The following is a 1,153,433-nucleotide window of genomic DNA, read 5'->3' on the forward strand; positions in this document are numbered from 1 at the left end:
AAACAAAACCCAGTGACTTTTAAGGTGCTAAACTGTAAAGTTAATTAAGGTCACATAAGCAATATGCTCAAACTAAAACATTTTTTTTTATTTACAAACAATAAAAATCAATAATATTATCAACATAATAAATACAGTTCATAATTTCACTAGAATGGTGAAACAATAAAACAACTGATCATTCCATAATATACCACTCCACATGTTTCGCTTGTTCAGCTTCTTCAGGAGTATTTACGGTATATGAATGAACTAGAAAATACATAAAACATTTATAATCAATAAATATGATTACATTCATGTATACAAAGACATATGGACAGTCAAGTACATAAATTCAATTATTAACACATAGAAAAATGATTACATCAACCACAAACAACACTACATAGAGAAATCTTTTTTGATATATTCATTAACAATTACTGTATAAACCCCACAAAATATGGGTCAAGAGAAGACTACATATGTAGTAAATTTGCAAGGAATCTTACCAAAAATTGCCGCTGTAGCGGCCATAACCCTTTGCAGGACGGCCTTAACTTTTTGGGCTTACTGGTTACCTCCGCTTGGCTTGTTCTTCCACGTCTAGGGGTTCCCAGGGTTGATACCCAACAACTTTGGACGCTGACACCAATAAAGTCCTTTTGAAAGATTTTATTTTGCAGGGGTAACATCTAACAACACAGTCTCGTATGGGAACAGAGGGCAAGGGAGAAGAACTCAGGCACCTTGAACTGCAGACATAACAAAGTCTCTAGTACCACCCAGAGAGTAGCCACTCGTAGCTGGACACTTCAAGGCTGAACAGATTTCTAGCCAGAGATTATGGCAGTCAGCACTTTGATTTAGAACTTGTAAAATCTCTGACCTTGAACAAGTTGTAACTGAAAGTGAACAGGGACCTTTTTCCTCAGTACCTGTAACATTTTCTCTCTCCTTGAGAGTACTGGAAAAACGTGGATTCCTCAATGTCCTTCTCAACTCAGTAACCAGGCACTTCTCAGGATGCCAGCTTGTTGGCCCTCCTCCGAAGAGTCCTCCCCCAGTCACTTTCATGAGCTGCGGTGCCCCTCCTAGTCGAGAGCACACCCAGACGCCTTGAATCCTCCCTCAGTTACTAAGCCTCGGACCAGCTGGTTCCGAGACTCGGGAACAGATGGATCCTCACCCCAGACCAGGCGGGTCTATTGGGGATAACCAACAGAAGCATGTTGCGGAGCGTTGAACGCTCCGTGACCAGGACCCCTCGCGGGGCTACCCCGGCCCAGGAAACAGGAACAGACCGTTAGGGCCTCACGAACGAACTCCCCGTAACACGTGACCTCAACATCTTAAGTACCCCTCCCCAGACTCCTCAGCAGGGCCTGGCACACCCACTGATTGGTTCAGAGGAAGCTGATACCCAAAACTTCCAACCAGGCCTAGTTCTGGCCTGTCACGTGCACCTCACCGTACACATGACCAGGCAGAACTCTAACACAGCCCAGCCAAACTGATGTCAAAGTTAACCTACATAATTAACCTTTAGAGCCCCTTTACCGTTCTGAGGCAAAAAACTAAATTTACACATGAATGACACTTTGTCCAAAATGTCATCCGCTACATTAACAAAAGCAAACACTTGACTTTACAATTACTTTAACACTGGTGGTATGATTTAGTAACTTAGACCCCTTGCACACAGGGATATCCAGCTACAGTCTCCAGGCATTTCGGTGCACCCGGAGGGACAGATGCCCCGCTGCAAGCAGCCTGTCAAAGCATATGGCAGGCTGTGGCAGGACAGAGATGAACACTGCTGTACCAGAGATTAGAGCCGCCTGGGCATTCAGGGGTGAAGGTCTAGAATGCAGGCCCATAAAACCCAGAGTCAAGGGGCCTTGGAGCTATTCAGCAGTCATTTTAGATTTTATACATAACCCCCGGTACAGGTTAACTGTCATTAGTCTGATGGCTACTGCATGTTGTTAGTTTTCTATCTGAGTATGAGAAAAAAAGGCTGTTTGTGTGAATTGACCAAATAAATAATCATTAAAATACGTAGCACAGCATTTCTCTTGAGAGTAAGAACCATTCTGCAAGGATGTTACATCTTTGTCAGCATGTAATCTGTCAGCACACTCCTCTAACAATGTGCCAGCAAAACAGCAATATAGCTAATGTAACTAGACACTTGGGAGGGTTCATTTACATTGTAGATGAGTACAAAAGTTGAGACATTTAAAGGTATACTCCAAAGTGCAAAAGGAAGCCTTGGGATGCATATAGGAAACACAGAATATCTTCTGGACTCTTCAGTTTTATTATCCAGACGCTGTAGTGCACAAGCTCACCCACCCTCTTTTGTCTGTATTATGCTAATCTCCATGTTTCTGATGCTGGAAAACCACTGCAGGCGCCTTACTGTTTCTACCATACAATAAAAAAGGGTTCGTTAATTTAAGCGCACACAAAATTTTAGCACCCATTAATGCACCTTAAGACGTGTTAATAGTGCGTTTTTGATGTGTTTACATCGCATTAAAGGTCACTTGCCATTCGTCCCCTCTTTCTATGGAACAGCCAAGGTGACACATTTGCTAAAGCACAATTAACAAAGCAGAGTCAGCTTTAAATATTTCGTAGTAAGTATTTGCAATTTATCCTTGTCCTTATGTAAGTAGATGCACAAATACTATAACAATAAATATGTGGGCTGCCCTATGGAATGCTCGCTTATCTCTTACATGGTTACTGTGCATGGCAGAGCAGGAGTGCAAACAGTGAACCCCTTCTGATGTACTCTGGAGACCCCGAAGTGCCATTGAACAACCTGTTGCTGTGATATCCTATATGGTTGTTGATAGAGGATTACTGGTAAGGGCTTTCACACTTGGAGCGGTGTGCTGGCAGGACGGTAAAAAAAGTCCTGCAAGCTGCATCTTTGGAGTGCTGTAGGAGCGGTGTATACACCGCTCCTAAACCTTCCCTGCCCATTGAAAACAATGGGGCAGCGCAGCCAAACCGCCACTGGAGCGGCGCTTTGCAGGGCGGTTTTAACCCTTTTTCGGCCACTAGCGGAGGTTAAAACTGCCCCCTACTAGCAGCCAAAAAGCGCCGCTATAACGGCGGTAAAGCGGCACAAAAAAATCGGCGCTTTACCGCCAATGCCCACCTGCCCCAGTGTGAAAATAGTCTAAAGCCTCGTACACATGAACGGATTTTCGGCAGGGAATTGTGTGTTTGCCTAAAATACAACCGTCAGTACGCTTCTTCAGACAATTGTTGTCCAACATTCCGCCAACAAATGTTGGATGGCAGGCAAGTAAATTTTCAGCTGACAACGGTCTGTTGTCAGATTTTCATAACGTGTGTACACAAGTCTGTCACACAAAAGTCCAAAGTACAGACACGCATGTTAAGAATCAATGCTCACCAAACACGACATTAGCAGAAGATGCCCGAAGAAGAAGCAGGTTATTGTCATGCGTCCAGCAACAGCCTTGCATCTTTTTGCACAATTCTTGGTCCTAATATGATATGTACAATTATAATGCTGAATATGCAATCATTGCATATTCAGGGTTATTTTATGTGCCGGTCCAATGATGCCAACCAACGTATCATGCAAATAATTATAAACTTTTGTTATGATGTGTTGCTGCGGAATGCCAAGATTTAATTACGGATCACAAGTCAGATTCTGGCTTTGTTCTTTATAAATATCACAGTCACTCTGTCTATTTGTCTGTCTATATATCCACCCACCTATCTGTTTAAAAGGTCCTCATCGTCAATTTAAAAATTGCAGATAAAAGCACAGAAAAATCAAGTATTTTAAATGCTGTCTGGCAGTGTTTCTTTCCATAATAATTTTTAATTCACTTGCACTGTACTTTTGAACTTGCTAGAAAGTTTAAAGCTGAGCTCTTAGCATAAAACATTGCATTTAAAATAGATTCCTTAATAGTCATAAAGGATAAAAATCCACTTTGGGTGCACCAGATGCTTTTACAAACCCAGATATTACTTTGTTAACCACTTTAGAAGGATTTACCCCCTTCCTGACCAAGCCCTTTTTTGCAATTCAGCACTGCGTCGCTTTAACTGAAAATTACACGGTCGTGCAACATTATACCCAAACTAAATTGACATCCTTTTTTTTCCCCACAAATAGAGCTTTCTTTTGGTGGTATTTGATCACCTCTGCGGTTTTTCTTTTTTGCGCGATAAACAAAAAAGGAGTGACCATTTAAAAAAAAAACAACAATATTTTTAACTTTTTGCTATAATAAATACCCCCCAAAAAATACATAAAAAAAATTCTTCCTCAGATAAAACCAATATGTATTATTCTACATATTTTTGGTTAAAAAAAAATTGCAACTAGAAAATGCATTTCCTGGAGAAAATGCGTGGGAATGCTGAATAGCATCAAAACTGCCCATCATATTCCTCTATTATAAATCAGTACATGGTGTGTCTGCTCTCCCCCACTGCCCATCACTGTGTATAAGACGCTTTGGTAACCATGGAAACAAAACAGACAACAAAAGCCTGGCTGCTTTTTCACAAAAACTGTAAAAGATATCAAACTGAAAAGACACAGCCAGATATCTGAATATTTTGTGAACATTTTAAAGTTTGTTTGGCGTCTGTAGGTGAAAGTATGAGGAGCTGAAACTTTTGGCAGCGGAAGAAGATTTTACGGATTTTAACCATGCTCTCTTTGACTTCAATGTTAAAAAAAAGTGTTAAAAAGCTTAATATTTTAAAAAGTATAAATAGTAGAAAAAAAGTTGAAGGAGAGCACACATCAGCTGAAAGAGCTGAACATTTTAAAAGTTGAATGGCTTTAATAGCTAAAAGTATGCAGAGGTTACGCAGTGCCAAAAAACGTACGGAATAATACAATAAAAAAAATGATGATGATGATTAATAAATAAAAAAACTAATAACAATAGTGGGACTGCTGAATAACTAATAAGCGTATATTGATAGGTTTGTGCAAAAGTTATCGCGTCTACAAAATAGGGGCTAGATTTATGGCATTTTTTTGTTAGTAATGGCGGCGATCTGCGATTTTTATCATGACTGCGACATTGCGGCGGACAGATCGGACACTTTTGACACAATTTTGAGACCATTGGCATTTACACAGCGATCAGTGCTATAAAAATGCACTGATTACTGTTTAAATGTCACTGGCAGGGAAGAGGTCAAACACTAGGGGGTGATCAAGGGGTTAAGTGTGTTCCCTCAGTGTGTTCTAACTGTAGGGGGGATGGGCTAGATTATGACAGAGATCACTGCTCCCGATTACTGGGAGCAGTAGATCCCTGTCATGTTGCTAGGCAGAAAAGGGAAATGCCTTGTCTACACAGGCATCTCCCCGTTCTGCCTTTCCGTGCCACGATCGCATGCGCGCGTCTGCTAGCTGCCAATGACGGAGTGACGCACGGGTATGTAGTTTTTCGCACCCGTGCTACTTTGCTGACATATATCGGCGTGAGCCGGTCGGCAAGTGGTTAAAGTAGAAGCAATGTCATTACTGTGTTGTGCATAGCCTGCACAGAGACCAGAGCTATAGGAGGGACCCAGCAGGCCACAGCCAGTACAGGCTGCCTGTACAAAAACTACAGGAGGGGGAGGAGACAAGACCAGTCACCCTGCACAAGGATGAAAGAGAAGCAGTGATTGGTTTTCATTATGGGAAGCTCCTGCATAGAGGTAAAGTTTTATCCTGGATTACTGCACTGATCTGGAAGAAATACACAAATCACACTAATGTAGCGACCATAATCCATTGCAGGGCGGCCTTGACTGAATGGGCTTACCGGTTACCTTCTCCTGGCCTACTCTTCCGCGTCTAGGGGTTCCCAGGGTTGATACCCAACGAATTGTACACCGACACAGATAAAGTCCTTTCAAAAGGTTTTATTTTGCAGTAGAACTTTCACAAAACACAGTCTCTTAGGGAACAGAGGGCAAGGGTGAAGAACTCAGGAACTGCAGGTTTAACAAAGTCTCTATTTCCACCCAGAGAGTAGCCACTCGCAGCTGGGTACTGAAGGCTGAACAGATCTCTAGACAGAGGTCATGGCAGTCAGCACGTTGACTCAAACTTGAACAATCAACCGAAGATAAACAGGAACCTTTTTCCGACTCTACCTGGAACATTTCCCGCTTCCTTTGAGGTATTGGAAAAGTGTGGACTCGTCAATGTCCTTCCCAACTCAGTAACCAGGCACTTCTCAGGATGCCACTACGGCCCTCCTCCGAAGAGTCCTCCCCCGGTCACTTACACGAGCTGTGGTAACCCTCCAAGCTAAGAGCATACCCGGACACTCTGAATCCTCCCTCAGTTACAGCGCCTCGGACCAGCAGGTTCCGAGACTCGGGAACAGACGGATCCCTACCCCAGACCAGTCGGGTCTAACATGGGCCACTGAGAGGAACATGTTGCGGGATGTTGAACACCCCGTGACAGGGACCCCTCACGGGGCTACCCCAGTCCTGGAACCAGAACAGACCACACGGGTCTCTCGAACAACTCCGGAACCCCGAGCACGTGACCCACACCTGCTTAAGTACCCCCTCCCAAACTCCTCAGCGGGTCCGGCACTCTCGCTGTTTGGCTCAGAGAGGGCCATACCAAAACATCCAACCAAGCCTGGTTCTCATCTGTCATGTGCACCTCACGGTTCACATGACCAGGCAAAACATCAATTATGGCCTGGCCAGACTGGTGTTAAGTCTTACCTACACAATTAACCCTCAGCACTGTAAGGTCCCGAGGCAAAAACTCAATTTACAAAGCGTGTGACATTTGGTCCCAAATGTCATCCGCTACACAAATATTAAAGTAAGGACACACTTGGCTTTTGTGTGGGTTGTCAAAAAAAAATTATTATACTTCGTCAATGCAGCATTGATCCACTGCATCTGTCCCCCACCACCTCTTCTCTGGGAACTGAATCAAAGACCACTGATCACTCTGTTCTCCTCTCCACTCTGAGCAGAGAACAGTGACTGTCAGACACTGCCTCTCTGCTCTGCTCCTCCAATGCTCATTGGAGTACTGGGCTGTGAAGGGGGCTGGAGAGGCTTGCTCAGTCTTCCAGTCGCTCGCTGAGAGACTGAGGGCGCTGCCGGTCCAGGCATCTGGGTGGAACTGTAAAGTCGGGATCCATCCAGTGCCTGGACCGACCAAGTGACATCAGCGACAATGGGCTTTAACCTGCTGTCCCCTCAAAACGGGTCACAGGAGTGCAGAATGAACTGCATTCCTGTGATCCATAAGAGAATTATAGCCAACATAGTTTGGGCTATACTTCTCCTTTAACTAGTAATCTTCTTTAACTAGTCAACCCCTTCCTTCTTGCACATGTAGCGGCACTCCCGTAGGCCCCCGTAGGCCCACCTGTCACCCTGCCTGGGACGGTATTCACATCCCAGACACTCCAAGACAATAAACAGTCCGCTGGATTTGTTTTTGTTGTTTTATTGAGGGAATTTAACTTGGATGGGGTGTGGGAAATATTGGATGCTTAGTGAAGTAATAGCAAAATTGCTAGGGACAACTATGTATACTCTCTGTACACTTCTCCAGACTCCTCCAGCACAACTCTAAACTTCCTAATTAGTGGTTTGCTCCATTCCTCTTGAATGTTGCTTCCTATTTAATGGTTCCAGGAACAGCTAGCACATGGTGGTTAGGCCTGACACTGGCAGAGCTAGGTCTCAGCAATAGCCTTTTGCAGGCAGGGACCACAGGCCCCTATAGTGCAGCAGAAAATATGTAAAGTTTTGTTAGTGGCAGCTGTCCTTCTGGTGGACTACTGCTCCCAGTCAGTCCTCTTCAGGCCCTGCCAGCCCTCCTGGTTGCAGCTGCCCGACTTCACTGGCTATGACATTACAATTCTCTCTACTGGCTCCACACCCAGCTCTGACTATTTCTTCTCAGTCCTCTCTGGCATGCCTCTCCAGTCTTCCTGACTGCACATGTAACTCACCAGCCCTCCTGGCTGCAACCAGTGGTTCCCTCCTTATGACTTCCCCATCAGTACTAGCTCCTGCTGCCCTCTCTGACTCCTCCTGTGCCTCCTGTTCAGATCATTCATGCTTTCTTGAAGGGCTCCACCGTGCACCTGAGTCCCAGGACCAAGGTCACCCCCCCTCGACTGGGAAGCTCCCTCAAAAGGCCCAGACAGCCTATAACTCCATCCTCAGTTCTTCCACCCGACAACTCCTTCCCAGCTGGGCTGACACTAGGTATTTCAAGGAGGCCTGTCTCTGGCCAATCCTAGTTGGGGAGTGGTCAGGGCTCCCTGAGACACCCCAGACAGCTCCACCTCTCTCCCCCTCCTCTTCTTCTAGAATCCTTTAGAAGAAAGAGGGAGGTAACAGTGAGGTAATGCTATCTGTGAGTAAATTCTGCTACTCAGAGCCACTCCCACCCCACAGCAACCAAACAAACAGGTCTAGCTTCCAGCCAGGGCTGCTGAAATGTACCTACAATTACCAAAAAAATTACCAAAAAAAACGACTCTAGCACCTACCTAGGTAGATGGTGCTACACACATCATAGCCCTCTCTTCTTCTGGGAGTGTTTAACACCGCACTGCATTGTGGTGTAAATGGGCGGCCAAGGCAGAGATGTACAGTGCCTTGAAAAAATATTCATACCCCTTGAAACTTTCCACATTTTGTCATGTTACAACCAAAAATTTAAATGTATTTTACTGGGATTTTATGTGATAGATCAACACAAAGTGGCACATAATTGTGAAGTGGAAGGAAAATGATAAATGGTTCTCAAATTATTTTACAAATAAATATCTGAAAAGTGTGGTGTGCATTTGTATTCCACCCCCTTTACTCTGATACCCCTAACTAAAATCTAGTGGATCCAATTGCCTTCAGAAGTCATCTAAATAGTAAATAGAGTTGAGCTGTGTTTAATGTAATCTCAGTGTAAATACAGCTGTTCTGTGAAGCCTTCGAGCTCGCCTTGCAGGGGCGAGTCCATGAGACTTACTGTAGCCATTTTTTTGGCTATAGTGCGGGCAGCAAGAGGTTAACAGGCCGATGCCACCCAATATTCGGCCCATGTGTACTAGGCTTAACTGTGCCAGAACCTCATCTTTACAAATACCTGGGCACTGCCCCCACCTATAACTGGCCTTTGCAGCAAGGAGCACATAGAAGGGTGACGCGTGTCAAACAAAACCAAAGAAAATTCCCAGCTCAACTCACCAGCCAGCCTGCAACCAACCAAATTTTCCTGTCTAAATGCGTAAGCTGCAGTCCTAACTTTGTAAATTTATAAGAGCCTCCATAGTAGAAGCACATGAATTCTAATGGATAGATAGAGGGCAGGTATGCCTGGAGCGAGCCCACCCCACTGGACAGACAGCACATAGCACAATGGCAGCAAAAGTGTCCAGTGCGTCCCCTTACCAATATTACATCAGTACAAACAACTGCCCACTGCCCCCACCTATAAATGCCCTTCATAGCAAGGTGCATCTTTGACACTAAAGATCTCTAGATTGTGGGCACAAGAAAAAGTATGAAGCACATCATTGCAGTTGCCATGTTCTCAAGATCTTGAGTTTCCTGTATTCCCTATGGATATTAGAATTCACCCGGCATTTCTATAACCTACATGCATGCACTTTACCTTCAGCCTTTACATTTAAATGGTCACAGAAGTCCTCGGGGAACCTGGCAATCCTTGTAATTTACAAAAAATATTAGAATAGCCTGGCAGCCATTGTTTTTATAATGGGAGGTTGGCAATGGTAGCCTACCTTCATTACTGGTTTCCTTCGAACATTTTGAGTATTTAAAACAGAGAGAGAACTGGCATTTTTTCATAGCCTGACATTTTATAAAGGACCTTGTTTCAAATAGCAGGAAAAAAACAAGGCAAAGTTGTTCTATTGTATTCAAGTTATAGCGTTGGTCAATTTGAAATGCTATATGATTACTTTTCATTATTGAATTAGGTATATGTATACCTAGCACAGACAGCCATCATCTGAGCTTGCAATATCTTTACCTCAGTTTGTATTGTCTGCGGAACTGATATTGGACATATTTGTGTATTACATTTATTCTTTGCATAAATCAAAATGACATCTGGCATTTCACTAAAGAATACAATTACTTATTTATTCCTTTCTCTTATACCTTGCAGCACTGAAGATTAAAAATAAGACTCTCAGCTCCAGTCTAGCCTCATTTGCTTGCAGCTTCTTTGCTATTACTCTAACTTTAGTCTTTTTTAATCGGTATCCCACACAGTCTGCATCCCAGGCTACAAAGGCAGTTTTTGGGATGTGTTAATGAGCTGGGGGAGAAGGGAGAGATATCTGTTATCATGCAAGAAGGCATACTAGAGACGCCCCGAAAACACACGTATACTGTATTAATGCATTTTTCATGCAATTCCATTGAGGTCTATGGAGCCTGAAACGCATCATGCTCCATGTAAGGAAGTCCCTGACCCTCTCCTAAAGAAGCACCAGTTTATAATGTACAGATATGGGCGTGACCCATGGGAGGTTATGTTAAAGTGTTTGTAAACCTCAGGCAAGAAATGCGAACAAAGCATATCCCTCAATAGTGTGTACTTTTTTCAATCCAGAGCATCAAATGTAATTTCTGTCTGCTGCTTCATTCCTCTGCATGAGTCACTGACAAGTTTTCCTGACACCAAGAGAAAAATGGTGATGGGAGGGCACAGCCTGTGAGTGACAGCCTCAGCTTTGTTTCTGTGTGCTGTGTGTAAGGGGTGTGTCTCTTCCCTCCAATCAGCTCTCGATGCTCTCCTTACTAATGTAACATCAGCTCCCGCCCCCTGCTTTTCAGAGCAGAGAGATCCTGTGTAAATTCTGCACTTTGAATGGATGTGGTGGGGGGGGGGGGGGGGAGATGTCTGCGGATAAACAAGTACAACTTATGTAGGAGTGTTTGTTTCACCTCTGTGTATCAACTGAGGCCAGTCACTTCACTGGGTATATGTGAGGGTTTACAACAACTTAAAATGGACTGTAGTGCGTTTCTGCTAATCTGTAAGTGGGCTGCAAAACATACATAGATATAATCTTATTGTTTTTAAATAATTATGTGGCTACTGATTTTATTGTGTGTTGAAGTGAAGTTCCAGTCATTTGTTTGTTTATTAAAAGTCAACAGTTACAAAAACTGTAGCTGCTGACTTTTAATAAACACACACTCACCTGTCCCATGGTCCAGCGGTGCTCTCACCGCAGCTGAAAAGCAACTATCCTACTCAAGCTGCTGAGGAGAACACTATGGACTGGCTGGTTGATATCCTTACACATGGAAAAAATTATACCGCGCTAGGAAAAAACGTGAAAACAAATAAACTATATGTGAAACAGGCAGCAGCAATAGATGTGATATAACACCCAACAGATATACAGAAATAGAGAACTGCGCCAACCCTATACTGAAATAAATAACAAAAAATATTTTTTGATATCCTTACACACTTCTAATAATCTGACTTTTGTCTCTTATGCCATGTACACACAATAGGATTTTACGACAACAACATAGGCACACTCCTAAACCTTGTGGACAGTAGTGATGGCCGAACGGTTCGCCCGGCGGTCGTTTCGCGGCGAATTTCCGACTTTCGCCGTCCGCGGGTTCGAACGCCTTTTTCCGTCGTTCGCCCCGGCGGACTTACGTGTTTAATGTATACAAGAACTTTAACCTTTCGTGACACGTTTATCATGTGTTACAGGACAACCAATTGAGACATGACAGCTCATGGACACTTGGACATTCCCCCTAACCTATAAATACACCCGATCCGGTGGCCATTTTACATTCTTTCTTCTGTCACTGTAGGGAAAGGATCCTGTGTGGAGTAGGGACAGAGAAAACGCTAGCTATTTGGTACACAAAAGTTCTTTTCAGGACTGGTATAGGTGTTAGGTCAGCAGCCTGAGTTTCTTTTGTCAGTTTAGATAAAGGGACAGAGCGCTGTATGCTGCTATTTTAGGGACAGCTCAGCCAGATTAGTCTTTCTTCATCATCATCATCATCATCATCATTAGCTGTTACTATCAGGTCCACAAAAGAGCTGTTCCAGCTAATCGTTCCAGCCTACTCTTTTTTGCCAATTTGTATAGGGACAGGCAGGAAGCAGTGTGTCAGGCAGTGAGGATAATTTTAAAGACTTGCTGTTACTATTAGTTCCACAAAGGTTCTTTTCAGGACTGGTATCAGTGGTACGGTAATAGGCTTGTACACGTATAATATTCTTTCTTCCAAATATAGAAAGAATATTATACTTGACTGCTGCCCTTCTGCTGCAGTCTGCTAATCATTCACAACTCACTTGTTCCACAAAAGTTCTTATAAGGACTGGTAACTTGGTCTGTCTAGGGTGCTACGGTACATAGGCTTGGGTGCGGTACAGTCTGCTGTTCTGTAAGGACCGCTATCGGTCCACAATAGATAGGGTTGCCGTGCACTACTGCTGACCGCTGCCCTATACTGCAGCAGTCCTTCAGCGGTATAGGGACTGACGCACAGTCTGCTAAACACTAATACACAACCTGCTTGGTCCACAAAAGTTCTTATAAGGACTGGTAACTTGGTATAGGGTGCTACGGTACATAGGCCTGAGTGCGTTACAGTCTGCTGTTCTGTAAGGACCGCTATCGGTCCACAATACATAGGGTTGACGTGCACTACTGCTGACCGCTGCCCTATACTGCAGCAGTCCTTCAGCGGTATAGGGACTGACGCACAGTCTGCTAAACACTAACACACAACCTGCTTGGTCCACAAAAGTTCTTATAAGGACTGGTAACTTGGTATAGGGTGCTACGGTACATAGGCCTGAGTGCAGTACAGTCTGCTGTTCTGTAAGGACTGCTATCGGTCCACAATACATAGGGTTGCCGTGCACTACTGCTGACCGCTGCCCTATACTGCAGCAGTCCTTCAGCGGTATAGGGACTGACGCATTGTCTGCTAAACACTAATACACAACCTGCTTGGTCCACAAAAGTTCTTATAAGGACTGGTAACTTGGTATAGGGTGCTACGGTACATAGGCCTGAGTGCGTTACAGTCTGCTGTTCTGTAAGGACCGCTATCGGTCCACAATACATAGGGTTGACGTGCACTACTGCTGACCGCTGCCCTATACTGCAGCAGTCCTTCAGCGGTATAGGGACTGACGCACAGTCTGCTAAACACTAACACACAACCTGCTTGGTCCACAAAAGTTCTTATAAGGACTGGTAACTTGGTATAGGGTGCTACGGTACATAGGCCTGAGTGCAGTACAGTCTGCTGTTCTGTAAGGACTGCTATCGGTCCACAATACATAGGGTTGCCGTGCACTACTGCTGACCGCTGCCCTATACTGCAGCAGTCCTTCAGCGGTATAGGGACTGACGCATTGTCTGCTAAACACTAATACACAACCTGCTTGGTCCACAAAAGTTCTTATAAGGACTGGTAACTTGGTATAGGGTGCTACGGTACATAGGCCTGAGTGCGTTACAGTCTGCTGTTCTGTAAGGACCGCTATCGGTCCACAATACATAGGGTTGCCGTGCACTACTGCTGACCGCTGCCCTATACTGCAGCAGTCCTTCATTGGTATAGGGACTGACGTACAGTCTGCTAATCACTAACACACAACCTGCTTGGTCCACAAAAGTTCTTATAAGGACTGGTAACTTGGTATAGGGTGCTACGGTACATAGGCCTGAGTGCGTTACAGTCTGCTGTTCTGTAAGGACCGCTATCGGTCCACAATACATAGGGTTGCCGTGCACTACTGCTGACCGCTGCCCTATACTGCAGCAGTCCTTCATTGGTATAGGGACTGACGTACAGTCTGCTAATCACTAACACACAACCTGCTTGGTCCACAAAAGTTCTTATAAGGACTGGTAACTTGGTATAGGGTGCTACGGTACATAGGCCTGAGTGCGTTACAGTCTGCTGTTCTGTAAGGACCGCTATCGGTCCACAATACATAGGGTTGCCGTGCACTACTGCTGACCGCTGCCCTATACTGCAGCAGTCCTTCATTGGTATAGGGACTGACGTACAGTCTGCTAATCACTAACACACAACCTGCTTGGTCCACAAAAGTTCTTATAAGGACTGGTAACTTGGTATAGGGTGCTACGGTACATAGGCCTGAGTGCAGTACAGTCTGCTGTTCTGTAAGGACCGCTATCGGTCCACAATACATAGGGTTGCCGTGCACTACTGCTGACCGCTGCCCTATACTGCAGCAGTCCTTCATTGGTATAGGGACTGACGTACAGTCTGCTAATCACTAACACACAACCTGCTTGGTCCACAAAAGTTCTTATAAGGACTGGTAACTTGGTATAGGGTGCTACGGTACATAGGCCTGAGTGCGTTACAGTCTGCTGTTCTGTAAGGACCGCTATCGGTCCACAATACATAGGGTTGCCGTGCACTACTGCTGACCGCTGCCCTATACTGCAGCAGTCCTTCATTGGTATAGGGACTGACGTACAGTCTGCTAATCACTAACACACAACCTGCTTGGTCCACAAAAGTTTTTATAAGGACTGGTAACTTGGTATAGGGTGCTACGGTACATAGGCCTGAGTGCAGTACAGTCTGCTGTTCTGTAAGGACCGCTATCGGTCCACAATACATAGGGTTGACGTGCACTACTGCTGACCGCTGCCCTATACTGCAGCAGTCCTTCAGCGGTATAGGGACTGACGCACAGTCTGCTAAACACTAACACACAACCTGCTTGGTCCACAAAAGTTCTTATAAGGACTGGTAACTTGGTATAGGGTGCTACGGTACATAGGCCTGAGTGCAGTACAGTCTGCTGTTCTGTAAGGACTGCTATCGGTCCACAATACATAGGGTTGCCGTGCACTACTGCTGACCGCTGCCCTATACTGCAGCAGTCCTTCAGCGGTATAGGGACTGACGCATTGTCTGCTAAACACTAATACACAACCTGCTTGGTCCACAAAAGTTCTTATAAGGACTGGTAACTTGGTATAGGGTGCTACGGTACATAGGCCTGAGTGCGTTACAGTCTGCTGTTCTGTAAGGACCGCTATCGGTCCACAATACATAGGGTTGCCGTGCACTACTGCTGACCGCTGCCCTATACTGCAGCAGTCCTTCATTGGTATAGGGACTGACGTACAGTCTGCTAATCACTAACACACAACCTGCTTGGTCCACAAAAGTTCTTATAAGGACTGGTAACTTGGTATAGGGTGCTACGGTACATAGGCCTGAGTGCAGTACAGTCTGCTGTTCTGTAAGGACCGCTATCGGTCCACAATACATAGGGTTGCCGTGCACTACTGCTGACCGCTGCCCTATACTGCAGCAGTCCTTCATTGGTATAGGGACTGACGTACAGTCTGCTAATCACTAACACACAACCTGCTTGGTCCACAAAAGTTCTTATAAGGACTGGTAACTTGGTATAGGGTGCTACGGTACATAGGCCTGAGTGCGTTACAGTCTGCTGTTCTGTAAGGACCGCTATCGGTCCACAATACATAGGGTTGCCGTGCACTACTGCTGACCGCTGCCCTATACTGCAGCAGTCCTTCATTGGTATAGGGACTGACGTACAGTCTGCTAATCACTAACACACAACCTGCTTGGTCCACAAAAGTTCTTATAAGGACTGGTAACTTGGTATAGGGTGCTACGGTACATAGGCCTGAGTGCGTTACAGTCTGCTGTTCTGTAAGGACCGCTATCGGTCCACAATACATAGGGTTGCCGTGCACTACTGCTGACCGCTGCCCTATACTGCAGCAGTCCTTCATTGGTATAGGGACTGACGTACAGTCTGCTAATCACTAACACACAACCTGCTTGGTCCACAAAAGTTTTTATAAGGACTGGTAACTTGGTATAGGGTGCTACGGTACATAGGCCTGAGTGCAGTACAGTCTGCTGTTCTGTAAGGACCGCTATCGGTCCACAATACATAGGGTTGCCGTGCACTACTGCTGACCGCTGCCCTATACTGCAGCAGTCCTTCATTGGTATAGGGACTGACGTACAGTCTGCTAATCACTAACACACAACCTGCTTGGTCCACAAAAGTTCTTATAAGGACTGGTAACTTGGTATAGGGTGCTACGGTACATAGGCCTGAGTGCGTTACAGTCTGCTGTTCTGTAAGGACCGCTATCGGTCCACAATACATAGGGTTGCCGTGCACTACTGCTGACCGCTGCCCTATACTGCAGCAGTCCTTCATTGGTATAGGGACTGACGTACAGTCTGCTAATCACTAACACACAACCTGCTTGGTCCACAAAAGTTTTTATAAGGACTGGTAACTTGGTATAGGGTGCTACGGTACATAGGCCTGAGTGCAGTACAGTCTGCTGTTCTGTAAGGACCGCTATCGGTCCACAATACATAGGGTTGACGTGCACTACTGCTGACCGCTGCCCTATACTGCAGCAGTCCTTCAGCGGTATAGGGACTGACGCACAGTCTGCTAAACACTAACACACAACCTGCTTGGTCCACAAAAGTTCTTATAAGGACTGGTAACTTGGTATAGGGTGCTACGGTACATAGGCCTGAGTGCAGTACAGTCTGCTGTTCTGTAAGGACTGCTATCGGTCCACAATACATAGGGTTGCCGTGCACTACTGCTGACCGCTGCCCTATACTGCAGCAGTCCTTCAGCGGTATAGGGACTGACGCATTGTCTGCTAAACACTAATACACAACCTGCTTGGTCCACAAAAGTTCTTATAAGGACTGGTAACTTGGTATAGGGTGCTACGGTACATAGGCCTGAGTGCGTTACAGTCTGCTGTTCTGTAAGGACCGCTATCGGTCCACAATACATAGGGTTGCCGTGCACTACTGCTGACCGCTGCCCTATACTGCAGCAGTCCTTCATTGGTATAGGGACTGACGTACAGTCTGCTAATCACTAACACACAACCTGCTTGGTCCACAAAAGTTCTTATAAGGACTGGTAACTTGGTATAGGGTGCTACGGTACATAGGCCTGAGTGCAGTACAGTCTGCTGTTCTGTAAGGACCGCTATCGGTCCACAATACATAGGGTTGCCGTGCACTACTGCTGACCGCTGCCCTATACTGCAGCAGTCCTTCATTGGTATAGGGACTGACGTACAGTCTGCTAATCACTAACACACAACCTGCTTGGTCCACAAAAGTTCTTATAAGGACTGGTAACTTGGTATAGGGTGCTACGGTACATAGGCCTGAGTGCGTTACAGTCTGCTGTTCTGTAAGGACCGCTATCGGTCCACAATACATAGGGTTGCCGTGCACTACTGCTGACCGCTGCCCTATACTGCAGCAGTCCTTCATTGGTATAGGGACTGACGTACAGTCTGCTAATCACTAACACACAACCTGCTTGGTCCACAAAAGTTCTTATAAGGACTGGTAACTTGGTATAGGGTGCTACGGTACATAGGCCTGAGTGCGTTACAGTCTGCTGTTCTGTAAGGACCGCTATCGGTCCACAATACATAGGGTTGCCGTGCACTACTGCTGACCGCTGCCCTATACTGCAGCAGTCCTTCATTGGTATAGGGACTGACGTACAGTCTGCTAATCACTAACACACAACCTGCTTGGTCCACAAAAGTTTTTATAAGGACTGGTAACTTGGTATAGGGTGCTACGGTACATAGGCCTGAGTGCAGTACAGTCTGCTGTTCTGTAAGGACCGCTATCGGTCCACAATACATAGGGTTGACGTGCACTACTGCTGACCGCTGCCCTATACTGCAGCAGTCCTTCATTGGTATAGGGACTGACGTACAGTCTGCTAATCACTAACACACAACCTGCTTGGTCCACAAAAGTTCTTATAAGGACTGGTAACTTGGTATAGGGTGCTACGGTACATAGGCCTGAGTGCAGTACAGTCTGCTGTTCTGTAAGGACCGCTATCGGTCCACAATACATAGGGTTGACGTGCACTACTGCTGACCGCTGCCCTATACTGCAGCAGTCCTTCAGCGGTATAGGGACTAAGAGTTTTGTCACAGGGTGATTTAAAAAATGACAGGCAGAGGAAGAGGCAGGCCCTTCCGCAGGGGTGGTAGGGGTAGGGCAGGAGCAACAGCCTTGAGCCAAAGTGGGAAGTTGCAGAAGGTGCGTTCAATTACTTTAAAGGACGCACCAGACTTGGTTGAGTGGCTCACTCAGCCTTATTCTTCTGCACCCTCCTCATCCTCTCGATCTGCACCCTCTTCTTCACTCTCTGCTATGTGCACCCCCAAAGACACTACCACCAACAACACCACCACCACCACATACCTTCCGCTTGAGTGCAAATGGGGGCCTTCATGCTCCAGTGTTTTAATAGGGACCCCCGTATAAAAAGCATGAGGGTCAAGGACCAGTACTGGGTGGCAACGTACTTAGATCCCCGGTACAAACACAAAATGGCGGAAATGTTACCGCCGTCGCAGAGGGCTGTCAGAATGCAGCACTTCCAGGCCTTGCTTCGAGAAATGCTGCATTCTGCTTTTGCGTGCGCTGGCAGAGGAGCAATTCCCACTCCCAGAGAAGGATTTGCGGGTACCAATCCAACAGCGCCTGCAAGAAGAGGCCGGTTTGAAGATGTGTTGGTGACTTCGGATATGAGGTCATTCTTTCAGCCGACCCATCGACAGGTGTCATCCGGATCCAGCATCAGGGAACGCCTAGACCGTCAGGTGTCCGACTACATTGGGTTAACGGCCGATGTGGACGCTCTGAGGAGTGATGAACCCCTAGACTACTGGGTGGGCAGGCTTGACCTCTGGCCAGAGCTTGCCCAATTTGCAATCGAACTGTTGGCTTGCCCCTCATCCAGTGTCCTGTCCGAAAGGACGTTCAGCGCAGCAGGGGGGATTGTGACCGATAAGCGTACTCGCCTAGCTCACGACAGTGTTAACTACCTCACATTTCTAAAAATGAATGAGGCATGGATCTCGGAGGAATTCAACACATGTGATCAGTAGACCATGTATATGTCTATAAACAATTTTTGGAATCAAGCACACAGACCTTCTTAATTCATTTGGCTCACTTCCCTGACCCAAAAAAGCACACCGTACTATATGCCCCTACCCTCCTCTTTGAAGAGGTTGAGCGGTGTCATATTTCTACTGGGGCTGCTTATTATGAGGGGTTCCCACCATCCCTGTGCTGTGCTGACTTCCTCCTGGGTGTTCTTATTATGAGGGGCTCCCACCATCCCTGTGCTGTGCTGACTTCCTCCTGGGGGTTCTTATTATGAGGGGCTCCCACCATCCCTGTGCTGTGCTGACTTCCTCCTGGGGGTTCTTATTATGAGGGGATCACACCATCCCTGTGCTGTGCTGACTTCCTCCTGGGGCTGCTTACGGTGCTGCTGTCAGCGCTGTATGTCACGGAGCTGCTGTCAGCGCTGTATGTCACGGAGCTGCTGTCAGCGCTGTATGTCACGGAGCTGCTGTCAGCGCTGTATGTCACGGAGCTGCTGTCAGCGCTGTATGTCACGGAGCTGCTGTCAGCGCTGTATGTCACGGAGCTGCTGTCAGCGCTGTATGTCACGGAGCTGCTGTCAGCGCTGTATGTCACGGAGCTGCTGTCAGCGCTGTATGTCACGGTGCTGCTGTCAGCGCTGTATGTCACGGAGCTGCTGTCAGCGCTGTATGTCACGGAGCTGCTGTCAGTGCTGTATGTCACGGAGCTGCTGTCAGCGCTGTATGTCACGGAGCTGCTGTCAGCGCTGTATGTCACGGAGCTGCTGTCAGCGCTGTATGTCACGGTGCTGCTGTCAGCGCTGTATGTCACGGAGCTGCTGTCAGCGCTGTATGTCACGGAGCTGCTGTCAGTGCTGTATGTCACGGAGCTGCTGTCAGCGCTGTATGTCACGGAGCTGCTGTCAGCGCTGTATGTCACGGAGCTGCTGTCAGCGCTGTATGTCACGGTGCTGCTGTCAGCGCTGTATGTCACGGAGCTGCTGTCAGCGCTGTATGTCACGGAGCTGCTGTCAGTGCTGTATGTCACGGAGCTGCTGTCAGCGCTGTATGTCACGGAGCTGCTGTCAGCGCTGTATGTCACGGAGCTGCTGTCAGCGCTGTATGTCACGGTGCTGCTGTCAGCGCTGTATGTCACGGAGCTGCTGTCAGCGCTGTATGTCACGGAGCTGCTGTCAGCGCTGTATGTCACGGAGCTGCTGTCAGCGCTGTATGTCACGGAGCTGCTGTCAGCGCTGTATGTCACGGAGCTGCTGTCAGCGCTGTATGTCACGGTGCTGATGTCAGTGCTCTGTATTACGGTGCTGCTGTCAGTGCTCTGTATCTCCTGCACCCTCTTGTTTGCCTACCCTGGTCCCTGACCTTCCCTCTCCTCCATTGCCTTCATTAGCTCCATAGTCCTGAATTGTCAGAACAATTTCCCAAATAAAAAAAAAATGCTTGTAGTTATCGATCCCAAATTCACCTCATACATGTATTATGCTATTGTCCAGGTGGTGGGACTACGTGCTACCCCCTAATAATTACCCCGTGGCCGCAAATTCGACCTAAAGGTTTGCGAAATTCGCCTCCCATTGAAGTCAATGGAGCCCGCGGCGAACGGTCGTTTTCGCGAACGTTTGTGCCCGTTCGCGTTTCGCGTTCGCGAAACGTCCCGTCGGAAGTTCGTCCATCACTAGTGGACAGCCTTCAAAGAAGAGTTGAAGCTGTTATAGCTGCAAAGGTGGGCCAACGCAACATTGATTAAGACTGGGATGTCAAATTCATGTGCGTGTAAAGGCAGGTGTCCCAATACTTTTGGTAATATAGAGTGGATGTGTGTGTGTATATGTGTATATGTATATATAGTATATATATACACACATACATATACACACACTCACCAGCCACTTTATTAGGTACACCTGTTCAATTTCCTGGTAACACAAATCTCACTGGGGAAGAAAGGGGATTTAAGTGACTTTGAACGTGGCATTGTTGTTGGTGCCAGATGGACTGGTCTGAGTATTTCAAAAACTGCTGATCTACTGGGATTTTCACTTACAACAATCTCTAGGGTTTACAGAGAACAGCTTGAAAAAGCGAAAATATCCAGTGAGCGTCAGTTATGTGGCAAAAATGCCTTGTTGATGTCAGAGGAGAATGGGCAGACTGGTTCAAGATGATAGAAAGACAACAGTAACACAAATAAACACTTTTTACAACCTAGGTATGCAGAACACCATCTCTGAATGCACAACACACTGAACCTTGAAGAGGATGGGCTACAACAGCAGAAGACCACGCTGGGTGTGACTCCTGTTAAGAACAGGAAACTCGCACAGGCTCACCAAAATTGGACAATAGAAGATTGGAAAAACGTTGCCTGGTTGAGTCTCGATTTCAGCTGTGAATTTGGCGTAAACAACTTGAAAGCATGGATCCATCCTGCTTTGTATCAATGAATCAGGCTGGTGGTCACACAATATATGCTAAAATATAAAAGTATATAACATAAATAAAAGTAAAGGAATAAATACTTGGCCGACCCCTGGGTGAGCAGCAATAATCAACGAGGTGGGAATGGTCGTTCTCTACTGTCAGTCACAGCAAACATGGCGCTGAAGTAAATAGATGATGTGGTTCAAGTCTCGTTCTAGACAAATGATGCTTACTTCCAGGTGCCAACGAAAAGGCGTGTATACCAGAAGTTCTAATTGTAAACAGCCTCCATGCCATAACATAGGAATGTATAAACAGCCGGGATCAAGCCGAATTTAGTAAAGCCAGAAAATTTTAATCAGCACCAAACAAAAAACTGGGAAAAGGAAATATTACAACATGTTGTGAAGTGTACATAGCAGGTCACAACTAGAAAAACTTTATTTGTATAGACAAATATAATTTGTCTATTGCATCGCAAATGACAGGGAGCTGGCCACAGGGAATTCTCGATAATCAATAGTAAAACAATCATGTACATTTATTATTAAACATACATGTCATATCAGAATACATAATAGCTATGTTGACTGTATGTACAATGAATTGTTGATAAAAAATAAAAGATAAGAATTGGAAATGACAATATTAAGAATGAAATATCAAATATCTATAAATATCAAAATCGAGATATCACCACCATGGTATTTGTCAAAATGCCCAGAACTACAATAAGTTCAATAGTGTATTATTCATGTATAGTGAAACTATGCTTTATTAAGAAATTAATTGATGTCCCATTCTACATTAATCCCACACGGGTAATAGGATTGTAACTCGTAGATCCAATACGTTTCAAGTCGTGAAACGCCTCTTGTCATTGCACCGCCCCTCCACAGAGTAATATAACTGGTGATCACCAAAAAGCTTGTACCTTTGAAAGAAGAGTACAAGACAATTCTTTCAAGTGGTCAATCTTAACCTCCCATTCAGTACAACATAAGGACATCAAAACTATACTGAATAAACATTGGGATGTTCTTAAAACAGACAAAGTTTTGGGCCCTCTACTACCTGAACAAGCCAAGGTTACATTCAGGGGAGTGCCTTCAATACAAAGCAAAATCGTCCCAAATATTATTAATCCACCCACTCGCCCTTCTTTCTTTCACAACTTAAAGGGTTACTATCCTTGTAAAAAATGTGTTGTGTGTTTACACAACACATGTGGAATGTCCAAAACTTCGGTGTTCATGTCCACTGTCACCAATCGCGTATATCCAGTCAAGGGATTTCACACATGTGCCACTAGATACTTTGTCTATATGATAATGTGCCCATGTGGCAAGCAAAATATAGGACGCACCATCAATACTTTTTCAATTAGAGTAGGAGAACATATCGCCAAAATAAAGAACGGTGACACCAAACATACGGTACCAAGACATTACAGAGAACATCACATCTATGACCCTAAAGGCACAAGGTTTTTGGTGATCGACAGTTATATCCCTCCGTGGAGGGGTGGTGCAATGACAAGAGGTGTTTTACTATGGTGATCCAATGTCACAAAGCTCAAATCATCTCACCACTGGTTTCCTGAACATGACAATGAGGTCACTGTACTCCAATGGTCTCCCCACTCACCAGATCTCAATCCAATAGAGCATCTTTAGGATGTGGTGGAATGGGAGATTATCATCATGGATGTGCAGCCAACAAATATGTAACTGTGTGATGCTATTATGTCAATATGGACCACAATCTCTGAGGAAGTGTATATATATATATATATATATATATATATATATATATATATACTGTTCAGTGTTTTCCTTTTTAAGTATAGTTCAAAGTATTAGTTAAGACACAGGCAGACCCTTATCCACAGACCTGTCAACTTTATTAATGTACATAGTTTTTCCATGTTATACACTATTCATGTCAGGTAAACAGCACCAGGTTCTATTTAAAGCCAGCAGCTACACATACAGTGATGTCAGCACAGCAGCTGATGTTTCCCTCAGCTGCCGGGTGCTGCCGCCGCCATTGTGGGTAAGGGAAACCGGCAGTGTAGCCTTACTGCTCCACGCCAGGAACCCTGCTGCGCATGCGCAAGGCTCCGCACCTCTCTCCTACTGGCTCGGCTACAGGGGGAGGAGGAGGGAGCCGAGCGGTGATGTCAACAGCCACGACCAGGGCAGGACTTAGGGTGGTGGGGGCCCCTGGGCTTGAGTCACTTTCGGGCCCTACCTTCTATACATTACCGTATTTATCGGCGTATAAAACACGCCGGCGTATAACACACACCCCAAACTTACATTTAAACGCCCATCAATGCAGCCTTATCAGTGTCCATCTGCAGCCTTGTCCATCATCTGCAGCCTTGTCAGTGTAGTCTTGTCATTTGCAGTCTTAAAGTTTAAAAATGGCGCCGCCAAGATACAGCGTCCTGTGTATCTCGGTGGCTCTCAGGTCCTCTTGGCGGCTCTTGGTCTTCTCGCAGTCCCGAGCGGAGCCGAGAGTAGCCGAGTGTACTCGGCTCGGCTCACAGTCACGCCCAGTCCCTGTGTTATGTCCATCATAGGGCAGGACTGGGCGTGACTGTGAGCGGAGCCGAGTACATGGGCCATGTATCTCGGCGGGGCCCATGGGCTTGAGCTCAGTCAAGCCCAATGGTAAGTCCTGCCCTGGCCACGACCGTGGCTCCCGGAAGTGCAATAGATGCTAAATGTGGCACCGGAGGGGGGGAGAAGACAAATGAGCGTAAGTTCCACTATTGCGTGGAACTCCGCTTTAATTTCTGTGCAATTTTGTTTTTCTTGGTAGTGGCCAAGAGTTCAACTTTAAATATTGATTTTCTATATCGTAAAATAGCAAAGTATACATTTCTAGAGACTAATAGCTATTGCATAATATTGAATTAATAATAACAATACAACTACTACAATAATAATACTACTACGAATAATAATATGCATATATATACATACACACACTGGGGGTTATTTCCGAAAGGCAAATCCACTTTGCACTACAAGAGCGCTGAAAGTGCACTTGGAAGTGCAGTCACTGTAAATCTAATGGGTAGATCTGAAATGAGTGGAAGCTCTGCTGATTTTATCATCCAATCATGTGCAAGCTAAAATGCTGTTTTTTCTTTTCCTTGCATGTCCCCCTCGGATCTACAGCGACTTCACTTCCTAGTGCACTTGCAGTGCAAAGTGGATTTGCCTTTTGTAAATAACCTCCACTGTGATTATATATATATATATATATATATATATATATATATTGAACATATTGTGATGAAAGATGTAGCCAATTTATTTAATAAGAATTACACTTACATTTAAAAAAACATTAAAACGCCATAAAGATGTGTAAAATGCACTAGTACAGTACTGGACTTCCTTCTGAGTCACTTCCAGTCTGTGCTGATACAGCTTAGACCCTATGTGTTACGTTACAGTCACGTCACATGTGCACTTTACACAGGTTTATTGATTATCATTTTGGCAGCACTACACCGCATATGATTTATGGAAAGAATCCATTATGTGCTATTTCATAGCAAAGGGGGCCTCTAAAATGTATGAAAACCACTAGCTGGCAGTCATATCACAAATCATTTATTAATTTTGTAGCAATTTTGTGTGAAAACAATTAGTGCCGGTTCACACAGGGGCGACATGACTTGCAGCGCGACTCACAGACGCAACCTGCACTCGACTTCAGCAGCGACTTGAAAAACGACTTCTGTATAGAAGTCAATGCAAGTCGCCTGAAGTCGCCCCAAAAAATAGTACAGGAACCCTTTTCTAAGTCGGAGCAACTTGAGACGCTCCTATTAGAACGGTTCCATAGCACAGAATGGAGCGCGTCTTGTCAGGCGGCTAAGTCCCCTGACAAGTCGCTCCTGTGTGAACTGGCACTTAGTGTATTAGCAGCAGCTGGTTTAAACATTTCACAGGAGTAGTAGGTGCTCTAGGCATTTCATTTTATTTCATTTTGTTTGTCCACAATTATTTACAGATATACAGGTTTATTTTCTGCAGCCTGTATTATTTGGTGGGTGGGAGCACCATATTATATTTCCATCCTATAGTTAGTGCAGGAAGCACAAGTTCCCATTTATTTTGTCTAATACCTCATTCCTCTCATATGCTTCTCCTTCTATCATACGTGCCAACAGTCCCAATTTTCCCGGGACAATCCCGATTTTGGGACCCTTGTCCCAATCAGAGCTCGCCCCGATTCATTTCACCTTTGTCCCAGGAAAATCGGGAATGTTTTAGGAAAAAACGGCCGGTGGGCTACGAAAATATGGCCGCCGCTGCTGTCACAAGGATTGTTTACCCTTGTGTTCAGTGGAGAGGGGGGGGGGGCAGCCAATCGGCTTCTCCCCTCTCCACTGAACACACACACAAGCCGGAAACTGTAGCTGCCGTGCTGCTGGGGGACACAGATCACTCTGTAAGGAGGGCTCTGTTGCTGCCAGCTGCTGGGAACACTGAAGTAAGGAGGGCTCTGTTACTGGTGCACACAGATCGCTCTGTAAGGAGGGCTCTGCTGCTGCTGCCAGGGACACTGAAGTAAGGAGGGCTCTGTTGCTTGGTGACACAGATCACTCTGTAACGAGGGCTCCGCTGCTGCCAGCTGCAGGGGACACTGAAGTAAGGAGGGCTCTGTTGCTGGGGGACACAGATCTGTAAGGAGTGCTTCGTTGCTGGGGGACACCAAATCTAAAGGAAGGCTCCGCTGCCAGGGACAGCAGATGTAAAGGAGTGCTCCGCTGCCGGGGACACCAGATGTAAAGGAGTGCTCCGCTGCTGGGGACACCAGATGTAAAGGAGGGCTCTGCTGCCAGGGACACCAGATGTAAAGGAGTGCTCCACTGCTAGGGACACCAAATTTAAAGTATGATTCTGCTGCCGGGGACACCAGATGTAAAGAAGGGCTCTGATGGGGGGATACCAGATGTAAGGAGGGGCTCGTCTGCCAGGGACACAGATCTGTAAGGAGGACCTCTGCTTCTGGGGGCACCTGATGTAAGGACGGACTCTTTTGGGCGAACCTAATGCAAGGACAGACTCTGCTGGGGTCACCTGATATAAGGACGGACACTGCTGGGGGCACCCGCTGCAAGGACGGACTCTGCTGGGGGCACCTGATGGCATCTGGTGGCAAGCGACGTGGCAGGTGACATGCTCAGGGGTCCCACTGATTCTGGATTATGGTGAGTTGAATGATTTCATTCTATATTACAATGTAATAATAGTAATAATGCACTTAAGCGCTAACACCGGGTGTTTGGAGTATCTTTATCTGCTGATTTGTTAAACTCTGGAATACACATTTCTATTATGGTGTAGGATCTGGGCCTTCTGTTCCTCCATCCCCTTTTCTTTCCTTCTCTCTCCTTCCCTCCCCCTTTCTCCCTTTCTTTCTCCATCTTTCACCCAGCTCAGACTCTAACCACACCCTATTTGAACCACGCCCATACAAGTCACGCCCACTTATTCACATAAACCATGCCCATTTTTCAGCGCTGCGCACATTTTTCTCTTTTCCTATGTCACGCCTACAAGTGCATGCCCCACCCCTTTGGCCTACAGCCAAAAAAGTGTCTCTATAAATTTTTTTACGATGTTGGAAACTATGCTTCTGCGCAAGCTGTTCTTGCAGCCTCCTATCTAGGGCGTTCCAGGTCTAACAGTCCCAGACTAAAGCCTAGTACACACGGCCCAAATGTTGGACGACATTGGCTGATTCAATAGAAACCGGCCCATAGTCACTCCCTGTGTTTGGCAGCTGGTCAGACAGAAGCTTTCGAAGGGGCATGACCAAAAAAAGGGCTGCCGATCAGCTCCCAATCAGCACTGCCAATGGCTGAGAGCACTGACTGAAGTGTTCTGGCGGGGGGGGGGGTCTGTTCTCCTGTCAGAACACAATAGCACAGCAGGGGAGATTGATGTACTAACATTGGATTGTTGGTACAGCAGCTCCAACCTGAGCTGTCAGTTGTTCTTTTTTCGTTCAACCTACTGGCTTGAATGAAAAAAAAAATGAGTAGTGTGCGCGAGGCTTAATAGCTTGAAGTGCCAGAGACTGGTGGAGTGAGGATTAAGATAAGTACTACAGCCTCTTCCTCTATTCCTTGGAGTTAGTGAGAATGTAAGGCTTGCATTGTGGAGGAGGATCCCCTGAAAGGGTATTTTTTTCCAGCCTGGATTTGGGCTTCAGTGTTGTTTAAAGTAGATTGAAAGCCCTAGAAATGCATGCTGGCAAGTAGACTAAGTATGTCAAAGCTGTCTTCAAAATCTCTCTATACAGTATATACAATGCCTTAAAAAAGTATTCATATCCCTTGACATTTTCTACATTTTGTCATGTTACAACAAAAAATGTAAATGTATTTTATTGGGATTCTATGGGATAGACCAACACAAAGTGGCACATAGTTGTGAAGTGGAAGGAAATGATAAATGGTTTTCAATTTTTTTTTTTACAAATACATATCTGAAACGTGTGGCGTGCAGATACCCCAAACTAAAATCTAGTGGAACCAATTGCCTTCAGAAGTCACCTAATTAGTGAATAGAGTCCACCTGTGTGTAATTTAATCTCAGTATAAATACAGATGTTCTGTGAAGCCCTCACAGGTTTATTAGTGAACCCTAGTGAACAAATAGCATCATGAAGGCCAAGAAACACACCAGACAGGTCAGAGATAAAGTTGTGGAAAAGCTTAAAGTAGTGTTAGGTTATAAAAAAAAATCCCAAGCTTTGAGCATCTCATGGAGCACTGTTCCATCCATCTTCCGAAAATGGAAAGAGTATGGCATGACTGCAAACCTACCAAGACATGGCCATCCACCTAAACTGACAGGCCGGGCAAAGCGAGCATTAATCAGAGAAGCAGCCAAATGGCCCATGGTAATTACCGAGATCCACAGCACAGGTGGGAGAATCTGTCTACAGGACAACTATTAGTCATGCACTCCACAAATCTGGCCTTTATGGAAGAGTGGCAAGAAGAAAGCCATTGTTGAAAGTAAGCCATAAAACTTCCCGTTTGCAGTTTGCGGGAAGCCATGTGGGGGACACAGCAAACATGTGAAAGAAGGTGCTCTGGTCAGATAAACATGCTATGTTTTGCGGAAAACTAACATTGCACATCTCCCTGAGCACACCATCCCCACCGAGAAACATGGTGGTGACAGCATCATGTTTTGGGGATGTTTTCTTCAGCAGGGACAGGGAAGCTGGTCAGAGTTGATGGGAAGATAGATGGAGAAAACCTGTTAGCGTCAGCAAAAGACTTGAGACTGGGGCAGAGGTTCAACTTCCAGTAGGACAAAGATCCTAAACATACAGACAGAGCTACAATGGAATGGTTTACATCAAAGCATATTCATGTGTTAGAATGGCCCAGTCGTGGGGGGCCTGAACATCCGAGTGATCTTGTTGTGGCGCAATCTCCCAGAAGTGGGGACAGGTACCTGTCAAAAACAGATAAGTGGAGCTTCACTTTTGGGTGGAACTTCTTTTTAAAGCGGAGGTCCACCCTAAAGTGGACCTTCCACTCATTGGAACCCTCCCCCCCTCCGGCGCAACAATTGTCACCTTTCAGGGGGGAGGGGGGTGCAGGTACCTGTACAGTACAGGTATTTTCACCCACTTCCGGCGTAGATTCTGCAGAAGCTACGCCCCTTTCCACAGAATCTACGCCCCTTTCTGAAGGTCCCCCACTGCCTGCTGGGAAACACATGGATCCCAGAGACAGCGAGGACCATCCTTATTGCGCAGCGCGACTCGCGCATGCGCAGTAGGGAACCGGGAAATGAAGCCGAAAGGCTCCACTTCCTGATTCCCATACCCAAGATGGCGGTGGCAGCACCCGAGAGACGATCGAGAGATCGGCTTCGGGTGCCGACATCGTGGGTGCGCTGGGCGGGTAAGTGTCATTATTTTAAAAGTCAGCAGCTGCAGTATTTGTAGCTGCTGGCTTTAAAAAAAAAAAAAAACGGCGGACTCCCGCTTTAAGCACAGAGTAGGTAGGCTGAGTTCCAGTGCCACAGTTCCAATGTTACACCACTGTTTCTGGTGGTGTGAAGCTGCATTCTAGGCTGTTTGAACAACAGTAGAAGGATCTCCCCATGACCACAGATCTGTTCTTCAGGTCTCTGACACAAAGACAGATGCATCATCCTCAGGGGCCCCTGTAACTGGAGTTTGCTGAACCATTCATCTGAAGGTATATCTATTAATAACAATAAATACCAAGGTATTTGTGCACAATTCCACCAGGACTTCTACTGGGCCCTTATTTAACAATACCTGGCTGTTTGTACATTAGATGTATATACAAATATTATTCTCTTCTTATATAAAGCTTGTATTATTTATTTATATACTGGTATGAATCTATGCAGTTATGGTTAATGTTATATGCTGCTTGCAGTCGGTATTCTGCTTCCAGTTACTTTGTTTGGATCAGTGGTCACCAACCTTTCAGACCTCATGGACCACTAAACTCACAATTTTGAATCCTGTGGACCACTAACATTAATTTTACATGCCTTATACACACAATGCTCTGGCTTTCTGCCCCCTTCCCCTGAATTACACTGCTGCCATATACACACAATGCTCCGGCTCTCTGCCCCCCTCTGAGCCCCCTGCACTCTGTATTACACTGCTGCCTTATACAAACTTCCTATTGCTCCCCATTGGATCTCACATCCTTATCCAGCCATTTACTTGAGCTCCCTTCTTCCTTCCACAGTCTGTGATCCCTACTGCCATTGGAAGTCCCCTCCTTCTTCACCTTCCACTTTCTGCACTACTCCCGGAGCCTCTCACTGAGTTTACAGGAGCTGGAACTACAGAGGAGGCATCAGGTATCAATGTGTGCTGACGATATTGACTGTTAGTACTGTATGTATTCAGAACAATACTGGAAACAACATTGGGCAGCTTGCAACCGCCACAATGTTGATTTGCGGCAGAACCCCTGGAGACCACCAAAATTTGCTTGTGGACTATCAGAGGTCCATATATTATGTTGGCTACTAAAAGCCAACTTGTCCCCAGCCTGAAATGGCTATGAATATAAACAAACTTTGCTTTGCTACACATCAATTGCTAATGAAGATTCCACTGCTTTTGGAGCATAAAAATAATTCCAAGAATTTTAGAATGTTTTAATAGCTTCTTAATGTGAAGCAATTTAAATTTTAGCTTTAATGGCCTTCTAATCAGTTTGTTGCAATATCAGAATTTCATGGTCACATAGGGCACATAACACAAACGTACTGGAGCATTGTTTAAAAAACATTTTTTATGTTGGCTTCACCCCATGAATTCTATAAAAACATTTTTCAGATATTGCTCAGTCTGTTTAGTCAGCAGACACCACAGAGAGCCACAAACATGCTAAAAAAGATTTACTCTGTTGTTACAGAATGTCAGCACAAATTTTGCCTACAATCTCATGAATGTTTTATTATGCTCTATCTAGGTCAATAGCTAATATGTCCTGGGGGTAATACAACCTGTTAATGCTTATAAAGCGGATATATTGTTTTGCAGCTTTGAGCAATGTACAATTCACTTAGTTTTACCTGTTTGGTCATGTTTCATTAAATCATTTAAAAAACACCTGTCGCAAATTCTTAGGGAAGATATTACAGCACAAAAAGTTTTAATTTTAAGAAGACCTTTACTGTGGAAGCCATGCCAAAAACAAATCAGCTGAGGCCTTAAAAAACTAGTCACCGGTATTGCCTGAAGGCTCCACACAGTTAATCCTTTCCCTTTATAATTTACTTACCATGCCTCATTGCCATGCCTAATGCCGTGTACACACGGTCGGACTTTCCGGCAGAAAAAGTAAGACGGAATCATTTCATCGGATATTCCGATCATGTGGGCTTCACCTGACTTTTTTTTTCAAAAATTCTGAAGGACCTAGAATTAGAACATGTTTTAAATCTTTCCGAGGGAATCAATTCCTATCGGGAAAACCATTTTTATGTATGCTGGTCCGACGGACCAAAAACTACGCAAGTGCAGCTATTGGCTACTGGCTATTGAACTTCCTTTTTCTAGTCCCGTCATACGTCATTGCGTTCTAAACGAATGGACTTTGGTGGGATCGTGTGTAGGCAAGTCTGTTTCAGCGGAACTCTGTCGGAAAGACCGTCAGAGTTTATTCTGATGGAAAAAACAGTCGTGTGTATGCGGCATTAGTCTTTCTCAAACCTTTGAAATAAATTTCAGGTCTCAACTAACTCCTGATCATAATCACCAATGTTATACCATAGTAAATTAGAGTGAAGAATACATTGTGATATAAAAATAAAAGAATAGGGAATGTGGTATAATTTCCTTTTTTGGCACCCTGGGTTGTTTTCTACAATGCAATCAATTTAAATCATATGACGCAAAAAATAAAATGGTAAGAAAAAACCCCACAGGAAATATTGTAGTGTTATATCATATTGGTAGTTACGGGAGAAAGACCTCCTTACACTGGTGCTCAGTGCAGTGCCCCCTTATATTAATGGTAATTATAGTGCTTCCTTGCATTAGTAGTCAGCATAGTGCCCTCACATTGGCAGTCAGTGGAGAAGGACACCCTTACACTGGTGATCAGTAAAAAACTCCCTTATAGTGGTGCCCCATTACATTTCTGGTCAATAAAGTTCCCTTTTACATTGGTGGGGAATGGAGAAGGGCCCCCTTACACTAATGATTAATAAAATGTCCCCTTACACTGGTGGTCAGTGTAGTTCCTCCTTTCATTACCGGTCAGTGTAGTGCCCTCTTACATTATTGATCAGTGGGGGAAGAACCCTCTTAACTGTGTATTGGTGGTCACTGGTAAAAAGTCTTCTTTGCACTTGTGGTCAGGGCAAGAAGGGGTCTATTACTCTTTAGGTCAATGGAAAGAATGCATTTTAAATTGGTGATCAATGGAAGAAAGCGTTTTACTTTGGTGCTTAGGGGGACAAATGGCTTCCATTACACAAAAAGATCATTAGCGTCAGAGGTTGCTTATTCAAGAGCAATTCCACGATAAAACTTAGATTTCCACAGAACCCTGTTTGAGAAAGGCTGCCTCATTCTATGCCACATCTCTGTGTTAAGCGAGCCATCTTAGTAGAGGAGCAGGGCTTTTTCATGTCAGACATGTCCCTCCTGATAACTGGTGATTTCATGACTGGTGAGATAATGAATGATGAAGAGAGGTGGATAAAGCACAGGTCCACTGAATGAAAGAAGTAGGGGGCAGTGGAAATGCTGCTCTACAGGGTCTTAAGAGTCAGCTTCCTCTCCAGCAAGGAAAACAGAAAACCTTCAGCTATCATAAAAAATGATATCAATCAGTGGCAGGAATGTGTGAGATTTGCCTAAATGTATCCCATTCTGCAGACCTGCAGATATTAGGCTACAGGCATATATTAATGAAGTTCACTACCACTACTCTGTAGGAATTTTAAGAAAAAGTAATATTTATTCAACGCCACAATTAAAATTAACAGATATTCTGTATAATATTGGACAGCATGGTAGCTAAGTGGTTATCACTTCTGCTTTGCAGCAATAGGGTCAACAGTTTGAATCCCAATTATGACACTATCTACACAATGGTATAGTTGGGCATGATTGTGCTTGTGTGGGTTTCATCTAGGTACCCTAGTTTTCTCCCACACCACAAAGACATGCTGGCAGGTTACGTCTCTCTTCCCTAAATTGCTCCTAATATGTGTATGTATTTTGTCTGGGGTCCCTAATGAAGCATAAGTGTCTCATTCGGGTATTCATTGGGGGAAGGGGGGCTCATGCCATTGCCATTGTACCTAGTATCTACCTGGTTACTCATTTACAAATTGAAAAAAAAGCATCAACATCGTAATAAAGACCTTTATTAATAAAAAAAAAAATAAAAAAAAAAATTGTATAGGTCATTTAGTTAGCCCACTCTGTAAATGAGAGCAAAAATTCAAAGAAAACCATATGTTGCTGCTAACATTACTCTCTCTCTCTCCTAGGATGAAGTATATAAAATGCATTTTATGCATGCAAATATTAATCATTTAATTAATAAATATTATAATAATGTTTAAATCAGGCAAAAACCCTTTTATTTTGGATTTGTAGTCATACTGTGAATATCTAATTTTAGTTTTACAGAACTAAAGGCATTTCATACTTCTTTAGTGGAGTGGAGCTTGGTTCTTTTTGGCCCACTTTGTCATAACTTTAGTGGTTAAACTTACTAACACTACAAAAAAATTACAACTTTTTTGTACTTATAAATAAAAGAACCTGCAGTTAGACAATACAACCATCTTACCTATATACACACTCGCGTCTCATAATGACTTGTTACAAGATCATCACAGTATTAACATTAATTTGTTTTCAATAGTGTTGTCTTTGTCTTAAAGTTACGACAACACATCTCAAATGTCATTGAAATAAAGAAGATGCATTCACTTAACAAAAGTATCATTTGCACTCTAGTCACGACCTCAATGGTCAATTAAAATTAAAGTAGTAAGGATCATTTAAACATTTTCTGACATACTTTATTTCATTGGAAGTGTAGATAATCCTGTGAAATCTCACATTGAAGGGCAATATTTTTGAAGCTTTGAATTTTTTTTCCAACTTTCAATTTATTACAACTTTTGAAAATTTTTAGTTTGAGTTTCTGTTATCTAAACTGGTATTTAGAGGCTTACATTTTCTGCTCATTGGTGGCTTTATTTGATGGTTATTGCAAATGATTTTCAGCCTCATCGCCATCAAAATAGTTGTTTGGTATGGTTACTTAGTAACATTTACAGTCAGATTTTAGAGAGTTTTATATTGAATTATGTAGAAAAAGTCTGCCAAGGTAGCAAACGTTGGCATATTTGGGCAATTATGATGACAAGAAAAATAAAAATTTGCATGGTGTTATATAAGTATAAGAATAAGAATAAGTATCTGAAATAAATAAAATAAATAAACAATAACCCAGAGTTTAATGCTGCTGTTAGATTTTTCTATCCAAAAACAACTAAATGAATCAAGGCAACCTATAATCATTCATTTTATTTTAAAAAATAAACAAGGTTGCCACAAGCTTTTTGGTTGTTTGGTTCAAATCAAAATCTGGTTGAAAGTGATTAAAGCTTTAAGCGGTGGTAAACCGCAGAAAAAAAAAGAAATTTTGCTCAAAGTTTTGCCTTGCCCACAGAGTAATGCCATAATGTGCTAGTATGCATACTAGCACATTATGACAGAATTACTGGTAAAATAAATCCCTGAAAAATAATATATCTTCACCTGGTCGTCTTTCAGACTCCGGCTACTTGAAAGTTTGAGCAGTGATGATACCACTTATGGCCATGGCACAGTTCTCTCTCGGCATGGCATCCATTGAGAAACACATGTCACCGGCCGTTTAACATGTAAATATTTTTTAAATGGTGCACCTTTAGGAGATATTTACTGTACCTACAGGTAATCTTCATTATAGGCTTGCGTGTAGGTACAAATCAACAAAGGGAGTTTACTCCCACTTTAAGTTTAGCTATTTTTTAAACCAGCACCAAGGACAGCACTTACAGAAAAAAGGAAAAGTGTCCCTTGTGCTGGTGGCTGCTGTGTTAGATGAAATCTTCATTCATCTGAACCCCTTCCCCCATACATGTACAGAGGTGATCTTTTTTTTTTTTTTTTTTGCGGTGGAGGTTAGTACGAGCCCCTGGACCTGTCAAAGTCACTTGTCAAGAGTAACCACTATGCCCGCCCTTTCTACCGCCCTGCTCCATCCAAAGCTGTACTGTCACTTCCCAAAATAGAAGGAGGACAGGCAGAAGAATGAAATGTTCACCTTCTACGTTCATAGGTAATGTTTACACTTGTGGTTAAACTGCAATAGGGTTAGTCACATGTCACAGCAACAATTATTCCCCCTTTACTTTTGTCAGGCAGTGCTGCCCGCTGAACATACCCCATTCAACTGAAATATGCCATACCACAACCACCCTGGGACCACATGCAATGCATGTATTTGTGCTGCGTTGGTACAGTATGTAAACAAGCAGATTGTAGGAAGAGATAGTACAGCTTCTATGAATGGAGCAGGAATGCTCAAAGGACAGGCATAATGGGCACTTTTGACAAGAGTGGTGCACAACACCCCACAACACCGTAAGATCACAGTTGTGGGCATATTCGGTGGGAGTTTAGCAGAGGAATGAACATTTTAAGAGACCAACAAACTGGGCACTTTTCATTCAATGTACATACTGTCCCTTGTGCTGATTTAAAAAAATTCACACTAACAAAACTTAAAGTGAAACATCATTCTGCTTAGGGGTGTCTCCACCCCCTCCAGGTTTCCACCATTATGGTGCATGTGCAGATATGCCCACAGGCTCTCCCAGCCTTCAGGTCCTGGCAGAACTTGTCAGAACATCTGTGTACATGATTTAGCCTTGCTCACAGACAGGCAAGGTTTTGGACTTCCCTGGTAACAATCTTAGCATATATGTGGGAAACCCCCGCACGTGTGCAGATGGCCAGGGAAGCCAGCTCATGTGCAGGAGTGCCAGAGGGCACTCTCAGGAACCAATCCCTGTGACACATCTGTGTATACGCAGGTGGCGGGGAGACATTTTCATGTAGGTGAGGATTGACTAAGTGCTGCTTTATAGCACAACTAAAGCACTTTTAAAAAATTCACTTTGTATGAGAGGGAGTGGGAGGAGGCAGGGAAGGGCAGCGCAATGTGCCCTTTAGGGTGAAGGTCTCCTTTAAACTTCAGGATGGCCTTGTATGGCCAGCATACCAGTTTGCTACAGTCATCATTTTGCAAAGTGAAATTTTGCAAGGTGAAAATATGACTCTCTCTTATGAAATCAACACCACTGTAACTGTTTTGTTACAATGTAATAGGTTTCAGCTGTTACATGTAGTCAAAAGGCTTTTTCTGTGATCTGTTCTATAACCTTAGCAGCTGCAAACATGCAAAGTTAAAGGATCTATTTTTTTTTTTAATACGCAAACTTTTTTTTTATATATCCATGATTAAATCCCATGATTAACTCTTAAGTTACATTATTATACTCATAATGTCCTATTGATATTATACTATTCATATGGAAATGTTTTATTTGCTCTATTTCATAGTGTTAGCATTGGAAAAAAATATACACAATTTGTAAACACATTCATTTGATATAGTTATGTGACACTGTGGTTACATGAGTCCCACAAACTGTACACACAAATGTACATTACGATAGTCATATTTCAATCCTGCATTTCTGAGGTAGAAGGCACCATGGCTTTCAATGCCCAAACCCTGGCTGATCTCCAACACAAGGTCAAAATCCTTATGGCCCTCTCACAGGACGCGGAAAACTGCCTCTGCCATAATAATGTCCAGGTGGTAGAGCCTCCTGGAGGGGGCTGAAGGGTCTAAATTAGTGGCATTCATGGAGACCTTTTTTAAACAACTGCTGAGCCTGCAGCATGTGTCTCCGGTGTATGTGGTCTAACGGGCTCACAGAGTCCTTACTGGATCCAGGCATGTTGGTTCTGCACCAAGATCTTTCCTCCTTGTCTGTTTAACTTTTCAGATTGAGATGTGATTCTTTCTGAGATTTGCAAGCACCAGGGGCTTATATGAGATATGAGAATGCTGTTGTTTTCTCCTGAACTACAGAAAAAGAGGCACTCTTTCACGGATGTGCACAGAAGACTCCAGGATAAAGACCTCACATTTTTTCCCCTTTTATTGGTTGAACTAGATGGACTTGTGTCTTTTTTCAACCAGACTAAAGCCTAGTACACACTTTTTTTTTCTTTTTCGTTCAACCCAGCAGGGCTGAACAAAAAAACCTGACAGCTCTGGAGGAGCCGCTGTACTAACCATGCAATGTTAGTACAACTGCCTCCCCTGTTTTGCTGTTGTGTTCTGACGGGGGGACAACCCCTTTGTCAGGACACTTCGGTCAGCTCTCTCAGCCGTTGGCTGACAGCACTGATTGGGAGCCGATCGGCAGACCTTTTTCTGTCATGCCCCATTGACAGAAGCTGGCCAAATAGCTGCAGTACACATGGGCTGAGTGTCGACCGGTTTCTACTGAAATGGCCGATGCCATCTGACATTCGGCCCGTGTGTACTAGGTTTAAGTATATAACACAAACATTATGCTTTACCCCAGTTGCCTCAGGGTTCAGAATAATAGATCTGAAAAAGTGTTTTGAATCTCCTACTGAGGCAGCTGACTCATTGGATTCCATTGCCTGAGCTGTGGATGGGCTGTCTGGCTTGCATGGATCCCACTCTTGGCCAAGAGCGCATTACCCTGCCCTGCTGCTGAAAAATTAGCTAAGATTGGCTATGGCTAAGAAGCTTGTTTGAGACTCTTCCCTGTTGAGTGTCCAAGACCGTTAGCCTTCCTCTATGCGGGTAGCTGAGATGTACGATACAGTGTCAACATAGTTTGGATATGCCTTAACTGTTTCAGGAGCAGGTGAACCACCAAAACATTCTGCTACTGTTTTTTCTAGATTTGAATCTGAAGTTTCTCTGGCGGTTTTTAATTTTTTCGGACTGTTTAGCCAGAGTAATCAGGGAACTTGGTTTATTTTTTATCTTTATTTTTTTTCCTTTTTCTCTCTTGTGTTTTACAGTCGCATTTGGGTGTTGTTTTTAGACCACACTATTTTTAGGATATTGTATGCCTCGCATTGTATACCTTAATATTTTACATGTGACTGATGATGTGTTGTAGTGTGTATCCATTTTGGTGCCCCCTTCTTTCTCTGGAAAATGTTGTTGATTCATAACAAGGTGATGGGGGGAGGGTCCAGAGATAGAGATAGTCAGCATGGAACATATTCCAGAGGGTAGTATTGGGGGCATTAGTGGTAGGTTGACCAAAGCACATAAACCCAAGGTAAGTATAGTAGCAAGTCCTAGTTGCAATATCAAAACACCCAATAAAAGAATAATATGCGACCGGTCTAAACTACGTGGCAAGTTCACCAATGCCAGGAGCCTGGTGGACAAGATGGGTGAACTAGAGATACTATTGTACAAGGAGGATTTGGATTTTGTGGGAATTTCAGAGACCTGGTTCAACAGCTCTCATGATTGGCTGGCAAACTTTCAAGGGTATACACTTTATCCCAAGGATAGAGAGGGTAAAAAAGGGGGAGGGGTATGCCAATATATCAAGAATAATGTACAAGTGAATGTGAGAGAAGACATCACTAAGGGAGCTAGGGAGGAGGTGGAATCCTTATGGGTAGAGCTCCAAAGGGATGAAGCTAAGGGGAAAATAATACTGGGAGTATGCTATAGACCCCCTAACCTGAGGGAGGAAGGGGAGACAGATCTCCTATCACAATTTGGATTAGCAGTAAGGATGGGAAGTGTTATTATAATGGGGAATTTTTAATTATCCAGGCATAGACTGGGCGGAAGGAACCGCACATTCATCTAAGGCTCGCCAGTTCCTAAATGTCTTGCAGGACAATTTTATGGATCAGATGGTAGACGCACCAACTAGAAATAAAGCGTTACTAGATCTACTGATTACCAATAATACAGACCGGATAACAGATGTGGAAATACGGGGCAATTTAGGGAACAGTGATTACAGGTCAATTGGCTTCCCTATAAATCACACAAATAGGAAACATAAAGGGAATACAAAGACACTGAATTTCAAAAGAGCCACCTTCCCTAAACTACGATCCTTACTAGAAGGCATAAATTGGGATAAAATCTTAGGAACAAAGAATGCGGAAAAGAGATGGGTTTGCTTTAAGAGCATATTAAATAAGCCAATGCATCCCATTGGGTAATACATTTAAAAGAGCGAACAAAAGTCGTGGATGGCTTAACTCCAATGTAAAAATGCATATAAAAGCAAAGGAGAAGGCCTTCAAAAAATACAAGGTTGAGGGATCACCATCAGCATTCATACTTTATAAAGAATGCAACAAGAAATGTAAGGGTGCAATAAGGACAGCTAAGATAGAACATGAAAGACACAGAGTGGAGGAGAGCAAAAAAAATCCTAAGAAATTCTTTAAGTATATAAACAGTAAAAAAGAGAGGACAGACCATATTGGCCCCATAAAAAATGAGGAAGGACACCTGGTTACAAAGGATGGGGAGATGGCGAAGGTATTGAATTTATTCTTCTCCTCAGTCTTCACAAGGGAATCAGGGGGCTTCAGTAACTACAACTGCAGGGTTTATCCTCATGACACATTACAGGAAGCACCTCCATGGTTAACAGAGGACAGAATTAAAATTAGACTTGGGAAACTTAACACTAATACCCAAGGGTACTTAGGGAACTTGGTCAAGTAATTGCCAGACCATTGTTCCTAATTTTTACTGACAGTCTACTGACTGGAATGGTACCAGTTGATTGGAGAAAAGCCAATGTAGCACCAATATTTAAAAAGGGCCCAAAATACATCCCTGGGAATTACATACCAGTCAGCCTAACAACAATAGTATTTAAACTCTTGGAGGGGATGATAAGGGACTTTGTACAAGATTTTAATAATGAGAACGGTATCATTAGCAGTAATCAGCATGGATTCATGAAAAATCGTTCTTGCCAAACCAATCTACTAACCTTCTATGAGGAGGTGAGTTGCCAGCTAGATAAAGGAAGGCCCATAAATGTGGTGTATCTGGATTTTGCAAAAGCATTTGACACAGTTCCCCATAAACTATTACTGTACAAAATAAGGTCCATTGGCATGGACCATAGGGTGAGTACATGGATTGAAAACTGGTTACAAGGGTGAGTTCAGAGGGTGGTGATAAATGGGGAGTACTCGGAATGGTCAGGGGTGGGTAGTGGGGTCCCCCAGGGTTCTGTGCTGGGACCAATCCTATTTAATTTGTTCATAAACGACCTGGAGAATGGGGTAAACAGTTCAATCTCTGTATTTGCAGACAATACTAAGCTAAGCAGGGCAATAACTTCTCCGTAGGATGCGGAAACCTTGCAAAAAGATCTGGACAAATTAATGGGGTGGGCAACTACATGGCAAATGAGGTTCAATGTAGAAAAATTTAAAATAATGCATTTGGGTGGCAAAAATATGAATGCATTCTATACACTGGGGGGAGAAGCTCTGGGGGAATCTAGGATGGAAAAGGACCTTGGGGTCCTAGTAGATGATAGGCTCAGTAATGGCATGCAATGCCAAGCTGCTGCTAACAAAGCAAACAGAATATTGGCATGCATTAAAAAGGGGATCAACTCCAGAGATAAAACGATAATTCTCCTGCTCTACAAGACTGTGGTCCAGCCGCAGCTGGCGTATGCTGTCCTCAGGAAGGATGTACTTATGGTGTACTGGAAATGGAGCGAGTACAAAGAAGGGCAACAAGAGAGAGGGGATATGATTTCAATAGAAAAATACCATACTGGTGACCCCACAATAGGGATAAAACTTTTTCGCAAATGGGAGTTTATCAAGACTCGTGTCCACTCATTAAAATTAGAATAAAAGAGTTTTAACCCTAAACTACGTGGAAGGTTCTTTACTGTAAGAGCGAAAAGGATGTAGAATTCCCTTCCACAGGCGGTGGTCTCAGCGAGGGGCATTGATAGTTTCAAGAAATTATTAGATAACCACCTGAACGACCGCAACATACAGGGATATAAAATGCAATACTGACATATAATCACACACATATGTTGTACTTGATGGATTTGTGTCTTTTTTCAATCTCATCTACTATGTAACTATGTAACTATGTAATAAGTAACATAAAGCCCCATACACACTATCAGATTGTCTGCTGAGTTTTTCCTTCAGATTTACCAAAACCATATAATATGAGGTCAAACCTTAGGAGTTTCAATGTGTATGCAATCAGGCAGGCCCTTCTACTACATGGTTTTGGTAAATCTGAAGGAAAAACTCAGCAGACAATCTGATAGTGTGTACGGGGCTTTAAAGAGATCCCCTGGAATGTCAGGGGTCTGAATTCAAAGTTTAAACAATCCCTGGTCTTACAATACCTGAGAACCCAACATCCCCACATAGTTCTCATTCAGCAGACATACATGGTTGGTAATAAAATTCTTTCCCTTAATAGAACCTTGATTTAGAGAACTGTGCACTCTTCCTATTCCTCGTATGCCAGAGGAGTGACTATTTTATAGCACAAGAAGTTAGTTTGTAACATTAAACATGTGGGGTGGTATGTGGTTGTCATTCTGGAAATTATAACAAAATTTTTGGCAAAATATATGTTCTGTTGTCAGGAGCGTGTGCACTCCTGCTCCATCGTAACTGCTGGCTCCAGAATCCTAGTATTGGTTGTGGCATTATCCTTGTTTGTCTGGCCACCTGCAAGGTGTAGTCAGTCTCTGAGTGGAGACCAAACCTGATTTAAGCCAGCCACGTCTGCAGTCTCATGCTTGTGAAAGCATGTGTAATACATGCAAGCTCCCTGTCTATCTGACCTGCTATGCTGTTTAGATTCCTCTGTTTATGACCCCAGATCAGATATCGACTATTCTCTAAACACTGCCTGCCGTTGGACTACAAATTCACCCTGACTATTCTGAATCTTGTCTGCCTTGTAGCTGGACTGTCATTGAACCACTCTGCCTGTCTGCAAATCACAAGTACCCGTTTGCTTTGCCTAGTTTGGGCCTGCCCCAGCTTGGTGGCCAAGCACTATAGAATTCTGTATAAGACCTGGGGGCTACCAAGTACTGGTAGTTCTGTTTTCTTTATGGGAAAGGGGGCTGCTACAGGTGAAGAACACAGAATTTAGATATAGTGTCAGACGGCCTACTTTAGGGCTAAGCGTGACACCTGTATACAATTTTGGAGAAATTAGCTCCCTTTATGCCATTAAAAATATGCCTGGCTATTAAGGATGTGGAATTAATGGAGAAGATGACGGCCAGAGTGAGGGACAGGCTGGAGGAATTTGACCGAGTATGGGAGAGATGGCGGCTGCGGGAAGACTAGGGGCGAAATGATTAAGGTATGACGACCTGGATCTCTGGCACTTTCTTCTCTTTCTTTTCTTTCTCCTTTCTCTGTTTTTCTTTCTCACCTCTCCTGTTTTTATAGCGGTTCTCATCTGCTATGCACTTTATGTCTGGTATGGGCCACAAGGCAGCTCGCACTGGGTCGTGGGGGTTATGGGGTGGACGACTGACTTTTGGCGTCCTCCGCCCCCTGACACTCTGTCGCCCGAACTACTGGATTCTATTGCACATGCATGTGCTCTGTTGCTGCCTGTCACATATCTATATTTACTCTTGCATAGCCCTATAAATGTTTGCCTTTCATTGCACTTCTGTACTGTTTATATACCTATGTTACCACTGATAGTGAATAAAACGTTATTTGATAAAAAAAAAAATATGCCTGGCTGGAGACTTTAATAATATATTAGACTATTGGGGTTATTTACTAAAGGGAAATCCACTTTGCACTGCAAGGGCACTTTCAAGTGCCCCTGTGTAGTGCACTTGGAAGTAAAGTCGCTGTAGATCCGTGGGGGACATGCAAGGAAAATAAAAAACAGCATTTTAGCTTGCACATGATTAGATGATAAAATCAGCAGAGCTTCTCCTCATTTCAGATCTACCCTTTAGACTTAGAGCGACTGCACTTCCAAATGCACTTTCATTGCACTGTCAAGTGCACTTACAGTGCAAAGTGTATTTGCCTTTCGTAAATAATCCCCTATGACTCAGACACCTCTAATCCTTCTAGGGCCCAGAATTTAGACCTTAAACACTGGGCAGAGTCTGCTAAAATATGACACTGACTAAAATATGGCACTGCGAGAACTCTGCTGTGCGGAGGTACTCCTATGTTTCTCATGTGTCTGCTTCCTTCTCTCACAATAATATGGCCTTTAATACGGCCTTTGGCAACTCGATAATAACAATAATATGGCCTTTGGCAACTCGACTGCTATTGATTACTGACACAACATATCTGGCTGGTGAAATCTCAACCTGCACCTGGGTGGGTGACAGAGCCCTTGGTGGAGTCCTCAGTTTCTTCTCACATACCAGAGTTTGGGAGCTTAATGAGGGTTCTGCTGCCCCACCAGTGTTGTGGAACACCTTCAAGGCAACTCTCAGGGGGGCCTATATTTCAGCCATTAAGGCCCCTAGGGTTGAACATAACCAAGCCATTAAAGATTTGCAGGATAGGGATAAAAGTTGTACCCACCTTCATGCTGAGCTACCCTCTCCAACCTCTCTAGTTGAGCTCCAAATGGCTAGATGGGCACTCCTAGTGTATTATCAGGAACTTACTCACTGTGTCTTTCAGAAAAGGGCAGAGGATCTGTATGAAAAGGGGAAAAAAATGGAAAACTACTAGTCCTACTTACCGCAGAAAGTATGCCTAATACAGTAATTCCCTTTATCTATTCCCCGTAAGTCATTCTGTTGAGGGATAGGGAGGAAATTATGCAAGCATTTGTGCCCTATTACTGCTTTCTTTACTCCCCTATTCCACCCTATGCTGAAAGTACTCTTATTGACCTATTGGCTTCACTCCAGATCCTTGTGTTACCCGCTTCAGTCAGCACGCAGACGGATGCTCCGTTTACAGTGGAAGAACTGGCAGCCGCTAATGGCTCTTTCCCAAATGGCAAGTCACTGGGTCCCAATGGGATCCCGGCTGAATGGTAAAAGCATTACTTGGAGCTTCTTACACCTTGATTGCTGCTGTTGCTATACAGTGAGTGCTTGGAGGCTGGGATCTTACCACCGTCCTTCTAAGAGGTGCATTTCATTCTATTGTCCAAGCTAGATAAGGATCCCCTGTATTGCTCTTCGTGGCTGGGCAATAATGTTTGCACATCAGTTGTTATCTTACCCCCCTGATGACGTAGTGTCCCTAAAAACAACCTGCTTGGGATCCTATGAGGCCTTAAATCATCTACTATATAGGGTTACAAAGTCCCCTTATAGCCTCACCTGTTTTATACATTCTGTCCTAAAAGCATGGAGTGTGGTTCATGGGCATATGCCTGTGGTTTCTTCCCATATATCGTCGTGGCCCCCCCATGTTCTGGTAAATCTGAAGACAAAAATCAGCACAAAATCTGATCGTGTGTATGGGGCTTAACACTCACCTATTTACATATCTTCAACTACAATACGCTTTCCAGTCCCAATTTGGCACTGGTCATATTACCCTTGAATCTGGTGATATGGAAATACTGACAAGGGATTAGTCGCTGACTAAACCACTGTCCACCATTTATAAAGATCTTTTCCCAAAACTGTTAAATTGATGTGGCCTTGTAAGGAGACCCGGGAATCTGTGGCTTCTAAATTAAATCAACGTGGTTTATTTTACACCAGCCAGACTAGCTAAGATATTCACATCCATCCTCCCTTTGCTGGTGCCATTACCAGTTAAAACAATTTAAAAAAATGTAAGTCAATAAATCTATCCCATAGTGTGTAGATGCTATAACTTTTGCGTAAACCAATCAATATGCGCGTATTGGATTTTTTTTTGCCAAAAATATGTAGTAGAATACATATTGGCCTAAATTGATAAGGGAATTAGTTTTTTTAAATTTTTTGGGGGATATGTATTAGAGCAGAAAGTGAAAAATATCGTTTTTTTTTTTCAAAATTGTCCTTCTTTTTTTGTGTCTAGTGCAAAAAATAAAAAACGCAGAGGTGATCAAATACCACCAAAAGATAGTTCTATTTGTAGGGCAAAAAGGACATAAATTTTGTTTAAGTACAGCATCGCACGACCACCCAATTGTCAGTTAAATGTATGCAGTGATGAATTGCAAATAATGGCCTGGTCATTAAGGGGGTAAATCGTTCTGGGGCTGAAGTGGTTAATCACCTCAATCTCAAACCTTGTACTACAAGGGGACAGCATCTCATTGGTCATGGATCTCTTGCCTATGGTAGGTGGGACCCGTAAATTTGTATATGCATGTTAAGGCTATTTTCTTTTGTAATTTTTTCATTAGGTTTAATTTACTGTTGCACTACAGTCATTTTATACTGCTGTTTTGTAATTGTTAAATCATCAATAAAAATCATTTTATAAAAAAATAAATAAAAAAATGGTCACATTTACATCTATAAAAAATACTATCAATTCCCAAACAAGGGGAAATGGAAAGGCAAGCAGAGGGCAAGTGATAATAAAATGACCCTGCGCCTAGGGGAATAGAACATAGAAACACTGTTTACACTTCTATAAAGTGATATAGTGGATGCTGCAGTTTTTCTAAAGTTCTGTATCAAAACATTGTGTACAAATAATAAAACATTATGCATAAACTGCACTGCTGCTAGTTATTCCACTAAACAAACCTTAACAAACAATACAACGAACCATCATGTTCAATATAAATCAACCCAAAAAACCCCCCAGATAAATCAGTCCATATGTGCAAATAAAAGGCCTGCATCAGATATACACTATATTGTCAAAAGTATTGGGACACCTGCCTTTACACGCACATGAACTTTAATGGAATCCCAGTCTTAATCTGTAGGGTTAAATATTGAGTTGGCCTACCCTTTGCATAACAGCTTTAAAGTGATTGTAAAGGCTTGTTTAAAAACAAAAAACAAAAAAAAAACAAGTTATACTTACCTCCTTTGTACAGTTGGATTTGCACAGAGCAGCCTGGATCCTCCTCTTCTCGGGTCCCTCATTGCTGCTGCTGGCCCCTCCCTCCTGACAAGTGCCCCCATAGCCCAGCAGATTACTATGGGGGCACCCGAGACAAGCTGCAGCTCCGTGTGTCCATTCAGACATGCAGCTGCCGTTTGGCCCTGCCCCCTCTCTCCCCTGTGTGGGCTAACTGACTCAGGAGGAGAGTCTTGGATGGCTGAGGGAATCATGGACATCGCTGGAGAGAGATGGGGCTCAGGCAGGGCTGGACTGGGACAGAAATTTGGCCCTGGACTTCATCCAGACTGGCCCCCTTACATCAGAGTGTCCCATCAGCAGCCCCCTTACATCAGAGTGTCCCATCAGCAGCCCCCTTACATCAGAGTGTCCCATCAGCAGCCCCCTTACATCAGAGTGTCCCACCACCAGCCCCCTTACATCAGAATCCCATCAGCAGCCTCCTTACATCAGAGTGTCCCATCAGCAGCCCCCTTACATCAGATTCCCATCAGCAGCCCCCTTACATCAGAGTCCCATCAGCAGCCTCCTTACATCAGAGTGTCCCATCAGCAGCCTCCTTACCTCAGAGTCCCATCAGCAGCTCCCTTACATCAGAGTGTCCTCCCCCCACGTGTACTCACAGTTCTGAAGGCAGCTTCTATTCTTCCTCTCTCCAGTCATGTGATAACAAGTGATAGGGGAGAGAGGAAGGAAAGTCGGCCGGCTGTCTATATCCCCCTGCAAGCCGGAGGGAACATAATGCCTAATGCTCTCTCCAGCATACGACGGAAGCTTCTCCTCCTAACAGGAGTGAAATTGCGATCACGCACTGTCAGAGAGGAACGGCTCCACCTGACTGGCCCACTGAGCCATCGGCCCATCGGGAATCTCCCGTTAGTCCCGATGGCCAGTACATGCCTGGGCTCAGGTAAGTATTAGGGGGGTGCTGGGGAGGCTGCTGTACACAGAAGGTTTGTTATCTTAATGCATACCAAGCCCGACCCCTGAAAAACAACCCCACACCATAATCCCCCCTCTACCAAATGATTAGGACCAGTGCACAAAGCAAGGTCCATAAAGACATGGATGAGTGAATTTGGGGTGGAGAAATGTGACTGGCCTGCACAAAGTCCTGACCTCAACCCGAGAGAACAACTTTGGCATGAATTAGAGCGGAGACTGCGAGCCTGGCCTTCTTGTCCAACATCTGTGCCTGACCTCACAAATGCGCTTTTGGAAGAATGGTCAAACAGTCCCATAGACACAAGAATAAACCTTGTGGACAGCCTTTCCAGAAGAGTTGAAGCTGTTATAGCTGCAAAGGGTGAGCCAACTCAATATTGAACCCTATGGACTAAGACTGGGATTAAAGTTCATGTGCGTGTAAAGGCAATACTTTTGACAATATAGTGTATATAACTGAAATTGCTCCTGCAGTAAGGACAAAACAGGTGCTTAATTTCCATTTGCTTCACATTCATTTGCTTCCAGTGTCCCTACATAGACATACGCTCACCATAAAGTATTGACTCTCTATTGCTAGACAGGTCAATAGGGCTTGTATTTGGGGATGTTCCCCCTGTGCTCTCAGATCTCCAGTGAATTGCATCTGTGGTTCTTTTCATTGTGATGGGCGGCCATGCATCCAATAACATGCCAGGGAGAGGTATCATAGCATAAAACCATCTTTTTTTATTAAAACATTCAGATATTTATTTTAAAAAAACTCACATTAACAGGTGCCTACTTAACCTGGCACTGGATGTATTTGTTTTGTATGGGAAAGGAAAATAGCTGCCACTTCTTCAATGCTGGAAGCCGTGTGCGTTCTGCAATGTAGCCAACTTTTAATGGGAAGCTGGATGACAGCAGCTAAAATGAACAAAAAAAGGAATTTGGATATTCAGAGAAGGCTGAGAGCAATAGAAGGAACTTTTCTGCATTAAGAATACATACTTAACTAGATTATTTTTTTTAAACCAGAGCTTAGCGTTACTTAAAGCTGAACACCAATTGGTAAAAATTATCACGTGTGACTTGCTTACTGACATTTATTACTTACGTATACATTTATCACGTATCCTTAAAAATGATTATTGTATTTAGCAGGAGTTTACATTATCTCTCATTATTATTATTATCATTATTACACAGGATTTATAGAGCGCCAACAGTTTACGCAGCGCTTTACAATATAAAAGGAGACAATACAATTATAATGAAATAAAATACAAGAGGGTTAAAGGGGCCCTGCTCAGAAGAGCTTACAATCTAATAGGGTGGTACAAAAGGTTGTAACTGTGGGGAATGAGTTGATGGAAGTGACAGAAGATTAGTTGGAGACATGATAGGCTTTGCCTCAAGGTAGCAAGAGTAGGGGATAGCCGGACCGGTGGAGGTAGCGAGTTCCAGAGGATAGGAGAGGCTCTGGAGAAATCGCGGAGATGAGCATGGGATGAGAGAGCTTGAGAGTAAGAGGTCTTGAGGAGAGTGGAGAGGATGATTTGGGTGATATTTGGAGACAAGATTGGTGATGTTGCTCGGGGCAGAGTTGTGAATGGCTTTGTATGTTGTGGTTAGTAGACATGTGCGCCGTCAATAAATTTATTCCGTTCCTTTTCGTATTAGCCGTTTTATTTTTTTATTTCGTAATTTGTGTTCGAAATTAAATTTGGTACAGTAGGGCTCTGCTCGTAGAGCTTACATTCTAAAAGGAGAGGATAGTGGTACAAACGGTAATAGCTGCAGAGAATGATTTGATGGGGGTGGCTTGGGGACAGTAGTTGTTAAGTGGGTGTGGGATAGGCTTCCCTGAATAAATGAGTTTTCAGGGATCTCCTAAACCCACCATCCCTGTGCTGTGCTCATTATGAGGGGCTCCCACCATCCCTGTGCTGTGCTCATTATGAGGGGCTCCCACCATCCCTGTGCTGTGCTCATTATGAGGGGCTCCCACCATCCCTGTGCTGTGCTCATTATGAGGGGCTCCCACCATCCCTGTGCTGTGCTCATTATGAGGGGCTCCCACCATCCCTGTGCTATGCTCATTATGAGGGGCTCCCACCATCCCTGTGCTGTGCTCATTATGAGGGGCTCCCACCATCCCTGTGCTGTGCTGACTTCCTGGATTTTTAACTTCATCATAATGAATAATCGTAATTAATTCGATTCTGAATCTCCCATCGACTACCAGTACCAGTCTCCCACTCCCATATTAAAAAAGGTAATTTTCCCAACCCTCACTCAGCAGCAGAAGAAAACCTCTGATTGGTCAACAAAACACCAGTCACGTTTCCGCTGTAACGGAATTTAGATCCGAAATTCATAAACAAAATTTAGTATTTTGTACAAATTTCGGAAGCATAGCAACTCTCCCGAATGTATGGATTTACAGAAATTCTTAAGAATTTTAATTTCGTACAAAACTAATCCCACATGTCTAGTGGTTAGTATTTTTATTCAATTCACTGGGCGATCGGGAGCCAGTGTAGGGATTGATGGAGAGGGTTGGCAGACACTGAGCTGTTGGTAAGGTGGATAAGATGGACTGAAGAGGGGATAGCCTATGGAGATGCAGGCCAATGAGAACGGAGATGCAATAGTCAAGGCGAGAGATAACAACGAGGTGAATGAGGATCTTGGTGGTTTCATTTGTTATGAATACTCTCATCTTTATTGAGCCCCCTCTTTTCCTTTGTGTTCCTATACCAGTGAGATGAGAGGCTTGAGTCCACAGAAACCTAAAAGAGAAAACATAAAGCAGCAAGTTATTTGTCTGTAACTGCTCACACACCAGTAATTAATTCATGCTAACGATTTTTATGGCTTTAGGATATCTGTTTCAGCCAAAAAGATGTGCTGTGAAGCAAATACTGTATTCATGTACAAGAAAGTAGACCCAAAGATCCCAAAGCGAGAGCAATGAAGCAACGGAACCCCAGCCTTGTATTTTAAATTATAGCATCATTTAGTACATAACACATACAGTATGTAGCGATATATAAATGTTCTGGGACTGTTCTTTTCAGTGTTCACGTTCTATCATTCTTTAGAAGTAACATGGTATGGAATGATATTCCCCTTTAAATCCAAGCTGATGTTTCAGCATTCGATGGATTGGATATTAGTGTATCGTAGTACAAGAAACCTGCATCTGCAGCAGAAACATCTCCCTATGCTACTGTAGCTTGCTCAGCTTCTTGGCGAAAAAAATAGGCTCCTGATTTCTCTATTTATTTCTGTCTGCCTGACCTGACTTGGACTCTTTAAAGAGCACCTGCAGTGCTGCAGAAAATATGCTGCAAAAGGAAATGAGAAGGAAGTTGTAAAATCGCTTTATTTGAAAAGATGACATATTGGGGGGCATATTGGTTGCATTCTTCTACTACGAGCTAAGTGCCAGCACTTAAACTCTGGGGAAAGTAAAAATCCTGCCTTGCAATAGGGCTGCCCTGCACTGCAAGGGTTAATTGTTCACTCGAGTCTAAGGGACTAGGTTAATGAGTTTTACTTTCCTGATCCTTCCCTCCCACAGGATCCTCTGTGCTGCAAGACCAATCCTTGCAGCCTCTTTTTTCCCTATGATTAGGTCAGTGGTTCTCAACTCCTGTCCTCAGGACCCACTAACAGTCCAGGTTTGCAAGATAACTGAAATACATCACAGGTGATATCATTTGCTGCTCAGCGATTGCAGTATTCTGGTCTGTATCCCCCCCAAGGCAATACTTAAATTCTGGCCTGTTAGTGGGTCCCGAGGACCGGAGTTGAGAACCACTAGTCTAGGTGGTTGGAGGCCCCTGATGTCATCAAGACTAACACAAAGTCCATAGCCTTGGAATGAATGTGAGCAGTGGCGGAACTACCAGGGTCGCAGCAGTCGCACTTGCGACTGGGCCCTGGAGTTCCGTCGCTGTGGGGAGCCCACCGGCCCGCCCGCACATTCTCCACTGTCAGGGGCCTGCCCACACGTTCTCCACTGTCCAGGGCCCACCCGCATGTTCTCCGCTATCTGGGGCCCGCCCACACATTCTCTGCTGTCCGGGGGTCTGCCTGCACGTTCTCCACTGTCAGGGGCCCGTCTGCACGTTCTCCACTGTAAGGGTTGCCTGCCAGCCCGCTCTTTCTCCACTGTCGGGGGCTGTCCCTTTGCTCTGCAGTGGGGGGGGGGGGGGGTTTGTTTTCCCGCTGGTCACTGAGGAAAGACTGCTATCTCTGGAAAGGGAAGCCATGTAAGGAGGCAGACGCTGGAAGGGGAAGTTAGCTGACCAGCTAACACCAATGCAGTGAAGGGGGAGGAGGTCTCCCCTCTGCAGGAGATCCCATGACACAGGAGTAGGGATGGGCTAGGTGCAGAGCCCGCCAGGAAGTCGGCACTGCGCTGTGCTAGTCACATGCAGTGAGACATGCAGTGAGACATTTCCCGATCTCTGCAGCTGTGCATCGGGACAATGTCTCACTGCCTGTGATCAGTGCAGTGCTAACTTCCTGGCGGGCTCTACATGTGGGCTGTGCAAACACGCCGGAGCCCATCCCTACACAGGAGCATCCCTGGAGACACGGGAGTAATGATGAAGGGGATAGACATGTGCGATTAGGTTAGTACAAAACTAAAATTCGTCCGAATTTACGGAAATTCGTACATTCATACGAATCCAAAATACGAATTTTTATGCATACGAATTCCGTACGAAATATGAAATTTCATTTACGAATTTCGGAGCCAAATTCATAACGAAAATTCGTAATTAACGAAAAGTTAACGAACCTAAAAGTTGAAACCCAGGAAGTCAGCTCAGGGATGGTGAGAACCCTATGGGGAATTTCTATGCTTACGAATTTCATACGAAATACGAAATTTCATTAACGAATTTCGGATCCAAATTAACAGAAACATGACTGGTGTTTTGGTCACCAGTCAGAGGAAGTCAGCAGAGCACAGGGATGATGGGAACCCCTCATAATGATAAATTCATCATAACAAACTTTCGGTATCCTTACGAAAAGTTAACAAAACTAAAGGTTAAAAACCCAGGAAGTCAGCACAGCACAGGGATGGTGGGAGCCCCTCATAATGATAAATTCATCATAACAAACTTTCGTTATTTTAACGAAAAGTTTACGAATCTAACGAAAATTAAAAAAAAAAAAATTCTGTACGGAACGAAACAAATGTTTTGACGGCACCCATGTCTAGAAGGGGAAGGAATCGACTGACAAAGTAAATGACAAAATAGTCAGTGCAACTTATCCCAACCTCTGCCTCTTACTGACCCCCCCCTCCCCACCACAGATCTTATCCCTTCCCCCCCATGGGATAGGGATGAGATCTGTTGTGGTGGTGGGGGGATGGAATCAGTAAGAGGCAGAGGTGGTGGTGGGGGGGGGAATGGCACTGCCAATGCTCCCACCCCCCTCACCACCACCACTGCTACCACCCCCCCTCACCACCATCTCCGCCACCGCCACTAATCCCACCAACCCCTGCCACTGATCCCACCCCCCTTCACCACCACTGCCGCCGCCACTGATCCCACCCCCACCACCATTGATCCCACCAACCCCACCACTGATCACATCCCCCACACCACCACTGATCTTACCCCCCTCACCGTAACAACTGCCAGTTGTCTAACCCTCCTCACAGCCACCATTGATCCTCTCCCACCCCCACTGCTGCCACTCATCCCATCTCCTCCAACCCACCACCACTGCCGCTACTGATCCCATCCCATTCCCCCATCACTGCCACCATGGCTCGCTGCCACTAATCCCAGCCCCATGCTTCAGGGGGCCCATGTCTCACCCCTGTGCACCTAGATAGGAGGGGCAGTGGACAGCATATAGAGGAACTAATGCCCTCCATTTCCCTCCTGAAGTCATGGCTGCAGGAAGAAAATGAAGGGGATCAAGTCCTCTATATGCCGCTCCCACCGCTCTTCCTATACAGGTGTACAGGGATGACACATGGGCCCCCTGAAGCATGAGGCTGGGTCGCCCCAGGGGTCAGGGGGGCCCTTCATGGTTTCTTGCATCGAGGCCCTGAAGGTTCTAGTTACGCCTCAGGATGTGAGGATGCCAAGGGGAAAGTCCACTGCTGGTGCATAGGAATCGTCTATTGGGGGAGCAGAGTATCAGATAAGTAAAACAAGCATTTAACCTTTACAGTGATGGGGTAGCCTACCGCAAGGCAGGATTTTCACCTATCCTGGAGTTGGACCTGCCATTTTACAACTGGCTCCTGTAAAGAGATTAGGATGTAGAAGAGATTGGTGTCAATGATGTTAGTGCCCAGAGATGCTATACGTGACCGCCATACTTATTCACTTTCACTTTTTTTTTAACCTTGTTTTACTGCCATGGTAACAGGCGGTACACTGGGTTTGCAAGGTGTTCCTTGCAAAATTCACCAAAACCTTTGGTATTGGAAAAACAAGGAACATACCCTAACATCCTCCTTCACAGAATTTGATTATTACTACATCTATCTCCCGTAAGGAATAACAGCTCCAGGAGAGAGCCCACTAGGGCACATCACATGTCTTCTCCATAACTGGTGCCAGATCCAAATGTTGGGGAATTGATAGTCTCCAGCTCTAGATGGGAGTCCCAGCTGTGACAGGAAAGCAGGGCACTACTAGACCCTGGCACCCAGGACACATGCCCTAGGTATTCTACTGAGTGCCCCATGTCTTTTTTGTACCAAGTGATGCCATTAGCCAAAGCATTCCTTTTTAGAATTTTTTTGAAAAAATAAAGAAAGACCTGAGAATGACTAGATACCTGTCGCCATGTACACAAATCGCATGGTGACTCCAGCAGATGACACGCTGGAGATGCCAGCCTCTTGTATTCCCTGCTCGATCAGCGTCTAACGTCACCGATCAAGCAGGGACGAAAAATCATCATTACGCGTGCGCCAGTGACACGAACCCCAGCCAGCCTACAGGACCCAGAATAGCGGGGAAAGGAGAGGGGAGGTGCCTGACATTGTAAGTATTCACTCCATAAAACGCGCCAGTGTTTCCCCTCCTTTATGGGGGAAAAAGTGCATCTTATGGACCAAAAATTACGGTAGGTGGTTGAAATTTCACTTGTTTGTAGAGCAACTATTCCTCTATAGTACCTTCTGTTCTTCTTTTCCATTGTAAATAATAATGGATTCCAAGCAGAAGCAATGTGTGATCATTGAGTTCTTGACGAAGGAGGGGTGCAGGCTGCCCAACATCCACTGAAGGCTACAGAGTGTTTACAGAGATGACACAATTGACAAGAGTCGCCAATGACAAAACTTTGCTCTTGTCAATGGTCTCATCTCTGTAAACATTCTGTAGCCTGCATGTTAGATGTGCATCAGGGATGAATGCTGATACAGTGGGTTTTCATGTAACGACGCGTTTCACTGTTTGCTTCATCAGGGTTCATGAAAACCATACAACACTCATCTAAGAAAAAAACAATAACATTTACATATTGTGCCTAAGTTTACATCTTATCCATAATGGTAGTGTTATAACAGGGAGTGTTATAACAGGTTTATATCAGGGTTTTTTTTGCCATTGGTGAAGAGAAATCTCCCCAATGGGATAACACAGATGGCAAAATACTGACTGGTTCCTATTGGAAGGTTCCTCTCTATTCCTCTTCTCATGATAACCCATAATTTGGGATTCTCTTTCACTATTGGTGATAATGTTAAACCCCGGCTCACATTGACTTTGGCTTTGAAATCAGAAATCATATGAATTCAAAGCCGCATGTCAGTGCGACTTCGGGTGCGACTTGAAAAACATCTGTGTGGCTTCATGCACAAATGTCTATTCAAGTCGCACCCGAAATTGCCAAAAGTAGTGCAGGAACTACTTTTTCTAATCGAAAAGTGGGCGTTGCATCAATTTAAACATGCCCATTCCCAGCAATGCGACTTGTCATGCGATTTGACCCATCAAATTGTATGACAAATTGCTCCAGTGTGAACGGGGGCTAAAATAGAAGTCTGGGCTAATCTTAAAACTGCCCCTCCCTCCCCCCTCCTAACAACTATACTAACTAGCCTGTGTAAGAAAGATGCATATATTTACCTATTTTCATGTGATTGGCTTTCCTGTATCAGCCAGTGCCGGCTACATGAAAGAGGAGGGAGTGCTGACAACACAAGGACTATAGTAAGCCTATGGGTGACATCACTGCCCGGGCATTACCAGCCACTCTTGTGAGATCTCTCTATGCAGGCACCAGGAGTGGGCTGAAGATCAGTAAGTATATGCATCTTTCTTCCACAGGTTAGTTAGTATAAGTGTTAGGAGGAAGAAGAGGATTGTTTTAAGATTAGTTAAAGCAGTATTAAACTTAAAAGCAAACATTTATTATATTGCAGCCTACTAATGCTTAGATGTGATGGCTGCATTAGTTTTCACCTGGTGATCCAACCAGTAAGTCTGTTATTTTTTTTAACAGAACAAGTTGTCCTGCAGATGAAGCAGTTATGTGGTTGAGACAAAACCATTTACCACTGACAAGGGTGCTTACAAAGATCAGTTTTTAATTATTTATGTAAAAAAAAAAATTATTTATTACAAAATATATATATTTTTTTGCTGTAACTGATTAAAAAGTGTAAGCTGGAATTTGGCTTCAATGCTGAGCTTTTTTTCTGCCTCTAAATGCCCCTCCATGTTAACCTACACTATATTGTCAATATAGAATTGTGACACCTGCCTTTACGTGAACTTTAATAGCATCCCATTCTCAGTCTGTAGGGTTTATTATTGAATTGGCCCACCCTTTGCAGCTATAACAGCTTCAACTCTTCTGAGAAGGCTGTCCACAAGGTTTAGGAGTGTGTCAAACATTCCCATAGACACACTCCTAAACCTTGTGGACAGCCTTCCCAGAAGAGTTGAATCTGTTATAGCTGCAAAGGGTGGGCCAACTCAATATTGAACTCTACGGAGAAAAGCCTTGTACACACGGTATGGTTGTTAGCCAACCAAGTGTCTGATTTTTGTCAAAAGAATGTGTGCCAGGATCTTGTCTTGCATACTAACAGTACACAATTGTCGTGCAACAAACGAACGTAGTGACGTACTACGAGGAATTTCAGCTCTTGAGCGCCACCCTTTGAACATTCTGCCAATTTTGTGTTTGGTGAGCATTAATTCCGACCATGCGTGATTGTACTTTCCATTTTTGTGTGACGTATTTGTGTACTGACCATACGAAAATCAAATCGTTGTCCGCCGAAAATTTACTAGCCTGTCATCCAACATTTGTTGGCCGAAAGTTGGACAATTGTCAAAAGGAGTGTACTAACAGTAAGATTTTAGGACGACAGTCTGTCAACAGACAATCCCCTGCCAAAAATCGTACCGCGTGTACAAGGCTTTAGACTGGGATCCATTAAAGGTCATGTGTGTGTAAATGCAGGCGTCCCAATACATTTGGTGATATAGTGTATGTGTCGGTGCACACATAGGAGTTTAGAGACAGAAGAAAAAAACCCATCAACTGTGCATTCAGGAGGGGAGCTTGTGAGCAAGAAAAATAAAACACTGGAAAGTGTCTAAACACATATAAATGCGCATTAATGAGAGGCGTGTTCCTGCATTAATGCATTTTATTGGCAAGAATTCTGGCGGATAGAATGTATTAATGTCAGATGCGGGAACACGCAAAGAGACCCAAAGGCCTGGTTCACACCTCGGCATTTTTTTGTGTTTTTTCAGTATTGCAGAAATACACTACAGTCCATTTAGCATGGTTTCCTATGGATGTCATTTTTCCTGTGGATGTCGTTTTTCCCATGGATGTCGTTTTTCCTATGGATTTAGCATTTTATGGAAAGAGCCAGAGACTTTTTTCTGGTTTTTGGTTCCATAGACTTCAATGGGTTAAAAAATGTGTATTGAAAATGCATCTGCAATATACAAACTGCAACCTGCATCGGTGTGAATCAGGTCTAAATGCGCATGCAAACACGTGGCTTTTTACTGCATTTTTGCTGCTACTAAACTCCTATAGATATAGAATAGGGACCGCCGAAAAAAAAGACAGAGTAGTCCATCGAGTCTGTCCTTTTGTTTTTTTGGTTATCTGTTTTGTCTGGGTATAGATCTATGTTTGTCCCAAGCATGTTTAAAGCCATTTACTGTTGACTGTCTCACTACCTCAGCTGGAAGTTTATTCCAAGCATCAACTACCCTTTCAGTAAGAGCCCTTTCACACTGAGCCCCGGGCTGCATTAGCAGTAAAGTTTTAGTGACACTTTACCGTAGTTTTATTTGCACTATTCAGCCGCTAGCGGGGCGCTTTTAATCCCCGCTAGCAGCCGAAGAAAGCATTAATCGTGCCCTAAAAGCATGGCTGACGAATCGCTTTTCAGGCGATTCGGCAGTGGTGCCCATTAATTTCAATGGGCAGGCGCGGTTTAGGAGCACTCTATACAACACTTTTCCACCTCTCCAAAGATGTTGCTTACAGGACTTTTTTAGACCCCTTTCACACTGGGGGCGTTTTTCAGATGCTTGAACGCTAAGAATAGCGCCAGTAAAAAGCCTTATCTGCAATCCCAGTGCAAAAGCCCGAGTGATTTCACACTGGGGCGCTCCACTGGCAGGATGTCAAAAAAAAGTCCTGCAAGCAGCTTCTTTGCAGCGCTTTAGGAGCCATGAATACACCACTCCTAAAGGGCTCCTGCTCACTGAAAACAATGGGCAGCGCCGGCAAAGCGGGAGGTTTTAACACTTTTTTGGCTGCTAACAGGGGTTAAAAGCACCCCGCTAGTGGCCGAAAAGCGCTGCAAAATCTACGGTAAACCACCGTTAAAAATACCACCAACGCCCGGGTGCTGCCAGTGTGAAAGCGCCCTAAGGCTACTTTTACATTGAGATGCTTTACAGGCGCTACAGCGCTAAAAATAGCGCCTGTAAAGCGCCTTCTCCCGTGTCTCCAGTGTGAAAGCCCAAGTACTTTCACACTGGAGCGGAGCGCTTGCAGGACGGTACAAAAAGTCCTGCAAGCCGCATCTTTGGAGCGCTGTAGGAGTGGTGTATACACCACATCTAAAGTGCCCCTTCCCATTGAAAACAATGGGGCAGCGCCGCTAAACCGCCGGCGGTTTTAACCCTTTTTTGGCTGCTAGTTGTGGGTTAAAACTACCCTGTTAGTGGCTGAATAGCGCCGCTAAAATGACGGTAAAGCGGTGCTAAATATAGATGCCCACAATGCCCCAATCTGAACGTAGCCTTCATGTCCTGCCAGCGCAGCACCCACAGTGTGAAAACTCTCGGGCAGGGGAGGCATATTTCAGGGGCTATTTTTAACCCTTTATTGCCTTAAAAAAGCCTCCAGTGTGAAAGTAAATAATATCTGGAGGTGCAGACAACAATACAAACCTGACAGGGGTTCTAATGATCTAATCCTTGTTCAGTTTATTCAAAACGAAAAAAAAAAAAGTTTTAGTTCTACTTTAACCCTTGCAATGCAGAATTGATGGCACTGTACGGGTTTGTCTTGTTCTAGGACACAGTGGGGCTGGAGGTTTCCTGTGGATGCAGTGAAGGTTGTGTGATTCCCATATAGTAATGGATGATGACGTCTCTGGTCCCTGTATATGGGGAGTGATGCGGAGTGTAGTAGAGCAGGCCCCGCCCCCAGGCTGCAGAGCGGTGTGTCTCTCTCGCTCTCCGGTGATATTAGTACATAGAGCGCTCCCCGGACAGCCGCTCCTCCGATCATCCCCGGCCGGGAAGCCCCGATCTGCAGATCGCTGTGTGCGGACATCGCTATGAGTACCTGTAGGAAGAGATGTAAGAGGGAGATCCTGAAGTTTGTGCAGTATCTGGTCCGGCTGGCCACAGGAACCCTACATGCAGGTAAACTTCAATAGGGGGGACAGCCAATCAGCACCCAGCTGTCAAGATCTGTCACCTCTATAATGATGGGGGTCACCTACCTGGCAAGGTGCACATTGCACACAAGCTGTGCATGATATGACATTTACATCACACATTTACTAAGGCTGAAGCAGCTGTATGCTGTAACCAATCAGCTTCTAGCTTTCATCTGCCAGGCTTAATTGAACACGTTGAGCTAGAAGCTGATTGGTTACAGCATACAGCTGTGTTTTGTTTTGTGAAATCAAAGATCACGTCTTTCCAAGGTTGCCAACTGTCAGTAAATTTACAGTTTGTAAAAACTGTCATTTTTGCATGTTAGTAATGGACATTCATGGATGGAGGCAAAAATGATAAATTTTACAAACTGTCATTTACTGACAGGTGGCATCCCTGGCTCTGCCCATGTGATGGCATTGTTGGTGGTGTTCTGATTAATTGGGGTTTTGTTTGAAATGGTATTTTTTATTTTTCCATAATTTTCATTGTTTTCTGGATTATTTGTACAAACAAAAAGTTATCATACAGAATGTGTCAAACATATATATTGGAAGAATGGTAAATACAGTGTGTGCGGCTCGTAATAATAATTAGTAATATTTTGTACTCTTTGGCTATTTTCACGCTGGGGGCGCGACAGCTGTAAAGCGTCGCTCGTTTAGTGGCGCTTTACTGTCGTTTTAGTGGCGCTTTACCATCGTTTTAGCGGCTCTTTACTGTCGTTTTAGTGGCGCTTTACCGTTGTTTTAACGGTGCTTTACCTTTGTTTTAGCAGCACTTTACCATAGTTTTAGTGATGCTTTATTGTCATTTTAGCGGTGCTTTACCGTCTTTTTAACCACGCTTTACAATCGTTTTAGCGGCGCTTTACAGCCACTAGCAGGGCACTTTTAACCCCTACTAGCGGCCTAAAGGGTTAATAGTGCCGGCGTAGTGGCGCTTCTGAATCACTTTTCAGGCACTTCAGAAGCACTGCCCATGCATTCCAATGGGCAGGGGCGCTTTAGGAGCGTTACTTCATGTAACGTCCCGCAAGCGCACCACCCCAGTAAGAAAGCACTTGGGCTCTCACATTGGGGTGGCGTGGAAGGCAGTTTTCAGGCGCTTTACAGGCGCTATTGTTGTGCTAAAACACCTGAAAAACGCCTTCAATGTGAAAGTAGCCTTAAAATAATAGTTATTGTGAAGCATGGATGAAGAGTCGGACCATTTTACAGTTGCACGTTTTAACAATTATAGATTCCTTGTCAAATACCCATTCTAACTGAGTCAGTATAATAAAATAAGATGAAAATAACAATAACATATAAAAATAAAGAATAAAAACAAAAAAATCTAAAAATACAGGCATATCCCACTTTTAAGTACACAATGGGGTTTATTTACTAAAGTTGGAAAGTGCAAAATTAGGCTCACTTCTGCATAGAAACCAATGAGCTTCTAACCCCAGCTTGTTCCGTTAAGCTTTGGTAATAAAACCTGGAAGCTCATTGATTTCTATGCAGAAGGGAGTCTGATTTTTCACTTTCCAGCTTTAGTAAATAAACCCCATTGTGTACTTAAAAGTGGGGTAAAGAGGGAAGGAAAAGCAATGACTGAAAATGTTGTACATGTTAACCCCAAAAGCAAGCATTTATTATATTGCAGCTTACTGATTTATAGATGTGATGTCTGCATTAGTTTTCTTTTTTTAGGCTTTCTTTCTTTTATTGTCACCTGGTGATCTGGCCAGTGAGTCTGTTGTTTTGCAACAAAACAAGCTGTCCTGCAGATGTAGCAGTTAAAGGGTTGATACAAGCCGTTTACCACTGACAGGTGCACCCAAGGGTCATCTTTTATTTATTAGTGTAAAACCTTCTTCCCAAAAGAAAATTTGCTATAACTATTTAAAGCTGTTGTAAACCGCTGCAGTAAAAAATAAAAAAATAAAACTTTCCCCTGTAAGACAATTGCATAATGTGCTAGTGTGCATCACATACTAGCACATTATGAAATACTTACCTTAGAACAAAGCCTTCAAGCGATGCGTTGTCACCGATGACCGGACTTCCATCTTTCCCTGGTCTTCCTTGCGGGTTCCTAGGCTCTGAGTGGAGTGGCCAGAGCTGCAATGACGTCACTCCTGCGCAGGCGGGAGCCCTCAGTTTCCGTCACGGTGCTCTAAGGCTGGATTCACACCTATGCAGTTTTATTATGTTATTATATTCGTTATATTTATGCATTTTGCAAATTTGCACTAAAGTCCATTTAGCATGGTTTCCTATGGAACACGTTCTGTAGTGCAAATCTGCAAATCTGCAAAATGCAAAAAGCACTAAAAATGCATAGGTGTGAATCCAGCCTAAAGGTCCGGCGTGGAATGCCCGACCTTCAGAGCGCGTTCGCCAGTGACGTCACTGGCTGCATCCGTGGTGAATATCTTAATAAGACTTATTATAGGCTGACCTATAGGTAAAAAGTGTGAGCTGGAGGGTGGCTTCAATTTGTTAGTGTATCTAAATCTGCTAGTATATCTAACAGTCCCCTCCCCTCCAGATTGACAATGCTGCAGTCTGCTGTGCCTCCGGTTCTCCTTCATCCAGAGTGGGGGGGGGGGTCCTCTAATACAGGAGGTGTGTTTACTGGCCAGATCTCCAGGTGAAAACCGAGGCGAAAAGCCTAAAAAAGAGTGATTGGTGAGCTGCAATATATTCCATTTTTGTGTTAGTTAGTGCTTTAGGCTTTTGTTTATTCTTGTAGCTGGGGGGACATTGAACTGCGTTTTTACCACCCCCACAATTGCTTCCACTAAAGGAAGGCCCTACACACTTTGAGTTTATTACCTGACCAATGTGCAGTTCGTTAAAAAGGATTGATTCAGAAAGCGATCAATAAGCCACCACTTTCTCTTCTAATCGACTTTGACTTGGTTTAGAGCAAATTCGATCAAAGTGAGTTGATCAGTCAGGGTGGAAATTTATTGATGGTTTTGCATGGATTGGTAGCGCTGACTTACGTTGTTCATGAATGGGGTTTAGTTGATCAGATGATGAAATTGCATGCTGGAAACTGAGATATATCAAAAAGTTTTGATTGTAAGTTCCGATTGTATCTTAACTATCGATCAAAATCCACTTCCCCATATGTGGCATATCAATCAAGTGGGTTGTTAATTAAAGATTATTACTATAGGGGGAAATTTATTGGAAAATAAATTGATCGTTTATCAAATCGCGTATGGGCACCATAAGCTGCAAAAGCAACCATACAGGGTTTGCATTGTCGCACGGCATGTCATGGTCGCCGAATAGGGCCATGCCACAATCACATGCAATTCATATTTGCAGTGTGGTGGTGCGGGCTATTGGGGGTTAAAACAGCCGGAAGGAGGTGTCATGCCTCCTCTCCCCCTATCAACATCCTCTGAAATGTAATCTACTGCTGATCACTTTTCAGAGGGCAAAGCATGTGTAAACAAGCCCTTAGAGCAATCTTTCGTAGCCATAGAGGAACCCCTGAAATAACTTTGCGGTTTCAGGGAACCCCTACTAATAATTGTTCTATCTGCAGCTCACTGCACATCGGTGTGATGATCACTGAGAAGAATACTCCTTACACTTGGGGTCACTGGGAAGAATTCCCCACACACATTACAATCTGATTGTACAATCACTGTTAGATCTATCAACAACCGGATAGTGCCAGAGTCTGAGTAATTGGATACGTATTAATTGATGGCTTATGAGGTTGAGAAAAGACACAGGTCTACCCAGCTCAACCTATATACAGTATGTATGTATGTATGTGTGTGATTTTTATTCTCAACAATTCCCATAATCATATACATTCTGCTTCCTGAGGAAGACATCTAAAAATTTTTTCCAAGTTGTGGTCACTATCAGTATCACTTTGTGGGGGAGGGGGTTCCACATTTTTACTGCTCCAACAGTAAAGAATCTTTTCCACAACTAAGGCTAGGTTTCCATTAGTGCGACTTTTCATGCGATTTGGGACTGAAAAGTCACATGACAAGTCGCTCTCCAATGATTTCCAATGAGTACCGTTCATAATTGTCTGACTTCGAGACGCAGCGACTTCAAAGTAGTCCCTGCACTACTTTGGTCCCACTTTGATGCATCTTGAGGCCCATAGATCTCAGGAATACACAGGCATTGCTTCAAGTCGCAGCAAAAAATTGCGGTAAAATCGTGGAAAAATCGCGTGACTTTGGGGACACAATAGTGGGAACATAGCCTTAAGGTTGAACCTCCTTTTTTCTAACCTCCAATCATGGCCGTTACAGGTACTGGGGTCCCTTTTGATGCATTTGTAATCATAGTATCTCCTCTAAGGCTAGATTCACAATTCTGCGTTGCAGGAATGTGTGCAAAATAGAGTGCTTTTCTGCAGCGCACAGAAATGCGCTGCCTATTTGGACACAGGTGTTGGTGCAATTGGTTCTTAATGGCACCCCATGCATGTTCAAACACAATGGTTTTGTGTACACCAAACTGGCTGCGCCACCATGCACTTTGGTGCGGTAAAAGGGAGAGTGCCATCTTTTGAGTGTTTCCTGCAGGGCAGCCCATTGAAATGGATGGGATTCTCTACAAGCTACGTGCCAAAACGCGTAGACATGCAGAGCCGCACGTGTGCGCCAACAGTGTGAACCAGCCTTGTGTGTCTTTTCTCAATCTATGTAATCAATCCCCACAGAGGAAGTCCTCCATCCCCGTTATTCATTTTGTTGCTCTTCACTGAACTCAAATTCATCAATGTCCTTCCTGAGGACTGGTGACGAAAACTAGTTTAAGTATATGCTTATACTGTATAGTTTTAGTAACTCTACAGTTGATTGTATGTCCAATTTGCAATAGGGCTCATTTACACTTGCTTCAACTTTATCATACATTAAAGCACTTACCACTTCAACATGCTTTTTTGATGCTTCTGTGATGCTTTTTGAAGCTTGGCAAATGCCCTGTGTGTGTGTGTGTTGATTTTTTTAATGGGGACTGGTAGAACCCCAGCTCAATGGCACCCCTGTTCAGCAGATCCCCAGCTCAATAGCACCCCTGTTCAGCAGATCCCCAGCTCAATAGCACCCCTATTCAGCAGACCCCAGCTTATTAGTACTCTTGTTCAGCACATCCCCTGCTCAGTAGTACCCCCAAGCTCTGCTGATCCTTTGGCTTGCTGATCCTCCTCTTTCTCTGATCCCTGCTCACCTACCGCTTTATTGCTCCAATGCTCCACGTGTGAAATTTGCTAGTTTCTCCAGTCCCTTAGCTCTGCTGATCCTGAGCTGCTGAGTCCTCTCTCTTTGGTCCCCGCTCACCTCCCACTATTGCTCACGCTCTGCTCACCACGTGTCACATCTCCTAGTTTCTCCTGCTCTGGTTCCTCAGCTCTGATGATTCTCCTCTTTCCCTGGTCCCCGCTCACCTCCCACTATATTGCTCCCACACTGCTCGCCACGTGTGACATCTAGTTTTTCCTGCTCTGGTACCTCAGCTCTGCTGATTGTCCTCTTTCTGCGGTCCCCGCTCACCTCCCACTATATTGCTTCCACGCTGCTCACGACATGCTAGTTTTTCTTGCTCTGGTCCCTCAGCTCTGCTGAGCCTCTGCCGCTCAGTCGTCTCTCTCTAGTCCCCACTCACCTTCCCATGTTGCCCACCATGTGTGCCATCTGCTACTAATTCCTTCGCTCCAGTTCGGACCCCGCTCACTATCTAGTTGCTCCACACTGCACACCAGATGTGAATATATACACACAAACTGGAAGTGACTGCTGATGACATCTTCCTGGTTCGCTTGTTGGTTTCCCAGTGCATCCTGGGATATCTCATACCTCTAATACCTCCAAAACAAAGTGAAGCTAACGCTGAATAAAAGCTTCTCAACGGCTTCCGGTGCCGTAGGTGAGCTTTGGCGTAGAATTCTGTGATGGCTTTGGAGACGCTTTGAAGCACCAAGAAATAGACATGGGCTATATATTGTGACAGATAAGTGAAGCAAAACAAACAGTGTTAACAGGACTGTATGGTAACCATTTTATTTAGAGACGGGGCTTTGATCAGCATTCAGAAAACTTTAAAAAATCATGTCCAATGCTACATTTTGAAGCAAGTGTAAAGGAGTCCTTACTGACATGTGGTTACCAGGCAGAGATTTCTCCACCAAACCCCAACAACCTCTGGAGGAACCCTGGTTGAGAAAGATTGTAGAACCTGTCTATGGAAATAGGAATGATGACTATAGAGTGTTGTGTTATAAAATATTTTGGTTGGCAGTGTTTGAAAGTTTTATTTTTATATTAGTGTTTTGCTTGATTGTGTTGCTTTTAAGGTTTTATATTTTGTAAAAAGTTTGAAGAATGTCTTGCAGCCTGCGGCTGGTCTCAGAATAATGCCGAATAAAGTAAGGTTGTAGGGACGCCTCTACTAGGTGTTCTATTTACATGAGGAGCGCACGTTACATCATGACTGGGGACTATACACGTGAAATATAAGAAGCTCAACATCTGTTCCCATAGTGAGAGATTCCTGTATTCTAAGCACACCTCACAGGGAACCTGTACCGAGGGAGACACAGGGGCTGACACTCACCTCCTTCTAAGAATACTAGCAGCCTGGCAGGTTCTGGTTTCAGCCTTTTCTAGGTCACTGACATGGCATTTACAGGAGTTTTACCACTTGACCTCAGGAAGATTTAAACCCCCCCCCCCCCCCGCCAAGCCATTTTTTGCGATACACTACGTTACTTTAACTGACAGTTGTGCGGTCATGCAACGCTGTATCCAAACATTTTTTGTGCTATTTTGAAAAAAACAAAACAATATTTTTTACTTTCTGCTTTAAAACCTTTTCAATAAAAAAATTGAAAAAATCCAAGTTCTTCAAAAACTGTAGGTCAATATGTCTACATATTTTTGGTAAAAAAAAAAAAAATCCCAATAAGCATATATTGATTGGTTTGCACAAAAGGTATAGTGTCTACAAATTCTGGCATATTTTTATTTATTTAAAATTTTTTTTTTTTTTACTAGTAATGGCGGCGAACAACGACTTATAGCCGACTGTGATATTGCGACAGACATTCTGACACTAATTGACACTTTTTGGGGACCAGTGACACAAATACAGAATATTCACTATACTGTACTAATGACACTGGCTGGGAAGGGGTTAACATCAGGGGTGTTTAAAGGCTTAACTGCGTGCCTAGCCAGTGTTTTAGAGTAGTGTGGGAGGTGCTTTTACTAGGGGAAGGCATGGATCCATGCCCCTGCTTTGCAGTAACACAGGATCCATGCTTCCCTACTGACACAATGGCAATCTGCCTTGTTTACATAGGCCGACCGCCGTTCTGCCTGTGTAGCGAATAAGCGGCGGGTGCTGACGGACATTGAGTCCGCAGTACTCACTGATAGGCATGCATGCCCCCTACACAGAAGAGCCGGGTCACATATTTATACATGATCCGGCGCACAGCTGCTGCCCTGTAGCAGTAAAGCTGCTATAGGCAGACAGCAAGTGTGTAAAGGCATAAAAAAAAACGCTGGCAGCACACCCAGGCGCAGCGTTGCTTTGGCAGAAAATACAATTGATATGTGTAAACGCATCTAAACACATGTTAATGCTAGGCGTGTTTAGTACTTGAACGTCAATTCATTTCAATGACCAGAATAAATTTATTTTGGTCAGTGATATGACTTAACACCCAAGCACAGGCTGTAATTACCGAAATCACGCGAGATGTCGGCTGTAGCACCCGAGATCTCGCGAGATGTCGGGTGCATTAGCCGCAATGTCTACTGGGATTACACGAACGAGATCCCAGGAGACAGTGCGGGCTTCAGCAGGAAATGACGCTGATCCCCGCAAGAGACCGCCCATCGCCGCAGGGGTTTAAAATAAACTACTAAAGATTACAAAAGGTAGGTGAATGCAAAAAAAAAAACAGGTGGCATTATGAAATATATTAACTAGAGGCAAGAGAATGGGCAAATGTTTTATTCTGAGTGCAGAACCCCTTTAATGCAACTAAATGCGTTACACATGTTTATAAGCACCAAGTACTTTGTTTTGCCAAAACTTCGCTGCCAGGAGGAAAGGCTTTGTAAACCCTCGTTTAAAAAAAAGTAAAAATAACAAAAACATCATACTTACCTCCACTGTGCAGTTCATTTTGCACAAAGTGTCCCTCGTCTTCTGGGGTCCCCCGGCGGCTCTCACGGCTCCTCCTTGCATCGGTTAACCCCCTAGGAGAATGGCTGTCCCTGGGCATTACCTTAGGGGCGTGCTCCCGAGTCCAGCATTTGCGTCCATAGACAAAGAATGCCACACTCAACCTCGCCCCCCTGGTGCCTGTGTCATTGGATTTGATTGACAGCAGTGGGAGCCAATGGCTGTGCTGCTATCAATCCTGAGAAACAATCTGATGATGCCTCTGGATGGTCACAGAGGCAATAAAACACTAGATCGTCTTTGATTGTCCTATGGCCTTGGTGGATTGGAGCAACGTCATGATGTTACTTTCGGTCCTAGGTGGAAGTAAACCATTTTTTTATTTTATTTTTAAATCAAAAGGTCAATTTTTTTTTTTTATCTTTGGTCTTTTTGACCCCAGATTGCTAGATAAAGAGGACCTGTCATCCTTATATCTATTACAGGGGATGTTTAAATTCCTCGTAATAGGAAAAAAAGTGATAAAAAACCTAAAATAAAAAATTCAAGGGACAATGTAAAAAAACAAAAAAATGTAAAGTGTTCACACGCAGAAGCAAACTCATATGTAAGTTATGAATTCAGATGTAAACAGTGTTCGCACCACACATATGAGGTATCGCCGTGCAAGTTTGAGTGAGAGCAATAATTCTAGCGCTAGACCTCCTCTGTAACTTTAAACAGGTAACCTGTAAAGGCGTTTAAAGCCTTTAGCGCTTATGGAGATTCTTTAGTGCCAAAGTTTGTTGCCACGTTGCGATTGTGTGCAATTTTAAAGCGTTACATGTTAGGTATCTTTTTTTTTTTTTAATCTTCTTTTATTGAGTAAAAGGAAAGCGAGGTTAGGTATCTTTTTTCTCAGCGTAACATCATCTTTTTTTTTTTTTATTAATTTTTTCCCCAAAAATGCGTATGAAAAACCGCTGCACAAATACAGTATGACATAAAAATGTGGGGTGGGTGCCCAGTCTAACCTCATAGCTAGCATTAGGGCGCACAGTACAGCATGCACTACAGTCAACAGAACAGTGAAAAAAATGTTATGCCCTGTACACACGGTCGGACATTCCACGACAAAATCGATCAGATTTTTTCTGACGGATTTTGGCCCAAACTTGTGTTGCATACACACGGTCGCACAAAGTTGTCGGAAAATCCGATCATTCCAAACGAGGTGATGTAAACCACGTACGTTAGGACTATAAAAAGGGCAGTAGCCAATAGCTTTCGTCTCGTAATTTATTCTGAGCATGCGTGGCACTTTGTCCGTCCGAATTGTCCACACGATCAAATTTTAAACAATTGGATTTTGTTGTCGGAAAATTTTAGATCCAGCTCTCAAATTTTGTGTGTTAGAAATTCCGGCAGAAAAAGTCCTATGCAGCCCGCACGTGATCGGATTTTCTGATAACACGATCCGGGAAAGTCTGACTGTGTGTACAGGGCATAATTCTTCTTTAAATGTACCCTTTATCCACTTGAGACCCGCGCTATAGCCGAAAGACGGCTACAGCGCGGACCTCCTTTGCCGGGACGACGTCTATTGACGTCGTCCCATGCACGAGCAGCCTGCGCGCCCCCTATCTATAAGACTCGCCTGATCACTGATCCGAGCAAGGGGTCGATCCCGACCCCTTATCACGTGATCAGCTGTCAGCCAATGACAGCTGATCATGTGATACAACGGAGCCGGTAATCGGCTATTATTCCTCCTCGCGCTGATAGCGCGAGGAGAAAAAAAAAGAGCCGATCACCGGCGGCCGTGATCAGGACATCAGTCCCGATCACGGCCAGCCCTGCTAGTACCCACCTGCCCCCTGCCAGTGCCCACCTGCCCCCTGCCAGTGCCAGCTCATTAAATAATAAGTGCCCCCCGTCAGTGCCACCCAGCAGTGCCCACAGTGCCACCCAGCAGTGCCACCCAACAGTGCCCACAGTGCCACCCAGCAGTGCCCACAATCTGCCTCAACAAAGGTGCTGCACCCCAGTGCCACATATCCGTGCCCATCAGTGTCATCTACCAGTGCCCATCAGTGCCCAGCAATGCCGCCCATCAGTTCCCAGCAGGGCCACCTATCAGAGCCACCTATCAGTGCCCATCAGTCCCATCTATCAGTGCCCCTTAGTGCCACCCATCCGTGCCACCCATCCGTGCCACCCATCCGTGCCACCTTATCTGTGCCCATCTTTGCCCATCAGTGCCGCCTTATCTGTGCCCATCAGTACTGCCTTATCTGTGCCTATCGGTGCCACCTTATCTGTGCCTATTAGTGCCGCCTTAACTATGCCTATCAGTGCCCACCAATGCAGCCTATCAGTGGCCACCAGTGCAGTCTATCAGTGCCGCCTCATCAGCGCACTTCAATGAAGGAGAAAAATGACCTGTTTGCAAAATTTTATAACAAACTATTAAACATGATTTTTTTTTTTTTTGCATCTTTTTTTGTTTGTTTAGCAAAAAATAAAACTCCCAGCTGTAATTAAATACCACCAAAAGAAAGCTCTATTTGTGGGAAAAAAATGATAAAAATTTCATTTGGGTACGGTGCTGTATGACCGCGCAATTGTCATTCAAAGTGCATCAGCGCTGAAAGCTGAAAATTGGTCTGGGCAGGAGGGGGGTTTAAGTGCCCAGTAAGCAAGTGGTTAAATACAAGCATTGTAAGTACCTGGATTTGACCTGCTATCAGTCTCTTGCAGTCCATGTACAGCAGAACTGGAGACTTAGAAGTAGCACAAAAAGCCAATCAGTTCATGTGCTGACAAGGAGCATTCTGATAGGAGGAGAAAGCAGAGTGGCAAAGAGATGAGATCATCACTGTGATGCTTCAACTTTCAAGCCCCATTCACACCCAGTGACACCAGAGCAATGCATTTTTTATGCATTTGTTTGTTTTGTTTTTTTGCTTATTTGCCATGTTTTTGAAACAACACCTTTCAATTGAATTGCCTTCTGCTCCAAAAATATAACAAAGTAGCTCGTGTACCCCTTTTTTGTGCTGACTTTGGCACATTTTTGGACAGCATGCCTTGGTGCCTTTCTCACGCTTTTTTTTTACATGACCAAATGTCCATTTTTTGCCACCTTTGGGGTACCATTAAGAAAGAATGTCACCTAAAGGCTCATCACACAGTTTACAGCATCTTTAGCATGATCCAGAATTACATGATTTTGCCCAGGATTCGGATATACAGGCACACCCCACTTTTAAGTACTCAATGGGGTTTATTTACTAAAGCAGAATAGTGCAAAATTTAGGCTCACTTCTGCATAGAAACCAATGAGCTTCCAGGTTTTATTACCAAAGCTTAATTGAACAAGCTTGGGTTAGAAGCTTATTGGTTTCAATGCAGAAGTGAGCCTGATTTTTCACTTTCCAGCTTTAGTAAATAAACCCCATTGTGTACTTAAAAGTGGGGTATGCCTGTATATGCTAAGGTGTGATCGGGACCTCACTGTCTCGGCTGGGATGGGTTCAAGACAACATGGGATCAGTGGAAGTGAATTGAATGATGCCGGATATCACACCACTGAGGACATCTTGTGGCAGAAATTAAGTACTGTTGGGGTGAGCTCCAGATTGAAAGTGAATAGTGCAACAGATTTTTGTTTTTATCTTGTTAGTTTTGGGCTTGAGTCAAAATGATGCCAGACACCTAATCCACATATTGGATTCTGATCATTTATATGTGATCGTTTATGTACTCATTCCAGGTCTATGTCATTGAAAGTATAAGCTTTTTGCTCACCATTTAAGCCAGGCAGCTGGCATTTTCAGTCACCGGTGGCAGCTTCTGTATTCTCTCAGTACTGATTTGAACTCAACATTGACTAAAACCCTTTTCACGGTGTTTTAATGCTGCATAATGTTTTTAATATTCTTAATTTTGAAATCTAATGTCATTACAAGAATTGAAAACGGAAATGCATGTCAGCATTCCATATCTATTATGTAATGTGTGATGTCATGTTACTCACTATAGAAGTGATCGATCGTCCTATTTGCTATGCATTATGATGATCTAAACATGTTTATAATTCTGAAATCTGTCAACTCTCTTACTCTGTGTATAATCTACTCATGTGCGGTTATAGAGCTATATATCTAATTTATAATTTAATGCAGCTTATTACTGTGTAAAACAATCAAATAATGTATTAATGTCATCTCATTAATATTCATGATACCACACTCTTTCAATGTACATAAAACTGCACCTAAAGAAGCTCACAGCCAGCTAAGTAGATATTTCTTTCCACTTCATAGGTAATGTGCCTACGCCGGCCAGGCTTGTGCTATGATAGATGGTGATGAGCGGGATCACAGCACCAAGGGAAAGTAATGTCATTGGAAACCTGCCATTGGAAAAACCGGGGGGGGGGGGGGGGCTGCCATTTCTGGCCTTCCCTAAAAATTAGACGCTTTCGTCCGAAAAATACATTTATTTCGTTACTCCCGAAATTTGTTTTTATTTTGTTTCGTTAAAAAATGCATTTGCCTGAAAATCCGAAATAATTAAGGTCAAATCTGTAATTGAAGGCTTATGGTGTCTGTCGAATGTTCTAAGAAGATTCGACGGAGCAGCAAAACTGTATAACGCCTCAATCGTACATTTCCATTCGAATGTTCCGCCTACAAGCTATAGTAAAATTCTAATGTTGTATGGCACTAGTAATAATTATATTTATTAATTATTATTAATAGTCAACTAACATTAGAATTCTTCTATAGCCTATGGGCGGAGCATTTGAACATTAATGTCCGCTCGCGGCGACTGCTTCCTCGAATCTTCATGTCAAATCTTTTCTCTCTATGTCGAATAATCTTGGACTAATAGAGTTAGGTTAGGCACAGTCAACCTTTTTTTGCTATTGTCTCTAATGTCGAATCTTTTCTCTCTATGTAGAATCTTTTCTCTCTACGTAGAATCTTCTCTCTATGTCGAATCTTTTCTCTCTACGTAGAATCTTTCCTCTCTACTAGGGATGAGCTTCGAGTTTGAGTCAAACTCATGTTCGACTCGGACATTGCCTGTTCGCCTGTTCAGCGAACAGTGAACAATTTGGGCTGTTCGCAGCAAATTCGAAAAGCCGGAACACCATGTACAAGTCTATGGGAGAAATCTAAAGTGCTAATTTTAAAGGCTAATATGCAAGTTACTGTCCTAAAAAGTGTTTGGGGACCTGGGTCCTGCCCCAGGGGCCATGGATCAATGCAAAAAAAAGTTTAAAAAACGGCAGTTTTTTCAGGAGTAGTTATTTTAATAATGATTAAAGTGAAACAATAAAAGTGTAGTATTCCTTTAAATTTCGTACCTGGGGGGTGTCTATAGTATGCCTGATAAGGGGCGCATGTTTCCCGTGCTTAGAACTGTCCCTGCACAAAGTGTCATTTCACAAGGAAAAAAGTCTTTTAAAATCACTTTGAATTGTCGGCTCCCGTAATACAGAGAACACTCAATGAGTGTTCTCTGTATTACGGAGCCGACAATTCATTCATTGATAAAAAAAAAAAAAAAAAAAGCGTGGGGTTCCCCTAAATTCAATTACCAGGCCCTTCAGGTCTGGTATGGATATTAAGGGGAACCCCTCGTCAAATTTTACATTTTTTTACGTGGGGGTCCCCCTAAAAATCCATACCAGACCCTTTATCTGAGCACGCAACCTGGCCGGCCGCAGGAAAAGAGGGGGGGACGAGAGAGCGCCCCCCCTCCTGAACCGTACCAGGCCACATGCCCTCAATATTGGGAGGATGCTTTGGGAGTCTGTGACCCCTCAAAGCACCATGTCCCCATGTTGATGGGGACACGGGCCTCATTCCCACAACCCTGGCCGGTGGTTGTGGGGGTCTGCGGGCGGGGGGCTTATCAGAATCTGGAAGCCCCCTTTAACAAGGGGACCCCCAGATCCCGCCCCCCCCTGTTTGAAATGGTAAGGGGGTACAAAAGTACCCCTACCATTTCACAAAGAAAGTGTAAAAAATGGTTAAATAAGACAAACACACTTTTGAAAAATTCCTTTATTAAAAATAAAAAAAAGATTCCAGCGGTGCTAATCCACTCTTGCTATTCAGCGATGGATGATCATCTCTCCGGGGTCCAGCGATGGCTGATCTGATCCAACGACGGGTGATTTTCAGTCCAGCGCTGTCCATACATGCATCCGTCTTCTGTCTCCACTGAGGAGACACTGCGGGGATCCCAGCGCTGACGTTTCTTATATTAGGAGGGCGGGGCCACCCGTCACCTGACCCCGCCCCCTCTGACGCTGGTGAGGGAAGCCAGGGGTTCCCCATGGTGTATGGGTGACCCCGCCCCCTTCTGATGTAACGGAAACCTGCGTTACATCAGAGGGGGGCGGGGTCACCCATACGTCATTGGGCCATCCTGATCATCCATCGCTGGATAGCAAGAGGGGATTACCACCGCTGGAATCTTTTTTTTATTTTTAAGTGTGTTTCTTATTTAACCATTTTTTACACTTTCTTTGTGAAATGGTAGGAAGTACCCCCTTACCATTTCAAACAGGGGGGCCAGGATCTGGGGGTCCCCTTGTTAAAGGGGGCTTCCAGATTCTGATAAGCCCCCCGCCCGCAGACCCCCACAACCACCGGCCAGGGTTGTGGGGATGAGGCCCTTGTCCCCATCAACATGGGGGCATGGTGCTTTGAGGGGTCACAGACCCCCAAAGCATCCTCCCAATGTTGAGGGCATGTGGCCTGGTACGGTTCAGGAGGGGGAGGGCACTCTCTCGTCCCCCCTATTTTCCTGCGGCCTGCCAGGTTGCGTGCTCAGATAAAGGGTCTGGTATGGATTTTTAGGGGGACCCCCAAATCAATTTTATTTAAATTTGACGCGGGGTTCCCCTTAATATCCATACCAGACCTGAAGGGCCTGGTAATTGAATTTAGGGGAACCCCACGCTTTTTTTTTTTTTTATCAATGAATGAATTGTCGGCTCCGTAATACAGAGTGTTCTCTGTATTACGGGAACTGACAATTCAAAGTGATTTTAAAAGCCTTTTTTTCCTTGCGAAATGACACTTTGTACAGGGACAGTTCTAAGCACGGGAAACATGCGCCCCTTCACAGGCATACTATAGACACCCCCCAGGTACGAAATTTAAAGGAATATTACACTTTTATTGTTTCACTTTAATCATTTAATCGCTGCTCCTGAAAAAAAACTGCAGTTTTTAAAACTTTTTTTTGCATTGATCCATGTCCCCTGGGGCAGGACCCAGGTCCCCAAACACTTTTTAGGACAGTAACTTGCATATTAGCCTTTAAAATTAGCACTTTAGATTTTGAACGTTCAAGTCCCATAGACTTTAATAGGGTTCTAAAGTTCACACGAAGTTTAGGTCTGTTCACAGGTTCTGGTGTGAACCGAACAGGGGGGTGTCCGGCTCACCCTTACTCTCTACGTAGAATCTTTTCTCTCTATGTCGAATCTTTCCTCTCTATGTAGAATCTTTTCTCTCTACGTAGAATCTTTTCTCTCTATGTCGAATCTTTTCTCTCTATGTAGAATAATCTTGGACAAATAGAGCTAAGGCTAGGCACATTCGACCACAGGTTCAAGGGACACAAATCACTATTGTCAGCGTCATGTCGAATCTCCTATCTATATCGAACTGTTGTTGCAACGAAAACGAAAATAAAGCATTTGTTTCCAGATTCTGCACGTTCGTTATCGTTTGTTAAAACGATAACGAAAATACCCAAAATTCGGACGAAAATGCATTCAGATAAAAACGAATGCACGTGTCTACTAAAAATACTAAATGTCTGGCTGTCATTGTGATCCTCTTGCTTCAGTGTTTTGGATCTGTAACCGAGAACAAGCATGGAGATCACAACTGCTGACTTTTCTCTGATTTCCTGATTTACTTACTTGTGTGATCAGTGACTCGGATGTTAGTAAACTGATTGTAAACCTCAGACATGAAATACGAACACAGCATATCCCTCTATAGCAAGGATATGCAATTAGCGGACCTCCAGCTGTTGTAGAACTACAACTCCCATGAGGCATAACAAGACTCTGACAGCAATAAGTATGACACCCAGAGGCAGAGGCATGATGGTAGTTTTGGCTGGAGGTCCGCTAATTGCATATCCCTGCTCTATAGTGTGTAGAGTATGTGTCTCAATTAAGAGCATTACATTTCAGTTTTGTCTGCTGCATCATTCCTCTCCTATCAGCATGATTCACTTCTGACAAGTTTTCTTGACACCAAGGTAAAAAGGCAACAGTAGAGGGAGCTATAGGCACACAGCCTGTGATTGACAGTTTCAGCTTTGTTCATGTATGCTATGTGGGGGGGGGGGGGGGGTGTCCTTCCCTACGATCAGAGTTCTTCACACTGAGCTCTACAGAGTTTAACCTATACCCCCCCGCCTCCCTCATTGCTAAAAGCTTAGACAAGCTTTATAAATTTTGCACTTTTAACAGATGTAGAGAAAAAGAGGTACAATTTATGTAGTAGGATTTGTTTAATCTGTGTATCACCTGAGGCCAGTCACTTCACCAGTATGTGAGGGTTTACAACCACTTTAAAGTCAGTGGGGTTAATTTACTAAAGGCAACATTGCAAGGGAACTTTCTCTTAGCTTAGTGAAACTGGTGAAAATTCCATATTCAAAGATTGCCCAATCATGTACAAGGAAACGAAAAAAATTTTTTTTTCGCCTTGACAGGTTTATTTTAGCAAAGAAATACAATTACTCAATCGGGTCTGACCCTTAGAGGTTCTAAACGTGCATTAATTTGTATGCATTTTTATGAGCTGAGACCCGGTGTTTCTTTTTAGAAATATTTATTTTACAAAGCTCAATTCCACTACGCAATGGGCAGAGTTCACTGTTGGGGTGCAATTATGATTCGATAGCTTGACACCTGCAATGCACACATACAGCACAGTGTAATAAAGCATGTGCCCTAATAGGGAGGTATAATATTTCTTCACTGGGGCAATGATACAAATGCGGATCAGTCTGAACTGACAAAACTCCTGTTTTTCTTGAACAGATGTGGCCATCCCTAGTAAAGACACAAGCTGTATGTGGCTGTACACAGTGTGATAGTGTGAGGGTTTCACTCAAGTGTGGTGCTTGTCATTAAATCCAGCCAGAAATACTTTTTTATGGCACTTGGCGCACTTTTACTTAAAAAGAAATAACCATTCAGTTCCAACACAAAAAAAAAAGGTCACCCTCGCTGGGGTGTTTAACAGCCCTCTTTCTGTGCTACATGACAGCACAAGTTCTTCAACCTTCTGGCTTTCTCTTAAAGCTCTGTTGTTCTGGTCCGTATCGGGCCCTTCAGCCCATCTCACAAAACTCAATGTCTGTGTCTCTCTCTCAGCTCTCTGCTGCATTGGCCCTCATCCTGACCTCTGGGCAGAAGACCTCCTGTCTCCCAGGTGGAGCCCTAAAGCACAGCCAGCCCCTCAGTGGCGGCCTGTCCATTAGGGGTGCAGGGGTGCCGCCCCCCTATCCATGCACCCAATCCCTAATCTCCATGCAGGGAGATGGACGCATGGATTTCAATGTTTTTTTTTTTTAACGCACGTGATTAGAGCCGGAGGCACTGAGCACTGCGCCCCGAGCCCCCACTCGCTTGTATGACATTAGCTAATAAATATTCTCTAATGTATTCCTGCTTCTCCTCCTGGCCAATCACGAAGCGGCTCCTGAGACCCGATTGTCCGGGCCTCTTAGGACGGTTCTCAGGATCCGCCTCCTGTTCAGCCAGGAGGAGAAGCAATGCCCCAGCAGCAGCAGTCTCTTCTTCCTACCCCAGATGCAGCAGAGCATCGCTACCTCGTCCTCCTCCCCGCACCTCTACCACAGTAAGGTATGACCATCAATTGCACGAGGTGGGGGGGTGGCGCTAGTGCGAGAGGATCGTGGCCAGGGAGGGGGGGGGGGGGCTTGGGTTTGTGGCAGTGCCAGTGGATCGCCACGTTTTTTCTCAATTGATCAGGAGCTGCGGGGGGGGGGGCAGGTTTGCTTGACACCCCCCCCACCAAAATTTTGACCACCATCTGCCACTGCCCTTGAAAAAATACTATGCAGACCTGCCCACTCAGGCTGCTGGTATACAGTAAGCTGTGGATACAGAATTAGAGGCCTTATCCGCCCTAAGACTCTTCAAAGTCTCCAGACTCCAGAACCCAACCTGGGAATTACTAATCCTGGAGAAAACTGTTTTCTGCACTCGGAGCAGAGAATCCTGGAGCCCCTCAACGGGCATCAATGAGAACTCTTCTAACACAGGGACAAGGCACAGCACTGTCACAGCAAGTATACGCAACTCTGACTGTAAACATGTATACACCTATGGACGGACACCCCGGGATGCAAACTGTTTGTGTCTGTTTTTGCTTGAGGCTACGTATAAGTGCGTAAGGTCTGTCCTGAAATTCATTTGTACAGGTAGCTGTATGCAAAACTCTTGGCTCCCCAGTGCAAAAATATGAGCACATTTTATGTTGTATGCTCCAATACACCTGTTGTCTTGAGCCCTGGCTCTTCACATTTGCAGCAGCCTAGGACAAACTCTGATAACTGAGTGCAGGGAATGCTGAGAAGAGTCACAAGACTCTTTATAGTTCTGGAAACCATCTTATGCTTCTCTGTATTTAGTGATATATATGTTTGAAAAGTAGCCCACTTAGAGTAGACCATCGCTGATTTTTGTTTTTAACCAAAATAAGTCATATAAAGTGTAATGCCTCAGATAATGTTAAAAATTAAGGTAGGGATTGGTATCATCATCCTGATTACGTTAATATAAAGGAGTGGGTTAACATGGGCTACTCTATATAGCAGTGATGGCGAACCTTGGCACCCCAGATGTTTTGGAACTACATTTCCCATGATGCTCATCTTCACTACAGAGTGCCGGAGCATCATGGGAAATGTAGTTCCAAAACATCTGGGGTGCCGAGGTTCACCATCACTGCTATATAGAATACCATGACACCTGTGGTGGTTATAGGACTATTTCAATATCCAGTAATTAGAAAAAGTATAATAAAAATACAATACATATTTTTTTTGGGGAAAATATTTTTATTGATTTTTAGACAGACAAACAGACATTCAACAGGTAACAGTGACATGCCACATTATTAGGGTTAGACCCACGCAGGGGCCAGCAAGTTGCTTCAACAGTATAAATCTACAGCTGTAGCACGTCCACAACCAAACAACTAACTTAGTGCTAGGTTGGCTCCCACTCTATGGAGATAACTAAGGACCAAGTTCTTCAGTCGGGCCGCAAGGGACAATAGAAGAAGTGAGCTAGACTCATATTAGTGGTTACACTATATAGTATTAAACAAAGAAGTAAAGCAATACTAGGCACCCACAACAACAAAACTCCCATCCACCCGTAGAATGGCAACATGGACATGTCAATCTGTGGTCGCTGTGGAGGCCTCAGCCAGCCACCTGGCCCACACTCTCGTGTATTTTTTGGGGCATCCCCTATTATGGTATGTTTCCTTATAATGTGGTAAGACTTTATTGACATGAGTTTTCCACAACAGCATTGAGGGCGGGGCCTGCTTTTTCCAGCATAAAGTGATCATTTTCCTGGCATAAAAAAGTAGGAGTCCTATCAGAGTTCTGTCCGCTATCCTGGGGGCCAACCCCTCCACCAATCCTAGAAAGCATATCCGCGGGGTTTGGGCTACATCTATTCCTACCACTTCTTGAATTATTGATAGCACCTGTGACCAGTAGCGTTTAATTGCCGGGCAGGACCAGAAGATGTGTATAAAGTCACCCGGATCCCCAGTACATCTCCAACATTCCGAGGACAGGGAGGTTCTCATTTTATGTAATCTATACGGGGTAATATATGCCCTGTGTAGTATTTTGTACTGTATGAGACGGTCTCGAAGGGAGACCAGGATTGTGAAGGGAAAGTCCCACATGTCCTCCCAGTCCTCGGAATCCAGATCCGGAATGTCTTGAGTCCATCTTTGACGGAGCTTTGACAGATCTGGAGAGGAGACCCTAAGGAGGTGCGCATAAAGGACCGAAGTCGGCTTCCTGGCGCATTCAGATCTTGTAACCTTTTCCAGGGCGGACTGCACAATTTGCGTGGTATTGGGTAACACTTGGGCTTTGAAAGCATGGGATAGCTGCATATATCGGAATACATGCGAGGGGGGTACATTATTGCGAGATACCAGGTGATTGAAGGGGTGTATAGTTGTGCCGGTTGTGAGGTCAGATATGAGTTTTATACCACATCTGGCCCAAATTTTGGGGTCTGGTAGTGAGTAGAGATGGGGTAAGGTAGGATTGTTCCATAGGGGGGCGTGTGGGGAGATCGCAGTCCGTGGAAACCCCTCCAGTCCCAGTCCCGCCCTCCAGGCCCTTAGAGTCCTGTGCATGGAGGGTGTCAGGTCGTAGGGGGCTTTGGGACTCCGCAGGGGTAAATGTGTTAGGGCCTCCACAGAGCGGACCACTGCAGCCTCCAGAACCGCCGCAGGGTTGGACGTGTCTGGTACCATCCACCAGACTACCGTGACTAACTGCGCTGCCAGAAAATATTTCTGGCAGTCAGGAAACGCCAACCCCCCCCGCAGCACCGGACACATCAGCGTGGATAGTTTAAACCTATGGGGGCCGGGGCCCCAGAGGAAGGAGGAGAACATACGGTTCAATTTTGTAAAAAATGAGGAAAGTATCCATTGTGGGGAGTTACGGAATAAGTAGGTAAATTTAGGGATTATCTTCATCTTAATTAGGTTAATGCGGCCTAATAGGGATAAAGGAAGGTTTTCCCAGGCTTTCAACCTGGCCTTGACTCCTTGGACCACCGGATCTAGGTTAAGGGGGATAAAGCTGGACGCAGCTCTCGAGACCCTCACCCCCAGGTACACCATGTCTTCTACCCATTGCAGTTGGAGATCTGGCGGGGCTAGTCGTTTTGCCTCAGGGTCAATAGCAAGTAACTGGGACTTCGTCCAGTTCACCCGCAGTCCTGTTATTCTGGAGAAGTCAGTCAGTACACGCAGCGCTCCTCTAAGAGAGGGGTCCGCGTCATTCAGAAAGAGTAGGAGGTCGTCAGCATACAGTGCTACCCTCTCCTCCAGCCACGCTATTTTTAGTCCTTTTATGTGGGGCGAGACCCGTAATGCCTCCGCCACCGGTTCCATAGCAATGGCGAATAGTGCTGGAGAGAGAGGGCAGCCCTGCCTGGTACCCCTGGACAACGGGAAGGGAGCAGAGACATCCCCCGCCAGCCTGATGGCCGCCCTCGGGGATTTGTATAGGGTCTGTTGCCACCCAATAAAAACCAACGGAAACCCCATCCTCCGCAGAATTTCCCAAAGGTAAGGCCACTCGATTGAATCGAATGCCTTTTCGATATCAAAGGAGGCAACCGTTCTAGTGCCCACATTATCATGTTTGGCATGCAGATTGGTGAAAAGTCTGCGGAGGTTGATATCCGTCGATTTCTGGGCCATGAACCCAGTCTGGTCAGGGTCTATAATGGAGGGTAGAAGGGGGTTAAGTCTAAGGCCGCGTACACACGAGAGGATTGTCCGTCCAACTTAGTCCGCTGAAACGTGTTTCAGCGGACAATCCGCTCGTGTGTGGGCTTCAGCTGACTTTTTCAGCGGACAGTCTGGCGGACTAAGTCTTTCGGAATTTCCGTAATTTTGTCCGTCCAAACTTGGTTTCAGCGGACAGTCCGCTCGTGTGTAGGCAAGTTGGACGGACTAAGTATGGCGCATGCTCAGAAAGGATTTACACGCCGAAGGTTGCATTGCAGTGTATTGGACGTCGTATTTCTAGTCCCGTCGTACGTGCTGTACACGTCATCACGCAAGCTTTCAGCGGACTGTCTGTTCATTGTGTGTGGTCATGATGAGACATCATTGCCAGTAGCCTACCATTTCTATCACCCTGCTCAAAAAACCTTTGTTTAGTGTGAAAAACCTCCAAACGTGTGACCTCAGAGAGGTGGAGGTGAAGATTCCTTTTGGTGGATTGTAGCCATTCAAAATTGGAAACCGAGGAGTCAGACCCATAGACAGCGGATGCCTCCTCGATCTCTCCCTCCAACCGGGTTTTAGTGGCCTGTTGATTTACCTTAACCGCCTTAATTTCTGACATATAGTGCCCTCTAGTGAATGCCTTGAAGGCATCCCAAACTGTGGGAGGAGAGGATGACCCCGCATTATGTTCCCAATATTCTCGCAGTATGTGTGGGATTCGCCCTGCTATCTCTTCATGGGAGATCCAGTGGACCCCGAGGCGCCACAGGGAACCGCTGCACCTCTCCGTCGTCCGCATAGTAATCTTGAGGGGGGAATGATCAGACAGCCCACTAGGCAGGTATGTCGCCTCTACTACATCCGATAACATAAGTTGATTTGCGAACGCATAATCAATTCTAGAGGAGGTTTTATAGGACGTAGAGAAGCATGAGTAAGCCTTAGTGTGTGGGTGCAGCCATCTCCACACCTCCGTCACTCCCGCCGCGTTTGTCCACCCCAGCAGGTCCCCCCTAGAGGATTGCGATGGAGTGGGCCTATCAAGATCAGGGGAGAGGGTGTTGTTAAAGTCCCCCAGGATTAGTAATTTAGCTGGACAGTACGGGGTAATCCTCTCCAAAATAGTATACAACACTTCCGGCTTAAAAGGTGGCGGGATATACACCCCTACCAAAATATACCGTTGTTGCCAGGCCGTGAATACCACAATTACAAATCTGCCATGGGGGTCCGTGTGAACAGCTTCAACCGTACACAGAAAGGATTTGTTTATCAGGATGGAGACCCCCCTGGCATATGAGGAATACGTGGCATGAAAAGTCTTCTGAACCCAATGCTTTTTCAAGGCCAACAACTTACTCCCCATCAGGTGGGTCTCCTGTAGGATCAATATGTGTGGGTTGTGCATCTTGATATACTGAAACATCAGTGCCCTTTTAAACTTGGAGTTGAGGCCTCTGACATTCCAGGATATCACCGACAAAGTTCCCTGATCACGTATTGCCATGATTCCAGGGGGGAGATTCTAACGTTCGGATGATTGAGTCCCACCTGAGACCCGCCCGATAAGCAGTGTTAGAGCAAGAGCCAACCGCACATAACATACACCAACCATAAAAAACTTTACAACTTCCCAAGCACTGGGTGCTTTTCCTACCGGTACCCGGTGTCCCCCAAAAACACTGGGGGTGGACCAGGAACCGGTCTATACCCAAAACTAACCGTAACATTGTGGAGTGATAACCCAAAAACTAGGCCACACTACAGTCCTCCGCAGAACCAGACTCAACCTTAGAGGTGTGTACTCGGTAACAGTTCACTGATGTGCACGTGAACCATGGAAGTTCTCTGAAGGGCCATAACAGCCCCCCTTGGTATACAGAGGACCCCTAAAGTGGGGTGGGGGGGGACTTGTATCCTCCCACAGCAAAAGGGTTCAGTGAGATTGCCTCCAAGTGGGTGGAGAGCAGTTGGTTCCCAACTTCTTGTAGATGAACCCAGTCGTGGGGGTTCAATGGGGGTCACCTGTCTAAGTACTTGTGAGGTGGCTCCGGTATTGAGAGGAGGTTTGTACCTATAAAACAAGGTCCGGGGGCAATCTGCGCATCAGAGACCTTCACGAGGATAGGCCATCAATGCAAGGTGGTCAGCCAGTCGTCCGCATCCGCTGGGTTGTCAAAGAACTGGATTGCTCCATCGTGTTGGACACGCAGGCGGCTAGGGTAAAGCATGCTATATTTTATGTTCTTGTCCCGGAGCCGTCTACGAACATCATTGAATGTTTTCCTCTTCCGCTGCAAGTCAGCCGAGAAGTCAGGGATAAGATGAATGGATGCGTTACCATAGTTGAGAGTAGGATGCTTGCGGGCTTCAGATAGAATTTTGTCTCTGTCTCGATTAGAGGTCGACCGATATGGGTTTTTCTCTGGCCGATGCCGATATTTAGAAATCATGGAGGCCGATAGCCGATATATGATGCCAATTTTTTTGGGCCGATATGTTAGGCCGATTTTATTTATTTATTTTTAATCCCCCTTGATCTAACACACCTTTCCCACTGGGGCGTTTTTCAGGCGCTTTTGGGCTAAAAATAGCGCCTGTAAAGTGCCTGCAAAATGGCTCCCCTGTAGTCTGTGTGAAAGACAGAGTGCTTTCACACTGAGGCAATGCGCTGGCAGGATCTTAAAAAAAAGTCCTGCAAGCAGCACGTTTGGAGTGGTGTATACCGCTCCTCCACCACTCCTGCCCATTGATATGAATGGGCACCACTGCCGAAGTGCAAGCAATGCGATTTGGCAGCAGTGCTTCATGGGCGCATTTAATCTCTTCCTTGGCCGCTAGCTGGTTTATATGTACCCCACTAGCAGCCAAATAGCACCGCTAAAATGATGGTAAAGAGCCGCTAAAACTTGCGTTTTACCATCAACGCCTGCCCGATCCAGTGTGAAAGCAGCCTTCATAAGTGATACAGAAAATTTCTTACATTTAAACATTTATTAAACAAAACAAACCTCCAATCAGTTTACTTGTATGTATGATTTAGATAAAAAAAAAAAAAAAAACCTATATATTAAATAAAAACAGGTAGTCAAAACTTTTGGACAAAAAAAAAAAAAAAAAATGGGTTAACTTTACTGTTTTTATTTTTATTTTTTAAATAGTGTATTTTTTTCCCAAGAAAATGCATTTGAAAGACCTCTGTGCAAATGCCGTGTGACATAAAATATTGCAACAACCGCTATTTTATTCCCTAGGATCTCTGCTAAAAAAATATATATAATTTTTGGGGGGTCTAAGTGATTTTCTGGCAGAAAATACAGGATTTTTACTTGTAAGCAACAAGTGTCAGAAAAGATTTAGTCTTTAAATGGTTAAACTGAGAACTTCTACACACAGAGATGACTTCATTCATTCAAGTGTAAACATTGTATCTTTCTGTTCTTTTCTTGGCAGACTGCCCAGAGAGGAGGAAAGTGTTTCTATGACGACTCAGGCAACTTACACTGACTTCTATACAGAAGTCATTTCAAAGTCCCGCTGTAGTTCTAAATCGGCTATTTATCAGCACAATCGGCCGATGCCGATTATTTAAAAAACGGCAAATATCGGCCGATATATCGGCCGGCCGATATATCGGTCGACCTCTAGTCTTGATAATTAAGGAAGCGGACCAAGAAAGGCCTGGGGTGGTTCCCGGTGATGGCATGTCCGGAGGGCACCCGATGGGCCCTTTCAACCACGTAGGTGGGAGGGACATCGGTGAGATCCAAAAGATTTTTAAAGAACTCTTCCGCAAAGACAGCCGGGTGGTCCCCTTCTTCTTTCTCAGGAAGCCCCAGGACTCTAACATTATTACGTCTGAGCCGGTTTTCGGCGTCATCTGACTTCGCGACAAGGGACTGTACTGTGCGCTGCAGCTCAGCGATGGAGGAGGTATGTGCAGCGGTAAGATCCTCTGTGGCGGAGACTCTGGTCTCAGTTTCAGTCATTCTCCCTCTGATTTTATCAAGGTCATTCCTGATAAAGTTGCACTCCTCTGCCAGGTGGTCAATACGCACAAGCAGTGATGTTCTACTCTGCTCAATCGCAGCGAGGATGGTGGCCATGCTATCCTGCGACAAGGGGGCCGGCCCTGCGGCCGCCGGAGCCTCCTCGGGGCCCATCTCCACCTCAGACAGCAAGGCCCGGAGTCTCCCCACAAGTATGTGGTCCGGCTGGCTGGGATCTGAAGAGAGCTGAGGCTGTCGGGGTGAGGAGTCAGTCTCAGCAGCCCTGGAGTGCTTCTTCCCCTTCCTGAAGGGGGGTGACATCTGACGGGACACAAAAAGGGGGGGACCCCTACGGAGGAGCAAGGGGGATCACTAAGCGCGGCCCAGGGGAGCACTAGGTACCCAGCCAGGGAGGGATGGCACAGTCCAGGCGGGCAGATAGCAGTCACTTGCAGCCCCCCCCACAGCAATCACCCAAGCAGAGGCAGATGTAGAAGGATGTACAGCTGGGAGAGTGACCAGGGAAGGCCGCAGGCAGGGGGGGGGTCAGAAAGGATGTTGGGGGGAGACACCAGGCCACTGTGCACCCGAATCAGCCCCCACAGCAGCCCCCGCCGCTCAGCACACTCAGTCACTACAGGAAGGCAGGGTGGATGATGAGGCAGGTACAGGCCGAAGGATCCCCGAGCTCAATTTAGGGCCTGGCCAGCCGCGATGCACTTCCGTGGGGCAGCCGCGCAGGAAACAGCGGTGTCCGGCAGGCTTCACTAGGCCGCAGTAGGCCGCGGCCGCCACGAGCGTTCCCAGCGGCCCAGGAGGTCCGCGATTTCGGCAGGCAGGCGGAGGGGCAGGCAGGAGGGAGAATGGGGCACTAGCAACTGGATGGATGGCAGTCTCTTACCCCAGGCCGGGAGCGATTCGTTGCAGGAGATCCGCAAGATGGCGGCGAATGCAGGCCCGAGCGGTGCGCGGCCCCCCACGGCCGAATTTCCGCACAATTTCACCCCAGGGCTCTGGATGGGACAGAGAGGAGCAGAATGCTGTCGGTGCGGTGGTTTTAGGCCAGTAGATGCCGAGATGGCAAAGGATGGAGTGCAGGATTCCCGGAGCTCCTCACAAACACGTCTGCTGCTGCTCACATCCGGACACGCCCCCCAAAAATACAATACATTTTATTAGACGAATATATATAAAAAAAAAATTTTCATTTACAACAAGCCGAAGATTGCCGTAACATGATTACATAATTAATTTAGGGTTATACAAGGGTCTACAACCCATTTTGTAGGAGTGAGGGAACTGATGCAGATGCAGACAATATCCTCTACTAGTTTTGCGACAAAGTCGCTTCTTCAGGAGGTGTCAAAAAGCATCTAGGAATAGATAAATACAGTCTCATAGTTACAAAAATAACAACAAATAACCTGTTTGCTGCAACATATTGACAATGCTGACAGAGAAAACTAAGTAAATGTATTGAAGGAGCCTACCAGAGGCAAGAATAAAGTAACCAGGGCCAGGAATAAAGTAACCAGAGCTAGGAATAAAGTAACCAGAACCAGGAATAAAGTAACCAGAACCAGGGATAAAGTAACCAGAGCTAGGAATAAAGTAACCAAGGCCAGGAATAAAGTAACCAGAGCCAAGAATACAGTAACCAGAGCCAGGAATAAAGTAACCAGAGCCAAGAATAAATTGACCAGAACCAGGAATAAAGTGACCAGAGCCAGGAATAAAGTAACCACGGCCAGGGACAAAGTAACCAGGGCCAGGAGTAAGGTAACCAGAGACAGGAATAATATAACTAGAGCCAGGAATAAAGTAACCAGAGCCAGGAATAAAGTAACCAGAGCCAATAATAAAGTAACCAGAGCTAGGAATAAAGTGACTAGAGCCAAGATTAAAGTAACCAAAGCCAGGAATAAAGTAACCAGAGCCAGGAATAAAGTGATCAGGGCCAGGAATAAAGTAACCGGAGCTAGGAATAAAGTAACCAAGGCCAAGAATAAAGTAACCAAGGCCAGGAATAAAGTAGCCAAGGCCAGGAATAAAGTAGCCAAGGCCAGGAATAAAGTAACCAGAGCCAGGAATAAAGTAACCAGAACCAGGAATAAAGTAACCATCACCAGGAATAAAGTAACCAGAGCTAGGAATAAAGTAGCCAAGGCCAGGAATAAAGTAACCAGAGCTAGGAATAAAGTAGCCAAGGCCAGGAATAAAGTAACCAGAACCAGGAATAAAGTAACCAGAGCCAGGAATAAAGTAGCCAAGGCCAGGAATAAAGTAACCAGAACCAGGAATAAAGTAACCAGAGCTAGGAATAAAGTAGCCAAGGCCAGGAATAAAGTAACCAGAGCCAGGAATAAAGTAACCAGAGCTAGGAATAAAGTAGCCAAGGCCAGGAATAAAGTAACCAGAACCAGGAATAAAGTAACCAGAGCTAGGAATAAAGTAGCCAAGGCCAGGAATAAAGTAACCAGAGCCAGGAATAAAGTAACCAGAGCCAAGAATAAATTGACCAGAGCCAGGAATAAAGTGACCAGGGCCAGGAATAAAGTGACCAGGGCCAGGAATAAAGTGACCAGGACCAGGAATAAAGTGACCAGGGCCAGGAATAAAGTAACCACAGCCAGGTATAAAGTAACTAGGGCCAGGAATAAAGTAACCAGAGCTAGGAACAAAGGAATCCCTGCAAAAAACAGGCATTTAACCCTTGCAATGGGTCCCACTGCAAGGGTACATTTTGTCTCAGTTCAGTTTCTTAAAAATGCTCCCTTGCAGTTGAGCTTCCCCTGCACTGTAAGGGTTAAATGCGCTTAAAGTCTATTGAGGCACAAAAAGCACTTTTGCTTATCCGATCCTGTGCTCCTGTGGCAGCCGGTCCTCTCCTTTTCTCCCCTATGCTGCGGACTGTTCCTCAGCATCCTCAGGAGGTATGCATTGTCCTTGATGATATCAGAGCACCTGTGACCGCTGGAGCATAGGAGAAAAGAGACTCGGGAGACCGGTCTTACAACCTGGAGGGTGCCATGCTTTTTTAGACGCCTTAGATCTAAATGAGAATTTAACCCTTGCATTTCGGGCCTTACCCACTGTAAAAGAAGGATTTTTCTTCTCCTTGGAATTCAGCTTTAAATATTGTAATGTTTGTACCATTAGCACTTAAAATAGATATACCAATCGCTTCAGTAAAAGGTTTTTGGTTCTTTTTTTTTTGTTGTCTCAGATTGTTCTGTTGATGTCCTATAACTGCTTTCTCCATATTTAAAGTTCTAAATAAATGTATGATGCTAGAAATGTATGTAGTTATTCTGCAGATATTGATCACCCAAGGATGGATCACTTATCAAAATTGTTTTTGTTTGTGGGAAGCGGACAGTGTGTGCGGGAATGATGGAGTGAGCGATGAGGGATGATGGAGATGAGTGCTCAGCCTTGTGTGATCTGGACTGTAGTAAATCAGGACCTGGCAGTGTGAGGCTCCAGGAAAGCTCTGCAGATCCGTCTGTATTACTGTGCTTAATGTTTTCCTTTTAGTCTAAATCTAAAAGAGCCGTTCTGCTTACTGTACTTGTAATTTGTCTACTAATTTACCAGAGCACTGCAGGCTAGAAAAGTCATGGTAGCTGGATAGGTTTCAGAAGCCAGTGATGCAGCCCCAAGCCCTCCTCCGAGGCAGTACATGATATTCTTTATGTTGTGTAAGGGAAAGTATTGGTGTTTCGACGTTATTATTAATTAAACTGCAGCTGGTTAAGAACCGCCCCTGATGTGCACTAAACTTAACAGAAACAATAGAGCCAACTGCATTGCAGAAATTCACTAGAACTAAGTGTATGCTGCACTACTTCACTGCACCATCTAAGTGTTCTACCTGCAATGCCCATTGAGATGTGCAGTGATACTACAGGTTCACTGTAGCCCAAAGTTGTCACCTTGTTAAAAAATGTTTGTTAACCACCTCAATACAGTGACCCCATTTTGGACAGCAAACACCCCAACGTATAATCTATGAGGCAGAATGAGTCTTTTGAACGGTTCATTTTTTTCCAGAAGTTTTTGGAAAACGTGGAAAAAAATGAAACCGCATTTTTTTACACAAAGTTGTCCATTTATAAGATATTTCTAACACATAGCATGTATATAGCAAAAATGACACCCCAAAACACATTCTGCTACTCTTCCCGAGTATGGCGATACCACATGTGTAAGACTTTTACACAGCCTGACCACATACAGAGGCCCAACATTGAAATAGTACCTTCAGGCATTCTAGGAGCATAAATTACACATCTCATTTCATTCCTACCTATCACACTTTTGAAGGTCCTGGAGCACCAGGACAGTGGAATTACCCACAAAATTACTCAATTTTGGAAAGCAAACACCCCAAGATATATTCCATGAGGCATGGGCTGCAGATAGGTACTCGGGTACTCCGAGGCCTGGCGACAGGTACTCTGATGGCCTGATGACTGGTATTCGGGTACTCTGATGGGCTGATGACAGGTACTCGGGTACTCTGATGGGCTGTGACAGGTACTTGGGTACTCAGATGGACTGTGACAGGTGCTCGGGTACTCTGATGGGCTGTGACAGGTACTCGGGTACTCTGATAGACTGGGACAGGTACTCGGGTACTCTGATGGGCTGTGACAGGTACTCGGGTACCCAGATGGACTGTGACAGGTACTTGGGTACTCTGATAGACTGTGACAGGTACTCGGGTACTCTGATGGGCTGACAGGTACTCTGATGGGCTGTGACAGGTACTCGGGTACTCTGATGGGCTGTGACAGGTACTCGGGTACACTGATGGTCTGTGACAGGTACTCTGATGGACTGTGATTGACAGGTACTATGAGGGTTGGTGACAGGTCCTCTTTACTGGGGGGGGGGGGGGCAATCAGTGTGCTTGATGTGTACTGTAGGCGGTAACGAGATGTTACAGCAATCTCCTCCTCACACACGATCGGTGTGTGAGGAGGAGAACCCGGTAACATCTCGTTACCGCGGTTTGTTTACATTTTAGTGATCGGCTGTGAAAGGATGACAGCCGATCACGTGGGTAAACAGCCAGGCAATGGCTGTTTACCAGCATCGGTGACGAGCAGTGTCCCCGGGGAACACGCCGCCACCGAAGTGCACGCGCAGCGCGCTCACGATCGCGCGCATGCGCCGTGCACAGTCGGGGTGTGACCATCTGTGATAGACCGTGACTTCATCACGGCTGATCACGTGGTAAACAGCCATAACCAATGGCTGTTCACCCCCTTCGGTGGCGAGCGGTGTCTCCATGACACGCCGCCACTGAAGAAACAGGGGTGCGCGCGCACGATCGTGCGCATTCCCTGTTTAAACAGGAGGCCGTCATATGACACGCCGCCACCGAAGAAACAGGGGTGCGCGCGCACGATCGTGCGCATTCCCTGTTTAAACAGGAGGCCGTCATATGACGGCCTCCCGCCACAATAGGTGCGCCGCCTGGCCGTCATTTGACGGCCGGCGGTCAGCAACTAGTTAAATAATTGTGGATTTGATTTTCTTATGGTGCAGGTTCCTTGCTGTCTCTCCCATATAGAAATCATGATAATAAGTGTCAATAAGACGTTTACAACAGTCACCAAACTGTCTTCCAGATTTAATATCCATGGAGATAAATAAGTAGACTAAGAGCTTATTTCATGATTCGGGAAAGCAGATTCCATGGACTATGTGTGGAGGTGTCTGGATTCTGGTTGTATTGGATTACAGAGAACAGGGCAAATGGAGTCAACTTTTTTAAATGTAAGCCTCGTACACACGATCGCATTTTCCGACTACAAAACCGTGGAATTTTGTTTGAAGGATGTTAGCTCCAACTTGTCTTGCATACACACGGTCACACAAATGTTGGCCAACAATTACAACGTGAGAACATAGTGACATACAAGATGTACCTGATATCTCCATTACGAGCGCTAGTTTTACAAGACCAAGCGCTTTCCAGCTCGTCCGTGAGTCCGAGCATGCGTGTTTGTACTCTGGACTTTTGTCCGACGGACTTGTGTACACACATTCTAAATTCCGACAACACACATTTGTTGTCCGAAAATTTGAGAGCATGCTAGCCAACATTTGTTGGCGGAAAGTTCGACAGCAAATGTTCGATGGAGCATACACACGGTCAAACTTACCGCCAACAACCTCCCATCCAACATTTCCCGTCGGCAAATCTGATTGTGTGTATGCGGCATAAGGAGCACCTGCTGTGAGTGCCAGATAGTATAGAAGTTTACTGACTGGTTCTACTTGTTGCCAGGAATCCTTAAACCCATGTGGTTACAATGAAATCTTTTAGAGCTAGAGTAGAAATAAGTCTTAAAGTGGTATAATCCAAAAACAAAAATGGAAGGATATCTGTCATACTTGCCTCCTCTGTGCAGTTGGTTTTGCACAGAGTGGCCCCAATCCTACTCTTCTGGGGCCCCTCAGTGGTGCTCCTGGCTCCTCTTCTTCTCGAGTGCCCAGTCGGAGAAGCTCTCTCTCTCTTGGGGCACATGTGTGGGCACGCACCCGTGTCCTGCTGCTGCCTCTATTGTCACAGACAGCAGGACTCAGCCCCGCCCCCTGGCTTCCGCATCATTGGATTTGATTAACAGCAGCTGGAGCCATTGGCTGCACTGCTGTTAATCTATCCAATCAGGACACGAGACACCGGCTGGAGCTGGTGTGCTCGTTCCTGGTGGGGTTCAGGATTCAGGTAGGTAAAACGGGGAGCATGGGGGGGGGGATGCTACACTAAAGGAGGGTTTTCACCTTAATGCATAGAATGCATTGAGGTGAAAAACCTTGAGGGTTTACAACCCCTTTAAATGTAGTGGCCGCTTTATTTTTTGGCTTTTTAAAATTTATTTTCATCTGGTGATCTGACCAGCAACACATTTCCTGTCTACTCTGGATGGAGGAGAAAAGGAGACACATTTTGACAGTAGCATTCTCAAACAGGAGAAGGGTAGTTTTAAGCCTCATACACACGATCAGACTTTGTACAAACTTTCCCGTGGACTTTTGTACAAAGGGCGTTGGCCAAGATTTTGTATTGCATACACACGATCTGACTTTTTAGGCAACAAACGCAAATGTAGTGACATTTCAATGTACCGACGCCACCCTTTGGTCAACTTCTGTATTGTTGTCTGATCTTTTGCATTGGTTCTGAGCATGCGTGTTTGTACTTTGTACAAAAGTCCAATGGTTTTGTGTACACACGATCGGACTTTGCTCCATCGAAAAGTTTGTCCATTCACACAGCCAACAAAAGTCAGATGAAAGCCGAAAAAGTTTGTCCAATGGAGCGTACAATGTTGCCTTAAAACAGCTAATTTGCCTGTTTGTTGTCAAAAAGTCTGATCGTGTGTACTGGCCTTTAGATACACTAGCTGATTTAGATAGACTTGACTAACAAATTAAATCCAAACTTTAGCTAAAAAATTTTAAACAGTTACAGCAATAGTTTTTTTTTTTTTTTCCTTTTGGGTAAAGGTTTCATATAAATGAATAGAAGCTGACCATTGTAAGCACCCCATCAGAGCTAAATGGTTTGTCTCAACCCTCTAAATTCTACATTGTCTAGACAGTTTTTTCTTTTACATTAAGTTGAAAAATTGGCTGGAATCACCAGGTTAAGATAAAGGAAAAAAGCCTAAGGGTCCTTTCACACGGGGCGGATCAGTTTGCTCAGCGGGGATCACTCCGCCGATCCCCGCTGAGCAGGGAGATGACAGGTCCGTCTCTGCATACTGCGCAGGGACGGACCTGTCACAGCGCCGCTCTCCCCTATGGGAGATCGGATGACGACGGACCGCAGTGCCCATCGTCACCCGATCCAATCTGCAGAGGGATGGAAAAATAGCTTTTTCCTCCGTTACACTTTTTCGGATCGGAGCGGGTCGGATGTCAGCGGACATGTCACCACTGACATCCGACGCTCCATAGAGCTCTATGGAGCACCCGTTCAGGTCCGCCTGAAAAATTGACAGGCGGGCCTGAACGGGACGTGTGAAAGGGGCCTAAAAAAGAAAACGAATGCAACCAAAACATAAAAGCATTGGTAAGCGACAATACAATAAATTTTTGTTTTGGGCTCTAAAATCTCAATTCTAACATTAAGACATTCCAGGAATACTTTACTTTTTTGCTGTTTTTGAGGGAAACAAAGGTTTGGCAAATCCTTTTGAAATTCGACAAACCTGAATCTAGCAGCAAATTCCATGTAAGTCAATAGGGGGCAAATCCTGTTTATTAAATTCTAGCTATTTTTAGGGATAATAGGCAGACTACTTTAAAAAAAGGCATGGGAAGCTGGGCACTGCCATACAGGGCATGTATCAATGCAAAAATGTTCAAGTTCCATGCATCTTAAAGGGCAACATTGAAAATACACAAATTCTTCAAATAACATGATTGGGGGATGCTTTAAAGCTGTGTGTGATATTTTGTAACTGTACTTTTTTACGGACAGTCTCAGCAGCAGTGTAAACTGGCAGCACATATTTGTCTGTGGAATTGATTTTTCTCTTTACAATTACTTGACTTGCATACACCAATATGATTCATTTCACTTTGAAAAAAATGCCTTTTTTTTTTATTTAGTTTTAGCAGCAACACATGCTTTTTCATCAAATGGTAATAGGACCTGTTTTACTGGCAGAAATTGTCCAGTAGTTTACTGAGGCTGTCACTATTCTCATGCTAAACTATCTAGCTGCTAGCCAATTTCTATCAAACTCTAAGAATTAAGAGGCTATAGACGGTACAGCATTGTAAAATGTTCATTTTTAACGAGAGAGAATAGGTCAAAATGAACTAGAGAAAAATAATACAGGCAGGTGTTTTCTTACAAGAAATAATATAAAAGAGGAGGGTTTGGGACTTTAAATTAGGCATATGGCAGTAATCAAGTAGAAAAGCTGTAATATGCTTTTATTTTGACTTATAAATACATGCAGAAAAATCATGAACTAGAAGTATAAGCAGTATCAAAGACATATTGTATGTCTGTGTATAGATTCCAACATGATAAATCCATACATGATATGTAAAAATAAGTAACTGAATACACCCCAGTTGACAGTAAAAATATGAAAGTAAATAATGATTCTAAAAATTCCAAGTGGATAAACTTGTTGTAGACGTAGATTGTCACATCATTAGAAGGCTCTATGCATTTCTTTGTGAACTTCCACTCGTCAGCAGCAAATACGAGTACATCTAGGTGTATCTGAAAAATTGTATTTCCAGTGTGATCTAATGCTCTGCAATGGATACAGGGGAGAAAGAAAAAAACAACACTCATTGCACCTTACAAAACACCCTAACCAATCCCATAGGTTAATGAGAGCCATGGGCATGGTGGAAATATCATTCCAGGAACTGAGACAGTAAGGTTCCGCAGCAAGCAGATCGGCATAAAAGACATATGTGAGAAGGTTATGTCCCAACTGGATTAACAGATGATGAAATGGTAATTCCAAGACCATTCTGTGAAAAATAATAAAATAAGTGTTAGATATGTGCATATTGGTATATGATGTGGAAGCTAGAACCTGCAATGGTAATACCAAGGATGGTGATCTGGGTGCAAAGTAAGAGTAGTGGCGTATACAAATGGTGACAAACAAGTGTTAATCACCATGAGAAATTAATAAATTGAAAAATATACTGAGCACTGAAAGACAGCCACCCATGAAAAAGACATAGAACCAAGTAGTACATTGATCCTCAAAGTATAATCCAAAGATGTGCTACACAAGAGTGCCATTTATGCCGAGGGGCAACCGCAGGGCTACTATAGGGATGGAAGCATGCGGCTCAACGCATTGTAGCCCCTTAGTTCGTACATAGGTGCTGTATGAACTGTATTTTACCCCTTTACACCTGTAGGGGGCACTACCATATTCCTTATGGGGAAAGTGATTAACATTCACCCATTAGTTTGGTGCTGCTGGTGTTTCCGTCACCTCTGGGAGCTGCGATGCACACTCAGGCCATCCCCTTGGGCCACCCATGCTTTGGCGCCACCCCTTTCTTCACACTTCACGTGACTTTGGGAGTAGCCCATCGGTTGCACCTCGACATAAATGACACACTTGTGTAGCACTTTTCACTCTGTCTTAGATCCATCTAGACGCACATGTACATCTTTGGATTATACTTTGAGGATCAAGGTACTACTCAGTTCTATGTCTTTTTCATGGGTGGTTGTCTTTTTCTGTGCTAAGTATATTTTTCTATTTACTAATTTCTCGTGGTGATTAACACTTGTTTGTCACCATTTGTATACACCACTACTCTTACTTCTCACCCAGCTCACCATCCTTGGTATTATCTTTGCGGGCTCTAGCTTTCACATCATATACCAATATGCACATATCTTACGCTTTTTTTTATCATTTTTAACAGAATGGTCTTGGAATTACCATTTCATCACCTGTTATCCAAGTTGGGACATGACCTTCTCACATGTGTCTTTTGTGCCGATCTGCTTGCTGTGGGACCTTACTGCCTCAGCTAACAGGACGATATTTGCACCTCTCATTACCCTATGGGATTGGTTAGGGTGTTTTGTAAGGTACAATTGGTTTTGTTTTTTCTTTCTCCCCTGTATACATGGCAGAACATTAGATCACACTGGTTATACAATTTTTCAGATATACCTAGATGTACTCGCATTTGCTCCTGACGAGTGGAAGTTGCCCACGAAATGCGTAGAGCCTTCTAATGATGCGACAATCTACGTCTACAACCAGTTTATCCACTTGGAGTTTTTAAAATCATTACCTTCATCTTTTTACTGTCCATGTTCAACTGGGGTGTATTCAGTTACTTATTTTTATATATCATGTATGGATTTATCATATTGAAACCTATGCACAGACATACATTATGTCTTTGATACTGATTATACTTGTAGTTCATGTTTATTCTGCATGTATTTATATGTCAAAGTAAAAACATATTCTACTTGATTACTTTTCTTCTTGATTACTATGCCTCACATGCCGTATGCCTCATTTAAAGCCCCAAACCCTCCTCTTTTATAAAATTGCCCAAGGGATGGAGGCCCATGATTTCACCAAATCATGGCCTCATTTAAAGTCCCACCTATTTTTTTCTCTCTTTATTACAAGAATTAAGAAACTGCAGATGACAGAGCAGCGTAAAATTGTCTAGCAGCGGGACAACTTGAAATAGAAAGGCAACGCCCACATTTACTAGAGACAAAGAGCACAGGCTGGGGCTTTACTACAAGAAAATAGACCTAACTAGTGTATGCCTAACTTTGAATTTTATCTTTGGGGATGGGGGAAGGGTGAATGTGAGTAATATAATAATTTGCTGGGACTACAAATCTTTAACCCAGAGGACTCAAAACTATAGTAGCGGAAAAAACGTAAACCTTTTGTTTGACAGGAAGATATGCCAATATCCAGGGTTGACAAATTGTGGTCACCAGGTCACTGTAGTTAAAACGGAACTTCAGTAATTTTTTTCATCTTTTCCTCTATTATATCTTCTGCCCTTGTTGTTTTAAATTTGGATAGTAAAACATATTTTTTTTCTGCCACTAAATACCTTATACAGCCCACTTCCTGTTTATTGTCTGGTCATTAGCCTAAGCTTATGACATCATGCACAACTCTCTCTCTCACTTTTGTGGGAGTTTGCCTGGAAGGGAGGGGGGATACGTCATAAGAGGGCCAATGAGAGCTGCAGGGCTGCAGAGCTGGAGGTGTGCCTCTGTGTGTCTGTGTAAATCCAGTAAGTGAACAGGCAGCAGCTTCAGCTGCCCACAGTTAAAATGGTTGCAGCCAGACTCAGTGGAGAGGAATTTCTGCAGCATATTTGGCACGTACAGAATCACAGAATTGTATATATAAAATAATATGCAAAGTGGTTGGAGAGAAGCTTCAGAATGGCAAAGATGTTTTTAATACAAATGATGTGAGCAGACTGCAGTTCCTCCTGTAAGAGTTTCTCTTCAGGCAGGTAGTTGAGAGTTTCTGGATTTTATGAAGATTTGTCAAGGCGTGCTAATAGCTATATTGCTGTCTCCAGATATTAAGTGCACTATTTTGGCAACTCTGCTGTTTAATTATGTAGACAAAATATTCTACTAAAAGCAAAATGACTTTAATTATACTTTTATAATTTCCAGCAATTTTCTCAGTGTGATACCTTGAAAGCTATTGTGAGAAGTAAACTTGTTCAAGCTAATAAATTAAAGCTGTGAGAAACAGTTGCAGTCAAACCATTTTTTTTTAGTTTTGGACTGATCAAGAGAGAGTTTGGAACCTCTGTCAGATTATTGTTGCTGTTTGTGCTCCCAATAGGGAGATTTCCGATTCCTTCCTATCCTACTGTCACTGTGACAAGGACTAAAGTGTCGTACACACGATCGTATTTTCAGCAGACAAAGCGTTAGACTTTTGTCCGAAGGGCGTGTGCCAGGAACTTGTCTTGTATGCAAACGGTACACAATCGTCGGCCAACAAACACGAACGTAGTGGCGTACTATGAGGAATTTCAGCTCTTGAGCGCCACCCTTTGGGCACCTTCTGCTAATCAGGGATCCCCTGATGAAGTCACGACCTGTGACGTAATGCATAGGGAAGTTACTGGATTAAGGAGAAACCAGAAGTGACGCATAGAGACGTTTGTAACAACGCACATTGTTTTATCTGCCTGCCATTTTCAGCATTGTTGTAAGTAGCCATTTTTTAAACATAAATAAACCTATTTGAGACATATTACACTATGGAATCTTCTTGCTTATTCCCCACTTTAATTTGCTGTGTATAAACGGGCGAACTAACCAACTGGGAGCCATTATTACAATACAGCACTCTCAAGGACATCATCCCTGGTTACCACACCTAGGAGGGTTCATCATTAGAAATATCTGAGTGGCATTTCTTACCCATTTAGAGGTAAGTGCATAGAGAGCACTGAGTGGAGCACACGAAGAGTACACAGTGGATGTCACCTGAAGAGTTTGCCTGTCACATTGCTGCACACCAGCAATTTTTGCACTAATTTGCACATTTACTGTTTATGGATGAACTTTTATGGGTATCACTACTCAATATAAATAGGACTGTATTGGTACACCTACATACTTAAAGGTGTACACAAAGGACCATTTGATATACGGCACTTTATGATAATCTTGCACCATTTTGCACTATTTAGTGTTCGTTCAAATATTACTTAACCCCCGGGGTATTCCCAAGTCTGACTCGGGGTGAAAATTCAGTACCATTAGCGGTAACCCGAAGCCAGACTCGGGATCACATCGCTGGATCCAGGATGAACTTACTTACCTTATCCCCTGGATCCAGCGATGTCCCCCCGCACTGCGAGCGGCTCGTCCTCCGCTCGATCTATCACATCGCCGGGCTCCGTTCCCTGCGAGCGTTGCGACGCACGAGGATGGAGAACGGCGCCAAATTAAAAAAGTAAAACACACACACATTACATACAGTATAATGTAATCTTACAGATAACATTGCTGTATGTAATTATTTCACATCCCCTTTGTCCCTAGTGGTCTGCCCAGTGCCCTGCATGCAGTTTTATAATATAAAAACTGTTCTTTCTGCCTGGAAACTGGAGATTGTCCATAGCAACAAAAACTGTCACTTTACATCAAAAGAGGTTTTAGACCAGCTATAAAACAGCGATAATAAATTAGAATCACTCGCAGAATTGAGTGATAGCGATTTGTGGGGAGATCCGTCATCAAATACTGAAAAGTAATGACAGTGATAATTCTGCAACTGAGCAAATTTCTGTGTTTTAGATTTGATTACATTATTGAATCATTTTTATTATTATTATATTATTATTTGGTATAATTATTTATAGTTATTTATTATATTATAAATTATGATTTAATTTTTCAAACTTTATCATACCCGGGATGTCTGCTAGACTCTGGTTTGGACAGATTTAAGTGAGTTATTCCTAAGAATTACAGGCCTACAATATAAAACGCCAAATTTTCATGCAAAATAATTGTACCGCTTTCATCACCTAAAATCTTAAATAATCATACCGCCAGGGAGGTTAATATTTAGCACCTGATGATGATTTTCACGATTTTGCACTATATTAATTGTTTGTTTTAATAATCTGCACATGCACAACACATGATAATGTGTTGCACATTTTTTGAAAATAATTTATTTGCGTACTTTGCACAGTAGCAGTTTACACAGCAGCTAAATAATTGCATGCACAGCAACAATTTGCACTAGGACTCACCATTAGTATTGGTATAATTATTGATTTATTGCACTTTATCTATGAGGTAGAATACATATCAAACAAGGATATTCTATCTTTGTAGTAATATATGGTATATAGTTTGCGCTGATCACCTTTTTTATTTATTTTTGTTCAAGTGCATGGTATACACTATAGGTCTAACAGCAATCTAACCGACATACCACATTCAGATATTTTTCACTTTGATAGTACGAGGGAACCCCATTTTTTTCTATGCCTTCTGCTAATGTCATGTTTGGTGAGCATTGATTCTGAGCATTTTAGGCATCATCCATTAGGATGTCATCATCCAATTCCCTGACGAAAATCTGATCGTGTGTACGAGGCTTAAAGAGGGGCACCACCTGAAAAAAATTATCAAAAGCCAGCAGCTACAAATACTGCAGCTGCTAACTTTTAATAAATGGACACTTACCTGTTCCAGGGTCCAGCGATGTCGGCAGCATATGACAAGCAAACGCTCGTCTCTCGGCTACCCCCCCCCCCCCGCCATCCTCTGTCAGGGAATCGGGAAGTGAAGCGGTACGGCTTCACATGCCCGGTTCCCTACTGCTCATGCATGAGCCGCGCTGCACGTCTCCACTGGTCCCCGCTGTGTCCTGGGAACTCTGTGTTTCCCAGAACACAAAGGGGGGGGGGATCCGCGGCTAGCTATTCCCGGAAGTGGGTGCAGATACCTGTATTATACAGGTATCTGCACCCCCCTCCCCCCTGAAAGGTGGCAATTGTGGCACCGGAGGGGGGGAGGGTTTCCGATGAGCGGAACTTCCACTTCAGGGTGGAACTCCACTTTAAGTCTCAAACTGCAATGTAAACATGTATTTTATTTTTATTTTTTTGATTCCAGGAACTCTGCTCATGAGACTCTTGAATGATTTTGGACATTTAGATATTTATATATAAGGACACCTCTACAGACTTCTTACAATTATTTATCATAAATCGCTACTTTGCTTTAAACCCAAGCAGATTTTGTGCGGATATGTTTTGTGTTTCAGTGTGCCGTGCTACCATTTCTTTTGAATGATGCCCCAACGCTGTAAGGCAATGCACCTGTGCTGCAGTGAGCTACTAAATACGCTCCGGAAAAAAGCTCAGGTGCGATTTTTGTTGTGCTGGGGAACTTAAAATGAATAGGCTGCCTTAATGCAAAGCTTGTTAACGTGCAAAGTAAGGTGTATTAACATGCATGGCTTGCTACTACCCAGCCGTTCTAATAAATAGAAAGTGTTTTGTTTCCTTCTACCAGAGTATGGGTGGAATGATGACAAACTTTTCACATCAGTCATTTTCACTATGAACTTTTAACATTTTTACAATAAAATGTAATTGATAGACCCAGATGTTTTTAATTAATTTTAATTAATCCTATAAAGTCAGTACAACACAAGTGTAAAACAACTGTCCAATTTTTCATAAATGTGCATACTCATTAGCCATGTATGCAGGATTTTAACTTGTGTTGAACTTTCAGTGCCAGCCTTATCTTGAGCGAACAGTGGTGGATAGTTAGAAAAATCATCCCAGAAACATTCTTCTTCTTCTAGGATTGTTGGGCAGCTGATGTCAGGACCCAAAGATCTAAATCTAAAATAGTAACTCCAGTCTCCAGTCTCCAAAATACTGCTGACTTTTATTATAAGCATACTTACCTGTCCAGGGATCCAGCAATGTTGGCACCTGAGTTGATTTCTCAATCTGCTTTGGGTGCAGACACTGGCATCTTCAGTAAGGGAAATTGCATGGGCAGTAGTTCCCTAATGCCCATGCGTGAGTCACGCTGCGTTCTCTAAATGGTCCCACCATCTTCTGGGCCCTATAGAAGGGAAAGAGAGCTGTGCTAACCTCAATGAATTATATTAATAAATGTGCATAAAATACATTGTATGTTAATAGTGTGTATAGATCATCAAATCCATCTACCAACATTATAGAGATAAGTGTCCCTTAAAATGTTTATCTTGACAATTAAGGCTTAATGTACACGGGACGTTTTAAAAACGCTTCTAAATGCAAAAGTGGCATGTAAACACGGCAAAACGGACGTTTTAAACGTGGGTTACTATCTGTCAATTTAAATCGTTCAGGAGAGTTTGTAAAAATGTCCCATGTACATTAAGCCTTACCAGATGGCAAGCGTAGAAAAGCTTGGGGCTAATGCCCAGCCAAAGCCTTTATCGTGAGGGGAAATCTGATGTCAGCTCATGGACATATCACACTCCGTACGGGATGAAGTCAAGCAGACGTCCTTAAACTCTCACAGGGACCAAAGAGTCAACTCCACAATCAATGGACAAATAGGCCAGGATACCCAAAAAGAAACAAGTCGCTATAGTGTAAAACCAACTACACCTTTAATAGTAAAAATGGTAATGCACTTACAGCAAATGGCAGAAATAAAAGCAAAGATAAAAAACCGGCTGGCTTGCATAGACTACCCGTCTTTCCAGGATCGTAGCAACGCAGTGATGTTCAGCAGATCCCTTCTGCTGACACGTTTCGTCACAAGATGATGTTGTCCTGGGGCACGAGCGGTTCTGACTCACCTCTTAAATAACAAACATATAATCAAACCTCAATCATATTGGAAATGGGAAACACATCCAGTTCACAGGGAAATGTATGGTACCTACTCATGTTTCAAACTAGAACCATATCTGGTACCCCATCCAAAACATAAAGGTAAAACACATGTATCCCATAACAAAGGGGGTAGCTATAACAGGCATAACAGGATCACTAATACCCCACAGTAACTAGAATGATCCGTAACCGCTCATTGTAGCCAAATCAACAAATGTTGAATATTTTGAAATTTTCACATTTTGAAAATTATAAAATAATTTGTATTAGCAGAGCCTGTCCTGACAAGTGTACATTCCCTGGCTTGTGTACCTTAGAAGTTAACACCCCCTCAAGGCTTGCAACGTCCTTTATCCTAAAGCTTTATTTGTTACACCTTCACCATGACTGCAGAATACTTTCTTGGTACAGGCTTGCCAGAACTGGGCACTACAGGAGAGTAAACCTAACAAGGAGCACTTGTCTTTCTAATACTGGGACCAAGAAAAAATGTTTACTGAACTATATGGGCATTTTTAATGTTGGTGTGAAAGGCATGTTTTGGTAAGAATTTTAGAATACTGGAACAGTATTGATATACTTAGGTGCTTTTGGTATTGAGTATTGATATACTTAGGTGAAACAGGAATTAGAAAGCAGCCGCATTTCAGTCTTCGCTTGGATATTCGCCCTCCTATCTGTGGTCCCCTGTAGTTGCATGCCTCTGCCCTGGTTCCAACAGTACTCTTCCAATTGGTCTTTCCTATTCTTGGAGCACCTACTGTACATGTTATACAGCTACTCTATTCTCAATGAACATGGAGCATTTACGAATACGTAGGCTTATTTTGGCATGGTCAACCTAAGGTGTGTTTTTCACATTTACAAAACGTTCTTGTGTATTGTAAAGAACATGCAAGGGTTGAAGGCTAATTCATTTCTGGGTTTCCTCATTTCTACCCACACAGTCATAGTTTTAGTGCCTTTGTCAGCATAGACTCAGCTGAAATGACGAAATCCTTTTTACTTTTTTAAATTCATGAATATTTTAATGAGTAATTAGCAGATAAAATCAGTAGTTTAAGTGCCTTCTATTCTATTCTCCAGATCTATAGCAGAACGCTGCATAGAGTTTGGACCTCATTGAACTCCTTTATGTCTGGACTCTGGAAAGAAAGGAATTTTTAAATTGATGCACAAAGAAGAAATTAAGTATTACATTGTAGAAAAAATTTGGACACTAACTTGGTGGTTAGTTGTTCTTTATATTATAAGTAAGCGGAATGCATTCAAGATCGCCCCTTCATCATTTTCTAAATGATATATTCCCTTTTGCATAGAAGTGACCAAAAAATGGGGTAGATTTACTAAAACTGGAGCGTGCAAAATCTGGTGCAGCTCTGCATGATAATCAGCTTCTAACATCAGCTTGTTATATTAATCGCTAGCCGACCAGCCACCGCAGTTTTACTGCGGCAGCATGGCTCAGCTGTGCAAATCGCCGTTATGCAACGTCGGTAGCATAAACGGGCACTAGGGGGGGGGGGGGGGCGCTTGCGCACTTCCGAAGCGAGCGCATGCGTCCCCCGCCTGCTCCCCGTCTCAATCACCGCCGGGCTCCCGCGTTCGCTCGGGGCACACAGAGAACCGGGAGCTGTGTGTGTAAGCTTAGCCCCTGTACACGCGGTCGGACATTCTGCCAACCAAATCCGTCGGATTTTCTCTGACGGATTTTGTCCATCGGATCTTGTCCGAAACTGTTGCATACACACGGTCGGACTAAGTTGTCGAAAAATCCGATCTTTCAGAACGTGATGACGTAATTTCGTTACGATGTGACTACATTCAGGCTAGTAGCCAATAGCTTTGATGTAGGAATTTGATCTGAGCATGCATGGCACTTGGTCCGATCAAAATTCTCTACACATGATCGGAGTATGTCCGATCGAACCAGTTGGTCGGGAAATATTTCCAACAAGTTGGAAATTTGGGTCCGACGGAGATTCCGACGGAATCAGTCCGATGCATACCACACACAGTCGGATTATCCAACAACACGGTCCGATAGGACACATTCCGACGGATTCTCCGATCGTGTGTACAAGGCTTTACAGTTTCCGGTTCTCTGGGCAGTGAACTGACAGATCGTCTGTTCATACAGAGTATGAACAGCGATTTGTTAGTTTACCTGCACAGTCCCATCCCCCCTTCAGTTAGTACACTCCCTATGATACATATTTACTCCTTGATCGCCCCCTACTGTTAACCCCTTCACTGCCAGTGACATTTTTACAGTAATCAATGCAATTTTAATTGCACTGATCGCTGTATTAATGACAATGGTCCCAAAAATGTGTTAAAATTGTCCAACGTGTCCACCATAATGTCACAGTCACGATAAAAATCGCTGATCGCCGACATTACTAGTAAAAAAAAAATTATTAATAAAAATGCCATAAAAATTTCCCCTATTTTGTATAACTTTTGTATAACTTTTGCGCAAACCAATCAATATATGCTTATTGCCATTTTTTAGACCAAAAATATGTAGAATAATACGTATCGGCCTAAACTGTAAACTGAGGAAAATATTTTTTTATATATTTTTGGGGGATATTTATTATAGCAAAAAGTTAAAAATAATGTGTTTTTTCAAAATTGTCACTCTGTTTATAGCGCAAAAAATAAAAACCACAGAGGTGAAGAAATACCACCAAAAGAAAGCTCTATTTGTCAGAAAAAAAGGGCGTCAATTTTGTTTGGGAGCAACGTCGCATGACCGCGCAATTGTCAGTTAAAGTGACGTAGTGCTGAATCGTGAAAAGTGGTCTGGTCTTTGTCCAGCCAAATCGTCCAGGGCTTAAGTGGTTAAGCTTTGACCTTTAAACCTGGAAGCTTGCATTGGCTGTCCAAGTGTCTTAAAAAATGTTGCAGGATTAAATTGGGCTCCGCATCAAATATATACTTTTGTTTTTAAGATGAACTCCACTTATTTTGACAAAATACTGTAGCTGCTGACTTTCAGTAAACCTGTATGTACAAGGCGAAGAAATGTAGTGCTATCTTCCTACAACCTGAAATCTTCACAGGTCCTTCAGATCCACCGCCGCCATCTTGGATTTGGTTGCTGACTGTGACTTCTCAATGGCTCACAGCCGGTTCTTCTACTGCAAATGGGCAAGGCACAGACAGCAGAAAGACTGGCCTAGGCGGGGGGGGGGGGGGGGGGGGGGGGGGCGGTGGAGCAAGCAGAGATCATCCACACCTATGTGAGGAATTTGGAAGTATTTGTTAGAAAAGGTAATCGCTAACCTAAAGAAGAAAAGAAAAAGCCACATTGGCAAGAGGGGGGAGATTTGATTCTCTGATGAGCAATATGTGACTGAAGGTACACTTTCAGTGAACCCCTGATAAGTATTGTTTAAAGTGTTGCTAAACCCAGGACCCGGCATTCACTATATCTGGTCTCACACAGAACATGGAAATGCAATAGTTTTAGTAAACATAAACTGCTAAATACCTTTTCTCATTAGCAGTATATAGTAATCTTGTTACTTCCTTCAGTGTCAGGTTAGGGCCGGTTCACACAGCAGGCGAGGCGAGGCGTCTCCGACTTGCCTCGCCGCGACCTGCGGCGACCTCAGCGGCGACTTGCAGATGACTTCTGTAAAGAAGTCAATGCAAGTCGCCCCGAGGTCGCCCAAAAGTAGTACAGGAACCTTTTTTCTGAGTCGGATTGACTCGAGTCGCTCCTCTCAGAACGGTTCCATTGTACAGAACGGGGGCGACTTGCGGGAGCGAGGCGAGGCGAGTCGTGTCGCCTCGCATCGCCCGCTGTGTGAACCGGCCCTTAAAGTTCGTGTCTGGACAGTGCTGATCACATGCACTCTCCCAAAAAATAAAATAAAATAAAAACTCCCTAGCAATAGACACCAAACTAAGCATGTGTAGCCTAATGCCGCGTACACACGACCGGACTTTCCGGCAGACTAGGTCCGAAGGGATTAGTGCGTCGGACAATCCGATCGTGTGTGGGCTAGTCCGATAGTTTTTGAAAAAAAAATCAGACGGACCTAGAAATATAACATGTTTCAAATCTATCCGACGGACTCAATTCCGACGGACTAAAATCTGGAAAACCGTTCAGCTGTGTGCTGGTCCAATGGACCAAATACAACCCAAGGGAAGCTATTGGCTACTGGCTATTGAACTTCCTTGTTTTGTCCCATTTACGTCATCACATTCAAAATGAATGGACTTCCGACCGGACCTAGTTCGTTTGTGTGTAGCCAAGTCCGTTCGTTTGGAAAGTCAGTCGGAACTCTGTCGAAAGTCCGTCGGACCTAGTCTGCTGGAAAGTCCGGTCGTGTCTACGCGACATTACTCCTAATGCTCTGTTCTTTCAAGAGATGGGTTGGAGTCAGTTAAAGAAGGGGAGGATCAGAGAAGACAGGATCACACAGTGCAGAGGATTAACCCCTTAGGTTCTACAGTGAGTATAACAAGCATGCTTTACTGCATATACAGGCTGATTTTACTGTTGTGGATTTAGTAACACTTTAAGTGTAAAGCCACATGCAGACTGGGCACCTAGCCTCTGTGCATCCAATCCTAGCGTTTTCTTGTGAATGGGAGGCCCATATGCCATGTATCCCTGCTGAACCGGACAAATTTTGATCATTGTAAGGTCAGCCTTATACATTTCTGTCACTGAGTTTGCCTGCAGCTGACCCGTCCTCCCTTTTCCACTGCCTGCATGTGCGCAGCAAAAATCCATAGATTACTACTGAACAAAAAGACTGAGCTGTCCCCTTTCTTCATAGAGGACTATGAAGTTCTATTGTACATACACAGGCAACAGGTCCTGGACCCAGCATTTATTGACATTACTGCTGATCTCTTTCAACCTTCAGCATTCTCTGCACATGACAGCATCCAGCTCCCATCACTATTAGCATATGTGTGGCTCTCTTCAGTATATCATGTGATTTGTAGGAGCCGCAAATGAATTATTAGTGATGTGAAACTTCCTGTTGTTGGGAGCTGATTGCTTTAAATAAGTGGAGATCAGCAGTGCTGTTACTAAATTCCGGGTTCACTCTTGGACTATAGTTGTTAGGATAAGTCAAAGTGGCGCCAATACCTAGGCTATGTATACTTAAAGTGGAAGTAAACACATGGATTTAAACAAAAAAAAAAGGCATGCTGGGAATGCTAACTGCACATTGGCTGTGATCTCAGCCAAACTATCAAGCCATTCAATGGCTGGTGTCATAACGATTCACATGTGCAGCACCATAGCAGTTGAAGATTAAACAGAGGCAAAGATGGCAGCTTCTGCCCACAGATGGTTCTGTACACCAGGCAGAACACCTCCAGGTAGCCATATTGCATTGCATTTTATAGAAAATGACAGAGCTGCAGATTGAAAAGGAAAGGCAATTTTTAATAACATTCAATTGCAATATGATTTCTCAATTGTATATAATATATATATATATATATATATATATATATATATATATATATATATATAATATTATTATTATTATTATTATTATACACAATTTTTATATAGCGCCAACAGTTTACGCAGCGCTTTACAATGTATAAGGGGGACAACACAATTACAGTACAATACAAAAGGTACAGGAGGTATATATAATATATATATATATATATATATATATATAAATTTTCACAAGTGGAGTTATCCTTTAACCACTTAAGGACCACTTTAAAACATTATTTTTTGCTATAAAATTAGTTAGAACCCCCAAACATTATATATTGTTTTTTTTCTAACACCATAGAGAATAAAATGGCGGTCATTGCAATACTTTTTTCACACCGTATTTGCACAGCAGTCTTACAAGCGCACTTTTTTGGAAAAAAATAAAAATTGGAATAAAAAAATAAAACAGTAAAATTAGCCCATTTTTTTTATATTGTGAAAGATAATGTTATACCAACTAAATTGATGCCCAACATGTCATGCTTCAAAATTGCACCCGCTTGTGGAATGGCATCAAACTTTTACCCTCAAAAATCTCTATAGGCGACATTTAAAAAATTCTACAGGTTGCATGTTTTGCGTTACAGAGGAGATCTAGGGGTAGAATCATTACTCTCGCTCTACTGATCGCGTTGATGCATCAAATGTGTGGTTTAATCACCATTTTCATATGCTGTCGCTACTCACGTATGCGCTTACTTCTGCGCGCGAGCTTGACCGGGCGTTTAAAAAAAAATTCTTATTTATTTTACCTGATTTTATTTATTTTTACACAGTTTTTTTTTTTTTAAATGGGTCACTTTTATTCCTATTACAAGGAATGTGAACATCCATTGTAATAGAAAAAAGCATGACAAGATCTCTTAAATATGAGATCTGGGGTCAAAAAGTCCTCAGATCTCACATTTGGACTATTTGGGCTTGTTACATTTTGTCATTTGAAAAAATGACATTGAAAAAAATGTGCCTTTAAGAGGTATGGGTGGAAGTGAGGTTCTGACGTCGCTTCTGCCCTGGTATGGTATGGAGACGGGTGGGGGCCCTCTTGCCCTCACTCGTATCCATACCAAGCAGGAGACAGGACCTGATCGCCTCCGCTGCTACCGACGGCTCCAGTAAGCGGCGGAGGGCGCAGGAGAGCGGCGGGAGGGGGGTGGCACCTGTCCCGCCGCCAATCTGAGTGATCTCGCTCTGAATCTGCTGCAGAGGCCACCATTATCGTAAACATGACCACCACCTGAAGAGATGGATGCCTCGGTTGTGGCAGCAGCGGCTGCCATTACCGAGCTATCCCTCTTCAAAAAAGGGACGTACATCATCGTGCGCTGGTCGTAAAGTGGTTTAAGTTTCAGCCCTCTTACCTTACTACTGTATTACATACATGCTTGTTTACTTCTTTCTGTGGCTTGCAATATTCTCAGGTTGAACTGTAAACCTCTGTTCACAACAATGGAATAGAATAGAATATTAATGACAGGATAGATCAATAATGGATTAAAGTCTGCTGATTCTAACATAAAGGTGCGGTCAGCCCATTGTTACATGAGCTGCTCGTGCATGGATCCCTGACTTTGCAAAACTTTCTAAAACAATTCTTTAACTCTGACATTGCATTTAGCTCAATTCACAATCATATATCTAAATTTCATACATGGAGCTACTTGGAGTAAAAATCATGATTTCATGTTTGGTTGACAGAATATTGATAACATCGTTACAGTAGTTCTGAGAAGGAAGTCCATGCACCGCCACATGTTTAGCTAAAAGAAGACTTCTGGAGGAATGGGAATGTTCCTGTCCTGTCTGGCTACAATTCACCACAATTGTTAACATTTCTTTTCTTTAAGGGCACTTTCACGCTGAAGCTCTTTACGGGCATTTTAGCTGTAAAAATAGCGCCGCAAAACGACGGTAGGGCGCCGCTAAAACTTGTGACGCTTTAACGTCGACGCTCTCACTGCCCCAGTATGAAAGTAGCCTAAATATTCTTAAGGGCACTTTCACACTGAGGCACTGGCCACAATAGCGGTAAAACACAGATAATTTTGGCGGCGCTTTACCTTTGTTTTAGCGACACTTTTCGGCCGTTAGCGGATCGCTTTTAACCCCCCCCCCCCGCTAGCAGCCTTAAAAAGGGTTAAAAGCACCCACAAAGCGCAGCTGCTGAAGCACCGTGCAGGTGGTTCGGCAGCACTGGCCATTAATTTCAATGGCAGGGGTGGTTTAGGACCCCTAAATACACCGCTCCAAAGTTGCGGCTTTGCGGCACTTTTTTACTTGTCCTGCAAGCACACTGCTCCAGTGTGAAAGCACTCGAGTTCTCACACTGGGGCTGCAGGAGAGCCAGTTTACAGGCGCTCCTCAGGTGCTATTTTAAGCACAAAAGCACCCGTAAGATGCCGTAGTGTGAACGTGACCTTAAGTGGACCGGTTGCAAACTTTGACAATTCAAATAGCACATGCAATAAAAGGAAATGCATAAGGGGAAGTTACAGTCTCTGAAAATCGCAAGGAAGGAAAGAAGATTCAGGCAGTGACACAGGAAGCTGAAATTGCATGCAAATATCAACTTTTCTTGCACAATTTGATAGTTCCCATGTCTCCTTCCACCTGCTCAGCCACCATGTTTGTCAATGAGGCTGTCTATAACATTAAAGGATCAATAGAGCGGCTTGGTTGGCAGGAATAAGTGGAGCTAATTTTGTTTTTTACAGGAATAGTCAAGGTTAGCATCTAATTCCAGCTGCCGATATCTTTGAAATATTTTGACTGACGGTGACCTTATGATTATTATCGTTATAAAGGATTCATATAGCGCCAACAGTTTACGCAGCACTTTACAATATAAAAGGGAGACAATACAGTTACAATACAATAAAATACAAGAGGATTAAGAGGGCCCTACTCAGAAGAGCTTACAATCTAATAGGGTGGGGCAGGTGGTACAAAAGATTGTAACTGTGAGGAATGAGCTTATGGAAAAGGTAAAAGATTAGTTGGAGGTGTGATAGGCTTCCCAGTAGAGATGAGTTTTCAGAGACTGCCTGAAGGCAGCTAGAGTAAGAGAAAGCAGAACAGGTTGAGATAGAGAGTTCCAGAGGATTGGAGAGTCTCTGAAGAAATCCTGAAGACATGCATGGGAGAAGGAGACAGGGAAGCTTGAGAGTAGTGGGTCTTGAGAGGAGTGGAGAGGACGGTTTGGGTGATATTTGGAGACAAGATTTGTGATGTAGCACGGGGCAGAGTTGTGAATGGCTTTGTATGTTGTGGTTAGTATTTTGAATTTAATTCGCTGGGCAATTGGGAGCCAGTGTAGGAATCGGAGGAGAGGGGTGGCAGACACTGAGTGGTTTGTAAGGTGGATAAGTCAGGCAGCAGCATTCATGATAGACTGAAGAGGGGATAACCTATGGAGAGGTGGGCCAATGAGAAGGGAGTAGCAATAGTCAAGACGAGAGATAACGAGGGAGTGAATGAGGAGCTTGATGATTTTATTTGTTAAAAAGGTGCAAATTTTAGAGAGGTTTCGGAGGTGACAACGATTGGATTTGTGGCTGAAAGGACAGGTCAGAGTCTAGGATAACACCTAGTACCCTGGCATGAGGGGAGGGATTGTGGTTATATTATTGATTTTGAAGGAAAAAACATGTATGGGGGCACTGGCAGGGGCAATATTACCAGCTCGGTTTTAGAGAGATTTCGTTTAAGATGCTATGTCCAGCTCTGCAACTTGGTCGTTCCCTGCTGAATCGGCCTCTAGTGTATTCATTTTGTTTTCATCCATTTGCTTAGTATGGATTCTTCAGTGTTGTGACTGAGTTTTACTTTAAAACAGAAAAAAACTCCAAAAAATACTAACTTTCAAACTCCCACCTTCTATCCACATGGCAGTTGCATTCCACACTGACTTCTGTCATTTTCTCCCTGGACTACTTCTGGGTGCAGGATTTTTTTCCTCTGGATTGGTCAATGGGGGATGCCATCCTGTACATGCATATGGGATTCAGTCATTCCAGCACAGCCGGAGTGTCCCAGCAATGCGCACTGAGCTGTGCATGTGCAACTCAATTTATGTTCAGTAGAAGATTGCGATTAGGCAGGTAAGTGTGCGCTATTGCAGATGCGTCATAGCATGTCTCTTCTGTAATAAAAAGCTGCATGCTCACAGTTGTTTACAAGTTAACGTTAGTTCTATTTTAAGATACCAGAGGCCTAAAGAGCATAAAAACAGGAAAAAATGATATGTGGAGGAAACAGAAATACTGCTTAATATTAAAATTGCCTTGCTGATCATCCTTTTAAAAAGGAAATCTATCTGTATGAAAACAACAGACTGTCCATCATGCAGGTAGTCAGAGATCATATGATCTTTGCCTAGGCATTAGGTAACAAAGAAAGAAGAGTTGTTTTCAAAGTGGACCTTAACTATTTATTGTACTTTCGGTTATTCCACCCTCTCTCCTCTTTGTTAATTGCTGAGAATCTTCATGTTTTGTGACTTATAAATAGTCTAATGTTCCCCTTCAACCTCCCACTTAAAGTGTTAATAAACCCAGGACCCTGCATTCACTATATATGGTCTCCTACAGTACACAGAACATAGAAATGCAATTATTTTAGGAAATATAAACTGTTAAATAAATACGTTTTTTTTCATCAACAGTATATTACAGTCTTGTGACGTCTATCGGTGTCTGGTAAAGCTTGTAGAAAGAGTTTTCTTTCTACTCTTACAGTCCAATTAGGCTGTAGGACCCCTGACCTTCTATCTGCACAGTGCTGATGGGCCTTGTGCTGATCACATGCAACCTACCAAGAAAGAAAAAAATCTCTAGCAATGCACACCAAACTGATCATGTGCAGAGTGACTCTAAAAGCTCTGCTTTATCAGGAGATAGATTGGGGACAGAGGAAGAAGGGGAAGATCCGAGAAGACAGGATCAAACAGCCTTTTTGCGCTATATGGAGTATTAACCCTTTAGGTTCCACAGTGATTATAACAAGCATGTTTTATATGCACACTGATTTTACTGTTGTGGGTACAGTAACACTTTAACTTTTGCCTAGTCTCCCCACAGTCTCCTTGTATATTATTATTGTACAACCCAGGAGGCTGCAAGTCATTAAAAGCCATTTCACATTGCGGCCGCGTTAGCAGTAAATCAATGCTAATTTTAGTAGAGATTTACCGTCATTTTAGCGGTGCTTTTTGGATGTAGCAGGCTCTTTTTAACCCCCACTAGCAGCCGAGGAAAGGGTTAATAGCGCTCATGTAGTGCTGCTGCGGAAGTGCATTGCAGGCGCTTCGGCAGCAGTGGCTATTCATTTCAATAGGTAGGAGCGGTGGAGGAGCGATGTATACACTGCTCCTCCACCACCCCAAAGATGCTGCTTGCAGGACTTTTTTTTAACATCCTGCCAGCGCAGCGCCCCAGTGGGAAAGCACTCAGGCTTTCACATTGGGGTGGCAGGGTTGGCGTTTTTCAGGCACTTTACAGGCGCTATTTTTAGCCCTTTAGCGCCTGAAAAACCCTCAGTGTGAAAGGGGTCTATATTCTGAAATAGTGTGAGATTTCACACCTGCATAGATGTCAGCTGTTCAGGTGCCAAATCTCATGATAATTCAGGAATTACTGACTTGCAGCATCCTGGGATGTGTGATGTGACTATCCCAGGAGGCTGTGGGTGGCTGAAAGTACATCACTAGGAGGAATGAGGACCAATATTAAAGCCCAACTCCAGACAGGAGTACCTTCACAGGTTTCAAGCAAGAACACCTCATTACTCTGGAGGACCTCACTGTCACGAAGCAACACTTTTATGTTCACATGATATCATTTAATTTATATGCAGGAGGATGTCCATTAGCCAATGTGCCTTCTTACTGCTTTGGCTGTAAGCACTGCAGGTCTCGTAGACCTCAGCACTATGGCTGCATCTGTACCTTCGTTTTGCAAATAGCCTGGAGGAGAGAGGGGGAGCAGAGATGTAACCGAAGCACTAAAAAAAAGCCTAGTTTAAAAGCCTTACTATTAGGCCATGAGGGGAATCATCAAGAACAACTTGCACTGCATATGCACAGGTTTGGAAGGTGGAAGCACATTCACTTCTTGGATGCTGGCAGTTAACTCCTTGGTTGGCGTGACCCACAACTCTGGCAATACAGGCTGATCACATCAGTGGGAATTTTTTCTGGCAGGCTTTGGTGATGTCCCTCATGTCGTAAAAGTAAGACTCGGTTCACATGGGGCAACTTGTCAGGCGACTTAGCCACCTGACAAGTCGCGCTCCATTCTGTACAATGGAACCATTCTAATAGGAGCGACTCAAGTCACTCTGACTTAGAAAAAGGTTCCTGTAATACTTGGGGGCGACTTCAGGGCTACTTGCATTGACTTCTCTACAGAAGTTGTTTTGCAAGCCGTGCTATAGTTGCGCTGTACAGGGCGCCTTCAAAGTCATCCCACTTTGAAGCCACCCCTGTGTGAACCGGCTCTAAGGCTTTTAAACTGAGGACATTGCAGTACTGCACAGAGTTTGGTAATGTATTGGGTCCATAGTCTATTTTCCTAAAATATTGAACTTAGCCCTTAAATGAAAAGTGATTCATCACATCAGCTATACAGAAAACATGTATCACTATCTAAAACGACTGTAGGAATATTTTGAAAATGAAGCTATTTTTGCACACCTTGCAGCAGTGCCTAAAACCACACTGTTCACTCTGGGGACAGTAAAATGAATTAGTTTGTGCTACTTCCTAGACATGAACATTTCATTAGCTGTCTGGACATGCTCACTACACTGGAACATAGACAGAGCTATAAAACCGCAAAGCAAATTAGTATATTTTGCACACATGAGTGCACAACTACACTTTACAGCATATTGGGGAAAAATTTAATTTTGTTCATGTCTGCCTAATGCTTAAGGAGCTTATTTAATTTTACGTTTATAAAACTGATAAGAATAATAATTATGCAGTTAAAGGAAAAGAAAAGGGTGACAACAAGTTAGTGGGGAAGTGCAACAATCAGCTCTTTAATTTAGTCAAGCTTCAATAATGTCAGCTGATTGTGCGCGACCGTCTGAAATTTTGACCCCACTCCCACTGCTACATGCATAGGGTCTATCACCTGCAAATGCTCGGACCCTGTACACCAGTGGTTTTCAAACTGCAGCCAGCATGCCGGATGTAGCCCTTTGCTTGCCTTTATCTGACCCTTGGGGCACATTCCATCTATCCACTGACACCAGTGATGGGGCACCATTACTCCCACTGACACCAATAATGGGGCACTTTTCCTCCCACTGACACCAATGATGGGGCACTTTTCCTCCCACTGACACCAATGATGGGGCACTTTTCCTCCCACTGACACCAATGATGGGGCACTTTTCCTCCCTTGAATACCGACAATGGGACATTATTCCTCCCAGTAGAACCAAGGATGGGGCATTGTTACAATCGTTGTCAATCATTGTTACAATCGTTGTCACAATGCCCACAGTTCACCCCCCTTAAAGCCTGAAGGACACTAAACTGGCCCTTTGCTTGGAAACTCTGCTGTACACGGTGCCCACAGCTCATTCAAATGCAAAATGCAGCAGTATTTGCATATGCATATACTGGTGTATGAATGTGCCAACAGTGGGATTTGCACTGGGTGGGATATGGACTTGGGAAGGAGGAGGAATTTATACCGGCAGGAGGGGCAATTTTTGGTTGTACTCTGTGCTCCGGACTGTGGGTTACCCACTTTGGACCCCTGCATGATAGACACTATGCAGTACATTTCATACTCCTGACCGCTGCACTCTGAACACTGGACTTTAGATTACATACTCCTGACCAGTGAACTTTAAGTACTTTATATGCTTCTGAAGTTCTTTTTTAAAGAGGAAGTAAACTTGCCTGGTTTGTTTGTACCTATAGGTAAGCCTTTAATAACATGCTCCTATTGTGACTCACCAGAATTTTCTTACCGGACTGGGGTATAAGGCATTCACAGTATTTGCCACTATGTAGCACCCTGAGAGCTGGCCAACCCGAGGTATTTTGGTAATGTCCCACTCATGTACCATGTAAAGGAGAGAAGGATCCCAATAGTGTAATACTATTAAACCTTTTATTTCAGTAAAAAGATGTAGACACATTAAGACACAAACAATAAAGCATGTATGCTGACACTATTGCTGATGACCGGAAGTGATGCAAGAACGTGTTGACTCCGCCCTACATGTTTCGTCACTCTGCCATCACCTGAATCGCTTATGATTGACATCAGAGTGACAAAACGTGTAGGGCGGAGTCAACACACATGACTCCACCCTCCTGATGTTGATCCGGTCTTCCAAGACCATAGAGCCAATCAAAGCCGATCTACTCTTTGATCGCCTTTGTGACCAGCCGGCAGCACCATCAGATCACTTCTTGGGTGAGCCGGCAGAAACGGTAAGCCTGAGAGACATCGATGAGTGTTGAGAGGGGGGATGTCCCCTCCAGCCGCTTACAGTGACTACTCTGGAGGCTTTCAAAGCTAGCCGCCGCCTAAAGCAATACGGTGCCAATACGGGGGGTTATGGCTGATATCTTCAACCATAATCCCAGTAAACCACTTGCAAACCACAACGTATATAAAAAATGATTAAAACTGAACTCTGGGCACAAAAACTTTAATTTCAATAAATTTTTCAATAGCCACAGATGTGGATATAAAATCCACATTGTGTGCATTGAATGCCATTTGAAAACCCAGAAATTACTTTTTAAAGCAGCAGTGATATCATCACTGTGCTATACATAGCCTGTACAGAGAGCAGAGTTATGGGAGGGACCCAACAGGTTCCACCCACTATAGTAGGTAACTTCAAGAGGGGACGGAGACGAGACCAGTCACCCTGTCACCCTGCACAAAGAGAGAGTTTTTATTATAGGAAGCTCCTGCACTGAATTACTACACAAAGCACAAGATTCAAGTAAGAATACACATGAATATTACACTTTTTTAATAAATGTATTGTAATGAATCTGCGCTGTGAAAACATGTATGACTGCTGGCAAAAATGTATATACCCCAGACCCAAAAACAATATTGTGAAATGGTGCAACGCCAGTGACTATAACAAAAACATACAGATAAGTAAACCGTGTTCAATGTGCCAAACGTGAAGTCCATATACCATGCTAAAAAAAAAAAATAAAAGATCACTTTTCAATCAGAGGATAGCATCAAGTCAATTAAACACCTGGGGTATTGATCTGGTCAGTTAAGTAGCAGAGGGGGTTGTTAATTAGTTTCAGCTGCTTTGATGTTAATGAAATTAACAATAGGTGCACTAGATGGGAAAAAATGAGACAAAAAACAAAACAGGAATAGTTTTGCAGATTACATTTTCTTTCCCTATTCGTCTTTTCTTCTGACTGTTCTTCACTAGTTTTGCATTTGGTTAGGGTCAATGTCACTACTGGTAACATTTGGCGATATCTGGACTCTATAGAGGTAGTCAAACTCCTCTAGGATGGCACATCAATAAGTGCCATTACCAGAAAGTTTGCTGTGTCTCCCAGTACAGTCTCAAAAGCATGGAGGAGATTCGGCGAGACAGGCAGTTACTCTAGGAGAGCTGGACAGGGCCGGAGATGGTCCCTAACCAATCTGCTTCTTTGTGCAAGGAGGAATAGGATGAGCACTGCCAGAACTTCCTACAAAAATTGCCTCCAGCAGATCACTGGTGGGAATGTCTCTGACCAAAGAAACAGAAGATTATTTTTATTTGAATATACAGTATCTCACAAAAGTGAGTACACCCCTCACATTTTTGTAAATATTTTATTGTATCTTTCATGTGACAAAACTGAAGAAATTACACTTTGCTACAATGAAAAAGTAGTGAGTGTACAGCTTGTATAATTTTCTGTCCCCTAAAAAAAAAAAAACTCAAAACACAGCCATTAATGTCTAAACCGCTAGCAACAAAAGTGAGTACACCCAGTGAAAATGTTCAAATTGGGCCTTAACCCTCTTGGGCATGGAGTTCACCAGAGCTTCACAGGTTGCCACTGGAGTCCTCTTCCACTCCTACATGACGACATCAGGAAGCTGGTGGATGTTAGAGACCTTGCCTTTCTCCACCTTCCATTTGAGGATGCCCCACAGATGCTCAATAGGGTTTAGGTCTGGAGACATGCCTGGCCAGCCCATCACCTTTGCCCTCAGCTTCTTTAGCAAGGCAGTGGTCGTCTTGGAGGTGTGTTTGGGGTCATTATCATGTTGGAATACTCTGCTTCAGTATGTCACAGTACATGTTGGCATTCATGGTTCCCTCAATGAACTGTAGCTCCCCAGTGCCGGCAGCACTTATGAAGCCCCAGACTATGACACTCCCACCACCATGCTTGACTGTAGGAAAGACACACTTGTCTTTGTACTCCTCACCTAGTTGCCGCCACACACGCTTGACACCATCTGAACCAAATAAGTTTATGTTGGTCTCATCAGACCACAGGACATGGTTCCAGTAATCAATGTCCTTAGACTGCTTGTCTTCAGCAAACTGTTTTCAGGCTTTCTTGTGTATCATCTTTAGAAGAGGCTTCCTCCTGGGACGACAGCCATGCAGACCAATTTGATGCAGTGTGCGGCGTATGGTCTGAGCACTGACAGGCTTACCCCCCACCCCTTCAACCTCTGCAGCAATGTTGGCAACACTCATACGTCCATTTCCCAAAGACAACCTCTGGATATGACGCTGAGCACGTGCACTCAACTTCTTTGGTTGACCATGGCAAAGCCTGTTCTTAATGGAACCTGTCCTGTTAAACCGCTGTATGATCTTGACCACCATGCTGCAGCTCAGTTTCAGGGTCTTGGCAATCTTCCTATAACCTGGGCCATCTTTATGTAGAGAAACAATTATTTTTTTCAGATCCTCAGAGAGTTCTTTGCCATAAGGTGCCATATTGACCTTTCAGTAACCAGTATGAAAGAGTGAGAGTGATAACACCAAATTTACCACACCTGCTCCTTATTCACACCTGAGACCTTGTAACGCTAATGAGTCACATGACATTGGAGAGGGAAAATGGCTAGATGGGCCCAATTTGGACATTTTCAGTTAGGGTTGTACTCACTTTTGTTGCCAGAGGTTTAGACATTAATGGCTGTGTGTTGGGTTATTTTGAGGGGACAGCAAATTTACACTGTTATACAAGCTGTACACTCACTACTTTACATTGTAGTAAAGTGTAATTTCTTCAGTGTTGTGACATAAAAAGATATAATAAAATATTTACAATAATGTGAGGGGTATACTCACTTTTATGAGATACGGTATATGGACTTTGATTTAAGAGATACTTCAAGTTTGGCATATTGAACATGGCTCTTGTTTTTATTCAATATTTGCTTATTCTGAAATTCAGCTTTAATGTACCAGGGCCTATTTACATAGGAACCCATTTTATAGCACTGGTCAGAAGAATGTCCTTTAAGTTATGTGAGCATCTGCTGGATAGTGGTCCCACTGGTCTTCATTAGGAGACAGAAGAAAGCATGGATGCCACAGTGCTATTACATCAGGGCTTTCCAATCAAACATCTCTGGCTCTGCTGATGTTCTTGGCAATAACGGGTAAATATCCAATCTCTCATAGCTGTTGATCAGAGAGATCTGCCCATCTATCAGCAGCCTAAAACAAACCACTGGCAATGAACTGAAAATAATGGAATGGATTATACAAGCACATTAAAAGGATCTTTTAAAGGGTTCATGGGGGGTCACTGAAATTCTAGCAATTAACTCTCTAATGGTCTTTTATTTTAGCTTTCCTCACAAGAAAATGTTCGCTTTGTTAATTTGCTATATATAAAAAAAAAAACAAGGCCTAGAACTATTTGCAGTATATAATTCTTAAAAAAAAAATGTAAAAGTAAATAAAAAAAGAACATCTCAGCAACAAAATAGCGTTATAACTTGGTCATGCTGCATTGTTTCACATGTAATGGACTTTGAAATGCATTGTCTTTTCGCAAAGCTGAATTCATTTTCTTTGCTTCCAGAATTTCTGCTGGAAACAATCAAGCTATTAGAAAGCTATTTTTATTTCAGGGCTGTCGTTCTATTTTTATTGCCTATTTGATTTTTCCCAGAAAATGCTAAATATAATGGACTTTATATATAAAAGCAGAGGCATGGAGAAGTGTCTGTGTTGTGCATTTGCAACCAATCAAATGTCATCCTTTTTTTTTTTTTTTTTTTTTTTTTTTTTTTTTTTTTTTTAGCAAAAGAGTACCAGATACCTTTTTGTAATACCTGATGAACAAACCATTATGTTAGAGTGTATTGTACCTACCTTAAAATATAACTAAAGGCAGGTTTTTTTTTTTTGTTTCAGATAAAATGGAGAGGGATTACAAAATCTGTCAAGTTTTTTTTTGCTGTCTGTGCTCCCGTTAAGAGGAATAATCCGCTCTATTTGTCCTATGTACCATTATCATCAAAAGAGAAAGAAAATCCTAAATTTTGAGTTGTCCCCCGAACAGAGAGAGTTGGGTGTATCTTCCAATGAAGACAGTAGTCAGGGATTCCTTCAGTTTGGAGGGATTCTCTCTCATGTCCTGTTTTAGTTATGAGACAGCAAGTGAAGGAAAATCTCCCTAATTGGACACAGATGGCAAAAAAAAATAAAAAAACTGACATTGGTCATAATCCTCCCTTGCTCTATCCAAAAAATAAAATAAAAAATTTGCCTATAGTTCTACTTTAATTGCAGTCACAACCTGTAATCAAATCATCGAATCATACTTTACAATAACTGTTCAAAGCATTATTCTGCCTCGTAGTCCAATATACAGTAGCAGTGGCGGCTGGTGCTCCATCAGTCCGGGGGGGAAGAACAGACCTGACCACAGACATCCCCCACGGGTGCTCCAGCCTACCACCCCAGACTACTCCCCCCCGTCGCTTAAGGCCACCACTGCACACCATACCCACACACCCCCCCCCTCTCCTGATCGCCGGCTCGCTCGTCCTCTGGCTTGCTAGGTCCCCCGTTAGCCCTTCACTTACCTCATGCAGTTCACGGCAATGGCGGCAGCTTCCTCCCTCCGTCTACTCCATGTCCCGGCCGTCACTTCTCCTCCCGGCCAATGGGGTCTCAGGACCCGCTTCCTGGTTGAGAGGAGAAATAGGAAGACATTAGCGAATATTAATTTGCTAATGTCACACAACAGTGTGGGCTCAGGGTGCTGTGCCCTGAGCCCTCCCCTTTTTGAAGCCAATTAGAGCCTCTGACTATAATCACGTGCTTCAAAAAAAAAAAACATTGGAAGCCATGCACCCTGCATGTAGATTAGGGGCCAGGTACATGGATTAGGGGGCTGCACTCCTAATGAGCGGCCGCTACTGTACAGCAGCCACACCTAGGTAGGGTTCTCTTCTTTTATTTTAAAAGGCACATTTTGAGAGGATGGAATGAAGAGAGGAGTAGATTTTGGCGCTATACCTAAATATCACATATAATTGTGGTGAAACATCAGAAATGTCCCAATAAAGGTGAATCCCTTTGCATATACAACCCTATGCGGAGGGGGTACCCTAAACATGATAGCGTTGAAATTGGTGTAATACATTTTGGAAGGATTATGTCATGAAAGGTTGCAGGTAGGACCACTCCCTCCACTCTCTGTTCTAGTTCAGAAAGAGAAAAGTGAGGAGGTCAGGGTCCTCATGGGCATGAAAGAGAAGGCCAGCTCAGGAAGGTGTCTGCAGAAATATAAAATAATGGAAATGCCTATAAAAGAGTAGTTGTATGATGCTAATTCTGTTTTAAAAGAAAACCTGGAATAAAGAAGGGCCATGGCTGATCATCAATTTTGATCAGTTTCGGCATAATTTTTATTTTGTTGAACATCAAACTTTACGGATCAGTCTGCCACAACGCAGTCTTTTCATTCCATAAACAGTGCATACTGTTTGACAAGATCAAATTCCATTTCAGTACCCCCTGATCCAACTGCAAGCCCAGGTCCAATTTACACCAGTGGCATGCATTATGCTCTGTATAGGACACACACTAGGGTGGTGCAATGCATTTCTACAATGAATCACACTGTTTATCTTTTATTCTTTTTAACTTTATTGAAATATCACAAAATGAAACTTTATTTTTATGCACAACTGCAATATGGAATAATGTTGCAACACCTGGCTCTGTATAAAAATCCTACTTTTATGAGCACATAGCAATGTAGTGTTTTTGTGGAAACTGAAACAATAGGACGTATGACAAATTGCCTTATCCGTGGGTTGAGTCTGAGTTGGATAATGCTGAGCGGCACAGCCCAACGCATATGGTGTCCATAGGTCCTCAGTGGGTTAACTCTCTTCTTCCTTGGAGTGATCTTGCCTTTGCAAGAAGGCCCACATATCTCTGGAACAGGTGTCATTTCTCCTGATGAACATACTTTCCATCTCTCATAGAATAAACTCTCTGTTGACTCCAATGAATGTAGGGTCAGGTCCCTTAAAGTTCCTGTTACACCTCATTAAATGACTTTATCTGAATCCTGGAGATCTTGTCATTACAGTGGTTGTAAAGATACAAAGGTTTTTTACCTTAATGCATTTGCTGCATTAAGGTAAAGAACCTTCCAATATTGGTGTCCCCAACACCACTCCCTAACACTTACCTGAGCCCTGTAGCTAGCTGCCATAACACCAGTATACTCTTCGGACGACGGTCCGGTTTCTGATAAGAGTGGTCTCTGCGACGGATTCACCACAAGAACACTTTTATCGGTGGTGGGACAGGGCCCCCCTCCAGTGCCCTCCGCCACTTACTGGAGTGGTGGAGGCGAGTGAGGGGAAGATGGCCCCCACCCATCTCCATAACAATGCAGGGTGTCACTTCCGCCCATAGCACTTAAAGGGACTTTTTTTTTTTTTTATGACAATTTTTTATTGAATTTAAGTGTAAATATGAGATCTGAGGTCTTATTGACCCCAGATCTCATATATTTAAGAGGTCCTGTCATGCTTTTTTTCTATTACAAGGGATGTTTACATTCCTTGTAAAGCACCATACACACTATCAGGTTTTCTGCTGATTTTTGTCTTCAGATTTACCAAAACCATGTAGTGCAAGGGCCTGCCTGACTGCATACCAATTGAAACTCCTAAGGTTTGACCTCATATTATATGGTTTTGGTAAATCTGAAGGAAAAAATCAGCAGAAAATCTGATAGTGTGTATGGGGCTTAATAGGAATAAAGGAGGAAAAAAGGAAAAAAACTGTGTAAAAATAAAAGGTAAAATAAATAAGAAAAAACAAAACAAAAATGTTTTACTCATGCCCCGTCCCGCCGAGCTCACGTGCAGAAGTGAACACATACATGACTAGCGCCCGCATATGAAAATGGTTTTCAAACCACACATGTGAGGTATCGCTGAGCTTTTTTAATTAAACAAAGTGTATTTTTTCCAAAAAAGTTGTGCTTGTAAGCCCTTGTACACACGGTCGGAGATTCCGTCGGAATGTTTCCTATCGGACCGTTTTGTCGGATATTCCGACTGTGTGTGGTCTGCATCGAACTGTTTCCGTTGAAATATCCGACGGACCAACTTTTCCAACTTGCCGGTAAAATTTTCCAACAAAATGCTCCGATCGGACATACTCCGATCATGTGTAGCCTACTCCAACGGACAAAGTGCCACGCATGCTCAGATCAAATTCCTAGACCAAAGCTATTGGCTACTAGCCTGAACGTAGTCCCGTCTTAACGAAATAACATCACCACGTTATGTACAATCGGATTTTCCGACAACTTAGTCCGACCTTGTGTATGCAACATCACTTCCGGACCTCTTCCGGAATTAATCCGTCGGAATTACTCAGATGGATTTGGTTGTCGGAATCTCCGACCGTGTGTACAAGGGCTAAGACCGTTGCGCAAATACGGTGTGACAGAAAGTATTACAACGACAACCATTTTATTCTCTAGGGTGTTAGAGGGTGTTAGAGGTAATTTTTCTAGCAAAAAAAACCTGTTTTTAACTTGTAAACAACACCTCTCAAAAAGAGGCTTGGTCCTTAAAGAGGAAGTAAACCCTGATGTGTTTACTTCCTCTTTCATTCCCTGCAAAGGCAAAGCATAATGGACTACTATGCATCGCATAGTAGCCCATTATGTGTCACTTACCTGACACAGGAGCCAGCGATGTCACCGCTGTCCCCTGTAGTCCGGCGCATCCATCTTTTCGGTGGGGTCTCGCAGCTCCGCCACTGTCATTCGGCGGAGCCGCGATGACGTCACTCCCGCGCATGCGCACGGGAGCCAACACACGCGGCAGCTCCGTCCTTGGAAATGCCGCGCTCAGTGCGCCTGCGCGCCGCTGTCTACGGCGCATGCGCCGTAGACAGCGGTGCCTGTCTTCGGGCAAATATCTCCTAAACCGTATAGGTTTAGGAGATATTTCTTGGACCTGCAGGTAAGCCTTAATCTAGGCTTACCTGTAGGTCAAAGTGGTTTGTAAGGGTTTACAACCACTTTAAATGGTCAATGACATGGGACTTTTAATGCACAATTATCTTTTTGTTTTTTTAATACATTTTGATGTTCCATTGTTTTTAGAAGTGTAAATATTTTCACATATTTGTGACCTTCCTCATGCATCGATTTCTCCATTATGACCCCTCTGGTCTGTTATACATTCCTATTTTTATTTCTTGTCAGCCTTTGATCTTCTGAATACAGCACAGATAGGATTTTCTCCACTGGTGAACCATGTAATCACACTTCTCTGACTTGTTTTCTCATCTCTAGCAAGTGAAGTTTTGTCTTGTAAGTTTTTAAAGCAATACATTGTTTTAAATTTGAACATATGTGAAAAGTTAGCTGAGATGATGGACTTGTGTCTTTTTTTGTACTTTTTAAAATTGTACCATTTACAAAAGGTTGAAGAAAATCTTTTCAAATGACCAGAGGCTGATTTTAGAACGTTTAGGACATTATTATAGGAGAAGTGGAGTTTATTTTAAAGTGGACCTTTCTTTAAAATACCTTGTATATTTAAAGCAAAAATAGTTTCTTCATTTTGGATAGAGTAGGAAAGTGTTAAAACTTGTGCCAGGTTTTATAATAAAGTAATGTTTACCTGGAGGTGGGATTTCAATATTGTGTAGGTATAGAGTATAGGTAAAAAGTTTGGGGTTGTTGGCAGGAGAAATATACTAAGCTCATGTACTTTACCCTATGAATGGCTCTTAATGGGCAAAGCAGAGGATAACTGGTACTGCAGCACTGGCATCGTGGGCTTGACTCCCGTAATGTAAATTGCATTTTTTTTTTGGTGTTTTTGGTGTTTTTTTATGTTTTCTGTGTAGGTGCATTCCCAAAACCCAGAAAAATATTCCGTATTTCTCATGCAATTCTACACCAATGAACTTCCAATTAGAACCTATTGTATGTGGATGTGTGCTTGTATACATGAGGTGGGGGTGATAGTTCTGTGTACTTTACTGTTCCGTTTAATTTAATGTTCCGTGTACTTTGATGTCCATTGTTTAATGTGAAGCACCATGTTAACATGGGTAATAAAATGTACCTGCTTTCCAAAACACTTTTTAATTATATTATTTTTGCTTGTAAGAACAACGTGAGTTTTATTACTAGTAATAATAATAACAATCAAGCTAAATAAACCAATTTAGTTAACCTCAGTCTACCTAACCAAAAAAGCAATTTTAAGATCTGTTATTTCTGATTGGATGATCTGCTTCATTGTTTCAAAACACAAAAACATTGGAGCAAACCAACAGATTTCACTGATAGGTGCCTTTTCTTCCATGAGGCTACATGTATTCCATCTTTCCATACCAACCATGATGGCGCAGACACCACAATGCATATACCTTTAATTCTCTTTACAGAGATCAGAGGTCAGGTATGTGTCAGACAAGAGGCTGAAACCTAATAGAATTAATTGCAGGCTTAGGAAATGTGATCTTCAGATTAAAACACCCATACACAATAGGGTGACATTGATCGATGGCTACACAGGAAAAGAAAATAAACCATTTTGTGGTCCATGGCCACTATAACATCTTTAACCACTTGCCAACCAGCTGCTGTCATTATACGGCAGCAGGTCGGCTCATTCCTGCAAATCGCCCACTAGTGTTAACCCTAACCCCTTCCCTGCCAGTGACATTGATACAGTAATCAGTGCATTTTTATAGCACTGATCGCTGTATAAATGTCAATGGTCCCAAAAAAGTGTCTAGTGTCCGATCTGTCTGCCACAATGTCGCAGTCCCTCGAAAAATCATCACAATTATTAGTAAAATAAAAAAGATAATAATAAAAATGCCATATATCCCCTATTACGTAGATGCTATAACTTTTGCACAAACCAATCAATAAAAAAAGAAGAATAGATATTGGTCTAAACTGATGAAGAATTTTTTTTTTTTTTTACATTTTTTTGGGGGATATTTATTATAGCAAAAAGTAAAAAATATACATTTTTTCTTCAAAATTGGTCGGTATTTTTTGTTTATAGCGCAAAAAAAAAAAATGCAGGAGGTGATCAAATACCACCAAAAGAAAGTCATACATGTGATACAGTCGGCAAGTTGATAATAATGACCATCAGCATCAGTCCCAGTTTCTGCAATTATATCACCCAGCATCGGTGCCAGTTTAGAAAATGACAACTCTCAGTATAAATGGCAATCTCCATAATAATAACGGTCAGCATCAGTGGCAATTTACAAAATAACAATCCACAGCATTGGTGTCAGCAGCAGCAATAATAACCGCCAGCATCAGTGCCAGTTTCTACAATTCGATCTCCAGCATTGGTGCCAGTTTTGGAATCAGCAGCCAATTTATGCAATAATAACCCACAGCATTTGTGTCAGTTTCTGCAACAATAATCCCCAGCAATAGTGCTATCTAATGTAATAACGCCCAGCATTGAGGGCAGTGTCTGTGATCACCATGTGAACTGGCTGGAGTGGTTAACTTTTTGGGGGGGTTGAATAACTACTTGACCTCTGGAAGATTTTACCCCCTTCATGACAAGTCGATTTTAGAACTACTCTACTTTAACTGGCAATTGCGCGGTCATGCAACGCTGTACACAAACTAAATTTATATTCTTTTTTTTTTTTTTTCACACAAATAAAGCTTTCTTTTATTGGTATTTTCACACCACTGAGTTTTTTATTTTTTATTAAATAAATTTAAAAAAACAAAACAATATTTTTTACTTTCTGCTATAAAACATATCTAATAATTTTAAAAAATAAAAATAACAATGTGTTCATAAATTTAGGCCAACATTTATTCTGCCTTATTTCTTATGTCTAAAAGAAATTATAAAAGAAATAAGTGTATATTAAATGGTTTGTGTGAAAGCTATCGCATCTACTAAACAATGGCATATATACTGGAATTTATTATTATATACTAGCAATGGGGCGATAAGTGACTTATAGTGGTACTGTGATAATGACACTAACTGACACTTTGTGGGAAATGACCAACTGCCACAAACATCACCAGTGACACTAATACAGTAATCACAGTGCTAATACTTTACGCTGACACTGTACTAATGACACTAGCTGGGAAGGGGTTAACATCCAGGGGCAATTAGAGGGGTTAATTGTGTGCCTAACATGTGCAATGTGCGTACAGTGTGCTGATTTTTAACACAAATAGATTTTTTTTATTTTCCCTGCTTTGTATGGAGAAGAAACAAAGCATTCATTCCTTCTGTACAGAACCCTCTCTGGGCTGTGATTGTACACAGCCTATCAGCAGGTCCTGGCTGTGACTCATAGGCTGGGATCTGCCGGCAGATTTTCGCTGTGTCAAATCACAAGGGAGTTGACGGGTGAAGGCATGTGCCACAAACAGGCAGTGATGTTTGTGGTCAATTACCAATGTTATTTGCAATATGCGGTATGAACGGGGTTAATGTACTGCCACTGGTCACTAATGCATTATTGACCAGTGTCAGTTGATTAACCCCTTTGTGCCGTATTAGTGGCAGTGGTGTCAGTGTTATGCTGCAGCATAAAGTGGTTAAAGAACTCTGATACTAATGCCACTAGTGCAGCACAAAGAGGTTAATTAACTGACACTGGTCACTAATGCATCAATGACCAGTGGCAGTAAATGAACCCTCTTCATGCTGCATATTACTAATACCATTGGTAATTATTAGTCTCTCCTATACCCCCCCCCCCCCCCCCCCACGTTTGCTGTAGATGTTCACGTGATTACTTTTTTATGCGCTGCCTGCTTGGTTCCTCCTCTCCCACTCACTGCTCTGTCCAACAGCTCTCTATGGTTTTCTCTCACCCAGCCTCTCAGTGGCATCATGCCTCGCTGGGACATAGAAGCACCTGTCAGGCAGAGATTACTCTGTGGCTCCGCCCAACAAGGAAGGGAAGACCGAGTCTTAGGCTTGTTCCGGGTGCAGGAGCGCACTCCGCAGATCATTGCAGGCAGCTATGCACTATTGTAGCGTGGCCAGCGGTAGTCACAGTATCCTTGTTTCCCAGAATGTTTTTAGCAGCACACTTCCAGCACTGTGCCTCCTTCCTACAGTAATACCGCCCAGGGCATCTGACACCCCCCCTCCCCCGTACCGGCCTGTTTCCCACCAGGAAAGAGGTAGATCTCTATCTCCCCAGCCCTTAAATAAACTCTCACAAGTTTTCCAGAAGATTCCCTGGCTTCCCCTTGGTCCGCTAACCTGGTCCTGAAAAAACCTTAAAGGGGACAGCACCCTAATCACCTGCTGGTCTGAATGCTGTAATTCCAAGATAAATATATGAAATAATGGGACGGGGTGAATACAATCTCAAGCAAGTGGGCCCATATTGTGCCCCCTTTATACATTCATACTTCACCAAACAAACTTTTGGAAAACTTTCACTCAATCGGCAGTTGAAGCCAATTGGAGAAGTCCCCGTTGGGAAGAGTATTTAAGAATACAATAGCACAGCTGGGAGGATTCTTACATCCAATTCGATTATGTTAATATTGGAATCAACCTTTGATTTGATTTGTTTTTTTCTCGATTAGCTCTCTGGCTGATCAAAAAAAAAGACAAATTGTCTGTTGCCAGCTTAAAGAGGAAGTAAACCCTGATGGATTTACTTCCTCTTTGATTCCCTGCAAAGGTAAAGCATAATGGACTACTATGCATCGCATAGTAGTCCATTATGTGTCACTTACCTGACACAGGAGCCAACGAAGTCACCTCTGTCCCCTTGTGTACAGAGCCTCCATGTTCTTGGTGGATCTCGCTGCTCCAGTGCTGTCATTCGACGGAGCCGCGATGACGTCACTCCCGCACATACGCACGGGAGCCGCCACTCGCGGCATATCGCCGTTGACAGTGGCGCGCTCAGTGCCGTAGACAGTGGTGCCTGTGTTTTGGCAAATATCTCCTAAACCGTGTAGGTTTAGGAGATATTTTGTGGACCTACAGGTAAGTCTTAATCTAGGCTTAACTGTAGGTCAAAGTGGTTTGTAAGGGTTTACAACCACTTTAAATCTGGCATATAAGCCGCCTCTGCGGTTCCAGACACAGAGTTAACATGTGGGGGGCATAAAGGAAATGTTTGCATAAAGGAAATGTTTGCATGGCTTTGACCTTTGTCCTTGTATGAAGAGTAAGGCCGCGTACACACGCGCGGACTGTTCGCCCAACTTTGTCCGCTGAACAGTGTTTGGGCGGACAGTCCGCTCGTGTGTGGGCTTTCAGCGGACAGTTTCAGCGGACAGTTTGACGAACAAGGTTTTACGGAATTTCCGAAAAACTGTCCGCTGAAACCTTGTTTCAGCGAACAGTCCGCTCGTGTGTAGGCTTGTTCGTCAAACTAAGTTCCGCGCATGCTCAGAAAGGATTTACACGCCGAAAGTTATAATGCAGTGTATAGGACGTCGTATTTTTCGTCCCGTCGTACGTGCCGTTCACGTCATCGCGCATGGTTTCAGCAAACTGTTCGTCCGTCGTGTGTGGCCATGTCCGTCCATGCTAATTTTGAGCGGACTGTTTGCCGAAACTGTTGGACGGACAAAGTTGGGCGTTGTTGTTTTTGGAAATTGGGAAGGTAGTAATAAAACATTCTCTTCTAAAATAAAATCACTGCTGGCCTTTAAAAGATTTTTTTTCTGGAGTTCCTGTTTTAGTATTATTGAAGAAATGTTGTAGTACTACAGGTGATTAATATTTAATGTGGAAAAGAAATGCAGTACGCTAAAATATGTAACATGAACAACTTTCAGTCTTGGTGAGATATATTTTCAAACAAAGCCTAGAAAGCAATATTATTCATGTATTGATTTCTATGTCCTTCCAAATATTGTTTTACTGGTACAGTACCTTTGTTTCCTTTCTGACGGCTGAGACTTCTATTCTCTGTATCCGGGAATGCTTTCTAGAAATATGGCATATTTGAATTCATGTTACAATGTAATGAGTCAGTTTATATTCCTCTCGGATACATGATATAGCAGGATCATTATGCTATCCATGACGGATAATTGTACAGAGGTTTTATTCCTAGAATACTGGTAGCAACTTGTATTATGCTGATCAGTGCCAGCCTCATCAGTGAAGGGAGCACATAGACCTTATCAGCCAACCTTTGTGAACATACCAACACTTTGCTAACCCCATGGGACCATTAAACCCAAAACCAAAAATGTAATATATTGCAGCTTACCATTTTCTGGTTGTGGTGGTTGATTTCTTTTTATCAGACCTACACTGAGGCTTTTTTCCCCTATACTTTCACTTGGTGATCTGGCCAGTAAACACATTTAGAATCGCCTCCTGAACACCTAGCCTTACATGTAGTAGATGTGTGACATACAATCTAATATGTAAATGGAACCTATAGAATAATGACACTCCGTAATCACTTTTAACATCCAGACCACTGGTGTAACAGAATGTCAGTAGCCTAATGTTAAAAGAATGGGTCAGGAATCTAAAAAAACAAACATACATACTCTCTTAGATGGCTGCAGCACCAACCATAGCTGCAGCTGTCCTCTGCTGCCTCTAGACCGGGAACTGAACGATCAAAGACTGCTGATTGCTCAGTTCTTGGTCTTCAGTTAGCAAAGAGCCGTTGACTGTCAGTCATTGACTCTCTGCTTCACTGAAGTGCTGGTCTGTGGAGGTAGTGGATGCGGCTGGCTTAGTCTCCCAACGGCTCTCTGAGAAGGGGAGCCAGCTGCCTGCCCAAGCATCTGGGTGGATCATGACATTAAAGTCGAGATCACCTTTACTGTTAAAAAAAAAAAGTTGAGATCAGTTGAGAGCCGGTACCAACTGATTGACGTCAGCCGACAGCTGACTCTCTGCTCTGCCCCTCCAGCGCTCACTGCAGTCCTGGGCTGTAGAGGGGGCAGGAGCAGCTGGCTCAGTCTCCCAACAGCTCTCTGAGAAACTGAGACAGATGCTGGTCCAGGCATCTGGGTGGATCCCGACATTAAAGTCAGCCGACAGCGGGCTTTAGCCCTCTGTCAGCTGAAAACAGTACAACGGGAGTGCAAGACTAAGTGCACTTATGTGAAACACAGGATAATAAGGGCCAAAAGAGCTTTGGCCCTACTTCTTTATTGGTTTTGTTATTTTCAGCTGCTATCCTTGTTTCTTTGCCCAATATTGCTATTAGTCCTGTCTAACTTCTCTATGCTAGAACAGAAAATGTACCTGGCCCAGCATCATGCCTCCATATCCCTCGACAGGTAATGTGCAGAAAAGATCAATAAGAGATTGAGTTGATGTGGTTTCATGGCTGGAGGGGGGCATGCCATTGTCAGAATGCAGACTGTCTGTTTTTCCCTTTTCATCCTGTATCTAATTTTCCTTGCATTAAACTAGATTTTATGTATTGCTTTATATAGTGGAAGATTAAACTGCAAAGCTGTTATCTATTTCACTCTAAGGCCTAGTAAAGTGGGATTACTTCTCCCAAACCCTCACAAATCTCTGCCACTAAAGACACACAGAGAGAACAATTCATAAAGCATAGCCACATTAGAAAATCCTGCTCCTAATTTATTAAAGCTTTGAAACAGTTCTGGTAACAGATCCGACACACGTGACAGATGCAGGCAGTTGTTAAATGTAGAACTTCCATAATTTGGCACAATGGCTGCAACAAATTCAAAAATAATTCCAAACAGTTGGGAGATAAGGCAGATTGGAGGTAATTAAAGGCAACTCTAAATTGGCGTACATAGACAAGCCTGTGCTTAGAGTGGAGTTTCTATGTAGCAAAGAGAAGGGCACCTGCCACTTGCCACTGATCGCTAAGACGCTTTCAACTACAATATTTATATACAAAATACAATACAAGCTCCTAGTGTCCTAGCAACCACATAAAACGTGAGCATTTACAGTGGCTGCAACTTAATGGAGAATAAATCTAGTGCTTCATCAGATCTGCCCCCATTTTGATTAACAGCAGACAGCAGTGGGCTGTCATATCTGCAAACTGCCAGTTGCTATAGAGGTGGACCTGATAGGGACCTAATCTATCAGCACTCACCATCAGGCTCTGTCCACTGTAGATCTAAGGGGGGTGGACCTGATGGGAACCAGAGTCTATTGGCATTCCCCATCAGGCTCTGTCCACTGCAGATCTAAGGGGAGGTGGACCTGATAGGGACCTAATCTATCAGCACTCACCATCAGGCTCTGCCCACTGTAGATCTAAGGGGAGGTGGACCTGATGGGGACCGAGTCTATTGGCATTCCCCATCAGGCTCTGTCCACTGTAGATCTAAGGGGAGGTGGACCTGATAGGGACCTAATCTATCAGCACTCACCATCAGGCTCTGCCCACTGTAGATCTAAGGGGAGGTGGACCTGATGGGGACCGAGTCTATTGGCATTCCCCATTAGGCTCTGTCCACTGTAGATCTAAGGGGAGGTGGACCTGATGGGGACCTAGTCTATCGGCATTCCCCATCAGGCTCTGTCCACTGTAGATCTAAGGGGAGGTGGACCTGATGGGGACCGAGTCTATTGGCATTCCCCATCAGGCTCTGTCCACTGTAGATCTAAGGGGAGGTGGACCTGATAGGGACCTAATCTATCAGCACTCACCATCAGGCTCTGCCCACTGTAGATCTAAGGGGAGGTGGACCTGATGGGGACCGAGTCTATTGGCATTCCCCATCAGGCTCTGTCCACTGTAGATCTAAGGGGAGGTGGACCTGATGGGGACCTAGTCTATCGGCATTCCCCATCAGGCTCTGTCCACTGTAGATCTAAGGGGAGGTGGACCTGATGGGGACCTAGTCTATCGGCATTCCCCATCAGGCTCTGTCCACTGTAGATCTAAGAGAAGGTGGACCTGATGGGAACCAGCCAAACTTCTCAGCGGCTGCACTTGTCTGTGTGATAGGCCCAGTGGACAGGCAGGAATCTAAGTAATGCTGAGGCAGTGATTTTATCAGGCTCAGTGTAGTAAGATATCCTGAGGTGGGACACCCCATCCTCAGTGCTGGCACCCATGCAAAAATTTACATAAGCTAAGGTAATTGTATTGTAACTGTGCTGTCTGCCTTCATTTTGTAAAGCGCTTCACAAACTGTATAATCCTGTATAATAATAATAAGAATAATAATAAGGTATATGAATCCGCTGCATGCACCAACATTACTCATGCAGAGGTATGACAATTTCAAAGAGTGTCTAAGGGTACTCCAAATGATTTCCAGGGACAGTTCTGCAGTAATTAGAGCATGATGTCCCCTTATGCTGTCGATCTAGGCCAGGGATATGCAATTAGCGGACCTCCAGCTGTTGCAGAACTACAAGTACATTGAGGCATAACAAGACTCTGACAACCACAAGCATGACACCGAGAGGCATGATGGAACTTGTAGTTTTGCAACAGCTGGAGGTCCGCTAATTGCATATGCCTGGTATAGGCATTAACATAGCATATTAAGACTATTAAAACAGATGAACATCAGGTGCACCATATACATTACTGCAGCAGGTGCTATACATCCAGGCCCCCAGGAACCAACGTTTGATGGCTGTGCACCTCCCTTACCTATTTCCAGCCGTTTCATGTTTTTGAAATGCCACTGTTAACACTGCAATACGCAGTCTTATTTTTATCCTTATTAGTGTCATATTTTCCCATGTTACAGTACTTCTTGCTCTTAAATATGTACATGGGCAAGATATTGTAGCTGTATCACTCCATGATAATTACAAGCCGTATTCAAGCTGGATTGGATTTCAGAACGGCAGCGTTAGCCTGCAAGCGCAGCTTCTTAACATAATAATAGTCAGGAATAATGTATTTCCTCTCTCAGAAAACATGCAGAATGAAAACACAGATAGCGTATACTTCTATGTAAACATTGCTGGCTGCAATCAGGAACTATATTAAAATTTCTAAGAAAAGTATGAAACCTTATAATGTATTTCCTTCTTTTCGCTTAGAGCACACAAGGATATCTAAATTGGATGACTCTGAAGACTGCTGAATAGATTAATGCCACGAAGCAATAGCTGATTTTATGCAAAATAACCACATGGATTTTAGCAAGTGTACTAGACCACATTTAAAGGGAAAGTCCACCCACAACGTGTCTTTGAGCTTTTTGGGTGGACACTTGTTTTTTTTATTTTTTTGGGGGCGGGGTATGACATGCAGTAAATACATTGTTTTTTCATTTTTTGTTTCCAGTGTTTCACGATTACCAGTCTATCCTTATCAGCTTTGCTAATATAAAAAAAAAAAAAAAAAGTGGTTGTTTAGAGAGCTTAACAGCTCAAGCTAAATGTGATAGATTGTGCAGAATTGCACACAAACCAGTAAAGCTTCTTGCATGTTTACCATCATCTAGATTTCCATTTAAAATATGTTTAAAGCGGAGTTCCGAGTAAAAAAAAAAAAAAAGAAAGTCAGCAGCTACAAATACTGCAGCTGCTGACTTTTAATAATCGGACACTCACCTGTTCCAGTAATGTGAGGGAATGAAGCCCCGCTCGTCTCCCCCTCCTCTCTGCGGCGCCGGCATTTTCACTGTGGGCGCACAGCTGTGGCTTCACAGCCGAGCACAAACTGTGCATGCGCGAGCCACAATGCTGTGTGCTGTGACTGGCCAATCGGGCAATCATCTGGGACCTGTGACCTGCCCCAGATGATTGCTGAGAGGGAGGGGGGAGAGGTGAACTTACGTCTGGTGCCCCAGGAGGAAGTGGGAGTTGGAACCCTCTAAAAAGAGGGTTTCCGCTCCCCCCCAAAAAATGACATGCCAAATGTGGAATGTCAGGGGGTCAGCTCCCTTAAAGCGGAAGTTTCATTTTTAGGTGGAACTCCGCTTTATAGAGGAACTGCAGTCTGCTCACATAATCTGTAATAAAAACATCTTTGCCATTCTGAAGCTTCCCTCCAACCACTTTGCATATTATTTTATACAGTACATACTGTTCTGTACTTGTCAAATATGCTGCATAAATCTCCCTCCACTAATTCTGGCTGCAGCCATTTTAACTGTGGGAAGCTAGAGGCTGCTCCATGTTCACTTTCTGGATTTACGCAGACACACAGAGGTACAGCAGCTTTCATTGGCCCTCTTATGACTCATCCTCCCTCCCTTCCTGGCAAATTGTCACGAGAGTGAGAGAGAGAGCTGTGCATGATGTCATAAGCCTAGGCTTTTTACCAAACAAGAAACAGAAAGTGGGCTGTATAAGGTATTTACTGGCAGAATTTTTTTTTTTTTTTTTTTTTTTTACTATATAACGTTAAAACAACAAGGGCAGATGGTTTAATAGATGGAAAGATGAAAAACATTACCGAAGTTCCGCTTTAAGTAAAAAATAACTAATTTTGTTAAGAAATCATTAGAGTCAATTTATGGTCAAAAATGTTATGCCCTCCTCCTTCCCCTAAAATATGATGTCCATTGCTTTATGACAGTGTCATAGGAAGTGCCATAGTCTTCACTATGCTGGAAGCCTGAAGCAAGATGGCATCCTGGGTGCCCCATTTGTATCGGTCCTGTGCTGATTGGCAGTGAGGATGAAGGTTATGAGCAGTGACAAGGCTGACAACCCTCCTTCTCAGTGTATGTAAGGATTCATAGGATGACTAAACAGCAGTAAATTCACATTGGTGGGTTCACCAGGTATTTATGTAATGAAAGTCGGAGCTTTCATGGTGGCACTTCCATTTGATATATATAAGTCTATGATGTGTTGAATGTTATCTATTGACTGTAATAATACTCAAGCAGGTACTGAACTCTTCCTTGTGTTCCAGGAAGAGAACAATCTAAATAGAAATGTATGCTGCCTTGATATCACCTTTACTAGCTCAGCAAAGAAAATGCACATAATGCAAAATTTCATAAATATATTATATACACCAACACATAAACAATTGATGAAGTCATTCTTACCTTTAAATAAAGCAGAGCCTACCTTGTCTCTCCATTTTACAACCCCATTGGGTAAACAGGAAAAAGAAAGCAATGTGTTTTTTGTGTTGATAGAAAGAATACATAAATTAAAGCCTAAGTTTACTTACTAAAAAGATACAAAATAAGCAGAAGGGGGCATTACTTACCTTCAGTGTGATGTTTCTCGTCTATTTGTGTTTTTTGGTTCAGTAGAAATCTTTCGTCCTCCTTTGCCACTCTATTGCCCCCCCCCCCCCCCCCCATTATGCATGATATATTAGACGCTACAGACATAGGGAAGCTGATGAACCATACTGGGACTAACAAATGCAACAAAAGCGGAAGAGGAACCAGAGGAGCATCGGACATTGTCAGAAAAAGTCTAGGTGCAGGATTTGTAACACCACCGATGCACAGTGGGAATTGTATTTGTTCAAAGACAGATGGAAGAGTAGGACATGTTGGGACTTAGGGCCTGTTCACGCCAATTGTGTTGGGATTACACTGGCAGTGCATCCCCAACGCATAGGCAAAAAAAAAATCCTTATTTCCTATGATGTCAGTTCACACCAAAGTGTTGCTGTGGTGTTTGCTGAAAAGAAGTGCCTCATGCAGTACTTTGTTCAAGTGCAGTGGGTTACAATGTGCACCACTGCATTGCAGCAATGTTGAAAAGACACTCATGTGGGGATGCTTTTCAGCAGTTGGGACTGGTCAGAGTTAAGGGAAATATGGATGGTGCTAAATACAGTGATATTCTTGAGCAAAACCTGTATCTCTCTGTGTGTGATTTGAGGCTAGGACAGGTTCACCCTCCGGCAGGACAATGACCCCAAACACGCTGCTAAAGCAACACTTGAGTGGTTTAAGGGTAAACATGTAAATGTGTTGGAATGGCCTAGTCAAAGCCCAGACCTCAATCCAATAGAAAATCCGTAGTCAGACTTAAAGATTGCTGTTCACAAGTGCAAACCATCCAACTTGAAGGAGCTGGAGCAGTTTTGCAAGGAGGAATGGGCAAAAATCCCAGTGGTAAGATGTGGTAAGCTCATAAAAACGTATCCAAAGTGACTTGGAGCTGTGATAGCCGCAAAAGGTGGCTCTACGAAGTATTGACTTAAGGGGGGTGAATAGTTATGCACATTGACTATTTCTGTTATTTTGTCCTATTTGTTGTTTGTTTCACAAAAAAAAAAAAATCTTCAAAGTTGTGGGCATGTTCTATAAATTTAATGATGCAAGTCAAACAATCCATGTTAATTCCAGGTTGTGAGACAACAAAACATGAAAAATGCCAAGGGGGGGTGAATACTTTTCCAAGGCACTGTAGGTTGGGAAAAGTGAGGTGTGACCAGCATTGATGATATATCTACATAAGGATAACTCTACTATTTACTAATTCACTTGTCTTTTAATGCTATAGTAGTAAGCAGGTCTTGTTCGTTTACATGTATATCAGTATCAATTATAAGCAGAAGTATGGTCTTCTGTGGTTCTCAAGGAGGTTGTGAGAGAAGTAAAAGCAGGGATGTGTCCTGTTACTGTGTATACTGTGTCTCTCCTGGACTTTGTAGGTGTCAGGCAAGAAACATGAGAAGGAGGGACTGTAGTTTTGGTACACACTTAATGGACAAATTTAGAGAAAATGTAATAATAGGGTTGGTGTGTAAGGGGATAAAAAAAGAGGGGGTGTAGGTATTTTGAAGCATCACGGAATGAAGGGGGGGGGGGAAGCGGAGGGGTTGCCATCTGCTGCTCACTTTAAGTGATTACTCTTGACCCCAGATTTTAGTAATGGGGGGGGGTCAGCCTATGTGGGGGGGGGGGACATAAATTGCGTGATTTTGGTTGGTTTTGATCCCCCGCATCGCTGGACAGGTAAGTGTCCGATTATTAAAAGTCAGTTTTTTTAAGCGGAACACCGCTTTAAATGGTTAAATAGGTTTCGTTCTTCTTTTACTTTCCGAAAACCTTTTGATATTTAGCTGTGCATTTTATGGAGACATCTTTTACAATCTTCAATTTTGTACATTATGTTGGCCCTTTACAATGTTCTGCTGTAAATGTGCATCTTTATTATGTACATTGGTATTGTTGGCCTTGATTTGATTTTAATGTTATAATTTTCCCTTCTCATTACATCTTTGCTCTAGTATAATTTAAAGGTGAAAGAAATGTACAAGAAAACTCTTTAAACAACCATCAATACAGTTCAGTATTGTCTCATGTAAGGCTGCAACTAATGATTATTTTCATAATCGATTAGTTAGCCGATTATTGCTTTGATTAATCTGATAACCTTAAAAAAAGTGCAGTGTATAATTTCATATGTAAAGTTAAAAAAAATGCAATTTATTCTTACAAATCTATATGCAGTGGCAAATATAAATAACCAACTATATGATTAGGGAGAAAAATCTCTAATCCACTATGAGAATAACAGACAGAAGACTATATATACTATTGGAGGATGAATCTGGTAAATATCATCAGACTCAGAGATCACATTTTTTATTTAGACCCCTTTCACACTGGGGCACATGTAATGTGCCCTGCCCCCTGTAATGTGCCCTGCTCCCGCGTAATGTGCCCTGCTCCCACGTAATGTGCCCTGCTCCTATGCAATGTGCCCTGCTTCAACATAATGTGCCCTGCCCTCATGTAATATGCCCCTTCCTCCTTGAAATGTGCCCTGCCCTCATGTAATATGCCCTGCCCTCATGTAATGTGCCCTGCTCCCACGTAATGTGCCCTGCTCCCACCCACGTAATGTGCCCTGCCCTCATGTAATGTGCCCTGCTCTCACGTAATGTGCCCTGCTCCCATGTAATGTTCCCTGCTCCCACGTAATGTGCCTGCTCCCACGTAATGTGCCCTGCTCCCACCCACGTAATGTGCCCTGCCCTCATGTAATGTGCCCTGCTCTCACGTAATGTGCCCTGCTCCCATGTAATGTTCCCTGCTCCCACGTAATGTGCCTGCTCCTACGTAATGTGTCCTGCCCTCATGTAATGTGCCCTGCTCCCATGTAATGTGGCTTGCCTACATGTAAAAGTTTACTTTAAATGTAACAGTAATGCCTTCTATTACCTCCAGTCTATCAGCCTCCACCTTCTCTGGGTTCAGATGCTGATCTTCCCTGCACAGTCTTTTTTTTTTAACAAGAAACATGTTATACTTACCTGCTCTGTGTAATGGTTTTGCACAGAGCAGCCCTGATTCTCCTCTTCTGGGGTCCCTCACCGATGCTTCTGGCTCCTCCTGCCTTCAGAGTGCTCCAATAGCAAGCCGCAAATTAAAGTATAGCATGCCCCTATAGCAAGGTAAAAAAAACTTCTGCATTTAGAACCACTAACTTCCTGCCAGGACTACATGTCCCATGAGGCATTGCTCCTCGCACATTCACAAGTTCTCAGGCACTTACTGACATCTGTGGGCAGTGTAATGAGTTGTATGTGTACTGCACTGTATTTCCTGATGTGTAAACAAATAATGCATTCTGTATGCAGGCCAACTAATCGGCTGGCCGATTAATCGATTATGCAAATAGTTGAGTAACTATTTTCATAATTTGATTAGTTGTCGATTAGTTGTTTCAGCCCTAGTCTCATGATAGCAAAATTCACAGCAGATTCCTTTCCTTAGTTTACAGAATGAACAATTGTACTGTGCGTGAACTGTGCTATGTTCTGTTTAATGATGGCTCTGTGTAATGGGATACCCTGTCAGGACATGTTGCCCTTCTACCTAATGGACTTGCGGTCATGTATAAATTGGTACTGCTGGCAATATGCACTTTTTAAAATGTAGTCAAAATAGAGATTTCTGTGCAAGGAATTTGGGCATTCTTAGACGAATAGCTTATTTCACTTTTTTTATTTGTTTTTTAAAATATTATCTTAGGCCCCATACACACTTACATGTTCTGCAGATTGTTGTCTTCAGATTTACCAAAACCATGTAGTGCAAGGGCCTGCCTGATTGCATACAAATTGGAATTCTTAAGGTTTGACCTCATATTATATGGTTTTGGTTAATCCGAAGATAAAAAAACTGCAGACAATCTAATAGTGTGTATGGGGTCTTAAGGCCCGTACACACAGTCAGAAAATCTCAAGATAAACTTCGTCCGATGAACGATCTGCTGATTTTCTTATCGTTAGTATGCTGCTTTTGACAGCCGATTACGAATTTTCGGCAGACAAAAACTGGATGTGCAGGTTTGTTTGACATTTTTTTCCTGATGTGACCACAACCTCCAATTTTCTTTTCATTAGTATGGTTTTCTGAAGAGCAAGACTAGGCGTGCTCAGAAATGAAAGAACACATGCAAAACAATTCAACACATTACGTCACTTCTGACGTTGAATTCTGTCGCCAGAAAAACTGACGAAAATTCGTCCATTTATCTGACTGTGTGTACAAGGCTTTAGACCCCATACACACTATTAGATTTTCTGAAGATTTTTGTCTTTAGATTTACCAAAACCATATAATATGAGGTCAAACCTTAAAGCCCCAAACACACTATCAGATTTTCTGCTGATTTTGTCCTTCAGATTCACCAAAACCATCTAATATGAGGTGAAACCTTAGGAGTTTCAATTTGTATGCAATCAGGCAGGCCCTTGCACTACATGGTTTTGGTAAATCTGAAGGCAAAAATCAGCAGAAAATGTATGGGGCCTAAGAGTAACTTGTACTGATTCTATAGTTATAGCTCTCAGCATAACAAAAAAATAAAATCCGGAAGCCTATTTTTACTGTTGATACAATTGATTCACGTGTCACAGTTCACAGTAAATATGACCCAAAACCAGGGTTCACAAAGAAGCAGCCATTCAAAGAGATCTGGCAGATGGAAGGCCTTCTATTCCTTGGGTGATCGCCTATCCTCTGGGTGATCTCCAGCCCCCTTAGTGATCTCCAGTCTCTTGACAAAATGTAATTTGGGATTGCCATTATAACACCACAAATAATTATTGTGTAAGAATTTTCACCTCCTGTTACCTGCATACACTTTATCAACCTCCCCACCTCCACTTCAATCTTCCAGATGTCCACTGAACCTCCCATCTTAAGAACTTGAGAAAAATGAAAAGTTCAGGAAGAGTAAGACTTGTACTCAAAACTGGGCATGGTTATTTTACACTGAATATTGGGCATGGCTCAATAGACTCTCAACCTGCTTGCATATACACCACACACAAAGTGGAGGGGTCATGAGTAAGTAATGAACAGAGTGCAGGGGTCAGGAGTAAGAAAAACAAAGATTGCATAAGTCAACAACAGTGCCACCAAAGAAAAAATGTAATAAAAGTGCATGCAGGCTCTGCACATTCTGTAGTGGGAGGTTACCGGGTGGCCCATGGTCCAAGGGCGACCGCAGGAAGGGACCCGCTGGCGCCACCCAGTGGCACTCTGGGTTCCCCAGGGTCAAAAAAATTGCGGAAGCATGCCCACAGTGACCATCTTTTTTGGGCCCAATGCCCAGGCCTATTGATGACCAGGCCGCACCGTGGGAGGTAAGCGGTGACCGATGCCTGGACAGGGTTAAAGCAGGTCTTGGACACTGCTCACCTACCACTGTGCGGCCATGCCTGTGTTTCCTCCAAAGTAGATGCCTGCAGGACTGAGCCATGTCTCTCTCACACACAGCTCAGCCTCAGAGCCGGTGCTGACACCTCCTCCTCTCTCTGCACGGACATGAAAGGAGAGATAGCTCATCTGCTCCTCTTCCTCCCACCCCTCTCCTTCTGGGTTTGCCCCGCCCACACTCCCGAGGATATCTGGGTGGGAAGTTTGAACCCAGAAAAGAAAATCTGCAGACAGCCTGTGCCTGAGCCTCCATCCTGGGGTGAGTAAGCTCACCCTCTTTCCTGCCTCCCACTGTATAAAACAAATTTAAGGGGTGCTCTGTGGACTGTCTAATGCAGGCATGTCCAAAGTCCGGCCCACGGGCCAATCGCGGCCCACGTTCCGATTTCGTATGGCGTGCCTGGTAATTTTGCCATCATATATATATATATATATATATATATATAGATAATCTTTTGTGGCCCCCAACGAATCCCTGAGTGACGGGGCCACAAAAGATAGATATGCTGGCTGCCTTGGAGGGGGTGGGACGAGTGCCGTGCATACAGGAGAGGAGTATTTCCTGTTTACACGGTGTCCTGTGTAAAAGGAAGTCACGTCTCCAGAGCTGCCATTGGACAACTGTTTTGTCCATCATAGGAGGTAGAAATTTCAATTAAAGAGGCCGCCGATAAAAACAGGAGTTTCTCCTGCATGTCTGTCTCGCCCCCTCCCTGTCTCCCCCAAGGCTGCAAATGGACATGAATCAGGCTGCACTGATGGCAATGGTGAGTCTGCATTCATGTCAATGTGGGTGCTGCATTAATGGCGATAGAGTGGGTGCTGCATCCATGGCAATATGGCGGGTGCTGCATTCATGGCAATACGGTGGGTGCTGCATTCATGGCAATACGGTGGGGGTGCTGCATTCATGGCAATGGAGTGGGTGCTGCATTCATGGCAATGGAGTGGGTGCTGCATTCATAGCAATGGAGTGGGTGCTGTATGTGTGGCAATGGAGTGGGTGCTGCATTCGTGGCAATGGAGTGGGTGCTGCATTTATGGCAATACGGTGGGTGCTGCATTAATGGCAATGGAATGGGTGCTGCATTCATGGCACTTGTGAGGCTGCAGATGGGCACTGATTAGGCTACATTGATGGGCACGGACCCTTATTTTTCTTCACAGTTCTTTATTTATAATGTAAGATTTTTTTCCTGAAACTTCCTTTTTAAAGTTAAGGTGCGTGTTATAAGCTGATAAATATGGTATATCCAAATAACACGCCCAAGCTCATCTATTCACCACACACAGCACAAAGGCAAGAGAATTCTTGTTGGGCAGTGTATTGGTGCTCGGACGAACACACTTAGACCAAATTTTAATGGTTTAATGAATGTCAGGCAAAATGGTCGGCCCTCAAGCATGTTCACTTCATCAAATCTGGCCCTCTTTGAAAAGAGTTTGGCTTGATATGCTTTTGATGCTTTTACTGCCTCTTTCACTCTATCCTTTAGGATTGTTGAAATGGTAGAATGTGCAAGTTCCAATTTGCTTGCTATTTTTTTAACTTCCAGCCTCATAGTCCTTAATGATCTTCATTTTCATATCAAGATCAATAACTTTATATATATATATATATATATATATATATATATATATATATATACACATATATATTATATATACAGTGTATATATATATATATATATATATATATATATATATATATATATATATATATATAGATAGATATACACTACCGTTCAAAAGTTTGGGGTCACATTGAAATGTCCTTATTTTTGAAGGAAAAGCACTGTACTTTTCAATGAAGCTAACTTTAAACTAGTCCTAACTTTAAAAAAATATACTCTATACATTGCTAATGTGGTAAATGACTATTCTAACTGCAAATGTCTAGTTTTTGGTGCAATATCTACATAGGTGTATAGAGGCCCATTTCCAGCAACTATCACTCCAGTGTTCTAATGGTACAATGTGTTTGCTCATTGGCTCAGAAGGCTAATTGATGATTAGCAAACCCTTGTGCAATCATGTTCACACATCTAAAAACAGTCTAGCTCCTTCCAGAAGCTACAAAACTGACCTTCCTGTGAGCAGATTGAGTTTCTGGAGCATCACATTTGTGGGGTCAATTAAACGCTCAAAATGGCCAGAAAAAGAGAACTTTCATCTGAAACTCGACAGTCTATTCTTGTTCTTAGAAATGAAGGCTATTCCATGCGAGAAATTGCAAAGAAATTGAAGATTTCCTACAACGGTGTGTACTACTCCCTTCAGAGGACAGCACAAACAGGCTCTAACCAGAGTAGAAAAAGAAGTGGGAGGCCGCGTTGCACAACTAAGCAAGAAGATAAGCACATTAGAGTCTCTAGTTTGAGAAACAGACGCCTCACAGGTCCCCAACTGGCATCTTTATTAAATAAATGAATAAGGAAGGCTATCACTCCATTTTGCAACGCCATGCCATACCCAGTGGACAGCGCTTGATTGGAGCCAATTTCATCCTACAACAGGACAATGACCCTAAACACACCTCCAAATTGTGCAAGAACTATTTACAGCAGAAGCAGGCAGCTGGTATTCTATCGGTAATGGAGTGGCCAGCACAGTCACCAGATCTGAACCACATTGAGCTGTTGTGGGAGCAGCTTGACCGTATGGTACGCCAGAAGTGCCCATCCAACCAATCCAACTTGTGGGAGCTGCTTCTAGAAGCGTGGGGTGCAATTTCTCCAGCTTACCTCAATAAATTAACAGCTAGAATGCCAAAGGTGTGCAATGCTGTAATTGCTGCAAAAGGAGGATTCTTTGACGAAAGCAAAGTTTGATGTAAAAACAATGTTATTTCAAATACAAATCATTATTTCTAACCTTGTCAATGTCTTGACTCTATTTTCTATTCATTTCACAACGTATGGTGGTGAATAAGTGTGACTTTTCATGGAAAACACAAAATTGTTTGGGTGACCCCAAACTTTTGAACGGTAGTGTATATATATATATATATATATATATATATATATATATATATATACGCAGCATTTTTTTTATAAATTAAGATTTCATTCTTTTTCTTCCACTATAAAGTATAACATTTGCAAATATGCAGTGTATGTTGTAAATCTGCTAATGTCAGTGCTATTTTGGAATGTCCTGTAGCTCTTTTATAGATTATTACATTCTAGATCTCAAGCAGATAGCTGAAGTTTCATATTTGTAGTCCATTGTGCAAATGAAGTCTGAACCAGGTCCAGCAGCTGATTCTGCAGTCATCTGAGATGATGTGACATCACTTCGCCCACTCCTGTGTACCATTCCATGAGTACAAAAGTTGCTACACTGTCTTTCTATTCTGTTAGTCGACCTCCTGGCACAGTGGCTTATAGTTGAGGCTTAAGGCCTCATGTATAATGAACGTTTTTACAGTTGCTGTTTTTGGCTCCAAGTGTTTTTTTCTGCAGCCAGTAAACTCCTCAGCATGTTATGCTATGTGTCCATGCACACATAGGCTGTGACTCGGATATTATATGTCAGTATTACATTGTATATCCCTGTATGTTGTGGTCGTTCAGCTGTTTATCTAATAGTTATGCTATAAAAATGCACTGATTACTGTGTAAATGTCACTGGCAGAGAAGGGGTTAAACACTACGGGAGATCAAGGGGTTAACTGTGTTCCCTCAGCATGTTCTAACTGTGGGGGAATAGGTTCTATGAACACTTTGGCGTGGCACGGGTGCGCAAAACAGCGTACATGTACGCCGCTGTGTCATCTGCGACTAGCGAGCGCGGGACGCGGGAGTGTGCCCGCGGGTCCCGCAGGCTCGAAGTCCGCCGGAGGCCAGCGATAGTGGCAAAGAGAGGTGAACAATGCATTTCCCTGTTCTGCCTAGCAACATGACAGGAATCTACTTCTCCCAGTGTTTGGGAGCAGTGATCTCTGTCATGTTCTAGTGAACCTATTCCTCGGAACATAGACACCATCATTCCCAAATGGAGCTGCTAGAACGGACTGCATGTGTTCAGTGATCTATGTTGCCGCACATGCTCAAGCATCTCCAGATGCGCCATTTTGGATTGACACTTTAGCAACACAATGAGAGTTGAAGCCATTGCACTGCAATGTTTATCCTGCACTGCCCAGGCCATGGGAAACAATGATGGGGATGACCAGGAGCCAGAAAGCAGATGCTGGACAGGAGATGGGGGGGACCCAGGCACAATCTATAAATTACTTGCTCCTGATTTAACCCTTGAACTCTGTGCATTACTGTCCACGCACACTGGGCTTAAAAATTGCTGCTTCTATAGGAGTTTTGTGTTTTGTCTGTAAAAACAGCTCAATGTTATCCTATGTGTCTATGCACATTAGGATGTTTAGAGGCGTTATTTTAACCACTTGAGGTCCGCTCTATAGCCAAATGATGGCCACAGCCTGGACCTGACATAGGACGTCCTCCTTTTCATTACTTTGCAATGTGATCACAGAGTCACCGAGACTTGGGTGATCATCGATCCGAGTAAGGGGCCATTCCCAGCCCCTTACCATGTGATCAGCTGACAGCTGATCACGTGTATAAACAAAAGCTTGGTAATCTGCATTTTTTTCTCCTCACACTGACAGCGTGAGGAGAAAAAAAAAGCCGACCACCAGCTTATGCTCAAGGGACATTGGTCCCGAAGAGGAAGGAGGCACATCTGCCTCCTCCTCTGTGCCTCCAAGTGCCGCCTGCCATTGCCCACAGTGCCCACCACTGCCACCTATTAATGCCCATGAGTGCCACCTATCAATGCCCACCAGTGGTGCCAATCAGTGCCTCATCAGTGCCAACTAGCAGTGCTGCCTTTCAGTTTAACCCATCAGTGCTCATCACTGCCACCTATCAGTGCATCCTATTAGTGTCACTTCTCAGTGCCCACCAATGCCACCTATCAATGCCCTTCAGTGCCACCCATCAGTGCAAACTCTCAGTACCACCTACCAGTGCCCACCAGTGCTGCCTATTAGTGCCCACCAGTGCCACCTATTAGTGCCCACCAGTGTTGCCCAATCGGTGCCCACAAGTGCAGCCCATTGGTGCCAATCAGTGCAGCCCATTGGTGCCCATCAGTGCAGCCCATCGATGCCCATCAGTGCAGCCTCATCAGCATACATCAATGAAGGAGAAAAATTACCTGTTTATAAAATTTTATAACAAAATATAAAAAAAATTTAATTTGGGTACAGTGTTACAAGACTGCGCAATTGTCATTCAAAGTGTGACAGAGCTGAAAGTTGAAAATTGGTCTGGACAGGAGGGGGGTTTAAGTGCCCAGTGAGCAAGTGGTTAAGCTCAGCACTTAGGCCCCATTCACACCTGAGCGTAGCGTTTTTTTTCTGCGTTTTGTCGTGCGTATTTGCGCGTTTTCCAGGGTTTTTGAGCTTTGACGTTTTTTTTTAAGCCAATAGAAAAAATCATTATCTTTCATCATTTGTTGCTATGTTTTTAGATTTAGTCATCTGCTTCCTGCTCCAAAAACACCCAAATCTGCCCGATTCGAGCGAAAAAAGGGTTCAGAACTTGTTTGAGCTCAGGCGTAGGGCTTCAGGCAACTTGGAGTGGAGATGTGAACCATCTCAACAGAGAATAATGGATTTTTTCCCCTCAAGCGTTTTGTAGCTTCAGGCTTCAAGCTACAAAACGCTCAGGTGGGAATGGGGCCTTAGAGGCAGAAAAAACTCCTTCCAGTTTAGGTTTTTGAGAGCTGATTTCTGGCAGAAAGAAAATGTCAAACACTTCTTAACACTTGTAAATGCTCCCAAATGCCTGTAAAAAAAAAACGATATACGAGTGTTTTTTTTCTACCAAAGAACTGTCATTTTTTAAGCCCGGTGTGCATAGACCCTACAGTTGAAGTCTAGTTGAAAAAACATATTTATGTACTGTATTTAGTTACATTACTTGTAATGAAGTATGCGCCAGGATGTGCAAACTGCTGAATTCTGTAGATATTTGCACTTCCGGGGTGCCCTGTCCACTTCCTGTTGCTGAACTTCCTGTGCTGTGGGGGTTACCAGCTTCAAGTCTCTGGGCTCAGCTGCACTACAAATGATCTGATGAGGACACACCCCTCCTATCCTCTCTTCCAATAAGAAAAGTTAGCTCACTGATTACACTGCTTATAACAAGATCTGTGAATAGGGAAGATTCTCTTTGATCACAGGTGGGCAGTGGCCGGGTTGCTGGCTCCTATAGGCAGGTTGCGGGCTACTATGGGCGGTGGGCAGTGACTCCTGTGTCCTCTCTTCATCATGGCGGCTCCCAATAGGATTGTCTGTCCCAGCCAATCAAGTGACTGGTGTCAAAACCTGCTTCCTGATTGGCTGGGAGGAGGATCAGTGTTACAACGGCGAATCAATATTCGCTGTTGTAACAAACCTGCGACCCAAGCTCACCTTATATTGAAGCAAATTAGAGCCTCTGGCTCCAATCAGTGCTTAAAAAAAACAACCTGTACACCCTTAATGGACAGTCCGCCCCTGGTGTTTACACATTCAGAACAAGCAGTAAAAGCAGAAACAAGCTCTCATTCACCTCTGTAGCTTTAAGGATCTTGGAGAAATTAATTCATATTCACCGAAATCTCTACTGTTTTACACGAGAGCAGAATTTTTAGAGCCTGCCAACCCTTCAATGTAAACATACAGTACAGAGGGTGTTTCGGAGTTTCTCTACCCCCTGAAAAAGCAGGAAGCCACCAATTTTTAAATATCGTTTTTTAATTAAAATTCAGCTCAGATGAGTATTGTCATTGAGGACAACCCAGCATGACCAGTAAGAGGGGATTAAAAAGAAAAATGTGCAGAGGGAGTCAAGTTTAACAATGCATGCAGCTTGAGAGGTCAGGGATAGCTAGGCATTATTGTGCATAGCCTAGGTATGCACCCCAAAGAAGAAATTAACCTCCTCGCGCCCGCCCTATAGCCGAATGACGGGCGTAGAGCAGGCGCGTTCGTCCGGGCGGTCGTCCCTGGACGGCCTGATGTTTACTTCCGCAATGCGCGCCGCCGCGGGCGCGCATCGCGGAAGTTCTGTGTTCGCCGTGTCCCCCGGGGACAGGCAAACAGATCGCTGTAAACGGCCAATCACAGCGGCCGTTTACAGCGTGATCGGCGTGTCCAATGGGAGATGATCTCATATGTAAACATATGAGATCATCTCGCAGCGCCACTCTCCTTCCTCGCACAGACAGTGCGAGAGGGGAGAGATGAACGGCTGCAGCGGCAGCCGTTCTGATTGTGGAAAAAAAATACATTAAAAAAATGAAATAAAAAGTGCCATCCGCCCCCAGCAGTGCCATCCGCCCCCAGCAGTGCCATCCGCCCCCAGCAGTGCCATCCGCCCCCAGCAGTGCCATCTGCCCCAGTGCCATCCACCCCAGTGCTACCTGCCCCCAGTGCCATCCACCCCAGTGCTACCTGCCCCCAGTGCCATCCACCCCAGTGCTACCTGCCCCTAGTGCCATCCACCCCAGTGCTACCTGCCCCTAGTGCCATCCACCCCAGTGCTACCTGCCCCCAGTGCCATCCACCCCAGTGCTACCTGCCCCCAGTGCCATCCACCCCAGTGCCACCTGCCCCCAGTGCCACCTGCCCCCAGTGCCACCTGCCGTCAGTGCCACGTGTCATCAGTGCCACATAGTGCCATCTGTCATCAGTGCCACGTATCAGTGCCATTTGTCATCAGTGCCACCTGTCAGTGTCACGTGCCATCTGTTGTCAGTGTCACGTGTCATCAATGCCACTTATCAGTGCCATCTGTCATCAGTGTCACGCGTCATCGGTGCCATGTATTAGTGCCATCTGTCATCGGTGGCACATATTAGTGCCACGTATTAGTGCCATCTGTCATCGGTGCCACGTTTCAGTGCCACGTGTCATCAGTGCCACGTATTAGTGCCACGTGTCATCAGTGCCACGTATAAGTGCCACGCGTCATCAGTGCCACATATTAGTGCCATCTGTCATCATTGCCACGTATCAGTGCCATCTGTCATCAGTGTCACGTGTCATTGTCCTGGTGCTTCAAAAGTGTAATAAATAGTCAACAAGTTAGATGTGTAACTTATGTTCCTAGAACACATGATGGCGCTACCTGCATGTTGGGCCTCTCTATGTGGCCAGGCTGTGAAAAAGTCCCACACATGTGGTATTGTAATACTCAGGAGGAGTAGCAGAATTTTTTGGGGGGTGTCATTTGTGGTATACACATGCCACGTGAGAGAAATAACCTATTACAATGACAATTTTGTGGAGAAAAAAAAAAAAATGAAAAATCTTAATTATGCAAAGAATTGTGGGAAAAAAATGACAACATCAAAAAGCTCACTATACCTCTTACTAAATACCTTGGAATGTCTACTTTCCAAAAAGGGGTCATTTGGGGGGTATTTGTACTTTCCTGGCTTGTTCGGGTCACAAGAAGCGAGATAGGCCACCAGTACATCAGATGTGATCAATTTTGTGCGATTCGCACCACAGCTTGTAGACTCTCTAACTTTCACAAAGACCAAATAATATCCACTAATTTGGGTTATTTTTACCAAAGACATGTAGCAGTATAAATTGTGACCAAAATTTATGAAGAAAAATTAATAATTTGCATAATTCTGTCACAGAAACAAAGAAATATGCGTTTTTTTTCAAAATTTTCGGTCTTTTTTCATTTATAGCGCAAAAAATAAAAACCCCAGAGGTGATCAAATACCACCAAAAGAAAGCTCTATTTGTGGGAAAAAAAGGACAAAAAATTCATTTGGGTACAGTGTTGCATGACTGAGTAATTGTCATTCAAATTGTGAGAGCACCGAAAGCTGAAAATTGGTCTGGGCAGGAAGGTGTTTAAGTGCCCTGTAAGCAAGTGGTTAATGTACAATATATGCATGATGTGAAAGACCTGCTGCTAAAATTTAATTTGTATGTACAGATTTCCAAATAAAAAAAAATCACATATTGCATATATATATATAGGTTTGCTCTGAAGACTTTTGCTCTCAGATCTAAACTGCTATTGTAGGTAATGACATGATAGTTAATAGTTTTGTTTCCTGGGGATTACTTGTCAGGGTAACAACTTTGCACTGGTGTTTATATTGACATTTCTCTCAGCTTTGCCTTTGTTTTACATAAATTAGGCTCAATTCACACAGGTAAAACACCAGTTACCTATGTTCAAATATGTGACAGATATTTTCAGCTGAGCCCAATGATAATGAAAGCCACGTGGCTGAAAATAAAGATACTTTTGTATGTGTTGAGCCTATTCTTTTTAAATAAACTTCCTAACATTTACTATTTTGGTGAACTGTGGTAAAATAAAATCAGTTTTTACATAAAGTGGCTTATGGAAACGATTTATTATTGGCTATAGTGCTTTCCACTTTTAGTATATTCTAAGTGTCAGTATGGTTGCTATTGGGAAAAGAGCCAAACAGTGTATATCTTGCAATTTGTCTTATTCAACTTTTCCTACCTCTACTGTGCTCAACACTCCCATACCTACATAGGGGAGATTTAAAAATGCAAAAATGATTTGTAAATCTGTCCAGCTACTCCTGACATTGACACAGCCAGGTTGGTGATCTGACATTTCTCTACTGCACCTAAGCAATATATCCTGGTGTTTTACTTTGTGTCTTAAGGTTACTTTGTGGTAAAAGCAAGGAAGCATAACAACCTATTTCGTTTACTGATATGTTTTTCTACACAAAATGCTGTACCTACAAATTATGTTAAATTTTAACAAAACAGAACACGAGATACAGAGAATCACAAAATGTACATACAATATACACATGCACAACCTATCTATCCTTCCTAGTAATGGGCATAGTCCCTGTATGTGATAGGTATACACTAAACAGTTACTTAAAGTGGATGTAAACCCACTCTCATCCCTTCTAAACTACTGCAATATTGGTTATCTAGAAGGATATACATGCCTCCTGCATGTATACTAATCTGTCAAATGTCGCCCCTCTGTCTGCTATGAGACCTTAAAAACTGCAGATTTTTTTGGTGGGTCTGGTTTCCAGGGCTCAGTGGGTGGAGTCATGATGTCAGTAGACTCCCCGCCCACCTCTACACTCACCTTGTCAATATGCATTTTCTCCTGTGTATTTCTTACACTGAACTTCTGCTATGATCACTAACATCCAGTCAAAAACCAGGAAAGCCCCCACATGACTTCAGCATGCCAAATCATGCTGAGGTGTAGAACAGCCAATCCTTGCAGAGCAGCAGAAGAAAGGAGTGGGAGAGAATTAAAAAATAATGCATGTCTCTTAGGTTAGTGCACGAGATATGTAAATCACCTGTCACTCACAGCAAGGGGGAGGATTTGACAAAGTTTTTCTCTCTTTGTCAAGATTTATCTCACTGAATAATAAAAGAGGATTGCTCAGAGCTGGATTAACTCTTTGTGGCAAGACTGGGCTCAAATGATAGGAAATCTTATACTCTACATTATGACATAAAAAAAAAAAAACAGGTTTACATCCACTTTAAAGTGGTTGTAAAGCTCTAAGCCCTTGTACACACGGTCGGAGAATCTGTCGGAATGAGTCTTATCGGACCGCGTCGTCAGATAATCCGACTGTGTGTGGTATGCATCGGACTGATTCCGTCCGAATCTCCGTCTGATCCAAATTTCCAACATGTTGGAAATATTTCCCGACCAACTGGGCCGGACGGACCTAATCCGATCATGTGTAGAGCATTTTCATCGGACCAAGTGCCACGCATGCTCAGATCAAATTCCTACATCAAAGCTATTGGCTACTAGCCTGAATGTAGTCCCATCGTAACAAAATTACGCCATCACGTTCTGAAAGATCGGATTTTTCGCCAACTTGGCCCGACCGTGTGTATGCAACAGTTTCGGACACAATCCGTCGGACTAAATCCGACGGGCAAAATCCGACGGATTTGGTTGGCAAAATCTCCGACCGTGTGTACGTGGGCTAAGGCTTTTTACCTCAATGCATTCTATGCATTAAGGTAAAAAAATCTTCTGTGCCTGGGACCTCCCCCAACCAAGGGATTGGGGCCGTCTATAGACACAAGCAGCGGGGCTTGGGAACGAGCCTGCACAAGTGCCCCTTTCTATAAGGCCACTGGATGAAGATGAGGAGCCAAGAGCACCAGCAGCGGACCCGGAAAGAGGTGGATCGGGGCTGCTCTTTGCAAAACTCTTGCACAGAGTATAAACCTGTTTGCTATTTTAGTACAAAAGCTTTACAAACACTTTAACTTGGTTCCTCCTGGTGATGTAGTCTTCTTCCTTTTATGTACAATCTATTCAGTCTGCTGCTAGCTTCTTGGAGTTCTGCAAAACTACTCCTTTTGTCCTCAGCACATGACTTTATTCAAATCCTTTGTTCCCTCCCCCAATTTCCTGCCAACATCACTTCATGTTTCATAAGCTCCATGAACCTGAACAGGTTAATTAACATAAATGGGGTAAGCTTCTAAAAACAATACACGATGTACTTTTCCATATATTTATGCTATAAAAATTGCTAAAATAGCCATAGAAGCACAACTGGTCTGCTATCTACCCCAAGCCTGTGATTGGGAAAAAGGAATCCCAATAATCGCAGAAAATATTGTTCTCAGTCACGACATCCCAAATAGATTGTACAGAAAGAAGAGAAAAACCCCCAATAAAATGGGACATTATAAGTGACTTTTGGGGGTTTTTCTCCTTCTTTCTGTACAAGCCTGGGATTGGGCAGTGAAGTAACAGCTGAATACTGATTGGTCATCGCTCTTTCATCATATCAGCCTATTCCTTGTCAGCATACATGCATTTAGCATACCTGATTGGCTTCTAGTGGTGCCCCTCTCTTTCTAAGCATTCATACTTTTGTAAATGAGATTACAAGATTTTAATATCAAAAGTCAGGCAATTGCATTAGCAGCATTTAAAATTAAATTTAAGGATGTTTTAACGAATGCATATAACTGAATTCTGTGGTGAATTTTTATGTCTGCCCGGGGTACACCTTTAAGCATGCAGCTAGTCCTATTCCCTTACTATTGATTAGCCTTTATTTTTAATTCTGTATTTTGTATTCTACATTTGAGTACTTTTGACACATAAATTGCTTTGGGCTTTTGGAAGCATCCGTTTGCCATGCTAGCAGGAATTATACCATTACTCATCCCCTCCCAAGGAATGTAATATGGGGAGATATATGGAGTAATGTTTCCATCCAGAAAATAACCGTAGTAAAATGGTATTTTTCTGTAAGCACATGAGTAACCAGATCCATTAATAGGTGCCATTGTTTAGAGTTTCTTATGTGTCTTTACATTATTTCAAGAATAAATTAGATTAAGCAGCCAATATCCTGTGTTCTGCTTAAAATCAACAGAGATTTCCAAGCCATGTGGATATTACACAGTGCTCTTAGTAGCTTCAAGTGGAATTTAAATGGGAACTCTGCAGGAAGTGAAACATATTATTTTATTCTACATTAAACATTTTGGACTAGGTGATGACTATATATTTTGGAGAATATGATGGCTTAACATACACAATACATATTTTAGCTTGGTATACTTAAGTAGATAGGTTAATGCACTGCTCACTTTAATTCCTGCTATAAATGACACAAAATAATCAAAATACGTATTATAATGGATGCTAGACATTTCTTAATACATTTCAAAGCCTCACTGAGCTGTTATTAAAATCAGCGCAATTAATTCCAGGCTCATCAAAACAAGTGTGTGAAGTCTTATGCCCCGTACACACAATTGGACTTTCCGACAACAAAACCGTGGATTTTTGTTCGAAGGACGTCGGCTCCAACTTGTCTTGCATACACACAGTCACACAAATGTTGGCCAACAATTACGAACGTAGTGACGTACAAGACGTAGGTGATATCTGCATTACAAACGCTAGTTTTACAAGACCGAGCGCCTCCGGCTCTTACTTGATTCCGAGCATGCATGGTCTTTTGTCCAATGGACTTGTGTACACATGATCAGAAAGTCCGACAACAAACATTTGTTGGCGGAAAATTTGAGAACCTGCTAGCCAACGTTTGTTGGAGGAAAGTCTGACAACAAATGTTCGATGGAGCATACACACGGTCAGACTTTCCGCTAACAAGCTCACATCCAACATTTATTGACGGAAAATCTGATTGTGTGTGCATTACAGTTTGACTGGAAAAGCCTGTCCTCTTCCAACATTTCACAGTAAAGGAGCATTGCTCTCTGCATGGAAGTTGTGGACTCTTTGCATAGGTACAACACACCCGCTGCTGAGTTGAGTGTAGAGATCTCTATTCACCAAAGCTCATGATTTGGTGAGTTCTAGCTCTGACTTAGAAAGGGGCATATTGGTCCTTTGCTGCGAGACCACTGCTTCCACCCAGAGAGCAAGAGTCCTGCTCTGCATAATGCTAGTAGAGAACAGGCTTTTCTATGGTCATGGCCTCTTTCACAGATGTTAAAGCGGGAGTCCGCCGGGACTCCGCGTTTTTTTTTTTTTAAAGCCAGCAGCTACAAATACTGCAGCTGCTGACTTTTAAAATAAGGACACTTACCTGCCCAGCGCGCCCGCGATGTCGGCACCCGAAGCCGATCTCTAGATCGTCTTGTCGGGTGCTGCCGCCGCCATCTTGGGTATGGGAATCAGGAAATGGAGCCTTTCGTCTTCATTTCCCGGTTCCCTACTGCGCATGCGCGAATCGCGCTGCGCAATAAGGATGGTCCCCGCTGCCTCGGGGATCTGTGTGTTTCCCAGCAGGCAGCGGGGCACTTGCGGAAAGGGGCGGGCACTTGCGGAAAGGGGCGTAATCTACGCCCCTTTCCGCAGAGAGCTATCCCGGAAGTGGGTGCAGAATACCTGTACTGTACAGGTATCTGCACCCCCCTCCCCCCTGAAAGGTGCCAATTGTGGTGCCGGAGGGGGGGAGGGTTCCGATGAGCGGAGGTCCACTTTAGGGTGGACCTCCGCTTTAATGCCCTCTGAAAAACAATCCATGGTGGATCTTTTTTATTTTTTGGATACTGCCTCCTTCTCTATGCCTGCTTTTCAATCCCCAGTGGCACTTTTTTTCTATCTCAATGGGATTTTACATTTAAGTACCATATCACACGCGCTGTAGCTACATTTGGCATGCAGCACAGCCTCATTGACTTCAGTGGGTGATTTTGACATGCAGAGCTGCCTCTGAAACGCCACATGCCGAGATAAAATTGCTGCACCAAAGTGCAAAGTATCACAACCAGGGCAGCATGAGCGCTCCCCTTTGGCCACCATGTGAATTTGGAGGTAAAAAGGCCGATCCAACGCCTATTTTTACAGAAGAGCATCACCCAAAAGGGGAAGTTGTGCTTTAAGGACTCGTCACCACTCCTCTTAAAGAATTGCCACTTTTGAGCACCGGGGAGGGGGGGTGACATTTTGACAGGTACCTGCTCCCACTTCTGTTCTCCAGCACCCCCCCCCCCCCCCCCCCCACAAACTTCTGGGATACTGACAGAGCCACAGATCCACCATTCACGATGCACATTGAGCACCCGACTGTGAAGCCAAAAAGCTGTAATGCCCGGTGCCCATAGTGAAAATGCTGGCGCTGAGGAACAAAGACAGTGAGTGAGACGGACTGGGGTGTGCACACCGCTGAATCGTGAAACAGGTTTGCGGCTGTTTATTTAAAAGTCAGAAGCTACAATTTTTGTAGCCGCTGACTTGTATTTTGTTCACAGGTGACTGGAACTCTGCTTTAAGGACCCTTCGCCACCAGTGGGAACCAAAACTTTCTGTTTTGATGCACCTGAAATCTATTTAGATGAATAAAACTGGAAGTACATTGGAATTTAAACTATCTTAAAGTGGAACTTTACCCACAACAACTTCATAAAAAGTAATGTGCTTTAGCAAGAAAGATACATACCACATTAAAAATTGTTACCAAAGTTAGAGTGTGCTGTAAATCACCTCCAGCATTTGCTCATGTTTCTTCTTGATGGAGGCTGCCATTTTGCTGAAGCCCAGAGCCCTTGAGCAGCAGTAAATTATAAAATTAAACGAAAATCATTGATTCAACAGTTTCAAAAAACAGTTATATTCATGGAATGCTGGGATTGCTAACTGTCACATTTGCTTGTGTCCTCAACCAAACTGTCAAACCATCAAAAGGCTGGTGTCATAACTGGTCACCTGTGCTGCACCGTGGCAGTTGCAGATCAAACAGAAGCAGCTTCTTTGGCTGTAAAGGATAGGAGGGTTTAATTCTGCTTCAAGGCTGTCAACAGATCGGCCTCTACAAATTCGACAGTGCCTAAAAATAAAGAGCAACTGAGCATGTGCAGAGCAGGGTGAGACAGTATTACTGGATTTTATTACTGGATTGTAAACAGTATAGACACTTATTTTTAATGTTTTGCGTATACTTGCAAAAGGGGCCAGCCTGAAGTCATCTAGCAGGACTTTTTTTTTTTACTAAATTTCCACTTCGTATGCCGTGTACACACGATCGGATTTTCTGACAACAAAACCGTGGATTTTTTTCTGAAGAATGTTGACTCAAACTTGTCTTGCGTACACACGGTCACACAAATGTTGGCCCAAAATTTTGAATGTGGGAACGCGGTGATATACAAGACATACGACGAGCCGAGAAAAAGGAAGTTTCAATAGCCAGTGCTGCTCCTTCTGCTTGATTCAGAGCCTGTGTGGACTTTTGTGTGACGGACTTGTGTACACACGATCGGACTTTCCGACAACAAGTTTTGCTCTCAAACATTTTTGTGTGCGGAAATTCCGACAACAAATGTTTGATGGAGCATACACACAGTTGGACTTTCTGACAACAAGCTCACATCGAACATTTCCTGTCAGAAAATCCAACCGTGTGTATGCGGCATTACAGTGTAACTGTGGATACATTTTTTTCTGGAGAGCATGGGGAAAGGTTAGATATTTTGTCTAGTTTTGATTGCTAATGTTGTTGGAGAGATTTTGTCTCACTTCCTGTCCCAGTGACAGTTTTGCCAATAGAACAGGAAGTAAGGCCGCGTACACACGCGGGGACTGTTCGCCCAACTTTGTCCGCTGAACAGTGTTTCGGCAAACAGTCTGCTCGTGTGTGGGCTTTCAGCGGACAGTTTCAGCGAACAGTCCGCTGAACAAGGTTTTTCGGAAATTCCGAAAAACTGTCCGCTGAAACCTTGTTTCAGCGAACAGTCCCCTCGTGTGTAGGCTTGTTCGTCAAACTAAGTTCCGCGCATGCTCAGAAAGGATTTACACGGCGAAAGTTATAATGCAGTGTATAGGACGTCGTATTTTTCGTCCCGTCGTACGTGCCGTTCACGTCATCACGCACGGTTTCAGCAAACTGTTCGTCCGTCGTGTGTGGCCATGTCCGTCCATGCTAATTTTGAGCGGACTGTTTGCCGAAACTGTTTGACGGACAAAGTTGGGCGAACAGTCCCCGCGTGTGTACGCGGCCTAAAAGGAAATCTCCAGCCACATAGTAGTAAAAAATGTGATGGAAGTTCTAGACCTCCTCTATCTATTAAAAATATTTCCCTCTGCATTGTCGCTGGGAAAAGTTGTGAAGGGAAATGAAGAGCAGATACCCAGACAGCAAAAAAATACCTGAAAAGGGTACTAATTCGTTTTGCATGGAGTGTAGGTTTAGGAAGGTTTTAGAACTTGTTTATCCTGGGGGCTCCACATAGGCAAATAGAGGATTCAATCCCTCAAAACATCTTCACCAAAAGCAAGGACTCAAACTATTTTCTGGGGTTCTCTCAAACCCAAGGCATAACATAAAAACTAGTTCCCATAGGAATTAACTTGTGTGTGTTAGTCTAGGGGAATTTTGTACAAAGCTTTAAGCAGATTCTTTTTGGATTTATTCAGGACATTAAACTCATGGGATAGATGGCTGTCCACAGAATTCCAAAGCCTTTGAAGCTTGTGATAATCGTGATAAAACTTCAGACTATGGGGCTCGTCTACCTCCTTCTCCTGGTGGGAAGATGAAGGGAGACAAGCCCATAAACTTATTTTGGTTTCTAATAGGCAGCCATGGACAAGGAGAGAGGAATTGAATGTCGCCATACAACAGGAGGCTGTATGCATCAGATCTTATTAAGTATGCAACTGTGGAGGGGGAGGTAGGGTGGAATCTATTATATGTCCAATCATAGTCTGGGGGCGGGCAGGAGACATAGCTGTGTTGCCTAAGTTCAGCAGAGAAAAGTCAGGTCACCAGGCTGACTGTGCTCTTTAAGGGCGTTTTGTAAATCTCAGAGATGGATTGACAGAAGTAGAATATTTAGCAGGTAAAATAGCTACCATATACTGTATGTATTAAAGTTGTGTAGTTAGCTTTTTGCTTGGGGTCATCTTTAACCATGTTTTAAAGCAGAGTTGCAGACAAAGGGTAGAGAGGAACCAAGGAAGGTTTTTTGGACTGTGACAGAACCCACTGTCACTGTGTGTTTTGGAGGGGGCTGTGGGCTCGCCTCCTACCCACAGACTATGGCCCAGCAGAGAACATGAGATATGGAGGGCTACTTGCCGTCTCCCACCACCTGGAGAAGATGCCACCACCAGACATTTGTGTCCAGAGTCACCAGTACATCGGAACCGGGTGAATGCGGTATCTGTGGCTGGGCTTGTGGAGTCGTTTCTGGCTATCTAAACCTATTGGCCCAGCTGGGCTAAATATATACTTTTATTCCACAAACAATGTACTTTTAGCTGATAAAGACATGTCTGAAGGATTTGTAGGAGGAGTTTGAGGGGTATATATCCCTCCTCCTTCCTACAGGTCCCTCGTCGGCTTGGCTCTGGTTCCCCACACCCCCCATTCCCCCTTTTTCCTTTGTCATTTCATTTCACGACACTTATCTTTTACCTTTATTTGGGGTATGCCCTCTTTTAGGCGTACCTTTCAGCGAGACCGAGGCACACCACAGGTCTTGGTAGTTAGGGTTACGGTCAGGGCCGTTTTTAGTATAGATTGGACCCTGGGCAAAAATTTTCTTGGGGCCCCCCCATGCAATATCCCTCTCCACCTACTCTGAGACATACAATAAATAGCAGCTAGACTTAAAATCAGTTTTCTGTATCAGATCAGGCAGCAATTGCGATTGGTTGCCAGCAGTTACAGCATATCATTATTGCTTACTGACTAGTTGCTAGAAGTTACAGCACAGATTACAGCTCACTGATTAGTTGCTAGAGGTTACAGCACATCACCTCCTCACAGCTGGGGGGCATGATATACATATGAATGCCGCCTTTATTTGCATACCAATGCTGCTGGCCGCAGCTATTTACTTAGTATTGTCGCCGCTATTTACATACGAATGCCGGTTATTTACATGTAAACATAGGATCTGCAGGTGAGTCATCTGCACACAATAGGGCAGAGCTGGGCAGCATTAGTACCAGCACTGCACACTGAGATATTGGGACACAGCACATGAATAAAACTTCAAGGGACAAGGGAATTTAAACCTGGATAGTTAGCAAGTATGAGGCAGCTGTTTTGGGCCCCACAACAATGACAGGGCCCAGGGCAGCTGCCCCTTTTGCCCTGCCTTAAAGACGGCCCTGGTTACGGTGTTAACACAACTGAAGACTCAGACTACAAATACAAGTTGACGGTATTCCCAAAGCATGGGGCTACAAGATTTGGTGACAAAGTAGCATTGAGATAATGTAATGTAATGCTACATCCCTCCCCCCCCCCCTCTTGTTGCTGTGTTTAATTGTGTTGGGTCATGGCATGTAGGCAAGAGGTCTGGACTGGAGACACATCCCAGCAGGGGATATGTAAGGAGGGGCTGCCTGCTTGTCATAATCCCTTCATGTGCTTCAACTGTAGTTGTTTGAATATACAAGTGTTGAGTTTGGCTCTTCCTTGTCCCCTACCCCCTCTATGACCAGGCTAAGGGGAGTGTCCCTAGCTATGTTAAAAGTGTATGTCTGGCACTTAATAAACAGTTTATGCTTTGGATGTTTAACCCTCAACACCTGTGTGGCTTGTCTCGTGATTGAAGGGTTAAGAGCTGGTTATGGTGAATCTGCAGGCTGCGGGTGCATTTGGAAGACAGGAGACACAGGTCTGGCGGAGATGCTCAGCAGGAGTATCCGAGCTCAGTCACATGGACAATCTCCTCAAAGTGATCATGCTAAAAACTAACAAAGAAATACTAATTAAGTTGTGCATTTGCTTAATGCCGTTACATAAAGTGTTTTTACTTACCTGTAGTCATGCTTACATTTTATTTTCTCTGCTTTGCCCTCACCAACTTTTCAAAGAGCAGATACGTTTGTACCCTGAGTATGGTCAGCGTCAGCCTGCCCCATTGAATGCCTGCCACTGAGGGCCATCACTTGACAAAAACATTCTTGGAGAAAAAGCTTGATTGCCTACTGAACTGAACTGTGTGACACAAATTACATGCATTGCTAAATCTACTAGCAACAAAGAAGCCCTAATAGAGACCAAATGGGAATTTGACAAGGAAACACTAGGACAGCAACCCACCAAATATTTGTAGGACTGAGACAGGCAGGATATAAAGTAATTTTTGTGACCTTGTGTAACTGGGCAGGTAGCAGCACATGCATGCATTTCACCAAATGTGAGCATGGAATTGTGTAATGACTATGCATGTCCCATCTCTGTGGGTCTATTTATAAATGTTTTCATGCAATCAATCTCCTCTCCCACATGGAACCAAGATACCTAAAAATACACCATCTGAATTGTGCCACTACCAGACTCACTCTCTTGTATTCTGGCACACTCATTCCAAACCTAATGAAAGGGAACCAACCAAAAAGCCCTTTGTTGCTGTAGGGCAGGGGTCTCAAACTGGCGGCCCTCCAGCTGTTGCGGAACTACAAGTCCCATCATGCCTCTGCCCATGGGAGTCCTGGTTGCAACTATCAGCCTTGCAATGCCTCATGGGAATTGTAGTTCTGCAACAGCTGGAGGGCCACCAGTTTGAGACCCCTGCTGTAGGGTGTCAGCAAATCTCTGTTTATAGGTGGAGGCGTGTCATTTTTCATTAAAGTATAACTAAATCCAAAAATAAAAAGTTATTATTTTGCAGCTTTCCAGTACTTAGATGTGGAACCTACACTATGCCATTCTGAGCAAGTACAGAGAAGAACTGGTAATCTTCCCAGAAACACAGTGTCCTTTTTACTTTCTATGATCTTAAAGCCAGCTCCAAGATATTATTAACCCCTCCTTCCCATTCTTCCTCCCACAGTCTCTAATTAACCGCTGGTATGGGAAAAAAATCTATCCAAATGCCCATTTTACTTACCTTAAGCCATGGTCACATGATGATCCTTTTATCTTCTTTTCATTTGTTGCTAGTGTCCTTCTTCGGGTGTCTACACCTCCTATTGGTAAAGGCGACATTTGTAGTGGCCGGTCCCCACCCATAAAGCTGGCCATAGGCGATTCGAATCTCGTCCGGTTCAGCAGGGACCGGTTGAGATTCAAACTATGTATGCGCAGGCTGATTGTACCCAAGTTGATCTATTGATAAATTTGGGGAAAACCAGCCTGTTGGAGTTTTCATGCAATTTTTGCCAGCAGCTATAGATGCTAGAAATAATCACTGTGTGTTCTTGCAGCCGGGATCGCTCCCTCCAGCCTTCTGCCCCGCTGGGAGAGTACAATGGCTTTACCGGAGTGTTGATGGGGGAATCAAGCGATTTTCTTTCTGCAGTAAAGAAAACCACACTCTCTTTGGTTTAAAGTGATTGTAAACGATCACCTTGTAAAACAACCCATTCATTTTAAAATAAAAATGAAAATAAAAATGAAAAGCAAAACATTTTGTATAGAAAAAACAAACATTATAATTACCTTTTTTCCCTTTTTTTTTATAAATGATCACATTCCCTCTGCTCTGTTGCATAAAAGCTGGGGGAGGAGGAACAGCAGCACACTGAGCTTGCCATTGAACGGCTGTGCAGCGCGGTCATGTCAGGACAAGTCTGATCATTGGAGGAGAGCACATAGCAGCTAGCGAACTGATCATGGTGTGTTCTCCTGCTTAGTGTTGTCAGTTTTTAATAGGAAAGCAAGAGGCCTAGCAAGAACACTAGGGATTTCACATAAAGCAAGCAATACATAGAGAACAGGATACTTTCTCATACAAGTACATAGTACAAAAGGCACATATCAGGAATATGAAGTGTTGGGGTAGCAAACGCTTTAAGCTCCAGAGGCATGAGAACTCAATGGAGCAATTTGGGGATCAGTGCCCTAGAACAGGGGTCTCCAAACTTTCCAAACAAAGGCCAGTTTACTGCGCTTTAGGCTTTAGGGAGGCTGGACTGTGGCCAGTGGGAGTAGAAAATTATATCAGTGAAATGAATAGTGTCCCATCAATTTTATCATTGAGAAGAAACATGTCCCATCTTTGGTGTCAGTGAGAGGGATAGTTCCTCAGCATTGGTGTCAGTGGAAGGAATAGAACCACATCTTGGGTGTCAGTTTGAAGGAATAGTGGTCAAGGGCCGGACAAAGGCAAACAAAGGGCTCGATCCGACCCGCAGGCTGCAGTTTGGAGACCACTGCCCTAGAAGATAATGAGCAGGGAAAAAGATTTGTTCCCAGGGCAGAAAATTAGCTATGCTTGTAAAGGAAACTGACTTTGATGCTTTATACTATGGGGTGGCTTAGTAAGAGGTGTTTGGAAGCTAGACAGGGGAGCAAGGTCATTGATGCGCAATGCACTACTATATTTTTTATAAGAACCTTATATTTCTTTTGTTAACTACGAATTCCATTATCCTTTATGCACTGGAGTTGAACAGAGGCAGACATGTTTATGTCCAACCTGGGTGACAACAATGACTCCTTCCATAGATGCAGTGGAACCACCCAGGGACAGAAAGGAAGACAGGAGTCATTTGCAGGATTGCAAGGCAAACATAAAGGAAAAATTGGAACTGGGCACACCATTCTTTTTTTTAGTTTTGATATAATTCTTATATTTTCCAGGAAAATTCTAAAATGTTATGCTGGCCATACATGATTCAGTTTTTGTTATTCAACCAGTACTAGCCAGCATTATTCAATATGTATTTGGGAATCCTCCCTGCTGTGTCATTGTATTCTGACAGCAGGACTCCTCCACCGTCAGAATACACTGATCAGCACAGCAGCCAATTGACTGATCGAGTGAAAACTTACCAGCGAAAAACTTGATTGGCAGGTCAACTTCTCATAGACGGCAATGGCACTACATGGATGGAAATTTGGCTGGCTCCTGCTAAATCAGCAGAATTTAGATTTATGTATGGCCAGCTTTAGAAACAAAGGGTGACATTTCCTTGAAATATAAAGATTACATCTTGTGTTATAAAGATGGTGGGAATTCACCTATGTCTCAAAGCAATGCCGGACAGTTCTAGTAGCTGTTCACATTAAGAAACTGTTGTATGTAATAAGCCATATCAGGCTAATGCCCTGTACACACTGTTGGAATTTCCGACGGAAAATGTGTGATTGGATCATGTTGTCGCAAAATCTGACCGTGTGTGGGCTCCATCTGACTTTTTCCATCGGAATTTCCGACGCACAAAGTTTGAGAGCTGGATCTCAAATTTTCCGACAACATGATCCGATCGCGTCAATTCCGATCGTGTGTAGTCTATTGTGACACACAAAGTGCCACGCATGCTCAGAATAAATTACGAGATGAAAGCTATTGGCTACTGCCCTCTTTATAGTCCCGTCGTACCTGCTGTACGTCACCACGTCCAGAAAGATCAGATTTTCCGACAAAGCTTGGACCAAAATCTGGCGGAAAAAATCTGACGGATTTTGTCGTCGGAAAGTCCGACGTGTGTACAGGGCATTAGAAGGAGCTGATTGCCATGTTTTACATCGGGAAAACATTTTCCACTAGAACTGCAGTATCGGTAAAATATCAGCTCTGATAAACTCATGAATCATTATATAATAAGAATCTATTATATTTAGGGTAAGTTGTGTTTTAGCTGTGCCTATCCTTTTCCCATTTCTCAGTGCAGAGAGCGATTTTCTATACAAATGGCAAACACTGTGCATTATAAAGTTATAGGAGTACTCTAATCCGCTTTCTTTTTTCATTTGGTGACAGCTATAAAATCTGTTCAGTGGCCTTCACACTATAAATACAGATTTTTCTGCCACTAAATTGCTTCCCATTTACTGAAGATCATTTGCAGTATTTGTGATTTGTGAACACGGAACAGCTGCCATAAGTGGGAAGGTTGATGCATTACATAGCATATAAATACGCAAAAACTAAAGCAAACAAATCCCAGTGAATCATAGCTAGTGTTTGCCCATAAATATTTATGTTGCTATTAATAATGTTGTAGAATATATTGCATACATTTTTTTTGCATAAACATTTTTATTCTTTTTCAAAAGTACAGCAAAGTTGCGCTATGGATACACATAGTCATACAAGATGTCTGATACACATAGAGTGCTGTGATGGATGCCGCAAAGGTGCCTGCATCTCCTCCAGGGGCCCCCAACATAGTAACACTCTGCTAAGGGTATATCTTGTCAATTAGGTCTCCATTCACACTTGTCATGCGACTTTGGGCACATAAAGTTGCATGACAAGTCGAAGCCCATTGTATTCAATGGTACCCATTCAGATCTGTGCGACTTAAGGTTGCAGCGGCTTTGAAAAGGTGCATGCACTACTTTTATGTGACTTTTGATGCAACTTGCCATAGTGTAAAGTCTAATCAAGGTTGCATCAAATTCATGCTCCAAAGTTGCATTGGAAATTGTGCAACTTTGGAGTTGCACAAGTGTGAATAGAGCCTAAAAGAACAGACCAAATAGTAGACAACAAAGCATAATAAGCAATTCTTCTCTTGTTCTGCCTTCCATCCCAACCAAGAGTGTGTAATAAATTGTACACTATGTACCCCAGCTACTTCCCTTACTTACGCAGCGTACACACGATCAGACTATCCGGCGGACAATCCGCCGGACTTTGCAGCGGAGGTCCGCCGGACTTTCCAAACGAGCGGATTTGCCCACACACAACTGGACTTTGCCGGCAGGCTAGGTCCTTTTGAAATTAATGGACTTGCCCACACACGGAGTAAAGTCCGTTCATTTTGAACGTGACTCCAGGTAGACGGAACTAGTGAAGGAAGTCAATGTCGCTGCCTCCATTGGCGAGATTGACATCTCGCGAGCCCCGTCGCCTGGCATGGATTTAAAGGGGAACCCGTAAGCCGAAAAAACGGCATGGGGATCCCTCCAAAGTCCATCCCAGACCCTTATCCGAGCATGCAGCCCGGCTGGTCAGGAAAGGGGGTGGGGACGAGTGAGTGCCCCCTCCTGAGCCATACCAGGACACGTGCCCTCAACATGGGGGGTGCTTTGGGGAACGAGGCCCTGGGGCGCCCCCACCCCAAAGCACCTTGTCCCCATGTTGATGAGATGAAGACAAGGGCCTCTTCCCGACAACCCTGGCCCTTGATTGTCGGGGTCTGTGGGCGGGGGGCTTATCAGAATCTGGAATCCCCCTTTAATGAGGGGGCCCCCAGATCCTGACCCCCCACCCTATGTGAATGAGTATGGGGTACGATGTACCCTTACCCATTCAGCTGAGGAAAAAAAGTGTTAATAAAAACAAACACAACACAGGTTTTTAAAGTAGTTTATTAGACAGCTCCGGGGGTCGTCTTCCGTCTTCGGGGGTCTTCTCGTCGGGCTCCTCCACTACCTGCGCAAATGCAGCCCAGGGTGCATATGTGTATGTAAACCGCTGTCACATCACACGTGACATATCGCTATGAACGTCAGAGTGAGAACAATAATTCTAGCACAGTAGCTCCTATTTAACTCTAAATTGATGAGCTGTAATGGCTTTTATAGCTTCAGCTATGGTGATTTTTGGGCACCATAGTTTTTGGCGATATCGCTGGCACACGCAATTTTAAAACATGGAATGTTTGGTATCTATTTACTCGATGCAACCTCATCTTTTATATTAAAAATGGGCATTATATGGTTTTGCACTAAAATTAATTTTTGTTGTATCTTTTCCAGAAAATTTACGTTTAATAAACAGTTGTTCAAATATCATGTGAAACAAAAATTTGCAACTATCACCTTTTATTTCTACAGGGCCCCTGCTTTCAGAAAATGTAGACTGTTCTGAGGGTTTATGTAATTTCATTGCCAACAATTTTGATTTTTAAATGTATGCGACAAAGAAAAAAAATTGCTCTGGAGCTGAACTGGATAAAGAGGACCTGTCATTGCCCATGCTGTCACAAGGGATGTTGTTCATCCCTTGTGAGAGCAATAAAGGTAATACAAAAAATAAATAAAGAGACGGTGTAAAAATTGTTTAAGATAAAGTAAGTAATAATAAAACATTTTTTTAAAGCGCCCCCATCCCTCCGTGCTTACGGGAAAATGCAAACGCATATGCAAGTCCCACATGTATACGTTAACGGTGATTGTACCAGACATGTGAGGTATCATTGTGAATGTAAGAGCATTAATTCTAGTGCCAGACCTCCTTTGTAACTCTAAATTGGTAACCTGTAAACATTTTTAAAGTACAGAGAATTTTAAGTACTGCAGCTTGCCGCCATTCCACGGGCATACGCAATTTTAAACGTGACATGTAGATATCTTTTTCCTAAAAATTTGCGCTTGAAAAAACGCTGTACCAATACCATTTATCATAAAAAATTGCAAAACCCATCCTTTTATTCTATAGGGCTTCTGCTAAAAAAATATTTGTAATGTTTGGGGGTTCTAAGTAATTTTCTAGAAAAAAAAAAAACTAGATTTTTTACATGTATGTGAAAAGTGGCACAATTGGCCTGGTAGGGAAGTGACTAGTTATCAAGCTTTAATAGCTTTGGCACAGCAGAAGTTCAAACAATGGTCTAACGTATGTCACTCTTGGTTTGGTAGGATTGTCAAGTTAAAAATGAATGTCCTTCTTCTTCAACATTACCCATTGCACTTCCAAATACTTTTTTCTCACCCTATGATCCCTCTTTATAAGGTACATATGGGTTGGCTTTCATGCATGTTTTTGATATGATGTCCTCACTAGGAGAAGACAGGATGGTGGATTAGGACTACCCAACCTAGCCTTTTGTTAATAGGCAGTCCTTCTAACTAGGCTTATAGATAGCGTATCATTTAGCTAATAAACAATGGATTTGGAGCGCTTTCTCATATCCCCAATTCTGTTTACATCCATACCGTGGATAACTCCTGTTAGTCCCCACATACCTCCTTACCTTTTCTTATGCGATTCTCTGATAAAAGAATTAACACTCTCCTCCTGTATAGGTCCAATGATGCCAATTATCGGTAATCCTGACTTCCCTCCGGGAACAAAATTTACTAGGTTGCAAGGTAGCCTTCTGTGTCCATTTCTCCATTAAGCTTTTACCTATATGGTATCAATACACAATTAGGTTGCATATGATCTTTCCTCAAATTTCTAATGCCAGTCAGAGATGCCAAATTCATCCAGGGTCCTAGCTTCACTTATGGTGGTCATGCCCAAGTACTATATCTTTTTAGTCAGCCATATTTGACTTACAGTATATGATATATAATAGATGTTCAGTCAATTTGCACCACTCAGATTGCATTATTATCAGTTTTTCTGAGCTTAATGACTGATGCGAAAAAAAGCTCTGTGCTTCTTTCTGATGGCTGCTGGGTCACTTGTACCTAGACATTGGAAATCACCTTCTTCCACACCTCTTCCAGAGTGGATGGATGAAATGCAAAACTTGCAAAGAAAATAAAAACGAACTGCCACCCTGTATGAAAATTACCCTAAATTTAGGGAAACCTGGTCTACATGGATTAATTTTTCCAGATTTAGAGAACTTCTAATGAATGGTGATGCTGGAGCATTGGATTTATAAGGTCACGGTATGGCATGGCGAGATGTACATATATCCCTTTTTCTTTTATTTGCTTTTCCTTTCTCTTTTTTTTTTTTTGTGCAGCTTCTCCCCTATATTCCAGCAGTTGCAGGTCCTCTAATGTCAACAATGACAGTAGTTCCAGGGGACAGTCCACTGCTGGAGGAGCGGACGGTCAGGTAAGTAAAACTACTTTTCCCCATTCTCTAGACCTAAACAAACATTTAACCCTTGTAGTCTGGGGAAATCCCCACTGCAATGGCACATTATTATTTTCCTTGAAGTTGGGCTTTAAGAGGCAGTAGCCACCAGGTCTGGCACCAACTATATTTTCAGGTTAAAGTAGCTTAGGTCATATAGCTTAGTTGAACCACAACTGAACCTACCGACCCTTTCTGCCCACTTTATATATTGAACTGTAACCACTAATTGCCTTTTTGCTTGATAGAGCTTGTATACCTAATAATGTGGCCTCTAAATGCATTTCCATTAACGCATTCATTGATAACTTTTAGTTAGTGGATTTATTACAGATGTTGGTAAAATTGTAGGTTTTGCTGCCATCTTGTGGTGTAAGAAGTGACTGCAACTAGAGTTCAGCTTTGGCACAGCTCACCAGTGTTATATCAACACTTCGAAAGGTAAAGAACCGAGACAATTCTATCAAACTAGCTTGATTTGATTGCTTATAAAAACATAATTTAATTTACTGAATGCTCTGTCTTCTTTAATAGTGTCATCTGGCTGTTTGGATGATTCTATAGTCTTTCAACCACAAATATGAATCTGTAAAGAGCAGAAATATATATACACTGATCAGCCATAACTTTATGACCACCCACCTAATATTGAGTAGAACTCCCTTTTGCCACAGAAACAGCCCTGACCTGTTTAGGTATGGACTCCACTAGACCGCTGAAGCATAGCTCCCAACTGTCCCTGATTTCGAGGGACTGTCCCTGATTTGGAACAAACAAAGTCCCTCTGTACCTATTTCCTCCTCATTTGTCCCTTATTTTGGTCTGATTTATATAGTTGTATATAAAATGTACTTTTTATCTTTCAAAATGTGTTTCCCAGTGCTAAACCTTTCATCCATATTCTAAATTGCTACATTTGTAAAATTCAATAGCCAATATAAAGGAATAGCAGTGGTAAAAAATATGTGGTTTTAACTAATAATGTTTTTGTATAATTCTCCTTTAAGGGGGTGTGGCAGGGGTGTCTCTTATGCCTAAATACTTTTTGCTAATGGGTGCTCCTCGTTTCCATCTTAAAAAGTTGGGAGGTATGCTGAAGGGGCCCTGCGGGGCTCCAAAACGTTGCACTTATCACTTTCTCAATAAAAGAAACCTTTGGACGGAAGTGTTGAGTATGCTGGCGAATATATACACTTGCTTGATGTTTCCAGGAACCAACTGGTAATCGCTACAGCACCCACCATTTTATGAGCCATACTTTTCAGGAATGGGTGCAATATGAATATTAACAATGCTGTTGTACCTGGCACCAATCTTTAGCAGATCTTTGAAGTCCTGTAAATTGTGAGGTGGGGCCTCTATGGATCAGATTTGTTTTTATTGCACATTCTACAGATACTCGCTTTAAGGTTGAACTCCAGTCAAACAGCTAAATACAATGCCTGACAAGTGAAATATATATATATATATATATATATATACACAGTATACGGGGAGCTGCTTTGCATTCAAAAGGATTTGTATTTCTGTCCGTCTGAGTCTGAGATTTGCAAAGCTCAGCCACCCGACACTGATTTTCTCTGATTTCACTTCCAAGTATCCTCTCCAGACCACCCTGTGACTGAAAAGAGAAGCAGAACATGAAGGAGGTCAGCTCTCTATCACTCTGCTCTCCCCTATGATCAGCATGCTCCTTGCACTGCAGGAGAACGTATTGAGTCCTTGTGTTGCTTCTCTATACCCTTTCTGCTGTACAGGAACTACTAGAGGCTGATACTAGGTTCAATTCTGGAACTTACATTTAAAAAATGCATGTAATTATATTTTAATGAATACAAAGCTGCATTATTTTGTCTTATATATCTGCCTGGAGTTTAGTTTAAAAGCCTTATGGCAGGTTGGACATGACCCTCTTTCTCAGCCCCCCCCCCCCCCCCCCCCCCCCCCCCCCCCCGGGGATGTGTCAATGACACCCTGGCATCACAGGAAGTGGGTTGCATATCATTCAACCCAGAAGTGAAGTAGCTGGAAGATGATGGAGCCAAGAATATGCAAAAGGCAGATATTACATAGCTCCCAACTGTCCCTGATTTCGAGGGACAGTCCCTGATTTGGAACAAAGTCACTCTGTTCCTCTTTCCCACTGATTTGTCCCTCATTTTGGTCTGGTCTATATAGTTGTAAATAAAAGGAACTACTTATCTATCAAAAAGCATTTCCCAGTGCTAAACCTTTCATTCAATGTCTAAATTGCTGCATCCGTAAACTCCAAAGACGGAAATAAAGAAATAGTAGTGGTAAAAAGCACTTGTAGGTTTAACCAATCTTTTTTTTGTACAGTTCTCCCTTAAAGGGGCGTGGCAGGGGTGTGTCTAATGCCTACATATTTTTGCTGATAGGTGTCCCTCATTCCCATCTCAGAAAGTTGGGAGGTATGGATATTGTGATCAAATCTGCATATTTTATTTTAAGATGTATTGGGTTACATACTGTAGCTCTTCATTCTCCCCATGATCGGATTTTTTGACAACGTAGTCCGACCGTGTGTATGCAACAGTTTTGGACAAGATCCGACGGGCAAAATCCGACAGACAAAATCCGACGGATTTGGTTGGCAGAATGTCCGACCGTGTGTACAGGGGCTTAGAGTTTGTCATTAAAGTAGAACTATAGGCAAAAATGTTTTATTTATTTTTTTGGGATAGTTCAAGGGAGGATTATAGCCCATGTCAGATTTTTCTTTTTTTGCCATCTGTGTCCATTTGCCTAGATTTCCCTTCACTTCAGGTCCCAAAGTCAAACAGTAATTGAGAGGAAATCACAGCAAATTAAGGGAATTCCATGGGGACCCCCAGACCATCAGAACTAGTTTTGGAGTCGAATGGCCATAGCAGCCCTTTATTTAACACATGAAACAAAATTGTTTACAAAATGTGAAAAAAAAACACATTAAATACAAAGCAACAAAATATCAATATGATTGAACCTTCCAGAGCTAAGGTCTTTGAAGGCATATATAAACACAATCCAGCTGTATCTTCCACCCAATGAAAAGACCCCCAGCCACTAATACACCGCCTCAGAGATAATTAACCATCAATTTTCCTCCTAGATACCACCTAATAACCACCCCAGTGTTACCAATGTAACCTAACACTCATAAATGAGATGGGCCCAACCCATAACTCTCCAAAAGTTTTAAACCAGCACCACCTTCAAAGACCCAGAGGCCTCTGCTATGACAAATAAATTGAATAACCGAATTGCCTAAATGATAGAATAAGCACATTAGGAAAACAAAGAAAACCTGTCATAGACCAGCCAAAGACTGAACTCTAAACTAGGAAATTAAAAAGGCATTAGAAGGTGTACAGGGGAGGAAGGGTAGCAAAAACTTGTCCAATGCTAGCAGTGCTCCAACTGATCCTCTAATGCGATCCTTCATCCTCTCTTCACACCAAGGACTACCCCTTCCAGTCAGGTAAGTACCCTTTACATATTCACAAATAACCAGTAAAACCATGTCCAAATTCACCTCTTTTGCATACCCACGTTGTATACATATATACTGTAGATACATGTGTGTATTTTTTTAACAAATAAATAATTTAATTATTTTTTCTGCCCATAGATTTTAAATGATTTTAAAATATGCTTAAAAGAGAAGTTTGGGATTTAAAACAAACATTATACTCACTTTGGTAGATGCAGCATCAATCCTACGCTGAATCTAAACCTCACTGCCTCTACACTGAGAACTGAGCGATCAGAGAATGGTGACTGTAAGTCACCGACTCTCTGCTTTGCCCCTCCAGTGCTAACTGGAGTGCTGGGCTGTGAAGGGTGCAGGAACCTGCTGGCTCATTCTCCCAGCAGCTCGCTGAGAGGCTGAGCCAGCTACTGGTCCAGGCATCTGGGTGTATTCTAACCAGTGGCAGTGCATCCATTAACCACTTGCTTACTGGGCACTTAAACCCCCCCTCCTGCTCAGACCAATTTTCAGCTTTCAATGACAATTGCGCGGTCATACAACACTGTACACAAATGACATTTTTATAATTTTTTTCCCACAAATAGAGCTTTCTTTTTGTGGTATTTAATCACAGCTGGGGTTTTTATTTTTTGCTAAACAAACGAAAAAAAAAATCATGTTTAATAGTTTGTTATAAAATTATGCAAACAGGTAATTTTTCTGCTTCATTGATTTGCGCTGATGAGGCGGCACTGGTGGGCACTGATGGGCGCTAATAGGCAAAGTTAAGGCGGCACTGATAGGCACAGATAAGGTGGCACTGATGGGGACAGATAAGTCGGGACTGATGGGCACACATAAGGCGGCACTGATGGCCACTGATAAGATGGCACTGATGGGCCCTCATGGGTAGCACGGATGGGTGGTACTGATGGCTGGCATGGAGGGTGGCACTGATGGGCACTGATAGGTACCACTAATAGATGGCACTGATGGGCACTGGTAGGTGACACTGATGGGCACTGATAGGTGGCACTGATGTGAAGCACTGTTCTTCAGGCACTGATTGTGGGCACTGACAGATGGCACTGTGAGCACCGACAGGTGGCACTGTGGGCACTGACAGGTGGCACTGGTAGGCGGCACTGTTGCCTACTGCTAGGTGGCACTTGTAGGGGGCACAGGTGGGCACTAAGGAGCTGGCGGCAGCTCACAGTGATCGGGACTGATGTCCCTCTCGCTGCTGTCAGCGATCAGCTTTTTTTTTTCTCCTCACGCTGCCGGCAAGGGTAGAGAAGCATGAAGGATGCTGGAGCCGACGCCTGACCCGCTGCATGTCCCACAGCTTGCTGCAGTAGCCCACTGCCTGACCCGCCACAAGGATGGTGTAAGTTCCGGTCTGACGGTGAGCACACAAACGCACGCGTGGGGGGGTCACAGAGGCTGCATATGATGGGCACAGAGGCTGCATATGATGGGCACAGTGGCTGCATATGATGTGCACAGTGGCTGCATTTGATGGGCACAGTGGCTGCATTTTATGGGTACAGTGGCTGCAATTGATGTTTGCTTACACCCTCCCCCCCCCCCCCAACAAAAATCTTTGAGTAGCAACCGCCACTGATTCCAACAATAAAGTAAAGAGTCTAGACTCGCTGAATAAGGTCAGCTGAATATGGGCCACAGTAGTGCAGAACGACATGCACTCCTGTGATACGAAGGAGATGTAGGACAAAAATAGCTTGGGCCCTACTTCTTTAATTATTTTTTAATCAGTAAATCATTGGACTAAGTGTTCTTTAGTTGTATCCCTAATTTCACTTTACCTTACTTCTACATTAAAGCGGAATTAATCCCACTGACATGTTTTTTTTTTCAGATCGGCAAAAGGCATAATGAGCTAGTATGCACCGCATACTAGCTCATTATGAAATACTTACTTTAGAACGAGGCCCCAACATCTCACCCGATACATGCTGACTGAGGGAGGTGACGTGTTCCCTTGGCGTGTCTTCCGGGTACCGCGGCTCCTGTGCTGTGAGTGGCCGGAGCAGCGATATCGTCACTCCTGCGCATGTGCGCGGGATATTCGTTTCTGGCAGGGTCCGGTGTCTGCCGGGCTTCCAGCCGAGAATCCCCAGGCGCATGCACCGCTGCAGTCAGCAGCTCATTGTGAGGGGAATATCTCCTTTTTTTTACCTACAGGTAAGCTTTATTATAAGCTTACCTGTAGGTAAAAGTAAAAAAAAAAACACTATACAACCTCTTTAATTGTCTATATTATTGTATACCTGGGATGGTAAAATATTATCTTATTACTGATGTTGCTTAGTACACCAAATAATCATGTGTGACCAGAGAAATTGTTAGGCAGGTTTGTGTGACATGTAGGCTGCACTGCTATATGAAGAAGGACTGGAGTCATGCTTGGAAAGGAGAGAATAGCATGGGGCATATTATATAAGGTTGCACTAGAGCTGCACGATTAACTGTTAAGAATGAAAAACGCGATCTTTTTCCCTTCCCGATCTTCAAAACAGCATGTCATGATCTTTCTAACAAGTGCAGAGAGTTCTCACAGCTGGAAAAATAACAAAACAGGCAGCCTTCCAAGTTTTATTACAACACTAAATAAGTAGAAACAAAGTATCTTTTCGTTCTTTTAGCAAAGGAAACAACTCCTGTGTGTAAATGAGGGGAGTTTAACCATTTAAAGACCAAACCTGTTGCTTAGAAGTAAAAAAATCATTATTTTCTGCTAGAAAATTACTTGGAGCACCCAAACATGATATTTTTTTTTTTTAGCAGAGACCCTAGAGAATAAAATGGTAGTTGCTGCAATATTTTATGTCACGCCGTATTTGCGCAGTGGTTTTTCAAACACAATAAAAAAAAAATACACTTTAATTAATAAAAAAATAAAAACAGTAAAGTTAGCCCAATTTATTTGTATAATGTGAAAGAAGATGTTACGCCGCGAGAATTTGTGAGAGCATCATGACGTTTATTCTAAGCAAAACAATTGTGATTCTCATTTTAGCCAGAATCATGCAGCTCTAGGATGCACGAAAACTGAGAATAGTTTTTTACTTTACAGTGAACCCTAGAGCACCCGAGGAAAAAGAAAAAGAAAAGAAAAGCTCAACAGGGAACCAAACATATGTATTCAAATCCTTATTTCAAAAGGTGCCGCCTAGGAAGAAAAAAACTATAGGGGAAAGGGGGTGCAGGGAAAGTTGAAATGTTTAGGAAACATGACAATACCTTTCCTTTATGTTTTTGCAAGATCATCAGAATAGTAAGAAAGTAGTCCTGCTTATAAAGCAGACAGTATGCTGCTGCCAATAGTACATTCAAGCAGTACTTTTTACTTAAAAAAATTAATAAACATTTGCATTGTAAAAATAAATGACCAATTATTTAAGGGTGTGCCATGTGTGGTTGCTGCTCTTGGCAAAACTCTTCAGGTCCTTTTTACACAGGCTTTTGTCTGTCTAGAAGGATCCGTGAACAGATCCCCCGTTAAATCGGAGCTGAACTGGACGAATGTGAGTTTTGTGACATCCATGGCCATTCAGTTCTGCATTTTGACAGCGGACTGTGGTGGACCAATGATGGCTTTATAACCACCTGGACCTACATTAGGCTGCCTCCAATTCATCACAGGTATGGGAAAAGCATGCAGTCCCGTTCTGTTTTTTTTTTTTTCTGAACCTGGGCAGCCTCAATTTTACACAGATGTAATCGACACAAGTCCATTTATGTCTTAATGCCATAGAGCTGCAGGGAGTGTCTTGCATTAGTGTCTTGTCAAAGCTTGTAGGATGGGTTTTCATTCTCCTCTGACTGTCCTATGAGGTTGCAGGATCCTTGACCCTCTGGACAGTGCTGATTGGTCCTGTGCCAATCACATGCCCCCTCCCAGGAAAAAAAAACTTTCTAGCAAGACACACCAAACTGAGCATGTGCAGCTTGCCCTCTAATGCTCTGTTCTATCAGGAGATGGATTAGGGACTGTGGAAGAAGGGTAGGATCAGAGAAAACAGGATCAAACAGCCTTTATACACAATGCAGAGGATTAAACCCTTATGTTCCACAGTGAGTATAACAAGCATGCTTTACTGCATATACAGACTAATTTTACTGTTGTGGGTTTAGTATCACTTTAAACTTCTAGCTGGATTGCACAAATCGTAGCTGGTGGCTTGCTTGGCACCTCCCCCATTCGGAAAGAATCTTGTATTCTTTTCACAGAACACAAGGTGCTCTGTGAATGGAGGTGTGATTAAATGTCACAATATCCCCTCCTTCAATCACAGAACACCTTGTATTAAAGGAAAACCCTGCAAGACTTTTCTGAATGGAGGAGGTGCAGAGAGAGTGACCCGCTATCTCTACAACCAGAAGTTTATATTTCAGCATTGGACTGTGTTTTAGGAGCTGAATGATTATAAGAGTTTTCCCAAACTCAGCAGTAGCCACATATGGGACACACTTTATTAACAGTACAGTACAGTAATACCTCGGATTGCGAGTAACGCAGTTAATGGGCGTTTTGCAATACGAGCCATTATTTAAAAAAAATCCTGACTCAGTTTGCGAGTGTTGTCTTGCAAAATGAGCAGGATAGAAGCCCCCGCGGTGTGCAGTGCCGCATTTGGCCACAGGTGTGGGGGCGCCGGTGACATTCAGAGCAGCTCAGATGCACTCACAAACACACTCTCCGAGTGTTTCCAAGTGCGTCCAAGTGGCCCTGAGCAGTTTCAGAGTGTCTCCGGTTCCCCCCCACCTCTGGCCAAATACGGTACTGCATACCATAAAAGTCACAGTGAAACAAATTATCTGCGTTTCCATTGACTTGTATGAGGAAACTCACTTTGATATACAAGTGCTTTGGATTACAAGCATTCTTCTGAAACGATCGTAATCCAAGGTTCCACTGTAATTTATTTTTACAGCGCAAATGTCAAGAAATTTGTTTTGACCAGAGGTCAGCTTAAACCCTATGACATAATACGGGTGGAGTTTGTACAAAAAAGGCATCATTATTCACAAGTGTCTGGGCAGCAAAAAAGTCTTGTTGACTGCAAAGTGCAAACATCTTCTGTGCCAGACTGAGCACATACTGAAGATAAAGCAATATATATAAATAAATTGTGTGTGTATATATATATATATATATATATATATATATATATATATATATATATATACAAATTTAATCATGTCCAAAAGAGCTTGCAATCTAAAAAAAAAAGAAGAGGAATGGATAGAAGTGAAGAAGATTTGTTAGTAGTGGTTGTGTTGTAGGAGTTATGAGAAATCTCAGGGAACTGTCAGACATACAGGCACATTATTGCAATGACTATTACTCTACCACTTTATTTCCATCAATTTAAATTCACACTTCAATAATTATAAATCATTTGTAGAATTTAAAAGTCACTGTGTTTGCAATAATTCCCACTAAGCTTTTAAGACAGATAATGGGCTGCCAGGATAGCAATCTGAAATATTGCCAGACATGAGTTTATTAGGTTCTGATAGGAAGCTCTCATTATAGTCTCTGATGGATTGAATCTACTTGTTCAGCTTAGCAGAGGACACGAGTGGCAATATGACTGCATCTGGCTGGGCCAGGGCAATTATAAATCCAATTAACCTACTTTACTTTAGACACGCACAGATCACTGTAAATAACATCATTTGTAACACATGTGATGAACTCTCCCAGATGTGCAGCCATTGTGATAAAGACCCAACAGGAGAGCCAGACGCAACCTCCTGCTTGTCTAGCTTTCTGGCAAGGACTGCCGGGACTTTTAGCCCACATTAATATTAGTGTATGGCTCCATTTGTATGCCTTCACAAAATGTGAGAAAACACGTCATGCATCTAGCAAGAAGTGTGTTTTTGTGTGCCGCGACAATTAAGGAAGAACATTGGGTTGAAAAATGTAGAAAGCTCAAAGCGCAAAAAGGTGCATTGGCTTCTTTGCCGCGTTTGTTGGGTGTAACAGAAATTAATGGGCTTCCCTTATGTGTGAAGTTCAACAAAGCGCCAAAAAATGTGCATATGTGCGACATCTGATGTCATGGATGGGTGGGCTTACACAGGTACACAGTGACATCAGCAATGGGTGGACATTTTGAGTGTATCTAGACCTAATCATAAATTGTAGGCTTGAGGCTCGGTTCACACTCCCGCAACGTGAAAGTCGCACAACTTTCCCAGGTGACCTTGGCATGACTTTGAAGCAACTTCAGGGAATGTCTATGTAATCTTCCTGTAATGTCAGACAGGAATCGGACCAAAGTAGCACAGGAACCTTTTCCAAAGTTGGACCAACACAAGTTGGAGCTGTTAAGACGGTTCTCATAGGGAAAAATTGCTCTCAAAGTCAGAGCACATATCGCCCCCGTGTGAACCAGGCCTGAACATGTTACTATAGTATCAAAAATCTTGAATTAAACCGTGCACTATACCATAGTTAGGTAAGGAAGGTACGCATTTATTAACCACTTAACCACATACATCCTTACTTTGAAGGAGGAAATCGTTGTTATGGCAGCAGCTAGCTGCCATAACTCCTGGTATCCTCTTGTTCGGCCGGTGGTCCGCTTCAAGATAAAAGTAGTCTCTGTGGCGGATTTGCCGCAAGATCACTTTTATCAGTGGCGATTGAGGGCCCCTCCCTCCAGTGCCCTACTTTGCTTACAGGAGCCGTCCGCAGTGGCGGAGATGATCGGATGCTGTGCCTTCCTTGGCATGGAGATGAGTGAGGGGAAGATGGTCTCCATGATATTGCAGGCAGAAGCATCGTCAAAACGTCACTTCCACCCATAGCTCTTAAAGGGCAATTTTTAAAAAAAATTTTTTTTAAATGACAAATTTATTTTATTTTTTATTGTATTTTAGTATAAATATGAGATCAGAGGTCTTTTTGACCCCAGATCTCATATTTAAGAGGTCCTGTCATGCTTTTTTTCTATTACAAGGGATGTTTACATTCCTTGTAATAGGAATAAAAGTGACACATTTTTTATTTATTTTTTTAAAAACAGTGTAAAAATAAAAGGTAAAATAAATAAGAAAAAAAAAAACATTTTTTTAAATGCATCCTGCCAAGCTCGTGAGGTATCGCCATGATCGGTAGAGCGAGAGCAATAATTCTAGACCTCCTCTGTAACAAAACATACAACCTGTAGAATTTTTTTAAACGTCGCCTATGGAGATTTTTTTTCTAACATATCAATTTACTCATCCTAACATTATCTTTCACAATATAAAAAAAAAAAAAAATGGGCTAACTTTACTGTTTTATTTTTTAATTGAAAAAACTGTATTTTTTCCCAAAAAAGTGCGCTTGTAAGACCGCTGCGCAAATACGGTGTGACAGAAAGTATTGCAACGACCGCCATTTTATTCTCTAGGGTGTTCGAATTTTTTTTTATAATGTTTGGGGGGTCTAAGCAATTTTCTAGCAAAAAAACAGTTTTTAACTTGTAAACAACAAATCTCAAAAAGAGGCGTGGTCCTTAAGTGGTGAAAGACTGGAAGGATGTACCCCCTTAATGACCAGGCCCTTTTTTGCGATACGGCATTGCATCACTTTAACTGACAATTGCGCGGTCATGCGATGTTCTACCCAAACAAAATGTATGTCCTTTTTTTTCCCACAAGTAGAGCTTTCTTTTGGTAGTATTTGATCACCTCTGCAGTTTTTATTTTTTGCACTATAAATAAAAAAAGAGAGACAGTTTTGAAAAAAGCAATATTTGTAACTCTTTGCTATAATAAATATCCTAAAAAAAAAAAAAAAAAACACATTTCTTCCTAAGTTTAGACCAATATGTGTTCTTCCACATATTTTTGGTTAAAAAAATTGCAATACGTGTATATTTAGATTAGGTTTGCGCAAAAGTTATAGCGTCTAAAAAATATAGGATAAATTTATCACATTTTTATTATTATATATATATATATTTTTTACTAGTAATGGTGGTGATCAGCGTTTTTTAGCGGGGTTGCGACATTGCAGTGGACAGATCAGACACTTGTGACACTTTTTTTGGGACCAGTGACATTTATACAGCGATCAGCACTGATTACTGTATAAATGACATTGGCAGGGAAGGGGTTAACATCAGGGGCGATCAAGGGGTTGAATGTGTTCCCTGCAGGTGTTTTTCTAAGTGTATGGGGGACTTTGTGACTGGAGAAATACACAGATCCGTCTTCATGCATAGCAGAAAGACAGGATCTGTGTGATCTCCCCTGTCAGAACGGAGATTTGCCTTGTTTAAACAGGCAGATCCCCATTCTGTCACTGCGGGGATCGATCGCGGCTGGCCAGCGGACATCGAGTCCGCCGGACCCGCTGATTGGCTCCTCTGCTGGTCAATGGGAGCATGCCCACAAAAGTGAGTTCCCAAGTTCGTTGCCACAGTATAACGACGACAGCTGGTCAGCAAGCGGTTAAGGAATGCGTGTATTCAAGTAAAACTAAAGACACAACTGTTATATTTTGGATAAAGTAAGGGAAGGTTATGACTCCTGTGGGTTTTTTGAAAAAAAAATGTTGCCATATGTGTCCTATTGGCGAGATTTACATTCACTTCCTGTCCCATAGCCAAAACAGGAAGTGAGGGAATCCTGGGATGTCACCAGAACTAGTGTCCTTATTGGAAGATTGCCCCTGTAGTGTCACATTTTGCTGCCTATCACAGGATGCTGCGGAAGTGGCGTTGCCGCCAGAAATTGCGTACTGCGCATGCGCGATACGTTCCAAACACTCGCGCCGTGTGTTCCAACATAGTTTCGGCAATACAGTTCAGTGAAACCATCACATAATGTTACGGAAGTGATGTTACACACAACACAAACACTGGGCCGTGCGTTACAACACTAATACTTCCCTTGTTACCTAGTAGGTTTTGCATTGCTGGGACTTGTAGTGCCTGTCCTGAGCTACATGCTTCAATGTTCAGTGTCCTCATCCCTATCCCCGAGCTTCAATGTTCAGTGTCCTCATCCCTATCCCTGAGCTTCAATGTTCAGTGTCCTCATCCCTATCCCCATGCTTCAATGTTCAGTGTCCTCATCCTTATCTCTGTGCTTCAATGTTCAGTGTCCTCATCCTTATCCCCCTGCTTCGATGAGGACACTGAACATTGAAGCATGGGGATAAGGATGAGGACACTGAACATTGAAGCATGGGAATAAGGATGAGGACACTGAACATTGAAGCTCGGGGATAGGGATGAGGACACTGAACATTGAAGTTTGGGGATAGGGATGAGGACACTGAACATTGAAGCTCAGGGATAGGGATGAGGACACTGAACATTGAAGCTCGGGGATAAGGATGAGGACACTGAACATTGAAGCATGGGGATAGGGATGAGGACACTGAATATTGAAGCATGGGGATAGGGATGAGGACACTGAACATTGAAGCAGGGGGATAGGGATGAGGACACTGAACATTGAAGCTCGGGATAAGGATGAGGACACTGAACATTGAAGCTCGGGGATAGGGATGAGGGCACTGAACATTGAAGCTCGGGGATAAGGATGAGGACACTGAACATTGAAGCATGGGGATAGGGATGAGGACACTGAACATTGAAGCAGGGGGATAGGGATGAGGACACTGAACATTGAAGCTCGGGATAAGGATGAGGACACTGAACATTGAAGCTCGGGGATAAGGATGAGGACACTGAACATTGAAGCTAGGGGATAAGGATGAGGACACTGAACATTGAAGCATGGGGATAGGGATGAGGACACTGAGCATTGAAGCTCGGGGATAAGGATGAGGACACTGAACATTGAAGCTCGGGGATAAGGATGAGGACACTGAACATTGAAGCTCGGGGATAGGGATGAGGACACTGAACATTGAAGCAGGGGGATAGGGATGAGGACACTGAACATTGAAGCTCGGGGATAGGGATGAGGACACTGAACATTGAAGCTCGCGGATAGGGATGAGGACACTGAACATTGAAGCTCGGGGATAAGGATGAGGACACTGAACATTGAAGCAGGGGGATAGGGATGAGGACACTGAACATTGAAGCTCGGGGATAAGGATGAGGACACTGAACATTGAAGCTCGGGGATAAGGATGAGGACACTGAACATTGAAGCTCGGGGATAAGGATGAGGACACTGAACATTGAAGCTCGGGGATAGGGATGAGGACACTGAACATTGAAGCACAGGGATAAGGATGAGGACACTGAACATTGAAGCACGGGGATAGGGATGAGGACACTGAACATTGAAGCATGGGGATAGGGATGAGGACACTGAACATTGAAGCTCGGGGATAGGGATGAGGACACTGAACATTGAAGCATGGGGATAGGGATGAGGACACTGAACATTGAAGCTCGGGGATAAGGATGAGGACACTGAACATTGAAGCACAGGGATAAGGATGAGGACACTGAACATTGAAGCAGGGGGATAGGGATGAGGACACTGAACATTGAAGCTCGCTGATAGGGATGAGGACACTGAACATTGAAGCAGGGGGATAGGGATGAGGACACTGAACATTGAAACTCGCGGATAGGGATGAGGACACTGAACATTGAAGCATGGGGATAGGGATGAGGGCACTGAACATTGAAGCTCGGGGATAGGGATGAGGACACTGAACATTGAAGCTCGGGGATAGGGATGAGGACACTGAACATTGAAGCAGGGGGATAGGGATGAGGACACTGAACATTGAAGCTCGGGGATAGGGATGAGGACACTGAACATTGAAGCTCGCGGATAGGGATGAGGACACTGAACATTGAAGCTCGGGGATAAGGATGAGGACACTGAACATTGAAGCAGGGGGATAGGGATGAGGACACTGAACATTGAAGCTCGGGGATAAGGATGAGGACACTGAACATTGAAGCTCGGGGATAAGGATGAGGACACTGAACATTGAAGCTCGGGGATAGGGATGAGGACACTGAACATTGAAGCACAGGGATAAGGATGAGGACACTGAACATTGAAGCACGGGGATAGGGATGAGGACACTGAACATTGAAGCTCGGGGATAGGGATGAGGACACTGAACATTGAAGCATGGGGATAGGGATGAGGACACTGAACATTGAAGCTCGGGGATAAGGATGAGGACACTGAACATTGAAGCACAGGGATAAGGATGAGGACACTGAACATTGAAGCAGGGGGATAGGGATGAGGACACTGAACATTGAAGCTCGCTGATAGGGATGAGGACACTGAACATTGAAGCAGGGGGATAGGGATGAGGACACTGAACATTGAAACTCGCGGATAGGGATGAGGACACTGAACATTGAAGCATGGGGATAGGGATGAGGGCACTGAACATTGAAGCTCGGGGATAGGGATGAGGACACTGAATATTGAAGCTCGGGGATAGGGATGAGGACACTGAACATTGAAGCATGTAGCTCAGGACAGGCACTACAAGTCCCAGCAATGCAAAACCTACTAGGTAACAAGGGAAGTATTAGTGTTGTAACGAACGGCCCAGTGTTTGTGTTGTGTGTAACATCACTTCCGTAACATTATGTGATGGTTTCGCTGAACTGTATTGCCGAAACTATGTTGGAACGCACAGCGCGAGTGTTTGGAACGCATTGCGCATGCGCAGTACGCAATTTCTGGCGGCAACGTCACTTCCGCAGCATCCTGTGATAGGCAGCAAAATGTGACACTACACCCCTCTATTACTATTCTGATATCAATCCAAAATTTGGGATTTTCTTCACTTTCAATAACAGTAAACAGGACAAAAAAACAGAGGGTGTATCTCCCTAATGGGGGCACAGACAGCAATAAAAACCTGACAGGTGTTCTAAACCCTCTACACTTTATCCAAAACTAAAAAAAAGTTTTGTCTTTAGTTATACTTTAAAGTGGTTGTTAAGCCACTACTATTAAAATCTCCTATCCCCTCTGTAACAACAATATGTGTCCCTGTGCCTGTGTTATATAAAAAATATGCAGATCTGTACCTTATATCAGAGCATCTCCCGGTGGTTGCGTGACTCCTCAGTCCTCTCCTCTGCCCGACTGACAGCTCCAGTGGGCAGGGGCGAGGACTCCTAATGACGTCAGCCAGGGAGGAGGAGAGGAGAGAGAGAGAGCCGAGAAAGCACGTGAGATCCAGGAGACACTTTCATATAGGTGCAGATTGGCATTTTTTTTATATAATACAGGCACAGGGACACATATCATTATGTTACAGAGGGGATGGGAGGATTTTATAGTAGTTATAAGAGCACGAGGAGGGGATGGGGCTGGCGCTGAAATGAACAGACAGGCGGTGGGGGGGGGGGGGGGGGGGGGAAGGAGGACAGCGAAGGAGAACTGCGGATGATGGAGGCACGTAAACTGACCATGGTGTCAGGGCTCAGCAGCCTTGATATACCGTGGTCAGTTTACAGGGAGGAGGGTATAGCCAGGAAGGATCAGCTAGGTTTTTTTTAGGTGATAGAAAGGGACAAATTACAAGCACTGTGCTTTATAACATGCTTTAAGGTAACATGATCCATTTTTTTTAGGGGTACAAACGCTTTAATTATATAATTTTTTTCCTTTAAATTGTTTATGAAACCCACTATTTGCTAATTTTTTGGGTAACGTATGGTAAGAAATAGAAGCTCTTGCAGGTTACTATTGCTGTCCCCAGGTGGTAGACATGATATCTGTGTGTCCTAATAACCATTGTCGTTGAGACTAAAGCTGGCCATACACTAGTAGATTTTCTTACAAATATTTACATCAATACATTCAATGGCATTATGAATGCTGTTTGAAAGTACTATTATTTTGGAGAAAACTGACTTTTCCTGAGGGAAAACCACATTCACTGTTAGAAATTTGTTCATTCAAGAAACATTTTCCATCCTGTTCCTTTAAATTTTCTCGTCAGTGCAGTGAAAAATTAGCACAGATTTTACCCCACTAATGATTAGAAAATCAAATGAACGTTCTTCAAAAGAAAAATTTTAACAAAATTCTACAAGTGTATGACCAGTTTAAAAGTAAGCTAAGATCCAAAATTGTCACTAGAACAGGAATAGAGAGAAAGCTAGAGGGAACACTTGTTCTAGTGACAGATGAGATTTCCCTTATTTTGCATCTATAGGACAGGAAGCATGGCTGTACCGAGCCCCATCAGTTCAAAAGAGGGGCCTAGGCACCTGCTGAGCAGGAGGGCCGGCTGTACAGCCTTATTGTTGAAACTTGTGACTCTTGTGGATCCCCCTGCAGCAGTACCAGCTTCTACTCCTCATTCTCCTATCAGCTGCTGTTGGGCCCCCCTGTGTGCCCCCCTCCCTCGAAGCCCTGATTGCTTCCATCCTCTCCTGCAGGAAGCTGCTGTGATCAAAGTGCTATTTTTCAGGAGGGAGATATTATATTATCCATATATATTATCCAGCCCCTTCCTTTCCTGAATGAACACAGTGAGCAATCAGCACCGATCATTCCTGTGTCCATTCATCACTGAAGCATAGTAAACTGTGTTTACTAGGATTCAGTTTGTGAATGAACAGGAAGCCTCTCAGCATCGAGTACTTCCTATTCATTCACTGTCCAGTGTAGCTGAGGCTGCAGAGAAAGGTCTAAAATGTGAGACATCAGGGATCTGTTTAAACCTCTGATATTTCACCAAAAGACAGTTAAAAAATGTAAATAAAAATAAAAATTAAAAAAAAAATAATAATAAGGGCTTGTTCAACTGTGCTTTGCTCTCAGAAGAGCAGCCAAGCATTTGGATTACTCTTCAGAGAGCATGGCTGTGAAGCATATTATATAAAATATATAATATAAATTATAATGTAATATTTTGGACGGCCCCTAACAGGTAGACTGTACATGGCCTCATGATTTATAACAGCATCCCTGACAGGAAGTGAAGATAATTCTTCCCGTGGAGACACATATGGCAAAGAACGGGTTTCAAACATTCCTTACTATATTCAAGACTGAAAAAGAGCAAAGTTTACCTTTTTTTATATTGTATGACATAATAAATGTCTCTAACCACTTGCCTACCACTGCACATTTTAAAACAATTATCTGGCGGTTGGTGTCCTCTGTTTTAAAACAGTGTTCTTCTTACTACTTGTGTGTGTGCCCGTTGCATGCACAATGCCTGTCAGCACAGATCACAGGCTAAATGCACAGAGCCAATGAGCGTGGCTCTGTGCCTTATGATGACCAATCACAGCAATCACAAATGTAAACACTGCTAGTGTTTACATTTGAGGGTCCTCCCTTTTTCTCACAACAGAGGAAGGATGATCTTATGAATAAAGGATTTACCAAATGAAGTGTAGGAAGCAGAAAATGTGATCATTTTAATTTGATTTAATGTGGGATCATTTATTAACCCTTTCACCATCCCATTCATCTTTTTTATAGTTCATGTATATTAATCCATTCACCTCTCTTATCCTGCACATTGACCCCATCTCCATCCCATCACCCATCACTGTATGTGTTCTACACATAAAATGTGTTGTAAACTTTGAAATGAAAAATTAATAAAGCATATCCCTCTATAAAGTGTATTAGCCTCAATCCAAAGCACCTAGTGTGGATCCTATTTGATCTATCTTCCCTCTGCCATTTGCATTACTCACTTGTGACAGGCTATGCAGACATCAGACAAGTCTGGGGGGACATCCCCACCCCCCTCAAACACAAAGCAGGTGATTGACAGCCTCGGCAGTGCATGCTTCCCTATGTGGGGGTGTCCATTCCCTCCACTCAGGTCTCAGATTACACTCAGCTTCTTGATTTATGCTGTGCAGTGCATGACACCAGATCCTTTGCCCTCTGTCTTCTGGAGCTCAGGAATACTATGTAAAATGTGTGCTGTAGGAGGCTGTAGAGGAGAAAGTAATATAGATAAACAGGTGCAACGTATGTAGGAGGATTTGTTTCATCTCCTTGTGTCACCTGAGACTAGTTGATCAGTGGGAATAGATAAGTGTTTACAACCACTTTAACCCTATCACCTCTTTCTCCCAGTGTGTATGATCTGTAGATTAAAGCTGAGGTTTAGGTAAAAGAAAAAAAAATCTTACAGCTTTAGTCACATCACTTATCTGTAATGAAATATTTCCCAGGTTGTGCAGGCAGCTGGATCCTGGGGAAATGGGGAAATCTTCTGTGAAGGAATGCCTGGTGCTCTTCCTGTCTCTAAATTGCAGATGGTACAATGATTAACAACGAGCCCTCAGGCAGAACAGACAGTACAGATGGACTAACAGGGACATGCTCCCTACTCTTTCATTAAGAACAGTTCTTTCATTCATTACACTGCTAGTACTATAGCTTCCATAAACAAAGAACAATCTATGAATGAAGGAGGAGGGGCCTTTTATTCATCCGCCCATACTTCATTCATAGAATTGTTTTCATTGATGGAAACTAATAGAGGAGGAGGATCAAAGGACAGCCATTGTTGCCACTCTTGACTCTTGCATATGAAAGGTCCTTTGGTTCATATTGACCCCCAAAAAAATGTAAGAATTTGGATGGCGTGGTAGTAGAAAATTATATAAATACACAGGATACTATATATATATATATACACAGTATCTCACAAAAGAAAGTACACCCCTCACATATTTGTAAATATTTTATCTTTTCAAGTGACAACACTGAAGAAATTACACTTTGCTACAATGTAAAGTAGTGAGTGTACAGCTTGTATAACAGTGTAAATTTGCTGTCCCCTCAAATTAACTCAACACATAGCCATTAATGTCTAAACCGCTAGCAACAAAAGTGAGTACACCGCTAAGTGAAAATGTCCAAATGGAGCCCAAAGTGTCAATATTTTGTGTGGCCACCATTATTTTGCAGCACTGCCTTAACCCTCTTGGGCATGGAGTTCACCAGAGCTTCACAGGTTGCCCCTGGGATCCTCTTCCACTCCTCCATGAGGACATCACGGAGCTGGTGGATGTTGGAGACCTTGCGCTCCTCAACCTTCCATTTGAGGATGCCCCACAGATGCTCAATAGGGTTTAGGTCTGGAGACATGCTTGGCCAGTCCATCACTTTTACCCTCAGCTTCTTTAGCGAGGCAGTGGTCATCTTGGAGGTGTGTTTGGGGTCGTAATTATGTTGGAATACTGCCCTGCGGCCCAGTCTCTGAAGGGAGGGGATCATGCTCTGCTTCAGTATGTCACAGTACATATTGGCATGCATGGTTCCCTCAATGAACTGTAGCTCCCCAGTTGCGGCAGCACTCATGCAGCCCCAGACCATGACACTCCCACTACCATGCTTGACTGTAGGCAAGACACACTTGTCTTTGTAATCCTCACCTGTTTGCCGCCACACACACTTGACACCATCAGAACCAAATACGTTTATCTTGGTCTCATCAGACCACAGGACATGGTTCCAGTAATCCATGTCCTTAGTCTGCTTGTCTTCTGCAAACTGTTTGTGGGCTTTCTTGTGCATCATCTTTAGAAAATGCTTCCTTCTGGGACGACAGCCATGCAGACCAATTTGATGCAGTATGCTGCGTATGGTCCAAGCACTGACAGGCTGACACCCCAGCCCTTCAACCTCTGCAGCAATGATGGAGCACTCATATGTCTATTTCCCAAAGACAACCTCTGGATATGATGCTGAGCACGGGCACTCAACTTCTTTGGTAAACCATAACGGGGCCTGTTCTGATTGGAACCTGTCCTGTTAAACCGCTGTATGGTCTAGGCCACCATGCTGCACCTCAGTTTCAGGGTCTTGGCAATCTTCTTATAGCTTAGGCCATCTCTATGTAGAGCAACAATCTTTTTTTCAGATCCTCAGAGAGTTCTTTGCCATGAAGTGCCATGTTGAACTTCCAGTGACCAGTATGAGAGAGTGAGAGTGATAATACCAATTTTAACACACCTGCTCCCCATTCACAACTGAGACCCTGTTACACTAACGAGTCAAATGACCACGGTCAAATGATCACTTTCGTTGCCAGTGGTTTAGACATTAATGGCTGTGTATTGAATTATTTTGAGGGGACAACAAATTTACACTGTTATACAAGCTATTCACTCACTACTTTACATTGTAGCAAAGTTTAATTTCTTCAGTGTTGTCACATGAAAGATATCATCATTTTAATAATATTTCCAAAAGTATTGGGACACAATCCTTTACATGCACATGAACTTTAATGGCATCCTAGTCTTAGTCCGTAGGGTTCAATATTGAGTTGGCCCACCTTTTGCAGCTATAACAGCTTCAACTCTTCTGGGAAGGCTGTCCACAAGGTTTAAGAGTGTGTCTATGGGAATGTTTGATCAGAAGTACATTTGTAAGGTCAAGCACTGATGTTAGATGAGAAGGCCTGGCTCACAATCCCAAAGGTGTTCTATTGGGTTGAGGACAGGACTCTGTGTAGGCCACTCAAGCTCCTCCACCCCAAACTCTCTCATCCATTTATTTATGGACCTTTATGGAGTGCTCCCATAAAGTTATTTTCATCCCAGCCTGTTTCTGAAGATATCCCCATAGCCCTCTCCAGGGCTGATATATAATTCTGCATGGGTGCAGAGCAAAGCATAGGAGGCAGAAGATCACTTTACATTCCTCTTGCTTTGATCTAAGGATGGAGAATTGCTAATTCATGTCCTCAGAAATCCATTACCAAACGTTGTATAATACATTAGATATATGAGCTCAGCAGATGGCAGTGTGGATTCAGTCTCTGCAGTGTTTTCAGTCCTATGTAGGGATGTGGCATTGCTTTATGTCCATTGCTAACGTCCTTCTTATTACTCTTTTTTAATGATAGTTGTGACTGTACTGATCATTTGTATCCCTGCAGATAGTAATTGAGTGGGCGAGTTACAACCAGTTCACAGCTTCAGGAATTCCAGCCTATTTACACCTTCTGACCGATTAAGAAGTCAAAACTGTAAACTGATACATACATTTTCTTAAGAGGCTTCATAAATTCATTCTTAACTTGTTGCAATATACAGAAATAGTATATTCATTCTAAAAAGCTGCATTTATCATAAAAAAATTAGTCCTTGAGTTTTAGTCAAATGAGCCTTGGCTGAGAGATGCATTCTGGGCGAATAATATTAGTCTGCCATAGACAGGAAGAAGCCTTTCTTCGCTCTCTTCTTCACACGACGGCCTGTGATTACATAGTCATAGGCAAGGGATTTAAAAAGATTACCAAATGAATTGAATTGCATCATACCACTGTAAGTAAAATCATACACAAGTGGTATAGATTTCAAACAACTGCTAATTTGTCTATGACTGGCCAGCAGTGGCAGCCGGTGCTTATTCTTGGGGGGGGGGAGCAAACAACCACCCCCCGAGCCGTATCCACCCCCCACGCTGTTTGCGGTCCAGCACCCCATTGTGGTGGGTGACAGGCAGCGCGATGCAATGGCTCAGCTCCAAGTGTCCTCTCCTCCATGGCGGCTTCCAGCTCCTCCCCTCCTCCTTCTAGGCTTCCAATAGGATTGCCTGTCCTTTCAGCCAGTCGGGTGTCAAACCCCGCTTCCTGATTGGCCAGGAGGAAGATCAGTGTTACAACAGAGAGTTTTGATTCGCTGTTGTAGCACACCCGGGTGGCCTCAGGACGCACTCTCTGCAACCTGAGCCCTTCCTATATTGAAGCCTATTAGAGCCTCTTTCTCCAATCGGTGCTTCAAAAAAACAGCCCCTCCGCATTGGAATCCATGGGCCAGTGTCCTGAAAGGAGCTGGACACATGGATAGGGAGGAGGCGATGGACAGGTGGGGAGGCACCCGTGTGTCCTTAATGGATGGGCTGCCCCTGGTGGCTAACCTTTATAATCATAAAGAGATTACACTAATTCAATCTGCATGACAGGTGTGCTATGAAAAATCCTTTCCATTCAAAAAAGGAACATTCGAGCCATTTTTGTTTTGAACATATAGGCAAAGACTGGGCCTCTTGTAACAAAATGGAGAAGACTGATCAGTCACAGTGTTGTCACAGTAAGGCTACATGTACACTAGTCTACCCTGACCGCAAGAAAATGCAAAGCGCAGCAAAAATGCAAACCATGTTTTTAAGCGCGTTTTTTCTGTGATCTGCCTTTTCCCACGGCTGGTGGTCAAAACGTTACTATCCTGAACACAGTTCTTCTGCGTTCAGGAGAGGGAGGTTTAACCTCACTTAAACTCTGCTAAAAGCCTATATGTCCATAGGCTTTTATGGAGTTGAGTTTAGGAGCTTTGGCAAAAAAAATACCAAATGCTCCTAACATGAAGCATAACTGTAGGCAAACTTTGCTGCAAACTGAAGACAGTGTTCAGGAAAAGAGCCTCATAACAACTGTGAAGCATAGCGATGGAGATTCGATTAGTTTGGGGTTACTTTGTAGATTCAGCACCTGAGCAGCTCAAAGTCATCAAATCAACTATACATTGATTTTTTTTAATATACATTTTTTATCTTAATGCATAGGGAGCCACCACTAACGGCATATCGCCTGTGACGGTATTTTAGTAAATATCTCCTAAACCGTGTAGGTTTAGGAGATATTTCTTGGACCTACAGGTAAGCCTTAATCTAGGCTTACCTGTAGGTCAAAGTGGTTTGTAAGGGTTTACAACCACTTTAACTTACTGTAAGTGTTTATGTTGTATTTTATAACTTATAATTACTTATGTATGAGAGGGGAAATCACCCCAATAGGAACATATAGAGTAATAAAAACCTGACAGAGTCACTAACCCTCCTCAACTCTATCAAAAACAAAAATAAAATAAAATTTTTAGCTTGAGATGATTTTTTATTTTTTTTTTGTCAAAAGAAAGCTTTATTAAGCAATGTCAAATTTACAGACATACAGGTTCCAAAAATATAGCATGGCAAAAATAGAAACTACAGTTTCAGTTTACAAAGATACAAATAGTACAATAAAACTATTCAGTTAGGTATCATCCCAAGCCTATGCTGGCTCACAAGGCCACAGAAGGTCCACCATCCAGCCGTTTTCTACTATCATATACATGTATGCATACAATTGGGCGGCACAGTGGTGTAGTGGGTAGTACTCTCTCCTAGCAGTAAAAAGGGTCAAATCTCAGCTACAACACTACCCGCCTGGAGTTTGCATGTTCTCCCTGTGCCTGCGTGGGTTTCCTCCGGGTACTCTGGTTTCCTCCCACACTCCAAAGACATGCTGGTAGGTTAATTGGCTTCTGTCTAAATTGGCCCTAGTATATGAATGTAAGTTAGGGACCTTAGATTGTAATCTCCTTGAGGGTAGGGACTGATGTGAATGTTCAATGTATATGTAAAGTGCTACATAAATTGACGGCGCTATATAAGTATCTTAAATAATTATACCATGCCCCCCCTCAGCAAAATCATACAGATAGTATACACCACTGTATAAGATAGAGTTTTTATAGTTTTGACTTGAGTTGGATGCAACCTAGGGTTGCCACCTTTTCACCAAGCCAAACTCGAACACTTTAGCGGCGCACAACAATTTTTTTTTTTGCACTATAGAGAATTGTAAAAGATCTGGGACACCTTTTGGTTACCCCAAGAAGAGTAGTAATATGGCGCCATGATGAACAGTGAGTGTGGCTGAAAGGTCAGTCTGTCACCAGTACAATCCCCCCAGGTTAGTCTGCCCCCCAGTTTAATTCCCCCAGGTCAGTTTGTCCCCCAGTACAATCTGTCAGGTCAGTCTGTCCCACAGTATAATCCCCCAGGTCAGTCTGTCCCCCTGTAAAATCCCCCCAGGTCAGTCTGTCCCCCAGTACAATCCCCGCAGGTCAGTCTGTCCCCAGTACAATCCCCTCAGTTCATTCTGTCCCCCAAGTTAGTCTGTCCCCCAGTACAATCCCCCCAGATCAGTCTGTCCCCCAGTATAATTCCCCCAGGTTAGTCTGTCCCCCAGTGTAATCCCCCCAGGTCAGCCGGCCCCGTACAATCCCCCCAGGTCAGTCTGTCCCTGGTACAATCCTCCCAGGTGAGTATGTCCCCCAGTACATTCCCGTAGGTCAGTCTGTTTCTCAGTATAATCCCCCAGGTCAATCTGTCCCTCAGTATAATCCCCAAAGGTCAGTCTGTCCCCCAGTACATCCCCCCAGGTCAGTCTGCCCCCCGTCCCTGTATAATCCATCCCAGGTCAATCTGTACTCCAGAACACCCTCCCAAGTCAGTCTGTCCTGCAGTATAATCCCCCCAGATCAGTCTGTAGCTCAGTGCATCCTCCACAGGTCAGTCTGTCACTCAGTATAATCCTTTCCCCCTCCCTCCCAGATCAATTTGTCCCCCAGTATAATCTCCCCTGTCAGTCTTGTTTAGACATAGAAAGTAACTGAAGACATATAGTCCTCATTCCCTTTCTCTGCAACCTTAGCTGCACTGCGTATGAATGAATAAAAGTCTCTGTAAAGAGACTTTCTATTCATTCACAAGCCAAAGCATTGTAAACTATGCTCAGCTCTCCATCTGAACACAGCACTGATCTCCCGCCCCAGCATCAGCTGCAGCCAGATGGAGGGGAAGCAGGCAAGCAGCTTTGTTTGGAGGAAGCACAAAGGATTGGGATAGGAGGAGCAGTACGGGGGGGGGGGGGTTAGAGCAATGGGGGGGATATACTTTTAGAAACAAATCTCACTGTGGCTCCCTTGCAGCCAGTGTTGGGACAAAGTCAGTCAGTGCCCAAGGAAATAGATGTCAAAATATGCCCCCCCCCCCAGGGGGAGTAATACGCAGGGCTAATAAGAGCGCATGCAGTGCCAAGCTGCAACATATGGGATGGTCATGGCATGCACACTTCCAGGAGACCCCTTAATAGGAGGAGTGCATGGGGGTGATTAGAAGGGACCCCCTTTCACCCATCCAGGAACACAGACAAATACAGGGAAATGCCCATCAAGGAATACAGGAACCCCCTTCCAGTTAAAGGAAACCCCTGACTAAGAGGACTGCAGGGTGGTGATGAGATGGGTTCCCTATCCAGAAATACAGGAACCTCCCTCCCTCCAGGTAAAGGAGACCCCTGGATAATGACTGCAGGGGGGATCCTCATCCAAGAACTTCCCTATAGTTAAAGAAGACCCCCAGCTAGGAGGATTGGGGGGTGATAAGAAGGCACCCCAATACAGGAAATCCCCTCTCTTCCCCCTCCAGTTATAGAAGATCCTTCAGCTAGGAGGATTGCAGGGGGGTGATAATTAGGCACCCCATCCAGGAAAATAGAGACTCCCCTCCTCCACCAGTTAAAAAAAGACCCCTATCTGGGAGGACTGCAGAGGGGTGATAGGGTCCCCCCTCTAGTAGAAAAATACCACTGACTAGGAAGATTGGAGACAGCTGCCCCCTCCTCCATCTGGAGAAGGTGAATGGTGTATGGTTACTAGTGAGTGAACAGATCCAGAGCCACACACACATAGCAGCCCCGGAGGGGCTGAGAAGGAGGAAGAAATTCCCTGTACAGCTCTGATGTCTGTGATGGAGCTCTGGGCAGGCTGTCACTGCTGCTTCTACTCCTTGCTCTGTCCTCCATTCTCCTGAAGCCACTCTATCTCCAATCACTGTACAAGCACAGCCAATCTGATCCCGGGCTTTGCACAGGGGGCAGGGTGGAGGATCCAGAGTGGAGGCGGGGAGAAGGGAGAGGAAGAGGATTGGTGCTGCCACTGATGTGTCCGGGTCTCAGGTGGACTGAAACTTGGGCACAGGATTCAAAACTCGTACAGCCCGCGTGAATCACAGACAGGTGACAACCCTAATGCAACCATACCTTTGGTAGCGTGCTCTGCACCTGGCTTGCAAGCAGCAAGGTACCATGGGATATGTAGTCCTTAGTAATTGAAAGGAAACAGCAGAAAAGAAGCTGCAACACATGCAGGGAATTTAGGAAGCTGTGGAAAGAGATGGCCAGCAGACAGACAAAATTCACAATATTAAAGGAGAATTTTCAAATAAGCCTTTCATGTGTAATACATTTTGGGTTGTGTGAAATGAATGAAGTGGAACTCCAATTAAAAAAACAGTCAATCTTATTTTGAGTAGCAAAAAAACCCAAAAACAAACAATTGCAGCAGTGCATATTGTATGTGTGTGTGTGTATATATATATATATATATATATATATATATATATATATATATATATATATATATATATATATATATATATATATATATATATAATGTGTTATCCAAAAACAGGGCAAAGTTTGTGCCTTTAAATGTGTTGAATATAAATGACTTAATTCCCTCTGCTGCTCTCTAGGCTGTTATCATAGTGAGTAAAATAATGACATGTCAGTCAGTTCTCACTCAGAGCACTCATCTCCACCACTGTGCACTGTGACATTATAAACATTTTCATAAAACTGTTGTCAACCAGATGAATCAGTGCAGGAAGAACCAGGAATGGGTAAAATATTCTGTATGTCAATCATTATCTATGTATTGTTTAGCACAGACTGTAATAAGATGGTCAGGAATTACACTTTATGCAACATGTGGCGAGTTTCTTAGACTTTAAAAAAATTGCTCATCTTTTCGAAAGAATGATAGACTGCAGAAATAAACTGCAACTTTTTCAAATTAAAATCATTTTTTAAATGCAGCTACAAAAAACAATTGAGCATTGAAAGTGGTACCTTTGCACTAACTTTAAAAGTTCCACTTTTAGTTCATTCTTCTTTTGTGTCAAAATGCTTGTTTAAATGCAGCAAAATAAAAGAACTGATTACACCGATTAAAATGATTCTGTTGGTGTGTAATTTTAACATAAAAATGTGATCATTTTCAACATATAAATAAATGTTAATGCATTTACTTTGATATTTTAAGTACCTTACTTAATTTTCATTAGCTCTTAAAACACACCTTTTACATTTACAAAAATAATGAATAATATTGAGTAATCTAGACGAAACTTTTAAGGTATGTGAATTTGCATATTCTAATTGAGTTACATTTACTTATCTCTTTTCATTTGACTGAAATTGCGGGACGCATATATTTGCCAAACATGCAACCGCACGAGTTTTGATGCTGTATATTTTAAAGAGTTTGAGGTCTTTTGGAACTTTGAAGGCCTGCACAAGGCAGTTCCCATATGTTTGAGGCTCATCATGACAAAAGAGCGTCACCAGTGACAAGATTTTTTCCAAGTCACTACAAAGCCATCCAATGCCATTGAAATGTAAAAATGAACATTGACCAAATTATCGTTCCCGTGCTTTAAATGTTGCTTAACATACCATCCAAAATGTTTATTTTATTTACTGATTAATATATTTATAATAAATGGACATATGTCTGTTGTATTCACCTATTGAGTCAACTCACGTTTGCTCAAGTTTGTGCTTACTGCATGCGGCAGAACACAAACAAGATGCAGGGCGAGGGACCACCAGCTGTTAAGCTTAAAAACTATTTTGTGACACAAAAATTGATGTTTCAGCCGGTTCCTTTTTTGAGATATTGGAATTCAAATTCAGATTATGTAACATCAAGTCCTGCCCACTTTACACCCAATGTTATTAAAATTGAAAAACAAAGATAGCTTCGTTCGCACTGCATCTGTGCCGATTTGTGCTGCAAAAAGGAACGTATGTTTGGGTTTGGTTTCAGAGATATTGTGCATTATAGTTGATGAAACCTCTCTCACTTTGCACCACGTGTTATTACAAAAATATACAATTTGTTTGTGCTGATTTGTACCACAAAAACTAACTTTCTGTTTGTTCAGCTTTTGAGATATTTGACATTTAATGTTATATTATGTAACCTAAAGCCCCTGCAAACTTTGCACATGTTATTACATTTCAAAAACAAATATACCGAATTTATGCTGCATTGGCAGGAAAAACAAGTGTATTGATATAGTGTATTTTTTCATAAAGCACTCTCATTTTGTATCAGAAAGAATGATTATGAGACTCAATTATGCTTTTAGCCTGAGCTACCCTGAAAACCTAAAATATACCTTTGAAGTTTTTCAGAAGATCTTTTTAGAGCTAGATGTGGGGAATCTATCTTCAAAAGTTTACACTTTAAAGTGCAAATTACTTTGCTAAAAGGTTTAAAAAAAAAAGTTAATACATTCTGTATTCTATGTTCTTTACAGATATACTGTATGTTACATGGGTGTGTTTCAGTTTTATTTGTTAGCTGAGAAAGAGGCTTTTTTATGATGCTGCTTTAATAATATTACATTTGTAACACTTTATAAATAATAAATGTTAATTTGTTTTGAAAGCCTGTTTCATGAGACTATTCCTTCTTTTAAAAAACATATTATTGTTGAACAGGATGCATACTAGCACATTATGGATCTTTAAGTTCACTGCTTTTAGGTTCAAGGGTTCTATTTTAGCTAATTTCTTCCAATTCCTATAACAACCATTCTGCTGATTTCTTGCCATGGTGTCACAGGAACAGGAAGCAAAGAAATAATTCCCCAATAGGGTCATGGGATGAAATAAAAGCCCATCTCTCCCACACTATATATAAAAAAATGACTGAGGTAAGGCTTTAAACAGGAGCTGAAGTCCACAATAGTTACATTTGTTCGGAGACCCCTTTGGCGTTGGCACCATCTTCTCTGCTTCTTTCTGGTACTGGGTCAATGACATCTAGATTGGCTGCCACGGGATGGCGTAACTCCCACGTATGTGCAGGAGTTCAGCCATCCCACCACACTGGCTCAGTGCTGGAACGGTGTCTCTTCTGTAATAAATAGCCTACCTACTGGCATTTTTTTCTCGTCAAATTTGTTTATTATTATTTAAACATAACAAATATTGACAAATTGCGTACTTACAAGGATGTTGGTACAATATTCAAATAGCAATAAAGCTAAACATATTGCTTTATGAACAGAATGAGTACATGAGAATGTAAAAATTTAATGAGTTGAGCAATATATAAACCAATAAAGTATTACATCAAAAGCATTCAAAAACTACACCAGAAGGAATAAGTAAGCTAATGACTATTGGTTCATTTTGCAAGAGCAGTAATAAGGAGATCAATCTAATAGGTATGTATTATAATTTATTTATTTTTCACTTTTTCTTTCTAAACAAGGAGGAAAACTTAAATGAACAATCTTTCCATTGCTTAACATTCCATTCCTATGTATATACAGCACAAAATAAATCAATACTTTGATTCCCTCTATATAACTAATCTTCCCTGGGATGATATCCAATGGGGCTAGAAAAAAAAACTACCAGGTAACAAGTAAAGATAAGAAACCAAGAGGGCGAGAACTAGGAGAAATTCCCCCTCTGAATTCCACCCCCCCCCCTTCTGTTGTTCTATGTCTGATCCTGCGGCGACGCTATCCCAAGGCCTGACCAAGATATCACTACTGCTACTACTGCCTTTACCTTCTAGTATTCCACCTACTGCTCCTATTTATAATCCATTTTCATTCCCCTCCTTGCTTCCCAAAAAAAACCCCCAAACAAACAAAAGAAATACCCAGGGGGTCCACCTCAAATTCCCATCCCCATCAGCCCCCCCCCATCCCCTCTCTAAATTGCATCAATTTGCTCCTTTCCTTCCTCTGAAGAAATATAGCAGTTCCATGGTGTCCAAATTTCTAAATAAATTCTTCTTTTTTTCCTGGCTGTCCATACTAGGTCTTCCATCCTGTTCACTTCCTCTACTTTCTTAAGCCACATACTCATAGTAGGCGGTTGTGTCTGTTTCCACTTAAGTGGTATGCATGCCTTAGCTGCATTCAGTAAGTGACACAGGATAGAGTTCCTATATGTTTTCCTCTGGATCTTTGACAGATGCAGAAGGAATAACGCTGGATCTGGAACTGATCTCTCGTACCTCCTTCCAATATTTCTCAACTCTCGGGCATGACCAAAATACATGTAAAAGGTTTCCCTGTTCCCTCTGGCATCTCCAACATTCACTTGATATATTTGGGAACCATTTTTGAAGTTTTTCTGGGGTTCTATACCATTGTGAGATAATCTTGTTATTCGTTTCCTGTAATTTTGTACGTGTCGCTGTTTTAAATATGGATTGTGAGTTTTGGTAAGCTAGTCATTTTAATTATATGACTTCTTCTAAACCAGGAATATATTCTCTTATGCCATCTCTCCAGTAATCCATGTATCTTACTTAATACTGGCAAAAAATTGAAATCATATATTTTATTGGAATCCACTGCAATACAGGTCCCTAGATACTTCAAGCACTGGTCCGCCCATTTAAATTTATAGTTTAATTTTATTGACTTTATCATTTCCTTCGGGGCTGCTACCATCAGAGCCTCTGACTTAGAAATGTTTATTTTAAAATAAGATAATGTGCTATACAGCTCAATTTCCTTAAAGAGATTTGGGAGTGAAATTACAGGATTGGTCACTGAAAAAAGCATGTCATCTGCGTATGCTGCTACTTTGTTTTGAGTTCCTCCTGTAACTATTCCCCAAATGTTCTTATTAAGCCATATTTTACACAAACAGGGTTCAAGGGTCAGTGCAAACAGTAAAGGGGACAACGGACACCCCTGTCTTGTCCCATTCACTATCGCAAAAGGTGGGGAAACGACTCTATTTACCTTCACTTGGGCTGTAGGTCCTTTATACATGCTTGCTATCCATCTGATCATTTTCCCTCTTAATTTTATATGTCGAAGGACCGCAAACATAAACCCCCACCTCACCCGATCGAATGCCTTCTCTGTGTCTATTCCAAGGAACATGCAGGGGGTCCCGGTTGAGTTGGCTATATGCATTAAATTCAAGGCTTTGATGATATTGTCTCTTGCTTCTCTTGTTGCCACAAATCCCACTTGATTGGTATCACCGATATCATAGCTTTCACTGTCTCTGCATGGAAAGAGGCTGTATCTCATAATTCATTAAACAACTTAACCATGTAAGGGCCCAATTCTGGCATGAGTGACTTAAAATTAATGGCCCGAGAGACCATCTGGTCCAGATGCCTTCCCAGTTTTTGTTAGTCTTATTGCCCTCTGTACCTCTTCCAATGTGATTGGCGATTCCAACTCCTCCGGCACAGTGGCCGTCAGACTCAGCATTCCACTTGATGTCAAATATTCCTCCATCTCTGTCTGATCTGGAACCTCCATGCTGAGATTGTAAAGTAAGGAGTAGAAATTGCCAAACGCCTCCAAAATCTGTCCAGGTAACTGCACTTCTTCTCCATTCTCTTTCCTAATTGAGGGTATAAATGTCCTTGAATGTAATTCACGTAGTGATCTCGCCAGTTTTTTTCCACATTTATTACTTGACTCATAACTGCACTTTCGTCCTATCTGTATTGCCATTTTTGCTCTATACTGTAATAGATCTGTCACTTGTCTGCATGTATTTAATAGTTCTCATTCTACTTCTATAGTCTGGGCGTGTTTATGTCGGGCCTCTAAATGTTAGATTTTTAATAGGAACTTTGTTAATTTAGCTTCCCTTGCCTTCTTGATCCTTGCTCCATGTTTAATCAATACTCCTCATATTAACACTTTATGCATTTGGCAAATTAATCCAGGGGGGCTTTCTGAAATTTTATTTGCCTGAAAAAAAACATTTTATCTCCTTCTGAACATCCTCCATCACTATAGGGTCCTGAAGGAGACTTTCATTAAGTTTCCACATCGTGGGGTCTCAATGTCTTCTATCTGCCAGATTATATTTTAAGAAAATTGGAGCATGGTCTGACCAAGTAATTAAGCCAATAGAGGTTTCTTTAACTGAAAGTAATTGTTTATGCGGAACAAAAAATACATCAATACGTGAATACACTCTGTGCGGATTGGAAAAGAAAGATTAGTCTCTTTCCTTAGGGTGCAGTAGTCGCCAAATGTCTACCAATATTGCTTCTGCTATTGCCTGAGATATCCCCTTCCTTATTTTAGGTGATATTGACAATATCACTGATGAAGTATCTTCACTGGGAATTAGAGGAGCATTATGATCTCCCCCCATGATCAGCTGTTGCTCTATGAACCCCATAAGTTTCCCTAGCGTATTCTTTACAAATAGATCTTGCTGTATATTGGGGGCATAATATGATGGTAATGTCACTCCAACCCCCCCCAATAGTTCCCTTAATAAACAAATACCTTCCCTTTACATCTCTCAGGGAATCTCTGAAATTCCACGCTACTTTATTCAATATAATAATAGTTACTCCCTTAGTTTCAGGATTAAATGCATGGTACACAGATGGATAGCTTCTATTTCTTAACAAAGGAAGGTTATTTTCTCTGAAATGTGTTTCTTGAATAAATGCAATATCTACCTGCAGTCTCCTTAGGTCCTGGAATAACATTTGTCTTTTTTTGGGGATATTTAGTCCCTTTGCATTAAGAGACATTATTGTTAAAGTTTCCATCTTCCTTTACTTCTCCTCCTTATCCGTAATATTTATACCTAGGTAGTGAGCTCCTCCCTCCCCTAGGTCAACACTTCTCCAGTTCCAGTGAAAGGTTGGGACCTTGTAACCAAAATATACGAGAGGAGATGGTTGAGGAGGGGAGAGAGGGAGGATGGGGGAGAGGAAGGGAGAGAAAAAAAAAAACCGTCCCGCCCCCACCCAATCTCCCCCCTATTGGTCCTTGGGTCGGTCGTAGTCTACGATCTCCCAAGGTTCCCTAAAGCAACTCTGCTTTAAACACTCAATTTCTAATCCCACTGTTCTTTGAGTGTTGGCCTATTGGCCTATTGGGGGTTTGTAGTTGAGCACAGCTGCTCCAGGCGGCCTCCTGAGCACATTCCGCCAGTATATTATAATAGCATATTTTATTTTACATAAATCACATATTGCTTCCAATAAGGCTCCCTAGAAAGAAAAAAGAAAAGAGAGGAACGCATTATTTCCCCTCCATCTATATTAATTATCCCGTCTAATTCACCCATTTTCCACAGCCACTCATTTCCCTCCTCCCCTTTCTATATCCCTCCCCTTACCGTATTCTCTTCTTTATTTCATGGGAGCCCCATTGTATATCCATATTTCTTTTACATTCATACAATCTTCACTTCATTTCCATGGTACATTATAACCCATACAATATGACACAGAGATAGTAATCTCATCCATCTTTTGGCTATGTGGGGGAGTTATAACTCTAGAACCCGCCCCCCCCCCACCCAATCTTTCACTGTATTTATGTGCTTTTTGTGTATTCTACTCATTGTGTGAAGAAAAAAAAAACAAGATGGGATAAAGTATTTCCAATTAAAGTATTATGTTTATCGTGTCTCACTTCCCTACCCTCTTTTCACCTCATGTTCCTCTCGTCCTTCCCTCCCTCCCCCTTCCTATATACCCTTACCTACTCTTGTGCTTCCTTACTCATTCCCCCTTACCCTCTTTATTAATTCTATTCCAAGTGTATATCAATACTAAAAAGAATAAAATAAAATACAACACAAAACATAACAAGAAAAAAAAATCTTCCAAGCCACCTCTTACAAATCCTAATATATTATATCCCCTTATGTGAAAACACTCCTAAGCCCCCCCCAAAAAATAAAAGTAATACCCTAAAACATATCCCCTCCCACCCCTGCACCCCTCCGCTATTTGTCCATGTTGATTATTCCATATCATCCTCTTCAGATAACATTTTTTATTTTTTTATTTTCTCCTTCTTACTTACTTCTTATGTCGCGTACACACGAGCGGATTGTATGGCGTACTTAGTCCGTCATACAATCCGACGGACAGTCCGTCGTACTTTCCACTGAACGGACTTGACCACACACGGATACCCAAACAGTCCGACGAAAGCTTGCGCGATGACGTACAGCACGTACGACGGGACTAGAAATAGGAAGTCCAAGACACAGCAAAGCCCTGTAAATCCTTTCTGGGCATGCGTCATTCTTAGTCCGTCCGACTAGCATACTGACGACCGTATTGTCCGCTCAAACCAAAGTACGACGGACAGAATTTCGGAAAAAACGAAATTCTTAGTGAAAAAGTCCGCTGAAGCCCACACACGAGCGGATTGTCCGCTGAAATGTGTTTCGACGGACTAAGTACGCCATACAATCCGCTCGTGTGTACGCGGCATTACTTTTCTCTCTTCCTTTCCAATTCTTTCACTCTTTCATTCCCTTTCATTCCTTCCATTCCTTCTTATCTATTCCATTCTCCCATCTTCTCCCTTCCTCTTCATTCCATTCCACTTCTACCATTCCATCCATTCATTTGCTCTCTTTCATCCCATTACTACCCCTGTTTCTTCATGCCTCATTCATTCCCCATTCATTATATTATATTCCATCTATCATTATTAATGTCGAGATTTTCTCCTATAACCTCTTGATTCCCCCCGTAAATAGTTAACTTTTTCCATCTTCTTTAGTCCACACTATTACTGCTAGATATTCCCAGTCAACGTCCATCTTCATCTCTTATTACCAATCACATCTCATCCAGCAGTACTTTTATTGAGTTTCTCTCTAATACGTTACACGTCTCTAATACATTATTAATATGTATTCCAATTAGTTAACTAATTCAGTCCACTTACACTATATATATATATATATATATATATATATATATATATATATATATATATATATATATATATATATATATATATATCCTCCCCCCCCACCCAATCAAGAAGGGCAGACCATAAAATGACAAGTATGTTCTCCCCTAATCTCAATTCCAGGGAGGATCAAGAAAAAAAAAACACCAGGGGAAGGAGGTGTGGAGTTTGGGTGCCACAAAAAAAAGGGGTAGTTTGTTCTTTCATTTCCTCCTGGGATTTCTATGCCTGTCCTTTTCCTTATAGTTACTGATATCAAATATCCTTTCACTTGGGATCTCCCATCGTGCTTCTCTGTGCAGTAAGACCTTCCTTATAATTTTGCAGCCAATTTTCCAATTTGCAGCCAAAGGACCAAGCCCATTTTTGCAATTCGGCACTGCGTCAGCACTGCGCCGGCGGCACGCTCCCGACCCACGGCTGGGCACATAAAAAGCAACGTACAGGTACGTGCTTGTGCCCAGCCGTGCCATTCTGCCTATGTACATCGGTGTGAGGCGGTCCTTAAGTGGTTAAGGAGTCTGAACGAAAAGAGTGTCCCCTCAATAAAGTTTTGAAGGCCTCAGTTAGAATAGGATATAATATATCAGAAAATTTCTTGTAGTAGGAAGCAGAAAATCCATCTGGGCTGGGACGTTTATTATGTTTTAAATCCTAAATAACTGCAATGACTTCTTTTGCAGAGCTGGGACACTTGAGTAGTTCATGATGGGTTTGTGAGAGTGTTGGAAGGGTAATTAGTGAAAAAAGGAAATTAGCAGCAGCATCGTCAAAATTATGATTGGGCGAATATAATTTAGCAAGATTTGAGCGGAATGTGTGTTAAATGTTAATAGGGTTACTTGTGTATGAATCACGGTTTAGTTTGAGACGCACAGATGTCATAGGTTTTTGCAGTGAGCTTAAGGTTCGCGCTAATAGGGTATCTGGTTTGTTTGCTTGAGGTAATAAAGGTAATGTGATTTATGTATTCATCCATCTGCAGAGTCAGTGAGAAACAGGTTGAATTCTAAGCGGGCTCTATCAAGCTTAACTTTAGTAGAAGGGGAGGGAGAATTTTGGAATGCATCGTGACACGGATGGAAGTAATTTTCAAATTTTTGGTGAAGAAGCTTACGCTTGTGTTTGAAATATGATGCCTGCCAGATAAGTGTACCTCAAATTACAGGTTTATGGGCTTCCCAAAGAGTGAGAAGGGAAATATCTGCAGAAGTGTTATCATTGAGAGCATGTTTAATATCTAGGCAATGGGACGGGTGAGCTAGAATGTAATCATTAATGCACCAAGATGAATCCTGGGATCTCGGGATGGGGAGGAGATGGTAATACAAACTGCACTATGATTGGCCCAAGTAAAGGGCATAACAATTGATGATAGGATTTCTGGGTTCATGCCAACACTTAGGAAGATATGGTCAATCCTAGAAAATGATTTGTGTGGATGGGAGTAATATATAAAGCGTTTACAGGCTGGATTGAGCTCACGCCAAGAGTCTAACATGTTATGCTTAGAGATAAGTTGCTGAAATGAAAGCTTAGGGGAACAGGAGGAGGGAGAAGGGGGAGATTTATCCAAGAACTTGGTTTGAGTCTTCACATAATATCACTGTACCTAACTTGTGTGGATCAATTACATGAATAATATGGGAAAGAAATGATAATGGATGTTTATTAGTAGCATACTATGATACAATGGTTACAGCAACAATGGTTACAGCAACAACAGAAATGTGCCCAATAAGAATGAGGTAGTGGCCTTCAGTATCTTTAATTTCAGATAAAAGTACAGAGGGTTGTATAGAGAATAGTTATAAGAACACCTCATAGTTTCGTTGCTGCCGAGGCTGTATATACCTTTGGATAAGAGGAGCTGAAAAACTTAGAAGTAGATCATTCAGTAAAATGGGTCTCCTGTAGGCAAAGAATGTGGATTTCAGGTACGGCAAATGAACGGAATGCTTTAGTTCTTTTTTGAGGTATATTAAGACCTTAGACAGCCAGGGTCAAAATGTTTAAGGGGGCCATATTGGTGATATAAGGAGTTGCATAATAAAATGTTAAGTTCTGTCAGAATCCATGAATCAGACTGAGACAGAAGTTCCGGTAAATTACACTTGTTTAATAATAATAAAAAAAGATAAACAGAGAAAACATAGCCAGAGTTCAGGAAATGGAACGGATAGTCAGACAAGCCAAAATGTTAAGGAGCCAGAAATGAGCATAGTGAAACAGCAAGCAGGATCTGGAGCCAGAAGAAATGTCAGCCAACCAAGTCTTTAACAGGAACACAGGAGAGTGTCTCTATAATGTGACTAAGGCGAAGGCAGAGATCATCTGGACTGGACGGCTTAAGTAGGCAGGACTGATGAGCAGGATATCATCAACAGGTAAGTCACTGTGGAGAGAAAGGAGCTGGCAATTAGCCGACAGCTTAGCGACCAGCTTTGGAAAGGAAGGGCGCTCAGCCCTGTCAAGCTCTCACAGTAGGATCACATACAATTCAGTATAGGGGGTAGGAAAAGGGAAAGGCTGGAAGAAAAAGAAAGATATTGGCTTTCGTTGAGCAGATATTACTAAGGTTTGTAAAATAATAAAGACAGCTAATAGCTCAACAGAACAATTGCTGGGGAAGGACAAGCGGTCTACCAGAAGCCGAAGAGCTACTGTCAGAAGCCTACATAAAAATGGGGATCGAGGGGTAGTAAACTGGAGGCGCAAAAACACCACCAAAGGGAATGCTGCCAACAATAAAAAGTAATACATAAATCGCTGCCAACAATAAAAAGTAATACATAAATAGAAATTATACCATTGTCCCAAAAAGTTCCATACTCATCAATTTGTCATGAGAAAGCACATGAAGAGGATGGAAGGGATGGGGTAAGGTCTACACAAGTAACCAAAAACATCACAGAAAACATTCAAACGAATAATAACTCAAGGCTATGTAAAGAAATATAGCGAACAACTCGGTGCTCTCAGTAAAAAAAAAAAAAAAATTAAATATATATAGACCAGCAGAAAAGTAAGGAGTTAAACAACAGAAAAAAATTTGCATCTAAACTGGTAAGACAAAAAAAAAAGTTTACCAAACATCCAGTTAGTTGTAAGTTAAAGATATAAGAATATCTAACATTGAGTCAAACAAAAAGAAAAAAGTCAGTCAGTCCATGGAGTCCTCAGGAGTTGGCATAGGAGAAGAAAAACAACCAAATTTTGATTGCCTCTGGCGACTTTTATTTCATTCTGCAACAGCTGATTTTTTGCAGGGAACTGGTAACCAGTCAACTTCGTGCGTTGCTTTAATTGAGGGTATTCTAGAAGCTGGATGTTTTGTAAAGGAAGATTGGAGTTCTTAAGCAAAATGGCAGCCATCTTTAGATCCATGGTAAGTGAAGTGAATTAAAAATGGAAAGCCCAATTGATAGGGGATTTGATGTCGCTGTAAAACTTAAAGAAGTGGCTTCAAAGCTTGACGCTTAGAGATGGTGAGCTGAGATCAGCAAAAAGTTGATAGGTATGTCCATAGAAAACCCATGAATCTTTTGCTCTAGCTGCAGCTAGAAGTTCTTCCTTGGTATGGAAATAGTGAAATTTGGCGATAATACTGCATGGTGGTCTATCAGCTTTGCGAGGTGTGAGGGCTTTATGAACCTCATCCATCTCCATTCATTCGACTGGTATGGAAGGCTGTAGTTCTTGAAATAAGGATAGCATAGTGGCTTGCAAATCAGTGACAGATTCAGGTATTCCACGTATATGGATATTGGAACGCCGGACCCTATTTTTGTAATCTTCTAAACGAGATTGAAGGACTAAGTTTTCCTCTTTGAGCATAAGCCTGGGTGTTATTTTCAAGTTCATTAGCCCACATTTCAAGATTTTCAGTGCGTTGGCCCAGTTCTCTGATTTCTCTAGCCAGACTGTCTGTAATATGATCTGAGGTCTGTCTAAGGGGTTTGTGAAGCATTTTTTCAAATTGCCTCAGAACAGAAGAATGACCAGGATCTGTTAAAAAAAATTAGTTTGTGAAGTTTGTATAGATGAATCTGAGTCGCATTCCCCCTGTGTTGCCATAGATACTTTAGAGCACTGAGAGGAGTTCACTGAGTGTGAGGTACCAGGGGGAGGGGATGCAGCTAGTGCCATTCGGACTGAAGCCTGAGGCAGCGCTTCTTTGTTGTATTTTGGCTTCATTTTCAGGTGAGAACTCCCAAGAACTATTACTGTATATTAAGTGGCGGGGATTATTAGCAGACCTACTAATACGGTATAATACGGCAGAAACATCCCTTCAGGAGTAGAGCTCTAAACTGGCATATCTGCTCAGTCAGTCTCCGCCCATGCACTCGCATACTGGCAATTTTTTATTTAGACTTTAGTTCCATAAACATTATTAAAGTGTATCTCTAAGCAAAATAATAATAATAAAAAAAAAATCGTATCCAGTGTATCTCTGTAATATATAAATTTCCCTATATTTTATCTCATAAAAAATGCGTGCGCCTCAAACTTCCTGTTAGAGCTGACAACACAGTGCTTCTGCGGCACTGAAATCTCAAGCACTTTTGTCAGCCATTCCCAGTTCTCTCCTGAACTATACCTATCCATCTCCTCAAATATAAAGCATAAGGAGAAGGTGTTCTCTAGTCCATCAGGGGAAAAACCTTGATCACACTGATTGGGTGTTTTGGGAAGCAGAGAAAACCGAGCTTTCAACGGGTGTGTTTCTGAACTTGCAGAGTTTTAAATGGATAAACCATGTACAAATATAAATGTATTGGGGAGATGTACTTAAAGTAGTATTGAACTTAAAAGGAAACATTTATTATATTGTAGCTTATCAATTCTTAGATGTGATGGCTGCATTAGTTTTCTTTTTTAACCACTTGACCTCTGGAAGATTTACCCCCTTTCCTGACCAGGCTATTTTGGCACTGCGTTAATTTAACTGACAAGTGCGCAAATGTGCAATGCTGTACCCAAATAAAATCAATGTCTTTTTTTCCCACAAATAGAGCTTTCTTTTGGTGGTATTTGATCACCTCTGCAGTTTTTATTTTTTGTGCTATAAACAAAAAAAGACAGACAATTATGAAAAAAACTACATTTTTTTTTACTTTCTGCTATAAAACATATTCAATAAATGAAAAAAAAAAAAAATGTTGTCATCAATTTAGGCCAATATGTATTCTGCTACACGTTTTTTGGTAAACAAAATCCCAATAAACGTATAATTTTAAATATGATTAATAAAGTGCTGATATGAATAAAACTAAACAAGAAAATTATAATATGGCTGATTATTTAAATGAAAAATAGCTGCAGCTTTTTAAAATGTGTTCTGGCACCACATATAAAAATAAATAAAAGCAAATAGTGTGCTAGATTCCAAATACAGGCATACCCCACTTTTAAGTACGCAATGTGGTTTATTTACTAAAGCTGGAAAGTGCAAATGCAGGTTCACTTCTGCACAGAAACCAATGAGCTTCTAACCCCAGTTTGTTCAATTAAGCTTTGGTAATAAAACCTGGAAGCTCATTGGTTTCTATGCAGAAGTGAGCCTGATTTTGCACTTTCCAGCTTTAGTAAATTAATCCCATTGTGTACTTAAAAGTGGGGTATGCCTGTATAAGTTTCATAATAGACATATGGACTGACAAAAAATGTGTTCATTTTCATTTTGGTTTTATAAATTTTTTTGCTTTTTTTGGAAATTCGAAAATTCTGAATTCGGAAATTTGCAAATCCAAAAATTTTGGATTTCTGAATTTTTTCATTTTTTCATTTTAAAATGTAAAATTTCTGAATTTTCGAGTTTCCGAATTTTCGAGTTTCCGAATTTTCGAGTTTCCGAATTTTCGAGTTTCCGAATTTTCAAATTTCCGAATTTTCAAATTTCCGAATTTTCAAATTTCCGAATTTTAAATTTCTGAATTTCAAATTTCCGAATTTCACATTTTTGAATTTCTGAATTTTCAAATTCCGAATTTCAGAGTTTTCAAATTCCTAATTTTTCGGAATTCGAAATTTCATAAGTTCATAAATTTGAAAATCTGAAAAAAAGAAAGAAAATCAGTAAATTATAATATAAACACTAACTAATAATAACTAACTATTGAATTATAGGTATTGGAACTTCCTTTCAAATTTGGTTGTTTGGTTGTTTGTGAACGTAACAAATACAAATTTATCCGAAGTTATGAATTATCGGAAATAACGAGTTCCGCATCTAAATAAATGGAATGGAACAAATTAATAATTAATAATAAATAAATGTTTTATTATCATTATTATTGTTCATTATTATTAGATCATTACATTCCATTCATTTAGATACTGCATTTGTTATTTCAGATAATTCGTAACTTCGGATAAATTCATAATTGTTATGTTCACAATTTCTGAAATTTAAAAATTTCCTAAATTTCACATTTCCAAAATTTTGAACTCCTTAATTTTGAATTTTCAAAATGTAGAATTTCCAAAATTTTGAATTTCCAAATTTAGAGTTTCCGTATTTCCAAAATGCAGAATTTTTGAAAATTAGAAAAATCTGAAATTTCAGAATAAAAAAATTGTCAAAATTTGTTAAAAAACGAATTTGGAACTAAGCAAATTGTACATGTCTACTGCATAATAAACTCCAGTGAATAAGTGACAAATAGTGATCTTAAAAGATATATACAAAGAAGCACAATATATAAATATATGAAACTCTAGAATCCTAAAGAAACGTGAATTAATCAATCCGTGCTCTATGACAGTCTCTGCAGGGAATATGTGCTGACAAATAATCACCACCAGTGTGCAATGCCAGATCACCTCAAATGAAGACCTCCATTGGGTCTATTGGCACTTTCAATATTAATCCACACAAGGATCAGCTCGATCATACAAGGGTTTCAGCTAATGGCCCCAAAATTACCAGGACTTCTCCACAAATAATTCATTTCTCCAGTTTCAACTTCTCAAAGCAAATAAAACATCATCGTCATGCAAGATTGGTTAAAACTACTTTCTTTTAATTAATAACATAATATACACTCACATTTGCGCAGTAATAAAATGTATTGAACGATCAGTTTAGCATCAGGACAGCTCTCCTCACTAGACATTCAGGATAACAACACACCGGAAGTGCCGTCACTGGCTCCTTCTGATGCGTTGCGCCACAGGCCACGCGACTTTCTCAAGGGAAATGAAGCCATGTGACGAACATCACGGTATAAAAAGCTACAATTTGTGTATAGTTTACCACAGTGACGTATAAGTCACTGGATCATCTTGCCGTCAATCACAACTACAATGATCTTCATTGTGTGGTATTTATACATAGTATTACATAATCCATATAAAGATAAATCACTTAAAAATTATATATGCATTTTAAAATATTATATTAAAACTATTATTACCCTTTTTGAAAATATTATGACCCCTTTTTTAAAATTAAAACCTCACTTGTATCTAAAAAATGTGGCTCCATCTAGTGGCATATATTGAAAACATCTGTTAAAAATCTGAAATAAAGCGATTCAGATCAAAATCAATGTTTAACCGAAGTGGCGAGAAAGTATTGAGCTCAAAAATCCATCTTGATTCGCTTTTGCTTAACTCTCTAACTTTATTACTTCCCCTCCAGTGGGGTTTGTATTTATCAATTTCCCCAAACTTGAGACCTGTAGGGTTTTTATTATGACACTGTGCAAAATGTCTGGAGACACTTTGTTTTGGAAAACCATTCTTAATATTTTGTATGTGTTCTTGTATTCTCTTCCACATTGGTCGTTAGTTCTTCCTACATAATGCAATGAACAGGGACATTGTAATATGTACACTACCCCTTCTGTTCTGCACAATATGAATTGTTTTAATTGGTAATCTTTATTTGTGGTACTAGAGATGAATTTATTACATTTTTTTACCATTTAAATTGGTGTTTCTAGAAGCATAACATCTTTTACAGGGAAAGAAACCTTTTCCCTGAAAGAACGTAAATTCATGTGATTTTATTGGTAGATCTGGAATTTTTTTTGCTATTTAATCTCTTAGTGTAGGTGCCCTCTACACAAATTTTGTTTTTTTTCCGGTAAAATAGTTCGTAACTGTCTATCTGCTCTGAGGAGTGACCAATATTTTTTTTTTTAATTTGTTCTATTTGTCTGTGTTGAATATTATAATTTGAAATCATAGGTAATTCTTGATCCTGTATCTCCTTTCTTTCTTTATCCTTAATTAAAGTGGTTGTAAACCCTTACAAACCACTTTGACATACAGGCAAGCGTAGATTAAGGCTTACCTGTAGGTCCAAAGAAATATCTCCTAAACCTACACGGTTTAGGAGATATTAGCCAAAAGACAGGCACCGCTGTCTACGGCGCATGCGCCGTAGACAGCGGCGCGCCGGCGCACTGAGCTTGCTGTTGTTAACGGCAATGTGCTGCGAGTGGCGGCTCCCGTGTGAATGCGTGGGAGTGACGTCATCGCGACTCCATCGAATGACAGCGCCAGATCAGCGAGACCCACCAAGAAGATGGAGGCTCCGTACACAAGGGGACAGCAGTGACTTTGCTGGCTCCTGTGTCAGGTAAGTGACGCATAATGACATTTTTTCAAAAAGAACCAAAAACACTGCGCTATTCAAATGTGTAGACGGTATACAAACAGCAGCTAACACAACATCTAGGTGTACAAATGTGGCATAATACATTTTGTGAAAAACAGTGTAGCGCTTATTTGTTTTTACCACATTACAATGTGACCAATGTAATAAGTGCATACATTAGACTGTGCAAACAAATAAATACATTTAAACACTCTTTGCTGTATATGATAATTAAAGCTAGAATGTTCAAACAAATATATGAAAAAATATATATCAAAAATAGGAAAACAACGTGAAAACAAGTGAAGAGTTCTCCAAATTTTCCAAATTTTCTGTGTATGATACGCTGAAGTGAAAACAGTCCTACACCTTCTCCAAGGAATGATCGCACAATCACCGCGTGAACCCTCCACCACATAAAATGGGGGCTTACCAGATTTAATGGATCCTACTCAAAATTATATTTGGAGGATCATATATGCTTGTAGATATACATAGGCTTTTTCGGTGTTGTCCTTTTCTGAAAGACTTTCAAGTGTGGCTATTTCCTCTACAGTATGTCTCCATCCACATAAATCATCATAGGTAATGGGATAGATATAAAAGAAGAAAGCAGGGACCACAATAGCGTAACTCCGTTTTTCGTTTCAAGTAATTTAATAAAAAATTATCAAACTCACGTGTACAAAGAACATAAGCGCTTTTTCAATAAAATCTCAGGCTGCAGTGAAGTCCCGACACGTTTTGTCTTAAGCAGACATCATCTGGGGATGTCTGCTTAAGACGAAATGCGTCGGGACTTCACTGCAGCCTGAGATTTTATTGAAAAAGCGCTTATGTTCTTTGTACACGTGAGTTTGATAATTTTTTATTAAATTACTTGAAACGAAAAACGGAGTTACACTATTGTGGTCCCTGCTTTCTTCTTTTATATCTATCCCATTACCTATGATGATTTATGTGGATGGAGACATACTGTAGAGGAAATAGCCACACTTGAAAGTCTTTCAGAAAAGGACAACACCGAAAAAGCCTATGTATATCTACAAGCATATATGATCCTCCAAATATAATTTTGAGTAGGATCCATTAAATCTGGTAAGCCCCCATTTTATGTGGTGGAGGGTTCACGCGGTGATTGTGCGATCATTCCTTGGAGAAGGTGTAGGACTGTTTTCACTTCAGCGTATCATACACAGAAAATTTGGAAAATTTGGAGAACTCTTCACTTGTTTTCAAGTGACACATAATGGACTACTATGTGATGCATAGTAGTCCATTATGCTTTACCTTTGCAGGGAATCAAAGAGGAAGTAAACACATCAGGGTTTATTTCCTCTTTAAAACATCCCTTGGGAATCTGCATACATCTTCAGTCTTTTCCTTTATGAATTCTTCATTTATAGTCTTTATGGATAAACTTCTTGCCTATCTTCTGTGCTTGTTCTAAAAAATCACTCGGACTACTACAATTTCTCCTTAAAGGTACGATTTATCCCTTGGGAATATTTATTAGCTACGGATCGTAGTAGCGACTGTCCACTGGTATGTAATTGTTTCTCTCTACTGGTTTAAAGAATGTTTTTGTGGTTATCGCATCTTCTTCTAATTGCATTTTCCGGTCCAAAAAATGTATGGTCTTCTCATATTATTTGTGCAGAACACAAGGCATAGTGTACATATTACAATGTCCCTGCTCATTGTAGGAAGAACTAAACGACCGATGTGGAAGAGAATACAAGAACACATACAGAATATTAGGAATGATTTTCCGAAACAAAGTGTCTCCAGACATTTTGCATGGTGTCATAATAAAAACCCTGCAGGTCTCAAGTTTTGGGCAATTGATAAATACAAACCCCACTGGAGGGGAAGTAATAAAGTTAGAGAGTTAAGCAAAAGCAAATCAAGATGGATTTTTGAGCTCAATACTTTCTCGCCTCTGGGGTTAAATATTGATTTTGATCTGAATCGCTTTATTTCCGATTTTTGATAGTTGTTTTCGATATATGCCACTAGATGGAGCCAAATAAGTCTTTTAGATACAAGTGAGTTTTCATTTTAAAAAAGGGGGTCATAATATTTTCAAAAAGGGTAATAATAGTTTTAATATAATATTTTAGAACGCATATATAATTTTTAAGTGATTTATCGTTATATGGATTATGTAATACTATGTATAAATTCCACACAATGAAGAGTATTATAGTTGTGATTGATGGCAAGCTGATCTAATGACTCATACGTCATAGCTCTTATACATAACGTTCGTCACATGGTTTCATTCCCTTGAGGAAGTCACGTGACCTGTGATGCAACGCGTCGGGAGGAGCCAGTGAAGACACTTCCGGCATCTCATTATCCTGGATGTGTAATAAGGAGGAGAGCTGTCCCAATGCTAAACTGATTGTTCAATACGTTTTATTGCTGCGCAATTGTGAGTGCATATTATGTTATTAATTGGAATAAAGTAATTTTAAGCAATCTTGCGTGACGATGATATTTTATTTGCTTTGAGAAATTGAACTTGGAGACATTAATTATTTGTGGAGAAGTCCTGGTAATCCTAGAGCCTGAAACCCTTGTATGATCGAGCTAATCCTTGTGTGGATTAATATTGAAAGTGCCAATAGACCCAATGGGGGTCTTCATTTGAGGTGAGCAGGCATTGCACAATGCTGGTGATTATTTGTCAGCACATATTCCCTGCAGAGACTGTCACGGAGCACGGGTTGATTGAATTCACATTTCTGCAGCATTCAAGAGTTTCATATATTAATATAATGTGCATTTGGGCTTTTTTGTATATATCTTTTAAGATCACTATTTGTCACTTATTCACTGGAGTTTATTATGAAGCTTATATTTGGAATCTAGCGCACTATTATTTGCTTTTATTTTTCCCAATAAACTTATATTGATTGGTTTGCGCAAAAGTTATAGCGTCTACAAACTATGGGATATTTTTATTTATTTATTTACTAGCAATGGCGGCGATCAGCAACTTATAGCAGGACTGCAATATTGCGGTGGACAGTTGGACACCAACTGAGACTTTTTTGGGGACCAGTGACACTAATACAGTAATCAGTACTTAAAATATGCACTGTCACTGTACTAATGACACTGGCTGAGAGGGGGTTAAACATCATGGGCGATCAAAGGGTTAACTGTGTGCCTAGCCAGTGCGTTAATGCACTGTGGGCGAGGTGCTTTTACTAGGGGGAGGCATAGATCCTTGTCCCTGCTTTGAAGGAGCACAGGATATATGCCTTCCCTCCTGACAGAATTGGCGATCTGCTTTGTTTACATACCCGCAGATCAGCTCCCGCTGTGTATAATCACAGCGGAAGCAGGTCACCAGCGGCGCACATACAAACTCCAGACTCTGTAATGTTGGATCATGTACTAGGTATGTGATCAGGTGCAACAGTGCCACCTTGCCAACATATAAGTAAGATATACTGGCGGCAAGTGATTACGTTTTCTTTCTTCTGTCTTCATCTGGTGTTCCAGCCAACAAGTTTGTTGTTTTTCACAGAACAAACTCTCCAGTAGAATGCATCAGTTTAAAGGGATGAGACAAACCACTTAACACTGGCAGAGGTGATTAAAATGATCAGCTTTTATTTATTGATGCAAAAACCCTTATCCCCAAAAAATGCTGTAACTGATTATAAAGTGTGAGCTGGAGTTTGGCTTTATTTTATTTGCGATTGTAAATCAAATACATTTAACACTCTCCTCCCCAAAGACTTTCAATGCTGCTGCCTGCTGTGCCTCCTGTGCTCATTCCTCCAGAATTTTATCTCATTAATGCAGGAGTGTTACTGGCAAGATCACCAGATGCAAACAGAGGGGAAACAGCCAAATAAAAGAAAACAAATGCATCCACCACATCTAATGATTGGTAAACTGCAATATATTAAATTTTTGATTTTGAGTTTCCTTTTCTTTTGTCCAGACATCAAGTACACTATAATATCTATTATATAATGCAGCTTGTAATCAATTCTACTTAGACTTTTAAGAGTGACCAGAGGACAATATTTTGTCTAGATGAGATGTTGTCATCACAAGTACTTTTTTTTACCACTACTATTCCTTTATACTGGCTTTTAAAATGTACAAATGCAGCAATTTAGAAATTGGATAAAAGGTTTAGCACTGGGAAAAAAAAATTGAAAAAAAAAGTGTATTTTATATACAACTACGGTATATAGATCAGACCAAAATGAGGAGGAAAGAGGGACAGAGGGACTTTGTTCCAAATCAGGGACAATCCCTCGGAATCAAGGACAGTTGGGAGCTATGCAAAGGTACATTAATATTGAAAAAAAAAAGACTTTTATTTTTGAATTTGCAGAGAAGAGAGAGAGTTTCTGGCTTATTGTGGACAGTTCATTGATCAGTTATACATGGAGACTAGCTTTGGTGACCAGTGCAGACTTTCCATTGGAGTTGCAGATAATAACGTGTCCTAAGAGGGTTCAGAGGAACTCTTCCTTTCCTGTGGGTGTCAGTGAAGCATTGAGAGGTTCAAGCAGGATGCTCGGTGAATTCATCTTCTCCAGCCTTATGCTGCGTACACACGATCAGAATTTCGGCCAGCAAAAGACCGATGACAGCTTTTCATCGGAAAATGCGACTGTGTGTATGCTCCATCAGAATTTAGCTGGCCAAATTCCAGCCAGCAAAAATTTGATAGCATGTTCTCAGTTTTCCTAATGGAAAAACTTTCTATCGGAAGTTCCTATCGTGTGTATGCAATACCGACACGCAAAAACTCACGCATGCACAGATTCAACTATGAGATGGAAGCTATTGGCTACTAGGTATCAAACTTCCTTTTTCTAGTGCCGTTGTATGTGTTGTACATCACTGCGTTCTTGGCAGTTGGAATGTAGTGTGACCATGTGTAGGCAAGACAGTTTGAGCGGAATTCCGTTGGAATTCCGACGGGAAAACCATCAGAGCTTGAGGAATGTCACTTGCTCAGGGCTAGTGTTTGTCCTGGATGCCCCCTCAAACACCGTTATGCTAGGTCATTGTTTCTGGAAATGAACATGACCAGGGCATGGTTCCTCTCAGGAGCCTGAGGGGGTATTGACATGATGAAAAAGCAAAATATTTGCTTGGGAGCCCCCTGGGTAACATGGGGGGTTTGGTCTCAATGCTGAATCCTGGATTAATCCTGGATTGGGGATATTGCAATCTGTGTTGTACTGATTTTGCTTATGGTATTACTTTTATATGCCTGCTTCAGGTTTATTATGTGCATGGTTTCTGAGGTACTTGACCTTCCAACCCAGCTGCAGCTAATAGAGTATATCTTAACTTTTACTATGGCCACCGGGGTGAGTATGTCACAGTGAGAAGAAGTAAGTCATGTTCGTGGTTTGTCATGACTTAGAGGGGATTGTAGTAATATGGCTGAACCAGAGTGATTCCATCTTTGTAAGTTCATATGGGATTGTGCTTAGATTCTGTATCTGCAGACTGTGGCAGTTTTTCTGTAAACATGCACATAAGGAAATATAGCTTGCATAGGCAGTCTCATTCTATGCTGTCTAAATAAAGAAATTGTGTCACAATATGTCTGGGCCACATATCCCATGACTGTGATTCAGAAGCAGATGACATGAGTAATGATATGTAATGATATGTAATGATATGTAATGATATGTAATGAACACCTCTGTATTAACCACACCCATGTTCTATGCAATGATTGGCTGATAAGGGTGCATATAACGTGCAGCCCCTCCCACAATAAATTAGACAACTGCTGAAACTGTAACATCGGCTGGGCTTTTTCCTCGTTGTCTCCTAATGCTGCAGCGTTAGTTAAAAGGGTTTCGTGAATATTGTAATTGCGTTAGTTACACCTAGCTGGTCTTTGTCAGGTATATAGATATACCATTTTAATCACAACAAAGGTTAGCTTTCTAAAGATTTAAATAAAACTATGCGGAAAGCAGCACCATTGGTTATTGCGGCAGTCAGAAATTGCCATGTCCAAAAGAGAAATGATATGCTGGTTAATAATTACCGGGAAACAATGAATATCCGATTGAATCAAGCTGAGAGGACATTCCCCTAGAGCCCAAAATCCATATGGTGTCCATTCTATGATTCTAATTGCAGTGCAAGTTTTTTAATGGAAAAATTGATGTTCCCAGACTGGCATGCTCTATGGTTTTCTTTCATTATACCTAAAAACAAGACTCGCCAGCAGCTCATCAAAAGATGTTCCTGTCATCAATGAAGTACTCTCTATCCTGTGGATACCAGTGTACTACAATTTAATTGATTCCTGAATTCCTGATAATGACATCTAACTACAATTTGTTAATTACAAAGCCATTATAAGGCCTCTTTTATATGGATGCCAGTTTCTACAGCCTTGTGAAAAGTAATCTGCGGTAGACTGCTTTTCAGAGGGTGACAGAGCAGTGGCTTCCAAGCGTTCAGGATGTGATTCTTCCATGACGTAGTCTTTTTTCCAGCTGAACAGGGATTTTGTATAGAAAGATCATGTTTGGCCCATGGTTACAGCATGGCCTTATTGACTTCAATGGACAAGTTGACAGCCAGTGCCACCTGTCAAACTCAGCATGCCAAGTTAAAGCGGAGTTCCACCCAAAACTGGAACTTCCGCTTTTTGGAATCTTCCCCACTTCCGGTGTCACATTTGGCGCCTTTCAAGGGGGAGGGGGGAGCAGTTACCTGTATAATCCAGGTATTTGCTCACACTTGCGGGCATAGACAGGCGCAGTATCTACGGATATCTATGCCATATCCAGTGCCTCCTCCACCCCTGCTGTCTTCTGGGAACACATACAGGTCCCAGAAGACAGCAGGGACCATTGGGATCGCTTTTTACAGACTGTTGTAAGAAGTTCTTCCTCTTGGTGCTAAGGGATCCAATGAGAGCATATCTGCTACATACCGACCAGACTGCTGAGAGGCCAGACTAGGAGAGACACCCAAGGCAGTGCAACACATAGGGTATAATATATTCCATATATACTATATATATATATATATATATATATATATATATATATACAGTATCTCACAAAAGTGAGTATACCCCTCACATTTTTGTAAATATTGTATTATATCTTTTCATGTGCCAATACTGAAGAAATTACACTTTGCTACATTGTAAAGTAGTGAGTGTACAGCTTGTATATCAGCGTAAATTTTCTGTCCCCTCAAAATAACTCAACACACAGCCATTAATGTCTAAACTGCTGGCAACAAAAGTGAGTACACCCCTAAGTGAAAATGTCCAAATTGAGCCCAAAGTGTCAATATTTTGTATGGCCACCATTATTTTCCAGCACTGCCTTAGCCCTCTTGGGCATGGAGTTCACCTTTACCCTCAGCTTCTTTAGCAAGGTAGTGGTCATCTTGGAGGTGTGTTTGGGGTCATTATCATGTTTGAATACTGCCCTGTGAACCAGTCTCCGAAGGGAGGGGATCATGCTTGGCTTCAGTATGTCACAGTACAGCATTCATGGTTCCCACAATGAATTGTAGCTCCCTAGTGCTGGCAGCACTCATGCAGCCCCAGACCATGACACTCCCACCACCATGCTTGACTATAGGCAAGACACACTTGTCTTTGTACTCCTCATCTGGCTGACACCACACGCTTGATACCATTTGAACCAAATACATTTTTCTTGGTCCCATCAGACCACAGGACATGGTTCCAGTAATTCATGTCCTTAGTCTGCTTGTCTTCAGCAAACTGTTTGAAGGCTTTCTTGTGCATCATCTTTAAAAGAGGCTTCATTCTGGGACAACAGCCATGCAGATCAATTTTATGCAGTGTGCTGCATATGGCACTGACAGGCTAACCCCCCCACCGCTTCAACCTTTGCAGCAATGCAGGCAGCACTCATATGTCTATTTCCCAAAGACAACCTCTGGATATGACGCTGAGCACATGCACTCAACTTCTTTGGTCGACCATGGCGAGGCCTGTTCTAAGTGGAACCTGTCCTGTTAAACCGCTGTATGGTCTTGGCCACCATGCTGCAGCTCTGTTTCAGGGTCCTGGCAATCTTCTTATAGCCTAGGCCAGTGGTCATCAACTCCTGTCCTCAGGGCCCACTAACAGGCCAGGTTCGAAAGATAACTGAAATACATCACAGGTGATATCATTTGCTGCTCGGTGATTGCAGTATTCTAGTCTGCATCTCCCCAAGGTAATACATAAAACCTGGCTTGTTAGCGGTCCCCGAGGACAGGGTTGATGAGCACTGGCCTAGACCATCTTTATGTAGAGCAACAATTCTTTTTTTCAGATTCTCAGAGAGTTCTTTGCCAAGTGGTGCCATGTTGAACTTCCAGTGACCAGTATGAGAGAGTGAGAGCGATAACACCAAATTTAACACACCTGCTCCCCTTTCACACCTGAGACTTTGTAAAACGAACGAGTCACATGACACGAGGGAGGGAAAATGGGCCCAATTTGGACATTTTCACTTAGGGGTATACTCCTTTTTGTTGCCAGCGGTTAAGACATTAATAGCGGTGTGTGTTGAGTTATTTTGAGAGGACAGCAAATTGACACTGTTATACAAGCTGTACACTCACTACTTTACATTGTAGCAAAATGTAATTTCTTCTGTTTTTTTGTATTTCTTCATTGTTGTCACATGAAAGGATATAATAAAATATTTACAAAAATGTGAGGGGTGTACTCACTTTTGTGAGATACTGTATATATATATATATATATATATATATATATATATATATATATATATATAAAATTACATTAATATGTTTATGTATGTGTTTGTAAAAAGTACCCATGTCTTTATTGAGTTTTAGAGTTAATTGACACATTTGACATTGTCTTTAAATATGCAAGGTTTGCTTGTTTCATCTTGCTTATTTCATAGCCTAAGAATAAAACATTAGAAGAAAGAAGTAATGGTTGTTCACCTTACAACCCAGCTTCCAGTGGGTTGGCTATTATCGACATGGGTGACAACACTGGGTCTACTCTGGGGATCCCGGGAAAGCTTTGAGATTCTCTGGTTCTTTTTTTCAGAATCAGGGGAGAAGGCCCAGTAACATTACCCTTTCCTACCAGAAGTGGTCAGAAGTTGAGGTGCAAGGTGTGTAGCTTTCACTGTTTTATATTTAACGGCTCTTTCACAAGGCAACTCTCTGTTCTGTTCATCAAGGGATACATGAGTGGATCCTCTGCTGTATCAGAGCTGAACAGGATGGATGTCAGTTTTTTTAAATCTGTGTCCGTTCAGATTGAGTTCACATTTTGACAGGGGCAGACCCGTGATGGCTGTAAGGGCGGCCAGATGGCAATGGACAGGTGTCCGTTTACATAAGTCTACTTTTGACTGTCATGCTTAGGTTCGAAAAAATAGAAAAGGATGCATTCTTTCTCTGTTTCTTTTCCAAACCTGGAGGTAGGCGGGTGTAAATGGGCACAAGTCCATTTATATCAATCTGGTCATTGAACCACATGGAGCTTCTGATCAGCTTTGCCTAAAAAGCAGGCAAACAAGCAGACCTGATTGGAATGTCTGTGTGAAATGGTCCTAACATATTGTTTCCTTTTCCTTTTTTTTTTGAGGGCATACAAAATAATCAGACCTTGCATTTTAATTTTACAGCTTCTAAAGACATTTGAGGGCTGCTCAAGCCAGACTGGTTGGGGGGGATCCATCATTTTGAGATTTTTTTCACTGCAAGTCACTCTTATGTGGACCCTACATTTGGAAATTTACTGACATATTTTTGGTACTGGGACAATCGCTCCATTTCCCCCTTCCAACATAGATAGAGGTATAGGTTTATGGGTGTCCATTGAAGATGGTGCCTGTGTTTTTGAACATTGAATACCCCACATGGAGGCTGTGGTTAGAAACATTTGATGTGTTGGGCAATGTATATCCTTGGCAGTGGATGTCATACCTCAATAATGGTCTTGAGGACTTTTTCTGCTATTTATGCAAAATGCATCTTGTAAACTTTATCCCTAAGGGAAACTGTCAAGTTGTTGTCAGAGATGTGTACTTGCTATTGAGGTATATAACCTGATGACATTTGGTAAACATAATGAGGGCACAGTGAATAATAACTTTCTTGCCCCTGTCAGAACTATTGGGGTTTAAAATAATGAATTCCTAAGGCCTCTGCATATCATATATTTTTGTATATATTTTTAATGGACAACTCAGAAGCCATTTTGTGCTGTTTCTTAGGAGGTTAAATTAAGTTCATTGTTGATGAATAGAATCCTTAAAAAAGACAGTTGTATCTAGCATGTTCCCAAGTCATAATTTCTGAATTCCTGTCAGCCAGATGAGATAAGAAACTGACCAGGAGACTAATGTTTACAGTGCCTTGCAAAAGTATTAACCCCTATTGCCATTTTTCATGTTTTGTTGCCTCACAACCTGGAATTAACATGTATTGTTTGAGGATTTGCATCATTTAATTTACAGAACATGCCCACAACTTTGAAGATTTTTTTTTTTATTGTCAAGCAAGCATCAAATAGATCAAAATAACAGAAAAAGTCCATGTGCATAATTATTCACAGTTTTTGTATTGGATTGAGGTCTGTGATTTGACTAGGCCATTCCAACACATTTACATGTTTCCCCTTAAACCACTCAAGTGTTGCTTTAACAGTGAGTTTGGGGTCATTGTCCTGCTGGAAGGTGAACCTCCGTCCTAGCCTCAAATCACACACAGAGTGGTACAGGTTTTCCTCAAGAATATCCCTGTATTTAGGATCAGCCATCTTTCCCTCAATTCTGACCAGTTTTCCAGTCACGACTGCTGAAAAATATCTCCACGACATGATGCTGCCACAACCATGTTTCACTGTGGGGATGGTGTTCTTTGGGTGATGTAATGTGTTGGGTTTGGGTCAGACATAGTGTTTTCTCTGATGGCCAAAAAGTTAAATTTTAGTCTCATCAGACCAGAGCGCCTTTCTTCATACATTTTGGGAGTCTCCCACATGCCTTTTCACAAACTCAAAACGCGCCATTATGTTTTTTGCTGAAAGTAATGGCTTTCTTCTGGCCTCTCTGCCATAAAGCCCAACTCTGTGGAGAGTATGGCTTATTGTTGTCCTATGTACAGATACTCCAGTCTCTGCTGTGGAACTCTGCAGCTCCTCCAGGGCTAGCTTAGGTCTCTGTGCTGCCTCTCTGATTAATGCCTTCCTTGCCTGGTCCATGAGTTTTGGTGTGCGGCCATCTCTTGGCAGGTTTGCAGGTGTGCTATGTTCTTTCCATTTGGTTATGATAGATTTGTTGGTGCTTCTAGGAATCATCAAAGATTTGGATATTTTTTTATAACCTAACCCTGACTTGTACTTCTCAACAAAATTGTCCCTTACTTGTTTGGAGAGTTCCTTGGTCTTCATGGGAGTGTTTGGTTAGTGGTGCCCGTTTCTTAGGTGTTGCAGAATCTGGGGCCTTTCAAAAAGGTGTGTATATGTAACGACAGATCATGTGACACTTAAATTGCACACAGGTGGACATAATTTCACTAATAATGTGACTTCTGAAGGTAATTGGTTGCCCCAGAGCTTTTTATGGGCTTCATAACAAAGGGGGTGAATACATACGCACATGACATTTATCAGTTTTTTATTTCTGAAAAATAGTTTTATGTATATATTTTCTAATTTTACATTACCAACTTAGACTATTGTGTTCTGATCTATCAAACATTGAACTAAAGGCTTTAATGTAACAAAATAGGTAAAATGCCAAGGGGGTGAATATTTTTGCAAGGCACTGTATGTTATAATGAGAAATGTCTCAATGTTTCAAATGAACAATGAACAAACGCGTATATATTTTTTTCCTGTTTCATGACTGAGAGAAGGAGCTTATTCTAAAGCCGTTTTTCTGAAGTGCTTAGTATTATTCATTGCAAATAATTATATTAGCAATAAGTTATATTGTATTGTTATTACATTATATTGGAGTGATTATATAGTCACTTAATTGAATAATTTTACATATATATTGTTTATATATTTTTACTAAATTCATACATATATTCAAGATAGAGTGGTTGATATTACTAAATGATACATATTAGTAAATATATTAGAAAAAATAGCATAATAGGTTTGAAACACTATGAATAAGAGTGAACTTGAATGTTAAATAATCTTTGTATTTTGAGTGCCATATTACCTAACTCAAGGTATGTCAGAGTGAAGTTAATTGTGTGGGTTAGACTCACTTAGAAACTATATATCTTAAAGAGAGACGGAAGTCTAGCGATCTGACATATACGTGGCATCTTATCATAGTTTATAATTGTTCCTTAAAACTTAAGTCAAAAGGTTATTTATAGGAATATTTTGACATTTCAAGAAAGATTCCAGCATCATTTTTAATCCTACACTGCCCCCCGTCGATCACTGTGCGTAAGGAAAATACTGCCCTCTGTCTGTAGTTATAGGGGAATTGACAAGTATTTGAAGTAATTCATTACATAATAGTGACATACACACCCACAATCGGGGGGGGGGGGGGGGGATAAAAGGTAGATGCACATAGCAGTTAGGGAGAACGGTAAGGGGACAAGAAGGTCTATGGAGGAAAAAGGTGTCCTGGGAATACACAGCTGATATCTTTCAAACAAAATAGTCTTATATTTCTGGTAAAGTATAATTTTCTTCTGCCTTTTGGTAATTGAATTATTTGAGCATGTACATCACTAAACTATTTAATATTTGTAGCATAATAATTGGAGTTGAAGAGATGCACTGCAATATGAGATATATTCTGTTCCAGTTATAGAGAAAAATACACATAGTTGTATATCTCAACAAAGTCAAGTTCAAAGTCTTACCAATGGTTTGGCTGTGATGTATGCTTTAATCATGTAATTCATCAGTGAATTATTTTTACCTTAAATATAAGTGTTGGTTAAATTGCCAAGTTGAGATACAGAATAAAATTCCGTCCGTGTGTTTTAAAGTTTAGCTTGCAAGATCTGTGGGTTTGAGAGAAATCACATGTCGATTTCAACACATGTTTGTTTTCTTAGTTTGCGGAGTCAATGAGTAAAAGTTAACCTTTTACAAAGCAGTTACTAAGTTTTAAGACATTAAAACTAGAGCTTGTGATTGTTGTTTCAGCATGTGTATTACCCATATTGTTGATATTTGAAATTATATTCTGTGTTTATCACCAGTTATATTTTGATATTATTTTACACTGATTTTTAGTAAATAAATATATATATTTTTGCACATCGTTGTATTCCTTCGTCTTCAAATTAACGCAGAAAAACACATTTACGTCATTGGGTTGATGTGTGGAAATACATGGAAAGCTCCTAAATTAAAGATTCTGGCTTATTTCCATAAATATATCACTGTTTAATATTTCAGTAAAATACCCTGACACCCCATTGAACATCTATGGCGTGCATACTCTCAGTGTGGGACTTGGTCTTGTAAAAGAAACCTTGGTGCTTTTTAGTATTGCACCTAATTACATATCTGTATGCTACCTCTGCAAACACAGCTGACACTTTGACAGTCATCCCTCTGATTGTTTGCCTTTGACATACCTGTTTGGAAATTGTTCCCATCTATTAGCGTGCATGAAGAGGTCCCATCCCCCAAAACACATTGGCTTGATGTACTTATTGCTATTCTCAATAAACATCTTCTAACATACCTTCCAACTTGCATCTTAATGGACAACGGAATTGCAATCTTAATGGAATTTCATCTTAATGGACAATGGGCACTCTTATCAACCTGGGACTCCAGATTTTCTAGGGGTTTGTATAGGCCATGGGGCCACAAGCAAGGATCTATTCTCTATTCTATACAGAAATAATATGTTTTGGCTAAAGATACACTTTAAGAAATGGTGTAGCTTTCCAGGTTTAAAGACACAGAGGTCTCTATATAAAAAAATCCTCTGTGTAATTATTATTATTATTATTCAGGTTTTATATAGCGCCAACAGTTTGCGCAGCGCTTTACAACATGAGTGCAGACATTACAGCTACATTACAATTTGGTACAAGAGGAATCAGAGCGCCCTGCTCGCTTACAATCTAAAAGTAATATCTCAGCATTCACAAAAATGTCACAAATAATCCCTGTATTTTTTGTAATATGTGTGAAATGTTATTTTTATGTATTTCCTATTGTCAGCTCCATCAAATGACCATAATATGGTATTTTCCTGAAACGCCCCAGACAAGAAGATATTGCATTATGGCCACTAGATGGCACAAATGAGCATAGAAAATACATAGAAAATAAAATTTCACGTATATTACAAACATAACAGGGATTATTTACAATGTTTATGTGAATGTTGGGACAGTGGCACATGTTTTATCAATAGACCCCTTGGTTTATATATTTGATGTCTATGACTGTAACAGTAGTCTTCTTAGATGAAATTTGATCTTGATGGATTTGTGCTTTCCCTATATCTAACTTATTGTACTATCTGACTGAATATGTATGTGACTTCAGTTCAAGTTTGTGAAAGCCTCTAAACGTCACACTTTTGAATAGCAGAAAGCAGGGATTAACTCTGGGGATGGTGCAGGTTAACCACTTGCTTACTGGGCACTTAAACCCCCCTCAGTCCCAGACCAATTTTCAGCTTTCAGCGCTGATGCACTTTGAATGACAATTGCGCGGTCATACAACACTGTACCCAAATGAAATTTTTATCATTTTTTTCCCACAAATAGAGCTTTCTTTTGGTGGTATTTAGTTACAGCTCGGAGTTTTATTTTTTGCTAAACAAACAAAAAAAGATGCAAAAAAAAAATCATGTTTTAATAGTTTGTTATAAAATTTTGCAAACGGGTCATTTTTCTCCTTCATTGAAGTGCGCTGATTAGGCGGCACTGATAGGCTGCATTGGTGGGCACTGATGGGCTGCATTGGTGGGCACTGATGGGCTGCATTGGTGGGCACTGATAGGCTGCACTGGTGGGCACTGATAGGCATAGTTAAGGCGGCACTAATAGGCACAGATAAGGCGGCACCGATGGGCACAGATAAGGCGGCACTGATGGGCAAAGATGGGCACAGATAAGATGGCACGGATGGGTGGCACGGATAAGTGGCACGGATGGGTGGCACGGATGGGCACTGATAGGTACCACAGATAGATGGGACTGATGGGCACTGATAGGTGGCACTGATAGGTGGCTCTGATAGGTGGCACTGATGGGCGGCACTGCTGGGCACTGATGGGCGGCACTGCTGGGCACTGATGGGCGGCACTGGGGTGCAGCACCTTTGAGGCAGATTTTGGGTGGCACTGTGGGTGGCACTGCTGGGTGGCACTGTGGGTGGCACTGTGGGCACTGCTGGGTGGCACTGTGGGCACTATGGGCACTGCTGGGTGGCACTGACAGGGGGGCACTTACTTTATTTCAGGATGGCACTGCGGGTGGCAGGTGGGCACTGGCAGGGGGCAGGTGTCCGCTTAAATTGCTGGCCGTGATCGGGACTGATGTCCCGAACACGGCCGCCGGCGATCTGCTTTTTTTTTTTCTCCTCGCGCTGTCAGCGCGAGGAGGAATACTAGCCGATTACCGGCTCCGTTTTATCACATGATCAGCTGTCATTGGCTGACAGCTGATCACGTGATAAGGGGTCGGGATCGACCCCTTACACGGATCGGTGATCAGGCGAGTCTCACGGACTCGCCGATCACAGAGCGCGCCGCGCGCGCCCCTCAGGGGGCGCGCAGGCCGCTCGTATCCGGGACGACGTCAATAGACGTAGTCCCGGAAATGTGGGTCCGCGCTGTTGCCGTCATTTTGCAATAGCGCGGTACCCAAGTGGTTAAATGGAAACCCAATCACTAAAATCCCATATAATGTAATTTGAACAACAATTGTTTAATATTTTAAAATTTGCGGCTTTCACTAAAATAATATCTGCTGATCCTGCCATGAGGGGCCTGTTTCTGGCACTTCCTATTATAGGATGACAGTGTCTCTGGCTCCTAGTTTTGCTTCTACTTTGTCACCGCTATCGTATGGGCTACTAATGAATACTTAAAGTGGCTTTTTGCACAGACATTAGGTGGGCATGATCCACTGTTGTCACCATCAGGAAACCCATCCTGAAAAATGCAATACTCTCAGGGAATGGCTGCAACATGGCTACAGAAGCTCACAGTACTTACTACAACAATGGGTATGTTAATAATAAAATAAATGGCAGTTGTCTATGATTCAATTTGTTTTGCAAACTAAACATCATTTGGTAGTTATTTGACTTTGATATGGGCACTGTGCCTCTGACGAATCCAAAATGAATTACAGGACTGATGCATATAATTATAGTCGCATCGAGGAGCATGACATTTGAAAGCATTTTAAGAAGCTGACAGGTTCACTTTAAGGTAGCATTGGATTTGTTTCTAGCAATAAGTGAAGTATGCAGGTAGTGTTAGCAATAGTCCCTAAAGATATGGCGTTATGAAGATCCCCTAAAATGTAGGTCTGTTACTAATTATTTTTAAAATTAGATGTTAATTAACCACAGGTGACATGAACATATAGAACACTGAGCGCCTCATTAAACCTGACATAAAATGAAATTAACCTTAACTTCCTCCAATATGAATAGTACTGATACTTCTGTATGATAAGCATCTTGTTCCTTTGTCTTAACGTCAAACTTTATGCAGACATGCAATGCTGAGGCCCCAAAGTCTAGCGACTTGCTTACGTTTTTTGTGATTTACCATTGCAGTCTGTGGCACTCACGTCGCACCTAAGTCACAGAAAAGTAGTGTAGGAACCTTTTTTTTGTCCCTGTCACATGAGTAGCATTGATTAAGGGCTCATGCACACAGGATGTTTTTACAGCTGCTGTTAGGGGCGTCTGACATTTTTTTTAACGGCCTCTAAATGACCCTCCATGCACACATAATCTGTCAGAGGTGTTTGGAGGCATAAGCGTTTAGGGGCAGAGGAAAAAAACGACAGCCTGTGCATCCAGGAGCAGAGGCTGTTGAGCTATAAAAAGAAAAAACGACCAACAAAGCCCCTAAATGCTGCTAAACACTGTAACAAGCTGTTAGGTGCGTTTAACTGTGTTTGACGTTTTTTAGGAGTTTTTACATTATAGGGAGTGTTGTTACTGAAAAAAAGCCAAAAAACGAAAACGACAAAAAATATGTCTAATGCACGCTTTTAACGGTGCTTTTTCCTGGCAGCACCGCTGCCATTTTTTAAACATCCTGTGTGCATGAGGCCTAAGCCCTTGTACACACGGTCGGAGAATCCGTCGGAATGTGTCCTATCGGACCGTGTTGTCGGATAATCCGACTGTGTGTGGTATACATCGGACTGATTCCGTCGGAAAAATCGTCAGACCCAATTTTACAACTTGTTGGAAATATTTTCCGACAAACTGGTCCGATCGGACATACTCCGATCATGTGTAAAGAATTCCGATCGGACAAAGTGCCACGCATGCTCAGATCAAATTCCTACACCAAAGCTATTGGCTACTAGCCTGAACGTAGTCCCGTCGTAACAAAATAACGTCATCATGTTCTGTATGATCAGATTTTCCGACAACTTGGTCCGACCGTGTGTATGCAACAGTTTCAGACACAATCCGTCGGACAAAATCCAACTGATTTGGTTCGCAGAATGTCCGACCGTGTGTACAGGGGCTTAGACTACACCCATGGAAATAAATGTGTTTTGACTTGTCATGTGACTTTCTGGGGCTGATTTACTGAGATTCCCGGAAAGTACTGGGCACTCTACGTGTAATTTCAGGAAATTAAGATTTCAACTAGGCGAACATGCAAATTAAAATTTGTGCTATTAGCAGCAAACATGCCTTAGTAGATTCGGAATTGGCACTAATCAGCGACTCTGCGGATCTGCAAGTGCCAATTGCTGTCAATTAATTATATAGCACTGCACTGAAACCGTGATCCATGTATGAAGAAAACGGAAAATTGTATACTTACCTTTCCATAATTTTCCTTTCCTGGTGCATCTATAAAGGATTTGTCAAAAACTGTCTCTTGTGGTTTGTATTTGTTTTTTTTGTTTTTTTGTGGTGAATGGGTAGGGGTACAATGTACCCAATACCCATTCACATGGGGGGGGGGCAGGATCTGGGGGAACCCTTGTTAAATTTAAGTGGTATTACTCTATATCCTGCCTTCTGTGGCTCTTTGTTGGGGAGCTATTTCACAGAGTTACTTGATGCAAGTGGACATATGCAGTGGAGAGATGTTATAAGGTAAAGACACCTACATTTGTATACCTAGAAAGTGGATTGGGATCCAGCTTCCTCCATATATGATTAGTTGATTGGAATGGGATGCATAAAAGAGCTACAGCATTGAATTAAGGAGTCCCTACCATTAGTCATGCTCTGAGGTGATTCTGTGGCCGAAGCGATCTGGTGAGCACATTTTGTTATGACTTTCGGTGAAGCACTTTAAGCAAGTTTACTGAAGCACGTGTGCACTCTATTTTTCATGGTGTTGGAGCATACTCAAGAAGATTTGTTCACATATGATTATTATGGACTTTTTTGATGGTTTATTTAAATTGTGCACTTTATTAATCAGATACACATTGTATATTTTATATTAGATTTTTGCCTTGTTATTCGTTTTTTCACTAATTTTAGGTGCAGCATTGGTATATAATCAACAAATAGTTTTTTGTATTGTGGCCCTGATACCCAACACTTTCCCCCTCACAATAAATTCCTTTTAGTGTAATTTTTCCTGAAAATATAGTTTTGATAAACAGTTGTGCAAGTATTGTGCAGGGCCACAGCTTTGAGAAAATATATTATTGTAGTACGTGATCTGACACTTCTGGATTTGGGGCGACCCACTTCCGCTGTGATTATACAAAGTGTAAGCTCAGCGATGGGTACTGCAGACTCAATGTCCACTGTTGATTACACAGGACACAGGCAGAACAGCGATCTGCCTATGCAAACAAGGCAGACCGCCATTCTTTCAGAGGGGAAGGTATTGATCCCGTGTTTCTGCAAATCTTTGCCTTTCCCCAGTCAAAGCACCTCCCCGACAGAGAGTAAGCACAACCTAGGCAAACATTTAATCCTTTGATCACCCCTGACATTAACCCCTTCTTTACCAGTGTCATTAGTACAGTGACAGTGCAAATTATTTAGCACCGATCACTGTATCAGTCTCACTGCTCCCCAAATAAATAAATAAAAATATACCATAGTTTTTAGACGCTATAACTTTTGTGCAAACCAATCAATATATGCTTATTGGGATTTATTTTTAAAATATGTAGTAGAATACATATTGGCATCAATTTATAAAGAAATTAGCTTTTTTAAATTTTTTATTGGGTATGTTTTATAGCATTGTTTTTCTTTTCAAAATTGTTTATAGTGCAAATAAAAACCACAAGAGGTGATCAATTACCACCAAAAGAAAGCTCTATTTGTGGGAAAAAAAGGGCATATATTTTATTTGGTTACAGAGTCGAACAACCGCGTGATTGTCAGTTAACATAACGTAATTCTGTATCGCAAAAAATGGTCTCGTCATGAAGGGGGTTAAATCTTTAGGAGTGGAAGTGGTTAAAAAGGCTCCGAACGCAATGTGATTAATAAAAACAGTTATCTTTTTTTTTATATCTTTTTCAAGGATTTTATTAGAATTTTTTCCAAAGAATACCAGTTTACAACAAACACTGCCAATGCACAGTTAGGAGAACAGAAAACTTCTGGCAAGTAATCAACAATATGAAGGTAGTTGAGTATTGTCATATCCAAAAATGAACAGGTGACAAACATATATAGACGTCATGTTACATCTATCTAAAGATATGACATAGAGTGTCTCCTTATGGGATGGGGAAGAAGGAGAGCAAGGGAGGGGGGGGGGGGGGGGTTGGTTGTGAAGCACATATGTGCTGGGTTTGCGAACAAAAAAAATCTAAAATAAAATAAATAAATAGGTACATTTTAAAAAAAAGAGAGAAAAAGAAAAACCACTGAAATGGGAGAGCCCAGGCCTATGAGTACTGGATATACAAATGATTATGTAAAAAACAGTTATTCTTTCTAAGTTGCATAGGGGTCCTCTTAAAAGTGCTTAAAGGACACTTGCAATTCTCATTCACATGGGCTGTTCAAGTGCCATGGGATTCAGGGATCCTAAAGTGCTGGATAAGATATGTGGACATGGCAGCTTAAGTTTCCGATATAGTTGTCCTGAAACCACTAAGCAGATTGGCTTTAAGCCTGAAATCCACTCCTGATTTAACCTCCAGGAAAAACTTTGCTCCAACTTTTTTTTTAATCCTAAAGTCACAAAAACAAACAAACAATTGAATTGACTTCAAATCCCAAAGCATAGGTCTTGTTTTTAGCAATGTTTGTTTGGCTACACTCTGTGTCTGACAAAACAAATAGGAGAGGAATAAAATAACATTGACCTTTATTGGATAACTCATCTCTAATGATCTCTATCCCTCAAGGTATGAGATACTAGGTGCATGTAGCTTTACAGTTATTAATTATGTACCATTGTCCACTAGCTAAAGCTGGTCAATACTGGCAGCTAAGACAATATCAGTATCCATACAATCCAAAGTTTAACATTGCCTCATTTGTTCATTCTTTTAGAACTAGGCTGACTGCTTGGACCCCAGGGGGCTAGAAATCTCAAAGCGCTGATGGATGGTATGTGGCTTCCTCGGTGCACAAGCACTGCATTTTATATGTGTTTCCTTCCAGTAGAGCCGCAGAACTGTTGGTGGTTTATTTAAAAATTCTACATTTAATCATTCATTCCAGTATGTTTTACCCTAATGTAAAGTTACATTAAGTTCAGGGCTAGATTTGCCCCCTAGGCTACTTTTATTGTTCTACCCCCTATGACCAAAGATCTTTGTGGCTGTGCAGTTTCTTACAACTCATATATAATATAAATCAATATGTTCTGCCTGCGATGAAATTTTAATTTTCTAATGTTTTTCTCCGAACAGTTACAGAAGAGGTATACAACATAAGATTGTACTGCCCTGGGCTATGGCTTCTGCGATTTTTCCATAAATTCAAGACTAAGTTTTACGGGCTAAGAAAAAAGTTGAAATTCTATTAGGAAGCTGTAGTTGCAGCTATGGGGGAACTTTAAAACACTTTAAAAAAAAAAGACCCTGTCAAACAATATCACTGTCAATGTTTGATTAAAGTGGTTCCTCTTGCTGACTTCCATATCACCACAGTAATACCATGGAGGTCAGCAGGAGGAACCAGTCAGAGTGGTGGGGGACCCAGGAGATCGATGCACCCAGAAGGGATGGTTTCCCTGCAGATTTTAGGAGACAATTTTTCCACAATAGAGCAGATGCGACAAGAGGTACAGGTATGTGCTTTACTCAGAAATCTTATATGATGCTGTCCCTGGAAAGGGTGACTCCACTCAAAAATAAATGCGTAACACTGTTTAATTTTTGTGTATTGATGTTGCTCATGTACTGTAGCAGAGAAGTTTCTCAATTTGTGATGATGTGTTCAGGGTCATGTGCAGTGTTAGTTTTCCACCACAAATTGCATTTTTCTTTTAGGCCAAGAAGTTAAATTTTGGTCTCATCCGAACAGTGCACCTTCTTCCACATGTTTTCTGTGTCCCCCACATGGCTTCTCGCAAAATGCAAATATGATTTCTTATGGCTTTCTTTCAACAAGTGCTTTCTTCTTGCCACTCTTCCACCAAGGCCAGATTTGTGGAGGGCACGACTAATAATTGTCCTGTGGACAGGTTCTCCCACCTGAGCTGTGGACCTCTGCAGCTCCTCCAGAGTTACCATGGGCCTCTTGGCTGCTTCTTTGATTAATGTTCTCCATGCCTGGCCTTTCAGTTTAGGTGGACGGCCATATCTTGGTAGGTTTGCAGTTGTGCCATACTTTTTCCATTTTCGGATTATGGATTGAACAGTGCTCCGTGAGATATTTGTTTAAAACCTAACCCTGCTTTAAACTTCTGCACAACTTTATCCCTGACCTGTCTGATGTGTTCCTTGGCCTTCATAATGCTGTTTGTTCACTAAGGTTCTCTAACAAACCTCCGAGGGCTTCATAGAACAGCTGTTTTTATACTAAGAATTAAATTACACACAGATAGACTCTATTTACTAATTAGGTGACTTATGAAGGCAATTGATTCCACTGGATTTGAGTTAGGGGTATCAGAGTAAATTCAAATCCATGCCACACTTTTCAAATGTTTAATTGCAAAAAATAATTAAAACCATTTATCATTTTACTTCCACTTCAAAATTATGTACCACTTTGTGTTGGTCTGTCACATAAAATCCCAATAAAATACATTTTCATTTTTGGTTGTAACATGACAAAATGTGGAAAATTTCAAGGGGTATGCATACTTTTTCAAGGCACTGTACATCTACAGTTGTGCTCATAAGTTGACCATGGTTTGGTTTCAACAGAACCCTTCATTTTCCACTTCTTGATTAGAGTTTTAAAACTGTTGATTGACATTCTCAATTCTTTGGATATCTTTTTATATCCCTTTACTGTTTTATACAGTTCAACTACCTTCTCCCTCAGATCCTTTGACAGTTCTTTTGCTTTCTCCATGACTCAGAATCCACAAACATCAGTGCAGCACTGGATGAAAGATGCATGGGTCTGTCGGGAGTCCATAAACTCATTTACCTTTTATACACACACACTAATTACAAGCAAACAGATCACAGGTGAGGATGATTACCTTTAATAGCCATTTAAACCCCTTTGTGTCAACTTGTGTGCATGTTATCAGGCCAAAATCACCAGGGTATGTAAACTTTTGATCAGGGTCATTTGGGTAGTTTCTGTTGTGATTATGATTTAAAAAGAGTAAACACAGTTGATTGATAATAAATGGCTTCAGCCAAACACTAACCATGAGTGAAAGAAAACTTTTTTGTGTTATCATTCATATTCTTTGAAAAATGGCAAGGAAATCATAAATTCTGCCAGGGTATGAAAACTTATGAGCATAACTGTATATACAGTTTTGCTGGTTTCAGCTGAATCACTCTTGTGATGATCTTATAGGCTTCCAGTCAGATTTAGCAATAGCCCATTACAGTCAGGAACTCGCAACCCCTGTAACTCAGATATAGTGAAACAGCATGTTACTTCTTGTCTGTGGCTACTATTCCCAGCACCGCCACTTCAGGCACTGCCAACCCACCTGGCTGCAGCTGCCCCTTTCACCGGCCCTCCTGACTGTCTCTATACACCAGCCCACCCGACTAACTCTTCACCAGCCCACCTGACTAACTCTCTGAAGATCTCTGAGGGGAAAGGCCTGAAGACTTAAGCATACTGCTTAAGGGAGATTGACTACATGTGGCAGTCTCTCTCCTTTGTTAATCCCCACAGTGTTACATTTCTCACTCTGTCCTCTCTTACTCTGGTGACCCAGGTAAGACTTCCTCCTGTGTGTTTTGGCAGGATCCTTCCAGCACTTGAGCCTCGGCCCAAGGCAGGACACCACCCCAGACAAGGGGGGTCCACTCAGGGCCACCGACAGCCTCCTCAACACTGCATCTCCATCTTTCAGCTGACTGCCCCTGCTGGCATGGCCAATGTCTATTTATGGAGTTAAAAAGAGAAAGCCTAGTGCATTTTGCACGGCAACACCCCTCAGGATTGTGAGGATAGACCAGACAGTATTTAAAAAGATATTTTTTTTAATTATATCAAAGAATAATTACATAGTAAAAAACAGTAAAAACAATAATGAATCAAAGCCACAAGTATAGCATAATACCCTCCAATATGTGATCAGTGGGCTAATACGTGCAGCTGATGAGAATGACGCCTGACATGTTTCAGACTAATTTGTCCTTTCTCAAAGACTTTATGTCATCCATAGCAAACATGTTCTATAATGTAAACATATTTAAGTAATGGTATAATAGTACAATCATATGTAGACATATTTATGAAATAATACAGTCAATCTAGTTCAACAAGGCGACTATGTGGTTATACAGAATGGACATGGCAAATTAGGGAAAGCATACTTACTTGCCTGCGCTGATCATTACCAAACAGAAGGGAAATAAAGCAGTGTGGATATAGCCTACACACAAGACTGCCGAGAGTTCCCACAAAGTATGTGGCTATGATGTGGAGCCTAACAAATAGCCTGGAGGACAGGGGCCGAGCGAACCAAATTTAAACTGCAAGGACTCCCATTGATTGGAGTACCACTCCCATCAAAGTATGGTCAGCCAGTCAGCCAGGAAAGTAAAACTGTAGCCTCCTGTCTGACAAAAGCAGAGAGGACATCGGTAAAAAAGGTATAATGTAGCATCAAAGCATTTAACATTGTCTGTTAGTATTAAATCATTGAGATTAAAACTCACATGAAAGGAGGTCTGAATAGGTGAACTATTCACAGCAGCAATGCTGCTGCTGACGCTGGTTTATAAATGGCATTGGCAAGTGGAGCCATTACAAACAGCTGAGTGTGGGCTGAACTCAGCCTAAACCTCAGCTGTGGCTGATGAGGCAGACCGTTGCGCTCATAGGCTGCGGCCTGCCTCCCTGTGCTCCGGGTGGAACGCAAACAGGAAGGAGAATGGTCGAAACGGCCGAACTCCTAAGGGCCAAGAGAGCCAGAAAAACCATTGAGCGGGGATCGGGCGTCTCCCACGCACTGGGCAGTAATACGGAACGAATGGACAGAGGCCCCCAGGCTAGAATAGAATAAAAAAAAATATATATATATTTGTAAAAATTGCAAATAGGGGCACTATAAGGCTTGAAAAGGAAAAAGAAAAGTGCACCACCTAGTAGTTGGAAGACAAAAAGTCCAGCTAAGAAAGTCATGGTGGTACATAAACACAAAATATAAATCAATGCTAAAACAATAAAAAAAACAAAAAACAGAACAATGATTGATGCATTACAATGATATATATAATATACAAAAATTATATATGAAAAAAATTATAATACATATAATGCAAAGTGATGCTGTGCAATTAATGTATAGAGGCAAGAATGAGGAAAACACATATGTATAAATATAGCCATGAAGGACCACAAGCAAAATGGAAATGGAATACAGGGATTAAAGAGAATAAAATGTGGAAGGGAAAATCCACCACAAATCAAGCGATTTTTTTAAAGCAAATGTTTAAAGGTCCAATTCGCAAACCCACCCTCCAAAAAATTCTTAAAATTAAAAGCCTCATTGAGGCCTGGAAAAACAGTGGTGTTGAGGTGGAAAATCCAATGCAACTTGCTCTGTAGCAATGCCTTGTTGGAGTCACCTTCACTAAGGTTTATGGAGTTATCTCAGCTCCCTGCCGGCCCACTGCTGGGGATTGGCCAAGGAGCAATCAATATTCAAGGCAGCTCCTCCTAACCCCCTACCCTCTAGTTCTAGAAGATTCTCCAACTTTCTAGACCAGGGGGAGGTACCAGAGAGCTGCCAGGATGAGTCATTCAGCCCTGAACTCTAATAAATCTTGACCCAATTAAGACTTGCCAGTTTAAATGTGAGTGAGAGTATGGTTTCTCTAAACTAACTTTGAGCACACACTAGAGGTTTCTACATAGCTACATATATAACAAAGAAAAGCCCAACCAACTCTCTTCCTCTGTTTTTTTTTTTTCAATTTTGGCTATACATTTTTTTTCTATTGGAGACGCCAGGTGCCTGGTAGCCATACTGATCTAAAGTCCTTAGTTCTTTCTGAGTCACAGATCTAGATCAATTTGCAGATCAGAAGTAGGGATGAGCTTCGTGTTCGAGTCGAACGTACGTTCGACTCGAACATTGGCTGTTCGTGCGTTCGCCGAATTCCGAACGTTTTGGCCGTTCGCGTCAAAATTCGAGTGACGCGCGCGCGGACCATAATGCACTGCGTTGGCGCAGTGCATTGCTGCCCGATGATTGGCCAAGCATGCACTGTGACCCCGCATGCTTGGCCAATCGCAGCGCCGGCAGCGAGGAGAGCCATGATTGGCCACAGGCATCCTGCCTGTGGCCAATCATAGCTCAGGCTGTGTAGTGCACGCCCCACACTATATAAGGCCGCCTTTGAGGCGGCCTCGTGTAGTGTGTTACTTAGCATCTGAAGCAGTGGGTGTTCTGTGTACCTTCAACACAGTACACACCAATCGTTTTTGGCTGATTTCCTATCTTGCTGCTGTGTAGTGGTTGTTGTCTGTGCCCTGACTGCAGTATACACCACTATATTCACCTCACCTATATAGCTAGTGATCTAGCTTTAACCACTTAACAACTGCCCATTGCCGATTAACGGCTTCAGGGGGGTTGTTTAACTCTGAGAGGCCGTTAATTAACGGCCTCCCAGAATTCTGCTCTCGCGTGCCCCGAGGTGTGCGCACTCGAGAGCATCCGTGACCGCCGGGTCGCATCACGGATCACGGTAAACGGCCGCTCATAGCGGCCGTTTACCACGTGATTGCTCCGTCAAATGACGGAGTGATCACTTGGAAACAAACCGGCGTCATGTTATGACGCCTGTTCCTCCCTCCCCTCTCTGTACCGATCGGTACAGCGGAGGGGAAAGAGATCGGTGTCAGCAGCGATGTGGGCTGCATCTGCAGTGCCCACATCGCTGCTCACCGAATTTAACCCCTCAATTCCCTGCCAATACTCTGCAATACCAGTGCATACTCTGCAGTACCCTGCCATTACTCTGCAGTACCCCCCATTACTCTGCAGTAACCCCCATTACTCTGCAGTACCCCCCAATACTCTGCAGTACCCGCCATTACTCTGCAGTACCCGCCATTACTCTGCAGTACCCCCAATACTCTGCAGTACCCCCAATACTCTGCAGTACCCTGCCATTACTCTGCAGTGCAGTACCCTGCCATTACTCTGCAGTACCCCCCATTACTCTGCAGTAACCCCCATTACTCTGCAGTACCCCCAATACTCTGCAGTACCCTGCCATTACTCTGTAGTACCCCCCAATACTCTGCAGTACCCTGCTATTACTCTGTAGTACCCCGCCAATACCCCGCCAATACTCTGTAATACCCTGCCATAAATTGCCATACCCAGCCATACTCAGAGATACCCAGCCATACTCGGTGATACCCTGAAATACCCAGCCATAGACGCCCCCCACCCCTCACCGCCCTCCGGTGCTTCTACCAACTCGCCAGTACGATCAAAGCCAGAATCTTTTTTTTATTTTTTATTTCAGGCTTCCCAGCCTAGAGGTGAGATGTGGGGTCATATTGACCCCCCAGATTTCACTGTAAAGAGGACCTGTCACCCCATATTCCTATTACAAGGGATGTTTACATTTCTTGTAATAGGAATAAAAGTGATCAAAAATATATTTTTGGGGGAAAAAATGTCAAACTAAAATAAATAAAGTAAAATGAACAATAAAAAAATAAAATAAAAATTAAAGCGCCCATGTCCCCATGTGCTCGCATGTGCCACACATGTGAGGTATCGCCGAGAATGTTAGAGCGAGAGCAATAATTCTAGTCCTAGACCTCCTCTGCAACTCAAAACATGTAACCAGTAAAAAAAAAATTAAAGCGTCGCCTATGGGGATTTTTTAAGTAGCGACGTTTGGCGCCATTCCACGGGCATGTGCAATTTTGAAGAGTGACATGTTTGATATCTATTTACTCAGCATAACTTCATCTTTCACTTTATGCAAACATTGGGCTAACAAGTGGTTAATGCAGTCAGTAGTGTTAGGAGATAGTGCGTGCTGTCTGCGTGCTCTGTACCCAGTACATACCGCTATAATATAGGGCAGGCCCCTACTTTCAAACATCCAACTTACAAACATCTCCTACTTGCAAACGCAAGGAGACAGCAGCAAGTGAGATGAAAAAAGATGGACGACAAAACAAATTATACAGGGGTGATAACCCTTCCCTATGTTTTCCAAAAAGCTTAAAGATAGTTTTTTTGACTGGAGCTACACTTTAAAAATGTACCGGTTGAAAATGACAAACAGATTCAACTTAACACAACAAACCTACACAGTCCCTGTCTTGTTTGCACCGCCTGTATACTGCTGTTCTGAGTATATAGGGCCTGGGGGCCACACGCATTTCCTTTTTTTAATATGGGTACGGGGTTCCCCTTAATATGCGTACAAGACCCAAATAGGCTGGTAATGGGCAGGGAGGGCTACCCATGCCATGTTTCTCAATGATTTTCAACCATATTGCAGGAACCAGATATAACATTAAAACCGCAAGCAGTTTTAAATGGTGTTTTTTTCCGTTTAATGTCATTTTGTGCAGGGACTGTTCTAAACACGGGAAACACGTGGCACTTCACAGGCATACTACAGACACCCCCCAGGCACCATATTTAAAGGAATATTTCACTTTTTTTTTTTCACTTTAATCGTCATTAAAATCAGTGCTCCCGCCAAAACGGCCGTTTTTAAAACTTTTTTTTGCAGTGACCCATGTCCCCTGAGGCAGGAGGCAGGTCCCCAAACCCTTTTTAGGACACTATCTTGCATATTAGCCGTTAAAATTAGCACTTTCCAATTCGAACGTTCGAGTCCCATAGACTTCAATGGGGTTCTAACGTTCGTACCGAACGCGGGGGTCGTTCGCAAGTTCTGGTGCAAACCCAACCGGGGGGTGTTCGGCTCATCCCTAATCAGAAGTTCTGACTTTGTTCTGACCTAACTTGCTGCTTGCTTTTTTACAGGTTAGAGGTTCAGGATTTTTCTTCTTCTTCTTCTTCTTCTTCTTCTTCTTATTATTATTATTATTATAATATCAGATTTATATAGAGCCAGAAGTTTGAGAAGTGCTTTACAATGCAAAGGGGGACAGCACAATTGCGACACAGTTCAATAGAGAAGGAATAGGAGGACCCTGCTCATGGAGCCTACAATCTAGAGGGAGGGGGAGGTGGTACAAAAGGTAATAGCTTTAGAGAATGATCTAATGGAGATTACTCAAGCTGTGGGGGCCACTCCATAAAGGTTGCGGGGGTAAAAGCAGGGCACCAAACGCATTGGATTCCAATGGGGGTGTTTAAGCATGTGATTAGAGACAGAGGTTCCAATAGGCTTCAAAAAAGGGTGGGCTTGGTGTGCAGAGCACTGCGCTCTGATCCCACCCAGTTGTGTGACAATAGCGAATAGGGATGAGCCGAACACCCCCCGGTTCGGTTCGCACCAGAACTTGCGAACTTGTGAACGGCCCCCGCGTTCGTTACGAACGTTAGAACCCCATTGAAGTCTATGGGACTCGAACGTTCGAAATGGAAAGTGCTAATTTTAACGGCTAATATGCAAGATACTGTCCTAAAAAGGGTTTGGGGACCTGACTCCTGCCTCAGGGGACATGGGTCAATGCAAAAAAAAGTTTTAAAAACGGCCGTTTTGGCGGGAGCACTGATTTTAACCACTTCCCGACCAGCGCACGACGATGTACGTCGACAGAATGGCACGGGCAGGCATATTGGCGTACATGTACGTCCAATATTCGTTGCCGCCGTGCTCCCGCGCTGGTCGGGACCCCCGTGAGTCCGGTCGCGGGACCCGCGGACTCGATCGCCGCGGGCATCCCCGCGATCGTCTCACGGAGCGGCCGAATGGAGGAAATGCTGTATAAACAACATTTTTCCATTCTGCCTAGCAACTAGTGACGCTGATCTCTGCTCCATGTGATTGGAGCAGAGATCAGTGTACACTAAATGAAAGCCCAACCCCCCCACAGTTAGTAACACACCCCTAGGAACACTTAACCCCTACACTGCCACCCACTGGTTAACCCTTTCACTGCCAGTGTCATTTACACAGGAATCACTGCATTTATATAGCAGTGATTACTGTATAAATGACAATGGTCCCAAAAATGTGTCAAAAATGTCCGATGGGTCCCCCACAATGTTGCAGCCACAATAAAAATCGCAGATCGCCGCCATTACTAGTAAAAAAAATAATAATAAAAAATTATTAATAAAAATGCTATAAAACTATCCCTATTTTGTAAACGCTATAACTTTTGCGCAAACCAATCAATAATCGCTTATTGCGATTTTTTTTACCAAAAATATGTAGAAGAATACGTATCGGCCTAAACTGAGGGAAAAAAATGTTTTTTTATATATTTTTGGGGGATATTTATTATTACAAAAAGTAAAAAATAATGCGTTTTTTTCAAAATTATCGCTCTATTTTTGTTTATAGCGCAAAAAATAAAAACCGCAGGGGTGATCAAATACCACCAAAAGAAAGCTCTATTTGTGGGAAAAAAAGGACGTTAATTTTGTTTGGGAGCCACGTCGCACGACCGCGCAATTGTCAGTTAAAACGACGCAGTGCCGAAACGCAAAAAGTGGTCTGGTCTTTGACCAGCAAATTGGTCCGGTCTGAAAGTGGTTAATGACGATTAAAGTGAAGAAAAAAAGTGAAATATTACTTTAAATATGGTGCCTGGGGGGTGTCTGTAGTATGCCTGTGAAATGCCACGTGTTTCCCGTGTTTAGAACAGTCCCTGCACAAAATGACATTTAACGGAAATAACACCATTTAAAACTGCTTGCGGTTTTAATGTTATATCTGGTTCCTGCAATATGGTTGAAAATCATTCAGAAAAATGGCATGGGTAGCCCTCCCTGCCCATTACCAGCCTATTTGGGTCTTGTACGCATATTAAGGGAAACCCTGTACCCATATTAAAAAAAAGGAAATGCGTGTGGCCCCCAGGCCCTATATACTCAGAACAGCAGTATACAGGCGGCGCAAACAAGACAGGGACTGTGTAGGTTTGTTGTGTTAAGTTGAATCTGTTTGTAATTTTCAACTGGTACATTTTTAAAGTGTAGCTCCAGTCAAAAAAACTATTTTTAAGCTTTTTGGAAAACATAGGGAAGGGTTATCACCCCTGTATAATTTGTTTTGCCATCCGTCTTTTTTCATCTCACTTGCTGCTATCTCCTAACACTACTAACACTACTACACTACTAACACTACTGACTGCAAGCTCTATTATTAACCACTTGACCACTGGGCACTTAAACACCCTTAATAACCAGACCAATTTTCAGCTTTTGGTGCTCTCACATTTTGAATGACAATTACTCAGTCATGCCACACTGGACCTATATGAAATGTTTGTCCTTTTTTTCACACAAATAGAGCTTTCTTTTGGTGGTATTTAATCACCTCTCAGTTTTTTTTATTTTTTGTGCTATAAAAGAAAAAAGACCGGAAATTCTGCGAAAAAATAAATTTTTCTTTGTTTCTGTTATAAAATTTTGCAGATTAGTAATTTTTTCTTCATACATTTTTTTTTACTGGTTACATGTTTTGAGTTGAAGAGGTCTAGGACTAGAATTATTGCTCTCGCTCTAACGTTCTCGGCAATACCTCACATGTGTGGTTTGAACACCGTTTTCATATGTGGGCGGGGCTTACGCATGCGTTCGCTTCTGCATGCGAGCACATGGGGACATGGGCGCTTTAATTTATTTTATTTTTTTTATTGTTCATTTTACTTTATTTATTTTAGTTTGACATTTTTTTCCCCAAAAATATATTTTTGATCACTTTTATTCCTATTACAAGGAATGTAAACATCCCTTGTAATAGGAATATGGGGTGACAGGTCCTCTTTACAGTGAAATCTGGGGGTCAATATGACCCCACATCTCACCTCTAGGCTGGGAAGCCTGAAATAAAAAATAAAAAAAAGATTCTGGCTTTGATCATACTGGCGAGTTGGTAGAAGCACCGGAGGGCGGTGAGGGGTGGGGGGCGTCTATGGCTGGGTATTTCAGGGTATCACCGAGTATGGCTGGGTATCTCCGAGTATGGCTGGGTATCTCCGAGTATGGCTGGGTATGGCAATTTATGGCAGGGTATTGCAGAGTATTGGCGGGGTATTGGCGGGGTACTACAGAGTAATAGCAGGGTACTGCAGAGTATTGGGGAGTACTACAGAGTAATGGCAGGGTACTGCAGAGTAAAGGCAGGGTACTGCAGAGTAATGGGGGGTACTGCAGAGTAATGGCAGGGTACTGCAGAGTATGCACTGGTATTGCAGAGTATTGGCGGGGTATTGGCGGGGTACTACAGAGTAATAGCAGGGTACTGCAGAGTATTGGGGAGTACTACAGAGTAATGGCAGGGTACTGCAGAGTAAAGGCAGGGTACTGCAGAGTAATGGCAGGGTACTGCACTGCAGAGTAATGGCGGGGTACTGCAGAGTAATGGCAGGGTACTGCAGAGTAATGGCAGGGTATTGCACTACAGAGTAATGGCGGGGTACTGCAGAGTAATGGCAGGGTACTGCAGAGTAATGGCAGGGTACTGCACTGCAGAGTAATGGCGGGGTACTGCAGTGTAATGGCAGGGTACTGCAGAGTAATGGGGGTTACTGCAGAGTAATGGGGGGTACTGCAGAGTAAAGGCAGGGTACTGCAGAGTAATGGGGGGTACTGCAGAGTAATGGCAGGGTACTGCAGAGTATGCACTGGTATTGCAGAGTATTGGCAGGGAATTGAGGGGTTAAATTCGGTAAGCAGCGATGTGGGCACTGCAGATGCAGCCCACATCGCTGCTGACACCGATCTCTTTCCCCTCCGCTGTACCGATCGGTACAGAGAGGGGAGGGAGGAACCGGCGTCATAACATGACGCCGGTTTGTTTACAAGTGATCACTCCGTCATTTGACGGAGCGATCACGTGGTAAATGGCTGCGACGAGCGGCCGTTTACCGTGATCCGTGCTGCGCCAGGTCCTGTGGACCCGGCGGTCACGGATGCTCTCGAGTGCGCGCCCCAGGGGGCGCGCGAGAGCAGAATTCTGGGAGGCCGTTAATTAACGGCCTCTCAGAGTTAAACAACCGCCCTGAAGCCGTTAATCGGCAATGGGCGGTTGTTAAGTGGTTAAAGATAGATCACTAGCTAGCTATATAGGTGAGGTGAATATAGTGTAGTGGTGTATACTGCGGTCAGGGCACAGACAATAACCACTACACAAGAGCAAGATAGGAAATCAGCCAAAAACGATTGGTGTGTAACTGTGTTGAAGGTACACAGAACACCCACTGCTTCAGATTCCAACACACTACACGAGGCCGCCTCAAAGGCAGCCTTATATAGTGTGGGGCGTGCACTACACAGCCTGAGCTATGATTGGCCACAGGCAGGATGCCTGTGGCCAATCATGGCTCTCCTCGCTGCTGGCGCTGCGATTGGCCAAGCATGCGGGGTCACAGTGCATGCTTGGCCAATCATGAGCCAGCAATGCACTGCGCCATCGCAGTGCATTGTGGTCCGCGCGCGCCATACGAATTTTGACGCAAACGGACCAAGAGTTCGGATTTCGCCGAACGCCCGAACGGGGTTGTGATCACCGTTGTCTGTGCCACCCATCTCCCTGGGGGGGTGTTGGTGTTAGTTTGTGCCGTCCCCCCAAAATAGTGAGCACCATTCGCCACTGGACTCAAGTAAAGTTTTTAAGTGGAGGTGGGGTAGGCTTCCCTGAATAAATGAGTTTTCAAGAATCGCCTAAAGGCGGACAGGGTAGGAGCTAACCGGAAATAAAGGGGCAGGGAGTTCCAGAGGATAAGAGAGGTTCTGAAAAAGCCCTGGAGGTAAGCATGGGAGGAGGTAACAAGGGAGCTAGAGAGCAAGGTGTCTCGGGAGGAGCAGATAGGACAATTTAGGCAATATCTGCAGATGAGGTTGGTGATGTAGCTGGGAACAGAGTTATGGATGGCTTTGTATTGTGGTTAGTATTTGAATTTTAAACAATGGGCTAGTCAAATTCAGTGAAGAGATTGGCAGAGAGGAGAGCAGTCACAGATCAGTTAGTAAAGTGTATAAGTCAGGCAGCAGCATTCATATTGGACTGAAAGGGGGGTAGCATGTGTAAAGAGAGTTGCAACAGTCAAGGCGGGATATAACCAGAGAGTGAATAAGTTGTTTTGTGGTGTCCTTCGTGAGGAAGGGGCAAATTATAGAAATGTTACAGAGGTTAAGGTGGCAAGATTTATCCAGTGATTGGATGTGGGGCCCTAAGAAGAGGTCAGAGTCTAGGATTATACCTAGCACCCTGGCATGTGCGGAGGGACCAATTGTTTTGCGGTTGATCCCAATGGTAAAGTCATGGGGGGGGGTCAAAAAGAAGAAAATATTACAAGCTCAGTTTTAGAAACATTGGATTTGAGGAAGTGGTGTAACATCCATACTATGTTGCTTAGTAAATTTGTGATAGGTGAAGAAATGGTGAGGTGAGCTGGAGAATAAAGACAATTATCTGGGTGATTGGCATAAAGGTGGTATTGGAAGCCATGGGAGGTTATCAAGTTACCAAAAGAGTAAGTGTTGGTAGAAAAGAGAAGCGGTCCAAAAACAGCACTTTGAGGGACCTCTACAGAGAGAGGAAGTATAAAGGAAGAGACACAGTTGTAAGTAACACTAAAGCAACAATGTGATAGATAGAAAGAGATCCAGGAAAGACCATAATTTTGGTGGCCAAGGGAGTGGGGTTTATTGAGAAGTACGTGGTCAATAGTATCAAAGGCCACACAAAGATCTAGTAGTAAAACTATGGAGTAGTGGCCGTTGATTTTAGTAGTTAGTAAATTGTTAGTGAGTTTTAGTACGGCAGTTTGCTGTGAGCGAAAGCCAGACTGTAAGGGGTCAAGAAGTTTTTTTCAGTGAGATAGATGTATGATTTAGGTGAGCCTTTATTCATTTATCTTCATCAGATAAGAAACTGTAATGGCTGTAGTGTTTTTTTTTCTTAATGAAATACAAAGTTGTATCTGCAGAACTAATAAAGAATATATATACAAACTGTAGTTAGACATCCGTATACAATGGAGCTGTGCCATAAAACAGCAGTTCATAAATAATAAACACATCTCACAAATTGCAATCATTCCAGGATTTGCAGATTTCGGCCCCGGGGTTTACAATAACCTGGCAGCAATACTTGGGAATAATAGGCATACAAAGTACTGTGTTTCCCTATTCATGTTCCATTATCCCTTGCTCGGTGTTTAATTTGTGAAAGTCATTAGCTGCAATCTCAACTGTGAAATTGCTGGCTAATATTTATTTCATTAATAGTACAGCCCATATTCCCTCTACCTGGCAATACAACATTAGCATTTTAATTAAAGCACTGAAATAGCCAGAACTGTGCCTTGGGTGGAACTGTCCTCTGTTGTAAATTCTAGGAACAAAATTCTGGACTACAAAAAAAAAGAAAAGCAAGAAAAATAAACTACTGGTTACAATAAATTATTAATTATGTGGTTTTCAGTTTGCTATATTTGTGTATACATTTTATGGTGCAAGTCCATTCAAAACTGATATTTTAGTTATAACCTAAGGGGTTAATCCTCTGCATTGTGTAAAAAGGCAACTTGATCCTGTATGCACAGATCCTCCTCTTCTTGCATTGTCTACAAAACCTCCAGATAAGAGAGTAATGGAGTTAGTGGAATCAGTCTACACATGCTCAGTTTGGTGTATACTGCTAGATAGGGATGAGCCAAACACTTCCCGGTTCGGGTCACACCGGGACATACGGAACAGGCAAAAAATTAGGCAGAACACACAAACACCATTAAAGTCTATAGGACACAAACATGAATAATCAAAAGTGCTAATTTTAAAGGCTTATATGTAAGTTATTTTCATAAAAAGTGTTTGGGGACCTGGGTCCTGTCCCAGGAGACATGTATCTATGCAACAATTTTTTTTAAAAAAACTGATGTTTTTCGGGAGCAGTGATTTTTTTAATGCTTAAAGTGAAACAATCAAAATTAAATATTCCTTTAAATATCGTGCCTGGGGGAGTCTATAGTGTGCCTGTAAAGTGGCACATTTTTGCCATGTTTAGAACAGTACCACAGCAAAATGACATTTCTAAAGGAAAAATTGCAGCTGTAATGAATTGTCGGGTCTTGGCAATATGGATAAAACTCACTGAAAAAAAGAGCATGGGCCCCCCCCCCCCAGTCCATTACCAGGCCCTTGGGGTCTGCTATGAATATTAAGGGGAACCCCAAATCAAAATAAAAAAAATGCGTGGGGGTCCCCCTAAAATCCATACCAGGCCCTTCAGGTCTGATATGGAAAGTAAGAGGAACCCTGCACCAAATGAAAAAAAAATGGCGTAGGGGTCCCCCCCATTCCATACCAGACTCTTCAGGTCTGGTATGGATTTTAAGGGGAACCCTGCTACCAAAATTAAAAAAGAAAAATGGCATAGGATTCCACACCAAAATCCATACCAGACCCTTATCCAAGCACGCAACCTGGCAGGCCACAGGAAAAGAGGGGGGACGAGAGCGCCCCCCCCCTCTTGAACCGTACCAGGCCACATGTCCTTAGCATGGGGAGGTTGCTTTGGGTTCTGACCCCAAAGCACCTTGTCCCCATGTTGATGGGAACAAGGGCCTTATCCCCACAACCCTTGCCTGGTGGTTGTGGGGGTATGCGGGCGGGGGGCTTATCGGAATCTGGAAGCCCCCTTTAACAAGGGGACACCCAGATCCTGCCTCCCCCCTACCTGAATTGGTAATGGGGTACATTGTACCTCTACCATTTCACAAAACAAGTGTCAAAAATGGTAAAAAAGACAAGAGGCAGCTTGGGACAAGTCCTTTATTAAAAATTAAAAAATAAAAATGTCCCGCAATATAAATTCACACCGCCTGATGGACTGAACAAAAAAAAAAAGGCTCAGCCATTACGCCTCCAAGGGAGGCTCCCGCCGACTGACATGTCTTCTCTGTGACAGTTCTTATATAGCTGAGGGTGGGAAGTAATGAAAGGTAGCAGAGCTCTTCCTCATTTACTAAGCTCTGGAGCAACTGCTCTTGTAGAGTGCAATTGCACTTTGCAAAGTGCACAGTCTATTTGCCTTTAGTAAATCAACCCCATAGATGACCCCACCCCCCTCTGACGCCACGTGGAAGCCACAGGAAAGCCCCCGTGGCATCAGAGGGGAGTGGGGTCACCTATGGTGTTGATTTACTAAAGACAAATAGAATGTGCACTCTGCAAGAGCAGTTGCTCCAGAGCTTAGTAAATGAGGAAGAGCTCTGCTAACTTCCACCATCCAAACATGTGCAAGCAAAAATGCTGTTTTTTTATTTTCCTTGCACATAATTGTGTATCCTTTACAAAGTAAAGCGTTATCTCATTTACTAAGCTCTGGAGCAACTGCTACTTGCCTTTACTAAATCAACCATTGGGGGTTATATACGAAGGGTAAATCAACTTTGCACTGCAAGTGCACTTTCAAGTGCAGTCGCTCTAACTCTAAGGGGTAGATCTGAAATGAGGGGAAGCTCTGCTGATTTTATCATCTAATCATGTGCAAGCTAAAATGCTGTTTTTTATTTTCCTTGCATGTCCCCCTCGGATCTACAATGACTTTACTTCCAAGTGCACTTGCAGTGCAAAGTGGATTTGCCTTTAGTAAATAACCCCCATTGTGTCTTCTGCATTAAAAAGCCTACCTGTTTGCAATTTTTTATCTTTTCTCTTATAATAGATAATAAGGGATCACTGCATTTTCAGTACAAAATAAAATGATTTGATTTTAATTACAAACAGCTTGAGGGAATGAATTTGTAGGGAGCATAACATTCACCATATTTTAAAGCTGAACTCCAGGCAGACATAAAAGACACAAATTAAAGGAGCTCTGTATTCATTATTAAATCATCATGTATCTTTTTTTTTTTTATGTAACTGATGTAAGTACCTGAATTTGACATGTGGCATCCTGGTAAAATCCCATTTACAGCATTGCTCTCAGACCGAGAGACTGAGGGGCAGGACTGGGAGCCAATCAGGTGTATTGCATGCAAAAATACTAACACAGAACATTCTGAGAGAAGGAAAGAGCAACCTGAGCAGAGAGATCACTTCATCAGTCTGTTGCTGCTCCTTCACTGCCCAGTCAGCAGGCTAGGAGAGGAGAGAGGACACCACTGTATTCTTTCTGCAGTCTATACTGTAAAAGAGAAAGCATTGCCATCCATCTATCTTTGCTGTGTCACAGAGCTTTGTGAATCTTATGAATGGACAAAAATCCAAATCCATCGACAGGTCAAACAATCCCAAATATCTGTTTAAGCTGTGTATTTAGCTGTTTGACTGGAGTTCAGGTTAAAACAACAGGGTGAATATTATAGCAAACATCTTCTATTGAAGAACAGATGCTGACAAATGTCAGGGGATGTAGTTCTTGCTAAGCAAATGCTGGGCAAATATCCACTAATCTTGCTATGTAAATAGGGTGAATGTTGACTGAAGAATTTTGAGTGATTTCCAGTTAAATTGCCCATTTAATCTTTTAATAAATATAATTCTAAAATACACTAAACGTCTCAAGACCATATTAATATTTTTTTTAAATGGTGTGCAATGAAAAACAGAACTGTGTGCTGTACTTTTTTTTTACATTGCAGCAGTGTGAGTCAATCCATTGTCTCACACTGTGTGGTGGCCAAGTGAACTTTATGAAATATCTGTGTAACGTTCCAATAAAGTTTGTTTAAAAAAGTGTACAATGTGGTGCGCCAGCTGGACAGCCCGGCACACCAAGCACTGCATTGTAATGCAGCTGCTGTGAATGTACCCTTATCCACTTCAGCCGGACCAATTGTCAGCCTTGTCTTTTTACAATTTCGCACTGCACTGCTTTAACTGGTAATTGCGCGGTCATGCAATGTTGTAGCCAAACGAAATTTCCGTCCTTTTCTTCCCATAAATAGAACTTTCTTTTGATGGTATTTGATTGCCTCTGCGATATTTATTTTTTACGATATAAAAGGAAAACGACTGAAAATTAAAAAAAAAAAGATATTTTCTACTTTTTGTTATAAGAAAAATCTAATGAACTAAATTTTAGTCATACATTAAGGCCAAAATGTATTCAGCCACATGTCTTTAGTAAAAAAAATGTCAATAAGCGTATATTTATTGGTTTGCGCAAAAGTTATAGCGTCTACAAACTAGAGTTTTCTGGAATTTACACAGCTTTTAATTTATGACTGCCTATCTCAGTTTTTGAGGTGTTAAAATGGCAGGGAAGTACAAACCCCCCCAAATGACCCCATTTTGGAAAGTAGACACCCCAAGGAAATTGCTGAGGGGCATGTTGAGCCCATTGAATATTTTTTTTTGTCCCAAGTGATTGAATAATGACACAAAAAAAAAGTTTACAAAAAGTTGTCACTAAATGATATATTGCTCACACATGCCATAGTTATATGTGGAATTGCACCCCAAAATATATTCTGCTGCTTCTCCTGAGTACGGGGATACCACATATGTGGGACTTTTTAGGAGTCTAGCCGCGTACGGCACCCCGAAAACCAATCACCGCCTTCAGGATTTCTAAGGGTGCACATTTTTGATTTCACTCCTCACTACCTATCACAGTTTTGAAGGCCATAAAATGCCAAAATAACACAAAACTCCCCCCCAAATGACCCAATTTTGGAAAGTAAACACCCCAAGGAAATTGCTGAGGGGCATGTTGAGCCTATTGAATATTTATTTATTTTTTTGTCCCAAGTGATTGAATAATGACACAAAAAAAAAGTTTACAAAAAGTTGTCACTAAATGATATATTGCTCACACATGCCATAGTTATATGTGGAATTGCACCCCAAAATATATTCTGCTGCTTCTCCTGAGTACAGGGATACCACATATGTGGGACTTTTTGGGAGTCTAGCCACGTACAGGACCCCGAAAACCAATCACTGCCTTCAGGATTTCTAAGGGTGCAAATTTTTGATTACACTCCTCACTACCTATCACAGTTTCGAAGGCCATAAAATGCCAAAATGGCACAACCCCCCCCCCCCAAATGACCCCATTTTGGAAAGTAGACACCCCAAGCTATTTACTGAGAGGCATGTTGAGTCCATGGAATATTTTATATTTTGCCACAAGTTGCAGGAATATTACAATTTTTTTTTTTTGCACAAAGTTGTCACTAAATGATATATTGCTCACACATGCTATGGGCATAAGTGAAATTACACCCCAAAATAAATTCTGCTGCTTCTCCCGAGTACAGGGATACCACATGTGGGGGACTTTTTGGGAGCCTAGCCATGTACAGGACCCCGAAAACCAAGCACTGCCTTCAGGATTTAAATATAAAACGCTACCAAAAAAACTGTTAGCGATCGCAGGGATCAGGCCTGACTCTGCGAACGCTGCAGTTATGTGTTTAGTGTTTTGACAGTGATCGATCAATACTGCACTTGGGTGGGCTGGGTGTAGGGGCAAAACGCAGGTGCTAGCAGGTATCTGGGCTGATCCCGCTAACAATGCGTTTTTTTGGAACCCTAAACTGCTGGGGACGCTAGTATAGATCTGATCAGATCAGATATTGATCTGTTCAGATTCTATACCACTATGGGAGGTTTAGTCTTTGCGCCTGGGTGTTAGCGTTAGCGGTACTGGCACTAACCTAGCGCTGCCTGGGGCGACGCAGACCCTGACCCTAAAACCTAATTGATATCACCCACAGGGTGATCAGGGGGTTAAACATTTATTGGGTAATAAATGGTGGGTGCCCTGATGCTATAAAAAGCAAACTAACTAACCAGAGTCACCCGTAACACTTATACGGTGATCACTGGTGAAAGGGTTAACTAGGGACAATCAGGGGGTTAAAATCTTTATTAGGTAGTATATGGGGGTCCCTGACGCTATATAAAAACCTGACGGGGAACCTAAATAACTAACTGGCTAACCAGCGTCACCAGTGGCACTTATATGGTGATCGCTGGTGAAAGGGTTAACTAGGGGCAATCAGGGGGTTAAAACCATTATTGGGTAGTATATGGGGGTACCTAGCGCTATAAAAACCTGGCCGTGAACCTAAAAAAATAACTAGCTACCTAGCGGCACCAGTGACACTAATGCAGCGATCAGAAAAACGATTGCTTAGTGACACTGGCAAAAGGGGGTGAAAGGGTTAACTAGGGGCAATCAGGGTGTTAAAACCGTTATTGCGTAGTATATGGGGGTACCTAGCACTATAAATACCTGGCAGTGAACCTAAAAAAATAACTAGCTACCTAGCTGCACCAGTGACACTAATGCAGCGATCAGAAAAACGATCGCTTAGTGACACTGGCAAAAGGGGGTGAAAGGGTTAACTAGGGGCAATCAGGGGGTTAAAACCATTATTGGGTAGTATATGGGGGTACCTAGCGCTATAAAAACCTGCCGGTGAACCTAAAAAAATAACTAGCTACCTAGCGGCACCAGTGACACTAATGCAGTGATCAGAAAAATGATTGCTTAATGATACTGGCAAAAGGGGGTGAAAGGGTTAACTAGGGGCAATCAGGGGGTTAAAACCGTTATTGGGTAATATATGGGGGTACCTAGCGCTATAAAAACCTGGCGGTGAATCTAAAAAAATAACTAGCTACCTAGCCGCACCAGTGACACTAATGCAGCGATCAGAAAAACGATCGCTTAGTGACACTGGCAAAAGGGGGTGAAAGGTTTAACTGGGGCAATCAGGGGGTTAAAACCATTATTGGGTAGTATATGGGGGTACCTAGCGCTATAAAAACCTGGCGGTGAACCTAAAAAAATAACTAGCTACCTAGCAGCACCAGTGACACTAATGCAGCGATCAGAAAAACGATTGCTTAGTGATACTGGCAAAAGGGGGTGAAAGGGTTAACTAGGGGCAATCAGGGGGTTAAAACCGTTATTGGGTAGTATATTTGGGTACCTAGCGCTATAAAAACCTGGCGGTGAACCTAAAAAAATAACTAGCTACCTAGCGGCACCAGTGACACTAATGCAGCGATCAGAAAAATGATCGCTTAGTGACACTGGCAAAAGGGGGTGAAAGGCTTAAGTAGGGGCAATCAGGGGGTTAAAACCATTATTGGGTAGTATATCGGGGTACCTAGCGCTATAAAAACCTGGCGGTGAACCTAAAAAAATAACTAGCTACCAGCGGCACTAGTGACACTAATGCAGCGATCAGAAAAACAATCGCTTAGTGACACTGGCAAAAGGGGGTGAAAGGGTTAACTCTAGGGGCAATCAGGGGGTTAAACCTTTATTGGGGGGGTAGGGGGCTACCCTGGACCTAACACTAACTGCCCTGACAGTTTTTACTGTCACAACTGACACTAAATGCAGTGATCAGTAAATAAATGATCACTGCAATCAGTGACACTGTGACTGGGAGGGGGGATCGGGGGTGATTGGGGGGGGGGGATTTGTGTGCCTATGTGTACCTACATGTCAGTGTAGTGTTTGGTGCACTTACTTTCTCTGTTCTCCTCGCAGAAAGACCGCCCCCGAGGAGAATGACATCACTTCCTCCCTGCCTGTGTTTACAATACACAGCGGGGGGGAAGCTTCTCATTTGCCAGGAGTGATCGAGAGGGGATGGCCAGAAACCAACGGCCATCCCCTCATCCCGGATCGCTCCTGAAGCAAAATGGACTGCTGCATCCAGCGGGAGGGGGTCCGATCGGACCCCCCAACCACTGGAAGGCAAGCACGTACATGTACGTGCTTGTGCCTGTCGGTGCCATTCTGCCGACGTACATTGCCATGAGGCGGTCCTTAAGTGGTTAAACATAGGGGAACATGACCCTGGAAATATAAAGTTAGTTTAAACTACCCAAATATTTTCTCCTGCATATAAATATGACGAACACAGCAAGGTAGAGTGAATGTAGCCCCCCAGAAAAAAAAAACCCACTGTATTTATAATCTTAATAAGCCCTACTGCATGTATTTTCTGTTTGCTTGTACGCTGCAGCTTTCGGGAGCTCAGGAAGGGCTGTTACATTTGAATGGATAAGTACCATATCTGCTTTCACCTCTAGCCTCAATCTGCTTTGGGTCTAGCCGCAGATATAAATTATGCTAAACCTTTCTTCTACTGACACTTGTAATATTTTGTAGCACCCTTTAATATATCACTGACAGCTCTGTAAATAATCCCCACTGAGTTTAAAGAGCTGTTTTATTTTTTCGCATTTCTTCAATTGCATTGTTGTATTTTCCCTTGTCATGTCAGCATTGAGTGCCCAGTATTAAAAGTCTCTGCAAAGATCCAACTGTTCTTTATAATATGGTTAGAGCGCATTGACACGTAAAAATCTTGCCTGCAAATTAGCTTGCTTCTCCCTGTCTCTCGGAAAGAAACCCCTTGAAGCTGAGGGAAAGAAACATCAATCAATGTGTCTTACGTTTACTGAAACACCTGGCTGGATTATGATAAAAATGTATGTGCTGCACAGAGCTATGTTATATTTTATCTAATGTTGTGCTATTCTTAGATACAGCAGAGTATAGAGTAGAATGGGCAAGGAAAGGCACCTGTTGCTAAATTATTTTACATGATTTAGAAGTTTTAGGATTTGGCTGGCTAAATTAAAGTGGTTCTAAAGGTACAAGGTTTTTTTTTTTCCTTAATGCATTCTATGCATTATGGCAGGGGTGTCAAACCTGCGGCCCAAGATGACTATGAACTTACTTAAAAATACGGCCATAGAAAAATTTGACAGTGTCTCTTTTACTGGACTTTTATAAGTGTTATCTTCCACCCCAAAAAATTAAGGCCAAAATTAGAACCCAAATATCTGCGAATACTTTGAGAATTCTTTGAGCATTGCTACAACACCCATCAAACCAGATTTTCATGCTGTCCTGATCAGGGGTCAAGCGCCAAGACCAGTTACTATAGCAGTTGTGGGACTACCAGAAACCAGCAGGATAGGTACACAGACAGTCACCCTGGCAGATGATGCAGGATCACCTGAGGTGCAGAGTCTAAGCCCACGTACACACGGTCTGAGATTTTGCCAACCAAATCCGTCGGATTTTGCCCGTCGGATTTAGTCCGACGGATTGTGTCCGAAACTGTTGCATACACACGGTCGGGCCAAGTTGGCGAAAAATCCGATCTTTCAGAACGTGATGACGTAATTTCGTTACGATGGGACTATATTCAGTCTAGTAGCCAATAGCTTTGATTTAGGAATTTGATCTGAGCATGCGTGGCACTTGGTCCGATTAAAATGCTCTACACATGATCGGATTAGGTCCGTCCAGCCCAGTTGGTCGGGAAATATTTCCAACATGTTGGAAAATTGGGTCGGACGGAGATTCGGACGGAATCAGTCCGATGCATATCACACACAGTCGGATTATCTGACGACACAGTCCGATAAGACTCATTCCGACAGATTCTCCGACCGTGTGTACAAGGGCTAAGTACTAACTGGTGTTCACCAGAGCTCCTGATGGTGGAGATGGATTTTGCTGCATGCTAGTACCAGGTTGTGTACCTCAGGATCATCCCACCAGGAAGTTAGCAAGCCGGCGTCCAGTAGTGGATAGGCAGGTAAGGATCAAACAAAGGCGTAGTCCGTAAACAAGCCAAAAGGTCAGTAACGAGTAGTTGCAGGTTGGGATCAGGCAGCATGTTTCACTTGTGAACACAAGCTTCTTCAGAACTCTGGGCATGGCGTCATTATCCCTGTGACATCCATTCCTAGACTAGACCCTGCAGACTCCCACACCCATGTTATCTACTTGTGGACCGACACTGCACATATGGAGCACCACAAACGAAAAGTGCTCTGGTGGACTACCTCCATGTGGATTCTGTCCATGAGGCATTAGAAGCCTTCAGCATGGTTGGGGAGTGGTGAGATCGCACTGATTTACTTTGTGTACACTGTCCATAGGACACTGACTCACCTACATATAGCCGGCCTCCTGCACGCACACTGCCCCTATCTGCACCCGTCCACCCTCTTACTGTCCAGCTTTACACAGCCATGTTATCTGTTTGGCTACCATTAAGCATATTGGTGCACAGACTCCATTCAACCTTTACTTGTACCTATGGCTGTACTATGCAAATGCACCACTGATTCACTCTGTTTCAGTGAACTCAGCTATCCATCCATCCATCCCTCATATACTCCACATCACATTTGACCCTGTACTACCGTTGAAGTCATAGACTGGTCAACTGTGGTTAAACCACATTATACTCTATCTGCAGTCGCTTGCACAAGTGTCTCTTTGATTCAACCATCGGATTGGATGTGTGTTGTGGATGTGTGATTTGTGTGGGTGTCTGCAGCTGCTTTCTTGTCTGGTTTTGACAACGTTGTCATTTTAACTTTTTGTTATGTCTGAGTTTTTTTTACATTTTTCATGTTCTATTTTTACTAAATATACATTTTTTGTTTACAAACATTTTATTGAAGTATAACAGGTAAATATATAAGTCATACAGGCACAGAGAGGTAATCATTACTACCAAGGAATAAGATAAAATGTTGCACAAATGTATCTCTCACATTGCCTATTAACAGATTAAGCCATGAACAGTGTAAAATAAAAAGAAATAAAGGACACAAAGGAAACCGGAAAAGAAAATGAATGTAAAAAGAAATGTAAGGGCAGTAATGCACGTTGAGCAGATTGTATCTACTAGGTGTGACAAGTAAATAGAAGCTGACTATGTATAATCCAAAAAGTTAACAAATAAAATCCTTATCAGTATTGGGTATGTTGACATGGGAGGCCTCACCCTATCTGGTCATTGGGATTAGGGACTAAGAGGTCTCCAAGCCTGGTACATATTTGGTAAGTTGACCAACTCCGCCATTTACGGTCGAAGATGTGCATAGTGTCTAGGAGAGTGTGATGCACTCTCTCCATCAATCTGATGGATTCCATACGTAGGAGCACCTGTGACTATGTTACAGAGGGGCATCTCCAGTTGAGGGCGATGGCCCATTGGATAGTGCTGAAGAGTGTATGCACTAGCTTCTGTTGAGTGGGGGTGACCCCTGGGAGCTCAGCAAAAAGAGTACACATCTGAAATGTCAAGGTCACAGGTACTCCAGTTAACTGTAGGATCAGTGAGGAGGTTTTTTGCCATATGTGTTTCATCACAGTGCAGCTCCAGAATATGTGCAGGAGAGTACCCCTCTCCTGACATCCTCTGAAGCATGTGTCAGGGAACCATTTGGATGAGGCGAGATGCCAGGAAGTATTTCCATAGATCCGGGCATCCCAAACCACCTCTAGATTGGGCTCTGTACATCAGTATACGGCTCATTCAAGGCTTTTTGTTTTGCCATATGAATTTAAGCAGCTCTGTCTAAATTGTCATTATCGTGGAGCAGGGTACATACAGAGGTAATGATCTAAAAAAGAATAGGAGTTTGGGGAGGATTGACATATTTATCAATTGGATTCGGCCTAAAAAGGAAATTTGGTAGGAGGACCATTGGTTGAGGAGGTGTTTAATATTGGAAATTGCTTGAGGGTAATTATAAGTGTACATCAGTTTAAGTGAGGGGGAAAGCTTGACCCCTAAATATTGTAGTGTAGCAGAGCTCCAAGAGAATTTAAATTTATCTTTGAGGATAGATAGTAAAGGGTGAGTGATGTTGATGGGTAGGGCTGTACATTTTGACGGGTTTACTCCTAGGCCGGTAAGGTGATAAAAGGAGTCTAGGGAAGTTAAAAGGTTGGGAAGAGAGATTAGGGGGTCAGATAAGACTAGGAGGACATCATCCGCATATAAGCTTTAAATTCTTGGTTGTTTTTAATATAACCTTTAATATTAGGGTCGGAGGAGATTGAGCGGGCTAGTGGTTCTATTGCCAGGGCAAACAAAAGGGGGGAAAGGGGGCACCCCTGTCTAGTTCCACGGCCTAACACAAAGTACTCAATGTAGCCCCCTGGAAGTTTAATGCGGGTATTACTAAATATACTTTAATAAAGCTGTTAATAATTGACCGATTGATCCTCTTTGAAGTTTTCTTTTTGGACATTTAGTCTTCCTTAAATATTTTGGAGGGGACTGCAGCCCTGGCATTTGAGGGGGCTCTATTCTTTGGGAGGTGTGTGCCTTGACTGCTCCAACCCCCTCCCAGACTCAGAATAGATGTTAATATAATCAGCTGAAAAGAACCTGATGCTGGGGTCTCCTGCTATAATCTGTTTACTAAAGTCTACGTGTTTATTTTTAAGTGTGTCTCTCCCATTGTGTGCCTCCTGTGCCTCCCCATTGTTATTTGATTCACCTATTGTTTCTGTCTGTTGGCTAATCCTCTTGGAGGTTCCTACATGATGGGATTAGTCTGGTGTTAACTTTACCTCATTATCTAACCATTATGTGATGTTTTGGGTAATATTTGGTTTTATTGGTCATGTGGTGACTTCCCTACATTTGAAGTGTATAAACACCTGTATTTCCGTTAAATAAATAATCATTCCTTTGGTTCTCATCCCAACATCTTGCCTGTGTGTGATGCTTTAGGTAACATGGCTGTTATTAGCTCTCTTGGTCTGCTGGAAGGGTTTGGAGAGCAGGAGGCACTGTATGGCGGAAGCACCCCAGCTGGGTACCAGGCATTCCGTCACAGTGCCTATCACCTTAACTGCTCAAATGTGGTTCAAAGAGACAAATATTTTTAAACCAAACTCAGAGAGTGCTGTGTTAAGGACCTGAAACCAATAGCAGTTGCTACACGTGTTTCTCCTGTTGCTACGCCACTTCTGTCCATCTCGCACTAAAACCAGTTTCAAATGCACTTATCTGTTAAGCTATAGGAAAAGAAGAATTTGTAAAACTTACAATTGTACTGAAAAAAATGCAACTATAAACTGGAACAGCAGCTACTGAAGGTGAACTATATAAAGTAGTTGTTGAAATTTATAGCTATAGGTCATTGTTCTAAGACTCAAGAGAATTAATTAGTTCCATTTTTTCCCAAATGTCATTTTATCAGAAGGGTACAACAGATAAGAGTTGCAGATAAAGCCAGTGCAAATAATAAAGTCCAGTCACATTCTATTTTCTTCCTTAAGTGTCTTTATTTCGACTTTTATAAATATTTAATGTAGCATTTTCAAATGTGGCCGAAGAGCTTTGTAACATTCCAATGTTTAATTAAACCATTCTTAAATGTTAAATAATGGATTTATTATGTAAAAGATTAATATACACAAAGTAATTGCAGCTTTATCTTTCTAAGTCATGCTGAGCTGAAATTTCAAATACCTGGGCTCGACCAGGGAGGTAATTTAGGAGCAATAAATCAGAGGCTGAAACCATGAGAGGAACCGATGGATAACATTTCTCTAATTCAATAAAAATGAGGAATATTAATGAACTACCACATATGGAATTGTGTGTTAAAAATACTACTATTGAACTAATTTTAAAGTTAACTTGACCTGACCTGAAACATACCAGTGGTGAAGCGCAGACACCTCCAGTTATCCACATCACTCCTAATCAGTGGCGGATGGTATTTTTATTTTGGGGGGCGGCAAAAAAAACACCCATCCACCGAGCAGCACCCACCCCAGCCCCCCTGCTGTTTGCCGGTGGATCCGGCACTTACCCCATCGTGGCGAGTGGCAGGAAGCGCGGTGCAGCGTCTCGGCTCCCAGTCCTCTCATCCATGGTAGCTTCTAGCTACTCCCCTCCTCCTCCTAGGCATCCAATAGGATCAGCCAATCGGTTTACCAGTGTCAAAACCCGCTTCCTGATTGGCCAGGAGGAGGAACAATGTTACAGTAGCGAATATTGATTCGCTGTTTTAACACACCTGATGGGCTTGGAGCGCACTCTCTGTGCTCCGAGCCCACCCTATATTGAAGCCTATTAGAGCCTCTGGCTCTAATCAGGGCTTAAAAAAAACAGCCCCTCCACATTGGAATCCATGTGCCAGTGTCCTGAAAGGGGCCAGGCGCATGGATAGGGGAGGTGGCTATAGACGGGGGGTGGCGCCCGTGCACCCTTAATTGACGAGCCGCCCCTGCTCCTGATATTGATCCCTGTGTCCATGTGGTGCCCCTTGAATAATAGGTTCAGCCTGTACACTTGACTTCCTCGGGATCTTGACCAAGCCCCACTGAGTCCCATTCTGTAAATTACACTAAACTCGTCCACATCCTAATCATTTTAAATTAGTCTTATGAAAAATAGAGTGCTTTAAGACATGAATGCTGGGCTTAGCAAGCACAGGTGTAGCTTGATACTGTTATCAGTATCGGGCAGAGCTTGACATTACCCTTGTGAAATGTTCTAAAAAAGAGAAAAAAGCCAATTTCTGCCTTTTCTACTTTGTAGCATATTGTTTCTTTGGCACTACAGGTGCTCTTTAAGCTGGATCTAAAATAGAAAAATAAAAATAGTTTTTGTTATGTTAGCGATATCTGACAAGCAGATATATATTATTGCTTGCACCAAAGACATGTCAACCAAAAAGAAAACTTTCCCAATACCTCCTGGCAACATTAAAAAGCCCTTGAAATCAGAGGCAGATACATAATTTATGATTGAAGATTCTTCAAAGATAAGCACGGCACTGCCTTACTGTGCAATCTCCTGGCACAGAAATACAACTTTTCATTAGTTCATCGTCTCTCATATTTAATCTTTTATTTTTGTTAAGTAGATGTGGCTGAAAGCGCAAACAGATAAATAACTCTTACAAAGAGCATAGTAAAAATGCAGAGCTGTGATTTTGCTAAATATGCAGTTTATCCTCATCCATCCGGCACCTGCGGCATAGGCCATGTTTTTACTGATAGTTGGTGGCTGTTGAACAGTTGCCCTGAAATTCACATGGTCATCTCCATTGGATAGATTTGACTGACAGCTTGTATTACATGGTTTGTTCTTTTTTATCAGCTTTTTCACATGCAAGACAGCACTTTTGCCTGAGTTTGCCCTTCAAGGAACAAAAAAGATTGACAGTAAGATCTACCTAATCGTGCTAACCATTGCTGTAGGTAACAGAGGAAGGAAACAGGTGGCCTGAACTTTAGGAGCACGAGATTGAACTAGTCAAGGGCCAAATGATCACTTTGCCAAGTCATTTTGTGACTGAAGAGGACACAAGTAGGTTCTAGCTGGACATGACTTATAAAAGTACACTATGACCTCTGTAAATAGTGCAGGCACAAAGAGGTCATGGCAGATCTCCATAGTCTGCTTAAAAGCATTCCAGGCCCACTGTAACTCAGGGCACTCTTAATATGCGAAATCCTGCTTATCTCAACCCCCTGCAGTCTCCTGTGTCTCCTGTTTGGGCCATCAATTTGATGGGAAGCCCCAATGACCGATCATAAAGAATGGAAGGCAGGAGTAATTGAGCTGTGTGCCAACTTCCAAGTGGAAGTCAATATCTGCATATTACAGCTTGATGTCACTGAAGAATTATGTTCATGTTCAGATCAGGATTTCAGTACAAAGTGACTTTAAAGCAATGCAAGATATATTTACAAGGAGGAAAGTAAGTACTTACCTTTTCAGCAGCTCATACTGCCAAACACTGCTCTAATAAATAGAAGTCGCTGCTCAAAGTCTCTTTAAAAACAATAGTTCTGGGGTTTTGACGGAGGAACCACTGTATGCAGTAGGGGACCAGAAATCAAACAGAAGTGTTGGCTTCTGCAGAGACTCAATTGATAATAGAGGAATGCAGGAAACAGGAGAGGTAAGCTTGTTGTTATTATAGACATTTATAAAAAGCAGACAATTTACGCAACACTTTCCATTGAAACCAATCCCGACCCTCAGTAAGCTTACACTCAAAAATCTATTATCTCACATGCATATATAAATGCACAAACTAGGGGCAGTTTGAACAAGAGCCACTTACTCTATTGGCATGTCTTCTTAGGGAGGGAACCAGAGTTCCCCAAAGAAACCCACACAAGCACAGGGAGAACATGAGCTCAGCTTTAATCCATTGGCTCTCCTGTAATAATGAGAAGGATTAAGAGAACAGAAAGGACAGCTATGTATCATGGTCTCTTATAGTGAATATTGTCCAAGCTGGTACAGACTATCCTCCTGCTGTACTGCTACTCTTTCTAAATATTCATGGTGTGTCATAGAGGCCAGGCAGCTGTGACAACATTTACTATTTCAGTGGTAGTTTATTATTTAGTATATATTTTAACATAAAGATTGGCAGTGTATTGGTTGCCTATTGCAGAAGTATGTTTGCACAATAAAATACAACAGTCCTTTAAAGAGAAACTCCAGGCAGCAGACAATCAGTTAACTGCTAAAGTTGTCAGGGACACTTGCTCAAGGACAGCTTAGTGTACATTCCCAACACTTATCAGTGCCAGAATGAATGACGGATAATGGGAATGATAGGAATGTTACATCATTACCCTGCTGGCCAATCAAAATGGCCAAAGATATGGCCAGAAGCAGGTAGAAGAAGCCGGGGTGAAGGTGTTGAGAACGGTGCAGCAAGGAGCTCACAGACATCACAACACACACACACACACACACACACACATATATATATATATATATATATATATATATATATATATATATATATATATATATATATATTATATATATATATGTTAAGTAAATGTATTAACTCAAAGCAGATTAACAAAACAAAACAAAACATATAACAATATATCCAATTCATAAATCCTCATAAAGCCTTTGATAACATCCTATTGAAAAAAATGTATCAGTGGAGGAGATCCTAGAGCAGACATCATGCCACTGTCCCAGGTTGGCAGCGGCTTTGTATGGTGGGACAGCAAAGTCAGGGATACTTGTCAGGAGGAGGTTGGCGTGCTGTGGTGGTTGTGGAAGTGATTCATGCCACCCAAATCACTTCAAGCCTTCAGTTGGCTTATCATAAGTACACACACCATCCCGGCCACTATAGCTGCTGGGAGAGCGTCTAAAAGCCCTTGATATTAGCGCTGTTTTTAAAGGGTACTGGGATTCAAGTTAAATTTTCCATTTACGTGAAAAACATCTGCACATGATGGGGTAAAATAACGTGTGCAGGAATTTGCTTTTCACATGATTGAATGACTGAAGTGAAAATTCACACAATTTTTTGCAGGAATTCTCAATATCCTTAGTAAATTAGCCTCTTTACGTTTTATTTATGGATTACAGGCTACAAAGGGATATTTTTAGAATACATCATATGACAGGCTCATTTCACATCTTACATTATATATGTACAGGGTGACATCACTACATTCAACGCACAAACGCAGGTGATGGCTTTTCTTCTCACTTATATCAATCCCCTTGGAGGCCATGAAGCATCTTTAGACCACCCATTCTTTGATCAGCATTGAAAAGGATTCTGTTAGAAAAGAAGCTGCCACATATGTATTGTTTATACTGGCATAGTCCCTTCCCATCATCATATGCCTGACGAAGGAGTCCTGCGTGGCTCCGAAACCTTGCACTATGTCTTCTGTGATATGATAATTTTTCAATAAAGTGCAGCGTCAATGTAATACGTGAAGTAAATATAGTGAAGTGATAATAATAAGTGAAGTAATAGAAGTCCATATATCAATATATGCAATAGCTCAATGAATGCAGGTGTATATCTTTGAAAAAATATCAAAAAATCAACTAAAGAAGTGCAAAAAAGTCCAAATGTACAAATAGGTGAATAAGAAGATCAGAGAGCCTTCCCACATGAAGAAACAATACTTATAGAAGAGTGTTCAGTGGTCAGCCATCACCTGCCCATCAGATCAACACTCACCAGATGCGATGGCTGCCCTTACAACAGCAAACACACGTGTCTTTAAGACAAAAATCCGCTCCATAAATCCTCGCAAAGACTTTGATAACATCCTATTGGACAAAACACGTCAGTGGAGGAGCTTCTAGTGCAGACGTCATGCTGATGACTGGTCCTGGGTCGGCAGCGGCTTTGTATGTAGACATTTACGTCTTTTTATATGCTCTTAATGATACTGGATTTGAATAATAGCTACTTTATCAAAACATTCTCTCTGGCTCCCGGTGAGCTTTTTTTTTTTTGTTATAACATTTTTATTGTGGAAATAAAAGTTCACAAACTACTAAAAGAATATGACAAAGGAGGGGAGCGAAGGAAGTATACATGAAAATGGGTGTAAAGTTACATCTTGATGGTTAAATTCATAGTCAAAAGTGTATGAGGGAGCATATAGGTGGTAAGCGAGGACACTTCTTCTCAGGGGGGAGGCAGTGCTCGGAATGGGGGGAGAAAAGAGGAAGGGCAGGAAGAGGAAAGTAGGGAAAGAAAGAGGATCCTTTTATTCACTCGCTTTATTCACTCCAGTTTACATCCACCGAGGAGGCTTTATGAAGTGTTTGCTGTGTCAGTCTGATGGGGAGGTGATGGCTGACCACTGAACACTCTTCTATAAGGATTGTTTCTTCAAGTGGGAAAGCTCTCCGATCTTCTTATTCACCTATTTGTAAATTTGGACTTTTTTGCACTGAATTCTTTTGTTGATTTTTTTATATTTATTTCTAAGATATACACCTCAATTCATTGAACTATTGCAAATATTGATATACAATACATTCTTAAAAGTTTGCTTCACTTATTACATTGGGGCTGCACATTGTTTATATATACAGTGTCTTGAAAAAGTATTGCCATGTTACAACCAAAAAACTTAAAGGAATTTTATTGGGACTTTATGTGATAGACCAACACAAAGTGGCACATAATTGTGAAGCAGAAGGAAAATTATAATGCTTTTTAAATATTTTACAAATAAATATCTGAAAAGTGTGGCATGTGTTTGTATTCAGCCCCCCGAGTCAATACTTAGAACAAAACAATACTGTAAAACCACCTATTGCTGCAATTACAGCCGCAAGTCTTTTGAGGTATATCTCTACCAGCTTTGCACACCTAGAGTGTGAAATGTTTCCCAATTTTTCTTTGAAAATAGCTCAAGCTCTGTCAAATTGGATGTGAGCAGCAATTTTCAAGTTTTGCCACAGATTCTCAATTGGATTTAGGTCTGGACTTTTACTGGGCCATTCTAACACATGAATAGTCATCGGTCTAAACCATTCCATTATAGCTCTGGCTGTAGGTTTAGGGTCATTGTCCTGCTGGAAGGTGAACCTCCCCCCAGTCTCAAGTCTTTTGCAGACTCTAACAGGTTTTCTTCTAAGATTGCCCTGTATTTGGCTTCATCCCTATTTCCATCAACTCTGACCTGCTTCCCTGTCCCTGCTAAACAAAAGCGTCCCAACGACATCATGCTGGCCCCACCATGTTTCACGGTGGGGATGGTGTGTTCAGGGTGATGTGCAGTGTTTTCCACCACACATAGCGTTTTTGCTTTTAGGCCATGATGTTCAATTTTGGTATTTTCTGACCAGAGCACCTTCTTCCACATGTTTGCTGTGTCCCCCACATGGCTTCTCGCAAACTGCAAATGGAACTTTCTTTTAACAATGGCTTTCTTCTTGCCACTCTTCCATAAAGGCCAGATTTGTGGAGTGCATGACTAATAGTTGTCCTGTGGACAGATTCTCCCACCTGAGCTGTAGACCTCTGCAGCTCCTCCAGAGTTATCATGGGCCTCTTGGCTGCTTCTCTGATTAATGCTCTCTGTGCCCGGCCAGTCAGTTTAGGTGGACGGCCATAGATTTTAGTTAGGAGTATCAGAGTAAAGGGGGCTGAATACAAATGCACACCACATTTTTCAGATATTCATTTGTTAAAAAAAATTGTGAAAACCATTTATCATTTTCCTTTCACTTCACAATTATGTGCCACTTTGTGTTGATCTATCACATAAAATCCCAATAAAATACATTTAAGTTTTTGGTTATAACATGACAAAATGTGGAAAATGTCAAGGGCTATGAATACTTTTTCAAGGCACTGTATATGTTGATTTAAGTTTTGGGTGCTTATATGTGAAAGCTGCCACTGAGATTATTTCACAACACAAAGTTATTTCTTTATATTCTTCAATAACGATTTTGACGTATTTGACAATCCGCGGTGTGCTGGCAAACACAGTGTCTTGAAAAAAGTATTCATACCCCTTGAAATTTTTCACATTTTGTCATGTTACAACTAAAAACATATGGTAGCGTACAGTAAATGTATTTTATTGAGATTTTATGTGATAGACCAACACAAAGTGGCACATAATTGGGAAGTGAAAGAAAAATTATATATGTTTTTTACATTTTTTTTACAAATAATTATCTGAAAAGTGTGGTGTGCATTTGTATTCAGCCCCTGAGTCAGTACTTTGTAGAACCACCTATTGCTGCAATTACAGTTGCAAGTCTTTTTGGATATATCTCTACCAGCTTTGCACATTTAGAGTGTGACATTTTCCCCATTCTTCTTTGTAAATAGCTCAAGCTCTGTCACATTGGATGTGAGCAGCAATTTTCAAGTCTTGCCACAGATTCTCAATTGGATTTAGGTCTGGACTTTTACTGGGCGATTCTAACACATGAATAGGCTTCGATCTATACCATTCCATTGTAGCTCTGGCTGTAGGTTTAGGGTCATTGTCCTGCTGGAAGGTGAACCTCCCCCCAGTCTCAAGTCTTTTGCAGACTCTAACAGGTTTTCTTCTAAGATTGCCCTGTATTTGGCTTCATCCATCTTCCCATTAACTCTGACCAACTTCCCTGTCCCTGCTAAAGAAAAGCATTCCAACTACATCATGCTGCCCCCACCATGTTTCACGGTGTGGATGGTGTGTTCAGGGTGATGTGCAGTGTTAGTTTTCCACCACACATAGCATTTTTGCTTTTAGGCCATAAAGTTCAATTTTGGTATTTTCTGACCAGAGCACCTTCTTCCACATGTTTGCTGTGTCCCCCACATAGCTTCTCGCAAACTGCAAATGGGACTTTATTTGAACAATAGCTTTCTTCTTGCCACTCTTCCATAAAGGCCAGATTTGTGGAGTGCACGACTAATAGTTGTCCTTTGGACAGATTCTCCCACCTGAGCTGTGGATCTCTGTAGCTCCTCCAGAGTTACCATGGGCCTCTTGGCTGCTTCTCTGATTAGCCCAGCCTGTCAGTTTAGGTGGATGGCCATGTCTTGGTAGGTTTGCAGTTGTGCCATGCTCTTTCCATTTTTAGATGATGGATTGATCAGTGCTCCGTGAGATGTTCAAAGCTTGGGATTTTTTTATAACCTAACCCTGCTTTAAAATTCTCCCCAACTTTATCCCTGACTTGTCTGGTATTTTCCTTGGCCTTCACGATGCTGTTTGTTTACTAAGGTTCTCTAAAAAACCTCTGAGGGCTTCACAGGACAACTGTATTTATACTGAGATTAGATTACACACACATGGACTCTATTTATTAATTAGGTGACTTCTGAAGGCAATTGATTCCGCTAGATTTTATTTAGATGAATCAGAATAAAGGGGGCTGAACACAAATGCACACCACACTTTTAAGATATTTATTTGTAAACATTTTGAAAACCATTTATCATTTTCCTTCCACTTCACATTTATGTGCCACCTTGTGTTGGTCTATCACATAAAATCCTAATAAAATACATTTATATTTTTGGTTGTAACATGAACACATGTGGAACATTTCAAGGGGTGTGAATACTTTTTCAAGGCACTGTATGTGCATTTGATCTGTGGTGTCTTCAGTCCCAGCTGGTTGTTGCTGCAGCACCCGTTACTCCTAAAGCTTTGTCCTGGAAAGTGTGCAATGGGAAAATCAATGTCCCATCCCATTAGACACCTACAAGCAGGTGCACAGCTTTGACCAGTTGCGCTGGTTTACAGCAGGAGCATGAAGGTTGTAGCTGGGCCCCTGGAGATCTACTGGCCCCTAGGCTTCTTGTGAAAGTTTTGGCTCTGGGTTATGTATGAAATGTACCTGAGGCCAGGTTCACATTGGTATGACACAACAGTTGTACCACTTTGGATCCGATGTTTCCCTGCCACTTGAAGTCCAACATGCGTCCAACTTCAATGAACAGGCATCCAACTTTGATCCCCGACAATACCAGGCACTGTGTCTGGTATGAATCCTTATGGGGAACTCCATGCACAATGTAAAAAAAAAAACGGCATGGGTTCCCCCTCCAAGACGATACCAGGCCCTTCGGTCTGGTATGGATTTTCGGGGGAACCCCCACGCCGAAAAAACGGCATTGAGGTCCCCTAAACATCCATACCAGACCCTTATCCGAGCACAGCCCAGCAGGTCAGAAAAGGGGGTGGGGACGAGTAAGCCCACCCTCCTGAACCATACCAGGCCGCATGCCCTCAAAATGGGGGGGTGGGTGCTTTGGTTCAGGGGGGCCCTGCACCCCCCAAACCAAAGACCCTTGTCCCCATGTTGATGAGGCCTCTTCCCGACAACTCTGGCCTTTGGTTTTCGGGGTCTGCGGGCGGGGGGGGGGGGGCTTATCGGAATCTGGAAGCCCCCTTTAACAAGGGGGTCCCCAGATCCCAGTCCCTCACCCTATGTGAATGACTATGGGGTACATTGTACCCCTACCCATTCACCCGTCAAAAATAAAACACATTACACATGTTTTTAAAGTAATTTATCAAAGTGTTTGTTAACCCAAAAAAAAAAAAATGCTGCTCGTGTCCCTTCAATGTGCATTTAGCAGCATGGTGCATTTTCTTTTTAAATGATCACTCTGTATCTCCTACAATAGCTGTTTGATAATGCCATATCCTGACTCCCCCCTTGAGTGATAACCAAGATTACCATGTCTGCTGAGCCAAGAGATGAAGAGGCCCTTGTCCTCATCAACATGGGGACAAGGTGCTTTGGGATTTTGGAGCCCCAATACCTGTTGAGGGCATGTGGCTTGGTACGGTTCAGGACGGGGTGGGGTGCTCACTCATCCCCACCCCCTTTCCTGACCTGCCAGGCTGTGTGCTCGGATAAGGGTCTGGTATGATTCTGGGGGGGCCTCCACACCATTTTTTTGGAATGGGGTTCCCCCTTAAAATCCACACCAGACCGAAGGGCCTGGTATGCTCTTGGAGGGGGAACCCATGCTGTTTTTTTTTAATTTGGCGTGGAGTTCCCCTTCAAGATCATCAGATCACAAGCCATAAGCCAATGTCGGATCAATCAAGACGGCGATACGACTTTGATCCAACTTCAGTGCTATTTAATGGTACTGAAGTAGGATCAAAGTCGGACCAAAGTAGTGCAGGGATCATTTTCAAAGTCGGACCAACTTGAGTCGGACCAGTTAAGAAGGCTCCCACAGGGAAACATTGATTTTCACACGTCATGCGACATGAGCTCCCAATGTCAGAGCGTTTATCGTACCAGTGTGAACCCGGCCTAAAGGTATTAATAAGAAAATAAATATATTCTATAAACAAATGCAATTTAGAATTTTTTTTTCTTGTAAATATGAGCAAAATGCTCTATTTTCATAAATGTCTCCCACTGCCACTACTTTGATGTCAAAATCCAGAGGAATATTGAATATGTTTAGGCATGCAGAAGTGAGATTGAGGGATCATGGTGCAGCCGTAATAGTTTCTTGACACACTGTGGAGAGTTAGCTGTGGACAGCTCGAATGCACTCTGTTTATATTCTATAAACACAGATGAAATCTTGGCATTGCCAGTGACAGCAAAATCTCTAATGAGCTCCTAGGCTGGGAACACGAACTTGTTAAAATGTTCAATTCATAGAAATATGTATATATGTATGCAGGCATAGATCTCTGCCCTATTGTTTCTATATACTTGTAAGTATCTTTGAATGTTATTAATTTTTACTCTAAATATGATTTTAAAGTTTTGTTGCTCCCCTGGAGAAGTTAATAAAAAGAAGGCAGGATTTTCTGACCGTGGACAGTTTACTGCGCAATGCCAAGTTTCTCATGCATGTGATCTGCTGCCGGGCAAAACCGCTCTGATCTATTGTGGTCACTGGTACAAATCGAATGGTAGGCTGGCTATTTAAGGGATTTTTTCTTTTTTATTGAGTGAATGAAGGTAAGCTCACATTTTGTGCACTCTTCTATAATCCTTCAAGTGAAACTAAACTCTGGTTTCAATAGAAAAAAAACTCCATCCAAGTATGTATTCTTAACCACTTGCCTACCAGACCCCCTTCCTGCCCAAGCCATTTTTCAGAGCTGTCGCACTTTGAATGACAATCATGCTACACTGAACCCAAACTCATTTTTTATCATTTTCTTCACACAAATAGAGCTTTCTTTTGGTGGTATTTAATCGCTGCTGGGTTTTTGAAAAAAAAAAAGTTCTTTACTTTTTTTCTGTCAGTAAATTTTGTAACTTTTCGCCTTCACTGATTCACTGATGTGCGCTGATGAGGCAGCACTAATGGGCACTGATAGGCTGAACTGGTGGGCATTGATGAGGTGGCCCTTATGGGCACTGGTGGGGCAGCACTTATTGGACCTGATGAGGTGGCACTGATGAGGAGGCACTAATATGCCACACTTATGGGCTATGATAGGTGGCACTGATTGGCACTGTTGGGTGGCAATGGTGGGCACTGATAGGCGGCAATGGTGGGCACTGATAGGCGGCATGGATAGGCGGTACAGATGGGCACTGATGGGCATTGATGGGTGAAACTGATGGGTGACACTGATGGACATTGATCGACAGCAGTGATGGGCATTGATGGGCAGCACTGATAAGCGGCACTGATTGCTAGCACTGACTGGCATTGCTAATGGGCACTGATTGGTGGCACTTGTGGGCAGTGCTGGGCACTGATTGCTGCCACTGGTGGGCACTATATGCTGGCACATTGGTGGGCACTGTTTGTAATACTGTATTTATTTATTGTAATCAGGGTACTGATGATCAGTGCCCTGATTACATCCCTACATGTCCCCCTGTGAGGAGATGCCGCTGATCGGCTCTCCTCTCTTCACACTCTCTCAGTGTGAGGCAAGGAGAGCCAATTACCGGCATCTCCTTGTTTACATGTGACCGGCTGTGATTGGACACAGCTGATCACATGGTTAAAGAGCCGCTGATGTGGCTCTTTACACAGATCGGGGGTCGTGCCGTGTCCTAGCAACACGGAGTGGCCACGATCGCTGCGCTGCGTGCCCCCACGGGCGCGCAAGAGCGGATGTTCTGGGACGCCGTCATATGACGGCGTCCCAGAACGAGAGCTGCACTGCCCCGCCATCATTTGACAGTGGGTGGGCAGCAAGCAGTTAAAGGATAACTCCACTTTCATTGAAAAAAATAAATGAAATAGCATATACAGTTGGGACACAAGTCATATTGTAATTGAATGTTATCAAAAATTACCTTTCTTTTTCCAATCTGCAACACTGTAATTTTCTTAAAATTCAATGCAATATGGCAGATGGTGTACAGAACGCTCCCCAGAAATGTAAATTCCTGCTTGTGTGATTAGCTTTTTGATGCTGCTTTTCTACAACCAGGAGGAAGGCATTTTGGAAGAGCTGGGCAGATGCCCAGTGTGCATGAAGCCCAAAAGTTTCCAAAATTATTATAATGATCCTGGTTCCTGGTTATCTTCACACTACTTTTATTTTCATAGGACAGAAATGTAGGCATTCGCCTATTATTCTACAATTCTGTCCTAGAGCAGGAAGCCCACGGGTGACATTTACATTACATAGGTACAATAGACAGTCCTTGGTCTGCTACAATGGCTTACTTGGTTATAATAGAAGGGATTGAAATAATCAGAATGTCCTCTAATTCTATTGATCACTACAGGAATGTGTTATATCAGAACAGTACCATTTACGTAAAAAAACAACAAAAAAAACAACTATAGTAATGCATATGCAATTATACAATGATGCAATTATTAAACCATTATAGAAAGTTAATGAGTCTAATATCCTAGTATAATATTAGGGCAAGCTTCTGTTTTATGCTAGTTTGTCTCAATGGATATTCATCATGTTATCAGATCAAGGGTGGGCAGAATACATGGTGGCAGTAAAGGACAATATTTGTCCGCTTGCTAAGTATGCTATGAAAGTGTGTGGCACTTCCGTGTACATACTTTGGGATGGTTGCTGATATCACCCCTTATACCCCTTTCCCATACTTTTACCTCTGCTCAGGTTTCATTATTCATTCTGTGTAAAGCTGACCATAGATGGATCAAAATTTGGCCTGTTCAGCAGGGACTGGCTGAATTTTGATCCATGTGTGCCCACTCATACTCAACAAAAGTTGATCTAACAATTGACTTTTATTGAACAGGCTTCTATCTCTATTCACCTTGATTGTGTGGATAGGGGAATCCAATTATTTAATTATTTTTTTTATGGCCAGCTTTAGTCATAATGTGTAGGATAGACCGACAAAAATAGTAGCATGTCTAATGGAGTAAGAAAAAGTAATTCTTTCCATACTCCTCTACACTATACTGTATACTGGGGAGAATTTGCCATGACTTGAGCAGACGGAATCTGCAGCAGCTGTGTATTGCAACCAATTAGGTTCTAGCTTTATTTTTTTAAAGCTGAAAGGGATTGTAAAGTCTAAGGTTTTTTTCTATAAAAATAACAAACGTGTTACACTTACCTGCTCTGTGAAGTGGTTTTGCACAGAGCAGCCTGGGTCCTCCTCTTCTAGGGTCCCTCTTCTGTGCTTCTGGCCCCTCCTTCCCGTTGAGTGCCCCCACAGCAAGCAGCTTGCTATGGGGACACCTGCGCCAAGCCACAGCTCCCTGTGTCCATTCAGACACGGGGCCGCAGCCCGACTCCACCCCTCTCTATCCTGATTGGCTAGCTGACTTTGATTGACAGAAGTGGGAGTAATGGCGCAGTTGCTGTGTCTCATCCAATCAGGAGGGAGGGTCTTGGATGGCCGAGACACTCATGAACATCGCTGGACAGAGATGGGGCTCAGGTAAGTATTAGGGGGGCTAAGGCTGGCTGCTGCACACAGAAGGCTTTTTATCTTAATGCATAGAACCTTCTGACTTTACAACCACTTTAAAGTGATACTAAACACACACACTGTTCAATTTGCATTGTCCATTCTATTTCTGCATATAGATGATGCCACTGTAATTACTTGATTAAAAAAAAAAATTAAATTTTCCTAATCATTATACAGCTGTCACATGACCCAGATCTTTCCCAGCCTTTCTGCGGGGAAACATAAGCAGGAGGAGCGTCTAGCTCTCTGTTGCTGGTCACATGTTCAAAATAAAACAAACACAGCCTTTGGGATACAGAATAAAAATAAGTAAATCATATTGATGAACTGTTTTAAATTAGCATACAAATATATATTTGGAATCAAATCTTTATTATTTTTGGCAATAACGTGATGTAGGTGGATTTCTGCCAGTCACAAGCTGTGTCACGCCCCTCCAGCCTGTGTCTTAGCATAGGAGGGAGGTGATTCCTCCATCAATCTACATGTAATATCCTTTCCCTATTTCTTTAGCTGGTTAGTGGGCATGATGGAGGAGGGAGGGAGTGGGCTGTATTTTACCACTGTGTATACGCCCACATGTGTGACTCTCTAGTAACATGAGCTACTCAGATGTGATAGGGAGGAAATGCTCTGCATAGAAACTGAATGTGCATGTGCAAAGGTGCCACCACAGCTGCAAAATCCCTGGCTGAATTGGGGACATGAACAGAAGATGGAGAAAGAGAGCAGCAGGATCAATCAGGTTTTTTGATGAATACAGAAAACTAATCCCATAGTGAGTATGAACAGCATGTAATACGCAATTTATTGAGAGTTTTTTTGATGTGGGTTTAGTGACACTTTAACCACTTTCAGACCGGACCATTTTGCTGGTAAATGACCAGAGGTCTTTTTACAATTTGGCACTGCGCTGCTTTAACTGGTAATTGCGCGGTCATGCAATGTTGTACCCAAACAAAATTTGCATCCTTTTCTTCCCACAAATAGAGCTTTCTTTTGATGGTATTTGATTGCCTCTGCGATTTTTATTTTTTGCGATATAAACGTAAAAAGACCGAAAATTTTGAAAAAAAATGATATTTTCTACTTTTTGTTATTAGAAAAATCCAATAAATTCAATTTTAGTCATACATTTAGGCCAAAATGTATTCAGCCACATGTCTTTGGTAAAAAAAAAAGTCAATAATTGTATATTTATTGGTTTGCGCAAAAGTTGTCACATCTACAAACTAAGGTACGTTTTCTGGAATTTACGCAGCTTTTAGTTTACGACTGCCTATCTCATTTCTTGAGGTGCTAAAATGGCAGGGCAGTACAAAACCCCCCCAAATGACCCCATTTTGGAAAGTAGACACCCTAAGGAAATTGATAAGTGGCATGTTGAGCCCATTGAATATTTTATTTTTTTGCCTCAAGCGATTGAATAATGACAAAAAAAAATATTTTTTTTTTTTTTACACAAAGTTGTCACTAAATGATATATTGCTCACACATGCTATGGGCATATGTGAAATGACACCCCAAAATAAATTCTGCTGCTTCTCCTGAGTACGGGATACCACATATGTGGGACTTTTTGGAAGCCTAGCCGCGTACGGGGCCCCGAAAACCAAGAACCGCCTTCAGGTTTTCTAAGGGCGTAAATATTTGACTTCACTCCTCACTACCTATTACAGTTTTGAAGGCCATAAAATGCCAAGATGGCACAAAACCCCCACAAATGACCCCATTTTAGAAAGTAGACACCCCAAGCTATTTGCTGAGAGGCATGTTGAGTCCATGGAATATTTAATATTTTGCCACAAGTTGCGGGAAAATTACAAACTTTTTTTTTTTTTTTTTTTCACAAAGTTGTCACTAAATGATATATTGCTCACGCATGCCATGGGCATATGTGAAATGACACCCCAAAATAAATTCTGCTGCTTCTTCTGAGTACGGGGATACCACATATGTGGGACTTTTTGGGAGCCTAGCCGCGTACGGGGCCCTGAAAACCAAGCACCGCCTTCAGGCTTTCTAAGGGCGTTACAGTTTTGAAGGCCATAAAATGCCAAGATGGCACAAACCCCCCCCAAATGACCCCATTTTGGAAAGTAGACACCCCTAAATTTAGGGGTACACTAGTGAGACTAGGTAATAAATGGCGGGTGCCCTGAAACTATAAAAAAATAACTAACCAACCAGCGTCACCTGTAACAGTTATATGGTGATCACTGGTGAAAGGGTTAACTAGGGGGCAATCAGGGGGCTTTATGCGGTAGTATATGGGGGTCCCTGGCGCTATAAAAAGCTGCGGCGAACCTAAATACCTACCTGCCTAACTAGCGTCACCTGTGACACTAATACAGCGATCAGAAAAACGATCGCTTATTAGGCTGGGTTCACACTGGAGCGATGCGGGAACGCCACGAATCCGCGGCGGGTTCCCGCATCACATGCCTCCCGGCGGCAGTTCACACTGCCCTATGCGAACTGCTGGGAGTGTCAGTGAAATGTTAATGACACCCCCAGATCAGTTCGCATATCGCAGTGCGATCTGCAAACTCGGATCGCATGGTGTGAACACCCATGCGATCCGATTCTGCTGCGGACCAAAAAAAGGGTCCCGTGCGAGTTTGCGGCGGGTGCGACACGAATTCAGCCATACTATCTGTATGGCTGAACTCGAATCGCACAGAGATCGGATGTGATTTGCACTGCAGTGCGGTGCGAATCACATCCGTTCTCATAAACCGCTGTAATGTGAACCCAGCCTTAGTGACACTGGCGACGGGGGGTGATCACGGGGTTAAACCTTTATTGGGGGGGTTAGGGGGGTACCTTAGAACTAAAGGGGGCTAGCCCTAACTGCCCTAACAGTTATTACAGTCACAAATGACACCCGCCGGGTGATCAGGGGGTTAAACCTTTATTAGGTAATAAATGGCGGGTGCCCTGAAACTATAAAAAAATAACTAACCAACCAGCGTCACCTGTAACAGTTATATGGTGATCACTGGTGAAAGGGTTAACTAGGGGGCAATCAGGGGGCTTTATGCGGTAGTATATGGGGGTCCCTGGCGCTATAAAAAGCTGCGGCGAACCTAAATACCTACCTGCCTAACTAGCGTCACCTGTGACACTAATACAGCGATCAGAAAAACGATCGCTTATTAGGCCGGGTTTACACTGGAGCGATGCGGGAACGCCACGAATCCGCGGCGGGTTCCCGCATCGCATGCCTCCCGGCGGCAGTTCACACTGCCCTATGCGAACTGCTGGGAGTGTCAGTGAAATGTTAATGACACCCCCAGATCAGTTCGCATATCGCAGTGCGATCTGCAAACTCGGATCGCATGGTGTGAACACCCATGCGATCCGATTCTGCTGCGGGCCAAAAAAAGGGTCCCGTGCGAATTTGCGGCGGGTGCGTTGCGAATTCAGCCATACTATCTGTATGGCTGAACTCGAATCGCACAGAGATCGGATGTGATTTGCACTGCAGTGCGGTGCGAATCACATTCGTTCTCATAAACCGCTGCAATGTGAACCCAGCCTTAGTGACACTGGCGACGGGGGGTGATCACGGGGTTAAACCTTTATTGGGGGGGTTAGGGGGGTACCTTAGAACTAAAGGGGGCTAACCCTAACTGCCCTAACAGTTATTACAGTCCCAAATGACACCCGCCGGGTGATCAGGGGGTTAAACCTTTATTAGGTAATAAATGGCGGGTGCCCTGAAACTATAAAAAAATAACTAACCAACCAGCGTCACCTGTAACAGTTATATGGTGATCACTGGTGAAAGGGTTAACTAGGGGGCAATCAGGGGGCTTTATGCGGTAGTATATGGGGGTCCCTGGCGCTATAAAAAGCTGCGGCGAACCTAAATACCTACCTGCCTAACTAGCGTCACCTGTGACACTAATACAGCGATCAGAAAAACGATCGCTTATTAGGCTCGGTTCACACTGGAGCGATGCGGGAACGCCACGAATCAATTTATTGGGGGGGTTAGGGGGGTACATTAGAACTAAAGGGGGCTAACCCTAACTGCCCTAACAGTTATTACAGTCACAAATGACACCAATGCAAAAAAAAAAAAAAAATGACATTGGTGTCACTGTGACTGGGGGGCAGGGGTAATTGGGGGGGTGATCGGGGGGGTGTGAGTGTGCCTGGCATGTTCTACTGTGTAGTGTCGTGTTGGTGCAACTCACCGATCCTCTCTCCTCGGTGTCGGAACGAAAAATACCGACACGGAGGAGAGATTACATCACTTCCTCTCCTGTGTTTACATTACAGGAGAGGAAGTGATGTCACGGAGCATTTTCATTCGTCGGGAGCGATCGCGAGGGGGTGGCCGTGAATGAATGGCCGTCCCCTCATCCGGGATCGCTCCCGAACGAATACCGACCGCCGCAGGCACCGGGCGGGGGCCCGATCAGGCCCCCGACCCGCGGGCAGGCAAGGACGTACATGTAAGCCCTTATGCCTGCCCGTGCCATTCTGTCGACGAACATCGTCGTGCGGCGGTCGGCAAGTGGTTAACTGAACAAGGTGAAGTTAGAAGCTGATTGGTCCCTATGCACAGCTTCCCACAGATTCTTTCGGCTCCAGTTTAAACCCCATACACACTATCAGATTTTCTGCTGATTTTTGTCTTCAGATTTACCAAAGGGTTTGACCTCATATTATATGGTTTTAGTAAATCTGAAGGAAAAAATCAGCAGAAAATCTGATAGTGTGTATGGGGCTTTAGTAGGTTCCCCTCTTTGTATCTTGTTGGCATCTGAAAGGATGAAGTCAATATTTGCTGATCAGCCAATCATATGGCAGCAACTCAATGCATTTAGGCATCTAGACGTGGTGGAGACAACATGCTGAAGTTCAAACTGAGCATCAGAATGGGGAAGAAAGGGAATTTAAGTGACTTTGCACGTGGCATGGTTGTTGGTGCCAGAAGGGCTGGTCTGAGTATTTCAAAAACTGCTGATCTACTGGGATTTTCACACACAACCAACTCTAGGGTTTACAGAGAACGGTACAAAAAAGAGAAAATATCCAGTGAGTGGTAGTTGTGTGGACAAAAATGCTTTGTTGATATCAGAGGTCAGAGGAGAATGGGCAGACTGGTTCGAGATGATAGAGAGTCAACAGTAACTCAAATTTTTAGTATAAAGAGAAAGTGCACCTAACAAATTACTTTGAGCCAGCTGCACACCCCGTATAGAGTTTTAGAAAAAACTTGAAGTGCATTCCCCATGGGGTTTTTAGCAGCAAAAAAGAGACCGTTAATATTTTTATTGATCCAAAAAAATACTGATCAAAAGCCATTATTGAAATGTGAAAACTGGCTTAAAATTCGAGCTCTGGTGTATATTGTGCAAACAAATAATTGGATGAAAAATACATGCATCACTCCATACAATAATTACCAGAAAAATGCTAAAACAGTATTCAAATAATATTCCAAGAAATTTTACACCATCTGATAAAAGGGACCCACTACCTCAATACATTTCGACCTTATTGGAGATTATGGTCTTCTTCAGGGGGGAAAAAAGCAAAAGGTGGGATGGCTTGATCACATTTCTGCGAAAGGCTTGAAGATTTTGTAATCATTTATTATTTTTACTTTACTCATGATGGGTGGTCCTGGACCCCACTGCCCCCTCCCTCTGTAATCTTTTTTTTTTTTTTCTTTATAGCTGCACACTCTGATAAGATCTCTGCAGCCCACCGGCATTCTGTGTCCAGTGACAGGTCACACATGGCTGGCTGTTAACCATTTCAGCTCAGCTATTTAGCCAGAGCTCTGTGTACTGCACAGTTTGATGTTTTTGTGAAGGATTTACTGCTGATTCAGGCTAGAAGTTTCACAGACCCATTAACTGTTTACTGTCCTCCACTAATCCTGACCAGATCACTGTTTGTAAGAAAAAATTTATTTTGGAAATTAAATGTCCTGCTGCCTTGTCACTTGGTTGCACTTTTTAAAGAAGGATTACTGACTAGATCTTGCAGAACCGGTTTAAATAGAGTTTCACAGCCCTGCAATACTATATACTTGTACACTGAGTTCAACCATAAACGTAGTATCTGATCATCTCTTGTACCGTGTCTGCAGTCTCTGACCATCCCTTGTACCGTGTCTGCAGACTCTGACTATCCCTTGTACCGTGTTTGCAGTCTCTGACTATCCCTTGTACCGTGTCTGCAGTCTCTGACCATCCCTTGTACCGTGTCTGCAGACTCTGACTATCCCTTGTACCGTGTCTGCAGTCTCTGACCATCCCTTGTACCTTGTCTGCAGACTCTGACTATCCCTTGTACCGTGTCTGCAGTCTCTGACCATCTCTTGTACCATGTCTGCAGTCTCTGACCATCCCTTGTACCGTGTCTGCAGTCTCTGACCATCCCTTGTACCGTGTCTGCAGTCTCTGACCATCCCTTGTACCGTGTCTGCAGTCTCTGACCATCCCATGTACCGTGTCTGCAGACTCTGACCATCCCTTGTACCGTGTCTGCAGTCTCTGACCATCCCTTGTACCATGCCTGCAGTCTCTGACCATCCCTTGTACCGTGTCTGCAGTCTCTGACCATCCCTTGTACCGTGTCTGCAGTCTCTGACCATCCCTTGTACCGTGTCTGCAGTCTCTGACCATCCCATGTACCGTGTCTGCAGACTCTGACCATCCCTTGTACCGTGTCTGCAGTCTCTGACCATCCCTTGTACCATGTCTGCAGTCTCTGACCATCCCTTGTACCGTGTCTGCAGTCTCTGACCATCCCTTGTACCATGTCTGCAGTCTCTGACCATCCCTTGAACCATGTCTGCAGTCTCTGACCATCCCTTGTACCGTGTCTGCAGTCTCTGACCATCCCTTGAACCATGTCTGCAGTCTCTGACCATCCCTTGTACCATGCCTGCAGTCTCTGACCATCCCTTGTACCGTGTCTACAGTCTCTGACTAACACTACAGGAGATAGTCTTTGTAGTCTCCTGTAGTGTGTCTTACACATATACAACTCACATCACTCACACACACACAGCCTACATAGGCTGTATGTGAGTGATATGAGGTGTATATGTGTGACATAGGCTGCATATGAGTGACATTATACACACATACACAGAAAATGTTCACACATATATTAATGTGTCATATGGGGGGGGGGGGGGGGTCTTGTTGCATCACCTCCCTGAAATTAGTTTTTGCAGGTTGGGATTAAGGATGGGCTCCGGTGTGTTCGTACACTCTATGTACAGAGCCCGCCAGGAAGTCAGCGCAGCGCACATCGGGGCAATGTCTCACTGCCTGTGATTAGCACAGCGCTGGGCTGACTTCCTGGCGGGCTCTGCACGTGGAGTGTGCAAACACGCCGGAGCGCATTCCTAGTTGGGATGTCTGTGACTGTGAGCCAAGCCGAGTACACTCAGCTACTCTCGGCTCCGCTCGGGACTGCGAAAGGACCCGAGAGCTGTCAAGATACACAGGACTCTGTATCTCTGCGGCGCCATTTTTAAACTTCAAGACTGCAATGACGACAAGGCTGCAAATGACACTGGGGTAAAGCTGCAAATGACAATGCTACACTGACAAGGCTGCAATGACACTGACAAGGCTGCAGATGGACACTGACAAGGCTGCAGATGGACACTGATAAGGCTGCATTGATAGGCATTTAAATGTACGTTTTTTTTCTTAAACTTCCCTCCTAAACTTTGGGTGCGTGTTATACCCCGGCACGTGTTATACGGTAATGTATAGAAGGTAGGGCCCGAAAGTGACTCAAGCCCAGGGGCCCTGACCACCCTGCCCTTGGCTGTAAGTGATATACTCAATACTTCTCCTACACTATAGCATATGCCAGCTTACCATTGTCTCTAGCCCCCCCCCCCCCCTCTATTCACACTTAATAGCACATTACATTAATTGCCACAAATGTTTTTGTACCCAGTTGGGCAGTTTTTTAGTCCTACCATCCAACAATGCAGGAGTTAATAGTATTTGCACAGAATGTACAGTACCAGTTGCATCGTATCGCGGAGGACTAAGCAGGTGCAGTCAATTAAATAACAGAGCGTGAAGCCGCTTTTCCAAAAAAGATACAATGTTAACAATTAGTTTAACACTGCTCTGTAGATAGAAGCAATGCCGCAGTAACAGAGAACAATTTTGCTGATCCAAAACTGGCAGCTATTATTAAAGTACAGAAGTTCATAAAAAAATAAAAAAATAAAAAATGAAATCTAAATCTCTACCAATTTCCAAAAGTAGCAAACAGTCCAATAGTATACAATCAAAAGGCTCTACTCAGTAGACATAACGAGCCCCCCTAGAATGGTGACAGCTTTTTCCTTCTTTTATAACATGCCGAGAGTGGATGGTCCAGTGTGGTAGACAAAGAGAGGGTTTATCTAGAAAATAGGTTCTTTTAGCTGCTTTACCTTTCATTCATTGTCTTCTGTGGTGTTCCTTCTGTTTTCACCTGGTGATCTGACACACCTCCTGAGAGTGCCCCCCACTCTGGAGGAAGGAGCACATGGGATACAGCAGATGGCAACACTGTCAGTCTGAGGTGGGGGGGGGGGAGGCAATACACTAACAAATTTCAGATAATACTTTATAAGCAGCTACAGCACACATTTTTTTTTTTCAAATAAACATTTTACGTCAATACATGAAAGCTAATCATTGTAAGCACCCCTGCGAGCATTACATGGTTTGTCTCATCCCCTTAACTGATACATCTGCAAGAGAGCTTGTTCTGCTCTTTTTTTTTTTTTCACAATATTTTTTATTGAAAAGATTTTCAGTTAACAGAGCAAGAGTAGTACATACATCAGAGAATGAAAAGGAAAATATACAGCATGTAGCATTCGATTGCGGTATTAGACAAGTAACTCAGCATCATTATTGTGAACAATAGTATTAAAGTAGAATAGAACATTATCTAATGTAGATAGATTACAACATTATATACTCAGGAGCGTAGAGATTCCAACATATGCAATGAGGGGAAAGAGGGAGGACAGAAAGAGGGGAAATAGAAGGAGGAGAAGAAGGGTAAGCAAAGGAGGATGGAGAAGATTGGTAGATAGTTGTTTGGGTAAGTATCGGGTAGGTATCGGAGGACCCATTTTCTAAATAGGCATGTCAGTAACATACATTGCATCAAAAGGGAAAATTATTAAATTATAATAATATAGTCTTCAAATTAGTTATGCATGGAGCTTCAGGTAGGAAACTGATCCAACCAAATTTTCCAAAGCCGTATGGCCTTTCCCCCCTATCCCCGCTTCCGGGCGAGGAGGATTTCATATGTGGAAGTAGTTTGGAGGACATGGTATAAATCGGATATATTTGGCGCTACAGCGCTTTTCCATTGTTTGGTTATAAGTGATTTAGCAGCCAAGAGTATATGGATAACCACGGTGCGGAGATCGGGAGGGAAAAGCTCTATACCCAAGTTTAGAAGAGCAAGACTCATATTAGGGGGGGTGAGAATCCCAGTGGTTGAGGAGATCAAACGAAACATTGAATTCCAATAGCTATTCAGATTTTTGCAAGACCATAGGATGTGCTTAAGGTTACCTATTTCGCCACAACCTCTCCAACAATGTTGTGAGTGATCGTGGGAAAACTTGCTCAAGCGATAAGGTGTCAGATACCATCTCAGGGCAATTTTCTGGTGGAGCTCCCAGTGAGTGATACATCTAGTAGCCTTATACAGGGTTCTAAATGCGAACTGCCACTGTTGATTGGTATAAGTAGTTGCCAGGTCTCTTTCCCATTTAATATGAGATGTGGTTTTAACAAATACTGTTTTTTGTTGAAAAAGCAAGTAAAATATAGATATTCCCTTCCTTTGAGTCTGTGTTGACGTAAGGTAATTCCACGCTGGTTCGTGGAGATATAATTTGTGGGATGGGAGTGACTTAAAAAAGTGGGAGACTTGACTATAAGGATAGTTGTCTTGGATTTGGAACTCATATTGTTGGACGAGATCATCGAAGGATTTTATAGAGTTAACATGGAATAAGTCTGCAATCGTCTCAATCCCCTTATCCCGCCATCTTTTAGTGGGTATGTTAGGAATAATGTCTGCCAGTATATCTATGGGGACGGGGATATTAATGAAGTTATCGCCAGATGACGGGGCCGCACAGAGAGCTCGCCAAGCCAGCAAAGAGGCCTGTATAGTCAGAGGGAGCTTCTTAAGTGGAAACGGTTTCCACATGTCTATTAAGAGCATGGCTGTCAGCGTACTAGTAGGGCTTGTCGCTTGTTCGATAGATCCCCATGGCGAGGACTTCGTATCCCGAAACCAGTGTCTAAGTTGGACAAGTAGTGAAGCCCTATAGTAATCTATGAGTATTGGATAACCTACCCCACCAGCATTTATATGTTTCAATAGGTAAGCTTTTGAGCATCTGGGTCTCTTGGATTGCCAGACATATTTGGTAATTATGGCGTCTAGTCTCTTTAAATGTGTAGGGGAGAGAGGTACAGGTAGTGTACGAAAAACATACAGGATCTGTGGTAGGAGGAGCATTTTGAGTGATGCCAGTCTCCCCGACCAGGAGAGTTCCACTTTGGATAATCGGGTAGTCTCTGTAAGCAAATGGTCAGAGAGCTGGCGGTAATTGATATCAGCTAACTCAGTTGGGTCAGCAACTATCCGGAGACCCAAGTAAGTTATGCCTACCTCACTCCAGGTGTAGGGAAACAAGGTTTGTAAGGTATCTCTGAGATTGGTAGGAACATTGGTAAAATTAAAGACTTGGAAAAATGTATTTTATAATATGAAATTTGGCTAAAATTTTGTAGAATAGAGTGAGCAGAGGGTAAGGATCTTGCGGGGGCATTTAAAAATAAGATGACATCATCTGCAAACAGGTTGATCTTATGGGAAGTGCTTTGAAAAGTGAAGCCAACTATGTCCGGGTGTGCTCTGATTTTTTCCGCGAGGGGTTCAATAAGTAAATTAAAGATGGAAGGAGAGAGGGGGCACCCCTGTCTCGTGCCATTCGTAATTTTAAAAATCTGGGACAATGTACTTGAAGTATATACCTGAGCAGATGGTGATGAGTAGAGAGCGAGAATAGCAGATAGTATGGGTCCAGTGAACCCAAATTTTTTAAGGACCTGAACCATATACCCCCAGTGTATCCTGTCGAACGCCTTCTCCGCATCCAAAGAGAGGAGCAGAGAAGGCGTCCGACAGGACTTCGCGTGTTGGAGTAGGTCGACAACCCTTCGGGTCGCATCCGAGGGCTGTCTACCAGTTGTGAATCCCGACTGGTCAGGGTTGATCAGGGAAGGCAGAGTGTCCAAAAGTCTTAAAGCTAGTATTTTTGCATACAGTTTGACATCAGTATTTAGGAGAGATATAGGGCGGAAATTTGAAGGGGCATCTGGAGTTTTACCAGGCTTGGGGATAGTAACTACATAAGCTCTAAGCATTTCTGGAGGGAAAGAGGCGTTCAAAATTGCTTTAGAAAAAACGTCTTGTAATGTCGGAGATAGCACTGTTTTAAATACTTTATAGTAGTCATTCGGGAGGCCGTCAGGGCCGGGTGACTTGCCTAGGGGTAATGTATGTATGGCTGTCTGTATTTCTTTCACAGATATAGGGGCGTTAAGGGATGTTAACTGTGAATGAGACAAGGTTGGGAGATTAAGGGTCTGCAAGAAAGCTTGGATATCATCTTCCAAGGGTTGAACTGTGTCAGGGTCTTTATCTATATTATAGAGAGAGGAGTAATACTCGGCAAAAGCGTCCGCTATACCTCTAGGGTCTGAGATTTTAGCACCGTCAGAAGCTCGCCTGATAAAGGGGATTCTGCTACGGGTTTTATGGTCTTTTAATTTGTTAGCGAGGAGTTTCCCAGCCCTATTACCGTGAGCATAGTGGTTGAGTTGCAGAGCCTTGATATATTTGTCATGAGAATTCAAAAGTAAACCCCTCAGTTCATAACGGAGGGCTGTCAACTTGTCCGCCAGGGGAGCCCCAGGAGTGACCTTATTTTGAGCCTCAATGGTTTTAATTTCTTGAAGCAGAGAATCTAATTTGCTCGATCTCTGTTTTTTAAGCTTGGAGCTGAGTTGTAACAAAATACCCCTCATGTACGCCTTGTGGGCGCACCATAGGGTCATAGGGTCGGAGACAGAGTTTTTGTTGATGTCAAAGAATTCCTGTAGTGTATTTGTTAGGGAGGTCACGTAACTGGGTATCCGAAGCAGACTCAAGTCAGCCCTCCATACAAAATCTCCCAAAGGGACATCCCTCTCCGCCACCACCACCGAGACCGGCGCATGGTCCGACCAAGTTATGTCATGGATAGCGGAGGAGGATGTTGCCCGTAATAAGCTTCTATCCCCAACAATCATATCTATACGGGAATAAGTATTATGCCTAGCTGAAGGAAATGAAAAATCTTTTTCACCAGGGTGCCGACACCTCCAGATGTCGTATAGTTCTTCGGAATGCAAAGTGGATTGGAGTGTGGGTAAAAGCCTTTTGGATTTAGATGTAGTGTCAATAGTGTAGTCCGTGGTGATGTTGAAATCGCCTCCAATAAGTAAAGTACCTTGTTTGACTTCATTAACTTTTTTCAATAGCCGTTTCAAAAATCTCAGCTGATGAGAGTTTGGAGCGTAGAGGCTGACTATTGTATAGAGTTTGTTATTGATGTCTCCAATGACAATGACATAGCGACCTCCCGGGTCAGTAATAAAGGATTTGAGAGTGAAGATTACAGAAGCACCGATGACAATAGCAACTCCTTTATGTTTATGTGACACCGAGGCTTGGAAAATATGGGGGAATCTTTTATGATTAAGTCTATGCTGGTCCTGTAGTGTGAGATGCGATTCTTGTATACACAGGACGTCGGCCTTCAGTTTACCGGCCTCCTTCCAGAGGGCAGCTCTTTTAGCCGGGTGGTTAAGCCCATGTGTATTAAAGGAAACTATTTTTACCATTGGCAACAATTATAGGGAAGAGAGTGTAGTAAGCATACCAAAGCGTTCCTGGGCAGACAGATGTCATCGAATGTCCTGTTGTGGAAGCAGTCTTCAGCAGTAAGACGGGGAATCCGAGAGGTAGAGCGAGTCCATCCTGTGAAGAATTGGGGGAGGGAGTAGAACAGAAACGAGAAAAAACAGCAAACAGGGGGAAACAAAACCAACATAGCTGCATGTGGAAAAAGAGAAAAAATAAAGGAAATGAACTCGGAGCTATATCATGCTCCGGAATAAGAAAAGGGCCCTTACCAGGAGCCCGTGGCAGAATTTCTGCACCAAACGTCATGGGGTGTAGAAACACTCAGTGGCATACGTGCTAGGGGAGCTGGGTATTCTCAGTTGGGTTGGTAGTATGTAACGGAGAGATCAAGTGTGTCTCCTAGAGGAGGCATTTTTGTGTTTCCTGGATACAACCTGCCAGGTGTCACCGACATCCATTGAAGCTGGTGGAGAAGGGTGAGGTTCTGATTGAGCTGGAAGGATGTCCCAGGCGCGGAGAAGCTTTAGTCCCTCTTCCAGCGAATTTACCACAGACACCTGCTCATCTTTAGTGATGTGTAATTTAGCCGGGTATCCCCAGCGGTACAGGATGGCGTGGTTACGCAGAGCTTTAGTAATGGATAACAGGGCTTTACGTTTCTGCATGGTGTACTGGGACAAATCCGCAAAAAGCTGGATATGTGCATAGCATTCAGGTGGTTGTTTATTTTTGCGGTGAGCAGACATTAAATTTTCCTTAATGTGGTAGAAATGTACCCGCATAAGAACATCCCTAGGAATGTTGTCTGGTAGATGGGACGGTTTGGGGATCCGATGGATCCTGTCAATCACTAAATCAGAGTCAGTAGCGTCCGGCAGGAAGGATCTCATCATAGCTTGAGCATATTGCAATAATTGGCCTGGGGTGATCACTTCGGGGACCCCCCTGATTTTGAGGTTGTTGCGGCGGGATCTGTCCTCATGGTCAGCGACCTTTGACCTAAGCCAGGACACCTCGTCAGCCTGCTCATTATGGGCATCAACCAGTGAGTTATACGAAGTAGCATAATCGCCCCTTTTTCTCCTCCACATGAGACACTCTGTCGCCTAGCTCCCCCATGTCTGCCTTAAAACTCCTCATGCAGTCCATTAGGTCCGCGTGGAGGGAGCTGCGAAGGGACACTAACATGTCTTTCAACGTGGTGTCAGACACCGGCTGGTTGGTGGTGGGAAAGGATTGGAGTGTTTCAGCCAGTTCCCTAGTGTCATCCAGGCCCTCGTGGTCCCCGCTCACCTTGTCGGCGGTCGTGTCCTCTGTCAGACGGGGTTTAGATTTCGCCGGGCCCCGGGACAGCGGAGAGGAGACATCCGGAGGGTCTCGGGATGCGTTTGCGCTGTGTCTCGGGCTCGGTGAGGATGTTGAAGACCCGCTAGAGGCAGGCGGCGAGGCGTCTCCGGTGCCATCTTGGATTAGGCCGCGGTCTTTTTGCGGGAAGAAGTGTTGAAGTTTATGGAGCTGTGAGACTCCTTTCCTCTTTTTGGCCATGTCGAGGGAGTGAGGGATAGTTCCCACGCAGGCAGTGTTCAGTTGGAGTTAAAATTCTCTCCGTAGAGCGTCGTTCCCCGGTCTCCAGCACGGAGCTAGCTGCTTACACGTCCATGCAGTAGCTCGGTAGCCACGCCCCCCTTGTTCTGCTCTTTTGATAGACAACAGACCACCAGATGAAGAAAGAAGAAAGAAAGCCTAAAAAAGAAAATAATGCAGCCACCACATCTAATAATTGGTAAGCTGCAATATAATAAATGTTGCTTTTGGGTTTCATACCTTTTTAATCTCTAACTAGCATTATGTTTGTTAAAAACTCTGTGTATCATAAACAAGTCTAATGTTTTACTCTTAATAAATTATTTGTTTTACATTAGTGATACTTTGTTACATCCTAGTTCTGCTGATCTCCTCCTGCCTCTTCCAGTCACTTCCTGTCTATTTTATATCCCTCTATCTCTGCATACCATTCTTCTGCACCAACTTTCTAATAGTGACCCATGCCTGCAGTCTCAGCTTGTAGCCTCAGCCAAGGGGTGCATGTGATGGAGGGCTAAGGCAAGGGCACATTTGGGGGACAAATATTTGTCAACCCATAATAGTTAGTGCCTAGACCTTCATGGCAGGATTGCTAGGTATTATTTTCATTGAAACTGAAAATTCCAAAATATTGAAAATAACTTTTGCAATGGCAGTAATTGTAGCCAGGTGCTTGACTAAGAATGGAGAGTGAGAGAAACACTGGCTGCAGCTGCTCTCTGTAGCTGCTGTCCTTGGTGATGAACCCTTTAACAGCTATATCATTAAAGCGGAGGTCCACCCTAAAGTGGACCTTCCGCTCATTGGAATCCTCCCCCCCTCCGGCGCCACAATTGGCACCTTTCAGGGGGGAGGGGGGTGCAGGTACCTGTACAGTACAGGTATCTGCACCCACTTCCGGCATAGCTATCTGCGGAAAGGGGCGTAGATCTACGCCCCTTTCCGAAAGTCCCCCGCTGCCTGCTGGGAAACACACAGATCCCAGAGGCAGCGGGACCATCCTTATTGCGCAGCGCGACTTGCGCATGCGCAGTAGGGAACCGGGAAATGAAGCCGAAAGGCTCCACTTCCTGATTCCCATACCCAAGATGGCGGCGGCAGCACCCAAGAGACGATCGAGAGATCGGCTTCGGGTGCCGACATCGCGGGCGCGCTGGGCGGGTAAGTGTCCTTATTTTAAAAGTCAGCAGCTTCAGTATTTGTAGCTGCTGGCTTTTAAAAAAAAAAAAACGGCGGAACTCCCGGCGGACTCCCGCTTTAAAAGGAGGGAGCACTGTATTGTGAGAATTGTAGTCCAGAAGAGAAGGTCTCTACTGTAATCAAGAGCTTTTTAACTTCATTTCGAAGAGAGAGGTTGTCAGGAGGAGGGGAAAGATCAGCGTTTTATCAAGTTGTACAAAACACAGCTTCCTCTTACCATGAGGTGGACCAGAGAGTGCACATCACTGTCAAGTGTACACCACCACTCTTGCATATTTTGGCAGCCTGAGCGAGATCCAGAGGGCTGTGTGCAGACAGGGTTACCTGGGTGCAGAGCAGAGAGTGGACTAATCACTGTGTGTGACTGGGTGGTGGGCTACAAAAAATCACTTGGATTGTTAAGCTGCTGCTGTAGGTATTTACTATCTGCTGCTAGAGAATGAGACAGAGCCCTTTAGGAACTAACCATATAGCCATCTAGTAGCCTTATTTGCTGCCTGGGACTGGGACTTTACGCGTGTGCACCAACAGTACAACATGGCTCCAACGCTAGCCGGCTGAAGAGTTAGGACTAAAGACTATCCATTTACAACTGCTACATAGTGATCTTTACCTATTGTTTATGCTAAGGGGTACCTCTCAGGGGACCATATCTTAGCCATTCATTTAAAATGCACTCCAGACTTGTTATAGTATTATTTTTTACATTGCTGTTAATGTGTATATGCACTGTTTATTGAGGACTTTGCTGGTTTATGTGTTAATTCCAGTCTAGTGGTATGGATTTATTCCAAGTTTCTTCGGCATAGTGATTACCTATGATTGGCCAGCTTTAGGGATTAAACAACTTTACAACATGAAAGGGGTCACTGCAGTAGATTTACTAAAGGAGTAGAGTCTGATTGCTTAGAAAGTGAGATGAAACTGTGAAATATAACCACGCAAGAAAAAATCTATTTTTTTTTTCATTTTCTTTCCCTTGCACCTGATTATTCAAAAGGAACATGACTTTACCTTATTTACTAAGCCAAGTGACATTCACTTGGCAAAGTGAACAGCTTTTAGTCCTTTAGTTAGTCAACCCTGCTGCCCAAAAAAACTTCTACATGTGTACAGGTGAGCAGTGGCTGTAGTAAGATAATATAATATTGTAATGTTTTTTTTTTTTTTGGCTGGGATGTCTGCTTAATTATTTGTCTGTTTGCCAGGCACAGCTTCAATACAATGTAACAATCCAAATTCTTGATTTTTGTAATGACTCATAGTAATTAGGCCTGGTACTCCACGACCTTATGCTTTAATTGTTAAACATCGTCCTTACAATACATTAATTAAAATGACAGCTGTGTGAAAGGCTAATTCCAGTTCTAGATAAAGCATTTCATCTCTTACATCAAAAACAAACGAATGGCACTTCGCTGAAAACCGTATTTGTAATTATAAAATATACAAAGCCAGCTACTGATAAATATCCTACAAAAATAAAATATGACACATTGCCTTTACCTGGACTATAATGTCTTTATGCAGTAAGGTGCCTAAGTGATCTCCATTCTAGGGCAGCACTTAATTGGAGCTCAAACATGGTACTAGTTTATGATGGGTTGTTGTTGTTTTTTTTTTATAGGCAACAAAGGCTGTTCACCTAGCCAAGTAAATGCTCTCTGTAGTAAATATTAGTAAATAAGGTAAAGGTTTACTTTAAATACCCAAACATGTTTTTATCATGTTTTTTTTCTAGCATATAATTGGGAATTCAAAGTGAACACAGCTTAACCAGTTAACTGCCCCCATGGGAACACCCATAAATTGGGCTTTGGGCAGGGGTGGAGCTAACAGCCAGCCCACAAAGACAAAAAGTACATTTATCATACAAATTTTGTTGTTTTGGCAATACTTCTTCAATAAAGAGACCCTCTTAGACCATTCATTTCAATAGTACGCTCCCATAAGTTTATATGTGCATTTGAAATGGTATTAAAGCCAAAAACAAACATTCATTATATTGATGCTTAGCCATTCCCTAAAGTGATTCTAAAGTTAGAAGGTTTTTCTTATCTTAATGCATTCTATGCATTAAGATTAAAAAAAAAAACTGCAGTCCCCCTCAACCCCCTCCCCCATACTTACCTAAGCCACATCTCGATCCAGTGATGTTGCATGAGAGACTCGGCTATCCTGGACTCTCCCTTCTTATTGGCTGGGGCAGCAGTAGGGTGCCATTGGCCCCCGCTGCTGTCAATCAAAGCAAAGCAAAGTGAGCCAATGAGGAGAAAGAGGGAGCTGGGCTAAGCCGTGGCTCCATGTCTGAAAGGACATACAGAGCAGTGGCTTGTCTCAGGTGCCCCCATAGCAAGTCGCTTGCTATGGGGGCACTTGGCAGGAGGGAAGAGCCAGGAGCGCCGGCGAGGGACCCAAGAAGAGGAGGATCTGGGCTGCTCTGTGCAAAACCACTACACAGAGCAGGTAAGTATAATATGTTTGTTATTTTTAAATGAGAAAAAAAAACAAGACTTTAGTATCACTTTAAATGTAGGGGCTGCATTTGTTTCCTTCTTTAGGGTTTTTATTTCTTGTATTTTCACCTGATTATTAGGCTAGTCAGTCTGTTACTTTTCAGCTAACTTTAACAGTACAATCTGTGCAGCAAAAGTAGAGGGTTAGAGGGTTAAGAAAATGGCCTTTGGCAGGGGTGCTTACAATAGTCAGCTTTATTCACTTACATAAAACCTTTATCCCAAAAGAAAAAAATAAAATGCTGTGACTGCTTAAAAATTATTAGATAGAGTTTGACTTTATTTTGTTGTCAAGTCTATCTAAAATCTGCACGTTAACACTACTCTCTCCTCAGATGGACAATGCTGCTATCCATAGATGTCTCCATTGCTTTCCCCTCCAGTGGTTTAATACTACAATAACTTTTTTATGGATGTCTTCTTGTCTAGACATCCAAAAGGCCTGAGACTGCTGCTGGGTTCCTGCTTGAATGCGATGTCAGGAGCCCCAGCTAGACATGACAATTTTTTATTTTTTTTTGCACTTTTTATTTTATTTAGCATTTTAGTGTAAATATGAGATCTGAGGTCTTTTTGACCCCAGATCTCATATTTAATAGGTCCTGTCATGCTTTCTTTCTATTACAAGGGATGTTTACATTCCTTGTAATAGGAACAAAAGTGACACTTTTTTTTTTTTAAAGTGTAAAAATAAAGGGTAAAATAAATAAGAATAATAAAAAAAAATGTTAAGCGTGCCCTGTCCCGCCGAGCTTGCATGCAGAAGCAAACACATACATGAGTAGTGCTCGCATATGAAAACGGTGTTCAAACCACACATGTGAGGTATCGCTGTGATTGGTAGAGCGAGAGCAATAATTCTAGTCCTAGATCTCCTCTGCAACTTAAAACATGCAACCTGTAGAATTTTTTAAATGTCGCCTATGGAGATTTTTAAGGGTAAAAGTTTGTCGACATTCCACGAGTAGGCGCAATTTTGAAGCGTGACATGTTGGGTATCAATTTATTCGGTGTAACATTATCTTTCAAAATATAAAACAAAATGGGCTAACTTTACTGTTGTCTTATTTTTTAATTAAAAAAGTGTATTTTTTCCAAAAAAGTGCTCTTGTAATACCGCTGCGCACATACGATGTGACAGAAAGTATTGCAATGACCGCCATTTTATTCTCTGGGGTGTTAGAAAAAAAAGTATAATGTTTGGGGGTTCTAAGTAATTTTCTAGCAAAAACAAACGTTGTTAACTTGTAAACAACAAATCTCAGAAAGAGGCTTGGTCCTTAAGTGGTTAAGAGGCTGACCGGGTGTAGATCCAGGCATATGGATGGGCCCTGACCATATGGTCATGATCTTGCCCCAGCTTGGATCAGTTCTGTGACATCAGCTGACAGTTGGATTCAACTGTCAGTTAAAAATGGGTCACAGGAGTGCAGAACAAAGTGCACTCCTGTGATTCATAGGAGAAGTACAGCCAAACAAGCTTAGGCTGTAGTTCTCCTTTAATGCAGAGAATGCATTAAAGTGGATGTAAACCCTCACATATACCCAGTGAAGTGACCAGCCTCAGATGATACACAGAGATGAAACAAATCTTCCTACATACGTTTTACATGTATATCTGCTGTCTTCGTCTTTATATACTGTTTAGAAAGTGCATACCCTGTTAGAATTCTCACTTCCTTATTCAGCAGTAGCAGTGCAGTGTTGGATTACACTGGGAGACAGCTGATTGGAGGAAAGGCACACACCCCCCTCCACATAGGCAGAGACTTTCAGAGCTGTCCTGTGAGTAGAGCAGCTTTCTGTTAAAGTGGTTGTTAACCCACTTCTACTAAACCTGTTATCTCCTTTGTACCATAATATGTGACCCTGTGTCATGTAAAAAATCAGCTGATCTGTAACAATATAAGTACGGCTCCTGACGACTCCTCTCTTCTCTCTCTGGCTAACAGCTGCAGTGGGCGGGGCCTATCCCTCCCACTGACGTCAGCTGGGGAGGAGGCAGAGAGAGGGAAGAGAGAGTGCCTACAATCAGCTGAGCGCCGGTAGCCTTGCTTATACATTTACAGATCAGCTGATTTGTTTACATTACACAGGCACAGAGGCACATGTTCTAATGGCACAGAGGGATAAGATGATTTACTAGCAGATATGAGAGCAGTAGGAGCGGGTGGGGCCTGGTACGAGCAGAGATTTTTTTTATGGGGTTAACAAACGCTTTAATCTATTTTTTAGCACCCACCCTGGCACAAAATTCAGTCTGGTTTTATTACATGTCGGAGAACTTGTCAGAAGTTATCATGCTGATAACAGAAGTACAGAGTAGGAGAATGCCACATGACTTAGTACTTTAAAGAGAGATAAGAAAACACTGCAGATATATGTGCCCAGCTCAAATTTCATGAATTGGGTTTACATCCACCATAAGATAAAAATCCTTTTGGCTTTAGAACCACTTTAATGAGACTGAGACTTCGGTAAAAGCGAAAAACATAAGACCTATGACATTTCTGCAAGCATTTTATAGATACACCTGAGCTGTCTAAACAATCTTTTATCCATAATAAGTTGTCAAATTCTTTTTCTGCCAGGACACAGTATCCAGATAAACCTACCGTATATACTCGAGTATAGGCCGACCCGAATATAAGCCGAGGCCCCCAATTTACCCCCAAAAAAACTGGCAAACTTATTGACTCGTGTATAAGCCGAGGGTGAGACATGCCTGTCCATCCCTGTGTGTGTGTCCGTCCATCCCTGTGTGTCCGTCCATCCCTGTGTGTCCGTCCATCCCTGTGTGTCCGTCCATCCCTGTGTGTCCGTCCATCCATCCCTGTGTGTGTGTGTGTCCATCCATCCATCCATCCCTGTGTGTGTGTGTCTCCATCCATCCATCCATCCATCCCTGTGTGTGTGTGTCTCCATCCATCCATCCATCCATCCATCCCTGTGTGTGTGTGTCTCCATCCATCCATCCATCCATCCCTGTGTGTGTCTCCATCCATGTGTGTGTGTGTGTGTGTGTGTGTGTGTGTGTGTGTGTGTGTGTGTGTGTGTGTGTGTGTGTCCAGCCTACCTTTGTCCCGAGCCTCCGTCCCGTGCCTTGCCTCCTTGCCTCCGTCCCGTGCCTTGCCTCCTTGCCTCCGTCCCGTGCCTTGCCTCCTTGCATCCGTCCCGTGTCGTGCCTTGCCTTGCCCCCGTCCCGTCCCGTGCCGTGCCGTCCCGTGCCCTCTTCGTCGGCGGCCATTGTAAAGTTCAAAAGCTGCGCCGCCGCCTTCGCCTGTGATAGGCGGAACACTGAATTTCCCAGCAGCCTGTGTTCCGCCTATCACAGACGTCGTATCATCCTCGTCCGTAGTACGAGGATGATACGACGTCCGTGATAGGCGGAACACAGGCTGCTGGGAAATTCAGTGTTCCGCCTATCACAGGCGAAGGCGGAGCCGGAGGCGCGGCTTTTGAATAGAATGGCCGCTGTCTGTCTGCTCGACACGCTGATCGAGCGGGCAGACAGCGATGACTCGAGTATAAGCCGAGGGGGGCACTTTCAGCCTCAAAAAAGAGGCTGAAAATCTCGGCTTATACTCGAGTATATACGGTATGTCCTTGTAGCTTTTCTCTTGACTACAGAGATTCAGAGTTTTTGATGAATATTTGGGACAGGAGCCAAATTCCGGGTATGCATATTTTTGGATAGTTGCATTAATTTGTCTTGGACCAATGCAAGCATGCATGTGTCATACCTGGAATATTCTGCTGGAAGCTGAAAATAACTTCAGCAGCCTAACTCTTGCTTTGCTATCACTTTAAAGGCTAAGTTCACCTTTAAAGAAATAATAATAAAGAAACATATTTTTGAAAAAAATGTGCATTGATTATTTTTGCTAGCAGCAGTGTGCAAAGTATTGTGCCTGCAATCAGTGGATCATGGGTGCAATGTCAGGCTCTTGCAGACACAGCCTCCAGCTTTCTGTCTGTGCCTCTGTATGGGCTTTCAGTTATAAAGCTGGATGAAGTGTCAAAGGACTAGTCTAACTAGAGCTACAAGTTGACCCAAACAAATGATATTCTTCACTAACAGATGCAGCACTGTATAAAATGTAAGTTGCATCAGTTACATAGAGTATACAATGCTGTTGGGGAGGTTTACTAAAACTGGAGCACTCAGGATTTGATGCAGCTGTGCATGGTAGCCAATCAGCTTCTAACTTCAGCTTGTTCAATTAAGCTTTGATAATAAAACCTGGAAGCTGATTGGTTTCTTTGCAGAGTTGCACCAGATTTTTAGTTTTAGTAAATTAATCCCTGTGTTCAGCCAGTGGTATGGGGACATTCTATCCCGTTCCTAGAAAAAAAATGAGTTGTGCTGAGTGTTGCTCAGCCATTTACAGCAAACTTTGTATTATGAATACATTTTTATTTTGGGAATGGAATTTGAAGCCCCCATACTGCTGCCCAAACAAGGTGCTAAAAACTGCATGTTCTTCTTCTTATTATTATTATACATGATTTATATTATTATTATTATTATTACGATTATTATTCACGATTTATATAGTGCCAACAATTTACGCAGAGCTTTATAATGTATACTACATGCTGATGCTACAAGGATTTTATACAGCACTGACAGCAGCTGCATTTCTTAGTGAAGGAAATAGTTTGTTTGGGCCAGCTTGTCCAAAAATAGGTATTTAAAGAGATAATAAAGCTGCAGCTAGGCTTTAATTTGTTAAAAAAAAAAAAAATAGTGCTGCTAAAACATATGTGCAGAAGGTTTATGTAGCTTAGATAAAACATATGTGCAGAAGGTTTATGTAGCTTAGATTATGGCCTAAATGTGTTTCATTATTATTTTAATACAGGTACCAGGTGACGCTATTTTTATCATCTCAGAAGATTTGAAAACTATTTTAAGCATAACGGCATAATTTGAGTAATTTTGTTAAAGAGAAGCTCATCTCTGCCCTATTTTCTAGCCGTACCTTCTATTTCTGGTCGTTGTGTATTCTGTTGTCCCTCGGATTGTGTTTAGAAGAACGGTGAATCTCCTCTGAAGTTATATGCTTCACTGCTGCTGTCCTTTTCTGAGATCTCAAGGTCATAGTACAACCACAGGGAATTAAGGAATAGCAGCATCCACAGGATATAACCTTTACAATAAAATCTGAGGTTCCTTCAGGTCTGAGGAGATTCTTACTAATTATGTCAGTATTTAATTAGGAGTTAATGCCCTGTGTTGGCATTGCCTTAAAAAAAAAAAATGATAAAATAAATATTCCCTGAATTTTCCTCTTCGTAGAGCAGACCTTGTATTAAAAATGACTTTGTAACAGTATGCCCTCCATTGCCCCTCAACTATAGCTGTTTACAGGATATAACCTTTAGAATAAAATGTATCATTCAGAGGCTCCATCTGGTCTGAATATATTCCCGGTGATGATGTCACAGTGTAATAAAGAGTCAATGTCTTATGTTTAGTTTGTTTTGACCTACCTGTTCTCATCTATTTACCCCAGAGGAACCCATTAAATCATTTTTTGATCTCTGAGATTCCCTGTTACAATCAATTAATTAGAGAATAGTGTGTATGCATTGGTGATTAGTAGGGATTCTGCCCCTTACATTGGCGATTAGTGGGAATTCTGCCCGTTACATTGGTGATAAGTGGGAGGGATCCCCCTTGCTTTGCTTAGAATGCCGGCCCTACAGCGGTGCTCACAATGCCACACTTGCTAACAGCTAAAAAGACCACTGATGCTCTTCTTGCTTTGCCAAGTGGCATTGATATGGAACTATCTTGGTACATCCGATGGAAGGCCAATCAGCCACAGGTCAAGGAATTCCTAACAGCCTCCGGAGGAACCTTAGGGTTCCATAGAACCCTGATTGAGAACAGCTGCTTTAACCCCTTTTGGTTGACCGTTATTAATCTTAAAGACAGATTTTTCCGCTGTTATAACACCATGTTTCTGGATTATGTAATCAATGTGATTGGCTCTCACAGTGATTACTTAAGTAGGAGCCCATCCTACCGGTTCCTACTCCTCACACAGCACTTGAAGTGTGCTATTGGGGGACTATGCTCCACCTCTGTGCTGTCACATACACTATATTACCAAACGTACTGGGATGCCTGCCTTTACACCCACATGAACTTTAACTTTAGCGCATTTGTGAGGTCAGACACTGATGTGGACAAGAAGGCCTGGCTTGCAGGCTCTGCTCAGATTCATCCCAAAGGTATTCTATCTGGTTCATTTTAGGACTCTATGCAGGCCAGTCAAGTTCTTTCACCCCAAAGTCGCTCATCCATGTCTTTGGACCTTGCTTTGTGCACTGGTCCCAATCATTTAGTGAAAGAGGGATTATGGTGTGGGGTTGTTTTTCAGAGGTTGGGCTTGGCCCTTTAGTTCCAGTGAGGGAAATTCTTTAGACATTTTGGACAATTTCATGCTCCCAACCTTGTATGAACAGTTTGGGGATTACCTCTTCTTATTCCAACATGACTGTGCACCAGTGCTCAAATGAGGTCTATAAAGACATGAAGGAGTGAGTTTGGGGTGGCGGAGCTTGACTGGCCTGACCTCAACCCGATAGAACACCCTTGGGAGGAATTAGAGCGGAGACTGCGAGCCAGGCGTTCTTGTGCACACTAGTGTCTGACCTCACAAATGCGCTTTTGGAAGAACGCTCAAATATTCCCATAGACACACTCCTAAATCTTGTGGACAGTCTTCCCAGAAGAGTTGAAGCTGTTATAGCTGCAAAGGGTGGGCCAACTCAATATTGAACCCTACGGACTAAGACCGGGATGCCATTAAAGTTCATGTGGGTGTAGGGCTGGGTTCACACCTATGCAAATTGAATGGGGCTTACACTGCATCCAATTTGCAGAACATTTTAAAATCTGTTCTATCTGGTTCACATATTTGCGTTGCATCCGCCCTCCGCATTGCTAAAAAAATATGTGTTTTCTAGGCATTGCGGTGCGAATTGCAGGCACATTATCTTCTATGGGAACACATCTGATTCGCAGATGCGTCTGTTCTGAACACAAATTCTCTCCCTGCTGACTACACCACCCCCCCCTCTCCCAGGTCAGCTGATCCACAGCTACAATGGAGAGGAACTGCTGAACAGCCGTTTTTTCTCTTTGCAGAGAAAACAGAGGTGGAATTCGCACCGCACATGTGTGAATCCAGCCTGAAGGCAGGTGTTCCAATACTTTTGACAGCATAGTGTATATGCTAGCAGAAAAAAGGTTACAAAATGTAATAAAATAGTTGAAAAAAGAGACATGCCCATCAAGTTCAACCAAGAGATGGGGACACTCCTGATTGGCTTTTGGCAGCAGCGGAAGCCATTGGCTCCTGCTGCTGTCAACCACAGCCAGTGAGCCAATCAGGAGAAGGCGGGGGCACACACAGAGCCATGGCTCGGGAGCGCACCTGCTTAGGTGCTCCCAGAGCAAGGTGCTTGCTGTGGGGGCACTCGGCAGGAGGGAGGAGCCAGGAGCGCCAGCGTGGGACCTGAGAAGATGAGGATATGGGCTGCTCTGTGCAAAACCACTGCACAGAGCGGGCAAGTAAAACCTTGCCTCCTCAGAACTCTAAACCTGCAGTTGATCCAGAGGAAGGCAAAAAGATTCTTTCCAGATGCGATCCAACCATGTTGCTTCTTATAAATATTAATAGCCAATTTTATTTTTTGCAATTAGAAATACATCCAGACCTTTTTTTCACAGGTCTTACTGTAAAGATGCGTTTTCATATGCAAAGGTTAAAAAGTATTACAGAACTTTCTTAAGCTTTTTTTCTCAGTATTTCATTGGGTGTCCCAACCAATAAGTCTGTTTTTTAACTTCCTTTACCAGACCAAGCTGCTCAGCAAAAGTAGCACTTAGAGGGTTTGGACAATCCCTTTCACACTGACAGGGGTGCTTACAATGGTTGAGTTTTATTCATTTATGTAAAATCTTTACCACAAAAGTATAAAACTCTTTGATGTAACTGATTAAAAAGTGTTAGCAGGAGTTCAGCTTCAGCTTGTTAGTCAAGTCCATCTAAATTTCCTAGTGTCTAACACCTCTAGTTTCCTAGTGCATCTACCTCTAGCATCTAACACTACCCTCTCTCTGGACTGACATCACTGCTGTCCAAAGGTAAAAAATGCAGCCACCACATTTAAGGATTAGTAATCTGCACAATAATATTTTTTTTGTTTGTTTGTTTGTTTAATACCACTTTAAGGCTTTGAGCTCCAGTGCATGGGACTCTGGAATTGAGCTGTGGGCAGAGGGCACATGTGCACCATCCACCCGACTGCAAAGAGCCTGTGAAACTCTATAAGAGGCTGACAGTTGCAGTGGCTGGAAGGGGCTGGGTGGTACACCTAGCAGTATGAACATTTAGAGCCATACGACAATGAATTCTGGGAAGTTACTGAAACAACAGTGTCCCACTAAATGAAGAAGGAGAAAAACAGTTCTTGTAAGTGTGGTGCCAACCCCACAGGGCCATTGAATTTAACGACTTCCTTCACAAATAGGGATGAGCTCGGTGTTCAACTGAAACGCATGTTCGACTCGAACATCGGCCATTCGTCTGTTCGGCAAATTCAGAACTTTGTGGACTGTTTGTACGAAATTTGTGTGGCACGAATGGCTCACAATGCACTACGCCATTGCAGTGCGTTGCCGGCTCATGATTGGCCAAGCATGCACTGTGACCACGCATGCTTGGCCAATCACAGCGAGGAGAGCCATAATTGGCCACAGGCAGGATGCCTATGGCAATTATAGCTCAGGGGGTTTAGTAAATGCCCCACACTATATAAGGCCGCCAGCACGGCGGCCTTGTGTAGTGTGTTCCGGCGTGCAGGGAAAGAGCTAGATAGGCAGGGACAGTGTGTTCTTTTCTCAGGCATCTGCAGGAGTTAGTGGGTGTTGTGTGCCTCCAGCACAGTATACACCTGTATCTACAATTTATTGCTGGTGTTCTCTAATACAGGCATCTGCAGGAGTTAAAGTGGGTGTTGTGTGCCTCCAGCACAGTATACACCTGAAGATACCCCTTATTGCTGGTGTTGCCTTTTGCATATCTTGCATATTAGCCTTTAAAATTAGCACTTTTGATTTCAAACGTTCTAGTCCCATAGACTTTAATAGGGTAGCAAAGTTTGTACAAATTTTTGGTCCATTTGAAGGTTCTGGTGCGAACCGAACCGGGGGGTGTTTGGCTCATCCCTATTCACAAACAGTGCCAAGGCTGCAAAGCAAAAGTCCACTCACTCTGGCACCAAATGAGCAGTCTAGGGGTTGTCTTATTGTATTTTATAGCTAGAAGAATTACAAACAGGAGGGGAATTGGGATATGGGATACTCTAAAATACTCAGCACATTAAGTGGAGGAAAAAGACACCCCCGCTGCTCCAGGTGAGACCAGGAAGCCTAATGATCCAGTAAGTGCTACCCTTGGCTCGCCTCCGCACACAATGAAATTAGAAGAAATGGCCGCACACCACTGTAGATCAAAATCCTTATTTGGACATCCCAAAAACTACAGGAATCAGAATGCTGGGTAGACGCGTGTCACACACTTCAGATTCGTTTAAAAGTCTCATAGCTGGGGTACAATGAGATAGCTTTAGGAACAGTCAAAAGCTTTACAGCTTGGATCCATGAGGCAAAACTCTCTGGCATCTGGTAGTAGCAAAGCATAGCTCCCAATTGTCCCTGAACAAAGTCCCTCCTTCCTCCTTATTTGTCCCTCATTTTTTGTCTGATCTATATAATTGTATATAAAATTAACTTTTTATCTTTGAAAAGTGTTTCCCAGTGCTAAACCTTTCATCCAATTTCTAAATTGCTGCATTTGTTACTATAAAGGAATAGTAGTGTTAAAAAAAGGGCAGGCCCTTGCATTATGTGGTTTTGGTAAATCTGAAGACAAAACTCAGCAGAAAATCTGATAGTGTGTATGGGGCTTAAGTCAGGATCTTTTACTCTCGAATCCCATAACTACTACATCCGCATACTCAATCTCCTGTTAGAAAAGTCCAGCACTCAGATTCAGGATAGTTTCAAGCCTCCAGCCCAGTACCAGCCAAGGCCCAGCAGAACAGCAACTCATTGAACTGTATTGTAATTGTGTTGCCCCCCTAAACATTGTAAAGTGCTGCATAAATTGTTGGCGCTATATAAATCGTGTATAATAATAATTTCAAAAGTGCCTCAAGCCAAGCAGGCCCCTGAAGCTCATGGAACCACCACTGATGGGGAAAGAACAGCCGTTTCTGGGTTTCAAGTTATTTACCACTTTCCTGACCACCTACTGGGCAAACCTCTCCAGGGTTTGGCCAGGGCATAGTAAATATTCAGGTTATTTGAATCTTCCTGCCCTAAGGTCTGGAAGCTTCCTTTGCAGACATGGGGTAATAATCAAATCCTCAGCCTGTGAAGCCTGAGTGAGCCAAAGCAACTGATCAGTGCTCCTCTGATTACACATCGGGACAAACTAAATTTACCTAGCATATACTAGGAGGGTGCTTTTTTTTTAAACTAATAAATGTAGGCAAAATTCATATCAGCATACAGATCAATGAGCTGGTGTCATTTTTGTGAAGAAGGGGGTGGGGAGGGGATGTTTTAACTGTAATCTAAAGGTGTGATCTGACAGTTTGACATCTGGATCCCACTGCGCATTTATGAATGAAAGCTACTGTTGCAGCCTTCATTCATAAATGGCTGTTCTATACAAAGAATAAAACAAGGCCCTGTCTATGTCGTAGCTCCTCATGTCAAACACTTGTTTCCTGGCAGTGTAAATATATAAAAAAATGTAACAAACACTGATACAATGTTCCTGATTTACTAAAGGATTTAACAATATTTACATGATAAAATGTGTATAAATTCACTTCTGTTACCAAATTATGAGCAGATGAGATAAATAAATGAAACATTTATTTTTACATGATTGGATAATTGAAGTGATCCTCAAACATTAGTAAAGCAGCCTCAATGTTTAAATTCTTTTAAGAGGATCTTCAGTCTGCTCAAAAAAATAAATAAATATGTAGCACTACCCCCGTAGGAGTCTCTAGTGTCCCGGGTCCCCACTGCTGCACATCCATTCACACAGCATTTCCTTCACAGACTCCACCGCAGAAATCAGTCTTTGGCTTGTTTTTAACCGCTAGCCGATGAAAGGATGCTGCAGGTTGTGGCACGGCTGTGCAAATCGCCATAGTCATACGTCACTCCTTTAAGACGATAAAGCAGGCTCGTGTGCACGCCCACCATGTGTCCCAGGAGCCGATGTGTTTGCCCGATGGGCGCCATGTCCGCCTGGGCACTCGCGATCGATCGTAACAGAGCAGGAACATGGATCTTTGTGTGTAAACACACAGATCCACATCCTTGTCAGGGGAGTAGGGACAGATTGTGTGTTCCTAGTATATAGGAACACCGATTGGTCACCTCCTCTAGTTAGTCCCATCCCCTCCACAGTTAGAACACACCTAGGGAACATATTTAACCCCTTGATTACACTCTAGTGTTAACTCCTTCCCTGCCAGTGACATGTATACAGTAATCAGTGGCTATATTTAGCTCTGATCGCTGTATAAATGTCAGTGGTCCCAAAAAAGTGTCAAAAGTGTCCGATCTGTCCGCCACAATGTCGCAATCCTGAATTTAAATTGCAGATCGCCACCCGTCATTACTAGTAATAAAAATAAAAATGGCATAAATCTACCCCCTACTTTGTAGACGCTATAATTTTTGTGCAAACCAATCAGTATACGCTTATTGCAATTTTTTTTTACCAAAAATATGTACAAGAATACATATCGGCCTAAACTGATGAATACATTTTTTTTTGGGGGGGGGGGGGGGGGGGGTTTGTTAAAGCAAAAAGTACAAAATATTATGTTTATTTTTATTTTATTATTTTTTGTTTATAGTGCAAAAACTAAAAACCACAGAGGTGAACAAATACCACCAAAAGAAAGCTCTATTTGAGGGCAAAAAAAGGACATACATTTTGTTTGGGTACAACATCACAAGATCATGCGATTTTAAGTTAAAGCGATACAGTGCCGTATCGCAAAAAATTGCCTTGTCCTTCTGGGGCTGAAGTGGTTAATGTTTTATTAGGGGTTGAAAATTGAATGGGGTAGGAAATTATAGGATGCTCAACTTGAAAAGTGTCCAGCACTATGAACAAAGGGACACTTCCTCCCTATTTACAAAAGTCCTCTTCCTCCTTCCTCCTGCACAAACTTGGTCTCATCCAGCCCTGGCCTCTATTAACCCTAACCTAATTCAGTGACTCACAATCGGATTTCCGATGGGAATTGTGTGATGACAGGCTGTTGGCGGAAAATCCAACCGTTTGTACGCTCCATCGAACAATTGTTGTCGGATTTTCCGCAGACAAATTTTGGATGGCAGGTTTTTAAATTTTTTTTTGGACAAATGTCAGATTTTCTATACACAAATCCGTCAGACAAAAGTCCAAAGTACAAAGTGCATGCTCGGAAGCAAGGACGAGACAGAATCAGTCAGTCTTGTAAACTAGCGTTAGTCATGGAGAATTAACATTCCTGACGTGGAAAATTCTGAAATCTTAAAATGCAGCGCACATTTTCTTCTTTTTTAATGGGATAATAATGAAGCTGCTTTGCTGGTGAAACTGATGGAGTTATTGCAAACTAATTTTCAAAGGCTTTTTTTTTTTTTTGTGTAAAGATACAACTATGTTGTTGTCCCTTGTCAATTTTACATTGTACATTTTTAACTATAACTGCCTAATCCCAAACTGTCATTTGAAGTAAAACACATATTCTACATATTTTTTTTATTATGCATTAAAAAAAGAAAATAAATAAAATTAGACATGCTATCTGCCAATAGAATTTAACCAAAAAGTGCACTCCAAAAATATAGAAACTATACCAAATGAAATCATTATTATTCAACCAAAAAATAAAATAAAGGCCTCGTGCATGTGTCCTGCTTCTTAAAATAAACAGAAATGCCTAGAGTTGGTGAAAGCAGGGGTCCATCATTCGGATAATTCCGAAAATCATCTGGATTATTCTCCTGGAGCTCCCGCAGCAAAGGCATATCACAATTGGTCACGATTAATAAAGCAACCAATTTTTGGTCCAAGAACTCCTCCTCCTCCTATTCCTGGACTTCGGTCAAAGCAATAACTCCAAGGCCAATAATAAATAACACGTTATCTCCTCTGATTCCGCACCATGTTTGGTTGACGAATGGCCATTCAGAAACAAACTGAAAAGCGCTTACTGATATGCGCAAAAGGAAAAGCCCGAAATGAAAAGTGCGAATCAACACTCACCACTACTAACACAAAATTAGCAGAAGGAGCCCAAAGGGTGGTGCAAAAGAGCTGAAAAACCACGTAGTACGTCAGTACGTTCGTGTTTGTTGGCCAACAATTCCTTGCTGTTTGTATACAAGAAAAAATTCAGGCACACACCTTCGGACAAATGTCTGAGGTTTTGTCTGCAGAAAATCTAATCGTGTGTACAATGCTTTACACTAGTAGGACACACTAGAGGGTGCTACACCCACCTCCCTCTAAAAAAGCAGCCGCGTCCCCATCGGCTGGGGAAAATAAAGCCAAGGAGCAAAAAGGGCATCCCATAAGAAAAAGGGGAAGGGGAAAAAGGGAACAAACTTGAAAAAAGGCTTTATACAAATAAATTAGCAGTATATACAAAATAGAGATACACACAATTTTTTTTCAACATGAATACATGGCATGTATATAGATATATACATCCTGACTACAGTGGCTAGCAAAGTAATTCAATTACAAACATATGTATATGTTTACCAGATCACCTCCTTCTAAACGGAAGCTCTTCCAGCATTGCTGTAAGAATAGTAGGAACATTCCCCAAAGTCTAGAACTAGGCAGGAGGACAGCCTTCCATGATGGTCCTGCAAGAAACAGAAGAAAACTACATCCTCACACTAAACTATCACTAAATTCTGCTAGCAGGGGGTTAAAATCCTGCAAGCAGAAAAAAAGAGAAAAGCTTTGTAGAGATAGTCTCTGAAGGAGGAGCCCCTCCATAGTAGCAATGCAACATGACACTTGGCCTTACCCAAATATCTTCTTCAGGAACACATCAGTGGATAAGGGAAGATTAGGGCAGATTAGGGAACTAGGCCGGCCTAGTCTGCAAGAAAGGAATCAAGGGGGTAGCAGACTCTTGGCTGCAGCACACTTGCTAGCCATTCCTACTACACCAGGCTGGAATGTTCACATCAGCACCTTCACAAATACAAATTTGGGTTTAGCAATCTGGTAATGCTGCCATTAGCTCCCCTGACAGCAGCCAAGCCACTCTTGGTTGGCTGGAAAAAAGAAAAAACTGCACTATCCTAGAAAAGAAAAACAAGCTGCAACTCCCAAATGTTATACAACATTAACAAGAAAAGACAAAAAAAGAGTGGGCTGTGCTAAAGATTGACCAATATACAATAGCTGAATATTAAAGTGACTATGCGTTTCGTCACTAACAGGACGTCGTCACGGTTAGTGACGAAATGCACAGGGAGGAGAAGCGATGCACTGATGTCACCTCGGCACGTCTAGTCCCGAAAGTATCAGATTTTTATCGAGACCGGCCGGCTCAATTGTTATATGCTATATGCACATCTTTTAAATGTAAGTGCGCAATTTGCTTTTATTCTTTACAATAAACGTTATGGTTTATTGTTTATATTTATGCTGACAGTGTGGGTACTCGCTGTATCTGGCCCGAATATCAGCGGTAATTGGGGGAGCCTGTCAACGCCAACACACTTTTCCAAGACCCTTGGCTGGGGTAACAAGCCATCTCCATATTGTGGTCCCCTATAATAAGGAACCACTACCATCTGGTAAGTGGCAGCATTTATTGTGGTGGAGGTGCTTTTTCCACATTTGGCACACGTCTTTGGATTTTTTATTTCACTTTTTTTCACCGTGGAAGAATACACTTCTCTTTGGGACTTTTCTATGAACTTTAAATATAATTATTATTATTTGTATTCAGTTATTTATTTATTTATTTCATTGTGGCTTGACATATTATTTTTAGTGTTTAACGAAACACATGTGGCTTTATGATTGTGCTATTGGCAAATATTAATCTTCACTATATTCACTGTATATTATTTTTAAGCCCTTGTGGCTAGATTTTGGTAAACCAATTTTTTGCATATGGTTTCAGTATCATTATATATATGAATTGTTTACTTTTTTGCACATAGTTTTCATTGATTATTTGAGAGTAACTAGTGCACTTTATTTATTTATGAGGAGTCATATACTGTCACTTTAATATTCAGTTATTGTATATTGGTCAGTCTTTAGCGCAGCCCACTCTTTATTTGTCTACTCTTGGTTGGCCACCTAACCTTGACAATCACCAGGTACAAACAAAGCCAAGGATAAATCCAAGGAAAAAAACAAGCTTGACTTACTGACCAGCCCGTAGACAACCAAATAACCCATTTAACTGTATGCGATAAAAGCAGGGGTTTAGTCTGCACACATTTGCAAATGCAGGCGTAAGCCACAGAACCTCGTCAAGGCACCCTGGTATCTGTGGTACCTAACACTAACTTATAAGTGTCCCCACAGTGGAGGCACATGCATTCTGGTGGATAGGTAAGAGCAGGTGGACCAAAGGGTAGCCACCCCTTCTTAAAGGTACAGGGGCACACTGAACACCCAGCATATAGCACAATGGCTGCAAAGGTGTCAGTGCGTTGCCTAACCAAAAAACACAACAGTGATACAAAAAAGACACCACTTGCTCCCATCTATAGCTGGCTATCACAGTAGGAAGAATTGGGAGGCTAACAACAGGTACAAACAAGGCCAAGGATATATCCAAGAAAAAAAACAAGCTTAACTTACCGACCATTAACACGGGGACAAGGTGTTTTGGGGGGACCCCAAAGCATCCTCCCCATGTTGAGGGCATGTGGCCTGGTACAGTTCTCCCCCCCTCTTCCTGTGGCCTGCCAGCTTGCGTGCTCGTATAAGGGTCTGGTATGGATTTTGGGGGGACCCCATGTCATTTTTTTTCAATTTTGACAGGGGGTTCCCGTTAAAATCCATACCAGATCTGAAGGGCCTGGTATGGAATTTGGAGGGACCCTACGCCATAAAAAAAAAAGGTGCAGGGTTCCTCTTAATATCCATACCAGTCCATGCAGTTTTTTTCAATGATTTTTATCTATATTGCCGGGATCCGACAATTCATTAGCAGTTTTAAATTACTTTTTTTTTCCTTTAGAAATTTCATTTTACTGTGGTTTTGTTCTAAACACGGGAAAAATGTGCTACTTTACAGGCATACTAAGGACACTCCCCAAACACGATATTTGAATGAATATTTCATTGTCAAAACCAGGTAAAAAAACAGATAAAAGATCCAATGTCTAGTTAAGATCGCTGCACAATGATCCCAGCAATCTATGCAATTTCCAGACCCTCCTCCTTCCCCCCACTGCCTTCTGGGAGACACAGAGGTCCCAGAAGACAGCGGGACCATTCAGAAAAGTGCAGTGCGACTCACGCATGCACAGTAGGAAACAGGCTGTGAAGCCGCAAGGCTTTACTTCCTGTTTCCCTTAGTGAAGACTGTGCCCACCCACAGTCGATGGAAGAATCGGCTAGGGATGCCGACATCGTGGGTTACCTGGACAGGTATGCGTCCTTATATTAAAAATCAGCAGCTACAGTATTTATAGCTGCCGATTTAATAATTTTTTTTGACAGGCTGGAACTCCCTTTTAAGTAGCCTGGTGCTTATTTCCTGATACGCTAATATAGTTGTGAGTAGGATACTAATTATTGAGCTTACATAGGAGTTTGCAGCATCCCATTATCTAACCAGGTGGGTTTTTCACAATGTTCTCTGCTCTCTCGTACCCCCCCCCCCTTTTCCTGTGGCCTACAAAGTTGCGTGCTCGGATTTTGGGCAGACCCCCACACGTTTTTTTGCCACGGGTTCCCCTTAATATCCATACCATGACGTTTATTTCAATGATTTTTATCTATATTGCTGGGACCCATGGCAAAGATGCGCTACTTTACAGGCAGACTAAGGAGATCCCCCAAGCACAATAGGAATATTTCATTTTTATTGTTTCACTTTAAGCATTATTAAAATCACTCCTGAAAAAATTTCAGTTTTTAAAACTTTTTTTTTGCATTGATACATGTCCCCTGGGGCAGGACATGGGTCCCCATACCCTTTTCTATGTCAATACCTTGTATTTGAGCCTTTAAAATTAGCACTTTAGATTTTTTCCTGTCCGTGTCCCATAGACTTTAACCGTTTCAGCCCCGGAAGATTTTACCCCCTTCCTGACCAGAGCACTTTTTGTGATTCGGCACTGCGTCGCTTTAACTGACAATTGCACTATCGTGCAACATGGCTCCCAAACAAAATTGACGTCCTATTTTTTGCGCTATAAACAAAAACAGAGCATCAATTTTGAAAAAAACGCAATATTTTTACATTTTGCTATAATAAATATCCCCCAAAAATATATAAATATTATATTATAAAAAATCACAATAAGCATTTATTGATTGGCTTATGCAAAAGTTATAGCGTTTACAAAATAAGGGATAGTTTTATGGCATTTTTATTAATATTTTTTTTTTACTAGTAATGGTGGTGATCAGTGATTTTTATCATGACTGCGACATTATGGCGGACACATCGGACATTTTTGACCCATTTTTGGGATCATTGTCATTTATACAGCAATCAGTGCTATACAAATGCACTGATTCCTGTGTAAATTACACTGGCAGTGAAGTTGTTAACCACTAGGGGGCAGTGTAGGGGTTAAAGGGGTTGTAAAGGTAATTTTTTTATTTTCTACATAGTTTCCTTTAAGCTAGTGCATTGTTGGTTCACTTACCTTTTCCTTCGATTTCCCTTCTAAATGTTTTTTTTCTTTGTCTGAATATCTCACTTCCTGTTTCTCCTCAGTAAACTTCTCACCATCATCCGAGCTGGTGGTTAGTCAGCCAGAACAGCTTACTGAACAGCTTACTGAGGGGGAACAGGAAGTGAGAAATTCAGACAAAGAAAACAAAGAAAAAAAAACATTTAGAAGGGAAATCGAAGGAAAAGATAAGTGAACCAACAATGCACTAGCTTAAAGGAATCTATGTAGAAAATAAAAAATTTACCTTTACAACCCCTTTAAGGGGGGAGTGTTTCTAACTGTAAGGGGCGTGGCTACGTGTGACACTGTCACTAGGCAGAACGGGGAGATGCCTGTTTACATTAGCATCTCCTTGTTCTTGCTCTCCGGGAGGCGATCACAGGTATTCCTGCGGCGATCGAGTCCGCGGGACCTGCCACCCGACTCACAGAGGTCCCGGCCAGCGCGCACTAAAGGCCCATTAGGGGCTAAAACAATTTTTTTTTAAACTAGTCTCTTACCCATCTTACTAGCCATTTCCCCCCTAACTCGTGAAGCCAAATATACTCACATAGGTTCCACCTTCAGGTCCCTGCCACCGCCATTTCCAGGTGCTGGGGTTGGAAATCCATCTTTGCAAAAGCAGACCAAGATTGACGGGCCCTACCTCCCCCTTGTGTTGATGTCATGATGGGTGAGCAAAGATAAAATGTGTCAGAGTGGTGGCTTATGATACATAGAGGAAAAATTGTTCACTTATGGCTTCCAAAAAAAACAGGTTCTGTTTTGTGTGGCACTTTAAAAAAAAAATTGCACTCAGAAAGACCTTTGCTGTACTCTTGTTTATAATGTGAAATATAACCTGACACTATTATTATTTACTGTGGAAGCCGAAACTTCATTTAAGTGCTGCAAGAAAACCAAAAATGTTTGCCACAAGCAATTTACTACAAGAATAATTATATCTGTAAACAAAGAGTAATTCCCATATTTCTAAAGCCTGAATTAATAGTAGAAATTGAATTCTAACCGTATTTAATCAGTGCAACCAATGTAAAAATATGCACTCCGATTTAGAAGAACCCTATTAATACACCAAGAAGTCTGTATGGAAGAGGAGTTATTTTAAAGTATAATTTTATATTTGAGTATGTTTTCAGGAATAAAGACAGCAGAGAGAAGCTGTATTATTCATTTGTATAAATGTCTATTATAACAGGATAGTTGGTGAATATTTTGTATTCGTTTTTTAGACATGCCAAAATGCAGTTTCTAAAACAAACTTTATTTTTTTAAAAGAGACATAATCTTGGCCTTCTACAAGACCTCATCTTGCATATGCAGCTCAGTTTTTTGGCAGCAGTTTATAAAAAATCTTGCAGAACTAGAGAAGATAGTTAAACTAATATACGGCATGGGGACTCAGCTATGTGGAAAGACTAAAGAATTCCAGGTATGGATATTTTATACATAGTTACATTGGACCAGTTTGAACCAATGTAACTATGTACAGTATATACCATACCTGACTGATGTCCCTGGAAGCTGGAAATCACTCAAGTAGGCACAGATTATCCAGTGGTATCCACTTCCAGGTCCAGCACTAAATGACTGCTCTGCTGTATTCTGAACACAGGGGCTAAGCTGCTCAGCATGAGTGCCATTCAGGGAATGCTTTGCATCATCTAAATAAATGCAAAGTGTTCTCTGATTGGAAGAAGTGGAGAGCATGATGTTATCTCTCCATCCCATCCAATCAGAGAATGCTTTGCATTCATTCATAAATTAGTGGCACCAGTACTGGGCGTCCAACCGGTGTTGAAAATGCAGCAGGGCAGGTTTATTTACTTTGCTAGGGCTTTTTTTTATTTCAAGGGTCCACAATGCACAAAGGCAAAGCTGCCTTTGTTTGCAGCTTGTAACTACATACTTATGTGGTAAAGTAGCTTGCACTAAACCACCACCTATTTATACCCACTATTGACAAAGCAGTCATTACATTTAGGCAATATCCTTTATTAAAAAGATCAGTTCTAAAGTAAGGGGCAGAGGTTCTGCATGAGGAGTGCCAGTGTATTTATACTGAAATATTAAAACAATGTTATATTTATGGAAATAAGTAGCTATCTAAAAATAAGGAGATTGCCGCATATTTCCACAAATTAACAAAACAACTCAAATTCTTTTATCTGTGCTTAATTGATGACAAAGGGGATATGAACAAATATTGTGCAAATGTATATATATTTATTTACTAAAAATCAGTGCAAAATAATATCAAAATATACTTGGTGATAACACAGGATATAAATCTACATGTCAATAATGTGAATAACACAGCAGGTGAAACTATAACCTCAAGCTTTAGTTTAAAATCTCAATGTAAAAATGAAATAACCATTCTATAGGCAATCAACAGCTTTTAAAGGCTAGCAAGATATAAAACAACCATGTGTGAATATTAACATCCAATACTTCTTCTCCAACAAACAGATCTGCATATTTAACTTCTTAAGAACACGGCCAAATAGTTGTCCTGTGTACAAAGCTTGGTAATTTGGCCAAGACTGTATTTGAAACAAAGATAGATCTTTAATGCATTTTCTGTTTAAACATATTTCATAATTGGGCCGTTCACTAAAACTAAAATTATTTTCGTTAGATTATATGTATTGATATATATATTTCTCTTTAATTAAATTAAGAAGGTTTCATACTGCAGGTAGAAGTCTTTCCAATCCAATCAATACTACAAAATTGAATGGCCTCATTTAAGACAAGTCTAAACCATATATGGCATACAGAAATTATGATCTATACTTTACCAAAACTTTTGAGCTCTTTTTGTTTGAGAAGATATCTGCTAGGTATCCCAAGGGAACTTTCTTTTTCTTGATATCCCTGAACTTCCAGCTCTCCAGCCCTGTTGGTAATCTCCTCTCCCCCACTGCCATGTGTATCCAATCTATATTCCCCCAGGAATGGGTGTGGAAACGCCTTTAATGTCATGAGAGACATCAAACACATGTAATTTCCTGCCCAACACCTATAGGGAAATTGTAGTGTCTTTATACATAGTATAAGTATAGGATAGGAGTATAGGATTAAAAATGATGTTGAAAGTTATTTTAACTTGTGAAAAATCTATCTCCATTTAACCTTTAACTTAGACTTAACAGAAAACGTGAACATATATAGAGCTGTCTCTTTTGTGTCAAACTTGGTAGACTTTGCGGCGGAAACTAAAATATATAGCTTCTACGTGAGTTTGGATAACATAATTAGTCTTCTTCTACATACCATGAGAGTCGAATAATGTTAACCAAATGCATAATGGCTTCTTCTTAAACATCCCCATTAATAGAACTTCTAGACTTCACATTCATATACAGTATTTTAACTATATACCCCTCATATGAATAATATGAAGACTAATATATATCAGTGAATACATCAAACAATATATATGTGTAATTAATATATTAAAAAATAAAAATAAACCTAAAATAAGTGACATTGTTCAATTAATTATGCCTATAACTACTCCAATACAATTTATTAATATATTTGGAATTATTGCTAATATGGCTATTTTCATTGAATCATTTTAAAACATATTTCAAAATATAGGTTGTAAATACTTCTTTCTTTATCCCTCAGTCAAGGAAAGAGAAAAATAAAATAGATGTTTCAACTCATGGTTCTCTTGAAATATGAGACATTGGTCTCCTACAATACACACCAGCCCTTGGACCTTATATTGTTTATTTGTCTATGTATCCAGCGCCTTAATTTATGATCTAGGATAATATGCAAGGAGCCTTAAAGTCTCTTACAAAAATCTCTGCCCACAAGCATGAACTTTAATTAACCTCCTAAAAAAAATATTTTGAACATGATGGCTCCTAAACTACTCATAAAGAAATACAAAAAAAATATATCATATGCATAGGCCTTAGGAATTTAATTATTTTTAACCCCAATAGTCCTGACAGGAGATAGCAGGGGCAAGGGGGTTAGGCAGCACAAAGTGGTGGTCAGGCTGAACCATCTAGAAGAACGGCATGTCTTTCTTTTTGGTCCCAGAATGACCATGCTATACAGCCTTAACCTTCCCTCATTTTCCTCTCAGGCTCAGAGTAACCAGTTGTCTAAGGCTCCCTCTTCTTTCTCCTCCCCCCCTTCTGCTAAACCTGCCATAGCCCCATAAAGTGGCAATGAGGAATTAGAAGAATTATTTGATCACACAATCACTGACTTGCTGGCAGATGATCTTAGTAATGTGTGAGCATTCCTCCTTTCAGATGATAAGGATGGAGAGCATAACACAATGTCCATAGAAGCAGGGAAGACGCTGCAGGAGGCAGTGATGTTTCAGCAGCTGAAGCTGTGTTGCAAAGTTGGCTCCAGTGGGTGCCACTGATTGGAGAGGAGGGCATGGACAACTTACAGAGGACTTGAGGGAGCACCTGTCCTTATCTATCTAGTGAACTTCTCCACAAGTACAGGCTACTGCTAACCCCAGGGTAGGTCCACAGAGCTCTCCGGTGTGTGGGTCTTTTTTAACATATCTGCAGCCAACAGCACTGTTGTAGTCTGCAGCCTCAGTTTTCAGCATATCAACTGTGGTAAAAGTACCAACTACTTGGGTACCACATGCAAGAGGAAACACATGACTCTGCACCACAGAGCTCAGTGGGAGCATCACCCCAGTAAAACAAGTAGGCAGCAAAAGGCCTGCATTTGTTCCTCACTTTCCACATCTCCCTTCCCTCCATAAAATTGTATTGATGCATCCTCTGCAACACCTAAGGCCTCTAGTACAAGGAGGAAGTTTTGCAAGATGTTTCAGAGGCTTAGGATATGCCACATCAAGTGGGGATGAGGGTCTTGTGCCCTGATGAAAATTTGCTACACTCACTTCACTGTCTCCTATAGCATCGTTCTCAAGGGAGGCACCTCTTCCACAAATGCTGAAACAGAAAAAATACCGTCCCAAATGACCTCAATGCCCAGTGTCTCAACACCAGCTTGGCAAAACTGCTGGCTTTGCAGCGGCTCCCATTCCAGCCTCCTTCTGAGAATTACTGGCCTATGCTAAACCACAGTGATAGGTACCAAGGCATGATTATTGTTTTCAGAAGGTCATTCCTTACCCTTCACCAACAAGTAGGATGTAATGCGTCTTTGTTGCTGGTCCACAGTGTCATTGAAAGGGTACACATGGCCATGGACACATGGTCCAGTAAATATGGGCAGGGACGCATGCATGCTAGGCACAGTCATTTTGCCCATTCAGGACACATTGAGAGGATCTGTGAAAACTCTTTTCACAGACTTCAGCATAATTGAGCATACGTTGCTTTTTTACAGTTTTGGGAGTTCCACTGCTTCATAAAAAGGCACAATTTAAATTTTAAAAATATTTATGAACTCAATAAGATAATACAGTTCAATGAAATCAACATAAAATACATTGCAGGTGGGAAAGAGCAATATACTGGCTCAGCTATCATTTTTGTCCTTTGCTTTCAAAAAATTTATGTTTTGAGGGGTCTATTACAAACACTGAAAAATAGAAAAAAAAATAGAAAAATTACAAAAATATTGTGGAAACACAATATGAAATAGGAAGGCATCAATAGGCAAGGTAAGTGTGCCACTGGCCCATCTTTATAAAGTTGAGGATTATAGCTTTATTTAAGTAAATTTTCCCATTACCTTTAGATCCATTGTGGCTGCTACTTCCAACAATCAATTCAGGACTATTACCGCTTGATAAAAAAAAATCAGTTGTTGCAGTCAACACAACCTAAAAAAAAAAAAAAACTTTTAAAAAAAATTGAAATGAATCAGATTGGGATGTTGTTGCTGTATTTAAGCCAAGCAAAAGCTAAACTTTAAAAAAAATATATTACACATACGAAATATGTGATGCGAGAAAATACAGTGCTGCTGATAATGTTCGGTAACACCACATTCAGTTTAAAGGCGTCTCTCAAGCATGTCATTTAAAGTACTGGTGTTTTTTCCATGTCACCCTTGAAGTTGCATTAAGAGGACCCTTTCCCCTCTGTACAGTACTTAAAAAAATTACTTTTTTGACAATAGTTTGTCTAGTGTTCCAAACTGGCCAGAATTTTGTATCAAGGTATTCCCCCGTAGATTTCAATGGCATTAGCTGTGAAGTTTGAGTTTTGCAGATTTCAAACAGGATCTGAAAAACCCAGCAGATCTGAGTGTATGAGAAGTGGCAAATATCTGGAGGAGCATAATATAAGAGATAGGAGTGTGCTGTAACATTGCAGTCTTTGACTATCTAAGATCTATCTATCTGTACAAATATATTCTTACACACATAGACATACACATTATTAGTAGTGGTATTCAATTCTCATTATTACTCTTTTGTAACTTTTATTTTAGGCTTAGTGGTATATGGTCAGACTTAATCTTTTTTCTGGTTTGCAATAATGTTAAGAACCTGGTACATAGAACTTATAATTCAGGCATGTCCTGTTTGAAACAAATCGTTTTCAAATCCAATTATCGAATTCTAGTCACTGGTTATAAATGCTGTAGTTGGAGAAAATTCACAACCAGCTGCATGAATTTAATTTTTCACTAAATAAATGGCTCTCAGGTGACATAGCATTAATGAAAGAAAACTATAACTGAAGTGGATTACAAATGACTGTAGATGAAAGTTAGTCTTTCATTTTATTTTCCATTCCTTCTTCCTGTCTTAGGCAAGTTAATACAAGTGAAGGAGAATGGAAGTTTTAGTTTAAAGGGAAACAATAATGGATTCTTTTTTTTTAAACTGTTTCATATGTGTATGACCTCTGTTATGCAAATAAATGTTTAATACATGACAAAGGATTACCAAAGCACCATGGTTAGCTAAAAAGATTGGACATGGGAAACAATAGTTTTGATGCTGGCTATGTCTGATTAAGCCATCTGATAAGCTCAGGCCCCAGTTCACACTGGTGTGACGATCACTCCAACTGAGAGCACAAAGTTGCATGACATGTAAAAATCGATGTTTCTCTATGAGAGCTATCTTAACTTGTCTGACTTGTGTCAGTGTGACGTTGGAAAAGGTTCCTGCACTACTTTGGTCAGACTTCTGTCCCATTTTAGCCCATAGACATGAATGGAAGTCCCATCCAAGTTGGATCAGACTTTCGGGATCTAACTTTTGACATGCGACTTGTGCTGAGAGGCAATGTAAAATGTATTGAAAAAAAAAAGGCTTGTGACCCCCCTCCCAAATCTATAACAGACCTAAAAGGGTCTGGTGTGGATTTTAAGGGGAAACTCATGCCGAAATTAAAGTGGAAGTAAACTTCCATGAATTGTTTGTACATATCTGTACACCTATAGTAAGGCTTATCTATAGGTACATAGGTACTGTAAATATCTCCTAAATGTGCACCGTTTAGTAGATATTTACTGCATATGCAGCCGATGACACCATCACACTTATGCTCTGATGGAACGGCCGCATGCATGCGGGAGTGACATCACGTAGCTCTGGCCAGTCACATAGCCAGAGTCCGCGGACACAGAAGGAAGACAAGTGAAGATGGATGCAGCCTCCAGCATTGACAAGAAGGGCTTCATTTGCAGGTAGGTTTCACATAATGTGCTAGTATGCTGATCGCCGCCATTACTAACAAAAGAAAAATTATTAATAATAATGCCATAAAACTTTCCCCTATTTTGTAACTGCTATAACTTTTGTGCAAACCAATCAATAAAAGCTTATTAAGAAATTAATTTTTCTATATTTTTGGGGATATTTATTATAGCAAAAAGTGAAAAAATAGTTTTTTTCAAAATGATCAAATTATCACTATTTTTTGTTTATAGTGCAAAAAATAAAAAACGCAAAGGTGATCAAATACCACCAAAAGAAAGCTCTATTTGTGGGAAAAAAAGGACGTCAATTTTGTTTGGGAGCCATGTCGCAGGACCTTGCAATTGTCAGTTAAAACAAGGCAGTGCCAAATCGCAAAAAGGGCTCTGGTCTTTGGTCAGCCAAATGGTCTGGGGCTTAAGTGGTTAAACTGTAAAATTATGATTAGAAAACAACTTAGTATGCTGTCTTCTGAAATGCTAGCTGCCTGGATGTAATGCAGATTCAGTAGCTCTACTTTATGATTCTCTGACCCAGCCAAGTATTCAGTAAGTGAAGTGAACTGTTCTAAATATCTTTCTAGTTCAGTGACATAGAAGGCATTGGAGTCTTTAAACACATAGTTCACCTTTACCAAATAACTGCCTATGCAAATAAGGGTCATCTGTGGATAAAAGCAAAAACTGTGTGGCATTGACCGCATTTGAATAATGCCCATTCTATAGGTTTAATTAGGCACCAAGCCAGCAGAAAAAAAACAATTGCTGCAGCCACCTTATGTGCCCAAACAGGATTCTTATGCTGGCTCCAGCATTGTTCAGCCTCTGCTAACCAGGGGAAGCAGGTGGGACTTGAGGACTGATCCAACTGCAATGGATCATGGGAGTTGTAGTTTGTGGGGAGCACTGTGCTGTGGAGGCAAATGAGCCTGCAAACAGCAATACACACAAAACCCATGTAAAGGAATGATGGAGGTTTCGTTTTCCCAGGCTCTTAAAAAGGAATGGTTCTCTTCTGCTGGGGACCAGAGCAGTGCACACCTCTGTGCCTGTACATGCATGTATTAGTGACAGCATGAGAACCAGAATGCTGGGGACCGAGTTACTGAGAACCAGAGTGCTGAGGACTGGATTTCTGAGGACAAAATTGCTGAGGACAGAGTCAGAAGGACTAGCGACAGAGGAGTGTCCAGGGCAAGGTTTGCTGGGTCACTAGGACTGGTAAGATGCTGCTGCTGTGTTAATTTTACTGCTGCTAAGCAGATCAGGAAGAGAGGAGATGGCCTATCTACCTAGTGATTTCAAAATCACTACATGCAGAATTTAAAGGAACAGTACGGATGTGCACCACCTTAAAACTGGGCCCCATCATTTAGGCAGCAGAAGGTTGCAGATCAGGAGTGAGATACTTACCAACTGCTTCCCAATGGTACATATATACATAGGGTGATATACACAGAGTGCACACGTAGACATCTATTGACCATTCATTGCAGAGGAGCTTCTAAGGGATTTTTTTCATTACTGTTGATCCTGTTAATTGTTTATACTGTTCATCATTTCTGTTGTTCATTACTTATGCTGTTGCTGCTGTTAATTTTGCTCTAGAAATACGATGATTCAGAATAAAATGCTATGCTCTAACCAAGTTGTTAGCTTACTACATGCAGACAGTTTCTTTACCTATTCATTAATATTTGTACATTGCCATTTGCATTTGCCTTGTGGCAATACACTTACTTTACTTTCAATTAAAGCAAAGCTCCACCCAAAAGGGGAAGCTCTGCTTGTTTGCTCCCCCCCCTCCACTGCCACATTTGGCACCTTTTGGGGGGAGCAGGGACCTGTCAAAACCAGGTTCCCACTACCACTTCTAGGTAAGATCGCCGCACAGTGATTGCAGCGATCTACGCAATTTCCGGCCCATCTTCCTTCCCCCTGCTGCCTTCTGGGAGACACAGAGGTCCCAGAAAACAACGGGACCATTCAGAAAAGTGCAGTGCAACTCGCACATGCGCAGTATGAAACAGACTGTGAAGCCACAAGCTGATGGAAGAATACACTAGGGATGCCGACATCGTGGGATACCTGAAAAGGTAAGTGTCCTTATATTAAAAGTAAGCAGTTACAGTATTTGTAGCTGCTGACTTTACATTTTTTTGACAGGCTGGAACTCCTCTTTAAGTAGCCTAGTGCTTATTTCCTGATACAATAACATAGTTGTGAGTAGGATACTAATAATTGAGCTCACATAGGATTTTGCAGAATCCCATTATCTAACCAGGTCATTTTAACAAGTTATATCCCACACACACATAGCATAAATAAAATGTACCCAAAAACACATTCTGCTATGCCTTTCGAGTATTGGGATGCCACATGTGTGAGACTTTGACAGACTAGGTACATAAAAGAGCTCAAAATCCAAGGATTACCTTTGGGCTTTCAAGGAGCATAAACACATCAAATTTCTTGACTGCCTTTTACATTTTTGGAGGCCCTGTAGTATCAGAAGAGTGGAAAGACCCACAAAATTACCCCATTTTGGAAAACAAACGCTCCAAGGTATTTTCTGAAAGACATAGTGGGTCTTATGAAAATGTCATTTTTTGCCACAAGTTTTTGGAAAATGCAGGAAAGAAAATAGAAATAACTAAACTCAAAAAGAACTAATGTCGGGAATACTCCCTAATTCCCAAAGGGTCCAATGCCTATGATGTACCTTCCAGTTGCTGATTTTGGCTGACTTTATCGGCTGGTGCAGGATGACGTTACTCCATGAACATTTTGCCGAAGACTGGCAGGTGAGTATATTTTATTTATCCTTTAGTTCCACTTTTAGTTAGTTATCATTTTCTTCCATTCTATAAGTTGTGCGCCAAGGGTCATTTTCCTTTAACCATGGGTACTTTCTAGCTAGGCTAATAAGCTTTTATAACTGTATCTGATATATATGACTATATATGATCTTAACATACTGTATAAGGGATGCTGTCATATAAGAATATCTGCTGAGTTGAGTGACATCATTTCACTCAGCGGCATTAACCAATTTGTGAAAAACCAGAGATGGTCATCTCTGCAGAGTTGGTCACACTCTTTAAGTTGTAATTAACAACTTCTAGGGCCCTGCTATGATAAGCTGCTACTGCTGGGAGCATCAGATGGGATTCTCTGTAGACAAGAAAATAAACATTTGGTGACCTATTTCTTGTTAGGGAATCATGTACTGTTTATAAAATAAAGAAGTATAATATATTTTACATTAGCCAAAATTGGCATATATTATTTGTGATCCTAATAGAAGGAAAAAGCTCCTATATTGTATTTCATAAGGACTGTGACTGTTTATTGCTGTGATTTACCAACCAAATTTAACAGCTACTAGAGGTTTTTTACTTTTTATTTTCATGGCAGGATCTTGCGCTTTTTGCTTGAAGGACAGTTTTCTTTCCCGCTCTGCTTTGTGTCACCCACGTATGCCATATGCCATTTTTAAACCCCATATGAAAATTCTGGTTAACTGGTTGTTTTGTGGACCCACTGGTATTGATAGGGTGGCTGCATTCATTTCTGATTTTAGACCTTTTCCCCTTCATCTTCATTGTGTGATCCAGGCAGTAAGTCTGTTTTTTTTTTTTTTTACATTTCTTTAGTTCACATCTGAGCGATCTGAATCGCATGCGGCATCGGCGCAATTTTGCCCGCAATTTGATATAGCGGGACACCCATGCAATCCCTGTCACTTCCAATGGCACCCTGATCATGGCTCGATTTTGCCGCAAATGTATCAGTTGTATCAATCCATGTACTGTTAGGCCCCGTTGACACTTTACATGACAAGTCGCACTCCATGTTTCCCAAGGAGTACCGTTCATATCTGTGCAATATAAAGTTGCAGTGGCTTTAAAGTAGTTCCTGCACTACTTGGGTCCGACTTTAATGTGACTTGAGGGCCATTGACTTCAATATAAACCCTCAAAAGTCGCATGATATACATTTGTGCAACTTGTGAAAAGCATGCCGACAATGAAAAATAAATAAAAAAAAAAGTCTGTGGGGTCCTCCCTATGCAAACATGGCCCTTCAGGTCTGATATAGATTTTAATAGGAACCCATGCCAAAATAAAAAAATGGCATGGGGTCTCCCCAAAACCCATACCAGACTCCTAATAGAGCCTCCCCCTGGCACCGTACCAGGCCACATGCCCTCAACAAGGGTTGTGGGGGTCTGTGGTCCAGATCTTATCGGAAACTGGAAGCCCCCTTTAACAAGGGGCCTGCAGATCCCTTCCCCCATGTGAATGAGTATGGAGTACATAGTTCCCCAAAAAAAAGTGTAATGTAAAAAGTTTTCCTTTAAAACGTTTTTGACAATTACTTTATTAAAAAAATAAAAATTAAACAAAAAGTCCCCCCGATGCATATCCATCTTCAATCATGATGCCTGCCGCTACTGCCAACCTTAAAAAAAAAAAAAACAACCTCCGGTCCCGACAAAGGCTCCATCCTGTCATCTGCTAGCTCTGCCGTCTGGCAGATCTTTTTTTTTTAAACAATAGATTTTTAATTTCACAATGTACACAACATAACAAGCAGAAATTACAGCACGGCGGTTGTACAAAGTGAGCAGTAATTGCAGATCTTACCACATTAACAATACTATAGGTGCTTGAGCTACAAACATATCTAAGTAGTCTGACCTCAGTAGGGAAGGGAGTATCACTGCTCCAGGAGGATCGTCTAATAACAAAGCTCTCCACCCAGCTAAAGAAGCCACAGGTGCCGACAATGCATTTAGCAATGAATGAAAAGTGGTTCTGGACAGCCGCACTCTGAAAAAAACCTTTTATTCAAAAAAACAAAAAAAAACCTCATGAGCTATGATTAAGCACTGTATGTAGTGCGAAACGCATCAGTTTCTTGTTCTGCTGTGACATGCAATTTTGGATTTCGTGTTTTTTTTTTTTTTTAATAAAAGGCTTTTTTTTCGGAGTGCGGGTTTCCAGAACCACTTTTCATTCATAGTCTGACCTCAGTGGAGGTATGGCCTGTCACCCCCTTGGGGTTACACTGTGAGCAGGCTTTCTGCTGTATCGTCAAAAAGTAGCTAACCCTGGACCTTAGTGAGGGTCACAGGAGGTATATTGCATAGTAAGTTCTATCAGAGCGTTTGTCATTGAAGAACAAAGAGGTAAATTCTTTATTAGTACAGAGTGTCTCCCACATACCAAGCATACCAATGTTGTGAACTCAGTCTGTTGTGAACTCAGTCTATTATATCAATTGCTTTGGGAATGATTACATCTATCTTTAGGCTATACCACCATTTGGCAATTCATCTGTCTAGAAATATCAATAAATGGCAGCCATGTTTCATAAATGTCTGGAGGTGTATTGAGAGGTTCTTCAAATCTCCCAGTGTTTATGGAAACTCTGGGTTCTTCTTTCTGTATAGGCGAGCAGTTTTTCCATTGTATATTGAGCATTTACTCTAGAGGTTACCTCTTTGATTTTGGAGGAGGATTGTGAGTGCCATTCTTTTGCTATTGATATACGTGCTGCGAATAGTATATGGATGACTACTTTCCTCATTAGTGGAGGGAAATTCTCTATCCCAAGGCTTAGTAACATGAATGCAGGGTGTAGAGCGTAATATATTTTTATAGTATTTAGAATAAGGGACTGCACCTGCGTCCAGAAGGACTGTATAACTTTACAGCTCCAGAATATATGGAGTAGACTTCCTGTAGATCGACAATCCCTCCAACATAGTGAGGAAGCGTTTGGGCTCATTTTGCTTAGGCATAAAGGCTTAAGGTACCATCTACGTAAGAGTTTTTGGGTGTTGTCCCAGTGATCTACACATGAGGAGGATTTGCTATTGTATTTTATAGCTACGTACCATTGATGTATAGGGTATTCTTTCCGTAATTCTTGTTCCCATTTCACCATGTTAGGTAGCCTAGATTGTATGTATAGGGGGTGGCAAATTCATAGAACAGGGAGATTCCTTTGTGTTTGTTTGCAAGGTAGTCCCATAAAATCTGTGGAATTTCTATTGAGTAGTGATTTATCTGGTACATTCTATATTTATCTACTGTACTCTGCTCATCCAAGTTGGTAGTGGAGAAGTTTGCACCTTTTTTTTCCATGCTTGGGCCAAAAAGTTGGGGATTAAGTATTTATATGTTGCTAGGGGGATATTCAGTTTGCGTGTTGGGATATCAGCAAAACAATATTTTACCAAAGAGGACCAAGCAGCAATGGTAGCTTGTATGGTAAGATAAGGTGGTGTCTTGGGTTTGTGGTGAATGCAAATTTATTTTTTTTAAAGTCCCTTTAAAAAAAATCTATAAAAAAATGTCCTTTAAGTGCAGTCTGTTTAGGCGCCGGACACAGTGCACTATGGGAGGCGCCACATCTATGCAATCACGAGATTGCAGATTAGACGCTTCATATGCAGGGTTTTGACCTGCCTTGTGGTGCAATCCATCGCGCCGGACAATTTCCGCCCGTAGTATCACAGCTTTCCTCTAGATTTGCACCGCCCTAGGACATGGGCGGTGCTTTCCCTCCAAGATATGACGCCACTTCTGGTTTCCCTGTGCCAGTGGTAAACCGTAAGTGACGTCAACAGCTCTGTGGAACGCATGGCCCGAGCTGACCTATTTTGGTAAGTAAGCAGCAATGTGTCTGCAGTGCACTCTGCACTGTCTGTTAAGGGTGTGATTCTGAGAAGGTTTACATGAATTATTCTCCTTTTCCTCTAGGCTTTATTGCTGATATGTATTTACTATTTATCTCAAAACTATGAAGAAGGTAGTTTTTCTGGGGGTAGTATAGGTATTTTTATTATAATGACAGCCTGCTGGTGACTGAGCACATCAAAAATAATGCAAATAGCATTAAAGTAGCATCTAGTGGAGATAAATTATTACAGATGCCAGCATTCACTGCAGAGAGTAATTTGCTCCGTGTTTGCATACCCTGTTCCCCTAAAATAAGACCTAGCGTGATTGTCGGTGTTGGCTGCAATATAAGCCCTACCCCCCAAATAAGCCCTACCCTATTTCCCTGAAAATAAGCCCTACCCCGAAAATAAGAACTACAAGGACTTTAACTAGGGCTTATTTGGGGGGTAGGGCTTATATTGCAGCCATCACCGCCAATTACGCTAGGTCTTATTTTAGGGGAAACAGGGTAGTATGCAAGCACTTGGATATAAGCACACTGAACAAGGGAAGGCTCAGTCATTTACCTTTATGGAGAGTGCTTGACGGCTAAATTTATAAGGAAAGAGAAGAGAACACAAATCACTGCAACATATCCAGGAAATGACAATGAGTTCTGCAGATAATGTGTAGGACGGAAGGAGAATGGATAAATAAGGCTACCTATAGATATTATAATGACAGCCTGCTGATCACTTAGTAGTGCTGTACTATGATTGTGTTCTTGGCTGGATTTACCATTAGGTACAGTAGGCTTGTGCCTGTGATTGGCACAGGGAAATCATTGACCAAACACTTTCCTGATCATCACTAGAACACTAGAAGAATAAACATGTCATAGCAGCTTTTTTACACATTGTCACAATATTCTAAGCCACGTTAGGACCAATAAATAAAAGATTGTGAACATCAATAAAGAGGGGGGGGGGGGGTGGTTCCATGGGAGAGGCTGCAATGATGGAGATGGAACCCTGATATTCATAACTAAGGCCTATTGCAGACTGCAAAAGAGATTCCTGGCTGAATTTCCTGAGGGGATATCTGGCAGGTTGGCTGGAGATTGTCTAGCCAATAACCAATTGTACTCCTTTAAGCCCAACTCTAAAAATACTAAAAGTCCTCCCTTACAGTGGGACTAAATCCACACTGCATGGGTTAACTGCTTGTTTAGTCAATGGGACAGTAACAACACTTTTACTTACTTGATCCGCCACTTCCCTGACAAACTGCACTCAGGTGGTCTGCCCCTAAGCATGCTCATCTCCAGAGCAAGGCTATGGTCCATGCATCAGTCTTGGTGACATCAAAGGACCTTAGACCAGCTTTCCCTAACTGGGGTATCACCAGAGTTTGCCAGGGGTGCTTTAGCATCCTGTTTGAGAGAGCCTGTGATTGAGCTCCTACTGCTCCACTCATCTGTACAAAGGCACAGCGGGAGCTTAATCAGAACAGTAAGTTCAGACCAGTGAAGGGAGAGATGTCTTCCTGAGTCCAGACCTGCTGCACCTCCCCTACAGTGCAGGACCCAGAAGTGCAGGTATGGGTACAGTACTGCAGTTTTTAAATAGGCTTTATGTATGTACTGTATGTGAGTGTGTATGTATAGATGTGTGTGCATGTATGTATATGTATGTATGTGAGTTTATATATGTGTGGGTATGTATGCATGTATGTATGTGTGAGTATGTATGTAAAAATGTGTATGTGAGCTTATGTGTATATGCGTGTGTATATGTATGTGTGTTTGTGTGTATGTAAATATGTGTGTGTATGTATGTGACCTTATATATGAATGTGAGTGTATAGTATATATCAGGGCTTGACAAATTTGCTTGGAATCTAGGAGCCAGCTAAAAAAGTTAGGAGCCAGGTCCGTAACGGGGATCCAGACCTGTCCCTGGCCTGACATGGAGACAAGTAAGGGGAAGATAGCCCCCCCCCCCATCTCCAAGTCATTGCCCATAGCTCTTAGCCCTTGTACACACGGTCAGACATTCCGACAACCAAATCCATCGGATTTTGTCTGACGGATTTTGTCCAAAACTCGTGTTGCATACACACGGTCGGACAAAGTTGTCGGAAAATCCGATCGTTCAAAACGTGATGGCGTTATTTCATTACGACGGGACTACGTTCAGGCTAGTAGCCAATAGCTTTGGTCTAGGAATTTGATCTGAGCATGCGTGGCACTTTGTCCAATCGGAATTCTCTACAAACGATCAGACAAAGTCCAATTGGATCATGTTGTCAGAAAATTTTATAGCCCGGCTCTAAAACTTTGTTAGTCGGATATTCCAACGGAAACAGTCCGATGGAGCCCACACACGGTCGGATTATCCGATAACACGGTCCGATTGGACATTTTCCGTGTGTACAGGGGCTAACAGGGACATTTTATTTATTTTTATTTATTTTTCAAATGACAATTTTTTTTTAAATTGCATTTTAGTGTAAATATGAGATCTGAGGTCTCTCTGACCCCAGATCTCATATTTAAGAGGACCTGTCATGCTTTTTTCTATTACAAGGGATTTTTACATTCCTTGTAATAGGAATAAAAGTGACACAATTTATTTTTATTTTTTTAAAGAACAGTGAAAAAATTCAAAATAAAAGTTAAAATAAGAAAAAATAATTTTTTAAACACGCCCTGTCCCGCCAAGCTTGCGTGCAGAAGTGAACGCATATGTGAGTAGTGCCCGCATATGACAGCAGTGTTCAAACCACACATGGGAGCTATTGCCGTGATCGGTAGAGTGAGAGCAATAATTCTAGCCCTAAACATCGCCATGGAGATTTTAAAGGGTAAAAGTTTGTCGCTATTCCATGAGCGGGCACAATTTTGAAGTGTGACATATTGGGTATCAATTTACTGAAATATTATTTTTCACAATATAAAAAACAATTGGGATAACTTTACTGTTGTCTTATTTTTTAATTAAATAAATAATTTTTCCCCAAAAAAGTGCGCTTGTAAGTCTGCTGCGCAAATACGGTGTGATAGACAGTATTGCAACGACCACCATTTTATTCTCTAGGGTGTTAGAATAAAAAAAAATATATATAATGTTTAGGGGTTCTAAGTAAAGGGAAGGAGATGGGCGGGCAGTGAAAACAGGCAGGGGAAGCTCCATTAGCATTGCTGGTTGTCATACCAACGGCCACCACTAGATGGCGCCAGATTCCAGAAGGAAGCATAGGACCGCAGAAGGCTTTGAGGCGGCGCGGCCCAACGCGATAACGCCGGGGGGGGGGGGTGCACAGAGACAGGATACCCCCAGCTGTTCTGCCCCAGGCGCCGGGTTGCTAATTCTAGTCGCAAATGCGACCTGGCACCCGTGGTTTGACGAGCCCTGGTATATACTGTATGTATGTGAGTCTGTGTGCGTATATGAAATTTTGTGAGTTCATGTATGTGCCTATGTATGTATGTATGTATGTAACTTTTAACTGATAGTGCCATTGAATGTGACAGGGTATTTTTCCGGCTGTGATTGAAGCATATGTATGACCTCAGCCGCTGCTTCTGCAGCTAAAGGCGGTGCAGCTGGGGGGGTGGTGAAAACATAGCTCAACCACGTGGTTTCCATGTCCCCATATAAGCTTTTAAAATTAGCACTTTTGATTTCTCCCATAGACTTTTAAAGGGTGTTCAGCGGCTTTCGAATTTTCCGCGAACACCCCAAATTGTTTGCTATTCGACGAACAGGCAAACACCAGATGTTCGAAATCGAACTTGCGTTCGACTCGAACATCGGGCTCATCCCTAGTCCTATGATGCTGAGCTAGATACTCTGTCCTGTGATGCTGCGCTGTATACTTCTGAAACTACGGGTGGAAGCAAGTGGAATACAGGGGATGGAATGGGTGGATTCTATAAGGGGTGGGGCTTATGAGAAGTGGGGGGTTAAAAAAGGAAGGGTGGGGTCTGGCGCCCCCCCATCCCAAAACTTCACCAGCCGCCACTGCCCTGAATCCTTACTAATTTTGTGAATAATAGGGAAATAAAAGAAAAAACAAACAAAAAGGAACAATTAGGTCAGGGTTCATTAAAACTCAGGGTGAACTTCTAAAAACATTTATCAGAACCTGAAACCCCAAGAATTTTGGGAAAACACACCATGCAGCAAATTCAAGTCTCATTCCTTGTTCAGACATCCCATGGTGCATGACTGGTGAATGTTGTATGTCAACTGTATATGTATAAGTTAAGGTGTATCCAACTTGTAGAGATGTTATGGGCCAGCCCTCTAGGCACCATGCCTTTCATTTTTATAGTTTTTTTCTGTAGAATTTTCTTAGCATTTTCCTGTGAGGTAGTTTTCCAAGTATTTTATCAACCCTACCCAATTGTTCAATTTTGGTACTGGCACGCAGAAAGTTATAATACATGTGTATAGCCAATTTATACACACATACTAGGGCCAATTTAGACAGAATCCAATAATGCTACCAGCAGGTGTTTGTACTGTGGGAGGAAACCAGAGTACCTAGAGGAAACCCATGCCAATTGAGCCAGTTTCCACATTCTGTACACAATTAGATCCTTACCTTGATCTAATACAATATATTACCAAAATTATTGGGACACCTGCCTTTACACGCACATGAACTTCAATGGCATTCCAGATCTAATCCGTAGGGTTCAATATTGAGCAAGCCCACCCTTTGCAGCTAGAACAGCTTCAACTCTTCTGGGAAGGCTGTCCACAAGGTTTAGTAGTGTGGTTATGGGAACATTTGACCTTTCTTTTAGAAGTGCATTTGTGAGGTCAGACACTGATGTGGACAAGAAGGCCTGGCTCGCAGTCTCCAATCTAATTCATGCCAAAGGTATTCTATCGAAATTAGGTCACTCATCCATGTCTTTATGGGCCTTGCTTTGTGTACTGGTTCAGATCATTTGGTGAAGGAGGGATTATGGTGTGGGGCGTTTTTCTGGGGTTGGGCTTGGCCCCTTAGTTCCAGAGAAGGGAATTCTTAAGTTGTTCCTAACTTTGTGGGAACAGTTTGTGCCAACATGACTGCACATTCCCATAGACATACTCTGAAACCTTGTGGAAAGACTTTGGCAGAAGAGTTGAAGCTGATATAGCTGCAAAGGGTGGGCCAACTCAATATTGAACCCTACGGACTAAGACTCGAATGCCATTAAAGTTCATGTTCATGTGCATGTAAAGCCAGGTGTCCCAATACTTTTGGTAATCTAGTGTATGTCCTAATTTGTACTACTGGATCTAATAGCAGTTGTGATATCAAGAGACCCTTGTTCAACTTTACCTTTCCAACAGCAGCATAAACCATTTGTCTTTCAGCACTTTACTCCTTATTTAATCATCTTTTCCGTGCAACTCATCAGCTGCCATACAGTGATGCCGCGTACACACGACCAGACTTTCCGGCAGAAAAGGTCCGACGGTCTACCCGACGGTCTTCCCGATGGAGTTCCGACAGAGTTCCGACCGAACAGACTTGCCCACACATGAACGGACCAAAGTCCGTTAGTTTTGAACGTGATGATGTACGATGGGACTAGAAAAGAAAGTTCAATAGCCAGTATCTAATAGCTGCCCTTGCGTCGTATTTTGTCCGTCGGACCAGCATACAGACGAACGGTTTTCCCGATAGAAATTGATTCCGTCGGACAGATTTGAAAAATTTTCTATTTCTAGGTCTGTCAGAATTTTTGAAGAAAAAAGTCAGATGAAGCCCACACACGATCGTAATATCCGAAGGAATGATTCTGTCTGACCTTTTCTGCCGGAAAGTCCGGTCGTGTGTATGCGGCATAAGAGTTTCCATCCATCTCTCTTTTGTCTTCAACTATACTTTTTTTTCATTTGGAAGCATTGAACTACCACCACCACCAGTGGCACTTTTACCTGTAACAGAAACCGATTCAGACTAGGGATTGACTGATATTGTTTTTTCGGTGCTATTGCGATACCGATATTTCAGCCACCTCTCAGGCCGATATTGTCTGCCGATATTCTGTACATTTAAAAAAATAAAAATTACACTTTTAAAAAAAATGTCATCAGTGTTATTGCTGTCACAAGTAATATATAAACATCCCTTGTGATAGTAATAGGCAGTGACTGGTACTCTTTATGGAGGGATCGGAGGTCTATAAGACCCCGAACCCCTCCACTGCACTTGAAAGTATTCAAAATGTCAAGATTGGTGCTTTTGAATACTTTATATATAAGATGCCAGTAATCCGGGAAGTGATGTCATGACATCGCTTGCGGGTTACTAGATCCGAGACCCGAACAAAGCATTTGCTTTGTTTGAATCTTCGGCCAGCCGGTGGACGTGCCGGCTGGTTGCTCGGGCCTCCCGGTGGGACAGAAGAACCTGGGCGAGCGGAGGATGGTGGCGGGGGGGTTTCCCCTCCCGCTGCTTGTAATAGCAGAGCGGCTGCTGAGCCACATTGGCTGTTATTACAATAAAGCCAACCGTCCACTCTAAAGAACGGTACTGGTGTGATGCATGCAGCAGCATGCATCACAACGGTAAAACCCCTTGAAGAAATATTGGTAATATTGGGTAAGTTTGTACCCAATACCTAAAAAAAAGTGAATATCGGCCGCCGATAATCGGCCTCACTGATAATCGGACGATCACTAATTCAAACTTTTGGAGACTAAAAAGAGAAGAAAGAATAGGTGACTCAGAGCCACAGTGTTGGATTTGTCATCCTGTTGCAACTATGAAGTGAAAAAAAGTTATACTTCAACAAGTTTGGGCATTGCAGAATTTTTTGCCACAGCTGCTGATGACACTTTCTGCTGATGTTAACTTCTCTAATGTCCCTGACATTTTTTGCTGGCTGCTCCTCAAACATTAGCGCAATACACACTGCTTTATTTTACTTGACAACATGCACAGGAAACCCAGTTTCAGCTTGTCACTTCGTATCTAAAAATACCAGGCCATTATTTTGTAACTTAGACCTGAAAGTCACATTATATGTTCATGTACAAAACAATGCTTTACTTCACTGTCAGAACTGTAAAAAAACATAGATGGTCCATGTATACCAACCAACAACAAGCATATGATTAAAAGTGGGTAAGTGTGGCTTTGGACTTGTGTTGTTGGCATCAGTTTGAGACACACTGATAATTCAAGCTGCATTTGACCTTCAATTTATATAATTCTGACCTGCATTTGACTTGCTTCAAACAGGTTTTGCATTCTCATAGACTTTTATTGGAATGCTCCTGTCTCAAATCACATGCTTACCCCCCCCCCAGTGGAATCCATGGTCCAGCATCCTGCATGTAGATCAGGGGGCCGGATGCATGGATAGGGGGGGCGGCATCCGTGCACCCCTAAAGGACGGGCCACCGCTGATCACTTGCTCTCAGGACAGTGATTTAACCAAGCAGTCAAAAGGTATAAACTTTCAGGAAGAGAAAGTATTCAAAGTGTTCTTATGAACCTGTATAAGCCCCTAGCTTAGCCATGGATTTGGCAGCTATCTTGCCCTTTATATCTGCCTGACACAAAAAATAAACTGCAAAATAGTAAAACTGCTAGCTTTCATACTGCCCCCACTGCTTTTTGGCTGCAGTGTGAGTGCAGAGCAGCATACCCGTGGTTTTTGTGCTGCACTTTCTCATATGTCGTGTACACATGACCAGACTTTTCGAGGGACTAGGTCAGACGGTCTTTCCGATGGACTTTCGGCGGAGTTCCGACTGACTTTCCATCTAGTCCGTCAAACTAGTCCATCAAACTAGCGTACACACGAATGGATTTCTCGGTCCGGCGGAGTTCCGGTGAAAAAATTTAAAACATGTTCTATTTCTAAAGTCCGTCGGATTTTTGGCAAGCAAAGGTCCGATGGAGCCCACACACGATCAAATTGTCGTTCCGTAGGACCTTTGCTGTCAAAAAGTCCGGTCGTGTGTACGCGGCATTAGACTTTCTATTATGTCCCATGGTTTATTAAACTCTATTAAATCCCGCATGCAAGATGAACCATCAGGGGTTACAAATGCACCATCAGGGTTTACAAAAGCATTCTTTACCTTAGTGCTTTCACTCAAGGGGATCTGCTAATACCTTTTTCTCAAGTCCAAAGTTTTCAGAGAATGGGCTTTCACCAGTCTGTCTATGAGTTTGTCTACCTGGGGCAGGGGTAGGTGAATTAAGTTTTCTAAAGTCTTTGTAGAACCTATCACAATGTAACTGGACCAGTCCCAGACCAGCATGATCTTCATCACAGATGCATTTCCTCTTCAACTGTGGCCACATAATTCTGAAAACGTGTCTCTGTTTTTTATCGGGATTTCTCTGGTTTCCTGTTTTTAGGAATTTTTGCTTTTTAAGTGTATCTGTGACTTTCACTTCAGGAAACTGAGGGGATTTCGTACTTACATGAAAGGCTACCAGGGTGAACTCTGCAGCTATTTGTTCAGGCTTTTTTCTTCATATAATGAACTTTGTTATTTACCGTACTTCTCCAAATCTTTCAAAAGGACCTTGCCAGTTAGCAAGAAACTTACTCTCAACAACTCAGGACTGATGAATTTCCCTGGTGTCAAATATTAGATATGGAAGTAAATAGTTCCAATTTTTCCCATCCTTATCTATATTTTCTTTCAACTTACTCTTACAACTTTTTAAAATCATTCCTCCAAGCCATTAGTTTGAGCGTGATACATGGTGGCTTCATCCTAAATTGTTTGCAAAACACTTTGGTTACTCGTGACCTAAATGGGGTGCCCCCGTCTGCAAGGGGCCAGCTGAACACATGGAGAAATTCCTCTGTGATGTTCTTGGCAGATCTACTGCTTCACAGAGTTGCCTCAGGGTAACATTTAGCATAATCAATAATCACTAGACTATGTTGATGGCCCCGGCAAACTTGGGCAGTGGACCCTTAAGATCCATACCAATTTTCTCTAAGGGAATCTGAAAGTGGGTCAGAGCTTCTGACGTCCGACAAACTGGACAGGGTTTACAATATTTATCAATTTATTTTCATACCCCAGGCTAAAAACAGTTGTAATTTATTTCAGTGTTTTACTCCAAACCCAAATGACCCTGTAACAAGTGCTCGTGGGTGAATTCCAGTACCAGTATTCTGTATGGCTTGAGGACTACCAACTACCAACTGCTCAACAATTTCATCAGTCTTTTTATATATTAAATACAACAAATCCTGCTTGCTAATGAAGTAAGATAAACAGCCTGAAAGGTTCTCCATTGTTCATTATGGTGCTCTCCGAGGTCCAGATAAGGCTAGAGTGTTTTTTCTGCTTGGTACCGGAGTTTTCTTTGAGTATTAGGATCAGCAAAGTCCAGTGTCATGAGAGGGCTGCCCACTCTCATTGGCTGTAGGGACCTCTACTTCTATCAAAATGGATAAAGAAATAAATGGACAAGTCAAGTCTGGGATTCTGACTCACCTTTTGACTATGATAATGTACTAACCCTGGACAGTCCCAGAGTTCCAAAAATTCAGGGAAGTCCCTCTACAAACACTGCAACAATTAGGGTGCAGTTCCAACCAAATTAGTTTAAGTTCCTAATGCTGTTCTAAACTTGTTGGCCATAATAGAATAGTATCCCCATGTACAAAGGCTACAGTAATGCCGCATACACACAACTGTACTTTCTGGCAGAAAAGGTCCGATAGTCTTCCCGACGGACTTACAAATGAACGGACTTGCCCACACACGAACAGACTAAGTCCGTTTGAAAGTCCGTTCATTTTGATTGTGATGACGTAAGACGGTACTAAAAAAGGAAGTTCAATAGCCAGTAGCCAATAGCTTCCCTTGTGTCGTATTTGGTCCGTCGGACCAGCATACAGATGAACGGTTTTCCCGATAGGAATTGAGTCCATCGGACAGACTTGAAACGTGTTCTATTTCTAGGTCCGTCTGATTTTTTTTTAATGAAAACGATCTGATTAGCCCACACACAATCAGAATTTTTCCGACGGACTGATTCCGTCTGACCTAGTCTGCCGTGTGTATGCTACATAACTCTTCTAGCCTGTGAAGTCCACAGGGGAAATCACTTTATCCTTAACCAGAGAGCACAAACTCCTGGAGTCAATGTAAGCAGTATACTTGTCACTCACAACCTTTGGAAGAGATGTCAATTCCTCAGCCATCCAGTATCTCTCAGTAATACTTAGCGCCAACTAATGGCAAATATGATACTTTCCATTTTTAAATCAATGAAAAACATTTGATCAGCATAGGAATCAGCCCAATAACATTTGTTTTTTTACACAGAACGACTATGCATACACTTTCCGGTGATTTGCTATGAAAATCTTTTATAAATACACTCCTATATATTTACTAATAGTTTCAGATCGCACGGGCAAGTGCTTTGCTCTCGTAGCCACGAGCCAAATGGCTTGGTCTTAATAGTAGTGGTTGGAGTTTCATGCATAGTTTAGCAGACAGGCTCAAGGTTGTAATGCAACAGGTTGGAGGCAAATAATCTAGAAGTTTTCAACAAGCCATGTGAACTATGGCAGTATTACAACACAAGAACTGTATATATAGCAACACATGTTGTAGCCTGGAACCTGGTTAGAAATAAAAACCATTGTCTGTGTTTAGATGCCATTTTATAAAGTAGAAGTGCAGGGTAGTTTTGAGTAGCTTTTACATTATGGAGGGTCTACTGTTTTAGGGTGGACATACAAATCCCAGTGTTTTGTGAACAAAAGGTTTAAGATGGCCCTGGTATTTGAAAATGGCATGTAGGATGGGGATGAGTTTGTAGCATATTGCCACATGCCCATCTTAGGTCAATGTCTTTACCCTAATGTGACCATATGGCCATATTAAAGGGATTGTAAAGTACATTTTTTTTTTTTAAATAACAAACATGTTATACTTACCTCCACTGTGCAGCTAGAGTGGCCCCGAACCTGCTCTTCTTGGGTCCCTCGGCGGCTGTCTCTGCTTCCTCCTGCAGGTGCTTCTCACGTTCATGCGAGCTCCCTCGCATGGTGAGAAGCATCTGCGGGCGCGCTCCCGTGATACAGCCGGTGGCTATAGCCGCTCGCTGTATCACACGGCCCCGCCCCCCGGCGCTCCGTGTCAGGGGATGTGATTGACAGCAGCGCAAGCCAATGGCTGCGCTGCTTTCCATCCATCCACTCCAGCCAATCAGCGGCCAGGCTGAGTGGTGAAGAGGAAGTCGAGGACGAGCGCGGGACTTTCGAGGGGTGAGTTAAGTAAAACGGGGGGGGGGGGGGGCTGGGGGCACTGTCAGTTGTCACTGTCAGTTGTTTTTTCACCTTAATGCATAGAATGCATTAAGGTGAAAAAACATTTACCTTTACAACCCCTTTAAGTCAATTACATCATGAGCATCCCTGCAATTCTGATGAGTTTTCCTGACAACAAGAGAAAAATAGTGACAGGGTAGGGCACCGTTTCTGCTTAACAGCCTCAGCTCTGTTCCTTTGTGCTGTATGAATGGGGACCTGTCCCTTCCCTCCAATCAGATCTCAGAGCTCTCCTCACTGACGTAACTTCAGCTCTCTGTCCCCTGCTTTTCAGAGCTGTGTAAAGCCTGCTCTTTGAATGGATGTAGGAGAAAGACAGCTGTAGATAAATAGGTACAACTTATGTAGGATGATTTGTTTCATCTGTGTGTATTACCTGAGGCTATGTCCCTTAACTGGGTATATGCAAGGGTATACAACCACTTTAAGTTATAGTTGACTTGTACAAAATAAGAGCTCATGTGTGGCCTCCCTAAAGCTGGGTAAACACTATAAGAAAATCAGAAAAACGTTTGTCCGGTTTTCCTCAATGTTTCACAACAAATCGAAACTGAAGATGGAAATAATATACCAAAATTCTCCTATGACAAAAGCTTTTTTTTCTTGTTTATTGCTTCTGATAAGGGATGAGCTTCGAGTTCGACTCAAACATTGCCTGTTCGCCTGTTCAGCGAACAGTGAACAATTTGGGCTGTTCGCAGCAAATTCGAAAAGCCGGAACACCCTATACAAGTCTATGGGAGAAATCTAAAGTGCTGATTTTAAAGGGTAATATGCAAGTTACTGTCCTAAAAAGTGTTCTGCCCCAGGGGACACGGATCAATGCAAAAAAAAGTTTTAAAAACTGCAGTTTTTTCAGGAGCAGTGATTTTAATAATGATTAAAGTGAAACAATAAAAGTGTAATATTCCTTTAAATTTCAGAGCTGGGGGGTATCTATAGTATGCCTGTGAAGGGGCGCATGTTTCTGGTGTTTAGAACTGTCCCTGCACAGAGTGTCATTTGTGCAGGAAAAAAAGTCTTTTAAAATCACTTGCGGCTAAATTGTCGGCTCCCCGTAATACAGAGAACACTCAATGAGTGTTCTCTGTATTAGCCGACAATTCATTCATTCATTGATTTAAAAAAAAAAAAAAAGGCGTGGGGGTTCCCCTAAATTCAATTACCAGGCCCTTCAGGTCTGACATGGATATTAAGGGGAACCCCGTGTCAAATAAAAAAAAAATTGACGTGGGGGTCCCCCTAAATATCCATACCAGACCCTTTATCCGAGCACGCAACCTGGCAGGCCGCAGGAAAAGAGGGGGGGATGAGAGAGCAGCCCCCCTCCCTCCTGAACCTTACAAGGCCACATACCCTCAACATTGGGAGGATGCTTTGGGGGTCTGTGACCCCTCAAAGCACCTTGTTCCCATGTTGATGAGGACAAGGGCCTCATCCTCACAACCCTGGCCGGTGGTTGTGAGGGTCTGCGGGAGGGGGGCTTATCAGAATCTGGAAGCCCCCTTTAACAAGGGGACCCCCAGATCCCGCCCCCCCTGTTTGAAATGGTAAGGGGGTACAAAAGTACCCCTACCATTTCACAAAGAAAGTGTAAAAATGGTTATATAAGACAAACACACTTTTGAAAAATTCCTTTATTAAAAAAAAATAAAATAAAAAAGATTCCAGCGGTGCTAATCCACTCTTGCTATCCAGCGACGAATCTCCGGGGTCCAGCGATGGATGATCATATCCAGCGAGGGGGGATCTCTCAGTCCAGCGCTGTCCATACATCCGTCTTCTGTCTCCAGTGCGGAGACACTGCGGAGATCCCAGCGCTGACGTTTCTTATATTAGGAGGGCGGGGCCATCCGTCACCTGACCCCGCTCCCTCTGATGCTGGTGAAGGGAGCCAGGGGTTCCCCAGTGACGTATGGGTGACCCCGCCCCCTCTGATGTAACGGAAACCTGCGTTACATCAGAGTGGGCGGGGTCACCCACACGTCACTGGGGAACCCCTGGCTTCCCTCTCCAGCGTCAGAGGGGCGGGGTCAGGTGAAGGGTGGCCCCGCCCTCCTAATATAAGAAACGTCAGCGCTGGGATCTCCACAGTGTCTCCGCACTGGAGACAGAAGACGGATGTATGGACAGCGCTGGACTGAGAGATCCCCCGTCGCTGGATATGATCATCCATCGCTGGACCCCGGAGATCCGTCGCTGGATAGCAAGAGTGGATTAGCACCGCTGGAATCTTTTTTTTATTTTTTTTATTTTTAATAAAGGAATTTTTCAAAAGTGTGTTTGTCTTATTTAACCATTTTTACACTTTCTTTGTGAAATGGTAGGGGTACTTTTGTACCCCCTTACCATTTCAAACAGGGGGGGGCCGGGATCTGGGGGTCCCCTTGTTAAAGGGGACTTCCAGATTCTGATAAGCCCCCTGCCCGCAGACCCTCACAACCACCGGCCAGGGTTGTGAGGATGAGGCCCTTGTCCTCATCAACATGGGGACAAGGTGCTTTGAGGGGTCACAGACACCCAAAGCATCCTCCCAATGTTGAGGGTATGTGGCCTGGTACGGTTCAGGAGAGAGGGGGGGGCGCTCTCTCGTCCCCCCTCTTTTCCTGAGGCCTGCCAGGTTGCGTGCTCGGATAAAGGGTATGGTATGGAATTTTAGGGGGACCCCCACGTCAATTTTTTTTTAAATTTGATGCGGGGTTTCCCTTAATATCCATATCAGACCTGAAGGGTCTGGTATGGATATTTAGGGGGACCCCCACGTCAATTTTTTTTTTAAATTTGACACGGGGTTCCCCTTAATATCCATGTCAGACCTGAAGGGCCTGGTAATTGAATTTAGGGGAACCCCCACGCTTTTTTTTTTTTTATCAATGAATGAATTGTCGGCTAATACAGAGAACACTCATTGAGTGTTCTCTGTATTACGGGGAGCCGACAATTTAGCCGCAAGTGATTTTAAAAGACTTTTTTTCCTGCACAAATGACACTTTGTGCAGGGACAGTTCTAAACACCAGAAACATGCGCCCCTTCACAGGCATACTATAGATACCCCCAGCTACGAAATTTAAAGGAATATTACACTTTTATTGTTTCACTTTAATCATTATTAAAATCACTGCTCCTGAAAAAACGGCCGTTTTTAAAACTTTTTTTTGCATTGATACAGTGGTGTGAAAAAGTGTTTGCCCCCTTCCTCATTTCCTGTTCCTTTGCATGTTTGTCACACTTAAGTGTTTCGGAACATCAAACCAATTTAAACAATAGTCAAGGACAACACAAGTAAACACAAAATGCAATTTGTAAATGAAGGTGTTGATTATTAAAGGTGCAAAAAAATCCAAACCATCATGGCCCTGTGTGAAAAAGTGATTGCCCCCTAAACCTAATAACTGGTTGGGCCACCCTTAGCAGCAACAACTGCAACCAAGCGTTTGCGATAACGTGCAATGAGGCTTTTACAGCGTCCTGGAGGAATTTTGGCCCACTCATTTTTGCAGAATTGTCCTAATTCAGTTACATTAGAGGGTTTTCGAGCATGAACGGCCTTTTTAAGGTCATACCACAACATCTCAATAGGATTCAGGTCAGGACTTTGGCTAGGCCACTCCAAAGTCTTCATTTTGTTTTTCTTCAGCCATTCGGTGGTGGACTTGCTGGTGTGTTTAGGATCATTGTCCTGCTGCAGAACCCAAGTTCGTTTCAGCTTGAGTCTCCGAACAGATGGTCGGACATTCTCCTTCAGGATCTCTTGGTAGACAGCAGAATTCATAATTCCTTTTATCACGGCAAGTCTTCCAGGTCCTGAAGCAGCAAAACAGCCCCAGACCATCACGCTACCACCACCATATTTTACTGTTGGTATAATGTTCTTTTCATGAAATGCAGTGTTCCTTCTACGCCAGATATACTTGGACACACACCTTACAAAGAGTTCCACTTTTGTCTCATCGGTCCACAGAATGTTGTCCCAAAAGTCTTGGGGATCATCAAGATGTGTTGTGGAGAAATTGAGACGAGCTTTGATGTTCTTTTTGCTCAGCAGTGGTTTTCTCCTTGGAACTCTGCCATGCAGGCCATTTTTGCCCAGTCTTTTCCTGATGGTGGAGGCATGAACGCTGACCTTAACTGAGGCAAGTGAGGCCTGCAGTTCCTTGGACGTTGTTGTGGGGTCTTTTGTGACCTCTTGGATGAGTCGTCGCTGCGCTCTTGGGGTAATTTTGGGCGGCCGGCCACTCCTGGGAAGGTTCACCACTGTTCCATGTCTTCGCCATTTGTGGATAATGGCTCTCACTGTGGTTCGCTGGATTCCCAAAGCTTTGGAAATGGCTTTATAACCCTTTCCAGACTGATAGATCTCAATTACTTTCTTTCTCAATTGTTCCTGAATTTCTTTGGGTCTCGGCATGATGTGTAGCTTTTAAGGATCTTCTGGTGGACCTTACTGTGTCAAGCAGCTCCTATTTAAGTGATGCCTTGATTGTGAACAGGTGTGGCAATAATCAGGCCTGGGTGTGGCTAGAGAAATTGAACTCAGGTGTGGACAACCACAGTTATAGTATGTTTTAACAAGGGGGGCAATCACTTTTTCACACAGGGCCATGATGGTTTGGATTTTTTTTCACCTTTAATAATAAACACCTTCATTTACAAATTGCATTTTGTGTTTACTTGTGTTGTCCTTGACTATTGTTTAAATTGGTTTGATGTTCCGAAACACTTAAGTGTGACAAACATGCAAAGGAACAGGAAATGAGGAAGGGGGCAAACACTTTTTCACACCACTGTACATGTCCCCTGGGGCAGGACCCAGGTCCCCAAACACTTTTTAGGACAGTAACTTGCATATTACCCTTTAAAATGAGCACTTTAGATTGTGAACGTTCGAGTCCCATAGACTTTAATAGGGTTCTAAAGTTCACACGAAGTTTAGTTCTGTTCGCAGATTCTGGTGCGAACCAAACAGGGGGGTGTTCGGCTCATCCCTACTTCTGATCATGCGTAGTCTTTTGTACCTGATTTTTCTCGTGTGAAAACTGTACAAAAAGAGTACACATTAAGCAAAAGTTTGTTCTGTTCTGTTCATTGCCCCTTCTGAACTTTTTGTTTGGAAAGTCTGAATTGGATGTTGAAAGTTGTGAACGATCGTGCCTCACACAGAATTTTTCTTCAGATTTTCTTATAGCTTAAGGCCCCTTTCACACGGGCGTTCCGTTTGTCTGTTTTTCATCCATCCTTTGACGGATGAAAAACAGACATCAATGCATCTCAATGGAAAAAATGGATGTAAGAGGATGATCATTTATTTAAATCCACTTCCATCATCATTCATTGTTTGGAACAGATCAAAGCCCTATTTTTCATCTGTTAAAAAAAATGGAACAGACGGAAAAGGATGTAAACGGACAAACGGTCCATTTGGATGTGTTTTTTGCACTGGTAGTAGATGTAAAAAAAAAACTGATGACAACCTGATGAGAAACTAATGAGAAACTGATAAGAAACTGATGTAAACTGAAAAAAACTTTGATAAAACGTGACTGATCTGATGGAACAAACAGAATGCTTGTGTGAAAGGACCTAAGGTGTTATTCCTGGAGCTTTTGGAACGTTTCATGTATTCCCTGAGTTCATTCATCTCAATTATTTTATTCAAACAAAGAGCTTCCTGGCCAATCAGCGGAGCAGTGTTGACTGGGCCACCACACCTGTACAAGGCTCAATTGAATGGTATACAAAGTGAGCAGTCCAAGGTCACCAAGATCTGACTTGGACGGGAGTTTTCAGAAAGTCCTTCAAAGTCTTTGTTAGTCATTGCATTTAACTATTGGACTCCATATTGAGTTTTACCCAAGTATCAAATATAGATTTGTCTTAGATGTTACATGTGGTTACCAAGGGAACTGCCAATCCACAAGGCTCCGTACCATAACACAGCTAAATGAAAAGGGGGGAAAAATTCCCAGGTGTGTTGCTGTCAGCCCGTACGCGTCACTTTTAGCGAGGACGTTTGCTGTTTGACCTCCTGGGTCCTTGGGTGATCGTCACTTTCTTTAATGCATGGCTGTCTTTCTGTGTAAGAGTGATAACGAGCATATGGGTAATCCTGACAGGCCCGAGTTTATCCGTCTGCCACTTCTGGCCTCTGCTAGCATAGACAGGAGGCACTGTATTCACACAGACACACACACTCCCTCTCTCCCTCTTTCTCTCTCTCTCTCTCTCTCTCTCTCCCTCGCTGCCTTCAGCTGACTGGCAGCAGCCTTCTTAATGTAGTTTAATGGCTTGACAAAGAAAGCCTGTGAGGAGATCACTGTAGTAGCTGGCTGTGGTCAGACCATGACCTAACTCGCCATGAACTTGGAAGGTCTTGAAATGATAGCCGTTCTGATCGTGATTGTTCTCTTTGTGAAATTATTGGAACAATTTGGGTTTATTGAAGCAGGTATTGAAGGTAAGGCAGCGATTCTTTTCTCGCAACTTCATAACTACGCATGGATCTTGTGTTGATGACTTAAAAAAAAAAAAAAAAAGTTTGCTTATTTTTTCTACCTTGTGGTGTATACGTGATTTGTAAACCTGAGGCTCATCCATCATTTATTTCTAGTCCTTCTTCATGTGCTGCACTAGTCTTGGCTTTTAAAGTATGTAAATACTTTGTGGTGAGGGAACGTCATACAGGTGGCACCCATTAACGCACTCGTAGAATGCTAATGTATAATGCATGTCAACTCGCAGCCATTAGCACAATGGTTGCTTTGTTCTCATTGTGTTTAATAAGAAAAGAGTGTAAGACGCAGCAGGGTTTATTTCATGAGATATGATTCACAACCGAGCTGCATTCAAACGACAGCAGCGCACGTACGTACGTAAAACGCGCGTTGCGCTTGTGGTGCCATGTTACGTAAGATGCATGCGAAAAAAAGGCTTCAAGTTGAAAAATGTGCATGACCTTCTTTGCTGTGTTTGTCCTGCATAGGGCAGGCCATTGACATGAGTAGGCTGCCCTAAGCGTGAAGCGTCCAAAAAAAAAAAGTGCACATGTGCAACGTCTGATGTCACATGACTTTGTTTGATTGGGAGTTAAGGGTCATCATATACCTTACCATCTGACTGTAGAATTTTTGTACAATCGACTTTAGATTTACCAAAACTATAGTACATAGTAGAAAGCTATAAAAAACGATTTTAAGTCAATCTGTATTTGATCAGGCAGGCCCTTGCACTATATAATTTGTCGGTAGATCCAAAGTGAATTGTACAATCCGATGGTAACATGTGTGGGCAGCTTCACCCATCCCAACCAATCAGATGCCACATTCAGAGACAAGTTTGGTATGGGATAGTCTTGTTATGTATTGTTCCTTTCTTTATTAAATAACATACATGTTTATTTGCAAATCCAGTTTTTTATGATGATTTGCAATGTGTGGTGACCTGTAGGAACTATCGGTAATTCATTATTTTTCATAATTCCTGAAGCTTTAATAGATGACTTAATAAACTTGCAATGGGATGCTTTATTTGGATTTTTCCACTGTGAAAAAAGCCCAGTAAAGAAACAGTTACAAAATTAATGTGCATCTTGTATTCATTTTCATCATAATATAGATCATTTTAGCTGATTATTTTGTACATGATATTTGGAAACGGGTTTACACACGCGATTATCAATCGCTTATCATACGCACAACTTGGTTTGAGAAGGGATCTGTAATTCTTTGATGTTACCCCAACAGACTGCAATCTGATTGACAGAAGTAAGGATGTTTCAATGCCCGGGGCATGATATGCAATCTTTGGATTCTTGAAGCTGTGCCTTCCACCACTTGCCAGTCAAAGTTCTGTGCCATGGCATGACATGTCACTCCTGCTGGATCATTAATAGGGGAGATTTACCATTACCTGTGGAAGTGTTTAATCGCAGGGAGAAATCTCAGGTCTTGTCCATAGGAAGCGATTGTGTTTTCACTGCTCAGATAATTGCTTTGGGAATATCCCACTTTGGATTTCACACTTCAAGTGTCAGACAACGGAGAGGTGCTTGGGTTTTATTTATCTTATATCGCATTGAATTCCTTCCTCACTTCACACATAACAATTGCTTTGGAGGTTTCAGATGCTGAAAAGCTACAAGCCTTTACCGGCTTTTAATTACAGGTTGGGATCATTTGGGAGGATTGGTCGGCAATTAGAGGGTTAAAGGCTCCGATGTTCAATCGTTTCTCTCAATGGCTGCATGGTATAAGGAGGATGAATGAGGTGTCACTTACCTTACAGCGATTACTACAGTCACCCAAATGTGAATCACCTGAACTTCACTTATTGTGTTTATATAATATATTTAGTGTGTGTGTATGTGTGTGTATGTGTGTGTATTTATACACACATATATATATATATATATATATATATATATATATATATATATATATATTACCAAAAGTATCGGGATGCCTGTCTTTACACACACATGAAATTTAATGGCATCCCAGTCCCTAGGGTTCAATATTGAGTTGGCCCAGCCTTTGCAGCTATAACAGATTCAACTCTTCTGGGAAGGCTGTCCACAAAGTTTAGGAGTGTGTCTATAGGAATGTTTGACCATTCTTCCAGAAGCGCATTTGTGAGGTCGGGCGCTGATGTGGACGAGAAGGCCTGGCTCGCAGTCTCCACTCTAATTCATTCTAGGTGTTCTGTCGGGTTGAGGTCAGGACTCTTTGCAGGCCAGTCAAGTTCCTCCACCCCAAACTCGCTCATCCAAGTGTATATGGACCTTGCTTTGTGCACTGGTGCACAGTCATGTTAGAACAGGAAAGGGTCATCTCAGAACTGTTCCCACAAAGTTGGGAGCCTGAAATTGTCCAAAATGTCTTGGTATGCTGATGCCTTAAGAGTTGCCCTCACTGGAACTAAGTAGCCAAGCCCAACCCCTGAAAAACAACCCCACACCATAATCTGCCCTCCACCAAATGATTTGGACCAGTGCACAAAGCAAGGTCCATAAAGACATGGATGAGCGAGATTAGGGTGCAGGAACTTGACTGACCTCAACCCGATAGAACACCTTTGGGATGAATACGAGCGGAGCCTGCGAGCCAGGCCTTCTTGTCCAACATCAGCGCCTGACCTTACAAATGTCCTTCTGGAAGAATGGTCAAACATTCCGATAGACACACTCCTAAACCTTGTGGACAGCCTTTCCAGAAGAGTTGAAGCTGTTATAGCTGCAAGGGGTAGGCCAACTCAATATTGAACCCTACGGACTAAGACTGGGACGCTATTAAAGTTTATGTGTGTGTAAAGGCAGGCGTCCCAGTACTTTATCAATATTGCCACAAAATATTGGGACACCTGCCTTTACACGCACATAAACTTTGGACTGTGACAGGCAATCTGACACTAACTAACACTGGGTGGAAACTGACTACTGACACTGACATTACCAGTGACACTAATACAGTGATCAGTGCTAATACTTTACATCATCACTGTACGAATGACCAGTGGCAGCTCATGCTAAACTTTTTTTGGGGGGGCGGCAAACAACCCCCTCCCCAGGTCTGCACTCAGCCCTCAGCAGTCCCCCCGCTCTTAAACCTCCACGGCCACCCCGCACTCAGCCCTCCACCGTTCCCCTGCACTCAGCCCTCCACAGTCCCCCCACACTCACCCCTCCTTGGCACCCCCCCCCCGCACTTAGCCTCTCTGCAGCTTCCTCGGCTTCTCCTCCCAGTGAACCCGATCCGCCTCCTGTCCTGATTAGCCAGAGAAGCTAGAAGACAATAGCAAATATTGATTCGCTAGTGTCACAACACAACAAGTGGATAGGTTCGGTGCTCTGCACCCCAAGCTCAACCTTTTTCAATTTCTCATAGAAATCTATGGGTCTGGCGCCCCACATGCATTCCTGCATGCAAACTAGAGGGGTGGCGCCCCAACGCCCTTTATGGACTGGCCACTCCTGTTATGATACTGGCTAGGTAGGGGTTAACATCTGGGGGTAATCAAGGTCTTAAGTGTGTGCTTAACAAGTGTTAATATGTGTAATTTGTGCTGCTTTTTGCAAAAAATCTGTTTGTTTCTACTCCCTGCTTTGCAGGGAAAAGAAACAAGGAGATTTTCCCTATGTACAGAGCCCTGTGTTGTTTGTCAACACAGGGCTCTGGGCTGAGATTGGAAACAGCCAAATCATTGGCTGGGACCTGCTGACAAAATCCCCATGTCAAATCACAATGGGAGTTGGCAGGGTGTGCCCTGAATCCGGAAACAGGCAGTGACATACAGATACGCCTCTGTGCCTATAGAAGCTGCACAGTACAATGTGAGCGGTCCTAAAGAGGTTAAAGGCCTCTTTCACACGGGACGGATCAGTAATGATCCGCCCCGTGATGATCCGCTCGCTCAGCGGGGATCGCTCCGTTGTCCCCGCTGAGCCAGCGGCGGACAGGGCGGTCTCCGCACACTGTGCAGGGACCGCCCTGTCAGCTCTCCGCTCTCCTCTATGGGGATCAGACGAGCACGGACCGTCTGTCCGTGTTCATCCGATCCGCTCTGCAGACGGACAGAAAAATAGGATTTTCCTCCGTCTGCAGAATCGGACAGTTGCGGAGGTGGACAATAGCGGGTGTCTGCGGATGCTCATCCGCAGACACCCGCTATCCCATAGGGATGAATGTATGCCCGTATTTCATCCGCAAACGGATGGAAATACGGACATACCATCCGCATGTGTGAAAGGGGCCTAAGTCAAAAAAATTTCCTAAATCAAACAAAAATAACATAACTCACACAGTTTTTTTCAACTAAAGTATGTCGGGTGGGAGGTGACCAACAGGACCAGGATGTAGTGAATCTCGTCCATCTCCTCAGAACCCAGCCAATTTTTGTATATTGTGTAACCAGCTTAAAGCTATTTTTGCCCTTTTTTAAACACAATTAAAAAGTCAGCAGCTACAAATACTGTAGCTGCAACTTGTGAATGGTCTTCTGGGACCTGCAACGTGTCTCAAAAGGTTTTCTCTTCCCTTGTTAGCTATGGCATTTTGAGAAGGAGGAGTGACCACACACAGAACCTTGGACTGAAATCTTTGCATGTGTGGATGGTTGTTAGAAGCATGGAGACACTATAAAGGAATATTTTAGGCTTGGTGCTTGAGAAAAATGCATTGAAGGCCCCCTGCACACTGGGTGTTTAACCCCTATGTGTGTAGCCCCAATATTTTAGTGTGCCTGTGAGGCAACCGTGCAGAGTACAGCCCCGCTGCCTGCAGTTTGTGAAAGTCTATGGCAGGCTGAAATACACTATGGTTGAACAGGGATGAACACCGTACTGAGCGTTTAGGGTTCTGTGCATTGGTGCCATGGTGTATGACCTTTGACATGAAACTGTCTTCCACAACCTCACCTTAGTAGCAGAGTCTGGCTGTTCCTCACCCAGTTTTAAGTCTCCTACACAGCTGTTTCTGTTTCAGTTAATGACGGTGTTTCAACATGCATATGAAATTTATGATCATTAGCATGGTATAATTGGTTAATCATACAACTGACTCTAATCCTACAAAATCCCTGACTTTGTGCAAGTGTACAAAGTGTTCACGTGTAAGAATTGATGATGGTTTGAAGCCAAAGGGTAGTTGCGCCAATTATTGATTTGATTTAGATTTTTTTTATGTTAGCTCACTTTGCATTTTGTAAATTGATTAAAAATGTAACAATTAAAACATATAATTTAGCATTCTTACTTTAAAGCATTTCTTTACACTTGCCTAAAACTTCTGCACAGTACTGTATATATATATATATATATATATATATATATATATATATATATATATATATATATATATATATATACATATATATATATATATATATATATATATATATATATACTGTATATATATATATATATATATATATATATATATATATAATTTTTATTTTTTCAATTAACATTTAATACATGAGGAAAAAGGGGGAGGAGATAGGGGCTGGAGGGTAACCAACCCCAGGGGCTTTAAACGGTACCAAATAGAATAAATTGAGGAATACCCATATGCAAATTATTATATTTATAAACAAAACAGTAAAATAAAGAAGCAAGGAATAAATATCAATAAAGATATTAATACATCAAGATTCGTACAGGATTGGCATGAATCATAAATACATAAAGTATTACCAGTCCTACAAATCTAATGCTGCTATTTTCTCTACATGTTTCGCTCCAACGAGCTTCCTCAGGAGATGGATGATGCAGCGTTATATTAAAAACTAAAAAATGCAAAATGAGAAAATGTATTTAATATACTATGTACATATGAGTATTCTACATCCAGAGAAATTATTATAAGTAATATAAGTAATATTTAGATATTACTTATCTGTTTAGCCTTTGCATTATGAATTTATAGATTCTTTAATGTCCATGTAATTCAATTTCTCTGGATGAAGAAGAATGGGATAAACTGCCCAAAAATAGGTGTGCCAAGCTTGTAGCATCATGCTCAAAAGACTTCAGGCTGTAAATTGTGCCAAAGTTACTTCAACAAAGTACTGTGCAAAGGCTGTGAATACTTATGTACATGGGATTTTTTCCATTTTTATTTTTAATAAATTTGCAAAGATTTCAAAAAACGTCTTTCACGTTGTCATTATGGGGTAATTTGAGGTAAATAATGAATTTAATCACTTTTGGAATATGGCTGTAACATAAAAAAATGTGGAAAAAGTGAAGCGCTGTGAATATTTTCCGGATGCACTGTATGTTTATGAGAATTAGTATACATATTAGACTGGCACTTGACACGTGAGAAGTAAAGCAAGGTTTATAAATATGTAAATGGGAAGGATCATGTAAACATAATATTGATGCAGATAACTTGTATAACATCTGAGCATCTCATTTCCCAGTCGGCTGCCATAAATCTTATGACACGGTATGGAATAATGTTGTACACTGGTACATACTAACAGGGAGCACTGCACTTATTTCACCGAATACATACTGCGCAATGACAACTTCTCCAGTCAAAAACTAAAAAGAAAAATATTTTAATGAGTTATCATGGCCTTTATTTTCTTCTTCTGTGCCCACAGTCCTTTTCCAGTATTGTATAAGTCTCTGTAGTTTACTTTACACTGATGTATGCAATTTTTCAAAGGTTACACTGATTTCTATAGTCTATCAGCTTCCTGAAAGTTGGCTGCCTGGTACCAGAGCTGTCTAAACTATTCCCCCATGCAATATCAAGGGGTCTATGTATAAAACATTTCCCGTACTAATATCTTAACCACTCACACAGCAGGATGGATACTCGCTGTAATATAATTATCTCTTGTAATCGACAACTCCATCTAGTGGCCATAATGCAGTTTTTTGTTTTTTCTTGGTATCTCAGGAAATACACTGCATTGTGGCCACTAGATGGAGCTGACACTCAAATGAGATAATTATTTTACTTACACTATAGCAATCATTCATGGCGCCCATGTGAATGGTTAAGACATCTGCACAGTGAAGGTTCTATACATACACCTACATGTGCATAAAGCATGACAGGCAGATATGATTTGTCACTCATTCCTATTCTGCTTCTTGCTTCTGGTTCATTTTTACCTTGATATTGGAGGTGCTTTTCGACAAAGATATAAAGAAGGATTGCATGTTATTACACTTCACCTGGCTCTCCAAAGCTACAAGTATTGTAGCGTTCCGAGACATGCGTGAGATCAGCAGCCTGCAGGGAGATTATTCTGAAGCCCCTTGGGAGGTGACGTGATTTCCCAAGGGGCTGGGGGTGTTGATCGCTACCTAATTCTTACCTAAGTGAGGAAAGATGAAGTGGAAGAGAGTACCATTAAATAAATAAATACAAGTATGGAACAGGGTAGGGAGAGGAAGAAAAAAAGGGCATTCATTCTTGATGTAAAGGTCCGCTTTAACATGGTTGTAAACCTCCAAAAATGGTATGATATATAGTGTGTACTTGCTCAGACGCTAGCACTTAGTGTAAATCCTGTCCACTTTCTCCTTCCTCTGCTATCCGCATGGGTCACTTCTGACAGTGTATCCAGACACCAGGCAAAACTGAGATGGCCCTGCCCTCCCTCCGTCTGACTGATAGCCTCTAATGTGCATGTCTCTCTTTGAGATTGTGTAGAAGTAGTGTGTCCTTTCCCTTCACTCGGGTCTCAAATTACACTCAGCTCTGTGCTGCACAGTGTGTGACATTAAACCCCTGCCCCTGTTTGTTGGAAGCTGAGAAATAGATGTGATCTCTGTACTTTGGAAGGCTGTAGAGGGAAGAATGCTGCAGATAAACAGGTACAGCTTATGTAGGAGGATTTAAATCATCTCTGTGTATCACCCAAGGCTAGTCATTTTATGGGATATACAGTGCTGTGAAAAAGTATTAATACACCTTGAACATTTCCACATTTTGTCATGTAACAACCAAAAACGTAAATGTATTTTATTAGGATTTTATGTGATAGACCAACACAAATTGGCACATTATTGTGAAGTGGAAGGAAAATGATAAATGGTTTTCAAAATGTGTTACAAATAAATAGGTGAAAAGCATGGCATGCATTTGTAGAACCACCTTTCGCCACAATTACAGCTGCAAGTCTTTTTGGGGATGTCTCTACAAGTTTTGCACATCTAGAGAGTGAAATGGATGGAGAGTGTCTGTGAATTTTTAAGTCTTGCCACAGATTCTCAATTGGAGTTAGGTCTGGACTTGACTGGGCCATTCTAACACATGATTATGCTTTGATCTAAACCATTCCATTGTAGCTCAGGCTGTATGTTTGGGTTGTTGTCCTGCTGGAAGGTGAACCTCTGCCCCAGACTTAAATCTTTTGCATACTCTTAACAAGTTTTCTTCTAAAATGTCCCTGTATTTGGCTCCATCCATCTTCCCATCAACTCTGACCAGCTTCCCTGTCCCTGCTGAAGAAAAGCATTCCCAGAACATACATGATGCCGTCACCATGTTTCACGGTGGGGATGGTGTGTTCAGGGTGATGTGCAGTGTTAGTTTTCCGACACATATAGCATTTTAGGCCAAAAAGTTACATTTTGGTTTCATCTGACCAGAGCATCTACTTCCACATGTTTGCTGTGTCCCCCACATGGCTTCTTGCAAACTACAAACGGGATGTCTTATGGCTTTCTTCTTGCCATTCTTCCATAAAGGCCAGATTTGTAGAGTGCATGAATAATAGTTGTCCTGTGCACAAATTCTCCCAATTGAGCTGTGGGTCTCTGCAGCTCCTCCAAAGTTACAATGAGCCTCTTGACTGCTTCTCTGATTAATGCTCTCCTTTCCTGGCCTGTCAGTTTAGGTGGACGGCCATATCTTATTAGGTTTGCAGTTGCATCATACTCTTTCCATTTTCAGATGATGGAAGGAACAATTCTCCGTGAGATGTTCAAAGCTTGGGATATTTTTTTATAACCTAACCCTGCTTTAAACGTCTCCACAACTTTATCCCTGACCTGTCTGGTTTGTTCCTTGGCCTTCAAGATGCTGTTTGTTCACTAAGGCTCTCTAACTAACCTCTGAGGGCTTCACAGAACAGCTGTATTTATACTGAAATCATATTACACACACAGGTGGATTTTAGTTAGGGGTATCAGAGTAAAGGGGACCGTATACAAATGCACGCCACGCTTTTCACACTTTTCAGATATTTATTTGTAAAAATAATTGAAAACCATTCATCATTTTCCTTCCACTTCCCAATTATGTGCTGCTTTTTGTTGGTCTATCACATAAAATCCCAATAAAATTTACATTTTTGGTTGTAACATGACAAAATGTGGAAATTTTCAGGGGGGTGTGAATACTTTTTCAAGTCACTGAATGTAAGGGTTTATTATTACTTCAAAGTTTACCATTGTTTCCATGTATTCACAAAGAGCTTATCTTGGACTGATTTAAGTATGTGTGCCCTGGTGTTCAGTACTGTAGAAGAAAACATTCCACTCCAGACCAGTTACAGAAGCAGGGGTATGACGCTTCTAGGAAATCTGTCTACATAAGCTATGATTCTATGGAAAGCATGAAAAGATTTACAAGACTGTATGAATAACACCATGACATAAAGATGTGTATTTTTATAATTAAAGCAGTCTTAAACCCAAAAGCAAACATTTATTATATTGCAGCTTACCAATTCTTAGATGTGATGGCTGCATTTGTTTTCTTTTTAAGCCCTTGTACACACGGTCGGAGATTCCGACGGAATGTGTCCTATCGGACCGTTTGGTCGGATATTCCGACTGTGTGTGGTCTGCATCGGACTGTTTCCATCGGAATATCCGACGGACCAAGTTTTCCAACTTGCCGGTAAAATTTTCAGACAAAATGCTCCTATCGGACATACTCCGATCGTGTGTAGCCTACTCCGACGGACAAAGTGCCATGCGTGATCAGATCAAATTCCTAGACCAAAGCTATTGGCTACTAGCCTGAACGTAGTCCCGTCTAACGAAATAACGTCATCACGTTATGTACAATCGGATTTTCCAACAACTTAGTCCGACCGTGTGTATGCAACATCACTTCCGGACCTCTTCCGGAATTAATCCGTCGGAATTACTCTAACGGATTTGGTAGTCGGAATCTCCGACCGTGTGTACAAGGGCTAAGACTTTTTTTCATCTATTTTCATCTGGTCTGTTTTTCAAAGCACAAACTTTCCAGCAGAATGCATCAATTTACATGTATGAGACAAACCACTTAACAAGGGCAGGGGTGATTAATATGATCAACTTTTATTTATTGAAGACAAACCTTTATCCCAAAAGGAAAAAAAGTTGTTTGCTGTAATTGTTTATAAAATATTAGCTGGAGTTTGACTTCAATTTGATAGTGTATCTAAGGCCGCGTACACACGGGCGGACTGTCCGCCCAACTAGGTTCGTCAAACAGTTTGACAAACAGTCCGTTCAAAATTAGCATGAACGGACTTGACCACACACGACGAACGAACAGTCCGCTGAAAACTTGTGCGATGACGTGAACGGCACGTACGACGGGACGAGAGATTCGAAGTCCAATACACTGCAATGCAACCTTCGCCGTGTAAATTCTTTCTGAGCATGCGCGAGACTTAGTTTATCGAACAAGCCTACACACGAGCGGACTGTCCGCTCAAACCAAGTTTCAGCGGACAGTCTTACGGAAATTCCGAAAAACTTTGTTCGTCAGACTGTCCGCTGAAACTGTCCGCTGAAGCCCACACACGAGCGGACTGTCCGCTGAAACACTGTTCAGCGGACAAAGTTGGGCGAACAGTCCGCTCGTGTGTACGCGGCCTAAGTCTGCTAATACATTTAACCCCCCCACCCAGACCGACAATGCTGCTGTCTGCTGTGCCTTCTGTGCTCATTCTTCCAGAGTGCAGTCTCACTAATACAGGAGGTATGTTACTGGACAGATTACCAGGTGAAAACAGAGATTCTGCATGTACTTCTATAAGAAAAATGCACTGAGCTACAAGCAACTGAGTAGAGCAGACATAATTATTAAAATCGTGCTGCACCAAAACACATGGTACTGTATTACCATGAGCTTTGGCGGCCGTTAACTCACCCACATTTGCTAGATTTGTTGGGGTACCATTAAGAATTAATGACACCCTCATTTATAACTAGGTATAACCGAGTAATCCTTGGCACCGCATCCCAAAAGCAAATGTAAACCAGACCAAATTAAAAGTGTATGAAATGTTGATGGTGCCTTTAAATCCAACCTCAGGAAGAAATTTGAATATCATCAAAAAGTTAATTTATTTCAGTAATTCAATTCAAAAAGTGAAACTCATATATTATATAGATTCATTACACACAGAGTGATATATTTCAAGCATTTCTTTCTTTCAATTTTGAAGATTATGGCTTACAGCTAGTGAAAACCCAAGATTCAATATCTCAGAAAACTAGAATATTACATACGACTAATAAAAAAAAGATTTCTAATACAGAAATGTTGTCTTACTGAAAATTATGTACAGTACGGTATGCACTCAATACTTGGTCTGGCTCCTTTTCCATGAATTACTGCATTAATGCGGCATGGCATGGAGGTGATCAGCTTGTGGCATTGCAGAGGTGTTATGGAAGCCCAGGCTGCTTTGTTAGCGGCCTTCAGCTCGTCTGCATTGTTGGGTCTGGTTTCTCTCATGTTCCTCTTGACATTACCCCACAGATTCTCTATGGGGTTTAGGTCAGGCGAGTTTGCTGGCCAATCAAGAATAGCGATACCATGATCATTCAACCAGGTATTGGCACTTTTGGCAGTGGGATTAGGTGTCGAGTCCTGCTGGAAAATTACATCAGAATCTCTGAAAAAGCTGGTCAGCAGAGGGAAGCATGAAGTGCGCTAGAATTTCCTGGTAGAGGGCTGCACTGACTTTGGACTTGATAAAACACAGTGGAACAACACTAGCAGATGACATGGCTCCCTGACTGTGGAAAATTCACACTGGACCTCATGCAACTTGGACTCTGTGCCCCTCCACTCTTTCTCCAGACTCTGGGACCTTGATTTTCAAATAAAATGCAAAATTTACTTTCATCCAAAAAATGGGGACTTTGGACCACTGAGCAACAGTCCAGTCCTTTTTCTCTCTTTCTTCTGACATTGTCTCTGGTTCAGGAGGGGCTTGATACAAGGAATGTGACAGTTGTAGCCCATGTCCTGGTTATGTCTATATATGGTGGCTCTTGAAGCATTGTCACTAGCTGTAGTCCACTCTTTGTAAATCTCCCCCACATTCTTGAATGACCTTTGCTTCACAATCAACTCAAGGGGTTATCCCTGTTGCTTGTACACCTTTTTCTACCACACTTTTTCCTTTCACTCAACTTTCCATTAATATGCTTGGATACAGCACTCTGTGAACAGCCAGCTTTTTTAGTAATGACCTTTTGTGACTTACCCTCCTTGTGGAGGGTGTCAATGACTGTCTGCTGGATAACTGTCAAGTCAGTAGTCTTCCTTATGAAAGAAATGCTTGAAATATATCACTCTGTGTGTAATGAATCTATATATGAGTTTCATTTTTTTAATTTAATTATTGAAATAAATTATTGAATTAAATGCACCTGTATAGGACCATATCTGTAGATACATGTGTGTAACAGAAAATTATGTAGGGTATTGTAAGCCAACACATTTCACAATCTAGACTTCCTCAGAGGATCTAAAGGTGCAGCTGACAAATAAGAAAATATTTATAGTGTCTTTTTTGTATTGCTCTGGCTTTTGTCCCTCAGGTGGGAATAGAAGCTTAGTCTGAATGGTACAATACATGAAAATGGAATCAATGGTTTGTTGCAGGCCTGGGAGATGTTCCAAAGTGAGAAACAGCAGCAGAGGACTGATCTGTGTGAGAGGATTCTTACACTGGCTGGCCATACATAGCTTGATTTTCAGCTGGTTCCTGTGAAAAAAAAATTATGTGTATGCTCAGCTTCAGTGTCAGGGGGCTGAGCTGTGTGGTTGTGGTAAATTCTCACACTGGCTGGTCACAGAGTGATGCTCAATGACAGGCCTCTAAGCTGTGTGAGTGCGGTAGATGCAAGGTCCATAAAGACATGCATGAGCAAGTTTGGAGTGCAGGAACCTGACTGGCCTGCAGAGAGTCCTGACCTCAACCCGATAGAACACCTTTGGGATGATTTAGAGCAGAGACTGCAAGCCAGGCCTTCTCATCTAACATCAGTGCCTGACCTCACAAATGCGCTTCTGGAAGAATGGACAAACATTCCCATAGACACACTCCTAAACCTTGCGGACAGCTTTCCCAGATGAGTTGAAGCTGTTATACAATGCCTTGCAAAAATATTCACCCCCTTGGTATTTTTCATGTTTTGCTGCCTCACAACCTGGAATTAACATGGTTTGTTTGAGGATTTGCATCATTTAATTTACAGAACATGTCAACAACTTTGAAGATTTTTTTTTATTGTGAAACAAACAAAAAATAGGACAAAATAACCCAAAAAGTCAACGTGCATAACTATTCGCCCTGCTAAAGTCAACACTTTGTAGAGCCCACTTTTGTGGCTATCACAGCTCCAAGTCGCTTTGGATAAGTCTCTATGAGCTTGCCACATCTTACCACTGGGATTTTTGCCCATTCCTCCTTGCAAAACTGCTCCAGCTCCTTCAAGCTTGTTTGCTTGTGAACATCAAACTTTAAGTCTGACCACAGATTTTCTATTGGATTGAGGTCTGGGCTTTGACTAGGCCATTCCAACACATTTACATGTTTCTCCTTAACCACTTGCCGACTGCCGTACACTGATGTACGTCCCTGCTTTGGGGATGGATATCGTTGTTATGGCAGCAGCTAGCTGCCATAATCCCAGTATTCCCGTGTTTGGCCGGCTACAAGATAAAAGTGGTCTCTGCATCGGATTCACAGCGGGATCACTTTTATCGGTGGCGGGAGAGGGGCCCCCCCGCTGCGATCCAGTGCCCTCTGCTGCTTACCGGAGCCATCGGCAGCGGCAGAGACGATCGCGTGTGTCTCCTTGCTAGATATGGACACGAGTGAGGGGAAGATGGCCCCCACCCGTCTCCATACCATAGCTGGGCAGAAGCGACGTCAAAATGTTACTTCCGCCCATACCTCTTAAAGGCACATTTTTTTTATGTCATTTTTTTCAAAATTACAAATTTCCTTGTAATAGGAATAAAAGTGACACCATTTTTTTTTAAAACAGTGTAAAAATAAAAAAATAAAAGGTAAAATAAATAAGAAAAAAACATTTTTTTAAACGCACCCCGTCCCGCCAAGCTCGCGTGCAGAAGTGAATGCATACGTGAGTAGCGCCCGCATATAAAAACGGTGTTCAAACCACACATGTGAGGTAAAGCTGCGATCAGTAGAGCGAGAGAAATACTTCTAGCCCTAGACCTCCTCTGTGATGCAAAAAACATGCAACCGGCATCATTTTTTTAATGTTGCCTATCGAGATTTTTAAGGATAAAAGTTTGCCATTCCACCAGTGGGCAAAATTTTGAAGCGTGACATGTTGGGTATCAATTTACTCGGCGTAACATTATCTTTCACAATATAAAAAAATTGGGCTAACTGTACTGTTGTCTTATTATTTAATTCAAAAAAGGGTATTTTTTCAAAAAAAGTGTGCTTGTAAGACCGCTGCGCAAATACGGTGTGACATAAAGTATTGCAACAACTGCCATTTTATTCTCTAGGGTGTTAGAAAAAAGTATATAATGTTTGGGGGTTCTAAGTAATTTGTAGCAAAAAAAACAACAGTTTTTAGCTTGTAAACACAGAGTCTGAAAAAGAGTCCCAGACATAGCATTATCTTTGATGGTCAAAAAGTAAAATTTTAGTCTCATCAGACTAGAGCACCTTCCTCCATATGGTCATCGAATAAAAGAAGCAGCCAGCAACTCCATCTTAACTCCATCAAGCTTATTTATTTTCAAACCTTCACAGTGAGTACAATCAGCAGCACTGTGAAGGCTTGAAAATAAATACACTTGATGTTATGGAGTTGCCGGCTGCTTCTTTTATTCGATGACTGTTTGTCTATTGATGTGTGGGAGGACACCTCAGCTTGGACACCCTGACTGCAAACTTCCAAAAAAGACATTGTTTCCCACTGCTCTGAGCCATACAATCTTTAATCAAACCTTCCTCCATATATTTTGGGAGTCTCCCATATGCCTTTTCACAAATGGGCCATTTTGTTTTTTTCTGAAAGTATTGTCTTTCTTCTGGCCACTCTGCCATAAAGCCCAACTCTATGGAGCGTACAGATTATTGTTGTCCTATGTACAGATACTCCAGTCTCTGCTGTGGAACTCTGCAGCTCCGCCAGGGTTACCTTAGGTCTCTATGCTGCCTCTCTGATTAATACCCTCTTTTCCGGTCCATGAGTTTTGGTGTGCGGCCCTCTCTTGGTAGGTTTACTGTTGTGCCATGTTATTTCCATTTGGTTATGATAGATTTTATAGTGCTCCTAGGGATCATCAAAGATTTGGGTATTTTTTTATAACCTAACTGTCAGGGAACTCACCGTACTTATGCCCGCTCCCGTATAGCAGTAGTTCCCGTTCGTTCCAGGCGCCATGCGAGGTGTCTCCGTCAGAGGCGTACGAATTCCAGGACGAACGGACGTATGCTAATCCGAACACGTGGCTGTACGCCAATCCGAACACGCGAAAACACCCGCGCAAACTGAACGGATGTACGTCTTCACGCACGGACGGCCACTTCCACCAATCCTGGCTCACTTCCCTCTATATAAACAGGGTCCTGGCCTGACACCAATGCTGGATCGTCTTCAGCTGTTCCTGTAAGACTTGATCATTGCTCCTGTGACCTTGTTCCTGAAACCTTGCTCCTGTGACCTTGCTCCTGTGATCCTTGCTCCTTTGACCCGTTCCTGATACCCACTCTTGGATTCCTGGACCACCTCTGACCTTGGCTTGGACTTTTGACTTCGGCTTGTCTCCCGATTCGGTACCTCGTTTTGCCTGCATGTTACCAGACCCCTTGCTTGTTCCTGATTTCGCACCTGTCTCCTGTCATTGTGCCGCATTGCCTGCCAGTTGCTGATCCTACCTGTTTCAGACACGTAGTGTTCCCTGCACACCTGCTGGTCTTCTGGTGCCTACCTACGTGACCAATCTACATCTCTTCTACCGTGAGGACCCAGCATCTTCAAGGCCTTCTACTTCCATCTGCAGGCACCTGCACCCTTTCGTGTCCTCACGTTCCCTGTTCCCATCTCCAGGGGCGTGGTGACCGGAACCGTGCGAGAGGCCACCCTCAGCAGTCTGACTCCGCTGTAAGGTACGCGACAGTACGATCCAGCCAGAAACATGGAGTCAGACAGGGGGGCCTCACCTCTGGACGCTTTGTGCCAACAGATCTCTGCCCTTACCCAAGCAGTTCAAGGCTTGCAAGATGGTTACCATCAACTCGAGCAGAGGGTGGAGTCATTATCTCCAAACACTACTGCCTCCCAAGGGGCTACAGCGTCTCGGTCCGCCAGTCCGGCAACTCCAGCATCCATGCCTGCAATAGTGGTGCCATCCCCGGAGCCTCGAGTTCCTATACCAGAGCGGTTTTCCGGAGATCGCAGCAAATTCCGTGCTTTTCGTAATGCATGCCAATTATACTTCCTGCTACAGCCTCGCACCTTCTCCTTGGAAAGCACAAAAGTTGGGTTCATCGTCTCCTTGCTTCTCGGGGAACCTCAGACCTGGGCCCATCGCCTCTTGGAACAGGCCAGCTCCCTGCTTGATACCACGGACTCTTTTCTGAATGAGATGGCTAAATTATACGATGATCCTCAGCGTGCCACCACTGCTGAGGCCAGTCTCCATGCTCTACGACAGGGTCGCAGACCTGTAGAGGATTACGTGACGGACTTTAGGCGGTGGAGTTCTGACACTCAATGGAACGACGCCGCCCTACGTTACCAATTCCGCATTGGACTGTCCGAACCATTAAAAGACGAATTAGCCCGCATCGAAGTTCCCAGTTCTTTGGAAGACCTCATACAGGTATCAATCCAAATTGACCGCCGTCTTAGGGAACGGAGAGCTGAAAGAGTTGGTCAGTTTCGCCCCACCTGGATGTTACCCAAGGTTCCTAATTATCCTCCTACCTCTACACCTGCTCCCATCTCCGAAGCTCCAGAACCAATGCAACTAGGATTACTTCGCTCACCATTGTCTTCAGAGGAGAAGCTACGCCGGCGTCAGAATAACCTTTGCCTCTACTGTGGGGAAACTGGTCACTATGCGAATGCATGTCCCAATAAAAATCGTAAGTTCAAAGACTCACCTCTTGTATCCAATGCATTACCTCTGACGAAATCAATTCATATAGCTGTTCCTTTTTCCTTACAGCTGCCAGGAGGAACACTACAGGTCCAAGCTATAATTGATTCGGGCGCCTGTAGTTGCTTCATTGACCATACTCTCGTTCTGCAACACAACATTCCATTGGCACTCAAGCAACGCCAACTTTCTATACGGTTAGCAGATGGATCCAACATCAGATCAGGTCCCATTACCCATGAGACTCAACCACTGCTCGCCAACATTCTATCCGGTCACCAAGAATTAATCTGCTTGGATGTCATTTCTTCACCACTCTTTCCAATCATCTTGGGAATGCCATGGTTACAAGCCCATAATCCCCAAATAAACTGGATAACCGGTGAGGTAGTGTTTCGGTCCACTTACTGCCTCCAAAATTGTGTCAGGACCTCAAACAACCTGGTTCCGGTCATTGCCTGTTCGGGTCCTACATCTGAGCTCCAGGGGTTGGTCCCAACCACATACCACAAATTCCTGGACGTGTTTGATAAAAGAAAGGCGGACACACTACCTCCTCACCGGGTCTACGATTGCCCAATCGAGTTATTGCCTGGAGCCGAAATTCCATTCGGGAGGATATTCCCTCTATCAGAACCCGAGCTCCTGGTCCTCAAAGAATACATTGATGAGAACCTCAAGAAAGGATTTATTCGACATTCATCTTCTCCAGCCGGTGCTGGAATATTTTTCGTTGAAAAAAAAGACCATTCGCTCCGCCCATGTGTGGATTATAGGGATTTAAATAAAGTAACGATTAAAAACCGCTACCCCCTTCCATTAATTCCAGAATTATTCCAGAGACTTCGATCAGCCAAAATATTCACAAAGCTGGATTTACGAGGGGCCTATAATCTAATCAGAATCCGTAAGGGGGACGAATGGAAAACGGCTTTTCGGACACGTTTTGGCCACTTTGAGTATCTGGTCATGCCATTTGGACTTTGCAACGCCCCAGCCACTTTTCAACATTTTGTTAATGACATTTTCAGGGACTTTTTGGATTTATTTGTAATTGTTTATTTGGATGATATTTTGGTATTTTCAGACTCTCTAGAAACCCATCGTGACCATGTGAAACAAGTTCTCCTGAGATTAAGGCAACATGGGCTTTACGCCAAGGCCGAGAAGTGCGAGTTCGAACGGCAGACCATTCACTTCCTGGGTCTGGTAATATCAACTGAGGGAATAGAGATGGATCCTCAAAAGGTTTCAGCCATTTTATCCTGGCCACCTCCAACTGATAAAAAAGGGGTACAACGCTTCATTGGATTCTCTAATTTTTACAGGAAGTTTATCAAAAACTTTTCCAGTGTTATTGCCCCCATCACGCAACTGACCAGCAAACAAAACCGTTTTCGATGGTCCATCGAGGCCCAAGCTGCGTTCAATAAACTAAAAGGATTATTCACATCAGCCCCAATACTCAAACACCCTGATCCTGCTCTACCTTACACTCTGGAAGTAGACGCTTCAGAAAACGCCGTAGGTGCCATTCTGTCTCAACGCCAAGGGCCTAAATCATTAATGCATCCTGTAGCGTTCTTTTCCAAAAAACTCAATACATCAGAAAGAAACTACGATGTGGGAGACCGAGAACTCCTAGCAATCAAACTGGCTTTGGAGGAATGGCGGTACCTTCTTGAGGGGGCAACACATCCAGTATTGATTTTTACAGATCATAAAAATTTGGAATATCTCAGAACAGCTAAGCGTCTCAGGCCCCGGCAGGCAAGATGGGCTCTTTTCTTTTCCCGTTTTAATTTTCACATAACCTACAGACCAGGATCCAAGAACAGTAAACCCGACGCATTGTCCCGCATGTTCTCTGAAACTGAAGCCTCATCCCCTCCAGACACTATTTTGCAAGCTGGAAACTTCCTATTAACACAAACCAGTTTTCTATCACAGGTTCGACAGTCATCCCGAGGTGCATCAATCCCTCCAGATATGAACCTTCAAGAAAAAGATGGTCTGTTTTGGCGAGGAAGCAAATTATTCATCCCTCAAAACCTTCGCGCCTCCATTTTACAGGTTTGTCATGACTATCCTCTGGCGGGTCACTTCGGGAGTCACAAAACAACAAATTTAGTTCAAAGGCATTTCTGGTGGCCAAACCTCGCGAAAGACTGCAGGAACTATGTTAGTTCTTGTTCAACCTGCCTCCGGAATAAAAACAGCAAAAATAAAGCCTGGGGATTATTGAGGCCATTACCTATCCCTGAAAGACCATGGGATAAGATCGCAATGGACTTTATTGTTGAGCTTCCCCCCTCTGAAGGATTTTCCTCTATCTTCGTGGTGGTGGATCGCTTTTCTAAAATGGCACACTTTATTCCCATGAAGGGAACCCCATCTGCAACCGAGACAGCCAGAATATTCATTAGAGAAATTGTCAGACTCCATGGAATTCCCGGTGATATTGTCTCTGATCGTGGAGTCCAATTCACGTCAAAATTCTGGAAATCATTGTGTGAAACTCTGGGTATCAAGTTAAATTTCTCTTCAGCTTACCATCCCCAAACAAACGGGCAGACCGAACGCACTAATCAAACCTTGGAACAATATTTACGTTGTTTCACTTCTTTTTCTCAGGAGGATTGGGCTTCGTTACTACCTTTAGCAGAATTCGCATTTAATAATTCTATTCATTCCGCTACTAACCAGTCACCATTTTATTCTAACTTTGGTTTTCATCCCTCTTTCCTACCAACATCCTTACCGGATTCTCCTGTACCAGCTGTCCAGGATAGGCTGAATTTCTTTGTTACCAACAATCAGGTACTTAAAGAAACCCTCTCTAAGGCTCAGGAGGACGATAAAAAATTTTTTGACAGGAAGAGAAGGGGAGAACTGGATTTAAAGATCGGTGATCGTGTATGGCTGTCAACCGCAAATCTGAAACTGGCGTGTCCCTCTAAAAAATTGGGACCCAGATATTTGGGGCCTTTTCCAATTAAGAAGAAAATTAATTCAGTAGCCTATGAACTTGAACTTCCCGGCTCATTTAAAATTCATCCTGTATTTCACACTTCTCTACTTAAGCCTGATGTACCCAATTCCTTTCCAGATCGGGAATTATGCTCTCCAGAAGCTATTTTGATAGATGGTGAGGAGGAGTTTGAGATCGAAGCCATTCTAGGTTACAGGAAGCGCCAAGGACAAAACCAATATTTGATTAAGTGGAAAGGCTTCGGCCCCGAAGAAAATTCCTGGGAACCCGAAGCGAATCTTCATGCCCAGAGGCTTATACGGGCTTTTCATCGCTCTCAAAGGTTGGTTCAAAGGGGCACCCGGAGGCTGCCCTTAAGGGGGGGGCACTGTCAGGGAACTCACCGTACTTATGCCCGCTCCCGTATAGCAGTAGTTCCCGTTCGTTCCAGGCGCCATGCGAGGTGTCTCCGTCAGAGGCGTACGAATTCCAGGACGAACGGACGTATGCTAATCCGAACACGTGGCTGTACGCCAATCCGAACACGCGAAAACACCCGCGCAAACTGAACGGATGTACGTCTTCACGCACGGACGGCCACTTCCACCAATCCTGGCTCACTTCCCTCTATATAAACAGGGTCCTGGCCTGACACCAATGCTGGATCGTCTTCAGCTGTTCCTGTAAGACTTGATCATTGCTCCTGTGACCTTGTTCCTGAAACCTTGCTCCTGTGACCTTGCTCCTGTGATCCTTGCTCCTTTGACCCGTTCCTGATACCCACTCTTGGATTCCTGGACCACCTCTGACCTTGGCTTGGACTTTTGACTTCGGCTTGTCTCCCGATTCGGTACCTCGTTTTGCCTGCATGTTACCAGACCCCTTGCTTGTTCCTGATTTCGCACCTGTCTCCTGTCATTGTGCCGCATTGCCTGCCAGTTGCTGATCCTACCTGTTTCAGACACGTAGTGTTCCCTGCACACCTGCTGGTCTTCTGGTGCCTACCTACGTGACCAATCTACATCTCTTCTACCGTGAGGACCCAGCATCTTCAAGGCCTTCTACTTCCATCTGCAGGCACCTGCACCCTTTCGTGTCCTCACGTTCCCTGTTCCCATCTCCAGGGGCGTGGTGACCGGAACCGTGCGAGAGGCCACCCTCAGCAGTCTGACTCCGCTGTAAGGTACGCGACACTAACCCTGACTTGTACTTCTCAACAACATTGTCCCTTACTTGTTTGGAGAGTTCTTTGGTCTTCATGGCAGTGTTTGGTTAGTGGTGCCTCCTGCTTAGGTGTTGCAGCCTCTGGGGCCTTTCAAAAAGATGTGTATATGTAATGACAGATCATGTGACACTTAGATTGCACACAGGTGGACATCATTTCACTAATTATGTGACTTCTGAAGGTAATTGGTTGCACCAGAGCTTTTTATGTACTATATAACAAAGGGGGTGGATACATACGCACATGCCAATTATCAGTTTTTAATTTCTGAAAAATAGTTTTATGTATGTATTTTTCAAATTTTACTTCACCGACTTAGACTATTGTGTTCTGATCCATCACATATAATTCAGATTAATAAAACATTTAATGAAAGGCTGTAATGTAACAAAATAGGTAAAAAGCCAGGGGGGGGGGGGTGAATACTTATGCAAGGCACTGTAGCTGCAAAGGGTGAGCCAACCTAATAGTGAACCCTATGGACTAAGACTGGGATGCCATTAAAGTTCATGTGCATGTAAAGGCAGGCATCACAATACTTTTGGCAATATAGTGTAAGTAGGGCACTGTGCCACGTGAGTGTGGTGAATCTTTACACTGGCTTATCAAAGAGTGAGAGGCATAGACTGAGCAGTGTGAATCATTTGTATACACGTTCAAGAACAGACTGTTGCACAGGCTTGGGTCTTACATTATTTTGTCTCTGGTATAAAATTTAGTTTGGGATGTAGATATGGAGCCAGCCTTCTGGGGAGAAAGGAAGATTAATGCAATGTCAGGAGGAGTACTGTGATCTCTTAGAGAGGCAATAAATACCCTACATGTTATTTGACATGTACGCACTTGACATGAAATAAAAAAACTGACAATAGATCTGCTTTAATAATATGAATTAATAGGAAAAATTGCATATATGAATGAAAGCTTCCCTCATTGAATGGCAAATTTTTATTGGTTGCATGGTTCGATCATTTAATGACATGGTAGTAATTGGACAGCAGTGCTTGTGAATATATACTGTATGCAGCCCTCCTCAGACAAGGCAGCAAACTCCCTGGTAGAACACTGAGGGAATAGTAAAGGGTTTTATTTATGAGGAACACAAATGCCAGCTGGCTGGAGTGGAGTGGAAGCAGCAGGGTACAGAAATACACAGAACTGATCAAAGACGACAGAAGTCATCATGACAAGTGGGCCAGGCAAAACCATCACTTCTTTACTCCGGCATTCGAATGACTGTACAAGCGAAACTGTAACACAAAAAAATAGAAATAAACATCAGGGTATTGCTGCATCCTTTTATTCAACTCTAGGGACCATTTATTGGTATTTGTGCAATTAGTAATTTCAGGACTGCTTTAAATGCACATTCCAAACACAAATGAAAGGCGCAAAGAAATGCTGTAAAGTAAAAATGCTTGCAAAAATATATATTTTAATTGTTTATTTTTATCATTTAACAAAATGCAACGTAATCGAACAGAAAAATCATGCCTGGGGTATTGCCCAAGTACTGGCTGTATGCCATATACCCAATACCACTTTATTTATTTAAATAAATCAGACCAGACCTACTTCTGGGTTTAAATGGCCATAGCAGCTATTTTATTACAGTCACCAACCAAGAAAATAACTTTATTACATAATATAACTGTTAATAAATGTAAAAAGCATATCCTATGTCTTAGGATTTTTAAAGGCACCCTTAACTGACCAACCAGCTGTACAATACAGCCAACTACCCCAACACGTATTACTTCTGCCCTTATCAGGGCAGGAACACCCATACCAGAGATGGGCCCAACCCATCGTTCACCAAAGAATGTAACCATCCCCACCTTCAAAAACCCTACGACCTCTGCCACAGATGCCCAGCGTGACACCTTATGCCAAATGGCATGCTGGATACCTTCCTTCAGATCCAAAAACCAAAGGTCAGTCCCCACCGCATTTAAATGAACTCAGTCCCCTCTCATGAACAGCCAATGGTCCTTTTCCAAGTCCCAATGGCGAATAGCCAAGCCACCATTACAGACAAAACAAAAAACGTTGCCACTTCTTTGTTAATTTTGATTCTAGCTTTGTTAACCCGCTCCACCGACAGCGCAAAATGCCAGGAAGTCCTGGCCACCATGTCGGACCACACAATAATAGTGTTAAGGAACAGGGACCGCAAGCGCAAAAAATCTAATTTGATATCCCTACACAATTCTCGTGAGGCACGAAGCCCCAGGTCATTGCCCCCCACATGCAACAGGAGCACATCTGGGGGCCTGTTAAGCTGAGAATAGTGATGAACCTCTGGTAAGACCCTGGACAATAACATCCCCGGGACCCCGATCCATCTGATCCTGACCTGTCCCCTGTGAAAACCTGTCAACCCTCAGGCCTAACTGTATCTCTTTTAGCCCCCCAAAAAACATAGGGATGGCCAAGGATCCACACCAAACATTCTGAACCTGAAAAACAAACATGAGAATAAAACCAACACGAATAATTTTTTAACACACACAGACAACATTGACCAACGCCACTGAAACTGACGGACTAGCATCACACACATAGGACACATCACACATAGACAGGAAAACACGTCAATCCTGCCCTGAGCCGTGCACAGCCCGACACCCCACCAAAGAAGGACCTGAACCATTACTGCAACAGATGGTGCCGCACATAAAGCTTGAAGCGCTGCGACTCTTAGCACCCAATCTTCCTAGGCAACCTGTCCTCCAAACCCCAGCGAGCCACCTCAGTGGCTGCTCTGACCCGAAACGAATGAGAGTCCTGATGAGGGAAACCTGTGGCCAGGAGACTCTTTTAAAAAAAAGACCCAAATTGCACAAAGCAGATATCCAGGTATTTAAGGAAAGGCACGTGGCCCGACCCTCTTAACGCTACCCACTCCCGTACAGCCCGTACCGGGCATGCCAGAGAGCCTTGAACTCCCCCCAAGTCCACCCATGTCCCTTTACCGCGCTGATCTGTTTTGGACCTGCTAATGAAAATTGAAACCCTGGCACCACGCTGCACGATGTCCAAACCCCCACTTCCCCATTTAGATCTGAAAACCAGCTCGCTAACCCTCAATGCTCCAAAAAAGGACAGGACAAATGATGTCTTAAAAAGTACAGCTTCGTAAGCTGAAGAGCAAACAACCCACAGACTTCCTAAAATGGCCACCAGCATCTCAAAGCAGACCAGGCGGCGAGCATCTGGCACGACCTTACCCCATCTGTAGCCCCACAAAACCCTCTTCTTCAACATATGCTTTGTCACATCCCCAACCCCGACAACTGAAACCAACATGCTAAGCTGGCCATTTTTTCACCCAACTTAGAAATAGAGATCCCGTCCTCCACTTTCCTGCCAATGAAATACAGTAACAAGCACAAACAATCAGCATTGCCACAACAACCACCTACCTCATTCACTAGGACCTGCCATTCCCACCAAACCTTTTTCGTAGGTGCTCCAGGTGGCCAGGCACACCGAATTCCAAAGTAGCCCAGCTACCTTCAAAGGCGATGTCCCACAAGTGGTTCGGGCAAGGCACCCCATGCTGCTTAGCTTCTGGTCCAACATACGGAATCTGTCCCATTGCAAGTGAGACAATGCATAAACCACATTTTTGTTTACACCCGGACATTGAAGCACCAGGTGTCTAAGGAAAACGCACCACAGATGGAGAAGAAGTGGAAAACTTTGTTAATGGCCTGCACCACCCCAAGTTGTCACAAAGAAAGCAAACCCACTTGTTCTTGAATTCCTGACGCCAAAACTTTACCGTCGGTACTATTGGAAGCAATTCTAATAGAACCAGGTTGCCCAGAAATCTGCCTCATGCGACGAAACCGGCCATCTGCCCCATAATCCCCGGAAACCATCGCCTCCATGCACAAGGACCGCCCATTGTGCTTCTCCAGGAACAGCTGCCACAACCGTAAATTGGCCTTGTGGGCTGCAGTCAACTGTACATAATGATGCAGGGACCTTATACCCGCCATAGCCGTAGCCAACCTCCTGCAAAAAATCCGCCCCATGGGCAATATTTCGACACGTAAAATTCAGCTTGCCCAGCAGCGATTGCAGGGAATGCAACTGAATGTTTTTGCCGCTGAGGGCAATGCACACAACCGACCGTAGGTCCTCCACTTTCTCAAGTATGATACACCCTGCTACCCAAAGGGCCGATCACCAAAAAGTCATCCAGGTAGTGGATTATTGACCGCAAGCCCGACACTTCCCTCACAACCCATTCAAAGAATGAGCTAAAAGCCTCGAACAAGGAACAGGAAACAGAACACCCCATAGGCAAGCAGAGATCCACAAAATATTGACCTTCCCAGACGCAGCCCAACAGGGGGAAACTATGAGGATGAACCGGAATAAGGCAAAAATCTGACTCAATGTCAGTCTTAGCCAACAGAGCCCCTTTTCCAAACTTCGGAACCCATGCAACCTCCTTGTCAAATGATGCATAAGAGACGGCACAAAATTCATGGTCAATGGCATCATTTACCGAATCGCCTTTAGGATGAGAAAGATGGTGTATCAGCCGAAAGGAATTGGGTTCCTTCTTAGGAACCACTCCCAGTGGAGAGACAACCAGATCATCCAGGGAAGGTGCAGTGAAAGCACCCACCATTCTCCCCAAAACCACCTCCTTAGACAGTTTTGCTGACACCATCAAAGGATGGAGCCTTGCAGATTGCAAGTTAGTGGGGACTGGAGGAATGCTGAACAATGAGCCAGGTATCAAGAAACCCTCAGAAAAACCCAAGAAAAGAAGACACACTGCCAACCGGACAGGAAACCTACTTAGGAAGGGAGCAAACTTTTCCACCTTCACAGGAGTCCTCCCTCTTGCCAGCCTCACCAGACATACAGTACCTTTTCCATGTTTGAAGCACGTGGATGGATGAGTGGATGGGAACCTCCGCAGCTGGAGCATTCATGATGAAAACGACAGAATCCCCCGAATCTGCAGGTCCCCCTCCTTGAATTGACAACAGAAACCTTTACGCTATCCAGCCAATGGTGACGAAACTGCTCAACCACTGAAGATAGTTCTTAATACAAGTGGCTGTATGTTTGAGGTTGTTGCAGGGCCAGTGCGTCTATTTTTGTCTACACAGGTGAAGAGGCATTTTGGGTGGGGGGGGGCAGTGTCACTCTAATCACACTCACTTTGGGAATGACCAATCCTCCCAGACCCCTCCAGTCCCGCAGCAGCTCCTCCAGATGGTGTCAGTGGTGAAGATCTGGTGCCAGGAGAGGTAGCTTTGTCCTGGGTCAGGTTGGCATGATAAGATCTCTACCAGGATCTCCAGCTGCAGCAAAGTACATGGGGAGGCTTCCTCCACCCTGGGCTCCTCTTCTTTTTCCTCCACCATTCTTGACCAGAGCCTGCCTGACAGCGACCCCTAACCTCTCCCTGCACACACCTGATCTGCCCACCACTCCATCTTCCTCTGCATCCTTGCAGGTCCTCTCTGATAGCTGGACATGCACAACGCCCGCCTGCCTACTGCACTCTCAGTGCTCTCTCTGACAGCAGCCTAGAAAACAGCAGGCAAACTAAAACTTCTATTCTGCGCCGTCTCTCATATAGGAAGCAGCATGGAAGTTTTAGTTTGCCTGCCAGGGGGAACAGAAGATAGGTATTACAAAAATCTGAATCCCCAACATGTGGCTGGGGATTCAGATTTTACCCCCTCCCCAGTCCGGTGCCTTAAGGTGGCTGCCTAAACTGCCTTATGCTGGCAGTGACCCTGGGTAGTTGTCCTGCTGCAGAATACATTTGGGGCCAATCACACCCCCCTTATGCACTACATTGAGAGGGGCACAGTCGCTCTCCGATCTTCTCCCTCTACTGCTCCCCCGACAACCGATCTTCTCCACATCACAAGTGGTAGAGCTGCAGCAAAGAATCATGTAGCTGCATAGTGCTTATGATGTGGAGGAGATCAGGTGTCAGAGGACATTGGCACCATGTCCTTCTCCTGCACAACCATTAGTCACGTGGCCAAAAAAGGTAGGAAGTTCATCTGATTACCTGAGTTCCTCTGTGACGTTTGTCAAAAGAAGTGTTTTGGTGGCATGAGGAGTATGGGAGCACCACATAGGAGGAGCACTAGAGAATGGGGGTGGGGCCCAAAATTAGAGAGGCCATGTTAGGTAAAGAAATCACAACCAACTAAGATGGAGTCATAGTTCCAGCAAGAGCACTGTTGCTGGAGGCTGAACCAAGAGAGGAGGCAGAGGATAAGAATAAGTGCCACACACCCAAATCTCACCATTTCTGTATCTTCTCACACTCATGTTTCAGTCCATTGTGTGTTCACCAACCTGCACTGGATGACTGCTCTACTGACACTGTTCACTGCCCTACTGACACTATCCACTGCTCTACTGACATCATCCACTGCCCTACTGACACTGGCCACTGCTCTACTGACATCATCCACTGCTGTATTGACACTGTTCACTGCTCTACTGACATCATCCACTGCTGTATTGACACTGTTCACTGCTCTACTGACTGACACTTTCCACTTTTAAAGTGGTTCTAAAGGCTGGAAGTTTTTATACCTTCATGCATTATAAGCATGAAGGTAAAAAAGCATCTCTGTGCAGTGTCCCTTCCATCCCCCTAATACTTGATCCAGCGATATGTATTGTGCCATCAGCTCCCACTGCTTTCACTGAGCCAGGAGCGCCGACTAAGGACCCGAGAAGAGGAGGATCTGTACAAAGCCACTACAAAGAGCAGGTAAGTATAATATGTTTTTGTAATTACAAAAATAGACTTTAATATCACTTTAACTTAGGCTAAGCTTACATTTTTACAGTGTCATTTATTTTATTAATCTAAGCATATTGTATGGATAAAGAAATCATTTGCTGTGCGCCGCTAAAGTGTTTTGTTTAAGGAAAAGGTGACAACTTTGAGGCAATTTCAAACCTCACTCCCATAGCAAATTAGGAGAGGACCACCAAGAAGTGGGCCTGCTTCTGTGTGCTCTTCTTCCTTTCCAGCGGCACCCCTCCTAATCTGCCATGGAGGTGAGGCTTGAGACCATCTTATAAAACAAAACTGCTTTCTTCTGGTGTGGCAGATAGGGTTGTCACTCTTCAAGCCAAACACTTTAGCGATGTGCAGCAATTTTTATTTTGTTTTGTTTTAAATCTCACCGTTTAAACCCCACCTATGCAGTGGTTGTGACCTTCATGCTACATGTGCAGTCACTATTAACCAAAACTTTGAGATTACCAATATGTATACAGTATCTCATATATATATATATATATATATATATATTGTAGACATGTCACTGGAGAAGTGATCGAGGGGGTGTACATCTCACCTAGGTTGCTACACAGTGTGAGATGGTAAATCCAGGATGGATCAGTTTCTCAGCAGCGATATGCTGCTGAGTTGTTATTTAATTTTGCCGGGCCTGGGTTTATATGGAATGGCAGGTAGGTTTGGTAGAGGGACCTGTCATTCCACATCCCCCGATCCAGTTCTGGGTTTGGGATCAGGTGAGCTTGGATCCTAATTAGCCTGGGAAGCTAAAGGCTCTGCAGGGTCTGCAGGTGATTGCTCTCAGCCAGGGAATGAACAATCTGTGTGTTGAAGGAAGCTGCAAGCACAGCCACTGCTGGAGCTAAAACTCACCCTGCGATATCCAGGCGAAAGACGCTGTGTTTGTAAGTGTCAGATAGGTGAGCAGAACCTGTTAGTAAGCGCCCAGCCGGGCTAGGACTTTTATTTTTGTTGTACTTAGAAAGCACGGTGTTGCTGTATATTTTGTTTGCTGGACTGTTTGTACCACGAATAAACGCCAAGATCTGCTTTATCAAATTCCAAGTCTGCTGTGAACTGTGTCCAAACACACCCTACCCCGGGAAGATCCCTTACAGTTGGTGGAGGTAGCGGGCAACGCGGTTGCTAGGGGCAACGGTGTGGACAGACTTGGCTACAGCTGCTGATGTCCTGGGTGAAAGCTGCAACTACACTCCAAAAACAGTCCAGCAACATGGAGGAGATGCTGAAGCAGTTTATGCAAGTGAGTTTGCAACAACAGCAGGCTCAGACAGAGGCCAATAGACGACATGAACAGTCCATGGCTGAACAACAGCAGATGATGGCTGCACAACAGCAGGCGCAGACAGAGGCCAATAGACGACATGAACAGTCCATGGCTGCACAACAGCAGATGATGGCTGCACAACAACAACTTATCGAGCACCTGATAGTAAATCGAGAGGCGCCTGTGGTTGCTAATCCACCCACAATGGAGGGAGCCGCTCCAGAGATTTTTTCTGGGAGAAGGACTGTGCAGAAAGCGCTGCAAAAGATGACTGCTGAGGACGATGTTGAGGCCTATCTAACAGTATTTGAGCGCGTGGCTGAGCGAGAGAAGTTACCAGCCGCTGAGTGGGCAGAGGTAATTGCGCCCTATTTAACAGGTGAACCTCAAAAGGCCTACTATGACCTCAGTGAGCAAGAGGTTAAGGACTATACTCGGCTAAAAGAGGAGATGCTTGCCCGACTAGGAGTTACTACTGCAGTCCGTGCCCGGAGGGTACGCAACTGGAGCTACAGTCTGGACAAATCAGCGAGGTCCCAGATGTATGACCTAATCCATTTGGCAAGAAAGTGGTTGGAGCCAGACACTTCTACTCCTGCACAAATCCTAGAGAAGGTCGTGATGGATCGCTACCTCCGAGCCCTTCCTACTGACTTGCAACGCTGGGTGGGACAAGGTGATCCTAAGAATGCAAACGAACTTGTCAACCTTGTGGAGAGGTTCCAGGCGACTGAGGACTACCTCCGTGATGTTCCTGCAGCATCTTCACCTCCCCGGAGCGCCAGATCTGTGCCGTCAGCTGGTAAGAGACTTCCATCTATTGGGGGAGTGTGGAGGGGTGCTGATGGGGGGAAAAGGGCTCAAGTGGTGTCTCAGGGACAAAAGACTGGTGATGGTCCCGGGTGGCTAAGGGGCTCTGAAAAGGACTCCTTGCCAAAGAGACCAGGCCCTATCCAGTGTTGGAGATGCCATGAGACGGGACACGTGTCGGCCCATTGCCCTCTTACCTCTGAACCCATGGAATGTGACGCTAGCAGGCGTCAGTCGCTATTTGCGGAACCATCTTGTGCTGCAGTTCCTGGACTAGAGACTGAACCGCAAATCTGCAACATCACAATCAATGACTTTCCTGTTAAAGCGTTAATGGACTCAGGAAGCCTTGTAACCTTGGTGCATGCTAGCCTGGTGACTGGGGACTTAGAGTCTAAAAAGCATATGAGTGTTGTGTGCATACATGGTGATACAAAAGTGTACCCTATAGTGCTGGCTAAAGTCGGGACTGAACAAGGCACCGTACAATATGAAGTGGGTGTGGTTAAAAACCTCATGCATAATGTAATATTGGGGCGCGATTTTCCATTATTCTGGGCTCTTTGGGAAAAAAGAAAAATCCCCAAAAGGAGTGAGGATACCTCTAAGGGGGTTGCCTTGTCCACTGTGAATGATAAAAATGTGCAGGATGAAAATGATTGTTTTCCTTTGCAGGTCCTGGCTGGGGAGGAGGAGGCTCCTCCCACTGAGCAAAATATACTAGACTTAGAGATGTCTAGCGATAATTTTGGGACTGCACAATTACAGGACCCCACTCTCAAAAATGCGAGAGAGCAGGTTGCTGTTATGAACGGGGTACCTCAGGAACCAGATGCTGAAAAAAGATTTCCACATTTTTCGGTGACTAATGATCTTTTCTATAGAGTCAATAAGGTTAAAGATGAGATTGTGGAACAGCTTCTGGTACCTAAGCCGTACCGGCGTCAGGTGCTTGACATGGCACATAACCATGTTCTTAGGGAATCCTTGGGGGCGACAAATACTGTTAATAATTTGTCACAACCAATCCCTCCAGTCAAGGTAGGTGATACTCTATCAGTGTCACAGAAACAGGAGGCTCAGGAATTTTTACAGAAAAACAAAAACAAGTTCTCTGACCTCCCAGGGCGTACACACCTCATCCATCATCACATTGAAACTGAGCCTAGAAGCAGAGTAAACCTTAAGCCCTATAGGATACCCGAGGCACGTAGGGAAGCCGTATCTGCCGAGGTAAAACGTATGCTTGCTCTGGGGGTAATTGAGGTGTCACAGAGTGAATGGTCCAGCCCAATTGTGCTAATCCCAAAGCCCAATGGAACTTGGAGGTTCTGTAACGATTTCAGAAAGTTGAATGAGATCTCCAAGTTCGATGCGTATCCTATGCCCAGGGTAGATGAGTTGATTGAGAAGTTGGGTAACGCCAGGTACATAACCACCCTCGATCTCACAAAGGGCTATTGGCAGATTCCACTTTCTGACGAGGCTAAAGAGAAAACTGCTTTCTCCACCCCTGATGGGCTATTCCAGTATGTAGTGATGCCGTTCGGGTTACATGGAGCGCCTGCAACTTTCCAGAGGTTGATGGACTTGATTCTGCGACCACATCGTGACTACTCAGCCGCCTACCTCGATGATGTGGTCATTTTTAGCCCTGATTGGGAAAGTCACCTCTGTAAGGTACAGGCCGTGTTGGATGCCATAAGTGATGCAGGGTTGACCATAAATGCCGAGAAGTGTGCTCTAGCCCTAGAAGAGGCCAAATATCTGGGCTACATTGTTGGAAGAGGATTGGTTAGGCCACAGCTAAATAAAATTGAGGCAATACAGAATTGGCCTAGACCCCTGACAAGGAAACAGGTTAGAGCTTTCCTGGGTATTACGGGTTATTACCGTAGATTTGTGCCGAACTTTGCCTCAGTTGCTGCTCCGCTAACTGACTTGACAAAGGGCGGAAAGACAGCAATGGTCACGTGGACCCCAGAGGCCGAGGAGGCTTTCCAAAGCCTTAAGTCTGCCTTGTGCCAACCACCTGTGTTAGTCACCCCCGATTTCAGGCGAGAATTTCTGGTCCAGACAGATGCCTCTAGCACAGGCTTAGGTGCAGTACTCTCACAAGTAGTGAATGGTGAGGAGCATCCGGTGACGTACTTGAGTAGAAAACTAACCCCGGCCGAGAAAAATTATGCCATTGTGGAGCGAGAATGTTTGGCAGTGAAGTGGGCCCTAGAATCTTTAAAGTATTACTTGCTAGGCAGGAAATTCAAGTTGGTGACAGACCATGCCCCCCTAACATGGATGAAGTTAAACAAGGAGAGAAATGCAAGAGTGACTAGATGGTTTCTCTCCCTACAAAACTTTAATTTCACTGTGGAACACAGGCCAGGGAAATTACAGGCAAATGCTGACGCATTGTCAAGGGTAAGTTGTCTGTGGGGACAAAAGGCTCAGCCCTCCGGTCTGAAAAAGAGGGGGGGGATATGTAGACATGTCACTGGAGAAGTGATCGAGGGGGTGTACATCTCACCTAGGTTGCTACACAGTGTGAGATGGTAAATCCAGGATGGATCAGTTTCTCAGCAGCGATATGCTGCTGAGTTGTTATTTAATTTTGCCGGGCCTGGGTTTATATGGAATGGCAGGTAGGTTTGGTAGAGGGACCTGTCATTCCACATCCCCCGATCCAGTTCTGGGTTTGGGATCAGGTGAGCTTGGATCCTAATTAGCCTGGGAAGCTAAAGGCTCTGTAGGGTCTGCAGGTGATTGCTTCTCAGCCAGGGAATGAACAATCTGTGTGTTGAAGGAAGCTGCAAGCACAGCCACTGCTGGAGCTAAAACTCACCCTGCGATATCCAGGCGAAAGACGCTGTGTTTGTAAGTGTCAGATAGGTGAGCAGAACCTGTTAGTAAGCGCCCAGCCGGGCTAGGACTTTTATTTTTGTTGTACTTAGAAAGCACGGTGTTGCTGTATATTTTGTTTGCTGGACTGTTTGTACCACGAATAAACGCCAAGATCTGCTTTATCAAATTCCAAGTCTGCTGTGAACTGTGTCCAAACACACCCTACCCCGGGAAGATCCCTTACAGTATATATATATATACACAGTATATCACAAAAGTGAGTACACCCCTCACATTTTTGTAAATATTTTTCTTTTCATGTGACAACACTGAAGAAATCGAACAAGAGATTACAGTGCACACATACAAAAATTACATTTAAATCCTGCAAGGCTATTTAACCACTTCAGCCCCAGAAGATTTGGCTGCTCAGTGACCAGGCCATTTTTTTCGATACGGCACTGCGTCATTTTAACTGACAATTACGCGGTCGTGTCACATTGTACCTAAACAAAATTGACATACTTTTTTCCTCACAAATCGAGCTTTCTTTTGGTAGTATTTGATCATCTTTGCGTTTTTTATTTTTAGCGCTGTAAACAAAAAAAGAGGGACAATTTTGAAAAAATGCAATATTTTGTCGTTTTTGCTATAATAAATATAAATATGGATGGGAGCAATTGAGCAGAGGTTCTCCTATTCCAGTCCTGGGCATAAAAGCCATGACATTCCCAGACAGTTTAATAAAAATCCTTCTCTCCCTCCTCCTAAATCCCTTTGTCTCCCGGGATCTGTTGTCTTTCCAGCCTTTCACACAGTGCAGTGGTCCCTGGTTAAATCTACATGTCCCGGTGTGCAGTGCTTTTGCTCCAGTGTCCTCCCCTGACCCAGACTGGTCTCAGCCGTGGCTGTAGAAGGGAGGGGGAAGTCAGGAGCTAGGATCTGGTTGGACATCCACATGCAAACCTGCTATCATAGCAGAGCTGCTCCAGTCCCTGTGTTAGCAGAGGGGGTGGGGGGGGGGGGGGGGGTTAAGGAGACAGCCCAGCCAACAGCACAACCACTTCTCCTCTAGGTTATTTATTTATTTTATTTTTTTTTGCTTTTTATGACCTCCTGTTCCTATCTTGCAATTTAAAAAAAAAAAGATTGGCCAATGTTCATCTACCTTCTCCTTGCTCCAGCACAGTTCCCAACCTTCTGTTTGGTCAGGTGCCGGAGGTCTTCTTTAGGGAAGAACAACACTTTGCCCATTCCTGTGAGTCAAGTGGTCATTTACAAGCCTCCTTGAAGGCTGCGCAGTGCCAAATTTATAAGAGGAAAAAGGGGAAATTGCCATGGGCTCCTTTGCAAAAGGGGCCCCAGACTTCCTTTATACAAAAATGTAATAATTATAAAATGTGTTTTAACAAAAATGAACAAAGTGTGTATGAGTGAAAAGAAGAAAAGCGGCAGTTAGAGATCCTTCCTTACTTATGTATCTTGCACATAGTGTAGTAATGAAGTGTCCCAAATCCTTCAACCAGGAGTGATTTTCCATTTCCCGAACCTTTCGGCAAGGTGCCCCTGAACTTGAAATACCCCAAGACCCCCACAAGATCTAAATTTAGCCCTGGGGATGCGTCATCACTTGGCTGGGTTCACAGTACTCCAGGAGTGAGTGGTGCTCATGTGTCAGTCCTGGAAGAAGCAGAGGACCCTATTTTTTAGCAAAAGCAGATGAGGCAAAGACAACACCTTTGTTTCTGTGCTCATCCCCAGTTTAAATTTGTCAGCCCTTATGTGTCCTTTTAGATGTAACAAAGAGTTGCTTGTGTTTTGTTCTCTCCTAAATTGTAGAAATAATCAAATGGTCTCTAAACATCATGAAGACTCTACGGTCCCTTTGACAATTTGGATGTTTCTTGTGTTTCTGATTGTCATTTTACAAGCAAATGCTTTTTCAGAGGAGTTTCTTTATGATACTACAGGCCATTTCATTGAAGCTTTTTTACTATAATCCATTAACAAATCAATTGTAACCGAATCGTGCAATAGAACAGCTTTGCAAATTGAACACTCTTCCCCACATTTAACCCAATTACACTCTGCCTATCACCTCGTGCAGCCTGCCGGTCTAGAACATAAGGAAAATGTATCAGCTCAACACCAGAGGGAAAAGTTACATCGCTATATCGCGTCCTTGGCAGAATTTTCATGAAGAGAAACCTTCACAGAAAACTAAACAAGATACTGATATCAAGAGGAATACAAATCTGGTACATGCTGTATATAAACCCGGTACATGATATTGCCATGTAGCTTTACAGGTCAGGTCATTGGGTCAATAATTAATAGGGATGCGCAGATACCGATACCAGTATCGGTATCAGCGCTGATACTAGCCATTTTCGTGAGTATCAGTACTCGCGAAAATACTCCGATACCGGAAACCGATACCAGAAGTGAGGTCGCTTGGGAGCGGACCTCCTCTTCCTCCTGTCCGGACAGTCCCTCCCCGCTTCCTCCTCCCCTCCGGACAGGATTTGAGACACCATCCTCCCCCCGTCATACTGGGATTTTCATACTATCTATCTAGAGCTGTGACAGCTCTCTCCATGGTCCATCTTGAAGCCGATTGGTTGATGTTAACCACTCATCTGGACTCAGCAGTGGTATCGTTCATTATTTAATACCAGTATCTTATTTAGCTATATGCTTTTATGACTGTTCTGCAACCATCTGCAAGTATTTATACTACTATTGACTGTTGCTGCAGCTTTTTATATTCGACTCTTGACTCTTCGACTCTGCAATAAATTCATTATGTTACTTATTTAAAGACTAATACGTTTTCATTTGATTTCCATCATGCGCTGCTTTTTGTTTTCTGTAGCGCTAGGTGCAGGCCTGCCCATCCTAACAGCCCACAGGCCTTGTTTCCTTTCTGCATGATGTCTCCAGTCTCTGGCTGTCTCCTATACCATGCCTGCAGTCTCCGACTGTCACCTGTACCATTCCTTTAGACCCTGACTGTCTCCTATACCATGCCTGCAGTCTCTGGCTGTTTCCTGTATCATGCCTTTAGTCCCTGACTGTCTCCTGTACCATGCCTGCAGTCTCTGACTGTCTCCTGCACCATGCCTTCAGTCTCTGTCTGTCTCCTGTACCATGCCTGCAGCCTTTGACTGTCTCCTGTACCATGCCTGCAGTCTCTGACTGTCTCCTGTGCCATAGTGATGGTTTCAGTTTTTTCTGTCACAAAATATGCACTCAAAATTTCAGTAAAAATTACACAAAAGTTTGTTTTAGGTCACACAGCCGCAATATATTACCCATTTTTGGTAAAATATACAGTATAAGATGAGGTTCTGACAAGTAAATAGATACTCAACATATCAAGCCTAAAATTTGTACCCTAGATTGTCCATAGGTAATGCTTTAAAAATCTACACAGGTCATCAGTTTAGAGTTAACCAGGAATATTAGCCTAGAATTATTTAACTCCAGCATGCACAGGGATATGTACCAAGTGTAGCACAATCAACATTTTCATACGTAGGGGCCCCCTATATGTGTGTTTATGTACGCATGTGCGTGTATGTTGAGGGGGGCTCAAACTTTTTTGGGGGGGGGGGATTTAAGTGCTTGGATGTAACTTTATTTTTTTGCACTAAACTAGAGCTGTGGTCATCAACCCTGTCCTCAGGGCCCACTAACAGGCCAGGTTTGCAAGATAGCAAATCCATCACAGGTGATATCATTTGCTGCTCAGTGATTGCAGTATTCTAGTCTGTTACCCAAGGTAATACATAAAACCAGGCCTGTTAGTGGGCCCTGAGGACAGGGTTGATCACCACTGCCCTAGAGGACCCAAAGTCCAATATGTGATATGATTCTTTGTGACAGCCTCTCTTTAATGAAACATCTGGGATCTTTTTTACCCCTGATATTTCACCTACCCATCAATGAAACACAGATCATGCTCTATTAGCTTCTTCCTTGGCTACAGCCAATCCCAATAATTACATATTACTAGGTAGGCGAGATCAGCAGGTGGACATTAGCTGGTCTTCTTCTACCTGTTGGCATGCACAGGTGGGACCAGGAAGCCCAGGAAGTTTGTTTAGAACCCCCCCCAAGGCAACATTTAATTTTGTAGAGAAACATGCCATGTGTTTTTTGCAGGAATACTGCTTCACCTTTTTTCACTCTTTGTTACGTCTAAGGTTATATTCACACGTAAAGGTTGGTTGCATTCTGTGCATTTTCTGAAGTGTTTCAGGCTTGAGCATTTTTGTTTTAGCCAATGTAAAGTTAGATATTAGGAGTAGGAGATGCTGTTACTGCAAAATCGCACGTTGCATGTTTTGTTTAAGGGCTTCCATTAGAGTCTTAAGAGGCCAAAAATCTGTGATCATGCCCCAAAGAAGCTCCTGTCCTTCTACTAAATGTTGAGTAACAGCAGTTCGCTCGGATGTGAACAGGCACATTAGAATAACACAGAAATGTGGGTGTTAAGTATAGAAGTGCTTCTGGAATGTGCCTCAAATCCCTCAGGTATGAATAGGGGTTTAGGGCTGCTGATTGCCTGAAGCCTCTTGGCAACCACTTCCTGTAATACCTGCACTCCTGGTATTGCTGTGTGGCATTTCTCAGGGTGGGTTTCCTAATGATGGCAAAGAGTGTTGGCAGGACTGCATTGTCACCCCATACAGTATGTTTCTGAACCTTGAGTAATGAGAAATGTGTACATATAAAAATCAATTAGCATGTTAGTGTAACTTAGCTTTAAACCGGAAACAAAGATCTGCCAGCTGGTATAGCTTTTTAGTAGAAGAACATAGCACAGTGGCTTAGTTGTTAGCACGTTTGCCTTGCAGCACAGGGGTCATTGGTTTGAATTTTAACCCAGCCACTACCTGCATGGAGTTTGCATGTTCCCTCTGTGCTTGTGTGGGTTTCCACCAAGAATTCTGGTTTCCTCCCACGCTCCAAAGACATGCTAGTAGGTTAATTGGCTCCTGTCTAAATTGATCAGTGCAAGTGTAGTAAGCTCCTTGAGGGCAGGGACTGATGAGAATGTACTATACTATATGCAATGTCCTGCATTATAAAAAATACCTGCAATAAATACATAGAGGAAACTATATAATTGTGGCCATACACTCTTTGATAAGTGATCTCTTCTGATGGGATCCATAGTCAACAACCCATTTGGTTGACATCCAACACACTGAGAAGTGGATTTAAATCGATAGTTAAACTAGAAACGTTAAGTTATTAAGCAGATCTCTGTTTCCACCATGTCATTTCATAATCTGATCAATTAAAATATGATCATAATGATGAACAAATTATCTCGGTGCCTGCCGATCGATGCAAAAGGATCAATACTTTTCCGGCCTGGCCGATTGACTCAGTTTGATAGAATCTGATCTACATGGTTTCTAAATCAATTGGCAAGGTAGTAATGGCTGTTCAATTGTTTGCCGATTTGATCATTTTGATCTAATCCTAAAAAGATTGGATAATAAAATCAAAGCGGTCATGGCCACCATAAGTCATATACATGTCTGGCAGCAAATTTTTGTTTTATGCATACTGACTGTACCACATATACGGTGCAATTTTTGTCCCCATCCATCACTTGGACCTGTGAGATGATGATAATTTAGCAGGGTTCTGAGATAATCATACCAGTTCTCATGTGCAATTGGCTACCAATTGCCAAACCAAGAACACCCCATTCCTGGAAGAAGATGGTGATGGTGACAGTTCAATCTGTATTTGCAGACGATACTAAGCTAAGCAGGGCAATAACTTCTCCGCAGGATGTGGAAACCTTACAAGACGATCTGAACAAATTAGTGGGGAGGGCAACTACATGGCAAATGAGGTTTAATGTAGAAAAATGTAAAATAATGCATTTGGATGGCAAAAATATGAATGCAATATATGCACTGGGGGGAGAACCTCTGGGGGAATCTAGGATGGAAAAGGACCTAGGGGTCCTAGTAGATGGCATGCAATTCCAAACTGCTGCTAACAAAGCAAACAGAATATTGGCAAGCATTAAAAAAGGTGTAACTCCAGGGATAAAGCGATAATTCTCCCGCTGTACAAGACTCTGGTCCGGCCACACCTGGAATATGCTGTCCAGTTCTGAGCACCAGTCCTCGGGAAGGATTTACTGGAAATGGAGCGAGTACAAAGAAGGACAACAAAGCTAATAAAGGGTCTGGAGGACATTAGTTATGAAGAAAGGTCGCAAGGACTGAACTTATTCTCTCTGGAGAAGAGACGCATGAGAGGGGATATGATTTAAATTTACAAATACCATACTGGTGACCCCACAATAGGGATAAAACATTTTTGCAGAAGGGAGTTTAACAAGACATGTGGCCACTCATTAAAATTAGAAGAAAAGAGGTTTAACCTTAAACTATTTAGAGGGTTCTTTACTGTAAGAGCGGCAAGGATGTGGAATTCCCTTCCACAGGCGGTGGTCTCAGCGGTTGGCATCGATAGTTTCAAAAAACTATTAGATAAGCACCTGAACGTCTGCAACATACAGGGATATACAATGTAATAGTGACATATAATCACACACATAGATTGGACTTGATGGATGTGTCTTTTGTCAACCTCACCTACTATGTAACTATGGTGGGAGCAGCAGCAGGGAGCCTTGTACAGCCCTAACCAAAAGTTTTGAGAATGAAACAAATATACATTTTCACAAAGTCTGCTGCCTCATTGTTCTTAGATCTATTTGTCAGATGTTACTATGGTATACTGAAGTATAAGTACAAGCATTTCATAAGCGTCAAACGCTTTTATTGACAATTACATTAAGTTTATGTAAAGTGTAAATTTTTGCAGCGTTAACCCTTCTTTTTTAAGACCTCTACAATTTGCTACGGCATGCTGTCAATCAACTTCTGGGTCACATCCTGACTGATGACAGCCAATTCTTGCAAAATAAATGCTTGGAGTTTGTCAAAATTTGTGTTTTATTTCCACCTGCCTCTTGAGGATTGACCACAATTTCTTAATGGGATAAAGGTCTGGGGAGTTTCCTGACCATGGACTCAAAATGTTGAAGTTTTGTTCCCTTGTTTGCCTTATGGCAAGGTGCTCCATCATATTGGAAAAGGCATTGTTCTTCACCAAACTTTTCTTGGGTGGTTGCTAGAAGTTGCTCTGGAAGGATGTTTTTGTATCATTCTTTATTCATGGCTGTGTTCTTAGGCAAAATTTTGAGTGAGCCCACTCCCGTAGCTGAGAAGCAACCCATCCCACACATGAATAGTCTCAGGATGATTTACTGTTGGCATGACACAGGACTGATGGTAATGCTCACCTTTTCTTCTCTGGAAACAAGGTTTTTTCTGGATGCCCCAAATAATTGGAAAGGGGATTCATCAGAGAAAATGGTTTTACCCCAGTCCTCAGCAGTCCAATCCCTGTACCTTTTGCAGATTATGAGTCTGTCACTGATGTCTTTTCTGGAGAGCAGTGGCTTCTTTCGGCATGTACTAACTATATTAAACAGTGACTATTTTTAGCAAATGTCAGAGATAAGATGAAATTAAAACCCGCCACCTTTGCTTGAAAGGAAATAAAAATGAGCTGACTTTTTCCAATAAACAAGTTGATTACAATGTAGATAAAGAAAGTTCTGGAATCAAGTTATCTAACTGCATGATCAGAACACCTACTCATATACAACCAAAATAAATGTAAACCCTAACTAATTGATATTTTGTTTGCTAAAGCACCACGTATCATAAACACCACATTTTTTAAAAATAAAATTCACACTCATAATTTTTTTATAATGCGTTTCATCTCAGTATGGCTGATATCCTGCAGCTTCTTTGCAGCCTCTTCCTGTCTACATGCAGCTTCTACCTTGAGAAAAAACACGGTTTCCTGATGGTGACAGCAATGGATCATACCTGCATATTATGTGCTGATATGGCCAACTTCTAATCTCCATTGGAAACCTGTGTGACAAGGCATGGATAAAACTTTGAGACCCTAGTGCCTTAACAAAGACCTTTATGACAGGATCAACAGATATTATTTCAATGAAAGCTGTCGAACGTAAGTTCGACTCGAATATCAGGTGTTCGCGGAACAGCGAACAATATGCGGTGTTCACGGCAAATTCGAAAGCTGCCGGAGCGCCGTTAAAGTCTATGGGACACTAACATGAAAAATCAAAAGTGCTAATTTTAAAGGCTTATATGCAAGTTATTGTCATAAAAGTGTTTTGGGGACATGTATCAATGCAAATATTTTTTTTTAAAAGGCCCGTTTTTTCGGGAGCAGTGAAACAATAACAATGAAATATTCCTTTAATTATTGTGCCTGAGGCTTGTCTATAGTATGCCTGTAAAGTGTCGCATTTTTCCCGTTTTTAGAACAGTACCACAGCAAAATTACATTTCTAAAGGAAAAATTGGAATTTAAAACTGATCGCGGCTGTAAAGAACACATATTGGCCTAAATTGAGGAAAAAAAAAATTTTGGGGATTTTTTGGGGGGATATTTATTATAGCAAAAAGTTAAAAATAATGTGTTTTTTTTTCAAATTGTCGCAGTTTTTTTGTTTATAGCGCAAAAAATAAAAGCTGCAGAGGTGATCAAATACCACCAAAAGAAAGCTCTATTTGTGGGAAAAAAGGACGTCAATTTTGTTTGGGAGCCACGTTGCACGACCGCACAATTGTCAGTTAAAGGGACGCAGTGCCGAATCACAAAAAGTGGTCTGGTCTTTGGCCAGCCAAATGGTCCGGGGCTTAAGTGGTTAAAGGAATATTGAATTTTTATTGTTTCACTTCAAGCATTAAAAAAAATCACTGCTCCGGAAAAAACTGAAATTTAAAAAAAAAAAAAATTGCATTAACCACTTTCAGACCGGACCAATTTGCTGGTCAAAGACCAGACCACTTTTTGCGATTCGGCACTGCGTCGCTTTAACTGACAATTGCGCGGTCGTGCGACGTGGCTCCCAAACAAAATTGACGTCCTTTTTTTCCCACAAATAGAGCTTTCTTTTGGTGGTATTTGATCACCCCTGCGGTTTTTATTTTTTGCGCTATAAACAAAAATAGAGCGACAATTTTTAAAAAAACGCATTATTTTTTACTTTTTGTTATAATAAATATCCCCCAAAAATATATAAAAAAAACATTTTTTTCCCTCAGTTTAGGCCGATACGTATTCTTCTACATATTTTTGGTAAAAAAAATTGCAATAAGCGATTATTGATTGGTTTGCGTAAAAGTTATAGCGTTTACAAAATAGGGATAGTTTTATAGCATTTTTATTAATAATTTTTTATTATTTTTTTTTTACTAGTTATGGCGACGATCAGCGATTTTTATTGTGACTGCGACATTGTGGGGGACCCATCGGACATTTTTGACACATTTTTGGGACCATTGTCATTTATACAGTAATCACTGCTATATAAATGCAGTGATTCCTGTGTAAATGACACTGGCAGTGAAGGGGTTAACCAGTGGGTGGCAGTGTAGGGGTTAAGTGTTCCTAGGGGCGTGTTACTAACTGTGGGGGGGTTGGGCTTTCATTTAGTGAACACTGATCTCTGCTCCAATCACATGGAGCAGAGATCAGCGTCACTAGTTGCTAGGCAGAATGGAGAAATGTTGTTTACAACGGCACTTCTCCATTCGGCCGCTCCGTGAGACGATCGCGGGGATGCCCGCGGCGATCGAGTCCGCGGGTCCTGCGACCGGACTCACGGGGTCCCGACCAGCACAGGAGCGCGCCGCCGGCGGCGCGCTCCTGATGGCAGGGCGGCAAATTTAAAGGGACGTACATGTACGCCCATTTGCCTGCCCGTGCCATTCTGTCGATGTACGTCGTCGTGCGCTGGTCGGCAAGTGGTTAATACATGTGCCCTGGGGCAGGACCCAGGTCCCCAAACACTTTTTATGTCAATAACTTGCATATAAGCCTTTAAAATTAGCTCTTTTGATTATTCATGTTCATGTCCCATAGACTTTAATGTTGTTCGTGTGTTCTGCCGACTCTTTTGCCTGTTCGCATGTTCTGCTGCGAACCGAACAGGAGGGTGTTCAGCTCATCCCTACTGCATAGTTAACTATTTTCAGTGATTGGGTTTACATCTCCATTTCTTATTACATTGTGTTAGACCCACCATCATTACAATAACCTAGGGCTGGAGTTTGAAATGTGTAAACCAAACATATACTTACTGATATTACTGGCTCTGGTCTTCATTGCATCTACTACTTATTCCATCTTCCTCTTTATCTTTCGGCATGCAGGGTTGTGTTCTGACTTGTGTGGAAGTACGATTCCCAGTGCTTGTAGACCCCCCACCCCTTGACCCATGTCCTTTGACCTCTTTGGCATCCTTTAGTGCCTCTATTATTGAAATCCTTAGGTTCCCATCTGCTTAAAGAAGAGGACATGTTGGGCCTAAATAAAATTGCAACCACCCCAGTAACTAAGCCAATAAGTAGCTTTGCGCAAAGTGTACATGGAAGGGCTTTGCACAGCAAACGAAACAAAATGTATTTTCCAGCACACTTACTAACTAACAGCTAAAAAAGAAAACAAATTATGGCGTCTATCTAGTTGCATTAAATAAGAGATTTTAGTTGCACAACATTTGCAGATATATGTGGAAGCCGCACTGCCTTGTCAAGGCTCAGTATATCGAGCAGTCCTAATTCCAATCAATGACAGTCTCTATGTTGAAGCTTATAAAGCAGTAGATAAATAAATGGGCAGGTATGCCTGAAGGGAGCCTATCCCTCCTTAAAGGTGCAAGGATACACCAGTAACAAAGCACAATGGCAGCTAAAAGGATCCAGTGAGTCTCAGCATCATATCCAGCAAGCTGAACACAAATGACCTGTTGCCTGTTAGGCCTGTTGCCTTTTGGGGCTGTTTTGCAATACCACAAGCATGATATTTGTTGAGAAGTTCCAAAGGCTTAAAAAAAGGGAAATGGCCAGGCATCGAACAAATTAAGTAAAGAGTGATCTGAAGTATTGGGGGTGGGGGGAGGGGCTGGGGGATAACTGGATGATCAGCTTTGTTTTACAGCCCACTTGAAGACTCCAGAACTTGAATAATCTAGAATCTAACTGGAATTATGAAAATTCTGTCAGCTATACCTATAATGAATCCAGCTACAAAGGTACCAATACCTGACAGTACCCTTAGGGTGTGAACTGATTCTAGTATTGTCATGTATTGCTTTTTTAGTACCTGCAGGCAGGTGCCTACCAAAGAATATTTATTTTCCTTCTGTGCAGACTCATGCTCTTTAGTTATAAGGGTCAGGTCTGCTGCCTTTCATGTGGAATTGATACAGTGTTGATGTGTAATGGATATGAAGAGTTAATTGGCTAGATTTTCCAGTTTCCTACAGATCCATATAAAATACCCCAAGAGGGAGCTGTTGGAAACACTGTCAAAATGTAGGCCTCTATGCTACTGGACAGTGCCACCAGCTGGGGTGGGGGTCAGTCAGGGTTCTCTGAGGGACCGGGAATGTGAGGACTCTTAACTACCTTGGAGGAACTTATAACCTATTATAAATCTTTGCCAAACATGGACTTTATCGACTCTGTGCTACTTACTTGTGGATTATTTTCCAATCGTGGACTTTGTCTCTAATGGACACCAAGCACTCTCTGCTATTATTCAGGTATGATTACCCTATGGCCACTAAAACACCTTGTACAGGAATTCATGTGAGAAGCTGCCTGATAAGAATTGTTCCTGTATGTTGCCTTTCTTCAGTAAAGTTACCGTTGACTGGTTAATGCCTGTTGGGAAGGCACTTCTTAAGTGGTGAATTGCATGGCATATCTAACAGAACAAGGTTTGTTACATGGAGATTGTAGAGTAGAGTACACTGTAGTCCAGCATGTAGTTTGTTGTCTAGTGTAGGCTATATTGCCATTGCAAGGGACAACCATATATGTGTTATTACCTTAATCAGCCAACCAGCCAGGGAATGGGAGATTAGCGTAGGGTGACGGTTGCTCTGGTAGTAAAGGAGTGTTGTGCTTGTCCCCTCCACTAGCATCTGCTTCCTCACATTCCTGAAATTGCCCCTGCGGTACAGAGTACTTAGCCTGGGAGTCATGGGAGAGATGTAGAGGGGGGGCTGAGAAAGAGTGAAAGCAAGCACGTAGTTACAGAGTGCGGTTATTATCCTGGATCCACTGGTATCTGTAGACATGTCACTGAGAGTGAGGCAACAGGCATTGCTGGGTTGGTGGCTGACAGTGCAGGCGCTGCGGCACAGGTTCCTAAATGCTGCGCATCTGCACGTTGCTGTTCTTCAACTGTGATAATGTTTGTAGTACTTAGTGTAACAGTCAGTCAGTTAGCCATTGGTTGATAGAGGGTTAACTGTGTTCATTGTGGCTTGCTTCTAAGTCTGGAGTTATGCTCTAATGCTGTTTTTCACTTGAAAGCAAAATCCTGCCTAGAACCTAAGTGATTAGTGAGTGTAGGTCTAGCATCCCTCACTAGGGTGCCTAAGCCCTGCCCACAGCACCTTCCTCTAGTTAGTCTGATAGGTTAAATTTAGTTTTTGGCTCCATTGTAGTGAGTAGAGCAGAAATTGATTGTTTTGATCTTTTCAGGGTTTCCTGAGTGGAGAGTTTCTCCCATCTGCTTCTGAAAAAGTTTCCATAGCATGATAGCAATGATAGAAACAGGTACTAGTCGCACAGAAAAAAAAAATCACAAAAATTCACAAGTATATAGTTATAACTATAATTAGGTAAAAAAATCTATGAAAAAAAAATTACCCAGCTGGTCTGCACAAAAAAATGTACCATGTTCCTTGGAGGTGGAATTTCATAAATATTTTTTAATCCACCTGCTCAGCAGATTCACCCATCAGTGAACTCTTTAAGGGGTCTCTAATGCCGCATACACACGACTGGACTTTCCGGCAGAAAAGGTCAGACGGTATTTTGACAGACTTTCGACTGACTTCCAAACGAACGGACTTGCCCACACACGAACAGACTAAAGTCCATTAGTTTTGAACATGGTGACGTATGACGGGACTAGAAAAGGAAGTTCAATAGCCAGTAGCCAATAGCTGCCCTTGCGTCGTATTTGGTCCATTGAACCAGCATACAGACAAACGGTTTTCCTGATAGCAGTTGAGTCCATTGGACAGATTTGAAACATGTTCTATTTCTAGGTCCGTCTGAATTTTTTTTTAAAAAACAGTCGCACTATTCCCACACACGATCAGACTATCTGACGGAATGATTCCCTCTGACCTATTCTGCCGGAAAGTCTGGTCGTGTGTATGCGGCATTACTGATTCAAAATTATACTGCTGACCACCATTTTTTGGGGAGCTTTAGCCCTCCATTGCTGGTATTGACAGGGTGTGGCACACCCATGAAGGCTTATATTACCTTATAATTATCTATATTTGGGCCTAAACTGTTGCCTAAATACAAATTTAACAAGTCCTAATCTGACCAGTTACACAGTAAACTACAAGGCCATGTGGCATGCATTCCTAATAACTACAGGGCTTTTGGTATTTGGGATGTGAGCCTCTACTCTAGGACAGAGCGTGGGCTCTCTAGAATGAAAGTGAGCTGATAGACCCCTTTACCAGTTCACTTTGCTCCTTTGAACATTTGGCTGGAGGTTGCAAGTCCTGAAGTTTCCCCCTCATCACTAGTCACCACTTCATTTTTAAGCCTGTACTATAACTGAATGCTTACTTCCCTTTTACACCCTGGTAAAGATCCTCTCTTCATGGATGCTTTCCAGTGTGGTTCTTGAGAAAATTTCTAGTACTCCTCTCTTTTTTCTTTTTCTGGACAGGCCAAGTGGATGGCTACTGGCTTCAGTGTGCCAGTAAATTATATTTAAAGATTAACCATGAAATATGTAATTTTACGATCTCTGCTCTTCTTTCAAAAACTATTAGGCGGATTTCATTTAATAAAATAGCTATGCTTTTCAATCTGTCGGAAAATGTAAAGTATAAAGTCCCCAGCCATACAATTCAAAACAGATTAAATCTGAACTGAAAGCGTTTATAGCACTCATCATAGGCTGTTCTAGATTTTATATCCTGAAATAATGTTAATCCACATAAATTCTACTTTTATATATAAGCTTAAAGCATTATTTTTTGTTTTTTATTCACACCACTAAGCTTGCTATTACATCCAATTTGGCAACAAATTAAGTAATTTGTCATCTGTCAGGTTGTGGCGTTGGTGACCAAACACTTATGGAATTAACCATCTGTTAGAAGACATCTCACAGTTCTGATTTGCCAGGGTTTCACATGTATTTTCACTTCCGTTTTGACACATTCGACAGCAGCAATACTAATAACATATGGTATAGTCTACAGGGCAAAACATTTCTTCATGATACATCTTTTAACATGTTTATCAGTTACATTTTTTCACAAAGCGTAATTAGCAAATATAAACTCCTCATTCAGCACTTAGCTATAGTCCAAAAATGAATGCATTTCTAAATTAAAGTGATATTCCACTTAGAAGACAAGAATAGTTTTAAATCTTGGCAATTAAATTATCAACTTTTTATGTAACTATTGTTATCTCCTTTTTTTTCCCCCATGTTTACACAAGCTTTGGAGCATCCATTCATTCCAGCAAAACCTGTAAAATGTAGCTTGTTTGCACCTATATACTACTAATATATACTTAGGATACTCTGCCCTCTACCCCCATGGCAGTCCTAATCTAGCCATTCACCTGTACAATTTTGTTTAAAGTAGAACGTTAGTCAGAAAATTAAGTCCTTGTAGATCACTTCAGGCTGGCCCCTTTTGCAGGTACAGATATGTAAAACTTAAAAAATAAGTGTCTACACTGTAAAACAAATCAATAAATACAATGTTTCACCCTGCTCTGCACATGCTCAGTTGCTCTGTATTTTTAGGCATTTTAAGGCACTGCTGAGTTTGTATAGGCCGATCTGCTGACAGACTTAAATTGGAATTAAACCCTCCTATCCTTCACAGCCAAGGAAGCTGCTTCTGTTTTATCTGCAACTGCCATGGTGCCACACATATGATCAGTTATGACACCAGCCATTTGATGGTTTTACAGTTTGGTTGAGGAAACAAGCAAATGTGACAGTTACCAATCCCGGCATTCCAGGAATATACTTTTTTTTAACTGATGGGCTTAGTTCTGCTTTGTGATTTACTGGGGCTCTGGGCTTCAGCAAAATGGCAGGCTCCAGCCAGGGCCAGATTAAGAACATCATGGGCGTGGCGCTGAGGATTTTGGTAGGGATTTTTATAATAAATAAATCAATATGCAAACAATTTTTTGTTATAACAAATTCAATTAAATAGAGAAAGAGAGGATAAGAGAGGGGGGAGGGGTAAAGGAGGGGGGATGAGAGAGAGGATGAGCAATGCAGTAGAGCTCAGTCTGACAGGTAAGTGTAACATAATGTGCTAATATCCTCTGCATACTAGTACATTATGGCATAACCTACCTCAGGCCCTCTAAAAAGTAGTAATGTTACTACCGCTTTAATATCACAGGATCCCAGGAGCCTCTCATGGAGCCCCCTATTGACCCGGTGGCCCTTGGACAGTCACCAGATGCATAGTTGCCAATATTTCAAAAATATTTTCAGGGACCCTTTTTTTTACCAGTGGTATATTTAGAGTAGCTGACATCTCCTATGTTCCTCTATACATCACAGTAGTAATCACAAAGTTAAATGAATACTAATAATGGGCAGAACAAATATGAGGACTGATTTCCTTTAGTTGAACTAACAAAAGTGTGCACATTCTAGAGCTGGTAACATTGAGGATATTCAATATAAATTTAAAGAACAGTTTTTGTGGGTACGAGGCATAGGGGAGGAATATGGATGGTATAACAGTGGGCACTATGTACAGGAGATGAGTGTGCAGGGTATGACAGTGGGCAGTATGCACAGCAGAGGGGTGTGGAGTGTATACCAGTGGGCATTATGTACAGGAGAGGAGTGTGGAGGGTATGGCAGTGGGCAATATGTACAGGAGAGGAGTGTGGAGGGTATGCCAGTAGGCAGTATGTACAGAGGAGTGTGGAGGGTATGACAGGGGCAGTATGTACAGGAGAGGAATGTGGGGAGAAAGATAGTTGGCAGTATGCACAGGAGAAGAGTGGGGAGGGTATGACAGTTGGCAATATGTACAGGAAAGGGGTTTGGAGGGTATGACAGTTGGCAGTATGTACAGGAGAGAAGTGTATCACAGTGGGCAGTAATGACAGGAGAGGATTGTGGGGGGCATGACAGGGGGCACTATATATAGGAGATGAGTTTGGTCGGTATGACAGTGAGCAGTATGTACAGGAGAGGGGTGTGGAGGGTAAGACAGTGGGCAGTATGTACAGGAGAGGAGTGTGGAGGGTAAAACAGTGGGCAGTATGTACAGGGGGGAGAGTGGGGAGGGTATGACCGTCGGCAGTATGTACAAGAGAAGAGTGGGGAGGGTATGACAGTGGGCAGTATGTACAGGAGAGGAGTGTGGAGGGCATGACAGTTGGCAGTATGTACAGAAGAGGAGTGTGGAAGGTATTATGGGGCAGTATGTACAGGAGAGAAGTGTATCACAGTGGACAGTATTTACAGGAGAGGATTGTGGGGGGTATGACAGGGGGCACTATGTATAGGAGAGGACTTTGGAGGGTATGACAGTGAGCAGTATGTACAGGAGAGGAGTGTGGGGGGTAAGACAGTGGGCAGTATGTACAGGAGAAGAGTGTGGAGGGTATGAAAGTGAGCAGTATGTACAGGAAAAGAGTGTGGAGGGTATGGCAGTGGGCAGTATGTACAGGAGAGGAGTGTGGAGGATATGACAGTGAGCAATATGTACAGGAGAGGAATGTGGCAGGTTTGACGGTGGGCACTATGTACAGGAGAGGATTGTGGGGTGGTATGACAGCAGGCACTATGTACAGGAGAAAAGTGTATGATAGTGGGCAATATGTACAAGAGACGATTGTGGGGAGTATGACAAGGGGCACTATGTATAGGAAAGGAGGTTGAAGGAGGATAAAGGAATCTGGGAAGGGGAAATTTAAAGGGTTGTGGACGGATGTTTAGGGACTGCGTAGTGGTTAAGCGGGTCATACATGAATTGAAATTAAGCCAATTAAGCAGAGACCAGCCATGTATGGGCTAGCTGGTTGTACACAAGTCAATCTTGCCAAAATAATCAGTGCTGCCAGCTATAGTTAGCAACACTGATCATTGTATTCTGTGGGTAGGGAAGGTTCCCCACTGGCAGAACACAGTAACACTGCGGGAGTGATTCCCCCATCTACAGGTCAGCAGGTGAGAGGGTGTGTGGAGACAGGCTGGGGAGAGAGGTCTATCAGCAGGGGGGTGTGAGGTGGTCATGGACGGATATCAGTTAGCGGTTGAGGGGGGGTAACTGGGAGCTGGCTAACATGGGAAGTGGCTGGGAAGTGACATGGTTGGTGGGAGGGTGAAATGGATGATGTGTTTCAAGTTTCTTTCACATTTTCTGTAATGCTTACTGCCCTCCGAAAAGTAATCTGTGGTGGGTTGCTTTTCAACGAGTGGTATAGCAGCAGCTGACAGGCATTCATGAGGTGCTACTGCCACTCCTTGTTTTTTTGTTTTTTTTTTACATTGCTGAATGGAAGTTTTACATTGTTGGATTATGCTGCTACTGCAAGTGAGTTTAGCCTGCAGTTGCAGAGTGGCAACATTGAAATCAATAGGTGATTTTTATAGGCTGTGCTGCCTGTCAAACTCTGCAGGCTCCAAGCTGTCCATTCAGCTCAGTGCCTCTGACAAGAAGTGAGGAGAGGCACTGTGAGCTCCTCTCAGTCTGATGTGGCAGCTTGTATTTAAAGTGGCCGCTCTGTATGTAGCTTCTGACAGGCTACGCAAGGAGCCCGGTATCTCCGGAACCATAGATGATAGGAGTCTCAAATTTTGAACAGTTGTGAGGTAGATCTTCAGTTACCATCTTGTCACTGAGCCACGACATTTTTTTTTTGTTTTTTTGTGATTTTTTTATTATTTTTTTTTGGCAAATGGGCTTAGCTTAAAGTAAGGGGCCTGAGCTGAAGCTCCAATAGCCCCTATGTTAATCTGGCCCTGGCTCCAGCAAGAAGAAACAGCAGCAATGCTGGAGGCAATTTATAGCACACATTTATTCTGGTAGCATACGTACTATTGTGGAATGTATGTTCCTTGCTAAAGAGCATTATGTTTTATCAAGTTGTAATGGGTAAAGTTTCACTTTAAGAAAATTAATTTTGATTATTTAATTTTCTAAAAGTTAATGTGGTCAAATTGATGATTGTGTTCGACTGTATTGACAAGGAAAATCGTGGGAAGATTACTTGTTCTCAAGCAAACACAAGTCTAACCACGATTGTGTTTTTTATTTGGGAAAAATTGTACCTATTGTAATGGGCATGTGCTTTCCAAAATTCAACATAGATTTGAAAATGTTGGTATGGCAATCAAACTAAATTGTTCAGGGTTTTCATATGAAATGTAAATCCATAATGGTAACATACAAACATTCATTAAAATTCTACTGGTGTACGAAAAACTTTATTCACATCTGTTCCTGGTATGCGAGGTATCACACACAAAGCTGCGGGGCCATTTGTCAATTTTATATGGTGGACGAGTGTTGTGCATTCTTTATTCAGTTCTTTACAGAGCTCATGCTTTGCCAGAGCAAGCAGTGCAAACTCTATATAGCAGTCTTTCTCAGCCTTTTTACCCAAGAGGGATCATTGAAATAATTCTCAGGTCTCAGGGAACCCCTACTGAGATTACTTGGTGGCCAGCGGGAAGAATACCCCATTTCGAGAATACCCCATTTCCAGCAGTGGTCAGGATACTATCATTACACTCAGCTAAAAGTATCATTGGAGTCATGCCACTGGCTCTGTCTAGTGGTATTGGACTTGGAAGTATCAATCCTCTTCTTCTTCTGGAGGTCAATCAGCCACAGCTCAAGGAAGCCCTAGCAACCTCTGGAGAATGTCTAGGGTTCTGTAGAACCCTGGTTTAGAATGGCTGTTCTATAGGATTGAAAAACAAGTCCTTTGCTCTTCAAACAATTTTAGCATCCCTACAGCATTGTGTTAACGCATGTTATATCCTTCATTAACTTCAATAAACTTTATATTTTTTGTACAACTATACTTTTTGGTTTTCAAGCTACTTATATGAGGGGGGTGCTGATAAGTATTGAGCCTTACCCAGAAAAAATTGAGCGAGGAAGCTGTAAATTGCAGGGTGCACTGGCCAATTTGTCTATATTCAATGGTGCAAAAATCAACTACCTATGATTTTAACTTATCTTTTTTTTTTCAGGTCCAAAATGAACATGGCAGCATCTCCAGAAAAATTAAGTGTGGAAGAGCATAGGACCATAATTGAGTTTCTGTTTCCCCAAGGGAAAGGTGTGAAGCAGATCCACGATCAAATGCCACAAACTTTGGGTGACAGTGGCCGTTCATATGCAACATTTTAAAACTGGCATTCGGTGTTGAAAGTTAGAAACCCAGTGGAAGGCCTGTTTCTGTCTCTGTGCCTGCAAAAGTCTTGGGATCCACTTTGCTGCAAGCTTTCTCATTTTCAAGTCATTGTGGATAATGGCACCAACTCTCTCACGTGATATTCCCAGATATGTAGCAATACTTTTGGCTGATGTTCGGCGGTCCTCCATGATCATGTCACGGATGGCTTTTACATTTGCAGGCACAAAGACAGCAACAGGCCTTCCACTGGGTTTCTCAAATGAAATGGCCTGTTTTAAAATTGGCAACCCAACTTTTAACTGTTGCATATAAAGGGCCACTGTCTCCCAAAGTTTGTGACATTTCATCATGGATCTGCTTCGCACCTTTCCCTTGACAGGAACTTCATTATGGTCCTATGCTCTTCCACATTACATTTTTTCTGGAGGTGCTTCCATGTTCAATTTGGACTTGAAAAAGAAAGATAACTTAAAATCATAGGTAGTTGATTTTTACACCATTGAATATAGAAAAATTGGTCAGTACACCCTGCAATTTACAACTTCCTCACTCAATTATTTCTGTGTAAGGCTCAGTACTTATCAGCACCCCCTCGTAAAGTCCCAGCAAACATTTAGAGTACACATTTACAGGACGAAAATTTTTTCTTAGTTTTGTTTTGATTCATTACATAGTTACATAATAGGTGAGGTTTAAAAAAGACACGAGTCCATCAAGTCCAACCTATGTGTGTGATTATATGTCAGTATTACATTGTATATCCCTGTATGTTCAGGTGCTTATTTAATAGTTTTTTGAAATTGTCAATGCTTCCCACTGAAATCACCACCTGTGGAAGTGAATTCCACATCCTTGCCGCTCTTAGCCCTTGTACACACGGTCGGACATTTCGACAACAAAATCCGTTGGATGGTGTTGCATACACACGGTCGGACAAAGTGGTCGGAAAACCCGATCGTTCAGAATGTGATGACGTTATTTAGTTACGACGGGACTACGTTCAGGCTAGTAGCCAATAGCTTTGGCCTAGGAATTTGATCTGAGCATGCGTGGCACTTTGTCCGATCAGAATTCTCTAGAAACAGTCGGACAAAGTCCGATCGGATCGTGTTGTTGGAAAATTTTATAGCCAAGCTCTAAAAATTTGTCGGTCATATATTCCGACGGAAACAGTGCGATGGAGCCCACACACGGTCGGTTTATCCGACAACACTGTCCAATTGGACAATTTCCGTCTGAATATCCGACCATGTGTACAAGGGCTTACAGAAAAGAACCCTCAAGGCAATCTAAGGTTAAACCTCTTTTCTTCTAAACTTAATGAGTGGCCACATGTGTCTTATTAAAGACTTATTGTGGGATCACCAGTACGGTATTTGTAAAATAAAATCATATCCCCTCTCAAGCGTCTCTTCTCCAGAGAGAATAAGTTCAGTGCTTGTAACCTTTCTTCATAACTAATATCCTCCAGTCCCTTTAATTGTTTTTTTGCCCTTCTCTGTACTCGCTCCATTTCCAGTAGATCCTTCCTGAGGACTGGTGCCCAGAACTGGACACTAATTCAGGTGCAGCTGGACCACTTTACATTGATTAAAGTGTATCTATGTACAGATTTACACTTCTTGTTTAAATTTTCTTATAAGCACCACCCCCTCCCTCCCAATAGTGTCTAGGAGGACAACAAGGAGAGGCAGACGTTTCCTTGGCACTGTAAGGGGGCCAGCAACAAAAAGGCAAAGGTGGACATGGTGGTCAGTCCTCAGGCAGGGCATAATTTCCTCTGTTTAGTGAGTTTGCCCATGCTATCGAGCCACAGCATGCAGAGGAGGTGGTGCACTAGCTTACTAAACCAATTACTGTATCCAAAACATCTCTAATCTTGTTCCCAGTGCACTACATTGTGGCCTCATCATACACACTGGCTCTCCAGCTGTTGCTGAGCAAAATAAAGGCAGCTTGCAGGGAAAATGTCATTGTATTTGGCTTTATAAATGCAATTATTGCTGCAGCAGATTCTAGACATGGTACAGATCTGACACTTTACAGGTAAACTAAACCCCCCAGGCACTATATTGGAAGGATTTTTTCATGTTTATGCTTTCATTTTAAAAATCAAAAAAAATCACTGCTCATTTAAAAATTAATTTTTCACAAACTTTTTTTTTTATTGATACATGTCCCCCAGGGCAGGATCCAGACCCCTATAACCATTGTATGCCCAATTACTTGCATATAAGCCTTCAAAATGGGCACTTTTGATTTTTGACGTTGGCCTTAAATGGGGTTTGCCATTAATGGGGTTTGCCTTAAATGGGGTTTGTTATTTGGGTCTGAACTTTCGCGGTGTTCAAAAGTTCTGGTGCAAACCGAACAGGGGTCCATTCGGCCTATCCCTAATCTGCATGTATAGGAATGCAGTCTCCTATGGTAACAGTCTTTAACAGTTCCTAAGACAAAGTGTAACAGTTCCCTCTCTTCCACTACAATCACTTCTTGTAGTTCTTCAGCCCACTGAGCTCCCAAGTTCTCTCACTAGACTAGATGATTCACTGTCATTGAATCCTTTGAGCTCCTCTAATCTTCATGGTAGTATCTTCCTTAAGCATCACTCCCACTTCTCTGCTGGGTCTTTAACTTGGCACTCAAGATACTAATCAAACTTCACCCCACTGGCTTGCTTGGTCCCTGGCTTGACACACAAGGCTGTTCTGCAAGCGTCACCTCCACTGGCTGGGTCCCTGGTTTGATTTCCGCTGAAGATTCCAGATTCTTGGTGAGAATACTGCTCCGGTATTTGCTTCAGTTACTCACTGTGGTCCCTGGTAATAAGGTGGATGGTCCCTTAGTGGCGACAGCTTTCCCTCCTACCTCCGACCATGACTGGTTCTCCAGCCGGCAGAGCTGCAGTCCCAACCCTGCACTACTCTCTTGCTTCTGGATAGGCCCTCAGACAGCCTAGCAGCCAGATGTGCCTGGGATAGGCCCAAACTCTGGCCTAGCAGCCTGGGCAATACAACACACGTCCACCCAGACAGCCGTCTAGGTGGCACAGAACACCGATCACCTGACTCCATCCAAATATATAGGTTCTCCCAGCAGGCCAAGGGATTAGTAAAGTAAAGTAAACCTGTGCTCATTGGCTGAGATACCCCATATACTCATAATCTGACCTTGCATTGCCCTTCTCATATCTAATGCCGCCAAGTACCTGGCCACCTAGTGGCAAAAGAGAGAAGTACAGCAATTACACACTTAGAGTGAAATCAATTGATCAACAATTAGTCAAGGCAGCTATACCTGGCAGGAAAATTTAGGAGCAACCCCAACTAAACACTAGGGTGCTACATATAGAATAGGAAAATAATAGAATTCAATAGAAAGAACATACTATATATCCATCTACCAAAATTCGAATTTCGAATAGAATGAATTTGAATAGAAAAGATTAGAATAGAATAGAAAAAAAAGAGAATACAATAGAAAACAATAAAATAAAATAGAAATAATATAACGGTTATATTCTGTCTATTTTAGTCTTATTCTATATTCTTTTCTAAACGTTTCTATTATTTTCTATTCTAATGTTTTCTGTTTAAATTCATTCTATTTGAATTTCTGAAGATGGTTATATTCTTTTTATTTTATTACATTTTTTTATTTTTCCATTCTATTCTCTTATATTTTATTCTTTTATTTTCTATTATTTTGGTTTCCGTTGATTGGGATTCTGATCTAATATATTTTATTCAAATTCTAATGTATTCTATTTGAATTTCGGAAGATGGTCATAGTCTATTTTATTTTATTCTATTCTATTAAATTGTATTCAATTCTTTACTATTCTTTCATTTTTATTATATTGCCTTATTATTTTATATTCTATCTTATTGTATTCTTTTTTCAAAAATCGATTTCTATTTTTTTCAAATTCAGTACAAAATTTGTTTTAGACTATTATTGTTACTATTATTCAGTAATTTAGATACAGCCCAACTAAATGAGCCACACATGTCTAATTTGGGGGTTATTACCTTCTTCTTCATTAAGTTCAGGATGGTGCGTTTTTTTTTTACTATACAGGGTTGGGGGTGCTGCGACATAAGTGCACATTGCATTTTCATGCAAGGTTTGCTTTACATACAATGGCTTTGTATTGAAACCACTTTATTTCCTTGGCTGGATCCCAGTCTGCCCAGAAATGGAAGCAGCAGCTGGAGAGGGATTCTGATGTTGTTTACCAAGAAGCTGTGACAGGTGGGGAGATGATAATCCCCTTTACTAAATAAAAAGTTGTAACACAAATGAATTGTCAGAGCATCCTAAGATGTATATGAGGATATGCTGAGATGAAATAGAAAATGAACAACTGCCATACATCATCTTTTGAAATAATCTGGAGTTACTGGGCAAATGATAAAGATATTACATTCATTTTACATTGTAATTTATGCTTGTATTGTGATTAATTTTCTGTACCCCTTGCTTGGATGGCACACATCTCTCAGCATTATTTTCAGTATAACTATATTTGTGTACCGTAGAGTGGAAAAATTGAAATCATATTTATGATTAAAAAATAATGAAGATAAATTCTTTACTCAAATAATCTTTCCTTCTCCCAGCTCTTTTCTGTTATGTTTGTAATACCTTGAGGCTAGCTATGAATAGCATGTGTAATTTAATTTTGGGTGGAGAGCGATGAAAGCAGATTTTTTAACCACTTTAATATTTTTTTTTAAATCAGTATTTTGCTATAAATGCTGTAAAATAGTTTTTAACCCCCAAACATGATACATTTTTTTTTTTGGCAGAGACCCTGGGGAATAAGATGGCAATTGTTGCATTTTTTTTTTACGTGATATTTGCGCAGCGGTTTTGCAAACACATTTTTTTTTGGAAAAAATTACTTTAATGGATATTAAAAAAAAATAAAAAATCACACTTTATACCCCACTTTTTTGTAAAATGTGAAAGATGATGTTACGCTGAGTAAATAGATACCTAACATGTCATGCTTTAAAATTGCGCATGCTCGTGGAATGGTGACATACTTACAAACAGGCAACAGTACCTCCGTAGGCAACACTTTAAACACCTGTTTAGATTTAACCACTTCAGCCCCAGAAGGATTTGCCCCCTTTCTGACCAGGCCATTTATTGCAATACGGCTCTGTGTCGATTTAACTGACAACTGCGCAGACGTGCGACGTTGTACCCAAACAAAATTATGTTCTTTTTCCCCACAAGAGCTTTCTTTTAGTGGTATTTGATCACCTCTACGGTTTTTATTTTTTGCGCTGTAAACAAAGAAAGAGCGAAATTTTGAAAAACAAAACACAATATTTTGTACTTTTTGCTATAATAAATATTGAATAAAAAAAAAAAAGAATTTCTTCATCAGTTTAGGATGATATGTATTCTTTTACATACTTTCGGTAAAAAAAAATTGCAATAAGCGTATATTGATTGGTTTGCACGAAAATTATAGCATCTATAAAATAGGGAATATATTCATGGCATTTTTATTATTTTTTTTTTTTTACTAGTAATGGTAGCAATCTGCGTTTTTTATCTGTGACATTGCAGCGGACAAACCGGACACTTTTTGGGCACCATTGACATTTATACAGTGATCAGAGCTAAAAATAGCCACTGATTACTGTATAAATGTCACTGGCAGGGGAGGGGTTAACACTAGGGGGAGATCAAGGGGTTAAGGTGTGTTTCTAACTGTGAGGGAAATGTGGCTGACTAGAGGAGGAGAGTGATAATTTTTCCTACTTAGTAGGAACACACAATCTGTCTCTACTCCCCGACCAAACTGGGATATGTGTGCTTACAAACACAGATATAGCGTTGGCGCCTGCTATATTGATTTAAACACTTGAGGACCGCCTCCTGTATATATACATCGGCACTTTGAAGAGGAATATCTTGGTAACGGCAGCAGCTGCTGCCACAACCGAAATATCCATATTTTCAGGAGCCAGTCCCCTTTACGCTAATGGTGGTCTCCTCGGCGGATTCAACGCGAGATCACCATTATCGGCGGCAGGGGAGGTGCCACCTCCTCCCGCTGCTCTCCTTCGCCCCCCGCCGCTTACCGGAGACGTCTTTCCTTCCTAAGCCACATAAGCATTTAACCTATGCAATATACAGAAGACCCCAATGCATAGGTACAACTAAAGAAGCCCAAAGTTGGGATACAAGACCAGTCACCCTGCACAAGGAGAGTTGTCTAGAGTGGTCAGTCTTTGTTGTAGTAAGCTCCTACACAGAAGAAAAGTTTCAGACTGGATTACTGTGCAGATCTGGAAGAAATACACAAAGCACTTACCAATTTACACTATCCTGGAGTTTAACTTTAAAGTTATGTACTAAAAGTTTATGTTATCAGATATATGCTGTATATGTTAGTCCATCAGTTTTATACTTACCACATTAACTTAATAAACCGACGCCAAAGTCAGTAAAGGTATTTTTCAGAAAATAAATTTATGTATTTATATTCTGAATGCATTCTCACCAAGCAACTATTTAGGTAGACATGTCATAGCTCATTTCCGGGCATTTTGCTTCAATTATTATACATTTTAGGATTATTATTATTATGATTATGTGTCTACACTACCTTATTGACAAAGTCTTTAGTACCCCGTTAGCGAAAAAGTTTTTCAATTTCGATTACAATTTCAAATTTTATTTTCTGAGTTCGGGATTTTAACGAAAGTCACAAAGCAACAGCAGGAAGCAAAATAACGAGGAGTCCTGGCAGGAAAAGAATTCTTTATGCTGACATTCCAGAGCTTGACTAAGGTGAAAGTTCCAGTTCAATTTAGTAACAAGAAATTTATATTAAAAAAATAACTGGACAATGTTGTCAAAGGCTTGGTCTATTTTAGCAAAAATAAATAAATAAATGCACTTATACGTGCAGAAAAAAAAAATTGTATTTATTTATTTATTTATTTATTTTTGCAAATGAGCCTGAAAAGAATTGCAATAGTGATCAGTAAGTTCATGGGTACTATGACAGACTCTTTCTCAAGATCTATGTCCATATTGAGGTACAGGCTTTCACTGCACTTCCATTCCATCGATACCTACAAGTTCGCCTGCCGCAGTTGATGACAGACCTTGTAGTTTTTTTCATTTACTGATCTCTGAGAATAACAGACACAGCTATGCCGCATTCATTCACAAATTTTTATTAAGCAGGTTATACACTTCTGGATATTCTGCTCTCTCTGCTCTCCTTTGATAGTTTATTTATTTATTTTTTACACTGCTTTAATAAAAATATATATTTTTTAATACTTAAAAAAATAAAGAAAAATTATTATTATTATTGTTTTTATTATACAAGATTTATATAGTGCCAACAGTTTACGCAGCACTTTACAATATAAAAAACAAAAATTGCAGCGCTAAATAATGTGAGATACTTGTGACAATACACACCAGACAAATATCAAAAGAAAATTGTGATAAAAACTCACTGAAAACAAATAAATATTAATAAAAAGCAAATGATTATCAAATCCAAAATGCATAACATTAAATTCTAAAAAAAATCTGTGCAGTTCATAGAAAATCGCAGAGAATGGGAAAATTCTATGCACATAAAAAAATCTATATAATAACATAACAATCTTTATGCCCCAGTTGATGCACTATGGTGCGAAACATGTCGGGTACATAGCCTGTTGGCAAGATATACCGCACTTTTTATTGATTATTCTGCCTATGCATAATTTCTCTTGATGGCTTGTACCTTCATGAATTATGTTTTTTATAATTTAACATTTTTAAATAAATGTTTTTGTACTGAAGTGATCTACTCTATATGGAGGCATTTTTTCTATTTTTTTCTCATTATACCTACCTTCATGATTGCACTTTCGGGGAGTTCGAGACACAGACAACCTGCATTGGATATCTCGATCTAGATATTGAGTTCCTTTTGGAGGACCATTCGCGGTGGATTCACTTTGATGCACGATTGACCCACCATTACGGTGTGTGGGTCCACACCTTAGGGTAAGAGTACCCATTATTGTTCTATGATAAGTGCACCTGCTATCTTCTTAGAAGTTTGCTATTGGTGGAATTTGGACGTCAAGTATCACATTTCCATGCTACCACATATATTTAAAGTCCCACGTATAAGAATTGGATGGGGTTACATGAAGGACTGATTCATTGATGTTGTAGCATCTTGACCTCTCATGAGGATTTTTTTATGTGCATAGCATTTTTCCATTCTCTGCTATTTTCTATGAACTGCACATTTTACAATATAACAGAGAAACAATATAGTTACAATACAATAAAATACAAGAGGGTTAAGAGAACCCTGCTCAGAAGAGCTTACAATCTAATAGGGTGGGGCAAGTTGTACAAAAGGTTGTAACTGTGGGGAATGAGCTGATGGAAGTGGTAAAAGATTAGTTGGAGGCATGATAGGCTTCCCTGAAGAGATGAGTTTTCAGTGAAAGCAGCCAGAATAGGAGATAGCCAAACAGATTGACCTAGAAAGTTCCAGAGGATGGGAGAGGCTCTGGAGAAGTCCTGAAGACGAGCACAGGAGGAGACAAGGGAGCTTGAGAGCAGGAGGTCTTGAGAGGAGCGCAGAGGACAGTTTGGCTGATATTTGGAGAAAAGATTGGTGATTTAGCTGGAGGCGTGTTGTGAATAGCTGTGTATGTTCTAGCTAGTATTTTGAATTTAATTTGTGTGGGGAATGGTGGCGAGGGGTGGCAGCCTCTGAGTGGTTGGTAAGGCAGTAAGGCAGTCTGTTGCTACTCCTTTTACTACCCAGTCACAGGATGGAGAGGAGGATGAGACCTTTAAGTTTTGCTGAATTTTGGCCAAGAAAAATCATCTCCTCATCTGCCAGAAAGGCATAGCTGTGGAGCAGATCTGTGTAAATCTCAGAACTGGCCTCCTTAAAAGTATTTAGTCTGTGCAGTCTTGAGGGTCATCCAGAGCACAGGGCAAGGATGCAGAATTGTGCCCCCCTTCCCCACTGTTATTACATGACACTGAGTGGGTGTATCATGCTGCGTCCATTTTTTTGCTTCATTGCGCCCAGGGCAATATTCCCTCCTGTCCACCCCTTGACCCGAGACCACATCTGTGTACCTAGTTGTTTGCCTGGTTCAGCTTTAAACAAATATCATCAAATACTAGCAGTTTCCTTGTGTCTGTGTACTCTGTCATTTGGTGTAGAGGAGGTATAACAAATATGTGTAGACGAGTTCTTCCAATTTGGCTGGAATTTACCTAAATTTTCACATTTACAAATGTAACCCAATAGGGTAGCGAATATTAGGAAGGTTTGTATCAGTGATCATACAAGATATGTGAAGTAAGTAACTTCCTCTGGCATGAATGATCTACTGGATATTGATTTTTTTTTTATAGATTTATGATTGGTCAGAGCATTATAAGCTTTTGAACAAAAACATTTTGCATTTCCTTTATACACTCTATTACCAAAAGTATTGGGACACCTGCCTTTACATGCACATGAAATTTAATGGCATCCCAGTGTTAGTCCCTAGGGTTCAATATTGAGTTGGCCCAACCTTTGCAGCTATAAAAACTTCAACTCTTCTGGGAAGGCTGTCCACAAGGTTTAGGAGTGTGTCTATAGGAATGTTTGACCATTCTTTCAGAAGCGCATTTGTAAAGTCACCCAAAGGTGTTCTATCTAGTTGAGGTCAGGCTTCTGTGCAGGCCAGTCAAGTTCCTCCACCCCAAACTCGCTCATCCATGTCTTTATGGATCTTGCTTTGTGTACTGGTGCACAGTCATGTTGGAACAGGAATGGGCCATCTCCAAACTGTTCCCACAAAATTGGGAGCATGAAATTGTCCAAAATCTCATGGCATGCTGATGTCTTAAGAGTTCCCTTCACTGGAAATAAGGGGCCAAGCCCAACCCCTAAAAAAAAAACCCACACCATAATTCCCACTCCACCAAATGATTTTGACCAGTGCACAAAGCAAGGTCCATAAAGAGTCCTGACCCGATAGAACACCTTTGGGATGAATTAAGCCTTGTACACACGATCGGATTTTCCGACAGGAATTGTGTGATGACAGGCCCCTGGTAGAAAATCTGACTGTTTGTTTGCTCCATTGGCCAATTGTTGTCAGATTTTCCATAGACAAATGTTGGATAGCAGGCTTTAAAATTTTCCACGGACAGCGGTCTGTTGTCGGATTTTCCGTGCGTGTGTACACAAGTCCAAAGTACAATCATGCATGCTTGGAAGCAAGGATGAGCCGAAAGCAGTTGGTCTTGAAAAACTAGCATTCGTAATGGAGCGATCACATTCGTGACACGTCAAATTATGAAATCTTGAAATGCAGTGCACATTCTTTATAATGGGATAATAATGAAGCTACTTTGCTGGTGATACTGATGGAGTTATTGCAAACAATTTTTTTTTTTCTAGTGATATCAAAATAATATTACTATGCTTTTTTTTGGGCAAGTTACCACAATACCATTATCCTGTAGTTTCTAAGATCAAAGATACAACTATGTTATTGTCCTTTGTCAATTTTACATTGTATTTTTTTAAATGTAACTGCCTACTCCCAAACTGTCATTTGAAGTAAAACACATAGCCAAGTATTATTCTCCACAATTTTTTATTGTGCTTTAAAACAAAAAAATAAAAAAATTAGACATCTGCTAATAGAACTTAACCAAAAAGTGCATTCTATGCATCCAAAAATATAGAAAATATAACAAATCAAATCATTATTATTCAACCAAAAAAATTCATTTGTCCTGCTTCTTAATGTAGGGGGTCAGCAATGCCAAGAATTGGTGAAAGCAGGGGTCCATCATCCGGAGATAATTCCAAAAATCATCTGGATTATTCTCCTGAAGCTCCAGCAGCAAAGGCATATGACATAATTGGTCAAAATTAATAAAGAAACCAATTTTTGGTCCAAGAAATCCTCCTCCTTCTGTTCCTGGACTGGACTTGGGTCAAAGCAATAACTCCAAGGCCAATAATAAAAAACACGTTATCTCTGATTCCGCAACATGTCTGGTTGACGAACGGGCGTTCAGAAACTAACTGAAAAGCCTGAAATGAAAAGTGTGAACTGAAAAGCGATATATTAAAAGTGAGGAATGAAAAGCACGAATCAACACTCACCAAACTTCTACTAACACGAAATTAGCAGAAGGAGCCCAAAGAGTGGCGCTAAAGACCTGAAAAATCATGTAGTGCGTCAGTATGTTTGTGTTTGTTGGCTGACAATTCCTTGCCATTTGTATGTAAGACAAAATCCAGGCACACTCCTTTGGACAAAAGTCAGAGGTTTTGTCTGTGGAAAATCTGATCATGTGTATCAGGCTTTAGAGCGGAGATTGCGAGCCAGGCCTTCTCATCCAACATCAGTGCCTGACCTCACAAACTCCTAAACCTTGTGGACAGCCTTCCCAGAAGAGTTGAAGCTGTTATAGCTGCAAAGGGTGGGCCAACTCAATATTGAACCCTACGGACTAAGACTGGGATGCCATTAAAGTTCATTTGCATATAAACACAGGTGTTCCAATACTTTTGGCGATATAGTGTATTAGTGTATAGTGTGTTACTGTCCATAGAACATGAGCTCAAGCCCAACATTCAGGTTGCATGGACTGTAACATATGCCGCATACACACAACTGGAATTTTGGGCAGACTCGGTCCGACGGTCTTCCCGACGTACTTTCGGCGGAGTTCCGACGGACTTTCCAAACGAACGGACTTGGCCACACACTAAGTCCGTTCGAAAGTCTGTTCATTTTGAACATGATGACGTAAGATGGTACTAAAAAAGGAAGTTCAATAGCCACTACCCAATAGCTTCCCTTACGTTGTATTTGATCCGTCGGACCAGCAAACAGACAAACGGTTTTCCCAATAGGAGTTGAGTCCATCGAACAGATTTGAAAAATGTTCTATTTCTAGGTCCATCGGATTTTTTTAATGAAAAACTATCGGATTAGCCCACACCTAATCGGATTGTCCAACGGACTGATTCCGTTGGACCTAGTCTGCTGGAAAGTCTGGTTGTGTGTACGCGGCATTACAGGGATATAGAATATAATACTGACATATAATCACACACATAGGTTGGACTTGATGGACTTGTGTCTTTTTTTCAACCTCACCTATGTAACAAAAGTTAAATAATCAGCTGAATGTTTATATTTTGGCCATACTCATGTACCTAGATGGCCATGTACTAGGTAATTGTATCATCTGGTGTTTCCCAAGATTAACAGCCTAGACACACATAATAGAACTTTTTTATTTTTTTATTGAACAAACGGGTGATAAAGGACAGTTCAAAATAGACAGAAGTATAACGCAAAGCGCATCTTCCTTTTATACAACTGGGCTAATGCCATCTGAGATGTATTTGTCTGAATGTATCATGTTTAAGTAAACCTTTGATTTTATTTCACATTTAGCCTCTGACAGTTACCAGTTACATTTATCTTAATGTGAAACGGGGGAAGGGGGTCTGACATTTCATCTATTCTGTTGCACTCTACCCAGTACCAGAAACAAGACTAAATGCCACTTATCCATTTAAGCAATTTTTTATTTGTTACATGTCTTAAATGCCATCAATGATGAGTGCCTTCACTTTAACCTTGACAAAGTGTTCTCAAAAATGCTTGAAGAATTATTGCTACGTTGTTACTGGAATTTCAGTTGTGGCTTGCTAATGCCTTCACTGTCAGAGGAGCAGCAATAAACGTAAATAAATAAGAAAATAAAAAAATGATTTATTATGATACTATGAACCTCAGGATTCAGGAAGCATCACAATTTTGTAAAAAATGTCAGTTGTTCTTAGAGATTGCTGTAGAATGTTGTACTTCTGTATCGCAAACTACCATTGGTCTTTTCAAGGCAGGACAGTTTAGAGTAGTAAATATTTTAAAAAAGTAGAGTACAATTCTATGCCTTAAAAAAAAAAATCCTTTTCCAGTCCACCAGTTTCTCCATGGCATGAATCCATAGCCTTCCTGCAGCTGGGTCTGGACCAACATTTATCTCTCAGCTTTTTCAGGGGCTAGGTTTGTGCCCTGTTTATCTTGATTTCAGAGCCCATTTACCCTTCATCCCTAAGTGCCTGTTCACACTGAGGCAGCACGACTTGCAGCGTGACTGCCTCAGGCGACCTGGACACGACCGATGCGGCGACTTGCAAAACGACTTCTCTATAGAAGTCAATGCATGTCACCCCCAAAGTCGTACAGGAACCTTTTTCTAAGTCGGAGTGACTTGTGTCGCTCCGATTAGAACGGTTCCATTGTACGGAATGGGACATGACTTGTCAGGCGGCTAAGTCGCCTGACAAGTCGTCCCAGTGTGAACCAACCCTAAAGGCCCATACACACAATCGGCCTTTTGGACAACAAACATACAAATTCGTTGTTTTAAGGCAACATCCATCCATGTGTGTGCTCCATCAGACAAACTTTTTTGGTTTTCATCTGACTTTTGTTGGCTGTACGAACTGACAAACTTTTCGACAACATAAGTCCGATGGAGCAAAGTCCGATCGTGTGTACAGAAAACCATCGCATTTTAGAAACACGCATGCTCAGAACCGATGCAAAAGATCGGACAACAATACAGAAGTTGACCAAAGGTGGCGGTAAAGAGCAGAAAAACCACGTGAATTGGTGAAAGTTGGCTGAAAAAGAACCGAACCGAAAGAATCTGCTGTTTAAACCTATTCAAATAGCAAAATACCATGGATATAACTTTGTAGGCACCAAGATGACATATACAAATAGAAAATGCTGTTTGAATCCATTAGAGTCATTCCTCTCTACTCATATCCGCAAGTGGTATTCGTAAAGGCATCACCTCTGCAAGACAGTGTCCGAACTGGTGGCCTTAACCTGCAATAACCCTTCTGGTTTGGGGACAAGGTACAAGGTGGTGTCAAGGCTCAGGACTTTCTTCTTTCCAAAGGTGGTTTCTACATGCCATCTTTTGGATGTTGTTCAGGCTGTCTCTCAGCCACTGCTTCCTATGGAAAGACTGCTTCCAATTTAGGAATTCTGGATGGACTCTGTTCCAGCATTTTGTTCCACCATCTCTGAGTAAGGCAGACCATTAGCTAAGCTTATGGTCTTAAAGGTCAGATTCCACCTTTTCCTGTCAGATCGTACTCTACTAAATATGTGATTATTTCTTGCTCTTTTTGAGATCAAGCATTTTTTTTCCAGTTTGCAAAGCTACCATTTGATTTTCTGTTTTTGTTTTCCACCAGGCGGATATTTAGGCCTCATCTGATGCCAGCTTCAGCCATCAGGTTCTTCAAGCAGCTCTTTGAGATACAGGCATTTCCCAGTATTTTTTATGTTTTTCTTGTGTCTGTGAGCACTTGTTGCTCTGTTTCCCATCCATTTATTGGACTGCTTTGACAGTCTAAGAATGATGGTGTCCCTCAATGGATGAAAAAGACAGTAGGATTGTTGTACTCATCTTAACATCTTTTTCTGGAAGTCCTGTGTGGAACAAAGATTCCTCCCCTCTGCATTTATTTTCATGCTCTTGGTATTATTTTGCTACAAAATTGAGACATGAAGGTTGTGGGTGGGGTTATCCAGTGCTGGCTAACAGTTTGTTGGCAGTGTTGTTTCCCTGTAGGCGGCAGAATAACTGACAGAATTCCTGTGTCTCTCACTGAACTCTAGGAAAATTATTTTACAGTGAGTACAAAAATCATCAGAAATCCAATTTTTCTGGACCCCAAAAATATTTTCTGCAACTCAAAAATATACTTCTCATTGGAGGTTTATGTTCTTAGCCCTTGTACACACGGTCAGACATTCTGACAGGAAAATGTCCGATCGGACCGTGTTGTTGGATAATCCGACCGTGTGTGGGCTCCATCAGACTTTTTCCGTCGGAATGTCCGACCAACAAAGTTTTAGAGCTGGATATAACATTTTCCGACAACATGATCCGATCGGACTTTGTCTAATCGTTTGTAGAGAATTCCAATCGGACAAAGTGCCACGCATGCTCAGATCAAATTACGAGACCAAAGCTCTTGGCTACTAGCCTGAACGTAGTCCCATCGTAATGAACGAATGTCATCACGTTCTGAACGATCGGATTTTCCGACAACTAGTTTCGGACAAAATACGTTGGAAAAAATCCGACGGATTTTGTGGTCGGATTGTTCGACTGTGTGTACAAGGGCTTACAGATGCAGTCATGGTGCAATCAAGCAGAGGTTCTCCTGCAGGGACTGTGAACACACAGTTGTCTAAAAACGGATTTATCTTTGAAATTTTCCTTTTCTTCCAAAAGAGAAAAAAAAGCAGCGTCCTGAAAAGAATTCCAAAGACATCACAAACTCTTGTGAAAAAATAAATATCTTTGACGTAGCACTTATATACATCTTATTTGGTGAGGATCTTGGAAAACAGTTTTTGGATGTAGCCGGCCGCAACATGCAGTCTATGCTAATACATATGGTAATTAATCTGCCAAAGACCTACAAGGCAATGAGTAAAATCTTCCAGGCTCAGCGTATTACTGTGTACAGCTGTCAGACATATCACAGGCTCAAGCGCGCTTTTTCATATTTAGGGAAATGTAATAGACACTATTTAAATCGCACATTTAAGAGATAGCAGATGGTACACTTCTTGTAAATGGGATGTTGTTTCAATTAAGTATGTTAATTAAGAGCAGTTTGCATACGCTTTAAGTGTTCTATTTCAGTCCTGGCAAACAGTAAAAGAAAGCTAATAGTTGGTGTTATTTTTGTAGCAGCAGAGCGGACCATTTATAGATGTAGATCAAAGACTTTGACAGTTAAAGAGCATATGTCTGCTCCAAGCCAAGTTGTGGTGGAAACTGATAAGCAGTTGTAACTGTGATGTCACCGCTGTTCAGAGAATTATCTGGCTAAATATTGGTCAGTGCTGCCAACTCATCACAAACCAGGAACAGGCATGCAGCCAGAGAAGGTGGGGCCTGACCCTCCCATTTGTTTGATTAACGTGTCAATTACCCACTAGTCACTAAGTAGTGAAGCAAGGTTAAATACCCACAGAGCGCACAGTTAAAAATCACGCTGGCAATTAACAATACTATATATCTGTCCTGGTACATTATCTTTTATTACTGACGTATGTACAGAATCTGTGGCTGAATTATTCTAAAGGAGACACTGACTGAATTCAATTAGCCCCAGAACTTGCCACAGTGGTCAGAAAACACCAACACAAAAAATAGTTTTCCTTTTTTTTTTTTGGTCTTGCCTGCCAGTTCTTGTAAAGGCCCGTGCACAAGATCGGACTTTTTGACAACAAACATGCAAATTAACTGTTTTAAGGTAACATATGACCACAGGGGCGGACTGACCATTGGGCCACTCGGGCACTGCCCGAGGGCCCTGAGCCACTAGGGGGCCCCATCAGGGTTGCCAGCCTCAGTAAAACCAGGGACAGTATGTAAAAATGTGTGTTTTTTTTTTTACATCTGTCTCTGAACTGTACCTTACCGAAATCCTTTTGGTCTAAAAATCTCAAGATTAAAGCTGCCCCACCTCTCCAGTACCTTCTCAGCCAATAGAAACATGTCTGTGTATACTGTGTGATTGTATACTATGTGTGTGTGTGTTTGTGTATACTGTTTGGCCCCATATTCTCTGATTGCCGGGGGGCCCCATAATATCCTATTGCCTGGGGGCCCCATGAGTTTTCAGTCTGCCACTGTCTGACCATGTGTACGCTCCATCGGACAAACATTTTCGGTTTTCATCGGATTTTTGTTGGCTGTGCGAACAGACCAACTTTTCGACAACATAAGTCCGATGGAGTAAAGTCTGATCGTGTGTACAGGAAACCATCGGCCTTTATAAGCTCAAAACCAATGCAAAAGATCAGACAACCATACAGTAGTTGATCAAAGGTGGCGGTAAAGAGCAGACAAAACACGTGATTTGGTGAAAGTTGGCTGAAAAGTCCGATCGTGTGTATGCAATACAAGTTCATGGCCAACTCCCTTTGTACAAAAGTGCATGAGAAAGTTTGTATAAAGTCAGATCGTGTGTATGAGGCTTAACGTTTATATTTCATATTTGCCAGATTAAAATTAAATAATAATAAAAAATAAATAAATATGACTGAACATAGCAATTTAAGCATTTTCTGAATGCAGGGGTCTGGGGCTATGTCATGAACTAAGAACAACTTTGCCAATGTTGAAGTGGTACTAAACCCAGGACCCTGCATTCACTATATCTGGTCTCCCACAGTACACAGAACATGGAAATGCAATAGTTTTAGAAAATATAAACGGCTAAATACCTTTTCTCATCAGCAATATATAGCAGTCTTGTGACTCCCCTGATTGTCCTATGAGGCTGCAGAACCCCTGACCTTCTGTATGGACAGTGCTGATTGGCCCTGTGCCGATCACACACACTCTCCCAAGAAAAACAAAAAACTTTCTAGCAATACACACCAAACTGAGCATTTGCAGCCTGTTGCTTACCCTCTGTTATATCAGAAGATGATTTGGGGACTGTGGAAGAAGGGGAGGATCCGAGAAGACAGGATTAAACAGCCTTTTTACACAATGCAGAGGATTAACCCCTTAGGTTCCACAGTGGGTATAACAAGCATGCTTTACTGCATATACAGATTTTACTGTTGTTGGCTTAGTAACACTTTAATGAAAGATGTCTGTGAATTAAAGGGAACTTTTTGCTTGGCCCATCTTCTGTGCACTTCTGGTTATAGAGAGAATGTAACTCTCCTTCCTCCTGTAATGGAGCAATGAGTGTCTGAGCAATCAATCTCCAGACCCCAGCGCTGCTGCTTGCAGAAGGGAGAGAGTCCTTAGCCCATTGTTAGTTTGCTGTAATCAAATTGACTTACACAAGGCTTCTACTCTTCACTCAAGTGGGCAATCAGAGCAATGGGGAGCAAATGGGGAGTATATTAATGATGGGTAGAGAATTACTTTAACTGGATGATCTTGTTTAAGGGCCCATTGTCACCTATTCTAGTGTGTTGTCTGTTCCATTTATTTGCAGTGGGTCCCCAACACTCACCTGCTAAAAAACGTGCTTAAATATTTTTTCCATTGCATCACTACACATCCTATATGTTTTTTTTAACACATCTTCAGTATTCCAAGAGGCAGATTTTGCCCATGGGTTGCACTGTCATTGAATATAAATGTAAACCCAAAAAGAATATTTAGCACTAGGGAAAAAGAGAATATTTATGCAATTTAGCAAAGTAAGGTAAGGCAGTATATAGTATCCCCTGAAGAAGTGCATGCACACTAAATGTGCTGAGAGGAGCTACGTGCTGATGTTATGCAAGTGTTTTGGCTTTTGGGGCTGACTCCTATCTTTGTAAGCGAATGTCCCACATGGTAGATTTACACTCTCCTATACCTGTAATCTTTGGTATATGAATTTAAAGTGGTTGTAACCTTAAAAAAAAAGAGAGATCCTGTTTCCTTATAGCAGGTTAAACAGCACAGTACTTGTTGCTGTCTAACCTGTCCCTCTCTAAGCTGTAAAAAACCTGGTTGTTCCTGCCTGTTCCTGTGTCCCCCTCTGTAAACTAGCCATGGTAATCAGGGCTGCTGATCCATGATTACCATAGTTAGTTTACGTGCCTCTGTCATCTGCTGCTCTCCTCTTTCTCCGGCCCTCCCTGCCTGTCAGCTCCTGTGTGTATGATCAATCCTTCCCCTCGTAACGCTATTAATAGCTGGCAGGAAAGTTAACTAAAGATTACTACCAACCCCTTTCTTTTAAAAAGCCATCCTACATTGTGTAAATGTTAGTGTAAAACAATGCCTCTAAATATCTCTGATCTTTTCTGGCCAGTCACGTGACCTCTGCCTTCTCTTCTCCCCTATCTAAGGGCTACAGCGGAAGGGGCTGAGCAGCCAGGTCATGTGACCTTTCTGGCTGATGTTAGAGGGGGTTCTTGGCCTCTCCCGCTGTAGCCCTTAGATCAGAGGAGGAGAGCGATCAGAGGTCATGTGACCGGCTGGAAAAGATTGGAGATAAGGTATTTAGAGGCATCATTTTACACTAACATTTACACAGTGTAGGATGGCTTCAAAAAGGGGCTGGCAGTGATTTTTTTTTTTTACTTTACAACCACTTTAATGGATGGATAGAAGCTGATTCTATGAATAAATAACTACTCAATATACATTTTTCTGTGGCTCCGGTGTGTTGAGTGTTCCTCCTAGGCTTCATATATATTGGTGGGGCTGGTGGCCCCCTATGCAATTGGAAGATTAATGCTGCCTTTTCTGATACAGCTTAATAGCTGATGAGTGTGAAAAGGTGGTGGTTTAGAGCAAAACATGGTGATATATTTGGACTGTTGGATGAATACTACACATGGACAACTGTTGGAGTTATTATTTACCACTAAGAAAAGTCACATGTTTGTGGGACTTTTTATGCACTTTTTAAAGTCACTTTTTTGTTTGTTATCAGTATTTTATTCACACTTTAGTTTTTTATTATAAGATTGTTATATTGTTATTGATCGCTTAGACACTGCACTTTTGTTTTCACATTGAAAATAAAAGGCAACACACCCAAACGCGTTGCAAAGCGCATTAAATAGCACATGATTTTGGGACATGGTATGCGGATTTACATGCTATAAATATTGTAGTTGTATATAGATACAACATCCATGTCTTGTTGCAAGCAAACGTGAAAACAGGCCAAATGATTGCCTTTTTAATTATGATTTTAATTATTTCTTGCCACTTCGATTCGCTAGTGTCATAGGAAAATGCAGATTATTTTTAGCTGGGTGTTATGCAAATAACATATTTATATTCTGAGGAGCCAAGCTGGAATTCATCTCCTAGCCCCAGACCTTCAGGTGGCAGCTGTACATGCCCTTGGATTCAGCATTTTTTTGTATATTAAAAATCATTAACCAAAGAAGATGAATTTCCTTCCCTTGGATGCTCTGTGCCTCACTCAAGCATCTATAAAAAGGTGACAAGGTTAACTTAGATTCTGCCTTGTGCCTGAAATTCATCAAACAGATGTTCATTTATCACAGTCTTGATAAGAGTACAGCTTTAATATACGCATCTGTTGTCAATCTCATGCTAAATATAGACAAGCTGCCGTCACATCTCATAGACTGTTAGATCTGCATCGTCTTTGTTCTAATTTGATGTATAATTTTACACTATGTTTTGGCTTGCAAGTGAACGGACAGGAGGTACTGAGAAAAATTAACATGCAAATGTCACTTCATTAGTGGAAACAGCTGAGAAACACCACTGAGGCTAATAGGATTACAGGCCATGCTATGCAGGAGACCGAAGCACAGAGCATTTTGTACATTTTTTTTTTTTACACAAAAGTGGCTTAAGCTTAACTCCCTAAAAACTTTTTTTTTTCTAATTTAGATAGCAGTGGGAAGAGTAGAAACTTGTCAGGTTTTTCTTGCTGTCTGTATCCTCATCAGCAAGATGTCCCTGCATTTTCTGTTCCCAGAGACCCATCAGGAGGTACGTGGAAATTTCCAAAAATTAGGGAAAATCCCTCCTGGTACAAATGATACTGGTTGTGCAAGTGCCCTCACTGGAAGATATCCTCTCTAGTCCTGTTCTAATGACAGTGGTATAACTTTGGGCAAATAATGAGGTTACATCTGCCTGAGGGGGACACAGAAAGCCTGAAAATTTGAGGGTGGAACCCTATCCACACTCTGCCCAAAGCACAAAACTTTGACTGGAGTTTTAATTTAACTGTTTTTCCTCTTTAAGGGTCCTTTCACATGAGGCGGATCAGTAATGATCCACCCCCATGGATATCCGCTTGCTCAGCGGGAATCGTTTCATCGATCCCCACTGAGCGGGCAAAGGACAGGTCTGTCTCTGCAGACTGTGCAGGGACGGACCTGTCAGAGCGCCGCTCTCCCCTATGGGAGATCGGATGATGACGGACTGCAGTGTCTCTTGTCACCTGATCCGATGAGAGGATGGAAAAGTAGGTTTTTCCTCCGTCACACTTTTCCGGATCGGAGCATGTCACCGCTGACATCCGACACTCCATAGACCTCTAAGGAGCATCCGTTCAGGTCCGCCTGAAAAACTGACCGGTGGACCTGAACGGATCGGCCATGTGAAAGAGGCCTTACCCGTTCACCCCATATGGGCCAAAGCAATTTTTACAATTCTGCTATGGACCTGTTTATTCAGCAATACTGTTATAACAAGGTTATACACACAGTATCTCACAAAAGTGTGTACACCTCTCACATTTTTGTAAATATTTTATTATATCTTTTCATGTGACAACACTGAAGAAATTACACTTTGCTACAATGTAAAGTAGTGAGTGTACAAGACGTATAACAGTGTAAAGTTGTGTCCCCTCAAAATAACTCAACAGACAGCCAATGTCTAAACCGCTGGCAACAAATGTGAGTACACCCCTAACCCCTAAGTGAAAATATCCAAATTGGGCCCAAAGTGTCAATATTTTGTGTGGCCACCATTGTTCACCAAAATCAGTTCACCAGAGCTTCACAGGTTGCCACTGGAGTCCTCTTCCACTCCTCCATGACGACATCACGGAGCTGGTGGATGTTAGAGACCTTGCGCTCTTCCACCTTCTGTTTAAGGATGCCCCACAGATGCTCAATAGGGTTTAGGTCAGGAGATATGCTTGGCCGTCCATTACCTTTACCATCAGCTTCTTTAGCAAAGCAGTGGTCAATTTGGAGGTGTGTTTAGGGTCGTTATCATGTTAGAATACTGCCCTGTGGCCCAGTCTCCAAAAGGAGGGGATCATGCTTTGCTTCAGTATGTCACAGTACATGTTGGCATTCATGGTTCCCTCAATGAACTGTAGCTCCCAAGTGCCGGCAGCACTCATGAAGCCCCAGACCATGACACTCCCACCACCATGCTTGACTGAAGGCAAGACACACTTGTCTTTGTACTCCTCACCTGGTTGCTGACACACACGCTTGACACCATCTGAACCAAATACATTTATTTTGGTCTCCTTAGACCACAGGACATGGTTCCAGTAATCCATGTCCTTAGTCTGCTTGTCAATGCAGTGCAGTGGCAGTGTGTTTTAAAAAAAGGTACAGGTATGACTTTGATGCTGGTGCAGCGTGATTTTGACCTCATAGACTTCAATGGAAAACCCACCATAAATGTGGGTAAAATTGTGTTTTTAGTGCATTTCCCCTGCAAAAAACACATGGAGCATGCAGCTGCACTAGTGTAAACCTAATATATAAATGGTAGACAGAATTGGTACATAATCACCTCTATATTGACAATTTAAAACTAAAGGACAGTTTTTTCGTTACAAGTGGAAGTGCAAAGTCTCAGCCTTTCACAATAAATACACACTGTTTACCTTTAGGCACAGTATAGGCAGCACAGACAAAGAGGTGGCTTTTCCCTTTATTATTACTGGCCACACATTTTCTCATCATCATTAGGGATAATCAGCACATATAAGGTTACTTACAAGTTATTATAGTATTCTAAACCAACAGATGTCATGTTTTAAAGAGGTGGTACTTAGGGCACCAACATTTGTAAAGGAAGTCCAACTCTGACCAATAAAGGACCCAATAAAATACTTATTTTATTGGAGGAATGGCAGTAATCTTCTGTGCTTACGTTTGCACAGTTATATATATATATATATATATATATATATATATTGTGTATATATACAGCATATGTATATATATATATATATATATATATATATATATATATATATATATATATATATATATATATATATATATATATATATATATATATACTGTATATATACATACCAAATGTATGTGAGTTTTCTCTACAGGAGTCTTCTCTGTCTGTGCCATCTTTATATTTCATTAATATTTCCCTGCTGTACATGGCTGTGAATTGCTACACCAGACAGACCTCTAAATATACTCTTAATCTATAGATTTGCATGGGATTGTACACCCCATTAACACCCATAATACCATAAGAACATACCTAAAATATAAAATAAAACACACAACAAGGATTGTGGAAAGGTTTAGGCCACGGCCCCTTTATTGGGTTTAACCACTTCAATACAGGGCATTTATACAGCTTCCTTACCAGACCAATTTTTAGCTTTCAACGCTCTCACACTTTGAATGCCAGTTACTCAGTCATGCAACACTGTACCCAAACAAATTTTTTTTTCATACAAATAAAGCTTTCTTTTGGTGGTATTTAATCACCACTGGGTTTTTTATTTTTTGCGGCATAAGTGAAAAAAGTGAACATTTTGAAAAATAAAAACACTTTTTTTTAGTTTCTATGATACAATTTTGCAAATACGGTAAGTCATTTTTGTTCATAAATTTGGGCCAAAATTTATACGACTACATCTCTTTGGTAAAAATAAACCAAATTAGTGGATATTATTTAGTCTCTTTGAAAGTTATAGAGTCTACAAGCTGAGGTGCAAATCATTGAAAATTGATCACATCTGATCACACCTGATGCACTGACAGCCTATTTCATTTCTTGAGGCTCTGAAATGTCAGGAAAGTACAAATACCCCCCAAATGACCCCTTTTTGAAAAGTAGACAGTCCGAGGTATTTAGTAAGAGGCATGGTGAGTTTTTTGAAGTTGTAATTTTTTCCCACAATTTTTTGTTTTTTTACAAAATTGTCATAATAACAAGTTATTTCTCATACACAGCATATTCATACTTCCAATTACACCCCACAATACATTCTGCAACTCTTCCCGAGTATGGCGATACCACATGTGTGGGACTTTTACACAAGCTGGCCACAGAGAGAGGTCCAACATGCAGGGAGCACCATCAGGGGTTCTAGGAGCATAAATGACACCTCTAATTTCCTAACGACCTATTACATTTGTGAAGGCCCTGGAGCACCAGGACAGTAGAATTACCCACAAAATGACCCCATTTTGGAAAGCAAACACCCCAACGTCTATTCTAGGAGCCATAATGAGTCTTTTGAACAGTTAATTTTTTTCCACAAGTCTTCGGAAAATGTGGAAAGAAAATGAAAACATATTTTTTTTTACACAAAGTGGTCAGTTTATAAGATATTTCTAACTCAAAGCATGTACATAGCAAAAATTACACCCCAAAATACATTCTGCTACTCATCCTGAGGATGGCGATACCACATGTGTGTGACTTTTTTACACAGCGTGTCCACATACAGAGGCCCAACATGCGGGGAGCATCGTCAGGTGTTCTAGGAGCATAAATGACACCTCTAATTTCCTAACGACCTATTACATTTGTGAAGGCCCTGGAGCACCAGGACAATGGAATTACCCACGAAATGACCCCATTTTGGAAAACAAACACCCCAAAGTATATTCTATGAAGCATTATGAGTCTTTTGAGCGGTTAATTTTTTTACACAAGTCTTCAGAAAACGTGGAAAGAAAATAATAATTTTTTTTTTTTTTACACAAAGTTGTCCATTTATAAGATATTTCTAACACATAGCATGTATATAGCAAAAATTACACCCCAAAACACATTCTGCTACTCCTCCTGAGTATGGTGATACCACATGTGTGAGACTTTTACACAACCTGGCCATATACAGAGGTCCAACATGGAAGTGGTACCTTCAGGCGTTCTAGGAGCATAAATTACACATCTCATTTCCTTTCTACCTATCACACTTTTGAAGGTCCTGGAGCACCAGGACAATGGAATTACCCACAAAATGACCCCATTTTGGAAATCAAACACCCCAATGTGTATTCTATGGGGCATCGGCTGCAAATAGGTACTCTGTACTTTGACGGGCTGGTGACAGGTACTCTGTTACTCCGACGGGCTGGTGACAAGTACTCGGGTACTCTGACGGGCTGGTGACAGGTACTCGGGTACTCCGACGGGCTGGTGTCAGGTACTCAGGTACACCGACGGGCTGGTGACAGGTACTCGGGTACTCTGACGGGCTGGTGACAGGTACTTGGGTACTCTGGGCTGGTGACAGGCATTCGGGGTACTCAGATGAACTGTGACAGGTACTCGGGTACTCAGATGAACTGTGACAGGTACTTAGGTACTCAGATGGGCTGTGACCGGTACTCAGGTACTCGAGTACTCAGATTGACTGTGGCAGGTACTCAGATTGACTGTGGCAGGTACTCGGGTACTCAGATGGGCTGTGACAGGTACTCGGGTACTCAGATGGGCTGGGACAGGTACTCAGGTGGGCTGGGACAGGTACTCATGTACTTGGGGACTCAGATGGGCTGACAGGTGCTCAGGTACTCGGATACTCAGATGGACTGTGACAGGTACTTGGGTACTCAGATGGGCTGACAGGTACTCGGGTACTCAGATGGGCTGACAGATACTCGGGTACTCGGATACTCAGATGGGCTGGGACAGGTACTCAGGTACTCGGGTACTCAGATGGGCTGGGACAGGTACTCGGGTACTCAGACAGGCTGGGACAGGTACTCAGGTACTCGGGTACTCAGATGGGCTGGGACAGGTACTCAGGTACTCAGATGGGCTTGGACAGGTACTCAGGTACACAGATGGGCTGTGACAGGTACTCGGGTACTCAGATGTGATGGGACAGATACTCAGGTACTCGGGTACTCAGATGGGCTGACAGGTACTCGGGTACTCAGATGGGCTGACAGGTACTCGGGTACTCAGATGGGCTGTGATGGGTGATGACAGGTACTTTGATGGGTGATGACAGGTACTTTGATGGGTGGTGACAGGTCCTCTTTATGGGGGGGTAATCAGTGTGATTGTTGTGTACACTGAGCGGTAACGAGATGTTACCGCAATCTCCTCCTCATACACGACCAGTGTGTCAGGAGGAGAACCCGGTAACATCTCGTTACCGCGGTTTGTTTACATTCTGTGACCGGCTGTGATTGGACACAGCCGGTCACATGGTAAAGAGCCAATTTCATTGGCTCTTTACTGCGATCGAGGTTGGGCTGTGTCAGGGTGACAAGCCGCATCCCCGATCGGCGATCTGCACACGCCATAGGCCGAGTGACACAGCTCATCCACAATCGCCACGATGCGGGCCCCCGGGGGCCCGCAGGAGTGGCAAAATACAGAGGCCGTCATATGACGTCCACCCAGGATGGGAGATCCCATCTGTGGCCGTCATATGACTATGGCTTGGTATTGAAGTGGTTAAAACAATTTTAATTATGAAATGAACTTTAACCTTTAATACCAAACAGAATCATAGTTAACCATTAACGGACAAACATGCTTAGTCACTAAAACTCAAGCAGCAATATCTTATACCAACCAAATAACAGTTTACCAACCACTGTCCATCCACAAAGTGGGCGACATTACCCAAAAAGATGGACCCTCAATATCAAACAGAACTGTTGGTAACCAATAACAGACCAACATGCTTAGTCACTAAGACTCAAGCAGTAATATCTTATACCAACCAAGTAACAGCGTACCAACCACTGTCCACCCACAAAGTGGGCGACATTACCCACATAAAGAGGGACCGCAACGAGGGGAAATTGCAAAGGGGAGGGAGGGTGGGAGAGCAGGTCAAAAGATCCATAAGAAAAGCTGAGGTGAATCCAGAGGTGAGTCCAGCTGACAGGCCTGAGGTAAATGCTGACTCCGCCCAGTGACAGGAGAGGATATAAATAAAAGGTTACACTCATTGGCTAGATGTTTCCCACCAAAGGATTTGCCACCAATCCAGTGCTCAGCAGCTGGGGTAAATCTTCCTAGCAATAGCAGGCAGCTTGTTACCTGAAACACAAAACAGAAAGAACCAGCAAAGCAGCCAAAGCGAATCATGTACTTAACAATTATCATAGCCCTCTATTAAGAGTGAAATATATTTATAAAACAAATGGGGTGACAATCCCATGGGGCCACTTCTCTATCTCTTTGGGACCCTGCCCTAAGCAGTAGTGTCCCTAGCCTAAATGTATTACTGCTGGTCTGTAGGGATGAGCTTCGAGTTCGAGTCAAACTCATGTTCGATTCGAACATTGCCTGTTCGCCTGTTCGGCGAACAGTGAACAATTTGGGTTGTTCGCGACAAATTCGAAAAGCCAGGAACACCCTGTACAAGTCTATGGGAGAAATCTAAAGTGCTAATTTTAAAGGCTAATATGCAAGTTATTGTCCTAAAAAGTGTCTGGGGACCTGGGTCCTGCCCCAGGGGACATGTATCAATGCAAAAAAAGTTTTAAAAACAGAAGTTTTTTTCGGGAGCAGTGATGTTAATAATGATTAAAGTGAAACAATAAAAGTGTAATATTCCTTTAAATTTTCGTACCTGGGGGGTGTCTATAGTATGCCTGTGAAGGGGCGCATGTTTCCCGTGCTTAGAACTGTCTCTGCACAGAGTGTCATTTCTGCAGGGAAAAAAAGTCTTTTAAAATCACTCGCGGTTATAATGAATTGTCGGCTCCCGTAATACAGAGAACACTCATTGAAAGTCATTGACAAAAAAAAAAAAAAAGCGAGGGGTTCCCCGAAATTCAATTACCAGACCCTTCAGCTCTGGTATGGATATTAAGGGGAATCCCGCTTCAAATTAAAAAAAAATTGCAGTGGGGGTCCCCCTAAAAATCAACACCAGACCCTTTATCCGAGCACGCAACCTGCCAGGCCGCAGGAAAAGAGGGGGGACGAGAGCGCCCCCCCCTCCTGAACCGTACCAGGCCACATGCCCTCAACATTGGGAGGATGCTTTGGGGGTCTGTGACCTCTCAAAGCACCATGTCCCCATGTTGATGGGGACAAGGGCCTCATCCCCACAACCCTGGCCAGTGGTTGTGGGGGTCTACCGATGGGGGGCTTATCAGAATCTGGAAGCCCCCTTTAACAAGGGGATCCCCAGATCCTGCCCCCCTGTTTGAAATGGTAAGGGGGTACAGAAGTACCCCTACCATTTCACAAAGAAAGTGCAAAAAATAGTTAAATAAGACAAACACACTTTTGAAAAAGTTCTGGTGCGAACCGAACAGGGGGGTGTTCGGCTCATCCTTACTGGTCTGTAGTCAGTAGCATTGTTACCAACCTACCAGACTGAAATTTACTGACACAACACCCAAAATTTACTGGCACAGCCACGTTATTACTGGCATTTCTAAAAGTTACAAAATTACAGTTTTAAGTGCAAATGAGAGTATTTAGGCTACAAGCAAATACAATAGCGATACGATTTCAGGTAGATAATAAGGAAAAAACATATATATATTTATTTTCGATAGAGTAAGCAAGTGGCTCAGGGACAGGAGTCGGGAGTGCAAAAAATTAGAATGGGCGGCACACACACATAAAATGAACTCTCACAGTGACACTTACAGCCATGTGCAGCAGTGCAGATAATGACACCTCACTGACACGACACGTCCCCTCCTGAGTCAAAGTGACAGTCTCTCTCCAAGCCAAGCGGTCCCTCCAATCCACTCCAGTCTAAACAGCACTGGCGCTCCCGGTCCCAGCCTGCCTTGCTCCAATACCGCAGACCCGCACACGAGGTTCTGGCCGCTCTGCTTGGCTCCATTGCACCATGACATCACACGACATGCTCAGGCACCGCCTCCGCCAGAGCCACCCAATCACACTGAAGCAGACACTCAGATGGTCTCAGCCGACTCTGGACCAAACCAAACGTCACAGCCATATTTTTTACTGGCAACCTTTTACTTTTACTTGTATTTACTGGCAGGAGAAAATTGCCTGTTTTTTACTGGCTGCAGGTAAAAATACTGACGGTTGGCAACACTGGTCAGTAGTCAGCCTGAGCTTGAACTGATAGTTCTGTTATCCCCAGGCTTTCCACAAACTTGCTGTTGGGGATTTTCCCGACAAAAACAAGACACAATAACTCCAGGTAACAATTTGTATGTCTCCCTGGCCAGCGAAAATGTATTTATGTATTAATAATTGTTAGAGGTTATATCCAGGGGAAGTGGAACAGGAAGATTGCCTGGATTGGAGCACCAGAGGTGAAAAATTCACTGCTGAAGAGTGTCCCAGAGAGCTGGATAGAAGCTACTGCCGGTAGACATTGCAGATCATTCTGGTGGCTCATCCAAGGAGTATGTGTCCTGCATTGTGGCTGCTCTACAGTTTGAATAGTCCAGAGTGCCAGTCTAGTTTAACCACTTAAGTTCTGGAAGTTTTTACCCCCTTCATGGCTAGGGCATTTTTGCTATTCAGCACTGCACTACTTTAACTGGCGGATATGCAGTCATTCAACACTCTCCACAGACAGAATTTATATCTTTTTTTTTTTCTTTTCCCACAGAAATAGAGATTTCTTTTGGTGGCATTTGATCACCATTGGGGTTTTTATTTTTTATTATATAAATGAAAAAAGATCTAACATTTTGAAAGAAATACTCTTTTACTTTCTGCTATAAAATATATTCAATAAAAAAGTAAAATAACATTCCTTCATAGATTTAGACCAAAATGTATTGTGCTACATGTCTTGTTTTTTTTAATTCCCAATAAAAAATAAATAAAAGTTATAGCTTCTACAAACTATGGTGTATATATACAGAATTTTTAATTTATTTTTATACTAGTAATGGCGGTGATCACAGACACATAGTTGGGCTGTGATAGTGACACTGGGCTGGGAAGGGGCTAATGTCTGGGGGCAATCAAGGGGTTAACTGTGTGCCTAACAATGTGTAATGTGTGCTGCTTTTACTAATCAATGTGGTTGTTTTTTCTCCCTGTTTGCAGGGAGGATAAAACTGCCACAAAGCTGCTCTGATTACAAAGCTTTGTGTTGTTAGTAAATCACAGTACAGAGCCCTGTGATTACTAAGCCGATCAGCAGGTCCTAGCCATAAATCATTTGACCTGCTGACTGACTTGTGCTGTACCAAATCACAATACAGTTGGGGCAGTAATCGTCCACACAGCCTACCCCGAAATGCTGGATCACATACATGTACATCAGGGGTCAGCAATCCTTTTCCACTTAAGGGCCAGATTCAATGTATGTGAATGCATGGAGGGCATTATGAAGATAACATTGCACAGCCCCCGCACCTTTGGACCCCTTTACATTACACATCCCCCCGTGCCTCTGGCCACCTTTTCATTACACAGCCTGCTGCACTTCTGGACCCTTTACATTACACAGCCCCCTGCACCTCTGCACCTCTTTACATTACACAGCTCTGCACCTCTGGACCCCTTTAGATTACACAGCCTCAGTACCTCTGGACCCCTTTACAATACACAGCCCTGCACTTCTGGACCCCTTTATATTACACAGCCCTGCACCTCTGGACCCCTTTACATTACACAGCCCCCCTACCCAATTCCCCTGCATATTACACAGCCCTTTTTTGTGTAAGCACGGAGGGATGGGACGCTTCAAACTGTTTTTTTTTTACACTGACCCTTCTGGATTACTCGATCCGAGACCAGATGGAAGCCGGATCCTACTTTGTTTGGGTCTCCAGCAAGCGGGCGAGCATTTTGACTGGTCGCTCAGGCCTCCTTGTGGGAAGAGAGAGCTGGGTGAGTTGCGGAAGGTGGAGAGAGGGGGCTCGTCCCCTCCAGCTGCTTGGAATAACAGTTAAGGGGCTTCTTAGCCGCATCAGTTGTTATCCCAACCGCCAGCCCATAAATAAACGGTACATCCCCTTCAATGCCGCATATTTGCATACGGTCTGCGTGAAGGGGTTAAAATGTCCACTGGTCGGGTGTATGCGAATTCATCACGTGCACTGACGGGCCGGGCATTTAGCGGTGCGGGCTGTAGATTGCTGACCCCTGATGTACATGATCCATCGCAGAGCGGGTGGTCCACTAAAAGTTAAAGGTAATTTTTTTGTTGACTGTAAATAACGATGGTCAGGCTGCATTTTGGTCTTTTAGGTTATCTTGTTCTGTAATCCTTCTCTTTGTGATTTGGCCCCAAAATAACCTCTGTTAAACTTCCTGAAGAGTGACTCCCAAACTCTTTATAGCCCTATACGCTGTCAGATTTAGACCTTGGAGGGCCCAGGACACTTCAATTCAGGGGCCCCTCAACATAGAAATTAAATTATATGACAAATAAAAAAGAACTGAACTGAAATAAATGATAAACTGCATTTGTTCTAAAATAAAATAAAATTGGAGATTGAGGCGTGTTGGATTCACCCCTTGATGCTGGTCATTGACTTTACTCCTACATGATGGGGCCAGTGCTGCGTGACACATTCCAATATTTTTTGAACTTTTCCCTTGTCCTATTTACTTTCTCTTGAGGCAATAAACACTGCCACACAGTCTTGTTAAAACAAACATCCCGAATAGTAAAATAATATGAGAAGTTGAAATGGAAAACATCTGTAAGAAGCCCTCATCCCTTTCTTTGCCTCTGAAGTCAGGCTTAAGGTGATTGTAAAGGTTCACATTTTTTTTCTAAATAACAAACATGTTATGCTTACTTGCTCTGTGCAGGGGTTTTGCACAGAGCAGCCCCGATTCTCCTTTTCTGGGGTGCCTCGATGGCTCGATGGTGCTCCTGGCTCCTCCCCTTCATCGGGTGCCCCCACAGAGAGCCACTTTCCATTGAAACAGACAGCGGAACTCAGCCCCCCCCCCCCCGCTCCCGTGTCACTGGATTTGATTAACAGCAGGGGGGGCCAATGGCTCCTGCTGCTTTCAATATTTCCAATGAAGACAGAGACAGCGGCTGGAGCTGCTGGGCTCGTGAACATCGCTGGAACAGATGGGCTCAGGTAAGAAAAAGGGGGAGTTCTGGGGGAAAGCTGCAGCACAGAAGGTTTTTAACCTTAATGCATAGAATGCAATAAGGTGAAAGACCTGGAGACTTTACAATCCCTTTAACTGTTCCATATACTGACACCAACGCGCACTTTGTTAAATTTTTTAATAATAAGACAAATTCTATAATTATATTTTTTTTATAAAAGGAAGTCTGGAGCCCCCTATGGCATGGGGCCCATGGGAAAATCGACCCTTTTGCCCCTTTATAAATCTAGCACTGCCCACACAGGCTCAAGAATACTGCCTGAAGGGAGTTAGAGGTTGCTACATGCTTACACTAGTTGAGTTAAAAAATGCATGATATCGTTAATAAACATATATATATATATATATATATATATATATATATATATATGTGTGTGTGTGTGTGTGTGTGTGTGTATATAAAACTATATACCGTATATACTCGAGTATAAGCCGAGATTTTCAGCCTCTTTTTTGAGGCTGAAAGTGCCCCCCTCGGCTTATACTCGAGTCATCGCTGTCTGCCTGCTCGATCAGCGTGTCGAGCAGACAGACAGCGGCCATTCTATAATTCAAAAGCCGCGCCTCCGGCTCCGCCTTCGCCTGTGATAGGCGGAACACTGAATTTCCCAGCAGCCTGTGTTCCGCCTATCACGGACATCGTCTCATCCTCGTACTACGGACGAGGATGAAAGGATGTCCGTGATAGGCGGAACACAGACTGCTGGGAAATTGTGTTCCGCCTATCACAGACAGGGAGGCGCGGCATTTGAACAGGGGAATGGGCGCCGACGAAGAGCGGTGATCCTGGGACGGGACCGGACGGAGGCTCGGCTCGGGACGGGACGGGACCGGACGGAGGCTCGGGACGGGACGGGACCGGACGGAGGCTCGGCTCGGGACGGGACGGGACCGGATGGAGGCTCGGGACCGGACGGAGGCTCGGGACACAGGTAGGCTGGACACACAAGGCCACACACACACACACACACACACACACACACACACACACACACACACACAGGGATGGATGGATGGATGGACACACACACAGGGATGGATGGACACACACACACACAGGGATGGATGGATGGATGGACACACACACAGGGATGGATGGATGGATGGACACACACACACACAGGGATGGATGGACACACACACACACAGGGATGGATGGATGGATGGACACACACACAGGGATGGACAGGCATATCTCACCCTCGGCTTATACACGAGTCAATAGGTTTCCCAGTTTTTTGGGGGTAAATTGGGGGCCTCGGCTTATACTCGGGTCGGCCTATACTCGAGTATATACGGTAAATGAATGTTTAACCTATTTACAGCCACCTAACACATACGTGCGGGGGCAAAAAGGGTGGGCTTTAATGCACACATGCCCACATGCCGCACATATGGGTTGCTGGACAGCCACAGTTTATATGCTGAAAGTGTTCACTGTGCACTTCCAGCATACAGACTGAGCTGTCAGTCCAGATTAAAGATTGGTAGTCAGGAGGACCGACTTCTGATCAGTGATGGTGACCACATGATTGACATTCCTTCCTAGTCCCTTAGTATTCAGAAGTGCTTAAAGGGTCGCCAGGATGGGCAGGGAGGGGATAATACCTATCTAGCATTCAGCTTTAACAAGCATTGCTAGGATAATTAACTTTAGAACTATCATTTTTATTTCTAAAGTAAAAAAACTGCAATAACACTATAGTTTTCCTAGAACAATACCGTTGAGATTTGTACGGAATGCTGATTGTTATTCTTACACAAATTATATTTATATCAGTAAGCTTGCCATCTGCAGGCCACAAGTGGGTACAGCAGACTGTAAAAACTTTACACCTCCACATCATACTTTTCTATATAACCCATAAAGTCCAATCATCATGAAAGCCATGTGTCAATATTGAGTGTTGAGATTTCTCCCAGAAAGCAAAGTGGTGTGATAATTGCATTGCACAGCATTATCTATATTAGCTTCCAACACCAGAGCCCATAATGACTTATTATTGTATTAAAATCACACGCACATTTTAAAAAAAGGTGATGCTTCCCGTAATAATATAAACAAAGTCATAATGCACAAGGAACAGATGGAACAATTGCAATCTAATTATCTTACATTCTATATACTATAGTGTGGAGCTGTATAACCCACGTGTACTTCAGAAAGATAATTCATTTTGTGATTATTGCAAGACTTTTACTAATTGTTTGTGGAAACTGATATGGTATTAATCCCTGGCTGAGCAGAAATAAGTACTCATGCATACTTAATTTTATAATTAATTTTCTGCATTAGCCAAAATGCAGGCACATTTCTGAAAATTACATATAAATGGCAGTATGAAATGTGTGATTTTTCTAATGAATTTGTATTACATACAGTACATTGTGTGGTGGCATATGAAACTATATGCTAAAACGTAAAAGGATCACACTGTGTAAAGTAGCAATCAGAAGTCAAAACAATGGCATATTAACCACTTCGGCTTTCACAACTGTTTACCCCCTATGGACCAGACCATATTTTCACATTTCTGCTATGTGTCTGTTCATGAGTTTATAACTTTGTAATTAATTATGATAAAGAATTGATACATCTATTGTTTTTTGGGGGACAAACGGGGCTTTCTTGTGACCCTTAAAGTCCTCTAAGAATTTTTTTCAAGTTTGATCGTTAGTATTTTAAAGACAGGTACCATTACTGTGGGGAAAACTTATACATTTTATTCTGATACTTGTTTTATTTAAAATAACTTTTTCGGTACAAAGTATGTTAAAGCGGGAGTCGGCACCCGAAGCCGATCTCTCGATCGTCTCTCGGGTGCTGCCGCCGCCATCTTGGGTATGGGAATCAGGAAGTGGAGCCTTGCGGCTTCATTTCCCGGTTCCCTACTGCACATGTGCGAGTCGCGCTGCGCAATAAGGATGGTCCCCGCTGTCTCTGGGATCCGTGTGTTTCCCAGGAGACAGCGGGGGACCTTCGGAAAGGGGCGCAGATTTTGCAGAAAGGGGCGTAGCTTCTGCAGAATCTATGCCGGAAGTGGGTGCAGATACCTGTACTGTACAGGTACCTGCACCCCCCTTCCCCCTGAAAGGTGCCAATTGTGGCGCCGGAGGGGGGAGGGTTCCAATGAGTGGAAGTTCCACTTTAGGGTGGAGCTCCGCTTTAAAGAGGAAGTAAACCCTGATGGGTTTACTTCTTCTTTGTCTCCCTGCAAAGGTAAAGCATAATGGGATACGATGCATCGCATAGTAACCCATTATGTGTCATTTACCTGACACAGCAGCCAGCGATGTCACCGATGGCCCCTGTAGTACGGAGGGTCCATCTTCTTCCAGGTATCCCTGCTCCGGCCACTCATAGCGCACGGGAGCCGCCACTAATGGCATGCGCCGTAAACAGCTGTGACTGTCTTTTAGTAGAAAAGATGTAGCTGGATAGCCGCACTCCAAATTATTCAACTTTATTTCAAAAATGTAATTAAAATCATAGCATCTAGGCTTGTATACAGACTAACTGCACAGCCGCTGACATGTTTCACACCGAACACGGTGCTAGTCATAGCTTTGTTATTTGATTGTCTTTTAGTAGATGTCTCCTAAACCGTGTAGGTTTAGGAGATATTTCTTGGACCTACAGGTAAGCCTTAATCTAGGCTTACCTGTAGATCAAAATAGTTTGTAAGGGTTTACAACCACTTTAAAGTTATTTACAAAAGAAATAACTTTTTTTTTTTTTTGCATATATTTCATTTTTCTCATAATGCATCAGTAATTTAAAGTTCTTACTGATTTAAAATAAAACAGATACCCTAAACCACACATTTTTTAACCACTTTCCACCTGGCCAATGTACATATATGGCCGGGTGGGAGCCGCCTCCTTCTGACTGGAATTTCAGTAACGTCCTTCAGAAGGAGGGGGATCGCGCGCGCGCGCGTTCCCGCGCGCAGGCCCGCGCAGCGCCGCAATCCCAATGTGCTCGTATCACCCGGACACGGCACATCTCGGATCTGCAGGAGGGCTCTGTGATTGGCCCTCCTGATCACATGACGGCTGTGTCCAACAAACAGCCAGTTGCTAGGCATTTGGCTCTCCTCTCACACGGAAGTCGTTGCTGAGGAGAGGAGAGCAGATTGCTGCAGCCGGCTGGTGATCAGTGAGTATGAGCTGTTTTTACAGCTTTTTACTAACTGATCATCAGTCTACTATAAACCTACAGTGTAAACACACATCACCACACAGTGTAAACACACATGTCACCACAATACACATGTCCCCAAATAATAAAAAGACATGTCTCCAAATAAAAAAGCACATGTCCCCCACATATGTCCCACTAAAATCACATGTTCCAATGATTATCTGCACACATATGTACGTGATCACCTGCACACATATGTACATGATCATTTGCATACATATGTCCGTGATCACACAAACCAATTATTATACACTTAACGGATTTTTTTTTACCAAAAACATGTAGCAGAATACATTTTGGCTTAAATTTATGACAAAATTTGATTTTATTGGATTTCTTTTAAAATAGAAAAAAGAAAATATTGTTTTTTTCCCCAAATTTCCGCTTTTTTTGCGCTTATATTGCAAAAAATAAAAAACGGAGTCGTGAATAAATATCACCAAAATAAAGCTCTATTTGTGCGAACACAATTATAAAAATTTAATTTGGGTACAGTGTAGCATGACTGTGCAATTGTCATTGAAAGTGCGAGAGCGATGAAAGCTGAAAATTGGGCTGGGAAGGAAGGGGGCGAAAGTGCCCAGTATTGTAGTGGTTAACAGTAAATCCTTGACAATAACAATGTATATATGTGATTTATAATAATTTTTTTTCCAACAAATAATTTTTAAATAGAGACATGGAACAGGAGACGAAACTGTTAAATAGTGCTTATATAGGTTGAAATGAATGAGTTAAGTAGAAAAATAAGAGCATGTCCTGGTTAATTCAGAGTTAATAACTCCCTGTGCACACAATAAACAGTCTTCTGTCAGCTGCAGCCCGCTCACCCCTAGATTAGGAACTGAGGAGATAAGACAGGTAGTGTATTCATTTTGGTTTACAAATGTTACTCTGAATGCTCACTGTGATTGGCTGTTAGAGTGATCATTCAATGAGGAAGTCTTCTGATTGGCTCCCAGCCATTGAATCAGGAGCTCATCTTCCTACAGACACCAGGTCTCACAGGACTCTGCACAGGACTCTGCACAGGAGCGAGCAGGGCACACATTTACAATAATTTATTAGAGATTAGATTAGATTGTATGTTTTGTTTTTGCCGAAATAATGAAGTCTACAAGTGAGGATTGTCTTTATAATAGATTCAAGAGGACCCCTTACTGACTTTGCTGTTTTGCACCATTGAATCTTTATGTAGGCATGAATTCTTCTGTTGATACAAAGCTAAGCAGGGCAATAATTTCTCTGCAGGATGTGGAAACCTTAAAAGAAGATTTGAACAAATTAATGTTGTGGGCAACTACATGGCAAATGAGGTTTAATGTAGAAAAATTTCAAATAATGCATTTGGGTGGTAAAAATATGAATGCAATCTACTCACTATGGGGAGAAACTCTGAGGCCACGTACACACGCGCGGACTGTTCGCCCAACCTTGTTCGTCAAACAGTTTCGGCAAACAGTCCGCTCAAAATTAGCATGGACGGACATGGCCACACACGACGAACGAACAGTTTGCTGAAACCGTGCGCGATGACGTGAACGGCGCGTACGACGGGACGAAAAATATGACGTCCTATACACTGCATTATAACTTTCGGCGTGTAAATCCTTTCTGAGCATGCGCAGAACTTAGTTTGACGAACAAGCCTACACACGGGCGGACTGTTCGCTGAAACAAGGTTTCAGCGGACAGTTTTTCGGAAATTCCGTAAAACCTTGTTCGTCAAACTGTCCGCTGAAACTGTCCGCTGAAAGCCCACACACGAGCGGACTGTCCGCCCAAACACTGTTCAGCGGACAAAGTTGGGCGAACAGTCCGCCCGTGTGTACGCGGCCTGAGGGAATCTAGGATGAAAAAGGACCTGGGGGTCCTAGTAGATGACAGGCTCAGTGGTGACATACAATGCCAAGCTGCTGCAAGCAAAGCAAACAGGATATTGACATGCGTTAAAAAGGGGATTAACTCCAAAGATAAAATGATAATTCCCCCGCTCTACAAGAATCTGGGCCGACCGCACCGGGAGTATGTCTTCCAGTTATGGGCACCAGTCCTCAGGAAGGATGTGCTGGAACTGGAGAGAGTCCAGAGAAGGGCAGCAAAGTTAATAAAGGTACTGGAGGATCTTAGTTATGAAGAAAGGTTCTGAACACTTAACCTATTCTCTAGGTGACCTCACAATAGGGATAAAACTTTTCAGTGAAAGGGAATTTAAAAAGACATGCAGGAATTCACTAAAATGAAAAAAGAAGCGGTTTAACCTTAAACTGCGAAGAGGGTTCTTTATAAGAGCGGTAAGGATGTGGAATTCCCTTCCACAAGCGGTGGTTTCAGAGGGAAGCAGTGATAATTTCAAAAAAATATTAGATAGGCACCTGAACAACCACAACACACAGGGATATACAATGTAATACTGACATAAAAGCACACACACAGGTTGGACTTGATGGACTTGTGTCTTTTTTCAACCTCCCCTACTATGTAACTATGTAAGTAACTATGACTCTTGCTACTTATTTACCTAATACATGTTTATAACAAATTTGTGGCAAGATCAAATTTTCAAAAGATCTTAATTGTATAACCAGTTTCCATATGAAACATATTACAACTCTGAAAATTCCCCCCTTGACCCTCAGACCATCCTACAGTTTTCTCCATGCTCATACTAGCAACAGTTAACTGCAAGCCATAACACTTTGTCTTTTGCTCCCCCTAGAATGTGCCATCTAACAGTTTTCACTTGTCACACTGGGGGAGAAAGCCAAGTACTCTATAAAGGCCTTATTTAAATTTTTCAGGTTGGCTTACAGACTTTTTAGTCTGTAAATAGAACTACCAGGTCAACTGTTGTCATTGTGCAACCAGGACAGGAACCTAACAAAAAAAAAGAAAAAAACTGTATTATCAGACCAAAGTCAGCCAGCTGTCTATGGAAAAAGATAGTAACTAAAGTTTACTAGCAGTTTTCATGAGTTGCATAAAAAATTATAAACAGGACAGAATTTAAAAAGTTAGAGGGACTTTATAAGGTCTTCAAGAAAATGTTTTGTTTTACAGATAGGGATTCAGTTTGTATTGATAGCGGAGTTTGATCTCTGCTAATCTAGATGATGTCACCATAGTGTAAAAGGAATTATGTGGTGCAATAAATATTCATAATTTCAAACTAATAATGATGATATTTGTACTTTATTTCTAAAAGTAATTTGTAATTTGAAAGGGTTTTGGCTTTGGTATCAGTAACCCTGCTTAACTCCACCATCATTTTGGAACCACAGGAAATAGAAAAAGAGGCAATGGTTCTCTGTGAACATTTTTAAATCTAAATGAAGAGACATTGGGCTAGATTTACTAAAACTGGAGAGTGAAAAATCTGGCGCAACTCTGCATAGAAACCAATCAGCTTCTAGGTTTTAATTTAAAGTGGAAGTAAACTTCCATCTCTTGCTTTAACCTATAGGGAATCCTATAATAAGGCTTAGGTAGTGTAACTATCTCCTAAACATGCGCTGTGTTAGGAGATATTTACAGTACATGCAGCCAGTGACATCAGTGGTCTATGCGCTCTGAAGGAACAGCCATGTATGCCATTCCTTTAGTGCCCTGTGGCATGAACGGCGGCACATGCGCGCGAGAGTGACATCATCGTGGCTCCAGCCAGTCACAGAGTCCACAAACCTGGAGTCAAGATGAGAGCTCCTGCAAGCTGACATCTCGGCGCTGGAACAGTTTAATTTTAAGGTAACTTACTATCACATTATGACATTACCTTGCAGGTAAAAAAAAATTAAAATAAATGTCCAGCGGTTTACAACCACTTTAACCCCTCCCTGACTAGCTGCCACAGTTATACTGTGGCAGGCTGGCTCCCCTGGGCTGGTCGTCGTAGCTGTACGTCGGTTTTTTAAGATGCTCTAGCAGGCATGCGCACACCGCTGGAGGCGCGTGCACGCCCGCAGCATTTCCCCGGAGCCGATGCATCCGCCGGGCACCCACGATCGCTCGTGACAGAGCAAGAACCAGGATCCGTGTGTGTAAACACACAGATCCCAGTTCTCTCAAGGAAGAGGAGACATAATGTGTGTTCCTACTAAGTAGGAACAACAATCTGTCTTCTCCTCTAGTCAGTCACATTCCCCTCACAATTAGAACACACATAGGGAACACAGTTAACCCCTTGATCGCCCCCTAGTGTTAACTCCTTCCCTGCCAATGACATTTATACAGTAATCAGTCGCTATTTTTAGCTCTGATCGCTGTAGAAATGTTAGTGGTCCCAAAAAAGTGTCCGATCTGTCCATCACAATGTTGTAGTCCTGATAAAAACTGTAGATCACCGCCATTACTAGTATAAAAAAAATGCCATAAATCTATCCCCTTTTTGTACATGCTATAACTTTTGCGCAACCCAATCATTATACGCTTATTGTGATTTTTTTTTTAACCAAAAATATGTAGAAGAATACATATTGGCCTAAATTGATGAAGAAATTATTATTGTTATTTATTTATTTTTGGGATCGTTATTATAGCAAAAAGTACAAATATTTTTAATATTTTGTTTATAGCGCAAACAATAAAAATTACAGAGGTGATCAAATACCACCAAAAGAAAACTCTATTTGTGGGGAAAAAAGGGACACACATTTTGTTTGGGTATAACATCACACGACCCTGCAATAGTCAGTTAAAATGATGCAGTGCCGTATTGCAAAAAATGGCCTGGTCAGGAAGGGGGCAAATCCTTCCACGGCTGAAGTGGTTAAGCTTAATTGAACAAGCTGAAGTTAGACGCTAATGGCTACCATGCACAGCTACACCAGATTCTGAGTGCTTCGGTTTTAGTAATTCTCCCCTTTTACGTTGCCTGTAAATTTTGGCGAGAGTGACACTTCCAATGTTACTGCATTCAGGGTCTGAAGAAATAATCTACTTTCACTGAAAACTCCTTTTATGCAGATACACTATTGCTTTGCATATTAGGGAATATAAATGTTGAAAATTGGATTAAAGAAGTGTATAAATGGATGTGAAGACCGCATGCATCCAGTATGCAGATTTCCAGTAATGTTATCTGGAGCTGCAGGTTGGTAGGAAATATAAGAGCCCATGTACTGGTTGGTAAGCAAAACATGGCATGTAAGACAGAAAATAATGACTTTGTCAAATTGATTCTAAAAGAAGAATTCTGAAGAATTCAGAAGATTCTCATCATTTTCAAATGACATTTCATTTAGAGGTCTTTCTCCACTGCAAAATTTTAGGTAATTATTATTAAAATGTATCTGGAATTGGTCTGTAGCAGAGAAGACATTTCACCACATTCCTAAGTAGCTTCCTCTAAACTGAGGAAGCTACAGTGCCTTGCAAAAGTATTCACCCCCTTGACATTTTTAGTGTTTTGTTGCCTCACAACCTGAAATTAACATAGATTGTTTGAGGATTTGCATAATTTAATTTACAGAACATACCCACAACTTTGAAGATTTTTTTTTTATTGTGAAGCAAACAACAAATAGGACAAAATAACCGAAAAAGTCATTGGCATAGCTATTTACCCCCCTAAAGTCAATACTTTGTAGAGCCATCTTTTGCGGCTATCACAGCTCCAAATTGCTTTGGATAAGTATCTATGAGCTTGCCACATCTTACCACTTAGATTTTTGCCCATTCCTCCTTGCATAACTGCTCCAGCTCCTTCAAGTTGGATTGGTTTGCTCTTGTGAACAACAATCTTTAAGTCTGACCACATATTTTCTATTGGATTGAGGTCTGGGCTTTGACTAAGCCATTCAAACACATTTAATGTTTCTCCTTAAACCACGCAAGTGTTGCTTTAGCAGTGTGTTGGGGGTCATTGTCCTGCTGGAAGATGAACCTCCATCCTAGCCTCAAATCACACACAGAGTGGTACAGGTTATGCTCAAGAATATCCCTGTGTTTAGCACCAGCCATCGTTTCCTCAACTCTGACCAGTTTCCCAGTCCCGACTGCTGAAAAACATCCCCACAATATGATGCTGCCACCCCCATGGGGATGGTGTTCTTTGGGTGATGTGATGTGTTGGGTTTGCTCCAGACATAGCATTTTCTTTGATGACCAAACAGTTCAATTTTAGTCTCTATAGACCAGAGCAACTTCCTCCATACATTTTGCGCGTCTCCCACATGCCTTTTCACATGTTTTTTGCTGAAAGTAATGGCTTTCTTCTGGCCACTCTGCCATAAAGCCCAACTCTATGGAGCATACGGCTCATTGTCATCCTATGTACAGATACTCCAGTCTCTGTTGTGGAACTCTCCAGCTCCGCCAGGGTTACCTTAGGTCTCGGTGCTGCCTCTCTGATTAATGCCCTCCTTGCCCGGTCCGTGAGTTTTGGTGTGTGGCTGTCTCTTGGCAGGTTTGCTGTTGTGCCATGTTCTTTCTATTTGGTTATGATAGATTTGATGGTGCTCCTAGGGATCATCAAAGATCTGGGTATTTTTTATAACCTAACCCTGACTTGTACTTCTCAACAACATTGTCCCTTACTTATTTGCAGAGTTCCTTGGGCTTCATGGCAGTGTTTGGTTAGTGGTGCCTCTTGCTTAGGTGTTGTAGCTTCTGGGGCTTTTCAAAAAGGTGTGTATATATAATGACAAATCATGTGACACTTAGATTGCACACAGGTGGACATCATTTCATTAATTATGTGACTTCAGAAGGCAATTGGTTGCACCAGAGCTTTTTATGGGCTTCATAACAAAGGGGGTGAATACATACGCACATGCCAATTTTCAGTTTTTTATTTCTGAAAAATAGTTTTATGTATATATTTTTCTAATTTTACTTCACCAACTTAGACTATTGTGTTCTGATCCATCACATATAATTCAGATTAAAAAATACATTGAACCAAAGACTGTAATGTAACAAAATAGGTAAAAAGCCAAGGGGTGAATACTTTTGCAAGGCCCCCAACATCTTTAATATTAAAGAATGAGTCCAGTTGAATGTTAATAGTGACTATTAGCTATATGATGACCTGGAATAATAAGAGCCTTCACAGACATATGTTTTAAGCTTCTTATTTTTATATTTCTGGCTTTTATATGTTTTGCATGCCATTTAAAACAATGCATCACATGCATTTACACAGCACTTTCTACAGTATATTTTACATTCACATAAGTCCCAGCCATCAAGGAGCTTACAATCTAAGGTCCCTATCTCACATGTATACATACACTCATTGCTAGGGCCATTTTGGCCAAGCATGTCATTGGAGTGTGGGAGAAAACCCATGTAAGTACAGGGAGAGCATGCAAATTCCACACAGGTCCTAGTTGGAATGTAAGCTGTAAGGTAGAAGTACTAAGTCACTGTACTACTGAAACGTGAGCTCTAACGGTTTATGATCCTAGGCAGTACATGTTTTCAAACGAATATGTAAAGCTGGCCATACACTGAGCACCTTTTGGCTGGTTCCTGATGAAATTTGTGGGTGGCCTGGTTGGCACCTTCCTGCCCAACATCCTTTGATGGGCAGGAAGGAACCAACAGGGCCACCGTAGGGTGTCGGTGGAAAATTATAAGCAGAACTGCGACTGCATCCAATCAGTAATCTGACAGTCGGTGCCAGCAATACAATAGCTTGCACTTTCAATTTGTCTGTTAGTGTATAGCCAGATTTAGTTAAATGGTCCATTATTTTGTTTATTTCTGGGGCTGCATTCTAGAATTTCTTCAATTTAAGTAATAGATTTTCAAGGTAAAAATTTCACTTGATAAATGCATGGTGCACACACCTTTTCAGACAGGACACCCTCACTGCTGCTCACTGGCCATTTATTTATACTTCCCTTTATTGTTAAAAGTAGTAAAACACATTTAGGTTCTCAGATTTTCAAAATGAAACCCAGGAAACCTATATCCACAAAACCACACCCTTGAATTGTAGCCACACTCACAAAATAACACTTTTTTACGTGTTCTGAAACAATTGGTCGCAGATTTTTGGAACAAGAGGAAGGCTTTGGAAGTATAAATACTAAATACCTTAGGCACCATTAGAATAGGAATGGGGTGTGGCCAAATTGTGGTAACAGTGGGCAGGGCTTAAAAAGGTATGGTTAAATAGAACCTGAATCTATACTACTATTGGTGAAGAGAATGTAAAGCCCAGAGTGCAGGGGTCAGTATTACATAACACAGAGTGCATTGGTCAGGAGTAAGTAACATACAGGGTTCAGGGGTTAGGATTACATAACACACATAGTATAGGGGTTAGGGGTAAGCAACACAAAGAGTGCAGGAGCCAAGACTGAGTAATGCACAGAGTGCAGATCTCAGGATTAATAAAAGCAGAGAGTTCGGGGAAGGGGAGTAAGTAACATGCAGAGTTAAGAGGTCAGGAGTAAGTAACACAAATCTTGCAGGAGCCAAGTATGATTAATGCACAGAGTGCAGGTCTCAGGATTTAGAAAAGCAGAATGTTCAGGGGTCAGCCTTACGTAATGTACAGGGCTCAGAGCCTGAGGTAAGTATTAGGCAGGACTGTTTTAAGGCAGGGCAAAAGGGACAGCTGCCCTGGGCACCATCATTGTAGTGGGGCCCAAAGCAGCTGCCTAATACTTGCCAGCTATTCCAGTTTAAATTCTCTTATCCCTTGAAGTTTTAGCCTCCTGCTGTGTCCCGATATCTCAGTGTAAACTTCTGCTGCTGCTACCCAGCTCTGCCCTACTGCCATGTACAGATGACTCACCTGCAGATCCTGTGTTTACATGTAAATAACCTGCATTGATATGTAAATAGTGGCAGCATTAATATGTAAATAGTTGTGGACAGCAGCATTGATATTTAAATAGAGGCGGCATTCATATGTATATCATGTCCCCCTGAGGTCACATCCACCATCACTTCTGCTGAATGCTGCCCACTGGGGAGGTAAATAAGAATGCTTGAAAGTCCTGCCTACAATTGTGGTCATTAAGCTTAACATCATGTTTTGCAAAAGTAAGCAAATTGGAGGGGGATTCTTCAAAATAACATGGTGCCGCAGCACCCTGAATTTTGGTGCATGTGAATATGCAGGCAGTGAGGAGATGATGTGCTGTAACCTTTAGCAACCAATCAGTGAGCAGCAATTCTATACATCAACCTCTTGCAACCAATTAGTAAGCAGTAATAATGTGCAGTAACCTCTAACAACCAATTAGTGAGTGGTATAGATGTTCAGTGACCTCTAGCAGTATTGATGTACAGTAATCTCTAGCAACCAATCAACAAGCAGAAGCGATGTGCTATAACTTCTAGAAAATAACAGTGAGCCATAATGTGTGCTGTAATCTTTAGCAGCCAGTCAGTGAGCAGTAATGATACACTGTAACCTCTGGCAACCAATTGTGATCGCTGCCTGATCTGATTCAGTAAACTGATTTTGAGCCTAGCTGCTATTTATTGTATGTTTGAAAGCATGCAGAGAGTGAAATTGCATGGAAGAAGGGGCCCAAGAAAATGTTTGCCCAGGGTCCAGTCAATATTAAAGACGGCCCTGGGATTAGGTAACGCAGAGATTTCAGGATTAAGGTCAGGATTAAGAGGATCGGGTCAGAAGCAAGCTACTCATAGATTGCAGTCATCCCCAGGACCCAGCATCATCCTGGGAAGCCTAGTAGTATAGTATCATCTTTGGCGTGCACAGGCTCCAACTTATCACACTGTGCAGGAGTCAATCCATATGGCAAGGCTGGAATGGTCTGCACATGCGTAGCAACAGGAATAGCTGTGCACCTTAGTTGGAGCCTGCGCAAAGTTTGCGGTGCCAGGCTCCCACAAACAACTTTGGGAAAGCCTGTTTTTTTGACCCCTCACAATGGGGACTGTCCCAAGGCAATGGAGATGAATGGAAACTTTAACCTGACAGTATAGTAAACTTTGTGGCATTTCCTTAAAGTGAGAACTAGCATTTCTATTATGATCTGTGTCTATTATCCCCAGACTGGAGCTATAAATTACTACTGTTGAGTTTGACTATTTTGTCCCTTGATGGAACATGTCTTTCTGTTTCACCTTATTTCTATTTCACCTTGTGACTTTGTACACGTGCTGCAGCCTTACAGTTGTCAATTGCATGCTTGCCTTGGTGACTAGGGATGGTTTGGATGTTCGAGTCGAACATATGGGGTGTTCAAGGCAAATTAGAGTGCCACGGAGCGCCCCATAATGTTCTGCGACATCTCAGTGCATTGACTGCTGCTAATTGGCCAAAGCATGCACCTGACCTGCATACTTTGGCCAATCATAGCGCAATCTGGTGTGAGAGCCCTGATTGGCCAAAGGCAGGATGCTAAGGGGGGCTAAGTTCACATCCCACACTATACAAGGCTGCTTACACAGTGTGTAGTGTGATAACGTGGAGATTGAGAGAACTTGAGCTAGATTAGGCAGGTTAGTTAGTGGCGTTCAGGCAGTTTAATGTATATACAGTTGTGCACATAAGTTTACATACCCTGGCAGAATTTATGATTTCTTGGCCTTACTTTTTTGAGAATATGAATAATATGAATAAAGTGAAGGTTCTGGAGTGGTCATCTCAGTCTCTTGACCTCAATGTCATTGAGCCACTCTGCAGTTCATGCAAGACAGTCCAAGAATTTAAAGGAACTGGAGGGTTTTTGCCAAGAGGAATGAACAGCTTTACCATCTGAGAAGATAAAGAGCCTCAGCCACAAATACCACAAAAGACTTCAAGCTGTCATTGATGTTAAAGGGGGCAATACACAGTATTAAGAACTGGGTTATGTAAACTTTTGATCAGGGTAGTTTCTGTGGCAATTATGATTTAAAAAGAGTAAATTGATAATAAATGGCTTCAGCCAAACGCTAACCATGAGTGAAAGAAACGTTTTTGTGTTATCATTCATATTCATATGGCCAAGAAATCATAAATTCTTGCAGGGTATGTAAACTTTTGAGCACAACTGTATATATAAAATATATATATATATATATATATATATATATATATATATAGTGCAGTGCAGAGTATATAATACAGTCTATTGAAGTGGTTAAGTCTGGCATAGATTTTAAGGGGAACTCCACCTCAAAATAAAAAAAAAAATGGCGTGGGGTCTCCTCAAAATCCATACCAGGCCTTTATCCGAGCAAGCATTCTGGTAGGCCAGGAAAGGGGGGAGAAAGCGCCCCCCTCTCCTGAACCATACCAGGCTGCTTGCCCTCAACATGGGGAGGGCACTTTGGGGTGCCCCCAAAGCACCTTGTCCCCATGTTGATGGAAACAAGAGCCTCTTCCCGACAACCCTGGCCATTTGGCTGTTGGGATCTGCAGGCGGGGTGCATATCGGTATCTAGAAGACCCCTTTAACAAGGGGGCCCCCAGATTCCAGCCCCCCTATGTTAATGGGTATCGGGTACATTGTTCCCCTACCCATTCACCAAAAAAAGTGTCAAAGTGTCAAAAAAAACCCCACAACAGACGGTTTTTGACAAATCCTTTATTAAGAAAGAAAAAAAAGTTTCCCGCGATGTCCATCCATCTTCAATCACGCCGCCCGACGGACCTGAAAAATAGAAAAAATAAAAAAGCTCAGCCTCAATGGGAGGCCTCCCAGTGACTGCTGTCTCTTGGCTGTGACATCTGTTATATAATCAAGGGCGGGCCACCTGGTGACGTAACCGAGTGACCCAGTCCCCTTTGTCAGATGGGAGTGGGGTCATCCGTTTATGTCAGCGGGTAGCCCCGCCTTTGACTATATAAGAGCTGTCAAAGAGAAAAGAGAGCAGTTGGGAGACCTCCCATGGAGGCAACGTTTTTTAGTTTTTATATTTCGGATCCGTCGGGCAGCGTGATTGACGATGGATGCACATTGTTAAAGGGGGCTTCCAGATTCTGATAAACCCTCTCCCACAGACCCTGACAACCAATGGCCAGGGTTGTCGGGAAGTGGCTCTTGTCTCCATTAACATGGGGATAAGTTGCTTTGGGCCCCTCCCCATTTTGAGGGCAAGTGGCCTGGCATGGTTCGGGAGGGTGGGGGGGGGGCGCTCGCTCGCACCCCCCATACTGACCTCCAGGCTGCATGCTCCAATAAGGGTCTGAAATTGATTTAGGGGGGACTCCCTCGACAATTTTTTTAAAAGTTTGGGCGTGGAGCTCCCCTTAAAATCCATACCATACCTGAAAGGGCCTGGAATGGACTAGGGGGAAACACACGCCATTTTTTTCCCTTGATTTTTTATCTATATTGCTGGGAGTCGGCAAAACATTACAGCCGTGAGCAAGTTTATGTTACACTTTTTCCTTTAGAATTTTGCTGCGGCACTGTTCTACACATCGCACAGATGCGCCACTTTACAGGCAGACTAGATCTAAAGGAATCTTTTGTTTTTTTATGTTTCACTTTAAGCATTATTAAAATCACTGCTTCTTAAAAACCAGTTGTTTTAAAAACTTTATTTTTGCATTGATATATGTTTCCGGGTCCCCATACACTTTTTATGGAAATAACTTGCATATAAGCCTTTACAATTAGCCTTTAAAAATGTTCGTGTTCGTGTCCCATAGACTTTAATAGGGTTTACCTGTTCGTTTGTTCTGGTGTGAACCGAACTAAGGGGTGTTTAGCCCATCCCTACTGGCGATAGTTCTGCAAATGGCTTTGCACACTTAATCTTACCATTGCAGGGTGCTCCCTGTTGAAGTATTAAAGATCAATTCCAATCTAAACTGATATGTTGGCTTGATCTTGTTAGCTTTTTGATTTATTATAACGCGTGGAACCTCCAATAGCAAGATTTCCATGAGCCAATTTGTGTTGCTGCTGCTACAAGGCTTTAAAGATAGCTCAAATTTTAAAGGATGCCTAGGTATAATCTCTGGTGTTCACAGAGATTAAGACGAGTCCAAGGTTTTAATATAAGTTATAGGTGGCATGACCCTTTAAATAAGCCTGGTTGCATATACTGCACTATACTGTAACCTACAAGACGCTAAAAGGTAAAAAAATAAGTGATAATTAACTGCAGCTTGTGGTAAATTACATAATAAATTACAGTCAGATATAAGTACTGTGTATAATTCCACTCACGCTCATATTTATTTAGAGTCTATTAGAACTTATCTTCTTCTATGGTAGATTGATCCTTTGTCTCAGTCGCTGGACGGAAAATACATTTTCATTTTTAGCCAGCAGAGAGCAGCAGTGATATATCTGTAATTATACTTGACCATAAATCTTTGCATGCCATACATACTACGTTCCTGATAGCTAATACTATTCTCTGTAATAATGTATTAACTACTGCCATGGTCGTTTATTTATTTGACTGTCTCCAAAGTTTCTCTAATGCCATTTAATTACAGGCGCCACAAAAATGTTTATACTGTAAACCTGCTGAGGTTTATAGAAAAATATTGCTTTATAAGGGCCATATCGGGTTATTGATATCTATTTCTCAGAACATTTTTTTTCCTACCTTATTGGTAAGCCCTAAATAATATCGCCTACATTTATAATTATTGCAGCAGGGAGTTGGAGGCAGCACCAACCCTAGAAATTTACAAACGGTGACAAATCATTTGTATTTTGTGGCTACATTCAGCAGGAGACACGTAGGAGAAAAAGTGTGTAGGAGATGTTGAGAGGAGTCAAAAGCCTCACTATAGTTCAGGAAACATTAACCCCTTGCCACTATCCCCGATCCCCTTTAAGGGGTTCTGAACGATAGCAGGTGGATGCAGAGTTCCTGACAATGTGACCAATATGATGAGCTGTCGCGGTGGTCACATGAATGGGAGTCCCTCCCATCTGCTCCCGATTGTAAATAGTGACCAGGAGCTTGGTCAGTGTGCTGGGAGAGCGCAGTGATTGCACTCTTTGCACAGAACAGCGGGGTACAATGGATGTATACGCATGGCATGTGGGTGTTAAAGCTGAACACCAAGAAATAGTTTATTTTTAAATCTTACATTGGGCCAGTGTGGTTACATATAATAAATCTATAAATCACACTAGGAGGGCCACTAAGGATGCTGGAATTCACTGCAGCCACCTGTGGTACATACAGGACCACCATCCTATTTCGGGGGGCTGCTGGAGCATCTTCCCCTCTGGTACACCGAATAAAGAGGGGTGAATTCAGTAACACTTTTGTGACACTTTTTTTCTGGTGGTATAGCCCTTTAAAAAGGCCTGCACCAGCTTTGGTAGCTTTACTGAAACATGCAGCAGATTTTTTCAAAAAGAGGCGCTATGGCTACACCAAATATAAAAAGATCTGCTTGTAGTTAGTTAATAATGAAACAAGAGGTAATTAGGACCAGCTCTAAGTTGGTGTACAGAGACAGGCAGAGTGCCTGTCTCTGTATGCTGTTTAGCAGAGCGCCATGTTTGCCACTGCTAACTCCTCTGCACCTGCCACTGTTTGTCAGGGACACTGTCAGCTTCAGAGTCTCCTAGCATCCATTGACACTGACAGTGAGTGGAGCCTAATGGGGAGATGAGACACTAGTTCTTTATCAGGTCCTCTCTTTCCTTGTGACTGACTGCAGGCAGATTCTATAGCCCTTAGCATGCTGCATATTAACTAGTTGTCCACTGCCAGCTGTCCATCACCATGGAGTTTGTATGTTCTCCCTGTGCTTGCATGGGTCTCACTGGGTATTACCACACTACATAAGAATTTGCTCCAGTGCATGCGTGTACCAATCAGTAATTGATGTAAATCTTCAGTATGTAAGCTCTGCATTAATTATTGGCTCTATAAAAACCTTAACTAAACAACAATGACTTGTAAGGTAAAGTTTCCTTTATATTATGCTTTTTTGGCTGACTGATAACTCGAGTTAGCCAATAAATAATTAGTAATTATTATAAGTTTAGTGCTACCCCCTCGGGGGCCGCTGGAAGTTGCTTGTCCCCGTTGGCTGCCCTAACCTTGCAACACCTCTGACACCCTGGTCCAGACATACATAAAGCAGACATAACATGCAAAGACACCAATATTTAGTAAGGTTTTCAAGTTATCACTTTACTGAGAGATTAAGTTCAACAGACTATAACGGACACAGGTGTAACCCAAGCTGAGTGAAAATGCAGTAAAATTAATTCACAGGAACACACAAAGAAATAACAATACAAGCAAATCAAATTGTTATAAAGCATTGGCTGAAAAGGGATTTGTGACCCCAGAATAAGAGGGGAAAGAGAAGACTTTTAGTCAGTCCACCACCTGTAGGTCCTGATGCCACAAGAGAAATTATGTAAACAATATAAAAGGTCTGGTTGCTAAGTTATATTCTACCACAGGTTCTATATGCAGAGTCTCTTCTGAAGAAAGAATGTCCTGAAAGTGTGGGTATCCTTGATCTTCAGCTAGATATGGTGGGGCCCAGAGATGTTACAAGGCAATGACAGGTTGAAGAGGCTTAAGGTAAAAGGTATTATACTTTCTTATTAAGGACCCTCCAATAGGTCAGGTGTAATGGTGTCTGCATGTAGTGTCTATAAAAACAGTGTCAGAGATAAGGTGGGCTTGTGCCCACTCACCAATCCAGCCGATACATGGGTTCTGTGAGGCAAGAAATCCCTGCTTAGGCTCTTGAATGCCCACAGCGAGTTGTGAGGCACCCAGCTGGCCACCTGTGGGCTCAGGGACTCAGCAATGACCACGTAGGTGTGCCGGGGATGTGGGTCCCTTCTCTGTATAGGCCAGGGCGCTTGCCAACAGCACAGCTTCCTTCTCTTGCAGCCGTGAAGCCTATGTCCCAAAAGGTCAAAACCACCCAGATCAGTCCAATTTATCTGCTTTCCCAAAATTCCTTTGATATTTCAGCCCTCTGGTACTTGTAGTTTCAAACAATAGATAGTCTATGGCAGTGATGGCGAACCTTGGCACCCCAGATGTTTTGGAACCACATTTCCCATGATGTTCAACTACATTGCAGAGTGCAGGAGCATCATGGGAAATGTAGTTCCAAAACATCTTGAGTGTCAAGGTTTGCCATCACTGGTCTATGGTAACTGCAGGTGTCCAGACTACATGTCCCACAATCCTCTGCTATCAGGGAATGACTTTTCCTCTACATTCAGAAAATTCTGTGATTATCTCCTGTTTGAGCACTAGAGGGAAAGCGTTCGATGAATAGCATTAAAGTGGTTGTAAACCCTCCCCCACAACTTTGTCCTATGTAAATCAGCATAAAAAACCCTAATGAACACTGCTTGTAGATATCTACTTACTTGCTTAGTATTGTTGTAATCCTTGTTGTTCTGTAGAATGAAGTCACTGAGCATGCTCAGATCTCCCCTGATTTAAGGCACAAACTCTGTGTCTTATCTATCTGTTATCAGGACTTCCTAAGGCACAGCACTGAACTCTGCTAATCATTAAGAGCTTCCTCCTACACACCATGTGACCATGTGACATGACATACAGTCTAAACGTGGCCAATACTGCAGTCTTATCAGCTGAAGCTGATAAGTCTGACAAAGGGAAACATTAGACATCGGCACAAGTAAATACTATGAAATAAACAAGTAAGCTATGAGCAGGGAAGCAGGGTTGCCATAGAAACTTTGGATTGAGAAGGAGGCTTGGTTAACAGTACAGGAAGTGCTCAATGTAAGGGCGGAAATACACTCCACTGTGGACTCAGAAAACAATACTTAAGATGGTGCTGCCTAACCCCTGGAAACAAGTTTTTTAAAGTTTCTTCAAACAGTAAGTAATATGCGATTTAGGCTGGATTACAGTGGCTATAGTCTGATAATGACTTATTATAATGGACTAAATGAAAAGAAGCATCAGAGTGGGAGAGTTTACTTCTTCTTTAAAAGAAATGTTTCTGAGTGAAGATAGTAACACAGCCACCTCTTGGCTACATAAGGAGAATGGAACAGGAGGACCTGCGACACTCAAAGTTGGGTGGAAACAATCAAAACTCCCAGGTGGACTGGGGTAGTACTGGAGACTATGGCAGGAAGAACTCACTTTCAGAGTATGCTGAGTTTTTTTGTATATATATATATATATATATATATATATATATATGTATACAATTGGGTAATATGGCACACTCAGGATATGACACGTAAAAAACTAAAAAATGAAAGTGGGTTGGGAGAGGAGAATAGGGGAATAGGTAAGTTCTTTGTAAAATTAGTCCATGTAAGGATAAACAAAATAACTGTCCACGGAAGGCTGCCAGTTCTGAAGTCTAGAAGGCAAAACAATTCTATAATATAGAAGGGAACAAAGAACGGCGCCCTCTAAGTGCAGTATGTAAGCTTCTTTAATAAAATGAAAGGAAATATTAGAATACATTCACAAGGGTGTAGTAATAGTAGGCATGTAATATGGGATCATCCGCTCCGACTACCGGATGAATGGAAAGGTCCGATGTCACCGGTGCGGACACATGTCCGTGATTAGGTTGTTCCTCTGGCCACACTGCTGGTGCACGGTGCTTCCGGATGGTTGGGCTTACGATCAGCGGTGTACATGGACGATGTCACTTCCGGGTTGGGTCAGCGGGCGGTGCTTCGGATGATCCCATATTACATGCCTGCTATTACTACACCCTTGTAATTGTATTCTAATATTTCCTTCAATTTTATTAAAGAGGAAGGAAACCCTGATGAGTTTACTTCCTCTTTCATTCCCTGCAAAGGCAAAGCATAATGGACTACTATGCATCGCATAGTAGTCCATTATGTGTCACTTACCTTACACAGGAGCCAGCGAAGTCGCTGCTGTCCCCTGTAGACCGCCACATCCATCTTCTTGGTGGGGTCTCGCAGCTCCGCCGCTGTCATTCGGCGAAGCCGTGATGACGTCACTCCCGCGCATGCGCACGGGAGCCGACACGCGCGGCAGCTCCGTCGTTAAGAATGCCGCGCTCAGTGCGCCTGCGCGCCGCTGTCTACGGCGCATGCGCCGTAGACAGCGGTGCCTGTTTTCGGGCAAATATCTCCTAAACCATATAGGTTGAGGAGATATTTCTTGGACCTACAGGTAAGCCTTAATCTAGGCTTACCTGTAGGTCAAAGTGGTTTGTAAGGGTTTACAACCACTTTAAAGATGCTTACATACTGCACTTAGAGGGCGTAGTTCTTTGTTCCCTTCAACTTTTTTTTGGATAGACTGACCTTTGAAGACTTCAAAAATAGTTAAACCTTTTTTTATAAAATAGCACTTGGGAGGAGAATGAATTATGTTGGGATTGTATCCCTGATATTTTTCCACAGTAGCAATAACGGTGAACATTTTTAGAAGGATCACATACGTGTATATAAGTACAATACACAATTATCTGTTTATAATTGTAAAGGTGACTTGGAAAACGCCATTTTGTATATGGCAATGATAATATTTTAATAATATATACAGTACATACAATTATCTGTTTATTATTGGAAAGATGATTTGGTTACAAGGGTCAAATAAGGAGAACATTACTTTAAATATGAGCATTAATAATAAACATTGTGAGCCATAAATAAATTGTGATAATGTATATTAATAGCCTATTGTTTTACACTTCTCGGGTTATTTTTATTGAAAAATGTATACCATTACCGGCAGCTTGATACCATTGATTCTGTTGTATACATTACATTCTTCCTGTTGTATGATTATTAGCTTGAAGGACATAAAATATAATATGCCGTGTAAGCAAATAAACAATATCTTAAGTAATAAAGGAAACTTATATAGACACACAGGATGGATTAAAATTGGAGGAGGTGAAAGTGTCTGTGATAATTCTGGCCAAACATTAAATTTTTCCATCAATTTGTAATTAGCCATTTTAAGATTCAATTACAATTCTTTATTGCATTTAAGAATATTCTCTTTTGAAGGTGCCACTTGTATTTTTCTTCTTTTTGTTTGGCTCAATATATTATACAATTTAAATAATGTCAGTTTTCCCTGCCCTTGTGACAACATTGTCCCCATAAAGGAGTACTATATCTCTCTTGTAGGTCTCTTTCTGGTGTCACATGTATAGGGAGTGTCCCCCTTATTGTGGTCAATGTACATGACCTGATAACAGTTCATGGAGTGGATTTGGTGGCAAATTCACATTCTTTGCAAGCATGACATGACCAACCACCAACTGTCCTATTATTTTTGCATTTACAGTACACTGCCAAAATAACATAGAATGGGTGAGACCAGACTCTTTTATTCAATATATAACTGATTTTTTAGTGAACAATGTATAAATATTCTATTAAGGTGTTATGTTGTTCATATACTGTAATGTCTGACTCACATTAAAACCCTGGGAATTACACAAATGTCAACCTTGCAGTGGCGCACTGCAAGGGTTAAATGCTCATTTAGTCTAGAGGTGGAAAACTGAGCTGTAATATTTATAAGAGTCATCGGGCATCCTCTCTCTGTACGAATGATCTGCCAAAGCCTCTTCTCTAAGGTGCTCCAGACTGCGGTTGCACATTGGCATCATCAAGTACAATGCAGAACCAATAGCCCTCAACTATGCATTCTTTGTATGAAGGTAAAGAACCCGCTATGTACTGCTCACATCACAGCCTCCCCCAGTACTCACCTGAGCCCACTCTCAATCCAGCATAGTGCATGGGAGCCTCGGCTGTCCTGGGTCTCTCTCTCTCTCCTCATTGGCTGAGACACAGCAGCTGAGCCATTGGCTCCCACTGCTGTCAATCACAGTCAGTGAACCGATGAGGAAAGGGGGGTGCATAGAGCAGGGCTCAGGAGTGAGCATTTACCAGTGCCTCCCAGAAGGAGCCTTGATATTGGGGGCACTGCTCAAGAGAGAGGGGTCAGGAGTGTCGGTGGGGAACCCTAAAAGAAACCCATTCAGAATGTCGCACCCCCTACCCTAAGCAACCTGGATGTTTGAGGGAAGCAATGTGGTAGGACCTGGAGCCAGTGAAAAAAGGATAGTGCCCCTGCCATGGGCTGGCTAAATGCAGGGCCATCTTAAGAGCATTATAGGCCCCCGGCAATACAGTGCACTGGGGCCCTGTCTACACAATCACGCACAAGAATAAAAATGCAAATTATCAGTAAACCCATATTTATCGGTACCTGATTCCTGCATTGACCACTACACCGACCCTTACACTCACCTACATGATTCCTACACTGTCCACTACACTGACCCTTACACTGACCTACATGATTCCTACACTGTCCACCACACTGACTCTTACACTGACTCTTACACTGACCCTTACACTCACCTACATGATTCCTACACTGTCCACTACACTGACCCTTACACTGACCTACATGATTCCTACACTGTCCACCACACTGACTCTTACACTGACTCTTACACTGACCCTTACACTGTCCACTACGCTGACCCTTACGCTGACCCTTACGCTGACCCTTAAGCTGACCTACATGATTCCTACACTGTCCACTACATTGACCCTTACACTGACCTACATGATTCCCATACTGACCCTTAGACTGACCTACATGATTCCTACACTGACCCTTACACAATAGTACTTACCAGCCTGATTCCTACACTGACCACTACACTAACCTACCTGATTCCTACACTGACCTACCTGATCACTACACTAACCTACCTGATTCCTATACTGACCACTACACTGACCTACATGATTCCTACACTGACCCTTATGCCGCATACACATGACCGGACTTTCCGGCACACTAGGTCCGACGGAATCATTCCGTTGTATAGTCCAATCGTGTGTGGAATAGTCCAATCGTTTTTCTTTTAAAAAAACTAGAAATAGAACAAATTTCAAATTTGTCCGACGGACTCAATTCCTATCGGGAAAACCGTTCGTCTGTATGCTGGTCTGACGGACCAAATATGACACAAGGGCAGCTATTGGCTACTGGCTATTGAACTTCCTTTTCTAGTCCCATTGCACGTCATCACGTTCAAAATGAACGGACTTTCGAACAGACTTCCAGACGTTCGGAAGTCCACCGTAACTCCGTCGAAAGTCCGTCGGGAAGACTGACCTTTTCTGCCAGAAAGTCCGGTTATGTGTACACGGCATTACACTGACCTACATGATTCCTACACTGACCTACGTGATTCCTACACTGACCTACACAATTCCTAGACTGACCCTTACACTGACCTACATGATTCCTAAACTGATCACTACACTTACCTACCTGTCCTCTACACTGAATAACCTGTTTCCTATGCTGACCAGTACATTGATCTACCTGTCCACTACATTGACCATTACACTACACTGTCCACTACAATACTCACTACACTACATTGTCCACTACAATACCCACAACACTACATTGTCCACTACAATACCCACTACACTGCACTGACCACACACACTACACTGACCACTACCACACACACTACACTACACTGACCACTGCAATACACACTACACTGATCACTACAACACACACTACACTGACCATTACAACACACACTACACTGACCACTACAATACACACTACACTACACTGACAACTGGAAGCCTACAGGCATGGAGAGGTAACCAACAGCCAGAAGTTTCGCTGGTGGATCATGGAAGGGCACCAGTGACCATGCTGGGTAGGATGGAATTCCTGTCTGAAAGTGTAGCGCCCGATGGATGCAGGCTATGTGCAGAGACGCGGTCTAATAGATGGCAGTACCTGTGGTGCGGGAGGACGTGGGGCAGGCCTAGGCCAAGCTGGGGTCCAAGAGGTCTACCAAACGGAACCATCTCTTGAAAGCGGAGAGCCAAAGACAAGGAGAGCCAAGCTGAGCCGAAGGTGTCCGGTGCGTGACATCAGTGCCGAGCGGTAGGTGGAAGAGGAAAGCCGCACACGCCCCCATTCACCCAATCACAGGGGCAGCCGCAAACTAAACATGGTGGCTGGAGCACAGGCTATGGGAACACAGAATATAGAAAGTTTGGGAGACAGAGCCGGGATTTCAACGCCACTGGTCGCTGGGCAGGTGGGGCCCCCTAGGCAAGTGAGGCCCCCAGGAAACTGCCCAGTGTACCCAGTGAAAAAGACGGCCCTGGCTAAATGTAGTATATAGCTCTGCTGTAGCCAGCTGAGCTGCTATTTACTTTTTAGGCCTGACCAGCTCTATCCCTAAAACTGGAGGTTGATGGCTTTTACCTGCCTCTGGAAGAATACTCCAGAAATTACCCTGGGCTATTAATATTTATTGGACCCCTGCCAATCCTTGGGATAGGGCCCAGAAGGTGTGGCGGGGGTAAATGTTTAGGAAGGTCTGATCAGAGCTCTCTCCCCTAGGATATCCCCCCTGGGAGGCAGCCTATGTGTTAAAGATCGATGACTGCTCAGAATCTCAAAGTAACTGGCTGTCTCCTCTAATTCCAACATTACTTATAAGGCTGATTCTGAAGGACCTTGCTTGAGAATTTGTCCTGTATGTAAGTACTGGAATACATTTTCAAAATGACACCCCTAGACTGAGACTGTGTGCTCTGGAACTGGTAATTGAGCTGGAAGTATCTGAACAGGGAACAGGTAAGGGAGACCTGTGTTATTTCTAGCAGGCCCTTTTGGGGTGAGAGCTACAAAAGAGCATTTGGTTCACAGGGAGGCTTACAAATGTGTTTTTTAACTAAGGCTAGGTTTCCACTAGTGCGGCTTTTCATGCGATTTGGAACTGAAAAGTCGCATGACAAGTCGTAACCCATGATTTCCAATGAGTACCATTCATATCTGTGCAACTTCAAGAAGCGGCGACTTCAAAGTAGTCCCTGCACTACTTTGGTCCCACTTTGATGCGACTTGAGGTCTGTAGACCTCAAGAATACACAAGCATTGCTTCAAGGCGTGGCAAAAAATCGTGGCAAAATCGTGCGCGTTAGTTGAAACATAGCCTTAATGCTGTGAATTAATTAAGGTAAAAATGGCTAACATTTATAACTACTTTAAAGTGGTTATAAACCTCAGACATGATATAAACAAAGCATAAAACTGTATGAAGCCGCAATCGTACATTTCCGGTCGAATGTTCCACCTACAAGCTATAGCAGAATTCTAATGTTGTATGACACTAGTAATAATTATATTTATTAATTATTATTACTAGTCAACCAACATTAGAATTCTTCTATAGCTTATGGGCGGAGCATTTGACCATATATGTCTGCTTGCGGGGACTGTTTCGTCGAATCTTCATATCAAAGTTTTTCTCTCTATGTCGAATAATCTTGGACTAATAGAGTTAGGTTAGGCACATTCAACCTTTTTTGCTATTGTCTCTATAATGTCGAATCTTTTCTCTCTATGTAGAATCTTCTCTCTATGTCGAATCTTTTCTCTCTATGTAGAATAATCTTGGACTAATAGAGCTAAGGTTAGGCACATTCGACCACAGGTTTGATGGACACAGATCGCTATTATCAGCGTCATGTCGAATCTCCTATCTATATCAAACTGTTGCAACGAAAATAAAGCATTTGATTATGTCGGATCTTTCGGTTTTCGGATTCTGCACATTCCTTATCGCTTGTTAAAACGATAACGAAAATACCCGAAATTCGAACGAAAATGCATTCGGACGAAAAAAAAAAATGCACATTACGAGTGTCATAACTGCAGCACACACTGAAGCTCACTGGGACTGTGCTGTGCCCTTTTAGCTGATATGCACCAATGGCAGCAGGTTGCAGATGAAAAACCTTGCTGTATGTTATCAAAAAATATTTAACAACATTTCTCTAATCTAAAACCTGATAATATTATACAAATCTAATAATTCAGCAGCAAAAAAACAAGCAACAAGCTAGATAAATGTGTTATTGGAATTTCCATCCCTAAGGGGTAGAATTTGAAAAAAAAATCCTATAATGATATATATTTGTTTTCACTGAAACATATATTAGGAGTTTTGGGTCTAAGTTATTTAACCTCTTGTTGGTAAAAATCTTATCTTCAGCACATCCCTGAAACTAGCAAATATGTGTCCTTGCAGGAAATTCAGAATGGTGTATGTTGATACATTCCTTATAGGATGCTTGCTTCCCCCTGAAGAAGTCTTTATAAATTATATTATCAAAAGTATTGGGACACCTGCCTTTACATGCATATGAACTTTAATGGCACCCCAGTCTTAGTCCATAGGGTTCAATATTTAGTTGGCCCACCCTTTGCAGCTATAACAGCTTCAACTCTTCTGGGAAGACGGTCCACAAGGTTTAGGAGTGTGTCTATGGGAATGTTTGACCATTCTTCCAGAAGCTCATTTGAGAGGCCAGGCACAGATTTGGATAAGAAGGCCTGGCAAGCAGTCTCCACTTTAATTTATCCCAAAGGTGTTCTATTGAGTTGAGGTCAGGACTCTGTGCAGGTCAGTCAAGTTCCTTCACCCAAAACTTGCTCATCCATGTCTTTATGGAACTTGCTTTGTGCACTGGTCCAAATTATTTGGTGGAGGGGGGATTATGGTGTGGGGTTGTTTTTCGGGTGTTGGGCTTGGCCCCTTAGTTCCAGTGAACAACAAGGCCTGGGGTTTGCCCAGGAAAAATCCAAGCCTACTTACCACCAGCTCGCAGACAACCAAATTGACCTGTCTAACAGTATGTTAAAAACAGGGGTTTAGTCCGCACGCATTTGCAAACGCATGAGCAAGCCACAGAGCCTCGTCAAGGCACCCTTGTATCTGTGGTCCTAACACTAAAGTATGAGTGTCCCCACAGTGGAGGCACATGCATTCTAATGGATAGATGAGGTCAGGTGGACTGAACGGGAGCCCACCCCTTCTTAAAGGTACATGCAGTACACCAAACACCCAGCATGTAGCACAATGGCTGCAAAGGTGTTGCTGCAATGCTGCACCAATACAAATACGATATGAAAAAACTCGCCACCGCCCTCATCTATAGCTGGCTATAGCAGTAAGTGACATTGGAAGGCTAAATCAGGTAACAACAAGGCCTGGGGTTTGCCCAGGAAAAATCCAGGCCTACTTACCACCAGCTCGCAGACAACCAAATTGACCTGTCTAAGCTCTTGTACATTCGGTCGGAGATTCCGACGGAATGTGTCCTATCGGACCGTTTTGTCGGATAATCCAACTGTGTGTGGTATGCATCGGACTGTTTCCGTCGGAATATCCGTTGGACCCAATTTTCCAACTTGTTGGAAATATTTTCTGACAAACTGGTCCGATCAGATATACTCCGATCATGTGTAGAGAATTCCAATCCGACAAAGTGCCACGCATGCTCAGATCAAATTCCTACACCAAAGCTATTGGCTACTAGCGTGAACGTAGTCCCGTCGTAGCGAAATTATGTCATCACGTTCTGAACGATCGGATTTTCGCAGTTTCGGACACAATCCGTCGGACCAAATCCGTCGGACAAAATCCAACGGATTTGGTTGGCAGAATGTCCGACCGTGTGTACAAGGGCTAACAGTACGTTAAAAACAGGGGTTTTCATTAGTTTTTTCATTAGTTCCAGTGAAGAGAACTCTTAAGGCGTCAGCATACCAAGACATTTTAAACCATTTCATGCTCCCAAGTTTGTGGGAACAGTTTAGGGATGGCCCCAGTGCACAAAGCAAGGTCCATAAATACATGGATGATCGAGACTGGGGTAAATTAACTTGGCTGGCCTGCACAGTCCTGACCTCAACCCGACTGAACACCTTTGGGGTGAATTAGAGTGGAGATTACGAGCTAGGCCTCCTTGTCCACATTGTGCCTGACCTCACAAATTTGCTTCTGAAATGACGTGGGGTCCCCCCCACCAGGTCCATACTAGGCCATTCGGGTCTAGTACAGAATCAGGGGGGGACCACCCCATAGCAAAACATTTTAAACAAACAGTGTGGGGTACCCCTCAAAATCCATACCAGACCCTTATCTGAGCATGCAGCCCAGCAGGCCAGGAAAGTGAGGGGGAAGAGCGAGCACCCACCCCCCCTCCTGAACCATACCAGGCCACATACCACTAGCACATTATGAAATACTCACCTTGGAACTAAGCCTTCCAGCGCTGTAAAGTCACCACTGAGAGGGCTGATATGTTCCCCCTGTCTGTCTTCCAGGTTTGTGAGCTCTGGCTATGTGATTAGCCAGGGCCCCATGCCACTAAGGGGCCCCATCAGGGTTGCCAGCCTCAATAAAACCAGGGACAGTATGTAAAAATCTGTGTTTTTAAAAAAAATCCCAAGATTATAGCTGCCCCGCCTCTCCAGTACCTTTTCAGTGTGTGTATGTGTATTCTGTGTGTGTATATTGTGTGTCTGTGTGTGTGTATACTGTATGTGTGTGTGTATACTGTGTGGCCCCATAATCTATTGCCCGGGGGCTCCATAATCTTCTCCTATTGCCTGGGGGCCCCATAATCTTCTCCTATTTCCCGGGGGGCCCCATAATCTTCTCCTGTTGACCGGGGGCCCCATGAGTTGTCAGTCCACCCTACCGATTCGGACGGTGCTGTTACGGACAATAGCCGCCGATTTGCCATGCGATTTGACATGTCAAATCGCATGGCAAATCGGCCCAACATGAACATGGGCTGAAGAATGGATGTGATTAACCACATAGAGAGCAAAGGTAAAGAGAGGAAGTTATACAGCAGAAGCCCAGGAAGTATAATCATTCTTCTCTTCATTCTCAACCTAGATGGTCTGTGGAATCTGGGTGTAGGGGATTACAGAGAACTCAGATTGAGATAAATTGATTTAAAGTTTACTTGATAGAATTAGTAGCTCACTGATTGCTTTAAACTGTTTTTGTAATTACTGTAGAAATCAGATTGATTGCTATGTGTTACTGCCCTATACTAAACACATTGATTTTGCCTTTTTGCACTGCTTATAGAATAAACCTGAAAGTGAATTAAAAACCATATGCAACCTGCATGAGATTCTGTAGCATACTCTGACTGGTCTGTCATTCTGCTATGGTGGAATTACCATAAATGCAATAACATCCTCACCCATAAATGCGGCCTTACCAGCACCCATAAATGCGGCCTTACCAGCACCCATAAATGCAGCAACATCAGCACCCATAAATGCGGTAACATCAGCACCCATAATTGTAGTAACATCAGCACCCATAAATGCAGTAATATCAGCACCCATAAATGCAGCCTTACCAGCAGCCATAAATGCGGTAACAGCAGCACCCATAAAGCAGTAATATCAGCACCCATAAATGTAGTAATATCGGCACCCATAAATGTAGTAACATCAGCACCCATAATTTCTGTAATATCAACACCCATAAATGCAGTAATATTAGCACCCATAAATGGCGGTAACATCAGCACCAATAATTGTAGTAACATCAGCACCCATAAATGCGGCCTTACCAGCACCCATAATTGCAGTAATATCAGTACCCATAAATGCAGTAATATTAGCACCCATAAATGGCGGTAGCATCAGCACCCATAAATGCAGTAGCATCAGCACCCATAAATGCGTCCTTACTGGGGGGAACCCCTTGGTATACACAAATCAGAGTGACTGGCAGATCATTATACACTATATCTGTATACATGTACATGCAATAATGCAGTCTGAGACTCTCAGTGACAGTGAAAACTTGACCGTGCTGCTGCCAGTGCAGGGAACTAACAAATTTAAATGCTGCCCGCCTCGGTGAGTCCAAGAAGGCTCCACCTGACCTGTCACCAAGCACAAATCACCGCCAGTGACTGATTTTGAGTAAAGTCGCTCCCCTACCCACTGCCAGGCCAAATAGCTACTTACAAATGAAGTGCCGTGCCGCCACCGCTGACAGGGGCTATATTAGTGTGGGAGGCAGCCGCAGGAGGATGGGTGTGATTTTTTTTTTCGTGCAGGGAGCGGCTTTTTGCCACCCCCCCATGGAGCCCATGGCCAGCTTCCATCGGCTGGGGTAGTCCACACTGTGGCAGAAGTCACTTTGGGCTGGGGGGCTTGTGGAAACCAGCTTACCTTGGAGAGCTCTGGAATCTCCTTGTCCGCCTCCCCTGGCCCCACCTATATGTAAGTTATCCTGTGACTATTAGGGGCACAGGGTGACCGAGAACCCCAGTCTGATCTGCACTAGTCAGACTCACTGTACAACCAGGAATATATACTGTTGTAGACTCTTTACTAGATCATTTGAGGTGTGACTGTATCCTATTGTTTTATTGTTTGTGTCTGCCTTGGGAGCAACCTATTATGGGATGTGCATGTCTCTGTGGATTAGCTGTGAGAGGGGATTTCTCCAGAAGCCCCTCCCAAAGACAGTCTATGGATGAGAAGTCTGAATACACCTGTGTCATGCTACTGGTGGAGGTAAAGTCTACCCCACCATGTTTCATTATGCAAAAAATGGGGGATTGTCCACTGAATGTATATCTGTGTGCCTTTATTCAAATAAATAGTTCATGTTCCAGTACAGCAGCCAAAACGAGTCCTGCCTAGTTCTTGGTTGCAAGCAGCTGTAATATCTGATATCTATATTTAGACTGGGAGGAAGCGGTATATGACAGAAGCATGGAGTGTGGGACGTTCCGTTACATACACTGATGGAAACTGTGATCATTGTATGGCCAGCTTAACACACCTTTGCCCCAGCTGCTTACTTGTCTTTGAGAAAGCAGGCCTGTACAAGTCTATGAGTGCTACATTTCCAAAACCTAAAGCCACATTGAATTGACTTGATAACAGTCCAAAGATAATGGCCCATGATTAAATTGTGCAATCTATTAGATTTTGGTAAAATTGTACAGAGCCTGTCAAAGCCCATCACTGGATATAGATACTGGGGTGTGAGTTGTGCGTTGAAGTTCAACTTGTACTGGTGCCATAAATACTGAGAAGTTACCTGTGTGTGTCTCAGTGCAGATTTCACTGGTGACAATGTTCCCGGGAGGAGAGCTATGTATGTTGGAGTGTACATCTCACTGGAACATGGATGTTGGTAAGTAAGCTGTGTGTGGGAGGAGTGCAGATCTCGCTGGTAACATGGATACTGGAGAGTGAGCTGTGTGTGCAGGAGTGCAGATATCACTGGTCACATGGATACTGGGGAGTGAGCTGTGTGTGCAGGAGTGCAGATCTCACTGGTCACATGGATACTGGGGAGTAAGCTGTGTGTGTAGGAGTGCAGATCTCATTGGTCACTAGGGATGAGCCGAACACCTCCCGGTTCGGTTCGCACCAGAACCTTCAAACGGACCAAAAATTTGTATGAACTTTAGAGCCCTATTAAAGTCTATGGGACTCGAACGTTAAAAATCAAAAGTGCTAATTTTAAAGGCTAATATGCAAGATATGTAACAGACAACACCAGCAATAAGGGGTATCTTCAGATGTATACTGTTCTGGAGGCACAAAACACCCACTTTAACTCCTGCAGATGTCTGTATTAGAGAACACCAGCAATAAAGGGTAGATACAGGTGTATACTGTGCTGTGCTGGAGGCACACAACACCCACTAACTCCTGCAGATGCCTATATTAGAGAACACCAGCATAAAACGGTAGATACAGGTGTATACTGTGCTGGAGGCACACAACACCCACTAACTCCTGCAGATGCCTATATTAGAGAACACCAGCATAAAAGGGTAGATACAGGTGTATACTGTGCTGGAGGGACACAACACCCACTAACTCCTGCAGATGCCTATATTAGAGAACACCAGCATAAAAGGGTAGATACAGGTTTATACTGTGCTGGAGGCACACAACACCCACTAACTCCTGCAGATGCCTGTGTTAGAGAACACCAGCAAAACATGGTAGATGCAGGTGTATACTGTGCTGGAGGCACACAACACCCACTTTAACTCCTGCAGATGCCTGAGAAAAGAACACTGTCCCTGCCTATCTTGTTCTTTCCCTGCACACCGGAACACACTACACAAGGCCGCCGCGCTGGATGCCTTATATAGTGTGGGGCGTGTACTAAACCCCCTGAGCTATAATTGGCCACAGGCATCCCTAAGGGTCACATGGATACTGGGGAGTGCACTGTGTGTGCAGGAGTGCAGATCTCACTGGTCACATGGATACTGGTAAAAAAGCTGTGTGTGCTGGAAATCAGATGTGAATACTGCGGAGTGAGCTGTGTGTTATTGAGTGAACATTTCATTGGGGACATGGCTTACTGGGGAGTGAGCTGTGAGTGTAGATCTCATTGGAGAATATGTTTACTGTGGAGTGAGCGGAGTATGCTAGAGTGAAGATCTTAATGGGAACATTAATTGGAACATTGGCCTACAGCTGTCACATAGCACCTGGCACCCTGTTCCAAGTGATTAGCATTTGCCAAATACAGCATGTCAACAGTAAGCAAGCTGTCATAAATGGAAAGCCATTCATGACAGTTAACTATTACTTATAGCAGTGAACATCACTGTCCTGGTATGTTAGGGCCTCAAGATGTGAGTCAGTACATTAGAATTGGTCATTTTCAAATATATGCACCATAGTTTGTAGACACTCTATAACAGGGGTCTTCAAACTATGGCCCTCCAGTTGTTCAGAAACTACAATTCCCATCATGCCTAGTCATGTCTGTGAATGTCAGAGTTTTGCAATGCCTCATGGGATGCGTAGTTCCGCAACAGCTGGAGGGCCGTAGTTTGAGGATCCCTGCTCTATAACTTTCACACAGACTAAATAATATACATTGCTTTGGGTTATTTTTAACAAATAAATGTAGCAGAATAAATTTTGTCCTAAATTTAAGAAGAAAGATTATTTGTTTGCAAAATCTTATAACAGAAACTAAGAAAAATTTGTTTTTTGTTCAACAATTTTGGTGTTTTTTTTCGTTTTCTATAACAAAAAAAAGTAAAAATCCAGTGGGGATTTAATACCACCTAAAGAAAGCTTTATTTGTGTGAAAAAAAATATAAACATTTAATTTGGGTGCAGTGTTGCATGTCCGCGTAATTGCCAATTGAACTAGCACAGTACTGAATAGCAAAAAATGCCCTTGTCACGAAGGGGGTAACCTTTCGAGAGGTCAAAGGGTTAAATTGCATTCTGCTAAACTAATACTCAGTGGTTGCTGCAGTCAGTCAGTAGATTAGTAGTTAACATTCATATAATGTTAGCACACAGTTAGTAAATTATTGCCTGTTATTGAGGTGAACCCCACCTCAATGGTCTTTTTAAAGCTACTCCAGTTACAAGTGTGTCCTGGCCCTTTAATAAGCACACAATGAGGTTTATTTACTAGAACTGGAGAGTGCAAAATCTGGTGCAATTCTGCATAGAAACCAATCAGCTTCCAGGTTTTATTGTCAAAGCTTAATTGAACAAGCTTAAAGGCTAAGTTCACCTTTTTTTTTTCTAAATTCCACACCCCTATATAGCAATCATGTACTTTTTTTTGCAAAAATATCAAAGCTTTCCAGAACATTTATGCCCTGTACAAACGGTCGGACTTTCCGACAGAAAATGTGCGATCGGATAATGTTGTTGGAAAATCCAATTGTGTGTGGGCTCCATTGGACTTTTTCCGTCGGAATTTCTGACACACAAAGTTTGAGAGCTGGCTTTAAAAATGTTCGACAGCAAAATCCGATAGTTTAAATTCCGATCGCAGGTAGACAATTTTGACGGACAAAGTGCCATGTATGCTCAGAATAAATTACGAGACAAAAGCTATTGGCTACTAGCCTCTTAATCGTTCCATCGTACGTGTTGTACGGCATCTCGTTCTGAATGATCGGATTTTCCGACAACTTTGTGCGACTGTTTTTATGCAAGACAGGTTTGGGCCAATGTCAGAATGTCTGACCGTGTGTACAGGAAATTACACTTACCTTCCATCCATGTTTCCAAACATATCTATTGCTTCTGTCTTACTTCCCTACAGACTTTAGGTCATGATGCTGGAAGGAGTTGACCAGCTGACCTCAGTAGCACACCTCCTGTATCATCCACCCTCCTAGCTACCCACTCACTCCCAGCTGCACATTTTTTAAATGAAATGTAATCAGTGATCACCCTTCCCACTAAATACACAATATACACTCAAATTTCACAGTGTATTGCCATCTTTATGTACATAGGAGGGAGTGGATAGAAACACTCAGCTGTCAAGCCCCCTTCACATCTCTGCATATCGGGAACTCGCATTCCTACATGTGTTTTTTGGGGTTTTTTAGCGAGGGGGAGAGATGTTTTGGAGCATTTTCACTCATCGCCCAAAGAAGCTTCAGACCTTTTTTTAGAGTTAAGCTTGGTGTGTTTTTACTGCGATTTTTGGTGCTGCACATTTCTGAAATGCAAGGAAATGCACAGATGTGAATGGAGCCCCATTGTTCTTGTGTTAATGCACCAATTTCCCTTTAAGGCCCCATTCACATCTAGCATAATGGAAGCAAACGTTTTGTGCCTCCTTTTTCCTGTGACACACATAGGGCAGCCTACTGATTTTAATTGGTTGTGCTATATGTGGCTTATGGGACATTTTGGCGTTTTGTGGGTTGTGTGTTTTTACTGCAGGTTTTGTAGCATTTGCCCCTAGTTTTTTCACATGGCAAAATGTGTGTTTGCTTCTGCTTTTGGTGTGACATTAACAATTAATGGCACTGAAAGCACAACTAGTTATTTTAGACGTATAAAGATGGCCATAAACTATACAATACACTCATCACAATAGGGCCGCCCTATGTGTGATGTGTGAAAATGCTCCAACCCCCCACCCCCTTGCTAAAATAAAAAAAAGCGCATGTGGGAATGCAAGTTCCCGCTATGCAGAGATGTGAATGGGACTTGACAGCTGAGTGTTTCTTTCCACTCCCTCCGATGAACTTGTATAAAGATGGCCATACACCATTCAATCTGATTGTATATTGTGTATTAATGAGAATCACTGATTGATTGCATTTCATTTAAAAAACCTGCAGCTTGGAATGGGAGGGTGGATGATGCAGGGTGTGTGCTAATGAGTTCAGCTGGTCAACTCCTTCCTGTGTCATGACCTAAAGTCTGTAAGGAAGTAAGACAGAAGCAATAGACATGTTTGGAAACATGGGTGGAGAACACTAAAGGTAAGTGTCCGTAAATTCTATGGAAATCTTTGATATTTTTGCAAAAAAATACATGAATGCTAGAACGGTACATAGCGGAGCTGTAATTTAGAAAAAAAAAAAGTGAACTTAGCCTTTACGTTAGAAGCTGATTGACTACCATGCACAGCTTCACCAGATTTTGCACACTCCAGTTTTAGTAATTCAACTCCATTGCAAACAAAGAGGGAAAGCTCTGATACAGACATTTAAAGTATACTATACAACTAACAGTGAATTTCAGGGAGATGTACTTTCTGTACAAACAGCACTCCACAGAATCATAACTCATATGACCGTGGCGTTATAATAACATTACACATGGAACATGCCGATGGCAAAAGTCCTGTCTTATTTCATGTTACCTATATTTTATTATAGATCCGATTCAACTCTGGCCTATAACTCCCCTAACTTGATTCAGAAATAAAACATATTACTCACCATAATAAAATTAAGTCATAGAAAATGTCTTTCTCCATTCTTATTTGATGCCTTGGGTAAATCAGACCAAAACAAATGTAGACATTATCTTTCATTTCTGGTTTACAAAAGCTCTGTGATAATGTAATAGATGCATGAAATATCACTGACTATCCGGTTAAAGTACAGTCGGAGGCAGCCTGTGAATACAAAGTATGACAAGTAGAATTATTCGTGTAACTTGCAATTCAGCTGCAATAGCACTGAAAAAGACAAAAATATCAGATTTATGACAATAAATAATGGAAATTAGAGTAAATTAGAAGAAATTAGAAGAAAGAGAGAGAGGGGCAAGAGGTAAAAAGTTGAGGTGAGAAGAAAGAGAGGACAAGTGAAGCAAAGATGGAAGTCAAAAGGAGAGATGAGGACAGGAGAGGAGAAGGTGGAAGTCAGAAGGAGAGAAGAGGACAGGAGAGAAGGTGAGGAAACAAGGGAAAGAGGAGGATAGGAGAGAGGAAGATAGGAGATAAGGAGAAGGAGAAAAGAGGATATAGCAGGAGAATGTAGAGGCGAGAAGAGGAAGGAGAGAGAATGATAGCAGAAGAGAAGAAGAAAAAGGACATTGGAGAAGAAGATAGAAGTGAAGAGAAAAGAGAGGAGAACATAGTGGTAAGGAGAAGAAAGAAAGAGGAGGGCAAGAAAGGAGAGGGGAAGATAGGAGGGGAGAAGAAGGAGAGGGGAATCTGGGTTAGGAGAGTGGACGATAGAAGAGAAGATAAAAAAAAAGGAGAGGGAAAGAATGAGAGAGGAGAAGAAGGAAAAAGGAAAGGGAGAGAAAGGAGAGATGAGAAGAAGGGAAAGAGGAGAAGGATAGGAGAGGAAGGAAGGAAAAAGGAGAGGAAAGGAGAAAAGAGAAGAGGAATAAAAGTGGAGAGGAAGGAAAGAAGAGAGGAAGGAAAAAGGAGAGGAGAGAAAGGAAAAAAGGAGAGAAGAGAAAGGAAAAAAGGAGGAGAGAAAGTAAAAAAGGAGAGGAGAGGAATGAAAAAGGAGAGGAGAAGAGGAAATGAAGGACAAAGGAGAAGAGGGAAGGAAGGAAAAAGGAGAGGAGAAGAAGGAGGAGAGGAAGGAAAAAGGAAAGGAGATGAGACAAAGGAAAGAGGAGTGGAAGGAAAACGGACAGGATCAAAAAGAGAAGGAGAGGAGAAGGAACAAGAAGAGGGGAGAAGATGAGAGCAATGAAAAAGGAGAGGAGAAGAATGAAAAAGGAGAGGAGACAAGACTTACAACATAGTATTTCATGGAATGGTGTCACCAAGGTCCATTGGTGGCTCAATTTCATAAAATATGATATAGTAAGTCTGGCTATAGATTGCAGATATGTCCCTGAGGGTAATTGTAGTTCAAAGTTGCATTGCAGAATGGCTATTAAGTAAGCTTCCATGGCCCAGATTAAATTTAGCAAGCAAATCAGTGGCAGCACGAATGGGAAACTAAAGTGAACAAGTTGAAAGAATAAGAAACTGAACTCAACATTTTGTTTTTGGATATGCTTTTGGCAAAAAAAGCTAAATATCTACAATAGATTTCAGGTTACTATAACTTAAAAGAGACTGATGTTTATTATTGGAAGCATATTGGCCATTGTAGATCTGTACAGATCCATGTGATTTAGCTAAATACAAACCCACCTTTACTAATAGTGATTGACAACTGAAGGTGTTGGGATTTTAGGTTACATGGGCTGTTGTTGGAAATGTACAGCCAGAACCTCAGTTGCATTACCTATAATTCTTATGCTAGAGGACACTTTGGCATGGCTTTAGAAAGCATGTTTTTGTAATTTAGATGCACAGATTTCTTCATGTATTACCCTTTAGATATATACTATGTACTGTATGTCCAGCTAATCTAATTTATGGCCATGATAGAGCAAGCCAGCTTAAAGGGTAACTTCACTTTCACAAAAAATATAGCAAATAAACAAACAAAACTGCAAATTCCAATGCTGTAATGTATTATTAAAAAGGAATTTCCTCTTCAAAACTGAAGCCACTATAATTTTCTGTAAAACTCAATGCAATACGGTAACCTGGAGGCACCCCCAGAAATGTAATTTCCTGCCTGTCTGATCGGCTCACTGATTTTCCCAGAGTCTGCACTAAAATACAAGCCAGATTTTAGCCTCCCCTTTGCCTTAATAGGAAATTCAGTTTTGGTACAATACTGCCCAACAGTTTCATGCTTCTAAGAAATGCAGACCCTGTATCTTTTCTTATTACAATACTGAGAGTACATCAGCTGATTATGAGCCAAACCCGCTAATTTAGAACAAATCTGCAAAGGACACAGTGTAACACAAACAGACATTTCTTCAGAGAAACAAAAGGTAGGAATCTGCTACAAAGTTTGATAAAATCCCTGCAGTGTACATTGATCACCCAGAGGGAATAACTTTTTTCTTCAGTAAAAGTGAGGTTCCTTTTGTAAGGGTTAGTTTACCTTTACAGAAAAAAATGTAAAGGTGATCTTAACAACAGACACCCTCCCCATCCCCCTGGTCATAGTGATGGCACTGACCAATCAGAATCCATCTGGTCTGTCCTGGAAGCACTGATGGAGAAGAGGGAGACAAGTGGAGGTTTCAAATCTCCAACCCCGCTGGAGCATCTGCAAGGGTAGTGACATCTTGGGAACCCTGGAGGTAAGTACAGTGGGGGCCAGGGCATGAGGAGGGTGTCCAGTGTTAGTCCACCTTTACATTTTTTATGCAAGTGTGAAATATTACTTTAAGTTTATACCAGAAATTTGAAAGGCCTGTCTTGCTGTCTATAAGAAACAGGAAGCCGGTTTAGGAATATCTCTTCAAAATGTAAACAGGGGTTCCTAGAACACAAGGTATCAGGCAAAAAGATCAACTGGTAGAATAACACAATATCTATCCCTGGATGAAAAGTTAAATATCTGACTTAGTAGGCTGTGTTGCTTGTATGCAGTTTAAATCTCGAATTTAAAATCTGAATGGAGTATTCCTTTCAAGTAGGACATTTGTGAGAATGGAGGAAGATAATGGAGTTTTAGCTATGGATTCTTTCATTGTACAGTATTCTTTAAATATTAATGCATAGTATGCTTTAAAGTTGTGGCTTGTGTTTTTTTTCCACTATGTTTTTTATTGTGATTTCCAGTAAAAGACGAATACTTTACCATTTCTTGTTAAGAGAACTGGTGGATTTTTTTTTCTTTTACCTTTTACTCGATAATGAGGAAAGTTATACTTTTTCTGTCCTTTGAAAGATGAAACGGTTGACAATTGAAGTATGACTCCTCATTTAAAACGCATAGATTTTGAAATAATTTAGAGACCACATAAAGCAACGTCGTTCTTATTAGATAAACTGGCAGGAGCGACAAAAAAATACAAATTAACTGACTAAAAATGTCAAACACCCACCTTCAAATATTTAACAAGGCAGGGTACATCAGATTCATGCAGCGGAACTCCTACAGTGTTTTGCAAACCACGGTCAAGCAAATGAGGGCAACAGAAAATATTCTGAAAAGCGTAAAATTAATATCAGAGGGCAAAAACAGAAGAAAATGTAAATACATGTTTAATAAGTTAGCCTCAATATGTTTTATAGATGACAATTATAAATGCTTTGTGAGGTTTATGCAATTTGCAGACAGCAGGAGATACATTATTTGATTTACTATATTAAAGGCAAAGACAAAATAACTGCTACTTTTATATATCTCTGTTTGTATACAATGGTGATATTGCTGTGCCTGTGCCAGAGCGGATGTAGGCTGCCTCCTCTTAGAGGCCATCTGGGTTTTACCTGCTTTGGGCTGCGCTTTATAGTTTTGCCAAGTGAAGTGCATCACATCTAAATCGGACACCATTAAAACAGCCATTTATTCACAGCACAATGACAAAGCGCAGTTGGGGCTCAGCCAGCCTCTAATAGTGTCCAGACTGTGGGCATTACAATTTTTACATATTTCTAACAAGCAGTAAAAGAGCTTTAAAAAAGCTTTTCCTGGCTTCACTAGCTGCTTGCAATTTAAAGTAGTTTATTCTAAAAGATCCCCAAAGATCACAAAAAAGACTTTAATGACATCACAGCATTTGTACCACTAGTGCCAGGACAAGATCATCCAGTGCCCAGGCTAAAAATGCCAAATTGGGCACCTTCCCTTCATTATGTGTGAGCTTATGAGGAGGAGAGGGAGAGAGAGCAAAGCCCGCACCCCCTCCCTGCTCTCTCCTCTCCTTAGCGCTTCCAGCTCTGAGTTGACAGAAGTAGTGCTTCTGTTGTCACTACTCCTGTCAGCCTTATAGTAGAAGGAACTTGCGGTGCCCCCATCCCTAAAATACATGCTGCGCCCAGGGCAGGCACTCCTTCTGTCCACTTCTTGTTCTGACCCGGTTTACCACCCCCTCCAGCCACTGTGTTGGTTTAAGGTAGATGGTCAAGGGGTTGTAAAACTGTAGCTCAACTTCCTATGTTTATGGCGACCAGGCACCAGTGTAAATAAGGCTTTAAAAAACAACATAATATTAAAAAAAATGCTGTGCCTCTGGTCTAAAATTTGAAGACACATTTCAGTGCCTGAGATGACAAAGGTAAATGAGAGCTTGATTTAAAATGATTTTACTGCTTTTTTCGAGCATATAAATATCTTGGTGTACAGTCTGGGCAAAGGTACACTTTAAAGGGAACCTGTACATAGGAAACATGTAAGCTGCCGTTGTTTACCTCTCTTTCTAAAAGTGCTGGTTGTCTCACTTTCGTTCTGATCCAGTGACTTCAGTAGAATCCTAACTTTTCTGTGACTTCACCTTTGTCATCTTTTTTCCAGGTCAGCAATGTAATGAACTGAAGCCAGTCGGGTAACCAACATTTATAGAATGAGGTCAACAATGTCAGTCCTATGTCCCTCTTAACACAGGCCATCTATACTTTCCCTTAAGATTGAGTTAAGGCAGCCGGAGCTGTTACATTAAGATTATTAGGATATTCATAACCAGTGGTCAACAAAAGGCCTTCAAGAAAATAATATTTTTAATAAACACCTCAGATGGTAAATAGATGTAGAAGTGTGAACTCTTCTTCCATCAATATTTTTTTCAAACAATTGTTGCAAAAGAATCTATACATGGGGTGTGACCAAGATGGCGACGGTGCAGGACGTTTAGTCTAGGAGCTCTGCAGCCATCGCAGGGAATTTATCCTGTTTTCCCATCCTGACATCCTCCTAAACTGCTTCAAGTTGCCCCTGATCTCCCCCTGCGGATGCCGACACGGAGCCGGAGGAGATTGGACCACCGCAGCCTGAAAAGCACCCAGTCTTCTCCCAGAGCTGCCGCTGTGCACGTGGGAGCGGTGAGCAATATGGCGACTCGGACGGACGCTCCGGAAGCTGCTCTCGCCGACCAGAACAACTTTGCAGCCCTTATGCAGGGCATCACCGGCTGTCAAGCTTCCCTATCCACCTTTACCATGAAGATAGATACAGTGCAGCATGAGATTGGCCTCATTAGGCAGGATTTTGAGAAGGTATGGCAGCGGGTTACTGAGGTGGAGCGCCAGATGGGAGACACGGAGGATACAATCAGAGATCACTCGGCCTCCCTACACACCTAACAAGTGCGAGTCAAACATCCGGAGGCACGAGCCGAAGATTCAGAGAATTGTAACCGCAATAACCTGAGAATAATCGGCCTGCCTGAGAAAGTGGAAGTATCTGATACATCTTCCTACACGGAGCGACTGCTCCAACCACTTTTCCCCCAGACAGCCTTCTCGCCATACTTTGCAGTGGAATGGGCCCACAGGATGCCACCTGCCCGTGGGCCCCCGGGGGCTCCACCCCACACATTCATCTTTCGACTACTTAATTTTAGAGATCGTGACCTGATCCTTCGTGAGGCCCGCAAGATGGCGGAGATCCAGCATGAGGAGGCCCGACTGATGTTCTTTCCAGTCTTCTCGATGGACACCCAAAGGCAATGCAAATTGTTTGATGCAGTGAAGCAGGCTCTGCGAGACAAAGGAGTGCAGTACAGTATGCTGTTCCCTGCTCAGCTTTGTGTACAGGACGGTGAGACTGTTTTTCTTTTACATCCCCCAATGAAGCCTCGCAATGGCTGAACACCCTGCCCCGGCACTAGCGAGGTCAGTACCCTGATAGATACTGTTTGGGCCCCGGAACGGTCTCCGTATATACCCTCAAGACACTCTAGCTGACCATGTGCTGGCAGTACCCCCCACACTGATAACTAGTGCCGTATGATAAGGTGCTCACTGAGAGAAGTATTATGAAATCATCATGGAGGCTGAGGCCCTTCTAGGAGACTTATGCTTCTACACCCAGGTGCTCAGGGGGATACAGTAAGACACAAGCACTTCTTGAGGGGAGTATCTCTCCACAACTTTACCCTGAAGTTGCATGGACCGCCCTGGTTCTCGGCGCCCTCCCGCCTTTATCACTCCCAGGGGGGTTGGTGCGATGACGGGGGTCCCCCCTTATGAGACTATCTGCGGAGGGTCATACCAGCTAGACTGAATATGGATCTTAATTAATGGGGGCCCGAGAGGTAATTCTCTAGTTTCTGGACAGTGGACTGTTACTGTTTACTTCATATTTCCCCGCTGTGCCTTTACATCATCTGTGGGAGGAGGAAGGTTTAGTTTCTAGTTTAATTCCTAAATATGTTCCCCCTGGCCTTGGCCGGGAGAAGATTCTGTGCATCCCAACTTGTTGGCGGCATCTTCTTTGGACTTGGACCTCTGCGCCAAGAATGAACATAGCCTAAGTTCGGACCCTTGGTTCATTACCCCAATTGGTCATTGACCATGTTCAGTTTTGGGAAAAAAGCACACCCAGGTTTGGCTGTGCGGGGGGGCGGGGTTAGTTTGAAAGGTATTTGTTACACAAGTTATGTACAGGAATGTATTCTATGCTGTTTGCTTGATATTCAAGGTTGACTCCTCACATATGCAATGTTACGTATCGGTCTGAACTCCAGCATAAAACGCTTCCTAGTATTTAACTTTCTTAAGTCATATCACCCCGACATATGCATATTACAGGAGAACCACCTTACTGGGAGCCGGTTCTTAGCTTAAAAAAACCATGGGTGGGTCACTATTATAATGCCACTTTCTTATACTCATACTCCAGGGGAGTGAGTGTGTCAATCCACAAGAACCTACCTTTTGCACTGTTGGACCTGCACTTAGACTCTGAGGGGAGATTTGTGATCCTTCATTCAGTCGTCGTCAATGTGCCTATGGTGATAGTGGGGCTCTATATACCCCCCCCCCCCCGGTGTCACTGCTGGTGCTACACAAAATCACCAAATTTATAGCAGGTTGCTCCACTGACAATGTGATTCTGGCGGGGGATTTTAACATGCCTCCCTGTCCTAATCTGGATAGGCTGACCCCAGACATGGCTGTGGAGTCCCCCCTTTCTAATTGGGCCTCCACATTTGATCTCACGGATGTCTGGTGCTGGAAAAATCCCCATCTAAGAGCATACATGTGTCAGTCGGCTTCATATAGGGCCATGTCCCGTATTGACCTAATGTACGTTACTGGCTCCATACTTACCAAGGTACAGGACATATCTCATTTACTTAGGGTTATATCAGATCACTCCCCCCTCCTAATGCAGTTGAATGTTAACCCTGCTCCCACCGACTGCTTATGGCGCCTGTCTCGCTTCTGGGTCTCTGACGACCGTATAGCCCCGGCTGCGGAGCTGGCTGTGCAAGAATTTTGGGATAAAAATCTGCCTGCCACAAACCCTGCAACTAGCTGGGAAACTTTTAAACACCACGCTAGGGTGCACTATCAGACTGCCATTGCTCACACCCGATGCCAGACTGGAGAGGCACTGCTTCGGGCTGAGCGGAGGGCCACTGACTTGGAGGCACAGTACTCTGTTAGTAAGGATGAGATACTTAGAGCAGATCTACAATGTGCTATATGGGAAGTGGAGATACCCCGGCTTACAGCTACAAAGAAACTGCTGCTGCATCAAGCGCACCGTATATTTGAACAGGGTGAGCGGACCGGATGACTCCTGGCATGGCTATCCAGGGAACAATCGGCAACGACCTCTATTGCCAATATTAGGCATGCCTCGGGTAGACTGCTATCGGATCCCAGAGATATTAACAGTTGCTTTGCCTCGTTCTATGAGGATTTATACACATCCAGGGCAGACTATTCTACAGATGAGCTCCTTACTTATTTAGAGAATATTGAGCTGCCCTCCCGGTCAGAGGAGGCCTGTCGTGGATTTGACGCTCCACTCACCCTGAATGAGCTCCAAAAGGCCATTGGATCACTCCAGTCGGGGAAGACCCCGGGGGAAAATGGATTCCCTGTAGAATTTTACAAGGCGCACGCTGAAACCCTTGCTGCTAGGCTGCTTGAGGTGTCTTCTTGCCCCCTTCCATGTCTAGAGCTGTGATTGTGGTAGTCCCCAAGCCTGGCAAGGACCCTGAACTTTGCTCCTTATATAGGCCCATTTCACTCCCTAATGTGGATGCAAAATTCTTGCTAAGGCTTTGGCGACCCGTCTCAACACAGTTATCCTGTCCCTGATACACAGAGATCAGACCGGCTTTATGCCAGGCAAGGAGACACATATCAACCTGAGAAGGCTATTCATTGTGATCGTGAGCACAACTGCGGATGGGGGGAGGCTGTAGTGGCCTCTTTAGATGCCGAAAAGGCCTTTGACTCAGTGGAGTGGGAATACCTCTGGCTTGTTCTGCGCAAATTCGTAATAGGACCTAACTTTATTTCTTGGCTGCCCCTGCTGTATTCAGCCCCAATGGCCAGAGTTCGCACAAATGGTGTCCTATCGGCCTCTATTCCCCTCCACTGAGGCACTAGGCAGGGCTGCCCTCTCTCCCCGACCCCTTTCACTCTGGCTATTGAACTGCTGGTGGTGCTTCTCAGAGCTGCGAGAGAGGTCGCGGGTATCTCGTTCCCCCCCATATCTGAAAAATTCTCTTTATACACGGACGATATGCTTCTATGTCTCTGTGATACCAGACAACCACTGGGAGCAGCCTTGTCCATAAATGATCAATTTGGTGTGTTTTCGGGGATTAGGGTGAACTGGGATAAATCACTTCTGTTTTCCCTGACGGATGCCCCACCATCAACGGATCCTCCCCTCCCTCTGAAGAGTGTGTCACGCTTTAAATACCTAGGAATCCAAGTCCAACAAAAACTGGGAAACTACTTATCTGATAATATTTATCCTATCTTGCAACAATTCACCCAACGCTGCTCGGTATGGAAAGCACTTCCATTGACCCCGGTAGGAAGGGTGAATTTAATTAAAATGTCCTTCCTCCCTAAATGTTTATATGCCTTTTGCCATACTCCGGTCCCCATCCCAAACTCCTTTTTTGTTAAGTTAGACCAAACTATCACCACCTTTGTCTGGGTGGGGGCAGCACCTAGGGTAGCCATACACACATTGCAGCTGTCTCTTGCAGAGGGAGGCCTCTCCTTACCCAATTTTAAGAAATACTACTGGGCGGCGGTGTTGGTCTCTGTGCGCTGGTGGTTTGCCCAGGACAAAAACAACCCAGCGGTTAATTTGGAAGCAGCAATTCTAGGCTCATATTCTGAGTTGAGCAATTTAGTCTACAGGGGTCCGAGATACAGCCCCCAAGTCACTGCACCTATGAAAACAACGGTGAAGGTATGGAAACAAGTGTATCAACAACACTCAGCGTGCTGCCTCCCCACACACTCCACTTTGGGGTAACCCCACAATGCCGTACTTCCAATCCACTTTGGGGTAAACCCACAATGCCGCACTTCCGATCTGTCCCTGACCCTCAGGTCTGGGCCAGGTACGAGGTCTGGACATTGCGCCACATATTCAGCGAGGGACGTCTTCTACCATTTGTTGAACTAAAATGAAAGTATAAGCTTCCCCCCTGGATGTTTTTCTGGTATATGCAGCTTAGGCATGCCGCAAGGGCACAATTGCCTAACAGAATTGAACTGGTCGTCCATTCGGTTGAATCCCTACTCATGACTGCTAATATAGATTGTACATTATCCTCCATCTACTTTAGACTCACATGTAAGGACTCCTCTAAACTGATCCCACTATTTACTAAATGGCAGACGGACATACCAGCCTTGACTGAGGAGGACTGGTCGGAGGGTTTGCAACAATGTATCCCACTTATGATCTCAGCCAGAGATAGATTTGTGCAGTTGAAGTTTTAGTCTACTATACCCCACATAGATTTGAAATTATTTCAACTGCATTTGAAATTATTTCAACTGCATTCGAAATGATTTCAACATAATTCGACATTATTTCAACCGCATTCGAAAATATTTTGTGACCCGAATTTAAGGCCATGTTTTTTTCGGGGTCACTTGGTGCTAGACACTTCAAATTTGGATATGTTGTAGTGCTAGTATTATTGTGTTTGCATACCAAATTTGGGGTTTCTAACTATAAGTGACCCCGAGATATGTGGCCCCAAAATTGGGTCGCAAAATGTTATTAGTTATTAGAGCAGAGAATGACATTTTGCGACCCGATTTTGGGGCCACATATCTCGGGGTCACTTATAGCTAGAAACCCCAAATTTGGTATGCAAACACAATGGTACTTACAACATATCCAAATTTGGAGTTTCTAGCACCAAGTGACCCCGAGATACATGGCCCTAAAATCGGGTCACAAAATATTTTCGAATGTGGTTGAAATAATGTCGAATCATGTTGAAATAATTTTGAATCCGGTAGAAATATTTTCGAATTTGGTTGAAATATTTTCGAATGTGGCCGATTTTTCGAATTTGGTAGAAAACTAAACGAAATCCGAAAACGAATTTAAGGAAGTTAACGAATATAACTAAACGAAATTAATGAATTAAAACGAAACGAAACTAAACAAATTTTTTCCTTTTGCACATGTCTAACCATTCATAAACTTGTATGTAAACATGTTTGTGCCTGTAAAATATGAGACTATTTGCGTTGCGTTTATAAATGCTAAGTACAGCCTAATATTGTATGCCTTTACTATTTTAGACTAAACAGAGCTGCCTGCAGTGCATTTTAATGGCACTGCTTAAGGGGAAATCAGCTGGGGATTCAAATTGAAGTTTTACGTTATGATTTTGTGCTCCGTTAAATACCTAAAACTTCAGAGGTGTATCTATAAATCTTATCACTCGCTGTTTTATGTAAATCGGCTTTTAATCTTATCTTCCATGGAGGAGATTATGTTGTATGCTTGTGAAAAATAGCCCAGTGTTGTAGTTAGTATGGCAGTTCAGTATTTACTGCTGCTGTCTTGCGACACTGGACTCCTTAACATTAATCCCTCCATAGCACTACACAAACTACACAAAGAGTCTTCATGTACAACATAGGGTTGAGTTACTAAAACTGGAGCATGTGAAATCTGGCACAGCTGTGCATGGTAACCAATCAGCTTCTATCTTCAGCTTGTTCAATTAAGCGTCCAAAAAACCTGGAATCTGATCGGTGTCTATGCAGAGCGGCACCAGATTTAGCACCTTCCAGTTTTGGTAAACTCCCAAGTGTCTGAGTGAGGTTTCTCTGGACTTTAATATTTCTACACACTCCACTTATATTTTGGTAGTATAGGAATAAATCACAGCAGTGAAACTTCACTATCCCAATCAACATTGATTACATTTAATCCTCATAGCCCTTGTACACACGGTTGGACATTCCGACAACAAAATCCGTCTGATTTTTTCCGATGGATTTTGTCCGAAAGTGGTGTTGCATACACACGGTTGGACAAAGTTGTCAGAAAATCCGATCGTTCGGAACGTGGTGACATTCGTGCCTTGCGACGGGACTACGTTGCGGCTAGTAGCCAATAGCTTTGGTGTCGTAATTTGATCTGAGCATGCGTGGTACTTTGTCCGATCGGAATTCTCTACAAACGATCGGATCATGTTGTAGGAAAATTTTATAGCCCAGCTCTAAAACTTTTTCGGTCGGATATTCCGACGGAAACAGTCCGATGGAGCCCACACACGGTCGGATTATCCGACAACGTGTTCCAATCGGACATTTTCCGTCCGAATATCCGACCGTGTGTACAAGGGCATACTGCTAACATTAGTAAATAGATAGGAAAGTATATTATATGAAAAGAAAGTATATTATCATATAGATAGGAAAGTATATTGTGATGTTTTAAACTTTTTCTTTTTTAAGTACACTCTCCTGCAGGCAGGGCAGGAAGTAAATGCTACATGAATCATTTGCCCTTACTCAAGATGGCCACGGCCATAAATGCTAGGGGGGTGTTTTTCAAAGTGATTTCTCACCACAGTAACACATGGAGACATGTATGGATGGGGGGGGGGGGGGGGTTGGCTTTGAATAATAAAAATGACTTAAATAGCGTTTTTGGTTTGTGGTGCTCAGATGCAATGAAGATCCGCTTTCAGTGTTTATGGTTATGAACTGACAGTATGTTTCAGATCATTTTAAAGCGGAAATACAGAAATTATCTCTGTTGCCAGCTTATATTGGTATAGCTCGGCATGATGTAAATATCCATACCTTATATCGGGAGAGCCGCTGTGTTTCATACAGTGGAGTTGATTTACTAAAAAGATAATTCCTTGAAGCTTTAATTACTTGTATAAAGTACCTAATTATATATATATATATATATATATATATATATATATATATATATATATATATATATATATATATATATAGTATATATTACTATATATATATATATATATATATATATATATATATATATATATATATATACATATATAATGCCACATCCTGTGTAATATTGTCTCTGCATGGTAAATCTTAGAACCCTTGTCATTTTATGTGCACCATTCTACTGGGAACATTTCAGTTGTCTGTAAATCACATAAGTAGTTCTTGGTCACTTCTGTTTTTCTTGTAAAATAAATATATATTTTTTGAAAGTCTTGGTCATTGAAACCATAGCAACAAAATATAACTCAATGTACTACTGAGAACAAAACTAATCATAATACAAGTGAGGAGATGCAGGTCAACCACTATAACCAGGGGACAAATCTGCTGTCGTAAACGTAATTATGAGAAACTTTGGCATAACATGTTTCACTTTCTGTACAATGGCATGATCATAAATACAAGTGTTCTAGAGGCTATATTGTTAACTATTGGGTGTTCAGGGTCACAGGGAACACTTTTTGATTTCTTTAGATCTAGATATGGCCGTTTAAAGGGCTGTAATAACTGGTACAACCAAAACATTTAGAGGCTAATTGGCCCCCAGATAGCTTTGTAAAAGGCATACCAAGGACCCAACATTTCCCCAGACATGTAACATTGCTGATATAAATGTTTTGCAGAGAAAACTGCGCAATAAAAAAATATATAAATTATTAATGGCAAAGAAAAATAAGAGCAGAGATCCATATCCCCTGACAATAACTCTACATATCGTGCATTTTAGAAAATGATGAGTTCAGTAATTCAGGGAAGACAGGCTATTTTAGAAACACTAAAGTGTTTTGTTGGCTGTATTTTTACCTAAATAAAAATGTCTTTGAACTGTATTGTGGTTTTACATGGTAAGACAAACCTGAGTCATGAAAATCGTATTTTTAATGCAAACATTACCTAGAATCTGTTTAATTCAACCATGAGTTTTCACAGTCCTGCAAATTCTTTAGCTTTTTTTCCAGACCTGTTTTTTTAAAAAGAACAAAAAAACTTGCTTAAATCTCTGAACAACGATTTCCTGCAGCAGAAGACTGACCTTTCTGGTGGAGAGGGAGTCAGAAATCCTCTTTTCTTCCAGTGTTGTCAACACTTCTAGTAGCATTGAATGGCTTTGTCCCAAACAACAAGATGTTGGTCTTTCCCCCGACTCCTACGTCACAGCAGGACGCAACACTCACCTGAGGGAGAAATCACAGTATTCAATGGGAATGCAGGCATTTGACATTTCTGGAAGTGTCAAATTTTGAATACTTTGCTGGAGGCTGAAATACCAAAGAGTTTGGACTTGCTGCCCACCAGTAAAATAAATTATTCTGTTGTATAAGTATTTATATTGTTTATATTTTCATGAGAAGCATTTTATTATGTGAAACCAGAGTGTTTGACCCAAATTTGCTTTATCGGCAGATGTCCATATGTCATCAAAATGAGAATTTATCATGTTTTGAGTGTTTTCTTTTTTTTTTGTAGTGGTTGGGGGGGGGGGGGGGGGGACTGGTAATACTATATAAGTAAGTCTCCTCCGTGCAGGCAGCAGTCTCGTAACTTAGGATCACTACAAAACCCTTTAGGGAGGGACCTATATGCTGTCATGCTTTGCATCAGGAAAGGAAAATTACCATCAGGTAAGTATAAAATGTTCCTCTCTCCTGACACAAGCATGACAGCATATACATATGGGATGTACCAATCACCAGACGATAAGGGTGGGTCATTTTGAAGTGTTTAGATCGAGGATTAGATCTATCCCCACTAACAACTAAAATGTATTGTAGCTAAGGCCGCTGGGTCCATTTTAAAATGGGCCCCAATGTGTTGAATGTAGACCAGGTCGCAGTTTACATATTAGTTCAGGTGGGACTCCTTTGAGTTCCATCCATGGATGCGCAATCCATCTGGGAAAGTGGTCTCTGCCCTCAATTGATGGATTTGTCCTAGCCATCTAAGCCCCTGGGACTAACTTGATCGCACGACTGTGATTGCATTTAATGGACAGTAATTGTCCTCTTTTGATGCCGCTAAGCCTGAAGAGCTAATGTTTGCTCTTTGAATGCTTCTGGTACTTCAAACACTTTAGTCTGGATATGCCACAAGGATGATGTCCTAACCCTGATGCAAAGATGCAGACCCCTGTATAGTGCTGAGGAATAGACTAGAGACATTTTGCCTGATAATTTCAGCAACAAGGTAGTTTACGGCTTGACACTTGGATGTCTGAGATCCTTCTAGACCTATTAGCCATACAAAATACTTTTTCAGTGTTTGCCATATTGGGGGTGTCTTATCCCTCTAAATGGAGAGTGAGACATTGTGTCCCACACTATTTGGAAGACCCCAGGGGAAAGAACAATCTGCCCAGGCCTTTTGGAATTGGCTTGCCAAGATATGCAACAGTTACTGGATCCCAGAGAGTGAGGACATGACCGAGCCTCATCTATACTTTAATGCCATCCCTAGGCTTACTTGTATACGATTGAATCCTAACAGCAGGGAGCAGAGGATTCCATCCTTTAAATTCTGTAGGGTTTCCTATGATCTAATATACTTGAAGCTTGGAGTAGGCACCCTGACCTCCATAGGCTTTCAAACACTAAAGGTGAGGCCTCCAGGTGAGCCTTCACTACTTGGTCTCCAGCATCTAGATATAACTTGTCTGAATTAGGAAGATACCATTGGCCACGCTGTATGAGTTATTGGATCTTAGGAAGGAGAATAGGAGGTTCCTGGATTCGAGACTGTACCTGCGGATATTATGGTCTGCAGGCACGGGGCTGTTATTGTCTTCATCACTACTGAACTGCTGAGAGTCAAGGCCAGCCACTCCCAACCCCTCCACAACCAAGCTCTAGCGAGCACAGGAGAAGCAGAGCAGAGAGCCAGTGACTTAAGTCTGGTGCACACTGGTGCGACATGTGCTCTAACTTTGAGAGCACATAGCACATGACAAGTTGGGTCCCATTCACTGCAATAGAACCGTTTTAATAGGAGCGACTTGTATGCCAGTGGTGCTGAAGTCATACTGGGATGTCTTTGCAGTTGCGGCAGTGTGAACTGGGCCTTACAGTAACTTTTCTCTGCTCATTGAAGATCAAGAACTGAGTAATCATCAGTCTTTGATCACTCAGTTCTCGGTGAAGTGAGTATGATTGTTTGTTCTTAGGTGAGTATGATTGTTTGCCTCTAGGTGAGTATGATTGTTTGCTCCTAGGTATGATTGTTGGGCGAAGATTGTTTGAGAGAAGACATTTGATTTTTAATGCTGGACATTGTGTGATTAACTACTTGCCGACCACCCGCCGCAGATGTTTTGCGGCAAGGTGGCTCGGCTGTGCAAATCACTGTACCAGTACGGCGATTCATGCACTAGCATTTATGGGCATGCGCGCACTCCGATTGGCCAGCTGAGGAGCCAATCAGCGGGCCCGGTGGACTCGATGTCCGCTGGCCGCCCGTGATCGCTCCCCGCAGAGACAGAACGGGGATCTACTGAAGTAAACAAGGCAGATCCCCGTTCTGTCAGCGGATGACACAGAGCTCTGTCTTCTTGCAAAAAAGGAAGTCGGATCTGTGTGTTTCTCCAGTCACACAGTCCCCCATACAGTTTTTTTAACCCCTTGATCGCCCCTGATGTTATCCCCTTCCCTGCCAATGCCATTAGTACAATGTCAGTGCAATTTTTTAGCACTGAACATTGTATTAATGTCACTGGTTCCCAAAAAAGTGTAGAAAATCATTTCACCGCAATGTCGCAGTCCCACTAAAAACCACTGATCGCCGTCATTACTAGTAAAAAAATGTAAAATAAATAAAAAGCACATCAATCTATCCCCTATTTTGTAGACGCTATAACTTTTGTGCAAACCAATCAATACACACTTATTTTACTTAATTTCACACTTATTGTTTTTTTTTGTTTTGTTTTTTACCAAAAATATGTGTATTATAGCAGAAACTAAAAAATATTTTTTTTTTTTTACCAAAAATATGTAGAAGAATACGTATTGGCCTAACCTGATGAATAAATTCATTTTTTTATATATATATTTATTTGGGATATATATTATAGCAGAAACTAAAATATATTGTTTTTTTAACCAAAAATATGTAGAAGAATACGTATTGGCCTAACCTGATGAATAAATTCATTTTTTTTATATATTTTTTGGTGATATGTATTATAGCAGAAACTAAAAAATATTGTTTTTTTTTTTTTTCAAAATTGATGGTCTTTTTTTGTTTATAGCGCAAAAAATTAAAACCGCAGAGGTGATCAAATGCCACCAAAAAAAGCTCTATTTGTAGGGGTAACAACATCGCACAACCGCACAATTGTCAATTAAAATAATGCAGTGTGCAAAATCTGAACAAAACTCTGGATAGCCGCACTCCGGATTAAGTAAAAAATAAAGTGCCTTTATTTCTTCAAATGCAAGTGCAAAACTCCATTGAACAACACATATATATAAGCTATGAGTAAGCGCTGTTTGTAGCGTGAAACGCGTCAGTAACCTTGTTCTATTTTTTTGTTCCCCTTTGCTGTGATGTGTTGTTCAATGGAGTTTTGCACTTGCATTTGAAGAAATAAAGGCACTTTATTTTTTACTCAATCCGGAGTGCGGCTATCCAGAGTTTTGTTCAGATTTTGCACATTTGGCTCATGCAATCAGCCTGCACCTGGAACCCCTATCTATCTGGAGAGCTAGCAGCCTGTCAGTGGTTCGACCTGGAGCGGTGAAATTTCTGTTTGTTTTGTAAAATAACGCAGTACCGTATCACAAAAAAAGGCCTGGGGGGGTAAATCCTTCCGGGGCTGAAGTGGTTAAAAAGCATTACAAAACTGGGATCCGCAGTTTTAGTACCACATTTTTGCCAGCAACATCATATTTAGTATCTCTTTTCACTGTTTTTCAGTACTGTGTTATTTAGGATTATCAGTTTTCGTGATCAGTATGGTTTGTCTTGTAGATAATAATTCAGTAATAAATGGATCTGGTTCTAAAGATAGAAAGCTTTTGCACTGTATGGAACAGATCCGCAGCACTCAGGAGGGAAGGGGGCTAGACAAGGATTCTCACATTCACTATGTGCCAACAATTGCGATAACGTTAATAAGATTAAAACGGAGTAAATAAGAAGAAGAGTGTAAAATCTTTCAACAAATGAATTCTTTTCACTGACACAGTGAAAGTGAAATTCAGTCTCTGAATAGCGGTACCAATTACTTTTTATTTGAGCTGTGGATAACTTGATAACAGCTAAATAAAGCCCCCTTTTATGTCTCTGTCGTATTTAAACAAGGAAAATGGGATATAAGCACTCAGCTCTCTAGACGAGGAGATAGCTGTTATTTGTTCCCCAGATATAATCTTTTCTGTACATTTCATCAGAAACAGAAAAGGAAAATAATGAACACAGATCTTCACAAATAAAGGCTACCTATGATCATTGTTTTTGTGGATGTCTAGTTTTTGGAGGACAGAATACAATATAAACTTAATCTAAGTAAGATATCTGTAAATGGTCTTGTATGTGTATAGATCCATACAGAGTGTTGGAGGATCTTGTCTCAAATGTACACTATATTGCTAAAAGTATTGGTACGCCTGCCTTTATACGCACGTGAACTTTAATGGCATCCCAGTCTTAGTCCGTAGGGTTCAATATTGAGTTGGCCCACCCTTTGCAGCTATAACAACTTCAACTCTTCTGGGAAGGCTGTCCACAAGGTTTAGGAGTGTGTCTATGGGAGTGTTTGACCATTCTTCCAGAAGCGCATTTGTGAGGTCAGGCACTAATGTGGATGAGAAGGCCTGGCTAAGCTCTAATTCATCCCAAAGGTGTTCTGCCGGGTTAAGGTCAGGACTCTGTGCAGGCAAGTCAAGTTCCTCCACCCCAAACTCACGTCTTTATGGACCTTGCTTTGTGCACTGGTGCGCAGTCATGTTGGAACAGGAAAGGGCCATACCCAAACTGTTCCTACAAAGTTGGAAACATGAAATTGTCCAAAAGGTCTCGGTATTCTGATGCCTTAAGAGTTCCCTTCACTGGAATTAAGGGGCAAAGCCCAACCCCTGAAAAAGAAACCCACATCATAATCCCCCCTCCACCAAAGCATTTGATGCAAAGCAAAATCCATAAAGACATGGATATGGGAGTTTGGGGTGAAGAAACTTGACTGGCCTGCACAGAGTCCAGGCCTCAACCTTTGGGATGAATTAGAGCGGAGACTGCAAGCCAGGTCTTCTGATTCAACATCAGTGTTTGACCTCAAGAATGCGCTTTTGGAAGGTCAAACATTCCAGTAAACACACTCCTAAACCTTGTGAACAGCCTCTCCAGAAGAGTTGAAGCTGTTATAGCTGCAAAAGGTGGTCCAAATCAATAGTGAACCCTACAGACTAATGCCCTGTACATACGGTCGGACATTCCAACGACTAAATCTACTGGATTTTTTCCAACGGATTTTGGCCCAAACTTATCTTCCATACACACGGTCGCACAAAGTTGTCGGAAAATCCGATCGTTCAGAACGCGGTGACATAGAACACGTACAATGAGACTATAAATCGGCCAGTAGCCAATAGCTTTTGTCTCGTAATTTATTCTGAGCATGCATGGCACTTTGCCTGTCGGAATTGTCTACACGTGATCAGAATTTAAACTATTGGATTTTGTTGTCGGAAAATTTTAGATCCTGCTCTCAAACTTTGTGTGTCGGAAATTCAGACGGAAAAAGTCCAATGGAGCCCACGCACGATCGGGTTTTCCAAAAACAAGATCCGATCGCACATTTTCCGTCAGAAAGTCCGACTGTGTGTACAGGGCATATGACTGGGATGCCATTAAAGTTAATGTGCGTGTAAAGGCAGGTGTCACAATACTTTTGACAATCTAGTGTATCTTAGTATTCTGCATGGAAATGTTTGGTAAGGTCAACTGGGCTACAGTAAATATCAAAAAGTATCATCATTATTTGAGATGAGTTAATATTAAAACTGGTTGGACATGTTCTTTGTAACTTTTTTTATTTCTTTTTCAAATAAAAAATTGACCACCTACAACAGAAAATAAAAGTTGAAGTGTCGATGCCCACCAAATACAGCAGAGGAGATCATTTTTGCCAAGCCATGATGCAAAGCATTGTGCCCGCAGCATTTGTACGCAGCTGTCCACTTACCTTTGCAGCTTAAAGTGTATTATTTCTTTTGCAGCCTAATTTGGATAACATACAAACGAAAAGTGGTCCATCGAGTCTGCCCTTTTTTTCTCTTTTTTAAATGTATACATGTTTTTGTATTTTGTTTTTTTGGGGTGGGGTTTTTAATTTTTTTTGTCTGAGTATGGCTCCAGTTTTAATAAATCAACCCCACAGTCTTCAAATCTAGTTACAATCTGGCAAGGGATATTTTTGTTGAAAACTTGAATAACTGACATTAGGGATGAGCTCGGTGTTCGACTGGAACACCGGCCGTTCGTCTGTTCGGCGAATTCAGAACTTTGTGGACAGTTCGCACCAAATTCATGTGGTACGAACGGCCCACAAAGCACTATGCCATCGCAGTGCATTGCTGGCTCATGATTGGCCAAGCATGCACTGTGACCCTGCATGCTTGGCCAATCACAGTGCCGGCAACGAGGAGAGACATAATTGGCCACATGCCTGTGGCCAATTATAGCTCAGGGGGTTTAGTACATGCCCCACACTATATAAGGCCGCCAGCGTGGCGGACTTGTGTAGTGTGTTCCGGCGTGCAGGGAAAGAGCAAGATAGGCAGGGACAGTGTGTTCTTTTCTCAGGCATCTGCAGGAGTTAGTGGGTATTTTGTGCCTCCAGCACAGTATACACCTGTATCTACCCTTTTTTTTCTGGTGTTCTCTAATACAGGCATCTGCAGGAGTTAGTGGGTGTTGTGTGCCTCCAGCGCAGTATACACCTGTATCTACCCTTTTTTGCTGGTGTTCTCTAATACAGGCATCTGCAGGAGTTACTGGGTGTTGTGTGCCTCCAGCACAGTATACACCTGAAGATACTCCTTATTGCCGGTGTTGTCTGTTGCATATCTTGCATATTAGCCTTTAAAATTAGCACTTTTGATTTTGAACGTTCGAGTCCCATAGACTTTAATAGGGTTCTAAAGTTTGTACGAATTTTTGGTCCGTTCGAAGGTCCTGGTGCGAACCGAACCCGGGGGGTGTTGTTCGGCTCATCCCTAACTGACATGTATACCTATCAACCTCACCAGGGGGTATCTGGGTATTGCAACAGTTAAAGTCACCCGTATGTTGTACAATGATGCTAGAATATAATTTTTGTTTTGTAAAACAATTTTAAAGGCTTATTTGTATATGATTTTATATATATATATATATATATATATATATATATATATATATATATATAAAAGAACATATATTTTTCCTACACTATTATTTTTGCCTTAAAAAGTCCCATGGGAGAAATGTACTTTTGGTACTCTTTTGCAGTTTGATTAGGGATGTAGGTAGAAAATAGCTTTCAATAGATCTATTGTTGAAAAGGTCTAGGAATCGGGCTTCTTGCATTGTATGTCAAAGTGATACTAAAGTAATTTTTTTTTTCCTTTTAAAAATAACAAACATGTTATACTTACCTGCTCTGTGCAGTGGGTTTGCACAGAGCAGCCCAGATACTCTGTGCACAGGAACTTTCAGGCTCACCAGATATGTCAGGATCAATGGGGTATGTTGCATTTCTTGAACAGATAGAACAAAAGGCTATGATAAACTGTTTTTAATAGACCAAAAGAGACATATAAGAAAAGTTTATTGTTAGAGTTTTTACTTGAAGGAGCAGGATGAAAGATTATTTGCGACCAACCAAATTTTGCTCGGTAAAGTCTATTCATTCCAAAATCAAATTGGGAAAGCAAACACAATCTTTTGAACAACATTCAAATGTTCTGAGAATTTTTGTGCACATTTCCTTGAGACTTTTCCTAAGAAGTTCCATTCGAAAATTCTATCCATCTATGGCTAGCTTTAGAGTAGGGCTGTAATAAAAGTCAAGGGGGGTTATTTACGAAAGGCAAATTCACTTTGCACTACAAGTGCACTTGGAAGTGCAGTCACTATAAATCTAAGGGGTAGATCTGAAATGAGTGGAAGCTCTGCTGATTTTATCATCCAATCATGTGCAAGCTAAAATGCTGTTTTTATTTTCCTTGCATGTCCCCCTCGGATCTACAGCGACTTTACTGCCAAGTGCACTTGCAGTGCAAAGTGGATTTTCCTTTAGTAAATAACCCCCATAGTTAGTCTGGTTGAAAAAAGACACACATCCTTCTAATTCAACCAATAAGAAGGGAAAACAAAAATAGTGTATATAGTATTTTACAATACTATATACACACGCCCATACCCATAGTTGTTCCAGAGGAAGGCAAAAAAACCCCCCAAAAAACAGCAAAGCACAATCCAATTTACTCCAGCAGGTGGAAAAAAACTCCTTCCTGATCCCCCAAGAGGTGATTGGCTGTTCCCTGGATCAACTTTACCTATAAATGTTAGTATTCAGTTATATTATGGATATTTAGAGAAGAATCCAGGTCTTTTTTAAAGCAATCCCCTGTGCTGGACAGAACCAGAACATGTGAGAGCATTAAGATTTTAGAGTGATACTGAAAATGAATGACAGTGTAACACTTGTAGATGCACTGTCGCCAGAGCTGGATTAAGAACATTATGGGCCTGGTGCTGAGGATTTTGGTGGGGCTTTTTATAATAAAAAAAACAATTTTTTTGTTATAACAAATTAAATTAAATAGAGAGAGGGAGGATGAGAGAGAGGCAGAAAGGGGATGAGAGAGGGGTGAGGGTAAGGCAGGGAGGATGAGAGAGAGGGGGGAGAGAGAGAGGATGCACATGAGCATGTGTGGGAGTGACAGCAATGCAGCCCGGCCAAGGCAAGTGACCGAAGGCACAGAACCCAGAAGGAAGACCTGGTGAAGATGGAAGCGCCCAGAACCCGCCGGATTGATCACAGCGCAGAGCTGGAGGGCTCAGTCTAACAGGTAAGTGTACCTTAATGTACTAATATGCTATGCATACTGGTACATTATGGCATAACCTACCTCAGGGCCTCTAAAAAGTAGTATGTACGTCCGAGGATGAGACCCAAGAGCGCTCCTCCTCAACGCACCCCTTCCGATGCACCAGGTATTGTATGTTCCCACTGAACCTACAGGAGTCACCAATGGCCTGAACTTCATACTCCTCATGGTTCTCAACCTGTACGGGGTGAGTACGTGGCACCGAGGTAGTAAAGCGCTTGCAGACCAAAGGTTTTAATAAGGAGACATGAAATACATTTGAGATACGCATATTAGAAGGAAGGTCTAAAGCGTAAGCCACTGGGCTAATCCTGCAGACAATACGGAAAGGACCAATAAACCCGAGATGCAAACTTCAGAGAGGGAACACAAAGTGGGAGGTTGCGAGATGACGGCCAGACCCTGTCCCCAACCTGGTAGGAAGGCGCAAGCAGGTGTCTGCGGTCAGCATGGAGTCTGTACCTATCATTAGCATGTTGCAAAGCCTCCTGGACTTGTGAAGTGGAACGAAGACCAAGGAGATACTCCTCTAATGCAGTAATACTCTGCGGAAAAAATGAGTCAGGCAACATTGAAGGTTGGAAACCATAGTTAGCCAAAAATGGGGACAATCAGGAAGCAGAATTCAAGGCACTATTGTGAACAAACTGGTAAGAGGTCTGACCGCAACACGGACGATTTTTACCCCTTCTTCGGCCACTAGCGGGGGATAAAAGCACCCTGCTAGTGGCCAAAAAAATGCCACTAAAGCGCCGCAAAAACAAGTAACGCTTTAGCACTAACACTCAGTGGTCCCAGTGTGAAAGTACAGAAAATTTATTTGGCTTGTCTATAGTGGTCAGTCAAACTGGATATAAGCCGCCCTATACTAACTTTTATGAGCACTAATCATGTTTTAACAATCATTAAAGAATTTTAACAGTGACTTAATTCTGTTATTTACAAAAGCCCTCATCTATTTTTCCCCCTCTGTTTGGGACATTTTTCTGTATGCTATTTAGGGCTGAATAACAGATACATTCTAGATAAACATGTTTTTTCAAGCCTCTTGTACAACAATTGTTTTCTATGTACCAGTGTGGAAGTAACCTTAGTTTTTTGTGTATTACTGAAGTTCTGAACAGGACTCTCCGTACCCACATTCTGTATATGATCTGGCTGCAGCTAATGAACTCTGATACCACCCTATATATTATTGAGTTTTGCCTGAGTTTTTCATTTAATACATTTGTGCTTGTTAGTATCTTTGCCGAAAAATTCTCACAGCCTTCAAACAGTAATACAGTTAAATGTCTGACAATGGGCTGACACGGAGAAATTGAGGAGTCTTCCTTGTACCATGAGACGATGAAGCTATTGATTACTGCCATTCTTCCATCTGTTCTACCTTTATTGAAAGGTGCAAGTATGGCAGATGAGGCATTGTTCAATACTTTATTAACCTTTTATTTTGTAATACCAAGGAGCAGACAGCAAAAGTATCTCCTCTGGCAGTACAGAAACAATCTGCAAATCCTCCCGATACAAAATTCTCATGAATGTGCACAAAGCAGCTTATTGTAATCTGTTGCCTGCCCTAGGTATCTTGGTTATCAATGGTGCTCTTATTGGCGTAGTTTAGAAAGCAAAATGTATTTAAATTCCCCTCTTCAGTGTCTGGAACATCTCACATTTAATGTGTTCTTTGACTTTTATCATTTGTTGCCTAATGAGGTTTTGTTTTATATTCTGTTCAGTTAGCAATGTGTGAGCCAACAGGTGTCTGGATAAAAATGTATATTGAAAGATTCAGCTTCACTGAGCAGGATGAAAATGTGAGCTAGCTGCAGCAGAGCCACCAACCTTTTCTTACAAATCTCCTGGGCAAAGGGCAACTCCAACAAGGAGACGTACTGTGAACTTCTGGGGTCATTTTTTGGGACAACTGGTTCTCTTTTTTGCGGGATAAGTCAGCTTTGGTTCACACAAATGCTGCAGCTTAATTTTACATTTTCAGTGCATTTTTGCAGATTTTTACACACGTATTTGTCATGCTTCGTGCATTTCTTTTGTAGGAGGAGGCTGGATTTCATACACATATTTTACATGCACTTTCCATGCACTCCCATTGAAGTGTATGGGGCAAAAACGCATTGCACTGTACAAAAAGAAGCACCTGCACCACCCAGCACCCGAGGCAAGGATGAAAAACTGCAACTCCTCTACCACTCCTATTGCATAGAATGAGGTGTATATCTCTGTGCCAATTCTACCCCTTTGCAACGACTGCCATGGAGTGTGCACTGCACATGCATGGCCAATTGCTTGCTTTCTAGTTAATAGAAGATAGTTGCAAAAATGTTTGTTTATTTTCGCTGTGGGCAGAGAAGCCCAATGGAGGTTGTGTGGGGTGAGGATATACCCTTGGAACCACCACTGTACCTGGGCGACTGTCCCTCCTGCCCACCCCTTGGGGTTGATTTATTAAAACTGGAGAATGTACAATCTGATGCAGCTCTGCATAGACACTAATCAACTTCCAGGTTTTATCGTCAAAGCTTAATTGAACAAGCTGAAGTTGGAAGCTAATTGGTTACCATGCACCGCTGCACCAGATTTTGCACTCTCCAGTTTTAGTAAATCAACCTGTGGGGGGATGAAGAATGAGCTGCGGAGGCAAATTGCAGAGAACCCCCTCTTCCAGCAGAGGTACAGAGAGGTCTAGGACTGCAATGCTTCTCCTTCCGGCTGAACAGGAAACAGGAAGTGGGTCCTGAGACTCTCTGGCCAATCGGATCTCAGGACCTCCTTCCTGATTGGTTGGGAGGAGAATCAGGAAGACAACAGTGAATATTAATTTGATATTGTCACACAACTGAGTGGGCTCGGGGTCCACCCTTTTTTGAAGCCAATTAGAGCCTCAGGCTCTAATCATATGCTTTAAAAAAGAAAAAAAAAAACATTGGAATCCAGTGCCCTGCATCTAGAATAGGGGCCAGGTGTATGTATTAGGGGTGGCGGCCCTGTGCCCTGCATGGACGGGCCGCCACTGCTCTTGAGAAATCCTAGATTTCTGTGGAACCCTGGTTGAGAAACCCTGCCATAGACAGACAACAGAAATGGTTTAAGGTCTGAGGGATAAACCATATCAGGTGAGAGTGGAAGTACAGTAAAGTATAACTAAAGGCAAAACTTTGCAAAAAAGTGCTTATATAAAGAGAAGCAGAGAAGGAGAAATGTATGGAGTATGTCAAATACATCTTTATTAATTCACATAATATACATTGTACAGAGGTATTGCACTCTAGGCAGGACCCAATAAATACATCACAATATACATTTGAAAAAAAAGTTTGCATATTCTCTAATAACCTAAGATATGGATCCAAAAACAGTGACTTAAAATACTGAAAGCGTTCTTAAACCTAAACAATTTTTTTTATATTGTAACTTACCAATTCTTAGATGTTGTTTCTGCATTTACTTTCTTTTTTTTCCTTTATTTTCACCTGGCAATCCTGCCAGTAAGTCCATTATTTTTCAAAGCTCGTTTGGCTAGGCTTCTCCTACGGGTCACAGGGACACGTTAGCATATATATGACTTTGGTCATTGCACAGTTAATGAGGTCCCTGATCTGGTAACTTTGTCTCTTTTGTGAATCATAAAAAATTGTGGTTCTGTCCACACAAGGACAGACTTGGCAATGGCCACACGGGAACTTGCCCTTTCTTCTTGGGTACCGTGATAGCCATGTTGTCTCCATCGTCCTTGTGAACTCAGAACGTATTAGGGTGTCACACAGATTTTGTGCCCTTTTGGCACCCATCTTGGGGATTGGCCCCACTATTTTGGCTATCCCGGAAGTATTTCGCACCTCCTTACAGACCACCATATCCTGGGCAAATATGTGAGATCGACCCCGGGAATTGGTGTTTAAAAGCGCTACCACCCTAGGGGAGAAGCTTACCAGCAGCCATTATAGGACTGATCAGCAACCAGTTGGGGGTCCCCATGGCACTTTTCGCTGTGGGGGTTGCCCCAAATGTCCTTGGATTTTGGAGGGTACTACTTTCATTCTCCCCAATGGAGAAACTTTTTACCTCTCTCAGCATGCTGATTGTGGCACCAGAGGCCTGGTCTAACTTATGTCCTGTGCCTGCAAGGCTTTTTATGTAGGCAAGACCATCAGGGAGCTATGCCAAAGGATGGATGACCTTTATTACTCATCTAATGGCAAATTGACCTCTCTAGGTTGCCACCTAGGTATTCCCCACCACTATCAATCAGAATGTGTTAAATTCTTTGTATTGGAAGTCATCGCTGAAGACCCACGAGGGGGTGACTGGGACCATGAGATCCTGAGACTTGAAGCTCTCTGGATTGAACGACTTGATGCCCTTACCCCCCCCCCCCCCCCCCGGTCTCAATGAAGCACATTCATATAAATATTTCCTTAAATAGATTTATGATCCTTTCTGTTTCCTTCTTTATCCCCCTTTTTCCCCCTCCTTGCCTTGGTTTAAATGTTTTAATTAATTTCTCACTTAGTTAATTTTTTTAACTCTAACTGCGCTGGGTCTTAAGTCTAATTAGCACCACCTGCTTCTAACTGTCCCCCTCTGTTCAAATTAATTGGTTTCTTCTATCTATTTGTACTTTAGAATATACGCTGACCCCTAATGGTGAGACTACTTGGCTATAGTATCATTTATATTTACACTATTATTATCTGTGATGATCTAGGTCAACCAGGTAATTCCCCTAATTAGTGACGGATCTTTAAGTATTTCTGCCACTTATGGGGACCTGTTTTTTGGTGTGACCTTTTATCTAGTTTGTGTATAATTTGTGTTTATTTATTTATGTATTTATTTTTTTGAATGATGTCTTCACATCATCAATTTACTTGGTTATGTACCCTTCCCTATTATATATAAATATATTTATTTTTTATTACCCTTTAGTCTGTCTCCAATTCTATTGCCTCCCGTGTCCGCCCCGGGAGAGACATCCGTTTAGGATGTCTCTTGTGCCTCTGCCAGCTTCCTCTTTGGTTTTGTATTGGTGAGTCTCGCTGTTTTTGTGTAATCAAATTCCATTAAAGAGGAAGTAAACCCTGATGGGTTTACTTCCTCTTTCATTCCCTGCAAAGGCAAAGCATAATGGACTACTATGCATCGCATAGTAGTCCATTATGTTTCACTTACCTGACACAAGAGCCAGCGAAGTCACCACTGTCCCCTGTAGTCCGGCGCATCCATCTTCTCGGTGGGGTCTCGCAGCTCCGCCGCTGTCGTTCTGCAAAGCCGCGATGACGTCACTCCCGCGCATGTGCACGGGAGCCAACACGCGCGGCATCTTCGCCGTTGACGATGCCGCGCTCAGTGCGCCTGCGCATGCGCCGTAGACAGTGGTGCCTGTCTTCGGGCAAATATCTCCTAAACCGTATAGGTTTAGGAGATATTTCTTGGACCTAAAGGTAAGCCTTAATCTAGGCTTACCTGTATGTCAAAGTGTGTTGTAAGGGTTTACAACCACTTTAATCCATGTGTATGGTAACTTTGCTACAATGTTGCTGTATGAATTTGCATACTATGTGTGTAATTATGAGATTGTATTTATTTTTAGATGCTATGACACCTCCTGAAGAAGCGACTTGGTCGCAAAACTAGTTGAGGATATCATCTGTATCTGCATCAGTTTCCTCCCCTCCCCTTACTAGACGGGGGTAGTTTTGCGTAATGCTCTTTCTGTATGCAACTATGTCATAGCAAGCCTCTGTTTGTTATTTTTTTATACCTTTCTAATAAATATATTGAATTTTAATTATTCCAATTTGTGTCCAACTACTGGGTATCAAGATAGTCCATTAATTACCATTGACATTACATGGCATTTTTATGGAGTAGTCAATGTTAACTCGCCCTTTTTTTCCACATTAATCTAATCAGGATGATGATACCCACCCCTACCTCTTCTTAGTATTTTTTGAGGCAATACATTGTCTAAGTATTTGTTAGTATACCCCAGTTTCTATGGCGTATACCCCTGAGAGTGTCCCATTGTGCCCCCTACTGGGTTCTAATTCTCACAGGGCCAGGTTCCAGTGTCACCATTTTAGTTGATTTATTTAAGAGATCTGAGCGATCATGTATAGCCGCTTCTTGTTTGGCCCTCCTAAGCTGTCTGTGGGAGTAGCCCTAGTTCACATCTGTAGTCCATTGTACTCGAACAATTGCATTTTATGCGGAGAAACTGACCTGTTGGTATACCGTCTTTTAGCCATTTCGAATGATGGCTATCTGCACCTAACAGTGTATTTGCTGCCGTCTTCTTGCGGTATGTACAAGTCACCGGGGCTGAGTCCTTAATACCGATCAAGAGGTCAAGGAAGGAAATACGTTCCTGATCAAACATATATGTAAGTCTGATGTTTCGATCATTGTCATTCAATGCATAGATGAATTCTGACAATGATTTGGCATCCACCTTCCAGATCATCAGCGTCGTCGATATACCTGAGCCACATATGGACGTGGCCCAAATACATTGGCGAGGTGAAGACCAGGTCCTCCTCCCATAGCAGCAAATGCAGACATGCATATGTCGGGGCCCATGGGGCTCCCATGGAGGTACTTTTAGTCTGCTGATAAAACCTGGAAAGAAATTGGAAAAAGTTATTATCCAGGGCAAACAACAATAAATCAACCAAAAATTAATTCTGGGGCCCACATTCTGGATAATGTCTTTCAAGGAATGTCTCCACAGCTTGGGACATTTTTCTGTATGCTATTTAGGGCTGCATAACAGATACATTCTAGATAAACATGTTTTTTCAAGTCTCTTGTACAACAATTGTTTTCTATGTACCAGTGTGGAAGTAACCTTAGTTTTTTGTACGAGATTACTAAAGTTCTGAACAGGACTCTCCGTACCCACATTCTGTATATGATCTGGCTGCAGCTAATGAACTCTGATACCACCCTATATATTATTGAGTTTTGCCTGAGGTTTTCATTTAATACATTTGTGCTTGTTAGTATCTTTGCCGAAAAATTCTCACAGCCTTCAAACAGTAATACAGTTAAATGTCTGAGAATGGGCTGACATGGAGAAATTGAGGAGTCTTCCTTGTACCATGAGACGATGAAGCTATTGATTACTGCCATTCTTCCATCTGTTCAACCTTTATTGAAAGGTGCAAATATGGCAGATGAGGCATTGTTCAATACTTTATTAACCTTTTGTTTTCTAATACCAAGGAGCAGACAGCAAAAGTATCTCCTCTGGCAGTACAGAAACAATCTGCAAATCCTCCCGATACAAAATTCTCATGAATGTGCACAAAGCAGCTTATTGTAATCTGTAGCCTGCCCTAGGTATCTTGGTTATCAATGGTGCCCTTATTGACATCATTTAGAAAGCAAAATGTATTTAAATTCCCCTCTTCAGTGTCTGGAACATCTCACATTCAATGTGTTCTTTGACTTTTATCATTTGTTGCCTAAGGAGGTTTTATTTAATATTCTGTTCAGTTAGCAATGTGTGAGCCAACAGGTGTCTGGATAAAAATGTATATTGAAAGATTCAGCTTCACTGAGCAGAATGAAAATGTGAGCTAGCTGCAGCAGAGCCACCAACCTTTTCTTACAAATCTCCTGGGCAAAGGGCAACTCCAACAAGGATAGGTACTGTGAACTTCGGGGTAATTTTTTGGAGCAAATGGTTCTCTTTTTACACACATGTGTTTGTCATGCTTTGTGCATTTCTTTTGTAGGAAGAGGCTGGATTTCATACACTTATTTTACATGCATTCTCCATGCACTCCCATTGAAGTGTATGGGGCAAAAACACATTGCACTGTACAAAAAGAAGCACCTGCACCACCCAGCACCCAAGGCAAGGATGAAGAATTGCGACTCCTCTACCACACCTAATGCATAGAAGGTGGTGTATCACTCTGTGCCAATTCTACTCATTTGCAATGGCTGCCACGGAGTGTGCACTGCACATACGTGGCCGATTGCTTGCTTTCTAGTTACTAGAAGATAGTTACAAAAATGCTAGCTGTTCTTTGCTGTGGGTGGAGAGTGGGCACGTTGGAGCAAAGTGTGACAGCAGTAGCTATCAGAGCAACCCGATGATCACTAGCAACTGATCTGGAGCTTGTGTGGGGTGAGGATATGCCCTTGGAACCACCACTGTGCCTGGGTAACTATGCCTGGGGGAGTGTCCCTCCTGCCCACCCCTTGAGGTTGATTTATTAAAGCTGGAGAGTGTAAAATCTGATGCAGCTCTGCATAGACACCAATCAACTTCCAGGTTTTATTGTCAAAGCTTAATTGAACAAGCTGAAAATGGAAGCTGATTGGTTACCACGCACAGCTGTGCCAGATTTTGCACTCTCCAGTTTTAGTAAATCAACCTGTGGGGGAATTAAGAATGAGCTGCGGAGGCAAATTGCGGAGAACCCCCTCTTCCAGCAGAAGTACAGAGAGATCTAGGACTGCAATGCTTCTCTGAGACTCCCTGGCAAATCGGGTCTCAACACCCCCTTCCTGATTGTCCAGGAGTAGAATCAGGAAGACAATAGTTAATATTAATTTGCTATTGTCACACAACTGCTCCCTGCATGGACAGGCTGCCACTGCTCTTGAGAAACCCTAAGGTTCCATGGAACCCTGGTTGAAACCCTGCCATAGACAGACAACAGAAATGGTGCAAGGTCTGAGGGATAAATTATATCAGGTGAGAGTGGAGGTACCTAAAGTATAACTAAAGGCAAAACTTTTTTTGGGATAGAGTGGTGAGGGGTAAGAACCACTGTCAGGTCTTTATTGCTTTTATAAAGAGAAGCAGAGAAGGAGAAATGTATGGAGTATGGTATTGAAGGCAGACTACATCTTTATTAATTCACATAATATAAATTGTACAGAGGTATTACACACTAGGCAGGACCCAACACATCACAATATACATTTGAAAAGAGTTTGAATATTCTCTAATAACCTAAGATATGGATCCAAAAACAGTGACTTAAAATACTGAAAGCGTTTTTAAACCTAAAAAATTATATTGTAGCTTACCAATTCTTAGATGTCATTGCTACATTTACTTTCTTTTTTAGTATTTTTTCTTTTTTAGTATTTTTTAACACCACATTTAAGGATTGGTGTTATACCACTTCAAAGTTGTGGAGATAAACTTCTATAATATTCTTAACACCACTGCCTTCCCCATACGTAAGTCTGCTGCTATTTGTTTGTATATTGGACATCCATCAAAATGCCAACAGGCGATAAATGAAGCCCAAACAAGGAGACTAGACTCTGAACCTCTTTAAAAGAACATAAAAATTCCAGGTCTTACAATAATCAAAGTTCCTTTCGAATTATCCAGTATACACACTCTATTACCAAAAGTATTGGAACGCCTGCCTTTACACGCACATGAACTTTAATGGCATTCCAGCCTTAGTCCCTAGGGTTCAATATTGAGTTGGCCCACCCTTTGCAGCTATAACAGCTTCAACTCTTCTGGGAAGGCTGTCCACAAGGTTTAGGAGTGTGTCTATGGGAATGTTTGACCATTCTGCCAGAAGCGCATTTGTGAGGTCAGGCACTGATGTGGATGAAAAGACCTGGCTCACAGTCTCCACTGTTCTATCTGGTGGAAGTCAAGACTCTGTGCAGGCCAATCAAGTTCCTCCACCCCAAACTCAGTCATCCATGTCTTTACGGACCTTGCTTTTGCACTGGTCCAAATCATTTGACTGGGGGGGGGGTCATGGTGTGGGGTTGTTTTTCAGGGGTTGGGCTTGGCCCCTTAGTTCCGTGAATGGAACACTTAAGGCATCAGCATACCAAGACATTTTGGACAATTTCATGCTCCCAACTTTGTGGGAACAGTTTAGGGATGGCCCCTTCCTGTTCCAACATGACTTCACAAAGCAAGGTCCATAAAGACATGAGTTTGTGGTGGAGGAACTTCACTGGCCTGCACAGAGTCCTGACCTCAACCCTTTAGAACACCCTTGGGATGAATTAAAGCAGAGACTGTGAGCCAGACTACAGCACACGTTCCTATAGACATACTCCTAATCCTTGTGGACAGCAGCTGTTATAGCTGCAAAGGCTGGGCCAACTCAATATTGAACACTATGAACTAAGGCCGGGATGCCATTAAAGTTCATGTGCATGTAAAGGCAGGTGTCCCAATACTTTTGGTAATATAGTGCCCTTGTAATCCAACATAAGATTTCTTTCAGGGGATGGTAAGGAATTTGTGTATCTACCATGCCTTTTGGGAATAAAACATATCTTGGGAACATACAGTAGGTTCTCTTCAAGAAAATGTGTATCTGTACTATATCCTGAAGTATGCAAGTGCCTAAACTGTGCATAATTATGTTCCCATAAGAGTGTAATGGACAATGAAACGGGTTACAACAGGTAATGTTAAAGTGGTTGTAAACCCTTACATATATACCCAGTGACATGATTGGCTTCAGGTGATACAAAGAGATTAAACAAATCCTCCTACATAGGTGGTACCTGTTTATGTCCAGTATTCTCTTCTCTACAGCCGTTCAAAGTACAGATGTATAAAGTTTGTCTGAGCTGCCAGAAAAAAGCGCTATAGAGAGCTATAATTGCAAACTGTAGAGCTCAGGGAGGAGAGCTCTGACAGCTGATTGGAGGGATGGCACCCCCCCCCCTTCCTTCACACAGCACACAGGAACAGAGCTGAGGCTGTCAATCAGCTGGAGCCCCCCCCCCCCCCCCATCATCTTTTTTTCTCTTGGTGTCAGAAGTGATTTGTGTTGATAGCAGAATAATGGGGCAGCAGACAGAAATGACACTTAGGGGTTGATTTACTAATGGAAAATTGGAAAATAGGCTGTGCAGTTTGCAAAGTGCAGTTGTACCAGAGCGTAGTACATAAGGTACATCTTCACTGTGCAAAGAATACCCAGTCACATGCAAGGAAAAAAAAACCACATGATTGGATAATGGAAGTCAGCAGAGCTTTTGCTCATTTACTACGCTGTTGAGCAACTACATTCTATGCACAGTCTATGTGCGATGAGTAAGTCAAGCCCAAGTCCTCTTAATTGAGACAAGTACACACTATAGAGCAGAGGTCTCCCAACTTTCTAAACAAAAGGCCAATTTACTCGCCTTCAGACTTTAGACGGGCTGGGCTAGTCACAGTAGAAAATGTTCTGGTGTCCAACGGGAGTGAACAATGACCTATCTTTGGTGTCAGTGGGAGGAATAGTACCCCATCGTTGATGACAATGGAAGCATATCTGCTCCATTGTTGGTATCAGTGGAATAAATAGTGCCCCATCATTGATGTCAGCAGGAGTAATAGCGTCCCATTGTTGGTGTCAGTGGATGGAATAATGCCCCAGGGGCTGGATAAAGGCACACAAAGGTCCACAGTTTAGAGAACGCTGCTATAGAAGGATATGCTTTGTTCATATTTCATGTCTGAGGTTTATAACCACTTTCAGACTGGGTTCACACCTATGCGAATTGGATGCGGATTTCACCGCATCCAATTCGCATGGTAGGAGATTCTGAATGGCTCCCTATGGAGCCTGGGTCGCACAGTGGTGTAGTGGTTAGCACTCTCACCTAGCAGTAAAAAGGGTCACTGGTTCAAATCCCAACCACAACACTACCTGCCTGGAGTTTGCATGTTCTCCCTATGCCTACATGGGTTTCCTCCGGGATGCTCCAGTTTCCTCCCACACTCCAAAGACATGCAGGTAGGTTAATTGGCTTCTGTCCAAAATTGGCCCTAGTATATGAATGGGGACCTTGGATTGTGGGCTCCTTGAGGGCAGGGACCAACTTGTGTGTGAAATGTACAGGGATAGGGACAATTGTAGACACTCACTCTGGATGGAGTGGTGTCTTTATTCAACCTTACTAACTATGTAACCTCTGCTGTGGCTCCGATGCAAATTTGCACAGGGGTCCTGTGCACTTTTGGTCCATTTCAGGTCTGAATTCAGCCCAAAATTTGGGCTGAAATCAGACCTGAAACGGTGAATGGGGATGCACCAAACCCTTGCCGCATGCAGCAATAGTGTGAACCCAGCCTGTAGGAATGGATAGATCTGCATATGATAAAAGTTGACCAGCACATTGCAATGGCCTTAAACCATTCATATAAGCAAGTTTTGAACATGCAAAGATCTCAGAATGCTCTTTCTATTTAAGGTAATTCAATTGATGATGTTTATGGAGAGTCTCAAAAGAGATCTACACATTTCCATCTGAAAGCGAACTCTCTTGCGAAATGCCTATTATCAAAATCAGTAAAGAAAGCTGCTTGGTTGTGGTGTAATCACAGTTCATGAATAGATAGGATCCAAATTAAACACCTGCTGCTTGCATAATAAATTCAGAAAGTCTTCCCTAACTGGAGGGGGGTCTGGCAATACTTTCTGTCTATTCATGAAATGTGATTACACCACAGCCAAGCAGCTTTCAGACAGTGATTTTTGTTTTCCCGGAGTTTAGCTTTAACCGCTTGCTGACAGCCTCACACCGATATACGTCGGCAGAAGGGCTCGTACAGGCAAACTAATGTACCTGTACATTGCCCTTTAAGAGGTGGCTGGCGGTGCACGCACGCGCCTGTGGCAAGCTCTGTGAGTCGGGTCGCCGGTCCTGCGGACTCGATCGCCGTGGGGATACCCGCGATCGCCTCACGGGGAGGAACAACAGGGAGTATCTAATGTAAACAAGCATCTCCCCGTTCTGCCTAGTGACAGTGTCACTGATCTCTGCTCCCTGTGATCGGGGGCAGAGATCAGTGACGTGCCACATGTAGCCACACCCCCCCACAGTTAGAAACACGCCCCAGGACACACTTAACCCATACACTGCCCCCTAGTGGTTAACCCCTTCACTGCCAATGCCATTTACACAGGAATCAGTGCATTTGTATAGCACTGATTGCTGTATAAATGATAAATGGTTCCAAAAATGTGTTAAAAATGTCCGATGTGTCCGCTATAATGTCGCAGTCACGATAAAAATCGCTGATCGAGAAGGAAAAACCACCGCTCCATGATAGCCCTCCAGGGCAAAAGCTCTTTCTCCTACTGATATGCCCCAGGTGCTGGCTGTTACACACACTATGGGCAGGTAGACAGAACAAAACCCTGGATAGCCGCACACTGGAAGAACACTTGAAATCCCGTATTTTATTAAAAAATCGTAGGTCACATCACATCAAATATTCGCAGCAAAAAAAGGGGGTGCAATAGAGCTGACGCGTTTCGCACTGTAATCAGTGCTTACTCTTTTTGTGCTATATATTTGATATTTGTTTGAAAGATAGTCAGCTATGAGTAAGCACTGATTCCAGTGCGAAACACGTCAGTTCTATTGCAACCCCTTTTTTTGCTGTGAATATTTGATGTGATGTGACCTACGATTTTTTAATAAAATACGGGATTTCAAGTCTTCTTCCAGTGTGCGGCTATCCAGAGTTTTGTTCTGTCTACCTGCCCAAAAATTGCTGATCACTGCCATTACTAATAAAAAAAAATTAAAAATTTATAAAATGAATAAAAATGCTATAAAACTATCCCCTATTTTGTAAACGCTATAACTTTTGCGCAACCCAATCGCTTATTGTGATTTTTTTTTTTTAACAACAATATGTAGAAGAATACATATCGGCCTAAATTGAGGAAAAACTTTTTTTTATATATTTTTGGGGGATATTTATTATAGCAAAATTTAAAAAATAATGCGTTTTTTTTTCAAAATTGACACTCTTTTTTTGTTTATAGCGCAAAAAATAAAAAACGCCGGGATGATCAAATACCACCAAAATAAAGCTCTATTTGTGGGAAAAAAAGGACATCAATTTTGTTTGGGAGCTACATGACCGCGCAATTGTCAGTTAAAGCGACGCAGTGCCGAATCACAAAAAGTGCTCTGGTCAGGAAGGGGGTAAATTCTTCCGGGGCTGAAGTGGTTAAACATTCTTTTTGCACTGAAATGTATTTTGTTATGTGTTCAATGGGCCCTAGTGTTGGTTACCTGTGTATGATTTATTTTTTGATGAAGGAGTGTTTATCTCTCTTCAATTCCATACGCCAGTTATATTTGTCCTTTCATACAGCATAGGAACAAGGCATTGCCATGGGGGTCATTTAACAAAATAAAACAATTTTTTACATCACACAGTAGAGTTGTTTTAATGTGGCTTCAAGGGCAACTTAGAAAAAACAACCAATCCTATAAAATAAATTTAAATAAATTATATTTGGAGATGCCTATAAAATGCATGAGCTGTTGCGGAATAGCAGGATTTTCACGTACAGCACCATCTATACCATATTCTGGCATTGCATATTTTGAATGTGTAATAGATTTTTTCTAACTTTTACTTTATTGTTTGGTTTAAAAACAGCAGCAGCTCTCAATGTGAATAATTTCAAACTAAAAAAAGAAACAAAAACATTTAGCTAGTTCAGACCAGGGTTCTCCAAACTATGGCCCTCCAATTGTTCAGGAACTACAATTGCCATCATGCCTAGTCATGTCTGTGAATATCAGTGTTTTACTATGCCTCATAGGACGTCTTGTTCCACAACAGCTGGAGGACCACAGTTTGGAGATCCCTGGTTTAGACAGTGACACCTGATTTTTTTTATCTACCAGTAATAGGTTTGAAATGAATGATGAAAGGAGCAGCCAATACCTACAAGCTGTAATAAAGCTAAAGCAAGCCTTCAACTTCCTACAAATTGCTTAATATAGCAAAAAAAAAAAGGCAAATCCACAAAACATTGGCCAAACGCCCTCACATCCACATATCCCCAAGTATTTTGAAGAAATTAGCAAGCATCAGGATAGTACACGCATACTTGAATTGACAGAAAAAAGGGAGAGGCTTGGTAGGTTTATCTTGAAATAAACATAGAGAGTATTATCTTCAGACAATAGCCACAAATATTGTTCAGTGGCTGGACAGGATGTTAGCAGCTTGTTTAGGCAATAAGCATTATTATCTGAGAGACAAGAGCCACAAATATTTTTGAGTGCCAGCATTTCAAAACTGAGAGGCCAAAGGCAGAATTAACCCTGCAGCAAACATTAGAAATTTGGCAGCTGCAGTTGAGCTTTGGAAACATTGGGATTGTTTTACAAAAGACCACATCGGATCCATGACTAATGCGGACACTCACAGAGTTAAAAAAGTATGGCTTTCTTTTTTATTTTTGATTCATACTTATATGGGTATAGCATCAAATCGATGCTGCAGCTGTCACCCATCACCTGTTCACTGAGAACCAAGCCACCGCACATCACCGATGGCTCGGTTATCACGGATCCCAGAGAGGAGAGATGCTAACTGTCAGTCACCATCTCTCCTCTCTGCCCCTCCATGGTCACTAGAGCGCTGAGCTGTGGAGGGGCGGCGAGAAGCCGTCTCAGTGGCTCGCTGAGACTGCCATCGATCAAGGCAGCTGGCAGATCCAGACTTGGGAACAAATTGCACTCCTATTATGTAGCCTAAAAAGCTCAGGCTGGACTTCTCCTTTAAGGAGTCTATGGACAATAATTGGTCGCCACATTGATTGCTGCAAGGGAAAAACAATCAATGTGGCAACCAATTATTGTCTATAGGGTCCTTAATTCTGAGAGTGTCCGCATTAGCCCTGGATCCCATGTGGTCATCAATCATGTGGTTCGGGCGCTGTATGTGAGTGTGTCTAAAGCCGTGCATGGCCACTAGAGTTTAAAAGAAACCCTGGAAAGCAGTGTTGAGGCAGCCACTGTCACGGCTGCCATCAAAGGGTCATCAGAGGCAATCTTGCCACTATCAGTAGATGCAACATTTTGGGATCCGTAAGGGAGGGTGGCAGGAGATTGTCCGTTGTACTCTTTTATCTAACATGGTGGCCACCCAATTATGTGTGAGACCTGAATCCTTGGACCTTGCACAAGTGTTTAGGATGGTAAAAACAGTACAAAGCATGTCCCCAGAACATTTTCAAGTAAGACTGCAAACAATTTACTAATCTGTTTCAATTACTAAAAAAAAATGATGTTAGTTGCATATATTTCCAAGTAAGTGTCAATACCTATACATAAAAATATATACAGGTAGAAGTCAAAGACTCATCCAGAGAATCCTCATGAATGCTCCTGTGTGAGCAAGTTTGTCATTTCCAGGAATTATTGGATCTCTGGGACTTCCCTGGATTATAATTGTGCTTTATTAATCCATTTTATTTGTAATACATCTTTAATCAAAGCATACTTCTTTTATTATAATGCCTTGTTTTTGGGAGATATTTTACTAAAATCAGCTATCTGAAAGGTTAAAGTGACACTAAAGGTTGTTTTTTTTTTTTTTTTAAATAACAAACATATTATACTTACCTCCAATGTGCATCTAATTTTGCACAGAGTGGCCCCGAACCTGCTTTTCAGGGGTCCCTCAATGGCTCTCTTTGCTCCTTCCCGCATCAGATAACCCCTTGGGGACCCCTTGGCACTCTCCCGAGGGGTTACCTTGCTGGCACGCCCCTCTGAGTCCAGCATTCAGCATCCTTAGACACCGAATGCAGGACTCAACCCCGCGGTGGCCATGTCATTGGATTTGATTGATCCGATGTGTGTGCTGCTACCAATCTATCAAATCAACAGCAGAGAGATGGCACATCCCCGTGGGACAAGTTCCAGGGCTCAGGTAAGTAAAACGGTGGGGCTGGGGGGGCGGTCACTGACAGGTGTCTTTTTACCTTAATGCATAGGAAAAACATGAACCTTTACAACCCCTTTAAGCACAATACACCACTATCAAAATAATAACGAATAAGCATTAGCCTTTATTATATTTGTCCATTGATTCCTTCACTGTATTATATAAGATCGCTGGTGTTCTGCATACTTAAATGAAGGTATGCCTACATGCAAGTGGAAGCTGGACAATGTTAGTTGCTGGTATGCTACATTTTAACATTCCCTTAAGAGACGTATTTGCAACTGATTTTCAGTTCCAGGTCTGTTGCAACTCTATCCACCCACACAGCCTTGATGAAGAGGGAGGCATTTCCCCCAAAAGTGTTGGAATATATATATATATATATATATATATATATATATATATATATATATATATATATATATATTGAAAAAAATATATATAAAGGCCAGTATGGTGGCCTGAATCTATGGTAGGAGCCAGGGGGTAATTTAAGCAGCCCACTCTTCTGTATCACTTGTCGGTTCTGGTGTGTGGTACCCTCCCACCCATTCCCCTTTTCAGGGCACTTCCTTGCACATCCCTCTTCTACAATCATCCATTACTTATCTTGGGTATGCCCCCTTTTTTGGCATGCTGACCAGGGCACACCTTAGGTCTGTGTTATGTTGTGAGTCTTGTGGCATCTTTATGTGGTTCCATGTCTGTCTCGGTTTAAGGGCTTAAACCATAAATATATATATATATATATATATTTATGGTCGGGGCTAAGACCGAGACAAATGTGGATCAAATGTGGATCACATAAACACGCGACAAGGCTTACAACATAAATAGACCTGAGGTGTGGCTTTGGTCGTCTAGTAGGTGTGCCAAGAAAAGGGGGCATACCCAAGATAAGTTATGGATGATTGAGGGGGAGAATGTGCTAAGAAGTGCTGTAAAAGGGGGAATGGGAGGGAGTGTATCGCGCACTGCAACCGACAAAGGGCAAATTGTCAGCTTAAATACACCCCAGCTACTCCCATAAATTCAGGCTACCATACTAGCCTTCTAATTTATGGTCATGGCCCTAAGGCCGAGACAAATGTGGATCACATAAACACACGACAAGACACAACATAAATAGACCTGAAGTGTGGCTTTGGTCGTATGCCAAGAAAAGGGAGCAAAAATAACCAGGTAGGGAAGTATATCTTTATTAGCTTTAACCTTATTGAGCAAGCTTGGAGAAGGCTTGGGCCATCTCCACTTGAGGGTTTGGAATATATCTGGTAAAGCAGGCAGACTTTCATCTGCCTAGTTTCTTGATCACATGATCTGGTACTCCGTGCTGAGATGTGGCTGAGGCTGCGCCTATCCGGAAGGAATGTCCAGAATACCTTCCGAAGTCTAGGCCTAAGTTGACCAGTAGGACCCTAACATGTTTAATACAGTGGCTGCCACTCAGGGGTTTGACCGGAAAAGGCAGTAAGGGGCTGGAGACTGACTGGCTGGGTAGGTGAGAGAGTGGACAGTCAAGGATCGTTACTAGGCACAAGGCATTGCTGGTTTGAAAGAAGTTGATATCCACTCTGGGTCCGGTTTGTTGCGTTTTGGAGACCATAAGATGTAGAACATAATGGTTTAGGAGGTGTCTGTACAGTATCTGACTACTGGTGCTACCAGAGGTAACCTAAAACAACTACGGAATCCCTCCACATCATGACGTGTCACCCCAAAGGGATGGCTCAATAGGCAGGAGTTTGAACACATTTGCGATATCCGCTTTGGATAGCCAGGCACCGGTGCCTACAGTATCTTAATGATGGCCTGGTTGGCCAGGTCAACTTATGCGTACTTGAGAGAAAATTCCTCGGAAGGGATCAGGGAATTCAGACTTGGGATATGTGAGAAATGAGGGGCAGACAAGTCATAACCTAAGCAGAGTTTATTTGTGAACTTGCCCTTGACAAGCCCAATAGGGCTGACTCTTCAAATCTGGAAAGGTGACTGTGATGAACCCCTTATCTAACTCCATCTGTAGCAGGGCAGAGCATCAGTAGCCACTGACTGCAGGTTCTTGCATTTGTGAGTGGAGTTGGGTAAGGGGATGAGGCCGGTGTGGAATCCTGTTGTGAAACCGTGTAGCAGGAATACAGCCAGTGAAGGGGTGGGGTGTGTGGCGAGGTAAAACTCCAACCAAGGGGCATCCATCCGGCTTAGTCAGGACTTGTTTATCTGCTTTAGATGACAAGTGGTCTTTGGGTGTACCTTGTAGCATGAAGTGCAAACGTGCAGTAGATGGCACTGGCTGAAGGAGCACCCGCCTTGGTTGAAGCTGTCGCATGTGGTCATGCCCCCCACTGAAAAGACTGGCCGTCCCAACTTGTCTTCCTGCTGCTGTTGTGGTGGACCTGGCCGAAGCTGGAGGTCGAAGGGAAATTGAAGGGGCGTCTTGTGGCTACCTCAGAGCACCAATTTGCTGTGTGGGTGGAAGATTGGCAAATTGCACAGAGTGGGGAATGAAGACCGGCACTTATCCAACCACACCTTTAGCGTTACTTACAATTCTACTTCCTCCTCTCCTTTTCCTTTCTCTGTTCGGATCTCCCAAGGTTCTGTTCTTGGACCTCTCGTTTTTTCAATCTACACCTCCTCCCTGGGTCAGCTGATAGCCTCCTATGGCTTCCAATACCACCTCTACGCTGACGACAACCAAATCTATTTCTCTACCCCTAAGCTCACTCCTTCTGTCTCCTCAAGTATCACTAAATTACTATCAGATATATCAGTCTGGATATCACACCACTTCCTCAAACTTAATCTATCCAAAACCAAACTTATCATTTTTCCTCCCCCACATGCCTCTTCCCCAGATCTCTTTGTCAAAATCAATGGCACAACCATAAGCCCATCCCCACATGCCAAAGTCCTAGGTGTAGTCCTGGACTCTGAACTCTCCTTTAAGCCCCACATCCAATCACTGTCCAATTCTTGCCACCTCAATCTCCCCAACATCTCCAAAATATGCCCCTTTCTAACTAATGACACAACAAAGCTCTTAAATTAACTCCGTGGTCATCTCTCGCCTCGACTACTGTAACTCCCTCCTCATTGGCTTACCTCTACATAGTCTACCCCCTTCAATTAATCATGAATGCCGCTGCCAGACTCATCCACCTTACCAACCGCTCTGTGTCTGCTACTCCTCTCTGTCAATCCCTCCACTGGCTTCTGCTCACCCAACAAATTAAATTCAAAAAACTCATTCAAACTACTTACAAAGCCAGCCACAATTCTTCCCCCAGCTACATCACTGACCTAGTCTCAAAATACCAACCTAATCATTCTCTTCGTTTTTCTCAAGACTTCCTGCTCTCCAGCTCCCTCATCACCTCTTCCCATGCTCACCTCCAGGACCTTTCCGGAGTCTCTCCAATCCCTTTGTAACTCCAATTTGTCCAATTATCTCCTACTCTATTAACTTTTTTTTTTTTAAACAAAAGTTTTTATTAAGGTATAACAAACAAAATTTTTTTACAGGCACCAAGAGTACAATAAGTACAATTGCGAGGTAAGGTACAACAGCTTATGAGTACATCTCTCAAATGTCTTTTTATTTATTTTATAATTATTTATTCTTTTTTTATCCCCTTACTTCTTCCACCCCCCTCCCCCTCCCTATGCTAACTAACTTTATATACACATACATACATACCCATATATATAATAAAGAACAGGCAAGAAGCGTATACATATTATTCCATATATCCTACGTGTCACTGATAGCAGAAGGGCGTACAGTGAGTAAAGCACAGAAATTCCAAAACCAGAGTCTCGAGTAACATCGTATGTAAAAGAGGACAAGAGTAGGTATAGGGTGATAACCAGTGCCAGCCATATGGGTCCGCCTGACCTCTGGCTATACTCCCAGTGAGGGGCAAACTACTCATCTGGAAACATATATTCAAGGTACCTTACATGCAGGTGTCGGGGTCTCGTAACCAACGATCCCATATTTTGTCATACTTGGTCGGGCATTCTCTGTTAATATACATAACCTTTTTATATGGTAAATTATTATTGACCTCCACCTTCCACTCCACCAGCCCAGGGGGTATGGGACGCATCCAATTTCGGGCAATAACTTTGCGCACTGAGAACAGCGTCTCATGCAAGAATGCCTTCGTGTATTTGTCTGTGGTTTCTGGAAGCACCCCAAGTAGGCATTGTTTTGGGTCCAATGTGACCGGAGAGCCCATGTGATCATGTAGAAAGGTGACAACTTGCGCCCAGAGGCCTTGTATTTTGGGACACGACCATATTAAACAGGGGTCAAGTGCTGGGGAAAAAAGTGTGGGAACTCTCACCCAAGATCCACTCCCCCACCAAAAAAATAAATAAATAAATAAAGGTACGCTCATATGCATATATATTTCACAGAAAATACAGTACATATATAGTAAAGTGCCAGTTTACAAATACAAAATAAGTTAACTTGTCAAACAGAATAATCAACACAATGGGTGATGATCTTTCCCTCGCAGGGAATTTCTAACACAAATACACCCTGTTCCAAATTCAAATACAGCAAATTAGAAAATATCACACAAACTGGAATAACGTTGCCCTTGCCGTGCAAGATTATTGGCAACGGATCAAAAAACTCATGGATCGGATCATTCCTTGGATCTGAGTCACAGATCGGATCTTTTTTCGGATCAGCAAATAATAAATTTGCAAAAACCTGTGAAAAATGTCACCACCATATAGTCCCCACTGCAATATACATCTCCCCTACTGTAATATCCACGTCATCTCCCCCAATAATATTTTGGCTGAGCATGGATGGGTATGGCTGGGTATTAGCAGAATATGTATTGGCAGGGTAAGTATTGGCAGGGTATTGCAGAATATTGGCAGGATAAGTATTGGCAAGGTATTGCAGAGTATTGGCAGGGTATGGCAGATTACTGCTGGGTATTGCAGATTATTGGCAGGGCATTGCAGGGTAAGTATTGCAGAGTCTTGGCAGGGTAAGTATTGCAGAGTAAGTATCGGCAGGTTATGTATTGCAGAGTATTGGCAGGGTATAGCAGAGTATTGGTGGAGTAATGCAGAGTATTGGTGGAGTAATGCAGAGTATTGGTGGAGTAATGCAGAGTATTGGCGGAGTATTGTTGGAGTAATGCAGAGTATTGTTGGAGTAATGCAGAGTATTGTTGGAGTAATGCAGAGTATTGTTGGAGTAATGCAGAGTATTGGCGGAGTAATGCAGAGTATTGGCGGGGTATTGCAGAGTATTGGGTAATGCAGAGTATTGGCGGGGTAATGCAGAGTATTGGCGGAGTATTGGTGGAGTAATGCAGAGTATTGGCGGAGTATTGGTGGAGTAATGCAGAGTATTGGCAGAGTATTGGTGGAGTAATGCAGAGTATTGGTAGAGTAATGCAGAGTATTGGTGGAGTAATGCAGAGTATTGGCGGAGTATTGGTGGAGTAATGCAGAGTATTGGTAGAGTAATGCAGAGTATTGGTAGAGTAATGCAGAGTATTGGCGGAGTAATGCAGAGTATGGGCGGAGTAATGCAGAGTATGGGCGGAGTAATGCAGAGTATGGGCGGAGTAATGCAGAGTATGAGCGGAGTAATGCAGAGTATGGGCGGAGTAATGCAGAGTATGGGCGGAGTAATGCAGAGTAATGCAGAGTATTGGCAGAGTAATTTAGAGTATTGGCGGAGGGGTAATGCAGAGTATTGGCGGGGTAATGCAGAGTATTTGCGGGGTAATGCAGAGTATTGCAGAGTATTGAGTGACTAACCTGGTTTACTAGTCTTCTCGCTCGGGATAGAACTGGGTAGAGGGGAGGGAGGAGACAGTCCGTATGCCAGCGGCGTGTGTCTGCCACTGGCTGCGCTGGAGGGCGCATGCGCACTGACTCCAGTGCGTGCCCGCGTGTACGGCCGATGTCATGTGACCGGTTGCTAGACGCGGAGCGGCCCTAGCCTAGCAACCAGTCACTGACTCGGGCGGCAGAGGAGCGGCGGGCTACGCACGAGCAGCAGGCTCCTCCGGCTGCTAATGGGAACGGCGTTCCCGTTGTGGAAATAGTACGGGAACGCCGTTCCCATGCGTTCCCGCAGGACTCGAGCCCTGATATTAAATGAAAGAATGTACCCACCTCCTTCCCACACATCTGACAGAGGGTAGATTGAGAGTTTCTATATCTGGCAACCCGCAGGGGGGTGAGATATGCCTGGTGGATAATATAAATTTGAGTCAGTCTGTCATTAAGTTTGGGTGAGACAGTCTTACAGGATTCCAAAGCCTCCTCCCATTCCGCATCCTCCAGAGGGCCTATCACCCTTTCCCAGCGAGGTTTGAGTTTGTATGCCAATTTGGTGGAGACTGGGGTAGTAAGCATGTCATAGAAGGACGAGGTTAATTTACGGGGATCAGAGCTCTTGATTATGGCCATAAGTGCATTAGGGGCAGACTGTGGTGCGGATTCCAAAAACTGAGCCCGAGCCGCATGTCTCATCTGTAGAAACCGAAAGAGCATGGATCTGGGAAGTGAAAATTCTGCGCTAAGCGTGGCAAAAGTTTTAAAGGTTCAGTCGACAAACAATTGGTGCATATAGAGAATACCATATGTAAACCAAAGGTCCGTATCGGGAAGTCTTAGAAATTCCGACAAAGTTTTATTGTACCACAATGGAGTATAATCATTATAGAGTGGTATCCCTAGCTTGGCGGAAGCTAAGTCCCAAATGCGTCTGTAATGGTATAGCAAGGTCTGTCTGTTGTCCCCCTGACCCGCACCGCTAGAGCCCATCGCCAATGCGTAAATTGAGTCTCCAGTACGTCGAGCCCATCTCGGGCAGAGCAGTTGGAGAAACCGCTCCCTGTCCGTCTTGTCAATATGATACAGTTGGGATAACTGTGATGCGATATAATAGAGATTAAAATCGGGAAGGGCAGTGCCCCCTAGGTCCGTGGGGCTTTTAAGCGCCTGCCAAGCTAATTTGTGTCTGTTGTTTCCCCACACAAAGGGTTTGAGCAGGGCCTCAAGGGACTTAAAATGCTTCAGGGGTAAGTACACCAGGGGAGTGCCAGAGGATATAGAGTATCTTAGGTAAAAGGACCATTTTAATAAGATTTATCCGACCCCAAATCCCCAGTGGCAGTCGGGCCCAGGCCCGCAGTTTGGACTGAATGTGGGAAATTAGAGGGCTTAAATTTAAATGTGTATAGTCCGCCGGCGATCTGGAGACACACACCCCCAGATACTTAATGACACTGACTCGTCGTAATGGCAGACTGTCCTGAAACTCAGTCGGTGGGAAGCTGTCAAGTGGAAGAATTTGGGACTTCCCCCAATTAATTTTTAACCCAGAAAAGGTCCCAAACCTCTCGATTGTCTCAAGAGCCGCCTGCAGAGAGGGGCCCGAGTCCACCAGGTATAGCAGTGTGTCGTCAGCATACATGCTGATCTTTTCTGTCAGGGTGCCATGGCTCAGTCCCCTGATCTCTGGGTTAGCTCGGATGGATATGGCCAAGGGTTCCGCAGCCAGGGCGTATAACAGTGGTGAAAGAGGGCAGCCTTGTCTCGTGCCTCTGCCGAGGCCAAACATTCGAGACGGTCAGCCATTAGCCACCACCCGGGCCGTGGGCGCCTGATACAGCAGTTGAACCCACTTAATAAAACGTGGTCCAAAGCCATAGCCCTCCAAGCAGCTCCAGAGATAACTCCATTCCACCGAGTCGAACGCCTTTGCCGTGTCCAGTGTCACCACCACCCTTGACCCAACTTCTGCGTGCGTAGCCTGGAGGTTAATATACAGTTTGCGTAGATTAAAGGATGTGTTGCGGCCTGGCATAAAGCCTGCTTGATCTGCATGTATGAGGGACAGAATGACTTGGTTCAATCGAAGGGACAGTACTTTAGCTAGTATTTTTATATCTACTTGCAGTAGAGAAATAGGACGATAGGATTCGGGGTAACCCGGGTCCTTCCCCGGTTTGGGGATGAGGACTATTGTCGCTTCCCGCATGGAGGGGGGCAGGGTAAAGGTATCAAATAGGTGATTGAATAGTGCAAGCAGTTTGGGAGTTAGTAATTCTCTAAATTGGGAGTAAAATTCAACAGGGAGTCCATCAGATCCAGGGGATTTGGATCTAGCAAAGCTGGAGATCGCGGCGTCTATTTCTTCCGTGGTAAGGGGTGCCTCAAGTGAATCTTTTTGTTCTTTCGTCAACTGGGGGAAGGTAATGCTGTGAAGGAAAGTGGTCCGTACGTCTGTCAGGTCCGTCACTGTTGTTTTATAGAGATCCGCAAAAAACTCTCTGAATTGAGAGGTAACACTGCATGGGTCCGTGATCTGACTCCCCCCCGGGCCATGTAGGGTAATGACAACTGGGGGCCTGTCTTCGCTATGCACTAGGTAAGCAAGGAGCTTGCCTGCCTTTTCACCATATTCAAAGAGTTTCTGCTTAGTAAAGAAGAGCTTTTGACGAGCTTTCGTATACTGGAGTTGAGTCACCACTCTAGTCTGCAGTTTAAGCTGGGCCGCTGTCGCTGGGGTGGGATTGGCTGCGTATTCCCGTTCAGTGGAGACAAGCTCCGCTATTGCCCTGTCGAACACTCCAGCGGAATCTGATTTGATTTTGTTTATGTGTGAGATCAGGGTAGTACGGGCGTACATTTTAAATGAATCCCATATTGCAGCAACAGATGCTGTGTGGTCATTTTCCAAGAAGTATTGCTTCCATTGGGTGATGAGCCCATCATCCTCTGGAAGCAGTGAGAGCCAGAACGGGTTCAATCGCCACGGCCTTGGTGGTTTATCAATAGGGATGCTAAGGGTGGTCCAGTATGGACTGTGGTCGGATAGTAACCTGGGGCAAAACGCTGTTTCAAGGATCCGTGGAGCTAGGGTGTGGGAAACAAGAATGAAATCTATGCGGGACATAGAGTTGTGAGTAGGAGAGAAACAGGAATAGGCTCGAGTGTACGGGAAGTTGTGCCTCCATGTGTCTACAAGGTGAAAGGTGGAGATGAGTTTAGAGAATTTAGTCGCAGCAGCACTGGTTACTGTTGTCTGCGATGTCTGTAGTCTATCCAAGGCCGGACATAGTGTTGTGTTAAAGTCGCCTAACCAGATCGCTGGTATCGTGGGGTTACGGGACATGAAGGTAAAGCCATCTAGGAGCACTGTTACACTAAAGGGAGGAGGTATGTAGAAAGCCATGAGAAGGAACGGTTCACCGTAGAGCTTAGCATGAAGAAATACATACCGACCGTGGGGATCAGTTAGGAGTTCACAGAGCTCAAAATGTACCGATTTGGCTATCAATAATGAGACACCCCTAGCATGAGACGTATAGGTGGAGTGGTACGCCCACCCAACCCAGGGGCGGCGAAGAGCCATTTGGAGTCTGCCCTCAACATGTGTCTCGACCAGCACCACTACGTCAGCACATTGTTTTTTGAGGAATGCCAGGGCGGCCGAGCGCTTAATTTTCTCGCGCAGGCCCCTCACATTCCACGTGAGAAATTTTATAGTTGCCATGGTGCTGCGTAGGGTGCGTAACCTTGCCTTAGTAGGACACATAACTTGAGGTCTAGCGAAAAATATAATATATATCTGCAACAGATATACATTTTCCCATATTTGGTTCCTGAGACACTGTATGCACATGTACAAATTGCAAAAATAACTGTTGAACAACCCCCTCCCCCCTCCCCGCCTTACACCCACCCCAACTTGTGCAGGCATGATCCCTTAACAACTTTAAACTTCCATCTGGGAAACAACATAACTTCGCATGTAAGGAGAAGATAATGAACAGTTTTAGCCACTGGGACAAGTAGTGGTTCCGAGCCAGCCACCACAAAGATGAATGAAAATGGGGCCTAATTGCGCGCCCCCACATCTTAGTGTAGAGAAGAGGCAGTGAGACCCAGTCGCTCTGTTCATTTGCATAGTTATAATTCCCAGTGGTTAGTGGGGCAAAAATTCGCTGCACTATGCATGAGGCTTGTAGGACCAACACACCTCTGCAGCCCCGTGTGGCAAATAAGTTCAGGAGTATATAAAAAAAAATAAAAAAAGATATAGAACCCCCGTGGAGGGGGGTAGTGAGATATAGTAAGTCCACTCAAAATATCCGAAATCACAGGAGGATGGTTTAGAAATCCAGTGCTCTGTATTTCGTAGGAAGGATTATATATCAGCGGTCGTGGCAGTAGGGTCAGTAGAAAAACCGAGGTCCACCTGTCTCCCCGGCCCAGCAAAGCACAACAACGTGAACCCGCCAATGTGGGGCGCAAGTCAGGGTGACTATGTTGCAAGTGTGATTAAGTCAGGCCAAGTGGTGATGGAGATATTGAACAGTATCGGCATGCCATACGGCTCACCTGATGTGCAGTCAGTCGCCCCTGCCCTGTGCAGGCCTGCGCTCCAGCCAGGAGATGACCTCGCGAGGATCCTCGAAGAATGATACGCGGCCATCATGTTCCACCCTCAGGCGTGCAGGAAAAAGCATGGAATACTTCAGGTGGCGGTCGCGCAGTCTTCGTTTGGCTTCCAGAAAGCCCTGTCGACGTCTCTGTATCTCGGCCGAGAAGTCAGGAAATATTGCCACTTTGACGTTTCCCACCGGGATGTTGCCCCTCTCTCTCGCCAGCCGCAACGCAGCATCCCGATCTTTGTAATTTAAAGGTTTTGCAATAAAGGTACGGGGGGGAGCCCCTTGAGGAGGAGGCTTAGCTGGCATCCTATGAGCTCTTTCCACCACCAGCACGGGGGAGAAGGCCTCTCGACCGTATGTGGTTATCAGCAGTTGTTCAAGGAATGATGTCGGGTCTTTACCTTCCGCTCCCTCCGGGAGACCGACGAAGCGGAGATTACACCTCCTCAGGCGATTTTCCATGTCGTCCTGCTTGGCGAGCAACTGGTTAATCTGTCCCTGCATTCGTTCAGATCTAGCCTGTATTGGCGGGAGGATATCTTCCACCGCACTGATGCGGGTTTCCGTCTCCGTGACCCGTTCACGGATTTTCTGAAAATCTTGTCTAATTAGAGATATGTCCGTTTTAACTTCCTCGATCTGGGCGGTGAGGGATGTCCTGCAGAGTGTGATCGCTTCTAGTAGTTTATCCGTGTCTCCCTGCCCACGCTCTCCTCCTGCCCTCTCAGCGACACCATCCTCCTCAGCCTCCTCTCCCTCATTCCGATGGTACTGTGCGAGCTTTGCCGCGGCAGATTTACGGCTCCCCGGAGGGGACATAGTATGGAGCTTATGTGTGACAGGTACAGCCAGGCAGGGTATTACAGGCAGAGAAGGGAGAAGACAGCAGACACAAGGCCCAGTGAAGGCTGAAGGATGGGGTGTACCAAAATGGCCGCGGACCTCCAGGCACAGGCCAGAGCCCAAGACCTGCCCAGTCACAGTAGTGCAGGAGACTCACCCCTCTGTGCAGGCAGCTGTATGGCTGTACAGTATAGTAGGCAGGCTGGCTGGGAGGACGGCATGCACAAGGCCCAGCGCTGGTCCGGAGCCTGGGTGTACCAAGATGGCCGCGGACCTCCGTGGGTAGGCCGAAGCCGCGGTCTCGCCTAAATGCGGCCTCCGTGCGGGTCGGCGCCGCTCCGACCGGGTCGCCGGGAGGCCGAAAAACCGGTAGGGTATACAGGGGGTCCCCAGGCAGGTAGCCCACACGGGTGGAAGGATTAAAGGAGTGGAGGATCACTGCAAACCAGGATTAATAAACGGAGCCCTGGGTGTGCAGGTCCTACTCCATGCTCAGTCAGGCCACGCCCCGCTACTCTATTAACTTTTAGACAATTCCTGAAAACCTTTCTCTTCAGAGAGGCCTACCCTACCCACACCTAACAACTTTATTTTCATTTTCATTCATTTTCTCCCACAGCTATTACCCTTTGTTCCACTTGACCCTCCATTCTAGATTGTAAGATCTAACAAACAGGGCCCTCTGATTCCTCCTGTATTGAATTGTATTGTAACTGTACTGACTGCCCTCATGTTGTAAAGCACTGCGCAAACTGTTGATGCTATATGAAAACCTGAATAATAATAATGCCAAAACAACTGATTTTATTAGTACAGGATCTCAGTGCTGAAAACCATAGATGAACCTCCAAAACCAGGAAGAAAATGTTATGCATGTGAATAATTAAAATACAGTATCATAGTATAAGTAACGATTATTAGAGGGTTTAGAAAGCAGTATGATGGGTTTGGGTAATACACACAGCTACTGCCTATGGCTGGATACTACCCCAGAGACAATTGTGTGAAATAAACTGGAAAATAAACCATTCAACAAACAGAAGCCCATATTAATTCAAAAGCCTGTTAACCTGTCAGCAGATGAAAACGTGTAATTGTATTAGCTGCATGAAATCACAGAACACATTGCTCTCATAAAGTTCACAATATATTGTTAATCAAAACAGGGTATGTAATCCAATGAATAATAACTTGTGTGCATTGTGGATTATGAAGCTAATAAAACGTCAATGCTCATAGCACCTAAGTTTATCTTTTAATTATCACTGTCTCCTACCGGCCCTATACACTCGCCTCTCACCACATAGCACAATGTGAACTGATACAGATCATTTTATGCTCTTATATTAAATATTAGCTGCAGCTACATATGCATCCATTCATAAAAAAATATATTGCTTTCTGCCAGAGAACTAATGACAGCCACAGTGGAATTAAAGGAAGGTGGAAGTGCATTATTCACAAATGTAAGTCTTTCTAAAGCCATAACTTCTTTTTTCTGGATAGTATATTGAATGGTTCAAACCCTTATGTTTTTCAATTTTTTTTATTTATTTTTTGCTGTATGTGTCTTGTTGGGGAGACTTGATTGACTTCCTGTCCCTGAGACACAACATGTCTTGACATAGTCACTGTAATAAGTGTCCTTACTGGAAGATTCTCCTCACCTACTGTTCTGATAACATAACCATAAAATTTACATTTTCCATCACTTCCTATCTAGTGACAATGATCACCAGGACAAACAAAATCCCCCCATAGGAACGTAGACATTTATAAAAACTTGACAATGGTTTTAACCTCTTTCCTGTATTGTCTACAACTAATAAAAAAATGTTTTGGCTTTAATACTATGAGTATTGGTATTATTAGATTTTTTTAAATATTATAATATAATATTATATTAGTATTATACTATAAGTAATTGACTATAATACTGTAAGTATTGGTATTAATATTATTTATATTTATTTGTATAATAATATATTATATTAGTATTATACTATACATATTTGGCTTTAGCACTATAAATATTAAGATTGTTAGGGATATTCATGACCATCCAGGTAAAAAGAAAACATTTATTTATGTTTTTAAAAATCTATTCAACTTTAAAAGCCCCTTCTATTTCTTTCGAGCTTCCTTCAAGTCTCCAATTTTTTTTTTGTTTGCTGTGATCTGACTTCCTGTTAGAGGGTAGCTACAATCATTCTTCATGATCCACTGTATATAGGAACAGAGCCACCCTCTCTCGCTCGTGCCGGAAATGGGCTAGGGTAGGGAGTAGAGACTATGCGCTATGGGATTTGTAGTGTACACAGAGCAATGCACAACAAATGGAAGTAAGGGCAGTGGCGTCTCCACACGGGGGGCACATGGGGTGACAGGGACAAAAGTAGGGTGGCAAACTTTAAAATTCGATTTATATATATATATATATATATATATATATATATATATATATATATATATATAATGGCCTGCATGTCTTGTATTTTATTTTATTTTTTAATAAAACAAAAACAAAAAAAACAGCACTATGGGGAGCACTGGCTGGGTCAAACACTTGCTTTACATTACATTTGCTGGACATTTGCCAGCGGTCACTTTTACCACATAATGAATACAGCAAATTGATCACCCACTGCTGATGATGTTAGGTTGGTGAATGTTTAAACAGAGGCCAATTTTAGTAAATGCTGCAGTGCATGTTATAGTTTATATAACTGGATGCAATGTTTCAAGTTTTTTTTTCATAATTCCTATCTGTAAATGTATACCGTATTACTATGTGGAAAAAATCCTCGGTTTATGTGTGAAGAACTTGGTGTCACCCAGGGATCTCACCCATGTAGGTTGGGGAGCTCTGGGGTGAGTGTCTCATTAGGAAAGAAGTGGCCTTGCATTTTCTCCAGGATTGGTAAATCCTGGTATGAGTTCTGGAGCCTGGAAGCTTTGTAGACTATTGGGCGGCATGAATCTTCCAATGTTGGATCCATGTTTTACTGGCATCCAGCATTCCTTTTGTGCAGGCGAGGCGTGCACAGTTCAGGTTACAGTTGAAAGGTGAGAGAGAAATGTGTGTATGTGCTTGGAGCAAATCACTGTCCAGAGAGATAGAATAGCTACAGAAGCAGTGTGTGGACTGACATATTCTAGGCTAAGAGCCAATGTAGCCTGAGGTAGGCTGCTTTATAGCCAGAAGGCTGTGTTTTGATTTTGATTTTGAACGCTGAACCCCTGTGTAGTAATCCTACTGTAAGGAATTCACTCCAATGGCTGGACTGAAGTTCACAAAATGTTTTACTGTTGAGCTGAACCCCTTAATGTTATAGGGAAAGTTTAGAAATATTTAAGTCTATAACAACCGTTAGATTTTTAATTTTTTTTATTCAACCAGTGGGTTTGAACAAAAACAATTACTCGATTCCCCCATCCACACAATTGATGCTCCCTGTTGAGCTATTGTATTCAGATCAGCATACACAGGTCAACTCTGTCAGCTATAGCCTGCGACATTGACCGAGCAGAGAAAATCCAACAGGCTGGTTGTACTGAAGTTGATCAGCTTATATAAAATTGGTCTGCCTTTACATGGATTGAAATTCGGCCGGTCCCTGCTGAACCATGTATGGCCAGTTTAACTCCTCGTTAAGCTGACCCAAACAAACTATTTTCTTCACTAAGAGGGGCCCTTGCTAAGTGCACTGTATTAAATGTATGTTGCCTCAGCCAATCAGAGAAAGCTTTGTATCCATTAATAGAATGCAAAGCTTCCATTGAATGGCTGTGCACCGCTCTGCCCAAATGTATTTTTCTTTGGGGTTGAGGTAGGAAGTCTTCATCCCACTACCAGAATACAACACTGTATACTGTATGTAGCTGAGGCTATTAAATTAATGCATTAGAATGGGTATTTACTCAAGAGATAAAACAATAACTTTACAAATTTACAAAACTCTGGTTCAGCTTCAGCTTGAGTATGACACCCAGTTCTGGCTTCCAGTCCTCTGGAAGGATGTGCTTCAACTGGAGACAGTTGAGAGAAGGGCAACAAAGCCAATAAAGGGCCAAGTGGACCTCAGTTGTGCGGAACATCTACAAACATTAAAAACGTATTCTCCCTGGACAAGAGATGCTTGAATGGTGACTTTAGCATTGAGAGTAAATTATTTAACTTAAGGTCTCTAGAGAGGATTTGTAGCCACAAAAAGAATTGGGTGAGAAGCGGTTCAATCCAAAAACTGTGTAAGGGATTCTTTATTGTTAGAGTGGTAAGGACCTTGAACTCCCTTCCACGGTTAGGAAGTCAAAGTGTAGATACAATAAAATAAACCCTTTAGATGTGTTTCTTAGTGCAATGTACAGAGATTTGAAAAAGAGTCATTAAAGCGGATCTTCCGCTCATTTGCCTCCTCCCCCCTCCCGTGCCCCATTTGGCACCTTTCGGGGGGGGGGGGGATACCTGTCTTTGACTCCACTTCTGGGAGTCTGGGCCATGGTGTATTATGTCAGCAGCCCGGCTCCCTCCTTCTCCCTCCTCCTTCTCCTGCCACCATGCCAGTAGGAGAGCGCAGCGGTGCCTCGCACATGCACAATAGGGACTTGGCGTGAAGCTGTAATGCTACACTGCCGGGTTGCCTTACCCACAATGGCAGCGGAAGCACCTGACAGCTGATGGAAACGTCAGCAGCGGTGCTGACATCACTGGATTATTAAAAGTCAGCAGCTACAGTATATGTAGCTGCTGGCTTTTAATTTTTGCAGGGGTGGGAGGACCTCCTCTTTAAGTAGGGACACACACACACTCAGGTTGAACTGGATGGACTGGTGTTTTTATTCAACCTTACCAACTATGTAGCTATACTGTATGTATAGCTACAGTATACATACAGTTAATACAGCGTGCCCAGCAAGAGTCACTGTTAGTGCAGTAAATAGTTTGTGTGGGGGATATCTTGGTCCAAACAAACTATTCAAAGGGACATTAAATGTGGAGTTATGCTTTAATTGGGTCTAAGCAGTATCTCGAAAACGACCTTCTGTCATGAATTCCTCCTAAAAAATAGCAGTGCTCTTCCTAGAAAGCGAGTGTGTCCAGTCACATCCTATGCAAACAGACATATAGCTGTCTATCCGTATTGCTGCTTCCGACTGCTAATCTGTGTCACTATTGTGCTGCTCACTGTTCTCCTTGCTGGAGGCTTTAATATAAGGAAGCAAAACCCTGCCTCTGCATTCTCATGCACATTAGGTTTTTAGCCTAGGTGCACGAGGCTCTGGCAATTAGGTTCCCACTGCAGACAGCCTGTTAAACTGAATGAAAGGCTGAAATCTGTTGCAGCAGGATGTTGAACCTAGTGGGCAGGGCAGTATGAGACAAATGCCCAGAATGCAAGCATTCCGGCTGCCGGATGGTGCGCCTGTGCCTTTTGCCCACGCCCTTGCAGGGAGACCCCAAGCAATCCTGTGTCCTCTGCCTGCTTCTTTTTTTAGCACAACTTCCAGAGTGCTGTTTGTGTATGATTACAATTCTGTTAAATAAAATCTGATAAAAAAAAAAAGGTATTGTCTTATATTTAGTTGTGGCAACGTATATGCGCTACTTACGTTACATACACCTTATTGGTGAATGGTATATTCAAATTCACTTGCTTCAAGTCATGTTCATGCATGGTACAGTCAGGTAGTCCTGCTATGTAGTTGCGTTCCAGATGTTCAGCATCCAAACCAAACATGTTGAGGGAATAGAAGAGCTTGCTGGATACATACACAAGCAGATGTGAATGTTATGTGCCAGATTTTCTAGTCTTCCTATTATATCCATGAAGGTTTTGGTCAGTTCGATGAGTCAGCTTCACCCAGTAAATATGTTAAATAGGTCTTTAGCTGCCTAATCCTGACATGATGGGCCAGTAAATTAGCATGTGCACTGCAGATTCATTTTTAGGAATATTGGATTTTGCTGCTGTACTTCGGTTGTAGTAATCCTCCACAAGCAACCTCTGAAGTCTTAGTTACCTTTTCTCATTTTAGGGGAGCTTTTAAAAAAAAATCCTAGTAAATGTAGACTTCAAATCAGTAGTTTTACTTTTACGTTAATTGCCTAATATGTTTTAAAGCAAAACTTTAAAGTCACACTAAATTCTGGCTTATAAAAAAAATCTATTATTCAAGTATGTATTTCAGACTCAGAAAAGCCACTTTTATTGTCCACAGCCTCGTCCAAATCTCCAATTTAGATTTTATTTTTGTTGTCGTACATTTTCCTATTAGAGGGTTGCTATGTTCATTTTCTAGGTATGTAGGAGAATAGCCACCCTCTCTTGCTCACTCCTGAGATGGACAAGGGACAATGAACTATGCACTGTGGGCCATAGGTTTGTAGTGTGCATAGGGCAGTGCACATGACCGCAACTAATCTTCAATATTCGTTCCAAACATATGGAAGTAACGAGGAGGAAGGAGAAGTTCAGAAGTTCTTAATTTTTTTAAGGGTGTATCTAAACTCAAAAACAAAAATGAAATATAATGGAGCTTACTGGTCCTTAGATTTGGTGGCTTCATACATTTCCCTTTATTCTGGATTCTCTTTTATTTTCACCTGGGGATCCTGCCAGTAACACTCTCCCTGTCCTAGGCTGACAACACTATACTGTTTTATGGAGGAGCAGCTTTGTCAAGGCTGGAAATGTGTTAGGACTACAGAATCCCCCCTATTCACCTCTGTAAAATGGAGCAGACGTTCCACAGTCCACAAAGAGAAATGTTAAAATTGCTAACTAATAAGAGTGTAGCACAGTGTACAGGACATTCTCAGATCACTAGATTTCTGGAAAGATCAACAATAATATTTTTGCACTTACCAAACAGATACTGTAGAACAGTGGTCTCCAAACGGTGGCCCAGGGGTGGGATGTGGCTTTTTGCTTGCTTTTATATGCCCCTTGGAACACTATTGCTCCAACGGATACAATGTACTATATTCCTCCCACTGACGCCAATGATGGTGTATTATTCCTTATGCAGACTATATAGGGATATGCTTTCTTCTTTTTTTCATTTCAGAAGCTTAAGAGCACTTTAACCGCTTGCCGACCACCTCACGCCGATATACGCCATCAGAAGGGATTGTACAGGCAAACTAACGTACCTGTATGTTGTCCTTTAAGAGGCGCCCGCAGCGAGCTCCGTGAATCGGATCGCGGGTCATGCGGACTCGATGTCTGAGGGGATACCTGCGATCATCTCATGGAGAGGAAGAACGGGGAGATGCTAATGTAAAAAAGCATCTCCCCATTCTGCCTAGTGACAGTGTCACTGATCTCGGCTCCCTGTGATCGGGGGCAGAGATCAGTGACATGTCACATGTAGCCATGCCCCCACACAGTTAGAATCACTCCCCAGGACATACTTAACTCCTACACTGCCCCCTAGTGGTTAACCACTTCACTACCAGTGTCATGTACACAGGAATCAGTGCATTTGTATACTGTAGGATTGATTGCTGTATAAATGACAATGGTCCCAAAAATGTGTCAAAAATGTCTGATGTGTCCACCATAATGTCACAGTCATGATAAAAATCACTGATAACTGCCATTACTAGTAAAAAAAAAAAAAATTATTAATAAAAATGCCATAAAACTATCCCCTATTTTGTAAACGCTATAACTTGCGCTAACCAGTCAATAAACGCTTATTGCGCTTTTCTTTTTACCAAAAATATGTAGAAGAATACGTATTGGCCTAAATTGAGGGAAAATAATTTTTTTATATATATTTTTGGGGGATATTTATTATAGCAAAATGTAAAAAATAATGTGTTTTTTCCAAAATTGGCGCTCATTTTTGTTTATAGTGCAAAAAATAAAAACCACAGGGGTGATCAAATACCACCAAAAGAAACCTCTATTTGTAGGGAAAAGAAAGGATGTCAATTTTGTTTGGGAGCCACGTCGCACGACCACACAATTGTCAGTTAAAGCGGCACAGTGCCGAATCACAAAAAGTGCTCTGTTCTTTGGCCAGCAAAATGGTCTGCATATCAATGGTGGCTGGTGGTATATTTTTTGGGGGGGTGGCAAATAATCCCAAAACTGACGTACCCCCACCGGTGTCAGTCGGTAGGTCAGTCCACCACAGGTACAGCCTCCCCCCCGGTTGGTTGGACACCAGCCCCACAATTAATACTCCATCTAAGTCTCGGGCAGTGGCTTCCCCCTGCTTCTCCTCCTCCTGGGCTTTCCAATAGGAACACTTCTCCTCTCAGCCAATTGGGTGATGGGACCCGTTTCTTGATTGGCCAAGAGGAGAATCAGGAAGAAAATAGCGAATATTAAAGGGGTTGTAAAGCATTATTTTTTTTTTTTAAATAACAAACATGTTATACTTACCTCCACTGTGCAGCTCGTTTTGCACAGAGTGACCCTGAACCTGGTCTTCTGGGGTCCCTTGGCGGCTGTCTCGGCTCCCTCCCACAAGGACTCCACAACTTCATGCAAGCTCCCTCGCATGATGTGGGGTGCTTGCGGGCGCTCTCCCGTGATACAGCTGGCGGCTATAGCAGCTCGCTGTATCACTTGGCCCCGCCCCCGGTGCGCCGCGTCATTGGATGTGATTGACAGTAGCGTGAGCCAATGGCTGTGCTGCTTTCAATTCATCCACTGTAACCAATCGGCGGCCAGACTGATCGGCAAGGAGGATGTCGGGGACGAGCGCGGGACTTCCGAGGGGTCAGGTAACTATATAACGGAGGGGCTGGAGAGGGCCAGTATTGTCAGATGTTTTTTCACCTTAATGAATAGAATGCATTAAGGTGAAAAAACTTTTACCTTTACAACCCCTTTAATTCCCTATTGTCACACAACTGGGTGGGCTAGGGGCGCAGTGCTCTGCACCCCGCGCCCACCCTTTTTTGAAGCCAATTAGAGCCTCAGACTCTAAACATGTGCTGCTAAATAAAAGCACCCTGCATGTAGATTAGGGCCTGCGCGCATGGATTAGGGGGGCGGCACCCCTGCACCCATATGGACAGGTCGCCACTGCCGGATATAGGGATAAGTGTGCCAAGCATAGTTGCATAGTTGGACTTTCATTCTCCAATTATAGTGCTAAGCAATATACAGTACTAGAAAGGCATGCACCACTGTTTTTGAATGGTTATACTGAAGTTAACTTGACAGTAGTGTACTGAGTCATCCATAAAACTTGTGCTACTTTAAAGATAGGCATACAGTATGTGTTAACATGTAGGTGAGCATAGGCATACAGTTAAGGTCGCTAAGGGCGAAGCCCAAGACTGAAGGACTGGACAACATGTGAAAGGAATCTGCTGTGGGCTGTAAAGGGTCATAGGATCAGTTGGAAGGGTTTTGGGCTCGGAGGGAATGGCTCAGGTCGGAGGGCGGGGGGGCCCTTCATGATTTCTTGCACCAGGGCCCTGGAGGTTCTAGCTATGCCTCTGATTAAAGTAATATCCAGCCATGGAGGTTGTTCAGGCAGTTCCTGTTCTGAGGTGACATCTCTCTATCAATTTTGTTTGCAACATTGTTACATGCGTCCCTGATTGAGACTACAAGCAACCATTGCAATATACTTTGCACAGGCATGGTCCACCATCGTCATTTTCAGCAAACTGATACATCAGAGTCCTCCTTACATTAGAGCATGCACTTACTTTACAGTCCACCCTCACATGAGATTCTCCATTTATATTGGGTGTACTGGTACTTTAATAGAAACAAAGAAACACACACATATATATATATATATATATATATATATATATATATATATATATATATATATAATATTATTTGCCGCTATAATAGGGTTATGTTAAAGTTTGGGAATACTGGAATACATCACAGAAATTTTGCAAGCAGTATTCTGTTTTAGTCTAGTGGAGAAGAGCGCCATAACTTTTCATCATTTCAGAAATTTATATTTAAACAAATTACAGGGGGTTGTTAAAATTCAACCCGCCCGGATTCTTAAATATTAATGTCCCTGAGGGTCAGGTAATCAGGATTCAAAGGTTATATATAGAGACACATAAAACAATAAAAAATCTCTGTGATATACAAGGACATTTTATTGCATGCCACCATCCTTTGAGACATCTGACAGTATAAAGTGACAAGGTCTCAGCCTGGGAAGTTAAAAGGGAAAACAAAAAAGGGTCCAGTACAGCAAGGAATATCCATCAAGATAAACCTTCAAAGGACTTTGAAATCTATGCTCGGGAGTGTAATGATTAGTATTAATAGATGGAGTACAACAATATTATAAATCTGTTCTGGGAGATCCCAGCCAACCCTCAAAGAGCGTGAGTTTGGCGTTTTTTACCCAAACAAGTATTACAAATGCTTTACATGAATGATCTATCTATACTTTATATATATTTATACATTCCAATTAAAAAAAACACTAGAAAACAGTTGACACGTCCTTTACCCATCTATTGGATTCTCCATCAAAATATACAGAGAATTCACATAGGTCAGCATTGACAGCAGATCACTTTGTTTGATGTAGCAATCAGCTGTCTGTGGATCAGATCATAGCTCATATGACCAAAAAAGAAGAGAGAGCTATATTCTGCAGAGTTAAGCTAGCCATACAAAACTGGAATTTAGTTAGAAAAAAATGTTTTTGAAGCATAACAGTTTTCTATGGTATAGTAATGTATGAAAGAACAATACAAACAAAGGTTTCTGTGTAGTGTATGTAAAAATGGATTAGTAATATCCATTACAACTCCACTAGCTAATGAACATGTATAAATAAATATGCAATGCATATATATTTCCAAATAAACTTTACTGTACATTAAGATTCAGTTAATTTTGTAAGCAATAAAAAGAAACATGTTTATAATCCTTGGGAATCGATTAAATTATCAGGTGAAATCTTCAAAAGCTAACTACATCTTTCAGACCATGTTTCATCCTAAACCTCTATTTAGGGTACAACATGAAACATGGGCAGTGTGCACAGTGCCCACCCCCAAATCACCCCACCCCTTCTTTTACAGGATTGTGGGTTTTTTTTCTTCTGCCTACCAGCTCCAGCCACTTTGAATTTTTCACGGCTGTGCGGGCACAGGAATCTGTGGATGAAAAAACTACAAATCCCATCTACCACCAGGGCAGAGGGACTGTAATTCTCAATGGAGCACATGTGTGAAGATGTTGTTATTTTATCAGAGCTGAAGGTCTGTGCCTTAGTATAGATAAGGGGCTGGAAGTCTACAGAAGCAAGAGCATTCCACCCATGATCCACTAGTAACTGTTCCAATACTTTACAGGCTCAAATGCCCAAAAAATTGTAAAGGCAAATTGCCTTTTGCAAAATGGGTGCAATTATAATTTTTATTCTAAAAGGCAGATTTTACCTTCAAAGGCCTTTGAACAAATTGTTGACTTAATGATGTCATCATTGAATGCTTTGACAAAAGTTTTTTTAGAATTTTGTATGAATATCCAAACAATAATCTAAGGTCTCAGGCACAGGCACTGGCAGGAAAATGACCTCTAATGTTGCGTCTTTACCAGCCTTTATGCATGCCTAGATGCAGCTTTATGTGCGCCACTCCAAATGTATCTCTTTTAAATATTAGAGGTAATTTAATGGTTAGGATCAATAGTATGACATACAGTTGCTTTAGGCAGTTGGTGTTAAGCACAGCCTCATAAACAGCTATGATGGTACTTTCATTACTAAAATTATGTTTTTTGTGCGGGCTAAGAACTTTGTGTCCAGCCTGCAGCCTTCTCGGTTCAAGAAAGACTGCTGCGGCAGTATTGTGTACAATGATGGTGCTGCTTTCCAGTGATTTATTATAACTGAAGCAATCATACAAGCAATTGGCACTCATACACACAGTACGTCACACAACCTAAGGCTGTAAATAAAGAAATCTCACATAAACCTAGCACTAGGAGCATGGCGAGAACTGATAGGTGACTAGCAATATATAATTGTAGATAACTAATGCAATGGAGCCCCCCCCCCCCCCCCCCCCCCGTGTGTAATGTCAGGGGTGCACAGTGGCTCTATTGCGCTATTACTTTATATCTCTCTCCCTCCAGCTCCATCACCTTCATCCTTTGTCTGAAGCTCTATGAATGGCAGCAGTATTGAGCGAAAGAACCCCTGCGGGTACTATGCAGAAGGGCATCCTCTAATCCTCTATCATGGCTATCACTGTAGTAGTGTTGACCATTACAGTATTTTGCATCTTAGCAGTTTCTTATGTATGAGCCATGCATACTTACATTTGTCTGGGCGAGATCAATGTAACTATGGAATAAAATGTATACCTAAGCATCAGCTGTAAACAATATTTTTAGAAATGACACAGTGCAATTGAGAGCATTTCAGCTTTGATGCAAATGCTATAACGGCAGGCCTTTGCTGTCACACATGAAGTCTGGTGGATGAGCTCCCAACAACTGCCATGTCCTGGAAATAAGTCAGGACATAGGAGTGTTTCAGTCAGGTTTCATGGGTGACAGAAAAAAACTACAGGTATGGTATTTGCAATAAACAATATTTTTACAAATGGCATATTGTATTTTAAACTACTGGGCCTCTTGTCTGCATTGTAAATTTAGCCATTAAGGTTTAAATCATTTTATGAAAAAGCAAGACTGTAAGATCCTTCTGATCTTGTGGCTCTCTGGGGACTAAACTCATCAGAGCAATGACTTTATTGTCCCAACTCATTGGCAGATACCACAATTGATCTTTAGTCTCCCAACCCATTGGCAAATGCTACATTTCAACTTTAGTCTCCCAACCCATTGGCAGATACCACATCTGAACCTTAGTCGCCCCAACCCATTGGCAGATACCACATCTGAACCTCAGTTTCCCAACCCATTGGCAGATATTACATCTGAACCTTAGTCTCCCAAACCATTTGCAGATACCACATCTGAACATTAGTCTCCCTACCCATTGGCAGATACCACATCAGAACCTTAGTCTCCCTACCCATTGGCAGATACCACATCCGAACCTAAGTCTCCCGTCCGATGTGAAGATACCATGTGACCCATACCACTGCTGGTGGCAGCTCAGATATCCCTTTTTTGCTAGCAATGGATGACAATTCAGATGTGCCACAGTGAAACACATGGGAAAACACATTGGGTTGAATGGGCCTGGAGTTTATTTGAAGAGTTAAAAAAACTGATATTAAAGATAGCTAACTAATCTTTATTCTGATGACTGGGATGCTGGCTGGTGTGAGATCTTGTCATCATGGTCCAGAGGTGGAAACCTGAAGGGTAAATCTTCTGTTGTTTATTGTGACCTTTGGTTAGATATGTTGGTTACATTCTCACCTGCACTTACATTCACAGTGTGTATCCATTTATACAGTGTTCACTTGTTTTATTTTTCTTGAATTTAATATTTTTTGTTTCAGTTTGCTTTAGTAGCTACACCAATTTCCTTTTATTCAATACAATTTGTTTTTTTTTTAAAGGTAAACGTTTTATTAAATGTAATGCAGCATACAAACAAAGTAGCATATATCAATTGAGCTATTCAATAAGATACAGACATACAGTAGATACAGTAGTCTCATCCAGAAGTTAACCAGGAGCATACATAGGGAAAAGGCAGCAACATATAAAAAAAAAAACTGAACTGTATTTGCAAAATTGTTTGTCGACCACAAGAGTGCAGAATCATTACTATAGTCATACAAGGAGTGAATAGCAGCAGAGAAGTGAATCGGATTATTACCGTCTTTTGCAAAAGTATCATGGAAATGAGGAGGGAGGAGGGGAACGGGGGAAAAGATTAACTATGATTTAGTAGGGCTACTATCTAGCCTTGACTTTTTACTGAGTTCAAATATATGTATTTTGTGCTACCCAAAATATATTCAGCAACATAATGTATTGGTTATGCAATTAAATAGACCCCAAACCCCATGCGCTAAAACAGAACACTACACTGGGCTGTTGTTGATAATTTGTTTTGCTAAAATAGGTATCATCTTTTTTTTTTTTAAGCTAGCACAGTCCCAGTAAATCCAAATCTGCTGCCTAATATACAATATTTCTGATTTATTTCAGAAAATAGTCAATGTAATATAATGTTTTACTTGCAGAATACAATATAAGAAATATTTCTCGCTGTCATGGTTACAATATGTTTTTCAAAGAGTGTGGTCATTTACTTTTGTTTGTATAATTTGAATTCCTCCCACGTGAAATAGTGGGGAAAAAAAATTCATGAACTTTGATCTTAATAGACTATAATTATATTTGCTTTAGTATGAAATCAAGGTCCTAATATTCTGTAATAAACGAGTGTAACTTTTCACACTTCCACATGAAAGTATTTTTTTTTTATTTACTTTAACTTTACTGACTTTGCTAGAGTCTGACTATTCAGTTTGAGAGGCTAATGTTGGAAGTCATCTGAGGTTACAGCAATATGAGCTGCACTTGACTTTACACACTATGTCCCAGCTCCTAAGCCTACAGTAGGTTTACATTTCTGCAGGTGCTGGCGTGCATGTAAATTGCATACGTTCCTGCACTCCCATACAGCTGCTCAAAAAACATTGTTTTTACAAAAAAAAAATTCACAGTGGTGTCACTACCTTTTTAAGGCACCCCCACACACTGAGACGCAAGGTGTGGTTTAGCACACACGGAAAAGCATGGTGCTAACGTGCCACGTGGTTGCGTTTTAATAAAGGTACAAGAACCTTTATCCTGCAGGAAAAATAGCATGCAGAACCACTCAGATGGCCACCTAGCCTAAGGCAGGCCATACATGGGTCAAATTTCGAAAGAATTTTCTTTAGAAAATCTTATCTAAGTATTTTCGTTTGTATTTCGCACCATTAGTGGACTGCAGCAAGATTTGATTTTTGTGTGACCATCGAGTTTGAGTAATCGGACATGTTGGAATTTTTTTTGAAAAACGAACGATTTTCGAATCAATGATGGGAGAATCGTGCGAGAAATGTAATTGAAAAAGAAATGCGCATGTGCAAGAAAAGAAAATTCCCAGAAAGAAAAGAAGATTCCCAGCCACGAAGATTCTTTTCTGTAGCAACATGAGGTGAAATTGAGGGCTTGGTTAGTCGAATTTTCGAAATCAATGGTGGCACCATCGGATCACAAAACGCACACATTTTCTGATTTTAAAAAGGAAAATTCTTTTCGAAATTCGACCATGCATGACCAGCCTAACAGTGCTCAACAGTGTTGAATAACAGAGGCATGTAGTTAGGGGAATGTTATCAACTACTGAGCTCTGTTTCTTTACAGTATATGCATACTGAGAAACTGGGAGACCATTGTTTGAGATCAGCCAATACACAGATGGCAACAATCTCTATTCTTCACTGGCTCTCAAGCTGAAGAGTCAGACTCTGAATAAGTTAAGCGTTCTCATATACATACAGTGGGGAAAATAATTATTTGATCTCCTGCAGATTTTGTAAGTTTGCCTACTTACAAAGAAATGAAGGGTCTATCATTTTTATCAAGAGTGTATTTTAAATGATAGAGACACAATAACAACCAAACATCCAGAAAAAAACACATAATACAAATGTTATAAATTGAGTTGCAGTTCAGTGACTAACATAAGTATTTGATTCCCAAGCAAAACATGACTTAGTACTTTGTGGATAAACCCTTGTTGGCAAGCACAGAGGTAAGACATTTCTTGTAGTTGGTTACCAGGTTTGCACACATCTCAGGAGGGATTTTGGTTCACTCTTTTTTACAGATCTTTTCCAAATCCCTAAGGTTTCTTGGCTGCCTCTTGGCAACTCAAAGTTTCAGCTCACTTCATTGTCTATAGGATTAAGATCTGGAGACTGGCTAGGCCACTCCATGACTTTAATGTTCTTCATCCTGAGCCTCTCTTCGTTGCTTTAGTGCTATGTTTTGGGTCATTGTTATGCTGAAAAACCCATTCATGTCCCATCTTCAGTGTTTTGGCTGAGGGAAGAAGGTTCTCATCCAATATTTTTACAATACATGACCCCATCCATTGGCACCTCAATGCGGCAAAGTCGGTCTGTGAAAGAAAAAAAATAATGTTACCCCAGCTCTGCTGCCAATATAAGAATCTGCCAACTGTGATCCAGTGCTCTAGTCAGGGCATTCAGGCCCCACAGATGCAATTCTTGAATCAGGAAGGCTGACAACTCAGATGCTCTTGAATAAAAGTACTTTGTTACATGGATGCATGAGTACAGGCTATATACTGATGCATTTCGGCTATGAAGCCTTCATCAAAACACGTCAGTAATAACCTGTACCCTTGTATCCATGTAACAAATAAAGTAATTTTACTCAAGAGCATCCAAGTTGCCAGCCTTCCTGATTCAAAAAAAAAAAAGTCGGTCTGTACCTTTAGCAGAGAAACAGCCCCAGCACATAATGTTTCCACCTCGGTGCTTGATTGTAGGGATGGTATTCTTAGGGTCATAGTCAGCATTTTTCTTCCTCCATATGTGTCCTCCTTAAGAAGGCACATGTACAGTCATTCCGTCGTACATCTAAATGATTCAGAGAAGGACTGGGAGAAAGTGCTGTAGGCAGATGAGACCAAAATTGAGCTCTTTGGTATTAACTCGACTTGTTTGGAGGAAGAAAAATGCTGACTATGACCCTAAGAACACCATCCCTACAGTCAAGCACGGAGGTGGAAACTTGATGCTTTGGGGCTGTTTCTCTGCTAAAGGTACAGACCAACTTTGCTGCATTGAGGTGCTAATGGACGGAGCCATGTATTGTAAAATTTTGGATGAGAACCTTCTTACCTCAACCAGAACACTGTAGGTGGGTCGTGGATGGGTCTTCCAGCATGACAATGACCAAAAAGATACCACCAAGGCAACAGAGTGGCTCAAGAAGAAGCACATTACGGTTCATGGAGTGGTCTAGTCAGTCTCCAGACCTTAATCCTATATAAAATTGATGGAGAGAGCTCCAACATTGAGTTGCCAAGAGACGTCCAAGAAACCTTAAGGATTTAGAGAAGATCTGTAAAGAGTGGGCCAAAATCCCTCTTGAGATGTGTGCAAATCTGGTCACTAACTACCAGAAATGTTTTACCTCTATGCTTGCCAACAAGGGTTTCTCCACAAAGTACTAAGTCATGTTTTGCTTGGGGATCAAATACTTATTTTACTCACTGAACTGCAACTTAATTTATAGCATTTGTTTTATGTGTTTTTCTGGATTTTTGGTTGATATTCTCTATGATTTTAAATACACCTACTGTATGATAAAAAGAATATAGATCCTTCAAATCTTTGTAAGTGGGCAAACTTACAAAATCTGCAGGGGATCAAATAATTATTTACCCTACTGTATATACTGTAGGACGCCAGGGATGGGTTCTAGAAAGGAGATATATGTGGACAGTGTAAGTCCACACCAGTCAGGAACTGTATTTCAAGGCATAGCAATCCACTTTTTTTAAAGATGAAAGTCTTTAATAAATGAAAATAAACAATCGCCTATGCATTGGTTTATCAATGTTGCATCAGTCCAACTGAATTATTCAGCCTCCTGGCTAACAACACTGTATCGGCTCTGAGTCATTCTCTGCCCAGACTCACTATGCAGTCTCTTTTCACTTTTAAGCAAGCAAAAATGTCTAACTGGCTGTACAGGCTTCTGCTTCGAGATACCCATGCCCTAGAATCTCAATAGGAGCCTATCTGACTCCTGTGCTGAGATCTCGTCTCCAGGAAGGAGAGCACACCTGACCCTTGGCTGGAGACCTGAGCCCCCCCCCCCCCCACACACACACACACATACAACCTGTGATGTGGTGTGATGTGAAGGGGAGCAGAGGACACTGCTTTGAGGGGGCAGATGCCACTACAGTGGGGGGGGGGGGGGTGATAAGAAGGGGTCAGAGGACACAGCATTGGGGGGTACAGGATACTATTGTGGGAGAAGGGCGGCAGAGGACACTACATTGGGGAGTGATGTGAAGGGGCAGAGGACACTGGATTGGGGGGTGGTACAGAACAATATTGGGGGAAGGGGGGCAGAGAACACTATAGTGGGAGGGTGATGTGAAGAGGACAGTGGACACTGGCATGGGGGAGGGAGAGGACACTACTGTGGGAGACGATGTGAAGGAGGCAGAGGACACCACTGTGACCCGCTATGTGTTACTCATTCTGTCTTTTTATTGGGTGCTTGATATATTTTTTTTTACATAGGGTGCTGCAGAGTACCCCCCCCCCCCCTCCTCTTCTCCACCAGGATGTCCACATAGATTTCAACCTCTGAAAGGTTGCCTACCCCAGATTTAGACCTTGGCTTCCTGGTGCAGTGCATTATAGCAACTCAACGTGTCCAAAAAAATGGACATGGATTATTTTGGCAACATAGGGCACAACACTGGACAGAAGCGCAATTCACCAATGCATGTAATATGTGTTGTGGTTACATGCAGCAGAAAAGTGTGATTTGGCCTTCAATATTCCAGGTTTCTTTTGAGATTGTAGAAGAAAATGCACAGAGACCATGTAGAAACTCCATGCAGGAAATGTCCCTAATGTGAAATAAACCCAGGACCCTGTCCTCAAAAGCCACTAGGCTTATAAAAACTAAGCAATGGATTAGATTAGTGGATTAGCAGTACAAGCAAATTTGAAATCCACCTCCAAAATTCTGCTCTTGCCTTTGATATGAAAACTCGAAATATGAAGAATGAGATAATTGAAAGCCAGTAGCGTAAAAGGACATGAGCAGAATAAAATGTATCCCAAATGACTGGAGATCTAATCAAAATCCCACTGATACTGGAAATAGTTTTCTGCATAAAAAAACCTTCGTTTTGTAATGAACCAAGTGGAGCGCTGGATGCACACACAATTATCTTCCTCATGTATCTCATACATCTGGATTTTCAAGACTTTGCCTGGTGTACCTACAGGGAGCATTAATCTTTCACAAGTCTCCGGAGATCAGAGTCACACTTCCAGGACTCTCTGGCACTCAATTAGTCATGGAACTCTTCTGATCTCTTATCGATAATTTGCATTTACACATCCAGACATACCCGAAGTAAATATATATTTTCCCTCCGAAGTACTGATGGAGTGTCTTCATATATCAGCTTACACAAGCTCAATTTTTCGATTTTACAATGCCGCCTTATATTTTATACTTGGATACCCTGCCATCCTTTAGGATTTGTGCATCATTTCAGTTTTTAGTGGATGAGTGCCTTTTCATATATGATGCCGAAGTGGCCAGGAGATTGTAATTGGTTGAATATATAATATTTAACTCTGATTCTATTTGCGAGCAAGTGCTAGTGTAATCTCATATCAAATCCATGGCAGAAACAATCAATTTTTAAAGCTGAACTCCAGGAATGTTTTTTTGTATAGACTTCTATTGGTCCAGCTTGATCACATCTTATGCCCCATACAAAGTGTCGGACATTCCGGCCACAAAATCCGTCAGATTTTTTTCTGACGGATTTTGGCCGAAACTTGTCTTGCATACACACAATCGCACAAAGTTGTTGGAAAATCCGATCGTATGGGAAGGAGGTGACATTATACATGTACGACGGGACTATGTAGAGGCCAGTAGCCAATAGCTCTCGTCTCCAAATTTTTTCTGAGCATGCGTGGCACTGTGTGCGTCGGAATTCTCTACACATGATCGGAAAAAGTCTGATCGGATTTTGTTGTCGGAAAATTTTAGATCCAGCTCTCAAACTTTTTCCATTGGAAATTCCGACAGAAAAAGTCCGATAGAGCCCACACACGATCGGATTTTCCAACAACATAATTCAATCAGACTTTTACTGTCTGAATTTCCAACCATGTGTATGGGGCATAAGTCTTCATATTTTACATCTGAACGGCTGCTGGGGATGCAGAAATTCTCTGTAGCATCCTGTGCTACCGTACCTTCAAAGAGTATTCATGCCCCTTAAAATTTTACACATTATGTCATATTACAGCCAAAAACATAAATGTATTTTATTGTGATTTTATGTGATAGACCAACACAAAGTGGCACATAATTGTAAAGTGGAAGGAAAATGATAAATGGTTTTCAAATTTGTATACAAAAAAATACCTGAAAAGTGTGGTGTGCATTTGTATTCAACCCCCTTTACTCTGATACCCCTAATGGAAATCTATTGGAACCAGTTGTCTTCAGGAATCACCTAATTAGTAAATAAAGTCCACCTGTGTGTAATTTAATCTCAGTATAAATACAGGTATTCTGTGAAGCCCTCAGAGATTTCTAAGAGGACCTTAGTAAACAAACAGCATCATGAAGTCAAAGAACTCACCAGACAGGTTAGAGATAAAGTTGTGGAGAAGTTTTGAAGTAGGGTTAGGTTATTACAAAATATCCCAAGCTTTGAATATCTCACAGTATACTGTTTAATCTATCATCCGAAAATGGAAAGAGTATGGCAAACCTACCAAGACATGGGTGTCCAGCTAAACTGACAGGCTGGGCAAGGAGAGTATTAATCAGAGAAGCAGCAAAGAGGCCCATGGTAACTTTGGAGGAGCTGCAAAGATTCACAGCTCAGGTGGGAGAATATGTCAAGGACAAATGTTAGTCTTGAACTCCACAAATCTGACCTTTATGGAAGAGTGGCAAGAAGAAAGCCACTGTTGAAAGAAAGCTATAAGAAGTCCCTTTTGCAGTTTGCAAGAAGCCATGTGGGGGACACAGCAAACATGTGGAAGAAGGTGCTCTGTCAGATGAGACCAAAAATGAACTTTTTGGCCTAAAAGCAAAACGCTATGTGTGTTGTAAAACTAACACTGCATATCACCCTGAACACGCGATCCCAACTGTGAAACATGGTGCTGACAGCATCATGTTGTGGGGATGCTTTTCTTCAGCAGGGACAGGGAAGCTGGTCAGAATTGATGGGAAGATGGATAGAACCAAATACAGGGAAATATTAGAAGAAAACCTGTCATGCCGGATCGGACTATCCGGCATGTGGGCTTTTTTGTTTTCTTTAGAAAGAAGTTTTGACTCAAAATTGCCCGCTTGATTCAGCAGTCCAGCGGACAATCCGCCTGTCTGTGTGCTAGTCCGCTGGACTTTTGAAATGAACGGACTTGCCCACACGGAGAAAAGTTCGTTCATTTTGAACGTGGCTCCAGGTAGCCGGGACTAGCGAAGGAAGTCAATGTCATGGTGGGGGGGCCAGTGTGACAGGTGGTGGTGGGGGGTTCATGTGGCAGGTGATGGGGGGGTTCATGTGACAGGTGGTGGTGGGGGGGCCAGTGTGACAGGTGGTGGTGCGGGGGTTCATGTGACAGGTGGTGGTGGGGGGCCAGTGTGACAGGTGGTGGTGGGGGTTCATGTGACAGGTGGTGGGGGGCAAGTGTGAAAGGTGGTGGTGGGGTTCATGTGACAGGTGGTGGGGGGGCAAGTGTGAAAGGTGGTGGTGGGGTTCATGTGACAGGTGGGGGGGCCAGTGTGACAGGTGGTGGTGGGGGGCCAGTGGGACAGGTGGTGGTGGGGGGCCAGTGGGACAGGTGGTGGTGGGGAGTTCATGTGACAGGTGGTGGTGGGGGGCCAGTGTGACAGGTGGTGGCGGGGTGGCAAAGTGACAGGTGGTGGTGGGGGGGCCAGTGTGACAGATGGTGGTGGTGGGGGCCAGTGTGACAGATGGTGGTGGTGGGGGCCAGTGTGACAGATGGTGGTGGTGGGGGCCAGTGTGACAGGTGGTGGTGGGGGGGCCAGTGTGACAGGTGGTGGTGGGGGGGCCAGTGTGACAGGTGGTGGTGGCGGGGGCCAGTGTGACAGGTGGTGGTGGGGGGGCCAGTGTGACAGGTGGTGGTGGGGGGCCAGTGTGACAGGTGGTGGGGGGCCAGTGTGACAGGTGGCGGTGGGGGGGCCAGTGTAACAGGTGGCGGTGGGGGGCCAGTGTGACAGGTGGCGATGGGGGGCCAGTGTGACAGGTGGCGGTGGGGGGGGCAGTGTGACAGGTGGTGGTGGGGGGATCATGTGACAGGTGGTGATGGGGGGGCCAGTATGACAGGTGATGGTAGGGGGTTCATGTGACGGGTGGTGGTGGGGGGGCCAGTGTGACAGGTGACGGTGGGGGGGCCAGTGTGACAGATGGCAGTGGGGGGCCAGTGTGACAGGTGGCGGTGGGGGGCCAGTGTGACAGGTAGCGGTGGGGGGCCAGTGTGACAGGTGGCGGTGGGGGGGGGCCAGTGTGACAGGTGGCAGTGGGGGGGGGGCAGTGTGACAGGTGGTGGTGGGGGGATCATGTGACAGGTGGTGATGGGGGGGCAGTGTGACAGGTGATGGTGGGGGGTTCATGTGACGGGTGGTGGTGAGGGGGCCAGTGTGACAGGTGGTGGTGGGCGGCCAGTGTGACAGGTGATGGTGGGGGGGTTCCTGTGACAGGTGGTGGTGGGGGGGCCAGTGTGACAGGTGGTGGTGGGGGGGCCAGTGTGACAGGTGGCTGTGGGAGGGCCAGTGTGACAGGTGGCGGTGGGGGGCCAGTGTGACAGGTGGTGGTGAGGGGGTTCATGTGACAGGTGGTGGAGGGATGGCCAGTGTGACAGGTGGTGGGGGGCCAGTGTGACAGGTGGTGGGGGGGCATGTGACAGGTGATGGTGGGGGCCAGTGTGACAGGTGGTGGTGGGGGGGGGCAGTGTGACAGGTAATGGTAGGGGGCCAGTGTGACAGGTGGTGGTGGGGGGGCCAGTGTGACAGGTGGTGGTGGAGGGGCCAGTGTGGCAGGTGGTGGTGGGGGGGCCAGTGTGACAGGTGGTGGTGGGGGGCCAGTGTGACAGGTGGCGGTGGGGGGCCAGTGTGACAGGTGGTGGTGAGGGGGTTCATGTGACAGGTGGTGGAGGGATGGCCAGTGGGACAGGTGGTGGGGGGCCAGTGTGACAGGTGGTGGGGGGGCATGTGACAGGTGATGGTGGGGGGCCAGTGTGACAGGTGGTGGTGGGGGGGGGGCAGTGTGACAGGTAATGGTAGGGGGCCAGTGTGACAGGTGGTGGTGGGGGGCCAGTGTGACAGGTGATGGTGGGGGGGCAGTGTGGCAGGTGGTGGTGGAGGGGCCAGTGTAACAGGTGGTGGTGGGGGGACCAGTGTGACAGGTGGTGGTGGGGGGGCCAGTGTGACAGGTGATGGTGGGGGGCCAGTGTGACAGGTGGTGGTGGGGGGGCAGTGTGACAGGTGGTGGTGGAGGGGCCAGTGTGACAGGTGGTGGTGGGGGGGCAGTGTGACAGGTGGTGGGGGGCCAGTGTGACAGGTGATGGTGGTGGGGGGCCATGTGACAGGTGATGGTGGTGGGGGCCATGTGACAGGGGATGGTGGTGGTGGGGGGACATGTGACAGGTGATGGTGGGGGGCCAGTGTGACAGGTGATGGTTGGGGGGCCAGTGAGACAGGTGATGGTGGGGGGGCCAGTGTGACAAGTGATGGTGGTGGGGGGCCATGTGACAGGTGATGGTGGTGGTGGGGGGCCATTGGACAGGTGATGGTGGGGGGCAGTGTGACAGGTGATGGTGGGGGTCCATGTGACAGGTGATGGTGGTTGGCAGTGTGACAGGTGATGGTGGGGGGCAGTGTGACAGGTGATGGTGGGGGGCCATATGACAGGTGATGGTGGGGGGCAGTGTGACAGGTGATGGTGGGGGGCAGTGTGACAGGTCTTGGTGGAGGGCAGTGTGACAGGTGATGGGGGAGGGCAGTGTGACAGGTGCAATACTCACTGTATTGGCTGTTAGTGTCAGCTTCTCAAGAGGCAGTCACGTTGCATGGAATCCTAGCTCAGCAATAAACAGTCCATCAGAGCAGCCAATCATGGAGTCAAATGCTTGTGGATACACGACCAATCGATAGCAGGGGTGGGCGTTCCGTGTGGTGGTGGGCATGGCCAATAGCTACCAGTGTGCTTTTCTGTCCCAGGGCTCAAGTCAGCGTCGAGTAGAGGCAGGAGGGTGGCGGCGAATGTATTGTCACCTGTTAAGTGTTCCTGCCCCGGGGCGGGACAGGACGGCCTTCCCCGTTATTGGGATGGGATTCCCACACTTCTCACGCTCCTCCCATTCAGTAAACAATGAGAAACGGCCTGAAGTGAAGGCAGACGGGAGGGGGAGCGGAGCACCCACAAACATGCCCCTCTCTGTGTGTGTGAGTGGAGCTGACGCGGCCGGCCGTGCTAGTGTGCTGTCATTGTGCGCGCCCTCTGCATGCTGGACTATGGAGAACGAGGCACTGACAAGCTCCCAGCGCAAATTAGGGAAACCAGCAGTCCTGGCTGCGCCCTAGGCGGCAACCGCCTAGTGGTAGCACTGGCCCTGAATGTCCCAGTCAAAGTCCAGACCTAAATCCAATTGAGAATCTTTGGCAAGAAAATTGCTGTTCACAGACGCTCTACATCAATCCAATCTGACAGAGCTTGAGCTATTTTGCAAAGAAGAATGGGTAAAAATTTCACTCTCTAGATGTACAAAGCTGATAGACATCTCCAAAAAGACTTGCAGCTGTAAGTGCAGCAAAAGGCGGTTCTAAAGTATTGACTCAGGGGGGACAGAATACAAATACACGTATAGTCAAATGATGGGCGGACGGGACCACTCTAGTTCGATGGTAAACTGTCCATAGGATATCACCTATCGGTGTAAAGAGCCAATGACAGCAGCTCTTTACCAATTGATTGGCTGTGCTGATCACGTAAACACACCTGCTGGTTATCCGCATTCCATTCCTCACTCTGTCACAGCGTGAGGAGAGAGAAGGTAACCAGCTAGTGTGAAAGGGGACATCTGCACTGACAATCATTGCTCATCAGTGCCAACCAGTGTATATCAGTGCCAACCTGTGCATATCAGTGCTGCATATCACTGCCAAACAGTGCATGTCAGTGCGACCTATCAGTGCCAACCAGTGCATATCAGTGTCAACGAGTGCATATCAGTGCCAACCAGTGCATATCAGTGCTGCCTATCAGTGCTGCATATCAGTACTGCATATCAGTACTGCATATCAGTGCTGCCTATCAGTGCCAACCAGTTCTTATTAGTGCTGCCTATCAGTGCTGCATATCAGTGCTGCATATCAGTCCTTCTTCATCAGTGCTGCCTATCAGTGCCGCATATCAGTGCAGCCTCATCAGTGCCTCTTCATCAGTGCAAACTGAATGTTTATCACAGTCCTCAGAGCAATGCAATGCAGCATATGCAGAGCCCTGCCCCTCCTGTTTATGTACAGGAATGCATCACAACCAGGGGGAGGAGGCGGCGGGTTCAGCCACTCTGCACTGTGTGAGAGGCAACCGGCCATTAGAGATGCCGGCTGACAAATAGAGAGGTGCTGCCTGCCATGTGGGACCACAGACACACAACACAAGTGAGGGCAGATCTTACTGGTGCCCACGGCTTCTGCGCTCCTGCTGGGCAAGTCCCTGGATCCAAGTGCCTATCTGATTTCTACATTGACTGCTACACTGACCTACCTGTCCACTACACTGACCCCTAAAATGATCTACCTGCCCACTACACTGACCTACTTGACCCCTAAAATCACCTACCTGCCCACTATACTGACCTACTTGACCCCTACACTGACCTACCTGAGCCCAAAAATGACCTATCTGCCCACTACACTGACCCTTACACTGACCTACCTGCCCACTACACTGACCTACCTGGCCCCTTAAATTACCTAGCTGCCCACTATACTGACCTACCTGACCCCTAAAATCACCTACCTGCCCACTATACTGACCTACCTGACACTTGCACTGATCTACCTGTCCACTATACTGACTGACCTGACCCCTAAAATGACCTACCTGCCCACTACACTGACCTACTTGACCCCTAAAATGACCTGCTTGCTGACTACACTGACCTACCTACCCACTACACTGACCTACCTGACCCCTAAAATGACCTACCTGCCCACTAAACTGACCCTTACAATGACCTACCTGCCTACTATATGGACCTACCTGACTCCTGCACTGACCTACCTCCCCACTGTACTGACCTACCTGACCCCTAAAATAACCTACTTGTCCACTATACTGACCTACCTAACCCCTAAATGATCTACCTGCCCACTATACTGATCTACCTGACTCCTGCACTGACCTACCTGTCCACTATACTGACCTACCTGACCCCTAAAATGATCTAGCTGCCCACTACACTGACCTACCTGACCCCTAAAATCACCTACCTGCCCACTATATTGACCTACCTGAGCCCTAAAATTACCTACATCTAGCTCTATTTGTGGGAAAAAAAAGGACATACATTTTGTTTGGGTCCAATGTCGCTTGACTGCGCAACTGTCAGCTAAAGCGACGCTGTACAGAATTGCAAAAAAAGTTTTGGACAGGAAGGGGGTAAATCCTTTCCGGGGTTGAAGTGGTTAAACACAACACTAAGGCTGGGTTCACACTATTCCCCGCATCCAATTCACAAGAGCAGGAGATTTTGACTGGTATGGAGCCAGTTCACACGGTTCCGGTGCGAATTTGCATAGGAGCCCTGTGCGTCTTTTGGTCCATTTCAGGTCTGAATTCAGACAAAATTTTGTGCTAAAATTGGACCTGAAACAATGAACGGGGACGCTGTGAGCCGCATGCGGTGATAGTGTGAATCCAGCTTCTAAATAATAAAATATTGCAGCTTACCAATCATTCGATGTGTTGGCTACATTTGTTTTCTTTTTTTAGGCTTTATTCCCTCTGTTTTCATCATCTGGCCAGTTGCCAACCTCCTGTGTTAGAGTGCCCCACTCTGGAGGAAGGAGCACGGGGCACCTTTGAGCAGCAAAATTGTCGGTCTGTAGTTGGAGGGGGGGAGTCAAACTCCAACTCACACTTCAAAATCAGTTACATCAATAGTTTTTTTACCTTTTGGGATACATTGTTTAGATAAATAAAAACTGATCATTGTAAGCACCCCTGACAGTGATAAATGGTTCATCTCATCTCTATAACAGATACTTATGCAGGGTAGCTTGTTCTGTTGAAAAACAACAAACTTACTGGCTGGATCGCCAGGTGAAAGGAAAGAAAGCCTAAAAAAAAGAAAGAATGCAGTCACCACATCCAAGAATTGCCCAGCAGAGGATCAAGCCCACAGGAGTTCCCCCATAGCAAGTGGCATTCTATGGTGGCACTCAGAAGGGAGTAGGAGCAGAGAGTCTCCGGAGAACCCCAGAAGAGAATCTTCGCAATGAATGCAAAGCATTTTCTGATTGGATGAGGTGGGAGTGATGATGTAACACATTCCACCTTATCCATTCAGTAAACACTTCATTGAGAGATTGCAAAGTGTTCTCTAGATGGTGGCCATGCTGAGCAATGGACATCCTGTGTTCACTAAGATCAGGGTTGCCCGGAACCCAGAGGCCATTGTAGTAGTGGTGCCTATTACAGGGATTTCCAGCTTCCACTGCCCCTAACACCTAAAGGAACTGTACTAAAATAAATATTTATGCTGTCAATGCAGACTTGGCATAAATTAGGTTCATTATTACATTTCATTCTTTATTTATTACAGGTTACACACCAACTATTTACGCAAAGCTTTGCATACACTGTACATGAGTCCCTGTTCTCAAAGAGCATACAATCTGGGGCAGGGGTCTTAAGCTGGTGGCTCTCCAGCTGTTGAGAAACTACAAGTCCCATGAGGCATTGCAAGGCTGACAGTCACAAGCATGACTCTCACAGGCAGAGGCATGATGGGACTTGTAGTTTTGCAACAGCTGGAGGGCTGCCAGTTTGAGACCCCTGATCTAGGATCTTTATCTCACACGCATACATAAACTTCCTAGGGCCAATTTTTTAGACAGGAGCACAATAATCTGTCTATAAGGCTTCATGCACACTGGACATTAAAATAACGTTATAAAAACACCAGCAGCTTTGCAGTGAGTTTTCAACTTTTTTCAGCTTTTTTCAATGTTTTGCAATAGCGTTTTTTAGCGTTTATTATAATCTTTTAGCGTTTTTTTGCGTTTTTTTTTAAAGAAAAAAAATATATATTTGTTTTTCAATTAATCAAAAATGTTAAAAAGCGCTGGTGAGCATCGTTTTTGAGCGTTTATCGTTGTTTATCAGCGGTTATCAGAGTTTAGAGTGCTTTTACAGCTGAAAAACACCTCTCAGAACCCACTAGTTTTGGGGTTTTTTTACTGCTCAAAAACACCACTGCCCAAAACTGCTAATTGCAGCCTATGTGTGCATGGACACATAGGATAACATGATGGAGAGTTTGATGACTGTAGAAAAAAACGTCTACAGCCAAAAATAGCAGCTGTAAAAACATGCAAAAACATCCAGTGTGCATGAGGCTTAAAGGAGGAAGGACTCAAAGGAAACCACAGAGAGAACATGTAAACTTCATGCAGATGGTGTCCTGGGTGGAATTTGTACCGTGGGCCCTAGTGCTACAAGGCAGAAACTGTATTCTCCAATGGCGCGTACACGTGATCGGAATTTCGGCCAGCAGAAGACCGATGAGAGCTTTTCATCGGAATATGTGACCGTGTGTATGCTCCATCGAAATTTAGCTGGCTGAATTCCTGCCAGCAAAAATTTGATAGCATGTTCTCAATTTTCCAGATGGAAAAACTTTCTATCGGAAATTCAAATCGCGTGTATGCAGTTCCGACGCGCAAATCTCACGCATGCTCAGATTCAACTGTGAGATGGAAGCTATTGGCTACTAGGTATTGAAGTTCCTTTTTCTAGTCCCGTCGTACGTGTTGTACGTCACCACGTTCTTGGCGGTCGGAATTTGGTGTGACCGTGTGTAGGCAAAACAGTTTGAGTGGAATTCTGTCGGGAAAACCATCAGACCTTTTTCCGACAAGAATTCCAATCGTGTGTACGCGGCATTAGACATTTTGTTAAAAACATGGATGCTATCAGCTTTTGTTTGCATAGGAAAAGTTTTCATACCCAAGCCATTATCACAGGTACAAGATGACAGCTGGATCCCTGACACAAAACAACATCCAGCATATACAAAAAAGCTTTCCAATATTAGTATATGTGGAGGAGAGCCTATGGGCATATTCAGCCAAGATGAGAACTACTTGGGAGCGGAGTCCAGAAAAATACATCATCTGGCTACCTGATATGTAAAATAAAAAAAAACAAAAAAAAAACTGCAGGTTAAATCGGTTAAAGTACAAAAAAAAAAAAAACCCTCTTCAAATATTGGAAAAAGAATACCCAATCAGGTGCAAGGAAAAAAAAAATTTTTTTGCTTTCATATGATTGGATGATGGAAATCAGCAGACTTCACATGATTTACTAAATCTGGGGAAAATGAGTACATCTGCACTTACAAGCTGCACGGTCTATTTGCCTTTAGGCTACATTCACACCTGAGAAATCTGCAGCGAGAGCTGCAGCCACTTGTTTTTTTTAGCTTTTTTTTTTTTTTTTACTTAAGCATTTTTGGAGCATCACCATTCATTTGAATGGGCCTCCCTTCACTCCAAAAACGCTCAAAAAGAAGCTTGTGTACCAAATCTTGGCACAGAGCCAGGTGCGCTTGCAGCTGAGATTTTTTTTTTTTCATGACATTTTTTTTTTAAAGATATTTTAAGACATTACAGATGTATCAATACACAAGAATAGGGCTCCAACTGGAGTACCAACAAAGGTTACACATCATCAACATATTCAACAAGGCATAAAGTATAGTCGACACTCTTGACATGACAAGGCATTAAAAGCACATTAACCACTTAAGGACCGCCTCCTGCACATATACGTCGACAGAATGGCACGGCTGGGCACAAGCACGTACCGGTACGTTGCTCTTTAAGTGCCCAGCCGTGGGTCCTGAGCTCCGTAACCGTGGCCGCGGGATCAGCAGACCAGATCGCCACTGGTGTCCCGCGATCGGGTCACAGAGCTGAAGAACGAGGAGAGGTCTGTGTAAACAAACCTCTCCCCGTGCTTCCTACTGTGGCTGTCACCGATCGTCTGTTCCCTGTTATAGGGAAAGACAATCGGTGATGTCACATGCCAGGCCACGCCCCCCTACAATAAAAAAAACATCATACATAACCCCTCCTTGTCCCCTAGTGGTTAACTCCTTCACTGCCAGTGTCATTTACACATGAATCAGTTAATTTAAATAGCACTGATTGCTGTATAAATGACAATGGTCCCAAAAATGTGTCAAAAATGTCCGATGTGTCCTCCATAATGTCGCAATAAAAATCGCTGATCGCTGCCATTACTAGTAAAATATTTTTTTTTATAAATATGCTATAAAACTATCCCCTATTTTGTAAACGCTATAACTTTTGTGCAAACCAATCAATAATCGCTAATTGCGTTTTTTTTACCAAAAATATGCAGAAGAATACGTATCGGCCTAAACTGAGGAAAAAACATGTTTTTTTTATATATTTTTGGGGGATATTTATTATAGCAAAAAGTAAAAAATATTGCATTTTTTTCAAAATTGTTGCTCTATTTTTGTTTATAGCGCAAAAAATAAAAAAAACGCAGAGGTGATCAATTACCACCAAAAGAAAGCTCTATTTGGAAAATAAGGATGCCAATTTTGTTTGGGAGCCACGTCGCACGACCGCGCAATTTCCAGTTAAAGCGACGCAGTGCCGAATCACAAAAATGGGGCTTGGTCCTTTGGCTGCAAATTGGTCCGGGGCTTAAGTGGTTAAGACATTCTTAAATTGCAAAGTTTGTGTAACAGTTGCGTTTTTTTTTGCTGCGAATGTACTGCGATTTGTCGCTCGACAATCAATGCAAAATCGCACTCCATTTGGGGTGCCATTCAGAAATAATGGCATCGCAAACGCGTTGCGCGTTTTGCCACGATTCTGGATCCACACCATCCAGGTGCGAATGGAGCTTTTAGTAAATTATCTGTAAAAATAAAAAATAAAAGAATAAAAATCTGCCCATGCATATCAATCCCCATTGACAGTCACAGCGATCATCTGCATTACCCATTAGGGACTGTTCTCTTTTTAGTCTACAGATAGGAGCAATGATTTTTTTAGCATGCTATAATAAAGTCATCTATGTTAGTAGAAGAGGTGGTAGGTGTAATAGCTTTCAGTGAAATGGATTTATGCCTGCCTATGGGCAGTCTCAGCAGAATAAAAGTCTAATAAGCCGGATGGAAAAGAGTACAGCTTCTAAGATTTATCGTCAAAGTTTATTTATTAGAAGCTGATTGGTTAATATGCACAGCTGTAGCAGATTCTGTGTTCTCTGGTTTTAGTAAATCTCCCCCAGCCCCCCTGTGTGTTGCACTGTAGCCCATCAATGACAGTTTGGAGCACAGGGGGTTAAGTCCATGATTCTTTAGGGTTAGGCTGCGTAGCATTGGAATTAGCGATGAACATAAAACAACGTGCCGGTACGTGTAAGTTGTGGAGGATTTCTTCTCTTACAAACTGGGAGTTGTGAAGCAGATGCTCCAGCAAATGAAAGCCTAAGCTGCGAGTAATGATGTCAGGGCACGGGGATGGTGGTCCACCTCAGCTCCTCAAGACGGCTCACTCCTAACACAATCACACGGTGGGAAGCATGAATTGCGCAGCTCCAGCACATTTCCATTCAGTCAGCCCGGTCCTTTCCACAGGCAGGAAAAGGCTGCTTCCTCTCGTCGTATCCATCAGTGCAGGGCTTGCACTCACAGAAGCCATCTAATCAGCGGTAAAGTTTGATCCAGGAATGCCTTGTCTATTTCAAGGATGATAACGGCAGAGTGGGAGTCAGAGGGACTACAAACCGTGGGGATAGTGATGATTATTTGTGCTTCTCTAAAGCTTTTACATTTGTTGGGACTCATCGACTTCTCCGAAGGTAAACTTAACACTTCTTCTCTTATTCATTGCTGGGGATCCTACAACACTCTGAATTGCCTCTAATGCCCTGTAAACACGGTCGGACTTTCCTTGTTGTTGGAAAATCCGACCGTGTGTGGGCTCCATCTGACTTTTTCCGTCGGAGTTTCCGACACACAAAGTTTGAGAGCAGGATTTAAAATTTTCCGACAACAAAATCCGATTGTTTAAATTCCGATCGTGTGTAGACAATTCCGGCGGACAAAGTGCCACGCATGCTCAGAATAAATTATGAGACGAAAGCTAATATCGTCGTACGTGTTCTACATCACCGCATTCTAAACGAACGGATTTTCCAACAACTTCATGCGACCGTGTGTATGCAACACAAGTTTCTGCCAAAATCTGTTGGAAAAATTCTGACAGATTTTGTGGTCGGAATGTCCTACCGTGTGTATGGGGCATAAGACTGTGGGGATCAGTCATTGCATACTTCTAACTAATAGAAGGCAAAGTTTACTGTGTTTTGGGAGGAATCCCCATAGTCTAAGTTAGAGTAAAGATGTACTGAACCCTGAACCCCCAGCAACCAGTCTGGTTATAGGTTACCGCAGGAGCATGCGTTCATAGGATCTCTATGTGGTTGCTTTGGGTGACTGCACTTTGCTCATCCCTACAGCTCTTCAATATGATTACAACTAGCCTGTAGATAACCTTTTTGTAGTGACACAGTTAGGCATTATTTTTTTATTATTATTTTTTTTTATTTTTATTATTTATCATAGCACCAACAATTTACTCAGCATGTAACATATATTGGGCAGCATAGTGGTTAGCACTTCCATCTGGCAGCTCCACGGTCATCAGTTTGCCTCAACTACACCAATACCTGCATGGAGTTTGCATGTTGTCCCTGTGCCCAGGTAGGTTTCTTCCCACTCTCCAAAGACATGCTGGTAGATTAAATCTCCTCTCTAAATTGGCCCTAGTATGTGAATGTGAGTTAAGGGCTGTAGATTGTAAGCTCCTTGAGGGCAGTGAATGAACAATATCTATCTATCTATCTATCTATCTATCTATCTATCTATCTATCTATCTATCTAATCTATCTAATCTATCTAATCTATCTAATCTATCTAATCTATCTATCTAATCTATCTATCTAATCTATCTAATCTATCTATCTAATCTATCTAATCTATCTATCTAATCTATCTAATCTATCTAATCTATCTAATCTATCTATCTAATCTATCTATCTAATCTATCTATCTCTGCATAATTTTAGTACACTATAAGTAACTGTCATCAGTCCTTGTCCTCAAGGAGCTTACAATCTAAGGTCCCACTCCCTACCTCAAATGCATGCATACACATACAGTATTAGGAACAATTTAGACAGAAGTTAATTTTACCAGCATTTATTTGGAGTGTGGGAGGAAACCAGAGTACTCAGAAGGAGAACATGCAAACTCCATGCAGGTAGTATTCTGGTTGGAATTCAGACTGATAGCCAGGGGTGTACTGACAACTCATGGGGCCCCTGGGCAATGGGAGATTATGGGCCCCCCAGGCAATCAGAGATTATGGGGCCACACAGTGTACACACACACAGTATACAATCACACAGTATACACAGACATGTTTCTATTGGCTGAGAAGGTACTGGAGAGGTGGGGCAGCTATAATCTCTGTATTTTTAGACCAAAAGGATGTCGGTAAGGGACATTTCAGAGTCAGATGTAAAAAACAAAACACGGATTTTTACATACTGTCCCTGGTTTTACTGAGGCTGGCAATCCTGTTGGGGCCCCCTAGTGGCCCGGGGCCCTCGGGCAGTGCCCGAGTGGCCGAATGGTCAATCCGCCCCTGCCGATAGCATTGTGGTATAAGTGATACCCACTAAGACAATTTATGTTAGGTGCTTACTATCTCAGGTCCATACCTCACATGCATACATACTAGAAACAATTTAAATACAAGCCAATTAACCTACCAGCATGTCTTTGGAGTGTGGGAGAAACCATAACATCTGGAAGGAGACTATGCAAACTCCATGCAGATAGTGTTCTGGCTGGGATTCATCCAATACCTCTAATGCTTGAAGGTATGAGTGCTAACCACTAAGCCACTTGATGTTAGTTGCGATTAAATGTAGTTACTTCTCTTTTCTTAGCAGCTGGTTCCAAGCATCTACTACTCTTGTAAACTAATGCTATGTCTCATCTATATAGCAGTAATGTAAATGGTAGTTGAGCTTTTTTTTTAACTACTTCAGCCCCGGAAGGATTTACCCCCTTCCTGACCAGAGCATTTTTTGCGATATGGCTGTATATGTTTTAACTGCCAATTGCACGGTTGTGCGACCTGGCTCCCAAACAAAATGTATTTCCTTTTTTTCCCCACAAATAGAGCTTTCTTTTGGTGGTATTTGATCACCTCTGCCTTTTTTATGTTTTGCGCTATAAACAAAAAATGTGACAATTTTGAAAAAAAAAGCTTTTTTTTTACATTTTCGCTATAATAAATATCCCCAAAAAAAATAAAAAATAAATTCTTCCTCAGTTTAGGCCGATATGTATTCTTCTACATATTTTTGGTAAACAAATTGCAATAAGTGTATGTTGATTGGTTTGCGCAAAAGTTATTACGCCTACAAAATCGGGGATAGATTTATGGCATTTTTATTATTATTATTTTTTATTAGTAATGGCAGCGCTCTGCGATTTTTATCATGACTGCGATATTGCGGTGAACAGATCGGACACATTTTACACTATTTTGGGACCAGTGACATTTAAACCATGATCAGTGCTATAAAAATGCACTGATTACTGTGTAAATGTCACTAGCAGGGATGGGGTTGAACACTAGGGGGAGCGCAAAGAGTTAAATGTGTTCCCTCAGTGTGTTCTAACTGTACAGGGGATGAGCTCACTAGAACATGACAGAGATCACTGCTCCCAATGATAGGGAGCAGTAGATCCCTGTCATGTTGCTTTGCTAGGCAGAACAGGGAAATGCCTTGTTTACATAGGCATCTCCCCGTTCTGCCTCTCCGGGTCATGATGGCGGGCCACCGGCAGACATCAAGTCCACGAGAGCCGCGGGCATGCTCACGCGGTGGACATGCACATGTGCCGCCGGAGGTGCACACTCCCACTAGTCCGCAATTTAAAGGGGACGTACAGGTACGCCCATTTGCGCAGCTATGCCATTGTGCTGACATATATTGTTGTGCGCTGGATGGCAAGCGGTTAAGTGTATCCTTATGCAAGATCTAGCTCTGGTGGAGCACACACTTGAGAAAGGAAGCAGCACAGTGGCTTAGTCATTATCACTTCTGCCTTGGTTCCAGTCCTGACCAGGACACTATCAGAATGGCATTTGCATGTTCTCCCTGTGCTTGTATAGGTTTCCTCCCACACTCCAAAGACATGCTGGTAGGTTAATTGTCTCCTGTCTTAATTATCCCTAACCTGTGCATGGGAGATAGGGACCTTAGATTGAAAACTCCTTGAGGGCAAGGACCAATGTGAGTACACAGGATGTAAAACATTGTGTTATTTGCTGGCACTCTATAACTGCCCGATAATGATAAGCATAGGTTAAAGCAGAGCTCAGCCCATAAAATTTACTTTACAGAAATAAACATTATAATCTTTCAGCAGCAAAAATTGGACATTTTTTTTTTTTTACCCCTTCCCCTTTTTTACCCCTTCCTCACTGTTATGGGACTTCCTGTATTCTGCCTCTTCAGCTCCACAGTGATTTACGTCATTTCCCACGGTGCCTGTGCTCGCTAGGGCTCTGGGGAGAGGTGTGCCATTCTTTCCCGGGAGTCAGTGGGCAGCACCGAGGGCTCTCATTGGTGCGATGTGTGCTTACTGCGCATGCTCGAGACCGGCTGGTGCATGCTGATTATTCAGCAGCACTGTAAACCCGGAAGTATAAGGTACATTTTTTTTTAACAACTTACTAACAAAAGTGGTGCTAGTTACCAGCCTAACGAATGCAACATTAGCATAATATGATAGTAGCCAGGGGCGGACTGACCATTGGTGCACTCGGGCACTGCCCAAGGGCCTCATGCCACTAGGGCCTCCATCAGGGACAGTATGTGTGTGTGTGTGTGTATACTGTATGTGTGTGTGTACACTGTGTTGCCCCATAATCTTCGGTTTCCCCGGGGGCCCCATAATCTTCGGTTGCCCCGGGGGCCCCATAATCTCCTATTGCCCGGGGGCCCCATGAGTTGTGAGTCCGCCCCTGAGAGTAACAAATTGATAAAAAAAAAAAAAATCATATACGTGGTTGAAACTCTGCTTTAAATGCAAGAATTTAGGATTTACATATATAGCCCAACACAAATATTTGATATAGTAGGTCAGGCCACATTTGTAGTGTTGGGCTAATATGTCTGGACAGGGTGTTGAAGTATCCTGTGGTTGTGCCCTTATCCATGGTGCTGAATGCAAACATATTGGCTTGGGGGGCAGTCTCCAGCTTTATACCTTCCCCTACCCTTATCTGCATCATTTTCCCATACAAAAGCCTCCCATGTGTTAGCCTCCCCTTGATAGCAAGCAATATTTCAAGTTTTCCTATTGGGCCAATCAATACTTCCGCAGCCTGAACAAGGATACAGACCAATGTGCTGAAAAGTAAGTTTTTCCTGCCCTGACATAATCTATTAAATCTGCCAGAAGGGGGTATTAAACTGTAATGAAATGTAAATAACCTATGATAAATATTTAATTATGTTACATATAAAGTAACTGGTCTATACACATTGATTTTGTTATCATCAATTCATTGATCTGATGTCAGAGATAATTGTTTCAAATGACATGGACACCAAATGTCATTGGAAGCTGTCAGTGTGCTTTGATTAATTCATTTTTCGAGCCACAAATTACAAAAACAGCTCTTCCTGCCTGATGATGTTGTTCAAGATGATATCAGATCAAAAGATCTCTTAAAGCAGAACTAAACCAATCAATTTAATGGTTTCAAAAAATTGGTACATTCCGGGCACATCCCAGGAATGTAACAGTCCCATTGCAGATCAGACAAAAGCCAAGATGGCAGCTTCCTTGGCTAAAAGGAATAGGAAGGTTTAGTTCTGTTTGAGTGAACAACTGACAGTACAGTGAACATTTTCCACTCAATTTACTCATTCATTTGGTGTCCATTTATAAAGCCGAGTTGAGCTGCCATCTTGATGATCAGTGTCACGACATGACCATCTGGAATTCAGGGTGAAGATGCCAAATGGCACCCCTCCCCACTCCCAAAATGTATGAACATCATGTGTAAGCAACCCCCCCGAAAAAAAAAAAATGTCCACTAATCTTTTCAATTACCCCCTCAACATAAAGTGCTTTTGTAAGGCAATATTCTCCCCAAGCAAAAATTCCCCTCTTCCAGCTTAAATATTCTTCCTCTCCAAAGCCCTCCTCCTAGCACAAATGCTCCACCCCAAAAATTTCCCCTCTGAGCATAAATCCTCTGCCTCCCTCCAAATTGCACACTCGCAGCACAAATCCCCCCTCCAATTTCCCCTCCTAGCACAAATCCCCCCGAATGATCTCTACTAGCACAAATGTCCCCCTGCCCCATACCCTTTCCTAACACAAACCTGCCCTCCTAGTTCAAATCCCCCCTCCAAAGCACCCCTTCTAGCACAATCCCTCAAATCTCCACCTTGCCCAGGACAGCTGCCCCTCCTGTCCACCCCTTGTCTTGACCTTGATGATGATCACAGTTCATCTCAAATCATTAGCTGTTTATGAAACGGAGATGATCATCTCAGTTTACAGAGAATCTGTCATTGACAGAGACGTCCAGTTTATGAGGGTAGGATCTTGGCACCTCACTGGTGATCACTGGCAGATTTCCCCCACCCAGATGGTCCAGCTCAGAGGTGGAGCATTGGGGAGAGAAGAGAGAAACCCCGGAGAACCGAGGAAGAAGATTATTGACTTCATTCTTCCTCAATCAGACCCCTCAAGACAGTAAAAAAGCCTGCCTGCCTTTTACAAGCCCCCCAAAACTGGTAAAGCAGGTTCGAAACACAATATATTTATCTATATGTATTTATGTAGATATAATATATATATATATATATATATATATATATATATATATATATATATATATATATATATATATATATATAGATCTATCTATCTATCTATAGTGTGAGGTACTGAAGAAAGCGGCCTCCTCTGAGAATGCCCATGTGCTCAGCAGTGGTGATTCACCACTGCTTAATAAACGGACACCTCTGTGTTTTACTGATTTTCTGTTACTGTAATCTCGCTACATCTTGCGAGATTATAGGAACAGGAGGCGTTCTCCACAGTTCAAAGGATCTGTAGATCGCTTCATAACAGGGACTCAGCAGAGAGCAATTTCTGAGAATGCCAGAGAACTCAGCAGCGGTTATTTTCCGCTGAATGATAAAAGGACACCTTTATTTTTAAATAGAATTTCATGAAATGAGTTGAAAGGGGTTCAAATAGTACCATGAAATGGTTAATATGTGCTAGCTAGGATAAAAAAAAGTTGATTCAAATTAGTTGAAAGGAGTTAAAAAGTTCCCAAATTGATCAATATTTTCTAGCTTCAATAGGAATATCGAAGCATTTTTTTTTTTTTTTGTCGAATGATGAGATCAATAAATGTATGGCCAGCCTAAGAACAGATCTAGCTAGATAGGTTAAGATAGAATCTGCCAATACAGAGCATCTGTGTACCGCACACATGCATGAAATGTTCAATACAGCAAAAAGACATAACATTCTATTTAAAAGGCCTTTAAATCCACTATATTCAGTATAATAACCACAATTCGATTCCACAGATAAAAGCACAGGATCATTTACATGTAGGTGATACCATTCTATGTCTACTTTTGTCGATAGCCAACAAGGTACAGCTCTCTGCTTCTTCAGATAAGGAAAATTACTGATAGACTGATAGAGCATATTTTTTTTTATCTTCATACCAACTGCGACACTCTCTTAATGATAAAACCAAGATCATAATTCGAAAGTCTTGCTTGCTAACGCTTCCTGTGTTATAAATCAGTGGAGGTAAATAATGCCATCATCCATGCTTTTATTACAAGGACAGACTTTATTATGTATAAAAGAAACTGCAGAAATATGTACTTTTGATATGCATGATGTGTACTTTCTGCAGTGTGTTTGGAGTTTCATTACAATAAATTAATATTATTGTCACAGACTGACAAGAAAATCAGGAAATCTGAATCTTTTGTATATCTTGTATCACATTATTGCTTTTGCTAAATTCAGAGAACTTTCCACTTTGCAAAATTGCGACATCACTGAAGATAATGACATCACAAAGTAATCAATAAAGTAATTGATTCTTCGAGTTATGCTTTCATTTCACTTACAGATTGCAAGCCAGTCACAATTCACTTAGAAATCAGGAAGTAATAAACTAGCCAATCTATAAGTCATTTGTCATAATTTGCAAACATGTAAAAGATTACTAAAATGATTTTTTTTCAGTCTACATGATAATAACCACCTCTATACTTGTAAGCATGTTTCTACTTAATGTCATTTATTTATTGTGGATCGTACAATCAAATTTACTATGTTAAGCAAATATGTAATTGATGTATTATTTCACCAAGGGTGGTCCAGTATAAATGGCACTTGTGTTTGATTAATAATAGAAATAAGCTCATTTAATAAAATAACACGAAGAGTGAAACACTAAGCACAAAGGACAACACTAAGAACCCCCTCCTAGGATTCATATTGTAATAGCTGAGTTCAGTACAGTAATTTCCAATTGGTTGCTTTGGGTTACTGCACTTTATTCAATTTTATTTGAGCTGTTTATTGAAATAGAGCAATATTCCAACTATAGGAGCCTATTTTCATGAATGCGCCTAATCTATATTGATGAAAAGTGAAATCTGATTGGCTATTATAAGATACTGCACTTTGTACACCATTTTCCAACCTTATCTGTTAGCATTAAAAAAAACAAAAAAAAACTGTGTTTAATACCACTTTAACCACTCCCCACCCATGGGACATCAGATGAGGTCCTTGGGTTTAAGAAGTTATACCAGGATGATGCCTGCAGCTGCAGGTATCATCCCAGTATCAATATTTTAAGCCAATTCCCTTTAATGTAGAAGTTATTTGAGCAGCTATAGAGTCGCGCAATCACTTCTAGAGGTGCTGGAAGGGGGTCCTCCTCCACATGTATCACCGCTTTCCCATCCGGGAGCCTGGGACCGCTACAACCAGCAGCATCTACAGGAGTCTATTGTAGCCACACATTGGTTCTTTTTCGTTAATCCACCTTCTCTAAAATGGTGAAAAGTTTAGTATGCTTCAATGTAGAAGGGATTTGAGAAGCTATAGAGCCACTCAATCAGTTCTACAGGTGCTGGAAGCGGGTTCTCCTCCCCACCCACCACCACCCTCTCATCGGGAAGCCTGGGACCGTTCTAGCCAGCGGAATCTACAGGAGCCAATTGTATCCACACATTGGTTCTTTTTCATTAATCTGCCTGCACTAGAATAGTGACAAGTGATATCTGATTGGTTCTTATGGAATACTGCACTTTGTACACCATTATTACCATACTGGCTAGATAGTTTTCTCTTTATTATTTTTCTTTTAATGATACAGTATATGTGGCCATTATGTAGTTCATCATTTAATACCATAATCAGCTAGCAGGGTAGTCACCTTATCCAGATCTTTGCACATGTTTTCCTGGTTGTGAATGGCCTCCAAACTGTCGTCCATTCATCTGCTTTTTATCAGTCGGAACATTCAATCAGCCAAATTAAGAAACAATTTGTTCCAATGACTGGAATTAATTCTGTCATAGGGTGGTACCAGCTCCTGTGACCTATTCAGTTTCACTGTTGGTTCTGGTTGGCCTAGATTTCAGATTTGTGCTTCATAATGTAAATTGTCACATCATGCCTACACACCTCACCACCCGCTTAGTCCATGGGTGATCTAAGAAGTTATTAAAATACAGCTACAAACTATAATCAATTTACTATAGTGTTTTATGGTAAGCCTCACACTAATCATTTCATAGCAGTAAAATAGACCTTTGTATAAAGTTGCCTTTATACGGTATTGTGCACTCCATTATCACTCCTTCTTGTGTTTGGAGGCCAAGTCCACCCCAAGTGAAAATGTTAGCTTTGAATGCACAGAAGATCCAAATTACCTAGTGACTTATAATGTCTCCTGAAGCTTCTGGGGATGAGATTGTCTTCGTAGAATTGGCCCTGCTACACACACCAGTACATGTACTCTATCTTTATTTATACATTTGTGTAGTACCATGGGAAATCCAGGATGGACAGCACGACACCCTTGCTCAATAGCTGTGGTAGAAGGGCTATCCTTTCAAGCTCTGCAAGAAAGATAACTTATTGGTATCCAAGAGATTAAATGAACAGTAGATTTCTTTACCCTCTATCAGGAAGAGAAATATTAGTTTATGATGGATTTGACCTCCTATGACATTTTATATTTCAAATGTCTGTGAAGGTTTTCATGTATCCCAGTCATGGTACAACTGGACCTGTTCTGCAATGTTTGAAGATGCTGCTTATCCAAGCCACTTCTTTACTTCTAAGTGCCATGAACATACACCAGCATTTATATCCAAGTATAATATCTTGTAAAACTTTGACCTCTGTGATTTGACAATTATTCACACCTTCAGACATAACAGTAACTCAAATGATTAACACCCACGCAGACTTCCTAACATCAAGGATGGGATTTTATAACTAGTTCAGGATGGTTCTACAACTTTTACACCTCCCACACTTTTCTTGTAAAATCACTATTCTGCCTTGATACTTTCTTTTTAAATGCAAACAGTGTAAGGACTTTAATCTGACTTAGTATCAGCATCTTGCAGTCCCTTTACAGCAGTTCTCAGCCTGGCAGAGGGTAAAGCAGCACAAGAAACCTATCAATTGTGCTGCAGTCCTAACAAGTGACAGAGAGATGAGTTTATTAGTGTGCTTTTCACTGTCTACTCATAGGTTGGGGAAATGACAAGGCCTGTAAGTGTTACCTACCTGCATCAGAGTCTTCTGACATGCCAGACAGGACCGTGATGTGTGGCAGAGCTGTGTAACAATCAGCACTGGCTGGACCGAAGTACATATCTTTTAATGGGTAAAACAGAATTCCATCTGTGCATTTAAGGGGTCACTCAGAGACCTGTCCTCAGTGCAGAGCCCCTTTTTTGCTGCGTCTGCATCCACCCTGCAATTGTGCACAGGCAGCCTATAGAAGTGAATTCAGATGCAGCAGCTGCAAAGACACAGTCGCGTGTCAAAATTTGGGACAGACACTATGCATTTGGATCCATGCACCCGCTCCTACCTGTGTCCATGCAGCCGCTGCATCTACTTCCACTTCTATTGGATGGATGCAGAATCAGCAAAAAGTGGCTCAGCACAGAATTCGGGTCTCAGCAGCCATCTGAATGAGCCCTAATTGTTTGCTCGGAGTTCAGCTTTATTCTTTGTTTGGAGAGCATCACATTTAGCAAACATTTACAAAGCAAGAAAAAAGATTTGAGCAGATTTTGTTAAACCCTTTAAAGCTGAAGCCTGAGATAATAAATAAAGTCTAAATACAAGAGGATGTCTATTTTCACCTAAATCTTGCTGTGCTCTGTGTATTTCTTTCTGATCTGTACAGTAATCCAGTGTAAGACATTGCCGGTCACTGCTGCTCTCTCTCCCTGTGCAGGGTGACTGGTCTTGTGAGATAGAGAAAAGAGGGCGCACCATCCTAGTGCATTATCCCAAGTGTATTTATTTATACTAAAAACTACTCACAAATTATGAAGAGGAAGAAAGTATTCCTTCGAAACGCATCAGCCAGCCGAGGCCCTAATGTCATCTTCTCTGCAGTCTAGAGACTGTCTGTTCCAGGACTGATTGCCACGATTTAGTGACTTTTACAAGAAATTTTTTTTGTTCTTCATAATTTGTGAGTAGTTTTTAACTTTGTTTTTAGTATCAGTAAATACACTTGGGATAATGCACTAGGCTGGTGCGCCCTCTTTTCTCTTTCCAGTGACTATTAGGACATCCCTTATCTTGGAGGGCGGCAAAGCCTTATGTGCAAGAGTGTTTTTTCTGCTGTTTTCTTGACTGGTCTTATATTTGACCCCCTCCTGTAGTTTTTTGCAAACAGCCTGAAGTGGATGGAGCTGCTGAGTCCCTCCTACAGCTCTGCTTCTACAGACTATATACAGCACAGTGATGATGTCACTGCTGCCTTTACCAAGTAATACCTGCGTTTGCAAAGATATGCACACAAAATGAATTTATACCCTTTGTGGCTGTTAAAGCGGTATTAAATCTGATTTACAAAAAACAAAAACATTTATATTTATATATATACACTGAGCAAAATTTATCATGAGCCAAACTTAAAGATCTATGACGTGGCTACACGTGGTCTGCGGTTGTGAAGCCGGTTGTATGTACTGCCAAATTCTCTGAAACGCCTTTGGAGATGGCTTATGGTAGAGAAATGAACCTTCAATTCAAGGGCAACAGCTCTGGTGGACATTCCTGCAGTCAGCGTGCCAATTGCACACTCCCTCAAAACTAACATCTGTGGCATTGCACTGTGTGATAAAGCTGCACATTTTAGAACCCTTTCACAGTGAAAGTGCCCGGGCATTGGCGCTATTTTTAGCGGTGCTTTATCGTCATTAACCACTTTCAGACCGGACCAATTTGCTGGTCAAAGACCAGACCACTTTTTGCGATTCGGCACTGCGTCGCTTTAACTGACAATTGCGCGGTTGTGCGACGTGGCTCCCAAACAAAATTGACGTCCTTTTTTTCCCACAAATAGAGCTTTCTTTTTGGTGGTATTTAATCACCCCTGCGGTTTTTATTTTTTGCGCTATAAACAAAAATAGAGCGGCAATTTTGAAAAAAACGCATTATTTTTTACTTTTTGTTATAATAAATATCCCCCAAAAATATATAAAAAAACATTTTTTTCCCTCAGTTTAGGCCGATACGTATTCTTCTACATATTTTTGGTAAAAAAATCGCAATAAGCGATTATTGATTGGTTTGCGCAAAAGTTATAGCGTTTACAAAATAGGGATAGTTTTATAGCATTTTTATTAATAATTTTTTATTATTTTTTTTTTACTAGTAATGGCGGCGATCTGCGATTTTTATTGTGACTGCGACATTGTGGGGGACCCATCGGACATTTATGACACATTTTTGGGACCATTGTCATTTATACAGTAATCACTGCTATATAAATGCAGTGATTCCTGTGTAAATGACACTGGCAGTGAAAGGGTTAACCAGTGGGTGGCAGTGTAGGGGTTAAGTGTTCCTAGGGGAGTGTTACTAACTGTGGGGGGGTTGGGCTTTCATTTAGTGTACACTTATCTCTGCTCCAATCACATGGAGCAGAGATCAGCGTCACTAGTTGCTAGGCAGAATAGACAAATGTTGTTTACACAGCATTTGCTGTATTCGGCCGCTCCGTGAGACGATCGCGGGGATGCCCGCGGCGATCGAGTCCGCGGGTCCCGCGACCGGACTCACGGGGGTCCCGACCAGCGCGGGAGCGCCGGCGGCGCGCTCCCGATGGCAGGGCGGCATCGAATATTGGACGTACCTGTACGCCAATATGCCTGCCCGTGCCATTCTGTCGACGTACATCGTCGTGCGCTGGTCGGGAAGTGGTTAAAATCGCCCCGCTAGCGGCCGGAGAAGGGTTAAACTGCTGCAGCGTCACTTTGCTGGTGGATCAGCGGCGCTGCCCATTGATTTCAATGGGCAGAGTCGTTTTAGGAGCGGTGTATTTACCACTCCTACAGGGCTGCAAAGAAGCTTCTTGCAGGATATTTTGTGACGTCCTGACAGCGCAGAGCCCCAGTGTGAAAGCACTCGGGCTTTCACACTGGGATCGCAGCTTAGGCTTTTTTCAAGCGCTTTACAGGCGCTATTTTTAGTGCTAAAGCACCTGAAAAACGCCTCCAGTGTGAAAGGGGCCTTAGAGTTGCCTTTTCTTGTGGCCAGACTAAAGCCCCGTACACACGAGAGGACTTATGTCCGAAGGAGTTCCGTCGGAGTTCTGCTGGAATTCCGACGGAGTTCTGACAGACTTTTCGGCTGAACGGACTTGGCCACACACGATCACACTAAACTCCGACGGATTCGAACATGATGACGTACGACTGGATTCGAATAAGGAAGTTCATAGCCAGTAGCCAATAGCTGCCCTAGCGTCGGTTTTAGCACACACGAGCAAATTTTTCGAAGGGACCGGGTCCGGCGGAGTTCCTTCGGAAAAATTTGAAGCATGTTCCATATTCTAAAGTCCTTCGGACTTTGGCGAGTCAAAAGTCCGTTGCAGCCCACACACGATCGAATAGTCTGACGGACTCAGTCCGTCCGACTTTGGATGTTGAAAAGTCCGCTCGTGTGTACGGGGCTTAAGGCACACCTATGCAATAATCATGCTGTCTAATCAGCATCTTGATATGCCACACTGTGAGGTGGATGGATTATCTCTACAAAGCAGAAGTGCTCACTAACACAGATTTAGGGCAGGTTCACACTTGTGTGATGCGAGAACCCTGCGAATCCACAGGTTTGCACATCGCACCCGACACACACGCGCCAGTTCACACTGCCATAAGCGAACTGCTGGGGAGTGTCATTTTATATTAACGACACCCTCATTTCAGCTCGCGTGTTGCACTGCGAACTGACAGTTCGGACATGAATCAGATTACATATGTGTGAACACACATGTGATCCGATTCTGGTCCGAACAGAAAAAAGGGTCTTGTGCGTGTTTGGACCGAATGCGGTGCGATATCAGCCATACAGATAGTATGGCTGATATCGCATCACACAGACATCGCATGTAATGTGAACAGCAGTGCACTGCAAATTATATGCAATGTGTGGCATCGCACAAATGTGAACCGGCCCTTAGACAGATTTGTGAACAATATTTGAGAGAAATAGGCCTTTCGTGTACATAGAAAGTTGTAGCTCTTTAAGTTCAACCCATGATTAATAGGGGCAAACACAAAAAAGTGTTGCATTTATAATTATGCTCAGTGTGTGTGTGTGTGTATATACAGTGGTGTGAAAAAGTGTTTGCCCCCTTCCTCATTTCCTGTTCCTTTGCATGTTTGTCACACTTAAGTGTTTCGGAACATCAAACCAATTTAAACAATAGTCAAGGACAACACAAGTAAACACAAAATGCAATTTGTAAATGAAGGTGTTTATTATTAAAGGTGAAAAAAAATCCAAACCATCATGGCCCTGTGTGAAAAAGTGATTGCCCCCTAAACCTAATAACTGGTTGGGCCACCCTTAGCAGCAACAACTGCAACCAAGCGTTTGCGATAACGTGCAATGAGGCTTTTACAGCGTCCTAGAGGAATTTTGGCCCACTCATCTTTGCAGAATTGTCCTAATTCAGTTACATTAGAGAGTTTTCGAGCATGAACGGCCTTTTTAAGGTCATACCACAACATCTCAATAGGATTCAGGTCAGGACTTTGGCTAGGCCACTCCAAAGTCTTCATTTTGTTTTTCTTCAGCCATTCGGTGGTGGACTTGCTGGTGTGTTTAGGATCATTGTCCTGCTGCAGAACCCAAGTTCGTTTCAGCTTGAGTACACGAACAGATGGTCGGACATTCTCCTTCAGGATCTCTTGGTAGACAGCAGAATTCATAGTTCCTTTTATCACGGCAAGTCTTCCAGGTCCTGAAGCAGCAAAACAGCCCCAGACCATCACACTACCACCACCATATTTTACTGTTGGTATAATGTTCTTTTTATGAAATGCAGTGTTCCTTCTACGCCAGATATACTTGGACACACACCTTCCAAAGAGTTCCACTTTTGTCTCATCAGTCCACAGAATGTTGTCCCAAAAGTCTTGGGGATCATCAAGATGTGTTGTGGAGAAATTGAGACGAGCTTTGAGGTTCTTTTTGCTCAGTAGTGGTTTTCTCCTTGGAACTCTGCCATGCAGGCCATTTTTGCCCAGTCTTTTCCTGATGGTGGAGGCATGAACGCTGACCTTAACTGAGGCAAGTGAGGCCTGCAGTTCCTTGGACGTTGTTGTGGGGTCTTTTGTGACCTCTTGGATGAGTCGTCGCTGCGCTCTTGGGGTAATTTTGGGCGGCCGGCCACTCCTGGGAAGGTTCACCACTGTTCCATGTCTTCGCCATTTGTGGATAATGGCTCTCACTGTGGTTCGCTGGATTCCCAAAGCTTTGGAAATGGCTTTATAACCCTTTCCAGACTGATAGATCTCAATTACTTTCTTTCTCAATTGTTCCTGAATTTCTTTGGGTCTCGGCATGATGTGTAGCTTTTAAGGATCTTCTGGTGGACCTTACTGTGTCAAGCAGCTCCTATTTAAGTGATGCCTTGATTGTGAACAGGTGTGGCAATAATCAGGCCTGGGTGTGGCTAGAGAAATTGAACTCAGGTGTGGACAACCACAGTTATAGTATTTTTTAACAAGGGGGGCAATCACTTTTTCACACAGGGCCATGATGGTTTGGATTTTTTTTCACCTTTAATAATAAACACCTTCATTTACAAATTGCATTTTGTGTTTACTTGTGTTGTCCTTGACTATTGTTTAAATTGGTTTGATGTTCCGAAACACTTAAGTGTGACAAACATGCAAAGGAACAGGAAATGAGGAAGGGGGCAAACACTTTTTCACACCACTGTATATATATATATATATATATATATATATATATATATATATATATATATATATATATATATATATATATATATATATATATATATATATATATATATATATATATATATGAATATATATATATATATATATATATATATATATATATATATATATATTACATATATATTACAAGTGGGTTATGCCATAGTTTGCTAGTGTAGCGGATGACATTTTGGACAAAATGTCATATGCATGTAAATTTAGTTTTTGCTTCAGAAAAGTAGGGAGTCTGAGGTTTAATTACGTAGGTTGGCCTTGACATCAGTCTCTGTTGGAAGTTCTGCCTGGTCATGTGAGCAGTGAGGTGCACATGACCAGGCCAGAACCAGGTCTGGTTGGACGTTCAACCTTCTCGGAACCAATCAATGGGAGTGCCGGGGCCCACTGGAGAGTCTGGGAAGGGGTACTTAAGATGTGTGGGTCACGTGTTTAGAGGAGAGGAGTTTATGAGGCCTGTGTGGTCTGTTCTGGTTCCAGGACCGGGGTAGCCCCGTGAGGGGTCCCGGTCACGGGGGGTTCGACATCTCGCAACATGTTCCTGTTAGAGGCCCCTAATAGACCTGCCTGGTCTGGGGTAGGGATCCGTCTGTTCCCGAGTCTCGGAACCTGCTGGTCCGAGGCGCAGTAACTGAGGGAGGATTCAAGGTGTGCTCTCGGCTTGCAGGGGCACCACAGCTCGTGGAAGTGACCGGGGGAGGACTCTTCAGAGGAGGGCCAAAAAGGGGCATCCTGAGAAGTGCCTGGTTACTGAGTTGGGAAGGACATTGACAAATTCACGTTTTCCAGTACCATTATGGAGACAGAAAACGTTCCAGGTACTGAGGAAAAAGGTTCCTTTTCACGCTTAGTTACAACTTGTACACATTCATAGGATTGTTTCAAGTATTTGAGTCGACGTGCTGACTGCCATGATCTCTGACTAGAGATCGGTTCAGCCTTGAGATACCCAGCTGCGAGTGGCTACTTTCTGGGTGGAATTTGAGACTTTGCTAGACCTGCAGTTCAAGGTGCCTGAGTTCTTCACCCGTGTCCTCTGTTCCCATGAAAGACTGTGTTATTGGATGTTGCCCCTGCAAAAATAAACCTTTCAATAAGGACTTTATTTGTGTCAGCGTTCAAGTTGTTGGGTATCAACCCTGGGAACCCCTAGACGTGGAGGAGCAGACCAAGAGGAGTTAACTGGTAAGCCCAATAAGTCAAGGCCGCCATGCAAGGGATGTGGCCGCTACACTAGTATGCACCACATACCTGCCATAATGTGCCCTCCAGCGGGGCACTGAGACTGAACTTGCAGTTCCCGGGCACTGCCACCCTCATTTCTGAGTCCCGTCTATTTGGCCTCTTGAATGGCGGGGAAGTGATGATGTCATTCCTGCGCACGCAGTCTGTACATGACAGCTGACAGGCAGGGGATGCATTTATGAGAGAAGAGACCGATATGGTCTTTTCTGTCATAAAAACCCTACCTGTCCACAACATTTAAAAATAGAGTTTAATCAAACTTTAAGGAGTATGTAAGTTTTTGTGCCCAGAGTTCATCTTTAAAGCTCTCTTCAGCTACAGTATTGAATATGAATCTTCACAAACATGATTGGTTATAGCATTAAGCTTTCAGCAAGCTTCAAGACTTATGAATCCTACTTAAAGCTCTCTAAGGAAAGCTAACATAAGAGCAATATATAAACTGTCATTGATAGTTAACTGTCTGCCAAAGTGATGCTCAAACTACCATACTTTCTGAGCCGCAGTGCTACAACAAATATGCTGCAAATGAAGTTGGAGTGAAGCCTACTTATTGTGGGGGAGTCACTCGGAAAGTCCTGAAGCCCGTGGGATATGTCACCCAGCTACTAACATTCCCAAAAGCAGAGCTAGTAATGGCAGCTCCCATACACTGCCAGATTCAGATCAGTGATTACTGTACAATTCACTATTTAAAAGAAGGTAATTTGGGGTGGTGTTACAGCAATGATATAATAGATATAATAATGGTGTATATGATGAAGTAGTTTCTCCAAGTGGAACTACACTTAATCTGAGCACCACTAACCAAAAATGCTATTTAATTCATTTATAATATTCAATGCAAGCTCTCCCATCCATCCATATCTTTATGCTTTATTTTGCTGAGAAATCACTTTGAAAAACACCCCCCCCCCCCTAGCATTTCTGCCCATCTTGAATAAGGGCAGATGATAACGTAGCATTTACTTCCTGGAATCCATCTGCCCTTTGCTCAGGCATGCAGGCAGGTGGGTGTGCTTAGCCGAGAAAACCCCTCCTCCACTCCTGAAGACTCCTGGGATGTATGACATCATTTTGGCCAGAAAGTAATAAATAGTAAATATAAGTTATTAATAAGCATTACAAAAAAAATTTAAACAAGTATATACAGGGGTCAAGTCCTGGAAAAAAAGGTGTTGGAAGTCACCCAAGATTCCCCCACTCACACTGCAAAAAAGTACCTAAAATGGCCGTATTCTGTGTTTTTTCACCCCGCAAGTGCACCGGCCCAGTGTGAAAGCACTCAGGCTTTCACACTGGGGTGACACGACAGGCAGTTTTCAGGTGCTCTACAGGGGTGATTTATAGCGCAGAAATGCCTGAAGAATGTCTCAGTGTGAAAGGGGCCTTAACCCCCCTGACGGTATTCCCGAGTCTGGCTCGGGGTGGAATTTTCATACCAAAAGCGGTATCCCCGAGCCAGACTCGGGACCGCATCGCTGGATCCAGGAGGATGTTTACTTACCTTCTCTCTCAGATCCAGCGTTGTCTCCCCGCTGTACGAGCGAGCCGTGTCTCGCTCGATCTATCACATCGCCGATCTCCGTGCCCTGCGAGCGTTGCGACGCACGGGGACGGAGATCGGCGCCAAATTCAAAAAGTGAAACAAACAGTAAACATACAGTATAATGTAATCTTACAGATTACATTGCTGTATGTAAATATTTCACCTCCCCTTTGTCCCTAGTGGTCTGCCCAGTGTCCTGCATGCAGTTTTATATTATAAATACTGTTCTTTATGCCTGGAAACTGGAGATTGTCCATAGCAACCAAAACTGTCCTTTTACATCAAAAATGGTTTTAGACCAGCTAGAAAACAGCGATAATAAATTAGAATCACTTGCAGAATTGAGCGATAGCGATTTGTGGGGAGATCCGTCCTCAAATACTGAAAAGTAATGACAGTGACAATTCTGCAACTGAGCAAATTTCAGTGTTTTTGATTTGATTACATTATTGAATAATTTTTATTATTGTTATATTATTATTTGGTACAATTATTTATAATTATTTATTATATTATAATTTATGATTTCATTTTTCAAACTTTATTATACCCGGGATGTCTGCTAGACTCTGGTTTGGACAAATTTAAGTGAGTTATTCCTAAGAATTGCAGGACTACAATATAAAACGCCAAATTTTCATGCAAAATAATGGTACCGCTTTTAGCACCTAAAATCCGAAATAATCGTACCGCCAGGGAGGTTAAGCATGTTTCCAAAGATTGGGAGGTCTGAGGTGGAGAATGCAGCAAAGGGATCCTCAGCAGGCTGGGATGCAGGAGCTGTAAGCTGCTGTGATCCTGTCTCCATATGTAGTGTATCTAGTGCTTCATCCTGGGAGTCCCTGCGTGGTCTGGATTTAGCAGGGTTCTTGGTGGAAGGCATAGAGGCTCCTGATAGTGGTGGGCTGGTGTGTGGAAGGACTTTGAACCCTCTCTGTATGGGCTTGCCTGCTCCTCTCTTGGGGCCATCGTCATTTTAGTTAAGACCAGTGGAGGGGCTAGCTTACCGAGCCGCGGCTGGTCCCAGCTCCTTTGTGGCAAAGTGTGGAGGAGCCCGCAGTTTGGGGGACCAAAAACGCCACGTTGTCGTGTGTAGGTGCTCTGTGGGAAGCAGAGATCCCCAGTGGCCAAGTGTAGCTCCTTCAAAGAGTGGCCATATCACAGCGTGGTCGCCACGCCCCCGAGGAGGAATTCTGGGGCATCGCTCTCTTTGGTGACATCACTTTTTGCTAGACGCCATGCGGCAGGCGCCTAGCAACCAGTTAGGGCCGTGAGCTAGTGGGTGATGGATTCATGTAAAACAGTTCTCAGCCGCCCAAGGAATCCACAAGAGACAGCGGCGATGTAGAGGCTTATTTAGGTGGCATCAGGTCAGGGCTGCTAATGGGAACAACATTCCTGCTGTGGAAAAAGTGCAGGAACGTCGATCCCATGTGTTCCCGCAGGACTCATGTGTTCCCGCAGGACTCAAGCCCTGAGTATATATGATATACTTTCCTATCTATTTGCTAATACTAGCAGCATGAGGATTAAAAATAGTCAATGTTGACTGAGAGAGTGAAGTTACACTTTAAACTGGCCATACTAACGGAAATTCAACAGAAGTCAATTGTTTAATCAATAAATAAAAACATGCATGGCCCCTTTCACACTGACGGGCCGATTGGGTTTGCCTGTCAGTTTTTCAGGCAGATCTGATTGGAACATCCTTTGCTCACTATGGAGTGGCTGATATCAATGGACATGTGTCCACTGACACCTGCCCACATCCGATCCGATACTGTCCACTAAAACCAGAGGGATAGGGATTCCCATCTGTATGGGGGATCAGATGACAGTCGAATGGAAACGGATAGGAAGTCCGTTTTAATCCGACCCCCTAATACAGAACAGCGAGCTGTGTTTGTGTCTGCTCTGCATGAGCAGAGCGGATACGGACCTGTCACCCACCTACTCATTGGGGACCAGCAGAGGAGATCCCTGGCTGAACAGTGTGAAATAGGCCATAGTGCTGTTCTGTGTATACATGCACATACGCAATCAAGCATGACAATCGTAAATTAAGATCATACAGTATGTGTTACATACATAGGTGCAGCACTAATTTCTTGTTATGATCTAATGCATACCTGGTTGTGTCTGTGACTTTGTTTATTATATTTTTTCAGATTTGTATTTTGATGAGCAAAATTATTTGTTGAATTTAGTTGTTTAACTGCTTCAGCATTGGAAGATTTTACCCCCCTTCCTGACCAGAGCACTTTTTTGCGATTCGGCACTGAGTCGCTTTAATTGACATTGCACCCAAACAAAATTGACGTCCTTTTTTCCCACAAATAAAGCTTTCTTTTGGTGGTATTTGATCACCTCTGCGGTTTTTATTTTTTGCGCTATAAGCAAAAAAAAGCGAAATTTTGAAAAAATATATTTTTTTACTTTTTGCTATAATAAATATCCCCCAAAAATATGTAAAAAAAACTATTTTTCCTCAGTTTAGACCAATATACATTCTTCTACCTATTTTTGATTTAAAAAAAAACCCAATAAGCGTATATTGATTGGTTTGCGCAAAAGTTATATCGTCTTCAAAATAGGGGATAGTTTAATGGCATTTTTATTATACATTTTTTTTTATTACTAATGGTGGCGATCTTTATCAAGACTGCGACATTATGGCGGACACATCAGACATTTTTGACACTATTTTGGGACCATTGTCATTTATACAGCGATCAGTGATATAAAAATGCATTGATTACTGTGTAAATGACACAGGCAGCGAAGGGGTTAACCACTAGTGGGCGATGAAGGGGTTAAGTGTGTCCTACGGAGTGATTCTAACTGTGGGGGGGGTGGGCTTCAAGTCACATGACAGCGATCACTGCTCTCGATGACAGGAAGCAGTGATCTCTGTAATGACACAAGGCAGAATGGGGAAATGCCTTGTTTACATAGGGACTTCCCCATTCTGAGGCTCCGTGACACAAATGCTGGGAGACCGGCGAACATCGAGTTCCCCGGTCCCGTGGGCACGGTCACACTGTACGTGGCGGGTGCCTGCTATCCTCGGCTCTTAAAGGGGACGTACAGATATGCCCATTTGCCCACCGCTGCCATCGCGTGTGGCAGTCGACAACTGGTTAAAGTGGTTTTAAACCCTGTTACACCAATAAGACTTACTTGTAGGTACTGTAAATATCTGCTAAACCTGCACAGTTTAGGAGATATTTACCATATATGATTGCTCCAATGTTGTCATCACATGCGCACTGAAGAAACGGCTCGATCGTGCCGTTTCTAAAGGGCCTGTGCCATGGCCGGCAGCTTTCCCGTGCATGCCTTTGTCTTGCAGTTTTTTTGGGGGTTTTTTCTTGTGTTTTTTTGTGGGGTTTATAACCACTTTAAAGGAGACGTTCAGCTCGTTTGGCTGGACTTCTGTTTTGCACTTCTGTGACCCGTTTTCAGCAGAGAGCAACTTCAGCCCATCACAAAAATCAGTCCAGGCTCCACGTCATCCTGACAATGGGAGTCAGGATGACCTGTCTCAGGCTCTCAGTGAGCCGCTCCAGTGAACGAGGAAGGAGAAGAGCAGAGAGCTCTGACTGACAGCAGCTCACTGCTTGGGGAGCTGTCAGAACTGAGCGATCGGCAGTGTTTGATCGATTGGTTCTCAGTGCAGAGGTGCCGGGGGATAGATGCTGCATTCACCAAGGTAAGTATAATTCTAAAAAAAAATCCTTTACTTCTCTTTTAATCAAATTCTATGGAAGAGGCACATTGGAAATGTTTCCATTGATCAGCAGCTGCTGATCAGTATATTCTGGTAGTAACAAGTGCAAATAAAATAACTCCTACAGCTTAGTAAATAGACCCTTATAACACAAAGTTACCACACTCCTAGTACCATGAGCAATGAACGGCAGGACTGCAGTCCTTGAGATACTGATGTGTGCTCACCCCCCTATGCACTGCAGGCAAGAAAATCTATGAGCAATTCCCCAGGATCTGTTTTATCTTAGTGGTCAATGACAAATCATGAGAACAGAAATGGTTATGGTAAGGGCACAACCTCATCTTCCACTGTGCATGTTTCGTCCCAGTAAGAGTGATAATGTTAAGGAGTGGAGCGGCTTTTCATGCATCATTTAATAGCCTATATTGATGGTGTAGAAACCACTCAAAGGAGAGGAGGAACCAAATATCAAAAAATATCAAAAAATAAAAGGCTATAATTATTTGTCTTGCCAAGCACCATGGCTATTACAAGATGAAACTGTAATTAAACATAACGGTCAGGTGTCTTTTTCCAGTCTCCATGGTTATGTACTTGGTGACAGTAATGACAGTGCGCTCACACTTCACTCTGAACGTATCATGACATAAATTCAATCTACTGTAAAAGAAAAGTAAATACAGGAACATGGGTGAAAGAATCTTCACATCAATTTTCATGTGTCATCTGAATTTATTCAAAGCCACTGAATGTATATACTGACTAGACAACAAAATAACCCCAAAATGCATTCTACGATTTATTGATTAATCTGCTTTGATCCATCAGGTAAAGTGCAAAACATGCTGCCCTGTTATCTACGTATATACAGTGCATCACAACAAAATTATGAAATGCTATTGCAGATCCTTACTTGCTTATGTTCTGTAGATACTTAGGTGCCCCATTCATGATACTCATTGTAATCTTTCAGTTAGAGTTAGAGATGTAAAATTTCCAGAAATTTTGAAGCTTGGAAAAAAAAACCTGTTTTTTTCTGTTCTCTTTGGGAAAAAAATAGAAATTTTCTGAAAAATTGAAAAAAATGCTACATTAGCACTTTTTTGTCTTTTTAAGATTGAAAGTTATTCTGTTACGAGAACATTGAGAACAACTATGTGCATTGTCATCATTGTTGTCCTCTTCACTTCGATCCATGAAGGATTTTTTAAATATCTACAGGACACCTGTTACATACAAGAATGTGTTTTGTCATCCTGGTAGCATTTGGAAATGCAGATTTCATCTGACAATATTTGCAAATCACATTTTTCTTTTCAGAAGAACTTGTAATGTGAAAATGCCTCCATATGCTAGGTGTTGGTCTCACCATTTTTCTGAGGGGAGTAGGAAATAAAAACAAGAAAAAATGACTACTTTGCAAGAAGACACTAATCTCTGGTTGTGTGTGGGGGTGGGGAAAGAACCAGATTACTGGTAATTAAATTATTATTTGCACAAAAGTTTATAAAGATAAATTAATTTAGCTAAATGATTCAGTTTTCTGCATTCAGAATCAGATAAATGTAAACTCTTACCTTTTTTTATTAAGTATATACTTGCAGGTTCTTTTTGTTGCTCTGTATTTTCTTCCAATGCTTTTGAGGCCTAGTGAAGAGGACAGAACAAATCAAACACACCCACTAACATGTAAAAGCAAAACTGAAACCTTTTTCTTGTTACAATAGCAGCACAGCACCTCCTAAAGGAAGAAATGCATACTGTTCTTGCATTGGAGGGTTCAGTTTGTTACCTAGGACTTGCTTTTCCTCACTCAGTGCACAGAAATTAGAATATCTGATATCATACATTTTTTTCTCTTAAAATATTTTATTCATCATGTTAAAATAAAATATTCCACATTTTTTTTTCTTTTTTTCAATTTTTCCAATTTGTGGGGAAAAAACAAAAAAGCCTTCAGGAAAAAAAAACGGAAAAAAACAATTTTTTTTCAAAATGTTTCCATTTTTTCCCAGGCCTTCACATCCCTCCTAGTCCCAGTATTGTGATCAAAATTAATTCTTCCCCCTTCAGCATTCCTCTATGGGTCCATGCTACTTAGGTAAAGATTCCAGGGTAATTAACCTGAAGACATTTCCAGGGATGCCATATTTGATGCAACAGGTCGCATGCAACATGGTCTCAAGTTCTGTGCAGCCAGTTGGTAAGAATTCTCAGAAATCCTTACCATGAATGAGGAAGACATATTTAAAATTATTGGGACACTAGAAAATTATAACTGGCTGCAGACTAAAAAAGAAAGGTTACTTCTAATAACATGAAATTATGTAGTGATCAACATACACCATATAATGGCTGCTTGTGCAACTTAAAGTGATATTAAACACACACTGTTTAATTTACATTATACCTTCTCTTTATGCATATGGATGATGGTACTGCATTTATTTTATTTATAAAAAAAAATAATTAAGTACCTTTTTTCATAATCTATATAAAGCTGTAAAGTGACCCAGCTCGTTTCCAACTTGTCTGCAGGGAAACATCAATGGTAGGAGATTCTAGTCCTCTGCTGCCGGTCACGTCCCAAAAAAAAAAAATTGCAATACAGAGGAAAATGCATTATTAATTTCAAATGTTATAATTGTCATACAAATATGTATTTGAACTCAAATATTTATTATGTTTGTGCAAAAACATGGTGTGGTGTCTATCTAGGGGGAGGTTCTGCCAATTGCAGCCCCCCCCCCCCCCCCCCCCCAGCCTGGGTCTGTTTGTATGTGCTTAGAATTACAGGGAGGTGAAGCCTCCATCAATCAACATATAATATCAGGCCCTCATAGTGTTGAGCTGTTTAGTGGGCATGGAGGAGGAGGAAGAGAGGGGGCTGTCATTCAATTGGAGTCTCTGTCCTCATGTCTGATTCTATAGTCACATGGGCTGCACAGATAAGAAAAAGGAAGAAAATGAACATTGTAGAAGGGAACTAAAATTGGAGCACGCTCAGTAGATGTGGTAACGGCTGGTCTACACAATCTCAGACTGCATTGGGTACACAAACAGAAAGGGAGGGACAGTAAACAGCATGATCTACTAGTTTTTTTGGAGATCATAGAAAATGAATCCCATAGTGACTGGAAGAGTATAAACCGTATGTAATACAGCATTTTAATTATGTGGGTTTAATGACACTTTAAATAAACAGTGTTTCTTCTAGATTGTAAGCTCTAATGATCCCTCCTTTATTGAATTGTATTGTAAGTGTACTGTCTGCCCCCATGTCGTAAAGCGTTGTGTGAACTGTTGGCGCTATATAAATCCTGTGTAAAGCAATGTTGTGTAAAACTCAGTGCTTGCTAGCAGGTTTTTACACCCGCTGCTCTAAAGGTGATATCCAAAGCCCAATCCTAAGAGTGGATGCGGCTCTTTATGATGTCCATAATCTAGTTCAATGAGATGTTCTGCAGGTGATGTCCATAGCTTAATCCTAAGAGACGGCGCTGCTCGGCAAATGATGTCCACAACCCCATCCTAATAAAGGGTTCTGTCTCTTCAGCTTATGTCCATAGCCCAATCCTACGAGATGGTGCAGCTCTGTAGATGATGTCCATAGCATAGTCTTATGAAAGGGTCCTGTTCTGCAGGTCCTATGTCTTGCCCAATCTTATGAGAGGGTGTGACTCTGCAGGTGATATCCTTAGCCCAATTCTAGACGGGGGTGCAGCTCTGAGGGTGTTGTCCAGAGCCAATACTAGGAAAGGATGCAGCTCTGTACATAATGTCCATAGCCGTCCTTTGAGAGGGTGCTTCTCTGTAGATAATGTCCATATCCCAATCCTAGGAGAGGATGCGGCTCTACAGATGATGTCCATAGTCCAGAGAGTGCTGCTGTGCAGGTGATATCTATAGACCAATCCTAAGAAAGGATATGGCTCTGTAAGTGATATCTATAGCCCACGGCTCATAGGGGATGCAGCTTTGCAGGTGATGTCCATAGACCAATCCTAGGAAACAATGCCGTTCTGTAGATAATGTCCATAGCCCAGCTTTATGAGAGGTTGCTTCCCTATAAATAATGCCCATAGCTCAGTCCATTGAGAGGGCGCTTCTCTGCAGAAGAAGTCCATAGCCCAGTCCTAGGAGAGGGTGCTGCTCTGTGGGTTGTGTCAATAGCTCAATTCTAGGAAAGCACACGGTTCTATAGATGCCGATAGCCCCGTACTACAAGAGAGTGCTGCTCTGTAGATAATGTCCATAGCCTACTCTACTGAGAGAAAGCTGGTCTGAAGGTGAAGTCCATAGCCTGATCCCGGCAGGGAAGGGTAGATCTGCAGGTGATGTCAATAGACCAATCTTAGGAGAAGATGCAGCTCTTCAGATGCTGTCCATAGCCCAATACTAGTAGAGGATGCAGCTCTGTAGATAATGTCAATAGCCCAATCCTAGAAGAGGGTATAGTTAAATGAAGGCAGAAAAATAAAAGCTGTACCCAGCGGCATATAAGGGCTTAGCACCCCAAGACAGTGAAAATTGAAGGGACCGTAGGCTAAAACTGACAATCTTGTTTTACTGAGCTAAAGTAGCAGCTGTCAGCACCTCACTTTAAATTACATTCAGAAGCCGCCGTTAACTCTGCAAGTCTTTAATGTGGTTGAAAAGATGCCTGACAATGTTTCACAGAGCAGAGATGAGAATAGCAATTTTATTAAAATGACACACTGAGCGCACAGTAATCGAGTGTATTTGATTTTTATCTACATGCTCCTGTGCCAGTGCTGATAAATAAAAATTAATTTCAGAGTTGTTGGGGGGTAAGTTAAACTTTCAATGTCAAAATAAATCAGCGAATAAGATGTCTCTCCATTACTTTCACTATCTTGCACCTGGAGGAGTGAACCGCAGTAGATTTCCTTATCTTTGCATCGTAGAAAGTTGTAAAGGAAATCTAATCTGTTATATGATTTCAGCTGTGCCATGCAGGAATATGAACATCTATTTTAGGAGTGTTTCTGTTCATTTATTATATAATATTGCAGTGCTCTGATATACCACGCTATAACAGCTGGAAGTGAAACTTTGGGATAAATCATGTGATCTCTTGTCAGCTGTCGTTTGTCATCCTTAAATCTTTATATCACATTATCAATATTATTATTGTAGCACTAACCCCCGAAGGAGCTGCTGGTTATTTTTGGGCTTACCGTTACTTTCCGTTCTCCTTGTGACACGTCTAGGGGATGTCCTGTGGTAAATGGCCCAGTAACTTGAGACTGACAATAGATCCACTTGAATGGATTTTATTTGCAAAACTTAGACAATTGAACAGCTTTTCAACTTGGGATCAGAGGGTTGGAAAGGAAGTTCAGGTACTCTTAGTGTCAAAGTCAAAAAAACGTTGAAGAACTTGCTTACTTTGACTGCATCCAGAGAATAGCCATTGGCAACTGGGTGATCACTCAGGTTGGACAGTCCCTCTCTCACAAGGCCTAGCAGCCAACATGGTGCTTACTCAGGAACAAAGTCTTTGTCACAGACGTTGTTGTAGAAACATACAAGATAATGTCTCTGCCACAGATATTGTTGTAGAACCCGTAGGAAAACGAAGCTTGAGAACACTTGTGAGATACCTGGATCTCTCAGCCTGCTTGGCGATATCCACAAGACCGGATTCTCTGAGTTACTTCAGCCCTTCCAAGCTCTTGCTAAGAAAACCAACCCATACATGATGTTCTTCTAAAGAGTCCTCCCCTGAAATGCTTGAAGTACACTGGGTCTCTCCCGAACCGGAGACGGCACCCAACCACCTCAGAATCCTTCCTTTAGTTTCCCTGCCTCGGGCTAGTCAGCCCCGAGACATTAAAATAGGGTAGATCTGCACCCCAGGCCATAGCCTTCCTGGGGGCTGGTCAGGAGGACCAGGACCATGAAGTCAGCACCTCATTCTGTACCGGAACCCCGAATCACATGACGTCCGCATCTTAAATACCCTCTCCCAGAAAGCACAGCGAGAGCGCCACTCCCACTGGGCAGGCTCCGAGAGAGAGTAACTTAAACACCTAACCAGACCATAGTTCCATGCCTGCCAGAAGAGACAGTCCCCCGTGGCCAGGCTGAACATCTCACAGTCCAGTCAGACTGATGCTGAGGCCCAATTTAGATAATTGTACCCAAACCAAACTGCAGTTTAGGCAACTTTAACTTTAGAAAAACGCATAGCGCGTGCTCGTCAGGAGCTGCTGCTACATTATACATGATTTTTATTGCACCAACAGTTTTCACACCACAAAGTAATGGGAAACAGTACAGTTGCAGTATAATTCAAGACAAGATTGTTAGGAGGACCCTGCTCATGACAGCTTACATACAGGAAGGGCAAGCAGTGGAGGCACGTGCATTAAGGGTGCACGGGTACCGCCCTCTCTCTCCTGCCACCCCCTTCTAGTACCAATAGATAGATTCATGCATTGCATGAATCTATGTATGGTGCCTCTGCCACCACCTTTTCAGGTGACCGGGCTCCTTTTCAGGCACAGGGCACCTGAATTACAGTGGCAGGGTTGGTTTTAATGCACCTGATTAGAGCCATAGGCTCTAACATGCATCAAAAAAGGTGACTTGGGAGCGCCATGCTGGGCGCTCACAGGTCACTCAGCTGTGTTAGAAAAGTGAATGACTATTTGCTTTCCTAACACTAAACTGCATCAGGTACTCAGATCTGTTACCTGTCACCTGATTGGCTGAAACGACACTGTGATTGGATGCCAGGCATTCAATCATAGCAGTGGACGGGAAGAGAGAAAGGGAGAAGACATCGAGGAGCTGTCCCACCGAGACAGGTAAGTGCAGCCAGTAGGCCAGTTGGGGGCACTGTGACTGTGTTTGATGGGGCACTGTGGGAACAATTGATTGGCACAGTGGGAGCAATTGATAGGCACAGTGGCTGCATTTGATGGCACAGTGGCTGCAATTGATGGGCACAGTGGCTGCATTTGATGGCACAGTGGCGGCAATTGATGGGCACAGTGGCGGCAATTGATGGGCACAGTGGCTGCGATTAATGGCACAGTGGCTGCCAAAAAATTGCAATAAGCGTATATTGATTGGTTTGTGCAAAATTTATAGTGTCTACAAAATAAGGGATAGATTTACAGCATTTTTATTATTATTATTATTATTTTTTACTAGTAATGGCGGCGATCTGCAATTTTTATCATGACTGTGACATTATGGAGGACACATCAGACAATTTTGACACGTTTTTGGGACCATTGGCATTAATGCAGCGATCAATGCTATAACATTGCATTGATTACTGTAAAAATGTCACTGGCAGGGAAGGGGTTAACACTAGGGGGGCGATCGAGGGGTTAACTATGTTCCCTGGGAGGTGATTCTAACTGAAGGGGAAGGGGACTGACTGGAGCAAGTGACGGATCTTGTACCTAGCTAATAGGAACACACAATCTGTCAATCCTGTCAGAACAGAACAGGGAAGTGTGTGTTTACACACTCGTCCCTGTTCTGTCTCTCCTGCTCACAATCACTCATGACCAGCGGTCATTGCGACCATCGTGTGTGCGCCAACATGACTGCGCCTGCTATGCTGCCCCCCATGAGCCGGTGTATTGCTACGACAGCTCGAGCAAGAGTAGAACTGTGTCGTTTGGTCGGGAAGCGATTAAAGGGTGTGAGATCGTCACTGAGGTGAACACAGAGGACAGATGTATTTGTAAAAAATGTATTTATTATACAAAATATAAAAATATTATACAAGCATGTAGATGTGCATTGTTTTGCGTGGCTAGAATAAGCAAGTACTTATAATCACAGGAGATACATAGATGAGTTCATCTGATGAGCATAGAGTAGCTGACACATTTCAGAGAGTAGTCCCGCCCCTTCTTCAGGGAAACTCAGTATGCATTGATATGGAAATCAAATTTAAAAGAGATATCATAATGATCACATCACAAAATACATTAATTAATCATTCAAAAAATAACATAACAACCAAATTAAATAGAAAAACTATGTGCTCACCCAATTCATCATAATTTGACTATATAGTATTGCTGCAAGCACAGGAGGAGATTCTATCGTCTGAGGCTAGTCACTTCACTGGGTATATGTAAGGTGGGGGTCAGCAACCTGTAGATTGCGATCTACCAGTAGATTGAGGACAAGTGACTGGTAGATCGCGGTCTGGTCTTATTGACCAGCCATTCCAGAGTGTAATGCAGAGGGACTACTTGTAAAGTTGGAGCTGTAGAAGGGAACAAGAGCCATATAAGCCAATGCCGCACTGGGCTGGTGATCTTTGACTTCTCCCATATTGTTCAGGTTTGTGGCCACTCTGTGCAATTCCATCACACAGAGCAGGTAAATATAGAAATGTTTGTTATTTTTTTTCAAAAATCGTTTTACTTTTACAATCTCTTTAAGTCGCAATTTGATTTGTTCATCACTAAATACAAGTCCTGCTTTCAACATTTGATATCCCAGCGCCAGGCATCACATATTGCTCCTCATCAGGCTGTTATTTTTATTTTTCTTGAATCAACTTATTTGCATATTATCATCTTGTTTGTTGGCATATTACTGTACATGGGGTTTTTCCACAAGCTAATGGTAATATGCAGGAGCGGCCCATCCATTAAGGGCACATGGGCACCACTCTCCTCTCCATCACCACCTCCCTTATCCATGCACCCGGCCCCTTTCAGGACACCGGAACATGGATTCCAATGTGGAGGGGCTGTTTTTTTGAAGCACCTTTTAGAGCCAGAGCTGCACAATTAATCGTTAAAAAATCGTGATCTCGATTCAACCCCCCTCATGATCTCTGTTGCAGAGTTTCCCGATTCTTTCATGTAACAATTGTAGAGATTTCTCTGCTCACTCAGCTGTCAAAAGAAAAAAAAGGGGGCAGTCTGCCAGGTTTTTAACCACTTCAATACAGGGCAATTTCGCACCTTCGTGCCCAGGCCAATTTTTAGCTTTCAGCACTGTCACATTTTAAGTGACAATTTTGTGGTCATGCTACACTGTAACCAAACTAAATTTTTATCATTTTGTTCCCACAAATAGAGCTTTCATTTGGTGGTATTTAATCACCTCTGCAGTTTTTATTGTTTGCTAAACGAATAAAAAAAGACAGAAAATTTAGAAAAAAAACGTTTTTCTTTGTTTTTGTTAGAAAATTTTGTAAATAAGTACGTTTTCATCGTCACTTATGGGCACTGATACGCTGCACTGATGGGCACTGATAAGGCGGCACCAATGAGGTGGCACCAATGCGATGGCACTGATAGGCAGCACTGATGGGCACTGGGCACTGATGGGCATTGATTGGTAGCCCTGATGGGCACTCATAAGTGGCACTGGTGGGCACTGAAAGTCTGCACTGATGGGTACTTATGGGTGGCACTGATAGGCGGCACTGATGGGCACTGATAGGCAGCACTGATGGGCACTTAAGGCCGGCACTGGGCATTGATGGGCACTGATGGCTGGCACTGATAGATTTAACTGATAGGCATCACTGTTGGCTCTGGCAGGCATTTTACTTTGGCACTGATTTCAGCTGCCTGGGCACTGACTGGCATTTCCCTGGTGGTCTAGGGTGGCATACCTGGTGGTCCAGTGTGGTGGCCATCCCTAATTGTCCTGGCGGGATCCTGGTGGTCCTGGGCAGGCATCCGAAGGGGGGCTGTGCTGATAAACAATCAGCACAGACCTCCCCATCAGGAAAGCAGCCGATTGGCTCTCCTCTACTCACATCTGTCAGAGTGAGGAAAAGCCGATCAATGGCTCTTCCTGTTTACATCGTGATCAGCCATGATTGGACATGGCTGATCACGTGGTAAAGAGTCTCTGTCAGACTCTTTACCTAGATCATATTTGCAGTGTGTCAGACTGACACGCCGCAACAACGATCGCCGTGATGTGCGCCTCCGGGGGCGCACCGTGGCTTGATATCCTGAAAGACGTCATATGACATCCGGTCAGGATATCGCAACCACTTTGCCGACGTCATTTTGTTATATGGCAGGCAGCAAGTGGTTAACAACATTGTCAGTGCTAGTAGATAATTAGAAACATTGTAACTCCTTCTTAGATCAAAGGGATAAACTTCTGTGTTTAAATGCAGGAAGTTTAACCACTTAAAGTTTAAACCTTTTTCTGACACTTGTTTCTTATAAAGTTAAAATCAGTATTTTTTGCTAGAAAATTACTTGGAACCCCCAAACATTATATATTTTTAGCAGAGACCCTAGGGCAGGGGTGCCCAACCAGTGGCCCGGGGGCAACATGTGGCCTACGGAGCCTTCTGATGTGGCCCGCGACCTCCTACTCTGGGATGGCGGGTTGGCAAGACCAGATTGCAGGTTGCCTAACCGCCATGCCAGAGCATTAGTGTTGTGAATGAAGCCAGTAGTAGAGGAAGCAAGCAGTTACGGAGCAGAGCCACATAAGCCAATGCTTACTATATAGCACCCGCTCCTGTCATAGGTAGAGTGATATCAAATGCACTCTGCCTGGGACAGCAAGTTTATTACTAAAATCACAGTGTATATATGGACATATCTTTTCTGCAGTGGTTACTGGGCTGCTTTTAAACTGATCCACAGGTGTAGTGCAGTGTACCTGCAGCTTACCTGCACTGAGCCATAGACTTCTAGTTTTACCTGTAGGTTTGATGCACTTTCAGAAAGTGCACCACACCTGCAGGATATGATAGAATTCTATGGCAAAGTACAGCTAGCCTGCAAGAAAGCCACAGGTATGGGTAGACCGCAGACCATCAGTATAAAAGTAGCCTTAGGCCCCTTTAACATGATCTGTTTGACCCAATCGGACCCTCCATTCACCTCTATGGAGCAGCAGATGTAAACAGACTTGTGTCCATTTACACCTGTTTCCTTCCAATCCGATCTGCTAAAAAAACAAAGAGTGGATCCGTCCCCTTCCATCTGATCAGATGAGAGGGCACATAGAGTAGAGTGGGCTGTGTCCGCTTTGCATATGCAGAGTGGACGCAGAACTGTCATCTGCTCATTGTGGCCCGCGACTGGTTACTAAGTCGCTTAAGTGGCCCTCGCTCTTCAAAAGGTTGGGCACTCCTGCCCTAGGGAATAAAATGGCAATTGTTGCACTATTTTATGTCACACTGTATTTGCAAAGTGATCTTTCAAACGCAATTTTTGGGGAAAAAATACACTGCAATGAATAAAAAAATAAAAATAAAAAAACAGAAAAGTTAGCCCAATTTTGTTATTTTTTATTTTATTTAAAAGATGATGTTACGCCACGAGAATCATGATCTCTCTACTAAGCAAAAAAAATGTGATTCTCATTTCAGCCAGAATTGTGCAGCTCTACAATATAGGGTGGACTTGGATGGTAGAGAGTGCGCTCCGAGCCCACCCAGGTGTATTACAACAGCGAATCAATATTTGCTGTTGTAACATTGAGCCTCCTCCTGGCCAATCTGGAAGTGGGTTTCAACACCGGTCACCTGATTGGCTGAAAGGACAGGCAAACCTATTGGACGCCTAGGAGGAGGAGGGAGGAGCTGTGCAGCGGAAACCGCAGTGATGTAGAGAGGGCACAGGAGCCACTGCCCGCTGCCCATAAGAGCCCGCAACCCGCCACCCATAGGAGCCCACAATTCGCCCATAGGAGTCCACAACCCGGCCACTGCCTGTCGCTTGTAGGAGCCCGCCCGCCCAACCACCGCCAGCCGACCAACCAACCAGGGGGAGGGGGGGTTGTTTCCCTCCCCTCCCAAATAAAACACCAGCCGCTACTGGTAATACGCTTCTTTCTGTTTCCCTGCCAAACTAATAAATAGCCGTAGCCAGAAAATATTTTAAGGAGAATCCAATATTTGTTTCGTACTCGCTTTTCTCATTTTGGTCTACTTTTTATTATTATAGCATTTTCCTTTTTTTCTGTTTAACCTTCATTATTTATACAGAACACATCCAAAAGAAAGGCAAAATAGAATACGGTAACTATCATCTCACACTTAATCACTTTCACTTTGTTACAAGGTGCCTGCAATTTATTGATAAAGTTGTGTGATTTATGCATTTGGAAAAGAAAAATTGAAAACAGTAGCTGAGCAGGTTATTGCCTTCTCAGCCTCTGCATCTTAATGTCTGTTCCTAGATATATATGCATAGGGGCGACATATACCCAGCACTCTAGTAGGAATAATGGCACCTCTCACTGCAGTTATATACAGAGTCCTGTGCAAGGACAGAAACATTTGATCCAACTTTTTGATATATGCTGCATTTTGCAAAAGAACAAAAAAAAAAAAAAAAATAGAATGAAATCATGTTTGCAGCAAATAAGAATAATATGTTTTATACTTGGTTATTTCGATTTTTCTAACATACTGCTTTTTCTAAGATTCTGAATCCTCCATTACAAATACACCCATTTATTATATAACTAAATCCAAAGTCATAATAGTATATTTTGTAATTTAAATTAAATATTGATTCCAAGAGAACCCGGAACCTTCAAGGCATGCTCCGGGCTTCAGTATGTTAGTTTATTGTCTGAAAAGTATAATGAAGTTAATGTTAAAATGGTAAATAAATGATTTTCCTAACTTAAAGGACCAATCCAATCAAATCTATAAATGCATCCTAGAAATACAAAAAGGAACACAGAAAACCTGTCCAAGGCTTTGTTTTCCATCTTGGCAATATATGAATAAACCAGTCCATCCTGCTGTGTAAACTCCACTGGTTGCCAGTTACCTTGCTATTCTAGGAACACCTAACCCTGACCCTGTGCTTCTGCATGCAAGAGATACTCAACACCATTCATTAAAGTCTCTCTCTTGGTCAGTCCTGGTAACAGGAGAATACAGAAGGCAGAATGATAGCAAGTGTTGTAGTCACACCTGAAAACTGTAATTGCTCTGCTGAACAAAGGGGAATCATCTTGAAGAGTGATATTCCAACAAGTATTTAATGGGTTGTGGAAAATGGAATGAGACTTTGCTCTGGTCCATAAGGGGTGTACAGGTGCGAAGGGCTTCATTGGTTAAAGTTTACATTTTAATTAGTTGTATAAAAGGGAATGGAGGCGCCAACCGGATGGTCGGACGGATCAGCCTCGGGCGGCCGACATCACGGGCTCGCTGGACAGGTAAGTGTCCTTATTAAAAGTCAGCAGCTACAGTGTTTGTAGTTGCTGACTTTAAAAAAAAAAAAATGGCCAGAACGGTCCTTTAAGTAGAGAAGGTGAGTAAGGAGCTTATTAGGGTTAACTGAGGGGTAACAATAGGGCAAACTAGGAACACAGTTTATTTAATTTTTACTTGCAAGGTGCTTTAGCTGATATCGTATCAGGGTGGATATAAATCAATGATTTTTTTTTTAAATATTTAAAAAATCTGGTTTTTTTTTGCTTTAAATCAGATTTTTTTGATTTAAATACATTTTTTTTGATTTTTATCAAATTTATTTTAATAAAATGCTTTTGGAGTAAAGATCTATCTAAAAATAGTTTTCTATTTAAGATACATTAATAATTTAGTTTATTCAGCATGACATGGAGATTAGTTATATAGCAGGATGCTGTATATTCTGCAATATTTACATTTTTGGTAAACTCGTTCAATGAATCCAAGCTCTGCAAGCTGAGATAACATGCACTGCATTGATGCATTCACATAATTTCACAGTAGCCATGAGATAAAACAAAGTTCAGGAATATTCCTTTATCCCATTGTATTGTCTGTGTACACTACAAAGTGTATGATTGAATTGGTTATAATATCGCTGTTTTACTAATCTGACAGCTTATTATTCTAAATAGAAAACCTTCATTTTGTTTGCAAACATTAAAGATTTTAACTACCAGTAAGAATAAGTCCTTACATTTAAAGAGCACCTGTCATTTCGGATCCATCATGGACACAGCTGTTAGCGGGCATCCACTCACCTGTTGCCGCCATGTCCCTAACCTTGTTGGTTGTCGCTGCCGCATCACCAGCCATCCCATTAAAGTGAATGAGACTGTCGAGAGTCAGAGGAGGAGCCGCTGCGAGACAGAGATGACAGTTGCTCTTTAAAATGTATGATTTAAATCGAGTTGATTTAAATCAAGCATTTTTAATAGTGATTTAAATCATTGCCCTGGGCGCAATGGTTTATTGCAGGGATAAGCTGCCATTCCTGACCCTAAGGGAAAGGGGGGGGGGGGGTGGCAGTTTGGCATCTTTGCCCTGGGCGCTGGATGAACTTGTCCCGGCACTGATCCAGGGTATGACTTGTTGGTTGTAAATCGCTGTTGTAAAATGTGCAAAGTTTATTACTTTTCTAGAAATAAAATCAAAATTTTGCAACCCTACTATCTTAGAATTCCTCTACCTGACCTCAAAATCCTTATCTTTTTATATAATGTTGGACACCTTGTTGACAGGCCCATTTTTATTTATTTATTTATTTTTTACATTTAACTATGGTTTTCAGTATTTATTTTTTTAATATATATTTGCAATTATGGCAATGCATGCTAAGAGCCATTAACCCATTACTATATAATATACTTAGGGTACCTGTGAGCTCTATTGTACATTTAAGGCCTGTTCTTTTCCTGTCTCCCTTTTTTATGATAAAATCCTTAATAAAAATATATAATAATAAAAAAAAAACGTGCAAAGTTTGCATGTTAATGTATGATTGAATGTGGCAATGTTTTTAACACACACCAGTCTCAGATACAAATTCTTATAATTAACACTCCTGTACAGTTTAATTTGAATAAATATTCATTAAGAATTAACCATCTTTATTGAATTATAAATTAATCCCTATTGTAATTTAAGATTTGGGAAATAATATTGCACCCCTAGGCTAATGCTTTGAATAAGAAAAGCAGAAAATGACAAACTGCTGACAATAAGTCTGGCAAAAATTACACCCAGATGAAGTACATACAGTATATGTTCTCTGATTTACTCACCAAAGAATGTGTAATTCTGTACAGCCAGCTGAGAGGTTTATTTCCTAAAACTGGAGCGTTTCCCTTGTTCTTTTCATCTCTATATGGAGGTATTTGCTACATTAATATACTCATTGAGATTGATTTACTAAAACAGGATAGAGCAAAATCTGGTGCAGCTGTGCATGGTAGCCAATCAGTTTCTATCTTCAACTTGTTCAATTAAGCTTTGACAAAAAAAAAAAAAAACAACTAAAAAACTAGAAGCTGATTGATTTCTATGCAGAGCTGCACCAGATTTTACACCTTCCAGTTTTAGTAAATCAGCCCCATTGCTGTTTTTCATGCTTTTGCTTTGGCTGATTTTTTTGTTGTAGTTGTTCACACTCTTTTAAAGAATGCACTCATTATTATTTTATTTAGGATCATAGATTATTGATCTTTTATGGAAATTAATATAATGGTGGTTTGATGGGGAACTTACATCTGTAGAATTTTATTAGTAAATTACCTTATTTAGATAGTTTGATCTAAGCGTTAAGGGGATGATTATGATTCAACAATCAGTTTCAACTACAGCAAGCTGAAAACTAGAAAAAAAAATTGAAGGACAAAATTATGCCAATTAGGAATGAACAAATTTCTAATCGTTGAATCTGCTGCTGTCTGATAAAAATCACTACTAGTCTTAAAGGGGTTGTAAACCTTCATGTTTTTTCACCTTAATGCATCCTATGCTGTCAATCAAATCCAATGACGTGAGTGCCGGGGGCGGGGTCATGTCATACATTCGGTGGCTATGGATGCCAAATGCTGGACAAGGGAGCCCCCCACAAGGTAGCCCCCCCTGTGAGAGCGCTTCTGCGAGGGGGATTATCTGATATGGGGAGGAGCCGGGAGAGCCACCGGGGGATCCCAGAAGAGGATGTTTGGGGCCACTCTGTGCAAAAAGAGCTGCACAGTGGAGGTAAGTATGATATGTTTGTTATTTTAAAAAAACACACAAAAAAACCCCCCCATACAATCACTTTAAGCGCATATACTTATCAAAGGTGATCCAGAAACTATGAAAATCGAGACAATGACCCGGTACTCGAACAAAACTCATTTGAAATGTATCGACTCCATGAAGGCTATTTCTATACTTTCCCATTCGAACAAAATTCTACAGGTTTAAGATCAGCATAAAGAGTGGGGAGAGCAAGAAAGAGGGGTTCCTTGTGAACACTTGTTTTTGATTGCTGAACCATGGCAATATACATATAGATTGTTATATTGGGGCCACTAAAACATCTCTCTGGATATATGTACACTATATTACCAAAAATATTGGGACACCTGCCTTTACACGCACATGGATTTTAATGGCATCCCAGTCTTAGTCTGTAGGGTTCAATATTGAGTTGGCTCACCCTTTACAGCTATAGCAGCTTCAATTCTTTTGTGTGGGCATGAAATTGTCCAAAATGTCTTGGTATGCTGACACCTTAAGAGTTCCCTTCACTGGAACTAAGGGGCCAAACCCAACCCCTGAAAAAAAAAACACACCATAATCCCCCCTCTATCAAATGATTTGGACCAGTGCACAAAGCAAGGTCCATAAAGACATGGAAGAGCAAATTTGGGGTGAAGAAACTTGACTGACCTCCACCCAATAGAAACACCTTTGGGATGAATTAAAGTGGGGACTGCAAGCCAGGCCTTCTTGTCCAACATCAGTTCCTGACCCCACAAATGCGCTTCTGGAAGAATGGTCAAACATTCCCATAGACACACTTCTAAACCTGGCAATGTCATACTAATTCCTGTTCATGCAAGCCTGTTTTCATCTTATGCTCTAACAATTAATACACTGCTTTGCAATGTAACACTGAAGTTGGATAAAGGCTTTCCCAAATTAGAAGGTGCACCTTCCCTTTCAGCTTTATCATACCATTGTGATATATTATGTGATATAATATTTAGTCAGTCAGTTAAGTGTCATATTATTTTAGTCAGAAGACTCTCAATTATATACAGTAAATATCTGGGGCTGCACAAATGATGAAAACATTGCAGCGGGAAAAACTGCAGGAATTATTTGTTCCTAATTTTTCAATTGTTCTTCCTAATACATCCTAGAAAATAAAAATATTTATCCCCCCCCCCCCCCCCCCTCCAAAAACAGGCTGTGCAATATGTTAATCTGGACAAAGTTATTAACATGACTGGAATAAAGGAAGAAAAGGCTCTGAGACTGAAATGGTTTTTAAATGGATTTATTCTCTCATTTTCTCATTTTAATACATTAAAATGCGTGAACAATATCATCAGAGCAATGCAAAACACAAAAACATATTAAAATGAATAGTCATCACAGCACCATAGTATTGGTTTATGGCACTGTCCATGGTGCTGAAATACTTAATACTTATAAAAGAATTTAAAGCAGAGCCAAAGATTTTTTTGCATGAAACACTGTGAAATTTCAAGTTATAAATAGTATATACACATTTGAAAAAAACGATGGGCTGTATGTCCCAGAGTCCCAGAGGATGCTGGGGCTGTGACATCATAAGGGGGAGGGGTCGCCATGTGACATCACCCAGTGACCCCGCCCCGTGTCCCTATATAAGTCGCCGCACAACGCGTCCCTGCCATTGCGGCCAGAGAGAGCATCGTGTCAACATCACAAGGAAGAAGAAGAAGAGAAGAAGGCGGCGGTGACAGAAAACCGGGCCAACGCTAGTAAAAGAGCTATAAGAAGATAGCAGAGGCCCGGCAGAAGAACCAACGAGGGGGACAAGACCTCCGAAGAGAGGGACAAGACCCCCGAAGTTGGAAGAAGACCCCCGGACAGCGGTGGTGACAAGAAGAAAGCTGGGCTCCTCCGCTAGTAAAAGAGCTAGTAAAAGAGCAGAAGATAGCGGAGGAGTCCGATGAGAAGACCCCCCAAGACGGAAGACCACCGGAGCTGTCTAATAAATTATTTTAAAAACTTGTGTTGTGTTTTTTTATTTACACTTTTTTCACCAGGTAAATGGGTAGGGGTACATCTTAGCCTATACTCATTCACATAGGGTGGGGGGCCGGTATCTGGGGGCCCCCTTATTAAAGGGGGTTCCCGGATTCCGATAAGCCCCCCACCCACAGACTCAGACAACCAACGGCCAGGGTTGTCAGGAAGAGGCCCTTGTCCTTATCAACATGGGGACAAGGGGCCATGTTGAGGGCACACGGCCTGGTACAGCTCAGGAGGGGGGGCGCTCGCTAGTCCCCACCCCCTTTCCTGGGTCTGATATGTACTTTGAGGGGAACCCCCACGCCGTTTTTTCGGCGTAGGGCTTCCCTTTTAAGTCCATACCAGGTGACGGGGCTAGCGAGGTGTCAATCTCGCCGATGGAGGGGGCGACATTGACTAGCTTCACTAATTCCGTCTACCTGGAGCCACGTTCAAAATTAACAGACTTTTCTCCGTGTGTGGGCAAGTCCATTCATTTCAAAAGTCCGGCGGACTTGCACACAGACGGTCGGATCGTCCGCCGGACTGCCAAGTCCAGCGGACAATTTTGAGTCAAAACTTCTTTCTAAGTCCGCCAGACTTTTGTTAACAAAAATTCCCCCGGAGCCCACACACGGGTGGACCAAGTCCACCGGATAGTCCGATCGTGTGTACGCAGCATTTGAATGTCAAGCAACACTATACCCAAATATAATTTTGATCATTTTTTTCAAACAAATATAACTTTTTTTTGGTGGTTTAATCACCACTGGGTTATATATTTTTTGTTAAACAAACAAAAAAGCCTGAAAATTTGAAAAAAAAAAATGTTTTTTCAAAGTTTTACTCCTTCACTGATGTGCACTGATTAGGCAGCACTGATGGGTACTGATAGGCTGCACTTATGGACACTATTGGGTACTGATGAGAATGCACTGATGAAGCTACACTGATAGGCAACACTGATGGGCACTGATAGGTGGCACTGGTGGGCAGTGATAGGTGGCACTGGATGGTACTGATAGATGGTACTGATAGGCAGCACTGATAGGTGGCACTGATGGGCACTGGTAGGCGGCACTGATGGACAGCACTGATATGTGACACTGATAAGGTGGCACTGATGGGCACTGATTGACAACACTGATGAGCTGTCAGCGTGTGGAAAGAAAAGCCAATAACTGCCTTGTGTTTACATCTGTGATCAGCTGTCACTGGACACAGCTCATATGGTAAAGGGCCGCTGTGATTGGCCTTTTACTCTGATCTGTGATTAGCTGAGTCTGATGGACTCAGCGATCACAGAGCACACCAAAGGCGTGCGCGGGCAGTGCGATCACAGGTGGACATCAATAGACACCCTCCCAAGAAAGTGAGCCCATGCTGTAGCTGTCATTTCGCTATAGCACAGGCAGGAGGGGGTTAAAAGAGATCTATAGTCATGGCATAAGCTTTCATTTTTAACATCAGCATTGTAATAGCAATAAAATAATACTATTTTTGACAATTCAATAAAAGCTTACTTGAAAAATCTTCATTCATGTTGTAAGTTTTGCCTGTCCACTGACCATCTCTTTCCACAACTTCCTGGATTCTCTGCAAACTTTGAAGCTTCTCCTCTGCTGTTTACTTGCAATTTCTAAGGATACATATCCCATAGCACCTTGAATCCTGTACTGGCCCCATCTCCTGAGACTCCTTCTCTTGGCACCTCTGTAGTACAGAAGGCAGGCTCTGTGAAATGTGTAACACACCAATGCCTACTCACAGGGCATAGTGATAATTAAAGGAAGTAAATATGTGGGGATCTTCAAAAGTACAGTTATAACTCACGATCATTCAGATTAATAGGAGTCGGCTAGAAATAATTGAAATACATTGTGGAAAGGAATATGTGATTTTACACTCTTACCATAGATCAATGGTGGCTGGAGCTCCAGTTGGGGGAGGCAGCAAACAAACACATTGCTACTTACATGCGACATATGTGGGTTTTTATATTTTTATCTCTCACATATGGTGTAGATGGGTTTTCACATATGTATTATGCCTTTGTAGCAGATTTTGAACATGTATCTTATTATTCACACAGGGTATCTTTCAGAGTATCATCCTATAGCTTTTTGGCCGTAGTGTGATTCTCTGTTGTATGAGGTTTCACATATATATTATATTTTTATGAGCGTTATACTTTATATCTACATATTTTGTAGACGCTATAACTTTTGTGCAAACCAATCAATATAGCAAGCTTATTGCAATTTTTTTTTTTTACCAAAAACATGCAGAGGAATACATATCGACCTAAACTGAGGACATTTTTTTTTTTTTATATATATATACATTTTGGGGGGGATATTTATTATAGCAAAAAGTAAAAAGTAATGTGTTTTTTTTTTTTTCAAAATTGTTGCTCTTTTTTTGTTATAAAAACCACAGAGGTGATTAAATACCACCAAAAGAAAGCTCATTTGTGGGAAAAAAAGGACGTCAATTTTATTTTGGTACAATGTCGCACGACTGCACAATTGTCAGTTAAAGCGATGCAGTGCCGAATCACAAAAAGTGCTCGGGTCAGGAAGAGGGTAAAATCTTCCAGGGCTGAAGTGGTTAACTTTGCAATTTATCGTTCATATGGCAGAAGTTTTACAAACTTGCCATTTGTTTTTGTTTTTGCCACAAATACGTCACAACCACTTATCGATTTGTGGCCATTAACTTGCCGAAAAACGAACAAAGTGTCTAAATGACCGATTTTCATCTAATTTGTCGTCTAGCGTATGGCCAGCATTATTCTGGATTTTGAATATGCCTGGAGCAAAGAGAGTTGTGTTTGCTTTTCCTATAATTATAGTGGTCAGCCCGCCTTTCATTTTTCCATTCCGTAGCCATTTCCTCTCTTTTCATAGAGCTGCCTCCTCCAGTATCTGCTAATAGAGAGAGCACAGGTGTGCAATCAGTCTACCGCTTGCTCCTGGGATGGAGTGCTTGTCTGGCAGCTGTTAAAGCTAACCCTAGGTAATTAAACAAGGCTGGTAAACTGACGTTATAAACGGCGCACATTTACAGTGCTTACAGGTAGGGTGTATTTCCATCTTGTTATGCTATGGATGGTATGAAAATGCACCTGTGATTCTGTAATAATTTTCATCAGACCCTCCAGCATGACCCACCACGGGAGGTGGAAAACATTCTGATCATCATTCTTCCCTTCTGATTACAAGTCAGGGAAATCTTGTGAAGGGTTTGTTGAGATGTCAGGTGAGTGTTATCAGCAACACAGCAAGAGATGCTGAGCATTTTGTACCGGAGTGAGTCCCATCGGAGGGTGTGTTTACTCTGCAAATTATTTTAGAGAATTGGAACAAGAACACAAACCTTGCTGTTGCATTTGGCTCTTTCACACACCGCAACGGACACATTTTTGTGTGCATTATACATTGTCAGCACACCTCAACACATATAGTATAGTATAGATAAGTAGGTTCTGTGCATTTTTTTTTTTCAGGGCAATGCAAACCCACAGAACATACACTATATTATCAAAAGTATTGGGACACCTGCCATAGGTGTACGCGCAGGGTATGCTGGATGTGCCTGGGCACACCCTAATCACCTATTGTGCATTAGCATTGTTGCTCTGTGTAGCAGAGGCACACTCCTAAACCTTGTGGACAGCCTTCCCCGAAGAGTTGAAGCTGTCATAGCTGCAAAGGGTGGGCCGACTCAATGATGATGATTTCCCTTGAGAAAGTCATGTGACCTGTGACGCAACGCATCGGGAGGAGCCAGTGACGTCACTTTTTGTGTTTTGTTTTACCGGACGTGCAGTGAGGAGGAGAGCTGCTTGCACTACTGATCGTTTAATCAGAGTTTTTTGACCAAACAAAATGTGATTGAATATTCTATATCAATTGGAAATTTGTGAATACGCAGCAATTTTGCATAATAATGTATTTTTATCTTTGTTGAGGGTGAATTTTTTAGAATCTATCATCCTTGTAGAATATCTGAATCATGGGAAACATATAACCTCATCATAGCGAGGATCCCCATTTTTGAAAAGTGATAACTGACTCAGGGGTTTTATTATTCCATTCCAGATGACTGTGCAGCATATCACGGCGCCCTGCGCCGCTCGTGCATGCGCAGTTGGTGCCCGGCTGTGAAGCCACAACCGGGTGCCCACAGTACGAATGACGGCGCCGCGAGTGGAGCGGGGAATGAAGGGGGCTTCGTTCCCCCACATCGCTGGACCCTGGGACAGGTAAGTGTCCAATTATTAAAAGTCAGCGGCTGCAGTATTTGTAGCTGCTGACTTTTAATTTTTTTTTTTTTAGGGCTACCCCACTTTAAGTAAATCTTTTTAAATATAGTGTATGTTAGACATGTGCGCCGTCAATAAATTTGTTTAGTTTTGTTCCATTCTGTTTTGTATTAGCCGTTAATTCGTATTTCGTAATTTGTGTCCGAAATTCAATTTTTTGTACAAAATACAAAATTTCCCTAGGTTCGTTAACTTTTTGTAACAATTACGAACATTCATTATGATGAATTTATCATTATGAGGGGCTCCCACCATCCTTGTGCTGTGCTCATTATGAGGGTCTCCCACCATCCCCGTGCTAGTGCTCACTTCGTGGGTTTTTAACTTCATCATAACGAATAATCGTAATTAATTGGGCTGTTACTGATTAAAATTTTTGTGTTTGATTAATCAATTTTTTTTTAAATCGATTAATCGACTAATTTAGCTTAATTATAACGCACATACAGTGTGTTATAATGAATACATATTTTTTTTTCTTTAAAGACATAAAAAAAAAAAGTGTGCCATTATATTTTTATGTATTTTTTTATGTATTTTTAATCTCTTTCCCTATTCCTCTGTAATGTATTTTGGAGTTGGTGCAATTTATTTGCAGCAGAAGTTTTATGTAGAGCCTAAACTCTCCGCACTGTATAATTATACAGTATGTACAAATGTAAGTGTATACTTTAAAAAAAAAAAAAAAAAACAACTACAATTTAGTTTTTGTATATTGTGCATTTTTTTTTGTTCAGGTGGAAATCCTGTGATCAGGGCTCTCCCCATGTTCCCTTTACCTCTATAGTAGATCCTCCATTACATAGCACAGCAAAGGTGAATGAGATGTAATGGAGGGGTGTTTTTATGAAGACTGGAGCAGCCAATCAGCTGCCAGCTTTAATTTTTCAGAGCTTTACTGATTGGTTGGTGTGCACAGCTGATCCAGGGTGTGTCCTGCTTTGTTAGTGTATGCCCCCCCCCATCGTATATCATGTAGCGATTATCACACATCCTATATACTGTATATAGAGTATCATATTGGAGGGAATGCAGATATGGCACCGATACAGACCTATAACCAGAATGAATGAATAGTAAGGGGGGGGTGTGATCTCCTGGTATCTCCTCTGTGTTGCCAGATGTCAGTATAGATCTCCTGTAGAGTCCGCACCGTATAATGTGTTATCTGGTCCCCGGGATGGGGCGCCCATCACCCTGCACACACTCACTTCTATGTGGATCAGCAGGCACTCAACAGACATCCGGTACAGCCTCTCCTCCTCACCGATCTCATTGATCTAATCCCTTCCCACCGCTGGATTCAAGTTTAGTATCTCTCGCGGAGCCATCGCCCCTCCCCCTCTGTGTCGCGAAGCACAACGGTAATTGTAGTGCAAATAGCCCAGCCAGCCAATAGGCGGACCAGGCCAGGCGGACTACTATCCCACAATGCAGCGGGTGGCGCTGCCCCCTTGCGCGTGCGTGCACAAACCCAGGTCGGCTACGGCTCCATTACTTTACCATTGTCCACTGTGGGCACCACCAATGACTAGGGAAGGGGGGAGGAGTCCGGTGGCATCGATGTCCGTGACGTCACCAGATTTCCGAAGGAACTTCCTGAAGACCCGGAAGCCGGCGGAGAGGTGAGAGAATTTTGATCGATCAAAAAAATTAACGATTAATCGAGGAATTAATCGTTAATTATCCTGGTAATTAACGAACATTATTATTTTGCTTGATTCTGAATCTCCCATCGACTTCCAGTACCAGTCTCCCACTCCCATATTAAAAAGGGTAATTTTCCCAACCCTCACTCAGCAGCAGAAGAAAACCTCTGATTGGTCAACAAAACACCAGTCACGTTTCCATTGTAATGGAATTTGGATCCAAAATTCGTAAATGAAATTTCATATTTCGTACAAAATTTGGAAGCATAGACATTCATATTTCAGATCCTCCCGAATGTACAAATTTATGGAAATTCGTAAGAAATTTTGATTCATACGAAACTAATCTCACATGTCTAGTGTATGTGTCTGCACTTTGTAGTGCACCACAATGCAATCCACAGTATGTATAAAGCTCCATGTATGTTTTTTTAGCACTGTATAGTGGGGTTAGCAGGTTAGATTGTCTGAGAAGATTTTATTCTTGTCTGTGTCCCCACCAGGAATATTTGCCTTTGTTCAGGTTAGCATTGTCACTGATGCAGAAAATGATGGAGAATCCAACATTTTCATGGTGGTTATAGCCATTCCATTGTAATTAGAGAGTTAGTTACAGGTACCGATGTTCTAAAAAAACAGGAAAGGCCCAGAAGGAAGTTGGAATAAATGTGACTTTGAAATCGTGCTACTTCACTTGAAGGTCAGAGCGATTTCTGGAGCGATTTGCTTTACATCTGTGCGGTTTCATGCACAGATGTCTACTCAAGTTGTACCTAAAATTGCAAAAAAATGGTGCAGGAACCTTTTGTTTCAAAGTCAGAGTCACACCGATTTGAACAGTTCTGTTGCCAATTGTAGGGTTCGACTTGTCATGTGATTCGAAACGACAAATCACATCAGTGTGAACTAAATCTCGGTCTGCTAGGTTTGCCTAAAAGTGATGTAATCTCTTTCACATTCTGTGTCTTGTTCTGTTCATTGTTGTGATCTTTTTGTGATTAATAAAGTTTTCTGAATCTATATTCTGAATAGTGGGGTAAGGGGGCAGCAGTAAAAATGCATTATAGGCACTGGATGCTCACATTAAAGATTCCCAAAAGCTCCCAATTAGATTTACCATTTCCAGCACTCTCTGGATTAAAATGATTATTTTGTATTTAGGACATGAAAATGAAATTGTGATTTGGACTGTTCAGTGACTGGAGATGTCATTCACATTTCAGCATTTAGAAGGATGTGCTTCTAATATTTTGACCGCTGGATTCTGCTGCAGTCCTGAGCTACATGTTATGACAGTCTCACTCATAAGAGAGATGAATAAAACTGTCATATATCTGCTCATCAACATGCTGCCCAATAAGCATCACCTGCCATGCTAAATCTTTCATTGGAACCAGACCCAAAGTTTGCTCTGGCTACTATTTATAGATATAGCGAGATGGAAATAGAAATTAAATAGAAATTCCAGTTGTAGAAATATCTATTTTAGACGTGTTTTATACAACTTTATGAGGCCTAATTGAAGTGTAACTAAAAACAAACAGCTGAACACGCTGTCTACATACATGTTACTGTTTTATCACAGTACTTGTAATTCTGCGGACTGCATTCCTGTGTGATTCAGTGCAGTGTGATTTTCAGTCCATTCATTTGAATGGGCTGATATCACAAAAACTGCAGTGCATGCTCTACTGTGCTCTACTTTTCCAAAACGCAATGCACCAAATCACATGGTACTGCAGCGTCATACAATACAATGCAGGCAAACGCATTGCAGCTGCAATCTGTGTTTGGGGTGTTGTTAGGAGTATATTGATACCCGCATCGGATCTCAAACCCGGTGCGTTTTGAAGATAGTGTGGGAAACACACATAGAACAAGCCCTTTTAACAGCTTGCCAACCAGCCAGCGTCATTGTACTGCAGCAGGTTGGCACGGCTGCACGGATCGGCGTAGATGTACATCGTCCACTTTAAGCGTGATAGGGGGCGCGGAGCCAATGTGTGTGGCCATGATGTCTGCTGGTCACCTGTGATTGCTCCACAGAGAGCCAGAACGGGGATCTGTGTATGTAAACAAACAAATTCCGGTTCTGAAAGGGGAGTAGAGAGAGATCTGCTGTTCCTAGTGATCAGGAACAGCGATCTCTCTCTACTCCCTGTCAGTTCACTCCCCCCACAGTTAGAAACACTTTCCTAGGGAACACTTAACCCCTTGATCACCCCCTAGTGTTAACCCCTTCCCTTGACATTTATGCAGTAATCAGTGGCTATTTTTAGCTCTGACCGCTGTATAGATCTCACTGGTCCCAAAACAGTGTCAAAGGTGTCTGGTATGTTTGCCGCAATGTCCCAGTCCCGCTGAAAAACGCAGATCGCCGTCATTACTAGTAAAAAATAAATAAATAATAAAAATGGCATAAATCTATCCCCTATTTTGTAGACGTTATAACTTTTGCGCAAACCAATTAATATACAGGCATACCCCAATTTTAAGTACACAATGGGGTGGAAAGTACAAAAGCTGGAAAGTACAAAATCAGGCTCACTTCTGTATAGAAACCAATGAGCTTCCAGGTTTTATTACTAAAGCTTAATGGAACAAGCTGAGGTTAGAAGCTCATTGGTTTCTATTTAGAAGTGAGCCTGATTTTGCACTTTCCAGCTTTAGTAAATAAACCCCATTGTGTACTTAAAAGTGGAGTATGCCTGTACACTTATTGCAATTTTTTTTACCAAAAATAAGTAGAAGAATACATATTGGTCTAAACTGAAATGTTTTTTTAAAAAATAAATAGAAATTGGGATATTTATTATAGAAAAAAGTAAAAAAAAACTATCTATCTATATATATATATATATATATATATATATATATATATATATATATATATATATATATATATATTCAAAATTTAGGCTCTTTTTTTGCTTATAGCGCAGAAAAAAAACAAAAACGCAAGAAGTGATCAAATACCACCAAAAGAAAGCTCTAATTGTGGGAAAAAAAGGCATACATTTTGTTTGGGTACAATGTCACACGACCGCGCAATTGTCAGTTAAAGCAGTGCAGTGCCGTATTGCAAAAAATGGCCTGGTCATTAAAGGGGCAAATCCTTCCGGTCCTTAAGTGGTTAAGCTGTAGTCTTTGGGGAAAAGTGGCAACTAACTGATCATGGAAGTAAAAACTTAAAAGCTTTAACAAGATAATTTTTTATTAAATATTAAAACAAATTACAAAGAGAAACAAGGCGCAAAACCAATACATATAAAGTGCATTTGCACACACATAACATACTTTTATGATGCACAGGTACCCATTGGTCTCCTATTGCACTAAACATAGTAGGTATCTCTGCACATGTTGGAGGTTTAGGAAGAATTTCTGGGGCTTTATTTTACAATAAAAAAGAAGCGAACGCTCAAGTTCTGTTCAACTTTTAATCCATGTCTGCAGTGTTTGATTCTATCACAGAGAAATCATTACAGATTTAGTGTACAATTACATCACGTACTACCTTCAGGAAAACTCATTCAATATAAAATAAGATTGCCCGCTGAGTCATCTCGATATTTTTCAATATCCTCGTTATTTGCGCAATTAGGTGAGCCTAGCTGCAATACAGTTACACACATTCGGTTTTATTATTTCTTTCGTTTTTAAAACATAGTTCCTTCCATATCCACAAGCCCTTTATTTTTTTTTTATTTTTTTTTTTTAATAATCTTCTAAATCAGGATGTTATATATGACTTGTTTAAAGTAAAACTCCGGCCAATCAACGAAATATGCAATTGGAATGCACATATATTTTGCTTGCCAAAATATTTGGTCTCTCCATAATTATCCATTTCTTCCCACTAGCACTGCACAAACCACGCTCATAATAAATGTAATACATCTTACAATAATAAATCCATTTACTTCATTTATTCAGTACACTAGCCCACAGACACTTTCATTTATATCCTCAACTTTATTTTTCGATTTTCTTTGTATATACACACATATTTTTCTTCTACTTGAAAGTGCACAGTTTTGGGCTAGATACAGCTCTCCCCTTGGGGTTTTTTAATCATTATTGATCATTAGGCTAATATTCATAAATATATTTAGAAAAAATAATGTACAATATGTTTCTTTAAGGTAGATGACTTTGAAGGACATAAAGAGACTTTCCTGGAGCACAAGAAAGTCTTAAGGTCTATACACACGATCAGGCTTTTTGACAATAAACATGCAAATGAGCTGTTTTTAGGCAACGTACGACCGTGTGTGCGCTCCATCGGACAAACTTTTTTGGTTTTCATCGGACTTTTGTTGGCTGTGTGAACGGACAAACTTTCTGGCAACAAAAGTCAGATGGAGCAAAGTCTGATCGTGTGTACACAAAACCATCGGACTTTTGTACAAAGTACAAACACGCATGCTCAGAACCAATGCAAAAGATCAGACAACAATACAGAAGTTGACCAAATGTGGCACTGGAGCAATTGAATGTCTTCTTTTGAAGTGTCATCAGTACATTGAAACGTCACTACATTCATGTTTGTTGCCTAAAAAGTCAGATCGTGTGTATGCAATACAAATTTAGGGCCAACGCCATTTGTACAAACACCAACGCCCTTTGTACAAAAGTCCACGGGAAAGTTTGTACAAAGTCCGATCGTGTGTATGAGGCTTTAACGCCTATCAAATGTATGTAGGCCATATAAAAGTATATCTGGTAATCCACAACAAATCAAAACTGAACTTTTTCTGTAGGCATAACTGATTGGTTGCAAGGTTACATACCACAATATTCAACAAGCTTCCTAATGCAGAGTTTACAATGTGGTTATTGTACATATGTTAATTAAATATTCTGTAGGATTCACCTGTAGTTCAAGAAAGGACAAGGATGGGTCTGGCTTGGACCTCCTTATAGCCCGGCTCGAGAAGTTAGAAAAAGTTCTAATGTAAATGTTCATTATGTCTAGGAAGTCCACGAATGGGCATTGTAACTTACCCTATCCCCCAAACTAGTGCTGCCCTCCAGTGTTTATTTTGTCAATGAAAATATTTTCAGTGACACGATAAACACTATTTTATTCAACTACTATACGACTAAAAGCAAAACAGTTCAGGTGACTAAAATACAACTAAAAAACTACCGTATATACTCGAGTATAGGCCGACCCGAATATAAGCCGAGGCCCCCAATTTACCCCCAAAAAAACTGGCAAACTTATTGACTCGTGTATAAGCCGAGGGTGAGACATGCCTGTCCATCCCTGTGTGTGTGTCCGTCCATCCCTGTGTGTCCGTCCATCCCTGTGTGTCCGTCCATCCCTGTGTGTCCGTCCATCCCTGTGTGTCCGTCCATCCATCCCTGTGTGTGTGTGTGTCCATCCATCCATCCATCCCTGTGTGTGTGTGTCTCCATCCATCCATCCATCCATCCCTGTGTGTGTGTGTCTCCATCCATCCATCCATCCATCCATCCCTGTGTGTGTGTGTCTCCATCCATCCATCCATCCATCCCTGTGTGTGTCTCCATCCATGTGTGTGTGTGTGTGTGTGTGTGTGTGTGTGTGTGTGTGTGTGTGTGTGTGTGTGTGTGTCCAGCCTACCTTTGTCCCGAGCCTCCGTCCCGTGCCTTGCCTCCTTGCCTCCGTCCCGTGCCGTGCCTTGCCTCCTTGCATCCGTCCCGTGTCGTGCCTTGCCTTGCCCCCGTCCCGTCCCGTCCCGTGCCGTGCCGTGCCGTGCCTTGCCTTGCCTCCGTCCCGTGCCCTCTTCGTCGGCGGCCATTGTAAAATTCAAAAGCTGCGCCGCCGCCTTCGCCTGTGATAGGCGGAACACTGAATTTCCCAGCAGCCTGTGTTCCGCCTATCACAGACGTCGTATCATCCTCGTCCGTAGTACGAGGATGATACGATGTCCGTGATAGGCGGAACACAGGCTGCTGGGAAATTCAGTGTTCCGCCTATCACAGGCGAAGGCGGAGCCGGAGGCGCGGCTTTTGAATAGAATGGCCGCTGTCTGTCTGCTCGACACGCTGATCGAGCGGGCAGACAGCGATGACTCGAGTATAAGCCGAGGGGGGCACTTTCAGCCTCAAAAAAGAGGCTGAAAATCTCGGCTTATACTCGAGTATATACGGTAATATTGCATTTTAGTGAAAAGACTCTGGGTAAAACGAAATTGAATAAATGTCAAAATTAACACTGCACTACAATACCACATAAGAACAAGTAGGAGGCAACTATTCAGCTGCTGAAAGGAAAAAAAACGAAGAAAAATACTTTTCTTATTTACATTTTTTTCTTAATATTTAATGTTAATTAGTAAATCCACCAGAGAAAAACCCCTTAATTGTTGCCAACATCCCAAAAACAGAGGAACAAAGGGACTAAACCCAAGTAATGGGACTTTAAGGGAAACTAAAAATCATTTGATACTAGAATAGATACATACAAAAAAACACAAGTTTATTAATCATTTAACCACTTTCAGACCGGACCATTTTGCTGGCTTAAGACCAGACCACTTTTTGTGATCCGGCACTGCGTCGCTTTAACTGACAATTGCGCGGTCGCAAAAATTGACGTCCTTTTTTCCCACAAATAGAGCTTTCTTTTGGTGGTATTTGATCACCCCTGCGGTTTTCATTTTTTGCGCTATAAACAAAAAAAGAGCGTCAATTTTGAAAAAAACGCTTTATTTTTTAATTTTTGCTATAATAAATATACCCCAAAAATATATAAAAAAAAATGTTTTTCCTCAGTTTAGGCCGGTACGTATTCTTCTACATATTTTTGGTAAAAAAAAATCGCAATAAGCGATTATTGATTGGTTTGCCCACAATTTATAGCGTTTACAAAATAGGGGATAGTTTTATGGCATTTTTATAAATTTTTTTTTTTTTTTTACTAGTGATGGCGGCGATCAGCGATTTTTATTGTGACTGCAACATTATGGTGGACGCATCGTACATTTTTGACACATTTTTGGGACCATTGTCATTTATACAGCAATCAGTACTATACAAATGATCTGCGCTCATTGACCCGCCTCTCTCTCCTCTCTTGGCCCTGACAGAAGCAGTGTGCAGGGACGGAAATCCCCCCTCCGCTGACATCAGTCTTCCCCCGCCCACTGCATCTGTTGGGCTAAGAGCACAGATCAGCACTCTGTAAACAAGGTATATACAGCATTATTTTTTATAAAGCACAGTTACAAGGGGCCATTACATTAAAAAACCGAGGATTATATTAAAAAGAAACAGGAATGTGAGCAACAGGATGGGAGGGGGCAGTGCAGACACAGAACTGACAAGCATAGAGGAGAGGAGGAGAGGATGGAGGAGAGGACACAGGAGACCCAGAGGAGGGCTGCGTATGACGGAGGCACGTACGCTGACATAGGGGATTTATTGGAGTCAGCGTACAAGGGGGGAGGGAATAGCCAGACAGGATCAGCCAGGTATTACGGGCGATACAGGGGGGCAAAAAATGACACAGCACAAGCACTGTGCTGTATAACATGCTTTAAAGGAACAGGATATATATATATATATATATATATATATATATATATATATATATATATATATATATATATATATATATATATATATATATATATGTATATATATATCCGGTACCTTTAAAGCATGTTATACAGCACAGTGCTTGTGCTGTATAACATGTATTATATAATATATATATTTTTTTGGGGGGGTTAACAAACACTTTAACCAGCAGGTGATTGGTTGCTAGGATGACGGGTGGCGAGAACACAGAGGACAGTGCTTTTGGGGTGGGGGGATGGGCAGAGGGGGGATTGTGAAGGGGCAAAGGACACTGTTTGAGGGGGTGAGGGGGGAACAGGACACTACTGTGGTGGGGAGGGGTGAAGGGGGCAGAAGACAAAGCTATGGTGGACAGATGACACTACAGTTTGCCTGTGTGCCAGGGGGGGGGGGGGGGGGGTAATGTGACAAGGACAGGGGACACTGGTTTGGGGGAAGCACAGGACACTATTGTGAGGGGGCAAGGACACTGCTATGGGGGGGGGGGTAGAAAACACTACAGTTGGGGATGTTTTGAAGGCTACAGAGGACACTGCTTTGGGTGGACACAGGTTACTGCTGTAAAGGGTGGCAGAGGACACTGCTATGGGAGGGTTGAGGTGATGTGAAGGGGGCAGAGGAAACTACTTTGGGGGAATACAGGACACTATTTTGTAGGGAGGGGGTGATGTGAAGGGGGCAAAGGAAGTGCTATCAGGGGGAGGCACAGCACACTGCAGTCAGGGGGTTATGCAAAAGGGCAGAGGATACTACAGTGGGGGGGGGGGGGGGTGATGTGAGGGAGAGCAAAGGATATTGCTATGGGGGCAGAGGACACTACTGTGTGAAAACTGTGGGGGTGGGGGGTTACAGGACACTACTGTGGGGGAGTAATGTGAAGTGATGTGATATCTTAGATGGTTATCCATCAGGAACATTAAGCTGGGGCAGCCCTCCCCCAAACAAGGATCATATTTTTTAGGACCTTTTCACATCCTTCAGCAAGTCAATCCGGTGGCTTATAAACTTTGCTTGCCCTCTCACCTTCGTATCCCCAACAAACTCTTTGTTAAGAAAATGTTCTCTCTACCCTCTAGATGTCCTTCTCCAGTCTGTGGATGACCATCAAGAGTTCCACCCTGGGACCAGCTGTTGGTAGTCACCTGATCAGTGACCCTATAAATCCTCACTTCCCCTTCTTGTCCTTGCCCTAGTATAGGTTCCTGTTCTTGCTAGTTTGGATGCTCTTTGTTTCTGGCTGCTGACTTTGCTTGTTCCCAACTCTGAATCTTGGATTACCCCTTGAATTTACTCTGATCTCGTTGCCGACCCTGCCTGTTTCTGACACTGCCTTCTGGTAGACCCCTGTGTACTTCTGCCTTGGTCCGATGTCTTAGATTGTGCTTTCATGCATCATGTCCCTTTCTTCAGTCTCTACTAACCGTGAGTTATTTATTGGTGGTTCCCTGTTAGGCTGTTTGCGCTATCTATTGTGGTCCCTTTATTCTGGCTGCAGGATCTCAACCATCTCTCCACCTGATACTGGGATAACAAGACTACCAGTCAGGAAACTGGAAAGGTGGTGGAATTTCCTGGCAGACCTGACAGATAGCCAGTACTTCAGTAAAATGAAGGTATGTGTCTGTGGAGATCTGTATTAACCTCTTGCTGAACGCCTCATATAGGAGCACGCCTCTCCTGTGCTGAATCGCGTATCAAGTACGTGATCCATCACTTCTGGATAGGGGACGCTTCACAGCACAAGCTGATCAGTGGCTGTTGGTCAATGACTGTAAACAATACAAAGTAAAAAGTGTTAAAGTAATGCAGTGTCAAAAAGCAAAAAATTAACTTGTCAGGAAGGGGCGTAAATCTTCCAGAGGTCAAGGGGGTAAAGTACTCTGCACTGCATGGGCAAACCACATAGGCTTGTGCAATTCGTTTCGTAACGAATCGAAATTCGGCCGAATTTTGCATCTTTCGGACATTCGGATGCATCCGAATAAAAAAATAAATTACAACGAATACGAAAGAAATATAACGAATGAATTCGAATGAATTCGACATGATTCGAAATTATTTCAACCACATTCGAAATTATTTCAACATGATTCGACATTATTTCAACCGCATTCGAAAATATTTTGTGACCCGACTTTAGGGCCATGTATCTCAGGGTCACTTGGTGCTAGACACTTCAAATTTGTAGTGCTAGTATTATTGTGTTTGCATACCAAATTTGGGGTTTCTAGCTATAAGTGACCCCGAGATATGTGGCCCCAAAATTGGGTCGCAAAATGTTATTAGTTATTAGAGCAGAGAATGACATTTTGCGACCCGATTTTGGGGCCACATATCTCGGGGTTACTTTTAGCTAGACACAAAATATTTTCGAATGTGGTTGAAATAATGTCGAATCATGTTGAAATCATTTCGAATGCGGTTGAAATAATGTTGAATCATGTTGAAATCATTTTGAATCCGGTAGAAATATTTTTGAATTTGGTTGAAATATTTTCGAATGTGGCCGATTTTTCGAATTTGGCAGAAAACGAAACGAAATCCGAAAACGAATTTAAGGAAGTTAACGAATATAACTAAACGAAATTAATGAATTAACGAATTAAAACGAAACGAAACTAAACAAATTTTTTCCTTTTGCACATGTCTAAAACCACAGCTCACCTGAAAATGATTTCAAAATTTGCCATCAACCCAGAGTAGTTAAACATTTGCTATACATGTCGCCTCCCACAGGCTGGCCCTGCAATTACTTGTTCTGCTGTTCAACACTCTGTTTTACAGGTTACCGGGTTAATAAAGATTGATAGTGTTTTTTATAGATATAGTATATCTAGCATATTAATCTAGCCCATGCATTTTTAGAGACAGGAATGTAGATGTGACAATATATCATTTTATTCCCTCTAAGTGTTTTTCCAAGAAAAGAAATGTGGAGATTATCCTCATTTCCATGTCCTTTCATGTCTCTGTTGAAATATGAATGGCTATTTGACAAAATGCAATTCTGTCATTGACACATAAATCTTGTGTGCATCACATAATGCCTCACCTCATGAGTCACAATTTTATCTGTGCTATCATTCAGATAGTTCAATATTACGACCTAATATTAATGATATACATCTTTCAGATATGAGTACATATCAGTAATATATAATGTGGCAGCTTAGAGAGAGCAAATATGTGTATGATGATGATATTAGCCCTTGTACTTTGAAAGAAAAAAATCATGCATGTACAACAGAGTGGAGTCAAAAATACATGTGCTTTCTGATATTCTATTAGTATAGTTTTATGAAATAACCTGACCTGAGGTAAGCAAGTACATTATTTCATGCTTTATTTTATACATCTTTATTACCTAACCACAAATACTGTATATCACAGTATTGAGTACATGATGGGCCACATACAGTTCGTGTCACCATGTGATGTCATCCGGAAGCCCCACCCATTATGATGTCACCTCCCAGGGCATGATGGGTGCCAATATAAGTAGTGGCACACCATGCACACCGCATTCAAGTGGGAGAGAGAGCATTGAGCCAACATCGGAAGAAGAACAGAGGGAGAAGGCAGCGGAGAAGACCCTGCAAAAGTGCAAGAAGACAGTGGAGAGGACCCGGAAGAGGCAGAAGACAGCAGTCAGAGGGAGAAGAACTGGAGAGAGAGATTCTCTGCTCTCTGTCCGGTTCTTCTCCCTCTGTCCGCTGTCTTTTGCCTCTGCCGGGTCTTCTCCGCAGAGAGGGGAGAAGAACCGGCAGAGGCAGAAGACATCAGCAGAGAAGGCAGAAGGGCTGGAGAGGGGGGAGGAAGTCCAAAGAGAAACTGGAGCTGCCATAATAAATTACTTTAAAAACCTGTGTACAATTAGACAGGTGGAGGAGCCTGGCGGTTTCCTGGTTTGGTAGATGTAATGTCTTAACCACTTAAGGACCGCCTCACGCCGATGAACGTTGGCAGAATAGCACAAGCTTGTACCTGTATGTTGCTTTTTAAGTGCCCAGGCGTGGGTCAGGAGAGCCGCCTGCGGCACGCTCCCAACCCGGTCCTGTGCTCCGTGACCGTGGCCGCGGGACCAGCGGACCCGATTGCCGCTGGTGTCCTGCAATCGGGTCACAGAGCTGAAGAACGATGAGAGGTCTGTGTACACAAACCTCTCCCTGTGCTTCCCTGTGTGGCTGTCACCGATCGTCTCTTCCCTTTTATAGGGAAAGACGATCAGTGACATCACATGCCAGGCCACGCCCCTCTACAATAAAATAAATAAATAATGTCATACATAACACCTACACAGCCCCCTAGGGGTTAACTCCTTCACTGCCAGTGTCATTTACACAGGAATCAGTGTATTTAAATAGCATTGATTGCTGCATAAACGATAATGGTTCCAAAAATGTGTCAAAAATGTACAATGTGTCCGCCATAATGTCGCAGTCACAATAAAAATTGCTGATCGCCGCCATTACTAGTAAAAAAAAAAAAAAAAATTATAAAAATGCTATTAAACTATCCCCTATTTTGTAAACACTATAAATTTTGTGCAAACCAATCAATAATCCCTAATTGCGATTTTTTTTTTACCAAAAATATGTAGAAGAATACGTATCGGCCTAAACTAAGTAAAAAAAATGTTTTATATATTTTTGGGGGATATTTATTATAACAAAAAGTAAAAAATATTGCATTTTTTTCAAAATTGTTGCTCCATTTTTGTTTATAGCGCAAAAAATAAAAACCGCAGAGGTTATCAAATACCACCAAAAAAAAGCTCTATTTGTGGGGAAAAAAGGACGCCAATTTTGTTTGGGAGCCACGTTGCACGACCGCACAATTGTCAGTTAAAGCAACGCAGTGCCGAATCGCAAAAAGGGGCTTGGTCCTTTGACTGCAAATTGGTCCGGGGCCTAAGTGGTTAAAGATGAATATTATGCAGAGACTGCTTTCGTAGCTTTCGAGACTTCTTTCGTAAGCTACGCACGATCTTTATTAGATATGTATGTCAGGGCAAACCCTTGTGGCTCAAGAGATCCCTCCTACAACAGGCCAAAATCCAGAGGAGGGGTTGGTCTTCTTGACCCAGCCTTGTATTACACAGCAGTCCACATAAACAGAGTAGTGGACTGGTGCAGGCATTCGGCGCATAAACTGTGGGTCGGTCTAGAACAGGAAGCAGTGCTGTTTCCCCTTGAGGGTTTGCCCTGGAGTGGAACCCGTTCTTCCAGATTCTCCTCTTCCTACCCATTAATTGAGTCCACCCTACAGGAGCTTCACAGATACTTTAGGATAGCGAAGGCGCCCAGTTTTCCCTCCCCGTTGACACCTATAATTGGACACCCAGACTTTTTACCGGGAATTTCTGATAGATCCTTTCAGCTCAACTCAGATCAGAAAAACTATAAATGTACCGGCACTCAGACTTACTCCTACTCTCCTCATAGGTACGCTGCAAACCCAAACTGTTTTCCCCACCTCTGTGAAGTGATAATAAATGCAAAATGTACTGGGGGGGTTGTGCCTCCTTCCAATTCTACCCCAAATCCTAGAAAGTGCTTTCACTGAATGTATCAAACTCACGTATAATGGAGGGATTAAAGCTAGGGTATACGCTTGAGGGGGTTGCTTTATTCAGACAGTCCAAAAAAAGGAGGAGGCTCTAACTAGGCTCTGATCACAATGTACTCAGGGGTTGCGCCTCCTTCTAATACTAACCCAAAATCCTAGAAAGTGCTTTCACTGAATGTGTATCAAACTCACTTATAATATATATGTAATGATCACCCAAAGTGACCCCTTATAATATACAACAAAATCTCTACTTCTATTGGTATAAATCTCATTAGATCATAGTCCCATTAGATCAGAACCGGATCACCCGAATCAGAACAAGAACCATTGCATAAGAAGGACTATGATCTAATGAGACATCAATAGTGGTGCAGAGGATGGTCTATGTGGACAGCTTTACCCTGGATGTCTGCATCATGTGAGTCTCTAAATTTTGTACCTTCATTAAAGGTAACCATATTGCCACACTTAGAGGCGCCTCTCTTCTCTTTTTTTACCCAGTTGTGACGTTACTTGTATACGAATATATATATATATATATATGTATATAATCTTGTCACAATGGCATCTAAAAGTGGGTGGGATATATTAGGAAGCATGTTGTCCCTAAAATTGTTATGTTGAAAGCAGAATACATGAGCAAACATAAGGATTTGAGCAGCCTTGACAAGGCCCAAATTGTAATGTCTAGACCACTTAATCAGAGCAACTCCAAAAATGAAGCTACAGTAGGATGTTCCTTGTTTGCAGTGGTCATCTGTCACATCTGTGCACACAGCTCTGAAGTGGATGCACACACATATGCCAGCAGCTTAATCACCCATCTGAATGAGCCCTTAATTGCACTTTTACATTGTCACAAACTTTTCCAATGCAGGCTACCAGTGGCCATGCAGATGCACATGAGCAGACCTCAGATTGCCCTCCCTAAACAATTATGTGCAGATACTGTAGAGCACATTCAGATTGGCAGAAAATGGCTGAAAGCGGTTTGATGTGATTGGTAGCAAATGCAACAGATGATAAAAAAAAAAGATGAAAACCGTATTTAATTGAAAAAAAAAAGGTAATCATTTATGATAGACTGTGTTTTAGCAAACTAAATATCATCCAGTTTCCTATCCACCTTCTTTTGTTTTAACCTATTGCATTCCATTTAAAGCCAAATCTTTATCTTGGGCCGGATTTTTCTATGGTTGGTTTCATGGGGGTCAGAATAGGTGAAATGAAGATTCTGCATTATGGGACATCCATACGGTAGATGCTGATAAGGGCCTGGCAGCAGAATGTAGTCAGTAATAACAGACATAATTTTCTCTGCAATCAAACAGGGTCATCGCCAAGGATCAAAGAAGTTTTCTTGCTGCATTTGATATCAGCACTTTGAATGGAAACTTGTTATTTAAAGTGAATGTGACAGCCTGCCGCTGTTTATATAAAACCACCAACAGCTGCACAGCAGGTGCATAACTTCTCTGTGTCACCAGTCCCCAAACTTGCTCATTGTACTGAGAAATTTTGTTAAATTTAGTTTTGCCGCAGCTAGATGAGTACAAAACAAAAAGATTGGAGCTATGGGTATTTAGCACTCAACTATCTCCGTTTTTTTTGTTTTTCTTTTCTTAATTTTTTTGCAGCTCATTTATTACTTTTTTACATTTTCAGTGCATCATTCATAACCTACCAGTAATGCAGCACTCTAATGCCCTGTACACACAGTCGGACATTCCGAAGACAAAATCTGTCTGATTTTTTCAGACGGATTTTGGCCCAAATTTGTCTTGCATACACACGGTCGCACAAAGTTGTCGGAAAATCCGATCGTTCAGAATGAGGTGGCATAGAATACGTACAATGGGACTATAAAGAGGGCAGTAGCCAATAGCTTTCGTCTCGCAATTTCAGCATGCGTGGCACTTTGTCTGTTGGAATTGTCTACACACGATCGGAATTTAAATGATCAGATTTTGTTGTCAGAAAATTTTATATTCAACTCTCAAACTTTGTGTGTCGGAAATTCTGATGGAAAAAGTCAGATGGAGACCACACACGATCAGATTTTCCAACAACGCGATCCAATTGCAAATTTTTGGAAAAGTCCGACCGCGTGTACAGGCCATAAAGGTTTAAAAAGATGAATGCCAGGTATATAAACCTCTGTAGACTGATAACAATATGTGGATAGGGAGAGAAAAAAGGCAGTGAAGCTAATGCCCCATTGTTGTAGAATTTTGGTGTTTAGTGATATCGGTTCCAATAACTTGAACTGGGTTCCAGGTTAACAAACCTGATACTGGAGAATAATATCCAATATGTGCCATAGACCAGGGGTTTGGGGTGGTAGGAACTTTTGCTGGATGTATTATATGAGATGAGGCTCACACTGGAAAGGGTGGTTGGGAGAAAGAGATGTGTCAAGAACAGGCATTTACTGGCCATTGGGACTATAGGGAGTTTCCCGGTGGGCCGATGGCTCAGTGGGCCGGTCAGGTGCAGTCCTGGAGCCACTCCTCTCTGACAGTGAGTGATTGCGATTTCACTCCTGTTAGGAGGAGCAGCTGCTGCCGTCACTTGCTGGAGAGAGCATTAGGCTTTCTGCACCCTCCAGCCTGCAGAGGGAGATAGACAGCTGGCAGACGTTCTATCTCTTACCTAAATCAGTTCACCTCTAAAAATGTAGCTGTACCAGTCCTACACCAATAACAGTACTGTAATAGCTACTTTAAAGGATAATGCCGCATACACACGACCGGTTTTCCCATCAAAATAAACTGTGAAAGTTTTTCCGTCGGAGTTCCGATGGAATTTCACTGAAACTGTCTTGCGTACACATGATCACACCAAAGTCCGACCGTCAAGAACGTGGTGACGTACAGCACGTATCACGGGACTAGAAAAAGAGTTCAATAGCCAGTAGCCAATAGCTTCCGTCTCGTACTTCCTTCAGAGCATGCGTCATTATTTGTGCATCGGAACAGCATACAGATGAGCGGTTTTTCCGCTAGGAATTGATTCCGTCGGAAATATTTAATTCCAAATATGTTCCATTTCTAGGTCCGTCAGAATTTTCGACGTAAAAAGTCAGATGAGGTATACACACTATCGGAATATACGATGAAAAGCTCCCGTCTGACTTTTTCTGTCGGACATTCCACTCATGTGTACGTGGCATGAGTTCTCCTCTGTGACGCCTGTATTTAGGGTGGAATACAGTGGTGTGAAAAAGTGTTTGCCCCCTTCCTCATTTCCTGTTGCTTTGCATGTTTATCACACTTAAGTGTTTCGGAACATCAAACCAATTTAAACAATAGTCAAGGACAACACAAGTAAACACAAAATGCAATTTGTAAATGAAGGTGTTTATTATTAAAGGTGAAAAAAAATCCAAACCATCATGGCCCTGTGTGAAAAAGTGATTGCCCCCTAAACCTAATAACTGGTTGGGCCACCCTTAGCAGCAACAACTGCAACCAAGCGTTTGCGATAACGCGCAATGAGGCTTTTACAGCGTCCTGGAGGAATTTTGGCCCACTCATCTTTGCAGAATTGTCCTAATTCAGTTACATTAGAGGGTTTTCGAGCATGAACGGCCTTTTTAAGGTCATACCACAACATCTCAATAGGATTCAGGTCAGGACTTTGGCTAGGCCACTCCAAAGTCTTCATTTTGTTTTTCTTCAGCCATTCGGTGGTGGACTTGCTGGTGTGTTTAGGATCATTGTCCTGCTGCAGAACCCAAGTTCGTTTCAGCTTGAGTACACGAACAGATGGTCGGACATTCTCCTTCAGGATCTCTTGGTAGACAGCAGAATTCATAGTTCCTTTTATCACGGCAAGTCTTCCAGGTCCTGAAGCAGCAAAACAGCCCCAGACCATCACACTACCACCACCATATTTTACTGTTGGTATAATGTTCTTTTTACGAAATGCAGTGTTCCTTCTACGCCAGATATACTTGGACACACACCTTCCAAAGAGTTCCACTTTTGTCTCATCGGTCCACAGAATGTTGTCCCAAAAGTCTTGGGGATCATCAAGATGTGTTGTGGAGAAATTGAGACGAGCTTTGATGTTCTTTTTGCTCAGCAGTGGTTTTCTCCTTGGAACTCTGCCATGCAGGCCATTTTTGCCCAGTCTTTTCCTGATGGTGGAGGCATGAACGCTGACCTTAACTGAGGCAAGTGAGGCCTGCAGTTCCTTGGACGTTGTTGTGGGGTCTTTTGTGACCTCTTGGATGAGTCATCGCTGCGCTCTTGGGGTATTTTTGGGCGGCCGGCCACTCCTGGGAAGGTTCACCACTGTTCCATGTCTTCGCCATTTGTGGATAATGGCTCTCACTGTGGTTCGCTGGATTCCCAAAGCTTTGTAAATGGCTTTATAACCCTTTCCAGACTGATAGATCTCAATTACTTTCTTTCTCAATTGTTCCTGAATTTCTTTGGGTCTCGGCATGATGTGTAGCTTTTAAGGATCTTCTGGTGGACCTTACTGTGTCAAGCAGCTCCTATTTAAGTGATGCCTTGATTGTGAACAGGTGTGGCAATAATCAGGCCTGGGTGTGGCTAGAGAAATTGAACTCAGGTGTGGACAACCACAGTTATAGTATGTTTTAACAAGGGGGGCAATCACTTTTTCACACAGGGCCATGATGGTTTGGATTTTTTTTCACCTTTAATAATAAACACCTTCATTTACAAATTGCATTTTGTGTTTACTTGTGTTGTCCTTGACTATTGTTTAAATTGGTTTGATGTTCCGAAACACTTAAGTGTGACAAACATGCAAAGGAACAGGAAATGAGGAAGGGGGCAAACACTTTTTCACACCACTGTATGTAACATGTTCCAGCTCCTACCACCTCTCCCTCCAATCTCCCATGACAGCGGGCAGGGTTCTTCTCCCTGCACCCACTGTCACTTTTTAAAAAGAGCGTGGCTATGCGGAGCGCCACCCACACAGCCAAGTCATTTATTTTTAGATACCTGTGAATGAATAAACTACAAGTACTGTCTCCACTGGGGAAAATGGTCTTATAGATTCAGTGGCTGTGGGAGGCCCTAATGAGCACTCTCGTGGTCCTCTGGCTTTCAAACAGAAAGCTTGCACAGAGGTACAGCAGAAAACCAAAGGACCTGTCCACAGGAGCCCACTTTGCACCTCTGATCTACTTATCATGGGTGCAATGCTTTCCAGGCTCCTGCTGCAAAAAATAATAAATGCATTTTTTTTTTCTGCAAAAATATGTGCTTTTTTTCCCATAAGGGTGGACATATCCTTTAAGCCAGTTCTGAAGCTCCTATTGCAACATAGCTCTTTAGCTTGTTGTAGCACAACATTTCCCATCTTCGAGAGCAAACTGATGACAGTAAGAATGCTGTAAACCCTTCATTAACTGTTGTATATTAATTCACTACAAAAAACTTGCATTTACACAGCAGGTTTTATTACCTGTTTTAGCTGCCTGTAGTAGGTCTTTTATTTTCCCACTTCTTGTTACAAGTCAGGCTGGCATTTACAGTTAAATAAAGTCCCAGTCTTGGTTGCTAACTGGTCAGAGCAGCTGTCAATCATCCAATAGGGGCAGAGCATTTGACCATATATGTCCACTCGCGGAGACTGCTTCGTCGAATCTTCATGTCAAATTTTTTCTCTATGTCGAATAATCTTGGACTAATAGAGTTAGATTAGGCACATTCGACCTTTTTTTACTCTTGTCTCTATAATGTCAAATCTTTTCTCTCTATGTAGAATAATCTTGAACTAATAGAGTTAAGGTTAGGCACATTCGACCACAGGTTCGATGGACACAGATCGCTATTGTCAGCATCATGTCGAATCTCCTATCTATACTGTTGCAACGAAAAGGAAAATAAAGCATTTGTTTATGTCGGATCTTTCGGTTTTTGGATTCTGCATGTTCACTATCGTTTGTTAAAACGATAACAAAAATACCCGAAATTCAGATGAAAATGTATTCGGACAAAAAATAATGCACATGTCTACAGGAGGGTGACAACACTCCCACATTCATTGGTAGGATTGTAGTATTGAAGGGATTGCTTTGTCACCATATTAAAGGAAAGCTTCAGACAAAGCATTAACTGTCAGGATCAACAGGTATTTATTAACCACTTCAGCTCTGGAAGATTTACCCCCTTCATGACCAGGCTACTTTTTGCAATATGACACAGCATTATTTTAACTGAAAATTGTGCGGTCGCATGGCGCTGTACCCAAATAACATACTAAATATTTTTTACTTTCTGCTATAAACATATTCAATAAATGTAAATATTATTTTTTTCATAAATTTTGGCCAAAATGTATCCTTTATGATATATTTATGAAATTTTTATTTGCTTTTCTTTTTTACTAGCAATGGTGACAATTGGCGACTTATAGCGGGACTTGTGATATTGCGGCAAACAAATTAGACACTAACTGACCCTTTTTTGGGAACCAGTGACACTAATACAGTGATCAGTGCTAAAAATATGCACAGTCACTGTACTAATGACACTGGCTGGGACGGGCTTAGCATCAGGGGCAATCAAAGGGTTAACTATATGCCTGGCCAGTGTTTTAGTCTGGTGAGGGAGATGCTTTTACAAGGGGAGGGCATGGATCTTTGAATCTTTGCAGGGACACAGAATCCATGTCTTACTTGCTGACAGTACAGCAATCTGCTTTGTTAACATAGGGAGACTGCCGTTCTGCCTGTGTACTGAATGATTAGCAGATGCTGGCAGCCATCAAGCTGGCAGAGGCGCACACTTGCGCCCACTACCTGGAGGTGTGCAATCACATATTTATACGTGATCCTGAGCAACACAGCCACCCTGTAGCAGTAAAATTGTCACGGTCAGCAACTGGTTAAATATTTATTCGCACCGAGATTAAAAAACCTTGCACGACTACATTTAAAAAGCTAAAAGTGTGTGTTTAGGCTTTCCAATCAGGTCTAACTGTCAGTTTTGCAGGCAGACCAGATTGGAAGCTTTATGCTGCTCTATGGGCAGGTGGATGTAAAACTCATCATCTTCTATTTTTTTGGGACCTAAACATGATATATCAGAGGTAGCCTAATGTAAACAGACAGAAACCCATTTACATCCAGCCACCCATAGAGCCATCATGGGTCGACCACAGTCCTCTATCGAAATGCAGGCACAAATTTATTGGGCAATGATGTCACAAAACTGCCATCTGTCCTGTTTCCGTATCTCAAATAAACGATGTCACCTTGTTTAATAGTGTGTAAAATCAAATGTCTGTAAACCAAGTTTTATGTAGCCTAAGGCCGCGTACACACGAGAGGATTGTCCGTCCAACTAAGTCCGTCAGACAATCCGACAGACAGTCCGTCCTACTTTTGAATGAACGGACTTGACCACACACGATGAACAGACAGTCCGCTGAAAGCTTGCGCGATGACGTGTACAGCACGTACGACGGGACTAGAAATACGACGTCCAATACACTGCAATGCAACCTTCGGCCGTGTAAATCCTTTCTGAGCATGCGCCATACTTAGTCCGCCCAACTAGCCTACTCACGAGCGGACTGTCCTCTGAAACCAAAGTTGGACGGACTGTATTACGGAAATTCCGAAAGACTTAGTCCGCCAGACTGTCCGCTGAAAAAGTCCGCTGAAGCCCACATACGAGCGGACTGTCCGCTGAAACACGTTTCAGCGGACTAAGTTGGACGGACAATCCTCTCGTGTGTACGCGGCCTTAGGGGTGTCTGTATATTGTCATCTATGAAATAAAGTGGATATTGTTGTTATTTTTTTTTAGACTGCTTGTTTTATGTAAGTTGATAAAAGCAGTATTATCGGCTGTCACTAGGAGCAATAATCAGGCTTCCCAGAGTAATTACAATACTTTGTTCCAGTTATGAAGGTTACAAATGTTTCAGCAATACAAACTCAGTCCCGAACATTTCAATAATGCAGTATTCACTTATTCAGTGTTTGACATGTGATTATATAACTGCAAAATAATTATCTCAATGTGCTAAATCTTCTCATTAACTGGCTGGCTGATTTATTAAAATTTGTCTATTGTCTGGTTTTAATATCAGAAACAGAAGACATTTATAAAAAAAATGAAATTTGGATTTGGATAGATATCTAATTAATGTAACTGCAATCCCGATATGTAGTAATGATGTGTCCATTTTTTTTAATTGAGATGACAGTATTGTGCACTGCCCTAATAGATCCTTCCTGCCAGTTGTACATGTTTTTCTGATACCACGCACAAAGTGCTTGTGTAACCAGGCTCCTGCTGTGCTTAGCAGCCAATTTCAAGTAAGTATTTTGAAGTGTCTCCAAGTCATAACTCTCAAAGTATTTCGCTGATGCTTGATGGAGCTGATCATGTGACATTGGCCATGGTAAGTTACTCCTTAATTACTACAGTTCACTCACAGTAGGCGTTCAAATAAGCCCCCTTAATCAGCACATAAGAACCCACCATGTTAGCCACTGACAACTTACAGTGGAATGAAACCAACTAATTCAACTGTTTCCCAAAACAGGGTCTTTATTGCAAAGGAGACGTGCAATAAAATACACTTACCTGTCTATTTGCAATCCTCTGCACAATGTACACTGAGCTGCTCATGTGTGCCAGTGTGCCCAGATCACTGCACTCCCATGCATGAGTGAAACTGACATCATCCTGTGCTGGCCAATCAAGATCGCCAGTGACCTGCACCCAGGAGAACCCAGGGAAAACATGCTGTTGTTGGAGCGGGACCTCATGGGTATTGGACAGTTGGAACTAAGGTACTGGTACTGGAACAAAGTATATGTGCCTTTAGTTCCGCTTTAAATTCAAGGCATGCCTCTGGTGATAACTGTGACATTTGATATTTGCTTATAGCAGCTCTCAACCAAATTTTCTTGCCAAAAAAATGGCTGTGCAGAACCATGGAAACTGTGAATCAGAGGCTATGATAGACACCAATGGCGGCTACTCCATACAGAGCGCAGAGGGGCCGCCCCCCTAATCCATGCGCCCGGCCCCTAATCTACATGCAGGGAGCCAGACGCATGGGTTCCAATTGGGTTTTTCTTTTAAGCACATGATTAGAGCCCAAGGCTCTAACTGGCTTCAAAATATGGTGGGATTGGGGAGCAGAGCACTGCTCCCTGAGTCAAGCCAGTTGTGTGACAATAGCGAATTAATATTCACTATTGTCTTCCTGCTGATCTACCCAGCCAATCAGCAAGTGGGTTTAAAGACCAGATTGGCTGAGAGGAGAAGCGATCGTATTGGCTGTTACTGGGGTGGCAGGGAGGATGCACGGGGAGGTCGGGAAGATGGCAACCATCATCCGAGCATTGGAGCGATCTCTCTGCTCTGCATCACTGCCAAGAGCATGACCACATGAGTACCACCTACTGGGGGGGAGGGGGGTCAGGTAGTCTGTTTGCCCCAGCCACCACTGATAGACACCTTCCTTAGCTGTAAGGAGGTTTCAGTTCCACTTAAATGGATACCGAAGCCCAAGGATCAAAGTTTAAAGCATTGCAGCTTATCAGTCCTTGATGTGGTAGCTGCACTCGTATTCCTTTTTTTTTTTCCAGGCTAGGAACATTTTTAGAAAGTGCAGAAAATAATTGTTGATCTTTGCAAAATGTAGTGTCCGTGTCCCTGGCACTGAATGGTTGGATACGTTGATGAATCTGGCAGCAGCTTTCCTGATAGGTTGAAGATATACTGACAGCCGGTTTAGAGGTAGACCAACAAAGAGGGAGTTGCAAAAGTTTGCGTGTGTGATAACAAGGAAGAGGTGAGCGTTAACAAGGGTGAACTGCAGACTTTGCGGTGTAATTTCTTGCTAAAGGGCAGATTTTGGAAATGTTGCAGAGATGAAGGCATGATTTGGTGATGCGACATCCATGCAGTTATGTAATTTTCAACATAGTAAGTTATTGAGTAAACAGAAGGGGCACGCTGGGGGTAAGCTAACAAAAAGAGGAGGAGGAGGAGAGAAGGAAATAATGTTATAGGTGACACTGAAGGTCTGAGATAGGTAAGAGGAGAACAAGGAAAGAGCAGAGTCTTGGAGGCCAAGGGATTGGAGTTTTTTGAGGAAGAGCAGATAGTCTACCATATCAAAGGCAGCAGAAAGGTTCAAGAGTACAGTATGGGTAAGGAGTAGTGGCCATTGGTTATGGAAGTGAGTACATTTTTGGTGAGTTTTAGGAGATTCTGTGGAGTGTTGCAGGCAAAAGAACTTCTCCAAAAGACTATATGCATTGTTTCAGAACTGTAAAGGTGGTTAGCAGAACGTCATTATCCTTTAACCACTTAAAGACCAGGCCTCTTTTTCAGACTCTGTGTTTACAAGTTAAAAACAAGTTTGTTTCCTAGAAAATTACTTAGAACCCCCAAACATTATACATTTTTTTTCTAACACCCTAGAGAATAAAATAGTGGTCGTTGCAATACATTCTGTCACACCGTATTTGCAACCACACTTTTTTGAAGACAACAGTAAAGTTAGCCCAATTTGTTTTTATACTGTGAAAGATAATGTTACGCTGAGTAAATTGATACCCAACATGTCACGCTTCAAAATTGCGCCCGCTTGTTGAATGGTGACAAACTTTCATCCTTAAAAATCTCCATAGGCGACATTTAAAAAATTCTACATGTTGCATGTTTTGCGTTACAGAGAAGGTCTAGGGCTAGAATTATTGCGTTTTGGTGGGACGGGCACATTTTAATTTTTTTATTATTTATATATTTTACCTTTTTATTTTTTCACTGTTTATTAAAAAAAAATAATAATAATTGTGTCACTTTTATTCCTATTACAAGGAATGTAAACATCCCTTGTAATAGAAAAAAGCATGACAGGACCTCTTAAATATGAGATCTGGGGTCAAAAAGACCTCATATCTCATATTTGGACTTAAATGCATTTAAAATTAAATTGTCATTTTGAAAAAATGACATAAAAAAAATGTGCCTTTAAGAAGTATGGTGACATTTTGACGTTGCTTCCGCCCTGCTATGGTATGGAGACAAGTGGGGGCCATCTTCCCCTCATTCGTCTCCATACCTAGCAAGGAGACAGATGCGATTGCTTCCGCCGCTGCCGATGGCTCCGCGGCAGAGGTCACTGGATCGTGATGGGAGGAGTAAGGTCCCTCTCCGGCCACCGATTAAAAGTGATCTTGTGGTGAATGTGCCACAGAGACCACTTTTATCTTGTAGCCGACTGCCGGCCGAACATGGGGATACCGGGGTTATGCCAGCTAGCTGCTGACATAACAACGATATCTTTCCCCAAAATAGGGATGTACATCAGCGTGCGGCGGTCGACAAGTTGTTAAAAATATAAAGCTGAAGCCATGTACAAGGAGTGGAATTAGGACAATTTTGCAATTATGTGGTTTTACTAATGGCAAATAGACTGTGCACTTTGGAAGTGCAGTTGCTTCGGAGCTTACTGTTGACTTCCATCATCCAAATGTGCAAGCAAAAAATTCTGTTTTCTTTATTTTCCTTGCATGTGATTGGGTATTCTTTGCAAAATGGAGTTTCACTTCATTCCCAAAGTTCTGAAGCAACTGTACTTGCAAAGTGCACAGACTATATATTTTTTCAGTAAATCCACCCCAAGGTTTGTGTACACATGAGATTTTTCCGATTGAAAACCTATTTTGGGATACATTCTGTACTTGTACATTGGTAGTTTGCTGATTAATATGCCTCTCACAAGCACCACCTGGCCCTAGTTAGTGACTCATTCCACCAACTCATGGTCTTTCTTGTTTTAGACTATTATCCCTTATATGTATAGTTATTTGTCTATAGGTGTTCTATATCAACCTAAATAAGGACCAGAGCTATTTTACCTCAGCCACGAATCCGATTTATCAGATTTATAGCTTCACCAAGAGTCTTAGTATGATTAGTGGATGCAGAAAATAATTCCAGGTCTTAGCAAGATTACGTTCCATCTAAAGTGCCACAGAAGTGACCATACTGGAGTATTAAGTAGAAATTTGGAGACTTCGTGCAATGTTCATTGGGAAAAATATGCAAATAAATATCTCTTAGCCCTTGTACACACGGTCAGAGATTCTGACGGAATGTGTCCTATCGGACTGTTTTGTCGGATATTCCGACTGTGTGTGGTCTCCATCGGACTGTTCCGACGGACCAACTTTTCCAACTTGCCGGTAAAATTTTCCGACAAAATGCTCCGATCAGACATACTCCGATCATGTGTAGCCTACTTCGACGGACAAAGGGGCATGCATGCTCAGATCAAATTCCTAGACCAAAGCTATTGGCTACTAGCCTGAACGTAGTCCCGTCGTAACGAAATAACGTCATCACGTTATGTACAATCAGATTTTCCGACAACTTAGTCCGACCGCGTGTATGCAACATCACTTCCGGACCTCTTCCGGAATTAATCTGTCGGAATTACTCCGACGGATTTGGTTGTCGGAATCTCCGACCGTGTGTACAAGTGCTAAAAAGAAGAAACCGCTTCTGGGCAAAAGTTCTTTTTCCAAGGACATGGTGCATTGAGTAGATTTGAGGTAAAAAGTTTAGAAGGAGCAAAGTGAGGAACGTAATTTACTTCACTTTAACCATCTTAAATAAAAAAGTAAATAGTACATATGTTTTAGGAAAATTAACAATCATATAAAAACAGATGAGTGCTCTTAAATTGTTTTACAAATGATCAACCAAGTGTCATAATAGGCATTAAACAGGCAGGCTGAGCCAAGTCATTTCCTCCGAAATGCCATTCTTCATACACAATTGCTGATTAATGAAGCTTCCAGATACAAATGACAACATTACGCCCCGACTCACCACAACTGTTCCCTCTGAATTATCACACAGGAGACGGCTGTTGTCTCATCCATCCGCCGGCATTATGACAACAGAAATTGAAAGAGGTTCAGCCTCTCGGAAGGATTTAACTCTCTGGTGGTGTAATAACTGGAGATGAATGTTTATTTCTCATCCAATAAATACCAGTTGATGTTATGCTTTCCTATTAAATTGATGTATGAAAGTGAGAAAACTAACTCACATTTTTATCAAACTAAAGCTTGAACATTAGGTGGTTATATATACAGGATTCTAGAAAACTGGTAGCAAGAAATAATGTGGAACCAGCAAAGAAGATTAGAAAACTATTTAAAAAATACTATGTCATCGAGATTGTATCTATTGTATAGAACAGAACGTATTAGTCTACAATGAAAAGGAACTCCAGCCAAAGGAAGACAAAGCATTTTTTAGACAGTTACAATGGCTATCGCCTGCCCAAATAATCTTTCCTGCATACCTTGCCCTTCAGTGTCCATCAAACTGTATTGTTACTCCACAATGTGATACTCAGCCATGGAAATCCACATCCATAACTCAAATGAATTTCAACTCTTCAAAGCTGTTCTAAACCTTTCAACAATGCTAGGAGATAGAGTTTTTTTGGCATTGTATGTCTCTTCTGACAAACTTTTTTCCCTTCCTGATAGCAATTTTTTTCTGTGCTCACTTCTTACTACATTTGTAATATGCCGAGAAGGGAGCTGGGTGCCCGGATGATGTATGTTCAGTATGCATGTTCAGGAGTTACTTTAGTAGACACCCAATGGCCAAAGAAGCAAGTTTCTAGACCCACAAGAAGCAATAGAGGAAGGAGGCATTATTGGTAAATGGAGTGGGAACAGCCTGCTTGAATCTGTCAGCATTGGGGAGAGCAGAATAGTAGGTAAGTCTTCCATAACATGGAGGTATGTTGTGCATACTTGCACATTAGGACAAGAGTCCCACTATGGAGTTGGCATTGTAGTTTCACTTTAACAGCATGCTGACCTGTACCTGCCTACCTATTGTAAGCTATACACAAAATAAACTTTCAATACACATCTTTGTAGAGGATGGCCTATTAAATTTGGTAGCCAACAACATAAGCTTGTATCTTCAGTGTTTAAAATGGTTCTAAAGTCTCAAGTTTTTTTTTACCTCAATGCATTCTATGCATTAAGGTAAAAAACCTTCTGCTACCAGTTTCTCTCCCAGCCCCTCCAATAATTACCTGAGCCCCACCTTCCATCTAACTGAATGAGAGAAGCGGCTCTCTTGGGTCTCTCTTTTTCCTCATTGGCTTAGATGCAGCAGCCATTGGCTCCCACTGCTGCCCATCATAACCATTGAGCTAATGGGGAGAGAGCAGGGATGGGACAGAGCTATGCTCTGTGTGTAAATGGAAATGCAGACGATGGCTCGGGAGCAAACTTACATGCAAGCTGCTTGCTATGAGGGCACTCTGCAGGGAGCAGGAGCCAAGAACGCCAGTGGGGGACCTTAGAAGAAGAGGCTCTGCGCAAAACCACTGCACAGAGTAGGTAAGTATCATGTTTGTTATTTTTTTTAAAAGACATATTTACATTTTAGATTGCTTTAATATAGTGTCAGCTTAAAGTACATGTCAGTCAGCTTAAAGTACAGGTAACAGTAAACAAGTGAGAAGGTTTGGTTTAATAAAATATTTATTTTCCTCCTGTGTTGCACCTCAGTGCTAATGATCTCCTCACCATCTTTGCAGTCACTTCATGTCTACATCCATGCACTCCAGTGGTGGGTGGGTTTTCTGTTTGGGACATCAATGGGCCATGTCTGCAAAATGTCTATGAAAATGGCCACTTGTAGCCTGCACAGTGACAACACAGGGGCATAGCTGGCACACAAGGTCTCCCTATAAAAATAATTGAGAATATAGACCTTTATGACAAGATCGCCAGATGTCGAGAAAATCTGAAGTTTTAAAAATATTAACATTTACTTTTGAAATACGCTATCATGTTAAAGCATGTGTGTGATTTTAGTGATTGGGTTTACATATAGTTGAAGGTTAGTGTCAGGTTTAGAGTGTAGAGGTTAGATTTTTAAGGATAGTGTGGTGTTTATACCTCTGACCTGTGGATGTCACTATTTACAGTTATTACATATATAATACTGTCTATACTCCTACAAGGGTGAACATTTAATTGTTAGGGCAAAATGTAGACTGCCAATGCTGACTTGTTTTTGAAGGTTCATGCTTCATCTTGGCCTACAAAAAATAAATCCTGACCAGCTTTGTGTCCAATACTTGTCATCAGAGGATGTTGCTTTTGCTATGTGGGGTTTTCCAATCCAATAAAAAAATGTCAGCTTCTGATTAATTATTGGGACACTGATTATAATGACCAAAAGTGATAAATATAAAATCCCACTGTGTGCTGAAATATTGCAGTATTGGGAATTAAAAGAAAAATAGTTGATAAAAATAGTTGATAAAAATAAAGCCAAAAATGGGAAAATAAAACCATCGCTTGATGTGAAAGCAGAAATGAAATATTGACTTGACGTGTTTGGATATGATCTTCAGTGCTAGTCTTTTAGCCCTGCTAAGGTTAGGGCTCAACAATAAACAGAATTTTGAGCAGCTTCTTTTCATTACGCTACTTAATCAAATGCATTAAATTATTAATGTGTTTAAAATTTTATACATAAACTGAACTTATAATTACATAATGTTCTTTCCGTTTCATGACTCAGCTGGTCTCAGATGCTAACAAATCATGATATAGCAATTGGTGGTCAGGAGTCTTCTGAGTCTCAGTGGATAGAAGATAATACTAGTTCTATGGGGCCCAGAAGCACAGGGGTTCCACTAATGATTTTTGAAAGTATTAATAGAATTGGAAATAATTTTAAAAAAAGTATATACTGTGAATTTCAGATCTCTTGGTTAGATGATTATGAAAGTAGTATGTTTTGCTACCATGAAAGAATAATGCAGGTCTCAGTAGTGAGATTGCTTTTGAGGTTGAAGACACAGAGACCTATACTATATAGTTAGTTTCTTGCCTACATCTAAGGGGAGCAGTGACATAATTCTGCTCTATAGTCTCTTTTTTTATTGTTGGAGACTGTAAATGACAGTCTTTTATATTATGAGTCTTTTGTAATAGAATATTTCCTCATATCACAATGGTTTCTTGTAATATTGCATCTCTGTTGCAGTATGACAGTTTCTTGTAATAGGATATTCTCTAGGAACATGAAATATCTTGTGGCAACAGTAATAAAATAAAATATTTGGTAAAATAGCAACCTTACACTGGCGTCATGCTGAGGTCACATCGTTGGCCAAATGGGCTTGTGAAATGAATCAGATTGACTATGTGGAACATATAATTTCATGGGATGACGACAAGTCCTGCAACCTCATGTGGATGGTGGTGTGGTCTCATTTCAGATATTCCTCTGATTATGACTCCTTTGTCTCCACGAAGGTTTGAGGATCCAGCTCATGAGGATCCGGACTGGCATACACAGAACATCAGTAGAAATTGTCACTCTCTTCCACTCCACTCTATGGTATGTTTCCAATATCGAGCATGGTGGAAGATGCTGATGTTTCCTTAGTCTGTATCTAGTCACAGCTCATCCACCACCTGCCACTGAGAAAGAAATGCTACACCAGGCCACCCTGCTCAGGGCTGCCCATATACAGCCACACAATCACTGTTTCGGTTGGGGAGCAACACGCCTGTTAGAGATGGATACAATGCTATATGTGCTATACGTACATAAATACTGCTATGCTGATTTGATAAGGGCTTCTATTAGGACATCTAGCAGGATTGCAGAAGTTGTCCATCTGTGCTAAGCTCCTCTACTACTAAATTGAGCTGGGAGATGTATAAAAAATACATTTTGTCAAGCTGGGCCATAAGCGTTGGGCATCCGCGGTTGTCCTTCTCTCTTTACTAACTGATGGGAGGCAGAAAAGTGCCTGTGCCTTTATACAGTGATTTATGTTTAGGGAGGGCAAGGAATGTAGTAAAAGTGCAAGCTGGCTGGAATGTTTAAGTCTTTGTAATGGGGCATAAAAAGCACCTTATTGAGATCACAACCCTCTGAAAAAAATAGCTGTCATGTCCAGTGCAGACTAATTATAAATGGGAAGGTCTGGTTCATGCGCGCCCCATACCCGGAAGAGCCGGATTATGTATGCATACGATCCGGTACAGAGGTAACGTCCTGTAGCAGTAAAACTACTAGACTGCTAGAATGAAAAAAAAATAAAAAATTCCAGTATATATCCAAGATGCTATAACTTTTGCGCAAACTAATCAATATACGCTTTTTGGGATTCTTTTTTTTTTTTAAAAATGTCGCAGAATACATATTGGCCCAAATTTATAAAGCATGATTTTTAACATTTTTTTATTGGATATTTTATAGCGGAAAAAAAAAAAATATATATATATATATATATATATATATATATACATATATATATATATATATATATATATATATATACACACACATATATATATATATATATATATATATATATATATATATATATATATATATATATATATATATATATATATATATATATATATATATATATATATATATATATATATACATATATATATATATATATATATATATATATATATATATATATATATATATATATATATATATATATATATATATATATATTATTTATTTATTTATGGTCGAAGCCCTATGGCCGATACGGATATGAACAAATAGACTTGCCATAAGATTTACAACATGAAATGGACCTGAAGTGTGCCCTGGTCTGATGGTCGGTATACCAAAATAAGGGGGCAAAAACATTCAGGTAGGGGTGTGGTTTTATTAGTTTTAGCTTAATTAGTTGAGCAAGTTTGGTGAATGCTTGTGCCATTTCCACCCGAGGATTGGAGGTAGGCAGGGTTCCAACTGCTTAGTCTCTCAATGACGTGACTTGGGACCCATGCCAAGATGCTGCCAAGGGTGCTCCAATACTAAAGAGTGACCAGGGTATGGACCGGGGTTGAGGTGTAGGCTGCGTAGAAGAACCCCATGTGTTTGGGAAAACTGGCAGGTACACAAGTGTTAGCACAAAAAGGCAACAGGGGACTAGAGTTTACGCGTTCCGGTAGGAGTGACAGTAGGTGGTCGAGTATGGTTACTCAACACCAGGCACTGTTTGTTCTATAGAAATGGATGCCTATCCTGGAGCCAGATTGCTGAGTTTTAGACACTGCAAGGTGGAGGATGAAATGGTGTTGGTAGCGAGCCAAGTGACGACTACGCAGAACTTGGCCTGCGGGATTGCTGAAGGCCTGAAATGAACATACAATGGACATTAAACTGGTGCCGCCAAGATAACTGCAGCAGTCTGCGCAGGAAGGACATAACCGAGAGCGGTCCAGACCTGGCTTCATCAACAAGATCAACCTCGGCCCAGTTGTCGGTGGTGAAAGCCACGGCCTGTCCTGTCCTGACATGACCCCAGAGTCGAGAGGCTGTCATGACCAGGTATAGCTTGAAGAGGGAGGAAGTCCAGGTAAACCCAGGGTTTAGGAGTATCCCTGATGCCATGGTTCTGTAAACCAGTGGTGGCCAAAAATTGCAGCGAAGCCTGTGGAGGCTGCGGCATCTGTCACTATCAGGGGTGATAGGGGCATCGTAGATGGCATAAACATTGCTATACCCATCCATGCAGTAAGGAACCTTCCGACATTGATAGGTCTGCTATTGCCATGGCATCTAAATTAAGGATCTGAGAGGGGTCCTGTGTCCGTGAGAGGAAGACCAGTAGGCGTGACATAAAGATCGACCCTGGGGAATGGCCCGTATTGCAGATTTGAGCATTCGTCAGGTGGTGTCTGTGTAGAACCTGGCTGCCAGTGCTACGCAGGAGTTGTGCTTGAACGTATGTTTGGATGCGTGTTTACGACGATTGCAAGATGTTATGCCAAGAAGGTGGTGTCTGTGTAGAACCTGGCTGCCAGTGCTACGCAGGAGTTGTGCTTGAACGTGTGTTTGGATGCGTGTTTGCAACGATTGCAAGATGTTATGCCAAGATGCGTGCTTGCAACGATTGCAAGATGTTATGCTAGGATGCGTGCCTGCAACGATTGCAAGGAGTTACACCAGGATGCGTGCTTGCCATGATTGTAAGGAGTCATGCCAGGATGGGTGCTTGCAACGATTGCAAGGAGTTATGGTAGGATACATGAGTAGCCAGGTCGAAAAAGACAGAAATCCACCCAGTCCAACCACAAATCAAATAAATTAAGCATCGCACAACCCGACACACCCAATTCTACACCCACAGCTGATCCAGAGGAAGGAAAAAAACCCCAGCAGAGCATAGTCCAATTTGCTACAGCAGGGGAAAAAATTCCTTCCTGATCCCTCGAGAGGCAATCGGATTTTTCCCTGGATCAACTTTGCCTATAAATATAAGTACCCCGTTATATTATGTACATTTAGGAAAGTATCCAGGCTTTTTCTTAAAGCAATCTATTGAGCTAGCCAGAACTGCCCGCTAGCAATGATTGCAATAAGTTTGTACCTGGACATCTGCTTGCAACGATTGCAAGAGGTCTATGCTCGAATGCGTGCTTGCAGTGATTGCAAGAGGTCTATGCTTGAATGCATGCTTGCAATGATTGCAAGAAGTCTATGCTTGGATGCGTGCTTGCAACGATTGCAAGAAGTCTACGCTTGGATGCGTGCTTGCAACGATTGCAAGAAGTTTACACTTGGAATGCGAGTTTGCAATGATTGCAAGAAGTCTACGCTTGGATGCGTGTTTGCAACGATTGCAAGAAGTCTACGCTTGGATGCGTGTTTGCAACGATTGCAAGAAGTCTACGCTTGGATGCGTGTTTGCAACGATTGCAAGAAGTCTACGCTTGGATGCGTGTTTGCAACGATTGCAAGAAGTCTACGCTTGGATGCGTGTTTGCAACGATTGCAAGAAGTCTACGCTTGGATGTGTGTTTGCAACGATTGCAAGAAGTCTACGCTTGGATGCGTGTTTGCAACGATTGCAAGAAGTCCTCGCTTGGATGCGTGTTTGCAACGATTGCAAGAAGTCTACGCTTGGATGTGTGTTTGCAACGATTGCAAGAAGCCTACGCTTGGATGCGTGTTTGCAATGATTGCAAGAAGTCTACGCTTGGATGCGTGTTTGCAACGATTGCAAGAAGTCTACGCTTGGATGCGTGTTTGCAACGATTGCAAGAAGTCTACGCTTGGATGCGTGTGCAACAATTGCAAGAAGTCTACGCTTGGATGCGTGTTTGCAACAATTGCAAGAAGTCTATGCTTGGATGCGTACTTGCAACAACTGAAAGACGTCCATGCTTGAATGCGTGCTTGCAACGATTGCAAGAAGTCTATGCTTAAAGCGGAGGTCCACCCTAAAGTGGACCTTCCGCTCATTGGAATCCTCCCCCCCTCCGGCGCCACAATTGGCACCTTTCAGGGGGGAGGGGGGTGCAGGTACCTGTACAGTACAGGTATCTGCACCCACTTCCTGGATAGCTCTCTGCGGAAAGGGGCGTAGATTACGCCCCTTTCCGAAAGTCCCCCGCTGCCTGCTGGGAAACACACAGATCCCAGAGGCAGCGGGTCCATCCTCATTGCGCAGCGCGACTCGCGCATGCGCAGTAGGGAACCGGAAAATGAAGCCGAAAGGCTCCACTTCCTGATTCCCATACCCAAGATGGCGGCGGCAGCACCCGAGAGATGATCGAGAGATCGGCTTTGGGTACCGACATCGCGGGCGCGCTGGACAGGTAAGTGTCACTATTTTAAAAGTCAGCAGCTGCAGTATTCCGACGGACTCCCGCTTTAAATGCATGCTTGCAACGATTGCAAGAAGTCTGTGCCTGGAAATGTGTTTGCAATGATTGCAGGGAGTGTATGCTTGGGTGCGTGCTTGCAGCGATTTGCAAGAAGTTGTTTCTTGGATGTGTATGGAAATGAATCCGATATGAATCGCTCGTAAGAATTAAACTAATCCTATATGAGTCGATCGCATGAAATTAATCTGATAAGGACCAGTTTTAGAGTGTATGAAATATAGATCAGACCGTGGAGAGTACGAAATGAACCCGGCACGAATCGATTTGCCGCTGAGGCGACTGGAATTGAAACGGGTTGTAGCGTGTATGAAAATGAAACTGAGGCGAATCTTGTAACTATATGTAACGAATCCTGATAGGAACCGGTCGTAAGGTGTATGAAAGGAAACCAAGATGCATTGGATTTCTGCGACTATCAGGGGGAGTAGCAGTGAGGCGAAGGTTTTAACAAACGCATCGAGACCCTTGGCTGAAATTCGCAGCACGAAGGATCGATCTATAGTGAGTGTCGGACTTGGAGGAATGACAGGCAACATGCGAACGATACCTGTAATGCTGAAATGACGGGTGCGAACCAATGTACTGTTGGTATGAGTGGATTAGACTCAAGTGACAAGTGTGTGAAGTGAATGAGTGAAATGTTTGCCGTGACATAGGCTGACTGCGATAAACGATGTTTCAGACGATAAGTAACGAGTTGAACTGTGGAGCATGTAACGAAATGCAACCAAGCCACTTGGGAACAAAACAACTGGAGCACACCGGAACGAATCGGTGCATCTTGGATGCGACCGATTCGAATCGGGGCACGGTATATGACGGTCGAATTAATGAAATATCTGTTATGACAGAGGCATAAGTCGGTCGTGCCGCGACTGCGACTGATGATGAACCGGACACTGGAGCATGCACTGAAATGAGGCTAAAACACTGGGGCACACCGTAACGAATCGGCGCATCACGTATGCAACTGGATTCGAAACGGAGCGCGGTACGTGGCGGTGAATTTATTTTGATTGCCATGACAGAGGTACGAATCGATCATGCCGCTGTTGCGACTGACCTTTAACCGTGCATGCTCTGGAGCATGTACTGAAAGGTGGCTGAAATACCTGGGGCGCGCCGAGACGAATTAGCGCATGATGCGACTGGATTCGTATCGGAGCGTGATACGTGACAGTGAAAATGATTTCCCATGACAGAGACATGAATCAGAGAACCGAAACCTGCAACCGACAATGAATCCTGACTCTGGAGCATGTACTGAAATGAGGCCGTAAGCAACTGGGGCACATCACGGATGCGACTAGATTCGAATCGGAGCGCGGTGAGTGACAGTGAAATGAGTGATAAAAATTTGCCATGACAGAGGCCCGAATCGGTCATGCCGCGATTGCGACTGACCCCGAACGGGACTCTGGAGCATGTACTGAAATGAGGCCGAAAAATACCTAGGGCACGCCGGAACGAATTGGTGCATGGTAGATGCGACTGGATTCGTATTGGAACGTGATACGTGACAGTGAAATGATTTCCCATGACAGAGGCACGAATCGGTGTGCCGCAACCTGCGACTGACAACGAACGGGACTCTGGAGCATGTACTGAAATAAGGCCGAAAAATACCTGGGGCACGCCGGACGAATTGGTGCATCGTAGATGCGACTGGATTCGAATCGGAACGTAATACGTGACAGTGAAATGATTTACCATGACAGAGGCATGAGTCGGTGACTCAACAAATGGGACTCTGGAGCATGTATTGAAATGAGGCCGAAAAATACCTGGGGCACGCCGGACGAATTGGTGCATCGTAGATGCGACTGAATTCGAATCGGGAACGTGATACGTGACAGTGAAATGATTTACTATGACAGAGGCATGAGTCGGTGACTCAACAAATGGGACTCTGGAGCATGTACTGAAATGAGGCCGAACAAACAACTAGGGCGCACCGGGACAAATCGGTGCATTGTGGATGCGACTGGATTCGAATCGGAGCGCGGTAGGTGAGAGTGAAATGTTTTGAAATGATCCGACATGGTTTGAAATGGTTCGGCCTTGACATGGCACTGACCAGTGCCCATCAACTCCACGAGAAACATCGATTAATCTGTGGAGCATAAAACAGTGAGACACGCCTAAACGAAGCTGTGTCTTTGCGACGGTGTGAGGTACACAAAACAAAGAAAAGTTTGGTATGATAACGTAATGAGTAGTAGCCAGACGTCGCGGCTGTGTGTAGGGTTTTAGGAATGACTCGTAAGTTTGATATCGAGGTTTAGTGAAGAGACATTTACAATGTATGAAATGACAAGTCAACCGAAAAAATCCTACCTGCGACAGCCGAATCGACGTGTTAGTACGTAAATTTGCGAACGGGAACGAGGACCTCGAACAACTACGAAGCGGTAACTCACGGAAGCTAACGAGTTTGAAGAGTCGCCCTAGTGACGTCGTGCCACGCACAGGAAACCGACAAAGACCACAGGCGAGCGGGCTGGTTAAATACCCCCCGGGCTCCTCCCATAAATTCAGGCCACCATACTGGCCTTCCTACATATATATTTTGTCAATATTGTCTGTCTTTTTTGTTTATGGTGTAAAAAATTAAAAACACAGAGGTGATCAAATACCACCAAATGAAAGCTTTATTTGTAGGAAAAATTATATACATTTTATTTAGGTACAGCATTGCATGACTCAATTATCAGTTAAAGTAACACAGTGCCGTATCGCAAAAAATGGCCTGGTCATGAAGGGGAGCACTAATTATACCGGTGAGGGTATCTCTGTAGGGTCCACATCTGAATTGACTAGACAAAAAAAGGGTATCCCCTAAATGGAATTTTAAGGCACTAACGTAGTTTGTAGAAAAAGCATATTCTATTAAACATAGTGGGGGTGATTTACTAAAGACCTGCGCCTGTGGTGCAGTGGAGAAATTGGAGCAATTGCACAAAAAACGTGGCTCAAGACATTTATCAAAAATGATGGTGCACTCACATGCACCAAACCATATTTGCATAGGAAGCGCTATTGCGCACTTGCGCAATCTTTGGCGCCTACCATTAGCAAGCGCAGCCAATGTAATCTTCTACATTTTTGTCTGAATACTGTGGATAACTTTACTACAGTTTTCCATCTTTTATTGCCAGGCTAAAATGTATGTATATAATCTTGTTTAAATGTACAAATTCTGCCCAGAACATGTAGATCTGCCTTACAACTAATCAGCCTTTTTACAACTTTCAGCTTACTCAACTGCACATGCGCATTAACAAAGCACACCATTTTATCCTCGCCTGACGGTGCACACGTTTTAGCTTGTTAAATATGTGTGTTGCGCACGGGCGCATGTGCGTTCTCCCGCGTTCACAACTGCTTATACATGGGGCACTTGCGCATTGTAATGCTGATCATGTTAATGAGATTTTCCTTACCATATGGAGAATATTGCTTCCAGTTTTATTCCATTAATTAATTTCTTTTTGAAACAACTCAATATTCATTCTAGAGATCTTCCTCCAATCAACAACTGTGCGGATGTTTCCTGGACTTGTAATTGTGTGCATTTTATGGTGATAGTCTATAATCATTCGTGGAGTTGAAACTTCCATGAATATATATATATATATATATATATATATATATATATATATATATATATATATATAATATAGTCATGAAAGGGGCTAAATCTTCCAGAGGTCAAGTGATTAAATACATTCAAAGAAAATGCAGCCAGCACACTTCAGGGAAGGGTCCCCCCTTATTCAGGGCTTTTTGTATAGTCTGCACCATAAAATACTTTTAATTGTTTAAATGCCTGCTTTAAGGCTGGGAACTGAGCATATCCATATGGAGGTGAAATGACCCGCTATTACCTGATCATTTTTACCCACGTGGCTATGCTGATACATCAATTTCCAACCTCAAAGCAAGCAATTGAATGAAAATCATCCATTACTAAGTGCAAACTATACAATAAGCCCTGAAATAGGGGGACACTCTTCCCCAAAATGTGATGGATGCATTTTATTCAATAAACAATTTAATCATCAATTCCAAACCATTGGACCTTTTTTAAGACGCTCTCCTTACTTTACACCTATAAGAGAGTTATCTGTTCACCGTGATTGCAGAGGCAGCAGCTAAAGACCACAGGTCATTTTTCGTCTTAACTGTATTTCCACAAGGGAGGAGTGACCTTTGGATTTACATGATGTATACCCTAACTAACTTTGGTCCAATCCTGCCAAACACACTGGCCAGAAAATGTTGGGCTCGTCATTTTAGTTATCGGATTGCGCTAATGCAGACAAACTGTAGCCTGGGGAGTATAAGTGGAACATATGAAGTTTCATGACTTGGTGACCTTTCATCTCTAAGACTACAAACATGTGGTCATAGAGATAAAATGCCATCTCGCCCACACAATGTGATTTGTATACAGTTACAGCTGCCAAACAGATTTCAGGGCTGAGCCCACACATCTGTTTATATAAGTTTTCTGCTGCAAACCTCCAGTGACAGTCGTATGAAACCACCAGTTTCATTACATTATTAAAACATTGCATGAAATACCACTTGGCTTCAACATGACCATTTTTCTCCATTAGCTATCACAGTGTAACCTAATTTATGGCATGGTAATTCTAATTATTAATTGCAATTGTTTCCAGCAAAATTTTTAACTTTAGTGCTCATTAAAAAGGAACTACATATGAATTAATGATATCATGCAGAGAAAAAAATTAAAGAATCAAATGTCGGTTCCCTCAGAGGAGATACGGCTGTCTTGGCAGTCTCTAAACTGATTCTTGCAATATGTTTGAAAAATGCCCCACTTTGGTATAATCCTAATCAGGGAGAATTTTATAAATTGAATGAGGGGTTGCGCTGGGCAAAGTATGGGGTCAAATATGCTTATCTACAGTATATGAGGCTGTTAAGTTTAAACCATTTTCTCAACTGCAGGCTACCTAGTTCTTGGCATTTTTAGTATGCACAACTTAAACACGCTGCACTGGCTCAGTATGGTCCTAGTAATGTGTCTTTTGTTAAAACCAACATAGAAGTTCTTTTGTTGCAGCCAGAAAATACTAAGCTGTTATCTATTATTCGGCACCAGTGGTGGCCATCCATGCAGGGCACAGAGGTGCCGCCCCGAATCCATTAATCCAGCCCCCTAATCTACAAGCGGGGAACCAGACGCATGGATTTCTATGTTTTTTTTTTAAGAACATGATTAGAGCCTGAGGCTTTAATTGGCTTCAAAAAAAGGGTAGGCTCAAGGTGCAGAGCACTGCACCCCCTTGTGACAATAGCAAATTAATATTCGTTATTGTCTTTCTGATTCTCCCCCTGGTCAATCAGGAAGCACACTTCCTGTTCGGCCATTAGGAAAATGTCTGTCTCTCTGTGTGCTGCAAATGCACGCCATGTCCCACCAGGATAAGCGGTCAGATCGGCTGCGGCTCTTCCCTTCCTCTGCCTCCTAAGGTAAGGCATCTGATTGCATCCGTGTCGACATTCACATATCCCGCGCACAGGAGGAGTGGGTGATAGTTTTCCACCCCCCCAAAATATATTGCACCAGCCGCCACTGTTCAGCACTGACTTTTGTAGATAGTAGGCACTGTTAGAAGGTACGTGACCAATGGTTGAGTATAGTTTCTGATCTAACAGAGGAATTATGGGTAAATGTGCTTGTGACCTATGTAGGCACTGTTCTTTCCTCAAGGGACAAAATGATACAGATACGTTACTTACATCAAATGTATTATACACCGCAACGTATTTTTAGAATGGGTAAGCAAGATACAGACATGTGCCAAAAAAGTCAAATCAGCAGGGGATCTTTCATGCATATGGTTTGGAAGTGTCCTAAAATTAGGCTTTTGTTGTCAAAAGTTACAGTTCGGCATTTATAGCGGACACAGTTGATTTATCAAACATATGTAGCCCTCTGGTTTGCCTTTTAGGGGTGCTTGAAGATGAAACTATGGATACCGCTACTACATGTTTTTTGTGGCTCCTGTTCTTTTATGTAAGAAAATTTATAGCGTTAAACTGGATACGTACTGATAGTATTGAACTGGCAGCTTGGAAAAAAAATAGTTAATTCTGATATTACACTCTATGAGATGACATATGAGGCTAGAGGGTGGCATTTTTTTTTATTTTAAATATGGTACAGGTGGGTGAATTCTTCTGTAACAGTGACTGATAAACCCATAGAAATAGTAGAAGAGGACACTAAGGTGTTAGTGGTATAGAATCAGGTGGTTGGTGGGGTGTTCTGCATGTTTCATAAGATTATCTATTGGAAAGCATTTTGAGACTATGAGGTGTAGTACAACTCTGGATTCAGGGAATGGTGTTCACTCCGGTAAGGTTGTTTGTTTTTTGTGTATCTTACCCTGGTATGTTTTTTGGGGCTGGGTGGAGTTTTTTTTTTATTACTAAATTAAACAAAATGTTATATGATAATAAGATGTATTGGTTACTCTATATGGGATAGCAGTGTTCATAATGTGACCTTTTAGGAAGGTCAGTGAAGAATAAAAATAATATCTAATATTCTTGTATCTCAAGGGTGTTTCTGGATGAATAGCATTGATAGTCAGACTGACTTAAAAACAAAGTGTGAGCTTATTGCATCATAAATACAATGAAAAAAGTATAACAGTTCAATTCAGTGTAGCTAAAAATATATGAAATAGAATAAATAGCTATAAAGCTGTAATAAGCTTATGAAAGCATGTGTGCTTGATGGCTGCTGCCTTCTGTCCCCATGCTGTCTTGTGTCACAAAAAATAAGCTGGAAATTACATTGTTAGACTTAAGAGAGAAATCAGCAGTTTCAACTTGTCAGTGGGTCTTCGTGTGAATATGTCAGTGTCATCTCTCCTAGTGGGTGTGTATGTGTGTCTGTCTAACCTTCAATATTGGACCGATGGCTTTATATGTTACATGTGAACGTCATAACCTCACAAAAACTTAGAACCTTGTATGGCACACATTCATTTCTGCTAACTTCAGCAATATCCTATGCAAAAGGAGATCGTAACTCAGAGAGTCATATATGGAGTTTGATTGACAAGCCCACATGTAACACTTTATACTTGTAGTAATGTGCTGATCATGTAATATCATATAACTAAACATCTACTAATATGAACACTTATTACCAACTTTAACTACATTAAGACCCCTTTCACACTGAGGCGTTTTTCAGGCGCATTTGGGATAAAAATAGCACCTGAAAACGGCTCCGCTGCAGTCTCCGCGTGAAAGTCGGAGTGTTTTCACACTGAGGCGATGCACTGGCAGGACTTTAAAAAAACTCCTGCAAGCAGCATCTTTGGAGCAGTGAAGGAGCGGTGTCTAAACTGTTCCTGCCCAATGAATGGGCAGCGCCACAAAACCACCGACAAAGCGCCGCTTTGCGTGTTGTTCCAACCCTTTTTCGGCCGCTAGTGGGGGTTAAAAGCGCCCCGCTAGCGGCCGAAAACCCCTGGAAAAACGTCAGTAAATCGCCGCTTAATAAATCTGCGCTTTACTGCCGACGCCCCAATGTGAAAGCAGCCTTAGTAACTATATACTAATACGTATTATGATTGAGACTACACTAAACTAACTTAACAGGATATAAACAAATGTGTATTATTTCTCTAACTAGATAAATACTGGTCTATTCTGGACCACCCTTGACATTCTATACCAGATGCCTTATATGTCATTCTCAAACTAACTACATACACCAGATACTTCTAAAGCCCCATACACACAATAGGACTTTGTACAAACTTTCCCTTGGATTTTTGTACAAACTTTTGAACTTGTATTGCATACACACAGCAGGACTTTTTCAGCCAACTTTCACCAAATCACGTGGTTTTTCTGCTCTTTACTGCCACCTTTGGTCAACTTCTGTATTGTTGTCTGATCTTTTGCATTGGTTCTGAGCATGCCTGTTTGTACTTTGTACAAAAGTCCTATGGTTTTCTGTACACGCGATCAGACTTTGCTCCATCGGACTTTTGTTGCCAGAAAGTTTGTCCGTTCGCACAGGCAACAAAAGTCCGATGAAAACCAAAAAAGTTTGTCTGATGGAGCGTACACACGGTCGGATGTTGCTCCAAAACAGCTAATTTGCATGTTTGTTGTCAAAAAGTCTGATCGTGTGTATGGGCCTTTACAATGAATCATATCAAATCAATTGATCAAGGTCATTCACTCGTACTTTATTCGCTATGAATAATCATAAATCCAAATATATTTTGCAAGCTTGCCATGTATATAATATAACACCTATAAAGTGCCGAACTTGGGAATTTGGAATAATATTCTAACAGTCAGCTTTGGTGAAGTACACATACTGTGTAAAATTAATGCATTGTAATGCCGCGTACACGTGGTCAGACTTAACGGCAGAAAAAGTCAGACGGAATCATTTCATCGGATATTCCGATTGTATGTGGGCTTCAGCTGACTTTTTTTATTTTCGAAAATTCTGATGGATCTAGAAATAGAACATGTTTTTAAATATTTCTGATGGAATCAATTCCTATTGGGATAACCGTTCGTCTGTATGCTGTTCCGACGGACCAAAAACGACACAAGGGCAGCTATTGGCTACTGGCTATTAAACTTCCTTTTTCTAGTCCCATCATACGTGTTGTACATCACTGCGTTCTAAACGATTGGACTTTGTTGTGATCGTTTGTAGGAAAGTCAGTTTCAGTGGAAGTCCGTTGGAAAAACCGCCGGTCGTGTGTACTCTGCATTAGAGCTTTTTTTTCTGTTTAAAGTATATTTGTCCTGTATTTTTAAATATGCCATTTTCCGATAGTTCTATTGTATAACTATTTGCATGTGGCAATAAAAATCGTCTAGTCTATTATTTCGTTTTCATGATGGAGTCTGGTATAGATACTGTTTTTTTTTATTTATTTATTTTTTATACTAGTAAAGGGGGTGATCAGCAACTTACAGAGGGGCTGTGATAGTGTGGAAGGCAATCTGACACTAACTGACGCTGGCTGGGGGGGGTGTACTGACTGACACTGACTTTGCTGCAAATCTTCAGTGACAGTCGTATGAAATACCCGGGTTCATTGCATTCTAAATGCAGAAATACCACTGGGCTTCAATGTGACCATTTTTCTCGATTTGCTATGACGGTGTATCCTAATTCATGGCATGGCAATTCTAATTATTAATTCCAATTATATCCAGCAAAAATGGAAATCTTAGTGCTCATTAAAAAGGAGTTACATATGAATTAATGATATCATGCGGAGAAACTCTAATGATCCGGCTATCTTAATTTCTTAAATATTGATAGTTGGAGCGTATTCCTAGCAGAACATCATTATTTTATTATAGGATCTGCTGTGACAATTGTGAAATACTCTAAAGGAATCTATAGTAGTAAAAGCACTTAATGGACTATTCTAGTCAGGACAAATATGGCCATTACACTTACATCATAACAGATTCTGAACACTTGGATTTAACTTAAAGTGGGACCCCAGCCAAAACTTTTTTTCCAAGTTTTGGATAGAGTGGTAAATGTTAGAACTCTTGATGGACTATTAACCTCCCTGGCGGTATGATTATTTTGGATTTTAGGTGCTAAAAGCGGTACAATTATTTTGCATGAAAATTTGGCGTTTTATATTGTAGTCCTGTAATTCTTAGCAATAACTCACTTAAATCTGTCCAAACCAGAGTCTAGCAGACATCCCGGGTATGATAAAGTTTGAAAAATTAAATCATAAATTATAATATAATAAATAATTATAAATAATTGTACCAAATAATAATATAACAATAATAAAAATTATTCAATAATGTAATCAAATCAAAAACACAGAAATTTGCTCAGTTGCAGAATTGTCACTGTCATTACTTTTCAATATTTGATGACGGATCTCCCCACAAATCACTATCGCTCAATTCTGCGAGTGATTCCAATTTATTATCGCTGTTTTCTAGCTGGTCTAAAATCATTTTTGATGTAAAGGGACAGTTTTGGTTGCTATGGACAATCTCCAGTTTCCAGGCATAAAGAACAGTTTTTATTATATAAAACTGCATGCAGGACACTGGACAGACCACTAGGGACAAAGGGGATGTGAAATTATTACATACAGCAATGTAATCTGTAAGATTACATTATACTGTATGTATACTGTGTGTTTCACTTTTTGAATTTGGCGTCGATCTCCGTCCCCGTGCGTCACAACGCTTGCAGGGAACGGAGCTCGGCTCCGCGATGGATCGAGTGAGACACGGCTCGCTCGTACAGCGCGGGGACATCGCTGAATCCAAGGGAGAAGGTAAGTAAGCATCCTCCTGGATCCAGCGATGCGGTCCCGAGTCTGGCTCGGGGTTACCGCTTTTGGTATAAAAATTCCACCCCGAGCCAGACTCAGGAATACCGTCAGGGGGTTAATGTTAGAACTCTTGATGGACTATTCCTGTCTTTGTCTCCACTGGAGGGTTTTCCCCTCACATCTGAATTTGGTAAACATACCCCAAAAATCCAAAATTTGACAGCTGTGACTGGATCCAGTGTCTTCCTTTAACGGTTTCCAATTAGCTCTTCACCTCCCTAGACATTCCCAGGTCCTCTTTAGTAGACTCCAGGGGTTGATTTATTAAAACTGAAGAGTGCAGAATCTAGTGCAGCTCTGCACAGAAACCAATCAGCTTCCAGTTTGTTTTTTGGCAAAGCTTAAAGGATCACTAAAGAATTATTATTTTTTTAAATAACAAACATGTTATACTTACTGTGCAGCCCATTTTGCACAGAGTGGCCCTGAATCTTCTGGGGTCCCTCGGCGGCTGTCTCTGCTCCCCCTGCAAGGACTTCATACGTTCATGCAAGCTCCTTCGCATGGTGAGGATTGCTTCCGGCCCGCTCCCGTGATACAGCAGGCGGCCATAGCTGCTCACTTTATCACTCAGCCCCGCTCCCCGGTGCACTACATCACTGGATGTGATTGACAGCAGCGTGAGCCAATGGCTACGCTGCTTTCAATCCATCCACTGTAACCAATCAATGACCAGGCTGAGCAGCAAAGAGGATGTTGGGGGCGAGCGTGGGATTTTCGAGGGGTCAGGTAAGTAAAACGGGGGGCTGGGGGGGCGGTATTGTTGGATGTTTTTTCACCTTAATGCATAGAATACAGCCCCTTTGGTGAAAAAACTTTTACATTTACAACCCCTTTAATTGAACAAGCCGAAATTAGAAGCTAATTGGCTACCATGAGCAGCTCCACCCGATTTTACACTCTCCAGTTTTAGTAAATCAATCCCATTGCTCTGCTTCAAATACCATTCTATACATTGACATACTGTACCTCCATAGACTCAGGATTTCCAGACGGTATGATCACCTGCTGACTTGGCACCTGGAAGAATAACAGGAGAGGTACTAATTTTTTAATTTGAAAACAAATGTTTTTTTACCATGCAGAAGATGGGGTTTTATACCTGAAACTTAGGCACATTTACTCCTCTAAAATTAGTAGGCTTATCATGCTGGAGTTGAGCTTTAACCACTTGAACTCCAGAAGCATTTACCGCCTTCATGACCAAGGCATTTTTTTGCTATTCATCATTGCGCTACTTTAACTGGCAATTGTGTGGTCATGCAACGCTGTACCCAAATTACATTTTTATAATTTTTTCTCAGCCTTATTTTGGTGGTATTTGATCACCAATGTTTTTTTGAAAAAGATTTGCGATATATATATATATATATATATATATATATATATATATATATATATATATATATAATATATATATATATATATATATATATATATATATAAAATAAAAAAATCTAATTTCTTCATAAATTTAGATTAAATTGTATTCTGGTATATCTCTTTTGTAAAGCAAATAAACACAATAAGTGTATATTTGTTTTGCATGACTACTATACTATACTATACTTTATACTTTATACTTTATACTAGTAAGCAACTTATAGTGGGACTGTGATAGTGTGGCGGACAATCTGATACTAGCTGATGCTGGCTGGGGGGCACACTAACTGACTGGAACTGACACTAATGACACTGACTGGGAAGTGGTTAACATCTAGGGGCGATCAACAGGTAAAATGCGTGCCGTACAATGTTTACTGTGTGTTATGTGCTGCTTTTACCAAGCGATCTTGCTGTTTTTTTTGTTTTTTTTAATACTTTTCAGGGAATAAAAAACCAGCAAGGTCACTTGTCAGTGTTTGGAGCTCTGTGTTGTGTTCACGGATCGGATCATTCCTTGGATCAGAGTCACAGATTGGATAATTTTTCGGAACAGCAAATAATAATTGAATTTGCAAAAACCTGTGAAAATGTCACCACCATATAGTCCCCACTGCAATATACATCTCCCCCACTGTAATATACATCTCCCCCACTGTAATATCCACGACATCTCCCCCAATAATATTTTGGCTGAGCATGGATGGGTATGGCTGGGTATTAGCAGAATATGTATTGGCAGGGTAAGTATTGGCAGGGTATTGCAGAATATTGGCAGGATAAGTATTGGCAGGGTATTGCAGAGTAATGGCAGGGTATGGCAGATTATTGCTGGGTATTGCAGATTATTGGCAGGGCATTGCTGGGTATTGCAGGGTAAGTATTGCAGAGTCTTGTTAGAGTAAGTATTGGCAGGGTAAGTATTGCAGAGTAAGTATCGACAGGGTATGTATTGCAGAGTATTGGCAGGGTATTGCAGAGTATTGGCAGGGTAAGTATTGCAGAGTAAGTATCGGCAGGGTATGTATTGCAGAGTATTGGCAGGGTATTGCAGAGTATTGGCAGGGTATGTATTGCAGAGTATTGGTGGGGTATTGCAGAGTATTGGCAGGATATTGCAGAGTATTGGCAGAGTAAGTATTGCAGACTATTGGCAGGGTATGTATTGCAGAGTATTGGCAGGGTGTTGCAGAGTATTGGCAGGGTGTTGCAGAGTATTGGCAGGGTATGGCAGATTATTGCTGGGTATTGCAGATTATTGGCAGGGCATTGCTGGGTATTGCAGGGTAATTATTGCAGAGTCTTGTTAGAGTAAGTATTGGCAGGGTAAGTATTGCAGAGTAAGTATCAGCAGGGTATGTATTGCAGAGTGAAAACAGAAGAAATAAAAGTGCAGCGCTTAGCCTTTAAATATGACTGTGACTTAATAGAAAAATATATATATAAATAGTGTGAAAAACCTAAATAATGTGAGAATTATTAGTGAAAAATACTTTCAAAATTCAAATGTCCAATAAAGTCAAAAGACATTTATCTGTAACTCAAAAATGTCCAATAGGGTGAAAAACAAACTGAAAAATCAAATAATCATAAAAAATGAAGTGATACAGTGTAAAGTCCCATGTGAAATATGAAACAAAAAATGATGATTAAAGCGGGAGTCCACCGGGACTCTGCGTTTTTTTTTTTTTTTTAAAAGCCAGCAGCTACAAATACTGCAGCTGCTGACTTTTAAATAGTGACACTTACCTGTCCAGCGCGCCCGCGATGTCGGCACCCGAAGCCGATCGCTCGCTCGTGCCGCCGCCATCTTGGGTATGGGAATCAGGAAATGGAGCCTTTCGGCTTCATTTCCCGGTTCCCTACTGCGCATGCGCGAGCCGCGCGGCGCAATCCGGACGGTCCCCGCTGCCTCTGGGAGCTGTGTGTTTCCCAGCAGGCAGCGGGGCACTTGCTGAAGGGGGCGGGCGCTTGCAGAAAGGGGCGTAACGTACGCCCCTTTCCGCAGAGAGCTAGCCCGGAAGTGGGTGCAGTTACCTGGATTATCCAGGTAACTGCACCCCCCTCCCCCCTGAAAGGTGCCGATTGTGGCGCCGGAGGGGGGGGGATTCCGATGATCGGAGGTCCATTTTAGGGTGGACCTCCGCTTTAATCTTGTTTGTTCAAAACAACGATAATAATGCTTGACCACGTGGACCCTTCACCTCTGTAAACCAATAGTGAATGGAGGCTTACCAGAATACCGGTGACCCCCTGTTAAGGGAGGTCGGTTTGCGCAGATACGATCACATAGACATTTCAATACAGGAAGCCGGAAACCGACCCAATCCTTCGATACAGGAAGCCGGAAAACGACCCAATCCTTCGGATATCACGTAATTTCCAAATCCGCTCGGATCCTCTCATAGGCCTCAAAACGTCATATCACCAGAAAAACAAAACAAAAATGCGCCCGATCGTGTAGTATGGTTTGAGCAAATTTTTATTATTATTCAACCGAATAATTTGAGCGCTAAATAAATGACTCCACCGAGTCGTAAAAAGTAAACATAACGTTTAAAAACGAACAGATTGCTAGCAAAAAAATATATATATAAAAAACCCATCAACATGAGTAAAGAACGAATGCTAATGCACAACGGTGTGAGCGTGGCTACCCGATGATCGTTTCGTCAAAGGTCTGACGTCATCAGGGGTATTGCAGAGTATTGGCAGGTTATTGCAGAGTATTGGCAGGGTAAGTATTGCAGAGTAAGTATCGGCAGGGTATGTATTGCAGAGTATTGGCAGGGTATTGCAGAGTATTGGCAGGGTATGTATTGCAGACTATTGGTGGGGTATTGCAGAGTATTGGCAGGGTATTACAGAGTATTGGCAGAGTAAGTATTGCAGAGTATTGGCAGGGTATGTATTGCAGAGTATTGGCAGGGTATGTATTTCAGAGTATTGGCAGGGTATTGCAGAGTATTGGCAGGGTATGTATTGCAGAGTATTGGTGGGGTATTGCAGAGTATTGGCGGGGTATGTATTGCAGAGTATTGGCGGGGTATGTATTGCAGAGTATTGGCAGGGTATGTATTGCAGAGTATTGGCAGGGTATTGCAGAGTATTTACAGGGTATGTATTGCAGAGTATTGGTGGGGTATTGCAGAGTATTGGTGGGGTATTGCAGAGTATTGGCAGGGTATTGCAGAGTATTGGCAGGGTATTGCAGAGTATTGGCAGGGTATGTATTGCAGAGTATTGGCAGGGTATTGCAGAGTATTGGCAGGGTATTGCAGAGTATTGGCAGGGTATGTATTGGCAGGGTATTGCAGAGTATTGGCAGGGTATTGCAGAGTATTGGCAGGGTATTGCAGAGTATTGGCAGAGTTTTGCAGAGTATTGGCAGGGTATTGCAGAGTATTGGCAGGGTAAGTATTGCAGAGTAAGTATCGGCAGGGTATGTATTGCAGAGTATTGGCAGGGTATTGCAGAGTATTGGCAGGGTATGTATTGCAGACTATTGGTGGGGTATTGCAGAGTATTGGCAGGGTATTGCAGAGTATTGGCAGAGTAAGTATTGCAGAGTATTGGCAGGGTATGTATTGCAGAGTATTGGCAGGGTATGTATTGCAGAGTATTGGCAGGGTATTGCAGAGTATTGGCAGGGTATGTATTGCAGAGTATTGGTGGGGTATTGCAGAGTATTGGCGGGGTATGTATTGCAGAGTATTGGCGGGGTATGTATTGCAGAGTATTGGCAGGGTATGTATTGCAGAGTATTGGCAGGGTATTGCAGAGTATTTACAGGGTATGTATTGCAGAGTATTGGTGGGGTATTGCAGAGTATTGGTGGGGTATTGCAGAGTATTAGCAGGGTATTGCAGAGTATTGATAGGGTATTGCAGAGTATTGGCAGGGTATTGCAGAGTATTGGCAGGGTATGTATTGCAGAGTATTGGCAGGGTATTGCAGAGTATTGGCAGGGTATTGCAGAGTATTGGCAGGGTATGTATTGGCAGGGTATTGCAGAGTATTGGCAGGGTATTGCAGAGTATTGGCAGGGTATTGCAGAGTATTGGCAGAGTATTGCAGAGTATTGGCAGGGTATTGCAGAGTATTGGCACAGTATTGCAGAGTATTGATAGGGTATTGTTTTCATCAGGGGTCAAGTCCTGGGGAAAAAAGTGTGGGAACTCCCACCCAAGATCAACTCCCCCACCAAAAAAAAAAAAAGGTACGCTCATATGCATATATATTTCACAGAAAATACAGTACAAAATTTATTGTAACGTGCCAGTTTACAAAAACAAAATAAGTTAACTTGTCAAACAAAACAATCAACACAATGGGTGATGATCTTTCCCTTACAGGGAATTTCTAACACAAATTCTGTTACACAGCCCATTAGAAAATATCCCACAAACTGGAATAACTTTGCCCTTGCCGTTTAAGATTATCAACTTTCCGAGATTTATTATCATCTGCGCTGCGATGTGTGGTCGGCCATTTTGTGACATATGGCAAAGGATCCCATAAATGCACAGGGGGGCCAATGAGACTACAAAAGAGAAAATAGGCGTTCAATGCCAAGCCCACTCCTACATTGCAGAGTATTGGCAGGGTATTGCAGAGTATTGGTAGGGTATTGCAGAGTAGTGACAGGGTATGTATTGCAGAGTATTGGCAGGATATTGCAGAGTATTGGCAGGGTATGTATTGCAGAGTATTGGCAGAGTATTGCAGAGTATTGGCAGGGTATTGCAGAGTATTGGCAGGGTATGTATTGGCAGAGTATTGCAGAGTATTGGCAGGGTATTGCAGAGTATTGGCAGGGTATTGCAGAGTATTGGCAGAGTATTGCAGAGTATTGGCAGGGTATTGCAGAGTATTTTCACAGTATTGCAGAGTATTGGCACAGTATTGCAGAGTATTGATAGGGTATTGCAGAGTATTGGCAGGGTATTGCAGAGTATTGGCAGGGTATGGCAGGGTATGTATTGCAGAGTATTGGCAGGGTATTGCAGAGTATTGATAGGGTATTGCAGAGTATTGGCAGGGTATTGCAGAGTATTGATAGGGTATTGCAGAGTATTGGCAGAGTATTGCAGAGTATTGATAGGGTATTGCAGAGTATTGATAGGGTATGTATTGGCAGAGTATTGGCAGGGTATTGCAGAGTATTGGCAGGGTATGTATTGGCAGAGTATTGCAGAGTATTGGCAGGGTATTGCAGAGTATTGGCATAGTATTGCAGAGTATTGGCATAGTATTGCAGAGTATTGATAGGGTATGGCAGAGTATTGGCAGGGTATGGCAGAGTATTGGCAGGGTATGGCAGGGTATGTATTGCAGACTATTGGCAGGGTATTGCAGAGTATTGGCAGGGTATGTATTGCAGAGTATTGGCAGGGTATTGCAGAGTATTGGCAGGGCATGTATTGCAGAGTATTGGTGGGGTATTGCAGAGTATTGGTGGGGTATTGCAGAGTATTGGCGGGGTATGTATTGCAGAGTATTGGCGGGGTATGTATTGCAGAGTATTGGCAGGGTATGTATTGCAGAGTATCGGTGGGGTATTGCAGAGTATTGGTGGGGTATTGCAGAGTATTGGCAGGGTATGTATTGCAGAGTATTGGCAGGGTATTGCAGAGTATTGGCAGGGTATGTATTGGCAGAGTATTGCAGAGTATTGGCAGGGTATTGCAGAGTATTGGCAGGGTATTGCAGAGTATTGGCAGGGTATTGCATAGTATTGGCAGAGTATTGCAGAGTATTGGCAGGGTATTGCAGAGTATTGGCAGGGTATTGCAGAGTATTGGCAGGGTATTGCAGAGTATTGGCAGGGTATTGCAGAGTATTGTCACAGTATTGCAGAGTATTGGCACAGTATTGCAGAGTATTGATAGGGTATTGCAGATTATTGGCAGGGTATTGCAGAGTATTGGCAGGGTATGTATTGCAGAGTATTGGCAGGGTATTGCAGAGTATTGGCAGGGTATGTATTGGCAGGGTATTGCAGAATATTGGCAGGGTAGTGCAGAGTATTGGCAGGGTATGTATTGGCAGAGTATTGCAGAGTATTGGCAGGGTATTGCAGAGTATTGGCAGAGTATTGCAGAGTATTGGCAGGGTATTGCAGAGTATTGGCAGGGTATGTATTGGCAGGGTATTGCAGAGTATTGGCAGGGTATTGCAGAGTATTGGCAGGGTATTGCAGAGTATTGGCAGAGTATTGCAGAGTATTGGCAGGGTATTGCAGAGTATTGGCACAGTATTGCAGAGTATTGATAGGGTATTGTTTTCATCAGGGGTCAAGTCCTGGGGAAAAAAGTGTGGGAACTCCCACCCAAGATCAACTCCCCCACCAAAAAAAAAAAAAGGTACGCTCATATGCATATATATTTCACAGAAAATACAGTACAAAATTTATTGTAACGTGCCAGTTTACAAAAACAAAATAAGTTAACTTGTCAAACAAAACAATCAACACAATGGGTGATGATCTTTCCCTTACAGGGAATTTCTAACACAAATTCTGTTACACAGCCCATTAGAAAATATCCCACAAACTGGAATAACTTTGCCCTTGCCGTTTAAGATTATCAACTTTCCGAGATTTATTATCATCTGCGCTGCGATGTGTGGTCGGCCATTTTGTGACATATGGCAAAGGATCCCATAAATGCACAGGGGGGCCAATGAGACTACAAAAGAGAAAATAGGCGTTCAATGCCAAGCCCACTCCTACATTGCAGAGTATTGGCAGGGTATTGCAGAGTATTGGTAGGGTATTGCAGAGTAGTGACAGGGTATGTATTGCAGAGTATTGGCAGGATATTGCAGAGTATTGGCAGGGTATGTATTGCAGAGTATTGGCAGAGTATTGCAGAGTATTGGCAGGGTATTGCAGAGTATTGGCAGGGTATGTATTGGCAGAGTATTGCAGAGTATTGGCAGGGTATTGCAGAGTATTGGCAGGGTATTGCAGAGTATTGGCAGAGTATTGCAGAGTATTGGCAGGGTATTGCAGAGTATTTTCACAGTATTGCAGAGTATTGGCACAGTATTGCAGAGTATTGATAGGGTATTGCAGAGTATTGGCAGGGTATTGCAGAGTATTGGCAGGGTATGGCAGGGTATGTATTGCAGAGTATTGGCAGGGTATTGCAGAGTATTGATAGGGTATTGCAGAGTATTGGCAGGGTATTGCAGAGTATTGATAGGGTATTGCAGAGTATTGGCAGAGTATTGCAGAGTATTGATAGGGTATTGCAGAGTATTGATAGGGTATGTATTGGCAGAGTATTGGCAGGGTATTGCAGAGTATTGGCAGGGTATGTATTGGCAGAGTATTGCAGAGTATTGGCAGGGTATTGCAGAGTATTGGCATAGTATTGCAGAGTATTGGCATAGTATTGCAGAGTATTGATAGGGTATGGCAGAGTATTGGCAGGGTATGGCAGAGTATTGGCAGGGTATGGCAGGGTATGTATTGCAGACTATTGGCAGGGTATTGCAGAGTATTGGCAGGGTATGTATTGCAGAGTATTGGCAGGGTATTGCAGAGTATTGGCAGGGTATGTATTGCAGAGTATTGGTGGGGTATTGCAGAGTATTGGTGGGGTATTGCAGAGTATTGGCGGGGTATGTATTGCAGAGTATTGGCGGGGTATGTATTGCAGAGTATTGGCAGGGTATGTATTGCAGAGTATCGGTGGGGTATTGCAGAGTATTGGTGGGGTATTGCAGAGTATTGGCAGGGTATGTATTGCAGAGTATTGGCAGGGTATTGCAGAGTATTGGCAGGGTATGTATTGGCAGAGTATTGCAGAGTATTGGCAGGGTATTGCAGAGTATTGGCAGGGTATTGCAGAGTATTGGCAGAGTATTGCATAGTATTGGCAGAGTATTGCAGAGTATTGGCAGGGTATTGCAGAGTATTGGCAGGGTATTGCAGAGTATTGGCAGGGTATTACAGAGTATTGGCAGGGTATTGCAGAGTATTGTCACAGTATTGCAGAGTATTGGCACAGTATTGCAGAGTATTGATAGGGTATTGCAGATTATTGGCAGGGTATTGCAGAGTATTGGCAGGGTATGTATTGCAGAGTATTGGCAGGGTATTGCAGAGTATTGGCAGGGTATGTATTGGCAGGGTATTGCAGAATATTGGCAGGGTAGTGCAGAGTATTGGCAGGGTATGTATTGGCAGAGTATTGCAGAGTATTGGCAGGGTATTGCAGAGTATTGGCAGAGTATTGCAGAGTATTGGCAGGGTATTGCAGAGTATTGGCACAGTATTGCAGAGTATTGATAGGGTATTGCAGATTGTTGGCAGGGTATTGCAGAGTATTGGCAGGGTATGTATTGCAGAGTATTGGCAGGGTATTGCAGAGTATTGGCAGGGTATGTATTGGCAGGGTATTGCAGAGTATTGGCAGGGTATTGCAGAGTATTGGCAGGGTATTGCAGAGTATTGGCAGAGTATTGCAGAGTATTGGCAGGGTATTGCAGAGTATTGATAGGGTATTGCAGAGTATTGGCAGGGTATGGCAGGGTATGTATTGCAGAGTATTGGCAGGGTATTGCAGAGTATTGATAGGGTATTGCAGAGTATTGGCAGGGTATTGCAGAGTATTGATAGTGTATTGCAGAGTATTGGCAGAGTATTGCAGAGTATTGATAGGGTATTGCAGAGTATTGATAGGGTATGTATTGGCAGAGTATTGGCAGGGTATTGCAGAGTATTGGCAGGGTATTGCAGAGTATTGGCAGAGTATTGCAGAGTATTGGCAGAGTATTGCAGAGTATTGATAGGGTATGGCAGAGTATTGGCAGGGTATGGCAGAGTATTGGCAGGGTATTGCAGGGTATGTATTGCAGAGTATTGGCAGGGTATTGCAGAGTATTGCTAGGGTATTGCAGAGTATTGGCAGGGTATTGCAGAGTATTGATAGGGTATTGCAGAGTATTGGTGGGGTATTGCAGAGTATTGGCGGGGTATTGCAGGGTATTGGCGGGGTATTGCAGAGTATTGGCAGGGTATGGCAGAGTATTGGCAGGGTATTGCAGGGTATGTATTGCAGAGTATTGGCAGGGTATTGCAGAGTATTGATAGGGTATTGCAGAGTATTGGCAGGGTATTGCAGAGTATTGATAGGGTATTGCAGAGTATTGGTGGGGTATTGCAGAGTATTGGCGGGGTATTGCAGGGTATTGGCGGGGTATTGCAGAGTATTGGTGGGATATGTATTGCAGAGTATTGGTGGGGTATGTATTGCAGAGTATTGGCAGGGTATGTATTGTAGAGTATTGGCAGGGTATTGCAGAGTATTGGCAGGGTATTGCAGAGTATTGGCAGGGTATTGCAGAGTATTGGCACAGTATTGCAGAGTATTGATAGGGTATTGCAGAGTATTGGCAGGGTATGTATTGCAGAGTATTGGCAGGGTATTGCAGAGTATTGGCAGGGTATTGCAGAGAATTGATAGGGTATTGCAGAGTATTGATAGGGTATTACAGAGTATTGGCAGGGTATTGCAGAGTATTGATAGGGTATTGCAGAGTATTGATAGGGTATTGCAGAGTATTGGCAGGGTATTGCAGAGTATTGATAGGGTATTGCAGAGTATTGGCAGCGTATTGCAGAGTATTGTTAGGGTATTGCAGAGTATTGGCAGGGTATTGCAGAGTGAAACTTACACGCTAGTTACTAACCTGGTATCCTCTTCCCTTCTGTTCTCGGGAGAGAAGTAAACCGGAAGCAATGCAGCGGCTGTGGCCCCAGGAGGCCAGGACTGTCTGGCACTGGGTAGAGGGGAGGGAGGGGACAGTCCGGATCCAAGCAGGCGCGCAGCGTGTGTCACACTGCTCACTGACTCGTGCCAGTGCGTGCCCACGTGTACGGCCGACGTCATATGACCGGTTGCTAGACGCGGAGCGGCCCCTGCCTAGCAACCAGTCACTCGGGCGGCCGAGGAGCGGCGGCGGACTACGCGCTGCATAGCCTCAGCCCTCAGGCGGCTAATGGGAACGGCGTTCCCACTGTGGAAATAGTACCGGAACGCCGTTCCCATGCGTTCCCGCAGGACTCGAGCCCTGCATAGATGGTAGAGGAATGACAGAGCAGACAGAAATCACTCTTGTGCTTTGGATCAAGGCAAGTACACACTATAAAAGGATATGCTTTGTTCATTTTCATTTCAGAGGTTTACAACCACTTTAAGGTTTGCTAACATTTATTAATATTTGGAGGCATACCTTTAAGGCCCCTTTTACACTGATGGACCAATTGGATCTGTCTGTCAGTCCTTTATGCGAAGCCTATCAGACCATCCATAGCTCTTTATGGAGCAGTGTTTGACAGCGGGCATGTGTCTGCTGACCCCCACCAGAATCCAATCCCATCCTATCGAAAAAAACAGACAGATGGAGATCCATTCCTCATCAGTGGCAGCCCGTCCGTATTTGTATACATGGTCCTTTAAAAAAAAAAGTCCTTAAGTGCACTGTGTTCGGGACTCCGCTGATGGGGACACAGCTGTAAGGAGGGACTCCGCTGATGGGGACACAGATGTAAGGAGGGACTCTGCTGATGGGGACACAGATGTAAGGAGGGACTCTGCTGATGGGGACACAGACGTAAGGAGGGACTCCACTGATTCTGCATTATGGTGAGTTGAATTATTTAATTTTATATTACAATGTAATAATAGAAATAATGCGCTTCAATCATCCTGACTCCATAACAACCATGGTGCCAGGATGATTGAAGCGCTAACACCAGGTGTTTGGAGTATCTTTATCTGCTGATTGTTAAACTTTCTGGAATATGCATACAGTACCTGACCACGCGAATGTATTTCCAGCACAATCCCATCGCACTGGTTCTCAGCAACAGGGCACTGTACATCTCGTGCTGGCTGCAATAGGAAAATGTCACATTTTCCTATTGCAGCGAGCGCGAGAAAGAAGCGACAATGTCGCCTCTCTAATAAAACCGTTTTTTGGCGTAGGGGGTTCCCTTAAAATCCATACCAGACCTAAGGGCCTGGTATGCCCCTGGAGGGGAACCCCTACGCCAAAAAACGGTGTGGGGGTCCCCCCAATATCCATATCAGACCCTTATCAGAGCACGCAGCCCCACCAGTCAGGAAAGGGGGTGGGGACGAGCGAGCGCCCCCCTCCCTCCTGAACCGTACCAGGCCATATGCCCTCAACATGGGGGGGTGGGTGCTTTGGGGAAGGGGGCACCCTGTGGCTCCCCCATCCCAAAGCACCTTTTCCCCATGAGGACAAGAGCCTCGAGGTCTGCGGGTGGGAGGGCTTATTGGAATCCGGGAGCCCCCTTTAATAAGGGGCCTCCAGATCCCGGCCCACCACCCTATGTGAATGAGTATGGGGGTACATCGTACCCCTACCCATTAACCTGGGGAAAAAGTGTCAATAAAAAAAACACACTACACAGGTTTTTAAAGTAATTTATTAGGCAGGTCCGGGGGTCTTCTTCCGACTTCGGGGGTCTTCTTCTGACTCCTTCGCACTCTCCGGTTCTTCTCCACCCTCTCCAGTTCTTCTCCGCACTCTCCGGCCTCTTCTCCCGCTCCCCGGTTCTTCTGTTGGCTCCTCCGCTATCTTCTTACAGTTCTTTTACTCGCGGTGGCCTGTTCTTCTGTGTCCTTCTTCCCTCTTCTCTTCTTCCAATGTTGACACAACGCTCTCTCTCACTGTAATACCGTGTGCGACCACTTATATAGGAATTGGGCAGGGTCACCGGGTGATGTCACATGGTGACCCCGCCCCTTATGATGTCACAGTCCCAGCATTCCCCCTCGGCGCTGTCTCCCACGACGGGGCTTGCAGGGTGTCAATCTCGCCTGTAAAAGCGGCGAGATTGACACAATATCGTGGTCACCTACTGTAATTCTATTGTTGTGTAGCATCTTTGCCTGCTGTCCCTCCATCCCTCTCTTCCTCTCTCCTTCCCTCTCCCTCCATTCCTCATTCATGTCAGACGCTAACCACACCCCTTAGAGCCACACACCTTTATGGCACGAAAGGAAGGGCGGGGTCTGACGCCCCATCCTAAAACTTCACCAGCCATCACTGTTCCTCATCCATCCAGTGGATTGGATCAGATAACAGATGGAAATGGACAAGTAGTCTGTTTCCATTCGACCATCCCAAAGAGAAGAGCGGGCTGTGTCCATGTTCACTTTGCATAGCGGAGTGGACACGGACCTGTCATCCGCCCGCTCAGCAGGGATCAGCAGACAGATCCCTTGCTAAGCAGGCAGATCTACTTGACTCGGTCTGGCTGTCTGCAAGGGACCTAAAGCAGCAGTGAATGTGACATTCACTAAACATTCATTGCAGGTGTATTTTCCAGGTGAAAGAGTATTAAATTACAGTGACTGATTCATCTGCAACGAATGCTTGGTAAATGTCACATCTACTGCTATATAAATCTGTTCCCTCAGGCTGCATTCAGACTACAGTAACCAGTGACTGCTATTTAATAGCAAACAGTACAACCTTTTTGAAAAATGATACTGTTGCTATGTATTGTGACATGTTAGTAATGTATTCATTTGGATTTGTAATTGTAAAGTTACTGAAGGGTCCACTTTAAGGTGATTTATGGAGCAGCCTACCTCCCGCCATCCCTACAGATCACCTCTCATGGGACTGCTGGAGCGCAGCTGCAAGGACGGCGGAGGACTCAAATCTGCCTGTTTTTTTTTGGCACAGATCAGCTCTGGCTTCACAATACATACTGATTGCAGAGCGCTTCTAATAACATTTACAGATGAGTGCAGAATGTAAATGTTTCTCACCTTATCATACATACATATTTGAGATAAGAGTGGTTTAGTGAGATATTTAATAGACCTGCAATCACAATATCAAAGATCTGTCTACTGGGAATTGTGCGTTTTTCTATTAATCTAAAGTGGCTGATGGTACATTCGATTATACAGCAAAATAAAAATATATGACGAATACTATAGTATCATTTTAAGTATAGGTCATTTTACATACACTCAGGGCTTTTTTTCTCAGAGTTGTAGGTGCAGGAACTCCCCCCTTCTGAGTCACCCCTTGTTTCCGCACCCAACCCACCTCCGGGCACTGTTAATTGATTCCACCCCTTACCCACCTCCCAGTACTGCCCCTTTTAGAAAATACAGAGATAAGTATCATTTTGTGGTGCTAAGTAATTTGTATGGAACAAAAAAAGGCAGTAAAATAGATCCCCTGCAGCTAGCAACAATAGACCCCCCATCCACAGCAGATAGCAGATCCCCTACACAACAATAACCCCCCCTCCGCAACAATTGACCCCCTTGCAACAAAATACCACCCCAGCAGCTATAGACCCCCTGCAGCTTCAATTGATCTCCCAGCAGCCAGAATCAATGAACCCTCTGGCAGGCACCAAAAATAGACCTCTCTCTCAAAAGTAGATCCCTCCCAGCAACAATTGACCCCCCAGCAACATAAGACCCCCTATTAACAACAGACCCCCCCATGCAAAAAAATGATTCCAGAAACAATAGATCCCCCAGCAGCCATCATCAATAAGACCCTCCAGTACTACTTGCTATTACCTATTGTACATTCAGTGGTGGGGGTTCTGGAACTGCGTTCCCCCCACGTTCCAGCTGAAAAAAAGCCCTGCATACACTAATATTACCAAAAGTATTGGGGCGCCTGCCTTTACACGCACATGAACATTAATGGCACCCCAGTCTTAAGCCTCGTACACACGCTTAGATTTTCAGATGACCAAATGTCCTTTTTTTGTGGCATTCTAGTCTCATGTTGAAAGTGAAGAGATTACTCGCAATACAACAATTTTCGTACGACTGAATAAAACATCAGAAATTATGTAATGTGTTGAATATTTTTGTATGTATTGAATAGTTTTGTATGTATTCTTTCGTTTGTGAGCATCCGTAGTGTTGCTCTTATGATTTTTTTCGTACGAAAACCATACTGATGAAATGAAAATCAGACATTGAGTTCACATCCGACAAACGTTTTATAGCCTGCACATCCAGCTTTTGTCTGACGAAAAAGCGAAATCGTCTGTCGAAAGCACCGTACTAATGATCTGAAAATCGACAGCTGATCGTACAAATTTTTCCATTCAACCTTTGTATCGTGTGTACGGGCCTTTAGACCCCATACACACTAATGCCACCTACAGTACACACGATCGGATTTGCCAATGGGAAATGTTAGATATGAGCTTGTTGGCGGAAAGTCTAACCGTGTGTATGCTCCATCAAACATTTGTTGGCGGACTTTCCGCCAACAAATGTTGGCTAGCAGGTTCTCAAATTTTCTACCAACAAAACTTTGTTGTCTGACTTTCTGATCGTCCATAGACAAGTCCGTCGCACAAAAGTTCACGCATGCTGGGAATCAAGTACGAGCCGGAAGCGCTCGGTCTTGTAAAACTAGCATTCGTAATGGAGATATCACATGACTATAGAGCTTCCTTTTTATCGCCTCGCCGTACGTCATGTACGTCACTACATTTGTAATTGTTGGCGAACATTTGTGTGACCGTGTGTATGCAAGACAAGTTGGAGCCAACATCCTTCAAACAAAATTCCACGGTTTTGTTGTCAGAAAGTCCAATCGTGTGTACGGGGCATTAGATTTTCTGCAGATTTTTCTCTCCAGATTTACCAAAACCATATAGTATGAGGCCAAACCTTAAAGCCTCGTACACACAGTTTGATTCTTGTATGACCGAGCATCTGTTTTTTGTTGAAAGCGCGTGTGCAGGATTTTTTCTAGCATACTATCTGTCCACAAATTGTTGAACAAACACAAACGTAGTGACATACTACGAGAGTATAAAGAGGACGTTTGTTTCTCAATTGACACCTTATTTGGGCCCCTTCTGCTAGTCTCATGTTAGTAGAAGTTAGTAGACGTTTGGTGAGCGTTGATTCCCTCTTTTTTGTTACGTTATTTTTATTTGGATGGCATTTAGCATTGCTAATTTTATTTCTGTTATTTTTTTTTCTGCACAATAAAAAAATTGTGTAGAATAAGACTTGTTTTTTCTTCAAATGACAGTTTGAGAGTAGGCAGTTACATTAAAAACAACACAATAGAAAATTAACAAGGGACACCAACATAGTTGTATCTTAAAAACTCAGGGATAATGATGTTGTGGTAACTTCCCCAAAAAAATCAAACAAAGAAAAGCCTTTTAAAATATATGTGGCATAACTCCATCAGTATCACCAGCAAAGCAGCTTCATTATTATCCGATTAAAGAAGAAGAGAATGTGCGCTGCATTCCAACATTTCATCAATTGCCGCATCACGAATGTTAATTCTAGATTATGAACGATAGTTGGCAAGACCGAACTCTTCCCGGTTGTTCCTTGATTCTGATAATTTGCGTTTATTATTTCGACTTTTTGTATGATGATTTCTGTACTGACCATTCGAAAATCCAACAAAAATTCTATAGCCTACACATCCAGATTTTGTCTGATGAAAAAGTCAAATCAACTGTTGAAAGCACCGTACTAACGATCTGAAAATTTGCAGACAGCTCGTCTTACAAATTTTCCCTTCTGATTTTCGTATCGTGTGTACGAGGCCTAAGAGTTTCAATTTGTATACAATCAGGCAGGCCCTTGCATTATGTATGGGGCTTTAGTCCTTAGGGCTCAATATTGAGTTGGCAAAACCCTTTGCTCCTACAACAGCTTCAACTCTTCTGGGATCCACAAGGTTTAGGAGTGTGTCTATGGTAATGTTTGACCGTTCTTCCAGAAGTGCATTTGTGAGGTCAGGCACTGATGTGGACAAGAAGGCCTGGCTTGCAGTCTCCGCTCAAATTCGTCCCAAAGATGTTTTAACGCAGTGGTTCTCAACCTGGGGGTCGGGACCCCTTCGGGGGTCAAATGATTTGCGAGGGGTCACCAAATCCTGGGCTGTTCCTGAATCCCGCACCTCTCTCCCAACCTTTTTGCGGGCTGTTCCTGGAGCCCGCAGCCACCCACTCAGCCTCTTCTCAGCTGCCCATTCAGTTCACAGCATGGCTGGGGGGGGGGCAGAGACTAGAGGTCAGCTGACTGGTAAGAATTGTGAAATGGGAGGGGCTGGAGGAGACCCTAACTCCTGATTTCAGCATAGGTGTCACTGGTATGAGACACCACAAAGTCAGGGACACAGCGAGTAACACTACCTGTGATTATAGTTGCCATTAAAAGTCCCCAGTACAGTTCTCAGATCAGCAGATGACACTGATCAAGAGCACCTAAGTTGGCTGATCAGAACTCCCCCAAAAAAGCTGCCACTCATCCCATTTTATCGTGTGTACTCGACATGAGACTGGGATGCCCTTAAAGTTCATGTATGTAAAGGCAGAGGCAGATACATAGTGTACATGTTGTTGAGAGTATTAGGTTTCCCTTTACAAATAATTTGTATTTTAAAAGGAAGCTATCATACAAGCTCTTTAAATTATTACATTGTATCCTTATCTGCAAATAATGTGTTATACTATACTTATATATTTCTTTATACTTATATTTCTTAAAAATTTAGCTTTGTAACTTTTTATTTGTAACTTTTTTCATTAGGCTAGGTTGACATTTGATCAGCTCTGTGTGCCAGGTTTGTGTGGGCATTTGAATGAGCTGCTGTGACTGTTTTTCCTGCATGAAAAAGGTCCCTGTAGCTATTTTAAAACGCGGCCGCACTGAAACTGTATGCTGCTTTGGCACCATGTGTTTCGGTGTGCAGGAAACTGCACTACCTTTTTCAGTGTGTGGGGGTGCTATAAGGAAGGAATGGCAAGCCCCGTGCGTTTTCTTAAAGTTTTTAGTACAGCTGCATGCGGGTGCGGAAACGCATTAAATTTAAATATACCTCCACACTCGCACAAATGTGAACCTACCCTTAACCCCTGTACACATGGGCAGAATGTCGGTAAACATTCGTAGGTTAAAAAAAAAAACAATATTCTTGAAAAAACCTTGGGTGGAGACTTAGATTCTTAGACATTTAGGCGAGGAGTAAGAGAATGCTAGCTTTTGTTTGCTCCTACACCAATAGACTGGGTATTAGAAATGATAAAGTAAAACTATGGGTATAAAAAAATAAAAGCTGCTGCAGATAGTTGAGATCATCAACTTTCTACACCCTGTGGTTAATGACTTTTGCCGCGTACACACGGGCGGACTGTATGGCGTACTTAGTCCGTCGAAACACATTTCAGCGGACAGTCCGCTCGTGTGTGGGCTTCAGCGGACTTTTTCAGCGTGCAGTCTGGCGTACTAAGGCCGCGTACACACGGGCGGATTGTCTGTCCATCTTAGTCCGCTGAACCGTGTTTCAGTGGACAATCCGCTCGTGTATGGGCTTCAGCGGACTTTTTCAGCGGACTGTCTGACGAACAAAGTCTTACGGAATTTCCGAAATTTTGTCCGTTCAAACTTGGTTTTGTCCGTCCAAACTTGGTTTCAGCGGACAGTCCGCTCGTGTGTAGGCAAGTTGGACGGACTAAGTATGGCGCATGCTCAGAAAGGATTTACACGGCCGAAGGTTGCATTGCAGTGTATAGGACGTCGTTTTTCTAGTCCCGTCGTACGTGCTGTACACGTCATCACGCACGCTTTCAGCGGACTGTCTGCTCATCGCGAGTGGTCAAGTCCGTTCATGCAAATTTTGAACGGACTGTCTGTTGGATTGTCTGACGAACTTAGTTGGCCAGACAATCCGCCCGTGTGTACGCGGCCTAAGAATTTCGGATTTTTCGAAATTCTGTCCGTCGTACTTTGGTTTCAGCGGACAATCCGCTCGTCAGTAGGCTAGTTCGACGGACTAAGAATGGAGCATGCCCAGAAAGGATTTACACGGCAGAAGGGTGCTTTGCTGTGTATTGGACTTCCTATTTCTAGTCCCGTCGTACGTGCTGTACACGTCATCGCGCAAGCTTTCGACGGACTGTTTGAGCATCCGTGTGTGGTCAAGTCCGTTCCGTCGAAAGTATGACGGACTGTCCGTCGGATTGTATGACGGACTAAGTACGCCATACAGTCCGCTCGTGTGTACGCGGCATTTCTCTACAGAAGTCTGACACACTCACTGCTAGGTTGGAACTTTAGGTCTGACTCAGAAGGGGGCTATTTCAGATCTCTGCAGAGTGACCACTGTTTCCTTACATTGAACAAGGGCCCCTCTCTACATGCATGCTGGGACACAGGCTTTTTTATTTGGGCTGTGGCTGTTTTGTAAAGAAAACCTATGGTAAGACATACTTTTTGCTTTATAGCACCTGGAATATTTTTAGGAAGAGCAGAAGTCAAATTCAGCAGATCGCTGTCTGATTTTACTTACCTGCTGACTTCCCAATATATTGGTCACCATTTGCTGTTGATAATTCAAGTTGTTTGCAGATTTTCCACCACCCTTTTACTGTTATGCGATGAGAGCTTTTGGTCGTAAAATGCGATCGTATGCATGCTCTATTGGAATTTTGTTGGCGGAATTTCGGCCAGCAAAAGATTGAGAGCATGTACTCAATTTTTTAGGTTGGAAAAAGTTCCGATGGGAATTTTAGATCGCCTGTACAAATTCCGATACGAAAAATTCCTACGCATGCTTGGAAACAATTCGACGCATGCTCAGAAGCATTGAACTTCATTTTCTTGCCTTATCGTAGTGTTGTACGTCACCGCGTTCTTGATGGACGAAAGTTCAGAGAACTTTTGTGTGACCGTGTGTATGCAAGCCAAGCTTGAGCGGAATTCCGTTTGGAAAAACCACCCACATTTTTCCGACGGAAAATCCGCTTGTGTATACGGGGCATTACTTCCACCTAACCACATGGACTCATGAACTTTACAATCAGCAATCCATTGTGTGCTCTTGGTTAGTGTGTCTTCAGGTACATGATAATTATGTTTGTCTAATCAGTGATTCTGGGATATTTTATAGCTGATCTGAACCGAAATTTAATTTGAATGTCCTTATAGAGGAATAGAGTTACAACCAGGGCAGGACTTAGGGTGGTCGGGGCCCCTGGGGTTGAGTCACTTTAGGGCCCTACCTTCTATACATTACCGTATTTATTGGTGTATAACACGCACCCCAAGTTTAGGAGGGAATTTTAAGGAAAAAAACTTTTAGGAGGGAAGTTTAAGGAAAAAACTTACATTTAAATGCCCATCAATGCAGCCTTATCAGTGTCCATCTGCAGCCTTGCCCATCCATCTGCAGCTTTGTCCAGTGTCATTGCAGCCTTGTCAGTGTTATTTGCAGCCTTGTCATTTGCAGCCTTGTCATTGCAGTCTTGAAATTTAAAAATGGTGCCGCTGAGATACAGAGTCCTGTTTATCTCAGCGGCTCTCGGGTCCTCTCGGTTGCTCTCGGCGGCTCTCGGGTCCTCTCGGCGGCTCTTGATGGCTCTCGGGTCCTCTCGACAGCTCTCAGGTCCTCTCACAGTCTTGAGCGGAGCCAAGAGTAGCTGAGTGTACTCGGCCCGGCTCACAGTCACACCCAATCCCTGTGTTATGTCCATCATAGGGCGTGACTGTGAGCAGAGCCAAGCCGAGTACACTCGGCTATGTATCTCGGCAGGGCCCATGGGCTTGAGCCCAGTCAAGCCCAATGGTAAGTCAGGCCCTGGTCACAACCCTCTCCACATTCCACACCCTGATGCCTCATGTCTAGGCAACCTCTCAGCAGGCCCAGACACTGCCACCCGAAGGGAATTCTGGGCAGTGCTGCTGAAGGAGCACTTACACAATAAAAGGTGTTGGCCAAAATGAGATGCTTTTAGTTTATTATTAGTTTATTTGGTTAGAATTGTTTTACTTTCATTTGTTTCTATAGGCGGCTGTAGCCATATTAGTGCACTTGCGACAGAAACAATTGAAGCAAAACTTTTTTTAGCTTTAGGGTTAGACTGCCTGTCATGTATTTTTTGCAGTCTGTGTTCCCACTTGGGAAATTCCCCCCTGTATATCTGCCCATTATTATTATTATTATTATTATTATACAGGATTTATATAGCGCCAACAGTTTACGTAGCGCCTTACAAAATAAAAGGGAGATAATGCTGTTACAATACAATAAAATACAAGAGGATTAAGAGGGCCCTCAGAGGAGCTTACAATCTAATAGGGTGGGGTAGGTGGTACAAAAGGCTGTAACTGTGGGGAATGAGCTGATGGAAGTGTAAAAGATTAGTTGGAGGCTTCCCTGAAGAGATGAGTTTTCAGGGATTGCCTGAAGGCAGCAAGAGTAGGAGATAGCTGGACAGGCTGAGGTAGAGAGGTCCAGAGGATGGGAGAGGCTGTGAAGGAATCCTGGAGACAAGCATGAGAGGAGGAGATGAGGGAGCTTGAGAGTAGGAGGTCTTGAGAGGAGCAGAGGACCGTTTGGGTGATATTTGGTGATATTTTGACTCACTTCTGCATAGAAACCAATGAGTTTCCAGGTTTTATTACCAAATCTTAATTGAACAAGTTGGGGTTAGAAGCTTATTGGTTTCTATACAGAAGGGAGCCTGATTTTGCACTTTCCAGTTTTAGTAAATAAAACCCATTGTGTACTTAAAAGTGGGGTATGCCTGTATGATATGTTTGTTATTTTAAGAAAAAAAAAAAAAACCTTTACAATCACTTTCAAAAAATAAAAGTAAAATAAATAAATAACGGCATTCAGGAGGCAGCAGTAGTGCCTTTTGATTGCCTGTCAGCAGCTGCTACACTACCCTCTGAAAAGCAATCCACTTACTGCAAATTCTTTCAGCAATCCACTTACCGCAAATTCTTTCAGCTATTATTGCAATTTGTTATGGTAACCACTTGCCGGCCAGCTACCGTCATTATACTGCGGCTGGTTGGCTCCTTCCCGAGAATCGCCATAGCTGTACATCGGCTCCTTTAAGAACCATAGCAGACCCAAGCCAGAATGGGGATCTGTCAATGTAAACAGACAGATCCCCATTCTGACAGGGGAGGAGAGAGAGATCTGCTGTTCCTGCGATCTGCGATCTCTCTCCTCCTCCAGTCAGTCGACTCCCCCCACAGTTAGAAACACCTCCATAAGGAACATATTTACCCCTTGATCGCCCCTAGTGTTAACCCCTTCCATGCCAATGATATTTACACAGTAATCAGTGCATTTTTATAGCACTGATCGCTGTAGAAATGTCAATGGTCCCAAAAAAGTGTCAAAGGTGCCCGATCTGTCCACAGCAATGTCGCAGTCCCACTAAAAATCACAGATCGCCGCCATTACTAGCAAAAAAAATGTAAATAATAAAAATGCCCATAAATCTATCCCCTATTTTGTAGACGCTATAACTTTTGCGCAAACTAATCAATATATGCGCTTATTGCGATTTATTTTATTTTTTAACCAAAAATATGTAGAATACATATTGGTCTAAACTGATGAAGAAAAAAAAGTTTTTTTTTCACATTCTTGTTTTTTATTATAGCCAAAAAATAAAAAATATTTTCTTTTTTTTTTTCAAAATTGTCTCTCTTTTTTTTGTTTATAGAGAAAAAAAAACAGAGGTGTTTAAATACCACCAAAAGAGCAACCATTTAGAAAAAAAAAGAAAACAATATTTTTTACTTTTTGCTATAATAAATATCCAAAAAAAACAAAAATCTGAAAAACAAAAAAGTGAAAAAACGAATTTCTTCATCAGTTTAGGCCAATATGTATTCTACATATTTTTGGTTAAAAAAAATAAGACGCTGTACCCAAAAAAGGATGTAAATTTTGTTTGGGTACCACGTCGCACGACCGCGCAATTGTCAATTAAAGTGATGCGGTGCCGTATCGCAAAAAATGGCCTGGTCATTAAGGGGGCAAATCCTTCCCGTCTGTAAGTGGTTAATAGAGAGATTGATAATCTCATCATCTGCCTTGAAGGAACACGTGGGATTCTCCTATTATTTATAGACACCCCCCTGTTTATTTTCCTGTGTTCTTCAGGTTATGCCCAGTGATGAAGTCATGTTTGTGTGCTTACTTGGGGATAAATAATGGCAGACCAGTCAGAGGATATCATCATTTATACTGTATAGATAGGCTCTTCTTGCAAATCAAGCGTCCGCTGGAAAAGAATCACTTACACTGCGTCAAGTTTGGAGATAAATCTTTAAACTCTCTTCTCATACTAAGAATAAGTAGCATTAAAAAGAACAAATTATTATTTGTGATTCAGCCAATGATAGTCTCCTGTGTCCAACACTTGATTGGTGTCATTGTGAAGAAATGTGCTCCTCCGGTATTCACTTCTGAAGATAACTTTTGTGTTGCTCATTAGAAACTATTGTAAAGTTTATCGGGTTGTATCCTGTTTACTGAAAATAACATGGCTTTTGTGCAGTTTCACCTATAGCAGCCACCTTTCCCCTATGGATAGTACTTCTCTTATGGTACATGTACTTCTGTGTCCCAGAACATACAGTGGTTGTAAACCTTTAAAAAAAATAATAATAATAACAAACCTGTTATACTTACCTACTTTGGTTAATGGTTTTGCGCAGAGCAGCCCAGATCCTCCTCTTCTGGTGTCCCCACCTGGCTCCTCCTGCCTTCCATGTACCCTACAGGTTCACTCCTCTCATAGCAACAGACAGTGGAGCGTTGCCCTTCCCCCGGTCTCATCATAGAATTTGATTGACAGTAGCAGGAGTCATTGGCACCTACCTGTATCAGTGTGTGCATGTGCAGCTAAGCTTACATGGCTGGCACAGTTCCTGTGTGCTGGGAATGTAAAGCCCCATACAAACGATCGGAAATTCAGCCAGCAAAAGAATGATGAGAGATTTTGGTCAGAAAATGCGATTGTGTGTATGCTCCATCGGACTTTTACTGGCCGAAATTCGGGGGATGAAAGCAGGGGGTGATGGTGGCAGAGGGGGGTGGAAGCAGGGGGGTGATGGTGGCAGAGGGGGGTGGAAGCAGGGGGTGATCATGGCAGAGGGGGATGGAGTCAGGGGGTGATCGTGGCAGAGGGGGATGAAAGCAGGGGGTGATCGTGGCAGAGGGGGATGTAAGTAGGGGGTGATCATGGCAGAGGGGGATGGAGGCAGGGGGTGATGGTGGCAGAGGGGGGTGGAGGCAGGGGGAGCTGTGTAATGTAAAGGGGTCCAGAGGTGCAGGGTGATGTGTAATGTAAAGGGGTCCAGAGGTGCAGGGTGCTGTGTAATGTAAAGGGGTGCAGAGGTGCAGGGGGCTGTGTAATGTAAAGGGGTCCAGAGGTGCAGGGGGATGTGCAATGAAAAGGGGTCCAGAGGTGCAGGGGGATGTGTAATGTAAAGGGGTCCAGAGGTGCAGGGGACTGTGCAATGTAAAGGGGTCCAGAGGTGCAGGGGGATGTGTAATGTAAAGGGGTCCAGAGGTGCAGGGGGATGTGTAATGTAAAGGGGTCCAGAGGTGCAGGGGGATGTGTAATGTAAAGGGGTCCAGAGGTGCAGGGGGCTGTGTAATGTAAAGGGGTCCAGAGGTTCAGGGTGCTATGTAATGTAAAGGGGTCCAGGAGGGCAGGGTGCTATGTAATGTAAAGGGGTCCAGAGGTGCAGGGTGCTGTGTAATGTAAAGGGGTCCAGAGGTTCAGGGTGCTATGTAATGTAAAGGGGTCCAGGAGGGCAGGGTGCTATGTAATATAAAGGGGTCCTGAGGTGCAGGGTGCTGTGTAATGTAAAGAGGTCCAGAGGTCCAGGGTGCTATGTAATGTAAAGGGATCCAGGAGGGCAGGGTGCTATGTAATGTAAAGGGGTCCAGGAGGGCAGGGTGCTATATAATGTAAAGGGGTCCCGAGGTGCAGGCTGCTGTGTAATGTAAAGGGGTCCAGAGATGCAGGGTGCTGTGTAATGTAAAGGGGTCCAGAGGTTCAGGGTGCTATGTAATGTAAAGGGGTCCAGAAGGTCAGGGTGCTATGTAATGTAAAGGGGTCCAGAGGTGCAGTTGTGGAGAGGGGGTACGCAGATTGTAAGCTCTTCTGAGCAGCGCCTTATTAACCCGCTTGTATTTTATTATATCATGACTGTATTGTCTCCCTTTTATATTGTAAAGCACTGTGTAAACTGTTGGCGCTATATAAATCCTTAATAGTAATAATAATAATATTGTCAGCAGTTATCTGAACTATTGAGACATCACCTACTTTTTCAGAAGTCCTCCCAGCTATTGGGACATCACCTGTCTTATCAGCAGTCTTCTGAGCTGATGAGACCCCACCTACTTTGTCAGCAGTCATCTGAGCTTCTGAGACCCCACCTACTTTGTCATCAGTCATCTAAGTTGCTGATACCCCACTTACTTTGTCAGAAGTCACCTGAGCTTCTGATACCCCACCTACTTTGCCAGCATTCATCTGAGCTTCTGATACCCCACCTACTTTGCCAGCAGTGATCTGACTTTCTGAAACCCCACCTACTTTGTCAGCAGTCATCTGAGCTGCTGAGACCCCACCAACTTTATAAGCAGTCATCTGAGCTTCTGAGATCCCACCTACTTTGTGAACAGTTATCTGAGTTGCTGGGACCCCACCTACTTTGTCAGCAGTCATCTGAGCTGAAGAGATCCCACCTACTTTGTCAGCAGTCACCTGAGCTTCTGAGATCCCACCTACCTTATCAGCAGTCATCTGAGCTTCTGAGGCTCCACCTATTTTGTTAGCAGTTACCTAAGTGGCTGATACCCCATCTGCTTTGTCAGCAGTCATCTGAGCTGCTGGAACATCACGTTCCCTTTTCCACAGTCATTTATCTTATGGTTATTATGACATTACAAAACCTACAAGATATAATTTCAGCTACACATATTTATGAAAGATGAATTTGTCTCAAGTCGGTTATTTACTTTCTCTTCTATTATTCAGCCCAGCGGTGGAAGTGCACTGATGAATATAAATGTCATTTTGTGGTTTAGTTGCCCTTTAAATGTATGTGTTTTGCTTTGAACTTTTAAAAGAACAGAAACTATCTAGAAAATTATGGATTTTTTATTAATGGCGTGTCCCCCACACGTTTTACCATGAGATATGATAAAGTGCTGATTTGATTCTGGTCTATGTGCCTGTAGGTTTTTCAACTGACGGCAAGCAAACACATCTTGATTAATTGTCAGAAATAGGATTTTTTTTTTTCCAAATAATGGAATACGCAGACGCCATTTCCATAGATATGTGATCAAAACAGATGATTTCAGCTAATATGAATAATATGTGCCTGGTCATGGCCGTAGTCCAGATCCATAAAATTTGACAGTAGAGAGGCGTCTCAGGAGGAGTGATTCTGGACGGGGCATATTAAATGTGAAAAGTAAAACATAATTCCATATAAAAAGCACAAATGACAGTTATAAACATGAATATCAACGTTCATATGCGTGTTTAGGCAATATTTAGTAGAAAAAAAAATACTTTTTATTGCAGATTTTAAATTGTATCAGCTCTGAAAGCTTCTCAGTGACACCAGTATTGGATGGATTACAGGCACAGCTGTGATATGAGAATTAAAAGAGGGGTTTGGGATCAAGAGGTATCCTAGGAAAGCAAAGAGGAGACTCAACCACGGTATACCATTTGAAAAATATCTAATGAGCTTTATTGATCTTTAAATAGTATGTTAAAAACCACTAAAAATGAATAGAAATGTAATGTGGAGTAATTATCCAATATACCCAACTATAATAAAAGAAACACACACATACAGTTGGACAAAGTTGTCCAGAATTCCTGCAAGATTAAGGTTGGAGCAAAGGCAGTTATAGGCTGATCCAATATAAAGCAAGCCGATCAGAACTAGACAAGTCCTTTAAGCACAGTGATTCATGCAGTACTACAAGTATAATTAGGCACGTGAACACAGCTGGTAAGTGCATGGAACATTTGAGTGCTTCTCAGTATTCATTTGATATGGAAGGGGGAATGGGTATGTGAACGGACGGCAAACACATGATACAGCCTGGAGGCTCTCACCACTCCATTACAGTGTCCAATCTCCATTCAGTGCAGTCCATGCTTCCCCAAGAATCACTGAGATGAAGATCGATGCTGCTATATAAGTTAGGATTTGAAAAGTGTCCATGCAAGACAGCGCTGGCGTAGTCTGTTGTGTCCTGACTGTGCCTAGGAGTTACCGATCAGCTGACCGGGAGGTAAACTACGGTGGCTCATGAGTCAAAAAACAGCAGACTTGTCCATAGAGACCAAGGAAAGATGACAGTGCGGCAAAGCCACACAGATTTGCTGGGACATATGGCGGAGCATGAGGCTAGTCTGGATATACCTCCGTTGACGGCTGCAGCACGGACCTACTTTGTACCATATGATGGCTACAGTGCGGACCTACTTTGTACCGAATGATGGCTACAGTGTGGACCTATTTTGTACCGAATGACGGCTACAGCGTGAACCTACTTTGCCGGGAGGCCGTCAATAGACATCCTCCCCTTTGGGCACGCTGTGATCACGGAGTCAATGAGACTCGGGTGATCACAAATTGGAGTAAGGAGCTGATCCCAGCCCCTTACCACGTGATCAGCTTTCAGCCAATTGCAGCTGATCACGTGATGTAAACAGAAGGTGGGCAATCGTTTATTTTTTCTCCTCACGCTGATAGCACGAGGAGAAAACAAAACCAATCACCGGCTTCTATGCAAGGGACATCAGTCCCGAAGAGGAAGAGGTGAAGCTGCCTCAACTGTACCCACCAGTACCGCCTGCCAGTGCCCACCAGTGCATAAGTGCCAGCAATCAATGTCAATTATCAATGCCCATCAGTGGTGCCTCATCAGTGCCACCTAGCAGTGCTGCCTATCAGTGTCACCTACCAGTGCTTATCAGTGCCCATCACTGCTACCCATCAGTGCCCATCACTGCCACCTATTAGTGCCCATCAGTGCCAGCTATCAGTGCAACTTATTAGCGCCCTTCAGTGCCAGCTATCAATGCCCTTCAGTGCCGCCCATCACTGCCACTCATCAGTGCCACTCATCAGTGCCACCTCTCAGTGCCCATCAATGCCACTTCATCAGTGCTCACCAGTGCCACCTCATTAGTGCCCACAAGTGCTGCCTATTAGTGCCCATCATTGTCACCTTATCAGTGCCCATCAGTGCAGCCTATCAGTGCCTATCAGTGCAGCCTCCTCAACGTACATCAATGAGGGAGAAAAATTACCTGTTTATATTAAAATATAAAATGGTATTGTATTTTTTATTTAAAAATGTAGGTTTTTTTTTATTTTTTTTTAACGAAAAATAAAAACCTAGAGGTGATCAAATACCACCAAAAGAAAGCTATATCTGTGGGGGAAAAAAATTCAAAAAATTAATTTATGTACAGTGTTGTATGACCACGCAATTGTCGTTCAAAGAGTGACAGCTCTAAAAGCTGAAAATTGGTCTGGGCAGGGCGGTTTAGGTGCCCAGTAAGCAAGTGGTTAATATGCATTCCATATACAGTATCTCAAAAAAGTGAGTATTTTGTAAACGTTTTATTATATCTTTTCATATTACAACACTAAAGAAATGACACTTTTCTGCAATGTAAAGTAGTATAACAGTGTAAATTTGCTGTCCCCTCAAAATAACTTGACACACAGCCATTAATGTCTAAACCACTGGCAACAAAAGTGAGTACACCCCTAAGTGAAAATGTCCAAATTGGGCCAAAAGTGTCAATATTTTGTGTGGCCACCATTATTTTCCAGCACTGCCTTAACCCTCTTGGGCATGGAGTTCACCAGAGCTTTACAGGTTGCCACTGGAGTCCTCTTCCACTCCTCCATGACGACATCCCAAAGCTGGTGGATGTTAGAGACCTTGCGTTCCTCCACCTTCCATTTTTTGAGGATGCCCCACAGATGCACAATAGGGTTTAAGTCTGAAGACATGCCTGGCCAGTCCATCACCTTTACCCTCAGCTTCTTTAGCAAGGCAGTGGTCATCTTGGAGGTGTGTTTGGGGTTGGTATCATGTTGGAACTCTGCCCTGCGGCCCGGTCTCTGAAGGGAGGGGATCAAAAGTGAGTACACCCCTCACATTCTTGTAAATATTTTATTATATCTTTTCATGTGACAACACTGAAAAGATGACAATTTGCTACAATGTAAAGTAGTGAGTGTAAAGCTTGTATAACAGTGTAAATTTGCTGTCCCCTCAAAATAACTCAACACACAGCCATTAATGTCCAAATCGCTGGCAACAAAAGTGAGTACACCCCTAAGTGAAAATGTCCAAACTGGGCTCAAAGTGTCAATATTTTGTGTGGCTACTATTATTTTCTAGCACTGCCTTAACCCTCTTGGGCATGGAGTTCACCAGAGCTTCACAGACTGCCACTGGAGTCCTCTTCCACGCTTCCAGGACAACATCACGAAGTTGGTGGTTGTTAGGGACCTTGCGCTCCTCCACCTTCCGTTTGAGGATGCCCCACAGATACTCAATAGGGTTTAGGTCTGGGGACATGCTTGGCCAGTCCATCACCTTTACCCTCAGCTTATTTAGCAAGGCAGTGGTTGTCTTGGAGGTGTGTTTGGTGTCGTTGTCATCTTGGAATACTGCCCTGCGACCCAGTCTCTGAAGGGGAGGGGAATCATGCTCTGCTTCAGTATGTCAGAGTACGTTAGTGGCATGCATGGTTTCCTCAATGAACTGTAGCTCCCCAGTGCCGGCATCACTCATGCAGCCCCAGACCATGGCACTCCCACCACCATGCTTCACTGTAGGCAAGACAAACTTGTCTTTGTACTCTTCACCTGGTTGCCGCCACACACGCTTGACACCATCTGAACCAAATAAGTTTATCTTGGTCACATCAGACAACAGGACATGATTCCAGCAATCCATGTCCTTAGTCTGCTTGTGTTCAGCAAACTGCTTGCGGCTTTCTTCTGCATCAACTTTATAAGAGGCTTCCTTCTGGGACGACCATACAGACTACGCTGATGCAGTGTGTGGTGTATGATCTGAGCAATGACAGGCTGCCCCCCCCACCCCTCCAACATCTGCCCTGTCCTGTTAAACCATTGTATGGTCTTGACCACCATGCTGCAGCTCAGTTTCAGGGTCTTGGCAATCTTCTTATATCCTAGGCCATCTTCATGTAGAGCACCAATTCTTTTTTTTCAGATCCTCAGAGAGTTCTTTGCCATGAGGTGCCATGTTGAACTTCCAGTGACCAGAATGAGAGAGTGAGAGCGATAGCACCAAATTTAACTCACCTGCTCCCCATTCACACCTTAGACCTTGTAACACTAATGAGTCACATGACAACGGGAGGGAAAATGACTAACTGTGCCCAATTTGGACATTTTCACTTAGGGGTGTACTCACTTTTGTTGCCAGCAGTTTAGACATTAATGGCTGTGTGTCAAGTTATTTTGAGGGGACAGCATATTTACACTGTTATACAAGCTCTACACTCACTACTTTACATTGTAGCAAAGTGTCATTTCTTCAGTGTTGTCACATGAAAAAATTTAATAAAATATTTACAAAAATGTGAGGGTGTACTCACTTTTGTAAGATACTGTATGTACGTGGTAAGATTTACAAAAAAAATGTTGCTCTGAAGAAATAGCTGTTTCACCTTTTCTTTTGCAAACTGATTCTAAATAAGAGGGTCTGGTTCATTATAATCACCTGGTGCAATCTCAATGTTGTGATGAGAAAATCTGCAGCGTCTGCATCCCTTTAACCACTTGGGTACCGCGCTATTGCCGAATGACGGCATTAGCGCGGACCTAGATTTCCGGGACTACGTCTATTGACGTCGTCCCGGTTACGAGCGGCCTGCGCGCCCCCTGAGGGGCGCGCGCGGCGCGCTCTGTGATCGGCGAGTCTATGAGACTCGCCTGATCACCGATCCGTGCAAGGGGTCGATCCCGACCCCTTATCACGTGATCAGCTGTCAGCCAATGACAGCTGATCATGTGATAGAACGGAGCCGGTAATCGGCTATTATTCCTCCTCGCGCTGACAGCGCGAGGAAAAAAAAAAAAGACGATCACCGGCGGCCGTGATCGGGACATCAGTCCCGATCACGGCCAGCAATGCAAGGCACCACATGCCACCTGCCAGTGCCCACCTGCCTCCCGCAGTGCCATCCTGAAGTATAACTAAAAGTAAAAGTAAGTGCCCCCCGTCTGTGCCCATAGTGCCCACAGTGCCACCCACAGTGCCACCCACAGTGCCACCCACAGTGCCACCCCACAGTGCCACCCACAGTGCCACCCACAGTGCCACCCACAGTGCCACCCAATCTGCCTCAAAGGTGCTGCACCCCAGTGCCGCCCATCAGTGCCCAGCAGTGCCGCCCATCAGTGCCCAGCAGTGCCGCCCATCAGTGCCCAGCAGTGCCACCTATCAGAGCCACCTATCAGTGCCACCTATCAGTGCCCATCAGTCCCATCTATCTGTGGTACCTATCAGTGCCCATCCGTGCCACCCATCCGTGCCACTTATCCGTGCCACCCATCCGTGCCATCTTATCTGTGCCCATCTTTGCCCATCAGTGCCGCCTTATCTGTGCCCATCGGTGCCGCCTTATCTGTGCCTATTAGTGCCGCCTTAACTATGCCTATCAGTGCCCACCAGTGCAGCCTATCAGTGCCCACCAATGCAGCCTATCAGTGCCCACCAATGCAGCCCATCAGTGCCCACCAATGCAGCCTATCAGTGCCGCCTTATCAGCGCACTTCAATGAAGGAGAAAAATGACCCGTTTGCAAAATTTTATAACAAACTATTAAAACATGATTTTTTTTTTGCATCTTTTTTTGCATCTTTTTTTGTTTGTTTAGCAAAAAATAAAACTCCGAGCTGTAACTAAATACCACCAAAAGAAAGCTCTATTTGTGGGAAAAAAATGATAAAAATTTCATTTGGGTACAGTGTTGTATGCCCGCGCAATTGTCATTCAAAGTGCATCAGCGCTGAAAGCTGAAAATTGGTCTGGGACTGAGGGGGGTTTAAGTGCCCAGTAAGCAAGTGGTTAAATTACTATCGCAGGTGACTAAAATTTGATCTGTTCCTTACTGCTGACTTCTGGGTAAATCAGTTAGCCAATCACACAAGCAGGAAATTACATTTCGGGGGGTGTTCCGAGCATCAATGGTGTACAGAATGCCTCCATGTTGCCAAATTGCATTTTATAGAAACTTACAGCAGCTACAGATTGAAAAGGAAAGGTTATTTTTTAAAATACCATTAATTTACAACATATTGGGGAAAATTCAATAAAGCTGCTGTACCACTTTTCTGGCATTCATCCCTCTTGTTAATGTTTTGCGTCAAATTCATGAAGCATTTGTGACTCTTTTTGTTCTGACAGCGACTTGTGCAAGTAGTTCTAAAATGTGCAGATTTTACATTGTGTCGCATTGAATGCACAAAATGTAAAAGTGGAGCTAATTAAGACCAATTCTGTTCTGGCGTAGAGACAGAAAAATTGTCTCAGACACATTTTGTGAAAGTATTTCTTCTGCATTCTATAAGTGAAGAAGCATGAGCCAAATTCAAGTACAAGTTCTAGACATTTTGCAAAATCTGTCTGTGCCAGTCTTTATGAATTCCAGGGAGTGTGTGTGGCAATATAAATAGCGTATATGCCAGGGATATGCAATTAGCGAACCTCTAGCTGTTGCAAAACTACAAGTCCCATCATGCCTCTGCCTCTGGGTGTCATGCTTGTGGCTGACAGTTTTGCTGTGCCTCATGGGACTTGTAGTTCTGCAACAGCTGGAGGTCTGCTAATTGCATTTTGCTATTTTTTTCAGTGGAGTTGTCATTTAATTTAAAGGACATGACTGCATTTCTATTGATTGGGAAAATCTGCAATCAGTAACTACACAGGGAAAATCTGCCTCTTTATCTCTGTCCTCTATAGACCTCTATAGACATAGGCCTGCTTTGGTTAAAGGATATGTAAAGGTTCTTTTTAAAATACAAAACAAAAAAAACAAACATGTCATACTTACCTCCTCTGTGCAGTTGGTTTGTGGCCCCCAATCCTCCTCTTCTGGGGTCCCTAAGCGGCGCTCCTGGCTCCTCCTCTTCTCAGGTACCCCATTAGAGAAGAGCTTTCCTTCAGGACACCTGTGCAGACCCGCACTCCCACGTCCTGCTGCTGCGTCCATTGACACAGAAAGAAGGACTCGGCCCCGCCCCCTGGCTCCTGCGTCATTGGATTTGATTGGCAGCCAATGACTGAGCTGCTAATGTAGCCAATGACTGAGCTGCTATCAATCTATCCATTTAGGACCCGAGACACAAGCTGGGGCTGGTGTGCTCATCCCCATCGCTGGAAAGACCGGGTTCAGGTAAGTAAAAGGGGGGCTTTGGGGGGCTGCTGCATCACAGGAGATTTTTCACCTTAATGCATATAATGTATTAAGGTGAAAAACTTCAAGGGCTTACAACCCCTTTAATGGTAAATGCTACTTTTTTTTGTTACTGAAACCAGTAGTATGGGTCTTTGTGTTTTTTTTTTTTTTTTTAAATCATACTTACCTAGGTGGATGTAGCATCTGCCCCCCAATAGAGAGCTGCTGACTGTCAGTCACCTCTCTCTACTATGTTCCCTCCCCAGGGGCGGACTGACAACTCATGAGGCCCCCGGGCAATTGTAGATTATGGGGCCCCCAGGCAATCAGAGATTATGGGGCCACACAGTATACACACACACACACAGTATACAATCACACGGTATACACAGACATGTTTCTGTTGGCTGAGAAGGTACTGGAGAGGTGGGGCAGCTATAATCTTGGGATTTTTAGACCAAAAGGATGTCGGTAAGGGACATTTCAGAGACAAATGTAAAAAAAAAAAAAAAAGAATTTTACATACTGTCCCTGGTTTTACTGAGGCTGGCAACCCTGATGGGGCCCCCTAGTGGCCTGGGGTCCTCGGGCAGTGCTCGAATGGCCGAATGGTCAGCCCACCCCCACCCCCATGCTCACTGGAGCGCTGGGCTGTGGAGGGGGCAGGATTGGGCAGCTCAGGCTCTCAGAGGCTCACTGAGAGGCCAATCCAGTCCAGGCATGTGGGCAGATCCTGACTTTAAAGAGGAAGTAAACCCTGATGAGTTTACTTCCTCTTTCATTCCCTGCAAAGGAAAAGCATAATGGACTACTATGCATCACATAGTAGTCCATTATGTGTCACTTACCTGACACAGGAGCCAGCGAAGTCACCGCTGTCCCCTGTAGTCCGGTGCATCCATCTTCTCGGTGGGGTCTCTCTGCTCCGCTGCTGCCATTCGGCGAAGCCGCAATGACGTCACTCCCACGCGTGCGCATGGGAGCCGACACGTGCGGCATCTTCGTCGTTGACTGTGCCGCGCTCAGTGCGCCTGCACGCCGCTGTCTACGGCACATGCACCCTAGACAGCGGTGCCTGTCTTTCAGCAAATATCTCCTAAACCGTGTAGGTTTAGGGGATATTTCTTGGACCTACAGGTAAGTCTTAATCTAGGCTTACCTGTAGGTCAAAGTGGTTTGTAAGGGTTTACAACCACTTTAATGTCACAATCTCACCCCAGTCTAGACTGATTCTGTGACGTCAGCCAACAGCACGCTTCAGCCCGCTGTCTGCTGAAACTGGGTCACAGGAGTGCAGAGCAAACTTCACTCCTGTGATCCACAAGAGAGGTACAACCAAACACGCTTTGGCTGTACTCCTCCTTTAAGACAGGAAGACCGTAATGTGGACAGCCGCATTTAGAGTGTGAGAGGGAGAGTGTGTGGGTTTGGGGGTAATTGGCAGTACCTGACAAGAGTGAACAGCTTAGAACTGCTTTTAGAATATAAGGTCCTCAAAAATCACAGCAAGGTAGACCATATCTGGAAGTGGATGAGCTCCTGTTTAAATGGTAAAAGTAGCTCCTGACAGCTGGAGTGACAGGAATTAGCAGAATATATAAGGAGGGCTTTAAACTCCCCTTCGGGCGCAGCGTGTGAAAATGCCATGGCAAGTATGTTGCCAAACCGACTACAAGAAATGAAAATTTGACAGGTGCATTTGCTATGCACTTGCGTGATGTGTCTTCTGCAAATTTCTGATAGCTATAAGTTTTCTCTTTTAGCTTATATTGCAAAAGTTCCAAAATTGTAACAGTCTATATGGAGTGCTAAAGTAAAATACCTTTCTTGTGAACTAGTACAGTGGTCTCCAAACTGCAGCCCTTTGCTTGCTTTTATATGGCCCTTGGAGTATTATTCCCCCCACTCTCTGCAACAGTAGGGTGTAGTTCCTGTCACTGACAATGGGGCATTATTCCCCGCACTGACACCAATGATGAGGTATTATCCCTCCCACTGACACACCAATGATGGGGCACTATTCCTCCCACTGACACCAATAATGGGACACTATTTCTGCCACTGACCGCAATAATGGGGCACTATTCCTCCCACTGACACCAATGATGGGGCACTATTCCTCCCACTGACACCAATAACGGGCCACTATTCCTCTCACTGACACCAATAATGGGGCACTATTCCTCTCACTGACACCAATGTTGGGGCACTATTCCTCCCACTGACACCAATGATGGGGCACTATTCCTCCCACTGAAATCAATGATGGGGCACTATTCCTCCCACTGACACCACTGACACCAATGTTGAGGCAGTATTCCTCCCACTGGCACCAATAATGGGGCACTATTCCTCCCATGGACACCAGTGATAGCACACTATTACTTTCATTGAAACCAATGATGGCACACTGTTCCTCCCATTGATACCAACGATGGAGCACTACTACTCCTAATACCAATCATTGAACATTTCCCCCCCCCCCCATGGTGACATTTCTATTTCCATTGGGCACAGCCCCCCCAAGTAAACTGGCCCTTTGTTTAGAAAGTTTGGAGACCTCTGATCTAGTACATGAAATTATGCAACTCAATCCCTCATAGTACAATCAAGAAAAAATCAAGGAATGCCCATGGGACTTTATTGATGTACATCAGACATAAACACAATCTATATAAAACAAATTCTTTATTTTAAATATAATAAACACCATTTTACCCTTCCAATGCAAAAAAATTAAAAAATAAAATAAAAAAGCTGTTTTAATGTTGTCAATTTCAATAGAATTATCAAGTAATAATCATGACTTCATACCTTGTTTTAGTGTTAAAGCTTTTCAGAATTAGAAATTAGACAAAAAATAGAATGCATCATAAATCTCAATGCATTTTTTGTTGATATCTATTCATTTCATCAGGAGCTGAAGCTACTGACATGATATCTACAATGTAAAAGACTAAGATAAAAAATATGCACCACAATAATAGTAATATAACAGTACCCGCTAAAGGGGACAATAAAAATAAACCCTGTCCTTGGGCTGGGTGTCAAGCTCCACTCCTGGGACATGTCTCGTTGTTAGTGGTTCCATTGGTTTGGGCTTGACTCGTATTCCCTGTACACACGGTCGGAAAGTCCGATCGGATTATATTGTCGGAAAATTCAATCGTGTGTGGGCTCTATCAGATTTTGTGGTCAGAATGTCCTACAGCGTGTACAGGGCATTACTGCTCATACAGTTGCCCAGTGTATTGTTTCTATGATAGCAATGTGTAAACTATTCGTAGTCTTATGCCGCATACATACGACCAGGCTTTTCGACGGACTAGGTCCGACGGAACGAATCTGCCAGACAATTCGATCATGTGTGAGCTTCATCGGACCTTTGCTGTCTTAAAATCAGACGGACTTTATTTTTAAAACATGTTTCAAATCTTTCCGACAGACTCGAGTCCAGTCGAAAAAACTGTTTGTCTGTATGCTAGTCCAACGGATGAAAACCGGATGAAAACCTATGCTAGAGCAGCTATTGGCTACTGGCTATGAACTTATTTACTCTAGTCTGGTGGTACGTTATCATGTTCAAATCCGTCAGACTTTGGTGTGCTTGTGTGTGACCAAGTCCGTTCGTTCGGAAAGTCTGTCGGGAAGACCTAGTCCGTCAAAGTCCGGTCGTGTGTACGTGGCATAAGTGCTGTTGCACCCATTGAGTCTTTCTTGGCCTATGTGTTTCTTTTTGTACATTGGTCTGCTGTTGGCCCTACATGATGTCCATTGTTTGTAACCTTATCTTTTTTACTTTTCTGTTTGAAAAATAAAAATAAAAAATCAATACAATTGTTAATTATAAAAAAATAAAAATAAACCCTGAGCCAAAACACTTTCAAATCAGCTCTAAAACTCTAAAAGCAAATCCCTTATTTTAATATTGTAGAGACCTTGTCAGTAGCTACCATTCCTGATGACGTGAATTAATATTCATGAAATGTGTTGAGATTTGTGATGCGTTCTATTACTTTGTTTAATTTTTAATTCTGTGAAGTTTTGACACGAGAACAAAACAAAAAGATATGAAATCATGATTATAGCTTTATCATGCTAATGATATTGACAACAGTAAATCGGCTCTTTTTTTAAAATCGTTAATACTTTTTTGCATTTGAACAGTTTTTTATTATGTTTAAAATAAAGAATTGGTTTTATATACGTTTTGTTTGTCTGATGTACCCTAATAAAGTCTCCTGGACATTCCATGATTTTTTTTCATGATAGTGCTGAAGTAAAGTGCATATTTTATTCTGTTTATGAGTTCAGGAAGTTTGTGCAAACTCTTTCTCTAATATATAATCTGCTGATGACATCAAAGAGCGAAGTCAGAACTGCACAACTTTGGTGTCACTCATTGGAAGTATTGAAGCTAATGCATCAACATATCAGCCAAGTATCTGGCAATTTCAGCGGAGGTCAAGGCAGGCAGTCAGTCAGCATATTTCTCTCCGCACAGATGTCTTATGAGCGCTGTCTGATTTGTCATCTTCTTCTTCCTCTATGAAATCTAAATCCAAGATGGACTGTGATTTACAGCTGTAGACTGTACTTAGAGCAGCGTCGGAGGGCAGACCTCAGAGGTCATTGACTATATTCATGACCGCGTTGATAATTTGAGGAAGACCGACTTATATAAATATTGATTTTGTTTGAGTATTTTACAGAGCTCAGCTTATTCTGTAAGACATGCAATAAAAAGTGCAGCGCTAAGTGGCATGTGCATATGAAACAAATAATAAATATATGTGACACCAACACGATAGGATTGGTTGTGTACCAATAAAATACATGAGTGCTAATACATGTGTGCAAAATCAATTACTTAATAGCCACAATAAAATGAAACAAGTGACATGTGTCTATGAGACAAATGGTAAATATATGTAACACCACCACACTGTAAACACAAATACCTAATAAAATTGGTTTAGTACCAATATTAAAGTGCATAAATGCTAATATAACATAAGTGCAAAATCAATTGCTGATAGCCACAAATGGTTGAATTTGGGCAACAACTTTGGGTTTCAGCTGATAATGGAAAGTCCACCTACATCCACAAAATGTTCACATGACAGCTGAACAATATAAAAGAATAAAATAGAAGACTGACAACAAAAGTCTATACAATGAAGACAGTGGGGGACAGTCATCTCAGGACAGGATCACCAGGGATTGTGATTCCGCCACCTGGGGGAGAGGGTAGGTACTCCTACCGGAGACTGTAGACTCACGTACCAGTGGCAGTGAGTCAAATAAGCTTAGGATGGAGACTGGAACTCTGACGGCCCCTCACTGGAAATCCTGATGGCATACACAGATGTCTCGCTCAACAGATGATCATAAAATTGGGTCACAAAAGAAAAAAGGCCTCCATATAGTATAGATCAAAGATGAATGGGTTTATTTAAAACAAGAGTACTGACATCCTGATGATGTGTACAAATAAAATCGATGTGATCACAAAGAAATACAAAAACAAGAGCAATGTACAGAGCTGACTGGCAGGTTACTGACAGTCAGCACCGTACATTGCGCTTGTTTTTTTTTTTTTTAATGATAATCTGTTGGATGGGACATCGGTGTATGCCACCGGGATTTCCGGTGACGGGCCGTCAGAGTTCCAGTCTCCATCTTAAGCTTGTTTGACTCACTGCCACTGGTACGTGAGTCCACAGTCTCTGGTAAGAGTACCTACCCCCCCCCCCCCCCCCCCGGGTGGCGGACGCACAATCCTGGTGATCCTGTAACAGATGCCTGTCCACCACTGTCTTCATTTTATAGACTTCTGTTCCCAGTCTTCTGTTTCATTCTTTTATTGTTCAGCTTGTCATGTGAATATTCTTATGTAGATGTAGGTGGACTTTCCATTATCAGCTGAACCCCAAAACTGTTGCCCAAATTCAACCGTTTGTGGCTATCAGTAATTGATTTTGCACTTATGTTTTATTAGCATTTATGCACTTTATTATTGGTATTAAACCAATTTTATTAGGTATTTATATATTTACATTGTGGTGGTGTTACATATATTTACCATTTGTCTCATAGACACCTGTCACTTGTTTCATTTTATTGTGGCTGTTAAGCAATTGATTTTGCACACGTTGTATTAGCACTCATGTATTTTATTGGTACACAACCAATCCTATTGTGTTGGTGTCACATATATTTATTATTTGTTTCATGTGCACATGCCACTTAGCGCTGCATTTTTTATTGCATTTCCACACAAATTTGTCACATTGTAGTGTAAGCAGCTATCCGTTTTTTTCTTTTTATAATAGATTATGTAATATAATCTTTTTATAATGTAAGGCAACCAGGACATTTCTTTTAAGTGACTCTGACAGAAGAAAATATAAGGTAAAGCAAACCTGTGCATGCAGAGCAAAGCAAAAGGTCCACTTTAATGCCTCCATGTTCAGTAGCATATACTCATCTGTCCTTTCCCTCTCCACCACTCTGTTCAGCTGCTAGAACAAGCCTTTTTTTAAATTTATTGTGGCTTAAAGAACAGAAGTTTTTTTTTTTTTTAACCTCAGTGCATTCTATTCAAAAAATTTCCGTGTGCAGCCCCCCCTATACTTATCTGAGCCCAATATCAATCCACTGATGTGCAGAAAAGCAGCATCTCTCCTCACTGGCACAAACACAGCAGTGGGAGCCATTGGCTCCTGCTACTGTCATCACAGCTACTGAGGAGGGAGCAGGGGGTGGGGCCAAGCTGCACTGTGTGTCTCAATGGACATACCCAGTACATCTCAAGAGGGAGCTTGAATTAGTAGGTAAGATATAAGACCAGAGCAAGTGGCTTGATATGGGGGCATTCAGCAGGCGAGAAGAGCCAGGAGTGCCTGCGGGGGAACCCGAGAAGAGGAGGATTGGGGCTGCTCTGTACAAACCATTGCATATAGCAGGGAAATATACAACACTAGAGCATAAAATAAATAAAAAAACACATGAAATGCTCTGCCCCTGATTTAGTGACACTTTTTGAGATAAGGTGTAATGCAGACCCCCAACAATGAACTTCATGTATTTGCATCCTTTTGGTCTGCTGGAAGCATTTTGTTATGTTTTGTAAATGCAAAAATACTGCACAGATATTGCATATAATATTCTAAAGTACGCTGCGCTTTCAAACATAAAATCCAAATATTGAAATGAAAAATGTAAAGATGTGCTATATGTCAACAGCAATAAAGTGATAACGTACTAAGTTACAAACAATATTCCAAATAAAGTGCTTTCTTGCGGGATATGATAAAACGTCCATATGGTGAGAAAAAAAGCAATCAATAAAAAATTCTAAAAAACAATATGATGGTGAACCAAACTAAAAAATCCTTATTACAATAATATGTATATGTCTAATATATATATATATATATATATATATATATATATATATATATATATATATATATATATGTGTGTGTGAGAAAAAATTCTTCAATGTGCTGTGCAATCAAAAAAAGTTCAAAAGTGCTCCAATGTATTCCATGCGATTCAGTGGTTGCTGTGATATCAATCCAATATTAAGGTGCTGCGTGTGCACTCAGGTGTTCCCCCCAGCTAATGGCCACTCACCTTAGAGCGTGTGACCTTGCTGATTAGGCTTGGTCAATGCACGACCTGAAACCTGTAAATCAGGGATATGCAATTAGTGGACCTCCAGCTGTTGCAAAATTACAAGTCCCATCATGCCTCTGCCTCGGGGTGTAATGCTTTTGGCTGTCAGAGTCTTGCTATGCCTCATGGGATAGGTCCGCTAATTGCATATCCCTGCTGTAAATGGTTCAGTGGTAAATCCGGATATTAGATATTTACATATTATTGTAATAAGGATTTTTTTGTTTGGTTCACCATCATATTGTTTTTAGGATTTTATTGATTGCTTTTTTTCTCACCATATGGACGTTTTATCATATCCCGCACAAAAGCACCTAATTTGGAATATTGTTTGTAACTTAGCACGTTATCACTTTATTGCTGTTGACATATAGCACATCTTTACATTTTTTCATTTCACTATTTGGATTTTATGTTTGAAAGTGCAGCGTACTTTAGAATATTGGATGATGTTTGCATGGTTTATGAGACATGTGCAATGCTAGATGCTGATTCAAAATAAGAGTGTCATTTGAGAGACCCGATTTGAACTTATAGTATAGAGGCGGCTCGCAGGACATTACATTGTTTGTAGATATTGCATATGTGTTTTTTTTTTGTTACCTAGATATATGCTTTAATTACATGGTGAAAGATGAAATGCAATCCTGGCAATCCCTGTTTATGTTCCCTCCCTGCATTACCACAGCTCCCAGGTTTAACAGAACCCCAATCTATGGTCAGGTATCGCCTGCAGTGCCATTGGTGAGATCTGGAATTAGGAGATATACGATCCAGTGTTCACAAAGGCAGTGAGACCTGTTCTATGTCCATTATATTTCAGCAATTTCTCTTTAAAATGAAAAGGTAAAAAACTGTTGTTCTTTAAAAGATACAATTAAATATACATTCCCGGAAAATATTTGTAAAAATTCCTACCCGAGCACTTTACAGTTTACAACTTTCAATGATGTGCGCTTGTCTTCTGAACTTCTAATCTTCAGAGTAGTGGACAGTGCAGTCTCCAATCAGTCTGTTAATGTGGAAGGAAGGGAGGGGGAAGAGCAGGGGGGTGCCTTGCCATCCTATGCTATGGGCCTCTGTGTTTCTATTGAGGCAGTAACAACTTTAGTATCTGAATATGAGGGTGACTCCATAGGATGCTACAAGAGAAAGGAGCCACCAGGAAACAGGAAACCTGGGGCAGTGGTCATGGTACCATCTTAAACTGGAATATAGGCAAAGATTAAAAGATGAAGAGGTGGCATACTCAGTAAGTGATTAAATCAGCTGTTGAAGTGCTTAAAAACTGTGGGGTTAAAATGACTTTAAATGTGAATTTCATAAATCGGAACCAAAATATTGATGAAAGCCTGTGCTGTAGAAATAAGGAGGCTTCCATGGTGGGCCTCTTTCTGAAAATTCTAAATTCATGGCTGTCTTTGGCCTCAGTGTCTTCACTGATCCAGAACAAACAGGCAACAAGTGAAGTTAGTTTGAAGTTAGAACATCTAACCGGCATACCTGTCCCAGGTCATCTACTCAAAAAATAAAATAAAATAAAAACCTCCGAAACGCAATCCCACTCCTTGTAAACTTGTCTTCCTACTTTATCCAATAGGTATTAGACTCTCACTAAATGTCTTCAGAATATGTAGGTTATACAGCTTAAACTCCATAATGACTGTGATATCTTCTTATCATTTCATATCCTTAACCTCATCTCCAGAATAGTTCAAACAAAAAGAAATACCATATAGTTTAGTATGCTCAAACTGACATATGCCAATATACTATTGTGCTCACATGTATAGGTGCATACCATGCAACACCCAGTGCTTTTTCTCACCAATCTCATGTGGCAACATACCCTTACTAAAAATAATTATCCACCAATCACATGTCATTAAACCCCTGTCACCCTTCACTCCTGGAAGCTGTACACCATTTTATTCATTGTAGTGTTTATAACACAAAAACAAAACAAAAAACTCTATAGTCATAGTGTACTAAAGTCTCACTAAATTAAAATATAATATCATGAAATGATGTAATGCCAGTGAATATAACAAAAAAGTGCAAAAAAATTAAATAAACAATGATCACTGTGCAAAGCGTGAAGTCTCAAAGTCCATATATATTCAAATAAAATCTTCCACCATCCAGTAGATCCTTGTAGTGTAATGAAAACACTGAGTGCCACCACCATATTCCAAATGCACACTCACTAGACCATGGGCTGTAACGGTTACAGTGGACACAGCTTGTTTTCTTAAGCCCCATACACACTATCAGATTTTCTGCTGATTTTTGTCTTCAGGTGCATGCACTTCCACGCTGGAATCACTCCTCTTAGATAACAGAAAAAGACAATCAGTGCAGCCTCATCAGTGCACACCAGTGCAGCCTCATCAGTGCCACCTCATCAGTGCAGCCTCATTAGTGCCCATCAGTGCCACCTATTAGTGTCCATCAGTGCCGCCTCATCAGTGCTGACTCATTAGTGCCAATTAGTGCAGCCTCATCAGTGCACATCAGTGAAGGAGAAAAGTTAGCTGTTTGCAAAATTATATAACAAACTATGAAAAAAGTTTTTGTTTTTTTTTCAAAATTGACAGTTTTTTAGTTTGTTTATCAAAAAATAAAAAACTTAGTGATGATTAAATAACATCAAAAGAAAGCTCCATTTGTTAAAAAAAAAAAATTCATATGGGTACTGTGATGCATGACTGCGCAATTGTCATTCAAAATGCAACCGCGCTTAAAGATGAAAATTGGCCTGGGCAGGAAAGGGGGTAAAAGTAGGCTAGTGGTTAAATAAAGGTTTTTTGTAGAGCAGAACCAGTCATCCAGTTTAAAAATATGAAAGCAAAAAAAACTGTAAAAACTCACTAAGAAAGCCGCTGATGAACCCGGAATTGAACAGCTGCATGGCGTCAGCACTGAGACTCTGTAAATAAATTAAAATAGAATTTGTGAAATTTTGCTCACATTTATCCATGATTCATATGCCCCTGCATCCAATTCCTCCTGCCAGTGCACTCTTACCATATCAATTGGCCACACATCCCAGGGCTAAATATCACACATCTGAGCTTCCTCCTTCTTCTCCAAAGCTCTCTCCCAGTCAGGTACTTCCACCATTACAATTAGAGTGTTCACATAAAGAAAATATGCAAAGGGCAACAACAATGCAGTAAATTCACAAACCAGACATTTATTCCACATCAGGATGCTCACAAACCAGGCATTTATGACACATCAGGATGCTCACCTACAAAGACCAGATTCCAATATGGCAGAATAGGTATTTCCAGTTCCGTAGTGTGATTGGTGTCACCAGTTGACACATTTCATCAATATGATTTTTTTCAAAGAATGTCACAGCTAGAGTGCAACCTCACCTGGGCAAGCTGGACAGGAAAGGAAAAAGTGGATGACCTTGAAAGCAGGTTGTCCCTTGATAACATCTATTTGAGGGGCTCCCTTGGAGGATGGAAGGTGAAAACACAGCTGATTTTTTGGGTTGTTTGTTCTTTATTGAATTTGGTGAAAATAACCTCTCCTAATGCTGAAAATTTGAAAGGGTTTACTGAGTTGAAGGTCACCAACAGCCACCTGGAAGCCCACCATGTCTAATCGTAATCCACCTTCTATTATCATGACAGAAGGTGGCTGAGTTGTCCATGTGTGTCTAAATAGCGGGTTATGTTCATGAAGGCCCATGCAGAAGTGGTGGTTCAGTTTTACAGAGCAAGTTGAGGTAAATGTAACTACTATAACTATGCTGAACATACAAACAGTGCTGAAAGCAGGTCTATGAGCTTACAGTGAATCGTTTACTTTTTTTTAACCATGCAGTGTATCCATAAACAACATGCATGTAGGTGAGCAGTTGTCCCATTTATATTTAAACTTTGTGTTTTTGCCTATTACTATAATTCTGTACGTTTGCTTAATTTTTATATCTCCTTACTATATTTTTTGAAAAGTGTAACAGTGAAGAAACAAAGCTTTTTAAGACAATGGTTCAGGAAAAGGTCAGTGTACAGGGAAGTTTTAAGGAAAGTTACAGACTCCTGCTATAGAACAAGCTCTTATTTTTCTGTATATGCTTGGCTATATAACACTGCTCATTAATCTCAAGAGAAGGAAACTTTGTCCAGCCAATGTTACCCATAAAGCATTTCAGCAGAATGTTTTCCTTAGAATAGGTGTTTCCTTATAGCTATGTAAGGTGCGTAAAGTCTAGTAACTGGATGAGAAAAATCCGCAGGCGGTTTCAGTGATTTGGGAAACTGAATTGACTATCCTTGGCAGAGAAATAATGATTGAAAATAAATTCTGTTTTCTATAAAATGTTCCAATAAATAGCCCAGGCACGTAACAAGGATGATAGCTTTGTCACTGTGTAAATGGCGTGAAGGTAGAATTGATGTTGTCAGACAAGACCTAAAATTTCTTATACATTTGAAACAACTGTTAAAGTTTTCATGATTACTTACCTAGCAGGGGAAAGTTATACTTGATAAACATATAATTATTATTTTTTTTTATAATATTAGTGCCATCTGTCTGCTGCCAAAATAAAAAATTTTGCATTGAGTTTTAGTAACTCTTAGGCCGCGTACACACGCGCGGACTGTTCGCCCAACCTTGTCCGCTGAACAGTGTTTGGGCGGACAGTCCGCTCGTGTGTGGGGCTTCAGCGGACAGTTTCAGCGGACAGTTGGCCGAACAAGGTCTTACGGAAATTCCGAAAAACTGTCCGCTGAAACAAGGTTTCAGCGGACTGTTCGCTCGTGTGTAGGCTTGTTCGGCCAACTAAGTCTCGCGCATGCTCAGAAAGGATTTCCACGTCGGAAGGTTGCATTGCAGTGTATAGGACGTCGTATTTTTCGTCCCGTCGTACGTGCCGTTCACGTCATCGCGCACGGTTTCAGCAAACTGTTCGTCCGTCGTGTGTGGCCATGTCCGTCCATGCTAAGTTTGAGCGGACTGTTCGCTCAAACTGTTGGACGGACAAAGTTGGGCCAACAGTCCGCGCGTGTGTACGCGGCCTTACAAGTAAATTTATCCTCCAGAATCAAATTGAAAAATTAACTATTCCCCATATTGCTCTTGCTACATGCGATTGCAAAAAATATATGGGCCTTTTTTTTCCTATAAATAATTAATAAAGTGTAAATGGTTTAAAATCTATATTGCAAAAAAAATATACCCCAATTATAAAACATAAAATCCTTTTTATAAAAAAAATCAAGATCATGAAGCATGAAGTGTCCTTAAATATGTCTAAGCCCCTGTACACACGGTCGGAGAATCTGTCGGAATGCGTCTTATCGGACCGTGTCGTCAGATAATCTGACTGTGTGTGGTATGCATCGGACTGATTCCGTCCGAATCTCCGTCCGACCCAATTTTCCAACATGTTGGAAATATTTCCCGACCAACTGGGCCGGTCGGACCTAATCCGATCATGTGTATAGCATTTTGATCGGACCAAGTGCCACGCATGCTCAGATCAAATTCCTACATCAAAGCTATTGGCTACTAGCCTGAATGTAGTCCCATCGCAACGAAATTACGTCATCACGTTCTGAAAGATCGGATTTTTCGCCAACTTCGCCCGACCGTGTGTATGCAACAGTTTCGGACAGATTTGGTTTGCAAAATCTCCGACCGTGTGTACAGGGGCTTAAAGGTTTCAAATTGTGTGTCAAAAAATATGCAAAACAAAAGAAATACACGTCCGTTTTTCTTCATCCAGTAAATGCACCACTGTGAATCCACACTGTTAGAAACAATGAATCTTTCTTCCTCCTTTCAAAACCAAAGCTACCAGTGATAGTTTATATACACCGTGTGCGGCCAGAATCACTTACCAGAACTGTTTGACCTTAAATGCAATAAGATCTAAAGAAGCTCACTTTTACTAACAGGCTCTTTTATATACCTTTATGAATTACCCATATCAAAATTGAACCTTTTAATAACAAGCTCTATAATTTATGTTTGTGACTTTCTCCCATGTCGAAATTGCACCTAAAAAAGAGAGAAAGATACTCCAAATAGTGTTATACCATGTACAGTATTTACATTGTATTCTAAAATCCTAAAATCAATTGCAAAATTAATTGCACTCACATTTAAATAAATAAATAATAGCGCCACTAATTAAACCACTCAAGGAACACCAGACTACTCACACCACTTCAGAGTTGATCACTAAAATAGCTCTGCATCTACCTTCCTGTGATATGGGTATAACCACAAACACTCTCACTCATGAGGGTCTGATGTACAGCTGTCCAAGCATTTCTCAGCAGGTTCACTGGCTTCTAGAGCATGAGTGATCCAATCTACAGATGTAGACAGGCTGGCTCACAGCATACATGAACTCCTTCTGACACCTTTCTTCATATGGACATCAGCAAGGGGTCTTGATCATCAAGGAACCCTAGATGATGTCCATATGAGAAAACAGGTCTTTTGGAAGTGGTAAACACCAGAGATAAAGGATAATTCTAAAGCTTGAAAAGGCCCCTAATCTCTCTTCAAGGTTCATTAGGCTCTCAAGGAAAAAGCCCTGTAAGTCTCCTTTTTTTTAAATCCCACTATAGTTGGTTCTAGGCATATAGCGGCTGCCAATGGATCAGAGACAAAGGAAAATGTAGGAGGAGAAAGTGGGCAACGTTGCCATTTTGTAAAGTCACTGACATGGTGTTATTAACTCGTATTCGAGCCATCGGTGCTTGATAGAATATTTTCACCCAAGTGATAGAATCAGCACCTAGATTAAATTGTTCCAATACTTTCCACAAATACACTATCAAAAGCCTTAGTGGCATCTAATGAGATAATGGCTCTGTTACCTGGGTTATTCACTGGGAGTTGGCATAAATTATGTAGTTTTTTGAGTTTATCCTGTGTGAAGCAAAATTAGAAAAATTTAACTTTGTTTTGACGCCTAAGGTAGCAATGAAATTAAACACCAAACTCATGGCACTAAGCAATACCTTCACATCACCAAAAAGCTTCACTTCCACACCAAACTCCTGGCACTAAGCTACACCAGTCCTTCCAAAAAGTCTCACATTCCCACCAAATTCCTGGCACTAAACTTCACACCCACACCAAACTCTTGGCACTAAACTTCACATCCACACCAGTTCCTGATACTAAGCTCCACCCCCAACTAAACTCCAACTAAAACTCCTCCTCTACATCAACGTTTGCCACTAAGACACAGCTCCACACCAAACTTCTGCCTCTATGTTCTACCTCAACACCAAACACCTGCATCTATACCCCCTCCACATCATTCTCCAACCTTAAAGTAATTGTAAAGTCTCAGTTTTTTTTGTTAAAAATAACAAACATGTCATACTTACCTGCACTGGGTAGTGGTTTTGCACAAAGAAGCCCAGATCCTCCTCTTCTCTGTTTCCTCTTCAAGCAGAACTCCAGACAATTTATTTTTTCCATTTCCATGTTGCTGATCTCCTACCTTTAATCATGTTTGCCATACATGTTCTTCTGAGCTCTGTAGTTCCTCTGTAATAGTATGCGGAACATGCTGAAAAACCGTTATTGCCATCTGACTTCCTGTTTGTAAGACCGCTGGCTTCTGTCCCTCTCCTCAGCTCAGCCAGCAGGCTGACACGCCCGGTTGTAGTCCTCTGTAAAGCCGAGCAGGAAGGAACCAGACATGTGGTGAGCGGAGGGGGTCTCACAGCCCCCGGACTGTGCCGCCCATGCAGGGGGGGTCCTCCTTCTCCTCTTTCCTCCTCCTCCCTACCAGTCACCGCCTCCCCCACTCCATCTGTGCTGCACAACTCCCCGCCTGCTATCTCCGTGCAGAGTGGGATTATCATCAGTAATCAGTTGTATGATACAGCAGGGATCTCCCACGGTGTCAGATATAGTATATGAGAATGCCACTCGCTGATCTCTCACCCTTGCCGTTATTGGCACAGTGCGCTGTCAATCATAATAACAGCGGGGGGCGGGAGATTAGTGAACGGTGTTCTCGTATACTATACTTGACACCAAGGGAGATCATCGCTGTGTATATACAAGTAATTGCTGATGAGAATCCCACTCTGCACTGATGATCCCTGACATGGTGGTCACTTACATGGAGGTGACATTTGCCACTGGTGGTCCCTGATATGGTGGTCCCTGACATGCGACACTGGTGGTCCCTGACATGGTGGTCCTTGAAATGCCGCACTGGTGGTCCCTAATGTGCTGCACTGGTGGTCCCTGACATTTGGCACTGGTGGCCCCCGACATGGTGGTCCATGGCAAGCAGCACCGGTGGTCCCTGACATTTGGCACTGGTGGTCCCTGACATTCAGCACTGGTGGTTCCTGACATGGTGGTCCCTGACAAGCGGCACTGGTGGTCCCTGACATGGTGGTCCCTGGCAAGCGGCACTGGTGGTCTCTGACATGGTGGCCCCTGACAATAGGCACTGGTGGTCCCTGACATGGTGGTCCCTGACAAGTGTCACTGGTGGTCTCTGACATGGTTGTCCCTGAAAAGCAGCGCTTGGTGGTCCCTGACATTCGGTACTGGTGGTCCCTGACATGTTGTACCCTGACAAGCGGCACTGGTGGTCCCTGACATTCGTCACTGGTGGACACTGATAAGCTGCACTAGTTTGCAATTATATTAAATGCATTATATGTATTAATATAATTTAAATGTATTTATTAAATGTGTCAAATTAATATTATATTAATTACGGACCATGCTGCAGCTGTGGCTCCTGCATTCAAGCGGTGAACTGGGAAGGAAGACCGGGTAAAAATGGAACCTCCAGCAGCAGTGACAGCACATTGCTGGAGGGTTTCGTTTGAAAGGTAAGTATGTGATAATGTGCTAGTATAAGGTGCATACTAGTACATTATGGCATAAACCTGCAGGGGACCCATTTTTTTTTAGCCAGTTTACTACAGCTAAGATCTACCACTACACCATACACCTGCCACACAAAGCCCATAGTGCCATCCTTTACTACCTCTACACCACACTCCTGCAACTTAATCCCAACTCCACAGCAATCAGAAAGCTCCACGGCAAACTCCTGTAAAGCTACACTTCCACACACCTGACACTAAGACCTACCCCCACACCAAACTACAGGCACTAAGCTACACCTGCACAACAAACTAATAGCACTAAGCTCTACCTTCACACCAAAATCCTTCCACACAGCTCCACCCTCACTCCACTCTTCTGGCACTAAGCTACATTGCAAAAATTCATGCAAATTGCTGCACTTTCACAGGAAACTTCTGCAACTTGACCCTACCTCCTCACTAAACTCCTGGCATTAAGTTACTCCTCCACACCTCACCCCTCACCTCTGGTACTAAGACCTAACCCCACATCAAACTACAGGCACTAAGCTCCACCCGCACAACAAACTAATAGCACTAAGCTCAACCTGCATACTAGACTACTGTCACAAAGTTCCACTTCCACACTACACTTCTGAGGCCCAAGAGGGGCAGAATGGGCAACTCCACACCACACTTCTGCACTAAGACCCACCCCAATGCCAAATTCCTGGCATGAAGCTCTCTTTCCATAGTATTTGAACTCCGAAATATATGGGCCATTCTTTTAACTATGGACATTGGACAGTGCAGAGAAGTAAAAACTGCACTGCCACTTCCATGTCAATTCATGTCATTCCATCGTCAACTCATAATACAACTAGAGTACACAACCTGGAACAAGAATCTATCCCTGGCCTAATAAAAAGGATGTTTTTTTTTTTTCAATAAAGTTCTTTCCTCAAACAATATATAATCTGCCTGCATGCTGGTCTGATTTGTGGACAGTTCTAGAATTGTTTTTTTTTTTTTTTTGTTTTGATCAGTAACAAATTCCCTATGTGACTGTTACCCTGAGCACTCAGATCAATGTTATCGCTTACAAAGATCCACAATATATGGCTAGTCTTAGAAAATAGTGTACATATAAGCCTGTTGAAGAAAACAAGTCGATTGTTTCATTTTTAGCAAGGCAATGTACAGTGGTAAGCTAAGGTTAAGGAACAAAAGTTGATTCATATACAAGACACACTGATAATTAAAACTTCAATTAAATTCACAATAGCACTGCAACCAAAAGTTTTTTTTCATTGTAGATTTAAAAGGATTACAACCTCAGGTTTATCTTGCTGGGAGATATGTCCTCTATTTTTGTGTGGTCACATGGATACAGCAGAAACTAAAATAAAATGCTACAACAGGACCATACAATAACAATTTGTAGTGCTTCTCCTACGTTTTTTCTTAAATTTTGGACTTGGTTCTAATTGAATAAATCTGTAACATAAAGTACATACAAAAAATGATTGTATGTTCATATTTGCTTCTGATCTGGAAATATTTAAAAAGTTATTTTCCTGGTGGATTCTTTCAAAAGGAGAGAAAAGGAATGAGGTCTTCAATCCCCATGGATGAGCACTGATAGCAGAATTGTAAGTGTTTTCAGGCAGTCGGGGGCGTACTTAGTGAAGGCTGAATGATGATACTGCATGATGGCAAATTTAATATACAGTAGTTTCAGATAACGTGTGAAATAAATATGAGGGTTACTAATGTCATCCAGCAAACAGCCTGAGCTAAGAGATCTACAGTATGTAGGCCACCATTGCTAACCACTTCTGAAAATACCTGATTGCCATGATAGCTTCAGTACTTTCTCAATCATTGACCCATAACAAGTTTGCAGGTCTGGAATTCCAACCTCTGTTGGACTTCACTTGGACTACATGCTTTAGTTGACTTAAAAAGTACTGAAGTCAGAGATAGCCAGGCATTTCCCAGCTACCACCAGCGCCAAATGACTCTCGGCACAGGTTTCTTTTCATTTTAAAGTGACATTAAACTCAAAACCAATGTAATATTGCAGCTTACAAATCATTAGATGTTGTGGCTGCATTTGTTTTATTTATAATGGCTTCTTTCTCTCAGTCTTCACCTGGTGATCTGGCCAGTAGCACACCTCCTGTATTAGAGTGCCCCCACTCTGAATGAAGGAACACCGGGGCACCTTTGGATAGCATCACTCTAAATCTGTAAATCTGGGGGAATGGAAGTTTGTTTGCTTAAAGTGAAGGGCCACCCTAAAAAAAAAAAATAGCATTAATATTCTTACATTTAAAAAAAAAAATGTGATTATTTTTTTTTTAACTTACCAGAAACCCCTGTTTCTAGGCAGATCTTCCTAATCTGACTCTTTCTACTCCGCGGTGATCTGGGTGGAGTGAGTGTTCTCTGGGAACTGTGTGTGTCCCAGAACACAGCGCAACCCATTCACAAGGCTCCACTGCCTGTTTCCCTTAGTGAGGATGGCGGCGCCGGAAAGCGATACGAGGGACGGATCGGCCTGGGGGGGGGGGGGGTGACATCGCTGGTGCCCCGGACAGGTAAGTGTCCTTATTAAGTCAGCAGCTACAGTGTTTGTAGCTGCTGACTTTAAAAAAATATGTTTCCGCTGGAACACCCCTTTAATACCAAATAATTCTCTGCAGTCTGTCCCATTACAGCTCCACACAAGCCCATTATGAATGTATTTCCTATAACAGTGATGGCGAACCTTGGCACCCCAGATGTTTTGGAACTACATTTCCCATGATGCTCAGCTACACTGCAGAGTGCATGAGCATCATGGGAAATGTAGTTCCAAAACATCTGGGGTGCCAAGGTTCGCCATCACTGTCCTATAACATCTGTCATGTAACCTCCCCTCTCCCTGCTTCCTATATCATCAATGACATTTAATTTCCAAGGCAGTTTAGTGCAATGTGAATAAGAAGCTATTTACACTGCCTGCTTATTATTTAATTTCACTTTAAGTGCAGACCTTGCCAGTCAGGGTAGCAGTTCACAATCATGTTTCCCTCCTTTAATAGCTCATCTGTCTACCATAAGCAGGGGTAGAAGGTGATTCCTTAACCAGTTCCTGCCCGGTCTATAGTCAAATGATGGCCAGTCGAGATATTCACCGTCCTGGGTAGGTGAGATGCGTCCACCCATAACACATCTCATACGCGCCACATGGGCCACGCTGTGGCATGATCTGTCATATGCTGTGTCCATCAGACACAGCGGATGACTGATCAGTGTACCAGCCACTGCTGGTACCATGCGATTACTGTGACCAGTCACATCAGATAAAATGACAGTTGTACACCATGAATGGCTTTTATTAATTCCATCCATTGTGTACTATTGTATTGATCTCTGGTCACAGTGATCACATAGTACAGACAGGGCTATTCACAGCCCATCTGTTCCATGTGATTAGCTGTGGCCAATCAAAGCTAACCACAATAGTAAACACTGAATTAATTCATTTCATTTAGTAACAATAGTTGCTTATAACAGTGAAATTTGCTCCCCAGGGTAGTTCAGTGTTACTATGGTAAAAATGTATTGCTCTAGTCACAGTATGTTAAAAAAAATCTTTAAGAAAAAAAAATTTAATTAAAAGCAAAATAAATTGAAAAAAAAAAATGACCTGTTCACTGCCACGTCAGTTATATGATGACACTGTACTGCACTGGTGAACCTATGTAGAATTTTTTTTTTTTATAAAATATATATGTTTTACATTTCTTCGTTTTCCAAAAAATTATGAGAAAAAATTACAACTTCAAAAAAACTCGCCATGCCTCTTAAATACCTTAGGCTGTCCACTTTGCAAAAAGGTGTCATTTGGGGGAGATTTGTACTGTCCTGGCATTTCCAGCTTCAAGAAATAAGAAATAAGGCCGTCAGCATCGATCAATTTTTAGATATACATAATATAGTTTTCTAGACTCATACAAACAAAATATTAAACGTTATTTTCACCAAAGAAATGTGTCCCTAAATTTACGAAGGAAGATGGTTTATTTGCAAAATTTTCTAACAGAAATGGAGAAAAAAGCTTTTTTTTGGACTTTTTTCTTTTCTTAAGCAAAAAATAAAAACTCAGTGGTGATTAAATAGCACCAAAAGTGAGCTCTATTTGTGTGAAAAAAAATCATAAAGATTTAATTTAGGTACAGCGTTGCATGACCGCGCAATTGTCATTCAAAGTGCGACAACGCTGAAAGCTGATAATTGGCCTGGGCAGGAAGGGGGTGAAAGTGCCTGGTATGCAAGTGGTTAAGGATTAGATCCAAAGCTGGTTTCAGCCGTAACAAGTATTCAGAAAACAGGCAGCATCACACATAGAAACAATGTAACATAGGCAAATAGGTATGTTTGGTCATTTATTTAAATCCTATTTGTTATTTTTTGTATATTTTCTTGAGTAAAACAAGTTAATAACGTGAGAATTTTAAAAAGCTTGTCAGAATATAAATTATTTGAGATGAAGCTGTTACTTCAGTGGTGGTAATGTTGAGTGTATTTTTTTTTACTACAGAGAGGAATACTGTCAACTAGTATGCCTTCCTTTGCCTAAAGTGATGGATAACATAAACACTAAGCTGTGCAACAGCTAATATGAAGTCAAATTAACAAATATGGGAACATTTACATACATATTGGTAACTAATATTAATAGCAGGTTTCATAAAATTTAATTTGTATTTTAGATGTATTGATTCATGACGTCCATTCACAGTCTGGAAGTTTAATAGGTTGCGGTTATGAAGTCACCAACATTCTTTTTTTTTTTTCACATAAAGTCATTTTCAAGTGTTTTTTTTTTTTTTTCGAATATTGGTCTGCCCTGAATCAATTTACCTTTCCATTTGTAAAATGGACCTTTTTACAGATCCCAAATATGTCTGTTTTAAGGTCAAGGAGCCATTAGCTTAGTGTCCCTCATAAAATTTCCGCAGCATGCCAATAAAGTAGGATTTTAATGGACTATTAAATCCCACTCTGCTTTGTTTCAAGTCACTAAACGAGTAAAACTGTCATATATTAGGTATCTTAAATTCTTAGCGATTTAAATGTAAATTGAAATGTGGGTTATCATAAGAAATAATAGCGCGATAAACAAAGTGCAGTAAAAGTTGTAGTTTAGGCAAGAAGTTAAACGTGGAAATAACACATAGGGGCTGTTTTACCTGTAAAAGGATTTGTATTTTGGTCCATCCTGTCCTGAGATATACACAGTACAGCAAGACAGCACTGTTGTCGAATGCCAACCCACCTCACAAGTACTGGGGAGAAGCAGTCATGACTGCAACCTACCTACAGAACAGGCTACCCTCAAGAGTCATTAAAAGTACTCCATTCAAATTGTGGCATGGATCAAAGCCTAGCATTGGGCACATCAGAGTGTTTGAATGTAAAGCATATGCTTATATTCCAAGTTAGAAGTGATCCAAGCTGGAGAACAGAGCCATAGAGGGAATTCTAGTAGGCTATAGTGAACAAACAAAGAGTTACAGAATCCCACCCTCAAAGACTGACACAGTGACAATAAGCTATATTTATTTTGATGAGAACCCATCACCAGAAACACCAATCCCTGAAAGCTATGAAGTGAATATGCCAAGCAAACCAGAAGAAAAGGTCACCCGAAAGTGAACCCCTGCAGGAGTCAGAACAAGAGGCGGAACTCACATTGCCTAAATCAAGTTCCCCACCAGATCCTGCTAGACTGTCGGAAGTCAGAAGATCCACTCGAACTACAAAGGGGATACCACCGCACAAGCTGTCATACACTGTCAAAACACACAGCATACTTGAACCAATACCCTGGGAAGACATAGAAAAAATGCCAAAATATGAAGCCAATTAATGGAGAAAGACAGCAGAAGAAGAATTAAAGTCACTTCAAGAAAATAAAACCTGGACACTCACAAAGCTCCCTCCTATCTGCAAAACAATAGGAAGTAAGTGGACTTTCAAAGTAAAGTCAGACGCAGAAGGGACTATCCACAAATACAAAGCCAGACTAGTTGCCAAGGGTTACTCCCAGAAATTCGGTGAAGATTACGATGAAACATTCGCTCCCGTCTTAAAACACTGCACCATCAGAGCGCTTCTTAGCATTGCAACCAGGAAAGGCATGCAAGTGAAACACCTAGACGTTAAAACCGCTTTCCTATATGGAGACATCAAGGAAGATCTCTATATGGAGCAACCACCAGGGTTTGAGCAAGGAGACAACCTCATATGTAACATTCAATAGAGCATCTAAGGTTTTAAGTAATCTGCAAGGATGTGGAATGAGAAAGTAAATGAAGCACTTACCAGAGAGGGATGCTCAAGAAGTAAAGCAGACCCCTGTCTCTACTCTAGGTATCAAGAAGACAGATGGATATACATCCTTGTCTATGTTGATCACATTATAACCTGCTTTTGCACAAGAAGGGGATTACAATTAGATAGTTCACAAGCTGAAAAAAAAAGCCTGAAATCAAAGCACTAGGGAACATTAGTTACTATCTGAGAATCCAAATAGAGAGAGAAGAAGATGGAAGTTATCTTCTCATCCAATCTCAGAAAATCTCTGAAACCTTGGTATAATTCCATATGCAAGATGCATGCAGAAAACTTGCTACGAAACAATGACATGTATCACAGAGCAGTCAGTAAGCTGCTATATGTTTCCACTGTGGCAAGACCAGACATAGTCACAGCAGAGGGCATACTATGCAGGAAAATTTCAGCTCCCTGTCAGCGTGACTGGAACACAGTAAAAAGAGAGATGCAGTACCTCAAAGGAACAATGCAGATGAAGTTATGGTTACCAGCAACATCCAACCCAAAACTGTTTGGGCCAGGGACTGCATAGAATGCAAATCCACAAGTGGATTCATCTTTCAGTATGGGTAAGGAACCAAAAGTTGATCTAGTCAATCTTCAACTGAAGCAGAGTACATTGCAGCAGTACACGCTTGTCAAGAAGCAGTATGGATTTGTCAACTTTTTGTGTACAGTTGGATAGACATGTCAAAACCAATTCCCATTTTTTAAGGCAACGAGGGATGTATAAAGCTTATACAATCAGAAAGGGTCTATCCTAGGACCAAACACATCAATGTCAAGTATCACCTACTGAGGTACAATCAAGAGCAAGGTATTATTGACATTCAATACTGCCCATCATAGGAGATGAATGGTGATGCACTCACCAAGCCTTTGTTGAAGGAACGTCATAGTTACAGTGCCTTGCGAAAGTATTCGGCCCCCTTGAACTTTTCAACCTTTTGCCACATTTCAGGCTTCAAACATAAAGATATAACATTTTTATTTTGTGAAGAATCATGAAAAGTGGGGCGTGCAAAATTATTCGGCCCCCTTGCGTTAATACTTTGTAGAGCCACCTTTTGCTGCGATTACAGCTGCAAGTCACTTGGGGTATGTCTATATCAGTTTTGCACATTGAGAGACTGAAATTCTTGCCCATTCTTCCTTGCAAAACAGCTCGAGCTCAGTGAGGTTGGATGGAGAGCGTTTGTGAACAGCAGTTTTCAGCTCTTTCCACAGATTCTCGATTGGATTCAGGTCTGGACTTTGACTTGGCCATTCTAACACCTGGATACGTTTATTTGTGAACCATTCCTTTGTAGATTTTGCTGTATGTTTGGGATCATTGTCTTGTTGGAGGATAAATCTCCATCCCAGTTTCAGGTCTTTTGCAGACTCCAACAGGTTTTCATCCAGAATGGTCCTGTATTTGGCTGCATCCATCTTCCCTGTCCCTGCTGAAGAAAAGCAGGCCCAAACCATGATGCTGCCACCACCATGTTTGACAGTGGGGACGGTGTGTTGAGGGTGATGAGCTGTGTTGCTTTTACGCCAAACATATCATTTTGCATTGTGGGCAAAAAGTTTGATTTTGGTTTCATCTGACCAGAGCACCTTCTTCCACATGTTTGGTGTGTCTCCCAGGTGGCTTGTGGCAAACTTTAGACGAGACTTTTTATGGATATCTTTGAGAAATAGCTTTCTTCTTGCCATTCTTCCATAAAGGCCAGATTTGTGCAGTGTACGACTGATTGTTGTCCTATGGACAGACTCTCCCACCTCAGCTGTAGTTCTCTGCAGTTCATCCAGAGTGATCATGGGCCTCTTGGCTGCATCTCTGATCAGTCTTCTCCTTGTCTGAACTAAAAGTTTAGAGGGACGGCCAGGTCTTGGTAGATTTGCAGTGGTCTGATACTCCTTTCATTTCAAAATGATCGCTTGCACACTGCTCCTTGGGATGTTTAAAGCTTGGGAAATCTTTTTGTATCCAAATCCGGCTTTAAACTTCTCCACAACAGTATTACGGACCTGCCTGGTGTGTTCCTTGATCTTCATGATGCTCTCTGCGCTTTCAACAGAACCCTGAGACTATCACAGAGCAGGTGCATTTATACAGAGACTTGATTAGACACAGGTGGATTCTATTTATCACCATCAGTCATTTAGGACAACATTGGATCATTCAGAGATCCTCGCTGAACTTCTGGAGTGAGTTTGCTGCACTGAAAGTAAAGGGGCCGAATAATTTTGCACGCACCACTTTTCAGTTTTTTATTTGCTAAAAATTTTTAAAATATCCAATAGATTTTGTTCCACTTCACAATTGTGTCCCACTTGTTGGTGATTCTTCACAAAAAATTAAAATTTTATATCTTTATGTTTGAAGCCTGAAATGTGGCAAAAGGTTGAAAAGTTCAAGGGGGCCGAATACTTTCGCAAGGCACTGTATATCAAGAAGAAGCTGAATGTAACTTGACAAAGCACATGCTGTTGAGAGGGGGTGTTGGAAGAACAACAGCATGGTAGCTTTATATACTGTGAGCTATACATAAGCATTATACCTGTCTATACCAGCAGGTGGTGCTGCAGTATTATAATGTGTATTCTATGTTAATTTAATGAGAGAAAGTGTTTGCTTTCCTCACTGTGTACTTGTATGTTCCTGCTCCCTGTTCCATGAAAAGACACGTTCTTTAAATCCTCCATGAAAGTAAAGCGAATTGCTGCTATCAAGACGCTTCCAGTGCATTATTTCAATACTCTGACAACAGGCACAGCCCAATTAGTGATCCAACTTCTTTCTACCACAGTTAAGCAGCTTGGTCACCTTCCACCCTCGACCTCTGGTAGAGAATTGAAGTTGAAGTGATGTGCCACCTCTCTATTCACTTGGCTTTCTACCCCTATCAGAATGTTTCTTGCCATATCATGTATGCTACAGCACAACTGATTGGCCCATAGTGCTGCCCCTTCCTCACCCAGTTTGAGCCCTGTACACTGACAATGGTTTCACCAGGCAGAAAGTAAGGGAAAATCCATAACAGGAAAACAGACACTGATAAATATCTGACAGGGGTTCTAGCTTTCCCCTTCTACATTGCTGTTGGAGAGTTATGACATGATGGTTCCATGAGTAGAGTCCCATCGCTATTTTGTGTAGCTGCTATAACATAAATGGGTTATGGAAATTGTTTTCCCCATGGGTTTACTTCCTCTTTCATTCCCTGCAAAGGTAAAGCATAATGGACTACTATTCATCGCATAGTAGTCCATTATGTGTCACTTACCTGACACAGGAGCCAGCGAAGTCACCGCTGTCCCCTGTAGTCCGGCGCATCCATCTTCTCGGTGGGGTCTCGCAGCTACGTCGCTGTCATTCGGCGAAGCCGCGATGACGTCACTCCCGTGCATGCGCACGGGAGCCGACACGCACGGCATCTTCTTCATGGATGATACCGCGCTCAGTGCGCCTGTGCGCCGCGGTGCCTGTCTTCGGGCAAATATCTCCTAAACCGTATAGGTTTAGGAGATATTTCTTGGACCTACAGGTAAGCCTTAATCTAGGCTTACCTGTAGGTCAAAGTGTGTTGTAAGGGTTTTCAACCACTTTAAAGGAAACCTGTGCTTTGCTCACTCAAGGCAAAGTAAATGTACCTCCCTATAGCCTACGAAGAAAGGTGTACTCACCAATCTATACTGACATGTCATCTGAGTTGCCAATCCCTTCGCTTCAACATTATCACACAAGCTTGAACTCATCCAACACCATCCATCAATTCAGTTTATTGGGGGTGAACTCCTTCAGGAGCATGGATAGGTGAGTATACCTTGCAGGGAAATAGGGTATCATGATCCCTGAATGTGCAGAAGACTGACTCTGCAGTGCCCTTCTACCAGGAGCACATTATTATCTTTCTTAGGCTAACATTTGTTCAGGGACTGGGGAAAGCCTTGCGTAAGCTCCAAGTCACCCTAATTGTTGCTTATACAGGGCTGAGGACTATCTCCCTACACCAAGAAGAAGGGAAGTGAGACATGTACTGCTCCATACCTGGGGAAAACCTTTTTTTAATTTTGGATAGAGTGGAGAAGGATTAGAACACCTGTCAGTTTTTATTGCTGTCTGTGTCCCCGTTAGGGCGATTCACCTTCTTTTTTTCTCCTGTTTGCCGTTATAATCGAAAGTAAAATAAAAAACAGATTTTGGGTTGACATCAGAACAGTAATAGAAGTGAAATCTTCTAATAGGGACACTCATTCTGGTGACCCTGGTGACACTTTGGAGGGCTTGCCTCTCCTTTTTTTAGGTATTGGGCAGAAAGTGAAGAAAAATGTCCCCAATAGGACACAGATGGCAAAAAAAAAACCTGACCAAGGTTGTAACCCTCCCTAAATCTATCCAAAATTTAAAAAAAAGTTTTCCCTTTAGTGTCTGAATAGAGTGACATAGAGCAAAGAAAATGTAAGCATGTGCAACTAGGGTAGGGGCCTTACAGTGAATCTGTGGCTTTGCACAGCATTTTAAAGCGGTAGTAAACCCGCAATGTTTTTTTTTTTTTTTTAAACCTGCAAAGCAAAAGGCATAATGAGCTAGTATGCACCGCATACTAGCTCATTATGAAATACTTACCTTAGAACGAGGCCCCGACATCTGGCCCGATCCACGCCGAGGGAACCGACATGCTCCCTCGGCGTCTCTTCCGGGTATCGCGGCTCCGGCGCTGTGAGTGGCCAGAGCCGCGATATCGTCACTCCCGCGCATGCGCGCGGGAGATTTCAGTCCGGCCGCACGAGCGCTGCCGGATTTTCACGGAGAGAACCCCCTTGTGCGCATGCGCCGCTGCAGTCAGCGGCGCATACCGAGGGGAATATCTCCTAAACCGTACAGGTTTAGGAGATATTTTTTTTACCTACAGGTAAGCCTTATTATAGGCTTTCCTGTAGGTAAAAGTTAAAAAAATGACCATACTACCACTTTAAGGGTGCCTGCTAATGGACTGCAAATTAGGTGTTATAACAAATAAAAGGGAAATTCAGGTATGCATGGTCATTTACTGTGTCTTTATAGTATTCATATTTATATCATATACTTTTAAAAGTATGAGGTGTAATATAATTTCTTTTCTTTTAAACCTTTTTTTTCTTTTCAAATGCAAATAAAATAACCAAGACACGCCGGGTTTAAAATAGAATGGTTTCTGCTTAGTACATATTGCAACCAGGCATATCATTCTGCCAAATGATGAATGTCCCCTGCTCTCTGTACACTGCAAAAATATCTGAAGATCTCTCCTGTTCACCCAAAACAGATATCAGAACCTGTGCTTCTCTTCTCAGTCATAACATATTGGTGGTGACCTGCAAAGTGTGTATACAGAAAATGTGCAGCAGCAGACCTCTTTATTAGCAGAGCTAGTCCACATTTAAGAATGGTGTGAAAAATCACTTTGTATTGAAAATACAGACCTTGGGATAGACATGAAACAGTAGTAGTACCACCAACCTCTAGATTAGCGGCTTTAAAGAGTCCAGGATAATCTACAACTGGTAGTAATAGGTTGCATTTGGAGAGTTATGGCGTGGTGGCACCTTGCGCGGGGTCCCATTTATATGTTGTATAGCTGCCACAACATGAATGGGCTATGGACATTTTGTTTTCAATGGGTTATCTTTAACCTCTTGGCATACAGCTTACAAGTCTGAATAGGTGATACATCTTAATGTATGCATACAACTCTTAGCCCTTGTTAAAAAAAAAGGTCGGAGATTCCGACGGAATGTGTCCTGTTGGATATTCCGACTGTGTGTGGTCTCCATCGGACTGTTTCCGTCGGAACATCCGACGGACCAACTTTTCCAACTTGCCGGTAAAATTTTCCAACAAAATGGTCCGATCAGACATACTCCGATCATGTGTAGCCTACTCCGACGGACAAAGTGCCACGCATGCTCAGATCAAATTCCTAGACCAAAGCTATTGGCTACTAGCCTCAACGTAGTCCCGTCCTAACGAAATAACGCCATAACGTTATGTACAATCGGATTTTCGGACAATTTTGTCCGACTGTGTGTATGCAACATCACTTCCGGACCTCTTCCGGAATTAATCAGTCGGAATTACTCCAACGGATTTGGTTGTCGGAATCTCCGACAGTGTGTACAAGGGCTTAGACCAGTTGCCCTGCAACAAGGGACATGTATAAAAAAAATCCTTGTAACAGTGCAGTATTATGTTTTTCTCTTCTTATTTTTGCTGTTGGAAGGTTTTAAAACATAAATGGCATTGATTTAGTCATCTAGTGAAGACATAGGACTGTTTGAACTCTAACTAAAAGATGTAGGTGATCTTTGAAGATTGTTAAGGTTCCATCTTCAGAGGCTGATCTAGGGAGAGTGTGAACCCATTACAGTACATATGATCAATGAGATATTTTTCATGCTAGCGCTCTATGAATGGGAAAACTGATGTCATGTGGAGACTTTCTCTGTCAGAAATATACTAGTGAGAGAAATGATAACATATATGGCTCCTGTTTTATGTCAATTTAAGTGAGAAGCTGTTTTCTATCTGTTTCTTAACTTTCATATAGTAAAGTGGGGAAAATTATTATTTGATCCCCTGCCCACTTACTTAGAAATGAAGGTGGATTTTAAATGATAGAGACAGAATATCAACCAAAAATCCAGAAAAAAAATACACAATACAAATGTTATAAATTGAGTTGCAGTTCAGTGAGTAAAATAAGTATTTGATCCCCAAGCAAAACATGGCTCAGTACTTGGTGGAGGAACCCTTGTTGGCAAGCACAGAGGTAAGACGTTTCTTGTAGTTGGTTACAAGGTTTGCACATATCTCAGGAGGGATTTTGGTCCACTCTTCTTTACAGATCTTCTCTAAAACCTTAAGGTTTCTTGGCTGTCGCTTGGCAACTCAAAGTTTTAAATTAAACAAAAAGTTGAGACTTTATATGAGACCATGACTGGAACAGTACATATGCCTCCAACCCTGGTACATATTAAATGAAAAGAGGGGTTGTGGGACTTTATGAGAAGCACGCAGCTAATTGAACAAACCAATAATTGTAAATAAGTAAATGTTTATTCTTAGGGTATACAAAATGTAAAGTCAAAAATGTATAATAGGTCTCAATAGATATCATCTAAGCAATTCATAATTGTACGCAATTTTTCCAACATGATACACATAATAATGGACCTTCGGTATGCGGACCTGGAAGTAAACTTGGTAACATATAACAGATAACATATATATATATATATATATACACTTAATAATGGGAATGATTTGTTAATGTAGCATAAATCACATAATACAGATATTGCACATGGTTACTGTGACATAGCATCTTAGGAAAGCTCTACGCGTTTTGTGGTTTTATTACCACTCATCAGGAGCAGATGCAGACTGGTAGTCTCTATAATAGAGTAAAAATGCCAAAATAATATGATGGTAAATATGAAGGGGTGGTACAGAACAGGAAAAAGAGGGGGATCAACCAAGGGATCCCAAACACTCTTACCTAGTTGTAGTATATTGGATATAATGGTTGATGATAACAATGGCTGGGAGAACTGTGGGAGGCATCATCCCATGGGAGCTGAGGTGGTAACAACTATGGTGACCAGCAACACCAACACCGGTGAGTAAACAGAAAACTACAGTCTCCAGTTATCAGCTGTGATAAATAGTAAATGTTGTGTATAGTTCAGAGGAATTTCTTTGAAAATGAATAATCTATCAAGGAGTGATAACAACAACTGATAAATGAGATGAAAGGAATTGTAACCCAGGAGACTGGAGGATGATAATAAGAAAACCAAGTGAAAAGGTTTTCTTATTATTATCCTTGATCATTCTCATTATCAAGTATATGTCTATATGTTACCAAGTTTACTTTCGGGTCCGCATACTTAAGGTTCATTATTATGTGTTTCATGTTGAAACAATTGTGTACAATTATGAATTGTTTATATGATATCTATTGAGACCTAGTATACATTTTTTTTTACTATTTTTACATTCTGTATGCCCTAAGGTAAATAATAAACATTTTCTTATTTACAATTATTGGTTCATTCAATTAGCTGCGTGCTTCACATAAAGTCCCACAACCCCTATTTTCCTTTAATATGTACCAGGGATGGAGGCATATGTACTGTTACAGTCATGGTCTCATATCAAGTCCCAAATTTTCTTTTAATTTCAAGCAATTCAGGGAAGGATAAAAAAATAGCTACTTTATTATTCCTATCATTCTAATCTGTGACACTTTCTACCCATTATGGTTTTTATCTTGCCACAGGGGCTATTGTTTGTTGACACTGGCGGCATCTGTGGCTCTCTTTATCCCCGGGAGCTGCTTCTTCTGATGACGCCTTCCACAGTGCCCCCAGCCATTATTATCATCAACCATTATATCCAATATACTACAGCTAGGTAAGAGTGTTTGGGATCCATTGATGCCCCCCCCCCCTCTTTTTCCTGTTTTGTACCTCCCCTTTATATTTACCATCATATTATTTTGGCATTTTTACTCCTGATGAGTGGTAATATAACCACAAAACGCGTAGAGCTTTCCTAAGATGCTAGGTCATAGTAACCATGTGCAATATCTGCATTATATCATTTATGCTACTTTAACAACTCATTCCCATTATCAATTATATGTCTCTATGTTACCAAGTTTACTTTCGGGTCTGAATACCTAAGGTCCATTATTATTATTATTATTATTATTATTATTGGAAAAATTGTGTACAATTATGAATTGTTTAGATGATATCGATTGAAACCTATTATACATTTTTTACTGTTTTTACATTATTTATGCTCTAAGGTAAATAATAAACATTTACTTATTTACAATTATTGGTTTGTTCAATTAGCTGTGTGCTTCACATAAAGTCCCACAACTCCTCTTTTCCTTTAACTCTAAGTTTTAGCTCCCTCCATACATTTTCTATAGTATTAAGGTCTGCATACTGGCTAGGCCACTCCTTGACCCTAATGTGCTTCTTCTTGAGCAACTCCTTTGTTGCCTTGGTGGTATGTTTTGGGTCATTGTCATGCTGGAAAACCAAACCATGACTCATTTCAGTATTCTGGCTGAGGGAAGAAGGTTCTCCTCCAGGATTTTACAATACATGGTCCCGTCCATTGGCCCCTCAGTGAGGCAAAGACGTACCTTAGCAGACAAACGGCCCCAAAGCATAATGTTTACACCTCTGTGCTTGACTTTAGAGATGGTGTTCTTAGGGTCATAGTCAGCATTTTTCTTCTTCCAAACACAGTGAGCCCAATTAATGCCAAAGAGCTCAATTTTGGTTTCATCTGACCACAACACTTTCTCCCAGTCCTTCTCTGAATCATTTAGATATTCATTGGTAAACTTCAGAGGGACCTTTGTACATGTGTCTTCTTAAGAAGGGGGACCTTGCGGACGCTGCAGGACTTCAATTTATGGTGGCGCATTGTGTTACCAATGGTTTATTTGGTGACTGTGGTCCTAACTGCCTTGAGATCATTCACAAGCTCCTCCCCTGTAGTTCGGGGCTAATCCCTCACTTTGCTCATGATCATCCTTACCCCATGAGGCGAAATCCTGCATGAAGCTCCTGACCAAGGGTGATTAATGGTTATTTTGTATTTCATCCATTTGCTAATAATCGCTCCAACAGTTGTAGCCTTGTGCAGATATACAATCTTGTCCCTGACATCCTTTGACAGCTCTTTGCTCTTGACCATGATGATGATTTTTAATGGAAAAAAAGATTCTGTGGATTCAAGTGTCCTTTATACACATAAAAAATTGTCGCTAGGAGCACCTACTTAAATGGGCAGGACTAATCTGTGTACCACATGAGCCCATACTGTAGCCAGTCTGTGGGAGCCAGAATCATTATTGGTTGGTAGGGGATCAAATACTTATTTTTGTTACTGAACTGCAACTCAATTTATAACATTTGTATAATGTGCTTTTTCCTGGATTTTTGGTTGATATTCCATCTCTGTCATTTAAAATACACCTATGAAAACAAATATAGACCCTTAATTTCTTTGTAAGTGGGCAAACTTAAAAAATCTGCAGGAGATCAAATACTTATTTTTTCCACTGTACATAACAATTTACAAAAGCTAGAAGTTTATTAACTCAAGGTTGGGTCATTGTATCTTGAGTATCTGTTGACATAACCACTTCATGCAATGTGCCCCCCTAATTGTGTGCATGCTTATACAAATAAATGTGTAGGCTTTGCTGTCTAATATATTATGTGGTAATATTTTAAAATTGTTACTTACTCAGGTACAGAATACACCTTATTTAATTTTAGATTATATTTTATTTTTATTTAGATTGACAGTTGCTTTCCAATATTCTTGTTTGGAAGTATTCTATTCATTCGCTGAATAGGCAGTGGAGATCCTGCCATTCAAATGCTCCTCCTCTATTCACAGAATGTGTTGCATTGCAGGAGTGTAGCAATCTGAGTTTTGTGAATGGCCTGGAGGGCAGAAAGAGGTGGACAAGCAGTGCAACCCTTCACAATAAAGCTGGGTACACGCTATTTGTTTTTTTTCAGGTAACCCAGCTGGTTGCAAGAAAAAAAAAACTGTCCCCTCCATTTGGAGACACTGTACTAACCATGCAAGGTTAGTACAGCAAACTCCCCTGTTGAGCTATTGTGTTCTGACAGGAAGATGCCCTCCCAGAACACTCGGATCAGCCATCTCTGTCATTGGCTGAGAGCACTGATCGGGAGTCGGACAGCATGCACATCCAACAGAAGCCAGCTGAATGGCCGGTTTCTGTCAGACAGGCCGACACGCGGGAAGAATTTCAGCTAGTATTTTTTGTGCCAACAAATGTCTCCCAACATTCTGTCCTTGTGTATCGGGCTTTACTGTAACTGCTGTTAACTCTCACAGTGCTGAACAATAGCCGCTCAACAGCTACATAGGAGGCACTGAAGGGAAGAAGCAATAGTCTGCAGATCATGAAAAACAAACAATAACATGTAACTGATGTGTTTGATGCTGTAGTCCCCACCCCCCAAGGAAAAAAGATGCTAAACCAGCTTGAGCATGTAAAAGATTATATGAAATTATAGTCATTAGTTTATAATTTCATTCAAACAGAAACAATTTTAATACCATTCATGGGTGGCTATTTAAAAGTTTCAAGGAATTATGAGAAATTATCAAGATAATAAAAATTGGGTTTTAGCTGACTTGCATGTGCAATGATCCCAAAAAAATATACTGCCAACAGCAAAAAAAAAAAAAAAAACAAGAGTTACTTTCACTCACAGAAAAAAAACAAAAAACTGCACAGCCAAGTTTCATAAATGTAAAATAGCTGTTGCAGCTGAGATAACTCTCATATAAATACTTGAAATACAAAGTCCTCTAGAGGGTATAGTTCAGTTCATTTTCATTTTTTATGCACACAATGCACTTACATTTACATGCTGTGTGTACACAGTTTCTCCGGGGTGTTTTGTTTTGAGACTTTTTATTTTTTTTGTTCTCAGTCTTTATTTGAACTGAATGTCATAATTAAATTTTAATATTCTATTACCAAAAATCATACCCAAAAAAATTAAATAAAAATCATTTACAAAAAATCCCCAGCTGAATCATCAATTCATGTAAATGAGATAAATTAATGTTGGAGACATAGTGCTAATTTGTCCTATAATATTTTTTGGGATGATATATGATGTCTGGCATAATTTTATTTTTAATATGTCTTCCTGAAATATTGAGTTGCCATAGTAACACTTGCTACAGACATCTTGTGCAAGCACTTGATGCCCATGAAGCATATGCTTGCTAAATTAGGCGTATATCTTTCTAAATCTCTTGCTATTAAGTCATCCTTAACAAGTTAAGGAATATAGAAAATGTACATTCCACCACGAGAGAGCATCGCGGCGCTCTGCTGCACAAATCCTTCAATGGACTTGCTGTCTTTTCTCATTAACCCTCACAGGAAAGTGTCGTTATGGCCTTATTACTCTCCATTGTTATGCCAGAATGGAATAATTACTATTCCCTATTCTTAATTAGCAGCTTGCTTTATGATGCAGTAAATACCAACACTCATCATTAAACTGGCCTTACACATCAAACATTGGGTGGAGATGTAACTATGATCCCATATTCTCATCATATATTTTGGCTGAGCTTCAGCTATAACCAAAAATCCAAACAAGTGTACCTGTATAATACCATAATAGAAAAATGTAAAAAAATGTGATTGGAGAAAATATTTCAAACACCATGGCCAAAAAGATAAATATAGATCAATAAGTTGAATAATATATATATATAAAAAATGGGGCAGACTTTATAGACCACTTGACCTTTTTTCTGCCATGACTCTTCTATGCTTCTAAGTTTATGCAAAAAGTACAAACCAAAGAAAAAGGGACATTTTGTTGTACATCTGTCTCAAAATAAACATCAAATGTTACAGTTAAAATCAATCATTAATTTATTATATTAAATCACACTAAAGAATAACTAAAGGCAAAACTTTTTTTAGTTTTGGAAATAGTGGAGTGGGATTAGAAACACCTGTCAGGTTTACATTGCTGTCTGTGCCCCTGTTAGAGAGATTTACCCTCTCTATTAGTCCTTTTCACCATTATCATTGAAAAAAAAATCCCAAATGTTGGGTCATTCCTAGAAAAGTAACGGAGGAGAAATCTTTCAATTGGGGCACTAGATCTGGGGGACCCCAAAGGATTCTCTTAATTTGCCAGGTTTTCCTCTCACTTTTCTGTTTTGACTATGGGAAAGGAAGTGGTGGAAAATCTCCCCAATGAGATACAGATGGCAAGAATAAACCTTAAAGGGTTATAGCCCTCATTTACTGTATATGAACTGAAAAAAGTTTTGCCTATGGTTGTATTTTAAATTAGAGCTCTAAAAATATTTGAAAATGTGTAATTCCCCATATGTTTCATACACATCTCATCATGAGAAATTACACTAATACAGTGTGAATATAGGACCCTTAGTACATCATAAAAACAATAAACATCAGTTTTCCTGATAAAGGTGTAATCCATCAGGCCCAAACAATGTACGGATGCAAGGTGGGCAACATTTGGAAGTATTATCCCTTATTTAGAATTGAAAAGTGTCTACATATGGTGGAAAAGAAATCCCATACGCAAGAATGCTTCCAAATTTACCTTACACCAGGGAATCTGGAATGTGGCAGTGTGTCAGGGCTGGGCTCACCCCGTCCTTCCTCTGAGCTGGCCGCTCAGCTGTCGGTTAATTGCTAGCTCCTATCTCTCCACAGTGACTCACCTGTTCATGATATTCTGTTCATCCTGCCTACTTAAGCCATCCTGCCCAGATAATCTCTGCCTTCGCCTTGGTCAACACCACAGAGACTATCTCCTGCGTTCCTGTTAAAGATTTGCATGGCTGACATTCTTTCTGACACCAGACCCTGCTTGCTGTTCCACTACGCTGATCTCTGGCTTCCTGACTTTCTGGCTTGTCTGACTATCCGTTCCAGTTACCGAACTTTGGCTATGTTTTGACTATGTTTGTTCTATTTACTTTTATTATTAAACAACTGTGATTTAACTGTACTTCTGTCTCAAACTGATTCATGGTTTCTGACAGTAGGCAAAAGCCATGAATTCAAAAGACGCAGTCAATCCACTTGTTGGTAATATTTTTTCCAGATTGGATGAGCAGAATCACTGCATGGATCAGTTTTCCATGGAATTACAAATGCTCCTGAGTGGCATGGCTCCTGTACATTTGTCTCCAAGCTTTGCAGTCCCACCCTTGCCTCCCTCCCCTCCCATGCCTCCTGGTACTGAGTCAGTCAGTGAAGGTGAACTCATGCACTTGGGCTTCAAACGTCTCTCTCTGCAGATGAGAGAACCCTTAGGAGGAAGGAGAGATTGTGCCTTTATTGTGGCCAGACAGGTCACTTTTTGAAGTCTTGTCCAGGGAACGCCCGAGCTATGAGGTCCTGTCACAGACAGACCTTAGATGGCATGGTATTGTCCCCAGTTATCCAGAAGGATAAGCCCCTGGTTTTGATTACCCTTTCTAGGGCTGAGTCATCTGTTGAGATTCAGGCTTTAATCGACTTTGGGGCTGCAGGCCTGTTCATTGATGCTGCCTTTGTATCGCATCACTTAATCCCGCTGCAGATGCGTGACACTCCACTTGCCATTGAGGCTATTGATGGGAAATCTCTACAGCCTGCCCGTGTGACTCATGAGACTGTTCCTTTGTCCATGGCCTTCACCATGAGATCATCCAATTCCAAGTTATTTCCTCACCTATGTTCCCGGTGGTTATCCTTGGTTACAGAGGCACAACCCCTCTTTTGATTGGCTCCGTGTTGAGGTTCTCTCCTGGTCGCCACAATGCAGTAAGACATGCTTCCAGAAAGTAGCCAAGGTCCTGTGCATGTCTTCACTCTCTTCCCTGCCGGAGGAGTACCGAGATTTTAGAGATGTCTTTGACAACAATCAAGCCGGTAGTTTGCCTCCACACCAGAGGCTCTAATAGGCTTAAAAAAGGGTGGGTTCAGGGTGCAGAACACTGCGCCCCGATCCCACCCGATTGTGTGACTATAGTGAATGAATATTCGCTATTTTCACACTAAAATTCCTCCCTGGCAATTAGGAAGTGGGTCATGAGACTCGTTTCCCAAATGGCCAAAACGTTACACGATCTTATTGGATGCCTAGAGCTTAGGAGGAAGAAAGTGGAGAGGCACGGTGGAAGCCATGGAGGAAGCTGCTGGAGGAGCGGACATCGGAGTTGCTTCCCCTATTTCACCGCCCGACTTCAAGATGGGGTCCGGCCGCCCCGGGGGGATGGTTGTTTGCCACCCCCCGAAGAAAAAAACACCAGCCAGCACTGCCCAGGACCAGTTAAAAGTGCTAGTGTGAGTGCTCCCCTAGCCATATTTAGTAGATCGGTCTAAACAACGATAGTGTGAAAAGTGCAGTAACTCATAGCAAAAAATTTAACTCCATGCATACCTTAGATTTAAATTTGTCAAATAGACTCTAAAAATGTGTAAAGACTTTTTCCGTGTTGTGATTTGGTGTAAAGATTCCAGCTCTGCCTACTCCATGCTGCTGGGGCACTGAATTGCCAAACTGATATGACCTCCCGGTGCTTACGAAGTTCCTAATAATATGATGTGTTAATGCAACAGATTCCCTGCTTCATGATCACAAATCTCTATCTGGCATATGTATAACGTGCCTGTTATTTCTAACTTGTTAGGGTAATTACAGTTCATAAGCACCCCTCTTAGTGTGATGTGTTGATGTAGCTTTGCATGTCAGCTATAGTTAAAGAGATAATAGGGAGAGGCTTTGTCAAGAGCAATTCTGATCAATACAAATCAATACGAATTCAGCTTATTAATGAAATGACAGAGTGAAATAATGTTTGCTTGAAGTTTAGATCCATTACTGAAGCTTGAGGTGATTGTAGACGAGGTGTGAAGTGATGCTGACATGAATTAATACTGTACAACGAGAGGAAGTGTGGGGGGGGGGGAATATGAAGTAAACTGTGTACCCTGTTGAAGAGGTTTTTTTTGGTTGACTGTAAAACAGTGACTTGATTTCCCCATCTGCACACTTGATGTGGATGGGGGAATCCTCCCTGTTGAGTTTTTGTATTCTGACAGTGGGGAGAATCCCCCACTGTCAGAATACACTGATTAGCGCTGCGCCCTATAGCCTGTGGCACTCACTGAGCGGGAAAATCCAACAGGTTGGTTGTACAGAAGTTGATCAGTAGATCAATGTCTGTACAACCAGCCTGCCCATACACGTATCAAAATTCGACTGGTCATTTCTGTGCCAGAAAAATTTAGATCCATGTATGACTGGCTTGTTTTACAATTATTTTCTGAAAATGCCAGCCATGAAAATTCTGTGTTAATCCTTTGTGCACAACTATAAAGTCTTTTTAAATTTTTATAGAAAACATTTGCATAAAAAAAGATTTTTGGTTCACATATATTGCAATACAAGTTCAAGCTGGCTAATGTTAGCCTTTGCTGGCCAGATTTTATTTTAAGGCTTTAAATGTTGAGTATCTATTTACTTATTGCAACCTCAGCTTTCATATTTGACCTAATTGGATAGTGCATTGGGGGTTATTTACGAAAGGCAAATCCACTTTGCACTGCAAGTGCACTTGAAAGTGCACTGAAAGTGCACTTGGATGTGCAGTTGCTCTAAATCTAATGCCGCGTACACATGACCAGACTTAGGTCCGACAGACTTTCGACGGAGTTCTGACAGAGTTCTGACGGACTTCCCGAATGAACGGACTTGGCCACACACAATCACACCAAAGTCAGACGGATTCGAATGTGATGACGTATGACCAGACTAGAATAAGGAAGTTCATAGCCAGTAGCCAATAGCTGCCCTCGCATCGGTTTTTGTCCGTCAGACTAGCACACACACGAGCGGATTTCTCGGTAGGAACTGGGTCCGGCGGAGTTCTGGCGGAAAAATTTGAAACATGTTCCATTTCTAAAGTCTGTCAGACTTTTGCAAATCAAAAGTCCGCTGCAGCCCACACACGATCGAATAGTCTGCCGGAATCATTCTGTCAGACTTTTGATGTTGAAAAGTCTGGTCGTGTGTACGCGGCATAAGGGGTAGATCTGATATGAGTGGAAGCTCTGCTGATTTTATCATCCAATCACGTGAAAGCTAAAATGCTGTTTTTTATTTTCCTTGCATGTCCCCCTCGGATCTACAGCGACTTTACTTCCAAGTGCACTTTCAAGTCCTCTTACAGTGCAAAGTGGATTTGCCTTTAGTAAATAACCCCCATTGTGTTTGAGTGAATTAAAATCACCTTTAGTGTATTTTTTTGTGTTTAATAAAAAATTGCACTAATATAATGTGACATAAAAAAAATTGGAACTACCACCATTTTATTCTCCAGGGTTTATGTGTTTACTCTTCAAACCTAAAATGTACATTTAAATGTGCACAAAAATGGAAAACCTAGGGACTGCTCTATGCTGATATATTGATTGCAGCTATTTCTTTTAAAGTGGACCTTAACTGTATTTGAGCACCACAAACTCAAAACACAATTCAATTCATTTTTAATATTCATAGCAAACTCACTCATCCATCCATGTCTCCATGCCTTATTTTGTTGAAAAATAACCCCCCTAGCATTTTTAGCCATGGCTATTTTGAGAAAGAGTAGATGATCCATGTAGCATTTCCTTTTGGAATCCATCTATCCTTAGCTTAGACATGTAGGCAGGAGGGTGTGTTTAGCTGAGAAAACCCCTCCTCGCCTCCTCCAGATGAAGGAAATAAAATTCCCACGAAGACTCCTGGGATGTATGACATAATTTTGGCCTAGGCCAGAAATCAGGAAGCAAATGAAGTGCAGAAAAAAAAAAAAAAAAAGTTTAAAATAAAATAAATACAATATACCTTCCTATGTATTTATTAGGCTAGCAGCATAAGGATGAAAATAGTTAATGTTGTTTGATAGATTTTAGTTGCACTTTAATATGATTTAAATGCAAGGTCCAATGATTTCAAATTGGCTGCAATGGTTAGTTCTTTGGTTAGGTTGTTTGTTTTCTCCAAAGATAAAGCCAATGTGGAGGTATCTGTTCGCTCACCCTGTCCTGCCATAGTCATTACCTCCTCTCCGCTATATGCATTATTATGCACTTTTGGGAAATACAAGCATGTACAATCATAGAAAGATTACTAACACAAATGATTGTTTGGCAGTCAGAATGTCTGACCTTCATCTATAAAACGCTGTGTCTAGCCTTGCTGAGTGCCATGGGAACAGTATTTTGTAGACTGCCTAATACAAAAATGTGTATGCCTCACTTAAAGTAAACTTTTCTATTAAACAAATAAATAATGCTGTCTGAATTTCCTAAAGACCTACCAATTAAGGTAATGGTGCATTGGAAAAGGATATAGGCCCACAAATGGGTGACCAATGGGATGGGGCATTTCAAGCTGTAGTAACAAGTTCACTTACTCAGAAGTTGTCCCAATTATATATTCTATTTGAGAACCCATTATGCTCCACTACAATGCCATAGAATGGGTACCCTTGCTGACCCGCTCTGCTGTAAATGCAGGAGAGATCATAGTGACTTGATTAATTTCCTAGTTACACCTTTACTGGAAAGAGGTGGTAGATGCACTCAAGGTGTTTCAGGCTAATGTGCCGATAGACCCCAAATGCTGTCTTCTAGGTATTCTAAGTGAGGTGATACTTGAGGAGTTCACAAGGAAAGCATTAACTTGTGCCCTCTTCCTGGACTGTATACTAATCCTGCAGCTTTGGAAATCCCCTGACCCACCCTCCCACAAGGCATGGGTAACTATTGCAGGAAATACCCTTTTGTTACAATGATATACTGTATATACCAACACAGAGGGTGTCCTTGTAAATTTGTGAAACTATGACCACCATTACTTGATATACCGGGCCTATGCCTGAGGGAACATAAACACATGATATTGCTGCAATGCCCAGGGGACAATAGGGTTGAAATTTACGGTGCTTCTTTCAAAGTGTCATCCAACCAGACTTTTTTGACAGGCTATTTTTGTATAAGTAGACGAGACTGTAAATGGATGCAACTGTTCTGGAAATGTTTCTATTCTATGTAAGACTTTAATGCTCTGTAATGTTACAGATTGCTAAAGTTTTTTTTCGAATTAAAAAACAAAAGTAAATAAAATTAATGCTACTTTCAAATTATGCTTCACCTATGCTTTTCAGTGAACTCATAAAGTGACCAGTTGCATATGCAAAATGCAAATGTTGACCTTTCACTTTAAAGCCAACATTGTATTATTTTCTGCCATTTTGATTGCTGGCCTATCTCTGCACAGTGCTCATAAATGTGATTAATAGGAAATGAGTGACAGCGCCCCTGTCTTTTCATTATTACATGGGCAAAGTCACACAAAATAGTTACAAAAGACAGATATAGAAAGAATGTGCAATACTGAGGAGCTCCTACCTAGGTGGATAATATTTGGCAGTAGTTTTGGGCTCCCTGCATTCCATTTAAAACATTCCTGGCACCATATTTGATATTCCTCTTAGCAAGAGCATAAAAAGTCAGCGATAACAAAAAAAAACACAAAAAAAGGATGAAGAATGAACAACAAAGGGAAAGTAAGGAGATGTGAAATAAATGTAATCATTTAGCTTATAAAATTGACTTTATTAAATCTTTTCCTTTGCTGTCTGTGTGTAAACTACTAGGCAACCACTACAAGGAAACCACTGACTACTGGCTGCTAGAGTAAAGGGTTGCGCAGTAAGTGTCGAAGGACTTCAATGCGGCACTTGGGCTGCAGAGTGAGCATCTCAATATATACGTAGGTTCCCCTGTGACAGGTCAAGTGGCTGCTGTGGGGCCCAAGATTGTCCTATGGTTAGTTTTTCTACATAACTGTACCACTGGGGAAGTCATCCTGGATACATTTTCATGGTTTAGATAACTCGGTCAGATTGTTATTAAAGCTATTAGTTGCGGCATTGTTAATGTTTTAGAATGGAACAGATCCTAATTGCGGGTTGCATTTATGATGTAGGTTAAAGTGCTAGGGGGCCCCTATGATGATTTAATTAGTTAAAGAAGTCTCATAACATTTAAATGTTCTAACTCTTCTCAACTTTACTATAAAGTAATGTCGACTTTACTGTCTTTGTAGCTGTTGAGGAAATGTCTACTCATCACCTGTCCTGGTGACCCAACAGGAAGTGGACAATAATACTCCCAGTGAAGTTATAGACGACCATGCACACCTTACAGCAGCACTAACCCTTCCGTTCTCTATTCAAAACAAAAAAAGTTGTATCTCTTGTTCGACTGTAATTATATATATATATTACAGGAAAGAAGTGTCCATAAAACAAGGTTTGATATTGCTGTTTATAGAAAAAAGCATATTATATTCCTATGGAGTAATCAGCAACAGTATGCAGTTCCATGAAAACATATTCTGAAAATACTATATTGTGGTGCTAGTAGTGGATTGTATCTCAGGGAAGTGACCTTATATTTGCTGGCTTTATATAAAATAATTTTATTTTCTATGCAATATGAAAACCTTTAAAATTAACTCACATAATATGATTAATAGATCTAAGAGGTTTGGTTTTAATGGTAATTGTAATAGATCAAGTAGTCAAATCATTCACCTCTCCATTTCTACTAGCTAAATATAAGACACCCAATTTGGGAACTGGGTAACTAATGACTACATAGAATGTCATTGTTTTTGACAAGTTGCTAGTGAAGGTTCATAGGACAATTTTTTTTTTTCCAGGTACTGCATATAGATGAATAAAGATCTGTGGTTTGCCAGGAAGTGACCCTATCACTATAACAAACTTTCCTACCAAAGCTCTCCCTGTGAAAGAAAAATGTACATACTTACTTCTCTTGCTGCCCATGCTTCTGAATGTTGCTTCGTTTGTGAAACATGGTCTCCCAAAGACTGCTAGGAGTGTCCATCTGCCTGATCCCCCACAGCTCTCGCTGGTTCCTCTAGCTGACCTTACTGTAACGGAACCCCGTTGCACTCAGTTTAAGTGCTTCCATAAGTATATTGCTTCCTTCAGTCTGGACCTTCAGATATCAGATATTACAGCCACATATTGTAACTAAAAAACAGGTGAGACTAGCTCAGTTACAAATTGCAACATGGAATGTTGTATTGGACAAGAATACAGGCTTTTTAAACACTTGAGAAGGAGGTTCCCCCCTTATGATCATATTATCCTAACAATACAAACTGTAACCAGAAACATAAATTAATATGAGCTAATTAACCACTCATTTAATCAACCTAGGTGACTCAGAGGTCATCTCCTAGCTCAGAAACTACAATACACATTATCATAAGTATAAACACAGGACACCTTTACACAATAGCAGGAGACCACCAGTAGCAGACTATCCATCTACTAAATTGTACAGAGGCCAATGTGATCAGCTCTTTCAATTAACATGTATAGTTCAGAATCAAACAAACCAGGAATAGTCTTTGTATATTTCCTGGGAGATATTGTGGATAAATATTGCTGTCCCATCTGAAGTAATCTAAACCATATTCTCAATGTCCATTAGTAGCTATCCATAATTTTCTCGGTCACCCTGTGCCTCTAATAGACACAGGATAACTTATACATAAGAAAGGGGGGCGTGGCTTGGCGCTGAGGGAAGATGGACGCCTAATCCAGAGCTCCCGGTCCCCTAGGTCCAGCTATCTTCAGCTTGGCGGCTTCCCCGCGTTCGAAGATGGGCAGTACACCACAGACGAGCTCGACGACCCGACCCGGATCTCAGCGGGACGTGGATCACCCGCTGACGCAACATATACCGGATATTTTTCGCTCCCGAGCCCGAGGTACGTCTCAGGAGGCACAGGCCGCGATGCACGAGGCCTCCTCACAGGGCAGAGCGGCACCCCGCTCCAGGAGTCGTAGCCCTCAACATCCTCCACCTGCCGCTGATGCACAACAGTCCTTGAGCCTGGCTGACCTACGCGCCGTGGCTGCTGATATAAAATCAGCCATGTCAGCAGCTATCTCGGAGCTCCGAGAGGACTTCCACAGCATGGCCATCAGAATGGAGGAGGTGGAGGAGACGCAGGCCCGCCATGATGCGGCCCTGTGTCATGTGCAGCAGCTATCTGAGTCACACGCCATCCACCTCCGCGACATGAACCGCCATTTAGAGGACCTCGACAATCGAGGAAGGAGACGAAACTTGAGAGTGAGAGGTCTCCCCGAAGTAATAGACACCCCACAACTTGCAAGAGAGGTTACAACCATTTTTAATGATTTGCTAGACCGTCCCCCTGATACGGTAATTCAAATGGAACGAATCCACAGAGCCCTGCGTCCCAGAGGCAGGGAGACTGACCCCCCCAGGGATGTTATATGCTGCCTTTCTGACTTTATCCTCAAGGAGGAAATAATGCGTAAGGCTAGAAACAATGAGAGACTTTTACATCGAGGCTCAGAAATAAAAATCTTTCAAGATCTCTCTGCTATCACGCTCCAAAGGAGGAGAGAGCTGAAGCCCCTGCTGGATGTCTTGAGGGCCAGAGCGATTCCATATAGATGGAAATTCCCATTCTGCCTAGCAGCCATCGTCAACGGGCACACTTACCATCTCAAAGTTCCTGAAGATCTGGAACACTTCTGTAGCTCTCTTCACATCCCAGTGGTAGAAGTACCGGACTGGTATAGTGATTTCCGCATATCCCCCTTGCATAGGGTGGATTCAATGGATGGAGTTGCTGAAGCAGGTAATTACAGTGTAAGCCGTCGTCGCAGACAAGCACGCCCGTCCTCCCCGCAGAGACCTGCGGGGCTACCGAGAAATACGAGCCCCACAGCATCTCCAGTCCATAGGAGACAAAGGCGATCATAGAATGGAACGAAGCGGCCCTTGTTTTCACGCTGTGTTTCTCGCTGTGACCAAGATAAGTGCTGTTTTTATACACCAATTTTTTGTGTCATACCTTTTCAGGAACTGTTTCTGTCTTCCTGCTTGACTACCCATGTTCTGTTAGACCCCAAGGATATCCCTTAGCTGAAAAAGTTGGCCTGTTGCTCAGTTCGTGTAACGCTCTCTCCCCCCGCAGCTCGACTCCGGACTATATTTGGCCTGTGAGCCCTGCTATACTACATTTATTCCTTATTCTCTTCACACCACTCAAGCTCAGACTTAATGGGCTGGACAACAACGTGTATCACCTCAGCGATTTAACTTTTATATCTGCTTTTTGTCACCTGCTTGCCTGAGTTCTTCTTCACAGTGATTAAGTTCCACTTCTATGACATTTCGTAATTCCGTTTCATACGTATTATACCAATGTCTTTTTGGGACCTCACCTCTGGATTAGTAATCTATATGTTTTGAGACGTTCACTGAGATCCCTGCTGGGAGTTGCGCATGATCAACATTGTATTAATACTGTCTATCCCAACCCTGACTGGGAGATGTCTACATTGGCTACTATCTCAAAACAGATTCTGATTGCTGTTACCTAGAATTGTATAGATGCTAGGCACAAAGTTAGAACATGCTACTAACCTTCGTTTTTCTTTTTTACAGTTTTGTTGATTATATATTGTTACGATGGTTGGTGATCCGCCTGTTTCTGTTGCCTCCCACATGTTTAAAAAAAAAAAAAACAAACGAACTGTGCAACCTTTAGCACAGTTCACTAATATTTCCATCGACCATGCTAAGGATGCTGTCACCCGCCACCCTGTGCACGCTGACACACCTCTACCCTATGCAAACTCGCATTGGCTGATTTCCTTGATTAAAGCTGTTTGAACCAGGCGGACGCCATTGATCGTTTTATGTATTAACTTTCACAATATTTTTTGCCCTGCTAATGGGACACTGCAGAACCAGCTGACAAATTGTTATTTACTGTCTGCAATTCTGATTTGTCTGTGTTTATTGCAATATTGACTGACGCCGCGATACCAGACCTGTTGCGACAGCTCTGCTCTATTGTTGCACACAGAGACTTTTAGTGCATTTTCACACTGCCAGTGCCCGGGCGTCAGCGGTAAAGCGCCACTATTTTTAGTAGAGTTTTACCGTAGTTTTAGTAGTGCTTTTCGGCTGTGAGCGGGGAGCTTTTAACCCCCGCTAGCGGCTGAAAAAGGGTTAAAACCGCCTGCAAAGCGCTGCTGCAGTGGCGCTGTCCATTGATTTCAATGGGCAGGGGCACTTTAGGAGTGGTGTAAAGAAGCTGCTTGCAGGACTTTATTGACGTCCTTGGCAGCGCAGTGCCCCAGTGTGAAAGCACTCAGGCTTTTCAAACCTGGATTGCAGCTGAGGCTTTTTTCAGGTGTACCACTTTATAATCTTAAATGTTAAAAAGTTTTTCTTTTACTTTGAGTCGTTTTAAAGGTTTAAGATCATTCTTTTAGTAATCTTTATCCCTGACAGACTCCCTCTTACATGTATTCTTACTCCCATGGCATACGGTTGATCCCAGGCGAATCTTCTTTGCAACGCCCGCCTAACCACCCCATCTTCCCATATCCCACTCAGTAGTGTTCATAGCCTGCCAAACCCTTAGCTCTCAGGACCTTACGGGACTCTAGACTCAACACCTAAAAGGAACCCTCTCTTCCTTGCTCGCCAATCACTCCCACACACAGGGATCTCGATTGAGATTTTCCTGACACGTATTGGGACTTCAATATCGGCGAGACCTAATAGTTGTCGCCGATCCCAATCGTTACCCCATCCCTCTCAGGGGTATCCTCTCTGTTACTAGAAGGACACCCCGCAGATAAGACCAATAAACACCCAACGTGCTTCCCTCTCCCGTATCTTTCCCTACCCCCTCAGTCGCCTCACCCTTCCCTCCCTCACCACTTTCCCTCCCACCTCTCCTCTTCAATACGTGACATTCCACTACGAGCATCGCACATTTAAAAAGCCACAGATCAAGGAGTTTCAACCCTTTTTCTCTCCTGGGTCACTAGATAACTAACCTAAATGGCATCCTCTAAGACTACGATTACGTCCAGTAAGCTAAAACTCATTTCTTTAAACCCAAAAGGTCTGAATCTCCCTGAAAAACGTTCCAATATATTGCACAATTTAAAGGGGATGCGAGCAGATGTAATTTTCCTGCAGGAGACCCACTTTAAATCGCAAGCCACACCAAAACTCTCAAACCATTATTATCCAACATGCTATCACGCAACCTCACCAGACTCCAAAACAAAAGGGGTGTCAATCCTGTTATCTAAAAACCTCCCCATTCAAATCGTTGACTCACTGATTGATGCCCAAGGTAGATTTCTTTTCATAAAGGGCACTTGGCAGGGTAGGCCTATTACCCTAGCCAATATTTATAGTCCGAACTCAGGTCAGGTTACTTTGTTCCGGGAAGTAACCGCCCAACTTGCTGCATTTCAATCCGGTATGATAATACTGGGCGGGGATTTCAATGTCCCATTGGAACCTCTTCTCGACACCTCGACAGGTACTTCTCATCTGCCGTACAGAGCCATCCGACAGATAAGACTATCTCTACAATCTCTCATGTTACATGATACCTGGCGCACCTTAAACCCCACCGAGAAGGACTTTACGTTTTTCTCAATCCCTCGTAACCGTTATTCCAGACTAGATTACATCTTCATCACACAGACAGACCTTCCCCTTTTATCTGCATCTAAAATTGAATCCATGTCCCTATCTGATCATCACCCAGTTTCTATCACACTGACGTTGCCAGACGTGCAAGAACGCACTCAGATGTGGTCCATGGACTCCCAAATTTTGACGAACTCATTGTATACAACTGAAGTTCAACGTTGCCTCACAGAATACTTTCAATTAAATGAGACCCCTGACACAACCCACATGACGCAATGGGCTGCCCACAAATGTGTAGTAAGAGGTAAACTGATCTCCATATCAGCGAAAATTGCGAAGGACAGGAAAACATTCCTTTCCGAACTCTATACTAAACTTAAACAGCTAGAATCGGCCCACAAACGTACATTGGCCTCTCGCACCCTCGCAGAGTTGCAAGAGGTTCATTCCTCTATCCAGACAGAACTGCACAAACGGACGAAAAGAAGATATCTCCTGACCAAAAGACAGTTTTAAGAATTTGGCAACAAGAGCGGCCGCCTTCTGGCTAGGGCCTTGCAATCGCATAAATCCAAACTGAATGTACATTGTCTGCACTCCCCCATGGGAACCAAGCTGACCTCTAATAAAGACATAGCGGCGGAATTCGAAAGTTTTTATTCCAAATTATACAATATACGAGGAACCACTGAATCGTCTAAATCCCATGAGACACGTACACGATTGATGCATCAATTTCTTGAGCAAAATTGCCCAAAATTGACCGACACAAACCTTATAGAAAGCTTAGAGGGACCTATTAGTCACCTAGAGTGGGACGCGGCTCTTAAACAAACCAAAGTAGGAAAGTCCCCAGGCCTGGATGGGCTCCCAGCAGCATACTATAAAACGTTTTCGGACACTCTGAAAGTTCCATTTATCAAAGCATTTAATTCCCTGACTACCTCTGAAAACATAACCCCCGAAATGTTGGAAGCTCATATTGTAGTGATACCCAAAGGAGAAAAGGACCCCACGCAAACGGCCAACTACAGGCCAATTTCTCTGCTTAATGTGGACATCAAAATCTTCTCCAAAATTTTAGCCAATAGATTGCTAACTATTGTCCCTAACATAATCTCATTAGATCAAGTCGGTTTTGTTCCGGGCAGGGAAGCCCGGGACAACACCATTAAAGCCATCAATATCCATCATATAATTAGAACTTCCAAACAACAGAGCTTCTTTTTATCTCTGGATGCGGAGAAGGCATTCGACAGGGTGGCTTGGGATTATATGCACGCAGTCCTACAACATATTGGTCTGGGCCCGAAGCTGATCAATTTCATTTTATCTCTTTATCGAAATCCCTCTGCGAAAATCAGAGTTAACCGAACCCTGTCGAGTGCCTTCTCCATCCGAAATGGGACCAGGCAAGGCTGCCCCTTGTCCCCTATTTTATTTATTCTAACCTTAGAACCTCTACTCAATAGTATTAAACGAAATCAAGACATTAAAGGTGTACATACAGGAGGTAAAATCAGCAAATTAGCTGCGTACGCTGACGATATACTATTGTTTCTTTCTGACCCACACATCACCCTTCCGATCCTCCTAGAAGAATTCCATAGATTTGCCCTGTTTTCTAACTTCAAAATCAATTTTGGTAAATCGTATGCTCTGAATATCTCCCTGAGCCCAACTGTTGTAGCACAGTGTAAAACAAACTTTCCTTTCCAGTGCAATTTGAACAATATCACATATTTAGGTATCAAGATTCCGAGCGACTTAACCAATCTATATGTTGATAACTACCCGGCCATCCTTAAAAAGATTAATGATGATTTCAAAAATTGGAGTAAACTGCCTGTTTCCTGGTTCGGAAGAGCTGCAATAATTAAGATGAACGTCCTACCTCGTATTTTATATGTGTTTCAGGCCATTCCAATAGGTCTCCCCCCAGCTTTCTTTAGGGCATATAAATCCGCATGCATCAAATTCCTGTGGGGCTTACACAGACCTAGGGTCAACTATGCACAACTTATCCTCCCCAAACACTTAGGTGGGATCGGTTTACCTGACGTATATAACTATTATGCTGCTGCCCACTTGACCAGAATCGCAGACTGGAACATTCATGCACAAAAAAAAGACTGGGTATACTTAGAGGCCTCTTCCACCAAACTCCCCATACGCTCTTTACCATGGATAAATCACATACACTACAAGACAGACGTCGATTCACACCCACTCATTGCTCCTACGCTAAGCTGTTTTCGCGCTATTTGTGCGAAACATTCGATTTCTTCAGTTCTGGGCCCGCTTACTCCTTTGAAGCTCAATCCAGACTTCCCTCCTGGCATGTATGGACATTTTCTCAGAGAACACTGGTCATTTGATTTAATCCTGCTACAACATTTCTACTCTAATGGACAAAGACTTACAGCTGATCACTTAGCGACAACACATGGCAAGCCTTCCATATCAAGCTGGACTTTCCAGCAAATCACGCACTATTTACACTCTGTTGCTAAAATAAAAGATTGCTCTAGACGGTTGACACCTTTCGAATCTTTGTGCATGTCCTCCACATCTCAATCACATCTCATTTCTCAAACTCAATCCCTTCTCTTCCATAATCATACACCCAAATCTCTTAAAACATGTGTAACCTGGGAGAAAGAACTAGACATCACTTTGACGTCGGAGGAATGGGAAACTATACTTCTCCACATACACAAAGGTTCTCTTAACGTTTGTACCCAAGAGAATGGCTACAAGCTTTTCACGCGTTGGTACAGAACTCCGGAACTTTTGCATAAGTGGAGCCCAAGTACCCCTGAAACCTGTTGGCGCTGTCAGCTGGCAAAAGGCACACTTTTACATGTCTGGTGGGATTGCCCCCGAACTCAGCCCTTCTGGAAATCAGTCCATAAAATAATTCAGAAGGTCACAACTTACATCTTACCTTTTTCCCCAGCACAATTCTTGTTGCACCATACCAATTTAGGCACTTCAACTTACCGAAAATCCCTGCTTATCCATCTAATTAACGCTGCAAAACTTTGTATTACCAGACACTGGAAATCCCAAACTAGCCCGTCCATCAAAGATTGGACGTTGAGGGTTCAGGCAATAGCTGAAATGGAAGAACTTATAAACATCTCGAGAGATACCCCGCATAAATTTACCCAGAAATGGGCTTGCTGGAAGGATTTTGAGACTACATCAGATTATAGGCTCATTTTCTCAAACCCTGACTGAAAAGCTGATATTGACCCCATGTTTTCCAAATGTAATAGAACTGGATGAGTGTTTAAAACCACACCTCTACAATTCGCAGGAATTGCTTGTAATCCGTTTACGAAGTGCTCTATTGAACTTTATGTGGTTAGTATCACAGGGCTTGAGATGCCCCCCTGTAGTAGTTCTGCTACTAGACCCATACACTATACTTAGGCTTTTACTGTTCTATGAGAGTTGTGGCACTATACTCCATTGATACTTATTGATGACTGTCTAAGCTCCTTCCCATACTTCACTCTCTCCTCCCTTCCACCTTTCACTCTGCCCTCCCCCCCTCCCTCCTCCCCATCTCCTTTCTCTCCTCCTCTCCTTATCTTTCCTACAATGCCCGTCCCTTCCTTTCCCCCGATTTTCCTTACTACTCTTCTACGTTCCAATCCTAGATCTAAGAGTACCTTATAATGTAAACGGTAACGCACAATATAAGGCATAGATACAAAATGCTCTTGTTACAGACATCATAAGATGGTTATACACTAGTAGGTACCGCTGACCTCATTTGATTAAGATTTGATATTTCTGTATCATATACTGCTTACAACATATGTGACTATGATTGCATGTTACTCTGTTTTTTTTTTCTTATTTACAATAAAATATTTTGAAAAAAAAAAAAATATATACATAAGAAAGGCCTGGGGAGCTGAAACAATAGTTTCTCTACCTCTCCAAGGGATTCTGGGTTCCACGAGCCCCTGCACCCAAAGCTACTTCCATCTCTCCCCTTTTGGCAGCAGACTAGCACAGGAGGAGACCCCAGGCGTGTTGACGCTGAGGTTAGTCCATAGTTCCAGTCCCCCAATGCCCATACCCACACAGTACCCCAAACACATTGTCCCAAATAGAGCATTACTCACCCAGCCAACCTTTCTTCTCTCGTAGAACATACCCGCTGCTGAGGGGAAGTGCGTACTGGCCCTTCTCCCTGGAGTCCTCTCAATCTCTGAAGAGAAAACAGGGTGGCTAGGCTCACTCCACCATGCTGTTGGGGATCTGGGCTGACAGTCCAGAATCCCTGAGGCATACAGGTGAAGACCTCAGTCCCATCTACTTCCACAGGAAATTCGTCCTTTGTTAGTTGAGAGCAGAGGCCAGCAGCGCACTGTCCTGTTGCCAGGGGTTCAGCTGGGCGTAGGAGCTTCACTACATCAGCTTTTTGCTGGAGAGGGAGGCCGGCTGCCCCAGCTCCCTGAAACTCCACAGTTTTTGCGGAGTTGTTCTCTGTTAGTGGAGAGAGACTGCAGGCCCATCCACCGACACCAGCTCAAGCTGTCGTTGTAAGGTCCCATTGCATTCTCTCTCTTGAGATTATGCGGAGTGGATTGTTGTGTGCAGAGGCCAGTAGTGTTCTGCCCTGTTAGCGCTTCAGCGCTCACATCATCCATTCTGGCTAACTGTTGGGGAAGGAAGACAGTTTCCTCCACTCTAGCTGACTATTGGGGAAGGAAGATGATAACCTTCTATCTCTTCTCCCCCTAGATCCTGATCTGCTTGGAAGTGACCACCGCCTCCTCACCCGGGGCCTCCAGAACTGCCGCAGGTGTGGGGCAGAGGTCTTGGACTCTCTGTCCCGTTGCCATCACTTCTGCTGGTGGTTTGCTAGGTGGTTCCTACTCTACAGAAAAGTCTATTAAATCCCATCTGGGATTGCTGAAAGTCCAGGGTATGGGCTGGTGGGCCTTGGGCCCAGTACCAACACTTTGGCAAGTGACTCAGCATCCATAAAATTCTCTGATGAAAAGTCAAGTAAATCCTAGCTTTCTGTAATCCATGTCTGGGGAATGAGGACAGCTGCCTCTTCTCCTGAGCCCTTGAACTGCTTTTGGACAGACGCATTTTTCCATCCAAGCTCATCCTGTGCAGAAACAGGTTTGTCAAGGTCAGTTAACACTTTTCTGCATCCGCCATAAGACCTCCGCTTCTATAGCTGTGGATGGAGGTGAGCAAAGCACACTGTTACTTTGCTCCATTACTGACATGTCAGCCAAGATTTCAGGACTTTTAGTTGGTACTTCTGGTTAGTCCCAGGCAAAGGGAGCCCAGCCCTGGTGCTGAGCAGAGTCTAGCAGCCGTCTGTAGGCAGCTCCCATTCCTGAACGGCCAGAAACTCTGTATCTTCCAGTGCCCAGTGCACTTCCCAGACATTCAATATCCCTTCCCTGAAATCCATGATTTCGTCCAACCTCCACTCTAAATCGCTCCCAAAGTTAGGGTCCCTGACAGCTTCATGTACAACAGTCCCAGGCTAAAATAGCTAAAGCATTCCGTTGGGCTGTCATCTGCTATCCAAGGGCATGCTTGGGATACATGCCACCGGAGGGCTCTGTAGCTCTCATCCAGCCGCATCTCTGCCCAGCCCAGCCCGCTTAACTCAGCTGTCTGCTCCTTGTGTGTTTTTTCTCCCAAGGGTGACATATACATAAGAGGTGCCTGAGGAGCTGAAACAATGGTTTCCCAACCTCTCCAAGGGATTCTGGGTTCCACAGGCCCCCCACCCAAAGCTACTCCCGCCACACTTACTTGTTACAATACATAGTAGTGACATGGAGGTCAACAGGAGGAACCAGCGAGAGCTGCCGGGGATCAAGGAAATTGACACTTCTAGAAGTCTGGGTTTCCCTGTGGACTTCAGAGTCCCATTTCTCACAAACATTTTTGAAATAAATATGTACATTAGGTAGTAGTAGTTAGTTACATTGAACTGGACTTGTTCCATAATGTAGAAGACGTTTTGTAGTCACCAAGCCACTTCCTAAAAGACAAAGACAGGTGTAGGTTTTTTTTACCCAATCATACTTACCTAGATTGATGCAGCATCTTTCCCCCGCCAGCTCTAAGACTGAGAACCAAGCAATCAAAAACTGCATATTGCTTGGTTTTTAGAGCTCCGTGAGCAGAGAGCTGGTGACTGACGGTTACTGTTCTCTGCTCTGCCCCCTGCTTTGGGCTGTGGAGGGGTAGGATTGGCTGGCTCAGGCTCTCATCGGCTCACTGAGTGGCCTAGCCAGGTGCTGGTCCAATATTGCGGGAAGATCCTGACCATATTGTAGTGATCTTGACCCAGCCTAGACCTGCTCTGTGATGTCAACTGACAGCGGCTTCAGCTCGCTGTCTGCTGAAAACTGGTCACAGGAGTGCAGTTTGTTTAAACATTGGCTGTATGAGCTTTGCTGTACTTCTACTTTAAATTCCTGGCATTGGAATTGAAGAAATGACTTGGTAACCTACAAAATATCTTCAGCATTACAGAGCAAGTCCAGTTGAACGTGACTAACTACTACTAACTATATATCATGACCTGGATACTTGACAGGCAAACATGTACAGTACAATGTTCTTCTTTTAAAGGAAGAGCTTTGCTGAGAAAGTTCACTAATATGCCAGATACTCAAATCTGTTAGTTCACCTCTACTTTCATGTTTTAAGATGGAAACCAGAGAGACCACTGGCTGTGTCTTGTACAAAAAGATTATAATAATAATACACAGACAAGTTTCCTTTAAACTTTATTTTCCAGCTGTACTTAACTGTTGAGAACAACTGAAGGAAAATGTATAATACACCTAAATGAATAGTATTTTTTTATTGTCAAATTCCTTGGAGGAATTTTATCCAGTGTATACTTTGTTTTGTTTCTACATCAAGTTAATGATAATAGCTCCCTTAGGCTGCATGTTCTTTTCTATCACTGTTTGAAAACATTTGTCTTAGCCAATGCGGCGCTCATGCAATGGTGAACAAGTATAAATGTATAATCATTACACATCGTGAGTAGAAGAGACATTTGTAACCTGGTAGTTTTTAGTTAAAGTATCCATTGTTTAGCTCAGATAGCATGTGATCACCCCGATTAAGGGGAGCCAGTCATGATTGGCCTTATGCAAGAATCTCAGTCCTAACTTACAGGGCAGTATCTGTTATATTTTTTAGAGGTCTTCATGGATTGAAGAACAAAAGAACACAAATGCTCATAAACACACCTAAACGCTCATAAATGCGCATTTTCCAAGTGTACATTGATCAAAGTAAAAAATAAGCAGAGGGGAATGTTTTGGAAAAAAATATTTTAAAATGTTTTGGTAAAAAAACACTTCAAAAAGCAAATGCTCATAAACTCTTATGTAATATGAGCCACCACAAGCATTTTGTATGCTACTTTTTCTGCCAGAGGTTCTGGTATTGTTTTCAGCCACCTAGTGTGCATGGACCCTTAGATTGGCAGCATTATGCAAAACATCAGAACCCATAATTATCTGTTGGCCCTCCCTCTGCCAGGGTGAATGAGCTTTGATCAGTTGGTTCCAAGAAGCTAACATAATTCAAATATGCAAATATTGTATTTAAAACACATTTAAAACCCAACTTTGCAATGGAAAAAGATCCCTCGCAGTGGAGTACCCTTTCAATTCAAGAGCAAATGCCCATTACCTCTAGGGGTTGGAGGAAGAGGCTGTATTGATTTCCGTATTCCTCACTCTGGCAGGCTCCAGTGCTCTCTTCTTCCTGATACGTCAGGCTGTGAGCAGCCCCTTGGAACTATTAAATACAATGCAGGACTAGCCTGCAGGAGCGAGTCAAGTACTAAACTTCATTACTCTACCACTACCCCTAGACCTAACAAACATTTAATTCTTACAGTGTATGTAGTTGGCTACTGCAAGCGTATTTTTTTGTGCTCAGGGTTTGGCTTTAATAATTGTTTTAATTGAACAAAGAAAAAAAAAGGGGGGGGGGGGGAGGGAGGTCTTATTTGTCGCAATTCAGCTTTATTAAAGAATATAACACAACTCATAACTTATCTGTGTAGAAAAAAATACAACTGTTTATGAATTTCGTGACCATGTTGTGAGTGATTTTCTGCTTTTCTGATTATGTCCATGAATGAACACAGGAACAAACATTTCCATAAATAGCATTATTGTCTATGTCTATTAGTAAGATAATATATGTTATAGAAAAACAGAGAAAGTTATTCTTCTCATTAAAGTAAACCTGTTAAAATCCTGGTCAATTAAACCTGAGAATTTGATGGAAATATCATACGTAAAGGTTAACTTTAATGAAAACTGCATGCTAAAATGATCCAGAGATACACTATATTTTCATATTGGGACACCTGCCTTTACACACATGAACTTTAATGACATCCCAGTCTTAGTCCATAGGGTTCAATATTGAGTTGGAACACTCTTTGCAGCTATAAAAGCTTCAACTCTTCTGGGAAGGCTGTCCACAAGGTTTAGGAGTGTGTCTATGGGAATGTTTGACCATTCTTCCAGAAGTGCATTGTGCACTGATGTAGATGAGAAGGCCTGGCTTGCAGTTTCCTCTCTAATTCATCCCAAAGGTATTCTATCGGGTTGAGGTCAGGCCAGTCAATTTCTTCCACCCCAAACTCTCTCATCCATGTCTTTATCGACCTTGCTTTGTGCACTGGTGCACAGTTGTGCCAGAACAGGAAGGGGCCCTCCCCAAACTGTTCCCCCAAAATTGAGAGCATGAAATTGACCAAAATGTCTTAATATGCTGAGGCCAAGCACGACTCCTGAAAAACAACCCCACACCATAATCCCCCTTCCTCCAAATGATTTGGACCAGTGCACAAAGAAAGGTCAATAAAGACATGGATGAGCACGTTTGAGGTGGAGCAACTTGCCTGGCCTGCACAGAGTCCTGACCTCAACCCGACAGAACACCTTTGGGATGAATAAGAGTGGAGACTGCAAGCCACGCCCTCTCGTCCAACAACAGTGCCTGACCTCACAAATGTACTTATGGAATAATGGTCAGACATTCCCATAGACACACTCCTAAACTTTGTGGCTAGCCTTCTCAGAAGAGTTGAAGCTGTTATAGCTGCAAAGGGTGGGCCAACTCAATATTGAACCCTACGGACTAAGACTGGGATGCTGTAGGAGATAGAAGGAGGTGGGTCAGAAGTTAGTGTTTTCATAATAGAGCATGCTGCAGATCCAATTCAGTTAGATTGATTTAGTAACTAGAGGCTGTACCTTGCCTCCCATCTTTTGGAAATAAGAAGGGACAGCCTTGCACACACAACTCTAGTTACACAGGCCATGATGAAAAAATATACAAAAAAATACAAATAGCAGGTTTATTTTAGGAACACCAGTGGTCCGTTGTTATGCTGATGTGTATAAAAAATGATTTGGTATATTTGACTTGATCTTTATAGGGTATATTTGCTTCGACTTCCAGTACTAGACGATTTCGCTCTTGATTCTTCTCAGCAACCCACTACCATTAGCTATGATTATGCAAATGTATAGTTTCTTTTAGAATACCATTCTATTGAATAACTCGATTTTTTTTTTCTCATTTCATGTTCTAAAAGCCCTCAAGTAAAATACAGTGTCACTGACAGAGGCCCATATATTGAATGCTAATTCACCATTTTTCTCAGCAATAGCAGAGAATAAGTACATAATAAGTACATAGTATATTAGATTACAGCTAGCTGAAAGGCTAAATGTACAAATCTTTATGTACACATCAGACTTTAAATGCTATGTCTCGCGGAAATCTAACATTGCACATCACCCTGAACACACCATCCCCACCGTGAAACATGGTGGTAGTGGCATCATGTTGTGGGGATGTTTTTTTCAGCAGGGGCAGTGAAGCTGGTCAGAGTTGATGGGAAGATGGATGGAGCCAAATACAGGCCAATCTTAAAAGAAAACCTGTTAGCGTCTGCAAAAGACTTGAGACTGGGGCAGGACAAAGACCCCAAACATACAACCAGAGCTACAATGGAATGGTTTAGATCAAAGCCTATTCATGTGTTGGAATGGCCGAGTCAAAGTCCAGACCTGAATTCAATTGAGAATCTGTAGCAAGACTTGAAAATTGCTGTTCACAGACACTCTCCATCCAATCTGACAGAGCTTGAGCTATTTTGAAAAAAAAAGAATGGGCAAAAACTTTACTCTCTAAATGTACAAAGCTGGTAGAGACATCCCCAAAAAGACTTGCAGCTGTAATTGCAGTGTCGGTCTATCACATAAAATCCCAATAAAATACATTTACGTTTTTGGTTGTAAGATGACAAAATCTGGAAAATTTCAAAGGATATGAATACTTTTTCAAGTCACTGTATGTTCTTTTTCCAGGTTTTGGCCCAAAAAATTTTTCCTGGCAAAAATAGAAAATGTGATCATTTTTGTTTGTTGGTAGTTAGATAGGTAGTTATCTACTTTATGAATACTATCCATGATTCTTTTAAAATGATAATGTGGATGGATGTGTGTATTAAGCCAAAAATCCTCTACAAGAACAAGTGTGGATCATGTTACTTTTATGTCTACAATATCTGTTGCATTAAATACAGATTTTTAACCAGATCCTAGAATTTTTTTTTATTTTTTTTTATTGATACTTTTTCTTTATTTATACAATAAAACATTACTACAATCCAAGCATTTTACAACAGTGAAGAGAGTTAGCTTAAAGTCACAATATCTAATGTAGGTCCTAAGCTATTGTTCCCTTCTTTTCTTCCCCTTGCTATCTCCCCAACCAACCCACCCCCCCCATCCCAACACCGCTTATCTTTCACCCCCTTTTACACCTCATTTTTGCTATAACTATGGTGGGTTTCTTCTAATACCGAATAAAAGTTCAGGAGATAAAGGGAAAAAAAAACAAGAAGGAAAAGAGAAAGTAAGGAGGAAGAGAGACTCAAACCAAGGCCTAGATGTCGAGAGATCCTAGAAATTTAAGACAGAGAAAGCCTGAAATTATACATCTTCTGCTGTACTGAATCTTTAGAAAATCTCTGTGACAAATCTGTTGTTTGATGCTAGTGTCATGGGTGCACCTTGTGTTTATCATTGATTTGTAAAACAAAGGTTTTAAATAAATTGTTTACAAAGGCTTTGTCAGTACCCACTGCCTTCTCACTACCATCCCTGACACCCTACCCCTACAAATGCACGCATAGGCCAGTCCCAACTATCACCACTGCACCTTCCCCTTTCCCCGAACCTTGCCTGTTCTGCAATAGGCACACTTTTGCTAGTAAGGGCTCATGCACATAGATGTGTGCAACAGGCCTATGACTGAGCAGTGTAAAATATGGATGTATTTGTGGAGCCCAGGAGCCCTGCATAATTCTGTCCATAGAAATTAATTATAAAATTAACTGTACATGTTTTTCTGAATACAGAATTTCTACATTCAGGAAAATATGTATGTAATATGCATGTAAAGTACCAGCATTTACATGTGTATAACTGTGTGTACAACATATTTTGTAATTCATTCCCATTGGCAGAACTGGTTTATGGGCATTACAAATACAGATGTATTTTACACTGCATGGCTATACATCTACAAAATATGTCCTTGTGCGTGAGCACTAAAGTATAAAAAATGTAAGACATAAAAAAGAGTAGAATTCACCCCAAATCATTATAATTTGCCTGTAAACTTTTTTTTAGCAAATTCTGCTTGATGCCATGGGGGTCGATCTAAAACAGCAAAAAATACTGGTAGTCAGGGGGGTTTATTTCAACAGCTGCCTTAAACAGTCACAGACTGGACTGGAGCTCCTTATAATAAAGGCTTATGTACTGGTATCTTTGTGTGCCTCCAATTTACAAGCAAATTTTGCTTGTAATTAACGTAGGAATCCTGTCTACTATTATATGTATCCATCCCGCATGTTTATGAGCAAAATCAGAACACTTCCTATTGTATTAACCAATCACAGAAGCCAGCAATTCAATGCTCTGCTGTCCTTTCTCTTTATTCAATAATGGCATCACAGGAGTAAAAAATCAAGGAACAAATGTTGATGTGTTTAATCCTCAAAGGGCTTTAGTCATAATCTATTGTTATTGTTTTAAGGAGATGTATAGTCATAGCATGCACTTTTATTTTATTTTGATAAACTTGAGGTTTATTGAAGTTATAGTTACAATATTACATCAAAATGCAAAGGCAAATAGACAATGCAGTAGGAGAGAGTACAATGTGAGGAGAATTTCCAGACATAGTGAGTAAAATGTAAACCAAAATAGACCATTTAGGCTCGTCAACATAGCTAGTAATAAAACATAAAATTCAAGTGAAGTGTCACTCATAAGATTGAGAGGTAAGACCAAGCGAGGAGATGAGTGGACAGGTAGTCATAATGAGTGTAAGGGAAGAACTTTCCCACTGGGGATTTGAGAGTTTAGTTTAGTTTAAGGCTTTGCACTTTGGGTGTGTAAGTCAGAGGCCCCGATTTTTGTTGAAAGTGGGAATTTTAGAGTGAACTCTGGCAAACATATATTCCATTACACAATGGTTATTTAAAATGGATATCGCCTCTGTTAGAGTGGGGGGAAGGGGAGATTTCCATTTTCTAGCAATAGCCAATTGTACAGCAATGAAAATATGGGACAGTATACTGTGGAAGATGTGAGGCCAGAAATAAATGCTTATACCTAATAGGACCAGTTAGGGGGGGAGTGAAACAGGGACAGATAGGATATAAGAGAGAAGTTTGTTGAGTGAGGAAAGTGGTGAGCTCCGGACAGTTCCAACAGATATTCAAAGAGGTCCCAGGGAGACCACAGTTTCTCCAGCAGGTGTTAGAGGTATGGGGGTAGATTTGTGCCAGCTTCGAGGGAGTGAAGTACCAATTATAGAAGATTTTCTGGAGGGATTCCCAGTGGAGTATGCAACCTGAGATGAGTAGGGGTTGTTGGAGGAATCGTAGCCATTGTTGAGACATATAGGTACAGTGTAACCGTTGTTCCCAATGTAGCATTACAGAGGTTTTGGGTACGTGAGGAGGTTCAGTGAGATGCTTGATATACCTCTCTTATGGAGAGATGAGCATTTGTAGAATGTGAGGAGGTTTGTGAAGAAGGGGTTTTCTGACCACTGTATATGGGAAAGGGCCGAGCATAGCCTGAGGTACTTGAAAAAGTCTTTGGATGAGATCTGGTATATGACTATAGTTGTTGGAAGGTAAGCAGTATGAAGCTTTGAAATAGGTCTCCAACGGTGATTATGCGAGCAGCACACCATTCCGACAGCGATAATTCTGGGATAACAAGATGCAGGGCATTTAGTGGGAGGAGGTGTAGTAAGTGGTGGGGGGAAACCCCTGGTATGTTGATACAGTGTCCGCCATATTTTGATGAAAAATAAATTCTGATATACAAGATTTAAAAAGTGTGCCACATCTCATGAAAAATGAAAAGAAAGAGAGCCCATGGGGGTGGGATTTTTTAGGTACTACTAACAGACAATGAAAATTAAGAATAATAATTTGAATGATATTGTAGAAAAATACATAGTATATATAGAATATTAAAAAAAGTCATGAACATTGAAAAATCAAAATATGCAAATTGATGATACAGAGATCCCATACCCCGAGGTATAGGATTCTATACCTCTTTCTTTTCATTTTTCATGGAATGTGGAACACTTTTCAAATCTTATATACCTTTAGTCTTACTTTTCATTTTCTGTCCCGTTGTCTGTGCCTAAAAACTGCCACCCTTGAGGGCTCTCTTTCTTGCCATATTTTGATGGTCGCATTGATGGAGCTAAGATAGGAGTGAATTCCCAGCACATAAGCATTGTAGTGAGAATACAAACAATACTGTAGTTATATTTGACAATCCAATATAAGCTACCTGAAAATCTCTTTTCATGCTGTGAGTGCTGTCTGTTTACTAGCCATATCTTTTCACAACTTCCTCAATTCCCTGCATGCTTTGCAGCTTTTCCTTTTCAATTTCTGATGACTACATATCCCATGGTACCTTGCTACCTACATCCAGTGATTCTTGAACTGCCTCTGTCTCCTGAAAATCCTTCTCTCAGCACCTCTATTATACAGAAGGCCGTGACACAGCATTTGCTACTCACACAGCATAGTGAATATGTGTCACAAAATTTAAAAAAAGTCAAAATGTGGGGATCTTTACCAAGTACATTTAAAAACGTCACGATTGTTCAGTGGACTGGAAATCATTTAAATTTAATGTGGAAATGGATATATGATTTTACATTTTGACCTTATTTGCACTCTACGTTTAGCTTGTAGGGAGGCTTGAGCAGGTAATAAAGAAAAAGTGTACCTTTAACTAATCACTGGCTGCATCATAACCACCTTGGCCTATAGGCATTTTGCAGAATTAAAATTTAGACATAATCTGTAATCCTAAATATGCTAACTTTATATGTTTTGTTGAATCTTTACAAAGACTCATTTAATGTCATCATTATATCAGAGATTAAATTGTAAACCATAAAGTATGCATTCTTAGTGCTTAAATTTTAAGACGATACTCGAACACACAGTTCCACTTACATATGGGAAAAAAAAAGATGAAATGACAAACATTATCCAATTAACTGAAATCCCTTAGGGTTATAACAAAGCAAATACAAGGCTAATTAAGAAAACACTAAAGCACAATATGCTAATTTAAGAACAAAGTAGTGTTTGAGTCTATCAACACTGCAGAGCATAATTGTAATTAGCGCTGTACTCTCACGTACTTTACCGATGTAAAAGAGACACCACCAGCTCCCGCAAGGAGTTTGCTAGTGACATCCTTTCTTGTATCAATATTTGCATTTTCCTGACAAGACTTTATTAACCCAAACCTAGGGTGATGCACTAAAGCGGTATTTAACAATATCCTTTGTAATACTTAGGACTTGCATGCACATGAATGTCAGGCTCAGGATCAAATCAAATTCAATTTAAAAAGCATTCTTTAATGTATTTTCAGTAAAAAATAAATTGCTTTTGAGTTGTGTTTATAATGTGTTTATGATGCATTTACTGTAGCTTCACATTGCATTCACATTACATTTATAGAGGGATAAAAGCAGTTGAAACACATCAGAATATGATGTATTGGCCTGCACTGCATGGCAAAAGCAAGATTAAAAGTTAGAAATCTTTCATGATCCAATTCATATTTTAAACACTGCATCCTAGAACCTACTAAGCTATTTAACAAATGTTGCAATAAAATACAAATGAGTGTAAAGTATATTGAAGCATATAAAGCATATAAAGAAGCAATTCTCAGGCAGGGTTCCTGGAGAGTTCATTAGGGGTTCCAGGAGAAGATGTGATATATGGTATAATTAGCATAACCTAATTAGCATAACCCTAGATCACTGGACAAAGCCATACATTTGGGATCAGTGAAAATTATCCTCTTATTTCTAAGGGAAGTAGCGAATTCCACCAGCTGTCTATAAACACAATTGTTTTCCTGCTGACCACCAATGTAAGGAAACACCTTTCAACAGACTACCCATGGAACTTCTCCACTGGCCATCAATGTAATGGGGTCACTTGCCCACTGGCCACGTAAAACACCTATTAAGTGTGGTTAGAAGCGAGTTATGCCAAACACGAGAGTGGGGGGCAAATGCAGCTGGTGAGTGCAAGTCTTTAAGTGGGAGTGGAATCACAATCACTGGGGTGTGGTGGATGAGCACAAGAACAACACCAAGATTTTATTCTACACCATTCATCGAATCACTTGAGTGCTTATGAACTTTATATGGACACTCATAATTATTGAATTTTTCGCATTCTGCATAGGGAGTGTGTTTTTTTGTGTGTTTTTTGTTTTTTTTTGTTTTTGTTTTTTATTATTTTAAAGCTTTATTTTTATAACACTATATGATATGAGACACTTAGGCCGCGTACACACGGGCGGACTGTTCGTCCAACCTTGTCCGCTGAACAGTGTTTGGGCGGACAGTCCGCTCGTGTGTGGGCTTTCAGCGGACAGTTTCAGCGGACAGTTGGACGGACAAAGTCTTTCGGAAATTCCGAAAAACTGTCCGCTGAAACTGTGTTTGAGCGAACAGTCCGCCCGTGTGTGGGCTTGTCCGCTGTACTTTCGAAATGAGCGGACTGTTCCCGCTCGGAAAGTCCGCCCATTTCGAGCGCGTGTACAGGTAGGCGGGGCCCGCGAAGGAGACGTCGCGGGCTCCGCCGCCTGGAATGGGCTTAAAGGGGAACCCCCACGCCGAAAAAAATCGGCGTGGGGGTTCCCCCAAAGTCCACACCAGACCCTTGTCCGAGCACGCTACCCGGCCGGCCAGGAAAGGGGGGCGAGCGAGCGCGCCCCCCCTCCTGAGCCGTACCAGGCCGCGTGCCCTCAACATGGGGGGGTGCCTTGGGGAAGGGGGGGCCGCGCGGCCCCCCCACCCCAAAGCACCTTGTCCCCATGTTGATGAGGACAAGGGCCTCTTCCCGACAACCCTGGCCGTTGGTTGTCGGGGTCTGCGGGCGGGGGGCTTATCGGAATCCGGGAGCCCCCTTTAAGAAGGGGGCCCCCGGATACCGGCCCCCCACCCTATGTGAATGAGTATGGGGTACAATGTACCCCTACCCATTCACCTGTGAAATAAAGTACAAAAAAAAACACAACACAGGCAAAAAATATTTTATTGCACAGCTCCGGGGGGTCTTCCGTCTTCGGGGGTCTTCTCGCCGGACTCCTCCGCTATCTGTGTGTAGCTCTTTTACTAGCGGAGGAGTCCGGCTTTCTTCCTCCCCGCCGCCGGCCTCTTCTCCCGACTTCGGGGGTCTTGTCCCCCTCTTCGGTTCTTCTGCCGGGCCACCGCGCCTTCTTCTAGCTCTTTTACAGGCGGTGGCCCGGTCTTCTGTCGCCGCTGCCTTCCGTTCTTCTGTCGCCGCCTTCGGTTCTTCTGCCCGGCCACCGCGCCTTCTTGTAGCTCTTTTACAGGCGGTGGCCCGGTCTTCTGTCGCCGCTGTCGTCGCCGCCGCCGCCGCCTTCCGTTCTTGTTCTTGTTCTTGTTCTTCTTCTTCTTCTTCTTCTTCTCCTGGAGATGTTGACACGTCGCTCTCTCCGGCCGGAATGCCAGAGCCGCGCTGTGCGGTCACTTATATAGTGACAATGGGGCGGTGTCACATGGTATATGTCACATGGGTTGGTCACATGGGTTGATGTCACATGGGGACTATGACATCGTAAGGGGGCGGGGTCACCATGTGACCAACCCATGTGACATATACCATGTGACACCGGCCTATTGTCACTATATAAGTGGCAGCGGAGCGTGTCCCTGGCATTCCGGCCGGAGAGCTCGTCGAGTCAACATCTCCAGGAGAAGAAGAAGAAGAAGAACAAGAACGGAAGGCGGCGGCGGCGGCGGCGACGACAGCGGCGACAGAAGACCGGGCCACCGCCTGTAAAAGAGCTAGAAGAAGGCGCGGTGGCCCGGCAGAAGAACCGAAGAGGGGGACAAGACCCCCGAAGTCGGGAGAAGAGGCCGGCGGCGGGGAGGAAGAAAGCCGGACTCCTCCGCTAGTAAAAGAGCTACACACAGATAGCGGAGGAGTCCGGCGAGAAGACCCCCGAAGACGGAAGACCCCCCGGAGCTGTGCAATAAAATATTTTTTCCCTGTGTTGTGTTTTTTTTTGTACTTTATTTCACAGGTGAATGGGTAGGGGTACATTGTACCCCATACTCATTCACATAGGGTGGGGGGCCGGTATCCGGGGGCCCCCTTCTTAAAGGGGGCTCCCGGATTCCGATAAGCCCCCCGCCCGCAGACCCCGACAACCAACGGCCAGGGTTGTCGGGAAGAGGCCCTTGTCCTCATCAACATGGGGACAAGGTGCTTTGGGGTGGGGGGGCCGCGCGGCCCCCCCTTCCCCAAGGCACCCCCCCATGTTGAGGGCACGCGGCCTGGTACGGCTCAGGAGGGGGGGCGCGCTCGCTCGCCCCCCTTTCCTGGCCGGCCGGGTAGCGTGCTCGGACAAGGGTCTGGTGTGGACTTTGGGGGAACCCCCACGCCGATTTTTTTCGGCGTTGGGGTTCCCCTTTAAGCCCATTCCAGGCGGCGGAGCCCGCGACGTCTCCTTCGCGGGCCCCGCCTACCTGTACACGCGCTCGAAATGGGCGGATTTGCCTCCTCCTTACGTGGGCGAGTCCGTTCATTTCAAAAGTTGAGCGAACTGTTTGCCCAACCTTGTTCGTCAAACAGTCCGCTCGTGTGTGGGCAAGTCCGCTCATGCAAATTTTGAGCGGACTGTTTGCCGAAACTGTTTGACGAACAAGGTTGGGCAAACAGTCCGCGCGTGTGTACGCGGCCTTAGAATTTTGGCAGGTACAGTGAATGTTTGCAAAGACTATTTGCTGCACAGTATTCAGACGACACACAGGAGGTCACTGTGTATGCACTATATTATTGATTTGGTAGTATTACGGCGCTGCTATTTATCCCATTCTTTTGACGGGTATAAATTCATATATATGACGCAATAAAATACAAATGAGTGTAAAGTATATACAGGCATACCCCACTTTTAAGTACACATTGGGGTTTATTTACTAAAGCTGGAAAGTGCAAAATCAGGCTCTCTGCTCCATAGAAACCAATGAGCTTCTAACCACAGCTTGTTCAATTAAGCTTTGGTAATAAAACCTGGAAGCTCATTGGTTTCTATGCAGAAGTGAACCTGATTTTGCACTTTCCAACTTTAGTAAATAAACCCCATTGTGTACTTAAACGTGGGGTATGCCTGTACAAGCATATAAAGAAGAAATTCTCAGCCAGGGTTCCAGGAGAGTTCATTAGGGGTTCCAGGGGAGGATGTGATAGTGCCTGCATAGTTCAAGCACCAATGTCACTGGGCAAAGCCAGCCATTTGGGATCAGTGGAAATTCTCCTCTTATTTCTAAGGAAAGTAGCCAATTCTACCAGCTGTCTATAAACACAATTGTTTTCCTGCTGACCACCAATGTAAGGAAACACCTTTCAACAGACTACCCATGGACCTTCTCCACTGACCATGAATGTAATGGGGTCACTTGTCCACTGGCCATGAATGTAATGGGATCACTTGTCCACTTATTACCAATATAAAGAGGACTTCTCCACTGACAAACAATGTAAGGGGGGCACCTCTCCACTGACCATTTATGTATGGGGACTTATCTATTGATCACCATTAAAATTGGAGGCATTTTTTCCACCGAATGTCTTCATGAGGGGGCACTTCTTCACTGATTTCCTAAAACAAGGTGGCCCTTCTTTACTGACAACCAATGTAAAGGAGCATGACATTGACCACCAATGCAATGGGGGCATTTTTCCCACTGGACACCGATGTGAGGAAAAACTTCTCCATTGACATCAATGTAAAGGGAAACTTCATTACTGAACGCTAATGTAAATGACAACATTGACCACCAATGTAAAAGCAAATTTAAGATTACTGGAAAGTTGCTGTATGTCAGCATACTGGCTGGGGATCCTGGGTGACTCCATCAATTAAATATGGTCATGGCCATATTTGGTCTATGACATTACCCAGGATATCTGGCTGGATTTTTGACATATGACAGCTGGCTGGGGACCTGTAATTTACGATGGAAGTAGGGGTGGATGAACAGCGTAGGGTCGTTAAGTAGGTCATGACTGATGTGGACCTGCAGTTGTGCTCATAAGTTTACATACCCTGGCCTGTCACTCGTGGTTAGTGTTTGGCTGAAGCCCTTTACAGTATTATCAACCAACTGTTTTTACTGTTTTTGAATCATAATGGCAACATAAACTACCCAAATTACCCTGATCAAAAGTTTACATACCCCAGTTCTTAATACCGTGTATTGCCCCCTTTAACATCAATGACAGCTTGAAGTCTTTTGTGGTGTTTATGGATGAGCCATGATTATCGTAGTCAGCAGATGCGGGGGGGGGGGGCTCATCATCTGGCAGGATTAACCAGGTTTATTACCAGTTAGGAAGAGAAGAATTGCACAGCACAAGCACTGTTATTGTTATTCATGCCTTAAAGGAATGGGATATTATTATTTTATTTTTTTTGTAGGTTTACAAGCACTGTACTATAATAAACATTTTAAGTAAATATACTGATAATATTTCAAAATGCATTAAAGTATAGTACAGTGCTTGTCTATAGTACTATATCTAAATGTTGTACCAAAGGGAATTTGCAGAAACATGTCCTGCTAATATATGGAATTTAATGGCACCTGCATAAGATAACACCAATATTTATAAAAATAATAACAAACTTTATTTAAAATAATATTTTAAAAAAGCCATTGCGTATGCAAAATATGTTAAAATATATAGTATCATGAATCGTTCAATACTAATTAAACCTGAATTTGGATCAAAACCTCTCTCATGTACAATATATTTGACCTATAGGTCGAGATGTGTGTGGTCCTCATTTTCTTGTCAACGCATTTCGCTAGATGCCTAGCTTCCTCAGGACCATGTAGTGTGGGGTATCTTATTCTGCTGAATAAGATGGAACAAATGTTACTTATTGTGTATACATCACATGAAATCCAAACAAAATGTTAAACATCACTCATATATAACATGGCGGAACATCCCCCTAAAAATCTTATGGGCAGACATAGGGGCTGAAATCCTCAGTTAAAAGATCTTTCAATAATAAAAAGGTAACCTGTGCTTTTTAGGGATATAATAAAGGCACAGATTAAACCTGATCACTGCCAGAATACAGATCAAATATAAATATACCAAAATGCCCCAGTATATTGCACATAGATAACCACCATTATTAGCTATTCATATAGGTGTCCTGGGCTGAAAGAAGTTAACGCAAAACAATTTTGAGTATTACAGGGTGATATAGTCTATTGTAGCTGACTCAATCTTTTTCCAACAGCCTATGATATAGATAAATAAAAGGAGAAATTATTTTAATTAGAGACCTCCAGAAGGCTAATGGATTAAATATGTACCTTTGAATATAGTCAGTCTACATTTGCCAAAGAATACCCCTTAATAATAGTGCTGGTTGGCGTAAACTATGTGCAGCTCGAGCCTTATGGAATTAAGGCTGAAACCTATAGATATCCAAAAAGAATGGGACAATGGTAAGTGCCAAGGATGGAAAAAAAAGCCCCAGCTTGGTTATAAGGCATGTGCCATGAGTTATAGGCCCCTTTCACACTACCATTCCGTTCAGGCCCGCCTGTCAGTTTTTCAGGCGGACCTGAACGGATGCTCCATAGAGCTCTATGGTGCGTCGGATGTCAGCGGTGACATGTCCGCTGACATTCGACCCGCTCCGATCCGAAAAAGTGTGACGGAGGAAAAAGCTATTTTTCCACCCGTCATTGGATCGGATCGGGTGACGACGGACACTGCGGTCTGTCGTCATCTGATCTCCCATAGGGGAGAGCGGCGCTGTGACAGGTCCGTTCCTGCACAGTGTGCAGAGACAGACCTGTCATCTCCCTGCTCAGCGGAGATCGCTCCGGCGATCCCCGCTGTGCAAGCGGATATCCATGGGGTGAAAGGACCCTTATGTATATCTAAATGTTGATTTATATTTGCTTTGAGTTTTAGATTTGCAGTGGGGTGGAGGGTCAGACCAGCTGTTGCTGTGAAAAGGTAACTGACTACCATGGATTGAAGATATTTTAGAAAAATTGTATCAGCTGAATTGATGAGCCCTAGCTCAAAGAGTTACAGCCTCCTAAATGGTAAAGAAGAAAAAACACACTAAAAAAATCAAAGACTGACTGCTCAAAATGTAAAAGACATAGAAGCTAACTTGTATAACTGCAGCTTTTCTTGGAGGTTTTGTGGGCCTCATGATTTCTAGATATGTGCAATTCGTTTTGTTTACAAATTCGTTTTTTAATGAATTTTGACAAAAATATTTGAAAATTCATCATTTACGGAAATGCTTAAATTCATACATATGAATATTTTAAAATTCGTAAATTCAAATATTCAAAAAATTCAGAAATTAAAATATTCAAAAATTCAGAAATTCAAAAATCGAAAATCAGAAATTTCGGAAATCTGAAAAAAAAAAATAATGAAATGAAGACGAATGAATTTTTTGGCAGTGCACATGTCTAACTATTTACCAGTACAGACTAAAATAGGTCAGTCTCAAATGTTACATTATTATTATATTATTAACTATAATATGATTTATATAGCTCAACAGTGTGGGCTTCGCTGGAAAGATGAGTTTTCAGGGATTGTCTAAATATTGACAGATTTGGAGATTGGACAAGTGAAATCTAAATGGATGATTTGTCACATACTGTATTTTTCTTTAAAACTTGTTAACCACTTCAGCCCCGAAAGGATTTACCCCCTTCTCGACCAGAGCACTTTTTGCAATATGGCACTGCGTTGCTTTAACTGACAATTGTGCAGTCGTGCAACGTTGCACCCAAAAAAAATTTACGTCCCTTTTTTCCCTACAAATAGATCTTTATTTTGGTGGTATTTGATCACCTCTGCAGTTTTAATTTTTTGTGCTATAAACAAAAAAAGAGCGACAATTTTGAAAAAAAAAACCTGTTTGCTATAATAAATATCCCCAAAAATATATTAAAAAAAACGAATTTCTATCTCAGTTTAGGCCAATATGTATTCTTATAAAACATATAAATACAGCACTCGCAAACATAATTATATGTGAAAAAAGTTTATATATAAGATGAACCGATATAAAGTCCAAAACAAATCATTGAAGGTGCTCCAATCCAAAAAGAGTGAATAAAAACTTCAGGTGCACAACACCCCCTTAAGAGTCCCCACTCACCAGATCCACATGACCCCCAGCTTTTCAGTCTGGAGGGTCAGTTAAGGCTTGGTATGGCGCATGCGCCGTAGACAGCGGTGCCTGTCTTTCGGCAAATATCTCCTAAACCGTGTAGGTTTAGGATATATTTCTTGGACCTACAGGTAAGCCTTAATCTAGGCTTACCTGTAGGTCAAAGTGTGTTGTAAGGGTTTACAACCACTTTAAGTGTGTCCTAGGGAGTGATTCTAACTGTAGGGGGGATTGTCTCACTAGAACATGACAGAGATCAGTAGATCCTTGTCATGTCACTAGGCAGAACAGGGAAATGCCTTGTTTATATAGGCATCTCCCTGTTCTGCCGCTCTGTGACACGATCACAGGGCCCCGATAGACATCGAGTCCATGGGACCTGTGGGCACGCTCACGGAGTATGCGGTGGACCCAATATGCCGCGATTTAAAGGTGACCCAGCTATGCCATTGTGCTGACAAACATCGGCGTGTGCTGGTCGGCAAGGGGTTAAGCGTTCTTTTAAAAAAACAGCATATTTATATTGAGTAAGTCTAATGGTTGCATATACAATACATCCTGTAAGCTAAAGTAATTTTATCATTTCAGAGAGCAAGTTTTTTTATATTCCACAATTAAATTCCCTTTGGGCAGTAATTAATGCCCTAGAATTTTATGTGTCTGTCTTTACTTCTAATTAGCTAGTGTTTATTGAGTTCTTCCTTTTTTGGTGCGCTGAGAATAAAGTGCGGATTTCTGATACAGTCCCGGGGAGATCCTTAGAACAAATGTCAAGGTAACCGCTTGAGAGCCCTATCTCTAATGTTCATAGCATACTTATCCCATCACTTCCATTAGCATTCCATCTGTCACTTTGCACAATCATTTTATTGTCAGGTTTTGGTAATTTGCAGAGCTTTCCATACCTTTTTACATATATGATACCTCTTTCTTGTAAAATGACATAATGTAAAGGCATTCTGGTCCAAAGAAATCTATTTTTTTTTTAATCAGGTGAACATGAAATGTTGTAAATGTTTCATATTTACATTTCCAAACAGAAGAGAGAGTTCCAGGCTCCTTTTCACACATCTAATCTTAGCCTGGTGTTTACAGAGCTCAATAACTCACATTTAGGTGCGTCCCTGTACACCGATTCAAGTGTGAATCAGGTTTTTGCCTGAATTCACACCTGAAATGGAGCCAGACGCACAGAACCCTTTTCCAATGTGGGCCGCAGCCGCCCCGGAGCTGTGTGAGCCGGCTCCATTGAGAGCCAATCACAGTCTCCTGTAATGTAAATTGGATGTGAGTTTCACCACATCCAATTTGCATAAGTGTGAATCCAGCCTAAAGAGTACCACACATTGTGGTTGATTTTCTAAAACTGGAGAGTGCCAAATCTGGTGCAGGTGTGCATGGTAGCCAATCAGCTTCTAACTTCGGCTTGTTCAATTAAGCTTTGAGAAAAACAGATTTTGCATTCTCCAGTTTTAGTAAATAAACCTCATAGTGTCAAAGGAGTGACTCATTCCTCTCCTTGCCTGATCTGTTCAAGGGGGGCATATAGGGTGCTTAATGGGTGCATTGGGGTGAATTTTTATAAAGTAAAATAGGAGGCATTATAAATCCTGATATGCCAAGCATCTTTGCCAAAATAATCTCTTATCGCTACCTTTTCTTTCCTTATCCCCAATTACTGGCAAGGTCGAAACCTCCAATACAGCTATGATAAAACATCACAGAGCAGGTGGGTGATCAGGCAACTCTTCTGTAGGCTGAATCTCCTCAGGTCAGGGGGGTATGCCTCAAGTCCTTGTAGCCAATCCTTACAGAGCCACTTCACCTCCCTCTGCATTGATCACTTACAAACTACTTACAAACTACTGGAAGCCAGTGAGCCCCGGGAAAAGTTTATGGCTCATCGTAGAAATTATAGAATGATTTTTGATATCCTCCTTGTTCTCACTCCTGGAATGCAGACTTGTTGTTGTGTAGACCATACAGTGCAGACTGCAGACAGGCTGAAAGTAAACATAGCCGTGTCCTGGCGCTGTGATACTAGCTCTAAAAGCGCATAACAAAAACCAGAGGTAAGACGATGTATTTGCAAAAGTTGTTTGTTGTCCTGGACATATTAAGGTTTACGTAGTAAATATGTATTGTATTTTCTGTGTTTGACCTCAGAGTTTATCAGATTCGTGTTTACCATCCATGTGGATGACTGTTCTGAGAATGCAGTTAACCTGCTCAGCTTTGTGTTTTTGGATGCAGTAGGTCTTATTGCGATGTGTTTGAATTCCAGAAAATGCAGACGCAACTCAGCCTTTTGCTGTGTTTTCCAGTTGCATGTGTGTTTAAAGTTGAATTCCCAGCAGTTAAAGCGATTGTAAACATTTATTTAAAAAAATTAAAAATAAATAAAGAACATGTTATACCTACCTGCTCTGTGCAATGGCTTTGCACAGAACAGCCCCGATCCTCTTCTCCTTGAGTCCCCCACTGGTGCTCCTGGCTCCTCCCCTCGCCTAATGCCCCATAGTCAAGAGAGCCTTTGATTTCATGCAGATTGGTGGATCAAGATTGGGCTAGGGCAGGGGTGCTCAACCTGTGGCTCTCCAGCTGTTGCAAAACTACAAGTCCCATCATGCCTCTGCCTCTGGGTGTCATGCTTGTGGCTGTCGGAGTCTTGCTATGCCTCATGGGACTTGTAGTTCCGCAACAGCTGGAGAGCCACAGGTTGAGCACCCCTGGGCTAGGGTAAGTAAGGGGCGGGGGGATTTGCCTGCTGAAGGTTTTTTACATCATTAAATACAGAGATAAAACACATATATATATATATATATATATATATATATATATATATATATATACTATATACAGGAGCTGTTTTGAGATTTGCATAGCTCTGTCTCACAGTACAGCCCTGTAAAGCAGGGAGGAAATCAGAGTTTTCACTCCTTCAGTTTTGCTTTCACTTACAAGTCTCCATCTCACCCAAACCCCCAACTGGACAGCAAAATATACTAATGGGCTCATCTGTCTGTCACTCTCTTCAGTACTCCTATCAGCATTCAATGTGCACTGCAACACATTTAATAGACTCCTTGTGCTGCTCCTTATTCCACTTTTCTAGTTTTCATAATTTGGATGCTGGTGGCAGCACCTATTTTATCCAGTCCAAGACCCTGGCCTTCATTTCTGTTGTAAGGTTAGCTCTTTGGCTTCACATAATACCTGCTGCCACTGCCTGCTCTGGACATGCACAAGCAGAACAATGACGTCATGGTGCTGACTTGCATGCCTAACAAAGCTAAATATAGTGGGACATGTAGTCCCAAGGAGGATAAATGGGAGCTTTTTTCAGAGTGCGTGCTCCCCACACCGAAGTTTGAGGAAGCTACACAGAGAAACCAAAGGCTATGTCAGTGAAATGAAGAAACTGTGAATCTTTAGGTGTATTGTGATTAATAATAAATTACCATTTATAACTAGCCAAGGGGGATATATCTAATAGAAAGCTAAGAGTTCAGAACTACTATAACCCAGAGTTTATTATTGCTTAGATGCTGTTTTGTGTCCTTTAAGGTTCCTTGCGGTAAAAGCAAGAATCCATAAAAACCTCTGTAATATATTAATTTGATATTATAAATATGCAGCACCAGAAAAATAGTAAACTAAAAAAGAGAAAATAAAAATAAAATAGCAAACAAATAAAGTGACAATAACATAATAGTACCACCCATCGCCCTGCCTGTCTACATCATTACACATCCCTGTCTGACCATCTTGTAATAAGAAGCCACATTAATCTGCCACACTGTAATGTAATTAATATTACCTGATGATAAGGAACCCTTGGACACTGTGATCCCAGGTGACTAATGAAGTTTGGTGGTCTATTGGTGTACATGCGCTGTTCGCTGCATCTTTAGCTTGGTAGTTAGTGAGCTCATACCAGTGGAGGTGGAACACACAGTGGTGCTACTTGTCTTCGGGTTGGTGGAAGAATCACATAGACATAGTTTGTTGGATTATATCAGTGAGCCTTATTCATTTGGTTGTCTCAACAGTCTTTGCTGTTTTAGCCCTTGTACACACGGTCGGAGATTCCGACAACCAAATCCGTCGGATTTTGTCCGCCGGATTTTGTCAGACGGATCTTGTCCGAAACTGTTGCATACACACCGCCGGACAAAGTTGTCGGAAAATCCGATCTTTCAGAACGTGATGACGTAATTTCATTATGATGGGACTACGTTCAGGCTAGTAGCCAATAGCTTTGATGTAGGAATTTGATCTGAGCATGCGTGATACTTTGTCCGATCGGAATTCTGTACACATGATCGGAGTATGTCCGATCGGAGCATTTTGTCGGAAAATATTTCCGGCAAGTTGGAAAAGTTGGTCCGACGGATATCCCGACGGAAACAGTCCGATGCAGACCTCACACAGTCGGAATATCCGTCAAAACTCTCCGATCGGACACATTCCGTCGGAATCTCCGATCGTGTGTACAAGGGCTTAGACTCATTGACCTCAAAGAGCTTAATTTAGTTATTTATTTATTTGAACAATGAAATGACCATTACATTATTGTCACTTTATTTGCTATTTGATTTTTATTTTCTCTTTTTAAGTGTACTCTTTTTTTCTGGTGCTGCATATTTATATTATCACAGATTTTCTGTTTCAATATGTTTATTGAAAATTTTGAATAAACAGGAATAAACAAGAGACTACAATCTGCTCCTTGTGCGCCCTCGCAGGGGCTACAAAACATGAATATGAAACCGAAGGGCAAACCATCACATTATACTTATAAAAACACAAGAAGGTCAGGAAAAAGTGTAGGGAATGGTATCGAGACTGGCTCCAGTACCAAACAACTCGTTCCTTTATCGATTCCGGAGGGCAAGCCCTTCTCCCACTACCCCCTCCTACGGGGGGCAGCAGTATTTGTTAGCAATGAGAGAGATTGCAAAGAAGAGTGAAAAGAGATAGGGAACAGAAGAAGGAAAGGTTGGGAGAAAAGAGGGGGAAGAAAGGAGGGGGAAAGTTCGGGTGTGGACGCCTCGCCAAGAGGAGTTAGACCAAGCCCAGGCCTGCAGCTAGGAGCCCGGGGAACTCATAGGAGATCCACGGCTCCCAGATTTTTAGAAACTTAGCATGAGAATTATGGACAATACTGGATATACGTTCCTGAAGTAACATAGCAGTCATGCGGGTTTTAACCCCTTGAAAATCTACCCGTTGGGACTTCCAGGCTTGGGCAATGGTTCGCTTGGCCGCTATAAATAAAAAAGTAGCCAGCTTTTGTTGAGGGCCTCGCAAACCAGGTACCGGGCAATGTAGAAGAGCTAGCTTAGTGTCCCTTCGGATCGTAAGGTGGAAGAGTGTCTACAGCAAACCGAAAATACTAGACCGGAATCCCACCAGCCTTGGGCAAGCCCACCATGTGTGTAGAACATCACCTCGCTGTCCACAGTTGCGGAAGCATCTGTCAGTACTCCTAGGGAAAGCCCGGGCTGTGCGGGAAGGTACCCAATACCATCGGAACATTACTTTATATGCAGCCTCTAGGGTATGTGTGTTGAACGAGCATTTGGCGACCGTTTTCCAGGCCCTGCTCCAGTCCTCTGGGTCTACTGGGGCCTGAAGGTCCTTTTCCCATTGAGTCATATAAGAGAGGGGTGCTGATGGCGGGCGACCATTCAGAGAGGCATAAATGGCCGAAATAAGACCTGGGGACCCTGGGGCGTGCTGGCATGAATGTTCAAAAAACGTTTTTTGGAAGGGGTAGGTGGACATGCGGCGCAACGTTGCAATCCAGTGCTTTAATTGGATAAAGTGATAATGCTCGTTAGCCGGCGCCTCATGTGTTTCCCGGATACTCTCCCAGGAGGGGAATAAGCGTGAGGAAAGAAAATTTTGGACTCGTGGGTAGCCATGTGAGGATCACCAGGAGAATGCCTGGGGCTACTCCAGACCCGGGGTGAAAAGAGGGTTATGAGTGATGGGAAGTAGGGGTAGAAAGGGGGACATCAGATTACTGGAATAGCGAACTGAGTCCCACACCCGCAGACCATGGAGCAGCATGGGGCTTAGGGAGGGGGGGCGCAGATTCCTGGGGAGCCAGAGGAGTGCCTGAAGTGCACAAGGGTCACAGCCAGGCACCTCCAGGAGCACCCACAGAGGGACATCCGCGGTTGCATGGAGCATAGTCAACGGAGAGATCTGGGCTGCTGTGTAATATTTAGAGATATTGGGGACCCCCAAGCCTCCCCGGAGCCTATGGGTATAAAGGGTCGCTCTAGGTACCCTGGGGCGTTTGCGCGCCCATATAAATTGGAGGATTTTATTCTGCAAGAGTCTAAGGAAAAAAGTGGGTACCCGGACAGGCAAAGTACGAAAATAATAAAGGACTTTAGGAAGAATCGTCATCTTCACTGCCGAAATCTTGCCTACCCATGAGAGAGTGGAGAATTGCCAGGCTTGCATAAGGGTGGACACCGTTCGCAACAGGGGATTGTAATTGGTCGAGAAAAGGGAAGAATAAGACGGTGTTAATTTGACACCCAAATAATCAATCGAGTGGGATGCCCAACGATATGGAAAATGGTCCTGGAGACGCTGCACCAGTTCCAGAGGGAGAGTAACGTTCAGCGCTGTGGTCTTAGCGGGGTTAATTTGAAGACCCGAGAAAGCTGAAAATCGGTCTAATACCAGTTGCAGGTTGGGCAAGGAGATAAGCGGGTTTGATATGGTCAAAAGGGCGTTGTCTGCAAAGAGGTTCACTTTGTATTGAGTGCCCGCGTAAGGGATTCCCGAGATATCGCTATTGGCCCTAATCGCCGCCGCCAGCGGCTCCAATGCTAGTATAAATAGTGCCGGGGACAGGGGGCATCCCTGTCTAGTCCCCCGGAGTATCGGGAAAGGGTCAGAAAGGAAGCCCGCATATTTAACCGACGCCGACGGTGCGGAATAGAGGGCCTGGATCCATTGCAGAAAATGTGGTCCAAATCCCCATTTGGTTAGAACAAAATAAAGGTAGTCCCAGGAGAGCGAATCAAACGCTTTATAAATATCTAGGGAGAGCAAAAGTCCAGGTAGGTGGACCACCTTGCGGACATTGTCCCCCGCCTGGCGACCAGGCACAAAGTCCACTTGATCCCTGTGAATGAGGGCCTGAAGATATCTGTTGACCCTTGTGCTCAGAACCTTTCCCAGAACCTTCAGGTCAACATTCAACAGGGATATGGGACGAAAGGACTGCGGGTCTGTGGCTTCCTCGTGTGACTTAGGAATCATAGAGATATAGGCTTTCAGCGAGTCTGGCGAGGGTCTTGCACCTTCCCGCCAGGCGTTGAAATAAGACGTTAGATGGGGCGTGAGCAGGGACGCAAATGTCCTATAGTATAGACCGGTAAAGCCGTCCGGGCCTGGGGCTTTGGATGGCTTAAGGGACTTTAGGGCTTGGGCGACCTCCATTTCCGTTATAGGAGCATTCAAATTGGCCTGTGCCGCCGAGGACAACGAAGGGAGACAAATCGATTGGAAGAATCTCTCGGCCTTGTCCCGGTCGAAGGCAGCTGGCCCACTATAGAGGGAGGAGAGGAAGGAGGCAAAGCCAGCCGCTACCTTGGATGGATTTGACGTGAGTCCCCCACCTGTCACCTGTAATCGAATTGGCCTGCCCGAACGTCCCGCTGAATTAAGTTTCCTAGCTAACATAGGACCAGGTTTGTTCGAGCAACTGTAGAATTTATACTTGGACCAGCGCAGGGCTTTCTCCGCCTGAGCAGAGGCGAGTAGGTCCAACTCAGTGGCCAAGTTGTCACGTGTCTGCCTATGGGCTACCGTAGGACGCGCCTTCCACGTCGCATCTGCCGCTTCTAACAAGGAAGTCAACTCCCGTATCCGCTGCTCCCTGGCCTGCTTTGTACGGGAAGCGATCTGAATTAGATGTCCCCTGACCGTCGCCTTGTGAGCTTCCCACAAGGCAACTGGAGAATCAACTAAGCCTACATTTTCTGTGAAATAGGTTTGGATATGTGTTTCTATTTGAGATGATGTTGCTTGCGTACTCAGGAGGGATTCATTAATCCGCCAGAGAAAGGCCGGGCGGGAGAATCCCGCCAAGGAGATTCCGAGGATCAGGGGGTCATGATCAGACCACGGAGAAGTGGCGATAATGATCTTATGTACCAACGGCAGGGAATTAAGTTGCAGAAACACGTGATCTATCCTACAAAAACTCTGGTGGGGGTTAGAGAAAAAGGTAAATTCCTGTGACAACGGATGTTGCTCGCGCCACACGTCCACCATGCCATATGACTGGAAGAGATCACGCAATATTTGCTCTTGGGAGGCATCACGGGACGGAGGCACTTCCCGGAGACTACGCCTGTCCAAATCGGAGTTAAAAACAGAGTTGGAGTCTCCCATCATAATCAGGAGGCCTTTTTGATGCCTAGTGATCACCTGAAGCAAATGGGAGAAAAACCTCTGTTGAAATGAGTTAGGAGCATAGTATCCAACCAAAGTGACCTCCTGGTCCCACAGGGTGCCCTGCAAGATCAAATATCTACCCATAGGGTCCGCGATTTCCTTAGAACAGGTGAATTGGAGGTTACGCCTAAAGGCCATCAGCATCCCTCTTTGCTTCTCAGAGGCGGAAGCGGTATAAAACACTGGATAATGGGAGGACAAATATTTGGGGGATGAGGACAGGGAGAACCTGGTTTCCTGCAGACACACCACATCAATAGATTGAGATTTTAGATGACGGAAAACCTTTGACCTCTTAATGGGGGAATTAAACCCATGGATGTTCTGCGAGAATATTTTCAGCACATTCTGAGCCATCTGGAGGGTAAAGGAAGGTCTATATCATTATAGAGCGGCCAACAAGGTACATACTTACCCTGGTCCCATGGCGAGGCAATCCGAACCCGAATAGGGGAGTGAGAGGGAGGGAAGCACAGGGAGAAAGAGAAAGAGAGAGAAAAGGAAACACAGAGTAGACAAGTGAAACACATAAACACCACAATTGGTGGGCAATGCATCCTGCTACAGGACACTAAAAGGTGTGGCTCTACCACCAACCACAAAGCTAGCAAATAGCAAAACATAACAGCAATAATACTACAATATTACTAGAATATTACTACATTATTACCGCCCCTGCACAGGGCAATTATAATTAGAACAAAAAAAAAAAAAACAGGCGAGACGAGCCAAGCCCATCTCGTAGTACTGCTACCGGGTAGCAGTGGATAAAACTAACAATGGGATTAAAGGTTCTCCCCAGCCGGCGCCGCCCCACAGGAAGCGCCCGAGGGGAGAACAGAACCTCGGTCCCCGAACGTGACCCCCGCGCCGAGGTGCCGTCAGGCCTCCAGGAGTCCAACACTAAGAGGGGACCCCGTAAGGCCTAGGCAGGAGACCACCAGTGCTGATTAAGATCCGCCCCCTTAAGGGGGTGTGGACCTGAAATAAACCATGGCTTGACCCGAGCAAGGAAGGGAGGATAGGAAGGAAGTGGGGGGATCAGGGAAAGAAAGAAAATAAGGAAAAATTTATAGGACAGGGGAGTGGTAAGGGAAGGGAATTAAGAGGAGGGGAAGTAAGAGAGGGAGCAGGGGGGAGGAGGGGATGGCAGGAAGGGGGGAAGAGAGGTGCAGGGTGTGGGGAGCAGGGGAGTGGAAGGGAAACGGGGAGGGAGCATGGATGAGGAGAGGAGGGAGTGGGGAGAAGGAGGTAAGGCAGGGTAAAAGATGGAAAGATTAAAGGATTAGAGCCCTTTATAGTTCCTAGAGTCCAGAAACCAACCAGTGCACATAGAAAATTAGACTTTATATACATTAAGCCCCGGAATCGGCCCCCCAGACTGCCCCTATCCCATCAGGAGTATGGTCCCACTTTCCTCTCCTCCCTTAAAAATAAAAATAAAAATAATAATAAAAAAATTATTATGTCCCGAGAGAAGGCCCCCAGGTTAGCTGGGAGGTTTGGGCAGAACTAGGCAGTCTTAGTAGAGTAGATCACCGACAAAAGCCTAAAGTCTAAAGTTAAGGCGCATCTATAATAAGTAAAAACTGAAAGTAACTATAAATTTATAAAATAAAACAGGGAGGGGGGGGGGGGGGCATGGCCCAGGAGAGCATGGTCACATCGTCTGGTATGAGTCAAGAACCAGCACAGGCAGAAACAAACAGTGCTTCAAAGGTCCGGGGAAAGCAAACGGGCAGAAAGCAAGGGATCATGGACAGGCACACCCGTGTGGTCGTCATCCCGGATCTGAATAGGGGGATCGGGCATGCGGCTGGGCATCAGGGGAGGGCCGTTTCTGGTTGCTGACTGGTTCCCACACACGACCCAAGCGCCCAGAGGGGGGCCTAGGACCTGAAGCCCTCTCACAAAGGCTGGGGTCATCCAAAGAGGGGAGCAAATGTAGTGCTTCAAAAGTCGCCTGGGCTTCCTCCACGGTGCATACAGTGTAGCCCCGGCCCTGGTAGGTGAAAGCGAGGCGAAAAGGAAAGCCCCACGTGTATTTGATGTTGCGTTCCATCAGAGCTGAAGTATAAGGTTTCAGTTGTCGTCTCTTTTGCACTGTGGAGGGGGCCAAATCAGTAAAGAACTGGTACTTGTGGCCTTGGAAACGGAGTTCAGGCTTGCCCCGTGCTGCCTTAAGGAGCGTTTCCTTAGTGCGGTAGTACGTGAACTTGATGATAATGTCCCGAGGGGGCCCCCCCTCCTTCTTCGGCCCCAGGGCCCAATGGAATATTATCACAGATTTTAACCACTTTTCACCCCATCTCCTGCCCAGACCAATTTTTAGTTTTCAGCACTGTTGCACTTTGAATGACAATTGCACAGTCATTCAACACTGTACCCAAATGAAATTTTTATGTTTTTTCCCCACAAATAGAGCTTTCTTTTGGCAGTATTTGATCACCGCAGCGGTGTTTATTTATTTTTAAGAAGTGCGACAATTTTGAAAAAAATACAATATTGTTTACTTTTTGCTATAATATCCCCAAAAAATCGCAATAAGCGTATATTGATTGGTTTGCGCAAAAGTTATAACAACTGCAAAATACGGGATAGATTTATGGCAGTTTTATTTATAATTTTTTTTACTAGTAATGGCGGCGATCTGCAATTTTTTTGTGACTGTGATGTTGCGATGGACATATCTTTTGACACATTTTTGGGACCATTCACATTTATACAGCGATCAGTGCTATAAAATTGCACTGATTACTGTGTAAATGTGACTGGCAGGGAAGGGGTTAACACTAGGGGGTGATAGAGGGGTTAATTATGTTTCCTAGGGAGTGATTCTAACTGTAAGGAGCGGGGACTCACAAGGGGAGAAGACCGATCAGCGTTCCTCTGTACTGAGAACACACCATCGATCTCTCACCTGACTGGACGTGGATCTGTGTGTTTACACACATAGATCCATGGTGTTCGACCGTAGATCCACGGTGTGCACGGGCAATCGCGCATGTGCAGGGGACGTCGTGGCCGCCGGGTACACGCACTGGGTCCCGAGCAATGCGGCGGGTGCACGCATGTCCCCTAGATGGCCGGGAGGCCGAGGATGTCATATGAGGCCCGCCCAGGATGGGAGATCCCTCCTGTGGACGTCGTATGACTATGGACGGGTAATGAAGTGGTTAAGGGCTTTTGTACTAGAAGCACTAATGACTCTGTTATATTCATTTAAAATTTTCTAGCACTGACTATACACAGTACAATATTAACATGTTTTACAAAAATGCTGCACATGCAATTGTAGGAAAAACAAGTCATACAAAGTATTACAAAATATACCTAAAACATGCACACGCTATATATCCTTCCTAGCAAATAGGCATGCACAACGTAGGTGACAGCCATATACTAAACCATTTCCAGACTTGGTTCTTCCTGGGGATGGAGTCTTCTTCTTATTCATGATCTCTCCAGACTGCTCCTTGCTCCATGGAGTCCTGCAAAACAACTACTGCTGTTTCTTTGTCTTGAGTACATGGTTGCGTTTCAAGTTCTTTTCCCTCCCCCTACTTCCTGCCAACATCATTCCCTTTCCTGAGCTTAAAGAACTAGTCTTACAAGTTCATTAGCATTAGGGAAATCGTAGCTTCTAAAAACAATGAATGGTAGCTGAAATGTACTATTCCAAATATGTATGTCATAAAAAAAAACACTAAAACAGCAATGCCCACACCAAATATAGCAGCATCAGTTATATTGACATAATTCTATGAATAATTTGTCTAACAGTGGGTTTGATAACTAGGAACACACACCTGTGCATTGCTAGTTCTATGATGCAGGGTTAATTAACATTCACACGACAAAGGGCATTTTACATGAGGGTTTAAAAAGATGTATTGCAGTCATAAAGGGGTTAAGCATGCTAAATAATGTATCTTGTAACACTTGCACCTCTAAAAAGAAATCACAGTACAAAGCAAAAGAAAGTGGGATTTCTGTCTGCAGAAATTTCTAAAAAAGACACTGAGCATGTGTTACAGGCAGAAATAGACTGAGAAAATCGATTGAAACAAAAGAAAACAGAAGAACATGATAACAAATAATGAAGCTGGTACTACTGAAAAAACTAAAGCCTATATATTGCAATAAAAAAAATGATCTCCAGCTAAATACATATTTTTACAGATACCTTCTGTTGTCCGATATCTGTGTGCAGCGGTCGGCAATGGTTAAACTTCAACGAAAAATAAAACTGGAAGTTGATTGGTTTCTATGCAGAGTTGCACCAGATATTGCACTCTCCAGTTTTAGTAAATCAACCTCTATATGTTTACAAATGTAGCATTTTTCTCCAATATGTCAGAAACCTTATACTGTATGTATATAATACTGTTTATTTTCTTATATAAGTATGTACTGTGCAGCAATCTAAACATCTATCCCATAGTATGTTTGAACCTGAAACTAATTCCTTAATGCTTAGCATGGCTACGTAGTTATTCAGGTTGAAAAATCACACAAGTCCATCTAGTTCAACCAAAAGAAAAAATAAATAAATAGATGACATCAATATACAGAATCCTATACACACAGCAGATGCAGAGGAAGGCAAAAAAAACTATGACACGTAGTCCAATTTGAGCTGGCTAGAACTAGTTTTTGATTAAATCTATTTCACATTTTTACACCTCTCCAAATGTGGAGGTTTAAGCTTTTTTCCTCCAGATGTAAAGAGTGCCCCTTTGTCCTCTGTGATGACCTTACAGTGAATAACTCAACACCTAGTTCAATATATGGGCCACTTATTTACTCAAGTTCATAATAATTGCCTCTTCTGAAGAGATAATATATACTGTTAATCTTTCTCCATAGCTGGGCTCCTCCATGTCTCTTATGAGTTTGGTTGCCCTTCTCTGCACGTTCTCCAGCTTCCCAATATCCTTTTTGTGGACTGGAGCCCAAAACTGAACTGCATATTCCAGATTCGGTCCTACTAATGATTTGTACAGGATCAAAAATTTTGATTTTCTCTTTGGAATCTAAGCCTCTTTTAATACAAGAAAGTATTTTTCTTGCATTAGAAATTGCAGATTGTCATTGCATGCTATTATCAAGTCTATGATTTACCAGAACACTCTGATCCTTTTGCACCATTGATTCTCCTTGTAGAATGTAGGATGAATGCATGTTTTTAGCCACAAGTGCATAACTTTACACTTATCAATATAAAACCTAATTTGCTACATAGTTGCCCAATTAAAGCAGAGTTCCACCCAAAAATGGAACTTCCGCTTTAAGCACTTCTTGCCCCCTTACATGCCACATTTGGCATGTCATTTTTTTGGGGGGGGAGTGGGGTCCTGCAGAGAGTCAGGGGTCCTGCAGCCTCATGGGACAATCAGCGGAGAATGAAAACTCCTCCTACAAGCCCTAACCAGATGCTGATGAGAAAAGGTATTTAGCAGTAGTGACAAGGACCCTTTAACGTTCTGCTCTACATTTGGTAGTGCACATTTTGAGTCACACTAACTCATTGAAAAATGTGGACTTTAAAGGGTTAATTTAATATAAAATGTATCACTCAGGCTTAACCCAACAACTTAACTTTAGACTTTAAAGTTAACGTTAAGCTTAATTCTTGACCCTAACCTTTATTTCACCTCTAACCCTAATCCCCTATTCTACATTTACGTGAAATTTGCATGGGGGAAAGAAAAAGGGTTACTTAATACCGATAGGTCCTTGAGAGATATATGAAATTGTAAGGTGGCCCAGCATCTACTAAAAACCTACAAATGGATTTTCCATTTAAAAAACTGAGATTTTATCAAAGGGATTCTGAATGATGCCAAAGGTTATTAGAAGTAAGAATGTTGAAGACACTGTTTACAAGTTTTAACTCCCCATTTTCCACATGAATGGTTGTGCTACTGTCCAGTGTTCAAAGCGGCTGAAGTCAGCGAATGATTATACTGGGTAAATGGAAGTCACTGAAGCTTTACCAAGTGTACGAGACATGTATTAAATCACTTTGGTCTTCCTCAACATATAAAAATAGAATTCCATTTCTAAATAGGAAAGAAGAAGGAAACAGAGAAAAATACAGTAATAATAAATGATAAAAAAAAGATATATTGAAAAGAAGCAAGAGTGACTTCAGCCATGGTATGAATTGATCCTGGCCTCACATTGCACTTGTTCCCCTAAATCTGCATGCATTGAAATAGGTTCCCTGCTCTGCTGAGTTTACAACTTCTGCTTAGGAAAACTTAAAGAGCCCAGGAGGTCAACTTAGTGAATATAGGGGGCCTCAGCTGGGACAGCTGACATGTCCAGAAGGCAGCATAATGGTTTAGTTTTGATTGTGTTACATAAAACATAGTAAAACTTTACCACAATGCATTGTAATTTGAGTATGCTTTGCGGTGCCATTTGTATTCAACGACAAGCCAACCCACTGTCCCAGTAGTGGGCAACACACCTGTGCTGCAGCAGACCACAGTTCACATGCTTTGCAAAGTCTTTTCCAATTTTCAATGTGTTAGTGTTACTAAACCCAGGACCCTGCATTCACTATACCTGGTCTCCCACAATACACAGAACATGGAAATGCAATTATTTTATTAAAAATATAGTGCTAAATACCTTTTCTCATCAGCAGTTTTGTGTCTGATTAAAGCTTGTAGGAAGAGTTTGCATTCTACTTTGTCTTATGAGTCTTCAGGGCCCCTGACCCTCTGTCTGAACAGTTCTGGTTGGTCTTGTGCCATTCACATGCACCCTCCCACTCCCAAAACTCTCTAGCAATACACACTAAACTGAGCATGTGCAGATTGACTCCAAAGGCTCTGTCTTACCAGGAGATGGTTAGGGGACAGTGGAAGAAGGAGAAAATCAGAGAAGACAGGATCAAACAGCCTTTTTACACACTGTGGGGGATTAACCCCTTAGGTTCAACAGTGAATATAACAATTATACTTTACTTTATAACAGACACATTTACTGTTGTGGATTTAGTACCACTTTAAGGTGTGCTAAAATTCATTAAAATTCGGAATGATATTGCACTTGCTTATGCAGAAAGCACTAATGTCACCTAGTCCATTCAATGCATTTGGTGTGGCCCCAGGATAAGTGGGGAGTGTGGTTCTTTTAAATGAACTTATTAAATTGATTAATGTCCTTTTTTATTTATTTTTTCTTCATGGGGGTGCTGGATCTTTAAGACTTTATCCAGCTCACCGTGCAGCTCCGCAGCAACAGACCATTTCAAATAGTGATCGATTGCTGGCTGCAATTATTCAGGAATAGAGCAGTATAGCAGTGATCTACTGCTGTGTGCATATGCTGAACAGAGCTACTTTGAATCTTTCTGAGCCACTTATCTAAAAGGAAGTGATGTGGCATCATTCTACTTCTGGTGTAGAAACCATGTGGAGGCATTAGTTAAATCGAAAAATGGAAAAATTGACTTTCCAGGCACCAATTATAGAAAAAATATATAAACTTTATTATACACATAATACAAGAAAAGACATTTAAAATATTGCAAATAAAATGCAAAGAAGACAATAACATTTATAATCTTTTATAGTAGTAACTACTATAAAAGATTATAAATGTTATTGATTGCTTTTTTCTCTCCTTTAGAATATTTATCAAGTTCCTGAAGAAGTGTTTTTCGCGAAACATGTAGAGCTTTTTTGTATGTGATAATTCAATACAGTGATACATATCTGTATGAATATGGTTCTGATTCTTATGATCCACATTAGAGAGGTTTAGTTATTGTTTGCAATATTTTAAATGTTTTTTCTTGTATTATGTGTATAATAAAGTTTATATTTTTTTCTATAATTGGTGCCTGGAAAGTACATTTTTCCATTTTTCGATTTAATTATTGATGTTTAGGACGTGGCACTGCACTACTTTAAACTCCCCCAGTTCCATCCTGTGTTGGAGTTTGGCAAACTCATTGATCCATGTGGAAGCGTTTTGCACTGTGTGGAAAATAATGTCGTCCACACAAAATATTGACACTTTGGACCCAATTTGGACATTTTCACTTAGGGGTGTACTCATTTGTTGCCAGCGGTTTAGACATTATTGGCTGTGTGTTGAGTTATTTTGAGGGGACGGCAAATTTACACTGTTATACAAGCTGTACACTCAATACTTTACATTGTAGCAAAGTGTAATTTCTTCAGTGTTGTCACATGAAAAGATATAACAAAATATTTACAAAAATGTGAGGGGTGTACTCACTTTTGTGAGATACTGTATATACTAGGGGTGCCCAACTAGTGGCCCGGGGGCCACATGTGGCCCACGGAGCCCTCTGAAGTGGCCCTCGACCTCCTGCTCTAAGATGGCAGGTTGGCAAGCCCAGATCACGGGTTGCCGACCTGTCATCCCAGAGCAGCCATTTTGTGAATGAAGCCACTGGTAGTGGAAGCAAGTGGCTGTGGAGCAGAGCCACATAAGCCAATGCTTCCTGTATAGTGCTCAATCCTGTCACAGGCAGAGTGATACCAAATGCACTCTGCCTGGGACAGCAACAGCCAGCGATACCGGAATGGAAGACGGTTATTAAAGGTAAGTTTACTACTAAATTCACAGTATATATGGATATATCTGTTTTGCAGTGATTACTGGGCTGCTTTCAAACTGATCCGCAGGTGCAGAGCAGCTGTGGGTTACCTGCATTGAGCCATAGATGTCTGTTATTACCTGAGGGTTTGTTGCACCTTCAGAAAGTGCGCCACACCTGCAGGATATAATAGAAGTTTACGGCAAAGTGCAGCTAACCTGAAGAAAATCCACAGGTTCACTGCGCTGCACCCGCAGTTTGGGCAAATCGCAGCGCATCAGTGTGAAAGCAGCCTTAGGCCCCTTTCACATGATTGGGCCGACCCAATCGGACTTACTATTCACCTCTATGGAGCAGCAGATGTAAAAACGGACTTGTGTCTGTTTACACCTGCCTACCTAAAAAAAGTAGAAAGGGATCTGCCCCTTCTGTCTGGGCAAATCGAATTGGATCAGAGGGCCCATAGAGTAGAGTGGACTGTGTCCGTGGACACGGACCTGTCATCCTCCGGCTCCACTCATTGTGGCCTGCGACCAGTTACCAATTCACTAAAGTGGCCCTCGCTTTTCAAAAGGTTGAGCACCCCTGGTATATTCCATAGTTTGTAGACTCTAACTTTCACACATACTAAATAATATGCACTGATCTTGGTTATTTTTTACCAAAGAAATGTAGTAGACTACATTTTGGCCCAAATTTATGAAGAAAGAGGAAAAAAAAAGAAAATGTAGTTTTTCTCAAAAAAAATTATTTTTTATTGTTTATATAGCAAAAAATGAAAAAAACCTAGCTGGAGCTGTGCTTTAGAGTGGAGCAAAGGTTCACTTTAAATACTTGCTTTTGTTTCTTTTTGTCTCTAGCTGTGTATTATTAGTCAAAGTGATGCTGGTATTGTGTGTCACAGCATAGTATAGCTTTGATGGAGTACTTCATTAAGGGAGGAGGCAAAAAATCAGCTTTACTAATAGTATTTACTTTCCTAACGACAGAGCAAGACTGGGCTGTATTTATCAATGTCTCTGCTATTCCGCCTGCAATATTGCTGTCATTTTTTCTGAAAAGGGATTTGAATATTTTATCACTTTAATTTCTTGCCAAATATTTCAGAGTTGAAGGAGAAGTAAACATTTCCAATCTGTTTTCCTAAAAGGGATAACATTTTGCTAAACTGTCATTTATTTAAACAAACCTGTTGAAAAACATTGGGGATTCAGAGCTGTGTTATTGGCTGTGTGCATGGAGACATTTACAATGAAAGAATTGCATGAAGTTGCAGACTGCGGATGAATGTTTGTTAATACAACAGCCACTCTTTCTTTAATATGTGCAAATAACTTTCCCAGCATGCTCAATGAAACAAATGTACCTCTATAATGGATAATGATTACACACATTTATTTTTAAATCAGGATCACTGATATTGAAACTGCCATATACAGGTGTTTGGAATCCTTGTAATCAGGATTTCTTCAAGAGCTCAACTCCAGCCAAAAGTTTTTTTTCCAGCCTGGATAGGGTAGGGAAAGGTTGGAAGCCTGTCAACTTTCTAATGCTATCTATGTTCTCAATTAGAAGATTTTTTCCTCACTCAGGCAGAACAGGTATTTAGAGAAACTCTCCCCCATCTGTCTATTTGACGGGTGACCAGTAGAATCTCTGTTACAATCTAGGATCCGGCTCGGAGGCCAATGACTGTAGCAGTAGAGAGGTTCACAAGTAGTCAGCAGGAAATATACCAGCAGATCCTCCTAACAGATGGCCTGAGGGGTGAAGTTTAGGTACTAGCCAGTATTGATCAGAGCTCCTGGGGGCGGAGAAGGGTTTTTCTGCATACTAGTACCAGGCCAAGGTCCTCTTGATCACTCCACCAAAAGGTGAGCAAGATGGGGTCCGGCAGCAGATATAGCAGGTATGGATCAAGCAGAAGCATAGTCAGCAAACAAGCCAAAGGTTGGTAACAAGTAGTAGCTGGATGGAATCAGGCAAAGCATAGTCAACAAGCAAGCCAAGAATAGATAATGAGTGATTGCAAAGATCAGGACAGCAACAAGTATGCAAAGGAGCAAGATCAGCTGGAGAGTGCACAATAATCTGGCAAACGGGAAATTAAGCAACATGAATTTAATGGAAAGAACAAAGGTTTCATTATAAAAGGTTCATTATAAACAAGATACAAAGCAAGATTGTCCAATAAATCAGGCAGTGAGCTGTCCAGCAACCCTGGTGGCACAGCAAAAAGAGCCTGTATCCTGTAAATTTTATTGGAATTTTTGTACAAAAATTCTGAAAAATGCTATCACTGAGTCAACCAAATTTCCTAAAAGATTTGTAAAGGCAGAAGGGTTTTTTTATCCAAATGCATTCTATACATTAAAATAAAATGCCTTCTGTGTGTAGCAGCCTCCCCAGCACCCCCTAATACTTACCTGAGCCATCTCTGTCCAGTGATGTCCACAAGTGCCTCGACTGTCCGGGACTCTCACTCCTGGTGGGTTGAGACACAGTAGCAGTGCCATTAGCTCCCATAGCTGTCAATGAAAGTCAGTTAGCCAATCAGGAGAGAGAGGGGGCAGGGCCGAACAGCAGCTTTGTGTCTGAATGGACACACGGGGCTGCAGCTCGGCTCGGGCTGTCCCCATAGCAAGCTGTTTTCTGTGGGGTCACTCGACAGTAGGTAGGAGACAGGAGAAGTGAAGAGGGACCCGAGAAGAGGAGGATCCAGGCTGCCCTGTGCAAAACCACTGCATAGAGCAGGTAAGTATAACATGTTTTAAAAAATAAATAAAACAAGACTTTACAATCACTTTAAGAAGCCCTTAAAATTTCACCCAAACCCTGCACTTTAATGGAATCCCAGGTGTATTATATTGCATACATTGCTTTTTCCACATTTACAGTTAGATTTTTATTTGTCTGAGAAAATTTTGCATACTTCTCCTCTGAATTTTCTCATCACTGTGGTCAAAAATATGTGACCCACTAGAAAATCAAATGAACAAAAATGAAAAATTTTTAACTAAATTCTAATGGTATATGGCCAGCTTAATTCTCTACACAGAAAAAGTACATTTTCTACTGGACTGACGGATGCTTAAGCTGGCCATACACTGATCAAAGCTGTTTAAATGTCAAAGGGACATGTTGTTGGAAAATGCTGCTGTCAGAATACAATGTCCTGGCGGAGGGTTGAGAATACTGGAAAACTGTTTGTTTTTGTTCTATGAAAATAAAGTAGCCATTTATAACCATTCACTTTCTGTACTAGGGACAAGTATTTCCTAAATAAGATTTGGACAGAGTAGTCAAAGATTAACTTGTCAGTTTATTTTTTGGTGCATATGTGCTATTGATATTTACTTCCTGTGCTGGACATGCAACAGGAATTGAGAGTCCCTTGCTCCCTTAGAATAATTCCCTTCTTCATTGTCATATGAACAGGTGTCCTTATTGGAAGATTAATATTCACCTCTTGCTCTAATGACAATTGAAAAATGTGGGATTTACCATCACTTTGGGGGAAAATGGAGAGGGTAAATCTCCCCAGGAGACACAGACAGCACTAAAAACCCAACAAGGCTTCTAATCCTTCCATCCTCTCTAAAACTAAAATAAAAAAAGGTTATGGTTAAACATACAATTTAATTGAATACAGACTGCATTTAAAACAGAGTTTCCAAGACTTCCACTCTTCATCCAAAAGTAAGAAAAAGAAAAATTGACTAGACCTGGGCTTAAAAAAAAGCAGTATGCATATCTGCAATGGAACAGTGCTGTCCACAGAAACCAATCAGTGTTCTGCTTTCAATTTCCTGCACTACAGAAAAACAGCTGGATTCTTATTGGCTGCCAGGTACAACACCTCCATAACACTACAGTGAATTTCATAAATTGTCTTAAATCAAGAACAAGGGAAGCATGATGTCTTTCAGCATGCCTTCATTCAATTATCAACCATGAGATGTGTCTTGCAGGGTACCTCTATGACAAAAACAGCACCAAATGTAACTTTAAGGAAAGACTCCTGAGACTCCTTCCATGCCTGGATGCCAAAACTTCACAAGAAACTCAAAGCAAGTTTCCTTTCTTTAATACCATATTCATAAAATACAATATGAATGTGCCTGTCTTTAAAGGAAGTTTTTAGCTGAATATAAAATAGTGTTATCTAAGTTGCTCTACTATGCATGTATCATTCCTGCTCTTCTGTAACATTTTCAGAGAACCATCCTAAATGCTTAATTTTTAACTGATCTTTCTTCACACAACTGCAGAAATGTCTTGTCTCTGTAGTAAGGATCTACGGCAATGTTTCCTTAACATATTATTAGAACTGATTGAAGGATAGCCCAAAAAGTCACATCAAATTGGTCTAGGCATTTAAGCCAGTCCATCCATATAAAATCATAAAATATAAAAATATTATTTTTCATATACTTTCTGTAAGTTATTTTTCAATGCTCTTCTTGGGAAATTTTGAAAAGAAAATGAAATGTAAGTGGTGCATAAATGTAAAACCCAACAGAATTTTAATTTTAGTGTATAATTATGTAAACTCTTTTTCATATGCCTTCATTTTATTATTAGTACATTATTCAATATTTGTATAGCATATTTCTCCCTGGGGACTCAAAACACTTTATCTGCTGTTGAGGCAGATGGTAAGACAGCCATCTTAGGTGCACTAGAAAATCATGCTAGGGCTATTTTTTTAGGCAGGGGTCATTTAACCTACCAGCTTGTTTTTGGAGTGTGGGAGAAAACCCACACAAGCACAGGAAGAACATGCAAATTCTATGCAGTTAATGTCCTGACCAGGACTCGCGTAAACTGAAATTCATTAAGGCTAACCACTAAGCCACTGTGCCATCCATATGGATTATAATAGATCCCATTTACCTTCAGTGGTAGCACAATGTTCTAAGCCCAAGCAGCAGCCTTCAGAGTGGAGTGCTGCACTGTGTGTGAGAGCTGTCTAACATCTTAGTGCTGCTGATCTCCTCCAGCATCTTCCTGTCTACATGCACTCATTTCAGTGTCTGCTGCACAATGTTGCTCTGAACTGGCTTCCTGAGAGTGTCATCAGTTGATCATGCCTGCCCAATATAAGTCGGGTTGGCTGCTTGCAGTCTCACCATTGGATCATGTTACAGGGTGACAATACAGGATGACATTTGGAAATGTTGTCACTCCAACTGTTACCATTGTGATTCCACATCCCGTGGTGGAGACTGTGAGCAGCTAACCTGAAGCAACTGAACAAGCACCTCCATGGCAGGATCACATGGTGTTTTTTTTTTTTTTTTTTGTAAAAGCTGCAGATTTAAACAAAAAGTAATACAAAGAAACTTTTTAAAATATGTTAGCATGTTAAAGCTTATACAAGTTTTCAAAAGGAATGGAACTCTGGAAGAAATCCAAAAAAAGGCAATGAAGGCAAAGAACTATCCACCAATGTTGCCTTTGGAACCCTTGCAGCAGATAATTTAATATTACTGGCTAAGGCTGGCCATACAGGGGGGTTGAACGAAAGAGGATGACTTTGTTCCCCCATCCACACCCTTAATGTGGATAGGGAAATCCCTCCTGCTGAGCAATTGTATTCTGACAACAGGGAGACTACATGGATCGAAAGTCAATACATTTATGGCTGGCTTTACCATGCCTATATGATGGTGGCCATCTTGGTAGAAGCAGGGTTTTCCCATGTCAGAGCCTCCAGGAGGAAGAGTGATTAGCACAATAATGGTATCACCAAATCTTACTCCAAATCTCCTGAGTCAGAGACAGCAGTGCCTTAGATCTCACATTACAAATATACGGCTGTGAGACTGTGGGTACAGGAGTACCTAAGCACATTTACATACCACTATTTTTCAGGAGGAATTCAGGACAAAATTTAGATTTTTCAGGGTACTGCTTAGCCATGTTCTCAAATGTTTCCTATAATTTAGCAAATCTTTACTTTTGGAATTGAGGTCCACATTCAGTGATTTAGTTTAGGTCTACTTTAATTAGAAAATTCTGACTTTTTAATATTTTGAGTTTTGCTGTGCTACTATGCCTTTGAGATGTGTAGTGTTTACTTTTTATGTCACATTTACTGACTAAAGTAAATAGTAGCAGTATTTACAAGGAGGGCAAAACATATTCTGCAAATCTGAAGCTATAATGAACAACAGACATCAAATGGAACAAAAGGTTTTTGGGGTCATTCAGTCTTATGACATAAGACATGAATTAATGAGCTCTGGTGCCAACATGTAGGGCTTCATTGATGGTACGAAAAGTCACAGCTCTCTGATGACATATAAACACCACCTGGCTTATCAGGCGCTCCAACTTATTTTAGGAAGTCTTAAACTGTCTGTTAGAACTGCTATATTCAGCATTGCAACAAATGACTTTTCTTGTCAGTGATCAGTGCACAAAGGTTTCTTGTCAAATATCTTGCTTCTCGACACCAACATACAACCAAGGGATTTAATGAAGATCTAAAAATATGGTTGGTATAACAGACATCCATTTAAACCAAATGCTTAAACCTGAACTCTAAGTAGATATAAAAGACAAAACTGTATGCAGCCTTGTAATCATTAATCTATCCTTAAATGTATTTTTTTTTTAAATGAAAGTAGTGTAAGCACCTGGATCTGACCTGGTATCAGTCTCTTACAATTCCAAAAAATCCCCAAAATATCCAAAAAAAGCTTTAATTTATTACAATGTAGACAACCCAAAACAGCAAAGTCAACCACAAATTAAGCATGATATACAAGTATGGAAACCAGGTCCTGACCATGTCCCTATTGTCATAATAATACTATAAATTTCAACCCACATTAAACCTAAGAAGCCTGTCCATGACCAGATCCGCCATGGTAAGCCCGGGTATATCCAGCCATGGATTCCAGAGTTTTTCATATTCTCCCGAGCACCCCCATGTTGATAAATAATCTTTTCCATCTGAAGCGTACTATCAACAGCAGAGGTCCACTCCTAACCATGGGAGGATTCTCAGACTCCCAGTGAAACATTATTAACTTGCGAGCAAAAAAAGAAAAAGTCCTAATAATTGCTTCTCTAGTGTAGTTTTCCCATTAAAATTCTTCCAGTAAATTAAACAGGCAAGGTTTGGGATCTAAAGGGAAAGATTTTCACTAACAGAAGTGAAATCAGCAGAGAGGACATATCCTACTGACTGTAAGTTATAACCTGTGTGCTGCTATTTTTGTTTGTGACCTTGAATGTACTTTGTCTTTAATAATTTATTGTATTAAAGTGGGAGTAAACTCCCATATATGATTTTTACCTAAAGGTAAGCCTATAATAGAGCTTACCTATAGGTACTGTAAATATCTCCTAAACAAACACCATTTATTTTAGAAGCATCCAGTGATGTCACTGGCGCATGCGCTCTGAAGGAACAGCATACCCGTAAACAGCGACTCCCATGCGCATGTGCAGGAGTGATGTAATTGCCAGCTCAGCCAATCAGATAGCCAAAGCCCTTGAACCCAGAAAGAAGACCGGGTGAAGATGGAAACGCCTTCAGTGGTGACAGTGCACCGCTGGAGGGCTTTGTTTTTAGGTAAGTCTGTCATAATGTGCTAGTATGCGATGCCACTTTACTACCACTTTACCCTAATGAAATCCTCTGGACAGCATGACCGGAGGAGGAAGGAGCTGTACTGTCAGCCAGCCAGACTTTTGCTTTGCACAGTCTGTGAATTCCACATAACAAGGAGCTTGCTGACAGGAGAAGAGCTCATCAGAGTGGTTTGGTGAAGACATTTTACTTAAAGCGGTAGTAAAGTTAACCTACAAAAAAAGGGTCCCCCTGCACGTTTAAGCCATAATGTGCTAGTATGCAACTGTATACTAGCACATTATGTATACTAACACTTATGCTGGCCATACACTATGCGAAAAATCATCTGCAATTTGGTAATTTAGACAGTTTGTCCGTTTTTCGGCCAGTTAATGGGCACAAAATCGATAATCGTTTTACAGCCGGAAAAAAACGAAGGACAAGTTTGGAAATTTTCTGCCGAACAAATGATAAATTGAAAGGTAAATGTATTTCCCGTCCGAACTGTTTGCACTAGGTATATGTAATAAAATGAACAAAAAACTATTCATTATGTCCACTGAAGGATTTATCAGTCATTACATGATGGCACTATCGTTTGCTATCACGGCCGAATGTTTGTTTTTCGAAAATGGGTTTGGCAGATTTTTCGTATAGTGTATGGCCAGCATTACCTTTCAAATGGACCCCTCCTGCTGCGCCCTGTAAACACTGACAGGAGTTCTTCTTCTGGTCTTCTTCTGGGTTCACGAGCTCCAGCCATCTAATTGGCCAGAGCCACAATGACATCAGTCCTATGGGAGCCCCAGGCACAGCACAGGGCTCTGAAGGAATGGCACGGGTATGCCTCTCCATCAGAGCGCATGCACCGGTGATGTTACCAGCTGCTATTTGCTGGAATATCTCCTAAACGTGCATTGTTTAGGAGATATTCATTTTACCTGCAGGTACGCTTTATTATAAGCTTACCTCTAGGTAAAAATGGCACAAAAGGGTTTACTACCACTTTGTTAAAATACTGTTTATTATGGTATTTATATTGATATTCTGTAAATTATATTGATGAGGAAAGTTTCAAGAAAGTGCATTCAGTTCTTGTGTAAAAACTCAAAAATTGATTTAATAATAAAATAGCAAAATATTACAAGAACAATATCAAAATGTAGAATACAAAAATATCATTAATGTATTATATTCTAACTTTCAGTCTAACTCCAGATATTGAAATACAACACCATCTCTATTCAAAACATTCCATGGGGATGGGCAAGAAGAGCATGTGAAACTATTTTAAGTATAGGATATAACTTCTTTAACATCTAAATCAAATACTACATAAATCAGTATGTATATTATATTCATTGAAACCTATTGTTCTTATTAATATCTTAATCAAGAAATATTGTAGTATAAAAAACGTATAATCTTAACTAAAACATCGTCTCCATCTGTGATGGGGGAGGTGAGGGAAACCAATGTAAGTCTCTTAATTACTAACACGTTTAGTTCTCCATAGGAATGTTTATGAAGCTTATATGTATACTTTTACAAGTATAAGAGTCTATATAATTTCACTTTATCCATACCCAGAAGATATAAATATATATATATATATATATATATATATATATATATATATATATATTAAACTCAATTATTCTGTAAAGATCTAATCCATTCATTCATTTGTTAATATTTGTTAATTGATGAATGTTAGATATTAGATTAGAGAAACTTTCTAACACACTTTTACTACATTGGGTAAAGAGAGATCACCAAATGTCTGTTGTTTGTCAGGTTTATCTGCAGCAAAGGACTGGTTGATTAAAATGACAAATATTTAGGCATTTAAAACAGTGCAAACATATACATGTGAACTGTAAATGTAGTTGTTTGCTGCATTTCTGCTTTAAGAAGCTTTTGCAAACTAGAAAAAAAAAAAAACAGAAAACTGCAAGTCAGTACTGAAAGTTGCTGAATATGCAAATTATGAACTCGCATATTTGCTTACAACCAACTAACAGAATAATCTGTCATTACACTTGGCAGTAAGACTGCGTGAGTTGAATTGTACTAATGCATAGAGAAACCTGCTAACTTTTAAAAGAACAGATGATGGAAAAATACAATTGGGCCTGGTTACAGACACTTATTAAGTGTTAGAGGTCTGTTGGAAATATTCACATTTATTCAATGAATCAAAAATATCAATCCATATTAAAGTAAATTGTGTAGTTGTTAAAGTGCTTACATACAGTGGGGGCGGAAAGTATTCAGACCCCTTACATTTTTTTCTCTTTGTTATATTGCAGCCATATTTCAGTTTTTCTTTTTTAATACATCTGCAAAAATGTCAACAATTCTGTGTTTTTCTGTCAATATGGGGTGTTGTGTGTACATTCATGAGGGAAAAAATGAACTTAAGTGATTTTAGCAAATGGCTGCAATATAAAAAAGAGTGACAAATTTAAGGGGGTCTGAATACTTTCCGTCCCCACTGTATATAGTACAGAATTCAATTTGAATGTGACCTTGACAAACTGATTTAAAGTTTACATGGGAGGACTATAGTAAGCAACTACAGGCAGCACGCTATCATAGGGCTACTTTTCAACTACCAGACCACTAAACAAGAGAGAGCCTTCAACCGTTTGTTGACTGTAGCCTCAAATATCCATAGTTGTAAATTCAGAACAGTTTATAATGCTTGCCCCTCTACCAATGTTGTCTTAAACTTTGGCACACTAATAAAGTATAGGAGAATAACCTTTCCAAGCTTCTGTTCTGCAAACTGATTGGGTGTTGTTCTTGAAGCCCATCCATGCTCTATGCGAATGCACTGCCAAAGAAGAAAGTCTGCACACGATGACCTCACTGGGCTCAGAAAGTTGTATTCAGTCATAAAAACACATAACTGGTCCCCACTTCAAGGCTGAAGTCTTCAAGAGGGGATGAGTTGCATTGTTTGTATGGCTGAAAAAAAAAACAGGCAATGAGTGCCCTATGGATAAAGCCCAGTTCCTTGTTGCCTATCCCTCATTTTTTGGAGCATCTCCTGCTGCCTTTATATATATATATATATATATATATATATATATATATATATATATATATATATATATATATATATATACTGTATATATATATATATATATATATATATATATATATATTATTTTTTTTTTTTTATTATTATTGATTTCAGTTGCTGCTGCATTTCTTTCCACCAGTATTCAGTCTGGTCACTTGATATCATGCCTTCCCTTTATCCTACTTGTGGGAAGGTCCTGAATGCTGCAGGTGCCACATATTAAGCTGTTACCCTCCTCTGCAGATTTCCCTGTCAGCCCAGGTTAGCTTCATGACATACCCCCAGGGGAGGGTACTCACAGGCAGTGAGTTGGATGTTGCTAGTTGTCATTTAAACAGGAAGAAAACTGGCATTGGATCACATAGCCCTGAGCCTGTTGGCAAGGGTAAGTACTGCAGCAAGAGATTTTTGTTTAAAGTAATAGAAAAACTATTTCTAACATTTTTTTTATTCAAAACTTAAATTACACATGCCTCCAAACAGTGCCCAATAGAGGAAAAAGCTCAGATACATATATAGCTACATCTCTTTAGCCCGTATATTCTTAAAACTGTAATTATTTAACCACTTGCCGACCAGCGCACAACGATGTACGTCGACAGAATAACACGGGCAGGCAAATAGGCGTACATGTACGTCCCTTTAAATTTGCCGCCCTGCCATCGGGAGCGCGCCGCCGGCGGTGCGCTCCCGCGCTGGTCGGGACCCCCGTGAGTCCGGTCGCGGGACCCGCGGACTTGATTGCCGCGAGCATCCCCGCGATCGTCTCACGGAGTGGCTGAATGGAGAAGTGCCGTTGTAAACAACATTTCTCCATTCTGCCTAGCAACTAGTGACGCTGATCTCTGCTCCATGTGATTGGAGCAGAGATCAGTGTTCACTAAATGAAAGCCCAACCCCCCCACAGTTAGTAACACACCCCTAGGAACACTTAACCCCTACACTGCCACCCACTGGTTAACCCCTTCACTGCCAGTGTCATTTACACAGGAATCACTGCATTTATATAGCAGTGATTACTGTATAAATGACAAAGGTCACAAAAATGTGTCAAAAATGTCCGATGGGTCCCCCACAATGTCGCAGTCACAATAAAAATCGCTGATCGCCGCCATTACTAGTAAAAAAAAAAAATAATAAAAAATTATTAATAAAAATGCTATAAAACGATCCCTATTTTGTAAACGCTATAACTTTTGCGCAAACCAATCAATAATCGCTTATTGCGATTTTTTTTACCAAAAATATGTAGAAGAATACGTATCAGCCTAAACTGAGGGAAAAAAATGTTTTTATATATATTTTTGGGGGATATTTATTATAACAAAAAGTAAAAAATAATGCGTTTTTTTCAAAATTGTCGCTCTATTTTTGCTTATAGCGCAAAAAATAAAAACCGCAGAGGTGATCAAATACCACCAAAAGAAAGCTCTATTTGTGGGAAAAAAAGGACGTCAATTTTGTTTGGGAGCCACGTCGCACGACCGCGCAATTGTCAGTTAAAGCGACGCAGTGCCGAATCGCAAAAAGTGGTCTGGTCTTTGACCAGCAAATTGGTCCGGTCTGAAAGTGGTTAAGTAGCACTCAACCGAAGTCCCATATCATGACGCAGCCCCATAACTCAAGAGCCTATTCACATTTGTTCATTTTCCTGCAGTAAAAAAAAATGAATGTTACACTTGGGTGGCTGCTCGAATCTATACACTGCAGTTTAATCTGCTTTTAAATGGTAACTACAAGTCTGGATTCACACCTATGCAATGCAGCAGCATGTAGTAAACATGAGTTACTGGTACAGTGGTAAATGGTTACATGGTACAGTGTTGCAGTGACAAAAATGCAGCAGAAATGCTTTAATACATGCAGTAAATTACATGCAATGCACCCCAACAAAATGGAAAATTAGGAAAGGCCCTAAGAGACCATCAACACCTACATCTTGTCATTACCATTCTCACTGCAATGAGGAACACACTCTAACGCTTTTTTAAAAGCACAAGAAATATTTATTTGATCTAATTCACTCACAAACATTGCTTCTCCATCCTAACTCCATATAAATATTCTTAATGGATCTATTACATTCCAGCAAACAGTGCATATTGATGAATATAGCTGACATTAAACTGCAATGAAGTTTTGTAATTATTAATAAAGAATGCCATTTTTTGGCTTATATCCCTCATTTTGTTCTGGCTATAAATTTACCCATTTTTTCCTTAATAGTATAATCTTCAACTTTTTGCAGTAGTTTATTTTCTATTTTCTGTGTATGAGTAGTAATAAACTGAAATCTGCTGCATTAACAGAGCCCCAGATAGACAACAAAGCACTTGTTAGGCAATAAATAACTTGCATGCACAGAAGTCTTTGGAATTTACCAGCATCAAGCACAGATATCCATCAAGTAGCGTGTAGCCCTATTGTCCCCAACACGGCAAATATCCTGTGCTATTATTTTGGCAGCAGAAATTCAGCCGCAATTCCCAGTGGCTTCATAGAGAAATATTTGTTTTGTTTCACCTTTGAATTATTTATGGATTTTGCTACTTCACTTGAATGGCTAGTTAGCTATTATAAAATACATTGCTTTGAGAATTGTGTGATTTTCTTTTTTTTTTGCTAGCAGTTCCAGATCAAAAGGATTACAAAACAAAACAGCTAATCAGTTAGTTGCCTGTGGACTGACACATTTATACCCATACATCCTACCTGTGTATTAAATAAAATACTTGTGTAAAACTATTAGAGGATACCTGACACATCAACTAATACCTGTTACAGCAGGGAGAGCTCATTCTGGAGCTCATGTGAAACACATGTGCAGCATTATACACTCTGTGTCACCTGTCCTGAAAATATCACTGCTGCAAGAATAGCGCAGTATTAGCATCAAGTGTTGGATCTGAGCGTGTCGTCAGGGCGTTGACTTCTTCCGTAAGGGGTGCTTACCCCTTACTGAAGAAGTCAATGCCCTGACGTCACATGTCTAGGGGGCAAAGCTTACACACTGACCTCACAACATGGCCATCTCGAAAAAGTGGATGTTTGCCATGCCTTTCAGTTTGCACAAGCTGATTGTGCTTCACTTGTAAGTGTACCTATTTGCCTTTCTATTATTAAATCGTTTTTAAACAGAGAACACTAGATGTTACCTTTCTTTTACATATATTATCCTATCAGCAAGATGATCAGGGTTTTTGGAACCTATTAAAGAGCCATTTATCCAAGGAGGTCTGTGATCAATAGTATGCCAGGTGTCATCATTTCCCCAGAGGGGATAACTGCTGATTTTTCTCTGATATGAGGTGAGCAGCCTGTGAAACTGGTGGTGGAGAGCATTCATCCTTATCTGCACTTTTGGTGAATCGATTTGTGGCAGGATTTTCTTCAATCAAACATTGTTTACACAAACTTTTGATATAAGATTTTATGTAGTAGTGGATTTGATCATTTTTATTAATGTTGTACATGTTTTAATTGATATATATTTAGTAGCGCAGCATTTATTTTCTTCAATCAGTCATCATAAATTTGCATGAGATATATTATATTGTTTTTTACACCGTTTATTATTCATGGATCATGTTATGTATGGTTTTAGTCATGTTAAGTCACCAAGTATTTCAGAATAATGTTTTGCCGCGTACAATTGCAAAGACTGGGTTTATAAGATTTGTTAATCATTATTTTCTGTTTTTATGTAGATTTTACACAGTATCCCAATTTTAATTTGGGATTGTATTAATGAATTTGGGTTGTACCATAAGTAATATGTTACACCAAACTTTTTTATCCAACCTCTATATTACAGCATTTATTATTTTGAAAAGCCTGTTAAAAGGAAACTTAGAGGTCAAAAAAAAACATTTGTGTGATTTAGCCAATCATTTTCTGCATATTAGATCATTTAACCGGCACCATGGCAGGCATGTATCCTTTAACTACCTACTGCTTTTAAAAGGCGTCCCTTTTTATCAATTCAGAAAGTTGGGAGGTATGTATTTGTTAATCTCAGAGATGACTGTCAATCCATTTATAAGGCAACAATCAAAGAATCAGCAGAGAAGGTCTATAACAGTAATTTTCTCCTGCTCTATGGCACTTTTGGCTACAGTACTTCTACATATCAACCTCACAAATTTTGCAGCAATCACAATAGAACCATGCAATTACAAACAGCACTAAATAATGTCTGATGTCAGACGTATGACTGCATCTACCAAAAAAATTTTTTTTTTATTCCAGCTGCCCAAATCTCATGCTGATATACTCGCATACTCACTATACACCCCATATATACCATTCACTAAATCATAAAGCATTTGTCATTTTTAAACACTGCAAGTCTTGGTATGATCTTTATTGCATTGGTCCAGCTTGACACATTGTAAGTATGCAAATCTTATATATGAGTGACTTCTATGGAAGGTGAGGATCATTGTAATAATCTGTAAAGAGCATGGCTGTGGGTAATAGATAAGGTGTCATGTTCTCCATGTTTCCCTACTCATTGGACACCAAGCAAGGGTCACCCTGGGGGGGGGGGTTCTTCTGGGCTACACTAGGCACTTTGAACAGGGTCACTTTTCGTACACATGAGGTACATTTACTGGAACAGACAACTGGTCTCTAATAAACTCTCTCGATGTATTATACATGACCATGGTCACTGATGCATTTAGGATGGACGCACAGAGTTCTTGCCTTCCCCATTTTTCATTTTGTTAGCCCTTGTACACACGGTCGGACATTCCGACGGAAAATGTCCGATCGGACCGTGTTGTCGGATAATCTGACCGTGTGTGGGCTCCATCGGACTGTTTCTGTAGGAATATCCGACCGACAACGTTTTAGAGCTGAGCTATAAAATTTTCCAACAACATGATCCGATCGGACTTTGTCCGATCGTTTGTAGAGAATTCCGATTGGACAAAGTTCCACGCATGCTCAGATCAAATTCCTAGACCAAAGTTATTGGCTACTAGCCTGAACGTAGTTCCGTCGTAACGAAATAACGTCATCACGTTATGAACGATCGGATTTTCCAACAACTTTGTCCGACCGTGTGTATGCAACACCAGTTTCGGACAAAATCCGTCTGACAAAATGTACAAGGGCTTAAAGTGATGTCATACCCCAATGTGCTTTAATTGACCCAAGCTGTAGACTATGTGTGACACCCCTTGAATAACTTCAGACCAGGCAGGACAACATTTAAAAGTTTTACTTAAGTAACTGAACATGAAGACATTCACAGGTAACAGTCCAATATAAAGTGCAGTCTTTGCCTAACATCCCTAGTTCCTAACTTCAGGCTTGTGGTAGCATACCTTCATAGGATGAGATTCCACATTTGACAGAAACCATAGGAGTTTTTTTCCGGGAGGACTGCAAGTCCCAGCAATCTCCCTTAATAGTGGCATAACCCTCAATGGCATAAAACTGGCAATTAAGACTCCGGAAACGGTGATGCATAAGACATCTCTCTAGCTCTAAGCCCCTTGAGTGTGGACCCCTGTCCCTTTTATAATACACAGAGCCAATGGGTCGGACCCAACCAAGCCTGCCAAACGGAAAACCCAGAAGCATAATTAGCCCTTCCCTTGCCAAGTGGGGCAGTGTTAACCTCTACCTACCTACAAGTTAGCACTACTATAGTGATTGCCGCAATCCATTCTGCATAGTGACATACTTGGCAATGCTGCCATTCACAGAACTCCTAGTATTTTTTTAATGAACACTAGGCACTCACTGTTTGGATGCACTGAGGATTGTGATGTCACCACCCAGCATCTTTACCTTGTCCAAGAGAACAGCTTGTATTCATTAAAAAATACAAGGCATTTTGTGAAGGGCTACAGTGCCAAGCAAGCAAATCCTTATGGTAACTATGCAGAAAAGAAGGACAAGGATCCTGTCAGGGCATCCTTTCTGGAAGCTGTCCGCTCAGCTAATTGACAGCTCCTATCTCTCCACGGTGACTCCCCTGTTGATGATATCCTGCTGATCAGTCCTGCCTACTTAAGCCTTTCAGTCCAGATGATCTCTGCCTTCCCCTTGGTCATGTCTCTAGATACACTCTCCTGTGTTCCTGTTAAAGACTTGCTTGGCTGATATTCCTTCTGGCTCCAGATCCTGTATGTTTTGACTATGTTTACGCTGTTTACCTTTTTTTATTATTATTAAACAAGTGTGATTTAACTGTACTTCTGTCGCAATCTGATTCATGGTTTCTGACAGATCCAGAAAATTGTGACAATCACTGTAGCAGCGGCAACTACTACAGTTATTGTCACCCTTCACAGTGGTCCTTCAAGTATAAGATTGTCATATTTACATTGTGCCAAGCAGGACCATTGTAACCATGCAATAAAGATCACATTGAGAATTATATAACTGTATGTGATGGAACCTAAATGCTCCAACATAATTGTATTATCTCAGTTCTCTAAAATGGGAAACTGCTTGTCATGTTTTAACAAAATATATTCAAACAAAATAATGAAAAACATAAGGGAAGAATTAAGATACACATTCATAATGAGCTATGTTTTCTAATGTTGCTATGAAGCCATGTGCCACCATTATCCACTTTCACATGGACTCAAGTGTATATTGATATAGGGATTGGTTTCAGAGTGGTTAGGGAGGTGGGTTGGTTGTATTGAGAACCCTTAACTATTCTTTCTAAAAATTCTTTAACCTAGTTTGGTAACACAGAAATACTGTACACTTGTTAAACTTTTCTATGTAAGGACTTTCAGGAACGCCTTTATTAAAAAGTTTTCTCTTTTGAACTAATAAAGGCACTCTAACTATTACATGGTTGTAAATGACTAATACAGCATCAAATCTCAGAGGATCTTTTTTTGCTGTTTAGTCCTTTGTAAAAAAAAAATTCTCTCAGTTCTCATACTTGAATCCCATTTGCCTTAATTTAATTTTAAAAATTTTGCTAATTATTCTACAGACAGTGTGGAAGATGAATTGGAGATGGCCACAGTGCGGCATCGCCCCGAGGCCCTCGAGTTGCTCGAAGCACAGACTAAATTCACAAAGAAGGAGCTCCAGATTCTCTACAGAGGATTCAAAAACGTGAGATGCTTTATTATTTTCATGATTAAATGTTTCTCAAATGAAGTAAGGTCATTAAATCTCCAAGGTCACAACAAATGAGGATGCATTGGTCTTGACAAACTGTGAGGAATTCACTTTCCTCAACCCTAAAATAGATCTAAAATGTACCTGGATAACAGCTAAAGCACTGTGTGTAAACAATTGCCATGTTTATTTATTTTATGAAATACAATTTTGACCTTTTTTTCATATTTTTTTGGTATCACAATGAGGATGATTTCCACCAGCTTCTTTCAGCCAATTTCTTTCTCCATGCATTGCAGCATTAGATGAACATTATTGCTTGGGCTGGCTTCCTGATGATATAACAATGGTGCACCTTATCTGCGCAGTGGGTGTTTGTATGGCGACTTGTCTCCACCAGGGGCACATGTGACTGGGTGAAAAAACAGAATCAACATTTTGTTACTGCATAACAGGGTGTGTCTGATCAATGACTTTAATGGCTTGAACACTGCCTATACTTTTAAAGAAACATGCTGATGGAAAGAGATTGAAAGCAGATTTTGCAACTAAAATGTAAGACCCGATTTTAAAATTTGTCCATGACTCTCAGTTGCTAAAACAATTTCAAGTTCAGTCTAAATCTATCACTCGTAGGGGAAAATTGTTAGATAATACACACACACACACCCCCTTGCCCTGGAATTAGGCTACAACACGTGGCTTTATCCTTCTTCTGGTAAGATCTGGGAAATGTAGAGTAGTCCAAATATCTCTAAGAAATCGCTGTCTGCACTGTGCCGCAGCTTCTTCTTAAAAGACTTGGAGTACTTACCATTATTTTCAGAGGGAAAACATCATGGGGTTTATTTACTAAAATTGGACAGTGCAAACTATGGTACAGCTGTGCATAGTTGTTCAATTAAGCTCTGACAAAGAAAACATGGAAGATGATTGTTTTTTATCCAGAGCTAGACCAGATTTTATTCTCTCCAGTTTTAGTAAGTAATTAGTATATTTTTTCCCCGTACAGGATAAAACTAATAAGGCATTTTAATGATTGTTTTTTTTGTCTACTTTAAATTAAATTGGCCATGCTAATATCAACTTCTTATGGGAGGTGTTTTCCTTGATTTCCAGGTCACTTTAACATAGTTTCATTAAAGACTAAATAGAATAACTCCTTATTAAAGGACAGTTGTTAAAAAAAGATATGAATACTAATTTGTTGTTTCTGCTTGTTGTGTTTGCAGCTAATCATAGACCACTGTAATTATTGACTAGTCTAGATATAACTCCTGGGCAAAAGTGCTGGATCATGACAGCAATGATACCAAGGTTCATGGTCTGTCTTGCTTTCAGGTCTGTCCTCTCAGAGTTGAAATTTAAAGGCATGAGCCAATTAAAAAGTCTAGCTGTTGTCTTCTGATGTAACGTTGTGGATACATCACAGGACACTCAGTGAGCCCTCCATTTCAAAAGGGTCTGAGATGAAAAATCCAAGTCCAGCAGTCTTGTCTTTGGTCTTTGATAAAAATGTTTTGCTCTCATCTGGTTCATGTTCTCTGTTCATTTCTTTTTTTTTTTTTTAATAAACTATCACTGTGGTATGGCAGTAGTTGCTTTTCCCTGTGGTTCAGTGTATACAGACAGCACTGACTTATATCCAGATGCACACCAAGACTATTTAATTTCCCCCCTAAAGGCTCATGTTTCTATACATTTTGCCTATTAGAATTAGCATCTGTTATATCTGTTCCTGGAAATATTACATAAGTACGTTACTGCCAACAGTTGTGATGTATGTTTCATTCCAGAACAGTTACCAGATGATGCCCATAAGGGTGCACTTCCCCCCCAAAATACTCCTATTATAAAGCAAAGTTGTTTTTATAGCTATAGCAACCTATCTGCTCCCAAGGTTTTTTTTTTTTTTTTTTTTTGCTATGTCTACCAATAACATTTTTATAAAAGATAACCCTTTCCTTTCCATATATCAACTAGGGGTGGGCAAACAGTTTGGCCCAAGCATAAGTTTGATTGTTTGTTCGCCCCCACAAACCAACCATAATGCATTGCGGCTCTGAACAGTGCATTGCAAGCCCTGATTGGCTGAAGCACTGAATGTTTCAGCCAATCAGGACACAGAGCACTGTCAGAGTCATGATTGGACACTGCCATCATGACTTTATCCAATCATGGCTCAATCCCGCCCCACAGCATAAAAGTATTCTTTAAATAGCAGTCATTTTCAGTGTGATTTTGGCGTGGAGAGAGATAGAACAGAGCTCTGTTCAGTGCTATTTATTAGTTAGTGTGTTATTTTGATTCAATTTCAGTGTAGAATATTAGTTTAGTTTCAGTCTAGGGATAGTGTCAGTGTAGTGAAGAGGACCATCATTCAGCTTTGCATAGTGTACAGCTAGAGTAGTGACAGCTCAGATAGTTTCAGTGTAGTGTAGTGAGACCGTGTCGGTAATCTTTACATTAGTGTATAGCTAGAGTAGGGACAGTCCAGATAGCATTAGTGTAGTGACAGTTGAACACCATTTGATTGCATTACTGCCAGTTTAATGCAATATAGTTTGTGTGCGTTGCTGCAAGTTTAACGCCATAATGTTCTGTGTGTGTTACCGCTAGTTTAATGCCATATAGTTCTGTGTGCATTACTGCCAGTTTAACGCCATATAGTTTTGCGCATTACTGCCAGTTTAATGCCATTTACCTTTGTGTGCATTAATGCCAGTTTAACGTCCTATAGTTCTGTGCGTCACTGTACATTTGGCGCATTATATTGCAATATATTATAGTTTATCCATGGAGTGTGTCTGTGTAGTATGAGCACTCAAATCAAAGTGCACAAACACCTCTTTACATTGATTAACGTGCATCTATGTACAGATTTCAACTTCTTCTTTACATCTGCTTATAAGCACCGGCCCCTCTCCCAATAATGTCTGGGAGGACAACGAGGAGAAGCAGACGTTCCCTTGGCACTGTAAGGGGGCCAGCAACAAATGTGTCCACAGGCAAAGGTGGACTTGGTGGTCAGTCCTCAGGCATGGCATAATTTCCTCTGTTTAGTGAGTTCATCCATGCAATCCAGCCACAGCATGCAACCTCATCCTCTGTCACGCAAACAGAGAGAAGTGTGCAGTCCCCTGCAGTTGCCAGATTGGATACACCTGCCTCCTTGTCCACATCGATTCCTACCATAGCCCCAACATCAGCCGTTGAGGAGTCAGCTGTATTTGACCACAGCATCAGCCACTTGCTCCTTGATGATGTCTAGCCATTACTGGATTCAGATGTTGATTCTGAGGTTGAGAATGACAGGAACATAGAGAGAAGGAGGAACACTGGTAGACAAATTGGCATTCATGTTCCCCAAGCCGCAGCATATTGCCAAGTTGTCTCCAGTGGTAATGATGAAGATGGAGGAGATGGAGATGATGATGATGATGATGAGGTCACAGATGCAACTTGGATGCCAGATAGAGCAGAGGAAGAAACTGAAGGTGAGGCGGCACAACCCCAAAGAGGCCGACATTAAGAAAGAGTGGAGAGCAGCCACCCTATTCCATCACATTTTGCAGCTGTTATCCGCCGGGCCCACTCCCCAAAGCTCAGCTGTTTGGGCCTTTTTCAGCACATCTGCAGCAGATCACACTGTTACTATCTGCAAATTGTGTCTCAGGCACATTAAATGTGGCAAAAACACCAACCATATGCATATCATTGCAGTTTTTTTTGCCTTCATCAAGAGCACATCTATAGGGTTATGGTGGGAAGGCACCCCCCAACATCCATTTTCTGCCCCCATTTGACAGGTGCATATCATTGCAATTTTTTAAAGCAAGGCCAATTCTTGCTTTCATCAAGAATATCTCTATAGGGTTACAGTGGGAAGGCGCCATCGACACCCAAAGACCAATTTTTACACACCCGTTACTTCTATACAAAGTCAAAGTGATACAAGAATGTATCCAAAAAATCTCTAATCTTGTTCCCAGTGCACTACATTGTGGCCTCATCATACACACTGGCTCTCCAGCTGTTGCTGAGCAAAATAAAGGCAGCTTGCAAGGACTTTCTCACATTTTCTTTCACTTTAAAAATCAAAAAATCAAAAAATCACTGCTCATTTAAAAATGACGTTTTTCACAGACTTTTTTCTATTGATACATGTCCCCCAGGGCAGGACCTGGACCCAGACCCCTATAACCATTGTATGCCCAATTACTTGCATATTATCCTTCAAAATGGGCACTTTTGATTTTTGACGTTCGGGTACCATTGACTTTAATGGGGTTCGTTATTTGCATCCTAACTTTTGCGTTCAGAAGTTCTGGTGTGAACCGAACAGGTTTCCATTTGGCCCACCCCTAATATCAATTACATGTAGGCTGATTTATAGAAAGGTGAACAAAAAGGTATTACTGTTTCAACCCTGTTATCCATTGCTCTAGTTGGGGCTAATTCTTCTGTCACTTTTTCATTCACAACTGTACCTTTTCAGTCTAACATAAGAAAAATGCACTGTTTAGCTTTATTTTGCTACAAACTACTTGTAAGCATTTTTCCTATAAATTATTGAAGAGTTTGCTTATAAAAAAAACTGTGGTTATAAAGGAAGACAATCTTATTATTTTTTATTTTTAACATACTTCGCTACAAACAGGTATTGTCTTTTTAGCATCCAGAATTATTTGGTTATCTTTTGTTGTAGCAGAAACTATTCTAAGAACTCGGAATCAACCCTCTACACCCCCTAAACATTTCTTAGCATACTTTTCATAAAAACAGGGATGTTTGGTTCACATACGTTGCAACACATATTCAAGCTTCTCAACTGCGTCAATGTAATCTCTGTCTGGCCAGCCCCTACTCTACTCTGCAAAATGCAAAATACTTACTTGCTTATAGCATACCTTGATGGATATACAATGATCAACCATAACTTTATGAATACCCACCTAATATTGAGTAGGTCCCAGTTTGGCCAACAAACACAGCCCCCTTTTTTTGCCAATACAGGCTTGATCCATTAAGGCATGGACACCACTAGACCTCTAAATGTATGCTGAGGTATCTGGCACCAAGCCGTCAGTAACAGATCCTTTAAAGTGGTTGTAAACCCTTACAACCACTTTTTGCTACAGGTAAGTCTATAATAATGAAAGTGGTCAGCCTTCGCGCCGCTAAGTGGTAATGAGTGACTAAAGTGGAACAAAATCCAAAATCAGAATTAATGAAACACAGATGCTGTGAAAAAGAACCTGAGTGATATAAAGTGCAAATGCTAACTAAAAAATGCAGCAGGACAAAATAGTGAACACAAACTATCAAATAATGGATATAGAGGGGTGGGTCCTGCGCAAATCGTGCCACTCAAATAAAATACACAAATTCAAACTAATATAAATATGTGCATAAATATAATGCCGTGAAAAATATACCTATTCTATAAGCTGGGACTGGCCCTCTAGTGGCGGAATCACTACATCCCTTCTTTGGATTTCCTGATGGCTATTATTTATGAATGAAATAAGAGAATCCTGGAGTTTGTTTGATTTGCTTATTCACTTCGTTTGAAGGTGAGAGTTCTGGGAGCCTTGAGGAGCGGACATTCTATCATTATTATATCATTGATCCCTTCTCCATTTTTTATATTTTTATCCGTGCTGTTTTATGGACTATATTTTTCACGGCATTATATTTATGCACATATTTATATTAGTTTGAATTTGTGTATTTTATTTGAGTGGCACGATTTGCGCAGGTCCCACCCCTCTATAAGTCTATAATAAGGCTTACCTGTAGCTACCCTGAATATCTCCTAGAAATAAGTAGGCGCATGCGCTGTGAAGAAACTCTTCCCTCAGCGTGTCTGGCCCTGATGGCTCCCATGCACATGCGCGGGAGTGACGTCACGCGGCTCCGAACAGTCACAGAGCCGGAGTCCGTGGCCCCTGGAAGGAAGAGGGGCAAAGATAGACGCAGCCTGCACAGGGGACAGCGATGGATTTGTTTGCTGGTAAGTATCACATAACTGGCTAGTATGCAATGCATACTAGCCCATTATGCTTTTATTTGCAGGGAGCAAAAGAGGAAGTAAAACACATCAGTGTTTACTTCCTCTTTAATGGTATATCATTAAGGGATAGGTCCTTTAAATCCTTTTTTTGGCCAAATGAAGCCCATGTAAACTGTTGTTGCTTCTTTTTACAGATATATAAACCTATGAACTAGTGTGGTTTTCATTTATTTCACTTTAAAGACTATATGTCAAATGTTGCATCAGGTTTATTATATCACCCAAATAATAAAAAATGATGGCAAATGTCACAATGAAATGTTTCCCTTGGAAGCCCCTGACCTATAACTTGACCATTTGAATCCTGACAATGCGTTTTTTGTCAATAAAGGGCAGGTCTACCTCATGGCATTTACTAAATGAATTAATTTCAAGGCATAGTATTTGCAGTGTACTCGCCGAAGGCTGCTGCAAAAACGGGAGCTTTTAGGATAAATACTAAAGACCAACTTTTAAAGTGATTGTTGTTTCCTCACTAGGACAAAGTTTTATTAAATGAATACAATATTTCTTTGCACTTAGTCCCTTAATTTCCAAATAATTTTGAATTATTTTACAAAATGACATCTTCATCTACAAAATGCTTCCATTACAAACAAAGAAAAAAGCATATGTGTGATAAAAATTCAATTATTCCAGAGTAAAACATTTCTTTAACTGAATATGACAATTAAAACAGAAATGCTAATGGAAAGGATACTTACTGCATTGTGTGAGATTAAAAGGGCAAATGTATTATGGAACTTTCTCTATGGTGCCAAAATTGGTTATACAAGGTTTTATTTTGAATCAACATCTATTACTATTATAATTATTATTTATTATTCCTGAGATACCAAGATAAAAAGGGCTGTATTTCAAGGTATAAAAGGATACACATTATAAACTTTCTATCAGTTGCCATACTTAGATAGAAGAGGTTTTATATTGTGCTGATGTCAAATATTATTCTAATTATTAATCCATTCATTTTAAATCACCAATATAGAAAGACTTAAGCCGACCATAGACCAAGGACATTTCTCTCCTGCAACAGACAGTGATGACAGGGAATTCCCTCCCACTGAGCAATTGTGTTCTTCCAGTGGGGGGATCAGTCCCCGCTGGAAGAACAGAGCGATTAATGCTAGCGACTATACCAGCCGCTAGTACATTCAGACTACCTATACATGGTTTGAATCTCAGTCGGTTTTTGCTGAACCAGTCAAGATTCGAACCATCTATGGCCAGCCTTATGCAAGAAAGGATAAAGTGGTGCAAATAGTAAACTCCACAAAAAAATTAACAATAACAAAACTCGGAAGAGGGATCTACTTGAACAAGTGTACAATATCAAAGATTTCATAGGCCAAGAGTGCTCAACTGTAATTCTCTGAAGGCCTGATTAGTACATATTTACCATACTATCATGCACTGGTGGATGCCAAGGGACCCAAGACTAATGTTGGATCTTCCATTCAACTGCTTACCAAGTGAAAAAAATATATATACACTGTGTATAGAAAGACTGGTAAATAGAAATGAGTAGTGTCCTCAGCTACATCATAAAAGAACAGGGTCTCAGCATTCATTTGACTCTCATTTGGTATAACTGGACCCCTAAATCCCAAAGAATGTACTTGTGCAGCTGCAAAGCTTGCATAAATGTTATATCTCCGCCTGCTACCGTGTAGAGCCGAGTACATTAGTTACAGGCAAGAAAACTGCATTAAAACCCACCTGAAGCAACCAAAATACTGTAGATATGTATTCAGATAGGCATTGTATTAACAATTAACATTTTCATCATCTTACTTCTATTTTCCTGTTACAGTAGTTGTACAAGGTACCTAATTTTTAGGGATGGGGGAACGGTTCGGCCCAAGCATAAGTTCGGGCTGAAGTTTGGTTGTTCGAATGTTCTGCAGAACACCGAACAATATGCGGTGTTCGGGGCAAATTTGAAAGCCGCCGAAACACAGTTAAAGTCTATGGGACATTAAAGCGGAGGTCCACCCTAAAGTGGACCTTCCGCTCATTGGAATCCTCCCCCCCTCCGGCGCCACAATTGGCACCTTTCAGGGGGGAGGGGGGTGCAGGTACCTGTACAGTACAGGTATCTGCACCCACTTCCGGGATAGCTCTCTGCGGAAAGGGGCGTAGATTACGCCCCTTTCCGAAATTCCCCCGCTGCCTGCTGGGAAACACACAGATCCCAGAGGCAGCGGGTCCATCCTTATTGCGCAGCGCGACTCGCGCATGCGCAGTAGGGAACCGGGAAATGAAGCCGAAAGGCTCCACTTCCTGATTCCCATACCCAAGATGGCGGCGGCAGCACCCGAGAGACGATCGAGAGATCGGCTTCGGGTGCCGACATCGCGGGACGCGCTGGACAGGTAAGTGTCACTATTTTAAAAGTCAGCAGCTGCAGTATTTGTAGCTGCCGGCTTTTTAAAAAAAAAAAAACCGCGGACTCCCGGCGGACTCCCGCTTTAACATGAAAAATCAAAAGTGATAATTTTAAAGGCTTATATGCAAGTTATTGTCATAAAATGTGTTTGGGGACCCGGGTCCTGCCCCAGGAGATATGTATCAATGCAAAAAAAAGTTTTAAAAATGGCCATTTTTTCAGGAGCAGTGATTTTAATAATGCTTGAAGTGAAACATTAAAAGTGAAATATTCCTTTAAATTTCATACCTGGGGGATGTCTATAGTATGCCTGTAAAGTGGCGCATTTCTCCCGTGTTTAGAACAGTCCCTGCACAAAATGACATTTCTAAAGGAAAAAAAGTAATTTAAAAGTACTCGCGGCTATAATGAATTGTCTGTCCCAGCAATACAGATAAAATAAGTAATTGAAAAAAAGGCATGTCCATTACCAGGCCCTTTGGGTCTTATACGAATATTAAGGAGAACCCCCAAACCAAAATATAAAAAAGAATTGAGTGGGGGTCCCCCCAAAATCCATACCAGGCCCTTCAGGTCTGGTATGGATATTAAGGGGAACCCTGCGCCAACATTTAAAAAAAATGGCGTGGGGGTCCCCTTCAAAATCCATACCAGACCCTTCGGGTCTGGTATGGGTTTTAAGCGTAACCCTGTCCCAATTTTTTTTTAAAAATGGTGTGGGGTCCCCCCCAAAATCCATACTAGACCCTTATCCAAGCACCTAACCAGGTAGGAGGCAGGAATAGAGGGGGGCTGAGAGAGCACCCCCTCCTGAACTGTACCAGGCCACATGCCCTCAACATGGGGAGGGCGCTTTGGAGTAGCCCCCCAAAACACCTTGTCCCCATGTTGATGGGGACAAGGGCCTCATCCCCACAACCCTTGCCCGGTGGTTGTGGGGGTCTGTGGGCAGGAGGCTTATAGGAATCTGGAAGCCCCCTTTAACAAGGGGACCCCCAGATCCCAGCCTCCCGGTGTGAAATGGTAATGGGGTACAAATGTACCCCTACCATTTCACAAAAAAAGTGTCAAAATGGTACAAAAGACAAGACACAGCTTAGGACAAGTCCTTTATTAAAAAAATAAAAAAATAAAAATGTCCCACAAAGTCCATTCATCTTCCCTCGCTCCGCCGACAGACTGAAAAAACAAAACAAAAAAACAAAGCTGCGACCAACCCGCCTCCACGGGAGGCACCTGCCATATGACACATCTTTGCTTTGAAACGTCTTATATGACTGAGAGCGGGGCCACACGGTGATGTTCCCGGGTGACCTCGCCCCCCTCTGATGCACGGAGAGTCATCTTTTTAATTTTGGTTTGGGGGTTCCCCTAATTTGTCAAAAGTTTGAAGTGTATGTCAAGACAGAAACTTTTTTTTCTAGATTTGGATAGCGTGGAAAAGGATTATAGCTTCTGTTGGTTTGTACTGCTATATCTGTTAGAGAGATTTAATCACCTGTCCTGCTGACAATGGTTTCACCAGACAAAAATTTAGGAAAAAATCAACAACAAGGACACAGGCAGAAATTTAAATCTGTAAGGGCTTCTAGATTTTCCCACTCTACTAAAGAAAATAATTTTTATTTCTGTCTGTGTTGCTGTTGAAGAATTCCCCCCACATTCTCCCTGGAAAAATGTTTCTTTGATCATTGAAAAATGATTCTAACCCTTCCCCTCTTTAACCAAAACTAAAGCTGGCTATAGATGGATCAAAATTTAAATTAGAATTTCAATCCATGTGTACCGTTCCTATTCGACAGAAGTCGATCATTAGATCAACTTCTGTTGAGTGGTAATGTCAACAGCGGCTGCAGTGGTTGTTTTTCAGTGGCTGCAGCCACTGATCAGTGTACTCTGACAGTGGAGAGTCCCCTCTCCACTGTGTATGCTAACACCAGGAAAACACAGTAATTATTGCTAGCAGCTATAAATCTGACCAGCTGGTTGCACTCAAGTTGATCAATCTTGGGTACATTCAGCCTGCCCATACAAGATTCAAACCATCTATGGCCTGCTTAAGGGCTTGTTTAGATGTGTGGTTATCATTTCCACCCTTTTAAAAGGGGACCTCATTATTAACCACTTCCCAACCGCCTGCAGTACATATACCGCGGCAAGGCTGCTCTATTATGCAAAATCACGTGCCTGTATGTGATTTTGTCAATGGCCACTGGGAAGCACTTGCGCCGCTGGAGCGGCATTTGTGTGCTGATTGGCCACAGGGGAAGCCAATCGGTGGACCTGGCAGACACAATGTCCGCCGGCCACCCGTGATTGCTCCCCGTAAAGACAGAACGGCGGTCTACTGATGTAAACAAGCAGACCGCCGTGCTGTCAGGCATAGATACTGTGATCTAGTGTTCCTGCTAATCAGGAACACAGTTAACCCTTTAATTGCCACTGATGTTAACCCCTTCCCTGCCAGTGTCATTAGTACAATCTCTAACTAGTGGGTCTAACCCCATTCTTGAAGAAATTTCCTCAGGACTAGAGGAATAAGTTTGACTGGGGGAAAGGCGTAGCAAGTGGAAAAGGCCCACTTTTGGGCCAAGGCATCTATCCTTTTGGCCCCTGCTTCTCTTTCTAGCGAGAAGTACACTGGAACCCGGGCGTTTGCTCTATTGGCGAACAAGTCCACCTCTGGGAGACCCCATTTCTTTACTATAAGTTGAAATATTTCTCTGTTTAGGGACCATTTTGACTCGCACACTTGGTGTCGGCTCAGAAAGTCCGCCAGGAGGTTGTCCACTCCTCTCTGATGGACTGGCAATACCGACTTCGGGTTTCTCTCGGCCCGACACAAGATGATACTTGTTAGTCTGATTAAGGATGCACATCTTGTTCCCCCTTGCTTGTTTAGATAAGAGACTGCTACCCCACTGTTAGAGGACCTGTACATGGGGACCCTTCCAATCTCTGGCAAATGTTTTTAGTGCTTCCCTGATCACCTGTAACTCCCTCCAGTGGGCTGACCTTTGGGACTGTACTTACTCCCAGCACCCTTGGGCTATTTTTGACCCCCAATGGGCCCCCCAAGCCCTAAGCACTGGCATCCATGGTGATATGGACGGATACTGGAAGAGACCACCATAGACCATGTACCAGGTTCTCCTCTTTTCTCCACCACCACAGAGACCTTCTGGTCTTTGAAGATAGGTGGATGGTTGTGTCTAGTGATTCTTGCACTCTGTCCCAGCTGTTCAGGATGTTGGCCTGAAGGCACCTGAAATGGGCCCTTGCCCATGGAACCATAGGAATTGTTGCTACCAGAAGACCCAGACCTGATATAACTGATCAGAGGGAAATCGCCTGATTGTTTTGCAAAAATGTTGCAGTCGCTTTCACCTTTTCTACTTTCTCCCCTGTGAGAAAAATCTTTTGCGTCACTGAGCTCACCAAGAAATCCAGGTATTGTAAGACTTGCGGCGGGATTAAGTGCGACTTTTCTTTGTTTATCAGCCATCCCAGTCTTTTTAAAAAGGAAATGGCTGCCTGCAGATCTCCCTGTAATTGGCGCTCGGAGGAGGCAAAGAATAAAAGGTCGTCCAAATATGGTATGACTGAGATCCCTCTCAATCTCGGGGGAGCCAGTGCTTCCGCCAGGATTTTTGTAAAAATCCTGGGGATGAGGATAGGCCGAATGGTAGGGCCCTGAACTGAAAATGTTAGATCTTCTTTCCCCACTGGATTGCTATCCTCAAATATTTTTAAGAGTCCTCGTGGGTGGGGATGTGTAGATAGGCGTCCCTCAGATCGAGGGAGGCCATGAAACAATCTGGGGGAAGCATTGACTTTACCGTGAAAATTGTTTCCATCTGGAATTTTTTGTATGTTACCCAGTTGTTCGTACATGATGGACACCCCCCTTCTTCCCCCCGACCTCTCTGGTTCTTTGGGCAGAGCCTAAGACAAGAGAAGGAGAGAAGAGAAAGAGAAAAAAGGAAGGGAAACAAATGACAAGCTACCATCAGCATAAAACTTTTGCAAACTAGGATGTCCTTCCCCGACACCTATGTACACCCCCACCAGCCGCTGACAGGATTCGCAAGACTCATTAGTCCATATCCTGTCTAAAAAGAGAGGTGGGAAAGAAAAATGGGCCACACAAGTAGTCCATCACCCCCCCCCCCAGCCCTGTAGGTCCAAGGCACCCCTGTGTCTGCCTACCTGAGCTGGTTCGGCTCCACTGCCACGATTCAGCTGTATCCATGCTTTCTGTTCTTTCACTGTAAAAGGCAGACTGTCTGTTTAAAGGCTTTCCTTCTATCAGACTGTGGTGCAGCATTGCCTCTGTGGCTGGAGCTTAAATAAGGCTCCATGGCTTCATTGTGCACTCTCGCCGCGTGACCTGGAAGTGGTCTGCCGGAAGTCCTCGCCCTCCTCCTGCGTTCCATAGGCCTCCTGCATTTCATAGGCCAGAACTTGATGCCTACGCCCACCCCCCACCTGACCCATGCCAGATACGATCATCCAGCAGTCAGGCGGGGAACGCCAGCCCTCCCCGGGCTATCAGGGAGGAAGGTGCCGGCATCAGCTACATTTAATCCAGCCTCCTCCTCCTGTGGAGGAAACACAAAGACTGAGGAAGAAGGGACGGGAGCCGCCCTTTAAAGATCTGGTGATGTGTTTCCTGCCTTCGGAGGTGGAGCCTATCTCTCTAGTGCTGTCCTGGACAGATGACTAGAGAAATGTCAGTTAGGTGTCCGATCTGTCCGCCGCAATGTCGCAGTCCCACTAAAAATTGCTGATCACTGCCATTACAAGTAAAAAAAATAAAAATAAAAATGCCATAAATATATTCCCTATTTTGTAGACGCTATAACGTTTGTGCAAACCAATCAATATATGCCTATTGGGATTTTTTTATCAAAAATATGTAGCAGAATACATATTGGCCTAAATTGGTGAAGAAATTTATTTTTTTTTTTTATTGGATATGGTTTATAGCAGAAGGTAAAAGATATTGTTTTTTTTTCCAAAATTGACGTTATTTTTTGTTTATTGCGCAAAAAATAAAAACTGCAGAGGTGATCAAATACAACCAATATAAAGCTCTGTTTGTGGGGAAAAAAGGACATCAATTGTATTTGGGTATAGTGTCGAGGGACTGCTCAATTGTCACTTAAAGTAACGTAGTGCCGTATCGCAAAAAATGGCCTGGTCATTAAAGGGGTAAAACCTTCCGGGGCTGAAGTGGTTTAAATGGCGCTTGAAAAGCGGTATGTCACCTCTTTGTGCCCTTTTTGTAACCATGGAAATGCTGACCAACCATGTTGCAACCACATGCATTCCCTTTTAATTGGACTGCATAAACCAATGTTTCTGGATGCATACTTACGTGATGACGTTGTAAATAAAATTCTATGTGAAAGCGGTTGTAGTCTGTGTCTGGTAGAAAAAAAAAACACCTGTAAGACAATTGTATAATGTGCTAGGTTTGCATGCTCCAGTTGTGTGATTGGCCGGACAAAGTACACCGGATCTTCAGAGTGCATGTGTCAGTGATGTCACTGGCTGCATCCAGGGTGAATTCCTCCTAAAGGGTGCAGGTTTAGGAGATATTCATTTTACCTACAGGTAAGCCTTATTATAGGCTTACCTGTAGGTAAAAATAACAAAGCGGGATTTACCGCTTTAGAAATGCATACTAATGTAATTATATATAATTAAATAATTATTATGCATTCTGGTAGATAGACTTCATATATTATTATATTATTATTATAATACAGGTTTTATATAGCGCCAACAGATTGCGCAGCACTTTACAACATAAGGGCAGACATTACAGTAAGGCCGCGTACACACGGGCGGATTGTCTGCCCAACTAAGTTCGACAGACAATCCGACAGACAGTCCGTTCAAAATTTGCATGAACGGACTTGACCACACACGATGAGCAGACAGTCCGCTGAAAGCGTGCGTGATGACGTGTACAGCACGTACGACGGGACTAGAAAAACGACGTCCTATACACTGCAATGCAACCTTCGGCCGTGTAAACCCTTTCTGAGCATGCGCCATACTTAGTCCGTCCAACTTGCCTACACACGAGCGGACTGTCCGCTGAAACCAAGTTTGGACGGACAAAACCAAGTTTGAACGGACTGTCTTACGGAAATTCCGTAAGACTTTGTTCGTCAGACTGTCCGCTGAAAAAGTCCGCTGAAGCCCACACACGAGCGGATTGTCCGCTGAAACACTGTTCAGCGGACTAAGTTGGACAGACAATCTGCCCGTGTGTACGCGACCTTACATTACAATTTGGTACAAGAGGAATCAGAGGGCCCTGCTCGTTAGAGCTTACAATCTAAAAAGGAAGGGTCAATTGAATATATGGCAATATATGGCATGAAATGTGCCTAATGCCTTTGTGTACCTTCTTAACCACTTCAGCCCCGGACCAATAAACACCCTAAGGACCAGAGGTCTTTTTACAATTTCGCTCTGCGCTGCTTTAACTGGTAATTGCGCGGTCATGCAATATTGCACCCAAACGAAATTTGCGTCCTTTTCTTCCCACAAATAGAACTTTCTTTTGATGGTATTTGATTGCCTCTGCGATTTTTATTTTTTGCGATATAAATGGAAAAAGACCGAAAATTTTGAGAAAAAATGATATTTTCTACTTTTTGTTATAAGAAAAATCGAATAAACTCAATTTTAGTCATACATTTAGGGCAAAATTTATTCAGCCATATGTCTTTAGTAAAAAAAAATGTCAATAAGCGTATATTTATTGGTTTGCGCAAAAGTTATAGCGTCTACAAACTAGAGTACATTTTCTGGAATTTACACAGCTTTTAATTTACGACTGCCTATCTCATTTCTTGAGGTGCTAAAATGGCAGGGCAGTACAAACCCCCCCCCCCAAATGACCCCATTTTGGAAAGTAGACACCCCAAGGAAGTTGTGGAGAGGCATATTGAGCCCATTGAATATTTTATTTTTTGTCCCAAGTGATTGAATAATGACACAAAAAAAAGAAAAAAAAAAGTTTACAAAAAGTTGTCACTAAATGATATATTGCTCACACATGCCATAGTTATATGTGGAATTGCACCCCAAAATATATTCTGCTGCTTCTCCTGAGTACGGGGATACCACATATGTGGGACTTTTTGGGAGTCTAGCCGCGTACGGCACCCCGAAAACCAATCACTGCCTTCAGGATTTCTAAGGGTGCAAATTTTTGATTTCACTCCTCACTACCTATCACAGTTTCGAAGGCCATAAAATGGCAAAATAACACAAAACCCCCCCAAATGACCCCATTTTGGAAAGTAGACACCCCAAGGAAGTTGTGGAGAGGCATGTTGAGCCCATTGAATTTTTTTTTTTTTATCCCAAGTGATTGAATAATGACACAAAAAAAAAAAAAAGTTTACAAAAAGTGGTCACTAAATGATATATTGCTCACACATGCCATAGTTATATGTGGAATTGCACCCCAAAATATATTCTGCTGCTTCTCTTGAGTACGAGGATACCACATATGTAGGACTTTTTGGGAGTCTAGCTGCGTACGGCACCCCGAAAACCAATCACTGCCTTCAGGGTTTCTAAGGGTGCAAATTTTTGATTTCACTCCTCACTACCTATCACAGTTTCGAAGGCCATAAAATGCCAAAATAGCACAAAACCCCCCCAAATGACCCCATTTTGGAAAGTAGACACCCCAAGCTATTTACTGAGAGGCATGTTGAGTCCATGAAATATTTTATATTTTGCCACAAGTTGCAGGAATTTTAAATTTTTTATTTTTTTTTGCACAAAGTTGTCACTAAATGATATATTGCTCACACATGCTATGGGCATAAGTCAAATTACACCCCCAAAATAAATTCTGCTGCTTCTCCTGAGTACGGGGATACCACATGTGGGGGACTTTTTGGGAGCCTAGCCACGTGCGGGACCCCGAAAACCAAGCACTGCCTTCCGGATTTAAATATAAAATGTTACCAAAAAAAACTTAGCGATCGCAGGGATCAGGCCTGACTCTGCGATCGCTGCAGTTGTGTGTTTAGTGTTTTGTAAGTGACAGTGATCGATCGATACTGCACTTGGGTGGGCTGGGCGGAGGGGCAAAACGCAGGTGCCAGCAGGTATCTGGGCTGATCCCGCTAACGATGCGTTTTTTTGGAACCCTAAACTGCTGGGGACGCTAGTATAGATCTGATCAGATCAGATATTGATCTGTTCAGATTCTATACCACTACGGGAGGTTTATGCTTTGCGTGTGGGTGTTAGCGGTACTGGCACTAACCTAGCGCTGCCTGGCGTGACGCAGACCCTGACCCTAAAACCTAATTGATATCACCCGCCGGGTGATCAGGGGGTTAAACCTTTATTGGGTTATAAATGGTGGGTGCCCTGATGCTATAAAAAGCAAACTAACCAGAGTCACCCGTAACACTTATAAAAATAACTAGCTACCTAGCGACACTAATGCAGCGATCAGAAAAATTGTGTGCCTGTGTGTACCTACATGTCAGTGTAGTGTTGGTGCACACTTACTTTTTGTCTTCTCCTCGTAGTCCGGTCAAAAAGACCGCCCCGAGGAGAATGACATCACTTCCTCCTTCCTGTGTATACAATACACAGTGGGAGGAAGCTTCTCATTGGCCAGGAGCGATCGAGAGGGGATGGCCTAGAAACCAACGGCCATCCCCTCATCATGGATCGCTCCTGCAGCCAACCGGACCGCCGTATCCAGCGGGAGGGGGTCCGATCGGACCCCCCACCCGCTGGAAGACAGGCACGTACATGTACGTGCTTGTGCCTGCCTGTGCCATTGTAATGATGTACATTGGCAATACGGCGGTCCTTAAGTGGTTAAATAGCATATAAATTGTCTAATAAAGACTTTTATCCTATGTCAGACGTACCCACCAATGTGTTTCGGTGTGCACATAGTAAATGCTCTTTTGTTCAGTCCTGCTCCCACATGTCCTGACTTCTGAGAAAAAAAAAAAAGAAAAAGTAAAGCAAAGCGCTTGGCCTAGACATTGTTACGGTAAAGACACCGCTCTATTTATTCTAATCTAATCAAACATTGATTTATATTGCATTACATGTCCCTTTGGCCCAGGGAGGGATGCAACTTGCTGATATTGATCCCAATTTAAGGTACTGATTTGATTACTTTCAAGATGTTTGCACAAGGCATTCATTTTCGTTTTAATTTTCATTTATTTAATGAAAAGCCATTTGTGTTTCTGGTAGAGTCAGGTTCACGGAGATGGATGGTGGATGCTAACATTTATATAACAACCTCCACTGCTCAATAAAACAATACAGAGTTTATAGCTTTGGAAATGCCTGGATTTTTTCATGGTTTATATCTGAACTCCAGGGTAAATACATAGTCCCTCGCACTGCACGGATTAAATACAGGTTTTTGTGTAGGGTACCATAAAAAGGCAGTTTTACTTATATCCCCTCGCCCCAACAGTCTTCCTACACTTTGAGCGACCAGACCCCCAAAGCCACTTGTTTTTGGCAATCTATTGGTGGCGGACACTCTGACATAATCCCTTACAATGCAGAATCTGGTACTGGTGGTGTTCTGTGTACTTGGTACTGCTGGTGTCCTGTGTTTCAGTAGTATATTTTGCTAGTATTTGTGTAGGGTACAATAAAAAGGCAGTTTTACTTATTATAATGCCTCAACCCAACATGCTTCCCCCTCTTTATGCGACCAGTCCCCAAAGCCGCTTCTTTTTGTCAATCTATTAGTGACAGACACTGTGACATCATCCCTTACAATGCAGGCATTGCTGATCCTGCATTCTATGTGAGGATACTGAGGGCCTGCCCATGATAATCATGCCGGGGAAGCACAGGATAAGGTGAGTAAAGTGCTTTTTAACCCCTACCTGCCAAGTCCTGGTCTATGCGCTCTGGTGGTCGAACAGACTTCCCGATTATGTGCCCAATGTGATTGGCTGCCACAGTAGTTACATGATCAGGAGCCCCTTGCTTGTACTTGGTAATGGTGGTGTCCTGCGTTTTAGTAGTACAGTGCCTTGCAAAGGTATTCACCCCCCTTGGCTTTTTAACTATTTTGTTACATTACAGCCTTTAGTTCAATTTTTTTAAATCTGAATTATATGTGATGAATCAGAACACAATAGTCTAAGTTGGCGACGTAAAATTAGAAACATATATACATAATTGGCATGTGCGTATGTATTTATGTTATGAAGCCCATAAAAATCTCTGGTGTAAGCAATTATCCTCAGAAGTCACATAATTAGTGAAATGATGTCCACTTGTGTGCAATCTAAGTGTCACATGATCTGTCATTACACGCACACCTTTTTGAAAGGCCCCAGAGACTGCAACACCTAAGCAAGAGGCACCACTAACCAAACACTGCCATGAAGACCAAGGAAATCTCCAAACAAGTAAGGGACAATGTTGTTGAGAAGTACAAGTCAGGGTTAGGTTATAAAAAAATATCCAAATCTTTGATGATCCCTAGGAGCACCATCGAAGCTATCATAACCAAATGGAAAGAACATGGCACAACAGTAAACCTGCCAAGAGATGGCCGCACACCGAAACTCATGGACCGGGCAAGGAGGGCATTAATCAGAGAGGCAGCACAGAGACCTAAGGTAACCCTGGAGGAGCTACAGAGTTCCACAGCAGAGACTGGAGTATCTGTACATAGGACGACACTAAGCCGTACGCTCCATAGAGTTGGGCTTTATGGCAGAGTGGCCAGAAGAAAGCCATTACTTTCAGCAAAAAACAAAATGCCACATTTTGAGCTTGTGAAAAGGCATGTGGGAGACTCCCAAAATGTATGGAGGAAGGTGCTCTGGTAGAATGAGACTAGAATTGAACCTTTTGGCCATCAAAGAAAACGCTCTGTCTGGCGCAAACCCAACACATCACATTACCCAAAGAACACAATCCTCAGAGTGAAACATGGTGGTGGCAGCATCATGCTGTGGGGATGTTTTTCAGCAGTCGGGACTGGGAAACTGGTCAGAGATGAGGGAAAGATGGATGGTGCTAAATACAGGGATATTCTTGAGCAAAACCTGTACCACTCTGTGTGTGATTTGAGGCTACCTTCCAGTAGGATAATGACCCCAAACACACTGCTAAAGCAACACTTGAGTGGTTTAAGGGGAAACATGTAAATGTGTTGGAATAGACTAGTCAAAGCCCAGACCTCAATCCAGTAGAAAATCTGTGGTCAGACTTAAAGATTGCTGTTCACAAGTGCAAACCATCCAACTTGAAGAAGCTGGAGCTGTTTTGCATGGAGGAATGGGCAAAAACCCCAACAGTAAGATGTGGCAAGCTCATAGAGACTTATCCAAAGCAACTTGGAACTGTGATAGCCTCAAAAGGTGGCTCTACGAAGTATTGACTTTAGGGGGGTGAATGGTTATGCACATTGATTTTTTTCTGTTATTTTGTCCTATTTGTTGTTTGCTTCACAATAAAAAAAAAAAAAAAAAAATCTTCAAAGTTGTGGACATGTTCTGTTAATTAAATGATGCAAATCCTCAAACAATCCATGTTAATTCCAGGTTGTGAGGCAAAAAAACACAAAAAATGCCAAGGGGGTGAATACTTTTGCAAGGCACTGTATTTTTTGCTAGCTAGGACCTGCACTGTTGTTGGCTTTAGTGTTATTTTATTATTGCATCTTTGGAGCAGAGACACTCCAAATTCAGCTGCAAGTAGATAGTTTGAAGCAATATCATTTTTTTTAATTATTATTATTAATAGGCAAAATTACTGCTAGTATCATATATGGTCCTTGTATGGTTGTTTAAGTATAGGAACTTATATAAGAACTACAAAATGCAAATCATGCTTCCACAGTCTACAATTGATTGCCCACTTGTGGCCCATATTTTGGTAATATGTACATTTGTCCTCCAGAAGAAAATTACAGTAAAACAGCATGGAATAAACAATATAATTTACTGATTTTATATTAGTTGAAGCAACAGAAAAATATAATGCAAATATAGCCACCATTTGTGCTGATTGTGCTGATTTTGCTGTAGCCTCGAATGCAACTTAAGTGGATCATTTTTATATAAGCTTTCAAGGTCCCTCATCATAAATGATAAACTTTAAAATATAGTTTTAATAAAATATATACATAATTATAAAGGAAGATGAAAACATATTTGGCGGGCTTGGATGACGATATCACCTGTACCACATCCCAAATATACAACACTACATCAACCAAAATAAGCGGCTCTTTTTTACGTGTTTGGTTTGGCCTCTCCTTAGGGTCACAGGAGTGCAATTTGTTTTGCACTCCTGTGACTCGTTTTCACCAGAGAGTGGTCTGAAGTCCGCTCTCTGCTGAAGTCAATGGAATCATTCCAGGCACCGCGTCATCACGACAATGAAGTCTGGATATGCCAGGTGCCTAAACTGATGGCCGTCTCAGTCTCCCAGCGAACCGCTGAGATGGCTACTCCCTGCCCCCTCCACAGTTTAATGCTCCAATAAACGTTGGTTGAATCAGGCAGCAGCTCTCCTCTGGGGGAGTCAAGAGAACCGAACCATCGGCGGTGTTCGATGGCACGGTTCTTAGCGCAGATGTGGCGGGGGAAAGATGCAGCATCGGTCCGATGTTTATGGGAAATTTTTTTCCCATACTTTTTTAATACTTTTTAAAACACCAATCCAATTAACAGCTAACAACCAACAGTGAACTTAGTTACCCAGTAATCTAATTAACAACATATAACATCTCACAATAGTTTTCTAGCAAGATGGAGTGGACACAATACTAGCACACAGACAGAAACAATAGGTGACCCAATTAACAATAAGAAAGGTACAAAATGGGAGAGATAAAATGGAAGAGACACAAACTTGTGTATTCTGTAAACTAGACAAGACATCAGAAGACAAACAATGTCACAGCAGTCTGATACAGTGGAATTCATTTATCTTCATGGATTTCTTAAGGGATATTGTTGATAAATAAATCTGTCCTAAGTGAAGGAGCCTCTCCAACCCAGTCTGCAGGAGGGCCAGCATATTCCCTCTGACCATTAACCTGTAGAGAACGAATAATACACTTTTCCATCCACTCCAGAAGGAAAGTTTTATTGTCCTTATTCAGAGAAGTTATCCAAACCATGCTCTCAGCTTCCATTATGTCTTTATCCATCATTATAGAATGATCTTCTCTCTCCATGGGCCATAATCAGTGGGTAGGAGGCTTGCCTCTTTTCCTCTCCAAAAGCCTCTGCCCAGGTTGGGTCTGTCACATTACCCCTCAAAACAAATCAGCTTGTGTTTCTGCTGTCCATCATTGGTTTGAGTTTGCATTGTATAGCTTTCCCTTTCTGAGTTGTAACTTTATTACATGCATTCAGCCACTTGGATTTGGTGAGTATATACATTTTATTCATACATTAATAAGTGATGTTTGAGGTAAAATATGAGGCTGTTGTGCCTTTCTTGCTCCTTTTGTCGATTAGAATGAAAGATTTCCTCAGTCAGTAAAGCATTGCCTGTTACCTATTGAAGCCTCTGGCCATCAAGTCCTTTGTCTGCAGGCTATCTGTTGCTTCACATAATTTTAGTGCAGATGTAAAAAGCTTTCATTTGACAGTTAAATTTGCAGGACACACCTTCAAGATGTATATCCCCTTCCTCTGAGGTCCGTTTGAGTACTACTTAAGCCTACTTAAACCTTGGAAACAGGGGATGTACAAAAAAAAGTGTGTCCTAAAATTGAACTGTTAGTGCAAAATGTTCAATATTTTTATTAGTTGAAATGGTTGTAAACCCTTACATATACCTAGTAAAGTCACTGACCTAAGGTGATACACAGAGATGAAACAAATCCCCCTACAAAAGTTGTACCCATTTATCTGCAATGTTCTCAAAGGTGCTGAATTTATAAAGCTTACAGAGCTGTCAAAAAAAGGGGGGAAGCTGAAGTTACAGCTCTGAGAGCTAATTGCAGGGAAGAGACACACCCCCTTCACACAGCTCACAGGAACAGAGCTGAGGTTGTCAATCTGGTAGAGCTCCCCGACCCCCCAATGTTTGTTAAGCGTTAGAAATGTAGTCAAGTGTGAACAAGCCCTTAGTGCTCTTAACTGAGACAAGTACACACTATAGAGGGATAAGCTTTGTTCATATTTCATGTCAGAAGTATACAATCACTAAAGAAGAAAGTGTTTACCACAATATAAAATAAGGAATGCAATGATATCACATAAGAAAAAGTACCATATACAGTGAACATGCCAAAGTGTCAAAGGTACACGGACAACAATACAGCATTTTAACTGAAAATCAATGACAACTTGAAACTCCCTACAAAGTAAAACAATCAAGCTTCCAATTTTCCCTGTAGATTACATAGACTGTGTTGTCAATAGTTACAACACAGTGGAGGAAAAAAAAAGAAAGAAAACAAGAGAAGAGAGAATAGAAAAAAAACCTCAAAAAACATTAAAAATAAAAATAAAACAAAGAAAACCAAGAGCGCTTCCATAGATAATGAAGCCATAGCATAAGAAAGCATATATTGAGCCCATGGCTGTTTTAGGGACACACGATCGGATTTTCTGACAACAAAACCGTGGATTTTTTTCTGAAGGATGTTGGCTCAAACTTTTCTTGCATACACACGGTCACACAAATATTGGCCCAAAATTCCAACCGTGTGTGTGCGGCATAAGGTTTTTTTTCCATGCTCCTGCTATTGAGCTTTTAGCAGCAATAAAAATACAAATATATCAGTCTCAATAGACTATGGGGGGCCTTAGTGACTGGTTCAATGAGTAAAGCTATTTAACCCCTTGATGCCGACAGTACATAAATATGCAGCCCCACTGGACTGGGCTTTTTTTCATGGGGGTTGAATATTTGCGTATCTCCCTTTGTGCTGGAAGCACATGCCGCAGTCTCAGCGCAAACCCCATACCATCGTTCAGGATCTGGATCTTCCGATTCTGGGTCACTTGATTACTATGGTAGCCTCTGAGTGGCTATAACAGTGACTAGTCACTGTGGAGCTCGGCCCCATGTTTTCCTTCTCAGTGAATGGAGGAGAGGTATACTTAGTATTTCTCTCTCTCCTTGCAGAGAAAAAAAAAGAAAAAGTGTGTGTGTAAATATATATATATATATATATATATATATATATATATATATATATATATATATATATATATATATATATTGGGTCAAGGTCAGGTTGAAGGTAGGGTCAAAAGTCAGGATCAGGATTTATTTATATATTTATTCTTAATTAGTATCAGTGTCAGTTAGTTTTAGTGTCAATGTGTTTTAGGTAGGATAAAAAATGAAAATGCACACTATTGTTTCTGGGCTGTACTACTGGTACAAACAACAACTAACATATACGTATGTGGTATCACTGCGATTGCCAGGAGCAGTAGAATGTAATTTAAGTTGTTCTTTGGTGGTAGGTGAATGGTTTTTGGTATTTTTATGCTGTATATATTTACTTGTTTTTCACTTAGATATGCCTGACTCTGCAGGAATTGTTTCTCGTGAGAATATCCTGACTTGTGGTGTTTGTCAAAAAGGTATCATGAGACTGTGAGTCATATCGAAACTAGCCTGAAACGAATCCCCCTATTGCTTAAACTGTATATAAACTCTGGAAATCCCCTGAATAAATCGAACATGGTTTGACTCTACCTTGTGTGTGATGTCTCTGTGTGTTCCCGAGACTTTGTAGGGAGTTCCCCAGCCGTCCGGTTCTAAAAGTCCCCAACAGTAGGTTATGGTAGTAGCAAGAAATATACAGCTAACTTGAAAATGTATAAATATTTTTAGACTATTTTGGGCCAAATTTCCTTTGATAATAGAAAAAAAATCAGGAGATATCCATTATCATTTACCACCAAATGAAAGCCCAATTTGTCTTGAAAAAAACATGGTATAATCCACTTGGATGCACAAAGTAGTTGGGATGATATGTACAGTTTTACTAACACATGTCAAAGTTGAAAAATTGTGCTTAGGCATTTAGATTTGTTTTACCCTTAGGCACAAAGGGGTTAAGGCTGTTGTTGTATACTGAGCTCTGTAACTCCCCAGAAAAACAGTGATATGTTTTTGATTTCTTACTTGTATTCTCTCCCTGTCAGAGCAGAAATATCAGTTTTTAATCTGTGCTGATATCATGCTCAAAGGCTGGCATAGAACAAAGGCACCGTCAGGGTTACATGAAAAAATAAACCAGGTTTTGTTAAATGATAGTTTTACCCTGCTTCAGCTGCCTGGAGAGAGTGACATTTATTACCTCTGAGCTCCAACAGGAGACAGACCCCCTCCATAACGACATTACAGCCCAAAAATTTGCAAATTTTTGCTCTGACATGAAAACAAAACAGCACATGCAGCTATCCTTATGAGCTGAGACTGCATTATTTTAACAAGTTAAGACAATAAAAACGTTGTGTCAACTGTCTGAACATTAGTAATTTCCTAAGGCTAAGCACACCCCCTGCAACAGAGTAAAGGCCTGGGAAGCTCTCAGGTGCCGAACTTCTAATTGTGAGAGGCAGGACAGAGTGTCTTGAGTGTCTTGTATAAACCATAATCATACATATTGTATTATTAGCTCATGCAGTGGTTTGAGGAGAAAGGGTGGAGCATGATAAAAGCAGCCAATTTACTTTGCCTACTGCGGAGCTCGTGTGTCAACCTGCTAAACCCATAGTGAGAACAAGTTTACTTTAGCAGTGAAAATAAATAATTACCATAAATTCTCTCCAGGCTTAGGCAAGCGAACAACAGAGTTCAGGAATTGTAGATAGGAATTAATGAGGCCCTGAGCCAGGCATTGGATTTCAGACATCAGATGGAGCCTGTCATATAAAAGGAAAATTGAATGGTCTTACTGGTTGGCTTCTAGAATCTAGGCATCCACGAGAGCAGAATAAAAGAAATTATGTTGTGACTGATGCATAATTTATTCAAAATGTAAATATCCAAAAACTGACGGCAATGCTTGTCAATATGCAGAGTGCATTTGCAAAAGTAAGTGAAAATAAGGAACAAGGCCAGCAACTTCCGAGGTAGCTCTTCCTACATGGATACATGGATCTGAAGTAATTATGAGAAGTGATTCAACCATTTGGTATTCTCTCAAAATTTAGAAGGATGTACTTTTTAAAGCAGAACTGTAAGCAAGTGTAAAAGACCACCATTAAAAGAGAAGTATGGGGTTTGGGGTTTCTGCAGATCTAAACTTACCTAAGTGGATGCTACATCTGTCCCCCACCGATCAAACACTGCAGATAGCTCGGTTCTCAGAACTCCCTGAGCAGAGAGCTGCTGACTGTCAGTCACCACTCTCTGCTCTGGCCCCTCTCTCTCACTGGAGCACTGAGTTGTGGAGGGGGCAGGAGTGGCCGGCTCAGCCTTTCAGCAGCTCGCAGAGAGCCTGAGCCGGGTGTTGGTCCAGTCATGTGCCTGGACGGGCTCTCTGACGCAAGTAGACAGCGAACTTCAGCCCACTGTCTGGTGAAAACAGGTCACATTAGTGCAGAATGAACTGCACTCCTGTAATCCACAAAGAGAAGTACAGCCAAACAAGCTTTGGCTGTACTTCCTTAATGAAATTATTTAGAAAACGAATTTCTGTCTGCCTTTATGTCCACCTTCTATATTCCTGCACAACTGGAATCTATTGCAGTCTCTACTGAATGACAGTAAGAGGCGAGAACACAGGATTTCCCCCTATCCAACTGCTGCTCCTTCATTTTGCGATCACGGGCAGTGGTGGGTTCTTGTCCTGGTTTTAAAGCTTTAAAGTAGAACTATAAGCAAAACTTTTTTTTTTTCATTTTGGATAGAGCAAGGGAGAGTTATAGCCCCTGTCAGTTTTTTTTTTTTTAGCCATCTGCGTCCCATTGTGGATATTTGCCTTTACTATCTGTCCCATAGCTAAAACAAGAAGTGAAATGAAATCCCTACAAATTAGGGGAATCCCTTGTGGACCCCTTGTCAACAGAACTAGTGTCCCTATTGGAAGATTTCCCCTCTATTACTCTTCTGGGGACAACCCAAAATTTAGGATTGTCTTTTACTTTCTCTTTCTGACAACAGTAAGCAGGACAAATAGAGAGGGTGAATCTCCCTATTGGGGGCACAGACAGCAATAAAAGCTGTCAGGGGTTATAATCCATCTCCACTCTATCCAAAGCCAAGAAAAAAAAGGTTGGCCTTTAGTTATATGTTAAGGCTTAGTCCTTTAAAACTATGGGGTTGGTTTATTAAAACTAGAGAGTGCAAAATCTGGTGCAGGTGTGAATATGAACCAATCAGCCAGTTTTTTTTTGTCAAAGCTTAATTGAATAAGTTGAAGTTAGAAGCCCATTTTCTACCATGGACAGCTGCACCAGATTTTGCACTCTCCCATTGTAGTAAATCAACCCCTGTGTTTTGTGGTTCACTCATATTAGGGTGTAATATGAAACATGGTCACATTCCCAAATGCCCCACCCTCAAACCACACCCTACTGGTGCATTTCAGTGCATCCTTCTGTTTTCAGCTCAGCATTACTGTCAATGCCTCACCCACACAGTGACCTGATCTATTCACAAGGAAAAATAGGAAAACTGCAAGTCCCTTCTTCCACCAGGACAAAAAGGCTCGCAGATCACGATGGACTACAAATTAAGTAAAATTGCCCAAATTGTAATCTAGAGTTTACTTCCGCCAACCCCATAACAGAAGGCATACATAACTGTAGTAACTGTGTAGGAACCGATGCATTGCATCTGTGCCACCCTGACTATGCTTGCTATGCTCTAGGCTTGAATTCAAACATTTAATAAATACATTTTTTATGAATACATTTTTTAATGAATTAATATAATATATTTTTTTATTGGATTTTTGAAAAATGTGGAGTATACTTTTAATTGGAGTGCAGAAAAGCCATAGACTGACAGAACAGAATAAGAAATCTTTTGCAGGTAAGATATTTCACATACTATATATGATATTAGCTATTTGAATGGAATACATTTTCAGTGTATGCTAGGGCATATTAAAAAAAAAAAAATTGATGTGGCGTATGGTCTGAGCACTGACAGACTGACCCCCATCCCTCTGCAGCAATGCTGGCAGCATTCATATGTATATTTCCCAAAGATAATCTCTGAATATGATGCTGAGCACGTGCGCTCAACTTCTTTGGTCAACCATGGTGAGGCCTGTTCTGAGTGGAAACTGTCCTGGTTAACCGCTGTATGGTCTTGGCCACCGTGCTGCAGCTCAGTTTCAGTGACTTGGCAATCTTCTTATAGCCTAGGCCATGTTTATGTAGAGCAACAATACATTTTTTCATATCCTCAGAGAGTTCTTTGCCATGAGGTGCCATGCTGAACTTCCAGTGACCAGTATGAGAGAGTGAGAGCGATAACACCAAATTTAACACACCTTCTCCCCATTCACACCTGAGACCCTGTAATACTAACAAGATACGTGACACCGGGGAGGGAAAATTACTAATTTGGCCCAACTTGGACATTTTCGCTTAGGGTAGTACTCACTTTTGTTGCCAGCAGTTTAGACATTAATGGCTGTGTGTTGCATTATTTTGAGGGGACAGCTAATTTTCACAGTTATACAAGCTGTACACACACTACTTTACATTGTAGCAAAGTGACATTTCTTCAGTGTTGTCACATGAAAAGATATAATAAAATATTTACAAAAATGCGAGAGGTGCACTCACTTTTGTGAGACACCGTATCTGGGGGCAGAAATTGCTTATTGCTCAAGGAATGCCCGACATCCTTTGGAGGAATCCCAGTTGGGAAGCTCAGGTGTATTCTGACTGTGGGGAAGTCTACATGCTAGGTTGTTATGCTAAACGCAGGGATATGCAATTAGCGGACCTCCAGCTGTTGTAAAACTACAAGTCCCATAATGCCTCTGCCTCTGGGTGTCATGCTTGTGGCTGTCAGAGTCTTGCTATGCCTCATGGGACTTGTAGTTCTGCAACAGCTGAAGGTCCGCTAATTGCATATCCCTGTGCTAAAGCATATTTTAAGCCTCAAACCGTCCATGTGCATAAGGCTTTGGGGTTTACTCAAATTTTAAGTAGCTAAGCATTAGTCTTAAAGTACATTCCGACCCCAGGGTTATAATACATTCAGATGTGAAGTAGTTATTGCACTTTTTTCTTTACTTTGTCAAGAATAGACAAACTTTAAAATCGGAATGTTTGCTGTTCACAGCAATGTTCTTATAAATAATCTTTACCTCATAAAACAATGTTTTGTCCGGTGGGAGAATTTCAGCTTGAACAGTATTTAGGTCTCTAATAACACTGCAGTGATTTGGTTTGGTTAAAATCCCAGGCATGTCCCTGATACACAATATGTCTCTGACTGAAAACATTTATAAAAATACAAATACCAAGCATGATTACGTTTGAAATATTGAAATCCATTCCTACATAAATCTGCGGTGAACATTTTCTGTTTCAGTACATTTGCTTTACTGACATCTCACCCATAATCTGTATCAAGAATCCTAGCAGCAAACAGAACGTTGAAATGATTCAGCCATGACTGCAATAAACACCAAAAGCCAAATAAATACAGAGCAAAACTTGTGATGGATTCTAGAGACTTTTACCTTCTACAAAGGTGCTTGTTGATGCTAATAAGTCTACAGCCTGGTATTGGAGCTGACAGTTTGGAAAGTAAGGTGCTTTGGTGTGGTTGAAAGAGAATGATTCAGGATTTGGCTGTTTCATCCTCAAAAGCAGGGGTGCTCAACCCCTCTAATGTGGCCCACAACCTGAAAGTTGTCATGATCAATGGGTTGCTGACCGGCCATCCCAGAGTATCAGAGTGCATGGAGCTGGTGCCGACAGAAGAGGAAGCAGGTGACCCCGGAGAGAGCAGGAGGTGCAGGATGCTTCCTTTGTAGTGCCGGCTCCTGTCCCAGGCGGCATGATGCCAAGTGCACTTCACCTGGGACCTTTATAGAAGCCTGGAGAGCAATGCCAGCAGAAGATGGAAGGGGAAAAAGTCAGTGTATTAAACGACACATATACTGTTCTTTTGTAATGGGCATATTAGCACAAAAAGGGTAATTAGGTTGCATTCACACTGATCCGCAGGTGCACCGCAGTGTACCTGTGACTGTCCTGTGGGTTAACTAAACTCAGCCATAGACTTCTATTATATCCTGCAGATGTGGTGCGCTTTCTGAAAGCACACCAGATTCCTGAATGCAGGAGTTTTGGTGTGCTTTCAGGAACTGCACCACACCTGCAGAATGTAAGTGTATCACGAACCCCCGAAGGAGCTGCTGATTTTATTGGGCTTACTGTTACCTCCTTGACCTCGTGTATGTCTAGGGGTTTCCCAAGGTTGAAGGCCCAAGAATTGCAGAAACTGACACCAGATCCGCTTTAGGGATTTTTATTTGAAAAAAGGGAATAAACAAAACACAGTCTCTTGATAAGTGTTAGAGGGTTTCAGGTAGAAAGATCAGGTACTCTTGGAACTTAGTCAAAACAGGTAGTCTCTCACTATAACAATTCAGAGAATAGCCATCACAACTGGATCCTCACCATTATCGGATAGACCTCCTCTCACTAAGCCTAGCAGCCGATAGAGTGTTCAGATAAAGTGAAGCCTCTGCCACAGACTTGCATATGGAATGGTTGAATAAAGTCTCTGCCACAGACTTGTTGTAGAACACTTGTAGTAAAATCTCTGCCACAGATTGTTTTAGAACACTTGTAGTAACTGAAGGATGTAGACTAATTTAGAGAGCCCTCACATGGTACCAGTATCTTGCAGCTGGCCCGGCGATAATGTACGAGTGTAGATTCACTTGGGGTCTTTCAACTAAGCCTCCAGGCTCTTTCCAAGAAGCCAGCCTTCAGCGTGGCCTTCTCCCGAAGAGTCCTCCCCGGTTGCTTCTTCAGTTGCTGGGCCTCTCCACAGATGAGACGGCACCGGACCACCTCCGAATCCTCCCACCAGTTACTTGGCCTCGGGCTAGCCAGACCCAAGACTCAGAATTGGATGGATCCGCACCCCAGGCCATGAAAGCCTTAGGGGCTGGTCAGGAGGACCAGGACCAAACAGACAGAAAGATCTTCCGGACCGGAACCCAGAAGCACGTGATGGCAGTACCTTAAGTGCCCTCTCCCAGAATGCACAGCAGGATGATACGCTCACACTGGGTTGGTTCCGAGAAGGAATGGCACTCAATGCGCCCAGCTGCACTGTGTTCTCACACCTGCCAGTGATGACAGCGCCACCTATGACCAAGCAGAACACAGTGCAATCCAGCCAGACTGGTCCTGAGACCATAATTTGGTGTAATTAAACCCAAAACCAAACTGCGGTTTCAGGAATGTTAAATTGAGAAAAACACATAGCGCGTGCTCTTCAGGAGTTGGCGCCACATAAGTCTATGGCTCAGTGCAGCAAACCCACAGGAAAGCCACAGCCATAGCAGAGCATCAGTGACAAAGCAGCCTTATAGGGAGCTCAGAGCAGTAAGAGATTGTTTACATTACCAAATCACTTAAGTGGCCCTCGCTCTCAAAAGATTGAGCACCCCTGCTCAAAAGGCTCCCCATGAAGTGAGTGAAGGCATACATCCCCCATGTCTATCCTTAGCAAGTGTTCTGCCTTCCATGTAAAATTTGACTATGCACAACAACCCTATTCACACAGGCATCACACAGCAGGCATCTCTAGGTCTTTTATCAGATTTGGTGCTCACCGCTACCATGTAAGAACAAGAAAACTCTCTTTTGAGCTCAAGTGTGAGATAAAAATTGAAAGTATTCCTGATTCATGGAAACATCACCAATCCTTATGTATCCACTATGCCTTGCAGTACTCAGAATGGGGTGATCCAAAAACACTGTATAATGAAACACAAACGTGGATGCACCAGCCTGGTGCATTCCCAGATAGCAATCAAATAAACAACAAGTTTGCAAAAGGACTTGCTAAGCTATTGCTAGACTTGCCAGGGTTTAATTGTTTGTTGCACAACTGCAGCAAGTCTGTATTACATGACTCCAGATCAGGGGGGCCCATTAGGGTTGCCAGTCTCAGTAAAACCAGGGACAGTATGTAAAAATCTGTGTTTTTTTTTTACATCTATCTCTGAAATGTCACTTACTGACATACTTTTGGTCTAAAAATCCTGAGATTATAGCTGCTCCACCTCTCTAGTACCTTCTCAGCCAATAGAAACGTGTCTGTGTATACTGTGTGTACATGTATGTGTATACTCTGTGATTGTATACTGTGTGGCCCCATAATCTCTGCTTGCCTGGGGACCCCATAATCTCCTATTGCCCGGTGGCCCCATGAGTTGTCAGTCCGCCCCTGCTCCAGATCAACTTTCTTTGCAAACATTCTGCAAGTCTGCTACAAGTTCTGGTTCAGTTATGTTGTGCAATAGTCATCCAACCACAGGGGTCACGGTGGCTGAATGTGGAAAAATGTCAACTAGAACTTGTGCTTCAAGTGCTCTCCAAGTGTACAGCATGCCAGTGAAACTGTGCAGCAAGCTAACAAGACTTACAATTCAACACTGCCACAAAATCTGCTATCTGGATTACTCAACGCACAATTCATCTCAAAGGTAAGAGAAAGCAATTATACTCACAAACAAAAGCATTAAAAGCTTATCACATGTCCCAGGAGAGGTTCCAACCAGAGCCATTGTCTGTGCCCTGGATGGTACCAGATGGCATTTGAAAATGAACCACAGACACTGACCCAATTCAAGGGTTCTGAGGAAGAGGGAATACTCCTGAAATGTGTCAATATCTGCAGTTCATATTTGGATGCCATCCGGGGCACAGACAATGGCTCTGGTTGGAACCTCTCCTAGTATATGTGAAGAACTTTTAATGTTTCTTTTCTGCGTGAGTATAATTGCTTACGCTTTCCTTTTATATAAATGGTGTGTTGGATTATGCACTAGGTTGGTGCACCTTCTTTTGTGTTTCATCACTACCATGGGTTCAAGGTGAATCCTGTAGGTTTGAAGCACACAACACCCACTAACTCCTGCAGATGGCTGTATTAGAGAACAGCAATAAACGTAGATACAGGTGTATACTGCGCTGAAGGCACACAACACCCACTAACTCCTGCAGATGGCTCTATTAGAGAACAGCAATAAAGGGTAGATGCAGGTGTATACTGCGCTGAAGGCACACAACACCCACTAACTCCTGCAGACGCCGGAACACTACACAAGGCCGCCGCGCTGGCAGCCTTATATAGTGTGGGGTATGTACTAAACAGCCTGAGCTATAATTGGCCACAGGCATCCTGAAAAGTGGCCAATTATGGCTCTCCTCGCTGCTGGTGCTTTGATTGGCCAAGCATGCGGGGTCACAGTGCATGCTTGGCCAATCATGAGCCAGCAATGCACTGGGATGGCGCAGTGCATTGTGGGCCGTTCGCGCCTCACGAATTTGGAGCGAACGGCCCATAACGTTCGGTATTTGCCGAACGTGCAAACAGCCGATGTTCGAGTCGAACATCGATTCGACTTGAAAATCAAGCTCATCCCTATTTTGTGTCTACTAATTATGGGGTACAACAGAGTACTCTTACCAGAGTTGAAATACCAAGGTAAATATGAACTTAAAAGTCACCTGTTGCATGGCTGCTTCTAGCTTCTGTGGTTCAGAAAGCCTTTCAATAAATATGTCAGCCAGGCAGATATTTTTTCCAAAAGGTATTGCTGATATTCTTCACCAATAGAAAATGCCAGTGTCTGCTTGTAGTGATGACCTAATACACTAAATGCAAAAGGTTTCCTAACAAACATATATGGATTTATCTTAGTTTGAAACTGCTCTTCATCTCAGAAAAGGAATCTAGCCCTAAAGTGTGACAATAAACTGATCTTATTTTCCATCATTCATAAGAATATATTTACTCATGGTTGCCTTCTGCGAAATGAAAATCACCCCCTTCCCTGGAGTACAAAATATCAATTTTAAATAACCAACCGAGACAGAGAGAAAGAAGACAAGTCTGATGTGAAAGAGGGACGTGTAACCAGCTCACCACTTTTCCTCTCACTAACACAGTTGGAGATAGATGTGAGTTCCATGACAATCCCCAAGGTAAATGGAGATATAATGGAAATGGAAGATGTCTGATGAAAAAGACAAACCATACTGAAAGTTGAAGGGCAAAGGACAAAAATACTTGCTTTTCAAACATTGCTTTTAATATAAGTAGAGAACATGGACTTGAATCTGGTATCTGAAGAACGTGAGCCTTCTTCTGTAGAATGTATTCCACAGATTTGCTTTGCGCCATCTCCATTGTGGATTGAAATATAGAAATGGAATGGCATTTGGTCTACATGGATTACTAATATACAATACTAATATGAAAAAAACAGGTTCAGTGATGATTTATATCATGCAAAAGATTAGAAATAATCTTTCATTGCTTTTATACAAAGGAAAAATAAACATAGGGTACTATATATTATGCCAGTTTTTTATTTATTAATTTTAATTATAATTGTTACTGCATTAACATTTTATTAAGGAGAAAAGAAATATAATACATATCCAGTGTCTTTTATTTTCATATTTGTGTAGCATTAAAGCTATCCAGTTATATAACCCTAAAAATCCACACTGCAAATAGTCTCATATAGTGAAATCATTTGCTGAGTGAACCCCTGGAGTTTTGTGAATGTCATAAAGCTACCAGTTATTTTGTTCCAAGAATGCCAGGTGGCGATCATAAAGCTAGCACATATTTTGTTTTTCTAAATTCTGGACATACAGATTGTAGTCCTTGTTTTCAGTCATTTTTATTAGGAAAAAATTAAAATACAAGCATTTTCACATTATAATTGGATTGTGCAAGACAAAACTCTTGTAAATATACCAAATTGATTAGGTTGTCAAATGTGAGGTCTAGTTAATAACTGTTTAACTAAAACGCAAATGATTTGGAATTCATCATAATAAAACCTCAGTAAATTATGTGCATGACATGGACATCATTTACAGAAGTTAGGATAATATTACTAGTACTAGTACAAAGAACTGTTGCATATTGTTTTCATCAGGGGTCAAGTCCTGGGGAAAAAAGTGTGGGAACTCCCACCCAAGATCCACTCCCCCACCAAAAAAAAAAAAAAAAAAGGTACGCTCATATGCATATATATTTCACAGAAAATACAGTACAAAATTTATTGTAACGTGCCAGTTTACAAAAACAAAATAAGTTAACGTGTCAAACAAAACAATCAACACAATGGGTGATGATCTTTCCCTTACAGGGAATTTCTAACACAAATTCTGTTACACAGCCCATTAGAAAATATCCCACAAACTGGAATAACTTTGCCCTTGCCGTTTAAGATTATCAACTTTCCGAGATTTATTTGTCATCTGCGCTCCGATGTGTGGTCAGCCATTTTGTGACATATGGCAAAGGATCCCATAAATGCACAGGGGGGCCAATGAGACTACAAAAGAGAAAATAGGCGTTCAATGCCAAGCCCACTCCTACATTGCAGAGTATTGGCAGGGTATTGCAGAGTATTGGTAGGGTATTGCAGAGTAGTGACAGGGTATGTATTGCAGAATATTGGCAGGGTATTGCAGAGTATTGGCAGGGTATGTATTGCAGAGTATTGGCAGGGTATTGCAGAGTATTGGCGGTATTGCAGAGTATTGGCAGGGTATGTATTGCAGAGTATTGGCGGGGTATTGCAGAGTATTGGCAGGGTATTGCAGAGTATTGGTGGGGTATTGCAGAGTATTGGCAGGGTATGTATTGCAGAGTATTGGTGGGATATTGCAGAGTATTGGTGGGGTATTGCAGAGTATTGGTGGGGTATTGCAGAGTATTGGTGGGGTATTGCAGAGTATTGGCAGGGTATTGCAGAGTATTGGTGGGGTATTGCAGAGTATTGGCAGGGTATGTATTGCAGAGTATTGGCAGGGTATTGCAGAGTGCAACTTAATAACACACTAACGTGACTAACCTGGTATTCTCTTCCCTTCTCGGGAGAGAAGTAAACTGGTATTAGTGCAGCTGCTGTGGCCCCAGGAAGCCAGGACTGTCTGGCACTGGGTAGAGGGGAGGGAGGGGACAGTCCGGATCCAATCGGCGTGTGTCTGTCGCTGGCTGCGCTGGAGGCCGTATGTGCACTGCCCACTGACTCCTGCCAGTGCGTGCCCACGTGTACGGCTGACGTCATGTGACCGGTTGTTAGATGCGGAGCGGCCCTAGCCTAGCAGCCAGTCACTTGGGCAGCCGTGGAGCGGCGGACTACGCGCTAAATAGCCTCAGGCGACTAATGGGAACGGCGTTCCTGTTGTGGAAATAGTACGGGAACGCCGTTCCCATGTGTTCCCGCAGGACTCGAGCCCTGGTTTTCATGTATTTCCCAGTTTCAAATGACTACAGGATCAAAGTTGAAATGGAAATGTACCAAAGATAGCTTTCCAATGACATTTTTGCATGGTTGCAATCAATTACCACCAAAATTTTGACCACATGATGGATAAAAACTGTAAGACCCCTTTCACACTGGGGTGGTTTTCAGGTGCTTTAGCTCTAAAAATAGCGCCTGTAATGGAGACAAACTATGGTACCTAAAAATCTCTATAGGCCTTTAGAGGGTACCAGTTTAGTGTTCAACAGAAGGTCTGGTGCATAATTATTTCTGCATGGGAGATCTACATATGCATTCCTTTTGCATGTGGGCACTTTATTTTTTATTTTTTATTTTATTTTTATTTTTTGACACAGTCTCTTTCTTCATCAACTTTATTACTTTCACAAAGGATGAACAACATTTCTCCTGATAGCAACAACATCCCTTGTCTATTGGACATCAGATCTCTCCTCTGCCCCTAAAAGCATCTGATCAAACCGAGATCAGTTTAATTAGATGCTTTAGAAGCAATGGCTTTGTAAACAACAGATCAAAACAGAAGTGACAAAAGCTTTCTTGCTTCTGGTGTCATACACCATAGAAAAGATCAGGGAACGTTCCTCCTTCATTTCTGTAGTCTGCCGTCCCAACTGCCCACTTTAGTCTCAGGTTCCACAGTGAATTGAGAAAGCCTGGGAATGCGGTGGGAGGCACATTCTGCCACCTGTAAAAGTGATCCAGTGGCTGTATAGTCACTCAGATCAATTTTACGTTATAGAGCATCGGTAACTCTAAAAAACATACCAGGATCATGACTGCAGTGGCAGCCATGATCCTGATAGAGCCAATGAAACCTGAGGAGGTACAGGTATGTCCATTTGAGGGAAGTGGGTAAAAGCTGATGGAAACCAATTGAATTATTACGTTTATGGCTTTAATAAAGAGATTTATATACCTGGTATTCTATATTAAGGCGTGAACATGTTGGTAATGTGAAATAAGACAGAGCTAATACAATACCAATCGCCATGAGTAATGAGGACTAATGGATCCCAACATTCCCAGTATTGTCCAACCTGAAATATACCTTGCAACAGTAAATTTCCTGGCAAATATAGTTAAAATACAATTTATTTCCTGGAGAACCCTTACCAAATCAAAAAGTGCATCTTTGGTTGCTTAAAGTGTCACTAAACCACATCATAAAAAAAACTATAAATAAATGGTGTATTACATGCTGTTCATACTGATTCATTCACTATGAGATTCATTTCTGTATTCTGCAAAAAAAAAGGTCGATCCTGCTGCTCTCTATCTCCACCTTCTGTCCTTGACCTCAATTCAGCTAGGAATTTTTCAGCTGTGGTGGCAAATCTACATATGCTCAGATTCCAGTGATTTTCTATGCTGAGCATTTCCCTTCTATCACATCTGAGCATCCCATGTGACTACAGAGTTACACATGTGGTCGTATAGACAGTGGTAAATGACAGCCCATTCCCTCCTCCATGCCCTGCCCACTAGCCAGCTAAACACAATGGGGGTGGAATATTACATGTAGATTGATGGAGGCTTCATCTCCCTCTTATTCTAATACACAGTCGGGGGGGGGGGGGGGGGGTCACAGCCTGTGACTGGTGTAAATCCACCCACACCATGTTATTTCAAATATATATTTGTATAACAATTTAAAACAGTTTATTGGCAATAATTATTTATTTTTACTCTGTATTCCAAGGGCTGTTTTCCTTAAACTCCCCTTTAAGTGTTGCTTATATGGAGGCTAATAAAAGCTAGAATCTCTCTAGACTAGTATATGCAGTGTTCCAGGGTACGACATTTTATAAAACCTGGAAATCCATTTTAACAATTACATTTCTGTCTATTAACCTCTTACGACCCTTTAAAGATCCACAGAATTCCCAAATGGAATGTGCTTTATACCGTTTCTATAAATAAATGTGACATCATAGATAGGAATGGAGTTCACACTCAGTATCATATTCACGTGTGAGGTCAGTGGAAGACAAAATGACGTACTCATAACCCCGGAACATTCTATTAAATGATATACAGTAGCTGTCACATCTGCCAGAAGGAATGTACGTTCCATTAGGAGTATGACCCGCATTTCAACACAGATGTCATGCAGTAGATTTTATATGTTCTGGTCCAGCAAATTAAATAAATCTGACATGTAAGCGCAGCAGTGACAGAGTTCTTTATAACCCGCGTTTTTCCACTTATAATCAATGGCTAAATGATACTCCCATCTGTAACAAAAAGCCACTAAAAATGTCACCAGCCTCTTTTTTCCTTCTTTTCACATAGCTTCTATCACATCTAAAAAATAAGGCAGTGGTTCTCATAATGAGCTGAGCGCACGGATATTGGGTGAGGTTATCTGAGAAAGATGCCATTCTCTGGCTACATCAATAGATTTCAAATGCAGGTCTTCAAACCGCTTACGTTTCAATATCGGTTTTGTGAAGGAACCTCAGTGATTCAGATGCTTGCATTTAAGTGAGCTAAGGAATAATATGGAAAGTCTAACCTTCTTTAAATCATTTTATCAATGTATGCTAATGTTTAAATTCATTGACAGCATGGTAGCTTTAGCACAGGGCTTTTGGCATAGTTGTTCTGTCGTCCATAGATATAGTGGAAGAGTGAGCGTAGCCACCCTAGGAAAGGAGGGGTTACTGGTCAGATCACCGGTAAAAATAAAGGAAAAAAGCCTGAAATAAGAAAACGAATGCAGTCGCCACATTTAAGAAAGATATTACATTTCTGTTTTTGAGTTTAGATACTCTTTACAAAATTGGCATATGGAGCTTTATTTACTAAAGGGAAATCCAATTTGCACTACAACTGCACTGGTAATTGGAAGTGCAGTCACTGTAGATCTGAGGGGGACATGCACGGAAAATAAAAAACACTATTTGTGCTTATCAGCAGAGCTTCCCCTCATTTCAGATCTTCCCCTCAGATCTACAGCAACTGCACTTCCAAGTGCATTAGCAGTGTACTTGTAGTGCAAAGTGAATGTGCCTTTAGTAAATAAACCTCACATACCTCCTGAGACCCAGTCTGTATAGACAATATAGTGACTTGATGACTTGACAAGGTCCATTGACAAGTTAATGCACCAAGAACACAAGGAAGTGAAATTCAATGCAGTTTAATTTATCTAGCTTTTAGAAATAAAAGGATGCTGTCAATGGTGGCCAAGGGGGCAGTTATCCCCATTTTTTATGCTTTACCATTCATTAAAGCAGAGTTCCGCCCACCCTCCCCCCACCCCAACAAAAGATTAAAAGTCAGCAGCTACACATACTGTAGCTGCTGACTTTTAATATTAGGACACTTACCTGTCCTGGAATCCAGCGATGTCAGCACCCCAGTCGATGTTTCCATTGGCTCTCAGGTCTGTAAGGGAAACCCTATTGTGCATGGGAGAAACGCACTGCACTTTTTGAATGGCCTGGCAGGGGGGAAGGAGAGGGGGTAAACTTCTGAGTCATCTTGCAGCAGCAAAATCTTTTGGAGGTGGGGATGGGGAGGAGGCAGATAAGCAGAGCTTCCACATTTGGGTGGAAATCCACTTTAATAATCAATTAATAATTTGTATGTGTTTTATTGAATTGCATGAGGTCATTAGTGTTTTGTAGTATGCTGAATTCTAGTGTCAGTTTTGGGCCACTAGAACATGTTAATAATGTGATCTTGGGTTCTCCCTCTGTCCTGCCCTCCTGTTTAGTGCTAGTTAGCTCAGACCTAGCTGGACCCTCCCCATTTCTTCCATGTTCCCTCCATCAGTTTTAGCACTTTGCAAAGACGGTGCTTAGGAAAGTCTGTACAAGTACAAAGGCAAATAGTCTGTACACTTTGCAAAGTGCAGTTGCATTCTGCAAGAGCAGTTGCTCTAGAACTTAATAGATGAGCAGAAACTTTGAATTGTTCTTGCACATGATTGGATATTCTTTGCAAAGTGAAGCTTTATCTCATTTACTAAGCTCTGGAGAAACTGCGCTAGCAAAGTGCAGAGTCTCTTTGCTTTTAGTAAATCAACCCCATTGTCACTGAGTGCTGATTACAGTTGTGCACATGGTCTAACTTTGATGCCTGTTAGACTGTCATATTAAGACACCCTCAACAACTCCTGCAACGTGAAATTGGTTGTAAGAATTTGAAAATGGAGGCTTTAAGTATAATGGGGGTTATTTACTAAAGGAAAATCCACTTTGCACTGAAAGTGCACTTGGAAGTGCAGTCGTTGTAGATCCGAGGGGGACATGCAAGGAAAATAAAAAACAGTATTTTAGCTTGCACGTGATTGGATGATAAAATCAGCAGAGCTTCCACTCATTTCAGATCTACCCCTTAGATTTAGAGCGACTGCACTTCCAAGTGCACTTTCAGTGAAAAGTGGATTTGCCTTTCTTAAATACCCCCAATGTCTATCTGTGACTTCAACGGGGCTTTAAAAGCTATACATAAAATTAACTCTTAACATTCATTGGTAAGATTATTTACAATAAATCTATGATATTTATATATGTGTATATGGAAATCAAAATACTTACAATATAATATATATATATATATATCATCATATAAGTCATTTTATCAAGATGGTGTTTGTTTTACCGGATTGGTTAATGCAAAAATGTTTGCTATAGACAAGTCAGTAGCATAGGCAGGGGGTCTTTACAGAGAATCTGTATTCACTTGCTCTTCTTTCACTCAATAAATAGAAGAAACACAGCAGGATATTAAGCATCTGTAAAGTGAATGAATGATGCCGCTACAAGAAACATGGCCGCCGTGAGCATCTCCTGGGTCCACAGCTGTCAAGTTACACCTCTTCTCCCAGCCCATTCCTTACTTCTACAACAAACAAATGCACACATTGCCACACACTTTCATCAGTAGGCATTTCTAGTGACTTATCTTTATTGGCACACATATCACAGACAGTTGTCGGTGTACCTTCCAGTAGTACAGCTACCCCTAGAGTGTCTTTACAGTAGTTTACTTTTGCCTGTTAAAGTAAAACTGTCATAAGAGAATCATGGAGGCTGTGATTACCATATCCTATTCTAAATAGTTGCTTTTTCTTGATAAAAATGAAATATATATGTGAAGCTGCCCCTTTAAGTGAATAAACTACCTTCAAACAGAAAATATATAGAAAGTAAGGCACTAACATACACCTTTAATCTACTCAAATATCATACATAGTATATGTGGACATCAATCAAATAGTGAATCAAACATTTTTAAATTAACAAAAAACAAAGTCCATTAAGCAGAGTAGGCCTTGCTGTGAACTCCAACCACTGTGACTTCTGGTATTAAAGTGCCTTAGATGCCCCTTCAGTTAGTGCTCCACCACTGTGTGTACCGAATGTACACTTACTAACCATACATATTAGATGAGCCTTTGATCACTTAGGGCAGGGATAAGCAATTAGCGGACCTCCAGCTGTTGCAGAACTACAAGTCCCATGAGGCATAGCAAGACTGACAGCCACAAGCATGACTCCCAGAGGCAGAGGCATGATGGGACTTGTAGTTTTGCAACATCTGGTGGTCCGCTAAGTGCATATCCCTGACTTAGGGTATCACTAATTTCAGAATACAATCATGATGGTCCATATCAGTAATGTTTCACAAGAGGGCAGCAGCCATTATCCTTTCAAATGGACTTAACCAGGAGCTTCCTGATGACACTGGTATGCGAAATGCATTGAGGCTGCGCATCTGCCATTCGTGACGTCACTTCCTGTTGGGGTTAGATAGTGATTCCGGTCATTGGAAAGAACGCCGGCTTAGACAGAGCAGCTTGCCAGACTTATACTATCAGGTTGTTTATGTTGGTGCTGACCATAGCACCTCTAAATGTAAGTGAAAAATTTGTATTTTAATTGTGGTTATTGTTTTTTAAATAAACGTTATTACACTATCCTGAATTATTACATCTTTTCTGGGTCTCGGCTGCTGGAGATTTTTAAGTCCATTGAAGGGGCATCTAAGGCACTTTAATACCAGAAGGCACAGTGGTTGGAGTTCACAGCAAGAACTACTCTGTTTAATGGACTTTGTTTTTTGCTAATTTAATCATTTCTGATTCACTATTTGATTGATGTCCACACATACCATGTAAGGTATTTGAGTAGATAAAGGGTGTGTGTTAGCGCCTTACTTTCTGTATATTTTCTATTTGAAGGTAGTTTATTCACTTAAAGGGGCAGCTTCACATATATATTTAATTTTTAGCATTTAGGTTGGCTTTTAGCTTACTCACAATTGTTTTTACTTGTTTGTTATAATGCCTCTCTGACTCAATATTTTAAAGTTGAACTCTAGCATCTAAAAAAATACACAGTTGATGCAGCCCTGTAGTCATAAGCAGACCATCAAAAGTATTTTTTAAATGTAAGTAGTGTCAGTGACTGAATTTGAGTTGTTATTAGCCTTTTGTAGTCCATGTACAGCAGAGCTCTGACGGGCAGAGGAAGAATCCAATCAGTTTATGTGCTGACAAGGAGCATAATGATAGGAGAAAAAAGCAAAGCGACAGAGAGGAGAGATGATCACCGTGCTGCTTCTCCTTTCACTGTCAATGATGCTGGCCATGATTCAACCAGGAAGATTGTGGACACCTTATGACAGAAAAGAAGTACTATGGGGAACATCTCCAGATTAAAGTTTTTATTCTGGGCTGGAGCTCTGCTTTAACCACTTCCCGCCTGTAGGACATCATATGAAGTCCTGGACTGCAGTTACAGGTATCATCCCGGTATATTCTTTTCTGTTGGCAATGCTCTTTGATTTAAAAGCAATCCTAGTGGTTAAATAGCCATGGAATTGCTTTTACATGTGGTAGTCCACCCAACGCCTTCTCCCCCCAGCCCATTTTCGAGTTCTCCCATCCTACCAGGGAGCCTTTGACTTGGTTTTGCCTCCCTACTATAGAGTTGACCAAGAACCAGAATGTCCCTGATCTCCATCTCCATGGTCTAAGAAACTGGAAGTGACAAGTATTTTGTAACTTCCTGTTTCGCCAGGTTGTAAACAAGCAATAAATGGTTTGTGAAAGCTTCTGATCAAACCACTCACCATTTGATCAGATGCTTTTTAGGGCAGAGGCGAGATCTGGGGTCCCCAGATGACCCCAAATGTCTCAGTAAAGAGGACCTGTCACTGCCTATACTATCACAAGGGAAACAATTCTAGCATCAGACCTCCTATGTAACTTTAAACTGGTAACCTGTAAAGGCTTTTAAAGCAACACTATGGAGATTTTTTTAGTACCATTCCATGGTCGTACGCAATTTTAAAGCATGAAATATTTACTCGGCTTAACATCTTTTTTTTTTTAACCAAACAAATTGGGTATTATATTAAAAAAGAAAGGTTTTCCATGCAGACTCTTTCAGCTAACATGGATCTCTTGCATTGTTTTTATTACCTTCTTTTTCCCATATCCACCCAATGAACCCTCTATGTAAGTACCTTAAAGCCAAATACTATATAGCTCACTATGTAAAAGTATCTGTTTCATTTATGTTCATGCACTGTAGTGTAAATACTATGTAACTATATCTATTTTTCAGATAAAAATAAAGTCACCCAAATGTAAACCTGTCCTGATGAAGGAAAATACATAGCAATAATTTCCGAAACATGCTGGGTTACATGTTATAAATCGTCATGAACTGACCTCAGCTTGACTCTGGCAGTACCTGGATTATTCGCCTAGGTTTGATATATAGTATCTCACAAAAGTGAGTACACCCCTCACATTTTTGTAAATATTTTATTATATCTTTTCATTTGACAACATTGAAGAAATTACACTTGCTACAATGTAAAGTAGTGAGTGTACAGCTTGTATAACACTGTAAATGTGCTGTCCCCTCAAAATAACTCAACACACAGCCATTAACCACTTCAGCCCCAGAAGGATTTACCCCCTTCCTGACCAGAGCACTTTTTGCGATACGGCCCTGCGTCGCTTTAACTGACAATTGCATGGTTGTGCAACATTGCACCCAAACAAAATTGGCGTTCTTTTTTTCCCACAAATAGAGCTTTCTTTTGGTGATATTTGATCGCCTCTGGGGTTTTTATTTTCTGTGATATAAACAAAGAAAAAGTGACAATTAAAAAAAAAAGCAATGTTTTTTACTTTTTGCTATAATAAATATCCCCCCAAAAAAATAAAAATAAAATGTTTTCATCAATTTAGGCCAATATGTATTCTTCTACATATTTCTGTTACAAAAAAAAAATCGCAATAAGTGTATAATGATAAGCGTGTAATGATTGGTTTGCACAAAATTTATAGTGTCTACAAAATAGGGGGATAGATTTATGGCATTTTTATTATTAATTTTTTTTATTAGTAATGGCGGCAATCTGAGATTTTTACTGTGACGGACACTTTTGACACTATTTTGGGACCATTGACATTTATACAGCGATCAGTGCTATAAAAATGCATTGATTACTGTGTAAATGACACTGTGAGGGAAGGGGGTAAAACCCTAAGGGGCGATCAAGGGATAAACTGTGTTCTAACAGTAGGGGAGATGGGCTCACGAGAACATGACAGAAATCACTGCTTTCGATGACAGGGAGCAGTAGATCCCTGTCATGTTGCTAGGCAGAACAGGGAAATGCCTTGTTTACATCTCTCCATTCTGCCTCTCAGTGTCATGATTGCGGGCCACCGGCAGACGTCGAGAAATCACGAGGCCCGCGGCGCACATGCCAGCGCTCACGCCAACTAGCCTGCCATTTAAAGGAGACGTACAGGTAAGCCTATTTGCGCAGTGGTGCCATTGTGCCAACGTACATCGTCGCGTGCTGGTTGGAAAGCAGTTAATGTCTAAACTCCTGGCAACAAAAGTGAGTACACTCCTAAGTGAAAATGTCCAAATTTGACCTCAAAGTATGAATATTTTGTGTGGCCACAATTATTTTCCAGCACTGCTTTAACCCTCTGTCGCATGGAGTTCACCAGAGCTTCACAGGTTGCCACTGGAGTCCTCTTCCACTCCTCCATGACAACATAACGGAGCTGGTGGATGTTATGCTGTGTACACACGACCGGACTTTTTGACGGACTAGATCCGACAGAATGAATCCGCTGGACAATTCGGTCACGTGTGGGCTTCATCAGACCTTTGCTGTCTAAAAATCAGATGGACTTTAGATTTAAAACATGTTTCAAATCTTTCCGATGGACTAGAGTCCGGTCGAAAAATACGTTCATCTGTATGCCAACACTAGGGCAGCTATTGGCTACTGGCTATGAACTTCCTTATTCTAGTCCGGTCATACATCATCACGTTCGAATCCGCCAGACTTTGGTGTGCTTGTATGTGGCCAAGTCCGTTCGTTCGGAAAGTCTGTCGGGAAGACCGTCGGACCTAGTCCGTCGAAAAGTCCGGTTGTGTGTACACGGCATTAGAGACCTTGCGCTCCTCCCCCTTCGTTTGAGGATGCACCACAGATGCTCAGTACAGTTTATGTATGGAGACATGCTTGGCCAGTCCATCACCTTTACCCTCAGTTTCTTTAGCAAGGCAGTGGTGGGGTCGTTATTAGGTTGGAATATTGCGCTGTGGCCCAGTCTCCAAAGGGATCATGCTCTACTTCAGTATGTCACAGTACATGTTGGCATTTATGGTTACCTCAATGAACTGTAGCTCTCCAGTGCCGGCAGCACTCATGCAGCCCCAGACCATGACACTCCCACCAATATGCTTGACTGTAGGCAAGACACACTTGTCTTTGTATTCCTCACCTGGTTGCCACCACTCACGCTTGACACCATATCAACCAAATACGTTTATATTGCTTTCATCAGACCACAGGACATGGTTCCAGTAATCCATGTCCTTAGTCTGCTTGTCTTCAGCAAACTGTTTACAGGCTTTCTTGTGCATCATCTTTAGAAGAGGCTTCCTTCTGGGACAACAGCCATGCAGACTAATTTGACGCAGTGCGCAGTGTATGGTCTGAGCACTGGCAGGCTGACCCCATCCACCCCTTCAACCTCTGCAGCAATGCTGGCAGCTAGGGATGAGCTTCGTGTTCGAGTCGAACGCATGTTCGACTCGAACATTGGTCGTTCGTGCGTTCGCCGAATTCCGAACGTTTGGGCCGTTCGCGGCAAAATTCGTGTGGCCCACAATGCACTGCGATGGCGCAATGCATTGCTGTCTCACGATTGGCCAAGCATGCACTGTGACCCCGCATGCTTGGCCAATCGCAGCGCCAGTAGCGGGAAGAGCAATGGTTGGCCACAGGCATCCTGCCTGTGGCCAATCATAGCTCAGACTGTGTAGTGCACGCCCCACACTATATAAAGCTGCCTTTCAGGCGGCCTCGTGTAGTGTTTGTTAGCATCTGAAGCAGTGGGTGTTCTGTGTACCTTCAACACAGTTACACACCAATCGTTTTTGGCTGATTTGCTATTTTGCTCTTGTGTAGTGGTTACTGTCTGTGCCCTGACCGCAGTATACACCACTATATTCACCTCACCTATATAGCTAGTGATCTAGCTTTAATAATAGAGCTTGCAGTCAGTAGTGTTAGTGCGTGCTGTCTGCGTGCTCTGTACCCAGTACATACCATTATATACACCTACATAGCTGTTCTCTATTTGAGCCCGATTGTCATTTGCTGGAGTTATTGGAAGTTGTGTGTGCCTCCAGCACAGCACAGTATACATCTGTATATACCCCTTTAACTCTGCTGTTTTCTTGTTATTGTCTGCGTGCCCTGACCGCAGTATACACCGTGATATTCACCTCACCTATATAGCTAGTGGTCCATCTTTAACAATAGAGCTTGCAGTCAGCAGTGTCACTCAGGAGATAGTGCGTGCTGTGTGCCTGCTCTGTACCCAGTACATACCGCTATTATCCACCTACATAGCTGTTCTGTATTTGGGCCCGATTGACATCTGCTGGAGTTATTGGAAGTTGTGTGTGCTTCCAGCACAGCACAGTATACATCTGTATATACCCCTTTAACTCTGCTGTTTTCTTGTTATTGTCTGCGTGCCCTGACCGCAGTATACACCGTGATATTCACCTCACCTATATAGCTAGTGGTCCATCTTTAACAATAGAGCTTGCAGTCAGCAGTGTCACTCAGGAGATAGTGCGTGCTGTGTGCCTGCTCTGTACCCAGTACATACCGCTATTATCCACCTACATAGCTGTTCTGTATTTGGGCCCGATTGACATCTGCTGGAGTTATTGGAAGTTGTGTGTGCTTCCAGCACAGCACAGTATACATCTGTATATACCCCTTTAACTCTGCTGTTTTCTTGTTATTGTCTGCGTGCCCTGACCGCAGTATACACCGTGATATTCACCTCACCTATATAGCTAGTGGTCCATCTTTAACAATAGAGCTTGCAGTCAGCAGTGTCACTCAGGAGATAGTGCGTGCTGTGTGCCTGCTCTGTACCCAGTACATACCGCTATTATCCACCTACATAGCTGTTCTGTATTTGGGCCCGATTGGCATCTGCTGGAGTTATTGGAAGTTGTGTGTGCTTCCAGCACAGCACAGTATACATCTGTATATACCCCTTTAACTCTGCTGTTCTATAAAAAAAGGCATCTGCAGGAGTTAGTGGGTGTTGTGTGCCTCCAGCACAATATAAACTACCCAACTACTGTTTTACCCAACTCCCTTCAGGCCATTACCATGTCTGGAAGGCCAGCAAGGAGAGGCAGACAGGCGCGAGCCGATAAAAGAGGGCAAGCAGGCTCTGTGTCTAGAGACAACAGTGCTGGTCGGGGACGCGGTGCATTGTCATCAGCACGTGGCCATGGGACATGCTTGTCCTTCTTTTCTGCAGCTGGACATGTTGAACCGCAACATGCCAACGACTTGGTAGAGTGGATGACCAAGCCCTCTTCATCCTCCTCATCCTCTCTCACCCAGTCTCAGGGTAGTAGAAAAGCAGCTGCCAACACATCGTCGTCCCTCCTCTCAATGTCATCATCAGTGACTCCTTCCCTAGACCCACCACGTCCTCCTGAGGAGTCTCCTGAACTCTTTGAGCACAGTGTTGGGTACATGCTCCAGGAGGATGCCCAGTGTTTGGTGGGCTCTGATGATGACACTCAGCTAGAGGAAGGCAGTAGCGTGAGCACAGAGAGAGGGGATGCTCAAGAAGGACAGCAATCTGGCAGTAATGTTCCACAAGCTGCAGCATACTGCCAGGTTTGCTACAGCGATGAAGAGGGAGGGGATGATGAGGGCACTGACTCCACGTGGGTGCCTGGAAGGAGGGAGGAGGAGGAGGAGGAGGAGGCACATGTCCAACGAGGCAGGATGCCCTCCGGGGGCCAGCTTAGGGGCAGCACACCGACTGAATCACACCGCAGAGCTCCGCCTGCGCAGAGCGCTTCCTCTGCGCAGAGCGCTTCCTCTGCGCGTTATTCTAAAAGTTCTTTGGTGTGGGCCTTTTTTGAGACGAGTGCATCAGATCGCACCGCTGCTATTTGCAACATATGTCTCAAGCGTATCTCACGTGGCCAAAACATCAGCCGCTTGGGCACCGCATGCTTGACCAGACATATGTTGACCTGCCATGCAGCTCGTTGGCAAGCATACCTCAAAGACCCACACCAAAGAACAAAGCGGACCTCTCCTTGCTCCTCATCAGCTGGCATCTCCAACCCCACTAGACCTTCAGTCCTCTCTGAAACCTGCTCTGAGAGGAATGAAGGTGTAGAATTAGGTGTGTCACAGCCAAGTGCTTCCGGGAACTCTGCTAGTGGTACATCCACGTCCGATTATAGCAGACAAATGTCCCTGCCCCAGCTGCTGGACCGGCGGAAGAAATTTACTCCCAGCCATCCACATGCCCAGCGGTTGAATGCTAGCTTGGCTAAATTGCTAGCACTTCAACTGCTGCCTTTTCAGTTGGTAGATTCGGCCCCCTTCCGTGAGTTTGTACAATGTGCGGTTCCTCAGTGGCAGGTCCCCAAACGCCACTTTTTCTCACGGAAGGCAATTCCGGCTCTCTACCGGCATGTGGAAGGCAATGCCCTTGCCTCGCTGGACAGGGCGGTCAGCGGTAAGGTGCATATTACCGCTGACTCATGGTCCAGCAGGCATGGACAGGGACGTTACCTGTCTTTCACGGCCCATTGGGTCACTCTTCTGGCTGCTGGGAAGGATGCAGGACAAGGTGCAGTAGTATTGGAGGTTGTTCCGCCACCACGCCTCCAAAATGCTACTATTGGTTGTGACACACCTCTCTCCTCCACCCCCTCCTCTTCTTCTTCCTCCACGGCCTCTTCCAGTGCTCTGTCCTCAGAACCAGCGGTGCTCCGTAGGCGTTGCAGGGGCTACGCAAGTACGCAGGCAAAACGATGCCATGCCGTGCTTGCGCTGGTTTGTTTGGGGGACAGGAGCCACACTGGGGCGGATGTTTTGTCAGCTCTGCAGGGGCAGGCCGAGAGGTGGTTGACGCCACGCCAGCTTAAGCCAGGAATGGTGGTTTGCGACAATGGCACCAACCTCCTCTCCGCCCTCCGACAGGGACAACTGACCCATGTGCCCTGTGTAGCTCACGTCCTTAACCTGGTGGTGCAGCGGTTCTTGGGCAGGTACCCCGGCTTACAGGATGTCCTGAAACAGGCCAGGAGAGTCTGTGTGCATTTCCGCCGATCATTTAATGCCTGTGCTCGGCTGGCTGAGCTCCAAAAGGAGTTGAACCTGCCCAAGAACCGCCTTATATGTGACATGCCCACCAGATGGAACTCAACATTGGCCATGCTGCAGCGGCTGCACACGCAGCAGAGGGCCATCAATGAGTACCTGTGCGACTACGGCACCAGGACAGGGTCAGGAGAGCTTGGTTTTTTCTCACCACGCCAGTGGGGCATGATCAGGGATGCATGCACTGTCCTGTCACCGTTTGAGGAGGCCACAAGGATGGTGAGCAGTGACAGTGCATGCATCAGTGACACTATACCTCTTGTCCACCTCTTGGAGCATACGCTGCGTGGAATAATGGACAGGGCACTTGAGGCAGAACAGAGGCAGGAAGAGGAGGACTTCCTTGCCTCTCAAGGCCCCCTTTATCCAGACAGTGTTCCTGCTGTGCCACCCATCACACAGGAAGAGGGTGAGGAGGAGGAAGAGGAGGAGGAGGATGATTGTGTCAGCATGGAGGTGGAGGCTGGCACTCAGCATCAGCAGCAGCAGTCTTATAGGGATGATTTACAGTCCCAAGAAACACGTGGACTTGTACGTGGCTGGGAGGAGGTAGCTGCGGATCATGTTGTCCTTAGTGACCCAGAGGACTCCGGACCGAATGCCTCAGCTAACCTACGCTGCATGGCCTCCCTGATCCTGCAAAGCCTGCGGAAGGATCCTCGTATTCTTCGGATCAAGGAGAGGGACCATTACTGGCTGGCCACTCTCCTTGATCCACGGTACAAGGGTAAGGTTGCCGACCTTATCTTGCCATCGCAGAGGGAGCAGAGGATGAGACATCTCCGGGAGGCCTTGCAGAAAGCTCTGTGCAACGCGTTCCCAGAGACTGGGAGGTCACAAACTCCTGGTCCTGGACAACGTGTTGCTGAGGCATCAGTCAGAAGGAGCGGTGGAGAAGGTGGCCGTCTGACTGATGCGTTCAGACAATTTTTTAGTCCGCAGCCCCAAGGTATGATTGGTTCCAGCACCCATCGCCAGCGTCTAATTTACATGGTGCAGGAATACCTAGGGGCAAGGTCAGACTTGGACACCTTTCCCACTGAAAATCCTCTGGCTTACTGGGTCTTGAGGATGGATCACTGGCCAGAGCTTGCACAGTATGCAATTGAGCTACTGGCCTGTCCTGCATCCAGCGTTCTTTCGGAACGCACCTTCAGTGCTGCTGGTGGCTTTGTTACCGATCACAGGGTGCGCCTGTCCACCGAATCAGTTGATCGACTGACCTTCATCAAGATGAATCAGTCTTGGATCACCCACAGCTACCAAGCACCTGAAGCTGATGTAACCGAATAATTTTTTTGAAATACCACATCCCTTCAAGACTGCCTATGCTGATGCTGAGTGACTGTCCTGTTATGTTGATTGTCTATCCTCTTCCTCCTCCGCTGATATGTTGGAAGAACATTTTTGGTTCTGGGTGATGCCAGCAGCCCAATTTTTCTGCCCCTGTTTAACAGGGGCGTTTAAGTACAATTTTTGATGCAATGCTTTGCAGCAGGGCTAATTCCTGCAAAAAAACTAGAGTGTATGGCAGAGGTTGCAGTGTGATGGCACCAGTGCCTAAGGTCCAATTTTTCTGCCCCTGTTTAACAGGGGTGTTTAAGTACAATTTTTGATGCAATGCTTTGCAGCAGGGCTAATTCCTGCAATAAAACTAGAGTGTATGGCAGAGGTTGCAGTGTGATGGCACCAGTGCCTAAGGCCCAATTTTTCTGCCCCTGTTTAACAGGGGCGTTTAAGTACAATTTTTGATGCAATGCTTTGCAGCAGGGCTAATTCCTGCAATAAAACTAGAGTGTATGGCAGAGGTTGCAGTGTGATGGCACCAGTGCCTAAGGCCCAATTTTTCTGCCCCTGTTTAACAGGGGCGTTTAAGTACAATTTTTGATGCAATGCTTTGCAGCAGGGCTAATTCCTGCAATAAAACTAGAGTGTATGGCAGAGGTTGCAGTGTGATGGCACCAGTGCCTAAGGCCCAATTTTTCTGCCCCTGTTTAACAGGGGCGTTTAAGTACAATTTTTGATGCAATGCTTTGCAGCAGGGCTAATTCCTGCAATAAAACTAGAGTGTATGGCAGAGGTTGCAGTGTGATGGCACCAGTGCCTAAGGCCCAATTTTTCTGCCCCTGTTTAACAGGGGCGTTTAAGTACAATTTTTGATGCAATGCTTTGCAGCAGGGCTAATTCCTGCAATAAAACTAGAGTGTATGGCAGAGGTTGCAGTGTGATGGCACCAGTGCCTAAGGCCCAATTTTTCTGCCCCTGTTTAACAGGGGCGTTTAAGTACAATTTTTGATGCAATGCTTTGCAGCAGGGCTAATTCCTGCAATAAAACTAGAGTGTATGGCAGAGGTTGCAGTGTGATGGCACCAGTGCCTAAGGCCCAATTTTTCTGCCCCTGTTTAACAGGGGTGTTTAAGTACAATTTTTGATGCAATGCTTTGCAGCAGGGCTAATTCCTGCAATAAAACTAGAGTGTATGGCAGAGGTTGCAGTGTGATGGCACCAGTGCCTAAGGCCCAATTTTTCTGCCCCTGTTTAACAGGGGCGTTTAAGTACAATTTTTGATGCAATGCTTTGCAGCAGGGCTAATTCCTGCAATAAAACTAGAGTGTATGGCAGAGGTTGCAGTGTGATGGCACCAGTGCCTAAGGCCCAATTTTTCTGCCCCTGTTTAACAGGGGCGTTTAAGTACAATTTTTGATGCAATGCTTTGCAGCAGAGCTAATTCCTGCAATAAAACTAGAGTGTATGGCAGAGGTTGCAGTGTGATGGCACCAGTGCCTAAGGCCCAATTTTTCTGCCCCTGTTTAACAGGGGCGTTTAAGTACAATTTTTGATGCAATGCTTTGCAGCAGGGCTAATTCCTGCAATAAAACTAGAGTGTATGGCAGAGGTTGCAGTGTGATGGCACCAGTGCCTAAGGCCCAATTTTTCTGCCCCTGTTTAACAGGGGCGTTTAAGTACAATTTTTGATGCAATGCTTTGCAGCAGGGCTAATTCCTGCAATAAAACTAGAGTGTATGGCAGAGGTTGCAGTGTGATGGCACCAGTGCCTAAGGCCCATTTTTTCTGCCCCTGTTTAACAGGGGCGTTTAAGTACAATTTTTGATGCAATGCTTTGCAGCAGGGCTAATTCCTGCAATAAAACTAGAGTGTATGGCAGAGGTTGCAGTGTGATGGCACCAGTGCCTAAGGCCCAATTTTTCTGCCCCTGTTTAACAGGGGTGTTTAAGTACAATTTTTGATGCAATGCTTTGCAGCAGGGCTAATTCCTGCAATAAAACTAGAGTGTATGGCAGAGGTTGCAGTGTGATGGCACCAGTGCCTAAGGCCCAATTTTTCTGCCCCTGTTTAACAGGGGCGTTTAAGTACAATTTTTGATGCAATGCTTTGCAGCAGGGCTAATTCCTGCAATAAAACTAGAGTGTATGGCAGAGGTTGCAGTGTGATGGCACCAGTGCCTAAGGCCCAATTTTTCTGCCCCTGTTTAACAGGGGCGTTTAAGTACAATTTTTGATGCAATGCTTTGCAGCAGGGCTAATTACAATTACAATTCTTGATATAATATTTCACAGGAGGGCCCCTTCCTGTGCCCACCCAGAGTAACGGTGAGGACTTATAGTGTTGTGGCACCAGCACCACAACCACCAAAGGTCAATTTTTCTACCACTGTTCAACAATGGCATGTAATTACAATTCTTGATATAATCGTTCACAGCAGGGCGCTCCAGCGGCCACCAAGAGTCACTTTGAAGGCTTACAATGTTGTTGCAAAACCAACACCTTGTTCCGCCATTTCTGCAGAGCATATAGGGCAGGCCCCTACTTTCAAACATCCAATTTACAAACATCTCCTACTTGCAAACGGAAGGAGACAACAGCAAGTGAGATGAAAAAAGATGGACGACAAAACAAATTATACAGGGGTGATAACCCTTCCCTATGTTTTCCAAAAAGCTTAAAGATATTTTTTTTGACTGGAGCTACACTTTAAAAATGTACCGGTTGAAAATGACAAACAGATTCAACTTAACACAACAAACCTACACAGTCCCTGTCTTGTTTCACCGCCTGTATACTGCTGTTCTGAGTATATAGGGCCTGGGGGCCACACGCATTTCCTTTTTTTAATATGGGTACGGGGTTCCCCTTAATATGCGTACAAGACCCAAATAGGCTGGTAATGGGCAGGGAGGGCTACCCATGCCATTTTTCTGAATGATTTAACCATATTGCAGGAACCAGATATAACATTAAAACCGCAAGCAGTTTTAAATGGTGTTATTTCCGTTTAATGTCATTTTGTGCAGGGACTGTTCTAAACACGGGAAACACGTGGCACTTCACAGGCATACTATAGACACCCCCCAGGCACCATATTTAAAGGAATATTTCACTTTTTTTTTCACTTTAATCGTCATTAAAATCAGTGCTCCCGCCAAAACGGTAGTTTTTAAAACTTTTTTTTGTAGTGACCCATGTCCCCTGAGGCAGGAGGCAGATCGCCAAACCCTTTTTAGCACACTATCTTGCATATTAGCCGTTAAAATTAGCACTTTCCAATTCGAACGTTCGAGTCCCATAGACTTCAATGGGGTTCTAACGTTCGTGCCGAACGCGGGGGTCGTTCGCAAGTTCTGGTGCGAACCGAACCGGGGGGTGTTCGGCTCATCCCTACTGGCAGCACTCATATATCTATTTCCCAAAGACAAACTCTGGATATGATGCTGAGCACGTACACTCAATTTCTTTGGTCGATCATGGCGAGGCCTGTTCTGTTAAACCGCTGTACGGTCTTGGCCAGTGTGCTGCAGCTCAGTTTCAGGGTCTTGGCAATCTTCTTATAGCCTAGGCCATCTTTATGTAGAGTAACAATTATTTTTTTCACATCCTCAGAGAGTTCTTTGCCATGAAGTGCCATGTTGAACTTCCAGTGATCAGTATGAGAGAGTGAGAGCGATAACACCAAATTTAACACACCTTCTCCCCATTCACACCTGACACCTTGTAACACTAACGAGTCACATGACACCAGGAGGGAAAATGGTAATTGGCCACAATTTGGACATTTTCACTTGGGAGTATACTCACTTTTGTTGTCAGAGGTTTAGACATTAATGGCTATGTGTTGAGTTATTTTGAGGGGACAGCAAATTTACAATGTTATACAAGCTGTACACTCACTACTTTACATTGTAGCAAAGCGTAATTTCTTCAGTGTTGTCAATGTGAGGTGTGTACTCACTTTTGTATATTTATTAATTGGTTCATTGGTATACCTTGTACATTTTAATATCATTGTCTATGGCTATGTTCACAAATATTATCATATTGTGTACTCAATAAAAGCGGCACCCTGTTGCCTTTTACTTACTCCGCTACCTCTATTTCTGCCTTAAAAGTCAGAGGGGGCTGCCCGTGTTGCACTTGCTGCATATTTTTTCTCTCTGCATTTAGGATGTTGGCAGTTCAACACATTCAATTCCCATAAAACACTTTCAGGTTACATGGGTTGGAATGGATGTGAATGTCCCAAAAGTGACAACTGTACCATTCTTATTCGACTCAGCAGGGGATCTGTCCCATGTTGACATAAAGTGAAGGATGGACACTGGAACAGAGCCATAGGGTGGCAATGCAAGATAGCAATGGGGTAGATAGACAAAGGTGTGTCATCCTATAAAAGGAAGTGCCTGAAGAACCTTCATGGTAGGATTAACCACTTCCGCTCCGGAAGGATTTGCCCCCTTCCTGACCAGAGCACTTTTTACAATTTGGCCCTGTGCTGCTTTAACTGGTAATTGCGCAGTTATGCAATGCTATACCAAAACAATTTACATCCTTTTTTCCCCACGAATAGAGCTTTCTTTTGGTGGTAATTGATCACCTGTGGTTTTTATTTTTTGTGCTATAAAAAACGAAAAAAAATGTAAATTTTAAAAAGAAATGATATTTTCTACTTTGTGTTATGAAAAAAAATACAACAAACTCAATTATAGTCATATGTTTAGGCCAAAATGCATTCAGCCACACGTCTCGGGTAAAAAAATATGTCAATAAGTGTATATTTATTGATTTGCGCAAAAGTTATAGGGTCTACAACCTAGAGTACATTTTCTGGAATTTCAAATGGAGTCATTTGGGGGTGGAGGGGGGGGGGGGGTTATTGTGCTATTTTGACATTTCAGGGCCTCTGAAACTATGATAGGTAGTGAGGAATAAAATCCCCATTTTACGCCCTTAGAAATTCTGAAGGTGGTGACTGGTCCTGTAGTCTAGGCTCCCAAAAAGTCCCACACGTGTCGTATCCCCGTACTCAGGAGATGCAGCATAATGTATTGTGGGGTGCAATTCCACATATACCCATGTCATGTGTGAACAATATATAATTTAGTGACAACTTTGTGTAAAAAAATAAAAATAATAATTTTCTTCGAAACATGTGGCAAAATATAAAATATTCCATGGACTCAACATGCCCAAATGTTTGGTAAAATATAAAAGATGATCTTATGCCGAGTACATAGATACCAAACACAACATGCTTTAAAATTGCACACAACCGTGCAGTGGCAACAAACTACATACATTTTTAAAATCCTTTAAAAGCCTTTACAGGTTACCACTTTAGATTTACAGAGGAGGCCCACTGCTAAAATTACTGCCCTCGATGTGATGTTCGTGGTGATACCTCAAATGCATGGTGCAATTGCTGTTTACATATGACACAAGACAGACACTTGCGTTCACACGAGCACGGGGGGGTGCTCTTTTTTTTAATTATTATTATTATTTATTTTGCTTTTTTTTTGTTACACTGTTCCTTTCTTTTTTTAATCATTTTTATTGTTATCACAGGGAATTTAAATATTCCCTATGATAGCAATAGGTAGTGACAGGTACTCTCTTTAAAAAAAAAAAGGTGTCTATTAGACTCTAGATCTCTCCTCTGCCCTCAATGCATTTGACCATACCAAGATCGGTGTGATAAGATCCTTTCCCAATTTCCCAGTAGCGCTGTATATATCCAGCAAAACCAAAGTCATAAAATGCGTGTAGCTTACGGTTTCTTAAGCCATAGAGATGATGGGAGCTGTTTTGGTCTTTAATCAGCTCTACAGTCAGCTGGCGGAACCACCGGCTGCATTCTCAGGTTCCCCAGTGGGACAGGAGAGCCCGAGAAAACCACGTAAGATGGCAGAAGGGGGGGATGTTTCCTCTCACTGCTTGTAAAAGCAGTCTAGTGGCTAATTAGCTGCTAGGATTGCTTTTATATGAAAGCCGACCGCTGCCTGAAAAGAACGATACCAAGATGATACCTAAATCTGCAGGCATCATTCTGGTATAACCACAAAACATTTAGCAACATACCAGTACGTTGCTGGTCCTTGTTGGGCATATATTGTAATGTTCTTTTTTTCATGCAACCTGTGAGCTGAACGAAAAAAGAGATTGATCGGTGGGTATGTTCACAATTAGAATACCGCCCTGCATCCACCCACTTCTAATGATGGGCATACAGGCACCTTTTTTTTTAACTGTGGTTGTGAAAGTCACTGATTTACGTAACGTGAGAGCAAGCGTTGTTGCTGTCAAGATAAATAAATCAGTGCTGCAGCTGAATGGCGTACCTGAAAAACAAATAATGGGAACAATAAAACATTAACTCAATAAAACAACTTTTTTATTGCAATCTGTGCCAACAGAAGAGTAAAAAATATATGCCAAAGCATGGGGGAAATCCGCCCCTAATGTTAGGAGCAAATTGCCCCTCCACCCCTGCCCCCATGCTTCAGCATATATGCTCTTTTTTTCAACTGTGGTGGTGAAATAACCTACTACAACACTGGAGTCACTGATTTGCGTATTGTGAGAGCAAATGCTGTTGCTGTCAAGATAGATAAATCAGTGCTGCAGCTGAATGGTGTACCTACAAAGAAAATAATGATTAACAATAAAACACAGTAAACAGGAAAGTATGAAAGAATTACATACCCTGTTTCCCCAAAAATAAGATAGTGTCTTATATTGATTTTTGCTCCCAAAGATGTGCTAGGTCTTATTTTCAGGGGATGTCTTATTTTTCGATGAAGATGAATACAGTACACATTATTGATTCCGCCCCCTTCTGATCCTCCTCTGCCATTTTGATTCCCCCCCTCAAATCCACCCTGTGTCATTTTAAGCGAGTCCCCCCCACCTTCACTAGACATCCCCCGCCTTTACCAGACATCCCCCCCTCCTCAGTCCCCCCTGTATGTCTGTGGTGGCCAGATTCCACACAATGTGCCCGAATCCTGCCCCGCGTCACCCACTGACTGTCTAATTGCGAGTCAGCCAGACTCTGTCAGGGTAGAGCGAGCAGCAGGCGGCAGAAGGTGGTAGCTTGTCCTGGCAGCAGGGCAGGCTCTCTGATGACGGGTGACGTCACTCGTCATCCAGAGAGCCGGCCGCGGCTCACTGATTTAAAGAGACCTCGCACTGCCTGAACAGCTCCAGCTGCGCTGCGGCCAATCAGTGAGCTGCGTGGCAGTGCCCACCGCTATGGTCCAGAGGAGTCAGAAGCCTTATGGTAGCTTCAGGGGGCCTTATATTCCAGGGTGGCCTTAAGATCGGGGAGGTCTTATTATCGGGGATGCCTTATTATCAGGGGATGCCTTACTTTTGGGGAAAGACGGTACCTGCAAAGCAAACATGATAAAACATAATAACAATAAAACATTGCAGTTAAGCATAAAATACAGTAAAACAGAGCAGAACAATATTGAGAATAGAGAGAGAAGAACAAGAAAGACACAACTATGTTTGGCTTTTTTCATTTTATATATATATATATATATATATATATATATATATATATATATATATATATATTTACACTTTTTTTGTAACTGTAATGCCGCGTACACGCGATCAGATTGTCTGGCGTACTTAGTCCGCCGAAACGCATTTAAGCAGACAATTCGATCGTGTGTGGGCTTCAGCGGACTTTTCCAGCGTGAAGTCCGGCGGACTAAGAAAGTATTTTTGCACTCCAATCTTCCCGTCGGACTTGGGTTTCAGCGGACAGTACGTTCGTCAGTATGCTAGTACGGCGGACTAAGAATGACGCATGCTCAGAAGCAAGTATGAAAAAGGAAGCTATTGGCTACTGGCTATTGAACTTCCTTTTTCTAGTCCCGTAGTACGTGCTGTAAGTCATCGCGCAAGCGAACGTCAGACTTTCTGTGTGTCCGTGTGTGGCCAAGTCCGTTCGGTAGAAAGAAAATTGAAAATAAGCTTTGGCGCTAAAACCCTGTGTTTGTGCAACACCCTCATAGGGTTAACCGAGCCTTCACAGTATAAGCCACTGTGCTGCTGTTTAGACTCTGCTGCTGGTGCGCTGGGGGAATGTTCGCCCTTCACTTCCAAGTATGCTCCGTGGTTAGATGCATAAGGGAGGAGAGAAAAGTATATCCATAGTGCAAAAACGTTTTTATGCCATCTTTATTCCATCATAAAAGAAAATTACTCACAAAGTGCTAAAATTCGATCGCGTTTGTAACAAACTCAGCCGGCCGTTGCTATTGTTGACAGTGGGAAGGTGCACGTCCTTGGCCACGCCCTACTCTCCAGAAGATGTCGCTCTGATGAAACGCGTAGGGCGTGGCCAAGGACGTGCACCTTCCCATTGTCAACAATAGCAATGGCCGGCGGAGTCTGGGCAGTTCTCCAGCTCCACATATATGTATAGCCTGTTGCCCTGTCACAGAGATTATACAACTTGACCCCATATCTGGCACACTTGCTGGGAAGATACTGTTTGAAAGATAAGCGGCCAGAAAACGTAATCAGGGACTCATCAATGCAGACAACTTGATCGGGAGTAAAAAAGGCTGCAAACTGTTGGTTGAAGTGGTTTATGAGGGAATTTTGTAGAGCCAATCAAATCCAGGGTCACCCCGAGGCCGACAGTGTTCATTGTCATTGAAATGCATAAATCGCTAGATCTGCTTGTATCTAGCCCTGGTCATGGATGCAGAGAACACGGGCATATAGTGAATTGGGTCAGTGGACCAATATGACGGCAACTCACTCTTTTTAGTTATGTCCATGAGGAGGGATAGGCCAAGGAAGGTTTTAAATTTGGAAACTGTAATAGGTTTCCAATCTATGCAAGGGTCAACTGGGGATTAGTGGCAATGAATTGACCAGCATACAGATTGCTTTGGTCCACAATAGATCTATAGTAATCTTCCGTGAATAAAAATCAAGTGACGTAAAATCAACTGTTTCCACCTGAACTCCGGGTTAGCCAGTGATTGGGAGAAGTACGGGTGCTGCAGAAGTGCTTAGCTCTCAATTAGGATTGGCAAATGCAGCAGAAAGGGCACTATGGGCTCAACGGGCCTGTGTTTGTCTTCTTCTTGGTGGCTGCGGGACACTATTTGTACTAGCCACCACACCAGCTTGAACTGCACTTATGGGACTCGCCACATCACCACATGATACTGCAGTGCTGGTTTGACTATGACCAGGGTGTACTAGGCCACTGGTGCTTGCCAGTTCACCAGAAGAATGAGCGGCACTAGTACTGGCTCTCTGCTCCATACGAGAGCCCTGCGGTTCTTGCACCTCAACAACAGCAGAAGAACGGGGTCGGGTAAGCCTGACCTTGGCAGGGACCACTACTCCATCTTCAGAGCTATCTGTCAGGGTGCTGCTGCTGTCTACAGGATCATATTCTGAGCCTGAATCTGACAGATGGGTGACTTCCTCTTCACTCTCATCTGTCATGCTCAAAAACGTGTAGGCCTCTTCACTAGTGTACCTTCGATTGGACATTGTGGCCTCTAAATTTACTGGTACAACTAGTGAGACTCACAGGAAAAAAGAGCACCTGACTGTCAGTGACTGCTTCAAACGCTACCAAAAAACCTATTAGCGTTCACAGGGATCAGGCCTGACTCTGCAGTTATGTGTTTATTGTTATATAAGTGACAGTGATCGATTGATACTGAACTTGGGTGGGCTAGACGGAGGGGCTAAATGCAGGTACTAGCAGGTATCTGGTATCTTGCTAATAGCTGCGAGTGATTTTAAAGGACTTTTTTTCCTGCATAAATGACACTTTGTGCAGGGACAGTTCTAAGCACCAGAAACATGCGCCCCTTCACAGGCATACTATACACACCCCCCAGCTACGAAATTTAAAGGAATATTACACTTTTATTGTTTCACTTTAATCATTATTAAAATCACTGCTCCCGAAAAAACGGCTGTTTTTAAAACTTTTTTTTGCATTGATACATGTCCCCTGGGGCAGGACCCAGGTCCCCAAACACTTTTATGACAGTGTGAAATAAAAAGGTTATGGCGCTAAACCCTATCAGTGATGAGATGAGTTAACTTATCAAAACCTAGTGTTTATTTTTTATATATAAAAAGAAAAAAGAAAAAACTGTTGGTGATACCGTGCAGAGATATCCTAAAGCAATTTTATCCAAAGAAGATTGTGTGTGATTAATGTGGAGTCAACATTCATGTTCCATTATAATTAAAATCAAAAATGGGTGTTAAATAATCCTATACGTATCAATCTACTAAAAACATGTAAATATTCATTTAAATGTGCAAAAATAGTGGAAATAATGTTAGTATTCGACAATATGTTAGTTTAAAACAGATTGTGCAAACATGTGCAAAAAATGTGCAAAAAAGCAACTAAAGGTCAGAACAACCAAGGATCAGAAATGATTCAGCCAAAAAATCGCATGAAGACGCAAAATGTGCAAATAGACAATAACTAAGGATCACAACAACCAGGGGTCTGAAATATTTTCAACCAATAATCGCATGAAGACGCATCTGTGTCCAATATAAGTCCAAAATTAATATTTGGCTTGATAATACTGCCTCTTCAGATTATTGTTGTAATTGTTACAAAAAGTCAATAGGGAGTATTTGATTCACTCGTGCAAATAGTGCGGGCTTTCAATTAGAGAACTTCATCCCCGGTGCGCCACTCAGTGTTATAGTGTGTAAATGCTCTCACCAGAGTTAATGCCCCTGTGGGGCTGGATGGACCTTCACAATGTAAGCCACTGTGTCGCTCTCTGGCTGCTGCTGATGCACTGGGTGAAGCTTCGTTATTCCGTCCGTATGGTATCCAACGTTAATTATATAAGGAAAGACATATCCATAGTGTAATACGTTCTTAACCAAATCGTTCGTTTATTAATATTAAAATCTACTCACATTTTACATTAAAAGCATATGCGTATAGAAAAACTCCGCCGTTCGTCTCAAACGAGTGCACACAACGTGGCCACGCCCTACGCGTTTCGTCACTACGACGTCCTCTGGAGCGGCCATATTGGTGCACCTTATTGCTTAAATAGGGTGCAGTGCTCCACTACGCCTGCGCTGAACTAACAGCGCCATTTTAGGTGTGGGATGCCCTTACTCTGCTGGGGATGAATACAATTGCTCCCCCTAGTGCCCTTAGGGAAGACAGATATAATTAGCCTTGGAGCACTGCAGCCTACCCATAAACCATACTCAATTTAAATGACATTCCTTAGTCTTTTCCCATTTAACCGGACGTTTATAATTATTTCTATCTGGGGAATATTGAATAAGAAAACAAGAATGACAATAAGAAAATAAATATATGTATAGGAATACATATATAAAATTCACATATATAAAAAATTCATACATATATATAAAAAAATTCTTACATAAAAAATTCATACATAAAAAAGGGGGGTACACATTAATACTGAAGAAAACGCATGAAAATTTATAAAGATTATAAAAATTATAAAAATTATAAAAATTATGTGACATCGTTTAAGGGGTTTTATTATATTTAAAAAAGTTTTTTTATGCATACTGATATGTAAATATAAAAGAAGAAATTATTCCAGAGGAAAGTTTTTCAAGAGGAGAGTTTTTTGGGGAGAAATTAAATTAAAATTCTTAAAAAGATATAAATGTATATGGAGGTACTAAGAAGGTCTATTTAGCATCGTCCTATAGGTGATTGTGATATTTGTGACTGTGTGTTTGGTTCCAACAGGGAAACTTTTAGATAATTTAGATAAGTCTTGTTGTAATTCTGACACATCTAATGTATTTTGAATGAATAACATTCGACCTAAACCCAAAAGTGTGGGCCATGAGGTTCATGAATTGTCTTGTGTTGGGGCAGATAGGCTACTTGTATATGTGGTTAGGTCTTGTCGGGATCCTGTAACATTATGTATGTGTATGGATAACATTCGACTATGGAATATTCGTCCAGCATTATCCAATGCTGAGGCAAGCAGTTAACTATTAAAAGTTAGTTAAGAAGCAATTGAGGTCTAATTCTATGTTCATTCCCCTTGGCTGGAGGGTATCTAAATTAAAAATCCATTTCGTTTCGTTCCTGGATATTTTGATCGTTTTGTCTTCCCCTCTCCAGTGGCCTCTTACTTTGTCTATTCCATAGAAAATCATTTGTCCAGGGTCCCGATTATGGAAATCCCTAAAGTGTTTGGAAACACTGTGTTTCTGGAAGCCTTTTTTGATGTTTGCAATATGTTCCCTTATCCTGACTCTTAACTCCCTGGTGGTCCTTCCCACATATTGCTTATGGCAAGGACATTCAATGACGTAAGTGACGTGGGAGCTATTACAAGTAATCAATTCTTTGATTTTATATTCTTTTCCATTAGAGGTGGATTTAAAAGTAGTTTTCTTTTTTTCGGTCTTTTTACTATTTCTGCATGGGAGGCAGTTTCCGCACTTATAGAATCCTTTTAGGGTCTCAGAGATTCTTATTTGTTTTGGTGGGTCCACCACATTTTTTACTAATTTGTTTCGGAGTGTTGGAGCCCTCCTGTAGATGAACCGTGGTTTGTTCGGCAGCATGGCCTGGAGTGAGCTGTCTGCTTGTAAAATCGGCCAGTGTTTTTTGATGATACGCTCCACATCTTTGTGTTGTCTGTTATACCCTGTAAGGAACGCGATGTTATGGAGGTTTTGTTTTGGTTTTACTTTCTTGCCTTCAATTAATTTTTTCCTATCCATATGTTTTACTTCATTTTTTAATTTACGGATTATTTATTACGTCCCTAAGATCCACAAAAATCAAACTCACCCACCCGGGAGACCCATAATAAGTGGAATCGATTCTTTGTTTTCCAGGCTAGGGGCATATGTGGATGGTTTCCTACAGCCCCTGGTGACAAAAGGAAGGTCATACTTAAGGGACAGTAAGCAATTACTAGAGGACTTGAATGGAATCCCCATTAGTGAAAGTGACATACTGGTGACGATAGACGTGGAATCGCTATACACAAATATAAAACAAGAGGATGGCATCAGCAGTGTCGAGTGGGCATTACAACGACTATCGGATTTAAAACAGGAGCAAATAAAATACATCATTGAAGGTCTAAGGATGGCAATGACTTCGAACTATTTCTGGTACAATGGAACTTTCTATACACAGACGAAAGGCGTGGCAATGGGGGCAAAGTACGCTCCAAGTGTGGCGAACTTGTTTTTGAACCGATGGGAGGAAGAACAAATCTATGGAGTGCATAGGCAAAATTTGAAATTTTACCGTCGATATATAGACGATATTGTATTGGTATGGGGAGGCACGGTAGAACAACTGCAAGACTTTTTTGGAGAAATCAATGACAATATATATCACATTAAATTCACAGGAAAGTTTAATACCCAGACTGTAGATTATCTGGACCTCCAAATTTACAAACATGAAGGAAATCTTGGCACCCGCACCTTCTTCAAGACCACGGATCGCAATGGGTACATTCCCACAAATAGCTGCCACCATTCCAGGTGGCTAGGGAACATACCCAAAGGCCAGCTTCTACGGCTATACAGGAACTGTAGCAAAATTGACGACTTTGATAAGCAGGCGGAAATCATCATCGAAAGGTTTAGGAAGAAAGGATATAAAGAAGAAAATCTCCGTAAATTAAAAAATGAAGTAAAACATATGGAGAGGAAAAAATTAATTGAAGGCAAGAAAGTAAAACCAAAACAAAACCTCCATAACATCGCGTTCCTTACAGGGTATAACAGACAACACAAAGATGTGGAGCGTATCATCAAAAAACACTGGCCGATTTTACAAGCAGACAGCTCACTCCAGGCCATGCTGCCGAACAAACCACGGTTCATCTACAGGAGGGCTCCAACACTCCGAAACAAATTAGTAAAAAATGTGGTGGACCCACCAAAACAAATAAGAATCTCTGAGACCCTAAAAGGATTCTATAAGTGCGGAAACTGCCTCCCATGCAGAAATAGTAAAAAGACCGAAAAAAAGAAAACTACTTTTAAATCCACCTCTAATGGAAAAGAATATAAAATCAAAGAATTGATTACTTGTAATAGCTCCCACGTCACTTACGTCATTGAATGTCCTTGCCATAAGCAATATGTGGGAAGGACCACCAGGGAGTTAAGAGTCAGGATAAGGGAACATATTGCAAACATCAAAAAAGGCTTCCAGAAACACAGTGTTTCCAAACACTTTAGGGATTTCCATAATCGTGACCCTGGACAAATGATTTTCTATGGAATAGACAAAGTAAGAGGCCACTGGAGAGGGGAAGACAAAACGATCAAAATATCCAGGAACGAAACGAAATGGATTTTTAATTTAGATACCCTCCAGCCAAGGGGAATGAACATAGAATTAGACCTCAATTGCTTCTTAACTAACTTTTAATAGTTAACTGCTTGCCTCAGCATTGGATAATGCTGGACGAATATTCCATAGTCGAATGTTATCCATACACATACATAATGTTACAGGATCCCGACAAGACCTAACCACATATACAAGTAGCCTATCTGCCCCAACACAAGACAATTCATGAACCTCATGGCCCACACTTTTGGGTTTAGGTCGAATGTTATTCATTCAAAATACATTAGATGTGTCAGAATTACAACAAGACTTATCTAAATTATCTAAAAGTTTCCCTGTTGGAACCAAACACACAGTCACAAATATCACAATCACCTATAGGACGATGCTAAATAGACCTTCTTAGTACCTCCATATACATTTATATCTTTTTAAGAATTTTAATTTAATTTCTCCCCAAAAAACTCTCCTCTTGAAAAACTTTCCTCTGGAATAATTTCTTCTTTTATATTTACATATCAGTATGCATAAAAAAACTTTTTTAAATATAATAAAACCCCTTAAACGATGTCACATAATTTTTATAATTTTTATAATTTTTATAATCTTTATAAATTTTCATGCGTTTTCTTCAGTATTAATGTGTACCCCCCTTTTTTATGTATGAATTTTTTATGTAAGAATTTTTTTATAAATATGTATGAATTTTTTATATATGTGAATTTTATATATGTATTCCTATACATATATTTATTTTCTTATTGTCATTCTTGTTTTCTTATTCAATATTCCCCAGATAGAAATAATTATAAACGTCCGGTTAAATGGGAAAAGACTAAGGAAAGTAAAACATATGGATAGGAAAAAATTAATTGAAGGCAAGAAAGTAAAACCAAAACAAAACCTCCATATAATCGCGTTCCTTACAGGGTATAACAGACAACACAAAGATGTGGAGCGTATCATCAAAAAACACTGGCCGATTTTACAAGCAGACAGCTCACTCCAGGCCATGCTGCCGAACAAACCACGGTTCATCTACAGGAGGGCTCCAACACTCCGAAACAAATTAGTAAAAAATGTGGTGGACCCACCAAAACAAATAAGAATCTCTGAGACCCTAAAAGGATTCTATAAGTGCGGAAACTGCCTCCCATGCAGAAATAGTAAAAAGACCGAAAAAAAGAAAACTACTTTTAAATCCACCTCTAATGGAAAAGAATATAAAATCAAAGAATTGATTACTTGTAATAGCTCCCACGTCACTTACGTCATTGAATGTCCTTGCCATAAGCAATATGTGGGAAGGACCACCAGGGAGTTAAGAGTCAGGATAAGGGAACATATTGCAAACATCAAAAAAGGCTTCCAGAAACACAGTGTTTCCAAACACTTTAGGGATTTCCATAATCGGGACCCTGGACAAATGATTTTCTATGGAATAGACAAAGTAAGAGGCCACTGGAGAGGGGAAGACAAAACGATCAAAATATCCAGGAACGAAACGAAATGGATTTTTAATTTAGATACCCTCCAGCCAAGGGGAATGAACATAGAATTAGACCTCAATTGCTTCTTAACTAACTTTTAATAGTTAACTGCTTGCCTCAGCATTGGATAATGCTGGACGAATATTCCATAGTCGAATGTTATCCATACACATACATAATGTTACAGGATCCCGACAAGACCTAACCACATATACAAGTAGCCTATCTGCCCCAACACAAGACAATTCATGAACCTCATGGCCCACACTTTTGGGTTTAGGTCGAATGTTATTCATTCAAAATACATTAGATGTGTCAGAATTACAACAAGACTTATCTAAATTATCTAAAAGTTTCCCTCTTGGAACCAAACACACAGTCACAAATATCACAATCACCTATAGGACGATGCTAAATAGACCTTCTTAGTAACTCCATATACATTTATATTTTTTTAAGAATTTTAATTTAATTTCTCCCCAAAAAACTCTCCTCTTGAAAAACTTTCCTCTGGAATAATTTCTTCTTTTATATTTACATATCAGTATGCATAAAAAAACTTTTTTAAATATAATAAAACCCCTTAAACGATGTCACATAATTTTTATAATTTTTATAATTTTTATAATTTTTATAATTTTTATAATCTTTATAAATTTTCATGCGTTTTCTTCAGTATTAATGTGTACCCCCCTTTTTTATGTATGAATTTTTTATGTAAGAATTTTTTTATATATATGTATGAATTTTTTATATATGTGAATTTTATATATGTATTCCTATACATATATTTATTTTCTTATTGTCATTCTTGTTTTCTTATTCAATATTCCCCAGATAGAAATAATTATAAACGTCCGGTTAAATGGGAAAAGACTAAGGAATGTCATTTAAATTGAGTATGGTTTATGGGTAGGCTGCAGTGCTCCAAGGCTAATTATATCTGTCTTCCCTAAGGGCACTAGGGGGAGCAATTGTATTCATCCCCAGCAGAGTAAGGGCATCCCACACCTAAAATGGCGCTGTTAGTTCAGCGCAGGCGTAGTGGAGCACTGCACCCTATTTAAGCAATAAGGTGCACCAATATGGCCGCTCCAGAGGACGTCGTAGTGACGAAACGCGTAGGGCGTGGCCACGTTGTGTGCACTCGTTTGAGACGAACGGCGGAGTTTTTCTATACGCATATGCTTTTAATGTAAAATGTGAGTAGATTTTAATATTAATAAACGAACGATTTGGTTAAGAACGTATTACACTATGGATATGTCTTTCCTTATATAATTAACGTTGGATACCATACGGACGGAATAACGAAGCTTCACCCAGTGCATCAGCAGCAGCCAGAGAGCGACACAGTGGCTTACATTGTGAAGGTCCATCCAGCCCCACAGGGGCATTAACTCTGGTGAGAGCATTTACACACTATAACACTGAGTGGCGCACCGGGGATGAAGTTCTCTAATTGAAAGCCCGCACTATTTGCACGAGTGAATCAAATACTCCCTATTGACTTTTTGTAACAATTACAACAATAATCTGAAGAGGCAGTATTATCAAGCCAAATATTAATTTTGGACTTATATTGGACACAGATGCGTCTTCATGCGATTATTGGTTGAAAATATTTCAGACCCCTGGTTGTTGTGATCCTTAGTTATTGTCTATTTGCACATTTTGCGTCTTCATGCGATTTTTTGGCTGAATCATTTCTGATCCTTGGTTGTTCTGACCTTTAGTTGCTTTTTTGCACATTTTTTGCACATGTTTGCACAATCTGTTTTAAACTAACATATTGTCGAATACTAACATTATTTCCACTATTTGTGCACATTTAAATGAATATTTACATGTTTTTAGTAGGTTGATACGTATAGGATTATTTAACACCCATTTTTGATTTTAATTATAATGGAACATGAATGTTGACTCCACATTAATCACACACAATCTTCTTTGGATAAAATTGCTTTAGGATATCTCTGCACGGTATCACCAACAGTTTTTTCTTTTTTCTTTTTATATATAAAAAATAAACACTAGGTTTTGATAAGTTAACTCATCTCATCACTGATAGGGTTTAGCGCCATAACCTTTTTATTTCACACTTTTTATTTCCCTCTCTTCCCCAATAAGGAAGTGAGGGCTTCAGGCACAGGCAGCTCTAACCCAGTATATTTCCTCTCCTCTCTCCATTTTTTAATTTTAATTTCATTTCACATATTTCTATCACATTGGAGATCTGATTTTTCCATAGCGCGACTTTATTTATTCATTTATCTATACTTTTAGGACAGTAACTTGCATATTAGCCTTTAAAATTAGCACTTTAGATTTTGAACGTTGGAGTCCCATAGACTTTAATAGGGTTCTAAAGTTCACACGAAGTATGCTATATACTAGCTCCGTCGAATCTTCTTTATACATTCAACAGACACCATAAGCCTTCAAAGACAGATTCAGCCGTAATTCATGTGGATTTTCGGACTAATGCAATTTTTGAACGAAAAACTAAATAAATAAAAACGAATTTCGGGAGTAACTAAATAAATTAATTTTTTCGGACGAAAATCAAATTCCTAAACAAAATATTTTACTCTGCACATGTCTAGTATGGGATGGGTCAGTAAGCAGGGCAATAACACAAGTCCATATAAATAAGTCCATGTAAGGATGACACTTATGCTGTCCTTGGAAGGCCGCCAGCTAAAAAGCTAGAAGAAACTCTGGAATGTAGAAAGGAACAAAAAAAAGGTGCTGCTTTTGTTCCTTAGAAGACACTGCTTTTGTTCCTTTCTATATTATTTGAAACTTACCTTAGAACAAAGCTTTCCAGTGACGCTCTGTCACCACTGAAGGTGCTTTCATCTTCACTTCTGGGTTCACAGACTCCAGCTGTGTGAGTGGCTGAAACCGTGATGATGTCACTCCCGCGCATGAGTATGCTGTTCCTTCAGAGCACATGCGCCAGTGACGTCACTCGCTTCACCTATAGGAGATATTTTCAGTACCTATAGGCACGCCTTAATTTATCTGTAGGTAAAATTCATGCATGGGCGTTTACTCCCACTTTAATGGGTATTATTTTAATGAAAGCCTAACATTTTAAAGAATTGAAAATTACTTTTGAAATGGCATGTTAAAAATTATGTGGGATTTTAGTGATTGGGCATAAGTCAATGCAGGTGTGAGTACATTTATATCAGAGAGAATGGCACATCACATGGGACAGGGGTTCTGATGACAAGTGAAATAGCAGTTTACACTAGAGAGCATAATACCTAATATCTTCAGAAATTTTATTAGTTTCAGCGTGGACCTTTGTGCAGGTAACTGAATATCAAGAAATGAACTGTCCTCCAGATGCTGACTTTGTAGTAAGGCTTTAAATTGGTTGAATGTTAAAACACATGATGTACATAACAGAGCGTATTGTTTTATCATTGTCTGATGGACATGTATCACCTGAAATAAATTCAAGTGGTGCAGCATCTTTTTTTAACCACTTCAGCCCTGAAGGATTTACCACCTTAATGACCAGGCAATTTTTTTTTTTTTTAAACTATTTTTTTTTTTTTTTTTACTTTCTGGTATAAAACATTTGCAAAAAAAAACAAAAAAACTCCTTCATCAATTTAGGTCAATTTGTATTCTGCTACATATTTTTGGTAAAAAAATTCCAATAAGCATATATTGATTGGTATGCGCAAACGTTACAGCATCTACAAAAAATGGTATGGTTTTATGGCATTTTTATTATTTATTTATTTTTTACTAGGAATGACAGCAATGAGTGATTTTTAGCGGGAATGCGACTTTGCGGCAGACAGATTGGACACCTAACGGACATTTTTGACACTTTTTTGGGAACCAGTGACATTACTACAGTAATCAGTGCTACTAAATGAACACACAGGGAAAACATCAGGGCCGATCAAAGGGTTAACTGTGTTCTCTCACCGCTGATTGGCTCCCTCGCTGGCCAATGGAAGCGCGCCGCACCCGCACAGAACGCCCTGTATGTGCCCGACGTACACCCATGGCAATTTGCGCAGCCGAGCCAACCTGCCGCAGTTTAACTGTGACAGCTGGTTGGCAAGTGGTTAAGATCGAATGCTGTTCGACAAATCCCATTAGATACTGGCAGAAGTTGGAGATTCTTCCTTTTGTTGTAAAGAAGAGAAGTGAAGATGTATTAATTTATTACAGTAAATGCAACAAAAAAAAATGCATATTTAGTAAGTGTTAAATAGACACTAATTCATAGGGCAAAGCATTTAGCTAGCTTCCAGGTTAATGAGATGGGGTTTACAAGATGGAGAAGATGAGAAGAGAGCTAGTGGTTGTAGAGGATTTCAAATTGGCACATATGATTATGGTGCATTACATTTCACATAAACTAGTATGCTGCAGTTGATGCAGCTTATTAACTGCAGAGCACACCTCCATTGCACCAAATATTGACAGTCATTTTATGAGAAATTATTTAATTGCAGCAGATCATATTATGTTTGTGCACTTTGGGATTTTTAATAGACATGTGCACTCCCGAAAAATTAGTTTTTTTTTGTTACCATTTCACTAGTTTTTAGTTCATCTATTGGATCATGCATTATGATCTGCATTCATTACTTCTAATCATTCGTAACTTCGGATGCATTCGTATTCACTTTGTTCCATCCGTTTAGATGTGGCATTCGTTACTTCGGACTCGGACCATTCGTTCATTTGGACATTGGTTGTATTTGTAAACTTTGTTAGTTTGGTGCTGAGATTAATTTGGTAGGCCTCAGACAGCTACTAGCACGTGTATTTAAAGAACAAAAATGCATTTGTTATTTCTCTATAGTCAGCGATAACAAATTGTCGTGAAGAACGAACAACAAAATTATCCGAATGTAATTGAATCGTTAAACTCCTTGGTTGAATAGTTTTTCGTTCTTTCGGATTTTCAGATTTTCGTTCTTTCTAACAATTTGTTTTCATACGCATTCATCAAAGAGTCTTTAGTTCATTCGGATCTTTCCAAATGAACTAATATGCAGAATTTCGTCCGAAAATGAATTTGTAACTAAACTAATTGCGCATATCTAATTCTTAACATGTGGCACGCTAGTCACAACTTCCTCTTCAATTCCATTAACTTAAAGAATTCCATAACTCAGTCTTCTGTGAGCCAAATATCTGGCGCATCAACAATAGTTTCTTGAGTCCAATATATCATTTTTAAAACTGATTGGTAAAGTTGAAAATCCAGCTGTTGGGGCTCTCTACTACATCTTCTTAAAGAGGGATTCCACCTACAAAAAACATATTAAAAGCCAGCAGCTATAAATACTACAGCTGCTGACTTTTAATAAATAGACACTCACCTGTCCTAGGGTCCAGCGATGTCGGCAGCCGAGACCGATCGGTCGCCCGGGTCTCGGCTGCTGCCGCCGCCATTCTGGGTGAGGGAATTAGGAAGTGAAGCATTGCGGCTTCACTTCCCGGTTCCCTACTGCGAATGTGCGAGTTGCGCAGCGCACTAGGAATGGTCCGCGCTGTCTGTGTGACCCGTGTGTGTCCCAGCAGACAGCGCGGCGGGACAGGAAATGGCATAGACTCCCATGGGAGTCTATGGCCGGAAGTGGGTGCAAATACCTCTCCTAGACAGGTATCTACACCCCCCTCCCCCCTGAAAGGTTCCAAATGTGACACCGGAGGGGGGGAGGGTTCCGATGAGCGGAAGTTCCACTTTAGGGTGGAACCCCGCTTTAAGACGGTACCATAAAACCACACAGGTTATAGATACCTTGGGCCAGCTTTGCTGCCAACAAGCTTGGGTAATAGCGCTTTAATTTTGGGTCACTTTTCCTTTGGATACACAAAGTAGTTGTGATGATATGTACAGGTTTAATAACACAAGTCAAAGTTTAAAAAATGTGTGCAGACATTAAACTAAGGGTTTAATGAAAGCTACAGATTTCCAAAATCTGAAAATGGATTTTGAAATCACATTGACATGTTAACACTTATTTGAGCTTTCAGCGATTGGGTTTAAAATGACCAATTAAATATTCACCCAACACTTCAAATAACGCCTTATCAGATCATCCCTTTAAATCTTCACCTAACACCTAAAGTAATCCCTTATCAGACTCAAATATAAACTGGGAGGCTGAAAAATATATACTTACCTAATCCAACTAAATATTAAAATCTGCAGATTTCATGTATTTCTGTGTGACATATAATTTAAAAAATGCCTAAAACTGCCTGTCTGATCCTCTACATATCAGACTTTCTTGTGTAGAGCAAATTAAATTAAATGTTCATCCAGCACTTAATTGTGTTTGCTGAATTGGAAAGCCTGGATATCCGAAGAGTCAGTCCAGAATTCTGTCCTATTGTAAAATGTCATAACAATTACAGAGAATGTAGGAGCAAAAACGATGAAAGAAAATTTTGGAATAACATTTAATGAGCAGAGCATGATTATTAGAGTGCAGCATGGTAAACACATGTAAAATAAGTAGTTAAAAAAATCTGTAAAATGTCTACAATGACTGTCCAGAACATACCTAGTTAAAGAGGACCTGCCACTTTGTAAATGTGAATGACCTCAAGAATAAATCTGTTCTAATGAAGGAATAAAAATGTTCTATAATGAGAGTTGGCTGAATCACTAAATATAACCAATTAGCATATTTGTTTCTTCTTCTGGCAATGCAAGGGCAGCTAATGCACAGCCAGGTGTTTGACATCATAAAACAATACTGTTTCTTTAAGGCTTCATTCGCATTTGGCGTTTTGGGATCGAAAGGGTTAATTCTGCCCGGTTAATGTGAATGACCAGTGGATTCCTCTGCAGAGCTCTGGGAGCAAACAAATGAAGAAGGCAGAAAACGCCCTCAAAGTATGCTGAGCTATAATGGTAGCTTGGCTCGAGTTTTTATAAAAACTCAGAACAAAAGGTGTCACATAGCATAAGGTGGAGGAACAAGATATCAAGCATATACATGTATATAGTATGATATTTTAGACATATAGTTCAAACTAGCAAGTAGCAACATGCGTCACAGGATATTGGTGGTCAGCCTGTCCGGTCTCACCTTTACTTATTTAGGGATCTTGTTTGGCCTGCGGTTATGCTATGTGCAAAAGGACACTTTGTTTCTCAAGCATTGATTGTTTCAGTGCATTAACTCTTTCTAACCCCTCAATCCCCTCTTAGATCACAACATGATCTCACCATGGTTGTCTAGTAACTTTCGGGTGACTTCAGTATACTGTTCACGTATTGCAAAAGCACTGAATAAGTTTGAACAAAACATATACAGCAAAAACAGACAGTCGGCACATTAAAATTAGCATTCCAACTTTCCTAAACAATGAAAAAATAGAGCCAAATAATTCAGCAAAGCTTCCCAATCCTTTAAAGGGATTCCATCCATCTTTGGCAATGTCTCTAGCTTCAGCCTGGTGGAGTGACACCTCCTGTCAGTGTTTGTTGATTATCTCTAGGTAATCAGGTACTTCAGTACTTGCATTATGTATCCAGGTACAGCACTCGTACGTAGTCCTCTGTGACCTAACAGAGTCCTGTTAGGGCAGCACTTATGGACTTGATTGCTAAATCATGCAGTTCTATCTCTTTGCTCAATACTTAACAGTTGATATCTGCAGAGTTCTTTTCCAAAATCTCATCTATAATTTTGGAGCAGTTGTTTAGCCTTTTCATAAATTTTATACCCCACCCTGTCCATGAGGGGAACCATGTCCAAGTCATGTCATGTTCCAAAAACAGTTCCCTTTATCCTATGTGTTTAAGGGGATACCTGGGATGTGTACTAGCCTTGAAAAGGTGTTGATGTTTACCTTCTCCATCCCCTATAATCCCCAGTACTGGGATCAGTAAGGCCAGATAACACCACCCTCGCTCTTTAACAGGAATCCAAGGATAGTACTTCTTGCCTCAACAGATATATACATTATCACCCAGAGAAAAGGGTCTACTTATGGTATCCTGGATATCTTCAGAAAAGGTGGCCAGGGTCAATTGGCCTAGGACAAAACCCACGGGGTTGTCCCATGCTGTAAAGAGGGAATTTAGAGTATAATTGATTTCTGGGTCATTGGTGTAAAACATAGAGGACAAATCTTTATGCAAGGATATATTAAATAGTGACTACTGGCATATTTTGTTTTGACCTTTATCTGACAAGTTTCCTAGCTTAAAACACCAATCTGGAAAATAACGTCCTCCTACCTATTATTGGGTAGGAAATTGTGTCATTCAAAAATACAACTGATATTGTATATTGGTTATAGGTCACAGGAGGGGTACCATTCAGAAATGGGGTTATATTCAAGGGGACAGCCATTAGGGGGATTCAAGCTGTGCTGAGGTGCAATTTGCTACACACCCAGCACTTCTCATATGCTGATTGCTGGGCGTAAGAGTACTTAAACTGAAGCAACAACATTTTATCAGTAAAAAAGTCTGGGCTCTGTGCATTAGTCGCTCTCCTGTTTCGGGTCATGGTCTCATTGCTAGGGCAGCCACATATAATACCAATGGCACCCAAGTCCTCAGGGTGGTAGGTACAGTTAGTAATAATCCAAGTGGGCAAAAACACTATCTGTGCCGGCATAAAGAGCACAAGATCTTTCCACAAGCTTGTGGAGAAAGTAGTGAGGTCATATTTTACAGAGTTTCTATCATCTGTTTTACTCGCTCTTTGAGGATTTATATCACCTGTTTCACCTCCTGTATCTGTGTCTTGCTTCTGGGTCCTTTGTGGTACTTTCTTTAACCTCTCTGCATGGATCCATGCTCTAGACTGTTCTGTAAGGACAGCGTTTCTGTGATAACAGTAGTGGATGGGCCAGTTCAGCTGAAGAATCACCATCTTTGTCACCAGGCTGGAATTCATGCGTTGGTTCCTGTGAGGGTAACAGGAGAAAAGAGGATACTTTATCGTAGATGCCATTCAATTTCAGAATCAGATTTCGGCAATATTCTTCTTGTATCATGCTCAGGTCACCTTGTTCTATTACCAGAAGTTTCTTGGCCCAGGGGGTGGGAAATGGTAGACCCATTAGAATTTCAAAGGGTGACAAATGATTAATCTTGGAAGGAGTCATTTTAATCTCTGCTAAAACTGAAGGGAGCACAGTTTTCAATTTGGCAAGCTTTTCTTATCTTGTCCTTGATTGTCATGTCCATTCTTTCAACTATACCCAAGCTTTGTGGGTGATAGGGAATGTGGAATTTCCACTCTATTTACAGGGTACTCCTGACATACCTTGGAAACAAAGGCTGGGCCATTATCTGAGTTAATTTGCAATGGTCATCCCCACCTAGGTATTATTTATTGTGTCAGGATTTTTACAACTGTCCTTGCATCCTCCCTAGTACAGACGAAAGCTTCAACCCACCTGGAAAACATGTCTAATATGATGAGTAAATATTCCTGTCTGTTCCCAACTTTGGCATGTGGGTAAAATCAATTTGTAGGTATGTAAGGTGAGGTAATACGTGTTCAGGTTTGGGCTTGTTTGGTATGTTTGTGTTGTTTCTGATACATTCAATGCATATGGACATACAAGACTTACATAATGACCGGAGGTGTAGGATGTGGAAATCTTGTGTTAACATGTCATGTCAGCTATGGCCTTCCATCCTCTATGTCCTAGCCCTTGGTATTTTGAAATGAATAAAGGTGCATTTGCTTTTGGTATACCTGGTTTCCTCTCTTTTACAATGAGTCCAGTTTCAGGACTCAGTGTCAGACCCTCCTTATGCCAGTAGGCCAGGTATTTCGAAGAAGCCATAGCCTGTAGGTCCTGTAAAATCTGTTCCCAGGATAAAGTTTGAGGCATAAGGGGGGGGGCATTTGGATGGAGGCTGGAACTGTGAGAGCAGCTTGTTTGGCTGTGGCATTGGCCAGTGCATTTCCCCAGGAGACATTATCAGTATGGCGTGTATGTGCTTTGCAATGAGTGATTGCTATTTTGCTGGGTAAGGAGATGTCTTCAAGAAGATTGGTAGGGAAGAATAGAGAAGAATGAGAAATAGATTTGCCATATGCAGTTATGTAACCACTCCTCTGCCATATTATTCCGAAGTTGTGTGCGACTCTGAATGCGTATTTGAGTCTGTGTAAATGTTTACTTCCTATCCCTTAAAAAGCTGACATGCTCTTGTAAGAGTAATAAGCTCTGCTGCTTGAGCTGAATGATAAGGGATGGGTTGTGCCTCTATCACTATGTTAGGCAATTTTACCACAGCATATCCGGCATAGTAGGTGTGATCATCGGGACGAGAGCAAGATCCATCCAGTGTGTGCTCCCTCAATGGGGCTTGCAAGTAGGCCAGCTCAAGATGATGTGTGCTGATGTACAATGTCTATACAGTCATGAGGGGGGACTAATTCACCTGTTTCTCCTTTTTTGCCAAGTAAGGCGTTCAAGATAGGAGCAGGACCTGCTGTAGGGGTACCGTATTTGTTTTGTAGGGAGGGATTGCTCATGAGGATGACCTCATAAGAGGAGATTAAGGGGGGATATGATCAACATGTACAAATATATAAGGGGTCCATATAGTGAACTTGGTGTTGAGTTTTCACTTTACAGTCAACAAAGAGGACAAGGGGGCACTCTTTATGCCTAGAGGAAAAGAGATTTCATCTCCAAATACGGAAAGGTTTCTTCACAGTAAGAGCTGTGAAAATGTGGAATAGACTCCCTGCAGAGGTGGTTCTGGCTAGCTCAGTGGATTCCTTTAAGAAGGGCCTGGATTATTTCCTAAGTGTACATAATATAACTGGGTACTAACATTTATAAGTAAAGTTGATCCAGGGAAAATCCGATTGCCTCTCGGGGGATCAGGAAGGAATTTTTTCCCCTGCTTTAGCAAATTGGATCATGCTCTGCTGGGGTTTTTTTCCTTCCTCTGGATTAACTGTGGGTATAGAATTGGGTATATGGGATTGTATTATATTATTATTACTATTTTTTTTTTTGTGGTTGAACTGGATGGACTTGTGTCTTTTTTCAACCTGACTAACTATGTAACTATGTAACTATGTATATAACCACTTAGTCATTGTGCAGACATGTGTTGCGTATTAAGGTTCTTCAGTAAATATGCAACCTGATGCCTGTTGTGCAGTTCTGTAAGGTGACTCAGGGTAAATGATGTGGCCATCTCCACAGCCATGGCACACAATGCCAAGGACTTCAGACACGCCGGGGTGCCTTGTACCAGAACTGGAACTACTTAGAAAAAAAAGCTACAGGTCTCAGCTTTCCTCCATGCTCTTGTGCAAGGACCCCAGCCATGGTTTTACAGTTGTCCCTTGCAAACAAATGAAACATTTTACAATATTCAGGTAATCCTAGACCAGGAGCCGTTACCATAGCAGTTTTAAGATACACAAATGCATTAACCATTTCATCATTCCATTTTACAAGGTCAGGTCTGTCAGGCAAGGTAGCCTGTCTCAAAACGTTGTCATAGTAGGAGCAATCAGGTATCCATGTGTGGAAGTAAACAATCATACCTAAGAAGGTTAAAATCTAGATGCTTTGTGACCTGTCTGAGTTAACAACAAAACAGAATCTTCCTGACAGGCTTCTTGGGAGGGACTACACAACAGTAGGTCATTGACATACTGACGGAGGATGGAACCCAAGACTATAAGGTGGCCTGGAGAGCTATTGAATAGACTGCAGGTGAGTCTATATATCCTTGTGACAATTCCAGGTCATCTGGCGCCCTCCATAGGAAAAAAGCGAGTGGTAGTTGTATCTCTTTGTCAACTGAGAAAAAGGCATTACTTAAATCAATAACTGAAAAACATACTGCCGAAGCAGGTATGGAGGTGATGAGGGACAGCACATCAGGTACAATAGAGGCAATACTACAAGGTTATTAATGGCTCTAAGTTCTTGCACAAATCTGTATGATCTATCACTATTTTTAACTGGATTTATAGGGGTGCTATAGAGTGAAATGCTGGGTCTCAAAATTCCTTGTTTTAGAAATCATTCTATCATGGGTTTAATTCCTTCCTCTTTTTCTTTGGAGAGATGGTATTGTTTATGGTAAACTGGGGATGCTCCTTGCTTTAACCAGGCCTTGTAGGGGGTGCAAGGGATGTATCCCATATCAAAGTTGTCCTTAGCCCAGAAGGGAAGATCCTGTGGGAATAGGGAAGGAACTTCGGCTTGGAAAAGCAGTGGTGACTCTACAGCTATGCCCCCCCCCCCCCTTCAAGTTAAGAAAATTTCAATTTCCAGAACTCCTATTACATTTTTATTGTTTCACTTTAAGAATTATGCAAATGACTGCTACCAAAAAAAATGGCAGTTTTTTAAAACCTTTTTTTTGCATTGAAACATGTCCCCTGGTGCAGGACCCGGGTCCCCAAACATTTTTTATGGCAAAAGCTTGCATATAAGCCTTTAAAATTAGCTCTTTTGATTTTTCAAGTTCGTGTCCCAAAGAGTTTAATGGTGTTTACGTCGCTCATCCCTACTCCTTACCCCAATCTGTCCCATTATCATCTACTCTATTAGCTTTTAGACGATCCCTAAAAACCTTCCTCTTTAGAGAAGCCTATCCTACCCACACCTAACAACTGTATTTTCATTTTCTCAATTTCTTATAGATTGTAAGCTCCAATGAGCAGGGCCCTCTGAACCCTCCTGTATTGAATTGTATTGTAACTGTACTGTCTGCCCTCATGTTGTAAAGCACTGTGCAGACTGTTGGCACTAAATAAATCCTGTATAATAATAATAATAATAATAATAATAATAGTAATAACACAGAATCTCTAGTCACCATAGCATCAATGCATGTAAAAACACACAGTAACACACTCTATATGTGTATTTTCATTTATTCTTAATGACACCCAACACACATAGCTTCACTTCCTGTTCCATAGCCAAACAGGAAGTTATGCCCCGTACACACGATCGGAAATTCCGCCAGCAAAAGTCTGATGAGAGCTTTTGATCGGAAAATGCGATCGTGTGTATGCTCCATTGGACTTTTGCTGGTGGAAGGTTCTCAATTTTTCGGTCGGAAAAGTTCTGATCATCTGTACAAATTCCAACACGCAAAATTCCTGTGCATGCTCAGATACAATTCGACACATGCTCGGAAGCATTGAACTTAATTTTCTCGGCTCATCGTAGTGTTGAACGTCACCGCGTTCTTGACGTTTGAAAGTTCAATGAACTTTTGTGTGACCGTGTGTATGCAAGCCAAGCTTGAGCGGAATTCCGTCGGAAAAACCATCCAAGATTTTTCCAATGGAAAATCCACTCATGTGTACGGAGCATTAGAGGAAATCTCTGCAAATTAGGGGAATGCCTTGGGGACCCCCAGGTCACCATTGGAAGATTTCTCCTCTATTACTATTTTGGGAACTCAAATTTTGAGATTTTCTTTTACTTTAAATGATAATTGTAAACAGGACAAAAAGAGAGAGTGAATCTCCTGCCTGGGAGCACATGAAACAAAAAGAAAAACCTGACAGATATTCTAATACCTCTCTACTCTGTCCAAAACATAAAAAAAAAAAAAAAGTTTTGGCTTTATTTATACTTTAATGCATTGTGCCAAAACTAGGACCCTATGACTTGATGCTTTTGAGTTCATTGAACCCTATAAGTAGAACTCCTGGGGTGGGTGAACTGAAAACAGCTTGGGACCCAAGATGCACTTAGCCTAGGTCCACATTAATGCTACTCCATAATAATGCATCTTTTAGTGCATTTTTTATGTGTTTTCATGCTTTCTGTATTTTTTTATAGGATGAGATTGATTGTTAAGCACAAAATCCTCACAAAAATGCATGTACATGCATTTTTCATGTGCCACCATTGAAGTCAATGGGGGGGGGGGGGCAAACGCACAGTATGCTGCACCAAAAGAAGCACCTGCACCTTTTTTAAAATATGCACTGTTCTATGTTGCAAAATTGTGTAAGCAAAGGCTTTATAAGCCATAGAACACTCTGGTGCCTCAGTTGAATTCATTGAGGGCCATCAAGGAGTATGAGGACTGTATGTCATCCAGGTAAGGCCCCTTTTACTTGGGCAGACTCTGCCAGGAGTCCACCTGGTCAGCGGGGAATCTTTCCGCTGATCCCCGCTGAGCAGACGGATGGCTTATGCAGAGCAGACAGATACAGCCCACTCTCTATTGATGTAAATGGGCCATCTGTCCATTCACACCCCACTACCATCCAATCTGATCCACTAGATGGTTGGGGAACAGACCCCCATCCGCCTGCTTTTATCAGATTGGACTGGGTGTTCCTTTACATCCACTGGTCCATAGGGGATAATGGAGGGTCCGATTTGGTCCACCCGGAAAACTGACAGGTGGACTCGATTAGTTCGCCCAGTGAAATGTACAAAAAAATATTTTTTTTTCTTAGACCATAAGGATACAAAGCCGTGCATTGGATAAGGGCCTTAAAAGCTGAATTTTGCCTGCCCTGACCTGCAGTTTGCCATTCAATTAAATCTGAGGGAGTCTATTAAGAACAACACATCTCTTCTAAAGAAAGTGAACTTTACGTTTTACTAAACCCACAACAGTAAAATCAGCCTGTATATGTTGTAAAGCGTGCATGTTATACTCGCTGTGTAACCTAAGGGTTTAATCCTCTGCATTGTGTAAAAAGGCTGTTTAATCCCATCTGCTCTGATTCTCCCCTTCTTACACTGTCCCCAAACCCCAAACCATCTCCTGATAAAATAGAGCCATTGGAGTCACTCTACGCATGCTCAGTTTGGTGTGTAGTGTCAGCACAGAGCCATTGCAGACGGAAGGTCAGGGGTCTTGCAGCCTCATAGGACAGTCAGAGGAGAATGTAAAAACTCCTCCTACAAGCTTTAACCAGACACTGATAGAAGTCACAAGACTGCTACATACGGTTGATGAGAGAAGGTATTTAGCAGTTTATATTTACTAAAATAGAATTTTCCATGTTCTGTGTACTGTGGGAGACCAGATAAAGTGGATGTGGGGTCCTGGGTTTAGTAACACTATAAAGCGTTTGCTACCCCAAAACTTCACATTCCTACATACATTATAATACAAAAGGAGCTGCGCTAATGGTTAAAAGAAAATTGAATACAGAGAAAAATATATATATCACTCACATATAAAAATTATATATACATATGCAACACACTAGAAATGCAATAATATTAAATGGAACCTCCAGACACAATATCAAAAGTGTTAAATGCTCAGTAGTAAATGTGCACAAACAACATAAAATCTATAGTGATTGTAGTCAACACGTTGATAGTGTTGCAGCACCCTGTGGAAAATCTTCATAAAATGTGAGACAGTGTAATCCACCACCTTAAGAGATGTAGGCTTACCAGATAGCCTATAGATTAGGCAAGTCACCCCCTCTGGGGTAGTGAAGATCTGCCGCTGCCATCTGCAACCACTGTGAGCTATTCACCAACCTGGCGCTCTCATTGACTTTCGGCTAAGGGGATCCAGCAGTCCCAGTATAGCTGGCAGGCTCAATAGCTGGTATTACGGCACTCAATCCAACAAGTGACGAATTGGTATAGGTGGATAATATCATCACATGTAGGTGACCATGGAAAAAAGACGGGAGAGTACACTCATAGGTAAAATCCGATGGTTTTAATAATGGTCAGAATCATACAAAAAAGCTCTATAAACCTAGCGCGCGATATTGACCGGCCGGCAAAATTTAAAAGACAGAAAAGACATGCTCGTGCAATATGAAGCGTGACAGTGCGCAGTGCCGTCATTACGTCGCTCACCCTACATGTTTCGTCACACAGAGGAAGTTGTCTCGGGGGGAGGGGCAGCATGCTGATGCACTGCTATACTGTATGTAATAAAACCAGATTACCAAGCCTCAATCTGAGTCCCGGGCCGCTGCTCTAATGCGTTCTTCTTAGTTGTGGGAAACGATGGGGAATGAGTAACTAAAACTCACCAATACTAAGGGCAAATGCTGAGACCACAAAAGCATTGTAAAAATGTCTACTAATAAGATGTGGCCATCTTTTTAGTGGGGAAAAAACAAAACATCTCAACATAAAAGGAGCACATATTAAGGGAAAGAAAAAAACACATACAACCCTGACTTTATACAGAGTCCAAGGCAGTAGATAATCACACCATCTAGCTACAGAACAGCAATATGTAAATGGCTGAGAGTGAGAGTTCATGATAGGTCATGAGCAACAAATTAAAATCCATCAAGGCCATTAGTAACAAATATGCGTGTTGGCAGACGGTGATACACCACACTGAACAAATAATGCTCAATGGGAAAAAATTAACTAACCACACACCACCGATAGGATCCCAAAGGGACCATAATAGATATATATTAAATGCTAAATGACTAGCAGGAATATAATAAATATACCAATAAAAATATTATATAAAAATATGATTAAGCTCAACGTTAACAAGATAAAAATAAAAACAATTAGGGGAGAAATCTCTCCCTCTGGGATCCCCCTCACAATCCATCTCAATATTCCGACCTCGCTGGGGTCTGGACACTGGAAGGATGTTGATGGGGATCACCTAATAAAATTGACATGGCTGCCCAGGACTCACATCACATTTACAATAAGTGTTACCACTTCGTATTGCTAAATAGCAGCACTAAAGAGAAAATAAACATTAGCTAAGAATAATGATGATACGCTCTGAATTGTCAATAAACGAGTTGACATCAACATTGATGTTTAAACCATAAGGGGTATACCTTTTAATCCTATGAACCCAGGACATCTCTAATGTAGAGATACTCCCAACCAGACAGCTCCCCCGTGGCCCCAGGACTCAGATTGAGGCTTGGTAATCTGGTTTCATTATATATAGCGGTGCATCAGAACGCCTCCCATGCCCCGAGACAACATCCTATGTGCGAAGAAACGCGTAGGGTAAGCGACATACTGATGTCACTGCATATTATCACTCTTCTTATTGCACGGGCATGTTTTTTTCTGTCTTTTAAATTTTGCCGGCCGGTCAATATTGCGTGCTAGGTTTATAGAGCTTTTTTGTATGATTCTGACCATTAATAAAACCATTTTCCCTATGACGGTACTCTCTCTTCTTTTTTTTCCATGATCACCTACATGTGATGAGATTATCCACCTATACCAATTCCTCACTCGCCGGATTGAGTTCCGTAATACCAGCTATTGAGCCTGCCAGCTAAACTGGGACTGCTGGATCCCCTTAGCTGGAAGTCAATGAGAACGCACGTCCGCGGGAGATCTTCACTACCCCAGAGTGGGTGACATGCCTAATCTATAGACTAGCTAGTAAGCCTACATCTCTTACGGTGGTGGATTATACTGTCTCACATTTTATGAAGATTTTCCACAGGGTGCTATCAACGTGTTGACTACAATCACTATAGATTTTATATTATTTGTGCATATTTACTTTTGAACTTTTAGCACTTTTGATATTGCGTCTGGAGGTTCAATTTAATATTATTATATTTCTGGTGTGTTGCATATGTATATATAATTTTTATATGTGTGCGATCTATATTTTTGTTCTCTGTATTCAATTTTCTTTTCACCATTAGCGCAGCTCCTTTTGTTTTATAGTTTTGCTGGTGTTGAGTTGCAGCTTCAGCACTCTATATAATAGCGCAGTTCTTCTTTTTGCCATTCCTGATATGTGCCTGCTGTACCATGTACTTGTATAAGAAAGTATCCTGTTCTCTTTGTAGTGCTTTCTTTATGCAAAATTCCTGGTGTTCCTGCCAGTCCTTCTGCTGTCTTATTAAAAACTGACCACACTAAGGAGGAGAACCCATCGTGGTCACTTTTCTAGCTATGCTGGAAACTCAGTGTACTCTCCTCCAATGATCAGACCTATTGTGACACCCCCCACTGCAAATTCACTGCACTGCAAGCTCGGTGGGCAGCTGCTTCTCTTCCTCCCAGCTCTTGGGAATGTGGACACTTATAAAAAAAAGTGGGAAAAAGCATGTATATTTTTTTTTTTTATATCTATACAAAAATGTTTTGCCTTTCATTTCTATTTCATGTCGCAGTCACAATAAAAATCGCTGATCGCCGCCATTACTAGTAAAAAATAAAAAATAAAAAATTATTAATAAAAATGCTATAAAACTATCCCTATTTTGTAAACGCTATAACTTTTGTGCAAACCAATCAATAATCGCTTATTGCGATTTTTTTTACCAAAAATATGTAGAAGAATACGTATCGGCCTAAACTGAGGGAAAAAAATGTTTTTTTATATATTTTTGGGGGATATTTATTATAACAAAAAGTAAAAAATAATGCATTTTTTTTTCAAAATTGTCGCTCTATTTTTGTTTATAGCGCAAAAAATAAAAACCGCAGGGGTGATCAACTACCACCAAAAGAAAGCTCTATTTGTGGGAAAAAAAGGACGTAAATTTTGTTTGGGAGCCACGTCGCACGACCGCGCAATTGTCAGTTAAAGCGACACAGTGCCAAATCGCAAAAAGTGATCTGGTCTTTGACCAGCAAATTGGTCCGGTCTGAAAGTGGTTAAACGGAATGTGTTGTTTTACAAGGTGATCATTTACAATCACTTTAAAATGTATTCATTTGTATGTTCATTATAGCATAGTAGTAAACAGATAAGAAGGTATATTTACTTGTTATCAACTTTTTTTTTATACATTTCTTAACCACTTCAGCCCCAGAAGAATTTACCTCCTTCCTGACCAGAGCACTTTTTGTGATTCGGCCCTGTGCCGCTTCAACTAACAATTGCGCAGTCATGCGATGTTGCACCCAAACAAAATTTACGTCCTTTTTTCCCCACAAATAGAACTTTCTTCTGGTGGTATTTGATCACCTCTGTTTTTTTTTTTTTTTTTGCGCTATAAACAAAAAAACACACAATTTTGAAAAAACGCATTATTTGTTACTTTTTGCTATAATAAATATCCCCCAAAATATATAAAGAAAACTATTTTTTTCCTCAGTTTAGGCCGATATGTATTCTTCTACATATTTTTGGTTAAAAAAAAATCGCAATAAACGATTATTGATTGGTTTGCACAAAAGTTATAGCGTCTACAAAATAGGGGATAGATTTATAGCATTTTTATTATTATTATTTTTTTACTAGTAAAGGTGGCAATCTGCAATTTTTATTGTGACTGCGACATTATGGCGGACACATCGGACAATTTTGACACATTTTTGGGACCATTGTCATTAATACAGTGATCAGTGCTATCAAAATGCATTGATTACTGTAAAAATGTCACTGACAGTGAAGGAGTTAACACTAGGGGGCGATCAAGGAGTTAACTGTGTTCCCTGGGAGGTGATTCTAACTGAAGGGGGAGGGGACTGACTAGAGGAAGTGATGGATCGTGTTTTCTAGCTAATACGAACACTTGATCTATCACTCCTCTCAGAACAGAACACGGAAGTGTGTGTTTACACACACTCGTCCCTGTTCTGTCTCTCATGCACGCGATCGCTCGTGGCTGGTGGTCATCGCGACCGTCGGCCACAAGCATTGGCACCCCGCTGTGCAGCAGGTGTGCACGCGCCTGCTATCCCGACCCCACGAGCCGACATATAGCTATGATGGCTCAGGCAGGGGAGCCAACCTGCTTCAATATAACTGTGGCGGCTGGTCAGGAAGCAGTTAAGTTGCTTCCTGGTTTCTGGCACAGGTCAAAAGGATGTCATAAATCCCAGGAGTCTTCATGGGAATTTTGTTATCCTCTGGAGGAGGGGAGGGGGATATTTCTCAGCTAAGTACAACCTCCTGCTTGCATGCCTGATCTAAAGGCAGATGGACTCAAGGAAGTAAATGCTACATGAATCATCTGCAAAAAAGCATGAAGATATGGATGGATGGGGGAGTTTGCTTTAAAAGTTAAAAATTAAATAGGGTTTTTGTGATTGTAAATGATCACCTTGTAAAACCATTTAATTTAAAATTGAAATGAAAGGCAAAACATTTGTGTATAGCTATTAAAAAAAAAAACACATCATAAATAAAATGTTTTCCCCTTTTTACAAGTGATCACATTCCCTCTGTACTCAGCTGCAAAAGAGCTGGGGGAGGAGAAGCAACAGCACACTGAGCTTCACAGTGAATGGCTGTACAGGGTGGGGGGGGGGGGGGTGTCAGGACAAGTCTGATCATTGGAGGAGAGCAGGCTGAGTTCCCAGCATAGCTAGAGAACTGACCACTCTGTGCTCTCCTGCTTAGTGTGGTCAGCTTCTAATAGTAAAGCATCGGAACTGGCAGGAACACCAGGGATTTCACACAAAAGAAGCAATATAAAGAGAACAGGAGCCTTTCTCATACAGTAGGCACATATCAGGAATATGTAATGCTGGGGTAACAAACGCTTTAGGTTCTTCTTTAATTCATATGTAGCGGCGGGCTCTTGAAGGGAAAGCGCTATGCGTTTTTCAAAGTTAAACTTTACCTAAACTGCAGTTTGGTTTGTGTTTATTTGTCTAAATGTGACCTCTGCGTCAGTCTGACTGGACTGTGAGATGTTCAGCCTGGCCACAGGGGGTACTATCTCTTGTGGCAGGCGTGGGACTATGGTCTGGTCAGGTGCTTAAATTACACTCTCTCTGAGCCAGGTCAGGGAGAGTGGCCCTCTCGCTGTGCCCTCTGGGAGAGGGTATTTAAGATGCGGACGTCATGTGGTTCGGGTTCCGGTCCAGTATGAAGTGCTGATTACATGGTCCTGGTCCTTCTGACCAGCCCCCAGGAAGGCTATGGCCTGGGGTGCGGATCCATCCGACTTTAATCTCTCAGGGCTGGCTAGCCCGAGGCAAGGAAATTAAAGGAGGATTCCGAGGTGGTTGGGTGCCGTCTCTGGTTCAGGAGAGACCCATTGTACTTCAAGAATTCCAGAGGAGGACTCTTTAGAAGAACACCACGTACGGGTTGGTTTTATTAACAAGAGCCTGGAAGGGCTGAAATAACCAAAAGAATCCAGTCTTGTGGATATCATCAAGCAGGCTGAAAGATCCAGGTATCCTACAAGTGTTCTAAAGCTTTGTTTCCCTACGTGTTCTACATCAACGTCAGTGACAAAGACTTTGTTCCTGAGTAAGCACCTTGTTGGCTGCTAGGCCTTGTGAGAGAGGGACTGTCCAACCTGAGTGATCATCCAGCTGCGAATGGCTATTCTCTGGATGCAGTCAAAGCAAGCAAGTTCTTTAATGTTTATGGACTTTGACATTAAGAGTACCTGAACTTTCCTTTTCCAACCCTCTGATCCCAAGTTGAAAGACTATTCAATTGTCTGAGTTTGCAAATAAAATCCATTCAAGTGGATCTATTGTCAGTCTCAAGTTACTGGGCCATCTACCACGGAACATCCCCTAGACCAGGGGCGTTGGCAGGGGGTGGCTGAGGGGGCTGAAGCCCCGAATGTGTCCGCCTATAGCCCCGAATGTCAGCTCTGCAGGGTAGGCGAGAGCGGTGGGACCAATCTGATCCCGAGTGCCGCCGAGCGCTGCTGAGCGTGGCCGAGCGAGGCCGAGCGTGGCCGAGTGCGGCCGAGCACCAGAGCAGGTCCCGCCTTCTGGAGCCTGCACGTCTACGATGGACGTCCCACTGGTCCAATGCCGGGACAGCGGGATGCGTGACGTCCATCATAGGCGCTGTTGGCTCCAGAAGGTGGTAATTACAAAGAGCCTGCTGCGCCACATCCCTGCTTGGCGCTCGGGCGAGCCGCTCTCCTCTCCTCCTCGGCTCCTCCTCTGAGGACTGGCTGCTGTGACACCACGGCTCAGACAGGTCAGTGTATGATGTTAATGTCAGTGTAGGTAGGTCAGTGTATGTAAATGTCAGTGGGTGTTAAGGTCAGAGTAGGTAGGTCAGTGTATGTAAATGTCAGTGTAGGTAGGTCAGTGTGTGTTAATGTCAGTGTAGGTAGGTCAGTGTATGTAAATGTCAGTGTGTGTTAATGTCAGTGTAGGTAGGTCAGTGTGTGTTAATGTCAGTGTAGGTAGGTCAGTGTATGTAAATGTCAGTGTGTGTTAATGTCAGTGTAGGTAGGTCAGTGTGTGTTAATGTCAGTGTAGGTAGATCAGTGTATGTAAATGTCAGTGTAGGTAGGTCAGTGTGTGTTAATGCCAGTGTAGGTAAGTCAGTGTAGGTATGTCAGTGTAGGTAAATGTCAGTGTAGGTAGGTCGTCAGTGTGTTAGTGTATGTATATGTCCAGTGTATGTAGGTCAGGCAGGTGAGTGTAGGTAGGTCACTATTGCCAGGTAGGTAGGTCACTGCCGTCAGTGTAGGTAGGTTAGTGTATGTAGGTCACTACCGTCAGTGTTACGGCCCAGCCAAAAAAAACCTGCGTCGCGTACAACATCCCAACCCCCCAGTTTCTGGCTTAGACTCTGAGCTGAAGCCTCTGGTCCTTTTGCCACCTAGCAATGCCCCTGCCCTAGATGTGCAACTAGGAGAACGGAAGGTAACGGTAAGCCCAAAAATAACCAGCAGCTCCTTTGGGGGTTAGTACTACACATGTTTAGGTTGCGAACAAGTCATGACTTAATTGTTCTGTATCCTACAATGTTCCTAAATTCACGGTTGGATGGATGTCCCATCCCCAGTCACAGCAAACTTTATCTAAATGAATGCACAGTATATATTTAGGAAATCTTTGCCAATCTCACACCTCTGTAAGTTCTAAAATTGCTAAAATTGATAAAACTATTACATCTCAATGTATATACAATGGGTGTTTTCCACTTTAAATTTGCCTCTGTTTTTCCCCAGGAATGTCCCAGTGGGATTGTTAATGAAGACAACTTTAAAGAAATCTACGCACAGTTCTTCCCCCAGGGAGGTAAGTTTCTCGTGAGCACTAACATGGCACTGGCAGCTCGTCAGTTAATAGTCGTCCTGTGTTCTTCAAGCATACAAAAGAGACTGTTAGTCAGCTCTGTAGCTAAGAGCACATCCGGGACGGCAGCCTGTCTGCTATGCTGTCATCCATACTAGAGATGTGTAAATAAATGAACACAACAGATGTTCAGCGGTAACAATATTAGCAGCTCTCATCGCAAATATCATTTCTATGTTCCCAGGTTGTCTTTAGGGAAAATGTAATCATTTTCTTACATAAACTATCATTTAGCTTTACAATCAATTTTATAAGGCCAGTAACTAAAACAAAATATGTGTTATTAGCATACAGCCTAAAGCTTAACTCATCGACAAATTCAGGTCTCAAGCAGAAACAAATTTATAGATCTATATATATACCCTGTTTCCCTGAAAATAAGACCTAGCGTGATTGTTGGTGACGGCTGCAATATAAGCCCTATCCCCCAAATAATCCCTAGTTAAAGTCCTTGTAGGTCTTATTTTCAGGGTAGGTCTTATTTTCGGGGAAATAGGGTAGGGCTTATTTGGGGGGTAGGGCTTATATTGCAGCCATCACTGAAAATCACGCTAGGTCTTATTTTCAGGGAAACATGGTATATCATAGGTGTGCGCAGCCTTATGCATTAGGGTGTGCCCCCCAAAGCTCAAACACACTTGCATGTATATATATTTATACTATATTACTAAAAGTATTGGGACACTTGCCTTTACAGGCACATTAACTTTAATGGTAGGCTGTCAGGGAGTATACGGGCTTACGAGTAAGCCACTACACCGACAGTGTACATGAGACCTGCATGGCATCGGTGATCTACTGATCTCTGGTGCAATGCTTTCCAGGCTTCTGCAACAAAAAATAATAAATGCAATGCACAATTATTTTTATTGATGAGCACAGTGTCAGCAATTGATGGACACACTGGCAGCAATTTATGGGCACAGTAGCAGAAATTTATGAGCACACTGGCAGCAATTGATAGGCACAGTAGCGGCAATTGATGGGCACAATGGCAGCAATTGATGGGCACAGTGTCAGCAGTTGATGGACACACTGGTAGCAATTGATGGCCACAGTAGCAGCAATTGATGGGCACACTGGCAGCAATTGTTGGGCACAGTGGCAGCAATTGTTGGGCACAGTGGCGGCAATTGATGGGCACAGTGGCGGCAATTGATGGGCACACTGGCAGCAATTGATGGTTACAGTAGCTGCATTTGATGGCACAGTGGCAGCAATTTATGGGTACGTTGGCTGCATTTGATGGGCACAGTGGCTGCAATTGATGTTTTTTTTTCAGTTTGTTTGCACCCCCCCAGAAATTTTGAGCACCGCCCGCCACTGCTCCAATGTGGGCTGATAAAATACATACGCACTTTTTTGTTGACAAGCCAGGGTTCATATAGTTTAGTAGGACAGACATTTTGCAGGCAGTCAACACTAACAAAAGGTGTGAAACACTGCCAGAGCACAGGGATGATTAGGGGTTGCCTGGGCACACCCGGCATACCCCATGGGCATGCCTATGATATACAGTTGCAAAAAAAGTATGTGAACCCTTTTGTAATGATATGGATTTCTGCACAAATTGGTCATAAAATGTGATCTGATATTCATCTAAGTCACAACAATAGACAATCACAGTCTGCTTAAACTAATAACACACAAATAATTAAATGTTACCATGTTTTTATTGAACACACCATGTAAACCTTCACAGTGCAGGTGGAAAAAAGTATGTAAATCCTTGGATTTATTAACTGGTTGAACCTCCTTTGGCAGCAATAATTTCAACCAAACGTTTCCTGTAGTTGCAGATCAGACGTGCACAATGGTCAGGAGTAATTCTTGATCATCCTTATTTACAGAACTGTTTCACTTCAGCAATATTCTTGGGATGCCTGGAGTGAAGCGCACAGCATCTCAATCGGGTTGAGGTTAGGACTCTGACTGGGCCACTCCAGAAGGCGTATTTTCTTATGTTTAAGCCATTCTGTTGTTGATTTACATCTATGCTTTGGGTCGTTGTCCTGTTGCAACACCCATCTTCTGTTGAGCTTCAGCTGGTGGACAGATGGTAGACAGATGGCCTTAAGTTCTCCTGCAAAATGTCTTGATAAACTTGGGAATTAATTTTTCCTTCTATGATAGCAATCTGTCCAGGCCCTGATGCAGCAAAGCAGCCCCAACCCATGATGCCCCCACCACCATACTTCACAGTTGGGATGAGGTTTTGATGTTGGTGTGCTGTGCCTCTTTTTCTCCACACATAGTGTTGTGTGTTTCTTCCAAACAGCTCAACTTTGGTTTCATCTGTCCACAGAATATTTTGCCAGTACTGCTGTGGAACATCCAGGTGCTCTTGTGCAAACTTTAAACGTGCAGCAATGTTTTTTTTGAACAGCAGTGGCTTCCTCTGTGGTATCCTCCCATGAAATACATTCTTGTTTAGTGTTTTACGTATCGTAGATTCGCTAACAGGGATGTTAGCATATGCCAGAGACTTTTGTAAGTCTTTAGCTGACACTCTAGGATTCTTCTTCAGCTCATTGAGCAGTCTGCGCTGTGCTCTTGCAGTCATCTTTACAGGACGGCCACTCCTAGGGAGAGTAGCAGCAGTGCTGAACTTTCTCCATTTATAGACAATGTGTCTTACTGTGGACTGATGAACAGCAAGGCTTTTGGAGATACTTTTATAACCCTTTCCAGCTTCATGCAAGTCAACAATTCTTAATTGTAGGTCTTCTGAGAGCTCTTTTGTGCATTGTTCACATCAGGCAATGCTTCTTGTGAAAAGCAAACCCAGAACTGGTGTGTGTGTTTTTTATAGGGCAGGGCAGCTGTAACCAACACCTCCAATCTCATCTCATTGATTGTACTCCAGTTGGCTGACACTTCACTCCAATTAGCTCTTGAGATCTCATTAGTCTTGGGGTTCACATACTTTTTTCCACCTGCACTGTGAATGTTTACATGGTGTGTTCAATGAAAACATGGTAACATTTAATTCTTTGTGTGTCCTTAGTTTAAGCAGACTGTGGTTGTCTATTGTTGTGACTTGTTGTGCAGAAATCCATATCATTCCAAAAAGGTTCACACACTTTTTTTGCAACTGCATATATATATATATATATATATATATATATATATATATATACATATAGATAGATAGATAGATAGATAGATAGATAGATAGATAGATAGATAGATAGATATACAGTACACCCCTCAAATTTTTACAGCTTGTATAACAGTGTAAATTTGCTGCCCCCTCAAAATAACTCAACGAACAGTCATTCATTTCTAAACCACTGGCAACAAAAGTGAGTACACCCTTAAGTGAAAATGTCCAAACTGGGACCAATTAGCCATTTTCCCTTCCTTGTGCCATGTGACTTGTTAGTGCTACAAGGTCTCAGCTGTGAATGGGGAGAAGATGTGTTAAATTTTGTGTTATCGCTCTCACTCTCTCATACTGTCACTGGAAGTTCAACATGATACCTCATGACAAAGAACTCTCTGAGGATCTGAAAACAGAAATAGTTGCTCTACATAAAGATGGCCTAGGATATAAGAAGATTGCCAAGACCCAAGGCCTCTCCATGGTCGACCAAAGAAGTTGGGTGCATGTGCTCAGGGTCATATCCAGGGGTTGTCTTTGGGATATAAACATATGAGTGCGGCCAGCATTGCTGCAAAGGTTGAAGGGGTTGGGGGTCAGCCTATCAGTGTTCAGACCATGCACAGCTGCACACCTCATCAAATTGGTCTGCATGGCTGTCATCCCAGAAGGAAGCCTCTTCTAAAGATGATGCACAAAAAAGCCTGCAAACAGTTTGCTGAAGACAAACAGACTAAAGACATGGATTACTGGAACAATGTCCTGTGGTCTGATGAGACCAAGATAAACTTATTTGGTTCAGATGGTGTCAAGCGTGCAACCAGATGAGGAGTACAAAACAAAGTTTGTCTTGCCTACAGTCAAGCATGGTGGTGGGAGTGTCAAGGTCTGAGGCTGCATGAGTGCTGCCGACACTGGGGAGCCACAGTTCATTGTGGGAACCATGAATGCCAACATGTACTGTGACATACAGAAGTAGAGCATGATCGCCTCCCATCAGAGACTGGGCCGCAGGGCAGTATTCCAACATGATAATGACCCCAAACACACCTTTAAGATGACCACTGCCTTGCTAAAGAAGCTGAGGGTAAAGGTGATGGACTGGCCAAGCATGTCGTCAGACCTAAACCCTATTGAGCATCTGTTGGGTATCCTCAAACAGAGGGTGGAGGAGCGCAAGGTCTCTAATGCCGCATACTATCCGCCGGACAATTCGACCGTGTGTGGGCTCCGGCGGACTTTTTCTTCCCAAAAGTCCTTTGAAAGAAGTCTTGACTCAAAATTGTCCGCCAGACTCGGTTTTTCGGTGGACAATCCCCTCGTCTGTGTCCTTTCCTGACCGGCCAGGCTGTGTGCTCTCATAAGGGTCTGGTATGGACTTTGGGGGGACCCCCACGCTGTTTTTACGGCATAGGGGTTCCCCTTAAAATCCATACCAGGTGACGGGGCTAGCAAGGTGTCAATCTCACCGATGGAGGCGGTGACATTGACTTCCTTCGCTAGTCCCATCGTACCTGAAGTCACGTTCAAAATGAATGGACTTTACTTGTGTGTGGGAAAGTCCTTTCATTTGAAAAGTCCGGCGGACTTTGGCTGCAAATTTCGGCGGATTAGTGTGTACACGGCATAACATCCACCAGCTCTGTGATGTCATCATGGAGGAGTGGAAGAAGACTCCAGTGGCAACCTGTGAAGCTGGTGAACTCCATGACCAAGAGGGTTAAGGCAGTGCAATTCTACCCCCCTCCTGATCTTAAAACAACATTTCAGGATTCTATGGAACAAGTGCAAAAAGATCACAAGCTGACAAAAAAAAAAAATAAATCCAGGCAGCCTGCCAAGTTTATTTCAAAATCACTGATAACTATGATTACCATGAGAACATGGTAACATTTTTTTCTTAGATCAAAAGAAAGAACTTTAAGACTAAACCTTTTTCTAACATTTTTTGCTAGAAAATTACTTAGAACCCCCAAACATTATAGAGACCCTAGAGAATAAAATGGCAGTTGTTGCAATATTTAACATCACACTGTATTTGCACAGCAGTCTTTCAAATGCGTTTTTTTTAAAATGCACTTTAAGGAAAACTAAACAGTAAAGTTAGACCAATTTTTTGTATAATGTGAAAAATGATGTTACGATGCGAGAATCGTGAAAAAATCGTGATCTTTATTCTAAGCAAAAAAATTGTGATTCTCATTTTAGCCTCTAGTGGCCACACAAAATATTGACACTTTGGGCCCTATTTGGACATTTTTACTTAGGGGTGTACTCAATTTTGTTGCTAGCGGTTTAGACATTAATGGCTGTGTGTCGAGTTATTTTGAGAGGACAGCAAATTTACACTGTTATACAAGCTGTACACTCACTACTTTACAATGTAGCAAAGTGTCATTTCTTCAGTGTTGTCACATGAAAAGATATCATAAAATATTTACAAAAATGTGAGGGGTGTACTTTTGTATATATACAGATACTGAGATACTGTATATATATATATATATATATATATATATATATATATATATATATATATATATACACAGTACTGTGAAAATGTTTTAGGCAGGTGGGAAAAATGCTGTAAATGCTGTAAAATTCTTTCATAAATAGAAGTGTTAAAAGTTATTTTTATTCATGAACAAAATGGAAAGTAAATGAACAGAAGAAAAATCTAAATCAAATCTAATTGGTGGTGTCCACCCTTTGCCTTAAAAAAAACAGCATCAGTTCTTCTAGGTACACTTTCACACAGTTTATGAAGGAACTCAGCAGGTAGGTTGTTCCAAACATCTTGAAGAACTAACCACAGATCTTCTGTGGATGTAGGCTGCCTCAGATCCTACTGAGATCAGGGCTCTGTGGGAGCCAAACCATCACCTACAGGACTCCTTGTTCTTCTTTATCCTGAAGATAGTTAAAGCGGAGCCCCAGCCAAAAGCATAAGCTCCTCTCTCCCCCTCCTTGCTGCCACGTTTGGCACCTTTTAGGGGGGAGGGGGGAGCAGGGTATCTGGTTTTGACAGGCCCCCCTCTTCCTTCCCCTGCAACTGGCCCAATCACAAAACAAAGCACACTTTGCACATGCTCAATAGAGAACCGGCAGTGAAGCCACAAGACTTCCCTGTTAGTGGAGATGGTGCTGGCAGCACCCAATAGCCGATTGAAGATTTGCCTCGGGTGAGGACATCGCTGCATCCCTGGACAGGTTACTGTGTTAATATTAAAAGTCAGCGGCTAAAGTAATTGTAGCTGCTGACTTTTATTTTTTTTCTGAAGGAGTCTGGAGCTCCTCTTTGATGAATTGTGTTAATGAATAAAAATAAACTATTAACACTTCTATTTTTGAAAGCATTTCTTAGTTACAGCATTTGTTCCCACCTGCCTAAAACCAGTGTAGCAACTTAAATAGTAAAACAAACTGTAGTTGCGCTGCCCCAATGTGTTAAAAAAAAATAATAATAATTAAAATCATCCAATCCCTTTAAGATCAAATTATCATGTCTATCACAAAATATAAGAAAAATATTTAATTTGGTGAATCAAATATTTAAAATTGTAAAACAGAAAATCCAACAGATGTAAATAAAGTCCCACATGGGGAATAAATAATCACAAAGTAATGTCCCATAGATGTGCAATTATGTAGGTCTTCAGTGTTGTATTAGTAAAACCAGTGTGCCTCCACCAAAGAAGTATTAACCGCTAGCCGACCAGCCGCCGCAGTTATAAGGTTAAATTGTAGCTGTACATTGCTTCTTTTAGACGTCACAGCAGGTGTGTTTACCTTGACAATACATTTAGATCTGTTGATCTTTTTGGCACTTTTTCCCTAAAGGTAACCCCAACTTATGTTATTTTTTATCATGTGTGCCCTTGAATTGTCCAGCTTTGTGACAGGTTTACCTTGATCTGTCACACTTTAAAATGGGTTTAGTTCTTCAAAATTCTAAAAAGATTTATGCTTTATATGGCGTGAACAAACTGTAATTACCAGCTTAATGAAGATCATGATTCATTTTAACCTCTTTGTAATAAATCTGACAACAGGCAAATAATGCATGAGAGCTGACATTTGGGCTTTGCTCAGAAAATTCATTGTGATGTTACCAACTATTTAATTGTGCTCTTTGCTGCCATCTTCTGGTTATTAATGGTCTGTGCAAAAGAGCTGAAATTCATTTGGTTAGAACACTGAGTATAGGAGTGGTAATTTCATTACAGCGTAATTTTTCGAAATAGAGCCCTCCAGGACTATTAACTGTATGTGTGTTCCAGACTTTTGGGATGGAAAAATTGTTGTTTTAAAAAGTCCAGCAAAATAGTTCACGTGATTCCTAAGAAGGAAGCTGAGAATTTGCAGTTCTGGATGGGTGATGGGGACAAGGTTAGGAAATATTTGTCTGTTGTAGTTAAAAGAAAACACATTAAAAAACACACTTAAATTGGTTTACCGGTCAACAAGAAATATGAAAAGTGATGCATCCACTTTTTGTACAGTGCCACATCCCAAGATTAAAGCAAATAGAAAGGCAGCAAACATTGGGGATTTCAAAGGCACCATGAAAAATAAGACAAAAATAACACATTTATTATAATATTGGTTAAAAAAAAACACTGTGCATATAAAAACACGATAGAAGCTGGTCCATATCAATTACATAAACCACACTGGAATGCATGAGCATAATAATAATGTAAATCCCGATGTGTCAATTCTTGACACAAATCTTCATTAGGTAATGTATCACAGTGGTAAAATGGGACCAATGGTTACATAGTCATGATATTTCCTGAGAAGGATAACCCCCAGAAGAGAAGAATAGCCTATTAAAGTGTCATGAAGTTTCCCACTAATAAGTTCAAAAAGTATAAATCTAGGCCTTCCAACTCCACTCACAATCGATGGCAGAAATGCAATTAGTAGATACACTTATCAGCCACTTTATTAGGTACACCAGTTAAATTACTTGGTAACATAAATTGTTAATCAGCCAATCACATGGCAGCAACTCAATGCATTTAGGCATCTAGACATGCTAAAGACGAATTGCTGAATTTCAAACCAGAATGGGTAAGGAAGGGTATTTAAGTGACTTTGAACGTGGTATGGTTGTTGGTGCCAAACAAGCTGGTCTGAGTTAATCTACTGGTATTTTAATGCACCACCATCTGTAGGGTTTACAGAGAATGGTCCGAAAAAGAGAAAATGTCCAGTGAGCGGCAGTTGTGTGGACGAAAATGCCTTGCTTGATGTCAGAGGTCAGAGGAGAATGGGCAGACTGGTTTGAAATGATAGAAAGGCAACAAGAACTCAAACAACCACTCATTACAACCAAGGTATACAGAATACCATCTCTAAACGCACAACACGTCAAACCTTGAAGCAGATGGGCTACAGCAGCCGAAGACCACACCAGGTGCCACTCCTGTCAGCTAAGAACAGGAAACTGTGGTTACAATTTGCAAGGTTGTCTTTGGGCCTCTTAGTTCCAGTTTTGCATCGTTTAAACTTCACGGCTTACCTAAGTATTTTTGCTGACCATTTCTAACCCTTTATGACCACAGTGTTCCCATCTTCTTATGGCTACTTCCAGCAGGATAATGCACCATGTCACAAAGCTCAAATAATCTCACCACTGGTTTCTTGGATACGACAATGAGTTCACTGTACTCCAATGGCCTCCACAGTCACCATATTTCATTCCTGTAGAGCATCAAAAGAGCATGGATGTGCAGCCAACAAATCTGCAACAACTGTGTAATGCTATCATGTCAATATGGACCAAAATCTATGCTACTTAGAATTAAGCCAGTTCTGAAGCCAAAAGGCGGTCCAACCTGGTACTAGCAAGGTGTACCTAATAAAGTGGCTGGTGAGTGTATATTCAACCATATAAAAAAGAGGAAGCAAACAGTTGGTGGTTATCAGAGCACTACAGCAAACACAAATGAGCATTTTCCCATCAAAAAAGGGAACACACAACTGAACACACTGCATCACATGGCCATACTCGCCATAAGCCAGGAAGCTAAAAACCCATAGCTGCTAGTATGCTAGGAAGGTGACAACACCTTTTAGAGGTTGAGGTTCCACACTCTGTCCATGTACCACCATTGGAGAACCACTTAATACCTTCTCCTATTAAGTGACAGAACACTACTATAAAGTAGCAGGAACCCTTAGCCCTTGTACACACGGTCGGAGAATCCGTCGGAATGTGTCCTATCGGACCGTGTCGTCGGATAATCCGACTGTGTGTGGTATGCATCGGACTGATGCCGTCGGAATATCCGTCGGACCCAATTTTCAAACTTGCTGGAAATATATTCCGACAAACTGGTCCGATAGGACATACTCCGATCATGTGTAGAGAATTCCGATCGGACAAAGTGCCACGCATGCTCAGATCAAATTCCTACATCAAAGCTATTGGCTACTAGCCTGAACGTAGTCTACGTCATCATGTTCTGAAAGATCGGATTTTTCGACAACTTTGTCCGACCGTGTGTATGCAACAGTTTCGGACAAGATCCGACGGACAAAATCCGACGGATTTGGTTGTCGGAATCTCCGACTGTGTGTACAAGGGCTTAGAGTGCCTGATCGAACCTTCTCCTAAAACACCCCCCAAAACAAAACAAAATCTTCTGGATATAGAAAAAGACCCCTTTTGCATTGCATAATACAATGCTCAGTTCATGAACAAATATTGCCAGGTGGGAACATTGCTACGTATGAGGCATAAGGTTGTGGCCTATTTCATTTGGTTAGTATTTGTGTTTTAAAAGTTTTAGGTGGCTCTTGGGATATGAGAAATGTAAATGGACCACTGATGGTGTAACCTATCCTGGACTTTATGGTATCTGCTGTTCACTAGTAACTTAAATTTGTATGTACTGCCCCAAGTATGGGTTTAAAATGTTCATGATGCCAATGATCCTCTAATTCTAAATCTGTTCTTTTGAATTGTAGATGCTTCAACTTATGCACACTTTCTATTTAACGCTTTCGACACAGATCACAATGGATCTGTGAGTTTCGAGGTAGGTTGCAATCTGTCAGTATAGTAAAAATGTTGTTTTTGTTTATTATTTAACTCCTCAACTTTGATGGGAAGGCACAAAATGTAGATCACTGTGTAGATTGAACCTAACGCTTCTCGTAGCCAATAAAACAGCTGACACCCTGAAAATGTGTTCACCCATCCACAATATAATGCTGACTGACTGCTCTGGTTACATACATCAAAACAGGTGAAGCTCTCATTGCAATAGGGGCAAAGAACTGTTTTACTTGACTCATACCAGTTTGGCTATAGAGCAAGATATACAGCACAACTTAATAGTATGCCCCTGTGTTAAACTCGTACCCCACCAAAAAATATGATTTTATAGAACAAGTTATCCTTCTGAAATTAGATTAGGGTGGGGGTTGTACAATATGTAGAGAGGTGCAAATATGGATTAGCAGAATTATTTTGGCAGTTATGAGATGAGGATGAGATGAAGACAAAAATATTTTAAGCACAGAAGAAAAAAAAAGCAAGTTGGTCTGGATATCAAAGTATCTAAAACTATAACGGTTTTTGCCACCCAAACTTTTTTCTGTCTCGATCAGATACCACAGACTAGAATCTAGAAGAACATAGCAGTCACTGTCATTGATCGGGTTAATTTGTATGATATCCATTCAGGCCTCATGCACAATGGATGTTTTTTTCTGCTGTGCCTTGGGGCATCTGGTGTTTTTTTCTAGGCTAAGCGCCCCTGTATGTTAGCGTATGTGTCCATGCACACATACTGTAGGTATTTGGAGGAGTTTCGAGGCAGGGGCATTTAGAGGCAGAAAAAAACAACACATCCAGTGCATCCAGCAACAGCAAATTACTTGATTCAGATGTTGGTTCTGACTCTGAGGTTGAGAAAGGCAGGAACATGAGCCTACAGATAGGGGAGAACATTGGTACACCAATTGGCAGTCATGCTCCCCCAGCCGCAGCTTATTGTTGTCTCTAGTGATAATGAGGAGGGAGGAGATGATGATGAGGTCACTGACTCGACTTTAGTGCCGGATAGAGCAGAGAAGGAAACTGAAGGTGAGGCACAACCCTAATGAGGCAGCCATCATGGAAGAGTAGAGAGCAGCCACCCTATTCCATCACATTGTGGAGCTGTTGTCTCCCGGGCCACTTCCCACAACTCAGCAGTCTGGGCCTTTTTTTTTTTTTTTTTTTTAGTACATATGCAGCCAATTGCACTGTTGCTATTTGCAAACTTTGTCTCAAGCCCATCAAGTGTGGCAAAACCACCAACCATTTGGGTATCACATGCTTGACAAGGCATTTAAGCTCCCGCCACTCAGCCCGTTGGCAAGAGCACCTAAAAGCCATACAAAAGGGGCACAAATCTGTCCCTCCTCCTTACTCACCTCAGTCTGTCCCTGCTAAACCTCATGACCTCTCAGCAGCCTCCACTGACAGGGATGATGGTATAGCGCAGGGTGTCCCAGGTCCTTGCAGCACACCTGCCAGCACCACACCACCAGCTGTAGACTATAGCCGGCAAATTTCTCTGCTCCATCTGCTGCAACAGGAAAAAAATACAGTACCTGCCACCCACATGCCCAGCGTCTAAATGCAAGCTTGTCAAAGCTGCTGACTCTACAACTTCTACCTTTCTGCCTGGTGGATTCTGCCCCCTTCCATGTATTTGCAGAATGTGCTGTACTGCAATGGTAGGTTCCCAGTCGATATTTCTTTCCATGTAAGGCCTCTACCATCACATGTAAGGCAATGTTTTGGCATCGTTGGGCAAGGCAGTCAGCCGCAAAGTCCACGTTACTGCTGACATGTGGTCCAGCAAGCACGGGCAGGGGCGATACATATTTTGCTCACAGCACACTTTGTAACTCTGCGTGCAACTCGGAAGGATGCAGGACAGGGCCCAGTGCTGCAGCTTGTTGTGTCCCCACGTCTCCATACAGCTGGTGATGATGCCAGATTCATCAGTTCTACCCCCCCCCCCCCTCCTTCTCCATGCCCTCCTCTGCTGAATTTTCCTATGAAACTCAAGTACAACTGTACAAAAGTCTTTTTGGGGTATTGAATGTCTGCAGGACTTCTAGGCTGCCTAATGTTGTGGGTGTTGATTTCATCTGGAATAATGTTTTTTTGTGTAGGTTTCCTGGGCACAATTAACACCTAAAGACCAATTTTTACGCAACTGTTTGACAGGTGCATATCATTACAAATTTTTACAGCAAGGCCAATTCTTTCTTTTATCAAGAGTACCTCTATAAGGTGTTGGTGTGAAGGCCCCACCAACACCCAAAGAACAATCTTTCTGCACCTGTTTGGCAGGTGCATATCATTACAATTTTTCACAGCAAGGTCATTTCTTGCTTTCATCAAGAGTACCTCTATAGGGTTATGGTGTGAAGGAGCCACCGACACCCAAAGAACAATTTTTCTGCACCCGTTACAGAAGTAGAAATCCAAAGTTTATGGTAGAGACTAGGGATGAGCTTAGTGTTCGAGTGGAACGCATGTTCGCCCGTTTGCCATCGCAGTGCATTGCTGGCTCATGATTGGCCAAGCATGTACTGTGACCCCGCATGCTTGGCCAATCACAGCTTGGCCAGCGCGGCGGCCTTGTGTAGTGTGATGGCGTCTGTAGGAGTTAGTGGGTGTTCTCTGTGTACCTTCAACGCAGTATACACCGTCCGTTATCCACCAATTTAGCGTCCTTGCTCTTCTGTAATTGAGCTTTCAGCCAGCTGCAGGAGTTTGTGGGTGTTGTCTGTGTGCCCTGAGAGCAGTATACACCATTATCCACCTATATAGCTATATTGCTCTTCTGTAATTGAGCTTTCAGCCAGCTGCAGGAGTTTGTGGGTGTTGTCTGTGTGCCCTGAGCGCAGTATATACCATTATCCACCTATATAGCTATATTGCTCTTCTGTAATTGAGCTTTGACTGTTCTAAACATGGGAAACACGTGACACTTCACAGGCATACTATAGACACCCCCCAGGCACGATATTTAAAGGAATATTTCACTTTTTTTTTTCACTTTAATTGTCATTAAAATCAGTGCTCCCGAAAAAAACTGCAGTTTTTCAAAACATTTTAGGCATTGACCCATGTCCCCTGGGGCAGGAGCCAGGTCCCCAAACCCTTTTTAGGACAATATCTTGCATATTAGCCATTAAAATTAGCACTTTTTATTTCGAACATTCGAGTCCCATAGACTTGGTGTCAAGTTATTCACTTTACAGTCAACAAAGGGGGCACTCTTTACGTCTAGAGGAGAAGAGATTTCATCTCCAAATACGGAAAGGTTTCTTCACAGTAAGAGCTGTGAAAATGTGGAATAGACTCCCTGCAGAGGTGGTTATGGCCAGCTCAGTAGAGTGCTTTAAGAAAAGCCTGGATTATTTCCTAAGTGTGCAGAATATAACTGGGTACTAAAATTTATAGGTAAAGTTGATCCAGGGAAAATCCGATTGACTCTCGGGGGATCAGGAAGGAATTTTTTCCCCTGCTTTAGCAAATTGGATCATGCTCTGCTCAGGTTTTTTGCCTTCCTCTGGATCAACTGTGGGTATAGAATTGGATATATGGGCTGGTATGATATTTATTATATATATATATATATATTTTTTTGGTTGAACTGGATGGACTTGTGTCTTTTTTCAACCTGACTAACTATGTAACTATGTAACTTCAATGGGGTTCTAAAGTTCGCATGAATTTGCGGTCCGTTCGAAAGTTCTGGTGCGAACCGAACCGGGGGGGGGGGGGTGTTCAGCTCATCCCTAGTAGAGACACCAGAATTTATCCAAAAAATCTCTAATCTTGTTCCCCGTGCACTACATTGTTACCTTATCAGACTGACTGGCTGTTGCTTACAAAATAAAGAAAATTTGCAGGGAAAATATTTTGGGCTTTATAAATGCAATTATTGCTGTAGCAGCTTCTATACACAGTACAGATGTGCCACTTTACAGGTGTACTAAGGGGACCCCCCAGGCACTATATTGAAAGGAACTTTTCATTTTTATACGTACACTTTAAGCATCAATAAATCACTGCTCTTTTAAAAATTATGTTTTTTACAAACTTTTTTTCATTGGTACATGTCCCCCAGGGCAGTACCCTGACCCCCGTAAGCATTTTATGCCCAATTACTTGCATATAAGCCTTTTTCACATTTGGGTCCCATAGTCTTCAATGGGGTTCGTTTTTCGGCTTCAAACTTTCCCGATGTTTGAAAGTTCTGGTGCGAACCCAACAGGGGGTCATTCGGCCAGTCTAGGAGAGTTAGCAAATGTCCAGTGTGCACAAGGCCTTAGTCATATCCAACTCTTAGCCCTTGTACACACGGTCAGACATTCTGACAACCAAATCCGTTGGATTTTGTCCGACGGATTTTGTCCGACGGATTTTGTCCGACGGATTTTGTCCGAAACTGTTGCATAGACACGGCCGGACAAAGTTGTCGGAAAATCCGATCGTTCAGAATGTGATGATGTAATTTCGTTACGATGGGACTACGTTCAGGCTAGTAGCCAATAGCTTTGGTCTAGGAATTTGATCTGAGCATGCGTGGCACTTTGTCCGATCGGAATTCTCTACACACAATCGGACAAAGTCCGATCGGATCAAGTTGTCGGAAAATTTTATAGCCCAGCTGGAAAACTTGTTAACATGTATCTGTGCATCCAGTGGTTCCCATGTTTAATCTCTGGGGGACAAAGAAAAACACATTGGTGTGTGGCCTGGCGGGAACCCAGGCTGAGGTAGTCTCTCCCATCACTACTACATCGCCATGGGACTCTGTGGATTTGCGGCACCAGGGACTTTTTTTCTCTCTTCCCTTCAGTGACTACAGGAGCTGGGATGAGCTCCATGCCTTGCCGACACTCGTGCAGCACATTCAGTATCATCTACATTACTCCCCACATCAATTAAGCCTGAGCGACACACTAACAAACTGTGGGTCACAGGGCTTACCTGCTGTTAGGGGCAAATTTCTGACCCTGGATGCAGAGAGATTTTATCCAAAGGAAAAAAAATGTATCCCTACCTGCAGGTCACCACTGGATGTGCAGATACAGGTGGATACATGTTTACAACAGCAGACAGCCTTGGCTCTTTTCAGGTTTACAGGCTGAGCAGAGATTGGAACTTCTGAGATCCCACCGGGTGCAGGTATTTGCAGTATAGTTGCTGCACCATGGTCATGTAGGATGTATGAACGAGACCCAAGACTAGATTTTAGCTAACCTTACTGTGCAAGTTGAGTGGGTGCAAGGAGCAACATATTGTGGTAGGCAGCAAATTCAGTGATTTATTTAAATCTTAAAAAAACTGTGTCCTAAGAAATTTTATGAAATGTTTTAAGAAATGAAAAAAAAAAAAATATTGTGCACTGCCTACCACAGGATGGTGCCCTTTGTACCTGGTCAATATGGTTTGCTTTTATTCAGTCTTAAACTGTAGTAAACCCAGCTTTTGAACTTGTACCTACAAGTAAGCCTATAATAACAAACATATGGTGTTTAGGAGATATTCACATGGAATGCCGCCAGTGATGTCTTTGGTGCATGCGCTCTGAAGGGACAGCATACCACTTGGTTGTACTTCTCCTGGGGAGGAGTGCAGTTCATTCTGCACTTTTGTGACCCATTTTTAGCCAACAGCCAGTTAAAGCTCAGCTGTCAGCTGATTTCGCTCAGCAGGTCCAGGCTGTGGAAAGATCCTAACTTTAAAGTCAGGACTCACCCAGATGCCTGGACCAGTAGCTTGCTCTACCTCTCAGTGAGCCACAGAGACCCTAAGCCAGCCGCTCCTGCCCCCTCCACAGCCTGGCATTCCAGTGAGCTTGGGGGAGGGGGGCAGAGCCAGGGACTGACAGGCACCACTCTTTGTTCACCGAAGGCTGAGAAATTAGTGATCAGTGGTCTTTAATCGCTCTGTTGTTGATCTTTGAAGCAGCTGGGGACAGAGGCAACATTGGATTGATGCTCCATCCACTTAGGTAGGTATAATTTTTTTAAAATCTATTTTAAAGGAAAACAATTCCCCTCTCCCTCCTAAGAACCCATCCTCCCCAAGCAAAGATTCCCACTGCAAAATATCTCCCTCCTCCAAAAATTAACCCCCCCCCGTTTCTAAACCAACCCCCCCCAAGCAAAAATATCTCCCTCAGTCAATACCCTCTCCCCCAGCAAAGATTCCTAATTATGAAGAAAATCTCCCTTCATCCAATCAAACTCCCTCCCAGAAGCAAATCCCTGCCAATAACCACCCCCTGTAAACTTCTCTACAAGAAAATCCCCCTTTCTCCAAAAGCAAACCCACCCCCCCTTTCCTTAACCCCCCACTAAAAGAAACTCCCCCAGGCTGGAATTCTCACTTCCTCCTTCCCAAAACAGAAAGTTGATGCCTCCCCACTTACCAGACCTCAGATTCAGCAGGGCACATAAGTAGGAAAACTTCTACATCTCCCTCCGGGTGTGTCATACAATACCTCTTGGAGGAGTCTAGGAGTTCCCTCAACCATGCACTGTCAATTGCCGGCATCTGAGACCTTGCAGTAATTTAATGATTTTCAGGGGGACCCCTTATTAAACTGAGGGGATGGGGCACAATGGAAGGGGGGGCTGGCTGCTGCACTCCGAAACTCTGATTGCTTCTACTGTGCTGATGCTGAGACTTAACAGCAGGGACACTGTCTAGGCATTTTGCCAGGATGTTCTGGGGGGGGTTTGAACACCCCTGACCCCCTACCTTATCTACACCCCTGGACTCCCCCAAAAATCCATACCAGACCTTTATCTGAGCACGCAACCTGGCAGGCCGCAGGAAAAGAGGGGGAATGAGAAAGTGCCCCCGGACCGTACTAGGCCACATGCCCTAAACATGGGGAGGGTGCTTTGGGGTAGCCCCCCAAAGCACCATGTCCCCATGTTGATGGGGATAAGGGTTTCATCCCCACAACCCTTGCCCCTTTAACAAGGGGACCCCAGACCCCGGCCTCCCTCCTGTGTGAAATGGTAATGGGGTACAAATATACCCCTATCATGTCACAAAAAAAGTGTGAAAATTGTAAAAATTACATGACACGGCCTGGGACAAGTCCTTTATTAAAAAATAATGTATGAAAATAAAAATGCCCCACAAAGTCTTCTTCTCTTGCTCTGCCGACGGACCGAAAAAGAAAAAAAAAACGTGACCAACCTGCCTCCATGGGAGGCTCCCACTGTATGACGCATCTTCGCTTTGACAGTTCTTTTATAAGTGAGGGCGGGGCCACACTGTGACGTTCCCGGGTGACCCCACCCCCCCTCTGGCGCACGGGGACTTCTCTATGGCCACAAGTACTTTTTAATTACTTTTTTGTCCTTTAGAAATGTCATTTTGTGCAGGGACTGTTGTAAACAAGGGAAACATGCGCCACTTTACAGGCATACAATAGACACCCCCCAGGTATGAAATTTAAAGGAATATTTCACTTTTATTGTTTCACTTTAAGCATTATTAAAATCACTGCTCCCAAAAAAAGGCAGTTTTTAAAACTTTGTTTTTGCATTGATCCATGTCCCCTGGGGCAGGACCCAGGTCCACAAACACTTTTTATGACAATAACTTGCATATAAGCCTTTAAAATTAGCACTTTTGATTATTCATGTTCATGTCACATAGACTTTAAGGCCCCTTTCACACATGCGGACCGTATGTCCGTATTTCATCCATCTGTTTGCGGATGAAATACGGACATACATGCATTCCTATGGGATAGCGGGTGTCTGCGGATGAACATCGGCAGACACCCGATATCATCCGCCTCCGCTATTGTCCAATTCTGCAGACGGAGGAAAATCCTATTTTTCTATCCGTCTGCAGAGCGGATTGGATGAACACGGACAGATGGTCCGTGTTCATCCGATCCCCCATAGAGGAGAACAGAGAGCTGACAGGGCGGTCCCTGCACAGTGTGCAGGGACCGCCCTGTTATCCGCCGGCTCAGCGGGGACAAACGGAGCGATCCCCGCTGAGCAAGCGGATCATCACTGGGTGGATCATTACTGATCCGTCCCGTGTGAAAGGGGCCTAACTGTGTTTGTGTGTTCTGCTGTGAACTGAACCAGGAGGGTGTTCGGCACATCCCTACTCTCAATCAACAGTAACTATTTTTAATCATTTTGCTGCTAGCATTAGTAAATGGATAGGAAAGTATATCATATTTGCTTGTTTTAAACTTTTTTTTTACATTTCTTCAGTTATTTACCTGGTTTCTATGCCTAAACAAATGATGTCATACATCCCGGGAGACTACAGTAGAGAAGGAGGCTCTCTCAGCTAAGCACACCCTCCTGCCTGCATGCCTGAGCTAAGGGCAGGTGGATTCCAAGAAGTAAAGGCTACATGAATCATCTGCCCTTACTCAAGAAGGCTACGACCAGAAATGCTAGGGGGTAAGAATCCGGATTCAAGTTGCGGACTCGCTGGTATTATAATTCCATCATGATTCATAAGATGTTTCCCCAATGCCTAGACACCTGCTGGCGATGTGGAGAGGAGTCTAGCTATCTTCTCCATATTTTTTGGTCCTGCAGATTACTACCTCCTTATTGGGCAGGAGTCCCAGAAATTTTCTGGCCACGTTTTACCACGGGATGTGACAATTTTCCTCTTGCATCACCACCATTTCTCCAGTAAGGCCTGCAAGTATTCTATATTACCATTATTGCTCATAGGGGCAAAGAGCTGCATTCCACTTTTTTGGAAGCAGACACAGGCTCCACCTATATCCACCTGGCTGAAAAAGATCGCTGAAATTAATGAGCTGGAAGATTTGGTGGCCACAGAGAGGAGTCTTCATGAAAAATTCCTCAAAAAGTGGTTTTACTGGCACAAATGTGTTTAAGGCCTTGCTGACCTAAATTTGTCTCCTTAAAAAAGTGGAGGTTGTCTCAGAGGTGCTCCACCTATATCCACCTGGCTGAAAAAGATCGCTGAAATTAATGAGCTGGAAGATTTGGTGGCCACAGAGAGGAGTCTTCATGAAAAATTCCTCAAAAAGTGGTTTTACTGGCACAAATGTGTTTAAGGCCTTGCTGACCTAAATGTGTCTCCTTAAAAAAGTGGAGGTTGTCTCAGAGGTGCTCCTGTGCCCTTACATTCCTCCTCTTCCTCCTCAATCTACACCCCACCCTGATCCCTACATTTTTCTTTCTCTGTCTCTCTTTCTTTCTCATTTTCTCTTTTTTCAGCTACATTTTTTCGAGTGACAGCGTCTACAAAAATCCCCTAGTGCTTCGTTTTTCGGGACATTTACTTATATATTGCCATTTCGCATGCTTGTCATTGAGTTCCATGTGGGACAGAGGATTACTCTGTGTTTAGGCTGCCATGCAGTCTGCAAGCTGAGTCTCTTTATGCATAGTCTATTATTTTGGATGTATTTGTCCCACGGTTTCTGTACTATTTCTGTTTCTGTGTGTTGCTTAAAAAGAAAGTATGGGGGAAAAAAAAGAAGACATGGATGGATAGGTGAGTTTGCTTTTGAATATTAAAAATGAATGAAATAGCGTTTTTAGTTTGTGGTGCTCAGATGCAGTGTAGTTATACTTTACACGTGTTTATTTTTTTGTTTTCAATGTGTTTATTGGGTTTTAACAGAAAAATACATTGTAAAATGGCATCATTCCTATCGTCGCACTGCACGGCCCATTAACAAAGAAACAAATCCAAAACATAATGAACAATAGAGTAAGCCCTTGTACACACGGTCGGAGATTCCGACAACCAAATCCGTCGGATAAATTCCGACGGATTTAGTTCGGAAGAGGTCCGGAAGTGATGTTGCATACACACGGTCAAACTTAGTTGTCGGAAGTTTCGGTTGCCAAGAACCCGGTGACGTAAGCCGCGTACGACGGGACTAGAAAAAGGAAGTTCAGCACCACGTCCGGCACCCTTTGGGCTCCTTCTGCTGATCTCATGTTTATCGCGAAGTTTGGTGACAGACGATTCGCACTTTTCAGATTTGTGCTTCAGTTCGGTACTGCTCTTCAGTTTGTGCTTGTCTGTGCGTATCTGATTATCAGTGCGTGTAGTCAGTAAGCATTTGTTTCTCATTGTGGACTATATCTTGGTATAGTAAGCTTTGATTTGCATTGCTTATCGTCTGCTTGCTTCTGCTATTCAGGTCGTTCTTTCAGGCATTGCTGTTTATAAGTGCTTTCTGTTGTCCGTTCTGACCAGCTGACCGTTTTAAACCATGTTTCATGTACGTACTCGTCAAAGAGTTTGTGCTGTGCAGGGGCTTGGTGTTGGGCTTTTAGCTTTCACACAAGCCCGGTCCATGAACAGGGCGAGGAGGCGTTTGTGGAACAAGAATTGGTTGCACCAGCGTGACCAGTTCTCGCACATGCCTTTGCTCCGTGAGATCCGAGAGAATAAACCTCATGATTTCAGGAATTATCTCCGGATGACGGACCCAGTTTTTCACCGTATGCTGGCTTTGCTGTCCCCTTATATCACCAGGCAGGATACCTGCATGCGGCAAGCCATCACTCCGGAGCAGAGGCTCATTGCCACGTTGCGCTACTTGGCGACAGGGAGAAGCCTTCAGGACCTAAAGTTCTCCACAGGCATCTCCCCCCAGGTTCTGGGGATCATTATTCCAGAGACCTGTTCTGCCATCATTCAGGTCCTGCAGAAGGACTATATGAAGGTAAGTTGTGTCCTTTAACATCACATTCTATGTATTTAATGATTGCTAATGTCTTGGATTTCTTTCCAAATTCCCTAATTACCATGATTGCAATATGCTCTAATGTCCTCATGCATATTTGCCTCACTAACTTCCCCACCATGCTCTTCTTGGCCCATAAAACTATAGTCTAGTCGCTTAGCAATGCCTTTTGTCAGCTCCATAGTATTGCTTTCCCCTAAACACCCCCTAAAATGTCTACAAATGTTATGTGTGTGCTTCAATTCATGCAGAGTGACATTTTTTTTTTTTTGGTTGGGCCAAACTCCTTAGGAGTTTGCTAGGTCAGCTGATAGCAATCCTCTATCTGCTGACTTTACCAAACCCAATACACACTCTACCTACCTTTTTTCTGGTCACATTTATGGACGAATTCACCAAAGCATGTAGTGCAAGGGCCTGCCTCAATACTTTCAAATGCTATATTTTTTTATTTTTTTACCCTATTATTATCTTGATAGGTAATAGCAGAATGTCAAAATGTGCTTCCATTTTGTTTTATTTTTGGTATTATGACACTTCTTACCTGTCCGGTGGGCTGCCAATAGTGTAAGTAAGGAGGGGCTTCCCAAAGTATCACACATTATTTAGGCATTCAGCTCTCAATCAAGTGGAGAGGGTTTCCTGTCCAAAACATCCCCCACCCCTCATTTTTTGCAAGGGCCCATCAGATGGGGGGGATGGGGGGGGGGTGATGACTCTCATAAGGGGACCTTATACTTTAGGCTTTAAATACTAATTTCCCAAAATGTTATACTGATCTTGGCCAAAAATGTTGGTGTCTAATCTGCTTGCAATGTTGATTTGAAAAATTACTAATTTTTTGTCTTGTTTCACTGCACAGTTTCCTTCAACGCCACAGGAATGGCAGACTGTGGCCTCCCACTTTGCCAGTCGTTGGGACTTTCCCAATTGTGGAGGTGCAATTGATGGGAAACACGTCCCCATCGTCCCACCCCCCAACTCGGGGTTGTACTATTATAATTACAAGGGGTTTAATAGTATTGTGATGTTGGCGGTGGTGTCAGTGACCTATGACTTCCTGTATGTGGACGTGGGGCAAAATGGCCGGATGTCGGATGGTGGAGTGTTCTCATGGACGGAATCCTACTGGTGTCTCCAGAGTGGCAGTCTGGGCTTGCCACCCCCAGAGGAGAATCAGGAAGGACTCCCGTTCGTCTTTGTCGCGGATGAGGCGTTTGCCCTGGCAAACCATCTGATGCGGCCTTTCCCGATGAGGACCCTCACCCCGGACCAGAGGATCTTTAATTTCCGGCTGGCCAGAGCCAGAAGAGTCGTGGAGAACACTTTTGGAATACTGGCCAGCCGGTTCCGCCTTTTTATAACGCCTATCCACATGGCTGAATATAAACTCAATCACATAGTGCTTGCCTGCTGTGTTCTGCACAATTTCTTGAAAAGACATTCAGCAAACTACGTGGTCTCAGTTGGCCCAGATGCAGACTTGCCTGAAAATGATAACCTCACGGCTCTTGAAGCTGCTTGTCCTGGCTTGCCCCCCCAAAGCGCCCGCGAGGTCCGAACGCAATACATGGAGTACTTTGTGGGTAGGGGGGCCATTGATATGCCAGACAATGTCTGAGAGGCATTTTTGTAATACATTTTACACTACAACAATCTTTGTTTTCATTTACTGCTTGGCTTGGTTTTAGATGTCTTCTAGGTACATTTTTGATTTTTGTTGTTGTGCCTTTTTCTACAACAGTGCAAACCCAAGTTCTGAGCGAGATGAGGGCACAGTCTCTTCTTCAGATAATCTTATTAGGTTGTGGGTCTGCTACACACACACCTTGTTTTTGTTAACTAATGTATGTAGTGCATTACTGACAAAAATCTGGCTCATTTTCCACACCATGACAGAAATATGTGGGGTCAGGAAAATGGCATGATTGTGAAAATTTACACATCACTGTGGGTGTTATTTACTAAAGGCACATCCACTATGCACTACAAGTGCACTGCAAAAGTACACCTGAAACTGCACTTGGAGTGCAAAGTGGAGTTGCCCTTTTGCGCATTGAAAAAGGAAGCCACACATTTTTGATAATTTAACTTTTTAATCAAAGCACATTCACATGTGCGTTTAGAAAAGGGTTTTACAACAAACCAACATATTGGGTGTATCAAAAACATTATTTAAGGTAATTTTTTTGTAACTTGTTTTTGTGTAAACAGGCATGTATCAAAGCGTAACATACAGAACACAGGAACTTACAAAGTTCAACTTTGAAAAGTGAAGACAATATCAGACATAAGTATGTACAAACTGGGCTGATATTGCCTTCATCACATGGGGTATCACCCCTGGAAAAGCCAAATTTTGAAGATGCACACAGTGTGTCAACATATGCTATCTCCCATCATGGGGGATCAATGTACATGTTTTGAGGCTGCAACCCCTTCATCTGAGCCACTTTCCACAAAACACGTACATTCATCCCCCATGATGGGAGATAGGGCATGTTGACACACTGTGCGCATCTTCCAAATTTGGCTTTTTGTAAAATACAAAATTTGTTGTTTAAAAACACAAAAATAAAACCCTAGCTAGTTTGGGGTGTTTCAGACTCTCCCCAAAACATCAATGATGTTCTTCATTTTATTTTGAACATCATTGATGTTTTTCTGTATATTTTCTAAATCCCGATTGCACCCCATTATCTCCCCAATCAGGATCTGGGCACTTTCACTGGTAAAATGTGATTTTTCTTCCACATCACCTACAAAAAAAAAAAAAAAAACACACCATGTATTATAAATATGACGACATACATTGATTAGCTTACCGGAAGCTGTGGTCTCCGACACTCACCTGTTGTGGTGACAATTTGTACAACTTCAACTTCCTCCTCCTCCTGCTCCTCTGTTTCTGGTGTTGGAATTTCGCCTTCTTTGGGAGATGTGGGATCCCTGGTGTCCTCAGACTTCCAGAGTCTTCTCTCCCATATGAGAATGTAAAAAAGGAATACTTAGCACACAGAGGGCAGAAATAGGAAAATTAAACATTGCTTGGAAGTGTGGTACAATTGTGTTTTTTGGCCGAGTTCAAAGGTGAGAACATTATTTTGGACACTTTTGTTAAGCTGTGTGAAGAAATGTAGTGAAGTGTAATTTGTGAAAACATCGTTTTGGGAGTGGGCTAACGAACAATGTTTCTAACGAACGATTGAACCCATGAACATGAACGTGGCCATTTTAAACTGTACAACATGAAATCAAAGCAGATGGAGCAGTATGCAAGCAAGAATAATCATATGAACACACGACAACTACTTACTTTTTTGAAGAACACGCTTGATCCTTCTGTACTGGTCGTGCTCCCTCAGTTTCAGGTCTGACCAGCGTTTTCTCAGTTGATCCTTGGATCGTCGTACCCCAAAATTCTTCTGAAGACTCTTCATAATCATAATAATAATAATAATCATGATCTTGGCCTTTCTGATATTTGGGTTTGGGTAAGGTCCATACTTCCCATCATAGTCGGTCCTCTTCAATATGTCCATTATCTCCAACATCTCTACAAAATACATATTTGAGGCCTTAAATCTTCTCTTCCAGGATCGGGACGTTTCAGGCTCCGGGCTTTCCTCACCCTCCTCCTCGTTAGTGGAACTCTGATTGCGCACCTGCGTTCTCTCCGCCATGTGCTCTCCCCACTGCACCGAAAGAGAAGGGGCGGGAAATAGTCTAGAAAGAACGTCAGGGGCTGGCGGAGTTTCACGCATGCGCACTGAATATAAAACGCAACATGCGTGTGTCGTACGTACGATCTGTGAGCTGAGAAGCTGACGGGATGATCGTGCTAACAAAGGTAACATTTTGAACTTGGTACATCACTAGCCTATACTGCTTCTAGATTGAGGCCTGCATTAGTGGAGTTTAGCTTGACATTAGGGTTTGTCTTGTGTTGTGTCTTGCAGAGATTATGGACGGTTTCAATGACCACAGTTTCCTCCCTCTGTTCATCGATAAATACAGGGAGCTGCCCTGCCTGTGGCAATCTATGCACCCTCATTACAGTAACAAACTAAAGAGGCAGGCAGCGCTGGAGAAACGGGCTGAGTTTGTGAAGCCGGTGGTCCCCAGGGCAGACATCAACTATTTAAAAGTGAAAATTGGTGGCCTCATGAGTACATATTTGAAGGAGAGGAAGAATGTGCTGAAGTTCATGCAATCTGGAGCTGCAGCAGATGAAGTTTATGTCCCCAGGCTGTGGTATTATGAGAGGATGCAGTTTCTGTCAGACCAGGCTGAGGTCAGGGAATCCCTCTCTACCCTTCCTTCCACATGTCCTTCTATGCTACATTCCACACCCGCTGAGTCTTCCGACACCCAACCTGGGCCTTCCACTCAGGAAGAACTGGGGGAGCCCAGCTTGAGCCAGGTATAGTATTGTTGTACATATTTTGGGAGTAAAAATGAATGATGTTAACTTGATTTTTGCTCACTAATTGCTGATTTTAGAAAGTGTTTCACATATCAATAGACAGTAGTGGCCAAAACCTTTGGGCCAAGAATGAAAAATGCTGGGCACAGAATGATAGTCTTTTCTATTGGTTAACAATTTGCAACAGTCTTGATGTGAAAATTGTGTGTGTTTGATGAACCAAAAACTAAAACTATGTCCCTTTTTCATACACAGGTAGACATCAGCCAGGAGGAGGGTGTGGAATGCAGCAGCCAGGAGGTGGCTGTGGAAAGTGGCAGCCAGGAGGAGGCAGGGGTAAGCGGCAGCCAGGCGGTGGGCAGGCGGAGGAGCCTGACAGAATCCCAGGTCCCTCCCCTGCGCCTTCCACACAAAAGGGCGAGAAAGGGGGGGAATGTGGAGGAGTCGGCTCTGAGGCTCATCGGGAGGCTTCAGTGGCCCTCAAAGCCTGTCAACTCGAGCAAATGGAGGAGGGGCAAAAGATCTTGTGTGAGGAGCTAATTCTCCACACCCTCAACAAGGGTCTGTTGGACCAAATCACACAAGCAACACACTTGTGTGATTTGGCCCATGCCCCTCCTCCTCCTCCTTCTGCCACACCTCCAGCACCACAGCCACAGCCTGGAAGGAAGTATGGAAGAAAGACCAGAGTGTGAGAGCCTGGCTTCAGTCTGGTCTGATAGAAGATGCAGCCTCTTGTAGTACCACAGCCTGGGAACATAGATGTCATCTGCTGCTGTTCCGGGTTTCTTGGACTTCAGGACCAGACTTCTCTCCCTCAGGCATGTACTCCTCAGGCCACCAATTTTTGCATTTAAATAGTTGATGTGTGCCCTGGGGGCCAAAGGCTTTGCTAATCTCCCCAGTTTCTCCAGCGCTGCCTCCCTCTTTATTTGTAACTGACACCTAAATAACGTTTTTTTTTGTTTGAAGAAATACTTGCGTATGTGTTTTACTTCAAAAAGGACAGTTTATTTGTGAGCAGGCAGGTACATTTCAAAAATACAAAGTGAAATGAATAACAAGGGGCACCAACACTAAACAACCTCCTTAAAAAAGAAAAACAAAATACAAAAAAGATAATAATGGTGTTGTGGTAAGTTGAAACCCAAAACACACCCCAAAAAATGCAAAGATGAGCAAACTGAAAAAAAAGGAGATGTTGATGAAAAAAACCAACCACAAATTCCAAAAAAAATAAATAAAAAATTGTGTAGATGTGACGATTTAAAATATTGTATTGAGTAAAAAGACTCAAGAAATACGTTCGGGAGAAGTGTGTGTGACTATGAGCATCAAAAGAAGTTCATTCTTGCAGCATTGTAAAGAACAAGAGAATGCGCTTCAAGAATTTTTAACATTGCATTGTGCTATATCGATTATGAGCGGTAGTTTTACCTGAGCGAGCGCTTCCGTGTCCGAATTTGATTGTGAGCATGCGTGGCACCTTGTCCGTCGGAGTAGGCTACACATGATCGGAGGTATGTCCGATCGGAGCATTTTGTCCGAAAAATTTTAGGACAAGTTGGAAAACTTGGTCCGTCGGATATTCCGACGGAAACAGTCCGATCGAGACCACACACAGTCGGATTATCCGACAATACGGTCCGATCGGACACATTCCGTCGGAATCTCCAACCGTGTGCACAAGGGCTCAGAGTTTCTCATCTTAAGGTGTTTGATATCTAACACTAGTCATTTGGATTAGGCTAGTAGATAACTCAGGACTGAGAATCCAGACCTTATGGCTCTGCGGGGATAGAACCCTCATGTCTGTGGAGTCGTCTGATGGCATCCCACTGCCCAGTACCAGAGTCTCAAGCTGGATTATTACCTTGGAATCATGAGAGGGGGTCAGCCACCTGACCCGGGAGTTGTCCAGCACCCCACCCCTTTGGGAACTCATTGTGGAAATGCTGGTCCTCCCCAGGCACCGTGCCCTCCCCCCTCCCTAGTGCAGCGGCAGGCTGACTGTGTTACAAAGTCTGTTCATTGCAGTATATTGTTTTAATGTTTTAAGAACCAAGAAGGTGGACTGGAAATACTGCTGCTGGAATAATCCTGACATGCTAGCCAGCTTAGATCCTTTTCCGCTTCACCAGTGGGGGGTGTAATTACTCCTGCTCATAGGAACAGGAGAGAGGGAACAGGGTGTCCCTGACTACACAGATTTATTTTTGACATCTTTGTCCCATTGGGAGATTTAGCTTCACATTCTGTCCTACAACTAAACAGGAAGTGAGAGGAAATCCCTGAAAATTAAGGGAATCTCTCGGGGACCCCAGGCTCACCAGAACTAGTGTTACCATTAAAAGATTTCCCCTCTATTACTTTTCTGAGTACAATCAAAAATTGAGGATATTCTTTTATTTTCACTTTCAATGATAACAGTAAACAGGAGAAATAAGGTGAATCTCCCTCACGGGAACACAGGCAGTAATAAAAACTGACGTGTTATAAACAATCTCTCCGCCATCCAAAAAAAAGTGTAGCGGATGACATTTGGGATCAAATGTCATACGCATGTAAATTTAGTTTTTGGTCTCAGAACAATAAAGGTTTTGAGGGTTAATTGTGTAGGTAGGCATTAACACCAGTCTGGCCAGGCTGTGTTTGGAAGTTCTGCCTGATCATGTGAATGGTGAGGTGCACATGACAGGCCAGAACCGGGTCTGGTTGGATGTTTAGGTATCGACCTTTTCAGAGCAAATCAGTGGGAGTGCCAGGGCCCGCTGTGGAGGGAAGGGGTACTTAAGGGGGTGTGGGTCACGTGTTCAGGGTTCCGGAGTTGTTCGTGAGACCCGTGTGGTCTGTTGGGGTTCCAGGACCGGGGCAGCCCCGTGAGGGGTCCCGGTCACGGGGTGTTCGACACCCTGCAACATGTTCCTGTCGGTGGCCCCTGATAGACCTGTCTGGTCTGGGGTAGGGATCCATCTGTTCCCGAGTCTCGGACCTGGCTGGTCCGAGGCGCAGTAACTGAGGGAGGATTCAAAGTGTCCGGGTGTGCTCTCGACTTGGAGGGACACTGCAGCTCGTAGAAGTGACTGGGGGAGGACTCTTCGGAGGAGGGCAGACAAGTGGCATCCTGAGAAGTGCCTGGTTACTGAGTTGAGAAGGACATTGACGAATTCACACTTTTCCAATACCATTGAGGAGACGGGAAACGTTCCAGGTACGGAGGCTCCTGTTCACCCTTAGTTGATTGTTCAAATTTGAGTCAACATGCTGACTGCCATGATCTCTGGCTAGAGATCTGTTCAGCCTTGAAGTACCCAGCTGCGAGTGGCTACTCTCTGGGTGGAAATAGAGACTTTGCCAGACCTGCAGTTCAAGGTGCCTGAGTTCTTTACCTGTGCCCTCTGTTCTCTAAGAGACTGTGTTAATTGAGAGTTCTTACTGCAAAATAAAACCTTTTAAAGAGGACTTCATCTGTGTCAGTGTTCAAGTCGTTGGGTATCAACCCTGGGAACCCATAGACGTGGAAGAGCAGGCCACGAGAAGGTAACCGGTAAGCCCATTAAGTTAAGGCCGCCTTGCAACGGGTTATGCCGCTACAAAAGTTTTGCCTTTAGTTAAACTTTAAGGTAAAAAAAATACCCCACTACCCTCCTCCCTACCTAAATATTCACCTGGCTCCATGTCACTGCTCCAGCTCTGTCCCTGGCTCTAGCACTGCTCCTCTCACTTCCTGCTTGCTACAGGAGGCTCTCAAAAGAGGGAGGAGTAGACAGCTCTGGCACGGACTGCCACAAGAGGAGGTAAGTGACCTTTACGTCTGATATTATTGAGCAGAGCAGGTAGGTATAACCTTTTTTCTATATAGAAAAAGAAAGGCTTTAATATCACTTTAAGGCTAACAAACAATGAAACCACTCCCCAGGTCTCTATCTGTACATGTCCCATTTTGCATCCCTGACATCTCCGCTGTTTGCACAACTAAAAGTCATGCACAAGAAAGAGATGGGTGAGGGCTCCTGGTGGCTAAAAGCATCTCTGATATGTAAAACATGGAATATAATTTTAAAGTTCACTGCAATTGAAACCCTGCTACTTAAAGGGTAACTCCACTTTTGTTGAGAAAAAAAATCCCCTCTTTGTGATCTATGTACATTATAAGGATTTTAACAAAACTTGTTGTAGATTCCTACTTTTTGTTATTCTATAGAAATCCATGTGTTTGTGTCCATGTGGAAAGTGAATGGATTCATAATTATAAATCAGCTGCTGCACCTGCAAGGCTCTAATGAGGAAATATTGAAGGGTCTGCGTCCCTTTAGACATTATTTCCTATCGGGAGTATCTTACCAAAAATTAAATTTTTGTTGCAGTCGGTTCCGGAAATCTGGCTTGTATCTTAGTACAGACTTCTGGAAAAATCTATGAGCCAATCACACAAGCAGGAAATGATTGTATACAGAACACCTCCATGTAGCCATATTGCATTTTACAGAAAATGACAGTGGCTGCAGATTGAAAAGCAAAGATAATTTTTAATAACATTCAAATGCAATATGACTTGTGTCACAATTGTATACACTATATATTAGAGCTGCACGATTCTGGCTAAAATGAGAACCACAATCTTTTTGCTTAGAATAAAGATCATGATTCTAACATCATCTTTCACATTATACCAAAAAATTGGGCTAACTTTACTGTTTTTTTAATTAATTAAAGTGTATTTTTTTCCAAAAAATTGCGTTTGAAAGACCTCTGCGCAAATACAGTGTGACATAAAATATTGCAACAAATGCCATTTTATTCTCTTATATACTGTATATATATATATATATATATATATATATATATATATATGTATGAGAATAAAAAAGAGAATTTTATATATATATATATATATATAGATATATATATATAGATATATATATAAAAAGCGCTGCGCAAACTGTTGGCACTATATAAATCCTGAATAATAATAATAATATATATATATATATATATATATATATATATATATATATATATATATATATATATATATATATATATATATAATGTTTGGGAGTTCCAGGTAATTTTCCAGCAAAAAATCCTGATTTTAACTTTTAAGCAACACATGACAGAAAAAAGTTTAGTCTTTAAAGCAGAACTTCAGTAATTTTTTAATCTTTCCATCTATTAAATCCTCTGCCCTTGTTGTTTTAACTTTGGACAGTAAAAAATGTTTTTTCCTGCCAGTAAATACCTTATACAGCCCACTTCCTGTGCCTTGTCTGGTTATTAGCCTAGGCTTATGACATCATACACAGCGCTCTCTCTCACTCTTGTGAGAGTTTGCCAGGAAGGGGGGGGGGGTTAGTCATAAGAGGGCAAATGAGAGCTACAGAGCTGGAGGAGTGCCTCTGTGGCAAGTACAGAATCACAGTATATATAAATAATATGCAAAAAAAAAATGTAAAGGTAAAGTAAAAAAGTGTTAGCCCTGCTGCCAGTGACTTTAACCACTTGCCGACCGCCGCACGACGATATACGTCGGCAGAATGGCACGGGCAGGCATATGGGCGTATATATAAGTCCCTGCCTGCCCGCGGGTGGGGGGCCCGATCGGGCCCCCCCCCGGTGCCTGCGGCGGTCGGCATTCCTTCGAGAGCGATCCGGGATGAGGGGGCGGCCATTCATTCATGGCCACCCCCTCGCGATCGCTCTCGACGAATGGAAATCCTCTGTGACATCACTTCCTCTCCTGTAATGTAAACACAGGAGAGGAAGTGATGTATTCTCTCCTCCGTGTCGGTATTTTTCGTTCCGGCACCGAGGAGAGAGGTTCGGTGAGTTGCACCAACACACCACACATACAGTAGAACATGCCAGGCACACTCACACCCCCCTTTACCCCCCGATCACCCCCCCAATTACCCCTGCCCCCCCAGTCACAGTGACACCAATTGCTTTTTTTTTTTTTTAATTTTTTTTTTTGCATTGGTGTCATTTGTGACTGTAATAACTGTTAGGGCAGTTAGGGTTAGCCCCCTTTAGTTCTAATGTACCCCCCTAACCCCCCCAATAAAGGTTTAACCCCGTGATCACCCCCCGTCGCCAGTGTCACTAAGGCTGGGTTCACATTGCAGCGGTTTGAGAACGGATGTGATTCGCACCGCACTGCAGTGCAAATCACATCCGATCTCTGTGCGATTCGAGTTCAGCCATACAGATAGTATGGCTGAATTCGTGTCGCACCCACCGCACCCGCCGCAAACTCGCACGGGACCCTTTTTTTGGTCCGCAGCAGAATCGGATCGCATGGGTGTTCACACCATGCGATCCGAGTTTGCAGATCGCACTGCGATATGCGAACTGATCTGGGGGTGTCATTATTTCACTGACACTCCCAGCAGATCGCATAGGGCAGTGTGAACTGCCGCCGGGAGGCATGCGATGCGGGAACCCGCCGCGGATTCGTGGCGTTCCCGCATCGCTCCAGTGTGAACCCAGCCTAATAAGCGATCATTTTTCTGATCGCTGTATTAGTGTCACAGGTGACGCTAGTTAGGCAGGTAGGTATTTAGGTTCGCCGCAACTTTTTATAGCGCCAGGGACCCCCATATACTACCGCATAAAGCCCCCTGATTGCCCCCTAGTTAACCCTTTCACCAGTGATCACCATATAACTGTTACAGGTGACGCTGGTTGGTTAGTTATTTTTTTATAGTTTCAGGGCACCCGCCATTTATTACCTAATAAAGGTTTAACCCCCTGATCACCCGGCGGGTGTCATTTGTGACTGTAATAACTGTTAGGGCAGTTAGGGTTAGCCTCCTTTAGTTCTAAGGTACCCCCCTAACCCCCCCAATAAAGGTTTAACCCCGTGATCACCCCCCGTCGCCAGTGTCACTAAGGCTGGGTTCACATTGCAGCGGTTTATGAGAACGGATGTGATTCGCACCGCACTGCAGTGCAAATCACATCCGATCTCTGTGCGATTCGAGTTCAGCCATACAGATAGTATGGCTGAATTTGTGTCGCACCCGCCGCACCCGCCGCAAACTCGCACGGGACCCTTTTTTTGGTCCGCAGCAGAATCGGATCGCATGGGTGTTCACACCATGCGATCCGAGTTTGCAGATCGCACTGCGATATGCGAACTGATCTGGGGGTGTCATTAACATTTCACTGACACTCCCAGCAGTTCGCATAGGGCAGTGTGAACTGCCGCCGGGAGGCATGTGATGCGGGAACCCGCCGCGCATTCGTGGCGTTCCCACATCGCTCCAGTGTGAACCCAGCCTAATAAGCGATCGTTTTTCTGATCACTGTATTAGTGTCACAGGTGACGCTAGTTAGGCAGGTAGGTATTTAGGTTCGCCGCAGCTTTTTATAGCGCCAGGGACCCCCATATACTACCGCATAAAGCCCCCTGATTGCCCCCTAGTTAACCCTTTCACCAGTGATCACCAAATAACTGTTACAGGTGACGCTGGTTGGTTAGTTATTTTTTTTATAGTTTCAGGGCACCCGCCATTTATTACCTAGTCTCACTAGTGTACCCGTAAATTTAGGGGTGTCTACTTACCAAAATGGGGTCATTTGGGGGGGGGTTTGTGCCATCTTGGCATTTTATGGCCTTCAAAACTGTAACGCCCTTAGAAAGCCTGAAGGCGGTGCTTGGTTTTCGGGGCCCCGTACGCGGCTAGGCTCCCAAAAAGTCCCACATATGTGGTATCCCCGTACTCAGGAGAAGCAGCAGAATTTATTTTGGGGTGTCATTTCACATATGCCCATGGCATGCATGAGCAATATATCATTTAGTGACAACTTTGTGAAAAAAAAAAAAAAAAAAAAAAAGTTTGTAATTTTCCCGCAACTTGTGGAAAAAATATAAAATATTCCATGGACTCAACATGCCTCTCAGCAAATAGCTTGGGGTGTCTACTTTCTAAAATGGGGTCATTTGTGGGGGTTTTGTGCCATCTTGGCATTTTATGGCCTTCAAAACTGTAATAGGTAGTGAGGAGTGAAGTCAAATATTTACGCCCTTAGAAAACCTGAAGGCGGTTCTTGGTTTTCGGGGCCCCGTACGTGGCTAGGCTCCCAAAAAGTCCCACATATGTGGTATCCCCGTACTCAGGAGAAGCAGCAGAATTTATTTTGGGGTGTCATTTCACATATGCCCATAGCATGTGTGAGCAATATATCATTTAGTGACAACTTTGTGAAAAAAAAATAAAAAAAAATTAAAGTTTGTAATTTTCCCGCAACTTGTGGCAAAATATAAAATATTCCATGGACTCAAAATGCCTCTCAGCAAATAGCTTGGGGTGTCTACTTTCTAAAATGGGGTCATTTGTGGGGGTTTTGTGCCATCTTGGCATTTTATGGCCTTCAAAACTGTAATAGGTAGTGAGGAGTGAAGTCAAATATTTACGCCCTTAGAAAACCTGAAGGCGGTTCTTGGCTTTCGGGGCCCCGTACGCAGCTAGGCTCCCAAAAAATCCCACACGTGTGGTATCCCCGTACTCAGGAGAAGCAGCAGAATTTATTTTGGGGTGTCATTTCGCATATGCCCATAGCATGTGTGAGCAATATATCATTTAGTGACAACTTTGTGTAAAAAAAAAAAAATATATATTTTTTTGTCATTATTCAATCGCTTGAGGCAAAAAAATAAAATCTTCGATGGGCTCAACATGCCACTTATCAATTTCCTTAGGGGGTCTACTTTCCAAAATGGGGTCATTTGGGGGGGGTTTGTACTGCCCTGCCATTTTAGCACCTCAAGAACTGAGATAGGCAGTCGTAAACTAAAAGCTGCGTAAATTCCAGAAAACGTACCTTAGTTTGTAGATGTGACAACTTTTGCGCAAACCAATAAATATACAGTTATTGACTTTTTTTTTACCAAAGACATGTGGCTGAATACATTTTGGCCTAAATGTATGACTAAAATTGAATTTATTGGATTTTTCTAATAACAAAAAGTAGAAAATATCATTTTTTTCAAAATTTGCGGTCTTTTTCCATTTATATCGCAAAAAATAAAAATCGCAGAGGCAATCAAATACCATCAAAAGAAAGCTCTATTTGTGGGAAGAAAAGGACGCAAATTTTGTTTGGGTACAACATTGCATGACCGCGCAATTACCAGTTAAAGCAGCGCAGTGCCAAATTGTAAAAAGACCTCTGGTCATTTACCAGCAAAATGGTCCGGTCTGAAAGTGGTTAAACAACCTTTCCTTAAAACCTACACTGGCTGAAAAATCTTTGGCATGTGTAGAATGGATCGGATAAGGGTGGAACATTGGCATTTGACACACTCCGAAGCTGAAGTGAAGGAAGATGAAATTCATGGGTCCCAGGACTGGTAAGTATTTTTACTTTTTTTTCTGACTTTCTTAAATTAATATTTTGTGACAGCATTCCCTTTATCCAGGAGATCATGTTCCATTCATAGAAATGCAGCTTTCAAAGTACATAGCTAAGTCCTAAAATATTTATTATTAAATGCATAAAAAATAAAGGTGCCTGGAAATGATTTTACAGTCTTGAAAACTATGCAGCGTGTACTGTTTCATGGTATTTGTGTATTTTGTATATGTGAAAAACATTCATACAAAAGCACATTTATCAATCTAATAATTTATAAATATTGTAAACTCTGGAATGCTATCTCCAGAAATGCATTTCATATAAATATTGAATATCCTCATAATTGCTATACACCTGATTTCATTTCTGACCAGATAATTTAACTATATTGTGTTTCAATCAATAGAGAGGAAAGTCAATATGTCTCTTGGGAGAAAGGTGGCAAAATAAGACTTGTCTGCTGGTATAGATCATAATTTCCTGTCACAACACTCACAGTTGTTTAAATAAAGTTTCCTTTATGCGGCAATGCTTTAAATTGGTCTTATTTGTAAGATTATAGGTTGCCAGCTTATTCCTCTTCAACTTGTATACAAATTGTTATTTGAATTTCACACTCCAGAGACTTGCATTAATATTACGAATAGCTATTTATTCACTTGTGTCTGAATTTTGTTTTTGAATGCAGTATTTGAATAAAAAAATGATTCCATAAAATATGTCCCTATAGTGGACATGAAGAACTGCCAGTGATGGAGTGTTGCCTTTGTCTGTTGTGTAGAATAACTTACCAGTGCAGAGCATGTAAACCAATCCAGTAAAGAAAATAGAACTGCAAACTGAGTAAGTGCAAGTATAGGTTCACCTGCAACACATTGGGGTTTATTTACGAAAGGCAAATCCACTTTGCACTGCAAGTGCACTTGGAAGTGCAGTCACTCTAAATCTAAGGGGCAGATCTGAAATGAGGGGAAGCTCTGCTGATTTTATCATCCAATCATGTGCAAGCTAAAATGCTATTTTTTATTTTCCTTGCATGTCCCCCTCAGATCTACAGCGACTTCACTTCCAAGTGCACTTTCAGTGCAAAGTGGATTTTCCTTTAGTAACTAACCCCCATTGATTTGTAACCTCTAAAGCAGGTGCATCCAAAAATGTCTAACATAAAAAAAAGTATATGTATCTTAATATATATATTTACTGGGCACAGTGCTGTGGATTAGGATCAGAAATATAAATGGGGCACCAAAGGGAAAATGGTTAACCCTTGGCTTAGAACCATGTTGAGACAGATAATCACAGAAAAAACCCTAAACTTAAAAACTTAGAATTTTATACTTACCACTCCAGGAGTAGAATAAACAGTATACATTTTATTAAACCATATATAAAATATATAATTATGTGTATATTTAAAAAAAAAGCCCCAAGAAAAGGAGCAAGGAAAATTATATTATTATTATTATTTTTTTATTTGTGTTATGCAGGATTTATATAGTGCCGACAGTTTACGCAGCGCTTTACAACTTGAGGGTAGACAGTACAAATACTATAACCTGTAATATAGAAGGAATCAGAGGGCCCTGCTCATTAGAGCTTACAATCTAAGAGTGAGGGTCAAGAGATACAAGAGGTAATATCAGTGGGTGATGTGCTGATGGAGAAAATAAATATACAGTTCTTAGTTGGGGGCCAGATAGGCTTCTCTGAAGAGATACGTTTTCAGGGATCGTTTGAAAGTAGACAAAGTAGGAGATAGTTGGACAGATTGAAGTAGAGCATTCCAGAGGATGGGAGAGGCTCAGAAGAAACCTTGGAAGCGAGCATGAGATAAGGTAACAAGGGAGCTAGAGAGCAGGAGGTCTTGGGTGGAGCAAAGAGAACGATTAAGTTGGTATTTTGAGACCAGGATAGTGATGTAGCTGGGGGCCAGGTTTAATTTAATTTGTTGGGTGAGAGGCAGCCAATGGAGGGACTGGCAGAGATTGGTAGCAGAGACAGAGGTTTGTAAGGTTGATGAGCCTGGCAGCAGCATTTATGATGGACTGAAAGGGAATAGAGTATTTAGAGATAAGCCAAAGAGGAGAGAGTTGCAGTAGTCAAAGTGAGAGATAACCTGGATAACCTGGATTAGAAGCTTTGTGGTGACATGTGGTGATATTGTATTTTGGCATGCTACAGATTAAACACAAATGAATTGCTCCAAATATAATATTCTTCAGGGACCCAACAGAGAGGTGTCTTCTGTGAATCTCATGGGGCAAAGCCAACTTTTTCAAGAAGGAACTGTTCTTATGTGTCTGTTGCGCATGCTGAAAATATATGTACACTGGCTGCCATTGATGATAATCGACTTTTCAAACATGCGTCACACATTGATGGGGTCTAGAGGAAATTAAAAAGGATGATTTCATGACCTGGCATTGCTGGCAACATCTTTTACTTCTATTAGCCACCACCAGAAATTACTCTGTATTCATAGCTGTCTCTCCGCAACCATGTGAGAAGCATTGAGGGGTCCATCTGTTTATGAGTGGCATCTGTTGAAGCTTTGTTTTTAGATGTGTACATATATTTTCAGCATGCGCAGGGCTGGACTGGGACAGAAAATTGGCCCTGGACTTCATTCAGACCGGCCCACTTTAATTTTGCAAACACGCACAAAAACAGAATGTAAACTATACACAATTGCGCAAAAAAATAAGATAAAATTATTCATCAGTTACTGTGACCAGTGCCATTAAATTATTCATCAGTTACTGTGACCAGTGCCATTAAATTATTCATCAGTTACCGTGGCCAGTGCCATTAAATTATACATCAGTTACCATGGCCAGTGCCATTAAATTATTTATCAGTTACCGTGGCCAGAGCCATTCAATTATTTATCAGTTACCGTGACCAGTGCCATTAAATTATTCATCAGTTACCGTGGCCAGAACAATTAAATTATTCATCAGTTACTGTGGCCAGAGCCATTAAATTATACATTAGTTACCGTGGCCAGTGCCATTAAATTATTCATCAGTTACCGTGGCCAGAGCCATTAAATTATTCATCAGTTACCGTGACCAGTGCCATTAAATTATTCATCAGTTACCGTGGCCAGAGCCATTAAATTATTCATCAGTTACCGTGACCAGTGCCATTAAATTATTCATCAGTTACCGTGGCCAGAGCCATTATATTATTCATCAGTTACCGTGACCATTGCCATTAAATTATTCATCAGTTACCGTGGCCAGAGCCATTAAATTATTCATCAGTTACCGTGGCCAGTGCCATTAAATTATACATTAGTTACCATGGCCAGTGCCATTAAATTATTCATCAGTTACCGTGGACAGTGCCATTAAATTATTCATCAGTTACTGTGGCCAGAGCCATTAAATTATTCATCAGTTACCGTGACCAGTGCCATTAAATTATTCATCAGTTACCGTGGCCAGAGCCATTAAATTATTCATCAGTTACCGTGGCCAGAGCCATTAAATTATTCATCAGTTACCGTGGCCAGAGCCATTAAATTATTCATCAGTTACCGTGGCCAGTGCCATTAAATTATACATCAGTTACCGTGACCAGTGCCATTAAATTATTCAACAGTTACCGTGACCAGTGGCATTCAATTATTCCTCAGTTATTGTGGCCAGTGCCATTAAATTATTCATCAGTTACCGTGGCCAGAGCCATTAAATTATTCATCAGTTACCGTGGCCAGTGCTATTAAATTATTCATCAGTTACCGTGGCCAACGCTATTAAATTATTCATCAGTTACCGTGGCCAGAGCCATTAAATTATTCATCAGTTACCGTGACCAGTGGTATTAAATTATTCCTCAGTTATTGTGGCCAGTGCCATTAAATTATTCATCAGTTACCGTGGCCAGAGCCATTAAATTATTCATCAGTTACCGTGGCCAGTGCTATTAAATTATTCATCAGTTACCGTGGCCAACGCTATTAAATTATTCATCAGTTACCGTGGCCAGAGCCATTAAATTATTCATCAGTTACCGTGACCAGTGGTATTAAATTATTCCTCAGTTATTGTGGCCAGTGCCATTAAATTATTCATCAGTTACAGTGGCCAGAGCCATTAAATTATTCATCAGTTGCCGTGGACAGTGCTATTAAATTATTCATCAGTTACCGTGACCAGTGCCATTAAATTATTCATCAGTTACCGTGGCCAGTGCCATTAAATTATTCATCAGTTACCGTGGCCAGTGCCATTAAATTATTCATCAGTTACCGTGGCCAGTGCCATTAAATTAATAATTGACCAGTGGCATTAAATAATAATCAGTTACCGTGACCAGTGACATTAATATTAATTTAATGCCACTGGTCAATTATTAATTTAATGTCACTGGCCACGGTAACTGATCAATAATTTAATGCCACTGCTCACGGTAATTGATGATCAGTTACTGTAGCCAGTGACATTAAATTAATAATTGACCAGTGGCAGTAAATTAATATTAATGCCACTGGTCACGGTAACTGATTATTATTTAATGCCACTGGTCAATTATTAATTTAATAGCACTAGCCATGGTAACTGATGAATAATAATCAGTTACCATGACCAGTGGCAGTACATTTACCCTTCCCCCCTCCCCCGCCATGCTGCATATTAGAGAAATCACAGACACTGACAGTAACAGACAGACTCTCAATTTATTATTAAGCATGCTGCCATGCAGCCTGCATCCCATATAGCATCTGATTAGCTTATTATTTAGTGCTTACTTACTTACTGATTGACTTTTCTTTGTCCCCTGACCCTGTCTGTGCTGCTGTCTGGAGTGGACTTGCTGTAAGGAATTTTCAGGTTCCTCCTCGGCGGCGCTGGCTCCTCTTGGTTGCGGTCGCAAACAGCAAAGCTTGGGCAGCAGCTTACTATGCTCCGGCTCCTCCCATGTCCCCGGGCCGCCTCCGCCCTCCAGCCGTGAGTGACGTCATGGCGCCGGGACAAGGAGGCAGCCTGTAATGTTAGGGGAGTAAATGGCAGCATCACGAGGGGTTGGTGCTTGTGTGCCGGGTGCAGGAGCGGAGCTGCCGCCGCCAGCCTTATTGTAACACAGGACAGACACGGAGAGTCCAGGGAGAGTGTAGTGATTCAAACACATAACACACTGTCTGACAACCGGCCCACTGAGCCAATCAGCCCACCGGGAAACTCCCGGTAGTCCCGATGGCCAGTACAGGCCTGAGCATGCGCAGCAGACACATAATAGCAGTTTCTTCCTGAAGAAGCGGGCTTTGCCCTGCAAAACATGTAGAAGACACCTATCTGTTGGAGTCCCTGTGGTATATAATATTTGGGGGGATATCATCTGTAACATGTCTTACCAAATGTTGTGTGTAATCTGTAGTATGCCAAAAAGTAATATCCTTTTCCTTGCTCCTTTTTTCAGTTTTTTTTTATTTTTTTATTAGAATATACAAATATTTTATATGGAATAGTTTAATAAAGTATATCATTTTTCAACCACTATTGGTGTGATACCTGTAAAATTTTCAGTTTATGTTTTTTCTGTGATATGTACCATATTTATCGGGGTATAACACGCATCGGCGTATAACACGCACCCCAAGTTTAGGAGGGCATTTTAAGGAAAAAAGTTTTAGGAGGGAAGTTTAAGGAAAAAAAAACTTACATTTAAATGCCAGTCAATGCAGCCTTATCAGTGTGCATCTGCAGCCTTGTCCATCATTGCAGAATGATCAGTGTCATTTCCAGCTTGCCCAGCGCTGTTTGCAGATTTGCAGTGTCATTTGCAGCTTTGCAGTGTCATTTGCAGCTTGGCCAGCGCCGTTTGCAGCCTTGCCCATGTTTCAATTTCCCGCCGCCAAGACAGACCGAGCGAGCGCCGCCGAAAAAGACAGAGCCGACTTGCTCGGCTCCGCTCGTAGTCCCGCCTCCCTGCTATTTCTCTAGCGAGCGCTGACGAAAAAGACCGAGCCGTCTGTACTGTGTATTCGGATGGGCTCCGCTCGCAGTCCCGCCCAGTATGGGCGGGACTGCAAGCCGAGCCGAGTACACAGTACAGTCGGCTCTGTCTTTTTCGGCGGCGCTCAGTATTTTTCGGCCGCGCTCAGTATTTTTGACTCGCAGACAGTGGGGATCGGCGTATAACACGCACCCACGACTTTCCCCTGATTTTAAGGGGGAAAAATGTGTGTTATACGCCGATAAATACGGTACTTATTTCAAAGGATGTGGTACCAGTAAATCCATCAGTCAGTGGAGGGAGACATCTATCTTTGCTCCTCAACTGTTCCCCTTTTTGCAACATAGTAGAGTACAAAGTATATGTGTTTAGCATCTACTGTAATATGCATATCGTGCAGTAAACCATGAGGATAATCTATACAATCTAAGCAGGGTTTCATAGATTTTTAGTTATGGAAGTTCTTGGGAATCAGCTCTCCTTTCCTAAGGATAAGTAGATTTGTAAATCAACATGGTGGTCCTAGAGAGACAATTTGAAGAGAATTTACTAAGACTGGAGCAGACAAATAACTGCATGACAACCAGTTGGCTTCTAGTTTTCATTTTGAAAGCTTAAGTGAACAAGCTGAAGATAGAAGGTGATTGGAAATCATGCACAGGTGCTCCAGTTATGGCAAATTCTCCCCTTTGTGTAATGGAGGCATGAAGGGAAAATTGTAAAGTTCCTTTGGACTGTAATACCATGCACCTCCAGGTAATTGTTGCTTCCATGTTGGGCTCCATTTGAGTTATAATTCCTGCGAGCCCTTATATGTAAATGTTGATCTGGGCCAATAGTCAAAAGCCTGGTTCCACCCCTTACATTTATTACTATTGTTCAATAGCTTTGAAAATGAAGAATAGTGCAGTGCACAGGGTCTCAGCTGGAGGAGCTGGTCAATATTTGCCTGTGCTCACCATGTTGACTCTCTTTTTTCATGAATCAGAACAAGTATGCACCTTCTCTTACCTTCCTGATGTGTATATGTTTCCCATTTTTAGAAGAAGGGTCAGCAATGACATCCCCATATTTTTCTTAATAAATAAATACTACTATAATACTACTAATTTTCAGAGCAATAATCCATTTAGGTCCCTGTGGACATACATGCGCTTCAAGTATGCTGTTACTTTCACCATCATGGCTTCCTCTGGAGTACAGTTTGGGGAGCAAGGTGACATTAGGGCTAATCATGTGAGCTGGGTCAAAATGGACCAAATGGATCTCCACTAAAATGTTGTAAAACAAAATGTAATTACATGGCAAGATTTCCACAAATTTAGAAAACTAGGATGTTCTAGGCCTGATTTATAGTTTTTGTAGGCCAACATTCCTTTTAGTCTTGAATAAAATAGGGAATGGCAAGAATGTTAAAGTGCTTCCACATCCCTTGTGCCCCCAAATATGTCTGGAGTCAGGAAGTTTCAACACTTTGCTGAAAACTAAAAAAGGATTTGGTGTCAGATATACTTAAGAACCAAATTTCTCAGTAACAAGCAGTACTCCAGCAATGTTAGTAAGAAAGGTCTAACGTGTTGACATTAGCCTGTGTATTATATAATATATATTATAGATTTACACTCCAGTAGTGTCACTGAAATGTTTGTGGTGTACACGTGTAGCGGTGATGGGCTCTTGGGTTCGGCATGCTAAAGGGTGTTATATGAAATAAGATATACTTAATGGGCTTAAGATATGATAAGGCAAGCAGTTCATTTTGAGGAATGTCCTAGATATGCAAAGCAGCTACCAAGCCTTTTTTGTAACGAATATCTTTCTTTTATAACCAAAAATGTGACACTTTTACCCATACCTTTTTCATTTTACTTTCAGAGATCTGAGAGAAAAGCTTGGTGCTGCTTGTGCATGATCTACAGGCTCTTCGTTTGTAATATATTTCGTGTTTATTGCATATTAAACAGGTTTGTTGCAGCAAATGATTCACATTAATCAGGTTTACATCCCTGCAGGAAGATGAGGGAAACATTTAGCAGCTGTTTGCCTAGTCTTTATGTCTTCATTGTCTGTGGAAATGGAAGATGATGTTTCATTCACTGATATGCATACAGAAAGCAAGTTCTCTATGTATTACAAGGATCAGGTCATTTTATTCGTAATTACGTCCCTGATGTTTTCAGCATTCTTCTTGTGTGCAGCATGTAGATGTAATAATCTGAGGCCACACTTAGCTTTCTATTGCGCCTTCAAACCATCTTTATTGCAACAAGTGGCAAAGACAGTCAGATTCTTTGCCTCTGACACATTTGTCCCTACTGAAACATATTACATCTGCAGCAGGGGAAAAGTGACAAGGCCTGGAGTTTGTCTAGTACCCAGAGGTGCTGTGCAGTGTTTGGGTCCTTTCAGAGGGATGATTCAGACTCTCAATTGCATTGGCATACATTTTGTTGTTCTATGGCTGCCACCATATGCCAGTTATTTCACCTCTACTGGCACCTGGGCTTTAGATTCAATTGAGATTTTGCTGATGTGTCATAGTGTATTACTTCACATTCATTATGGTGCAATGTTTCTTGCATTTTTGTGCATAGCAGTAAAGCAGCCCAACTTTAATGCTGTAGATCACAACATACATATATATGGTCCACAACTGTGCATTAGGATGCCATTAGGGTGCCAATCAGAATGAACAACACTACAATACACAGAGATAAAAAAGAATAGGACCCCTATTGAATATTTCTGGACTTCATGACTTTTTTTCTCACAAAATAGGTACAGGAACTCAGGAACCATAACAACTCAACAAACGCACACACACTCTGAACCGCATCATATAGTGAGTGTGGTCAAATTTCACCAACAGTGGAAGGGTCTTAAAAGGGCAATAAATACCAGTGCATTACATAGAAGGTGCAGAGTTTTGGGGAGGGGGGGGGGGTTACACCACAGAGTGCAGAGTTTAGGGGTTTGCTGCGTATATAATGCAGAGTTCAGGGGTGAACTGCATAGAGGGTGCAAAGTTCATGGGTGCACTACAGAGAGTGCAGAGTTCAGCCTTCTTCAACAGCTCCCATTCACATTTAAAATTTCACCCCTCTTCAGCTCTGATCTCTATATGCAGCTCCCTTTCTACTGCCTCCATCTTCTCCTTCGCTCCTTAAAAGCTCCACCATCTTCCACATGTCTTACTTGTGTTGCTGTATTAAGTTGAAGCACCCAGCCAGCTCTAGTACCTCCCTGCACCTCCCTCTCTCACTTGTGGGGAGATCATCCAGTGGGGGTGTTGGGATGGGGGTGGGGACAAGGCAGATGCACCCTGGGCACCTGCATCTCCCTTGACCCCATCCTGCACTCAGTGGGAGACACTCAGGAGATCACATCTGTGGGAGCCATTGGGAGACGAGCTGTCACTTGTCAACACATAAGCCGGACTTCTGTGTTTATAAGTGATAGTGGTGAGCAAGGGGAAGAGGGTTTCCCTGTTTCCCTCTAAAGATTTAATTCACTTTAACCAAAAAGTGCCTATGCACCTAAGAGATGACTGTAGGTAAAAACAATCTGTGTAGTTTAAGGTTAATTATTGCCCTTGCTGTAGGTGAAAGCCATTTATGCACCTCCCAGCCTGGCTGAAAAACTTGTACTAATGGTGATCCCCTTCCTGTCCAGTCCCATTGCTAGAATGTTGTAAAGATGCTCCCAGCTTTTAGTGCTCACACTATCACAGGTGTGAGCTATGGTTCCGACTTTAAGCTCAGCATTACTAAAATGGAGGATATAATGAACTTCACATGTATAGAGGTTTGAGAGCCTATTCCTGTAATGATGAAAGCGAGCAGTAATGGTTGGGAGCTTCTTAACAACGTCCTACCAAGTGGGCAGGACAGGAGGATACCATCTCTTGGAGTTGTTAACCAGGCATTTGAAGGTACATAACTGGCCTGCACCTATAGATGAGCATTATTTAATTTTGGTCAAAGCTGCACAGTTTGTTTTTACCTATAGGCAATTTTTTGGTAAAGGGAAACTAACCCTTTAATTCCAGACATGGCGACACAGCACAAAGTAAGGGAAAACTCAGAGACAGCAATAAAAATAATCTTTATATTATTGCTAGGTCCTTTTTAAGGCATGGAGTAGGTCTGGAGAGGAAGACCTCTTTTGTGTTTTCTGGGCAATATAAAAGGAGGACTATGTTAAAGGCTCATTCACACCATCGCATTGTGGTAGCACATGGTAAAAAGTGAGTTACTTCAACATGCAGTAAGGCACTATATGTGTATTGGATCATTGCAATGCCATTGATTTTGAATGGCACACCAATGTCCTGTACTGCACCATATTTTATCCCTTCAATATGTACTATAGCTTACTTAAATGAAAAGTGCTCTATGAATGGGGGAGGAGAACCATTCATCTACCTGTCTTTGACTCATATAGTTCTCTTCATTCATAATATAGCAGGGCAGAGGATTAAAACTATAACAGCCAGCAAGGCATTCTTCAAATTAAAGGAAGCCATGTACTACAAAAAAAAAAAAAAAATTACATAAGCTTAAGCTATAAAATTAGTGATTGTGTAGCACTACCTCTGCAAGCGCCGCTGGTAATATTTGGAACTCTGACATTCCAGGTTATACTCACACAAACGGGTAGCAACTCACAAGTTTTGTGACACTGAGTGGTGAAACTTTACATGAAGCAGGTTAGCAGAGCCAATGAGTATACAGTAATATCCCTAAGCAAGGATGACTCAGGAAAACAAAGAAATATAACAAGGTCTAACTTAACAGTGGCATAATGTAACCAATTGAAGTACAACTGGCTCTACAATAGACATGCAAGCACAAAATATAAAACGGTCTCTGGGTCGGCATGAACAATATCCTCCCCACCAAATATTGTGACAACTGACAGCCTCAATTTGGTACTAACAATATTAAGGCTATAGTGCTGGTGCACACTGGTGGCAATAAAGCTAAGCCTAGGCCACCACTGAACTTTGAATATTTGAATATAGCAACAATTTAATGACTGAGACCAAGAGGGAAAAAAGGGACCAATTCACAATTCTGCAAAAGTGATTCTTCTGCCGACTGACGTTAGGGCCCTTTAGTAATGCAGGTGCATTTGAAGGTGTTTGTTATATATATCCCCCACCCCCCAAAAAAGCCACGTTCTTTCCCAGTCTTTTTAATTGGGGCTTGCAAACAGTGCCATCAGTCAGCATGATGTAGAGGAGGGGCTACACACTGGCACAGAACTCTTCCAGGTGTCAGACAATAAATTGTCCCCATTGGATGGAAAGTATACATGTGACTGTATTTAATTTAGCTCTTCATTTTAAAGGAATTGCCTGTTTTCTGGTTTTCTTTAACAGTTTCTATAGACCGATGAGGCCTTTGCATTTTATTGCAGTACGCTTTTGAAAAATCCTTCACTTTTAAAGACGTGCTTTTTATAGAAATGAACATAACTGTATGTAAAACATAAAAAAAAAGCATAAAAACAAATGAACAATGCAGAGGCACAAGTAGGCTCTAGGCAAATAAACAATTATTATCATTCTGCAACAGCAAAATGTAACAAAACAATCTTTGGTTCAGTATACTTTAATTGGGAATAGAAAGTACATTGTATTCTTTGTTTTAAATTGTAAACATGTTCCCTTCTCATCAATATACAGTAAATATAAGATACATTGCCTTGCTGAGCCAGAGCCAAGAATTGGGAAATGTGTTTACTGGAATCGTGAATAATGTTTCGTTTTTCAGGTGAATCAATAAAGGATTTTTCTGATTTAAATGAATGTATCCAGTCTTCCCTGAAGCCATGTCAAAAATACCTTTTGAGAAAACTGTGGGAGAGCATAGTGCTGACACTCAGTTCAGGAGGGGGGAATTCCTCACCAGCCCATTCCCAGCACTGGTAATCACCCCCCTGGTGATAAGGGACGGCTGCATCTGGACTTTTAATCATAGAAAAATGTGAATAGGGACTAATTGGCCCCTACATGTGGCCTTATTTTGATATTTCTATTAAAAAGAAGGAAAAGCATGCTCAGAATTGCCAGAGACTCTGGCATACACCAGTTTAGCTTCTTAAAATTGGAAGCAGTTGCTTGCATACATGACGGGGGGTTATTTAAAGCGGAACTAAATCTCCCAATGAGGCAGAGATGTCAAAAACAAACCTGTGTAAAGTGTAAACTACACTGTATCTGAGCACCACAAACTGAAAATGCTATCTAATTAATTGTAATATTCAAAGCAAACTCACCCATGTCTTAATGCTTTACTTTGTTGAGAAGTCACTATGAAAAACATCCCCCCTAGCATTTCTAGCTGTGACCATCTTGAGTAAGGGCAGGTGATTCGAGTAGCCTTTACTTCCTGGAATCCATCTCTCTTTAGTTCAGGCACCCAGGCAGGAGGATGTGTTTACATGAGAAAGCGCCTCCTTCAGATACAGGAAAAAAAATCCCCATGAAGACTCCGGGGTTGTATGACATCATTTTGGCCTAGACCAGAAACCAGGAAGCAACTGAAGAAATGTAAAAAGGGCCAAAAATAGTCAATGTGCAAGTTTAGTTCTATTTTAATGGAGAACTCATGCACAGTGCCGGGACAAGGTCATCCAGCGCCCAGGGCAAAGATGCCAAACTGCGCCCCCCTTTCCCTTAGGTTTACGGTCAGGGAGCCCCCTACCCCTGCTATAAACCATTGCGCCAGGGGCAGCTTCCCCTCCTGCCCACCCCTTGTGTCGGCCCTGCTCATGCATGCAAATTAAGCTGGCCATAAATAGATCATATTTACTTTTTTGATCAGCCAGCTGGCTGATCAAAAAAAACAAAACTAATGGATTCCCCCATCCACACATTCATGGTGGATGAAGGAATCCTCCCCGCAGTGCCTTTGTATTCTGAGTTCTGACACTAGGGATTTCTTAGCAGTCATAATACACACATCATTAGATCGACTTCTCATGAACAAGAATGACCACAGATGGATCAAAATTGAAATTATTGATCATTGACACTTCGAACGCACCTTGCGGCCCCGGGTTCCTCCCAAAAAAAAAATAAAAAATTGAAATTAATTTGAATCTATTTATGACCAGCTTTACTCACTAAGGGGAGAAAATAGAATAGGATGGGAAAGGGTCTGGGGGTCCTAATAGATTACAGGCTCAGCAATAGCATGCAATGCCAGCTGCAGCAAGCAAGACTAACAGACTACTATCATACATTAAAATGGGGTATTTACTCAAGAGATAACACTATAATTCTACCACTTACAGAGTTTTGGTTCGGCCACATGTTGAGTATGCCCTCCAGTTTTGGTCACTAGTCCTCAGGAAGGTTTTTCTTTTACTGCAGAGAGTCCAGAGAAGGGCAGCAAAACTAATAAGTGGGCTGAAGGACCTCAGTGATGAGAAATGACTACAAACATTAAACTTATTTTCCCCGGAGAAGAGGCGTTTAAGAGTAGATAGGATTACAATATACAAATCTTTCAATGGTAGGAAGTGTGGAGAATAAGGCACTCTGGATAACAAGGAGACTCTAACAAACAGTACATGACTGGCTCTTTAGGTGTGATTAATGCACCATAGCAACACTTCAGAAGAGGGAAGCACACTCTATAGGAAAAACAGAGCAGAGAAGAAGGTGCTTCTAAGTGCAGTAAAAAACACTTTAATGACAAGGAAGAGTTAAAATCATTTAAAATATGGACGTGATTCCATCCAAGATGCAGGACCAGCATGAAATACAGGCAACCGGAAGAGACGTCAGAGTGGGTCTGACATTTTTCAGAGCATGCCCAGTCGCTCCTTCTTCAAACCAAGAAGGAGCCACTTCTCATTCATGGGCATGCTCCAAAACATGTCCTACCCTTTCTGACATCACTTCTGGTTGCCTGTTCTGATAGCACGGCTCTCCATTTTGGATCAGAGACACAGTGTGTCCCACCGCTGGTCAGCTGGAACTTCCACTTGCATCTATCTTTACTCCCAGGAGGTATCTCACTCGACATTATGGATTCATTGCTATGTTTGTTTTTCACTTCCATATTGTAAGTGTTTTTAACCCTTCCTTGTCATTAAAGTGTCTTTTACTGCACTTAGAAGCACCCTTTTCTCTGCTAAATCTTTCAATGATAACTGCAGAATAGTGAGAAAGCTGTAGGTCACTAAAGAAAACATGAGGCCACACAATGAAGTTGAATGAGAAGCGGCTCAATCTTAAACTACATAAGGGAATCTTTGCTCTTAGAGCAGTAAAGATGGGAATCTACCTTCCACAGTTGGTGACATCAGCAGGGAGTGTAGATAGATTTAAAAAACTATTAGATATGTTTCTGAGCAAACATAATATACGGAATATAAGAATTTGTGGGAAGATGAACACACACACAACCTCACCAACTATGAAACCTTCTATGTGCAGCAGCACCCCTAGCCCTTTGCCTCTCCGGGGACTCGCACGCCTGATTGGCTTTTGGCTGCTGTCTATCACAGCCAGTGAGCCAAACAGGAGTCTGAGGGAGTGGGGTTGAGCCACAGCTCTGTTTGTGAATGGGCACACAGAGCTGCAGCTCGGGAGCGTGCCTGCTTGGGTGCCCACAGAGCAAGCTGCTTTGCTGTGGGGGCACCCAGCAGGAATCCTGTGGGTGGAGGTCAGATGAGGGAGCAAGTGAGAACTGTAGTTGACCCATTAGATTAACTCCTGGATGTGCTCATTTTAGTGAGGACTTAAGCAAATTAATAAGGATTGGTGTGGCTTTCAGTGGTTCAGGCAGCAGAAATTGTATATACTGTCTACTTTTACAGGTATGGAGTCATTCAAAACTAACTACTATTGTAGCAGGGTTACTTTAAAGAAGACAGTACACATACGTTTACTTAATTGAAGATATTGATATATCTAACTTTTGCATTTAGCTTAGCATTATTTAGATTGCCAGGTCTTTCCAAAACCCCCACCACCCCCCAACACCCCCCCCCCCCCGCCCCCCACAATTGGAAGGACTTGGACTTGGGACTGGCATGCTGAATGTGGTAATACGTGTGCATAGCCAATTTGTACACATATACTAAAGTCAATATTTAGTAGACATGTGCACACTGAAATATGTTGTTTTGGAATTTCGTTTTCATCTGAAAAATACATTTATTTAGTTACTATCGAAATTAGTTTTTATTTATTTGGTTTCCTTAAAAAATGCATTCGTCCGAAAATCCAAAATAATTAAGGTCGAATCTGTCATTGTAGACTTATGGTGTCTGTCGAATGTTTTAAGAAGATTCAACGGAGCAGCTAAACTGCACGACGTCGCAATCATACATTTCCAGTCGAATGTTCTGCCTACAAGCTATAGTAGAATTCTAATGTTGTATGACACTAGTAATAATTATATTTATTAATTACTTATTATTACTAGTCAACCAACATTAGAATTCTTGTATAGCCTATGGGCGGAGCATTTGACCATAAATGTCCGCTCGCGGCGACTGCTTCGTCGAATCTTCATATCAAATCTTTTCTCTCTATGTCGAATAATCTCAGACTAATAGAGTTAGGTTAGGCACATTCGACCTTTTTTGCTATTGTCTCTATAATGTTGAATCTTTTCTCTCTACGTCGACTCTTTTCTCTCTATGTAGAATAATCTTGGACTAATAGAGTTAGGTTAGGCACATTCAACCTTTTTTACTATTGTCTCTATAATGTTGATTTTTTTATCTCTATGTTGAATCTTTTCTCTCTATGTAGAATAATCTTGGACTAATAGAGCTAAGGTTAGGCACATTCGACCACAGGTTCGATGGACGCATATCACTATTGTCAGCATCATGTCGAATCTCCTATCTATATCGAACTGTTGTCACAACGAAAACGATAATAAAGCATTTGTTTATGTCGGATCTTTCGGTTTTCGGATTCTGCACATTTGTTATCGTTTGTTAAAACGATAACGAAAATATCCGAAATTCGGATGAAAATGCATTCGGATGAAAATGAATGCACATGTCTAATATTTAGACAGGAGCCATTTAACCTACCATTGTGTCTTTGGAGTGTGGGAGGAGACCAGAGCACCCAGAGGAAATCCACACAAGAACAGGGAGAACATACAATCTGCATACCTAGTATAATGGATTGATGACTACCATAGCAGGCTGCATGCTCCTAAACTCAGGCATTAGGATAGTATAGCTGTAACATGGCTGTTATATGTCCCCCCACTGTAGAACATAATCCCTATGTTGCTATTTAAGATGCACATTAATCTGCAATAACATGTACATAAAGAAACCCAGGGAGGGTAAATTACAGAACTATAGAGCTTGTTAGGCGATGATTATAAACTCTCCCTGCTTGTAAGTGTCCATCAGTGACTACTGACTGTCCCCTGGATTCCCCGTCTGCATGAAAGGTACTTGAGAGGCCTTTGAAATACTGGTTGGTAACCACTGTGATATGATTTGCTCAACATACCATTAATTTAACGTTTCTTCTTGTAATGTAGGACTTTGTAATGGGACTTTCTACACTGCTACGAGGAACAATACAAGAAAAGCTTAACTGGGCTTTTAATTTATATGACATCAATAAAGATGGCTATATAACTAAAGAGGTAAGCACCGCTATGTCTGTATTTTATTAACTGACTATAAAGAGACAAATAAGAATTACACCACTTCTGTAATACAAATTAATCTGTTGCAGCATTCTGCTCTAATGATGAACAAGCCACATGTTTAGTGATGTTAACTCAGAAATGAATACATGAAATACAGCCTACCTGCCAGGGCTTCCGTTTTTACATCCAGGGATTGCTGTATTGGCCCAGCCCACATTAAAGTGTATGTAAACCCTAACTAGTAACATCTCTTATTTGAAGTTCAATGATAATAAAATTGTATCCCGCATGTCCCTTGTATAGTACTTACCCCCGTAACAGGAACTGCTGATGTTTTGGACCCCTGACTCCCAATGTCAATGACCATCCTAGTAATGCCACATCCTCTCACACACGAATGCTGGGGGGAAATCAGTTATTTGGGCAACACACAGTAAAACAATAACCAAAGAATGGAAAAGGAGTAATAAACACTATCAAATACATGGAAACAGTTACAAAATAATGTGTAAAGTAAATAACAAGCGGACCAGAGACTTTATGCCTTATCTCAACACTAAGAGAGGTCCTGACAAATGGGCAATGCAAAAATAGTGGTCCAACAGTTTATGGCAAACTCTTTTCCACTGACCAGTGCATTGGGCCCCTAACCTGGCACTGGAGCGCTCAAATGTGAGTCCTACAAACCCAGATGTAAGTTCATAAATGGTGTCCCAAGCAGCAATACTGTTACTTTAAATAGCGTGCAGAGGGTATGGCCAGTGGCATCTCACCGATACACAGCATAATGACTTGACTCCTCCCACTTTCCATCTGGGACTCAGTGATGTGATCTGCTACAACATCCTCTCCTTGACCAGGCAGTGACATCAGACTTAACAGTTGCATTCCCACAGACCAGTTAGCAACTCTGCCTCTCTGTGTTCCCGAAACTGCAACAAATCACCCAACCCCAAGCCTTCTGCACATTATTTGCTCCAAAGTGTCCTCCCAATAACTGCCGCAAGCCCAGGAACAGTCCTTTCAGTTATTTTTCTCCTCTTCAGGGCTTTGCTAGTGCTGGGATCTGTAGTTCCAAAACACTCTGTAGCACCAGGTACAGTCTTTATGGGGACTACATTTCCCACAAGTCCTTGCTCCTCTCAGCAGGCTTGGTCCTTTCCCATGCTGCACAGCAATAGCATTACTGCTTCTTCTGTTCTCCCTGGTGGTGGTTGCAGCTTTCCTCTACAATCTCTGTGGCTGCACACAGCCCTGGAAATGGTCAGTATTCACTGGCAAGCAAGGTAAGGGAGAACAGATACAGCATTGGCTGTGTGGGATGTATGAAATTGTCATTGACAGCCTTGACTGTGCAGCTGTAGACTAGAGGGTGACTCTGACCAGGGATAGACTCGTTTCCTGGGAAGGAGTCCAGCTGCAGTGCCACTTGTTGGTGACATCTGCTTGCAGCACAACCATGAAATATTCTTATTCTACACTATTCTACACTATTTCATTGTGTGGACTTACAGACTAATGAAAGCAACAGAAGCCTGAGAAGCGAGTGATCCAAGGACCCCCTCCAGGTTGCACAAAAAGGCTCCAGTCAAATGGGATCTTTTGGTTATAAAGAATATAAAGGTGTAAAGACCATTTTCATTACAGAACATTACTTTTTTTCCAGATGACATTTTGGAAATTAGGTGACAGCTAGATAAAAAAGATAAATATTCAGAACTGAAAAGTTGTTCTTAAAGTAGACCTATGGCTTCTCAATAAAAAATGATGTGCTGCAATATTTAATTATAAGTTTTTTCACACTTCCTTATTAGGATGTTAATATCAAAATCTGCTAATAATGAATTGAATGCCTTAACAGGAGGTCTGGAAGTTTCTTATCAACTCACTGTTGGTTAATAGTAAACATCTACAGAGGTTATCAATACTTCCCACTGAGTAAATTGGGATTAGCCCCTTGTAAAGCAGTAAAAGCTTTCCAGTTTTGTCAAACTGTGGACCTCAGAATAATTAAATGCATTAAGAATACATGGCGTGCAATAAAATCTCTTACACAGGGCAAATTGATATAGTAAAAACAATTTAGTCTTGATCTATACTGATAGCTACCCTCCATACATGCAAAAGACCTCTGCTTCAATTCACAGTTTTGAAAACGACATATTTTTCCTGAAAACAGGTATGATAAAGCTACTGTATTGCTAAATATATCTAAATGGTGGAGAAGATACTCATCAAGGTCACACATGACTAGGCTATCATATACAAGGGGTGGAATATATGTCTTCCACCTCCTGTAGGGCTTGCCTATCTGAGGTATATCATTTTAGTACCTCTGGAATGGCAATTGTATGCTGCCCAACAATATGTGGGTCACCAGATCATGGCAGGTGGTATACTCTAAATATTAATGCATTTAGAAAACTGTACCTGAGGGATTGGCAGCTGCATGATCATAAGGACTGTGACATCCCATCAGCCACTCCTCGGAACTTCTCATTGGTCAGATCATTTCTGCCAACACCCTTCTCAGGGACCATAAAAGAGAGACTGCATTAGCAGTCTGGAGCTCTCCTTTACCACCAAACAAAAAACATTAGCCAAGATTTATTTTCTGAGAGCCAACACTGATCCATCTGATGCTCATTGATTGGACTTTGCTGAACTCACAGAATCCAGGACTTTGTTAAGCATTTTTCACTCGTAAACCCTTTTTGTTTTTCTGTTATTATTATTATTGTCTCTCTTTCTTTTGTAATACCTTTTTTCTATATATAATTATTTACTTATAATATAAAATTCTCAAAATCATTAACATTATCTCTAATGCTCGATGTGACGTCCCCAAGCTCCCCGTCCAGCTGCTGACATGTTAGGGCAGTCGGCTTCTGGGTCTCGATCGCCGCCCACTTTCACTGGCCGGGCAGGGATGATGTCTCACGCTTCTGCAAGAGTTCAGTCAGATTCAAAATTGCCGAATTTGTATAGTGAGTTGCACATGGGTGGCTCACTGTACAAAGGGCAGACAGGCAGGTAATTAACTGACGAAGAAGAGATAAAACACGCACCCTTTGCATGTCTCTTCTTCATTAAAATGCCTGCATATTCGCCCATTTAGAATTTTGGCCTAAAGTTCCACTTTAAAGAATCCATGTCTCTTTGAATATCTCTGGATATTTTGATCTGTCGTGACAGTGTGAATTACAGACATTTATGATAAATTGTTATCATGAATGGTCAATATTACCGATAAAAACTCTGGTGGCAGTTTAGCAGGTTAATGGCAGGGTTAACTAAAGCTAGTGACAATCGTTCTCATTCTGGCGAAACCTAGTTTGTGGTCCCAGGAGCTGGAACATTTTTGTGCAGGGTAAGAGCGTCATTGTCGCAAATTGGTGACAGCGCGGTTTGAGTTTGACCACCTGTTTGTCACATAATGGTGAAAGTGGCCCGGGTCTGATGCCGTGTTCGTCACAAGCATATGAGACAAAAATTAAGGAAGACTTGGCTCAGTCAGGAAGGTAAAGAAGTTTTTTTTTCGGTTTACTCAAGGAGTCTTGTTCAGAATCTGATTTCTGCTTTTGCATAGGATAATAAAGAAATATAGATTTGTATATATATATATATATATATATATATATATATATATATATATATATATATAGTTATTATTATTTTTTTCTTTTAACTTTCCTAGAGTTTTGATTTTTGTTTAGTGTACTGAATATTGTACATTATATCTGATTGACTTCCATATCTGACCATTATGTATAATTCCTGGTGCCCTTAGCAACCAGTCAGCTTATTAAAAAAAAATAGTTAACCTACATAAGAACCATGGCAAATTAAGTCTGGTTTCTTGCTATCTGTACAACAACAACAAAAAACCTGCATCTTCTGAATTGAGTCATATCAAGATTACAGAATGTGAAATAATTTTAAAAAATCTGTATTAACAGGAAATGCTTGACATCATGAAGGCAATTTATGACATGATGGGCAAATGTACTTATCCCCTTGTTAGGGAAGATGCTCCAAAACAACATGTGGAGAATTTCTTCCAGGTAAGGGCATCCTTAAAATGACTACCAAAGAGTAAAATATCAGTACTACTTAAATGAGAGTATGTTTGCAATAGATAATAGTGAATGCGCCCTTTGGGTGGGGAGCATATGTAGCAAAGAAAGGGTGGAAGAAAGAGAGGGAGAAAGCAAGCAAGAAAGGAAGTGTGAGAAACCGGAGAAAGGTTGGGCAAAGGAGAAGAATGAAGGGTGAAAAAAGGAATTGAAAGGAGAACAATAGAAATTAAGGGAAAAAAGAGAGGAAGAATGATAAAGAGAAATAAGGTACAGGAAAGAAAGTGGAGGCAAGAAAGAGAGAAAAAGAAAGGAAGGAAGAAAGGGAAAGAGGAAGACAGGAAGGGAGGGAAAAAGGACGAAAGGAAGGAAGAGAAAGGAAGAAATTGACTGAGAGAAAGATGAAGAAACAAAAAGAAAGGAGAGAAAGAGGAAGAAGAGAAGAGCAAAAAAAAGAGAAAGAAAGGAAGGGCAAAAAAGGAAGAAAGAGGAAAAGGGAAGAAAGGAAAGAAAAAAAATAAGAAAGAAAGACATAGAAACAGAAAAAAAAGAGAGAGAAAGAAGAAAAGGAAAGGGTGAGAAACAGGAAAACATAAATGGCAGGAAAACAGGAATGGAGTGAAAGAACTAGAAAGTGGAAGAGGGGAAGGGAGAATGAAAGTAAGACGAAGAATGGAAGAGCAAAAAAGAGGAAGAAAGGAAGGTAGAAAAAAAGGAAGAAAGCAAGAGCAACAAACAGAATGAAATGACGAGCAAAAAGCAAAGGAAGCAAAAGAATTAGTTCCTTTTTCTTGCCTTTCTTCTTTCTTTGACAAGAAATATGAAGGGGAGAAAAAGGAGAAATAGGAAGAAAGGAAGGGGGAGAAAAGGGAAGTGGAAAAAAAGAGGGAAAAAAAGGATGAGTGAGAAAGAGGAAGAAAGATGGAAGTTAGAAAAAGTTAGAAAAAAGAAAGGAGGGAAAAAGGATGGTCAAGATTGATAAAAAAGTAGGGGCAAAGGAAGGGTAACAAAGAAGAAGAAATAACAGGCAATAAATAGGAAGAAATGAAAGTCAAGAAAGAGGAAGAAATGAAGGTGAGAAAGAGGAAGAAAATAAAGGCAAGAAAGGAGGAAGAAAAGCAAGAGTGAGAAATAGGAAAAAGTAACTGAGAGTAAAAAATAAGGTCAAGAAAGAGGAATAACAGGAAGGGCAAGAAAGAGGAAGAAAGTAAGGATGGGAAGCAAGAAGAATTGAAGAGCAAGAAGGAGAGGAAGGGCAAGAATGAGGAAAAAGTGCAAGAGTAAGGGAAGTGGAGCAAGAGAAACAAATTAAAGAGAAAAAATAGGAAGAAAGGAAAGGAGAGAAAAAGAAAGGGAAAGAAAGAAGGAAAAAAATGACAAACCAGAAAGAAGAAGAAAAAGGACAAAGAAAAAAAGAAGAGAAAGGGGATGGGGCAAGATAAAAAAGGATGGGGAAGTGAGAAAGAAAGGAGAGAAGAAAAAAAGGAAAGAAAGGGGAAGACGCAAAGGGAGAAAAAGGAAGCATGTAAGGAAGAGAAAATAAAGAAAGAAAGGAAAAGTAAAAAGGAAGAAAGGACGGGCTAGAAATAGAAAACCATGTACAGGAGATAGGGAAAATAAAAAAGATGAGATAGAGAAAGCAAAAAAAGAAGGGCAATAGAGAAAGAAAAAATGAAGGTAAGAGATAGTAAGAAATAAAGGGAGGGATTAGGGAAAGAAGCAGAAATAAGGAAGGAAGTATACATTTTTGTAAACCTTTTATTGGATTTACTGTATTTGTAATTTACTAATCTATGTTCATTTTGCAGAAAATGGATATAAATAAAGATGGAGTAGTTACTATAGATGAATTCATAGAAAGCTGCCAAAAAGTAAGTAACTTAAATGAAACTATTACAACAGCTGGACCACCTATAAAAACTACTGTCACACTTAAGAGTCTGTGAGTTAGATACTGCACACTGCTTCTCATCACATGATCACTGTCAGTTATCCTTTGACAAAAAATGTTAGTGAACAACGTCATGGACTGTTCCATCCTGTAATAAAAAGACCCACAGAAAAACATTTTATTTAAAAAAAATCGTTGGCCTTAGGCCACGTACACACGGGCGGACTGTCTGGCCAACTAAGTCCGTCAGACAATCCGACGGACAGTCCGTCATACTTTGGAATGAACGGACTTGCCCACACACGGCACTTGTTGAGCGGACTAATACGGCGGACTAAGTCCGCCATACTATCCGCCCTACTTTTGAAATGAACGGACTCGCCCACACACGCGGAGGAAAGTCCGCTCATTTCGAGCGCGTCTCCAGGTAGGCGGGTCCCGCGAAGGAGACGTCGCTGACCCCGCCGCCTGGTATGGACTTAAAGGGGAACCCCAACGCCGAAAAAAATCGGCGTGGGGGTCCCCCCCAAGTCCACAACAGACCCTTGTCCGAGCACGCTACCCGGCCGGCCAGCAAAGGGGGACGAGCGAGCGCCCCCCCTCCTGAGCCGTACCAGGCCGCGTGCCCTCAACATGGGGGGTGCCTTGGGGAAGGGGGGGCCGCGCGGCCCCCCACCCCAAAGCACCTTGTCCCCATGTTGATGAGGACAAGGGCCTCTTCCCGACAACCCTGGCCGTTGGTTGTCGGGGTCTGCGGGCGGGGGGCTTATCGGAATCCGGGAGCCCCCTTTAATAAGGGGGCCCCCGGATACCGGCCCCCCACCCTATGTGAATGAGTATGGGGTACAATGTACCCCTACCCATTCACCTGTAAAATAAAAGTACCAAAAAAAAACACAACACACGAGATAAAATACTTTATTGCACAGCTCCGGGGGTCTTCTCGCCGGACTCCTCCGCTATCTTCTTGTAGCTCTTTTGCTAGCGGAGGAGTCCGGCTTTCTTCCTCGCCGCCGGCCTCTTCTCCCGACTTCGGGGGTCTTGTCCCCCTCTTCGGTTCTTCTGCCGGGCCACCGCGCCTTCTTATAGCTCTTTTACAGGCGGTGGCCCGGTCTTCTGTCGCCGCCGCCCATTCTTCTTCTTCTTCTTCTTCTTCTCCAGGAGATGTTGACACGACGCTCTCTCCGGCCGGAATGCCAGGGCCGCGCTCCGCGGCCACTTATATAGGGACAATGGGGCGGTGTCACATGGCTTTATGTCACATGGGTTGGTCACATGGTGACCCCGCCCCCTTACGATGTCATAGTCCCCATGTGACATCAACCCATGTGACCAACCCATGTGACATAAAGCCATGTGACACCGCCCCATTGTCCCTATATAAGTGGCCGCGGAGCGCGGCCCTGGCATTCCGGCCGGAGAGAGCGTCGTGTCAACATCTCCTGGGGCAGAAGAAGAAGAAGAAGAACGGGCGGCGGCGGCGGCGGCGACAGCGACAGAAGACTGGGCCACTGCCTGTAAAAGAGCTATACGAAGGCGCGGTGGCCCAGCAGAAGAACCGAAGAGGGGGACAAGACCCCCGAAGTCGGGAGAAGAGGCCGGCGGCGAGGAAGAAAGCCGGACTCCTCCGCTAGCTAAAGAGCTACAAGAAGATAGCGGAGGAGTCCGGTGAGAAGACCCCCGAAGACAGAAGACCCCCGGAGCTGTGCAATAAAGTATTTTATCTCGTGTGTTGTGTTTTTTTTTGGTACTTTTATTTTACAGGTGAATGGGTAGGGGTACATTGTACCCCATACTCATTCACATAGGGTGGGGGGCCGGTATCCGGGGGCCCCCTTATTAAAGGGGGCTCCCGGATTCCGATAAGCCCCCCGCCCGCAGACCCCGACAACCAACGGCCAGGGTTGTCGGGAAGAGGCCCCTGTCCTCATCAACATGGGGACAAGGTGCTTTGGGGTGGGGGGGCCGCGCGGCCCCCCCCTTCCCCAAGGCACCCCCCATGTTGAGGGCACGCGGCCTGGTACGGCTCAGGAGGGGGGCGCTCGCTCGCCCCCCTTTCCTGGCCGGCCGGGTAGCGTGCTCGGACAAGGGTCTGTTGTGGACTTGGGGGGACCCCCCACGCAGATTTTTTTCGGCGTTGGGGTTCCCCTTTAAGTCCATACCAGGCGGCGGGGTCAGCGACGTCTCCGTCGCGGGCCCCGCCTACCTGAATACCCGCTCGAAATGAGCGGACTTTTCTCCGGGCGGGAAAAGTCCGCTCATTTCAAAAGTAGGGCGGACTGGCACACACACGGGCGGATTGTCCGCCGAAATGCGAGTCCAGCGGACAGTCTTTCCAACATTCCGAAAGACTTAGTCCGCCAGACTGTCCGCTGAAATGTGTTTCAGCGGACTAAGTTGGACAGACAGTCCGCCCGTGTGTACGCGGCCTTAGAATTTGAAAAAGGGATTGATGGTTTGCTGATGTGCTGGTAACTTAGGAACAAATAACAGAATAAAATAACTCAGAACAAAGTGGGTTGTTTATAGAATAAAGGCAGAAAATACCTTCTCAGCTACTAATTTAAAATGATTTAATAAATGCTAAATTTAAAGAGGAATATTTCAGGATACCAATAACATTGTGTGTTGATTCTGATGAAAAAAGTATGCTAAATGGCAAAACATCAATAAAAAATTTTGAAACTTAATGTAGTGCAAAAGAAAAAGCCGTCATTTTTAGAATTGGATTGTGAATTCAATATCAATAAAATGTGTGCAAGTCTGTGTGAGCTTATAAAACATCAAACACGAAGTTAACTTGCTGAGAGCCCAGGTTACAATGCAATGTGCTTCAAAGCAAAAGCAAGCTGCGAGATCTCATACACCGAACTTCATTTTTAAGGGACCACATAAGAAAAAGAAATAAGCCCTCTGACATGTTATTAGATGTGGTCATAGTGTTCTTGGAAACCTTTAAAGAACTTAAGATAGAAACTGTGACTCACTGTTGCTTACTAGTCTGCATTTTTCCACACATCACTGAAATGTAAAATGTAAAATGTTTACTAAAATAGCATTGCGATGAAAATGCAATGGACCTCATTTATCAAAGTGTCTAAAAGATGATTTATGTGGTTTTGTTGGACAGCCATATGAGTGTATTTTACCAGCCCAAAAATGTTTATTTCTGTTTAGCTGTTCTTTTACTTTATTTATATTTGCCACTTTGCATAACAGAAAACCTGATCTAGCTACAAAGCATCCTATGTGAGCTGCTTTCTAATTGGGCGGAGGTCATTATACCGATTCATTGTCCAATAGACAGCCTGGTGACACAGGATGCTGTAAAGCTCGTACTGGTAACAGTGGCGTCATCTTAATAGCTGTACAGTGAGAATATCAGTAAACATGTGCGATTCGGTTCGTAACGAATGGATTTTCTGACAAATTTGTTAGTATTCATACATTCAGATGAATTTGAACATCTGAATAGCTGAAAGAACCAATATACAAAAATTACGAATAAGCAAAAGAACGAACACGTGAAAATACGAACTTACGAACAGACAAACTTGCAAATATACGAAACTCCGAAAAAGTAAAAGAAAGAAAATATATAACAAATGATTTACATTTTGTATTTTCAATCCTTTGTCTGTTTATAATTTCGTATGTTCATATTTTCATTCATGTGTTCATAATTTCGTTTCTTCGTCTGTTTGTAATTTCATTTCTTTGTGTTCTCGAATCGTTCTTTTGAATGGACAGTGTAAGAGTATCTTAATATGTATGTTCGTAATTTTGTATGTTCGTAATTTCGTGTTCTCGAATCATTCTTTTGAATGGGCATTGTATTCTTGAGTGATGTATCTTACTTAATATCTTTAGCCAATCAGTGTTACCTTCTGTGGCTGAGCCACACTGCATTCCTGAATCTTTTTAGATTCAGTTGAGGTCTCGTGACTGAGGCAGTGGACTGGAGTAAGTACAGGGCTTATTACAAGAGCAAGCATAGGATTATTATTCTTTATTTCCTACAAAAGTACGAATCAACGGAAATGGCAATCTCACAAAAGTAACAATTACTAAATTACGAGTAGTTTACTGTATAAATGAATATGAAAACTTGCGTCTTACGAAATTACGAATCGTTACGAATCAACGGAAACGCAAAGATACAAAACAAAATTTTTTGTTGTGCACATGTCTACAGAGCGGTTTAAAACACAAGACTGGCTGATCAGAATTACAAATCCATTGGCACATTGGACTGTTGACATAAATGTAATTCAGCAGTGTATTTAGCTGTTGGTCTGGACATCAGCTTTGAGGCAGCATTTAGAGTTCAGGCATGTTCCAGAAAGTGAAACATGGGTGTTTCTCTTTTTTTACCCTAGCTGAACCCCTGAAATAAGTTTCAGGCCTTGGGAAGCCCCTACTAAAATCAATTCATTGGGAGTAAATGGGAAAATGCCCCTTACATTAGTGGACAGGTGAAGGAATTCAAACCTTACAGTGGTGGTACAATGACACCCTTACAGATAGCTAAACATTTAATTGGTGTCATGTTCATGGCTTTAGATCTATGTAGGAACCATAAATAAGATGTTTGTCAGCCACAGCTCAAGGAGCCCTAGCAAACTCTGGCAACACTTTGGATGAGGATGGCTGTTATAGACCCCACCCTGTCCACCTTTAGGAGATCCTTGAAAACTTATTTATTCAGGGAAGCCTATCCCACACCCACCTAACAACTGTCCCCGAGCCACCCCCATCAAATCATTCTCTGCAGCTATTACCTTTTGTACCACCACCCCTCCCTTTAGAATGTAAGCTCTATGAGCAGGGCCCTCCTGTACCTTTTGTATTGAATTGTACTGTAATTGTGCTGTCCCCACCCTATACATTGTAAAGCACTGCGTAAACAGTTGACGCTATATAAATCGTGTATTATAATAATAATAATAATAATAATAATATAGACAAATAATTGTGGTCACAGAAAATGGAAACCTTACTGGAAAACAAAAAACAAAACAAAAACAGGGTGTTACCAGGTTAAAAAGGCACAGATGACAATAAAAAAGCAAACTTTGTCAGAAGTTCTAACCTTGCATCCCCAATGGAGAAATTTTCAATCACTTCCTGTCCTGGCAGGAAGTGGGCCAGGGCTACATACAGCAATGAAAACCTGATACAAGTTCTAACCCTCCTTTGCTCTATCCCAGGGGTCTCCAAACTTTCTAAGCAAGGGTCCAGTTTACTGTCCTTCAGGCTTTGGGGGGAGTCTGGCTGTGGCCAGTGAGATCAGGAAATGCTTGGACACCAGTGCAATATGAGGAATAGTGCCCCATTGATGGTGTCAGTAGGTGCAATGAGACCCTATTATTGGTGTCAGTTGGTGGAATGGTGCCCCACGGGCCAGATAAAGAAAAGCAAAGGGCCACACCCGGCCCCCTGCAGTTTGGAGATCACTACTCTATCCAATACTATGTAATACATTTTGGAGGAGTTGGCCAGAGCTCATATTGGTGAAGATGATAAAGCCAAAGCCTACTGGACCACGTAAAGTGGTTATTTAAACTGCTAAATTCATGTACCTTATTGACTGAAGATGCTATTTACAATAAGCCAAAATTCAGTATTAAATGTTTATATTCTCTCTTTCCAGGATGAAAACATCATGTGCTCCATGCAACTGTTTGAGAACGTGATCTAGCACAAAGCGCAAACTCTAAAGAACAGACATTTTAACTATTTTGGATAATAATTTGAAGCTGCGATTTCCATGGTATCATCAATAGACTGTTCAGCTTCATACAAAGTCATATCTTATGCAAAGTAGCTTTTATATGATGCCTTTCAGAATAATCAGGTTCCATAGTGTTCAAGATTTATTTTCATGCTTTATATGTTCAACAATTTAAAGGTATTGTTTGACATTCTGCTCTTCTTGGGTTACAGTCTTAGGCCAATCAATGTCAGCATTTTCTTATTCCATTGTTACTTATTGTTCATATGCTTATTTAGTTCTTATTGGTAGATTTTATTTATTTTGGTTATGAAATTAAAATATAGGTCTCTCTATCCATGACAATTATTCTATTTCTTGTTTCTTTAATGCTCAGATACTTGATGTACATTCTTCATTTGCTTAAGGGCCGGTTCACACTGTGGGCGATGCGAGGCGACACGACTCGCCTCGCCTCGATCTGACAAGTCGCCCCCGTTCTGTACAATGGAACCGTTCTGAGAGGAGCGACTCGAGTCGCTCCGACTCAGAAAAAAGGTTCCTGTACTACTTTCGGGCGACCTCGGGGCGACTTGCATTGACTTCTATACAGAAGTCATCTGCAAGTTGCCGCTGAGGTCGCGGCAGGTCGCGGCGAGGCAAGTCGGTGTCGCCTCGCATCGCCTGCAGTGTGAACCGGCCCTTACTATCCTAATAACCTTTATAACTGCTTTTCTCTTATGGTATTTAATTTTATATTTACCATACATTCACTACAGGTGAATCTTTCTAGCACACATGTTTCAAATTAGTGATGGAGTCACCTGCTGTTAATGTTTGGTGCTTTATAAACATGCCCCTATTGTATTATATACTTTATTAGGTACACCTTGCTAGTACCGGGTTGGACCCCCTTTTGCCTTCAGAACTGTCTTAATTTTTAATGACAGATTCAGCAAGGCATTGGAAACATTCCTTAGAGATTTTGGTCTGTATTGACATGATAGCATAACGCAGTTGCTGCAGATTTGTTGGCTGCACATCCATGATGCAAATCTCCCATTCCACCACATCTCAAAGGTGCTCTATTGAATTGTGATTGTGGTGAGTGTGGAGGCCATTGGAGTACAGAGACCTCATTATCATGTTCAAGAAACCAGCAGTGAGATGATTTGAGCTTTGTGACATGGTGCATTATCCTGCTGGAAGGAGCCATCAGAAGATGAGAGTACACTGTACTCATAAAGGGATGGACATGGTCAGCAACAATACTCAGGTAGGCCGTGGCATTTAAATGATGTTCAGTTGGTACTAAGGGGCCCAAAGTGTGCCAAGAATATATCCCCCACACCATTACACCACCATCACCAGCCTGAACTGCTGATACAAGTTAGGATGGATCCAAGCTTTCATGTTTACACCAAATTCTGATCCTACCATCTGAATGTTGCAGCTGAAATCAAGACTCCTCAGACCAGGCAACATTTTTCCAATCTTGTCCAATTTTGGTGAGCCTGTGTGAATTGTAGCCTCAGTTTCCTGTTCTTATCTGACAGGAGTGGCACCCGGTGTGGTCTTCTGCTGCTGTAGCCAATCTGCTTCAAGGTTTGATGTGCTGTGCATTCAGAGTTGGTATTCTGCATACCTTGGTTGTAAGGAGTGGTTATTTGCGTTACTGTTGCCTTTTTTTTCATCTCAAACCAGTCTGCCCATTCTCCTCTGACCTCTGACTTTAACCACTTGCTACCCATGCCAATTCTGACACTTCGCTCCTACATGTAAAAATCCCAATTTTTTGCTAGAAAATTACTCAGAACCCCCAAACATTATTTATGAGGTTTTTTTTTTAGCAGAGACCCTAGGGAATAAAATGGTGGTCATTGCAGTTTTTTTTTTATCTTGCACGGTATTTGCTCAGTAATTTTTCAAATGTTTCATGCATTAAAAAATAACAAAGCCGAAAAGTTAGCCCATTTTTTTGCATAATGTGAAAGATGATGTTATGCCGCATAAATAGATACGTAACATGTCACACTTTGAAATTGAATTGCGGAATGGTGACAAACTTCGGTACTTAAAAATCCCCATAGGCGACGCTTTAACATTTTTTACAAGTTACCTGTTTAGAGTTACAGAGGAAGTATGTGGTTTGAGCATCGTTTACATATGTGGGTGCGACCTATGTAAGGTTTCACTTCTGTATTATTTTTTTTTCTATATTGACACTTTATTTTTAGTTTTTTTTTTGGTAACTGTTATTCCTATTACAAGGAATGTAAACATCCCTTGTAATAGGAATATTGCGTGACAGGTCCTCTTGTAGCGAGATCTGGGGTCAGTAAGTCCCCACATCCCACCTCTAGGTTGGGAAGTCCAAAAAAAAAACGATCCTGGCTTCCCAGCTGAGGAACCAACAGGCACCTACAACAATGCCACGTTCAAAGTCACTTGGTCTTGCTTCCCCATTCTGATGCTTGGTTTGAACTTCAACAAGTCATCTTCACCACATCTAGATGACTAAATGCATTGAACTTCTGCCATGTGATTGACCGATTAGCAATTTGTGTTACCATGAGTAAATTACTGAACTGATAGAGCCCATCTAGCTGTTGCTGACAGTCATGCCTCTCCAAGTCTGAGGCCAGGTTCACACCAATGCGGATTGGATGCGGGTTTCCCTGCATCGAATACGCATAGGAGGAGAATGTGACTGGCTCTCTATTTCAGGGCCAAATTCAGGCATAGATCTGGCCCTGATTCGTCCCTGAAATGGGAAACAGGGATGCACAGCGCTCCTGTGCGATCTGCAGCCGGTTCCAGTGTGAACCCGGCCTTAATTCTGTAGTATAGGAAATTGATGTCCAGACAGATTCAGGTATTTGCCGCTAGTTGCTTTTTTTTTTTTTTACAAATAACAAGGTGTTTTATTGAGAAGAGTAAGGCAGTTTACAGAGTATACATCGTCAAGGTTGTAAGCAATACAGGTTCATCCAATTGGATTTAGACAGGTGTTACAATTACACACTATTTAGTAGCATGCAATAGTACAATACATGAATCGAGATGATAAACATATGAACATAGCGTATTTAGTGGCTGGATCCGCTGGTGGGAGGGCGCTCAGGCCCGATGTTGTAGTGGGGGAGGAAAGAAGAGGAAGAAAAAAAAATAGTAAAAGAAAAGCAGTGAAGGCAGGCAGAGACTGAAACAAAAATAGCAGTATAGCTGTCAGGCATTGCAGGTTGCGGCATTGCCCAACCAGGTGTGCCATATCTTGCCATATTTTGCTGGGCAGCCTCTGTGGATATAGATCTCTTTTTTATAAGGAAGGACCTTGTTAATTGCAGCTATCCATTCCTGAAGTGACGGGGGCATAGCCTGAAGCCATTTTCTCGCTATAAGCAAGCTGGCAGTAAAAAGCGACTCTTTGAGAAATATCTTATGGAATTTATCCGAATCTGGATCTGGGAATATCCCCAATAAACATTGTTTAGGGCATAACGTCAGGGGAGATCCCATCTCATCATGGATGAACTTCACTACATGAGTCCAGTAGTTCTGTATTGCAGGACAGGACCATAGAATATGAAAAAAAGTGCTGGATGGACTGTTGCATCTAGGGCATAAGGGACTGTAGTCAGGTTTATATTTGACCAGCCAGGTCGGAGTCAAGTATGATCTATGCAAGATATAGAGTTGCGTAAGGCGGTCAGACTTAGTCAAGACCTTCTTACAGGCGTCCAGTGCTTCCTTCCATTCGTCATCCTTCAGCCCGCCCACATCTCCAGCCCACCGATCCCTCAGTTTGTATGCAAGAGTCAAGGTGGATGGGCAGAGGAGGGAGTTGTAGAATGCTGAAATTAGTTTTGCAGGAATCTTGTCCCGTTATGATACATATTATGTCCAAATTTTCTATATTAGGGGGGGCATTATGGAACTGTGTCTGAAGGGCATGGCGGAGCTGGAGGTAACGAAAGTGCATGTAATTAGGGAGAGTGAAGTCATCTTTAAGTTGCTGGAATGATTTCAGTACAGCTCCCTGGTAGACATCTGATAAATACCTCACTCCCCGGTTAAGCCATAATATATGGTCAGGTATAGTCAATAGTTTTCGTAAGCCGGGGTTGTCCCATAGGGGTGTGTGAAATTTCAGTCTATGTCTCACCACCTCCCAGATTTTGCAGTAATGATATAGCAGTCCTGTTCAGTTCCCCAGTGGCCCTGGTATCAGTAGAATCTTTGAGAATAATTTGAAAGGGGTGAGTAAGTCCGGGGGCATGGGGGGAGCATATCAATGCAAGGTAGCGATTTTTATCATGTTTGTCTAAGTGGAAGAAGTGGGAAATTTGTGCTGCCAAATAGTAGAGATTAAAGTCAGGAAGAGCCGGGCCCCCCAGCTCGGTAGGGTTCTTTAACGTTTTCCAGGACAATTTATGCCGAGCTGTACCCCAAACAAAGGAGTTAAAGAGAGCTTTGATGGCTTTAAACAGTCTGAGGGCCAAATAGGCTGGAGCGTGCCAAAGAGCAGACAGAAATCTGGGGAGGAGGACCATTTTAATTAGGTTAATCCTGCCTATCACACTAAGGGGTAGTTTGGCCCATGTCTGAGTTTTGGCTTTCAGGTTTGCTATCAGGGGTTCTATGTTAAGTTTAACAAAGCCTTCTAGTGAGCGAGTTATGGTAATTCCAAGATATTTCATAGAGCTAACTCCAAGGAGTGGGGAGGAGGCCTGAAGCGCAGTGGGGGTGTCCACATCTATGGGGAGGATCTGGGATTTGTCCCAATTAATTCTCAAGCATGAGTAATTACCAAAGGTTTGAATGGTCTCAAGGGCTATCTGTAGGGATGGGCCTGTATCAGCTAAGTATAGCAGCATGTTGTCTATATATAGACTGACTTTCTCTTCTAAATCTCCACATTGCAGACCCCTGAATGTCTGGGTTTGTTCTAAGGGCGGAGGCGAGAGGGTTACCACAGCAAGGGCGTATAGTAATTGGGACAGAGGACACCCCTGGCGTGTACCCCTTGAGAGAGGAAAGGGGTCAGATATTCTCCCGTTAACCAAGATCCTGGCACAGGGGTCCCGATACAAGCGACAGATCCACTTAATAAAACGGGGTCCGAATCCAAATCGAGTCAGGCATTCCCATAAGTATAAAGAAAAAGAAGAGAACTGCGCAATCCCTAATACTTCTATTAGGATGTAAACCACTCTACCTTAAAGAAGTGTATCTTGTGATCTATTATTCTAACACACCAAACTAATGACTAAATAAACCATAAGGCATTACTTATAACTAAATACAGTAAACATATATATTGCCCCTCATAGGTTATGAACCAAAAGGAAAAAATTTACAATTCTAAGTCAGCGATTCAAAAACAAGAAACATATAAAGTAGAATCAAACAGTACTGAAAATGTATGCGATAACATAAAGTCCATTAAAAGTCCAACTGGAGAAACACCCTGTGTAGAAGGGATCTATTCAATCGTAAAACTTTTCAATCAACGTGAAGTAAAACCAGGTGCACCTCCACCAGACAAGTAATAATAGCCCCTTACCAGACGTCCCGGTAGGGAGCGCTTAATCACAAAATGGGTCTGAAGATGGATCAAACTTGAGCCCTCCAAATGGAACACTTTTACGTAGGGCAGGTTAGGAGATACGCCAGTCATAAACCATCCAGCAGGGGAAAACGCTGTTTGAAGCGGGACTCAGATGTGTAGCATTGTAGGATCAAGGAAGGTTCACCATAGGGAGGAAAAAATGCTCCAAATAGTGTAAAATCATTTATTAAAACAAAAATATAAAACAAGAGATGCACTTACAAACATGAAAGAACATCGGGCATATCATCAAACTGGGCAAGCGTCGGCCGATCGCGAATGAGGCAAGTCAGCGTGTCACGCCACCCAACACGTGACACGCTGACTTGCCTCATGTGAACTGGTACCAGAAGGGATATCGATTGGTGTTCGCGATCGGCCGACGCTTGCCCAGTTTGATGATATGCCCGATGTTCTTTCATGTTTGTAAGTGCATCTCTTGTTTTATATTTTTGTTTTAATAAATGATTTTACACTATTTGGAGCATATTTTCCTCCCTATGGTGAACCTTCCTTGATCCTACAATGCTACACATCTGAGTCCCGCTTCAAACAGCGTTTTCCCCTGCTGGATGGTTTATGACTGGCGTATCTCCTAACCTGCCCTACGTAAAAGTGTTCCATTTGGAGGGCTCAAGTTTGATCCATCTTCAGACCCATTTTGTGATTAAGCGCTCCCTACCGGGACGTCTGGTAAGGGGCTATTATTACTTGTCTGGTGGAGGTGCACCTGGTTTTACTTCACGTTGATTGAAAAGTTTTACGATTGAATAGATCCCTTCTACACAGGGTGTTTCTCCAGTTGGACTTTTAATGGACTTTATGTTATCGCATACATTTTCAGTACTGTTTGATTCTACTTTATATGTTTCTTGTTTTTGAATCGCTGACTTAGAATTGTAAATTTTTTCCTTTTGGTTCATAACCTATGAGGGGCAATATATATGTTTACTGTATTTAGTTATAAGTAATGCCTTATGGTTTATTTAGTCATTAGTTTGGTGTGTTAGAATAATAGATCACAAGATACACTTCTTTAAGGTAGAGTGGTTTACATCCTAATAGAAGTATTAGGGATTGCGCAGTTCTCTTCTTTTTCTTTGTTTTTATATGTATATTTCACTTTGGGTATATATTAGAATTGCTGCATCACACATTTTCGTTAAGTATACACTGTAGCGCAGATTTCCTCTTCCTTTTTTCTCTATTCCCATAAGTATCCCCACTCAACTGAGTCGAATGCCTTGGGACACCACAGATCTGGTCGTGTCTAGCCAGTATGTTCATATGGAGCCTTCGTAAGTTGTAAGTTGTAAGTCGTGTTTTTGGCTGGCATTAACCCCCGTTTGGTTTGGGTGAATTAATGTAAGGATTACAGTACTCAGACGTATCACCAAAACTTTGGCCAGGATCTTAATATCTAGTTGGAGCAGGGATATTGGGCGGTATGATTCGGGGAATTCTGGGTTCTTACCAGGTTTGGGAATGAGTACAATGTAGGCTTCACTCATATAAGGGGGTAGGAATTTGGATTCGAATATGTATGAGAATAGTTCATGTAGTCTGGGGGCTAGGGTGTCAGCATAAGTGGTGTAAAATTTGAGGGGAAGGCCGTCCGAGTCAGGCGCCTTAGATGGGTTAAGTAGGGACATTGCCTTCAGTATCTCATCCTTAGTGATGGGCACCTCTAACAGTTCAACCCGGGGGTGTGGGAGCGTGGGCAGGTCTATTCCGTTCAAGAGTTCAGCAATCTCCTCCCCAGGGTTATTGACAGCAGAGTAGTACAGAGATGTGAAGAATGACTGGAACTCCCCAGTAGGGATGAGCTTCGAGTTCGAGTCGAACTCATGTTTGACTTGAATATTGCCTGTTCGCCTGTCCAGCGAACAGTGAACAATTTGGGCTGTTCGCGGCAAATTCGAAAAGCCAGAACACCCTGTACAAGTCTATGGGGGAAATCTAAAGTGCTAATTTTAAAGGCTAATATGCAAGTTACTATCCTAAAAAGTGTTTGGGGACCTGGGTCCTGCCCCAGGGGACATGGATCAATGTAAAAAGAGTTTTAAAAATGTCAGTTTTTCAGGAGCAGTCATTTTAATAATGATTAAAGTGAAACAATAAAAGTGTAATATTCCTTTAAATTTCGTACCTGGGGGGTGTCTATAGTATGCCTGTGAAGGGGCACATGTTTCCTGTGCTTAGAACTGTCCCTGCACAAAGTGTCATTTCTGCAGGAAAAAAAGTCTTTTAAAATCACTCGCAGGTAAAATGAATTGTCGGCTCCGTAATACAGAGAACACTCAATGAGTGTTCTCTGTATAACGGGAGCTGACAATTCATTCATTGATAAAAAAAAAAGTGTGGGGTTCCCCTAAATTCAATTACCAGGCCCTTCAGGTCTGGTATGGATATTAAGGGGAACCCCACGTCAAATTTAAAAAAAATTGACGTTGGGTTCCCCCTAAATATCCATACTAGACCCTTCAAGTCTGGTATGGATATTAAGGGGAACCCTGCATCAAATAAAAAAAAAAAATTGATGTGGGGGTCCCCCTAAAAATCAATACCAGACCCTTTATCCGAGCACGCAACCTGGCAGGCTGCAGGAAAAGAGGGGGGGCAAGAGAGCGCCCCCCCCTCCTGAACCGTACCAGGCCACATGCCCTCAACATTGGGAGGATACTTTGGGGGTCTGTGACCCCTAAAAGCACCATGTCCCCATGTTGATGGGGACAAGGGCCTCATCCCCACAACCCTGGCCGGTGGTTGTGGGGGTCTGCGGGCGGGGGGCTTATCAGAATCTGAAAGCCCCCTTTAACAAGGGGACCCCCAGATCCCGGCCCCCCTGTTTGAAATGGTAAGGGGTACAAAAGTACCCCTACCATTTCACAGAGAAAGTGTAAAAAATGGTTAAATAAGACAAACACACTTTTGAAAAATTTCTTTATTAAAAATAATTTTTTTTTTTAAAAGATTCCAGCGGTGGTATATAGTAGTATATGGGGCCTGGTATAACCAGCCCACCCAAGGTTTCTTGAGTGTCAGCATGAGTTGGCCTGTAAGGTGAGTCTCCACCAGTACCATAATACTCTGCACCTTAAGAAAACAGAGGATTGCATTCCGCTTTGGCTTGGCTCTAAGCCCCCTCACATTCCATGTAATACATTTCACATTAGACATCATCACCATATAAATTTAACAATGTCTCCGCTCTCCGAAGTCCGTGCGCGGCTGCCACGGACTGCCCCATTTGCGGGGGGCCCGCGACGCTACCCACAGAGCCAACGGAGAACAGGCGGTAAGATCGTAGACCAAGCCACATAGCTCCCAGTAGTATACTATCATATAATAGTGAAGTGCAATAGATATCACCCAATCTATCTAAGTGAACACCAATACTCTTCAACATAAGATACATAACTAAACCATTAAACCAAACAGAAAACATAAGATAAAACTGTATTAACACACTGAGTTGGCCGGCCTTGCAGTGCAGCAAACAGAAAGTGATTACAGCATACCAGTGCCGAACAGACCAGGGAAACTTTCCTTGTGCAGTTTGCATTAAACATAACAGGGTCCGCGAGGACCCACATAGCTGGGGGGAGGATTATTCGCTGCAACACAAGCAGCAGTGCAAGAGGTGAGACCCCCGGGTGTAGGGTTCCAGGATAGCCTGTGAGGGGAACATGGCAGGATAGGATTAGTTGAGTACCTGTCCCGGACGTCATGACGGGCTGCAACTTGCCATGACAATCAGTAATGCGGGGCTGCAGTTCAAATGGAGTAGCAGGAGGCATTTGAAGGGGCAATGGGAGAGGAGCAGATGGGTAATGAAGGAGAGCAGCATATGCGTGGTAGAGCCACAAACGGGGGGACATGATGGAAATACAGCCTCAGCTTCCATAATGTAGGCTGGGTACATTCCAGCATTCGTCATCCATAGGCTTATGCTGGTTCGTGGGCAGGAGCCATTCTATTTTCCATCCAAGCAGAAACAGCCTCTGGCATGTCAAAGAAATGTGCCCTGTCCTCTCCAGCCACCTGGAGTCTGCCCGGGAAGAGCATGGCGTAGAAGTAGTGGTGGATCCTCAGTTGGCATTTGGCCTCGTTGAAGAGGGCTCTTTTCTTCTGGACCTCCACTGAGAAGTCCGGGAAGACCCTTATTTCGCAATTTTTGTAGGGAATGTTCCCCTTCAACCTGGTGAGGCGCAGAACAGCATCGCGGTCACGATAGTTAAGCATTTGGGCAATGAATGTCCACAGTGGTGCCCCCTGAGGGGGAGGTTTGGAAGTCAGCCTGTGGACTCTTTCCACCACAAAGGGCGTTGAGAATTCTGCCCTGCCAAATGAGGACATGAGCAACTTTTCCAGGAACGAGGGGGGGTCGGATCCCTCCTCACCCTCAGGCAGGCCGACAAAGAGCAAATTGCATCTCCTGAGGCAGTTTTCTATGTCGTCTTGCTTAGCCATAACTGTGGTGAGTTGGCATTGAAGGCGCTCTGTGGCTATTTGCAATGGTGGCATCTCATCCTCCATGCAGCTGACGTGTGTCTCCGTCTTCGTGACTCGCTTTACGGAGCAGGGAGACATCTATTTTCACCTCCTCAATCTTGCCCATCAGGGTACTTTTGCACTCAGTGATAGCCTCCAGCACGCTGGCATCTGGGTCTGCAGAGGAGCCGGCGCCATTTTCCTCCTCAGTCCCCTTCTCTGCATTCCGGTATTTGGCAAGCTTGGTGGATACGTCCGGCTTAGTTTTTGGCGGCTACATGGTCCCTGCAGGACTAGGGTGGTATGTGACCCGAGGTGTGGTAGTTAGCAGGCGGTATTAGCCCCAGGATAATCAAAGACGGATGTATGGCAAGCGGAGCTCTCTTTCAACAATCCTCACACCAGGCCACTCCCCGCTAGTTGCTTTTAAAAATGCATCTAATGTGGGTTTTTTTAAGAGATTACATAACTCCAAGAATTTTCACATATTTGACTAGAGTTCAGCTTTAATATTTCAATGTTTTCCTTTTTTCTGCTGATACGATTAACATTATCTTTCTTTTTCCCAAGACAACATTTTACCATAAATCCTGTCTCTTCTCCCATTATCTCAGTGTACATTTTCTTTGAAATGCTAATGGTGACAGCAAGATGACAACAGTGAAATTGAAAACATTTATTATATCCTAAAGAATCTAGAGCACTGAAAAAAATGTAGTAAAAACATGACAAAAAAGCTCTCAGAAGAAGTAATTCTAGTGCACGCATTGTGCATATAGAGTAGCTGTAGAAAGAACTATTACCAATTCATTTATAAGTAAAACACAAGTAAGGATCAAACTTCATTTAACACTCATCTATATGGAAGACCTACTGGAGAGCTCCACCCAAAATGCAAATATTGTTAGGTAGGGGTTTAAACAAAGTAAAAGTACATTTTCTGGCATAATATAATTCTCATTAGTGCATCAATTTCTATCCCCTGCCCCCCTCCCTTATCTAGGGCCAGAGTGCTGAAGTTACAGGAATCACTTCACAATGTGGCACATTGTGCACGGCCATTAAAAATAGGAATTTTGATTTACTTATAAATTCCTTAACTTGGTGTATAGTACACGACACAGACCATGGATTATATGTAGGCTACCATCAGTTGATTGGACACTTGCTAGGTCTGCCCCTAAAGCACAGCCATATAACCTGCCCAATCAATGAGACTTCATTTTTTATTAGCATGCAGTAAGGGGTGCTCAAGATACAGAGGGGAGGAACTTGTTTTCTGTAATGTACTCCAAGATAACCAATTTACAGGCAATCCCAAATTTTTATTATTTTAATAGTACAATATGGAAACATGCCTAACAGAGTCTCTGTATAGGAGAGTATGACTTGTTTCTTTTATAGCAGCATGACTTCTTGTGCACTCTTGATGGTTTATGTAGGTCACTGTTGTGGCATTGTCAGACTGTACACTGACTAGGTGACCTTGTAGAAGGCTAATCCAGTGCTGTAGATATAATCAGTTCCAGGATGTTGACTGGAAGTTTCAATTCCTGCTGGGGCCAGGTCTCCTGGACAGTCAGGTAGCAAACTCTGCCTCAGCCTGTGAGGCTGGCATCTCACATCATTAACTTTCAGGGCAAGCAAAGGAAAGACTTCCGGGGCAGGATTGGAGAAACCCCATGTCAGTGAGAGCTTTGCCTGGCTGGACAGAAGCATTCAATGGTCCAAAGATTGGATTTACCTGTTCCACAAGCTGGATTGAAGAGGTTTGGCGTGAAACTGTGCAAAGGGTAACTTCAAAGACTACCATTAAGCTCAGAACCTTCATGCATAAGCAAATCGAGGGGTGCTGTTTTGATCTGATGAACCTTGTGTAGAACTTTAGGCAAGAAACTTACCCCTGAGGAAGGAAAATTATGGTTTCAGCTCTGTCCAGGATTAGACCCAGGTACTCCATACCATGTGAGAGCTAAAGAGCACACTTTGGAAAGTTAATTATCAAACCAAACGTTTGAAGGAACTGAGTTGCCCTTTGGTAACTGGCACACAAGGTTGTGGATGAGAAGTCATTCAGTGGGTCATTCAGGTAACCTGTGGCACAAATGGCCTGGTTTCACAGAAGAGCCACGAGCAGGTTAATCACCATTGTGAACACTTATAATGCAGAGAAGATCCTGAACCGTAGAGCTACAAATTGGAATTGTTGGTCTCCCGTAGCAAAATAATGAATATGTGAATGTGTAGATACTTATATCTACTGATGCCATAAATTCCCCTTGTGTGAAGGAAGCATTGAGAAATATCATTGATTTTGGTGCATGAAGAAATCTGTTTAGAGATTTTAAGTCCAGTACAAGGCAGATGCCTTCATTTGTTTTTTGTTTCTTTGTTTCACAAAGTTTTTATTGATTGAACAAGAGATCATAATACAACGTTATTTTTGGTATTGTCACGTAATCTTATTACATAAAACATTTGGGTTGTAATACAATTTACAATAGAGTATGGTATCAATATGGTTATAAACAATACCAACGTTTTGAGTTTATGCATATACTTATCTAATATCTAGGCATTCTTATATGGAAATGGTGATTATTAAATTCAAATGTAACACGATGGGGAGTGGAGGAGAAAAAAAATGAGCAAGAGGGGGTGGGGAAAATAAGTAGATATTGGTTATTGTATTATTTTCTTAGACATTTCTATGAGGTTTATTTATTGTAAATGGATTCTGTTATTAAGTAATAATTGCTTTATAAGCCCGAGAGTTTTTTAATTATATCCAGTTGTACCATGTTGAAGCAAAATTGGTTATTTTCTCCTGTGATGTGCTTATGAGTTCTTCTATGTTTTCTATGTTGTTTATTCTCTGGAACCATTCTTTTTTCGATGGGGTATTGTTTGAACGCCAGTAGCATGGGATACAGTGTCTTGCTGCATTTATCATAAACATAGATAATGATTTTAGATATTGTCTTTTGGGGATTGAATTGTAGTGTAGCAGGTATTGTGCACTGCTGGATCAAATCTTAAGTTTTAGAGGTGATTGATATAATGGTTTCATGAACAATTTTCCAGAAACTTTGGATTAAAGGGCAAGACCACCAAATATGTAACATCGAGCCTTCCTTATGTTTGCATTTCCAACATCTGTCAGAAATCTGGAAAAAAAAAAAATTAGTTCAAGAGGGTGGGAGTTCTGTACCATCTAATGCAGGGGTCTCAAACTCAAATTGGCAGAGGGCCACATGACAAGTTTTCATATCCCATGGGGGCCGCATGCAAACTTTAAAAACTTCAAAAACAATAAAAACGATACCAGCAATAATATACTATACTATACCCAGCACTGGTGTCAGCAGCCACATTATTAAACCCAGCACTGATGTCAGAAAACGCATTAATAAATCCAGCATTACCCCCACACTCCATAAATACCCCCCACACTGCATAAATACCCCTCACACTGCATAAATACCCTCCACACTGCATACATACCCCCCACACTGCATAAATACCCTCCACACTGCATAAATACCCCCACACTCCATAAATACCCCCCCATTCTATAAATACCCATCCACACACAAATTTCTACCCCAGTCACCCCACTATGGACTTGCCTCAGTGTGATGGCTCACTCACCTCTCCTCCAGTCAGCTCCTAGCTTCAGCATGGGGCACCCAGCAAAGGACACAATCTCCCGCCCTGAGGTGGCAGCAGGACCCTGGATCTGGAGCTCTGATCGATCTCCAGTGCCTAGGTGGGTGGGGCGATGGGCGGATCCTTCTTCCGCCCCTTCCTCCACTCTGTTCTCTCTCTGGGCTGCAGCAGCATGCAGCAGAGGAGGACACAGGAGGCAGAGATGGTACTTTGAAACCACTGATCTAATGGCTACATTTAGAGAGATCATTTATGTGCATACATGTAAATTGTTTCCCAGTTCTCTTCTGTTTACGTCAAGGTCTTGCTCCCAAGCTTGACATGACGCACTGGAGAACTAAGTTTTGTCCTCAAAAAGCGAATGATGTGTCTTTGTGGGGTTTTTTGTACAAAGGTGTTTTAGTATCGTAAGGGGTCTTGTCCAAGATTGGGCTGTCTCATTTCTAGTCAGAAAGTGTCTAATTTGTATATAATTCCAATGTGGAATCAGGCTTGGGTTAATGTCATTATGTATTTCATCTTTAGATAAAAGTTTTCCATTCTTAAAGAAGTTTGACCAGGATTTCTTTGTGTGGTCAGGAATTAGTGAGGATGTTTTTCTCTATACCTGGAAGAAAAACTGGGTTGTTTCTTAGTGGTGTGAGAGGGCTGAGCCAAGGAGATGGGTTATTTTTTTAAAGGTGTTAAGAAAGATTTCTAGTGTAGGACTTATGAGAGGGTGAGATTTAAGTTTTTGAGTGATGTTTTGGATGTATCCATGGTAGATACTCTATCTGATGGGAGAACTGTTTTGCACTATACAGTTAAGGACACCCAGTCCTTAACTGTATGGTGGATGCTCCAATCTACGATTCGTGTCAGAAGAGCTGCTTGATGATATTTCCGTAGATCAGGTAACGATATCCCCTCTTTATTTTTGGGTAAGTCTAGTTTAGTAAATTTGACTCTGGGAGGTTTACTCCTCCAAACGAAGGTAGAACATGATTTGCGAAAGGAAGAAAAGAATTATATTGGCAATCTAATGGGAATTGTTTGCATTACATATAGAAATCAGGGTAGGATTGTCATCTTGAATAATGAAGCTCTACCAAACCAAGATATGTTTAGCGAGTTCCATCTTTTTAGATCTTCCTGTGTTTTTTTTAGAATGGGTAAAACGTTAAGTTTAAAGAGGTCATTTAAATTTGTAGGGATTTCAATTCCAAGATATGTTATATTTTATTTGGTCCATGAGAAGGGGAAGTTTTTTTTTACATAAATCTACTGAATTTGGGGGTAGTGTGATGTTAAGGGCATTAGATTGTGAGTGGTTGATTTTTAAATTTGATAATAATTGAAAGTGCTCTAGGTCTAGGATAATATTGGGTATAGAGATATGGGGTTCTGAGAGGAAGAGAAGCATGTCACCAGCAAAAGCTGCGACTTTATACGTATGGTTTTGGATTTCTATACCCTTTAGTCTGGATTGGATCTGATTTTATTTAATAATGGTTCTAGTGTGAGGACGAACAATAATGGAGATTAAGGGGCATCCCTGTTTTGTGCCATTGCATAGGTTGAAGCCATTTGACAGGTGGCCCCTGACCCAAAATCATGCTGTTGGGTTTGAATATAGTGCTTTGATGTATGATCTCATTTGTGGTAGAACACTGATATGTTTTAACAGTGCATCAATGAAATCCCAGGCCACTCTGTCAAACGCCTTCTCAGCATCAAGGGATAGAAAGAATCCTTGTTTCTTTTTGGATGTTAACCAGTGGTTTATGTTTAATGTTTTAATTGTATTGTCACGTCCTTCTCTTCCAGGGAAAAAACCAGGGAGATAAGGGGGGATGGTAAGGGTAGAAGTCTATTAGCTAATATTTTGGCATATATCTTTATGTTGATATTAATTAGGGAAATTGGTCTGTGGTTAGTAACCTGATTCGTATCTTTGCCTTCTTTGGGTATTACAGTTATGTGTGCTTCTAATAATTGTTTTGGGGGTTGTTGTTCAGAGTGTAGTGACTGAAAGGTTTTGCCTTCATTTGGTTTTAGGATTGTGAATAGGTTTGAATATAAATCTTGAAATCATTCCTCTTAAGGAGCTGGTACTACAACTCTTTGCGCCTGAAGTAGGTGCAAGAAAATCATTAACCACATAAGGACCGGAAGGATTTCCCGGAAGTAATAAGCATTTTTAGTGGGACTGCGACATTGAGGCAGACAGATTGGACACGTTTGACACTTTTTTGGGACCATTTACATTTATACAGCGATCAGAGCTAAAACTAGCCACTGATTACTGTATAAATGCCACTGGCAAAGAAGGGGTTAACACTAGGGGCAATCAAGAGGTTAAGTGTGTTTCTAACTGTGGGGGGAGTGTACTGACTGAAGGAGGAGAGAGATCGCTGTTCCTGATCACTAGGAACAGCAGATCTCTTTCTACTTCTCTGACAGAACGGGCATCTGCCTGTTTAAATTGACAGATCCCCATTCTGGTTCTCTGAGGAGCAATCACGGGTCGCCGGTGGACATGGAGGCTGCCAACCACACGCATCAGTTCCAGCGGTGAGTGCACGCTCCCTAGAGCAATTAATCACTTAAAGACCAGGCCTCTTTTTTTAGATGGGTTGTTTACAAGTTAAAAACATTTTTTTTGCTAGAAAATTACTTAGAACCCCAAACATTATAATTTTTTTTTCTAACACTCTAGAGCAGGGATATGCAATTAGCGGATCTCCCGCTGTTGCAAAACTACAAGTGCCATCATGCCTCTGCCTCTGGGTGTTATGTTTGTGGCTGTCAGAGTCTTGCTATGCATCATGGGATCTGTAGTTCTGCAACAGCTGGAGGTCCACTAATTGCATATCCCTGCTCTAGATAATAAAATGGCGGTAATTGCAATACTTTCTGTCACACCGTATTTGCGCAGTGGTCTTACAAGTGAACTTTTTTTGGAAAAAAAATAAATTTTTGAATTAAAAAATAAGACAACATTAAAGTTAGCCCACTTTTTTTTAGATTGTGAAAGATAATGTTAGGCCGAGTAACTTGATAACCAACATGTCACGATTCATAATTGTGCCCGCTCGTGGAATGGCGACAAACTTTTACCCTTAAAAATCTCCATAGACGACATTTAAAAAATTCTACAGGTTGCATGTTTTGAGTTACAGAGGTGTTCTAGGAGTAGAATTATTGCTCTTGCTCTACTGATCACGACGATACCTCACATGTGTGGTTTGAACACCGTTTTCATATGCAGGCGCTACTCACGTATGCTTTCACTTCTGTATGCGAGCTCGGCAGGATGGGGCGCATTTTTTAAAAAACTTTTTTATTCTCATTTATTTTACCTTTGATTTTTAAACTGTTTTAAAAAAAAAAGTGTCACATTAATTCTTATTACAAGGAACGTAAACATCCCTTGTAATAGAAAAAAGCATGACAGGACCTCTTAAATATGATATCTGGGGTCAAAAAGACCTCAGATCTCATATTTACACTAATGCCGCATACACACGTGCGGAATTTCCGTCTGAAAAATCTTGGATGGTTTTTCCAATGGAATTCCGCTCAAGCCTGACTTGCATAAACGCGGTCACACAAAAGTTCGCTGAACTTTCGACCATCAAGAACGCGGTGACATACAACACTACAAGAAGCCAAGAAAATTAAGTTCAATGCTTCCGAGCATGCGTCAAATTGTTTCTGAGCATGTGTAGGATTTTTGTGCGTCGGAATTGGTACAGACCGAAAAATTGAGAACAAGGAGAGGCAGAGAAAAACTCTAGTTTGTATCCCTTTCAAATGACAGACTGGACCCAGAGGCCCAAGACGTCTTAAATCTAGACTTCCACAATTGATGTGTGGGGGTCGCCTCTTCATTGCGAGGAGGGATTCTTGGGCTGGCTTGGTGGGTTTGAGAGTCTATGGCTTATGATGAAAGGAGGTTTTAAGCCTTGATTAGAAAGATGACCCCTGGGAGGAACAAAAATGACCCTTTTGCTCAGTAGAGGTAGTAGCAATGACAGTAGGAGACTAAGGCTTGAGTTTAGCACATATCCAAGGTTTCCTGGAAATATCAACAGATCAATGATCAATTTCACTCATTGTCTGGAATTGCCCCATGCAAACAACTACAAGGCATGCCTAATAAAACTGCCTATCTTATGAGAACATAAACCTAGGCGACATCTTGGTGTGCATTAAATTCCAACAGCTGTTTTTAATAAAAATGATGTGACCTTTGTATATTAAAATGCCACAAAAGGTTACATTATGAAGGTTTTTTTTCCTTAAACTTCCTTTTATTTGATATATCAGAACTTAAGTCTGAAAAAAAATGAGGCCAAACATGTGAACAGAATAAATCTCAGCAGGGTGTTTCTTTCATAAGACAAATAAAATGACTTACAAACACAGAATAGACTGCAACTTTATTAACCTTTTAACAGCTGTGACACTTGTAAGTAGTGGACATGTAGGTTTTTTGAGTTACAGCCACATTGAAATGCAAGAAAGCATTGTTCAACATTAAAATAGGATTTACAAATATAGGCACAATTGCCTCCAAAACATTCACAAAGTAGTGTTACATATGCTCTATGTAGGGTATCGGAAATCTATCCCCATAAATGCATATAGCCAAGAGGCAAGCTACAAATGCTGTGTGCTTCCAGTATCCAGATCTGCCAGGTCAACATTTCACCAATCCTCTGCTTCTTTAGGACTCAATGTGGCAGGGCAGCGCAGCAATCACTGTTATAAACCATAAGACACACAAAAGCATAGCCTGGGGGTGGGCATAAGGGCACCAGAACACCATCAAGGCAGCAGAGGACTAGGTTTCAATTAGCACACTGGAACAGGAGGGTATGTATATCAGCAGACCATGGACTAGTTGCTATATAATGGGATCCAAATGCTGAGATAGGTGTTTAGAGGGTTACCCAACAAATAGATGGAGAACGTCCATACACAGATATCTAGGGACCAACGACTATGTGTTTATCGGTTATTGCCAACAGACATACACCGCCCACCAGGCTTTTAAGTAGTAGGTATGCTACAGCTAAAATGGAAAATAAAACTCTGAGCAGCACACAGAGCAAACAACTTACCAAAGTATTCTGTATCACTATATCCAGGCACTGATCTCCTGTGCCAACTTGTACTGCATCCTTTGCCAATAGCCTGCTCCCAGAGGTTTAAGGGACAGAGTAATGTCAACCTCTTCTCAGATCCAGACCCACATATTTTGCAGTCTTCAGATTACTTTTGTCACCCACTGCTATACCATACTTGACCCACTGAGAGGACAGGACAGCAGAATAGTTTACTCCTCTAATCCATTTAGTTGGTGGGGTAAATTTAAAGAACTCCAGATTCACCTGTTTCTATTCTATCAGCTTCTGCTTATGGTGCTTGTTGGGCAATGGCACTGCTATTTACATTCCCCCCCCCCCCCTTACCATGAGCATCATGATTTTTATTAGAATACATTGCAGCAAGCGTATGTCCTCTGTGCAGATGGCATGTCATCTCTGCAGATGGCCAGTTTCCCAGGAGACTGATATCATAGATGCCCCCAGGTGTCAATCACAGCTGCTGCATCCTTTATGGTGCACGCTCACTCTGCCACCATTCATAAAATGCCTTGCATTTTTCCTCAATGAATTAGAAGCATCTGATTGGACAAGGTGGAGGCCATGATGTCTATCCTCCTCCTTTCAAGCTTGTCACAGCACCCAATATCACATATGCATATTTATATTAAGCCAAGCTGGCCCAATCTAAGTATGCAAAATATTTAATCTCTGGAGTTCAGCTCTAACTTTAGTTCAGAATAACAAAGCAGCATCAAATAGGTTATGCCGCATACACACGAATGCACTTTCCGGCAGAAAAGGTCCGACGGTCTTCCCGACTGACTTTTCGGTGGAGTTCCAACGGACTTCCGAACGAACGGACTTGCCCACACACGAATGGACTAAGTCCGTTCGAAAGTCTGTTCATTTTGAACATGATGACGTAAGACGGGACTAAAAAAGGAAGTTCAATAGCCAATAGCTTCCCTTGTATCGTATTTGGTCTGTCGGACCAGCATACAGATGAACGGTTTTCCCAATAGGAATCGAGTCTGTCGGACAGATTTGAAACATGTTCTATTTCTAGGTCCGTCTGAGTTTTTTAAATGAAAAACGATCAGATTAGCCCACACACGATCAGACCTAGTCTGCCGGAAAGTCAGGTCGTGTGTACGCAGCATTAGACAACAGGCATTCTGATATCTGTGTGTTGTAGAAAGAAAGGAATAGGTCTGCAACATGAAAAGGGTCAGATTTTACACATATCTGTTTAGAGAAGTCAAAATCAACAAAATATTAAAGTGGAAATAAAATGTTATATTTAACTAATCAAATATCAAGTCTCAAGTTATTAACAATGATGAAAACAACCAACCTAAATAATTCTTAGATCAAATGTTTCACCTTTTTTTTCTCATCCCTCCGAAATGCAGTCTGAGAATGACTTTTCCATCTTGTCAGGAAGCAGTAGTCGGGTATTAGACATCACAATCTTGAAGTGTACTGAGCACCCACTACTACAAACACAAGTACAGCATAGTCCCAGAGCACACCCACAGGCTTGTTTCCTGGTGTCTCCCCTTCACTTGTACTGTCAATCAAAGGCTGGTGTTTGCAGGAGGGGGGCTAAAGCTAGGTACACACTAGAAGGTCTTTTTATTTAACCCAACATGAAAAACAAGAGGTTGCCATACTAGCTAAGGGATGTGTAGGGATCTCTCCCGCCAGAACACACTGATCAGCCACCATTGGCTTCCAGCACTGATCGGATGCCTGTTTGACAGCAGCCGGTCATTATAAAAGTCAGACAGGCTGCTGTACACGCTGACAAATAAATGGCCCGCTATTTAGCCCATGTGTACCATCCTTAAGCAACACCATGGATTGCATGGCGTCACTGAAAGTTTTTTAATGTAGATTACAGCCAAATAGTGAAGTGGAGATAACACAAACATTGTGCCTTGGAAATATAAAAAGGTATATGTTATATTGGTGTTAAATGTAAATTTATTGTCAACCGAAACCTTCCATTTGATAGCTTGGTTGAGAGCACAATGAAATGTAACAGTTGTCATTCACAGCATGCCTTGAATGTAAGCGTTTTGGGAAACTGCTAAATCGATGGGTGTAGTCCCACTTAAAAGTTATACTAAACATTTTTTTAGGTTCACCAACTATATCCACTACAGACTTCTCTCTTATCACCATCTGTTATTTTCAATATTTGGTATATATTGTCCGTATATGTTAATATACATATGCTATTTTCGGTGGCGGTACTATCTAAATTGTTATTTAAGCTGCTGACTAGACCCCCTGGACCGATACTTTATATAGGGGACTTTAATGCCCTATTAGACCCAGCCATGGCCCGCTTGGGAGGTGGTGGTTAGATCTTTTGAATTGGATGCAGGTATATGATCTTACAGAGATATGGTGCTGGAAGCATCCGGACGTGAGCCAGTACTCTTGCCACTCAGATTCCTTTCACACCATTTCTCAGATTGACATGGCATTTATCACGGCGGATACCCTTCCCATTGTCACTGCAGTCTCGTACCTGCCCAGAGGAGTATCGGTCCATGCTCCTCTCTCTGTGGACCTCGCTCTCCTCCCAGGTTCGTGCCCTGCTATCTGGCGTCTGAACTCTTACAGGTTAGAGGATGAGGTGGTGCAGGGAGAGTGCATAAAGGGTATTACGGGCTATTGGAAGGACAACTTGGGAACAGTAGACCCCTCCACGGAATGGGAAGCATTTAAGTCCACATTGAGGGGCACCTTTATGTCCATTACGGGAGTCCTATGGAAAAACAATAGGCAACTTACGGGGGAACTGGAAACTGCCATAGTACAAGCAGAATCTGCTTACGCCTCTAACTTGACCCCCGACAAAAGAGATGAGTGGCTACAGAGACGCAGGGAGTGTGAACTACGACTGTTAAACCTTACGCAGAAACGCATGTTACATGCTGCTCAAAAATTATTTGAGCACGGTAACAAAGCTGGATGTCTCTTGGCATACCTGACCAGACCTGATCACCCGCCCATATCCATTCCACGTATACTTACCACACAGGGCCAGATCAGCGACACTCCTGGGGACATCATGCAAACCGTTTTACATTTCTACAAAGACCTATATGCCTGCAGAGCTGACTACAACGAAGCCCAACTAACTGAATACTTAGCCAACATACCTCTCCCCTCCCTCATGACTTAACAGAAAGATGAGCTAGAGGCACCTATCTCAGATAAAGAAATCGCAGTAGCTATCTCACAAATGCCTGCTCATAAAACTCCAAGTTTGGATGGTATTCCAACCGAAGAGTACACACAATTTAAAGATATACTATGCCCATTTCTCTTACACACATACAACACGGCTTTACATATAGGGGTCCTCCCTCTTACTATGCGCAAAGCCTTGATGATACTTTTACTAAAACCCTGCAAGGACCCACTTAAATGTGAATCATACCGCCCGATATCACTCATAAATGTGGATGTTAAGGTCCTGGTCAAAGTGTTGGCAAATCGTTTAAACACTGTAGTGACAACCCTGGTACACAGTGACCAGGGAGAATTTATACCCTGAAGGAACATCCGCAGACTATTCCATAATCTGCAATACCCACACGACTGTCCTCCTACAAGGGCCATAGTATCCTTGGATACATGTAACACGTTTGACAGTGTGGAATGACCATACCTCTTTGAGGTTTCAAAAAATTATGGCTTTGGCCCCAGAATGGTGGCGTGGATAAAACTCCTTTATGCTTCTCCGAAGGCCCGTATTCGGGTTAACTCTACAGTCACTTCTCAATCAATAGGGGCACAAGACAGGGGTCTACTGTCCCCCCTCCTCTTTGCCCTGGCCATGGAGCCGCTAGCGGTACATATCCGCTCCTCTCCATCAATAAAATGTCTCCTCCATTGCCACCATTGAGGAACGAATCTCGCTTTATGAGGATGACACCTTGGCGTACCTGGCGGACACCAATGTGTCACACCAAACATTGTTATCTGAGATCAATACATTTGGAGACTACTCTGGATTCAGGGTGAATTGGGACACATCCAGTCTTTTCCTCTTGGACCCAGACGCAACTTCTCATATTCACCCAGACACTAATTTGCAGGTGGTGTCCTCCTTTAGGTATCCTCCTTTAGGTATCTAGGGGTTCTGGTGCAGACACCTCTGTCCACTTACATTGTCAATAACTTAGACCCACTACTAACTCGCTTAAAGTGGATGGACCTTCCCCTGAATCTCATGGGGAGGGCAAATACCCTCAAAATGATCTATTTACCAAGACTGCTATACATCCTAGCTAACTCCCCATGCAAAATACCTAAATCTATTTTCAAATGTATAGACACAATCTGTACAATGTTCCTGTGGAATGGCAGATCCTCCAGAGTGGCGCTTGAGACACTAAGGTTACCGACACACCTGGCAAGATTGGCATTCCCAAACGTCTTTCTATATTACCTAGCATCTCAACTAGTGCATATCCATGACTGACTACACCAGATAGCAGCAAATGCACGTACTACCACTGAGGGGGCCATTGCGTCCTCCATGGAAACCCTTCACAATATTGTTTATAGGGACAAAGTCCCGCCACCACTGTGATGGCCACATCCCTTTCATTGTTCAAATACATCACCACCAAAATAACACGGCACACGTGGTCGGTATCCCTGAATAATCCTCTATGGTACAGGACCTCTGGGTGGGCTCCTTTATCTCCACAGCCCTAGGCTTCCCTAACATTATTCACCCAAGAATTGTCTACTGGGCATTTTTGGTGCCCTGCAAATATCGACACCTGCCAAAAGGCTACTCAGCATTCTCTACTTTTATGTTAGAAAAGTTATATTGTTGTCATGAAAGAGAACACAGACCTCTTTAAAAACCTTATGGTTGAAGCTAAATCAATGCTATCCCAATGTACAAACTTACCTTTGAACTTCGGAAAAGAAGGAAAACCTTCCACAAAATATGGGACAGGTGGCTGCCTAGCCCCCTGACCCTTCCCTCACAATTGCAGATTGCCTGTAGGTCATGCCACTTGTTTTTTTTTTGGTTTGTCTGTTTGTCATAAAACTAATAAAAATATCTTTATAAAAAAAAAAAAAGCGAGATACCTTGGTTGTGGCAGCAGCTGCTGCCGCTACCGAGATATCTATCTTCAAAGTGCCAACGTATATGTACAGGAGCCGGTCGACAAGTGGTTAAGTTGTGGAGTTGTTTACAGATTGCCTGTAGGTCATGCCACTTGTTTTTTTTTTTGGTTTGTCTGTTTGTCATAAAACTAATAAAAATATCTTTATAAAAAAAAAAAAAGCGAGATACCTTGGTTGTGGCAGCAGCTGCTGCCGCTACCGAGATATCTATCTTCAAAGTGCCAACGTATATGTACAGGAGCCGGTCGACAAGTGGTTAAGTTGTGGATGCGTATGAATTATTTTTAGAGAAAAGGGATATCGTTGAATTTCACTTTTTTACTGTTTATTATAAATCTGCTTGTAAAGGAAAACTTTAAATGTGATTTCATTTAGAATTTGATTTTGTATGTCGTACATTGGTGGTTCTGCAGTCTCTACAGCAGTTCTTCTGCCACTTGCTCTGCAAACATCTGCAAATAATACTACCAGGGACAATCCAGCAGGGATATTTCAGACTCTGTTAATACTTTTTTTCAGAGTTCAGTAAATTCTCACCCTGTTACTGCTCAAATTCAGAATTATGTGTTGTCAAGACACCAGGTTATTGACAAGAGTTTTATGCTGCATTCACACCTGAGCATATAGATTCAGGCAGAAAGTTGAACGATTTTTACCGCAATTGTGTACAGGTCAAAAGGTCACCAATGTAAGAAAGCAGAAAAATGCCTGTAATCTGTCCACAAAAATGTACTTTTTTGAGCTTCAGGTGACAGAATAGGGGCCCTTTCAATTAATGGAATTTTTTCTTTGTTGGGCGTTTTAAAACTTTTGAGATGAGGGTTTTACAAGCTGAAAACGCTCAGGTGCGAATGGGCCCTAAATGGTAGTATGGCACAGTCTTACTGTGCTATAAAGGTAAAAGCCCTGCAAAGGTAGGTTTCATTTCAATGTTACATTTTTAGGTCAAATTGGAAATCTCCATTAAATTAACCTGAAATAGTACATCATGATGAAGGTGTATGTTATATAAAAGATACCTACATGAATAAAATAAAAAGCATATATTAGTTCATATAATACTTTACAGTGTATACTCTGTTTAATCACCAGTATGGACTTTATAGACATAGCCATCGTACACAACTAACAATGCTGATTTGATGTAGAGAACAGGATATAGGAAAACACTCAAACTTGGTTTACCCTCAGAGAACGGTCCAAATATGCGATTTGTCTTCTCACATCAATTCCTGACTGACAGGGTGCAAATTGTACTTCTGATTTTACATCACCATCTGCAGTAGATTTACTGACAGGAACTCATGTCATGTGTACTGGAATGGAACAGAAAGAATGCTGAAATGTTTCTGAACTTGACCCCAAGTAAGTTATGACTGGCTTTTTCCCCATGTTACATGCTGGATTGTAGACTTTGTGCTGTATGTTTTGGAATGTGGTTTCTTTATGCAACATATATAATAGAAATGATGTAATGTCGGATCAATCCACAAGTCAGGTTTGGCTCAGGTCAGCTTTGCTTGCAATAGTTACAAGGAGCATTATTTTACATTGTTCTACATTGAACCTCATTTGCCATGTAGTTGCCCACCCCATTAATTTGTTCAGATCTTTTTGCAAGGTTTTCACATCCTGCGGCGAAGTTATTGCCCTGCTTAGCTTACTATCATATCATACCGTAAATACAGAGATTGAACTGTTTACCCCATCCTCCGGGTCGTTTATGAACAAATTAAACAGGATTGGCCCAGCACAGAACCCTGGGGGACCCCACTATCCACCCCTGACCATTCTGAGTACTCCCCATTTATCAGCAACCTCTGAACTCGCCCCTTGTAGCCAGTTTTAAATCCATGTAAACACCCTATGGTGCATGCCAATGGGCCTTATTTTGTACAGTAAATGTTTATGAAGAACTGTGTCAAATGCTTTTTCAAAATCCAGATACACCACGTCTACAGGCCTTCCTTTATCTAGACGGCAACTCACCTCCTCATAGAAGGTTAATAGATTGGTTTGGCAAGAACGATTCTTCATGAATCCATGCTGATTACTGCTAATGATACCGCTCTCATTACTAAAATCTTGTATATAGTCCCTTATCATCCCCTCCAAGAGCTTACATACTATTGATGTTAGGCTAACTGATCTGTAATTCCCAAGGTTGTATTTTGGGCCCTCTTTAAATATTGGTGCTACATTGCCTTTTCTCCAGTAAGTAGACTGTCAGTAAAAATTAGGAACAATGGTCTGGTAATTACTTGACTGAGTTCCCCAAGTACCCTTGGGTGTAAGCCACCTGGTTCTGGTGATTTATTAATGTTAAGTTTCCCAAGTCTAATTTTAATTCTGTCCTCTGTTAATCGTGGAGGTGCTTCCTGTGATGTGTCATGCAGATAAACACTGCAGTTTTGGTTACTGAAGCCCCTCGATTCCCTTGTGATGACTGAGGAGAAGAATAAATTCAACACCTTCGCCATCTCCCCATCCTTTGTAACCAGATGTCCTTCCTCATTCTTTATGGGGCCAATATATTCTGTCCTCCTTTTTTACTGTTTACATACTTAAAGAATTCCTTGGGATTTTTCTTCCGCTATCTGTCTTAATGCTCTATCATAGCCATCCTTATTGTACCCTTACATTTCTTGTTTCATTCTTTATAAAGTCTGAATGTTGATGACGATACCTCAACCTTATATTTTTTGAAGGCCTTCTCCTTTGCTTTTATATGCACTTTTACATTGGAGTTAAGCCATTCAGAACTTTTGTTCGCTCTTTTAAATGTATTAACCAATGGGATGCATTGGCTAATGCCCTTATTTATTATGCTCTTAGAGAAAACCCATCTCTCCTTCGTGTACTTTGTTCCTAAGATGTTATCCCAATTTATGCCTTCTAGCAAGGTTTGTAGTTTAGGGAAGTTGGCTCTTTTGAAATTCAGTGTCTTTGAATTCCCCTTATGTTTCCTATTTGTGTGATTTATACTGAAGCCAATTGACCTGTGACGCTAGTTACCTAAATTGCCCGGTATTTCCACATCTGTGATCAGGTCTGTATTGTTGGTAATCAGTAGATCCAGTAATGCTTTATTTCTAGTTGATGTGTCTACCATCTGACCCATAAAATTGTCCTGCAAGACATTTAGGAACTGGCGAGCCTTAGATGAATGTGCGATTCCCTCCGCCCAGTCTGTCTGGATAATTAAAATTCCCAGTTATAACACTTCCCGTCCTTGCTGTTAATCCAAATTGTTATAGGAGATCTGTCTCCCCTTCCTCCCTCAGGTCAGGGGGGCTACAGCATTCTCTCAGTATTATTTTTCCCTTAGCTTCATCCCTTTGGAGCTCTACCCCTAAGGATTTCACCTCCTCCCTAGCTCCCTTAGTGATGTCATCTGTCACATTCACTTGTACATTATTCTTGTTAAATTATTATTATTCAGCTCATAGGCTGAACTAAAACAAGCTATGTGAGTATACCCAGCTTAAAGAGGAGCTCAAGTCACCTTTGTAAAAATTTAAAAAGTCAGCAGCTACATAAACTGCAGCTGCTGACTTCTAATAAACAGATACCTGTCTCAGACATCTCAACTGTGGGCCCCCGCAGCTGTAACAGCTTGCAGCTTCACAGCTGGCTGCCCACTGCGCATGTGTGAGCCGCGCTGCACTTTGTGAATGGTTCTGCAGTCTTTTGGGAGCTTTGACATGTCCCAGAAGACTGGGGGGAGGGTGGGAGAGAACTTCAAAACCAGGTACCCGCCCCCGAAACAAAAGTGCAATTTTGACCTTGGGTGATGCTTTGCTTTAAGACAGTGTACTGCTGATGGAGGAAAAGCGAAAATGTCATGAGCAGAGAAAGCCAACTCCAGGCACAATAACTTTTGTTTAAATATATTCCTTAATAGCCAAAATGGATATCAGTCCTCTTTGCATGCTACAAGTGCCTTCAGAAACCCCAATATTGCCCAGTATTAGTACGGGTGAGTATGGGGCTATGTCTCTACCGTAGATCAGAGATGAAGGGAGATGACAAGAGTCATCACAATAGAAGTCTATGGGGCTACAATGCGCTGGCATGGCCAGACTGTACACTAATACCAAAGGCTGCAGCCATGAGATCTAGAGGGAGGAGTATGGGCTAATTTAGGTGCGTGCAATGGGGAAAACAGGATAAGGACACATTGGGGCTGATTCATTTAAACTGTAGTGCAAAATCTAGTGCAGCTATGCATAGAAACCAATCAGCTTCAAGTTTTTCCAAAAGCCTAATTGATCAAGCTGAATTTAGAAGTGGATTGGCTACCATGCACAGCTGCACCGGATTTTGTGATCTACAGTTTTAGTAAATTAAACCCATTGTCTTGAAGTGCGCTTATGCTCTAAGGAAGGAAACTCACGGCTCTTGTCTAGATAATATTTATTTTGCTTAGATTTCCGCTTTAATAACACACCACTCAGCAGAAAATCAGCAATACATTTTCCCTCCACTGTCCTATGTATCAAATTCCATGTCAAAAGCTATTACAGTAAATTGTACTCCCAGGCCATTGAGATGTGCTGACAATAAAAGTACACGCTCCTCAACAAAAAATTCTCTGGCTCTGAACCCTCCACAAAGAGTAAATAATACAAAAGTTATACACTTGACAGCCAGACACCTCTGTCAAAGGATGAGGGTCAGCTATCTGCATCACAACCTTCAATCAGGTGGAATGTGAAATTCTGACTCCAACTGGTTACTATGTGTAGCAGCTGCATAATACAAATGAACCTATTAAATGATACTGTACGTAGTCAAATACTAATCCCAGTAATTTGTGAGTGCACTTGGCATTGCAGATCACACAGAAGAAGCCACTATCCCAGATCTTTTTTTTGCAGTATATAATTTCAGACATCAATCAATGCAGAAAACAATTATTGCACACAGGGGGTTTAGTCTCCAATAGGTTTTGGCATCCATGCTTTATATCTTCATAGGAAAGGCCACAGAAAGCTTGTGTATTAATTTCTTACAACATAAAGTCCACACCCACAAAACGTTTCCAGTTCAAGTTCAGCTGTATATGGAGCGGTAGGTTGGTATTTTCGATTTGATTATTGTCAGGCTTTCCTTTAAAAAGAAAAAGAAAATCCAAATTCAGTTGCCAAATAAAAAACAAAATTAATTCATGTGTAAGGCCCCTTTCACATGGGACGGATCAGTAATGATCCGCCCTGTGATGATCCGCTTGCTCAGCGGGGATCGCTCCGTTGTCCCTGCTGAGCCGGCGGCGGACAGGGCAGTCCCGGCACACTGTGCAGGGACCGCCCTGTCAGCTCTCCTCTATGCGGATCGGATGAGCACGGACCGTCTGTCCCTGTTCATCCGATCTGCAGACGGATAGAAAAATAGGATTTTCCTCCGTCGGCAGAATCGGACAATTGCGGAGGCGGACAATAGCGGGTGTCTGCGGACATTCATCCGCAGACACCCGCTATCCCATAGGGATGCGTGTATGTCCGTATTTCATCCATAAACGGATCGATGAAATACGGACATACTGTCCGCATGTGTGAAAGGGGCCTTAAGTAAAAAGAGCAGCTTTTTGTATCAAGTAATAAACAAAATATAACTAAACAGGACAAAAAAATCATCTGCAATTTTTTTAACGGGTCAATTCACATTTTTAGAAATAACAGGTGAACACCCTACACCCTCCCCTCTCCTTGCTCTCAGTGACTGAATAGAGTTAGGTGAATAAAGGCGAGTATATGCAGTAGGGAGGGTTGGGACATTAAAATTAACCTGTCACTTTGCCTTTTAACCTAAGCACAGGTTCACTTTTAGTGGCTAAATGTTTAGCTGGATATATTTAGAGACCATTACCTTATTTTTTAAACTTTTTTTGTAATTGGACTTAGAGATATTCATTTTACCTACAGGTAACCCTTATTATAGGCTTACCTTTAGGTAAAAATAACAAAGCTGGATTTACTAACGCTTTAACTTTAGTAAACTGTATATTTAAAGGTTTTAAATATATCTAATAAAATAGTTTAGCTTAACCTCCCTGGCGGTATGATTAGTTCTGGTTTTAGGTGCTGAAAGCGGTACAATTATTTTGCATGGAAATTTGGCGTTTTATATTGTAGTCCTGTAATTCTTAGGAATAACTTTCTTAAATCTGTTCAAACCAGAGTCTAGCAGACATCCCGGGTATGATAAAGTTTATAATATAATAAATAATAATACAAATTATTCAATAATGTAATCAAATCCAAAAACACTGAAATTTGCTCATTTGCAGAATTGTCGCTGTCATTAGATTTAGTGTTTGATGACGAATTTTCCCACAAATCGCTATCGCTCAGTTCTGCAAGTGATTATAATTTATTATCGCTGTTTTCTAGTTGGTCTAAAATCACTTTTGGCATAAAGGGACAGTTTTTGGTTGCTATGGGCAATCACCAAATTCCAGGCAGAAAAAAACAGTATTTATAATATAAAAGTGCATGCAGGGCAATGCACAGACCACTAGGGACAAAGGGGGTGTGCAATTTTTTTATACAGTACTGTATGTGTATTGTGTGTTTTTACTTTTGAATTTGGCGCCGATCTCCGCTCCCGTGCACTGTAGCGTCGCAGGGAACGGAGCTCGGCGGCATTCGGGCACTGTGTGAATCAAGCGGAGGACAGCTCGATCACACAGCGCAGAGGACATCGCTGGATCCAGGGGACAAGGTAAGTAACCTCTCCCTGTATCCAGCAACAATCCCATCTGGCCTCTTCTCCTACTGACAGAGTTAAGATATCTACCATCTCGCCAGCACATACTCCTACAAAGCCTCCCCCAGTGAAGAGACAGCATGGCACTGAGTTTTGTAGTCCCACGGCTGACGGTGCTCCCACTACCCCGATCCTTATAGAGCATAGGATCATGTACAAGTGGGGGTTTCCTACTAAACTGTTGGTCACCTATCAACATCAGCAAATCTCTATCTTAACCCCTAAGGATGTGATCAAACAGTTGCACAACTGGGGTATACTCACTGACCCACCACCAAAGACTCCCACTAACAAGAAGTCTGCCAAAATCTCGAATGCCTGGGACACGTGGAATAAACCCTAGTTAATGACCTTACTACTACCCAGGGATAATCTACCCTGGTCATCTAGCTGGATGTCATGTGCATACACTTGTGGAGGAGCTGCTTCCACATCCCCGCCCTACTGCTATTGTGTGCAAAGCATTTTCAGGTTACTCTAGTATACTTTTATCGCTTTGAGACTGCATTGTTGACTAAGCCTATATAGCTTCTACAACATACATAGATACCTTGTAGACATATCTATTCTGTATATCTGTAAACTTTACTACTGCATTTTGGTTCTTAAGACTCATATGTTATACTCTTAGCGACTACTTGGACCCTCTACTTCTCTGTGCCACTTTGACATATCTCATATTAGAACTCATGTCACTCAAAATCACCTCCCTCAATGTCAAAGGCTTGAATCTCCTATTCAAGCAAACCCTATTATGGAGTGAAGCGATTGCCCAACGCACCAATATATTATGTATCCAGGAAACACATTTTTCCTCGGTCAAACCAAACTAGTTTAGGTGCGACCCGAGTTATGTTAATGTGACCACTCAAGTGATTATCTGACATATATTCAAATGTATAACAGATATTGGACGTTGTTTTCTTATACTTCTGTATTTTAATTTAGTAAAGAAAACCTGAAAAAAAAACAAAAAAAATGAATAAAAACAAAAAAAAAACCCAAAAAACCTGGAAGCCGATTGGTTCCTATGCAGGGCTGCACCACATTTTGCACTCTCCAGTCTTAGTAGAGGTCCCTCAGTGAGCGGCTGCTTCATGATAGAGATCTGAGAGGCAACAATGGCTGGACCATGGGAGCCTATGGGCGACAGACTTTCCAGCTATTGTCAAGCATTCCCTCCTTTCCCCTGCATCTACCACCAACTGACAGGGGATCGCATGACTTAACCAAAGCAAGGCTGAAAATAGGTATATACATGTAGGGCAGCACAGTGGCTAAGATGTTAGTATTTCCACCTAGCAGCACTAGGGTTGTCAGTTTGAATTTCAACCATGGCACTACCTGCCTGGAGTGTGCATCTTGCCTGCGTGGGTTTCCTCTGGGTACTCCAGTTTCCTCCTACACGCCAAGGACATGCTAGTAGGTTAATTGGCTCCTGACAAAATTTTCCCTAGTATGTGTATGCATGAATGTGAGTTAGGGACCTTAGATTGTAAGCTCCTTGAGGGCAGAGACTGATGTACAATATATACAGAATCTCACAAAAGTGAGCACACCCCTCACATTTTTGTATATATTGTATTATATCTTTTCATGTGACAACACTGAAGAAATGATACTTTGCTACAATGTAAAGTAGTGAGTGTACAGATTGTATAACAGTGTAAATGTGCTGTCCCCTCAAAATAACTCAACACAACACAGCCATTAATGTCTAAACCGCTGGCAACAAGAGTGAGTACACCCCTAAGTGAAAATGTCCAAATTGTGCACAATTAGCCATTTTCCCTCCCAGTATCATGTGACTTGTTAGTGTTACAAGGTTTCAGGTGTGAATGGGGGGGGCAGGTGTGTTAAATGTTGGTGTTATCGCTCTCACTCTCATACTGGTCACTGGACGTTCAACATGGCACCTCATGGCAAAGAACTCTCTGAGGATCTGAAAAAAAGAATTGTTGCTCTACATAAAGATGGCCTAGACTATAAGAAGATTGCTAAGACCCTGAAACGGAGCTCGGTGGCCAAGACCATACAGCAGTTTAGCAGGACAGGTTCCACTCAGGACAGGCCTCGCCATGGTCGACCAAAGAAGTTGAGTGCACGTGCTCAGTGTCATATCCAGAGGTTGTCTTTGGGAAACAGACATATGAGTGCTGCCAGCTGGTGCTAGTGCTGCAGAGGTTGGAGGGGTGGGGAGTCAGCCTGTCAGTGCTCAGACCATACACCGCGCACTGCATCAAATTGGCCAGCATGGCTGTCGTTCCAGAAGGAAGCCTCTTCTAAAGATGATGCACAAAAAAGCCTGCAAACAGTTTGCTGAAGACAAGCCGACTAAGGGCATAGATTACTGGAGCCATGTCCTGTTGTCTGATGTGAGCAAGATAACCTTATTTGGTTCAGATGGAGTCAAGCATGTGTGGCTGCAACCAGGTGAAGAGTACAAAGACAAGCATGACTTACCTACAGTCAAGCATAATGGTGGGAGTGTCGTGGTCTGGGGCTGCATGAGTGCTGCCAGCATTAGGTAGCTACATTTCATTGAGAGAACCATGAATGCCAACATGTACTGTAACATAATGAAGCAGAGCATGATCCCCTCCCTTCAGAGACTGGGCTGCAGGGCAGTATTCCAACATGATAATGAACCCCAAACACACCTCAAAGATGACCACTGCCTTGCTAAAGAAGCTGAGGGTAAAGGTGATGGATTGGCCAAGCATGTCTCCAGACCTAAACCCTATTGAGCATCTGTGGAGCATCCTCAAGCAGAAGGTGGAGGAGTGCAAGGTCTCTTACATCCACCAGCTCTGTTATGTCGTCATGGATGAGTGGAAGAGGACTCCAGTGACAACCTGTGAAGCTCTGGTGAACTCCGTGCCCAAGAGGGTTAAGGCAGTGCTTAAAAATAATTGTTGCCACACAAAATATTGACACTTTGGGCCCAATTTGGACATTTTCACTTAGGAGTGTACTCACTTTTGTTGCCAGCGGTTTAGACATTAATGGCTGTGCGTTGAGGGGACAGCAAATTTACACTGTTATACAAGCTGTACACTCACTACTTTACATTGTCATTTTTTCAGTGTTGTCACATGAAAAGATAATAAACTATTTACAAAAATGGGAGGGGTGCACTTACTTTTGTGAGATACTGTATATATCAGTGCATGGAGGCAACCATATATGACTACTGCATACATGGTCTGTGTTGCTGCTTAGCAGAGCGATTGTGCCTTGCCGATTCGCTCATCTTACTGAATGTCTTCCAGGCAAGTGTTGTCTGAAAACAGGCTTGACATTCTCTAATGATGTGAAACATTCACAATGCTCATGGTAGACACAGACATGATTTAGGGTGCCTAGTAGGTTTTTATTCAGGCTGGTAAAGTTGAGTTTCTTTTACTTCAAATAATAATGTTAGTGTCAGCATGTGCCCTAATGATGAATGCACCCGTCCAATGTAATACATCTGCAGATAATTCACTGCTTAGTGCTTCACTGCAGAGCAATACAAGGTTTTTGTAATTTCAAGGATGTTAATTCAGCTCATAATAATCTTTTTTGTTTAATGCACATCTTCATGTTTATAATGTATTATCAGAAATTACCTTCCCACCATAATGCTCCAATTTCTGTAAAGCAGTCGTGACTGAATCTTTATGTTTTTTGTCCATTAGTCTTTTGGAGAGCTGTCAAAAGAAAATACAAACATGAAACAGATCTTTTTTTTTTTTTTTTCATGAAACACGTTTATTAAAGCAAACCTGTAGTGTGAAAATAAAAAGCTCAGGGTGAATAGTTCCCACGCTAGAATTTCCCTTCAACTCTTTCGTTGCCAGAGCTGTTTTTTTGCATTTTTTTTTGCACACATGTTTAAAACAATTTTAGCCACGAAAATGTAAATGCCGAAAAACATAATATATTTTTTCTGAAAGCAGACCCACTAGAGAATAAAATGAATGAATTAAGTTAGTTTTAAGACACACAAATGCAATAAATTAGCCAATTGGGTAAAATATAATAATAGATGTTGTGCCACCTAAATAGATACCAAACAATAAAAAAAAACGTAATCCCTTGACGCCGCCCGCACGCATATATTCGGCCACTCGGCGGGTGGGCCTCAACACTGAGCGGCTTCGTATATGTGGCCCTGTTAAAACAACTTACTGTGCTGAAAGCATACTCCCTGAACGCTCCTAGCATGGTAGCCGGTGGGTACCAGAAAGCTCATGATGCAAACTTGAGAACAGGAGCTTTCCAGTCATGTGAGCGCTTTGACAACCAATCACATGACCCGAATGCCCGCCTCCACCTACCGGCTTTTAAAACTGTTAAAGAGCCGGGAGGCGGTGGGCATGAAAAGGTTAAAATTGTGTGCATCTGAAATGGTGAAAGACTTCAGTAGCCTATATTTTATATAGGCAACACTTTAAAAGCTCTTATAGGTCATCCATTTAGAGTTACTCAGGAGCTCTGATGCCCAAATTATTGCTCACACTCCGTGCGTGGCAATATGTAACATGTAGATCGCAATCGACATTTACATATGTACATGTGTGTACACTTTATTGCCAAAGGTATTAGGGCACCTGCCTTTACATGACATTTAATGGCATCCCAGTCTTAATCCGTAGGGTTTACTATTGAATTGGTCCACCCTTTGCAGATATAAACAGATTTTAGACAGCACAGAATACTAGAAAGCACAGAAAAAAAATCAGCTCACACGATGTGTAGCAGGATCCACAGGTATGTTTTTTTATTTATTGAACAAAAAAAGCAAAACACTTTCATTGGTCTATTTAAAAGGAAATAAGAGAGAATTCATTGATATGGTTTACATATACTTTCAGAACATATACACTATATTGTCAATTATAAATAATAGTGTCGCGCAGTATAAGTCAAGATAGAAATAGAAAAGGAGAAAAAGGGAAGAGAAAGGAAGGGACAGGGTGGGGGGAGCGAACAGGGAGGTAGGTAATGGAGCTATAGATGAAAGGTGATGGAAGAGAACTATATATATAAATGGATATGGACTTAGTATAAAAGTACCTTTTAACTTATATGTTGCATAATGAGCTAGGTAAATAAATAGTAATAACAATCATAGGCCAATATCTGGACAACAGAAATCTATATACGTTCACTCTAGTGATAGTAAACACAACTGTGCAAAAAATGCAATATAGCATGCCAAGTGAATAAATAAATAAATAAATAGCAATCATAGGTCAATATCTAGACAACAGGAATCAATATGCGTTCACTCTGGTGATAGTAAACACAACTGTGCAAAAATGCAATATAGCATGCCAAGTGAATGTGCAAAATGTAAAACAAATCTGAATGAATCAGATAAATTAACTAAAGAGAAAAAAGTTTATATATATATATATATATATATATATATATATATATATATATATATATATATATATATATATATATATATAAAGCATGGACTACTAGTTTATACAGTGCATAACCTTGTGCAAAAACTGCTAGCAGCAAAAAAAACAGTGCATAACTCTGTGTAAACATTGCAAGTGGCAAAAAAGGGGGGGAGTAAAGTGCTAATAATGCAAATTAATAAGTCCTGGAATATTGAAAAATAGACGTGCAAAAATCTGCAAAATAAGAGTTCTTTGTTTCAAACTCAAGTGTTGGTGTTATCATGCAAACACATAAGTGCAGTGGTTGTTTCTTTCTTTTATCCAATAGGTGAGAGGATGTGCCCTTACCTCACGACTGTGAGGTTACAACCTTATTATAGTATAGGTGTATATATCCTATCGCTCCAGTTCTGAGACCTTTAGAATGGGTATACCTCACAAAATATAGAGATGATAATCCATAGTGTAGTATTTCAGCAAAACCAATTTTTATTAAGGTATAACATCAGGGTACTCACATTATGGAGCACACATGAACAGCGGTATATGAATAAAGCAAGCGGTGCACTCCAGCGTTCTTTCCGGTGTCCCTCTCTCTTTCTCCTTCCTTACGCATATTCGTCACCGTCACGTGACTTCGTGACTTTCCCTGATGAAGTCATGTGACGGTGACGAATACGTGTAAGGAAGGAGAAAGAGAGAGGGACACCGGAAAGAACGCTGGAGTGCACCGCTCGCTTTATTCATATACCGCATTATTAGCACTTTACTCCCCCCCTTTTTTGCCACTTGCAATGTTTACACAGAGTTATGCACTGTTTTTTTGCTGCTAGCAGTTTTTGCACAAGGTTATGCACTGTATAAACTAGTAGTCCATGCTTTATATATATATATATATATATAACTTTTTTCTCTTTAGTTAATTTATCTGATTCATTCAGATTTGTTTTACATTTTGCACATTCACTTGGCATGCTATATTGCATTTTTGCACAGTTGTGTTTACTATCACCAGAGTGAACGCATATTGATTCCTGTTGTCTAGATATTGACCTATGATTGCTATTTATTTATTTATTCACTTGGCATGCTATATTGCATTTTTTGCACAGTTGTGTTTACTATCACTAGAGTGAACGTATATAGATTTTTGTTGTCCAGATATTGGCCTATGATTGTTATCACTATTTATTTACCTAGCTCATTATGCAACATATAAGTTAAAAGGTACTTTTATACTAAGTCCATATCCATTTATATAGTTCTCTTCCATCACCTTTCATCTATAGCTCCATTACCTACCTCCCTGTTCGCTCCCCCCCCCCCCCACCCTGTCCCTTCCTTTCTCTTCCCTTTTTCTCCTTTTCTATTTCTATCTTGACTTATACTGCGCGACACTATTATTTATAATTGACAAAACTTAGAGAGTAGGCAAAGCTCTTTTCTAGTGTACGCAGCAGTTTCCTGTTTCTTTGTTTGGTTGGTTGGTGCAGAGGTATTCTATACATCAATATACACTATATTGTCAGTGTTTTTGACTCTGGTCCGGCCGCACCTGGAGTATGCTGTCTAGTTCTGGGCACCAGTCTTCAGGAAGGATGTACCGAAAATGGAGCGAGTACAAAGAAGGGCAATAAAGCTAATAAAGGGTCTGGAGGATATTCGTTATGAGGAAAGGTTGTGAGCACTGAACTTATTCTCTCTGGAGAAGAGACGCTTGAGAGGGGATATGATTTAAATATACAAATACCATACTGGTGACCCCACAATAGGGATAAAACATTTTCACAAACGGGAGTTTAACAAGACTCGTGGCCACTCATTAAAATTAGAACAAAAGAGGTTCAACCTTAAAATTACGTAGAGGGTTCTTTACTGTAAGAGCGGCAAGAATGTGGAATTCCCTTCCACAGGCGGTGGTCTTAGCGTGGGGCATTGATAGTTTCAAGAAACTATTAGATAAACACCTGAACGACCACAACATACAGGGATATACAATGTAATACTGACATATAATCACACACATAGGTTGGACTTGATGGACTTGTGTCTTTTTTCAACCTCACCTATTATGTAACCTACTATGTATTGGGACACCTGCCTTTACACACACATGAACTTTAATGGCATCCCAGTCTTTGTCTGTAGGGTTCAATATTGAGTTGGCCCACCCCTTGCAGCTATAACAGCTTCAACTCTTCTGGGAAGGCTGTCCATAAGGTTACGGAGTGTCTATGGGAATGTTTGACCGTTCTTCCAAAAGTGCATTTGTGAGGTCAGGCACTGATTTTGGACAAGAAGGCTTGGCTAACAGTCTGCCCTCTAATTTACCCCAAAAGTGTTCTATTAGGTTGAGGTCAGGACTCTGTGCAGGCCAGTCAAGTTCCTCCACCCCAAACTCGCTCATCCATATTTTTATGTACCTTGCTAAAAATAAAAACTCTTTGCGCGATGATGCCACCGTGCAGTGCACATTTACATGAACTTGTCTGCTTTCAGAAAAAATATAATATTTTGGGGGGGTTGGGGGGGGGGGGGCTTTGTTGGCAGAAGTTCTGAGTCATATCCACTCTAAAGAAAACTAAAGACAGAAATCATTTTAGCTTGAGCTGGGCATGTCGTAAGGCACTCCTGTAACATGCTAATGACACCAGGCCAGGCAATATAATTTAGAGTTCTGATGACAACGTTTTACAACTCATCTGGTACTTCGTTTTATTGAAAATACTGGTAGCCCCACCAGGAGAGGCTTCAGGCCAGGCACAGACATTCACCACCTACCTTAAGCCTCAGTTCACAGTACACCGCATGCGAGTCGCACAGGAACTGCACTGCATTCGTGTGCAATTCACACGTGGTTCAGTATAGTGCGATTTGAACCCATTCATTTTGAATGGGCTCAATCCCACCGAATCGCACCAGAGAAGCGCATGCGCCTTTTTTTTGGAGCCGCACTGAACTGGAAAACATAGTGGTTTTCTACAATGCGATCCGCTGCATTTCGGGTGTTGTTAACTTTGTATTGACAACCGTAACAGATTGAAAGGGCTAAGAAATTGCAATGTGGTGCAGGAGACAAGGAGTGTGAACCTAGCCTAAATCGAGTCGTGTCAAGGGAATCTTTTGGGGTTGTTTCACCTACAATACTCATGCTTACGTTTACTTGTCCTTTAATGTAGAAAAGGAGAAAAACAAAGATTTTGTTTTCAGTGATGGGAAATGTTATATCTTGTGAAAAGGCTTCTTAATAGGATCTGAATAGAGGAAAGTGTATAACATAGGTCTTACATCTAGGTTGCTATTCCACCAGACAGAAGATTTCTAAACACATCAAATTCAAATTCCCTCTCTCCTTCCGAATTATAGCCCTTTTCTCTACTAACCTGTTTCCCTGAAAATAAGACCTAGCTTGATTGTCGGTGATGGCTGCAATATAAGCCCATTTTCGGGGAAACAGGGTAGGAGTGTCTACTTATTGTCTGTGCTGGACCAGCTCTTTCACATAAAGCTTTTATTTATCTGCTGGGGGAGGAGCAAAGGGGAATACTATAGACTGTCACTTAACTGACAGCTCTGAGTGTGCTGATATCACATCCAAGATGGCGGCGCCCAGCAGCAATTTCAGAGCATTTGAATGTCTGCACAAGGGAGGCTTTTACAGCTAAATAACATGCATAAAATACAATAAATGATCATATTATCTTATGGGAAGATCTGCGTTGCAATGAATGGTCTAGAAACGGGGGGGGGGGGGGGGGTATTTACTAATGTTGGAGCGTACAAAATCTGGTGCAGCTCTGCACAGAAACCAATCAGCTTCCAGGTTTTATTGTCAAAGCTTAATTGAACAAGCTGAAGTTAGAAGCTGATTGGTTACTATGCACAGCTGCTCCAGATTCTGAGTGCTCCAGTTTTCGTAAATCTCCCCCCAGGGTCTTTTCAAAAAGCTATTTTCAGAACTTACACTGGTGAGCAGACTCTTTAGATGAATGTTTAATGCTGGACCAACAACAGCACTAAGCTGTACCAAGCCATTCAAACCTTTTTCAAACACGGCACCATCTGAGTGTACCTGAGAATCAAGACAGATCATTAGTTTAAATATTAAAGCAGTACTAAATTAAAATGTATATAAACACAATTTATAGCAATTTATCATAATAATCAATATAAACAAGGTAAAATGCTCCCCAAAAAGAAGAGACTATATGCTGTCCTTTGAAAAGTCCTGTGCCACAGGTTCTATTTCATGAAGCTACAACAGTACTTAGGGTACAATACTGTAAATAGTATTTTAGAAATGCTAAAGTGGCCTTTAAAGTTTAACTTTTTTTTAACCACTTCATGCCCTTAGGCCATATAAACAGTATATAGCTGCAGTCATGATCCTTGTGCCATTTTTTTAAGTCAGTGATGCCCCCCTCCCATTGCCATGTCCAAGCTCTCTTGCCCCACGAGGAGCCTGGGGTCCACTATGGTTAGCTGCGCTGGCTGACTATAGAAAAGAAGGAGCATCCATTTCCTGAACTTCTCTATGGTACTGTATATAAAACCAGAAGAGATGAGGATTTTGTCACTTTCGGTTTCAGCTGTTTATTTAGTGGCGGTTAACAGCTAGTAATGCAGCCGATCAAACTTATCTCAGTTTGATCGGCTGCTTGGGAGGGCAGTAGAGATCTGGGGTCTATTCTAGAGATCTGGGGTCTCACAGACCCCAGATCTCTCAGTAAAGAGTACCTGTTACTGCCAGTGCTATCACAAGGGATGTTGTTAATCTCTTGTGTAAGCAATAAAGTTGATCCAAAATAAAAAAATGAAAGACACACTGTAAAAAAAAAAGTGCATAAAAAAAGAATTTATAAAAATGAAAGTAAAGCACTCCCGACCCCTGTGCTCACGCTCAAATATGAACGCATACGTAGGTCCTGCACGCATATGTATAAGGTGATCACAACACACGTGAGGTTTTGTCACAAACGTCAGAGTGAGAGCAATAATTCTAGCACCAGCACTCACGCTTACGACCCCTTTCACACTAGGGTGGTTTTCAGTTGCTTTAGCGCTAGAAATAGCCTCTGCTAAGCGCCTGAAAACCACCTCTTATTCTTTCCAGTGTGCTTTTTCACACTGGGGCGGTGCGCTTGCGGGATGGGGAAAAAAGTCCTGCAAACAGCATCTTTGAGGTGTATACAGCTCTCCCAAACCACCTCTGCCCATTGGAATGAATAAGCAGCGCTTTAAAAGCGCCTTAAAAGGAATTTAAAAGCGCAGCAAAACAGGAGTTTTAACCCCTTTTTTGGGGGTTAAAAGTGCCCCACTAGCGGCCGAAAAGCATTGCAAAAGCTAAAATGGGTGGTGCTTTACCGTGAACGCAGCCCCAGTGTGAAAGGGGTCTTACTCTAAACTGGTAAATGGTAAGGACTTTTTTACCTCCTTTTTTGGGGTTAAAAGCGCCCCGCTATCGGCCAAAAACCAGTGGTAAAGCGCTACTTTATCGCAAATTCAGACGCGGCCCCAGTGTGAAGGGGTTCTTACTCTAAACTGGTAACCGGCAAGGACTTTTAAAGTGTTGCCTATGGTTAATTTAATGTATCATAGTTTGTTCCCATTCCACAAATGTGCGCAATTTTAATGCATGTTAAGTATCTACAGTGTGGAAAATAATTAGTTGATTCCCTGCAGATTTTGTAAGTTTAGCCACTTACAAAGAAATAAAGGGTCTATACTTTTTATCATAGGTGTATTTTAAATGATAGAGACAAAATATCAACCAAAAATCCAGAAAAAAAACACGATACAAAATGTTATAAATTGAGTTGCAGTTCAGTGAGTAAAATAAGTATTTGATCCCCTACCAAACCAACAATAATTCTGTCTCCCACTGGCTACAGGATGTGCTCATTTAGTACACAGATTTGTGCTTTCAATTTAAGAAGGTGTTTCTAACGACAACTCGTTATCTGTGTAAAAGACACCTGTCCACAGAATTTCTTTCTTCCATTCTTCCTCACCATCATGGGCAAGACTAAAGAGCTGTCAAAGGACATCAGGGACAAGATTGTAGACCTGCACAAGGCTGCTACAAGACCACCAGCAAGGTTCTTGGTGAGGGGGAGACAACTGTTGGAGCGATTATTCGCAAATAGAGGAAATACAAAATAACTCAATCTCAAAACTAATAAATCAATCACCCTCAGTCTGGAGCTCCATGCAAGGTTTTGTCTCATGGGATAAGGGAGTGATCATGAGAAAAGTGAGGGGTCAGCCCAAAATGGCACAGGAGGAGCTTGTGAATGATCTCAAGGCAGTTGGGACCACAGTCAAACACACACAATACGCTGCCATGGATTGAAATCTTGCAGCGCCCACAAAGTACCCCTCCTCAAGAAGTCACATGTTCAGGCCTGCCTGAAGTTTGCCAATGAACATCTAAATGATTCAGAGAAGGACTGGGAGAAAGTGCTGTGGTCAGATGGGACCAAAATTGAGCTCTTTGGCATTAACTCTACTTGCCATGTTTGGGGGAATAAAAAACTACTGACTATGACCATATGAACACCATCCCTACAGTCAAGCATGGAGGTGGAAATATAATGCTTTGAGGCTGTTTCTCTGCTAAAGGTAAAGGTCAACTTTGCCGTATTGAGGGGCCATATATTGTAAAATCTTGGATGAGAACCTTATTCCCTCAGCCAGAACACTGAATATGGGTCTCCCAGCATAACAATGACCCAAAACATACCACCAAGGCAACATAGGAGTGGCTCAAAAAGGAGCACATTAAGATCATGACCTTAATCCTATAGAAATCATATGGAGGGAGCTGAATTCCTGAAGCATTCGTGTTACCAAGAAACGTTAAGGTTTTAGAGAAGATCTGGAATAGAAGAGTGGACCAAAATCCCTCCTGAGATGTGTGCAAACCTGGTAATCATATACAAGAAAAGTCAAGTTTTGCTTGGGTATCAAATACTTATTTTACTTGCTGAACTGCAACTCCATTAATAACATTTGTATGATGAGTTTTTTTCTGGATTTTTGGTTGATATTCTGTCTCTATCATTTAAAATACACCTATGATAAAACATATAGACTTTTCATTTCTTTGTAAATGAGCAAACTTACAATCTTTTTTTCTAGAATAGTGCATCTACAATGCACACTACCACTATCTGTAAAATGGTAACAACAGAACCGTCCGAATTTCATTCAGTCTATGCCCAACCTAACTGGGGGAAGTGGTGGAAAAGATGGCAGCTGGCATATTGCCATGGGAGAGGTCTGTATTGGAGCAATGGAGCAGGAAGGCAAACACAGAGGGGAGGCAGCCATTGAGTACCTATATCAAAGAACAAAAAATGTGCTATTGCGCTGACTAGAACCCAATCGTCATTTACTGGGGCACAAATGAGGGCCAGGAGAGTGGTAGGGAACACCAGGTGAAGTGGATGCAGCTCCTCTCAGAATAGGTCTTGAGATCCTAATGCACATACAGGCATGCCCCACTTTTGAAGTACAGAATGGGGTTTATTTACTAAAGCTAGAAAGTGCAAAATCAGACTCACTTGTACACAGTAACCAATGAGCTTCTAACCTCAGCTCGTTCAATTACCTTTGATAATAAAACCTGGAAGCTCATTGGTTTCTGGGTATGCCTGTATACAAGAAAAAAACAAACACAAGAGGGCACCTCCATCTAGGTGTAGCGATGTATTCATTTATCATTATTTATTTATGAATAAATTGCTACACCTAGATGGAGGCGCCCTCTTGTGTTTGTTTTTTTATTGTGTACTCGTATGCTATGGAAAAAGCTGCCTAACTATGGCTATATGATAGTTCTATCTAAAACCAGGTACCACGCCATTTTATTTAAACACACTTTAACCAATTCCCGACCGGCGCACGACGATGTACACTGGCAGAATGGCACGGGCAGGCAAATTGGTTTACAGGTACGTCCATTTGTATTTGCCTCCCTGCCATCACGCGCGTGCCAGTCCAGACCCCCGTGAGTCCGGTCGTGGGTCCCGCGGACTCAAGTCCGCGGGGATACCGCAATCGTCTCACGGGAGGCTGAACGGGGAGATGCCGTTGTAAATAGCATCTCCCCGTTCTGCCTAGCAACAAGTGACACTGATCTCTGCTCCATGTGATTGGAGCAGAGATCAGTGTTCACTAACACAAAGCCCAGCCCCCACAGTTAGTAACACGCCCCTATGACACACTTAACCCCTACACTGCCACCCCCTGGTTAACCCCTTCACTGCCAGTGTCATTTACACAGGAATCAGTGCATTTGTATAGCACTGATAGCTGTATAAATGACAATGGTCCCCAAAATGTGTCAAAAATATCCAATGTGTCCGCCATAATGTCGCAGTCACAATAAAAATCGCTGATTGCCGCCATTACTAGTAAAAAAAAAATAATAAAAATGCCATAAAACTATCCCCTATTTTGTAAACGCTATACATTTTGCGCAAACCAATCAATAATTGCTTATTGTGATTTTTTTTACCAAAAATATGTAGAAGAATACGTATCGGCCTAAACTGAGGGAAAAAAAATGTTTTATATATTTTTGGGGGATATCTATTATAGCAAAAAGTAAAAAATAATGCGTTTTTTTCAAAATTGTTGCTCTATTTTTGTTTATAACGCAAAAAATAAAAACCGCAGGGTGATCAAATACCACCAAAAGAAAGCTCTATTTGTGGGGAAAAAAAGGACATCAATTTTGTTTGGGAGCCACGTCACACGACCGTGCAATTGTCAGTTAAAGCGACGCAGTGCAGAATCGCAAAAAGTGGTCTGGTCTTAAGCCAGCAAAATGGTCCGGTCTGAAAGTGGTTAATGTAAAACTATACCTAAAATGAAAATTGCATTTCACAAATTTAGCAAATAAGCCATTTCTTTGCAATGCAGTATAACATTTTTAAAAGCTGCCACTGACCTTTCATCCAGAAGGAGGGCAACACTACAAGGACTGCGGTGAATTCACTGGAACGTTGTCAACCCCAGAAGCCAAATAAGACCACTACACACTGTCACTGATAACAATCTTAATACTGACTGTAGAGCTAGCATTATAATCCAACAGGATGCCCTGCAGCCAGAGGAGGTAATGCAGAGCACCCTCTTGGTTCCTGCCTCCAACAGAGAAAAAACAATGGCAGCCCCTGAAATAACATCACAATGATTTATTCGGAAAGTTTAAAAATGGCATGTACTGGGAGGAGAGGGAGCTACCAGGGGAATACAGACAAAAGCGTTATAGCAGCTTTATGAATCAGCACCGTAGATATTTATAAAACCGAATGGGTATCTGTTCACAGGTCTGAACTTCACAAACCCCTTAGAGAACATACGCTGTCAAAGATTTTGCTCAAACATTCAATATAGCGGCACAACAATCCCCGATGAAGCATGTCTGATCACATGGAACCAGCCAAGTTTCCCCACCTTGCTATTTTGTTGCATTCACAATCAGGATTTCAGCTTACACCATGCAGTTTTGAAAAACCACAAAACCACCATTTGTAATTGATTTATTGTTTGGCGAAAAAAACTGCAAGGATATACATAACTGTGGCCTATTTGTATTATGAGCAACTTTGACTCCATTTATTCTATCCTATTCTATGGTACAACCTATTCTATAGCTGCAAAAGCTAATCCCATTTGTTCCCAAGATTGTTTTATTAAAACGTTTTGTACAATACATCATAAAACAATACAGTGGGGTTAATTTACTAAAACTGGAGAGTGCAAAATCTGGTGCAGCTCTGCACAGAAACCAATCAACTTCCAGGTTTTATTGTCAAACGTTTAATTTAACAAGCTGACTGGCTACCATGCACAGCTGCACCAGATTTTCCACTATATCTCCAGAGCAAATCCAGAGCAACACAGAAAATAGATGCTTGCCTTTATTACAGCAGAAGAGGGAAGATACAGCCGTGGCCAAAAGTTTTGAGAATGACACAAATATTAATTTTCACAAAGTCTGCTGCCTCAGTTTTTGATGGCAATTTTCATATTCTCAAGAATGTTAGGAAAAGTGATCAGATTAATTGCAATTAATTGCAAAATCCCTCTTTGCTACGAAAATGAACTTAATCTAAAAAAAAAAAAAAAAAAAAAAAATTTCCACTGCATTTCAGAACTGCCTCAAAAGGACCAGATGACATCATCTCCCTGTTGAGGAGGACAAGACAGGAAATCACTCTGCAATGCTGATTGAGTTAGAATAACAGACTGAAAGCTTTAAAAGGGAGGGTGGTGCTTGAAATCATTGTTCTTCGTTACCCATGGTTACCTTCAAGGAAACACATGCAGTCATCATTGCTTTGCACAAAGATGAATTCATAAGCAAGGATATTGCTGCTACTAAGATTGCACCTAAATCAGCCATTTATCAGATTAGAGGTTGACCGCTATGGGTTTTTCGTCTGGCCGATGCCAATGCCGATACTTAGAAATCGGGGTGGCTTATGACAGATTTTTGCGGCCAATTTATTTATTTTGGCAGGTGGCACTGGTTGCCACTGGCAGATTGCACTGGTTGGCGCTGGCAGGTGGCACCGACAGGTGACATTGGCAAGTGGCACAGGTTGGCACTGATTGGCAGGTGACACTAATTGGCACTGGCAGATGGCACTGGCAGGTGGCACTGATTGGGACTGGCGGGTGGCACTGGCAGGTTTCACAGCCGATAGTGTAACTGTGTGAAACAATGCTCTCTGCAGCACCACGGTGTGTGAAACTGTATAGAGAGATAGAGAGAGCTGCCAAATTCAGCTTGATGTAGGAGGTGGGCAGGACCCAGCAGCTATCCAGCCAATGATTGGGCTGTATAAGAAAGGGGCGGGGCCACAAACACATAGCGGCTGGCTCAGATCCCATCGGCTGATGTTGGATAGCTGGGTCCCGCCCTCCCCTGACATCCAATCTCAATTTTGACATCTCCTCTCTCTCTCCATACAGTTTCACACACTGCGGCGCTGCTCTGCCAATAGAGTGTGGAGAAGGGAGGATTTCTCCAAAATGGACAAATGTCGGCCGTTATATCGGTCAACCTCTATATTAGATCATCAAGAACTTCAAGAAGAGAGGTTCAATTGCTGTGAAGAAGTCTTCAGGGAGCCCAAGAAAGTCCAACAAGTGCCAGTTGATTCAGCTGTGGGATCGGGGCACTACCAGTGCAGAGCTTGCTCAGGAATGGCAGCAGGCAGGTGTGAGTATATCTGCATGCACAGTGAGGTCAAGACTTTTGTTGGATGGCCTGGTGTCCAGAAGGGCAGCAAAGAAGCCACTTTTCGCCTGGAAAAAACATCAGGGACAGACTGATATTCTGCAAAAGGAACAGGGACTGGACTGCTGAGGACTGGGATAAAGTAATTTTATAAATTAATGTGTGGGGTTGCTTCTCAGCCAAGGGAGTGGGCTCACTCACAATTTTGCCTAAGAACACAGCCATGAATAAAGAATGGTACAAAAACCTTCCTCCAAGAGCAACTTCTCCCAACCATCCATGAACAGTTTGGTGATGAATAATGCCTTTTCAGCATGATGGAGCACCTTGCCATAAGGCAAAAGTGATAACAAAGTGTCTTGGGGAACAAAACTTTGACATTTTTGGTCCATGGCCAGGAAACTCCCCAGACCTTAATCCCATTGAGAACCCGTGGTCAGTTCTCAAGAGGTGGTTGAACAAAAAAAAAAAAAAAAAAAATCACAAATTCTGAAAAACTCCAAGAATTTATTATGCAACAATGGGCTGCCATCAGTCAAGAGGTCTCGAAAAAAGAAAGGTCAACACTGCAAATATTGATTTTTGCATAAACCCTAATGTAATTGTTATGTTGTTAAATTGTTAATTGTTATTATACTTCAGTATACCATAGTAACATCTGACAAAAAGATCTAAAAACACTGAAGCAGCAGACTTTGTGGAAATTAATATTTGTGTCATTCTTAAAACTTTTGCCCATGGCTGTACAGTGTGAACCGAAAGAATATAACACAATAATGTAATAGTATGAAATTTGTTTGGACACTGAGCCGATTCAGTGGGGTGATGACTAGGCATAAATTGGTTCACAGTTTTTATGTAATAATAAAGTATAAAATAGGTAATCTAGTAGTCTGTGTGTCATCCAGTAAAGAATAAGCCGGCAATAGATGGATCAAATCTCGACTGGTTCAGCAGACACTGGCCCAGATTCTATACATCCATACACAGGCTGGTTGTACCTAAGTTGATCCATTAATCGTCTTGGTTACACCCAGCCTGTCTGATTTTTTATCTGCAATTATTGCCGGCAGCTATAGCCCCTAGCGGTAATCACTCTGTTCTGCTGGCTAGGAAGGCTCCCCACCGACAGAACACAGTAGCGCTGCGGAAGTGATTCCTCCATTAACACTGACTGAATGGGTATTTGTTGGGTATCTTTTGGCCATCTATTCAACCCACAACCCAAGAGATTTAGGTCGGATTTTCTTCTATAACTCAGCACACTTTTTTACATCACAGAAAGAAAATTAGTCTTTATAATGGATGTACAATATACATAATATATACATACAAGGGCAGGCTTTAAAGCAGCGGCCAGCTTGGGTAATAAGGGCAAGGCTTTTTCTGCAGCTCCGGGAACCATCAATAACTCCTTAAATCCCTCTTGTGATACGAATGTGTAAGGGTGTCTGGTCTCTCGAAGACCCTGTCACACAAGAAAAAGAAAGAGGAGGAAAATGTGCTTACTACTGCAATTATGAATCTCATGAACTGACAAACAGCAAATATATTTCTAAAGTCCAGTGATTTTCTAATAAGAACAGGGCAACCAACAGAAAACCTCCACAAGAATATGTATACACAATCGTAATTTATTCTTTCATTCTTAGCCCTTGTACACACGGTCGGAGAATCCGTCAGAATGTGTCCTATCGGACTGTGTTGTCGGATAATCCGACTGTGTGTGGTATGCATCGGACTGATTCCGTCGGAATATCCATCGGACCCAATTTTCCAACATGTTGGAAATATTTCCCGACCAACTGGTTCGATCGGACATACTTCGATCATGTGTGCAGAATTTTGATCGGACCAAGTGCCACGCATGCTCAGATCAAATTCCTACATCAAAGCTATTGGCTACTAGCCTGAACGTAGTCCCATCGTAACGAAATTACGTCATCACGTTCTGAATGATCGGATTTTTCGACAACCTAGTCCGACCGTGTATATGCAACAGTGTCGAACAAGATCCGACGGACAAAATCCGACGGATTTGGTTGTCGAAATCTCCGACTGTGTGTACAGGGGCTTAGACTTTTATTTATGTGGTGATCCTGTGTCATCATTTTACAAAGGTTTAAAGAGGGCTGGCTGTTTTGTACCAAATAAGAAGGCGTTTTTTAATATAACCAGGTTTTAGGGCATTTTGAAGCCCCCGCCTTTAGCATCAGTAAACGCATGATATCACAGCAGCCTGGGTATTGGTGTAATGCCCCATACACACGGTTGGAAATTCTGATGGAAAAAGTCAGATCGGATTATGTTGTCGGAAAATCTGATCGTGTGTGGGTGCTTTTAGGACTTTTTCTGTCGGAATTTCGGACGGAAAAAGTTTGAGAGTTGGATCTTCCGACAACAAAATCCGATTGGACTTTTTCTGATCGTATGTAGAGAATTCCGATGCACAAAGTGCCACACATGCTCAGAAAAAATTTGGAGACGAAAGCTATTGGCTACTGGCCTCTACGTAGCCCCGTCGTACTTTTCCACGTCACCTCATTCTGAACAATCGGATAGGGTTTCCATACATCTGGATTTCACAGACAGGAGCAGATGTCAGCGGATATGTCACCGCTGGCATCCGCCAATCCATAGAGGGGCATGGAGGGTCTGATCAGGTTCGCCTGATTGGAAAACCCATGTGAAAGGGGCCTAAGACTGAAAGGAACAGGAATAGATATAAAACATAGCACAATTACAATGTATTACATTTTCAACTATGGAGTAATTAAGCATGCTACCATATTATTATACCTGCTTTTCAATATTAATTTTGCCTGTATCAAAACAATATGTGAATTACTTTGTAGAAAAAAATTATTAGAGGTCTTGCATGCGAGCCCTGTCCTTGCACATAGATAGAATCCACTCGTAGGCATTGCCTATTGTCAAGGATAGCCAAAACCACTGAAAGTTACAGTAGCTTGAGATCAGGAATGTTTAAACTTAATCATGAGCAAAGAGCACTCATTGTTGACAAGTTCAAATGGCTTGCCTCCCTGAATCAAAGCCAATAATATGAGGGTCAACAACCTTGCTGTTCCCGATTCAGACAGCAAAAAATATCCTGACAGTGATTTTACTCTGTATATACATATACGCTTCATTAAAGTGATAGTAAATCGCACCAAAAAAGAAAAAAAAAAAAAAAAAAAACAACAACAGGCCCCTGGTCGGTTTAAGTCATAATGTGCTAGTATGCAGCGTGGGGTGACACTGAACCAGTAAAGCAAAAATTATTTTTACGGGATTCTCTTCTTTCATTTTTAAGCACAATACATTTTAACATGGACTTGAAACTTCCAGGCGTGCAGGTTCTCTGTCCGTGCCAGACCCAACTACTGTTCCCACACCCTTCCTTTCCCCCACCTCCCCTGATTGAGACACTAATCGTTTCAGAGATCATCTCCCAGCACTCCCCTGCAATGAATTATATGGCACGGCTAAAACTGTCAAGGAAAGCACCCACACAGTGCCATTACTACGAAGTGCCATTACACAGTGCCATTACTACGAAGTGTCCCCAGAGGGACAGCTCTGTGTCTGCTGGTGCCACTGCCGTCACATCCAAAATTGCCAAGATTGAGGCATGCTCAACCTTCAGTTCAAAGAAGGCCTTTTTGGGGACACCAGACTCCTTGTATTAGGGAAATAAAATGCTGTAACAAAAATTATTTTTAAATAGACAAACAATCTGGTGTCAAGTTCTCCCGATAAAAGGAAGAATGTAAAAATGTGAAAGTCAGACATTTCAAGGTACACACTGCAATAGTAAATTACTCATCTTGGAAAACAAACTATACTTTCCCTTTTAGATGATTATTTTCTCTGCCTCATTCATTTGAGTTTTACTCCTTTATTATGCAGAGTCATGTGAATAACTATTTACATCCATTGGAAATTGTTGACCTTTTTAACATATATGAATAGGCAAACATTAGATCTTGTTTTAATGCCTACAGATGAAGGGAGCATAATTTAACAAATACAATTAAAACGATGCACTCATTTTCATGATCTCAATTAACAAAAATGCAGATTTGTCATATGGAAAAAAGTACAGAGCTACATTTACCACTTCTTCAAACTGGACCCTGCTTTTCCAGATTAGGTACTAATGATTAGAACCTACCTAGGGAGCATACAGATGTCTTATTTAAGCCTCAGACACCTAGGGTCTCTTTGCCATCGACATGTGTGATGTCATCATGCCAAGATCATAGGAGTTCTCTAAGGCCCTCAGAAAGAAGGTTATGGATGCCATGAAGACAGAAAAAATACTGCGCTAAAGTGCAAAGAAAAATAGAAATAAAAAATATAGCAAAGCAGCTGCTAAAACTATGAGATACACATATAGGAAATACAATAAAACAATGTAGCAGCACTAATAATAGTGAAAAAATATATGTATTGAATAAGTTCAAAGAACAGTATAAGGTGTCTAAAAATAAACAATTGAATGTGACTTGAAAACCCAATCCAAGATTGTACATATGTGAGTGCTGACCAAAACACCTCTTGACGACAGCGCCCTACCACCACATAAATATGCGCTTACCAGAGCCAAGCTAATAGGAAGCCTGCGACTAATACCCAGCCGGGGCCTTTTCCACAAGGGAGTTGACGTTACACCACCAGCAGAGGGAAGCCCGGACCACACTCCAAATGGCTCGAGATCAAGCATCAGCCAACATGGTATAATTTAAGTAGTGCCCAAAAGATAAAAGGAGAAAACGCCACAGTGCAGACTGTACCACAATCAGTTTATTAGAATAAATGTAGTACACTTACATTGTGAGGATTAAAACAGACATAAAAATGGCCGGCCAGCAAGCGAACACCTGTCACTGAGAAGCACGATAATGTCAATACGTCCACCTTCCAAAAGGTTTTATTCTATTTTATTCTAATAAACTGATTGTGGTAGAGTCTGCACTATGGAGTTCTCTCCTTTATCTTTTGGGCACTACTTATATTATACCAAGTTGGCTGATGTTCGATCTTGAGTCATTTGGAGTGTGGTCCGGGCTTCCCTCTGCTGGTGGTGTAACGTCAACTTCCTTGTGGAAAAGGCCCCGGCTGGGTATTAGCCACAGGCTTCCTTTTAATTTGCCTCTGGTAAGCGCATATTTATGTGGTGGTGGGGCACTGCCATCAAGAGGTGTTTTGGTCAGCACTCACATATGTGCAATCTTGGATTGTGTTTCCAGTCACAATCAGTTGTTTATTTTTGGACACCTTATACTGTTTTTGGACTTATTCAATACATATATTTTTTCGCTGCTACATTGTTTTATATGGATGCCAAGAGTTTGGCCAGAGATTTAAAAAGATCACCAAATGATTTTAAATCAATTATTCCACTGTAAGCAAATAACCTAAACATGGTGTAGATATCAAATGACTACTGATTTGTTCATGAATGGTTGACCCATCAAATGCAACCATTTAAAGTTACAAAAAGTCTCCAAGAACCCCAACATTTTATCACACGGTGTTCAGGTAACTCTTGCATCAGTTGGGGTCAAAGTGTATTCAACTAAAATGAAAAAAAGAGTTTGCACCTCCATGACAGGCATTTAAAGAAATGCCCAGGTATCCAAAAAAAAAAAAAAAAAAAAAAAAAAAAAAAAAAACAAACAACAAAACACCACATTAGCACAAGATTCAAGTTTGCTACTGAACATATAATATAGACAATGGCCAGGCCTTCTGGCACAATGTGCCTAATCAAAGATAGGAACTATCTTGTCACAATAACAGTAGACGTGTGCCACAAGCTGAAGACAGTATTTCAGAAGAAAAACATCAGAACAACTGTGAAGCATGGTGGTGAAAATGTTATGGTTTGGAGTTTTTTGTTCTTCAGGGCCTAGGCAACTTGCACTCATCGAGTATGAATGATATGTTCTGTATCATATCAAAAAGTGTATTTAATAAGAATGCGATGCCACCTGTTAAAAATTTGACGGTGAAACGGAAAGTCTTTCAATATAATAATGATCAGAAGCACTCAACCGAGGAATGGCTCAGATTAAATTTTTAAAATTGGTAGTTCATGCACAGAAACCCACAGACGTCTTAAAAAAACGAAAGAACTTTTTTTTATATATAAAGAAATAAATTCCTACTAGTAGTAATATCTGCCCCAGGGGGTCAATACCATCTTAAATCAAGAATGTACTTACATTTTCCATAGTACACTATTACATGCATTGATATTTTTATTGAATAAATGTTTGAAAAGGCACATACCTAGCTGTAGCTGAAAGTAGAATATGCAGTTTACTGTCTATATTTACTGGAAAAATCTTTGCCACATTATATGGTAAATTACTTTATAAACCAATATGTCATGTCTCATGAAGGAGTTTACAACATTATACAGGGAACAAAGGACTAATAAGCCTTAATTCAACTCCTCTCATTGACAAAATTGACACACATGAGCCAAAGCCTGGCCTGACAATGTAACAAGTGACAAATAAATAAAATGACTGTGATGGGCTATGATTAATCTCAGCCATGGATAAGGCATCTGAAAATAATTACACCAAGAGACGCTTTCTTCCAATTAAAATCTCTGACAGATGTTACTATATAGCCTGATGCTAAATGACAATCAATCATTTTATTAGCAATTTCAGTGTGACATAATGTTGATCTCTCTCTCGTTTACACATAATTTAAAGGAACATGCTAAAAATGAAAGTTTCCAATATAAACAATTGGAAGTCTTATGAATGGCAATGAAAAATGATTCTGCAAAAGAAACCAGTCACGTCTTTAAAGCATTAACAATAATTTACGGATGCAGTCGTCTAATGACATGTTTTGAAGTATAATATTATATTAGCCAAACATCAAGGAAGCATTTACAGCATCGGGTCTAGAGGCCCCAGATATTAGTATTAATTATGAAAACCAGGAAATTAAAGGGAACCTGTACTGAAGAAGTATAGAAGCTTCCTCAGGTTTAAAAAAAATACTTAATTTCCTGTTTTTCATAATTAATACCAATATCTGGGGCCTCTAGTCCGATGCTGTAAACGCTTGCATTATGGTCAATCTTGGCCATCTACCAAGGATGCCCTTAGTGACTTTTAGACCTTTATGGCCTCCAGAAAATAGGACAAACAAGGCATTTGCCCTCCTGAAATGCCCTGAAATTTCCAAAGTACTGGCTCACGCACCCTCTCACATCTGGGGCCCAAAAACTGTGGTTCTCTAAGCCCTTGTACACACAGTCGGAAATTCCGATGGAAAATGTCCGATCGGACCGTGTTGTCGGATAATCCGACCTTGTGTGGGCTCCATCGGACTTTTTCCGTTGGAATGTCCAACCAACAAAGTTTGAGAGCTGGATATAAAATTTTCCGACAACATGATCCGATAGGACTTTGTCCGATCATTTGTAGAGCATTCCGATCGGACAAAGAGCCACGCATGCTCAGATCAAATTACGAGACCAAAGCTATTGGCTACTAGCTTGAACGTAGTCCCGTTGTAACGTACTAATGGCATCACGTTCAGAACGATCGGATTTTCCGACAACTTTGTCCGACTGTGTGTATGCAACACCAGTTTCGGACAGGATCCGTATGAAAAAATCCATCGGATTTTGTTGTCGGAATGTCTGACCATGTGTACAAGGGCTAAAGACCTCCTGGTTAAGAATCTTTTCTGACTCCGGAACCCACTTCTTGCTTAAGAAGTCTGCTAGCTGATTCACACTCCCCTTTAGGTGGACCACTATTAGAAGAGGCTAGATTTTCTTCTGACCATTTCAGAATTTGCCCTTTCAAGGCTAGGAGAGTACTGTTTCTGGTCCCCCCCTGCTCTGATATGTAGGCCATGGCTGAAGCATTGTCCAAAAGAATCTGGATGTGGTGACCCTGGAGAGACCTCTAACAAAGAGGAGGGCCAGCATTACTGCTTTTAATTCTCTCCAAGTGGATGCCCTCCTATTTTGACCATGAACCCCGGGCTATTTGACCTTCCAGATGGGCCCCCCAACCCGAGGCACTTGCGTCTTTCATCAGCCTTTTAGCTGGTGGTAGGAACCACAGCAACCCTTGGTAAGGTTGGCCTAATCTCTCCTTCACCATTATGTTGTCCAGTAACTGTTGATGATCCCAGTTCCGCAGAATGAACTGTTGAAGTGGGCGAAAGTGCAGATGTGTCCACTGAGCTGCTGGCATAGAAGCTATAAGCAGCCTAGTGCTGAAAGGGTTGAACTCACCAACACCAACTGATTGGACTGAATAGGTTAAAAGTGATTTGCATTTTTTCTACTGGGAGAAAGATATTTTCCTGCACCAAGCGTATGTACCCAAAAAATATGACCAATTCAAAGAACTGAAGTCTGCTCACATAATTTGAAAAAAAAAACATTTTTTTTTTTAAAACATCTTTGCCATTCTGAAGCTTCCCTCCAATCACTTTGCATATTATTTTAGATATACAGTGATTCTGCACTTGCCAAATATGCTGCAGAAATCTCCCTCCACCAAGTCTGGCTGCAGTCATGTGGGCAACTGAAGCTGCTGTTTGTTCACTTCCTTTACACAGACACAGAGGCACGCCTCCAGCTCTGCAGCTCTCATTGCCCCTCTTATGACTCATCCCCCCTCCCTTCCTGCCAAACTCTCACGAGAGTGAGCTGTGCATGATGTCATAAGCCCAGGCTTTTTACCAGACAAGAAAAAGGAAGTGGGCTGTATAAGATATTTACTGGCAGAAAAAAAATGTTTTACTATCCAAAGTTAAAAAAACAAGGGCAAACAATTTAATAGATGGTAAGTTTAAAAAATTACTGAAGTTCCGCTTTAAGCAGGGACCAAATTTTTGCAGGTTCAGCAGCAAACCTAAATTCTCAAGATGAGTCATCTGTAAATCTGCCACCAACTGTTCCCTGGAACTGACAAACTGCAGAAGACCATCCAAATCATAATCCCTTTCATTCTCAGAAGACCTAGGGCTCCTGACATCACTTTAAGAAAGATTCTTGTGGCAGAGGACAACCCAGAAGGGTGAGCTTTGAATTGAAGGTGAGAAATACTGTCACTCTGACCACTGGTCAAATATGTCTATGCAAACTCTGGTATATGGGAATGTGAAAATATAAAAGCCCTCAAATCAAGTGACACCATGAAGTAGCATGAGGTAAGTAAATTCCTCACTGAAAAATTGTGTCCATCTGAAATTTTATGTAACAAATGGATTTCTTCAAAATCTTCAGGTTTAGAATTAAACAAAACTTCTGGGATGTTTTTTTTTCACTAGAAACACATGAAGATATAATCCTCGCTCCTTCTAGTACCAGAAAACAACTCCCTGCTGCATCAACTCTTCCAGAAGAGATATCATAGCTAGGGATTTTTCCAGTAACCTGAAAGCTAAAAGTTACAATAATTCTCCTCGGAGGAACTTCTGAAAACTCTAACCTGTATCCCTGAGCAATGACATTCTAAACGAAGGTGCTGGATGTCATGCAAAGGAAGGCCTGAAGACTCCTTCCCATTAGTCGTACACTGTCACTGGATTCTGAAGTCCTGTTCAGGATGCCTCAACAAAACTCCTTCCTTTCCTTTTCCTTTCTGGGGATTCCAGGATTTTTTATAAGCAGTATTTTAGGACTGACGAAAAATAACAAAATGTTTTCCCACAGGCCCCTTCATTTTCTTCACCAGAAGTGTTTTTTTGTTATCTGCAGTTCTATCCAAAAGCACGGCCCGAACAAGAGGTTTGTTGGAAAAGGGATACTGCAAAATTTGACCTTTGATGCCGAGTTCCCGGACCATGCTTTGAACAAAAAAGCCTGCCCTGCTGAATTAACCAGAGCAGAATACTTGACGGACATCCTTATAGACTCGGGTGAGGTGTCTGCCATGTAATTCTCACCTTTTAACAGCATGGGAAAGGTCTCCAACAACTCCCAACGTGAGGTGCCTGCCTCAATGAGGTCTCTTGATTGACAAAGCCAAAAATCCAGATTTCTGGCTACTACTGTTGAGTTTATTGATGGATTCAAATCTGACAAAGTAGAATTCCAAGCTTTTTTGAAAGGGGAATTGTCTCTTTGTCCATAGCATTCTTTAGTACCCCCATGTCCTCAAATGCTAAATTAATATTTCCTGGAACATGGAAAACAAATGCATCTGACTTAGTTGTTTTATTCCAGAACATTAATTCATTCACCTCAAAAGGGAATATTCTTCTAATGACACGTACACACATTCAGAATTTTGGCCAGCAAAAGATCGATGGAAAATGCGACCGTGTCTATGTTCCATTGGAATTTAGCTGGCCGAATTCCCGCCAGCAAAAATTTGAGAGCATGGTCTCAATTTTCCAGACGGAAAAGCTTTCTATCGGCAATTCCAATTGTGGGTATGCAATTCCAGCACACAAAAACTCATGCATGCTTAGATCCAACTATGAGATGGAAGCTATTGGCTACTGGGTATTGAACTTTCTTTTTCTAGTCCCGTCGTATGTGTTGTACATCACCGCGTTCTTGACGGCCGTGTTTATGCAAGACAGCTTGAGCGAAATCCCATTGGGAAAAACATCAGAGCTTTTTCTGACCAAAATTCTGATCGTGTGTACGCAACATAAGAGATTTTGGAGAGCAGTGGTTTACTGGAACTGATCTGTCTTTTCCTTCTGCAGCAGTTGAAAGCCAGCTTCTCCTTCTCTTCGTCCCGCCAGAATTCAGCTGCTGCAGGAGGAAAATACAGGGGATCAGTTCCTGTAAATGCTAAGCCCTTCTGTCCAGGTTTCTCGCATTCTGCTGCCCGGACCCCTCTGGTTCGCCAATCTCCTTTCTTTGTCTCAAAAGTGAGACATCAGTGTTCTGTTTAGGCCCTCAATATTTCACCAAAGACCCACAACAGGGCTGGCAAAAATAATAAAAATTGTAATAAAAAAAACAAAAACAAAAAAACAACATCTTGCAAACAGGCCCAGTGCTATATATACACACACACAAAACACAATTTATTTATATTATATCATAGTAAATATACAATTTCAAAGATTAAGAAATTACCTCGGCTAAGTTGATGAGAAGCGGCTCAAAAGGTATTGTTTCTGGAGGGCGCTCCCACTGTAGCTTGTGCTTCACAGAGCCATGGACCAGCCTGAGTGGTAGAAAGTACTCATGTGATTAGGGCTATTCTGTACATGATACATTTCCAACTCTCCATACACAAATGAAGCACACATACAGCATTTCCCTTCTCAATACATTTTGCTCACATTTTGAATGGGGCAAAAACCTTTACCACTGACAGGGGTGCTTACAACGTCCAATTTTTATTTAGGTAAAACTTTATTTTGAAAAGAAAAAATAAAACTGTTGATGTAACTACTCAAAGGCCCCTTTCACACATGCTGATGGTATGTCCGTATTTCATCCATCCGTTTGCGGATGAAATACGGACATCCATTCATCCCTATGGGATAGCGGGTGTCTGCGGATGAGCATCCGCAGACACCCGATTTCGTCCGCCTCCGCAACAGTCCGATTCTGCAGACGGAGGAAAATCCTATTTTTCTATCCGTCTGCAGAGCGGATCGGACGAACACGGACACACGGTCCGTGCTCGTCCGATCCCCATAGAGGAGAGCGGAGAGCTGACAGGGCAGTCCCCGCACAGTGTGCGGAGACCGCCCTGTCCGCAGCCGGCTCAGCGGGGACAACGGAGCGATCCCCGCTGAGCGAGCGGATCTTCACGGGGCGGATCATTACTGATCCGCCCCGTGTGAAAGAGGCCAAAGGATATGTAAACATTTTTGTTTTTTTGTTTTTAAACAAGCATGTCATTCTTACCTCCCCTGTGCAGATGGTTTTGCACAGAGTGGCCCCACTCCTCCTCTTCTGGGGTTCCTCAGCGGCGCTTTTAGCTCCCCTTCTTTTCAAGTGCCCAGTCGGGAAAGCGGTCTCCCTTGGGGCACCATGTGGGCCTGCTCCCATGTCCTGTTGCTGCGTCCATTGACACAGACAGCAGGACTCAGCTTCGCTCCCCGGCTACCAAGTCACTGAACTTGATTGACAGCAGCGGGAGCCAATGGCTGCAAAACGCAAATTGCAGCAAAAATGTGTTCTGTAGCTTCTTCATTGAAGTCTACTGAATCAAGAAAGCACCTTTTTAAAAAAAAAAAAAAAAGGCCCTGACCCTTTTCAAACAACGCAGCAGCTGAACAAATAGCATAGATGTGAACATGTCCCATTGGAAACCATGTTAAATGGACTGTGGTGCATTTCTGAAAAATGCACATAAAAAGGCATAGGTGTGAACCAAGCCTAATGGTCCATTCAGACTGCAATGTGTGTGTTGAATGCACTGTAAGGGTTCATTGCTTGTTTTAGGAAAACAAAGGGAGATTTAATGCTCCTCCCCACAGCTAGACTGGTCCCTGCAGTGTCTGCATCCTCGTTCTCCAGCAGTCTAGGTTCCTGATGTCATCAAGACCAGAGCAGGGTTCATAGTTCAGCACTGGCCGTGAGAATATCGAGGGACAGTCCACCGCTAGATCGTGGGGGAGTGCCGTTTGCCCGGGAAGCAGAGGATCAGTTAAGTAAACCAGTTTCTCTTCTCCCCTAGACAAAACAATTAACCCCTGCAATGGGGATGCAATCCCACTGCAAGAGATTTTTTTAGTTGCCGGAGTTGGGCTTTAAACATAGAATATAAAACAATCCTAAAGGGAAGACTGAACAATCGCTCTGAGAATGAGTTATTTCATTTGAAAGAACCATTATTAATATAAAGACCAACACCAGTCAAAAGTATGCACTTTTAACTAAAATACTCTAACTAAAAATACTTTTTACAAAATATAAAAATATGTTGGGTTTCGGAAAGCAGAGGTCTGTAAAGCTAAAAGCAAGAATATACTAAAATTTACCTGCACGGAATGCCTCCTTTGGAGTATATGGAAGCAAACACAGAGGGAGATCTCTGGGACTCAGCAAACTGAAATAAAAATAGACATGTAAAAGTGATTGACAGCATCTGATTTCTGACATCTTCCTGAATTTAAAGAATAAACGGTTCACTGAACAGATATTATTAATTCAACAAGTAGTAATAAGTCAACTAACAGCAATGATGCCTAATTATTTCAGTTTATCTCAAGATTCCTTCTTTGATTTATTGTTAACACATATCAGCAGGTTGGATAATTAAAAAATAAATCCCCTGGAAACCATGGAGAGTGAATCACATGAATCTCATGGGTCTTAAAAAAAGAAAAAAGAAAAAAAAGGGATTATATTATACAGAGTTCAATGCAAAATCACAATAGAACAGCAGAAATTTGTCCAAGGGCATTGAGATTTCATATAACCATGTGTCTACAATTTATCTTTCCTCTTCTTTTCCTTCCTATACATCAGGGGTCTCAAAAATGTATAAACAAGGGGCCAGTTTATGGCCCTTCATACTCTAGGGGGGCCAAACTGTGGCCAGTGAGAGTAGAAAATGTCCTGATGTTAGTCGGAGTAAACAATGCCCCATCTTTAGAGGGAGGAATATTGCCCCATTGTTGGGATCAGTGACAGGAATTATGCCCCAATTGGTGGTTTCAGTAGAACAAATAGTGCTCCATCGTTGGTGACAGTGGGAGGAATATTTTCCCATTGTTGGTGTCAGTGGGAGGAATGGTGTCCCATTGTTGGTGTAAGTTGGAGGAATAGTGCTCCATCGTTGGTGTCAGTGGGAGGAAATGTGCCCCATTGTTGGTGTCAGTGGCAAGAATTATACCCCCCTTGTCGGTGTCAGTAGGAGAAACAGTGCCCGAAGGGCCAGATAAGAATCAAGCAAAAGGCCACATCCGGCCCCCAGGTTGCAGTTTGGAGACTACGGTTATACATCTTAGGTTCCTGCTTTTTTATTGCTAAGGCGACCAAATTGTTTACAGTTTGTCAAAGCATATATATGCAGGTACATGTTGGTCAGCTGTATGGTGACCATATTCACTGAGAAATGTGGTCATCATATAGTCCTGCCTATCAGCCCTAGGTGTAAAAAAAGAAATAAATCTAAAACGATTAAACCCAATTATTGGAAAAGTGTGTTTGCATATTTTGAATATCTTTTTTTTTTTTAAAGGTCCACCATGCGAATAAATAGTCCCTTCACCCCAAGTATGAACACAGTCTAGGAAAGACAATGGGCCAATAGAATAAGAGCAAGCACCTATTTACTTGTTTGTAAACACTTTTCCTGCTTTACAAACAAGTAAATTAGGCCCCTTTCACACATGCGGGTCGTATGTCCATATTTCATCCATCTGTTTGCGGATGAAATACAGACATACACATGCATTCCTATGGGATAGCGGGTGTCTGCGGATGAACATCCGCAGACACCCGATATCGTCCGCCTCCGCTATTGTCCGATTCTGCAGACGGAGGAAAATCCTATTTTTCTATCCATCTGCAGAGCGGATCAGATGAACATGGACAGACCGTGCTCATCCGATCCCCATAGAGGAGAGCGGATAGCTGACAGGGGCGGTCCCGGCACATTGTTATCCACCAGCTCAGCGTGGACAACGGAGCGATCCCCGCTGAGCAAGCGGATCTTCACGGGGCGGATCATTACTGATCCGTCCCGTGCGAAAGGGGCCTAAGACTTTGAAGATCCACAATTTCTGACGAAAAGTTTTAGTCTAGGCAGTAGTGTTCCCTTTACCCACCTTGCTTTGTGTGACCTTTCATGTCAATTAACAGAATTTTTAATACCCGACAGAACAGTTATATAAATCTATTCTAGAAAAGCTTAATTTATAGAATGTATTTTTGATAAAACATATCATTTACCGGATCTATAGTTTTGGGGTTGAGCTTATCACTTGGTTTTTCTCGGACTCCACTTGCTGAGCTTGTGGAAGGAGAAGCCAATGGTGGTGTCGTGGTTTTGCTTCGCTGACCTGTGTTTCTGGATGAACCTCGAGAAGACGCAGACATTGCTGGACCAAGGAGTTCTAGAACAGGGTACAATGTTTAATTACTGTCTAAAATATTAAAAAGATGATCATGAAAAGCAAACACTGCAAATGTTATCATGTTGTAAAGAGATGTTGTTTTCCTCCTGCACACAATTACCTTATGTACGACACTTTGTTCTTAGTATTAGCTGTAGTAGTCTTCCAAGGTAATTCAAGGCATTGCATATAGATAACAAAGTGGAACTTTACCCATAACAACAATAAAAAATAATGTTCCTTAGCAAGAAACACACATTTTTTTTTTTCAATAAAAATAATATACTAATTACACGTAAATAGTTTGCTCTTCTTTGTTCATTATCATACGAGAATTTCGGATGAACCGTCCTGATCGGCTCTGTATTTTTTGCCCAATTTTCTTATTGCCTAGGCATAAGCTTTGTTCTAGCACCACATCTCCCTGGCCTCGGAAAGTCCGGGTGAGCAATCAGCACTTCACAAGTTTAAGAACTAAATTTACATATACTGAAACAATGGTCAGAAAGGGGAATTCGCTGGATAATATCTTCAGTGCAGCACATAAGTATCAGCTTTGGGGTTAAACCTATAATAAGGCTTACCTATAGGTAGTGTACATATCTCCTAAATGTGCACCATTTAGGAGATATTTACATTACATGCAGCCAGTGACATTACTGGCGCATGTGCTCTGAAGGAAAGGCCACCTGTGCCATTCCTTCCAAGCCCTGTGCCGTGAACTGCGGATCCCACGTGCATGCACGAGAGTGACATCATCATGGCTCAGGCCAGTCACAGAGCTGGAGCACGCAAACCCAGAAGCAAGACAGGTGAAAATGGAAGTGGCTGCATGAATACTAGCACATGACTTTACCTTGCAGGAAACAAAAACGTGGTATACAACTCACTTTAACACTATATTTAAAGTAGACGTAAGGGCAAAACATTTTTTTTGTACCATTTTGGATAGAGTAAGGGAGGCTTATAATCAATATTAGTTTCTTTGCTAGCTGTGCCCCATTGGGGAGATTTCTCTTCACTTCCTGTTCCATAGTAGCAACAGAAAGGAAATTCTTCGAAAGTGAGGGGAAGCCCTGGTAGTCACGATAGTCACCACAACTAGTGTACTTATTTGAAGATTTCCCCTCTATTCCTGTTCTGATACGCACTCAAAACGTGTGATTGGTGATAGTGGTCACAGATCAAATAGAGACAGTAAATCCCTCTAACAGGGACACAGACAACAATAAAAACCTAAAAGATGTTCTTCCACTTTATCTAAAACTACAAAAAAAAAGTTTTGCCTTCAGTTATAAGAGATTTGTGTAAAGGAGAGTTGCACAGCACAGCTGAGAATTTGACACCATTTTGCTCTGTTACAGTAAAGAGGAATACCGTGATTGGGTCTTAGAACTGCTCCTTCCTCTCCCAGTTTGAGTGCATATGTATAGGGAATTGAACGAGGCTGATACTAAATCAAGTTCAAGATACTTGAAATGAGGAGCGTTCACTGATTAGACAAGGTGGAGAGCATGATGTCTGAATGGCACCCGGGCTGAGCAGTTGACCACTTGTTTTTTTCGGAATGCTTAAGGCCAGCTGTACGATGCAGGACCTGGAAGCACACCTGAAATCACAGTCTACTTCAGTGATTTCCAGCTTCCAGAGGGACCAGTCAGGTATGTTATATGCATAGTTATAAAATATCCTTACCTGAAATTCATTTTTAACAATTTATAAATACAGAACAGTGTTGAATTTGTATTTTTTATATCTGCTTGAAGTTCCAGTTCATGAGTCTCAATTCACCACGCTCACAAACCTGTGAATGGGTGCAACAATAATAACTCGCACACAGTCTAGGTTCTATTAGTAGAACTTGTATTGTGGCAAAGGCAAAACTGTTGGAGAGGGACCAACCGGGAACACTCACGAATGGCAATAGCGTGTAGCAGAGCAGGCATCAGTTAAACTGAAAGCGTATGTCTGGAAGGGTGGAATACGGCCTGGCTCTCTCATACCCAATCGGGAAGATGTCCAATAGAAATGCAAGCCCTAAGCTTTCCCTTCTTGTCTAGAACCTTTCCCTGCTTCCAGTACTGTTCCTGATAGACGGGTAACCTGTCTCTACACTACCCACACATGAATGTGTGCAAAAAGGACTTATAAAGACTTCAAGATGGCCACCAAGGGTCACCTTTAGGCAGTGCAGCCAACTAGAACGCTGCTCCCAGGAACCAGGAACCACAAAGAAACCATGTTTCTCCTGACTTCCTCTCGAAGCTGTGATGCCACACCAGTCAGGCGCTACTTACAGTGGAGGAAGCAGACTGCACCTGCCTACAAACGTACTCTTTGCCTATGCAAGGTGTGCGGATAGCCCATCTCTAACAATAGCTAGATGTTGGTCAGCTAGTCCAATGAACAAAACTGTTGAAAATCCATGCATTAAGTCATTAAATGTGTTCAGTTTTTATTTTAATCAAAGCACCTTCCTAATGGAGCTCTTCAAGGGATTTTTAAAGTGATTCTAAAGCCTGAATGTTCTATGCATGAAGGTAAAAACCTTCAGTGTGCAGCTCACCCCTCTCTCAATAGCTGAGACACCTTGGCTCCCACTGCTGTCAATCAAAGACAGTGAGGAGGGAGCGGGGGTGGGGCTGAGCCATACTCTGTGTGTCTTATAGACATACAGAGGCAGCTTGGGAGCGGGCACGCACAAATGCCCCCAGAGCAAGCAGCTTGCTCTAGGGGCACTCAGCAGTGGGAAGAAGCCTGGAGCGCCAGTGGGGCTGAGAAAATTGAATAGAAAAAATTTCAAATACTTGGAAAGGATGGAAAGAGTTTAACATCACGAAGAAATGGTCTGAGATAATGGAAATCTGAGAAAAGAAAAAAAGGAAGATGTAGAGGGAATAAATGAAGGAACGCAGGTTTAAGGAATGTGGGATGGGAAAGACAAGGGGGAGGGGGGTAGGGGAAAATTATATTTTTATAAATGAGAATTTTGAACAAAGTATTGTATATGATGTGAAATTGAATACAATTTAAACTATAATAAAAAAATAATAATAAAAAAAATATGAGAGAACCTGAAGCACTTCCAGATTCATTCAGCCTAGAGGAATCAGAGGATCAGTGATTGGCAGTTCACCAATCTCCATTCTGGTCCCTCCCCCCCCCCCCCCCCTGCAAGAGGAAAAAGAAGAGCAAGGCGAGGTGAGAGACCATAAAGGGGGGCAGGTGCTACAGTACTTTCCCAAAAAATTTGTGCCTGCAAGAGGCAGATAATGTACCTCAGTAAATATAAGGGTGAAAAAAAGGAAAGACAACACTCCACTGACTCCCTTATAGAAAAGAAGCATTTAATTTCTTCCATGCCACATCTGAAAATACAGAACAGGGAACCGTGTGTTGCTTCCACCAACTGGACATATATTATGCTGAAATGTGAATGCACACAGAGAGAACACAATGATTAAAATCACCACATATATGAATAATGAATGACCCTGATATTGTGTAGTCCTATCTCTTGCTGTATAATGAATTATTACTGAAGGATACAAGGCATCAAAAGCTGTCTAATTATTCAATAAGTGCTAAGAATAATGACTAGAATATTTAGTAGGCAGTTTAGTTGATGTGATTATGATCCTATAAAGTCAATTCTATGGCTATACACTATAACTTGTAGAGGAACCTCTATATAAAGGTCATGTAAACCCCAGGCTGATTCATTAAAGAGTCACCTAAACGGATTGTTTCTATAGAATGGTCACGTTTGCCATAGGTGGCAACCATATAAGATAACATTCCCTAGACCAAAATGAGCAGTTAACCCTTGCAGTGTAGGGGCAGCCCAAATGCAAGGGGGGATTTTTAATTGCCCCGGAGTTGGGTTTTAAAAATATAAAATGCAGATAAGTATAACAAAGTGTTTTCAGATTTTCTGCTTGGTCTGAAGACAGGCAACAAGGAGATGGCACCAGCCTACCAATCATCAAAAACAAGCAGCAAGGGCAGGTAGAAGGCCACAACAACCCACACACTACTGCCAATGCTAGGATAGTGGCGGCAGCAAGAAGGATTCAACTGCCCATCTACCCCGATCACCAGGTTGGCACAAGTAGGTACATCCACCACCACTGCCAGGCAGTAAGGGGGATGCAACAGCCCACCAACCACCAAACTCTGCCAGAGAGTGAGGGCAGCAAGGAAGCCAACAGCCAATCATAGGTGGTGGAGGCATTCCCCAACCTGCAACCACGTGTATACAAGGGATTTGTAATAATAATAATAATAATAATAATAATAATAATAATAATAATAATGTGGCTGCGGGGAAGAGAATGCCTGCGCCATCTATGATTGGCTGACGACTTAGGCAGGATAGCTCAGGCAGGTTCAGACTTGTGTCTGAAAACGGCTGAGCTCAATCTTGATTATCAGTCAGCGCAGGCATGTTCAGATCCTAGTCCAAACCCACTTGAGTGAGCCCACCAGGAACCTGTCACTGTACTGGGCCAATCATGAATGGCTGGGCATTCTCTGTGCTGTAGTTACAAGTATACAAGGGCTCAGCACAGTGACAGCTTCCAGGCAGACTCAATCAGGTGGGTTTGGAGTAGGATCTGAACATGCTTGTGCTTATCCCTACTGCTGATGATTAGGGATCAATCTTGGGTTAGGACCGAACCAAAGAAGAAGCTATTACTCCGCCCAATTAAAGTGGAATCAAAATCACGCTTCTGAAAACTGGAAGCTGGCAGAGTCCTTTAAAAAGCCTACCTCCCTGCTTGCAGTCTTCTTTGGAATGTAAACTGAGCTGCGCAAGCATAACTTAGTTTACATTTAGGCACAGCGCCTGTGCGCCAGGATGACTGAACTCTTGTGCAGGAGTGGCATCATCCCACGCAAACCAATGGAGATGGCTGGAACCAGGCACACCGAAGAAGCCAGGTAGAAGATGACAGCACTGGCAAGGGGTCGGACTGTTGGAGGTTATTGCAGAGTTTAGATCCTAAAGTGGTTGTAAAGGTAGAAGGTTTAATACCTTAATGCATTCTTTTCAATAAAGTGGAGCTCCACCAAAAAAGGGAAGCTCCCCTTGTTTCCCCTCGAAAGTTCGGTCCCCTACCTGCTTCCCCCCCTGCCAGGCCATTCAGAAAGTGCAGTGAGCATGCACAGTAGGGAACCGGCTGTGAAGGTGCAAGGCTTCACTGACAGTTGCCCTTACAACGAATGGGGGTGGCAGCACCTGAGAACCGACTGCAAAATATGCTAGGTTGCTGATCGTGGGATCCCTGGACAGGCAAGTGTCCTAATATTAAAAGTCAGCAGCTACAGTATTTGTAGCTACTGACTTTTAATTTTTTTACCTCTTTAAGGGAAAAAAAAAAAAAAAGCCTTCTGTGCACAGGATCCCCCCTAGACCCCCCAAATATTTACCTGAGTCCAATCTTGATCCAGTTCTGTGCCTAGGAACAGCGGCTCTCCCCGTTCTCTCCTCTGTGGACTTTGAGGCAGCATTGGTTCCTGCTGCTGTCAAGCTCAGCCTGTCAGGAGAGAGCCAGAGGGAGGCCTAGCTGTGCTGTGTGTGTCTAGGGACACACACAGCACAGCTTAGGATTGAGCTTGCATGAGCACCGCCATAGCAAGCGGATTGCTATGTAGGCACTTGGTGGGAGGAGCCAGGAGTAGCAGTGAGGGACCCGAGAAAAGGAGGATCGGGCTGCTTTGTGCAAAACCACTGCCCAGAGCAGGTAAGTATGACATGTTTGTGATTTAAAAAAAAAAAAAGGCTTTTAACTGTAGCTAAGACATTCCTCATTCAGCAAATGTGTGTACACAAAAGGGGTAAGGAATAGAGCCTAGGTTCACAGTGATGCAGGTTTGAAATCATGCGACTTTAGCTGAACTCGCATGATTTCAAACCCGCATGTCAGTCTGACTTCAGGAGGGATTTCAGAGACATCTGTGCGGGTCCCTGAATTGAAATCTCCCCCAAAGTCGTCAAAAGTAGTACAGGGGCTACTTTTGGGAATCAATGTGGTGCTGCAAAGTCTGCATCACACCGTTTTGGACAGTGCCATTGCTGCCAATAGCCGACAATTTGACATGTCAAATCGCATGTCAAAACGGGCTGATGTGAACGTGGGCTAAATCATTGACCTAATAAGTCCAAATGCCCTGCCTGCAGTTGACTGGCCAGCAGTGGACCTCAAGGACAGCTTTCTTCTGGGTTCAGTCCCAACACAAGCCTGTCCCTACTGGTAACATTGTCAAGGAGAGGTGTCCACTTACCTGAACCTTTGTCACTGGGCCAGATTGCTGCTGAGGGAGTGGCAAATCACTGGTCCGGTTAATGTGGGAGTGTCTGTTGCTCATGTGACATGGTCCTTATGTAAAAAGAAAAGTCCAATGAGATTAGGAAATGACAGTCACATGACTAATATAAAGATATTATTCCTGGTGTATGTTTGTGAATGGAGCGGGGAGGAGAGCTCCTCCAATATTATTAATTCCATCCTAATCAATAATAAAACATTTACAAAAACGAAACAATGATGCGGCCCTGTGGACAGGTTGGGGGCTACAGATTTGGCACCCTATATCTACTAAAGCTAAATAGCACTCATGGGACTCGTTCACACCAGCCCGCATGGAGCATAAAAGAGAAGTATGGGTTTGGGGTTTTTTCACCCCCATCATACTTACCTAGGTGGATACAGCTTTGGTCCAAACCTGCATCTGTCCCCTGGCATCTCTACACTGAGAACCGAGCGATCCAACACCGCCAATGGCTCAGTTCTCTCACCTCCCCGAGTAGAGAGCTGCTGATTGTCAATCAGCAACTCTCCTGCTCTGCTCCTCCTCACTCACTGGAGCACTGTGCTGTAGAGGGGCGAGGAGCGGCCGTCTCAGCCTCTCAGCAACTCGCATTCCTTACTTGTCTGCTCTGTGCTGAAAAGGGGTCACAGTAATGCAAAATGAATTGCACTCCTGTGACCCATAGGAGAAGCCCAGCCAAACGAGCTTAGGCTGGACTTCTCCTATAAAAGAGAAGTATGAGAAGAAAAAAGAAAAAAAATTCACACTCACCTAGATGGCTGTAGCATGGACCTGGTCTGCATCTCCCCTGCTGGCTCTAAGACTGAGAACTGAGTGATCACATGACTGCTGATCGATCAGTTCTTGGTCTTCAGTGAGTAGAGAGTGGTGACTGTCAGTCAATAGCTCTATGCTCTGCCCCTCACCCCCAGAGTTCACTGGAGTGCCAGGCTGTGGAGAGGGCGGGAGCAGCTGGTTTAGGTTCTCACTGGCACACTGAGAGGCTGAGCCAACTGCCAGTCAGGCCAGTGGTGTATTTTGGTTTTGTGCTTCCCTAGGCCTGACTAAACTTGTGCAATTAAATTAAATATGACCCACCCCTTCCTGTCAAGGCCACACTCCTTCCCGCTTAAAATCCGCTTTGTCATCTTTGTGGGAGGAGGACAGAGGAGCTTGAGGGGAGGGGGTGCTTTGGGAGTGGAGAGAACTTGTGCTAGTGGGGGGGTCAGATCCCCCCACTAACACATGCCCTCTCCCCTCCCAAAGCACTCCCCAGCACATATCCTATACCCCCCTCCCCCCATCACTCCACCATGTGCGCATCTGTGCTCCCTTCCCCCCCCCCACCCTTCCTGGGTTACAGTGTCCCCCTCTACTGTGAACAATGCACAGACCTCAGAACAAAAGCATGGCTCTTGCAGTGCACCCATGCCTCTCCTCCTGGCTGTGTACACAGTAATATTAGAGCCGAGGAGGGGGATCCTCAGTGAGCTGTATACGCCTCTCAGTGGGAAAGAGGTGTCGGCTGCCACAGAAAGGCGATTGCCGCGTGTGGGACCCTGGGTGGCAGATGTCTAGAGTGCCCACACTAGCGTGCCCCTGTCATGCCAGTTACTGGAGCTCAGTGTGGGAACTTGTTGTGGCACTTGTCTCTGGGATTCAGCCCAAGTGCCCTAATGTGCGGGAGCCAGGAGTATTTTTTGTGCGGGGGGGGGGCAGCTTTTTTGCCGGCCCCCGAAAAGTGCCACCTTAGGCTAAGACACAGCGCTGAGTCAGGCATCTTGGCAGATCCTGACATTATTGTCAGGATCCCTGTAGAGCCTGGATTGGCTTGGTGATGTAAGCCGCCAGCAGACTTTAACACGTAGCCAGCAGAGTCTAAATCTAAATCTAAACTAAATCGTCGTACACACAATCGGATTGTTGGTCAACTGAGCGTCTGATTTTTGTCTAAAGGGCGTGTGCCAGGATCTTGTCTTGCATACTAATGGCACACAATTGTCGGCCAACAAACATGAATGTAGTGACGTACTACAAGGAATTTCATCTCTTGAGTGCCAACCTTTGGGTACCTTCTGCTAATGTCCTGTTTGGTGAACATTGATTCCGAGCATGCATGTTTGTACTTTGGACTTTTGTGTGATGGACTTGTGTACACCGTTGTCTGCCGAAAATGTACTAGTCTGTCATCCAAGTTTTTTTGGCGAAAGTTGGGCAACAATTGTACTAACAGTCACATTTTAGGCAAACGGTCTGTCATCACACAATTCCCTCTCGCAAATCGGATGGTGTGTACGAGGCATTAGTGCACTGCTGAGATCTACAGGAGAAGCACGGTGCAGCCAAAAGAGTGTCAGCCGTACTTCTCCTTTAATGGTTGTGTGTTGTGAAGAGGGCGCAATGCATTGCACTGTTTATTTTTTTAACTTTATTTAAATGTAACAAAAAATATTATGTGCAGCTCTATGCACCAGCGTATTCTGATGTGATGATGCTGTGTATAAAAATGTATACACTGTAGCAGTCATTGTACATGGTACCTAGCAGGAATATGGGGACCCCTCCACCCCATCCAACACCAGGGACCACTCTAAGCTGAAGACCGTCCATTAGCACAACACTGACCTGCCGATGCGCAGCGCTGTCTGATGATCTCCCTAGAGTCGGTCACGCAGCCGGTGTGTTACCATAACAACAGGACGCTACGGCCAGTGGTTGGCCGAAGCCGACGTACAGGCACTCGCTTGTCCCTACCTCCGTGCGTCCTTGCGTGCTCGCTCCCGTACTTTTCCTCTTGGTATTCTGCCCACAGTGCGCATGCCCATTGTCCCGAGTTGTGGTCACGTGATGAGGCTAAATTTTTATTCATAGCACAATGTGCCTAGCTATGTACTTCACATTCAGTTTACGCCTTCATTGCTAGTGACAATAAAATGCTCAGCTGGCAGGCATTACACTGAAATTGCTAGATAAACCTGGTCATACTTGAGAACTTTCTGGAAACTTACTAGTGTGCTTCCATGTTGCTGTAATGCTCATGTGTTATTGTGCTAGGTCTGCAGATTCTAAAGACTAAAAAATGGACATGCATCATTTGTTCCAATACAGAGCACCACACCACACCACCACTGCGTTACCATGCAATGCTCGTATGAAAATAAATGACAGCCGACTCGGGGGGAGATTTACTAAACCTGGAGAGTGCAAAATCCGGTGCAGCTGTGCATGGTAGCCAATCAGCTTCTAACTTTAGTTTGTTCAATTAATAATAACAAAAAAAAGCTGGAAGCTGATTGCGCAGAGTTGCACCAGATTTTGCTCTCTCCAGTTTAAGTAAATCCCCCCCGTGTACATGTTACTGCAGCACAAAGTGTGATGAGGAGGGGTTATGGCTAAGGGAGTAGCAGTATTGTATCTTGTCACTGTGAACTGAAGGGGTTATTAGTGACAGGGGAGTATCTACCACACAGCAAACAAGGGGAGGCATTCTTCAGAGAGGTGGCGTGTGCCCCTCAGATGACCGCACTATAGCTGAATGATGGCTCTATCCAGTTCTAGGAGGGCGTCTATTGATGTTCTCCCAGAACTGCACACCCCTGCGACACGCATCCAGCTCGCTCTGTGATCACTCTGTTTCCCAGACACAGCTGATCACAGATCGGGGTAAATAGCCAATCACACCAGCTCTTTATCATGTGCATAGCTGCCAACAGTCACAGTTTGGCCGGGACATTTTTGGAATTCAGACCCATGTCCTGGTTTGAGCCTGCACCAGGCAGAATCCCAGAAAATAGGTTTTGTCTTTGGCAGGGGTGGACTTGGCCAGGGTGTCTGATTCCCCATAACAAAAGTCTTACCGTCACCCGGTGTCATCCTGGCCCGCCCACATAGTAAGCTGTGGGGACTGGGTGATGGAGGGAGAGGGAGGGATATAACAGACAGGGGCTGAACCACATCCCAGCTAGGGTTGCCACCTGTCCAGGATTCAACCGGACAGTTCAGGTTTTAAATCATATGTCCGGGTTTCAGTCCACCTGAAACCCAGACACATTATTCAGAACAGGCTGTGGCTCCCCAAGTAACCAAGATAGTCATACACAAATCTGTTGCCGTCTGGGAGCTGCGGACATCTGTTTGGGGGTAGATTTAACTGAAGGGTGAGGTGATAATGTCAGCAAGAGAAATTTGGCCACACCCATTGCATACCTCCCAACATTTTGAGATGGGAATGAGGGACACCTACTAGCAAATGTATGTAGGGATAGGACATGCCCCTTGCCACACCCCCTTAAAGGAGAATTAACCAAAAAAAAGTTAATGAAATCCACAAGGCCTTTTTTTTTACTACTACTATTCCTTTATTTGGCTTTTAAAATTTACAAATGCAGCAATTTAGAATTTGGATGAAAGGTTTAGCACTGGCAAACAGTTTTTGAAGGATAAAAAGTGCATTTTATATACAACTATATAGATCAGACCAAAATGAAGGGCAAAGAGGGACAGAGGGACATTGCTCCAAATCAGGGACAGTCCCTCCAAATCAGGGACAGTTGGGAGCTACGCCACTGTGTGCCAAGGAGCGCTCTGTGCACTACATTACTACTGTCCTTGGGACACCCAAATGTATCCCAGGTCTTTTATAATCCTATGGTGTTTATAACAAAAAAAAAAAAAGAAATTGTCCTGTGCTGCAAACGTGTTCAGGGCTGGCTTGAAGAAAAGGTGGCAGCCCTATACCCAGCCAATGGGTGCACTGGCACTATTATAGGCTGTGTGCATGGAGTTCCTTTAGAGCTGCATTACTGTACTTTCTTTCCTTCTCTCTTTCTTTCCCTGTGCTTCCCTCCATCCCTCCTTCTTTCTCTGTGCCTCCCTTCATCCCTCTTTCTTTCTCTGTGCTTCCCTCCATCCCTCTTTCTTTCTCTGTGCCTCCCTCCATCCCTCTTTCTTTCTCTGTGCCTCCCTCCATCCCTCTTTCTTTCTCTGTTCCTCCCTCCATCCCTTTTTCTTTCTCTGTGCCTCCCTCCATCCCTCTTTCTCTCTCCCTATGTCCCTCTTTCTTTCTTTTTTTCTCTCCCTCCGTCCCTCTTTCTTGATGTTATTGGGCCTTGGTGGTTCCCCGGGGCACTTATAGGCTAATGGCCTGTTGGGCTTCCTGACATATTGCTCACATAGTAATCTTAGTTTTATTGTTTAGAATTTTCTTTGCTTATTTTGATGGTGGTAAGGCCAGCTTGGGGAGGCTTATGTCCCCATCTCACCCAGTGACTTCCAGTCTGGCTCATGAGCTCAGGTTCTGGTCCACCTTTTTGTTGAACATGAAAATTTTGTCTGCAGGCAGTGGGTGTGGGCTGGTCCCTGCACACTCCTCGCTTACTATTTCATTGTTTTCTTATGTCTTTCTTTTTCTCTTCCTTTTTTCTCCTTTTGCTCATGATCTTAGGTTCGATCCAGGGTCAGCTCTTACAACCCTAGCCAGAGTTTTTGGAGTCTGGAGTGGAATGTCTTGTCCTACATGTGGTGTGGTAAGTGGTGGTCTATTGGTTGGGCGCTGCCCTCTGCTGATCTGTAGTCATGGTCCATGTTAATTCTTCAGTTGTACAGGTTTTTAGTAATAACACACATGGACTAAACTCCTCTGTGAAACGCTGCAAGGTTCTGCAGTACTACTATTCACAGAAGGCTGATGTCGTCTTCCTCCAGGAGACACATTTTCCACAGGCATATAACCCTTCCTTTGTCCATAACAAATTTCCCCAATTTTTTGGGGCGAATGCTCCGGGTAAGACCAGGGGTGTTGCTGTCATTTTCTCGAAGCGTATTGCATTCACCTTCCTGCAGGAAATACGGTATCAAAAGGGTGCTTTTTGCTTGTAAAAGGTACTATTTATGGGCAACTTTACTCTTTATTTTTTCATACTATGCCCCTCAGTTGTCCTTTTTTGCCTCCATGTTTGAGTGGCTTATCCCACACATTGAGGGAGTGGTGCTTTTTGGTGGGGACTCCAATCTTGCTATGGACCTAGGTCTGGACAAATCTAGGCCATCCGTCTCTCGATTTAAGCACCCCCCTAAAATGAGTCTTTGTCTAGCCAAATTTCTTCATTCTCTGGGGCTGGTTGATGCATGGAGGGAAACCCACCCCACGGATGGGGATTATACCCATTACTCTGTCCCACATGACACTTATGCTAGAATTGATCACATTTTTATTTCTAGTAGTTATATCCCACAATTCATATGGCACATATCAGGGAGACAGCCTGGTCTGATCACTCAGAGGTTTGTCTGGTGCTCTCTCAATCTTCAGGTCCGCAAGGCCCTATTAGGTGCCGGCTGAATGAATCTCTGCTTAGTGACCCAATTAGGTGTGCCGAAATCAATCGCGCTTTGCGTGACTATTTCCAACAAAATGACACTGCGGAGGTGTCCCCCGCCACTTTGTGGGCGGCCCATAAAGTCACTTTTGCTGTCTAAAAATCAGACAGACTTTTGATTTAGAACATGTTTCAAATCTTTCCGACGGCCTCGAGTCTGGTCAAAAAATCTGTTCATCTGTATGCTAGTCTGACGGACGAAAACCGATGCTAGGGCAGCTATTGGCTACTGGCTATGAACTTTGTTATTCTAGTCTGGTCGTATGTCATCACGTTCAATTCCATTGGACTGTGGTGTGATTGTGTGTGGCCAAGTCTGTTCGTACGGAAAGTCCATCGGAACTCCGCTGAAAAGTCAGTCGGGAAGACCGTCGGACCTAGTCTGAAGGAAAGTCCGGTCGTGTGTAAGCAGCATAAGGTTCACACTTATGCTCTGTCAAAGCTGCGTTCTGCCACGGGGGGGGGGGGGGGGTCCACTCAAAACCCTCTACCAGTCTGACCCTTTGGAGACCCCTAGGATGGTGGATTCTTTTTTAAATGACCTCTTCTTGCCTAAGTTGACCACCTCACATTGTGCTCGGATGGAGGCCCCTGACACTTTATCTCCTTACTTAACTAGTTTTTTCAATTCCCTGATGGACGAGGGGGTTCCCTAGAATCAGCCTTAAATATGGCATATATTACAGTTATCCCTAAGCTGGGCAAAGATCCTGGGAGGTTAGCAATTATAGGCCCATTTCCTTAATTAATAATGATTTGAAACTCCTGACAAAAATTTTAGCTAACCGACTAACCTCTTTTATTGCCTATAGGAGGCAATGAAAGAGGTCAGTCAGTTAGCTAAAAAATTTTTAAGCCTACCTGGTTCATAAGGACCAGGTAGGCTTAATTCCGGGGCAGCAGGGTCCTGCTCAGATTCATCGGGCTATTGATATAATCTTTCTGCTTCGGTCTGGATGGGATGGGGGTCCTCCTCAGGAGGGATTTTTTTTTCAACTTAAAGTTTTATTGAAGTTTTCTTTCTTAAGATACAATGTGTACAGGATATGTCAGTACAGAAACAAAAAGAAAGAGTAATTACACGCCATTACAGTGATAAACACGTAGGTCGATAAAGAATATATAAATAGCAATACCATGTTGCGCTACTACTGGTAACGTGCTTCTTAACAAGGAAGTTCATGCTAGAATAGCAACAACGTAAGATTCGATGGAAGGAATAGGTAGCTATCATAGCGAATTTTACAATGCGTTGTGTTTGTCAAACATACAACATTAAGAAATGTCTGTATTCGTCAATTAAACTTATGGTGTAAAACAATAAAAGTACAATATAAACCAGAAAACAGAACAGAACCGACCACTGGGTTGTGTTGAGGTCCAGGTCATATGAGTTGCTTACTCCGCGGATCTTTAATCCACGGTTCCCAGTCCCTGAGAAACCTAGTCGTGGTAAGGTGAGCTTTAGAGAAGTTGTGTTCCATAATAAAGTTGGTGTTCAAGATTGACAGTACATCTTGGAGGACCGGTGGGTCAGGGCTTTTCCATTTGCGAGCAATCACCAGTCTCGCAGCAATTAGAACGTGGGTGGACACTGTGTGGAATTTCTTGGGCCAAGATGGTATTGATAGTCCAAAAAGGAGATCCAAAGGAGAGATAGGCAAAGTGTTACAGACAAGTGATTGAAGAACAGCTTGGATTTGGGACCAAAAAACTCTGAGAGATGGACATTCCCACCATATATGATAACAGGACCCTATGGATCCACATCCCCTCCAACAGAGAGGTGATGTATTCGGGAACATCTTGGCCAACCTGTCGGGCGTATAGTACCAATGATGGAAGAGTTTTTGTAGCGACTCCCAGTGAGTTGCACTCTTTGATAGTTTAGCAGGTAACAGTAGAGCGTGATGCCATGCTTCTGGAGATGAGTTTGACGGAGCGTGCGCAGCCCACCGGAGGATTAGCGGTTGGATTGCATTTTTTGAGGATCGAGATAGTTCTTTGTAGAAATACGAGATGCCCTTGCAGATATGGTTCTTCAGATTGAAATATGCGAGCGTATTGCGCAAAGTTCCAGATTGGTCCGACCAATCAATTTTGTTGAATAGAGATCTGATCCTCAGGTACATGTAAAAAGATTTGGGAGAGATGTTGTATGAGATTTGTAATGTAGCGAAAGATTTCAGTTGTGAACCCGAGAAAAATTTTCCGAGGTCCGAGATACCAGCCTCAATCCACGGTTGAAGTGGAAGATCAGGGAGGACTAGCTTGAGCGATTGGGTAGGTATAAACGGCAGCATAGAGTGGGGTATGCCACCTGACAGTTGAGGCAGAGAGGTCCAGACTCTCAGGGAGGCAGAAATAGTGCTTAGAGGGTAATGCTGTATTCCAGGTGTCAGAAGTGAGGCAGCTAGAATTAATTTAGGTTCGGCAGGAAGCATTGTTGCTTCTATCTGGGCCAAGTTAGAGGGGGTAGACCTGTCCCACCAAAGTTTAAGTTGGTCTAAAAGGACTGCTTTATAATAAAGGACAACGTTTGGGGTACCTAGACCTCCCAAACTTGTTGAGGTCATCAGGTGTTGCTTCTTGATCCTAGGCTTTTTGTGTTGCCAGATAAAAGCATGGAAAAGGGATTGAAGAGACTTCAGATGTGTTGGAAGGAATGGCACCGGTAAAGTACGAAAGATATATAAAACATGTGGTAGCAAAAACATTTTGACCAGAGCAATTCTTCCAGCCCATGATACAAATGGGTGGTTCAGTTCTTGTGATAGTTTATGAAGCTTCTCTACGAGGGCCGAAAAATTAGTTTGCAGAAGAAGTTTGCTAGAGGCTGTCAGATGGATTCCTAAGTAGGTCAAAGTGTTGTTTTTGGACCAGGAAAAGGAAGAAGAGGCAGATATTTGTTGGATAGTCGGTTTGTCTATGCCTAATGCTAACATTAAGGATTTGCTGTGATTCACTTTGTATAAAGATATTGCACTGAACCGGTCTAGAGTTTGGGTCACAGCAGACAGTGAGCGATGTGGGTCGGAGAGCGATATGATCACGTCGTCTGCATATAAGCCTATTTTATGTTCTGTTGATCCTATAGTGATGCCTGAGATTTCGGGGTCAGAACGGATGTGTTGGGCTAACGGTTCCATAACCATGGCGAAAATCAGGGGTGAGAGAGGACACCCCTGTCGCGTTCCGTTAGTAATATAAAAGGGGTCCGATAGGACTCCCGATGTCCATACTCTTGCGCTAGGGTTTGTGTAGAGACATAAAATGGCGCTCAGAAGCGTGCCAGAGATACCAAATTTTTGTAGGACGGCTTCTAAGTATTTCCAATGCACCCTATCAAACGCCTTCTCTGCGTCTAGAGAAAGAAGCAGAGAAGGCGTTTTGGAGTGTTCTGCCCACTGGATAATATCTATAAAGCGGCGAGTGCCATCTGAGGTCTGCCTACCAGGGATGAAGCCCACCTGATCAATGTGGATCAGTTGGGTCATCACCGTAGATATACGGAGAGCTATTAGTTTAGCATAGATCTTAGTGTCCGTGTTCAGGAGTGATATGGGTCTGAAATTCCCTGGCGAGTCTGCGGGTTTACCTGGTTTGGGTAAGGTTACAATGAGGGCTTCTAGACATTCCTTCGGCATTGTTCCCGAGGAAGCGTACTGATTGAATGTAGCGCATAGGTGGAGGGCAAGGATGTCAGAAAAGTGCTTATAGTATTCATTGACGAATCCGTCGGGGCCCGGCGCTTTGTGCAAGGGGAGGGATTTGATAGCGGTCTGGATCTCATGAATCGAGACAGGGGCAGACAGGTCTAGTAGTTGAGTCGGGGTCAAGGAAGGCAGGTGTATTGAGGACAAGAAGGAGTCAATTGGAGGGTTTGGCATCGTCTTTTGAAGATTGTAGAGATCGGAGTAAAAGGATGCCAATGTATTGGCTATGTCCAAGGGGCTAGTCATGCGTACCCCCTTGGGATTTAGAAGGTATGGGATTTTCGATTTACGCTGTTGTTGTTTGACCTGTTTAGCTAGGAAGGCTCCTGATTTATTACTGTAGGCATAAGTTTTCAGTTTTAGTCTTTTGATATAATAGTCAAATTTGTGGTTGAGTAGTTCAGTAAGTTCCCTTCTTTGTTCACATAGGGAGTCTAACACTATTTTAGTGGGACTGGCTTTATGGGTCCTTTCTAATGATTTGATCTGCTGTAGGATTTTATCCACTGCTGCAGAACGTTTCTTGCGTTCTTGGGCTCCCAATTTTATAAAGAGCCCCCGTAGAGAAGCTTTGTGAGCCAACCAAACTATAGCCTGATTGGCTACTGATGCACAATTGTGTTCAAAGTAACTCTCAATCTCGGATTTTATAACATGTTCATATGATTGGTTAGTGAGCAGAGATGAGTTCATCCGCCAGATAGAGTGATTAGTGGGGCAGGCCTGAGGAAACAGGATCAATGAGATTGGTGCATGGTCTGACCATGTGATCGTGCCAATCTGGGAGTCTGCGGAAGCCAATAGTGCTTTTTTGTTCGTTAGAAAGAGATCAATCCGAGAGTAAGAATTACCAGGGTGGGAATAGAAGGTGTAGTCGCGCTCAATATCGTGTGCACATCTCCATGGGTCATATAGGTTCTCAGAGTCCATAAACGCGGAAAGAGCAGAGGTTTCTTTCCTTCCGGGGTTGGTGGAGTCTAGTAATGGGTCTGGAATGGCATTGAAGTCTCCACAAATAACAAGGGAGTCAGGGTTGAGCAGGTGTAACTTGGCCTTTAGTTGTTTATAGAATTTTTTCTGGGAGGTATTAGGTGCATAGACATTCACCAGTGTTACTTGGTGACTGTCTATTGTAGCCGTCATTATTATATATCTACCATCCTCGTCTGATTCAATGTGATGCTGGACAAAGGTCAAAGTAGATTTGATGGCTATCATCACTCCGCATCTTTTTTTCTGGCTATGATTAGAGAAGAAGTAGTGGGAATAATTATTGTGTGAACATTTGGGAGGGTTAGATTTTAGAAAGTGTGTTTCTTGTACGCAAAGTATATCAGCTTGTTGTTTGCAAGCTTCTTTCCAAAGGAGATTTCTTTTAAAAGGGGAATTGAGTCCTTTGACATTGAGGGATACTATCTTGAGTGGCATGATGGTAAAGTAGTTCGAGCTGTGCACAGACGTCGAGCGCGGCCACAAGAGATAGAGAACAAAATAATATACTGTGTAGTTATGACAACTGTTCAGTTTAGCATATATACTTCACCAACTGTGAACCTCGGCCTGCAAACCAGAACAGGACGAGGGTCACAGCATAGTCTACTGCTGGAGTTATGCAATAAGGAAACGAGTTTCAGGGACCAGGTAATGTGTCACAAAGAGACAGATACCAGTGGGTCAATAATAAAGCAGTTGCGAACAAATTAACAATAACAGAAAAATAAAAAAAAATAAGAACAAATAAGAACAGAAGTGCTGTAACTAAAATATCTGAACTTGCGCACTATTATGAACAAAAAGGGAGGAAGTATACAGCAGTGTGCTTGGCACACTTTCTATCGTCGGGGGTGTGAAACTTAACTGTCGCCCTGGCAGGCCTGCGCGTGCAAAGGGCGCTGTTGAACCGTAAGAGACATCAGACTTTATCCCGTCCGTTTGAAGGGCGTCGGGGTGGATATGCCAATCCGGCAGAGTGCTTCTCCTGCACTTGTGGTTTCGTGCGAATGGGAAGTAGGCCCCAGTTAGTTAGCTTTTTATAGCCATCTTTGGGAGACAGAATCGGTACCAATTTTTGTTGGAAGGTGACTAATAATTTGGTCGGGTAGCCCCATTTGTATGCAATATTGTGTTCCTGGAGTAGGGATGTGACCGGTGAGAATGATCTGCGGAGCTCCATGGTGGCGGGAGACAGATCCGCAAAAAGGGCCAGTTTGCTGTAGGGAGCTGGTAGAGGTCGCAGATTCCTGGCTGTGCGAAGTAGCTGTTCTTTAATCTGGTAAAAGTGAATCCTGGCCAGGACGTCACGGGGTGTGTCAGCTGGAAGATGGTCAGGTTTAGCAATTCTATGTGCTCGGTCAATAATCAGATCATGGGGTGTGAGATTAGGGAGCAGGGTGAGGAAAAGTTGTTGGAGGTAGTTTGTCAAGTCAGTGGGTAGTACGGCTTCAGGGATCCCCCTAAATTTTATGTTGTTACGTCTGGACCTGTCTTCGAGGTCTGCGAGCTTTAATTTAATTTTCTGAATTTCTTCCGTGTGGTGTTCATGAGCATCAAGAAGTTCATTGTGAGCTTTACTCATATCAGAAACGTGCTCATCCGTTATGTCTGCTCTGTCCTCCAGACATTCCAGTCGGTCATGCACTTGGGATAGGGAGAGCTGTAGTTCCCTGTGGAGGTCTTTCTGCAGGGTGAGTAACATGGATTTGAGCATGCACTCAGACACAGGATTATCAGTCACAGGTATGGTGGCCAGGGTAGACAATGGGGCTGTTGCAGCGAGAGCAGAGCCAGGGTCAGTGCCATGATGTTTCTTAGCCATGTGAGCTTTGTGGGGAGAGTTGCATGGGGAGGAGGCCAGTCTCTTACCTCTCTCCTGCGGCACATCCCCTGTGTGACTTGATGGAGGGAGGCTATCCATCTCCTCTGTGTCCTCTCTGTTGCTGCGGGCTAGTGATGAGTGTGCAGGAGGCGCAGGCTGCGGGGAGGCTTGTGCGGATCTGTGAGGCGCAGGGCCTGTGTCACTGCCAGCCCGATCGGCGCCATCTTGGCTGGATTGATGATCCATGCGGCCGAAGAACTCGGTCACCCGGCGCGGTTGCGGAGGTGGATGGCGGCGTCCGGGCATGCCGCTGTGTGTCCCTCAACCCCCCTCTCTCTGGCGAACGAGAGAGAGAAGGTCCGTTGCTGGTAAGTCGCTTCGTAGGCCTGCCGTGGAGCGGAGCTCAGATCTCAGGCGGCCATCTCGCTCCCCTCAGGAGGGATTTTTACTGTCCATAGATCTACAGAAGGCCTTTGACAGGGTCTCTTGGACCTATATGTTTAAGGTGCTAGATACTTGGGGGTTTGGCCCCCGGTTTCTTCAAATATTACATACCCTGTATTCTGGCCCACAAGCTCAGGTGCATATGCCAAATTAGGCCAATTTGCTCCTTCTATCTCTATAACGTGGGGTACACGGCAAGGCTGCCCCTTGTCCCCTTTCATTTTTGCGATTGTTATCAAGACTCTAGCAGTTGCCACCCGGACTGACCCAGACATACAGGGGGATGCGTTGTGGGGAGCTTGACCAAAAATGTGCACTGTTTGTGGATGACTTTCTGTTGTTCCTGACCTTCCTCATGACCTCTGCCCCTAAAGTATTCAGACTGCTTCAGGAATTTGGCAGGGTATCTGGCTTGGAAGTCAATAAGACTAAGTCTGTGGCATTGGAACCCTACCTATATCCCATATTTGGGGTTTCAATTGACGGCCAATTAAGACTTTTTATATAAACATAAATATTCCTCGATGTTTCATAAATTGTAAGAAGATCTCCAGCGGTGGTCACTACATAATTTATCATGGTTGGGGAGAATCCATACAGTCAAAATTACGCTACTACCCAGAATTCTTTATTTTTTTAGGTCCTTACCTATTCTTGTTCCCTGATCAGTACTTATTCATTTTCAGGCAAAGGTAGTGTGATTTATATGGAGCAATTGAGGGCATCTGTTCTGAAAGAGAATTTTATTTTACCCCAAGACGCAGGGAGGGCTTGGAATGCCTGACCTGTTTAAGTATTATCAGGCGGCTCACCTCACACCACTCTCCGTAGTCTACTCTCGATATGCCAAACCTGACTGGGTTCATATGAAGAGGATGGCAACCCCTGGCTACATGTTAGACTACCTTTTGTGGACCGCTCCTAAACACTGACCTCCCATCCTGGCACCCACTCTCTCCCACTCAGTGGCGTTGTTGTGCTCGAATACTGACCTGGTTTCTTCTTTTCACCCCTTAGCTCACATATTTAATAACCCAGATTTCCCTCCAGGGCAGGACATCAAGGCTTTTGGTGGTTGGATAAAGGGCTATACAGGATTGGGCAGTTCATTAAACACAGGGGACCTTTTACGCTTTGCCATTGCACGGAGGTCCTCGAGATGCCTTTGTTGGAGCGTTTCCATTTTCTTCAAATTTAATTTTTTTTACATTCCCTTTGGCCAACTAAGCCTGACCATTATCAGGTATCCCCATATGAAAAGTGGTTCACACAGGATACAGATCAACGTGGGGATATTTCCCTGGTCTATGGGCTACTACTGGGATCTCCCCCTAGACTCCCCTCTATGGAGGACTGGGACACCGACTTGGGAGAGGAGAGGGACCCGGAGCTATGGCACAGTTGTTTCCTGCAGTCTTATAAGGGTATTATGAATGTCATCTTGATTGAGGCCAATGTGAAGGTTCTCACCTGTTGGTACTTGGTGCCAACTCAAAATGTACCCTTCTGCATCGCCACTGTGTTTCCAAGGTTGTCAGATGCAATGTGCCATGTCTGGTGGGATTGCCCTAGAATCCGGAGTTTTTGGAATGGCATCTTTGCGTTGACTCATAGAGTAACAAAGCAATCGATACCCCAGACTCCACGTGTAGCAATCCTTAATACCCCTGTGCCTGGACTACCTAAATACCTACAATGTTTGATATTCTTTATCTTGCTAGGGGATAAAATGACTCTTGCCAGTTCCTTGAAACAACCTATAGTGTCCTTGGCACAGGCTAGGAAAAAAAGTCACCTGGATTATGCTAAATGAGAATATTGTAGCATCCTGCAGGATACTGTTAAACAATTTGAACAAACCTGTGAGCCATGGGCCACATATATGCATGTCTCTCTGGTACATGAACTTAGCACATCTCTATGGTTTTGGGGAGTATCCTTTCCTAATTGACCTTGGCTCGGACCACTCTTACCTGCTCTGTGTCTTCTCTTTTACTATTCTTTATCTCCTTTCTCATTTTCCTTCTATTGTATTATTAGTTACCCAAGAGTTTCTATACTAGCACCTCACATGTTTACCATGTTGTTTTTGAGGTAGTCTCCACTGGTATAGCCTACTCTGCTATTTTTTTATAACCCAACCCTGCTTTAAACTTCTCCACAACTTTATCCCTGACCTGTTTGGTGTGTTGGCGTTTATAATTCTGTTTGTTCACTAAGGTTCTCCAACAAACCTCATTGAAGCCCCACAAAGCCTCACCAACGTCCCATCAAAGCCCCACCGAAGCTCCGCCAAAGCCTTATCGAAGCCCCATTGTAGCCTCATCGAAGCACCAAGCAAACACAAAGTGTAAACAGGACTGTAAGCTAACCATTTATTTAGTGACAGGAGCTTTGACTGGCGTTCAGAGAGCTTTAACAAAGCATGTCTGAAGCCATGTTTTGAAGCAAGTGTAAACTAGCAGTAAGGGAAAGAGGGAAGTGATTATACAGTGCCTTGAAAAAGTATTCATACCCCTTGAAATTTTCCACATTTTGCATGTTACAACCAAAAACCTAAATGTATTTTATTGGGAATTTATGAGATAGACCAACACAAAGTGCCACGTAATTGTGAAGTGGAAGGAAAATGATAAATGGTTTTCAAATTTTACAAATAAATAAAGTGTGGTGTGCATTTATATTCAGTCCCACTGAGTAAATACTTTGTAGATCCACCTTTCACTGCAATTACAGCTGCAAGTCTTTTTGGGTATGTCTCTACCAGCTTTGCACATGTGGAGAATGAAATGTTTTCCCATTCTTCTTTGCAATATAGCTCAAGCTCTGTCAGATTGGATAGAACAGCAATTTTCAAGTCTTGCCACAGATTCTCAATTGGTTTTATGTCTGGACTTTGACTGGGCCATTCTAACACATGAATATGCTTTGATCTAAATCATTCCATTATAGCTATGGTTGTATGTTTACTTTAGTTGTTCTGCTGTAAGGTGAACCTCCACCACCGTCTCAAGTCTTTTGCAGACTCTGACCAGCTTCCCTGTCCCTGCTGAAGAATGTTTCACGGTGGGGACTGTGCATTCAGGATGATATGCAGTGTTCGTTTTCCACCACACATAGCATTTTGCTTTTAAGCCAAAAGTTCAATTTTGGTCTCATCTAACCAGAGCAACTTCTTCCACATGTTTGCTGTGTCCCCCACATGGCTTCTCGCAAACTGCAAACTGGACTTTTCATGGCTTCCTTTCAACATAAGCTTTCTTCTTGCCACTCTTCCATAAATGCCAGATTTGTAGAGTCCACAACTAATAGTTGTCCTGTGGACAGATTCTCCCACCTTAGCTGTGGATCTCTGCAGCTCCCCCAGAGTTACCATGGGCCTCTTGGCTGCTTCTATGATTAATGCTCTCCTTGCTCAGTATGTCAGTTTAGGTAGACGGCCATGATTTGGTAGGTTTGCAGTTGTGTCAAACTCTTTCCAGAGTATGGTGATGGATTGAACAGTGCTCTGTGAGATGTTTAAAGCTTGGGATATTTTTTTTACAACCCAACCCTGCTTTAAACTTCTCCACAACTTTATCCCTGACCTGTTTGATGTGTTCCTTGGCCTTTAGGATTCAGTTTTTTCACTAAGGTTCTCTAACAAACCTCTGAGTGCTTCACAGAACAGCTGTATTTATACTGAGATTAAATTACACACAGGTGGACTCTATTTACTAATTAGGTGAATTCTGAAGGCAATTGGTTCCACTAGTATAAAAGTAAAGGGGGCTGAATATAAACACACGCCACACTTTTCAGATATTTATTTGTAAAAAAAAAAAGTGAAAACCATTCATAATTTTCCCTCCACTTCACAATTATGTGCCACTTTGTGTTAGTCTATCTCATAAAATTCCAATAAAATACATTTATATTTTTGGTTCTAACATGACAAAATGTGGAAAATTTCAAGCGGTATGAATACTTTTTCAAGGCATTGTACCAAGATTATGCTACAGCTGTAGCCATGATCCTGGTATCAAAATGTGAGGCTGGCCATGGGCTTTCATGTTAAAGTGATCAAAGTGGCTCTACAGTCCTCAGAAGAAGATCCTCCACCTCCTGCTACCACCCACTGCTGTTCCTCCCCATCCTTTGTGATGAATGAAGCTGTGATAGACTCACCCGGGACAGAGGCTTTTTAGAGGGGACTGAATGCTAGCCTCTTGCATACCGACTATGGGCCCTGGCATTTCATGGAGCTACAAACATTTGGGAAGATGTTCTGTTATGTAAAAGGACATTTTTAAGGGGGCCATGATGGTCTCTGCCAGCTTGGAACTCAAAGCTGATGTTGATGTCTCTGCCTAAGGATCTTTCATCCATTTTTGTTTGTACTAATTAACTCTGCTATTGTCTGAAGGTGTTCTGTGTTTATACTTATGATAATGTGTAATGTAGTTTGCGAGTTAGGGGATGGCAAGTCTGACCTGGAAGGTCAGACCTCTGATGGCGCGTGCACACGATCAGACTATCCGGCAGGCTTAGTCCGGCGGACAAACCGCTGGACTTTCCGAATGAGCGGACCTGCCCACACACGACCAGACTATGGTGGGAGTCCGCCGGACTTTTGAAATGAACGGACTTGCCCACACAAGGAGAAAAGTCCGTTCATTTTGAACGTGGCTCCAGGTAGACGGGACTAGCGAAGGAAGTCAATGTCGCCGCCTCCCTTGGTGAGATTGACACATCGCTAGCCCCGTCATCTGGTATGGACTTAAAGGGGAATCCCTACGCCGAAAAAACAGCATGGGGTCCCCCCCAAGTCTATATCAGACCCTTATCTGAGCACGTAGCCTGGCTGGTCAGAAAAGAGGGTGGGGACAATCGAGCGCCCCCCTCCTGAGCCGTACCAGGCTGCGTGCCCTCAACATGGGGGGATGCTTTGGGGAAGGGGGCCCTGCGGCTCAGGAGGGGGGATGCTCACTCGTCCCCATCCCCTTTCCTGACTGGCTAGGCTACGTGCTCGGATAAGGGTCTGATATGGACTTTGGGGGGGACCCCCACGCCGTTTTTTCAGTGTAGGGCTTCCCCTTTAAGTCCATACCAGGTGAAGGGGCTAGACATTGACTTCCCTCACTAGTCCCATCTACCTGGAGCCACGTTCAAAATGAACGGACTTTTCTCCATGTGTGGGCATGTCCGTTCATTTCAAATGTCCGGCAAACTAGCACAAAGGCGGGCGGATTGTCCACCGGACTGCCGAGTACGGCGGACAATTTTGAGTCAAAACTTCTTTCTAAGTCCGCCTTTTGGGAAAAAAAGTCCGCTGGAGCCCACACCAAGTCAGCCGGATAGTCCGATCATGTGTCCAGGAGGTTAATTAACGTCATGTTTATAGTATATGTCTGTTGTTGTAATTATATTCCTGTGTGCACTTTGTATTTTTTGGGTAATCTGATCAGAAGGGGGAATGCACTTCTCAAGTGTATAAAAGCCTGTATACTTGTTCAAATGAACAGTTATTATTCTGGTTTACTCCAAAACTGGTACTGACTAGTTCTTGGGGTAACTTAGCCAGATCCACTGGTCTCGTGTTCCAGAGCTTTGCGAAGCAATGTCTTGATGGAGATACCCAGTTAGGGTGTCCAGATTCCGTTACAGAAAGGAACATTGATTTTGGCTCTTCTGGTTTCAGTTCTTTACTGGCGTTACTGACCAGTGAAGCAGCCAATCAAACGATTCTTGGTTTGATCAGCTGCTTTGGAGGGCAGAGGAAGACCTCAGATCTCTCAATAAAGAGGACTTGACACTGTCGCTAGGGATGAGCTTCATGTTCGAGTCGAACATACGTTCGACTCGAACATCGGCTGTTCGCCCGTTCGGCGAATTCTGAACGTTATGGGCCGTTCGCACCAAATTCGTGTGGCACTCATGGCCCACAATGCACTGCGATGGCGCAGTGCATTGCTGGCTCATGATTGGCCAAGCATGCACTGTGACCCCACATGCTTGGCCAATCACACGCCCCACACTATATAAGGCCGCCAGCGCGGCGGCCTTGTGTAGTGTGTTGGCATCTGTAGCAGTTAGTGGGTGTTCTGTGTACCTTCAACACAGTATACACCGATCGTTATCGGCCGATTTTTCGTTCTTGCTCTTCTGTAGTGGTTGTTGTCTGCGTGCCCTGACCGCAGTATACACCGCTATATCCACCTATATAGCTAAATATCTTTCTTCTTTTAAATAGAGCTTTCAGTCAGTGTTAGGAGATTGTGCATGCTGTCTGTGTGCTCTGAACGCAGTATACACCGCTATATCCACCTATATAGCTAAATATCTTGCTCCTTTTAAATAGAGCTTTCAGTCAGCAGTAGGAGATTGTGCGTGCTGTCTGCATGCTCTGAAAAAGACGGATGGCAAAACAAATTATACAGGGGTGATAACCCTTCCCTATGTTTTCCAAAAAGCTTAAAAATAGTTTTTTTGACTGGAGCTACACTTTAAAAATGTACCAGTTGAAAATTACAAACAGATTCAACTTAACCCAACAAACCTACACAATCCCTGTCTTGTTTGCACTGCCTGTATACTGCTGTTCTGAGTATATAGGGCCTGGGGGCCACACGCATTTCCTTTTTTTAATATGGGTACGGGGTTCCCCTTAATATGCGTACAAGACCCAAAGGGGCTGGTAATGGGCAGGGAGGGCTACCCATGCCATTTTTCTCAATGATTTTCAACCATATTGCAGGAACCAGATATAACATTAAAACCGCAAGCAGTTTTAAATGGTGTTATTTCCGTTTAATGTCATTTTGTGCAGGGACTGTTCTAAACATGGGAAACACGTGGCACTTCACAGGCATACTACATACACCCCCCAGGCACGATATTTAAAGGAATATTTCACTTTTTTTTTTCACTTTAATCGTCATTAAAATCGGTGCTTCCGCCAAAACTGCCATTTTTAAAAGTTTTTTTTGCATTGACCCATGTCCCCTGGGGCAGGAGCCAGGTCCCCAAACCCTTTTTAGGACAGTATCTTGCATATTAGCCGTTAAAATTAACACTTTTCATTTCGAACGTTCGAGTCCCATAGACTTCAATGGGGTTCTAACGTTCGTACGAATTTGGGGTCCGTTCGAAAGTTCTGGTGCGAACTGAACCGGGGGGTGTTCGGCTCATCCCTAACTGTCGCATCTATGGATATGTTGTTCATCCCTTGTGATATCATTAAAGGTCATTAAAATAAATAATAACATAAAAAAAATAAAAAAATAAAGCACACACATATGCAATCAGGGCTTGCACCACCCATGTGAGGTATTGCCATCAATTTCAGAGTGAGAGCAATAATTCTAGTGCCAGATCTAGTGTTCACATCTAAAGTGTTACTAAACCCACAAAAATCAGTCTGTATATGCAGTAAAGCATGCTTGTTATACTCATTGCAGAACCTAAGGGGTTAATAATCTGCATTGTGTAAAAGGGCTGTCTGATCCTGTCTTATCTGATCCTCCCTTTCTTCTACTGTTCCCAATCCATCTCCTGATAAAACTGAGCTGTGGGGGCACTCTGCACATGCTCAGTTTGGTGTGTATTGCTAGAGAGTTTTTTTTTTATTTGGAGGGTACATGTGCTTAGCATAGGGCTAATCAGCACTGCCCAGACAGAGAGTCGAGGGTCATGTAGCCGCAAAGGGTAGCTGGAGTCGAATGAAAAATCATCCTACAAGCTATAACCAGACACTGATAGAAGTCCCAAGACTGCTATATATTACTGATAAGAAAAGGGATTTAGCAGTTTTTATTTACTAAAATAATTGCATTTCTATGTTCTGTGTACTGTGGGAGACCAGATATATTGAATGCAGGGTCCTGGGTCTAGTAACACTTTAACTTCTAACTGGTAACCTGTAAAAGCTTTTAAGTGTCGCTATGGGGATTTTTAGGTACCAAAGTTTACATAGGTGTGCAGCCTATTGCATTAGGGTGTGCCCCCCAAAGCTCAAATACACACGCCTTTCTCTGCAGCCTCAGCTTCCCTGGACAGTGAATGAATGGGATAGTGCTCTATGCTGAGCTGCTTCCTGTTCATTCACAAACTGAATTAAAGTAAACACGGTTTACTACTATGCTTCAGCTGAGAATGAACACAGTGAGTGTGTTCTCTGTGTTCATTTAGAAAAGAAAGAGGTCTATAATGACATATTTACAAGACACTTTCCCCACTCTCCATTCTGGAACATCCCGCATAGCAGCCAGGAGGAGAGAAGAGGAGGGAAGCCAGCAGCACTGCGGGGGTTGGGGGGGGGGGTGCAACATGGTGTAAGCCCAGGCAATAGGGGGAATTGGTACAACATGCAGTGATTAGGGTGTGCCCACACATCCTGCCCATTCCTATGATAGTTTATCAACATTTTACAGCGAAGCAAAATTTGAAATGGTATCTTGGAATTTTTGTCACTTGGCACAACAAATACTTTTATATTTTAGCAAAAATTATTATTATACTGCATTATATTATGTATAATCAAAAAAAGTATTAATATATTGTATTATATTGTGTTTGTGTGTGCCAAGATGCATTTAGAGGAACTCTGACTTCTGACTGAAAATATAAATATAAAATATACATTATTTATATGTAATGTGCTACCTATATTTCTCCACATAGCCTTTATACTACCTATACAAGTTTAGTAGATGTCAATAGATAACAGATACTGTTGGAAAACAATATATAAAACAATAAAGGCAATCTTGGAATTTTATTTCTTCCACCAGTCCATTCCAGTTACTTGACCCCTCCTTACACAACTGTCTTACGCTATACTTTGGGTTACTTTTAACTCAATTTAACACAACTTTTTTCGCTTATCCATTTGCCTGTCTTTGGCCACTAGATGGCACTGTTTCACTTGGTTTGTAGAGTGAACGCTATATGGTACATCCAGAGAGCAAGTGGTTGGGGATATGTAACTTCGCATTTATAGTGGAAAGCTGAAAAATGCTCTGTATTGTGCAGGTGTATAGCGCATAATATTTTTTACACCCTAACTCATGTTTTGGATGGAATAGCACAGATTTCATATGTTACTAAAGTGTGCGAGATGCTATAGGCACAGTGTATGTTCTCTCCTCCATCAAACTTTTACAAAAGACAAGGGAGAAACACAAAGACACAATAAATAATAGTGTTAGCTAGAGAACATCTGTCCTCTATTATCTCACGGTGAGCAGGGGGATGCCCCATGAGGTTGTAAACCTCACATTGAGACATGTGGTCAGGAGACTGTGTTCAAAATGCCTTTAAATGGTATAGTTACTGACATATCAGCATGGATGTCACACCACTTCCTCTCTATAAAACTGAGCTGATAATAATCCCCCGGCCCCCTGCCCCCCCCCCCCCCCCCCCTCTATGACTTTTCCATCAAAATCAATAATGCAACCATTAATCCTTCCCTCAATGCCAGGGGTGGACTCCCCTTCAGTCCACCTGATCTCATCTATCCATTAGAATGCATGTGCCTCCACTGTGGGGACACTCATATTTTAGTGTTAGGACCACAGATACCAGGGTGCCTTGACAAGGTTCTGTGGCTTACGCATGCATTTGCAAATGCGTGCGGACTAAACCCCTGTTTTTAACGTACTGTTAGGTTAATTTGGTTGTCTGTGAGCTGGTGGTAAGTAGGCTTGGGTTTTTCCTGGGTATTCCCCAGGCCTTGTTGTTCCCTCAATGCCAGGGTACTAGGTGTAATCCTAGACTCTGACTTGTCCTTTCAGCCCCAAATCCAATCATTTTCAAAAGCTTGTAGACTTCACCTTCGTAACATCTCGAAAAATTCACCCCTTTTTAACAAATAAAACCACCAAGATACTCATTTACTCCCTTGATATCTCTCGCCTTAACTATTGCAACTCCTTTCTCATAGGCCTACCTCTCCATAGGCTATCTTCTCTTCAGTCTATCATGAATGTTGCTGCCAGACTTATCCACCTTAGCAACCACCCAGTGTCTGCCACCCTTATCTGCTAATCTCTACACTGGCTTCTGATTGCCCAGCAAATTAAATTCAAAATACTAACAACATCATACAAAGACATTCACAACTCTGCCCTGTGCTACATCATCAATCTTGTCTCCAAATATCACCCAAATCATCGTCTTCACTCCTGTCAAGACCTCCTGCTCTCAAGCTCCCTTCACATCTCCAGGACTTCTCCAGAGCCCCTCACATGCTCTGGAACCCTCTACCTCAATCTGTCTGGCTATCTCCTACTCTGACTGCCTTTAGGCGATCCCTGAAAACTCATCACTTCAGGCAAGCCTATCACGCCCCACAGTTATAACCTTTTGTACCACTTGCCCCACCCTATTAGATTGTAGGCTCCTATGAGCAGGGCCCTCTTAACCCACTTGTATTTTCCCAGACAGCAAGCAATTGTGATGCAAGTTTGAAAATGACTTGCTAAGCTATTGCTAGACTTGCCAGGCTTCACAAGTTTGTTGCACAATTGCAGCAAGTCCGCATTGCATGACTCCAGATCAACTTTCTTTGCAAACATTCAGCAAGTCTGCAGCAAGTTCTCGTTCAATTATGTTGTGCAATAGTCATCCCACCACAGGGGTCACTGTTGCTGCATTTTCATGCTGTAGACTTGCAGAGCTATTGCTGTAGTAGACTTACCACTGCAACTTTTCTCTTGCAAATTTGCTACAAATTGGAAAAGCATCTTCTAGAACTTGTGCTTCAAGTGCTCTATTGTATTGTGACTGTACTGTCTCCCTTTTTATATTGTAGATCGCTGCGTAAACTGTTGACGCTATATAAATCCTGTATAATTATAATAAAGTATAGTCAAAACTTTTTGTGTTGGTTTTTGATAGGAACACATTGGAACACCTTTTTATTGCTGTCTCCTGTCCCAAAACTCTAAAATAAAAAGTTCTGACTATGCACATGCTTTAAAGTGGAAGTTTAATCTGCTTGCTTTCCCTGCCCCCCCCCCCCCCCCCCCCCATCAACATGCAAATTACATATTTCAATTTCTACTAGATGCATCCTGCAGCGATCACCGCAAGTAGTCACTGGTTGTGCGAACAGCCAGGAATAGCTGTGGCCACTGCTAGCCTGTCATTGCAGTGTATGAGCTTGATGGCCCCAACTATCTACTCACAGCTGTCAAACAGCAGATTCCTGCTGCTAGGATTCACATTGTGACTAATCTCCTATGTGAATATAGCCTTATGGCAAGACCTGTGTATAAATGTTCAGGAGATGTTTAGTTAATGTCTCTGTGTAGGCAGATGCTGTCCATCCTCCGATCTGTAGGAGGCACTGGATCACAAGGGCAATACAGGAGGGGAAGAAAGATGAGAGGAACTTACTTCCTCTGCAACTTCCTGCCATCAGCAGGGAAACAGCTGTTTGATTGGACGCTGCTGCCCTGACTGATCCCTGTAGCCATCTTTAGTGAGTTCAGTGCCTATGTAAGGTAGTGACTCCCGGTGTTGGCGCATATTTTGCAATATGGCTAGTGCAGGGATAAGTTCCCCCTTTTGTCAGGAAGAGTGCTTAGCCTCAGGGAGAGGTTCCGCAGGAGTAAGGACCACTCACTACTCTTGGGTGTGGACTGGCCAGGCTGAATTCTTGCTCCTCTCTGCAGACGTTGTTGGCATTCTACAAAATGATCAAAGACCTTTCTCAGCAGTTCTCCATACATGGAACTGAAGAGTTTTAATATACTTTTGCACTACTCTGGATGTGATTTCTCCCCCACCAGTTCACCACTCTGTGCCCTGCTCACATCTATCTCACACAGAATTGGACATCGGCCATGATGAAGAAGTTCAAGTGTTGGAGAATCAGCAGACAGTCAGATGGGGAGGGAGCCCTGTGTATAATGTCTGCAAGAGCACATCTGCAGACTCATATACTGTACATAACCAGTAACATATTGATTACTGGTTACAAAATGTAAAATGCCTGAAGAAAGAAAAGTTATTGTTGAAATCACTCAACCTCTTTGCTTCATTCCCATACTGCACTGAAGTAGAGAATGTGATTATTATTGGCGACGGGAACATTTGTGCACATTGGGTGCAGCCAGTGAAGAATAATCCAGCCTACTGCAGAAGTGGACAAGCCCCTGTCCAATTGTAAATGTTACTGTTGCCCTAATACAATGGCTGTGCTGGCCTGAACTCTTACATAGGGCCAAATTTGGAAGACCATAGGATAACTCAACTACATAATTCATACATAGGGTTTTAAAAAAACTTGAATATGAGGTTCTACCTTTACTGATGCTTACATATATTCTACAATAGAACGGTTTTACTGTAAGCTATGTGATAAAAGTGACCTATCCTGATATAAGGCATACATTTCAAATGTGTTTGTGTGTTCAGTCATGTATGACTCTTGGCAATTCTATGGGCCAACTCTCCAGATTTTCCAATCTACTGCTTCTTTTAGTTGTTTTACGTTCTGGCTGGTGCCATGTTTTATGGCATCCAACCATTTTGTTCTTTAGCAGCATGGCTTCCTTTTGCCCATAACCAATCCAAGCATAATTGCTTTCACCGTTGTGTTTGATCGTGGGGCATATACAAAATAGTTGAGTCTATATTTTGTAATTTGCGCACCAGGATTTTCTTGTTTGTCATCTTTGCAGTCCATGGAATACGAATAAGTCTGTCTTAGCACCATAGCTCAAATGCATGGATTTTCCTGTCTAGTTTTTTCATGGCCCAATCGTAGGTAGCTGTCAGGAACACAATAGCACAGACTAACCTGCATTTGATTGTCAGGCTAACATTGTTGCTTTTCAAAGTTTTAGTTCATGCTGATCATTACTGTGCCATCCAGGGTAATATGGCACTTTATTTCTGCACTACAGTCACCACTTTGATCAATCTTTGATCCCAGGAAAGTGAAATTCTCGATGAATTCAATCTCCAAACTGTCGATTGCTATTTTGACGTATCTATTTCTTGCCGTGGTCATGATCTTGGTCTTTTTGATGTTCAAGAAAAGGCCAAATTTGCCAATTTCTTTGATCCTATTGATCAGATGTTTCTGGCCTTCTTTGGTTTTTAGGAGAAGGATCATGTTATCACCATATCGAACATTTTGTCTTGTTAAATCTTTTTATTGAATTTCAAGAGAAAAAAAAAGGGAAGTTTACAGATCATAACGAGCATCATATCATGAGTATCGTAAATTAACAATATAGGTATAATCAGGTATTGATCACATAGATTAGGTATGTTATAAGTGAAAGTATAAGTAACATAGAGATTGTATACTATAATATTATAAGTACTGAACTAAATTAGGAACGAACTATATGAGAGAATTAATGAAATATGCCTCCAGACCACCTGTCCACCCCAAATGGGTTCAAGCTGTGAACAGGTGGGGGCAGATATAATTAAAAAGTAAAACTCTTTTCCTGGTTAACTTTAGCTCAGCACAACCAGTATTTAAAGAAAGTTTTGAAGAATAGACCCTCTAAAAGAGAGATCGATTCTCTATGTTGATGAGAAATAAACCAACTTTTGAAATATAAAACATAAATAAAAGAAAAAAAGAAAAAAAGAAGAAGAGGGATAGAAAAGGAGGAAAAGAGAGAAGAAAAGGGATGAGATGAAAACTCTCGAGGTAGCGACCTGGTACATGACATAAATCAATAGAACAATAGCGATACACAAGGATTTTATTGTGGGAACAGCAATGACTGGTCAAAATCAGAAGGAAAGAAATGTTTAACCCATGGTTGCCAAATCTTGTGAAATTTACTAATATTATTGCTTTCAATAGCTGTCATTTTATCGAAAATGAGAGCTTTTTTCAGTCTGTGTTTGGCTTCCGCCACAATTAAATTTTTGGTTTTCATATCGAACATTTTGATGGTCCTTCCTTCAGTCTCTACTCCTATTTCAGATTTTTTACACTCTAGCATCCTCATTTCAGCATAGGGGGGAAAAGGGGAAATAGTACAACTTTGACACACTCTCTTCTCTATCTTGAACTAATAAATGCACACATACAGTGCTCACATAGTGGTGTATTGGATGGTATACAGTGAAGTGTTAGCACCCCCAGGCCCCAGATTTTGTAGGGCTCTCCACAGCTTGTCATTATGGACACAATCAAAGCTTTCTTGTAATTGATGAAGCATAGGTGGCCATTCTTTTGAAATTGATGACATTTCTCCATGATCCAGCACATATTTGCAAATTTGCAAATGCCGTGAAGGAAATGTAAATATGAGGTAAACAGCATACTTGACTTTTCTAGTTATGAAGATAAAAATAGGTTGTAGAATAAACAAAGTCTCAGAACATTACTGCAAATGGCATCACATTCTTCCATAATGCAGCCTCTTTCTAGTGGCCATATGCAAAGGAGGCAGAACCCATTGATATAGGAACGGGGTGGCTGTTATCGATATGCAGGGCTTCATTTAATAAAGATGACATCCTGGCAGTGGAAATAAAATTGTTGAGTATTTTTAACAGGATGTTAGGTCCCATCGGCATTCACTTGGTGCCACTACAGATGAAATAAGGACAAATAATCTACAGTGCCTTTAAAAAGTTTTCATACCCCTTAACATTTTCAACATCTTGTTATGTTACAAAAAAAAATGTAAATGTATTTTATTGGGATTTTATGTGATAGACCAACACAAAGTGGCACATAATTGTGAAGTGGAAGGAAAATGATAAATGTTTTTTCACATCTTTTTTAGAAATAAATATCTGAAAAGTGTGGCGTGTCTGTATTCAGCCCCCTTTACTCTGATACCCCTAACTAAAATCTAGTGAAACCAATTGCCTTTAGAAGTCACCCAATTAGTAAATAGAGTCTACCTGTGTCTAATTTAATGTCAGTATGCATACAGCTGTTCTGTGAAGCCCTCAGAGGTTTGTTAGAGAACCTTAGTGAACAAACAGCATTGTGAAGACCAAGGAACACATCAGACAGGTCAGGGATAATGTTGTGGAGAAGATTAAAGCAGGGTTAGGTTATAAATAAATATCTAAATTTTTTAACATTTTACGGAGCACTGATCAATCCATCTTCCGAAAATGGAAAGAGTATGGCACAACTGCAAACCTACCAAGACATGGCGGCCCACCTAAACTGACAGGCCGGGCAAGGAGAGCATTAATCAGAGAAGCAGCCAAGCCATGGTAACTCTGGAGGAGCTGCAGAGATCCACAGCTCAGGTGGGAGAATCTGCCCACAGGACAACTGTTAGCCGTGCACTCCACAAATCTGGCCTTTATGGAAGAGTGGCAAGAAGAAAACCATTGTTGAAAGAAAGTCATAAAAAGTTCTGTTCACCTTCCAGCAGGACAACGACCCTAAACATACAGCCAGAGCTACAGTGGAATGGTTTAGATCAAAGCATATTCATGTGATAGAATGGCCCAGCCAAAGTCCAGACCTAATTCCAATTGAGAATCTGTGACAAGAATGGAAAATTACTGTTTACAGACACTCTCCATCCAATCTGACAGAGCTTGAGCTATTTTGCAAAGAAGAATGGGCAAAAATGTCACTCTCTAGATGTGCAAAGCTGGTAGAGACATCCACAAAAAGACTTGTAGCTGTAATTGCATTGAAAGGTGGTTCTACAAAGTATTGACTATAAATGCCACACTTTTCACATATTTATTTGTAAAACATTTGGAAAACTATTCTTCATTTTCCTTCCCCTTCACAATTATGTGCCACTTTGTGTTCGTCTATCACATAACTTCCTAATAAAATACATTTGTGTTTTTGGTTGTAACATGACAAAATGTGGAAAATGTCAAGAGGTATGAATACTTTTTCAAGGCACCGTAGATATCCTTATTTCATCTGCCTAAGGTCCTTTCAAGGAAGGTTCAAACTGTTCCCAAATATTTAGCTATGTATGTACACTCACCTGAGACTTTATTAGGTACACCTTGCTAGTACTGGGTTGGATCCCCTTTTGCCTTCAGACCCTAATTCTTTGTGGCATAGAGTTAACAAAGTGTTATTTGGTCCAAATTGACATTATAGCATCACACAGTTGCTGTAGATTTGCCGGCTGTACATCCACAATGCGAATCTCCCATTCCACCTAATCCCAAAGGTGCTCTATTGGATTGAGATCTGGTGAGTGTGGAGGCCATTGGAGTACAGTGACCTCCTTGTCATGTTCAAGAAACCAGTGGTGAGAAGATTTGAGCTTTGTGACATGGTGCATTATCCTGCTGGAAGGAGCCATCAGAAGATGGGTACATTGTAGTCATAAAGAGATGGACATGGTCAGCAACAATACTCAGGCAGGCCGTGGCATTTAAATTGGTACTAAAGGGCCTAAAGTGTACCAAGAAAATATCCTTCAGCCCATTACACCACCACTACCACCAGCCTGAACTGTTGATACAAGGTAGGATGGATCCATGCTTCCTTGTTTACACCAATTTCTGACCCTACCATCTGAATGTTGCAGCTGAAATTGAGACTGAAATTGAGACAGACCAGGCAACATTTTTACAATCTTTTATTGTCCAATTTTGGTGAGACTGTGCAAATTGTAGCCTCAGTTTCCTGCTCTTAGCTGACAGGAGTGGCACCCAGTGTAGTTTTCTGCTGTTGTAGCCCATCTGCTTCAATGTTCAATGTGTTGTGCATTCAGAAATGGTATTCTGCATACCTTGGATGTAACGAGAGGTTATTTGAATTACTGTGGCCTTTCTATCGTCTCAAAGCAGTCTGTCCATTCTCCTCTGACATCAACAAGGCATTTTCCTTCACACAAATGACGCTCACTGGATATTTTCTGTTTTTGGATCATTCTCTGTAAAACCTAGAGTTGGTTGTGCGTGAAAACCCCAGTAGATCAGCAGTTTTTGAATTACTCAGACCTACCCGTCTGGCACCAACAACCATGCCACGTTCAAAGTCACCTACATTTCCTTTGTTCTCCATTCTGATGCTCAGTTTGAACTTGAGCAAGTTGTCTTCACCACATCTAGATGCCTAAATGCATTGAGTTGCTGCTGATTGGCTGATTAGCAATTTGTGTTACCAAGCGATTGAACAGGTGTACCTAATAAAATGGCCACTGAGTGTATATTATAGAGCAATGTGCAATCTGTTGGTGCTATATAAATCCTGTATAATAATAAAAAGAATGTATGTGCTTATTATCAGCTTAACATAAACATCTTTATTGGTAAAAACAAATGGTGAATTAACACAACAAAATAAAATGGGTAGACTAACAGGCAAAGCAGCAAATAATATCTGAATATGTGAAATGTGATGGGACAATACTGCAGAAAGCCTAAAGAGTAACTCCACTTTTGTTGAGAAAAAAATATTCCCCTCTGGATGATCTATGTATTATATATATATATATATATATATATATATATATATATATATATATATATATATATATATATGTAGCGCCCTGCTCCTGATGGGCAGACGCTATTATTTTTTTCAAATTGAATTGTCTGAAGCTGTAGTTTGGCTCAGACTAATTCTCTCTAATAGTTCTGGTTTCTGTATCAGTCCAGCTGGGTTGCACTGATTCCCACATGACCGTAGGTGTTGCTGTCACCACCTGTGTCACATGGTTCTGTGCCTCGGGGGCCGGCTGGCCCGAGGCTTTGCAACTGAGTGTAAAGGCCCAGGAATGTCTTAGGGCCTGCTGATCCAGGGGTGATCCTGTGCTGTCTCGCCTGCGGGGAGAAGCCAAGAAAACTGGAGGACCCAGGGCAGGACTTCTCAGGTGGAGGACCGAGTGCAAGGCTGGTGTCTCTGGAGGAGCCTGGAAACTCAGTTGGAGGACGCAACCCTGATCAATACCCATACAGTATTGCTGGGTCGGCTGAAAGAATCTGGTACTGTATGGTAGTTCTTCTAAAACTCTCAAAATCTTTAACCACTTGCTTACTGGGCACTTAAACCCCCCTCAGTCCCAGACCAATTTTCAGCTTTCAGCGCTGATGCACTTTGAATGACAATTGCGCGGTCATACAACACTGTACCCAAATGAAATTTTTATCATTTTTTTCCCACAAATAGAGCTTTCTTTTGGTGGTATTTAGTTACAGCTCGGAGTTTGATTTTTTGCTAAACAAACAAAAAAAGATGCAAAAAAAAAAAAATCATGTTTTAATAGTTTGTTATAAAATTTTGCAAACGGGTCATTTTTCTCCTTCATTGAAGTGCGCTGATTAGGCGGCACTGATAGGCTGCATTGGTGGGCACTGATGGGCTGCATTGGTGGGCACTGATGGGCTGCATTGGTGGGCACTGATAGGCTGCACTGGTGGGCACTGATAGGCATAGTTAAGGCGGCACTAATAGGCACAGATAAGGCGGCACCGATGGGCACAGATAAGGCGGCACTGATGGGCAAAGATGGGCACAGATAAGATGGCACGGATGGGTGGCACGGATAAGTGGCACGGATGGGCACTGATAGGTACCACAGATAGATGGGACTGATGGGCACTGATAGGTGGCACTGATAGGTGGCTCTGATAGGTGGCACTGCTGGGCACTGATGGGCGGCACTGCTGGGCACTGATGGGCGGCACTGCTGGGCACTGATGGGCGGCACTGGGGTGCAGCACCTTTGAGGCAGATTTTGGGTGGCACTGTGGGTGGCACTGTGGGTGGCACTGTGGGCACTGCTGGGTGGCACTGTGGGCACTGCTGGGTGGCACTGTGGGCACTATGGGCACTGCTGGGTGGCACTGACAGGGGGGCACTTACTTTATTTCAGGATGGCACTGCGGGTGGCAGGTGGGCACTGGCAGGGGGCAGGTGTCCGTTTAAATTGCTGGCCGTGATCGGGACTGATGTCCCGAACACGGCCGCCGGCGATCGGCTTTTTTTTTTTCTCCTCGCGCTGTCAGCGCGAGGAGGAATACTAGCCGATTACCGGCCCTGTTTTATCACATGATCAGCTGTCATTGGCTGACAGCTGATCACGTGATAAGGGGTCGGGATCGACCCCTTACACGGATCGGTGATCAGGCGAGTCTCACGGACTCGCCGATCACAGAGCGCGCCGCGCGCGCCCCTCAGGGGGCGCGCAGGCCGCTCGTAACCGGGACTACGTCAATAGACGTAGTCCCGGAAATGTGGGTCCGCGCTATTGCCGTCATTTTGCAATAGCGCGGATCCCAAGTGGTTAAGTTCAATTGACAAGTCTGTGGCAGAGACTTTGTTGAGCATCTCATCGGCTGCTAGGTCAAGTGAGAGGAGCCTATCCGGTGATTGCTGGATCCAGTCTGTGGAGATGTTTGTCCTCTGGATCTAATACTTCTATCCCGCAATTACTAGGTGCCTGAACTGCCCTTTATCCTCTAACCCTCTATTGAAGGACTGTGTCTTCTTTCTTTCTTTTGTGTTATCCCTAAATAAATCTGCAAAAAGGACTAAGTGTCAGATTTATCATCATTTTGGCTACATTCCAACGGGACCCCCCTAAGACGAAGAGGCAAGCAGGTGATGTAACGGTAAGCCCGAATAAAACCAGCAGCTCCTTCGGGGGTTAGTGCTATATAGATATATATATATATATATATATATATATATATATATATATTCATTTCACACTTTTCATTTCACACTTTTCAGTTTGTTTCTCAACAGCCATTCGTCAACCAGCCATGTTGCGGAAGAGAGATCGGATTTTCCGACGAGAATTGTGCGATGATAGGCTGTTGGCAAAAAATCTGACCATTTGTATGCTCCATCGGATTTTCCGTGGACAAATGCTGAATAGCAAGCTTTAAAATTTTCCGCTGACAAATGTCTGTTGGATTTTCCGAGCGTGTGTACACAAGTCCGTCGGACAAAACTCCAAAGTACAAACATGCATGATCAGAAGCAAGGATGAGCCAGAAGCGGTCGGTCTTGGAATCTAGCATTCGTAATGGAGAATTAACATTCGTGACGTGGAAAATTATAAAATGTCGAAATGCAGCGCACAATTCTTCTTTAATGGGATAATAATAAATAACATGTTATCTCCACCGATTCCGCAACATGGCTGGTTGACGAGCGGCAAACAAACGGCGGCGAAACAAACTGAAAAGTGTGAAATGAAAAGTGTGAATCAACACTCACCAAACATCTACTAACAGGAAATTAGCAGAAGGAGCACAAAGGGTGGTGCCTGACAATTGAACTTTCTCTTTTTCGGCTCGTAGAATGTCTAGTACATCACTATGTTAGTGTTTGTTGGCCGACAATTGTGTACCATTTGTATGCAAGACAAAATCCAGGCACACGCTTTTGGACAAAAGTCCAAGGTTTTGTCTGCCGAAAATCCGATCGTGTGTACGAGGCTTAAGTGTGTGAGTATGTTTTGTCTTTGAGCATGGGTGGTTTTAAGTAGGGATGAGCCGGACACCCCCCGGTTCGGTTCGCACCAGAACTTTCGAACGGACCCCAAATTCGTACGAACTTTAGAACCCCATTGAAGTCTATGGGACTCGAACATTCGAAATTAAAAGTGCTAATTTTAACAGCTAATATGCAAGATGCTGTCCTAAAAAGGGTTAGGGGACCTGGCTCCTGCCCCAGGGGACATGGGTCAATGCCTAAAATGTTTTTAAAAATGGCCGTTTTGGCGTGAGCACTGATTTTAATGACGATTAAAGTGAAAAAAATAATATTCCTTTAACCACTTGCCGACCGCCGCACGACGATATACGTCGACAGAATGGCACGGGCAGGCATATGGGCGTATATATAAGTCCCTGCCTGCCCGCGGGTGGGGGGCCCGATCGGGCCCCCCCCCGGTGCCTGCGGCGGTCGGCATTCCTTCGAGAGCGATCCGGGATGAGGGGGCGGCCATTCATTCATGGCCACCCCCTCGCGATCGCTCTCGACGAATGGAAATCCTCCGTGACATCACTTCCTCTCCTGTAATGTAAACACAGGAGAGGAAGTGATGTATTCTCTCCTCCGTGTCGGTATTTTTCGTTCCGGCACCGAGGAGAGAGGTTCGGTGAGTTGCACCAACACACCACACATACAGTAGAACATGCCAGGCACACTCACACCCCCCCTTTACCCCCCGATCACCCCCCCAATTACCCCTGCCCCCCCAGTCACAGTGACACCAATTGCTTTTTTTTTTTTTTTTTTTTTTTGCATTGGTGTCATTTGTGACTGTAATAACTGTTAGGGCAGTTAGGGTTAGCCCCCTTTAGTTCTAATGTACCCCCCTAACCCCCCCAATAAAGGTTTAACCCCGTGATCACCCCCCGTCGCCAGTGTCACTAAGGCTGGGTTCACATTGCAGCGGTTTGAGAACGGATGTGATTCGCACCGCACTGCAGTGCAAATCACATCCGATCTCTGTGCGATTCGAGTTCAGCCATACAGATAGTATGGCTGAATTCGTGTCGCACCCGCCGCACCCGCCGCAAACTCGCACGGGACCCTTTTTTTGGTCTGCAGCAGAATCGGATCGCATGGGTGTTCACACCATGCGATCCGAGTTTGCAGATCGCACTGCGATATGCGAACTGATCTGGGGGTGTCATTATTTCACTGACACTCCCAGCAGTTCGCATAGGGCAGCGTGAACTGCCGCCGGGAGGCATGCGATGCGGGAACCCGCCGCGGATTCGTGGCGTTCCCGCATCGCTCCAGTGTGAACCCAGCCTAATAAGCGATCATTTTTCTGATCGCTGTATTAGTGTCACAGGTGACGCTAGTTAGGCAGGTAGGTATTTAGGTTCGCCGCAACTTTTTATAGCGCCAGGGACCCCCATATACTACCGCATAAAGCCCCCTGATTGCCCCCTAGTTAACCCTTTCACCAGTGATCACCATATAACTGTTACAGGTGACGCTGGTTGGTTAGTTATTTTTTTATAGTTTCAGGGCACCCGCCATTTATTACCTAATAAAGGTTTAACCCCCTGATCACCCGGCGGGTGTCATTTGTGACTGTAATAACTGTTAGGGCAGTTAGGGTTAGCCTCCTTTAGTTCTAAGGTACCCCCCTAACCCCCCCAATAAAGGTTTAACCCCGTGATCACCCCCCGTCGCCAGTGTCACTAAGGCTGGGTTCACATTGCAGCGGTTTATGAGAACGGATGTGATTCGCACCGCACTGCAGTGCAAATCACATCCGATCTCTGTGCGATTCGAGTTCAGCCATACAGATAGTATGGCTGAATTCGTGTCGCACCCGCCGCACCCGCCGCAAACTCGCACGGGACCCTTTTTTTGGTCCGCAGCAGAATCGGATCGCATGGGTGTTCACACCATGCGATCCGAGTTTGCAGATCGCACTGCGATATGCGAACTGATCTGGGGGTGTCATTAACATTTCACTGACACTCCCAGCAGTTCGCATAGGGCAGTGTGAACTGCCGCCGGGAGGCATGTGATGCGGGAACCCGCCGCGCATTTGTGGCGTTCCCACATCGCTCCAGTGTGAACCCAGCCTAATAAGCGATCGTTTTTCTGATCACTGTATTAGTGTCACAGGTGACGCTAGTTAGGCAGGTAGGTATTTAGGTTCGCCGCAGCTTTTTATAGCGCCAGGGACCCCCATATACTACCGCATAAAGCCCCCTGATTGCCCCCTAGTTAACCCTTTCACCAGTGATCACCATATAACTGTTACAGGTGACGCTGGTTGGTTAGTTATTTTTTTTATAGTTTCAGGGCACCCGCCATTTATTACCTAGTCTCACTAGTGTACCCCTAAATTTAGGGGTGTCTACTTTCCAAAATGGGGTCATTTGGGGGGGGTTTGTGCCATCTTGGCATTTTATGGCCTTCAAAACTGTAACGCCCTTAGAAAGCCTGAAGGCGGTGCTTGGTTTTCGGGGCCCCGTACGCGGCTAGGCTCCCAAAAAGTCCCACATATGTGGTATCCCCGTACTCAGGAGAAGCAGCAGAATTTATTTTGGGGTGTCATTTCACATATGCCCATGGCATGCGTGAGCAATATATCATTTAGTGACAACTTTGTGAAAAAAAAAAAAAAAAAAAAGTTTGTAATTTTCCCGCAACTTGTGGCAAAATATAAAATATTCCATGGACTCAACATGCCTCTCAGCAAATAACTTGGGGTGTCTACTTTCTAAAATGGGGTCATTTGTGGGGGTTTTGTGCCATCTTGGCATTTTATGGCCTTCAAAACTGTAATAGGTAGTGAGGAGTGAAGTCAAATATTTACGCCCTTAGAAAACCTGAAGGCGGTTCTTGGTTTTCGGGGCCCCGTACGTGGCTAGGCTCCCAAAAAGTCCCACATATGTGGTATCCCCGTACTCAGGAGAAGCAGCAGAATTTATTTTGGGGTGTCATTTCACATATGCCCATAGCATGTGTGAGCAATATATCATTTAGTGACAACTTTGTGAAAAAAAAATAAAAAAAAATTAAAGTTTGTAATTTTCCCGCAACTTGTGGCAAAATATAAAATATTCCATGGACTCAAAATGCCTCTCAGCAAATAGCTTGAGGTGTCTACTTTCTAAAATGGGGTCATTTGTGGGGGTTTTGTGCCATCTTGGCATTTTATGGCCTTCAAAACTGTAATAGGTAGTGAGGAGTGAAGTCAAATATTTACGCCCTTAGAAAACCTGAAGGCGGTTCTTGGCTTTCGGGGCCCCGTACGCGGCTAGGCTCCCAAAAAATCCCACACGTGTGGTATCCCCGTACTCAGGAGAAGCAGCAGAATTTATTTTGGGGTGTCATTTCACATATGCCCATAGCATGTGTGAGCAATATATCATTTAGTGACAACTTTGTGTAAAAAAAAAAAAAAAATTATTTTTTTGTCATTATTCAATCGCTTGAGGCAAAAAAATAAAATATTCGAGGGGCTCAACATGCCACTTATCAATTTCCTTAGGGGGTCTACTTTCCAAAATGGGGTCATTTGGGGGGGTTTTGTACTGCCCTGCCATTTTAGCACCTCAAGAACTGAGATAGGCAGTCGTAAACTAAAAGCTGCGTAAATTCCAGAAAATGTACCTTAGTTTGTAGATGTGACAACTTTTGCGCAAACCAATAAATATACAGTTATTGACTTTTTTTTTACCAAAGACATGTGGCTGAATACATTTTGGCCTAAATGTATGACTAAAATTGAATTTATTGGATTTTTCTAATAACAAAAAGTAGAAAATATCATTTTTTTTCAAAATTTGCGGTCTTTTTCCATTTATATCGCAAAAAATAAAAATCGCAGAGGCAATCAAATACCATCAAAAGAAAGCTCTATTTGTGGGAAGAAAAGGACGCAAATTTTGTTTGGGTACAACATTGCATGACCGCGCAATTGCCAGTTAAAGCAGCGCAGTGCCAAATTGTAAAAAGACCTCTGGTCATTTACCAGCAAAATGGTCCGGTCTGAAAGTGGTTAAATATCGTGCCTGGGGGGTGTCTGTAGTATGCCTGTGAAGTGCCACGTGTTTCCCGTGTTTAGAACAGTCCCTGCACAAAATGACATTAAACGGAAATAACATCATTTAAAACTGCTTGCGGTTTTAATGTTATATCTGGTTCCTGCAATATGGTTGAAAATCATTGAGAAAAATGGCATGGCTAGCCCTCCCTGCCCATTACCAGCTCCTTTGGATCTTGTACGCATATTAAGGGGAACCCCATACCCATATTAAAAAAAGGAAATGCGTGTGGCCCCCGGGCCCTATATACTCAGAACAGCAGTATACAGGCGGTGCAAACAAGACAGGGACTGTGTAGGTTTGTTGTGTTAAGTTGAATCTGTTTGTAATTTTCAACTGGTACATTTTTAAAGTGTAGCTCCAGTCAAAAAAACGATTTTTTAGCTTTTTGGAAAACATAGGGAAGGGTTATCACCCCTGTATAATTTGTTTTGTCGTCCATCTTTTTTCATCTCACTTGCTGTTGTCTCCTTCCGTTTGCAAGTAGAAGATGTTTGTAAGTTGGATGTTTGAAAGTAGGGGCCTGCCCTATATGCTCTGCAGAAATGGCGGAACAAGGTGTTGGTTTTGCCACAACATTGTAAGCCCTCAAAGTGACTCTTGCTGGGCGCTGGAGCGCCCTGCTGTGAACATTTATATCAAGAATTGTAATTACATGCCATTGTTAACCAGTGGTAGAAAAATTTACCTTTGGTGGTTGTGGTGCTGGTGCCACAACACTATAAGTCCTCACTGTTACTCTGGGTGGGCACAGGAACGGGCCCTCCTGTGAAATATTTTATCAAGAATTGTAATTACATGTCCCTGTTAAACAGGGGCATAAAAATTGGGCCTTAGGCACTGGTGCTGTTGCCACGACACTGCAACCTCTCCCATATACTCTAGTTTTATTGCAGGAATTAGCCCTGCTGCAAAGCATTGTATCAAAAATTGTAATTAAATGCCTCTGTTAAACAGGGGCAGAAAAATTGGGCTGATGGCATCACCCAGAACCAGAAATGTTCTTCCATATATAACATATCAGCGGAGGAGGAAGAGGATAGACAATCAACATAACAGGACAGTCGCTCAGCATCAGCATAGGCAGTCTTGAAGGGATGTGATATTTAAAAAAAAATTATTTGGTTACATCAGCTTCAGGTGCTTGGTAGCTGTGGGTGATCCAAGACTGATTCATCTTGATGAAGGTCAGTCGATCAACTGATTCGGTGGACAGGCGCACCCTGTGATCGGTAACAAAGCCACCAGCAGCACTGAAGGTGCGTTCCGAAAGAACGCTGGATGCAGGACAGGCCAGTAGCTCAATTGCATACTGTGCAAGATCTGGCCAGTGATCCATCCTCAAGACCCAGTAAGCCAGAGGATTTTCGGTGGGAAAGGTGTCCAAGTCTGACCTTGCCCCTAGGTATTCCTGCACCATGTAAATCAGACGCTGACGATGGTTGCTGGAACCGATCATACCTTGGGGCTGCGGACTAAAAAATTGTCTGAAAGCATCAGTCAGACGGCCACCTTCTCCACCGCTCCTTCTGACCGATGCCTCAGCAACACGTTGTCCAGGACCAGGAGTTTGTAACCTCCCAGTCTCTGGGAACGCGTTGCACAGACCTTTCTGCAAGGCCTCCTGGAGATGTCTCATCCTCTGCTCCCTCTGCGATGGCAAGATAAGGTCGGCAACCCTACCCTTGTACTGTGGATCAAGGAGAGTGGCCAGCCAGTAATGGTCCCTCTCCTTGATCCGAAGAATACGAGGATCCTTCTGCAGGCTTTGCAGGATCAGGGAGGCCATGCAGCGTAGGTTAGCTGAGGCATTCGGTCCGGAGTCCTCTGGGTCACTAAGGACAACATGATCCGCAGCTACCTCCTCCCAGCCACGTAGAAGTCCACGGGTTTCTTGGGACTGTAAATCATCCCTACAAGACTGCTGCTGCTGCTGATGCTGAGTGCCAGTCTCCACCTCCATGCTGACACAATCATCCTCCTCCTCCTCTTCCTCCTCCTCATCCTCTTCCTGTGTGATGGGTGGCACAGCAGGAACACTGTCTGGATAAAGGGGGCCTTGAGAGGCAAGGAAGTCCTCCTCTTCCTGCCTCTGTTCTGTCTCAAGTGCCCTGTCCATTAGTCCACGCAGCGTATGCTCCAAGAGGTGGACAAGAGGTACAGTGTCACTGATGCATGCACTGTCACTGCTCACCATCCTTGTGGCCTCCTCAAACAGTGACAGGACGGTGCATGCATCCCTGATCATGCCCCACTGGCATGGTGAGAAAAACCCGAGCTCCCCTGACCCTGTCCTGGTGCCGTAGTCACACAGGTACTCATTGATGGCCCTCTGCTGCATGTGCAGCTGCTGCAGCATGGCCAAAGTTGAGTTCCACCTGGTGGGCATGTCACATATAAGGCGGTTCTTGGGCAGGTTCAACTCCTTTTGGAGCTCAGCCAGCCGAGCACAGGCATTAAATGATCGGCGGAAATGCACACAGACTTTCCTGGCCTGCTTCAGGACATCCTGTAAGCCCGGGTACCTGCCCAAGAACCGCTGCACCACCAGGTTAAGGACATGAGCTACACAGGGCACATGGGTCAGTTGTCCCTGTCGGAGGGCGGAGAGGAGGTTGGTGCCATTGTCGCAAACCACCATTCCTGGCTTAAGCTGGCGTGGCGTCAACCACCTCTCGGCCTGCCCCTGCAGAGCTGACAAAACATCCGCCCCAGTGTGGCTCCTGTCCCCCAAACAAACCAGCGCAAGCACGGCATGGCATCGTTTTGCCTGCGTACTTGCGTAGTCCCTGGAACGCCGCTGGGCATGTGGATGGCTGGGAGTGAACCTCTTTCGCCGGTCCAGCAGCTGGGGCAGGGACATTTGCCTGCTATAATCGGACATGGGTGTACTGCTAGCAGAGTGCCCGGAAAGCACTTGGCTGTGACACACCTAATTCTACACCTTCATTCCTCTCAGAGCAGGTTTCAGAGAGGACTGAAGGTCTAGTGGGGTTGGAGATGCCAGCTGATGCGGAGCAAGGAGAGGTCCGCTTTGTTCTTTGGTGTGGGTCTTTGAGGTACGCTTGCCAACGAGCTGCATGGCAGGTCAACATATGTCTGGTCAAGCATGTGGTGCCCAAGCGGCTGATGTTTTGGCCACGCGAGATACGCTTGAGACATATGTTGCAAATAGCAGCAGTGCGATCTGATGCACTCGTCTCAAAAAGGCCCACACCAAAGAACTTTTAGAATAACGCGCAGAGGCAGCGCCCTGCACAGGCGGAGCTCTGCGGTGTGATTCAGTCGGTGTGCTGCCCCTAAGCTTCTCCTCCTCCTCCTCCTCCTCCTCTCTCCTACCAGGCACCCACGTGGAGTCAGTGCCCTCATCATCCCCTCCCTCTTCATCGCTGTAGCAAACCTGGCAGTATGCTGCAGCTTGTGGAACATGACTGCCAGATTGCTGTCCTTCTTGAGCATCCCCTCTCTCTGCATTCACGCTACTGCCTTCCTCTAGCTGAGTATCATCATCAGAGCTTACAAAACACTGGGCATCCTCCTGGAGCATGTACCCAACACTGTGCTCAAAGAGTTCAGGAGACTCCTCAGGAGGACGTGGTGGGTCTAGGGAAGGAGTCACTGATGATGACATTGAGACGAGGGAAGACGATGCGTTGGCAGCTGCTTTGCTAGTACCCTGAGACTGGGTGAGAGAGGATGAGGACGATGAAGAGGGCTTGGTCATCCACTCTACCAAGTCATTGGCATGTTGCGGTTCAACATGTCCAGCTGCCGAAAAGAAGGACAAGCGTGTCCCATGGCCACGTGCTGATGATGACGATGCACCGCGTCCACGACCAGCACTGTCTCTAGGCACAGAGCCTGCTTGCCCTCTTTTATCGGCTCGCGCCTGTCTGCCTCTCCTTGCTGGCCTTCCAGACATGGTAATGGCCTGAAGGGAGTTGGGTAAAACAGCAGTTGGGTAGTGTATATTGTGCTGGAGGCACACAACACCCACTAACTCCTGCAGATGCCTTTAGTATAGAACACCAACAATAAAGGGTAGATAAAGGGGTATACTGTACTGGAAGCACACAACACCCACTAAGCCCTGCAGATGGCTCTATTAGAGAACAGCAATAAAGGGTAGATACAGGTGCATATTGTGCTGGAGGCACACAACACCCACTAACTCCTGCAGATGCCTTTATTATAGAACACCAGCAATAAAGGGTAGATAAAGGGGTATACTGTACTGGAGGCACACAACACCCACTAAGCCCTGCAGATGGCTCTATTAGAGAACAGCAATAAAGGGTAGATACAGGTGCATATTGTGCTGGAGGCACACAACACCCACTAACTCCTGCAGATGCCTTTATTATAGAACACCAGCAATAAAGGGTAAATACAGATGTATACTGTGCTGTGCTGGAGGCACACACAACTTCCAATAACTCCTGCAGATGGCAGATGGCTCAAATAGAGAAGAGCTATGTAGGTGGATATAGCGGTGTGTACTGGGTACAGAGCACGCAGACAGCACGCACAAGCTCCTAACACTGACTGCAAGCTCTATTATAAAAGATAGATATATCGCTAGCTATATAGGTGAATATAGCGGTGTATACTGCGGTCAGGGCACGCAGACAACAACCACTACAGAAGAGCAAGATCGAAAAATCGGCCGATAACGATCGGTGTATACTGTGTTGAAGGTACACAGAACACCCACTAACTGCTTCAGGCACCAACACACTACACAAGGCCACCGCGCTGGCGGCCTTATATAGTGTGGGGCGTGTACTACACAGCCTGAGCTATGATTGGCCACAGGCATCCTGCCTGTGGCCAATCATGGCTCTACTCGCTGCCGGCGCTGTGATTGGCCAAGCATGCTGGGTCACAGTGCATGCTTGGCCAATCATGAGCCAGCAATGCACTGCGCCATCGCAGTGCATTGTGGGCCGTGAGCGCCACACGAATTTGGTGTGAACGGCCCATAATGTTCGGAATACGCCGAACGGGCGAACAGCCGATGTTCGAGTCGAACGTATGTTCGACTCGAACACGAAGCTCATCCCTAGTTTTAAGTATAACAGTGCCTTTAATGTGGAACTTCACCCTAAAATGGAATTTCCACTTTATGTCCACTTTATGTAACCCCCATCATCTAATACTTTTGGGCATTTATTTTTTTGGTAGGTACCTGCTCAATATTTCCAGTTGGATCGCATAGACGAATCCACTGGTAGTTTGGCCCCGATCCCTGCCACAACTTCTTGGGAAAGATCAGAGGTCCCATGAGGCTGTAGGACCATTCAAACAGTGCAGCGTGGCTAGCACATGCGCAGTGGAAAGCCAGCTGTGAAGCCGCAAGGAGTCACAGCCAGGTTTCCACACTAAACTTGAAGTGCCAGGTACCCGAAGACCAGCAAAGAATCAGTCCGGGTGCTGGATCCTTGGACAGGTGTCCTTTTATTAAAAGTCAGCACAACAGTTACAGTATTTGAAGCTTTTGACTTTTCATTTTTTGCAAACAGGCTGAAGATCCTTTTTAAGGACACCCAAAGACCTCCTCCTGTTTGCATGATTGAAATTGGATATGGTTAGATTAATAGAAAAGTGTGGGTGGCCTCTAAGAGCAGTATTAGTGAATGTGCGTATTCAAGCAAGGGTTGTACCATCATCCAAGAATTAATGAAATAAGGGGTTTGGGAGCCTGGTCCCCAACCAGGACTCGCCAAGGGAGAGGATGGGGGACAAGTGGACTATCTCGGTACAATACAGAAGGGGATAAAATTAAATATATGAACACTCGTCTAAATGTATTTTTTATACGATTGTTCATATATTTAATTGTATTCCCTTCTGTATCTTTATTTATTGGTTAAGTTAATGTTATGTTATTTATTTAGTTTTGCATGGCTGCTGTGGCTGTTTTTCCACTTCCTGACCATAGGATGTCCATGGATGTCCTCAGCTGGCAGTGGTTATACCAGGAGGATTCTGGCACTTGTAGGCATCATCCCAGTATGAACATTTTCAGCCGGCGATTCCTTGTTAAGCAGAAGTGATTTGAGTGTCTGAACAGTGGGTGGCCGAAGGGGGTACCCACTCCAGCCGCCACCTTACCTGGGTTCTGCCATCCGATTGAGGAGCCCGGAGGAGATATGACTGGCAGCGATGGCTCTACAGAATATAGAGAAAGGAACTAAAATTGTTCCTCCCTCTCTGTGACCCCCAAAACAGGAAGTAACGAATATGCCGTCACTTCCGGTTCCGTTCACTTCCGATTCTGCCTCTCATTAGCGGCCAGGAAAGCAGCTATTCAGACCGATCTGTTCTTATTGGCTGCATTGGAGACCAGAGGAGAGATTTGAGATCTAATAGAGGGCCTGTCATGGCCTATGCTGGCACAAGGGATGTTGTTCATCCCTTGTGATAACATTAAAGTTAATAAAGTTAATAGAACAAAAAATTAAGGACAGTGTTTAATAAAAAGTTTTGGATAATATAAAAAATAATTAAAAAAAAATGTAAAGCGCCCCTGTCCCCCTATGCTTATGCGCAAATGCAAACGCATACGTTACTCCCGCACACATATGTAAACGGTGACCGCACCACACATGTGAGGTATTGTCGCAAACATCAGAGTGAGCCCAATAATTTTATCACCGGACCTCCTGTGTATCTCTAAACTGGTAACCTGTAAAGGCATTAAAAATTTTGCTTATGGGGATTTTAAGCACCGTAGTTTTGCCGCAATTTTAAAGCATTACATGTTAGGTATCTATTTTCTCAGCGTAACATTAACTTTTAAATTTTACAAAAAAATTAGGGTTGGGTGCAATAAAATTCATAAAAATGTATCTTTTCCCCAAAAATTGTGTTTGAAAAAAAATCTGCAATTTGCAATTGCAATACCCGTCATTTTATTCTATAGGGCCGCTGCTAAAAAAGTATATATATATATATATATATATATATATATATATATATATATATATATATATATATATATATATATATATATATATATATTGTAGACATGTCACTGGAGAAGTGATCGAGGGGGTGTACATCTCACCTAGGTTGCGACAGAGTGTGAGATGGTAAATCCAGGATGGATCAGTTTCTCAGCAGCGATATGCTGTTGAGTGGTTAAGTAATTTTGCCGGGCCTGGGTTTATATGGAATGGCAGGTAGGTTTGGTAGAGGGACCTGTCATTCCACATCCCCCGATCCAGTTCTGGGTTTGGGATCAGGTGAGCTTTGATCCTAATTAGCCTGGGAAGGTAAAGGCTCTGCAAGGCCTGCAGGTGATTGCTCCCAGCCAGGGAATGAACAGCCTGTATGTTGAAGGAAGCTGCAAGCACAGACACTGCTGGAGCTAAAACCCACCCTGCGATATCCAGACGAAAAGACGCTGTCTTTATGAATGTCAGATAGGTGAGAAGAACCTGTTAGTAAGCGCCCAGCCGGGCTAGGTCTTTTGTTTATTTTGTTGTACTTAGAAAGCACGGTGTTGCTGTATGTTTTGTTTGCTGGACTGTTTGTACCACGAATAAACGCCAAGATCTGCTTCATATATTCCAAGTCTGCTGTGAACTGTGTCCAAACACACCCTACCCCGGGAAGATCCCTTACAATTGGTGTTCGAATGCGGGCAACAGACGGTTGCTAGGGGCAACGGTGTGGACAGACTTGGCTACAGCTGCTTATGTCCTGGGTGAAAGCTGCATCTAAACTCCAAGAACAGTCCAGCAACATGGAGGAGATGCTGAAGCAGTTTATGCAAGTGAGTTTGCAACAACAGCAGGCTCAGACAGAGGCCAATAAACGACATGAACAGTCCATGGCTGCACAACAGCAGATGATGGCTGCACAACAACAACTTCTCGAGCACCTGATAGCAAATCGAGAGGCGCCTGTGGTTGCTAATCCACCCACAGTGGAGGGAGCCGCTCCAGAAAAATTTTTTGGGAGAAGGACTGTGCAGAAAGCGCTGCAAAAGATGACTGCTGAGGACGATGTTGAGGCCTTTCTAACAATATTTGAGCGCGTGGCTGAGCGAGAGAAGTTACCAGCCGCTGAATGGGCAGAGGTAATTGCGCCCTATTTAACAGGTGAACCTCAAAAGGCCTACTATGACCTCAGTGAGCAAGAGGTCAAGGACTATACTCGGCTAAAAGCGGAGATACTTGCCCGACTAGGAGTTACTACTGCGGTCCGTGCCCGGAGGGTACGCAACTGGAGCTACAGTCTGGACCAATCAGCGAGGTCCCAGATGTATGACCTAATCCATTTGGCAAGAAAGTGGTTGGAGCCAGACACTTCTACTCCTGCACAAATCCTAGAGAAGATCGTGATGGATCGCTACCTCCGAGCACTTCCTACTGACCTGCAACGCTGGGTGGGACAAGGTGATCCTAAGGATGCAAACGAACTTGTCAACCTTGTGGAGAGGTTCCAGGCGACTGAGGACTACCTCCGTGATGTTCCTGCAGCATCTTCACCTCCCCGGAGCGCCAGACCTGTGCCGTCAGCTGGTAAGAGACTTCCATCTATTGGGGGAGTGTGGAGGGCTGCTGATGGAGGGATAAGGGCTCAAGTGGTGTCTCAGGGACAAAAGACTGGTGATGGTCCCGGGTGGCTAAGGGGCTCTAAAAAGGACTCCTCGCCAGGGAGACCAGCCCCTATTCAGTGTTGGAGATGCCATGAGGCGGGACACGTGTCTGCCCATTGCCCTCTTACCTCTGAACCCATGGAATGTGACGCTAGCCGGCGCCAGTCGCTATTTGCGGAACCATCTTGTGCTGCAGTTCCTGGACTAGAGACTGAACCGCAAATCTGCAACATCACAATCAATGACTTTCCTGTTAAAGCGTTAATGGACTCAGGAAGCCTCGTAACCTTGGTGCATGCTAGCCTGGTGGCTGGGGACTTAGAGCCTAACAAGCATATGAGTGTTGTGTGCATACATGGTGATACAAAAGTGTACCCTATAGTGCGGGCTAAAGTCGGGACTAAACAAGGCACCGTACAATATGAAGTGGGTGTGGTTAAAAACCTCATGCATGATGTAATATTGGGCCGCGATTTTCCGTTATTCTGGGCTCTCTGGGAAAAAAGAGAAATCCCCAAAAGGAGTGAGGATACCTCTAAGGAGGTTGCCTTGTCCGCTGTGAATGATAAAAGTATGCAGGATGAAAATGATTGTTTTCCTTTGCAGGTCCTGGTTGGGGAGGAGGATCCTCCCACTGAGCAAAATATACTAGACTTAGAGGTGTCTAGGGATAATTTTGGGGCTGCACAATTACAGGACCCCACTCTCAAAAATGCGAGAGAGCAGGTTGCTGTTATGAACGGGGTACCTCAGGAACCAGATGCTGAAAAAAGATTTCCACATTTTTCGGTGACTAATGATCTTTTCTATAGAGTCAATAAGATTAAGGATGAGATTGTGGAACAGCTTCTGGTACCTAAGCCGTACCGGCGTCAGGTGCTTGACATGGCTCATAACCATGTTCTTGGGGGACACTTGGGGACTGACAAAACGAGAGAGAGGGTTCTCCAGAGATTTTTTTGGCCGGCCATATATGATGACATTAAAAAATACTGTGAGTCGTGCCCCACATGTCAGGTTAATGCCCCAGTGTCTCATTTTCGCAGTCCTTTGGTTTCGCTCCCTATTATAGAGGTGCCTTTTGAGCGTATTGCCATGGATTTAGTGGGTCCCATTGTAAAGTCAGCTAGAGGACACCAGTATATTTTGGTAGTCATGGATTATGCGACCCGCTATCCTGAGGCTGTACCCTTAAGAAACACTGCATCTAAAACAATTGCACGTGAGTTGTTTTATATGTTCTCTAGGACTGGGATCCCCAAAGAAATCCTAACTGACCAAGGTACGCCATTTATGTCGAAAGTAATGAAGGAGTTATGCAAACTATTTAAAATCTCACACATCCGTACCTCTGTATACCACCCCCAGACGGACGGATTGGTGGAGAGATTTAATAAAACTTTGAAACATATGTTGAAGAAAGTGGTGGAAAAAGATGGTCGTGACTGGGATCATTTATTACCCTACCTCATGTTTGCTATTAGGGAAGTGCCCCAAGCGTCCACCGGGTTCTCACCATTCGAGTTGGTCTATGGTCGTCACCCTAGGGGTCTACTGGACATCGCAAAAGAGACATGGGAGAATGAGTCCACCCCATACAAGAGTGTTATTGAACATGTAGCACAAATGCAGGACCGTATAGCCACTGTAATGCCCCTGGTAAGGGAACACCTCCAGAGGGCTCAAGAGGCCCAAAGTAGGATTTACAACCGGTCCGCAAGAATCAGGACATTCAACCCAGGCGATAGGGTCCTTATACTAGTCCCCACTGTTGAGAGTAAATTCTTGGCGAAGTGGCAAGGTCCTTATGAAATTGTTGAAAAGATCAGTGAGGTGAACTACAAGGTGCACCAACCAGGTAGAAGGAAGCCTTTCCAAGTTTATCACATAAACTTGATCAAGCCCTGGAAAGACAGGGAATCCTTGGTGGCGACAAATACTGTTAATAATTTGTCACAACCAATCCCTCCAGTCAAGGTAGGTGATACTCTATCAGTGTCACAGAAACAGGAGGCTCAGGAATTTCTACAGAAAAACAAAAACAAGTTCTCTGACCTCCCAGGGCGTACACACCTCATCCATCATCACATTGAAACTGAGCCTAGAAGCAAAGTAAACCTTAAGCCCTATAGGATACCGGAGGCACGTAGGGAAGCCGTATCTGCCGAGGTAAAACGTATGCTTGCTCTGGGGGTAATTGAGGTGTCCCAGAGTGAATGGTCCAGCCCAATTGTGCTAATCCCAAAGCCCAATGGAACTTGGAGGTTCTGTAACGATTTCAGAAAGTTGAATGAGATCTCCAAGTTCGATGCGTATCCTATGCCCAGGGTAGATGAGTTAATTGAGAAGTTGGGTAACGCCAGGTACATAACCACCCTCGATCTCACAAAGGGCTACTGGCAGATTCCACTGTCTGCTGAGGCTAAAGAGAAAACGGCATTCTCCACCCCTGATGGGCTATTCCAGTATGTAGTGATGCCATTCGGGTTACATGGAGCGCCTGCAACCTTCCAGAGGTTGATGGACTTAATTCTGCGACCACATCGTGATTACTCAGCTGCCTACCTCGATGATGTGGTCATTTTTAGCCCTGATTGGGAAAGTCACCTCTGTAAGGTACAGGCCGTGTTGGATGCCATAAGTGATGCGGGGTTGACCATAAATGCCGAGAAGTGTGCTCTAGCCCTAGAAGAGGCCAAATATCTGGGCTACATTATTGGGAGAGGGTTGATTAAGCCACAGCTAAATAAGATTGAGGCAATACAGAATTGGCCTAGACCCCTGACAAGGAAACAGGTTAGAGCTTTCCTGGGTATTACGGGGTATTACCGTAGATTTGTGCCGAACTTTGCCTCAGTTGCTGCTCCACTAACTGACTTGACAAAGGGCGGAAAGACAGCAATGGTCACGTGGACCCCAGAGGCCGAGAAGGCTTTCCAAAGCCTTAAGTCTGCCTTGTGCCAACCACCTGTGTTAATCACCCCCGATTTCAGGCGAGAATTTCTGGTCCAGACAGATGCCTCTAACACAGGCTTAGGTGCAGTACTCTCACAAGTAGTGAATGGTGAGGAGCATCCAGTGACGTACTTGAGTAGGAAACTAACCCCGGCCGAGAAAAATTATGCCATTGTGGAGCGAGAATGTTTGGCAGTAAAGTGGGCTCTAGAATCGTTAAAGTATTACTTGCTAGGCAGGAAATTCAAGTTGGTGACAGACCATGCCCCCCTAACATGGATGAAGTTAAACAAGGAGAGAAATGCAAGAGTGACTAGATGGTTTCTGTCCCTACAAAACTTTAATTTCACTGTGGAACACAGGCCAGGGAAATTACAGGCAAATGCTGATGCATTGTCGAGGGTAAGTTGTCTGTGGGGACAAAAGGCTCAGCCCTCCGGTCTGAAAAAGAGGGGGGGGATATGTAGACATGTCACTGGAGAAGTGATCGAGGGGGTGTACATCTCACCTAGGTTGCGACAGAGTGTGAGATGGTAAATCCAGGATGGATCAGTTTCTCAGCAGCGATATGCTGTTGAGTGGTTAAGTAATTTTGCCGGGCCTGGGTTTATATGGAATGGCAGGTAGGTTTGGTAGAGGGACCTGTCATTCCACATCCCCCGATCCAGTTCTGGGTTTGGGATCAGGTGAGCTTTGATCCTAATTAGCCTGGGAAGGTAAAGGCTCTGCAAGGCCTGCAGGTGATTGCTCCCAGCCAGGGAATGAACAGCCTGTATGTTGAAGGAAGCTGCAAGCACAGACACTGCTGGAGCTAAAACCCACCCTGCGATATCCAGACGAAAAGACGCTGTCTTTATGAATGTCAGATAGGTGAGAAGAACCTGTTAGTAAGCGCCCAGCCGGGCTAGGTCTTTTGTTTATTTTGTTGTACTTAGAAAGCACGGTGTTGCTGTATGTTTTGTTTGCTGGACTGTTTGTACCACGAATAAACGCCAAGATCTGCTTCATATATTCCAAGTCTGCTGTGAACTGTGTCCAAACACACCCTACCCCGGGAAGATCCCTTACAATATATATATAAAATGTTTCGGGGTTCTACATAATTTTCTAGAAAAAAATATATGTAGGAGAGATGTGTCAGAATTGGCTCAAATGTGAACTGGCTAAACTCCTGTTGCTCAGTCTGTGTTATTATTTTAAAGGGCTGGTAGAGTGACCAAGGTTGGTGAATCCTTTAGACCCCTTTCACACGATCGGCCAGCTCGGATCCGCCTGTCTGTTTTTCAGCCAGATCTGAGCAGGCCACCCATTGCCTTTTATGGGCAGGCAGAGATCAGTGGAGATGTGTCCGCTGACACCCGCCTGCCATCCGATCCGACAAGATCCGCTCAAAACAGATGGATGGCGATGCGTTCGCCATCCATCCAGCAGATCAGATTGCATTGGATGAAAATGGACAGTTTTCATCCTATCTCGCCATATAGGACATCTCTCCATGTGAAAGGGGGCCTTAGTCGTGTGAAAGTCACACCAAAATTTACTTACAGAAGTTAAAATATTTGTTGAAAATGTGTCACTTTAAATCTGATACCTGAAAGAAAGAAGAACAGCTTTGTGATGGAAGATTTTCCAGGATTAAATCCCAGGAATGACAGGGAATCCGGGACATAATAAATGTTTTGTGCAGCCAGCATTACCATGTTTTCATGTTATTATTTTTACATTGACTAACGTTATACAAGTTTTTTTTATCGTTTTTGAACACTGCTAATTGTGTATATCTAATTGATGATATTCCTTGTTCGGGTACTTAAACAAATTTCTAGTTGTTGCAATGTTTCAAGGACAGGTCCAATTTGCTGGAAGGAAAATCATCCTCTCTGACAATAGTGCATCAGTGTTCAAGGTCAGCTTGTCAAATAAATGTACTGACAGCTCCCCGGAGTAATATAATACTATTATGTTGCTCTTTGATCTTCCACCTTTTTGTGAACCTTTTTAATCAATTAACCATGAAACTACCCCGCTTGTCTTATTTACTCTGTATAAAACTTCTTTGGTCTGGTTGACATATTCTACATTATAGATCAAAGATAGCATGGAGTTCACTATCCAACAGGGATAATTATTGAGCATTTTTATAGAGCATTTTTTATATCTTACAAGGGAAAGAAGAAACATCTCTGTGACATACTGTATAAGGGATGCATTTTAATCTTCTTGACTCAAAATGAAAACCAAGAGTCTTTAAAGCTGTCCATATGCATATACACTACATTCCCAAAAGTATTGGGAAGCCTGCCTTTACATCTGAACTTTAATGGCATCCCAGTCTTAAGCCGCATTCACATGATTGGATTTTCCGACGGGAATTGTGTGATGATAGGCTGTTGGTGGAAAATCCGACTGTTTGTATGCTCCATCGGACAATTGTTGTCCGATTTTCCGTGGTCAAATGTTGGGTGGCAGGCTTTAAAATTTTCAGCGGAAAAATGTCTGTTGTTGGATTTTCCGAAGAAGTGTACACAAGTCCGTCAGACAAAAATCCAAAGTACAAACGCGCATGCTTGGAAGCAAGGATGAGCTAGAAGCGGTCGGTCTTGTAAACTAGCTTTCGTAACCTTTGGGGGAATCTAGGATGGAAAAGGACCTGGGGGTCTTAGTAGATGATAAGCTCAGCAATGGCATGCAATGCCAAGCTGCTGCTAACAAAGCAAACAGAATATTGGCATGCATTAAAAAGGGGATTAATTCCAGAGATAAAACGGTAATTCTCCCGCTCTACAAGACTCTGGTCTGGCCACACCTAGAGTATGCTGTCCAGTTCTGGGCACAAGTCCTTGGGAAGGATGTACTGGAAATGGAGTACAAAGAAAGGCAACAAAGCTAATAAAGGGTCTGGAGGATATTAGTTATGAGGAAAGGTTGCGAGCACTGAACTTATTCTCTCTGGAGAAGAGACGCTTGAGAGAGGATATGATTTCAATATAGAAATACCATACTGGTGACCCCACAATAGGGATAAAACTTTTTCGTAGAAGGTAATTTAACAAGACTCGGTGCCACTCATTAAAATGAGAAGAAAAGAGATTTACCCTTAAACTACGTAGAGGGTACTTTACTGTAAGAGCGGCAAGGGTGTGGAATTCCCTTCCACAGGTGGTGGTCTCAGTGGGGGGCATCGATAGTTTCAAGAAACTATTAGATAAGCACCTGAACGACTGCAACATACAGGGATATACAATGTAATACTGACATATAATCACACACATAGGTTGGACTTGATGGACTTGTGTCTTTTTTTGACCTCACCTACTATGTAACTATGTAATGGAGAATTAACATTCGTGACGTGGCAAATTATGAAATCTCCAAATGCAGCGCACAATTCTCTTCTTCTTTAATGGGATAATAATGAAGCTGCTTTGCTGGTGATACTGATGGAGTTATTGCAAACAAATTTTCAAAGGCTTTTTTTTCTAGTGATATAAAGAATAAACACAAACATTCCCAATCTCTCAGGGTAGAAGAGCAACTGACTGATTGCAGAACGGCATTACGCCTTCTACTAGATCTCAAAATCAAAAGATCCCTTTTTTTTAAAAAAAACATTTTTTACGAACATGGGGATAAGAGTGGGAAACAACTAGCTAGGGCCCTAAAGGAAGCAACACTATCAAGCCATATCCATGCCATAAAGGATAAGGAGGGGACTTTGAAGTACAAATCTAAAGAAATGGCAGACCTGTTTCACAATTACTATGCCAAATTATACGATCTGCCGGCTCAACACAAACCACCCCATATAACACAGACAAAACAAGAAGCAATTACAGACTTCTTGGAAAATAGTAAATTGCCCTCCCTGTCAAGCGACGACACACGCAAACTAGATGACCCTATAGCTATATCAGAAATCTCAGACGCAATATCTGACTTACAAACGGGAAAGAGCCCTGGCCCTGATGGTTTTACATCACAATACTATAAGACGTACACAACATCTCTCTTGAAACCCCTTCAATCTGCTTTTAACTTCCTAGCAAAAAATAGAATCAACTCCAACTCATTCCTAATGGCACACATAGCTGTGATCCCCAAACCTAACAAAGACCACTCTGAATGCACAAACTTCAGACCCATCTCCCTTCTAAATGTTGATCTCAAGATACTGGCCAAAATACTTGCCAACAGATTAAAACCCCTCCTAACACAGATTATAGGCCCTGAACAAGTAGGATTCATGCCCGGTAGAGAAGCTCGTGACAATACTACTAAGGCTCTGAATCTAATCCATTTTGCCCACAACTCTAAAACAGCCGGAATATTGCTTTCTACCGATGCAGAGAAGGCTTTCGATAGGGTCTCCTGGGACTACATGATGGACACCTGTGCCCATATCGGACTACGGGAAAACATGCTGTCATGGATCTCAGCACTCTACCAGAAACCCCAAGCCCAAATTAAAGTAAATAACACGCTATCTGACCCCATCTCGATTCACAATGGAACACGCCAAGGATGCCCTCTATCTCCACTTCTCTTTATTCTCACCCTAGAACCCCTGATAAGAACAATCAACTTACATAGAGATATTCAGGGCTTCACAGTAAACAATAGAGAATACAAAATAGCCGCTTATGCGGATGACCTCTTATTCTTCATCACCAATCCACATATATCCCTACCAAATCTTCAGAAAGTGTTTCAAACCTTTGGGTTCATCTCCAATTTTAAAGTGAATCAATCAAAATCTGAAGCACTCAACCTCACCCTCCCACCTGACCAACTCCAGAGACTGAAAGACAACTTTCCTTATAAATGGGAACAAACCGCACTCAAATATCTAGGTATAAATTTAACTAGCAACCTCGACGCCTTATATAACGCCAACTATAAACCACTATTATCCGCTATAACAAAAGACCTACTTAGGTGGCACCCGAAAAAATTCTCATGGTTTGGCAGAGCGTCCATTCTGAAGATGACGATACTACCCAGACTTTTATACCTATTTAATGCTCTACCCATAAGAATCCCGGAAACATTTTTTAGCACTCTCCTTAAAGCACAGAGAAACTTCCTCTGGGCAGATAGAAAACCCCGAATCAATTTTGCCCTTCTAACACTTCCCAAAAGTAAAGGGGGTATAGGCCTCCCGGATTTTAAGAAATACTTCCAGGCTGCACACATCACCAGACTCATAGACTGGCACTGCCATGGCCCTAACAAAGATTGGGTCCAGTTGGAAAGCAATTTAACATTACATAAAACGCTTTACTATCCATGGTCCAAACACTCCAAAAAAGACAAACAGATAGGCCACCCACTGGTTGCAAACACAATCACTATTTGGCACAAAATAGCGAGTCTACACAACATTGCATCCATCCCAGGTCCATTGACACCACTTGCCAATAACCCTGATTTCCCACCGGGCATACACCATAAACTACCACATGATCTCCTTATTCACCACTGCATGACAAACTCGAAAATCAAAACATTTGATGCGCTTAGCTCTGAGGTGGGCGAGACATTTCCTGGTCTGTGGTTTTACATGCAATTAAAGGACTTTGTGGTAAACGGTAAACACAAATCCAAACTCTGCCTCCCGTTGACACAGTTGGAGTCCATATGCTTAAACAGATCACCGGTAGCCCACACCACATCTCTTGCGTACTCATGGCTAACTTATATGCCACACGCCGATAACAATAAACTCAAAAGAAAGTGGGAACATGATCTTAAAATGAACATTTCTGTAAAGCAATGGGAAAAGGCGTGTATTTTGACACACAAATGCTCATTAAGCTCCAAATACCAAGAGATTTCCTATAAGGTCCTCACTCGATGGTATCTGACACCACAAAAGGCCGGGAGATGGTCTCTCTCCACCTCAGATAAATGCTGGAGATGTAAAACTCACACAGGATCACTTCTACATATTTGGTGGGAATGTCCTCTCATTAGTGCCTACTGGGATGAAATTAAGATCTGGATAAAACATATAACGGAAACCAATTTAGAACTAAACGCAGCTGCCTGCCTGATTAATTTAGTCCCAACTACCTTAAGTCGCTACAAAAAATCACTCTCTCGACACCTACTAGTGGCGGCTAAAACGCTCATACCCATCCACTGGAAAACCTCCACAGTCCCAGGAGTTAAGGACTGGTTAAATAGGGTACAGTACATTTTTAAAATGGAGGAAATAGCGGCAATGAAAAAAGAGAACAGCTTATCCTTCAATAGAACTTGGCAACCTTGGCTGGCTTTTACACTCTCGCCAGATTATCAATTACTCATGAGTTAAACTTCCCTTATCCGTTACTCTACAGAAAAGAAGGTAATAGTAAGGAGGAAATAGAAGGGCTGTGTTATACATGTCTCTATTGGACACACACTGAACCTAAGAAAATGAACCCTAGTGCGATGGTACCCCCCCCCCCATGACTACCAACCCCCTTTATCCTGTACCCCCCTTTCACCCTTCCCCCAATACATAACCTACCTTGTGTTATCATTAGTTTATGCGCTTCTCTATTTATCTTTGCTTTCTTTTTTTTTTTTCGTTCTAATTGAGATACTAAGTTACAACACTATTGCTAACTAATTGTATCAATGTTTGTATACATACCATTGTTGATAACATGTATAATTCTATGCTAATTGTAAACCTGAATTTACGCTCAATAAAACCTTTTTGATTGTGAAAAAAAAAAAAAAAAAAAAAGAATAATATTCTTATGCTTGTTATTTTTAATTTTTTTGGTGCAAGTTACCACAACACCATTATCCCGTAGTTTTTAAAATCAAAGATACAACTATGTTGGTGTCCCTTGTTAATTTTACATTGTATTTTTTAAAATGTAACTGCCTACTCCTAAACTGTCATTTGAAGTAAAACACCAAGTATTATTCTCCACAATTTTTTTTATTGGGCATTAAAAAAAGAAAACAAATAAAATTAGACGTGCTATCTGCCAATAGAACTTAACCAAAAAGTGCATTCTATGCATCCAAAAATATAGAAAATATACCAAATCAAAATATTATTCAACCAAAAAAACTAAATAAAAGCCTCATGCATGTGTCCTGCTTCTTGATAAAGGGGGTCAACAATGCCAATATGTTGGTGAAAGCAGGGGTCTGTCACCCGGAGATAATTCGTAAAATAATCTGGATTATTCTCCTGGCGCTCCAGCAGCAAAGACATATGATGTTCAGAAACTAACAGAAAAGCACAAGATGAAAAGCGCGAATCAACACTCATCAAACTTCTACGAACATGAAATTAGCAGAAGGGGCCCAAAGGGTGGCGCTAAAGAGCTAAAAATCTATGTAGTACGCCACTACGTTCGTGTTTGTTGGTCGACAATTCCTTGCCATTTGTATGCAAGACAAGTTCCTGGCCAACTCCTATCAGACAAAAGTCTGAGGTTTTGTCTACGGAAAATCCGATCATGTGTATGAGGCTTCAGTCTGTGGGGGTTCAATACTGAGTTGGCCCACCCTTCGCAGCTATAACAGCTTCAAATCTTCTGGGAAGGCTGTCCACAAGGTTTAGGAATGTGTCTATGGGAATGTTTGAAACAAATAAAAACGCTTGTCACCGAAGGTCTCAAGGCGCTGAGGAGTTAAACACTGTCCATGGATCCAGGTTGTAAGTATGGGGGACATCAAAAACCATGCTGTGTAGAACAAACCCGGGGAAGGATACCCACTGGTCAGGAACAGAGTTGCGGGCTGACATGCAGGCTGGAGGTGCCACGGACTGCAGGAGGGTATATAATGCATGCTGGTGATTAGGGGAAAGGGATTTATGTGTTCTGTTTGCCGTCATCCGAGACTATGACAAAGCGCACGCCATGAAACGCGTAGTCATGGCAACAGACGAGCCTTTGTACCCCGCTGGTCCCTGGGACTCCACCTCCTCTGGCACCTCCGGTTGTCATCACCTGCCATCCTGATACACCTGCTCCATCTGAAGCTCGGCTTTCCAGGCTCCCGGTCCTGGTCCTTGGTTTCTTGGTCAGCTGACCTTCCCCTAATCACCTGCACACATAGGGCTACACCATCATATCTCTCATTGGGCTTCCGGTGTTTATATACCATCCTGCAGTTCATGGCACCTCCAGCCTGCATGTCAGCCTGCAACTTTGTTCCTGACCAGTGGGTCTCCTTCCCTGGGTTTGTTCTACAAACCATGGGTATTGGCGCCCCCCCAGTACTTACAGCCTGGATCCATGGACGGCATTTAACTCCTCAGTGCCCGTGAGACCTTCAGTGACACAGTAGGCTCTTTTATCATATTCTTCAATTATCATCCTTACCAGACTCCATTGTGCTTTTAAGCTATTAAACATTGTCCTGATTTTTATGACTTTGGTTGCATTGGTTTGGCACTTATCTCCAGATTTAACCCATTGAACGATATCCACTTATGTTTCCCTATGGGGATGTTCGACCATTCTTCCAGAAGTGCATTTGTGAGGTCAAGCACTGATTTTGAACGATAAGGTCTGGCTCGCGGTCTCTGCTCTAATTCATCTCAAAGATGTTCTGTCAGGTTGAGGTCAGGACTCTGTGCAGGCCAGTCAGGTTCCTCCACCCTAAACTCTCTCATCCATGCCTTTATGGACCTTGCTTTGTGCACTGGTCCAAATCATTTGGTGGAGGGGGGATTATGGTGTGGGGTTGTTTTTCAGGGGTTGGGTTTTGCCCCTTAGTTCCAGTAAAGGGAAGTCTTACGGTGTCAGCATACCAAGGCATTTTGGACAATTTCATGTTCCCAACTTTGTGGGAACAATTTGGGGATGGTCCCTTCCTATTCCAACATGACTGCGCACACAAAGCAATGCGCAGACGTGGATGAGCGAGTTTGGGGTGGAGGAACTGGACTGGCCTCAACCTAATAGAATACCTTTAGGATGAATTAGAGTGGGGACTGCCTACCGGGCCTTCTTGTCCAACATCAGTGCCTGACCTCACAAATGTTCTTCTGGAAGAATCGTCAAACATTCCCATAAATATACCTTGGGGACAGCCCTCCCAGAAAAGTTGAAGCTGTTAAAGCTGCAAAGGGTGGGCCAATTCAATATTGAACCTTACAAACTAATGCCGCGTACACACGACTGGACTTTCTGGCAGACTAGGTTTAACTGTCCTCCCCACGGACTTTTCAGTGGAGATCCGACGGAAATCCGAATGAACGGACTTGGCCACACACGAACGGACTAAGTTGGTTCGAGAATATGTTAGTTTTGAACGTGATGACGTAAGACGGGACTAAAAAAGGAAGTTCAATAGCCAGTAGCCAATAGCTTCCCTTGCGTCGTATTTGGTCCGTCGGACCAGCATACAGACAAACGGTTTTCCTGACAGGAATTGAGGCCGTTGGACAGATTTGAAACATGTTCTATTTCTAGGTCCATCTGATTTTTATAACGAAAAATGATCGAATTAGCCCACACACAATCGGATTGTCCGACGGACTGATCCCATCGGACCTAGTCTGGCGGAAAGTCCGGTCGTGTGAACGCGGCATAAGACTGGGATGCCATTAAAGATCATGTGCATGTAAAGACAGGCTTCCCAGTACTTTTGGTAATATAGTGTATGTGGCGGCATGGACAGGGCCTTATGCCATGCTGCCACATACAGTATGTGTAGCTATGTGCAGCAGCATGCTTAATCCAGTGACCCAGCACTGAAACCAAGCTGTCAACTATGGTTCATGGTCTCAGAGTATTGATTGGGAGCCAGTAAGATGGGTTCCCATTTACATAATCACTATCATAGCCAATCAATGGGATCATTTGTTGGCCACACCTGTATCTCTTTTGCATGTATGAGGAGAAAAAAAAATATAAAATTAAAATAGTTAGATCATGGAATGTCTAGGTTAGTGTTAGTGTCAGCATCATTGTCACTGTTAGTTTCAGTGTGTATTAGGTAGAATAAAAAAAAGCGAAATGCGCACTATTGTTTCTTTTGGGCCAGTTTTCCTGTGATAATAAAAAAAACAGATAATATCCATTAATTAACTTGCTAAACTTGCAAAACTGGGTTCGGGTTTTGAAATTTGTGTTTTACCTTCGTCATGAAGTGATTAAATAGTAGTTGAGAAGTGAAGTTCATGGTTGAATTAGTGGGTCAATTTAACTACTTCAGCTCCAGAAGGTTTTACCCCCTTCCTGACCAGGCCATTTTTGCGATACGCCACTGCGTTACTTTAACTGACAATTGCACTGTCATGCGACGCAGTACCCAAATAAAATTTATGTCCCTTTTTTTCCACAAAGAGAGCTTTCTTTTGGTGGTATTTTATCATGTCTGCTGTTTTTATTTTTTGCATTAACAAAAAAAGGCTGACAATTTTGAAAAAAAACAATATTTTTTACTTTCTGTTATAAAACATTCCCAATAAAAAAAAATGTAAAACATCAAATTACTTTGTCAATTTAGGCCAATATGTATTCTGCTACATATTTTTGATAAAAATAAGCATATATTGATAGGTTTGTGCAAAAGTTATCGTGTCTACAAACTATGGAATCGATTTATGGACTTTTATGGATTTTTACCAGGACTGCAAAATTGCGGCTGACAAATCTGACACTAGGTGACACTTTTGGGGACCAGTGACACCAATACAATGATCCGTGCTAAAAAAAATGCACTGTCACTGTATAAATTACACTGGCAGGGAGGGGGTTAACAGGGGTGATCAAAGTGTTAAGTGTGCTCAAAGGAGTGCTTTCTAACTGTGGGAAGTGGATGCACTGCAGGAAAAGAGAGATCCATGTTGTAGCTTAGCTGAAACACAAGATCTCGCTTTTACTCTCTGACAGAACAATGGTCTTCCTTGTTTACATAGGCAGACCACCGTTCTGCCTTTCCTCCGACTGATTGTCGGGTCCCAGTGGCCATCGTGGCTGCCGGACCCACTGATTGACTCCCACTGATTGGCTCCCACTGATTGGCTCCCACTACATCCAATCACAGTGGGAGTGGCGCTCCGGCAGGGCACTCATACCCCCTAGATCACGTGCACCAAATCATGTACAGGTACGTGATTTTGCACAGCTGGGCCACCCTCCCGCAATATATATGTAGTGGGCGGTCCAGAAGCATTTAACAAATGCTAATTTTTGTATCAGTATCTTTCTATGCCTGATAAGTAGGAAAAAAAACGAATTCTTTGGGGTTGATTTACTAAAGGCAAATGGACTCTACAAGTGTAGTTGCTCCAAAACAGTTGCAGCTGGTGAAGTTTTAGGGTGGGGGTGCCAGACCCCGCAATTCCTTTTTGACCCCTCCCACTTTTCATAAGCCCCAACCCTTATAGAATCAACCCACTCAGTCCCCTGTATTCCACTTGCTTCCACCCATAGTGTAAGGAGTATACAGCTCAGCATCACAGGACAGCGTATACAGCTCAGCCTCACAGATCAGGGTATATAGCTCAGCCTCACAGATCAGGGTATATAGCTCAGCCTCAGAGATCATGGTATATAGCTCAGCCTCACAGATCAGGGTATATAGCTCAGCATTACAGATCAGGGTATATAGTTCAGCATTACAGATCAGGGTATATAGCTCAGCATTACAGATCAGAGTATATAGCTCAGCCTCATAGATCAGGGTATATAGCTCAGCCTCACAGATCAGGGTATATAGCTCAGCATTACAGATCAGGGTATATAACTCAGCCCCACAGATCAGGGTATATAGCTCAGCCTCACAGATCAGGGTATATAGTTCAGCCCCACAGATCAGGGTATATAGCTCAGCCTCACAGATCAGGGTATATAGCTCAGCATTACAGATCAGGGTATATAGCTCAGCAATACCGATCAGGGTATATAGCTCAGCATTACAGATCAGGGTATATAGCTCAGCCTTTCAGATCAGGGTATATAGCTCAGCCTCACAGATCAGCTGAGATTCAGAGAGAAGGCGCCGCTTGGCCATGTGTTCCATACACGGAGCCGGGGAATCACTTCTGGTTTCCCACTGGCACTGAAAACGGAAGTGCCGCCGCGGCTCCGCAGAAAGCATCGCCCATGTCCTACAGCAGTGCCAATAACAAACCCCACAACAAGGGGAATAATTTTACATGGAAGTGTTCGGGAGCATTGCTTTGTAATGCAAAGAAAGAGCTTATTCTAGACTTAGCGCTAAACCAGTAATTATGCATTCACAATTTTGCATTCATCCACAGAGCAGTGGGCCATATGTACCTTCCACCTGTACTGTAGTAAGATGAAAGAATCCCAAGAACAGCAGATTGTAATACTACAGGGCTGATGGATGCTTATATTATACAACACTAGAGTAATGAACTGCAACAGCTAAACATTACAGAGGTTGGAAACATGCAGTGACTTCTAGCTTTGGGGGGGGGGGGGTGCGCCCCCTATGGGTCACCGCTGCTCCAGAACTTAGCAAAGGAGGTAAAGCTTCACTTTGTAAGGAGTACATGATCACATGCAAGGAAAATGAAAAAAAAAATGCTTTTTTTGCTTACACATGATTGGATGATGGAAGTCAGCAGAGCTTCTGCTCATTTACTAAGCTCTGGAATAGCTGCATTTTTTTTGAACCAGAATAACTATGTAACCTAAGTTGGTACTAAAGGTATGCTGTTCACTTTGCAGGAAATTTTCCCTGGAGCTTAGTAAATGTGGCAAAATATACTTTTGTAAAGAACAACCAATTCCTTTTTTTTTTGCACATGATTGGACGATGGAAGTCAGCCGAAGTTCTTCTAATTCACCAATTCCTGGGGAAAATTCCCTTACAAATTGCAACTTGTCTGCAAAGTAAACAGCCAATTTGTCTTTAGTAAATCAACTTCTATGCATCTCTCTCCACCCCATTTCTATCTATCTATCTATCTATCTATCTATCTATCTATCTATCTATCAATATTTCTTATACAGTAGTTATACTATATATGCATATATACAGTATCTTAATTATAAATAAATGTATATGATATAAAAGATTCCAAGTGGTACGAATATCTCCGAAAAGGCAGAAAAAGAACCACTATGGAATTCTGTAGGAGACATTGTAATGAATAATTCATCCCTTGGCTCTCTATTCTGTCATGTCATTTGTTCCAATTTATTTATTGATTTTGAAAATGTCAGTGGCTTCAAACAGTAATCAAAATTGTTATTTCAGACATGATAAATTTAATTCCAGATTTATCTTGTGTTATTGTGTTTGCTAGTGCATTTCAGTATCAATTTAAGGGAGCAGGTTGAAAAACGACTGCTGATTTAACATTTTGCAATAATTTTACTTCTAGAAAGTGTGTTGTTCTGCTGTTACAATTTCCAGTTTATGATCCGTGGCTTGCCCCTAAATGAACAAACGTGGCATTGTTGTGCTGTTGTTCTGCATCACAAATTGAACAAATGCTTTACATCAAATTTTTTTTTTTTCATTTCATATAGTGAATTTTAATAGTCTCAAATGCCTCCTGATTATTCCTAATTTGAATTTGGATCCATTTTTAGTAGGAGGCCAGCTGGCTCCATAGAACACATTCCCAATAGTTTGTACATGCTTATTACATGCTGGGTCTGCTAATCAGCTACAGGACTGCTAGATGCTAGTTCTACTCACTGACCTAGTAATAGGATTTTATCCCATAGTTCTGGTCACCCATAGCAAAATATATATATATTTTTTCTAATGTTACTGCCAAGAAATAGGGAAAGGTGACTGGTTGACAGCAGTTTTTGGGAAGTACAACTCAATGAACATACAAAAAAGAATGTAGGGGGAATGTTTGCAGGTGAGTAGATGCTACAAAGTTCCTGTTGTCTATTGCATATCCAACACTTACAAAGACCATCACAGCTGATGTATTTAGGGTTATTATTATTATTATTATTCAGGATTTATATAGCTCCAACAGTTTGCGCAGTGCTTTACAACATGAGGGCAGACAGTACACTTACAATACAAATCAATACAGGAGGGACTAGAGGGCCCTGCTCGTTAGAGCTTACAATCTAGGAGGGAGGGTCAAGTTGAAACAAAAAGGTAATAACTGTGGGGGATGAGCTGATGGAGAAAATTAAAATACAGTTGTTAGGTGTGGGTAGGATAGGCTTATCTGAAGAGAAGGGTTTTCAGGGATCGCCTAAAAGCTAATAAAGTAGGAGATAGGCGGACAGATTGGGGTAGGGCATTCCATAGGATTGGAGAGGCTTTGGAAAAGTCTTGGAGGTGAGTATGGGAGGAGGTGATGAGGGAGCTAGAGAGCAGGAGGTCTTGAGAGGAACGAAGAGAACGAGTGGGTTGGTATTTAGAGACTAAGCTAGTGATGTAGCTGGGGGCAGAGTTCTGGATGGCTTTGTACGTAGTTGTTAGTATTTTGAATTTATTTCTTTGGCTGAGCGGAAGCCAGTGGAGGGATTGACAGAGAGGAGTAGCAGAGACAGAGCGATTGGTAAGGTGGATGAGTCTGGCAGCGGCATTCATGATGGATTGAAGAGGTAATAGACTATGTAGAGGTAAGTCAATGAGAAGGGAGTTGTAGTAGTCGAGGCGAGAGATGACCAGCGACTCATCCCTTTAAACCCAAACACATATGAATTACACAGGTTCTGAGGCTAATTGAATACAGATAATGCCGCGTACACACGATCAAACAAGTGGGTGGAAAAGTCCGGCAAACTCAAGTCCACCGGACAATCCCCCCGTGTGTAGCCTCCGGCATACTTTTTTGACCCGAAAGTACGGCGGACTTAGAAAGTAGTTTTGCACTCCAATCTTCCCGCCGTACTTTTGAAATGAGCGGACTTTTCCCGCCCGGAGAAAAGTCCGCTCATTTCGAGTGGGTCTCCAGGTAGGTGGGGCCCGCGAAGGAGACGTCGCTGGCCCCGCCACCTGGTATGGACTTAAAGGGGAACCCCAACCACGAAAAAAATCGGCGTGGGGGTCCCCCCCGATCCACATCAGACCCTTGTCCGAGCACGCTACCCGGCCAGGTGGCGGGGGCCAGCGACGCATCCTTCGCGGGCCCCGCCTACCTGGAGACGCGCTCGAAATGAGCGGACTTTCCTCCGCGTGTGTGGGCGAGTCCGTTCATTTCAAAAGTAGAGCGGATAGTATGGCGGACTTAGTGTGCCGTATTAGTCCGCTGAAAAAGTGCCGTGTTTGGGCAAGTAGCCCGTTCGGAAAGTCCGACAGACAGTTTGGCGGGAAGTCCGTGTGTACGCGGCATTAGGCACCAAGTTAGTTTACTTACCACCTTAATCAGGCACAGAACCTGTGTAATTAATATGTGTTCGGTTTTAAAGGGATTGTGTGGCAACCCTAGATGTATTAGATCTGAAGGCATCTGCTGCATTTTCCATATGTTTGTTAAAAGTATTTTGTCATCCAACACAAGCCAAGTCATATATATTTCGTGCCACCCTAGGCCAACTATTTTCTTGTTAAAAGATTTTATTGCATGTACAAATGACATACATATTAGATACAATAATGACAGGGGAGTGCAGAAAATCATAATTCTAACCCATGCAAACATAACCCCACCTCCAACAAATATAATAAAAATATGTAAAAATCAATAAAAAATGAATTTAAATTATGTATATATTAACCACTTAAGCCCCGGGCCAATTTGCAGCCAAAGGACCAAGCCCTTTTTTGCGATTCGGCACTGCGTCGTTTCAACTAACAATTGCGCGGTCGTGCGATGTGGCTCCCAAACAAAATTGGTGTCCTTTATTTCCCACAAATAGAGCTTTCTTTTGGTGGTATTTGATCACCTCTGCGTTTTTTTATTTTTTGCACTATAAACAAAAATAGAGCGACAATTTTGAAAAAAATGCAATATTTTTTACTTTTTGCTATAATAAATATCCTCAAAAAATATATTAAAAAAAATGTTTTTTTTCCTCAGTTTAGGCCGATACGTATTCTTCTACATATTTTTGGTAACAAAAAAAATCGCAATTAGCAATTATTGATTGGTTTATGCAAAAGTTAAAGTGTTTACAAAATAGGGGATAGTTTTATAGCATTTTTATTAATTTTTCTTTTTACTAGTAATGGCAGCGATCAGCAATTTTTATTGTTACTGCGACCTTATGCGGACACATCGGACATTTTTGACACATTTTTGGAACCATTGTCATTTATACAGCAATCAGTGCTATTTAAATGCACTGATTCCTGTGTAAATGACACTGGTGAAGAAGTTAACCACTAGGGGGCAGTGTAGGTGTTATGTATGATGTTATGTGTTTTTTTTATTGTAGGGGGGGCATGGCCTGGTATGTGATGTCGCTGATTGTCCTTCCCTATAAAAGGGAACAGACGATCGGTGACAGACACACAGGGAAGCACGGGGAGAGGTTTGTTTGCACAGACCTCTTCTCGTTCTTCAGCTCTGTGACCAGATCGCGGGACACCAGCGGCGATCGGGTCCGCTGGTCCCATGGCCACGGTCACGGAGCTCAGGGCGGGAGCGTGCCACCGGCGGTGCACTCCCAACCCACAGCTGGGCACTTAAAAAGCACGTACAGGTACGTGCTTGTACCCAGCCGTGCCATTCTGCCGATGTACATCGGCGTGAGGCGGTCCTTAAGTGGTTAAAATATATATTAAAAGTTCCCATCATCTGCATCTTAAATGCGGCTCATCATCTCTGATCTCTCGCAGGAAATCACAGAGCCGTCATCTCCTGTTTACTCAGGTCTCAGTCTGCAGTCACCTACACAGTCTCGCCAATGCCGGTGGCACAGGTGGACTATATGTGTATGACGTGAGAGCCGAGTGAAGAGGAGATGACGGCTCGGTGAATTTTGGCAGCACTCGTCCCCTTCCTTCCCCTCCGAGGTATGTTGTCTGTGTATAACACGCACTTACGATTTTCCCCCTTTTTAGGGGAAAAAAATGTGTGTTATACCCCGATAAATACTTATAGGTGTAGATTTTCTTGCTTTGTTTTTAAAGATGTGGGTTCCATGGTTGTCATTTTTATCCTAGCTTCATTACATTGTGTGTAGGCAGCACAGGACAGAACAGCCAGTGATACATTATTATTATTTTTTTTATAATTGAGTGGGGAGGCATTGGAACACCTTTCAGGCTTTAAACGCTGTCTGTTCCTCCGTTACAGAGAGTCATCCTCTCTATTTATCATACTTACCGTCATCACTGGAAGTGAAAGAAAACCCCAACTTTTGGGTTGCCCCAGAAAATGCTCCAAAGGGGACACTAGCTCTGGTGACAACTTTGGATTTTTTTTCTCACATTGTGCTTTAGCTATGGGACTGAAAGTGAAGGGGAATCTCCCCAAAAAGGACACAGATGACAGAAAAAAATAAAATAAATGACAGGGATTATATCCCTCCCTTACGCTACTTAAAATGAAAAAAAAGTTTTGCTTTTAGTTCTACTTAATTTACATATACAGTGGCAAAATGGCACTGCTGTCCAGGATCCTGTACGCAGTACAGGATCCTGCACCTCTGGGACATGCATGCGCACCGCCATGTGATTATACCCAGAAGAAGCTGATCGGGGGGTCTGCTGGCACCTGTCGATCCTTTGGTACTGAGGGAGAGTGGCAATCTGGCTATGAAAACAAGGCAGATCACCGTTCTGTCAGTACAGAAGGCATGGATCCTGTGTCTCGGCATAGCAAGGACAAGGATCCATGTCTCCTTCTAGTAAAAGCACCTCCCAGCCCCTGAGGTTAACCCCTTCCCAGCCATTGGCATTAGTACAGTAACAGTGCATTTAGCACTGATCACTGTATTAGTGTCACTGGTCCCCAAAAGTGTCAGTTAGTGTCCAATTGTGTACTGCAATATTGCAGTCCCGCTAAAAGTTACCGATCGCCGCCATTACTAGTTAAAAAAAAAAAATGAATAAAATATCCCATAGTTTGTAGACTATATAACTTTTGTGCAAACCAATCAATATATGATTATTGTGATTTTTGTTAACAAAAATATGTAGCAGAATACATTCTGGCCTAAATTTATGAAGAAATGTGATCTTTTACATTTTATTTTTATTGGCTATGTTTTATAGCAGAAATAAAAAAATATATATTTTTTTCAAAGTTGATTTTTTTTTAATTTATAGTGCACAAAATAAAAATTGCTGAGGCGATCAAACACCACCGAAAGATAACTCTATTTGTGGGGGGGAAAAAGGCCATAAATTGGTTAATTGGTTAAAGTGGTTAATAAAATTAAAATTTTTATAGATTATTAATTCCCAGAATTCCCTAGATTATAATAACCAGATGAGTTTCCTTTGGTTCTTCTAATTATCTTCTATGTCTATCTATCTATCTATCTATCTATCTATCTATCTATCTATCTATCCAAATCAATCTATCTATCTATCTATCTATCTATCTATCTATCTATCTATCTATCTATCTATCTATCTATCTATCTATCTAGCGTTTATCTGCTTACTTTGATATGATAAAAGAAAGGAACTAAATATTTTGTACAAAGTGCCTGTGAGAACATATGTCAGTACTCCTTGAGATTTTCTTTTCATATATATCTCAGTATTGGTGGATTTATTATGAGTGTGTCTACATGTTTTCCCCTAGATCATCTTGAAACTATTTTTATAACTGGAAACATTCTCATTGCGGATTTACCTAATCCTCTCTTTCCAATATATTTAAGTTTCAACTTCCTGCAAGTCATGGCGAGCTGATAGCAGAGGTGATTTAGAGGCCTTCAAAGATTCTTAAGGAGTATTGTTTTTCTAGGCTTATATTTCAGCAGAGCCAAATAATCAGTGATTGGATGTCAGCTTTTAAGCTTTATAGAGATAACTGCTTAACACAAGCAGATAACCCTGACCCCCACTCTGCTGAACAGATGATGATTATGATCTTTGCTGGTTTTCCTAGTACCTGTGAACAAGGAGGCCAAGCTCATTAGTAAAAATATTAATGATAATATCAAGCTTAAACACAAATAATTCTGTATTAGAAGACAATGTTGTAGATAACAGGACATGATGGTTCTTTCAGATGAAGTTATGTTGCTCCAATGATCAGAGATTAGTTAACAGAATATAGAAATCGTAGTCTCTAAAGAATCATAGAACTTGTTCTCAAGCCAGCCCAAGGCACATTTTTGTTTTGCTGGTCTATTTTAGGACTACTAAAAATGTTATTTAATCAAATACCTTAGCTAATACCATCGGACATACTTCCCGTTTCGCCACAGCAAAACCGACACATCCGATTCCCTGTGCCCTTGGTGCTCCACCCCAAGACCGTCTCTGTTCCACAGATTATGGACTTGTCAAGCAATCTCCACCTTATGGGACCAGGTGTTGGACTATGTTCACAGATCTCATCATATACGCCTACCCAAGGACCCACTATTATGCCTCTTCAGTTGTGACACTTTACAAGTCTCTTCACCAGCACCTACCCATCCCTCTCCTCTTCCCCAATGGACTCATATCTGCCTACTAGCAGCCCGCAGGGCAATAATGTATACATGGATCAACCCCTCTCCGCCTCAAATTGCCTTGGTCAAACAAGCATTCTTAAAACTTTTCCACATTGAAAAATTGGATACCATTACTCAACGGTCCACATCTCTGAAACGCTTTATTGCAAGATGGCGACGCTATATGGAACACTCCTTCTCTCCAGAAGAAATCTCTTCCCATATAACCCCTTTCCGATATACGGACTGGTACCTGCGAACAGACCTTTCCAACACATTAGGCAAACTCCGGGTCCAACCCACTTCTACTGCCCTACCTCCACATGGACCCACCTCCCCCCCCCCCCCGGTCATTCCACCTGATTTATCTATTTAAGCCCTCCATCATTTTTTGTCATGATACATACACCATACAACGGTAGAGATCCCCCTATCCACTATATGAGTAAATGTTTGCATGCTTCCACTCCTTAGGCAGAGCCTTCAGCTAACTTCTGTGTTAGACCAGAAACAACATTCCCAGTTGTATCCTTAATGTTCAAAGGCCCCAAATCTTGCAGTGTTACCCTGCTAACTATTCTATATTATTTGTATAATTGTTTTCCGGTTAATTACTTCTGCATTATTGACTTATGTACTCTTGACTGTAAAAGCTCAATAAACATATTTAAAAAAAAAAAAACCTTAGCTAATAATCAGCCGATTTGATTTAATATGTCCGTAGCGTGTGTTGGAACCTTCTGATATGAATACACAACACCAGATGATCAGTCGTGGGGCATTAGTTGTTTGGCAAAGCTTCATTCTTCTCAACCATTTATTGTTCTTTCCACATTTATAGTCAGATTTGTGAATATATGATTGTTGTGTGCTCCTATTCACACATCATACCTAAAAAAAATAAAGAAAATAAAAAAACTTGTTCTCACCTTTTAGATGTTTCTATGCAGAAGGTATCATGGCCGATTGCAAGCATTTCCCATTCAACTCAGCATGATCTGTCCCAATAGCTCAGTTGGGGACTGACTCAGTTCTCAATAATTTGCAATGGAGAAGCCCACCTCCTAAACCTTTAAACTTTTGTTGAGACAGACAGTTATCAAATCTAGTACTACTGATGAGATAGCTGCCTCCAGACAGGGCTAATTATGGTAAACACAGCTTCCCAGACCGCCTTTATATTGATATGTGAATGGGGACTTGTAACAAATATAAGGTAGGTATTAGCCTAGTGGTGTATTTAGGTTTCCTGTCACATCATGGCAGCATACACTCTGGGTTGTGACTCCGCCCCCACAACCTGATAGGACCACATAGCTATAAGATGAAGATACACCCCCTGCCCCGGTATTCTCTTATTTTTCCTCACCTGTTGGGACCGCACGGATCATCACCCTCTTACCGCTTCGCCCCAGCCAGGTTCTAGCCTCTCCTGGGTGGAAGTCCTTACCGGTACAGCCTCTAAAGGAAGCTAAATGGAAGGAACCCCACTCTGGTGATCTCAGGGGTATGAATACTTTTTCTCTGCAAACAGAGCATTGCCTCTATAGCCGTTAGAAGTAAGCCTTAAACAGGCTGAAGGCATATAACAAAAAGATTGGTCTTTAAGCCTTAAACAGGCTTAGTACCTGCAGTGGTCTCCGGTTTTCCTCTTCCTCCCTGGTGTCACTCTGTCTGCAGCTTGACAGCATACTCTCTGCCTTCAGTATCTCTTGTCACCTTAGGTTGTCTGGTGCCTTTACCCCAGTGTTGAGTCTCTGCAATATTTTACTTTTTCCTGAGCTCTGTAGTCCCACAGCAGCATCAGCATTCTTCCTGGTCACTCTGCTGCTTTGCACATGCTCACTGTGTACTTTGGGCAGCCTGTGTATGTCTATCTGTGTCTTTTCCCTTTTCCAAGATGGCGCCGGCGGCCGCATGGCGCTACTGAGCATGTGCGGGCGGGTCATGACCCCGGTTCCAATTTTAAAAGGGGAAGATGCCTTTTTTTTAATGCAGATGCCTTTTTTGCCTGTTTTTGTGCTCAGCTGAATTTCCTGACTGCTGCATTTTTGTTTTTTCTGCCCCAGTGTTGCCTCTCTGTTTGGTAAGAACCTCCCCTGTATTTTTTCTACTCTTTATTCCCCTCTTGTTTCTGTTGTGGCTTTATCTTCCTTACCCTTTTTGTGTTACCTGTGTCTTCAGGCGTCCTCTGTTCCCTATCCATGGAGACCACTGCTCCAGCAGATCACCACCAGCATACTAGGTAAGAGGGGAGGAGTTTGGTAAGTAGAGAAGATCAAAAAAGAGAGCAGGACGCACTAACGCTACCTAAATGGTTAGCCCCATCAGGTCCTCAAGATCATCTCGCAGAGATTCCTCGCATGGAAGAAGCCGCTCTGGCCATAGGCGGAGCCATTCGGGCGGAGGAAGTCGCTAAGGGAAAGGAAGTCGCAGGAGGAGTCGCTCCAGGTCTCGTTCAATACGCAGCCATTCCCGCCGAAGAAGGTCCCCTGACCGGAGGCACCATTCACCAGCACACCACTCCCATCCTTCTGAAAATACCTGCTGGGTATGCGGGGCCATAGCCCTTCCAGACAAGTTGGCATGCCGCAGGTGCTTTGAAGAAGCCACCAGAGAAAAAGGGCAAGAACACTCACGGAGTCTTCTGCCCCACATGTCGCTCCGGACACGGAGTTATCTCCACTGAGTGCTTCGCCGGCTCCCCCAAGTACTTCCAGAGAGCATGATTCTCCTTCAGATGAGGAAGAACTAGAGGATTCAGCGGGCTTTGACTTCCCCCTAATAGAGCCTTTTGTGAGGTCAGTGAAGGAGGCCATTAGCTGGGAGGAACCCCAGGAGGCCCAACCCAAAATATTTCCTGAACCTGAAGAGAGAACCCGAAGCCTTCCCTTCATTGATGAGTTGGAGGAACTTATCAGAGACGAGTGGCAGAGACCCGAGAAGAAAGCAAGTATTAACAATCGGCTTGCCAAACTATATCCTCTAAAGGAGGCTAAAATTAAATCTCTTGTGTCCCCGCCAGTCGTGGATGCATCCCTCATGCACCTGGCCAGGCACGTTACACTCCCTATCGAAAAGACCCCGTGTCATTCAAGGACGTCCTGGATAGGAAGATCGATACTGATCTCAAAAGAGCTTACCTAGCAGCAGGAGGCATATGCAGGCCAGCAGTGGGTCTTGCAGCTGTGGGTAAGGCTATTGCCAGTTGGTCAACAAGCACAGAAAAGCTTGTATCCGAGGGCGCTGCTCAGGACCAGATAGTTAGGGCCCTGCAAGAACTAAGCCTTGCAGGGCATTTTGTGGCAGAGGCATCTGTGGATGCTATTAAGTCTGCATCCAGGGCTATGTTGTCCTCGGTAATGGCAAGACGGGCTCTCTGGCTCAAACCCTGGGTGGCAGATCCTGCTTCCAAGTCCAATTGGTTCCGCATTCCGTATGATGGCGAGAACCTTTTCGGCGCCAAATTGGACTCTGCTATTTCTAAGGTTACTGGCGGAAATCAGGGCTTATCCCCTTGGATAGAAAGCCAAAGCTTCAGAGGCCTCCTCCCTTTAAGCGTAACCTCCCGGACAGGTACAGGGATGCCAAGTCCTACAGGCCTGGTAGGGAGTACAGAAGGAACTGGAAGGCCCCTCAAATGTCCTTCCAGAAGTTCCAGAAGCCCAGGACCCCGGCATTTACTGACCAGAAGTCCTTTTGAAGGTGTGTCCGCCCAGCCAGCAGTGGTGGGGGCCAGACTCTCAAAGTTCACGCTGGTCTGGGTGGAAACGATAAGCGACCCCTGGACGTTAACCACCATTCACGTCGGGCACAGATGGTCATTCAGGGGACTTCCCCCGGGGGACCATTTTTGCCCAACAAACCTCCCGTCATCCCGGCAAAAGAGGTTAGCCATAACTCGATACGTTCAGGATCTGCTCCAAAAGGAAGCAATTACGGAGGTGCCCATATCCCAAAGAGGTCAGGGGTTCTATTCTCCTCTATTTCTAATAAAAAAGAAATCGGGGGACCTACGTCCGGTCCTGGATCTAAAAAAATTAAACCGCTCTATCCGGGTAGAAGCTTTCAAAATGGAGAGCCTCCAGTCTATCCTCCAGGCCATAAATCTGGGGGACTGGATGCTCTCCATAGATCTACAGGACGCCTACCTCCATATCCCTATCCATTCAGAACTCCAAAAGTTCCTCAGTTTTTCGCTAAACCACAGACACTCTCAGTTCCGAAGTCTTCCGTTTGGAATTTCTACGGCTCCCAGGACCTTTACAAAGGTCCTTCTTCCCGTTATCGCGCATCTGAGGGAGGGGGGGCTGTGAGTCCACCATTATCTGGACAATATTCTCCTCCTCTCAGACAGCCGGGAGTCGCTGTTACAACATCGGAAGATCCTCGTCTCCACTCTGCAGAATCTGGGATGGCTGATAAACTGGGGGAAGAGCCAGACTCGGCACCCACCCAGAGAATGATCTTCTTAGGAGCCCAACTAGATACCCAGTTGAATACAGTGCAGCTGCCTCCGGAGAAGTCTTCCCTGTTGGTCCGGAAGGTGAAGAAGGCCATTTTAGCAAGATCCCTGTTGGCCAGAGTATGCCTCAACCTTCTAGGCTCCCTATCAGCGACCATTCCTATGGTCTGTTGGACGCAGTGGCACACCAGACCTCTGCAGAACTCCTTCCTACATCAGTGGGATAGTTCATCCATGACAAAGACGATCAGGATCTCGGAGACAGTCAGGCGCTCATTGCGTTGGTGGACTCGTTACCACAACTTAAACAATTGCAAACACATAGTCATCCCTCCTCAGGAGGTAGTGACCACGGATGTCAGTTTAGAAGGTTGGGGAGCCCACTACCAGTCCCATGCAGCGCAGGGCCGTTGGCCTTTTGAAGTACGGGACTCGGTATCGAACGTGCTAGAGATGAGGGCAGCCCTCCAGGCTCTCCTGGCCTTCAGCTCCCTTTTAAGGGGGAAGCAGGTCCTCTTAAGGATGGACAACAAGGTTGCTGTCTCCTACATAAACAGACAGGGAGGGACCAGGAGTCCCTCCATGATGCAGGAAGTTCTTCCTGTGATGGAATGGGCACAGTTGAACCTGTCAGACCTGAGGGAAACTTACATCCCGGGGGGTCAAGAACATCTTAGCCGACACGCTCAGCAGGGAGTTTGCCTCCAACAATGAGTGGTCCCTGAGCCCTCAGGCCTTCTCCCTCATCTGCCAGACCTGGGGTCAACCAGACATAGACCTTGCTGCGACTCCGGCAAACTCCAAGTGCTGAAGGTTCCTGTCAAGGTTTCCCTTTCACTCAGCTGAGGGCACAGATTGCCTCCAGCATCCCTGGAATTTCCATCTCGGGTATATCTTCCCTCCGACTCCCCTGATAGTGAGATTTCTCTTAAGGCTCAAGAGATCAACAGCATTGGTGATAGCAGTGATTCCTTTTTGGCCCAGGAGGCCATGGTTCACCACCCTCCTACAACTGAGCATGGCAGACCCTCTTGCTCTTCCCCTGTCAGCCGACTTGCTCTCCTAGGGCCAGCTACTACATCCAGATCTGGGGAGGCTGCACTTGATGGCTTGGAGGCTGAGAGGGCTAGGTATCTAGGTCAGGGCTGCTCCTAGAAGGTAGTTGATACCCTGCTCCAGGCCAGAAAACCACCAACTGCACCTACCGCAGGGTCTGGGAGAAGTTTGTTACCTTCTCTCAGGACCTTGGCTGGGATCTGTCCTCCCTTTCGGCTCCACTGATCCTAGAGTTCCTGCAATCAGGCTTAGACAAAGGTCTTAGCTCTAGTACTCAGAAAATTCAGGTCAGCTCTATCCACCCTGACAGGGGTAAAATGGGCTCACGATCCCCTTGTTTTGCAATTTCAGAAGGCCTGTCTTAAACTAAGACCACCTAGGAAGCCCTCCTTTCCAACATGGGACCTATCAGTCGTCTTAGAGGTACTATCCAAAGGACCCTTTTTTCCGCTGGAAAACATCTCCCTCTGGCACCTGACACTAAAAGTTGCCTTCCTGGTCGCAATCACATCAGCGAAGAGAGTTTCAGAGATGCAAGCATTACTGATTAAGGAGCCGTATCTGATCATCCATCCGGACAGGGTAGTTCTAAGACCCTCGGATGGCTTTATCCCAAAGGTGGCATCCTCTTTTCACTTCAACCAGGAAATCAACTTGCCAGCTCTTAACACAGACCAGGGCAACCCTCATCCTCTGGATGTAAGGGGCAGCATCATAAAATATCTTTCCATGTCCGAATCCTTTAGAAGATTGGAGAACCTCTTCATCATTCCCTACAGCCTTAGGAGAGGTCAAGCAGCATCGGCCCGAACCATTGCCTCCTGGTTGGTGAAGACCATTAAAAAGGCCTACTTGCTGAGTGAGCTGCAAATTCCTGAAGATCTGAGGGCTCATTCCACCAGAGAAGTGGCCACCTCCTGGGCAGTGTATTGTAGGGTCTCAGCGGAAACCATCTGCAGAGCGGCCACTTGGTTCTCCAGGAACACCTTTATCTCTCACTACAAGGTGGACTCAGCTCAGCTGTCAACAGTATAATTTGGAAAGTCCATTATTCAAGCCAACTCTTCTATTCCTTGCTAATAAACGTTTACCTTTGCATCTCCCACCCAGTCTGCGAGTTAATCCCCAGAGTGTATGCTGCCATGATGCGACAGGAAACCCGAAAATTGTATACTTACCTTTCCGTAATTTTCCTTTCCTGTCGCATCTTCATGGCAGCATACAATATCCCACCCACAAAGGTGATTCATATATACAGAGAATACCGGGGTGGGGGGTGTATCTTCATCTTATAGCTATGTGGTCCTATAAGGTTGTGGGGGCGGAGTCACAACCCAGAGTGTATGCCATGAAGATGCGACAGGAAAGGAAAATTACGGAAATGTAAGTATACAATTTTCCGGTTTTGTGCTGCCCTAAGCCCGACTAAACTGGTGCACCCCTAATTTAAATATGACCCACCCCTTCCTGTCAAGACCACACCACTTCTTGTTTAATGCCCACCCTTTAATCTGTAAACCACACGCCTTCCTCTTGATGCTCCACCTTTTGCTCTTAGAGCTCCACCTCAACTGCAGTGAACTCCTGCAGTTGGATTTTCAGGTGCTTGAAGACAGTTGAAGCTGCTCAGGCTGTTCACAGCAATGAAAGGCTGACAGCAGCCACAGCCATCCTCGATGTTTACATGTAATCACTTTATGGAATGATTATCTATGTTGAGGGACAGATAACTGTCCTTGGACACAAGCTGTTTGTGTCCTGGAATGATCATCTGTCCCGAACTCCAGGTAATTGCTCCATGTGAGATTACATTGGAATACCAGTGGACAACTGCTGCCAGCCTGTCACCGATTCAGGGAGTGAGCAGTTTTTTTGCAGCCCCCCTTTAAAGTGCTGCCCTAGGCCTGTGCTTCGTTGGCCTAGGCCAAGATACAGCACTGTATTAGCCCATATTGGCTGCAAGAGTGAAAATACCTTTTAAGATTAAAGGAGCTTTTTTGGCCATACATCTCCTACGGATCACATGGAGTGAAGTTCATTCTGCAGTTCTGTGTCCTGTTTTCAGCCAACAACAGGATAAAGCCAGCTGTTGGCTGACAACACTCAGCCAGTCCAGGGCTGAGACTCACCCAGATCCCTGGATTGGCACTTGGCTCAGCCTCTTGGCAATCACCTGAAAGCCTGAGTCAGCCCTTCCCACCCCCTCCAAAGCCTAGCTCTCCAGTGAGCGCTGGAGGGCAGAGCAGAGAGCTGCCGACTGACAGCTCAGAGTGGAGGGGGAGAACTGATCAATCAGCATCGGATCAATGCTGCATTCACCTAGGTAAGTATAATTATTTTTTTAAATCCCCAAAATTATTTTTTAAAGTGACATTAAAGGTTAATGTAAAAAAAAAACATGTTATACTTACCTGCTCTGTGCACAAAGAAGCCCCGATCCTCCACTTTTCGGGTCCCCCTCTGGTGCTAATGGCTCTTGCTCTTTAGCCAGTGCCCCCCAAACCAAGCCCCTCTGGGGCACTGGTGTGAGCTGGCTCTCAAGCCTTGCTCTATGTTTCCATAAGACACACAGAGGCGTGTCTTGTCCCTGCCCCTGCTCTCTCCTCATTGGCTCACTGGCTGTGATTTACAGTAGCAGGAGCCAATGGCTCCTACTGCTGTCTCAGCCAATGAGGAATGAGAGACCTGGTAGATGCTCAGCTCTCATACAAATCGCTAGATTGAGACGGAGCTCAGGTGAGTATTAAGGGGTAAAAAAAACTTGAGCCTTTAAAACCACTTTACATTTGAATATAGCCTGCACACTGTACACAGTGCATAAATATAAGCCATATTGGCCAATAGTTCAGGTGTTTTCAGTGAATATCAAAGAAAACCAAAGAAATATTCCAGCTGAACTTACCGACCAGCCTGCGACCAACCAAATTGACCTGTCTAACAATATGCATTAAAAACAGTGGCTTACTCTGCACACATTTGCAAATACATGTGTAAGCTATAGTCCCCATCAAGGCACCCCATTTTCTGTAGTCCTAACTTTTAAGAGTCTTCACAATAGAAGCACATGCATTTTAATATATAGGCAGAAGGCAGGTGAGCCTGGAGGGAGCCCACCTCTCCAAGCAAAGCTAGAGAACTGACCATGGTGTGTTATTTTGCTAAGTGTGGTCAGTTTTTATTAAGAAAGCAGAGGGACTGGAAAGAACACCAGGGATTTTGCACAAAGGAAGCAATACAAAGAGAACAAGATATTTTCCCATACAAGTACATGGTACAGCAGGCCCCAGCTGGTGTTTTTTATGTTTGGAGAGGCGGCAAACAATCACCCCCCCCGGTCAGCTGGTGGCACCTCCCCACCTGCGGGAGGACGGTTGGATATAAAAGCCCCACAGTTAGCCCATTTAGGTAGCGGGTGGGGGTGCATTGTGTCCGATGGGCGGAAGCTTTCTTCCTTCCTCCTCCTGTGGATCACAGCGGTTTCTGCTACGCGTCTCCTCCCGCCTCCTGCAAGTAATGCAATAGGATTGCCTGTACTTTCAGCCAACTGGGTGATGGGTCTCAGGACCCGCTTCCTGATTTGCCGGGAGGAGGATCAGTGTGAAAACAATGAATATTCATTCGCTATTGTAACACAACTAGGTGAGCTCGGAGCGCAGTGCTCCGCACCCGAGCCCACCCTATTTTGAAGCCTTATCACGTGCTTCAAAACCCCCCTCCCCATTGGAATCCATGCATCCGGTGCCCTGTATGTAGATCAGGGAGCCAGAGGCATGGACGGGGGTGGCGCTTGTGTGCCCCTAGTAGACTGGCAGGCCCATATCAGGAATATGAAATGTTGGTTTTACATATTCTTTAAATACACAAACAAGGAGGAAGGGAACTGAAAATAATTAAGGGTGTCCGATAGATACTGTCAGTCACTGACCCACTCACTAAAAAATTAAAGTGGGGCTCTATGGCCAGGCTTTTTGACAGTCTAGACAAGTCACTCAGTGTGGTCGCTTTGCATACTGCTGCCCACCATAGCTGTGCTGTATTCCTTATGGCATGCATTGGCCGTAGTAGTACGGAAGTCCTGCAATGCTTCCTAAGCAAGGTGGAAAGAGTAGAGGGCATGGTAAGTGACGTCTGCATGACGTCGACACATTTCAACTGAGAACCCAGCTTCATCAGGACATCCTTGTCTGGACTGTCTGGTTATTCACTGGCATGAACTACTTTTAACCTCCAGCAGTGAATCGGAGCCACGCAGGGACCAGGTGTACATGTGAGCATAGAACGGCCATTTCTCGTAGGTTGTCGAGGTTGAGTTATGACATGTATGGACTGGCTCTTATGTATGACATGATGCATATATATTTACATAACTCCCTCTGCTGTATATGCCTATATGTGCTTTGCTACGTGCTTAGGGTCCGCTGCTAAGACCTACCATTCACTTCCTGCTGCCGCCTAGCTGCACCTTCTCTGTGCTCTTGATTTGCCTACGCTTTATGGTCACTTTATAAGGACACTTGTGGATTCCTATGTTCATGTTAGTACTATTTGGACATTAGCTGCTGACTTTAGATCCTGTTTTATGTCTTTTAGGTTATGTGACTCCCAATAGCATGGATTGGCATAAGATAGTGGCCATTTTGAGATCTCTTTTTATTGCACGTAAGTTGGTAGCCTCTCGCCGGGTGTCACCCAATCCTCCAACTTTGGTGGACTGGATTCAGGAAGTGGATACATACGTAATGACTGAAAAACATACCTACATTTAACGTAACACTTTTTTGAAGTTTGAAAGGATCTGGTAAAATTGGATTGATACATTGTGTTCTAATCGTAATTTAAATCCTTGATTGGGGGGGGGGGTCTGTAAAAGATTTATATTACCTGCTCTGAAGTATTTCTGAACATTTTTTAATATTTATGAATATTATTGAATACTTTTGAATATTCCTAAAAGCTTCTGAATATTTCTGATCATTTATCAATAGCTTTTCGAGTATCTGTGTATATTTCAGGAACATTAGATGTGGCTGTTTGGACGATGATTTTTGTTGTTGATGTTACTTGTAAAATTTTGAAAAAATAAAATCAGATAAAAAAATTAAAAAATCAGCATATCACATAACTACTTGATGGACGGCCAAGGTAGATGTGTCACTTTTTAAGTGCAATGGTTACAGTGAAAGACCTTCCTTTTGCAGAACAATAACAAATCACGAGAAATTAAGCCCTTTTGGAGAGCACTATACAATAGCTCTGTTATGGGTGCACTTGGCTTTTAAATTAATATGCAAGTGATTTTAGAGTGTTTGTTGCTCATTTGCTTCTATTACTGGCATGAAGCTGCGAAGCCATAAGAGCCATTAATTTACCTAGTCCAAGAATAGCAGATTTGTTAATCTCTTGATTTGTACAATCAGTAAAAGTACATTTGAAGGAAGTGAATCAAAGTGTGGAATGTGTCCAGAGTCATCTTTTGTGTTTATACACTAGATAATGTCACAATGGGGTTCTCAGCGGTGTCAGAAAGACACCAGAAAGACATTAACACAAAATTCTTTCTTGTTTCAGTAAGTGTAAATGCTTTGACATATGACATCCAGCTGTCCTATCAGTGTTCTCTTAGTCTTTGGGGATTAAAATAACTTTTCTAGGACTCCACTGTGTCCCTGATTCCCACTGAATATCATTAACGTACAATGGTAATTCTGTTCATTTAGATTACAATTGTCAGCAATATTCCAATATAAATTAAATTGTGGATTCTTTTTCCAGAAGTGACACATCTGGCAACCTTCATATCAAATATGTGATGTAGGTCCAGGTTTTAAATATGTTTTTGTATTAAATCCGGCATATTTTAATTCTGACATGGTGACACAAGACACATACTCCAAATACTGAGATTAAAGCAAGGACTCATCTGCACTTTGCTACAGTTTTGGCTTGTGCTGTTTGTGTGTATGTCTACTCCTAATGGAGGTTATCCTGAATGCGCAAATGTGTGTATGAGTGTAAAAGAAACCTGTCATGAGTCTTAAAATGAATGGGTCGTTATAACAACCAGGCTACTATCATTTTCGGAAAGGAGGTCAACCCAATGATAGCTCTGCTCTATTTCCCATATGACAGGTTTCCTTTAAGGTAGGGGCCAACAAAATACTGTTTTTAGTTTTGGATAACATGAAGAAGAGTTAGAACTGACTAGAGCCTGGTTTACTAGGTGGTTTTGTCCTCATCAAGATAATTTTAATTTACCTCCTGCCCCAGGTGACACCAGTAACTCTGACAAGAAGAGAAAATAAATGCCCCCACAAAGTCACATACAGATAAAAAAATATCATTTTAGGTTCCAAACCTCTCCCATTCCCAAGTTAATGTAAAATAAAATGTGTTTGGGAGTGCGCATGCGCGAGAGCCCCAAGATGGCCGCTTAGTCCTGGAGCTCCGCGCCACACCGCTCCTCCAGCACCCGCAGCAAGCCATCCGGCCCAGCTACCGAGCCACAGAGACACAGACCGGGACCCTCGCCACCCGGTCACCGCTCCCGATTGTCTCCCCCATCTCCCCAACAGGCCGCGATCCCCAGAGCGGACGGAGCAGCTCCCACGGGGTGTACTAAGATGGCCGCCGGACTTGTCTAAGACACGAGGGAACAGGTACACAATACAATCTCGTAAATCAAGATCTCCCTGCATGCACAATTCAGGGGTCAGGAGGAGCCTCCAAAGGAAATTCACAGCCACCCCACAACCTGGGTGTCCCAAGATGGCCGCGGCGGGCGCTGCAGCCTCACAGCCCTCACACCTGCATCTGGAAAACACACCAGACCACAAATCTGTCCTAGCCCCTGGTCTTTTGCATTTTACTCCAGGGACTCAGGGCTTAGGGGCTCAAGCTCAGACCCCTCCCCAGCCTCCACAGAATCTCTTCTCAGCCACTCTTTTGAGGATCAGACCTTATCTCCAGCCATCCCGCCTGGCAGGATGACTGCCGGTCCTCAGGGCCCCATCACTCAATTCTCCCAGTTCTCGATGGATGAACTGTTTCTCAAGTTCTCAACACTCCTTGACTGGGGTCTAGCTGCTAATGCGGCAGCCATTACGGGACAAATCAAAGCAGATTTACAAAACATTGGCTACAGAATGGACGCTATTGAAGACAAGTTGGAACAGATGTCTGCAGTATCCCATCAGAACTTGGGTCTAATTCAAACAATGCAAGACCAGCTTGACACTGCGTTTTCAAGAATTGACAACCTGGAAAACAGGTCCAGGAGGCTGAACTTTATAATCAAAGGCCTGCCTGAATCAATCACTGACGTCCCAAACATCCCAATGGCTAGCTTAGAGTTGGACAGAGTACACAGAGCCTTGGGCCCCCCCAGGAAGGATGGGTCCCCCCGGGACATCATTGCCAAGCCCCTCTACTATGCAATGAAAGAGTCTGTAATGAAACAAGCGCGTGCTCTACCTCAAATCATCTGCCAAGGTCACCCTGTCCAAATATTCGTGGTCCATGGCTGATCACACATGTAATGTTTGGAGGGTTGCCTCCCACAATGTACAGGGCTTAAATTCACCCCTTAAATGCAAGAAGGTCTTCAACTCATATAAATCATCCAAATTAGATATTATCCTCTTGCAAGAGACCCACTTCCCCATTAGATATAACCCCACATTTATTCACTCCCATTACACTAAACTTTACATGGCAAATAATGAGAACAAAACCAAAGGAGTGGCAATTGCAATAGCTAAGACATGTAACTTTCATTGGATTTCCGACACTAAAGACCCAGTGGGCAGATCCTTATTGGTAAAAGGCACATTAGATGGACAAATGTACTGCTTAATCTCCTATTACTCTCCGAACAAGGGGCAAGCGGCCTTCTTCAGACGTCTCTTCCAAACCCTGACTCCGCTACTGGAGGGCACGGTCATATTTGGGGGGGACTCCAATGCGGCCTTTGATCAAGGCCTAGACAAATCTAGACCTCTGAGAAGACAGCTCACCCATCCCTCCAACGAAAGTCTCAAAATAGCTAAACTGATACATGCACAGGGTTTGGCGGATGTCTGGAGAGAGCTGAACCCCACCAAAAGAGACTACACCCATTTTTCCCATCCACGCAATACCTATGCCAGGATTGATCACCTTCTAGTCGGCTCCCAAAAAATCCCTCTCATACTGAAATCACACATTATTGAATCTACCCTTTCTGACCACTCCTTGGTGGTCATGAACATTCGATCCCACTACAATCGACCGGACCAAAGACAGTGGAGGCTTAATGAGTCCATTCTCTCAGATCCTAGTCATGTTTAAATGCTGGAAAAATCCATTAAGGAATACTTCCAATTCAATGATCAGGAGGATCTGCAGAAACGCTGTGGGCAGCTCATAAAGCCTTTATCAGAGGGGAATTCATTAGACTAGCCGCCAACATTAAGAGGGAAAGAGAAGCGGACATCAAGAGGCTTGAAAAAGAATGCACCTCAATAAAGACCCAGCACAAACTGAATCCCGATCCCACCTTGATCCCCCAACTTGACAAGATTAGACTGGAATTTAACATGGTCCTAACAGCTAAAGCCAAAAAACAAATACGCTGGTCCTTAAACCGTTTTTACACACAAGGCGATAAAATGGACTCCATGCTGGCCTCTAAATTGACACCCAGGCTAAAATCGCATACAGTGCAGAAGATACGAATCCCAGGCCAAGGCTCCACGGTTAATCCCTCCAAGATTCTGGACTCATTCTCTGAGTTCTACAACAAACTATACTTACCGAGACCCGCCCCGACTGATTCCACTTTACATGCCTTCCTGGACAACCTACCCATCCCTAAACTATTCACTGACCACAGGGACAGCCTAGAAACCACTTTCACAGAAGGGGACGTACTAGCAGCAATAAAAACCTTTAGGACGGGTTCAGCCCCGGGGCCGGGCGGGTTATCCAATCCCTACTACAAAAAGTTTGCTAACATCTTAGCACCATATCTATCGAAATTCTTTAACTACACAATGAAGGGAAACCAACTTGATCCTCAGCTTAATGCAGCATTTTTAGCAGTTATTCCGAAACCAGACAAAAATCCGGAGGAAGTGGGGAATTACCGCCCCATCTCCTTAATTAACTGTGATGTAAAGATATTGACCAAAATTCTCACCAATCACATTGCTCTGTTTATTAATGCCTACATTCACAAGGATCAAGCAGGTTTCATCCTGGGCAGGTATGGCCCAGACCAGATACGGCGAACTATTGATGTAATGTCAATTCTTCAAACTAACTGGGCTGAAGGTCTTAAACAATCAGGCATGCTACTCTCTCGACCTACAAAAGGCTTTCGATTCAGTCTCATGGCTCTACATCCTTGCCATATTGAAAAAGTGGGGATTTGGTCATCGCTTTGTGAGCTTAATCCAAGCACTTTACTCCACTTCCACCGCAAGGGTCCGGATCCATACACCCACAACAATCCTCCCACGTTTCGAAAATTAGAAGCTGACCTCCCCACTTGGGCACAACACACCATTTCCTGGCTTGGAAGGATAAATGCTGTCAAGATGACACTACTCCCCAGATTATTGTATTTATTCCGGTCCCTACCCATTCCCATTCGGAAAGACCACATAAAAGCCTTCCAGAGCAAACTCTTGAAATTCATATGGGGAAAAGCGGGCTACAGACTATCTCAAGGAATCCTATACGCGCACAGGAAAAATGGGGGCCTGGGACTTCCCCACCTATATAAGTATTTTCAAGTGGCCAGACTAGCCCAAATGTCAGTAGTCTACTCCGAATACGAAAAACCTGATTGGATCCAAATAGAAAAACAGGCAGTCCCCAACTTTACCCTGGACTTCTTATTGTGGACCCCTCAGAAGAAAAGACCCCCGATTCTCTCCCCAACCCTATCCCATTCCTTCACTTTATGGGACTCTCTACGCTCTTCAACATCCCTGGTCTCAACATACAAACCCCTGACCCACTTATTTAACAACTCTCATTTTCCCCCAGGCAATAATGCCTTAGCTTTTAAATGGTGGATTGATAAGGGCCTCTATAGGATTGGGCACTTTTTTTACAGCTGCAGGGCCGCTCACCCTTAAACACTGCATCAAGAAGTTAGACCTTCCCAAAGCTGAACTATTTTGGTTCCATCAAATACACCACTTCCTGCAATCCCTATGTAAAGGTGATCATAACCCCCCGGCATTCACGGAATATGAACTGTGGTGTGGTCAAGCCATGGACCAAAGAGGGGGGGATCTCCATAATCTACAAGTCACTGATCGCTCCTGTCTCCAAGATGTCCTTTATGGTCACCTGGGAAACAGACTTTAATTTCATTTGGTCCAAAGAAAAATGCCACTTGGTTTGTGCTAGATCATTCAGGGGTCTTCTTAACACCACCCTGATGGAAGCAGGGCTAAAAGTCCTGACCAGATGGTATTACACGCCTTCCAGAATAACCTACATGTTTCCTGCCGCTAGCCCCCTATGCTTCCGAGGTTGCCACCTTACAGGCACCATGCCACATATATGGTGGGAATGCCCGAAGATTTGCTCCTTCTGGAAAAAAATCTTCAATTTGATTGATAAACTGGTCGGGTCTCACGTCCCCAGATCTCCCTTAGTAGCTCTCCTAAATGATCCAATCCCACACATGTCTAATCCCTCTAGTAGACTGGTTCAGTTTCTGCTTTTGGGAGCCAAGCTCACTATAGCTAGGGCCTGGAAAAAAACTGGCGTCTCTCTCACATTGGCCAAGAGAAAAATCTCATGGGTGATGTCTCAGGAAAGGCTGGCCAGTCTAGTACAGGACACGTCTCATAAATTTGTAGCCACCTGGGAACCGTGGGCTAGACTTTTGGGAATTTCTAATTTCCCCTACGTGTAATACACATGACTCTGCATCTGGACGGTTAGTGGTGCTCCTACCCCTTCCTTCCCCTATCCCCCCTCTCTCCCTCTCTTTAACTCTGAATACTCTCCTTTCCTTTCTCTTTTTTGTAGTTAAGTTAGTCCATTAGGGACTCAGTTTAAGCTAAAGTATCTCATAGTTAACTAAGAGACAAAGGTTCTATCGTTCTGATTAGGTGCTGGGGGTCTCTCCTCACAAAGCAGACCAGAAGGTGTGTTCCTTGCTGCCTATAATTCAGTAAGGACTCTTTATATTCGTCAGGAAATGACAGCTCATTTTTGTTGGGGTTTAGAACTGACCCCCCTCGACACAGTGTGATCCCCATGGGGGTGTCGAGGGGAGCTAGGGTCGATCTGTAACGGGCCGATCCTCCACGTCAGCCTCCTAAGCCAATCACGAACAGTAGAGAGCTTAGGTTACATATTATATGGATAGAGCTTGACCATTTTATCACAAGGCCGAATATGTGTTCCTTCCACCTTCTTACCTTATGTCTGTAATTTCAGATGAGATACTGTTAATTCATATCTGAATGTATTGTTGTTAACTTGAATTAAATAAAAAATTTTGAAAGTAAATTAAAATGTTTTTTATATTTACGTCCAAGTTATTTTCCCTCACTTCCTATATAGGTTCTGTTCCCTTTGTACCCAACCTGTGCCCCCTTGGCACTTTTTGTGTGGTCCTCAGGGCCCCTGTAGACATTAATCTGTGCTTCCCTAGCAGTCTTTTGTAATGCTCCAGTCCAGTCTATGAAGCATGTTCTTTTACTCCAGCAACTCTTATATCTTGTTCAAAGTTTCTGACAGTCTCCTATAGCATGTCCACATTCTCTGACCATCTCCTAATGTCTTGGTCATAGTCTCTGAGCATCTCTTGTGACATGTCAACAGTCTCTGACCATCTTTTGTATCATGCTAGCAATCTCTGACCATCTTGTGTATCATATCCATAAACTCTGACCATCTCTTGTATTAAAAATGGGTAGTGGCACTGCTAAATAGTATGAGATTTAATACATTAGTCCTTCAATAAGTCCTTGAAGTGGATACTCAGTATATGTGGAGGGGGAGAGATGAAGAAGGGAGACCTGTATAGATTACTTTAGCAGTTCAAAACAACCTTGGCAGCCTTTGAGGGGCTAGTTGAAAGCAGATTCCAGATATACAAATCAGAAGAGAAACACAGGCATCTCTAGGTTAGAACTGTAAACATTTTAATGAGATACAGGTGCATTATCCACTTACATGGAGGTTAAGGAAGTAAGGCACAAGTCCATCCACACTGGCGTGGCATTCACTGCAGAGTGGCGTTCTGAACAGCTAATTTTTCTGCCTGTGGGGGAGAAACCCTAGCCAGCAGGATTTCTGGGACCATGGCAATGAAACCGAGGCTTGGATCAGGCCGATGGTGAGGGTTTGCAGGTTGGAACTTGGAGGCGGGTGTAATGACATCACTGGTGGGACGCAACCCACCAGTGATGTAATCACACCCGGCACCGCGTTCCAGCCCTCCCCATCAGCCTGATCTAAGCCTCGGTTTCATCACCATGGTACCAGAGATCCTGCTGGCTAGGATTTCTCCCCCAAAGGCAGAAAAATCAGCTGTTCAGTACGCCGCTCTGCAGTGAATGCCATGTCAGTGTGGACGGAATCGTACCTTACTTCCTTACTTCCTTAACCTCCATGTAAGTGGATAATGCACCTGTATCTCATTAAAATATTTACAGCTGTAACCTAGAGGCGCCTGTGTTTATATTCTTATTTTTTGTATTAAAGGGGTTGTAAAGGTAACATTTTTTTCACCTTAATGCATAGAATGCATCTGACAATGGCTTGCGCTGCTGTCAATCACATCCAATGACGTGGCTCGCTGGGGGGCAGGGCCAAGTGGGAGAGCGCCCGCAAGCACTCCACACTATGCGATGAACTATGAAGTTGTGGGGTCCTTGCGGGAGGGAGCCGAGTAAGCCGCCGTGGGACCTGTCAGGAACCATGAAACAGACAGAGACAGAAGTACAATCAAATCACACTTGTTTATTAATAAAAATAAAAAGGTAAATAGGAAAAAGCATAGTCAAGCAAGCCAGAGTCCAGTAGCCAGATCGGGTAGTCAGCCAGTCCAAAGTTCATAAACCAGATCGGGTAATCAGCCAGTCCAGACATCAGGGATCCAAGGAGAGCAACTGCAAGCAGGATTGAAGCCAGGAGGGATGTTAGCAAGCCAGCCTTGAAACAACAGCAGGAGATGGTTCTTAGTGATGTGACCAAACGTGAAGGCAATGGAGAAATGAGCTGGAAGACTTTAAATAGGCAGGCCAGACGAGCATCATCGGAAACAGCTGGTAACTATGGAGAGAGAAGAAAGCTGGCAATTAGCCGTCAGCTGAGCGGCCAGCCCAGGGGAGGAAGGGCTAAGCCAGCCCTGACAGTACCCCCCCAATGACCCCTCTCCCTCGGAGGGCCACCAAGCTTGAGGGGAAACCGTCTATGGAACTCGCGGAGGAGGACAGGGGCATGTACATCAGAGGATGAAACCCAGGAGCGTTCCTCCGGACCGTACTCCCTCCAATGCACCAGGTACTGTATGCGCCCACGGAACCTAAGGGAGTCAACAATGGATTGTGCCTCATACTCCTCATGGTTCTCAACCTGAATAGGACGTGGCACCGAGGTGGTAAATCGGTTACAGACCAACGGTTTCAATAAGGAGACATAAAACACATTTGAGATGCGCATACTAGGAGGAAGTTCCAATGCGTAAGCTACTGTGTTAATCCTACGAAGGATACGGAAAGGCCCAATAAACAGAGGTGCAAACTTCAGTGAGGGAACACGAAGCCGGAAGTTGCGAGATGACAGCCAGACCCTGTCCCCAACCTGGTAGGAAGGCGCTGCCAGGTGTCTGCGGTCAGCATGGAGTCTGTACCTATCATTAGCATGACGCAAAGCCTCCTGGACTTGTACCCAAGTGGAACGAAGACCACGGAGATGCTCCTCTAACGCAGGAATACTCTGCAGAACAAACGAGTCAGGCAACATGGAAGGTTGGAAACCATATTTCGCCATAAATGGAGACAATCGGGTGGCAGAATTTAAGGCACTGTTGTGAGCAAACTTTGCCCAAGGTAATAGGTCAGACCAGTTGTTATGATGGTCAGAAATATAGTAACGTAGGAATTGCTCCAAGGACTGATTGGCTCGTTCTGCGGCCCCATTAGACTGCGGGTGATACGCAGAAGAGAACGCAAGCTGGATTCTCAACTGTGCACAAAAGGCTCGCCAGAACCGGGAGACAAACTGACTGCCCCTATCTGAGACAATCACCTTGGGTAGCCCATGTAAGCGAAAGATCTCCCGAGCAAAAATGGAAGCCAGTTCCTTAGAGGTGGGAAACTTCTTAAGTGGAATACAATGACACATCTTTGAGAACCGGTCAACCACCATAAGGATAACAGTGTTGCCTTGGGAGTTGGGCAATTCCACAATGAAATCCATAGACAGGTGAGTCCAGGGCCTCTCTCCATTGGTTATGGGTTGTAGGAGGCCCACTGGAAGGTGTTGTGGAGTCTTACTCTGAGCACACCCGGGACAGGCAGCTACGAAAGCAGTAACATCAGCCCGTAGACTAGGCCACCAGAATTGTTGGGAGATGGCCCAAATGAGTTGATTCTTCCCAGTATGGCCAGCTGCCTTGGGAGAATGATAAGTCTGGAGCACTGCAGTATGGAGACTCTCTGGGACAAAGCAGCGGTCACAAGGTTTATCAGGAGGAGCATGGACCTGAGCAGCAAGAATTTTGTCACCCAAAAGAGAAGTAAGACTAGTGCGAACCGTAGCTAAGATACGATCAGGAGGAATTATAGGAACCGGAACCGAGTCCGACTTGGAAGTGGAGGAAAATTGTCGTGACACGGCATCAGCCCTTACATTCTTAGTACCGGGTAAGAATGAGACAATGTAATTAAAGCTAGACAAGAAAAGAGCCCATCTCTCCCTTCTGGGAGAGAGTCGCTTAGCCTCAGACAAGAATGTAAGATTCTTATGGTCAGTAAGAATAAGAACGGGCACAGTGGTACCTTCAAGGAGATGTCTCCATTCTTTCAGGGCTAAAATGATCGCCAACAGCTCTCTGTCACCAATCTCATAATTGCACTCAGCAGGTGACAATTTCTTGGAAAAGTAGCCACACGGATGCATAGAGCTCTCAGAGTTAGGACGTTGAGACAGAAGGGTGCCAACTCCAGTCTCAGAAGCATCAACTTCTAGGATAAAAGGCAACGTAGGATCATGATTTGCCAACACAGGAGCAGAAACAAAGGCAGCCACTGTAGGACTGCCGACAGTTTCTCTGGGTACATTGAAAAACCAGCAGTGGAAATGACATAGCCCAGGAATGTAACCTGTTCATGATGGAACTCGCACTTCTCCAGTTTACAATAGAGATTGTTCTCTCTTAGTTTCTGAAGTACACGACAGACATCTGTGTAGTGGCTCTCCAGAGACTTGGAAAATATGAGGATATCATCGAGATAAACCACCACACACAACTGCAACAAATCTCGGAGGACATCGTTAATAAATTCCTGGAAAACTGCCGGGGCGTTACAAAGGCCAAAAGGCATTACCAGGTATTCATAATGGCCTGTTTTGGTATTAAACGCAGTCTTCCACTCATCGCCCTCCTTAATGCGCACGAGATTGTATACCCCTCTCAGGTCAAGCTTTGTGAAAACCGTTGCTCCCTTGAGGCGATCAAATAACTCAGTAATCAATGGAATCGGGTAGGCATTCTTAATCGTGACACGATTGAGACCCCTATAATCTATACAAGGTCTCAGTTCCCCACTCTTCTTTTTCCCAAAGAAGAAACCAGCACCAGCAGGAGACGAGGATTTGCGGATGAAACCTTGAGAAAGTGCGTGAGCAACATACTCCTCCATGGCCTTTTCCTCCAAGACCGACAAATGGTAAACCCGGCCACGAGGAGGTATGGCACCAGGTTGAAGGTCAATTGCGCAATCATAAGGGCGGTGTGGAGGCAAACTACCAGCTTGACCTTTATCAAAGACATCGCCAAAATCACGGTTCTCCTCCGGCTGGGAGGGGAGTGAAGAGGTGCACAGGACCTTGGATACCTTCAGGAAGTATGTCTCACTGCATTGTGGTGACCAGGAGAGAACCTCAGCACGGTGCCAATCAAAAGAGGGGTTGTGCCTCTGTAACCAATGATAACCAATAACCAGTGGAAATCTGGGTGAGGAAATAACTTGGAATTGCATTATCTCATGGTGAAGAGCCCCTACGGCCATGGACAATGGAACCGTCTCATGAGTCACATGGGCAGGCTGTAAAGGTCTCCCGTCAAGAGCCTCAATAGCAAGTGGAGTGTCACGCAGCTGCAGCGGAATCGAGTGCTGCATCAACGAACAGGCCTGCAGTCCCAGAGTCGATTAGAGCCTGTATCTTGATGGACGACTCAGCCCAAGAAAGGGTGACCAAAACCAGGGGCTTATCCTTCTGGATAACTGGGGACGAAACAACGCCACCAAAGGTCTGTCCATGACAGAACCTCAAGGTTCAGGCGTTCCCCGGACGGGTAGGACAAGACTTCAAAAAGGGACCTGCCTGGCCACAATAAAGGCACAATCTCTCCCTCCTCCTAAAGGCTCTCTCATCTGCAGAGAGACACGTGAAGCCCAGGTGCATGGGTTCATCTTCACTGACCAACTCGGTACCAGGAGGCATGGGAGGTGAGGGAGGCATGGGTGGGACTACAAAGCTCGGAGGCAAACGTACAGGAGGCTTCCGCAAGCGCTCCTTAAGAGAAAGTCTTTCTCTGAGTCTGGAGTCAATGAGGATGGGAAACGAGATCAAGCTCTCCAGCTCAGTGGGTATATCTCTGGCTGCTATCTCATCCTTGATGGAATCCGAGAGACCATGAGAAAAAGCAGCCACGAGGGCCTCATTGTTCAAAGCAACCTCTGCTGCTAGAGTATGGAATTCAATGGCGTAGTCGGCAACAGTTCTCGTACTCTGATGGACATGAGGCACTTGGCAGCAGAAGCGGAGCGTGCGGGGACATCAAAAACCCTTTTAAAGGAGGCCACAAACTGAAGGTAACTCAAGACAACAGGTTTTTGCGTCTCCCATAGAGGGTTAGCCCAGGCCAAGGCTCTCTCAGAAAGCAAAGCTATCACGAAACCTACTTTGCTTCTGTCCGTGGGAAACGCCTGGGGCAGCATTTCGAAGTATATCTCAACCTGATTGAGAAACCCTCTACATTGAACTGGATCGCCCCCAAATTGCTGGGGAAGCGGAGCAGAACCAGACATACCTCTTATAGAGGTAATACTCGAGGCGGTGCCTGCACAGAGACTGGCGCAGCAGCAGGGACGGCCTGCGACTCAGGTTGTACCGGAGCAGCCACCGTGGGGGATTCCAGGTGAGCCGTGCGATTCAGGAGTGTTTGTAACGCCAAGGCAAACTGATCCATGTGGTGATCTTGCTCATCCAATCTGGAAAAAAATATTACCAACAAGTGGATTGACTGTATTTTCTGAATTCATGGCCTTCACGTACTGTCAGGAACCATGAAACAGACAGAGACAGAAGTACAATCAAATCACACTTGTTTATTAATAAAAATAAAGGTAAATAGGAAAAAGCATAGTCAAGCCAGCAAGAGTCCAGTAGTCAGATCGGGTAGTCAGCCAGTCCAAAGTTCATAAACCAGATCGGTAATCAGCCAGTCCAGACGTCAGGGATCCAAGGAGAGCAACTGCAAGCAGGATGGAAGCCAGGAGGGATGTCAGCAAGCCAGTCTTGAAACAACAGCAGGAGATGGTTCCTAGTGATGTGACAAAACGTGAAGGCAATGGAGAAATGAGCTGGAAGACTTTAAATAGGCAGGCCAGACAAGCATCATCAGAAACAGCTGGTAACTGTGGAGAGAGAAGAGAGCTGGCAATTAGCCAACAGCTGAGCGGCCAGCCTGGAGGAGGAAGGGCTAAGCCAGCCCTGACAGGACCCCAGAAGAGCAGGTTCGGGGCCACTCTGTGCAAAACGAGCTGCACAGTGGAGGTAAGTATAACATGTTTGTTATTTAAAAAAAAAAAGTTTGCCTTTAGTGATCCTTTAAGTCCGTTAAGTCCTTTAACCATCTCCTCTGTCATGCCCATAGTCTCTGTGCATCTCTTGTGATGTCTACAGTCTCTGATCATTTCTTGCATCATGCTATCAATCTATGACCATATCTCGTATCATATCCATAATCTCTGACCATCTCTTGTATCATATCCATAATCTCTGACCATCTCTTGTATTCATTCCTCAGTCTCTAACTATCTCCTGTACGATGCCCACAGTCTCTAATGATCTCCTGTGTCGTGCCCATAGTCCCTGAGCATCTCTTGTGACATGTCAACAGTCTCTGATCATCTCTTGCATCAGGCTAGTAACCTCTGACCATATCTTGTATCATATCCATAATCTTTGGCCATCTCTTGTATTAAGTCCGCAGTCTCTGTCCATCTCTTGTGTCATGCCCATAGTAGTCTTTGAATATATCCTTTTGTGCGCCTGCTGTCTATTCTATTCTGCTGCATCACAGGACACTCCCCCCTTTATGTTATGGACATGAGTAAAGGTGGGCGTTGTGTATTCCAGCAGGAAAGAATTCAGAGAGAGGTGACAACACTGCTTGAAATTTCAGTTCAGCAGAGGCAGTGTTGTCAACTTTCATTAAAACAATAAGAACTTACTGGATTTGTGTAAGGATCATGTGTTTTTAAATAGAAAAACCATGGGAAAATGTGCATGTATTGCAATGTTGTACTAAATATGTTTTTCTTTTTATATGGCAAAGATATACACTCCCTTTTTTCATTTTTCATATCTAATAAAAAAGTTTTTACCTGCAATGAGAAAGTAATGTGGTGTACGCCTTTAGAACTGACACGCATGCACTTGCCAAGTTATTGCACTATCCATCCGATGATACTGTATTACTTGTCTATGCATCTGCCTTGATTTACAGTGTTTGATTCGTTGGTTTTTGCTATATCAAACTGACAAAAGGTTCTTCTCCTCCACTTCTCTATCCACAACTAACATAATAATTTGGGGTAGACTTCTACTTTAAGCTGCTTCTACTTTTTCATGTATTTGCTCATGTGAACCGAGGCCTTAGTTGGAAAATATGACATGATTAAAAAAAGCAACAATATTTGCATGATAAATTCCTTTCAAGTGATGTTTTTCTTCTAGCAGTAAAGACATTATGAATCATACATCATTAATCCTTATCACACAGACGTAAGAAATTCTGTCTCATCTACATTCCCTTTTTACCACAGCTGAGAATTGGTCCAAATTTTGAAAGTATTTACATTTTTTGCCAAATATTGAAAAAAAGACTTCTTTATTAGATCCATCTTAAAAACAATGGCAAAACATCTGAGGAAAGCATCTTTAATCAATAGACAGCTCAGGCTTGTAACACAAAACAAATCCGAGGAACTTTGTTCAGGCACAGAGCATTTGTCTGAAATAGCTGGGATTCTGAGAGACAGACTATCGATAATGCCCCACATAGTATTGTCTAATTTCCAACAACCATGTGTGGGAAAACAATATTAGCAAGATGTTTTTGTTATATGCTCAAAAACCTTTTAACCCTAAAAAACTCAAAATCAGCTAATTGAGCAAATGAAATGAAAGTTATAGTGCTAGTTTTATTATACAAGTGTTATGTTCCAGTGACAGTTGGTCTCCACAGTGTTCAACCTCCACCTGAATGGATACACGGTAACAGGACACGAACCCCTGCTGGATGAAGTATGTTGCTGCAGCAGATGAGAGAGCAGTGTCTATAGTTCCCATACAATGTTTCCACTATTGCGTCCCCAAACTCACGCGATTTTGGCTCAATTTTTTGCCACGATTTTACTGCAATTTTTTGCCGCGACTTGAAGCACTGCCTGTGTATTCTTGAGGTCTATGGACCTCAAGTCGCATCAAAGTGGGACCAAAGTAGTGCAGGGACTACTTTGAAGTTGCTGCGTCTTGAAGTCGCACAGATATGAACGGTACTCATTGGAAATCATGGGATACGACTTGTCATGCGACTTGTCAGTCCCAAATCGCATGAAAAGTCGCACTAGTGGAAACCTAGCCTAAAACTGGCTTTCTTTTCTGCATGTCCTCCTGATTCACCCTTCACACATTTTGGTCATGCCTGCTTCTCCTCCCTTATTTTCAATCATCCTTCTCTTGCCTTATTGTCATTGTTGCTAACCTTCCTTTCACCGTTAAAGTCTATGGGACACAAACATTAAAAATCAAAAGTGCTCATTTTAAAGGCTTATATGCAAGTTATTGCCATAAAAAGTGTTTTGGGACCCGGGTCCTGCCCCAGGGGACATGTATCAATGCAAAAAGTTCTAAAAACAGAATTTTTTTTCGGGAGCAGTGATTTTAATAATGCTTAAAGTGAAACAATAAAAATGAAGGGGGTTGTACGTAGTATGCCTGTAAAGTAGCGCATTTTACCCATATTTAAAAAAATACCACTGCAAAATGACATTTCTAAAGGAAAAATTTTTATTCAAAACTACTTGCGGCTGTAATGTATTGTCGGGTCCTGGCTATATAGATGAAAATCATTGAAAAAAACGGCATAGAATACCCCCCCCAGTCCATTACCAGGTCCACTGGATCTGGTATAATTATTAAGGAGAACCCAACACCCGTTTTTTTTTTTTTTAATGGCATGGGGGGGTCACCCAGACACTTTATACTCTGAACAGCAGTATATATAATCCTCCTCCTCTTCTTCCTGTGTGTTTGGCAGGCCCGCAGGAAGGCTATCTGGATAAAGGTCTTGAGAGGTAAGGAATTCCTCTTGTTCTGCCTCAATGCCCTGTCCATGATTCCACAAACCATATGCTCCAACAGGAACACTAGAGGGACAGTATCAATGATACATGCATTGTCGCTGCTCACCATCCTTGTGGATTTCTCAAATGGTGACAGGACAGTGCATACATCCTTGATCAGTAGCCACTGACGTGGCAAAAAGAAGCCAAGCTCCCCTGACCTTGTCCTGCTGCCATACTCGCACAGATACTCATTAATGGCCATCCGCTGTGTGTGCAGATGCTGCAGCATTGCCAATGTTGAGTTCCACCTGGTGGGCATGTCACAAATGCCTGCCCCTGCAGAGCTGACAGAATCTCTGCCCCAGTGTGGCTCCTGTCCCCTAGGTAGGCCAACTCAAGCACCACATGGCATCTTTTAGCCTGACTGCTTGTGTAGCCCCTTGAACGCTTACGGAGGACCGCCGGTTCAGAGGAAAAATCTGAAGAAGAGGCCATAGAGGAAAAAAGAAGAGGAGGTGGTGGAAGAGAGAGCTGTGGCAGAATCGCTACTAGAATTTTGGAGATGCGGTGGTAAGATCCACGAACAAGCTCCCAACAACACTGAACTCTGTCCTGCATCCTTCCCAGCTGACAGCAGAGTTACCCAGTGCACCGTGAAGGAAAGGTAACATCCCTGCCCATGCCTGCTGGACCATGAGTCAGCAGTAATATGTACCTTACTGCTGACCGCCCTGTCCAACAAGGCCAAAACATTGCCTTCCACATGCCGGTAGAGAGCCAGAATGGCCTTCCGTGAAAAGAAATGGTGTTTTGGAACCTGCCACTGAGGTACAGCACATTCCACAAATTCACAAAAGGGGGCAGAGTCTACCAGCTGAAAAGGCAGAAGTTGCAGTGCTAGCAATTTGGCCAAGCTAGCATTTAAACACTGAACATGTGGATGGCTATGACTGAATTTCTTTTTACGGTTCCGCATCTGTGGTAGGGAATTTGCCTGCTAAAATCAGATTGTGGTGTACTGCTAGCAGATTGGCTGCAAGTACTTGAGACACCTATTGCTATACCCTTATTCCTCTCAGTGCAGGTTTTTTAGAGGACTGGAGGTATAGTAGGGGTGGAGATCCCAGATGAGGAGCAAGGAGAAGTCCGCCTTTTTCTATAATGTGGGTCTTTCAAATGCTATTGCCAATGGACTGCATGGCAGGTCACCATATGTCTGGTATACAGAAAACGAACAAAACTCTGGATAGCCACACTCCGGATTGAGTAAAAAGTAAAAATGCCTTTATTTCTTCAAATGAAAAAACTCCATATTGCACAAAACATCACAGCAAAGGGAAAAAATTAGAACAAGACTCCTGACGCGTTTCACGCCAAAACCAGCGCTTACTCATCATATGTCTGGTCAAGCATGTGGTGCCCAAGCGGCTGCTGTTCTGGCCACGCTTGATCCACTTCAGACATAGGTTGCAAACAGCAATGGTGCAATCTACTGAACACTGTGTCAAAAAAGGCCCACACCAAGGAATGTTTAAAAGGTTAGCAAGGAGTCAGCAGCGCCCTGCACCTGCGGAGCTCTGCGGTGTAATGCAATAGGGCGGGTGCCCTTAAGTTGCCCCCTAGAGGACATGCTGCCTCAGAGTTGTGGCTCCTCTTCCTCCTCCTCTCTTCTCTCAGGCACCCAAGTACAGTTCCCTCCCTCCTCGTCACTGGAGCAAACTTGGCAGTATGCTGCAGCTGGGGGAACATGACTGCCAGTTACTTGTCCTTCTTGGGCACCCCCTCTCTCTAGGCTGACGTTACTCCCTTCCTCAACCTGGGAATCAACATCTGAGCCTTCAAATCACTGCGCATCCTCCAGCAGCATGGACCAGACACAGCAGTCAAATAATTATGGGGATCCCTCTGTGCATGATGGTGGGGCTATGGAAGGAGTGACTGTGGCCAATGAGCTGGTGGAATAGGCCGCTTTGGAAGGCAAACTACTCTGAGCCTGGGTGACAAAGGATGAGCAGGATGAGGACAGCTTTGTTATCCACTCCACCAACTCTTCTGCATGCTCTGGCTCAATAACATGGCCAGCAGCAGAAAAAAAGGACAAGCGTGCCCCACGGCTACCTGCAGAGGATGCACCATGTCCACGACCAGCACTGCTGACTGCAGACATAGAGGCTGCTTCCACTCTTTTAGTGGCCTGTGAGCGTCTGCCTCTCCTTGGTGGCCTTCCGGACATGATGTATATTTTGTTTTGAAACACCACACTACACAATATTAGATACTGTGTACACCACAAGAACTGTGGTTTAAACGGTACACACTGCATTAGATACTGTGTACACCGCCTGCACTGTATTAGCAACTGTACTATGGCTGCACTGTATTGTGTACTGTGTACACCACCAGAAGTGTAGTAGAAACTGTGCACACTGTATTAGATACTGTGCACACTGTCTGTACTGTGTTAGAAATTGTACAAGGGCTGCGCTGTATTTTATACTGTGTACACCACCAGAAGTGTAGTAGTCACTGTACACACTGTATTAGATGCTGTGTACACCGCCTGAAGGCCTGAAGTATATTAGATACAGTACACCACAGAATGCACTGTAGATATAGGCTACACTGGATGCAGAGTATATATAATATGTTAGACTTACTGTATATATATATATATATATATATATATATATATATATATATATATATATATATATATATATATCAAATACACTGCCAGGTGCATGCTTTGGCCAATCATCATACAGCAATGCACTGCGATCTTGCAGTGCATTATAAGGCATTCCGTGGCACTCGAATTTGCCACAAATGCCCCTAATATTCACTCTTTGGCGAATGGGCAAACACCCGATGTTCGGGTTGAACTTATGTTCGACCCAAACATCAAGCTCATCCCTAGTTGTCATCCAAGGTATGGATGAAAAAGGTAGCAGCACACCGCAATGGGATACCAATAAAACTTCTTTATTGTAATGCCCTGTACACGTGATCGTAAATTCCAACTGCAACACCAGTTTCGGACAAAATCCGTCTGAAAAAATCAGACGGATTTTGTGGTCGGAATGTCCGACCGTGTACAAGGCATAATGCAGACAGATGCAGTCACAGGAATGAATGGAAGGTTAACATTTTTCGCACTTATTGTCCTTAGTCATAACCGATGACTCATCCCACAATGGTTGTCATCCATGCTTCATCTCTTTCCTTTGCGGCCATGCTTGTCATATCTGCTTCCTCTTTCTCCCTGTAAGCCATTTTTTTCTTCCCTGCTTATGCTCTATTTTTCTCAGCCATGCTTGCCATCCCTGCTTCATCTTCTTTATTTTCAGTCATGTTTGTTTTCCATTCTTCTCCTCCCTCCTTCTCAGCCAGGCTTTTTCTCCCTGCTTCATCTATTTCCTCTCCAGCCATTTGTTATCCCTGCTTCTCCTCATTTCTTCTGAGCCACACTTGTCATTTTTGCTTCTCCTCACTCCTTCTCAACCATGCTTGTTACCCCTACTTCTCCTCCTTTCTCAGCCATGTTGATCTTCCCTGCTTCTCTTTCCTTTTCCTCAACCATGCCTGACATCACCTTCTTTCTTTCCAGTCATGTTTGTCTTACCTGCTTCTCCTCCTTCCTTTCCAACCATTCTTATTATCCCTTTTTCTCCTTACCCCCTTGTAAGCTATATTTGTCTTTCCTGCTTTTCCTCCCTTTCTTCTCAGCCATGTTTGCCATTCCTGCTTCAGCTCCTCTTTCATGCTTCTCCTTCTTCATTCACAGCAATGCTTGTACTCCCCGCCGCGCCTTCTTATCAACCATGCCATTTTTTCCATTTCTCCTCTCTCATGTCATACAACCACTGTTTAGCCGAAAAAACATTATCATTTTTCTCTTTTCTCAAAAACTCATTTTGCACCGCCCTTGTTTATTTCGGGTTATTTAGTGAAGGGGGTGCACTGGACACCTTTGCTGCCATTGTGCTATTTGCTGGGTGTCCAGTGCACCCCTGGGCATATAAGGAGGAGTGGGCTCTATCTAGGCATACCTGTCCTCAATATATCCATTAGACATGTGCATTCGTTTTCGTCCGAATGCATTTTCGTCCGAATTTCAGCTATTTTCGTTTTCGTTTTGACAAACGATAACGAAAGCACAAAATCCGAAAAACGAAAGATCCGACATAAATAAATGCTTTATTTTCGTTTTCATTGTTACAACAGTTCGATATAGAATAGGAGATTCGACATGACTCTGACGATAACAATCTTGTCTATAGAACCTGTGGTCGAATGTGCTTAACCTTACCTCTATTAGTCCAAGATTATATAGAGAAAATATTCGACAGAGAAAAAAGATTTGACAGAGAAAAGATTCTGCAAGTTACTGTCCTAAAAAGTGTTTGGGGACCCGGGTCCTGCCCCAGGGGACATGTATCAATGCAAAAAAAAGTTTTAAAAACGGCCGTTTTTTCGGGAGCAGTGATTTTAATAATGATTAAAGTGAAACAATAAAAGTGTAATATTCCTTTAAATTTCGTAGGGGGGGGTTGTCTATAGTATGCCTGTGAAGGGGCGCATGTTTCCCGTGCTTAGAATTGTCCCTGCACAAAGTGTCATTTATGCAGGAAAAAAAGTCCTTTAAAATCACTCGCAGCTATTATGAATTGTCGGCTCCCGTAATACAGAGAACACTCATTGAAAGTCATTGATAAAAAAATAAATAAATAAATAAATAAAAAAGCGTGGGGGTCCCCCAAATTCAATTTCCAGGCCCTTCAGGTCTGGTATGGATATTAAGGGGAACCCTGCCTCAAATTTAAGAAAAAATTTGACGTGGGGTTCCCCCTAAATATCCATAACCAGACCCTTCAGGTCTGGTATGGATATTAAGGGGAACCCCGCATCAAATTTAAAAAAAAATTTGACATGGGGTTCCCCCTAAAAATCCATACCAGACCCTTTATCCGAGCACGCAACCTGGCAGGCCGCAGGAAAAGAGGGGGGGACGAGAGAGCGGCCCCCCCTCCCTCCTGAACCGTACCAGGCCACATGCCCTCAACATTGGGAGGATGCTTTGGGGGTCCGTGACCCCTCAAAGCACCTTGTCCCCATGTTGATGAGGACAAGGGCCTCATCCCCACAACCCTGGCCGGTGGTTGTGGAGGTCTGCGGGCGGGGGGCTTATCAGAATCTGGAAGCCCCCTTTAACAAGGGGACCCCCAGATCCCGGCCCCCCCCTGTTTGAAATGGTAAGGGGGTACAAAAGTACCCCTACCATTTCACAAAGAAAGTGTAAAAAATGGTTAAATAAAACAAACACACTTTTGAAAAATTCCTTTATTAAAAATAAAAAAAAGATTCCAGCGGCGGTAATCCACTCTTGCTATCCAGCGACGGACGGTCAGCTCTCCATCGATGTCTAATGTCATCCAGCGCAGCGCAGCATCCTTCTTCTGTCTCAGTGGAGGAGACACTACAGACATTCCGACGGCTTGACGTTTCTTATATAGGGTGGGCGGGGCCACCCGTCACCTGACCCCGCCCCCCTCTGACGCAAGGGGAAACCCGGGGTTCCCTGTGACGTAGGGGTGACCCGCACCCCTCTGATGTAACACAGGCAGGTTTCCGTTACATCAGAGGGGGGCGGGGTCACCCATACGTCACGGGGAACCCCGGGTTTCCCCTTGCGTCAGAGGGGGGCGGGGTCAGGTGACGGGTGGCCCCGCCCTCCGTATATAAGAAACGTCAGCGCCGGAATGCCTCCAGTGTCTCCGTGGAGGAGACAGAAGAAGGATGCTGCGCTGGATGACATTAGACATCGATGGAGAGCTGACCGTCCGTCGCTGGATAGCAAGAGTGGATTACCGCCGCTGGAATCTTTTTTTTATTTTTAATAAAGGAATTTTTAAAAAGTGTGTTTGTTTTATTTAAACATTTTTTACACTTTCTTTGTGAAATGGTAGGGGTACTTTTGTACCCCCTTACCATTTCAAACAGGGGGGGGGCCGGGATCTGGGGGTCCCCTTGTTAAAGGGGGCTTCCAGATTCTGATAAGCCCCCCGCCCGCAGACCTCCACAACCACCGGCCAGGGTTGTGGGGATGAGGCCCTTGTCCTCATCAACATGGGGACAAGGTGCTTTGAGGGGTCACAGACCCCCAAAGCATCCTCCCAATGTTGAGGGCATGTGGCCTGGTACGGTTCAGGAGGGAGGGGGGGCCGCTCTCTCGTCCCCCCCTCTTTTCCTGCGGCCTGCCAGGTTGCGTGCTCGGATAAAGGGTCTGGTATGGATTTTTAGGGGGAACCCCGCGTCAATTTTTTTTTTAATTTGACGCGGGGTTCCCCTTAATATCCATACCAGACCTGAAGGGTCTGGTTATGGATATTTAGGGGGAACCCCACGTCAAATTTTTTCTTAAATTTGAGGCAGGGTTCTCCTTAATATCCATACCAGACCTGAAGGGCCTGGTAATTGAATTTGGGGGACCCCCACGCTTTTTTTTTAATTTTTTTTTTTTTATCAATGACTTTCAATGAGTGTTCTCTGTATTACGGGAGCCGACAATTCATTATAGCTGCGAGTGATTTTAAAGGACTTTTTTTCCTGCATAAATGACACTTTGTGCAGGGACAATTCTAAGCACGGGAAACATGCGCCCCTTCACAGGCATACTATAGACAACCCCCCCCCTACGAAATTTAAAGGAATATTACACTTTTATTGTTTCACTTTAATCATTATTAAAATCACTGCTCCCGAAAAAACGACCGTTTTTAAAACTTTTTTTTGCATTGATACATGTCCCCTGGGGCAGGACCCGGGTCCCCAAACACTTTTTAGGACAGTAACTTGCAAATTAGCCTTTAAAATTAGCACTTTAGATTTTGAACGTTGGAGTCCCATAGACTTTAATAGGGTTCTAAAGTATGCTATATAGTTAGCTCCGTCGAATCTTCTTTATACATTCGACAGACACCATAAGCCTTCCAAGACAGATTCGACCGTAATTCATGTGGATTTTCGGACGAATGCAATTTTTGAACGAAAAACGAAATAAATAAAAACGAATTTCGGGAGTAACTAAATAAATTAAGTTTTCAGACGAAAACGAAATTCCGAAACGAAATATTTTACTCTGCACATGTCTAATATCCATTACTATATATGTGCTCCTAATATGGAGGCTCTCAAAATATAGAGTTAGCACTGCAGATAATAATGGGGTGCCTTGTCGCGGCCTCTGCAACTTAAGCATGAATTTGCAAATGTGTGCAAACTAAACCTGTTTTTAATGTGACCTGTTATGCCCCATACACACGATCGGACTTTCTGACAACAAAACTGTGGATTTTTGTTCGAAGGATGTTCGCTCCAACTTGTCTTGCATACACATGGTCACACAAATGTTGGCCAACAGTTACGAACGTAGTGACGTACATGATATCTCCATTACGAACGCTAGTTTTACAAGACCGAGCGCTTCCGGCTCGTACTTGATTCCGAGCATGCATGAACTTTTGTCTGACTTACTTGTGTACACGTGATCGGAAAGTCCAACAGCAAACATTTGAGAACCTGCTAGCCAACATTTGTTGGCGAAAAGTCCGACTGCAAATGTCCAATGGAGCATGCACACGGTCAGACTTTCTGCCAACAAGCTCACCATCCAATATTTGTTGTCGGAAAATCCGATCGTGTGTACGGGGCATAAGACAGGACAAATTGGTTTGTTGCAGGCTGGCTGGCACGTTGAGCTGGGGATTTTTTTGTTTTTGTTTGACATGCAAAGCCTTTACATGTGTTCCTTGCTGTTAAGGTCAGTTACAGGTGGGGCAGTTGCTGTTTATTTGTACTGATGTTCATCTTCCATGCTTCTCCTCCCTCTACTCAGCCATGCTTTTCCTCCCTGCTTCATCTCTTTCCTTTCCAGCTATGTTTCTTATCCCTGTCTCCCCTTCTTCTATCTCAACCATGCTTGTCATACCCGCTTCATCTCCTTCCTTTCCAGAAATACTTGTCATCTCTGCTTCTTCTCCTTTCTTTTCATCCATGCTTACTGTATCTTCCCTGTTCCTCTTTGTTTTCCTCAGCCATGCCTACCATTCCTGCATAATCTTCTTTCTTTCCAATCATGTTTGTTTTCCCTGATTCTCCTTCCTTCTTCTCAGTCATGCTTGTCATCCCTGCTTCATTTCCTTCTGTTTCAACCATGCCTCTCTTCCCTGCTTCTCCTGCCTCTTTGTAAGCCATGTTGGTTCTCCCTGCTTCTTCTCCCTTTTTCTCAGCCATTCTTGCCATTAATGCCATGTTTGACTTCCATGATTCTCCTCCCTTCTTCTCAGCCATGTTTAACTCCCTGTTCCATCTCCTTCCCTTCCAGCCATGCTTAGTATTCTTGCGTCACCTCCCTCCTTCTCAACCATGCTTCATCTCCTTTCTTTCCAACCAAGCACATCTTCTCTGTTTCTCCTCCCTGTTAGTCTCTGTTAGATTAGTTAATCTCCTCCCATGTTAGTCTTCCCTGCTTCGTTTTTTTTAACATAGCTTATGGGTGGAACATGTAACATGTTCCCAAAGGCGAACTTATCCTTTAACCCTTTCAAAGCCAGCACAGTTTTTTGCACACATTTAAATATCATTTTAGGCCTGAAGATTACATAAAACCCCCAAACATTATATATTTTCTGAAAGCAGACACCCTAGAGAATAAAATAGTGGTTGTTACAATTTTTGTATGTTACATGATATTATGGCAAAGGTTCCCTATGGTGACAGGTTCTCTTTAATGAGACACCCAGGGCCTAAAAGACCCTGCATATCTCCTATGTGTTCCACTGAATGCAATGCACATCACACTGCATTAAATTATTTTCCAGCCATGATGGCCGGTAAAACTGTCAACGGGAACCCGGGAGTGAAATCACATTTCACTATCGGGTGAACAAGAAGGGGAGGAGAGTAGACGTGAGCCCGCTCCCCCCCCTTCTACCCTGCGGCACCTACTATGTTGGTCACGGGCCCACAGATTGGCAAGTGGAGCCCGGGATACATAGCATTGGGCGCGCAAGGTGTAGAGCATTTGGGCTGCAGCCCAGGCACCAGGATGACATTTCTTGTCGCCATTGAGATCTGTTACCTGGGGTTTGTCGAGCCCTGGTGTGCTGTATGCTTCCAGATTCAGTGCAAGCACTGCTTAGTTCTAAAGCCAGTATATCCTAAAGGTGTGTTCTTATACCATGTTCCACCTAACAAGGAATTGCTAGTATAATCATCTCTAGTCACTGAACACAAAAATGCTATTTTAATATGTTCATGCCCTAGTGGGAGGGATAATGGGCTGGATTAACACTTGATTTTCTGTATCTGTAATGGACTTCAAAAGCAGGACGTCCTTGATTAAACTTCAGATTCTACCATGGAGTCTTAACATCCATCCACCACACCAAAGTGATCAGTCATTCCACTCCCTTAAGAAATGCACTCACCGACTCGCAATGCCTGCACTTTCGTATCAGGCTTAAACGCTTATCAGCAAACAGCAAGTAGTGAACCGTTGCTCCAATTATCCATTGTGCAAATTCAAATATTCCACATGTAAAATAATAAGGGTGCTCCAATAGTGTAAAACCGTATGAATCAATTTATAGAGATGCAGTTGTAAACAGCATCTCCCCGTTCTGCCTAGCAACAAGTGACGCTGATCTCTGCTCCATGTGATTGGAGCAGAGATCAGTGTTCACTAAAAGAAAGCCCAGCCCTCAACAGTTAGTAACACACCCCTAGGAACACTTAACCCCTACACTGCCACCCACTGGTTAACCCCTTCACTGCCAGTGTCATTTACACAGGAATCACTGCATTTGTATAGCAGTGATTGCTGTATAAATGACAATGGTCCCAAAAATGTCCGACGTGTCCGCCATAATGTCGTAGGCACAATAAAAATCGCTGATCGCCGCCATTACTAGTAAAAAATTTTTTTTTTTATAAAAATGCCATAAAACTATCCCCTATTTTGTAAACGCTATAACTTTTGCGCAAACCAATCAATAATCACTTATTGCGATTTTTTTTACCAAAAATATGTAGAAGAATACGTATCATCCTAAACTGAGGGAAAAAAATGTTTTATATATTTTTGGGGGATATTTATTATGACAAAAAGTAAAAAAATGTGTTTTTTTCAAAATGTCGCTCTATTTTTGTTTATAGCGCAAAAAATAAAAACCGCAGGGGTGATCAAATACCACCAAAAGAAAGCTCTATTTGTGGGAAAAAAAAGGACATCAATTTTGTTTGGGAGCCACGTCGCACGACAGCGCAATTGTCAGTTAAAGCGACGCAGTGCCGAATCGCAAAAAGTGGTCTGGTCTTTGGCCAGCAAAATGGTCCGGTCTGAAAGTGGTTAATAAAACTTGAATGCATGAATACAAGAAGACAAATCAGGAAATATGGAAGTAATATCTGTTTAATTTACAAACATCAGTTGCATTACTGATATCAGTCCAAATATGACAAAGCACACTGCATTATACATGTACACCTAATTCTTTGTAAATACAAATAAAAAAATGTTGAACATAACAAATGTATTGTACAGAGTGCCTGCTTGTTTCTTTATTTAAGGGAAGGAGAACACAGCCCACTACCGACCATTAACAATCATATACTGGATTTAGCAGCAGCTTATTAACATGGGAACCACGTGTTACTATGGTAGTTTTATTACGGGGGAAGCCACAGTCGTGAACGGAATAATCTGCTCTAAAAACAGATACAACTTCATGGGGGGAAAATTAAGGAACTTCCTCTAGTCTAGTGACGTTCATCTGCCTACAACACAATTTTAGTTTCTTTACGTAAATATACATTAAATTTATATTATATGTAGGGAAAATACTTCTATATCATTTTTGATCTAATGTAAACACACTCTATTGTACATTTGTCACCATGCGCCCTAACATTGAGCACACAGCGCATATCACAACCACATTATTGAACACAAAAACTAGTTCATCTGACACATGTTAGTTCTAGAAGAGGAAAAAAAAAATCCTGACCTTTGAGTCATTTTGCACTTATCAAAATAGAAAAATATCAGGACAAATATAAATTAATATATATTAAAGCATTGGAAAAAAAGGGATAAACTAAAATTGTTAACAATGATGTACTCTGGTACAATAAATATGTCTTATTCAATCTGAATACTGCTTATAAACTTTTTTTTTTCCTTAGAAGTTGTAAAATTATTCCTAATTAAAACCAAAAAAAAAAAAAAAAACTACCTGCTTTCTAATGGCCCAGTTAATTATTTATATTACAAAAATAAAAAAAAATAAAAAAAAATAATACTGGAAAAGGCTAGATGAAGACCTTTGTATGCTTCTTGTGCTATCACATGACATTAACAGATTGAAAAGATGAGTCTACTCTGGGCTAATTCTCAGTCCCATCCTTGGTTCTTGTCTAGATGACTTGAAATGCATCAGGGCTCCCGATACGTTTCAGCGGTTTAGTTGGGGTGCACTCAGTGCTTCAGGATTTCAACTTGATCCCTTATCATTCACAGCTTTTCCTTTATCATAATTGTGTGGTTTTCCCATCGGTTGGGCTGAAGAGGGCTGATATGTCACAGCCAATTAACAAACCTCATATCCGGAACAAAAAAACCCCCCGACTTTTCAACTTGACGGCAGAACACATCAAGAATCTTCTTTATCTTCAGAATGTTGTAAATAGCAAACCATGTTGATTAGCAATTGCAATTCCTCTCACTCAAGAGAGATCTACTTAGACTTGTGTGTCAATGTCCATCTGACATATCTTCTTCTTTACTAGAAGTCCTAGATAAGAACTTACATTTTTTGCTTCTTTTTGTTTTTTTTTTTCATTGCCAGTGAAGAAAATGTCATTTTTTTTCTTAATAAAAATAAGTCTGTTTCTGTATTTTACAATATAATTCAAAATATTTTCCACTATGAAATTTGAATTAGTCCAACACGGTCAAAAGGTATACAACTTTGTCAAAAGACTCGTGACGGTTACATATTTAGGAGGGGCACTTTGTACAGCCACACTTTATGACTTTCTCGACTTCGTCCACAAATGAGGAACCGTCGGTGCACTCAAAAACATATTTCCGTCTCTTGCTTCTCAAGGGTCCGCAGCACTGACCATTGGAGCAGCCTCCTCTGCATTCTAGTCTCGATACCTTCTCGGTCGTCTGGCAAGCTGCATAACCTTGCTGTTTTTGGTAATAATCTCTGATCCGTTCCCCTCGGCAAGAGATTTCTGCAAGAAAAATACCACATTTTAATTAGAAGCCAATTATTGATAAATTCTTCTTTCCATTTTGTATGCATGGACATATTTAAAGCTATCTTCAAGCTGAAAAAAAAAGAAAATAATTAAGCTCTTTCAAAAGAGCAAATTTTAGAACTACCTGTTTTGGCGCCAGTTTGTAGAATACACTATCCATTGCTGAGCAAAGCCTTCTTAAAGTGGAAGTAAACCCATCGATTCAAACAGTTAAAAAAAAAAAGGCATGCCGGGAATGCTAACTGCACATTGGCTGTGCTCTCAGCCAAACTATCAAACCATCCAATGGCTGATGTCATAACGAATCACATGTGCAGCACCATAGCAGTTGAAGATTAAACAGAGGCAAAGATGGCAGCTTCCTTGGCTGAAAATGATAGGGGAGTTTACTTCCACTCTAAGGCTCTTCACATCTAGGCCCTTGTACACATGGTCGGAGATTCCGACAACCAAATCCGTTGGAGTAATTCTGACGGATTAATTCCGGAAGAGGTCCGGAAGTGATGTTGCATACACATGGTCGGACTAAGTTGTCGGAAAATCTGATTGTACATAACGTGATGATGTTATTTCGTTACGACGGGGCTACGTTCAGGCTAGTAGCCAATAGCTTTGGTGTAGGAATTTGATCTGAGCATGCATGGTACTTTGTCCATCGGAGTAGGCTACACATGATCGGAGTATGTCCGATTGGAGCATTTTGTCTGAAAATTTTACCGGCAAGTTGGAAAAATTGGTCCGTCAGATATTCCGACGGAAACAGTCCGATGCAGACCACACACAGTCGGAATATCCGACAAAACGGTCCAATAGGACACATTTGACCGTGTGTACAAGGGTTTGCACATTTTCTATGTTGGAAACCGATAGCCCTTGCCATCTTTTCTGGTTCGTCTGTCAGGCCCCTACATCACCGCTGTGTCCAAAAATGATGTAGGGGCTGGCAGAAAGAACAAGATAACAAAGGGGAAGGAAATGTCAAGATGCTTGGGGCAGCTTTGCTCAGCAATTAAGATTTTAAGATCGGGCACTGGGACAGGTAAATAAAAGGTGTTCTTTTGCAGGAGTATTTTTTTTTGTGACAGGGTCAGTTTAAAGAGGATAACAGAGTGATGACCAACAGCTGAGCTCCAAGACAATATTAAAAAGAACAAAATGTATTGTAGTTATGTATCCAACAAAAAGTTTTTAAAATATAGCTGGTTTTTGAAATTCCTGCACAGCAGAATTTAGACTAAGAAAAGGAAGACAATATTGTCAGTCGGTTAGTCTCTATTTTATTGCAAAGTGCTGCCAGTTGTGCACAGGACACATACTGACAGGAAGGGAGGGCATAAAAAGGATGTCAATGTGTTGATGCTCCTTTATTATCCAACCAGCTGGCTGGGGCAAAGAGGTGGCCCCACTGTGCTTCTAAAGTATTAGGCCTCATGCACACGGACGTTTTTACAGCTGCTTTTTTGAGCTTTTTTTGCAGCTTAACCCCTTCCCGCCGAGCGTACGCAGATATGCGTACTCGGCTTCCGGGGGGTATACCGGGATCATGCCCGCACCTGCAGGCATCATCCCGGTACCGTCTTTTACAGCGGGCGATTGGCTATCCAGCCATAACAACCGATGCGGCTAACAGCCGCTCGGCTGCTATGCCGGAGGAGCGGGAGGGGACGTCCCCCCCTCCCGCCGCCTCCCGCCGCTGTTACCGGTGCTCCCGCTCGATCGGGAGCACTGATTGCGTGTCCGATGGCTCCGGCCGCTGGGGAGGAACTGGAACGAAGCCGTAATCGGCTTCGTTCCAGTCTCCTCATAGTAAACACGGAAGCGACGTCATGACGTCACTTCCCGTTTACTCGGCTGCCAATGGCGCCGGTTTTAAAAAAATATCCGGTATTCAGAATCGCCGTTTTCGGCGATCTGAATACACTGAAGTGTAAAGGAGGGGTGGGGGGTCTTTTAGACCCCCGATCCCTCCATAAAGAGTACCTTTATTCTCTAGAGTCTCTGTTAAAAAAATATATATAATGTTTGGGGGTTCCAAGTAATTTTCTAGTAGAAAATATGGATTTTAACTTGTAAACACCAAATTCCAAAAACAGGCTTAGTCATGAAAGGGTTAAAAACGGCTGTCCATGTTAGTCTATGGCTTCATGCCCACCTAGGCGTTTTTGAGCTGCAAATGGCATAGGCGTTTTTAAGCTGTAAAAAAAACCCAGGACCAGTGCGTTCCGTGGCGTGGAGCTAGAGCTGTAAAAACGCGAATCGCGGGAAAACGCGCATAAACGCGCAACATATTTTCTTTGTTTTCTGAGTCCTATAGCCAAGAGATGTGTTTCTTAAAAAAAGCTACTTAACACTAACGCTAAAAAACGCGCAAAAACGCGCAAAAACGCCAATGCAAAACGCGGTAAAAATCACGTTTTTAACGACGATTTTTCCAGGCGTCGGAGCTAGCTTTGCAGCCAGTTTTTTAAAACGTCCGTGTGCATGAGCACTTATAGTTATGCCTTTATGCCTTACAAAACTTTATTTTTTTACCTATGTAGTTCTCACTGGAGTTCAGCTTTAAATTAAATATTTAATGGTACCCAATATCTATAAGAAGCATAACCACACTGACTCAGTAAATAGGTGTGGGGCTCACAGTCTTTAAAAAATTGTGTTGTACCCTAAGCAGTGGCATTTCTAGGGGGTGGCTTTTGAGGCTATAGCCCCAAATGTGGGGCCCAAAGGCCAGAGTCTCTGCAGGGGTCCCCAACCACCGGACCGTGGCCCACTACTGGGCCATGTCCTCTCTTCAGCCAGAGCGCAGTGTGCAGCACGGGAAAGCCAGAGAGCGGGCAGACAGTACGGAAGAGCTGCACTGCATTACCGCTATTCTGCCCTCACTGTGCAGCTGTGGGCAGCAGAGAGATTACACCATCTCTCACTGCCAACCCTCTCTCTGGTGACCCTGATGTAAGGAGGGGCTCTCTGGGGACCCTGATGTAAGGGGGAGGCTCTCTGGGGATACTGATGTAAGTGGGGGGCTCTCTGGGGCCCCCGATGTAAAGGTGGGCTCTCTGGGGACCCTGATGCAAGGCGGAGGCTCTCTGCGGACCCAAATGTAAGCGGGAAGCTCGCTGAGGACCCTGATATAAGTTGGGGGCTCTCTGGGGACCCCAATGTAAGTTGGGGACTCTCTGGGGACCCTGATGCAAGGGGGATTCTCTCTGGGGATCCTGATGTAAGTGGGGGCTCTCTGGCGACCCTGATGCAAGGCAGAGGCTGTCTGGGGACCCTGATGTATAGTGGGGCTCTCTGGGAACTCTGATGTAAGGGGGAGGCTTTCTTGGAACCCTGATGTAAGGGGGAGGCTCTCTGGGGACCCTGATGTAAGGGGGAGGCTTTCTTGGGACCCTGATGTAAGGGGGAGGCTATCTGGGGACCCTGATGTAAGGGGGAGGCTATCTGGGGACCCTGATGTAAGGGGGAGGCTCTCTGGGGACCCTGATGTAAGGGGGAGGCTCTCTGGGGACCCTGATGTAAGGGGGAGGCTCTCTGGGGATCCTGATGTAAGTGGGGGCTCTCTGGCGACCCTGATGCAAGGCAGAGGCTCTCTGGGAACTCTGATGTAAGGGGGAGGCTTTCTTGGGACCCTGATGTAAGGGGGAGGCTTTCTTGGGACCCTGATGTAAGGGGGAGGCTCTCTGGGGACCCTGATGTAAGGGGGAGGCTCTCTGGGGACCCTGATGTAAGGGGGAGGCTCTCTGGGGACCCTGATGTAAGGGGGAGGCTCTCTGGGGACCCTGATGTAAAGGGGGGCTCTCTGGGGACCCTGATGTAAAGGGAGGTTCTCTGGGGACCCTGATGTAAGGGTGGAGGCTCTCTGGGGACCCTGATGCAAGAAGGGGGCTCTCTGGGGACCCTGATATAAGGAGGGGCTCCAAGGGGACCCTGATGTAGGGAAGAGGCTCTTTAGGAACCCTGATTCAAGGGGGATGCTCTCTGGGTACCCTATAGTAAGGGGAGGCTCTCTGGGTACTCCGATGTAAGGGGGAGGCTCTCTGGGGACCCTGATGTAAGGGGGAGGCTCTCTGGGGACCCTGATGTAAGGGGGAGGCTCTCTGGGGACCCTGATGTAAGGGGGAGGCTCTCTAGGAACCCTAATGTAAGGGGGAGGCTCTCTGGGGACCTTGATGCAATGATAAAATATATTATATATAATGTTATATATACACAGACATGTATATTATATACATGTGTATGCCTGCCCAAGTGTATGACTTTCTTTACTTCGCTGCTATGGGCAGCCCCAGATCTTCTGTAGACCTGGCAATGCCCCTGACCATAAGCATCTCGTTTTGTAGAAATATACCAATCACAGTGCCTTCTGCCATTTATAGTATGCCATTATCATTTTTATTTAGATGATGGTATCAGTTAATTTTATGATACAGAAGACTATGTTAAAATTGGCAAAATGTTAACATTTACTTGTACAATCTCAATACACTGTGCTCAACATTCAGAAACAAGTCATGGTAACTGTTGCCCATCATTCAGTACAGACCAGTAATTAGTCTGTAGGCAAACCATAATGAAAATATTAGCTTGCTAAGAGTGAAGGTCTATTTCTAGCCACATGCAAATACCTCAAGACAATATATGTTAAATGTGTTCCTTAGCAGAATTGTTTTTTTTTTTTTTTTAGATAGTTACATAGTAGGTGAGGTTGAAAAAAAAGTCCATCAAGTCCAACCTATGTGTGTGATTATATGTCAGTATTACATTGTATATCCCTGTATGTTGCCTTTGGGTGCTTATCTAATAGTTTTTTTAAACTATCAATGCTCCCTGCTGAAACCGCTGCCTGTGGAAGGAAATTCCACATCTTCGCTCTTACAGTAAAGAACCCTCTGTGCAGTTTAAGGTTAAACCACTTTTCTTCTCATTTTAATGAGTGGCCATGTGTTTTATTAAACTCCCTTGCACGGGAAAGTTTTATCCCCATTGTGGGGTCACCAGTATGGTATTTTTTAAATTGAAATCATATCCCCTCTCAAGCGTCTCTTCTCCAGAGAGAATAAACTCAGTGCTCAGAACTTTTCTTCATAACTAATGTCCTCCAGTCCCTTTATTAGTTGTATTTATAGTTTATTAGGGTATTTATTACATGCTACCCTCAAACCATTTTAACCCTAGCCTGGATTGCTGATTAACCACTTGCCGCCCGACTACTGTAAAATGACAGCTAGGCGGTGCGGCTCTCGTTCTAGGTGGACGTCATATGACGGCCTCCCAGAATGACCACCCTCGCGCACCCCCGGGGGCGAACAGCATGGCGATCGCGGCCGCACCATGTTGCAAGGACACGCGCGACCCCGATATGTGTAAAGAGCCACTCCACGCCTCACAATGACACACTGTAAGGAGAGGAAAGCCGATCAGTGGTATCTCCTCACAGAGGACATCTAGGCATGTAATCAGGGCACTGATCATCAGTACCCTGATTACAATTAAGTGCCAAACAGTGCCAGAAATGCCACTACCAGCAATCAGTGCCAGCCAGTGCCCACAATTGGCACCAATCTATACCCACAAGTGCCAGCAATCGGTGCCTACAAGTGCCAGCAATCAGTAGCCATCAGTGATGCCAGTCAGTGCTGGCTATCAGTGCTGCCCATCACTGCTGCCCATCAATGCCACACATCAATGCCCATCAGTGCCACCTATCTGTGCCCACCAGTGCTGCCTATCTGTGCCCGCAAGTGCCACCTATCTGTGCCCAGTGCCACCCATCAGTACCGCCTATCAATGCTCATCAGTGCCACCTCTCAGTGCCAATAAGGGCCACCTCATCAGTGCTCATAAGTGGCCCCTCAGCAGTGCCCATCAGTGCAGCCTATCAGTGCCCCTCAGAGCAGCCTCATCAGTGCCCATAAGTGAAGGAGAAAAATTACTGACAGAAACTAAGAAAACTTATTTTTTCCAAATGTTTGGTGTTTTTTTTATTTTTAGGAAAAAATAAAAACCCAGAAGTGATTAAATACCACCAAAAGTAAGCTCTATTTGTGTGAAGAACATGATAACAGTTTCACATGGTTACAGTGTAGCACGACCGCGCAATTGCCATTCAAAGTGTGACAGCGCTGAAAGCTGAAAAATGGCCTAGGCGGGAATGGGGTGTAATTGCCCGGTATTGAGGTGGTTAACCTAGTTACATCTCTGTATCTCCCGTTTCCAATAAATGGCCAATCTTCTAGCCCAGTCACCCTGATTTAAAAGGTGATGCTTCTAACCCTTACCTTTCAAATGAATCCCAATTTACTCTTCTAGAAAAGTTCTGCAAAATCCTGAACTAAGTTTTAACTCAAAAAAAAAACAAAACAGTCATACTCGATTCAAAATGCCCTCATTTATAAAAACAGATTTGTCTCTTGAGGTATTAAAGTGACATACTGCAGAAACATTTTAAAATTGATTGTTGTAATAATGTCAACAAAAGCTTAATCAATCCCCAAATGCCTCAAATTTCTGAGCACTTATTTTCAATTTTTCTTTTTCTAAGGGTAGATAAGATTTAGGCTGAGCAGCCCATTGGGACCAGCAGCCAGCTAACACTTGTTGACACGCCATCCCTTCTGGCAAATGGTAGAATTTTCAGATTGCTTCTGCAGACCTCAAACCTCCTGATTTAAAGTTTGCCTGCAAATTGGATGTGTGTCTTAATGCTGGATAACATAGGGTTAAGCAGGTTAAATGCACATCATGGGCCACCATCATCTCAATTTTTCTACATCTTAATAACCATATTTATTTTATTTTTATTTATTTTTTTACAAAATTTCTCACAGTCTATGAACAACATATATAGCATTATTACAATGACAACAAAATTGGTTGCTTAAATCTTTTCTTTAATATAAAAGTCCATATTCAGTGTGCTTAGTCTGAACAGCTGGTTTTGTTTACATCGGGGAACTGTTTCAGAGAGTATGCAATTTAATTTATTAGACCTCTAGCTCAATATTATTCAATCTGCTGCTTAATACAAGTTACATTCCACAAGCTTCATAAATTACCAAAGTATAAACCAGCTAAAAATGAGCCATCTGTTAATCACTTCCCTGGCCCCAAACCCCCCCTCAGCCCCCCAGTCACATCGATGCTGAAGACAAAATAAATAAATGCCAGCTGAGGGAAAAGAGGAGAAGACATTGATATATGGCGGAAGGAGACACCACAATGAATGGAGGTGGGAGGGGAGAGAAGTGAACTCTTGTTATTCAACCATCTCACCTGTGGAATTCTCTGAGATATATCAGCGGAGGCTGAAAGGAGTGAAGAGCAGAGCATGTGATAAGGCAAAGTGTGAAGTCATTATCCATTACAGAAAGAAAAAGTTAACAGAAGAGAGAGATCAGCAAAGCTAAAAAAGATTTAGGTCCATTGGTAGATGTGTAGGGAAATGGAGAATTCCATTTGTTTAGGACTACTTTGTGTAGTAATGCATTATAGAATGAAGGCTAAGTTCATCTTAAAAAACAAATACACATATTTTGTGCACGAAAAAAATATACTTTATTATTTTTTTTTTTTATATTTTTTTTTACAGGAGCCTAGCAAGTATTGCACCCGCGATCAGTGGATCAGCCAATGCAATTTCAGGTTCCTGCAAACACCTCCTCCAATTCCATGCCCAATCAATACCTCCATACAAGTTGTAGAGCTGGAGCAGTGTCAATGGACTACACGTGTGCTGATTACCACATTCGTAGTCCATTGAGAACTACAAGTTTGTCTGATGCGGTGCCAGATGGGACTTGTAGTTCATTCATTCACAGATTTCTGTGAATGAATGACGCAGCTGTCTGGGTAGAGTTCCATGAAGCCACACAAAATCTAAAAGAGACAGGGAGAAAGGGGGCATTTACATCATGTTACACCTTAAATATGGCTGTAACATAAACATGGTCCAAAAGGTGAACTTAGCCTTTAAAGCAACCCTATAACTGTACCAAAAATTTTAAATTAAGGCATGACTTTAAAAGACTGCAATTACATCTTTCCTGCAGCCCGCAAACACCACTGGGATCCTGAGAAAACTTCATGTGAAGTCTGAAGGGAAACCAACCCTCCTGGAAATGCCGATCCCCTGGATCCCCCACAGTTCTCACTGGCTCCTCCTGCTGACTTCTACCCATTATAGCAGTGGTCATCAACCCTGTCCTCGTGGCCCACTAACAAGCCAGGTTTTATGTATTACCTTGGAGAGATGCAGACTAGAATATTGCAATCACTGAGCAGCAGATGATATCACCTGTGATGGATTTCAGTTATCTTGCAAACCTGGCCTGTTAGCAGGCCCTGAGGAAAGGGTTGATGGCCACTGCATTATAGGATATAGCAGTGATATTAAGGTCAGCAAGAGGAAGCAACTAGAGCTGTTGAGGACCCAGGAACTTGGTTTCCCTTTGGACTTTACATGAAGATTTCTCAGGAGGTATTGTTCGTGAACAGCAGGAAAGACAATTATTTACAGTCCTCTTTTACAGTAATGCCTTGATTTGAAATCTTTTGTATAGTGACTGTGGAGAGGATTCACTAAAGACAAATAGACTGTTCACTTTGCAAGGGAAGTTGTACTTTGCAAGAAACTTTTACCCCAGTGAAGGAGAAACTCTGCTGACTTCCATCATTCTATCATGTAGAGGCAAAATGCTTTTTCCTTGCACATGAGTGGGTATTCTTTGCAAAGTGAAATTTCACTGCATTCACTAAGCTCTGAGGAAAATGTTTTTGCAAAGTGCAATTTTACTTTTAAGGCATATTTGCCTTTAGTTTATCAACCCCAATGCTATTATATTTTACTGCACAAAACAATAAACCACTTCCATTTATGGCTATATTGTATAACATATGAATTTTATATGTCTGATGTGTGTGTGTGCGATTATGCTGGACCGCTAGAAGTGAAAGTTGATTCAGATGGATCTACTATAAAGGGATTTTTCCTTTAAAGAAGCATATCTGTGGTTCAGGTGGACCCTATGCTGGTCTTAGGCTAATATATCTCTCATAGCAACTAGGGAAGTGCTTGCCAAGCAGTAAATTCTTCGGTATGTACTGAGGAGCACTTGGGAAAAATGGTCATTTCACTTGAAAGCCTTTTTGAAACATTTAATAGTTAAGAGCCTCAAAAACAGCCAATGAATTTTGGGGGGAGGCAGATCCAAAGGGATTGAGCAGTCAATGGTCGGCTGCCTTTAGTGCTGTCAAAAGACATTAGTCTTCATAAAGCCAGGTCCTCTAGCTCATCCTGATGTGATTTCATTAACATCGACTGCTCAAGCCCTAAAGAAGGGGGAGACTATTTTCCTCTGAAACATGTTAGCTGTTTATGAGACTCTTGACCATTAAAGGTTTCAAAAAGGCTATCTAGTGAGTGAGATGAACTTTTGTACCAGGTGCTCCTCAGGACACCCTTAAGAGATTAATTTTATAGGAATTCATATGTCTACACACGATCACTTTCTATTTCAACTTATAAATGTAGAAACTGAATGCTTATGATGATTTACCTTTATCACAGCTGTCTCCGGTGTAGCCACTGTTGCACTCACAGTAGGCTTTCCCAAGGCCTGAGAGTCGACATTTGCCATGTTTACATTTAACAGATTGGCAAGGGTTAAACTGTTCTTCAATTTCATCACACAGAACTCCACCATAGCCCGAGGAACATTTACAGCTGTAGGAAAATGCATTGATCGGCAGGCAGGTGCCATGTACACATCTGTAAAACAGCAACAAAAGTCCAATGTCACATCACAAGGTTTACCAGCTGCCCAAAAATGGAATATGTACTATTGAACGGATGTAAGGCAAACTAATTAAACCAAGGCATCCTAGTGGAAAATTAAATAATCAAGGCAAGAATGTAATTTTGGCAATTGTCTGTCCCTATGAGATGAGGTAAGAGTTCAAATAGGAAATAGGACTGCCCTCTGGCCAAAAGGAAGAAAATAAGAAAAGTTTGTTGCTAGGATCTACATACACTTCAAATCACCCATTAGCTTTCACACCAATCAGCAATGAGCTTTCCCTGCCAGGGATCTGCCTTCCCTCAACAATTTAACCACTTTTTTCACTTTTCTGGGTGCAATATAAGAGTCTTGGGTATTCTCCTAAAATCCGCCAAATGTATGATGGAATTTTATATATACAGTTGTGCTCATAAATTTACATACCCTGGCAGAATTTATGATTTCTTGGCCATTTTTCAGAGAATATGAATAACACAAAAACTTTTCTTTCACTCATAGTTAGTGTTTGGCTGATGCTATTCATGATCAATCAACTGTGTTTACTCATTTTAACTCATAATCACAACAGAAACTACCCAAATTACCCCGATCAAATGTTTACATACCCCCAGTTCTTAATACCGTGTATTGCCCCCTTTAACATCAATGACACCTTGAAGTCTTTTGTGGTATTTGTGGATGAGGCTCTTTATCTTCTCAGATGGTAAAGCTGCCCATTCTTCTTGGCAAAAAGCCTCCAGTTCCTGTAAATTCTTGGGCTGTATTGCATGAACTGCACGTTTGAGATCTCCCCAGAGTGGCTCAATGATATTGAGGTAAGGAGACTGAGATGGCCACTCCAGAACCTTCACTTTATTCTGCTGTAGCCAATGACAGGTAAACTTGGCTTAGTGTTTTGGATCATTGTCATGTTGGAATGTCCAAGTACCTCCCATGCGCAGCTTCCTGGCTGATGAATGCAAATCTTCCTCCAGTATTTTTTGATAACATATTGCATTCATCTTGCCATCAATTTTGACCAAATTTACTGTGCCTTTGTAGCTCACACACCCCCAAAACAGCAGTGATTCACCTCTGTGTTTCACAGTAGGATTGGTGTACCTTTCATCATAGGCCTTTTTGACTGCTCTCCAAATGTAGTGTTTATGGTTGTGGCCAAAAAGCGAAATTTTGGTCTCATCACTCCAAATGACTTTGTGGCAGAAGATTTGAGGCTTGTCTCTGTGCTGTTTGGTGTATTGTAAGCGCGATACTCTGCTGCATTTGTGTAGTAATGTCTTTCTTCTGGCGAGTTGACCATGCAGCCCATCTTTATTCAAGTGCCTCCTTATCCTTACAGCCACACCACATGTTTTCAGAGAGTCCTGTATTTCACCTGAAGTTATTTGTGTGTTTTTCTTTGCATCCTGAAAATTTAGTTGGTCTACCTGACCGTGGTTTGGTTTCAACAGAACCCCTCATTTTCCACTTCAGAGTTTGAACACTGCTGATTGGCATTCTCAATTCCTTGGATATCTTTTTTATATCCCTTTCCTGTTTTACACAGTTCAACTACCTTTTCCCACATATACTTTGACGATTCTTTTGCTTACCCCAAGACTCAGAATCCAGAAACATCAGTGCAGCACTGGATGAAAGATGCAAGCGTCTGTCAGGAGTTCAGAAACTCATTGACCTTACACACACACTAATTACAAGCAAACAGATCACAGGTGAGGATGGATAGCTTTAATAGCCATTCAACCCCCTTTGTGTAAACTTGTGTGCATGTTATCAGGCCAAAATCACCAGGGTATGTAAACTTTTGATCAGGTCATTTGGGTAGTTTCTGTTGTGATTATGATTTAAAAAGAGTAAACACAGTTGATTGATAAAAAATGGCTTCAGCCAAATACTAACCATGAGTGTAAGAAATGTTTTTGTGTTATTCATATTCTCTGAAAAATGGCCAAGAAATCATAAATTCTGCCAGGGTATGTAAACTTATAAGCACAACTGTGTCTGTGTGTATATATATATATACACTTTTTATTTCTTTATTTATTTCTTGTTAGTTTTTTTGTCCGGGTACTTATACTTAGCGTATATATATATATATATATATATATATATATATATATATATATATATATATATATATATATATATATATATTATATTATATTATATGCATTAACTAGCAACAATATAAAATTAAACTGATACATACAAATTTTATCATGCACTAAAATTACATCTGGAAGCCATCTCCAACTACTAGTCTCCACTACCAGAAAACTCCCCCTTTAAAATTGTTCAGGAGAATTTCACACTCTTCTCAGCAATTATAATAAACAAATAAATTGTCTCCAAGTATATACTGTATTCCTGCCAAAAGGAACATATGTGCTAGGTACTCTGAACATCCCTCAGCTGGGAGCTGTCAGAGCAGCATAAATTTAATATAAAAATAAAAAAGGCACTGGAATATACAGGCTGAAAAATGTAAGGTTGAGCAGTTCACAACTGATAAGAAAATCTATGCCAGAAAATGGAAATCTGACATCATTCTCAGATAGATAAAAGAGTACGTACTTCAGACTACGATCTGTGTGTTTGCAACAACACTTTATCATATGAATTATTTTAAAACGTTTTACCTGCCAAATCACTGATGTAAAAAAATTGCTGGGTTGCTGAATGTTTTGTGCTCTAAATTACATTTATCAAAGCAAAAATTCCATTGTCGTTAATGTGCCACTGCAGCCACTTCATAATAAATTAAAACATAACTTCTAGGGAAACTATCTTTGAAACAAGAAGAGGACAGCAAAGGCCGTGTCATGTGAAACTGAGTGCTCAAAATCTTAGGAAAATCCATCCCGTGATAAATATGGTCTTTTATTCCTGACCCTTCTTTTTAACATTGATCGTTAGATCGACTCCTTTTGAATGGACAAGCTGGAAAGCTTTTATCGATCAGCAGCTGTAGCTGCTGATCAGTGTATTCTGAGAGCCCTGCTGTCAGAATACAAAGTACTGGTGGGGGATTCTTCCATCCACCTCGTTTGTGTGGCCAGCTATAGTTATTGACTTAAAGGAAGTACTTTATCCAAATCAGCTGTTCTGTTCTGACTTGACTCCAGTCCAACCTGCTGCATACTTGTCCAAGGTCAAGGATTTAAAAATGACTAAATCCAGAGATATTCAGGCAACTATATTTTCAGATGGAGGTTAGTGATGGCAACCCACATGCTTGTTTCATGATAGGTTTCCTTTAAAAAGTAAGTCCTCCTAATGTGCTATTTTCATTTTAGGTAGATGCCATCAGGCTAACGTAACTACTGGCTGCTTAGGTTTCTCAGGGACTCCGAGTCCCTTTATCCAGCAATACAAAGGGACATATCTTTGTTGAGCTTTCCTTTACATAGAAAACAACAGGAGGTGTATGCTACTTAAATATCAGGTTTGGTTTTTGATTTTGTGATGCAGCTTGATAAAACAAAGAGGACCTCCATTAAGATTTTTCAAAGAAGTGAAAGTTCTAGACTGCCTGACTGCTCAAGAGCTGATGCCCCAGCTTTAGGAATGTGTATAATAATGGAAAGAGGGCAGAAGCAGCAGCAAGACTGGTAGCCAGTAGCACTTAGGCCTACTTAGGCCTTGTCATAGTAGAAGTTACCTATACAATATATTGTAGCAATTTCAAGAGAACAATTTTCTCAAAACTATCAAGAGTTCCAAATACAAACACATACTTATTTCCCAGACAAGGGTCGTTGGACTGTTGATCACAGAGAGGTCCTGACCAGCCTCCTTCACACTCGCAAGTGAACCCAGACTGACTTGTGGCCAGACAAGTTCCATGCACGCACAACTTCTTGTGACATGGCTCACATCCATGAACAATTCCCGTCGGCAGATTAAACTTCTTAAAGTCTTGTAGATCGTTGTTTACATGCAGGTTTCGGATGCAACCTTGAAAGCTGGTTCCATTCTGTCCAGGAGCTTGCCGCAAAACAGCAACGTTGTTTTTCATAGGCATACCTGTAGTGCACAAAGAATGTAAAATACTTCTAATGAAATGCACAAGACCCCAATACTTATAAGAACAGCCATACAATAGTTCAACATCCAACACTTTCTAATTTCCCCTGCACATACAGTCTACAGAAGCAAGTCTTTTCTTCTCTTTGTCAAGAGTAAAGGACATAGATAGATAGAATTTTGTCCGGTTCAGCAGGGACTGCCTGAAATTTGGTCCATCTATGAGCTGAATTGTTGTGTTGAAATCAATCCATTGATTGACTTCAGTACAACCAGCCTATCAGATTTTTTGCATGCAATTACTGAAAGCAGTTATAGCCACTATCAGTATTCATCGTGTTCTGCCGACAGGGAAGGCTCCCTGCTGGCAGAACACAATAGCACTGCGGGAGGGATTCCCCCATCAACACTGACTGTATTTAAGGGGGAATCGAGCAATTTTCTTTGCTGAAACCCATTGCCGTAGGAAAGAAAATTACATCATCTATCATGCCTAACTAAAGATAATGTACTGTTGCCATTCTTGGAAGTGATTTTAGTGCTTCTCTCACATGTACAAAGGGACTCGAGTGTTTTGTATGTGAAGATATTCTCATTGTGTACAGCACTCCATCACAGTCTCTGAATCAAAGGCATACATAGAAGAAATGTAGAGGGCTTAGACACTGAGCTTGTTTTTTCCAATAATGAATGGCACTTCAAATGTACCATGGTGAAGATCTACTACCATCCAGTATGCCCCCACACTATTTGTCTGTGCCAGGGCAGCACCAATAGGCTATCCTACCAAGAGTTAAATATGACAAGTCCAACTGTCATTCAGCATCTCAGGACATCACTGTGACATCCAACTCTTCCATATCTAACCATACTACAGTGGCCATTTACAAAGCTAGCCAGGCTAATATGCTAGGTTTGGCTTTATTTGTGTGGTATGATTTAATTACACCTTTTCGAAGTACCTCAAAACCTTTTTACCTCGCCACCATTCCATATTTCTCTCCATAAACGTAGATGCCATTTAAGCAGTTAAATTCAAGGCTTTGTGTGAGGATAATTCTTGGTACATGTCCGCAGGTCTGTGACAAGTATACATGCTGGTAGGTTAATTGGCTCCTGCCCAAACTGACTCTAGTATGTATGTGAGATAGCAAGCTTGGACTGTAAGCTCCTTAGGGGCAGGGACTGATGTGAATGCACATTATGTAAAAACATTGCATAAATTGCTGGCACTATAAAAATACCTGCAATAAATCATTAAGTATAGGTCAGCTGATTTATTATATAGCTCTTAGAACACTGACAATGCCATCAAGTGTAGCAGGCCAGGTTTCCTTCCACTTCAATCAACTGTACAAGATATATAGGAGACAATTCTTTGTTGCCAAGTCAGTCAACCCTATAGAAAACCCTCAGACCTCTGACAAATACAGGCTACTTCCTGAGATCGATATACTTCACCAGGAGTTTGGGGTGTCATCACGAGGTCATAACATACATTAATCATAGTGATATGTGATAAACAAATGCACCATTATCAGTGGCGTGACAAACCAATATCTTTTACCTCCTATATATAGCGGAGAGTCGAAGCCAAGAGAGGATTGTTTTGACAGATTAGTGATGGTCTTAGGGTTTCCTCCATCCACTATCAGTGACAGCGTTTGATCCAGGCTTACAAGTTCCACGGTGTGAAAGTGGCCATCATTTATCGTCTCAACGCTGTATCAAGAAGAGAACAAGGAAAACAAGACAAGTTAATACACCATGATAGAGACAACCACACAAATCACTGAACGCATATACTGTGCTGTCAAATCAGGTTTAAAGTGCAAACACTCCCAAACAGCTAAATACACAGTTGGAAAAAAATAATATAAATGTAGGTCCTCCTTCCAAGCCAGGTATAGATAACTTAAAGCATATTTAAAGAAAATCACTTCAATCTCGTATAAGTAATTTTCAATCTTGTTATACCCGCAGCTATCATTAAAATAATACACAATGATCCTGCTGTTAAAGTGTTACTAAACCCACAACAGTAAAATCAGCCTGTGTATACAGTAAAGCATACTTGTTATACTCACTGTGGAACCTAAGGGGTTAATCCTCTGCATTGTGTAAAAAGGCTGCTTGATCCTGTATTCACAGATCCTCTCCTCCCTGCTCTGCCTGAATAAGACAGAGCCTTTGGAGTCAGGCTGCACATGCTCAGTTTGATGTGTATTGTTAGAGAGTTTTTTTTTGTTTATTGGGAGAGTGCATGTGATCAGCGCAGGGCCAATCAGTACTGTCCAGACATTTCCAGACAGGGGGTCAGGAGCCCTGCAGCCTCATAGGACAGCTCAGTGCAGTATGAAAACTCTTCCTACAAGCTTCACCAGGAACTGATAAAAATCACAAGACTGCTATATACTGCTGATGAGAAAAGATATTTAGCTGTTTATAGTTACTAAAATAATTGCATTTCAATGTTCTGTGTACTGTGGGAGAGCAGATATAGTGAATGCCGGGTCTTGGGTTTAGTAACACTTTAAGGTGCTTGTTCAGGCACTTCCTTTTATAGTACAACAATGCCATGTCCCTGGCTCCTATTTGTGCTCCGCGTTGTCACCCTGTCACACAGGCTACAAGTGGTAATTTCATTATACATCATGCAGGCATGGTCCGCTGTCATCACCATCAGGATACCCTCCCTGAAAAATGCCATGCAGCCATTGAGGAAATGCATGTAGACTAAAAGTGGCTGCAAAAAGCCAGAAGGAGATCAACAGCACTGATGCAACAAGGGATAAAAGACAGTGAAGTAGTGTATTTAAAAAAATTTCAGTTGATTATTGTTTATGATATACAGTTCTGTAACAAAATAAATGTTATTCAGTTAGGGCTCAAGTATCCATTACTCAGAGATCCCAATTCTGCCATGCTTGGGTAGTTCTTCAATAGCTAATCTGGGGATATTAGTAGGAAGATGAGGAAGAACTGCAAAGGAATTCTGGATTACAAAGTGTAAACTCAGGAAGTCGCTGTACGACTGCTCAGAATGCTGTTTCTGGCTCTCCAGTCTATTTAATGCTTCTTGGAAAGCAGCTCAGTAAAGTGTCATGCTGTGTAACATATTCCATTACTGCTGTTTTATAGCTTCTGCTCCATGGTGTTCAACTGATTTATTAATTAGCACTATGCTGGATGTACTATGCACACAATATGCCCAATCAAGGAAAGACAAGCTTTTCTAATCACCAATGCCTTGTATCCCTAAGGGAAGAATTACTGCATAGGAAGAGGAAGCTGAAAGTCTGATAGAGGTTACACCAGATGTGCCAATTCTTTAAAGTGTATATCAAGACAAAATTGAAAAAAAAAAAACACGTATGCAATGAATCTCTGCAATACATGCACGTTTTCATGTTTTATGCTTTTTAAAGTCCTAAAGTATAGAAAAATACCTGTTGTGAACATTTTTGTGCAGTGGATGGTGCCAGCCCTGCCCATTGTCTTTTGCTAAGCTACTCAACTATTCCCTGTTTCTTCTAATTTAAAGCATAGGGACTAACTGACTTGTAGAGCAAGATAAGTGTAGAGTGGGCTAAATAGTTCCTTTGAGATACCACAGGCAGAACGTACAGGACAGCTCTGAAAGATGGACAGGAGTAAGGCCAGCCATGCAGGGTGCAAATTTCTTTCCTGCAACCACGGCTTGCAGAAAAAAAATTCACATGATTCCCCCATCGATACAGACTGTGCTGACAGGGGAATCCCTCCTGCTGAGCAATTGTCAGCTCCAAGCGGGGGAGCAGGGAGGGGCAGGGGAAGCCTTCCCCACTGGGAAAAGAGAATCTGGCAGGCTGGTTCTACCCAAGTTGATCGATTGATCAACTCGGAACATTTAGCCTGGCCATTAATGGTTCAAATCTCAGTCGGTTGCTGCTGAACTGGCCAAGATTTAAACCGTCTATGGCCGTAATAGGAGAAATGAATTGATTTAGTTCACAAATGCTTTAAACTAGAAGATTACAGGACACTCTGGTGTCCTTGCCTAGGTGGTTCCTAGCAAGTGCAGAGCTAAACAGCCAGTTTTATTGTAAATACAAACATAAATTTAAATGGGAGACAGAAAAACTTTAAAGACTCTTCATTTGTTGGTCAGATCATTATGTACTGTAACAAACATCACTACTTACTCTAATGCCACGTACACACGACCGGACTTTCCTGCAGACTAGGTCCGATGGTCTTCCTGAAGGACTTTCGGCGGAGTTCGGAGGACTTTCCAATCGTAAACGAGACTAAACAAGGAAGTTCAATAGCCAGTAGCCAATAGCTTCCCTTGCATCGTATTTGGTCCGTCGGACCAGAATACAGACAAACAGTTTTCCCGATTTTAGTCCGTTGGAGTTGAGTCCGTAGGATAGATTTTTAAACATATTCCATTTCTAGGTCCGTCTGATTTTTTTTTTCAAAAAATGATCGGACTAGCTCACACACGATCGGATTGTCCGACGGACTAATCCCTTCAGACCTAGTCTGCCAGAAAGCCCAGTTGCGTGTACGCGGCATTAGTGTTTATTTAAAGGGTCATTCCACCCAAAACTGATCCTAGATGCTGTGGTGTTAAATCATCTGCTTCCCATGTCTATCAGAGATGCTAGTCCCAAAGTCTGCTGTGGTAATTAGAAGTGTGCTTATTATCCCTGTTGGATTTTATATTGTGCAGGTATAGGAGGAGCGGTAACACACATGAACATTCACCTATTTTGTAACTAGTGGAGTGACAATCCAGATTGGGCACAACTGAACCAAGAACTATGGCAAGAAGATTTTCCCTCTAGCATTATATAAAAAGTCCATGGGGATCATTCATTCTAGAGATAAGAACTCACCTACAACTGAAATAAATCTTGTGTGTAAGCCCCCTTTAAGTTCATGCCAGAGAGTTGCCTGCGGTCATCTCTTTTATACATGTGTGCTACTCATTTCCGAATACAGTTTTAACCATGTTCTGCAGACTGGTGAACGCTTAAGCCTATTTGACAAAAGTGTTCAGATTAACTGGCTAGTTGGTTTTGGAGGGGTGGAGGTAAGTAATTTAAAAGAGAAGTTTTAAAGGAGAAGTTTGGAGTACTAAAATAACAAACGCACATACTCACCTCCATGCTGCAGCATCAGTCCAATGTTGCAGCTGTCCCCGCCGGCTCCAAGACCAAGAACTGAGCAATCAGATGTTATCTGATTGCTCAGTTCTCGGTCTTCCTGGAGCGAAGAGCCAACTCTCTGCTAACCATGATTAGGGCTGTTTAAAGCTGAAACATGTTGACTTTCTGTGCTGCTTACAGCGCTTTACAATAAAACTTGGTCCATGGTCCTGGGTAATTTCCTCTATTAGATGCGTTGGTGGCTCTTAGCAATCTGCTCCTGAGTACCATCAATTTCAGCTGTGACTGATACCAGGGGGGGTAGTAGCACTGCACCTTTGCTGTTTGATTGACCACTCTCTGCCTCTCCAGAGCACCTGAAGATAGCTGTCAATCAGGCAGCTGGGTGGATCCTGAAATTATTGTAGGGCCTGAAGCAGCTTTATGATGTCAGCCAACAACAGGCTTTAGCAGGCTGTCGGCTGATTCTGGATCACAGGAGAGCAAAAGTAAGTGCACTTTAGTGACCCAGAAGAGAATTATGACCTAAAAAGCTTTGGCCGTACTTCTCTTTTAACTGAAGTTGAACACGTACAGGATTGCTTTACCACTGAGCACAGTAGGACTTTGCCTATAGGTGGAAGTTGGAAAAGTGGCAAATTTTCACTCCATAGTTTTAGGCTCACATTTTTCCCATGATGAGTAGAAATATAATCATTCCATATAAATGAATTTACAAAAAAATAAAACGAGCAGCACAGTGGCTTAGTTGTTAGCACTTTGGCCTTGTGGTACTGCAGTCCCTGGTTCAAATCCTGGTCAGAACAATATCAGCATGGGGTTTGCATGTTCTCCCTGTGCTTTGTCTCCTTTCCAATTTGGCTCTAGTTTGTATGAATGTAAGATAATGCACATGTACTTGGCATTACTGCCATTTACCATTAAAAAATGCATTCTGTAAAACCTTTGTTTTGTGGCCATTGTAGTTACAGATAACGTTTACTCATCCAGAGATTTAAATTGCTCTGGCAGTGTCTTAGTTCCGCAGCCGAAGGTATTAGACCTGATCAGATATATCCATTCAGGAATTTACCTCCTGCGTGGAACCCATTAAAAATCACTTTGTAATACAAATGCTAGGCTTTGAGGAGAAACACAAGAATGGACCAAGAACTGACAACAGATGGGTAAGCATGTGGAAATCATCTACAATATCATTGTATGTTGCATAATGAGGTTTATGATTGGGATTGTGATTAAACAGATTTGTGAAAAATGTAGGTAAAGGCCAGCGAGCGAGCGCTGGCACCTCTTGCAGACATGCCAGCGCCAGATGTGCGCAGTAATCACACTGTTTCCAACGAGAGGCACGTCACACTAAGCTTTATTTGGCTGTGTTTATTTTGTATGATGGCCAAACACAGGTTAGCCTGCTTATGAAACACCTAGGAGAAGGAATGGGAAGGAGACTGTATTATGTACTGTGCTCATAATACACTAGATAGACTTGCCTCGGCCATGCTAAGCAAGTATTAATTACTTGTCTCTGTATCACAAAGTAATGACTGCATACCTCTTTAACAATAGGCTAATTATCTTATAACTATTCGTCTTCCATACTGTTTTCGATTTAATTTCCCATTATTCACCCTAGATTTGGAGCGAGCCAAGAGGGCAGATGCGGAGTCTGATGACTGCATATGTAATTATCATACTTTATGTAATCTTTGAATTAAAGCTGAGCTCTAGTTAATGCAGTTATGCATTCAATACATCCACATTTGTGTTAACCCTTTAACGTTCTGCTCCACCGTTTGGTAGAGCACATTTTGAGTCATGCTAACTCATTGAAAAACGTGGACTTTAAAGGGTTAATATCAGCCTTCATGTGATCAGTTCTACAGTTATAGGCAGACTGGGAAAAAAAGAAGCCAGCGCTGGAAGCCAATAAAGCCAATAGCTGAAAGCCAATAACATTTTGCTGCAATCACGATGGAATGTGTTTTTGCCCAAGCTGTGCTGCTAGTATAATGGGTAGAGATATTGCCCTGCTATCTGAAAGGGAGCTTGGACCTCCCAGACTGCAGTATTGAAGTGTACGAGCTTAGGCAGATGAAACACCAGCAACTATCAGACTTCAGGTGACCTCTGTCACTTTGCTTCAGCAATGGCAGCCCCAATATTTCTACACTGACAAGTTCAGTTTAAGATCAAACATTTCAGATTTACTGGTACATGGGCTCCTTACAGCCTGATATAGAAAGTATATGTAGATTCAAGTCATAATCAGCTGACAAAACACATATGAAAGACATCAAAATAACTAGCCTTTCCTTTAGATAACCCATGAAAGTCAAAAATGATACGAGATGTCTGTAAACTGGGATAGATGATAATCATTGGTGTCAGGTATTTATCTCTGTCTGAAATCACTTCTTACCACTAAATAATTAGCAACATGTTATGCCTTTTGGCCAAGAGATGAATAAGGTGAAGTCACAAGGTTTTGTTCAGTGCTAAACTTAAGCCTAGTGCACACGGGCATAATGTCGGGCAACATCGGTTTAATAAAAACTGTCCGACATTCGACCTGTGTGTATGGCTGCCGGTCCAACAGAAGCCAGTCTGACAGAAGTCAGCCGTTTGGCCAGCTTTTGTAGGACAAGCATGCTGTAAAACCATGAGTCAACTCAGCCAATGGCTGGGAGTGCTGACCGGAGAGTTCTGGTGAGGGGGCGTCCCCCAGTCAGAACACAAAAGAACAGCAGTGGAGATCTCTATACTAATGTTGGATGTCAGTTTGGTGTGTACTAGGCTTTAGATTTAAACTGATTAGTTAAATACCATAGATTGTAAGCTCCTGGTGGGCAGGGACTGGTGTGAATGTATAATATACAGTATCTGACAAAAGTGAGTACACCCCTCACATTTTTTTTAAATATTTTATTATATCTTTTCATGTGACAACACTGAAGAAATTACACTTTGCTACAATGTAAAGTAGTGAGTGTACAGCTTGTATAACAGTTTACATTTTTAGGTAAATTTGGTGTTATCGCTCTCACTCTATCATACTGGTCACTGGAAGTTCAACATGGCACCTCATGGCAAAGAACTCTCTGGGGATCTGAAAAAAAAGAATTGTTGCTCTACATAAAGATGGCCTAGGCTATAAGAAGATTGCCAAGACCCAGAAACTTAGCTGCAGCAAGGGGGCCAAGACATACAGTGGTTTAAAGTGGTTGTAAACCCTTACAACCAACTTTGACCTACAGGTAAGCCTAGATTAAGGCTTACCTGTAGGTCCAAGAAATATCTTCTAAACCTATACGGTTTAGGAGATATTTACCCAAAGACAGCCACCGCTGTCTACGGCGCATGCGCCGTAGACAGCGGCGCGCAGGCGCACTGGGCATGCCGCAGATCGCGGCGATATATCATGAGTGTCGGCTCCCGTGCGCATCACGGCTCTGGCGAATCACAGCGCTGGAGCCGTGAGACCCGGAAGTCGCTCCGGGATCCATGGCAGCGGCGAAGAGGAAGACGGAGGACCACTTCGGGGGCTTCGTTCTCAGGTAAGTTATTCATAATGAGCTAGTATGCTATGCATACTAGCTCATTATGCCTTTGCCTTACAGGGTGTGCTTTTAAAAAAAAAAATTTGCCTTTACTTCCTCTTTAACAGGACAGGTTTCACTCAGAACAGTCGACCAAAGAAGTTGAGAGCACGGGCTCAGCGTCATATCCAGAGGTTGTCTTTGGGAGTGCTGCCAGTATTGCTGCAGAGACTGAAGGGGTGGGGGGGTCAGCCTGTCAGTGCTCAGACCATACGCCACACACTGCATGGCTGTGATCCCAGAAGGAAGCCTCTTCTAAAGATGATGCACAAGAAAGCCAGCAAACAGTTTGCTGAAGACAAGCAGACTAAGGAATCATGTCCTGTGGTCTGATGAGACCAAGATAAACTTATTTGGTTCAGATGGTTTTAAGCATGTGTGGCGGCAACCAGGTGAGGAGTACAAAGACAAGCATGACTTGCCTACAGTCAAGCATGGTGGTGTGAGTGTCGTGGTCTGGGGCTGCTTGAATGCTGCTGGCACTAGGGGGCTACAGTTCATTGAGGGAACCATGAATGCCTACATGTACTGTGACATACTGAAGCAGAGCATGATCTCCTCCCTTCAAAGACTGGGCTGCAGGGCAGTATTCAAACATGATAACGACCCCAAACATCTCCAAGATGACCGCTGCCTTGCTAAAGAAGCTGAGGATAAAGGTGATGGACTGACCAAGCATGTCTCCAGACCTAAACCCTATTGAGCATCTGTTGGGCATCCTCAAAATGGAAGATGGAGGAGCGTAAGGTCTCTAAGCCCTTGTACACATGGTCAGACATTCCGACGTAAGATGTCCGATCGGACCGTGTTGTCGGATAATCCGACCTTGTCTGGGCTTCGTCTGACTTTTTTCAAGTCTGACAAACAAAGTTTGAGAGCTGGATATAAAAGTTTTCCGACAAAATGATCGGACTTTGTCCAATCGTTTGTAGAGAATTTCGATCGGACAAAGTGCCACGCATGCTCAGATCAATTTCCTAGACCAAAGTTATTGGCTACTAGCCTGAACGCAGTCCCGCCGTAACTAAATAACGTCATCACGTTACGAACTAATGGATTTTCTGACAACTTTGTCCGACCGTGTATATGCAACACCAGTTTCGGACAAAATCCGACGTATTTTGTTGTCGGAATGTCCGACCGTGTGTACAAGGGCTTACATCCACCAGCTCCGTAATGTCATCTTGGAGGAGTGGAAGAGGATTCCAATGACAACCTGTGAAGCTCTGGTGAACTCCATGCCTAGGAGGGTTAAGGCAGTGCTAGGAAATATTAGTGGCCACACAAAATATTGACACTTTGGGCCCAATTACGGGTTTACTCACTTTTGTTGCCAGCCGTTTAGACATTAATGGCTGTGTGTTGAGTTATTTTGAGGGGACAGCAAATTTACACTGTTATACATATTGTACATTCACTAATTTACATTGTAGCAAAGTGTCATTTTTTCAGTTTTGTCACATGAAAAGATATAATAACATATTTACAAAAATGTGAGGGGTGTACTCACTTTTGCGAGATACTGTATATGTAAAGTGCTGCGTAAATTGACGGCTCTATACAAGTACCAATAATAATTAAGGAGCGGTATGGGATTGTGAAAAAACAAACAAAAAACATCCATACCCACCGCTTTGCAGCAGCAGTCCAATGTTGGTTACATGAGCACTGATCACTCAGTTCTCAATCTGCTCCAAGTGGAGAGTAATGACTGTCAGTCACCATTCTCCACTCTGTTCCTCCACTATCACTGAAGTGCTGGGGAGGAAGCAGGCACAGCAGCCTCTGGCTATCAGCCATGCACTGTGAGGTGGAGCCAGTTGTCAATCAGACGGCCGGGTGGATCCTGCCAATATTGTCAGGATCCTTCTAAAGCCTGGAATGACTGTCTTGTCAGTTGATAGCCAGCAGTAGCCCGCTACCAACTAACTCTGGGTAACAAGAGAATGAAGGTAAGTGTACTTCTGGGACCCACAAGAGATATATGACTAAAGAGGCTTTGGCCATGCTTCTCTTTTAATATCCAAAACATGAAGGATAGAAACATGTAGAGAACAGAAGACCTGTGCAGTTGGCTCACCTGTAAATGGCAGATGCTGGGTAGCTTCCAGTGTCATAGCTAACACGTACTCTTCCTCTGTACAGCTCCACCGCTATGTGGTCCTTGTCACCCTTGTAGAGCAAGATGCCACTGTCTTCATCTGTAGCCACCTGGACAGCGAAAAAACAAACGTGTCATATTACTATCTGTAGACATTAGGAGATTTGTTAGAGAGTAGGAAACAAATCAAATACCAAATGACCTTCTGCTCAACAAGTACACAAATCGATTTGCATCCTACAGTTTTGGTATCTTGTATATGTGCAGTGTAAGCACCAGCGACCATGCCTCAAATATATCATTATTAGTATTTAGTCTGGAAGATTATCTAAACTTCAAATATAAATACTACCTCTTCCAAGAAGAACATAATCTGGCCCAATATATTTTCTTCAGTCATTGATCCATCACGTTTCCCCCTCCCCTATCAGTCAATGCACACAATGTCATTATGGGATGTCCAACAAGCTCATACAGGTGTGATAGATGTTCACAAACCTTTGGCCATAACATGTTCATTTTTGAATCCCCCCCCCCCTTCAAAAAAAAAAAAAAAAAGAATAAAAACAAATAAAATTATTTCAAAACAGTCTCTTATTTAACCAAACACAATTCCTAGTGCAAAAAACAGCTTCAAATTCCATACACTTCATGGGACTTTACCTAAATACGCCTGGATAATGTCAACATTATCCAAGTAAAGTCAAAATAATCCATTTTTTACTTTATCCATAACATCCATACATTAATATAAACACATACATGTGTTTTATGGAGTAGCATGACATGTATTTTCTCCTGCGCTGACATAGATCAACATCTGCATGAAGTTAATAAAAAAACTGATTTCTGGAGCTGCAACAAAGGATCCTGTTTCATGAGGAATTTCAATGCGTTTTACTTATTAAAAGTTCCCTTTATGTGCAGCAAAGATGAATATCTAAATAAGGGTTTTATTGCAGAAGTGATAGAATGATACAGAGATCTGATAACGGGAAAGGTTCACACACGGGCATGATCTGTGTATTAATAACAGGCTCCCCAGCCATTTCTCTGGTGTTGGATGCAGCTTGACATTTGCAACTAATTATTGGAGAGATAGAAAGTATGGAGGTAGAGAAGAGTGTGAACAAAAAAAAAAGATAAGGAGAAAGAGCAATGCCAGTGCTAAAATGTATTTGGTCCTGCCAATAAACCTTATTTAAAGTTGAATTTATTTGCATTTGACTGAGAAAAAGATGAATCGGTAAGAGAGAGAGAATAACAAAGAAAGACGATAGATAGATAGATAGATAGATAGATAGATAGATAGATAGATAGATAGATAGATAGATAGATAGAAAAGAGAGAAGAGAAGAAAAGTGAGAAGAGTAGAAAAGATAAAAAGAGGAGAGGAGAAGGGAAGAGGAAAAGAGAAGAGGAGAGAAGAGGAAAAGAGAAGAGGAGAGAAGAGTAGAAAAGAGAAAAAGAGGAGAGGAGAAGGGAAGAGGAAAAGAGAAGAGGAGAGAAGAGGAAATGAGAAGAGGAAAGGAGAAGAGGAGAGAAGAGGAAGGAGAAGAGGAGTGAAGAGGAAGGAGAAGAGGAGCGAAGAGAAAAGGAGGAGAGGAAAGGAGAAGAGGAAATGAGAAGAGGGAAGGAGAAGAGGAAAGGAGAAGAGGAAAGGAGGAGAGGAAAGGAGGAGAGGAAAAGAGGAAAGGAGAAGAGGAGAGAAGAGGAAAGGAGGAGAGGAAAGGAGAAGAGGAGAGAAGAGGAAAGGAGGAGAGGAAAGGAAAAGAGGAAACGCGAAGAGGAACGGAGGAAAGGAAAAGAGGAGAAGAAAAGAGGAAAGGAGGAGAGGAGAAGAAAAGCAGAGATGAGTGGAAAAGAGGAGAGAAGAGAAAAGGAGAAGAGGAAACGAGAAGAGGAAAGGAGGAGAAGAAAGGAGGAGAAGAAAAGAGGAGAAGAAAAGAGGAAAGGAGGAGAGGAGAAGAGAAGAGCGAAAAGGGGAGGAAAAGGGGAGAAGAAAAGAGTAGAAGAGAGGAAAAGAGAAGAGGAGAGGAAAAGAGCAGAGGAGAGGAGAAGGGAAGAGCAAAAGAGAGGAGAAGTGAAGTGAAGGGAAAAGAAGTGGAATAGAGAAAAGGAAATTAGAAGAGGAGTGGAAAAGAGAAGAGGAGAGGAAAGAAGAGAGGGAGTAGAAAAGACAAGAGGGAAGGCAAGAGGGATAGAGAGATAAAGAAAGAGAACAGGAAAGAAAGAAAAGGGAGAGAGAGAAAAGAGACACACACAGGCAGACAAAACATTGGTATGATTGTGTAGGGCACATGTTATAGCAAGGAGTTCCACAGCTCTCCACAGCTCTGTCAATCACTGGGCTCATATTCTATTATCCTTGCCATCAGCGGTGATAAAATTGGGCTTGTGCACACCTGCATTAACGCACACTGACACATAGTTGTCTCCAATTACAAGTGTCTGAATAGCAAAATGCATGACAATTTGACGTGAAATTAAAAATACAGCATGCATGATTTGTTTTCCAAATCGCACTGCCATGGTCTAAATGAGCCTCCTTTGGCTGTTAGGGGCCGCTATATCTGCAGTAGTCACAATATACTGACCTGTTCAGCTAATACAAACCAAACACACTGTCACTGCCCAAGTGTTAAAGGAGATAAGACAAACACTGAAACTCCTCCTCCTATACATTAATCCAGGTCCAATTATGCAAAAAAATTGTCTGTGACTTTGCATCTTTCTATAGATCAGGGAAGTCTTCAGTCAGCACTATAATCACAAAAGTGATTTCTGGCCAGTGCTGGCCTTGTGCAATACTTTAGACACCATTTTAAAAAATCAAGCAAAATGCAAGAGTAGTAAGACCACAGACATGTAACCCATGATCATAATATATATATTTTAATATAAATAAAGCTGTGCCTAAGGTATCGCATAAAGCCTGTTTGTGCACTCTATTTGTGATTCTTATGCCCTGTACACAAACGGTCGGACTTTCCAACAGAAAATATGCGATCGGATCTTGTTCTCGGAAAATCCGATCGTTTGTGGGCTCCATCTGACTTTTTCCATCACGCACAAATGAACTGCCACACACGCTCAGAATAAATTAAGAGACGAAAGCTATTGGCTACTGCCCTCTTTCTATGTCTCATCCGATCATCTGTCACATCCGATCGTTCTACGTCACCGCGTTCCTGAACAATCGGATTTTCCAACAACTTTGTGTGACCGTGTGTATGCAAGACAAGTTTGGGCCAAAATCCGTCTGGAAAAAATCTGACGGATTTTGTTGTCAGAATGTCCGACGGTGTGTACAGGACATAATGCTGACCAGTTCAAGATGCTTTATGTTAGCATTGTTCAGTTATAATTTCTGCATTTTTACTTTACAAAGTGAATAAGCTTAGTGAGTGAGGTAAAAAAAAGGGAAAATTCACTCTGTAGAGCGGGGATCCTCAAACTACGGCCCTCCAGCTGTTGTGAAACTACACATCCCATGAGGCATTGTAAAACTCTGACATTCACAGACATGACTAGGCATGATGGGAATTGTAGTTCCTGAACAACTGGAGGGCCATAGTTTGAAGACCCCTGCTGTAGAGCATACCCAATTACATAAAATAAAAAAAATAAAAAAACAAGAGACGTGCTTGCACATGATAGGATGTTTGAACTCATCACGGCTTCACCTCATTCACTAAGTGAAAATTCACTTTGCAAAGTGAAAATGCTCAATGGCTTTAGTAAACCAATCTCATTGTTTCATTTTTGCAGCATCATATCCCCCAAACATTATCAACAGTTTAAAACTCCTCTGTTTATGTCTTTCGGTCTTTACACAATCTTTCACACAATAGCCATCATACCTGCACTGAGATATTGGTCTGCGCACGGATCCTCATCGATGACATTTGCAGGTAAGATTCCTTGTTTACAAAGTTGACGCTTGTTAGTTTCTCACACTTGCTCCCTTGATATCCCGACACACACTGACACGAGGGGTCAGTGCCTTTCACAATGCATTGTGCTCCATTCAGACACTCAAAATTATCACAGGGACTTGTACGAGGTAGGACCATGGGTGGTGGGTACTCACAAAAGAGTCCACTGGAAATAAAAATAAAAAATTTGAAAAAGTATAAATATTTCTTTCAAACCCTTTACTCCAAACTTGGCTAGCATACAGATATCGGTCAGTGTAACAAAAAATACAGGTATATGTAATACAGGCCAAAGAGCTTCCAATCAGAATTCACCTTTTACTGGTCTGACTGTAATACAATGAAATCAGATTGGTTAATAAGTATTGTTACACCATATCATGGCTTCTGGCATGACCATACTGAATAATTCTGACAGATAATGCATTTAATTAATACTTAAAATGTTACTAAACCCAGGAACCTGCATTCACTATATCTCGTCTCCCACGGAACATGAAAATTAATTTATTGTTATTACTATAAACTGCTAAATACCTTTTCTCATCAGCAGTATATAGCAGTCTTGTGACTTCTATCAGTGCCTGGTTAAAGCTTGTAGGAAGAGTTTTCATGCTGCACTGGCTGTCCTATCAAGATGCAGGACCCCCGACCCACTGTCTGGACAGTGCTGATTGGCCCTGTGCTTTAACATGCACTTTCCCAAGGAAAAAAAATCTCTCTAGCAATACACACCAAAATGAGCATGTGCAGCCTGACTCCAGTAACTCTGTCTTATCTGGATCTGTTTTGGAGTCAGTAGAAGAAGAAGAAGAGAATTTGTGCATACAGGATCAAACAGCATTTTTTACACAATGCAGAGGATTAACCCCTTAGGTACCACAGTGAGTATAAAAAGCATGCTTTACTGCATATACAGACTGATTGTGGGTTTAGTAACGCTTGAATGTAAACCAATCAAGCCTAGTTATAGGTAAAATAAAGGATAAATGGTTTTTAATATGTTTAAGGTGTGGACAGAAGAAATTGTATAGTTGAAATCTAACTTGCACACCCTACTTGAGTTACAACTGCCTATCTTTGAACTTCCTGCTATTTTAAAAAAGCCATGACTACACTTTATAAATATTATTCTTCTATCCGGCCAGATCTATACCCCAAGATAGGTAAATGTTGAAGTGAGTTATTTTACACAGTGACCACATTATTACACATTTTTTTTTTCAAAACCCAAAGAAGCCTCACCTGAAGCCATCTGAACACACACAGGTATAGCCGTTCACGGCATCCGTACACCGCGCACCATTCCGACACTTGTTGTTTTGGCAGTCATCATAGTCAGTTTCACAGTGCTCACCAACATACCCTGGAGTGCAGTCACATCTAGAACGTAAACGAATAGCAGACAAATCCTATTAATTCACACCATGTGCTCTATATTAGTAATTCACATGATAGAACCACATAGTTGGGCTAAGTTGAATCTTGATATAGCACGGTCCTTTACCCCAATGCACTTACAAACACATACACATATAGACATACTAGAGCTGAATTAGAGACAGGATCTGATTAACCTACCAGCATATCTTTGTAGTGTGGGAGGAAACCGGAGTACCCGGAGGAAACCCACGCAGGCACAGGGAGAACATGCAAACTCCAGGCAGATGGTGTCGTGTTCAGGATTTGAACCTGCTAGGTGAGAGTGCTAACCACTACACCACTGTGCTGACCTAAAAGTCAGCTATGGTCCTGCATACTGATGTGCATCATGCTGCATGACAAGTCATTTGGCAGCTGTACAATGTTAATAGCTGTACAATCAAAGAAGGAAAGAGAAGCCGGAGTCGTTACACATAATTAGATAGTAATGCAACATTAAAGAAGTACTTTGCTAATTTCTATTTGTAAAGACACTGACTCACATTTAGAACAATTTAACTTTTTTGTTCTCCTGACTCTAATGCCGCATACACAGGACCGGACTTTTCGATGGACTTGGTCCGGTAGACTGGAATCCGTCGGACAATTCTTCCCAAAAGTCCGGCGGACCTAGAAATAAAACTTGCTTCAAATCTTTCCGACGGACTCGAGTCCAGTCGAAAAATCCGGTCGTCTGTGTACTAGTCCGACGGACTAAAACCAACGCTAGGGCAGCTATTGGCTACTGGCTATGAACTTCCTTATTCTACGTCATCACGTTCAAATCCGTCAGACTTTTGGAGTGATCGTGTGTGGCCAAGTCCGTTTGTTTGAAAGTCCAGTGGACCTCAGCTGCAAAGTCCGTCGGATTGTCCGCCGGACCAAGTCTGTCAAAAAGTCCATTCGCGTGTACGCGGCATAACGGTGAGTTGTCAGCCTAAACCAAGAAAAGAAAGCTCTGCTTCTATGGTTCAACAGAAACTACTATCCCACTTTGTGCAAGACAGATCTCAGTTGCCATAATATAATGTAACTCAAGGGGTGGAATCAAACATTTTTCAAGGCTTGTAGAGGGCATTGCTGCCAAACACTGACTTTTGCTTTAAGCCCCATATACACTATCAGTTTTTCCTTCAAATTTACCAAAACCATATAATATGAGGTCAAACCTTAGGAGTTTCAATTTGTATGCAATCAGGCAGGCCGTTGCAATACATAGTTTTGGTAAACCTGAAGGAAAAAATCTGCAGAAAAACTGATAGTGTGTATGGGGCTTTAGAGCAATAAGGCCCTCAAACACAAGCATGTACACAAACCCTTATGGTTTTGGTTACTGGTCAGCAAGTAAGCTACTCCTATTGCATGAAAAGCGGTAAATGCATTTTCATCTACTACAGGGTTCTCCAAACTTTATAAACAAAGTTTACTATCCTTTAGACTGTAGGGGGGGCTGGACTAACTAATCCCAATGAAACTAGAAAATGAATCAGTGGGGGTAAACAGCAGTGGACTAATGCTTCATATCAGTAAGAGGAATAGTGCCCCAAGGGTCAGATAAATACAAGCAAAGGGCTGCAAACGGCCAGTGGACCTCAATTTGAGACCACTGAACTATTATGTACTCATCCCTACAGTTTATAGGGTAGTCAATTAGCAGAAAATGGAGATGCTCATTGATTGAAAGTAAGGATGAGCTGTGGCGTGTTTGCACAGCCCACGTGCAGAGCCCACCAGGAAGTCGGCACTGTGCTGCACTAATCACAGGCAGTGAGACATTGTCCCGATGCACGGCTGCAGAGATCGGGAAATGTCTCACTGCCTATGATTAGCGCAGTGTCGACTTCCTGGCAGGCTCTGTACGTGGGGTGTGCGAACACGCCGGAGCTCATCCTTAATTGCAAGTATATGTTTATTTTTATGTATGCGTGAATAAATTGGATGACCAAGGACACAGACCAAACCACTAGAGCAACCTTTTTCTTACATTAAACACTCACTTGTATCCTTTTGGTATCAAGATGCATTTGGAGTCGTGCAGACATGGGTTTACTTCCTGGGAGCAGAAATCCAGCTTCTCTTCACATAGTTCTCCTGTAATACAAAATGATGCAAAACATTTACAGTGCTGACCATTTTTATTCAATGCCATGTAGCAAATCAGAATTCATTTCATATTTTTTTTGTTATGCTCACATGTGTAACTGATATATCGTTGGATCATCTGGGGAATGTGTGGGCCATTCTCTAGCTATATACAGATAATAAAATATGTTCTATAAATACATAGCATTCCTTGGTCTCAGTTATTGAAAGTATTTAAAATAAAAGGGGTCTTCCTTGTTCTACAATGACCAATAAGATTCAGATTTCCAGACTGCCTCTGGTTTGAGCCAAATTGGTGTCTATAGTGCACAAACACACTCTGATAAGCAGAACCCATGCACTTACAGTTTTTTTATAACCATTGGCTAAAGCTGCTCATTCACTGATCAAATTTTAGCCAGTTCATCAAAAAGTTCTCTCTGTAGGTGACCCTGTCAGTCGCCTCCACCAAACATTCCAAAATTGAAAAATTTAAGTCACTGAGCGGAAAACTGTCACCCAAAAAAGTGGCTGCATCCAATCAGATGCAGCCGGTGTTTGGGCATTTTGACAGCAAGGCAAGGGCAGCTGTCAAAATACAGCAGTTTCAGCGGGGGATTCATCTATCTGCACTGTGTAGCATAGATAAAGGAAACAAACAGTGTATGACTAACATATTACCCAAAGAACAGCACAGATTATAACTAAAGTGCCCGCATCACCTCTGCAAACAAATACATATCAGAAATGTAAACAAACATTGCGCTATATTATAAAGAATAATTAATCCATGTTACCAAAAAATAAATAGATAAAAAAAAATGAATGATAAAGTCCCATGAATTGTGAAAGAAAAGTGCTTGTGCTCAAATTCCAAATGTACAGATCGGTGCTCCACTGCTTAGTGATCAGACCAGGTGCCCCACATGGGCATAAACTCACCCTGAATGTTGACCACCTATCTCAATTGTGGTCACTTGCCCTATTAAGCACAAGTGTAGTATTGCTGTTGAGCTCACATTAAGGCTCGGTTCACACAGGGGCGGCACGACTTGCAGCGCGACTCACAGACGTGACCTGCAAACGACTTCAGCGGCGACTTGCAAAACGACTTCTGTATAGAAGTCAATGCAAGTCGCCTGAAGTCGCCCCAAAAGTAGTACAGGAACCTCTTTTCTAAGTCGGAGCGACTTGAGTCGCTCCGACTTAGAACGGTTCCATGGTACAGAACGGAGCGTGACTTGTCAGGCGGCTAAGTCGCCTGGACAAGTCGCCCCTGTGTGAACCGAGCCTTATACTGCTGCTGCTATTTTTGTTGCACAATTTTATTTTTTGGGGGATTTTCAAACAAATACATATGTTTGCTTTACCATAGTTTAGGCACTCAGAACGACGTAAAAACTTTTCAACTCAAAAATTACAATGACCTAGGTCTTCTGTCATGGTAATTCTCAAATCTGAAGTTTAATTTGCTTGTATTTTGCCTTCCCTGGTGTACTAAAGGTAGCCAGGCTATGGAAGAGAGGGCTAGGTGATGTTGGACATCCTACAACAAGGAAATGAGGCAGGCTTTATCTGACTTGCTCAAAGTATGCAGTGAAATCAGGGTTAGCAATTTCAGTAGAAGATTCTGTACAACTGTGAAAGACTGAAGGTAAGGCTGGCATTCAGATTTAATATGATTATATATCAGGATTGTTATTGATTATATAGCTTGATTGATTATATAGCAGGATTGCCTTTTTGGTGTGCATACTAGGGATTGGATGTAACAATGAATAATTGTCACCAGTAAAATTGGTAGGGGACAATAAATTAGAAGAATAAAAGCCACTAGACTAGACATCAATCCTTTATGTGAAAAACAACCTTAAAAAGTGGCCCCTTTTAACATACCTTTAAATAAAACACACATAAATTAATACTTAATCTATAGATAAGTACTTATGCACAACTGTTTAAATAATTAAATTGTCTGTTAAATAGATGTAACATGCATAAATGTAACATTGCAATTGATATATATATATATATATATATATAAAATAACAAAGGAAGTGGACAGCAAATATGCCTAATAATGTATGTGAAAATAGTAAACTTGGGCTATAATTTCTACTTAATTAAGAAGACATGCCGAGAACACAGAGTAAATAACCATGGTACAGGGTATCTCCAACACATCTTACTGTTACATATTAAAAAACATTTTGTGTGTAGCTTTGATACAGCCGTGTGCCCCGTGGCAGTTGTTTTCCCAATGACTAGGAAGTAAGCATCCCTGGGCTAAGCTTGCTTGAGTTTCCTAGCAATGCACTAAGTTACTCTGACAGCTTTATGAAAGCCCATTCTCAGTTTGGAAGGAACACCTGCTGTAGTTATCCCCTGCCACAATGTACTGAAAGACAAAACGTATCTTTTTATGTAGTGGAATAATTAACTTAGTTCAACAGCGTGCGGCGTTGGAGAACTGCCTCCAGATTATGGGACTTTGCAATAGATGACTTGACTCGCATGAATTCTACCTTGAGGGGCACTTTCATGTTACTTGAGACGACTAGTAACATAAATATATATATTACAATCTGCTCCGAGCTCTGCTCACCTGCAAATCAGCCGACACTGACAGACTTCTTACATATTGTAATTACCTTGCTCTGTGCTTAATGTTGCTACAGTAGTTACACGCATGAGAGATTTAGAAGAATACAATTTGTAAAAAGCATTTAGAACTATGAGTTTTCCCCCACGGGGATGGGAAGCTGTGTGAAACCTTGACTGATATAAAAGGCATATCGAGCAATGTACTGTATATTCTTATTGAATGACTGGACACTTAGAAACCCTTCAGAAGCTGTAACTGGGAGGTAAGCGTAAAATGTTTGAAGAGCAAAAAAAAACGGAATTAAATATATATATGTGGCAACAAGGTGGCTCAGTGATTAGCACGTATGCTTTAAAGTGTTGAGGTGTTGGGCTTTGATCCAACAAGCAAAGGCATGCATTTTTCCCATAAATGAATAGTATTACCCTGAGCTCAGGTGTGCTATCTAGCCTACAGCTGCTGAAAATGTTTTTCCCATGCCTGGGTTTCCACCAATGCTTTGGTTTCATCCACAGCCATAAACATACGCTGCCTTTACACACACTTGAACTTTAATGGCATCCCAGTCTTAGTCCGTGGGGTTCAATATTGAATTGGCCCACCCTTTGCAGCTATAACAGCTTCAACTCTTCTGGGAAGGCTGTCCACAAGGGTTAGGAGTGTGTCTATGGGAATGTTTGACCATGTTTACAGAAGCACATTGGTGAGGTCTGGCACTGATATTGACGAGAAGGCCTGGCTCGCAGTCTCTGCTCTAATTCATCCCAACGGTGTTCTATCAGGTTGAGGTCAGGGCTCTGTACAGGCCAGTCAAGTTACTCCACCCCAAACTCACTCATTCATGTTTTTATGGACCTTGCTTTGTGCACTGGTCCGAATCATTTGCTGGAGGGGGGGTTATGGTTTGGGCCTGTTTTTCAGGGGTTGGGCTTGGCCCCTTAGTTCAAGTGAAGAGAATTCTTAAGGCGTCAGCATACCAAGATATTTTGGACAATTGCATGCTCCCAACCTTGTGGGAACAGTTTGGAGATGGCCACTTCAAACATGACTGTGCACCAGTGTACAAAGCAAGGCCCACAAAGACATGAATGAGCGAGTTTGGGATGGAGGAATTTGACTGGTTTGCACCTCAACCCAAAAGAACACCTTTGAAATTAATTTGAGGGGAGACTGCGAGCCAGGCCTTCTTGTCCACATCAGTGACCTCACAAATGCGCTTCTGGAAGAATGGTCAAACTCCTAAACCTTATGGACAGCCTTCCCAGAAAAGTTGAAGATGTTATAGCTGCAAAGGGTGGGCCAACTCAATATTTAACCCTATGGACCAAGACTGGGATGCCATTAAAGTCCATGTGTGTCACAATACTTTTGGTAATATAGTGTACTTACATGTTAATAGGCTTCCTTGCCCTAGCACTATAACACATTGCTGTAGCACTTTTTTTAAAGCTCATATGTGCAAATTTTATTAACATTGAAAATAACATATTGTAGCTGGTCCAAATGAAACGTGCAGTGCCGCTCTAAGCTGGGACAGAGATCTTCCTGCCAATTACAGTGAAGGGAGTTGACGTCACTGCTCCATTTAGAGGTAAAAAAGCATTATTAAAGAAAAGAAAAGGTGCCACTCACCAACTCAGTACATATGTATGTAGATGAATGTGGCCTCAGCCAGCGCTGCTCCAGCCACACCCCCCTGACATGTTTCACCCTGCTCGCCGGGGGTTGGACAGCCTCTGGGACCAAGCCCTGGTGAGCGAGGGGAAACATGTCAGGGGGACATGGCTGAAGCAGTACTGGCTAAGGCCAGATTCATCTTCATACTAATGTATTGGGTTGGTGAGCAGTGCCTTTTATTCTCTTTGATCATATTTTAGCTGGCATTGTATCAGAGGAAATATGAACATTAAGGCATAACAACAATTTATTTGGACATATACACCTTTATAATCAATCCAAAGCTGATATTTCATATGTTTGCATCCGATGACCTTCATGAGGCTCATCTGTACCTGGATGCTTGTTTAGATGGTGCTATACACCCTTTAGCTCACACTAATAAAGGTTTGGAGACAGTGAGGAGGTTTCCAATCACATCTTCATATTAGAGAATGGGTAGATGTAAGCCTATGTGTTTCTGCATCCAGCTCTAGCGAAATTTCAGGTGACAGTCTGCTCTCCAAGCTGGCAGGAAGCCATTCAACAAGAGCAATGACAGTCAATGGGCCTGAAGCTCCAGGACCAGGTCAAACATAGCAGACAACATTCATGACAGAGTGAAGAAAAGACTTGGAGCTGATGTGTACTGATGTATTCAGATCAATATACCCTTATAGCCCTGAGGGGGCTGTTCTGTGTATGTCCGAAACACATACTTCTTTTCAACTACTAGGTGCATAAAGCTCAAATGCCAATATTTTAGGAAACATGCATCAACACATGCTTTAAAAACTGTATCCGTTAATTCTAGATACATGTTTTGAACTCTTAACCTGACAGCACCATTATTTTAAATTAACCATAGCAATACAACTAGTATTTTAGCACTAAGGGTGGTTGTAGAATGATAATGAAATACATCCTTTAAAATCCACATTGGGAAGGGGGAGGGGTAGAACTTACCAGTGACTGCTTTACACTATACACAATGTTTTACCTTTTGAGTTGGTTACTAAAAAGGGTACCCTCAAATTGCTCTCAGGGAATGACTATCCCTATCCACCTTCTTGCTTTGGATTGTTATGAGATTTATAAAGGAGTACATGGCGGGGGGGACGGGTCTACTATAAGGTGCCCTTTTTTTATTCATCGCTTACCTCTGATTTGTTTCATATTCTGTGTGGCATAGTTTGCTCATGTCATGGTTGCACATTTATATTTTATTAATAGAAGTAAAACTGTCCCCAAAGATTAGGGTAGCATATTGGATTATTTTAGACAAAGAACAGAGTGATGGCAACAGGTGGACTGATTGTACTGTGACTTAATTATTAGCGGCATACCACAAGAAGTAGGAGAAAAGGATGAAGGAAGACTGACCTTTTTCCACCTCATTCAGATTAGCAGCTTGTGCAACAAAGACAGAAGAGACAAGATACATATGTGTTTATTGGAAACAACACAGCATGTCAAGCCAGCAACAATGAAAAGAGCACAAAGGCAATGATATGCACAGACAGCTTAGCTTTTACTATAAGCAGAACAATGATTAGTAGTAGCAGGAAAATGCACATTTACTAAATAGAATGGAAGAGAGACAGGGGACAGTTTATAGCGGAAGACAATATGAGGACATTACTTATTACGGCAATTGCTGATGAATGCATTACAGCAGAGGCAGGTAACATGCGGCCCTTGCTTTGTGGAGCTAGAAGTCCCAGCATGCCATAGAGTCACAGTCTGGCTGCAATCCATGGATGAATTACACTGTAGTTACATTGAATACATTAACATTTGCAGCAGAATTGTCAAACACCTGTACCAGGCTATGTACACACAACTACTCTTATGGTAAGTATTGCTTTGAACAGCAGCTAGTTGATTGGAGCACATACTATATGCATTATGGTTATGACAATTCCCTACAATGGTTTAAACCTCAAAAGACAGAGTGCATGGCCATCCACACCTGCTAGCATTCAGTGATAAAACAATATCCTGGTGTATAAACAACTACCATGCAACATTATCTCATTGAAGCTTACAAGGTGAGCAACAGTCACCTATCTGCTGAGTGAATCTCATGCTTAGAATACAATAAACAGTTACAGAGCGTAGTGTGTATGCAGCCTACATTTGAACATCTAATACAGTAAAGTGAGCCCTTCATTACTTAAATTAAGATTCATGAGACTCACCTGTGTATTCTGGTGGACAGAGGCAGGTGTAGTTGTTGATTCCATCCACACAAGTGGAATTATTCTCACAGTCATTATCTTCACAGTCGTCAATGTTCACCTCGCAGTTTTCACCTTCAAAGCCATCTGCACAGGTGCACCTTGAAGCAAGCAGGTACAGAAGGTGGAGGTTACACATGATGGCAGTTATCTCTTTTTTTTTGTAACAAAAAACCAACTGCCACAGTAGTGTCTGAATGATGCATTTTTCCTGGAGTGGAACCCATCAAAAAGAGGCAGCATAGCCTCTCATGATACAATTTTCCACTACCATGGCTGTAAGAAGGGCGAATGAGAGGTCATGCAGAGAAAGAAATGTCAAGTGTATGAATGAAGTTCAACAGCTCACATCTGCAACTTCCAACTTGACACATTTGTTAACTGCATGTGGAAGCAATGAGAAATTAATACTTTGGAACAAAAATCCAACACATGTTCAGAAGTGTCAGCTCATCAAACTTATTACCAATACCGTTTGGAGGAAGTTGGTATGTAGAACTGGAAATGGGTCTGCTTAATCATTACCAAATGTGGGATACAAAGTAAAAATGCAATCTACAATTTGTGAATGATCAAAATGCTTTAACAATTATATATTGCCTGATGATAACAGCATTATTTGAAGGATAAACCAGGTATCTCCACTATGCCCGGATTGTGGTGTCTGTAGGTCCTACGTATTCTGTTTTTATGGTTGAGAATTTGATGCTACAGGTGCACCTTGTGAATGGCTCTATATGACATGCTAATGTCACCCCTCATGTTTGTCCCTGGATACGTTCCTATGGAGTGACACTACAGAGAAGATGCAGTAATCACAACTGTGATTATAGACATTCACAGCTGTTCTGTGGTTATTGAATACAATATTTCAGCCACCCCTGCTGCCAATTACCAGCAACATCAACAGGGGAAATTAGTTGAACTACATCACAAGAAAATAAAATGTGCCACCATCATTATGAGATTTTATTATTTCTTTCCCTAGGCTAAGGCCAGTTCTGGACACTAGGGATTCAATGCATAACAGGTCCTAAAGTTACCAAGGCCCTAAGCATCATGTCTTCTCATATTCATATATACAGTACAGTGTGAAAGAAAACCTACCAATATCCATCTTTATCTCCTTCCTTCAAGTGGCAAGTTCCTCCATGTTTACATGGGTTGCTGATACAAGCATGGATAGGTACATCACAGTCTTGACCCTGTAAATACAATGAAGAGTCCATCATCCATCCAAGTGCATATGACCATGTCAACACACCGCTCTGTATATCTAAAGCCATACAGTACCTTAAAGCCATAGGGACATGTACAGCGATAGAAGTCAACTGGGTCATTGTTGCAGGTGCCCTCATTTTTGCAGGGATTTGATAAACATGGGTTACATTTGGCAAGAATGTTGACATCCACTGGTCCTAAAAAAGTGAGAATGCAATGTTGGTGTTATAATCCAAGTTAAAGAAATGTGTGACCAATAACGATAAAGGTACAAAATGTTACAAAAAATCTAAATCCAGGTAGAGAACAGCCATGCAGGAAAAATTGCAGACTTGAGCAACAAAGTGTAGCACTGTATACTAAAGTATTGTACTGTATAGCGCTACATCATACTTTAAATGTAGTATGAATAAAACATGAGCCAAACCATGAAAAAAGTGCCATTCAGGTAGACAAAGTGAACCCATTCTATTTTCACAATGCACTTAGGTACCAACCTTGTACACTAGGTTCATTCTATAAAAACCTATGGTAAAAATAACTGTCACTATTTAAAAATGTTGTAACTTTGTGCCCCGATCCTCAATAACATAGAGACAACTCTTTCAGTTTACATTTAAAAACAACCCAGTTGCATAAAAACATTGTTTGCTCCTTGAAGTAGAAAAACCCCTGTTAGTTTATTTTTTGTCATCTGTGTTTCATTGGGAGATTTCTCTTCACTTCCTGTATCATACTCAAAACAGGAAGTGAGCAAAAATCAATGCAAATTAAGGGAACCCCCCTGGGCACCCCCAGGTCACCATAACTAGTGTCCCCATTGGAAGATTTCCCCCTCTATTATTTTTCTCAAGACAACTCAAAATTTGGGACTTTCTTATTCTTTCACTTTCAATATTACCAGTATACAGGACAAATAGAGAGGGTAAATCTCCCTAACGGTAGCACAGACAGCAATAAAAACTGACAGGTGTTCTAATGTCTCTCCAGTCGAAAACTAAAAAAAAAAAAAAAAAAGTTTTCCTTTAGTTGTACTTTAATTACAGCTTTTATGGAGAATGTCTTTAAAGTTTGTAAAGAATAGAAGCTGAAACCACAGTAACATCTAGCTCTGTGTCAGCACTGTACCAAGGTAAACAAAGGAATAGTTTACATCAGTGAATTGTAATACAGGACAGAGACACGGGGAGGAACATGACATGCGTGTTTGAATTTGGGAAGACATCTTAGGAAAATCCAGAAGGTGAAAGTGGTTGTCTTAATGCTGTGGGGTCAGGAACCCTTACCTGGAACCAGAAAACCACAAGGCCCTGGAATTTCTAAGGGATGGTTATCACAAGGCCAAAAGTGAAAGATTGAAAAATTATTAGATGTCGCACAAAAAAAAAATTTCAATAGACTAACAAGTGACATGGTGAACACATATTTCCTGTAGAATTGTGTGACTAGTGGTAATAAATAAAATAAATTACAATTTAATATAGATGTTTTGATAACCTTAGCATAAAACAACGTTTATATTAAAGACAATGTCAACTTATATCAGATGGGTACATACCTCCCCCTGAGTTGGTCATTTGCTGTCGCCCTTTTCTACCTTTGCCATTTTAATTTTTTCATTAGAATACTTACCAAAAGTCCTGAATTAAATGCCAAGACAAATGACATCTTACCCCAACATATACCCTAGCCCAAATCAGTTTCTGGAAACGGGATATCCTGGACAGTTGAGAAGACTGAACAGACAACTAATCAGTGAATTTGAGATGTTTTCACTGTATAATAAAAAGCACAGAGGTTTTTTTTATGGAAAGGAAGCTAACTTATTTTTATTCTGGTGAATCACAGAATTTCACTCTGTGGCTAAAATATTTTTTTCAAAATTTATACTAGGAACACCACATAAAGTGCACGTTGTCAACCTTTATTTTGCTTAAACTAGCTATTGTGCAATATGTAGGACAAACTCAATGAAAACAGCACAAGTAATAGAAGAAGAGATTGTGAAATTACCATGACATGTGAACTTTTTGGATGGAGTAGTAAGAAGCAGTTTTTCTGCCAGGTCCCCAGGTCCAGCACACCTAGCAATACCAGGCTCCTTGTATTCAGACTTCACCCATTCCGACAACCATTGCAAGTTACAGTCGCAGTGCAGAGGGTTTGCCCCGATGGCCCTGGAACAGGATAGAGATGAGACATTCTTGTCAGCATAGAGTATGAGTTGCGGAGAGAACTGTGTAATATTCTGGGCTAAGTTTCTCTGCATAGTGCGTAAAGTATAAGCAGTTTTTTTTTGACTGTCAGCCCTAATCCCTATAAAGCTGTAGAAGCAAATAATGACACTTTCTATTATAAAATTCTTTTACATGAGCTGAGAGAAAAAAGAAAAACATTATTTCATATGAATTAACTTTGACAAGGCAATGCAAGGTAGCTCAAATTGCCCACATGTAATGTAGTTTGTAGTAAGTGTATGATAAGCATAGTGCACATACTGTATATCCATTTATACAGAATATGTCTTACTAAAAGCTTGCAAAAATGCACTACTATACATGATTTAAAGATAATAATTCAATGGAAACCCCAATTACTTCTACAGACACTTCTGAACCCTTACCTTAAGCTTTGGGTTTAACACCAATTTGACTGTGGCCAGAATTATGGAGGGCCAAGGAGGAGTTTTGTTTTCAATCAGTAATAAGGAAGCCTGACCCCTGCTTGGTGCATTTAACCAATATGGACGCTTTCGGGCCAATGTCCAATCAATGTAGCAGAAGAGGCAGCTTACCCAAATATTACCGTAATCAATTTTTTTCATGTGTGTAATGCTACAAAAGTGTAAAACTACATAGTAACTTAATTTTCATAATTGTTTGGGCTGTTTTCCTCACATTCCAAGTTCAGTCTAAATAAATAAACTTACAAGTGTGACAGGGAGGAGAGGTCATTGAATGCTCCTTGTGGTACAGAGGATACATCATTGCCATGGAGGGATCTGTGGTACAAAAGAAAGGCATAATTATTCTAACAATAAATATAAAGGTATCTACAGCATCGTATAGACTTATGTAAAGACACTGGATCTGCTCATGAAAACTATAGGAAGGAGATGTGCAAGCTATGTATTGTTATATTGGCATTACTCGAAAGGGCTGGTGAATTAAAGAGTGCGTGAGTCCTGATCTAAGGCACCTGAGCTCTGATTAGCCTCAATATATTCTGTAAGATTACAAAGAGATAAGAAACAGTTTGTTTATTTGTATTTAGAAACAAACTAATTAGTGGAATGTAATGAAACTCTAAACTTTATTTCATTGACATTAAATATGATGCAGTAAAATAAAATTTTATTAAGCACCAGACCCTACTCTGATAATTAGGCCAAAAGAATGATAGTGATGTTGCCCTAATGGCTAGGCAGATGTTTACATTCTCCTGCATCCACTAGCCAATTTAATAATGCATTCTAATAAGCTGTCATGGAAAAACAAAATGGCAAAAATATATGCTATACACCCTATGAAAATGATATTGTTAAATTTTTTACATGTCACATGACTAGTTCTTACAATTTCTATTTCCTTTGGCAGTTCCACTACTATTTTCCTAATCCGAATAGATAGGCCAGGCTGTTACTTACAGGAGTCTTAGGGAGTTAAGTCCACTGAAAGCCCGTAGAGGAATGCATCTTAGTCGATTGTAACTTAGAATCCTGTAAAACATAAATTAGTAATGAATAGAAGTATGTTAGGCAACATTTCATGTTACTATCTTTATATACTCTATATAGCAAATCTGCAATTGCTGGGAGCATTGTAACTACACAAATGCTGATAGGCAGTTGTCTAAAAATGAGAGGTATATTTGTAATGCATGCACCACAAACTTTTGGGATTATAGACTGAAATGATTAATAGTTTCGTCCCTCGTCAGCTTTTTCTATTTCTTGAAAACTCTAGTGAGATCTCTGTACTTGAGGCCCTAAGCCCTGTTATGGCATTACAAGGGGGTTCCACTTTCCCTATTAAATATGTTGTACGAAATATAAAAGACAACACTGGGTCTTCTCCTCTTAGTGAGTTCTCAGCTCTGTCAGAGAGATCTGCTGTCGCCCTTGGTAATATATCAAGCTAGTGGGTGATTTCATCCAACAGCATAAATCACCTTTGGTTTGGAGAGTCCAACCCTGTAAAGCCCAATTCCAGTCAGATCTTTTTTTTTTATTTTGAAGTACAGAGTGGAGAAGGGTTAGAATCTCTTTTAGGTTATTTTTTGTCTGTGGGTATAAAAACAGTGTTGCCCTTAAGCCTCATACACACGATGAGAATATCAGATGAATGATCGTCTGTTTTTTTTTGCATGCTAGTCTCCATATCGAAAATGAAGAGGTTACTCAACTTATGAAAATTCTCGTACGACACAATACACCTTCAGAAGTGATGTAATGTATTGTATATTCTATTTTTGGACGAGAACTGTACTGATTAAATGCAAATCATATGCTCTGGTATTGTATGAGAAAAATGTTGTGTTTGTTCTTTCAGATAATTTTAGATGAACTGTTATGATCTGCTCTTGAAAGCTATGTACTAACAATCAGATTATAGTATGATTGCTTCGAAAGTGGTATTTTTTGCATGATTTTCTGATCATGTGTACTAGGCTTAAAAGTGTGTCTCAGTGACACCCTAGTGTCACTGAGACTGCTACCAGGTCAAGAAGACAAAGACAGCAATAAAAACCTGGTTGAGAGTCTAACCATTGGCCACTGTACTAATTTTTTTTTTTCTGATATGTCTCCATTTAAGAGTTTTCAAATCACTTTCTTTGACTGCCTTTGACTAGGACCATCGGATATTTACAGCATTTCTAAAATTTTCCTACTCTATCATGAAAAAAGTCTTGGCTACACACAGAATTAATTCCAAACCATGCTCTGTGTCATCCTCAAACTGGTTCATTTGACAGTTAAAGGACAGAGCTACATAGAGATGTCTGGCAATAATGTATAATTATTCACTTCCGTGAACATACTTAAATGGTTTCTCTGATGCATAGTTGTGAGGCTAAAATTACAAAAGTATAAGAGGAAAAATCTTATTACGCATATTGCGATTTAAATAAAAAAAAAAAAAAAAAAAAAATCTGTCTTCTTCTGTTTTAGTAAACAGCACTATCATCCTAAAATCTAATATAGAGGCTGCACACCTAAGTGAACAGGTAGGCAGTCAGCAGGTCACACTCACTGCTATAGAAAATAGTACAGTCACAATACTTACAAGGTGAGAAGCTGTGTCATATTGCTGAAGCTATGATTGGACAGAGTGCTGATTCTGTTATTGCTCAGGTCACTGAAAAAATAAAAAATAGTTATATTACAACATCTCTATCTCTAACACCACATACAGCTCAGTAAGAGTTTAGCAGATAAAACTAAAAAACTGCACTTTAAAGCTTTAATACACTAATGAAGAACAATAAAAACATTCAGTTTCTTTTATTTGGCTTTATCACTGTAATTGATTGTGCTGAGAGTGGTTTTCAAAGCTAAAAAAATACACGTTTTTTTGGAATTGTATTTTAGAACTAAAAGCTAATGCAGCCGTTGGTAGTTTCAATCACTTTGGAGTGCCATCTTTGCCCTTTTAGTGTATTAGACTAACCATTCCACAGTGAAACACACTACAGATAAGGGATGTCAGACAGGAAGCATTAGGATAAGATGATGTCAGAAAGATGATAGGATAATGTCAATATCACTTTACTCTGGTAAAACTGATACACAGCACATATACACACTCACAACCTACACTAAATCACCTCTATTAGACTACAAGGTGGTTGCCAGAGTTGCATGTAGACGTAATGCAGCCCTAGGCACAGATGAATAACAGGATTCACATCCCTTTTCTCCTAAAGTTAATTTGTTAAATCACTTACTAATTTCAAAAAGTGGCCTGTCAAGAAAAAATAATAAATGAAAAATAACCACAAGTTGAACATTTTATGGATTGATACTGCGCCCTCTCAACCTACTCCTCCATTAACAATTTATGCTTGGTAAACATAGCTTGGCCTACTACAGAGGCGTGAAATGCATTGGCATGGAGGAGCAGCAGGGTGTAGTGGACAGTGTTGTTTAAAATGCACTGTTCTTGTGGAATAAAGTTTTTGAGAGGAGAAAAAATAGTCAGCAATAGTGCAGCATTTTATTTGATAACTATAGGCTACAAATAGATATTCTTTTCCCGCTGTTCCCAGCTTAAATGCTATCCATCATATATATTTTTCAGCCAATAGTCTATTGTTCTTTTGTGAAAGGAACAGATTCATAGACCAATTCCACGTACTTAAGATGCCCTAGAGAGACACTGACTATAAGTTGACTGTGACGGCCAAACTTTATCCTGATTCAGTTCTCAGGTGTGAACCAGGCCATTAAAGTTATACTTCACCCAAAAGGGGAAGTTCTGCTTGTTTCAATCCTCCCCATTCCACTGCCCCATTTGGCATTTTTTTTTTTGGGATGGGGGCCTGGTTTTGACAGATACCCACTCCCACTTCTGGCTTAGATCACCCTCCTCCTTCCCCCACAGTCTTCTGGGACACATCACAGGTACCAGAAGACTATGGGGCCATTCACAAGGCAGAGAATGACTAGGTGTCCTGGGAGCCGCACATCAGGTCAAGATCTGCTACATGATGGTAAATGACAGTCTCAGCCTGGACCCCTGCCAGGCCAAGTCCGCGTTTACTATCATACAGCAGGTCCTGACATGATGTGTCGCACCTGGGACACCTAGTCACTCTTTGCCATTGCCTGGAGCATAGACAAGCTTCCTTCCCAGCCAGCACTCAGCGGTGGCTGTGAG

The 1,153,433-nt window shown here is 42.5% G+C and overlaps 3 protein-coding genes across 13 annotated transcripts in view; 1 reads left to right on the top strand and 2 right to left on the bottom strand.

Moving 5' to 3' along the window:
• Positions 1–58,832: 58,832 nt before the first annotated feature.
• On the top strand, positions 58,833–930,745 carry KCNIP4 (potassium voltage-gated channel interacting protein 4). 4 transcript variants are annotated; one of them, XM_077477713.1, is made up of 8 exons: positions 58,833–59,026; positions 777,500–777,624; positions 867,300–867,369; positions 877,508–877,578; positions 918,583–918,690; positions 922,656–922,760; positions 924,581–924,643; positions 930,317–930,745. In XM_077477713.1, the coding sequence occupies exons 1-8, from the start codon at positions 58,939–58,941 to the stop codon at positions 930,362–930,364; spliced, it is 678 nt and encodes a 225-aa protein (XP_077333839.1). In that variant the 5' UTR covers positions 58,833–58,938; the 3' UTR covers positions 930,365–930,745. The 4 variants fall into 4 exon arrangements, with proteins under 4 accessions (XP_077333839.1, XP_077333838.1, XP_077333837.1 ...); XM_077477712.1 differs by lacking the exon at positions 58,833–59,026 and adding an exon at positions 342,088–342,309; XM_077477711.1 differs by lacking the exon at positions 58,833–59,026 and adding an exon at positions 547,016–547,481.
• Positions 930,746–958,814: 28,069 nt separating this feature from the next.
• Positions 958,815–1,001,965, bottom strand: PACRGL (parkin coregulated like). Its single transcript, XM_077477715.1, has 9 exons — positions 1,001,825–1,001,965; positions 999,173–999,267; positions 992,721–992,884; positions 990,803–990,870; positions 988,941–989,031; positions 979,176–979,310; positions 970,550–970,657; positions 964,795–964,875; positions 958,815–959,527 (listed from the first exon to the last, which is right to left on the bottom strand). The coding sequence occupies exons 3-9, from the start codon at positions 992,865–992,867 to the stop codon at positions 959,471–959,473; spliced, it is 687 nt and encodes a 228-aa protein (XP_077333841.1). The 5' UTR covers positions 992,868–992,884; positions 999,173–999,267; positions 1,001,825–1,001,965; the 3' UTR covers positions 958,815–959,470.
• Positions 1,001,966–1,104,838: 102,873 nt separating this feature from the next.
• SLIT2 (slit guidance ligand 2) overlaps positions 1,104,839–1,153,433 on the bottom strand; it is a 401,248-nt gene continuing 352,653 nt past the window's right edge. For 2 of the 8 annotated variants that reach the window (XM_077477716.1, XM_077477720.1), the window contains 17 exons: positions 1,151,841–1,151,912; positions 1,150,202–1,150,273; positions 1,149,485–1,149,556; positions 1,148,569–1,148,732; positions 1,147,842–1,147,874; positions 1,146,628–1,146,752; positions 1,146,442–1,146,539; positions 1,145,296–1,145,435; positions 1,144,478–1,144,504; positions 1,138,749–1,138,842; positions 1,136,575–1,136,712; positions 1,135,255–1,135,495; positions 1,131,371–1,131,501; positions 1,122,106–1,122,260; positions 1,120,250–1,120,538; positions 1,116,270–1,116,481; positions 1,104,839–1,106,685 (listed from right to left, as the gene is read on the bottom strand). In XM_077477716.1, coding sequence (XP_077333842.1) covers positions 1,106,444–1,106,685; positions 1,116,270–1,116,481; positions 1,120,250–1,120,538; positions 1,122,106–1,122,260; positions 1,131,371–1,131,501; positions 1,135,255–1,135,495; positions 1,136,575–1,136,712; positions 1,138,749–1,138,842; positions 1,144,478–1,144,504; positions 1,145,296–1,145,435; positions 1,146,442–1,146,539; positions 1,146,628–1,146,752; positions 1,147,842–1,147,874; positions 1,148,569–1,148,732; positions 1,149,485–1,149,556; positions 1,150,202–1,150,273; positions 1,151,841–1,151,912 — 2,305 coding nt within the window. In that variant the 3' untranslated portion in view covers positions 1,104,839–1,106,443. Of the gene's footprint in view, positions 1,106,686–1,113,987; positions 1,114,020–1,116,269; positions 1,116,482–1,120,249; positions 1,120,539–1,122,105; positions 1,122,261–1,131,370; positions 1,131,502–1,135,254; positions 1,135,496–1,136,574; positions 1,136,713–1,138,748; positions 1,138,843–1,144,477; positions 1,144,505–1,145,295; positions 1,145,436–1,146,441; positions 1,146,540–1,146,627; positions 1,146,753–1,147,841; positions 1,147,875–1,148,568; positions 1,148,733–1,149,484; positions 1,149,557–1,150,201; positions 1,150,274–1,151,840; positions 1,151,913–1,153,433 lie in introns of all 8 variants that reach the window. The other 6 variants (XM_077477719.1, XM_077477722.1, XM_077477721.1 and 3 more) reach the window with 4 other exon arrangements.

The sequence above is a fragment of the Lithobates pipiens genome, unplaced genomic scaffold, assembly GCF_037356315.1.
Source record: "Lithobates pipiens isolate NorthernLeopardFrog02 unplaced genomic scaffold, aLitPip1_a1.2 Scaffold_13, whole genome shotgun sequence".
NCBI lineage: Eukaryota > Metazoa > Chordata > Amphibia > Anura > Ranidae > Lithobates > Lithobates pipiens.

Excerpts from the sequence above, each read along its gene's own strand:
- PACRGL (XM_077477715.1), bottom strand. The coding sequence starts at position 992,867 with ATGTCTGCGTCTTCTCGAGGTTCATCCAGAAACACAGGTCAGCGAAGC. Across the intron at positions 979,311-988,940 it reads TTCTCATCAACTTAGCCGAG|GGTCTTCGAGAGACCAGACA; the intron begins GTAATTTCTTAA and ends CTTGTGTGACAG. Across the intron at positions 964,876-970,549 it reads TAAAGAGTCTGCTCACCAGT|CTCTCCAAAAGACTAATGGA; the intron begins GTAAGTTCTGAA and ends TTCTTTTGACAG.
- KCNIP4 (XM_077477711.1), top strand. The coding sequence starts at position 547,370 with ATGATAACGGCAGAGTGGGAGTCAGAGGGACTACAAACCGTGGGGATA. Across the intron at positions 867,370-877,507 it reads ACAGTTCTTCCCCCAGGGAG|ATGCTTCAACTTATGCACAC; the intron begins GTAAGTTTCTCG and ends TTTGAATTGTAG. Across the intron at positions 924,644-930,316 it reads TCATAGAAAGCTGCCAAAAA|GATGAAAACATCATGTGCTC; the intron begins GTAAGTAACTTA and ends CTCTCTTTCCAG.